We start from the raw sequence: 1,144,683 nt of genomic DNA, 5'->3' as shown, positions 1-1,144,683 counted from the left end.
ATCATTTGTCAAAGTTATACAGTTAAAAATATTTGTGTTCCAATGTAGAAAGACTTACTTCAAAAAATAGAACCATAAGAAAAAAATCAGGTGAAGACTGGGAGTGAGTGGCAGTATAGATGAAACAAGAATGGTAGAATGTCAATAACTGTTGAAGCTGGGAGATGGATATACCAGGGCTCATTATATTATTCTGTTTACTTTGTATGTGTTTGAAAATCCCAAACGTAGAAGTTGAAAACCTAAAACCAAACTGTTTCGTGTAATTAGCTTTGTGTAAAAGTTTATCACTTCTCTTGTTTTACAGTGCTAATTATAAGAGCATTTGTGTCGTGTGAAGGCTGCATTATGAATTGCGCACTAAGTCATCTTAGCAACCCTGATTATAACTGGGAACACAAAAATCTGGCGGTGGGAGGTGGGCAGTGAGAAAAATCTTCCAAGAGCACATTTTAACCTGTCATTATGTAAAAGTTGGTGACAGCCATCCAGTTTTTAAGGAAAGTGGGACAGCAAGTATGACACAAAGATGGCTCAAAGACATTTCCTCTCAAGCCAGTTGATTTTTCTCTTCTTCTATCAGATGGAAGCCCAGCAGGGACCATGGTGATCTGGATATTTAGACAGCACCTCCTACTTTTTGTAATAGTTCTTGTTTCTTCCCTCAAAGGCTCTAAAGGTAGGAATTTGGGGGTGGGAATATGAGGTGGAAATTAAGTAAAAGAGTAAAGGAATTTGGAAAGTGGACACAGAGGTCATTTTCCATAATCCTGTCACTCAAGGATCTAATTTATCATGTGGAAGTACATATGTCTTCTCACAGATGCCAGTGAACTTCCTGCCAGAACAGAAGCAATAACCCTCTAGTAAGAATGTGTGGAATAACATGGAGATACCGAAAAGCATAGGATATATTCTGGGACTATTAATAGTCCAGATGGCCCAGATGCATGAAGCATGAGTAGGGAAATAACCGTTAATAAGTCTAAACAGCATAGGGAGACTTGTACTTACTATTAGGCACCCATTATCTCATTAGGAGAAAAATCACCCCAAAAGTTTAAGAATGAGGTTTTGGTTAATATATTTTGATGTAAAAAAATATACTTTTCTTCATGCAAAATGAATTACATGAACCCAGTTCATTCATATAATATTGGGAGTTATCTTTTTCAGAGAATAGTAACAATAATACCAAATATAAAAGTAGAAGCAACTTGCATTTGCATGGCACTTTAGATGTGTCAAATAGTAATGATAACATTTACGGACTGCATATTATATGCTAGAGACTGTGCTAGATATGTCAGAAGACTGAACTCATTTGATCCTCACAGCAACAATAGCCCCATTTTATGGATGAAGAATCTGAGACACAGAGACGTTAAGTAAACAGGGTCACGCAGCTAGTGAGTGGCAGAGCTAGGATTTGAACCCAGGCAGTCTAGCTCCGAGCCTGTGCTGCATTATGCTGTCTTTCAAAGCTGACATGGTCTATTAGTTCTGTGGCTGCTGAAAAAATTACCACAAACTTAGTGACTTAAAACAACACGGATTTATTACCTTACGGCTCCGAAGGTCAGAATTCCTAAAATCAAGGCGTCAGCAGGGCCACCTTCCTTTCTGGAGGCTCTAGGGAAGAACACGTTTCCTTGCCTTTTCCAGCTTCTAGAGGCTGCCCACATTCCTTGGCTTGTGGCCCCCTTCATCCATCTTCAAAATCGGCATCTCTCTGACCCTCCTTCTGTTGTCACATCTCTTTCTCTTATCACAGCCAGGAAAGGTTTTCCACTTTTGAGGACGCATGTGAGGAGACTGGATCCACCAGGATAATCCAGGATAATCTCCCGACCTCAAGGCTCTTAAGCTTAATCACGTCTGCAAGCCTCCTTTGCCAGGTATGGTTGTCACAAGCTCCAAAGACTGGGACATGGACATCTTCTGGGGACCATTATTCTGCCTACAACACATGGTTTCTTCAAAGGCTTTTCACTCACATTGACTGATTTGATATCAACAATATGTGAAACTGAAGTATGCCTATTAAGTATGCCCATTTTCCATACAGAAAGACTATGTTTTGCCCCAAGGTCATATAGCTAGTATTAGGGCCCTCTACAAATGGATCTCAAACTACCTCTCTAGTCTTCATTTCATACAACTTCCCTCTACCTAATCTCTAGTCACAGTGAACTTTTTTTTTCCCCTCAAAAATGTCACACCCTTTGCAATTCAGTATTTGGATGTCTTGTCATACTCTCTGGGAGGGAGTCCCCACCATCTTGACTTGGCAAACTTTTACTCATCTTGTAATGTCCCACTTAATGTTCTCTGCCAGGTGTTCCCACGTCACCCAAGCAGCTAGTGGCAGGGTTCTCACTGCCTTTGTCATACTCTTGCTATACACTAGCCACACATCATAACATATGTGAACACATGGTGTTAGGATGCAAATGATTCTAACTGCCTGGTTTTGATGGAGATGCTACTATGATTGACATCAGGAGACTAAAGTGAGGATAACACACACACCCTTCCATAGAGAACCTGACAACCTGTTGCATAACTCCTAGACTCCTCAGCCAGACCAGAGTTATAAAATGGGGCCAGAGAAGAGAAAGCTTCTGTGAGTAGAGGGAGTGGTAGCCGGGCTGTGAGTCCCCAACCTGGGGACGAAATTTCAAGTGCACCTTTGGAGAGTGTTTCCTTTAGTTGAGAGAGAGAGAGAGATGGCCCATGCCTGACTCATGCCTGAGAAAGTTAAAGTCAACATTCATCCTGGGGGCTGACTCCTACCTGGGACTCCAGGGGGCAAGAAAGTGCCTGACTCCTCTTGGACGGTAAAGCCAGAGATTGCACTGAGATTGGCTAGCACTTTCAGGGGTTGTCAAAGCAAGGGATTTTCCCCATGGAGTACATGAAGTTCACCTGGTGAAACCTTATCATGAGGTTGTCTTGAATCCTATCCAATACAGTTACCTGAGAGGTGAGAGCACCACAGCAGAAAGAGGCTAGATGCCCAGGAGCTGAGAAGTAACAGTGGTAGTTTGTTAGAATAATGGCCCCCAATGCATCACATCTGTCACCTTTCTCCTTTACAGTGTGACTCTACTACTCTTTCCATGATGAGGTGGAATACATTTCCCCACCCCTTGAATCTAAGTAGCCCTTTAACTTTTTGGACCAATAATTGCAGCAGAAATGAAATCATGAGACTTCTAAGTCTAGGCCTTGAGAGAACTTGCAGCTCCTACTTTATCCTTCTTGGAACGCCTGTGTCATCAAGTAAAGAAGCCTACTGGAGGATGACAGATGGGTCACATAAGCCCAGCCAAGAGTCAGCATCAAGGTGCCAGTCATACAAATGAGGCCATCAAAACTAGCCCCCCAGCTGACCTGTCAACTGACTGCAAACATGGGTGAGTGAGCCCAGCTGACATCACTTAAAATCGAATTGCCCAGCTGAGCCCAACCCAAACAGCCAGCCACAAACTGAGAAAATAAATAGTTTTTGCTGTAAGCCACTAAGTTTTGGGGTGGTCTGCATTAATAGATAACTGATGCAAGCAATCATTTGAACTAGAGATGCATCTGCTGGTGTAAGAAGAACTGTAAAAGAGGGGCTCAGCAGGAAACCTCCAAATAGCCCACAAAAGCACCCCCAAGCTAATACCAATTTTAACCTTCTATACCAGACTCATCCAATAACACCAGCTTTTGCCATCTGCCACGCCTGGAGAGGCAAAAGTATCATTACAGATTTATCTTCTTCCTGCCTCTATCTCCCTTCCCACTTCTACAGCAGTGTCTTAGTCTGTTCCGACTGCTATAACAAAAATACCAGAGACTGGGTGACTTATAAGCAACAGATATTTATTTCTCACAGTTCTGGAGGCTAGAAGTCCAAGATCAGGGTGCTAGCAAGGTCAGATTCTGTGAAGGCCCTCTTCTGGGTTGCAGATGGCCATTTTCTCGTGTCCTCACTTGGTGGAGAGGACAAGAGAGCTCTCTGGGGTTTCTTTTATAAAGCACTGATCCCATTCATGAGGGCTCCACCTCATGACCTAATCACCTCCCAAAGGCCCCCATCTCCTAACACCATCACGTTGGGGGGTTAGGATTTCAACATATGAATTTTGGGGGCAAACAGTCAACCAGCATCAGCAAAATTTTAGTTTATTGAGTCTCAATTCAGCATTTAGAATAGCCAAACCTGGGTTAAAAACAAAAGCCAAAAAAACCCAAACCCCAAAACAAAAAAAACTAAATCCCAACCCTCACCTTGGACCTGCTTTAGCTGGAAGCCTGCAGTGGGAAAGGGGAACACGGTTCTCTGCTCTTTCACAGTTCACCTGTTCTCCTACCTGTTTCTAAGAATAAGAAGAAATGTTCACGGCTTGCTGGAGTTTTTATATAAGGTTATGGGAAGTTTAAAGGGCCAGTAGAAGACAAAAATAAGGTCAGTTTGAAAAATCACAGACCACATGTCATATTTGTTCAACATGCTACACACATTTGTCTTCCCCACTTTTATCGCACATGGATGGCACAGTCCTTGTCTCATTCATCTTTTTTTTTTTTTTTTGCTGTAAGCGGGCCTCTCCCGTTGCGAAGCACAGGCTCCGGACGCGCAGGCTCAGCGGCCATGGCTCACGGGCCCAGCCGCTCCGCGGCATGTGGGATCTTCCTGGACCGGGGCACGAACCCGTGTCCCCTGCATCGGCAGGCGGACTCTCAACCACTGCGCCACCAGGGAAGCCCTCATTCAGCTTTGATTCACCAGCTTCAGACACAGTGCCTAAGGCATAGAGACACCAAGAGAATGCTGCACTGGATTTATGTTGCGCTAAACCCCATTTTACTTTTAAATGCATTGCTAATAAGGTCTTTTATAAAGAGAAGGAATACTATTTAAAATAACAATGGGGAAGGGTAGTGGGGAAGAGGGGTTATTCCCAGAGATTATTTTGTTTACTTTGAGCATTTTTTGATTTGTAGAAGAAACATATTTGACTGTAGACTTTTTTTTTTTTTTTTTTTTTTTTTTGCGGTATGTGGGCCTCTCACTGTTGTGGCCTCTCCCGTTGCGGAGCACAGGCTCCGGACGCGCAGGCTCAGCGGCCATGGCTCACGGGCCCAGCCGCTCCGCGGCACGTGGGATCCTCACGGACCGGGGCACGAACCCGTGTCCGCTGCATCGGCAGGCAGACTCTCAACCACTGCGCCACCAGGGAAGCTCTGACTGTAGACTTTTTAGGAAAGTATTTAAAATTATTTTTGTATAAGTATTTTAATAGCAGTTTTATTGAGATATAATTCATATACCATAAACTTAAAATTATTTAACAAATATAAAAATCATCTGTAATCTTAACAGATAACACATTAATGTTTTGGTATACATCCTTCTAATCTTTTTTCCGAAACAAGTTTTTCTTGGGTGTAAGTACCTGACTTGAAGCAGCAAAATGATAGTACAAATTATAACAACATTTCACTGATTAAGAAGAATGTATGTTAAAGTACACTCAAAACAAATGTTATGTGGAAAATATCTCAAATTTCTAGCAGTAGTTATCTTGGGGAAGGTGGGAGAAAGCTAGGTTTGCTGAGAAGTGGAGGCAAAGCATATTTTAGTTTTACCTCTAATGTTGTAATTTTTTAAAAAGAAGGATAGATTCTGGGTATTAACTACGCATTTAAAAAAAAGAGAAAAAAATCCAAACATTAAAACAAGAGTTGCCACATGTATAAAGTAAGTTTTGAAGGGGGTGGTTATGATAAACGAAAAAGAATTAACATGTCTAGTCTTGGCAGGGAAAATAACTTCAGGAGCCTTGCCCTGCTACCCTGGTCTCAACCTCACTCCTTCCACAATCAGTTCCTGCCTCCTTAGTTCCAAAGCCATTAAAACTGCATCACATGATTGAGAAATGTTGGCGTCATCTCAGTCCTCTGAAATTCAGGTAGCTAAACTGTTTTTTAAATTTTCTTCCAGAAATATGTTCCTGATTATCAACTTTCAGTGATTCTTTTTTTTTTTTTTTTTTTTTTTGCTGTACGCGGGCCTCTCACTGCTGTGGCCTCTCCCGTTGCGGAGCACAGGCTCCGGACACACAGGCTCCGCGGCCATGGCTCGCGGGCCCAGCCGCTCCGCGGCATGTGGGATCTTCCGGGATAGGGGCACGAACCCGTGTCCCCTGCATCGGCAGGCGGACTCTCAACCACTGCGCCACCAGGGAAGCCCTTCAGTGATTCTTAAAGGGAGAACTGATTAGCGTCAAACAACTTAACGAACAAACATATATTAAACACCTACATATTTTAAAAATGTTCAGGTCGGTTTCCAAATGTTCCACTTGGAGTTATAGCAACAGTACACTCCATAGTTAAGCTGCATAATTGTGTTTTCATGTTTAAACCAAGTGCAAGCCACCTGGGATTTGGTAGCTAAGTACAGTCTTTTCTCGTTGCGATGGCATCAGGAACATGAGATGATGGGGGCTCCAGGTCACCCACTGTGCAAACATGAGGCAGCTGTTCATATTGCAGGCATGTGGCAAAGTCTGCAATATGTCACCGCACATGATTTTTCTCTATACTAGGCCTCTACCTAATTGGGATGAGGTTGGCACTTCTGAAGCCAGCATCCTACATGTAAAGCAGCTAGACATAAGAAAGAGACATATGCCCCTAGGCTGAGGCATAGATAACTCAAGTAATGAGAAAAGCTAGGAATGGAATGACCTGTTGTAGCAGTTCACTGTTCTGTTGGCTCCATTTGACAAGTCTTCAAAGATCTCCTTCGGGAGCTGCCCTGAGCCACATACACCTTGCTCTTTTCTCCTGTGTGACAGTATAGCAAGAAGTAGTATATATGCCTGTAAGCTGCCTAGGTAGGCAGTAGTACATATTATTTTATTATATAGCTACATGGAGCTCTTTCCATGAAAAGTGTTTTTTACACAAACTGTTTACTGTTTCAGTAAGATACATATAAGTTTTTTTAAAAAGTGCTTAATTAAAAAAAATCTACAATTATCCAAAAATGCTCTGAAAACAGAAAGTTTCTTCCTGAATTCTGCAACAAAAACTGATCTGACCTGATCTGAGGCTCTCATAGTCTTTAGTTAACACACTTACTGGTGGTATTCATATACTCACCACAGAAATATTAGTGTATTTGATAATGGGTGCCATCCTAGACTCTTTGGGGATTTTTTGTTTGTTTTGTTTTGTTTTTAAAGAAGATGTTGGGGGTAGGAGTTTATTAATTAATTAATTTATTTTTGCTGTGTTGGGTCTTTGTTTCTGTGCGAGGACTTTCTGTAGTTGTGGCAAGCGGGGGCCACTCTTCATCGCGGTGCGCCAGCCTCTCACTATCGCGGCCTCTCTTGTTGTGGAGCACAGGCTTGACGCGCAGGCTCAGTAGTTTTGGCTCACAGGACTAGTTGCTCCGCGGCATGTGGGATCCTCCCAGACCAGGGCGCGAACCCGTGTCCCCTGCATTAGCAGGCAGATTCTCAACCACTGCGCCACCAGGGAAGCCCTCTTTTGGGATTTTTAAGTAAAATATTTTATAGGTACCCTATCATTTTTCTAAAATCTGAAAAATTTTGATTCCAAAACACAACTAGCTCTAGGTTTTCAAACAAAGGATTGTGAAGCAGTATGTCCCCAAACTGTTACTGATGTGGTGATTCTACCAAACCCCAAATGGCTCCAATGAGTATTTTTGCCTCAAAGTATGTCATGAGGATGAATCTCCAGGAAAAGAGAAAAGAGGCATGTTAGAACAGCTGTAGGAGTAAAGAGGCTGAACAAAAAACTGCCGCAGGAATGATCTGGTAAGTGATGTAGCTGTAAGACTGTATAATTACCAGAAGCTATCCATCCATAAAGACAGCACACGGCACTGCTGCTAATAATTGTCTGCATAAAAATGAAAATTCCCACTCTTTTGAGACTTTTAGGTATAGGATATTCTTTTCTTTTTTATCTTTTTTTTATTGACATACAACATTAGTTTCAGGTGTACAACACAATGATTTGACATTTGTGTACGGATATTCTTATTTAGTAGTTCTCAACCTGTTTAAACATTAGACTATCCCAGGGAGGGAGCTTTCTAAAAATTACCCATGCATGGGTCTCACGTTCAGACATTTTGATTTACTTGGTCTAGAAAGGAGCCTTGACAACAGTTTTTTAAAAAACTCCCTATATGACTCTAACGGGCAGCCAGAGCTTTAAAAAGTCCCAGTACCCAGGCTGTACCCCAGACCAGACACAATCTTTGGGTGAAGCCCAGACACAAGTTTTTTTTTTTTTTTTTTTGCGATATGCGGGCCTCTCACCGCTGCGGCCTCTCCCGCTGCGGAGCACAGGCTCCAGACGCGCAAGCCCAGCGGCCATGGCCCACGGGCCCAGCCGCTCCGCGGCATGTGGGATCTTCCCAGACCGGGGCACGAACCCGGGTCCCCTGCATCGGCAGGCGGACTCTCAACCACTGCGCCACCAGGGAAGCCCTGGACACAAGTATTTTTTTTTAAAGATGCTCAGGTGATGCCAATGTATACATACACAAAGCAGATGGGTTGCGACCCACTGAGTTTCTTGGCTTAAGGCTTAAGTGTGTCAACTGTTTTTTAAAAAATTCTTCCTGAACCAAGTCATTTCTAGATAATCACTGTAGCAGGGTCACCAACAAAGAAAATAAAGCTTTCTCCACTCTGACAGTGGCTTATTCATGCAATCTCTCGTCAATTTTTCTATGAATGCAAAAGGGGAAGGGGAAGAAAGGTATGGAAATCACATGAGAAATATTTCAAAATACTTTAGCACAATAATCCATACTATGTTAAACCCCTTTACTACATACATCAAAGTGAAGAACAAAACTGAAAAGTAGAACTCACTTTGGTTGAGGCTATATGTAAAGGACAGCACAACTTAGAAGGTACATAATAGGAAATCATAGCATTTTCCAGTGAATTCTAGGACAGCAAATGAAATAATAATTGCAATAATTTTCCAGTGACTCTTTAACTGGTCAAGATGCCAATGTAAATCAGATTCCTAGACAAATTTCAAAGAAAGCTAGAAAATACATTAAAAATATTAAATTCAAGATAATTTCTGCTCAGAGACAAACTAAAACATATAGTAAGGTGCATATTTTTTAGACATAAGATATATCTCTTTTCCTTTACCTAAAAATAAATTTTTTCCATGCATTCTAATGGTCACATGAAAAAGACATTTACTTTTTTTCATCACTAACCCTGAGGAAGGATGAACAAACGTGGAGTAGACTTCGCAGCTCACCAGGAACCAAACTCCACACTTTTTACAATAATAAATGGCAAGTAATGGGAGAAGTCCAGGATGCTACACTTGTTCAGGCTTCCACACACATCGGTTTAAATACTTAAAACAGATACAACATTTGGATAATTGGCATGGTGACATTTCTCTGCCACAACTGAGCCATTTAAAAATTTTATCACTTTTAGTCCCTTTACTGATTTAAACAAACAAAACAAAATTTATATCTACCATGCAGGAACTTTCAGTTAACTATATAGGGACATTATAGTTTCATTGCTCAAGTTCCATTCAGCAGAAGAAAAATATGAATAAATTCTATGAGCCTTGTCTTTCACCAAAAGGATATTAGTTGTTACAATGGAGTTCAGAGAGGAAAACGTGGAGTTCCATTGCAATGGAATAGAGGAGAAGCTGGCATTTCTGCTTTGTCATTACAATTACTCTTCTTGGGATGAAACTTGGAATTGCAAATTTAGCTGAATTTACCGAAGTTTTAACTTTTGTAAATAAAATAAAATTCACTGTCTGGGCCAAAAACCCCAAGCAGCTGCTGTTGGGAGCAAGAGGGCGACAAGGACAGAAGAAAACAGATTCACGGCATTGTTATCAAGAATAGGTTTCCCTGCTATGTACTTCACCTCATTTGCTGGGCTGCTGACCACCATGCCAGTGCTTTCATCCAAACCTGCAACGAAAAAGAAGCAAGTGAGGTGGAAAATCCAAATGACTTGAAAAAAAAATTAGCTTTCTCCTCCAAAGGAGATAATCTTTCAAAGATTCTCAGCCATTCGTAAAATGACTTTAGAGGATAATGTATATGGTGAGTGATACGGAACCCATGATTACAAAAGGTCTCTTTGAATAAATGGGTTTCAATACACCTCAATGCTGCTCTCTCAACAATGCTGGAGTTCTTTCCAAAGTAGAAGGGAGAAACTGAAAAGCAGAGATGGCATGAAACTGGCAGACAGGGCTTGCCTTCCCAGTGGCTCCCCACTAAGACCAACCTGTGAGACTCCTGAGAATAGGAGCCTCTACAATGGATACCCAGGAGTAGCAAGGTGCTTACACAAAGAAGGCACACAAAGATGAATCTAATCTGCTCCCCAGCCCACATTTTTTTCCCCCAACCCACTCAATATGATCAGAAACTTCCCAGTTAGAGCCCAGTTTAGAATAAAACCTAGGCTCTTTAAAAAAATGTGTAATGGGTGTGTGTGTGTGTGTGCGTGTGCGTGTGCATATATGGTTACTAACCCTTTAGTATAAATTAAAATCAGTTTGCTTCCTCCTCAGCATCTAGATAAGACTAATGAACCTGAGAGAACAAATGTTCTGATGGTGGAAAGGGGAGTGGAAGGACAAGTCGATTATCTTGGGACATGAAGAGAACTGGGAGCACTGTATTCAGGGAACCATTCTCCAGATGTCTAGCCTCTTCACTGTATGAATCAAAGGAGAAAATGTGGTTGGTTAGAGGGTGGAGCAAATACACACCTAACAGAACATGTCAGTACACTGACATGACAGGAGAGCCTTAGATGCAAAGCACAAAAAATTCTGGAGAAAACTGACTCTCCCATGTATCTTTTTTTTTTTTTTGCGGTATGCGGGGCTCTCACTGTTGTGGCCTCTCCCATTGCGGAGCACAGGCTCCGGACGCGCAGGCTCAGCGGCCATGGCTCACGGGCCCAGCCGCTCCACGGCATGTGGGATCCTCCCAGACCGGGGCACAAACCCACGTCCCCTGCATCGGCAGGTGGACTCTCAGCCACTGTGCCACCAGGGAAGCCCTCCCATATATCTTGAATGGGACTAAAAACTCAGTGGGGAGGATAGCATACATGATGTCACAGTAGAAAAGTACATCATATGTGTATAGTCAGATTATTAGAATAATTATTTCTCAAATGGACTTGGAAAATAAATGGAAGGAGGGGCATTATAATGATCTGACTCCAAAATTCTGCATCCGTGGGATTAGATAAAGACCCATAAGCAAAAGCATCCGTCTCCTGCACTATCCTATCTTCCCTGCATAGCTTCTACTCATTGTTCTGTAGGAGTAATTCTCTTTCAATCAATTTAACACAAAAGAATGAGAAATTCAAAATGGTAGAGGAGACTTTGCTCTTTCATTCTGGGTCCCCCAACAACCTGTGTCTTGGCAATTGTTTTTATTATCACATCTCTTTTTTTTTCCTTTTCCATATTTCTTCCCCATTGCTTTCTTTTTTTAAAGATTTATTTATTTATTTATTTTTGGCTGCATAGGGACTTAGTTGCAGCACGCGGGCTCTTCGTTGTGGTGCGCAGGCTTCTCTCTAGTTGTGGCGTGCGGGTTTTCTCTTCTCTAGTTGTGGCGTGCAGGCTCCAGGGCACTAGGGCTCTGTAGTTTGTGGCACGCAGGCTCTCGAGTTGACGTGTGCGAGCTCAGTAGTTATGGCACATGGGCTTAGTTGCCCCGCGGCATGTGGGATCTTAGTTCCCTGACCAGGGATTGAACCTGCATCCCCTGCACTGTAAGGCAGATTCTTTACCACTGGACCACCAGGGAAGTCACCCCGTTTTTTTAAGGACACATTTATTCAGTGTCATGATCAGAGTACTGCATTTAACAGTCAACAGCATGGGTGAAAAAAACAACTCTACATTAAAAATCCTTGTTGTAATGCTCTACACTTTCCACAGAAAAGAAACTAAAATAACTTGTTATACAATTAGGCAAAATACAGTCCTTGAATTTTTTGCCCATAAACATATCTTCTTTGTAGCAGCCACCACAGTGCATGGCTGAGTTCCCATTTCTTTAATACACCAATAAGTTACAACAATAAGGTAATGTTCTTACCACTAAATTGCATGGTAGCTCCTAAATACGAATCCACAATTGATCCTAGTAATCCAGCCAGACCCCCAAATGCAATAATTGGCCACTGAGGAGCAGAAATGTCTAAATCATTAACGAAAACCAACTGCGTAAGGAAGTATGCAATGCCCACAAAGGTCCCACCAAGGAGACTGGAGGCAAGGCCCACCATCGTAACTCCTCCATTGGTCCCTAAAGAAGAACATGGATAAAATCATCTGGTTAACAATCAGCAAACACATAAAGTCAAAAAAAGCAAAATATTTTGGTACCTATCTAATCAAGACTAATTTAAAGAAAGGGTTCACTTTGATGCAACCCAAAGACCATCCTACTTAGAAAACAGGCTTTTCTCCTCAGTAACTCCTGACATTCTAAGCAGTGATGTGGAATAGTTTAATAGAGCTAGACTGCCCGGTTTCAATCTTAGTCCTGTCATTTCCAAGTCTGGTTACTGTGGTGAAGTTACCTAACTTCTCTATGCCTTAGTTTACTCATTTGTAAGATGTAAACAATAAAAGGACCAACTCACATGGTTATTAAGAGTAAACAGTAATCCATGGAGAGCAGTTAGAACACTGCTTTGCACATAGTAGGTACTCAAATATGTTAACTGTTATGATGATGACGATGATGATGAAGGGGAAAAGAAGAAAAATGAGAGGAAGGAGGAGGAGACAATGATAAATACTAGTAGTAGTAGTAGTTGATAATGATAATGGGGAAATGAGATATACATTGAAGCACTAACCACATAACAGGCTCCCAAGAAACACTGTATCATCTCCTTCCTTTTCCTTTCCCACTGATAAGCCTGTGGGCCTATCTCTATGTTTCTATATTGTTTATCTAGGAATTACTAACACTTCCTGCAAGTATTATTTATTACCACCGATTTAATATCCTATAGCGATTTTCCAATTAAGGAGACAAACTGAAATTCTTAAAAGGCTTTTAAATAAGAAACACAATAAATCAAGAGGCTTTTTGTTCATTTTTGTTTTTTAAAGAAATTTAAATAAAGACTCACCTACTGGAACTTTCTCCCAGGTTGTTATCAGCCTCGGTGGGCTTTTACTCAGAACAGTGCCAACTTCTGAAGCCCATGTGTCTCCAGCAGAGCAGGCCAGTGCAGCCAAGAGAGACAAACACATCCAAGAAGCAGTGTGCTGCTTGGAAAAATCTATTGGGATTTCCCCAGGGCCATTTTCTATCATGTATAGCAGGGCCAGCTCTGTGGGCACAGCTCCATTACAGAATACCTGAATCCAATTCCTCTGCCCACCTAGGAACAAACAAGGGAATGAAAAGGAAAAAAAATGTTTTCTCCTCAGGAGGAACATCATGCATTTATAGGAACTTACATTTCAAAACTTAAGAAAAGAAAAATGACTAAAATTTCAAAAATGACTAAAAGTGGGATGGTAACTTTGCCCACATTCTATATTGTTTTAGAATAATGAATGATAGACTTCAGTATTTCTAAAATTCTGCTGTTACTTGCTATTGTGGTAAAGTAATAATAAACTGTATCAGGCTACTACTAAAGTAATTCTCATAAAATTTATGTTTCAATAGTCTAAACATGTTCTGATTAAAAGCTTATGATATGTTAAGATGAAATAAAGGTTACTATTTTAAGTAACATTAAACATAATTCATTCTACCTTCCTTGTATTCTGAATCTAGACGTTTCTTTGTTTCTCCCTTCCATTTAGTGAGTCTTGAGGAAGAAAGAAAAAACATCAGCAAAGAGGTGAAAAAGCTGAAATTTGCAACAGTTAGGATAAATCCAACCACGAGCCCTGAAAGAAACACATATATACACAAAATTACACTTAGTCCATACATTAATGCTGTGAAAAAAAGAATGATGTTTTTTCAGTTATTTTCATATTATAACTGGAAATGCTCATTTCCCATACATTTACATTTTTACCAACTAAGATATTACCAAACAGTATAGGGTCTTTCAAGTTTCTATTTTTTACATTTTCCCCCCATAGCCTGGGATTTTTTTCTACTTTACAAGGAAAATTCAATAAATAGAGCATCCAAGAGTAAATCTGGGAGAGAGAGGCATATAGAAAACAAATTCCAACATGACAGAAGTAAGTCTCTCCTTATTAGTAATTATTTTAAATGTAAATGGGTTAAATGATCCAATCAAAACATGGAGATTGGCAAAATGGATAAAAATACGTGGTCCAACTAAATGCTGTCTACAAGAGATTCACTTTAAATCCAGAGACACAAATAGTTTGAAAGTAAAAGGACTGGAAAAGATAATCCATTCAAATGAGTGACCAAAAGAGAGCAGCGGTGGCTATACTAATATCAGACAAAATAGACAAGCTCAAGACAGCATTCATGTGACATGATCTCCCTCTCTCCCTCTTTTTTTTTTTTTTTTTTTTAGCATTTCTTTTCTTTTGGGCATAACAAAATGCTCGAGGCTCATCTTAGACCTACCTTGCCCCAGCCCTGGAAGCAGACACTTCTCTGAGGAGCTCTGGTTCATTACAGTGGGGAATGGAGAGCAGAGGTCAAAATCTAGGCTCATGGTGTGTTCATTGCTACTGGGGTATATTTGCTTTTTGTGGACAAAGCAAGTGAATACACACACATACAAATATACACACATGCATATATATGCATGCTTATATATGGGCACGTACACATGTATATACACATACACATAAATATTTTGGAAATCTCAAGATCACACCAGTAACTCCAATTCCAATCTATCTCCACAGGTTCTCTTTTGCTTTTCCCCATTCCATATTTGTATGCCTTTTTCCTTAGTTAGAACTCTGGCCTCAAACAACAATGACAATTTCACTCATCTGCTCAATCCTCCATTACGTCTAAAAAACTGTTTTAGAATTGCTTCACCCATACGACAACAAAAACAAACGTACTAAAAATAGTTTAAGATTTCTTTGTAATTCTCCCCTTCCTGTAACCCCAGACTGAAGGAATAAAGAATATAGTTAAATACTGGGTCCATAAGTTACTCTTTTTCTTTTTCTTTTTCTCCCTTCAGTGTGCTTATAGTATTCATTTAAATACAGTTGGGTTCATCTGTTTTAGTTTGCTTTCAGTTTTAGATCCCCCCTTCCCAACTTCACTGATATTCTTAAACATGCTTTTAAAAGTCACACTTATATAAAAAGGTATATTTAGAGAGATGTCACTTCCTCCCATGTCCCTTCTGCCCCTCCCTCTATATTTTGCTCTCTTTCCATTCTTTGTATGTATTCAACATCATTGTTCTCCAGTTTATCATTCCTGTGTTTTCTTTTATGAAGATAAGCAGATATATGCATGTTTTCTTATTTTTCCTTCTTCCTTACACAAAAGGTAGCATTCTCTATATGTGATTTTGAACTTTCAAGCACACTTTTGACAATTTTATCTTCCTTCTTTCAGGGAGAGAATGTGCTAGTCTGCCACTGAGTACTCAGACCAGTGGCACCCAAGAGTGGCAACCATGGGGTTCATGGTTGACAATTTCTGCTCTCTGTAACTCTTAAGATAAATAGATTGAGTTTTGCTATATGAAGATTTTTATTAAATAACACAATAAGCAAAGTTCTACTAAGTAACGGAATAGATATTAAATAATTATTAAATAAGTTACCATGTATTTAATAAATAAGTATTAAATAATAGAACAAGGGACCAGGTTCCTATTTCTGTAGCAATAGGAAATTTTCTATTGGTTAGCTCCATCCTGACTGATTGATCCATCCAGAGATACTCAGTTATTGGCATTTTACTTACGTTTAGTACTTTTTTTACCGAGAGTGCAAGAAATCACTATAACGCTGTATAAAGTGAAATAAAGTGCTTCAGCTCTGGCGTTGAACAGTCTCGAGTTAAAATCTTGACTCTTCCACTTACTTCTGCATGACTAGATGTTACCTAACTTTAAGCCTCAATTTCTCATTGGTGTATTAAGAAGAAGAATAATTCCTACCTCACTGGCTTGATGTGAAAAGTTAAATGACATAATTTTTATAATATGCTTATTATAAACCCAGCATGTAAGAGGCCCGTAATAAATGTTAACTAATATCATTGGCAATAATGGCAGTTACAGTGGCAAAACCTCAACAAGAACATCATTATTATTGCACTTATGTGTTATTATTATAATAATAAAGATGAATATTATTATGTTACCCAACCTTTAAGGTTTTTCAATTGTTTTAAAATATATTACAAAATTACTACATGGGTATTGGAGGGGAAAGCCAAAACATACAGAAGTCAAAGTGCCTCTTTTCCTCACCACCGCCACTCCCACCCCTTCTCCATGGACAGTCATTGTTAACAATTTGTTCCACAGTCTTAAGCACACCCAAAGTGAGATGGCCCTAAAAAAACCTACACTGATATGCTACAAAAAGGCATCTACATCCTTTTTACTTCAAACACCTCAAAATATCACATGAAGTGATCAGTGTTCAAGTTGATGACGGGTTAGGAATGAGGAAATAAATTGAAGCTAATGTGCTTTGAAGGAATGATTTCTTTTATGTAGTCTAAAAAATATCTTAGAACTTTTTGCATCTCCCAGTTATGACAACTTTTAGATTAGTAACTGCTAACTCCACTTGGTGTCTTTTCCACCTCTTCAACCCACCTCTATCATCTTTAATTGTCCGTGCTAAGGAATTAATTTGCATAACAATCGGATGCTCCCAAAGACTGTGAAGACTCAAGAATTATGGCTGCCTTCTGAGCTTAAAACAGGTAAATTCTATAACTGGCAGATGCCATCTAGGGAAGTAAAACAACACTGTCTACAAATGTCTTTGATAGTGGGAGTAGAGTTACCCAAAATTCCAACCAAGGGGACCTGGGAATAATATCTGAGAGACAAGAAAGGGAAAGGTAGGACTGGAATTTTATAACTGAATAAACTCAAACCTAATCAATTATATCATAAGTAATTTGCCTAGAGAAAGACTATGGGAATCAAAAGAAGGCGGGTTAGCCCAAAATATAGAATATGAAGGCCAAGAGAACCAGAGGTTGGCAGACTTAAATACTATATAAGGGACAGGACTGTTTGACCTGTGGATTTGCATTACTGACTGTTTCTCAGACTCTGTCTGACTTCTCAAGTGCTCTGACTGCAAGAATTGGACATGTCTGAACAGTGATGTTTGTATTCCAGTTGGCCCAGTAGTTCTATATTTTATCAGATTAATAAAGTAGCATTCTGGCTCATATATTAGTCTCTTATAACAATGGCAACATAAACCAGTTTTCTTGGCTCTAATCAACTCTGGGTACCTGACAGAATGAGGTTTCTATTTCAAAAGACTGAACGCCAGACCCGAATTATGATAACCAAAGAGGTAAGGCCATCCTTCTGAGAACACACAGAGCACAACTACTGGCCCTTCCTGACAACACCTCATTGGCTGTGCACTTCCATTACACTTACAGCATCTCCTTCTGGGGATTAAATGCCTCAAACCCATCTTACTTATCATCTGTCTCCTCTGACAGTGGGATTTTTATCTATTTTGTTCATTACTAAGCCTTCAGTGCCCAGAACAATGTCTGGCATATAGGGGACCCTTACTAAATATTTGTTGAATGAATGAATAAAAAAAAATGGGAAACCATTAAGCCTAAGCGTCTTGACAAGTGAAATTAAATTTAAACTTGTCAAGCCAAGAGACTGATGACAAACTGTCCACACAGACATGTTCAAAGGAACACACTGAATAACTAGACTAGACAACATTTTCTTGGAGCAAATCACCTGCACAGTGCTTTACAGTTTACAAGTACATTTTCACACAACCCCTCATGTGATCCTCTCCTTATTCTAGAAGCATTCTTTCTTTCAAGGAGACAAGAGCCCTTCACTTCAGTGTCCACCCTAAGCACTACCTCAACCCCTCCCCTCTTCCTTCAACACTGAGGTGTATGTTCCTGTGTCATGGAGGACTCTAAACACCCAGATCCTGAGGAAGTTCTGAAACTCTTCTCAATCCCAAGCACACTAAAGACATGATATGGCAAACCTTAGTAAAATTCCTATGACTGTAATAGTAGTTGTGGAAGGAAAACAATACTAACATTTATAAAATACATGTTATTATTTTATGAGTGCCAGGTCCTGTGCTAAGCATTTTACACGTATGACTCCTCCTGATAAGTCAATGCTATAGATAATATTATTCCCTCTAATTTTATGGGTGGGAAAATTATAACACAAAGTTTAAGTGACTTGCAGTCATACTTCAGGACAGTATTCCCAAGTACTATGATATACCTTGAATCAGCATTACAGTTTTTTGTCCTTAAGGAAAAAAAAAGCTCCAAACAAAAAAGATACCAAAATTCAACAGAATGCAATGATTAGGAAAAGGGTAGTGGTTTTAAAATCAATCTACATATATTTCCTAAGCACTATTATAAGAGTGTGTAGCACTATTCAAAAAAGCTTAGGACACAGAAGCATATGATACACTCTGTGTCTTTGGGGAGTTTATTGTATAATACTTCATAGTTTAAAAAGATATGTTGGGGCTTCCCTGGTGGCGCAGTGGTTGAGAGTCCGCCTGCCGATGCAGGGGACATGGGTTCGTGCCCCGGTCCGGGAAGATCCCACATGCCGCGGAGCGGCTGGGCCCGTGAGCCATGGCCGCTGAGCCTGCGAGTCCGGAGCGTGTGCTCTGCAATGGGAGAGGCCACAACAGTGAGAGGCCTGCGTACCGCAAAAAAAAAAAAAAGATATGTTGTTCCACACATTATCTTGTTTGAGCCTCACCAATAAGCCCATAAGGACCTATTTCATAAGAGATGAAGAAAGTGAGTCTCTGAGGAGTTACGTGACATGGACAAGTTCACAAAGATAGCAGGTGGCAATGCTACAATTCAAATATATATCTTTTAATTCTTTTTTTTTAAAGTCTTTACTGAATTTGTTATAATATTGCTTCTGTTTTATGTTTTGGCTTTTTGGCCACAAGGCATGTGGGATCTTAGCTCCCCGACCAGGGATCCAACCCGCTCCCCCTGCACTGGAAGGCGAAGTCTTAACCACTGGAACACCAGGGAAGTCCTTATATCTTCTAATTCTAAATCAAGCCAGGTAGGAGAGGAGTAGAGGCCCAAGGGCTAGGAGGCAGAAAAGGAAATGGTAGTAGGAAAGAAAAAAAGTGGAGATCAGAAAAGTAAGAGGAGAAACAGGATCATATACAGCATGGAAGCCAAAGGAAGACAGTACTTCAAGAAGAACTTGACGCTTCTTCCCACAGGTCAAGAACAATGAAAACCAAGGCAAGGCTACCTGAGAAAGGACATTTTTAGCAAAGCATAACTCTATATTATTATATTCAAGCAGAGATTGCTCAAATTATTTGCTATAAATGAGTAATTACTTTCAAAGTGCTAACAACAGATTTCTCAATTTCTCAACAGAACTTGAACAGTGTATCTCAATTATGAAGAAGGAAAATGAGCATGATTCTGAAAAACTGTGCCTAATAATAACAAGCACCCTATACATGTTGGCTATGTGCTAGGCTCTGAGCTAAAAACTTTATAGTAATTATCTCACTTAATTCTTACTGCAATCCTAAGAATGAAATCAGGGGTGGATCAAGATTTTGTGGGTCCTGAAGCTTATAAATTGGGGGCCCTCTTTTTTAAAAAAAAAGCACAAAAATATCTTTTACCTCTGTAAAATTTACAAAACAAGACCATGAGAGCACATTGTTAGGGCTCTTCCTAGAACCTTGAAAGGTACCATTGCAAATGAAATGCCATTAAGTTTAAGCTTTATTACTTTCATGATTTGTCCTTCTCTAGGTTAGATTTTTTTTTTTTTTTTGCACAGGAAGCATTTATTTATTTTTTGAAATTTTTAAAAATTGAAGTATAGTTGATTTACAATGTTGTGTTAATTTCTAGGTTAGATATTAAAAACCCATTTCTCTGAAAACTAAGGTACAGAGAGGTTACGTGACTTTTCCAAATCCGTAACTATTACTCAAACTCATCCTGCCTGATTCTAGTGCTTGTTCTTTTACCTATCAGGCTATATTGTCTCCGTGATGGCCTGCTCTAGTTTATAAAACTTTATGAAACATCTGCTGTATGTGAACACAGAGGGGATAGGGTGTCTCTACAGTGCATTAGGGCTAATGATCATCAGCATTTTGAAGGCTGGGTAGGCACTTCAAGACCTGCCAGTTCTAAATAATCCTTATCCTGTAGTGATCTCAGCCAACAGGAAGTATTTGGTGGGGGAGGGGGGGAATCCTCATGTCTTGGGGCTTATAACACTGGTAGGATATGAAAATCCCAAAGTCAAATCAGATCCCATCAATCCCCTGGTTCGAGGCAGGGGGGATTCTAGTTTGGGATAAAATCTTTACTGTGTCCTGATAAGCCCTGTATTATCTGGCCCTTACCTATTTCTTCAACTTTATCTTACTCTACTTTTCCTTTCCTTCCTATTTTCCAGTCAAATGAGCCTTATTCTCACACCTGAACAAGCCAGGCTTGAACATGTCAGGGCCTTTCTACTTGTTCTGTCAGTGGAACATGCTTCTCTCAGATCTTCTCATTTCTGACTTCTTCAGGTCCCAGTTCAAAACTACCTCTTTAGAAGAAAGGTTAATCCAGACCCTATCCACAAAAGAATGCCCCACATTCCCCGATATACACACTTTATTATCTTTAATTTTTTTCTCATAAACTTTATCGTTATATTAAAAGTTTTATGTATTTTATTTGTTTATTATCTCTGTACTAAAGAATAAAAGTTCCATAAAATCTGAAATCAGCTATATCCCCAGTTTCTAGAAGAGTGGCACACAGTAACTGCTCAACAAACATTTGCTAGAAGAATAAATAAATGGCCTGTCCCCATCTCAATTCTGAAGAATGAATCAAGAATACTCAGTTGGGACTACTCTGCCTGAGGCTACTAACAGCAATTTCCAAGTGCTATTCTTCTCAATGGCTCCTCTATTTTACCTTGAGGAAAAATGTTCCAATGTTTCTGCTAGCAGAAAATTTAATCCAACTCAGGAGCAGAATAACCAAGGTCCTCAAAAGTCTATCCTACTAATCTAGTTGTTATCAATTACAAGGTTCAATTTGTACATCACACTAAAAGGGTATGTTAGTATCTGAAATTTTGACAGAATAGTAAAGTTGAGTAATGCATAACTTTATCCTTGTCTAAAATATGCAACATTGTGATTTATAGGCTCATATATTCAGAATTTAGAAAACATCAGTTTAAATTATATAAGCAAGCACTTATTATATGGTTAAACATTCAAAAGAAAAACATACCTCCTAAAGCCCCAGTATGATTCAGACTTTTCTTTTTAAAGCCATTAGAGACGATCAGAACAGGAACAACAACAGAAAACAGCCAACGCCAAGGAGAAATAGGCTGTAAGTTACCTGAAAAATTAGAAAGGTAGAGCATAAATTGTATGAAGGCTGCACAGGTTAGCCTTGGCTGCAAGCTTTGATAACTGCATTCTGGATTAAAATACTGTGGTAAGTAGAGAAACTTAGAGATAAAGCCACCAAAGTAAAATATTCATGTTGAGAATTATATATTTTCAGAGAGACAATCCTAGTGGGGAATGACCAAATAAGTCCTGTCCAAGTTTAGAGAACCATTTACAACTATTTATAATAATTTTTTTTTTTTTTTTTTTTTTTTTTTTTGCGTTACGCGGGCCTCTCACTGTTGTGGCCTCTCCCGTTGCGGAGCACAGGCTGCGGACGCGCAGGCTCAGCGGCCATGGCTCACGGGCCCAGCCGCTCCGCGGCATGTGGGATCTTCCCGGGCCGGGGCACGAACCCGTGTCCCCTGCATCGGCAGGCGGACTCTCAACCACTGCGCCACCAGGGAAGCCCAACCTCACTTACTTTTCACCAAGCTAGATGTAATAATTACATGAAATAAAAGACATTTTGGAACCGGTATAACTAGTATTATGACAAGCAGCATTTACTAAAAGCTTTAAAACGTTCAAGGCACTGCATATTTCCATGTTAGTAAATGCAAATCAGGCCGTGGAAATTAAGTAAACACAACAGTTTATAACCATTCAGAGGATATGAGTTTTGGCTTTCACAATGGTACTTTCTAAATTTCACCGATTAGATTATAGAAAGACAATTTAGAACATTCATACTCACCATAATAGGTGCTTGCAGTCATAGACATAATCCAGAAAGCTAAAGAAATGCAAATGATCAGACTCAATATAACTATATTAGTTATCATCTCTATGTATTTTTTGTATGTATTGTGGTCAAGATCTGTCATGAAAAATAACAGTATGAACACCTGGGGAAGAAAATATCTCGCATTTTTGAGAAAAATAGTCATTTAAGTTGCCAGCAAAACATTCGTGTAGAAGAGAACATAAATGCCAACATCTTCCACCGTCCGAGAAAATAATATAAACCCAAACTATTTCCGGAAACTGGGCTGGTGGGGCGCTGCCGCAGAAGCCTGGGCGAGATTAACGCCTCCCTGGGAGAGCAAACCGCAACCTCTCAGACAGCGGCGGGCTCGCAGGCCGCGGTCCCGTCACACCTGAACTTCGCAGCAAGGAAGGTGAAAGGGAAGCGGAGACAGCCAATCAGCGGCCCGGGAGGGCGAGCTCCGCCCCCACCGCCCACCCACGCGCCGACGCCGGGGGTCGGCAATGCAGAGAGGCGAGGCGCGGGCCGGAATTTGGCGTGTTCCGTCGGCGAGCCCCGAGTGTCGGAGTGCGGTCACTCTCGACGGCCGCCCGCGCAGCCCTAGAGGCCGGGTCCAGGCGGCCAGGGCCGAGGACCCTTGAGCTCAGCTCGCTCCTCGTCGCTTGTCAGCGTCCCGTGGCTCGCCTCCTGCGCGCCTGCGCAGCCGCCACCCGTGGGCGTCGCCTCGCTCACGTGAGCGTTTAAAGGGCGGCTCCAAGGGCTAGAGGACCAAGCGAGGACTACCGTCAGCAGGGCCCTGTACGTTTGTAATGCTCCTTAGAGTCTGGAGGCTTGGAACACCTGTAAAGGTCTTGTGTTTGAGGACATACCCAAACGCTGAAAAGTGAAACCACCACCAAGGCAGTAACAGAATAGAGGAATGAAAGCAAGTGAACTTAGACCCAGTAGACCATGTCAAGCATCAGATTCGAATGCTTTTTCGTCTGTGAGCAGTTCATGGCATACAATATTATGGACTTTTTACGGGTGGGGGATATATTGGGCTGTAGAAAGGGAATTTTATGACTGAGAAGATCACTTAAAAACAGCACCTGTAAGGTGCTGGACACTGTTAGCCGCTGGAGATGTAAAGATAGCTCGACATAGTTCCTGCTATTGAATTTTCAAGTAATTATTATGTGGAAGATTGTGGAAATTGCTCCCGCACCTCTCCTATTTAAAGTCAATTCACTTAGAAAGCAGAACGGTTTGTCACCTTAAACAAGTGAATCTTGTGGCTGATTTCACGTTTTAATTAATTTTTGTTTGCTGGGTTAACAGTAACTAATTGATAATTACATTATATTCTGAACTTTTTCAGTTAATTGCTAACAGTGTAAAAAGAGGAAGCAACTCACTTTCAGACATAGTACCCAAATGTGTTTTAACCCGCTAAAAGTAATTACTTTTTGAAAACTCACACTGTATTATATGCCAAGACTATTTGAAGCTCTTTCCTTTGGTAAGGCATCCGATTAATTACCTGAGAACCAAATTTGTGAAGTAGGACTAAATAGTAGTGGACTTCCCTTACTATATGCATATGTAGCCTTTATGCAGAAATTATGTGACCACTTAAGTTTTGTCTGGGTTTGTTCAGCACAGGTAAGTAATTGGATTACCTTAGAAAGCTGACTGGCCAATATTAGTGATACTAGACAATTAGGCATAGTTATTATTAATAAAACCTAATATTTTTGTGGTTTGCATAGTGACCTTGTTTTTGTCTTTGCTTAGACAAAATTATGAACTGGGGGGCTTCCCTGGTGGCGCAGTGGTTGGGAGTCCGCCTGCCGATGCAGGGGACACGGGTTCATGCCCCGGTCCGGGAAGATCCCACATGCCACCGAGAGGCTGGGCCCGTGAGCCATAGCCACTGGGCCTGTGTGTCCAGAGCCTGTGCTCCACAATGGGAGAGGCCAAAACAGTGAGAGGCCCGCGTACTGCAAAAAAAAAAAAAAAAAAAAAATTATGAACTGGTATTGCTTTTTTCCCCCCTTCATTTTAGTACAGTTACAGGGTTATCTTGCCTGATTTTGGTGTTCTTTGAGATTTTTATGTCTAATAGGAAACCATGGCCTGTGCAGGCCATCTTCTAACAACAATGAAGGCTAGCTTTGTCTGGCTAGTTCCTGAATGTCACGGATGATTTTCTCTCTCATGAATATGTAGCTAAAATTGCATATTAAATAATAACGGTGTTGGTGACTGACTCTTCAAATGAATATTTCTCTTCCAGTTTTTCCCGGTGTCCAATTATTGCTGTTGTTCTTCATAAAACAAGTTATTAGAGCTTAAGGCTGAAACAATTTGGGGGAATTAATGTAGTTAAAATATTCTTTAAAAAGAAACAATGATTTTACAATCTGATAATGTTTAGAGACAATCTGAAAACATTTCAACAAAGTCTTTTTCCATTTGCTTTAAAAGCCACTTTCTAGCAACAGAGAATTTTATGGTTAAGCATTTTCTAAACTATATTCCTCAAGATATCAGTAGGTATGCTACCCTCCACTACCACCTCCCCTCCAAAATACCTCTGATCAAATTTAAGGTTCAGAAATTTTGTTTCTTCATAGGACTGTGAGAGTGCACTAAAGGCTCTGAGAAGTTAAGAAACTTTGAACATTTTTGTTAAATCTTTCCAACAGTTAATTGTTTTACCACAGATTACCTTCCCTCAGAAAACATTACAGTTTGAGAATTGTTATTGTAATCAGAGCAACAGACTGAAAGTTCATTGTTGGAGTAATAATCTTTAAATTTCACAATATAAATACCTATTTATGTTTAAGTGTTATTTGACATAAACATTTTCTGGGATAGACATTTGATACATAATATCAATTGTAAAAATCATCCCAATGGCAAAAAGCACTTACTGATGCTAGGAAAATATCAGTGGGTTCTATGTACAGTCACTTTGAATCTAAGCCAAAGGAGTTATTTAGATTTTGTGAAATCTAAAGAGAAATGTGTTAATATTAGAATGGCTAATATAAACATGCCAGACCCCTGAGTCCCAAAAAGAAAAGAACATACACACAAACACACACTTGAAGGAACGCAGAAAATAAAGACAGATGTGTAGACAATAACATTATAATGAGATGATGACTTTATCCAAGTTATGTATAAAACAGGACTCAAGGAGAGAAGCACTTATGTCACTTTGGTATGTTAAGGAAAAGTGTCACAGAGAGAGAGGGAGCATCAGAGCTAATACTTAAAAGATGACAGGAAGATTGCTAAATGACCAAGCTAAAGTAAGGGCAATATGTAAAGATGTGGTGGTTAAGAGGGTGAAAATAGAACTTCATGAGAATGGAGGATTTAGACATAAAAAGGTCTGAAATACTAGCTAAATAATTAAACTGAAAATTCATCTGAGAGATAGGCACGTATCTGCTTTCTTGGCATTGAACCCAAAGTTCTTATTTTTTTAAGCTTTTGGAGCACAGATTTTAAAAGCCTAGGCAGCAATTTGAAGACTGGTATGTTGTTTTAGATTCAACTTATTCTGAAAGGGCATTAGGAAGACGGTAGGGGGCAGTGAGGGCAGGAATAAACAAATGGAATTTTGTTTTTCCCCGTAGACTTGAGGACAGGAACCATTTCCATCTGGTTCATTCTAGTTCGCTCAGTGTCTCTTAGTGAATGTTAAAAGTGTTTTTTAAATTAAAGTACTAAATAATATTTTAATACTTAGAAAAAATTAATAAGAAAAAAATCATATCTTATTTCCTTGCTATTAAAATAATGCATATCTACAAATAAATCTTTGTGTGAGCCTCAAATTATTGTCAGGGTAGACAGAACATTTTTATAGCCCTTCATATATCTGGTGTAGATTGTATAACCAGTATTTAAAACAGTGCAAATAAACTATAATTTATGTTTAGATTTAATTTGAGCCATAAAATGAAAATTCCTCTTCTAGGCTTTACATATCTTTATTTTGCTTACAGTTTGCTTCAATTTAAGGAGGTGGACTTCTACAGAAGTATTTTAGGGGATCAATTTAGGGGATAGATTTCCACAGAAATGTTTATGTACATATTTTAGAAATAATAGGCATGACAGTAATTTCCTTGGAAAAGTTTTTAATATCAGTATACTCAGAATACATTTTTTTGTGAAAACAATATGCAATTGTTTAATATACATTATAAAATCATTAATTTTATGAAGTTTCCAACTGTCTAAATACTAAAAGAATCCCATATTCTGACATAAAGAGGAACCACTTTCTATATTATACCAAAATTAAAATTTACCCGTATTCTAACATTGAGAAATGAGATTAGAAAAACCCAACATTACAAAGTCTACCTAGAAGAGATCAACAATGACTTCACAGACTGTCTTTACTGTATATATACACACAATATTTTTTATTTTAGTTTTTTGAGACACATAACCTGTCCTATTTTAATGATTCATATATTTAACAGAAGGTTAAAATGTAGAGGTCAGAGAAGAGGATTTGGAGGCTGAAGACCAGTGTTCAATCTAGAACTTCCTAGATTACTGCATTTCTATCCATTGTGCCAGCTGACACATTATAAATGTCTGAATGAATAAATAAATTACATTAACAAGGATTTCTTCATCTATAAATTGAGATAATACCACCTACCACACAGAATATATGTGAAGAACAAGTAAGAGAACTAATTGGTGCCATAGTGCTTTGTTCACTTTAAGACTCTGAGTTAAAATTATTTTAAAAAATTCGTGATAGTAGGGTTTGTTGTTTAGTAAAAATATCAAATGTCAAACTCCAGTCTTGGTTTTGATATATTTTACTTACTTATGTTTTCCTTTTAACAGGATATCATTAACAACAAATTTGTTCAGTGTTCATTTTAATGGGAAAAAAAATGTCTTACAATTTATTAAATAAACACTGTATGTGATTCATGTCAACACCCATGTCCTTCTACAAAATCTCCATTTGTAAGTCATTATAAGAAGAAAATCTGTTTGTTTCAAAAGAAAACTGGTTCATTGTAAAAAGGTCTAAAGTTTACACGTTCTCATTAAATTCCAATTCAAAGCGCTTCACACATACTTCTTTCATAGCATTTAGCATATTGTATTATGAATAATATTTGTTTCTCGCAAGAGACTTTGAGCAACTTAAGGGCAGAAAATCATGTCATATTCATCTTTATATCAAATTCTAGCCTTTGGCTGGTCCTTTTAGGGGTTAGTGCCTGGTAGACATAGAATGAATGACAGGCATAGAACAGAGGATATGTGTTGTGTCAGAGCATAGGACAAAGAACTGTTATAATTTTGATTAGTTTTATGGTCTACGAGCTAAGTGATAAGTTTATCAACAGACTGAAAACAGGATTTTAAAAGATTCCTTTTACGTTTTTCTCTATGAATGAAAGTAGTTTTAAGGTAGACAGATGTATGTTAAAATAATTTGATGCAGGGAGAGTTTGGATGGAGCATGTTATTGGAACAGTAACATGAAAATGACATGGAAAAACCAGCAAAAATTTTTACTTTAGAATTACTGAGTGGTAGTTTATTCAGTGCTCTCAAATATTAATAAATGAAGTCTAACTTTGCCAAAAGCTTGTTGTATTTTATAACACTTTATTTTTGTGATTAAAAAATGTTATATTAAGATATCAGGGTATTATTGTAGATGGGAATCAGCCTGCATTAGTGTTTTGTTTTGTATTGGGGAGGGGCGGTGAACAACGTGAGAGTTTATACTTGGGAAACATAGTTTATATTTAAATGATTATTTGCCCAACTTATTTTGAGGTATAAAATAGAAATGGTCAGTAAGTGTTTCCTGATGTTTATGTTTGAAACCATATAAAGATAGTTGAAAACATGTAATGACAATTCCAAGGAGCTACATCCAATATTAAAGATAACATGACTTAAAAAAAAAAAAGATAACATGACTAACAAGGTTTACATTATACACAAAAGAATTTTCATAAATATTTATTTTAAGTGCCTGATGATAACTAAAAGAGATGTTTCCTACCTTTGCCTTTGTGCATCTAGTTGCTTGGGAGGCATTCCTTATTAAAAGAAAGGGTGCTAATAATGTAAAAAGACTTTTTGCTAGGATCTCAGCAAATGTTATAAAAAATTTTTTTATCACCAAGTAGCCATTACCTTATGGGAAGGGTTTACAGTAATATGTGATTATGTATATGCTACTTTCATATGGCGGTGTCAGAAGCTCAAATCAGGCCTGGGTAACCTGATTGTACATTAATAAATTTTTACATGATTTGACCAAAGCTGTTTGAAGGAAAGGATTCTTATTAAACATTTATCTGCTAAAATAAGGCAAACCCTTTAATTGTTCAAATGGAAACTATAAGAATAGTTCTGATATTCTATTTTGTAAAATAATTAGCACTTGCATAGCTTTATCAGAGACACATGTATTTTTAAAGAGATCTACATTCCATTTCCGTTATGCAGTATGGTTGCTCTATTTGACTCTCACTAAAAGAGGAGATAAAAAGCAAGCTGATGTGTAAGATAAATTGACTTCATTTTAGGTTATAAGTTGTAAAGATATAATATGGTAAGTACTTTTCTATAATTCAATTCTATTGTGGGTTTATGGAAAAAAAAGAAAGCTTAAGAATTTTGGTATCAACACACATGGGGACAGAGGGAGTATTCCTAACATGGAACTGTGTAGCATGTTTGCCTATTAACGTATCAGTTTTGAAATAGAAAATGTAATATTTTTATTATGAGAATAAATGTGGTATACATTTATCGTTTTGTTTAAAGTAAAAGCTAGATCTCTATCTCTGTTATTTCATAACATATTTTCTTAGAAGGTGAATATAATCAGCTACCTGTTTTTAGTAGTCTGAGTTACTTGGATGATGCAAGGGTACTTCACATTTGAAAATACTATTTTCAAAATATTTTACAAGCTATTGCAAAAGCTAATTTTGTTATGAGGGAGGCCATGATTAGCTCAGTTTTACTGATAAAAAGATAGGAAAAGTTTAAATAAAAGAACTTTCCCTGTACTTCAGGTTTTTTCCTAAAATTTTTCCCAATCACAGTGCCAATAATAATAATTTAATTAATACAAAATCCAGCAGTTTTAAAGTTTTATTTCATGTTGGTTAACTCCTACTAGGCAAATTACTTAGAATGTAATATCCCAACTTTGGTACAGGAAAAAGATTTTTTATAGTATAATTTAAAAACATTACTTGTCATAGACTGTTCTTTAAAAGAAGTTTAAAAAGACAAAAACACAAAATACTTTACATACAATTTTCTAGAAAAAATTTTAAGTACATGATTCTCACATAAGGCACTTCCATTCTCGTTCAAATAAGTTTCATAAGAAGTTCTCCAATTTTTTTTTTTTTTTTTTTTTTTTTTTTTTTTTTTTTTTTGGAACGCGAGCCTCTCACTGTTGTGGCCTCTCCCATTGTGGAGCACAGGCTCCGAACGCGCAGGCTCAGCGGCCATGGCTCACGGGCCCAGCCACTCTGTGGCAATGTGGGATCTTCCCGGACCAGGGCACGAACCCGTGTCCCCTGCATCGGCAGGCGGACTCTCAACCACTGTGCCACCAGGGAAGCCCTCCATTTTTTTTGTAACCAAGTCTTCATAAATAAATTATGCAGTAACGTTGTTACTTCAGGTAAAACTTTATTAAATACCCAATTTTGGAATAATTTCCTTAAATATCTTTACCTTTGAACAGAATGAAGTTCAAGCATCAAATCCTAATTGAAGGTACTTTTAGTCTGTTTTGGAGTTAGAGGATTGGTAATGTTTTCCCTTGTTGATCTTGTTCAAGAATCTTGAAATCTTCCAAAGGAAGACTGTTTAAGGCAGTTGGTAAAATGTGTTCTGATGTGCCCTTAAGTAATATATTATTTGCTTCTAGATTCTTCACCAAGCATGTGGCTTTGATCCATCTTCGAGTTGCTCTGCGTTCCTTCTGTAGGCAAGTTTTCATTTTCCTTCTTAAACTTGCTATTTCCTTTTCCAGTTTAATTATCCTCTTTTTTGCTTCCATAGGGTTCCTAAAGGCATAACTGTGTTCAAGTAGTACTTGCTGACTACTAATGTTTGATTTTAAATTAGATGGTCCATTTGGAGTACAACTGTTGTTTTTCTTCAGAAGATTCCTTGACTTGAATTTCTGAGCAGAATAAAATTAGAGGGTTGAACATAAATTATGGAATATCACAAATAAGTAAATTTTGTTTTGGATAACAGTATTTAAACTGCTCTTTTAAAAACTGATTTTAAAAATTTGATAGGAAACATCAGCAGCCCATTTCATGTAGTCATGGATTCAAGTTTCTCAACTGGTTGAATTAACTCCAGCCACCTATTTTTTTTTTTTTTGTCTTTTCTCTCCAGAGAGATAAAAGCATTGGTCTGGAAATAGAGAATGGACTTCCTAAGTCTCTTCCAAATTATTGAATATGATTCTGTAGAGACTTAAGAAAATTCTTTGCAATATTCTAAGGCCAATATAGAATGCATTTAGACATTTGGTTTATTTGTGATACTGATTTGATCTCTTTTTTAGGTAAATACTATCCTCTCAATTTGATTAATATTTCAGACCTGTGGTCCTACTTAATACAAACATATTCCGAAGTATCAAGCTCCTGAATAGATTTACCTATTAATTATGCACAGTTATATCTTATTGATACATTCAAGGTTTTAAAATCTGGCTAGAAACTCTTTCCAAATCAGAAACCTGAGGACCCTTGTTTCCTTTTATCTCTTTCATTCAATTAGTCATCAAGTCCTATTAATTCTATCTCCTAAATATCTGTATCACAAATCCTCTCCTCTCCATCATTCTTTTTTTTCACTCTCTTCATTTCTTTTTTTTTTTTTAAGGTTTTTATTTTTATTTATTTATTTTGCAACACTGTGCAGCACGTGGGAGCTTCCCCGACCTGGGATCGAATCCACGCCCCCTGCAGTGGAATCGCGGTGTCTTAACCACTGAACCACCAGGGAAGTCCCTCCTCTCCATCATTCTTAATGCTACTATCCATATCAGGCCCATATCATTCATGTCTGGCTTGAATATATTAAAAACTTCTGTATTGATCTCTGGCTCATTTTGATCCTCACTAGTCTATTTTCTGCCACACAATAATTTTCTAACAGATTTGATGATTTAATACTGGCTAAATTCTTCTTTGCCTCCCTATTATCTAAAGAAAAAAAATTATCTTTACATGGCATACTGTACCATTTAGGATCTCACCCCATTCTGCCATTCACCATCTTTTTAAAAATTAATTAATTAATTTTTGGCTGAGTTGGGTCTTCATTGCTGTGTATGGGCTTTCTCTAGTTGCGGCGAGTGGGGGCTTCTCTTTGTTGTGGTGTGCGGGCTTCTCATTGTGGTGGCTTCTCTTGTTGCGGAGCACGGGCTCTAGGCGTGCGGGCTTCAGTAATTGTGGCCCGTGGGCTCTAGAGCGCAGGCTCAGTAGTTGTGGCACACGGGCTTAGTTGCTCCACAGCATGTGGGATCTTCCCAGACCAGGGCTCAAACCCGTGTCCCCTGCATTGGCAGGCAGACGGATTCTTAACCACTGTACCACCAGGGAAGTGCTGCCATTCATCATCTTAATTTTTACTCCAATAATATTAAACCACTTATAGTTCCCAGATTATTTGATTAATTTCATAGCTTTGTGTCTTTCATTCATTCAACAAACATTTATTGAAACACAGGAATTCATTTATGAGTTCCTGGGGACACAACAGTGAATAGTAAGATAAATATGGTTCCTGTCTTCATGAAACCTACAACTGGCATTCCTCCTGTCTAGGGGAATTGGCAGGGACTCTTTTTTTTTTTTTTGCGGTACACGGGCCTCTCACTGTTGCGGCCTCTCCCGTTGCGGAGCACAGGCTCTGGACGCGCAGGCTCAGCGGCCATGGCTCACGGGCCCAGCCGCTCCGTGGCATGTGGGATCTTCCCGGACCGGGGCACGAACCCGTGTCCCCTGCATCGGCAGGCGGACTCTCAACCACTGCGCCACCAGGGAAGCCCAGGGACTCTTTTTTGATCCGTATATTCCCAGCATCTAACTTGGATTTTGACATAATGTAAAGTTTAGTAAACATCTGTTGAATGAATAAATGATTAAAATGTCAAAAACAAGTTATACTTCAAATTCAATAAATATATGAGTGTGTACTATGTACCAGGCACTATTTGAGGTTCTGAGGATTCAGAAATGAAATGCTTGCCCTCCTGGAGCTTTTCTAGTATCTGTGATAATTGGTTTACCACAATCTCCTCTCCCTTCTCTTCCATTCAGATAGTAACTCATGTAGATTTACAAATTTAACTGTCAAAAATAACTCAAGAAAAGCAGTGATCTTTCCTCTCTGAGAGAAAAGATGTCTATCCTCCTTTTCAAAGCTAAACTCTTTTTGTTCATTCCACCCCTTCTGAACCTTTCAGTGACCCTGTCTTTCTCAGCTAGCTTTTTCCCCTCTGATCAGATCTTCCCTAACTAGCTAAAACATTGTTTTAATACATTCATACTATACCTTAAATTTCTCTTTCCTTTTTTTTTTTTTTTTTTTTTTTGCGGTATGTGGGCCTCTCACTGTTGTGGCCTCTCTCGTTGCGGAGCACAGGCTCCGGACGCGCAGGCTCAATGGCCATGGCTCACGGACCCAGCCGCTCCGCGGCATGTGGGATCTTCCCGGACCGGGGCACAAACCCGTGTCCCCTGCATCGGCAGGCGGACTCCCAACCACTGCGCCACCAGGGGAGCCCCTCTCTTTCCTTTTAAATATCACTTGCTAACACTTATTTTCCATTCACTTCTCAACTCATTATCTTTTGTTCTCATCATGCTATTGCTGCTGCGCTGTGCAAAGTCAAGAACCCTCTCCTAAGTTCCAAACTCCAAGTTCAAGCCCAGCCGAAATGCCTGAGCTCTATGAGGTTTTCTGTTATGCCTCCCTCTGAACTTATATTCTTTGGTGTAACTCTGGTATTCTTTGGGTGTGCTGCCCTGAAAGCACTTAACACACATTATTTGCATATCATCTTAAAATCAGAGCAGAGCGATGCTGGAGGTTTCATTACGATTTCTCAGTTTTACCAATGGGTCAATTATCGATAATAATTAACAATGATGTGAAATTCCAATATAATAAAACAGTTTAGGTTGGGGAAAGAATACTGGAGTCAGGAACGCTGAGCACTAATTCTAGCCTGCATCTTTACTGCAGTTTTGCAGTTTTCTTGAGGCACAGCATTATATATGAATTCCAATATATTCTTAATTGTTCCATGTTACAAACAAAAAGGGATGGATTCTAAAAATGGTTAAAATGGCGTAAAAGTAGTATTACTTACCATGGACTTTATGTGGGTACAAAAATCAAAAATGGTTGGAACAGCATCCATTTTAAGTCGTCTAGTTTGTCCTGTTAGGTCAAAACAGGAGGCTTCAAAGTGCTTTGAACAAAGAAAAGTATGTTTTCCTGGCACAAAATTTTTGCGCCTAACCAGGCGAACCCATTCTTTTCTTCTTTTAGGATCCAAAGGAAACCTTTAAAAAAAAAAAAAAAAAAAGGCAACTCAAATTCCAACTATCACACTTCTGGTTGTACCTAAATGGTTAAAAGAAATTTTGAAAGGTAACAATTTAAAATGTTTTCCATTTACATAAAAATTTAAACATTTCCAGTATCCAGATACTGGAACAGAAACCAATTCATGCTCATTTTTATAAGTTGTAAAAAAGTTAATAAAAAACTAACTTAAGTCGTTTAATTTTTCAGGGTTTTAAAAAGAGACCTTTCTTCCCAAACTAGTCTTTAACAAGGGCAGTAAAATAAACGAGACTAAACTGATCTAGATCAAATTTATGTAGATCCATTATAAGCAGGAATAATTTCACAGTGCTTTGATCTGCTGCTCATGTCCATGGTCAAGACAAATCAGATCATCTACAGATTAAATTTTATCGAGACAGATTCTGGTATTCCTTCCCCTGTGTTCATTATGATACTTACTACATTGCTTTGTAATTTTCCATTTTAATAAATTTCCAGTGAAATCAAAGAAGATTTTAAGTTTCTCGAGGACATGGATCATTTTATCTTTTTATCTAACTTTAACACTTACGTAGTGCCTTGGAAACAGTTGGGACTCAACAAAAATTTGCTTAATTAATATAAATACAGAATATATGAACTTATAATTCACTATATTACTTCCATGAAGTTAAACTGCATATATTTTTAAAAAATGACCTCTTAAGCTATGTTGTACAGTAAAAGGCATAATTAATTACTACAAAAAGTAAAATGTTGATGACAAGCCCAGCAGGAATGTTTTTCCTTTTATATTTATTTCAGATATAAAATATATTGATATGCACCCAGTGTACACCATTAAGGAAGAGAAAAATATAAGGGACTGTCTAAAAATTCGAATGGTAACTGTGTTGACTGACTTGCAAATAGAGGAATCAACATTCACATGTAATAAGTTTGAACTGAACTCTTCTTTAGTTTGACTACCTTATCCTTGAAGTATTAATTATGAACTCACTAGTACCTAAAAAGAACCATTAAATTTATGTTAGAAGATCATGTGGCTCAAAAGCCCCCAACTGAAGCTTCATTAGGTAACAGCTTTGGCTGTGTCAGATATACTAGGCTTGCTCAAATTACCAGCAGGGAGGGCCACAGAGGTGAAGGCCCAGACTTACTTAGACACCCTGCCATCTCATGTCCCCACCCCCACTGCCCCGAACACACCCTCACCTGAGGATAACATCTGTGTGTCACTCTGCAGTTCACATGTTTTCATATATGTACGTTGTTTTGCATTTCACTAGAAATACAAGTCTCTCTAATGGAGACTTTATCTACTCGGCTTAGCCCTCACCTCTTAATAGTAATGTATTCTCATTTCAAAGCTCTCTGTTCCAATATTTAGTGATCTGAAAATGTTTCCTGAGGACTAAGCTAAAAATTAAGCTTTAGTTTATAAGCACACTAGTTCTTCTTGGGGCTTCAAGCACAAATAAGTACTATCAGTACTATTGTATTAGCATTTGTATAAGACTCTTCAGATATATGAAGACTTTCTTTCAAATATTATCTTTCATCCCCTCCCCTTTTAGCTCATTTTTAAACTAAAAAAAAGTTTTAAATTATGAAACCAACGTCTCCAATTGGACCTTAATGTGATCAAATTCTACTTCTTTAAGACTCAGTTTAGGAATCCCATGTTCCTAACAAGTTTTTTTTATGATCAGAAGACTTGGTCAGATGTTCCTATATCATATAACATTAATATAACTGTATTCTAATTGTTTACTTTTCTATCTCCACCACTAGATCACAGGTTTCTCCTGGTTAGGAGATGTTTTTTCACTACTTTTTCCTGTTAGTAAGCATTCAATGAACTTTTTGAGTGAATCAATGAATATACAAAGTAATGGAGTTAGTTTGGCATTACTAAATAATCTTTAGATTATCTGTGTTGAAATAAAATAAGAATAATCAACAATTTTATATTTGATTTTAGATAATGTTTTATACAGTATTAACCTTAATCTTGTTTTTGCACGTGTTGTTTGGATTTTTCTCAGCAAATTCAAAGAGTGGGAGAAGCAGCCCATAAACTGAATTTAAGTAATAATAAATCATGTAAATATTAATTTTAAAAAATTAACGTGGTGTTAATAGATGGATATATTCTTGCTTACACAATAATAGAACCAGGCTTTCAGAAACATTAGATGTTTTGGAAAATCACTCAGTATTTTAACAATGCTATTTTGCTTGGGTCTTTAACAGCTGAATGCCTCTTACATTCCAAGCACTGTCCTAGGCACTGAAGACATAGTGGTAAACAAAGTTGATCTACCTTTATGACATCTACCTTCTATGTGGGTATACTGTAATGGGGAAGGTAGAGAATCAAATAGCTTGATGTAGTAGAAAAGAGTGGCTGAGAATAGTCTCTGTAATCAAACCAGGTATCAATCCCAGCTCCTTCACGTAATAGCTGGGTGACTTTAAGAATGTTGTTTAACCTTTTTGGGCCTCAGTTTCATCATCCATAAAGTGGAGTTATAACGGTACCTAATGTGGTTCTAGGGATTAAATGAGACATTGTGAGTAAATGCTCAGCCCAATGCATAGTACGTGGTAAATACTAAATAAATGCTGTTTATTATTATTATAAAAGTAATTACAAGTGTCATGAGTTTATAAAAGGGTAAGTACAGGATTGCATGGAACCATAAAACAGGAAGAGCTTATCTCATCAAGAGGCCTTAAGACAGTACGAATTAGCTAGGGAAATTAGGATGGTAGTAGTGAAGAGTGTTAAAGAGTATCTTGGGGACAGGAAGAGTGTTATGACATGAACGAAGATGGAGGACTTTCCAAGTTAAAGAGTAATTTTGAACTTTATCCAAAATGGCACTGGTAAGCCATTAAGAGGCCTAATTTAGAGCTGTCAACAGAAAATATTTTAACTGGTTGTGAAACACAGCCATTATTAAAAATTAAATTATGTAAGTTTGCATTTAAATAAATTAAAAACAAAGGTAATAAGTACTAAAAACCCATCACTTCCTAATTATTTTACTGTTGTCTATACTCTTCAGGTTACTTATGTCTGTTACACCTGTATGGAATAAATGCTATAGAATAGGGTAGTATTGCACATTTCTTCCCAACTCCATGATCAGTGATGTCATATTGGTAGCTTATAACCAGTTATGGTGGGAGTATTTATATCATGGAAATTGGACAAACACTACAAATCAGGGCTTTCCCCCTTTCCTGGAAATCCTGTTGTTAAAAATTTAGCAACACACTATTGATTATAGAAGAGCAGTTAGGAGTGCATGAATGGAAGCAGTGAACCAGTTAAAAGGTTGTTGTAATAATCCAACTGAGAGGGAATGGTGAGAAGTCAAGGGAGGATGACCTCCTAGTTTCTGGGTGGATGGTGTTTCCATTTACTGAGAAAGGGAATATGGGAAGTGGTGTAGGTTTGGGGGAAGGGCAAGTTCAGTAGTACAGTTTTAGTACGCTGAATGTGAGGAACTGAAGAGACCAGGGAAATAACTGAGACACTTTACCGATAGGTCTAAAACTCATTAGAGAGAGTTGGACCAGAGGTATTGATTTGGGAGGCATTAACAGGTAAATGTTAACCAAGACCACAGGAACCGTTGCAATCCTTTTGATAAGAATGGGAAGATCTTGGTCAGGGGGTGGAGTGGCAGAGGAGACTGAAGTTAGGCCAAAAAAGTAAGATGAAAATCACAAAATTAGTGTCAAATAATTCAAAGTAGAGAGTATTTCAAGGAGGAAATGATCACATGCCATGAAAAAAGGACGCTGGAGTGTCCTTTATGTTAGCAAGAACAGTTTCAAAAGATTATTATTGGCAGCACTTAGACTGGAATGGGCTAAGAGATAAGAAAAATGGTGACAGTAAGTTTAGGCAATATAAGCTGTACATGGGGATAAAGAAGTCTACCAATGTCCTAGGAAAGGAGTGAATAGTGTTAATTATGAAATAGAGATTTTTATTATAATGTTATTTTAACACCTAAACTTCTGGGGTTACACATGAAAATGTTAATTTCATAGCAAACAGTCAAACACGGAGAGGAGGTATGTATGTTAGTGTACCACCGTGCATCTCCTAAACATTCATTATTGGTACCTTGAATCCTCCCTCCCCTTCATCTTCCAAATCAAACGACCATATATGGTAGTTTCTCCTCAAACATTTCTCAAGTCTGTCCACTTCTTTCCATCTCTACTGTCAGTACCACTGTAGTCTAGGCCACTGGGTGGACTCTCCATTGTTTTACTACAGGTTCCCAACTTTTTTCTCTATCAACGCTCACCTCTTCTAATCTAGTGCTCATTGTGCCAGCAACAGAAGTACATTTAGTTCAGTTGACGCTGTAGCAGGATATCCTTGTGAAATAGCAGGTGCATTAACATTCTGTAATAAGCTCCTTTCTAATTCATCTCTTGATGATGCTTGGCCAGCACTTTAAGTAACACTGTAATTCTCTGCACTGCAGCCTGAGGGCTTTTTAATATACAAATCTAATCACGCCATTCTTTTTAAGCCCTCCATAACTTCTCAAGTACTCATTGGATAAAATAGAAAATCCTTAAAGTATCGTACAGGACCAAATCTATGTCATCTTTTGGTCTCATCTGAAATTTCACATCCTTTGAGAAGTGTTCTTTGACTTTCCAAGGCTAAGTTAGAGACCCTGAAGGTCTCTTCTTTGGCACTTGACCACAATTATTTATGTTGGTCTTTCTCATTCCAACGCCAGGAAGGTTAAGAGTTTTCTGGATCCCTAGCACCATGTCGGGGAAATAAGAGCTTGGTACACATTTGATGGATGAATGAATAAAGCACTACATTTGCATGAAGTAGATGAAAAACAGAAACACCACAAGGATTTTTTTTTAAGTGGTAACTTTTAATAAGTGGGTACATTTTGTCATAATGAAGTAGGGAGAAAGGTCAAGGATATCATTTTCTACATTCTAAGACCTTAAGTTGTGAGGTATATAAAATCAGAACTGTTTGTACTTAACTTTTTGAATGCTTCTTTTCTTCAGGTATATGGCAGGCACTTGCGAGAAGGTAAACATTTACCAAGTACTTATTATGTTTCATGTAGGGTTCAAAGCGCTTTCCAGAGTTCTGATTTGACAGAAATAAAGAATTTTGATTGCTCTTCCAGCAAACGAAGGCAAAACATAACCTGGGTTCTTTTTATACTACTCTGTTCTAGTAAGAATAGAAAGCTTATCTTTTCCACTTTCATTAACATCGCTTAATTCCACGGCTACTAATGATGATGACTCAATTTTTCCGCAGTTACTGTGCGTGACTATTTGAAATTTAAATGCTTCCCATGTCAATCCAGCTAGTGAAAACTGACTAATTATACGGTAACACAGCAGGCTTTTTAGGTGATTGCTGACTTGAAAAGGCAGATCTCGCTTCCTCTTACGGCGTCATTAATATCAAAACCTGGTCTAATACACAGGGAGTAAAAGAGTAGAAAATTAAGGTATCCTCCTGTCACTTTCTAGAGAAGGAGTAATTACGGAGAGAACTTGGCTCTCTTTTACAAAGTGAGTAAACCTTCCCCGAAGGGAGCGAAAAATTGGACAGATTTGAGAAACACACACAAAGGGCAAAAATGATGCGTCCCTGCTACTAGCTAGCTAGCTAGCGAAGTTATTAGAATTAGTAGAATCCTGTTCTTTCCACACAAGCGATACCCAGTCTAGGAACTCCCGTTTCCGTCACCCCCACTCCCTGCCCAGGTTACCTGTGGAAGCTGATGTTAATGTGCTTGTTGTAGGTAGTAGCACAACCCGCCGCGGCGCAATTGGTCGGCATTTCCCTTTCGCCCTCATTCGGCGCTGTCTTAAGCCTAATCTGAGGCGCGGGCTGCTACGCTTCCTTCGGGAAGAGACTGGGCAAGCGAGGCTGGGGAAGGGCCCACCCAGCTAAGCTGCGGGAGCTAGGTGGGAAGAAGGGGTGTACGTATGTGTGCGGGGAGGGGGGATTGCCTTCCCTTTCTCTTTAATAATATGGCGGACTTGAGCTACAGGAGCCGACAGTCCTGGAGCTCTAGTCCTCTTCGTTTGCCTTCACCAACATGGCGGACGCACCCCGTCCTCTCCCTGGCTCCCAAAAGGGAGTGGGACTACTGCTTCTCTTCAGCAGCTGTCCTCCGAGCAATTAAAAAAGAGACGTGTGTCCCTCCCATACCCCCATTACTCTGAAACTCTCGCGGCCGAGGTTAAGAACGGGCCCGCCTACCCCGCCACGCACCCAGAAACCCCAAAGCAGCGTCTGGAGTGCGGACGGGCCTCAGACTGGAAGGACAAACCCTAAGCAAGAGGCAAAAAAAAAAAAAAAAAAAAAAAAAAAAAAGACTACAACTCCCAGTGAGAATCGCGTTGTCCTAACTATCACGGTGTAAATGGGAGATTTGTTTCCTGCGTGCCGCAGGAAGTGACGTTGCAAGCAGAGCCACTTCCAGAGATCTTTTCTCGCGAGGCGGAAGAGCCAGATCGCGGAGGAGCAAGGGGGCGCTAGGGCAGGGAAGTGGGTTGCGACGGTCCGGCGAGAAAGAGCTGGGGTGCGGGGAAGTTGGGGAGCAGAGCCCGCTAGGTGAGCAAGTAGGGTAAGGCCGCACCGACCGGGTCCGTTGAGAAAGAAGGAAACTGAGCAGGAAGGCAGCTGACGGGCGGATCCCCGGACAGAGCGCTAAGGTTGTGTGGAACGCGCTGCTCCCGGGATGGCGACTGCAGATACTCCGGCCCCGGCCTCCAGTGGCCTCTCGCCCAAGGAAGAAGGAGAGCTCGAAGATGGGGAGATCAGCGACGACGATAATAACAGCCAGGTACGGAGCCGGAGCAGCAGCAGCAGCAGTGGTGGCGGGCTGTTACCGTACCCGCGGCGAAGGCCTCCTCACCCGGCCCGGGGCGGTGGATCCGGCGGAGGCGGTGGCTCCTCCTCGTCATCGTCCTCTTCTCAGCAGCAGCTGAGGAATTTTTCACGCTCGCGGCACGCGTCGGAGCGGGGCCACCTCAGGGGACACAGCAGCTACCGACCCAAAGAGCCGTTCCGGTCTCACCCGCCCTCCGTGCGGATGCCTTCAAGCTCACTGTCCGAAAGCAGTCCCCGGCCGTCCTTTTGGGAACGGAGCCACATCGCCTTGGACCGTTTCCGTTTTCGAGGCAGGCCTTACCGGGGTGGGAGTCGCTGGAGTCGGGGGCGAGGAGGGGGTGAGCGAGGAGGCAAGCCGGGGGGCAGACCTCCTTTGGGAGGAGGAGCGGGATCCGGATTCGGCAGCAGTCAGAGCTGGCGAGAGCCCTCTCCACCTCGGAAGAGTTGTATCCTTAACGTGGCGGTCTGCCCTGGGTGTGTCACTGAAGTTCCCTTTAGCGTCTTCTCAGGTCTATGAGATGAGTAACTTTTCAGAACCGTCAGAACCGCTTGCTTTCACTGTGTCAGTATACTTAACGTAGGCGGTTCTTTGGTAATCCCCACCCATGTGTCAAACTGTAGCGTTATTTCTTAAAATTGCTTTATTGGGTGCATTGCTTTTTAACATGAACGTGTTATGGATGGGGGCCAAGCTAGTGGAATCTAAGACAGTGTAAAATCAGATTTGCAGTATTACATCAGAAGCCCAAGTTTCATTAGCCTTTGTTTTTGCTAGTACAGGAACTTTGCTATGTGAAGTTGCCTTAGATTGTTAGAGGGAGAAAAAAAAATAATTGGCCATAAAAAGTTTGGGGAATACTGTTGCTTATTTCATATTGCAGTGTCACATTGAAAATTGTGAAGTTTCATCGTTCATAATCCTACTGGTTTTATTTGTGATTCTGTTTTTACTTTTCTTGATTTATTCTTAACACATTGCTGCTTTTTTAAAGTTAAAGAAAAAAAAAAAGACCTGGTATCTTCCTCGCCAACTCAAATTCAGAGGTTTGAAATTCATATATCTTTGGAGGAAACTTTAGCTCCTTAAGTTTTCTATTTCTTATGTTCACATTTTGGACATTTTATAACTCTTACTGCTGACAAATGTGGGCTAGGTAGAGAATGAAACTTAACAGCATTTTTATTTTAATATATTGGAAACCATGGGGTTTATGGGAAAGTGGAGTCTATGGAGAGGTTAAGAAGGAAAATAGCAAAATAATCTGGTTTTTGTCCCCTATAATCTTATTCATAGTTATCGTAAACATTCCTGAGTTTACTCATCTGAGGGTTTGCTATTTTAAGACGTGTTTGTAGAACTATGTCTTTAAAAAAATTTTTTTTTAATTGAAATATACTTAATTTACAACGTGTTTCAAGTGTACAGAAAAGTGATTCAGTTATATTTATAATACTATAATTTATTGTAGTAAGGTAATATATACTTTTTCAGATTTTTTTGTAGAACTGTGTCTTGACATATTCCATGATAACTGCATAAAAATAGTTTACGAAGAACATTTATTACTGGTTGTAATTTCCATGGGGTAATGATTTTTTAATATATTCATTATATATGAAACTTATATATAAAGACATTTGTTTGGGAGACACTCAACATTTTTTTCACAGAATACTTAGGACCAAACAGTCTTTCCCAGATGTCGGGATAGGAAGGGGACCAGAAATGTAGGTTTAGGTAATAAGTAGGAGCTTCTGGTGCTAGTGCTCTGAAAAAACTTCTACAATCAAAAGTTGGGTTAGGAGCACTCCAGGATTGTTTCAGAAAAAAATCACGTAGGTATTTAACTTTTAAAAAGAGGGATGCTCTTTCAATAAAGTTAGAAAACCTCTGCCCAAGATATTTTTTTAACCAAGGATTTGTTAGTTGTCAATTCTGAGCCTAAAAACAGAGAGGCTATTTAAATACAAATATGTAAATTTTTTAAGAATACGAAGATGTAACTTCTAATTTGTGTTGGAGAGGCAAATGTAAATAATTATAGTTCAGTGTAAAAAGTTCAAATTGAGGTATGTAAAAAGTACTATGGGCGCTTAAAGTTTTTTCCTAGTTTATTTTATATTAGAGAAGGAAGTGGTACATGGACTTGCCTACCTCCTGCCTTTGCCTTCTTTCTGACCATTCATTCAATACCTCTACCACATACCTTTATTAATTGTTAATCTTACATGTTCTTATTAATGAACAGGCACATGATGTTGTGAAACAAGTATGGGAAAATATCCAGTCTGATTTCTGTAGTAACTTATTAGAAATGAGCTCTCTTGCTGTTTTTCTTTTCACAGATGCTGCACTTAAGGATGATTGTTTTGATCTTCTGCTCATTGTTTTCCTTGTGAAGTATCACTAACCCATCCTAGAGGTGGTATTCTTTATAAGAATTTGTGAAGGAAAACATAGCTCCCAGCCACTTTTGTGTAATGTGAGCAAGCAAAATTTGTAATACAAAATTTTGTTAATCCAAATACCATGATTGTACTAAGTTTAATTCACCTTTCCACTATATGATTGTAATAATGACATTTTACAAATATTGCATTAAGAAAGAATAAGGTTATTCTGTGACTCACTTCCATAATCTAGAAGTGAAGTAGCATGAGTGCAGGTGGGTTTTTGTTTTTTAAAACTTTTTTTTTTTCTGTAATAATTAAGGTATGCTAGATGCAGCTTTAAAGAAATAGAATAAACCATTATTCTATTTAGATTCTATTTAGATTCTATTTGGATTCTATTTGGATTCTATTTAGATTCTATTCTATTTAGATTCATATTCTATTTAGATATTAGATTCTATCAGAATCTAATAAACCAAATAGATTCTATTGCAGTAGTTATTTTCATTCTCATTCATTTTTAATTTTCCTTAGTGAGAGACACTTTGTCAATCAATCTTAGCATATGTCTCCTTCGGATGGCTGCTGTTTTAAACTTTCAAATCTGATCAGAGCTAACGTAATGAGTCCAGTGTCTCATCAGTAGAAAGTCATTCCATTTTCACCTGCAGTTGTAAAGGTTGAATGGCAGTTCTTTTTTTAAACCAGGTTTCAGTTAGAAATTGCATCTTGACCAATTTCAAATTAAATCTTTTAAGTGCTGGTTTCATCCTAGCTGTTCTGTATAGACAGAAGTAGGAGATTGCATTTAGCCTTGAAGGAGATTAATTAGTCATAGCACAGTTGCTTCTCATTTTTCTGTCCTTTAGTTATTTTATTTTTTTGTTAGCATATTGAATCTTTTCCCTTTATGAATGTTTCCAAGGACTCTAGTCATTTTTTTTAAGTTACTGTAGCTACATTGAAAAAGTGAGATGTAAATGCAGATAATTACATAGTTTATGTACAGAGAGTATGTAATGGTGGGGTGGGGGAGCAAGTAATTACCCAACTTCACATAGTGGGTGGCATTTGAATTGGGGTCAATTTGAGGAACAGAAGACCCTAGACACAAAGCTATGCATAAATTGTGATAAACATGGAAGAGGCGAGATTGGAAAGGAATCATGAAACATTATATGCCATTTTAAGGATTTTGGACTCTATTCTTAGATTAAAACAAGGGATGAGATCTGATCAGATTTGTGTTCTAGAAAGATTAGTCTACCAATAGGATGGAGGATGGCTTGTGGGAGATAGAACCCTAAATATCTATCACCAGCCAAAACTATGGGAGTGCATTAGAATGCTCAAAATTGAAAGAGAGAGACTAAGTAGAGCTCACTGGCGAGCACCATTTTTGCAGGAGTTGGAAGAGAAAGGAGTAATGAAGACTTATAGGCAAAAAAAAAAAAAAAAAGGAAACAAGGGGAGAGTGGAGTTATGGAAGCCAAGAGAGAAGTAGTTTACAGTGTTTAATGCTGCAGAGAAGTCAGGGTGGATAAACTCAGCCAGCAGAAACCAGATTCCATTTGGTGGAGGAGTAAGACAGGTAATGAGAAACTAGTATTGTTTCAAGAAACTGAGCTCTGAAGAGGAGATCAGAAAACCAGATTTACTAGAACAGTTTTGCTGCAGAACTGTTAAAGATTTTCAGTTGTAATGCTCATTTAGTTTCTAAAATATTTGGTGGTAATTCCCATTCCTAAATTGGTCATTAGGGAAGTTTAAAAATCTTTGTAGATTGCTTGTCCGGTAAGTTACATAGAAAAGAAACTAGTTGGGGAACTGTAATGTTATATCATAGCCAATTTAATGATCTATAAATGACATTGTATTAAAACCACTACTTGTTTTTTGTTAATTTCTAGGCTGGAGAAGTGAGGTGGAACAGTTCTCATATGTATGAATTAATTTGAATAAAAATTGTAGTTTGGAACTTTGTAGCCATTTCCAACCAAGAAGTTAAGTTTTATGTATCACTATGTTAGAGAAGAAAAAAAAAACAAAAGTAATTGGTTTTAGATATCCTTTTCTTCAGGGGAAAATTAGTTTAGAAGATACATTTTGAATACAACTTAAGTTTTTTTTTATTATTTAACTGCCTTCATTGTCTTAGTTGTATATATGTTGGATGTTAGTATACTTGATGAGCTCTACAATTGTTATGTTAGGTTTTTAATACAGTGTTTCTTATTCATAACTTAGTCTTAACTATTGTCAGTGTTCATTTTTTATCTCTTTTTAAAAATTTGAGACATGACAAGAAACTAATTAAAAAGAAGAAACGTTTTCTTCTGATTATCTGAAGTGTAAATTATCCACATCTGTGACAAACCGTTCAGTTTCTCCCCTCTTCCTTCAGAAAGGAATCTCTAACATCCAGCTCATTATGGACTTTCCTGATAACCTGCAGAAGGAAGGATGCTATAACCTAACTAGGTGTAATACTTGTGGATACAACAGGTAATAAGGGACACTAGTGATTTTGTAAGTGGACTATTTATATGCATACTTGTTAATTTTAAAGTATGGGCACATAATGAAAGTGGGCATTAGCAGCACATATGTTAAATGGCATTTAGTAATTTTAAAATATCAATTCATCTTCCTTGAAAAACATGAAAAAGACAATTCATCTATAGTCTAATGTGTTTTTGTTAAATTAACTGGAAAATTTTTGGAAACTGGTTTCCTTAATATGCTGTTCAGCTAAAAGTTTTGGAAGATCTCCATCAAGAAAACAGAATTATTCATCAAAAAGTGAAAACTGTGGGGAAGAAACTTTTGAAGATTTACTTTTGAAGTATAAGCAAATACAGTTGGAACTAGAGTGCATCAATAAGGATGAAAAACTAGCTTTGAGTAGCAAAGAGGAGAATGTGCAAGAAGATCCTAAAACACTGAACTTTGAGGACCAAACGAGCACTGATAATGTCAGTATTATAAAGGACTCAAGTAAAGAAGTAGCTCCTGAGGAGAAAACACAGGTCAAAACTTTTCAGGCATTTGAATTAAAACCACTCAGGCAAAAATTGACTTTACCAGGAGATAAGAACCGGTTGAAAAAAGTTAAAGATGGTACAAAACAGCTTTCCCTGAAATCTGACACTACTGAATCTAGTCAAGGTAATGGAATTTAAAATTTCAGTTAGTGATGATATTCTTCTTCCTCTAAAGGGGTAACTAGTTGTTTTGTTAGTGTACTTCATTGAAATGATTCTGGTGTTTTATCAGTGAATTCTTTTTGCACTTTCTACGTAGATAGTCATATAGTTGGGTGATGACAGGTTTTGTTTCATTCTGATCTTTCACCACTTTTGGCCTTAAGTGCTGGTCAGGACTAATAATACAGTTTTTAACATAAGTGGTAGTGGGCACCTTTGTTCCCTAACTTATGGGGGATACTTTTGCCATTTACTTTTAGATATGATGTTGGCTAAGTTTTTTGTCGGAGTTCTTTATTGGGTAAAGGAGGTGTTCACCCCCACCCCAGCCCCCATTCCTTGTTTGAAATTTTCAGCATGAATGGATGTTGAAGTTTATCAAATCTTTTTTCTTCATTTATGGAGAAGAGCATCTAATTCTTCGCCTTTAATTTATTAGTGTAATGGATTATATTAATTGATTTTTGTAGTGTTAAACAACCCTTGTATGATTGGGATAAATCCAGTTCATGATATATCATTTTTACACATCATGGATGTGGTTTGTTAATTTTTTCTTTTCCTCTTTTTTATGAACGTATGATTTATATACAGTAAAAATTTACCCACTTAACTGTATAGTTCTTTGAGTTTTGACAAACGCAAGCAGTTGGGTAACCATTGCCAGCCATCACTATTATAGAACAGTTTCATTAACTCCCACCGATTCCCTCCTGCCACCAACCCTACTTGGTAACCACTGGTCTGTTTTCTGACCCTATACTTTTGCCTTTTCCAGAATGTCATTTAAATGGAGTCTTGTGGAACATTGCCTTTTAACCCTAGCTTCTTTCCCTTAGCATAGTGTATTTGAGATTGATCCATGTGGTTGCATATGTCAGTAGTTCATTCTGTTTTATTGCTGAATGTCCCGTTGTATGGCTATGCTACAGTTTGTTTATCCATTTCCCACTTCAGGGACATTTGGTTCTTCCAGTTTGGGGCAGTTACAAAACCTTCATAGATAAAGGTTTGCTAATGTTTTGTTTAGGATTTTTCACGTAGGTTCATAGCTTGTAGTTTTGTTCCTTCTTTTTCCTTACAAGTTTTAGTATAAGGTTATGATGCTCAGAATGAGTCGGGGAGTGGTTTCCTCTTTGTTCTCTGGGATAGTTTTAAAGTTGGAATCATTCCTGGGATATTTGGTAGATCTTGCTGGTAAAATTATCTGGGCCAGAATGGCTTTTTTTCTGGGAAGGTTTTGAACTACTGACTGTTTGTTTTCTATTTCTGGTTAAGGCAGTTTAGGTGAACTATTTTTCTTGTAATGTGCTCGTTTCCTGAAGTTGTACAGTTTATACTAAGTTATTCTGAAGAATCTTACCTTTTTATTATCTGCAGCAGTTATTAATTGTGTCTCCCATCATCTTTTAAAAATTTCCCCAGAAATAAGTCCACAGCTTTTAAAACTCATTAATTTTTAGCCTCTCTACTATTAACATCATTTGGGGCTATGAAACTTCTACTTTAGCTGCATCTCAGTTTGTCATTTGTAAAATTTTTCATTCAGTTCTAAGTATTTTCTGATTTTTGTTATTCTTTGGCCTGTAGGCTGTTTAGAAGTGTGTTTCTTAACTTCCAAAACACGTAGGTTTTTTAGGTGTGTTTTTTGTCATTGAATTCTAAGTCAATCACATTCTCAGAGAATGAGATCTATATAGTAGCAATCTTTTGAAATATTTGTAGAGACTTGCTTTATTGTCTAGTATGTGATTTTTTTTTTTTTTTTTTTTTTTTTTTTTTTTTGCCGTACGTGGGCCTCTCACTGTTGTGGCCTCTCCTGTTGCGGAGCACAGGCTCCGGACGCGCAGGCTCAGCGGCCATGGCTCACGGGCCCAGCCGCTCTGTGGCATGTGGGATCTTCCCAGCATGTGGGATCTTCCCAGACCGGGACACGAACCTGTCCCCTGCATTGGCAGGCGGACTCTCAACCACTGCACCACCAGGGAAGCCCAACTTTTTTTTTTTTAATACAATTTTTTTTTTCTTTTACTCTTTTGGAAGTTAGATACAAAGTTTTTGGTCTCATTGATTCCTTTAGTAATTGTAACATGAATTCTTATCAGTGTTTAAAGTTAATCAAGTTATTTACCCTCTCCCTGATATACAAGGACCAGTATTTGCCTACCTTTGCCCATGCATTTAACACTTTCTTGGCTCACTCTTCCTTTGTGTCTAGAATCACTTATGCTTAAAATACATTTTTAAGAATTTCCTTTACTTTGTGTCTGCTATATGAAAAACTTATTTCTGTTTACCCTATTTTAAAACCTATTTTCCTAGGTTTAGAATTCTAGATTAGTTAAGTATATTCTCAGTATATTGAAGATATTTTCTGGCTTCCATTGTTGATTTTGAAAAGTCAGCTATCAGTCTGTTTTTTTTTAATAAAACATTTTTTTAAAATAAAATTATTTATTTTTGGCTGCGTTGGGTCTTCGTTGCTGCACGCAGGCTTTCTCTAGTTGGTGAGAGGGGGCTACTCTTCATTGCAGTGCGCAGGCTTCTCCTTGTGGTGGCTTCTCGTTGCAGAACACGGGCTCTAGGCGTGCGGGCTTCAGTAGTTGCAGCACACGGGCTCAGTACTTGTGGCTTGTGGGCTCTAGAGTGCAGGCTCAGTAGTTGTGGTGCATGGGCTTAGTTGCTGTGTGGCATGTGGGATCTTCCCATACCAGGGATTGAACCCGTGTCCGCTGCATTGGCAGGGGATTCTTTTTTTTTTTTTTTTTTTATGTTGGGGGTAGGAGTTTATTAATTAATTTTATTTATTTTTGCTGTGTTGGGTCTTCGTTTCTGTGCGAGGGTTTTCTCTAGTTGTGGCAAGCAGGGGCCACTCTTCATCACGGTGCGCGGGCCTCTCACTATCGCGGCCTCTCATTGCAGAGAACAGGCTCCAGATGCGCAGGCTCAGAAATTGTGGCTCACGGGCCCAGTTGCTCCGCGGCATGTGGGATCCTCCCAGACCACGGCGCGAACCCGTGTCTCCTGCATTAGCAGGCAGATTCTCAACCACTGCGCCACCAGGGAAGCTCTGGCAGGGGATTCTTAACCACTGTGCCATCAGGGAAGCCCAACTTCTGTCTTTTCAACCAGACTTCCAGAAAGGCTTATCTACGCTGACTCCTTTCACTTTACCTGTCATTCCTTCTTAATTCAATGTAGTTTGCTTTTCTGACCCTACCAGAATACTGAAACTACTCATGGCACGGTTACTTTGACCTAATTGCAAAATTCATTTTTCATTTTCATTCATTTTTTATTTCATTCTTCCATTTATTCAAAATTTAGTTGAGCACTTTATTCCAGCCTCTTGGAAGTACATCAGTGGAAAATAGACAGTCATTTATGCCTTCATGGGCTTGCATTTTAAGAAGAGGAGACAGAAAATATGATGACTAAATAACAGTTGTAGAGAGAGAAAAAGCATAGCAGTAAGTAAGTTAGGATGGAGATAGTGGGTACAGGCTGCAGTATTAATGGGTGATCAGGAGAGGCCTGAATTTGAAGGTGAGATTTAAACAAAGGCTTTGAAGATGGTGGGGGAATAACCAAATGGGGGAAAGAGGTTTCTAGGCAAAGAGAATAAATAGCTAGAGCATTGATTTTCTAACTGTGGTCCTTGGACCTTCTTTACCTGGGAACTTGATAGAAATGCAAATTCTTAGGCCCTACCCCAGATCTACTAAATTGGAAACTCTGGAAATGAGGCCCAGAAATTTGTATTTAAGAAGCCCTCTTGTTGATTCTGATACCTGTTGAAGTTTGAGAATCACTGAACTAGAGTAATGACCCTTAGGCAGAAGGGTACTGGCATATTTATGGAATAACAGGGAAACCAGTGCCACTAAAGAAGAGAGAGTGATAGGGAATGAGTAGTGGGAGAGAAGAGGTCAGAGATAACGGGTTGGGACAGATCATGTAGTATTTTGTAAGGTGGTTTTTATTCTGAGTGAAATAGGAGCTGTTGCAGGGTTTTGAGCAAAGGATTGGCATTGTTTTAAATTCTCAAAGGATCACTGCTGCTATGTTGAGAGTATCCTGTAGGGAGTAGACACATCTGTTATATTCAGTGATGTTTTTCTCACTAATCCTGAAATTTTGGGATTTCTCTGCTACTGTACACATCAGTAGTTTCTTACAACTTTCTGATTTTCCTTTTTTTTAAAAAAAAAAAACTTTTCCTTTGTAACTTCTTAACTGTCGATGTCCTCACTGTTCTCTTCTCCTTGGGTGTTCTCAGTTATTATGGTTTTACCTACCACCTATATCCTGACTGTCTCTAGCTCAGTTTAGAATTTCAGGTAATAATTTTAAAAATACTGCATGACTGTACAAGACCAATTTTCATTTCAGAAGTATTGAGTAAGAATTGAAATAGAAATATTTTTATAGAGATCCATGACAGTGGTACGACAGGAGGACCAAACTACATGTTTGGTCAATTAAATCATAACCTGCTTTTATTAATCTTTGTGTAAAGTTAGATTTATGGTCTGAAATTTACGGTTTTTGCTTGTTTTTCAGGTGACATTGTGCTCATTAGGTATCTGCCAGCTTAGTGGATAGTGGCCTCTATGCTCCCTTAAAGGGAGGTGCTGCCACCTTTTATAGATGAAAGAGAGCCTCATCAACTAATAGACTCTCATGACTAATGACTCATAGTATAGGAGAAAAGTTCTTTCTACATTTATTGTGGAAAGTCTGTCTTTATTTTTTTTTTCCTTGTTCATTTTTGTCTAAGAGTTATTACTATTCTCTTATTCTTTGAAGTATGGTCAGTTTTGTTATAAGGTGACATATGCATTCCTGGAAATCACTACACTGCAGAATTGCACAATAAAAAGCACAGGGCTAGGGGCAAATGGTGTTAGGGAAAACAACACTCAGAAACCTTGTCAGTGCACATGAAAAAAGATTGGAATCTAATAAAAACGGTAATGCAGGTTTACACATCAAATGGGTAAAAATGCTTGAAATACTACAATAAATATGTCACTTTACCTTGGAAAAGACCTAAAATGTGCTTGTGGAAGTAGATCTGCAGCTTATGAGTTACTGTGAAGTAGAGCAAGGAAGGTTATTTGAAATTGGACAGTAAGTTGCAATACCAGATGGGGATGGGTGTGCATACACAGTGAACTGAAGTAGCTGGTAAATTGATTACCATGTGTGGGATTTGTATCTTCCTACATGGATCACCTGGGTGCAGCTTTCTGCACTCTCTTAGTGTTTCTTGGATGCAAATTGTACGTAAGCACATGTGAAATTTGTGTTGTCCTCAGATTATTTTCTAATATATCAATCATGTTGCAACAAATTCATATTTCCAAAACAAGCCTTATGGCAGAACTGACCTAACTCAAAGTTTGGTGATTGCCTTCCATTTACTTTTTCTAGGGTACTTGATATAATAATTTTTCTATGTATTGAATAAGTTGCCTATTCTTTTATCAGTAGGTCTTCTTGAGCAATCAAATTAGGATATTTGGAGTACTGGTAGTGGTATTATGGAAAAAAAAAAACTAGGCTTGGAGTTTAGACTTAGTTTGAATCCTAGCTTTGCAAATTCATTTGTGTCATCTTGAGGAAAGATTTTCTTAGTTTTTAACTTAATCTATTTTAGCTATGAAAGTGCCTCTCTCAGTACTATTATACATGTACTGTAACTTTATTGTGTAATTTGTAGAGCTGTCATAGATTAGATAATATATAAATAAGATTTTGTAATAGCTTAATCAGAAATCTGGGCCCAAGGCTAGAATTCTGGAAAATGCGTGGAAGGACTTAATTTGGTTGATACTTAACCTACTTCTGCTGATGCTTTTCTGCATAAATAGAGAACATATCTTTTTTTTTCTTTTTTCTACTTTTTGGCCAAGTCCCGAAGACATTTCTTTTATGAATAAATCCAATACAATCTCTAAATGTTGAATTCATTTCAACTTTTGAGGTCTGAATTAATCATCACATATTCTTTTCTGTGTATTATCTATTCAGTAATGAAGCTTTGTTTCTTGTCTATCTACTCTATAAATTCTGTTCTTATTTGAAATAATTATTTTTAGTTCAGAAGTCATTCTTACCATAGTGCAGTTTTAATTTATAATTTAATATTTTGAATTGTTTTTGCATTATAACTTTCAGAAATGAGGCTGATTTGGAAAGTTTATTCAGATTTTCATTCTCTCTAACAGGATTCTTTCCTTTTGGTTGAGAGATTGAGAAAATGAGACCGTTTAAAATAAATACTAGTAAATATCATGTAGCATTTTATTTTAAATTGATTGTGACAATCTTTTAAAGCATTCAAAGTATGCTGTTTTATTTTAAAGGATTAGAAGATAAGGAACAAAATTTAACGAGAAGAATTAGTGCCTCAGATATTCTATCTGAAAAGGTAAGATATTGCTTTGTGAGATTGGATATCTCTGTAAGACTGATTCTGGCACTGCTTTACTCTGTTCTTTTGAAAGGGAAATTCTGTCTTGTTTTTCACTCTTTTTTTTTTTCCATCATTGCTATACCTTCATTTGGATATAAGCCTTAAAGATAAGAAAATCTGGAGAGACATCTTGGAGTATCTCCACTGGGTTTAATTAGATTACATTTAATTGAAATGTTATATGTATCTATAGATAATTTTTTTGCTTTTTTGGTTTTTGAAACTTCTAATTTTCCTCCACAGATTTTCTTTTCCTAATTTTGGGGGATTATGCTATGTGAGAAAGCTTTGGAGTTAGACAAACCTTGACCTGGTATCCAATTCTAGCTCCTCTTATTAGCTGAGTGATCCTTATGTAAGCTGTTTAGCCTTTGCTTGCCTCTGTTTTCTTTTCTACAAAATGAGTTTAATGTCATCTGTTCTCTGGGTTGTTGTGAGGTTCAGCAGGATAAAGTACAAGAGCATCAAGCACTGTGTTTGATGTTTAATAGGTACTCACTGGCCCAAGCCTTTTGTTTGTTGAATTAGAGATCTGAAATATCTGCAGTTTCTTCTGTTAAGATTTCAGTTGCTTTTTATGGGTAAACTGAAATGATGCAAAGAGCCTAGAAGCTTTAGAAAAGAAAGGGTCCTGAATTTAAGGATGATAATATAATAGATACACACGCATGTGCACACACACATGCGTGCGTTTATATGTGTATAGTTTTGACTATCATAACCATAACTCTGTAAGGTAGGTTGACATCTCTTTTACAGATTCATGTGCATAGATTAAGTGACTTGCCTAAAGTTACATAGGACTTAGGCGTCAGAACAAGGAGTTTGAATGAGGCTCAGTGCGCTTGCTGATCAAGTAGCTGCTTTAAGTAGCATATAGTTGAATGACAGAATCAGTGGTCTCTTTCATTCCAGAAGGGTTAGTAGCAAAAGATAATCAAAGACTTTTAAGTCTCAGTGGAACAGTATGATAACTTTATTTTACTTAAGCTCTGGATCAGCACTGTCCAATAGAATTTTCTACAATAATGGAAATGTTCTATACCTGCACTCTCCAATATGGTAGCTATTAGCCACATGTGGCTATTAAGCACTTGGAATGTGACTAGTGTGGCTGAGGAAATAAAGTTGTTATTCAATTTTAGCTTAATTTAAATAGCCATACATGGCTTGTTGATCCCATTTTTGGATAGCATGGCTATAGGTCTTCAGTACCAAGCAGTAGAATTTGATATGTTTAAGTGACTTGGAGTAAAAAAGACTCACGATAATTTTTAAGCTCATTTGTTACATATACTTCCCAAAAAAGGAAAGAGTAACTGTATCCTGGCTTGGGTAAACTGAAGTACTGAAATATGTTTTGGTAGTTTAATTAGAGATTTATAATAGTCTATATAAGGTTAAACTACTAGGTAATATCCCTGTTTGTTTGTTTTTTTATGTTTAAGAATTAAATAATTTATTGGATTTTAAAAATGTCGTTACAATTCACCTATAAGGGAAAGTTACTGGGTAAGCGGGCTTTAACCTTCTTGAGTCTTAGCCTCTTTTGAGTCGCCCCTCCTTCTCCATATATACACATAAAGGAAAAACATATACAGCTTTGTGTTTAACTTCAAGTAGTGGGGATGCCAAAGGACTCCTTCTCTCCCTCCCAGTAAAGTCTCATGGACTCCAATTTAGAACCTCTGCTTAGGTTGCCTGACATTTTCAGTTATATTTTAGCTAAAATGTACAGAATAGAATAATTAAAAAAAAATAACTCAAAAAAAGTAGAGTGAAAAAATTAAGAAGTTACTTCAATTGGAAAAAAGTTCTCAAACATTTGTTCCTAACCTGTTTTCCTGTTTTAGCTTTCCTGAAGAGGTCTTGGGTGTACAAAATATTTTCAATATTCAGATAAATATCTGTAGCTTTAGAACATGGAATGCTCAAATATAAGCAAATCTTTACATATTTTTTCCTTTAAAACTGATTTAAAGGGGGCTTCCCTGGTTGCGCAGTGGTTGAGAATCTGCCTGCTAATGCAGGGGACACGGGTTCACGCCCTGGTCTGGGAGGATCCCACATGCCGCAGAGCAACTAGGCCCGTGAGCCACAACTACTGAGCCTGCGCTCTGGAGCCTGTGCTCCGCAACAAGAGGGGCTGCGATAGTGAGAGGCCCACGCGCCGCGATGAAGAGTGGCCCCCGCTTGCCACAACTAGAGAAAGCTCTTGCACAGTAACGAAGACCCAATACAGCAAAAATAAATAAATTAATTAATAAACTCCTACCCCCAACATCTTAAAAAAAAAAAAAGTTTCATCAATGTTTTCTTAAAAAAAAAAAAACTGATTTACAGATTTATTAAAGATTTATAAAATATATATTTTAAAAAGTTTGCAGATTTGTATCTTGACATTCACTGTGCCTGTTCTGTGTAGTACTTGTAAGGCTAGTGCAAGTACACCTGATTATGGAACCACTTCGTTCTTCATTCCTTCCCTCCCCTGGGTTGATTTCTTCTTCCATTCACTGCCATCAGATTTCTACTCCTGTTTGGGAGGCAGTTAAATGCCAATCTCTAACCCTTAACTTTTTTTTTTTCATCATCAGTTGTACCCTCCCCTTCTAACCCTTCACACTTACATATACACACATACCCTCTACAGGTTGATCTTCTGTTTGTATTACAGGGACTGAATTAGAGTATAGGGCTATGGTAAGTTATTCAGTTTCCTTATTTTATTTGTATTAATATTTACCATTAAGTATTTGCCTTAAAACTAACAAACTGATCTTGTAAAAGATTTGACTTGATAATATGTTTAAACTCAAATAATTTTTAAATGGCAACTGTTTCTTTTTTTAAAGAAGCTTGGTGAAGATGAAGAGGAGCTATCTGAATTGCAGCTTCGTCTTTTGGCTCTTCAGTCAGCCAGTAAAAAATGGCAACAAAAAGAACAGCAGGTGATGAAAGAAAGCAAAGAAAAGCTGACTAAGATGAAAACTGTACAGCAAAAAGTTAAAACCAGTACAAAAACACATTCAGCCAAAAAAGTTAGCACTACAGGTGATCATTTCTGTTAAATTCTTTTAATTGATTTCCTATATCAGTATGGTTTTTAGATTTTAATTCAGAAAGTTTTGAGCTGAGAATTATATCCTGACTAAAGGATAATCTTATATAAATGAACTTAGAGGAACAGCTGTATATGTGACTTAATAATGAAAAAAATTGTTAAAGCTCTTATTTTCTTTTATCTTCTAGAAAATTCTAACTCTAATAGGTACTGATGTTTCTGTATTTTTTATTTAAAGCTAAACAAGCATTGAGGAAGCAGCAAACAAAGGCATGGAAGAAACTACAACAACAAAAAGAACAGGAAAGACAGAAAGAAGAGGATCAACGGAAACAAGCTGAAGAAGAAGAGAGAAGGAAAAGAGAAGAAGAAATCAGAAAAATTCGAGATCTCTCAAATCAGGAAGAGCAATACAATCGATTCATGAAATTGGTTGGTGGAAAGAGGAGATCAAGGAGTAAAGTAAGGAGTTCAAAAATACAAAATCAAAATATTACTCAAATTTAACTGTCCTTATAGTCTTATTTCATAAATTCAGTCAACTAAGAAAAAGTACTAAGTTCTTTTGTTTGATAGAGCTCATTATATAAATAACTCTTGGGAAGAAGGGAAGGCAGGTTATAATTGAGAATGAGTCGTTTTTATAGTTATAGATATTAGAAATAGAATAAATGAAAGGCTAATATAATATTATGGTTAGAAAAGCTTCCTTTTGACTTTTTTGTCATTTTCTGTTTAGAAGAAAGTAACATTACTGAGTTGTAGTGAGGACTTATTCTTAAAATGACTGTTCCCTATTAGTTTTCCATTTTTTAGTAATGTAGAATTAGAAATGTGTCATGATTAATTGATATGGCCTATTTTAAAAGAAAGTTAAATCATCATATAGTAATAGCATTAGTGCATGTGACTTTAGTTATCAAGCATTTGTGAGCCTTTATTATGTATAAGTCATTGATAATGACTAAGTCATTGTCTTTTATGGATGGTGTTAGGAAGTAAACTGGAGATTTAATACTGATCTAGTGCTATTAGCAGTGACAAATTTCAGAATTCTGAGCTTTAATAATACACTCACGAGTGTAGTCTCATACACTCGTGAGTGTATTATTAAAGAATAGAGGGATATTAAGGAATAAGAGCTCTTTAATTGTAGGAAGTCAAGAGTTAGGTTTGCTTAAGTAAGGAATATGTAAGTATTCATACTTTGAACTTCCAGAAAGCACTTTGATAGAATCTTTTTTTAGAGAAGTATTTTATTAATAGTTGTATGTTACTCATATCCATCTGGATAGTTTTTTGTTTTTTGTTTTTGTGGTACGCAGGCCTCTCACTGTTGTGGCCTCTCCCATTGCGGAGCACAGGCTCTGGACGCGCAGGCTCAGCGGCCATGGCTCACGGGCCTAGCTGCTCCACGTCATGTGGGATCTTACCAGACTGGGGCACGAACCCGTGTCCCCTGCATCGGCAGGCGGACTCTCAACCAATGCGCCACCAGGGAAGCCCTGGATAGTTTTTGCTAGTTTTCAATTTGTTATAAACTGTCTCTGAGTGGAACATTGTAAGAAGTAAAAAAAAAAAAAAAAAGAAAAAGAAAAAGAAAAAGGGAAAGAAAAAGAAAACATACGAGCATATGACAAGGGTTTTTAGTTTTCAGTTATCATTAGTTTATTCATAACTAAAATGTTAATGGATTATTTGGGCAATATTCTAAATATAGTTTTGATTACATAAAACTTGAATTCATTTATCTGATTTCTTAGCTTACAGAGAGAGGCCATTAGTATTTATGAGCTTGGGGTCATCTTATTTTCTAGAGGAATAGCTGATTATTTAGTGGCTCAGCTCACTCTGGGAGATTTCATCTGTATATGTAGTACTTGCTAGTTTCATTTTCTGACAGTTGTAAAATGTCAACCACAGTGTACCTGTCATGTATATTGAATTTCCCCAATCAGGTGTGATAGGCAGTTCTAACTGGATCATCATGATTTTTGATACTGTTCTGCATAAAAGATAATTATTAATTGCTTTGTAATTTCTAGCCTAAGAATAGATTAAGACAGAAAATGTTGTGAAACTAAAAAAAAAATCTTATGTAATTAGTCTTCAGATCCTGACCTGAGACGATCCTTAGATAAGCAACCTACTGATAGTGGAGGAGGCATTTATCAATATGATAACTATGAAGAAGTTGCTATGGATACAGATAGTGAAACCAATTCTCCAGGTATGAGCCAAACCTTAAAACATTTGCATATTCACAATTATTAAGTAGAAAATGGTCAGAAAGCTACCCAAAACCTTGAAAGAAATGTGTAATGAAGGTGAGATTTGCTGGCGGGTTGTACAACCATACATATTATTTGGTGTTATAAATACTTCAAGAGCAAACCTCAGATGTGTAATATTAACCTTTATTTCTAAGTATTTCTTTCTATATAGCATTTTAATAAGAAGGCAGTGTTTTACTGTTAACTATGTGATCTAAAAAGTGAAGATTGTGGGAAAGGTGAGAACACTGTTTTAAAAAACAAATAAACAAACCTTTGCTTTCTTAAATATCTTTGTATCTAAGGCATTCTTCGCTTTAGTTTAAAAAAGCGGGGGCGATCTTTCTTGATTTTAGGCTTCCTTCCTCCTTCCACTGATGGATGATACTCTGTAGGAAAAGGGAGATGGAAAGTGATACTAGTGGTGTCTTAGGATCAGCTGGTTAGAACTGTTAGGGCTGTACCTCAGTTGGATTGCACATTTTAGGGTATGACCATCCTTGTGGGCTAGAGGCTCGCTTTAGTTGATATTCAGTGGTGATCAGCTGGGAGAGACCTGTTCTCTTACTAATTAACACACATAAGCTGAGGCAGACAACCAAATGCAGTTGGTGTTCTAGGAACTAGAATACTTACCTGCAAGGCCACATGATCAGTGTTTTTCTTCCAGTGGTCATATTGTGAGACCAAATTAAACTAGAATTCTACTTTAGTGTGCCTAGAGAGAAGGCAAAATCTGTATGATTTGGTAATGTTAATAAAAGTGCTCATTTTCAGGTTACTATGTTTCGGTTCATATTTAATAATCTTATATTTTGATTTCATAGTTTAATTCTCTTTGGTCAGTCTTTAATTTTCATATTTCCAGGTTCCTGGAGATGATTCATTGTAGTTCCCAAGTATTGACAATATTATTATTACTCTTTCTATAAAATAATTTTATGATCTACCCTCTTAAAAGAATTTTGTAAAAAATTATTATACAGAGAATGTACTCTACTCAGTTTTCTAAATTTTAACTTTTTGCCATATTCATCACAAATATTTACGTTTTCAAGAAGTAAAGTGTTCTAAGGGTCAGTGTATAGTCAAATGGCATCATTTGGGCCACAAGTCAGCCCCATATAAGGCATGTGGTTAATATCTGTATTGACTTGAGAGACAACGGGGACAAAGAAGAAATGTTAGTTTTCCCTAAGGTTGTATGGTCATTGAGTAGCAAGAGTAGTCTTTGAATCTGCCAGATTTCAGTGAGTCTAAAGAAACCACGGACAGTAAAATGTGCAATTATCAATATTTTTAGCTGCTGCCAAGGAAGAAATGCTAACAATTTAACTGAGATGCATCAGTAACTATTTCAGAATTATTAATATTTATTTTTTTATTTATTTGGCTGCATCAATGTCTTAGTTGTGGCATGTGGGATCTTCTAGTTGCGGCATGCAAACTCTTAGTTGTGACATGTGGGATCTAGTTCCCTGACCAGGGATCAAACCCGGGCCCCCTGCATTGGGAGGGAGTCTTAGCCGCTGGGCCACCAGGGAAGTCCCCAGAATTATTAAAATGTGAAAAAGTGTACACTTTAATAATTAAATACAATGGGTAATTCTTTTCATTGCTAGTCCTGTTTGCTTTCTATCCAATTTAAATAGTCCATTTCTTCACTTTTCTCCACATGAAGGGAGGAATGGAGTCACCACATCACTGTTTTCCTTTGGTTAGGACACTTTGGCAGATTCAGGGGAATTTTTTGTTTTACTATTTCTTAAAAAGTATGTTTATTTCAAAAAAAAAAAAGTGTTTCTAGCCTTTCCTGCTCTATTCCCTGTTACCACCACTAGGTGAAAAGTAGAACAAAGTAGAGAGTTTTGAGGGACTAAATATCAACTTAAGTGGATGGCTGATTTTTTGTAATGATATAAGGACAATTTTAAATAGGTGGAGGTGGTCTCATGGAGGTTAAATATTTTATTGGAGATTAATAAAATCTCACTTGTACTCTACTTAGATGCAATTGTATTTCTTTAAAAATATCATAAATTTAATTTATTCCTGTTGAAATATATCTATTATTAAACTCTTGTAAAAAAATTTTTTTGCAGCTCCTTCACCAGTGCAACCACCATTCTTCTCTGAATGTTCATTGGGGTATTTTTCTCCGGCACCATCTGTTTCTTTGCCTCCACCACCTCAGGTTTCTGTAAGTGAGAATTGATAAGATTTCTACGAAAATTTTGTAGCCTTATGTCTTTTCTAATTTGTTTTGAAAAGCTGGCCTATAATTAATTGTTAGGTTTGAAGAGAGTGTAAAATCAAAATTGCTTATCAGAATTAATAGCTATGAAATCTGTGGAATAAACAGTTGATTAATTATTGGCAGACTATCCATTTGGTAGATTTTTTTCGTAGCTAATTTTTAATCTCATGTTGACTTTCTTTCAGTACTTAGTATGTTTCCTTCTTTCTTCTCTTTGTTCCTCTTTGTTCCTCAGAAAATGTATTCCAAAGCAGAGTAAGAATTATCTATTGTTTTGGATTTTTTTAGGGGGAATTGGGATTTAAGTGCATTAAGGTGCTTCTAGAAACTTTTTTCCTTTCTCCTCTTTTGATTAAATAGTTACTTATAATTTGAAAATTCAGTAAAAGAAAAGCATTGTCTATGCAAGTTAATTTCTTTTCCCCACCTTTTGAAAGAACTGCCAGTCCCTGTTAAAAAAAAAAAGAAAGAAAAAAAAAAGGAAGTGGGGGATCACTAAGTAAAATTTCTGAAATTATTTCAGATGAGAGAACCTAGAGGTCACACTGGATCTCTCTTAGTAGGTTAGTGGGGACCTTGCCATTTCACAGTTCCTAGGTAGGTATCTGGTGTCCTCCTAGGAGGTTGAAGATGAGGGGAATATTAGAGCAGAGAGTGAGAGAGAAACATTTTTTCTTTCTTCCTTGAATTGTTTTATATGCCAAGGGAAATACTGGAAGGTCTTCGAAGCAAAAATATGTGCAAATTCAGGGATTTGGGTAAAATTGTCTTTATAGATAATCTCGAAGAAGCCATTTCACAAGGATTTTATGAGGGTAGTGGTGACTCTTCTTTTTTTTTTTTTTTTTTTTTTTTTTGCGGTATGCGCGCCTCTCACTGTTGTGGCCTCTCCCGTTGCGGAGCACAGGCTCCGGATGCGCAGGCCCAGCGGCCATGGCTCACGGGCCCAGCCGCTCCGCGGCATATGGGATCCTCCCAGACCGGGGCACGAACCCGTATCCCCTGCATCGGCAGGCGGACTCTCAACCACTGCGCCACCAGGGAGGCCCGGTGACTCTTTTTTACAATTAATTCTTGAGATACTCTAGACTACCACACCCGGAATCCCTTTGGTTCCTAAGTTTTGATTTTTACTTAAGTGTCATATGTATCTGATTTTTTGTTTTCAGGTAGTCATCTAGGGAGATAGACACTGTAAAGTTTGATTTCTCTATCTTTCAGTTTATAAATTAAATGTTTCAAATATTGTTGATTTTTATTTTTTTGTAAAAATTATACTTTTTCATGGCTGAATATTGGATTTGGTTAGTTTTGAGATTTCCAGTATTCTTAGTTCACTTATGCTTACAGTAAAGTAATAACCTGTTTACCTTTTTCTAATTTAATGTTGCTCTAAAGATAAACACTTGGAATGGGTAAAATTTGCATAGTAATTATTATTTCTTTTTTTTTTAAAAAACAACTAGTCAATACCACCTTTGAGCCAGCCTTATGTGGAAGGCTTGTGTGTTTCTCTTGAACCTCTACCTCCTCTACCACCTTTACCACCTCTTCCACCTGAAGATCCAGAACAGCCTCCAAAACCACCTTTTGCAGATGAGGAAGAAGAGGAAGAAATGCTGCTTCGAGAAGAGCTACTTAAATCTCTAGCGAATAAAAGAGCTTTCAAGCCAGAGGTAATTTAGGTACCTGAACCTCTAGGTGGTGCTGTTGAGCTTAGTTTTAGGTAGCCCTACTTTTCTCTGCTAGTTTGGGATTCATTGGGCTTTTCAGTAAAGTGGGGATAAGTCTGATACTACTTTGCTCAAGACCTTTAAAGGTGACAGAAATTTCTTTTCATTTAAAATTACTTCATATCTGTCTCTTCCTTCTTTAGGAAACATCCAGTAATAGTGACCCACCTTCACCTCCAGTTCTGAACAATTCACAGCCTGTGCCAAGAAGCAATCTATCGATAGTCAGTATTAATACAGTATCTCAGCCTAGGATACAGAACCCAAAGTTTCACAGAGGACCTCGTCTTCCACGAACTGTGATCTCGGTAAAAACAAACAAAATAATTAGTCTTATTGTTATTTAAACAGCTTGTGAGAAATTTGTCTGCAGTTTTGCTGTCCTATTCCCTAACTCCTAGTTTATTATATACAAACATATATGTATTATTTTTTATTTATTAATAGTGAAATGGGAGCAGCTTCTTCACTTAAAAACTGCTAGAGTTCATGATAATATTTTTTGGGAAGCATTATTTTCCTCAGAGTGGTATTTTTTGCCATTTCCTCAGTTTTTGTTCCATATAAATTGGTCCATTTAGATTTTCTGTTTAGTCAGTTTTAGCAAATTATATATATTTTTTATTTCTCCCATCTTTGCTCATAATTTTTCAATTAATGACTATACTATAATGGAAGAACTTATGATGTTTTTCAATGTTTATTAAGGAGATTGAAATGACAATTTATTTCTACCTTGTTTTCTAATGGGTTTAAAGTAAAATGAGCAAAGCCAAGTTGAAATCTTGCCTCTGTTTGGTAAACTTATCCTACATATATAAGCACAAAAGCCAAAAAGTTTTGTTAATAATAATGTAGAATTATTAATTTTTTCTTTGGCTTTAAAAGGTTAATTTAGATTGCATTATGGTTCTTTATAGAAAGTTGGAGAAAATAAGACTTAATGAAGAAAATGATGATAGTATCTAGAGAGACTGAGAATATAATCAATAGAATATTTTTATGTTTTTGGATATAACCAGTATCTGTGGAGTGGGACAAAGTAAGTCAATTAATACAATATAAACAGGAGGAACCATAGACTGCTTGAAACCCATTATTTTTATGAATTTAAATTCATACAGATAAAGTGACTTGTTCAAGGCCATGAAGCTAATTGTGGTAGAGCCAAGAAAAGGATAGAGATACTTTTGTCATCAAGAGTAACAAATATACTGTCTTTGCAGCTTCCAAAGCATAAATCAGTGGTTGTAACCCTAAATGATTCCGATGATAGTGAATCTGATGGAGAGGCATCCAAGTCAACGAATAGTGTTTTTGGTGGATTGGAGTCCATGATTAAAGAAGCAAGACGAACTGCTGAGGTAAGTGCAGTAATGAAAGATGAAAAGATTTATTGACGATCATTAAAGTTTGTTTGTTTTTCCTGGAAATTAGACCTTAGAGGTTTAGATTTTTAATATATCGAATTACAGAAATATAAATAAGAATTACGGAAATTATAAATAATACAAATAAGTATTTGTATTATTAGGAGTTTATATAATGAAGCGTGTATAAATTTAGATAGGTTTAACTATTAAAAAACCCCTTTTATTTTTGTTTCCAGTTGACTCTCCCTTTTTTCAAAATAGTAAAATTGTGTGGATAGTTGTCCTCTGTACTAAGGAAATTTATTGTTTTGGAATTTTGTTATATTACCAGAAAATAATTTTTTTATCAAAGTGTATCACCTAAATACAACTTTTATCCCTATTCCTAATTGCAGCAGTTGCTTAGATATGAAACAGTTCAATTATTTTCAAACCATAAGTCTTGACTACTTGGATTGTACAATTAATTTGGTGGTTAACGGCCGGCATTGCGTTTTTTTAAACGGAATAGAAAATATGGATGAAGATATTTATTTATTTCTAAACATATAAATGTGTACTGGATAATGTAAAATATAGATCTTAGTGTGGGATTATAAAAGCTTTTGATCTGGTTGACTTCAAATATTTTCTAGCAAGCTTCAAAACCGAAAGTACCTCCAAAATCTGAAAAAGAAAATGATCCCATGCGAACACCTGAAGCTTTGCCTGAAGAAAAGAAGATTGAATATAGATTGTTAAAGGAAGAGATTGCCAAGTAAGTGGCATTTTATGTAATTAGCTTTAAAGGTGTGTACTATTTTCGGTGCTTAATCTGTATACAGTTTATTGGCATTGGGAAATGAAGATGATGATTTTTATCCAAGATGAAGAGTTAATGTTTTTAGAACTTGCACAGGATGGGGAGCCAGATGATCATCTGTAAGCTTGAAGGCAGTGATGCACCGAGGTATAAACAGCTTAGAAAAAGATAAAAGCTGTTACAAAGGAGAACTACACTATCAGCTTTGAATGCCAACTTGGGTCATGCATATTGGTCATCATTGTTATTAGTCAATATGTTAGTCACTTAGTTAATATTTTTACTTTATTTTATGAAATAGAATACATCTTTAAAAAATAATTTCAGTTTATTTTTTGGTATAATTTATTAATCTTTATTGATTATTTTAGTCGTGAGAAGCAGCGTTTGATTAAATCAGATCAGCTGAAGACAAGTTCATCATCCCCAGCAAACTCTGATGTAGAAATTGATGGGATTGGCAGGATAGCAATGGTTACTAAGCAGGTTACAGATGCAGAAGCAAAACTTAAAAAACATAGGTGAGTCTCATTATCTGATTAAATACTGCATGTATCTAAGTGTTCCTATATTAGAGGGATATATTTTTGTGGTGTATGTCAGTAATAAGTATACTGTGTGATTACTAATTCTTTCATACTTGATAGGCCTAGAGAAGGCTGTCATTTTGTCGAATTGTACATTTACGTGAAGTAATAGTATTAATGTTTAAATAAAAATATCAAGACTTCAAAAGAAAGTTTTCCCCTTCAGATTTATGTTTGGCTTAAAACCTCTGGCCTGTTTTTTAAAGACCTTTATTGGAAGCATATTTTTATTGTTAAAATTGGTAGACTTGATTGTTGGCAATAGTCATTACTTAGTCTGTTCAGTAAGACACATGGTCAAATATTGTGTTATTACAAAAAATATGATATGCAGTAACATTAAGATACCCTGATATTAGAGATCTGAAAAATGTTACTCATAGATGAAATATTGTGAAATATTGTGGTGACCATAAATCTCCAAAATTATCAACGAGAAATGGTACTGTGTATGTTTTAAAAGAAATGAAAATAAATTCATATAGATTCCATTTCTTTAATAACTTTTATAACAAATGAAAAGATTTTTAAAAATTCTTTGTCTTTCTATTCCCCATTCTCTTTATCACATATTCTCTGTTGTTATGATTCATTCTAGATGTCATGTGTCATGACTGTTTGAAATATGGTATCTTTCTGGGAAAGATTCTTGATTTTTTTTTATCACAATATTCAGAAGTTGAAAAGATGAAAATCTGTATCTGTAAATTTGTCTTTTTGTCCTGATTTTTACTTCTCAGTTCCAGTCTTTACATCTGTCTATTGTTTAAAAATTAGACGTCTTTTTCTCTCCTTTGCTTTGCTTTAGATAAAATGAGTTAGAGGTTTGTAAATTAATTAAATGTGCTTGATTATGTTTATTAGATGTTTATTTGTGTGTTTATTAGGAGCATTATAAATGAAACTAAATGGCGATTTTCTGTCTTAAGTCTTCATTTTTCTTTTTTTATTTGAGGTTTTTTTTATTTTTTATGTTTTTAATTTTTTGGGGGGGTGTTGGGTCTTCATTGCTGCACGCGGGCTTTCTTTAGTTGTGGTGAGTGGGGCTATTCTTCACTGTGGCATGTGGGCTTCAGTAGTTGTGGCACACGGGCTTCAGTAGTTGTGGCTCGTGGGCTCTATAGCACAGGCTCAGTAGTTGTGGTGCACGGGCTTGGTTGCTCCACGGGCTTGGTTGCTCCACGGCCTTTGGGATCTTCCTGGACCAGAGCTTGAACCTGTGACCCCTGCATTGTCAGGCGGATTCTTAACCACTGCGCCACCAGGGAAGCCCTCTTGAGTCCTCATTTTTCAGGAGTTATTTAGGGCTACATTGAAGGTTACTATTAATAGCTTTTCAACTGTAATTCACATTACTCAGATGCATGTTTTGTTTTGTTTTTTAAAGATCAGACCCAGGGAATTCTCTGGTGGTCCAGTGGTTAGGACTCTGCGCTTTCATTGCTGAGGGCCTGGGTTCAGTATCTGGTCGGGGAACTAAGATCCCACAAGCCGCGTGGTGCTGCCAAAAAAAAAAAACGACCAACCCATATTTGCTTTCATAAAATTTAACAGTGTCTATCTGAATACTTATTTTATTCTTCTAAATATTTACCTCTGTGTATCATAAACATATTTTTAAAAATGAGCTATTACTTTTTAAGTTTTTTATTCTGATGGTGTCAGTCCACTAGTTTAGAAAAACGTTCATAAGACTTTTGTTATTTCCCAATTAGGATTCTCTTGATGAAAGATGAATCTGTTTTAAAGAATCTAGTACAGCAAGAAGCTAAGAAGAAAGAATCTGTTCGAAATGCTGAAACAAAAATTACAAAACTTACAGAGCAGCTTCAGGCAACAGAGAAAATTCTCAGTGTCAACAGAATGTTTTTGAAGAAGCTTCAGGAACAAGTAATGTTCTTTTCTTAAATTCAAATATTGTAGTCCCATGTTTACTACACATTTTTATGGGCCAAATTTTTAATAAAACCATAAACCAAAGCCATCAAAATGTGTAACCTATACATTGTTCTCCATTGAGATGTAATATTAGCATATTTTTAATTTTCACTTGAATACCCCAAAGAAATTATGTTTAAGAAGGTATTTCCTCTCCTAAGATTTACATATTCAGAATTACCCTATATTTCAGATTCACAGAGTTCAACAACGTGTTACAGTTAAGAAAGCTTTGACTCTGAAGTATGGAGAAGAACTTGCTCGTGCAAAAGCAGTGGCTAGTAAAGAAATAGGAAAACGTAAACTGGAACAAGATCACCTTGGAGTAAGTTGTTTGTAGAAATATTTAATGTTTGAAAAGGAGAAGGTTTTAATTATTCTTTTGAGGGTAAGAGATGCATAAAAAGTTCAAGCTTTTCCCTGCAGATTCAAAGAGAATAAGATTAAAGTTTTGTTTTTAAATGGCACCCACATATTTGGAAACTTTTGTTTGTTTGTTTGTTTTTTGTACCTCATAGATTAACTAGCAAATCTGTTGGAGGCTTTTGTAAAACTGTTTTATTCTCGTTATTGACTTAGTTTTATAATGTTGGCATTGTATTGTAGGGATAGCACAATTATCTTACCAAAAATTGTTTATAAAGTCATAGCAGTATAAAATATTGCTATCATTTTTCCCCCCAGCCTAACAAAATGATGAGACTGGACAATTCTCCAATATCAAGTCCAAGAAAGCATTCAGCAGAACTAATTGCTATGGAAAAAAGACGATTGCAAAAGCTAGAATATGAATATGCCCTGAAAATTCAGAAACTAAAAGAAGCCAGGGCCCTTAAAGCAAAGGAACAGCAAAATATTGGTCCACTTGTGGAAGAGGAACCTGAATTTTCTTTGCCTCAACCCTCACTTCACGATCTGACTCAAGATAAATTAAGTCTGGACACTGAGGAAAATGATGTTGATGATGAGATTTTGTCTGGGTCAAACAGAGAAAGAAGAAGATCCTTCTTAGAATCCAATTCTTTTACTAAACCTAACCTTAAGCACACTGATACACCTAACAAAGAATGTATAAACAAACCTACTAAGAATACAGTAGAAAAACCAGAACTTTTTCTAGGGTTAAAAATTGGTGAATTGCAGAAATTATATTCAAAAGCTGATAGCTTAAAACAACTGATTTTAAAAACTACCACAGGCATTACAGACAAGGTTTTGCGTGGTCAGGTAACTGAACATTTCATATTCTTTATAAAATCTAGAATTCACCCTAGCCTTTACTACCTTATGAAATTTCTGTTTTCTTTTGCAGGAGATTTCTGTGGATGTGGATTTCGTGACAGGACAGAGTAAAACAACAGAAGTGAAGCCATGTCCGTTTAGACCCTACCATAGTCCCCTTCTAGTTTTTAAGTCTTACAGGTATAGAAGAAAGATTCAGTAAACTTGAGGTTCAGGATTGCTCCTTGTTCTTAATGATACGTTAATCTGGAATGTGTGATGACCATGAAAAAAAAATTGAATCATGGCTGCTCAGAAATGAACTTGTCCTTTTAGGGAATATAAAAATTTAAGTGCCTTGTTGTCAAACTTGAACCAAACAGGAAGTAAGATTTAACTTACACTTGGGTTTACTAATTCTTATCAAATCCTAATTTCTGGCTACTGGTGAAATTGTGGAGAATTCTGAATTACTACATCTGTTAAGGATTTTAGGAAAAATAACTGGAGTCTTAGGAGAATTTAAAATTTTTGCTTTTTAATTTTATTGTTACTCTAAGGAATGCATTGGCTAGCTTTCCTAAAATTGATTTGACACTTTCAGATGATTAACTTTGGGAGGTTGTCTCTTTTTTTTTTAAAGACTCTTTAGAAGCTGTGAGACTATTGAATTGGTATGATTTAATCATAAAATCGTACAACACCTACCAGGTAGTATAGACTTCTTCTCTAGTTTTTGGTTGGCTGGTAATGTGTGGAAGAAATACCAGTGTTATACAGCATTTTATTATGTGGTAGGGAAATGCTACGTTTAGAATACAGGATATTTTTGTTCTTTGTTTTCTATTTCAGATATTTTATGTCTGGGTATAAAAGTAGTTTGTCCCTATGACTTGATATTCTGGTTGTTTTCTAGAGTTAATTTTGGTATTAAGTAATTAGATAAATAGTAAGCTCAAAGTATAGAAACTTTAATTGAGAAAGAAAAAATGAAAAAATTTTAAAATTTCTGAGGAATGTTTATGGAGCATCGTAATGTGCCTCTCTACCTCTCTTCTTAGGTTTAGTCCATACTATCGAACCAAGGAAAAACTTCCCCTAAGCTCAGTATCATATAGTAATATGATCGAACCAGATCAGTGTTTCTGCCGTTTTGATTTAACAGGAACATGTAATGATGATGATTGTCAGTGGTGAGTAGCTTTTATTTGTTAACATTTTATAATTTAAAAGGCAGTCTTGGTTATGTAGCTTTGATATATACATGATTATCTTTTCTGTGTTGTTATTTTATTTTAGGCAGCATACACAAGACTATACGCTTAGCCGAAAACAGCTATTCCAGGACATTCTGTCATATAATCTGTCTTTGATTGGTTGTTCAGAGACAAGCACTGATGAAGAAATTGCTGCTGCAGCAGGTTTTAAAGACCTCTTGTTTCCCAAGTGAAAATTGAATTTAGGCAATTTAAAAGTTTTATATTCAGTTGTTGACATCTTTAAATAGCCATAATAATTCAGTATGTTCATCTTTGACACTTTATCTAGATCTGCTCTGTCCAGTACAGTAGTCACTAGCCATGTGTTGCTATTTAAGTTAATTAAGTAAAAATTTGCTTCCTCAGTCACACTAGCCACATTTCAGGTGCTCAGTAGGTACTATTGAGCTCAGTATTGGTAAGTGCTTACCAGTAAGACATTGCAGGTGTGAGACATTTCCATTATTGCAGACAGTTCTTTTGACGGAGCTCATCTAAATATTTCACTTTATTTAGAAGAATATGTTAATATAGTATAGAAATAATACCAATGATTTAAAAATAGACCCTATTTTTATTTACTATTTTCAAAAATAGAGGGGGATTAGAAGTTGAGGTGACTATAATTTCAGATTCTACAATGAAATAAAAAAGGACTTTATACACTTTGACACTGTAGAAAGCATAGATTACTGCCAGACATTGTGAATAAATGTTGTTATGCTTTTTCCCAGATTGAGTGCCAAATATTAAACCTTAAACTACAAGTCTTTCGAAGTAGGGGAATTAGTGTTTGTTAAATTCAGTATTATCACAACTCAGAGTGATGGTAACATCACTGGATCTATTTAGTCATTCCTAATTAGGGACTTTAATTTTCACTTGCCTAGGTTGTTTTAGGAAATACTTTTTTTCAGTCCAAATTGGGGTGCATGATATGGTAGGATTTGCTGTAGTAGTTAAGATAATGTAGACCCTGCCCTTTAGAAATCCATAGGTGTTTTTGACTAGTACCTTTAATTTTTAGACTATTCTTTACTTCATACTCTTTAATTAGCCTCATCTCTGTAATCCGTGTTTTTTATACTTTTTATGAAGATAGCATTGCTCTAATTTCAGAAAAATATGTTGAGAAACTTTTTGGAGTAAACAAAGATCGAATGTCAATGGACCAGATGGCTGTTCTCCTTGTGAGCAATATCAATGAAAGTAAAGGCCATAGTGAGTATATGTATCTTTCTCTCACACAAAAGGACCTTAGAGTTTATGAGAACAAATTTTTTGGCATTATGTAGAAATATATGTATACCATGTCTGAATAACATGATAGAATAAATTTAGCTCTTTTTGAGTACCATTTGGGTATCCTTCAAAACTATAAAAGGCTAGTTCTGTTAACCAGCAGTCTTCTCCTGTCTACTTTAGCACCTCCATTTACAACCTACAAAGATAAAAGAAAGTGGAAGCCAAAGTTTTGGAGAAAACCTATTTCAGAGAATAATTTCAGTAGTGATGAGGAACAGTCTACAGGACCTATTAAGTATGGTAAGAAGTAATTTAAGATCCAGAATCATTAAATTGTGGTGTTACACTTTGCTAACACTTTGCTAATCTTTTGGTGTAATCTACTAGCCTTTTAAAAGTTTCTGTTTTTAAAAAAGTGATGCTGCTTGGCATTTAAGGCAATTAGTTCTTCCTTGGACAAGACTGTGCCTTATATTGCAGGATGTTTTGTTTTCACGACCCCTGCCCAGTAAATGCATGGATCACCCTTTAGTAAATGTGACAGCTTTAAATATTACTTGAGTGGGGAGAGGGGAGCAGTGCTGCTCCCATTTGAGAACTACTGCCTGGCCTGTGTCCTTCTTGAGAGCAGGAGTTCTATTTTATTTTATCTTTGAGTCTGTGTTTTCTGACATGCAGTAGGCTCACAGAATGAATGAATTAAATGAGTGAACAAAGTAATGTATAAATGAGTGCCTTATTGTCGAATACATCTTACATTATATTCTCAAGTTTGCATAATTTAATTGCCTACTATTGGTGGATTAGCAAATATGCTCTCCTGTACTTATTTACATTAACACTTTTTCTCTAATTTAGATGTAGTGGAATATGGAATAAATCATCTTCATAAATTATTATAATTCTCTTAAAACTTAATGAATGTGAATTATCAGTTGATGTCATTTACTCTTAGAGTAGAGAGGTCATACTTCTGGTTTGCCCAGCAGAGTTCTAGTTTATACCTGTCATCCTGGTGTAATTTTTATTAACATCCCTTTTTACTCTTAGAAGTTTCCTGGTTTGGACAATAAACTATATGATTGCTCTACCTTAAAGCTATGAGCTTTAGATTTTTAGATTATTTTAAAGATAAGGCCAATCGTTTTTTCTTGGGTTTGTGGATTTAGAGAAATTGTGAAGCTAATGGTGCTTTTTCTTATAGTCTTCCAGACAGAGAACCGAATAAATGTTCCAGCTTTGGATACAGTTGTCACTCCAGATGATGTCAGATACTTTACAAATGAGACTGATGACATTGCTAATTTAGAAGCAAGTGTGCTTGAAAATCCTTCTCATGTACAACTTTGGCTCAAGCTTGCATACAAGTACCTGAATCAAAATGAGGGGTACGTCCCCTTCTATCTTTGTGTAAACTGTTGCACATATATATTTTTATGTTTGAAGTTTATTTCATCTCTGGTAATCAGGTTTCCTTGCTACTATCAATGGAGTCTTTGTTTTTTGACAAAGCCAAAAGCACTTAATTGTTTTAAAGCTATTAGAAAAAGTTTAAGATTAGATCTTGAGTTATGTGCATGGCTTAGTGTATGGGTAATAAATTAGCTACAGTTTTTAACTTAAGTAGGCTCTTATTTCAAAGCAGTGTCAGTTAAAACAGTAAATTCTGAGTGGTCCAAGAATTAATCATTGGATTTTTTAATAAGTCAGGTAGTCATGGTCTCAATAAAATTGTGATAAAGTCACAGTGGAACAGGTTAAATTTCATGTTAGTTTTAATTTGGAGATTTCAAGCTTGTCTAAGAACCTCTAAATTCTGGTGAATTGACTTTTTTCTGTGTGTGGTGTTGTGTTATGTGTATTCAAATAAGATAAATAGTAATTTATCTCAAAAATGACAGCTCCTATTACATAATTGTGTTTTTTGACTCCTACTTGTTGATAGGATTGCCAGGAATAATTTCTTACTACCAGGAGTAATATTTATTACTGTAATTTTAGAATTACAATAGTAAGGTTTTTTTTTTTTAAACAGGCTGCTCTGTCTTAAAACTTGGTATAAAAACTTTTTTAAGGTAGCACTGCAGAATGCTAATACATCTCACATACCTGAACATGGTGCTTATTTAACTTACCTGTGTGTCATTTTCATGTTGATAGGATAAGTTACAGTGTTTTCTTTTCTGACTCATTTACTGAGTGAAGGCCAAAAAACTGTACATTATTTTATGAATAGGATCATGAGAGACAGTTTTCTTCTCCAAGAGATAGCAAGCCCTTGACTGTTGAAAAGAACTATTATATTGAAAGCTTTGATTATTTTGTGCTGGTAGTAGCTGGCCTTGAGGGAGATTTGTTTAACTTTTCCCATTCCCAGACCAGTGTAAATCATAAAAGGTATTGCTGAATATGGACATAAAGTACATTTGAAGTTGATAATCTAGTGGTTTTATAACACTGTTTTTATCTGGTAAATGCACATTGAACATCCACTTAAAAGGGAATTGTTGGGTCAGTGGGAAATCGGGACCTGTTTTTGATGGATGTGATTTAAAATCTTAATCTACCTCCCCTTGTCATTGGTGATTCTAGCTTCTTGGTAGGTTCTAATAGAAAATGGAATTAAAAAGTTGACTTATTAGAACTAGACTGATTTTAAAAGTATCTTCAAGCATTAAAAAAAATGGTCCTGCTTTTTCTTTCAAACATGTAGGCTATGTTCTGAGTCCTTGGATTCTGCTTTAAATGTTCTGGCTCGAGCTTTGGAAAACAACAAAGACAATCCAGAAATTTGGTGTCATTACCTCAGATTGTTCTCAAAAAGAGGAACCAAGGAGGAGGTGCAGGAAATGTGTGAAACAGCTGTTGAATATGCTCCTGATTATCAAAGTTTTTGGACTGTGAGTAGGAAAGATAAAGTTGTGTGTGTGTTTGTGTGTGTTATCAATAATTCTTTAGGTCATCTTAAATATTGATGTGTAGGTTAATAGATCATATGTTTTGTCTGCATATAGATATAATAATAACCTTACTTTCACTGTTCAGTAACCTCAAAACCACTTCTCTGGGTCAGGATTAATTTAGACTAAACAAGACAGTATTTAGTGAAGAGGTGATTTTTGTTGTTGTTGTTTACTTTATTAGTAATGAGGAAACATAAACATTTTAAAACATTTTAGACTAACCTATTCTTAAGCAGTTTTGGTTTGGGCAAAGTTAAATGAATTTTTTGCTAAGCACCTGAAAATAATTTAAAAAAATTTTTTTCTTATGCTTATATAACATTTTCATGAAAGCCAGGAAATAATTTGGTATTTTTATTATATACCCTTGTTACTTATGGAAAAAACTTTATCTGTAAATCATACTAATATCGAACCTTGCTAAGTTTAAAAGATTTGGTGAAAAACTGGGTTTTTCCCCATTCTCTGAGAAAATGGGGTGTTTCTTACCCAGGCTTAAACTTAAAATTATGATTAATTCACTTATAAAATAAATATTCATTAATATGTGAACTTTTAACCAGCTGAACTCAGGAATTACTAGATTCAGATAAACTTTCATATAAACTGTTACTATCAGATCTGCCATTTACTTGCTAACTGAAATTCAGAACAGATAGATTTGGATAACATGGTATCCCTTAATGAAAGAACTTGCCACTTTCTTACTCTCCTAACTCACTGAATAGATTTAGACAATGAAAAATGCTTGACTTTTAACCTGCAGCCTTGTACCAAAGTTAATGCTATTGATCACCACAAATTATAGGGTGTAATGTTTTTCCTTAAGTTGTTTGGTCTTTACTTTTTTTTTTTTTTTTTTTGCGGTACGCGGGCCTCTCACTGCTATGGCCTCTCCTGTTGCGGAGCACAGGCTCCGGACGCGCAGGCTCAGCAGCCATGGGTCACGGGCCCATCCGCTCCGCGGCATGTGGGATCTTCCCGGACTGGGGCACGAACCTGCGTCCCCTGCATCGGCAGGCGGACTCAACCACTGCACCACCAGGGAAGCCCAGTTGTTTGGTCTTTAAAGGACCTCTTAATTTCTTTAAAAGATTAAATCTTTTAATTATTTTGTCACATATTTCTTATATGAATGCTATTCTCAAAATTTTTATACAGTCACACACCTGAGCAATTTAGATTGTATGTGATCATAAACGTGAGCTTTTGGAGATCCATCATGGTCTTGCTGCCACTTACTTATTCAAGGAAAGGAGACGTGAAATTGCTTTAGTGATAATTCTGAGAGTATATCTGTATTGTTTTAGTTTTCATCTGATTCCACTTTCCAACTTGTGGTAGAAGGGGAAATTTAGGTTATAGTACTGTACAATGGGTTTATACATATTTGTAATTATCCTTTTTATAGAAATTGAATTTTTAATATGTGATAGTTTCTTAATGAAATGTGAAAAATCTGTAGTTTTAGATTATTGTTATGAAGCAGGAGTAATCATATGAAATTCCTTTGGGCAGTTTCTGCACCTAGAAAGCACCTTTGAAGAAAAGGATTACGTATGTGAGAGAATGGTGGAGTTCCTGATGGGAGCAGCCAAGCAGGAAACATCAGATATTCTGTCCTTTCAGCTTTTAGAGGCTCTGTTGTTTAGAGTTCAGCTACACATATTTACTGGAAGATGCCAAAGTGCACTTGCAGTTTTACAGGTAAACATTTATTATAGCATTTAATGACATTCTGTAGAGAATTTTTTGAAGGTTTAAAACAGTACAGGTAGCATTGTTGAAAGATAAGGACACAGGCTTTAGATTTGAATCTTTGTTTGCCACTTACTGGTAAGTTGTGTGAATTTGGGTAAGTTTACAGCTGTTTCCTCCTTTGCTTATTTAGTAGGGATAATACCTTATTTAGAGTGTTTATGATGTTTAAATGAAAATAATATTTGCTGAGCACCCACCAGAATAAACTTCAATATTCAAACCATAAGAGGAAAAAGTTAGTCCATAGTGAAAATCTTCTATATGGGTGTGGTGAGGTTTTTTGTTTATTTTTACTCTTTTCTCTTTATCTTACTAGATTTTGAGTATCAAGATACTTAAAATGTACAAATAAATTTAACTTTTTCATTAATTATGTCATAAACTTTAGCATAAAATAAAATAAAATAAAAATTATGGTAGTCTGGTATTGATATCTCTAAAGAGTTTTTCCATTAAAAAAATTGGTGAGTATCAGAATTTTGACTTAGGTATTTAAGAACCATGCCAAAGAAATAAAACACTTTTAATCTTCTTTGCCTTCACAGTTGAATCTTATTAGGAATATTTTTAAAAACACCTTCAGATTATTTTTCCATTTTACCTAGAATGCACTGAAATTGGCTAATGATGGAATAGTAGCTGAACACCTTAAAACAAGTGATCGATGTTTGGCATGGCTGGCCTACATACATCTTATTGAATTCAACGTTCTCCCTTCAAAATTTTATGATCCGTCTAATGCCAATCCTTCAAGAATTGTTAATATAGAACCATTTCTAATGCCGTGGCAAGCAGTTGAAGATGTAAAGACTAATCCTGACATGTTATTAGCAGTATTTGAAGGTAAGTATAAATGTTTATAAATTATTTAGAACATCAACTTATCGCTTATTATGATTCTTCAAAATTAAATGAAACAAATTTATGTATTGCAAGTTTTACATTTTATTATATAAATGCTTAAAAAATTAAGGATTGAATCAGATAAGATGAGCATTGGCATCTATGAAAGCCACGTTTTTCTGATTATGGCAAAGGATATCAGCTAAATATGTACATAATATAGCATATTTACATAGGTTTAATGAGTTGATTGAATCATAGAACCAGGTAAATTTTTGTAAAGCAGTCTATCAAGGTGAAAGTTAAAAGATAATATCTTATTTTTTTCAAGTAATTAATATTTTCTCCATCAGTCAGTGAGTTTGATTCCTCTATGTACTAACCGAGGTATCTGCTTTGGAACATATATAAGATATAAAGCCTGTTCCCTTCTAATAAGAAGTATATAGGCTAGTCAGAAGATAAAATCTATACATCTGACATAATTAATAAACATATGAGGCCACATAACTGTCTATTAGTATATAGTCTAAATTCTGTGCTTAGAGAAGAGACTGGGATCTGTGATTTAGAGAATTACATGGTACAGGCCATAAACCTGAGGGAAGAGATTATTGCAGGTTGGCATGATCATGTCTTCATAGACGAATTAGGACTTGGAGCTGAAGTTTGAAGCTTGCCTATAATGTGACTGACATGGTGGGCCTCCTCCTCAAAGATGGGACTCTTGTCTTATTTTTATATTTCTCAAGGGCCTATAATGTCTAGCAGTGTATTGAGCACTTAGTAAATGTTCACTGAATAAACTAAGGAAGAAAGGAAGTAAAAGGATGTTCCTATTAGGGGAGCTAAGTAAACAAAAAGCAACAAGTAGATAGGAATTGGTGCAATGGATTTAAAGGGAGATTAGAAGAAGGGAGAGTCCTTATCAAAGTGAGACTTTTTGTGCTGGAGAACAGTAGGAATTAAGCTTGATAAGTGGAAATGATACCAGATTTTCAAGAACTTTTAAGTATGGTAGGCTTGATGGCAATAGAAATTCTTTAAGAAAGAAAGAATATGCTGGAGAGAAATGATACCAAAGGTAGGAAAACCAACCAGAAGCTGACAGCCATAACTGAGGCATTAAAAAAAGTAACCTGGGAAAGAGAGAGTATTTATTGGAGACATTTTAAGTTACCATATAGAGATTAGGGACAGATTAAATGTCAGGGAAGAAGAGAAAAAATAGTCAAAGATGATTTCAGGGTTTTGAGACCAGGAAAAGGGAAGGGTACTAATAGAAAACTGGTGAATTGGGAAGACTGATTTTGGTAGTAGGAGTGGTATTTGTGAATGGTAATTGGTCATCCAAGTGGAAATGCTTGCTGGCAGAAGGAAATAAGGAAGTGCACCTTAAATGGACAATTATGGATAGAGAAATGGATTTGAAAGTTATCAACATAGAAATTTTTGTATTATATAGTGCTTTACAGTTTTTAATATGCACTCCCAGTAAGTTATTCACCAGCTGAAGCTATGAGATACTTTCTTTGAGGAAATGGAGATTTTAAAGTATAGCAGTAAGGGGTAAAAGGGAGAATTGAGTCAGTGAATGAGACCAAGAGAAAATATAAACAATTTCTTGGAAGCAGAGGCAAGAAGAAATTAAAAAGAAGAGGAAGAACATTATCACATGCTAATCAGATAAAATGAATGTAGAGATAGATTTGTTTAGATAGGATCCTTATAAGTGAACCTCAAAAGTGCTGTTTCAGAATGGCATTCATTTTTAAGCTCAGCAGTTCTGGGAAGTCATACCACCTTGGGCAAGGAGGAAATGGTGACAGTTGTGCAAAGTGAAACAGTGGAGGACTTTTCTCTAAGAAGTAGCAAGATCGAGTAAAGGACTCTTTACAAAGGGAAAAGTGTTTGAAGGAGTAAGGAAAAGATCTAGTTTAGGGGGAGATGTTTAAATGGCTGTCGTTCAGCAGAGCAAGGCCTCTTGAAGTGGGTCGGAGAAAGATGAAAAGATAATTCATTCTTTAATTTCTTTGACATAATTTTTCAGGAATTTAGTATAAATGCAAAGATTCAAGAGCTCATATTGGGTGTTTTATTCTTAACAGGAAAGTGAGGGTGAAAGATTCAATTTTAGGAATTTGGAGATATCTGAAATACCTCCTTTGGGTGAAAACCAGGAGTTTAGTAAAGGTGAATAAGATATAGTCAAACAAAAGAATAGGCTACCTTAGAGTTTAAATAACACAGTCACATAATTCATTTTATGTTTGATTCATGTTATTGTGGTGTTTTTGGATAGATGCGGTGAAAGCTTGCACAGATGAGAGCCTTACTGTTGAGGAAAGAGTAGAGGCTTGTGTTCCACTTTACACAAACATGATTGTTCTGTACCAGCTTCTTGAGAGGTAAAACTTAATTGACAAGCAGTTAACCTCATATTAAAAATTGATTTTTTCATGTGTTTAAATGTGTGTTTTTCTTCTTAAGGTATGAGGCTGCGGTGAAGCTTTGTAAATATTTATTGGAATCATGTCCCATGAACTGCCAGTTGTTGGAATCCCTTGTTGCTTTATATTTGGAAACAAATCAGCACGACAAAGCTAGGACAGTGTGGCTTACTGCATTTGAAAAAAATCTTCAGAATGCAGAGGTTTTTTATCATACGTGCAAATTCTTCATCTCGCAGGTAAAAAAAAAGACTCATAATTATTTTTTTCATAATTCTTAAATATGATATTTTTATGTTTCACGTTTATTCATCCTTTAAGATGTTTCAGGCATCAGCCTCTCCAGGATGCTTTTACTGATCCTTTTTTGCCCTTTGCAATACTGTTAGGTATTCCTTCTCTTTCTGCCATAATGCATAGTTCTACCACTGCACTTAATTACATTACATTGTAATTTTGCTTATAGCTACTTTGTATACTATTCTAAGAACTCCTAGATGGCAGGGACCATGTCTTATTCTGATTTAGAGCTCCCCTACACCCAACACCTAGCACAGTGCCAAACATGTAAATAGAGCTTAATGGCTAATTGGTGAAATTGGTGAGTGAAACTTGAGCTTGTGGTATATTGGGTGTTAAACTGTTTAATGTTTAGTTCAATTTGGAGATCAGAATACAAAAGTCATCTCTACCTCCACCTACTCAAAAAAACCTAATCTAATCAGTGGTTGGGAGGGCGGTGGGGGGGGGCCTTTTCCTTCCTTGAAAGATTTTAATTAAACATTGTAAGCCTAATGTGTATCCCTCCTCTCTGTTTTAAAAATAGAATCGAGGAGATAATCTTCTTCCATTTTTGCGGAAATTTATCGCATCCTTCTTTAAACCTGGGTTTGAGAAGTATAGTAACTTGGATCTGTTTCGGTAAGTTTGTAGAACTCTTGATTTGTAGAGGAATGAGAAATAGTGTAGTTCAGTGGAAAGATTACCAATTTCTTGGTGGATTGATTATATTTTAGACTGATTTTTTTTTTAAGACACTTGAATACCCTCTTACAGAATTGTTATAAGGGCAGTAGAATTTAATAAAAATGGACACAAGATGTAAAATGTTTTGCATTCTTTGGATTAAGAACACTAAATTTATGTTAACACCGTGGTGATTCATGCTTCTTTTAATTACTGCCATTGTTAATTTTAGCAGTTAATACTGTAGCAACAAATTATCCTGAGACAATCTCAGTGATTTTCGAAAAAATGAGTTTTAATTTATTGGATTGGTGATTTTAAAGTGAATGTAAATAATATGCCTTTTAAAAAAAAGATTCTGAAGAGAACTGCTTTAACTTCTGAAAGGTTGTTGAGTAAGAAACTTTGGAGAATTCTATTCTCAACCATCACTTTCTCAGTAGCTTATATAGAGTTCTGTATTTACTACCTTTATTTGTTCCCTGTGAGTTCTTGTTCTAACAACAATAAGAGGCCACAGAAGATTGTAAAGAGTGAGGTTTTTTCGGAGGCTTTTAAAGTTCTCTTTCCTTCTTCCTCCTCATCTCTCTGTAGGGATCAGTGAACTTTTTTCCTTAAGGGCCAGGTAGTAAATATTTTAGGCTTGCAAGCCATATGGCCTGTCACTACTAGTCAACCTTGCTTTTGTAGCAAGAAAGCAGCCATAGACAGTATATAAATGAATAGGCATGGCTGTGTTCCAATAAAAGTTTATTTATGAAGATAGGTGTAGTTTGCTGATCCTAAGTAAAACAGCATCAAAAGGAAAATATTTGTCATGACATACTTCTTTATTGTATTTTAGGAAGAACTGAGAGAAGAAAGGTCTAAGCTGGATATCTCCTTAAAAAATATTCTTGTGGAAAATACTAAGTGAAGATAGAGTCTTGGATTTATATATGCAAGTCTAATGCTTGCATACATTTTTCTCTTCTTAGGTGCTCCCTCCTTGCACCCACCCACAGTATAGCAGTGTTATATAAAAACATATTTTCAAAAATAACCCACATTTTGTTAAGTCAGTGGTCTATCCACCCTAGAATATTTTGTGAACATGGCAGTTTTATTTGAGATTTGGCAAAAAGTTTGGGTCACCATTCTTTACCAGACTTGAGTCTTTACATCTGTCCTCTTATGGTAGGTAGACAGTTTATTGACATAGTGATTTTAGTACTCTTCCTGAAAGTCTTTCTGCTTTGCTACATATAGATTAACATCTTATAATTAATTATAAGAGAATAATTTAAAATGTAAATTAATAGAGAAAAATTAAACTGTTGTATGAGAAATTTAGAGATTGTTTAGCTTCCCCATGCTGACTTTCTCCCTGTTTAAATTAGATTGCTTTAACATCTCAGACTTAAGCACAGGATAAATTCAAGGCTGAACCAGACTTTTAAAGATTTGCTGGTTCTGATCTTCCCTTCAGCATGGAGGTAATTGTTTTAGCTTTGAAGAAGATGCTGCCAGTTTGTGCCATGGTCAAAGATCTTCAGATCTTCTTGATGTCAGCTTAATGAAGCAGAATAAATAAGTGACAATAAAAATGTGAAAGTGGGCTACCTCCAAATAATCTTCTCATTATTTGCTAAGTCATCTTGCTTTATTAATTTTTTTGTGTAAAGTTATAATTCATAATTCACCAAGAATTATGAAGAAAAGGTATCCTGTGCTTAGTTTATTTAGACAATTTGAAGTCCTTATTTACAGAGTATGCATTTCTATTAACTTAGGAAATCTTTGAGTCAAATATTAAGAGAATGGCAGTAAGTGAGAGAGTTTTCAGCATTGCCATACTTACTTGGTATTGATAGAAATTTTTAAAATTTTAAAATAAAAGAGCTGAAGCTCATTAATAGGAGAAGTCAGTGCTCTTAATAAGTTCAAAATACTTTTTTATTTCATGAGTAGAAATTGTAAAGCAAAGTATGTAGAACTGTAATATTTATTTAGAATTAGAGTCTGTCATTTCTCTTTCTATATAACATTTAGTATAAATTTTATACTGGAAAAATTTTTTTTAATTTAATTAATTAATTTATTCATTCATTTATTTATGGCTGTGTTGGCTCTTCGTTTCTGTGTGAGGGCTTTCTCTAGTTGCGGCAAGCGGGAGCCACTCCTCATCGCAGTGCGCGGGCCTCTCACTATCGCGGCCTCTCGTGGAGCACAGGCTCCAGACGCGCAGGTCTGAGTATTTGTGGCTCACGGGGCCAGTTGCTCCGCGGCATGTGGGATCCTCCCAGACCAGGGCTCGAACCTGTGTCCCCTGCATTGGCAGGCAGACTCTCAACCACTGTGCCACCAGGGAAGCCCCCTATACTGGAAAATTTTATGTGTAAAATTTAGTATAAATACAGACAGAAAGATCTATATGGAGTAATTTTCGTGTGTTTCAAATCAATTTGAAGACTAGTAGATAACCATAAAAGTTAACTTGGGGATTTCATTCACCTTACTGAAGTTGGCGTAGGGATAGTCTTACATAGATTAGATTTAAAGCTATCTCTTCTTACTTACTGCAGTTTTCAGTTGAGAAAAGTCAATATTCTTAGAAGTTAAGTGATTAACTCATGGTAATACAGCTAGTTACGGCCAAGTCGGGATGATAATCTGCCTTCTAGAATTAGCATTTCTTCCCTTTCTTACGGCCCCCAGCAGACAACCTCCCCCACCCCAGCCGCCATACAGCCTCTCTAATCCATTAAAACTTAGTTCCTTGAAATAATTGCTGAATTCACTGTGAACAGTTATACCAGGTTGTCATTTTCAAAAATCAACGTATTTCCCTTAAAAACATTGTTCCTGAAGATGCTGGTAATGTTATACACACAGATTCAAATATATTTGGAAACCTGAATTACCAAAGTAAAATAGATTTTTTTTACTGATTGGCTTCTTAGAGCCTTTAATATCCTAATATGTGTTGTGGCTTTTTAAGAGGGGGCTTTAATTTGCGGTATTTCTCAATCTTTTTTGATCATAGACCTCTTTTTGACAAGTGCCTTATGGGCCAATATGTTGTAGAATACGCTTTTATATCATGTCTAAAATTAAACGTAGAGTGGTATTTGTGTGTATGTGAGGGAGAAATTGTTTTCAGATATCAAGTTTTATAAAGAATTTTTTTTTTCAAGGAAGTACAGATTTTGTGGGAAAATTTTAGATACTTGGTAGTCTCGTTTGTTCTCTGTTTTTAATTAGGTTTCATTAGATGATTATGGTGGTTTGTTTAATTTGGACTATAAAATTTTAAAAATTCATTTTAGAAGAGTTATTCAAGTAGGTATAAGATAATAAATATATGATGCTAGAGATGTGACCAAAGCAGTATCATATACACATGAAAATAAAGTCTCATTACCGTATAAAAATATTTCAAGGAAGTTTTAGTTGAAACAGGATCTTTTTTTAAAAAAGCATTAGTAATCCATGTGTACATAGGCATAATTTCAAACATTTTTTTCCTCAGGTATCTCTTAAATATCCCAGGACCACTTGATATTCCAGCCCGTTTATGTAAAGAAAATTTTGATGATGAAATGTTTAACCACCAAGTTCCTTATTTGTGGCTGATATACTGGTGAGACATTATCTACTGTGGAGAGAAATGTTGCATACTAGGCTTGTATTTGTTATTTATTACTGAATTACACTGTGTTAAAATTAACCTGTTGCTAAAGTCATTGAAGCAAAATTTAAGGGATGCTAAGGTTTATACGTTACTAAAAAAAGAAAGATCAAAAGAAGGATTCTATTGTAATAATATCTCTAATGTTTATACTTTGTCATTCCTTTATCTGATCGAATTGAGCTGTAGACATACAATGTTTTCCTTCATTTTTTTAAACAGCCTTTGTCATCCTCTTCAATCAAGTATTAAAGAGACAGTGGAGGCATATGAGGCAGCGTTAGGGGTGGCCATGAACTCTGATATAGTACAGAAGATTTGGCTGGAGTAAGTTTAATTCCTCTTAATAAGAATGGGATTTGAAATAAGGGGATATGGTTGGGGAAGGGGTGATGAGCTTTCTTGTTAGGGAACTACTGGCTTAATTATTCTAAATTATGATGTTTTTCTTTTGGCAGTTATCTTGTCTTTGCCAATAATAGAGCTGCTGGATCCAGAAACAAAGTCCAGGAATTCAGATTTTTTACTGATTTAGTGAATAGATGTTTGGTTACAGTCCCTGCCCGATACCCCATTCCTTTTAGCAGTGCTGATTATTGGTCCAACTATGAATTTCATAATAGGGTAAGAATTTAAAACTTATTTTCTTTAGATATTTATACAAAAGTAGGGGACTTAAATGATAGCAAAACTCCTGTTTAATATCGAGAGATTTTCCTAGGACCACTTTACTAGCATTTACTGTTGTTCTTGACCATGTTTTCTATTTATCTCTTCAAAATCTAGGCACAGAGCCCTTTAAACTTCAGTTAAGATAAAATGTGCATATTGATTATCTTCTATTTAAGAAAATTTAGCATTGAAGCAAAAGTGAAGACATGTTAAAGTTTAATACATATTAAAGAAGAGAGATCAAAAGAAGTAATTGTAATAATGTCAGTAATGTTTTGCTTGAGTAATTGGACATTTTACTGAATGAAAAATTCCATAACTTCAAAATAAGTAAGAATGTGCTTACATGTTGTAGCTGCTCTTTTTATCAGTATTTCGTCAAGCAGATATAGCTATTCATAGGACATAAGAAAGCTGAAATCAGATGCTGTTTGGAATTTTAAGAGTAGAATCTGGATAGTGATATATTTATAAGGTCATCTTCTTACAGGCAGTGAAGCAAAGGGTTTTTAAAAAATTGGTTTATTTTCAGAGACCCCTTTTATTCAGTGCATGTAAGCTAAAAGCTCCTACTAAAGCTCAGTATAGACAAAAACATCTCTGTGTTTTATTTATTTATTTTTTTGGTGGGGTGGTTTTGTTGTTACCGGGATAACCAATTATTATGCTTTGTACTTCTATGCCATTCTTTATCCCAGGATCTCAAACCACTTTATGGACATTAAGTCATTTACACACGGGCATTCCATGAGCAAGATGTGGCAGGTATTATTAGCCCTATGACTTGCCCAGCTATACAGCAAGTAAAGGTAGACTCAGGAATGAAAACCCGGACTCCTGGCTTCTTGTCAGTGTTCTCAGTCCATGGCTCTCATCACTAGACCATATTTCCTAATTCATATTTGGAAAGTCACTAATATAATTAATGGCAGGAACTATAACTCACAGCATCATACATTGTTATAATTTATACCTTCATGTCTTAAAGACCATTTTGGTTTTCTCATTAAAACACATAGGTAACTGGATTTCACATTTTGTTGTATTCCTTTCCCCACCTCCCCAACCTTCACAGGTTATTTTCTTTTATTTGAGCTGTATTCCAAAGACCCAGCATTCCAAAACCTTGGAACGGTTTTGCTCAATTATGCCAACTAATTCTGGACTTGCACTGAGGTAAGAAAAAATAAAATTCTCAGCTCAATTGTATAGGCTCTTCATATAAAATTATTCTTGAAAACTTGCTAATAGTCTGCTCTTTGGCTATTGCCTCATTTCCACTTTAATTTCAAAGCTGTTAAGCAATATGTAACTATTCGTGTAAAAGTCAGTGTGGAGATCTAGTCACTTCAGAAAACTGCAGATTATAAGGGGGCATATAATTCAAGTAAAGTTCACCTGTGTCCCCTAAGCGCATACCATCTGTCTGTAGTACATGCATTATAAGCACAGAGCATGTTTTATGCAGCAAAGGAATATTACTTAAGAGGTTTTTAAGTGTTAAAGAGATAAGCAGCCACCCATGTATATTTTGGTTACTATGACTTTTTTTTTTTTTTTTTTTGGCTGCGTTGGGTCTTTGCTGCTGCATGCGGGCTTTCCCTAGTTGCGGCGAGCGGGGGCTACTCTTCATTTCGGTGCGTGGGCTTCTCATTGCGGTGACTTCTCTTGTTTCCGAGTACAGGCTCTATGCGCGTGGGCTTCAGTAGTTGCGACACGCAGGCTCAGTAGTTGTGGCTTGTGGGCTCTTGAGCGCAGGCTCAACAGTTGTGGCGCACGGGCTTAGTTGCTCCGCGGCATGTGGGATCTCCCCGGACCAGGGCTCGAACCCGTGTCGCCTGCATTGGCAGGCGGATTCTTAACCACTGTGCTACCAGGGAAGTCCCGACTATTTTTTTTTTTTTTAATTAATTTATTTTATTTTTTATTTATTCTTGGCTGCATTGGGTCGTCACTGCTGTGTGTGGGATTTCTCTAGTTGCGGCGAGCAGGGGCTACTCCTTGTGGTTTGCGGGCTTCTCATTGCAGTGGCTTCTCTTGTTGCAGAGTATGGGCTCTAGGCCTCCGGGCTTCAGTAGTTGTGGCATGTGGGCTTCAGTAGTTGTGGCACGTGGGCTTCAGTAGTTGTGGCACACGGGCTCAGTAGTTGTGCCTCACGGGCTCTAGAGCGCAGGCTCAGTAGCTATGGCACGTGGGATTAGTTGCTCCGCGGCATGTGGGATCTTCCCGGACAAGGGCTCGAACCCGTTTCCCCTGCATTGGCAGGCGCCACTAGGGAAGTCCTACTATGACTTCTTTTCATATACGTCAGTCATTCTCAAATATTAGCATGCATCAGAATCTCCTGGGATAGTTATTTAAAATGCAGATTCCTGAGCTAGAGCCCTCAAACTACATTTGGGAAACACTTATCCAGGCATTTCATACGTTGAATTAGAATATTTTTTTTAGAGCATTTCTTTGTAGTTTTTCTGCTCTGATAGAGTAAAACCCATTTCAACCTTCAGGAATTGTGCTTTTTGATTCAAAAAGGTACACTGCATACTAAAGCTTTGGCTTCTACTTGTGCTGTCATTTCCACTGCATCAGTTGTGTCTTACGTTTCTAAGTTTGTTTTATGGATTATAAGGTGCCTAAAATAGTTATCAGATATTCCTTTGTGTTCTAGAGCATTTACATTCCACTTAGCATGTATGTAGGAAAATGATATAAGAGACTGAAAAAAATTCAAAGGCCTAAGAATGTGATAAGAGTAACAAAATAATGCCATAGCGTTTTATAATAAAAATTTTTAGTAAGCATGCTAATCTGCCAAAGTTAATTATAGAAATTTGTATTATAAAACATCACCTTTGATAAAACATGTGAAATAGAAAATGTGCTGATGTTTTGAGTAGTTTCTATAATGATAGGCATTTTGGAATATAGGTAGTTTAATTGTTGGTTTTGTTGGTAAAGTTCCACTTTTGATACTTCTTATTTCCTTAAGGTCATCCTTGTCCTTTTTTTTTCAGAATAGAGAACTTAATAATTAGTCACTGTACTTACTACATTTTAGCTCAAGAAACATTCACAATTAAGTATACTGTGTTTAATAAAGAAAGAAAAATACCAAGAAATTGCACTAATATATCAATTCATTATTTTAGAAAATTTACGGGGAGGGGGAATGTGGAGTGTAATTTGGAGAGAATGCTTTAGTATCCTATAAGAATACGTCAGCCTTATTTTAGTTTGTTGAAGATGGTACTGGTCTTGACTGGACCTTTTGCTAGTTTGCATGTTTCTTTCCCAGGGTAATTTTTGTAAGAGGCATTCTACAAATACCTGCTGAATAGTCTTGATAGAATTTAACTGACCAAAAATTATGCTTCATCGAACATTCTGCTCATAGAGCTCATTTGGAGTTCCCTATACTTGCAATGCTTTTGTTCATTTTCCTGAATGTACTTTACAGGCTACTTCAACATGAATGGGAAGAAAGCAATGTTCAGATTCTGAAACTTCAAGCCAAGATGTTTACATATAATATCCCAACATGCCTGGCCACCTGGAAAATGTAATGCAACAATCATGTACATGTTTTTATAGCTATTGCTTTTATTTATAAGGTTTGCTCCAGACAGGTAAATCTGAAATGACATCTATTGTTTCCCCCTGGAGAGATCTCTCTTCTAATTTAGATTTGTTTTTGGCACTTGCTGAGGTTTTATACCAAGAGTGAAGGAGTGCTCATTAACAATTGCCTCTAAAAGTAAAATGGATAGTTTTAATTTTCCTTGAAGGAGAACATACAGATAACAATACTGTTATCAAACAAACAGATCTGCTATACACATATTAAGACTATCTCTTTTGAAATGCGGGGTTTTCCCCTATTATAATCTGATGTCTTCTTTCTTTTAAAGGTGTTAGTGCCAAGTATTTTTTTTTACTAGTAATTATGAATATTTTTCATGAACGTTATTTATGTTCAAAACACTGGCCTGCTTTATTATTGTAAAGTTGATAAAAATTGTTGAATTTTTCTTTTCACTATAGGTTACCCTCCTTGGAAATTTAGCCTGTTACTTTCAGGAAGTTTTGTACTCAGATTCCCACAGTCAGTATTCTGCCAGTGGTAGTATCTCATTTTGTTCAAAGATATATAAATTTTTCTTTTCCCTTTTCTATATTCCTTTTTTTTTTTTCCTTAGAGCCATTGCTGCTGAGATTGTTCTAAAGGGACAAAGAGAGGTAAGCCATGATTGACTATCAGATGGGTTGCTTTTTTTTTTTTTGAATAGCTATTCTGCCCTTTTTGTTGACTTCTCAATTTAAAAGGATTAAAGCATAGAAGTTAACATCCTAAGAACTCTAAATGTTTGAAAACTCCAAAATCCAGCATAACCATGTTGTCTTGAATGTTGTTGTACCATTCAAATAGTTAGGATTATGAAGGTGTTTTCCACCACATTTCCTGATGGAATTGTATATATATCTATCTTATAGGTCCACCGTTTATATCAGAGAGCCTTACAGAAGTTACCTCTTTGTGCATCACTGTGGAAAGATGTAATGCTTTTTATCTTTTATTTCATCTTGAAGTTTTCCTATTAATTTTCTGCATGTGCCATATCCATTGATGTGGTAATGCTCAAAATCTAGCTAAGTCTTACTTCTATGCTTCCCTGTCTTTTACAGCAACTCTTGTTTGAAGCATCAGAAGGAGGTAAAACTGATAACCTGAGAAAACTAGTTTCCAAGTGCCAAGAGATTGGAGTCAGCCTAAATGAGCTCTTAAATTTAAACAGTTACAAAACAGAAAGCAAGAATCACTGAACACTGGGTGCAGTCAGTTCTAAGTCCTTATAATTATTGCCAAAAATTATTTGAATGATCCTTCAAGATTAGGCTGATCCCTGGCTAAGGTCTGTGTAAGGCAGACAAGCATTACTGATCATATCAAGTCCCCTACAATATCCTATCCTCAAAACCGGAAGCAATGAACATGACCCTCTTCGCTTGGATAAATGAACTTCCTGTTTGGCCTGCTTCTAGGCCCTGCCAGATTCTCATAACATCATGTACGTAAGTATAGTTCCTCAAAGTGACTGACATTTATTTTCATTTTGCTTTGTTTTTGTTTTTATTTTTTACTTTTCCCCCTTCCTTTATGTTGTGCTATTCCTGATTCACTTGACACTCTCTGATGCCTGAGAGATTCTTGTTTGGGATTTAATTTCCAGGGCTGTGTTTACAGTAAAAAGCCGGCAGTCCCTTTTAGTTTTTCCTCTTTAAACCTTTTGAGATTCTTCATTTCAGGATTTAAAACTTAAGCAGTCCATCTTAAGGAAAGTGTAACTGCCATGGCCACAAGTCTGCTAGTTGCACTTGAATGCTCTAACAGGGTTGTTTATTGCCCTTTCTACGTTCTGGACTCCTTGCCGAGACTGTTTAACTTGAAGATTAAAGAAACTATTGCAAATGCCAGTGCATCAGAACCTAAGAGTGGTCAAATATTATGTGCAATTTTTTTTGTAAAGAAATTTTAATTTATAATAAAGTTTAACAGTTTAAAGAACAGTTAATATTTGAACTGCTTTGTATTGCAATACTACTTTGTAGTATTAAAATTGTTTATAAAATATTTTTAATATAAGTTAACTTTTTGAAAAATGTTGCTGTCTTTATTCACTTTTCACATTCCGGTGGGAAAGGGTTGAAGTAGGAGATATGGATATTCACTATAACTATATCAGTACTTTTTACTTTGAACTGCTTTCCCATAAAAACATTCCAGTGTCTTTTTAAATTCACGAGAAGATGGGTCATGTTCTATTTTGAGGACAATGAACAGATAGGCTTGCACTATCATTAAATTCCTTGTTCTTACGACCACGGTGTTTAGAAAGTATCTCCCAACTATCGTTTGAATGATTTGCTTAGCGACATGCGGTCTTACATTGAATATCAATATGACCAAATGTAAAGGTGACTTTGTTTTTGTTTTGCTTTGTTTTGTTTTGTTTTCAGTCTGTAGTGGGTTATTTGCGCTTGGTAGAAAAATTGTTAATGACACACACACTGCCACAAATCTGGTCTTACAGCTACAATGCAATCTAATTGTTGAAGACAGAGCAACAGCCCCATGAAATACTAGGCAAATTTGTACATCTGTACATTTTTATAATGCTTAGTTAAAATAAAGCCATGTTTTGATGCTCTACTAATGTGCCTACCAGACAGTGCATATTTGGCTAGTAAGTGCTGTGTGGTGAGGTCAAGAACAGAGCCCATTTGTCTAGGGTCTTTCATTAAACCAAAAAGAGGCTGTATGGTTTTTATCTAAAACCAAAGAAACTTGGGTGGAAGATAGTAATCCCAGAGGGGTATTCCTCCATTGTATGCATTTAATTATTCAACCTTGAAAGCTTTTCCTTCCCTGATTATTTGAAAACCACTGTTAGGTGCTTGGAAAAATATTTCCAGTCTGTCTCCCCATAGTGTAATATTTTTGGTATTAATTGAAATGTCTCAGTAGTTTTTTGGAGACTGCTGAATTTTGAACTTTTGTAAATTCTAAAACCTACCATTTGTTGCATTAACAATTCCATCAGCAGTAACGTTTGTCTCTTTTTAAAAAAAAGAATGCAACTGCAAGATCCAGCCATGCAGGCTGTACATTGTAACAACTCCAGAGGTCCCAGTTCACATGCTCACAGTCATGCAGGCAGAGGCCTTAGCATATGTTAAGCAGCTGTTTCCTTTCTGATCAGTTGTCGTATTGCTACTTAAAATCATGAAGCTATCTTATAGAAATTATATTGCCTTAGAGATAATGTCACCTTTTCTTCCTGTCATTTTACAGACTCACTTTAACCTCCACAAAAGAATAGCAAGCACTGCTTACGAGTGAGGTATATGTTCCTGTCATCCTTCCATATTCACTTTTACTTTCTTTTTTTTTTTTTTTTTTTTTTTTGCTGTACGCGGGCCTCTCACTGCTGTGGCCTCTCCCGTTGCGGAGCACAGGCTCCGGACACACAGGCTCCGCGGCCATGGCTCGCGGGCCCAGCCGCTCCGCGGCATGTGGGATCTTCCGGGATCGGGGCACGAACCCGTGTCCCCTGCATCGGCAGGCGGACTCTCAACCACTGCGCCACCAGGGAAGCCCTACTTTCTTTTTAATGAAGTACTTTGAACAAGTAATAATTAGAATATTAGAACTTGGGGTGAAAGTTGATAGTTATTGTAGTAACATGAATATAATATTTAACATTATGACTAAAGTCTTTCTTTGGGCAAAGAAATGTTATACAGTGAGAAAAGATTGGTCATTGAGAACTGCAGTTCCTTAAACTCTCCCACTCCTGTGGGGGGGAAAACACAAAAGAGGCATTTTAGGCTATGGGGTTTTATCTCCAATAAAGGAAGTGGTGTGGCAGATTGCGGTGTATTTTTATGTGTTTTTCTTCATTTTAGAGAACAGCCTAATATTTCTATTTGCCTTTTAACGGAAAGTGGACCTTGTAACATTGTTGTCACTGGCTTATCTAAGGCGGTTTGCTTTCAATTAAAGGGCATATAAACCTACATCATAAAGCAAGCAAGAATCTCCAGGTGCAACATCTAAGAACTAAAGGCACTAAGCAGACAAGCAAAAGCTGACAACAAATGTAGAGGGACTTTATTGAAGATTGGAGTTTAAATATTTATTTTTCAAGGTTGTTGAAAAAGTAGGAACATGTGGCTATAATACAAAGCAGGACCAATATTCTTGCTTAAAGCTGTCATGTTTTCACAGATAGGTCATAATTTCCTTAAGTCTGCTTTCATATCTCTCTGTTAACATTAGTGCGAGGGAAGAATGGGGAAATATGATTTTAGTGACCTTGCAGGTTTGGGGATTATGCCTGCAAATGTATCATTGCCCCTCAGTACAAATTAACAGTCATCATACAGAGCATTTTGGAACAAGAGCTTTTCAAGAAAAGATAGGCTTCTAAGGAACATTTTTTATATTCTTTTTTGTCCTTCACAATTTCACAATTGGGTCTCTATCTTTATCTTTTCAAGTCATGGTACTTTTTAATGTAGGTCATAGAGCTGAGCTGAAAAAGAGGTGTTTTTTTTTTTTAATTAAAAGAAATTTTTTTAGGGCTCTATTCCATATGCCACCAAAAAATGCCCTCACTTTCTGCAGGTGTTCTTCAGTTGTGTGCTCACTGTTTCAGGGGCCAGTGAACAGCCACCTAAGGGTGTGTGGCCCCACCCTACTCTCATTCCCATCTTCCACCACCACTCACATAGCCTTTCCTCAGTAATCGTTAGGTGATACTTTTTGAGTACTACTTGATTGAGATATCTGCATTAAATGTGAAAAGAGCTTTTCATTTTTTTCTCTCTGACATCTTTGAGGTAGGTAATAGAAAGCTGTGTCTGTCTTTCATAGATGGTGAAATGGCTATTGAATTTGTTTCCACTTTTCATTCAGTGACCTTGAAAAGAGGGACCCAACAACATGTTTTCAGAGGCCCCATAGTGGAGAGTCAGGCATTTTTTCATTCCAGAATCAATTTGAGCCCTGTGCTAAGACACTCTCAACACAAGGATGAATAGAGGTCCCTTAGTCTAACAGAACAGAAGAGTATATGCCAAGGAAGCATTTCCAAGGGGCTCCAAATTTGGGGTTGGAGGTTGGGAAAGTCTTCCCAGATAGAAGTGGATTATTGGCTAAGTCATAAAATAGAAGGATGAAAACTTGAGGCAGGTAATACTATTTTCAAAAATTATGTGGCACTTACACCTAAATGCTGTAGGATGATTTGCACTGTTTAAAAACCTGTGGATTTTTAAAAACCTAAGGTATTTGTGGGGAGGAAGGTGATCTTGACGTCTTACTCTTCCGCCATCTTGAAGCTCCTCCTAAAAACCTTCTAAAAAGCTTCTCTGGCTTTGTGCTAATTTGTGCACAACCGACAGTTTGTTAGACATGATGACATTGTAAGACATGTGAAACTCCACAGCAGCCACACGGGTCCAGAAGAGAGACCTCTTGAGGCATATTGTGCTTCTAAATCCATATGAGCATGATTGAGTAGGGGTCAATCTTATCAGGCCCAATTTAAAAAGCCTTGACATAGAAAGTCAAATTGGAGTTACAACTGCTGCTACTAGTTTTTTCCTTTCTTTTTTCCCTAACTTTGGGTAATGTATGAATAAAATGCTACTTTGAACATTTACTAATATCTGCAACTTGCAGAGCCCTGTTTCATTCCCAGCCAAGGCTATAAGGTATATTGTGTGACTCTTATGAATCATGGTTATTTTTCTATTTATATAGAAGAACTACCTGGAGATGGCCCAGTCTTCAGTGCTTTAAACTGATTTTTCCAAATGACATATTTTAGCCCAATTCCAAAAATATTTCAATTGACGTGGAACTCAGTAATGCCAGGAATAAAATAATTCACTTGGGGAGCAAAAAATTTTGCATGAACTTAAAAGGAATATATGCTTCCTGTTTTCAACAAGAAAGCAGAAGATCTGAAATATTCAAGGCCAATTTGATTGGTCTTAAGTGATGTGACTTTACGGCGAGTGCTGGTGGGTCTGAATTTTTTCCTCCAGTTTAAAGACACAACTGCATAGAAGACAGTGAATAGACTGTTAAGAATGTAAGTCTGGGGCTTCCCTGGTGGCGCAGTGGTTGGGAGTCCGCCTGCCGACGCAGGGGACACGGGTTCGTGCCCCGGTCCGGGAAGATCCCACATGCTGCGGAGCGGCTGGGCCCGTGAGCCATGGCCGCTAAGCCTGCGCGTCCGGAGCCTGTGCTCCGCAACAGGAGAGGCCACAACAGTGAGAGGCCCGTGTACCACAAAAAAAAAAAAGTCTGCTGTATCACAGCTACCACATAGAATTAGGAATATTTTGCTTTTATGCAAAGCTTTTTAGTAAGTTTTGGAGCCCACCCAAAACAGAAACAAATATGATTCTTCAAGGGCATCATCAATGAATTAAGTGAAAGCCTGAATCCAAACATGAAAGCTATTTGCACAGCTGTTCTAAAAGAGAATATACTGCATTTGTCCTTTACTTGGTTATTTTAAAGCTTCAAGATTGAATATCAATTCAGCCAAGATCAAAGGTGGGTTTACAATGTTGTTTGGTCTATCAAGCAAATTAAATCTTGCAAATGTTCTTACCTAGTGATATAAGACTTATGAAAGAGAATAATAGCCAGCAGCCTAAGGGAGCTGAACCAATTAGGAAGGGTGATAGAGGAGTTGGTGAGCTGTTTGCATTAATGGAGGTAATCAGGACATCTTCTGCCAAGGCCAAAACAAACACTCAGCTTGGCACATCCTACAGTCAAAATTATGAGACTGCCTGTGGATATATTTGGCACTTTATGCTGGTTGAAATGGAGCTACAAAGAAATAGAGGAGTGTGAACCATTTGTTGAGTAATGAAAAAAGCATATCTAAAAGATCTGGATATTAGATTTAGCTCCCACTAGCTGTGTAATCATGACAGGACATTTCATTGCTTCTTGTCTGTTTCTACATATACAAAATATGGAAATATGAGTACTTACCTCAGGGGTGTTGAGAGATCATATAATAGAAATTATCTTTAAAAAATAAATAATACTTTGAGTTTGGGATCATTTTCCAAAATTTTGAGGGCAAAGAGATGCTATAAAATAACAATTTGCTTTTTTTTTTTTTTTTTTTTTCTTTTTGCGGTATGCGGGCCTCTCACTGTTGTGGCCTCTCCCGTTGCGGAGCACAGGCTCCGGACGCGCAGGCCCAGCGGCCATGGCTCACGGGCCCAGCCGCTCCGCGGCATATGGGATCCTCCCAGACCGGGGCACGAACCCGTATCCCCTGCATCGGCAGGCGGACTCTCAACCACTGCGCCGCCAGGGAGGCCCCAATTTGCTTTTTTTGGACATAGTTTCATTGCCATCAGTTGTAGCATATGACTCTACCAATAGTTAAGCATGAGTTAATTGCTGTCTAATTAAAAAACACAACAGAGATCACTGCCATCTAAATTCAGTGGTTCATTCCTGATGTTATTGCCTAAAATAACAGGTAAGACAATCCGTTAGCAGATGGTCTTAACTTTTAAGTCAAAAGGGTCTATATGAAGACTCTATTTTTCAAGTCTGAGGATTCTCAGCATGTTGGGTGGGCTCTTTTTATGGTGTCATGGAGGATAAAGACCACTCCTTAATTCGGAACTCAGTGTTCACGTGTTCATGGATCTAGAAAGAGCATTCGTTGCTCGTTTAAGTGCAGAGTAGCCAGTAATCCAAGCCACTTTCCATACTTTTTATTGGAATTGCTTATAAAGGGCATGGCAGTATTGACCAATTTATGTTTACTTATGCTTCCAGGCAAAAGTAATAAAATGACCTAATCAAGCAAGAGAAATTGCATAAAGTTTGCATGATCCCCAAGCTGGAAGACAGCCCTCCAGGAACATAATCTTAAGAGTAGAGAATTGCCTTATTTTTAACTATGATTTTACTTTTTATTGTAATGAGGCCAAATCTGGTGGGAGCTCTGGTCCCAGTGGTGGAAAAAGATAAAAAATCACAGAAAGTAAAGCAGGAGGTAATTGGCAGCATTGACTTTTGGTGACTGATTAATGCAGTACCGAATAAAAGCAATGTGATCTAGCAGGGGGTGGGAGAGGAGAGTCTGAGTAGAAATAGCCAAGAGTAAAAGAGTAAAATCCAGGGCTTCCAGTATATTGTAAATGAGCCTCCTATGTTAGGACTGGCAAATGAAAATAGCAGTGGCTTAGGTAACCAACAAGGACCTACTGTATAATATAGGGAACTGTACTCAATATTTTGTAATAACCTATAAGGGAAAAGAATCTAAAAAAGAATATGTATATGTATAGATATTTAACTGAATCACTGTGCTATACACCTGAAACTAACACAACATTGTAAATCAACTATTAAAAAAATAAAATGCAAAAAATTAAAAATAAAAATTTAAATTGGCTATAAATACAAAAAAGAGGAAAAAAAAAAGAGGAATGAGGAAAGGAAGGGAGGAAGGAAGAGGAAGGAAGGAAGAAAATTTCTCAAGTAAAAATCTAGGCAATGTGGCAGGAAGGAAGGAAGGAAGGAAGAAAAGTTTCTTAAGTAAAAATCCAGGCAATGTGGCACTCCCTGGTGATAGAGGGTCTAGGCACCTTCTGTCTTGTTGCTGTCTTATGTGATCACCATTCCCAAGAGAGCTGCCACATATGGTTCTGGTTGTCATGTCCTGAACATGGTCAAAGCCCATGCTCGGCTAGCTTATCAAGCATCCTAGGGCACTGGTTGAGTCGGTCTGGAGGAAGGAGGGTCTTTTTCTAATTCACAAAAAGGGCCCACCTGGACCCCAACTTCTACGGGGAGGGTGGGCCTTTTTCTGAATTGCACAGAGCAGTGTCGTGGTCCTGATGGTTCAAGTTGGCTTTTCCAGTCCCAGGGCTTTTGTTCACATTCTGTTTAGCAGGAAGGAAAAACAAGGAGAAAGACAAACCTTCTCTCTTAAGAGTACTTCATAGAAGTTAAATATAACCATATCCACTTTTGTCCCGTTCTTCTGACATTTGGCCACTGCAAGGGGTGCTGGGGAATGTAGTCTTTATTTAGGTGGCTATGTGGACAGCAAAAATTCAAGGATGAAGCATAGAATACGTATTTGGGGACAGCTAAACATCTCTCCCACACCATCAAATTAGAGTAAACAGACTATAGAATGAGGTTAGTGGCTTGAACCTAGTTCTGATCTCTAAATAAAACTAATGGTGAACCACTAAAATCCCTTCCAGTTTTATAATCCTACTCTATAAATCTTTAGTTTGGAATAGGAAAACAGAAAGCACATTTCCCAGACTTAGCTGATTAAAGTAGGTTCAGGGATGGGCATTTAATAACTAATGCTTAGTTGAGAGGCCTTAGTCTATATCAGACACTGTTCTAAGTGCTTGAGTTTGATTAACTTATTTAAATTCTTATATCAGCCCTATGAGATATCGTTAAAATCCCCATTTTATAGATGATAAACTGAGTCACAAGAGGTTAAGTAACTCAACTGAGACACAGTGCATGCCCTTAGTTGGAAACCTACAACCTCTAAAGTGACTTAAGTTGGTTCACTGAGAAGCAATCCTGGGGCCTTTGGGGGAATTATTGAGAAGGAGGCTCTTTTTTTTGTTGTTGTTGTTACTAAACTAGTAGAACGTAAACCTGGAACTGGCAGCCTGGAACTACTTCAGAAGCAATGTGAAAGCCCATTGGGAATGAGGTCCAGGAGGAAAACGGAACTGAGATGGGGAAAGAGATATTCTGGTGCTAGCAGGATTCACTGTGTCTGAAATCAGATACCCCTAGATTTTTCAGGTATTAAAAATTTTTTATTCTCATCACCACCTCCACCTGCCCCACATACCTTTTTTTAAATTGAGCTTCTGAGATTCAGTAGAGTTGTCTTCTGACAAAACAGTAAGTTAACCAAAATCAGTTAACATTTGTGGACCTATGTCTGAAGATCATTAAGTTGCATCACTGATTAAGACACTAAAGACAGAAGATGGAGTATGTTCTTAGAGCTGCATGAATTAAGCAACTTAAGTAGTAACTTGTTGAGAGGTATGGAAGAATGGAAAGTGAGAAAGTTGCATATTTAGATATGTAGGGGGTGGGGCTGAGAAGAGAAGACTGAAAATTCAGAGACAACTATCGCAATAATGCTTAAGGTCTCTTTAATTTGCGTTCAACGCCTGGCTACATAGCCTTGGGAAAGTTCACTCCTCTAAGCCAACATTTCTTGTATAAGAGGAGATTAAAACTAGCATTTATATATCTTATTTGAGGTTGTCAGGATAATATGATCATACAGGTTAAGGGCTTAGGCCAGTGCCTGGAACACTAAATACTCAATAGCATTAGCCTTCCGTAGCAGATGTGAGATTATAGAAGCAGTTTGAGGGAAGAAGCCTCAGAAATGTGGGTTAGGGCAGCATTTCAGTATAACTAGAGAAGGCTTGTGGTTGGGGGGTCTAATTACTTTCAATTGCCGAGAGTAATTAAGACCCGAAGAACAAGTTGGGACAAAGAAAGTGGAGTAATCAAGTAAGTTATGATAGATATATATAAAATATCAAGCTAGTTTGGACCTATATTTATTTGGCAAATAAAGTTCCATTGAAGGTTTGGAAACAAAATGGTGCTGACAGACGGGTATAACACTTGCAAAGAGATGAAAGGAAACTATGGCTTTTAAAAAGTTGGAAATTCCCTACTGTGGGAAATGTACTAAAGAGATTACAATGAACTAGGCCTTTTCTCCTCAGTGTGATTCTAGATCTACAGCATCAGGAACATCTGGAAGCTTGTTAGACATGCAGAATCTCAGGCCCCACTCCAGACCTACTGAACTGGAGTCTACGTTTTGATAAGATCCCTGCGTACCGCAAAAAAAAAAAAAGAAAAAAAGAAAAAAAGAAAGAAATGTTGGCGAGGATGTGGACAAAAGGGAACCCTCATGGGCTGTTAGTGAGAATGTAAATTGGTGCAGCCACTGTGAAAGTTCCTCAAAATGTTAAAAATAGAACTATATAATCCAGCAATTCCACTTCTGGGTATTTATTCAAAGAAAACAAAAACACTAATTTGAAAAGATATATACACCCTTATGTTCATTGCAGCATTAATTACGATAGCCAAGATACGGAGACAATCTAAGAGCCCATCAACAGATGAATGGATAAGGAAGATGTGGTACATATGCAAGTTGTTACCTGTGCTTCTGACAAATTGGCTATGGGTGGAATGTTCCAAAGACCCGCTCCTGGAGTTCAATACATTTGCTAGAGTGACTAACAGAACCCAGAGAAACATTTTACTTACTAGATGACTGGTTTATTATAAAAGGATATAACTCAGAAACAGCCAGGTGGAAGAGATGCATAGGGCAAGGTATGTGGAAAGGGCTCTGAGTTTGCATGCCCTCTCCAGACCCTCTCCCCAGATCTCCACATGTCCACCAACCTGGAAGCTCTCTGAACCCCAACCTTTTGGATTTTTATGGAAGCTTCATTACACAGGCTGATTGATTAAATCACTGGCCATTGGTGATTGAACTCAATCTCTAGCCTCTCTCCCTTCCCAGGAGGTTGGGGACAGGGTAAGGGAGTGACTGGGGGGTGAGGGGGGAGTGGGACTGAAAGTTCCAACCCTGTAATCTCAGGGTTGGTTCCCACAGCAACTGGCCCCCATCCTTAGATCAGTAGGGACTTCCCCAAAGTCACCTCATTAACATAACAAAAGACTCCTTCAGGGCTCTCCTCGCTTAGGAAATTCCAAGAGTTTTAGAAGCTATGTGCCAGGAATGGGGAACAAGACCAACTATATATTTCTTATTATAAATCACAATATCACACCTTCTAAGAAGACTAACACAAGAATTCAGCTAAAATATTGAGAATTGAAGTTAGCCATTATTTGATCTAACTTCTCCTTCAATATAATGGATTTTCTTTGGTATCCAAGACTTCTGATAAATGAATCTTACTTAGATTAAATCCAACTCTGTCTCCCTGAATTATTCACCATCGGTTCTTGTTCTCTGAAAGAGTAGTTCAGCTTACTCTATGACTGCCTTTCAAGTGCTATTAAATAAAAATGCAAGTTTTAATACTAGGTCTTCATCTTTGTCCTTAGGGAGTCACTTAAATACCTTGACTCACTGTTTCTTCAACTGCAAAATGGCAAGTCCTACTTTGTTCATGTCATAGGGTTTTGGGGAAAGTAACAGTAAATATTTATTAAATATTTACTATGTTCTAGGTACTAATGAGAACTTTATACACTGAGTTATTAATACTCCTAATCCTATGAGGCTGGTGGTATTATTCCCATTTTACTGAGGAGAAAGTTGAGGCTGAGAAAAATTAAATAACTTGCCCAACTACTACAGAGTCATAGGACTAGGATTTGAACACAGTTCTGTCTGGCAGCAAATTCCTGGACTAATCATTTTACTCTTTGGCCTGCTATGAAAGAAAGTACTTCATAAATTTCAATTATTCAAATATTTCAAATGATTTCCTTTAGCCTTTTCTCTGGGTGAAACATTCTCATTTTTTTCAGTTATTCCTTGAAGAACTATCATTTCCCCAGCCCAATCATTAGATTCACTGTCCTCATGGAGTAGCATGTTTTTAAGGTTCCCACTTAATACATCCTAACCAGAATGGGAAGTGATGTCCTAATGTGGCTAGAGTTAGGAACAATATTCCACAATGCTTCTCCAGCTAATAACATGTATGTTCTACTTGTTTCTGAACCCAGACAAGCTAAAGCTTTGTTATCATCCTCCTCAATAGGCTGCAAGGGTCAAACATGCTGGAACTTGTGTCTGAAATGAATGAATCAGTGTAGAATCTGAGCTCAACATCTTAAGAAATGTCCATAAGGAGGATATTGAAATAGGGGTGTCGTTACAGAGCCCCGACCACTTCACTTGCAAGGAAAACCTACCATAACCTTAATGTATTTTAGGGCCTCTGTCCTGAGAGAGAGAGTTGTCAGTGTTTAGTGAATCGGAAGAACATAGACCCTCTTAACTACATAGTTAAACTGTAAAATAAAATTTCCATATGCTGAAGAGCAAGAATGGAGCTTATATCATCACAAGGAGCCCCATTTATTCATCTAGGGCTTATTCTCTTGTTGGCCAATGGGCCCCTGAGCTAAATGCAATGATAAGATTAATTTAAAAAGCAAGACATTGTTATTTTTTCAAATGTTAGAGTTTTCTGGTTCAAAATGAACCAGGTGTTGTGAATTTTACTACCTTTTACTACCTGGCCTTTCTACTTTTGGCCAGAACAAAATGAAAAGATGTTTTCTATTTCATGTAAGAATGATTTTCTCCAGTAACAGTTGTGAGAAAAAGTTATGTGCAAAAACAACCGGGCTTCCCTGGTGGTGCAGTGGTTGAGAGTCCGCCTGCCGATGCAGGGGACACTGGTTCGTGCCCCGGTCCGGGAGGATCCCACATGCCGCGGAGCAGCTGGGCCCGTGGTCCATGACCGCTGAGCCTGCGCGTCCGGAGCCTGTGCTCCGCAACGGGAGAGGCCACAACAGTGAGAGGCCTGCATACCGCAAAAAAAAAAAAAAAAAAAAAAAAAAAAAACACTTAATATATTTTTATATTAAAGTGTCATTCAAAACAGTTTGTAGTAGATGGCATATGAATAGAGGAGCTGAACATAATGAGTTTTATTGATGTAAATTGTTGAACGCTAAAGCAAAGGTAACTCCTCTCTTGAGTAAGATCTTTAAGTTTAAGATGTGTCTTTCCAGAGAGAGTTTCCTTGGGCTCTGCATCTAAAGTAACTTGCCAGTTACTCCTGTCATGCTGTTCAGCTTCATTTCCTTCATTCATGTTCCTATCATATATTTCCTTGTTTATATTTGCTCATTGTCTATCTCTCCTCTACTGAAATGTAAACTCCAGACCATATTTTATTATCCCCGTGCATAGAACACTCCACATAGTAAGCACATGATACTTGCTGAATGAATGAATCCGTTTTAAAATCATAAAATTGTTAACCATTTACTCTAGGCTAGCCCACCAGTTTGTGTTCTTTTGTTTTGTTTTTGTTTTTGCTGTTGTTCAGCCTGTCAACAGTTTATTATATCTTCTCCATCCACTGTGGATTTATTTATTTGGATGTGATTCCAGTCATTCTGATTTAGTGTATTATAGCTGAGAGCATTTATCAGATACTTAACAGAGCAGTGTTTGGTGTGAGGTGTATTATAACTAGGTTTTGCTAATAAAGTAATAGAGTTAGTGGATTTTTAAAGAAATAAGTCAGAGTGGGGTTTTTTTTTTCCTTTAAAAAAGTCACACCACTGACTTGCGTTTTCTTGAGTGGGAGAGAAAGGGAGGGGTGGGCTGCCGGGACATTCCTAACTTTAGGTACCCAAAAGCAAGTACGTGGTGAAGAGAGTCTGAGATCCACCGCTTCTGAGGCAACTTTCGTATCAGCTGCCTGGGCTAAGAGGTATGAGATTAAGAGCAGTGAGATTATGTTATGGCCCTTGTTTCAGCTGAAGACAAAGTGTAGACTGCATAGTAGGATCCCACTGGATGCCTGTTAAGTAGGTTAGGTTGAAGCACGTGATTATATCTGATGGATGGGTGGGAAACTCAGTGCCAGGTAGGTGCTCAGTCGATATGGGTTCATCTTGGCAATAATGCTGAGGCTCCAACTACTACTTGATGGTTTCATTTTACAATTTGTACGGGCAGAGCAGGAATCATCATCGAAGCTGGGAGGGTCTAGCACTAGGTGTTTAGAAAAAACATTTCATTTCTTATGTTTTGGGGGATGAGAACTAAAGGGGAATAGTGTATTTCTTTGTGCCCCGAGAATCACATGTATTTATCTTTTGGCCTTGACATGGTCATAAAATATGTTTTCTTTAAAGGAAAAATTTATGGAAAACTCATGCTCATGTTGAATGATTTTAGGGTTGATTTGTTATTTATACATTTCTTTCTAATGGTGTTTTTTTCTTTTTACATTGCAAAAGAAGTAGATTCTGGCTATGAAGTCCAAACTATCACTGGGGAAAATAAACTTCACCAAGTCATTTGTCATGACAAAAATGGCTTATCAGTCATAGTTAAAACAATCTAGGAGTTGGTAAAGATATTTTGATTTGTTCTTGTGAAAGATTTACTTCTTAAGACAAGTCCAGAATACTTAAAATACTGAAGTGCAAATACTTAGATAGTAAATGTAACTCAAAACTCAAAAACATTTAGGAGACCATGTATTTGCCTGTGGGCTCAATAAAACACTTGAAAATATTTTGTTTTATAGTCACACATTTTATTACAAATTTCTTTTATTTTGTACCTAATAGAAAAGCAAGTTTGGAGTCTATTTACAAGTACTATATACATTTACATATATTACATACAGTTAATGAATTTAAAGAAAATGGGCAGAGAAACACAATATATATGGAAGAATATGCCACTGTACATGGTTTACTATCATGGTCCTTACTATTATTGAATCTTTACTATAGTAATAAATACAGTTCTATATTTACACATCTTATAAAACATCTCATAAATGTATTTTTTTCAATTCCAAGTTAAAACATCTGATCAAAATAAACATGCTTATATAAAAATAAATCTACCTAACAGTCTTTTGGTTTGGATGTATTGAAGCTAATGTACTATAATAGAAATTATGAATTAATCTTTTGACCTTTAGTATTTAATAATTTTGCCTTGTACAATACCTAACACATGTATTAAATATGGAATAAGCAGAGAAGTCATGTTCTTGACATCAGGTAGGTTGATCCAAAGACAACATAGCTAAAACCAAGCTAAATAAACAGGATAATATATTACCAAGTTCCTGTTGAGTCAAAAGTGGTTTCAGACATTGTTGCTAAAGCTACTAGAGGTACATGTGAGAAGTTATGTCAGTGGATTTAGTTTATGCTGTGTCTGCATTTGATTGTTACCTTATGATGCACATCAGTTTGAATCAAGTGATAAAGCCTCCTGTGAAAAACATGCACTCACCCAGGGGGAAAATAATCCCAGGTTGCTTACCGTCTTTTCTGCATATGTCCATTGCCGGCAATGGAGTTTTCTTCGAACCTCTGGGCACCAAGGAGTTAAAAATGAATTAGACAAGAAAACCTCATCTGTACATCGCTGCCTTCATGGCAATTTATGAATTTAAGTTCATTTTCCTTTCAAAATATTTGTAAGCAGTTTTATTCCACTGAGGGTGGAACCATCTAGTGCTGATACATAAAACCTAGCATCTCTAAAAATGATGTGACTATGAATGAATTAATAGTGCCTTATGTTATCCATTCACAGGGGGTATTGGTGACCTAGAAGGATCCTTTCTGAGGAAAGGTGAAGCAGTACTAAAACATCTCCACATGGTCATTAAAATGAAATCCTACTGGTCACAACCATTACTTAGTAATGTAGGCCATTTAAAAACTCTTATTTTCCTAATACCTCCAACCATATATGAAGGGGTTTTCTGGTTTAAAACCCCTTTCGTAAGCAAGTGAGTTGAAAAAGAATTCAATTGAAATCATGGAGAATTTTTTGAACATTTCAATCTGTTTTTAAAATATTTATATATATTTTAGGCTTACCTGAAGAGTGTGACTGAGTTATATAGCTGAACGAGTTATATAAGCAGCATTTAGACTTATTTTTCACTCTCTTGTATCAATAATTATCAGCATTTTGACACTGAGAGGTTTTTTTTGTTTGTTTGTTTGTTTTTTTAAATCAAGTTTCAACTCAGCTCTTTTTAGTTACTGCTCTGATATACTCAACCTCACATTTTTAGGTTTTCAGTTTTTGAAAACTTTCTCTCACATATTAATTAGAGACATGGGACAAATGCCACAGATGAAAGATGACAGCTTTCGGTCATCGGATAAGCTGGTGGTGACCCAAAATTGGAAGGCAGGTCATAGGCTCTGCTGGCACTGGTGAAGGTTACCAAGGCCTGGGTTGAGTCACAGGACTGTTTCTCAACATCATCAGAGTTAACAGACATCAGGCTTGTGTGTTTCGATCTTGTCCAGAAGTGAGTTTTCTTTCCCAGGCTCCCCAGATCCTCCTTAAAATGGGGATTGAAGAGGATGTAGAGAAGGGGATTGAGACATGCAGGAAGGGGGACAATCACCAGAAGGATAAACTTAATTACTTCAGGGCTGATGAATGTGAGGTTCAGTAAAGAGGAGAAGGACAAGAAAGCCACCGGGCAGTAAAGGATACAGTTGGTGAAGAGCAACAGAGCAATGTGCTTCACCATGGAACAGTCCCAAATATTCTCCAGGTCTCCCTTTTCCAAATTGCAGTAGAGCTTGGTGTAGGCAATGGTCATCACGAGGAAGCAAAGGGAATTGAGCAAGACGAGGGCCACCATGTAGCCTGTGGCGCTGGGCTCCCCAAAGGGCAGCGGCAGGCAGAGCGGGGAGGCGCTGTACTCGCTGACGCCCAGCAGGGGAACCGCGGCGATGGTCACCGCCAGCACGGCGCAGAGCGCAACGATTGCTTTCAGACTGGAAAAAGGAGTTTTCGTTTCGAATTTTGCAGAGCATTTCACAGAGAACCCCCGCTCCAGGGCTGCCAGGGTAAGCAGGAAAACCGAGGATTCCGAAGCAAAAATGGACAAAAACCCGACGACCTGGCAGCCGCCCCCCTGCTCCCACCACGCACCGTGCTGCGCAAAGCTGCCAAAAGTAAAGGCATCCACACCAGCCAGCACAGCACTGGAGACCCCCGTGAGCATGTTCACCACGGCTATTAACCCAATTAACAGTTTTACGGAGGAAATGTACAGAGGAGCTCTGAACACGGTTGAGGTCACCAGGGCATTACACGTCAGGGCCAAAACTGCTATGGTCCACACTCCAATGCGGATCAGCCAGCTACCGAACAGGTATTCACAGAGTTTGAAAGGGCCTAGAAGTCCAAGGAAGAAAAAGACTGGGTATCAAATTAGGGTTCACAACTTTTGCCAAATTACCTCTTTGTTTCTCTTGTTAGGACACCAAGAGATACAGACCAGTAACAGCCATGGTAACACACAGTTCCCTTATGGCACACTCCACTTTATTAAATCACTATTTAATGTAAAGGTGAGTATACCGGGTGCCCAGATTTTCAAGCTATGCCCAGAGAAATGGAGCCTGGGAGTTTAAATCACTGGATTCAGGTCCCCCAAATACAGCAGTGTGAGGGCCAGGTAACAAGTCAGATCTCTGTGTTTGTTTGTTTTTTTTTTTTAATAAAGTTTTTTTTTGATGTGGACCATATTTAAAGGCTTTATTGAATTTGTCACAGTATTGCTTCTTTTTTTTTTTATGTTTTGTTTTTTTTGGTCTGGAGGCATGTGGGATCTTTTCTCCCCGACCAGGGATTGAACCCGCACCCCCTGCATTGGAAGGCGAAGTCTTAACCACTGGACCACCAGGGAAGTCCCTCCTGGGCTTTTTATGATATTTGTCCAGAATGCTTCAAAAAATGTTCTGTAAACAGGGAAGGAGAATCCCAGGGAAATACTCAGTGATGTTAGAAGAGGAAGTATGAAGGTGCATTTCATGAGAATGTCGTCTTAGGTTTAGATTGACATTTGACGTTTAGGAGCAAGGAACCATCAAATTGTTGAAAATAAAATATCAACCCTTCCCAGCTGTCTTTTTTTTTTTCAACTGGTCTATCCTATTTCAGGGAATGGGACAAACAATTAAGTGAATAATATATATAGTTTTTACTTATCTCTAAAACTATTATTTGCTTTAACCAAATAGCTATTTAGATAAGACTTACAAGAAGTCACTGTCAAAAATCAGTGATTACATGAAGCAAGACTGTTGCATACCAGACTAAATTGCTAATATTATTTTAAAAATTACATATACTTCTAACTATAAGATTGGTTCTTTAATTTCCATTAATCTGAATCAAAAGTCTCCTACAAAAATCCTATTTATGAATGGAGACCAACTCCAGGGAATGAACATTTGTATTTTAAAGGTCCCCATGGAGTGGGATATTGATGAGCTGCAAAGGTGGCACAGATTTTGCCTTGAAGTGTAGCCAAATGTCCCTGATGGCCTCGGAGTTAAGGGTGGGTACTGCTGCTGAGCAGTTCTGATGCCTTTCTCACCTGGGGAAGGCGAGCATTGCACCGAATGAAGGGCTTTCAGGTCTTCCTCAAAATCAAGCAGGAAATCTTCAAGATCACGCTCATCTGCAGGAATGAGAAGTTCTGGAATGATTAGTTCTGTCTCTCTTTTCAGGGGCCAACTTCCAGGGAGGAGAGTCCTGGATTGCCCTGGAGACATGAAATGTCACAAAGGGAACTGAGGGTCAGACATCCCACTTTTCCCTGGGCTTTCTTGCAAGTCTACTATAAAATTGCTTTGGGATGTTCTACTCAAGCTACTATATGACAGTATTTCAGCAGAACTGGGGGCAAGGGACAGTAACCCTGGACTCACTGTCATAACGTCGAAGCTCTCTCATTCTGTTCTTGTTCCCTGGAGCTCACGATGGCCCCAAATTGCACTGACCTAAATTAGAGAGAGAGCGTGGGCCTCTCCATTCAGTGGAAGAACCACTTTATGCAATTTTCTAACACTTAGATGGCTATAGTGCAAATGTTCTGAGCTGTGTTCTCTGAGTACAAGAGGGAGAATTAGTAAGTTTCAGTCTTTCTGGGGACTTCTGCTTAACAGAAGACAAATCTAGTAACTGCTTGGTGCTTGGATTAGCTATCCATGAAACAGGAGTTTTGTGATCTAACACACTTACTGATTTAATTGGTCTGGTGTGAGGTTTGGGCACCAGTGTTTTTTAAAAGCTTCTGTGTGATTACAATATATGGACCAGGGTTGCAAATCATTGTCCTTGAAAATAAACTCCACGAAGAACCTTGTCTCTCTTGTTCATTGTGTGCCTCTAGGGCGCAGAACAGTGCCTGGCACACAGTAGACACTCTAATTGTTTATTTTGGGGGGGGAATGAATATAGTAGAAATTAGGGTGGGTGAGGCAGAAAAAGCAAAAATGAAAGCAAGAACAAGAGCAAGACATATGCTGTAGCCTAAAATAAAAAAGCCAAGGGCTATAATATCAGCTCCTTAATCAGATCTGTGTGCAGGAAGAAAAGTTAAGATAATGTGCAGACAGACTGAATCATACTTGCTTGGGAATCAACAAATCATTAAGACCCAAAGGAAGAAAAGCCAGTCTATCTAGACTGTACAAACTTGCAAGGTTGGCAGGGAAAGGAAACTGGGGGCTGCCCAGAGCACTGCCTCATTACCACAGGTGTGGTTTGAGGTACATTGTTGTCTATTTAAGTCAGGTCTTGCTTCAAGAAAAGCCAAGTGCTTTACAGACATTATCTCATTTCACTTTCCTGACAGCTAGCCTTTGTGGGGGGTAGGTGGGGAGAATGTTTTAGGATTAGTTGGATAAGAAGTTGGATTCTTAAGCCCTTCTGCTGAAATATGGAGGCATCTAAAATGTCTATATCCTCCACTCCCCACTGGGGTTTAAGAATAAAAATAGATTGTATTTTCTGGAGAAAAAAGCACAGAAGCATGTTTGAAAAAGTTATCCACAGGGATAAGGTCCTCATAAAAGTTGATGAAAATGTTGATAATCAATTTTAATATTTACCTCTGAGGACAATATGTGCTAAAAGGGATCTAATTGTAAATATAAGTATTAAGAAATCCCTTAGAGAAAATATGACTTTTTAGAATGAATCCTAAAGGAGTTTTCTCTTTCTCTAAGAATCTTTAAAAAGTGGGATTGATTCTCAACTTGCTGGGGTGATTACATAGGGACTTGTTTGGAGTTCAGATGATCTGCTCGATGACTTTTCAAGCCCCGTTCAGACACAGTTTCATCACAGTGACATAGCAGCTCTTACCTTGAACTTGAAACATTCCAGCATCTTTCTTATGAAGGTCATCTGCACTGCTGTTGTTGCCTTTATTCCATTGATTAGAAATTTTATAGACATTTTCACATACTCCAAATGCACAGCACTGATATGCATAAGGCATTTCTATAACCCTTTGAATGAACAAAACCAAACAAAAACACACACTTAAAGAAATAGATTGTTAAATACAGTGCTCATCTTTCACTTAATTATTCTGCCTGTGGATCTTAGCCTTAATAAATAATCTAAAATATTAACTATGTGCATAAAGATGTTGATTACAGTGCTATTCATAAAAATGGAGTTATTAAAAATTATTGCCATGAAATGTTGACAGTTGCTGAGGTTGAGTGATGGATATATTATTTTCTCTACTTTTGTGTTTGAAAATTTCCATAATAAAAACATTAAAAAATGAGTTAGGAAAATTGTAACACCATTAAAAAGTGCTTATGGTATGACATAACGTAAAGTGATGAAAAGGTGATATAAGTTTGTATACGTACTGTGATTCTAACAATTAAAAATACATTGGAAACAAAATCTGGAGGGAAATAACAAAACTTTGTTTAAGTGTATTTGTAGACATTTTTTCCTCTCTTTTATTTTCTAAACTCTCTTTTGGGGTTATGGTTTTAAAGTATGTAAAAACTACTGTGGTTTAATGTATATACAGAATATATATATGTGTATATACATATATATATATATATATATATATATATAAAATCTTTCAAGGGACTTTATCGCTAATAAGTGTAACAGGTTTTAAAGAGCATTACTTCCTCAAACAAATATTAATTTAGTACATTTTATTAGAACATATACATAAGCAAGACGAATTTAAACATGTCAACAGTAGTACAATTATGTTGTAATGTTATTTAATTACATGTCCTAGTTTGTATCTCACAGATCAATGGTTTTCAAACTCTTTCCATGAACTCTGTGGTTCCAGGAGGCATCTTTGAAGAAGGAAGGAAGTGTGGTCAGGAAGACACATTCTCCCACTCCAGGGCTTGTCCTAACAATGCCCCAGGGGTGGGGGACTTGAAGGCATGAAATGCAATTCAAAAGAGTCCCATAAATTTTGAAAACCACTATAACACGTCTATTGTTTCACATGACCACAAATGTATCTTATTAGTTTTAATGACAAACTCACTTGAGTTCTGGAAAGTTTTCAGATGATATCAAGCTCTGTAAGGCATGATTTCCTGTTAATTTTAAGTGAGTTAAACCATGTAACCCAGTTACAGGAAAAGATGACAGGCGGTTGGATGATAGGTCCCTGCAAAACATCAAACAACAATTGGCTTTTAGTCTGTGTTAGCATAAAACGATTATGTTAAAAAAGCAACCTAAAGATGATTAAACTGCTCCATAAAAACTTCTAAGCAGGGTCCTTCCTCTTAATGGTAAAAGGAACCATTTTGGTTTTAGCTCCTGACAACTCTTCTATTTACCATCAGAATCGCAGGAGGAAAAATGTTTTAATCACACCCAAGTTGTAATTTTTACATTCAGCTTAATTTTGCCAGATGGGGACATCAAAAATCAAGTGGAAGGTGCTACATGTAATTTGAAAAGTGGTGCTGACTCGATCAAGTTAGGGGTGAGGGGGAAAACATTGTTGTGGGTGGGTTTATTTTCTTCCTTCTCGCCATAACTTCTGTCTGACTAGTTCCTTCTTTCTCTCTGAGACGCGGGAGAGGGGGAGAGGAAAGAGCAAGAGGTGGAAAGGGAGGGAAAAAATGGACAGGAAGATTTTCTGTTAGTCAAGATGGCAAACTCTAAAATGAAAGACCTTTAGAACTGAACTGATGTCTTAGTCCATTCCACCTGATGGCTCAGCAAAAATGGAAAATTTCACCTCAGTAACCAGAACCAGCTGTCACCCAGATCGTCATTTATCCACATAAGGACGCACATGGCCTTGGAGGGGCGGGGGGTGGGAAGTGGGGTGCTCCTTTCCGGTGTGATCCAGCTCCAGTGCAGGAGACACTGAGGGCTGGGCATTCTGTGCACTGCAGGTTTTTTCAGCAAAACCAACATTTTTGATTAATCAGATGGGGCCCAATTATTAAAAGACATGCCATAAACAAGTCATGAAATACTCACAGCTTTCTTAGAGATGGCAAAGTGGAAAATGCATTGGGGTGAATGATGGCAATTTTGTTCCAAGCTAAATTCCTATTAAAAAAAAAAAAAAAGGCAAGTGAGAGGATTAAATAAAAGAAGACTGTGTGAAGTTTTACCATATATATTCATTCTTCTAACAAAATGTAATTTCCATTCAGGACAGGAGCAATTAACTTATCAAATCATCTTTCAGATGCAGATATTAATAGTATAAAATGATGAAAGAGAGAATTTTAAAGCAACCTTGTTTAAATCAATCCAGGAAAATCCTTCAGGTGGATACTTTAGATTTTACTCTCTTCTTGCTAAAAAGTTGACTTTAACATGGTTGTAAAATTTTATTAGGGCATTTCTAAGATGAGTGGGGGTCAGGGAGTTGGAAGAGACAGGAACTTCTGAGGCTCTTCCTCTGACAGGCAAGTAAATTTTAAGTTATAAAATGTCCCTGGATATGTAATGAAACTCAACAAAAATTTGTGTACATTGTCCATGTATGTCAGGCCTTAAGAGAAACTCAGAGATACTTTCAAAAAAAATTCCCAGGGCTTCCCTGGTGGCGCAGTGGTTGAGAGTCCGCCTGCCGATGCAGGGGACACGGGTTCGTGCCCCAGTCCCGGAAGATCCCACATGCCGCGGAGCGGCTGGGCCCGTGAGCCATGGCCGCTGAGCCTGCGCGTCCGGAGCCTGTGCTCCACAACGGGAGAGGCCACAACAGTAAGAGGCCCGCGTACCGCAAAAAAAAAAAAAAAAAAAAAAAATTCCCAGTAAAGAGAATGGACATTTAATTCTTAACTGGGAAATGAAGAAGAGAGGGGCTAGCATATGTTGGAAATAAAAGCCTTTGATAACAAAAGCTACAATTTATTGAGAAATAAAATTCACTCACCCCTTCCCTCCACAAACATATATATAATGAAATGTAGATAATTTTACAGGAATAAGAACTTCCACATTAAAAAAAAAGAGCAATGAACTTAAAATTTGTATTTTTAAAATTCATAACTCATAAGGGAACTAAAGTGTAGACATTTGAAGAAACTGAAAGTGATCATCGTCAACTTTTCTCTAGCACAGATAAATAATTTATTCATGGTGTTGGGCCCCCTGAGTTACTAGGATAAATGGTATTCACAGAACATTTACATTCTCATTTGAAAGGCCCCTGAACTGGGGAAAACTGGAAGGCTTTTTAGTTTGCTCCTTTCATCGATCGCAGAACAAAAGAAAATTCCAGCTAACGAGGGGAAGGAATGGCATGGAAGGAGTGGGAAGGCTACAAATGGGAATTGAGTGGGAGATTGTCTTCTGTTGAGCTGCTCATCAAATACATGTCCAGTGAGGGTTGCAAGCCCTGCCATCTGCACTAGAAGCTGGGGATAAGAAGATAGAAAACTTCTTGTCGTTTTCAAGTAGGGCGTGGTGTACCTGATGGCGGTGCTGAGTGCTGAGTCCTGTAGCAGAGAATGTGCAAAGCACATCAGAGTGGAGAGGGCTCAGAGACAGGAGATATTGTTCTTATGGGATGGACAGGGGCAAGTTAAGAGTGGGGAGGAATCCAATGGGCAACAGGACCAGGAGAAACAATGGTCCATGTGTCAAGGGACTGGGAACTGGTGGGTGAGAGATGAAGGTGTTCCAGGGGGTTGGAATCAGATTCTGAAGGATGATGCTTGGAAGTTTGGTTTTGGTATTGAAGACAATAGGGGGATAACAGAAGATTTTTGAAGCAGGGAAGCAACATGATTCAATTTCTACTTAAGAAAGATTCTCTTTGGAGAATGAGATGAATGGGTAAAGACTGATGGTGGAAAGTCCGGTAAGGAGGGTGATGACAGTGATCTAGGAGAGTGATTCCATGGGTCTTTGGTGAAGAATATTTAAGTTCTACTCTCTTAGCAAATTTCAATTGTACAACACAGTGTTATCAAATATATCAACCTTTGATATATTTGAAAAAGAACTAACTTTTGGAAACAGCCAGAACTCCAACCTGGTGAATAAGGCAGGTAATCAAAGCAGGTAATGTACAATATCTTTGTTTCACATTTATTTTGAAAAGTTAAAGAACTTCACAAGCCTATTTTAGACCAAAAGTAAGGAAAGGGCAACACAATTAAATTCAGAGCAAGATGGTTTTCAAAGTGAATTTTTGGGAGAAACTGATTCTCCAAGGTGAATTTAAAATGTTTTGAGGAATGGTATTTTATGAAGGTATAGTCTCTTAAATGTTAAGAAAAACTTTAGGAAAGAAAGGGTTTTTAACAACATCCTGCACTTTAAACATTACATATTGTCATCGTTCACCAAAATTACACTGAAATCCAGTTTCGGGAAGGAAAAAAATCCGTCATGCACAAAAAATCTGTTACTGTTTTTTTTAAACTTATGGTTAATATATGGTATTTTCAGGTAGTGTGTGGTCTACCTGATGGCAGTGCTGAGTGTTGAGTCCTGTAGCACAGAATGTGCAAAGCACATCAGAGTAGAGCGGTATTTATGGTATTTTCAATATATATGAATATATATAATAATCTATTATAGTATATATTATATACAATATATTATACATTTACATAATGTATTAATATTTATAATATATGTCAAATATATGGTATTTTCAATCATAAAATGGAATTTAATATTTACAAATCTTAGTCGTCTGAGCAACAGAAGCATTTTCCAGGACAGTTGTGCTTAAACCTTAGTGTACTTGTTAAAATATCGATTCTCAAGCCCTACTCCTGAGGGTCTAACTCATGAGGCAGGTGAGAACCTGGACTCTGCATTTTTTACAGTCACCTCCAGGTGATTCTTAAGCACTTAGAGAGACCCACATTGAAAAACTGTTTGACCAGGAAAGAAAAACAGGCAGGAAGAACTGTGTGGTCACCCCAGTTTTGCAGGCAGAACAATCTCTGCCAATTCCCAGCTAGGAACAGAAACACGTTTTGTACGCTGTTCAATAGCTTGGCCTCCTTCCTCTTTATCAGAGTTTCATGTCTGCTGACTGGCAGAGGGCAGATTGCAAATTTACTGCTTTTGAACCTGTTCCTGGAAATGATCATCAGCAAAATATTTGCCTTCTCCTAGCAGATACATGCACAAAGGCCCAACAATACAAGTATACGGTGAAAAGAAAATATTAGGGGAAGACCCAAAAGAGAGAAAAAGTGCTCGACGTTGGGGAAGCTGCTGAGAGACAGTACTTACAGAGAGCGGAGGCTAAACAACTGCTGGAAGGTGTTGGCTCGAATTTCATACATTTCATTATGTCGCAGGTCTCTGAAATGACAGGTTCCAAAGATTCATTTCGGAGCCACAGGTTTCAAAGATTAGTCTTCAGAGAACTTTTACAGAGGGGTTACCTCCCCTCAGTCACAGGAACACATGAACTACGACTACCAAGTGACACTGAGAAAAATTTCTTTTTGTTTAAAAAAGAACACTGCAATTTATCCACATAAAAAAGTATTGCCTCTCTTTCAAAGCAGCTATTCCCTTTGGGTGAATCTGAAGCTATATTCCAAATGCCAACATCATTCAAACACCTTGAGGATGCCTCTCTCTGCCTTCTGAGCCTTTCTTATATTCTTGGAGGGTCTTCAGGAGTGCCAAGTCTTTACCTTTCAAAGTGGATTTTATCCCCCTCCCTTCCTCGCCCAAAGGCATTCAGAGAAAAATTAAGCAGAAAAGGATAAATGGTTAATATTGTTTTGACCAAAACCAAAGCATGACTATAAAGCAACAATGCTGATGTTTTGTGGAGAAAGCAATTTTAAGAGAGGAATTCTAAAATATTTCATGCATAAGTAGCATCAGTGGCACCTGAAATATGACTAATATGGCACCTCTTCTGAAGGTTACTATTGTGGTTTAGAATAGAAAAAAAAAATTTTTTTTTGGCCGCATGCACGGCTTGCCAGATCTTAGTTCCCAGACCAGGGATCAAACCTGGGCCCCCGCAGTGAAAGTGTCAAGTCCTAACCACTGGACCGCCAGGGAATTCCCGTGAAGGCTACTATTGTGAAGCAAACATACCAACAAACTCAAGTACCCCCATATTAAAACATAATGCCATGCATATGAGCTTCACTTGTGTTCAGGAAAAAAAACAAAACAAAACAAAAATAATGCCACTCATTGGAGGTGTAAGTTAAAAAATGTTCCAAAGCTCAAATAAACCCAGTTCATTACTATACCAGGTTAGGGGAAAAAAACCCACAACATAATAAATGCCTTACTTATAGCATAATGCATGGTAAAATAATATTGTCTATGTCTCCCAGCTTTACAGACATCCTATACAGTCACAGCTCCTGTGTGTAAGAAGGGAAAGCATCACATGTCTCCCCAGTGAACCACAGGGTAAGCAAACCAATGACCCCTGGAAATGTGAGTTTTGGCTCTTGGTTTTCGCTAGGTGACTTAGAGACTCTTACAGACATACATTTTCTGAAGCTTTTGGCAGACTGAAAAACTGGGTAAATCTTCTAGCAGATTATAAGATAGATCTCTGAAAAACAGAAGGTACAAAAGGGAAAAATCTGTTATATATTAATTGTAAGGAAACATGCTTTGCTCTCTTTTCTCCTCCGCGATGATTTAGCTCCCAAAGGCAGACTATGAACTTTTCCCCAGCCCTGATGTGCAGCAGGTAGTCATAGGCATTATTAGATTAAGCAGTAGATTCAGATGTCAACTGAAATGTAACTGTTATACTTCTTTAATTGATTTAAATAATTTACTTAATGAATTTATTTATGTTTTGTTAGTGATGATCTACAATGTTCTAGCTATTATCTTACAGAAATGAGTACAAATTAAATTAAATAATTGTGCCTCTATTTCTAAGAGCTGCTATATCTCTGCAGCTGAGAGAATCATTGTTGGTTCTTTTCTAATCAACAGAAAAAGAATCCCAACAACAATTCAAAACATAGCACTAACTTTGAAATCAATCATTACAAGGCGGGGAAAAAGAATCTAAGAAAGTCTTCAGCCAAAACTCAACAAATTACGGAATAACAAAAACATCTGGACATATTTATAGTATAATATAACTAATCTAAAACAAGCCATGGTAATTTGCAGAAAGCTTAAAAAAAGGAAGCTGGTAGATAAAGTAACAGATATATATATATATATAAAAAAAATCTTGCCTCATGTTTTAAAAGTTATCAGCTAATCAACTAACTCACTTTCATGCCTGATTCTAATTCTTAAAACCAGATCACCACTATGCAACTGAAAAATCCATATTGTTTTCTGAGAGGGTTTTAAATTACTTTATTTTTGAAATTGCTCACTTTATCTTACATTTATTGAATAAATAGAACTTAAGTAGAAATACAGTTCAATTTATTACACATGAATAATTCAGATAAAGCTGTGTGCAAACACAAATTTGTAGTTTACACTAGAGATTTGAAAGACCAAACCAAACCAAAACAAAAATGTCCCACACCTATGCACAAATGCAGCTGATTAACAATATGGTGTGTTTTTTTGGAAAGTAGTGAATGTGATAAAATGGACACACATATTATCAAAGCTGATAATAATTTGGTTCACTCGTTTCCACAGACAGCAAGGGGAACAATCCTTCCTGTGTAGTTCTTAGTAGAGGGTGCATGAAACCTTCTTCTACATAAAGACACAGTGTCACCACCTTCCTACCTATTCCCTAATGATTTTCATGGCTAGCATTGATCAAGCACTTCTTATATACAGACCCTATGTTTACAGCTTGACCTGGATTATTTCATTTAATCCTTGTGGTCACCTTATGAAGGAAACATTTGTGTTGATTCCCATACGAAGCAAAGACTAAGATCACCAGCTAGTAAGTGGGGAAAGCCACACACAGTCAAGTCATTCCCATGGAGAAGAAGCAACTTGGAGGCAAAATCACTCATGTACAGTGACATCGCCTCATGTAACAGCTACTCAGTGGATGAGGCAGCCAAAGGAAGAGAGCTCTCAGACCTGTACTTCCAGAACAGAAAACAGTGGAGTAAAGGTCACGACCCGGGGTTCTACTCTCAACTTTAATTCTACTTCGTTGGTATGCTGGACGAAGCATTGATGTCTTTTTCAATTCTCTTCTTTAATGAGAAGATACTTGCTTTGCTGATCTTGCAGGGTTGTTGTGAAGAACAAATCAACGCTACAGGTTGACGTGCTTTGAAAATGGCCGGATACTGCCATTAATGTAGGTGCCCTCTTTCAGGCCTTTCTAGGTTTCCACTCCAGGAAAGAATAATGGTGTAAAGGAAGTGAGAAAGACGATGATAAGAGCTAACATGGTCGAAGAGTTTACAGTGCTCCAGGTGCTGGTATAAGTGTTTGACGTGTAGTAACTTATTGAATCCTCATGACGATCCCCTGAAGGAAGTGGCTACATCTCTTATTTTATAGGTTGGGAAATGGAGCCCCGGAAGGGATAAATAACTCGCTCAAGATACTGTGATAGCATAGAGGCCGGATTTGAACCAGAAAAATAGACCCCAGAGCTTTTGCTCTTAATCAGTGTGCCAGTCAGCCTCTGTGTATGCAGCTTTGGACCCGAGTGGTTTACCATTCGCTGTGTGACATACTGGAGACAGATGCGATTTAAATACTGGCTCCCTACTTATTAGTTACAGTATGTGAAATCCTGGTCATGTTACCGAGCCAGCTTCCTGGAGAAATGAGGATAATTATACTTATTCTGGGTGTGGTGGGCAGAATTTGAAGACGGCTCCTGAGATTTCCACCACCTGGCATCTATACTTGTTCTCCCAGTTATTCAATCAAACCACCTGCATTTGAATTCGAATTCTGCTACTTTCTTGCAATGTGATTTTGACAGGTGTACTTTACTTCCCTAATTCTCTCTTTCCTCACCTGTATCTATACCTTCTAGGGAGATATGAGGTGAAGAAGAGGAGACTTGCTCTTGATCCCCTTCCTTTATACATGCATGACTGACTTGAAGGCTGTTATGTGGTTTATTGATCACTGAGCAACTGCGGCCTGAAAGTGACGTAGTGGGTTGGGGATAGGGGAAGGCAGAATCACTGAAGAATGTTCCCATTCTTCCACTTGACATTTGTAGAGCTGCTTGTAGTTCGGTTACTCTGGAAAGTTTGTGGTGGAATCACAGGCGTTTGACTGCCGCAGAAGTCGGCCATGTGAGAACAGAGCCATGCGAGAGACTAAGGGTGCTTTCACTACATCCCAGCAGTGCTTGAGAAGATGATCACAGGGCGTTGAGGGGGGAGGCTGAACATGGAAGGTCAGAACAAGGCTCTTCCAATTCCTATAAACTACTTTTTGTAAAACGTGGGAAGGGCAGAGGAAAAAAGCCCCAAGTCAACAGAAATAACATATGCAAGTTGTTGAGCCATTAGACAAAACATTAGAACATGGCACCAGCAACTATACCGGAAGAATGTTTGGTTGCCTTTATCAAGGTCTGTGTGGGTCTGATAATTTTATTTTGGCATCCATATTGGGTTTTTGATCCATGATTTTCTTTTTTTTCCCCCTGCTCTGCAGAGGATTTGGGGCTGGGGGCAATGAAGTTATTTTGGCTTGTTCATATCCATTTTCTGAAGGGAAATGTGTGCTCGTTGAAACTCTAATGGGAGACTGTTTGGGACTTGGAAACAAGGGGTACGTTGTTGCCATTATTACCAGGGAGCCACTTCCCTGGCCCCAAGCGGGCAAAGGAGGCCTGACCTCCTGAAAACCTGCAAGGAAAGAACTTTCTCCTCTTTTAAAGGATTATTGAAATAATGTTGGTCATTTTACACAACATTATTGCTTTACTGACACGCACAGCACTTGGAGATTCGGTAACTGATCGCAGACAGTTTGAGGAAGAGATGAGATCTGTGCTCCAGTTAAAGTCCTGTTGAAACACAAACCAGACATCATTCTTGTATTTAGGCATCACACAGTGACATATTTTGATTCACTGATGTTAAGACTGGTCAGGCTTGAAGGGTAGTGCAAGTTCTGGGCAAAGTCAAGAGCCTACTCAAGTACTTACAGACTCTCCAGGCTTGCGGTACCAGTTAAATCAGGAAATTCAGTTATTTGTGAGGCACCATTCAAAGTCCTAGAAGGAGGAGTACATGAGTATTACTGGAAGAAGATTCTAGGAAGGGGTCACTTTTATGGCCATTTCAAAGCACTTGAAATGTTCATTTGGGGGCTTCCCTGGTGGCGCAGTGGTTGAGAGTCTGCCTGCCGATGCAGGGGACACGGGTTCGTGCCCCAGTCCGGGAAGATCCCACATGCCGCGGAGCGGCTGGGCCCGTGAGCCATGGCCGCTGGGCCTGTGCGTCCGGAGCCTGTGCTCCGCAACGGGAGAGGCCACAAGAGTGAGAGGCCCGCGTACCGCAAAAAAAAAAAAAAAAAAAGAAATGTTCATTTGGTCTTCACAACAACCTTGCAAAGGGAAAATCATCTGTAAGAGAAATAAACACTTACAGTGTTCTTAGTTCAGGTAAATGTTGAAAAGCAGATCTCCCAACAACCTGGATAGGGTTGTCATAGAAATGTCTGAAAAAATCCAAAGACCAACGTCTTAGTATAAAACTTGAATGACAAATGAATACCTGTTCAGAATTTCAACAAATGCCTTCAATGTACTTATGTAATTTTGATTACTTGGTTTCAGGTAAACCTCAAAAGTATTTTCGTTCGTATTATGAGACTTTTGGTGAGAAATCCATACTACATAAAACTGAAAATTTCTGACAGCAAGGCAGATATGAATGTCAGCTCCTATGGAGAAAAGCAAGTGAACTGACTACAGTTATACTTAAAGCTCTTCCTCCGCCTCCAATATCTGTGGACTATCCATTGAGTGGCAAAAGATAGTTCAAGGTGCTGGCAGTTATATCATTAGCTAAAGAAAGATGAAGTTCTATATAGTTACATGAGGGTCAATATCCTCTGGTCAAATCTTATGACACACACACAAAGGATCCTTCAAATTATTTGAGAGGAAATTTGCTACTCTGGGTTTTTGTAACATTAGATTTTAAAAAATCAATGATTGCTCGAAAAGGTAAGACATTATTAGAACTTCAAAAATATTTTGTTTTACAGATGTTTTCAATGTAATGGTATTTGAATTGCCTGGTCAATGGAGTCCCACAAACAGTTCTTAGCTGAGACATCCTTCCAGTTCAATTAAATTCAACAAATATTTATTGGTGTCTCTTATGCTCAAAGCATGAGGGTAGGTACTGCTTGCATTTAAAGACTGATTTATTAAGGAGGCTGTCATTGGCTATCTATTATGTGCCTGGCATTATGCTAGATGCTGGGGATGTGAATAGGAATGATAAGGTGTCCCTGCCCTAAAGCAGCTTGGAATCAGTTGGGATAAAACAAATATATAAGGGGATATGACTCTCTGGTTGACAAAGCATTTTCACATCTAGAGCTCAATTAATCCACCTGCCAACTTTATAAGATCCATGGCATAGACACTTAAGTACTATTTCCCTCATTTTTGGAGGAAGAAGCTGAGGCTCAGATACTTTGGTAAGTTCATTATCTCCCAGAGCTTCAACTTTCTAATCTGTTAAACTAATGTAATAATACTTAGTAGTAGGGTTTGTGTACACATTAAAAGAGCTAATGCACATGTAACATCTGGCACAGGACCTGGGATATAGTTGTCACTCAACATGCCAAATCCCCGTCCGCACTCCCACCCTCTGACTTCTTCTTTTCCCTTTGATTAGACAACTGGTAAGAGAAAGCGCTAGAGCTGGACTATAGGTCTTTTTTGTTTGTTTTGTCTTGTATATCTTTTTATTGTAAATCTTTTTCTAAAATATTTTTATTGAAATATAGTTGATTTACAATGTCGTGTTAGTTTCAGGTGTACAGCAAAGTGGTTCAGGCATATATATATATACACATATATTGTTTTTTTACATTCTCTTCAATTATAGGAGGATTATACATCTTACAATTTAAAAATGGAGTTGTTCTCAGAATATTACATTATCCCTTATCTATGCTATATGCTTGTTTGTATGTAATTATGTTCATATATCTGCATGCATGTAAGTACAATGGGTAGCTATGAATACACATGCTTATGTACATAAGGCATAAGTATCACAAACACAAGGCGGAGCTATAGGGTTCTCAAGAGGGAGTTCTCTCATGAGGTCAAGAAAAACTTCATGAAAATGCCATTTGAAATAGACCCTGGAAAACAGAATTTCGACAAGCATAGTGAGGGGATGGAATCATAGGAGCAAAGGAAATAAAGGAGGGTATTTGTTCTATGAATGTAGCTTAGTTGGTCTGGGTTATGGCGTAAGGTAATTGAGGAATGGGTCAGGAGGGTTGGCTTGGGCCATGTGGAAAGCTGACACTGTCAGGGAAAGGAGTGGGTGTTTAATGTAAGCAGACAACACTGACTATGTTTCACAGCAAGAGAATGACAACATGGATGCTGTGCTTCCAGGGTGTGCACTCTGCTAGTGGTAGAGGCAGGGGGGTGAGCCTTAGACTGGTAGAAATCTAGAGGTAATGGCTAGCAGAGGGGCTGGTGGCAGAGGGGATGGAAAGAAGTTATGGATAGGATGGGGACTACAGAGGTAGAAGTGAGGCCTGGGTAGCCAAAGGACAAGGAAAGCAAAGAAATCTGAGTCGGGTGGGGGCAGTATGGGCGGGGGCGGTAGTGACAGAGATAGACATGGAGGCAGAAGCAAGGAGAGAAGAGCTTCCGGGAGAAAACAGTCAAGGCCAGTAAAGAGTGGAGAGAAGTGCTAATAAATATTGGGGGCTGTTAGTCCTCTTCAAGGGGTATTAACATATCAAAAGGGTGATTAAGAAAACCAGTCCCGTGGCTTCAAGGAAAGAAGGGGCAAAGAAAGGCAATGCAATCTGCCAACTTCTCAGTATGTAAATACTCTCTAATGAGAACTAATGTTTACTGGCAACAAACTTTAACCCCCTTAGTTTGCCAACATACTATCAGAACATTTCAGAAACGATGAATGGTATTTTTTTTTCTCAGTCGTCAGGGCTAATTGGGATTCCAGCTCATTTGTGACAAATGTTACATGGCTCCAGAAAGCCTCTCAATCAAGTTGGCACGGGATGCCAAATATCTGCCAAGAAGTGCCCTAGAGTCCTTTTCAGAAGTCGTCCTTCCTCTCCTCCTCCATATTTCAGACCCCTCACCCATGACCTTAGGCCAATACTATGTCCCGAACTTGCCAGTTGTCTTTTAATTAAGAGCCAGCCTATTACTTACATATTTTCACCTTCCTATATGTGCCTACACAGGATCAATTTTCTGTTTGTGCTAAATATGAAACATAGAATTAATCCTACTTTGAAGTTGTAACTCTATCTTATGCCATTATGGCATATAAATCCTCATATACACCTTTCTAGAACATATGCACCTTTCCAGAATTACATCCTAGTTTGTATAAATGTAACTCAGTGTTTGGACTCGAGAATGAACGGGTATAGAATGGCTACTTAGCATAAAGCAGTAGTCTCCTCATCTCCCCCTCCTTGCAGTAAAGGACCTCTATCATATATAATAATGTATGTATGTATGTATTTATATTTCAGCTTTATTGAGGTATAACTGATGTATAAAATTGTACATTTAAAGCTTACAGTGTGGTGATTTGATATATGTATACATTGTGAATGGATTCCCCCAACCTAGATAATTAACTATTTATCACATATTTATCTTTTTGGGGGTGAGAACATAATAATTTATGTTTCTACTATACTTGGGTTCAATTTCTGAATGACTAGGTGATGCTCTAAAAATCAGTTTTATTCCTTAGAAAATAGAGATAAGCAAAAAAGCATTTCATAAGATTATTGTGAAGTGACACAAGGCATTTGAAGATACCAAGCATAAGGCAATGCACATTGTAGGCCCTAAGAAAAAGAATCTCTAATATTGTTTCAGCATTTGGCTAAAACTTAGCAAAACATCTCCATATACACTACAGTGACCGAGATAAAACTTGGGCAAATATAGAACATTTATTGTATTATGTTTAAAAGTGCAATTCATGCTATATTGCAGGATAGAAAAATCGAAAAGAACTATGGCTACTTACATTGTAATAAGAGAAGGGTTGCCTACAAAGGCTTTCTCAGGTATCGACTTGATATTGTTGCTATGAAATCCTCTAGAAAGAGAGGAAAAGATAATTTATAGAAAATAGCCTATGGGGTAAAATCATTTAATAGCCCCCTCACCAAACCCGTGGCAATAATCAGCAATTTTAGTAACTAGAGGATAAGGTTAAATTCCTCTATGCATTTTGAAACGTTTGTGCCCTCACTTACTATCTAGGAGAAAAAGATATCACAAGCTGTCATCTTGAAAGAGGAATAAAGAATCTGAAAATAATAACTGTGCTTTATGGAAACTTACAACCTAATGCTATAAAAAGAAAATCCATCCGTTAATATCCAATAGAGCATCATGGTAGAACAACCTGAGACCGAGGAAACCATCTTTGGAGAGAGGATTATGATCACTCCTCTTTACCCCATTTAAAGCCAGGAGAAGAGAAAATTGACTTAAGCTGCAGTGAAGTAGAGATTTAAGTAATCTCCTTATGAGGACAAAATTTCCTGAGCTGAAGAAAGGTGCCCCAGCTCAGTGAGTCTGTAATAATAAATTGATTCTCATCTGTCGGTGCTAATGTCTGACTGGCAGAGGGGCAGAGTCAATGGTCTTTGGTCTATGCGGGTCTGTGGCTGAATGAGGTGAATGGCGGTCTTGGGGCTGCCTGACCCAGACAATGATGACTTCCCGGCTAAGCCCCGTGTGGGGTTTCCTGAGGCAGAACCACATAGAGGTTTTTTCTTATAAACAAGCCCTGCTGTCTACATCCTTTAGCTGTGTGTCTTATTTCTCTCTGCCAAGAGAATAGGCTCTGTGTTTATTTTCCTTTCCAAGTGTTAGAACATTACATAGGTTATTCATATTTTTAGGTACAAAGAAAAGTAATTAAATTATAATATATAAAAGACAATATATGCAACCTAATAGCTGAAAGTTCGCTTTACTGTAGTAAAATGGTGAGTTTCTTTAAAAATTAAATAAGATTTATGAAACATTAAAAAATATGAAATAATGTATATGAAGGCACCTAGCTCTATACTAGGCACATATATTGTGTTCATCCAGTCCTACGCAACCTAGGAAAGTTTGTCTTTTCGAAATGCTCAGCAAATAACTGAATTCCGATAGAGTTCTCTACAAACCTATAACGTATATAAATGTTGGGAAAATGTGGCTTAGGAAAAAAGTATGGCTTAAAGAAATATGTATCCTTTTTTCTAATATATATATATTAGAGAAATCCATTATAGATTAAAAAAAGATTATCTGCTGTTTGTTGGTGATGGAAGCAAATTAAAATACATTTTGGATGTAGTTAATCATTATTTACATGACCTTTTAAATTTTTCTAGTAAGTCGTATTAGGTGCAATAGTCAAACATACTTTAATATAAATTCACAAAGAATAGTTCTCCCACTAAATTTGTCCTACTTACAGTTCTTTAAGGTTGGACAGTGTCCTGATTGCAGTGGGGAATTCATCAAGATTATTATAATTTAAATCTCTGAAAATAAGTAAATAATATGTTCAGTTTTTCACTTAAAAATTCATATATATTACATTTACAAGGAACGTTAACATGCCCTTCCCATGGACCAGTATCATTGATAACAATTCTCATTCCTTTTCTTAATGAAGAGAGATTGTGTTGGTTGGCTGACCACCATCATTCCACAAGTATCTGCATTAAAATGGTCATTAGACTGGTCATGAGAAATTTCAAAGAGTCACGGCTCAATGGCACTGGGCATTAAAAGAAGGGAGGGGACATACAGCAGAGTGAATGTCCAAGCGGGAGGGACACCTGGCCAGGTGTTGGCGGCTGGCCGCTGTAGCTCTTCTCCCGAACCCCGCTCACCAAGCTGCCAGCTAGTCTGTACCCTCCTCGGGGCTCCGGAACCACATCCACTTTCCGGTCCCCTCCTCCATTCTCTGACTTTGTCCCACTGCTTTTCAGAGTCTCTCCTGAGAGGACATCTAGGAGAGTGGCTTTGTTCCTGACTCTGGTACAGTTCCTGTCTTTCTCCCAGCCTGAGGTCCAGGATGATAGTCTGCTTTTGGAGAGGCTTATGTGGTACAGGGTACTCTCAGGAACGACCTCAGGTCTAGAATTTCCACACGGTCACAAATAAAGATTCAGGTCCGAAGGGTGACGTTTTCCTTGGTCTGTGAGGCAAAGCTCTCTATCATCCTTCCTGCATAGAGACGGAATGGCCAAACAATCTCAAATCATTCGTTCCTCTATCTGTTATGACACAAATGGCTTTTCAGTTCCATTACTCACAAGCACTTTATAGACTTAACTCCACCGTTTATCTACATCTCCATATGAAAAAGTAATTGCCTCCTTGTCTCTGGGAACGGCAGATTTCCCAGATGACGCAGAAAAACCTTTTGGTCAGGCAATCAGATGTGGTTAGATCTTCCTCTGTGGGGAAGAATTGCTATTTAACTTTAAGAGAGAGATAATTTGACCAAGTTAAACATGAATCAAGATTCCTACTTGTCTGGCACAAACCATCCTTAAGCTATACAGCAGGCAGGAAACTTGTGTCTTTTGTGGACATAAATTTTCTTCCTGTTTGTAAATCTCTCCAGATGCTCTGTTTTGATTAAACGAGGATTGGGTCCTTATAAATTACTTAGATTTCTAGTGAAGGAAAGGAAGAGGTTGGGAATAACCAACCTACTGAGCCTCTGTAGCCCTGGGCAAGGCGAGGGAAGAGGGGACATTGAGACTCACATGAATTTGCCCTGAATGCATGTATTGCATGAATTTGCAATCCTGGGTCCTTACCTCAAGCGCCCCGGTCGGGGGGGATGGGGAAGACCATTTATGGAAATACCTATCAAAGCCCATCTTGTTTTTTTGTTCCTGTTGTGTTGAAAAGGACCGGAAGGTGCTATCCATTGCTAATATTCCCCAGCCCAGCCTTTGTGTAAATAAGGGAGATGTTCTAATTTTTCCAAGCCGCTGATGGGAACAGCTTGCCTGTGCCTTTAAGTTGACTTCAAAGTCCCGCCTGGACAAGTTCACCTTTGGCATCTCCTTATGAGGATGATTCCTCCTTTCTAAGAGGAAGCACAGAGTGACTTAAGTTGCCCTGGAAGGACAGCTGTTAGGTCCTGCAGGAAATGAGTGGACTCAGATCTGGTTAGAAGCTAAATTGACCAGGTACAAAGTGCTAAGGTCTGTATGCAAATGAACAAGGGCTCCAAAGCCATACAAGATGTGGTCTTTGGTCATGTCCTTCTGCAGTCCTGGTCAGAGCCAGCGTTGTAGATTCAGCGGCGCTGTGTGGCTTATTACACTTGAGTGTTAAAAACATGGAGGTGAGGAGGGCGCAGCTGGAACCACTTCCTCTCCCAGCACACACGGTGTCCTCACTGCCTGTCACGGCATCCTCATTAGGCCTCTTACTCAACAGGGCGATTAAGAGGAGCCCCTCCCCTAGGAAACAGCTCAGCCCTGGGGAGGCCCATGAGAACTGCTCTCGCTGTGGCTCTGAGTGGTCAGCTGGCTGGACTCTATGTATTTTTATTACAGATACCAACTCAGAACTGAGGTTTTGCCCTACTCTTTGGAAGTAGGGTATAGTGGTAAGCATGGATTTTGGAGTCAAACTAGGGAAGGAAGCAAATCCCAGTTATGCGCTGACTGGCTATGTCGTGTTGATAAAGTAACTTAACCTTACTGGAGCCTAAAATGGTATGGTAGCACCTGCTCTCATGGGATGCTTGTAGGAGTGACTGAAACAATGTATGCTGAGTGCTCAGTACAATATTGGTTAGAGATACACTCAGTAAATGTACCACTGTTACTACTTTGTAGACTTCTGAGTTGCTTCAGCAGGAAGCTTCACCATTTGCTAATGAGACGCCTGTTCCTTTTGGACTGGACAGAGTTTGGCATTTGCTACTCTGCATCCTCTCCTTCGGGGGGTTGGACCAGACTCATGAATAGTGAGCCTGAGTGACAATATGGAACCAATCCTTGACAGAGCACACATTCCTAAGCAAACAGTCACTGCTCAGTAGAGGACATCTCATTTAGCTTATAATGATTCTAACTAATTTATCACTCTTGATAGATTAAAATAAAATCTCAGTTTTATTGTTCAGCTCTGTAGGGTGTGTGTGTGAGGGTAAGATGAAGCCACTGTAAATATCTGTTTAAAGCTCAGGCAATTAACCAAACCAAATAGCAAGTCTGACTTTAAGGCTATTTTGATTCCTTCAGAATAGTCATGAAAACACTGAAAAAAAGGAAACAAATAAAAGGTCAACTCACAGAGTCTCCAGGCTGTGGAGCCCATCAAAGCATTTCTTTCCCAGGGAGTGGATTCTATTGTTATGGAGATGCCTGCAGGAGAACATTACTGACAGTCATGAAGGCACACTGCACATGGAAACTTAGGCACAACACTTTGATTGCTGAAATCCAAAGAAACTTATGCGAAAGAATGCACTGATTATATATACGAAATGCTTTGTTTAACGTTTTTGTTTGTTTGTTTTAAAGGCTATCTGCCCCGTTCACTCTTCCCACAGATGATTCTATATTTGAGATAGCATGGAATGTATAATAATCACGGAGTGAGCAACGAGACTGATAAAAGTAAATTCAGGTTGTTCAGTATGGCTTTGGGATGTAGGATACTAAATAGAGATTCTGACCAACACTGACAAATGGAGGATGGAGGGAAGGTCCTAGGTGTACTAAGCACATTCTCTATTAAAGCTGATGGCTTATCATGGCTACATTCCCAGGGTGGGGCTACAGGTTAAGAGGAAACAACAATCTCAGCCACAGAGAATGGGGATCAGATGTTTTGGCTGCCCAAGGAGAGTAGTTATCTTGACATAGTATAAATGGCTCTAATTATCATCTTTGGCTCAATGGTTAAGTCGGTTAGGTCAGGGCCAGTGAGAAGAGCTATGTGCATAACTGAAAACTGGACCAAGTCATAAAGGGGTTTTTGGAAAATGGGCTTAAGGATGGGGGAAAAAGAATAGCTGGATCTCTGTAAATCCATTCCCTCTAGTGGAGGGAAAAATTAAAGCACCTACCCAGCTTCTGGTGGGATAGAAGCATCACCTTTGTATGTGAAATTCAGTATAGAAATTTGTTACTTTCACCCCACATGTCCTATCCTTTCAGACTAAGGTTTTCATTCTAATAAATATATGTTGGTTTCATGTGACATCTTTGTGACATTTATTGAGGATCTTTTACATGCAACACATGAGGAAAGAGGGTTGAGGGGAGCCTAAAAAGATGGATGAGATGCTGGCCAGCCCTCAAAGGTGTATATACTGCAGTGCAAGAGACTGACGTGTCATCAGGAAAAGTGGACTGATTGAAGACAGCGATGGGCTGGTGGGGGGCATGGAGCAAAGCCAGAAACAGTGCAGAAGACGCCTTCCACGAAGTCACCATACAAACTGCTCTTAGAGGCTGTCAAGCAGCTACTGTTGTCCTATATCAGGATTGGTTGACTATTATGTTATACATGTGGGGCATTCTTCTACACTCTTGAACTGATTACTTTTCAAACTATTACTTGAGAATCTTTTTGATTTACTCGAAATAGTGAAATCTGGACCTCAAAGGAAAAAAGCCATATAAATGCATAGCTCGCTGTCAAGGGTTCATTCCTTGCTTCTGTTCCCTTGTTGGAAGGGGTTCAAGAAGTTCTTATTAAATAATAAGAAGGGCATATTTCAATTTGACCTGCATTATAAATTATTATCAGAAATAAGGGATTTTTTTATTAACTTCGGTCGCAGGACTAACCATACAGTGTGGTGATTACATGTACAATACACAATGGCTTCCCTAAGACAGAGGTCATATTTTGTTATCTTTGAATGCCTAGCAGTGCTTGGCCCTTGGCAGGTGCTCGATAAATGCTGTTTAATTCTTTTACACAATTAGAACATTTATGAGTCATTTTGGGGGGTTTTCCCTCCCTTAAAATGTCCCTGTTCAAAGTCTGAAGGGCTATCTGTTTAAGGTCAAGGTCTTACAGTGAATTACAAGGTGTTACAGTGAATTTAGAAACTGTTAAAAGAGAGAGGAAAAAAATCAATAAAACTTACAGAACCACCAAGCTGGAGAGGTTTCTAAAGGCGTTGTCTGGTATGTGGTGTATTTTGTTCAGGGCCAAGGTCATGGCCTGCAGTGCTGATAAACTTCTGAAAGCCTGGACAGGGATTTCTGTCAGAGCGTTGTCATCCAGCCACAGGTGCCTCAGAGAATACAGGCCACTGAAACAGCTGGGGGGCACGGAGCTGATGTGGTTGGCATCCAGACGCCTGGGAAGAGAGCAAGCAAGAGCAGAAGCAGAGAGCGAAGCCCAGGCACAAGATGCGCCGTGCAGGAAAACCTCAATATGTTGATTAATAGGAGTGAAACAGGGCTCGGGGCCCTCAGGACCCCCTGACATCTGGAGCATTCTGCTCTCCTGGTAGCCTCTTCTCACTCATGAGTAGAACCACTGCTGTAAAATTCCACGGTGCCGTGATTCTCTTCCAGCCTTGTGGATAACATGCTTTCCGGCAAGGAAGTGGCCTCCCCTGGGGTATAACGTTTCAGCCTGATCTTTTAGCTTCCCTTTCTGACACCAGGAGAAAGACACCTTCTCTCCTCCTTCCCACCCCAAGACAAACAAAGGCTGTTACTTTCCTGGACTGTTTTGAACACACAAAACATACTTATTGACTAGCTCTGGGAAAAGATTATTTCAGTATTTGAAAGGGACGAGATAATTTTTACAAGGCTGTCAGAGGCCCGCCTCAGGGAGAAGGGAGGTGCCCCCCCCAACCTTTTCTTACTATTGTGCTGAAAAGCCTAAACCTGCAGGCTTTCTTGCTCATCCGAACCAAAGGCATTGAGCAGATGTTTGTTTTTCTTGACATTTTAAATGAATAATAAAATTAACAGCTTTCCCAGTTTTTGCTTGCTTTTTCTATACACCTTTTTTTTTTTTTTTAATGGGGAAATACATCTAAAAATAGGTCTAGTTAATAAACTGTTGCAGCTTCAGGGCCAGCAGAGGGAGTGCAATACATTTATTTCACCCTAATCCTAAACATAAACAATGGCTGTAATGAAAATGCCTTAACTTTTCATATTGAAGTGACCAGGCAGATTGAAATTTCCTGTAAGGTGCGTGAACAACAGAACCATCAACATTCAGTTATGCATCCGACAGCCCTCATTCATTTTTTCCAGTCTGTTCTCAAGGCTCACACATTTGTTTGCATTTTCAAAGCTAGGATTAAAGAAAGAGAAGAGGTGCATTTTAAGCAGCGCATGTATTAGGAAGGATTAGAAAATCACGAGTGGATTTTGAAAAATGTTTTAGGAAGCGCTTAAGACTAAACAGATGCAGGAAGCACACAAGGATCACAAAATAATCTCCTGCAGACCAAATTTAAACAGTTTAGAAATAGAGTTCTCTGTGGTAGGGAGCTAATCTCAGTGGAAAGCAGCTTCCTCACTTTTGGTCACACATTTCACTCCACTCATGCCCTGGCTCCTGCTTCTCTGACTGAATGGGGAGGGATGCTCTCAAGGCCCTGGGCCAAGTTTTGATACTGAGATAAGGTCACTTGGAACAAACAAGTCCGGTGTCACAGCCCACTCACAATTAAATTTCCAGTAGAACAACTATCATTGCAGGCAGCAGAAACGCAGCTTCCAAATATCTCAAGGTTCTGTCTACAAATGGAACTGGAGAGGTTTAGACGAACTCAACGCCGTCTCTTCCCCTTATTCCAGCAACAACATGCTCGGCCCGTGTTCAAATAAGGTATAATGTCATTGGGGCCTGAGGAGGTGCTTGTTTTTGTTTGACTAAGAGTAAAGCACATATGTAAACTCTCCTTAATGACTGCACTGATTAAAGCATGAAGATTTTATTTAGATAATATGAATTTCCGAGTTTTAGTTGACGTACTGATGATTGCTAGTTGCTTATGCGTTGAAACTACAAGTGCTTCTAAGTCCTGAAAAGGACTGACATTCAGGTTCAGTGTAGCTATCAGGTTACATGTACAGAAAAGGCTTTCTCTGCATTGAGTCACAGGCTTGTCTTTTTGGCTATTTAAGTTACTACCGAAGTTTCTGCTGGATCTTGAAGTGACCCTGGTATCAGTTTCCAATGTTAAAAAGTCCATTTCTCTGGATAGGTGTCTTTTATGAATCATCTCCCACCTCCAGTAAAAAGGATGTAATCTGGCTTCTACACCGTGATCTTAGAGCAATTTGCTATCTAAAATGAGTAGGACAGGGCAATTCTTCACAGTCCTAATACTCCAAATACTAATACACCCTGACCCAGTACTCAGGTATCCTGAGTGCAGCATTAAACGTTTCTCTTTCTCAACAGTTTCTTCATCCAAGAAGATCCCCATAAATGGTATTCCTTCTCAATGCGGTGTTTTGAAGTCCATGTCCACCTGGCTGTAGTGGCCCAAACCTATTTCAGAAAGTGGTATATTGTTCACGCTCAGAGGTATTATCTGAGTCAATCTTAACAGAAGATCCCAAGGCAAACCAGAGTATAGAATTCATCATCCAACCACTCATACAGATGGTTCTTACAGAGCAAGGTTAAGACTGTGGACAAAGCAGCTGGCAGGGCACGAATTGTGCCTATTCAGTGAGTAAACAGAAAGCTCATATTATGTCAACCTGGTCTGGTGGGGCAGCTGGGCGTTTTCCATTCATATGCTTGAAAATGCAATCATTAAGCACTGGAGTGTAAGTAAAACGCGAGAACACAGTACGTGAAACACACGTAGAAATGTGGTTCTATAATATTATCAGGAGCAACAAGAATAACTACATTATATGGCTGCACTTTTTAAGGGCTTTTTGGTTTTCATTTCTATTTCCTGCAAGTCACAAAGGGGTGTGTGTGTGTGTGTGTGTGTGTGTGTGTGTGTGTGTGCATAGTCAGCTCAGAACCTGTGAATCAGTGCAGAGGTTTGGGATGAGAAATTTTGGGTCCAAGTCAGATAGCAGCTGTATGACCATGGCCAAGTCAACAGACTTCAGCTTTCACATCTGTAAATTGGGGGTAACTCTATCTTACTAAAGAAAATAACACAACAAGACTTTGTAAACTATAAAGCACCTTAATGATTTTTAAATTATTACTGCTTGAAGTGGGTTAACAGTTAGCATTTTTGTCTTTTGACCATAAAACCAGTCAGAAAAAAAGAAGTCTGTTAAAATTTTCCCTTAGTCAAAAGTTGACTATGAGTGCCAGCTTGTCAGTGAATTTCAGTTCTGAGACATGCAGACTACTTCTTTCATCCCTCATAACAGAAATGATGAAGAGGTGTCTGCGATCAGACACCCTTACTTTTCAGCCTTCAGTATTATCATTACCTGTATGTGTGTGTGTGTGTATCTATATTTATATCTATCTACCCACCTATCTATCTATCTATCTATATCTCAGTATCACAAAGGGCAAATAGTTGTGTTCCTGATACATTACTGAAGAGTACATCTTCACTCTGAAGGCAAAGAAGAAGTGGTGACATGTGATAGATGGCACATTCTCAGAGAAAGTTCCTAGCAGTGATCTTGGCATTTAATTATCCATCAATAATGGGGCAGAGGCAGCATAAAGCCTGCGGTGCAGTTAGGTGTAGCAAAATGAAACACTTTAACAAAGGGAGTGGCCTCACCTTCTTCTGGACAAACAAACCTCTTAATTATTTATGATCTTGAAATGCAATCTGAAAAGTAGTCACTATATAGGAAATGGCACCCATTTTATGCTCTGTATGTTACTTGTAACTTACAGAAAATGATAGATAAAATAAAATGTTACCCTACTTCCTATGTCACATGCAACCACCTACATAATGAGCATATGGTAAACTGGAAAGTGCGCTGAGTTAGGAGAATTAAGACACAAATTTAAGTCAAGACTCTGTCACTTATTAAATTCTGAGATTAGGGGCATTCTGATGAATTTCTCTGAGGGTCAGTTTTCATATCTGTAAAGCAGAATCACAACATGTCACACAATTGCTATGGGAATTAAATGAGAAAAATATATGCAGAAGGGTTTTGCAAACAGTAAAGCACTCTACAAATGATAGGCTTATTACTGGAGAAGAATCTTCACATTTAGGAAGTAGTATCATTCCCCCTGCCCTGAAGTTTCTTTTGTTTGTTCTGAAGCATCTTAATCCTTTGTAATTTCAAATCTCTCTATCGAAGATTGCCATTTTTTTTTTTTTTTGGTCATATGGACTGGCAGGCTGGCTGATTTTCTACTCACTGTACATCCTTAATACATATGTCCAGCACTTCATGTTTTATATATATATATATATTTGCGGTACGCAGGCCTCTCACTGTTGTGGCCCCTCCCTTTGCTGAGCACAGGCTCCAGACACGCAGGCTCAGTGGCCATGGCTCACGGGCCCAGCCGCTCCGCGGCATGTGGGATCCTCCCGGACCGGGGCACAAACCCGTGTCCCTTGCATCGGCAGGAGGATTCTCAACGACCGCGCCACCAGGAAAGCCCCAGCACTGCATGTTTTTTGGGGTTTTTTTGCGGTACGTGGGTCTCTCACTGTTGTGGCCTCTCCCGTTGTGGAGCACAGGCTCCAGACGCACAGGCTCAGCGGCCATGGCTCACGGACCCAGCCGCTCCGCGGCATGTGGGATCTTCCCGGACCGGGGCACCAACCCGTGTCACCCTGCATCAGCAGGCGGACTCTCAACCACTGCACCACCAGGGAAGCCCAGCACTGCATGTTTTGATTGGTGTTATAGGAAGGCTTCCTTCACAGAGAAAAGGGGATGCACACATGTTTTGTGTTTCTCCAGCAAAGGTCCAAAATGTCCCCAAAGGCGAAAATGGCTGAGGAAAAATATGATATCATCTAGTGCAAGAACAGAATTTTTATTAACTATGAGCCTCTACGGTGTCACTTAGAGGACCACAAGTGATGAGAAATGGATTCGTCATGCCTGTTGCGCATATGTTGAAACTCCTTCTCTGGAGGGAAGCCTGGAGGTCGGAGGGCTCTACCATTGCCAAAAGGGATTCTACTGCACAAACTGCTGGGCTAAGGGGGCTGTTTCTCAGGGACTCTGGGTTGTCTCTCCTCACCACTGGTACCTGGTCAGGACCATCCATTTCACCCTGACAGTCTTCAACAACTTTGCGTATACAAGGTAAGCGTTTGGAGTCTGAATAACTTCACTCCCAGAAAGTTTCTGGATTACTAAACCTATGAGAAATGTCTCACCTTCCCCCAAGTGATCTTCAAGATCTGCATAAAACTATTTCTCTGGGATGGGGGTGTCGTGTTGTCTCCAGAGTGAACAACCTAATAATGGATGTGCTGTGGAAAGGTCAGTCTGATAGCTGTGTGCAAGAGGGGCTGGGGGGACAGGAAGTGATCAAGGCAGTTGCAGTCATCAGGGTGAGAAAGGAGGAGTGCTTTAAAGAAGTATGGGAATGTGGAGGAAGGCCTGGTATGAAGGATGTTAAATAAGTGGGTCTGACCAAACGTGGTTGGTCAGATTTACTGGATGTGACCAGAAGGGAAGACAAAGAAGCTATGGTGGCTTAGTGTTGTGGGCAACTGGGTGGAGGGAACCATGCAGGGATGAATGTTACCCAGTATTATACAAAATAAAGATAAAACAGAACTGCATGTTCACCGTGAATACAGTTCTGTAATATCAGTGTATCTTATGTGAGGAAGAGCTGGAACATAACAGGCAAAAAAAAAAAAAAAAAATCAATTTTTAATGTTAGGCAATGGCAAAAAAAAAGTGCTTATTTTCTTAACTTCTCTCTGAAGTTTTTCCCTAATGTTTTCATTCATAAAAGCTTAATTTTACAAATTTTCTCTTTTAAAAGAAACATTTTGCCAATCTGCTCCACACTCCTGAAAGGAATTTTTGCTTTATAGATGGCATTATGGTAGGGATTAGAGAATCTATGAGGTAATTCTTGCTATTGTTTCTCCAGAAAATAGCCCTTTACATATATCTTGTATATGCTACCTTGCCAATGTATCACACAAACTTATATCTTTGTTTGAGAATGTCTTTGATGAGCCATTAACTACAAGGAAGAAAGCGTTAGTCAAAAGATAACCCATTGATATTGGCTAATTCCCATCTCAGATGACTGTAATATTGTCAATTATTAACATGGATGACTGGAGAAAAAAATAGTCAAAGGTGTGAAGAATGCTGCAGCTGCAGGTATAATACAGCTTATGGGACTCTTACAATAAACAGAACTATGAAGCACAGCATTTGACACAGCTATTTTATATTTGGATGAGCATTTTTCTTCATAAGTTTTAAAGAAGTGATCAACTCTCTTGTACACACATTTGTACATTTTATGAGACCATTTTGAACAATTCCTGAAGAGTCAAATGAACACAGTGATTTAGTTCATTTATAAAATGTTAAGAAATGAAAAGTTTCCATTATTATCTAACTTTTACTATGAAATGAAAAGCATGTAGTTCCAAGCTTGTATATAACACAATTTGACCAATTCCCTAAAGTCTTTGTTATGGTGAAACTTTACTGAATTTTATTGCACTGAAACCAGTGGATCATTGGAATTGAATTTGTCAGATCATTATAATAATACTATCTGGATAGAATTTTATCTATATGAACTCTTACAGATTGAATTCGTGTTGATTTATATGAATTCTTCCTAATAATATGAGTCATTTTTATTGTTAGTATAGTTTTTTAATATTTATGAAATCATGACAATGTGGGATTCCACCTTCTAATGAAATTTCCCATCTATAACCTAGGAAAATACTAAGCATATGAATTCATATAAACACCATGATTGCTTATATGGGAAGTTCTTCTTCCATCTTTCTATTCTCCATCTTATTTACTGGTAAACTTAATGTAAAACCAGGAAGAAAAATTATTGCTTTAGACTTGTCTCTGAAAAGGTAAAAAAGTTTTTTCCGTCTTTGCAGCTTGGGGAGAGGGAAACTCTATAGGTTCACTGAAGTGTAGTAACTTAGAGACTAGTCCCAACTCTAGTTTCTGTAATTATCTACAGATGGACAAATCCACTAATGGTGATTGAGGTCAACTTCTTTCACCAAAAAACAAACCCTGGAGTTCTAATTATAACTTTTCTTGGGAAGGGTCAGATATGCTCCTGTCAGAACTAATAGTCATATCATTTATTCTTTCTCTCGGATGATTACCAGGAGTTCTTTCAGGATTAAAAAATATATTTAGTCACACAAAAAAAATAATTTAGAGACTAGTCAGCTGGCTCGACTAGTAGCTGTATGAAGTGTCTAATAGAACCAAACCTCTGCCCCTCTGGCATCACTGGGAAGTACAAGACTCCAATGAGAAATATATTTCAAAGTCAATTTACATGGAATTGCTCAGTTTCTCCGAGGTCACCATGGTTGTGAATTTTTTAACAGGGAGATGATCTACAGCCAAAGTAACATGAGCATTGACTTCTTTAGCTTCATTTTTCTCCATAGAAAACAAAGACCTCCTTTTTGTCAGGAGCACCGTTAGTCTCCCAGCTACTACCAGGGTTTGAAATCCGGGGGTCATTTTTGCATCTTCCATTGCTGTCCAGACTAACATTCACCAAGGTCTCTCCATTTATCTTCATCTCCAAGAGTGTCGACTTCCACTGCCTATTAAGTCTCTTATCTCTTCACACCTGCGTCACTACAACAGCCTCTAGCTGGTCCTTTTGCTTTTGATCTCTTATCTCTTCAATTAATCCTGCAGGCTGATGCCAGACGGGTCTCCCTACAACTGGGCTCTATGTCACGCCCGTTAGGAATCCACAGTTGTCCCATGTTACCATTCCTTTCAAACCCAAATTTTCCATTCTTTTTTTTTTTTTTTTTTTTTTAATTTATTTTATTTTATTTTTTTGCTTTATAACAAATTTAATCAGTTATACATATACATATGTTTCCATATCCCCTCCCTTTTGCGTCTCCCTCCCACCCTCCCTATCCCACCCCTCCAGGCGGTCACAAAGTACCGAGCTGATCTCCCTGTGCTATGCGGCTGCTTCCCACTAGCTATCTACCTCACGTTTGGTAGTGTATATATGTCCATGCCGCTCTTTCACTTTGTCACAGCTTACCCTTCCCCCTCCCCATATCCTCAAGTCCATTCTCTAGTAGGTCTGTGTCTTTATTCCTGTCTTACCCCTATGTTCTTCATGACATTTTTTTTTCTTAAATTCCATATATATGTGTTAGCATACAGTATTTGTCTTTCTCTTTCTGACTTACTTCACTCTGTATGACAGACTCTAGGTCTATCCACCTCATTACAAATAGCTCAATTTCATTTCTTTTTATGGCTGAGTAATATTCCATTGTATATATGTGCCACATCTTCTTTATCCATTCATCCGATGATGGACACTTAGGTTGTTTCCATCTCCGGGCTATTGTAAATAGGGCTGCTATGAACATTTTGGTACATGTCTCTTTTTGAATTATGGTTTTCTCAGGGTATATGCCCAGTAGTGGGATTGCTGGGTCATATGGTAGCTCTATTTGTAGTTTTTTAAGGAACCTCCATACCGTTCTCCATAGCGGCTGTACCAATTCACATTCCCACCAGCAGTGCAAGAGTGTTCCCTTTTTTCCACACCCTCTCCAGCATTTATTGTTTCTAGATTTTTTGATGATGGCCATTCTGACTGGTGTGAGATGATATCTCATTGTAGTTTTGATTTGCATTTCTCTAATGAGTAAAGATGTTGAGCATCCTTTCATGTGTTTGTTGGCAGTCTGTATATCTTCTGTGGAGAAATGTCTATTTAGGTCTTCTGCCCATTTTTGGATTGGGTTCTTTGTTTTTTTGTTATTGAGCCACATGAGCTGCTTGTAAATTTTGGAGATTAATCCTTTGTCAGTTGCTTCATTTGCAAATATTTTCTCCCATTCTGAGGGTTGTCTTTTGGTCTTGTTTATGGTTTCCTTTGCTGTGCAAAAGCTTTTCAGTTTCATTAGATCCCATGTGTTTATTTTTGTCTTTATTTCCATTTCTCTAGGAGGTGGGTCAAAAAGGATCTTGCTGTGATTTATGTCATAGAGTGTTCTGCCTATGTTTTCCTCTAAGAGTTTGATAGTGTCTGGCCTTACATTTAGGTCTTTAATCCATTTTGAGCTTATTTTTGTGTATGGTGTTAGGGAGTGATCTAATCTCATACTTTTACATGTCCCTATCCAGTTTTCCCAGCACCACTTATTGAAGAGACTGTCCTTTCTCCACTGTACATTCCTGCCTCCTTTATCAAAGATAAGGTGACCATATGTCCGTGGGTTTAACTCTGGGCTTTCTATCCTGTTCCATTGATCTATCTTTCTGTTTTTGTGCCAGTACCATACTGTCTTGATTACTGTAGCTTTGTAGTATAGTCTGAAGTCAGGGAGCCTGATTCCTCCAGCTCCATTTTTCGTTCTCAAGATTGCTTTGGCTATTCGGGGTCTTTTGTGTTTCCATACAAATTGTGAAATTTTTTGTTCTAGTTCTGTGAAAAATGCCAGTGGTAGTTTGATAGGGATTGCATTGAACCTGTAGATTGCTTTGGGTAGTAGAGTCATTTTCACAATGTTGATTCTTCCAATCCAAGAACATGGTACATCTCTCCATCTATTTGTATCATCTTTAATTTCTTTCATCAGTGTCTTATAATTTTCTGCATACAGGTCTTTTGTCTCCTTAGGTAGGTTTATTCCTAGATATTTTATTCTTTTTGTTGCAATGGTAAATGGGAGTGTTTCCTTGATTTCACTTTCAGATTTTTCATCATCAGTATATAGGAATGCCAGAGATTTCTGTGCATTAATTTTGTATCCTGCAACTTTACCAAATTCATTGATTAACTCTAGTAGTTTTCTGGTAGCATCTTTAGGATTCTCTATGTATAGTATCATGTCATCTGCAAACAGTGACAGCTTTACTTCTTCTTTTCCAATTTGGATTCCTTTTATTTCCTTTTCTTCTCTGATTGCTGTGGCTAAAACTTCCAAAACTAGGTTGAATAAGAGTGGTGAAAGTGGGCAACCTTGTCTAGTTCCTGATCTTAGTGGAAATGGTTTCAGTTTTTCACCATTGAGGACGATGCTGGCTGTGGGTTTGTCATATATGGCCTTTATTATGTTGAGGAAAGTTCCCTCTATGCCTACTTTCTGCAGGGTTTTTATCATAAATGGGTGTTGAATTTTGTCAAAAGCTTTCTCTGCATCTATTGAGATGATCATATGGTTTTTCTCCTTCAATTTGTTAATATGGTGTATCACGTTGATTGATTTGCGTATATTGAAGAATCCTTGCATTCCTGGAATAAACCCCACTTGATCATGGTGTATGATCCTTTTAATGTGCTGTTGGATTCTGTTTGCTAGTATTTTGTTGAGGATTTTTGCATCTATGTTCATCAGTGATATTGGCCTGTAGTTTTCTTTCTTTGTGACATCCTTGCCTGGTTTTGGTATCAAGGTGATAGTGGCCTCGTAGAATGAGTTTGGGAGTGTTCCTCCCTCTGCTATATTTTGGAAGAGTTTCAGAAGGATAGGTGTTAGCTCTTCTCTAAATGCTTGATAGAATTCGCCTGTGAAGCCATCTGGTCCTGGGCTTTTGTTTGTTGGAAGATTTTTTATCACAGTTTCAATTTCAGTGCTTGTGATTGGTCTGTTCATATTTTCTATTTCTTCCTGATTCAGTCTTGGCAGGTTGTGCATTTCTAAGAATTTGTCCATTTCTTCCAGGTTGTCCATTTTATTGGCATAGAGTTGCTTATAGTAATCTCTCATGATCTTTTGTATTTCTGTAGTGTCAGTTGTTACTTCTCCTTTTTCATTTCTAATTCTATTGATTTGAGTCTTCTCCCTTTTTTTCTTGATGAGTCTGGCTAATGGTTTATCAATTTTGTTTATCTTCTCAAAGAACCAGCTTTTAGTTTTATTGATCCTTGCTATCGTTTCCTTCATCTCTTTTTCATTTATTTCTGATCTGATTTTTATGATTTCTTTCCTTCTGCTAACTTTGGGATGTTTTTGTTCTTCTTTCTCTAATTGCTTTAGGTGCAAGGTTAGGTTGTTTATTCGAGATGTTTCCTGTTTCTTAAGGTGGGATTGTATTGCTATAAACTTCCCTCTTAGAACTGCTTTTGCTGCATCCCATAGGTTTTGGGTCGTCGTGTCTCCATTGTCATTTGTTTCTAGGTATTTTTTAATTTCCTCTTTGATTTCTTCAGTGATCACTTCGTTATTAAGTAGTGTATTGTTTAGCCTCCATGTGTTTGTATTTTTTACAGCTCTTTTCCTGTAATTGATATCTAGTCTCATAGCATTGTGGTCGGAAAAGATACTTGATACAATTTCAATTTTCTTAAATTTACCAAGGCTTGATTTGTGACCCAAGATATGATCTATCCTGGAGAATGTTCCATGAGCACTTGAGAAAAATGTGTATTCTGTTGTTTTTGGATGGAATGTCCTATAAATATCAATTAAGTCCATCTTGTTTAATGTATCATTTAAAGCTTGTGTTTCCTTATTTATTTTCATTTTGGATGATCTGTCCATTGGTGAAAGTGGGGTGTTAAAGTCCCCTACTATGAGTGTGTTACTGTCGATTTCTCCTTTTATGGCTGTTAGTATTTGCCTTATGTATTGAGGTGCTCCTATGTTGGGTGCATAAATATTTACAATTGTTATATCTTCTTCTTGGATCGATCCCTTGATCATTATGTAGTGTCCTTCTTTGTCTCTTCTAGTAGTCCTTATTTTAAAGTCTATTTTGTCTGATATGAGAATTGCTACTCCAGCTTTCTTTTGGTTTCCATTTGCATGGAATATCTTTTTCCATCCCCTTACTTTCAGTCTGTATGTGTCTCTAGGTCTGAAGTGGGTCTCTTGTAGACAGCATATAGATGGGTCTTGTTTTTGTATCCATTCAGCCACTCTGTGTCTTTTGGTGGGAGCATTTAGTCCATTTACATTTAAGGTAATTATCGATATGTATGTTCCTATTCCCATTTTCTTAATTGTTTTGGGTTCATTATTGTAGGTCTTTTCCTTCTGTTGTGTTTCTTGCCTAGAGAAGTTCCTTTAGCATTTGTTGTAAAGCTGGTTTGGTGGTGCTGAACTCTCTCAGCTTTTGCTTGTCTGTAAACGTTTTAATTTCTCCATCAAATCTGAATGAGATCCTTGCTGGGTAGAGTAATCTTGGTTGCAGGTTTTTCTCCTTCATCACTTTAAGTATGTCCTGCCACTCCCTTCTGGCTTGTAGAGTTTCTGCTGAGAGATCAGCTGTTATCCTGATGGGGATTCCCTTGTGTGTTATTTGTTGTTTTTGCCTTGCTGCTTTTAATAGGATTTCTTTGTGTTTAATTTTTGACAGTTTGATTAATATGTGTCTTGGCGTATTTCTCCTTGGATTTATTCTGTATGGGACTCTCTGTGCCTCCTGGACTTGATTAACTATTTCCTTTCCCATATTAGGGAAGTTTTCAACTATAATCTCTTCAAATATTTTCTCAGTCCCTTTCTTTTTCTCTTCTTCTTCTGGAACCCCTATAATTCGAATGTTGGTGCGTTTAATGTTGTCCCAGAGGTCTCTGAGACTGTCCTCTGTTCTTTTCATTCTTTTTTCTTTATTTTGCTCTGCAGCAGTTATTTCCACTATTTTATCTTCCACCTCACTTATCCGTTCTTCTGCCTCAGTTATTCTGCTATTGATCCCATCTAGAGTATTTTTTATTTCATGTATTGTGTTTTTAATCGATGCTTGATTCATCTTTAGTTCTTCTAGGTCCTTGTTAACTGTTTCTTGCATTTTGTCTATTCTATTTCCAAGATTTTGGATCTGGGAAATAGAATCTTGGATCATCTTTACCATCATTATTCTGAATTCTTTTTCAGGTAGACTGCCTATTACCTCTTCGTTTGTTAGGTCTGGTGGGTTTTTATCTTGCTCCTTCTCCTGCTGTGTGTTTTTCTGTCTTCTCATTTTGCTTATGTTACTGTGTTTGGGGTCTCCTTTTTGCAGGCTGCAGGTTCGTAGTTCCTGTTGTTTTTGGTGTCTGTCCCCAGTGGCTAAGGTTGGTTTAGTGGGTTGTGTAGGCTTCCTGGTGGAGGGGACTAGTGCCTGTGTTCTGGTGGATGAGGCTGGATCTTGTCTTTCTGGTGGGCAGGTCCACGTCTGGTGGTGTGTTTTGGGGTGTCTGTGGACTTTTTATGATTTTAGGCCACCTCTCTGCTAATGGGTGGCGTTGTGTTCCTGTCTTGCTAGTTGTTTGGCTCAGGGTGTCCAGCACTGTAGCCTGCTGGTCGTTGAGTGAAGCTGGGTGCTGGTGTTGAGATGGAGATCTCTGGAAGATTTTCGCCGTTTGATATTATGTGGAGCTGGGAGGTCTCTTGTGGACCAGTGTCCTGAAGTTGGCTCTCCCACCTCAGAGGCACAGCACTGACTCCGGGCTCCTCAATTTGGGATGATGTGTTGTCTATTCATGTATTCCGCAGATGCAGGGTACATCAAGTTGATTGTGGAGCTTTAATCCGCTGCTTCTGAGGCTGCTGGGAGAGGTTTCCCTTTCTCTTCTTTGTTCTCACAGCTCCTGGGTCTCAGCTTTGGATTTGGCCCCGCCTCTGCGTGTAGGTCGCCGGAGGGCGTCTGTTCTTCGCTCAGATAGGGCAGGGTTAAAGGAGCAGCCTCTTCGGGGACTCTGGCTCACTCAGGCCGGGAGGGAGGGAGGGGCGCGGAGTGCGGGGCAAGCCTTTTGGGAGGTCTGGGGTCTTCTGCCAGCGTTCAGTAGGTGTTCTGTAGGAGTTGTTCCACGTGTAGCTGTATTTCTGGTGTATCCGTGGGGAGGAAGGTGATCTCCGCGTCTTACTCTTTCGCCATCTTACCCGGAAGTCCCCAAATTTTCCATTCTTATATTCAAAGCTCATCCACCTTATCTAGCTAAACTTTTCTCTTATTTCTGTGTCCCAGTCAAGTCCCTTTTGTAGCTTCTTCCCACAGTACCTCTGAGCCTTGTGTTCAGGAACATCCTCTCACTCCTGCCTAATCTGAATCTCATCAACCTGAGACAATATTATGGTTCCTCTCTCAACCCTATTCTTGAAGTGGGGAGTCCTCAGCTAAGCCAATGGGAAAGCTAAATCTTGTAGACAGATCACCTTCAAAATCCCTCAAGGAAACACTGGGACCCAACTCTCAGCTCAGGAAGGGCAGGGAGGACAAACCAGGGTACAGAGGTAAGAGCTTGGAGCCAGGGAGATCAGTGAATGCAGGCTACAGTCAAAGCGGGGGAGATTAGCTGATCTTGAGCAGCTGTTTAGAACATCATTTAGAGTTTGATGCTTTGGTTCAGTTCAACAGGTATTTCTTGGTTGCTTTCTTTGCAGGTACAGTACCTGGTGCTGGAGATCTAGCAGTAAACCAGGCAGACATGGTTTATAGAGCATGTTTTCTAAAGGGTAGTCTGTCAAATCATTACAATGAAGTGTTAGGTAACAGGAAATGCATGGTAGAAGGACCTAACCTAAGTTTCAGTTTTCTTTGAGATCTAGATCTGGATTTCAAGCTGCCTATGTGACATCTCTACTGAGTTGTTCTTCCTTAAACAAGACATTTGGTTTTGAAAATGTCCAAGACCACACTCATTATCTCCCCAAATGTCATGCTCTACCAGCCTTTCTTATCTCAGTGATGGGCTTGAGTAAATATGTGATTATATAAACCAGGAACTTAGGAATCATCCTCCACACCTCTTTCTCCTTCATTCTTTGTAGCCAATTCATTACCAAATACTGCTAATTTCATCTAAAAATTTCTCAAATCCATTTCCCTTTCTCTGTCTCCACTGCCCCCATCCTGACAAAGTTCTCCTTTCTCTCCTAGACTATTTCAGTAACACAGATCCAATCATGCCCTTTCCTATTCAAAATCTTCCAGTGGATTCTCACTGCTTTTACAATAAAGACTAGAATTTGTGACATGTCCCAGAGAGCTTTCAATGGGTCTGGACCCCGCCCACCTCACTAGGCTCTTCTTGTACTTTTCCCGCCTCATGCTTCCTGCTTTGGCCACACTGATCTTGTTTCTGATCCTTGATGTACCAGCTCCCCTCTCCCCGCACCATCACTACAAGGTTTTGCACATGTAGTTCCCTTTGTCTGGAAAGTTCTTCCCTCTTCTCTTTGTCTAATCAACTCTTACCTTTGCAATATGAACAAGATACCCTTTTCTCACCTATAGTTTCCTCATCAGGAAAGTGGAGACAAATTCCATCTCCCAGGTAATGAGGGAATAGACAACCAAATGCATAGGGAAACAGTAAAAAAGTCTGACTGGTCCACACATGAATGAATATTGTTCTCTTCCCTTCCTCAATTTATTTATTTCTGTCCTGAAGCATTACTGCTTTTCCTCCTTTTTGTAAACCTCCATAACCATATACCTAGAGGTACTATTTGTTTCTGTCAGGTTCCTTCCCCTCACATTAGTGCGTTCTGTTGCGTGCCCGTTCTCTGTAGTGGATTTGCTCAGGGAAGCACAATAGCGTAGTGGTAAAATTGGCAGATTTTGGAGCCAGAAAGACCAGAATTTTTATCCCAGACTTACCTCTAGCCTGACTCTATTAAAGCCAAATGACCTTGAGAAGGTCAATTAACCTTTCTGAGTTTTCTCCTTCCTCATCACTAAGGAAGGGATAATCTTGGCTCCCACCTCATGAGGTTTCTTCGAGGGTGATGCAGGTACGAGTTTTAATAAATATTGACGGCTCCTGCTTTTATAACTGTGGGTGTTTTTGATTTTGTCCTTGTCCTGTTCCTATACTTTGCTGCTTCTTTTTTTAAAATAAATTTATTTATTTTATTTATTTATTTTTGGCTGTGTTGGGCCTTTGTTGCTGCGCGCGGGCTTTCTCTAGTTGCCGAGCAGGGGATCTAGGTGCGCGGGCTTCAGTGGTTGTGGTGCACGGGCTTCAGTAGTTGTGGTGCACGGGCTTAGCGGCTCTGCGGCATGTGGGATCTTCCTGGACCAGGGATCGAACCCGTGTCCCCTGCATTGGCAGGCAGATTCTCAACCACTGCACCACCAGGGAAGCCTCTTTACTGCTTCTTTTTTTTTTTTTCGGTACGCGGGCCTCTCACTGTTGTGGCCTCTCCCGTTGCGGAGCACAGGCTCCGGACGCACAGGCTCAGCAGCCATGGCTCACGGGCCCAGCCGCTCCGTGGCATGTGGGATCTTCCCAGACCGGGGCACGAACCCGCATCCCCTGCATCGGCAGGCGGACTCTCAACCACTGCGCCACCAGGGAAGCCCCTTTACTGCTTCTTTATGTGCCTTTTCACAAGTCATCAAGACCCCATCTCTCCTGAAGAGGGGGAAACACTTTGCCCCGTTCACAGTGTGCCTTCCCATAGCCGTCATTCTTTTAGCTTCTCCCGAGTTCAACCTACTTTCCAAAGTTAACCTTTATTTCACAGTACAAGACTAAAAAAAGTTCATCTTACTTCTCATTCTATAACATCCATGTTCTCTTTTGGTTGTCTATCTGATATGACTGTCATGTCTGTGATTTATCATAGCACGGGCAGATAACCTGATGTCACAATATTTCATGCCTGGGTCTTGCTTAAAGTCTTCACATTTCTTTTTCACTGGATTCTGAAGACTGTGCTCCAATTTGATCTCTCTCTTCTTGTGGAAAAAGGGCTCCTTCGCCTTTGAAAATAACTTTCTCCTAATGTTTAAATGGGGGGAGGGGGACAAGGCAAAACTCCTCTTCAGAACAATTCACTGCGTGCTGGTTTCCACATGGTGTGTGAAATGAACTCCGAAGAGTGCAACAGACAAAAGCCTTGGCCTCTAGAACTTCTCAGTGCTCCTCTACCCCTAGGCGTACCTAATATGATGGCACTTCTGTGAAAAACAAAATACACCAAGATCATGGTGTATTTTTGTTATGTAAACTTAAAATTTCTCTTTCTGGACACTATTTTAGTGGAAGGAATAATGTCACTAATACTAAAACCATTGCTTTGTTTTTTTTAGCCCTTTTGATCTTTTAATCTTATCCTCTCGGTTACCTCCCTTTGCTTTCTTTTCTTCTGCTCCTTGTCTTCTGTTACTTCCTTCCCACTCTTTAGCCTGGGTCTGAAACCCAATAGGCTCCTGGACATTAGCAGTGGAGAACTGCTGCTGGTTCCAGGCTTGCCTTACTTTCTGCTCGGCACTGCAATTCCTCCTCACTTCCTCTTCCTGCTTATTCTCTTTTTGGATTATTAGTAGCAAAACCCTACTATGAAGAGTTGAGGTGAAGTTATTGACATTTCACCGGGTCCAAGGAGGGGGGTGTCTGTAGCCCTTAAGCTGATGTCACAATAAGATGCTCAGGCAGATCTTATTCCAGGCAGGAGTTATATATTCTTCTCGGCTTTTAAAATAATGTCTTGACTCTAAAGTAGATTATTAGCTCATTGGAGAATAGACACAATGCTAAAGACATGTCTAATTCTCCCTTCATTTTCTGTTTACCAACTCATTATTTTTGTGATTGTGCATTTTCCACAATTAGTTTCGCTAGTGCAGACTTGGCATGAAAATCAACATGTATTAAGTAATATCCTGGTTAACTGGACAAACATGAATGTGTCATTCTCTTTGATCACCTTGAACTTCCACTAATGACAGTGAGGTGCTTGAACATCATTAATGACAATCAACAAGTGAAGCAACGATTTTTTTTCATAGATCGATTTCTTAACTATTAATACAAAGGTGTGAGGTTATGGGAGGGTTAAGTTTTGAGTTTCCATCAAATCACTGTAATCTGATCCTAGTCCTCAAATGACTATAATGCCAAAAGTTTTTTGGTGAAATCCAATTCACTGTGAATTCTGATTACATTTCCTATTCCTTTCCAAAAAACAGAAAGGAAATTAAGTTATATTTGATTACATTACAAAAGGCCAACTGGTGTCTGGGCTGTCATTGCCTTGTCAGAAACCTAACGTACATATTGTACAGGGGCAGGCTCTGGGCTACTGGGCTCTGGCACATGGACAAGCCCTCTTATTCTTTAGCTGAGCAGTTTGTAAGCATCAGCAGAGAGTTCAAAGAACACAAATGTACCTATGTGTTTTCATTATGAACAAAGCAAAATATTTGTTGTTTACATGGAATCAATGAAAATTACATCCCTTGAAATATAAGTACAATTTGTTTCTTACTCAGAGCAAGGTTCCCAACTTCAATATAAATCAAGTTTCTTAAAGTTTATTCAGTGAAGCCCAGTCTGTATGGGTGGGGCAAAGTATACCCATGATCTATTTCAGTAGTTCTCAACCATTTTTGGTTTGTAGACTGCTTTGTTCACGTCATAGACACTAAAAATTTTAATTCTCAAATGCACCATGTATATATATCCCCTGAGGATTTTGTTAAAATGAAGCTTTTGATCAAGCTACACAGAGGTGGGGCCCAATGTTCTGCATGTCTCGGGAGGTGCTGATGTTGCCGGTCCATGGACACATTCGAATAGCAGGATAATACAGCATGTGGCCTCCTAACTTTATCTGCCCCAGATTGTCAGTAGAACTAATAGGTAGATGTGAGCTATTTCAATTAAGCACAAACAAGGCAACTTTTTCAATAAAAGGCCCATTACTTTTATTTCATATTAGTTTACCCTAGAATGCAAAATATGGACTTTGTTATTATTTCAAGTTTGAAGAGTTCAGGAGGATATTTACAAATCATCTTAGGACACTCATTTTCCCAATCTTCATTTAAGAAGCACTTACCTATATCATTAAACCGTTAGAAAACCCTGATGTTTGGGTCTCCTACTCAGAGGTTCTGATTTTCATTGGTCTGGGGTGCAGCCTAGGCTTCCGGACTCTCCAGATGATTATTCTTTGCAGCCGGAATTGAGAAGCCCCCCCTTTAGAAGTTGCTAAGCCAGGAATGCATATGGGTGATGCACTCCCAGCCCCTGGGGAATGCAGAGTGCTTCTTAGAGAGTGAATGAATAATACAAGGAAAGGAATAAAGTGGAGAAAAATAGAGTGAATTCAAGAAAGAGAAAAGAGGAACCATTAAAAAAAGGGCTAAGTGGAGGTCTAAGGGTTGACTGTAGTCCAAGAAGAGCTGGATAGGTAGCTGAACGGAAGCCTCCCAGGTGTCATGGATGCGACAGGTTTCACCCTCTTTGTTATTTGTACTGATATGAAAGTAGCACGGAGGCTGAAGTATGCATGCAAGATGAATGGACAATGGATAAGGAATGCACGTTTGCAATGACCATTAGACTCAAATCTGTTTTTATTTTCGGAACTGCTTGAAGGAGGCAGGAGAAATACTATTAAACAACTTGCATCTGGGACAACAGTAAAACTTTAAAAGGGCTCACATTAGCCCAAACCTCCAGAGTGGGTAGGGGACTTCTTTGGTTGGTAGAATACAGTTTCTGTGTGGTTGGTGGTTAAGCATATGTTTTTTTGAGTCATATCTTAATGCTTGTATCAAAGTAGCACAAAAAATGTAAGTGAGACAAAGTGTCATAGCTGCACACACTGCCAACCTTCATCATCTCACATGGTCTGCCGTGCTCTGGGCAAAGGGACCCCGGACAAACATTACATAACTGGCCGATACAATCCAGTGTGCACTGGGGGCTGAAGATCTATCTCGATGCCTCCGTTTGGATGCGATAGCATCCTGCTAGAAAGTTAACCCTTGGCTTTTTCACAGGGAACAAATATTTATAAGGTTTCCAAAGCCATTGTTTTTGTGAACCAGACACCAAATGCAAGAGACACCTGGTGAACAATAAACATCTAGACGGTAAGAAACTAAATCTGAACACGTTGATCAGAGAGGCACCACCCAGTTCGAGCGAACAAAAGATTCATGGTTTTCGCTTTCTCAAAGGGTTCACTTCTGTGGGTGTTCTGTTTGTGATCTTCTTTCAGCTGATAGTGGCTTTTGGTTACAAACTCTTATCCTTCTATCTTCCGCCTGCCTCACAGCTGTTTAAAGATCCTATTGGCCACTGCTGTTATCTCGTTTTTCAATTCAGCCATTAGACCCCGTGCCCTGACACAGATAACCCACCTCCAGGGTGTTTTGCTGCTCTGGCTGGTTCTTTCCTTCAGGAAAAGGCTTGTTCCGCAAAGGGGGAGTGATACTGTGATGTCATTACAGAGCTCCTGAAAAGGCAGCAGACCCATCCCCTGCCACAAAGGGGCTCTTGTGGGCTTGTTTATCTCTAGGCTGGTGAGAACCTAGGAAGTCACTTTGTTCGACTGGAATAAAAAGCTTAAAATGGTCTCAAGCACAGATTTGCTTTCATTAAAAAGAAGAAAAAGATCAAAGGAAGAAAGTAGCATCTCTAGATCTCACGTTCCTCCTTCTCTTGTATCACCTCAGTAAAAGACATTAAGCGAACTATGTGTAATTGTTAACCGATGTATTCTTTACAATGATGTTCAACTCGAGTCTGCAATATTTATTTGCCTTTTTAATGCATTTATCTCCCTCATCATTCTAGACCAGAAACCAGTATTTTGTTTGACAGATGAGGACCTCCAGTGTAAGTAAGATGAAAACATATATCACACATGTGGATATTGGAAATCATGCAACATTTCCAATACACTTATACATTCTGATGAGATGCAGATACTGATCAAGAACTCATGGCATAGTGCTGCCAAATAATCACTGTGAACCACAGCTTACAACCCAAGCTCCAAAACATCTAGCTGGTGAGAAAGTTCTTTGTGTGAGGAATAACTAATTTTTATTCATTCAGAGGTTTTAAATCAGAGGAGGGTGGAACCTCCTAATGGAAAAGTTGTGGATTCAGAGTAAGGAACACCAACACCACTGCTGTGTGTGTTTGTGTGTCTGTGTGTGGTGTGTGAATCTGAGGTATGTGTGTGTATATCTGTGGGACTGTTTGTGAATATGTTTGTATGTCTGTGTGTGGCGGTGAGGAAGCTCCTGGTTAGTAGACCTGCCCAGTATGACTTTAAGAGATACCATTAGATCTTAGCTTCCTGAATTGAGGACCCCTGGTATGCATACAGAACTCAAAAAATTAAGCCTTTATTTGACTCAGCAAAATTGCATTACAGGGCAGCTCAGATAATCTAAAAACAGAAGAAACTGAAGATGCCAAGAGGTCTAGATTTTGACTCTTTTTTTCTAGATAAAAGGAGAAAGTATTATTCCTGATTTGAATTCAGGAGCTAAAATACTGTATAGGGACTGTACTGTATAGGACAAGATCCTGGATTTTTGTCCTGTGATACCAACATATACAAGAGGCTTTTCATTGCATGTTTTCTGATTAAGTCTCTGCCCTGAAACCTCAAACCCCAACACTGGTCTCTCTCATACATATTGTTTAATGAGGATGCAAAGAATTGTTGCTCTAATGGAAACTCTCACTGGCAACTTATTTAGGTTTGGTCCCCACCCAAGGAACTTACTAAAATGGTCATTTGGACATTTCAATGCTCCTTCCCAAACTGATCCTGATAGCATGTTGGAATTTCAACTATACTTACAGTGATTGAAGGCTTCGCAAATTCTGTAGAGCTTCTGTGGGTACCTGTCTTAGGTGATTATTCTGCAGCATACTGCACATTGAAACAAATGAAAAAAAAACATTAAAGACAGCAATAATTAACAATAACTGGCATAGCAGTGTCAGGCACTGTTCTAGGTGTCAGGGAAACAGCTGAGCATCAGGCACAACCTTGGCCTGTGAAGAGTGACATAATTTAAAATTAACAAATGAGTATATAACTTGAGACAAGTGATAGGTACTATGAACAGAAAACAAAACATGGATTTGGGATAGATGGTAACAAGGGGTGAGAATTTGATTCTAAAGGTGGTCAGAGAAGATCTCTCTTAGGAGGTGATATTTGAGTAGAGATTAGAATGGCGTCATGGAACAAAACATGGGAACATCTGGAAAGTTACTGAGGAAGAGGGAAGAGCAAGTGCAAAGGCCCTGAGGCCGGAGCTTGCTTGACTTGTTAAAGGAGGAGCAAAGGGTCATTGTGGCTGAGGAGAAGTAACTGAGAGCAAGAGATTGGGAGACAACCTAAGGACATCTCATGAAGGACTTGCAGGCTTTATTTTAAATGTGGTGATAAACTCTTGTTGAAGGGTTTAAGTGGGGGGGAATGATGTGATCTTATTTATGTTTTAAAAGGATCACTGTGATGACAATTAGATTAGACAAAATGGAAATAAGGATAAGAGTAGGAGGATATTAAAGATCTTCTCCCTTCTTGTGTATGATCATATTTTGATATAAATTAATGCTTCTTGTGAACAATTGCACTTTTGCCCACCTAGGTTCAACAGTTCTGATCAGAACATGGGGACTATAGAATGGAGACACCTGGCAACAGTGAAATAAAATATATCATTGCTAGTGGGAAATAGTGTGGAAAAATTCCCACTAGATTTCTTATATTTTGCTACCTCATTCATAAATGTTTATAGCACAATAATTTCGCAGCCATTCCGCCCAACCCCCAGCCACCATTTCATGGTCTATGTAAGCCAGAGGCAGGAAACTATTTTAGGAAAGCATTTTTAAAAGACATTTTAAATAAATATTTCTACTTATTAGGTCACAAATTTATACTTGGATTTTCAGAAACTATTTGCCTGGTTCTCTCATCTCCACAACTGAAGTCTCTTTTCATTAGATGACTACCTGGGATTCAACGCCAGGTATGTCTGACTCCAAAGCTTGATGTACTTTCCATTGTCCCTTGCAGCATTCTCTTGAGGAATAATTGTACAAATTCTCAGGTTGTACGCCTTTCACAGTATGATTAAGAGCATGGGTTCTCGGATCTGACTACCTCTTCCCTGCCAGTAGTCCCATGGCCTCAGGGAAATCATTCAATCTTGCCACATCTCAGTGATCAGTAATAATATCCACCCCCAGGGCTTATTGTGATGATCTAATGAGTGAAAGTACATAGAACAATACCTGCTGCCTGGTAAGCGTTCAATAAAGGTTGGCCCTTTCTGTATAAATTGATAAGTCCTCTTCTCAAAACTAATGATATAGTGACATTTTAATTAATGAGAAAATAAAATTGGCCAAAAAACCCCCCTCTATGCCAGTGGTTCTCAAACTTTAGGTGTCATCAGAATTTACTGGAAGGCTTGTTAGAACACTGTTTTCTGTGTTCCACCCTCAAAGTTCCTGGTTCAGTAGATCTGGGTATGGGCCAGAGAATTTGCATTTTTAACAAACTCTCAGGTGATCTTGGTGCTGCTGGGCAAGGCACCACACACTGAGAACCACCCTATGCTCTGCTAAGTATTTCTAAGAATATTTTCACCTGAACTTGAGGCTACATCGAGATTGGAGATAAGGTCTAAGTTTTGAGTCTTGGCAAGCAAACCATTTACCCTTCTTGACCGTTGGACTTTTATCTGTGTGATGGGAATAGAATAATACCATCTGATTGATGAGTTGTTTGCGGATTACAATATGGAGGCATTTATTATACTTTCATATATGCAAATATGAGCTCATATCAAATAAGACGTGTAAAATATTTGGAGATCATAAAACTTATGCTTTTCTCACTATGGCTGAGATTCTGTTTTCTAAGGATCATAATTCTGTCGCTTGTAATCCAACAGTTTTAAACAAGTAATTTCATTATTTTAAACTTGAATTCAATTAACATTTCATAAATCAAAAGTCTCAAAATATATTGGTTCCTTATGAACAAAGTCAAGATTTAGAGAGAGTTCACACTTCAATTACCGGTTAGGTAATTGGGAAAATTGTAGCTTGAATGCCGTATTTTGCATAATTTACCTAAATATTAAAAGTTTACGTTTATATGTTATTTTATACCTTTCCAAGCAGTTTTAATATATAATATAATTTTAACTTGACAGAAATGTTTTCAAAGCCACTCGCTAATTGTGTGATAAATTTAAGTGATAAGATACAGATAATAGACTTAATTGATGTGTAAACTTTATAGGTAATATATTACTGGCTCAAAGTGTGTACGGAACTGTCCTCCTATGCTTTGCTAACCGGACAGTGAAACTCTTATAACGTGGTCTTTCTAGAATATTGGAAAACTGGAGTAGAGGATAAGAGATATTTAAATGGCTTTTCTTCATTGAATAGTTGCAAAGTTTCTCAGTAGTTCTATATATCTACCTTCAGAAAATGGAACTTAAACAAGCTTTACTAATGATACCTTTTAAAGCTACCCCTGAGCTACCTCCCAGCAATTTAATTTTCAACCACTTCTACCAGTTAAATACCAAAAATATAAATAAAGAAAATCACTTAAGTCCTGATCTCTCCTTAAATAAAGAACTTTTGTTTAATTACTTTCAAATGACAAAACAAGAGCAAATTATCTCCATTATAACCTTATAGGTCTTCAGTGAGTTAATTAGAAAATCCTGTTTTTGTTTAAGATATTCCAGTGGGAAACAAAAAACAATTAAAGGATTTATAGTACTATGGAGTGCAATTAAAACAGAGCATTCACAACATGGTTGCAGATTTCTTTTATAAATAATCCTTTATTCAATGCAGCAAATACAAGCAGAATGTACCACGAACTGAATATGGGTTTAGGTACTTACAACTTCATTTTTTTTTTTTTTTTTTTCTTTTTGTGGTATGCGGGCCTCTCACTGTTGTGGCCTCCCCCGTTGCGGAGCACAGGCTCCGGATGCGCAGGCCCAGCGGCCATGGCTCACGGGCCCAGCCGCTCCGCGGCACATGGGATCCTCCCAGACTGGGGCACGAACCCGTATCCCCTGCATCGGCAGGCGGACTCTCAACCACTGCGCCACCAGGGAGGCCCTACAACTTCATTTTTATCATTCACATATGGGTGAGAAAAGAAACTGAAACACTATCTCTAGAGGCAAAGGATGACTTCATATTTTCTTAATTTCTTTCCCTGAGGAGCTTTAAAACTGTAAAATATTCACAATTACATACAGTGTCCCCAAGCTACTTTAACAATAAATTTTTTGGTTATCTTTTTTTTTTTTTTTTTTGGCCAACAGGACTAAATAAGGTCAAGTACAGGTACTGTGAAGCAGGTGAGAGGAAATTATACGTTGAAAGAGGACTCTGTAACAATGGCGTGATCCTTAGGTATTTCCTCTGCCTACTTGTCCTATGTTTAGATATCAAGTAGCTATCCAGGCTCTTTTCTGGGAAGGAGAGAATTTTAGTTGTGCCTTTCCTATGGTTAGTTTTATCCATCACCTCCATGTGGCTTTGGTTCTGGTGCTGGTGGCAAGAGAATAAGCCATTCCTCGACTGAATGGCCTACACAAGAAAATGAACCTTTGTTGCGGGTAGCCTGGTTCAGAATTCCATGGGACTGGGTATTTTGCAATACTAAGCCAGTATAACCTTTTATGAAGGCCAATATTTACAGGGATAATCATCTTAAATTTTAGTGATCTTCCAGAGCTCACAGTAACAAGATTTCTGATATAAAACAGTCCTCACCAAGGAGGGCTGTTGCTATCTTCATTTCCTGTCTTCTAGGACTGGATTACTCTTATCTTTCTCTTCTTTTCCAGATCCTTTCTTACCCTCCTTATATGATCAGGGCCCCAGATGAATATTACTTGTATATTATCTTTCTCACCATGCTACAATATAATCAGTTATTTCTTTCTTCCACTGACTTTTGGACTTCATAAAACATTTGAGTCACTTTCCACAATGGTAGGACCAGGCCTGTCTTGTTCAGCATTTTACCTCTAGCACTGTGGTTCTCAACCCTATTGGACCCAAGTCTCCCTTTAATACCAAATATTTTGTAATGCTTCATCCATTATATTAAGATAAAATTCATAAAAATATAGCCATTTACACACATCATTTTAAAGAAAAAAAATCAACATAATGTACTGCCCTAACTGTATGATAAAGGAGAAATATAAGTAGTTTATAATAAAGGGATATATGTATTATTATATATGTGATGCTCAGATATGACTATCCAAGGAGGTATTTCTATGAAAGAGTCAGATGTTTGCCTACATTTTTTTTTTTTTTTTTTGCGGTATGTGGGCCTCTCACTGTTGTGGCCTCTCCTGTTGTGGAGCACAGGCTCCGGACACGCAGGCCCAACAGCCATGGCTCACGGGCCCAGCCGCTCCGCGGCATGTGGGATCCTCCCGGACTGGGGCACGAACCCGTGTCCCCTGCATCGGCAGGCGAACTCTCAACCACTGCGCCACCAGGGAAGCCCTGCCTCCACTTTTAATGAATAAGGTTGGGTATGAGAAAAGTAACATGATCAGAAGTTATTCTGTGCAAGAACAGGGAAATGAGAGTAGAGGTCTAAATGGATACTAGAATAAGATCTATAGTTAAGACATATAACAGATTATACTTATTTTATGTAATGTTTGATGGGAAAGAAGGAAATAACTTTTATTAAAACAAAGATAACATACCAAGACATATTATAGATGTTGCAGTGGAGAAAATAAGAAGGTATTACATTTTCACAAATGAGTGTTCCTTATAGATAAGAGTGATATCAAAATAATTCTCTCTCTTTTATGAGATAGGACTGAAATACCACAGAGAACATCCATCCTATCTCAAAGTTCCATTGCACGCTGAGGTGAGCATCTGTTCTCCAGTACTTCAAGAGGCCCTTGGGAGAACATCCCACCATAGGTAAGAGGGAATTGAGGCTAAACTGGAAAAAGAAAGTCATGATACCACCTGCATAGTAGTTGGGTGGTAGACCCTGCCGGATAGTGGAAGAGTAATATTAAAAATGCAACAGGCTACCCCCAAATAAATAAATCATTATATAGTTATCTCAGCACAGATTTTGTATGATTGTGCTCCCAACATTTTAAAGGGCCATATACGAAATATTTATAAAGCAGACTTTGTTAATGAGATTCAGTGAGAGCCCTGTGTTTCATGTTTCTCTACTAATTTAATGATAGTTATTTTTAAGAAGACATTTTACAACTTCACAGTTACATAGCTTTAATTTGTTTTGTGGTTTCTGAGGTAATTCTTCTACTGCACTAATATCATTTTCAAATAAATATGTGGGTAGAAATCACAGGATGCACAATCTGTGTTAACTAGTCAATGATTTTGAGAGACTATATTTATACCATTTAATTTTTCCTGTACAGATTATTAGGCGTATGCAGAACTTCATGTAAAACCTTTCAGTATGATTATGTATGAAAGTATTATTGATTGAAGTTTGGTGTGGAGGGACAGTCAGAAGTCAAGAGGGATGCAGGGGGATTCTTTATGCTGGGCTGAGCAGCTCATCACAGGACAAGTTACTACATGCCAATCACCTGGAAAACCAAAGATGCCTCCACAAATTTCCAGAACAAATTTCCACAGAATGTGGCAGGCGTGATGACCATGGTTGAGAAGCATTGCTCTAACACTAAATACTTTCTAAATATTTGACAATTGGATTTGCTTATTGAATACTAGTCTTTAAGTCAGCAAAATAAAGAGAAGAGTGAATACTATTCCTGGCAGGGGTCTTGCTCCTTTTGAATCCCCCTCACATTGATAACGATCCAGCTGAAGTGCAAAGTCTGAAAGTGCCATTTTCTTGCTTACATCTTTTTCTTGGCTTCTCATCATGCTTAGGACATAATAATGTCTATGCTTTTTTGACATGACATACAGGATCCTGGTGACCAGGACCTTTTCTCTCTCTCCAGGCTCTTCTCCAGATACTCTCCATCTTCTCCTGAATGCTTAAGTACCACCTGCGTAGGGCTGTCTGTTCATCCCAGGTTCCTCCTGCCTCTGTGTCTCTATGTATAGTGTCCCCTCAGTCGACTACCTTATGTGGATGGTTGGTTCAAGGTTTGGCTTCTAGGTCAACTCTTTGGAGAAACATCTCTCCTAGGAAGTCGAATTTGAACCATCAGACTGGACAGAGTCCTTCCCAACCTCTGTAGTTCCACAGAATCAGAGGGATCTGTTCATCTGTCTTGGTCACATTATCTTGATCCCACAATCTACCACTAGATTCTAAACTCTTCAAGGGCATGGCCATACTTACTGATCTTTGTCTTTCCAGCAATAATTTGTTCAATGCCACTTTGAGTGGTGTGTGTGCATACATGCACTAGTTCAGTATATCCAATATACATTTTGTCAATGAATTAAAATAATTCATTCCAATATAATTTATTTAACAAGTTTCCAAAATACTTAGTGGTACCTATCTCGACACAGGGAAAACATCTTAGGTGTCTCATCTAAACTTGATTTACGTGATGCATTTTGAATGGTTCCAAATATTTTGCTGGATTCGTGGAAATATAAGCACATTAGAATTGGTGCTACAGCCTAGAATTTCACCACATAATGGATTAACCTTAGGATTTGGAAGTATGACAACTTAAAAATATTGCTACCTAATAGTAAAAATAACTCAAGGGTAGGGAGATCAAACCCAATCACCTAAGTAGACCAAGACCAAATAACAGTTCTGCTTTTGAATTTACCTTTTAAAAAATATTAAATTTAAATAAAATTGCTTTTTAAAATAGACTATGTATCCCTCAGGTCAATGAAATGCAATGTCTATTAAGCAGAAATACATCAAATGCCTTTTTAGAGTTTATAACTTTTATCTCAAAGGAGATAAAATCAGGTTGTTTTCCCTGAGATAAAACTTTCCTGGTATGAATTTCAACTTGTGTTATCTATTTTCTCTACTAAGGTCCCTTTCTTTTCTACAAAGAATAAACTGAAAGAAAATTAAACAATGGGTACTAGAAGAAGGAGGTATCAGTAATAATGAGTTTTCTGATAGAAAATTAGGAAGTTGGACATTAAATAGTAAGAAAGCCCATTTTTTACAAGTCTCAATGAATTAACATTTCTCAATTAAACAACTACTCATTGTATCTACTTTGCACTAGGCTTTTCTACATCTATTCACAAGTAGAACATAAACTTGATTTTTTTTTTTTACCTGAGCCTTATTCAGCGCATCACATGGAAACAAATTCTGCAAATGGTTTGAGGCTGTGATCTCATTATGTCAGCATAATAGTGATTTATTCACTTGAACCAAAATGACTCAAAAAACTCCCCCCAACTTCATAGCACAAAAGGAAAGGGAAATATGCTTTCACAAGTTTGAGTTAATAAGTTGGTTGGTTATTTAGGGGCAACAAAGTTTTGACATTAAGGTTAGAAAAGGAGAGATGAAGTTTTTTCACACACAAATCCAGCCAGCTATCACATGTTTCTATGGTATCAAGGAAGGCAGACTGGAATTTAGATGAATTATCTCATGACTCTAAATAGTTTATTGGAAGAACTCAATCTTTACAAGTAATTAGCATCCACTTGACACTAAAATCAGAATTATAACAAACAATACCCGGTTTACTTACAGAACTTTAAGACTGTAAAGGCCAGCAAATGCTCCCTTGGGAATGTATGTCAAAGCGTTTCCGGCAAGACGTCTGCGGGTTTCAAGGGAGAGGAGGGAGAGTAAGCATAGCTCTCTTCATGTGGAATTCATTTAGTTGTTAAAAATGCAATACAATTATGTGCAGACCACGAATGCCAAAAGCAGCTCTAAAGAACCTTGTTTTGTTATATTTTGCAAAAAATTTCTTTAAATCTCTAATCAAAAAGCTGGCAAGAGAAGGGCCTAAGAAGAAATATAATAAATTACCTATTTTACAATAAATCACTTAATAGCTTACACTATGTATATAAAACTCTCTATCCGTTCATCTGTTGATGGACATTTAGGTTGCTTCCATGTCTTGGCTATTGTATATAGTGCTGTAATGAACACTGGAGTGCATGTATCTTTTCGAATTATGGTTTTCTCTGGATATATGCCAGGGAGTAGAATTGCTGGATCATAAGGTAGTTCTATTTTCAGTTTTTTAAGGAAACTCCATACTGTTCAAAAGAGAAACAGATCACAGACATAGAAAAAAAACTTATGGTTACCAAAAGGGAAAGGTGGTGGGGAGGGCTAAATGAGGAATTTGGGATTAACACATACACACTACTATATATAAAACAGATAACCAACACGGATCTACTATATAGCACAGGGAACTCTACTCAATATTCTGTAATAACCTATAGGGGAAAAGAATCTGAAAAAGAATGGATATACGTATATGTATATCTGAATCATTTTGCTATACACCTGAAACTAACACAACATTGTAAATCACCTATATTCCAATATTAAAAAAATTAAAAAAAAAACTGTCCATTAAAAATTTTCTTTTATACAAAAAGTAGGCAAGGGAATAGAGAGGGAGCCATGGGCGGTGGTTGTGAGGGCAATGGGCTATTATTTACAGGTACGACGGTTGATGGTCGGGGAAACCCCTCTGCTGAGAGGGCATTTCAGCAGAGGACTGAGCCATGCAGGGACCTATGTGAAAGGAACAGTGGTACAAAAGGCCTGAGGAGGGAGTGTGCCTGACGTGGTCCAGAAACTGCAAGAAGACCAGCATGGCTGGAGTGGAATGACCAAGGGGAGAGTGACAGCAGGTGAGGTTGGAGCACTGTCCAGAGTCACTCCACAGAGGGCTCTGGAGGCCACAGTAGGGACTTTGAGCAGGGGAGTGATGTGATCAGTTCTGTGTTTTAAAAGGGTCCTTCTGACAGGACCCTTTTTTTAAAAAAAAATTTTTATTTATTTATCTATTCATTTATTTGTTTTTGGCTGCGTTGGGTCTTCATTGCTGTGCGTGGGCTTTCTCTAGCTGCGGCGAGCAGGGGCTACTCTTCGTTGTGGTGCACGGGCTTCTCACTGCGGTGGCTTCTCTTGTTGCAGAGCACAGGCTCTAGATGTGTGGGCTTCAGTAGTTGTGGCGCACGGGCTCAGTAGTTGTGGCACACAAGCTTCGTTGCTCTGTGGCATGTGGGATCTTCCCGGACCAGGGCTCAAACCTGTGTCCCTTGAGTTGGCAGGCGGATTCTTAACCACTGTGCCACCAGGGAAGTCCCTGACAGGACCCTTTTAAAGGCGGAATAGACTTTGGGGGCAAAAGTGGAAGCACAGGAGGCGACTAGAGCAGTTCAAACAGGAGGTGCTGGTGTAACACAGCTGTGGTGGAGGAGGCAAGTGGTGGAATACGGTGGAGAAGAAAGAAAAATCCCATGTGGCAAACCATTTGTGTCAAGGTGAAACGTAGGTAGCCAACATTTCATATTTATGTTTATATTCTATATAACCCACATGCATTTGATTAGTTATCCAAAGTACTATATGTAAACTGAAGGACATGGTTTGCATAGGACCGTGCTATAAAAGAGTTGCTTATTGAATTAAGACAGACTCAGACTTGGTTGACGATCACAGGTGGCTTAACTGATCAGACTAAACTGACCAGGAACTGTTATTTCAGCCAAAATGTCCTTAACTATCCCGTTCATAGTCATGACTTCAACAGTACATTTTTTGAGTTCTAGAACCTAGCCTGAAAATGGGGGCTTACCGACTCTTACTGCTGCTATGTGATTGAGTAGCTTGATGGTTTCTGGGTCATTGACTTTGGAAATGAAAAGGAGAAAGTAAAAACGTTCTATTTATTTATTTTATTAGTTTAAATTATTGTTAGGGTAAATACCTTTCTGTTACATTTCCTGAATCATAGCTCATTTCACATGAATTGTTTTTCTTTTCTGGGCAAGGACTTTCAGAGCCACAGACTATAGTCAGAACTAATCTGTATAACCACTGACCTGTGTTATCAGGGGAATTTGTCTTAAAACAAAGGAATTTATGATGGGCTATTAGTTATTTGTTTTGCTGGTGGAAGATACATCTCATTGTCCAAAACCACAATTTAAGGAAATCATTGCATCCTTCCCCTCATTTCTTTACCACGTGGGATGGTTTTAGCAGTTAAAAAATTAAATACATATAAACTATAGGGAAAAAAAAGACTTTTATATAAATGAGTACACAAATAGTGAGAACTGCACACAAATCTTTCCTGTGAAGATTTGAACTAACAAATCTCTGGGCAACTACATTCCAACCCTTGAGACCCACATACCATTTGGCTGGAAGGTTTTGTTTTTTGTTTTTCTCTCTGTTTCTAAAATTATTTCACAGAAATATCTCTTTCATCATTTTCATTTCTATAATAAGATACAACTTAATAGGAAAAACTTTTATATCTTTTTATATCATATAAAATTTTTTTTATCCTTAAAGATACCTCTCCATATAGAAGACTCAAATTGTCCTATCATTGTTAGTTTTACTGACTTAACTGCCATAAAAAGTAAAAAAAAAAAACAAAAAAAACCCCCAGTAAGTTACAGTAGACACATTCCTCTTCAGATAAATCAGATAAGCAGAGGCTTGGGTGTTGTAACAACCAACTAAAATATTTTTGAGTATGTATGTTTCTTTGAATCTCTACAGTAATTTGAATCTCTAAAGGAATCCAAGGTTTTTTTGTTTGTTTGTTTGTTTTTGTTTTTGGTAGCTTCGTTTTGTAAAATGGTGGGATGAGAGCAAAGCAGTCAAGTGTGGGCCCTGATTTCTCCTCTCTGGACATTGGTCTAGAGGGAGAGAGGTGAGTGAACAAAATGGAATGAGCACTGAGAGTGGAAGAGGTACTTGACCCTGTTCTCTGATTGGGACCCTCGGGAAGATTACTGTGCAGGGAACCACGGTCCAACATCAGTCCCCTTGGCTGAGTAGTATTTTCAGAGGTAAGTGAAAGGGCCTGGTGAGTTTTAATAGGCTTTCCAGGTCATGTCTTCCAAGAACCCATTTGTCTTTTAACTCTTAGGTTTTTTTTTTGTTTCTTTCCCTTTTGGCTTACTTTTTTCTCACTATTAAATTGCTGCAAGACTTCACACAAGTCATTTAACTTCTCTGGACCTTATTTCACTTATTTTTGGCCACGCTGTGCAGCTTGCAGGATCTTAGTTCCCCAATCAGGGATCGAACCTGGGCCACCACAGTGAAGGTGCTGAGTCCTAACCACTGGACTGCCAGGGAATTCCCTTATTTCAGTTACTTTTAAACAATGATAGGGTTCTTCCACTAAAGTCTTTTTCTGCCCTACAATTGTTTTTGTTACACATGCATTTCCTCCTTACCTTCATTCTTTTCTCCCTTATCCTCCCTCCACCCATCTTTTTCTTCTTGTTTATTAAGATTTCTTTATTACCTGTCACCAACATTTAAAAATCACTTTCTCATACTTTATATCAGGAGGTAGATCTGAGGTTATTATGCCCATATTTTGAAGATACAGACACCAAAGTTCAGAAAAGCTTTATGTAAAATGAAAAACATCATCTCTTTCCTGATTTCGTGTAAATGTAATCTAGTCCTTCCTTATGGAGCATGGAAGCTATCTAACAGCGGTGCTACTTAAATAATCAGAACAAAATGAACTTGAATATGACAGCCCCTATGATTTAAAAGAAGACATTTCAGACTACTTAACAATTTCATGCTAGTTTCTAGGAATTACTGCTTTATTTTCCAACTTTTACAAAGTACATGAGATCTAGAGGGCACACATTCTCTATATGCTAAACTAATTTGTATCAGAAATTTGGTAAGGGCTAACATCAGGCTTAATGGTAGTAGTTTTCCCCCTTTTCCCATTCTTAAGATCTGCCTGTTTCCAGTTTTCTGGTACTATTTTCTGTCTCATGGTTTCCAATATTAATTTCAGTGGCTCTGTTCCTATTTCTGAATTTCTTTTTACTCTTCTGATTTATAATTACCTGAATAATTGTAGTTAAACTATCACTTAAACATAAAATTTCTGAAATGTCAAAATGTTCCCACTTGAAGAAAAATTCTCCTAAAATAAAGTTAGCATAAACCATACTAATATTGTAATTAGTGACTTTCAAAAGACAAAGTGATGAGAGCAAATATATTAGTCCATTCAGATTGACTATTCATAATTCAATTCGATTGACTAAAGCTTGGCTCTGGGTTCCTGCATACAGGAGCCAAGAGTCTGGGTCACTGAAGTGTTAGACACAAATAGGATGAAACTCATAGTCTGATGTAATCTCTTAATCTTGCCTCCACTGGCAGTAATGCATCATCACTGTAACTAAGTTCACCATGGTTAGGTTTTCTCTCATAAGATGCCTGTGCTAGTTGGAAGGGCCCAGATACTTAGCATTTAACCCTCTGACATTCATCTTTGGTAAGGTTTGCTGAAGCCTATTCAGCAGGCTTGAATACAAGGATTATGACAATCCACAGATCTTCTCAGTGTAGAAAAAAGTGTCCTTCTTAATATGCAAGAAATTGAGATTTAAAAAAACCCTTTCTCCCCCAATAAGTCAAGCATATCTTATTGGTCAAATCCAGCCCCAAATCATTCCTTCTTAAACTGTGTATTTATGAACTGTCCATTTTGTGTTCATTATTACATAAGATCAAAAACATCAGATTTCAGTGTTTAAGGGCTAAGACCACTGGCCTGAATAAGTGAACTCTTCAGGTCAACAGGGAGATCCTTTAGTGGTTATACAGCCCTATGGTTTCTTTAACCACAGACTAATGAAGTTCAATTTTCAACTCCTTTGTGAAGTATTCCTAATTACCTCAGTCCACAGTCAACTTTCCTATAGGTTATATTCTATACAATGCTGTCTATAAAGGTTCATTTTCTACCATTTTATATGTAGTCTACTTGATTTGATTATAGGCTCCTAAGGTCAAGAATCTTATTGCCTGCCTAGAGCAGGGAGCTGAATTAATATGTACTGATGGATCATTTGATCTTATTTCCAAAGACAGTTGGCCATAGTGCTAGAGTTACTTCAGGTCTGGCCTATTGCAAGATCTCTGGCTAGCCACTGCATAAACAGATCAGAAACAGCTGAAGAGTATTCCTTCTTCATTATGCATCAAATTTAAACTCAGCAATTTATTTGAGCACTTTCAATATGCCATGTACAGGCCTTTGGGTCACAAAAATAGTATGTACCTTTTGTAAAACAACTTACAAGTTCTAGGCACAATGTAAAGTGCTTTATATACATTGTGTTATCTAGTGATTTTATAAATCACATTAAACAAGTGACATGATTATTCATTCCCCTTTTACAAGGAAACTGGGCCTATTTGCTCATGCTTACGTAGAAAAGTTTACACAAGAGAATTTGGTTCAACCATAGCATTTGGGCTCCAATATTTGAGGTTTTAAACATAACTTTGGTCAAAAATAGGTTGGTCTGGAGCTTGGGTTGATCAGGAGCAACCAATCTGAAACAGGAAAAACCCAAGGATGCAAATGACTGCATCACTTGAGGTACTGGCCTTGAGAAAACCGTTGCTCACTGCCTCTTTTTTTTAAAAAATATTATTTTACAATCTACTTTTTATTTTTAAATTTTTATTTATTTATTTATTTTTATTTTTGGCTGCATTGGGTTTTTGTTGCTGCACGTGGGCTTTCTCTATTTGCAGCGAGCGGGGGCTACTCTTTGTTGCGGTGCGCAGGCTCTAGGCGCACAGGCTTCAGTAGTTGTGGCACGTGGGCTCAGTAGTGTGGCTTGTGGGCCCTAGAGCGCAGGCTCAGTAGTTGTGGTGCAGGGCTTAGTTGCTCCGCGGTATGTGGGATCTTCCCGGACCAGGGCTTGAACCCGTGTCCCTTGCATTGGCAGGTGGATCCTTAACCACTGTGCCATCAGGGAAGCCCTGCTCCCTGCCTCTTCTTCAAAGTCCTCCCATTGCCTTCTGGATCCTGTACAATCTTTCTGTTCTCATGACTATGGCTGGTTGTTTCTCTTCTTTCTAGCCCCTCTTTTTTTTTTTTTTTTTTTTTTTTTTTGGAGTATAGTTGATTTACAATATTGTGTTAGTTTCAGATGTACAGCAAAGTGATTCAGTTATATGTATACATGCATATATATCACATATACATTCTTTTCAGGTTCTTTTCCCTTATAGGTTATTACAAAATATTGACTATAGTTCCCTGTGCTATACAGTAGGTCCTTATTGGTTATCTATTTTATATATAGTAGTGTGTATATGTTAATCCCAAACTCCTAATTTATCCCTCTCCCCCCTTTCCCCTGTGGTAACCATAAGTTTGTTTTCTATGTCTGTGAGTCTATTTCTATTTTGTATATAAGTTCATTTGTATCGTCTTTTTTAAGGTTCCACATGTAAGTGATACTATATGATATTTGTCTTTGTCTGTGTTCACCCCTCTTTTAATACTCATCCTCCAAACATAGATGTTCTTCAAGTTTCTGTCCTCACACCTGTCTTTTTTCCTTTATCTAGTGGCACTCAAAGTTTAGTGTGCATTGCCATTGCCTTAGGAGTCATCAAAAATTCAGATCCCCAGGCAGGCCCCAACTCAGGTTTAGTGACTTAGAGTTTCTGGGGGAAACGACTCAGGAATCTGCATTTTAATAAGCAGCCCAGGTGGTTTTAATATGGATAGAGACCCATACTGGGAAACAGAGCCTCAACCCTCTCTCAAAGTCCTCATCTGCTCCGGCACCTTCCGCAATCACCTCTTTGTAAACAACTTTCCAATCATTATCTCTAGAACAGAATCGTCACACTCCAGACTCATATTCCAACTTTGTTAGTGACATTCCCATGTGGATGTCCTGCTGGCACCTTGCACTTAGTAAACCCAGAACCAGACATCCTCTTGCCTCCAAAATATCAGTTATTCCCCTTGAATTCCCTGTTTCTATTGACAGTGCCTCACCTGTCTCCTAGCACCTAATGTTATAACTTTACTCAGAGTCATCCTGCACCTTCAGACTTCCTGTCAGTCCCTAGATCCAGTCAACGATGAGTGCCTGACTCTCTCCCTCTGCTGTAAAGCTTCCACATATTCCAGTGGGTCTCAGCCCCCAGTAGAGCTTTAAAAGAATGATGTCTGGGTCTCCACTGAGACCCATTCAATCAGAATCTCTGGAAATAGGCCGTGGTAATTAGTAGTTTTAAAAATTCTCTGGGTGATTCTAATGCCTATGCAAGGTGGGAAACTCTGAAATAGTCCTCATGGTTTCATACTGATAAGATCACCTAGAGACCTTCATGGTCTCCATCCCCGGAGACAATGATTCAATTGTTAATTATTGGGAGAATCAGGAGAGGTGATTAGTCAACAAATTTGAACAGTTATCCAGAGGAGATGGTAAGAACCTGAACTAGGTGATGATGAAATAGAGTGAACAAATGGGAAAGACAATGCGGAATTATGAGCTTTAAGACTTTGAAACTGGCAGATACAGGAGGTGAGAAAGAATGACAGATGCAAAAGCAGTGACAGACACAGTGACCATAAGTTTGGATAATAAGAATGCTGATGGTGAGAAGCAAAGGCAGGAGAAAAATCTTTTTGTGGAGGATGGTTTGTGTGTTCATGAATGAATCTGGTTCTGCACTTGCTGAGTTTTAAAGTATTGGTGGGGTAGGTGGAGGTGTCACTTGGGTAGTGGAGGATTCTCAAAGTGTGGTCCCTAGATTTGCAGTATTGGTATCACCAGAGAATTTGTTATAAGTGCAAATTCTTGACATCCTCCCCTTCCACCTTCAACCTGCTGAAGAAACTCTGTGGCGGGGTCCAGCAATGTGTGGTTTCACAAGCACTGTAGGCGATTCTGATGTCACTAAAATTCGAGAACAACTGGCCTAGAGTAGCAGTCCTTAAACTTCATCATGCATCAGAATCACCAGGAGAGCTTGTTAAAGGCAGTGTCCTGAGTTCAGAGTTTCTGATTCATTAGGTTGGGGTGGGGCACATGGGTTGGGTTTGCATTTCTCACAAGCTCACGTGTGGTGCCAATGCTGCTGGTCCAGGGACCACACTTTGAGAACCACTGGTCTAGCAGTCAAAGACAAAAGAGATCTCAACTAGAAATATGGATTTGGGGGTCATCTACATAACAGAGGTAGTTCAAATATTGACTTTCTTTCCCAGACAACGGTAGTTGTCTCCTAATGAGTTTGTAGCCTCCTAACAGGTCTCTCTGCTTCCGTAATACCCCAAGCTATTTTGCATACAAAAATCAGAGAAATCTTTATAAATCATAAACCCTATTTATTGCACTAGCTGCATACAATCCTCCACGGCTTCCCATTGCTCTTATTTGAATTCTGTACATAGCCTGATTGTTCCTGCATGATCTGGCCTCTGCCTTTCTCTCCAGCTCCATCCCCTGTCACCTCCCCTCCCTCTCACTCTGCTCTGGCCACCCCGATCTTCTTTCAGATCCACAAACATATCACTTTCTTTCCTACCTAAGGGCCTCTGCTCACACTATTCCCCTACCAGATACACTCTACCCTAGCTCTGCAGACCACCAACTCCCCTCATCCTCCTGATCTCAGTTCAGATGTCACCTTCTTTGAGACACTTTCCCTCCTTGTCATCCCTTGTTATTTATTCTCTACTTAACCATGTTTGTGTTCTTTATCACTCTTGTCATAATCAGCAAATATCTTCCGTGTTTGTTTCCTTGCTTATCATCTGTCTCCCCATCTAGATTGTAAGTTTCCCTGGAGTGGGAACTTGTTGACTGAACGAATGAAACGTAGCAAGTCATATTCATTCTTATGTCCCCACTGGCTAAATAAATACACGTTGAATGAATGAACTGAAGAGAACTGAGAAAGGAGGCAATCTAGGGAATGTCTATATGTTACAGGAGTTGGGGGTAGAGGAGAAAAGAAGGCTAAGGAGAAAAAGAAGAGGAGGCAGAGAGGTAGGGCACTTTAAGAACAGTGCCCTAATCGCCATTACAATTGTATATATTATATGTATATATATATAATATATACACACACACATACACACACGCACACACAAACACATGCACACACACACATATATATACACACATATATGTAGATACAAACACATATATATACATACACACATATATGTAGATACACATACATACACAAGGACAGATATCTAAATCTCTATATCCAGCTGTATGAATAGACATTTGGAAGAGATCATAAAATAACACTAGAGAAAAAAAGTTTCAAAGAGGCAACATTTTTTCTTTTCTTATATTTTAAATTAATTCTTTAAAAAATTTTAATACAGATTTTAAAGGTAAAGAGGCAGCAATTTATAATCAATTACCAGATCTATGAAAAGGAGAGACTGAGCACTCTGACAAGGCCAAGGGTCAGGAAGATTATTTATGGGCAAGAAGGTGTTTTCATTTCACTAACACAATCCAGTAGGTGAATTAGAGTTTACCAAAGATCTTTCATCATCAATTCATTTGATCCTCAGACAAAAATCTCAAAAGACAGGCAGGACAGCTCTCACTACTTTTAGCAACATGATGAGGAAGTAGAAGTAACAAGCAGAGACTGTACTTTCAGGAAGTTTGGTGGTATTTCTCATTCCTAATTTCATCTGAAATAATGGATATCTACTATTTATATAGAGATTCTTTAAGGCCAACCATAATATGAGCAAACAGTTCCAGGGAACAATAGTAACTTAAAAACAAACCTCCCTAGAGCATCTCAGGTTTCCTTCCTAAATCGAGTATTTGATTCCAATAGCATTAGAATCTGGGAAGATTTTAAAATAGTACTGGGAAACAAAGGCCTTTAACTTAGACTGTTTAAAATGGTAACAATTCATTTTTCCCTCTGGTTTAACCAAGCTACCAATCTAAGTTTAAAGGAACTTGTACATGTCAGCATTAGGCACGATCTTTTATTTCCTAACATCTGAACCACACTCTGATGGACCAAATGTGGGATTTATTATTTGTCCAAATAGCAAACATGAACATGAAGTCCTTAGTAGGACTGAAGAAATAGAACTGGGAGAGATACTGTTGGAGAGAAATGCAATTATTGCTCAGCATGTTCAAACTTGGTAAAAACTATCTGCACTGGTTGCCTATATCCGTTAAACCTCATGGTTGGAAACAGTTTTTCCTTCACAAATCCTGGATCCCTGGGATTACTCCAAAATCAAGCTCATGAAATAGAAAAGAAGGAAGTGAGAATCCTCTTGAAAGTGTTTTCATTTCGCTAACACAACTCAATATGTAAATTATAGTTTACCAAAGTTCTTTCATCATCATTTCATTTGATCCTCAGAATCTCAAAACAGGCAAGGGCAGCTTTCACCGTCATGCCCTGAGGCCCAGGGAGGTCAAGTGGATTATCCCCTAGTAAGTGGCAGAGTCAGGACAGGAGTCCTGGGCTTGCTTCTGTTTCTAGGTACTGTGCTCTCCTCTCTACACAGCACACAGCCTAACCACACTCAGATTTTTTTTTTTTTTTTTTTAAGAAAAAGACTCTCCCTCTTCCTTGTGCTATCACATTGCACCAGCAGGGCGTTTGGCCTGTGCACGCCTGGTCACCTTGCAGAGTCATAAAACAAAAATAACAACTAACAAACAGGACTTGAATGTACCAAGACATGTGACACAGGTAGTAAGTGTTCCAGAAGGTCAGGAGGAAGAGAAGAAGACCATTAATCGTGATGGCTTTAATTCTTCTTAAATATTTGCTCCACATAGCCACTTTCTCCAGGGTTACAATATATTTAAAAAATACATTAGGGATACCTCTAGGGCTTTATTGATTCTTAGAGGATTTTGAAATACGGGACCAGTGATGGATGAGAGATGAATCATGACTGTCTACACAGTTTATGACATAGATGGATTAAACTAGGGAGATGATAATTGGGCAATTAGAGCTAAGGGGAAGAGTGGTAACTTGGCTTTATTAATAGTGTTTTTTAAAAATTGAGTTTTGTGGTGGGAATTTTATTAATATCATTGAGAATATCAGTACCAGTTTCTGAATGAATGGATAAACAATAAAGCATAGAGATGAGCTGAGTAAACAGAACAAAAGAATACTTTCAGAACAGTTTAACATTTTAACAGTTTGTCATAACAAAAGATACACGCACACAATAACAGATACAATAACAGATGTAACACATACAATAACAGATATCTAAATGTCTGTTTCTAGCTGTATGGATGGTCATCTATTAGTTCATTTATTTATTATTAGGTCATTTATTTACTATAATATGGAAAAACCTGCATGAATGTTTTGGCCAACCCAATAGAATACTATATAAAACATACTGCTTAAGTATATTTATGCATATGTAAAAATAATAACTAAGGTTTTGTTCCTGTTGAGTAATGTGAAATTGGTGAAATTCTGCACCTGAAAATTATGATGATACTTTTCTCAGAGCCAGTATATGAGGGTAGTGAATGAATAACCTGAATATCCAATCTCTCCCTGCTGGGTAGACAGCTCTTTCTTGCTTTCTGTCTCACTCTTTTTCATTCCCTCACATATACCCAGACACAGACAGATGAACACACCTATCATTATGAAGCTCAGTTTAACAAGAGTTTAAAGTGTTCAGCTGTGCAAACCACTATACTAGGTACTATTGGGGAAAAGAAAAGCACAGATGAATGAAGAACAATTCCAAAGCCTCCTTCTGCTTTCTGAGCATGGCTTTGAAAGTGAATTTGAATCTTAGTTCTGACACTTATGTACTCCATTATCTTTGGTAAGTTCCTTGTTTTCTCTGTACTTTTTTTTTTTATAATCTTGAAGTGAGAATAATAATAATATCTACTTTTATGGGGTTGTTAAGAGGATTCAGTGGGATAATGTGTGCAAAACATTTTGAACAGTGCCTGTCACAGAGTAAGCTATTACTGTTGTCATTATAATTATATTATTATTTCGAAGATCTTATACTCCAGAGGAGAATACAGACTTAAACATAGCTGAGTCTAATGGAAACAATCAGCACATAACAAAGGCATGATCAAAATGCTCTGCTAAATGGGTGTGTGTGTTTAAACCCACAACACCCTAAATTTAGCCTTGGGAAGAAAGGAATAGACCAAGCAGAGTTGATCATTTTTCCAGGTTCTATAAATATTATCCCCTTTTGCCACTAAATGAATAATGATGTCTTCAAAACATCAGTTAGATGCAGCACAGAATTATATATGGGAAAGTGGTCTTGCTTTTAAATTCAGCAAGTTGGCCAGCTCAGCAGAGGGAATTTCAGAACAGAAGGAGGAAATGGAACAAATAGTCTTTAAAGGGTCCCATCTACTTCTGAAATTCTGTGCTTCCATGGTCAAGATACTTGATGGAGTTTCCAGAGACATAAAAATAAGGTAATTTGTAAAAATAGGCTTTTCAAATGGTAGTTCCCTCACCTTCTTTCCCCTGTTTTTTTCTCTCGATTATCTTTTGAAGAACTGGTCTTGGATGAAAATGAACATTCACCTCATGAAGAAAGAGGAGTTATTCTGAATGAACTGGGTCACCAAGGGAGGAACTCTATTAAACAAAGTCCTTGGGGAAGTGATTTATTGATTTGGTTTGTGGTCTAAAGCTGAGGTGTATGTTGAAGGAGAATGGAAGCCTTTTGCCATTGCATATTATAAGGAAATTAAAGAGAAAGGCACTGGGAGTGCCTATTTTAGAAATATGGGGGTAAACAGGACTAAGTATTGTATATTAATTATGGTGAGAGAGGGCAGATGAGAAGAATGTAAACAAGAAAAAAATGCTGATGTTTGAAATTTACTAAAAATAATCTAAAAATATTGGCTAATGTCAACTAAATCTGTTACTTTTTTCTAAGGCAGTGAACAAGTATAAGAAGCTCCTTTTACATGTTTTACTTTCTCATTAGTTCATTCATTCATTCATCAAAAATGTATTGATTATTCATTACATACCAGCCAAGACTAGGACAGACATGGTCCCAGTCCTGATGAGGGTTAATTTTTTAGCAACAGAAATGGCCAGAGAGAAAAAAGAAGAGGAAGAAGAGGAGCCTGGACAATCCAAAGTGAAAATCCATTTTTTGAATAATAAAAACTTGCTGTATAATCTAGTAATCTAAGCTTTTTTACCATACTCCTCGATAACAATCTGGGCATGTTCAGCTGATTTCTGTAGTAAAATAATAACATTTGTGAGAAAGCTAACGCCATCAAAAATAAATATAGATCCAACTCTAAAGGGGAGAAATTTGAGAATATTATCTTCTTGAAAAAAAATGATCAATGTAGTGTAATTTGGTTGTGATGGATGGTTCTTTCCACCTCCCAAGGTGGATCGTGTGGTGCGTCAACAATTTAAATTACTCCCCAAATTGGACCCTGACTCTAGGAATTATAAAGGGGTATTTTCAAAAGAGATCATTGCCTAAACAATTCCTTTAATCAACAGTCAGAGGATTTATTTAGCTGATGGTGCCAAACCTTCTTCATGAAGACTATGACGACGGTGCATCCCTCCCCTAAGTCCCCGTCCCTCAAAAGAGTAAGAGGATCAAATGAATTTTTAAATGCAGATTTTGGTGTATAGAGTTCTTTTTCATCTTCTGGAAAGTGATTACCATACTTAATCAAGATTCCTCTGTGTATCATTAGCTAATTTTAGCTTCCTCCTTTTTAAAAAAATTAAATTTTATTTTTTTACAGTGAGTTTGGGAGAGACCAGTTTTAAGTCCTCTGTGGATTTCATGGTTTTCAGTTCAAGCCTTCAGGGAAGCTCAGTTTAAAAGTAGGAAAACAGTAATTAAAAGTGATTAGGACAAGTTTTGGTGCTATGAAATGAGGACTCAATTCTCCCTGTCATAAGCCAAACCGAGAGGCAATTTTTGGTTTTGATTATGGCTTTACTTGCGATTTTAATAAACATGAACCAGTATTCAAACTTCTAATATCCTGCTGCTTAACTATTTCCAAAGAGCTATCCAGCTCTTTTAAACAGCTTTTGTTTTAAACTTTTAATTTGTTTGGCTCAGTCTCACCTTAGAAAGTTGTAGCTTCATGGTAAACCCTTGTATATAAGTTGATTTCCAGAATCCCAAGTGATTCTTTCTTTTCCCCTCCCAGCTAAGTGTTTCCTCATGTGCCCAAATCGTTGGTGCTGACAGCTTTCCTGCCTTGTTTTATCTGGTTCTCACAGTAAGGACGAGAGACAAATACAAGAACGTGTCCAGCGTTGACTGGATGCGGCACGACTCCACTGATACTTACAGCTCCTCCAGGAAGCGGAGACCGTGCAGAGGATTCGGGGGAAGCTGACTGATGTTGTTCATACTCAGGTCTCTGGAGAGGAAGAGAGGCAGTGTGTGAGGAGCGGCGTCTGCCACCACAAGGCAGTCCAGCTGTTCAGTTCACACATTTGCAAGCAATACAGCCAAAGGAACTTGCTGTGTTGCTTGACAAATGAATCGCTCTTTTGCACGTTAAATATATTCCTTTCCTCCCATGTCCCCCCCAACATCATGGGCTCTCAATCAAATCAGAGACCCTAGGAGGAGCTGATACGGAATTCAAAATGATTTAGACCATTCATGGGCATGGTTGTAATTCTTCATGTTTAAAGTGACCTGAGTAGACCAGCAAAGGGAACAGACATAACTCAACCACCCTAGACATAACTCAACATCGGGTCCTGCTTGAAATTTTGTGGCAAAGAGAAATGTCTTCACCATGCAACTCTGGAAGTCCTGTTTCTCTGGGACTATAAGCACCTTGTAAAAACAAATGTTTTGATTCAAAGAAACTTAAAAAAACAAAACAAAACAAGACAAAAGGCCTATTCCCTCCTTCGAACATGTTCCTTTTGCAGGTTCTCAGATTGCATTAAATAAGTGAAATGAACCATAAAACAAGGGTGTAATGCGATCCTGCTCTGTAGCACACTTCCTGCTGGGCCTGCACAGTAGTTCCTGGCACAGGAAACAACAAGCCACTTTGGGCAGAACTCAATCAATTTTTGTTTTAAGCGAAACTCCGTGTAATTAGATTTTATTGTTTTTATTTTTCTATTTCTTTACTGTCTCCCACATAATCCTACAGCATGACTGTCTGTATCTCAGAGGACAAAAGACCAACTGATAGGCAGAGTCTACTCAAGACCAACTAAGACCACATAAGTCAGCTTAAGGTTGACTTAAAAAATGACGTGCTCAAACGCGAAGACTCAGAACTAATGCCATTATAATCTCAGAGCGGGTCTACATACTTAAAATTTATGTTGAGATAAGATAAAAGGCTTATTTTTATTTATTATTTTTAAAAAATGATTCAGTTGACATATAACATGGTATTAATTTTAGGTGTACAGCATAATGATATATGTACATATTGTGAAATGATTACCACAGTAAGTTTAGTTGACATTTATCACCACAGAGTTACAAAATTTGTTTTCTTGTGATGAGAATTTTTAATATTTACTCTCTTTAGCAACTTTCAAATATACAATATTGTATTATAACTGCAGTCACTATGCTGTACATTACATCCCCAAGACTTATTTCTCGCATAACTGGAAATTTGTGTCTTTTGACCACCTATGCCAATTTCACCCAGGAGCTTTTATTTTATTTTTTTAACATCTTTATTGGAGTATAACTGCTTTACATTCTTATGTTAGTTTCTGCTGTATAACAAAGTGAATCAGCCATACATATACATATATCCCCTTATCCCCTCCCTCTTGCGTCTCCCTATCCCACCCCTCTAGGTGGTCACAAAGCACTGAGCTGATCTCCCTGTGCTATGCGGCTGCTTCCCACTATCTATTTATTTTACGTTTGGTAGTGTATATATGTCCATGCCACTCTCTCACTTCGTCCCAGCTTACCCTTCCCCCTCCCCGTGTCCTCAAGTCCATTCTCTATTGTCTACGTCTTCATTCCTGTCCTGCCCCTAGGTTCATCAGAACCATTTTCTTTCTTTCTTTTTTTTTTTTTAGCTTCCATATATATGTGTTAGCATACGGTATTTGTTTTCCTCTTTCTGACTTACTTCATTCTGTATCACAGACTCTAGGTCCGTCCACCTCACTACAAATAGCTCAATTTCATTTCTTTTTATGGCTGAGTAATATTCCATTGTATGTATGTGCCACATCTTCTTTATCCATTCATCTGTCGATGCACACTTAGGTTGCTTCCCTGTCCTTGCTATTGTAAATAGAGCTGCAATGAACATTGTGGTACATGACTCTTTTTGAATTATGGTTTTCTCAGTGTATATGCCAAGTAGAGTAACCCAGGAGCTTTTAAAAAAATCGGATTATTCTTGTTATTGAAGTGGCCACAACCATTGCACCTAACCAGCAGATTTCAGTATTGATAGCTTGATACCTTTATCAAATATTAACTTTTAATCAGTGGTGCCAAGAACTAAGGGATCATTCACTCTGTGCCTTTAAAAAGTCACGAGCATGTACAGGGAAGATAAAATATTTTGCTAAATGTTTTAGAGTATGGCAACCCCCCCAGAGTTATTCATTTTAATATTTATTAATTTTAATTATTAATTTAAATATCATTGTTGGTAAACAATGATGTAGCTGAGTAAAATGCTATATTCTCAAGCTAAAACTAAACAATGCTAAAAATATAGACTAAAAAAATTTGTATTGTCCATATATTCAAAATCTGTTTTTTTTTTCCTGGCACTGTTTAGATAAGAGAGCCAGATAACTGATTCGCAATTTTAGTTCCCTGTGCAGATATTTCTCTGAAGTAGCAAGGTTGTTTAGTTCACTGAATAGGCATATATTAAACTAAACAATAGTCTCTGGATTCCTTACAGTGTCTATATAATCTCTGCAAAGACTTGATATTTCTAAGGCATATTCACTTACTTTTAACTGATATCCCACTTATTTCCTAAAAGGACCGGGTGGTTTGCTTCTGGAGCATGTTTATTAGTAACTTAGATCAAACCAGTCTCAAGACAGCTGGATAGTGCTGACATTCCTCTCCTCTCCTATTTCCCTGTGTGATGTGCAAATCAGTCTGGGACAAACACTGATCTTGTCTATTGCAGAAAGCTCTAAATAGAACAAGGAAATTTATGTTTAAGGAGATTCATAAGCACTCCACATTATTTTACTATTTATTACCCTATTTCAGGCACCTGGAAGTGAAGCTTACATCAGCATTCACTCTCAGGGTTCCCCCTGGAGCATTTTTATGGTGGAGCAGCAGAAAGAGTGCAGGCATTGTTAGTGTACAGTGTCTTGGGTTTGAATCCTGGCCTCCCCATGTACTAGCTGCACGATCTTGGGAAAATGAACCTCCCTGTTCAGGCTTCCTCGTATTTAAACAAGGGTGTTCCTACATTAATAGTTTCATACCCTGTGATGGCTGTTCCAGTCAGGAGGGAGAGACTTAATTTGCTTCTTGAAAAGGAGAGTACCTCCCTTTCCCAACAGGAAATTAGTCACTTCTCCCTGTTACCTGACATTGTGGTTCCTCCCAGAAAATGAGCTCGTACATTCGGCCCTCCATATCCGTGGGTTTCGCATCCCAGATTCAGAGAGCTGATTGTATTCATTGAACTATACCATTTTATATAAGGGACTTGAGCATCCTCAGACTTTGGTATGCGCGGGGGCTCCTGAGACCAAACCCCCAGTCACACCGAGGGATGGCTGTATTGCTAAACCAACCCTTTACGACTTGTTTTCTAATATAGACTGTTTACTTTCTTTTTCTTTCTTTCTTTTTTTTATCGAAGTATTGTTAATTTACAATGTTGTGAAGGCGGTTTTCTTTTAAAGAGCTGCTAACAATGCAGATAAACCTATGGCACAAAATAACTTAATAATAGCAATCTAAAGTAAACTGAAATAGGCTTTTAAAACACGAATCCAAAGTGGGTAAGGTAAAAATTAGTCGCATTCATTCACCTTTTCTCTTCTGTGTGCACCTTTTGCATTGATGTTCAAATGTAACACCGGTCTAGCTCAGTGCTTCCCAAGCTGTCCATGGTAAAAGACCAATGAAAAAAAAGTTCTACTTTGCCGTGGACTTATATTTTTATAAAATTAATTAATAGAAAAGTGAAATAACACAGAGATATACAAAATACAAGCCTCAATATTTTGTTATGTGACTTGACAGATTATTCAATTTCTGTGCAAGTTTCTAAACCTTTACTCTCAAATCCTTATCTGTTGTGGATTAGTAAAAAATAACCCTGGCCTGGGAGGGGTCCTCAGACCATGCCTTTTGGTGAGCAATGCTGTTCTTGCCTTCGTGTCAAGAAGGGCAAGACTTAAATTACTTTTAGCCAGTTCAACTTTGAGTAAAACATGATAGAATGAGAATGTTTGGCCGCTAGAGAGGACTGGCACTCAGCAGGGTGAGGTCACCCACTTAAAAGGGAAGAAAATGGGCTCCCCTGGTGGCGCAGTGGTTGAGAGTCCGCCTGCCGATGCAGGGGATGCGGGTTCGTGCCCCGGTCCGGGAAGATCCCACATGCCGCGGAGCGGCTGGGCCTGTGAGCCATGGCCGCTGAGCCTGCGCGTCCGGAGCCTGTGCTTCGCAACGAGAGAGGCCAGAACAGTGAGAGGTCCGCGTACCGCAAAAAAATTTAAAAAAAGAGAAGAAAATGAAGTTCACGGAGTTGAGAGGTCTCCAAGTCACAGTGCAGAATTTAGTGGGAAAGCCCCTGGGCTGGAGCCTAGAGCTCTACTTGCCCTTGGTTTTTTGCCTTTCCTTTTTTCCAACAAATTTTCCACTCTGTATAAAAACGTCTTCATTCTCACTCTTAAATTATTTTTTAAACTTTTCCATTTTTTCTTCTATAGTATTTGGTCTTTCTGACCCCTGCAACACATATAACCTTAGCAGAATGAAGGGATCTTAAAATAGTTTCCAAATCTGTGCATTACTTAAACTGTCATTTAACAAAAGTCCCTATTTTGTACCACATTTGGCCCATGGTTCAGTTTCCTAAAATCAGTGAAGCAATGTAATGCATTTCTTTAATTTTTTTCATCTTTTGCCAAGACGTTGAAATTAATTTTGAAGAACTGGTCACTAGGTAAAAGGATTTCATCAGAAATGGAGGATTCATTGTGACAAGATGGTCAAATATGTTAAACCATTCTTCCCTGTCTCTGACCCAGCTCTTGTCTACACTGTGTTAATTACCACATCTAGAAATCTGGAATAGGATTTGCAAAGTTCCATGGGAGCAGCTGACTATCTAATGGAACCATTGCAGGAGCTTTAAAAAATATAGATGCCTGGGTCCCATCCCCAGAGTTTCTGAGTCAGTTGGTCCAGTATAGGCATTGGGATTTTAAAAAGCTTCTCAGGTTATTTGAATGTTCAGCCAAGGCTGTGAACAGTGCTTAGGAATAACTCTTTCTAAATTTCTAGATGGGTGCTCTGAGTTCTACAACTCACTCAAAATTTAGGAGGCTAACTAAAGATATTGTTTCCTCTGGGTAGAGAGTTCCACCCACACAGATAGTATCTTTCTCTTGAAAGTGTCTTTGATGCTTGCAACTCTATTATTTATTTTTCTTCATTTGACAAAATATTAATTGAGCATTAATTGTGGTCAGGTCTAGGAAGACAGTGGAGAAGAAATCTGAGTCATCTTCAACTTTTCCCTTTCCTGCTGTCCCTATGTCCCTAAGGCACCCAGTGTTAATTCTGCTACAAAGCTTGCTTCTGGATCTGGCCTCACTTCTTCCTTCTTGCCTGCTACTTTTGGTCAGGTCCCTGCTCTGTTGATAACTTTTCTACTCTCCTGTTTAGTGTGCCTCCTCATTCTTGGTCATCTTCTACACCATGGCCAGAGAGGTCACCCTGAAAAGTCCATCCAATCATGTCATTCCACTCAGAGACATTGCTAGCCAATAAGAAAGGCATCCCCTCGGATGATTTGGAGAAACGCTTCCCCTCTGGGAGGGGAGGGTGGTAAATTAAAGAAAAGGTCATTTGCCTTCTGCAGAAGCAACCAGGGAGCAGAGTGAGTGGGGTGGCAAAGAGAGCTTGGCTTGGAGTTCGGCCCCCCATGGAGAGCTCCGGTGCCAGGCACAGCCTGCACAACCACACCCAGCAGGGACTCCCCTGCCTGAGAACTTGGGCGGACTTCAGGCCTCTTAGAGGAACCAATGTCCCTACCTTCATAGGTTCTTCACAACCTGGCCTAAAGCATGTTTCCACCTTGATCTTACACTACCTTCCTCTCTGCAACATGTGTTCCGGTTACACTGAAATTCTTTCTGCTCCTCTTTGCATCTGTCTTTACCCATGTGATTCTCTTTCCCTAGAATGCATTATACTTTCTATTTCCAAATGACTACTCCAGTGCTTAACAGACCCCGGTGTTTCAGACACAAACTCTTCTCTTTCCAGCTTAGTTGTTCTCTATTTCCACCTCTAGTCCTTGGATACTTCCAGGATCAAAGCCTTGTCTTAGCCTAAGATCATACATTGATCTCCTGGATCACTGTCTCACCATCACCCTGAACTGTCTTTTGTTTCCCTCCACTGGCAAAATCCCAGCTCTGGGAGAAAACTGTAATTCATCTTCTCTTTTACTATCTCAGTGGACTGAGTGCCACTAGAAAAGAAAAACTCACAAATGTGCAGATTAGTTACTATAAATCCATGGTCTTTGTGGGCTCTCTACACTGCTGCACAGCCCTGTTATTTGTTATGGCTCAGTTTACTTCTGCAGGGACTGCTGCCAACCTTCACCGCTTGCCTCAGACCCCTTAATGGACAGCCACTCCCATCATGGGCACCTTCCCTCTGACTTCATGGAAATAACTGGAATTCTTTAGATCAAACACGACATAGGCCAAATTTTTGTTCTCTTTTGTCCCTTGCTTAAGATACCCACAGTTTTCTCTTGCTCGTGGGTCCCATCTCCCCACCCCCAGGATGCTACAGCACATGATTTCATGAACAATTCCTTCTATTTCCTGCATTTTCAATTTCTTTCTCTTCCCTTTCAATGTATAAATATAGTCAAGTCTTTTCCATGAGTAAAAGAAACAAAAAACCAGATCTTTCGATCTCATGTCTTCCTCTACCTGCTACCTAATCTTTCTCATTCCCTTTGGGGTTGTTTCTAGTCTCCAGTTGTAGTCTCCACCTCCTATTCCCTTCTCAGCCCACAACACACAGGCTTCCAGCCCTACGCTCCAGTGAAACTGCTCTTGCCATAGAAACAATGACCTCCATGTTGTCAAATCTAATGAACACATGACTTACTGGACCTCTCTCCTACACCAGACTCTCTCTTTCTGGAAGCTCTATACTTTATAGTTTCCAAGGCATCATTCTCTCAGGATTCTTTCCCAACTTTCTACAGACTCTTTGTGGGATCATCTTCTATCTACCCCTTATATGGCAGTATTCTCTGGAGCTCTACCCTTGGCCTAGTGTTCTGCAATCTCTGCCCTTTCTTCTTGGTGACTGTTACTTACTCTCACGGGTTTAAGTATCACTTAGATGCCCATTACCCCCCAAAGCCATATTCCTAGTCTTAATGTTTCTCCTTCAGAATCATTTATCTAATTTCCTTCTGGATATGTTCATTTACCAATCTTGCAGGAATGCACTGTGTCTAAAATGGAAATAATTATTTTCTATTCCGAACTCATTTCTTTTTCTGTGGGGCCAGTTTCTAGTTAATGCCACGACCATCTTTCCGTCAAAAAGCCCAAATCTTAGATACTATTCAACTCTTCCTATTTTTCTTTTTTTATCCTCTCTGTCTATCCCTTTTTCTCTCTCCTAACTCTGCCCTCACTCTCTCCGACCCAGTCATCTGAAACTGCCTCCCAACTCTGTGGCTGCCTGCTTCCAGAAGCTTCCTGCTTCTTATCCTTTGAGGCCCACCCTCCGAATGGCAACTAGAGTGATCTATCCAAAAATGCAGAATTAGCACCCTACTTAGAACTTTTCAATTCCTATCACCTTCCAGATGAAATCCCCATTTGTTAGTATTACATACAAGCTCCACTGGGGAGCACACCAACCCTTTGTCACTCTGGCATATTGATTCCAATTCATCCTTCAAGACTCAGGTTGGGTGGGTGTCATCTCCAGGAAGCCTTATCACATTCGTGTAAGTGATTTGCTCTCTGTTCTTCTGTATCACCCCATACATTTAATGACATCATATTGAAATGATGTGTTCATGTGTCTGTCTCCTGCAGTAGGCTGTATTCCTCATGATCAGTGGCCATTTTTTCATCATAGTCCTCCTAGTGTCTAGCCGCATGTTTGTGTATAGAAGATATTCAGTGAATGTTGAATTGAACCCTCTTCTACTGCCTCTGTCCTATGAGTGAGCAGATGATCTTACCCAATCCATTTAAAAAAATCAGGTTTCTCATCAAATGGCTACATAATCCTAACTGTGAGGCATGTAATCCTTTTGGTATAAAACACTTTTGGGAACAAAACACACTTTGTGTTGTGCCCACCTTCCACAATGACTTTTGCTCACAGTTAGGGTTGTGGTTTCTCTTTTCAGTCAATCCTATTTGTTTTCTGTCCTAGGGATTCCTCAGAGATTCTCATCCATTGAAAGTCCCCTTCTACCCCCATGCTCAAGTATATTTATGCTGATGCTTCTCCTCCCCTCCCCTCCCCCACTCCTTCTACCCTTCTGCTCCTCCCTATATCCCCCCTCCTCTTGTTCCTCCTTCTTTTTATTCCTCTTCTTCCTTCCCCCTTCTTCTTCTTTTTTAAAAAATTTTTACTGGAGTGTAGTTGATTTACAATGTTGTGTTAGTTTCAGGTGTACAGTAAAGTGAATCAGTTATACATATACATATATCCACTCTTTTTAAGATTCTTTTCCCATATAGGTCATTACAGAGTAGTGAGTAGAGTTCCCTGTGCTACACAGTAGGGCCTTATTAGTTATCTATTTTATATATAGTAGTGTGTATATGTCAGTCCCAAGCTCCCAATTTTCCCTCTTCTTCTTTCCTTCTACTTTTCCTTTTCTCCTCCTCTCCTGCAAAAATATCTACCTTTCTTATCATTTCTATGGATTTGCTGTGGGAGAGGCATGACTGCAGTAAGTATTTAGTCCACCACCTTAAAATCCGGCCATACTGTCTCTGTTTGAGACTTGATAAGTGAATCAGTGAACAGAGAGGCCATTCCTTATAGTGTGATTATTAAACAAAGAAAGCAACAACAACAAAGGTTCTTTAATCTCTGCCACAGTTGAAGACAAATATTTTCTTCTTTAGCAGCACCATGCAATTCCTGTTTCTTCTCAGTACAATCATGTTAAATTTGTCTTGGGAGATCCAATAGCATTTAGCTTTTTGCCAGACACCTTTGTTAACAATGAATGGATCCAGGATGGAGACATTCCAGCACTTTTTAATTGATCACTTTTTAAATACATTTCTAGAGATAAGCCCTCCTGTGAACTTCAAAAGGAAAGGTGCAGGCTTGAGTAGCATTTTGTGACAGTATGAATAATGTATGTCCGGATACTTTTCCCATGTTATTGTTTTTAACTCCAAAACAATGTATCTTTGAAAAATACTTTTTACTGAAGTATAACATATATGGGAAAAGGAATAAATCCTAACTGTCCAACCCACTGAATTTTCACAATGTGAACTCACCCTTGTAAACCAGCACAAATCACTGCTACCACCTCAGAAGCTCCTTAACTCGCTACTCCCCCAAAAAAGAACCAGTCTGCTGACTTCTAACATTTTATATTAATTCTGCTTGATTTTGATCTTTCTATAAATGGAATCATAAAGTACATATTTTTTTAAAGACTATTTTTAAGAGCATTTTTAGGTTCACAGCAAAATTGAGAGGAAAGTACAGATATTCCCTATATACCCCTTCCCCCTCCCCACATGTATAGTCTCCCACCTTATCATCATTCCCCACCAGATTGGTACATTTGTTACAACTGATGAACCTACTGATACACCATAATCACCCAAAGTCTGTAGTTTACATTAGGGTTCACTCTTGGTGTTGTACATTCTATAGGTTTGGACAAATGTATAATGACATGTATCCACCATTATAGTATCATACAGAGTATTTTCACAGCCCTAAAAATCCTCTGCGCTCCGTCTATTCTTCCCTCCACCCCTGGCCTGCACAATCACTGATCTTTTTGCTGTCTCCATAGTTTTGCATTTTCCAGAATGTCATATAGTTAGACTCATACAGTATGTAGCCTTTGCAGATTGGCTTCTTTCACTTAGTAGTACAGAGAATAGCTTTTTGTGTTTTTCTAGCTTCTTTCCCTCATTTATGAGATTTATCCATGTGTTGCACGTAGCAATAGTTAATTCCTTCTCAATGCAATATGTGTCTCATTTTGTTGTTATACTACAATTTATTTATCTGCTGAACTATTGATGAACATTTGAGTTCTTTTCAGTTTGGGGCTATTATGAATGATGCTGCTATCAACATTCTTAAATATGCCTTTCCTTGAATGTATATATAAGTGCATGTCTGTTGGGTATATATCTAGGAGTGGAATGGCTGGGTCTAGGTATATATGTATCGTATGTTCAGCTTTAATAAATCCTGCCAAATAGTTTGCTAAAGTGGCTATATTGATTCATACTCCCACCAGTAGTGTATTAGAATTCCACTGGTTTCCATTTGTTATAGCCAAAATTCGTATTATTTTTCTCTAAATCTTAGTTGTTTTGGCTAAATGTATACACAATGGTATCTCACTATGGTTTTAATTTGCATTTCCCTCATGTCTAAGAGAGTTGAGTGCATTTTCATATGACTTTGACCAGCAGGATACCCTTTTTCGTGAAGTGCCAGAAGAATATTTTATTTGATGACCTTCAAATTAAAACTTACTTGTTGTAAAAAGTGAAGCTATACATTGATATGTAAAGAAAAAGCTAATAATCTCCTTACGCCTTTTCTAATAGTATTATTCTTTCTGCAGTTTCAAAGTTGTTCTTTGAGATAGCTGAGGTGTAATAGTTAGGAGCATGTATTCTGGAGCTATTTTGCCTTAGTTCAGGTCCTGGCTTTGCTATTTCTGAACTGAGTAACCTTGAGCAAGTTATTTAATATATCTCTGTGCCTCAGTTACCTAATCTGTGAAATGGACTTAATAATAGTAGCTGCTTTATAGAATTGTTGTGAGAAATAATTGAGCTAATGTATGTAAAGTACTTAAAACAGTGTCTGGCACATTATAAGCACTACATATTTGCTATCATTATTATTATAAAATAGAATCTCTTTTATGTTTTTACAAATTAAAACTCTTACCTATACAGATGTATCAAGAGCAGAGAAATGTTAGCTTACTGATATTTATGGCTATCCTGAAAAAAATCTCTTTAAAGTTACAGGATAATTTAAAAAATGTTTAGAGACAGTAGGCTTATGTTCTACTGGTCCCTTTGCTTTATTAATATTAATTTTTAATGGAAGCTTTGAAAAGACAGAGCCTCAAAGCTCTGTCAATAACAAGAGAAGAGATAGATACAGTTTTTGTGGGGAGATCACTTATATAAAAACCTCATGTACTCAGAACACACCCCAAAATAGAAAAATAAGCAAGCAGACAACAAAATAAAACAAAACAAATGAACAAAGGAAAAAATAGCAATAGCAAACCAAAGCTTTTTTGAACAGTCAGAATAAGAAGCCCACAGAGCCAGTCGTGAATGTTTATGTACTTTTTCTCAGAGGAAAAGGTCCCAATCAGAAAGGAAGTATTCTTTATTTGGGCAATCTTGTTGTTTGTTTGGTTTGGTTTTGAAATCCATGGTAGCAAATTACTCATGGGAGGCAGACTCAACAAAGTTAGCAATGATGTGGGAAAGCAGATTTAAGAACTAAAATCATCATCATCATTATCATCAAACACATATATCTTTATTCATCTAGTGTAATAGTTCTAGATATTCCAAAAGCTTCCCACCCAATTTGGAACCAATTTCCCTGTACCTCCCACAAGATAGTGTAGAGCTTTATATGTTCTAAAGGATGGAATAATCATCAAAAATCATCAGAAAAGTTTAAGAATCTAAGAATACACTAAGGTTCTATCTTTTCTACTTCTCTCTATTCTCTGTGAACAATTTCCAGACTTGAACTTGCACTGCAGATCTTTATTTATTTTTTTTTTTTTGCAGTACGCGGGCCTCTCACTGTTGTGGCCTCTCCCATTGGGGAGCACAGGCTCCGGACGCGCAGGCTCAGTGGCCATGGCTCACGGGCCCAGCTCTCTGTGGCATGTGGGATCTTCCCGGACCGGGGCACGAACCCGTGTCCCCTGCATCAGCAGGCGGACCCTCAACCACTGCGCCACCAGGGAAGCCCCAGATCTTTATTTCTAACAGCTTTATATTTGGACTTCTCCATGTGGTTAATTGACAAGTCGCCTACAGCCCAACACATTTCAAATTGGACTCATTGTTTTCTCTCTTTTTCCCAGACCAGCTTTTCTCCTTGTGTTTCCTCATCTTGAGTAATGCATTACTTTTCTCTCAAGCAACCAAGCTGGAAACCTCAGGTTTATTGTTTTTTTTTTTTTACGTCATCCTATCATTCATCGTCCAAATGGTCATTAACTCTATTGATTATATCTCTTAATTGTTTCTGGAATAACAACTAACATTTAGCTGACACACACACAGACACAGTCTAATGAATCTTCAGATAACAACCCACTTTATAGATGAAGAAACAGGGACACACAGAACTTAAGCTTTCCCAAGATGACACTGGCAGTAAGTGGCAGAGCCACGGTCTGAACCTGATCTGTCTGACTCCAAAGCTTTTGGGATCAGCCCTTTTCAGCTACACTATATACTAGAATCCAAGTTCTCATTTCAATTTTTGGCTGCCATAGCTTAAGTTCTGGTCCTAATATTTGCATCACCTTTCTCACTCTTAAGAATTACCACACATGTAAGGAGATAGCTCAGGGAAAGTTTGCTCCGCACTTTTCTGAACCTGGTCACAGGTTGGTGGCATTTCTGGCTGCTTTTACCTCTTGGCCAGCACTTTTGGAGTGATTATTCAGACCTCTCTGTACTACCGACTCTGCTTCCACTTAGCCTTTGGACACCATCTTTTGGGTCCTTCTTGGCTTCCTGGTCTGTAGCCCCTGGGCCATCTCTCTTCCATCCCCAGATCCCAGAATTCCAGTCATACCTCTGGGTTTCACACTCGTGTGGGTGGGGGGTTGGGGGGGGAGGTCAAGCAATTTCAGTGGGATCTTAATGGTCCTTTCTACCTTCATTCTTCCCTCCTTCCCAGTCCATCTGGAATTATCTTAATTTCTTTCCTGAAGGATAAAGGAGCTAATATTTTATATTGTGTTTCATTTTTTCTTTTAACAATAACTCCATTTATTTGTCTAGAACTGTACAGTTTACAAAGCTCTTTCATGCCCAATTTGTCTTTGTATGAGGTATTTGAACATGAATATTTGCAGAGTCCAAACTAAGACTGTACTATAATTCACAATACTAATGTTCACTTGAGGAATATATTGATTTTCTTTATGCTTGAAAAAAAATTAAGCAACTGGCTTTGGAACTAGAACAGGTTTTCTCAGTCTTGACTCTATTGACATTTGGGGCTTGATAATACTTTGTAGTGGGGGGCTGTCCTGTGCATTGGAGGGTGTTGAGTAGCATCCCTGGCTGTACCCACTAGATATCAGGGACACTCCTCCCCCAGTGGTGAAAACCAAGAACTTGACTGTTATGGGCTAAATTATATTCTCCCCTCCCCACAAATTCTTATGTTGAAGTCCTCAATAACTCAGAATGTGATTGCATTAGGAAATAGGGATTTTAAAGAGGTAACTGAGTTAAAATGAGGTCATTAGGGTGAACCCTATTCTGATATGATTGGTGTTACTATCAGAAGAGGAAATTTGGACGTAGACAGGTACAGAGGGAAGACCATGTGAAGACACAGGGAGAAGATGGCCATCAATAAGCCAAGGAGAGAGGCCTCAGAAGAAACCAACCCTGCCGACACCTGGGTCTTGGGACTTCCAGGCTCCAGAACCATGAGAAAATAAATTGCTGTTTTTTAAGCCACAGCCTGTGGTACTTTGTTACAGCAACCCTAGGAAACAAATGCACAGACATTGCCAAATAAATGTCCCCTAAGGTCAAATTGCCCCTGGTTGAGAATCAATTAACCAGTACACATGAATTACACACAAGAAAAAACTATTAATTTTGCCTTTTGCGATAACAGAAAAAATAAGTTTCCAATGACCTTTTTTCTTTGAAAGAGGGAATTTAGAAAAACCTTCCCTCCCTACTCCTCTTTCACATCATAAATTCCTTATAGCAGAAAATTTCGTTACTTTATTATTGAACAACGAAAATATAAAACAAAGAGCAGAGCCAAAGACTATAAGATATGGTTCATGTATAACCCAAGGAGTGACTCTAAGCCTGTGTCACTGAGTCTTTTAAACAATTCTGGAGCTGTGGCTGCACCAAATGTTTCCATAATAATTACCCAGAAAAGACCCCCAAGGCAATATTTCAAAGAAAATGTTCCAAAAGCTTTCATGAAAGGAGCTAGATCTATTTTATTTAACCCAGGCAGAAATGCCCATTGTTTTCCCTGCCCTGTGCAATAAGTAAGACACTGAAATATCTTGCAGTTAACATGGTGTGACCACGGGACCCTTCCATGCCAACAGGATGAAATCTTTCTCTCCCATCCACATTCCTTCTAATATCCTGAAGCAAACACAAAGGCTCTGAGTTATTATTAAAAAAGGCAGATCTGACCCATCATCCTACCTCATCCCATGGGTTCAAAAGGCCTTTATTGGTTGCCCATCATCTGCAAAATGGATCCCATGTTGTCCTCTAGCTGTGGTATGAGGATGGCAAAATGGGCTACAGTTTTGAAAAAGAGGTCAGGGTCTCAAAAGATGGTTCTGCCACCAACTTGCTTATTGTTAGTTTTATGCTTTTCTGGTCTTAACTTCCTAGCAGGTATTGTAACACCTATTTCATGCTGCCATGGTGAGGATTAAATGAGATACTGTAGGTGCATGCCCTTAGCTCAGCATCTGGCACTTAAAAGGGCTTTACTGGTTGTTGGCTGAAGTCTCCATGGTCCAGTCCTGATCCACTGGATTAGGTTTACCTCCGTTTAATCTCTTCCAGTCTATATTCCAGTCGCACCAGATTGCCTTTTATTCTCCCAAGGTGTCCTGAGGTTTTACCCTTTAGATGGACACAAGATATATTTCCTGTGAAGCTTGTGTTCAAGGGAAGGGATTTGGAGCATCTTATCCTGTGGCTTTCTGTGCCCAGGCTCTATTGGAGTCACACAGACTAGAGAAGCTGCATGCCAAGCGCCTGGCACAAGGCTCAATCCTGAGGAAGCAGCCATCATTTTGTAGTCACATCTGCCCGCCTGTGTCCCACCCAGTCTTCATTCCTAAGCACTCTTGCACTTCCTGCTTCTACTCCTGGCTCCTCTGCAGGTGCTCCACGTGGCGGCCAAACATAGCCCTTCAAAACAGAATTAGCTCATTCCCTGGCATGGCCTGAAATTCCCCCAGTGGATTCCTGTTTGCTCTTAGGTTAAATCCAAATGCCTTAGCATGGCATTTTTTGTGTGTGTGTGAACAATAAAGTGGGTTTATTTAAAAAGAAGACGACAAAATTTGACTTTGAGAGAGATATAAAAGACCCACAGGATTTAGAATTATTAAATACAAAAATGATTGGCTATAAACAATGTAAAAATACATTTCCCAGTCCCCAAACAGAAGTATGGCAATTATAAAATTTTTGTACTGTATGTGCATTTCCCTTATGATTTTTAAGAACCATTCTAAACAGTCTATTTGTGTACAATATAAATTTACCATAACCGTTAATAAAAAATCATTTTACATTTGAGTTTGAGTGTGCCTTTTTCTGTAAGTAACAGTACCTTTGGTTTCAAGTTCACCTTGAAACTTTTATTTACCACAAAGATCTTTTTACCCCTAACTCCTTCTACAATAGAAGACAGAGGCTAATCAGTCATGGGTCCTGTAAAAAACAATGTGAAGAAAGGTTCTAGAGTGACCCAACACACCAATGAAGATATTACCTTTTGGTGGCCAGCTAAGAGGTCCATTCTGCGCCAATGAAACAAATGGAAGTGAAACCTCAGAACAAGCGGAGTTTAAGTCCCATGCCAACATACTGTGGATGTGAGGCCAGCAAAGGACATTCCATCAAACTCAACTGAGCCCAGTGCATGAGTGGGGACCCTGAGGTAGCCCACATGGTCTGCTGTGAATCCCAGCTGGGTGCAGATGATACTTAGAAGGACAACGGTATAGCTGGATATGAAATTTGAGACCCTGCCTACCATAAGCTGCTTATCTTTGAACCCAAGACCTTAGACCCAAGACCCAGGCTATTTCTCCTCTCTCAGACAGCACACCTAGTAAAAACAGCATCCAAGATTGGTTTCATTATCTCCTAAGCAGGTAGTGGTGACATCACCAGTAGCTCTAGCGTCCAAGCTCTGATACAAATGGATAAGCTTCTGAGTCAGTAAGAACGGAAGCTGTGTCCGGCCATCTGCGTCTGAAAACCATCCACAACACACAATTGGCAGATGAGAAATTAAAAAAGGATGAAGTCATTAAACTGTCTCACTGGGAACATGATTCCACTCTTTCAGACAGAAAACCTACTAGCCTGGGAGACTTTCACCAAAGTAATGAAGGATCTAATGCATGGGCTCATTGCCTGAGACCTACAGTCTTGAGTCAAAAAAATCTACCAGGAGGACAAGAAAGGTCTAGTCTGTGAACCACTTGGTCAGAAAGGTCCCGTTTAAAAAAAAAAAAAAAAAGACCCACTTTAACAAAGGTCTTGTTCAAAGTGCCCTGGCTGGTTGGCTCTAAGACAGCCTGCCAGCAACAGACAGTTCTTCCAAATTATCAGAACTGGTTATGAAGTGTCTTCTGAGAATAGTTTGACTACTCCCTTACACCATCAACAGTATTAAACTGGGCAGGAATCTCTGGATATTCACTTTCTTAAGAAGGTCTCCTCATCCTCATACTGACTCACTGTCCCTTCACTCACCCACTCAGGTTATGCCTGCCCCTGGGTGGTTCCTCCTAGACCCCGGGTGCTTTCCCTTCTCAGGTCTTCTCCCTGTGTTGACCCTGGCCCATGACACTCATCTGCACCTTGCCCTCCCTTCCAAAGGCTGTTCCTCTTTGTTCTTAAATATCACTTTTTCAGGGCTTCCCTGGTGGCGCAGTGGTTGAGAGTCCGCCTGCCGATGCAGGGGACACGGGTTCGTGCCCCGATCCGGGAAGATCCCACATGTCGCGGAGCAGCTGGGCCCGTGAGCCATGGCCGCTGAGCCTGCGCGTCCGGAGCCTGTGCTCCGCAACGGGAGAGGCCACAACAATGAGAGGCCCGCGTACCGCAAAAAAAAAAAAAAATAATAATAATCGCTTTTTCAGATAAGTCTTCTTGACCTTCTAATCTAGAATAGGTCCTTTCCCAAATCGCCTTGCTCTTCTTCCTGCCTCCCTCTACTCCCCTCCCACCCACCCCGCCACCTCCCACCATCATTCTTTTCCTTAAGAATAGTTTTTGGTCACATCTTTAGTTTTTACTTTTTTTTTTAACATCTTTATTGGAGTATAATTGCTTTACAATGGTGTGTTAGTTTCTGCTGTATAACAAAGTGAATCAGCTATACGTATACATATATCCCCATATCCCCTCCCTCTTGCGTCTCCCTCCCACCCTCCCTATCCCACCCCTCTAAGTGGTCACAAAGCAGCGAGCTGATCTACCTGTGCTATGTGGCTGCTTCCCACTAGCCATCTATTTTACGTTTGGTAGTGTATTTACTTTCCTCCTTTCTTGAATGCCATGAGGGCAGGGGGCTGCTAAATTACCAGCTTTTAGTGCAGTGTCTGGCACATGGTTGACAATCAATAAACACGCTTGTTGAGTGACTGATGAGCTGAATGCATGTCACATTCTCTGGCATTATTCCCTTCCTTTCTTATTTCTAGGAGGATTATTTTTACTAAGGATGTTTTGAGTCTCAGAGGATAGCATAGCATGCAGATTAAAGAATACTCTACCTTGTTTTTCCTTTAGACAGCTGGCTAAAGTGTACTTTAAAAAAATAACTCTACTATAAGTGTTAATCTATGTATCAAAAAGGTATTGATGAAAAATAGATTAAAAAAAGAAAAAGAAACCCAATAAATCTCACTAATTTTTGAGTTAGTTTCTGGTTGAATATGAAAGATGTAGAAACATGATTGTATTTCAAAATCAAATAGGGCATACATTCTATACCTATTTTGCTTTTGAACAGTTTATGAGCCTGCATAGACACATACACTTGCTCTAAAATAAATTTTTTTCTCCCATTAAATGGAACAGTCTTTACTGTTCTTACCTCAGTGGTATGGAGAATGTGATTTCAATGTTTATAAAACGTATTCTGAGATCCTTTGAAGTGCCTGCCATATATTTAATGAACTCTTGTTATTTTTGCAATGCTTTAAGGCATTTAAAACTCAAAACAAATTAGTAAAAACAGAAATGTAATTCCCCAAAAAGCCAGAATGCTACAATATTTGAATTAAATTAAACTACCTGAGAGTTTGATTTAAGCATTCCTTTTCTAAGGTGTTCCTAAACACTGACTTGCATTAGAAAGATGAGAGACAAAAGTTTCTCTGTGTTGCAGTGGAACTTTTCAATTATGCTATGGGAGTAATATCCTAGCTTAATGTTTGTCTTCATTTCAATCTGGGGCTGATAGACCAACTCTAAAGAGACACTGTTCGCTTTCAGATAAACTGTTTTTCCATTTAATTTAACCAAGATTCCAGTAGAGGGAGCAGAGTCAACAATTAGAGAAGAGAGACTTTCAAAGTTCAGACACTCAACAAGGAAAAGACCAGGGGCTGAATTAATTTGAGAGATACATAAGACAATTTTAGCTACCAATAACTTGGCTTATCTATCTACCTTCCAAAGTATTGCGGTCATAAAAAGCAATTGTCTGCCTTTCCTTAACTACTGCCATGGAACATTCATTTATATGCTTCTAAGTGCCTCAAGAGCCAATAAGTCACTGATGAACTTTTGAAAACAACCAAAGGTGTAATCATTCATTGTTACTGGTTAATGAGTTGCAAAGCTTGAGAAAATGTAAAAATAAGTGCAACATTTAGAGCCTTTTAGACCAAGTCTGACTACATATACAATCAGAAACTCAAAATGTCAGTGTAAGCTATATCAAATGTACAGTTATTAACTGAGAAAAAAATGGAATAGAAAAAAACCAGGGAAACCTTAAAAAGGTAAAATCTGTGCTTATATTTTTACAATGAATCTTGTTAAGGGAACTGAGTCAGATGTGGGAACTCAATGATTGCGTATTGATGATGAAGCTAAAAGAGCAACACAGGTAAGGAATTGTACTAAGCACAAGGAAGTGAGTTTACAAATCTCACTACAAATTAAACAGTAAGAAGTAGAGTTCTAACACTCATGGAAACTTACCATTAGTTGTCACACTGCCAATTCCAGTTGCCCTGGAGTTGGGGCATACACAGCTTGTGTGACTGTGTGTGCCAGGCCTACTTACTAGGTCCCTGGCAGTTCAGTGTCATGAAAGGAGGCCATTATTAAAAAGAAAAATCCCCAGGGCTGTCTGTGGAATAAATGATCAGTAACAAGATAAGGATTTTAAGAATTAATACAATAGTGTGTGGTTTTAAATGTGTTTTCATGAATATGAAACTTTTATTTTTTTTATTTTACTTCTTTAAATTATAATTAAATTTAAATTTTATTTTAGGTCAAAGTGATTATACACACACACACACACACACACATTTGTACCTACCTATGTACATATATATATATATATCAAACAACTACAAGCCTTATAATGAAAAAACAAACACAAAAACAAAGTCACCAGGCCCCTGTGGCCCTTTCCATGCCTGATTCCCACTTCTCAGAGGCAACCATTTGCACCTCATACTCCAGAATGTCTCAAGGGTCACTCTCTTCAGACTGTAACTTTCCCGTCTTTTATCATGGTTATTGTTTGTAGTGGGAGTTTGGATGGTGAGGAGACAGTTGTCTGACTGTGTGAGCTAAGGCGATGTTTAGCTGCTTATTATTAAACTTTTCAATGAATCTCCCTATTTTCAATAATCCTTGACCTTCAAAAGAATCCTTTTCTAGGATTTTACATAAGAATTGGCTTGCTTCTTGACTTAGTCCATGCCATTTCTCTGCTAAGTCATTTCACGAATTTGTTAACACATCCTGCCTATTATAATTTTCTCTCCTGTTCTCTTAGTTTTTGTAGGTTTATGCTTTTTAAATTACTTTTCTGCCACTGAGATAAACATCTGTTTAATCTGCTTTGTGTTTCTGACATTTTTCTTAAGCTGAAACCACATACCAATTATTCAAATATTACTTGTTTCAGGTATAATGTTTTACTTTTCCAATCCATAACAGCCTGATTAAAACTAGTCATGATATACATGGCTTTTCTCCTAGTCATACTAAGGAACTTTAGTCCCCAACACATTTTCTTCCCAAATCATTCTGGAAGCTCCAGCCTTGGCTGCGATGACAAGAACTAGTTCTTTTGACCACAGCGTGGTATCTATGTTTACCCCTTCTTCTGCCCTGACTTGCTATGGTGATGTGTGAAAATGCTGTCAATGATCAGTCAACTGGGCTCCAGATGCTCAACCCAGGCATTTTCTACCTGAGACTAAAAAGTATGCGGGGCGCTATTGGTACCATCATCACCAATGCCACCACCACTGCTGATGCCACTGCTTTTGACTTTTGCAGGTGGGCACAACTCCTTTTACATCCTTCCTACAAGGGTCTTGGGTCCTCCATGTAAATAAACCCTTCCTCAGTTATTCTTGAATTCCAGAGTAGATACAGCTTGAGTGCAAGTTAAGTAACCTTCCCAGAGTGATCCCACTTAAAAGTCTGTATGCCTCTAAAGAACATGTCTTTAATTACTGCCTGTCCAGAAAGCTGTCAACACATTTTCCATTAGTTGGGAGGGCTTCTTGAAGGAGATGAGGTTTCAGTAGCTTTTTTTAGTGTAAAAGAATAGTAAGGTAAGGTGGGCATTCAGAGGGAGTGGTTGGAGTTCCAATGGGTGGGTTTGTGTAGCTTTGCTGTCCACCTACTGATCTGGGTGGCTGGACAGTGTCCTATCCTTCCCTCATTACTATGTGAGTCCCATCTGACTGCTCAAAGAAAACAACCTTCCTAAATAGAGGAATCCTATGTTTCAATCATCGACATATTGGTGATTTTTTTCTATCCTATAAACATCTCCAAGCTAACTCTCAAAGTCCCAAGGTAGGAGTAAAATGACCAAGGGGGACATGAGATGTACAGAATAAAAGCCTTTTTTTTTTTTTCGAGTAAAATAACAATGGTAAAAGTTTCATAGTCCTATGGATCTAAGACCAATCTCCCCATAAAATCCCTCCCAGATCTTAACTGGTTGGGAATTAATCTCTTCCTTCACCAAACTCTCAAAGAACTTTCTTTTTACTTACATTAAACAGGTAATTATGTTTCTACTATCGCAGTCCTAAGAGGTATCCTACACTTAAACTGAGTCTTAGAGAGATGTATTGGCTGAGATAAAGGGAAGTGTGAGAGGGAAGAGGGTTCTCAGGGAGGACAGCATGCACGCAAGCACCAGGGCATATGAGAGCAGGCTGCTCTCCAGAAATTACAAATAGGCTGGCATAGTTGAGTGGAAGTGCTTGTGTTGCAACATGACTCAACATAAGACCTGAAAAGCGTCAAGGGCCAGAACCAGACCAAGCCGGCTGCCTATGTCATGTTGAGAAGCTCAGAGTATCCTGGAGGCTTTGAGAGCCACTGCAAGATTTTAAGCAGAGAAATGACATCATCTTTGGATTTAGTAATTCTCTTGGGTGGTAGTTCTTTTTCTTTTATTTAAAGACTTTAAAAGGGGAGTGATGTTTAGTTTTCGGAGATTGTGTAGTATATTTTCTCTATTTCTTGATAGCAAGCATTGAATATTTTGTCATTTTTTGTGCATATTCCATATTAATTTCGAATTAGACACACTAACAGGCTTCAATTAGAACAATTCTTCACACGTTCTTTCTTTTGTGGTCAAGAAATCTTCCTAGATGCATTTTTAAAAGCCTTACATGTCTGCTAGCCTCAGACAGGCTGTAAGAAACTTCTTGAACCTTAATTGCAATTCCAATTAGTCATAGATCAAAACATTAACGTGGACAGATTAAAGCAGAAGCCCTCATGCTTTATTTCCTAATATCATCTGTCTTTGCTTTGAAAATCACACCAACGGAATCTTCTGCATCTGCACACCCCAAAGGCAATTTAATCTCCCTTGGCCAACATTAAAGCTTTAAAGTAACTCTATGCTATGATGTACTTTTCCTCCTTTTCCAAGTTCAAGTATTATATAATTCACTTTTTATCAGCCTTATTCTTGTAGATAGTCAGTTACCACATTGTTTATAGTTTTAACATCATCTAAAAGAAAAGCTTAAAATTAAGTGAATTGATTTTTCCACACATTCTCATGTAGAACTGAGCATAGTTAAGGACATAATCTAGAGTGTATTAACATATGTTGCTTTGTAATATTTCTATTAATTCACTATTTTAAAAGATCTTGGAAGTAAACCACTCATTTATAAGCCTTCAATGCAAAAACAAGCAATTTCTCCCCACTTACTGGATGTGTTTTAGAATATATATTTCATAGATGTGAGTTTCCCACCTAAATTGAATCTTACTCTTTAAAATGCCTAACATTTTAAATGTTAAAATTTCACATATAAATCTTGAATGTTTTAAATTCTATAATGCCTTCTTAAGAAGAATTAAATTTTTTCTTGATATTCATAGTTGCCATCTTAATGGCAGTACCTGTGCTGGAATATCTTTTGACTATTGAGTGAGGTCTGTAGGATTCCTTGTCTGGATAGCAAATGATGGCAGATAGGTTGGTTTTATTTTGGGGGTCTAATTTGGGCCTAATTTGGGGGTCTACTTTCTGCTATTGATTGGATTATCAGTTGATAAATCTTGCAGTTACCAGTGAAAAGCGGAAAATGTCTTGGTGTTTAGCTTTTATGTAATTGTAATTTATACTCAGCATGCATTCAGAAGCTAAATAATCGAGCTTATCAAGATTATATGTAAAAGAAAACAAATAGGATATGAAAGAGAGTCAAAGGCTCCTTTTTAAAAGAGGCTTTAGTGTATGGGATTTATACAGTAATATTTGACACTCAGAGTCCAGTTACATTTCTTGGCTCTGTTTTAAGAGGCTGAAGTTGCTAGAAGGCTGACCTCTGGGAAAGGGAGGCCTTATTCATCCGGCTGGTATGACTCCGATTTCTTTAATGGGTGCAGATGAACACAAAGTGTATCACTTTGGGGTCTGAAGACATATATAACTATTTTATAATTCATTTTTTGCATACAATAACACCAGTAATCTGATAAAGTGAATAATCATCATACTCTGAAAATTAAGGGTGACTTAGGTTTTTATCCTAAATTTACTCTTCTTTTTAATCATATATTAAAAACATTTTAAAGTGAATTAGACAGGACAGTGGAAATTAATGGAAACATTATTGACTTTTCTGAAAACTCAGCTTGTCATATTAATTCATTTGAAGTTCATTCATCATTCAACAAATTAATAATGAACATTTAAAAAATGTGTTGAATAAATGTTAATTTATAAACACATTATGTAATTTCCCCCCAAGTCATAATTCATTCACTCATGCATTCATTTATTGACTCAACCAACATTTATTGAGAACCTTTTATGTGCCAGGCCCATGAAAAGTGCTGGGAATGCAGTAAGACATGGACACTGTTAAAATTTTCCCACCTGGATTGTTAATCTCTTTGAAAGCAGTGATTTAATGAGAATTAAATACTAAAATATGATTATGCTCACATATTAATTATTTATAATATAGTATATTTGGGCTGAAGCCTCGACCAATGGACTCACTGAATACTCAGTGAGAGAGAGAATTTAACCCGAAGTCATAAAGTTGAATTCTGCTATCCACTTAAGATTAGTTTTGCATTGTCCTTTTTGATCATAGGATGTGCTTAATACAATCAACTCATGCTGCGGTATGCATATGCCATGTGTAACACATTTTTTGCTACTGACTACAATGATTGAAGTCAGATGTTATAAGCACTCGTTTAGCCAGTATTCTTAATAGTGTCATAATGCTGGTGTTGAGAGACAAGGATCTCGCCTGTGTGGTACAGACCCCCCAGGCCTATCCTTTCTCAGGTTATATTTGTTTAGCAGCATTCTTGAGACAAAAGCTCTGCCTGTTTTCCATTTCAAAAGAATATTTCTTATTGTAAAATCTCAGACAAGACAGGAGGGCTTGTTGTGGCAGTTTGATGTGAGAGATGTGTTTAAATAAGGAGAGCATTGTGGAGCCTGTCATATCCATTCAGGCAGTTCTGTCTATGGCCGATTACCCTACTTGTGGGGTATGTATATTTGGGCACACTTGCAGGAGAGCCTGGTGTACCAGAAAGGGCACTGACCAGGGGGTCAGATGCCTCCCATTCTGTCACTTATAAGCAAGTTACCCTCAGCCATAAAAAAGAACAAAATAATGCCATTTGCAGCAACATGGCTGGACCTAGAGATTGTCATACTGAGCAAAGTAAGTCAGACAGAGAAAGACAAATATCATATGATATCGCTTATATGTGGAATCTACAAAAAGGGTACAAATGAACTTATCTACAAAACAGTGAGTCACAGATGTAGAAAACAAACTTATGGCTACCAGGGGGTAAGGGGGGAGAGGTAAATTGGAAGATTGGGATTGACATATACACACTACTATATATAAAATAGATAACTAATAAGGACCTACTGTATAGCACAGGGAACTCTACTCAATACTCTGAATGCCTATATGGCAAAAGAATCGAAAAAAGAGTGGATATATGTATATGTATAACTGATTCACTTTGCTGTACACCTGAAACCAACAAAACATTGTAGATCAACTATACTCTAATAAAAATTTTAAAAAAAGGCAACCTACCCTCTCTCTGTATCTCTTTCTTTGTCTATAAAATGGGGATAATAACAGTTATCTCATAGGGTTGTTCTGTGGATTAAACTGCAACATAATGTGTATATATGCATGCATTTTATTATGAATTGTTCATAATATACATAGGATGGCTTATCAACCAAGAATATTATATATGTTATAGGCATATCACCATTTGTGAAAGAACTAAGACAGTTAATATTACAAGTATGTTAACATATGTCATATTTTCCCCCCTGATTAAGAATCCACTAAGTAATCCTTTAGCAATAATGGTAGCTATGAACTTCCCTGGTGGTCCAGCAGTTAAGACTCTGAGCTTCCACGGCAGGGGGCACGGGTTCAATCCCTGGTCAGGGAACTAAGGTCCTGCATGTGGCGTGGCCAAAAAATAAATAAATAAATACATAAATTTCCTTTAAAAAGATAATGGTAGCTAATATTTATTGAGTGCTACTATTTCACAGACACTGGGCTAGGCATATGCAGTCTTCACAATGATCTTTTGTGGTACGCACTGTTGATAGAAAAGAGACTGAGTTACAGAGAAACTAAATACCTTGCCCGTGATCACTAGCTGGTAAATTGTGAAGGATTCAAAGCTAGGCAATCTGATTTAGAGCTCTCACTTAAAAAAACCCACAACTGTGTTGAGATATAATACCATACAATTCTCCCATCTGAAATACACAATTCAGTGAGTTTTTTTATATCCAGAGAGTTGTGCAATCATCACCAAAATCTAATTTTAGAACATTTTCATCACCTAGAAAAGAAATTCTATATCCACTAGCAGTCACTAACCATTCTATTTTCTGTCTCTATAGATTTGCCTATTCTGAACATTTCCTATAAATAGAATCATACACAAGGTTTATTCATACTATGTCATTTATCACTACTTCATTCCTGTTTATTGTTGAATAATGTTTCATTGTATGGATATACCACATTGTATTTATCCATCCAGCAGTTGATGGACATTTGGGTTGTTCCTAATTTTTGGTAAAGCCCACATTCTTACCAGTTAAGATAGGCTCCATTATTTAGAAATTGTTTACTGTACTATTATTAAAGTTTTGGTTATTAGATATTTTGCTTGTTTGCCTCCCAGGTAAAAAGAATTTGTTAATTCATAAAACATTTATTAAACAAATATTTTATTCCAGATGGGTATGTCAGGGCCTGAAACAAAATTGCTGTCCTCATGGGGTTTAAAGAATAAGAGGAGAGATAAATAATTAGTTACAGAAGTGACAAGTGTTTTAATGAAGATGTAACCAAGATGCTGTGGGACTCAGTGGAAGGGACCTGTTCAGCCAAGGGGAGTACAGGCAGGGTGGGTGAGATCATGGTGCAGGAAGCCTTCCTGGAGGGTGGCCTAGTGCTGAGCCTTGAGGGGTGAGTAGCGATTATCTAGGTGGAGAAGAGCGTGGAAGACCATCTAGGCAATAGGGACAGCACATGCTCTACAGGAAGCCCAGCACATACTACACATGCTTATTATGGTTTGTTACTAGGTGCACACAAGGCTGCAGAGCAAGCTAAGCCCACCTGGAAATAGGGGTGGGAGTGAGACTGTATTGGGACTTATAGGTCATACAAGGAGTTTGGGCTTTATTTCATAACTCTGTATTTCTCCCAAACTACGCAGGCATTATTTTGCCATATAAGGGCAGTAACTGAACTATTATTTTATTTTTTCTAATATTCTTTTATATACCTATATGTTGTGTATCTATATGTATATAGAGATGTACCTATAGATGTATAGATATATATTGACTCAGATTACCTAGGTAAATTTAATAAAAATGAAAAATTTCTATTACTCCCTATAAATAGAAAACCAGTATCACCTGTCATAAATAGAAGGACATTGTTAAAGCATACACAGTGAAAACCAAATAATGTTATTAAATCCTAGATAGATTCTTAGTTAGATTTGTCAAGTCAAGCTAAGCCGGAAGCCTGTCTTCCCTGTGATAAGATGGGAGTTTAGTGGGTGTAAGAGAGGAGTTGAAGACAAACTAGCCCTCATAGAGACTTTCTTGTTGATGAAGCCAGAAGGGTTGAAAGGGAATGAAAAGGGAGTAACTCTCCCACTATATGATGAGACCAAGTACCACTACTCAGGTACTGCTGGTGGTATGGATACCCCTGGGAAGTCACTGAAGGATTTTTGGCAGAAACACTTATGGTATTAAGATGACATTTCTGGAAAGATTGCTCTGGTGGTGGCCTACAGAATGAATTGGAGGACGGTCAGGTCAGAGGGGGCCATTCCAAGAGTCCAGGTAAGAAAAGCTGGTATGTGTGTCCTGCGATGCTACCCTGGTTATGGGTGAGCCTTTTTTAGGTTCTAGCTTTTAAAAGAAAGAGCAGGAAGCTGACTACTAGGCTTTCTAGCTATTGCAGGGAGGGATTTGAGGCTCATGTGTCCAAACCCATCCTTCACGGCACTCGGCCTTTAATTGTTGCCAAGGCAGTTAAGTGGCAGCGTTTCTCCCTGGGCTGGGGGCGGGTGGGGCCCACTGAAGTGAGCCGACAAACCGCTCTAAGCCTTCATGTGTTTATCCTTTCAGCTTCTACTTCACTGGATTTTCTGTTTCTCCGCTTTGACCTCACCCCCATCTCCTGCCCCTCTCAGCTTCTTTGTGTCAGTGTCGCTTTCTGTCAGATCACTGTCAGCGACCTGGGGAAATGGGCAAACAAGGCCAGAGCGTGCTGCCCCTGAACCCGCTGGCACCCGGGGCAGCACCAGAGCGAGGGACCGCAGTCTGCCAGGCTGCACCCCGCCGTAAAGTGACTCATCCAGCTCTCTGGGGACCCATCAAAAGATAGGAGGAGACTTCCTGCCTGTGAAATCGCCTCAAGATCTCACTGAAGTGAGTACAAGAAGGAGGACAAAGTATAAAGTGGGGCCAGTTCTCATCCACATTGTGACTGGCTAATACTTTAAAATTGCACGCAGGTTTTTACCATATAGAGAAACGTTTTGAATTTAATCTCCTTGGCAATGGGTTACTCTTTCGGCTGAATAAATTTTACCTGGGCCATAAAACCAATGGCAAGATGCACAGAAGAATGAAGGTGGAAAAACAACGATGCCCATATTCGTTAAAATCTGATTTGTAATATGTATGTGCCTGTGACATTCTAGAAGTCTAAAGTAATCTATATATTGACATAAAAACTAAAAAAAAAAAACTCTAAACACCTTTCAAAACCTTTAATTGTGTATTTGAACAATGTTGCACTAAACTTTCAATACTGGGGTGCTATTCACAGCCCTATATTAATAGAAAGGTAACTGAGAAAGATACTCTATATGAACAATTACCTGGTAAGAGTTTGTCTAATGCTCACTGGCAAAAAAAATATATATATAGGTATCTTCTGAACACAGGAATATATTAGAGGAAGGCTTACTGTCTTCTTTTTCTGGGCCACATGTCGGAATTCAGCAAAGATGTAGGAAAAAAAAAGGCAGGAAAGAGAAAACTCAACGGCGTGTCCACACACCTAAAAACCAGAGGCTACCACAGAGATCCTTCAGTCATCTTCTATAGTGGGAGGATTTCCTTTAAATCCTCTTCAAAAGCATATGGCTGGCTTTGAAAGCTTAAATGGCATTTGTCAACCATCAGTAAATCTTTAAAATTGTTTCTGCAAATAGTTTTGGCTTTTCCCATTAATCTTTAGGTGGGACCACTGAAGACTTTTTCAGAACCTAGATAATGCCTTGATTAAAAGGCTCATTCAGGACGGAAGGCTTCAGCATTCACCTTGGGTACATAGTCATTTCTCCAGGGTATTCATGCGTTGTTATTGCAACTCTGCAATTGTGCCCCAAACAAGACGTTTTTGCCACAGAGCTTTGAGTAGAGACATTCTTTAGTGAATTACTGAAATCTTGCCCTTCTGTTTATCACAGCTTGTTATTTTTTATCAAGTGCAATGAGTTCAAATAGGAGCCTTAGACTGACAACTTTACAATTGTTACTATTTAAAACAGACAACGTTTTGTTCTTTTTTCCACGTGCACCCTTGGTCCTGCTCAAACTTCATGTACCTGTCTCGGTACTGTCTTACTTACCAGTTCATCATTTATAGCACAGCTTCTGGCAAGCAAACATAGAAACAAATTAAAATAGATAAAGGCTAAAGCATGAACAATATTTGATTATAATTTAAAAAAATTAATAATGTCTAGTGAAAATTAATCTGCTTTTCACACATTACTATTATATAATGTCCCTTAGTCTACATAATATTTTTACAAGTATCTCAGTTTTATAGAAATACTGTGAGAATTAATAAGAATTCAGATAAGGCTCTTGGAGATCTCTGGATGCAGTGGTGCTATACAAGTTTAAATACTTCTTTGGATTTTCATGAGGTTAAAGTACACCTAATTAGGGATTTCACCTGAGGTTCATCTCTAGAACTTACAGCATTGTCGTGGAAATGGCATGAACAGAATAAGTAGTTTATAGGCACAATATTCAAAATTATGGCAACTAAAACTTCTGTCCACATCATTTTCACGCAACCTGCCAAATTAGTGTCAATTGTTCTATTCTTTCAGGTCCAACAGAAAATATCAGCTTTGATCTCTATCGTCATTCCAAATATATATATATATATTTTTGCAGTACGCGGGCCTCTCACTGTTGTGGCCTCTCCCATTGCGGAGCACAGGCTCCAGACACGCAGGCTCAGCGGCCGTGGCTCATGGGCCCAGCCGCTCCGTGGCATGTGGGATCTTCCCAGGCCGGGCCACGAGCCCGTGTTCCCTGCATCGGCAGGCGGACTTTCAACCACTGCGCCATCAGGGAAGCCCCCAAATATTTTTTGATATTACTAATTACACTGAAGTTACATGCAGATAACACTCTCCTTAGGAAACAGCACCATTAACTGGCAAACAAACAAAACCACTTTGATTACCTCAGGAAAGATCACGATAATTGGAGACATAGTTGAAATGACAACTAGCCATTCCTGATGCAGATGTTAAAAATGACAGCAAATGGGGAGTGTACAGTATCTTCCGTACTGAGTCCCCTGGCATTTATTGTGCCACCATTTCTTCAGGCCAAATTCACTCCAAAGGTACTGCCACACCAGTGAAACCTTGAACAATTCCCTCTCAAATATACAATTACCTTCACCACCTTTTCAAGTAACTTTTGTTAATTAAAACTTCAGCCTTCTGAAAGCAAGTTAAAATCTTCATCACAGATGATTTACTAAGGCAAAAATTCATATTTGGAAATTCTTCTTGGAGTCCTGGGGAAAGCATAGGCTTTGGAATCATACAGGCCCCTTTTCAAGTTCCCTCTCTCCACTATTTATTAGGCTTGTGACCTCAGAAAATTCTTTAACTATTTTGATTTCTTTACTTATGGAATAGAAATAACAAATCTCACTGGTTTAATATCACAAGTAATTAAGATAACATATGGGCAGTCTGGCACATCATAAATGGTGGCTATTTTTGTTAAAAAAAAATCTGGTCTACATTATTTTCCTTTTCTCTTTCCTCATCCTCCAAGTATTCAGACCCTGCCTCAAATAACTATTTTGGTAACTCTCATTATCACTCAAGATTCACTGCAATGTTAAACTCAGTTGCATTCTCCTTAATTCCAAGGAGGACATATTTCCAATTTCACTAAATAATAGCTCCCCAAAGAGCCATAGTTACGTTCCTATCTCCTCAGTTTCCTTAAGTTTGGAAAACCTGAAAATGACAACCAGATCTTAGATACCCAAGAAAGTCTTTTAATTTTTCAATTCCTTATAATTTGCCAGATCTTCCTCAGATACTACCCATAAAAGGCCAGGGCAGAGAGAGGAAACTATTAATCATATGTAGAATCTATTTTGTTTTTTCTTGGCAGGTAACCCAAATGCAAAATAATATCATGATGAAGAATCACAGATGCAGAACATCTTTTGTATTACTTTCTTTTTATCCCCTAAACAAATGGATGATTTAAAATTTTAATCTGCTACATTTACTTTCCATTTCTTCATATCTTCCCTTTTTACTTTATTTTTGTTTTAATTTAATTTTATTTTTTTATACAGCAAATTCTATATCTTCCCTTTTACTTTAAAGGTGTCAGTGCAAGATGCTTTTTCTTTGCATGATACCCTCAATTCCACACCATCTAATATTTTACCAAGCAAGAAGTCCTGAACTACTGCAAGCTTAGTAAGAACACTTAAACTTTTTCAAACTCTATTTCATAAAAGAGAAACGTTGCTAAAATGAAATAAATGAATGTTAAGCCCTTTCAGCATTGATGATACAGAAGTAACATAATTTCATAATCCCGCTTGCTCCTTCAATTTTCCCCTTGATTCATAAAGAAGGATTATACCAGTATATTTTGTTCTCATTAAAAAAATACAAACAAAAATCTGTTCTGTTCAATGGATAATCCTTATAGCAGTCTGTCTAGGTGCTGTAATTCATGACTTTTTACTTCTACATAAAGGTGCAGGAATGACTCAAGTACACCAGCCATCTAGTTGGTGGCAGCCTGCCAATGTTCCCAGGTGCAGTGTTGGATAAAAAATTATCTCATTCTATTAAATTCTAACAGTGTGCTAGACATTGTGCGATGAAAAGGAGAACGGAACAGGTGTAATCACTGCCTTTCAAGAGTTCAGAGTTGAAGACCAATAAAACATCTTCGCTGCTGTTGCTTCACTGAATTATTTTTATTTAGATTTTTCTGAGAGGTTAGGAAGTGGCCATTTGATAACCTCTGTGCTGTGGATTATCAGAGACTGCTTGTTTTCTCATTTTCAGTTAATCAGTTTATGTTACCTGAAAAGGGGGTTCCGAGGTAAGTTTCTAATAGAGGAACTGAGAAACATACTTTTGTCAGGTGTTAAGAGGCAGGAGGCTTACCCAATGGACCAGGAGAATATAAATGTAGGAAGAGAGGAAGTTTATGCAGCTGGTTGGGAGATGAAGTTGGGCTAGTCTGGTAGTATTTTGAGACTCTTGTAACTCTCCGAGGAATCCTAGGAGCCAGAGTTTTGTTTAAAAGACAGGTGGAGAAAAGCCAAAGAGCATAAACATTCTTTGGGACAGGAGAAACTCACAAACATATATACACATGATTAAGACAGGAAAGGAACTCGCTAGAAAGTTAAAGGAATCTGTGGAAGAGAAGAGAAAGAAAATGGAGAAGGAGGAGGAGAATTAAAGTCTGAAATAATTTCCAAGGTCCTGTTGAGGTCTGGTCACTCTCAGAGTGGCACCGCCTCACTGTGGTAAGTCAACTCTGATTACTTTCCTAAGAAACATGGCACTCTGGCCGGTTCCCTCCCTCTTCCAGACTAAATCTTTCTTTTTTTTTTTTGCGGTATGTGGGCCTCTCACTGTTGTGGTCCCTCCCGTTGCGGAGCACAGGCTCCGGACGCGCAGGCTCAGCGGCCATGGCTCACGGGCCCAGCCGCTCCGTGGCACGTGGGATCTTCCCAGACTGGGGCACGAACCCGTGTCCCCTGCATCGGCAAGCGGACTCTCAACCACTGCGCCACCAGGGAAGCCCCCAGACTAAATCTTTCTTGACCGGTTGTAGGGGATGTGATGGTATGCCTCTCAGACGCCCCCCTTCAGGACTGAGCTGCTCCTCCAGCCAGCTAGAGCTCCAGCTGAGTCGCCCTGCTGAGCGATTAAAGTGAGCCTCCTCGCTCAAGGCCACAGTCTGGGTGAGGGGATGGGGGGGCAGGGAGGGTGTGGAAGGGAGAAACCTACATCTGATGACTGGTCAGTGTGAGGTATGAAGGGACACTTCAGAAGGGCCACCCCAATGGTAGAGCTCCCTGGAGGCTTGGCTGAGGACTTTGCTGCAACCTCATCCCAGTTCAGCTTCTTCCTCTGCCCAATCCTGCCTCCTTCACTTCCCTCTCCCCCTACAGGTGTGATCCTGAGGGCATGCCCCAGGAAATTTTCTGTACTCAAATCTCCAACTCTGAGCCTGCTTCCCAGGAAGTCTTTTCTTTTCTAACCTACACTCCTGTTTTCTGAACATAAAAGTCTCATGCCGGGCTTCCCTGGTGGCGCAGTGGTTAAGAATCTGCCTGCCAATGCAGGGGGACATGCGTTCGAGTCCTGGTCCGGGAAGAGCCCACATGCTGTGGAGCAACTAAGCCCGTGCGCCACAACTACTGAGCCTGCGCTCTAGAGCCCACAAGCCACAACTACTGAAGCCCACGAGCCACACTACTGAAGCCCACACCCTTAGAGCCCATGCTCTGCAACAAGAGAAGCCATTGCAATGAGAAACCAGCATACCACAATGAAGAGTAGTCCTCGCTCGCCACAACTAGAGAAAGCCCGCGTACAGTAAAGAAGACACAATGCAGCCAAAAAAAACCAAACAAAAAAGAAACCAAAACTCATGCCAATTTTTCATGCTCAGAGAATTTCAAATTAAATATCACTACTAGAATAAATCAAAACAATTATGATATTGAATGTACTTAAACAGCACACATATCCTCATGCTGTCTAGCCTGTTGAAACTCACTTTAATAGGACTTAGGACAATTTCCTGCCCGTCTACTTGAGGGCTATAATTGTAGCTTATGTGATATAATTCTGATTTTTCTTAATTTGGTTGTTCAGTTTTCTGTCTCTTTCACTCCAGAGTCCTGTCTCTCCTCTTTTTATGTTAACCCTTCTGGACATTCATCATCTTCTTCCTAAAACATTTATTAAGAGTACTGGATGGTACATATTTCTGAATATGTCAGATGCCCTTAGCTAGACTGTAAACTTTGGTGGGTTGAGGTTGTCTTAGTCTTTTTTGTACTTCACAAGCCGTTCAAAGTTTATTCTGTGCACTGCTTCTGGTTCTGTAAAAACCACTCTATGTGGGAGTTTATAGATCCACCTCTCCCTTTCTCCCATCTTCCTTTCTTCCTCTCACTCAACAAGTCCGTACTGGCACTTTCTATGTGGCAGGTACTGTACTAGGCTCACAGGATTCTACAGTAAACAACGCAGACATAGTTCCTGTCTTTCTAGAGTCTGACATTGAGATATTTGTCATGGAAACAGACATTAAACTAATCATAATGCAAATAATATTTAATCACAATTGTAAATGTGAAGCAAAATAAGATATTTTGACACAAAACCATGATATGAATAATCTTTTTAAAACTAGTATTTAAGTCCGCTATATAGTAATATATTCTGGCAGAGGCTTCTATATCACTTTGGCCAAAGATTCACACATCAAAGGGCCATCAAATAACCTCTGACACAGTGCTTTGTTTGTACCTATGCCAACAAAGGCCTCCAAACGCTTTTGGCTTAAAAGTCAGACAAGGCCCCAAATTTTACATGGTTACATGATATACTGGAGATTACACACACACATACACATGCACACACACACACGTGTATATTACATACACAAAATACAATTCATATATGCTAAAATGTATTCTAATAACCTACAGAGAAATAATAAGAAATGCAAGAAAGATAGTAATCTTTTCAAGTTGAGTAATCAATTAACTTGTGTTAATATTTCCTTCAGTACTATGTGAATTAGTCTTGAAGCTACTCAGCCAATTAGAGATTTGAAGAGAGAGACTTAAAAATCATCATTGTCATCATCACAGTTGACATTTATTGACTGCTTTCCATAAGTTAGGTGCTGTCCTGAGTGCTTTGTTGACTCAGTCTATTTTTATCTTCCTCTAGAGTGACAACCAGCATTGTATACAGATGTAGAAACTGAGGTTTAGAGATAAAGTAATTTCCTCAGGCACACATCTAAGTGACAAAGCTAAGATCTTAACCAAAAATTTTTTCTCTATTTCTTTTAGTTGAAGTATAGTTGATTTACAATGGTGTGTGTGTGTGTGTGTGTGTGTGCAATATATATGTATATTCTTTTTCAGATTCTTTTCCATTATAGGTTATTACAAGATATTGAATACGGTTCCCTGTGCTATACAGTAGGTCCTTGTTGTTTATCTATTTTATATATAGTAGTGTGTATCTGTTAATCCCAAACTCCTAATTTGTCCCTAACCTAAATGTTTTTGATGTTAAAGTCTGGATAAAACTCTTGACTGAGGCTAAGAGAATATGCAGTCAGAACTACTCTAGGTTGCTGCCTAGCGCTGTGCAGCCGTGCACTGCACAATTCCCAGAGTTGTGTGATCCAGTGATTTTGATCACCTGTGGCACTGTTCAAAAAAGATGCCCAGGTTCATTTCCAGATCTACCAGATCACAGTCTCTGGGGTGGTACCAGGAATGTGGACTTAAAAAAATCTCCATGAGTGATTCTAATTTTTGCCCCAGATATGAACTATTGAACTAGAGTATAAATGCATTCAAATATTTATGGAATTTTATCTCATCTGTTGTTAAGTGGCTAAATTAAGTGCGCTACCACCATAATACTGTGACCAGATTTTTAATAAAATATCACCACAGTTGATGTCTTTTTAAGTACAATTTTGTTTATTTGCTGATTTTATACTAATGTGTAAATGCATAATCCTAGTCCATGACACAATTAACATTAAAAATTCAAGCCCCTTACAGCACGTTGGCCTCCCCATACGACCTCATCTACATTGGCTTAAGTTTGCCCTGAAGAGTGGTTGACATGAGAGAATTAAAGTTATCTGGGACATTTTAGTGAAGTGTTTTGAAGCCTTGGGTAAAGATGTTGGGTTTGAGGCACTGGACAATGTTAAGGCAAGGCGGATCTTTAAAGTAAGGAGTGGCACAGCCAAAGCTGGCAAGAGGAAGACAGGATTAGCCAAAGTGCAAAGGTGAGCCGGTGGGGCAGGGGAAAGTGTGAGGAGAAAGCTGCAGCGGTCCAAACGGGACTTAACATGAATGCATCATAAAAGAGAATGACTGGCATCCATAGTGTGGGACAAGTACTCCTGGCTGTGGAACTGGACGTGGCGCTTAAGAAGAGCCTGAAGGAAGGATTTTCACACATGGAGATGGAAAAACAGCCAGTCCAGCCAGAGAGAGTGGTATGAACAGAGGTACAGAGGCAGGAAAGCAAAGGAGCAAGTTAGGAAAACGGGGTCTGGTCCAATTTGCCTGGAAATGATGGGAAAGTGTGGAAAATCAAGGCCGAAAAGGTAAAATCATAGAATGATAGAGCTAAGAGGAGCTTTAGCTTTAAATTAATCTAATATCTCAATTTGCTAATGAAGACACCAGCGACAAAGAAATATTAAATTAAATGACAACTAGAAGGAGGCCAATGGGACACTAGGGAACCCTCTCCAGTGAGTCTCGGTCCTGCAGGGTCCCTGCTGTTGTTGGAGCACAGCTGGGCATGATTTGAGCTGGTCGTGGAGACCTTGTGTGTGGGGCGATGGAATTGGAGCTTTCCAGTCTCTGGGTGTGGCTGGAGCTTTCTGAACAGGGAAGTTTAGGAAGATGAATTTGGCAGCAGTGCATGTGTGAGATGAGAGGAAGTAAGGAGAACAATTAGGAGGCTGTCCGTGTGTGGGCCAGACTTAGATAACAGGCTTTATTAGCCCCATTTCACAGATAAGGAAACTGAGCTTTGGACTGTGGCCAAACCCAGGCCTGGAGGATTCCAAAATGTGTGTGCGTTCGGAGGCTGGAACTGTGGAGGACTTACCCTGCTGAGGGAGGGAGCAGGGGATGGTTGGCAGAGTCCACTCCAGCAGAGTGGTTGGAAAGACGGAGGACTGAGAAAAGACCATTTGGATCTGGCAGTAGGAGGTACGTGGTGGTGTCTAAGAGGGTGATTTCAGTTGAATGGCGGGGGTGGCAGGCTGAGTTCAAAAGGAATGAAAGGGTGAGTGGGTGGTAATGAAATGGTGGCAGTGAATATAGCCTCCTCATTCAAGAATTCTGGCAGTGAGAGGAAGCAGAAAGAAGGGAAAATAATTTGAGGAAATAGCAGAACAGAGGGAGGAACCCCTCATTCCACCCATAGAAAATATTTATATAACACGTATAGGTGCCAGGCACTGTGCTAGGCCATGGGGAACATGATAAATAGCCTATAGAGGGAGCAATAGAGGATGCCATCATAATAACTACCTTTAAGTAGAAATCCTATGGGGTAGCATGCTAGGTTACCAAATTTAATATAGTATGGAATAAGACCAACCTTTTCGATTTCAAGCTTCCAGAAGAAAATGACCTGTAATTGTCTTTATCTTTGTGTCCTCCCAAAGCACCTTGCATGGCACACTCTCAATAAATGTCTGCTCAATAAATAACCCATGGGTCCCAGGAGATAAGAGGGAAATCCAAGTTGGGGGTAGCTTTGGAAAAGAGGACATGTCCCTTCTGAGACATGAGGGAGAGGGAGGTGGGGTCAGAGGACTCATAGGTCCCCAGAAGCCTGGAGGTCTAGATAAAGCTAGACTGTGGATTCCAGCTGCAGTGCTCACGGCCAGAAAAGCTGCATGAGTTGAGATTACAGCCCCCAAAGGAGAATTGATAAGGAGCAGTTCCTGGGGCAGATCTGTCATCATCCTGTTTTCAGCAGAGGCAACAATGGGCTCAGAAGTGGGTGGGATTAAGTTTCAAGATACAGCAGAGTTGAGAACGCCATCCAGAAATCATTCATTCCTCTATTCTTATTTCAGTGGGTGGGAAAAGATGTGGAGAAGGAAGAAAATTAACCTTCTTTTACAGTTGGAAATGGAAGTGGAGTCCAAGGCAGCTTGGAATGAAAGCCACTATGTAAGCGAGGAGGATGACTCCTGAGAAGAGAAGCTGGTGTGGAGAAAGCCCCCAGTCTTATTTCACTTCTACTTTTCCACGGGTCTGTGGACTTGCAATGCCTGTGCATGGATGGGGGCATTAATTTGCAAGTCAAGCATTCCAGGCTATACATAAAGTTAATCCAGGGTAATATTTGCACTAAAATGGACACTGGATGGATTCTCTCATTTAGCAGATGACACACAGATCAGAAAGGGTAAAGGGTAGCCCTCAGTCATATGATTAATCAATTGTAGGGCAAGATTACAACCCCAGGCCTTAGAGGGTTGGTCTCCTGTGGAGGGCCCAGTCATGTGTAGACCCAAGGCTTTATTTGGCAGGCATCAGTCATGATTAGAACTGTACATTACCAAGTTTCTCTATGCTAAACGCAGTCTCTTCTTGCGACTTCTTGGGGCCACTCAGATACTTTCTGTACTCTCTCTCTCTTCAAAGCTCTTCTCAATCCCAGTTGCTATTGCCTCACATCCAGCAAACCGGAAAATTTCCTTCCGTGTGCTTTCCCACTCCTGTGCCTCTGCTGATGGGGTTCCCACATTCTGAAGAACATGCCCCATCCATGTGGTAAAATCCTCCCCATCCTTTAAGGGCAGGGCAAACATAACCCTCTCTGTGAAGTATTTTCAATTCCTGGTGGAATGAGTGGTTTCCCTCTCTATGTTTCCATGGGACTTTATACTGACTTCTGTAATATTTATTGATAACTAAACTTACCTTGTATTTACTACCTGCCGGGCACTGTTCTAAGTGCTCTGCCAATAATAACCCTCATGAACAACCCTAGGAGAAATGTTCTGTTTCACAGATGAGGAAACTGAAGCCGCAGGAGTTGAATGATTTGCTCAAGGTCATACGTGGCAGTGCCAGGATTCCAACAAAGAGCCTCTGACCCCAGAATGAGGCTCTTAACTACTCTACTGCTTTGGTTTACTTGTCTGTCTTCCTCAAGCAAATTGTAAACTCCAGTGAGCAGAGGCTGCTCCCTAATTCATCTCTGTTTCTTAGGCTTAGTCTAGAACTGCCTGACAGTAAGTGCCCAGTAAATGTTAGATGAATAATTGAAAGAATGAATAAATGTGCACGTTTAGGTCTGACCAGTTCCCCCTTGTGAACAAAAATTGGAAGAGTTTACTGCAAATGAGAGAAGGACAGAGGGCAAATCTTGCCTTCTACTTCTTGGCTTCCCATTGAATCCAGGAAAAACATACAGGTTACCACCTGCATACAACACATATATGGTAACATTCAACATGTTACCACCTCCTCTCTTCAGGTTATTATTAGGGGTGCAAATAAATGAGTTCATAATTGTGTTTCAGCAGGACTGAAAATGAATTTGTATGCCCAGTAAACCAAACGCTAGTAAAGCAGGAAGTATACTTATGAAACCAGAGGACAACTATAGAGCCCCTTGCCATACAGCTCTTTGTAATATATTCCTAGGAGAGGGTTCCTAGTAATGATAGGTCAGATCTCATAGGAGGATCCTATTCCCTAGGAGTGACTGTGTGAAGACCTCCCGAAGTACAAGGTACTTACTGGTCCTTGGCATCATACTTTATGTTACAGTTGCAGAAGGCAGAGAGAAGAACTCAGCCAGTGCTCAGACTTAAACAGGAAAGTCTGTCTAGAATGGTCTTTCCCTCTCTTTCTTCTGGCCAACTCCAACTCATCCTCCAAGTCTCAGATTAAATGTCACTTCCTAATGGAAATCTTCCCTGACCACCAAGACCGGCAGGTTCCCTTTTCGTGCACTCGCATTCTCCATCAGAGCTATTTCATAATCTTAATAATATACATTTAAAGAAGCCTTTTCTTAATGTCTGTTTCCTCTGCAAAGGCAGGGATTGTGTCCATCTTGGGCACTGCAGTACTCATCATCTAGCACAAAATAGGCAATCGATGAACATACATTTTGTGAATGGATGAATGGATGTGGAGAACATGAAGCTGAACACTATTAAGATCTCCTCCTGGGCTTCCCTGGTGGCGCAGTGGTTGAGAGTCCGCCTGCCGATGCAGGGGACAGGGTTCGTGCCCCGGTCCGGGAAGATCCCACATGCCACGGAGCGACTGGGCCCGTGAGCCATGGCCGCTGAGCCTGCGCGTCCGGAGCCTGTGCTCCACAACGGGAGAGGCCACAACATTGAGTGGCCCGTGTACCGCAAAAAAAAAAAAAAAAAAAAAAAAGATCTCCTCCACAGCCATAGATTGGCTCCTTGGTCCTTATAGTTGGCACCTTTTCTAGACCTTGTGATACTTAGCCACAAAGTGAAAACAGACTTATTTGCATTTTTAAACACTTCTATTACTAAGAACTTTTAAGAGTTAAAATGTTTGTTGACTGTAGTTGTCCAAACTAAGGGGAAGATATGAGAAAAAGTAAATCAAATAATTTTGAGTAATTTTAAAAACAAGGTAGAATAGCGCTCTTATTTTCTAGTTTCCTTTGGAATTACCGTATTCTGCAACAATAGTTTCTATATAACTTTGAAACTTGGTGAGCTCCAACCTCATGGAGAGATCCTTTTAAAAGATCTACTTATTTTATAAGACACAATGAGTCTGACATGAAATGCACACTTTGGTAACTAAGAACCCTAGCAAAGGAGATTAGTAGTCAAAAAAGCAATTAAGTTTACAGTAGGGTTACAGATACCATATCTAGTACAACAGCTTGGAAAAGGAAGTAATGCAAAGGTCATATCAACAAGAAAAAAAGGTACACTAAATAGTGGATTTTTTAAAGAAACAAAATCCTATATTTCAAAATCTTGCCTTCTCATCTAATAACTACATGTGTTTGGGTGTTTAGAAAAAAAAAAGGAGAGGAGGATGTGGCATTAGTGAAGTTGGTAGCTGGCACAAAAACCGGTGAACCAGCCTGTGAAATTTAAGCATCTGGGGAGTCAGGTTCCTGATTAGCTTTTTCAGTTTGATCTCAGATCTCACTCTAGTATATCTAAGATTGTAGAATCCCAAGCTGGCTGTGCCTGTGTGCTTTAGAGGAGCAGTGCTTTAGGATTCAAAAAAACGCATCCAACTACTCCAACCACTTAAACAACTTAAATGCAGAGCTTTTGGAAAAACCAACAGTGTTTTTAGGACGAGGCAATAATCATACCTTTTCACATGAAGGTAAAGGTCTCCCCACAAAAGGACAGGGCTATATGACAGATAGCAATTATAAATCACCCTTTGTAATTCTATTTAGTTACATAGCATTGTAGGTCCAAGGATTTACAATGGCTGGGCAGCCCAGGAAACTATCTTTAGCTGGAGCTCCTCTTCTGTGTCAGTATTCTATTTTGAACTAACAATGCTCTCAGATGAGCCGAAAAGATGTATTTAGCTCCCACTATTACAATTTCTGATCCTCTTTACTTTAGCTCTTTTGAAATAACATGAAAGCTTTGGCTTGCTAATTACTTTTATCCAGCCCATAGAAAAATTAGTTTATCTTCCTGATCAAAGCAAATTAGGCAGATCATGGCTGATTAGAATGCAACAGTAAAATCGCCATACTTTCTCTCCCATCCCCTTTCTCTCAGAAATAAGGCCTGTGTCAAATATGTAGGTATTTCCCACGGCCAGGCCGGACTCTGTTTCCAACAGGGACTGCAGCTTGGACAATGGTTCTTACACACACACTAAAGTTCTTTAGTTCAGTCATTGTGTTCGAAAAGAACTAGTCACCCCTTAGCTAGCATTTGATGAAACATCTAGATTTACATATTTCCTTAATTGCATTTTTGAATGTGAGTGAGATTTATCTGACCAGAGTTAAATGCCTTCTTTATTCCCCTACTCAAGGCAAAATTCAACTCCATGCTCTTAAAAAAAGTGAGGTGGGGCTGTGTGTGTAGGGAATCTTACTCAATTCTGATCTGAATGAATTTTAGGGTTTCAATAAAGTGGGATGAGGGAGTTATATTACCAAGGACAGGAAAGATAGACCTTTACCTCTCAAAGTGGAAATGTCAATTTCTAAAGCTTTGGCTTACTCAGCTCTTTCCAAAAGCCTATTTTGATTTTAATAATGAATGTGATTCCTTGCTGCCAAATTCCTCCAATCAGTAGCTAAAAGGCTCCCAAATTATTGTCCTTCATAATTGCTCACTAAAATTTCTATGTGACCGTAAAAACTTGAAAGTTAGGTTTTATTTTCTTTGTTTATTTACTATAAATTAACAGTAAATCTTGTATTTAGCTCCATTTAAACCTCCCTCTGCAGCTGCCCATTTGAAAATTAAAATGGTTGCCTTCTTTCACTTCAGTGGGCACAATACAAAACATCCATTGAGCTTTCTCTTTATTGCAGCTGCCAATGCCCAGCCGACTTTTAGCAAACCAACCAAGCGGAATCACAATGCAGCTGCAACATTTTATGGTATTTCTGTTGGTTCTCTTTTGAGACTGAAGGTGTTAATTAGGAATCAAAGAACACAACCCTGCCAGCTTTCTTTCACAAACCATACCCTGGTCACTGCAGTTTTCAGAAGAAAATAAATCTAATAAAGGGATAAAAATGTTGTTTGTCACACCAGTAAAGTGTACTTAAGACCCTTTGATCAAAAGCTTTTTATGTAGTCTTGTCAGATGGGCTGGAAATATTGTATTTTTCCCTTTTCTCTCTCTTCTTCATGCAGACTTCTCTGAATTTTGAATTTAATTTAAGACTGTCTGGAAGAAAAAAGGGTTAGCATGGTCATATGGGGGATTCTTTATATGTGTTAACTGGTCTCAGAGAGTAGAATCATTTTGCTTCTTAGAAAATTATTCATATTCAACAGTCCATGATGTTACAGCTTCACACAACACTGGGCCTCCTATTAGCATATTTACAATATTCAGACTATAGGTTCTCATGCTTGCATTTTACATATGCATCTGCCAAGACCATATTTAGTGTAATGATTATTTATTAGGTGAATCTCAGTGTTTTAGAGGATCCATTTTTTACATCACAAAATTGAGTATTTTCATAAGCATATAAACCATATATTTATACATATACACACACATGCAAACATATATAATGTTAATTTATCAAATAGTTTGTCATTTTGTATAGTTTCTTTAATGCACCTTGAGTATCATGCATTCAAATGTAACAGCGTGAAGTCATTACCTTTAATCTTCAGTCAAAGTTAAAAGCTTAAAGTAAGTTTATGAAGTTAGCACTGCTGGGAATTAGTCAAGCCTGCTAGCTTTCTCAGCACGAGGTTTTGCTGCTAGATGCACAAATCATGCCAAAATCCATTAATCCTGCTTGAGAGAGGCAGAAAGAAGGTCTGCTTGTTGATTTAATGTTAATGAAATGAATGGGCTCCTGAGGCTACCTACAGAGGCCCTCTAAACTGTAAAACAAATAAAGTCATTTTAAGTAACGCTCACTGCAGGAGGGTAAACAATGCTCCCAGAATTGCTGCACAAAATGGGTTTGACTGTGGATGTGTGGAAACCTCCCATTTTCTACAATCCTGCCACACCTGCCCTAGGACAATACCCACACATGTCAAGCTGATGGATTCATAGAACGATAGATTTAGGAGCTATCTCAGAGCATGTGCGCACCTCTCTTACTTTACAGATGTGAAATTGAGGCAGGGAGGCTCTGCATCTTACAGAGGGTCTACGGCTGATATCAGTGGGGTAGCTAGACCTAGTTCAGGGGTTCTCAAAACTTGACTGCACATTGCATTTACCTTGGAGAGTGAAAAATCATTCTGATGCCTAGCTTCTTCCCCCAGAGGTTCTGATTTAGTTGGTTTGGTGTGTGATCTGGGCCTGGAGATGGTTCACATTACTCAAATGGAGCTGAGATGCCGACAAGCTTGAGAACCGTGGATCTAGACTCTAATCTAGAGCACTGCTCCTCTGCATGTTTTGGTTTTCTTTGGTTTTGCTGCACCATAATAGAAATGATTTCCCAGCTCTTAGCAGTGTGCCAGTGGCCTTGTAGATAGAGTAGATACATGTATTTCAGGATTTTGAGGTTGTTTCCAAAAGGAGTTTCCATTGTGTAAATGCAGAGATGTGCCCGTGTGTGTGTGTGTGTGTGTATAGATCTCTGAAGGACTGAACTTTATCCTTTGGGTGAGCCAACCCCACAGCAGAGACAGTAGCCAGGGTCTGTGCCACACTTGACAGCTTGTCCTCTAGCCTCACTCTCACTGCCGTGGCCTCTTCCATTGCGGAGCACAGGCTCCGGACGTGCAGGCTCAGCGGCCATGGCTCACGGGCCCAGCCACTCCGTGGCATGTGGGATCTTCACGGACCGGGGCACGAACCTGCGTCCCCTGCATCGGCAGGCGGACTCCCAACCACTGAGCCACCAGGAAAGCCCCCCTCACTCTTCTTTTGATCCTTCAGTTCACCTCACCTTTGAGTCTCTCTTGACACTTTTGAAATCCCTTCCTTATATGTCACAGTCTCCTCGGGACAGTCACTTTCCTCTTATTCCCCTTCCACCTAAAGAGCTTTGCTTTGCCTGAGAGACAGACCCTTCTGACTCTTCATTTGAAGTTGGTCAACTTTTGCTGCCTTCAATCCCCCTTGGTTTAGTGACTATTTGGACTGCTTTCTAAAGCCAGGCTGACAGATCCCATTTCTCCAATCTGTGCTGCTGGATAACACATAATGTCTGTCTGAAAGTTTCTTTAATTCTGGCTTCAGGGCTGCAAAATAGATCAGCTTCCTACTTTAGTAATTCAGTAGGCACTTGAGAATTCCAGAATCATCTTTTCACATTTAGTAAGAGAGAAAAGTGTTCCTATGGGGGAGATTTCCCTTGTCCTTTTCAGACCTGCTCTCTTGATTTTGTTGGTCATGGGTAAAGCAGCTTGCTTCTTCTGCAGAGGGGTGCCGAGAATCTGTAGAGATGGTGACATGGGCTTATCCAGCAGAGTTAAAAGACTGTCCAGTCCAATAACCACCCATGCATCTCCCCTCTCTGCTGGGGGTCCACTGGACCTAATTCCAGAGGCCTCATGCTTAAATATAAGCTGAGTGGTACTCTGACCTCCTATTTAACTTTGAATCCCGACCCGGCTCCCAGATTCAAGTCACTGGTATCTATGATTCCCCAGGAAGTAATTTTAGCCTCATTGTCATCACTGAATGCAAACATCCTTCCTGTAATTGCATAGAACCAACTGCTTATTTACTGAAAACAGCTACTGAAATTCCTCATGAAAGTTCAACTCTTTTGAACGTATTTTCAGATAGACATAAGCCTATTTCTTAAATCAGTTTTTTTCCTTAGAGTATAATTATTTTTTTCAGTTGTTAATATTAAAAAATACCACTTTTTTTTTTTTTTTTTTCCGGTATGCGGGCCTCTCACTGTTGTGGCCTCTCCCATTGCAGAGCACAGGCTCCGGACGCGCAGACTCAGCGGCCATGGCTCACGGGCCCAGCCGCTCCGTGGCATGTGGGATCTTCCCGGACTGGGGCACGAACCTGCGTCCCCTGCATCGGCAGGCGGACTCTCAACCACTGCGCCACGAGGGAAGCCCCTCCTCTCATTTTTAACATTAAAAAATCTTGTTTAATGAAAATCGCATTTACACTTGTAAAATTTTAGGGCAATTGATTTAACTATTTTGGGGGGATAACAACAAGAGGCAACACTGTGTATTTGAAAAAAATGGGTTGAGTGTTATAACAACTGTAACCCATGGCGAACAAAACCACTAACATTTAACATTTCATGCATGCTCCACATATGAGGTACTATGCAAAGTTCTTTACATACGTTGTCTTACCAATCTTCACAACAATCCAGTGAGGTAAATGTCATTATTATTGCCATTTTACTGATGAGAAAACTAAGATGCGGAGTAACCTGCTAAGGTTATTCAAGACATGTGAGCTTTGTCAAAAGATGTTCTCATTTCTGAAGTAGGGGTACTCATAACTATTTTATGAGACTCAAATGAGAAATTAGGGGTAAAACTGTTAAAAAGCACTTTTTGATTTTTTTTTTTTCTGTTTTGGGAGTTTACAAACCATGCAGTCTGCCAAGTTCAGAAGGAAGGGCCTCTTGGTCACCACATTATAAGATTATACCGGAGATTCAATCAGCTTATCTCACTCTCTGTTATTCATTTGGTGGCACCTTGTATCTTAGGCCCGAGTCTTACGTAGAGTTTAGGGGAACAGGGAGTGTCCCCTAGAGAGGGAAAATGGTGTTGACTGTCCCTTAAGTGTGCCCCGGCCATAAAGGCTTTTGAAGTTGCCCAGGCACAGGCATGCAGGGGCAAAGGGTATTTGAAGATGTAGGTGTTAAAGTTATTCAGGTAGAGGATTGCCTATAGAGCACAGGATGACTGCTAGTGAAAAGATGGTTTGTCATTCACAGTTACCAAGAGCAGGGGGGCACATCCAGCTATGCAGGACCACATGGTGGGTAGAAGAAGGAGAGGGAAGAAAGCGGGGGCAAGAGCCTTTACTGTGGTTTCCGTGGGAAGGAATGGGCAGGACAAGCAGACTTAGAATTGGCTAGTTTGAATAATGTCATCAGGCTCGGGGTGTAGGTGTTGCCCCGAGTTATCTGGTACCTGGCCCTGGGGTGATTAGGGCAGGAAATATTGACCTAGGGTGTAAGAGTCCTGCAAGAGCCCGATAAAGAAGGAGGTTGGGGTTGTGGGCTTTGGGTTGCTTGGTTTGCACATGAAAGGTGCACTTGCAGGGGAGTCGTTGCTATCTCCAGGGATAGCCCTGGGCGAGGCAGTCCCTCCTGGGTAAGCAAGGCCCCAAGATAGCAAAGCATCATAAAGTAGAGAAAATGAAAACCATGATTGGTACCTAGGGATTTTGTGTTCTAATCCAGTGAGACTCCTTTCTTCTTTGGTCCAAGAAAATCTACAATTCAAGGGGAGTATAGAGTCCAGTAGTGAAAACAGACAAGCAGATCAAGTATGGTGATCACAGGTGGTGAGTGCTGGGACAGTCTGGGCTCAGGATGATGTGGGAGCATCAGACGGGTTTCGAAAATGGTGGGTCACAGAAAGCTTTCTGGAGGAGGTGATGTTTGAACTGAGTATGGAAAGACTCTCAGAAGTTGGAAAGATGAAAAAGAAGAAAGGCATTCCAAGCAGAGACCAACACATGTGAACACCTGGGGAGGCCTGAGACATGGAAACTGCAGGATGTGGTTTGATATGGCTGGAGAGGAGAGAACGTGGGGGGTTGGGGAGGGGGGATTGGCAACAGGGTTTGCGAGTGAGGGATGAGTCAAGACAAGTTGATTTTGTGGGTTAAACTAAGGAGTTAAACTCTACTGTGAAAGCCACAGGAAACCACTGAAGGACTGAATGTACGGGAGACGTGAGCAGAATTTCATCTTGGACAAACTCGTGGGGTGGCAGGGAGTGTGTGTGTCTTGGGGGGTCTATGCAAACCAAGATAGGAGACTGCCACAGTTATCCAGGCAAAAAGGGAGGAGAGCCAGAATTAATGCAATTTCAGTACTAGGGGAGAAAGGGAACAGACACAAGAGACAAGAAGACTACCTGAATTTGGTCAAATTAAAGTCCCAAGTGAAATTTAAATTACAGTAAAGACATGTTTAAAGACTATGAACTGAAATTTGGGAAGTTAATTATTTATTCCTCAAACGAAATCTGATTGCTTCTTTCTGCCTTACGGATGTTTTAGGTGATACAGAGACACTTTATCTGTATCTACAGTGGGCCAAAATCTTATCAGGTTGAGATTCAGGCACATACCTAGATATGAACATATAATATGCATAAGCAACAGGATACTTGGTAACATCTAGAAAAGTAACTGGGAGTTTTAGAATTCACTTGAGTATCTGGCATTGGAGCGAAAAGGTGGAAAGAAGGAGCATTCAACCGGGGATTTTGGGAGACTTGGGTTCCAATTCCATCCTTGCTAGTTATGTGATTTTTGGGTATGTTGTTTACCTCTTATAAGCATGAATTTCATCATCTGTGAAAATGAAGGTGTTGGATTAGGTCATCTCCAAGGTCTTTTCTATTCTAAAGCCTATGGGTAGACATAGCTTTTAACTCATCAAAAACCTCTGCAACCCATCTAAGTGATTTTAATTCCGCTTATTTGCACAATTAGGGTAATAATGCTCTAGCAATCATGATTAAATTTCAGTTTTGCACTGTGTAATGTGACCTTAGGTATACAGCTTAGTCATTCTGGTAATTCGTGGATAAAAGATTATCCTTTTAGTTCTTTACAGTAGAGCTTACTCTAAATATAGTTAGCTATTAGTGCGAGCTCTGAATTGGTTTTACTGTAATTAACAAAAATCTACCAAAATTAGCCTTTCTCTTCCCATTATACAATTAACTATGTTCTGAGGAGTTTCTACAGCTAAGGCAAAGGGGGCTTCAAATTACTCTGTAATAGTCATTCAGGACCAGACCATATCCACCTAACACTTCTCACGATTACAAGACCCTGGGGCAGTGGACTTTATGCTCAAGCCAACAGCTGTAAGTTGGAAGGTGGATCCTTGCTCTCAGTTAATCATGCTGCTAAAACTTCTGAGATCTTCAAATGAGATAGGCTTACACCCTGGGAGAATCTGGTTTAACTAGGATTTCCTTTTGCTACCCGAGCTTGAAGACTCAATGAAAAAAGATCTTGAACTTCCTCCTGTACTCCGCTGCACTGAGCCCCGGAGAATAACAGCTGCTGGGGGATGGGGGCTTCAGTGAGTTCAGGTCTCCTACCACAGGGATGGTGGATTCCCCAAGTTAAAATCAAAGACCCCGATTTCAGTGCGTTTAAGAGTTGATAACTTTAATCCCCAAGACTCTTCTTTCTAAACTTCCCTTCGTCTTGTAGATTGAAGCCCTGGGGGGTAGAGTGTCTGAGAAAAGGAAAATACATCCTTCCAGTCCTACTCTGATACTCTCTGGAAGAGAGGGATGGAGAAGGATAAGGAGAGACTCAGGAGAAATGTACCAACCGGGGCTGAATGCCTAGCGGAGGTCTCACCGTCTCTCTGTTCTGCCTGTGCTATTTCTTGGGTGGCAGATTTCCACACACCCTTTCCATCTCTCTTGCCATATTTTTCTAGGCTTTACTCTATCGGGCAGACAACAGTACTAATTATAGAGTACATCTATGGCTAAATGCAAGCAGGTCTGCTAAGGGTCCCTTCAGGACAAGAAGTATGAAGAGAAAATAAAGAGGAAGATTTCTTATTTCAGTCTTTACTAGAAGACTCCAATCTCATTCTGTAGATTCATTCAACAAACATTGTGAAATAAATGTTTATTGTGAACATCTTAATATATACACATAATAGATGATTAAGGAATATAGCTCCTTCCATGGAAATTTTTATAATCAAATAATCTTCACCGTATATGTACACAAAAAGTGAAAGGTTATTTTTGTGCTGATAGATTTAAAGACCAATTGATTATGTAACAGAGTTCCTTCAAATAAGTGCCTCACAAGAAAATTTATAACCTAAAAACTTCAAGTGCCATGTGGTCTTTTGTGTGTCGAACCAATAAGCTCATTAAAATAACATTGGGTAAACCCAAACACGACACAATGAAAGTTCTAACACAGACCACATTAACCAACCAACTTTAAAATAATATCTTTGTTACGTGCTAAGGTTAAAAATTCAGCAAATTCTTTATATTTTTTCCACTTGAGATCATGTGTGGTTTTCTACTTTCCCGAGAATTACACTTTTGTGGCTTTTTTGATCAAAGGAAGGTTATTTCTGCAAAGAGACATCTTTTGTAGAGGTCCCTGTTCTACTTAATCAAGGTTTCAAGAGAAAAAGGAGCACAAGAGTGTTTACTAGTTTTTTAGCGAAACATAAAAATTCTTAGATTCTCTTCTTAGTGTGGACTTTGGAAAGGAAGGCGTGCATGTAAGGTTAGTCATCACTGTGTGTGTGTGTGTGAGAGAGAGAGAGAGAGAGAGAGAGACAGACAGACAGAGAGACAGAGACAGAGAGAGGGGCAGAAAAGGAGGTGGAAGGAGGAAATAAAGGAATTTGGCTGCCAAATTGAGTAACAGTTTGAAACACTTGGCTTCCAGTTGTGAAAGATGAGCAACACTGGGGAAAAGGCTGGGCTAACAAGGGACCACTTGAGGAAAGCTTAATCTCAGCTGGCAGGCTGACGAGGAAGGTCAGCTCGGTGCACGCGTTCCCAGCTGGAGTTGGGCTCCCATTGCCAGAACAATTGTCTTCTGCATTTCAGCTTCTGAAGCTAACTGAAGGTGCCTTCACAGCCAGTTCCTCAGTGTCTCCCCTTAAAAGGGTCGGCTCTCCACTGCCATGCCATGTCAATGTTATGTATCTTTTCCACCGAGCAAGTGGCACAAAGGAAACTGTTTCTTACTGGTGTGTTGCTGTGTGCGTGTTAGTGTGTGCATGAGAGATGGCTTTCTTTCCCCTAGACCATCACAGTCTTTGTTAGGAGATGAAATCAAACTCCTTCTGAAGCCAACAAGGGCAAAATGAACATGGAAAAAATGTGCATATGTTAAAAATGAGACACTTGAAAGTTAGGGATTGCTGAATAATTTTTTTACATATATATTCCTTTTCATATTCTTTTCCATTATGGTTTATTACAAGATACTGAATATAATTCCCTGTGCTATACAGTAGGACCTTGTTGTTTATCTATTTTACATATAGTATTGAATAGTTTGTATCTGCTATAATTTTAAATTATTAATGTTCACAGAAAACTACAGTTGAGTGTACTGTTGTAAGAGCTTTTAGAGATTATATCCCAATGTAACCTAAATTTTCTAAACATCAGTTCTTCCTTGAGGAGGTGTTCTTTACATTGAATATGCTTTATAATTAATTGGTCGGCTATTGATATTTCATGTTTGACTTTGTAATACAATAAATGATTAACACAGGTTTACAGCAGCAAATGAACTGAAGGACTGAAGAAACTAAATGGATAGTTCAGGAAAAGTTCTTTGTTTGAAGGAAGGGACTTTTCTCTGACTTATCCAGATTTCTTATTTACACAGAAGTCTGTATCACTGGCTTAATTGTTAAACTGTGCAGAGCTTACAGAGTGATCGATAAGTAGATAAAACGTTGAAACAATTCTACATTCTGAATCAAATAAATGATGTGTCAATTCATTTTATCTCATCAGTTTTAAAGGTAAATACAAACTTAAATAAAATTGGCCTATTAAGAAAGTTCATGTCTCTCTGAGTTGACAAATAGTTCCAAAGAATTCAGCTACTTTATTTGACACATAGATCTGGTCATAGAAAAAAAAAGTTTCATTTTTAACTTGGAAGTTATTAGTCAGCTGATCACTCTTTATAATACTTGGGCACTACCACAATTTATCTTCGACTTGGAGACAAGAGAAATAGTTTTTGTGGTAGTAAGAAAATGGATATATGAAAAGGTATCTACTAAACTTAAAAGATTGGCCCTAAGCTATATAATATTATTCTCATTTTACTGAAAACTAAAAACTGCATTTCTCAGGATTCCTTGAAGAAATATTTGTGGTATTAGAGCTTCATAAACTGTGTTCCTAAGAAGAAGTATTTCAGCACCAATTACAATTACTATGAGGCATAGCTAAACATTAGAAGGCTGGCTTTCTTGTGTTTCTGGTAAACTGGCCCTGAAGATAATTTCAAAGAGGCCCCCCCAAACATTTTGTGCAATGGAAATAGCCTTGCAATAAGCTAATGGGCCCCCCAAGATAGGGATGATAATAGTACCTGTGTCAAAAGGTTGTTGTGGGATGTGGGATTGAGTAAAGTAGCAGCATAATGCCTGGCACTCAGGAAGAACAGTATAAACGTCAGCTGTTATAATTAGTGTCATTACAATAATAAAGTAATTTAGCCATGTAAATTCTGGTGTGTTTGTTAAACAACTCATGGCATCATTTAAGCAAAATACAATTTAATTGTATTTCCAATGGGGCTGAGCCATAATTGTGGGATACCAGTAGCCTTGTGTTGTTCTCTTACTTGCAGACAAGTAGTTCTCATCTGTCTTCCTCTGGGCTCTTTTAGCCACTGGGATTTCAGCAGCTGGTTCAGCCAATTCTATTCAATTCAACATTACAAGTATTTACTGAACATCTCTTAAGTGCCAGGCACTGGTGTGGGCACTTGGGAAATAAAGTAGAAAATTTCCTAGCCTGGCGGAGCTCACAGTCTAGTGAGGAAGATAAACCCTGAAGGAAAGACAGCCCATCATTACCTCCCGGAGAATTATTCCATCTGATTTTAAGGAAGATGGTTTCATGGACAATGGTTGGTTCTTTTGCATACTTTTAAAGTAAATTCCAGCTTTTCCAATCCCAGATTTAAACACTGAGAATGAGGGTATGAGGAAGTACTCCTGCTTACGAAGCATTTTAAAAGTAGTTAAACCAATGTGTGGTTAATGGATGTTAACTAGACTTACCGTGGCTATCATTTTCGATACAAATATTGTAACTTTATGTGTACACCTGACACTAATGTTATACATCAATTATATCTCAATTAAAATTAAAAAAAGGAAAAAAAAGTTAACCTACTAATTTGAACACCCTGTTAACCATCTTTTAGCATTACTACTAGATAACATTATTCCATATTGTGAAATCAAATGATCAACGTTCTTCTACCTACCACTTTCAAATAAGGCATTTCCACTGGGTTCAATCAGTGTAAAAAAAAAAAAATTAACTTGAAGAAGTGGGAGAAAATGCCAGAGATTTCAAGAATGAGCCTGCTTCCTACCATGTCACCTATGGAGAACCAAATTAATTTTGAATTATGAAAATTTTTATGAAAAAATTCCACCACACAGCCTATGCAATGTCTCCTTTTCCCATAGCTAAGGAGTTCCATGGGTGAAACTGAGCATGTAGTTGGCGTCTATAATGACTGAATAAAACTGTATATTGAAGCTGACAGATCTGGGAATAAAAGAGTTGTAGTAGGTTGGAACTCATGGGTAGTTTAACAAATGAAATCCTAAGATACATCAAAAATAGCAATAGGACTAAATTATCAGCTTGGTAAGTAATATATCAGTGGTGGGTCTAACGCCAGTCTGCTTCATTTTTCTACTACAGAATGAGACTGTATAAAGGAAAACACTGCACCAGGAGTGAGGAGGTTGAATCTCATAGGAAGCAATTTGCCTTCTCATGAAGAATTCAATTTACCAGAAATATCCACTTGTGGGTGTTTACAAGGAAATGTGCCATATAGCATTATTCTAAATTTATATAAATAACTGAACAAAACCAAAAGAATTACTTCACAAAGTTGCTCAGTGCAGCACTCACTACTGTTTTTCATTTCTATATTATGGCATATGATTTGGTTTAATTGGAAACATACTTAAATTTATAGCTAAAATGACTTAAATGTATACATTCAATAGAAGAAATATAAAAAATGCTTTATTAAGGTAAGTAGATATTAGGTATCAGTTGTAAAACTATAAATATTCTGCAACGTCTTTAGTTTTATGATAGTTAATTGTTTACTTGGTTATTATGTCTATGCTTTTGACAGTTACATGTTTTGGAAATTAAAAACAAACAGTTCAGTTAAAAACTTGACTTTGAGAAATTATAGACTCGTTTTGTGTTTCTGAACTTTTTAAAGCACATCCAAGGGGGAATGGTTTCATTATTAAAGTATAGTTTTATTTAATTCCAAAGGTTATTTTTTTATTCCAATCTTCTAACTCATTTGTGACTGCCACCTTTCGCTGCAGATCAGAACTCTGCCTTTACTTTGAAGAAAATGTGTAAAGGGAAAAAAGATTGAAGATCTGATTGAGGATCATGCTTACTATATGTAAAAATTCATTATTGTCACAAAAACTCTGCCATGCATATGTTGAACATATTCAGTAAAATATTTAGTCTAAATCTACACCACAAAATTGTTTGAATCAGAGCCACTACTTAAAAAAGAAATCACTCAGACTAACTCAGTCAATTAGTTTCAATAATTGCCCCCATAACAAAAACACTACTAAGAAAACCTGGGCATCCTGAAGAAAAAGAAAGAACTTCATTAAAACGCAGAAAAGTCACTGATATCATTATATTTTTAACGATTTTTGCAAGTAGGTTGTAGAGCAAACTATGACTTTTGCAACTGACCTAAATTTTAAGACTGTTGTAACAATTAAGGCTTTTGTAATCATCTCTAAAGTACAAAATTTTCCTTCATTTAAAATAGTTTTCTTTGCTTGAAGGGAAGTAGAAATATATTAAATAATTTTCAAGGAAGAGTCTGAAAAGTTTCTTTAATTTTGAAACCGTATCTTAAATGCTTAGAACACATGTATGACACCAGGGCATCCTTAATTAGTTATAAATGAGATTTTTGATTGTTTTTTTAATGAAAACCAGTTTTACCAGTTATGTGTAAAATTAAATTTTGTTACAAAGTTACATATGGAAAAGTAACCAAACTACATAAAAAAAAATCTTTCTCTTGGTTCCTTTAGTTTATGTGACATAAATTTGCCTGTGGATGAAATGTTCATGTCTTTAAGCAATAGCAGGGAAAAACTCAGTTTTCATTTAAAAATAAAATGGCTGTTCTAGATCAATAAAGAAAAGTATATTTACTATATTAAGGTATTCATTAGGATTTAGTTTTCTATTTGGATGCCAAACTAACTGAATGAAAGATACATCAAAGTAGTATAGGGAGCTTACTTTTAAGACCTTATTAGCAAAAATGTCCACGTTTGATGCATTAAAATAACTTACCTATAATAAGATTAGATGCTAGCACTACTTTCTTTCTGACAGATCACTACTGCTAGGTTGAGATGTACTAAACGTTGGAAATAATTATTGTCTGCTTTTATGTCTTAAACTTGGTGTGTTCCTTGTTTTCTGCTGAGTGAGCTTTATTAGCCCCTGTTGTAAAATCAGAGCCCATAATCACTGGAAGAGAGAAACAGAGAGAGAGAGAGAGAGAGAGAGAGAGAGAGAAAGATTAAGATTGAAAATTTCCAGTGTTTATACCACGCATGTTCAGTGGTCCAATTACAGATCCACTGGAGAATGCAGTTCAGTAAGAAAAGAGAGTTAATGTTTGGACTGGCTTAAGACTTAGCTTTTCTGGGGAAGAAAGATTCTAAAGCTGTACATAAACAGCTCTAACCTTCTATGAAGAGATTGAAGAAACTTTCTTTACCTATGAGTTGGACTAGCCAGTTATCAGATTGTGGCAAATCTATTTGCCAAACGTGTACAGCTGGAACTTGCCACCATCAATCTGAAGAAAATGAAATGCTTGTTCTTTTCTGGGGAGAGGAGGAAGATTAAGAGATAACATTTTCACTCAAAGAAATGGTGGTAACTTATTACAAACAATAAAAGATAGTAGTCTGGTCTTTCACCCACATCAGTCTTTGCACACTGCAACTTTCTCATCAAAGCTTAATTACCACTGGGCCCCAGTGGAGCGGGGCTGTAACTTCGTGTTCCCATTTAAGAGCAAAAAGAAGTTATCTCTTAAAATAATACAACCAGTAAAACACATGCTTATTTATTTGAATATGAGTAAATAAAGATTTCTCTTTCAGGTTGTGAGTGCACAAGTGAAGGAGAAATGGTCACTTAATTCTAGGTGTAACCAAAAGAGGGCACCATCTACCCTTAATGTCGGCACAGAGTTCCTGAGGTTGTCAAAACAAACCCCCCAACCTCAAACCCTTCAACCCACCAAGGCAGGGCATCCGATGGCCTCTGGCATTTTGTACTCTATAAGAAGACCAATTCTGAAATTGCCCATCATGAAGAACATCAGTTTGGTTATTTACTTCAGGACTGATTTCTACATTTAGCACTCATATTCCCTGAAATGTTAACCATTAGATGCACGTATTTGACATTTCACTGTGACACTTTTCACAGACACTCTGAGTTTAATATTTTATAGGACAATGAGAACATTTCCCCTTAGGCCAGGATACAGGCTGTCATCAAATAGCACGAGAAAAAGCTGACAATTAACTTCCTAATGGTATCTTAACTCCAAGGGGTTATCCATAATGATAGATAGGGAACAGTGGCAGTCAGATCTCCCCAGCACATGGAGGATGCAGTTAACTGCATTTGAGGTATGTGGGAAATGATTTGAAGCAGTATCTTACGCCAAGTTTTAGTAACAGAAGTCTAACAAATGAGTGAGAGAAAAAAAGTCGTGACATTTATTTTCTGTATCCTTAAACAAGTTTTCTAACAAGTGTATTATTTAAATAGGTAAATGTTTGGGGGGATTGCACAACTCCCTTGTATATGGCCAGTTTCTTCAGGGTGATGGGGAAGAATAGTTCTAGGCTCTTAAGTGCAACTGCCAACCGCTCTCAGAAATTCACGATACAGGAGAATATGTGATTCTTGAAACACTGAGTTTAGCAGTTAAACTCAGAGACTGGAGGTGAACAGTACAGACAATTTCGTAGTACAGATAGTTGTTTAGGTGGAGGAAATGTGAATTCTTAGAGAATGATCACTTAGGGGAGAAGATTTCCATCACTGTAAAAATATCACTACACCATGCAATTAAGTGTCACTGAAGGGAAACCTGGTGGGGAAATAGGTTAATTTTATAAACTTCTCAGATAGGGAAAGCAGCCAAAATAGTTTTATGGTAGGTGAGGAAGGGACTGCCATCTACTAACACTAAAATCTAGCAGGATAATCCCTCCCTTTCAACGCAAAATCAAAGCAAGTAAAAAAGAATTTTTTTTTCTTCCTCACTCTGTCTCTAGAAAAAGAATCACTATCTAGTGTAAAGCGTTGTGCAAGCCTCTTCATGTTTCTTCCCTCCAGAAAACAACTAAACAGAGGAAAGACCGAGTTCACAAACATCCCAACTCGCTCCTGCCAAGGTACATCAGAGAAGCCGAAACTGGGATTGCCAGGGTTTGGGGTGGGCTCACCGCGCAGTGCCTCGAGTTCAAACCTAAACGTGTAACCTTGTGGCCACGAGTGCCCCTTTTCCCGAGTGGTCCCGACCCCTGGTCTCTCTGCGCGAAGGAATCGAGCCCCAAATTCTCCACAGGGCGATGGAGAGTTGTCGCCTTGGTTCCCAAGAATTGGGTTCCTCCTGGGTCACCACGTCCACCCGACCACCTGTTACCCTCCGGGCCTGGATTTTCCAGAGACCAGATTATGAAATGAGCCGCTGCCTCGTCTCCGCAGTTGGGGTTTGGAGTCTGTGGTGGGGGGGATGACGGGCTGGGAGGATCCCCGAGGGATGACAGAGAGCTTCAGGTCTCCACTTGGGTGTCTGCGCCGCTGTTTACCCGCCCCGCCGCCTTCAGCCCACTTCCCTTTCCTCCCCCGGAGGAGGAGATGGTTAAAGATTACACCGTGGCCGCGGGCACTTCAAAGGGCGGCTCGGGCAGCCAAAGGTAAAGATAACGTTCTGGCAGCTCTTATAGGGTTTGTGGTTGCCACATTATAATCACTTCATTTAAAAAAAAGGGGGGGGGGTGGGAGAGAAAGAAAAAGAAAGAAAAGAAAAGAAAAAGGTTACATCACGCGACTGTGCAAGGGATGCAGAGTAAATTCCTTTGGAGCTGGACGAGTTGGAGTTCTCCTTTGGGGAAATTTTTACAGCCCATCTCTTCGTGGAACGCGACAGGACAAGGAGGGGAGGTTGGGGCAGGGACCAACTGGGCAGCCTGCCCTTGGGTTCCAGGCTCAGGGGCACACATGCCCACACTGCAGGCAAATGCCTCCAGTCGGAGGAATTCGCGCGGCGACCTGCCTAGAGCTGGACCGCAAAGCTGCAGCGCACCAGCGCTTTCCCGGGTTGCACTTGAAGACGCTTCTCTGCGGGCCCAGAAAGTGCGGGCCCAGAAAGTGCGGGCGTGCTACCCCGAGACACGTGCATTTCCCAGGGGCCCAAACACGCCTGGCCAAGACGCCCTTTGCAAACTCGCCCGCCCCCTCCAGAGCAGGCGGGAGCCGAGGAGCCCCCAGCCTGGCCTAGGGCCCGCCTCTTTTCCTCCCTCTGCCCCCTTTCCAGAGCGGAGTGGAGGCGCACTTACAGGTAGGAGGTGAAGACACTGAGGTTGGAGGGCAGCTCCGAAAGCCCCAGGTCGGAGCAGTCCACCCTGAGCAGCATCCTGCCGTCCGGCTCGCACTGACAGTGCGCGGGGCACCCCCGCAGCAGCGCGCCCGGCCTCGGCGAGCCGCCCCCGGCCGCCAGCTGGAGCAGGACGGGCAAGGCCAGGAGCAAGCCGACCGAGGAGGTGTCCATGGTGCCTGGGCAGGGGGCCGCGAGCGGGGCACGGCGGGAGGGCAGCGTCGGGCTTGCGGCGGACGGTGGCGCGCCAGGCGCAGCTCGGCGGGCTTCTGCGGCTCCGCGGGCGCCTACAGCCCGGGGCGCAGCGCTCCTGGCCCCCGGCGGGGGCGCCGAGGAGAAGCGCTGCGGGGCCCGGCCGTGCCCCTGCCGCCACGCGGGCCTCGGGAGCGCCCTGGCTGCAGTCGCTGCGGGGGCCGTGCGCGCTGCTGCTGCAGGCGGCCTGCTCGGTATGGAGCAGCATCTCCGCTCGCACGCTCGTTTTTTAAAGCGCTCCAGCCCGAATCGCGCGCCCAGTGACGTCAGCGCAGCCCGGCTTCCCAGGCACCCCCCGCCTGGCCCCACTTTCCCTCCTCCGACCCCCTCCCTCCTTTCCCGACTCCGCGGCTTGGAGGCGGCTGGCGGCGCGAGGTGCAGGCGAGTTCTCAGCGCTCGAGCTTTGCCTCCGGGGCGCGGATTCCGGCGCTCAGCACCTCAGGGGGGGCAGGGGGCCCCCACCCCCACCCCCACTCCCTCCCGCGTCCTGGCGACCCAGATAAGAGAGCCCAAAGGGACCTGCTTCAGACGGACGCAGACAGACGCGCAGGGGCCGAGGGATGCGGCACGCTTCCTCTAAGAACACTTCAAATAATGCATGGACTATATGGAGTGCTTTAAAAAAAAAAAAAAAAAAGACTACAATTCAATCCAGAAAAACAGTTACACTAACAGGGTAAGGAGGCAGGCGTCCCCAGGCGAAGGATGGGTGGCCTTTTTGATCCTTACCTCAAGCCGCCCTGTCTGGCTCGCTTTTGCCCTAAAATCGAAACGCTGGGCTAATCGCTAAGTAAATACAGCTCGTGAGCAAGCACTCCAATTCTGTCTAATCCACGGGGTAAGAAGTCGAAGTGACTGTTTTTTAAAGTGATTTAGGATCCTCTGGAAGTCAGTCACCTTTAGTAAAGCAATGCGGGACAGACAGATAGATGGGTGTTTTCTTTTGTTCGGCGGCCTTTTCATCCTAAGTGTCCCAGGGTTTTCTAAGTAAGTGCAGTCCCACCCAGGTGTGAGAACCATTGCCAGTGCAAAATGCGTGTTCTCACACTCTGCAAAAGTGTCCTGCAGGGAACCCGCAGGGGAAAGGAGGAGAAGGACTCAGGGTTTTCTTGGAGAAAAGGCCTCGGTGAGGAGCAAGTCGACGTCTGCAGACCTGAGTGAGTGGCTGAAAGAAGTTAAGGCCCAAGCCTGCCACTTCAACTCACAAAAATGTACAGTTTTCACTCCAGGCACAACGTCTCCTTGCTTCATGAAGGTGGAGAACCCTTATGGCTTTTAAGGCCTCTCTTAATCTTCTTCCATCCTGCTGAGTTTCCCATATAAATTTCTGAATTTTACAGTTGGGAAGATTTTTTTCTTTGCGTGTACTTACTCTCCTTCATTTAAGAAGTGATCCTCAAAGCTGGCTAACCACCTGTGGAACTTTAAAAAATATATAGATTCCTGGACCTAAATCAGTGTTCTGAACATGCTCCTTTCTATGGTGAATCCCATCATTAGCAAGCTTGTGATTCTTTGGACTGGATGGAAGGAGAAAGTGGCTAAGCTTTCTATACTCCATTCTCTTCATTTTGCAGATAAAGATCCTGCAGCCCAGAGATTCTGGAAAATTTGACAGTGGCTGCTGAAAACTGTGAGTTAACCCTGATTTCTGGATATCAGTGCAGTGCCTAATTCTGTCCTGGTGCTTCACCTGCCCCTTTGCACATCGCATCCACTACCATCCCTTTGCTTATTCTCATGTTATTCTTGCTTCCCCCAGCCATACCTTCCACATTTATAGAATGCCTACTGATTACCTATTTTCCTTCCCTTTTTTAAAAAACCTATCCCCAGATTACTTATTTTGTAAGTAAGCGGTTCAAGACTTACTCTTTCTGTAAAACCTCCTGTAACTGTAGTCTAATTAATCATCAAGCAGCAAATCTTTGTAGAATAGCTACAATCATGATACAGCAGTGACCTAGGGAGGCAAGTTACCTCTCTTCATGGAGCTTGCAATCTAAGAGGAGCACAGACTCTGCACAGGAATCCCAGGAATCTCACTGAAAGTGTATGTTATAAATACCACATAATTGAGCCCTAAAGTTTTCTTGAATGCTGATATGTTTTGTTTTTCCAACTTTATTGTGATAGCTTTGGAGACAGGGAGTAGGCCACTTGTCTTTACCTGTAGGACTCATACAAGGGACTCATGGTAGTGGAAACTTAACAAATATTTATTGACTGACTGATTTATCAACACAGGCATCCAAATATGGTTGTGTCCATCATCTTACTGAGGGCTTTTGTCAACAGTTTCTGTGATTTCAGGGTTCCAAAAAGAGCATAGCACTTTGGTTGTGGAATGAATCAGGCAGAACTGGATTTGAATCTAGGTTCCAACAGTTTTATGCATTTGATCTGAAGCACAGAATGAGCCTATCTAAGTCTCTGTAAAGGAGGATTATTATTTACCTAGGTAGTTCTAAATGTGAAAATCTCTGGAACTTGGCTTAGAGCAGAGTAAATGTTCAACCTGTGTTAGTGCCTTTCCTCTTCTGTTCAGGAATTGAAGCTTGTTAACAAATTCATGTAAAGCAGAGGGATTTCTTATTCAATTACAAGGAAGAAAGACAGCTATGCTGGATGAAGCCAGGTGTAATGAACATCTGTTACTTATTATTATTATTATTTTTCACATGCCCAACATTTCTCCTCTTTCTTTTTGGTAAGAGCACTCCACACTTTTCCTTTGGGTAACTACCTCCCAAACCTAGGTGACTCTGGTAGAGCTGTCAATCGTGTAGCCCCACATTCCTGCCCCTGGGGTAAGTATATGACCCAAGCAGAGCAATCGGAATCCATCTGGGGGATTGTCATTTACTCTGGGGTGAGAGGCTCTTTTCTGGCTTCATGAGTTCTAAGGACAAGGAAGCCTGGAGCTCAAGGGAGCTGTCATTCTCCCTTGTGGAGAGAGCTCACCAGGAACTGAACATAAGCATTAGTGAAGAGAAAAGCAAAATCCTAAGGTCCTCTCTTAAACATCTGGATCTAAAGCTGTTTCTACTCCATCACTTCCCAACTGGGTGAACCAATCAATCTTGTTTTGTCTTGTTGCTTAAGGTAATGAGTAAGGATTTATCTGTGATCACTTGCAATCAAGGATGCTCAGTAAAACCTGCAAGTCCAGGAAGCATGAATACGTGAGTGAGACGTGATGAAATTCAAGGTCTTGTAGACCTTAAAACATAGAAAATCATATGGGTTGAAAATAAGAATGGTTCTTCTAATAGTGATTTTATTGTCTGAATGAATATATGTTAATTACTTTATCTTAGCTAATAAAGAAGAAAATACAGCAAACCAGATTCCTTGTGTACTACAAATTTTAAAAAAAAAGAAAAAAGAAAAGAAAGCAAGCTCTAGTAAGGGCTCTGGGTAGTGGTCTCTCTGTTTTATGACAAATAACATTTCATTTATAGGATCAAGTTATCAAATTGCATGATAAGGACCATAAGCATTGACTCAGCCCTTTATACGTTTACATGTTCCCACTCAGTCCTCACCTCATACCAACCTTATGAGGTCAGCTTTATTCTTACCCCAAATTTAAGGATAAGAAATGCAAGTCATTTTCCTAATGGTGACTAACAAGTCAGTGATGCAACCAAATTCTAACCTGAGTCTTTTGACTTTAAGTTCTTTACCCTTTCCCAAATCCCTTGGGAATTCTAGACGTACAGAGAGTTAAACTGAATAGTATCTTGGGTTTACTATTGTTTTATTGAGAAAAAAATTCACATATTTTGGTAAAGAAAAAAATAGTGTAGTCTTTTTGGACTGCAGTGGAACCATTTGGAGCAGAGAATGGTGGTTTTTTCCTGTGACAGAAAGGACAAGTATATATTCAACATTTTCCCCCTTAAATATACGTATTTCTAGTTTCTTTTGACAACCAGTTACCCACAGGAATCCATAGCCGTGAGATGTCAGAGAAAAACAACTCCACCCCTTACATGTGATAGTAAGGTTAGTGGGCTAAAGTAGATTCATTTGGTATTATGTCTGAGTGAGATGTTAATATTATTTATGGTTTTGGAAGGTATCTGCCTGTTAATGGGAATATCTCATGCCAGGATTGAAATCCCTTTTTACTTCTTAGACTCTTTGCAAGTTCCTAAAATCAGTTCTGGTAAAGTACAGTCTAGTTTGTGTTTCTGGGCTTGCTAAAAGGATGCTTTCCTAATTCTTTAATCTTTGATAAAAGTCCACAACTAAAAACATTTGTGTACACCACATGAATTACTAATAAGCTTAGTTGAAGCATGCCAGGATAATTTAAGTTAACAAGTAAGTCAATAGTTCTTTTACAAGTATAGTGAAATAGTGTTTACACAACTGGTGGGCTATTACGGACTTATTTAACTTGTTTGAAAGAGTATAGAGCCCATTATTTGCCCTGCTCATTTTACATTCATGATATAATCAGGCTTATGCTGAATTTCTTAACTTCCTTTTACCAACAAAGCCTAATTAATTGAGAAAGGAGGAGGATTTAAGAATAAAGATCTATTTTCTTTCAGAATTATTTATTTAGCAAGAAAGTATTAGTTCAGCTAATTCATTACTTTGAAATAGCTTATTATATAATATCAATCGGATCTGTCTTTGATATTATCCAACACAAAGGAAACCTTTAAATATATCCACATGTTTACAACATGCTAAAAGAAAGGACAGTGGTACATGATATTATTAATTCTTTAGCTCATTTTGATCTCCTTGTTTTATTTCATGTATGATAATGAACATGATTCTACTGGTATGCAGCCTGCTTCCTGGGAACATGTGTCCAATCAAATTCACATGTAAACCAGGGAGAGGTTTTCTTTTCAAACTAAGAATAAGATTAGTGAGAAAAAAATAATAAAACACTTAAAATTAAATGATCTTCCTGCTCATTCCCATGTTTTTAAAATTCTGCCAAATATCACCTTAGTATCCAGACAAACTGTTCCGTATGCCCATTGTGGTGGATCTTTTTATGGTTTCTTTAGAACTACGCTTTTAGGATTTTTAACCATCTATCATGTCCACATGCTCATATTTAAATGTCAGGGTTCAGACAGACCACACACCTTGCTCCAAAATGATGAGAGGCTAACAGGTTCCCATTGACAGAGATGCTTCTCCCAATGCCCATTGCTAGAGTATATTCAGATCTACAATCTCTCAACTGCAATTCTGAAATCGTAAGAGCTCTGAAAAAGGAAAGGTTTCTGAAACAAACTTGGTGGCACAATGTGAACTGAACGGACATGAATCTGTTTATAGTCTTTTTCTCGTTTCGTGTTAATGTTCGCTCAGTTTGCCACAGAAATGTTGATGTGTTTGATTGCAGGGTGCTTCCTCAGACTCCACTGGGGGTTTTACATAATATATGGGATATCATTCCCAATATAGTCAATTTTTCAAATCCTCCAACATTCTGCATTTGCAGCATCTGTGAGCTTGACATTTTTGACAAAGGGATTATGAACCTATAAACATTAGCAAACTTTGGAATATTCATCTCATAAACAATTTTCAGAAAAAAGACAGAAAAAAGGAGCGTTAGAACTTGTTGGATGAGGAAAGAGAGGGAAGTACCTTCGAAAGCACAACCCAGAGAGAGGAGAAAGGAAGTGGTCAGCTCAGGTGAGTGAGTGGCCATCACTGGACACATTCTCCTTTGCAGAGTACAGGGCAGAACTTCCTGTCTCTTCTTCTGGGGACATATCTGTAGAGTAGCTAGTAGAAACCATTCTATATGTTAGGAATGAACTCTATCTCAAACACTAGAGAATAAATAACCATTGATAAGCATATTTCAGGAAAGAAAAACCAGAGGTGTTGAGCAGATAGTAATAGTAAAAGTAAGGGGAAGGTATTGTACAGCTCACTTAGAAGAACAAATTTACAGATTTTGTTCCATGGACATGCAGGATTTATAAAGGAAAGTAAACAAATAGAGAGCACGCTATTTCCCCAAATGCTTTGTTTTGATAAGTCTGGCGTATTTTAATTGAGTATGCATAGTAGCATTTCACTGCAAGCGCAGTCTCATAAAGCAGGGCAAAATATATTGTGCAAACATTGTGGCTCAAGTCAATGAGTCATAATAAAACATTGTCCAGATTGCTGCAATTAAAATTTACAGAAGCTTTTTGTTGAGTGTTGTTAGGTTTGTGGATTAATAAATTGAGCCTGTTTGTTTTACTTTTTCTTTAACAAGGATAACATTTTGATTTTAAGTTTCATAGATGTTTTCTTTTGCATAGATTTTAGATTGTATTTAGTAGGAAGAAATTTCATTGCAGCTTTAAAAATATATAGATATTCTAAATACATTTTCTAAGAGGCGATCCCTCTCCTTTTCTTCCCATCCTTCACTCTCCTTTGTTCACATTCTGTCTGTTTTTCCTCCTTCCATTTTCTCCCTAACTTCCCATGGGGATGGCTGGGAGAGGGTGGAATGGTGTGAGGGTCATTGGCTTGGTCACCTATGAGAAAGGCAGCATGACATAGCAGCACAGTACAGGTTTTGGGTTCTCACAGACCAGGGTTCAAATCTCTGCTCTGTCATTTACAAGCTGTGGGACTTGGTGGAACTTCATCTGTGAGGCCCAATTTCCTCATGTGCACGATGAGGACAATTGTACCAACTTTGTAGAGCCATTAGCAGAACAAGACAATGTGTTACAGGGACTTCCATGCAGTTAGCACTTAATATATGGTAGTAATAAAGGACCTTCCATTCTTTTCTTGAATTTTTTCCTTGAGAAAGTCTATTCAACTCTTTAGAGCCTTTCACTTTTTTCTTTCGCTAATGACATGGTACTTCGAACATTTACTGTGGTTTCACATGAAAGTAGAGTGTTTCACAAAATTGTGAGATCACCTTGGTCGGGAACATTTGCTAGTGAAACAGTCTGAGTTACATTTATCAGGCCTCGGTTTCCAGTTTTAGTAAAGCCTCAGTTTTAATTAAAATGTATCTATCCAAAGACATATATTGCACATTCAATAGATGCCAAGCACTGGAAGTGTGGGGATAAATACATACGGCGCCTGCTTTCAAGTAATTCACCACTGAGTTGAGAAGACAGACGTGAAAAACAGAAAATTAAAATGCAGGATAATAACAGGGATAAAAAAAATGCTGCTAGGATAAAAAGGAGGGAGGAACTAACTCTGCCTCAGAGAAAGGCTTCACAGAAAAGGTGAGGTGTGGAGCAAGTTCTTGAAGGCTCACCATGAGTTTGTTAAATGAAGAGAAGTGGAAGGCCATCCCTGGGAGTGTGATGAGGACAAAGTAATTTTTAGACAGTGATTAGCATGGTACTAGCTCAGGGTGAACATGTGTGAATCTTGGGAAACTGGCATAAGGAGAAGCTGGAGAGATACACTAAGGCAGAGGGATTGTGAAAAGGGTGTTATATGCCATCTTATTAAGCTTGGGCTTGATCCTGGGTGCAATAGGGGGCCAGGGCATCTTTAAGCAGGGGAATGATGTCACATTTTATCTTTGGGAAAAGAGAACTTTAGTGTCAGCATGGGGCACTGTGAGAGCAGGTGTCAGGAGTTATCACTGATTTCAGTATGTGCATATTTGGGCAAGAGGTGAGAAACACTACAATCAGTATGTAGCACTGGACATGGCGAGGTAGTAGGTGTTAGATTCCTGAGATATTTCAGGGGTGGAATTGGCACACCTTCGTGCCTATGATACCTACAAGGGACAGAATGGTTGTAATGCCTTTGTTGCCTTTAGCCTGGGAGGCTGGATAGATGATGATTATTTACTGAAAACTGTTGTTACCATTTTTGAGTCCTTATTTGTGCCAGGTGCTGTGCTATGTGATTTAAATGCATCTTTTAAAAAATTTATCCCTGTCAACAACTTGTAGGGGAAATATAATTATCCTCTTTTAAACAAATAAGGAAAGTGAGGCTCAGAGAAATTAAATAACTTTCCAAAGTTTCTTTTCCAATAAGTGGCGAAGTTGACATTGAATCTGTGGTCCAAAAGGACTCCAAAACCACACTTTTAAGCCCCGGAAGAGGATCAGGCTTTGAAAAAAAGATAGTAAATTTAACTTTGGACATGTCAAGCTTGCAGTTGAAAAAAGTTTTCAAAAATCACTTAGGGTGCTGACTATAGCATGGAATTTTACAGCTTCAAATCTTTCTTGTGGACTCTTTGATTTAAGCCAGACATAAATTCTTGATCGCAGGCTTGATGCAATGGCCTCTGTGTTTGTGTTGCTCTCTCCCAATGGTAGATCACATGCAGGGCTCAGAAAACCCAAAATTTAGGAGCTGTGACAATGTCCTAACCAATTATGGTGGCAAATATTTTTGGCAAGTGATTTCTAAGGTTCTTTATTCTACTTGAGCTTTTTCCAGTCACATAATGGCAGAAATTTAATGCATTTTGAAGACATAAAAGAGTTTTCCCCCTTTTATGAATGATATTACCCAAGTAATTAAAACATTTTTCCTCTTATAAACTGTCATTTTTCTTCATCTTTCTGTTTCAGCAGGCCATAATGTAGTTTCTGAAGGCATTTTATAAATATTTCTTTGATAAGTCAGTTACAAGAGGAATGAATACAAGCTAGTTGTAGAAATATTGAAAATAAGCAATTATAGAACACAATTAAAATCATGTGCAACCCCTCCACTTGAACATAAGAGCTGTTAACATTTTACCTATTTCATTTCAGTGTTCTTAGTACATATATATATATATTTTACCCAATTGTGGTAGTTCTCCACTTATAATGGGAAAATATTATCCCTCATTAATAATATTTGTAAATACCAGTTTTTTTTATGTCTTCATGATGGTTTATTCTCCCTATCCCACAGATGAGGAAATTGGTGCTCAAAGAAGTTGAAAAACTTCCCTAAGGAAGCAGATTTGACCCCATTCTATACACTATGTGACCTCTCAATTTAGCAAGGAGGATTCAAGATTGAGAGAAATGACCATACTAGAATGCAGGGTATGGGAAGTTCGTTAGGAGAAGTTCAGAGGTTATGGGAGTTTGGAGGCAGAAGGGAGTATGTCCTGCTAGTAGAATTAGGGAAGGCTTTATGGAGCAGACTGCATCTGAGATGCATCTTAAAGCAAGGGCAGTAATTTGACATTGGAGAAAGATATTTAAGGGCAGGGAACAGTATGAGCAAAGGGATGATGGCAGGAAAGCTTGGAACCTATTTGGGAAATTGTGTTTAATTCAAACTTGGTTGACTTTTGGGCTTTTAAAAAGTTTTTGTGTGCAAAGCTATAAAATTGAAAGTTAGGAGAAGATTGAATTAATTTCCGATAGATGGATGGGTAGGAAAGGAATTATGCCTTAGGAGCCTAACTTTGGCATTGGGGCCTGGGGCTGATTGAAGGGAGAAGGTGGCAGAAAGACTACTGATTCAGTGTACACTTATTGGGCACTATTATATTCGGGGTATACCAGCTAGAACAATACAACAGACAAAGTTTCCAAGCTGGCTGGTTGTGCTATTAAAAAATGAACAGATGAGGGAAAGAAAAGTCCAGATTTGGGTACGTTGAGTTTGGGTGGCCCAGGACTCAACTGGATATTCAGGCTGGTTCTTCAGAGAGAGGGGAGGGATAGACGTCCATATGTTTGGGAATTCTAGCTGATGAGGTGGTCATGGTTGATACTGATATTGAGAGGTGATGGATGTAAGTGTGGGAACTGGTGGAATTGTGGAGGAAGGGATTGTAGATAAATATCTTACATTTACTGACTATTCATCAGGCACTGTTCTAAGCATTTTACAGGTATTATCTCATTTAATCCTCAAAACAACCCCATGAGGTAGTTACTATTTACTTCCCCACTTTGTAGATACCCCCATTTTACCTAGAGATATGGGTTTGCTTCCAGATGACTGCAATAAAGCAAGCCACACAAATTTTTTGGTTTCCCACTATGTAAAAATTATGTTTATACTATGCTGTAGTCTATTAAGTGTGCAATAGCAGTATGTCTAAGAAACTGATGTACATATCTTAAAAATTACTTTGTTGCTAAAAAATGGTACCCATCATTTGAAACTTCAGTGATTCATAATCTTTTTGCTAGTGGAGGGTCTTGCCTTGATGCTGATGGCTGCTGACTTTTCAGGGTGGTGGTTGCTAAAGGTTGGAGTGGCTGTGGACGTTTCTTAAATTAAGACAACAATGAAGTTTGCTGCATTGATTGACTCTTCCTGTCACGAACAGTTTCTCCGTAGCATGTAATGCTGTTTGAGAGCATTTACCTACAAGCAGAACTCCTTTCAAAATTGGAGTCAATCTTCTCAAATCCTGCTGCTGCTTCGACACCTAGATTTATGTAATATTCTAAATCCTTTGTTAACAATCGATTAAATTTACCTTCTCATATGGGTACAGTTCATGCACCCAAAACAATTAGAGTAGTAACATCAAAGATCTAATTAAAGATCGCCGTAACAAATATAATAATAATGAGAAAGCTTGAAATGTTGCAAGAATTACCAAAATGTGACACAGAAACACAAAGTGAGCAAATGACGTTGGAAAAATGACGCTGATAGACTTGCTTGACACAGGGTTGCCACAAACCTTCAGTTGTAAAAAATGCAGTATCTGCAAAGTGCAATACAACGAGATATGACTGTATAGTTGAGGAGACTGAGGCCCAGGATCACACAGCTGGAGAATGTTAGATCTGGGATTTGACCTCAAGCAGGCTGACTCTAAACCTATGTTGTCAGGCTCTCCTTTCTGCTTCCCAAGGAGAAGAGAGAGAGAAGACAAATCTGAGAAATCTCAACACTTCGAGGAGAAATCAGGAAGAGGAGTCAGCAGAGACCAGAAAGGAACAGTTACAAAAGGGCATTGGAAGGAAGCCCAGAGAGGCTGTCACCAGGAGGATGGGTAGGCACAGTGTCAAAACTATAGGCACATCTGTTGAAAGGCACATCATTGTGGGTATGAAGCAGGTGTCAGTGAAACACTAAGGCTGCATCTTTGTGGTTTGAAACAAGATTTTGTTCAGTTACTTAGCCAGGAAGAATATTCAGAAGAAGTATGGTTATTAAGCAACGGGTACCTGGTCGGTTGATCATGGTCTATATCTACATTTACATATTCTTAGTTTTCAATACCAGGACTAATCACTTATTCATGGAAATCTGACGTAACCTCACCCTCTAATAATTTTGAATAGCCGGGGGAATAACTCATTTGAGGGAGAGAAAAGTCTGACTCATATGCTTTTTGCTGAAAAGAAATATGTTTACTAATTTAGAGTACGAACAAGAAAGAAATCTACTCCTGGAATTGGGTTTAACAAAATTGCGTCAAATTAAGCACATGCCTGAAGGAAAGTTACAAATGACTTACAATTATTATTTCAGTGGTTTTATGAGTAAATTTGTAGTTCCAGAACCACCTTCCTTAAGGCTATCCTCTTAATTTAATTCAATAAGAATTTATTGACCACTATTACAGATTTAAACTGTGCCAGGTACAAAGAGTGCTGTAAAAGGGATATTTACTTATTTATGGAATAAATATTTACTGAGAACTTACTTGGTTTGGCACTGTGTTTGGTACTGAGGATAGAACGGTGAGTAAAATGGAAATGGTCCCTGATCTCCTGGAGCTTCTGGTCTAGTGGGAGTGATAGACGTTGATTAAAAACAGACACACCACAAATAAGTACTTGTTTACAAACTGATCTGAGGGCCATGAATGATCTTTTTGGGAAACAAGATTTACCAATGAGAGAATAAAATAAAATGACACGCAAAAATGAGTGGCATTGCCTAGAATGATGTTTATACCATTAATTTGTTTAATAATCTCTCTTTTAATAGACAGATGAAGTAAACACTATTCAAAACACTAATAAAATTATTATCCTTCTCAATTAGTGCGAGTAATTGAGTTTTACAGTTTTACTTTCATTCACCCTTTTCCTTTAGGCATTGTTTATCTCTCTCTATTTTTCCTTTGCTTGTAAAACTATATAATTGTGGTGGCAGCTCATTGGTCTGCAGGTTCATGCTAGTGGCAGGCAAATGAAGACAATGGAGGAGGAATCATATTAATAAGAGTTTTAACACTTCAATTTTGAGGCTGCTTTGAGTGTTGTAAAGGTGTGTGTGTCATCTCCAGCAAGGGGACAGGTGGCTATACTAAGTAGCTGAACTTCCTCAGATACTTACTCGGTTGAAGTCTCTTAAAAGAGAGATCAATGTTTTCTACAGTGTTAAAAAATTTCTTGCGTGGGCTTCCCTGGTGGCGCAGTGGTTGAGAGTCCGCCTGCCGATGCAGGGGACACGGGTTCATGCCCCGGTCCGGGAAGGTCCCACATGCCGCGGAGTGGCTGGGCCCGTGAGCCATGGCCGCTGAGCCTGCGCGTCTGGAGCCCATGCTCCACAACGGGAGAGGCCACAACAGCGAGAGGCCCGCGTACCACAAAAAAAAAAAAAAAAAAATTTCTTGCGTGACCACTTCAGTGCCAAGTCACTGTGGACAGTCAATTGTTGATTGACATTAATGTTGACTTCCAGTGTTGGTTTGAGCCGTTGGTTTGTCTGTATATGAAATGTCAGAAGAGGTGTTGTTTTTCCAGGAAATTCAAAACCTTTGAGAATGTGCTTTTCATTTCATTTCCAAATGCTTTTCAACCTTCACACTGAGCTTGTACTCATAGCCCAGGACAGAACATGTGGCAAAAATCTGGCAAATCTTTTTCAGAGGAAGAGGTGTATTAGTTACAAAGAAAGAAAAAGTGAATATCACAGACTTTGGAAATGGAGAAAAGCTAAAAGAAGAGGCCATCTTGAAAAATATAATATGATTTCTAAAATTAACTTGTCTTTCTTTAGAAACTGTCAAGATAGGCAACTCTTTTTCACTAAAAGTCCTTTAAAAGTAAAGTTTTTGTTTATTTTACATAATGTGGGTAAGACAAAGGGAATTTTTAAAAAGTTATAAAAAGTCTATGGTGGAAGAGTATTAAAAAGAGTAATTCCTTAGATGGTAAATTTAGAATAGTAAAGGAAAACATTTATTCTAATAATAATATTTAGTTACTGTCTCTGGCTGGTAGAACTTGAGTTTTTATGTCAATTTACTGGCCATAGCTCTAGGGTGGCTTTTTATAAGAATCAGGATTTCTTGACATACTAGAGGATAGTAAAAACAAAAACCAAACACTAAAACCCAAAAAATGTGGTTAACAAAAACTTGTGATGGAATTTCATATCCTGTGATTTCTTCCCCTGTTGGCTGTTTCACTTAAGGTTCCAGGTTCTAGGATGAAGAAATGGATTCTTTTCATGTTATTGAAAACTCTTAGGAAAAAGGGGAACTGTTTCTTGACTTCTAATTTAAATTCTTATGTATATTAACTATAATTCCCCCAAAGTGCTGCTTTGCAAAACACATATTATGTAGTACCCCCAAAGAGAAACAAGAATGGAAATCCTTAGAGGAAAAAGAGCAGCATATGAGTAAGGTTTAAGTTCTGGTTTGATGTATAAACTAAACTTAGTGTGGTGCTATAAAAGGAATGTGTTTGCCTGTAGTTTATATTTATCTATGAGTAAATATACATATATATATAAATATATACACAGAGTATATACACAAACAGAGGATGTTAAGGGACCAACTATTTTACGTGCTATATAATAGAATTTGTTTCATAAGCAAGTTAAAATTTAAAATTGATCAACTTAAATGCCAAAAACCTTAAGGTTTTAATTATATTTAGGAGGTTAATTAACATTCTATTCTTGGCCTAGGAAAACTATCCCTTCATCATTTTCACTTGTTCAACAAATATTTATTGAGCACTTGCTATGGCAAGATGGCGTTCTTGGTTCCGGAGACACAGCAACCAAACAAAATAGACACAAATTCTTGCCCTTTACATTCCAGAGTGAGTGTACATTCTAGACAGGCACACAATGAACAAACTGATAATTAAAATACATAGAATGTCAGGTGGTAATTAGCAAAAGTAAAGCAGGAATGGGGAGGTAGGGAATGTGAAGGCAGGGAGGGTGAATTGCAGTTTTAAGTAGAATGACCAGGGTAGGGTTCAAAGAGAGGTGACATCTGGATAAGACCTGAAGGAAGTAAGAGAGTGGGTCGTGCAGGCGGCGGTGCAGAGAACCTTTCTGGGAAGAAGAAATAGCAAATGCAAGGCCTCTGAGTGGCAGGGGCAGGACTGCCATGTTTGAAGGACAGAGAGTAGACCAGTGCAGCTTGAGTGCCCTGAAGACAGAAGGCAAGGCTACTGTAATCCGGGTAATGGGTTTGGGCCAGGGTAGTAGCAGTGGAAGTGATGACAAGTGGCTGGTTTAGGGGTTAGAGTCTGGAGATGTTCTGAAAATAGAGCTGACAGAATTTGCTGATGGATTGGATGTGGGGTTTGTGAGAGGGAGGGAGGAATCAAGGAAGAATCCAAGGTTTTTGACCTGAGCAACTGGAAGGATTGAAGTTGCCATTAATTGAGATGGGGAAGACTGCAGGAAGGAAAGGTCTGGGGGAAAGAAAAGAAGGTTGGAATTGGACATGTTCATTCTGAGAGCATATTGTATGTCTGAATGGAAACACTGAGTTTGTAGTTGAATATGTATGTCTGGCATTCAGAGGAGAACACCAGGCTGGCAATTTAAAGTTGATAATTGTCGGAACACAGGAGGCATTAAAAATGAGCTTTTCTTTTTTTTTAACAATAATATCCTTTCAGAAATTTCTAACTACTTTGTAACTGCATGACTTAACCTGGTGACAAAAGCAGTTATTAAAAAGACTACCTTTTCCAAAAAAAGAATAAATAAATAAATAAAATAGAATAAAAGCAACAAGGCTTTTTGAGATCATTAAGGGAGTGAGTGCAGATAGAAAAGAGAGGAGATCTGAAGACCAAGCCTGAAATACTCTGAAACTACCCTATAAAAAGTCTACAGTAGAGGTTGGGGCTCTGAAGCATTACCAGCAAAGGTTAGGAAGGAGAATGCCCAGTGTGGAAGGAGGAAAATCAGGAGAAAACGGTGTTCTGGAGGCCATGGGAAGAAAATACTTCAAGTGGGAATGAGTGATCAACAGTGAAATATGCTCCTAACAGATTTAAGATGAAGAGGGAGAATTGTCTATTGGGTTTAGCATAGTGCAGGTCATTAATAAATCTTAGCAAGAGCAATTCTGATGGAGTGATGGGAACAGTCAGTCTACTTGGAGTGCATTCATTTAACCTGTTTGAAACAGAAATAGAAGTTATCTAATCTATTTGAGAATGTCTGAGATAAATAAAACAGTCGAAAATATTCTATGTTCAAAAGACCTAAAACAGGCTTTCAGATATTGAAACAAAAAATAACAATGGACATTTATTCAGCACCTACTTGTGCCAGGTACTATGCAAAAGTGCTTTAGAGGCACGATTTTATCTTTCACAATAAATCTATGAATTAGGTGCTATTATCCTCATTTTATAAGTGAGGAAATTCAAGTTTGCCAAGTTTAAGGGGCTTTTCTAAAGTCATGTAACTAGTAAGTGATAGAGCTGAGGTGTTGGAAGTATTTTCATAATACCCTTAAACTGACCAATGATTTTGTTTCTAAGTTATATCTATTGATTTTGGAAATTAACAACCTCATTCTTAGGAAGCTATTATTCTTTCATTTTGTTCATTCCATTTATTTCATGTATCTATTTTCCTAATATCTAGCACTTCTGCAATATTGAAAATTATAACCAGTTTCTTTGATAGTTGTTTGATTTTTTTTTTTGATGCAGAGAATTGAACCTCAAAATGTTTCAATTTATTGAATTTGATTGACGTGGTCAATCATGTTAAAATGTTATCAAAGACCTATATGGGAAAAGAATCTAAAGAGTGGATATGTGTATAAGTATAACTGATTCACTTTGCTGTACACCTGAAATTAACACAACATGGTAAATAACTATACTCCAATAAAAACTTAAAAAAAATAAGTAAAGCAAGCCAAAAAAATGTTATTGAAGAGAATGTAATTTTCTAGAATGATTTTATTTTTTGTACAGAAGTTTTATTTTGAGGAACTTGATTAAATTTTTGGAAGTACATTCTTTTTTTGATTGAAGAATAGTTGATATACAATATTACATAAGCTACAGGTGTACAATATAATGATTCACAATTTTAAAGGTTATATTCCATTTACAGTTATTATAAAATATTTCCTATATTACCTGTGTTGTACAATATATCCTTGTAGCTTATTTTACACTGAATAGTATATACATTCTTAAAGTAATGATATGGAAAGCCACTGAGCATTGAACATGCTCATTTCATGTTCACGACCTCTCCGTGAGGTGGACATTATTATTATCTACATTTTACACTCATGGAACCAGATGTTTGCGGACGTCAAGTAAATTGCCCAAAGATACGACTTGTAAGTGGTGGAGTAAGGATTGACCCCACGTCCTCTGAAATTATAGTCCATGCTCTTTCCACTACAACATGCATGTAAATTTAGTTAGTTCCAAAGCTTGGCTTGAAATATTATATCTTTCCTCATCTGTGTAAAATTGATTACCCTCATTTGATGCACCATTGTAATTCTAACAGCTGGTGCAACGAGGGGTTGCAATTTTAGGAAGCATGTATACATTTTTTAATTAGACATGTTTTCTCTGGGAAACATGTGTGTACATTGATTTTTTCCCCCCTGTATTATTAAGAATGGCTCTACATAACTTCAGAGAGGGAAAAGCAGTGTTACTGTTTGCCTGGATATGCTTTTCATAGTTGCTGATTCTTTTTGAAGATGTGGCTAGGATTGGTGTTGGTAGAGAACTAGGGTAAACACAGATTATGCCATGGATTCTGGAGCCTGCCATGAAATGGGCCTGGGAGTATGTCATTGTTTTTCTAGAATGACTCTTAAAACTTCCCACCGCCCCTCAACCTCACATTTCATTCACAACAAACTGGATGGTTTCTTTCAATTAGCATGCCCTTCCCACTTCTGCTTTTGAGACTCTTTAATCAAGTTTCCACTTTATGACCAGAGTGGTCTAATAAAAATGCAACTCTGACAACCCACTTGTGTGCTTACAATTCTTCAGTGGCTCCCCGTTACATTTAAAGTAAAATACACCCCCCTTCCTAGAGCCCACAGGGCCTTACATGACCTGGCACTTACCCTACTCTCTAACCTCTTCTAGCACCATGTTCCCTCTGCTCATTAGGCTCTAGCCCAAGCCTTCTTGAAGCTCCTTCAAGTCTTTTCCTGACTCAAGATGCACACAGTACTATTTCCTCCACCTAGAACATTCTGTCTTCCATTGTCAGTGTAATTGCTAACTCCTCAGAGACTTTCCCTGACCGCCCAATCTAAATTAGACACACCTGTTATCATTTCTCTAATTACCTTGTGCTTTTCCTTCAATGTACTTATTATAATTTAGGATTACATCTTATTTATATGTTTGTTTAATATCACCTTTCCCCCACCTGAGTATAAGTCATAAGGACAGTTTCTATACCTGTTTTTTCCCCACCACTGACTAGCTTATAGTAGATATTCAATAAACTTTCTTGAATAAATAAATGACCTTTCAAAAGCTGTTTCTCAGCCTGGAATGCAACAAAAATAGCTAACATTTATCTTGCACTAAAATCCTAAGCACTGTGATAATATTACAAATCAGTTGATCCCAGAGCTGGAGCAAAGATGGGAGGTGCAACTAGGTAGCGAGTAATGATAAAGACATTCTATACATAGGATGCTAACTTTTTGTTCTTCTGCTGGATTTCACTGACTGTTTTAAAAGCAATTTATAGGGAAAGAGCACAGAAGTATTCGGTCAAACATCATAGTCTATCCTATTATAATCTAGATATTCTTGTGTTATGGAGAATACAATGTAATTGAAAAGCTGAGATGTGTAAGAGGATCGATGTGGGTTTGTTTTAAAGAGATGAATGCTCATATCAACTTTTCAATCCTTTTGGTGGGGATAAGTAAGGATAAAACTCAACTATCTTTCATTTTCTCTAAATTGAAAATAGTCTTTCTGTCCTCACAGCTGTTTGTGATTGGGAGCAGAGAACGGATAAAGCTATCGTTTGAGCTCCCCCAGCTGGTCGTGAGTGATGCTTTTACCAGAAGACAGATGAAGAGAGTGCAAGCAGTATGGCTGAAAGGTGGGGATGAAACACCTCTACCGTTGCTGTTACACTCCCCATGGTAAAGGTAGGAAGCAAACATGCTCATTTAAAAACAATTTTTAACAGCCATGTTGAGATATAATTTACATGCCATAAAGTTCACCCGCTTAAAGTTTACAGTTCAATAGGCTTTTTTTTTTTTTTTTTTTTGGTGGTACGCAAGCCTCTCACTGTTGTGGCCTCTCCTGTTGCGGAGCACAGGCTCCAGACGCGCAGGCTCAGCGGCCATGGCTCACGGGCCCAGCCGCTCCGCGGCATGTAGGATCTTCCCGGACCGGGGCACGAACCCGTGTCCCCTGTATCAGCAGGCGGACTCTCAACCACTGTGCCACCAGGGAAGCCCTACAGTTCAATCGTTTTTAGTATATTTACAGAGCTGTGCAACCTTCACCATAATCTAATTATAGAACATTTTCGTCACCCTCCAAATAAAACTTCTATCCATTAGCTATTATTCCTTATTTCTCACTCCATTCTCCCCTGCCCTTAGCGCCTGGCAACCACTAACTAATCTTTCTGTCTCTGTCACTTACCTATTTTGGACATTTTGTGTAAATGGGATCATACAATATGTGGTCTTTTGTGATTGCCTTACTTCACTTAGCATAATGTTTTTGAGGTTCACCCATATTGTAGCATGTACCGATGTTTCATTGCTTTTTATTGGCAGATAGTCTCCCACTGTATAGATATACCACACTTCATTTATCTATTTATTAGTTGCTGGACATTTGGATTATTGTTTCTATGTTTTGGCATATGAACAATGCTGCTATGAACATTAAACATTAGTGTACACGTTTTTATGTGGACATGTGTTTTCAATTCTCTTGGGTGTATACTTGAGTGGAATTGTTGGGTCATATCTGTTTAACATTTTGAGGGACTGTCAAATTGTTTTCCAAAATGGGTGTACCTTTTTACCTTCTTACACGATGCTCTCTTGGATAGATTTTAAAAGTAGTACTTCAGATAAAGATAACTTCAATTTAATAAATGTGCTTTATCAATTACACATTCTTCTATTATACTTGTGTTTTTTTGCATTGTCCCCATTTGCTTTTTTATTGTTGCTCCATCTATCTCTTCTTCATTATACTGTGAAATCTCTCTAGTTTTCTCCCCTGTAAAGATGGGTGATGAGCTGATGTCCAAGTTCTTGCTCAGCTCAGAAATATTAGGTCAGGATGAAAAACGAAAGTGCTGTCTTGATTGCCTGCTTCCTCAATGATATTCCTGGACAACTTCTAGAGAAGCATATCACAATGGCTTAGACTGTTGATTCTGGAGTCAGACCATCTGGGTTTAGATTTTTGGTCTTACCACTTTCTCATTGCATAACCTTGGGCAAGGACTTAATTTTCTAACTCTCATGCATGAAATGGGACTACTAACAGTAGTAATCTAATGGGATTGTTATGGAGACCGAGTGAGAAAAAATGCTTCACAGAGTGCTGGGTACATATATCAGGAGCTCTCAGTAAATACTGGCTATTATTGAGTCTATCTTACTCTCAGCTCTCTGAACCTGGCACTGGAACTACAAATAGGTCTGTAGGTGTAGAGATTGCTCCTGGAATGGGTATTTCATTAATTTGGGGCTCCTGTAGAAAGGAGGAAGAGAACAGGATAAACAATCAAGACGGCTGCTATTTTATCAATGTCTTCAATCAGCAGAATCTTCAATCTATACCTCTATCTTCAGATGCAAGGTGCTCAACCATGGCAAAAATTTTGTGGCATTGAAGGGCTGAAAGATAGTATGAAATAGAATATTTGCACTTCTTGTTAATTTAATTCCTCTAAAACTTGTTTTGGGGGGCCATCTACCATATTTAAAATTTTATAAAAGCAATGAGCCCCGTCTACATAAAGTACTAAAATGTGTATGCACCCTAAATTTGCATAAACTTTCTGGGTAGTCGTGTACTGAAGCATTGAAGGCCATAGGAGTCCAGGTTAATAAGCGCTGCATTAGACATAAAAGATTATTTATTTATGTAGCTTCCTTTAGGCATTCTGAAATTCTTTTTTACTTTGAAAAATTTTTATTCCCATTCTTCTTAGAAAACTTGGGAAAATGCATGTAAATCCTGTGCTTACACCATTAAAATGGCCAATCCGTTTCCCGCTCATACTTTAAAAAATTATACTCATGGGATTTAGGGAAAGATACTATGAATCTTAAGTTCTTGGTACAATAGAGACAAAAATGATACTCAGAGAAAAATGCATGTCTTCCATGTATGTAAAGATTTTTGAGCTCAACTCTGGGATACTAAGCCTGTGTTATGAGAGCCTTGAGCATTTTGTACATGAAGGTAAAGAGAGTAGAATGGAGAATGTGATGTCTTTTCTCCACATTGGGATGGACAGGAAGGCAGCACTGAGTGGGACTCTGTGGTCCCTTCTGAGGTTTCCAGAGGCCTGGAGATCTGGGAATAGTCCAAAATCATCTCCCAGATCTTGGAGCTCTGTCAGCTTCTCAGAGACTATGAGGACAGAGGAGGTGGAGAGTGCCTAGTGCTTTGGGATTCGTTCCTTGATGGCTGAGAAGTTCCCACTTTATCTCTAGAACATGCAATATAGGGTTGAGATTAGATATGGAATGAGGCACTTTTTTCATCTTTACATAGATGCTGGTAGAAGAAGATGGTACCTCAAGATTTCTCCTCTGTTCCACCCTCCTCTTGGACTGCCATTCTATTACCTCCTCAATTCTTCTCTGCTTGCTTTTCTCCTGCCCAGTTCCAAGCCCTGTGTGCACAATGCAAGACTTACCCTTCCTATACCCAGGAGCTCTCGTTGGATCCACTGTCTAGTGTCTAGTGTCTGGAGATGTGGCCAAGTTTTCACTCTTCACTCGTTTACCCATAAATTTAAAATAAAACTCTGAATTCTAAATCGAGAAGCTGAATCTCCAATATGGGAGCTGATAGAAAAAGTTGTATGATCATTTATAAATTGGAATATTTTTGGCTAAATATCTTACATTTACTCTCAGGAAATTGAAAGTTGTAAACTGCAGCTCCAATCTGCTACTGTGAATAAGTTGATAACCAAAGGTTTTGTTTTATTTTTTCATGAGGGCTCTTTGGACCTGTAATGCAAGAGGCATTTCAAAGTTTGGATCGCCCTTAAAAAAGAAAATGCCAAGTATGTTAAATTGTGCACTTAGCTTTCAGTGTGGAGGAACAAATCCCAGATTCAATGAACTAACACAATTTTTCAGAGCTTGAAAGAGCATTTTCAATTAAGACACTGTACTTGCTGTGCACTGGCCGATTCTTTCTCTTGGAAAGCTTTGTTTCTCTGTGAAACTGAAAATCCTGTCATTGATCTGTACTCACAAAACCCTGTTGATTTAAACAGGACTCCCAGAGGTGGAACAACAGCAAAACGAAGAGACTCAATTTACTGAGCTTGGGTTACAGGAAACATATTTAATAGCAGACAGTTCCTGTTTTCATTGTTTTCCATCTAAGTTCCTACAAAATCAGATTGTCTTTAAATAGATGCTGCTGCCATTGGGACAAGGTTCAGTTTCACATCCCTAAAGAAATAAAGAGTTTTGTAAAAATTCACTCTACCTTGGCCTCACATATAATGGGCTTAGGTCAAGCCAAAAGGATCAAGATGGATATCACGCTAAAACAGTGATAGAATAACGACACCAAAGATGTGAAACACATACTTTTTTAGACTCTTTAATGTAGCCCTCAATAACCAAGGAATGAGTGCTGGTGGAAGGAAGTGAAAAGGGATTTCATTTGAGAGCAACCTCTTTTTGTCTTTTTTAGAAGCATAATACAGGTTGGTTTTAAAGACCTCTAAGGAAGAAAAGCAGGGGAAGTAGTTTGAGAAAACCATCACTTAATGATTGATCTCATTGTTTGGAAAGATCCTGTGTTTGGCAGGATTCCTGGAGTTCTGCGTTGAAAGAGATGAACTTTGAAACAGTGATAAAGCTAATGCTAATAATGATTATGATGGTGATGATGATGGCTAATATTTATTGAGCACATAGTATATGTCACAGGTCCTATGCTAAGCATTTTCTCTCTCTACAATCCTGCTTAATATAATAACAATTCATAGTGCTTGGATTAAGGCTCTACCCTGGGTGGCTGCATAGTATGATAGTTAAGGGAAGATACAGGGTTTTAGTTCTTCTCTCACCATGAAATAAGTGACCTCAAGTAAGTTATCACTGAGTCTTTGTTTCTTAATCTGTACAATGGCACAGTAAGGCCTACCTCATTGGTTTTCAGAAGGATTAAATAACACAGGCCAGCAGTGGAGACAAACAAACTGCCTTACAATTTGAATACAGTGAGATCCATGGGATATGGATTAAAGCACTGGGAGCACCTTGCAGGAGGATTTTCTGCTCTCCCAAGACTCTGGGGATGCGGGACTCCTGGAGAAGCTTCCCTCTAAGTGGACCCCTGGGCTATGGATGGAAATAAGTCAGGAGAAGCTGAGGGAAGGGTGTGCTAGGTTGAAGGATTAGCATGTTTGTGGGGAATTGCGTGTTGCTGAGCAGCCTTGATGCGAGGAGGGGAAAGGCTGAGAGACAAGCCAGAGAAATAAGCTGACCCAGGTCCTGAAGGCTTTGGATGGCGTGCTAGGTAGTTTGAACTTTCTCCTGAGGTCAGAGGGTAGCCGTTGAAGAGTTTTAAATAGGAGATTGACATAATTAGATTTGCTTTTTTGTGAAGTTCATTCTCTTTGAGATTAAAGATACTGTCTGTCAGGACTTCCCTGGAGGTCCAGTGGTTAGGACTCCACGCTTCCAATGCAGGAGGCATGGGTTTGATCCCTGGTTGGGGAACTAAGATCCTACGTGCTGCGCAGCGTGCTCAAAAAAAAAAAAAAAAAAAAAAAAGATACTGTGAACAGAGACCCTTTCTTGACCTCATGTTTGAGCAGATTCATAACCTTGACCTCTTTGGTTTGGGGACTGTCATCAAGTGAGCTAGCAGGTGTTTGACTCGCACTGCTCTGACTGCTGTTATAGGATTTTATTGCTTTGAATTGTTTCTTATCTGAGATAAGTGTGGTGGTTCAGAGGATGGAAGGCTTCATCTCTGCTCACAGGCATGGCTGTGGTCCATGGGGTGGGCCACTCGAATACATTTTTCTTCTTCTTTTTTTTTTTTTTGACTGTGTTGCATGTGGGATCTTAGTTCCCTGACCAGGGATTGAACCCGGGCCCCTGGCAGTGAGAGCGCCAAGTCCTGACCACTGGACCGCCAGGGAATTCCCCTTTTTTTTCTTGAGTTGCCTTGTTTGTGGATTATATACTTACTATATTATATGCAGCTAAAATTTAATCTCAGATTGACTTTCAACTGCTTTCTTCTGGATTGCAAACATTTCTGAGAGGTGGTTAGGCAAAGAGAATCATTTTCTAATGTTAATCTAAGTAAAACAATAGTAAAGAACATTTGTAGACATCCTGTCTCTTCTTATCCTCAACCTGGCTCCTTGTTATTTGAGTAAAACACACAATAAAATTCAATTGCATGAGTAATTTTTTTTGGAGTGGGGAGGGTTATCTGTGCTTCTGCTCACCTTGAATAGAAAATTGACTCCATTTTATGACAATATTATATATTCCCTGAAAAGTCCAAGAAAATCATATTTAAAAAAAATTAGGTAGTAATGTCTTTCTAGGTTATATTTTATTAAATGATTTGCAATTACTATTTTGTAAAATATTTGTCAAAATATTAACTCCTGCATAGTTACAAGGTTAAAGTTAGATATGACAAGAATAAAAAGTGACGTTAGACTGTTGGATTTCTGGTGAAGCAAACATTTAAATATTGAAATCAGGTGAATGCTTATTTAGAACTCCATATGTTCTATACTTGTGGTAAAATTAGAAAGTTGTTAATATATCCACAAATAATAATCTGTGCATAGTGTCCAAAGGGTAAATAATTATAATTTAATTTTAAGAGAATTTAAGTGTTTGAGGACTATGATAAAACTTTTATTGGAAAATTTTAGAATTTCTTAAGAAAGAAAAATATGTATAATGGAAATCAAATATATTTGCTTTGAGTTGTTCGTGAAGTGACTTAGCGCTCTTGGAGCATTTTATGTTTTAGTAATGCTGTTAAATCCCATCTGGTGTTTGTAAAGTCTTTTACTATCCCCTGCTGGGACAGGCAGACATTGGTTTGCATGACTGTGTGTTCCCAAAATATTTTTAAAAAGTATCTAGTGGATTTATACCAACTGTAGCAGGATGATAGAAGACCACATTTCCATTATAATGCCTTCAGAAATGGAGACAAATGTCATCAGGTCACAAAAGATCCATCAGTTTTACACTGTGTGACATTTGGGGAAGAATGTGAATGATTAGTGGTTTTCAAAGGTTGTTTGGAATTCAATATCCTGTGTAGATATTACTCGAAAAATATTTATAGGCTCTGAGTCAGTGAGATGCAATTTATTCCTCCATGGAATTCATTCTAGAATGTGTGGAATATTGCCTTGAACCTTAGTTGTTCCGATATATTCCCTGGAAATATCATTATTGTCAACAAACAGGTTGTTCTGCCTCCTTGAGTTCTTTTTATTGTATTTTGACCACCCAACATCTCTGGAAATCAACAAGATCTTTTTGTAGAGAGAAAATAATTTAATTCAGCAAGAATTTATTGAATAACTTCTATATTTAAGGCAGTCTGATAGGCATAGGGAGAAATGAAAAAGAATTAGACACCATCACTATCTTCAGACAGTTTATAGTCTAGATAAAAAAGAAGGTAAGCTAAGAGTCAGGAGAGCCAGATAAAAAACAAGGTAAGTTAAGTTTCCAAAATGAAATATAACAAAGATGTTATACTAATACTGAGAAAGGATTGATTAAATTTGATTGTGTGATTAAAAAAAAAAAGCACCATGGTGAAAATAAAACAGGCCTTAAAAGGTAAGTATACTTTTAATTTAAAGGAGGTGGTAGGTAGAGGTTAATATAGGTAAAGTAAGTAGCACATGTTAAAATTTATTATATTCGGTGGGAATGTAAATTGATACGGCCACTATGGAGAACAGTATGTAGGTTCCTTAAAAAACTAAAAATAGAACTACCATATGACCCAGCAATCCCACTACTGGGCATAGACCCCGAGAAAACCGTAATTCAAAAAGAGACATGTACCACAGTGTTCATTGCAGCTCTGTTTACAATAGCCAGGACATGGAAGCAACCAAGTGTCCATTGACAGATGAATGGATAAAGAAGATGTGGCACATATATACAATAGAATATTACTCAGCCATAAAAAGAAACGAAATTGAGTTATTTGTAGTGAGGTGGATGGACCTAGAGTCTGTCATACAGAGTGAAGTAAGTCAGAAAGAGAAAAACAAATACCGTATGCTAACACATATATATGGAAGCTAAAAAAAGAAAGGTTATGAAGAACCTAGGGGCAGGACAGGAATAATGATGCAGATGTAGAGAATGGACTTGAGGACACGGCGGGGGGAAGGGTAAGCTGGGACGAAGTGAGAGAGTGGCATGGACTAATATATACTACCAAATGTAAAATAGATAGCTAGTGGGAAGCAGCCGCATAGCACAGGGAGATCAGCTCGGTGCTTTGTGACCACCTAGAGGGGTGGGATAGGAAGGGTGGGAGGGAGATGCAAGAGGGAGGGGATATGGGGATATATGTATATGTATAGCTGATTCACTTTGTTATAAAGCAGAAACTAACACACCATTGTAAAGCAATTATACTCCAATAAAGATGTTTAAAAAAATTTATTATATTCCAAGATAAAGTCATGTAGAAGTCAGAATGCAGTGAAAAGAATTGGTGGCTAGACATCTGAATTTTAATCTTGGCTCTGGAACTAACAGTGTAAACTTAGGCAATGCTCAGCTAACATTTATTGAGTACTTATTCTCAGTCACTGCTTTACCTCCTGGAGTTACAATGCTGCTGACAGTCAGGGTATCTAATAGTACGCATTTTAGCTGGAGGAAATGAGAAGAAATAAATACAAAAATTAAAGGAAAAAAAGAAAACAGATGGCTTCCCTGGTGGCGCAGTGGTTGAGAGTCCTCCTGCCGATGCAGGGGACACGGGTTCGTGCCCTGGTCCGGGAGGATCCCACATGCCGCGGAGCGGCTGGGCCTATGAGCCATGGCGCTGAGCCTGCGCGTCCGGAGCCTGGCTCCGCAACGGGAGAGGCCACAACAGTGAGAGGCCTGCGTACTGCAAAAAAATACAAACAATAAAAAAAAAAAAAGAAAACAGTACTGTGATAAAATAAAACTGGGTAATGTGATAAGGAGATAAGAGTGGGCTGCTTTAGGCTATCATGAGAAAGGACCCATCTGAGGAGGAGGTGACATTTCAGCTGAGACCTGAATGACAGTGAACTTTCCATGTGAAGGTCTGTGTAAAGATAGTTCCAGAGCAATAGCAAATGTAGATATCATCTTTCTATTCTTCACTCCCCCAGACTCAAGAAGAAGAGATAGCAGGATGTAAACTGGAGGGAAGGCAGAATGATCGCCAGGTTCTAATTAAAGAACTAGTAATAGAGCTAGTGAGTTTAACCACAGGGCTGGACCGAGGGCAGGGAAGCAGGTAGAGGTAGTATCATGGGTTGGTTGTAAGTAAGCACATTAAAATGGTTCCTCCATTTGTTTATATTTTTCTGTATATCAAGGTCTGATCAGTGATATTTCAAACATTATTGAGCTGACTGATCTTTTGCTTTCACAGTAGTTCTTCCGATATCTTTTCATTATAATATCATGTTAATCCATTACCTGCCTTTAAAAAGTGGTTAGTTGTTGTCACATCTTGAAAATGTGTTGCAGAAATAGTTGCTTTCTCTACTGCCTCTGATTTGGAGTGTGATTTGTGTTGACTTTTATGGATGGAGAAGAGGAATGAAATGAATTATGTGATAAAAGGGCACTGGACTGGGAGCCAGGCATACTGAGTTTTAGACAGTCCCAGCTCTGGCAGCTGTGTGACCTGGGATAAGACACTTAATATCTTTGGACCTTGGTTTTCTCATTTGTATAACTAGTGAGTTAGATGATCTGTGTAATTGAACAGTCTGTAGTATGCTAAAATCCAGCCCACGAGAAGACTATAGAATGCAATTTGAAATACTCATTTACAATAGTCAGTGTTATCAGTGGGTTGGCAATGGCTGCAAATAATAGTGGAAAGCACACACTGAAAATAGCTTTAAGAATAGGGGAAATTTACTATAACATAAGAAAAAGATTCTGAGGTAGGTTGGCTCCAGGTTTGCTTAATAATATTTATTACCTCCTAGGATTATTATGGTTATTCTATGAGGTGATAATGTTATTATCCCTACTTTACAGATGTGTCAGCTGAAAGCAAGAAAATTAATTCATTCATCCATGGTCACAAAACCAGCAAGTGGCAGTGCAAGGTTTTACCCTGCCAGGCTGTCAGACTCCAGACCATATTCTTAGATGCTCTGTCGCCTCCTTTTGGCCGCTAAATCAGGATGCTTTAAATTACATTGTTTGCTTTGTTGACTGATTATCAAGATTCAGTGGAAAACCATGTGGAAACTTGAAAAATAGTCACCAGATTGACTACCACGTATCAGGCTGTGGGCAGGGAGAGCTGATCCTTGATCTTGTGACTGGAGAAAGTTTTCTATTTTTACATGCAGTGAGAGCTTTTGGACACTAGAGGACACTTTGCAGACTATGTACGAACTTCAGGACAGCAACTGCCTTCACTGAGCTTAAGTCTTCAGGCAGCACCATGTTTTATGGCCTCAGAAAAGAGGCTACTTTTACATCTGGCTGCTGCTCCAGTTCTGTGTCGTAAACTCCTAGAGGCCATGTTGGGGTCTTATCTTTGTTTCAGGGCAGCCCCCATGTCGGAGTTGTCTTCCAAATCTCAGTATGGGCTCCCTCAGCCCTTTATGGCCTTCCCCTTTTCACCCAAGGTACCTATTCTGCAGGTAATGCCCCAGATATTGTACTTTCTAGTTAGGCTAAATGTCCCCATCTTCCCATTGGCACATCTGCTTCAGGTAACAACTGCCTGTGTTCTACATTTAGTTAAAATGAATTATGGTTTTCATTCATTCCTCTGCTCTTCGAGTAATCATAATAACTTAACTATTAGAAAAAAATTCTAGCATCGGCTATTGTTTGTTTTATTGTTCCTTTTTTTATAAGTAAGTTTAGGTTTGTTCATATCGATATTAGTTAGTATGATTTTTTAAAAATCCTTTTTTTTTTTAAAACAAAGTCTTCAACACATATGGGTGCTTAAAATGCCATTAAATGATGAAGTTGATTAATTATTCATAGTTAAAATTCAACAGGACAAATTTAAACAAGAAATACAAAGTTTTTCTGGATAATAGACAATTTAATTTACAGGTTCTTAAATATGCTTGCCACACAGTCATAGGGTAGAGAGGACAGCGTGACAATAGAAGTCCTGCTGTGTCACTTCAGTGAGTGAAGATGTGAGGAGACCTGGGGGCAGGATGGAGAGCAGCCACGCTCTTCTAGCCTTGCAGCTGGGTCAGCCTGGAGGAGGGAAATTCTCAGCTATTGATGCCAGTACTGAGCTAGGTTTTTAAAATGAACTACTTTCCCTTTGTTAAAAATTGTAGCATAGATTTATACTTAGAGTGCTTGAAGATATGGTGTCTATGAAATTATTAATTGGGATACTTTGTGAAGATAAAAGTATAAATTTTTAATATATTTATAATTTATGAAATCTATAGGAACCTATTACAATAGATCTTATATATTTTTCTTTTAAATTCAGGCATGAAGTGGGACATTATTATACCTTAATTCTTAATTCCATTTGTTTTTAAAGGCCTAGGCCTTCTGTTACACCTATTTACCACCACTTATTACATGGCTTTGCAAGTCAACTTGTCTCTTTCCTCCACCAGACTCTTTCCTTATCTGTTGTTGTCTTTAGTAGACAAGAGGGTTTGGAGAAGCTTCCTGTTGCAAACACCTCACTAGTTGTTTGGTGGGAGAGTTAACTTGCTGTTGGTATAATGGCACATCCAAGCACAACAGAGGGTAATGGATTGTTTCGCAAGGTGAGGGACAGGTACCATGAAGAGGTACACGTACAGGACTCCTCAGTCTGTTTGATATGATCATCAGCTATAATGAACTTAAAAACAGATAGTAAGTAAATCATTCCTTTTGAGTTTTCTTTCGATTCTTCTAATTAGCTCAAAAGAAAGGTTTAGTTTGGCATTAATCACACTTACATCTAACACTTTGAATCTCTCATTTGAAGAGGGGGACTAAGTCTCACACTCAGTCTTTGCAGGTATTTATGTAGCATTAAAGACATCTTTTTGTTCTTTTTTAAACCTTTAAAGGATTTTTTAAGAGTTGATTTTAAAGAAAAACATAAGTAAATAATAATACAGAAATATAGATTGTCTACAAATATTTCAACCATGTGAAACTCATATCTGACTGATAAAAGCTTGTGAAACATTGATGTAATTGTGTAAGGGCACAGCCTTTGGACTTGAATACTGTCTCTTCCATTTCATCTGTGAGGTATGTGGGCATGAAATTCTCTCTAAGGCCTGGTCTCCTCAACTCTAGAATGGGTTGATAACAGTACCTATATCATAGGGTTATTTTGAGGATTAAATAACATTTAATATTAAGTTCTTAGCACATTGTAAGTCAAAGGGTGTTAGCTTCCTCTACTTCTACTACTATTTCTGTTACCGCCATTACTTTTATCTGTATTTTTTGTCAAATCATATACAGATTTTGAGCAGCAATTAAAAATTACAAATAATAGGGATCTACTTTCATCACTATAGCTTTATTTTTATGAGCACAATAAGGCCCTCTACTTCCCTTTAGATAACTTAGTGACTAAATATATTGAGTTATGATTGATAAGGTTAGTGAGATCTCTGAGGATAGTAAGGGTAAAGTATGGGGGTGGATGGTAGAGCAAGGAAAATTTAAGAAGGAAAACACAAAATCAGGATAACTCTTGGGCCGACCTTGAGGAAATGACTAACTCCTCTAGGAATCCAGACAACTGATTTGTAATACTTTTTATTCTCCCTATTTTAGGTAGATTTTATTTCTCCTGTATGAAACTTAAGGACATTTCTTTAAACATTTGTTCTATTTTATTATAATATTCAAAAGTTTTCTATATTAATTGAGTATAGGTGATCTATAACAAAGTGCATTGTGCCTTTTAGAGTCAAATAATTAGAAAAGTCAATCCATGAAGCAACATAGTATAATGATTTTCTGCTCTGTTGATAGAAGTGGGTATGGCCTGTAGAAGAAGTGAATTTATTATTCCAGGTAATAGACTGCAGTTTTATTATTCAATACTTATAATAGAATTTATTATAAGGTGAGTTATTTAAAATGACATAAACAGCATGCTAAGGCCATCCAATGGGAAAAGGACAGTCTTTTCATCAAATGATGTTGGGAAAACTGTATATTCACATGTGAAATAATAAAATTGAACCCTTACCTTACACCATATATAAAAATAACTTGAAATGGATCAAGTGGACCTAAATGTGATCAATGGACCTAAATGTGAGAGCTAAAACTCTAAAACTCTTAGAAGAAAACATAGGGCAAAACCTCATGACATTGGATTTGGCAATAATTTCTTGGATATGACATCAAAGCCATAGGAGATGAAAGAAAAAGTAATAAGTTGGACTTCATCAAAACTAAAAAGTTTTGTGCATCCAAGGAAATTATCAACAGAGTGAAAAGCCAATGCTTGGAATGGGAGACATTTTTGCAAATCATATATCTGATAAGGGATTAATATCCTGAATATGCGAAGATCTTCTACAGTTCAACAACAGCAAAATAACCCAATTAAAAAATGGTCAAAGTGAGGATGATTATAATTTTTGTGACTTTCTGTTTGAAAAAAAAAATGGTCAAAGGACTTGAACAGACATCTCTCCAAGGAAGATATACAAATGGCCAATAGCACATGAAAAGATGTTCAACATCACTAATCACTAGGGAAATGCAAATCAAAACCACAGTGAAATGCCACTTTACACACATTAAGATGACTATTATTTTTTTTTTTCTTTTTGCGGTATGCGGGCCTCTCACTGTTGTGGCCTCTCCCGTTGCGGAGCACAGGCTCCAGATGCGCAGGCCCAGCGGCCATGGCTCACGGGCCCAGCCGCCCCGCGGCATATGGGATCCTCCCAGACCGGGGCACGAACCCATATCCCCTGCATCGGCAGGCGGACTCTCAACCACTGCGCCACCAGGGAGGCCCAGATGACTATTATTAAAAGAACCAACCAAACAGAAATAATAAGTGTTGACAAGGGTGTGGAGAAATTAGAACCTTTGTGTGTTATGGGTGAGAATATAAAATGGTATAGCTGCTGTAGAAAACAGTACGGAAATTCCTCAAAAAATTAAACATAGAATTACCATATGATCTAGAATTCCACTTCTGGGTATACACACAAAAGAAATGAAAGCAGAGAGTGGAACAGATATTTGTACACCCATTTTTATAGCAGCATTATTCACAATAGCCAAAAGGTGGAAGCAACCCGAGTGGCCACTGATGGTTGAATGGAGAAGCAAAATAGGACGCATACCTAAGATGGAATATTATTCAGCATTAAAAGAGAGGGAAATTCTGATACATGTGACAACATGGATGAACCTTGAGGACATTATGCTAAGTGAAATAAGCCAGTTACAAAAGGATAAACATTGTACGACTTCACTTATATGAGGTCCCTAGAGTAGTCAAATTCATAGAGACAGAAAGTAGAATGGTGGTTCCCAGGGGCTGCAGGGGTGAGGAAGGGGAGTTAGTGTTTAATGGGTACAGAGTTTCATTCACCCAATCCCAACATTCCCCAAAGTCTCAATGTATTATAGCAGCAACTTGAAGTCCAAATAATCTAATGTCATCTAACTCTCATTAGCTCAGAGTCCCAGATCTCATAATCTAGCCAGATATGTGAGATGCTCATCTCTAATCCATCCTGAGGCACAATTTCTCTCTATTAATGAACCTGTGAAACTCAAGAAACAATTAGCTGGTGCTAAAATACAGTTGTGAGACAGGCATGGGATAAAAGTTATAGACCTTCTCACTCAAAAAGGGAGAAAAATGGAAGAAAAAAAGGGGTCACCAGTCCCAAGCAATTTTGAATCCAGGAGGGCAGGTGACATTATGTTCTAAGGCCTTGGAACAATCCAGTGTGGTTTCTGGTTCCACCCTCTGGGCTTGGGCCTCCACCTCTGGAGCTGTCATTTTTTTCATGAAGGGTAGCATGTACTTGGAACTGAATAGTTTTGTCAGTCTGTTTTCTGCTTGTGGAAAACCTTTCATTCATCCTCTCTCTCTCCAAACTGGTTCTGCTTGTCCAGATTGGTTCTGTTTGTATAAAATTCTCAAGAATCTTGTGGGTCTCTCGTGTATGTGTTGGAAATTATTCCATGAAACAAGAGGTTCTTCCACAGGTCTTTCTTAGATAATCCCATCCTTATTTTTGGCTTTTGTTGAGCTGGCTGGGGAGGATCTATTAACTACATATTTAAATTTTTCAAAATACTCCAACATTTTGACCCTTCTAAGGAACTAGCAATACATATTACACACATATGAATACTTATTTGAGGTATGATTAATATTCAATAAAACTTATAAATTTTAAGTAAACAGTTTGATGGATTTTAGCATGTGTATGCATCCTTGTAACCGCCCAGATCACACTATAGAACATTTTAATTTTCCTAACGTTCTTTGGTGTTGTTTCAGCAATTCCTTCAGCAACTTCCCAGAGGCAATGATTATTCTGATCTCTATCACCATAGATTAGGTTGGCTAGTTCTTGAATTTCACGTAAATTAACTCCACTGTATATACTCTTTTGTGTCTAACTTCTTTGGCTCAAAGTAATATTTTTGAAACTCATCCCTGTGTGCTTGCAGTGTGTGTGTGTGTGCATGTGTGTGTGTGCCCTTTTTCATTGCCAAGTAGTTTTCTATTGGCTAAGTTGGGAGAGTGAAGCCAAGAAAAATTTCTGTTGGATTGGATGTAGGATGTGAGGGAAAGAGGAGAATCAAGATGATCCCAAGGTTCCTGGCCTGAGAAACTAGAAGTTGCTATTCACAGAGATGAGGAAAACTGTGAGGGGAGTGGGTTGGAGGGCAGGGAGTTTAAACTATCAGGCACTCAGCCTAATGGAGATGTTGAGTAAGCAGTTGGGTGTATGAGTCTGGAGTTTAGAACTAGTGTTATAAATTTCGGCATCCCTGGCTTTTTGATGGTCTTCAAAGCCCTGAAAGTTGAAGTGATCTATGTATAGAGAGATGACTGAAGAAGAAGTGCTTCAATATTCCAGTTAAGTGTTAAGAGATCAGGAAGTTGAGGAGGAACCTGCAAAGGTAATGGCGAAGGAGGAATCTATGAAGTAAGAGGAAAAGCAGTAGCATTGCTACCCTGAAAACCATGTTAGAGTCCTATGAGGCATTATAACAATGCTAAATATTTATTTTGCGTTTAATTTATTTTAACATAAAATCACTTTTAAGGTTCTTAAAAAGTTTATAAACAACTGCATTAATACTGTTTTTCCAGGACTACAACTAGGGAACTGGTGGCTATTACAAAAGTGGTCAACAAATTCTATCACTAATAATTTTGAAATGACTAAGGATCTATTAATCAATATTCTTTTATGGTGACTGCTTACTTTGGACTTCAATTTGATACTTGGGCTTTGTTAGTCCCTGAAACTGAGCTTCTCTCATGAGAAAATTGGCCGTGGTAAGCTTCTCAGGAAACAGATTATAGAACTAGAGACCCAAGAAAAATATCTGAAATCCATACAGCATCAAATAGAGGTTTTAAAAAAAGTCTTGTAATTCCACACGAACGAACAGGCCGTGTGTTTAGACATCCCTCAACTTTTAGAGAGAGTAGGGAGTTTCTCTTTAAATCTCACCCTAAAAGTTAGGATTTAGCTGGAATAAGCTTAAATGATGCACCTGGATAAGCTAAATCTGGGCTAATTTCCACCCCAATATCCACTAACAGTCAGCCAAATGACATCCCAATTGTTCTGAGTTTCTCCCAAGCAGTGATTGTCAGCTCTGCTTATATCATTGCTGGCTTTGGTTTTCTAATGAGAATAAATGACTCCTGGAACTAGGTAGCTACCATTAAATTTTGTTTTTGATGTGATCGTAAGCAAATCACAACCATAGAGCCTTATATTACTTATGATACGTTTATGGAACTTTTGATGCTAGTGATGAGAATACCATGTGTGCTAGTCTGATAGCATAAAACTGTAAGTGGGAAATTACACACCAAGTCATATTCTCCATCCTAAACATTTTTCAGATTTCCCAGAGCTGTTTAACACAATGGTGCTATGTGACCTTCATGCCTTCAGAGAGGAAATGATATAGAAAATGACTCTCAGCAGATTGACTGATGACTTGCTAATGATGGCAGTGTAACCTGTCCTAATGGAAGAGTTGTCAGCAGCATTTCAGATGTCTGACCACATGGTGCTGTGGTCTCTGTTACAGTTCCTGGTTGGTTTGGTTGGCAAATGCCTGCTTTTTTAAACTGGCTTTTGGAGGTAGGTGAAAAGGGCATTGAATTCCCTGGAAGAGCTTTCCCTCCTGTTTTAAATATGATTGGAAACTATTTTTTATTTATTGAGAGTGAAGTCATGGCCAGATAAACAAAGATCTGAGCAGTGAACTAATCAGCATCAAATTTAGGTATGATTAACCAATAGATGCCTTTATGTATTGTTATCTTTTTGCTTAGTTTTCTCTCTGTGTGTGTGTGTGTGAGAGAGAGAGAGAGACAGAGAGAGACAGAGAGAGAGAGAGAGGGATGTGTTTTCTGAAGATGTGGAAAGTTGCTTTCTTTTATGCAAATATTGAATATCAAATATGGAATTGATAAGGATGTTTTTCCACTCCAAAGATGTGGGGACTCAAAATGTATTAAAAAAAAACAACCCATAGTCAATGCTGATTAGATTATTTGGTTTTACACTGTAGGTCTTGTATTTTTACAAGGTTTAACTGCCTGGCTCAGAGCAGTTGATCAGTAAATACTCATTGAATTTAACTGGGGAATTAAGTTGGGCTGGGCTAGAAATCTCATCATCATTAATCAGTTTCTTTTGCTAGCTTATTAATTAATTCACTTATTCAATTATTTTTATAGTTGATACCTGACATCAACTATAAAATATACTGTATTTCATAGTAGAGTATAGTTGAATGTGCTAGGTCTTGTGAGGAAATATAAGGAATTTGACATGGACCTTGATTTCTAAGGGTTTATAATTTCAAGTGGGTGATGATATATATGCAAGGAACCAGAAAATAAAGTAGGGAATTATTACAATTGGAAAAGATATTCTGAGTTCCAGGTTTATAAGTTCCAAGCTCGCAGATTTTTGAACCCAAAATGGTAAGCTCAAGGACACATGTGAACATTTATTTATCTTTATTTACCTGTTAAAAACTCTTTAAAAATGATGTATACAGAATTTTCATTTATTTATTTAAATTTATTTATTTATTTATTTATTTTTAGCTGCATTGGGTCTTCGTTGCTGCGCGTGGGCTTTCTCTAGTTGCGGTGAGCGGGGGCTACTCTTCGTTGTGGTGCGTGGGCTTCTCATTGCAGTCATTTCTCGTTGCAGAGCACGGGCTCTAGGCACGCAGGCTTCAGTAGCTGTGGCTCGTGGGCTCAGTCGTTGTGGATCTTCCTTGAAAATATGAATGTGAAAACTTAAAATATGATAGTAAAAACCAGTTCCACTATTTATACACCTCGTATACGGTGTTATAGAACTTGTGTATCTATAGTTCAAAGCATAAATTATTTTAGCCATTTTTCAGATGACTATAATACTGTTTCTCTATCCGCATGGTCAAAATTTGGCAAAGGGAAATGAGAAAACCCAGGAGGTAAAAGCACAATTAAAACCATTTTAAGTTGGAAAATGTGTTCAAATTTTTAGTTTAGTTTGGAGCTTAGTGTTATATTGGCAAGAAATTCTATCTCCCAAAATAAAGTTTTCAATTTCTTTGTTAATAAAAACACCATTAGACATTGTGTTGCCTAAGTAGCAGATCCGGTAGAAATGTTCAAACATCACACTTAACAGAGAAACCTTAGAAGCCTTCCCTTTAAGGTCAGTAACAAACAAGGACGCCTGCTATGACCCTTTCTGTTCAACAAAGGACTGCATGTCCTGGCCAATGAAAGATGAGAAGTAAGAGAAATAAGGGTTAAGACTAGAAAGGAAGAGACAAAACTGTCAATATGTGTAGATGATTTAATTATTTATATAGAAAACTCAAGAGAATCAACAGACAAGCTATTAATGCTAAAAAGAGAGTTCAGCATGGTTGCTTGAGCACAAATCAATAAGAAAAAACCAATAGAATTCTTTTACACCAATAGCCAGTTAGCAAAAGTAGTAGACCATAATATGATATTTACAATTGTCAAAAGGAAATAAATAAAATATATAGGAACTGACTTAAAGATGCAAAAATTGTTATGGATAATATTTAAAAACTTTTTTAAAGGACACAAAAGTAGACTGGAGTAGGAAAAACTAATGTTGTATGTCAATTGTATCTCAATGAAACAAAAACAAAAAAACACATAAAAATAAAAAACCCCATCAGCAGTGAATTGGGCACATACAAATCCACACATAGCTAAACCAATTCTTAGAAAGAAAAACAATGTGGAGAATATCTTACCAGATATTAATACATGTTATCAAGCTATAGTAATTCAGTGTGATACTGGTTCTAGAAATGCCAAATAGACAAAGAATAGGATATGATCTAAGACAAATCCATGTATGTATGGGAACTTGATGAGTTGTTGGTAGATCATTGAGGAAATGGGAGAAACAGGATTTTGAAAACTGACAAAATATTTGGAGAAAAAACAGCCCCCAAACTCACACCACAATATCATACAAAAATAATCTCCTATTGGAATAAAGATCAAACAGTAAAAGACAAAACTATAAAGCTATTATAAGGTAATGTTGGAGAAAGTCTCAAAACTATAAAGTTATTATAAGGTGATGTTGGAGAAAGTCTTTGTAGAAACAGTGGGAAAGGTTTTCTTAAATGAGGTGAAAAAAAAAACACAGACCATAAAAAAATGGTGAAAAAAAAATTGATGACATGAAAATGAATGATTTCATGTTTTGTGTAAGAAACTATCAACACAATGGGAGAAGATGTTTGGGATGTGAACAACCAATAAAGGATTAAAACATAATATAAAGTGACAATTCACAGAAGGGGAAAACTAAAATACCTAAAAAGCAAATGAAAAGAAGCTCGATTGTATAATTGCAAATTAAAACTTTGCACACGAGAATGGCAATGATAAAGAGAGTTGGATAATATCAAGTACTGCCAAGGCTGTGGGAATCAAGAACCCTTCATCATTGCTGGATGGGTATATGTTTGTGCAGCCATTCTGAAGACTTAGGGACATAAGGAGGATTTAGGGACATGGCATGTGTACAAACCCATTGCCATACACTTCTGTGACTGGATATATCCCCCAGAGGAAATTTTGCACAGGGGAACAAGGAGACATGGATGAGAATAATCTTTTTCAGTATTGTTTGTGATAGAGTTTTCTAAACTTATTGAGTACCTACTTTTACTCTTAGAATATCTAATTGGACTGGAATTCTGTAGCAAACCCTAGGGAAACAGTGATTTTAGTGAATAGTTCTTTTTTTAATTTTAAAAAACTTTTTATTGGAGTATAACTGCTTTACAATACTGTGTTAGTTTATACTGTACAGCAAAGTGAATCAGCTATATGTATACATATATCCCCTCTTTTTTGGATTTCCTTCTCATTTAGGTCACCACAGAGCACTGAGTAGAGCTCCCTGTGCTATACATTAGGTTCTCATTAGTTATCTATTTTATACATAGTACCAATAGTATATATACGTCAATCCCAATATCCCAATTCATCCCACCCCCCCTTTCCTCCTTGGTATTCCATACATTTGTTCTCTGTGTCTGTGTCTCTATTTCTGCTTTGTAAATAAGATCGTCTATACCATTTTTTTCAGATTCCTCATATATGCATTAATTTGTTTTTCTCTTTCTGACTTCACTCTGTATGACAGTCTCTAGGTCCATCCATGTCTCTACAAATGACCCAATTTTGTTCCTTTTTATGGCTGAGTAATATTCCATTGTATATATGTACCACATCTTTTTTATCCATTCCTCTGTTGATGGACATTTAGGTTTCTTCCATGTCCTGGCTGTTGTAAATAGTGCTGCAATGAACATTGGGGTGCATGTGTCTTTTTGAATTATGGTTTTCTCAGGGTATATGCCCAGTAGTGGGATTGCTGGGTCATATGGTAGTTCTATTTTTAGTTTTTTAAGGAACCTCCATATGGTTCTAGTGAGTAGTTCTTAAATTTAAGGTCATGCCCAATTAGAATGTCAATGAGCGTAAGTACATTTCTACATCACTATCAAACAAGATCAGCTTGTCTGGCATAAAATGATCTCTTTAGTACAAAATAGAATTGTACTCAGTAAAAGTGCTCTAGACTTGTGCAGCATTTAATCCATACCAAATGTAATTTATCATAGTTTGAGAGTTTGCTAAACTCTCAAACATAGTAACAGAGTTTGCCATCTCTCTCTCCAATTATTTAAGGTGGAGAGTGAAGAGACCATTTAGTTCTGAGAGCTGTAGCAATTATGGATATGATTATGCTTTAGAATACCAAGTTGAGAATTTCTTTAAATAGAAATGGAGTATTTGTGGAGCCGTTTTTAAATATACCATCTAACATGTTAAACAGGATCTTAGCTAATATATGTATACAAATTAAGATTATGGACCAAATGGATATGGCTTGTATCTCTGGAAAATGAGATTGCTAGTGTTTATTTTTTTCTTTATACCTTTCTGTATCAAGTAAATCTTTTATAACTAGTATTTATTGATTTTTAATCAGAAACACAATAAACCTTTTTCCTTTTGAAAATAAATTGTGTATTAATTTCTCTAACAATGTAAAGAATGAAATAGTAACTATTTTCATCCTCCATATAAGTTGAGGAATGTATTACACTTTCAATTCCTTCTCCTATCTCATCCCACTTTTGAGTTTTGTCAAAAGAATCTGGGATTTTTAGATCCAGAATATTATTACTAATGTTTTTTTAGCATCCTGTATCATATCTTTTAAGGTATATGTTTTTTACTTTTGAACAGTTTTATGGCAATATTAACAACAATTAGGTAATACATTATGTTTCATTTCAGGATCTATTGCTATGTAACAAACCACTCCAAAAGTTAGTGTCTTAAAAAACAGCAATTTGTTATTACCTCTCAGAGTTTTCTGGGCTGATGGGGCTTATTTGGGTGGTTCTCGCTTGAGGTCTCTCATGTGTTTACAGTTAGATAGAGGCTGAAATTGGAGTCATTTGAAGGCTCAACTGGGCTAGATGTCTGGGGCGCTTCATGGCCCTCTATGCAGCCCCTCTCTCTAGCAGAACTGCTGGTCCTTCCTACAGGGAGCTCCGAGAGGAAGGAAGCAGAAGCTGCCAGGTCAGTTAAGGGCTTTGTCTGGACTGAGCATAGTGTCCTGTTTATAGCGTTCTACTGGCCACAACAGTCACAGGTCTAACCCAGAGGCATGATTGTGGAGAAATAGATTCTACCTCATCGCTGGGGAGCAGCAAGGCCACATCACTGAAGAGTTCGTGGGAAGGGAGATAATGTTGCAGCTGTCTTTCAAAACTTATCACAGTTGTTCATTTATTCTTTTGTTATGCTTTTTCCATCCTTAAAATACTTTGATTCAAGTCTCGGTTGGAATACTTCTTAGCGTAATTATTTCACAGAACTGATATACTTCCTGAATCTTTATAAAACTTTTTGTCCTTAGATGTGAAAGAATTCAGAATCCTTGGATCACAGTCTTTGTCTTTAAAAGCATCCAAAGCATGTAGTGTTGTAGAGGAGATGTCTGTTTCTAAACATTTTTCTCGTCGTGCATTTTCTCTTCTCTTCTCACCTCCCATTCCCTGTCTGGTCTGGGTATATGTAGTTTTCTTTTCCTAAAGACCTCAAATTCATTGATTTTATCAGTAAATATCTAGGTTTATTTCTTTCTACGTAAATTTGACCTGTCATTCATTAATCCATTTGGGCTGAAGAAACAAACCTGCTCTTAAGGAAAAGTTGTTCCATAATTTCTAATTTCTATGATAAAGTAATGATTTACTTTATATGTTCTACTTCTACACAGAGTTCCTATTATAAGCAAATTTTACTTTGTGGATTTGTTCTCCATATCTCTTATTTTTGCATCTTTAAAAAAACAAATTTACAGATTCAATTTTCTATAGTAACCTCATATAAAAATTGATATCCTGTGGTAATAATAATTTTGAATAAAACAATATTTATATACTTTAGGTTATTCCTTTTTCATAGATACAGTGTATTTTCAACTCTTGCTTGGAATACAGGTAAAACATTTGCAATGCTGTCTCCCATTTCTTTCAGAAAAGTCTGTTTAGAGGGAAATGTTTACCTAGTGCTTCAGACCCCTAACCCTCTTTCAAACTACTAAATTATGTCTTAAGTTGAGTGATCTTTCTCTTTTTTGCAAATTCCCACACTGGGGATGCAGGGGTTGATGTTTCCCCACCATTTGGAGTTATGAATTTTGTAGATTATGTGGATTGCCATTCAAATCATTTAGATGCTAACAAAAGAATAAAACACTTGTTTGTTGTCGTTACCAGTTCAGAGGCTGGTGGGTGGAGGAAAGGAGGTTTGGCGCCTTGTGCCTTTCAGGTTTCAATTGTAATGCCACCTCTTCAGAGAGACCATCATTGACCCTTTTATCAAAAATGATCCATCGCAATTTTTCTCCTTCTCAAGGGTTGGCAAACTACAGTCCACAGGCTAACTCTGGCACACTGCCTGGTTTTGTAAATGACATTTTATTGGAACACAGTCACACCCATTCATGTATATTTTACCCGTAGCTTCTTTTGTGCTGCGGCAGCAGAGTTGAGTCATTGCAACAGAGGCCATTTGGTCTGCAAAGCCTAAAACATTTACTGTATGGCCCTTCAACAGAAAAAATTCTCTTACACCTGCTCTATCTCATCATCCTGTTTGTCGCCTTTATGCTGTGTATCACACTTGTAATTGTCTTATGTATTTCTTCAGTTATTCGTTATCCATCCCCACAAGGATGAAAGCTTCGTGAGGTCAGATACTTAGTCTGCCTCTTCATCTATCTCTGTATCTCCCATCCTGGCACAGTGTTTGAAATGTGATATTTGCTGAATACATAAATGAAATAGATTTTTAAAATGTTATATTGATCTACTCATTTCACTGGGAATTTGGGAGCAGGATGGGGGAATTAAATGTATCTTGGCTCAGTTAACATATTAAATTGGAAATAGGTAACAGGAATATTTAGGGTATGAAACAAAGAAAATTTAGAAGGGAAGTTTCAGATAGAGGAGGCTAAAAGCTATGAAGAAACCCATAGACAGTGGTGCCCAAAAGTCAAGAGCAGGAGGATTTCAATGGCAGGGAGTAAAAAATTTTGCCAAATGCTATAGCGAGACATCAAATTTAAAAAGTCTTAAAAATTGCCCTCTGGATTACAAAGAGCCCATTATGGCATTGTTTCAGTGCAGTGGCTGGGAGCTGTATTAATTTGCTAGGGCTGCCATCACAAAGTACCACAAACTCAGTGACTTAAAATAAGAGAACTTTATTCTCTCACTGTAAAGAATAAATCAGAAGTCTAGAAGCTAGAGGTCTGAAATCAGAGTGTCAGCAGGGCCATGCAGACTGGAGCGGAGGATCCTTCCTTGCCTTTTCCTAGCTGTTGGTGGTTGCCAGCAATCCTTGGTGTTACTTGGCTTGTTGATATATCACTCCAATCCCTGCTTCCATTCTCACATGGTGTTCTTTAGGTGTGCCTCAGTGTTGCTATGCTTCCATATGGCCTTCTTATAAGGACACCAGTTATTGGATTTAGGGCCCACTCTAATCCAGTATGACCACATCTTAACTTAATCTCATCTGCAAAAATCCTATGTCCAAATGAGGTCATATTTACAGGTACTGGGGGGTTAGGATTTCAACATATCTTTTTTAGGGGTCACAATTAACCCACAATGGGGGCCAAAGTCAGGTTGCAGGGGGCTGAGAAGTGAATGCTGTAAGTAAAGACAATAAAATCTTCAAAAATCTTGGTAGTGAAGAGAAGGAGAGAAGTAGAGCGGTAGTTAGAGAGAGAGACAGGGTTTAGAGAGATGTGTGAAGGGCTAAGAGGAAGATGCACTAGAGGGAAAATGAAAAGATACAGGAGAGAGAAAACATGAATATACTGAAGAACACGAGAAGGCAGGAGAGGACTGTGGTTGACACTGTTACTTCTCCCTCAGTATCCATTCTTCCTCTCTCTGCTTCCCTTGATTTTTAGCTATGTTCATTTAATTGTTCATATTAAGAATAAATTTCCTAGCTTCTTTTGCAGCTATGTGGGCCTTATGATTAAGTTCTGGCCAACAAGAGGGAAGCCGATGCATTGTTTGTTGACTGGAATGCATACACATTGGCTGGAGCTCAGTAGTTATCTTGGACCATGAGGTGGAAGCCGTGTGTTGAGAATAATGGAGACACATGTCAAAAGGAGCCATATCTCTGATGATTGTGGAGATACTATATTAGCCCTGATTTGTTTATGTAAGGTCTTAATTTTTACAGAAGGGAAATACATTTTGTGTATTCCCTTCCCTCGTAGTTGAACTTAATTGTGCTTGAACATAGATCTAGAGCATTGTGTGAAGATTAGTCTCAGTTCAAGCAGAAGATAACCTAATTCACTGAAATGGGAGGGAAGGATGGAATAATGGTTGTGAATATAGATGCACTGCTAAGTAGATGGTAGGAAGTTTAGGAGTTCCTATCTTAAGGCACTGATTTTCTCTGTAAGTTAAATGTAGAAATTAGTTGTTGAGAACAGCAGAAGAGAGATTTTAGTAGAGCAGGTTTGAGGTTTAAGGTAGATAGTGAAGATTTAACAGAAAGTTGTGAGGCATGAGAGAGAGCTAATAAGTAAGGGTTTGGGAGTGGCATTGAGATTAGAGACTACATAATTATAATAGTCAAGTGAATTCCTCTTGTAGTGTTCTGTGGAATGGAAGAAGTTTCGCAGTAAAGGATCAATGACTAGAACTTATGCTTTATGGGAATAAATAAGGGACCAGGGGACTTAGCTACTGTCAATTCGACATTTTCTATATGGTAGGTGGACTACACAAACATGCCAAAATGCAACAATTCAGACTTCACTCCAACTGTGAAAGGAACCAGCTTGGAAGATTTGGCCCTTGAAGAAAGCTCCTGAACACAGCGGCAGAGTGTGTGGGGAAATGGGTGGTTACCACTTCTGAACATGTTGAGCAGTGAAGAAATGACCTAACATTTCATAGTTTATACCATTATTACCATCTTTAAGACAAAGGGAAATAAATCTAACAGGGCAGGTAACTCACTGCTGCTCCATGCTTAATTCTATTCAGAGTTATTAGGACTTTTGTATAAGTAACACAACGTATGGAGAATGCAGCAAGCCTTACTTCAAACTTTTTTTTTAATGTAAAGAAGTCTTTTAAAAAAATTTATTTATTTTTGTCTGCGCTGGGTCTTCATTGCTGCTCACGGGCTTTCTCTAGTTGCAGCGAGTGGGGGCTACTCTTTGTTGTGCTGCATGGGCTTTTCATTGCGGTGGCTTCTCTTGCTGCGGAGCACGGGCTCTAGGCATGCGGGCTTCAGTAGTTGTGGCACATGGACTCAGTAGTTGTGACTCGCGGGCTGTAGAGCACAGGCTCGGTAGTTGTGGCACACGGGCTTAGTTGCTCCGCGGCATGTGGGATCCTTCCGGACCAGGGCTCGAACCCGTGTTGCCTGCAATGGCAGGCAGATTCTTAACCACTGCGCCACCAGGGAAGCCCTGTAAAGAATTCTTTATCGGACTAATATTTTGTTTCAGTTTTATCACTGTGGTGAAAAAAGTATTATCATTTAGAGACAAAAGGAAGCATCTGAACAAACAGTGATAAAATCATGATGAAATTTGTGTTACAGATTTAGTACCTGACAGTTTTCAAGATATATTCCAAATATATGTTCCCTCATTTAATCTATAAGCATCACTGTAAGGCAGGTTTTATTATGACTACTTAATTTACAAATAAGGACACTGAGACTCAGAGGTTAATGATTTTTCCAGATCATATAACAAGCAAATACTAGAATCCAGTTTTGCCTACAAAGTCCAATGGGTGCATTTTACCATGTTCATCCTCAATATGATGATTACTCACAATAAGTAATTAGTCTGGACAGCTCCACCATGAAGTAGGCAAGGTTTTCATTTTCCATGAAGGTTCTCCAAAAGTCTGAGGCTTTTTCAAATTATTATTTAAAACTTCAAATTGTGGTTTGTGGTTGTTAGTTCAAGGCAATATATCCACCTAAAATGGAACCTCTCTTCTCTTGAATTTGCTCTATTTTCTAAAGCCTATAAATCTTAAACTCTTGAAGATTGTACTTTGAGGCACTGTTGAATGAATAAAATATATCACATTCATGTTGGCCTCTAGAGGTCACAAATGCAACAGAATCTTGTTTCTCTTCTCTTCAAGAGTGATTTTGACAGCCCACAAACCACAATGGTTTTGATGCATGTGTGTGGTCACTGTAATTCTTGTGATTCTAATGACTGCATTACAAGGATAAGTTTGCTTACAAATATGTTCAGAATCTTACTTTTAAGACCAGCATTTTCTAAATATTAATAGCCTTGGAGAATAGGAGAAAGCAATAGAAAGATGTCTTTGGCATCTCTGCAAATGTTTTTTAAAAATGCAGAAAGTAAGGATATATTATTCTGAAGAAGACCAGCTGGAATTGTTTGCTATCACTTTTGTGTACCAATGACAAATAAAAAACATTTATTTTATATATTCAATAAAAATATTTGAAAAATACTTTATGTATTTGTGTATAAAAATAAATGGAAAAGTACTGTTAGTGTGCTATTTACATAAAGTAGTTAAAACATAATTTAAGTTGGTTAAAATATTATGAAAACATTTTAAGAAGCAATAAATTTGGTGGTCAGTAGAGCTCTGAATTTTTTAATATGTTAATTTTGTGGTGTTTTCTAATAAAAATCTCTACCACTTATTGGTCATTTACAACCCATGAGGCATCACCTAAATGCTCTTTAAACATATTATTCCATCTATTTTCACAACAACCCTATGCAGACCTTTTGCTAAATTTAAAAACTGATGCTTTTTATTTGCTTGTTTTTTCTTAGGAAGTGTTTCCAACAAAGAGTTGGAAAGACCCATTTATGTTAATCTGGAGAAAATAAGCATAGGTATTTCAAATTTTAAGTAACTATTTTAAATGAAAATATCGGTCAAACAAGTACATAGATTCATTTAATTGAGAGACAATTAAAAAAAAGAATTCCAGGTCAATATAGGCAGTTAATAAAACATGACTATTATTGCTATATCACTATCCTAATTTTTGCTTACTTTATGTTCCCTAGAGATTACTTCATAAAGCCACTTCTCAATATTTTGCAAGCTATGAATTGCAATAATGCATACTAAGTATTTAGTAGTACTACTGAAGTGGAGCAGGACCCTATGGTCCTTGCCCCGCATGTCCTCAGTCTGCCTTTTTTCTGTGGAAAAACTTTAGCCAAAGAATAAGTTTAATCAGAGAAGTGAGAAAATGCAGAAGCAAAGAAAAGCAGTCAAACAGGACAAAACAATAATAGTTTAGTCAGTAAGCATAGTCAAGGACCTTTAGTTCCTTCTCAAGGACTGTAGATAATATTCTGAGCCATATCCTATGAGCTGTCTTATAGATACTGAAATCCCTACCAGGTGGAAGAAGTTAACTACGTGATGACCAGACTGTCATAAGATGCCACAATTCTGAGAATTGGCCTCATGGAAATGGGAAAAAACCGACCCGGAGCTGAAGATTAACTGTACTTAAAATAATCAAGATGACGCTGGTCAGACCACCGATGACCAATTTCAAGATGACTGTCAGAGCCGACTGTCGTTTCTGCATGTAGCCCCTCCCTCCACCTATAACAGCTCTTGCCCACTGACTGTCAGTGGGGGGGAGTCGGCCTCTGGACAGAAGTCCCCCCTCCGCCCCGCACTGGTTGCTGGCATCCAAAATAAAGCAAACTTTCCTTTCCACTAACCTTGCCGCTTTATTGGCTTTTGAGCGGCGAGCCGCCGGACCCCACTTTTGGTTACAATACCAACCCAGGAACCAATGTTGAAAATTACTCAATATGTCATTTTTATAGAAGAAATGTTAAGACCCAGTGAAATGTACAGATATCATCAAGGGAATTGTCGTCTCCCATCTGAGCTTGCTTCTTCACAGTGTGGAAAGAACATGCCTGGGCTTTGGAGTTAGAGCTGGGTTTAAATTCTGACTCCTTTATCGTGGGCAAGTTATTTATCCACTCTGAGCCAGATTTCTCTCTGTGAAAGGTGATAATTATATATTCTTAGCATGAAGCTGCCAGCATGGTGACTGCCCAGCCTTCCTCTCCTTCTCTTTACCTTCCTCTGACAGGCAGTCATTAACTCCTTAGCGCTACAGGAAAGAAGGAAGGAAACAGCTATGAGGTGGAGTCTTCCCTGCTCTCCATTATCTTCCACACTTCCTCCCCAGCAGAGTTCTATTAACTCTCAGCAGTCACTCTTTTTTAATTAGATGATTGGAAAAGGAAAGGGATCATGGAGACTACTGGCTGGCATCTGGATTAGTTGGCAAGGGCAGTTTGGATGCACAAACAACGTGAAGAAAGGGTTTTGTACCTACGCCCCAGGGGTCTCAGAGCAAATCTTCAAATACAAGAGATGGTAAAAGAGAAATACTATTTGTAAAGTGGACAGACAATACAGCAGAAGAGTTGTGAGAACGGGTTCCAAAGCCAGACCGCCGGGCTTTAAATTCCACCTCTGCCACTTGCCCGCTGTGGAACTCTTTGCAAATTACATAACCTTTCTGTGCCTCAGTTTCTTCATCTTTTTTTTTTTTTTTTTTTTTTTTTGCAGTACGTGGGCCTCTCACTGTTGTGGTCCCTCCCGTTGCGGAGCACAGGCTCCGGACGCGCAGGCTCAGCGGCCATGGCTCACGGGCCCAGCCGCTCCGCGGCATGCGGGATCCTCCCAGACTGGGGCACGAACCGGTGTCCCCTGCATCGGCAGGCGGACTCTCAACCACCGTGCCACCAGGGAAGCCCAGTTTCTTCATCTTTAACATGGTGATTATTAGAGTCCTCACCTCAGGGGCTGTTGTGAAGTTTCCATGAGTTAATATGTGTGAAGCGTTAGAACAGTGCCCAACATTGTAAGCTCCACATGGGTGTTTATTGCTGTTATGAATGATTACAAAATAAACCAATGCAAACGTGACTGCCTAAGTTAAGAAAAGTTTAAATTATGCTCTTTAAAAAAAATGTCATTAATATAGGCTACTTCCTTCCCCACCTTGAATTTTGATCCTGGTATATGGGTTTGAATAACTGAAAACAATGCACAGTTGAAGTCAGAGTGTAAATTCCAGGAGATGAAATAGAGCAGAGTCACTGCATTACAGTTTTCATACCAAACCTAAAATGAATCCAGGTTTGCTTTAAGCTGGCACCTTTGTTTTGTTTGGTTTGGTTTTAAAGAGTAGGTTCTTCCTAAAAGGCAGTATGGCTTTTGGTAAGTGTTTCAAAGTCTCTGATGAAGGTTCAGTGTTTGAACTAAGACCAGGCCAGGTGATTTTGTTATAAAAAAAAAATTGTGTTGGGGCTTCCCTGGTGGTGCAGTGGTTGCGAGTCCGGCCGATGCAGGGGACACGGGTTCGTGACCTCATCTGGGAGGATCCCACATGCTGCGGAGTGGCTCGGCCCATGAGCCATGGCCACTGAGCCTGCGCTTCCAGAGCCTGTGCTCTGCAAGGGGAGAGGCCGCAGCAGTGAGAGACCCGTGTACCGCAAAAAAAAAAAAAAAAAAAAAAAAAAAAAAAAATTGTGTTGATTTGCAAAATGCAGTTAAGACCTCTGAAAAAGAGGACTAAATCGTGCCAAATCTAGTATTATAAAGACACAATGATATTATCTACCTTTGTTTGTCTTTTCTTTTTCCCTTTTCTTTTTCTTTTTTTCCCCTGCACACTAATTTAAGAAAACTCAAAAAATAGAGTAAGACCTGAATTTAGACTGCATTTAATTGCTTGTGCATGGATAACTCCCCTCACATCCGGATGAATTTTTACATAGATATCTATAGTTATTTCAAACTCAACACACTCTAATGAAACTTATATTCTCTTTTAAAACTCTATCATTTGTGGGGCTCCTCTAGTTCCATTAAGAGCACCGTCACCCACCCAGTTTTCCGTCTTGATACCTTTGAGTCATCATTTTGATCATAGAATCTTGTTAAATCTACATCTGGAATAACTGTGAAGTCTGCCTTTTTCTTTCCCAGGGCCAGCCTCACCCTCTGCCCCTCTCTGTCCCACAGCTTTTGCTCGTCCATGTTGGATAGTCTAAGTAACTTCCTGGTTTTGGGACTCAAATCTAAAAATTTGCAACAGGTTTTTAAAAATATATTGTTTTAGTTACTCCCTAGAATCTCAGTTTGATTACAGTGTTCAGCTTCTCTCTTTAGCCATCCTGGAGATCTTCTCTTGTCTTTGTTTCCTGAGTATTGTGTGTCCTAGAACATGGTAGATGTTCCATGAATGTTTGTTGAGTGAATGAATAAGCCCCCCAAAGAGTGTCAATTTATTCATGTGCCAAAATGGTTTCACACAAGGAGGTGTCAACTATGAAGTAGTTCTAAGAAAAAAAATGTAAACATAATTTATTTGAACTGATGGCTTGAAGAGATTCTAGTTTCAAAAGCATACACATTTTGGTAGGAAATCTAAGATTTGAAGAGAAGTATTTGTGAAGACCAAGTTTATTTAACACTCAGAGAGAATCATAGATGAGATCCGCAATCAGATATTTTTTAAATGTGGTAGGAAAAAAAACCCAATTCCCCTCCCCATCCACAAATGAAATCTATGTCAGGAATGGCCAGGTGTCCGCCAGAGATTTGTGCTCCACCCTCTCTAGTGTTGAGTTGTTGCTGGGAAGCAGCTGCCTAGCCAGCCGTCCAGGTGTCAGTGGGGCTATGTCATCGTTCCCACCAGTGGGTAGTAGGGAAGGTGAGTTATTTCACTTCTGGACTAAGGAGGTTAAGAAGTGGCATACCTTCTTTATTCTATCTTTCCCCATCCACCAGCTAGTATCAGAGGACTACAAGACTTCCAGAAAGTGACAGAGAAACAAGGTGGAAAGAGCCTGTATCTCTGCATCGTTGTTGTTGTGATTTTTAAGAATTAACCTTTGTTACATAGAGTCTGGGGTGTTGGATGGTGAGCTCTGATTCAACAAAAGGCCACAGGGGAATTGAAATAGAGAAGCTTGTTACTCAGAGGTCCTGGAGGAGGTACATGGTATGCCTCAAGGACCTTGTGGGGAGGCCAAGAAAGAGTACAGGAAGAGAGACAGAAGAACTTGGGGCTCATGCCTTTATTAGGGTCTCTGGGTAGAGTAGTTTGGGATTCCTTGGCTAAGACCAGATTGGTCAGTTCAAACCAAGAGTGGGTGAGAATGCTTATCACAAGTTGGTTGGGGGAGCATATCAGGAACTTACATCTACTTGCAACTCTATGGGCTGTTATCTAATGCATGTGCTTGAGGGAGGGGCTAGTGGCAGTTTAAGGCCCCCCACAGGCTACTTAGCCACACAAAATGTATGCCAATGCAGCGATATTATATAATCATCAAATGGAGGGAAGCCACCTTCAAACAAGGAACATGCACAATAGACTCTTACATGAATACGAAATAGACTTTTATTGGGTTAGGCCAGCAGAATTTTGGGGTATATTCGTTATAGTATTGCTGGTATTTGTGTGTATTATATATGCTAGTATTCCTCTAACTAATACACTGTCTGATTCCCATGTGTTCATATATTGACTCTATAATAATATTGCATGTCCTTCGCAGGCTGGCAATGTGTCTCATAAATTTTTGTACCTACCATAACACTTAATCTAGGGCTGATCACATTCTTTTCAATTCATAAGCATATATGTTTATAAAATTGTGTATATCAGATAAGATGATTGAACGTTGTTTTGAGGGAAACCATCTTCTACGAAATATCTCTTGCTGTCTTAATACATAGGGCAGTCATTTGAATGGTAAAGTCATTAAACTTGGTTGCTAGTTTTTTTTTTTTAATAACTTGAAATTTATTGAAGAATTTTCAGCTCGAGTTTGACTTTACAGAGCATTTCCTGACAACCTTACCTCATATGCCCCGAGGTAGAAATAATTAATCCCTCTTTTAAACTTGTAAAGACATTTCTATAGTAACTACAACCCTGTATTGCTTAGTTGCTTGTGTATCTGTCTGTCTCTACTATAAGCTCTTTGAAATCAGGCACCATGTCATATGCATCTTTTTATCTCAATAGGCTAGAAATTCACTAATGACAAGACTTGGCCTGTGGTGCTTACTGTCTTTTACTTACTAGTAAGTAAGGAATAGATGTTTCAATTTTTACTTTCTGTATTACTTTCTCTTCCTAAACTAAGATCACTGAAGAAAATTGTGATTTGTTATCAAGAGCAGAAATATCTGAAATGAGATCAAGATAATAAAATAATAAAAATTTAAAATATATCAAAAGTCTTACCCATATGCAAACCTGAAAATGTGAGAATGTTTTAAGATAAAGCAGCTACTATTTCTAGAGATGAACTCATAAATGAGAGATGAACAAGACAATCACATATTTGAAAAACATGGTACTACACTATGTGTTAAATCTCAGCATTTTAAGTTATTAACTTTTTTAGTATTTTTAGAGAGGCAAAATTATAAAATAGAGGATGGCTATATTGTGAGTCTTGATTCTAAAGTGGACTGGCTATATATTATTGGATAAATCAGTCACTTAACCTTTCTGGGCATGAATCAATTTCTTACCTGTGAGATGGGATTGTTAGACTGTGCATTCTAATTTTATGGTTTCAAGACTCATTATGAATGCAGGATGATTAAAAAATATGATATTCATTTAAAATGTTTTGTCTAGTATTTATTCTACTCATATATATTATCTTCAAAAGGTTGCATTTTAAACATTTGCAATCACTTTAATCTTGTGGCTTAGTTTCTTTTCTTGTTTATCAATTACTAACCTTTTAAATAATGTAATTTAATAGTTATTTTGATTTGATTTAAAAATACATAAAAGTATAAAGAAAAAAGTATAAATCACTTAGAGTGTTTTCACCAAAAGGAAGAAAGCACTTCATATTTTGTTATAGGTCTTTTCAGTATTTTTATTGTACATATTTAAAAAATTAGAATTGTGTTCTATATAAACATTTTCTCTTTCTCTTTCTTTCTTTTTGATTGTAACATTATCTTTAAAGCATTTTCACTTGTCACTGATTTGATTTTTTTTGGTATGGAAGATCCAGAATTTATTTAACCATTTCCCTGAATTTACTGTTTAATTATTTAGTCATTTTCACATTTTTAGTTTAAAAAAAGCTACTCTAAACATATTTCATTCACATCAAGCCCTGTTTATCAAAGCTGATTTTGAAATATAGTAAAGTGTACTTCAAATAGAAAAGACTAAAATTCTATATTCTTAAGTTAGTTTTCTATGCACAAGAAGTCAGCCATCTATTAACTTACATTTTACTTTTAACTAAGAATTCCTTAATTACTAGTAAAGAAAAAAAACCTGGAAAAACCAAATAGCATGAGAATACATTTTATGGATCAGGAAGTGTTTTGATAAACCTTAAATAAGTGATTAGCATGGTTTATGTTCTACTCTTTTAAGAAATTATTAATTCAAGTGACACAGAGTCAAACTTATAAATCACAATAAACCCATTTATATAATTTTCTTTCAATAGTATTTAGGCCTTGTATTTAATCACTATTATGTTTATATTTCTTAATGATGGATAATGATGGATAGAGTCATTTGTAAAAAGTTGCTTTGTGTTCATAATATTTTCTGCAAATGAAGATTTCACTATTTGTATTAAAACACTACACATTTCCAAATATTGTTCTGAAAAAAAAGTGCATCCTGATGAAAAATTTCTACTACCACATTATTTAAAGAGGCTGAACACTCCAGAGAGCTAAGGGCATGGTGCAATGGAAGGGCACAGATCCAGAAAATCTATCTTTTTATCTTGGCTTTGTAACTCTTTAGCTATTTGATTATAAGTGAGCAAACCTCCTTGTGCTTCCACATAGAGTAAATGAAAGGATTTGAGAGCATAATCACTCAATTCCCTTTCAGCTCTAAAATTCTATACACCTCTGATTCTCCTTTCCTAAGGTGAGGAAACAGATTGTATCAGAAAAATCTGATTCTGATCTATGATACTTTGATTGCAGAAATGGCCCAAATTTTCCACCCCTCCCTGATTTGTACCCATTGCCATGTGACTTTGAATTTCTTCCTGTTAGAAGGTAGAGTCTATTTCTCTACTCCTAGAATCTGAGTTGGCCTTTGACTTGCTCTGGCTGGTAGAATGTGCAGAGGTGAAGCTGTGCCCAGTTCTGAGCCAGGCCTCAATAGCCCTTGTGAACTTTCATGCTCCCTGGCTGAAACTTGCCACCGTCTTGGGAATGAGCCTGTTGGAAGATGAGAGATTATGCTGGGCAGGCTGAGTCAGCCCAGTTGTCACAGCCAAAACTTTAAACCCAGCCAAGACAGCTGGTACCTGACTACAAAAGCATGAGTGAGTCTAGCTGGGACCAGAAGAACCATTCAATCACCAGCAGAATCTAGAACTAAATAATTGCTTATTATTTAAAGCTATTGAATTATGTAGTTGTTTGTTATGTTGTGCAGCATCCTTGTGGCAAATGGATAGCTGGTACATAATCCTTTAGAGCATTGTACATACTTTGTTTGGCCCTTACTCTTGAGAATTCAGCTAGGGGTGTTATTTTCTTCTACCAATCCAATAGCTTACCTGAAAGTACTTGGTCCTGTGGGCATTGCACATGCATAAATTGCATAAATGCAATTTATGATTGATGTCATCATTTCTCCCCCTCTGCGTCACACCAGAGCGGCTCCTTATGTATTTCCCATCTTGGTAGATATAGTACCACAATTCTTCCAGGTTGCCAACTAGAAACAGTCCTGGAGACACACTTAATACTCTTTCTCTTCTCCACTGCCTCACTGCCCCTTTTACTGCTGCTGTCTTTGTTTCAGCCTTAACTTCGCTTCAGAAAAGTTGCATTAAGTTTCTAACTGAGCTCTCTTAATATATAAATTCTCCCATAAGCTAAGCCTGGAGGCTCTGAAAGACAAGAGCCCATGCTAAACCTTCCATAGAGAAAAGAACTGTATCATTTTTCAACACTTGATCAAACTATCAAAAGAATATAAGATCAGCTATATACACTATGGACCCAAGTCAACAGTTTTGTTGAATCTGCCAAAAAAAAAATCTTAAAATCTCAGCAATACAGGAAAGAAAAACCAATTGTTACCACATCTAAATAATTTTCTTTGCTGAAACATCATTTCTTTGGGGAAACTTAAATACTTGCTGGGAAATATTAATGAAGGAATTCATCAATCATGGCACTGAAATCACTAAAATGCTATTTTTTTTAATGAAAGTTTTTGTTTATCTGTCCATTGCCTGGCACATATAGACACTCAGCAAATATTTGTTGTTGTTGTTTTTCTTTATTTTAATCATTGGTGCTGTGTGTCTGAATTTCACAAGTGTGATGGGTGGAATTTCACATTGTTGCATTGAATTCCATACTTAGGTTCTGTAAATATTTTCACATACTGATGTGTGTAATCAGGGCAGAAGATATTTAAACTGACACATGGTTTTTCTTCAGTCAGAACTAGAAACAGTCACTTTATTTTGTGGCTTTATGAAAAGTACACTTCTGTGTGTGAACATCAGCCTCTGTTTTCAAAGATTGGAATAGCTACAAAATGAAAGAGGGTCTGTGGTTGTTAAGACAGATGCTGGGCTTACAGTAAGAGTAAATAGGATTTTGTGGCTGGCACCTAATTTTTGGTGAAGATCAAAAGGATGAAAATAAAATCTACTCACTGCTGAGAAAAGGAATCTGGGGCCTCTTGAATCATCATTAAAGTGTTGACTAGATGCAGCAGTCTTGCTGGGAGAGTCTTCTGGTGCAGGGGTTCCCAAATCTGAAATGCCGTGAGGACCATCTGAAGAGTACCCCAATCAAAACTAACAGAGTCCTCAGCCAGACCCTTTAGTGGGGCCCAGTCCTCTGTATGCTTTAAAGACTGACCAGATAATTTCAATAACCAGGCATATATGGGCTCCAGTATAGGATAAGGTAGCTACAAACTTTTTATTTTTTTTTTTAGGGCAGTGCTAGTTTTCCCAGTGCTAATTTTCTGAAGCCTCTAGATACAATTTTTTGAAGAAAAGAAAGACATTATAGTAAGACTTTTTGAAAAAATAGATCAGAAAAAGGAATGGAAGTCAGGTATATTTTTTTCTATCCTGAATATTGAGATTTTTTTTTTTTGGTTGAGGAACTATATAGGCCTCTGCCAGTGGAACCTAAAAACGTTGAACTCATAGACACAGCAGAATAGTGGTTACCAGGAGCTGGGGGTAGAGGAAATGGGGAGATGTTGGTCAAATGTACAAACTTCCAGTTATAAGATGAATAAGTTCTCCAGAGATAGACTCACAGACTTAGAGAAGGAACTTATGGTTACCAGTGGAGAAGAGTGGTGGGGGGGAGGGATAGATTGGGAGTTTGGGATTGACATGTACACACTACTACAATATATTTAAAATTAAATGCCTTTCCATGAAAAAAACAAGAATAAGTTCTGGAGCTCTAATGTACAGCATGGCAGCTATAGTAAATAATAATGTATTATATACATGAATTTTGCTGAGAGTAAGTCTTAATGGTCCTCACCACACGTAAAAATAGGGCAACTATGTGAGTTTATGGATATGTTAATCAGCTTGATAGTGGTAGTCATTTCACAGTGTATATGTATATTAAATTATCATGTTGTAGACCTTAAATATATGCAATTTTTATTTGTCAACTCTAACTCAATAGACCTGGAAGAAAAACATTTAAAAAAAGCTAAGCAGAAAAAAAAGAAACTATACAGGTCTCTTCTTATGATGAATTTTTGTTACAAACCTTAATACTGACATTTCTCTATTTAACTAGAGGACAAGTCATTTATTTTGGGTGATTATTATTCTTCTTTCCTTTATTTTGCCACCTGAGCATCTTATGATAGGGGATATTGTGCAAATGCCTTAAAAATAGTATGCTTATCGATTCATAAGGCTTATTTGCAATGTCACCTTGTTTATTTTGCACTGAAAGTTAAAAACTCTTTTTATAGCAGTAAGCTATCAGCTGTGACAGTTGACTGCAAAAAGAGAGAATTCCTGAAAGAGAAGGAAGATATGAAGCCTTTCTGGGAAAAGTTGGTCCGAAAACAAGTTTTAAAACTGAATAATTTCTCTAGGGACAGAGGGTTGAATTTTGTCAAAACATTGGCTGCCTTCATTACAAAAAAAAAAAATCAACTGCCAAAGTTTTAGCTAAAACCACTGAGAACTGTCAAGAATCAACCAGATGGCAGCCTACCTGCCTGATGAAGCTGAAAAATTAAAACAACATGTGAATGGGAACACACGAAAAGAAGCAGCTCTTCAATTTGTCTGTTTCTACTTGGAGCACTTTTTTAAAAATTTATTTATTTATTTATTTATTTTTAATTTTTGGCTGTGTTGGGTCTTCGTTGCTGCATGCGGGCTTTCTCTAGTTGCGGTGAGCGGGGGCTACTCTTCATTGCAGTGTGCGGGCTTCTCATTGCAGTGGCTTCTCTTATTGTGGAGCATGGGCTCTAGGCACGCAGGCTTCAGTAGTTGCGGCACGCGGACTCAGTAGTTGTGGCTCATGGGCTCTAGAGCACAGGCTCAGTAGTTGTGGCACACAAGCTTAGTTGCTCCGCGGCATGTGGGATCTTCCCGGGCCAGGGATCGAACCCGTGTCCCCTGCATTGGCAGGCGGATTCTCAACCACTGTGCCACCGGGGAAGCCCTACTTGGAGCACTTTTTAAAGGAGCAAATATATGCAAGGCCACAGACTAAGTTTTAAAGCATCTTTAAAAAAAATTAATTTATTATTTTTATTTATTTTTGGCTGCATTGGGTCTCAGTTGCTGTGCACAGGCTTTCTCTAGTTTTGGCGAGCGGGTGCTACTCTTCGTTGTGGTGCGCGGGCTTCTCATTGCATTGGCTTCTCTTGTTGCGGAGCTTGGGCTCTAGACTCACGGGCTCAGTAGTTGTGGTGCATAGGCTTAGTTGCTCCGCGGCACGTGGGATCTTCCTGGAGCAGGGCTCGAACCTGTGTCCGCTGCACTGGCAGGCAGATTCTTAACCACTGTGCCACCAGGGAAGCCCTAATGCATCTTTTAATGATGTTTTAAACCAAGAATAAATTCCCGAAAGATAATCCAGTGCATAAGTCAAGAATAAAAAGACAGATTAATCATGGGTGTGAAATAAAATGGAGTTCCAGTTATTCAGCAAATGTTTCTCTACTGACAAGTTACTTTGTTCCACACTGACAGGTGTGAAACACTACCCATTTGCTATTATGATTGATCTAGGATAGTTTCTTGGTCCTTTGAAATTTGTTCTTATTCATTTAGTTAACAGATTTGAATATCCACAGTGTGCTAGGTGCTAGGGACACAAGAAGAGATCATTTCTTGCCCTCATCAACCTTTTGGTTTAGATCATGATCATCAAACTACGGCTACATCTGGCCTGTCACCTGTTTTGGTAAATAAAGTTTTATTGAGACACAGACACATTCATTTGTTTACATATTGATCAGGACTGCTTTCACATTACAATGGCAGAGTGAGTAGTGATGACAGAGGGACTGTATGGTCCTTGCCTAAAATACTTACTATCTGACTTTCTCAGAAATGTTTGAACGTGTTTGCTGACCCAGGACTAGGTTCTTTCTAAAGCAGTAAATCTAGGATGGGGAAAGTAAAGACAAGACACAAAAACACTGATTTTTTAAAAATCACTGTGCCATACATATAGTACATAGGTACTAAAAAAGTTTTTAATTGGATAAGAAATATCTTTTCCTGGCTAGCTCAAATAGTTATAACAGCATGTTAACAAGTCCAAGACCATATTATTGATCCTCATAAGGGACAGTTATCTTCCCTCTAGGTATTACCATCTAGACTATGAACACAGACTTAACTATCAATGCCAGTGAACTCTGCTGCACATTAACGGTGCTGGTTATAAGGGTGAGAGATTGAAAGTGTGTGACTTAATCAATGCAAAATTTCCAACATGGCAGAACAAATAACTTAAAGCATATCCCTTTCCAGTGATGGGCTTATAGTGTCTTTGCAGGTTAAACTGAGAAAGAAATGTTGAGGAAGAGTAATGGCAGACAGAAAAGAGACTGCAACCAGTCTTAGCACTTCTAAGATAGCCTTTCTGCTCAATGGGAGTGGCTGATGTCACAGTCAGATCACTATCCCCTTGGAAGATATTTTAGTTGGGAAAAATCAAGATTCCCATTTTGTAAGACAAAATTAAGGGACAGGGGCATAGTGCTGCCTCTGTATCACTAAACTGCTAGTTTAAGAATCTCCAGTATTGCCCCTGTAACCTTGAACCACATGGAGAAAGCCTGCTTCTAATTTTGGGCTGTAAAGTAGAAGGGTCACCAGGGAGGATGTGGACATTACTGAATTTCTTGTCTGCCTATGAAGGTAGAATCCATCACCAACTCCATGCTGCCATGACTGTGCATCTATTGAAGCCTGACAACCCTGCAAGGGTACAGAGGAAGCGACTAGCTTTTCACTGCATTGCTCTACTAGAGGAGGAACACTGGGGCTTCTCCCAGCTCTGGGAAATTGGGGCTAAAGATATTCCTGACTTCCTTATGTCACAGATAGTGGCTAAGCTTACTGTATATGCAAAATGCCTGGGGTGGGATAGGGAGGGTGGGAGGGAGGGAGACTCAAGAGGGAAGAGATATAGGGATATATGTATATGGATAGCTGATTCACTTTGTTATAAAGCAGAAACTAACACACCATTGTAAAGCAATTATACTCCAATAAAGATGTTAAAAAAAAGAAAAAGCCTAACAGTTGATTTTAAAGTGGCTTGGATAAATGACCTCAATGCAATGCTTTGGGTTGGGAGAGAAAGTGAGATAATGAACAACTCAACTTCACTGAATCATCAAAGAATGCAGGATCTCATTTTCTTCAATTAAATTAGCTTTACTTGTTCATAATTTGACTTATGATATAAAACTTGGTGAAACATATAAATTGTCTGATTTTTAGTAAATAGGGGTGACCAATTCAAGCAAATGACTTCACTTGATCCAGGAAAAATCTAGTCAATACTCAGTAGAAGCCCTAGAGAGAGAAAGGAATAACATCCCAGCAGAGTAAATTTATTTAAAAAGATCAAGCTTGGTGAATTAGGCAGACTATCTGGTTTCAGCACTTTGGCCTTTAATCTTGGCCTAGTGAATTCCTTGCTGTGTCACTTTAAGTTAGCTTCCTGCCTTTATTTTGTCTTCAGAGGTTTTTTGTTTTGTTTTTGTTTTTAACAAAATCAAACATCCCGATTGACTAAATGTATAGCTCTCTCCATTTTCTTCTTCTACTTAAAAACAGAACTGGAATTTTGGGAAACTCAGTTACTTTCCTAGAAAGTATCTCCATAGTAAAATCAATACTGCTTAATAGGTAGTTGAAAAGTGCAAATATAAGCTGATGTATATAAGCACTGTAGAATAATAATCAATATAGAGGCTGCAAAGAACAAAGAGCTTTATTTGGGGTCTTAAGAATTGGGATTTGGGAGACACAGATTTGGATAAAACTGAAAGAGTGTTCCAGGGAAGAGAAAGAGTCAGGAGCTTATAAAGGCAAAGGCCACAAGGCTGTACTCTGACACAAGAAAGGAAATACTTCTCCTTAAGGGATAGGCTGTTATGAGTTGTTTTAGGTAAAGGGTCTGATAATAGATAGGCTGTCACAAGTTATTTTAGGGTAAGGGTCTGATAAGTATCTTGAGTTTCTGGCTGATGTTCTGGATGTGTTCGTTAGGACAATAAGAGCTCAAAAATTCAGATTCCATCCAGGCTGAGATGTGCATAAGTCACACTTCCTCTATGGCCACCAGGTTCCTTTTTAGAGAGCTCTCTTAGCAATACCAGCTCCGTTTGGATTTTCCTTTCACAATATGAAAAGGTTTTTTTTTTTTTTTTCTCCTTCCTCTTCTTATAAGCTTATTCTTTTTTTTTTTTTTTCCATACACGGGCCTCTCACTGTTGTGGCCTCTCTCGTTGCGGAGCACAGGCTCCGGACGCACAGGCTCAGTGGCCATGGCTCACGGGCCTAGCCGCTCCGCGGCATGTGGGATCTTCCCGGACCGGGGCACGAACCCGTGTCCCCTGCATTGGCAGGTGGACTCTCAACCACTGCGCCACCAGGGAAGCCCTATAAGCTTACTCTTATTGGTGGTTCTCTCTAGTTCTTATGTCCTTCAGCTCCCTGTTCAATCTGGTTGAGGTGATAACTAGGGTGGCCCCAACTTTCCATTACTCCTAGAATCAGGGGGAAGGATACTTTCTTTGACACTGTTTTCCTTCTTTTATAAAATTGGGATTATTATAATAACTAACTAGGTTTCTCATGAGGCTTAATAACACAATGCAGAAGAACACTTAGCAGAGTGTCTGGCACATAGTAAGTATTAAATAGATATTAATTATTGTATTTCAAAGTCCAAAATAAAATGTGGCAAACATTTACCTACCCAAACAGTGACTGTGATTGAGGGGGTATGTCCCTTGCTGGAAATCAGAGTTTGTGGGTTTAAGTTTCAATATGGGATTCTAAATATTTAATTCAGGAGAATCCATCCTATTTTTCTGAGCAGGAATAATTTCTATTCCTCTGAAGACCCAGATCTTTTGGGTGTGATGGGATGCTTTGTCCTGAGCATCAGGGCTGAACAAAGGGGAAGTGAGGAGCCCTCATCTTCCCAGGAAAAGAGAGTGTGGCTTAGATGTTCTAACCATTCAAGGTGGGTTTTACATTATGTCTAGGACCTGGGTAAGAGGCATGATGATAAAGACCTAGAGAGGGTAGATATCGCTTCTGGAATCTGTATGTGTATTGTGAGTCAGAATAGGTATATTGTAAAGGAGATGTGACACAGTCTGGGAAGGCAAATTATTCACTTACTGACTGTGATTTGCTTTGATGACAATGGAGTGGTTGTATGAGCAGAGCCATCAGAGAGTTTTTTAGAAAAGAGTGAGATTGTTGGATTGAGGATATATGGAATGCCCACTGTGCTATGTGCTTAATGTGGGTGATCTCATGGGAACCTCACAACAACCATATGAGATGGCTATTATTACTCCCGTACACAGATGATAAAAAAGAGGCTACAAGAGGTTAATCCATTCTTCTGAGATGCATAGCGAGTAAATAACAGAGCTGGGATTAAAATTCAGTTCTCAGACTCTAAAGTTCATGTTCTTTTATTTTAACTTTTAATTATAGGTTAAAGGATGTTAAAATAGGATGTTCTTTTAAAATAGGATGTTTGGACAAAAAAACAGAAACACACACAGAGAAAATTCATATACTAAATACCTGGCATTTTGGGGTTGAGAAACAGCCTTAAAGGAAAAACCAAAAGCTCAGGGCACAAGAAATTGAAAACAGAGGCTGAGCCATGTTAACAAAAGTTGGGATTTGTGAATGGGAAATTGATCTGAACCACTGTGCCTTCAACCCTTCTTACTGCATCTCACACACCTCTCATTTAGAGTGATGTGGCTGGAGAAAAGGGAACCCTCTTGCACTGTTGGTGGGAATGTAAATGGATACAGCCACTATGGAGAACAGTATGGAGGTTCCTTCAAAAACTAAAAATAGAACTACCATATGACCCAGCAATCCCACTACTGGGCATATACCCTGAGAAAACCATAATTCAAAAAGATACATGCACCCCAATGTTCATTGCAGCCCTATTTACAATAGCCAGAACATGGAAGCAAGCTAAGTGTCCATCGACAGACGAATGGATAAAGAAGATGTAGCACATAGATACAATGGAATATTATTCAGCCACAAAAAGGAACAAAATTGAGTTATTTGTAGTGAGGTGGATGGACCTAGAGTCTGTCATACAGAGTGAAGTAAGTCAGAAAGAGAAAAACAAATACCATATGCTAGCGCACATATATGGAATCTAAAAAAACGGTACTGATGAAACTAGTGGTAGGGCAGGAATAAAGATGCAGATGTAGAGACTGGACTTGAGGACATGGCGGGGGGAAGGGGAAGCTGGGATGAAGTGAGAAGAGTAGCACTGACATATATACACTACCAAATGTAAACTAGATAGCTAGTGGGAAGCTGCTGCATAGCACAGCGAGATCAGCTCGATGCTTTGTGACCACCTAGAGGGGTGGGATAGGGAGGGTGGGAGGGAGACGCAAGAGGTAGGGGATATGGGGATATATGTATACCTATAGCTGATTCACTTTGTTGTACAGCAGAAACTAACACAACATTGTAAAGCAATTATACTCCAACAAAGATATTAAAAAATAAATAAATAAAGTGATGTGGTTGGGAGACAGCATGATGCAGTAGAAAGAGTCTAGACTTCAGTGATGGATAAACTTGGGCTGAAAGTTTTTCAATTAATTGGTGGCTCTGTGATATTAGGCAAATCACTTAACCTCTCTTAATCTGTCGAATGGGGATAATCACACATGTAGTTGAAGAGAAAAACTATGCGAATGATCTAGTATAATTATAATATTAATCATTCATGATCTCAGAAAATCCCTGCTTCTTCACGTTGAACTAATCCACCCTCTCCTCCACTTATATTACCTTTTATCCTAGGGAGATAGATAGACTCTGAGATGGAAATTTGCAGGCGGGAGATTTATTTGGGAGTGTTTGCAGGAACAGCACCTGTAAAGGGAGGAGGGAAGCTGTACTGGGCAGTGGGAGAAGTTGATCTGTGCTGTATTCGCAACAGAAATCCCAGTGGATCCCATCCGGCACTCTGAAGCTGCGACGGCACTTTATGAATGTCCTGAGTTGAGCCTTTGGATGCCTTTTCCTCCAGCCATTGAATGCAGCTGCCTCCGGGATGGGGTATGGCTTTGGGAGAGACACCTCCATTCAGGCCATTCCCTGAAAGGGACTCTGCTGTGACCTGTCAGCAGGCAACACTGCTGGTGGCTGTAGGAAGTGGGGCTCTGGCAGCACACCACAGCAGCCACTGCATCTCTGTTGTCCCAGGTTAGCTCATCATCCACTTGCATCCTTCACTGTCCCTTCACTGCTTCCTTCTCCTACCTCACTCCTTCAGTCTAGGGGACAGAGCATTCATGTTTACTATCTTTTGTGTACCTGGTACTGTGGTGGTATGTAGCACATATATAGTTATATGTGTTATGTAAGGCATATAACATATGCAAAAAAATCTTATTTAACCCTGTGAAGGAGAAAAATTTGCCACTCCAAAGTGTGTCTCTTTGGCCTGAGGTTTCAATTAAGTTGATTATTTTATTTTATTTTATTTTTATTTTTATTTTTTGCAGTATGCGGGCCTCTCACTGTCGTGGCCTCTTCCGTTGCAGAGCACAGGCTCCGGACGCACAGGCTCCGGATGCACAGGCTCAGCGGCCATGGCTCACGGGCCCAGCCGCTCCCCTGCATGTGGGATCTTCCCGGACCGGGGCACGAACCCGCGTCCCCTGCATCGGCAGGCGACTCTCAACCACTGCGCCACCAGGGAAGCCCTAAGTTGATTATTTTTAAGGAACAGAAGAGTCAGGAAGTCTTTCTTTTTACTTCCCCCTTAGTTGCCTAAGGAATTTAAATGGAGGACCATTCCAGAAAGGGAGGTATCACCATAGTTCACTATAGTATGAACTAGGTATAGTAGACAAGGAGGAGTCTAGCAAAGTCTGCTTGTTAAAATTCCTCTCTGTGTCCCACTGTCTCTGCAGGGGTCAGCAAAGATTTATTTACCAAACATTTGCTTTTCTATCTTTATGTCACTTGCTTTCCTCCTCTTTGAAGTTCCAAATCACTACTCCCAACATCTCTGTTGTCTTTAGCTGAAGGTGATATTTAAGGTGAAGGTTTCAGCCATTTTGGTGAGTTATTCAGTTTTCCTGGGTCTCTTCCATGTATATGTGTTATTAAACTTTCGTTTAATTTTCTCCTGTTAATCTGTCTCATGTCAATTTAATTCTTAGACCAGCCAGGAGAACCTAGAAGGGTAGAGGAAAATTTCCTCCTCCCCGACTCTCCTCAAAACAGTTCTAAGAAGTAGGAAGAAACTGGTTTATAGAGTAACTTGCTAAAGGTAGCAAGAGCCAGGGCCATGTTTCAAATGCCAAGCAGTTTATGGCCAAAGGCCATGGCCCTCCCCCAACATTGCTACATCTCTTCTTTGCCCCCATCATCTTCATTCCATTTACAGTTTCCAATATGACTATTTCTAGTGTTCCCGCTGCAGATATCTCTAAAATACACCCTACCACATAGCTTTTTGAAAATGTGTTTATTTTATTTAAAAATACCTACATCATCCCTTTTAATACACTGTATTTAATTTACAGGGAGTTATACAAGTTAAAGTCTGGTAATCATCAAGGATCTATAAATATTAAGGTGAAGACAAAATAATTTCATTATGTTTGTTGGAAGCTCACTAATTTAATTTAAAATTTTTTCATCAAAAGTCCTTACAGTATGATAAAAATATATCTTTAGGTTGGGATCAGTTTTTTTGACCTCACATACTGAGTCATTAAATTCTGTCTTCCCTTAACTTTCAGTAATGGAGTTAAGAGAATCACCTTGGAGAATCACCTCTTGAAAGTAATAACAATCAAAGAAGTTCATCTGACTATAATAAATTGTGAAGTTTTTCAAAAAATGAGGATAGTAAACTAATGTCAGCTTAGTAACAGATAAAAGGTAATTTCCTCTCCTTGATTTTTTTTCCCTGTGAATTTTCATAGTACTTCCTAACCCCAAACAGATCATCGTTGTTGTTTTAAAGAGGTGTCCAAGGGAGAAAAATGTTTCTTGGTCAAATTCTTTCCTTTCATAACTGTTGACAGTTTAATAAATCTTATAACAATTTCCAGTTCTATCCTTTCCTCCAAAGAAATCTTTAAAATATCTTTGAAAAACTTTTGTGTGTTAGTCCCACACATTATCTCTAAAATATATAGCTGTGAATCAAACTTTCAAATCAGTGCCTTCTTTTCCCTACTGTAAATGGTAACATAATTCTTTAGTATTCTTTGGACACTAAATTTCCAAGTCCCAGACGCTACTGGTTTTTTATACCCACCTATCAAATCAACAAATCCTGCTTATTACAGAGATGCCTCTAGAGAATGCTGAAAAAAATCTTATTGCTTCTTTGCTCCATGGAAGGAGCTACCTTCTATTTTGTGCAGTTCCCTACAAAGAGTAGATTTAAGAAACAAAACTCACCTGTCAAAGTCAAAATCATGGTGCTTACCAGGGAAATGTGGCAAAGTCCATGGCCAACATGCCTCTTTTTCTTCCATTCTAGGAGCAATGGCAGAAGTGAATTTTAGTTTCTGACCTAATAGTTCATTTGGTTTTTCAGGTAGTTCACTTTTTAAACAAAAAATTTTTATTTTATATTGGAGTATAGTTGATTTGCAATGTTGTGTCAGTTTCAGGTGTACAGCAAAGTGATTAAGTTATACATATATCTATTCTTTTTGGCCTCTCCCGTTGCAGAGCACAGGCTCCGGACGCGCAGGCTCAGTGGCCATGGCTCACAGGCCCAGCCGCTCCGCGGCATGTGGGATCTTCCCCGACCGGGGCACGAACCCGTGTCCCCTGCATCGGCAGGCGGACTCTCAACCACTGTGCCACCAGGGAAGCCCCCATATATCTATTCTTTTTCAGGTTCTTTTCCATATAGGTTATTACAGAGTATTAAATAGAGTTCCCTGTGCTATACAGTAGGTCCTTGTTGATTATCTATTTTATATACAGTAGGATGTATATGTTAATCCCAACCTCCTAATTTATCCCTACTCCCTTCCCCTTTGTTCTTTTTCTTTTTAAACATCTTTACTGGAGTATAATTGCTTTACAATGGTGTGTTAGTTTCTGCTGTATAACAAAGTGAATCAGCTATACATATACCTATATCCCCATATCTCCTCCCTCTTGCGTCTCCCTCCCACCCTCCCTATCCCACCCCTCTAGGTCCTCATACTTGCAGCTAGACTCCTGGGAAGTCTGTCCCCAGGAGCCTTCTCTGCTAGAGTTTCCTAAACGTTTACTTCATGCAGACTGGCCGCCCAGTATTATAGCAATATAACTTTTGGAAGGCTCTCTGTTTCTTTCATGCCATGTCCTTCTCCATTATTTTGTTTCATTTAAAACCAATAGTACTTTTTTTTCCTTAAGTACCCTACTGGTTAAACATTTTCCATCAGCATCTCAAAAAAGAGAAAGTGTTTTTGAATTTTGACCACCCTGATTAGTAAAAACATTGAAGCACAAAATGATTTAAAGTTTGTATGCTTTAAAGATCAAGTAATTAAAAAATACTCTTTGTTCTTAGTTTTATGTGTAGGAAAATGTTGAGGTTAATTCACTGACCGTGTGGGATAATTTGACTCTCAATCAGTAAATTTAAAAGATCTTTCATAACATAAAAAAGATCCAGCCCTGCCAAGGACAAATGACTGGCACTGAAATTCCTTTGTTAGCTTAAGTCATTGATATGTAAAACAAAAGAAAATTCTTTGGCAGAAAACAGAAGAATGTCCAGATGGTTTCTATCTATTTTCTCATTGATTGTATAATTAAAATCCCCTTTAATCATCAGAAAAATTGAGATAGAATGCTTGTAATAGAACAGTACTGTGTTTTAAAGAAATACTTCTTTTGTGGTAGGTTCACTAGTAATGAAGTAAGAAAAATTGAGATAGAATATTTGTAATAGAACAGTACTGTGTTTTAAAGAAATACTTCTGTAGTAGGTTCACTAGTAATGAAGTACTGGCAGCAATATTTTGTGAATTTGCCCTGTGCAGAAAAGATATCCAGATAGTTCACCAGGGGATGTGACTGTACTTGTAGCATTATGTTGGTTGTGTCAGATAAGATCAAACACTGATCCATTAAAATTGATATGAATTAGCAATGATCACCTGATTTTCACGTAATATTTTTCCTTACCTGAAGCAGGATTCACACCTTAGATTAATTAAGAGGTGGATTAGTTTCTTTGTGAGGTTAGTTACTAATAAAAGCACTAATAAACTAGTTAGTAAACTAATTATGATGACTTATGTCATCAACAATTATGAGGTGGAATTTATTTACTCAGGGAAATGACCTAATCTTGCTACACTATATTCTGTGAAATGATGTTTCTGCTGATCAACATGAATGATATTGGTCAACGGAACTACATTCCCTTGTGTTCCTTCTTCATTCTACATCATTAGGTTGTATATTATTACTCTATACATACAGAATGTGCATGTATATGCATGATTTTAGTTGATGATGACTTCATCTTTTTAGGTTGAGTGACTACTTAGAACTTTGTGGTGACCTTGCATGACATTACATCCATGTCTAGATCCAGATCTAGATCTCTTTGTATCCTTCGTTTATAAATGGTGTCAGTAATGGTTTTAAAGTGGAAAACAAACAAACAAAAGCAAAAATTACAGCGACTGATCTATAATTTCTAGGGTGTTTTTTTACTTAGTGGTTATTTTCAAGGTCTTTACTTTGGTCTGAGGAATGAGGCCATATCGTCATGATTTAGGATGCTGATGAGACAAAATACAGGAACATAGGATCTCCTTCCCAGCAGTTCTGAGAAAAGGCTATAGGGGTAAAGTTATGGTGGACCCAGTACTACAGAGAAAGCAGTACTGTTATTCTAGTTGCTGGGTTCAGGAAGAAGGAGTGGAGAAAAATGAGGATAGGTTTTTTTTGTTTTTTTTTTTGTGGTACGCGGGCCTCTCACTGCTGCGGCCTCTCCCGCCGCGGAGCACAGGCTCTGGACGCGCAGGCTCAGCGGCCATGGCTCACAGGCCCAGCCGCTCCGCGGCATGCGGGATCCTCCCAGACCGGGGCACGAACCCGCGTCCCCTGAACAGGCAGGCGGACTCCCAACCACTGCGCCACCAGGGGAGCCCAGGGTTTTGTTTTTTTTATGGCTCCTTGCAAGCTCCTCCTGTGGTTTCTGATGCGTAATGACTCACAAAAGGCACAAGAGGATAGGGTAAAAATCATAGGTTCAAATAACTGCTATGCTTATTAAGTATTTACTATAAGCCGTGTGCAGTGCTAAGGACGTCAGACGGATGATCTCACTTAACAGCCAGAGATGTATACTGTCATTATCCCCATACCATGCACGAGGAGAGAAGAGGTTTAGGGAAATTAGTTAATTTGGAGGATCTGCAATTCAAATCTGAATAATTTGACGTGAGAAGCATGTCTCAGTCATTACATTGTTCTGCCTCAAAGAAGGACTTTGAAACCTCTGTATCGATACCAGGGAACATTCCAAGAAGGGAAACTGCTGTCTGCTTCTGTCTGTTGCTTTCCTTTCCTCTCTCTGAGCCTAGGAGGTTCAACAGGGAGTAATGGTCATAGGAAAGATTGGAAAGGGGGTTTATGGCACTCAGGGTTTGCCCTGTAGTGACTCTGCTTGTCAGTTGCAAGAATGCCTCAATACCTGCTGTGTATTTCTAAGCCAAGATTTGTTTTTGTGTAGGTTTTGTTTGATTTGGTTGTATGTGACTGTTGTTTTAGCTAATAACTTAGAACTCTGTGGTGATTCTGCAACATGACCTATTTTTTAGCACACTGCTTTATTTAATTTTCCAATAATCCAAGGAGGCAGATATTATTACTATATTTCCTCAATTCATTGCATCCTCCCTTCCCCTCATATTTTAATATCGCTAAGTCAGAATGTCTTTTGGAATTGATGGTATGTACAAATCTAGTTTAGTTGGTGGTACTGTTTTTTCTTTTACTTAGTGGCCCATAGAACAATAGCACAGCTTTAAAAAAGATGGTGTTTTGGATGCAATGAGATACAGTATCTCCATTTTTCAGAGGCAACTGTAGAGATTAAATAATTTTTTTTAGGTTACCCAACTAGAGATTGGTTGTGACAGGTAATGGATAGCTGTTGAGAAAATCAGTTTATTTTTCATCCTGGGCACAGTTGATCTATATTTTAAAACCTCTCTTGCAGTTAAGTTAGGCATGAGACACAATTCTGGACAATGGAACATAGATGGATAACTGGACCCACAGAAACCACTTGATTTTCTCCACTCTTTCTTTTTCCTCGTCAGCCAGTTGGACACCAATGTCCAAGGCAACCGTGGGAGCCCCCTGTTGAAGACAGCTGAACTTCTGCCAATACAGCTCATGAATGACTGCATGGAACAGAGCTGCCTTCCCTCCCCCACGTTCTTTAGTCTACAGACTGGCTTTACATGCATGAGAGAAAAACATATTGTGTTAAAAAACTGAAATTTGGGGATTAATGGAGCCTTGTAAATGCGTTTCAAATTATACTTATATAGAAACTTCTCTAATCTTAATGATTTTCTGGTGTTACCTTTTCCAGCCTAGTCAGTAAATTTTCTATCCATTCAATGACCTTAGTTACTATATAACTGATTTGTGTAAATTATCAAATAATAATTTTTATTAAAATTCTTTTGAGAACAGGGTCTGAGGTTTTCTTATTTACCACTGTATTCACAGCTCCCTGGCACAGTATCTAGTGCATGGTAGACACTCAGAAAATATATGCTACTCTTGTTAAAGGGGTAGCATGGGGTAGTGGAAGGGATGTTGAATTAAGTGCTAAAATGTGTCCCTAATATGGAATCTGTGAGTCTCAATTTTCCTCATTTATAAAATAAGAATACTATTATTCCATTTACTTAAAAGGATTCTATGATGATCAAATGAAATAACATATACATGAGTGCTTTGTGAAACTGTAACGTAAGATACTAGTACCACTACTGGAATTAAATGTGTAGAGTTCAGGAGACTGTATTTAAAACATATATTTTCCCACAACTGTTTGGCTTTAGTACAGACTTTACATTACATATGGGTGATAAAACTGAATCATATGTCTTTTTGCCTTGGAACATGAGGGAAGTTGAACCTCAGTAAAACTTGTGTGCTCATCCTTGCTTAGGTCCCAGAGTTATCCTGTTTTCTGAGCATGTCACAGAGTCACATGGAAATGCATTCAGCAAGTACTTAAAAGAAGGATATAAAGAACAACAGAAGGACCAGAAAAAGTTAAAAACCACATAATGAATAATCTTTTAGATAATTTATTTGAGAAAAACAGAATTCAAGTTTGGAAGTCTTTTTTCTTCCTTTCTGAATGTTGCTGTATCTGCCTTAGAAGGAGCAACACGTTAATAGTCAAAAGCAGATTAGTGTCTGAGTAAGTGTCCTTCCCATCAACGTCTGATTTCCCTTCGGTTCTGTGTAAGAAAGGGCTCATTACTTTCATTGGCATAAGCTTCTGATTTTGAAAAGTGTTTGGTTGGAATGTGCCCTGTGGTACTGAGTATTCTCCTTGTTAATGTACCTTATATATTGGATGTGCTGTCGAGTTTATTTGGACCCTCTCTAAGTGCTAGCAGTGAAATTATCTTGGATTGCTTTCCTTCAAACATGAATCTTTTGTCACTGCTGGATGCGATGTTTTTATTGCCAAATTATAGGACCACATGTGTGGGGTATTTTCAGGCAGCAATATATGGTGCTGTAGCAAGAGAAGGCAATAAAGCTTTAGGTTTTGGTAATGCACTGAAAGGCTTACTCCCTTTTCCAAGAAACAATTCCAGAAACAAAATGTTTTCTCCTGAGCTTAAATGAAAAGCAGATACAACAAAGGCTTTAAACTGAGAAATAATAGATTCCCTGGCATCAGGTACTGAAGAAATTGCACATTATTTAGACTTCTCAAAAAATTGGCTATGCTTCTTAGCTGGGGGTCCAAAAATTCTCTGGAAATTATTGTCTATGTTAACCATAAAACTACTAAACAGTTTATTATTGTCAAATTCACTTAAAATGAATAACCTTGATCTCTAAGTAATTCCCTTTAGGGAATCTCCTGTGGTAAGAATATATTTTAGAAGTCCATTGTTAAGCATTTCAATAAATCAATATGATTGAGGAAAATTTGATATTCCTATGGAAATTTCCATGCTTTCATTGCTCTTTCCATATTATTAAGATTAGTGATTCCCATGCTAAAGAATCTGGGACTAACATTTTCTCAGTTTAAAGTATGGTTTATGAATACTGATGGAAAGAATGTTACTGTGGAAATTCATTTGTTTTCCTTAGTCTACATTATCTATCTTCTTATTCTCCTAGTTTACCTTAAACTCCTGTCAACCTAAATTAGTTCTGTTATCCAATCATAGCTATAGCCTACATATTTACCATGAGAGGGAGGCAGGCCCCAAATATTTGCTTAACCTAGTTTTCTGATGGAGCCTTATAAAAGTTATTGTTGAGATTGTATAGAGAAGGTATAATGCAGATTTTAGTGATAGGTAAACAACCATCCGTGTTTGCCCAGGACTGAGGAGTTTCCTGGGACATGGGACAGTTCTCTGAAAACTTGAACAGTCATCCTAGTGTATTAATAATATACATTAAAAATTATATGAAAAATACCTAACTCGATAGCATAACATTAATTATGAAATATATATCCCAAGTGGGTCTTCAGTTTTTGGGGGATTACCATTAGGATTTAACTAATTCTTTGAAATATTACTTATTTAATTATTGATCTTCTTAACAAGGAGATAATTGGATATTTCTGACTTTAAAAAAAATAAAATTTAGTTATTTATAGATCTATATTTAGCCCAGATTTTACTATGTTAAAAATACAGAATTTGCTGTAAACCTTTTACATTATTTCTTAGTTTTCATTCAATAAAACATAAGAAATTACCAAGAACCTCATTAAGAAATATTTTTTATTAATTTCTTTTCCAGTTGCTTATTTTCTGTGTTGAGATATTTACTTTTAGAGGTCACTAAACATATTTCTACTTCGTTGTGAGTCTGAGCAGAGTAATTATGAAGTTCCCCATGTATTGTTTTTGCTGAGAATCAGACACTCGGGTTTTACATGTCTGAAACATAAATCTCTTGTCAACACTCCTTACTCCTTTTTCTTTTCCCAGAGCTCTGGTTTGTGAAACAGGCTTGATGTGCGTTGGCTTTCTCTCATAGATAACTCTGCTCCCTCTCATGAAATGCTGTAATCCAAAACTCCAAAGAGCTTGACTTATCCCAAATATTGAATATTTTAAGATTTATTTCAGTGAGACATAGCATATGAGACAAAGAATACCTAGCAGATTCCTGGAGACTTTGAGCTTGGAGGAACCATCTTAGAAAAAAAGACTCTCCTTTCTTTTTTTTTTTTTTTTTTTGTGTATCTATTCTTTTTTTTTTTTTTTAATTTTATTTTATTTTATTTTTTTGCTTTATAACAAATTTAATCAGTTATACATATACATATGTTTCCATATCCCCTCCCTTTTGCGTCTCCCTCCCACCCTCCCTATCCCACCCCTCCAGGCGGTCACAAAGTACCAAGCTGATCTCCCTGTGCTATGCGGCTGCTTCCCACTAGCTATTTACCTCACGTTTGGTAGTGTATATATGTCCATGCCGCTCTTTCACTTTGTCACAGCTTACCCTTCCCCCTCCCCATATCCTCAAGTCCATTCTCTAGTAGGTCTGTGTCTTTATTCCTGTCTTACCCCTATGTTCTTCATGACATTTTTTTTTCTTAAATTCCATATATATGTGTTAGCATACAGTATTTGTCTTTCTCTTTCTGACTTACTTCACTCTGTATGACAGACTCTAGGTCTATCCACCTCATTACAAATAGCTCAATTTCATTTCTTTTTATGGCTGAGTAATATTCCATTGTATATATGTGCCACATCTTCTTTATCCATTCATCCGATGATGGACACTTAGGTTGTTTCCATCTCCAGGCTATTGTAAATAGGGCTGCTATGAACATTTTGGTACATGTCTCTTTTTGAATTATGGTTTTCTCAGGGTATATGCCCAGTAGTGGGATTGCTGGGTCATATGGTAGTTCTATTTGTAGTTTTTTAAGGAACCTCCATACCGTTCTCCATAGCGGCTGTACCAATTCACATTCCCACCAGCAGTGCAAGAGTGTTCCCTTTTTTCCACACCCTCTCCAGCATTTATTGTTTCTAGATTTTTTGATGATGGCCATTCTGACTGGTGTGAGATGATATCTCATTGTAGTTTTGATTTGCATTTCTCTAATGAGTAAAGATGTTGAGCATCCTTTCATGTGTTTGTTGGCAGTCTGTATATCTTCTGTGGAGAAATGTCTATTTAGGTCTTCTGCCCATTTTTGGATTGGGTTGTTTGTTTTTTTGTTATTGAGCTGCATGAGCTGCTTATAAATTTTGGAGATTAATCCTTTGTCAGTTGCTTCATTTGCAAATATTTTCTCCCATTCTGAGGGTTGTCTTTTGGTCTTGTTTATGGTTTCCTTTGCTGTGCAAAAGCTTTTAAGTTTCATTAGGTCCCATGTGTTTATTTTTGTCTTTATTTCCATTTCTCTAGGAGGTGGGTCAAAAAGGATCTTGCTGTGATTTATGTCATAGAGTGTTCTGCCTATGTTTTCCTCTAAGAGTTTGATAGTGTCTGGCCTTACATTTAGGTCTTTAATCCATTTTGAGCTTATTTTTGTGTATGGTGTTAGGGAATGATCTAATCTCATACTTTTACATGTCCCTATCCAGTTTTCCCAGCACCACTTATTGAAGAGACTGTCCTTTCTCCACTGTACATTCCTGCCTCCTTTATCAAAGATAAGGTGACCATATGTCCGTGGGTTTAACTCTGGGCTTTCTATCCTGTTCCATTGATCTATCTTTCTGTTTTTGTGCCAGTACCATACTGTCTTGATTACTGTAGCTTTGTAGTATAGTCTGAAGTCAGGGAGCCTGATTCCTCCAGCTCCATTTTTCGTTCTCAAGATTGCTTTGGCTATTCGGGGTCTTTTGTGTTTCCATACAAATTGTGAAATTTTTTGTTCTAGTTCTGTGAAAAATGCCAGTGGTAGTTTGATAGGGATTGCATTGAACCTGTAGATCGCTTTGGGTAGTAGAGTCATTTTCACAATGTTGATTCTTCCAATCCAAGAACATGGTACATCTCTCCATCTATTTGTATCATCTTTAATTTCTTTCATCAGTGTCTTATAATTTTCTGCATACAGGTCTTTTGTCTCCTTAGGTAGGTTTATTCCTAGATATTTTATTCTTTTTGTTGCAATGGTAAATGGGAGTGTTTCCTTGATTTCTCTTTCAGATTTTTCATCATCAGTATATAGGAATGCCAGAGATTTCTGTGCATTAATTTTGTATCCTGCAACTTTACCAAATTCATTGATTAACTCTAGTAGTTTTCTGGTAGCATCTTTAGGATTCTCTATGTATAGTATCATGTCATCTGCAAACAGTGACAGCTTTACTTCTTCTTTTCCGATTTGGATTCCTTTTATTTCCTTTTCTTCTCTGATTGCTGTGGCTAAAACTTCCAAAACTAGGTTGAATAAGAGTGGTGAAAGTGGGCAACCTTGTCTAGTTCCTGATCTTAGTGGAAATGGTTTCAGTTTTTCACCATTGAGGACGATGCTGGCTGTGGGTTTGTCATATATGGCCTTTATTATGTTGAGGAAAGTTCCCTCTATGCCTACTTTCTGCAGGGTTTTTATCATAAATGGGTGTTGAATTTTGTCGAAAGCTTTCTCTGCATCTATTGAGATGATCATATGGTTTTTCTCCTTCAGTTTGTTAATATGGTGTATCACGTTGATTGATTTGCGTATATTGAAGAATCCTTGCATTCCTGGAATAAACCCCACTTGATCATGGTGTATGATCCTTTTAATGTGCTGTTGGATTCTGTTTGCTAGTATTTTGTTGAGGATTTTTGCATCTATGTTCATCAGTGATATTGGCCTGTAGTTTTCTTTCTTTGTGACATCCTTGCCTGGTTTTGGTATCAAGGTGATGGTGGCCTCGTAGAATGAGTTTGGGAGTGTTCCTCCCTCTGCTATATTTTGGAAGAGTTTCAGAAGGACAGGTGTTAGCTCTTCTCTAAATGCTTGATAGAATTCGCCTGTGAAGCCATCTGGTCCTGGGCTTTTGTTTGTTGGAAGATTTTTTATCACAGTTTCAATTTCAGTGCTTGTGATTGGTCTGTTCATATTTTCTATTTCTTCCTGATTCAGTCTCGGCAGGTTGTGCATTTCTAAGAATTTGTCCATTTCTTCCAGGTTGTCCATTTTATTGGCATAGAGTTGCTTATAGTAATCTCTCATGATCTTTTTTATTTCTGTAGTGTCAGTTGTTACTTCTCCTTTTTCATTTCTAATTCTATTGAGTTGAGTCTTCTCCCTTTTTTTCTTGATGAGTCTGGCTAATGGTTTATCAATTTTGTTTATCTTCTCAAAGAACCAGCTTTTAGTTTGGTTGATCTTTGCTATCGTTTGCTTCATTTCTTTTTCATTTATTTCTGATCTGATTTTTATGATTTCTTTCCTTCTGCTAACTTTGGGATGTTTTTGTTCTTCTTTCTCTAATTGCTTTAGGTGCAAGGTTAGGTTGTTTATTCGAGATGTTTCCTGTTTCTTAAGGTGGGATTGTATTGCTATAAACTTCCCTCTTAGCACTGCTTTTGCTGCATCCCATAGGTTTTGGGTCGTCGTGTCTCCATTGTCATTTGTTTCTAGGTATTTTTTAATTTCCTCTTTGATTTCTTCAGTGATCACTTCGTTATTAAGTAGTGTATTGTTTAGCCTCCATGTGTTTGTATTTTTTACAGCTCTTTTCCTGTAATTGATATCTAGTCTCATAGCATTGTGGTCGGAAAAGATACTTGATACAATTTCAATTTTCTTAAATTTACCAAGGCTTGATTTGTGACCCAAGATATGATCTATCCTGGAGAATGTTCCATGAGCACTTGAGAAAAATGTGTATTCTGTTGTTTTTGGATGGAATGTCCTATAAATATCAATTAAGTCCATCTTGTTTAATGTATCATTTAAAGCTTGTGTTTCCTTATTTATTTTCATTTTGGATGATCTGTCCATTGGTGAAAGTGGGGTGTTAAAGTCCCCTACTATGAGTGTGTTACTGTCGATTTCTCCTTTTATGGCTGTTAGTATTTGCCTTATGTATTGAGGTGCTCCTATGTTGGGTGCATAAATATTTACAATTGTTATATCTTCTTCTTGGATCGATCCCTTGATCATTATGTAGTGTCCTTCTTTGTCTCTTCTAGTAGTCCTTATTTTAAAGTCTATTTTGTCTGATATGAGAATTGCTACTCCAGCTTTCTTTTGGTTTCCATTTGCATGGAATATCTTTTTCCATCCCCTTACTTTCAGTCTGTATGTGTCTCTAGGTCTGAAGTGGGTCTCTTGTAGACAGCATATAGATGGGTCTTGTTTTTGTATCCATTCAGCCACTCTGTGTCTTTTGGTGGGAGCATTTAGTCCATTTACATTTAAGGTAATTATCGATATGTATGTTCCTATTCCCATTTTCTTAATTGTTTTGGGTTCATTATTGTAGGTCTTTTCCTTCTGTTGTGTTTCTTGCCTAGAGAAGTTCCTTTAGCATTTGTTGTAAAGCTGGTTTGGTGGTGCTGAACTCTCTCAGCTTTTGCTTGTCTGTAAACGTTTTAATTTCTCCATCAAATCTGAATGAGATCCTTGCTGGGTAGAGTAATCTTGGTTGCAGGTTTTTCTCCTTCATCACTTTAAGTATGTCCTGCCACTCCCTTCTGGCTTGTAGAGTTTCTGCTGAGAGATCAGCTGTTATCCTGATGGGGATTCCCTTGTGTGTTATTTGTTGTTTTTGCCTTGCTGCTTTTAATAGGATTTCTTTGTGTTTAATTTTTGACAGTTTGATTAATATGTGTCTTGGCGTATTTCTCCTTGGATTTATTCTGTATGGGACTCTCTGTGCCTCCTGGACTTGATTAACTATTTCCTTTCCCATATTAGGGAAGTTTTCAACTATAATCTCTTCAAATATTTTCTCAGTCCCTTTCTTTTTCTCTTCTTCTTCTGGAACCCCTATAATTCGAATGTTGGTGCGTTTAATGTTGTCCCAGAGGTCTCTGAGACTGTCCTCTGTTCTTTTCATTCTTTTTTCTTTATTTTGCTCTGCAGCAGTTATTTCCACTATTTTATCTTCCACCTCACTTATCCGTTCTTCTGCCTCAGTTATTCTGCTATTGATCCCATCTAGAGTATTTTTTATTTCATGTATTGTGTTTTTAATCGATGCTTGATTCATCTTTAGTTCTTCTAGGTCCTTGTTAACTGTTTCTTGCATTTTGTCTATTCTATTTCCAAGATTTTGGATCTGGGAAATAGAATCTTGGATCATCTTTACCATCATTATTCTGAATTCTTTTTCAGGTAGAGTGCCTATTACCTCTTCATTTGTTAGGTCTGGTGGGTTTTTATCTTGCTCCTTCTCCTGCTGTGTGTTTTTCTGTCTTCTCATTTTGCTTATGTTACTGTGTTTGGGGTCTCCTTTTTGCAGGCTGCAGGTTCGTAGTTCCTGTTGTTTTTGGTGTCTGTCCCCAGTGGCTAAGGTTGGTTTAGTGGGTTGTGTAGGCTTCCTGGTGGAGGGGACTAGTGCCTGTGTTCTGGTGGATGAGGCTGGATCTTGTCTTTCTGGTGCGCAGGTCCACGTCTGGTGGTGTGTTTTGGGGTGTCTGTGGACTTTTTATGATTTTAGGCCACCTCTCTGCTAATGGGTGGCGTTGTGTTCCTGTCTTGCTAGTTGTTTGGCTTAGGGTGTCCAGCACTGTAGCCTGCTGGTCGTTGAGTGAAGCTGGGTGCTGGTGTTGAGATGGAGATCTCTGGAAGATTTTCGCCGTTTGATATTATGTGGAGCTGGGAGGTCTCTTGTGGACCAGTGTCCTGAAGTTGGCTCTCCTGCCTCAGAGGCACAGCACTGACTCCTGGCTCCTCAATTTGGGATGATGTGTTGTCTATTCATGTATTCCACAGATGCAGGGTACATCAAGTTGATTGTGGAGCTTTAATCCGCTGCTTCTGAGGCTGCTGGGAGAGGTTTCCCTTTCTCTTCTTTGTTCTCACAGCTCCTAGGTCTCAGCTTTGGATTTGGCCCCGCCTCTGCGTGTAGGTCGCCGGAGGGCGTCTGTTCTTCCGCTCAGATAGGACAGGGTTAAAGGAGCAGACTCTTCGGGGACTCTGGCTCACTCAGGCCGGGAGGGAGGGAGGGGCACGGAGTGCGGGGCGAGCCTGCAGCGGCAGAGGTCGGCGTGACGTTGCACCAGCCCGAGGCGCGCCGTGCGTTCTCCCAGGGAAGCCGCCCCTGGATCCCGGGACTCCGGCAGTGGCGGGCTGCACAGGCTCCCGGAAGGGCGGTGTGGGCAGTGACCTGCGCTCGCACACAGGCTTCTTGGCGGCGGCAGCAGCAGCCCCAGCGTCCCACGCCTGTCACTGGGCTCCGCGCTTTCAGTCGCGACTCGCGCCCGTCCGTGGAGCCCCTTTAAGCAGCGCTCTTAATCCCCTCTCCTCGCGCACCAGGAAACCAAGAGGGAAGAAAAAGTCTCTTGCCTCTTCTTCGGCAGCTCCATAATTTCCCCGGACTCCCTCCCGGCTAGCTGTGGCACATTAGCCCCCTTCAGGCTGAGTTCTCGCCGCCAGCCCCAGTCCTCTCTCTGCGCTCTGACCGAAGCCCGAGCCTCAGCTTCCAGCACTGCGTGCCCCGGCGGGCGAGCAGACAAGCCTCTCGGGCTGGTGAGTGCCGCTCGGCACCGATCCTCTGTGCGGGAATCTCTCCTCTTTGCCCTACCCAGGTATGTGGGGAGTTTCTTGCCTTTTGGGAGGTCTGGGGTCTTCTACCAGCGTTCAGTAGGTGTTCTGTAGGAGTTGTTCCACGTGTAGCTGTATTTCTGGTGTATCCGTGGGGAGGAAGGTGATCTCCGCGTCTTACTCTTCCGCCATCTTACCCGGAAGTCTGTCAAGACTCTCCTTTCTTAAACTTTAATCTGAAGGGCTTCCTTCTTTCAGAGTTGCAAAGAATCAATTTTAACCTGCAGGAGTAAAGTGGGTCATAATATTGAACATAAAAGGTTACAAAAGCTCATTAATTCACTCTGGTTATAACTAATAGTTGCATTGTACGGGCACCCCTATCTGGTCCGTTTATTCCTGCTGATTGGACATGGAATGACAAATGCGTTGAATGCCCATTTCATTCCTGAAGGTGTGAAAGGACAATAAAAATGGAGTTGGTACTAAGAGAGCTCTCTAAAATGGAGCCAGGGGGCCACTGAGGAAGTGTGACTTATGCACATCTCAGCCCAGATGAAATCTGACCTTTGACCACTTACTGTCTTAACATAGACATCCAGAACATCTGTCCAAAGTTCCAGAAATGCAAGATACTTATCAAACGCTTACCCTAAATAACTCATGACAGCCTATTCCTTAAGGACAAGTATTTCTTTTCTTGTGTCAGAGTACAGCCTCATGGCTTTCCCTTTATAAGCACCTGACTCTTTCTTTTCCCCAGAACATTCTTTCAGTTTTACCCATATCCGTGTCTCCCAAATTGCAATTCTTAAGACTCCAAATAAGACTCTTTCCTTATTTGCAGGCTTCTGTGTGTTTTTGTTTTGTTTCATTTTTGTTTTTTGTGGGTTTCTTTTGTTTGTTTTGGTCAAAAAAGAAAGTGAGAGGAAATAGAAGGTCCCCTTCTTTAGGAACTTATGGAAATAGATGTTCTAATATTACATGTCAGGGGATGGCCCTATTAAATGATAGAATTAGTTGTAACCACGTTTTCCTTTCTTTTGTAGTTCATGGGCTGTTTTGCCATACTGCACATAATCAAGGCCTCAACTGCCCTCTGTGGTCTTCTTCTCCTCTTCATTCTTTAACAGTGAGCAGACCCTAATACAAAAAAGGGCAAAGGCAATAAAAATGGAAGAGATATAATTACTAAAAAAAAAAAAAAGAGCAAAGAGTTGAACTGCATGCCATACCTAGTGTCAGGTGAAATACCACTTTCAGGAAGAACTAGTATCATTTTCTTTGTAGGTCCTATGTAGGATCAATCTCTCAGTATATATATATTTTATAATTATATTTTAATTATATAATTATATATAATTATACTTTAAATATTTTAATGTTATTTAATTATATTTTAAATATTTTAGTTTTTAGTATATTTAATATTTTTAATATTCATATTATATATTTTTCCAATGATAAAAGACAGATTTTAATTATATCACAAATAGCTTTTTAAAAAAATTGGTGTATAATTGCTTTACAATATTATGTTAGTTTCTGCTGTACAGCAAAGTGAATCAACTACATGTGTACACATATCCCCTCCCTCTTGGACCTCCCTCTCAGCTCCCCCCATCCCACCCATCTAGGTCACCACAGAGAACTGAGCTGAGCTCCCTGTGCTATACAGCAGGCTCCCACTAGCTATCTGTTTTACACATGGTAGTGTATTTATGTCAATCCCAATCTCCCAATTTATCCCACCCCCTCTTCCCCCTCTGTGTCCACACATCTGTTCTCTATGTCTGTGTCTCTATTCCTGCCCTACAAATAGGTTCATCTGTACCATTTTTCTAGATTCCACATATATGCATTAATATATGATATTTGTTTTTCTTTTTCTGACACTTCACTCTGTATGACAGACTCTAGACACTATAAAACTCTTAGAGGGAAACATAGGCAGAACACTGTTTGACATAAATCACAGCAAGATCCTTTTTGACCCACCTCCTAGAGTAATGGAAATAAAACCAAAAATAAACAAATGAGACCTAATTAAACTTAAAAGCTTTTGCACAGCAAGGAAAACCATAAACAAGACAAAAGACAACCCTCAGAATGGGAGAAAATATTTGCCAACGAAGCAACTGACAAGGCATTAATCTCCAAAATATATAAACAGCTCATGCAGCTCAATATCAAAAAACAAACAACCCAATCAAAAAATGGGTGGAAGACCTAAATAGACATTTCTCCAAAGAAGACATACAGATGGCCAAGAGGCACATGAAAAGATGCTCAACATCCCTAATTATTAGAGAAATACAGATCAAAACTACAATGAGGTATCACCTCACAAATAGCTTTTCACGACACTAATTTATACCTACAGATCTGGCTGTAGATATATTCCTTGAGTGTAAAATAGATATAGATAGATAGGTAGAAAGATAGATGGATAGATAAACAGATAGATAGGTAGTCTTCTGTAAGGGAATAAAGCTGCATACTAACTCAGCAGTATTTCACGATGCCTTTTCCTACTGCAGTAGTCCAGTCACCTATTCAGGATTTCTACCTGACAGTTGCACAAGAAATGTTACTTGTTTTTGACTTTTTTAAATTATTTTTTTAAATTAATTAATTAATTAATTAATTTTTGGCTGAGTTGGGTCTTCGTTGCGGCACGCAGGGTTTCTCTAGTTGTGGTGAGTGGGCACGACTCTGTTGCGGTGCACGGGGTTCTCATCACGGTGGCTTCTCTTGTTGCAGGGCACAGGCTCTAGGTGCGTGAGCTTCAGAAGCTGTGGCTTGAGAGCTCTAGAGCATGGGCTTCAGTAGTTGTTGCACACAGACTTAGTTGCTCCGCGGCATGTGGGATCTTCCTGGGCCAGGGATTGAACCCGTGTCCCCCGCATTGGCAGGCAGATTCTTAACCACTGCGCCACCAGGGAAGTCCCTTGTTTTTTACTTTTGAAGAGTAAATTTGTGTTTCTCTCTTTGGGTAGTAATGGGAAAACCAGGAAATGTGAATTTTAACCCCTAATGACCACCTTAAGATTTTGTTTCCAGGTCATTCTTTTTTTAATGGTTAATAGTCTTCCTTATAGTCCTAAGCAATGTATAGCAAGCTATCTATATCCTAAGAAATGTAAATCATACATTATCTTTATTCAGAATTAGAACATCTTCTGGGTTTTCCTCTCCAGCAAATTATTCTTTAACCACATGTACTAAATTATTCATTCCCACCTGTCAGCAGTTTCTCAAATGGAGCAATGGAGGAAGCCTGAAGTGGTCAATGGTTAGCTGTTCTCTGGACAGTCATAAATATACAGTATGTGTAGCTCAGTACCCATGATAAAGGGCAGAGTGCCAGAAGTAATTAGGCATCAGGGCTGTGCAAAAGTAAGCTGAGGGGTTAAAAAGGAAGTAAATAAACACAGCATTTCCTTCTGATGGCATCTTTTGTCAGGCATACTGTTTCCAAGGAAAGGGTAATAGTTCTTCACCAGACTTTAATACTGAAGCAAATTAACCATCCTGTACTTGTGGGGCCCAAAGAAAAGTATTCTGAGTCTTTCTCCCTTACTTTGTTTAGATAAATGAATTAGACATGAGAGATCTCTAGGAATCTCTGTCTTTCAGAATATCTATTGGGGAAGAAAATCTGAGGAATTTGACATCTTGATGAAAGGAGAGCTAGTGAAGTCCACGAGAGCAATGCTGGAGGAAGTGGGACCTGATAAGTTCTGAGTCTTTCTTGTCTTCTCGACATTTTACTGAGGTTGCAGAAGAACCTGCTGTTCTCTGACAAATAAAAATTGTATGTATTTAGGTTGTACAACATGATTTTTTGAGGTGTACGATGTGATGATTTAATATATGTATACATTGTAAAATAATTGCCACAGTGAAGTTAATTAACACATTCATTAACTCACACAGTTACCATTTGTGTGTGTGTGTATGTGTGTGTGTATGTGTGTAGAGTCTTAGCAAATTCCAAATACACAATACAGTATTATTAACTACACTCATCCACATAATGGGAGAAAATATTTGCAAAACATATATCTGATAGGGGTTAATATCCAAAATATATAAGGAACTCATACAACTCAAATAGCAAAAACAAAACAAGCAAAAAACCCAAATAATTTGATTGAAAAATGGCCAAAGGACCTGTATAGATATTTTTCAAAGATGACATACAAATGGCCAACTGGTAGATGAAAAGGTGCTCAACATCACTAATTATGAAGAAAATGCAAATCAAAACACAATGAGATATCACCTCACACCTGTTAGAATGGCTATCATCAAGAACACTGAGATAACACACGCTGACGAGGATGTGGAGAAAAGGGAACCCTTGTGCACTATTGGTAGGAATGTAGATTAGTGCAGTCACTATGGAAAACATTATGGAGGGTCCTCCAAAAACTAAAAATAGAACTACCATATGATCCAGCCATTCCACTGCTGGGTACATATCCAAAGGAAATACTATTCTTTGAACTTGCCAAGATCCCATGCTAAGCCTCAGAGACTTTGCATTTGCTGTTCTCTCTGCCAGGAATGCTCCTTCTCCAAATCTCAGAGTGGATCTTTCACCCTCCTCATTCCAGTCTCAGCTCAAGTGTCTTCTCAGGGAGGTCTTGCCTTGTAGACCACACTATCTGCTTTACTGTTTCCACTAGAACACTTATGACAGAGAGTCTGAGACTGCACAGCTGTATTCACTCACTCATTTAGTATCTGTCTCAGCCACTAGAATGTAAGTTCCATGTGGGCTGGAGGTTTGTCTAGCTTATGACTGCACCCCCAGCCACATATACTTCAGGTGCTTGATAAATGCATGTTGGTGAATGAGTGATTGAATTTAGGGTAAAATAGAAAATGTCATATATTAGCTCTTTTACCATAAGGAGGAAATACTAATTTTTCAAGTAAGAAGCACAAAGAATCTGTTTCTGGCTTTAACATATGCCAAGATCAAGTGAGAAATTGTAAATTATAATAGACACTAGATGGTGAGTTGTATTGGAACAAAGGTCCGACTGGGAAAAAAAATGACTCTTAAGATCTAAATCAGAAGAAGATCCTGGATTTGCTTCCTCTGCAGTCAATCAACATCAGCATCATCCCGCCAGGAACACATGCTTTTTGACCAGTGAAACTGTACCTGCCCCTCTTCTGACAATACCTACAGGCAGCAAGGAAGAAGCAGGTGGTGACTGCAAATGAGAACGAGCATGAGAAGGGGCGTAAAGATTATGGGGCCATATAGGCTCTAAATCTCTTCCCAGCCTCATTTTAGTTAATCACCCAAGAGCATATGGCACTGATCACTCACTACTTCTTGAAAATATTCCTCCCTCTTGCCTTCTATGAAGATAGTTTCCTGATGTTTGTCTACTGCCCTGTTATCTTAACCAGCTCCTCTTCCTCGTCTACACCTTAAAAATTCACTAGAACTCTGCCCTCTGTCCTCTTCTCGTTCAAATCCTGCCTAACAGCCTCCTCTGTCATCTTCATGCTGATGATAATTCTTTAACATATGCCTCTAGCATCAACATTTCTTTCGGTTCCCAGGCTTGAATTTCCAACTGTTACTTGATATCTTTGCATAGATTTTCCTTTTGGTACCTCAAGATTATGATGTGTCAAACCAAATATGTTATATCGTTTCTTCTACTTTTCTCATTTTATTGGGTTGGCCAAAAGGTCCGTTCGGTTCTTCTATACCATGTTATGGATATTTTCTAGTCAACTAAGGAGCTATCGACTTCTTATCCCACATCTCACTTGCTGTCTTTTGTTTTTCTCCTCATCTTCTTCTCAGTCACTCTGAAGCTTAGACTTTCATCATTTCCTATGTTGACTAATATAGTAACCAACATGGCTTCTGATATCATCATTTCCCTTTCCTGCAAACTCCTTGCTTTTTTTTTCCCCCCAGAAGAGGTTTCCAATTTCTTTATGAAGGTGTAGAAATTCTCCTGAAATCTGGTCCCAAATATCTTTCTAGCTTCACATGCTCATAGTCTCAACACACCCAACCACACTAGATTGTTTGTGCCCCTTGGGTGTCCCCAGGTCTGTCTCCTCTGTGCCTTTAAGCACACCCTGGTCTCAGTTTATGTGCCTTTCCTTGAGTCTTTACATATAAAAAAATCCCATTCACTCTTTGAGATGCTGTTTAAACATCTACTATGAAGCCTCCCTTTGCACTTTGAGAGCTCATATCTCTCCATTTATTTAATTCTACCTTGTGTTAGGATGGCTTTCTCCCTCACTAGACTGCAGTGCCCATTCAGATCAGTTGCCTGACCTGTCTCTCTGATTCCCTTCTTAGCATCTTCTAGTATAGTGTCTTGACTATAGTAGACATTCAATAAATGTTCCTTAAAATGACCTCTGTTGTATGTCTTGGGCTTATAGTAAAGTGCCCATTCTAAGTGATGGCTGATAAACTATTGAAGATTCATTGTCTCATATTTGTGGGATGCCATTCATAAGCTCTTCACATTTGGCAAAGTGGTTAAGACGTGGGCTATAGAATGAAGCAGATCTGGGGTTGAGTCCTGGCTTTGCCATATACTAGTTCTGAAGCCTTGGGCAAATTACTAACCTCTTGTAAACTTCAATTTATTTACATACAAATGGGGCATAATAATATTAGATAAGAATATCTAATGTAGGGTGGTTGTTAGGACTGATGAAATACTAATATAAAGTACTTAGCACAGTGTCTAGCACATAGTAGGTTTTCAATAAAAACAACTTATTATTTCAAGCTTCTAAATAGTTATGTCCAGTCCAAAGATATCTTCATATCGAATGTTAGCTGGAGAGCACACTTCCCATGTAACTCCTTTATGTCTTTGGAAATAGATGTGTCTCATGATACAACGTCTTTGATGGTATAATTTCTTGATATGCTTCTTGTCATTCTTGTCTTTTGTCTATGGTCTTTTGAAAAAGCAAGACAAATAAGTATAAACATTATTCATGGCATAAACAATGCTCATCAATGATATGAAAACAAAACAATTGTAACCTGATGTGGATTACAAAGATAGCACACTGGAGTCACCAAGATTGTCCTTTTTACTTTCCTTTTGAACAGCCATTTAAAGCTAAATTAATTTAGATTGCTGAAATATAATCTTGGCTACAGTTTCTGGCATCTTAAAGCCAAAAGTAAAATTGCATTTAATTGGCTTCCCTGACTTTGGCAATAAATAGTATAATAGATTTTACTTAGGAAATTTTGACATTTCCAAAAGAATCATGATTTTTTTTTAACAGTCTCTAAAAGACTATATTTAAACCTAGGAAGAAAGAGGAGAGAAAGAGGGAGAGAGAGAGAGAAGGAATCATGAGAGAAGTTTATATTCTGGCTCTGGACAAGTATAATTTTTGGACAAGAAATTGGGCTGAGGTGGTGTTTGTAAGGCAGTTTAAGCTTCATGAAAGGAAACTGGCATTACAAACACAGAGTTATTATCTGCATATGTGTTCATGTGGCATCTATCTATATGCTGTAAAAGAATTTAGAAAGAGATATTAAATTGACGTTATTGAACATGAAGGTTATCAGGTTAGCACTCCCAAGGAACACTGTATCCTAGAGTCTCTAAGGAATCCCCAGAGTTGTCTAGCCAAGTCCTCTCCTCTGCCCAGAAATATACTTAAGGTCTACAAGGAAATGGCTTCTCTGGGTTCATCTAAAGGCTTTCCACAGGTAAAACCTGTTCGTTGATCTCAATGTGTAATAATCTTTCCTGGGAAAAATGCTTCGATTTCCTGAAAATCTAATCATCATTGGTGTGAGGCTACTATTTTTGTGCCTCTCTTATCTGAACACAACTGTCTTATTTGCATGTGCACTTAAAAATTGCTATTAAAGAGTGACTAGACTTACTGTAGTGATCATTTCACAATATATACATATTTTGAATCATTATGTTGTACACCTGAAACTCATATAATGTTATATGGCAATTATATCTCAATAAAAAATAGCAATGTATGTGCATGCAAATAGTTAAAACAAGATAGAGGTGTGCACATGGGAACAGGAAGTTTTCCCTTTCCTCACCCTTGTCTTACTCTTCAGAGGAAACTTTTTGATCTCAGGACCCTTTTAGACTCTTAGAAATTATTAAAGACCCCAAAGAGCGTTTGCTAATCTATCAATATTTATCACATTAGCAACTGAGCAAATTATAAAATATTTATTTATTAATTCATTTAAAAATAATGATAAACCCATTGCATATTAACATTAAAAAATGCCATTTAAGGAAAAAATAATGAAAAAGATTTTCCATGATAGTGAGAAGAATAGTATTGTTTGTTTTTGTACATCTCTTTAATGTCTGGATTAATACAAGGCAAGAGGATTCTCATCTCTGCTTCTGTATTCAATCTGTTGTAATATTATTCATCATGTAGCCTCTAGAGAACTCCACTGTACAATGATGTCAATGTAAGATTGAAAAAGGAAAATAACGTTTTGGTATTATCAGGAAAACAGTTTTGACCCGTGGATCCCCTGAAAAGGGTCTGTGGAGTCACTTGGTCCTGGGCTATATTTGGAGAATCACTTTCTCCAACAAAACTATTTTGGACCATTTCTGGATTTGTCTTTTCTGATTATTAAGTATTAATGTTAAATATTATGTTTATACCTCTAGTTGTTTACTTTTTAGTTAAAGTTGTATCTGATTGCTCCCCCTCCTTAAATTGTCTCCTGATAATTGTTAGACACTTCTCTTTCCTTCCAATTACATAAGATGAACACTTTGGTCCCCCTCCTCCATTTCTTCTTTTCCTGTCTCTTTTCAAAATCTGCCAACTGTACTAGGACTTTACATGTACCAGTACTTTACATGGTCAAGTTTTATAGCTTGAATTCTTTGCCATTGTTATAAACAGAGTTTTCATGTCATTTCTGTAAATTGAATTTGAAATGGAAACTAATAAGAAGCATTTAAAATATGATGATTATGTAAGTATTTGTATGTGTAAAAATCCATGGAAAAAGAAACAGAATCAGAAGAGAGTGGCATTTATGTGATGGGTGAGAAGCACTATCTCTTTTTTAAAAAAGTATATATTTCTGTATTTGCAATGTTTATGAATGCTTGTAATGTTTATATTCATGTATTGAGTAATTTAAAAATACAAATACATTTTATAAATGGTTAAAAAAAAAAAGAAACAGAATCTTACATCCCTAAATCTGTACAGTTTGGAAGAAGTTGCTCTAAGCATAAAAGTCAAGCAGGTTGTCTTTCTCAGATGTCTATTGCCCCAAACAATGACTGGGTTTTTTTTTTTTTTTTTTTGCCACGTGGCTTGTGGGATCCTAATTCCCCAACCAGGGATCAAACCTAGGTTCCCGGCAGTGAAAATGCAGAGTCCTAACCACTGGACTGCCAGGAAATTCCCAAACAATGACATTTTAATATGCTTCCTACTTGGATCATACAGTTTTAAATTCTTTTTAGAGTTTCTAAATGCCTTTTGTGGTTTTTGTTTTTTTCAGAAAAAAACTTGTGCCTTAAAAAACTATATTCCTAAGATAATTCAGTTTCTTAATTATGCTATTTGTTATATACACCAATATGTGTCCTAGGCCTGCTGTAGAGGCATTATTATGGGTTCTCTTGGATCTTATTTCTTCCTTTTTTTTTTTTTTTTTGGTTTCCTTCTTAATTTAAATGTAGTGTATCTTCAAGTAATGTTTTTTTCCACAGAAAGGGAAATATACCTACTGATTATCTGTAGGTACAAAAATGTTTTTATAACCTCTTTACAGTTTGATTGAAAATTTGGCTAGGTACAGAATTCTAAGTTGAAAATAATTTCCTGCTTTATCTGTGAAGCCATTGTTTCCTTAGTTTCCAAGAGTCAGTGTGTCTGATGAGAAATGTGATACTAATCTGTTTTTTCTTCCTTGTAGGTAACTTCTTTCTTCCTGTGGATACTTTTTGGTCATTTTGTTTGTCTTGCTATGCTGAAGTTTTATAAGTATGCCCTTAGGTATGGGTGTGATTTCATTTATCCTGCTCTGCAGCCAGTGAGACAGTTTAATTTGAAGACTTATATTTTTGGTTCTGACAAGTTTTATTCTATTATTTCTTTTATTATTTCTTTCTCTTGATTTTGTTTGTCTCTGGAGCTCTTATTAAGTGGAAATTGGATATCCTTGATTGATTATCTTTTTGTCATTTTTCTCTCATATTTTAAATAATTACATCTTTTTTCTTTACTTGTGCATTACCTTAACTTTTTCTTCCAGATTTCTAGTGAAAATTTATCTTGGCTATCAGATTATTATTTTCCAAGAGCTCTTTCTTTCTTACTACTCCTTTTTAAGCCTTTTCTTTATGTGTTATTAAAACCTTTCTTGATGTCATTGACCACATTAATTAAAAACTCTCTTGATTGGATCTGAATTATTTTTGTTTCCTCTTGGGTCAGTTCTATTTTTATTCAGCTTGATCCTTTTCCTTGGCTTTGCTGGTCTTCCCCACGTGTCTGATGACCTTGGTTTTCTATTTATATTTGTGAATGAAGAGTGAGGTTTGACTCATACAGATAAGTGCTTTGCTGTCCACCTGACTTTACTAACCTGTGTCCTGAATGAGAGAGGTGACTGAGCTCTGTGTAACGTGAACAGCTTGTTGACTGTTGATCTCACTCCAGGCTGTATAGGCTTGGAAAAGGAAAGCAAAATTCTCCACCTTAACCCCCTAAGACTTGCCAAAATAATGAGGGCTCTGCTATGTGTGTCCAGTCCCTGACTTGGAAGCCTTAATTCTTTTAAGGCAGATAGCTCAATTTCTTCACAGCATAATTTTCTGCTTCAGCTTGGGTGCATATGACCCTGCTGCACAGGAAGGAGTGGGGACAGTCACTCAATGCAGGCATACTGCAAACAGTTCTTCAACCCATCGCCCTGTTTTCTCTCCTTCTTTCTTCTTACTCTCACTCTCTGTTTATTCCTACTTCTGCTGTCTATCGGCTGTCTGGGTTAGGACAGGGCTGGAAAGAGAGCTCAGCAATGAGGAATTCTTCTATTCCACTGATGTTTTCTCTTGAGGATCCCTAGGCTTGTAATGCAATGTTCCTTAGTGTATTTTTGGCCCCAGTTAAACAAGGTGGTCATTAGTTTTCCTTTCAGCCTGGTTGAAATAGCATGTCTGGTCAATTCTCATTTTCTACTTATACCCGGAGAAGACAGTTTTGGAGCCTCATGAGACCAGATGGGCATGTGTAGGCAAGCACATCTAACTGACAAATTAATTGGTGAAGCATCCTGCTGAAGAATTCTTAAATGGTTTGCCCTTTATGATTTCAAACATTATTTCAGGAAACCTGACACTGAGACCTGCAAACTTGGCTCCATTTGAAAGAGGTATGGAGTCCCCTAGAAGTACAGGGAGGCTCCAAAAGCAGTTCTTTGGAACATAAGCTGTGCTTTTGGGCAGAGAGAAAGAATTCTGCACATTAATTAAAATGAAACAAGCTTGATTTAATGAATGCACGTACATTTTTACAGCAGCTTTCTAAGATGACGCTCTCAATGATGTATATAAGCCTTTATGAACAAAACAAGAATGTTTGCCAAATGATATTTTTAGGAAGCATTTAATGAGTGCCAATACACTTACAGGACACTGAAAGGAGAATAACAAGTGTTGCATTTTATCGATGTCAGTAATAGCTTGTAAATCTCAGATGTGACTTCACACCCAGGGGTGGCTTCACTGCCCGGAATGAAAAGCCATTTTCAAGGGAACTCCTGGCATCTGTTTTAAGAGAACGGCGTGCATGGCCACACTCAGAGGCTTCGTGTGAAAGGCAGAAGTGGCAGCTGGTGAGTACACAAGCCTCTCACCTCTGGAGGTCTGAGTTTATAACTCAGCCTTGCTTTGGCCACAGGAAAAAACTTACTTGGTTCATTCTCTCCCTGCTTAGCTTCATTAGAAAACCACCACATCATCTGGCTTGGTTTGCTCCAACTGGCAGTGTCTGTTGAAGGGGAGGCCCGGGTTGGGTAAACAGGATCCGGCTGAGGTGTGCTGGCTCTGCCTGCCACCTGCCTGGACGTGTGCTTGCTTCAGGCCAAGCGTTATTAATCCTTCTCTGTCATGAACATGAAATCCATGACAAAGTGTTCTTTATCTTAAAACCAATTCATTAGGTATTTGCTCTTCTGAAGTTGGAATTGGCAAAGGGTTAAAACCTGAGACCGATTGTAAGTAAAACTGTTAACTGCGATGGGGTCCTATTTTTGAAAACATTTTGTTTTTATCTCACCAGGGTACTCCCTAGCCATTCGGGCATTACGGTTGTTTTTTTTTTTTTTTTTTTTTTGTGGATTGGAAGTAAGGTGTGAGTGTTTAAGGTTTTCCATCTGAGACTAAAAATAATGGGAAGAGTGGAAGCCTTTTTTTTTTTTAACAACTTTATTGGAGTATAATTGCTTTACAATGGTGTGTTAGTTTCTGCTATATTACAAAGTGAATCAGCTATACGTATACATATATCCCCATATCCCCTCCCTCTTGCGTCTCCCTCCCACCCTCCCTATCCCACCCCTCTAGGTGGTCACAAAGCATCGAGCTGATCTCCCTGTGCTATGCCTTTTGAAACAGCTTTAAGGGAAACAAAGGATTATCAGTGCTATAGGGTGGGGAGATACTGACAAATTCTGCTCTTTTTGCACCATGAATCCTAAGGACCGTCTTGATCCAATGACAATAGGAATCTCACAAGGTTTTATATTTGAGATATAAAGTTTCCTCATCGGCTTTTCTGGGGCACCACACCAGGGCCCCTGCTCCAGCCCAGGCAGGTCCTCACTTTCTGTCCTTTTCTTTCATGGACGGCATCCACCCCTCCACCCTCTCTTGTCTCTGCCCAGCTTGGCCGCTGCACCTGAACATAAGCATGCTGGCCCGTTCAGTTTTAAAATTGTCTCCAAATTAGCCTCAAACCTCCTAAGTTCTTATTAGGATTTAAAAAACTTTCTCTGAAAATAAAATTACACATTGTCATGAAGTCAGATCAAAGAACCAACAGGGAGGAATCTTTTTTAAATTTTGGGAAAAAAGAGATTCAGGAAAAATTAATTTCAGTATTTTAAGGGGATACACCCTGATTATCCCTTGACAGATCTGTTTTTAAGATAAGCTGTAAATGATCTGTCATTCACTTTGCTGCTCCAATCCTGCCATTTGGGGAGGGAGGGCAGAAACTTTTAAGAAGCTGAGATTCAAGAGGAAAGAACCCACAGAGGACACAGAATCTCTGAGGCTACATTCCTTGACCCACTAGAGGCAAAGAAGTAAAGATATAAGATGTTTATACTAGCAATCTAAAAGACAAAAGCGTTTCTGGAGAGGCTTTGTCTCTGAATGATATTTTCAAATTCTCACAGCAGAGTAAAGAGGAAACTAGAGGAGTAATCAGAGTTCACACCTTAAATGTCACTTCCTTCATTAAACGTTTGTCACCAAGGAGTCCCCAGGGATCACTCCCCCTCACTTTTGAATTTAGATCTCTACCAAACACTTGTTCCACAAATATTTATCCAGCACCATCTATTTGCTAGGTACTGGACTAAGTGCTGGGGATACAGTGATAAGTAAAGTAGACATCATCTCATCTTGGAAGGAGCTTACATTCTAGTGACAGAGACAACCTAATAAGTTCTCAGTTTTATCCTCCTTTCAAGAGTCTGAGTTTCATCCTATTTGCAAGCTAACAAGTTAGCTGCTGGAGTTTCATGAATGCTGTTAGAAGAGATGAGACACCTGGATCAGAGATAAAGGTCATTTTATTACTCAGAGTAATAGCAGTTGATGGAGAGTCAGCATTTATGTGCAAGTTCCTCAAAGCCCACTTCCCGCAGGGTGCATGTGAAGAGGGCCAGATGATACCTGCAAGGGCAGGAGAGGACCGCTCCTCTTTAGCAGTTTAGTAGCCTGAATCCACAATAATGGGCAGTAAGCATGCCTGGCCTTTATTTTGGAGAGAGACATTATCTTTTATTATGCTGGAAAGTAAGCATGCCTGCCCTTTTCCCTAGAGGGAGACCCTGTCTCTGCCTTCCAAAGCTGTTCACTATATAAACATCCTGAAAAAGGTGGTCTGGAACAAAAAGCTCTCAGTGCCTCATTTGCAAGACGTGCAGAAACAAGAGAGACCTGTGGAGAATTCTTTTCCAACAGTTCAAAGCCATGGGCTGATTCATCAGATTAGAGACAGCTCTACTTATAGGGGTGAAAAGCAGTTTTTTCAAATGCTGCCTTCTGGGACTTCTGGATGTGACCACAATACTAAAAGGGGCATGTCTTTGGGTGGGACAGAGGAGGAACAGGGCTGAGCCAAGGAAATCTCTGATGTGTCAGTTCAGTTGGCAGCTTCCAACAGTCCTATGACAACATGAAACATTAACTATGCATCTCATAGTTAGAAGGTTGGGCTGCAGGTGTCAGCCACACCAGCCACCAGGGTGACCAGGCATCCATCCAGGGTGTTGGATGAAGGACTTGGAGAAGAGATGAGAGCTAGGCATGGAATAGTTGCATTAAAAAAAACCAAAACCTGTTTTTGATGTGAATTAGTTTAAATAAGTGTCTTGTGTTGGCCAGGATATATTTTATTTGAGCCTGATATACAGGAATTTAGAAACAGCCATATGGATTTTCTTGAAGGTTGGTAGAAACAAAGTGTGCTTCTAAACTCTCTGCCAAGTTTCAGCCTTAGTTAATTTTTATGGATGAGTTTAAACTCCTAAAAAACAAATGCACAGTAGAAGAGCTGATGTAGACATCGACTTAACTGTAAAAACATGCAGTGGAAGCTGAGACAGACATCATGGAATTTTGCAGGAAAAGTTTGATAAAGGTGCATTTGGTATGAGAATAAATTTGAAACAGAAGTAAAATGAAGTAAAAATAAGAAAATACTTACTGGTGAGAAGGATGTGTAAAATGAGTTATAATGTCTCTTAATCAGAAATACAATAATACAGGATGTATATTTCCTGAAATTCTCAGGGCATATCTGTCTGGAGTAACAAATTGACCTGATGAAAATTGTTGTTGATAGGATTCTTGTCTGAATTCTTCCTCACTAATACCGTTCACATAGTAGTAGCTGTATAACTAACTTTCCAGGCTGCCTAGGAGAGAAGCTACTGTGCATTTGTTTAGTCTTAAATTCTTTTTTAATCCCCCTTCTATATACTTGCTGTGCCAAAGCTTGCCATATGTGTGCTGGAAAAGAATATTTGTGTTTAATTTTTTTTAACATCTACAAAGTGCTTTTGCTACATTGTTGTGTTGGATCCCATTTGTTCCCAAGAATTACACTTTGCGTAGAGGAATTATTATCTCCTTTTTACAGATGGAGAAACTGAGACAAGTGGAACCTCAGTGGTTGCCTAGAGCCATATCACTAATGAGAGCACAGGATAATGAATTGTCAAAAAATACTCCAACTTGGTTCCTCTTGAAACAACCTCATTATGTAAACAGCTTATTTACTTGGTGAGATGGCAATTTCTAGTTTTAGATAACCATTACAGTGAAATTATCTCCATTAAAAAAAAGTAATAAAAATATGTAAATAAACAACACAAACAAGTGTTTTCTGTGGTTCAGTTTTATAAGAGGAGAAATTATACCAGTTCTTTCAATGCTTCAAAAATAAAGAAAAGGAGAAAATTAAAAGGAAAAAAAAGGATGCCAGGCAATGCCTGAGATTCTTTTTGGACCTTAATTTCTGGCCTATGAAAACTTAAGAAGTAGGGGCAAAAGGGCTGGAAGATTTGGAATTCAGGAGATCACTTTCTCTTTTAAGAAATTATACATCCTATTTTGCTGAATAATTAGGGGAAAACTTAAAAAATTCATTTACTTAGTAAATATAGTCTAAGAAAACAAACGTTTTTTAACAAGGAGATCAATTTTAACTATTCAGAAGATGTTAAATGTATTTAAACAAATTTAATTCTATCCCATACAGCTTTGAATGATTTCCAGTTTAAAAGATAAACAAATTTTAGGGCTGGTTGAGTACTAAATTCAATGGCAACTGACATTTTCATGGTAAAGAAAGCTTTACCATCATATAGATATTAAATTCAGCAATAGCTTAGCAAATAGAATTAGAAAACTGTGTCAGTATTAACATAATCATGAATTTTTAAATCTTTATGCAAAGTAAGTTGAAGTCAAAACAGATATAACTGCCATACCTCTTCTTCTACACTGAGAATTATGACAGTCATAAAACACAAAATAATATGAGACCACAGAGATCCATTCTGCCTATGCTTCTGTTTCTGATAGTGACCAAGAGATAGATTAACCAAATCCATTGCTTTCTGCAATGGCTATGGTAAACTTTTAAATGAAAGCCCCCCTTCTCCCTAACCTCTCCCTCCATATACAGACACAGAAATACGAAAGGCATAACTTGCCTCATCCTGAAGATGGGAAAGGTGGAAATAAGTTGAAATTTAATAAGGCTTAGAGAATGAACTTATGATTACCAGCAGGGAAGGGGGGGATGGGTAGATTGGGAGTTTGGGATTGACATGTATACACTGGTATATTTAAAATAGATAATCAACAAGGGCCTACTGTATAGCACAGGAAACTCTACTCAATATTCTGTAATACCCTAAATGGGAAAAGAATTTGAAAAAGAATGGATACATGTATATGTATATAAGTGAATCACTTTGCTGTACACCTGAAACTAACACAGCATTGTTAATCAACTATACTCCAATATAAAATTAAAATTAAAAATATTAAGGCTCACAGGATTTACCAAAGTTCACAAATACTACCATGGCTATTTGTGTGGTTCCCTGCTCCCAAATACAAGCACTACCAGATATCCTAGTGCTTAAAATTTCACCAGTGGATTTATTATTTTGAGTTTCAAATGCCTTTGGGTCACTGAGAATCTTTCTGGGAGAAATAACACCTAGTATTGGGTCTGACACACAGTGAATGCCCAATAAATGTTTTTAAATGGAATTTTTATTACCTTCTTTTGGGGATTAGTTGACAGCTAAGTGAGAGTAAGTTAGGTCCTCAGTTAAGACTGGGAGCAAATAGAGAGTATCTCAGAAGCCAGGAGTGAGGATATGGGATATGAAAGAAAGCACAAAGGAAACCCTTTGTTCAATTCACAGATTCACTGAGGTTTGTCTTTCTTATAAATAATTTTTCAGAACTTATTTTCTCTTCCTTTTATTCTTTCTCCTTTATTAATTTTTCACTTTTACATCTTCTTTGTCCCTTCCGTTTCTTCCTTATATGTTTAGTCCCCAAATGGATTTAAAGGTGTACTGGAAGTCAGCATTATTAGAATCATAGCTATTATGAGCGATAAGTAATTTGTATGGATGGTAAACTAGAATTATTTCAGCTATGCATCAATTCAGAGAATTCTCTGTATCTTTCTTATGCCTTTCCTCACTGCTTTTCAGGATATTTAGGGACATTAAACACATTTGGAAATAGTGTACATTTTGTTCTGAATTCACAGAGGAGCAGCCAACTTGCCTTGCTGTCTTTTCCTTTAATCCCATAGTTAGCATTAAATAAATCTTTATTGATGTCAGAGGGTGGTGAGATCACTACTTAATATTTGAAATAAAAAGACAGCACTGAATTTGTTTATAAGGGAGAGCTATGCCTGAGAAGTCTCCCTGAGAAGAGTAGACTGCTGATGTTTTATAGGGGTTTTGAACCGCATGGGGTTCAGGGATTGGTCTACTTTGAGAGGCATAAGTAGGTTGACATCATCTGTTCAAGCACGATTACTCAAGTGAGATTGTTGCTGATTGGTTGGCATTCAGAGGCATTTTTCTTAGAGTGAGTTTGTTTCTCATTGGCTGACTTTTTGAAGCGAAGACCTGTTATTGATTGGTTGGCTTGCAAAAGCATGTTAATTGAAACAAAATTGTCATTGATCAATTGAATAAATGTAAAAGTGGTTGTGATGGCTACTTGCTACCACAGTTATAGAACAATCATTCTTTGTCCTGAGATTGTGAGAATATCTTTGTTTGCACTCTCCCATTTTGGTCCTTATCCAGATAAAGCTGCAGGAAGATTGCCAAGATATATACTACTTTTGTTTATTCTCAGGAAGATGAGATTTCATCTTTGACTAACATGTTTTCATTTTTTAATTATTTGTTAAATCATCTGTTTGGACAGTGGCTGTGCAGAATCATTTAAGACAATGAATAACAAATATTGAATAACTGTGGCACAAACAAGTATAACTAGAAGTGTTACAAAAAGGGCCTAGAAGACACTCTGGAACCATGACTCAAGATTTCTCAGGCCTGGTCAGGAAAATAAGAATTCCTGGAGTCTAATTTAGAAAGAATACTTTTTCTTTTAGCTTAAATATATATCATTCCATCTCACCTGTAGCATTAATCCAGGTATAACATGAAGTGGAAACAATGGTGTAGAATCCTCCTAGTTGACCAAAGTAAATAAGTAAATAAATAATAAGTAAACAAACAAACAAATACATGCACAAATAAAGAAAATCCACGGCTATTGTATTGGATTAAGGAATTAAATTAGCTTATTGTGCCCTCATTGCCTGAGCTGATTTGTTAGTGAGGAAACAAATATTTTTGATGACTACACCAAGCTATCTAGCTCATCTTTAGGAGAGTTATTACTTATTTCCCCAGTCATTTTCTGCTGTGTTTATTAAAAAATAAAATAGACAATTTCATGGAAGATCTGAGTTAAGAACAAAAAAAGAAAAATTATATAATATTAAGTATGGTAAAGGAAATATAACTCTAAATATTAATAAGCTTAATAAAATTTTATAAATGTTATGTGGAACTGTCTGGTATAAATTGGAAAATTTATCACATAGTTTATTAGGTAATTTAACAAGCAAAATATAAATACCGGATTTTGCCCTAAAAAAGATAAAAAACCTAAGTAGACTAGTTGCTGTAAAAGAAATTAGAAATGTTGTTATAAAATGTTACAGAACACTCAGAATTTTTAAACATATGAGGCCCAGGTGGTTTTACAACTGTGTTCTAAGTAACATTCAAAAAGAAATAATTCATGCATAATACAATAATTCAGGATCACAGAAAAACTACAAATACCATTTACAAAGCTAGCATAACCTTAATATCAAACTCAATACTGACAGTATAAAAATTATAGATCTAGAAATGTATAGGCAAATAACATTTAGCAGTGTATTAAAAGAATAATACATCAAGTAAGTTTTGTTCCAGGAATGCAAGGATGGTTCAATTAAAAAAGGCGAGCAACATAACTCATTTCATTATCATATGAAAGAAGAAAAAAACCCCAGTATCATTCTACCAATAGTCTTTAAAAAGCAGATTAAATTAAATTTAAAATTAACTGCATTTATAATAAATAATGCTAAGAAAAATAGTGACAGAGGAAATTATCACAACACAATAAGACCACTTATCAAAAAGTTTGACAGCAAACCTCAAAGTAAACAACAAAATATTAGTGTTATTCTCATTTAAAGTAAGACTAATGCTAGGATACTCACTGTTTTCCTCACTGTTAAATGCTGTTTTGGAGTTTCTAGATAAAGCAATGAGACAAGAGAACAAAGGAGTGGTATAAATATTAAAAGGGACAAATATCCTTATTTATTTATTTACTGGCTGTGTTGGGTCCTCATTGCTACACTCAGGCTTTCTCTAGTTGTGGTGAGCAGGGGCTACTCTCCATTGTGGTGTGCAGCTTTCTCATCACGGTGGCTTCTCTTGTTGCAGAGCACAGACTTTAGGCATGTGGGCTTCAGTAGTTGCAGCATGTAAGCTCAGTAGTTGTGGCACACGGGCCCTAGAGTGCACGGGCTTCAGTAATTGTGGCGCGTGGGCTCAGTAGTTGTGGCGCGCAGCCTCTAGGGCACACAGGCTTCAGTAGTTGTGGTGTGTGGGCTTCAGTAGTTGTGGTGCATGGGCTCAGTAGTTGTGGCTCGTGGGCTCTAGAGTGCAGGTTCAGTAGTTGTGGCACGTGGGCTTAGTTGCTCCGCAGCATGTGAGATCTTCCTGGACCAGGGATCGAACCTGTGTCCCCTGCAATGGATGGCGGGTTCTTAACCACTGTGCCACCAGGGAAGTCCCCAAAGAGACATATATCCTTAATTGCATGTAATTCAAGTGATTCTACTAAAGGTATTAGAGTTTGGTAGAGTGGCTGGATATAAGATTACTGTAAAAACAAGTTGATTGTTCTTCTTCATATTAGTAAACAGCTAGAATGGAAGGAATGCATTTAAAAGAACATTTAAGGATTTGTGTGGACAAAACTATAAGACATTATTGAAGGTTCTAAATAAATGAAGAGACATGCCCTGTTCCTGAATTGAATGAGTTAATATGATGAAACTATCAGTTACTCAAAAATGAATATATAAAATCAAGTTATATATGTTCAATCAGAGTTTTCACATGTAATTTTTAAAATAGGAAAAAAAATTTTTAATTCATCTGGAAGAACATGTGTTGCAGAATTGCCAACAATTCTTGGGACAATATTAGTGGTGGGGTTCTTTCGTTACCAGATATCAAAGCTTATCATAAAGCTGTTATCTATAATCAAACCTGTACAGTTTGGCACCGAAGTAGATGAGTAGAGCCAAATAGAGAGTATATGTGTATAGTAGAGCCTAATATATTATGAAGATGACATTTCAGTTCAGTGGGAAAAATGATATGTTTAATAAATGGTGCTGGCAGAAAGACAATTTAGTTGGGAAACACAAAAGTTAGATTCTTATCTGTTGTCATACATTAAAATAAGTCAGTCAATGAAGGCAGTCAAAAGGTACAAACTTCCAGTTATAAGATAAATAAGTACTAGGGATGTAATGTACAACATGATAAGTATAGTTAACACTGCTGTATGTTATATATGAAAGTTGTTGAGAATAAATCCTAAGAGTTCTCATCACAAGAAACAATTTTTTTCTATTTTAAAAAATGTTATATCTATATGAGATGATGGATGTTCACTAAACTTATTGTGATCATCATTTCATGATGAATGTAAGTGAAATCCTTATGCTGTACACCTTCAACTTATACAGTACTGTATGTCAGTTATATCTCAATAAAACTGGAAAAAAATAAAAGTGAAAAAAAAGGAAAAGAAAAATTAAGACAGAAGGAACACAAAGAAATAAATAGATGGATGACTATAGAAAACAATTAAATTTCTCTATATGTGGAACTACATCGTTAAAAAAGTCAAATGACAAATTCGGAGAAAATGTTTTCAACACTAATAACAAAGGGTTACTGTTGCAAACATTTAAGGTATTGCTACACATTGATTAGCAAAAGCCTAGTAGAAAAAAAAATAAAGTCAAATGTCCAATAAATATTTGAAAATGTGATCAAACTTACTAATAGTCAAGAAAATACATCATAAAGTAATAATGAAACATAATTTTCACCCATTATATTGGAAAACATTAAAGAGCTTGATAATATTAATATTCATATTTACCTGGAGTGAGATCATTTAATCTTCAGGAAAGTTATTTGTCAGCAAATTCCTCTTTTGGGACTATGTCCAGGAGAAATACTTGCCCAACTGCATAAGGAAACATGTACAGTTGACCCTTGAACACTACAGGTTTGAACTGCGCGGGTCCACTTAAACATGGGGGAACTCAGCTCAGTGCTTTGTAATAACCTAAATGGGAAAATAATTTGAAAAAGAATAGATACATGTATATGTATAGTTGAATTACTCTGCTGTACACCTAAAACTAACACAACATTGTTAATCAGCTATACTCCAATATAAAATAAAACTTTAAGAAATTTAGAATATTATATAGTAAAAAAAAAAAGTACATACTACAGTACTGCACTATCCACCAGTGGCTGAAAATAGGAAGGAACCACGTATATAGAGGACCGACTATAAGTTATATGTAGATTTTCTTCTGCGAGGTGGGTCAGCGCCCCAAACCCTATGTTGTTCAAGGGTCAACCGTATATGGCTGTTTGTAGTAGAAACACCTGGAAACAAACCCTGAACGTCTATCAGTTTAAAGAATTACTGAAAATATTTAATTTAATAAATCCACTTTGTGGAATATGATGCAAGTCAACTCAATTATATGTATGTGTATATAATATGTATATTCATCTAGAGGCATGTCCAAGATACATTTTTAAGTGAAACAAAACAAGTTGCAGAGTAATACATAAAGAACAATCTGAATTTTTAAAAATATGAAGTAAGCAAAATTCAATATATGTATATATATGTTGGTATATACCTTAATGAGTATAGAGACAAGATTAGATACCACACAGATGACACTGGTAATCTCTTGAGATGGGATTGATTGCAGTTAATGGAGATTATTAAGTTTTCTTTTTACTACCTCTCTATTGTTTACTTTTTAAAATGAGCACATACTACTTCAAATAATTAGAATAGTAAAAAACAAGCAAAATGGATATTTATTCATAGACAAATAGATCATGTAAAGCATTTTAAGATGTTAGACCTCTTAGAAAGTTAGGAAATCTAAGTAAAAGAATAAATCATACAAACGAAACAGGTACACTAAAGGCGTTTCAGGAACCAAGGGAATGAAGAGAGATGATAAAAATCCTATGTATTTTTGGACTTCCTATAAACCATAGCTCTAACATTGTTATAACACTAGATAACTAGTTATTAGGTATTAGTTATTATATCCTACATCTATGTATTCATGACCAACTTGAATTAGTATATATAAAAAAGCAAGCAACAGGCAAGCAAGAACCTTGAAGACTGACTGTTGGAGATTTATCTAGTGGTGGGAATCTGGAATTATCAGTCCTGAGTCTTGTGTCAAAAACACAACCTCTGGTTCTCTTGGTTCTCATCCAGCTTTGCTGTCCGTATACAGATATGGTATTTAAAGTATTCTCTGAGGACTCCCCTCGTGGTGCAGTGGTTAAGAATCTGCCTGCCAATGCAGGGGCTACGGGTTCGAGCCCTGGTCTGGGAAGATGCCGCAGAGCAACTAAGCCCGTGCACCACAACTTCTGAGCCCACGTACCACAACTACTGAAGCCTGCATGCCTAGAGCCCGTGCTCTGCAGCAAAGAGAAGCCACCGCAATGAGAAGCCTGTGCACTGCAACGAAGAGTAGCCCCTGCTCACCGCAACTAGAGAAAGCCTGCATGCAGCAATGAAGATCCAACTCAGCCAAAAGTAAATAAATTAATTTATTAAAAATAAATAAAGTATTCTCTGAATCACAATAAGTTAACCAAAATAATTATCACGAGAAGTTAACAATGAGGAAATTGTGATTCAGGAGGTTCTAACTTGCCAATGTTCAGGTGAGTCAGTGGTGAAGTTGAGATGGGCCCCCGACAATCATTTTAAATAAAATTCTCCCTCTCCTTCTAAATTTTAGGTACTAAGATAAGCCCTTGTAAGATTACGCCTTTCCCCCCAGCAAGCCATAAATAATGCTGCTTTAACATAAAATGAACACATGTGATAAGACTGAACCTGCTTGATTTTTAAAATACCTAAAGGTTGTCTCATTATTCATAGTTTTGGTTTTCAGTTTGCTTTCTATAGCCAATATATAAACTGACTAGATTAGTAGAGATTTAAATCTCACAGATATCCTGTTCCTGTTTTTTTCCTGCAGTGACATTTTAGAGGAGATAGAGCCAAAGATAACAGAAATGCAGTATAAGTAACGATGTGGATGCTTATCTGAACTCTGTAAACATATATGGTTAATTCATTTAGATTCTGTGCATGAGTTTAAAGTGAACAAAAAATATATAATGAAGCTTAGGCCCTCAAGAAGATCCTAATGGGTACCCTTATATTCATGGAACAACCTTTGATTTTCCCTATAAATGATCATTTAGAAGAAGAAATGTTTACATTTAAGGGAATATATATCTTAACTGAGTATATTTTTTCTACTTATATTTATAGTAAAGACCCTCATGTGTCTATATCATGATGCAGGCATATCAGGTCAACGATTCGAGGTTGAAAATTAAAATAAAGTTACCATTTGTACGTATTTTGAGTTTGGTCCCATATAAAAAATACTTAGTCATGTTGGAGAAATGGCTTTAAATTCAGCCCCTTTTTCCTAATTGGAAACAGCTTTGCATGGGAACATTTACCGATGCTTGTGGAAATGACCAGAGTCTAGGACAGCCTGCCTGTTTTTGTACTGACCACGAGCTGAGAATGGTCCTTACGTTTAAAATGATTGATTGAAAAATATTTTTAAAAAGAATGTTATGACACATGAAAATGATAGGAAATTTAAATTTCAGTATCCATAAATCACACAGACCCATTCGTTTTTGCATTGTCTATGGCTGCTTTTATGCTCCAATGGGAAAGTTGAGTATATATGACAGAGACTGTATGTTCATCAAAGTTTAAAATAGTTATGGTATGGTCCTTTACAGAGAAAGTTTGCTGTCCTCTGGATTAGAAAATTACTTAGTGTATTTGCTGTGAGGACTTGTTTATGTTTTGTTTCTTTTGTGGAAGCCTGAATGACATTAATTAATTCATTTATTCTTTCATTCAATAAAACCTTTATTGAGTACTGATGCTGAACCAGGAGTAGGAATAGAGAGATGTGTAGGACAAGTTCTTTGTCCTAGAGAAGATTATATGAAACGATTACATGTTATTTAGACAGTCATACTAAAAATTTTTACAAAAAAATACCGAATTGGGCAGAGAGCCATAGTAACTTTAGGTCCTCCAAATTCTTTCCTAAGAAGAGCTCTATCCCAAGGTTTGATGCAATGCGTGCAGACTGTGAACTTTTCTCTCTCCACCGTCTATGCCAGCATCCTGAACCTCCTTTTCTCTTCCCACATGGTTACACAAGTTCCCTGCTCTCTGGAGATGAGCACTGTGCTTCCCTATCGTGACAGTTTTAGAGGTCCAGATTTGTGGCCAGGGGCTTTGCTTAAATGATGCCATTTGAAATCTCACATGCTGCAAGGTAGGCATGATCATCTCCTTGTAAATGAGGAAACAGAATTTCAATAAAGTCAAGTAAACTGCTAGTAAGTGGCAGAGGCAGGGCTTCAAACAAGGTTGCGTGTTTCCAAGAACCAATTCTTTCTGTGCCAGTTTACTAAGTTTGCCTTGTTTTTAAGACAGATTCTCTCCCCGCAGTGCTGTCTTTTGAGGTTACTTTTGAGATGTCAGTTGTTAGCTAAGTTTTCTAGGCTGTGGCTATGGGATAGAAAATAAATATTTTTCTGGAAGTATGCTGTTTCCATGTTTGTGGGTGGCAGTGTCTTTATACAAGAACTAGTTTCACCCTGAATTCCACTTTTGTTTCCTACCTTTGTTTTTAAAGCATTTGTGTTTACTAGGATGAGAAGAATTTTCCAGGCAGTGACTCACTGTAGGTTAGAATCACAGGGTAGGTGGCAGAAGAAACACGGGTTCAGATTTAGACTCTGCCACTTTCTTGAGTGAGCCCTTGTCAACATCACTTCACTCTCTTAGCCTCAGTTTCTTCATTTGTAAAATCATTCGTGGTGGACTTTAAGATAGGTGTCTGTCTGTTCCCTATAGGAATAGGGCCGTCTTTAGAATGTTTCCCACCCAGTCCTATTAATGGTGATGTCTTTGGCTGGTAGGATCATAGACTCTTAGAGTTGGGAGGAGCAATAGAATGGATAATCTTTGAAAACAGACTGAAGTCACTACTAGCTGAAGGATCTGAGGCAACTGACTTCACTTCCTTGAGTCTCAATTTCCTTATGTGTAAATGGGGGAAGTATCATACTACCTCAAAGGAATGTAATGTTAAGTGCTTACTATGTGCCCAGCACTGTTCTAAGCACTTTGTATGAATTGAATGATTTAATCTTTATAACTCTATGAGGTCATTACTGATATGAACCCCATTTTTCAGGAAAGGAAATTGAGATGGGGAAAATTTTAGGAAGTGGAGAAGTCAGAATTTGAACCTTAATAGCTTTGTTCTTGAAACCAAGTCCTTAATAATTATGCCATAGCTCCCAGAGAACTATGTGGAGGTTTAATTAAGAAAAACCACACAAAGCCATTAACACAGAGTGGATTTTCAATAAATGTTGACTACTCTCCTTTGAAGAGTGTTTTTAAAAATGTGACCCACGTTCACATGTATTGAAATCACCTGGGGTGGGGGGCAGGTTTGTCAGAAATGCTGATTCTTGGACTCTAATCTGGACCTACTGGATTCTGGGAATTCTACCTTTTAAAAACATGCTTCTTGGCTGATTTTTAATACACCAAAGCTTGGGAGACTCTACCTTAGCATGAATCCAGCCCAGTTTGCTAACAATGCAGAAATCCTTTCATGGCATTACTACAATCATTCCCAGGCTTCTTGGGAGTTCCTGAGGATGGCGAGCTTCCTCTCACAAAACGAAGCCCAACTTGTTTTTAAAAAGGCTTGGATTATTAGAAACATCATCTTTGTAACTGAATGAAAAACATCTTCACCTTATTTTCTCTACATCTGACCTATTCAGTCTTCTGAGTCACGAAGATTATCGGCGAGGGGGGCAATGGGAAAGCCGTTGTGGGAGCATATGGGACCTGAGGATTAGATATGTTTACAAGTCTGACAGGTGGAACAGTCTCCAGAGTCAACAGTTCCATAAGGAATATGTCCTCAAGGTGATGTCTATCCCAGCACAGTGACAGGGAACCTGTGCATGGATCAAACACAGAAATCCAGGTGGGGAGGCAGACAGGTGATAACATCATTGGGAAGATGATCAAAGCATACAGAACACCAAGGACTCAGATGCTGAAATGGAGAATGGGGTTATAGTTTGGTCACAGGATAAGAGTCCATAAACTCATTGTGGAGTCACCAGTAATTTTACTTGACTCTGAAACAAGTGAGTTGCTAAATCAGGGTTCTTTAAGTTTTCCCTTAGTAGAGACAGGATTCATGTTTCCACATAGTGCACATTAGAGGTATTTAATGAATGAATAAAAATGGTGCCAGGTGGAGATCTTGTGGAGATCGCAAGACAGAGAACAGGGCACATTTCGATCATCAAAATATTCAAGGGGGGGCCTCCCTGGTGGCGCAGTGGTTGAGAGTCCGCCTGCCGATGCAGGGGATACAGGTTCGTGCCCCGGTCCGGGAGGATCCCATATGCCGCGGAGCGGCTGGGCCCGTGAGCCATGGCCGCTGAGCCTGCGCATCCGGAGCCTGTGCTCTGCAACGGGAGAGGCCACAGCAGTGAGAGGCCCGCATACCGAAAAAAAAAAAAAAAAAAAAAAAAAAAAAATTCAAGGGAAGCCTTTCCTTCTCCAGCTTAAAAAATTCTGAGTTTTTTCTGCTGTCCAGCATTGGAGCATAGGATCTGTTTTCTGGAGCCCTTTCCAATTGGCAGCATCTTCAGACACTTGGGTTTATCAATATCCCTCTTAAAATATGGTACTCAGAGCTGAACACAGGGTACTGATGTGGCATGACCATACTGAGTGCAACAGGCCCTCTAATTCCCTTATTTTATGTGTTACACCCTCACTAATGGCCACACCAAGCTATTTCCTAATTAAATGGGCTTATATCATAAATAACTCACTTCTGCTAAGGCAGCCTACACTCACACTAGCTTTTCTAGCCGCCAAAACATGCACTTGGCTCATATGAAAAATTCTGTCAGTGAAATCCCTGAAGTTTTTTGTCACATAAAGTACTACTAAACTAAGACAAATTTGGCTTGTAGTTGTGCAATTGAGTGCTTGAACCCAAGTGCAGGATTTTACATTTATCTCTGCTAAATTGCTTCTTGTTAGTTTTGGCCCAATAGTCATGCCTCTAGAGGTATTTTTAAATTTTATTTCTGTCATACAATATATTTAGCTAACCCTTCCATCCTTGTGCCATTTAAAAATATCACCAAGCTTTCTATACCCTCATCCAAGTCACCAATAGAAAATATTTAATAGTAATAGGCTTGTGCATTTCCCTAGGATCTCCCTTCTAGATGACATTGCTGCACTTGTCAGTATTCTCTTAGGTACCTATGATATACCAAATGACACATTATGTCCTAAGGTAAATTATGAACTGCTTATCTCTGCTATCAAGAGGCTCACAGCCTAAGGAAGAAGACTAACACATTAACAGACAAATCAATACTAGAAGGATGCACAAGATACGCAGGTAGAATCAGGACTTGGGTAGAATAATCATAGAATGATGAAAATCCATTTGGGGTCAAGTAGACCTACATAGTTTAGAAACACTTGTCTCAGGTAGTTCCAATCTTATGAACCCTTTTCGTCACTCTTATGCAACATTTAAAAAATTACCACCATTGTGGGTTTATTGGCCATTAAGCTGAAGGCCCAGCAATGGTGTGGTACTGAACTCTTTATCTTGTCTGGATGCTCTTTACCAGATAGATGAGATCAGCCACTTACTGCTCTCTTGTGAAGACTATTTTTGACCCTTTTCCTTTTACAGAACTTATCTATGCTCCCCCCACCCCCGATTCTGCCCCATACCCATGACTAAGGTGACTTCGCTTAGTCACAGGTGGCAACAATTATCTGTTTCCATTTCCAATTACACTTGTATTTGTATTTAAAGGATAGTTGCTCTAGTCTTGTTTAACCTAAGTTGGGGTAGAATGCCAACGCTGCTTTAGAGTGCTTCTAATTGGGTCTCCCACACAAAGCAAAATAGTTAGAGGAACAGTTAGCTTGCTTCTCCCCACCCACTCAACATCATTCAGGCCAAAAACCTTGCCTCAAGATTCCATGGAAAATATTAGTTATTTTTATATATACAAGTCAGCTCTGAATTAGTTTAGAAATAGTTTTTTTCTTTTTTTCTTTTAAGCATAAAATGAAGCTAGAGAGATTTGAGAACCACCCAGACGGAAACTGGACTAATTCAGTATTTGTAACTCTGGCCACTTCTAGTCATTCCCATGTGTAAAAAAAGGGGGGAGGTGCTGGGCTCCTTTGGATTGAGTGCTGGTAATGGTGGGTGGGGGAGACAGAGCTGATTAAGTACAATTTAATTTCATCCAGCAGCTCATTAAAAAAATCTTGTTTTTTTTTCTCTTTCAGGGAATTGTCTTTAAGTTCTCTCCTCTGGTTTCTATTTCTGTGGCTATTTTGTGGGGTGTTGTGGATTAAGGATTTGCTTCTGGAGTCAGATGGACCTCGGTTTGCATCTCATTCCTTTGTAGCTGTGTGTCCTGGGTGGCTCACATCCTCCCTATGCCTCAATTTTCTTGACTGTGAAATGGTGACAAGAGTTTATCGCTCATTGGGCTGTTGGGAAGATTAAACAATATGTGAAAATGCTTAGGAAGGCACATGGTATAAAGAGACTGCTCAGTAAACGTGAGCTATTTTGTTGTTGATCTTAAGATAATGCTTTGAAGATCTGGATGATGAAACTGAAAAAATAAAAGTGAAATTATTGGATTCCCATAAGTAGAGTACGATAGTTCTAGAATATTTCTAACATTGTCTCAGGGATTTTGTTCTCTGAACTAGTATTGATATGTCGGACCAGATGATTTTCTCTTTTTTTTCCTTTGGGGGTGTTGGTGCTATGGTGTGCCTTGTAGAATGTTTACCAGCATTCCTGGTCTCTACCTACTAGGTGCCAGTTGCACCCCACCCCCAGTGTGACAACCAAAAATGTTTTCTGACATTGCCAAAATGTCCTTTGAGAGACAAATAGCCCCTGGTTGAGAACCACTGTTCTAGGCAAAGAATGATCAAAAGTCACTTTCTTCAGCTGTAGGATCACATAGTTCCTATTGTCTTTCCCGAGAGCTGTGAAATTGAGTTTGGCTTTGGCGGAGTGGATCTCTGTAACATTTCATTAGGTGTGTTCTTTAGAAATAATATTCATGTTCTAATATTACTGACAATGTACCTATCTGACACACATGTACCACTCCAGTGGGCTTCCTGGTATAATTCTGGAGTGGAGAATAACAGTGCATTGCATTTTCAGGTTATTTCAATTTCACTTGCTTCCTTTTTTTTTTTCTTTTCTTTTCTTTATTTTATTTTATTTTTTTTTTGCGGTACGCGGGCCTCTCACTGTTGTGGCCTCTCCCGTTGCGGAGCACAGGCTCCGGACGCGCAGGCTCAGCGGCCATGGCTCACGGGCCCAGCCGCTCCGCGGCATGTGGGATCTTCCTGGATGGGGGCACGAACCCGTGTCCCCCGCATCAGCAGGCGGACTCTCAAGCACTGCGCCACCAGGGAAGCCCTCACTTGCTACTTTTGATCCAGCACTGAATTCTGCAGGAGGAAAGAAGTAACTTTCATTAATAATAAATGCCGTTTTCAATAAATATTTTTAGGACTCATTAAAGGCAAAACACTGAATTAAGAAAAGGAGATGGCAGAAAAATATTATTTACGTAAAATAAATGTGTTAATTGGCAAGAGTGGTTCAACAGGACTTCTCTGCTCTCCAGGCACTTTGAACTTTGCCCATTTTTTCCTTGGCAGTGCGGTATAAAATTGGATTCTGTGAGCCTCTCGATGACATTTTTTTTAGATGCTAAGACATATTGCATTTAGATTTGTGATCTGCAAGAATTCCATCTGTACCATTCACTGGAGACAGTGCCACTGATTATGATTCCAAATGGTCTACTTTTATTATTTATTTACCTGGCTAATAAAAGCGAATTAAACTGAAAGAATAGTTTAAACTGATTTGGAGAATTCAGTCAATTATTTTATGTCTTAGACTGGTTTGTGTGGAATGAAAAATGGTCCACATTTTGTATAGAAATAGTTAATTTTTTTTTCATTCCCGAACCCACCTCAGAGATTTTTAAAGAAACTACTGTCAAAGGACCCTCTTACCAGGTGAGTGGTAGAGGTAAATAGCATAATAAAACCTACAATTATTTTAAATCAATTACTTTTTGCCTTTATCCTAACCCAAGTTAATAATGTCAATTAATTTAATGAGTCAACATTGTACCACTTTCTAGATGCTGTGATTCTTTGAGGTACGGCCCCCATGAGAATGAAACACAAGCCGCTGGCTCAACCTTGGAGGAGCAATTATGTAGATTCAGTTGGTGGCTATTGTCATGGCCACTTAAGTGTCAAGGCTTTTGATATCCATTTGTAACCATAACCTTACATTTAAAAACACTACTACTTTCTTTGGCAGCCATCCTAACCTAATTAGGAACTAACGCAGACTTGTACATTTCTTGTAAACACATCCCGGACCATAGCATCTGGCCAGGGCTAGGGCATGATTGGAGCTTGATTGAGGGGTTTATCTTTTTCCTCCTTCCTATAATGCTCTTACAGGTCTGGACTATATTCAGCAGAGCTGCTTTTCCTTTTATTTCCCAGTTTTGACATTTTAAATTGATTTACGCTCTTGTTTTCATTCTCTTGCTCTTAGTCCTCTTTGGCTTTGCTTTTTCCCCCCCTACTATTTTGTTTTGCTCTTTTTAAAAATTGTTACAACTTTATCATTTAAATATTAACAGAAGAGCTAGTCTGACAGTGAGGAACAAGACTTAGTGATGACATCAGGGATGATTGTATTTTTTAAAATGAGAAGTGTATATTATAAGTTTGATATTTTTTAAAAAACTTATTTTGAGAGAAGGGCTGCTCTGTTTCCTGGATGGTTCTAGCAGTAGTTTGCCATCCGATGAGCACACAGAATAAGATACCTATGCTGATGTAAGCCGTGGTGAAATGAGCACTTTTGAGTCATCAGGGCATACAGTTCTACCCTAGAGATGAGTTTTGGTGGACCATGTAAATATTTTACATATTGCAGATCACCAGTGATAAGGACATAGTCACCAATCTGGGTTGTAAAAAGTAGTAATAGGATTAATAGCTAATTTTATGTGTCCACTATGTGTCAGGTTCTGTGCCAAGTACTTGACCTATTTTTCATATAATCTTCACAACAACCTTATGGATATGAACATCATTTTCATCACCATTTTGAGATGAAACTGAATCTCAAGGAAGTTATGTAGCTTTCATATAATCATGCAGCCAGTAAGTCTGATTTCAAAACCTATATTATCAGACACTACCTTTGACTGTCTCCCCATTAATTTGAATATAATTCTTTCTATAATCCTCTAGAAAAAGAGCATGAAAAATTGAATTGATAAGATAGAGATGAGCAAACATTGTTCCTGGTAAATGTCTATCTGGACCTGGGCTAAGAAAAATCCTGTTGGGTACTGGTATTGTCTGTGCCTTGTATTACTCCCTGGGTGTACTAACAGGTTTTGGCAAATGATAAGGGGCAATGTGGCTTTTCTTTCAAGATTTGTTACATTTCGTCTGTAAAACCTGTTCTTTGAAACTAGTTCTTCTACCAACTTTGGAAACAGAGAAGTTTGTTCAGCATAGAAATGAGCATAACGTGCAAGTAACACCTTTTCCTGTGGCCCTTAATCTCCGGAGTGAGGTTTCAGCTAATTGGAGGTGATAAGAAATGGAGCTAAAATTATAACACAGTTCTTGAACTTCAAATGATGTTGAACTAGATGGTGTTGCTGTTGGCCAGATGATCTTCCAGGTTTTGGCTTTTAAGATGAAAATGCTGAAGAGTTGTTTAGAGATTTGATGTGAAAGTAATAAATGTGGAAAGTTAAAACCAGGGTTTTGTTGTGATATTTACAGGATGAGCTGCTCTAGTACAGATAATTAGGTATCTGGTCCTGCCTGCTCCCTGTGTGTCTTGGGAATGCCTGTGGGTACGAGGAACAAGTGGGGGCAAAGGAAAAAGCAGGAAAATAAGAGTTAAGAGAACAGAGCAGAAAAGGAAAGGATGGAAAGGGAAGGGAGACCTGGAAGGAAGTAAGATTGATGGAGTAACAGGAGACCAGTAGAAGAAAGCTGTGTTCATGGTGGGAATAATTAACTGTTGTCTCAGGCAGATGCCAATGTCATGGTCTATAGTTTAATTCCTGTAAACACTGGTATGGGAGAATTTATTCTATCATTGAATGACTTCCGTGATGGGATAACAAACCCCTTGAAGAATGATTCTTTTTTTTTTTCCTTTTCTCTTTTATTAACCAAAAAGGAAGCATATGATACATGGCTGTTTGCCTCTTGCTTTTTACACTTCATCATATATCTTGGAGATTGTCTATCTCAGAACACTGAAGACCTCCTCAGTTTTTTTGTAAGTAACTTAGTATTCCTTTGGTGATATAGGCTGGTGCATATAATTAGTCCCCTGTGGTTTTTTTTTTAATCTTTATCTTTTTCAAACAATGAGCCAATTACCAATATTGTACACACCATGCTGTGTGTGAGCAGGTTTATCTGTTGGACAAATTCCCAGGCTCAGGATTACTAAGTTAACAAGTGAATGCCAAATTGACCTCCACTGAGTGTTACTATTTTGGGACTTCCAACAGCAGTGTATGACTATTCGGTAAACCACTGCGTTAATACTGATGACAATAAACATTAAATGACTGCTTACTATTTGCCATATTTTGTGCTAAGAACTTTGTATTTAATGTACCCTGAGTTAGGTAGTATTATCTCTATACATAAGGAAAATGAGACACAGAGAAACAAGTAACTTGAACAAAATTGAAGACATTTCAAACTCTGGTAGCCTGACCTCAGAACTTACATTCTCACTGTCAAAATCTGCTATTCCACTGAAACCGGGCAGGTCACCAATGGCTATTTGTTTCCAAATCTAACAATTCTTAGTCCTTATCTTTATCTTTTTCAACTTCGTGGCTGCATTCAGTGCAAGGGACTAAGTCTTTGAAGAGTTACTCCTTAATTACCCCTCATTATGGGTATTTTAGGCCTTTACTACAAGTAAAATAGAAAATAAAACATATGTAATTTCCAAAATTATTTAGGAAGAAAATGCCATATGTCAGTTCAGACTTGATGAAAACATCCTTGAAGGGCTTCCCTTGTGGCGCAGTGGTTGAGAGTCCGCCTGCCAATTCAGGGGGCACGGGTTCGTGCCCCGGTCCGGGAAGATCCCACATGCCACGGAGCGGCTGGGCGCGTGAGCCATGGCCGCTGAGCCTGCGCGTCCAGAGCCTGTGCTCCACAACGGGAGAGGCCACAACAGTGAGAGGCCCGTGTACTGCAAAACAAACAAACAAACAAAAACTCCTTGAATAAAAAATTAAAGTGTCAACAAGAGGTCTCAAAAAGGTTCTGCCATTTAATAATAATGTTAGAAATTTGTAAAAGTCTCTACTAAAGCTAAGATTTTAAAATTTGGAAATATCTTATTTTAATGATTTACATATTTGGAGGAAATTTTCTTTAGCATTCTTAAATATTTATACTTTGTTGTTCATATAATTACTTAAGCAATATTTATTTGTAAGAGTAAAAATTTTGACACTATACATCAACTTTCTGGCCTGGCCTTGAGAATTCAGGGTAATAAGTAGGATAATAAATTACACTATCTCTGACCCTGATTTAGTCTTGGATAAAAGAGAATATGTGGATAAATACACATATATTGATATTTTTTAGTTCCATGATTAGGTGGAAGGTAGAGGAAAGTAGAAAATCTAGTTCTCAACTAAACCATATGTTAACTGGTAATTAAAAATTGCCCAACATCACTAATCATCAGAAAAATGCAAATCAAAACTACAATGAGATATCACCTCACACCAGTTAGAATTTCTGTCATCAAAAAGATAAGAGATAACAAGTGTTGGTGAGGGTGTAGAGAAAAGGGAACACTTCTGTACTGTTCCTGGGGATCTAAATTAATACAGCCACTATGAAAAATAGTATGGAGTTTCCGCAAAAGGTTAAAAACAGACCTACCATATGTTCCAGCAATCCCACTTCTGTGTATATCTCCAAAGAAATTGAAATCAGGATCTCGTAGAGATATCTGCACTCCCATGTTCATTGCAGTGTTACTCATGATAGCCAAGATATAGAAACAACCTAAGTGTCTGTCAACAGATGGAACAAATCAAGATAATGTGATACACACAGACACATGCACACGCATGCACAATGGAATTATTCAACCATAAGAAGGAAATCCTGCCACTTGTGACAACATGGATGGACTTTGAGGGCATTATGCTAAGTAGAATAAGTCAGACAGAGAAAGACAAATACTGTATGATCTCATTTATGTGTGGAATCCAAAAAAAACAAAGTCCTGGAAACAGAGTAGAGTGCTGGTTATCAGGGGTTATGGGGTGGGGAAAATGGGGAGATATTTGGTTAAAGGATACAGACTTCCAGCTATAAGATTAACAAGCTTGGGGATCTAATATACAGGATAGTGATTATAGGTAATAATACTGTATGAATGTTGCTAAGACAGTAGATCTTAGATGTTCTCACCAAAAAAAAAAAAAAAAAAAAAAGAGATTTGTGATAGAATGGAGGTGATAGTTAATACCATGGTGGTAACTTGTAAATTTATAAGTGTAATTTATGTTGCAATTTATAAATGTATCAAATGAACATGTTGTACACCTTAAGCTTACACAATGCTTTGTGTCAGTTATATCTCAGTAAAGTCGGAAAATATATTGCCGGGAGAAAAAAACTAAAAAATTGACTATAGTCTTGAACTAATTGCTCCTTTTCTTCATTTCTGAGAAGACAATTGAACTCCTCTTGAAAATGTAAAATATGCTTTAGTTAGTTGCTGAGAGTATCTGACCTCTCAGTTTCACCCCTGCCCTTCTCTATCCTCCTCTCCATTTTGAGGGCCGAAAGCCTGCATGCCACTTTCCCTGGATTCCCTGGCCAGTTGCCTTCCTATTAAGTTCTGCTAATGGGAGACACTGGCAAGTGATTAGGAGTTGGGAAGAGGGCAGGAGACATGTTCTTCCTCCTGGCATCTGGCAGCTGCGTCTGGCAGTAGATAGATGTCACTAGACAGCGTGGGCTCTGGATTCTTGCTCCAATGGCAGCTACGGTGGGTGTTTGAAGAGGCACTGGCACCAGGAGCCCCAGTGGAGCATCGCTAGTAGGGGTTCTCAGCAGCCTCAGATGCCCACACTCTGGGTTCTGGTAATACCATTTCCTCTTTCACTCCCCTGGTCCTAGTGGCTTCCTGCAGTTACTGATTTTGGAGTGAACTTCTCTCTTCTGGCTCATGGAGCTCTTCCAGCATTTTTGTGACTGGTTTCCTGTATTAAATTCTCTCTGCTTGAAATGCACAGAGTGGTTTCTCTTATCCTGACTGGACACTGACTGATACAATTTATGAAAGTTTTTCTCTAGTCCAGAAACTAGAGCTTATTTCCCTTAAGGTGATAGTACCCAGACAGGATGGTGTCAAATTTTTATGGCAATGGAGATATTTATGGTACAACTACATGCACGCCAAAGCAAGTGACTATAAAGCTAAAGTGAAAAGAATCACAGTCTTCTCGTGCTGTTCCTGTGTGTGTGCCAGTGCCCCTCTCCTGTCACTACATTCTTGGATTGAACTTCCAGCAATTGGTAAAATCTTTTATATTGCACAAATATGGAGTTCCTTTTTCCCCTTATCTGAAGGGCAATAAAGTTGGGAGAAAAAAGACTATTAATAGCCATATTAATTTCTACCTTTTGTGGCCACATGTCTTATTATAGGAACTCATCAGAATTATTGTATAAAAGGATTGTCAACCATTTTGTAAATGTGTGTATATAAGAAGTTATTGATAAACTTTTAAGGCAGACATTTGTCTCACTTTTGATTTTATTGTATTTTATGAAATAAGTGGTCCATTCCTGGGCTACAAACTATTATGTGTCTATTAGAAGATAAGACACTTACATCAGAAGGCAAATCAAGTACATCATTAAGCATACAGAATTAGTTCACTAGTTATTATTACTGTAATAAGACTTTCCTGATGAAGGAAGCAGTGTATTGACTTATTTTAAGGAGCACTTCTCAAGAAGACTTTAATAAAAGGTTCAAATTTAGTGCACCCTTCTCTATAGTTTCATATCATTTTGCATATACTGTGATATAGAATTTAAGGATAATATAATATATAATAATATGATAATATAAATAAGAATTACTTGACTGTGACTTTGTCTTCCTAATTTATTATGGCATCTTTGAAGATTACCTGTGGCCTAATGATAATAACAATTTTTAAAAATTATTTATCTTTAGGAACCCTATTAGCATATTCTAAATACTTGTTAAATAAATGTTGTATGAACATATAAAGATAAGTTAGATTCTCATTGTTTTTGAGGGAGTGGAAAGCTAGTTAAGGTATAAATAAGGGTAGGAGAATAAAACTAATGATTTCTATAAAGGACAACTCAAGGAGAGTTTATTTAAAAAATGAACTATTTACAAGGGATAGCACAGGGACTAAGGGCTAATATCAGCTCGATTCTTACCACTCATAGGCACAAAGAGATGAAGCAGAGAGCAGTTATTGGAATTAGAAAGAAGCACAAAGGAGAGAGAATTATCTTGAGTTGTGTTGAGCAGACCAATGAACTTTGGTGGATGGGCAGGCCAATTCAAGGCAACCTAGCAGAAGGGAGGCAAAGGAATAAATATTTTGACCTAAATTTACCCCTTCCTTTTGATTTCTTGGGTGCTCACTATTGACTGAGCCCAACCAGAACCCAGAGGATGGAGAAATCCTGTTGATGCCGTTGGTCCAGGTCAGACTCCAAAGTCACAGAGCAGGGTACAGAAATATGGTGAGTGGAATGGAAGATTATATACAACTGTAGCTTTCTTTCAAAAGATTTCTCTTTTGGTCCACTGAAGGAAAGGATTTCTAAAAGACATACATGAAAAGAGAGACATAGGATATTTATTTGAATGGAAATATCTCTCTCTATAGCATTGCCACCTATTCTGAGGCTACTTAATGATTTTTTTTATTTTAAGAATTATTTCAGACCTATATAAGTAGGTTTATATAGAGAGCACAGTCATATACCTATCATCCAGCCTAATTAATAACACATTAAAAAAACAGATGGAAGCCCCTTGGGTATTCTCCTCATTCACTTTCCCTTCCACCTCCACAGAGGTAACCAGCATCTGGAATCGGGTGGTTATCATTCTCATTCATGTCTAGAAATGTTACCATATATATATTTTTTAATGTTTTAAAATTTTATTTATTTATTTATTTTTGGCTGTGTTGGGTGTTCGTTTCTGTGCGAGGGCTTTCTCTAGTTGTGGCAAGCGGGGGCCACTCTTCATTGCGGTGCGTGGCCTCTCACTGTCGCGGCCTCTCTTGTTGCGGAGCACAGGCTCCAGACGTGCAGGCTCAGTAGTTGTGGCTCACAGGCCTAGTTGCTCCACGGCATGTGGGATCCTCCCAGACCAGGGCTCGAACCCATGTCCCCTGCATTAGCAGGCAGATTCTCAACCGCTGCGCCACCAGGGAAGCCCTGTATTTTCTTAATATTAGTTCATTTCCTTCTCAGGTTGCATTCTGCAGTAATGAAGATTAGTGAATCCCAGTAATTTTCTTTTTTAAAGTTACTCCATGTCAGGGGAAGCCCTAGGTAAATTTTATCTTCCACTGTCTTTATCGTGACTTGCAACCTCAAACGTGTTAACCTGTGCAAAGTGCTTGGAAGGGAATGAGGCACAGAGTAAGTGCTGGAGAACTGTTGTCTGAGGAGCACTTGGGAGCATTAGGGTAAGAAACCAGATGGTCTGGGTGTGAATCTCAACTATGCTACTTGGTACCTCTGTGTGACTTTGGGCAAGTTACTCAGCCTTTCTGTGCTTCAATTCCCTGATCTGTAAAATGGGGGTGTAATAATAGTCCCTACCTCATAGGGCTGTCTTGAGGACTAAATGAATACATGAGAACATACAGAGAACACAGAACATACCCAGCCAGTCATAAGTTGTTTTTGTTATTTCAGGTTCCTCGTGCCCTCACTCCAGGCACTGTGCACTCTGGTCCCTGCACTCTCTGCCGTCTCGGAACCTGGATACTCCAGCTCTTGCCAAGGTGCTGGTGAGTGCTACATTGCTCCTTTCAGTGGTATTTTCCTTTAACACACTCATGCTGAATGAGCCTGATGGTGAAATGAGCCTGATGGCGCACCTTCTTGGTGCCACACTTCTATTTCCATCTGGTCTAGACCATCTGCATCCATTCATCTTCCTTCACAAGGTGCTATGACACAAGAGACTTTCAAATATACATTGTTTTCCCTTCTAAACGAATGTACATTTTTTTCGAAAAAGCTGCTAGGAGCTGAACTGGTGACATGACTTAAACTTTGAAAAGTTTTTTTCCTTTCCTTTCAGCTTAATGCTTCTTACTCATGCCACGTTTCTTTCCTCTAGCTGGAGGTAGGGGGTGGGAACAATGGTCTGAGCCTTGTTTGGTAGGAAATCCAATCTTTCTCACCTCATTGAGTTTTTCCCAAGAAGTCTGACAGGGTCTCACACATAATTAGAGCCGTGGGCTCTCCATCTGATGCTCTCTGCTTTTGCATTGCTGTTCCATGAACCTTCTGTTTCAGTGGGTCACTGATCTGCTGCCGCCCTCATTGCCCATCTGCTGCTAACCTTTAGGCATTCTGCTCCCCTCCCGCTAGGCTCAGACCCAGGCATGGACCCAGGTCGAATACAGTCCCTGGAACCCATCTTCCTTGAAGCTCAATCTGCCCACTTGGTCAGGCTGTTGTCTCCATTTGGGCAATTTTTGTTTTTGTTTTTGTTTTCAATGCTGGACTTTCTCTTCCCTCAGTCTGGTTTCTTTCAGGGAACCCTTGTACCATATAATGGGCACATGTCCAAACTCCAATTGCTGGTCAGGTTTCAGTTCTTTCCTACAGAGCTCCGGGGCCCATGCAGAGTAGGGTCCCTGGCCATTCCATGTCAGGAAACAGTCTGAACTGCTTGGAGCACACAGGAGGCATCTAGGGGTGGGGTGACCTGCCTCTTCAAGTCATCCTGAAGGACTGCTCTTTGTATCCAAGATCATATCAGCTGCTTGAGTTTCTAGGTGGATATGGCAGTCACTTTATAAGCAGAAAGCCCAGAACCTGTAAAGCTTTTAAAAATGACAATTATTTGAGTATTGCAATAAGAGTGTTCTTGTGAAAGCACAAGAATGTAAAATATCAGCAATGGAAAAATTTAAAATTCTAGACAATGTTCTGTCTGTAGGGTATGAAAGGATTATGGGAGTCTTTATGATTGACAAGTATCTAAAGAAACTGATGTAACACGGTTCCCTTCATAATGTTGCATATTAACCGAGTACTGTTTTGTACCACAAACATTGTTGAGACTAGATCTGACCATTGCCAGGCTGTGTTCTGTAAAGCAGGCTACGGTGATGAACACAGGGAAGCTCCCTGCTCTCATGGAGCTTATGTTCTAGAAGTTTTGGATTTGATTAGACTATATTCTAGGAGATTTGGGAATCTAGTCATTTCATATGCAGAAAAGGTGGCTCTTCCTAGTATGAAAGCGTATATTATGAGAGACAGAACTGTCTGTTTGAGGATAAATGAGGGGAAAATGAATGTCCAGAAAATAGTGAAGACATCAGATGTGAGTATAGTTAAAATATAATATGAAAAATGCTGTGGTAGCATATAAACAAGATATACCTTAGAATAATGGGCATTAATCAGATTTCACAAGAGGGTAAATTTAGGCTTTAATAACAACCTAATAAACGAGTTTCAGGAAACAGCACCAAGCTGGACCAGATGAGAGACTTCCCTATCTGAGAATCAAGGAGACATCCAGGAGGTAATTACAGGATAGCTCAGTACATCTGAAATATAAGAGAGGAGTCTCACGAGCAGATATGGGTAGACCTTTCTCCCTGAGGGTCAGAGGTGAAGGCAGGTCAGACAGCAGTTATAATATCTGGGGGCATGGTGGAGGCATGTCTAATATAATGAAATAGCCAGAAGCCCAGATTCATAGCTGGAGAAGCTCTGCTTTCTGGTTAGGCTTTGCATCATTGCAAAATAGAAATAACAGTTTATTAAAATAATTCAAATTCCTACTAAAAGGAAGTCTCAATAACAGAAATCTCTTGCAATTCAAAGTTTATTATATGAAAATTATACAATAATTGGTAGGATAACATATGGTTCCTTTTCCCAATTTCTACTTAAGAAAAGGAACAGACTTTAGTCAAGTTAGATGGGGTTAGAATAGGGCAGGAAAACTTTATTCTCCTCCAGAATACTCTCAATTTAGTTGTAATAATAATATGTCTTTCATATAGAAAGATGAAACTTTTGAACCACCATTAGGAGGGAATATCTTTTGAGGGTTCCCCTAACCACCCCCTCAAAGATGAGGTAATTGGATTGGTGCCCTGGTCTCACCTGATCGCTAACATGCTGGCCACCAAATATATGTGTGCAAGTTACTAGGAACATAAAGAGGCATGAGATGTGATGTATATTCCCAACCTTCATAGAACTTAAAATCTTGAGAGAAAGACACAAGAAAAAGCAATACCAGGTAGGATAGCATTAAGGTATAGACTAAGGTCTTGGATCAGAAACCAGCTGTGTCGCCCATACACAAACCTGGAACCTTGATAGAAGAAGAATGTGTAAGCAACTGAGGCTAGACATTTCTCCCAACAATTTCTCAGGACAATTCACCAAAAATAAATTTCCAAAAAGTCAATATGTCGAAACTGATGAATTATGGAAGATTTTTTTCAAAGTTTTAGTTTTGTTATAGTCTTTCCACCTTTTACTAAGGATTTATCTGTCCAATTTAGTTGGATGCTAATTTCACACATATTTTACACTCCAGATGCCTAGTATTTTTCAAATGCTTAATGCTTTATCTGTGAATGTGTGGTCTTTTAAAAAATAACCGGTTTATTGCTGGACTATTTAAGACTCATCTGTTATTGGGACTTAAGGGTTTATTTTCTTTCAGATCCCTCCTATTCCTCTTGAGATCTAAGTAAAGAAAGGGGAAGCCCAAATGGGAAAGGGAAACCTATTTGAAGCCATGAAAACATAGACATTACTGAATTGTTTCAGCAATGCTTTATTGTCAGAAAAAGATTCAAAAGATAAATCAGTATGGGCTGCCTGGGGATTATGTTATGGGAATTTTGATTATCAAATAACTAAGATTTACTCCAGGAGGCATATTTGTAGTCATTCCTTGCTAGGGATAAAAGAGGGTGATGTAAGCTTCAAGAGTAAAGTAATGTGTGATATACTTTGGAAGAAATAACTGGAAAAAAATAACAAGAGCTTCTGGCTTGATGTTCCAGGAATACAGCTAAGCAGACCAAGATTTTATTAAAAGAGAAAAATTGCATATTACAGAAATGAGAAGACAATGTTGCATGGGTAAAAAGGCACTGTGATGTTTTAAGCTGGATGAATAAAATAGAAGATGACAATGGAAATATGAATAGGAGGCATAGAAATGGGGGCTAGAAAAAGCCAGATGTACAAATTTTTTTTCTGGGATCAGAGAGAAGTTCATGTTGATAAATGAAACCACTGTGAACCTGCCTTATAAATGAACGTGTGAATTTTGAGGAGTTGGTTGACTTTTGCTCACATGGTTAGAATATTGCAAAAGTTGCATTTAAAAATTTTTTTTAAACTTTATATTGGAGCATAGTTGACTAAGAATATTGTGTTAGTTTCAGGTGTACAGCAAAATGATTCAGTTATATACATATACATATACATGTATCCATTCTTTTTCAAATTGTGTTCCCATTTAGGTTATTACAGAATATTGAGTAGAGTTCCCTGTGCTATACAGTAGGTCCTTGTTGGTTATCTATTTTAAATATAGTAATGTGTACATGTCAAGTCAGACAGGGTAAGTTGCATTTAATGAAGAGATAAAAAATCTTGATTTGAGGAGGAACATATTTTTTTCTAGGCTTTTAACATATTTGAATAGAAAACATAAGATAAAGGGAAGATGAAAAAATTAGAGGTGCCTCCATATATGCCTTTCCAGACCTTTGTGTCTTCAATCTTACTATTTATTCTTTAAGCCATATTTATTCTTGACTCAAACCCTTCTCTTTCCACACAAAGTGGATGACCAGGTGGACTGCCTAAAGCCCTATGCATTGAAAGGATTTCCCTCCCCGCTTCCGTTCAGGGTTGCTCTGAATTGGGCTATACAGCGGCAACCTTCTATTTTCGGCTTATACTCACATATGGAGTTGATCAGGCTGTGAAACAAACTTGGCCATTTCCCTCCTCCATTAGCTGATCATAGTGGACTCCCCATGGAGCCATAGATATGAGCTGGGAGAGAGGTACTGGTGTGATGGTGGTAGATAACACAAGGGTCTGGGGCAGCTGCTATGCAGCTTATGTACACCTGATCCCAAATGTACCATCTGCATCTTATGGGATGCTGCTGGGCCCACCCGACCTTATGTTTTGGTGGGTCTGGTAGAACTCAGCTTGTGGTGGACATGCATGTCCCATATAGTCTGTCACATCTCTTCTGTGAGAGAAGAATCTCTTAATTCACTTAAGTTTCTGTAGTTGGCTCTTTTATCAGCAGCTGAATACAATTTCTAACTGACACAAAACTTTATATCTCACAACATGATACTCGAGCTGTGTTGTATAAGCTAATGTCAGTCCCGGACTTTGCTAGCAGTGGCAATAAAATCAGAAACTAGCGCCAGAATATAGACCAGTTTCTCCACTAAACACACTGTTCAATTCAACTAATTTTTTTGGGGGGGTTGCAAGATGTTCTCAATCAATGAAGCAGTATGATGATTTATTTTCTGGTGTAAGCTCTTTATCTCATGATGGACTGGTAGCAAAGAGTTTGTATACTGCCATCTTAAGAAGCACCGATCTAAGAGCTACATCCCAAAGTGTAATTTTGAGACAGATGCACTGGGAGATAAACAAAAATTCTTTCATTCAATTGTTGATTCCATTTTGAAATTTAAAACTGTCATTATTGACTGGGACTATAGAGAAATCTTTTAAGGAATCCCTTAACTACCTCACCTGAAAGCATGATAGTGAAAAATTATTACACATGATTTGGTTTCACAGACTGCTGTAATCACAGCAGTGTCTGACATTTTGTTTACCTGAAAGCGAAATAAAAACTTTTCATTACATGCTTCTTAGTATGCCATTTGTCTGACAGCAACCTTTGCATACCACAAAGCAGTTGTTTTACACGTAGATTCAGCTTCAGTTTCAGAGTGGAGATCGAATTACATGGTTTGCCAATACATGTAGTAAGTGCTAAATATATGGCAGCTATTATTCTTATTTGAACTTGGGTTAGTTCAACGCTATTCGACCCCCATCCCCCAGATCCTACTGTGTTTATCAGAATGTATTTTGTATGGATGGAAATAAATGGACAGACTTGTGTAAACCTTTAAGGACAGTCTTTATTACTGCTAAAATTACTTAGCTAAGCCCCAACCTGAACCACTACATTTCTATCTTTATCTGTAGAAAACCAAGGAATAAATACCAATAGCTACTCACTGCTCTAGATCCCATAACTCTTTCAACTTTCTAGTGAGGGTTAAAATGCTCTCTTTCAAGATCATATTATTCTTGGGAAGCACTTATTCTGACTCTATGCACAACTTTTCTTTCCATATGAATTCAATTGGCATTAATTCCATTAGAAATTCTTCCATAGAAAATCTTTCCTCATTGCCAAATGATCAAATGGTATGATTCTTATCATCTTTTTAGTCTAATGAGGTCAGCCTTCTGGATATGGTAAGGATAATGCTTTCTTAACTACAGAACTCAATTTCCCTAGTCTGCCTTTCAAGGAAATGTACTCTTTGAAGAAATTCTATGGCCAAGTAGAAGAGATTTCTAACTAAGTCATCTGCAAATCAGTGGAGGATGCTCATATAAAGAGGGACAATAGCTAGAATTTCTACTTTTGAACAAAAATGGTCTGTGACAACTGGGCATGACCAGGTTAGCATCTTAAATTTTTATGGGATTAGAAAGGGAAGAAATGATTTTTTCTTCTCAACAGTGACTGAAACTGAAAAACCAAAACCCAAAACCCAAAAAAACAGTAAAGAGAGAAGGTCTAGGTGGGAGAGGGGGGTTGGAGAGGGTGGAATGAAACCGAGGAAAGCATCACCAGTGGGACTCAGAATGGCTCAGGTTTCCTTCCCTTTTTAGGTCAGTCCTTGGGGAGTGAATTAGGTGCTCTCCTGTCTTGTGTTTCTTCTCACTTTTCTTATTCTAGGGACTTAATGTATTTGTATTTAATTCAACTTATAGGAGAAGAAATCATGTCACTGTTCTATGCTTTAATTACCTCATAAGCATATCTGATACTAAAAATATCTAACAACTGGTATGGCATGGGCACTGACCACTTAGAAAAAACACTGTAATCAATCAGAAGGTTCATGAGCCACAAGTAAAGAGACCATATAATTAACTGTCCAAATCAGGACACGGTGGAGGGTGAAATGAGGCACTATTAAAAATTATGCCAGAATGAGAGGCATAAACAGGGGCCATCCCAAGCAAACTTGGATGTGTGGTCACTCCAGTCATAAATAAAGAGTAATGTGTGTATTGGCTGAATAAAATTAAAAGTTTGGCTTGGAGTCCTTTTCAAATCTGTAACATTTTATGTATCCATTGAACATATTTAGTCTTAAGAGTATTTGATACATTTGTCTAACACTGATTTCTAGAGCACATTTCTAAAAGAAGCCAGTCTACATGAGGGAGCGACCTTTAGACATGCCTGCAGAGTGACAACAAGGTTAGACGCTGCTAATACCCTAGGCAGATACACAGATTTACATGTAGCTATAGCTACAGATATAAACAGATACAGATATTCAAAACTATCGTCATATTTTGTAATTTTTAAAAAATTATTTGGTTGCACCAGGTCTTAGTTGTGGCAGGCGGGCTCCTTAGTTGTGGCATACAAACTCTTAGTTTCAGTATGCATGTGTGATCTAGTTCCCTGACCAGGAATTGAACCCGAGCCCCCTGCATTGGGAGCGTGGAGTATTAACCACTGCACCACCAGGGAAGTCCCTATCATGTTTTGGAGTGTTTACTGTTAGCCAGGCTTTTTCAGTTTTAGATGAATGCTGAAATTGATGATGAAATTGAGGTCAGTTCAGGAAGGTAAATGGTGTGACCACCCGACTCATAACCTCTTATCACTTGTATGTGATGAGCACCTCCCACTACCAAACGCCTCCCTTATTGCTGATACTTTGCTTCCTTGCTTAGGGTCTTGTAGAGCAGGGGACAGACAAATAAATCTACCACCTATAATTCCATATAAAATTTGCTGTGATACATGTAGAGCAAACGAAATCATATGGGTAAGGGAAAACTTCCTGCTGAAGGACTGCTCGAGGTGAGTTTTTAAGGATGGGTAGGAAATAACCAGAAGCAAAGGGATCTGTGTGTGCAAAGACACTCAGCACAAAACCCTGCATGACACATTTGGGGAATAATAAGTATTTGGGGATAGTTGGAGGTGAAGGGGTGGTCTTCGTGCTCAGTTGATTAAGGTGACAGCATTCTTTACACCTTCAGGAATCATTTCAAAAGGCTTCCAGTGTAGTAACAATGTGATTTATTTGCACTTTAGGAAGAACTTTCTGGCAGAGGTGTGGCAGACAGATTAGTGAGAGGCCAGCTTGGTGGCAGAGAGATCAGTTAGGAATTGTAGGAATTTAGACGAAATGTTATGGTTTTGAAAAACCATCCATCTCCCCCTTCTTAGTTCCAAAGCACTCTGAGTCATAAATAAAGTGTGAAAATAGCAGAAGAACGAACAAGAACAGCCTAAGGAGCTAGTTTATTAAGTGGAGGAGAGATGCTTGGAAGCTTCAAAGGAGATGAAGAGATCAAGCAAATGGAAGATGAGAGGAGGGGAGGGAGGGAAGGAGGGAGGGAGGGGTGGGGAGGAAGATAGAGGGATGGTGGGAGAGAGAGAGAGAGAGAGAGAGAGAGAGAGAGAGAGAGAGAAAATCCATCCTGTTGCTTACTTCCCATCTTTGCTTTACTTTTTGTTTCCTTTGCCCAACTCTGCCCTTGCAACTACTCTCGATAGTTTTTCCTTTGCTTCCTTCTCCTAAATATAACTACCTCAGTTTCTTTGTATTCTTTTTTTTTTTGCGGTACGCGGGCCTCTCACTGTTGTGGCCTCTCCTGTTGCGGAGCACAGGCTCCGGACACGCAGGCTCAGTGGCCATGGCTCACAGGCCCAGCCGCTCCTCGGCATGTGGGATCTTCCCGGACTGGGGCACGAACCCGTGTCCCCTGCATTGGCAGGCGGACTCTCAACCACTGCGCCACCAGGGAAGCCCGCCTCTTTGTATTCTTAAAAAGGGAAGAGTACTGCAGTAAGACAAGTGAGATCAAACCAGAAAAGTCTTTGCCAAGTTGTGGACTTGTTGATAAGTTCTTCTTATCTCCTTTACTTCGTACCTTAGACATCCGCCTTGTCATTGAAGAAGGTGGTGAGTGACATTGAGGCAAGGAGAGACCCAGAATATTCACTAATGAATGTTCAATCATTAGTGATTTACTTAAACCCATTAACTTATGACTGATTCAGTGTCATGTGTATGAAGTGATTCGCCCTGAACCACTTTAAAACTGCTCTTGCCCTTCTCTGTGCTTCTTGAATCATCTTCCTTCTCGCCTCATTGCTACGTAAGCTTTCCTCTCTGACTCTCATTGCTTGGGATTTTATCTGTCACATTCCTACCTTTGCTCCCCATTTAATGTAATGAAAGCTGCCACCTGTACACTAGCCAGGCTGTTCTCTTTAGCACAGGAAGCAAAAGAGTCCACTTTTAAAAAAGAAAATAAGCTTTTACCCTAAATGTAGTGAAAATGTAATTCTTTAATATTTAGGTTGAAGTTAATGCAAATAAGTAGAAGAGAGAAAGAGAATGAAGAATAAAGAAAGATAGAAGATTAAAAAAAAAAAAGACTGCAGAAAGTGACCAGGAAATAGAGTAGTTTTGTTTGTACATTTATGTCTGTGTTTTTCTAATAGTTGTTGGAATTGCTCCATGTGGTTCTATTTATTCTATTAATAAAATCTGATGATTTAAGACATTAGAAATAAGGAATGGAAAAATAATGTATTTTCCCAGCCAAACCAAACCCAGTCCTTAGCTCTTATTTTCTGAGGTTGGCCCCCTATAGACCTTACTTTTACCAACTGCTAGCATCACAGAAACCACAAAAACCTCAGGTAAAGAAAGAGCCCTAATGATTTTAAATGAAAGAAAATTCAAATTTGAGAACTAAATAATTTTTGAATTATTATTGGGTATAGACTACTTATATTTTTAACCTTTCCTCTTGTTATACATTTAGGATAACATTCACTACACCAAAAAAAAATCTAAGTGTTGGAAAGATTGACCAAAACAAAAGTTCTAGGAATAAAAGCAGAAAATAAGCATATCCTTTCATCTAAGTTTTGGACTCAGAAGACCCCACCATAACGTAGAAATAATGTATGAGGGACTTTTTCATGCTTGACACACACTTTTAGTATAAGATTCTTCTGCAAGAAGCTTCTAAAGAATAGAAATATTCATAAAACAGCTTATGTAAGTACCATATAACTAATCCATGAACAATTTAGTTCCACTCAGGCATTTAGAAGGTAAATGTTATCCATTTCTATATATTTAAAAATTTCAGCCCAAACTATTTTAGCCATATAACTTTACAGCATACAGAAAAAAAAAAATACACATAAAAGTAAAAAATGTGTTTTGCAATGAATCTGCCACTGATATGATATGAATGTGCAATTAAATGGGCCATGCTGGAGAAAGGAAAGATTGGCTACTGGGTGGATGCCAGTGATATCCTTTGACGCTTCTTGGCCTCATGTGTTCCTGATCAGGCAGCCAGGGATCTGGCAAACCCAGGCCAGGAAGGTAGAAAACAGAACAGATTTTACTTTCAATTATGGGGTTGAGAGGGAATGGGACATAGAACACACATTTGATCTGCTGTCAAATATTTTATTTCAAAGCCGAACACTAAATTGTAGCATAGAATTGTTTTTTGTTTTTTGGTTTTTTTTTTGCGGTACGCGGGCCGCTCACTGCTGTGGCCTCTCCCGTTGCGGAGCACAGGCTCCGGTCGCGCAGGCTCAGCGGCCATGGCTCACGGGCCCAGCCGCTCCGCGGCATGTGGGATCCTCCCGGACCGGGGCACGAATCCATGTCCCCTGCATCGGCAGGCGGACTCTCAACCACTGCGCCACCAGGGAAGCCCGAATTGTTACTTTTAAAGACATTTTTTTCTTATTCGCTTATTCTGAACTTCACTGTGGCATTTTATGATGGTGTAGTGTAAGGAGTACTAAATTCAAAGACTAAAAACCTGACCAGGTGTGGTTAGCTACGTGACCGGTTGCTAGTTACTTAAGCACTCGAAGCCTCTGTTTCCCTGTCTAGAAAATGACGTGATTGGTTTAGATGATTATAAATTGTATTGAGTGGCCCTTGGGTAAATCTGACTCGCAGATGTACTTTTGGCTTTTGCAGTATCACAAGATGTGTTAACTAGTAACCAATATTAAAAAAGGACATTTCACTAAAACATAGATTTCTGGCTTCTCTTGAAAAATTGGAAGGTCTGTTAACTCAGGACCCACAGTTTAATGGAGCAAAAATATGCTGGTACTGAGTGCATCAGATACCTTTGATCTAATTGGGAATGTTCTCTTTAGCTGTCCCATTGCCAGCCACTGGACCCATTCAACTCACTACATTTATTTACTTTACCCACCTGACCTTTTTAGATATTTTAGTTTTCCACCCCTTGTCTAGAGCAATTGTTTCTAAATGTGTTTTACAGAGCCTTAGTCATTAAAGGAAACTTATGAGGAATCAAGAGGCTGGGAACAGGGGTCCAACCTCTCACCACCTTTAAGCAAAGAGTTCAGTTTTTATTTGTTTTATATATTAGGATCTAAAATGGCCTCTGGGGCACAGACTTTTAGCTAATCCTCTCAAATATCTTCTGTCCTTCTTCCATAGTAATTGAATTTTAGCTGAGCATGTGAATGTTAAGAATAAACACTACAGCTCCCAGCATCCTTTGCATCTAGGTATGGCCATGTGACTGATTTCTAGCCAATGGGATAGGAGCAGAGTGATGTGTACAAAATTCAGGTTGTGCCTGAAATAGGAATTTGGTGATGAGCAATCTAGGACCATGTGGACAAAGATATCACACTAGAAATGACAGAACAACATTATGGAAGAATCCTGGGTCCCTAGATGACTCCATAGAGCAGAGTATCCCTATTAGCAGTTCGCTACTTCAGTAGTGTTACATGAGAGAAAAATTAACTTCCATCTTGTTTAAGCCAATTTTAATTTGGGTCTCGATTACACACATGTAAAGCTGTACCTGAATTAAAACAACCTCTTAGGTCTTTCAAGCTCCAAAATTCTCTGATTATTTTACCCCTAGTTGATTTGGAATTTGAATATATTTGAGTAATTTTGACTTGAAAAAGACAAATCATTGTTTTAAGCTTTTGGAATTACTTCCTTGAATGCTTTTTTTTTTTTTACTGAGTGGAACTTAAATTTATTTTCAGGCATGCACATGGTTATATTTTTATGAAATCATTATGCAAAAATACCGATGACCTAATGTATATTGACCAGGGAGTGTATGTTCTATTTCCTTCTAAATGATCAAGTGTTACTAACACCCTTTGCAGTTCCATTTCATCCAGAGAATGAATTTGCCCCAAGGGAGTGGAGTCAAATGTGCAAAATAAATGATGTGAGTTTGCTCTGTTTAACTATGTAGATGGCTAGAGTAGAAAAAGATAAAGTTACTAAGCTGCCCAAGAGAGGTCTTTGAGGTAGGCTGTTTCAGGCTCAATTTAAAATCTGGCAATGATGGTCCCTACAACTTGGACTGCTGTAACTGTTGTTATAAATAAGCAGAGGATTTCATTTTTCAAAGTCTGGGGAAAGAGAAAATTTCTATGGCAATGAATTTTATTTTTAAAATAATGTACCTGAGTGGAGATTACTAATGTTGCTCATCATTTTGAATCCATGTAGCTGCCTCATAAAACTTATGGATTGTTGAAGATAAGAAAATAAATCCAAGACAAACCAACCTTGGATGTCATTCAAGTGATGCCTTGGAAATGATGTTTTTAGTAAGTTTAACATACATCCCCCTCCTTGCCCCAAAACCTGTTATGTAACATTCAGAAGATCCTGGGAAATATTTAAATACTAACATTTGGAACTAAAAGCAGCCACCAATAGAGATGATAAGGTTAGAGCTGGTTCTGATGAGACTCATATGTTGGGACAGATATGTTCTTGATGTTTAGAAAGTAAAATTCTTTCTTCATGATGTTTATGGGATTTGAAGTGATATAAGCATCTCACATCAATAAACTACCCCTTGAGCATAAACAAATTCTTTTTGACAAATAGACCATCATAACAAAAGGTATAGCTATTTTGCATTAATGATTTAATTCAGCTTTCTAACGTCCTCATTTTGCTCGCTTCAAAATTTGGCTTAATAAAGTACAAGGGACCATTCTCATAACACTTGGGCAGAGTAAAACATTTATTTTTAAGGTTAATTTGGGTCTTTACATGCATAGAATTAAAAGAGAAACCTGTTTTCTATGTGGATCGTCATATTTGGAGCTAGGAGTTGTTTTAAAGGCCTTAATTAATTTCTTTGTGCCCGATGGCTAGAAGGACATGTTAGGTTCCTTTCCTTTGGTTGAATTTCAGAATTGAGTATGTACTCTCAAGACTTATTTAGGAAAATATTAATATTTCTCCCTAATTTGATGACTCAGAAAATGAAATAATAGGTAAAAAATAATTTCTCTCAGGAAAGTTTATGAATAGACACTGAGCTCTTTGATTTCATTCTGAAATAAATGTACTTAACTGTGAAATCTCCTTTCTTATATAACAGTGAACTAGGGAGCCATGTGGTCTTGGATATTTACATGTTATCTATGCTAAAGTTCTGAAATTTTTATTATATTTCTACATATATGAATATAAAAGAGAAGGGGCCTTCTTATACTAAAATAACAGTGATTTGGGTTCTGGTTTGTTACTTATTTTTAACTTTGGTAAGTCCTCTTGCTTCTCCACCAAAACAATAGATATATACGCTTTCCTAATTATCTCCCAGGCTGTTGTCATGAGAAACTCATGGTCATTTTACATCAAAAAATGCCACCAAATAACTAGGTGGCTACTTTGAGCAAACACTGAAATAGATGCTCTGTTATAAAATAAGATGCTCTATTTTGAGTGTAATTAAATCCTACCTGTGCAGCCATGAAAAAGAGCCTCTCAGAGCTCTTACTGCAGAAGGCATAATTAACAGATGGTCCCAGCTGCCTCACTCTAAATCCCCCACTGCTGTCACATGGAAGCCACACTTACCATGGGCTGCTTCAAGTCTGTGATTGAATACGTTAGGATTACTAAGAGAGGGCCATTTCTTGAAGAGAAAGGACTCCTCTGGTGGGAGACTTTGTCTCAAGGACTTCCCAGCAACCTCACTGAACTTCCTTCAAATTGCATTGCAGTCTCAGATGCTTTTTACCCAACCCCACATCCTTTCCTCTTTCCTTCACAGGGGTCAGACTTGCATTATGGTCTGACAGTTCTCTGAGCCTCCCCTGGAGCCCTTCATCATTTTCCCTCATAGATGTTTCCTCCATTAAATCTTTTGCATAACTAATCCCATCTTGACATCTGCTTTTACACAATACCTTTTTGAAGGACAATCCCTTTGAGAATACATTGTGAGATTTTTCTATGGTTTTGTAATTTGATAGCTAAGTTTCCCTATCAATCTGTAGTATCCATTTACATGGGCATAAGCAATAACCTATTTTATACCATATAACAATACAGACATTTTCAACTGTTAAATACTTTCTTTAAGAATTATAAGAATGGTTTGTCAGGAACACATCTGATGCTTTTTATGATACTATTTCAAAAGAACTTGAGTAACTATCCTCCTAAGAATAATAAGGATAACATGCAAACAAAGGAAACATGCATACGTGGCATGGTTTCGAGTCATTGTGACTATTTCTTTCTCTTATTCCTCCCAGGACACCCATCAAAATAGCAAAAGCAAAGCCAATGGAAAGTATTTTTTATTTCTTTTTAACAAAGATGTAATTAGTAGACCACCTCACATGAACAAAGTAAAGTGGAAATTTAAGGCTAATTAGGGCACAAGTTCTGTTTTCACTGAATTAGCAGAATAATTATGACTGCTAGTTAAATGAAATATTTTCAGCCCCTTTCTTATTCATAGTTTTTATGTACTTAATCATACTGTACTTAAAAATTTATATTTCTTATTTTTTCACTTATAAGCTATTTTTCTATTGATTCTTAATCATTCTCACAAAATTATATAATAATCTAACTAGAGGATACGTCATGTCTTACATTGTCTATCTTATTGAATATTTAATTTGCTTCTAATTTTTTACTGCTGAAAATAATGCTGCTTTGTGTAGTTTTATAAATCTCTCATACTTATAATTGTTTAGGATGAATTCCTAAGGGTGTACCCATTAAAGTTACACATTAACTAATTTGTTTCAAAAACATTTGGATCAATTTATACCTCCCACAGAAATTATATGAGATTATTCCTTTCATCACACCCTTGCTAGGATGCTAGCATTAGAAAACAAAATCTCCAAGTCAGTTTGCATGGAAAAGTGGATATTTCACTGAAGTGGGGTTAAATAGTTGCCTATATGTTTATTAATGAGCCCTATTTACACTTTTGTGAACTATTACACATTTATACGTTGAGCATTTTCCTTATTTGTATGAGCCTTTAGCTAATAAAGAAATTACTCTTGATCTATGATATTGGCATCAAATATTTTTCCCAGTTGGTTGTACCTTCTTTTCTGTTTCTTTGTGTTTTGCCTTATTCATTCTTCTTTTTTTTTAAATTTTATTTTATTTATTTATTTTTATACAGCAGGTTCTTATTAGTTACCCATTTTATACATATTAGTGTATATATGTCAATCCCAATCTCCCAGTTCATCACCACCCCCCTCCCCCGCCATTTTCCCCACTTGGTGTCCATAGCCTTATTCATTCTTAATGCTCAATAAGCATCTACTGAGCACTTAGTTTTTGTTAGGCTCATTACTGGAAGTTGAGGATTCAATTTTAAACAAAGACAGATGCAATCTGTGCTATCTTGTAGCTTCTACAGCATATCAGGAATAATGGAAAATTAAGCAGTTATCAAAAATATATGATATGTGCTAAATTAGGGAATCAGGTAACAAACAGGGAGCTATTGGTGTTCTTTACAGGCCACCTAGCTCAACAGAGAGATCAAGGAATTGTAGCTGGATAAAGAGGTGGAAATGGGAGAATGGAGCCAGCAGATGAGACCGGAAAGGGCAGAAGAAGGTAGAGTTGGAGGGTTTTAAGCCATGTTAAGGAGTTTGGCTTTTATTACAAGGACTATTGGAGGTAATTTAATGGTTGTTCAGTAGAAGAGAAACATGACACTACTTATTTTAGAAAGATCATTCTGGCTGCTGTGTGGAGAATGGCTTAAAGGAGAGCAAGCCTGGACACAGACCTGGTGGAATAACACAGATAAGGGCCAGTGGTGGCCTGGATGGGCATTGTATCAGTGAACACATTCCAGAAATATTTAGGGGATAGAATCCAAAGGACCTGGGAATGAGATGTGGGCAGCAAAGGGACATGGCAGATTCCCAGACTTCTGACTTGAGTAGCTAAAGTGAAGGTGCCATTTTTTGCAGAAACTAGTTAGCAGGAAGGAATCAGCTATAGATTTTTAAATGCTGTATATTCATATAATAACATTCTTGGCAATTTGTTATTATGTAATGCTAATTAATTCATTGCCATCTTTATTTTAAGTAAATTTTTGAATTTCTTTTGGGCTTAGTTAAATGGACATTTGTGATTTGCTTTAGGAGAGAATTTTCAGTCATTCTAAATAACAAGAAGTTAGATTATCCATTGGGATTCCCCAGATGGATGAGAAACTGTTGGGTCTAGTTATGCAATTCTAACAGCCCTAAAGTGAGTTTCAAGATTTAGTTGATAAGCATGAGAAAAATGTTTTAAAAGAACAAACAATTACTTATTATCTCCAAAGGATACACATAAATAGATGACACAGCGATGATTTTAAATGTTGCCAGTTTGAAACATCTTTACTATCTTTTAAACATAGTGACCCCTAGCAGATAAATGAGTTTATGGTCTATTCTTACACATCTTTAGAATTAGGTGAAAGAATATGTGTATGCATAAGATGTTAGCCTCTTTGTTGGAGGGGAGAAAGTTTCTTTCTTGGAGGGCATGTTTCTCTCCATTTTTTTTTTGGAGGGGAAAAGTTTTCTTTGCAGAAAGCAAAGACCCCGGGCAATTCTGAAAAGTATGGTTAACAAAATAAGACATAAATGATCTTGGCAAAAGGTTCTGGAACACAAAACTTTTATTATATTTATACACTAGTGTCTTTTGGGCTCACCTACAAGTACTAAAAATTTTGTTTGCTAAACAGTAGTTGGGAACATTTCTTGTACTTTATAACTTTCTTAATGGATCATTTGGAAGCTAAATAAATTCCTGTTGGGAGTATCATGTTCTCAGGTACACTAGACCCTCAAGCATACCGTATGCTTCTGAAACTGGTTGTGATAACTTTAAACTCCAACAGTGGTAAACTAGCTCCATCATTTCTCTCCCTCCCTCTCTCTCGCTCTCTCTCTCTTTCTCTCTGTAATCATGTAGTCTTGTAGAATACTGCTATGGTTTAATTTTATGTTCCACAAACATCCTCATTAAATAATAATTTAATATTCCTTGGATTTAGTATTCAGCCTGTTTTCAGTCTGTGCTTTCATACAAGCAAACAAATGGCTTTGGAAAGGGCATAGAGCATGGCAGTGAATGTGGGTGACTGGCAGGGTTCTTATTGCCTGGCCATAGCCCACAATGAAACATTTCTCTAAAAAAATTATTTGGTCTATCCTGTCAAAACTAGAAAAGGCTTATATACGAAGCATTTGTTTTCCATCACATGGACAGCCCAGATTACCGGCTGGCTAAAGTAATTACGTGATTAGTACGTCTGGTTTGAAGGCTGCATGGTCAAACCGGAAATCATGTCTTAAAGACAGGAAATTGAGTTGTATTTATTAAACTGATTTTTAATATACATTATATTCATTTATACTCTACAAATTTATATTATATACATACATAATTATATGAATATATATTCATAACATATACATTATATCGCAACTATTTTTCTGAACACTAAGGTTCTTTGAAGCTCTTAGTTTTCTTTCTGTTTAACTGTAAAATAATGCAACAGTGGGTTTGCCCAGTTTTTTCAGCTTAACTCAACTCAGTAGGCAATGGGCAATAAGCCACAGGCAATCCATTCTGCAGGGTATAGTGAGGTCTTCTAACGTGGTACAAAACGGACTTCTGATTTTTAGAAGAACAAAGTTTGTCCCTAGTTTTTCCCTGGTGATAAGTCAATTGTGAATAGTACCATGACTTCTTGAGCCAAATGACTTGTTCATTATGTTTCAGGGGTTGAGGTAGGGTGGAGTGGTGGGGAGGAACCTTGTCTCATGTGCAATTGGCTCCTGTTGAATTAGTTTTTAATTTAGCAATGCAACTGATTTTAATCTTTCTTGGAATTTTGCTTCTTTATGTTATTTCAGTGCTTAGACTGAAAACAGCACACTATTCTGGTGACATTTTGGGAAGTGATGGAAAACTCATGATAGAATCTATTCTCAGCAACTTTGTAATCAGAATCATGATAGTGTCATTGATGGTTTGAAGTTTCTAAGTTTGTGCTTGCATCCAAACAATTATCTTCCCTACCTTTCTGTATATGATTTCATAATTGAACTGTAAACACTGTGGAGATGGAGCTTTTTGCACTTAAGGTAGTTGAGGTAGGAAATAGGCATGTTGTCAAGAAACAAAAACTCAAAATGATTGTTTGTGTACTTAAAAGGTTACCAACCAAAGATAGGCAAGACAAAAACCCTTTTTATTAATCAATACTAACCAGAATTCTGGATCCCAAGAGAAAGGATCTTTGGGATATGTGAAGAAGGACAAAACAGTTTCTCTTCCTAATTTTGGATTAGCAAAACAAAATTTTGAAGCACATGAAATTTGATTTTGACATTGCCTCCCTCACCTTGCTTTCTATAGTCCTTTCCTGCCATCTAGTCTCAATCCTTAGTACTTCTATGTTACCCTCAGTGCTCCACTGCAACATGCTATTAATATTTGATCCCTTTCCCCCCCACCAGTGGCTTCATATGCCATGGTTATCTGCCTTCCTTTATCCCCAATCCTGAGCCCAATTCACTCAACCCATGATTAAGAGGAAAGCAACTGGGTCAAGCAAATCATTCTAAAATGTAATTGGAAAATAGTAACCTTCAAAATGGTATTTACAGTTTAAAGAGAAGGTGATTTTCTAACCTGAATGAATCTAGGGTTAATGTCATTCCGATGAGGAAAACAGTTAGGGTCAGCTCCCCTAAGCTGGTTTTATTTATCTTTTTCTCCACTTTTTCCCATAAGGTATTTAAAAGCCACAGATTTTTTTTCATAATGGCTCCAAAGCAATAGTTGAGGGGGATTCTGGTTCAGAAGGTAGGGCATGGGTGGGATAGTCATTTCTATGTATGGGTGAAATATATGGTATGTGTTTGTAAGTATGGCAACTGTTTGTAAGTATGACATCATGCATCATAACAGAGTAAAGGGGAAAGCTGTTTACCAAATCAGAAACACCTACAAAGAGGTTTAAGTTTAACTGATTTGTTACATAAGTATTTTATATACTACGGCATGCTTATAAAATAATAAAGCATGATTCATTTGATTAAAACTCAACAAAAAAGCTATCTCTTTGTATGTACAATTCATCCAACATGTTTCAGTGGAGGAGAGGGTGCCATGATTCTCTCTTTCTTCTATCCCCTTTTCTACTCTGTTGAAAGCTGGATCACATATTTAATCATTTTTTAGTCACGTTGAATGACCCGGATGTAATGTCACATCACGTCTCAAGCTCCTCAAGTCAGTAAATATTACCTTAAGATCAAAGAATTAGTTTAACAGCGATGGAACATACCAACCCTGACACCAACTTCAGTTGTGCCTGGTAGCAGTAAAGCAAATTCAATCTTGTTTATATAAGGAGAAAGACTGGAAATCAAGAGATGTGATGGATGGTTATAGAAGAATTGGCTAGAAACTACATTTCTCTCTATAAGACTTCTCACAATATGCGGGTTTTTCTTGGCTCGGAGGAGATTTTGCAGGCAGTAACACCCAATGCTTTCCAGTAATGATAATGGGAAAATCATAAGGTTCAAATTAATTTTAAAACTTTTCTGAGAGTGTTTAAGATTGCTAACAATTTTTCTCCTAGCAAAACACATGACAAACATTAAAAAAAGTAGAATGAATGTATATAGAGCTCCTTATATAATAGCCTTATTCATAGGTAATGTAGGAAGTTCAATGTTTCCCACCAAAAATATTTTTCTTCTGGCTTCCTCAGGGCTGGAAAACCCACTATTAAAGATTTATAGTTTTGGCTTAAGCTTTTTGGTTATTCCTGTTGTCTTCTTTCAAAGACTAAATGCATCTAAGTGGGAAAATTTATGAAGGGTCATGGCTTTAGGGAATCTAAATCTATATTCATTTATTCATTAAGTCAACAAAAAGCTACTGAACACCTCCTGTGTGTCAGGTATACCACGAGCACTGAGGATGGAAGAATAAGGGAAGGTTCCTGCCCTCACAATGCAAATGGTCTTTTGATCCTTAGCTTGAACTGCACTAAAATCATGCATTTCCAAGTGTCAGTGACATGAACTTTCTTTTGGTCTATCAGTCCCTCTAGCTCAGTATATCTGTGATGAAACATATCATCTTTTCTTACAAATTGGCCATACTTTCTGCCTTTCTCAATTTCATCGGTGTTACCACCTTTCCCAGGCAATGGAACTTTTCCTGACAATTCAACTCCACATTAATCTTTCCCTTCGCAAAACTCCACTGCATTAAACTCAAAATCACATAGATTAGCACTCAACTGTTCTCTAATTATTCAATTTGCTTCCCAGCTATGTTATAAAATACTTAAAGGCAAGGATTTCTTTTATTTCCTCTAAACCAGAGGTTCTTCAAATGTAGACCTCATAACAAACCGCCCAGATGCATGTGATTAAGCTAAAGTTTGAGAACCTTTGCTCTAGACCACTGTCTTAAATTTTAATGTGTTTACAAATCACTTGGAGATTATGTTAAAATGCAGGTTTCAATTTAGTTGGTCTGAGATTCTGCATTTCTATCAGGATGGCAGGTAATACTGATGCTTTAGGAGATAGTCTGAAGATCAAAGAAAGAACGTCTGTAGTCCCAAGTACAGAGTTTGATCCATGGGGAGATGTCCAACAAATATTTAGAGATTTCAATCAAAATTACTCTAGTGTGAATTAGTTTATACAACTGATTGAAAAAGTGCATACACAACTGAGAGAAAATAGCATTAAGAAGGATAAGGAGAGCAAAGGAAGACAATATTTACTTATGTAACAATTTTACCCAAAGACTTACCTGAACCCCTAATTTGAAACACTTGTAAAGTTTTATTTTGTTTCCTAATTTCTTGTATATCTTTTTTCTAAATATCCCTGTACTCATAGGCAAATATACAAATCTTGTCTTTGAAAAAAAAGTATATTTACAGGATTTACCACAATGCCAGTCACTTAACTTGACATAAGCTTATTAAATTGAATTTCCTTAAGCAGACCCTTCCTTTTAGGTACAGGAAAAAAGTTATCTTTCTCCGAAAAATTTTAAAGCATAGCACTAAAAATTATAGAATATCTACAGTATATGTTCTTGAAACAATTTAAAAATGTTCTAAACACTGCCTTTAGCAGAATGTAGTAGTTGAATGGCAAATGGAAGAGAAGAAAATACATATTCTGAAAGAACCAACATGATTCATCATTAAGGCTTTTCAGGGATACACGAATGAAATAATGAACATCAGTGTCCTGGCCCTGATGGGTTTTATGTTAAACTATGACAACAGTATCCTTGGTTTTCTGCTATTTCAGAATTACTTACTTAGCACAAAACACTGTCAACGCCTGGTGTATGGTATGCTCACCAAGCAGTCAAAAGCAATTAAATGAATGGTTTGGACAAAGTCAATTTTTATACATTCCATGCACATTGAAAAAACAAGTTCAAATAAACCTCAAACAAGACAAATTTAATAATGAATGGGTTTTATATTTCATGAGACTCAAGTACAGGCAAGTAACACCTACAGCATGTTACTCTACATCTGTGGCAAAGTTGGAATAAATAGTTACTTAAATGATCCACTTCTGGCAAGATCCATCAATGTTATGACCTCCTTTGAAATTATGGCAAAAACAATGCTTTTATTACAGTTTTTTTAATCATGAAGAGGAGGACAAAAGTAACACGATTTCCCTTCAGTGACTCAGATTTGTGGAAGCCTCTCCAATATTTTCACCTCTGACTGTGGTGGAACTTGTTCACAAGGGCACAGATGAACATTCAGTTCAGGAACCAGCTGTATGATCCAGAGAAAAAAAATAAGTGGACTAACTTATACCCCACATCAAACCAGAATTGAATGCTTTCCAGGGTTTTAAAACATCTGGAAAATCTCTTTAATATTGTCCCTTCTTTTGGTTCTATCTTTTCACTTATTTCTATCCAAGATGGGAGGGGAAAAAAAGGCTGAAATGTCATGAGAAAGTTATATTCAGCTGAAGTTTATGTAAGAAGAACCAATGCTTTTTCCTACTTGACTTTCATTCCAATGTTGCATACTTAAGGGCTAGTCTTCTAAGGGTGCCAGCATTCCCCTGAACCAAAATAAGCAAACATCCAAGTACTTTGAATTCTCTTCCTCAAAATTATGTTTCATTATTCTGGGATCTTGACAGAATAAAAAAACACTGCTGAATTCTAAAAGGTTTTCACATTTATCTGTATATGCAATAATGTGGAGGAATTTATCCATTGGATTTACCTTTTTTCCATTTGAATCCTACCCTGCAAAATTCCTGACAAATCTGAATTATCCTCTGTGAAAAGAAGAGGCCATCAAAGGAAATGTTCCTCTTATTTTCCCAGAATCCCCCAATCCACAGCCTAGTCCAGAAGCTTAAAGAAACTTAGTCAAGGGAGTTCTGCTAAAAGACATTGTCCCCACTGACATGGTCACGTTGTTGGAAATCACTTTGAATGAAGGCATTGAAGGCCCCCGTGAAAACAAATTTTACTGCTTTTGTATGCAAGAGACCCAAACAAATTGAGACTGGAGAATTTTCCACTTTGGCCTTTACAAGTCCTTGTATACCCACTCTCACCCCACAGCTGTTCCTTCCCATCCCCTCTTACATGTGACTTTAACCCCTAATTCTTCCTTTTTACCTTGCTCAGTAAAATCCAGCCTGCCCGAACAATGACTCTTATTCCGCAAGAACAATCCCTCTATTCCCATTTCCAAAACTAGCTGGACGTCAGCCAACCCCTTATCCTGCTAGGTCTAGCTGAACTTCAGCCAACCCCCTCCTGCTAAAGCCATGCAAAATTTTCCGTTGTCCTTCTCCAAGTAGAATGCTTCTTTGGAGCCGTCCTTCAGAGCCTTATGCTAATGGCTGTCTAGTTGATTTCTTCCACAGTTTTGCTGCTGAGATTCAGGCAGGATTGGCCCCTTTGCTGCTCAGCCCAGGCCACTTCATAGAGGAGCAAGTCCTTCTATGGACCACACCAGTGCCCAGCTCTCTTGGTGTTGAAGCACTGCCTAAGCCTTTATTCTTCCTCTTTATTATCTTTGGTATACATCTCTTGGTTTGATTCATTCTACTAATAGAAGTTCTCCTAGTCATGGTGGGGCCATAGTGCCAAGGAGGTTTCATTAGTTTGTTCAGGCCACTTGAATATAGGTTTAACATTATAAAGCCAACAGCACTAAACATTGGAAGCTTTGGGAGTAGTTTAGAACTACAGAGGCCACCCTGGGGAACTTGGGATATGAGTAAGACAATGCCTTTGTATGGCACCTTAGCATGAAAAGATTCAAAGATTCCAAATATTCAATGGTCAACAAATTTTAACTGGTATGAAGAAGACTTTTAAAGACAGCAAAGTTATAAAATTACTTCTCTTAAGGACTCCTTAGGAAAATCTAATAAAAATATGAAGGATCTAAAAATCCAAACTTAAGCTCTCTTTTTCCACTTCTGCTCCATCTCTGGATTGGCTTTCCTCCTGGCCCCCTGTGTCTCAATTTCCTCCTGTCCCTGCTCTGCTCCTTCCCTCCTTCTCCTGCACCTTCTCTCAGCCCCCTTCTCTATCCTCCACTGCCCATTCCTAAATATAGTCCTCTCACTGGAGAATATCTCCTCATAGTATCTTTTAAGGTAGATGGAAATGATTCTGCAGCTTTAAATCTTGGTCCAGATCAGATTTTCATAATGTAGCAAGGGACTTTCTTATTCCTCCTAGGGAAAAATGGAAGTTAGTTGAAGATTTTAAGCATTGTTGTAGGAATTTAGAATCTGGGCTTCCCTGATCTCTATCAGTTAGTTCATCTCTTTGTGGGAAACCAGAGATGGTAGAACTTCATTTGAAAAGCAGGATGGATTGATTACCAAAATGATACAAAAAAAGGGGGGGGGGACAAATTTTAACTGTAAATGAATATAAAAAGTATAAAAATAGGATCAGATCTCTTAGCAGCTATTCCTGAGGTATTTCCTGTCAAAATTCATTGGTGAAAAATCCAGTTATGTAAGGAGGGAGAAAAATAGATCCATCCCTGATTTCAGAAACAGCTTAACTATCACATTCTAGAATATTCTTTTCTCAATCGGAATGAAGATATCACAACTGTCCTAACTATGTTCTTTGTTGATGGTCTTAAACCTGATGTGACAGATTTAGTTAGAAAACAGAATATAGAATGGTAGACTGCTTTCCCTCTGAATTACAAGAGCTTGATGAGCACTTTGAAGATACTTTGACTCAGAAAAAAAAAATTACAGATTAACTTAATAACTTTTCAGATTAAGCACTTAGATAAATCTAGGGACAAAAACATCTCTATGGCTAGTCTAGACAAAGATACCTGTGGATATCATAAGGAAAAAGGACACTGAAAAACACTTGCTTTGCCTTAACTTTCATTGAAAGACAGACTCTAAAGTGACAAAGTACCAACTTTGTCTAACACAATGACTCCTCTGAGTAAGTAGATTCTCTGGTTTTCTAAAATTGCCCTTAAAACAAAAAGAAGAAATTTCCATGCAATCGTGAAAAAAACTCTAGGATCTTCCTTTTTTGATACCAGACATACACATTTCTACCATCAACCTAGCTTTCCATCATTCCTGCCTTGGAGTAACCAAAACATTTCAGTGGTAGGAATCTCAGATATTCCTCTCACTAATCAGCATTCTCTTCTGGGTAATGAATCTGTTGAATGAATATGGTGAATCTGTTGGAGTGAAAGCTACTTTGCTAATGCGGTGCCACTCTTAAATGTGCCATGGCTGGACCACGTCTTTCTGGAATTCTATAGAAGGGAAGAATCATTTGGTGTTGGTACAGATTGATTTTTCCAGTAACTGAGCCCCTGTCTGGGATAGACTCACCTAGAGCCTTGTGTAACTTTAAAAATGCCTTTCAGAAGCTCCTATGCTTCTACTCCCCAATTACCATAGACCTTTCTTTCTGTTTGTATACAAAAGATCCAAAGACAAGCTGTGAGGGTTCTAACTCAACAGCACAATGGGTTTCAAACACCCATCACTTAAACAGCCTCTCATTTTACCCTACACCAAAAGCCTACCCTCTTTGTTTGTGTTCAGTGGCAACAGCAGCAAAGTTAACTGAGGCTTCTACTGACTTAGTCTTAAGATCTCCACTTAACCTTTGGTCCTTCATGTCATGCAGATCTTACTCTTTATTGAAAACACTCAATGCTTTTCTGTTTCTAGACTGACCTTCTATGAAATCCTCCTCTTCTCATTCACACATATTTCTATCCATTGCTGTAGTCCCCAAAGCCCTCCAACTTTTCTCCTCTCTCAAGAGAAGGAAAACCTCACCACTGTCATGCACGTATTCAGGAATTTTCCTTGCCTCACTCTGATCTCCTCGAAACTCTTTTAGACAACCCAGATTTAGAACTATTTTTGGAAGGAGCCCATTTGAGAACTGAACAAAGAGGCTATCAAGCCTAGTGTGTGATTGCAGCCCACTCAGACTTAGGTGAATATTGTCTTTTCCCAGAGGCAAAATCTATACAAGTTGCTGAAATTGCAGCACTTACAATTGCAGCCTGCCAGTTAGGTAGAGATAAGAGAGCAAATGTCTATACATATAACAAATATGTGTGTGGAGTTATTCATGATTTTGATATGCTTTGGAAGCAGTATATGGCTTCTTAACTGCATCTGGTTTTCCAGTTAAACATGGCAATCACATAAAAGTCCTATTAGATGCCTTGTTTTGCCAAAGGAATTGGCTATTTTAGGGTTGAGCCCCACAGTAAAAAGCAGACTCAAGGATCAAAGGGTAATGCTTTAGCAGGTTACTACACTAAATGAGCTGCTTTAACACCTCCAAGCTGTCCAGCAAGTCCAAGAGTCAAAGCCAAAACTAACTCCTAACTATTGGCATCAGGTCTTGAGTTAACTCCAATATTAAGTGTTTGATTCTGAAAATGTGTACTGAAAAATACCAAATTGTTTTCTTCTCGCAGAAAGCTATAGTGGCACCAAGATGATCTCTTGGTCTGCCCCAAGATGCTGAAATGAATCTTCTCAAAAAGTGTTACATGTTGTGACCCACTCTGGAAAGGCAAATTTAAAAACCATCAAAAATAAACGTTGGTAGGGACATTTCAATAAGATCTCAAAGTACATCTCTGATGTATTTCCCATCTGTCAAACCTACCATCTTGAAAGAATTGTAAAGCTGAGGCATAAAGACAAGCCAAAACCTTTAAGACCTTTTGGAAATCTATCTACAAATGGACTTCATTCAGTTACTCACATCATGTGGTTATGAATATGTCCTTACTAATGTGTTTTGTGTGTCCTGGTCTTCTAGAAGTCTTTCATTGCCATAAAGCAACTCCTTTGATAGTAGCAAAGAAACTTTTAGACTTTGTTTTTTCCACTTGTCAATACCCACCTATTTATCTAGTGATTGAGGTACTAACTGAGACTTGTAAAGCTATCTGAAGAACTTTAGTTACCAAGGCCAAAGGCTTTGCCCTTAGTTCTCATGGCCATTAGGGCCAGTCTAACAGGAACTCATAGACTGTCCCCATATGAACTTGCCTTTAGGGTTCTCACCCCCTTTCTTTTTCTTTTTTTTTTTTTCTTTTTTTTTTTTGTGGTACGCAGACCTCTCACTGCCGTGGCCTCTCCCGTTGCAGAGCATAGGCTCCGGACGTGCAGGCCCAGTGGCCATGGCTCACGGGCCCAGCCTCTCCGCGGCATGTGGGATCTTCCCAGACCGGGGCACGAACCCGTGTCCCCTGCATTGGCAGGCGGACTCTCAACCACTGCGCCACCAGGGAAGCCCTCACCCCCTCTCTTGACTGCTCTTTTACAGTCCAACATGGCAAATACTGTAGAAAATGAATGCAGCATATTCAAGTTCATAATCAACAGGTCCAAGCAGCTTCTCTCAATGATAAAGCACAGGAACCCCTGCATGACCTTCAGCCTCAAGTCTTGGATTACAGGAAACAACAAAAGCATAAGACTCTTCTCAAACTTCATTGGAAAGGATCATATCAAGTGTTGTTAGCCATAAGCACTGCAGTAAAACTCTAGGGAATCAACCCTTGGATCCTTGTTTCCAGTAAAAACGTTATCATACATTTATTTCCTAGACTTCTATATCAACAGGAGATCCAAAACAGAATCCCTTGGAATCTTCCAGAAGATGACATCAAGAAGGTGATAGCTTTTCCAAGATCTTTGGACAAAGCAGCAGGCTGCTCAAAATGGATAGCTTCTATCCAAGATCTTCAGTTCAAGACCTCCTGTACCCTAAAAGTAACAAACTACCACATCCTTCTTCATCTCCTTCTTTTCATAACCATCTGTGAGATTCTTAAACTTTCTTTCCATAGTTTTGTTTCTCTGGATAAATCAGGAGGATGAACAAGTATTATACAAACCTATTTAGGTCAAACCTCCCTTCGCTATAGACTCAGGGTGGAGATGGGATTTGTTTTCCTGGATAATCCCAGATGGGGCAGGATTTTGTCTAAGAGGCATTATCCAAGGCCTTCTAATGATTCTCATGTCAATACTTGTCTCCACAGTCATCTGCTATATTCTCTCTAGAATTTTAAATACTTCAGCCACTCACTTGACAAATGATTAAAATTCAATCACAAAGGCAAAATTTACCAGGAAGACAGGAAAAAGAGGTACAATGTTAAGAAAAGCCCCAATGGCATCATTACCAATGAGTCTGTGACTATAATTGACTCAAGTGATATAGACCTAGAAAACTGAACAAATCAAGATTAGGTTGAATGAGACTGTCTCCCCACTGACTTAGAGGAAGGACTGTGAGAATTTTCCACTGTGGCCTTCTTATGTCCTGGTCTCCTTTAGCTGTTCCTCTATACCCCTCTTATGCATAACTTTAGTTCCTCTTTGTCCTCATCCTTCTTGAGAACATCCAGACTGCTCAGAGAATGGCTGCTAATCCACAAGAATAATCTCCTTTCTTCCCATCTGAATTCTGCATTGGGGAGCCTTGGAAAATATCACAAATAAACCCAGGCACAGCTTTGCATGAGGTAGTAACCATCCTGGAAAATCATGTTTGAAACAGAAGGTATTTGAGGCTGTGACATAGAGACCTCAAAAAGAAGTAGCTTTATCGAACGAAGAAGCTCTTATCTCTTTCTCATAACAGCCTTGGATTTAACAGTTCAGGTTTGGCCATGTCTCTGATCCATGTAGACATTTAGAGATTTGCCGTCTTGTTGGTCCATTATCCCCTAGAGCATAGCAGAAGCTGGTCACAGGCAGTAGCTTTTAGACTGTAGGAAGGGGAAGAAGCTGCATAGGAACACATGTCCTATGTCTTAAGGCCTAAACACAAGGGCACATACCTCTTCTACTCACATTCAGTTGGTGAGAAGATGGACAAACGCTCACATCTAGCTGCAGGAAGGTCTAAGAAATGTGTACTAGCTGAGCAGTCATGTGCTCAATTTTATATCTCTCTATCTCTCTATCTATCCATCTATCTATCCACCTATTTATCCACCTCTCCCTCTCTCTCTCTCTGAGTGTCTATAAATCTCTTCCTAGATTTGATTTCCAATGGCCTAAAGAGTTATGGGAGCAGAGCAGATTTCTAATATAGATAAAATGTTAAGTATGTCAGGCACCAATAGCTGCCTACCCAGTATCTATTTTCTTTCCATCCTTTTGAAGAGAACTCGAATTCTCCCAACTAAAGACAATTGCTGGACACATTCTCTTGTAGTCCAAGGGTTCAAGGTGGTTATATGACACAATCTGGCCAATGAGATATAAATGATGCATTTCTGGGAGGACTTTTTCTTCCTCTTTTTCCTTTATCCTTCTTTCGGCCTACTACACAGATGTACTGATGTGATGCTTGGAGCAGTAACAGCCATCTTAGAACCATAAGACAACCAGAGTGAGGATGAAAGTGAAAATGTCAATGATGGTAGATCTGAAAGATGGGTTCTCAATGGCTCATTGGGTCATAAAATTACTTATGTGAACCACGTAAACCTTTTTGTGTTTAAGCCAATATATAGCAGACCCTCTAATATTGGCAGTTGAATGGGTTTCTAAGAAATGGAGAGGGTGAGCAAAGGGAGAGAGAAAGAGAAATTGAGAGAGAGAGAAAAGAGCTTCCTTTCTGCTCCTGCCAGCTTCCTGAATATATATATATATATATATATATATATATATATATATATATATACCTGTGCACCCCAGACATATATATATATATATATATATATATATATATATATATATATATATATTTGTCTGTTTGTTTTTTACCTAGACTGGGGAGAGAAGAGAGGGAAGAGGAGTGATAAAAGCATAGATATCGGTAAGCCTATGATGGACATTTTCCATTTTACCTCACAGATCCACTTCCCATCCTTCATCCTGCTTGGTGCCCTGGGTGGCTGTCCATATGGACTGCATCGACAATTTCCTTTCCTTCCATTCTTCCGTTGGGTTTGACTAATAGAAGACATTGTCAAGAGATCTGGAGAGCAGGAGGAAAGTAAGGTCAGGATATCTATTCCTTTGTCTTCCCAGCTGTGCTCCTCAACTAAAGGCCACAGGTCCTCTCAGATGGCCTTCTCTCCACAACTCACTTTCTTGGTTCCTGTAACCACTTCCTCCCCTCATTCATTCAGGCTGGGGTCTAGGGTGGTGATGGATCCCTGTCCCATTCTCTGTTGCTTTTCCTAAACTCTTCCCACATTTTTGTAAACAGTTCCTTTATGAGTTCTCCTTAAATTACCCAGTTTGAAAGTGCCATTTGATATCTGCCCGGATCCTGGATGACCCATTTCTGGAGAGTGGGATTAGAGCCCTGCTTCCAGGATTAGATTCACATGGAAGCAGGAAGCTCTAGAGGTAGAGACAGCCTCTTGGAACGTCCTGTGCACCAAAGCAGCTGTTTTATCATGTAGTGGTAGGATGAGAGGGACCAGGAAGACAAGGAAGAGAGGTATAATGCAGAGGTTAGAGCACAGAATCTGAAGTCAGACAGCCTGAGTCCAGCAGCAGGCAGATGCCATTACATCTTTTTTTTTTTAAACATTTATTTATTTGTTTGTTTGTTTGTTTATTATTATTTTGGCTACACCACTCGGCTTGCGGGATCTTAGTTCCCCAACCAGGGACCAAACCTGCGTCCCCCACAGTGGAAGCACAGAGACTTAACCACTGAACAGCCAGGGAAGTCCCAGATGCCATTACTTCTGTGCCTCACTTTCCTCATCTGTGATTGGGATAATAATAGTACTTGTCTCATAAGATTGCAGTCAGGATTAAATGAAATGTACATGTAAGACACAAGAGTTCCTGGGACTTTCTAATTAATCAATAAATATAACTGTAATAATAATTATTCTTAAATACCAAGGATCAGACAAGATGCTGGTTGCTTCAGAGGATTTCTGTGTGGACAAGTGAAATCAAAGACAAATGCCCTTCTAATGAAGAATCTGATTTCATATTTTGATATTTGACTGCCCACACCTTCTAAGCCTTACCTCTTCTTCTTTCCTTTCTGCCCCACATCTGGACACGCTGATAAAAAAGCCTGGGTGCTCACCATTTTGGCACCAGCCAAACCACAAGACGTTGCTGCATGGGGACTCTCATGCCCAGCCCCAAACCCTAACCACAATAAAAACCCAGACCAGTCTCATTTCCTTGCTTTTTTATTTCAGACTTGCTTAAGAAGCCTATCCTGTGCACCCCAGACACAGACACCAATTATGTAAGTAATAAACATTTTTATACCGTTTTGGTGTGTATGTGTGGCAGCATCAGTAGCAACATCTGAACCAAACTTTGGGTGTGGATCCATCTGCCTCTGCAGGTGACATAGTAACCTTCCATTCAAAACACATTGGCACTAAAACTACTGGTCCACTACCCTACTTTTGACCCACCTTGGGGTAAGAGAAGGAAAACCTTGAACTGACTGAACTTATTTTCCTTCCTACAATGAATGGGCATCTCAAAAATAGAAAATAAGTTGAATCACAGAAAATGAACTTCTATTTCTTTCCCACCTTGAGTTGTAGACTGAGATTCACATTTGCTCTGTCAGGTTACTGACAATTTAGTCACTGAGCAGGACACCATCTTGCCCAGCCTTAAAAGTCTCCCCCCAACCAAGCAAAGCAGAACGAGGACCAGTAAAGAGGGAAGACTCAATAGTGCCTAAGGCTTGAGAACTTAGACTCTGAACGGTGCTGCTTTACTTCCATCTCCTTCTCTTGACCTCCAAATTGATGACCACTGCCTGTATGCCTCTTATATCTTTACCAGGACCTTCCAGTGAACACACCCATCCACTGTTTCTTGGCCACCAGCAGTTTCCTTTTCCTCCTTAATGTCCTGTTTCTCTTTTTTGGTAAGTTATAAAAGTATTCTGACATAGGCTTGTGTGGACAGCCCCCTTCTGGGTATGGCTTAGCCCAGAAGACTCCCATGGATAGACATGAGAATCATTAGAGGAATTTAAAAAAATTAAATAACTGCTGGAAGCCTATCTCAGACATGTAAAGTGAGACTTTGCTGACTTGGGACAGATAGGGATGGAAGAGGTGGGTTAGGAACCTGTATGTTTAAAAGAAGTTCCCCAGCTGATTCCAACGATGAATCAGGTATAGAACACATTGAACAGATTAATTTTGTGACCCAGGATTATACTGATCCAGGGACATTTGACCCAAGTATATGATAATCCCACCATTTGCTCATTGTTCGGCCATCAACATGAGTGGTTAGTACAGAATACCCAACTTGATTGGAAATGTGTTAAAGAATTAAGTCATCAATACAGAGAAATTCCAGACAGCAGAACAACTTTGAAATAGCTGAGGGAAACTTCTCACAGTTTTCTCATTAATTAGCTAAAAAGAAAAAAATTTCCAACTATCAGTCCTTTATCCATTTCCTACTAAATATTATTGGCAGGAATAATCAGTACAAAAGAAAATGACAGTGGTGAAAACTGTACATGATAAAATTTGTTAGAGATGAAAATCTGAAGAATCGTGCCTTGATGCTCACATTGAAACATGCAAACGTTAAGCAGGGAAAAATTAAACTAAAAAAAATTAAATTAAAAAATTAAACTAAAAAAATTAAACGCTAAATAAAACTGCCAACAACTACATTGGCACATGTTAAAATTTATTATTGCCTAAAAATTGACAGAAGAATCCCATTTTTTGACTAAGTTTAGGTATGAATAATTTGACCTGAGACAATTGGATTTGGTACAATTAATGGTTATAAAAGAAAAGCTGCAGTTGCAGCAACTATAATCAGTAAAAATTTGATATGAGCAATAAGGAGAAAAACCACATTGAATAACATTTTCATTTAAACCGTACGTGGAAAATAATTGATTCCAATGAAAAGAATTTCAGTAAATTAAAAATTAAAATGGAAAAAAATTAGAAATATCTTAATGCCTGAGAATAAAAATTTTATCAAGGAATTATAGTAGCTTAATAGAAATTACTATGGCTCCAGAATTACTTTCTTAATGAGTATTTTAATCTATGTATGCATAATTTTAATGTAAAGTTTTAACTCCCAAACACAGGGGTCAAGATATTCTCAGATCAGGAAGTCCACAGGGTCGACATGGATAGGTCAGAACAAAAAGGCTTAAAACTTTCTGCATCCAATTATTTATTGTGGGGTGTCACGAAAGGAGTGGTCGGGAAAAGTCTGGAACGTGGGGTAAACCCAAGAAGGGTAAGCATTCATGGAGTGCCACCACTTCAGGTCCCTGGGCATCCAGATGGCAGGATAAGGTATGTGTACCTAGGAGAAAGAGCACAGAAGACAAATCCTTTCAAATGTTTCCTAAGCCCCTCTCTCCTTATCTAGTTTCTTTTTTTTTGTTTTGTTTTTTGTGGTATGCAGGCCTCTCACTCTTGTGGCCTCTCCCGTTGCAGAGCACAGGCTCCGGACTTGTTTGTTACTGAGGGAACTGAACCATAATTCTAAGTCTTGAAGTTGACCAAAGTAGTCATCTCTCAAAATGCAAATCCCACTATAAAAAAGAGGAATAATAACAAGTGTGGGGGGGAGGATGTGGAGGAACGGGAACCCTCTACACTGCTAGGGAGATTGTAAAAGGACACAGACACTTTGGAAAAGAGTCTGGCAGTTCCTCAGAAAGGTTACACATTGATTACCATATGACCCAACAATTCTGTTCCTAGGTATATACCCAAGAAAAATAAAAATATATTTTCACATAAAAACTTGCTTACAAATGTTCATAGCAGTATTATCCATGATAGGCAAAATGGAAACAATCCAAGTGTTGATCACGTGATGAATGGATAAACAAATTTGTGCTTTATCCATACAGTGCCATATTTTGGAGCAATAAAAAGAGATAAAGGAATGATCCATGCTACAACACAGATGAACCTTGAAATCATGAAGGTGAGTGAAAGAAGCCAGTCACAAAAGACCACACATTGTATGACTTCCTTTATATTAAATGTCCAGAATATGCAAACCTATAGAGACAGGAGGTAGATTAGTGGTTGCTTAGGGCTGAAGGGGCTGAGGAGAAAATGGGAAGAAAATGCTAAAGAGTACAAGGTTTCTTTTTGGGCTGACTAAAATATTCTAAAATTGATCATGGTGATGGTTGCACAACATGTGAACATACTAAAAACCATTTCTTTGTACATTTTAAATTAGTGAATTGTATGGTGTGTGATTTATATCTCTATAAAGACTATATTAAAAATGCAAATCTCCAAAAATGGAGTCACATTCTAAAGCCTCAATTTTTATCTCTGGGTATCAGTCTCCTTCTCTGTATAATAGGAATGATCTTAATAACTTACGAAGATGTTGAAAGTATTAATGAAGCAATGTATGTGAAAATGCTTACATATCATGCAACACGCGTGCTAGAGATAGCTAACTGCCCAAGATCTGTGCTTTTCCTTCTATGGCATAGAATTGGCACAGGGAAAGAGTTGCCCAGGCAGAGACTGCAATTTCCATGGCTTCTTGCCTCCAGTTATTCCATGATCTAGTTCTAACCAATGGTATGTGAGCAGAAGTGATGTGTGTGGTCAAGGTGGTTAGGCAACTGCTCTGTCTCTTTCATCCTCTGTTTCCTCTCCTAACTGGGTGCTGAGCAACTGACAGGGAGGGTGGAGCCATAAGATGGGACATGCCTGGGCTCTTAAATCCCTCTGTGGGTAAAACCCCACCCACCAGCCACCCTGGGTTGATCATCTCAGTGAGAAATAGGTTCTATTTGGTTGAAATGTTTTTGTTATAGCAGCTAGAATTACCTTCACTAACACAAAAATTTAAGTATATATGCCCTCAATAAATTTTTGATTAAAAAAATAAGACATCTTTGTCATTTGTTAGTACCTTTGGAGTTTTAAAATAAAAGCCAGTAGAGGCTGAGAAGAGGACAGTTATGGAAATATGAAAAGTGGAGGACATGAATGGATGGTGGGGGTGGCCTGATACTGACTTGATCCCACCCCAAATCATATGGGGTTTTTATTGTACCATTCAGTGCTCATCCTTACTTAAGGCATTGATGCACTTCATTGAACCCCAAGGTCATGGAGCAGATACCGTATCAATTCTGAGTCCTCTGCACTATTTATCAGCCCTAATCTCTACAGTGAACCTACATTCATGAGGTGGGAAACAGATAATAAATCAAACAAATAAGCAAAGCATATGATATATTTGATAGTGTTGATTGTCATGGATAAAATAAAGCAAGAAGGGAGTGTGGGAGCTCAGGAGTCATGTTCAGTTTTAAATAAGATGGTTAAGGAATGTGTAAAGAGAAGATGACATTGGAGCAAAGGCTTGAATACAGTGAGGGAGCAAGCCATGACTTCCAAACAGAGGGAACAGTGGTACAAAGACCCTGACGTAGAAACATACCAGGTGCATTAAGGAACAGCAAGGAGATTAATGTGCTTGGGGAAGATTAGGCAAAGGGAAGAGTGACAAGGAAGAGGCCAGAGAGGTAATGGAATGGGACTAGATTGTATGGAGTTCTGAGGACTAGTCAAAGAACACAATGGGGGATATGAAAGAGCTCAAGACCAGAGATAATTGGCTGTTCTTATTGACTTCAGCAGTGAATGCCAGCACAATGCCCCAAAGACAGATAGGTCCATTTTCACTTCAGCAGGTATCAGTTCAGGGCCTAGATATAGTCCCATAGCAGGAACCAGCAAGAACTCAGATGGTAAATGGGATCCAAGATCCTCCCATCCTCCCAACACTTGCCATAATGAAGTAACATCAGTGCCTATGTACCCCAAGATGACACTTCCTGTAGGAGCAAAGAGGGAGGAAGTTTGAAAGACTGAGCATTTACCAGACATAGATTGTTTAATCAGAAGAGATTGAGTTATAAGGATAAGAAAATAAAGATGCTATATATTTTTTTGCACATCTTAGTTTTACTGGATTAGATTTATGGTGTCCCACAGGTTCCTTGGGTCTTGTTCACTTGTTTTCTTTTAATTGGTGATGGTTAAATTTTATTTTATTATTATTATTATTTTGTTGAAATATAGTTGACTTACAATATTATATTGTTTCAGTTGTAAAATACAGTAATTTGATATTTTTATAGATTATACTCCATACAAAGTTATTATAAAATATTGACTATATTCCCTGTGCTGTACAGAAATAAGTGTTGGAGAGACTATGGAGAAAAGGGAACCCTCCTACATTGTTGGTGGGAATGTAAATTGATACAGCCATTAGGGAGAACAGTATGGAGGTTCCTCAAAAAATTAAAAATAGAACTACCACAGGATTCATCAACTCACTTCTGGGTATTTATCCAAAGAAAAATGAAAACACTAACTTGAAAAGTTACCTGTACCTCCACATTCACTGCAGCATTATTTACAATAGCCAAGATATGGAAGCAGCCTGAATGTCCATTGATAGCTGAATGGATAAAGAAGATGTGGTACATATACACAATGGAATACTACTCAGCTATAAAAAGAATGAAATTTTGCCATTTGCAATAACATAGATAGATTTGTTTGCTTTCCTTTAATCATTTTTCTTTCTGTTCCTCATACTTAATAATTTCCATTTTCCTATCTTAAAATTTGCTGATACTTTCTTCTGATTGCTCAAACCTGCCTTTACCTGTAGTGAATTTTTTCATTTCAGTTACTATACTTTTCAGCTCCAGAATTTCCTTTTGATTTCTTTTTAGATCTTCTATCTCTTTAATAATATTTCCATTTTGTTCACACATCATCTTCTTGAGTTTTTCTATATCTTCCTTTAATTCTTTGAGCATTTTTAAGACAGTTGTTTTAAGTCTTTGTCTTGGAGATCTGCCATTAGGTCTTTATGGAGAAAGTTTCTGTTGATTTATTTTTTGCCTTTAAATGAGCTGTACTTTCCTGTTTCTTTGTATGCCATGTGCTTTTTCTGCACACTGGACATTTGAATCTAATGTGGTAACTCTGGAAGTCAGATTCTCCCTCTTCCCCAGGATTTGCTGTTTTTTGTCATTATTCTTGTTTTTTGTTTTTGTTTGTTTGTGTTTGTTTTTAATTGTGTCAGGTGTCTTTATGCTGAGGGTCAGGCTGAGTTGTAAACTTAAGGTCTTATCAGCCCTTTTCTGAGCCTTTCCCTGGTCATGCATGGTTACTTTCTAATTTTCCCCATATACGTAGTTGTTTTTGAATGTCCTAATCTTTAACGTCTGGCATCTGAAAGAGGGAAAAGTGAAAAATGAAGGGGGTAGGGGCAGAAGGGTGGCCCTTTAAATTCCCTGGAATTCCTTTCAGCTGGAAGGGCTTGCAACAATGTGTGGAAGAGCAACAATGGCTGCCTGCCTTTTTGTCTGCACCTCTGTGATCAGAAACAGCAATCAGTGAGCAGTGCATAGATTTCCAGTATTTAGAGGACAGCATCCTTTTTGCCTGTCCTGGCTCCCACAAGATGTGTGCAAGCTGCTCCAGGAACATCAGCACAGCTGCCTGCCATGGGGTTGGGAGTGGGGGATGGATAGCTGCTACTGTGCTAAGAGCTGAAATTTACTAAAATTAACTGCAATTTACCATCCAAGGCTTTCCCTAGAAATTGCAAGCCTTCAACAGATTCCAGAGTTCCAAGTACATCAGAGAGATTCTGCCAATTGTTGTTTGCATGGGGAGGCGGATTCCTGGTGCTCCCTACTCCACTATCTTCCCAGAATCCTCTATCAGTGGACAGAATCTTCCATGTTGAATAATATGTTGGTTCTTATGTGTTCTATTAGTCAGTGTTCTCAAGAGAAGGAAAACCAATAGAATGTGTATGTAAAGAGATAGAGATTTATTGTAAGGAATTGGCTTGTGTAATTACGGAGACTGGCAAGTTTCAAGATCTGCAGGGTGAGTGGGTGAAGCTGGAGATCCACAACAGCTAATGGTGTAGTTCCAGTCTGAAGGCCAGTAGGCTCATGACTCGGAAAGGGCCAATGTTTCAGTTCAAGTTCAAAGGCAGGAAAAAGTCAATATACTGGTATGTAGGCCATCAGGCAGGAAGAATCCTCACTTTGGTGGGGAGTCAGACTTTTTATTCTATTCAGGCCTTCAACTGACTGGATGAGTCACACTCACATTATGGAGGGCAATCTGCTTGACTCAGTCTACCAACTTAAATGTTAATGTCATCCAGAAATACCCTCACAGAAACACTGGATAACGTTTGACCAAATACCTGGGCATCCCATGGTCCAGTCAAGTTGACACATAAAATTAGCCATCACACTTAAAATATAGAAATTATATCTGGAAACAACTGGATGTTATGGTCCCTTTAGAAAAGTTTGATAAAAACCCAGTGGCTGCATCTTCTCAACGTGTTACTCAAATATCTGTGGAATATGCCCAGTACACTATGACCCTAGCCCTGGACAAAAAAGGCACTTTACTGTTTTGGTGATGATGATGATGAAGTGTAAGCCACTTAAGTACTTGACAGTTATATTTATGGAGCGAGACATTTCCTTTAATGCTATTTTATAGGCCAGAGGGAAATGCTGCAAACATATTTTGGAAAACATACAAGTTTGTCAGGGTCTTGAGTTACTCCATGCTCAGAGTGCAGGAGTACCTTATGTTAATACGGAACATTCACACTTTACATAAGCAGGGCTTGGGGAAGTTTCAAAATATCCGGAAAACAGACTTTGTATAAAGATGCTCATACTGTAATGATGAGCCTATCGCAATGTCCCCAGGGAACAGCTGAATAGACGAGGCTGATTCAGAGGCAACTTTGACATAGTAAAAAGTCTTTAAACTTTGGAGTCTACTGTTGCAGGAGTACGCGACGGGAAAATCAAGAGTGGACGACATCTCATGTTTTTTTCCACCTTGTTTAAAGCTCAAGCACTTCTTTCAGTGCCAGACCAGGGAACAAAGCCTGGACCTGAGAGGTGAGCTGTGGATAGAAACATTAATCTAATTTGCTTTGAGCAAAGTTACTTACCTGGATCACAAAACATCTGGGAACTTTGTCACAGGCCATTCTTGGTTGGTAAATCAGGGGCCAGGTGCTTGGGACACTAGTCCTTTGGCAATTACTCTCTCTCACTTTTCTCCTAATCCAGGTTGCAGAATCATATCTTAAGAGTTGGAGGCATATTTAGAGACTGGCTAATTTCTCTGTCTCTTCCAGTTCAGAATGTGGGAACTCAGGGCCACATATATCACCAAGGAGGAGCCAGTTTCAAAACACTGTGAGTGCATGCCTTCTGAGATGTTTCTAATTGATCCTTAGAGTAGAGCAGGCCTTCTTTTCTCACTCGCATATGTGCTATTGGTAGAAGTGATTTCATTCTTTCTTCTACAACCATGGTTTAAAAATGTAGATGATTCACTCATTTCATTTACTTCTTCACTTAACAAATACTTATTCGTATTTACGCACTGTGGCAGGCATTGGAGATAAAAAGTGATCAAAAACAGGGAAGGACCAGGTTGTTATGGAGCTTATAATTAAGTGATTTTATTAGTAATTTTTATAATAATTTAATTATTATTTAGATCTTTTATATTATATATAATTTATCAGCATAAAGAGAAAAATAACCAAAATGAAATAAAAAATTCCCTCTCTGGTATTCTCTTTTGACTTCCTCTGTTTAAAAAACTTCCTTTTGCCAGGGCACATATATACAATGGAGTATTACTCAGCCATAAAAAGAAATGAAATTGAATTATTTTTAGTGAGGTGGATGGACCTAGAGTCTGTCATACAGAGTGAAGTAAGTCAGAAAGAGAAAAACAAATACCATATGCTAACACAAATATATGGAATCTAAAAAAAAAAAGTGGTCATGAAGAACCTAGGGGCAAGATGGGAATAAGACACAGACCTACTAGAGAATGGACTTGAGGATACAGGGAGGGGGAAGGGTAAGCTGGGACAAAGTGAGAGAGTGGCATGGACATATATACACTACCAAAAGTAAAATAGATAGCTAGTGGGAAGCAGCCGCATGGCACAGGGAGATCAGCTTGGTGCTTTGTGACCACCTAGAGGGTTGGGATAGGGAGGGTGGGAGGGAGGGAGACGCAAGAGGGAAGAGATATTGGGACATATGTATATGTATAACTGATTCACTTTGTTATACAGCAGAAACTAACACACCATTGTAAAGCAATTATACTCCAATAAAGATGTTAAAAAAACCCCTAAGATATCAATAAAAAGGTAGACATAGGACAACAATACAAAAGGAAGTTGTTGTTTTTTTTAACTTCTTTATTGGAGTATAATTGCTTTACAATGGTGTGTTAGTTTCTGCTGTATAACAAAGTGAATCAGCTACAAGTATACATATATCCCCATATCTCCTCCCTCTTATGTCTCCCTCCTACCCTCCCTATTCCACCTCTCTAGGTGGACACAAAGAACAAAGCTGATCTCCCTGTGCCATGTGGCTGCCTCCCACTGGCTATCTATTTTACATTTGGTAGTGTATATATGTCCATGCCACTCTCTCACTTCATCCCAGCTTACCCTTCCCCCTCCCTGTGCCCTCAAGTCCATTCTCTACATCTGCGTCTTTATTCCTGTCCTGCCCCTAGGTTCTTCAGAACCTTTTTTTTTTTTAGATTCCATATATTTGTGTTAGCATATGGTATTTGTTTTCCTCTTTCTGACTTACTTCATTCTGTATGACAGAGTCTAGGTCCATCCACCTCACTATAAATAACTCAATTTTGTTTCTTTTTATGGCTGAGTAATATTCCATTGTATATATATGCCACATCTTCTTTATCCATTCATCTGTTGATGGACACTTAGGTTGCTTCCATGTCCTGGCTATTGTAAAGAGTGCTGCAATGAACATAGTGGTACATGACTCTTTTTGAATTATGGTTTTCTCAGGGTATATGCCCAGTAGTGGGATTGCTGGGTCAGATGGTAGTCCTATTTTTAACTTTTTAAGGAACCTCCATACTGTTCTCCATAGTGGCTGTATCAATTTACATTCCCACCAACAGTGCAAGAGGGTTCCCTTTTCTCCACACCCTCTCCAGCATTTCTTGTTTGTAGACTTTTCGATGTTGGCCATTCTGCCTGGTGTGGGATGATACCTCATTGTAGTTTTGATTTGCATTTCTCTAATGATTAGTGATGTTGAGCATCCTCTCATATGTTTGTTGGCAATCTGTATATCTTCTTTGGAGAAATGTCTCTTTAGGTCTTCTGCCCATTTTTCAATTGGGTTGCTTGTTTTTTTGTTTTTTTTGTGTGGTATGTGGGCCTCTCACTGCTGTGGCCTCTCCCATTGCGGAGCACAGACTCCGGATGCACAAGCCCAGTGGCCATGGCTCACGGGCCCAGCTGCTCTGGGGCATATGGGATCCTCCCGGACGGGGGCATGAACCCACGTCCCCTGCATCGGCAGGCGGACCCTCAACCACTGCGCCACCAGGGAAGCCCAGTTGCTTGTTTTTTTGATATTGAACTGCATGAGCTGCTTGTATATTTTGGAGTTTAATCCTTTGTCAGTTGCTTTGTTTGCAAATATTTTCTCCTATTCTGAGGGTTGTCTTTTTGTCATGTTTATGGTTTCCTTTGCTGTGCAAAAACTTTTAAGTTTCATTAGGTCCCATTTGTTTATTTTTGTTTTTATTTCCCTTTCTCTAGGAGGTGTGTCAAAAAGGATCTTGCTGTGATTTATGTCATAGAGTATTCTGCCTATGTTTTCCTCTAAGAAGTTTTATAGTATCTAGCCTTACATTCAGATCCTTAATCCATTTTGAGTTTATTTTTGTGTATGGTGTTAGGGAGTGTTCTAATTTCATTCTTTTACATGTAGCTGTCCAGTTTTCCCAGCAACACTTATTGAAGAGGCTGTCTTTTCTCCATTTTATATTCTTGCCTCCTATATCAAAGATAAGGTGACCATGTGTTCGTGGGTTTATCTCTGGGCTTTCTATTCTGTTCGATTGATCTATATTTCTGTTTTTGTGCCAGTACCATACTGTCTTCATTATTGTGGCTTTGTAGTATAGTCTGCAGTCCGGGAGCCTGGATTCCTCCAGCTCCATTTTTCTTTCTCAGAATTGCTTTGTCTATTTGGGGTCTTTTGTGTTTCCATACAAATTGTGAAATGTTTTGTTCTAGCTCTGTGAAAAATGCCATTGGTAGTTTGATAGGGATTGCACTGAATCTGTAGATTGCTTTGGGTATTATAGTCATTTACACAATGTTTCTTCTTCCAATCGAAGAACATGGTATAGCTCTCCATCTGTTTGTATCATCTTTAATTTCTTTCATCAGTGTCTTATTTTTCATCATTAGTGTATAGGAATGCAAGAAATTTCTGTGCATTAATTTTGAATCCTGCTACTTTACCAAATTCATTGATTAGCTCTAATAGTTTTCTCATAGCATATTTAGGATTCTCTATGTATAATATCAGGTCATATGCAAACAGTGATAGTTTTACTTCTTTTCCGATTTGGATTCCTTTTGTTTCTTTTTCTTCTCTGATTGCTGTGGCTAAAACTTCCAAAACTCTGTTGACTAATAGTGGTGAGAGTGGGCAACCTTGTCTTGTTCCTGATCTTAGTGGAAATGGTTTCAGTTTTTCACCATTGAGAACGATGTTGGCTGTGGGTTTGTCATATGACTTTTATTATCTTGAGGTAAATTTCCTCTATGCTTACTTTCTGGAAGGTTTTTATCATAAATTGGTGTTGAATTTTGTCGAAAGATTTTTCTGCATCTATTGGGATGATCATATGGTTTTTCTCCTTCGATTTGTTAATATGCTGTATCACATTGATTGATTTGTGTATACTGAAGAATCCTTGCATTCCTGGGATAAACCCCACTTGATCATGGTGTGTGATCCTTTTAATGTGCTGTTGGATTCTGTTTGCTAGTATTTTGTTGAGGATTTTTGCATCTATGTTCATCAATGATATTGGCCTCTAGTTTTCTTTTTTTGTGACATCTTTGTCTGCTTTTGATATCAGGGTGATGGTGGCCTCGTAGAATGAGTTTGGTAGTGTTCCTCCCTCCGCTATATTTTGGAAGAGTTTGAGAAGGATAGGTGTTAGCTCTTCCCTAAATGTTTGATAAAATTCGCCTGTGAAACCATCTGGTCCTGGGCATTTGTTTGTTGCAAGATTTTTAATCACAGTTTCAATTTCAGTGCTTGTGATTGGTCTGTTTATATTTTATATTTCTTCCTGGCTCTGTCTCGGAAAGTTGTGCTTTTTTAAGAATTTGTCCATTTCTTTCCGGTTGTTCGTTTTAGTGGCATATAATTGCTTGTAGTAATCTCTCAATTGCTGCAGTGTCAGTTATTACTTCTCCTTTTTCATTTCCTATTTTATTGATTTGAGTCTTCCCCCTTTTTTTCTCGATGAGTCTGGCTAATGGTTTATCAGTTTTGTTTATATTCTCAAAGGACCAGCTCTTAGGTGTATTGATCTTTGCTATTGTTTTCTTAATTTCTTTGTCATTTATTTCTGATCTGATCTTTGATTTTTTTCCTTCTGCTACCTTTGGGTTTTTTTTGTTCTTCCTTCTTTAGTTGCTTTAGGTGTATGGTTAGGTTGTTTACTTGAGATGTTTCTTGTTTCTTGAGGTAGGATTGTATTGCTATAAACTTCCCTTTTAGAACTGCTTTTGCTGCATCCCACAGGTTTTGGCTCCTTGTGTTTTCATTGTCATTTGTTTCTAGGTATTTTTTGATTTCCTCTTTGATTTCTTCAGTGCTCTCTTGGTTATTTAGTAGTGTATTATTTAGCCTCCATGTGCTTGTGTTTTGTACATATTTTTTCCTGTAATTGATATCTAGTCTTACAGTGTTGCAGTCAGAAAAGAAATGTGATATAATTTCAATTTTCCAAAATTTAACAAGGCTTGATTTGTGACCCAAGATATGATCTATTCTGGAGAATGTTCCATGAACACTTGAGAAGAATGTGTTCTGTTGTTTTTAGATGGAATATCCTATAAATATCAATTAAGTCCATCTTGTTTAATGTGACATTTAAAGCTTGCGTTTCCTTATTTATTTTCATTTTGGATGATCTGTCCATTGGTGAAAGTGGGGTGTTAAAATCCCCTACTATGATTGTGTTACTTTCGATTTCCCCTTTTATGATTGTTAACATTTGCCTTATGTACTGAGGTGCTCCTATGTTGGATGCATAAATATTTACAATTGTTATATCTTCTTCTTGGATTGATCCCTTGATCATCATGTAGTGTCCTTCTTTGTCTCTTGTAATAATCTTTATTTTAAAGTCTATTTTGTCTGGTATGAGAATTGCTACTCCAGCTTTCTTTGGACTTCCATTTGCATGGAATATCTTTTTCCATCCCCTCACTTTCATTCTGTATGTGTCTGAAGTGGGTCTCTTGTAGACAGCATATATACACATCTTGTTTCTGTATCCGTTCGGCCAGTCTATGTCTTTTGGTTGGAGCATTAATCCATTTACATTTAAGGTAATTATCGATATGTATGTTCCTATTACCCTTTTCTTAATGGTTTTGGGCTTGTTATTGTAGGTCTTTTCCTTCTCTTGTGTGTCCTGCCTAGAGAAGTTCCTTTAGCATTTGTTGCAAAGCTGGTTTGGTGGTGCTGATTCTCTTAGCTTTTTCTTGTCTGTAAAGGTTTTAATTTCTCCATCAAATCTGAATGAGATCCTTGCTGGGTAGAGTAATCTTGGTTGTAGGTTTTTCTCTTTCATCACTTAAAAAATGTCCTGCCACTCCCTTCTGGCTTTCAGAGTTTCTGCTGAAAGGTCAGCTATTAACCTTATGGGGATTCCCTTGTGTGTTATTTGTTGTTTTTCCCTCGCTGCTTTTAATATTTTTTCTTTGTATTTAATTTTTGATAGTTTGATTAATATGTGTCTTGGCGTGTTTGTCCTTGGATTTAACCTGTATGGAACTCTCTGTGCTTCCTGGACTTAATTGACTATTTCCTTTCCCATATTAGGGAAGTTTTCAACTATAATCTCTTCAAATATTTTCTCAGTCCTTTTCTTTTTCTCTTCTTCTTCTGGGACCCCTATAATTGGAATGTTGGTGCATTTAATGTTGTCCCAGAGGTCTCTGAGATTGTCTTCAATTCTTTTCATTCTTTTTTCTTTATTCTACTCTGTGGTACTTATTTCCACTATTTTATCTTCCAGGTCACCAGGTTTGCCTCAGTTATTCTGCTATTAATTCCTTCTAGAGAATTTTTAATTGCATTTATTGTGTTGTTCATCATTGTTTGTTTGTTCTTTAGTTCTTCTAGATCATTGTTAAACGTTTCTTGTATTTTCTCCATTCTATTTCCAAGATTTTGGATCCTCTTTACTATCATTACTCTGAATTCTTTTTCAGGTAGACTGCCTATTTCCTCTTCATTTGTTTGGTCTGGTGGGTTTTTACCTTGCTCCTTCATCTGATGCATATTTCTCTGTCTTCTCATTTTGCTTAACTTACTGTGTTTGGGGTCTCCTTTTCACAGGCTGCAGGTTCGTAGTTCCCATTATCTTTGGTGTCTGCCCTCAATGGGTAAGGTTGGTTCAGTGGGCTGTGTAGGCCTCCTGGTGGAGGGGACTGGTGCCTGTGTTCTGGCTGATGAGGCTGGATCTTGTCTTTCTGGTGGACAGGACCACGTCCAGTGGTGTGTTTTAGGGTATCTGTGAACTTATTATGATTTAAGGTACCCTCTCTGCTAATGGGTGGGGTTGTGTTCCTGTCTTAGTAGTTGTGTGGCATGGGGCATCCAGCACTGGAGCTTGCTGGTCGTTGAGTGGAGCTGGGTCTTAGCGTTGAGAAGGAGATCTCTGGGAGAGCTCTTACTGATTGATATTACGTGGGGCTGGGAGGTCTCTGGTGGTCCAATGTCCTGAACTTGGCTCTCCCACCTCGGAGGCTCAGGCCTGACACCCAGCAGAAGCACAAAGACCCTGTCAGCCACACAGCTCAGAAGAAAAGGGAGAAAAAAAGAAAGAAAGAAAAAAGTTTTTTAATAAATAAAAATTTTTTTTGTTAAAAAAAAAATAATAATAATAAACGAAGAGAACAACCAAGCCAGTAAACAAATCCACCAATGATAACAAGTGCTAAAAACTAAACTAAGGTAAACATAAAAATCAGAGGAACTTCCCTGGCGGTCCAGTGGTTGAGAGTTCACCTTCCAATGCAGCGGGTGTGGGTTCAATCCCTGGTCAGGGAGCTAAGATCCCACATGCCTTGCGGCCAAAAGAACAAAACATAAAACAGAAGTGATATTGTAACAAATTCAATAAAGACTTAAAAAAAAATCAGAAACTTATCATTCGCAGACAGGAAATCCCAATTCTACTGTTTCTCCCAAAGTCCACCTCCTCAATTTGGGATGATTCGTTGTCTGTTCAGGTATTCCACAGATGCAGGTACATCAAGTTGATTGTGGAGATATAATCTGCTGCTCCTGAGGCTGCTGGGAGAAATTTCCCTTTCTCTTCTTTGTTTGCACAGCTCCTGGGGTTCAGCTTTGTATTTGGACCCACTTCTGCGTGTAGGTTGCCCTCAGGCTTCTGTTCCCCACCCAGACAGGAGGGGGTTAAAGCCATGGCTGATTAGGGTGCTCTTGCTCGCTCAGGCGTGTGAGGGTGGGGGGAGGGTATGATAGCCATAACTGGAATGCGGGGCGAGCCTGCGGTGGCAGAGTCCCATGTGACATTGCAACAGCCCGAGGTGCGCCGTGTGTTCTCCCGGGGAAGTTGTCCCTGGATTACGGGACCCTGGCAGTGGCAGGCTGCACAGGCTCCCAGGAGGGGAGGTGTGGATAGTGACCTGTGCTTGCACATAGGCTTCTTGGTGGCGGCAGCAGCAGCCTTAGCATTTCGTGCCCGTCTCTGGTGTCCGCGCCGATAGCCACAGCTCGCGCCCGTCCCTAGAGCTCCTTTAAGCTGCGCCCTGAATCCCCTCTCCTCGCGCACCAGGAAACAAAGAGGCAAGAAAAAATCTCTTGCCTCTTTGGCAGCTCCAGACTTTTCCCCGGACTCCCTCCCGGCCAGCTGTGGCGCACTAGCCCCTTCAGGCTGTGTTCACGCCGCCAACCCCAGTCCTCTCCCTGCGATCCGACCTAAGCCCGAGCCTCAGCTCCCAGCTCCGCCCACCCCGGCAGGTGAGCAGACAAGCCTCTCGGGCTGGTGAGTGCCGGTCGGCACCGATCCTCTGTGCGGGAATCTCTCTGCTGTGCCCTCTGCACCCCTGTGGCTGCGCTCTCCTCCGTGGCTCCGAAACTTCCCCGCTCCTCCACCTGCAGTCTCCGCCCGCGAAGGGGCTTCCTAGCGTGTGGAAACCTTTCCTCCTTCACAGATCCTCCCAGAGGTGCAGGTCCTGTCCCTATTTTTTGTCTCTGTTTATTCTTTTTTTCTTTTGCCCTACCGAGGTATGTGGGGAGTTTCTTGCCTTTTGGGAAGTCTGAGGTCTTCTGCCAGCATTCAGTAGGTGTTCTGTGGGAGTTGTTCCTCATGTAGATGTATTTTTGATGTATCTGTGGGGAGGAACTTGGTTTCCATGTCTTGCTCCTCCGCCATCTTGAAGGTCCCTCCTGATACCTTAGTTTTAATCAGAGTGTACATTTTGCATTCAACTTTTCACTTATGAATCATCTTAACAGAGTCTTCTCCATGAATGTTATATCACAAGCATTTTCTCCATCACTATCTTCAAAATGATTTCTTTAAATATGTATAGATTGCCATATAATTTGTTTATTCTTTTACTTGGGGCATGTAGTTGTATATAATTCAGTAATAAATAACATTGTACAGTAGCTTCTTTTTTCTTCTCTTGAACTGTATCTTTCAGAAAGAGTTGAAATTCTACAAACTGGAGTGGTGAGATGCTTTTCTTCTGTGTTGAGGAAGGTGAGAAATAGACTGACTATATACTTTTGGGTCACTCAATTTATCCTACAATCCCAGCTGACTAGAAGAACCAGTGTGAAGCACAAAACCAAACTCAACATTTTGTTACCCAATGCATGATACAAAGATGTTATCCTCTTCATTTTATTAAAAATAAAAAAGAAAGTAGAGGGAAGTTTTCTATGTATACACATTCATAGGATTATATATACACAGAAAAAGAAACATTGAAACTATTGACAGGGTTTTAAAATATATTTTTAGAAGTATAAATTATACTTAAGTTATGACATATTTATGTTAGCCTACTGAATTCTGAAATGTGAGATCATCACCAAAATGACCACAACCTCTTGTAATATAGAAAGAATTCTTTTCGCACCATTTTGTGATAGATCCATCATCGGTTAGTATTCTTTCCCTTGCCAACCATAGACTTTTCTTCTCGTAAAAGTAAGTATGGACTTAATGGAAGAAAAGTCTGTGCCATTTTAACTCTCTTGCTTTGATTCTCCAAAGGGTTATGGTTGGGGAGCTGGGGGTTGATATTCCTGCTGGGACCCCCCCTGTGGCTCTCATGGCAATGTCTCTAACAAAGGACAAGTAGGATCTAATGAAGAGCAGCATACAGTAAAGCAGTTAAGTCGAGACTTGCATGCTTCCTCTGGATTTCAATTATTCTGGGCAGTCTGGTAGATTCTGAATTACCAGCAGCTGCTCACTTGCTCACTTTCTTATCTGCCACAGCTGCCTACAGCTGTTCTCTCTTTCTTACCCCATATCCAGATGCAAACAGCTGTTCTCTCTTTCTTTACAATTGTCAAGCAGTGGCTCATTTTGCCCCAAACACATGGACACCTGCAGCAATAGGAATTTTATTTTGCAGTTGTGATGAAATACTGGACAGCTTCAGGAAGGTTTAATGGAGGAAGGGAAAGAGGGAATGAGAGGTGGTTAGATGTAGAAGAAGCCTGTGTTGGCAAGCTGGAAGGTAGACAGGACACTTCTAGTTGTTTTTCAGGGGTGAATAAGTCAGCGATTACAGATACCCATACTTCTTCCTTGGAAAGCGGGGCATCATCACTAAGCACCTAGGAAGAAATTATGATGGTGCTTTAAGAGTTTAGTCTTCATTCATTAAAAAAATATATTTATGGACATTTACTACATGGCAAGCACTATTCTAGACACACAGTAGGTGCTAAATAAATGAGTATGCTTTTTATAAATGAGCATATGTACGCATACATACACACATTTCTCAGTCTAGTCTCTGTTAATGATATCAAAAGCTAACAACATTTTAAATGAATTTTCGCTGTGGAATTCAGCCTCTTCTGCTCCCAACATTGTGACTGGGGACTTGGTCCTTGACCAAGAAACATTCCTAGTTCTCATGTTTCTCTCTTTTAGAGAGGGAAGGTGGAACTATAGAAGAAGGAAACTCACATTGATTGAGTGTTTACTATATTCCCAGTACTGTGCATTGTCCTTTTACATAGATTATTTCATTTCATCTTCATCAGAAACTTAGGAAATCAGCATCACTATTCCCATCCAGCTGATGAGGAAACTGAAGTTGGAGGCATGAAGCTGCTTACCTAAGGCCACACAGCCAGGGAATGTCAGAGGTAGATAGGACTGGACACAGACTCTCCCACTCCCAAGCACAAGCTCATTTCATCACAGCCTACTTCCTTACATACTTTTTCTTTCTGCTATTCAGAGAATATTAATGTTAGTATTAGAGAATACTAGTGATAATTGGGTTTAATACTGTGATTGTAGAAGTCGATGTATAATTGGCCCAAAGCCTTTATCCTCAATTGGAAATTGGTCCAAACTTCACTTAACCATTTTAAGCTGTGGGTCACTGTCATCAAGGGTGGAATAAAAGGTGAGATGCCGAGGGCACCTAGATTAAGTTGTTATCACAAAAATCATCTCTGCACCCCAGGCTGTTCTCTGTTAATAGTGCGTTTTGAAAGAGTATTTGGTCAAATATGGGAGGACTCAGTACCCTCATTTCACACCCTAAATCCATCCATTAGTGTCCAAACAATGTTAATGATTATCCTCTGGGATATTGAGTGGGAAAGAACTGGCTGAGGCTCTAAAGAAACTTCCTATGGTTTAGGGATCCATTAGGAAAAACTCCTTATTCTTGTAAAAATTTCCTGAACTTTCAGGGCCAGGTTTCTGTGGCTGGCCAAGAGTCAGCCTCAGTTAGGATGCTGCCAAATTGAGCATCAGCAGCTCATTTGGCTTGGAAGACAAAGAAATGAAAAACAACTGATATTTGTATACTTGAAATTATGAGCTGTTTCTCTAACAAAGAGACCAAACACTTTCGGCTTGTTTTACAATAAACATACACATTGAACAATCTGGTTGGTTAGCAGCTGGCTGTGCATATGTAGGGCATATGTGAACACATATGGATGCATAAAACTCACATATGTTCACTTAAAAGGACACTGTCAAGTCATTTTATGACTTTTTTTTTGTTCTCTGGGCTCCATTGTTTATAAAATCTTCTTAGAAGCTTAAAAATACAATTTCTTTCCCTACTGATTTTTGTTCTTTTCTTTTTTTAAAACACATATTTTGAATGACACTTAAATAAATGGGGCTGGTTCTATTTAATAACAAATCCTACTTAAGCATATACAGTAATACATCATCCAATCAGAAAAGAAGCACTAAGAGGGAGACAATCCCTTATGAAAAAAAAAATCATCATCTTTGGCCCTGAGAGTAGACATTCCAGAATTGAATAGTACTCACAAGGTTATTTCCTGGCACCCCAGGGCTTTTAGTTAGTGTTAGACATTACATATAGATACTGGTGACTATGATAAATCCTATTTTTCTATTTTCTAAAATATTTTAGCAATATTTTTCTAGCATCTTCACTAAGCAAAGATCCTTTTAAAATATTCTTGCTTTGGGCAAAAGCTGTGAAGAATCAAATCAGAATGGCCAAAACACCTGGCAGGATGCTCAAAATCACAACCAGTGAGGAAAACAAAAAGTAAAATAATGATGAGTTATCCCTTTACATCCATCAGGCTGGCAAAAAGTGAAAAGCAAAATCGTAACATTGCTAGTGGGGATGTGAAGAAAAGGGCACTTTCATATATTGCTGGTGGAAATGGGAATTTTTAAACAGCTTTTTTGGGAAGTAAATCTGGCAACATTTTTTTTAAAGCTAAAAATACATACTTAGCCTTCAATCCAGCATTCCCCTCTTGGGAATCTAACTCATAGGGACAAAAGCACTAGTACATAAGATATAGGCCCAGGATTTCTACAGCAGCATTATTTATTGTAGCAAAACAGACAAACAAAAAAAGTGAAACCATGTGAATACCCTTCAGTAAGGGACTGTTGTTGAAAAAATTAAGGTATGCCTATACCATGGAATATTATGTAGACTCACAAAAAAGTGAATTGGAGCAATACTGGTTGCTTAGAAGGATTACCACCAGATATTGCTGAGGGAGAAAAGCAAGATGTATAGACGAGTGTATTACGAGCCCATTTTATAAATCGCTGATCAAAAAACTTTTATAGGTATATGTTTAATCTGTCTGTAATTTGTCTAGACACACATTTGTGTAAGGTCCTATGGTGATGGAAATGGATATGGATGGACACACACTAGGTTAAGATGGGTTTTCTGGAAGGGGGTGGGAGGAATTGCAGTGGTGACGTGAGAAAGATAAAGGAAGAGGCTGATATAAGAAAATTAAGTATGAAAGTTATGGTCACATTTATGCAAAAGTATATGTATAATACATGCAAAAGAATTTTTGAAATAATAAGAGATCATTATCAAAATAAAATATACTATCTTCCAGTTTTCAGGATCTCTATAGATTAAGATAAAGGAGGATGTAAATGTTCTGGAAGAAGTCAAATAATCATGAAAAATAATTTAACCTTGAAGATTGGCTGAAGACCATTATGAGTCTAAAGTTTCCAGTGTAAGATCAGGAGCAGCGAGTTGCATTCAATCATTTCAAGGTACTGGTGCCACCAAGTGGTGTCTGAAGCAATTGTTGGTGCCATTTTATCACCCTACCAGTGAAAGAAACTCTTGGCTTACCTATGCCGTGCATAGTAACAAGAGGTCTATGGAGGGCTTCAATCCTCCTTGGGATGAAGCACACACCTATGATCCTGGTACTGATATGAACAGAAAGTATGAAAATGGATAGGGAGCAAAGGCTTTTGCTCTAGAATCTGAGCTCCTATTGGTTTTTCCTATTGGCAGGTGCTCTGCTATGCCCGACCTTCACCTGTCAAGACCCTTGAGCGGTGTTCAATAAGTTATAACTACTTGGACTAGTTTACAACCTGTCTGACTTCTTTAGCTGCCCTATCTCTTTATATAGGTTTTCTCTTTTTATTGCCACCATCCTAGCTTGGCCTTTCATTATTTCTTTCCTAGCCATAAGAACGTCTTCATGGGCTTTCCTATCCTCAGTCTGTCTGTGCTCCAATCCAGCCATAACCCACTTTTATACTAAGCTTCCTGAAGTCTTGGTCATTTATCAGCAGTACTCAAAAGCCTTCAATTGTTTCTCCCTGTCCACGAACAAATTCTGACCTCAGCGCACAAGCTTTCAATAGGGTGTCTGTATGTCTCTGTTTGCCTGGGATGGTCCCAGGTTACTACTGCTATCCAAAAGTAATTGTTGTGACTTTATTCACTTCCAAAAGTGCTCTGCTTTGGATAACATATTATATGGATGCCCTAGCTTTTAACCACTTGGTTCTCCTGCCTCTAATATATACAATAACTAAACTAACGGAAGAATGTATAAAGTTCCTGGTGGATGGAGGAATTGGGTACAGGAAGAGAGTATATCTTTTTCCTCAAATATTCAAAAACTAAATATAAATTACTTGGGATTTATTACCCTATCTAAAACTTGTTTTCTTCTGCCATTTAAATGATAAGTGAGGTTTTTTGTTCTAACTCTAGTAAGAAAATCTACCTTTGTATTTTTTTATGTAGCTCTTTTTGTTTCTAGCAGATGAGTATAGTCCTATCTGGGACCTGATGAATATCACATTCATAATTTGTTACTCAATGTGAGAAATCTTCAGCGAAGTAATAATGTAGAAATTTAAAGAACTCTGAAGAGGTAGAAACACTTATACTATGAGCTCCTTCAGCAAAATGTCATATCTTTTTATATCCAGCAATTAGTACAGTGCTTGTATATAAATGCTGTCAAGCAGAAATTAGAGCATTCTTTACCAGGTTATAGAAATGAAATTTGAGTACTGTATTCTGGTTTAAATATTTTTTCTTCCACTTTTATTGAGATAAAATTGACATACAGCCCTGTATAAGTTTAAGGTGTACAGCATAATGATTTGGCTTACATACATCATGAAGTGATGATCACAGTAAATTTAGTGAACATCCATCATCTCATATAGATACAAAATTAAAGAAATAGAAAAGACTTTTTTCTTGTAATGAGAACTCTTACGATTTACTCTTTTGACAACTTTCATATACAACATAGAGCAGTGTTAATTATATTTATCATATCATACATTACTTCCCTAGTACTTATTTATCTTATAACTGGAAGTTTGCACATTTAACTTCCTTAATTCAATCCCCCCTCCCCCTACTCCCCTCCTCTCATGACCACAAATCTGATCTCTTTTTCTATGAGTTTGTTTTTGAAGTATAATTGAGTTACAACACCATTAGTTCCTGTTACACAACATAGTGATTTGATAATTGTATACATTTCAAACTGATCACCACAATAAGTTTAGTTATGATATGTCACTATACCAATATATCTTTGACTATATTCCCTACACTGTACATTTCATACCCATGACTCATTTATAGCAACTGGAAGTTTGTACATCTTAAACTCTCTGTTTGAGTTGATCCTATTGCGGACTCTCCGTGCTTCCTGGACCTGGATGTCTGTTTCCCTTTCCAGGTTAGGGAAGTTTTCAGCTATTATGTCTTCAAGTGTGTTCTCTGCCCCTTTCTCTGACTCTTCTCCTTCTAGGACCCCTATAATGCAAACGTTAGTATGCCTGATGTTGTCCCAGAGGTCTCTTAAACTGTCCTCATTTCTTTTTTTCCTTTTGTCTTCTTTCTGTTCAGCTTCAGTGATTTCCACTACTCTGTCTTCCAGTTTGCTGATCTGTTCCTCCATATCATGTAATCTACTGGTGATACCTTCTAATGTATTTTTCATTTCAGTTATTGTATTACTTCATCTCTGTTTGTTTCTTCTTTATATTTTCTAACTCTTTGTTAAAAAATTCTAACTTCTCACTCTGTTCGTCCAATCTTCTCCTGATTTCTTTGAACATCTTTATGAGCATTACCTTGAACTCTTTGTCGGGTAGATTGCATATCTCCTCTTTACTTAGTTCTTCTTCTGGGGTTTTATCTCGTTGCTTCTCTTTGAACACATTCCTTTGTCATCTCATTTTTATTTCTATGTATTTAGTAGGTTGGTTACATTTCCTGACCTTGGAGAAGTGGCCTTTTGTAGGAGACATCCTGTGTATCTCAGCAGCACACTCCCCTCTGGTCACCAGAGTTACATGCTCTAGGGGTGCCCCCTATGTGGGCTGAGTGTGCCCTTCTATTGTGGCAGGCTGACTACTGTGGGTGGTCTGGTAGGTGTGGCTGGCCCTGGACTGGTTGGTTGCCAGGCTGTGCCTTGTATGGAGGCTGTTGGCCTCTGGTTGGCAGGGCTGGGTCATGAGATGCCTGGCTGTGGAGCCCAGGGTGGAAATGGGATGATCCCAGGGCTAGTGCTGGCCCACTAGTAGGTGGAGCCTGGTTTTGGGGTGGGTGGTTACAGGACTGAGGTTCCTGGATCTAGTGTTGGCCTGCTAGTGGGTGGGGCCAGTTCCTGACACAGCTAGCTGCAGGATCCGGGGTGTCCCAAAGCTGGTGCTGGCCCACTGGTGAATGGGGCTGGATCTGGGCATGGCTGGCTGAGGGGTCCAGGGTGTCTTGGAGCTAGTGTTAGCCTGCTGGTGAGTGGGCTGGGTGCTGACATGGCAGGCTGCAGGGCTGTGGTAGTCCTAGGACTGGTATCTGCCTACTGGTGGGCAGAATTGGGTCCTAGGGTCTCTAGCTGTAGGACCTGGGGGTCCCAAGGCTGGTGTGCACTGGCTGGTGGGTAGGGCCGTGGCCCAGGGTGTCCTGGGGCTTTTGCTTGCTCACTGGTGGTTGAAGCTGGGTCCTGGGGTTAGTGCCAGCTCACTGGTATTTGTTACAGTTTCCAGAGTAGACTCTCGTGTTCCAGAAGAGAAGTGTGGATCATCTCCATCTTTATACCTCCACGGGCTTCCCTCTGCCTATGGACAAAGTCCAAACCCTTTGGCAGAGCATGTGAGACTCTTGTGTGTCTCTTTTTGCCTGTGAAATGTCCATCCTCAGCTTTCCTGGGAGCCGTACAACTCCAGGAAATACCCAGATCCAATGCCTGCAGGCTTGCAGGGCTGTTATTCAAGAAGCCCTCTGCTCCCCTGGCCAAGTTAGACCAATTCTCTCCTGAACATTTTCAATTCTGAATACAGAGAAGGAAGGGTTGAAAGTAGTTGGAAGCGATTTGTTTCAGGTACATATTGTAGATTCTGTTGCTGACACGTATTCTAGAGTAAGGCAGGCTAAGAAAATTGACCATTTGCTCCTGTTACCTGGATTCCCTTAGTCATCCTGGATTCTTTCAAAGACCTGCTTATTCAATGTTTTCTTTGCTTCTGTATGTTATCTGCAACTTCTCAATAAATTGTCTTCTCATTTTCCCTGTTTTCTTTGGCTTAAGTTGACAAAACTTTGTCCTGACTAGATGAAACTGCTAACCAAACAGAACTGACCCAAATTTTTTGGTAATCTGACCCAGAGGTAGTTTGCCAGTTGCCATCTTCTGACTTAGGTTCCTAAAATGGTTCATGTTTTCTCATAAAACATAAAAGACTCAGAAAAGTCTTTCTTATCTGCCGAATGAATTCCTATTCCCTCAATGCTGGGATCAGGCACCCCTTTGGTAAGGCTTCCCTGGCGCCTTTCCACACACAGTTATAGGCTCTTCCTTCCCTGATCCTTGTGCATCCTGTGTGTACATAGCAAAATAAGGAGTCAACTTTTATTACCTGTCCAAAACCATGTATTTTTAATCCATTGACTAATTTACTTCTTCCTACTGTCTAATAAAGGTAAGTATGTTATTAACATTCCATATTATGCATGATGAAACAGGGGCAGAAAGGTTAAGTAACACCCTAAAGCCCAGCTAGTAAGCGGCACAGCTAGGATCTTAACCTAGACAGTCAGACTGTGAACCACTGTGTTCTACTACCTCTCAGAGTTTCTTTATGATGGTCTTTTTATTATTTATTATTATTATTATTATTTGCAGTACACGGGCCTCTCACTGTTGTGGCCCCTCCCGTTGTGGAGCACAGGCTCTGGACGCGCAGGCTCAGCGGCCATGGCTCACGGGCCCAGCCGCTCCGTGGCATGTGGGATCTTCCTGGACCAGGGCACGAACCCGTGTCCCAGGCTGCATCGGCAGGCGGACTCTCAACCACTGTGCCACCAGGGAAGCCCTATTATGGTCTTTTTAAATGTGTTCACATGCTTATCTCCACCTCCAGGCTGAGATTCTGTTGAGGGCAAGGATTTTGCTTTGTTCAACTTTGTAATTCTAGGTCACAGCGTGTGTGTAGCACATCAAAAGAGTCAGTAAATGAGAGAATGAACCAATGAATAAATTCCCCTTTTGATGCATGCAATTACTTTATTTCCTCCTTCTAAGATACATGTTTTTAAAACTTTCTGAAATTAGAAAATATCTTACAAATGATATATATATATATTTAACAGGGTGCCTCTTTGCCCTTCACCATCTTGGAAAACAATATTAAAGTGGTACATCCTCCAATCCATGGAGTCAGGGAAATATGAGGATCATTGTGGTGATCCAAAATGATCCAATGCCGATGGCATTTGGTTTGCTATTGGCAAACCATAGCAATTGAGCTCCTTCTTACTGGTGTCTCCCTTCTGAAGCATCATCTCTATCTGTTTGTCTCGCTCATACTGAATTGGGTTGTTCCTATTCATTTCAGGGAACCTCATGAATTTTCCCCCCCAAAACCAGGGCTGTGACCATAGTTGGACAATTGTTTGTTACCATGGTGAATTAATATGACCTTGAAAGGGGCCAAGACAGGTTCAGATATTAGAGAAAATCAGTTTGGAAACAGTTTTCATCTGGGACAGGGCCTGAGCCTTTGTTGGTAAGGAGTCAGGTGCATAAAAAAGGGTCCATGCTTTGATTACCTTCTGTACCTGACTCAAGGTGTGATCGCAGAATGTTTCAGTGACATTGCTTTGTTTTCTCTCTTTTCATCACAGTTTACCTGCCCTTGCATATGGGCTCCTTTTTTAAAAACTGAAGCACAGTTGATTTTTAATATTATCATATGAGCCACTTTTGAAGAATATACTCAGGAAGGCCAATCATTTTTCTCTTCCCCCTGTTCTAGGTCTGAATAACAGGATCAGTGTGGTTTTCTTCACGTGCCTATTCCTTTCCTCTTAATCATGACCTATATATTAGAATGACAACTGCATATTTTAGGTGCTGTTGCTTAAATGTCTCTTGGATTTGCTCCGATTTCTTTTTGGTCCCAGAGAAATAGCCTCTAAATTGCTGACCTTGTTCACTGCTCCTGCTGCCCTCTCTAGTCCTTCCTCTCTACTAGTTTTGACTAGTTACTATAGTAAAACCAATCCAATCTACTCAGTCACTTGTTTAAACTACGTGTACTGCTTCTCCGTTACTTTCCAAGTGGAGACCCTTGCACGTAAGCGGATATTCACAACCTGGTTTCTGTTGGGATTTTATGGAAAGACTCTATACCATATTTTTTCAGTGTTAGGATGTCGTGGGTATCAAGTTACCCTACCAATTTAATTAACATTTTCAAGGACAAACAATAAACAAACAAACAAAACAGGCTTTTCTTGGTTTTGTTTTCAAACAAGTATATTAAAATGCATGGTGAGACCTCAGTAGCTAGTACTTGGTTAGTGATTTTCCAAAATTGAATTCTTTCAGGTCAGCTGGAGGCCTCTTTTACTTGTTGTGAGTGAATGCCTAACCAGAGATCTGCAGAGGTGACTTTTTTTTTCCTCAGAGACTTTGATCGTTATTTGCAGGAGAGAAAATGAAGCAAATCTTCCTCATTCTGTGCAAAACATTTAACTGGTTTACCTCAGTTATATAAGTGTGAGAAAGTATGAATCATTTTCCTGATGGAAAGGTATAACTAGCTCTTTTATATTTCGACCTACTTAAACCAAAATCCAGGAAAGCTTCCTTCCTCTTGGGGGAGGACGTGGTGTTGGGCACAGTGCTGTCTACGTATGTGATGAAGGAAGGCCCAGTGCTCTGGGAAGTGGCTGTACAGGTCACCAGAAAGCAAGCATCTGATGTAGGACAGCTGGGACCTCGCCTCCAGCTGCGACCACAGGGCAGAGGAGGGTGAAGGGTCCTTTATCAGTGGGACCTTAGAGTGCGGCTCTTGCAGTCCCAGAGCCTTACATCCAAAGAAGCCTAATTCCAGAGGGTTCTATAATTAGGAAACCAATAAACCCCTTGACCCCAGAATATTTGTTTTCATATTTTACTTTTTATTAGTCATCTGGCAAAAAGAGATATTTTAAGGCTTGAGTACTGATTTGAGTCGCACATACTATAAAGCCTCTCATCTCCACCTCTCCCCATCCCTGAAAAACCAAAGTGACAGCTTCTTTAAAGACTTAACCTGTTGCTGTTATTTCATATCAGCTGGAGTTTATACTCCCAGCATATGTCTATCATCATAAGTTAGGATTGGGTTGTAAGAACTATTTCAGTTTCTTCTTGGCCCATAGCTACCTCTTGCCTTAAATACAGTATTCATAGAAAGTACATTTAAGTGCAGCTTAAAGTGCAGCTTTAAGTGCAGCTTCCAAGTTCAGGGATTCCTTTAATGGTCTGCATCTCATGTGACAGAGCAAAGATGGTGCAACCTCCACTAAGAAGCCAAGTTGAAAGGTGATAGAGCTCCTGCAGACCTAACCAAAGACACACATCTATAATGGGACCAGAACTACAGAAAAAATCCTAATGGATTGAATTGTGTTTCTCTCCCTTCAGATTTTAGGAGAAAGAGGCAAATAGCCATAGCATAACTTTACAAAGAGATTTATTTAAAAATTTTAAAACAAGCAAATAATTTTGAAGCTATATCTTATATGTGTCTCTCATCACCTAGAAGGAAGGTAACAAGAAAAAAACAGTGCCTGGCACATTACAGTACTCAATAATGATTTTGTAAATGAATAAAGCTTGCTCTCTTTATACATTTAGCTGACTCCCTGTACCTTCTCAGTCTTTTAGCCTCACTATTTTTTTCCATATGTACTTATCTTTAATGTCCAGAATGTTAATGTTAATCATAATGGCTAATACTTAAAAACTTACATAGAATTACTGTTATTAAGCTCTCTCTCTCCATATGTATATACATATGTGTGTATATGTGTGTGTATGTGTGTGTATATCTCCATGCAATAACCCTAATAGCCTAAGAATTAGGTATTATTATTCTTCTAACCTTAAAGACATGGGACTGAGGCATAGAAAGGGTTAAAAAAACTTGCAAAGTCACAATAAGTGACAAGATTCAAATCTAAACTGAGTCACTGCTAGGTCCTCAGTTACCAAAAAATCCCCTAAATCTGTTCCTCCAGGCCTGCTTACTTGAAGTAAGAAAGTGAATTCAGGTCTCTCAGTGACTGGGGACAGGAGATTGTTATATAACCTCAGTTTACCAGGAACCTAATGATTATGCCCTGGATTCTGGCTTTGCAGGGTTTTTAAATTGAGACTAGCATAATCTGGTCTCTTCAGAAAAGTTGACACTGATTGGAAGCCTGCTCTGTGCCTGGTGCTCTCCTGAGCCCTCTTCTAGACAGCATGTCATGGTATTCCCACAACAAACCTACATGGGTAAGAATTCCTACCCATGTTTCACACACGAGGACTTTGAGTCTTGGGAAGTAGACATCACTTTCCTGAGGTCACACTGCTGTTAGATGGCTGAGCTGGAACTCAAATCTGGAACCATCCAACTCTAGAGTTTATTTCATCTCTGTTGTTACCCCCTATTTTTTAGGCATTTCCAATCAATCTGCCTTTCCAACACTGTTAGTGACAATATGGTAATTAATGTATATTTTAATGAGCTGAATGTTCCACAGAGAATTTCTTGAGCTTTGTTCCTATCACAAAGTATTAGTGAAGCAAATGGTAGGAAATCTTGTCAAACTCAAATTGGGATTATTCCTTTTATGTATTTTTCTTGTGCATGGTTGATTAACCATTACATTAGTATTGAATAACAAATGTATTCTGGTTACAAATGTGAGAAAAAATATATAAGCAAAAGGATCTGGTAGGCAGTCAGCTCAGTGTAGCATTACACTGCAGATTTCATTATGGGGTATTTTGAATGAAAATGGATACTTCTGAAATTCCCAATTAACTTTGGCTTTGTTACTAGACTACAGTTGACCTTTTAGTTTAATGTTAGCTATTATTATTATTTTTTTTTTGGTAGACAATCTTTAATTTTTTTTTATAACAAATTTAATCAGTTATACATATACATATGTTTCCATATCCCCTCCCTTTTGCGTCTCCCTCCCATCCTCCCTATCCCACCCCTCCAGGCGGTCACAAAGCACCGAGCTGATCTCCCTGAGCTATGCGGCTGCTTCCCACTAGCTATCTACCTTACGTTTGGTAGTGTATATATGTCCATGCCGCTCTTTCACTTTGTCACAGCTTACCCTTCCCCCTCCCCATATCCTCAAGTCCATTCTCTAGTAGGTCTGTGTCTTTATTCCTGTCTTAACCCTATGTTCTTCATGACATTTTTTTTTCTTAAATTCCATATATATATGAAGTAAGTCAGAAAGAGAAAGACAAATACTGTATGCTAACACATATATATGGAATTTAATGTTAGCTATTATTAACACAGGAAGAATGCTCAATCATATTTCTGTGTTTATAAGCATTGCAAAGGTAAAGGTTCTGGTTTCCAACTTTGAATTGAGGGGGAGCGCAATAAATGCTACGGAATGAATGGCAAGAATCCACTTAGCCTGAGTTATGAAACTGACAGTTTGGGTGCTTCCTCCTTGTTGACCTTCTTCTTTCTTCTCCTTGAATGCCTGATCCCCCCCGTTTGCTCCAAGCTCTGAGTGAAATAATCTGACCAACACGAACATTGGTGACTTAATGAGTTATTTTTTTGAGAAGTATTTGCAATTTCCAAAGGGAGTTAGACTGAGTGTACATGTAGAATTTTTCTATCCACGAGGGGCAGGGGACCTCTAAGACCTGTCAAACCAGTTTGGGAGCGGGTGACTACTGAGGTACTAGATAAGCTCTGTTAGCTGGGAGAATGCTGCGTTTCATGTGCAGACACCAACGTGGCATTGCCTGTATCGTGTGCGGGCTCCCGCCTTTATCTTTCCTTTCATCTCACGGTGATTCTGTGGCAAGGGCAGCATCAGCGGTGAGACATCCTGCCACCTGGCTTCGGACTTGTCACAGCGATCAGAGATCCTGCCAGCTGGCTTCAGACTACTGCTTGCCTTTGTCTCAGTGCCACATGTGAGATGTTTGGTTTTGGTTTTTTTCCCTCCCTCAGTGTATTCACTTTGTGCAGTGTCCCTGATCCACGGACACAACTACCATACCTTGCCAAGGGTTATCGGTGCTGAGAACATTTAATAATCACACAATGTAACCCAAACAGACATCTCAACAGAGTCCAGATGAAAAACCTCTATAATTTCCTAACATTTATCTAGAGATTGGCAAACTAAGGCCCTTGAGACAAATTCTGGAGAACTCTTGCTTTTGTACACTGAAGAGCTAAGAATGGTTTTTACATTTTTAAACAGCTGGAAAAGAAAAGAAAAGAAGAATAATATTTTGTGATATGTGAAAATTATATGAAATTTAAATGTCAGTGACCATAAAGTTTCACTGGAACAGAGCCACACTCTTCATGTATATATAGTCTGTGGCTGCTTTTGTACAATAATGGTAGGGTTGAGTAGCTTTGACAAAGGCCTGCAAAGCTTAAAATATTTATTATCTGGCCTTTACAGGGAAAGTTTGCTGAATCCTGATTTAGTCAGTCATCTGGCATCTACCAGGAGAGCTGCCTGGAAATCACTGTGAAGCAGATCCATGCCATTTTCCCCTTGTAGGCATTTGTTTTCCCTGGAAGTTCTGCCAGCTTGATTAATTGCATCAGTGGATATTAACACTGGACAAGGAAGCTCATATTTGCCTGTGCTGCTGAGCTGTCTAGGTTGCCTAGTAATGGTTGTGTGTTACCAGTTGCCTGGGAATAATGAAATAGAAATAGAAGGAGCTATAACTGCAAGTTAACATTATTAGTTTTACAATGTAATTTTTCTGTTCTGTATATATTTCAGTAACTGAGTTTAAAAACCATTATGGTTACAGAACAAAGCAAGACAAAGATAGTTCCTATTCATTTGGAAAACATGAACAAATGAAGGCCCAGAGAATTTAGACAACCTTTCTAATATCATATAGCTACTGAATGGGAAAACCAGGTCTAGAAACCAGGTATCTGACACCTCACTGCATTATGCTGCTTCTCATTAATGGAACTGCCATATGTATGACACTGTGTAGAATACACTTACAGATTTCAGACTGAGGTTCTTCTTTTTACTCATTTCCCTGGAAAAGCAATGTACGGGCATTTAACTAATTAAATTAGGCCTAATCTATTCACTTTCTTCATTAGTAGGTAATTAAAAGATTCTTGGGGGAATTTTTTTTCCAACTCTTTCACTTGAGAGGATGAGACTGTTATTAGATGAAGCTTGGAACTAATACTGAATGCATCTATGGCCTCTAGATTCTCATCCCCAATCAGTGTATCACAGATGCATACACTTCTGTTCTAAACAGATTTTTAAATTTTTTTCTAGAGACAAGACCCTCTTAAAATATAGGATGTGCTTATGTGGTGATATAATATAGGATGTGCTTATGTGGGGATCCAGGGTGCTATGTACATATACTTTGCTACCAGTGGTTGTAGCAGTGTGAGTTAAGAGTTAATGGCTTTTGACACTGTACTTCTTGCACTGCTAGGTTTTTATAACTATAAACATACCTCCTGGAGATGCTGAGTCTGTACTCTTTTGAATATTTTGCCCCAATAAAGAAGCATGTTTGCAAAGTTGCATCCTAGGGATTTCAAAGGAACAATGCCGAGCTTCTGAACTTAGCTAGTATTTCTTTATATATGGAAATTCACAAGGAAAAAAAGAGGACCGTATGTGTGAAATTAAAAAGAATTAAAAGTTTAATGCTATACATTCAAAATGTGTGTAAATTTAGTGTCAGCATTTCCTTTCATTGATTTTCAGGATTCGGTCTTGGCAGTTCTGCTTTATTGATGGTGATTCTATGTGTAATGTATGGAGGAACATCTGATTAGTTTATTAAAGCAGAGTGTATTTATGCTCATCTTAACAGCTAAAATGTTTTCTTTAATTTGTTCTTCGACTTTTGTCTATATGTCTTTGTTTTTTTTTGCATTAAATAGTTTATTGAATCCTAACCAATTTGAAACATAGTGTAGTGAAGTAAGATTATTCAAATAATGGTGGAGCGGGGCGGAGCGGGCCGGAGCGGGTGGGGCGGGGCTGCGCAGGAGGAGGGTGCGTGGTGGCGCTTTACGGGTTCCAGCCTGAAGAGTGTGGGCTCATTGGCCAAATGATGTCACAATAGATAACGTAAGATACGTCACTATATTTCATATACTGAAGCCAGCAGAGCAAATGAATACTTCCTGTCTCAGCACCGACTCCTGTCCCAGGGTAACTGATTTATGCTAATGATAATACAGCTATCATGTTGATTAGTTATGCCAAAAAGTAAAAAAAAAAAAGGACCATGGCAAACCGTTATAAAAAATTCTCAATTGATGACTAATAAGAACCTGCTGTATAAAAAAATAAATAAAATAAAATTCAAAAATTCAAGAAGTAAAAATCCTCCCTCCCTCCTTCTTTCCTTCCATCCTTCCTCCCTTCCTTCCTTTTTAATTGTTAAAGCTTGTTTGTTCTCCCTATAAAAAATGCACTCATGTTGCTCATCTACTCATACTCACCTGGGAGAAACAACAATTAACTTTGAACATGGAGACAGGTGGCTGGGCAGACTTAGCACAAATCTGGTTAATCAAGTCTAGTCTGGAAACAAAACAAAAAGGAATACTCAGTAGTATTAATGTGAGAGAAGAGACCTGCATTGCAGCTGTTCTCACTAAGCTCATTGAAGATATTTTAAATGAAACAAACTGTTTGCTTTGATGAAACTGTAACATATGATGTAGTTTGAAAAGAGAGAAGAGTACAAATCTCTGAAAGCCACACAAGTGATGAGATTTTTAATTTTGAATGTTTTCCTTGGGTGTGACAGCCTCATATTTGGGATGTTTTGCGTAATTATGAACGTGGAACTGTTTTGTATTTTAAAGTCGATTCTGGGTTTAGCTGGCATCGGTGTGCAAATTTATTCTTTATTTTCTAACAAGGTAAGCTTGGATAGTTTCTAGAATCTTCCTTGTGGAAAAAAAAATGTCTGTTAAAGTAGGCAGAGCTTTCTGAAGATGGTGTGCATAGCATGCACAAACATACTCTATTTTTTGATGTCCTTAGTGTATCTGGGTTTGGAGTATACAGCAAGATAACCTTAGAAGGAAAATATAATTTTATATGATTTTAAAAAGAATTGAATTATCCTTTTCTAACTCCTGAGAGTGTGACTTATTAAAATGGCTCTGTACTATGCCAGGCCTCTGTCTGCTCCAACTGAAATAAACAAACAAGGGCTCTTTCAACAGCCAAAGAATAAGATGTGAGGAAAGTAAAAACCATGATTAAACAGTTCAGGTAGTGGAAATTTCTCACAAAACATTTTTTTGGGGAAAGGAGGTCCCAAGGACAGTTTTCATATTGATTCTACTTCAAAAAATCTCAAGGTCAGGATAATTTTGTAAGGCAACTTTTCCATAGAAAGCAGAGTATTGTTTCCTGGTTCTTTGGGAGAAAAGGTTGTCCTTTGAATATTGCAAGGCAGAGAAACTCATGATTAGCACTACTGCTTTAGCAGGAAAGAAATGAAGTTGTTCAGGGAAATGCCTTTGTCTTATTTATTTATTTATTTATTTATGGTACGCGGGCCTCTCACTGTTGTGGCCTCTCCCGGAGCACAGGCTCCGGATGTGCAGGCTCAGCGGCCATGGCTCACGGGCCCAGCCGCTCCGCGGCACGTGGGATCTTCCCGGACCGGGGCACAAACCCGTGTCCCCTGCATCGGCAGGTGGCCTCTCAACCACTGCGCCACCAGGGAAGCCCTGCCTTTGTCTTTTAAAAGGACCAGGCATATCTGTTTGCAGCAACCACGTGGGATTGTTGAACCTTGTGTTGTACAGTGTGAGACTTATGAAGGAGTAATTGTTGTATGATCTTATATTTACGCACAATGAGCATCCTTGTTCTGTTCCTTTATCATAAAAAATAATGAGCTGAGTTTAACCTATCAACTCTTGCATTTAAATTATGTGGGGGGCTTCCCTAGTGGCGCAGTGGTTGAGAGTCCGCCTACCAATGCAGGGGACACGGGTTCATGCCCCGGTCCGAGAAGATCCCACGTGCCGCGGAGCGGCTGGGCCCGTGAGCCATGGCAGCTGGGCCTGCGCGTCCGGAGCCTGTGCTCCACAACGGGAGAGGCCACAGCAGTGAGAGGCCCGCGTACCGCAAAAAAAAAATAAAATAAAATAAAAATAAAAATAAATAAATAAATAATGTGGGAACTAGGATGCACTTTGTGTGTCTCCATATAATAGTATGCATATATAATTTCCTAAATGGAAGCCATCAAGTGTCTTTAAAAAAATTAATGAGAAATATTTACCTATCACCTTTGGACCACATACATAACAGCAACAGATAAGGGGAATTCAGCTCTACACACTGTTATATTCCCAGCTATAGTATTCAGAGCTGGTTTTATTGCTGCACTTTCTCCCAAACTCTTAGTCAGTTCTGAGCTGTTTAAAGCAGGGCATGTCACTTAGCCAATCTGAATCCCAATTTTTTCCATAAAACATGGATAATCATGTATAACTCGTGTTATTGCTAAATTTGATAAAGTAACATAGAGCTCTGGCATAAAAGCACATGTACACACATACGTAGTCATCTCCAAACCCTAAAGAATTCAGGAAGAATGTTTGTAATAGGAGGGGGGTTTATATAAGCTTTGTAGTGGATGTCAGCTCTATTAGAGACTTGCATCAAATGTGCTGTGGAGCAAAAAGGAGAAATGGTCTTTTCCATGGACCGTTGTTTAGCGTTAAGCCCTCATTCTTTTGCCCTTACACCTTGGGAGCGAGAAAGGCAGTAGCACTCGCTATTCTAGGACTCTGGAGGGTGACACGTCTGGGTTGGAATCATAGCTCAGTCACTTCTAATTCCTTAAAGTGAGGCTAATATGTATCATACTTCTGCTCTAGGGTGGCTGTTAGGAGAATAAAAGGAGTTAATGAAATGTAAAATGCTGACACAAATATACCAAACATAGACAGTGTCTGACACACTGTAAATTCTCTATTAATGATAGTCATTTGTGTTTGAAATGCAACTAGGAATGACATTTGACAAAGTGCATTAATGCGGGAAAACGGAAATGAAACTTTAACACCGTCTAAGAGGATGGAGGTAATTGATTACATATTGCTCCAGGGCTATGATTTATCATTTGGAAGGTGTGATCTTACAGGACAACTCTTGGTGGCATGACAGATTTACGTGGCTCTAGAAGTGCAAAGAAAATGTAATTTGGTGAACCTGTTGTTGAACTGCCGTCCCTGTGTTAAGTGTAGACTTAAGCTGGTAGCCACCACAAGGTACCGCTACTGCCTTTCTCCTTGAGAGATGCAAAAAGGGAAAGATTTCTTTTAATTATAAGAAAATACCAAAGCCTTCTTTGCTATGCTTTCAGCATAGTTTCTCAGGAAGCAGGTGCCTATTAGTAAGTAAAAGAGGTGTCTGTGTTGGGCTTCCCTGGTGGCGCGGTGGTTGAGAGTCCGCCTGTCGATGTAGGGGACATGGGTTCGTGCCCTGGTCCGGGAAGATCTCGTCTGCTGTGGAGCGGCTAGGCCCGTGAGCCATGGCCGCTGAGCCTGCGCGTCCGGACCCTGTGTGCTCCGCAACGGACGAGGCCACAAAAAATAAAAAGAGGTGTGTGTGTGTGTGTGTGTGTGTGTGTGTGTGTACGTGTACATGAACACAAGCCCACATTTACTGTTGCAGGAGTGGCTTGAAAAGACCAGGGATCACTGAGTGCATTGACTTCACAACATAAAAACAAAAATAGTGGAGACTGATTTTGGAAAGGAGGAAGAGTATCTCAAATGTCTAGTGAAGATTCAAATTCCATAGTTCATTGAGTTTTGAGAATTTGGCATTAGAATGTTGTGTTTTTATTGCTCCTCCCTGCCAAGATCACTTCATTTTTGTCTGTAATCACATACACTTCCCCCCACCTCAAATTTCGGAAGAGGTTTCTCCTCTTTGCAAAGTTGTGCATTCCAAGTCAGTTCTCCCCACCCCCATCAAGGGGAGGACCCTGGTCCTGTACAGTTTCCTCTGTCATCTATATTTGTAACTTCTTTAGATGTTCTGACTCTGACATTGCAACTCGTATAATGCTCAAGCATCTCATATTTTTAAAAAACTTCTCGTGTCTTTCTTTACCTACCTACCTACCTGTCTCTTACCTTTTCTTCCCCACGAAATTCATCCAAAACTCATGTGTGCTTATCTCAACATCCTCAACTCCCATTCACTTTTTTAAAAATTTAGTTTACATTTTTACCAAAATGTAAAATTTGATTAAAATTTCAGCTTAAGAGGTCAGATAGTTTTCCAAAACTTGTAACAAAACCGCTAGCTTTGCCTCTCTGACAGCCCATAGGTAATACACTTTTATTTCCTTTATGTTTTACCCTTTATATCTCTATGTAACTTACTACTCCTTGATTTTTCCATTGTAGGCAATATCTATTGACCACTTCTATTCTATGAAAGACGAGGATTCTTCTATTGCCAACACCATCCTTCACACATACGTTTCCCAGAACTCCCTTTCCTATATAGTTAAATACTAATTTTGTTGTCACGTGACTATGACTTTTAAATGTCATTCATAGGTGAATCACATGATTATGTTTCCTTTCCTGCACACCTCTTTGTATTTCCTAGAGTTAACAATTCTTCTTTCCCTCATTTGCTTAGTTTTTCTATGAACTGATTTAATCCCTCGATTGTCTAAATTTGCTCTCATGTTCAAACACACCAGGGATTCTATCAAATTCACCTTTTGCAGACTTTTTTTTTGTGTGGGCTTATTCCTTTATTAGGTTTTTTAATTAAACTTTTTCTTTTGAGATAATTATAGATTCACATGTAGTTGTTAGAAATAATACAGAGATCCCATATACACTTCACAAAATTTCTCCAATGGTAACATATTACAGAAGTATAGTACAATATCACAACCAGGATATTGACATTGATACAGTCAAGATACAGAATTGTTCCACCACCAGAAGGATCCCTCATTACAGACTTCTTTGCTGGACCTTCTGATCTGCTTCAGTTTGGGCTGGTTGTTGCCAATGCCTGTCCTTTTGTAATCTTTCTTCATCACTCAGGATTTCCTCTGCCTAATCCTTGAGGTGGATTCCATTTCCATACCCTCATTTTTTTTTTTTTTTTTTTTTTTTTTTTTTTTTCGGTATGCAGGCCTCTCACTGCTGTGGCCTCTCCCATTGCGGAGCACAGGTTCCAGACGTGCAGGCCCAGCGGCCATGGCCCACGGGCCCAGCCGCTCCGCGGCATGCGGGATCCTCCCGGACCAGGGCATGAACCCGCATCCCCTGCACCGGCAGGCGGACTCCCAACCACTGTGCCACCAGGGAAGCCCCATACCCTCATTTTGGTAGGGTATTCGCGATAACTTCTGCAGAAAGGGTACATAGGGGAAGTGTGTAAATATTTTGGTTTCCTGCATGTCTAAAAATGTGTGTAGTCTTATCACACTTAATTAGTAGTGTGTTTCTATGTAGAATTCAGAGCCAGAAATCACTTTCCATCAGAATTTTGAAAACATTCTGCCATTGTTCCTGTGTTGCTAAGAAATCCAAAGCCATTCTAATTCCTGATCTCTTGTATGTGACTTAGTTTTGCTTATTTATTTAGTTTTACTAAAGAATAGTTGATTTACAATACTAGTTTCAGGTATACAGCACAGCTTTTCAATATTTTTATAGATTATACTCCATTTAAAGTTATTATAAAATATTGGCTATAGGCCCTGTGCTGTACATTATATCCTGTATCTTATTTATTTTATATATAGTAGTTTGTACCTCTTAATCCTCTAACCCTATATTGCCCATGTCCACTCCCCTCTCCCCACGGGTAACCACTAGTTTTTCTCTGTATCTGAGTCTGTTTCTGTTTTGTTATATTCATTTGTTTGTTTTATTTTTTAGATTCTACATATAAGTGAAAACATATAGTATTTGTCTTTCTCTGTCTGTTATTTTACTAAGCATAATACCCTCCAGGTCCATCCATGTTGTTGTAAATGGCAAAATTTTGTTCTTTTTTATGGCTGAGTAACATTTCATTATATACATTTTATATACATATGTATTTTTAGTATATATATATATGTATATCTCACATCTTCTTTATCTGTTCATCTGTTGATGAACACTTAGGTTGCTACCATATCTTGGATGTTGCAAATAATGCTGCTATGAACATTGGGGTGCATATATCTTTTCAAATTAGTGTTTTTGTTTTCTTCAGATATACTAAGGAGTGGAATTGCCGGATCATGGTTCTATTTCTAGTTTTTTGAGTGTGACAGGACTCAAGTGCTGGACTCCAGGGCTGGGGTGCCTAATATGTGGCTTGAACTTCTCACTCCCCAGGGAGGATACCTGAGCCCATTATATTTCTTTCTTTTTCTGTGTCCCCTGTTAGGAGTGTGAGTCCTGACCAGATTGCTTCTCCATGCTTCCCACCAGACTCTGTGTGGATCTTTCCTTATAGCCTTGGTTGTAGAAGAGTCTTTCTGCCAGTCTCCAGGTTGTTTTCAGGAGAGTTGCTCCACATGTGGTCATATTTTTGATGTGTTCACAGGGAGAGATGAGCTCAGTGTCCTACTCTGCCATCTTCATCTTCCCTGCCTATATTTTCATTTTATTTTTTCTCCACGGTTACTTTTTAGGACCACCTATTTGTGCATAGTGTCCTGAAATTTCTTAGGTTCTGCCTTGATATGGATATATTTTATCTGTTGTATTTTGGGAGAACGCTCTGTGGATGCTTTCAATGTAGGAAGTGTTCTTGAATTGTTACTTTATGATTTCCTTTCCTCCATTTTCTCTAATCATTCTTTCTGAAACTTCTACTATTTGAATGTTGGACATCTTTGGTTGATTTTCAAATTTATTTTCTCTATTTTTTTGTTATATTTTGCTCTACTTTTTAGATTTCCTCACTATCTTCTAACCCCCTTTTTAGTTTTTCATTTCTGCAAATATATTTTTATTTTTCCAAGCATTCTTTCTTATTCTTTGATTGTTCCCTTATCAATAACATTCTGTTCATGTTTCAAGGGTAACACTCCTATTTCTCTGACTATGTAAATATCAGTGTTTTGAGGTTTTCACCTCCCTGCACAGGTGATTATTTGCTGCTTGTTTTGTTTTCTGTCTTTCATTTTAGAGGTTTTCTTTAGTTGTTTGGGGATCCTTGACTGTATGTTCATGTTTAAGGTTGAAGAAGTAAAAAGCTGATGGAAATTTCTGACGGGGTAGTGTGCATTCTGCATTGTGGACTGTGAGCTTGATGGTGGAGAAGAAGTTCGTTGTTTCCTCAGAGAACCCCTGATGTCAGTATTTTAGGTCTTTTCCCTTATGCTGGTTAGAGCCTGTGGAGAAGACTCTTTTAGTCTCCTGCCTGGAAGGTATAATTCCAGCTGCCAGTTTTATGGGGGCAGAGTTAGGGAGGAGGGCTGAAGATTTCAATATTTCGTATTAAAGTGTCCTTTAAATTGCAACCTCCACTGTCCCGGAATTCAATATGGCACACTTCAATGACTTGGTGTCTTCTCGTGCAAGAACTTTTTCACTCTCTTCAGACTATTAATTTCTAGTCTTCCATAAGAGGTGAAGTCTACCTGCCAGAGAGGGCTGCCATCTTGGAGTCTGTTCTGTACAAATTCTCAAATGATTCTTCTCTTTTTAACCCCACTTTATTCAAACTTCCAGCAGCCTCACAATCTGGTGCCACTACTTCCAGAATATTTGGATAAGGGATTTGTGGTACGAATTGGTTGGCTTCTTAACTTTCCTCACTATTGATTTAGGATTCTGCTTTCTTGATGTCATGAAATCATCTACCACTCATCTGTCAGTTTTCCAGATTCCAAAATATTTTTGTTGCCTCCTTGCTTGTTGGTTTTGTCTTCACAGGTTAATGGATTTCAAAAGCTCTTTACTCTTATCTTGGTGGATTCCAAAAAGAACAAGAGTACATGAATATTTTCAATCTGCTACCTTTAACCAGGTATTCCTACACACCTTTCAAGTAACTTTTCCAACCACACTTTTCACTACTGAAACCTCTCCGGCAAGGAAACTGATGACCCAGGCCTCAGCAGGACTTCTCTTATAAGTAGTGTTTTATCATCTTTGAAACCATTCCTTTCCCTAGGATTTGCAACTGTCTCACTCTTGAATCCCCTACTTCTCCTCATTACTAGTCCCTTCACGGGATCCTCCTTCTTAGTCCACACTTTTAATGTTAGAGTGTCCCAACATTCTTATCTCTGTCTTTTCTTTTTTGACTTTTCTGCCTACCTGGGGTCATTTACTTCCCTCTCATGGTTTCACCTACCTCCTTACGATGAGAGATTCATGAATCTCTATCACTGCTTAGACTTTTCTCCTGAGCTCTCGTCCTTGGTATACAACTTTCTTCTGGATGTTTTTAACCTCAACTTCAAAATATTCATAACTAAGCTCATCTTTCCTCCAAATCTGTCTTTTCTTACCTTCCTTCTACCTCAGTGGATGATTTAACGTCTCCCCAGTAATTTAAAATAGAAACTTTGTTATAAGTTACCTTAAAATCATTGGTCTCTAATAGCCCTATATCTAAGTTATATCAACTCTATTTCCTTTACATTGTGTGTGTGTGTGTGTGCACATTCCTCCTTTACTTCTCCAGTATTACTGCCTTAGTTTAGGTCTTTATCATCTTTTGCTTGCTCTATTCCCATAGTTTCTTAATGATTATCCCAGTCTTGAATCCATTTTCCATATTGCCATCAAAAGAATTAAGAGCATAGTTCTTTCTAAAAAGCATAACGGATCATGACTTCCCCAGCTTTAAACTCTTTGTCAGTTCTCCATTCACCATAGATAAAGTTAAACAGGTTTAGTTTGGCCTAAGAGGCTCTTCATGATCTGATCTCTTCCTAGCAATACATATCTCGGTATGTTGGTTCATGTGGCTCTTTTTCTGTCTGGAAAGGCCCTGTCCAAATCTATAGATGCACCCCGTCATCTTTCAAAATTCAGCTCAGCTGTCTCTCCAGTGTTCTACCTGTATCCCTTACCCAAGGTAGAATTAAGTGCTCTGATCTTTGTGGATTATGTAGAATAGAGATTGGAGTGTGGGCTCTGGAACCCTGCTTAGGTCTATATTCTGATTCTACCACTTGTGATCTGTCACATTTTGGATACATGTCTTTTATTCCTCTGTGCCTCAGTTTCTTCATCTGTAAAATGGGGATAGTAATTGTATCTACCACATGACACTTGAAAGGAAACACTAATGTAAAAGCACTTAGAACAATTCCAGGCACTTACTGAAGTTTACTCATTATTTCTGTCCCCATAGTGTTCTGTATAAACCTGTATTATAAACCCTGTGGTACTTTTTTGCCCTCAATTGTTTACACATATGTCTCTCCCTGTGATATTTGAAGGTATTTGAGGACAAGGACTATGTATAATTCACCTCTGGGTCCACAGAGATTAGCACTCTGTCTGGCATATAGGAATATTTCCATATACATTTGGGGTTGAATGAATATAAGAATGACAGACAGTGGAAAGCATATGTACCATTTACACTGTAGGGAAAAATTTGTGCTTCAGTGGAAACTCTGCTTTGTTTAGAACATTTCTTTCTGGGTTATCCAATTCTGATTTTATGAAAGTACTGGGCCTTTTATTGCCTTTGAGTTATTTTACAATTCTGTAAATTATAAATAATTGATAGCAATGAATAATAGTTCTTGTTTTAGGCATGCAAATAAATTCAGCACAGTAGGGACTCAGTTGATTCCTGTCCCTCACTATGAAAGCAGCTAACTTTTCCTCCATTTGCACATTCATTTCAATATTCTTGACCTACATATTGTCTTTGGAGTCTTCTTTAAGCTGATTGTAACCTCTTATCAACTACTTCATTAATGACTAATTAAATACAATCTTCAACACATGCTTATTTGATATCTACATGAGCATCATGACTTTATCTTTTTTAAAAAAAATGCTTTAACAGTACCCAAAAGTTGTCTTGGATGATTGTCTTCTCTAATGATTATATTGGATATTTTAAAATATTTTATGAGACGGTTTGAATAAAACACACTCTAGAGGTGATCTGAAACCATCCTTCCTATAGGACATCAAGATTATCATTCAACACATTAGTCATTTAGGGCCAAGTTTAAAACTTTTTGTCTAATGAGAGACCTGACTTCAGGATCTTGGTGCTAAAACTTGCAAAACTTTTCTAACAATTCATCTCCTCCCATGAGGCTGAGAACAAAGACAATTTTTTAAAAAGTATGTAGAGTATCATATGGGACCCTTATGAGGCTCTGGACATATGGAATTAGAGATGTGGGAATAGTCTTGAGGATTATAGAAAGGAATATTTGGCAGAATAATAAAGGAAGGAAAATTACATCTTGAACACCCTTTCAATCTTTATCAAATTATAATTATTATAAAAATCATTTAACCATAAAAGAGTACACCTTAATTGGATCCACTAAATTATGGAAAATGACAAAGTATGAATTATAAAAATGTACTAAAGGAAAGCAGGTCAATTTAGGACTGGTCACACAGAGAACTCTAATTTGGACTAACTGAAGAAAAGAATCTGTCTCAGTTAGCGGTATACCTTATTTATGGCAAACTTTGACAAGAAATATAAGTTTATGAAGGTCAAGTGTTACAGAGTAAGAACTTAACATGTTTTGCTTTCATGAAACAATCCATCATTTGTAATCAACACATTAATTGTACGCAAATGTATGTGGTTAAAAATGTTTGGAAACAACAGGTTTCCTTAATTAAATGAAACATTCTGCCTCCTTCCATTTTGATTACATTATTCATTTGCTTCACAGAACAAATGTAAAATCCCTAATTATCAGCATGTGAATTAGTGAGGTTTTGTCATAATACAGAAAGCCAGAGAATGACTAATCAAGGAAAGAAGAGAGAAAGGATACTGAATTTCTCATGAGATTTTCTCTGTTTTGTAAAATTTTCTATATATTTCCCTCTTATCTAAATATGTAACTGCTGATGCTTATTATTTGAGTGTCCATTAGGGTTTAGAAGATCACTCAGTGTTCTGTAGGCTTTTATAGACTGGCTACCAAGAATATAAGGTCAACAGTCATAGCAATTACAAGAATGAACACTTGCTGAGAATTTACAAAAAGTAGTCTTGTGCCAAACACTTTATATGTAACCATCTTGTGAAATAAGTAAAACACCTTTCCTTTTCCTGAATAATTTTTCCCCTGCACTCTTAGTATGACTGGCTCCTTATTTTTCACATCAACTAAAATATTACCTCCCAAGATGTACCTTCAAGTATCAATAGGTTCTTACTATCATTGACATTCTCGACACCTTGTCCTTTTCCTTCATGGCACTCATCATAATTTTTAAGTTAAAATTGATTTGTTTATTTGCATTGTAACTATGCCCTGCTAGATTGTAAACTCTACCAGGGCTGAGACTATATTTGCTCTACTGACTATCATATACCCAGAATCTAGCACTTTATAGGCACTTAGAGTATTTGTTGAATAGACAAAAGAACAAAGTTCTCTGAGTTGGTAAGAAGCAGATTCTTACTTTCCACACTCAGGACTCCATGAAGGCAAAGCCCATGCTTTTGCCAACAGCAAGTGGTTTGCACCTCCTTCTCTTCGGATCGCTGTGGTCTCCCTCTTTTTGCCCCTTTACCTCACAGTCTCTCTGATGGAGCCTTCTTACCATCCCTGCAAGCTGGGCTGCCTTGGACATTCCTGTTTCTGGGAAAAAAAGTTGTGAACTTTTCATTCTTGAAAACATTGTGTTATTCTGATGTCAATGGACACTGTTTTCAACCTGCTGTCTGTTAGCCTAATTGGAACCTGCCTTCCTCTTGGGAGGGCTGTGCTGTGCAAGTTGACTTCATGATGAGCAGTGCCAGCATGAAAGCAAAATGCAGTTTTTGATTTTGCTGTGTTACTCTCACATTAGGTTAAAGTATTGGGTTGGCCAGAAAACCCGAACAAAATTTTTGGCCAACCCAAATATTACAGCAGATTGAATAAAAAGAAGCAGTGGGTTTTGTGACAAAACCACCAGGAAGTCTAAAAAGTATCTCTAATTATGGTGATGGTGAGAAAAAGTTGGTGACTTGGGAAACAGTTGTTTCATTGACAAAAGGTGATAATTTTTCAAAATCATATCCTCTTACAGAAATTACTTAGGGAGAAACAATAATCACAATATTTATTTATTCATTCATACATTCAATATTCACTAGATATGGGTCATAGTATGAGAGACACAAAGTTGAAGAATATAGACCCTGTTGCTTGCACTCTAGTAGAAAGAAAATACAAATAGATGACTAACTTTTTTTTTTTTTTTTTTTTTTTTTTTGCGGTACGCGGGCCTCTCACTGTTGTGGCCTCTCCCGTTGCGGAGCACAGGCTCCGGACGCGCAGGCTCAGCGGCCATGGCTCATGGGCCCAGCCGCTCTGAGGCGTGTGGGATCTTCCCGGACTGGGGCACGAACCCGTGTTCCCTGCATCGGCAGGTGGACTCTCAACCACTGCACCACCAGGGAAGCCCAAATAGATGACTAACTTTAATAGAGTTATGGGGAAATGCTGCTGTAAGAGATGAGAAGGAAGAGATCTATTTAAAAAACATGTCGTGATAGGTATCTTTTGAGTTAAGAGTTGAACAGATCTGATTGTATCAGTGATTGTTGTTATTGAGACAGAAAGAATGGAAGGAATAAAAGGGTAGATAGAGCTGGTAAAAGCAAAAAAGTCAATATTGCTTGGCATGGATGGTACACATTGCCAAGTTTTAGGAACTAATATTAATAGGGGAGATTGGGAGACTGGTGTTGAAGGGCCTTGAATGCTCTGCTAAGGAATTTATATTTTGTTTAGGAAATGGAGAACTATTAAAGGTATTTTTGTTGCACATAAGGAGTTTTTAATTGAATCCTTATTCTGACTGTCCACCGTGAACTGGAGAGATGGAAGACTATCCGGGGGAAAATTCTCCGTGGGTCACTCACACTTCTGCATATCTTCTGAGCAGACATTGAAAGCTTTCATTTCAGATAACTTTTCAAGAATATCCTTGGAAGCTACTGTATTTCCCTTGTGGCAGAGGGAAGGTTTTTAAAGGGGAAGGAAGCCCTGTAACAAATCAGAGCTTCCTAACCTCAGAGTTTCTCAGTGTGATACAAACTTACTGTGTGTTCACCATCTACCTGGGCTGCTGGGCATCTCTCCTTTGGCACTTGGGGAACAAGAAGAAACAATACAAATGAGGTTCATAGAGCTTGCTGTGCTGTGGGTTATAAAGATGCTCATCTCTGACCCAGGAGTTTCATGTCTTCCAACAACAGCCATTGAACTCCAGCAGGCTAACTTGTTAGTTTGGAAGTAGGGTAAAATCTCAGAGCTTTCCCAGCTCTTGACAGGCTGAAATCTTGAAGTCCTAGGAGACTGTTAATGTAGTAATGTAATAACGTATGATAAGGTATTGGCAGTGGACATGAGGCTGGAAATTTTCAGAGATGGAATTAACAAAATGTGTCTGTAAACTGGAAAAAGAATTAGTAAAGAATAATGGATTTCGGGTCTCAGTTTCCTGTGGAATGATGCTTGTCTCATTAGAAAACAAACGGGATTAAGAGAATGAAAAGACAAGCCACAGAATGGGAGAAAATATTTGCAAAACACATTATCTGATAAAAGACTGTTTCCAAAAAGTTAGCAATAAGAAAACAAACAACCCAATTAAGAATTGGGCAAAAGATCTGAAAAACACCTCACAGAAGAAGATATACAGATGGTAAATAAGAGTATGAAAAAAGACTCAAATCATATGTTATTAAAGAATTGCACGTTAGGGCTTCCCTGGTGGCGCAGTGGTTGGGAGTCCGCCTGCCAATGCAGGGGACACGGGTTTGTGCCCCGGTCTGGGAAGATCCCACATGCCGCGGAGCGGCTGGGCCCGTGAGCCATGGCTGCTGAGCCTGCGCGTCCGGAGCCTGTGCTCCGCAACGGGAGAGGCCGCAACAGTGAGAGGCCAGCGTACTGCAAAAAAAAAAAAAAAAAAGCACGTTAAAACAGTGAGGTACCACTACACACTTATTAGAATGGCCAAAATCCAGAATACTGACAACATCAAATGCTGCCAAGGATGTGGAGAATCAGCAACTCTCAGTCATTGCTGGTGAGAACATAAAATGGTAGAGCCACTTTGGAGGACAGTTGGCAGTTTCTTACAAAACTGAACATACTCTTACCATATGATCCAGCAATCGTGCTCCCTGGTATTTAACTAACTGAGTTGAAAACTTCTGTCGATATAAAAATTTGTACATGCACGTTTATAGCAGCTCTATTCATGCTGCCAAAATTTGGAAGCAATCAAAATGTCCTTCAGTAGGTGAATGGGTAAATAAACTGGTACATCCATAAATGGAATATTATTTAGCATTAAAAAGAAATGAGTTATTGAGCCATGAAAAGTCATGGAGGAAATTTAAATGCACATTCATAAGTGAAAGAGGCCATTCTGAAAAGGGTGCTTTGAACTGCTTTTACTCACAACACTTCTGATCCCAAATATGTGTTTTTCCCCCCCATATCCACCAGTTCTCCCACTTTCCAGACACCAACTAGATGTCCTACAATTCAGTTCTGTCCTGACCCTAACTACTCGCAGTTAGCACACACCCCAGGGGTTAAGGGCTCAGTCCCACAATGTTTCCCCCTCCCCACTTCAAATGCTGGTCACTTCTGAGGGACTGGCTCTAAACTCGGGGGTTCCCACACTCCCCCTTCAGGTTCTGTAATTTGTTAGAGTGACTCACAGAACCTAGAAAAGCACTTAACTTAAAATTACTGCTTTGTTATAAAGGATACAACTCAAGAACAGCCAAATGGAAGCGATACATAGGAGAAGGTACGGGGGGTTGCTGTGCACAGAGCTTCCATGCCCGCTCTGGCCGTGCCACCCTCCCAGTACCTCGCTGTGTTCACCAACTCAGAAGCTCTCTGAATATCATCATTTAGGGGTTTTTATGGAGGTCTCATAAGATAGGCATGATCGATTAAACCCTTAGCTATTGATGATTAATTCAACGTCCAGCCTCTCTTCCCTCCCAGAGGTAGAGGGGTGCTGCTGAAAGTTGCAATCATGCCTTGGTCTTCCTGGCAACCAGCTACCATCCTGAAGTTACTTAGGGCTCCCCAGCCGCCAGTCTTTTCATTAGCACACAAATGACACTGTTATCCTCTGGAAGTTCTAAGGGTTTTAGAAGTCTGCTGGGAACTGGGGACAAAGACTAAATATATATTTCTTATTATGCCACAGATACAAACTGTATAGTTCCAACTCTGCAGCACTTTAAAAAAGGCAAAACTGAAGATACTGTAAAAAAAAAAAATCAGTGGTTGTCAGCAGTTGAAGGAGGTGAAGGAAAGGGATGGGTCAGTGGAGCACAGGAGATTTTAGGGCAATGAAACTATTCTGCATGATACTTTAATGGTAGATATATGTCATATACATTGGCCAATACCCATCAAATGTACAACACAAAGAGTGGACCTTAATGTGAACTATGGACTTTAGTTATTAATAATGTATTAATAGTAACACATCAATTGTAATAAATGTACCACACTAAAGCAAGATGCTGTTAATAGGGGAAACTGTCACGGGGTCAGGGGTTTTCTCCATTTTCTCCATCTTGGTGACATCACTATCCACCAAGTTGTTCACATTAAGATCTGAGTGGCATCCATGATCCTCTCTTTCTCTCACTCTCAACATTGATTTCACCTCTAGAGCGTACCTTGAATCCAGTTGCTTCTCTTCCTCTATACTCTCATCCTAGACCAGCCACCATCATCTTCTGCCTGGATCACTGCATCGTGTCACTTTAACTGCTTAAAACCTGCTATATTAATTTGCTAGGGTTACCATACCAAAGTACCACAACTGCGTGACTTAACAGAAATTAATCTTCTTACAATTCTGGAGGTTAGAAGTCTAAGCTCAAGGTGTCGGTGGGGTTGGTTTCTTCTGAGCCCTCTCTTCTTGGCTTGTAGGTGGTATTCTCTTTGTCTTCACATGGTCTTTCCTCTGTGTGTCTGTATCCTAATTTTCTCTTCCTGTTAGGACATTAATCATATTGGATTAGGGCCACCTTAATGACCTCATTTTACCTTAACTACCTCTTTAAAGAGGTATGACCAAATATAGCCACATTCTTCTTTTTTTCCCTTCTTTCTTTCCCTTCCTTCCTTCCTTCCTTCCTCCCTCCCTCCCTCCCTCTCTCTCTCTCTCTCTCTTTCTTTCTTTCTTTTTCTTTCTTTCAGTTTTATTGTGGTAAGGACACTTAACCTGAGATCTATTCTCTTAATGAAATTTAAGTGTACAATACCTTATTATTGAATGTATGTACAATATTGTAAAGCAGATCTCTATAGCTTATTTATCTTTACTGAAACTTTATGCCTGTTAATATATAACTCCCCCTCCCCTCCTCCCCCCCGCCCCCAGTTCCTGGTTTTGATTTTATGAATGTGACTATTTTAGATACCTCATGTAAGTGGAATCATGCAGTACTTGTCTTCCTTTGTCTAGCTTACTTCACTTAGCAAAATGTCCTCAAAGTTCATCCATGTTGTCCCATATTGCACAATTTCTCTCTTTTTTTAAGACTAACTAGTATTTCATTTTATGTTTATACCACATTTTATTTACTCATCTGGTGATCAAAATTTAGGTTGTTTGTACATCCTAGCTATTGTGAATAGTGCTCCAATGAGCATAGGAGTGAAGATACCTCAGTGAAATCCTGATTTCAGTTCATTTGGATATGCACCCAGAAGTGGGGTTGCTAGTTATATGGTAGTTCTATCTTTAATTTTTTGAGGAACCCAATACCATTTTCCATAGTGGCTATACCATTCTCCATACCTATTTACAGTGTGCAAGGGTTCCAATTTCTCCACATCCTCACCAACACCTGTTGTTTTTGTTTTTTTGATAATAGCCATCGGTACAAGTGTAAGATGATATCTCATTGTGGTTTTGATTTGCATTTCCCTATCTTAGTGACCATAAGCATTTTTTTGTATGCTTGTTGGCAATTTGTATGTCTTCTTTGGAAAAATGTCTATTCATACCTTAGCCCATCTTTAAATTAGGTTATTAGTTTTTTTGTTATTAAGTTGTATAACTCCAAGTCAGGCAGGGCAGAGGTCAGTCCCCGGGGGAGCCCCCTCAGAAAAGTAGGGGTGCTGTACACATGGCTCTACTCTTTCCCTCCCTGGAGGAAGCTGAGGGCTGGGCTCTTTCATCCACACACTCTGTGCTGAGCAGGAGGGAGGGCTATGATGTGTCTGTGATCCCACGCTGCTGTTTCCATTTTCCTTCAGGCTGTTAGGCTATGGTGGACCCATCTAGCCTCCAAGACTGACAGGACTGAGGTCAAGCTTCTGGGGAGGAGCACTGGATAGGCAGACCAACCCCTCCCTCCCCTGGTAGAAGGGGAGAAGTCAGGAGCCAGGAGCTCTCTTTCTGACCATATGACACTGCACCAGGGGAAGGGACTCCAGGAAGAGGATATCCTGAATCCCTTTACTGGTTTCAATAAATCTGTTTTCATGGTCACTCAGTGTTTAGGAGCCTTTCACTTAGTTTCTAGATGCCTCATAAAGGGAATTTGTGAACTAGTGTTTATTTGGTGTGTTTGTGGGCAGAAGGATGGTCCAGGGACCCCTACTCTGACATCTTGCTGATGTCACTAACATAGTCACATTCTGAGGCAATGAGGGTAAGGGTTTTACCATATGCATTTGGGGGGGGGTACAATTCAGCCCATAAAACTTGCCTACACTTCCAATAACATGCAAATATGTGACATTCTTTTTCTCCTGGCTTACAACTCTCTGCAGCGTCTGACCTGAAGAACTGCCTCTGATCTCATCTCAAACCCTGCTCCCCATAACTTTTGATGTTACCTACACACCAGACTTTTTTCTCCAACATGCCAAGTTTGTGCTCACCTTAGGGCCTTTGTACGCTCTGTTACCTTTGTCTGGAATTCTCTTACCCTAGCTCCTAGCATGGCTTGTGTCTTCTTATCATGCAGGACTCAGATTATTTGTTTGTTTACTGTATATTAATTTTTAATAGTAATAGATATTGCTTGAGAGCTTACTTTGCATGAGACATTATGCTAATATACTCTATTTTATAGAAGCAACATGGTTGAAGACACCTAGTTGGGAGCTAGACTGCCTGGGTTCACATCCAGGCTTTACCACATATTATGGGACCTTGGGAAAGTTATTTAACTTTTCTGTGCCTCAATTTTTCCCCCCACAGAGGCCGTTTATTTTTATTCTAAATAATTTCAAACCTGCAGAGAAGTTACAAGAACAATATCAAGAATCTCTATATATCCTTGCTCAGAGACCCCATTCACATTCACTAATTTGGTAAGTACCATCTTTTATATAGCAAAGGATCCGATTCAGGGTCATGCATTTCACCAAGTTGCCATGTCTCTCTCTAGCCTCTCTCTCTATCTTTTTTTTTTTTTTTTTGCGGTATGCGGGCCTCTCACCGTTGTGGCCTCTCTCGTTGCGGATCATATGCTCCGGACGTGCAGGCTCAGCGGCCATGGCTCACGGGCCTAACTGCTCTGCGGCATGTGGGATCTTCCTGGACCCGGGCACGAACCCGCGTCCCCTGCATCGGCAGGTGGACTCTCAACCACTGCGCCGCCACCAGGGAAGCCCTAGCCTCTCTTGAATAGGGGTTAATTCCTTAGTCTTTCCCTAACTTTCATGATCTTAACATTTTAATTGATTTAGGCCAGTTATTTTGTAGAATGCCCTTGATTTGGGCTTTTTCAGTGTTTCTTCACGATTTGACCCAGGTGCAGGACCCAGTTTAAGTGTCACCTCCTTAAGCATTCCATCTCATATGACATAAGTAGTTCCCTTGGTCACTCTGTAGCACAGGATCCTGCCATTTTTCTCTCCCTGGTGTTTTCTTGCATGTTTATTTGTGTATTTGTTGGTTTGGTGGAATATAAGGTCCATACAAGCAGCCTCATTTTTCTTTTGCAGTGCTGTATCGCAGCACATATGGAGATTATAATTGGCCAGTCACTGTGTTAGGCAGTGAGAATGTAATGGTGAACACAACAGATGCTCTGTTATTATTAAAAAATAAATTAGTGTATTCAGATAACTTGCTGTTTAGTCATTCATTCAATAAATGTTTACTGAACACCTACTATATTCTGAGCCCCAGGGATAAGTAATGAACAATACAGAAATTTTTCCTGATCTCCTGAAGATTACACTCCAAAAGGAAACTGACAGTAAGACAAACAGACAAATGAACATGTAATACAGTGAGCGGAGAGGATGAGCCATCTCCTCTGTGGATGAAGCCATCTGCAGATGAAGAGAATTCCACAGGGGGGAGAGGAGATGGAAAGGCCCCTGAGCTGGGAGTACACTTGGCAAGTCCAAGGACCAGCATGGAGTCCACTGTGGCTGGAGCAGCATGAGTGAGGGAGAAAGTAGTTGGAAATGAGGTCAGTGAGGCAGCCAAGGGCCCATCTTGTGTGGCTTTGGATTTCATTTTAATTGTGATGGGAATCCATTAGAGGGTTCAAAGTCTGGGAAATCTCTTAAATATCTATTAAAGAGATATCTATTAAAGAGAGATTAAAGTGATATCTATTACTATTATTTAAATTTAAAGTAAATCTCTAACTGCATGGAGAATTGCTTTATGAACTATTTCCTTCTCAGAAAGCTCTTCAGGGGATTGGCTGAGACTCACTGATTCTCGAGAAACTCGATATTTCTGGCTGGTACTTCTTATACTTCAGGCCCTGTACTGGTAGCTAGAAATCCTGGAATGTGTTCCCAGATTTGCACATTCCTTTTTGGGGGACTTGGCTAGGCCAATATTTTTGGCTTAACAATACCTCTTCACACTCATGTATTCAAGAGAGCATGAAGAGTGAAGAGGAAACAGAGCAGAGCACTTACAGGAATTCTCCAGCTCAATGAAGCTTCAAGTATGAACTTGTATAAATATATTAGCATGGGGCTTCCCTGGTGGTGCAGTGGTTGAGAATCTGCCTGCCAATGCAGGGGACATGGGTTTGAGCCCTGGTCTGGGAAGATCCCACATGCCGCGGAGCAGCTAGCCCCGTGAGCCACAATTACTGAGCCTGCGCGTCTGGAGCCTGTGCTCCGCAACAAGAGAGGCTGCGATAATGAGAGGCCCGTGCACCGTGATGAGGAGTGGCCCCCACTTGCCGCAACTAGAGGAAGCCCTCGCACAGAAACGAAGACCCAACACAGCCATAAATAAATAAATAAAGTTAAAAAAAAACCAAATTGTTAAAATATATATATATATATATATATATATATATATTAGCATGCAGAAAAGGTTTGGGTTCTTTCCACAATTAAAAAAAAATCAGTATGTTTTCCCTTGGAATATTTCCTGAAGGTTTAATGATTAGTGTAGGCAAAATTAGAGGTCAATATGACTCCATGTAAAGAAAAACAATCCCTTGGTTTTGTTTTACCCATAGGCACTTGATGACCCCAAGAGTAGCTTACTTAAAAATGTTCTGACCTCCTCACATGGTTGGTCTATGGCTGAAGCATTTTCTGAATCAATCACATTGTTAATAAACAAGGGAATGACTTGGAAGTTCAGGGAAGGATACATTAATGCCTGAGTATAAATGAAGAAAGGAGCTAGAGGAGATTTCTAGGAGAAATGGTATAGTCCATGCCCAGTTTCTAGAAAAATTTCATTTGGATATTGTATCTTTAAAGATTGCATTTGGAGAGTGTACTTTCATTTCATATGGATTGAAATTAGGGTGATCCATTCATATGGGTTGACAGTGAGGAAAATGCAGCCAGACCCTCTTGTTGCAGGAATGATGGTCTAAGTGTTGATCACAGGCTTCCTGGGATATCTGTTTCTTTTGCCTTCTCGCATTAAGAGAGGCCTTCCAAGTGCTTAAAGAAAATCTAAATAGGACTCTCTCTACTTAAAAAAAATTCAAACCAGAGTCTGAGTTCTTTTCTACCTGAGCTTATTTGGGATACATTTTGTCGCTTCTTATAAAGGTATAAAATGGAAGTTTGGGATTTCCTGATAAATGACCTTTTATAGTGACTTCCTGTTATTTTATTTTCTCCTGGGAACCAGAATAGCCATGCAATTCATTCCCACTCTGTGAGGTTGAATAAACCTTTATAATTTGGAATTAATCACTTGTGAGATCCTAATTAGCATTATGAGTAAAACGTCTATGTTTTTCCTGACCAGTCATGGGAGAAGCCTGTGTTAAATTCTGTGTCACATTTTCTTGGCTTCTTTAGTATGAGAATCTGGTGTCTGATACAAGCATTAAATATCCCCACCGTATTCTATTTTTTTTTTCTTTTTAAATTCTGTGTTGGTGGCCTCCACTTACTTCCCTACCTCTTAATCACTGTTACCCCAGAGCCTAATCATGCTGGCAGCCAATGTGTACCTTGTGAGCTGACCAAACAAAGTCTGATTCAGAAAGAACTCACGGGAAAGCAGGTTGGCATTTAAACTTTACATTTAAAAGCAAACAACCAGGCAAATATTCAGCAAAAAAATGGAGAATCCAGTGATTCTGGGCTGGTGATTACAAAGCTCTGTTTTGTATCCTTCATTCTCTTGTTGAATATCATTGTCTGTACAAGGGCACACATCCCAATTTGGAGAGAAGGACAATAAGATTGACCTCAGAGAAATCAACTAGTAAAATCTATAGGAATGGATCAAGAAAGCAGTCATGTTTAAGTGAAGTATTTTGGAAATATTTAAAATGCAATGAAAAGGCAATCTTGGAAGCAGGACTGAACTGTAATTACAGTTTGGTAAATGAATACCTAGTGAATTTTGATGTCCTCTTATCTAGGGTTAGATTGTGATCACAAGAGGGGGCATGGACTGAAGAGAGTACAGGGAAAGCAACCTGGGGGAGAAAGAATAAGGTGGTGTGTCACAGCCATATTGAGAGAGAAGAACATCTTTTGGAGGGTTTGGCTTTTGGATTCCTGGGATGGTTCTAGACTCACCAACAGCCTATCAACTCTTGGCAATGTATCTACTACCTCCTTTACTGAATTTACCATCCACTCCCTCCACCAAGAAACTATCTCTGTATGCTCTGCTTCTGTGCTGTTTTCTTATAGGAAGAGGATTTTCTTTCTTTTTAGTATGATTTTTTAAACTTTTTAAATTGAGGTATAGTTGATGTACAGTATAATATGTTTCAGGTGATTCACAATTTTTAAAAGCCATATTCCATTTATAGTTATTATAAACTATTGGCTATATTCCCTGTGCTGTACAATACATCCTTGTAGCTTATTTATTTTATGTACAGTAGTTTGTACTTCTTCATCCCTTACCCCTCTACTGCCTCTCCCCCTTCCCTCTACCCACTGATAAGTACTAGTTTGTTCTCTATATCTATGAGTCTGTTTCTTTATGGTAGAGGATTTTCTGATCTGCTTTTATATTATGCTGGGTGGCTTGATGTGTGCATTTCTCATGATAAACTAAGAAATTGACATTCTGGCTCCTGTGAGATACTTGAGGAAAGGCTGGCAAAGCTGAGCTTAGAAGGCTGCCAAGCCAAGGACCAGACCTTGGACCCCACCCAGAAGCTGGCCACTTTTTCATTTTGCTGTAATTGTTGCAAATATAAAAGGGGTATAAACATAGCAGTGAGGCTAATAAGAATTCATGAGCATCTCTAATCCATCATGGTCAGAATACACATTTTTAATTACTGCACCATTTTGCCTCAATCTTTACTTATAAACACTTAATAGATTTTGGTGATCCAGAGTCTATTTTCTTATACATACTTTCATGTTTTTCTTTATATGACCTTTATTGGTTATTAACTTTATGTCCAGGTAAAAATCGTGAATATTTTAGAATAAAAATATCTATAAAAAGAGGAAGAATATCGGTACCCATTCTTTTTATTTGTTTTTTTTGTGTGTGTGTGTGGTTACGCGGGCCTCTCACTGTTGTGGCCTCTCCCGTTGCGGAGCACAGCCTCCGGACACGCAGGCTCAGCGGCCATGGCTCACGGGCCCAGCTGCTCCGCGGCATGTGGGATCTTCCCGGACCGGGGCACGAACCCGTGTCCCCTGCATCAGCAGGCAGACTCTCAACCACTGCGCCACCACGGAAGCCCAGTACCCATTCTTTATGAACACCATATTGCTACTTCACAATGACAATTCCAAGCACATTCTTTTCTGAGCTGGAATTAATACTGCAAGTAGATATGGTGGTTTCAAAATGTCCTGCAAAGCAGGAGATGGATCATTCTCATACCAGATGCTTCCCATCCCCAGTGGGAATATGCAGAAGGTTTTTATGAGGCAGGATCCATAAGCACACAGGATAGGAAGCATAGAGCATTGTGTTCAAATGAAAGCATAAGAGGAATGTTGGTCTCAGGAATGCTGGAATCAGACTGGAGGACAAACGCCAAGCTTCTGCTCCTGTAAAAGGGATCATAAAATCCATAAATGAGCAACCTCAATTTTCCTAAAATAAGAAAAAAGATTTTTGAAAATGAGAAATGCTAAAGAGTACCGTAACTTCCTCTTCACTCTGCTTAGAATGCATGATGTCATGACCTCATGCACCCACACGCCCACACCTAAGCACAGTCATAGGGAAGAGAAACTTCAGCATCATTTTTCTTGCTCCTGCTACCAGCCTTTGAGAAAATGAATTGAATATTCACAATGCCATAAAAAAGCCCCTTTAGTATAGAGTGATGGTGATAATGGGAGAATATATAAGATGAAAGAGAATGTAATCTTTTCTCTAAAACACATTGTTTGGTTTTCCAGTACACACTCCACTGACAAATATATCGGGTAACTAGATTTTCGAAGCAAAAATACAAGAGGAAGTTATCTTCCTTTCTGGAATGTAAACTTCAAGAGATCAGGAGTATTTCTGTGTTGCTGTTTACTGCCATATCCCCAGGGCTCAGAATATAATAGGTAATCAATAAATATTTGTTGAAAGAATGACTAAATAGCAAGTTATCTGAATATGCTAATTTATTTTTTAATAATAACAAAGAACATCTGTTTTTGTTCACATTATAATGAGAAGATAACTTCCTTTTTATACTTTTGTTTCCAAAATCTAGTTACCTAATATATGTGTGTGTATATATATATATTAAAATCCTCCGTGAAGGCAGGGGTTTTTATCTTATTTTGTTAACTGCAGTATTACCAGTTCCTAGTATCATGCACGGGACATAGAAGGCATTCAAAACATTTGTTGAATGAATTATTGGGCATATCTTGTAGAGGGAAACATGATATAGTGATAAAAATATGAACCTCCTATCAATGCCTGTTTTCTGGTTCAAGCCCCAATGTGGGCCTGATTTGCTTGATGACCTAGAGAAAATGCCATAATTTACATAGGGTATCTGATGGTTCTATTCATGCCCTTTCCTCTACTCTGAGCACAGAGAATCTCTGTCTTTTTTTCTGTGCCAGCGTCCCCCATACTGCTCTCAAAGCCTAGTTTAATATGACTGCCTCGTGGAGAGCCTTCATGATTAATCAGATTTGAATCCTCATCCTGCTCTGCCCTGTGCGTTCACTGTGTGTGATAATAATTGACATGATGGCAGCATTAGGAAAACTTTATCTAAAATTATTGAGACTTACCTTCTGCTCTTTCCTTCAGTTATTGTTTCTTGTGATATCCCACTCTTCATTGCCTCTCCTCCCAGACGTGGCCTTTTTCACTGGGCCTAAGAGTTATTGCTTACACTCTCTAGCCCTGCCCTACCCCCTTCCCTTCACTGTTAACTATGTTGTATGACAATTTCTCATGATCTAAGGTGGTAACTGACTCATCTTACAATCACACTACATAACCCAGGAGATAGTTGATGCAAGTGGACAGGATACTGATCTGATCATCACGAGACCTCATTTTTAGAAAGAGCTCTGCCACTAACCAGCTTTGTGAGCTTGGGCTACTCAGTCTGTCTGGGATACCCTTTTCTCATGTATAAAATGTGTGGGCTTGTCTAGATCAGTGTTTCTATAAGTAAGTGCTATAGCACTGATCCATGTAGATGTCTTTCAAAAATACGTTCTCGGGTCACATGCATTTGGGAATTGCTATGTACTTTGTCACCTTCTTAAACATTTGCAAGTTAAGGTGCTGACAAGTCCCAAAATAAAGGAAATCTTTTTCTTTACCCAATAACTGACTTTTATTGTGAGGAGAGGAAACACGTTGGTAGTTGCTTGGAAATCCATGAGGGAATCTCAGTTGAACTTCCTAGAAATCTTGGCTGTAATCATGCATCCCTTTATCTTCAATGCCAGCCGCTGTGGGTATAGAGATAAGTAAGTCAGGATCTTGGCCTTTCATGTATTAAAAAATCAGAGGGTGGACACAAAAATCAGTGTTGTAAAGGATGGCAATTTTAGACTAAAGTTTTGTTCAAATTGTAATGGGCATAAGGATTGAGAAGCAAGGAGGTCTGCCCAGAGTAGGGGCAGTGGATATAGAAGGGGACGCTTCCACAGATGAGATGCCATTTGAGCTGAGCACCAAGGGGTGGTTGCAATAATTCACTAAGTAGAGAAGGTGGGAAAGGATAGTCCAGGAAGAAGGAACAACATGCACAGAGGCATAAAAGACCCAGGTATATTCCAGGCCTGTGAAATAATTTTGTGGTTATGGAATCTAAGAGTGGAAGCTATCTTGGGAGAGAGGAACAGGAGAAAGTTCTGGGAGATGAGTAGAGGCCTGTTTGCCATGTGCTTTAAGTGCCATTCTATGGAGTCTGAATTTATCCTTTAGGTAGTAGGAAACCATCCTTAGATTGGTTTTTAATCAGAGGAATTACATTATCAATAAGTATTTTATAAAGGGAATTATGGAAAAAAAAGAGAAAATTCTGGAGTGCTAAGATGGATAGGAGGGGGAAAATGTTGGCAAGAAAACTAATTATGATTCTATTGAAATGGCTCAAGTAAGAGATGATAAAAAGCTGAAAAGCAAAAGGATGAGATGGAAGAAACAGGTTTGAAGGAAATGTAGGAGCTCAACACACTCTGGGAAGTGATTGGACATAAGGCAACAAAGAAAGAGGAATACAAAATGACTCGGCAGCATTTAGCTTGGGCAAATGTTGTGTGATTATAAAATTTACTGAGATAGGAACTTAGAGGAGTGAACTGTTTCATATAGATTTGAATTGGACTGGGTGTTCTATTACACAGAGTAATTTTGCTGTAAAAGCACAACCATCGATTTTTACGTTTTAGGGTTCAATAATGATTTAGCTAAAGACTATATTCTTCTTAAGGAGATTCAGCATCTACAAAAAATCTATTCCAAACTGGAATTTGGTAGGTACTCAATATATTCTTGTCAACAAAACAGCATTGTAATCTACATATTTCTTTTGATTTTATCTCTAAACTATAAATAATCATTTCTAGGTCTATAAATCCATTTGTTTTTTTCATTTAAGCAAAAACTCTCTTCTTTCAGCCATGGATAATCCTATATACATTAATGTCTCAGTAGAAGTTCATGAAATTATTTCCATTTTCTAGGAGGAGACAGCATAGAGCACCAACAATTTTAGTGATTATTTAAATATTAAGCCATTATTTTTGAACTAGTCCTAAATTTGGTCTTAACACTAGATATTATTGTCACTATTACATTAAAAATATATTATGTTTAATAGTCAGGTAATGGGATTGTTTCAAAGACACCTTTGTCAGTGAAAATTAGAAAAATATTCTTTTAACTAATCAATTTTTAGGAAGTCCATGCTTGCTTATTGTATACAACTTCACAAAGATTTTAAAGAATTTTTTTTCCCAACAATTTTTGAAGTATACGTTTCTTTTATTTGGGGGAAAAGAGCTCCCTTTTAGAGGCAGGATGTGAAAACTAGCATGACCCAAACTGTTTACAGAAAAGCAGTCTACACCTCCCTGATTAGGTCAGGGAATTTTGCCTTTACCTGTGCCAGCTGCCTTCTATTAGCACGAAAAACAAATTGTACAATCTATGGTCACTGAACCATGACCACCTTCTCATTCTGAATTTTTTGTCCAAGACGACCAGGGAATCCAGAAACTGAGTTAGTGGAGAGGAGTGTTGTTAGATACAATTTGTCAGAGGAAGAGTAGAGGGCCCACCTTAAAAATAAACAGCTCTCAGAATGGCTACATGTTAGAAAATGGACACAATAGGGACAGTCAGAGAGTAACTCCTGAGAATTTTTTTCCTTTTACATCATAAAGAAATAAAGATAAAAACTAAATGGTCTTGTGATAGAGAGGGTAGCCTCTCCCTCCCCATTTCCCCCAGCTGCACTGAAGGCAGCTCCATGGAATTGTTTTGAAATACATTTAGAAGCTTTGGAAGGCAGGTCCATGTAATGGTTGTTCCCACCATTCTGGGGTTAAGGATGAAAGGTTGCTGTGTCTTAAGCCTTCAGACTTTGCAGATTTCTAAATGCATTTTTGTTGTATCTAGAAGAAATTATGCACTCTTGAGAAAAGACAGTGCAAAAATGAGTTGAGACACAATGTCCCTTTATCTCAGGGCAAAACAATCTTATTTCCCTGTAGTTGAAATAGAGGCAGGGGAAGTCGGGTTGTGGTATCTGAAATCAACAACCTGTATCGCTGTGCCATTCTCTCCCTGCTTTAGCACCACTCCCTTAACTTGGTATCTGTTTACTTTACAGAAGGCAGTTTTGGAGAAAGGATCATAAATATTCTGGCCCAGTACCCTAGGGGCCACGACAAGCAAAAGAACACACCTGCCTAGAGATAGAACTTGTGATATTTAACTCTGTGTGTTACTTTTTTAACCTACTTTAATAACTGGATTATCCACCCTCCACCCCACCCCCAGCCCCAAATTCTTTGCTTTCTATTTCTGCTGTGAGGCCGTGAACAGAGAAATCTCTGCAGGCATATTACTCCAGAGCCATTGCAGAACAATCCTAGAAGGAATGGTTAAACTCACAGCATCTGGATTCCTGATCCTTTTCTGACATGGCAGGTGTGAGTGTCTGTATAAAATATTCTATGTTTATCTTCAACTTTGTGTCCTGGGTGAGTGTTTTTCTTGTAATTATCAATTTTATGCAAGAAAGGGGATCTTGATATAAATATCATAAATGAGAACAGACTCTGCCCTAGAGAAACAGAAGAGGAGGAGAGTGTATTTTCCATTTACTTGTTTGGATATGTTTGTTCTTTCTTTGGTTATTTCAGTAATTGAAAATGAGCCAATGACTCAAAAAAGTGCACTTTGGGTTCTGTGGGGGTAAACATTTCATAAATGTTTTGATATTGTTACAAAACAATCACAGAGGGAAAAAAATACCCCTAACTAAAAGACAATTCTTAGTTGTATATCATTCAGGCCTCCCTAGTTTAAGGACCCTGTGGGAAAAATCTGATTTGATTCCATTTGGAGCCTAACTCCTAAATTCTAACCTTTACATCTGGGTTTGAAACAGGTGAATGGTGGGGTGTGATGAGAAAGACATGAGAAGAGGATCATATTCAGAGATCCAAAGAAGAAACAATGGTCATGCTAAACTTTAAAGAGAAACAGTAAAATTACTTAATCATGGAAAGATTAAACTAAGGCACTAGTTTTGTATCAAAAATTTAAAGTTAGTATTTTGATGTGTCATTGCCCCATCTTTTAATCAACAGGGTTTGTGTTTTAGCCAGCTCTTATGTTTCTCTTGAAAGTCTGCAGACATAAGAAATAACAAATAAATTGATAAGCAAAATCTAACATTGGAAAGTTGAAAAATGAAATATGGAAAGGCAAAATGGTTAAGGGATGTTGGATGTTGGGATGTTGGAAAATTGATGTTATCATTTGTAATATAAATGATGCCATTAAAGATTGTTCAAAAGTAAGTCAATAGGATGAGTTCCGGGTAAGATGGCGGAAGAGTAAGACGCGGAGATCACCTTCCTCCCCACGGATACACCAGAAATACAGCTACACGTGGAACAACTCCTACAGAACACCTACTGAACGCTGGCAGAAGACCCCAGACCTCCCAAAAGGCAAGAAACTCCCCACATACCTGGGTAGGGCAAAGCGGAGAGATCCCCACACAGAGGATCAGTGCCGAGCGGCACTCAGAAGCCCGAGAGGCTTGTCTGCTAGCCCGCCGGGGCGCGCAGCGCTGGAAGCTGAGGCTCGGGCCTCGGTCAGAGCGCAGGGAGAGGACTGGGGCTGGCGGCGAGAACTCAGCCTGAAGGGGGCTAATGTGCCACAGCTAGCCGGGAGGGAGTCCGGGAAAACTCTGGAGCTGCCGAAGAGGCAAGAGACTTTTTCTTCCCTCTTGGTTTCCTGGTGCGCGAGGAGAGGGGATTAAGAGCGCTGCTTAAAAGGGCTCCACAGACGGGTGCGAGTCGCGACTGAAAGCGCGGAGCCCAGAGACGGGCGTGGGACGCTGGGGCTGCTGCTGCCGCCGCCAAGAAGCCTGTGTGCCACCGCAGGTCACTGCCCACACCGCCCTTCCGGGAGCCTGTGCAGCCCGCCACTGCCGGGGTCCCGGGATCCAGGGGCGGCTTCCCTGGGAGAACGCACGGCGCGCCTCGGGCTGGTGCAACGTCACGCCGACCTTTGCCGCTGCAGGCTCGCCCCGCACTCCGTGCCCCTCCCTCCCGCCCGGCCTGAGTGAGCCAGAGTCCCCGAAGAGGCTGCTCCTTTAACCCTGTCCTGCCTGAGCGAAGAACAGACGCCCTCCGGCGACCTACACGCAGAGGCGGGGCCAAATCCAAAGCTGAGACCCGGGAGCTGTGAGAACAAAGAAGAGAAAGGGAAACCTCTCCCAGCAGCCTCAGAAGCAGCGGATTAAAGCTCCACAATCAACTTGATGTACCCTGCATCTGTGGAATACATGAATAGACAACACATCATCCCAAATTGAGGAGCCAGGAGTCAGTGCTGTGCCTCTGAGGTGGGAGAGCCAACTTCAGGACACTGGTCCACAAGAGACCTCCCAGCTCCACATAATATCAAACGGCAAAAATCTTCCAGAGATCTCCATCTCAACACCAGTACCCAGCTTCACTCAACGACCAGCAGGCTACAGTGCTGGACACCCTAAGCCAAACAACTAGCAAGACAGGAACACAACGCCACCCATTAGCAGAGAGGTGGCCTAAACTCATAAAAAGTCTGCAGACACCCCAAAACACACCACCAGACGTGGACCTGCCCACCAGAAAGACAAGATCCAGCCTCATCCACCAGAACACAGGCACTAGTCCCCTCCACCAGGAAGCCTACACAACCCACTAAACCAACCTTAGCCACTGGGGTCAGACACCAAAAACAACGGGAACTTTGAACCTGCAGCCTGCAAAAAGGAGACCCCAAACACAGTAACATAAGCAAAATGAGAAGACAGAAAAACACACAGCAGGAGAAGGAGCAAGATAAAAACCCACCAGATCTAACAAATGAAGAGGTAATAGGCAGTCTACCTGAAAAAGAATTCAGAATAATGATGGTAAAGATGATCCAAGATTCTATTTCCCAGATCCAAAATCTTGGAAATAGAATAGACAAAATGCAAGAAACAGTTAACAAGGACCTAGAAGAACTAAAGATGAATCAAGCATCGATTAAAAACACAATACATGAAATAAAAAATACTCTAGATGGGATCAATAGCAGAATAACTGAGGCAGAAGAACGGATAAGTGAGGTGGAAGATAAAATAGTGGAAATAACTGCTGCAGAGCAAAATAAAGAAAAAAGAATGAAACGAACAGAGGACAGTCTCAGAGACCTCTGGGACAACATTAAACGCACCAACATTCGAATTATAGGGGTTCCAGAAGAAGAAGAGAAAAAGAAAGGGACTGAGAAAATATTTGAAGAGATTATAGTTGAAAACTTCCCTAATATGGGAAAGGAAATAGTTAATCAAGTCCAGGAGGCACAGAGAGTCCCATACAGAATAAATCCAAGGAGAAATACGCCAAGACACATATTAATCAAACTGTCAAAAATTAAACACAAAGAAATCATATTAAAAGCAGCAAGGCACAAACAACAAATAACACACAAGGGAATCCCCATCAGGATAACAGCTGATCTATCAGCAGAAACTCTACAAGCCAGAAGGGAGTGGCAGGACATAATTAAAGTGATGAAGGAGAAAAACCTGCAACCAAGATTACTCTACCCAGCAAGGATCTCATTCAGATTTGATGGAGAAATTAAAACGTTTACAGACAAGCAAAAGCTGAGAGAATTCAGCACCACCAAACCAGCTTTACAACAAATGCTAAAGGAACTTCTCTAGGCAAGAAACACAACAGAAGTAAAAGACCTACAATAACGAACCCAAAACAATTAAGAAAATGGGAACAGGAACATACATATCAATAATTACCTTAAATGTAAATGGACTAAATGCTCCCACCAAAAGACACAGATTGGCTGAATGGATACAAAAACAAGACCCATATATATGCTGTCTACAAGAGACCCACTTCAGACCTAGAGACACATACAGACTGAAAGTAAGGGGATGGAAAAAGATATTCCATGCAAATGGAAACCAAAAGAAAGCTGGAGTAGCAATTCTCATATCAGACAAAATAGACTTTAAAATAAAGACTACTAGAAGAGACAAAGAAGGACACTACATAATGATCAAGGGATCGATCCAAGAAGAAGATATAACAATTGTAAATATTTATGCACCCAACATAGGAGCATCTCAATACATAAGGCAAATACTAACAGCCATAAAAGGAGAAATTGACAGTAACACACTCATAGTAGGGGACTTTAACACCCCACTTTCACCAATGGACAGATCATCCAAAATGAAAATAAATAAGGAAACACAAGCTTTAAATGATACATTAAACAAGATGGACTTAATTGATATTTATAGGACATTCCATCCAAAAACAACAGAATACACATTTTTCTCAAGTGCTCATGGAACATTCTCCAGGATAGATCATATCTTGGGTCACAAATCAAGCCTTGGTAAATTTAAGAAAATTGAAATTGTATCAAGTATCTTTTCTGACCACAATGCTATGAGACTAGATATCAATTACAGGAAAAGATCTGTAAAAAATACAAACACATGGAGGCTAAACAATACACTACTTAATAACCAAGTGATCACTGAAGAAATCAAAGAGGAAATTAAAAAATACCTAGAAACAAATGACAATGGAGACACGACGACCCAAAACCTATGGGATGCAGCAAAAGCAGTTCTAAGAGGGAAGTTTATAGCAATACAATCCCACCTTAAGAAACAGGAAACATCTCGAATAAACAACCTAACCTTGCACCTAAAGCAATTAGAGAAAGAAGAACAAAAACATCCCAAAGTTAGCAGAAGGAAAGAAATCATAAAAATCAGATCAGAAATAAATGAAAAAGAAATGAAGGAAACGATAGCAAAGATCAATAAAACTAAAAGCTGGTTCTTTGAGAAGATAAACAAAATTGATAAACCATTAGCCAGACTCATCAAGAAAAAAAGGGAGAAGACTCAAATCAATAGAATTAGAAATGAAAAAGGAGAAGTAACAACTGACACTGCAGAAATACAAAAGATCATGAGAGATTACTATAAGCAACTCTATGCCAATAAAATGGACAACCTGGAAGAAATGGACAAATTCTTAGAAATGCACAACCTGCCGAGACTGAACCAGGAAGAAATAGAAAATATGAACAGACCAATCACAAGCACTGAAATTGAAACTGTGATAAAAAATCTTCCAACAAACAAAAGCCCAGGACCAGATGGCTTCACAGGCGAATTCTATCAAGCATTTAGAGAAGAGCTAACACCTATCCTTCTGAAACTCTTCCAAAATATAGCAGAGGGAGGAACACTCCCAAACTCATTCTACGAGGCCACCATCACCTTGATACCAAAACCAGACAAGGATGTCACAAAGAAAGAAAACTACAGGCCAATATCACTGATGAACATAGATGCAAAAATCCTCAACAAAATACTAGCAAACAGAATCCAACAGCACATTAAAAGGATCATACACCATGATCAAGTGGGGTTTATTCCAGGAATGCAAGGATTCTTCAATATACGCAAATCAATCAACGTGATACACCATATTAACAAATTGAAGGAGAAAAACCATATGATCATCTCAATAGATGCAGAGAAAGCTTTCGACAAAATTCAACACCCATTTATGATAAAAACCCTGCAGAAAGTAGGCATAGAGGGAACTTTCCTCAACATAATAAAGGCCATATATGACAAACCCACAGCCAGCATCGTCCTCAATGGTGAAAAACTGAAACCATTTCCACTAAGATCAGGAACAAGACAAGGTTGCCCACTCTCACCACTCTTATTCAACCTAGTTTTGGAAGTTTTAGCCACAGCAATCAGAGAAGAAAAGGAAATAAAAGGAATCCAAATCGGAAAAGAAGAAGTAAAGCTGTCACTGTTTGCAGATGACATGATACTATACATAGAGAATCCTAAAGATGCTACCAGAAAACTACTAGAGCTAATCAATGAATTTGGTAAAGTTGCAGGATACAAAATTAATGCACAGAAATCTCTGGCATTCCTATATACTAATGATGAAAAATCTGAAAGTGAAATCAAGGAAACACTCCCATTTACCATTGCAACAAAAAGAATAAAATATCTAGGAATAAACCTACCTAAGGAGACAAAAGACCTGTATGCAGAAAATTATAAGACACTGATGAAAGAAATTAAAGATGATACAAATAGATGGAGAGATGTACCATGTTCTTGGATTGGAAGAATCAACATTGTGAAAATGACTTTACTACCCAAAGCCATCTACAGATTCAATGCAATCCCTATCAAACTACCACTGGCATTTTTCACAGAACTAGAACAAAAAATTTAACAATTTGTATGGAAACACAAAAGACCCCGAATAGCCAAAGCAATCTTGAGAACGAAAAATGGAGCTGGAGGAATCAGGCTCCCTGACTTCAGACTATACTACAAAGCTACAGTAATCAAGACAGTATGGTACTGGCACAAAAACAGAAAGATAGATCAATGGAACAGGATAGAAAGCCCAGAGATAAACCCACGGACATATGGTCACCTTATCTTTGATAAAGGAGGCAGGAATGTACAGTGGAGAAAGGACAGTCTCTTCAATAAGTGGTGTTGGGAAAACTGGACAGGTACATGTAAAAGTATGAGATTAGATCACTCCCTAACACCATACACAAAAATAAGCTCAAAATGGATTAAAGACCTAAATGTAAGGCCAGACACTATCAAACTCTTAGAGGAAAACATAGGCAGAACACTCTATGACATAAATCACAGCAAGATCCTTTTGGACCCACCTCCTAGAGAAATGGAAATAAAGACAAAAATAAACACATGGGACCTAATGAAACTTCAAAGCTTTTGCACAGCAAAGGAAACCATAAACAAGACCAAAAGACAACCCTCAGAATGGGAGAAAATATTTGCAAATGAAGCAACTGACAAAGGATTAATCTCCAAAATTTATAAGCAACTCATGCAGCTCAATAACAAAAAAACAAACAACCCAATCCAAAAATGGGCAGAAGACCTAAATAGACATTTCTCCACAGAAGATATACAGACTGCCAACAAACACATGAAAGGATGCTCAACATCTTTACTCATTAGAGAAATGCAAATCAAAACTACAATGAGATATCATCTCACACCAGTCAGAATGGCCATCATCAAAAAATCTAGAAACAATAAATGCTGGAGAGGGTGTGGAAAAAAGGGAACACTCTTGCACTGCTGGTGGGAATGTGAATTGGTACAGCCACTATGGAGAACGGTATGGAGGTTCCTTAAAAAACTACAAATAGAGCTACCATATGACCCAGCAATCCCACTACTGGGCATATACCCTGAGAAAACCATAATTCAAAAAGAGACATGTAGGGCCTCCCTGGTGGCGCAGTGGTTGAGAGTCCGCCTGCCGATGCAGGGGATACGGGTTCGTTCCCCGGTCTGGGAGGATCCCATATGCCGCGGAGCGGCTGGGCCCGTGAGCCATGGCCGCTGGGCCTGCGCGTCCGGAGCCTGTGCTCCGCAACGGGAGAGGCCACGACAGTGAGAGGCCCGCATACCGCAAAAAAAAAAAAAAAAAAAAAAAAAAGAGACATGTACCAAAATGTTCATAGCAGCCCTATTTACAATAGCCCGGAGATGGAAACAACCTAAGTGTCCATCATCGGATGAATGGATAAAGAAGATGTGGCACATATATACAATGGAATATTACTCAGCCATAAAAAGAAATGAAATTGAGCTATTTGTAATGAGGTGGATAGACCTAGAGTCTGTCATACAGAGTGAAGTAAGTCAGAAAGAGAAAGACAAATACTGTATGCTAACACATATATATGGAATTTAAGAAAAAAAAATGTCATGAAGAACCTAGGGGTAAAACAGGAATAAAGACACAGACCTACTAGAGAATGGACTTGAGGATATGGGGAGGGGGAAGGGTAAGCTGTGACAAAGTGAAAGAGCGGCATGGACATATATACACTACCAAACGTAAGATAGATAGCTAGTGGGAAGCAGCCGCATAGCACAGGGAGATCAGCTTGGTGCTTTGTGACCGCCTGGAGGGGTGGGATAGGGAGGGTGGGAGGGAGACGCAAAAGGGAGGGGATATGGAAACATATGTATATGTATAACTGATTAAATTTGTTATAAGGCAAAAAAAAAAAAAAAAAGAATATTGGATGAGTTTCATGGTGACTAAAAACCACAAGTTATAAAATTAATGAGTCAAGTATTTAAATTAATTTTGGATGGCATATTTGACAGTTATTGCTTAGTGTGTCTTAATAAATCAACGATCTATTCCTTCCATGAGAAAAGCATCTGCCTTTAAAATAAAAAATACAAAACCAAAAAAAAAAAAAAAAAAAAAAAGTAAGTCAATAGAAATAGCCCAAAATACTTAAATGAAAAAATTATTTTGTGTGCTGGATTAAAAAATGGCTTATGCAGTATAAGCAGGAGAAAGTTCTGGTTTTGTTTTTTACCTGGTTATCTTTAGTAAATAGGCAGCTGGTATCTACATGTTGGTAAATATCTGTCCTGTTAAAATAATGATGTACCTAGCTAAACTTAAATAGATGAATATAGTCTTATTGTCTAGAATGACTTTCCATTCAATGTCAGTAGCCTAATGAGTACAAGTGATATATATTGGTAAAGTAAGTAAGTGAGACTATAAATAAATAAAATAAAATAAGAAAGGTTTGTTCTTTGTACTTCCTCTTTTCCTTAGAAAAATGGGCTGCTTTTGCAAATACTAAATGAAGCTCATGAATATATGCCAGATTTTAAAAGTTTGTTCTGATAAATTTCTTCCCTTGAAATATTTTAAATTGGTTAAACATTGAGATTAGAATATAAACAAAGAAATTCCTATGTACTTTGGCTGGTTTTGCTTTTAACTTTTTATTGTGGAGAACCTCAAACATTCACAAAATAGAAAAGGATAATCAACCCCATCATCCAGCCCCAAAAGCCATGAAACCATGGCCAATCTTTCCTGGTCCATATTCTCATCCACTTTCCCCACCCCATATTATTTTGAAGCAAATCCTGGATATACTATTTCATCTGTAAATACTTTAGTGTATATTTCTAAAAGACAAATAATTCTTTTTTTGAAAAAATGTACCCACAATGTCATCACACTAAAAACTTAATAAGAATTTTAAAATTGATTATCAAGTGTCTATCCAGGGTTCAAATTTCCAATTGCCTCACAAGTGTTCCTCTTTGAATCTGAATACAAACAAGGTCCACGATTGTGATTGATTGGTTGATATATCTTTTATGTCAACTCTCATCTTTAGGTTCTCCATCCATCTTCATCTTTCCCCCACCCTGGAAGTTTTATGTACTTGTGTGTTTGGTTTGTCCTATTGCATTTTCTGTGATCTGGATTTTGCTATTTGCATACCCATGGTATAGTTTAACATGTTCCCTTGTCTTCTGTGTTATCTCTAACTTAGTAGTTGCACTTGGCAGTTTGATAAGGTTCAGGATATTATTTCAGGGGATTGGGTACAACTAGCTTATAAGTGATATTTTGTTCTTTCATCAGGAGGTGTATACTGTCTGACCATCTCACTTTTTGTGATGTTAGTAGCTATTGATGCTTAAGAACCTCAACCCATCAGTTCACTGAGTTTCAAACTGGTGACATACTATTTCTATCATTTTCTTCATTTACTAGCTGGAATACTTTCAATAAGGAGAGATTTAGCATTTACTAATTGGTTACCATTAGTGCCCAGTTTTTATTTTTTAAGAAAGGCAGCATAAATGTTTCTTACTCTTTACTCAACAGATTTCAAAATGATGAGTTTATTTTCTGGTATCATACAACAGTGATAAGCAAGTATTTATTTAACTATCCTTATGAAATAATAGATTTAAATACCATCACAGTTCTTATCCTCATTGATGCGCAATTTATTCCATTTTTGGCCAGTGGGAGAGTCTTCAAGTTGGCTCCTGAGTCCTTTTGATGTGACCCTAATAACTTTGATAACTTCTTCACTATTTGGGATGATAAGATGTTCCAGGCTCACTTCCCTATTTCCTGCCCCAGACCTGGAATCAGGATTTCTCCAAGATATCTGTTTCTAAAAACCTGCAACCAGTGTCTCTTTATGATGCAGAATATATATGGGCCATTTAAACAAACTGAAATATAAATATGCTAATAAATGCATGGCTTCTACTTTAATAACGTCTCAAAGTCTTCAAACTAGTAGCAGTCCTCAAATTATGAAATAGTCAAAATATATCCATGTTGTATAAAAACAGCATACAAAGTGTTGATGGCTGTTTTAAATACATCAGAGGTCAGTATTTCATTAAATAGCTAATGAATAGCTATTCAGTAGCTAATAAGAATTTGAAACAGATCTGAATTTTAAACTGAAATGAAAAAGACAGTCTAGGAAAGGGGTATGTTATAGGTTCAGGATTATAAATTTGATATAAGAGTACAAGGTGAGTTGTGGACATCTGTACAATACTGTACCCAGACATTGTTACTGCTTTCCTGGAGAGCTCTGATTATTTTATGATTACCGTTATCTCTGTTTTTCTGATAATGAAGTCTTTCTGATGTTATGGATTTCAGTTAGATATTTCTGACTTCCCTTAAAAGGCCTTGTTCTTCCCATCAGCATAGTGATGGGACCTATAATCTTTATATGAGACATCTTGAGTAAGAGCAACAGTTGTAAAGACCAATGATAATTTCTCAGCCAACAGGTGACATCAATATTTTCATTCAAAAGTTAGAGCAGGAGTCTGTGAGGTTAGGGAACCATTCCTATTTCTACTCTCCCCTCTACTCCCAGCCCAGAGTTCTCAGCTGGAATTTTATAATCCTTCATAGGAAATTAGCAATTTGTCACATTTCTAATGTTTACTTAAGCAAATATTTTACGGTCCCACTGATGTGGTTTTCTTGTAGACATCCATGGCCTTATGTTTTCAAATGAATTCTTTCTGGTGTAACTTTAGAGAAACTAAGCCTTTGCAAAGGAGGGCCAGATGTTGGAATATCTCTAAAATATGCATATGTTCATTTAAGCTAAACATACCAGTTTCTTTTGTGAGAGAACTTGAGATATGCCACATAAATATGCAGTGATTTCTATTTGTTAGAATTAGTAATTGAAGAAAAATGTGAGAAAGTAAAAATCATTCCTAATCACTCATGCTAGAGTTTGATGCAAATTAGAGTGAATTAGAGGTGCAGTAGATAATAGGTAAGTCATAGGTGCAAAACCTATTTCTCTGAGTCTTGTGTCAAAACAGATAAACTGCCCACATTTTCTTATGCTCCTCTTAGATAAGTCAGGCATGGGAGTGTGTGGATGCTTGGAGCGTCTTAGGGGTCTGGGTAAGCATGGAACACAGGGCCTTTAGCCCACAGATTCAGTGGAACCATTGCCAGAGGTAGAGAGCTGTGGAAAGGCTGGCTCTTTATGAAGGAAAGCAGAGTGACATAACATTACCAAACCCAAATGGGGGAACGTAGAAGGAGCCAAGCTGTAAAGCCAAAGGTGTTAGCAACTGAAGGAAGCCAACCATGAAGAGTTTTGAAGAGAGCAGAAGGAAGTCAGGAATTGAGAGAGTTCAGGAACCAGCATTTCAATGTCATCGTTGTACTTTATATGGTACCTGGGACACTAGATTGGTTGTGCCGAGCGCAATGAACAGAGTTGAAGCAGAGCAGACATAACTATGAGACGGGATAACTGAAAAATAGGGTGCAATTATATTTCATTCTGATTGATGAAATCCCCCAAGATAGACTTGACTATGGCTGAAATGTGTGAACTTTGTAAATACAGTGGTTGCCTGCCACTGTGCAGTCAGCTTGGAACTTAAACAGTGACGAAGACACTGGAGCCCAGAGGCTAAGAGCTGAACCTCAGCTCCTTCACCACCAGCTGTGTGGCCCTGGGGAAATTGGTTAACCTCTCTGTGCTTTATAGTTCCTTATCTGTAAAATCGGGATAGTAGTAATATCTAATTCATGGGTTGTTGTGAAGTTTAGATGGGCTAATACATATAAAGAACTCAGAATAATGCTAAATAAATGTTTAAGAAACAGACATTTCAGCCATCATTGTACAGGCTTTTGTATGAGTCAGGAGCATGAAACCACTCTGCAGTGATGAATAAATTCCAATTTGGATTTTGAAACAGAGGAAGAAATAAAATGGCAAGAATTATGATAAGACAGAATTTCTTCTATCATTAGAAGAATGGAAAGTTGATTTTGAAGAAACAGGCAGACTGAGATTCAAATCCTGAATCTACATTGCTCTGTGGCCTGGAACATGTTCCTTGATTTTTCTTTGCCTCAGTCTCTGCACTTGTTAAACAAGGATGGTAATTTTACGCAGCAGGATCAATGGTGAAGATTAACTAAGATACTTTATGAAAGCCTATGTCCAAGGACTGACACACAATAATAATTCAATTAATGCTGTTTTCCCAATTCCAACAATCATATTGATTTTTAATTTAAAAATATTGGAATCCGGTGTGATAGTATTTTAGTCCTACTCTTATCCTCCTCTGGCCTCATGGGGCAAGGAACCTGTGGGGCTGGAGGGAGATGCTCACCCTGAGTCTGGCCTCCACTCTGGGTACTTATCTCAAAATACAGTCACATTGGGAATTAGGGTTTCAACATATGAATTTAGGGGCACATAATTCAGTCCATAGCATATTCATAAGCAAACATCAATTATGTAATTTCTTAGAATGCTGGCTCAGACCAACTGCATCTTAATTTCATAAAAAGAAGGATGTCCCATGAGAGCTGAGTGGCAACAACAGTGACTTTCTTCAAAAAGAAACCAGAAAGGGGTAGTGGGGAGTAGGCCTAATAAGTTCTGCAGTGTCCACTGATGGCTAACCTGGTGGCATAACATATCAGCTAATTTCCTTTTACAACCTTATCAACAGAAAGAAGGACATACTTAGATGCTTATTTCTTAATTCATACTCCAAATTATTTAAAACATTATAAAAAGATCAGGGGCAAACCCCTAAAGCCAAACTGGAGAAGGGACTCAAAGAACAATTATGATGATCAATCTTATAACAATTGGGATAAAACAGGTTAGTATCAATCATGGCTCTAGACTGATTGTTCTTGATAGAAAACCAATTACTTTTAATTAATTTAATTAGCAAGTTATGATACATTTCTTAAAATATTCTCATTGATAGTTTTATAAAAACATCAGATTAAGATGATAATCACAATAGCTATTCAGATAATGTTATTTTCATTTAAAGCTGAAAGCGAGAGTGACTATTAAGACAAACAATGTAAATCTACCTGTGAAAGGAGAAAAAAGAGAAAGAAAAATATCAGTGAACAAATTGGAAAAACAAAAAATCCAACTGTTATAAAATTACTGAAAATCACAGAGGGTCTCATTATCATTTGATATAAATTCTTGCAGGTTTATTTATTAACAAAGAACCACTAAAATGAGCATTTATCTCCATCTGCAAATGAAATTAGGATTTAGTGGAAAAGAGGAAAAGAAATAAGGAGAGTTTTCAGGCTCTAAAGCTGCTTATTCAAAGATTTGCAGTTAAAAAAAAAGATTTGCAGTTTATAGTGTGTGCGTGCGCACACCTATAAGATAATTAAGTTGTATAGGTGATTTGGTGATTTGGCAAAGAGCTCTTTGGTAAAAAGCTTTGCTTTTTCATTGCATTTGTTGTTTTGCAGGAGTTGAAGCATGTAGTAAGGGTGGGGCTAGATTAGGAGTGCTGCTGGATTTTCACCATGTGACCGTTGTTATCTCTTGGGATCCCAGTTTCTTTGATCTGAAATGAAGGGCTTGAACCTAGATGAATTTTGAGATCTTTTAGGGAGCACAGGTTCAGCTGCTCTTTGCACTCCCTGTTGCTTTCACAAAGCCCCAACTCTACTCCCAAAGCAAAGGTAATGAGAAGCCGGTAAGTGAAACTGATGTTTGGGGGTTTTGGGCATGTGGCCCAACCATGCATGAAAGCAATGATACTACAAAGCCATGGGGTTTGGAGGACTCAGGCATTTCTCTGTCAGAGAACCCTAAGGCCAGAATAGTCTAGAAACTCCTCCAAAGTCTACTGCTATGTCTGGTATGTTACCGAGCTTGTTCTCAACATCTCTATCTAATAATAGATCTTTGATTTTTTTTTGAGGCCACAACATCTATACCTTAAAAAACAAAACAAAACAAAAAGCTGAAAGACAAGGTTTTTTTCTTACATTAAAGTAAAATGTGTTTCACATTTTATGTGTTGGTCTTGGTCCAAATTAAATAATCTGGTAAAGTCATTAAAGGAATTTAAGACTTTAAATACTGTTCCTCATTGTTCCTCTTCTCTGGGTAAGCTTTATTACCTAAAAGAGCTTATTTTGGGCTTCCCTGGTGGCGCAGTGGTTGAGAGTCCACTTGCCGATGCAGGGGACATGGGTTTGTGCCCGGATCCGGGAAGATCCCACATGCCGCAGAGCAGCTGGGCCCGTGAACCATGGCCGCTGAGCCTGCGCGTCCGGAGCCTGTGCTCCGCAGCGGGAGGGGCCAAAACAGTGAGAGGCCCGCGTACCGCAAAAAAAAAAAAAAAAAAAAAGAGCCTATTTTTAAAAGAGCTTATTTGGGTACAAAAAGTGTCGTAAACCCTTGTTGCTTAACTGCAAATTTTGTCAAATGTTCTGCTGTTCCCTGTACATCCCGAATTCTTGAATCTTGAAGGAACGTTTGGTGATTAATCAGTTATTCCCTTCCTTTATGGTCTAAGACAGCTTCTCAAAGACAAACCTAGAGGCCCAATAAGGATATTTTGTCTTTAAACTGTTATTACTTATCTTTTATATGTTAAAATCTAGCAGAAATGCAGTTAAGAGTTGAAACATGGAAAACCATCTTTCCCCTCCCCTGTAGTGGATGGAAAACAGATTATTCTTATCAAACTTTCCAATTACAACAGAACATTTTAGCAATTATCTACACATAAATATGCCTCATTTACGTCTTTTAGGTTGTAATGGTAGAATTAATGATAAACCATCGTTACCACATGGCTAGAGGTGTGCGGAATTAGAGTTGTAGTTTATCTTGGGCGTACTCTAACATTTTTTTCTTTTTTCTGCAGCTATGTGGTGCCTCAATCCTGGCAGTAGCAATTTGGCTACGAGTTGGCAAAGATGGTCCAGAGGTAAATAAATACAAGTTTCTCCACTGCCAAAGTAGTTTATTTCTCTTATAATGATGAAAGCAATGACAGTAATAATAATAAAATATTTCTATAGCATTTCCTTAACTGCCTCATGTAATCATCTGTGCTGATCTGTGATTTTATAATTTAATTAAATTTAATTAATCAAAATTACCCACTATGTGCCTGGCACTGTGCTAGGCATTGATCAATCCTTCTAGAGAATGGAGAAGATGTTATTCCCCTAATAGGAAGATGGCAATGAAAGAGGAGGTGGGAAGGGGCCAAAGCAGAAATTAGCCTCCTTTGTTATTTGCTGAAGTGCAGCCTGAAGTTATCTAGAGGATATAGACTACCTTGCCTCCCCACCAAGAGCAATTTTTGTACAAGGTATTGACAATAATTTGGCTGATTCCCAAGGTGGGGTAGTGATCCAAAAGAAAAGAAGGTGAGAAGTTCTCTTGGAGAAGAAGAATTTGAATCTGTGTTTTAAAGGCAGCAAAGTACAAAGATAGTTGGTAATTACTTGGGACACTTGGTATTGAGGGTAACCCCTTGTAACAGCAAGAGGCTGGTCACCGGTGTAACTCAGCAGTTGACTGGCGATCAAGCCTCCTGACATCAAGATAAGATTAGCATGATCCCCTGTGCCCCACCACACACCGTTCCATGGGTGTCAAAAGTCTTACCAAGATTTCTGCGGGTCTGGAGGAAGTTTAGTTCCTACAATTAATTCTAGCTCTGGTCTTTGGATTCCACACACACTGTCTCTGTTCTGTACCACAGTGTCACAAGTGTGGAAAGAGTGTGTTTGGGGGGGTGGGAGAAGGGTGAGCATGTGGGAGGGTTGGTCTGTCAGTTTCACTTAACACGGTGCCTGGCACCATTTCCTGGCTCCCCTGCTTCCATTCTCCCAGCTCGCTTCTTCCCAGGGGTGTTCCGCCCTGCAAGTTACGATTCTTATCTCACGCAGGGCAGTTACCTTGTTCTTTGTTATCTGGGCTCTTGCCACTATTCAGGCTCACGCTCCTAGGGCCCTTTCGAAGTATTTGCCTAAATAAAGTTTCCCTCTCTAAGAGGAATGTTGATTCCTATTTAATAATTATTAAGATATTATTAAAACAGAAATTAAGGTAATGCATTTCCTATTAAAACTTAAACCACGGTGCAGTTACATGCCATTGGACATAGCCTAGTTGAAAGAAATATTAAAAGCAAAAGCAAATTGACATCTGTTCTGATTCCCTTTTTAAAAGGATTTTTTTTTGGACTTTTTTCCTTGCTCTCTCACTCTGTTTCTCTCCTTCTTTTCCTTCTTTCTTTCCTTCCTTCCTGCCTTTTTCCCCTTCCTTCTCTCCTTCCCTCTCTCTTTCTTTTCCCTTTCCTTTCCTTTTTCACTTTCCCTTTCTTTTATTTTCTCTTCTTTCCTTTCTTTTATTTCCTCTTCTCTCTTTCCTTTTCTTTTCTTTTCCTTAAAATTTGCTCTCTACCATTAGAGAACCCAGAGAATCACAGTGGCAATTCTCTGCCTCTTCATTCTGTGCCTCACCATGGTGAAGAAATTGAATGGGGGATAGGTGTGGCAACAGTTGGTAACATTCTAGTCCATCAGGATTTCATTTGTTGTTTTATAGTGATATAAATATATCTGTGACTTCTTGATGCCCTTGGACTCTGGGATTTGAGTCCTGGAAGAGTATTTGAAGATTCTTAGAATCATTTAGAAGCTGATGTTTGACTTTGGGACTCAGAGCACAGAGATTAAAAGCTATTGATTTAGAGGGTGCTTTGGGCTTTTTAAGATGTGTATGCAACCTGTATTTTATTTTTAAATTTTATTTTATTTCTGTTTGATATGGGAACATTTTACTTCCCCCCAGTGCTTCTGGTAAACAAACTTGATGTTTAGTCTAAGAAATCACACACATTGAATGTATTAAAGAACTGTTGTCCTTGAGAGGGTGTTACTATGAATCTGGGGATAAGAATGACTTAATAGAGCTAGGCAGCATCTTTAGTTACATTTTGACTCTTGTGCTCTGTCAGCCTCTAACCCTAAACAAAAGTCGGTATCTTCCAGGACGATTTTAACCAGCTTGACTTACGTGAAATTGGCTTGATTTATTTTTATTCAAAGTCAGTGACAAAGGATCAAGACTGTGCAGAAAACTGAATTTTACTAGTGGAAAAACAGAGGAAGAGGTTTTAGAAGGAGAAACCTGAGTGCAAACACAGAAAACAAGGATGTCAGGATGTCTTTATGAACATCTTTTAGCAAAGCTTTTGGTGCTAAAGTGTCTCTTAGGGATGCCTTGTTCTCCATCAGGATGAACTCAGCCCTGCATGAGGCAAAATGTATGCACAGCCATCCTTGTCCCAGGAGATCCTTTATAATCCAAAGAAGACCCTCAGCCCTCTTCTTCAAAGTTCAGCCATGTCCCTTACTGTAGAAATTCTCCCCTTGTTCTAAGACACACACAGACAGTGTTCATCCAAGGCAGCTTTTAAAACTCTGCTGTCTTTCCCCTGGAACAAATACCTGAACTCAGATTTCTGTTTCTTTTCTGAATAAGAATAGCCACTTGTTGGGCTGGACTTGAAGCAGTGATCCTCAGGTAGCCAACACATAGCTTTCTGGCCACTCTGGCAGTGGATCACTCTGCCCAGATCAGTCTCAGAGAAGTGCCTCATTAGCTGCCAAATAAGTGCTGGCCACACTATCCAGGTCTCACTGGTAGGTATTTGACCTACTGTTTCTATATCTGGACTGACTAACCAAGTCTTCATAACTCAGCCATTGAGGCTTGAACTGTCTTAGATACCTTAGGGTTTTCCTGCATTGGCCACAATGTACTAGTGAAGCAGTCTTTGATGGTGAGTAGATAGAACGGGGTTACTAATGCTGCTTTTTTGGGGGTTTTTTTTTGTCATTACCTATTTTGACTCAGTTACCATGCCTGTTTATTAACGAAACTGATTTCTTAGCTCCAGTCTTAACAAGCAAACCAACAACAACAACAAAAAAAAAAAACAGAAAACCTGAAAAAGAGACAAAAAGAAAATCTTTAGGACATAACCCAGCTTTCTAAATATGTAAATCGAAACATTGTCTGTAAGCATAGACTCTTAGAGACAAAGGAAGCCTTAGGTATCACAGAGGCTGATACCTTTATAAGTGAGAAACTGGAGCCCAGTAGGGTTAGTTGACTGTTCTATGGTTAGAAACTTAGTTATTTATAAAGACTCTGACTGGAATATAGATTTTGGTTTTTAGTGCTCTTACAACTTTAGCATATTCCTTCCTCCTGATTATCAAATAAAGGTTTTGTCTAGGCTATGAGTTGATATAAAAAGTCTTTAAAAATGTAAAGATCATGAATAGTAGTGTGTGTTTGTTTGCTTGTTTTGTTTTTTATTTTGGTATTTCCTGTTAAAGGAGCTGGTCTACAGGCTGTGCAGCAGATTCCAAGAGGCAGTCTCTGAGCTAGTGTAAGACCTAGTGGTCTACCTAGAAATAGCCCAGTAGATAGAGGTCATAAGAGGTAGATGGACTACACATAGCACTCAAATATAACAGAGGCACAAGGTTTCACTTTTTAATTGTGATTTACTTCTGGACATATCTGTAGAGCAAGAGATAGATTGAGGCTAGGTGTTATGAAAGTGATAAAGAGTATACATGTGGGGGAGAGAAGAACCAAATTATGCAGAATGGGTAGCCCAACCATCATAATGGGCCCTAGGATATTTTCCTCAATATCCTATTACTAAATAGTCAGTCAAAATAAAGAGTTTCTGGAAGACTCTATAGACTATGCTTCCTGGGAAGAAGGAGATAGACTTGATATGGAATATTAGAAACTAGACTTATTTTATTTTTAGTTTAAATTTTTGTTTGTTTTGGCAAATGTAGAGACCTATGTAATCACTATTACAATCAAAATGCAAAGCGTTTGTATTAACTCATAAAAGTTCCTTCATATCCCATTGCAGTCAGTTCCTTCTTTCCTTTATACTCTGCTCAAAGGCCACACTGCTCTGATTTCTATCATCATAGCTTAGATTTACCTATTCTTTTTTATTTATTCCCCAAATGGATACTTTTTAACATTGAAATATAGTTGATTTACAATGTTGTGTTAATTTCTGCTGTACAGCAAAGTGACTCAGTCATGCATATATATTATTTTTCATATTCTTTTCCATTCTGGTTTATCACAGAATATTGAATATAGTTCCCTGTGCTATACAGTAGGACCTAGTTGTTTATCCATTCTATAGATAATAGTTTACATCTGCTAATACCACATTCCCAGTCCTTCCGTTCTCCACTCCCCTCCCCCTTGGCAACCACAAGTCTGTTCTCTACGAGTCTGTTTCTGTTTCATAAAAGTTCACTTGTGTCATATTTTAGATTCCACATATGTTATGTCATATGGTATTTCTTTCTCTTTCTGACTTACTTCATTTAATATGATAATCTCTAGGTCCATGCATGTTACTGCACATAGCATTATTTCATTCTTTTTGATGGCTGAGTAATATTCCATTGTATATATATATATATATATATATATATATACACACACACACACACACACACACACACACACATATATATATACACATACACTACATCGTCTTTATCCATTCATCTGTCTATGGACATTTAGGTTGTTTCCATGTTTGTCTATTGTAAATAGTGCTGCTATGAACATAGGGGTGCATATATCTTTTTGAATTGTAGTTTTGTCTGGATATATGCCCAGGAGTGGGATTGCTGGATCATATGACAACTCTATTTTTAGTTTTTTGAGGAACCTCCATACTGTTTACCATAGTAACTGCACCAACTTACATTCCCACCAACAGTGTAGGAGGGTTCCCTTTTCTCCATACCCTCTCCGGAATTTGTTTTTTTGTAAATTTTCTAATGATGACCATTCTGACCTGTGTGAGATGGTACCTCATTGTAGTTTTGACTCACATTTCTCTAATAATTAACAATGTTGAACATCCTTTCATATGCCTGTTAGGCATCTGTATGTCTTCTTTGAAGAAATGTCTATTTAGCTCTTCTGCCCATTTTTTGATTGGGTTGTTTGTTTTTTTTGTTGTTGAGTTGCATGAGCTGTTTGTATATTTTGGAAATTCATCCCTTGTGAGTCGCATTGTCTGCAATATTTTCTTCCATTCCATAGGTTGTCTTTTCATTTTGTTTATGGTTTCCTTTGTTATGCAAAAGCTTGTAAGCTTGATTAGGACCAATTTGTTTATTTTTGCATAGATTTACCTATTCTTGAATGCCATATGAATGGAATCATACAGCAATCACTCTTTTGAATATGGTTTATTTAGCTCAATGTAATGTTTTTGAGAGTCACTCATATTGTTGAGTCTATCTGTTTGAGGAACTTAGGCTTTATAATTTAAATAATTAAACTGCCATAAAAACATACTTTATGATGCTACTGTCAAGTATAAAACACAAAATATGCAAATCAAAGATCACATCATGGGTGAAACTACCGGTCTTTCTAAGCTTTTTAGAATAATTGATGTTTTAAAAGCCTATTTCATTTCTTCCATCCAACGTCCAATATATCATCTTCAAAAATATAAAATTGGAAACATTATCTGGACAAGTAATACCTCAATAGAATAGAATGTAAGTGCCTCGAAGGCAGGAATTTTTGCTTGTTTACATCCTTGAGGTATCTCAAGGTCCTAGAACAGGGCCTGGCACAACAGTAGTTACCCAGTGGATATTTGTTGAATAAAAAACATCAAGAAAAGGGATTTTCTGTCATTGATCTTTTTCATTTTCAGATTCTCAGTCCTGGGGATGCTACCATTAACCCCTATATTGCTGTGAATATCTTGATTGTTGTGGGTGCTATCATCATGATTCTGGGTTTCCTGGGATGTTTTGGTGCCATGAAAGAAAACCAGTTCATGCTTGTTTTGGTGAGTTTTCCCGACAAATCCCAATACCCAACCTTCAGACTTTAAGGATTATCTCCCATCCCCATTGTCTGTCAAAAGGACTTGCCAAGATTGATGAAACTCTCTCACTTTTGTTTAGAGGGTTTGGTTGTGGAAGCTAATATATTTATCTTAGATTAGAGGATACTGTGAGAGAAGACAAATTTTAGTTATTCATTCAGTCATTCATTCAATTACTAAGTACCTGCTATGTGCCAGATACTGTGCTAAAAGATACATACGTATGAAAACAATTAGAACCCATTAGGGAAGATTGACAAGTAAACAATTAGCAACAGTGAAGGTGGCCCAAGAAGAGAAGGGCAAGGATAGAGAAGGGAACTTTCAAGCCAGAAGCAGAAGTGAATAAGGTGTTTGTATGGGTGAGTGTGTGATGAGCTTTCCAGGGAGAGGACCTGGCAGTACAATGCTAGCATGTTTGGGGAACTGCAAAGCCTTGGGTATGGCTAGAGAGTACAAGGGCTATTTTCAGTAAATAATGGAAGATGGGTCTGGGTGTGGGCTACAGTCAAATCATAGTCCATGCTAAGAAAATTGTAAGGGTGTGAGATAATCAAATTTGTCCCTTAGAAAGCTTCAGGGATAGATTGGGTTGGGATAACCCACAGATATTCACTTTTAACACATATACAGTAGAAAATAATAAATGGGTATAAAAAAATGTTAGAAAAATTCATCAAGTATTTACTAGATAGAAATCTGACATGAGTTTATCAGAGCTCATCTAAACTTGTTTCTCTGATAAAAGTAGTATTGTGTTAGTCCCTGAACAAATAATTTTTAACTGATGGTTGATTATGAGGGAAGGTAAAGATAGAGTTTTAATGGGACTCTAATAGCATCCCTGGTGGTTGCTTTTTGATTAATAAGGCCTCATTTGCAATTTGGGGAATTTAATTACTTGAGGAGCTTGTTTTAACAAAAAAACTAATTTGTGGGATCCTCCAAAAGTAGGATTCAGTAGATCTGAGGCAGATTTCAGGACTCTATATTTATAACAAGACCCCAGGTGATTCTAATAGTGGTAGAGATGTTTTGTATTCAGTTCTGAAGTTTGTCTTGAAGTTTGAGTTTGTGTTTGATGAAGGACGAGAAAGATCATATTCAAATAACTTCATCTAAGTTTTCAAACTTCCCTCCATTCAACATCATACCGATGCATACAGTCCTATCAATCGATTTTAGTTTTAACCATTTTCCTTAGTCAGTCTTTGGAGAAAATGTTTCTGGGTAGTAATGACCCCAATTTTGATTCTTGAGGCAAAGGATGGAATAAATGAAGAGTTAATACTCCAACTGTAATATGATCCCAACTGCAGAAAGAAGCATGGTGCCAAAATGTCCCTAGATGTTACTGAATGTACTGGGTGTAATATATATTCCTTTTCTTTTCTTTCAGTTTTTCATAGGATTGATTCTGATCCAACTTCTGCAAGTGGTGGCAGGTATCCTAGGAGCTACTAACAAATCTAAGGTGTGTACACGTATGATACTTAATAATCTTGGAAAAGTCTGAAAAATTGACATGCTACCTCTGGCATGAATAATTTAACAATACTTTTCAATTTTCAGACTGAACGTGCTCTGAATGAGACTCTCCAGACTAATGTACATCTTTTGAGTGCAACAAATGAAAATGGAAAACTATTCCAGAAAGCCTTTTCTGAAATTCAAGAAAAGGTAATTAGAATTTGTAAGTTATCTGGAGAGTTGGACATAGTTCTCTGTTTACTTAATTTTTTTTTTTTTTTTTTTTTTTTTCTTTTTGCGGTATGCGGGCCTCTCACTGTTGTGGCCTCTCCCGTTGCGGAGCACAGGCTCCGGACGCGCAGGCCCAGCGGCCATGGCTCACGGGCCCAGCCGCTCCGCGGCATATGGGATCCTCCCAGACCGGGCACGAACCCGCATCCCCTGCATCGGCAGGCGGACTCTCAACCACTGCGCCACCAGGGAGGCCCTGTTTACTTAATTTTTAACAGGTGTATTCTTTAAAGATTGAAAAATGTCTCTCCCTTCTGCAGATTTTGACTGATTATTCTGTCACTATGCCATAAGAAAAATCCAGGAATATTTCTAATTTTTTTCCCACCTTCTTACGAAGTTCTGAGGCAGCTTAGGACAGAGATTAAGAAGATATGTTTATGAAAGATTAAGCCTTGATTGAGCCAGATCAATAAGGGTTTTAATGTTTACCATTTAGAAGGATAGTGTGTTTGGGATGCTTGGAGTTTCTCTCTCTCCTCTGCCTCCATGCCCACGCTTCTCTCATAAAATTAATTATAGCTATCATTTATTGCTACTTAGTATGTACCAGATTTACATTCAGTAGCTCATTTAATTCTCACAACAACTCTATGAGATGGATAATATCGTTATCCTCATTATCTTTATTATACAGATGAGGGGATTATGACTTCTAGAGGTCTGACAGCTAACAAGTGATGGGGTTGGAATTTGAATACAGATCTGTCTGACTCACTAATTCTTTTTAATCAGTACAGTAGCCCTTCCAGTATATATGTATGTATGTATTTACTTTGGCTACTTCACTGTCTTCAGGGTGAAGTCAAAATTTGGGCAGGTATTGAAGGTATTCTACTATCTGGATCCTACCTAATATTTTAACTTTACTAAATACTACTCCATGAAGAAAGCACTCTAGTCCAACCAGGTTTGTTTTCTCAGGATCTCTTAAACAAATCTGCCTTCCTGACTGCATCATTCCTCATCCTTGGAATGTACTTACTACTTTTCTTTCTTTACAAATACTACATGTACTTTGAGGTTTGACTAAAGTATTGCTCTGTGAAACTCCTCCCAGCCACATCTTCTTTACTCAGAATTTCCATCATATTAACTACATGTAGCATTTATTTCACATATGTCATAGAAATCCTCCTAATCTTAGAGGGGAGCTAGATTTTACAGGACATTTAACCTGACTTCTCATTAATTGAAGCATTTTATGTTTATGTTCATACACCCTCTAATTAAATATTGAAGAGCTGAAAGTTTGCCCATTTTTGCCCATTCCATCCCATTCCCTTTACATCTAAGTCTGATGATTAATGTGTTCTTTCTTAATTTGAAACAAAATCTTCCTCCCTAGAATTTATATCATTTAGTCTTAGTTCTTCCTTCTGGAATTTCAGAGGAAAAAAAATCTACTCCTACATATTGCAATTTTTTCTTTGAAAATGGCTTCTTGTATGACTTCTAAAAGCTTTGATTTTGAACTTGTTTCTTGAACTATTTATCAGATGACATTTTTCCCAGAGCATTCCCCAGTTCCTATTTGGATAGACCCCAGCTTGTAAAAATTCTGCTTAAAGCATCATTTCCAGGAGCTGAAACCTGATATGATTTAGTCTCTGTTTAACTTCCTCTGTGTTGTGTTTTTCCTAGCTCCCCCAGAGCTGTATTCCTTGATTCTCTCTCCTCCAGGATTATTCCCACTTTAGAGTCCAGATTAATCCAGGTTTAAAAGCAGGAAGAATTTAGGCAACTCAGTTTCTCCACTGGGTGGGACCAAGCATCCTTGATCTTCCCTGCTTGCTGATCTAGGACAAAATGTACTACAGGTAACCACTGGGTCTCTAGGTTGGGTCCTGCATCATACTTGTTGCACGTTGTCCCTGGTATCCAAGGTCTTAGTGCCAACCATAGGGTTTTAAATGTTCTGTTTGATGTAGCACAATTCTGAATTACTTCTGCTCTTGTACACAAATTCTGTGCCTGAAGCTCCTTGGGTTCCCAGGACTATGGTTCTCTTTTATTGTCTATTCTGTCCTTTTTTTTTTTTTTTTTTTTTTTTTTTTTTTGCGGTACACGGGCCTCTCACTGTTGTGGCTTCTCCCGTGGTGGAGCACAGGCTCCGGACGCGCAGGCTCAGTGGCCATGGCTCACGGGCCCAGCCGCTCCACAGCATGTGGGATCTTCCCGGACCGGGGCGCGAACCCACGTCCCCTGCATCGGCAGGTGGACTCTCAACCACTGTGCCACCAGGGAAGCCCAGAAATTTCACTTTTTAAACCTCTCATCTTTTTTGAGTAAAAGTTCTTTAAAGAGACCTTGACTCTCTAATGAACTCTCTGGAAGCTTCTTTTCTAAGACCTAAGAAGCATAAATCTGATTCTGCCCCTCTCTTTTTTCATTAAAAACTAGAAGGTGAATTTTTTATATTCTCTCCAAGTTCTTCAGACTTTTTCATTTGAAACTCTATTTTTTCCTTCATTAACATGAAGGCCAAAATGGAAGATTCCTTCATTTTTGTTTCTTCATTCAGGGAGTTAGGTGAGGTGACTTATACGATATTCTAGTATAAGAAACATCTTAATAGTGGTTTCAGAAGAATGTGATTCAATGTATTGACAATGTTTTTGTCTTCTCTCGTGACTGTTTTTCATATCTACTTTTCATCAAACAGTTAAAATGTTGTGGTTTGATCAGTGGAGCTTCTGACTGGGGAAATAATTTTCAATACTATTACAAGTCATGTGAATGTCCAAGTGCATCAGATTCTTCTTGTATAAAGTATGATGGAAAAACTATTTGCAAACAGGTGAGAACAAATCAAATTTGGCACAGTAAGTGCTTCTGTTGTTTTTTTTTTTCCACAATGAAAGTCTCTACAAAATATTAAATTGCAGCAATTACAATGGGAATCATGATATAAAAGTCCCAGGAATTTCCCAAATAAAAAAGAAATCCTTATTTAAAGATAAAAGTGGATATAAAAAATGAAAGTATTTTATTTCTTCTATGAGTCTGGCATCATTTAAATTCAACTTTAGTAGATCAAAGAAACATTCTACTGCAAGGGGAGGCAAAGTACAAGCTAACAGATAAAAGTTTATTTTGTCCTCTCTTTGGCGACTTTAATCATTATTCTCCTCTATTTTTCTATTTTAACATAGGTCTTAGAAATCTATATTTTCACTTTAATTTTCAAAGTAAAGCTTTCTTTTTCTAATCAAAGTTTCTCTTTCTCAAGTAATTGTATTGGGTGTAAAGAAATAACTTGGGCTTTAGAGGTTTCCACTCTGGTTGTTAAGTATACCTACCAATTTGCCTAATTATTGCTCCAATTGAGAATTTGCCACATGCCTTTAAAGTCAATTGAAAAACTTGGGGGACTTCCCTGGTGGTCCAGTGGTTACAACTCTGTGCTTCCACTGCAGGGGGCACATCCCTGGTCTGGAAACTAAGATCCCGCTTGCCACTTGGCACAGCCAAAAAAAAAAAGAAAAACTTAGGTTTGTCTTTCATGTGTTGTAGATGACATATTTATGTCACTTGCGAATGTTAATATGTGGATGTTACATTTCTTTTTTTTTTTTTTTTTTTTTGGCGGTATGCGGGCCTCTCACTGCCGCGGCCTCCCCCGTCGCGGAGCACAGGCTCCGGACGCGCAGGCCCAGCGGCCATGGCTCACGGGCCCAGCCGCTCCGCGGCATATGGGATCCTCCCAGACCGGGGCACGAACCCGTATCCCCTGCATCGGCAGGCGGACTCTCAACCACTGCGCCACCAGGGAGGCCCTACATTTCTTATTATTGCTTAATTCATCAAATATTTATTGACCACTTCCTATGTACTGGCCTTTTACCAGTTGCTGGTAAATAAACCTAAATAGGGCGCAATGTCTGCACTCACAGAGTGAATGCTTTAATAGGGAAGAGAGAAAAATAATTAGGCAACTTCAATCCAGTGAACTATTGGTATTTCTTGGATAGGACCAGGCACAAGATATGATGGGACCCATTTAACTCAGTCTTTGGGGTTCAAGATACAGCTTCCTGCAGGACATGATATGTCTCTTACCATAGGGCTTTACGTAATTTGTTCCTTCTGCCTGGAAGGAAAGTGTACAGAAATGACAGTTGATATTAATGTTTCATTTATTTGCTGTTATTCTTCACTGCTTACTAGGTGTCAGACAGACCTTTGCTGGAATCAGACATGCTTGTGGACCCTCTAGGAGATTATAGTCTAGATGAGAGAGAGATACGTGAAAGCTATTATAGTTCAGTGAGTTAATTTCTGTAATCCCTAAAGAATATTTTCAATCTAGCATTGGTTTAGTAATGGCTACTGAGGTTAATTATATATTAGGAAATAGAAAGTACCTCAGGGGAAACGTCTCACCTGTTGACTATCACATCCCTTTTACTAATTTTATCAAAATAAAGGAGACTGTTCTGAAGGGAAATTGCTGTTACTAGTATTTAAAGTAACACATGGGGGAGAAGTTATCTATCAGATTACAGAGCTACCATGTCTTTTCATCATCAAAGTAATATCACTAAAATTTTTCATTATTAATTTTTATATTCCTCCCTTCTTTCCTCCTCTCTATGTAATTTTAGTGACACAATATCCACAAGAAGGAGGGGAAATAACTATGGTGTAAGAAAATGTAGTTTCCACTTAGGATAATGAGGAAATTAGTAAATTAAATTGTAGATTGCTATCTGTGTCCTGTTAAAGATTCAACTCAAAGATGTGTTTCCTCAGGATAGATTTTGAAATGCCCTAGCATTATCCTGAAAAATAATAGATATTCCCTCCAAATTCACACATAATTCAGCTGAAGATAGACTTATGGCTGCACCCGTTTCCCAAAAGGAAGATCATAAATTCATGAAAGACTTCCATCTGCCTTGTGTCACTTGCAAGAAGTCTGGAAAAATAAGAAATCTGGAATGGCCATAATTCACATTCTCTTTTCCCCTCCCTTTTGCCAAGATAACCTGGTTATCTAGAGGGGGAGGGGGGAGAAAACCCCTAAAATATAATGAATGTGACTCAGTAGATACCATTAATCTCATAGTTAATCTTAGATGAGGTAATAATTTCCTCTAATGTTTACCACTTTGGATCAGATGAGAATGGAGAAACCCATTACATTCAGGAATGAAGGGGAAGAGACTGTCTTAACCTCACAGAGAACTTTTATTTTATTTAACAAATAGCAATATTTTGTTAGCCCTTTGCACATATAAGACCATCATAGGGATGATATATTTTCTGGCAATACAGACAATAACACTATTAGATTGTATGTTATTTTTCCGTTTTTAAAATTATTCATATAATTTACAATTGTTGAAATTTTTAGGTCTTGTCTAAAATATGTTAAGCTTGAAATTTCATGCTGGTTTGAATAAATGTTTAAAAATGTGGCAGAGAGGCAAATTTCTAAATTCTCTTTTTTGTCTAAAGTAAGAGCATAACAGTGGACATAATGATTTTTTTTTTCCTTTTTAAGGTAAAAATAACCCGGACACATATTAAGGGATTTTTGAAAAAAAACTTGTTTTAAAAATGAAAATGTAGGGACTTCCCTGGTGGCTCAGTGGTTAAGAATCCACCTGCCAATGTAGGGAACATGGGTTCGATCCCTGGTCCAGGAAGATGCCACATGTCACGGAGCAACTAAGCCTGTGCACCACAACTACTGAGCCTGCACTCTAGAGTCCGTGAGCCACAACTGCTGAGGCTGTGTGCCACAACTACTGAGCCTGCACTCTAGAGTCCATGAGCTACAACTACTGAGCCCGTGTGCCACAACTACTGAAGCCCGCGTGCCTAGAGCCTGTGCTCTGCAACAAGAGAAGCCACTGCAATGAGAAGCCTGCGCACCACAACGAACAGTAGCCCCTGCTCGTTGCAACTAGAGAAAACCCGCAAACAGCAACGAAGACCCAACATGCCAAAAAATAAATTAAAAAAATTTTTTAAATCATTAAAAAAAATGAAAATCTGCACTATAATTAGCTGAAACCTCAACAAGGGAACACTCTGCTGCAAGTTACAAACCTAAAAAATACACGGTCATGGTGATAACAGCTCTAAAATGAACAATCAGAAGTTAGGATAAAATGAGTATTTATAACTAAATAGCCCTAGATTCAGTAATTAGGTAGTTGAAGCAAAACTTTGTTCCTCAAATGCTTCCTAATGTATGAACAAACCACAACAGTTATAACCTTTCAGAGGGGGGAAGGAGCTTGGAGTGGCGGGAATAATCCAATTCCTTTCTGTTGAGTATGTTCCTTGATAGCAATGTAAAAAGTTAAACCAATAAATAAAAATTTGTACTGTACTAAAATAAGGTCAAAATTTGACTAAAAGTAATTTTTTAATGTTTTTAACAGTCATGTTTTTCTTTGATAAGAGGCTTATTTTCAAGACGTCTTTCCATAGTTATTGGACTAGCGTTTGGACTGGCAGCTGTTGAGGTATAGTATTATCTTGTATTATTAATTCTTTGTTTATTCCCTTGTTTGCTCATTAATTTTTCTAACAAATATTTATGAAGAGCCAAATAAAAACCAGGTTCTTCAGAAAAGCACTGGGTACCAAGTGCCCAAGGCCCAGCATCTGCCTCTACTGGCCTTGGGTCTGGGGAGGGGATTATAGTCTTAGGAAATTGGCAGGACAGAAGCTATTATTTCTGAATGATCTGTCTCCTGGGGGAAGAAGTTGAATTAATTTCCACACAGTTCTTAGTCCCAGATATCCTTTTCCCATTGAAAACTAGCACACGTGTTAATGTTTCCTGAAGTTAGAAGAAGCACCAAACAAAGTGAAAACACAAGCTTTACAAGTTTTTAATCCCTCTTTCTGATTTTGAAACAGAAAATAAAAACTGAGCTCAAGAGTGTCGAGAACTGTTTTCCTGCTATTCTAGTCTAGAGAAATCTAACAAGTTCTAAAAGCTTGTTGACTTTGATTTTCTCACTGTAAGGACTATGGACTCACTTGGAGAAGTTTTTAAGGACGCTCTGCTTGAGGTTTCTGCATTTACTCTCATCAATTTGATTACTGACTTTGAAAAAAAAATCCTGTGTAGGATTTTTATCTTGCTAGACTCTGCTGGCATGGTGTTTTCAGAACCTGAAGGATTTTTTTTTTTTAACGTGGCCTGAAATTCTTTGCAAAAAGATGAAATAAAACTATTTCAGGGAAGTGTTTTTGTAATCATCCCAGATCTTGCTAATTTAGATATCAAGTGAGTCAAATTCACTCACCAGTCCACGTCAGGGCATTGGCAAGAATCCTAACGTTGTGAGGGGTCTCCCTAGTTAACGCCTCTGCGGGCTGGTTTCCTCAGCTAAGTGACTTCTACTTCACTCTCATGAAATATTGTGCAATGTTCTCCTTGGGTTTTCCGGTCGCTTTTACCTCTTACTTGTGCCACATCACTGTCAGAGAGTAATTTTAGCTGAGATTGAAGCAATTTAGTGTCCTAAGTGGCCTTTTAGGTTACCGGTGGAATTTCTCAGCCAACCATAAGAGAAAGGGCTGGAACTATGAGAAGCAAATTGGGCTACAAGCATGACCTCCTTGTAGCCCAAACGAATAGGTCCAAATATGAAGCATTTTCTGTTGGTAGATGCGGCTGTCTTCCTTTATGTCCGATATATGACCAAAGTCAAATGGTGCTGTGCGTTAGGTCTGTTTCTCTCAATTCTACCCACTGTAAAATGTCCTTTGTTTCTCTGCTTTGTATTTTGGGTTTATGCTAATTTAGAAATATGAGATAATGGCTGTGGATGTAAGTGAGCAATCACACATATGTACTAACACATCCATAAACTAAAACACACACATGTGTTGGTAAAGTAGACTTTAAATGAGCCAGCTCTAAATGAAGTATTCAGGACTTCCCTGGTGGCACAGTGTTTAGGAATCTGCCTGCCAATGCAGGGGATAGGGGTTCGAGCCCTGGTCTGGGAAGATCCCACATGCTGTGGAGCAACTAAGCCCGTGCACCACAACTACTGAGCCTGCGCTCTAGAGCCTGTGAGCTACAATTACTGAGCCCATGTGCCACAACTAATGAAACCTTTGTGTCTAGATAGAGTCCATGCTCCGCAACAAGAGAAGCCACTGCAATGAGAAGCCCGTGCACCGCAACTAAGAGTAGCCCCTGCTCACCGCAACTAGATAAAGCCCACATGCAGCAACGATGACCCAACACAGCCAAAAATAAAACAAATTTATTAAAAAAAAATAATTGAGGTATTCAATGTAAGTGTCAAATTCCATCTTAGACTCAAATTCAGACAATTGACTTTGGCCACAACCCACAGATGCTTTTAAGAAGCTTCTCAAAAGCAAAGCCGGGGAAAAAAGGACATAATCAGCTGGGAAGATTGATGTCTCTCATATCACAGCCAAAGACATTGCCAAGAATCTAAAGACATCTGATGGAAAATAAGGTTACAAGAGGAATAGCATTTCAGTATTTTATGAAATTGGTATACTCCATGTGTTTGTTATATATTTAGATATTCTATTGGTTGTTCTAAATATATATATATATATATATATATATATATATATATATATATATATATATATATATGAAAATACCTTACTGAAAACCTTTCATAGAGGAATTTTTAGGTATAGAATTTACATGGTAATATCACAAAATATAACCATTTCAAGTTATGCCAGTTAAGTGTGATTTCTAGACTTTATGTAGATATGATAAATAGTTGGTTCAAAGAACTGTTTGAAATTTTTTTTCGTTCACTCTCTCAATAGAAAATCTGCCCTCCCTCTGGGATTTGAAGAGAAAGAAAAATTATTTTGTATTCCCTCTCATTTTTACTTAAAAAAATAGTTTTGAAAATAGTCTATAGCTAAGATAGCTATTCTATAAAAACGTATCCAAAAAATGTCCATCAGTCTGTCTTACAGTCTTTTTTTTTAAATTTCCATGTCTCAGTCTGTCAATAGTCAGTTTTTTTTTTTTTTAAGATGTTGGGAGTAGGAGTTTATTAATTTATTTATTTATTTTGGCTGTGTTGTGTCTTCGTTTCTGTGCGAGGGTTTTCTCTAGTTGTGGCAAGCGGGGGCCACTCTTCATCACGGTGCGTGGGGCCTCTCACTATCGCGGCCTCTCTTGTTGTGGAGCACAGGCTCCAGACACGCAGGCTCAGTAGTTGTGGCTCACGGGCCCAGTTGCTCCGCGGCATGTAGGATCCTCCCAGACCAGGGCTTGAACCCGTGTCCCCTGCATTGGCAGGCAGATTCTCAACCACTGCGCCACCAGCAAAGCCCTGTCTTACAGTCTTAATACTAGTTGCCTAACACTTAGGCCCGTCTACATTCTCTTTTCCCCAACTTCAAATTCAAGAAAACATAAAGATATATAGACAGAAAAATACTTCTAATAAATATTTTTAAGAAGCAAATATCTCCCTGCAGAAAATACATTTAAACTATCTCCATAGAAAAATATCATATGAAAAAAAACACCCTCTGACGTTTACACCTTTGGCGTTAGTCTGTTTAGGTATAGTCTCTGATGGAATGGCCAATAGTTATTGTGAAGGCTCTGTTAAGAACATATACCTGAGGTATTCTTGTCAGGTAGGATGCTAGAAATCTATGCAAAATGCTTTATTTTGTAAGAAAATGTTATCTATAGACACTGGAATTCTCATTATTCTGCATTAACCAGACTATCATATCTCTCCTTATTTGACTGCAGCAACTTACAAGCACAAAAAATGATCAGCACTTTCTCTCCTCACTTTAATTAAGAAGAAGAAGAAAAAAAAAAGCCATTGACACTGATAGTCACCACTTTGTAGGATAAAAGTTATCCTGACAGGAGGTCCCAGGAATGGACCCAGGAATGGTCCCAGGAATGGAGCAGTTAAAAGAGAGAAAAAATAATTTTACATTTTTTAGATGGCTTCAGAATATGGGGAGCGTGTGTACATTACTTAGCAAGTTTATCCTGAGTCTTAGCATACATTACTATAGGATGAATCTCTTAATTATTACCTATTTTTACGAACAATGATACATTTTCTTTTCAGAGGCAGTGAAATGCAAGAAAGTATGGTATTAACTGTCTAGTCTGCTGATGCAAGCTGGGCTTCTATTTCATGGATGTAACAGTGAAAGATGATAGCTGCCTTATCCCACTGTTTTGCCCATTTTCGTTTTTCTTTCCTGATACTCATCTCCCAGACTTAAGGCTTGGGACCAAAGCAAAAGACTAACTTGTAACATTTTCTCCGGTCATTCAAAAAGAATGACTTCTAGAACATTCTGAATGAAAGTCATTATTTTTGCAAAGAATTGGTGTCAATATTTTTTAAGATTTTTTGACTTGCACTATTTTTATTTTTATTTATTTATTTTTCCTGACTTCATTTTTATTTTATTTTTTTATTAGTTTCTGCTTTATAACAAAGTGAATCAGTCATACATATACATCTGCTCCCACATCCCTTCCCTCTTGCGTATCCCTCCCTATCCCACCCCTCCAGGCGGTCACCAAGCACCAAGCTGATCTCCCTGTACTATGCGGCCGCTTCCCACTATCTATCTACCTTACGTTTGGTACTGTATATATGTCCATGCCTCTCTCTCGCCTCGTCACAGCTTACCCTTCCCCCTCCCCATATCCTCAAGTCCACTCTCAAGCAGGTCTGTGTCTTTATTCCTGTCCTACCCCTAGGTTCTTCATGACATTTTTTTTCTTAAATTCCATATGTATGTGTTAGCATACGGTATTTGTCTTTCTCTTTCTGACTTACTTCACTCTGTATGACAGACTCTAGGTCTATCCACCTCATTACAAATAGCTCAGTTTCATTTCTTTTTATGGCTGAGTAATATTCCATTGTATATATGTGCCACATTTTCTTTATCCATTCATCCGATGATGGACACTTAGGTTGTTTCCATCTCCGGGCTATTGTGAATAGAGCTGCAATGAACATTTTGGTACATGTCTCTTTTTGAATTATGGTTTTCTCAGGGTATATGCCCAGTAGTGGGATTGCTGGGTCATATGGTAGTTCTATTTTTAGTTTTTTAAGGAACCTCCATACTGTTCTCCATAGTGGCTGTACCAATTCACATTCCCACCAGCAGGACTTGCACTATTTTTAAAGTCTTTATTGAATTTGTTACAATATTGCTTCTGTTTTCTTTTTGGTTTTTTGGCCATGAGGCATGTGGGATCTTAGCTCCTGACCAGGGATCGAGCCCGCACCCCCTGCATTGGAAGGCGAAGTCTTTACCACTGGATGGCCAGGGAAGTCCCTCAATATTTTTTTTTTTTTGAAGGAAAACATATTGGGCAGCGTTCTCATTTGAAAGTCATTTCCGGGAAAGAATTAGTAAGCAGGACATCTCCGTACAGTAGGAGCACTGGAGATGACTCAACATAAATGGCATCTCATCCTCTCCCTGACTCCCCTCAGAGGAGGCTGGTGGAGAGGAAACTTTCTATCTGCAATACACACAGGTTCTGTCATTTCTACATCAAAGCCACAGCATGCCACTCACCAACTTCAGAGCCAATTAGGGCAAGTGCTGGGGTCCCTCATTCTTGGGAGAGCCACTTAATGAGATGGAAATTATGCCCCAGATTTTCAGCTGTACATTTTCACTTCAAAGAAAATTCCTGAATGATGCTATTCCCCTTCAATTTAGAAGCTTTTTAAGAAAAGGGTTACTTTTTCTTTCATTCCTCTTGGCGATGCCTAAAAATATGGCAAGAGAAATTCTAGACTCCTTGATTTTTATGTGGATGATCTAAACCAGATGATTATAAGCTTTTCATAGAAGCAGTAGGCATCTTTAGACCCAGAGGCCTGAGTTCCACAGAGTTCCATGGCCATGCCCTACAGAAGGGTGTGTGTATTCCAAAAGGGTGGGTTGCTTCAGTGACAGCTGCTACTGCACAATCAAATAGGGCCAGTTAGAGGCAGACTGGTAACTGAAAACCCTGATTGAAACACAAAACTACTGAGTGCTTTCTCAATGTTAGAGTCTCTAATTTCCCAGGAAGAGAGATGACTTAGATAAATAACATTCGAATTGTCAGTAGCCAGAATCTTTTCATATACAATGTTCTTTTTATTTATAATACATCTAGTGTTTTACTTTAAATTCCATGTTAATCCTCTTATTTTATTTTCTAGGTACTTGGTCTGATATTTTCTATTGTCCTGTACTGCCAGATCAGGAAGAAATAAGTCTGTGGATGTGTCAAGTCATCATCGGTCAAACCCCTTTAAAATTTTGCTTCGGATTTGTAACTTTAAATATATGAGTGCTGTGTTAAGAGCAGCTGTCCTATTAAAATGTGTCATTTAGCTAGATCACAGAGATCTTCCAGTCATATTGAACATATTTAAGATTTCAGGGACACAAGGAAATTAGATGAATGTGCATTTTTCCTCAAAATAAAAGTAACATTGTTTACATTGATGCTTCTTCCTGTCTGATCTTTGTGTTCAGGTAGTACTGTGCTTAAAGCATTCATCTGGAGCCACCCAGTGGAATAATAATCTCTAAGTAACAGGACCATAGTTAGTTAAGGCAGTGCGTCTAGGCTTTTCAGAAGCAACACTCTGTCTTGCGTGATGTATCAACCATGGGTGGTAAGATCGAATTAAGCCTCATGTTGGAAGGTTGAGAGTGGCCCAGCTAAAAGAGTCACCGTCTCTTGTCTGTTTATGCCAGTGTCTACTAATGTTGTTTCTTTTTCTCTCTGTTGTGAGGACAAGAAGATCTGAATGCTGCCTTTCCAGCCATTGAATCTCTGGTACGTCTCTGAATCTTCCTCTGGGAAATAGTTATAAGTGCTTTTCTCTTTGTAGCTCTTGCAGGCATTTTTACATTTTACTTTATATCAAGGTATAGTATACACACAATAAAGTGAACAAATCTTAACTATTCACTACCTGGATAGCAAGCACTGTCCAGATCAAGATATAGAGCATTTCCAGCACACCAGAACACCCCTTCATGTTACCCGCCCGGGGCGGCTGGAGTTGGAGCTCACCGACTTGCCAGAGCAGACTATATACATATACATCTCTTCCCAACTTAGTGCTCAGTGACATCAAGTTGGTAAGTTGAAATCCACCACACTGGGGGTATTTAAGTATTTACATCATAGAAATAGGCAAATTCTATAAAATCAGGGCTTTTTTCGGAGTGCTGGTTGTGAAACATTTACCAGTACACCACTGCCCTTCTCAGCAAATACCTCCCCAAAGGTAACCATTCTTCTGATTTCTATGACCATAGATTTGTTTTACTCCTTCTTGAACTTTCTATAAATAGAAAGTAAAGTCTGCACTCTAGCTTCTTTCACTCAACATGTTGTCTGTGAGATTCATCTGTATTGTTTTGTGTCACTTAAGTTTATTCTCATTGCTATGTAGTATCCCATGCTATATGAATATATCACAGTGTATTTATCCATCCTCTTGTTGATGGGCATTGGGTTTGCTTCCAGTTTGGTGCTATTGTGAACAAAGCTGCTATAAACATTCTTTTACGTCTTTCGGTACACATATGTACTCATTTCTAGAGACATGCAGGAGTGGAACTGCTTTGTATACATATACTGTAATTAGATTTCATAGAGTCTGTAGAGAAATTTTATAAGTGGCTATATTAATCTATACTCATAGTAGAAAAGTGTGATAGACTCAGCCGCCTCTTCTGAGGAGGAAGAGGAAGTAGATGAAATAGATCAGAGGAGCCAGTGAGGAGCAAGGACTTGGGGGAGCCCTGGGCTAGGTTAGGCAACCCAATTCTCCACTCCCTATTCATGACAAATATAACTATCCTTTTCTGAGCATGCCATCTTCCAGGAACTATACCAGAAACTACTTGTATTATCTGTTTCTTCTCACCACATCCATATGCCGTAGATACTACTACTAACCTCGTTTTGTAAGTGAGAAAATAGAGGCTTAGAGGAGTTAGGTAATTTGCCCAGAGCCAAACCATAAGTAATTGGCAGAACTGGGATTCAAACATTGACAGTTGCCTCTCAAACCCTGTCTGTGGATCGTGCTCTATTTGGCTTTCCCAGAATATGTCTGTTAATAAACGTGCCATATTTTATTATGATTACCTGTTTATGTGTTTGCCTCTGTGAGTATACTGCAACTCCTTGAAGACATCGATTGTTTCTTATTTGTCTTTATGTCCCTAGTACCTATCCCAGGCCTTGGCACATAACAGGCACTCAATAAATTGTAGCTAAAAATAATATTTAGATTTATTGAGAGCTTACTATATGCCTAAAAATGTTGTAAGTACATTGCATAGAGTAACTCATTTAATCCAGAACAACCCTCTTAGGTTAGTACTATTATTAGACCCATTTAATAGAGAAGGCTACCAGGGTCTAATGAGATTAACTACCTTTCCTTGGGTCATGTGGCTGGTAAGTAGAGGAGTTGTGACTGAGTCAAGTGACTCAAAACTTGTGCTCCTTATGTTGTATCATTTTGCCCTACCTTACAGAGTTTTTGGAAGAAATAGATTAGGAAATGAATATGAACATGGCTTTTGCATAGTCAGGCATATATTAAGATAGTTCATGGTAAATATTTTATGGTATCAATGATGTAAAGAACTGTGTCAGTCAGGGTTGGCAGAGAAACAAAACCTCTCTAGCCATTACAAGTAATGGAAATATAACACAGGGAACTGCTGTTTCAGTTAGCTCAGGCTGCTGTAATAAAATATGACAGACTGGTGGCTTGAACAACAGAAATGAATCTTCTCACAGTTCTGGAGGCTGGGAGTCCAAGATCGGGGCAGATTCAGTTCCTGGTGAGAGCTCTCTTCCTAGCTCGCAGACAGTCACCTGCTTGCTTCGTTCTCACATGACAGGGAGAGAGAGTGAGCTCTCTAGTGTCTCATCTTAAAAGTACAGCAATCCTGTCAGATCTGGGCTTCACCCTTTGACCTCATTTAACCTTAATTACTTCCTTAGTCCAAATACAGCCACACTGAGGGTTAGGGCCCAAACATATGAATTTGGGGTACAGGGGGGACACAGTTTAGTTTGTAGCAACTGCTTGCACAGGTAGGTGATGGAAGAAGTAAGAAGTCAAATGCGATGGCAAGGTAAACCAGAGATTAGGAACAGTAGGAAGTTGCTACCACTTGTAGGCCTGGAGGGACAGAGAAAATGTTACCAGATCCCAGGATCTAAGGCCACCTGGTGGAAGATGGAACCATGGCAGGGACACAGAAGAAGGACTGTCTAGCAGGAATAGAAGCCATGAAGGTGACTCAGTGGCTACTGTCAGAACAGAGAAAGGGAGACGTGCCATGGTTTCTTCCTTCTTCCCCTCTCCAATCTTCTGACAGTGCCTTCCACTGGCTGACCTCACCTGGACGCCAGAAAGCAAGGGAGCCTGGGAAAGGCAGTTTCCTCTGATGCGAAGCAAAGCTGAGATAGGCAAGGATTGGACTAAGCAGACCGGGAAGACTGACATAGCAATTGGAAGGTGTTGAACTTTTTGATTAAAGGGTATGAAAATTGTGGAAAGTATAACTAAGATTTAAAATTTTCATGTGAAATTCTATGAAGTTTCCTGGATTCTTTCTGCTTTGATGAATATTCAAAGCAATTTAGAGATAGAGAGGACTTTAGAGCAGCTGTTCTTACCTGAGGCCATTTGCCCCTCAGGGGATATTTGACAATGTCTGAAGGGTTGTCACAGCTCGGGTAGAGGGGAAGTGGTACTGGTATCTAGTGGGCGGAAGCCAGGGATGCTGCTAAACATCCTACAGTACATCTCTTTATCTACCATGTCTAGTTTGTCACTCTGCCTTGTTGATACTTCTATTGTATCTTCTTTCCTCCTCTTCCCTTAGCCATGGCACTGGTTCAGGTCATCATCACTTCTCTCTAAGCTCATTGCAACAATCTCTTGATGAGTTTTTCTACTTTATACTGTCTTCAAATCCATTGCCCGTTGTGCCAGAGGAATGATATTTCTAAAATGCAGATGTTATCATTTTATATTACTCGCTCACAAGTTTGGAATTGACTACAAGGCTCTTAGTAAGAACTAATCCCCCTCTTCTGGCTCAACTCCAGGCACTGCTCCAGTAGCACCTCATGAGCCTTCAACTTTCTTTTCTTCTGTTATCTCTTCATATCTTTTCCATGCTGCTCCCTATGCCACAAATGACCTTGGTAATCATTTGGTTGGATTCCTTCAAGGTCTGGCTCAAAAGTCAGCGAAACTTTTCTGGATCCATCAGGACTGAATTAATTTTTTCCATTCATCTGCCTTTTCCCATAGCACTTTATATTCAAATATCACTTATTCTAATGTATTTTGCCTAGTTTTTTTGTTGCCTCCATTTTATTATAAGCTTCTTGAGTATTCCTGAGCCCCTAAATTGAATTTGTTCCCCAGACCCTGGCAAGGTACCTAGAATATATTAGAGGCTCATTAATAATACCTGGTCCACTTGAAGAAAGTTATCCATTCTTAGTTTATAAAGATTTTTCATAGATTACCAATATTTTTATTTATAGTAAAAATATTTAATACATATAGTAGTATATGTATTATATGTCAGGTAATGCTCTAAGGAATTCACATGTATTAACTCATTCAATTCTCACAACAATTCCATTATTAAAATTATTATCCTCATTTTATAGATAAGGAAACTGAGCCACAGGGAGGTTTAGTAAGTTGCCCAAAATTCATGGAACCAGGATTCAAATTCAACTACCCTGACTCCACAGCTTACATTCTTAAAACACAACACTGTAGTATATCTCTTGGAAAAAAGCTGATTTGTTAAAGAAACAGTTTTAGATTCTTTCCAGAGTAGCTAAATAGCTGAGGGTAATACCTGAACATCAGAGTATGTTGACATATTGCCATAAACCCAAATTGAGTGGTCTCCTTTCCTTCAGCCTTATGCTTTATGCAAACCCCCATCATAACATGTATCACTCTGTATTTCAAGCCTTTGTTTTCATGCCCACTGCTTTTGTCTCTTTGGGAACAATTGAGGCAAGAAATGTGTCTTTTTTAACTTTATGTACTACCCACACATAGTATGGTAACTTCTGACAGATGCTTATCCAACCAATGTTTATTAAATGAAAGAATAAGAAATAGTGCTTGCATTTTTAAAGACATTAAAATTGCCATATCCATAAATGAAAGTTGACAGGTCCTATGACTTACAACCAATTAACTTGACTCCAAAAGATACCTGAAGATGAAAATATCCTGTCCTTTTTCCTGAGAAGAGTTTGTTTAGTACCACTTTGATCTCCTCTTTCTATTACACTAGGTGGTGGTTAAGAGCTATAGAATCTGGAATCAGATTTGTTCAAGTTCCAATCATGGCTTCAAAAGTCAGTCATTGAGTGATCTTGGACCTATTACTTACTTTCTCTGTACCTCATCTGAAAACCAAGGATGAAAAGAAATCTCTATAGGGCTGTTGTGAGATTAAATGAGGCAATCAATGCATGCAAAATATTTAGAACATATACTACAATTAGTACATAATAAATGTTAGTAGCTGTAATATCACCATCATTATAAGAATAAGTAGACCTAGCATTAGCATTTCAATACTCACTTATCGAGTTTTGGTTTTGATTATGCAGCTTCTTTATACTTCAAAGAACATTTGGGGCCATCAAGGAATTCATCTTCAAAGATCTGAATTTTTGAAATGGATTTTGACACCAGCTCCTCCACAGAATGATAAATCTGCTCAGACTCTCTTTCCAAGACTGCTATCCAGCGATCATGTTAAGTTATGGAACAAAAAGACAGAGAAGGAATAATGAGCCAGGAAGTGAGCCTCATGGAATGACAGACAGTAAATGAAAAGGGATGTAATCCAGGAATCATTGTGATGTTAAACAGCACACATCAAGTGGAGAGAAAGCTCAGTCAGCTTTGCCGGTAAGGTGAGACCCGAATAAGTCATGTCTATTTAATACAATCTGAGCATCAGTTGCGGCAAAGCCAAGAGCAATAACTAAACGAGGCGAACATGACATTGCACCTGGCTCACGATATCTCCAAGAGTAATTTGTGACATTATTTCAAGTGATTCCAACAAAACATGTTGTTCTCTGCAGAAATTGTGATTTTGGAAAACAGGTTAAGGGTCATGGCAAAATTTGAAATGGAAATGGTCAGGAATGTTATAGACATGCAAGAAATCATTAATAAGTTCATAACTGGAAGCCATCATAACTGGCAATCGGACCTCTTTTTTCTAATAACCAAAAAAAAAAAAAATCTTAACCTAGAGACAGTCAAGTCAAGAAAACTAAGCCCAATAAGTACTCAGAAATAAAATGAATATCAAATGTGTATAATGAGCATTAGGATGCGGTGAATCCTTGTTGACCTGGGAAAAGCAAAGTCTCATGGGTCTGGCAGCTGGAGCTGTCAGGCTGTGGGCCTGGCTTTGTGCGATGCTGGCTAAACCCCCAATACCTTTTTTATCCTCATTAATTATCCCTCAGTGGTTTAAAATTCTGGACTTTGGAAAGTACTTTCCAAAGATCTGAAAATCCTTAGATAGAGCAAATTTCTGATGGAAGAACCAACTTTCCTGGGAAGAATCCAGCCATAAAAAGTCTAAAAATATCTTGGAAACAGCATATATTTGAAACATATAAAGCAGAAATTCTATTTCCCTACTGCTCAGATTACTCTTATATGTAATTATCCTATATCTTTATGGTTGGTAGTAATGTGTGTCCTGGTTAGAGAACTGAGAAACTTGTATTTTTTAGTTCAAGGAAGAGGAAAAAGAAGGAACAATGTTGGGATTATGAGACTACTAAGTCTCCAAGGAAAAATAACTGTTCAAATAAGCTTTTCTGAGATGGCTGGATTTAAACTGCAGTGTTGGATTACCTGTTGTGAAAAAAATGTTGGTAAGACCATTTAAATTCTTTGGGTAATTTACCCAGTCATCCTAGGAAAAGGAAAGACCACATTGTGTAGAGGAGGAAATTGGGGCAGGCACCAATATCTATTTAGAAGATGCCAGCTATTTGCCAGGTTCAAGGCTAGGCACTTTACATACTTTATTCCAACTTATATCTCAATACCAATGCCTGGTTCCTATCCCTAGAGATTTTGAATTAATTGATGATTATATGTCCTGTGCAGTTGAGAACCATGTGCTTAGAGGAGTCCAGTGAGAACCAGTTTCTGCTCCACAGTACCTATTTTTGGTGTGTTGAACTTCATAAATTTTCTCAAACATGTTCCCTCAGAGCACCTGCATGCCACCTACAATAATGGGATCATCTTGAAACACACCCAAAAATTCTTAAGTATTTTCTACTTTTGAGCCTATGGACAAACTTCATAAATTCAATATTAGGCCTTCCATAGATTCCATCTCATCCTTATTTCAGAGTGAATTTGGGGCAGCTGATCAAGTTCTGCCTTCGTAAAGACTGGCTCTGAGAATTCATAGCTATTATCTCCCCAGTGTTCTGGAGCATGGAAGGGACTCAAGAGTCCTGCATTGAAAGCAGCAAACATTATTCTTTCTTCTACTGTCTAATGTGGAATGACTGTCTTTTAGACTTGAGTCTCTGCCTCAGGTGTGCCTGTGGAGTAAAATGCAACAGCCTGTGTTATAAACCCTCCAGCATTTGGCTTAGGGTGGGCTAATGGCACACATTTTTCCTGAGATTAGAACTGCACCTCTTCAACCCACCTCAGGTCTCCCACCCCCATGCCTTTGCTGTGGCCTACATGGTCCAAAGACTTGCATGAATCCACCCATGTGCACAGTTCTGCCTCTACGAAACAGCCACTAGCCTGTGGACAAAATTGCCAAAAGTAGGAATCACCTGCCAAGGTCAAGTTGCAGCAGTTAAATTCCAATCACACCATGGTAAACCCCCTCTTGGCACAGTGTAAGTCAGGCTTTATGATCTGCCAAAGGGTCATTCCCTCCCCACACATTCAAGTCCATTGTCCATGAATCCAAGCCCTGCAAGAATACTCAACGTATTATTTGGGTTTATAAATTCTACTCTCAGTTTTATTTCTGTGTCAAAGCACATACACCAAAAGTTGGGCTTGAGATAACACTTCACAAACTATAAAATTCGGCCATGAAGTGAGCTATCTGAGACACTTGCTGGCTTCCAAAGGGGAAAAGGAGGAATTAAGCCCAGTTTATTCATCTCCAATTTACCATCAGATGAATCCCTCTACCTCCCCTGGGGAGGGGAGGCCCCTAGGACAGTTTGGTGTTGAAGAGGGGCTGAGAAGGGCATGAAGAGAGCCTTCCAGAGTTAAACTAACAGAGCTCCCTGAATATGGAAGAAATATCAGATATGGGGAAGAAGAGCTCCCTAACAATGCCCATTTGAAAGAATATTTATTTTTAATTTTTATTTTTTTAGGCTTAGATTCTTTATTTCCAGTTTTATTAAAGATATAATTGATATACAGCACTGTATAAGTTGAAAGAATATTTATTTTAAATTTGCATTATTTGATAGGGGGACCTTCAAGATGGCGGAAGAGTAAGACCTGGAGATCACCTTCCTCCGCACAAATACATCAGAAATACGTATACATGTGGAACGACTCCTACAGAACACCTACTGAACGCTGGCAGAAGACCTCAGACCTCCCAAAAGGCAAGAAACTCCCCACATACCTGGGTAGGGCAAAGCGGAGAGATCCCCACACAGAGGATCGGTGCCGAGCGGCACTCACCAGCCCGAGAGGCTTATCTGCTCGCCCGCCGGGGCGCGCAGCACTGGAAGCTGAGGCTCGGGCTTCGGTCAGAGCTCAGGGAGAGGACTGGGGCTGGCGGCGAGAACTCAGCCTGAAGGGGGCTAATGTGCCACAGCTAGCCGGGAGGGAGTCCGGGAAAACTCTGGAGCTGCCGAAGAGGCAAGAGACTTTTTCGTCCCTCTTGGTTTCCTGGTGCGCGAGGAGAGGGGATTAAGAGCGCTGCTTAAAGGGGCTCCACGGACGGGCGCGAGTCGCGACTGAAAGCGCGGAGCCAGGTAGAGGACTGGGGTTGTTGGCGTGAACACAGCCTGAAGGGGTTAGTGCACCACGGCTGGCCGGGAGGGAGTCCGGGAAAATGTCTGGAGCTGCCGAAGAGGCAAGAGACTTTTTCTTACCTCTTTGTTTCCTGGTGTGCGAGGAGAGGGGATTAAAAGCGCCGCTTAAAGGAGCTCCAGAGATGGGAGCGAGCCGCGGCTATCAGCGCGGACCCCAGAGGCGGGCATGAGACGCTAAGGCTGCTGCTTCCGCCACCAAGAAGCCTGTGTGCGAGCACAGGTCACTATCCACACCTCCCCTCCCGGGAACCTGTGCAGCCTGCCACTGCCAGGGCCCCGTAATCCAGGGAAAACTTCCCTGGGAGAACACACGGCACGCCTCAGGCTGTTGCAATGTCACGTGGGCCTCTGCCACCGCAGGCTCGCCCTGCATTCCAGTTATGACTATCATACCCTCCCCCCACACCACCACGCCTGAGCAAGCAAGAGCACCCTAATCAGCCTTAGCTTTAACCCCATCCTGTCTGGGCGGGAACAGATGCCTGAAGGTGACCTATACTCAGAGGTGAGGCCAAAACCAAAGCTGAACCCCAGGAACTGTGCGAACAAAGAAAAGAAAGGGAAATTTCTCTGTGCAGCCACAGGAGCAGCGGATTAAATCCCCACAATAAACTTGATGTACCTGCATCTGTGGAATACCTGAATAGACAACGAGTCATTCCAAATTGAGGAGGTGGACTTTGGGAGAAACTGTAGACTTGGGGTTTGCTGTCTGTGACTGATTAGTTTCTGAATTTTTTTGTTTTAAGTCTTTACTGAATTTGTTACAATATTGCTTCTGTTTTATGTTTTGTTCTTTTGGCCATGAGGCATGTGGGATCTTAGCTCCCCTACCAGGGATCTAACCCGCACCCCCTGCATTGGAAGGCGAACTCTCAACCACTGGACCGCCAGGGAAGTCCCTCTGATTTTTATGTTTATCTTAGTTTAGGTTTTAGTGCTTGTTATCATTTGTGGATTTGTTCATTGGTTTGGTTACTCTCTTCTTTATTATTATTATTATTTAAAAATTTTTTTAAATTTTATTTATTTATTAAAATTTTTTTTTTATCTTTCTTTCTCTTTCTTTCTTTCTCCCTTTTCTTCTGAGCCATGTGGCTGACAGGGTCTTGGTGCTCCGGCTTGGTGTTAGGCCTGAGCCTCTGACGTGGGAGAGCTGAGTTCAAGACATTGGACCACCAGAGACCTCCCAGGCCCTCATAATATCAGTCAGCAAGAGCTCTCCCAGAGGTCTCCATCTCAGCACTAAGACTCAGCTCCACCCAAAGGCCAGCAAGCTCCAGTGCTGGATGCCTCATGCCAAACAACTACCAAGACAGACACACAACCCCACTTATTAGCAGTGAGGCTGCCTAAAATCATACTAAGTTTACAGACACCCCAAAACACACCGTCAGACATGGCCCTGCCCACCAGAAAGACAAGATCCAGCCCCAACTACCAGAACACAAGCACCAGTCCCCTCCACCAGGAAGCCTACACAAGCCACTGAACCAACTTCACCCACTGGGGGAAGACACCAAAAACAACGGGAACTACAAATGTGCAGCCTGCGAAAAGGAGACCCCAAACCCAGTAACTAAAACAAAATGAGAAGACAGAGAAATATGCAGCAGATGAAGGAGCAAGGTAAAAACCCCTCACACCAAACAAATGAAGAGGAAATAGGCAGTCTACCTTAAAAAGAATTCAGAGTAACGATAGTAAAGGATCCAAAATCTTGGAAATAGAATGGAGAAAATACAAGAAACATTTAACAAAGACCTAGAAGAACTAAAGAGCAAACAAACAATGATGAACAACACAACCAATGAAATTAAAAGTTCTCTAGAAGGAATCAATAGCAGAATAACTGGGGCAGAAGAGCAGATAAGTGACCTGGAAGATAAAATAGTGGAAATAACTACTGCAGAGAAGAATAAAGAAAAAAAGAATGACAAGAATTGAGGACAGTCTCAGAGACCTCTGGGGTAACATTAAACACACCAACATTTGAATTATAGGGGTCCCAGAAGAAGAAGAGAAAAAGAAAGGTTCTGAGAAAATATTTGAGATTATAGTTGAAAACTTCCCTAATATGGGAAAGGAAATAGTCAATCAGATCCAGGAAGTGCAGAGAGTCCTATACAGGGTAAATCCAAGGAGAAACATGCCAAGACACATATTAATCAAACTATCAAAAATTAAATACAAAGAAAAAATATTAAAAGCAGCAAGGGAAAAGCAACAAATAACATACAAAGGAATCCCCATAAGGTTAACATCTGATCTTTCAGCAGAAACTCTGCAAGCCAGAAGGGAGTGGCAAGACATATTTAAAGTGAGGAAAGGGAAAAAACCTACAACCAAGATTACTCTACCCAGCAAGGATCTCATTCAGATTTGACAGAGAAATGAAAACCTTTACAGACAAGCAAAAGCCAAGAGAATTCAGCACCACCAAACCAGCTTTACAACAAATGCTAAAGGAACTTCTCTAGGCAGGACACACAACAGAAGGAAAAGACCTACAATAATAAGTCCAAAACCATTAAGAAAATGGTAATAGGAACCTACATATTGCTAATTACCTTAAATGTAAATGGATTAAATGCTCCAACCAAAAGACATAGACTGGCTGAATGGATACAAAAACAAGACCCATATATATGCTGTCTACAAGAGACCCACTTCAGACCTAGGGACACATACAGACTGAAAGTGAGGGGATGGAAAAAGATATTCTATGCAAATGAAAATCAAAAGAAAGCTGGAGTAGCAATTCTCATATCAGGCAAAATAGACTTTAAAATAAAGACTATTACAAGAGAAAAGAAGGACACTACATAATGATCAAGGGATCAATCCAAGAAGAAGATAGAACAATTGTAAATATTTATGCACCTAACATAGGAGCACCTTAATACATAAGGCAAATGCTACCAGCCATAAAAGAGGAAATTGAGGGACTTCCCTGGTCGCGCAGTGCTTAAGAATCCACCTGCCAATGCAGGGGACGTGGGTTTGATCCCTGCTCTGGGAAGATCCCACATGCCGCGGAGGAGCTAAGCTGGTGTGCCACAACTACTGAGCCTGTGCTCTAGAGCCCTTGTGCCACAACTACTGAAGCCTGCATGCCTAGAGCACACGCTCTGCAACAAGAGAAGCCACTGCAATGAGAAGCCCGTGCACTGCAATGAAGAGTAGCCCCTGCTCGCTGCAACTAGAGAAAGCCTGCATGCTGCAATGAAGACCCAATGCAGCCAAAAAAAAAAATTAATTAATTAATTAATTATTTTAAGAAAGGGGAAATCAACAGTAACACAATAATAGTAGGGAACTTTAACACCTCACTTTCACAAATGAACAGATCATGCAAAATGAAAATAAATAAGGAAACACAAGCTTTAAATGACACATTAAACAAGATGGACTTAATTGATATTTAAGGACATTCCATCCAAAAACAACAGAATAAACTTTCTTCTCAAGTGCTCATAGAACATTCTCCAGGATAGACCATATCTAGGGTCACAAATCAAGCCTTGGTAAATTTAAGAAAATTGAAATAGTATCAAGTATCATTTCCGACCACAACACTATGAGACTACATATCAATTACAGAAAAAAATCTGTAAAAATACAAACACATGGAGGCTAAACAATACACTACTAAATAACCAAGAGATCACTGAAGAAATCAAAGAGGAAATCAAACCTACCTAGAAAAAAATGACAGTGAAAACATGATGATCCAAAATCTATGGGATGGGGCTTCCCTGGTGGCGCAGTGGTTGAGAGTCTGCCTGCCAGTGCAGGGGACACAGGTTCATGCCCCGGTCTGGGAGGGTCCCACATGTCGCGGAGCGGCTGGGTCTGTGAGCCATGGCCGCTGAGCCTGCGCGTCCAGAGCCTGTGCTCCACAACAGGAGAGGCCACAATGGTGAGAGGCCTGCATACTCCCCCCCCCAAAAAACAACTATGGAATGCAGCAAAAGCAGTTTGAAAAGGGAAGTTTATAGCAATACAATCCTACCTCAAGAAACAAGAAACATCTCAAACAACCTAACCATACACCTAAAGCAATTAGAGACAGAAGAACAAAGAAAACCCAAAGTTAGCAGAAGGAAAGATATCATAAAGATCAGATCAGAAATAAATGAAAAAGAACTGAAGGAAACAATAGCAAAGATCATTACAACTAAAAGCTGGTTCTTTGAGAAGATAAACAAAATTGATAAACCACTAGCCAGACTCATCAAGAAAAAAAGCAAGAAGACTCAAATCAATAGAATTAGAAATGAAAAAGGAGAAGTAACAACTGACACTGCAGAAATACGAAGGATCATGAGAGATTACTACAAGCAACTCTATGCCAGTAAGATGGACAACCTGGAAGAAATGGACAAATTCTTAGGAAAGTACAGCCTTTCTAGACTCAACCAAGAAGAAATAGAAAACATAAACAGACCAATCACAAGCACTGAAATTGAAACTGTGATTAAAAATCTTCCAACAAACAAAAGTCCAGGACCAGATGGCTTCACAGGTGAATTCTATCAAACATTTAGAGACGAGTTAACCCCTATCCTTCTCAAACTCTTCCAAAATATAGCAGAGGGAGTAACACTCCCAAACACATTTTACGAGGCCACCGTCACCCTGATAAAAACCAGACAAAGATGTCACAAAAAAACTATAGGTCAATACCACTGATGAACACAGATGCAGAAATCCTCAACAACATACTTGCGAACAGAATCCAACAGCACATTAAAAGGATCATACACCATGATCAACTGGGGTTTATCCCAGGAATATAAGGATTCTTCAATATACACAAATCAATCAATGGATACACCATATTAGCAAATTGAAGGAGAAAAACCATATGATCATCTCAATAGATGCAGAAAAACTTTTGACAGAATTCAACAGCCATTTATGATAAGAACTCTCCAGAAAGTAGGCATAGAGGGAGACTACCTCAACATAATAAAGGCTATATATGACAAACCCACAGCCAACATCATTCTCAATGGTGAAAAACTGAAACCATTTCCTCTAAGATCAGGAAAAAGACAAGGTTGCCCACTCTCACCACTCTTATTCAACATAGTTTTGGAAGTTTTAGCCATGGCAATCAGAGAAGAAAAAGAAATAAAAGTAATCCAAATCAGAAAAGAAGAAGTAAAACTGTCACTGTTTGCAGGTGCATGATATTATACATAGAGAATCCTAAAGATGCTACCAGAAAACTACTAGAGCTAATCAACGAATTTGGAAAAGTAGCAGGATACAAAATTAATGCACAGAAATCTCTTGCATTCCTACACAGTGATGATGAAAAATCTGAAAGAGAAATTAAGGAAACACTCCCATTTACCATTGCAACAAAAAGAATAAAATACCTAGGAATAAACCTACCTAAGGAGACAAAAACCTGTATACAGAAAATTGTAAGACACTGATGAAAGAAATTAAAGATGATACAAATAGATGGAGAGATATACCATGTTCTTGGATTGGAAGAATCAACATTGGGAAAATGACTGTACTACCCAAAGCAATCTATAGATTCAGGCTATCCCTATCAAACAACCAATGGCATTTTTTACAGAACTAGAACAAAAAATTTAACAATTTGTCTGGAAACACAAAAGACCCTGAATAGCCAAAGCAATCTTGAGAAAGAAAAATGGAGCAGGAGGAATCAGGTTCCTGGACTTCAGACTATACTACAGAGCTACAGTAATCAAGACAGTATGGTACTGTCACAAAAACAGGAAAATAGATCAGTGGAACAGGATAAAAAGCCCAGAAATAAACCCACACACATGTGGTCACCTTATCTTTGATAAAGAGGCAAGAATATACAATGGAGAAAAGACAGCCTCTTCAACTCTTGTTCTTTGACTAGAAGACTCAATATCATAATTATGTCAATTATCTCATTAATATACACATTTAATGTAACCTGAATATGAATATCAAAAAGCATTTTCTTCTGGAGCTAGATAGTCTAAAATATATGCAAAAATAGCTATGCAGGAAAATGAAGAGTAATAATTAAAGCACTTGATATTATGATATAAATAGAATAGGAATTCCATAAACAAACCAGAGTGCATCTGGCTATTTAGTTTATGGTAAAGGTGGCATCTCAAATCACTATGGGGAAATATGAGTTTTAGTAAATTATGTTGGAGCAACTGGACAGCATTTGATAAAAGATAAAACTGTATCCTGGGCTTCCCTGGTGGCGCAGTGGTTGAGAGTCCACCTGCCAATTCAGGCGACACGTGTTCGTGCCCCGGTTCGGGAAGATCCCACATGCCGCGGAGCAGCTGGGCCCGTGAGCCATGGCCGCTGAGCCTGCGTGTCCGGAGCCTGTGTTCTGCAACGGGAGAGGCCACAACGGTAAGAGGCCCGCGTACTGCAAAAGAAGAAAAAAAAAATCCTGGAACAGTAAAGTATTTTTTCCTCTTCCTTTAAAATGTGTAAAATGTATACTTTCTAAAAATAAAGTTATATAATTATCAAAGTACAAAAACAATAGCTAGAAAACATAATTTTAAATGAGAGTCTTTTTTTGGATATTATATTCTTTTTTTAAAAATTAATTAATTTTTGTTTGCGTTGGGTCTTTGTTGCTGCACGCAGGCTTTCTCTAGTTGCGGCGAGCGGAGGCTACTCTTCGCTGCGGTGAGCAGGCTTCTTACTGCGGTGGCTTCTCTTGTTGCAGGGCATGGGCTCTAGGCGCACAGGCTTCAGTAGTTGTGGCTTGTGGGCTCTAGAGCGCAGGCTCAGTAGTTGTGGTGCACGGGCTTAGTTGCTCCGCAGCATGTGGGATCTTCCCGCACCAGGGCTTGAACCCGTATCCCCTGCCTTGGCAGGCAGATTCTTAACCACTGCGCCACGAGGGAAGTCCTGGATATTATATTCTTGCTGAATTGCATGGAGAGAGTTTTTCTGCTACCTCAACGAGCAATTATCTTTCAAGCATAGTCATTTTATGGCTGTTTAGAATTATTTATAAAGCTAAGTTACAGGTCAAGTAAAAATTTCCACAAACTGCTCTATCATGGTTCATTTATTACCATCCTCTAGGAACTTGACCCTTTGAGAGGGGATAAAGAGCTCAGGAAATAAGAATAATTCCATTTATTCCCTTAGTAATCTTATCAATGGGTGGCGTCAGATGAAAAGAAAAGCTAATATTTTTAAGAATTGAAACATTATGCTCTGACTCACAACGGAAATCTAGGACTATAGGGATCATCTTGGACATAACTGTGAAGTCAGAAATATCATTCTTTTGTACTGTTCTACATTCTCTTTCAGAAAGCTTTCTCCAATGCCCTTTTTTCCATTGCTCCTCCTACCCTGTAGCCATACACTTAGAGCCTATGACTGATGTTTCAGCCTCATGTGCATTTTTTGCTTTTAATTGCCTGCTATTCTTTATCTTTTAAGGTGTTAGAAAATAAAGCTGAGGGCTCTACAAAATGAAATGAATACTTGACTGAGACCCGAACAAATGAATGTCTCGTATATTTGGCACCATGCTTAAAAGGAGGTATTTTGGGGCTGGAGGACATGCCCACATTGCTTAAGTAACATACTGGCTTTCTACTTACTTATTCATAAGTTAAATCATAAGTTAATGACTAATAAACATAGTAGATAAATGTAAGTAAATGTATCCTCACTGGGCAGCCAACTAAAATTAGTTTGCCTAGATATCTTATTTAATCATCATTCTAAAGTGTAATTAGGATAAAAATAGAATCAAGCTAGGCTGGAGGCTTACTCTTCTTATAATCACAATAATACATGTCTTAAACATTTTTTAAAAAATAATTAAAGTTTAAAGTGCTTTTAAGGATATAATGGAGTAAATATTTAATTCCATTTTGCAAAGGTTAGAAAGGTGATGCTGTCCGTGACATCATTTAAGGAACATATAATCTGAACAATATTTGGCAAAGAGAAGATGTTAGGTTATGAGCATATAAAGCCTCAGCTGGGAAGAGTCATCACTTAGATTCTTTTTATCCTCCTGTTACTGAGAGAATGCCTCGGCTGGGAAGCAGTCAGTCATGCACAATCAAGATGAGAAATGTGTGCTGTGCTCGGAAGGTGAGTTCTATCTAGTAGCTGAGGAAGTCATATGCAGTCTCCTCTGAACACTGGAAGCTCACTAAGTGCACTGGTGCTGGAGTAATTTATCCAAACGTGGCCCAGAGGAATGATGACTATAAAACAGCAGGCATACCACTCAGTTGGTCTAAGACAAAACCAGTAATAAAAGCAGGTGTCCAATAGTTTCTATTGTTTTGTTCCCCAAACTGATGGTTTGTTCTGTCCTTGGACTTGATTTCATTTTAATGATATTCTCCAAGGAGACAGTCAAAATAATCTTTTAAAAATATAACTCAGATCATGTCACTCCTCTGCTTAACCCTCTCCCTTCCCACTCCATGGCTTTTCATTGCACCTAGAATAAAATCCAGCGTCCTTCAAGGTTCTGCAAGACCCAGCTCCTGCACTCTGTCCAACATCAGTTGTGACCTTTGATGACCATCCTCCAGCCATTCTGGACATTTTTTTCTGAATCTCCAGTGTTTAGAGTAGTCCCAGGACGTAATTGGTAGTCAATACATACTTGTTGAATAATTGAATGAATGAATGAATATCAGAGTAACTGTTATCAAAATCAGCTACGCATTTGAATTGCCAAGAAAACCGTAAAAACTAAAGACTCCGAAACCCACCTCTAGAGTTTGTGGTTTAATTTCTGCTGTGGATTGAGACATTAGTATTTTTTAAAGAGTTTCTCGGGTGATACTGATATACAGGTAGAGACAAGAAACAGTGATCTGGAGGAAAGGATAATTGTTAGTAAATTACTAACATGGCTTGTTCAGAACCTAAAACTCTTGCCACCTCTCACTGTCATATAACCCTATGTATTCTCAAAAAATAAATACTTCCCTATTTATTGTTACAAGAGTCTGCTAGATTTCAAGTTACCAGTAGACACTGGCTGTTATGATACAATAAACCTTGGTTGAATTTTGTTTGCTCTGTGCTAGAATCCCTAGGTTATGTTCCCGGAAATTTCTGACATGGAAAAGGAAGGGCCATTTGAATCTGTTTCATACACTACAGCTTTGCTGATTAAAAATATCTGGGTCTCAGCCAAAGGTGTCGTCATGTTGGCTACATGAATATTGCAAACAAACCCCAGCACTCAGGCAGATCTGAAGTTCAAAGCTTATTTAGACTGGGAACACTTATTAAAGAAAATGTCATTTGCATTCAGAATAATGGCTTGTAAGTCTTCCAGCATTATTTTTCACCTAATCGGATTTGTCTTCTACAGAGCAAACTCAAAGGAGGAAATCTGGAAATTTTGGCCTGGTATATACACAGAGACCAGATGGCCGACAGGTACCGAGCTGGTTTTTGTAGTGGGGTACACTGAATGAAAAAGACAAGTCTCTTTAAGACGACAATAAATTTCCCCAATGGCCTGTGTGAAATCTTTAAAATTTGAAGATAAAAGTTTGGGGTTACATTGTCCTTAATATGAAAGGGGGATAAATGGAGCCAGGTGGGCTGCTGTTTCAGGCCTGAGCAGAACTGTCTTCTGAAACTGTGAACATCATAAAAGAAACTGGATGGAGTTTGGAAGCAGTAAATTACTGTAGAGTATATGTTGGAAGCACATACACATACACATGCTATCTACTTGCAAGGATCCTTTTGAAGGTGAGATGCTGAGGTCTCAATTAGAGAGGATCAACCCTCAAAATATTCTTTTAACTATTGCAAATGGAGAAATAGTTTCTTTTCTAGACAGGAAGACACTAAAATAATATGAATTTTCCCCCCTTGTTCCCTTCTCACACTCAAATCCTAGTTCCACTACAGGTCCCCAATTCATGAGCCTCAATTTCCAAATCCAAAAAATTACTGAAAGTGAGTTTTTTTTTTTTTTTTAAAGATGTTGGGGGTAGGAGTTTATTAATTAATTTATTTATTTTTGCTGTGTTGGGTCTTCGTTTCTATGCGAGGGCTTTCTCTAGTTGTGGCAAGCGGGGGCCACTCTTCATCGCGGTGCGCGGGCCTCTCACTATCGCGGCCTCTCTTGTTGCGGAGGACAGGCTCCAGGTGCGCAGGCTCAGTAGTTGTGGCTCACGGACCTAGTTGTTCCGTGGTATGTGGGATCCTCCCAGACCAGGGCTCGAACCCGTGTCCCCTGCATTAGCAGGCAGATTCTCAACCACTACACCACCAGGGAAGCCCGAGTTTTTTTTCATAATTCATTTGAGGACAAAACTTGTCCTGAATTGACTTGAGGCTATTAATAATCTTTACTTATTCTACTGATTGTGAATATTCATGTTTCACTGGAGTCATGATCCTATGACTGATTGTGTGTTTCCTCGGACTTCCCTGGGGATGCTGCATGGTACTTGGTATATGATCCTTATTACCTTTACAAAATCTGAAAAATATGAATACCAAAGTATATCTGGCTTACATTAGGAATATGCCCAAACTTGTGAATTTACAAGAATGAAAATGCTCTCTAGGGTTGGTGGATTGGCGATGCCACACCTAGTACTTTTATTTTTCCCAGGCCAAAATGTGGCAGTAGCTATGGGTGTTTACAGGGAAACACACCTCTGAGGTAGTCTGAACAGAGTAGGAAGACCTTTTCACATGTTAAATGGTGCTTAATTCAGAAAATAGAAGGCAGCCTCTAGTAATGTATCCTGAAGGTTCTTTTTAGCACTCCAGAGCTGGTAAAAGTAGAGGCTAATATGAAGTTTTTACCGTTAAAAAAAATTATTATTCTTTTGGCAGCCTTCAAACCAAACCCTGAGTGATGATTGTGATAAGATTTATGTAAACATCACAGAGATAAAAGGATTGGTCAATTGAACTGGGATTGAGCTGGGCTTGGTAATTATTCTGGACTGATATGTAACAGATTTATTTGGACTAGATTTATAAGTTCCTTTCCTATGACGTGGTCAAAGTTGAAAATAAAATGAGTTGATTGCTTTGATTTTGCCTATTTGGAGTCAGTTGGGCAATTTTATATGCCCGAAAACAATTAATAAGAATTTCACTTAATTCAGAGACCTTAATATGAAGAAAACGCACACTCACACACACACTCAATTACATAAATGGAATTTTTGAACGTACTGAGTTCAGTTGTAACATCTGAGACAAGAACAAACACAGTGACATTTTTTACTCTGGCTTATTTGTTGGTTAGATTATTGACAGTTGGTGGTTGAACATTGTGGATGATAGAGCCCCAAAAAATCTAAGCAGGAAACTGCAATTTATAATAAGAAGATTATTGGGCTCAGGATCTCCTCAGGGTGTGTTCGTTGTTAAGACATTCACCACAAAGACTGTTTGTTTTTTTTTTTAATGTAATATGTTGAAAACTACAGTGCACTTACAGAGGTTATAGATTTCTTTCCCTATGCCCCAACTGTAATCGGGCAAAGCCTGGTCTTGAATTATCACTCCTTTGGAAGAATATAGACATCCTAAAAACTTTTGAACTGGGAAGATTTTTGGAGATCACCTACCAGTCTCTACGTTTTACAGGTGAGGAAATGAAGAGTGTTTATCATTTTCCCTGTTATATACTGAGATGATGAAACCCCAGGAAATGAAGCGAATTTTATTGTAACTATATGTTCTTCTAGTCTACTTGAAACCCAGTTTAGAAAACTCTCTGTTTTTGAGCATCATGAAGGAGGAAGACTTTAGTTAACTAAATATCTTTATTATGGGAAAGTTTCCCATATCCCACAGTATGCTTAGAATCTGTTAATCATTAAAAGTACACAGTTTATAATTTCATCTTTTTAGAGAATGCAGAAGGCCCTGTAGGACTACATTTGGTGAATTTTGCCAAGTCCTCTGACTTACATAATCTCTTTTAAGTTTCCTCAAAACTTAGGATAAGATAGATATTGTTATTTTTATTATTATTACCTATGTTTTGCAGATGAGGAAACTGTGTTTCAGTAAAGGGATTGACTTAACTAAATAGTTTGCTGAGAGTTAAGATTTGAACCCGATTTTTGTATTTCTAAATCATGTGACCTTTTCACTTTACCATTCTTTCGAGTGACAAATGAGCTAGGTAAGTGAACACTCTAGTTTTATCAATAGATCAATTGGATGTTGACTTCTTCTCTCAAACTTATATGCATATAATAAAGATTAGTAAGCTTATCACCCACTCCCTAGCCTGTCCCAGCCTTTGTTCACGACGATGATCAACTATTTGGCAACAAGAAGCCAAAAACCTGAGAATCTCTCCGAGATTTTTCAACCTCAATTTGCCAGTGTTAGAGCTGAGTCTAAATTTATTTTTTCAACATGAATGATTTTTACTTTTTATCCTGTTTCCTGGCATTTATTTTTTATTCTTTTTTTGTATTATACACACACATTTAATTTTGGAATAATTTTAGAATTACCTAAAAGTTGTAGACAGTAGAGAGAATCCCCCTATACCCTTTACCCAGCTTCCTCTCATGTTAACATCTTATGTAACCATGGTACATTCATCAAAACGAAAAAACTAACATTGGTATTAAACTATTAACTAAACTATAGATTTTATTCAGATTTCACCAGTTTTTCCACTAATGTCCTTTTTTCTGTTCTAGAATCCAATCCAATATATCAAATTGCATTTACTACTCATATCTCCTTAGTGTCTTCTAATCTGTGTCAGTTTCTCAGTCTTTCCTTGCTTTTTATGACCTTGATGCATTTAAAGAATATTCTGTAAAATGCCCCTCAATTTGGGGCTGATCGAGGTTTTTCTCATGATTAGACTGGGGTAGTGTATTTTAGGGAAGAATGTCTGAGGTGAAGTGCCCTTCTCACATCAAGGGGTACATGATGGCAACATGACTCATCACTGGTGATGTTGACCTTGATCACCTAGTGAAAATGGTGTCTGCCAGGTTTCTCCACTGTGAAGTTTCTATTTTTTTTCCTTTCCATACTCTATTCTTTGAAAACAAGTCACCAAGTTCAGCCAACACTCAAGGGGAGAGAAATTAAGCTCCACATCTGGAAAGAGGAGTATCAAAGAATTTGTGGACATATGTTAAAACCACCACAGTAATTAATATATATTTTGGGGGAGTTACATTGAGGCTATTCAAACATCCTGTTTCTCCTAAAAGTTTCACCCACTAATTTTAGCATTCATCCATGGATCTTGCCTGCAGCAGTTATACCGTGGTGTTCTAATGTTGGTTTCCTATTTCCCTCATTCCTTTTACATTTAGTATTTTGAATTCTTTTATAATACATATTTGTTGTCTTTTATTTATTTAATCAATCATGTATTTATATCAGTATGGACTTATGGATGTCTATTCTATTCTTTGGCAAGTTATCCAATCCCACCATCATTTATTTATTGCTCAAATTGTTCTAGCTTTGGCCATTAGGAGCTACTAGAATGCAGTGTTTACAGCTCTTTTTCTCTTTACCGTTACAGTTTCCTGACAATATTTTGAAGTTGAGTTTTCTCCTTGTCTCATCCTTCCTGGGTCCACTGACTCATTGTTAAGCATGTTTTCTTTCCTGGGAACTTCGTTCTAGGTCTTTCTGGCCTGAATGTGCTTAACTGTGGTATTCACTTCCTGTGCTGATACTCAGCTCTGGAGCCAGACTTCTGTTCATCTCGAATCAAGAGGCATCATCTCTGGTGTGACTGAGGCTGAGAACAGGTTCTGTGGTTCTGCATTGCCACTGCTCCATTGCCCGCGGTTGAGATACTTACAGAAGACAGAAGATAACAGAAACCTAGCCTCACTATCTTTACATTTTAGATACTTTTGATGAAAATAGTTCTAAAATATATCATGGATTTTCCAAAGCAAAATGAACACGATAGATGTTTTTTATATCTCAAGATAGTATCAAGGACATTTTTAAAATTCCATTTCTAGGAAAGAAGGTCCTCAAGAACATTTGATATGCATAATGCTGTTTTTACTTATAACATGAATGTCCCCTGGATCCCACAAGGTAGTAGATCTTAAATGAGGTCATTCTAACCATTGTGTCCAAGTCCACTGAATCAGTAGTCCCCACTAGTCAGGTGACAGGGTCTCAGCTCTTTCCTTCAAGGGAGGGTTGGCTTTCATAGCATTCACACCCCTCCCAGCTTCTTCATCCTCTGCTCCAGCTGCTCTCACTTTCTCTTGTGATATTGCTGTGGATCTACTCATTGCCTGTACTTCCTACACAGGTCTGTGAATTGAATCATGCATCAAAATAATCATTTATTAAATCATTTATTAGACACCTACTATTCGCCGGGCACTTTTCTATAGACTTGGGCTACACTAAACAAAACAGACAAAAATCCCTGCTCTGCTGGAGTATTCAAGTCAGGGGAGGCAGAAAATAGGTGATATAAATCTCCTTGGGATGCTCTGTCTGCTACTACTGCTCTAAGTACCTTGCTGGTCCATGGGCCTCTGGATCTCAGGCTCTTAACTTTGTGTCTTTGACTAGCATCCACCTTTTAATGTTCCTAAAGCAGAGTTGCTAGGACTCCTGAATATATATTTATAACCTTTCAGGGATGGAATGAGAGGAATTAGATGCCGCCCTCATGCTCTATCCCAGAAAAATTGCTTCCTATCAACACATCATGTTCTGTTTCTAAACCTCCTTTTAAAATAATGGTGATTTTTCCATGCAAGGGCCCCATGCAACTTGAATTCTGTGACCATCTCTCACTCATTCTGTCTCACATGGCGACATATGTACAATCTCCAATTATGTTATAGAGCCCTTGTTCTTCCCATGACATACTTTTGCACAACTAAAATCTTGGAAATCTGTTAGATACCAGTGATGGCATCACCTAAATTCATGCAAAGCATAACTGAGCCTGAGCTTTGCCAGGCTGTCAAAGATATGCTTCAAAGAGTGAATGTCTTCTTGATACTATACATAGAGAATCCTAAAGATGCTACCAGAAAACTACTAGAGCTAATCAATGAATTTGGTAAAGTAGCAGGATACAGAATTAATGCACAGAAATCTCTTGCATTCCTACACAGTAATGATGAAAAATCTAAAAGAGAAATCAAGGAAACACTCCCATTTACCATTGCAACAAAAAGAATAAAATACCTAGGAATAAACCTACCTAAGGAGACAAAAGACCTGTATGCAGAAAACTATAAGACACTGATGAAAGAAATTAAAGATGATACAAACAGATGGAGAGATATACCATGTTCTTGGATTGGAAGAATCAACATTAGGAAAATGACTATACTACCCAAAGCAATCTACAGATTCAATGCAATCCTTATCAAACTACCAATGGCATTTTATACAGAACTAGAATAAAAAATTTCACAATTTTTCTGGAAACACAAAAGACCCCGAATAGCCAAAGCAATCTTGAGAAAGAAAAATGGAGCTGGAGGAATCAGGCTCCCGGACTTCAGACTATACTACAAAGCTACAGTAATCAAGACAGTATGGTACTGGCACAAAAACAGAAATATAGATCAATGGAACAGGATAGAAAGCCCAGAGATAAACCCACGCACATGTGGTCAACTTATCTTTGATAAAGGAGGCAAGAATATGCAATGGAGAAAAGACACCCTCTTCAATAAGTCGTGCTGGGAAAACTGGACAGCTATATGTAAAAGAATGAAATTAGAACACTCCCTAACACCATACACAAAAAGAAACTCAAAATGGATTAAAAACTTAAATGTAAGGCCAGACACTATTAAACTCTTAGAGGAAAACATAGGCAGAACACTCTATGACATAAATCACAGCAAGATCCTTTTTAACTCACCTCCTAGAGAAATGGAAATAAAACCAAAAACAAACAAATGGGACCTAATGAAACTTCAAAGCTTTTGCACAGCAAAGGAAACCATAAACAAGATGAAAAGACAACCCTCAGAATGGGAGAAAATAGTTGCAAATGAAGTAACTAACAAAGGATTAATCTCCAAAATATACAAGCAGCTCATGCAGCTCAATATCAAAAAAACAAACAACCCAATCCAAAAATGGGCAGAAGACCTAAATAGACATTTCTCTAAAGGAGATATACAGGTTGCCAACAAACACATGAAAGGATGCTCAACATCACTAATCATTAGAGAAATGCAAATCAAAACCACAATGAGGTATCACCTCACACTGGTCAGAACAACCAGCATTGAAAAGTCTACAAACAATAAATGCTGGAGAGGGTGTGGAGAACAGGGAACCCTCTTGCACTGTTGGTGGGAATGTAAACTGATACAGCCACTATGGAGAACAGTATGGAGGTTCCTTAAAAAACTAAAAATAGAACTACCATATGACCCAGCAATCCCACTACTGGGCATATACCCTGAGAAAACCATAATTCAAAAAGAGTCATGTACCACATTGTTCATTGCAGTTCTATTTACAATAGCCAGGACATGGAATCAACCTAAATGATCATCGACAGATGAATGGATAAAGAAGATGTGGCACATATATACAATGGGATATTACTCAGCCATAAAAAGAAATGAAATTGAGTTATTTGTAGTGAGGTGGGTGTACCTAGAGTCTGTCATAAAGAGTGTAGTAAGTCAGAAAGAGAAAAATAAATACCGTATGCTAACAAATATATATGGAATCTAAAAAATAAAAAGGTCCTAAAGAACCTAGGGGCAGGACAGGAGTAAAGACGCAGACATAGAGAATGGACATGAGGACACAGGGAAGAGGAAGGGGAAGCTGGGACGAAGTGAGAGAGTGGCATGGACATATATATATATACTACCAAATGTAAAATAGATGGCTAGTAGGACGCAGCCTCATAGCACAGGGAGATCTGCTCGGTGCTTTGTGTCCACCTAGAGGGGTGGGATAGGGAGTGTGGGAGGGAGAAGCAAGAGGGAGGGGATATGGGGATATATGTATATGTATAGCTGATTCACTTTGTTATACAGCAGAAACTAACACACCATTGTAAAGCAATTATACTCCAATAAAGATGTTAAAAAATAAAAGTGAATGTCTTCTATAAATTGCCTGTGTCTAGGAGTTCCTTTTTTCTTTTCTAATTTATTCTGGGTTGGCAAACCGTATTATTAATGTTAGACTTCTATATAAAGTAAGAGTAAATAGTTGTAGAGAAAGCTTAAGTGGTTCTCTTTTAAGAAATGTGCATGGAATTAGAATCTTAGTTTTGTATTTTTCAGAGACTTGCTTTTTGGTTTCCCTTACCCTTTCTTCCTTCTGGTTCTGATTCTGTTTTTGATAGGTATAGTTTCTGGTAAGTGAAGTATACTCAGTAAGTAATTCATGTGGCATATTTCAAAACATTGGCATCTGGTATCGAGTGAGGGCCAGGATTAGAACTTCAAAAGTTTGGGAGCTTTTGTCTAGGATTTCTGGGGACTCTTGATTCTAGGGCAAATCCTTGAGTCTCTCTGTCTTTATATTTAAACACGGCACTACAACGGTCTTCAGATCTTTCAGGTGTGACCGTTTCTACTTTCTTACTTTAACTTCAAAGGCATCTTCCAAATTTACTGAAGGGAACACTTTAGAATAAAGAAACTAAGTAGCAAATCTGGACTCTCAGGGAGGCCAACTGATTCCAAATCTTCTGTCCTTTACATTACTCTTAACTGGGACATAAATATGTATTCTTATATATATTACTGTAGTATTAGAAAAATAAGCAAATTAAACTGAAAAATTTGTCAGGAAGGTATTATTTTATCCAAGATAATGACTTATATCTCCTTGTTACCCACAAAGTATCCTTGGCAGACAGTTGGGATTTTGGAGTCATGTTGGCTCTCCATCCTGTGAGGCATGAGGAAAACGGGTTTAATATGATGGTGTAGAAAAAGTGGCTGAATGAAAATTGAATCCCACTTTAGTCTAGCAAACAGAACCGTATTTATAAACTTTGTAATGTTTGTTTTCATATTTGTGTAGTCCTTGACTTTTACATTCCAGATTAAATACAGAGAAAAAAAGAGAGGCAAGAAAAGAAGAAAGAGAGAGACAGAGAGAGAGAGAGAATGTGAGGAAAAACTGCTCAAGAAAAAATTTTTTAAAGCTCAATTATGTAGACTCACGAGGTTTATATCATTTCGACATGCTTTGAGTAAGTATCTAAATTGAAACAGAGCTAGAAATTGTTTGATGTTCATCCATCACTAAATTTAACCTGTTTTTTGCATTATGCATGTTGCCATGTTGCTTTACCAGTACTTTGCGTCCCTGGGGACAGTTTCTCATCTTTAGGATGTCTTCTCCTGTGGCTAGGAAAACAAATGTCACTCTGTTGTATGAAGAGTTCTGTGGGACTTAAGGCCTGTGAACGTGTCAGGTCAGGGCATGAGTGCATTTGAAAGAGCATCTTACTCTTCTCGTCTGCACTACAAAAACATTTCATTTCATCCATCACTTCAAATGAAGCGATTTCAGGACTCTGTTTCTCAAAGTATGACAAATTAGTATTGTGTTCAGTATGGTGGCGGATAGAGCATAAACACAGAAATGTATACTTATGGGAAAAACTATAGTCATCAACTGACTCCTATTATTTTGGTTAAGTTTACTAACAAGTAAACCCTTTACATCTTCAGCAGAGACTGAGTTGCTCTGACCATCCTCCAAATACTTCTCGTTCAGGAGGGATCTGAACATGGATTTGAAGACAGTATCCAGGGGGATGTGCTTCCGGTAACCTCCCCAGATCTGACCTCAGGCAGATGTTCCATCCTGTCCTCTGGAATTCTTTGCCCTCTGTAGTTTGCCCTAGGACCTTGACCTTCAGGCAAAGCTTTGAGATCTTTTCCATCTGACTTATTCTCTCTGCGCAGTTGTAATAGTGGAGGGGGGTGGGCATTGTTTTAAATAATTTGATGTTGTTTCATGTGGTTAATTATTATTGTCCTGTTTCTTCTAATGCATTTTCATTAACATTTTATTGTAGCCTGAGGCTAGTTAAAGTCCAGGAGAAACTTTATAAACCCACACCCCTTCTCTTCCAGCTCTCCATCTGCACTCACTAACTGGTTCACTATGGGTCAGTTGCAGAACCTGCAAGTGATGAAGATTTTAGGACAGCTGACTTTATTTTTAGTGGAATAGGAGCTAAACTTTGATCAATAAAACAGCCATAAAAGAAAAAAAAACACATGAGTTTCTTTTGATTCTCAACTTTTTCAGTGAGGAAATACAACCGTAATCATGTTGAAATTCTCTCTTTTTTGTTTTTAAACATAGCAGGCCGCAAGGCTTGTGACCTTGAGCCATTGAAATTAGAAAAGCTTTCTCTCTATTCTCTTAGATTTCCAACAGTGGTTGAGTTTATACAATACAAGCAAATTGATAGCTCTGTAAAGAAATGTAGGAAACTTGAAAGAAACAGAGCAGGTGAGCTGGAGCCTGGATCAGGTAGAAAAGGTACTGGAAGATCTTTATTTAAGGCCCAGGAACTCTCTCATCTGGTGGCCCAGCCTCATGTTGGACCCCTTTCCAAACTCCCTACTCCTTTTCTGTCTCTTTCCCATCCTCACTTCTCCTAGCACCCATTTACAGCATTAGAACTTGATGTGATGCTTCCACTATTTATGTAATTGCTTCGACTAGTAAACACCTGACTTTGTTTTCCTGAAACTCCTCCCCTGAAATTCACTTGTCCAAGGGACTCTACTTGTGGTTCCCATCTTGTTTTCTGTCTCTGTTAACCATAATGTCCAGGGTTTTTAATACTAGTAACTTCACCCAGACTTATATTCCTGAATACATGCTTTTTTGATAGTTTAGTTTTCATCTTCTTTAGGACTATCACTCCATGATAATCTGGCTAGAATGGCTCAAATAAAAGCACTTTTAATCCAATTGCTATAGCTATAGATGGTTACTCTCCATCTGAAGCCACCCTCTTAACCTCTGCCACCTGCAGGCTGGGTGCTAGGGCTTGGGGAGTCCCAGAAGCCTCCTTCCCACAGTATTTGGCCCTTCTTGTCCATGGGAAGAGCTGGACTCTCTCTGAAATGATTTAATTAAATGGATGACCTCTATTCTTGGTCCTGTTATGGTTAAGCAGTCACTTTTTGAGAAGTGGTGAGAGCTGAACCTGATTATCTTCTTACATCCTTTCCTTCCTATTGAGTTTATAGGTGTCCTCCTTAACAATTTAGTATTAATGGAAGCCTTCACTGAGATTCACCAATGACCACTAACAAATATTGGGCACTAACACATATTTTATTTGTAATACAAAGCATTATGACAGGTGAAGTGGGGGAGATAAGAAGTTATTCATAAGTACAAATATACCTTGGCCCTTCCTGCTTTCAAAAAGCTTAACTTCTAATTGGGAAGACAACTTAGGTAGAATTTTCTAGGAACTGAGCAAGTTGAATGAAACTGGAGTTTGGAGAAGGGAGAGCAGATCATTTGTGGTGGCTTGGTCCAGAAGTTCTTCATAATGGAGTCTGGGACTTAAACTGGCCATTGAAAAATGTGGAGAGTTCCAAGAAAAGGGGAGAGTTTTGTAAAGGTATATTTTTTAAGCGTGGTTTCTATGTCCAATGTTCATTTTCCTATATGTTTCTACTTTATATCCATATATCCATTGCATTATTGTAGGTTGACTTTGATCATAGGCTCCAGGAAGTAAAAAATAAATTTTCTTTCACTTTTAATAATAAATATAATTGGTGAAAATAATAAATAATGAAATTGTAGTTTCTAGCTGTCTTGTATAACATTTGAAGTAAGTGTTCTGGGATTTGAATTATTTTAACTTCTTTTTTAATTTAAAAAAGAAGAAACAAAAATTTACTTCTGGAAAGCACAGAAAATTTACAAAGGGGAAAATAAAAATGTCTATAGTTTCTCCAGAGAGATAAACAAAATTTTTTTTATTGAAATACAGTTGATTTACAATATTATATTAGTTTTAGTTATACAACATAGTGATTCATTTTTATAGATTACACTCCATTTAAAGTTATTATAAAATATTATATTCCCTATGCTGTACAATATATCCTTATAGCTTATTTATTTTATACATTGCAGTTTGTACCTCTTAATCCCCTCCCCCTATTGTACCCCTCCCCACTTCTTTCTCCCCACTGGTAACCACTAGTTTGTTCTCTGTATCTATGAATCTGTTTCTGGTTTTTTTGGCCATGCCACATGTCGTGTGGGATCTCAGTTCCCCACCCAGGGATGGAAATTGTGCCTCCTGCATTGGAGGCATGGAGTCTTAATCACTGGACCTCCAGGGAATTCCTGTTTCAGTTTTTAAACTAAACATTTGGTAGATGCCTGGAAAGATGGTCATGTACCATTAGACTGGTTGTGCACTTCATAGACCTGACACCCATACTTGGGACATATCAAATATATTCATATAACCTATTTTCATTTATTAATATTTCAAGATATTTTATGTAAAATAAATAGGTATCTCAAATATATTTTTAAATAACTAACTGTATTTCATTTTTTAATATATCAAAATTTTAAACAAATTTCCTACTATTTGACATTTGGAATTTTTTCAATTTTTCAATCTAAATTAATGTCATAATGAACATCTTTGTAGGATATATATTTGAACTTTACTGTAATATTGTTCCTCAGGTTGAATTCCTAGAATGAGACTTGGTAGGAATAACAATCAGAGCATTTAAAGAAATTTATATTGGAGTTTAAGATAACTCATAAAAAGTGTTCAAACCATAAGTGTACAGCTTATTAAAGCAGCATGTAGAACCAGAAGTAGTATATTACTGGAATCCCACAACCCCTCCTTGTGTTCCTCTTTAAGGTAACCACTACATTGGCTAAGGGTAACCACTACATTGACTTCTAGGACCATAAACTATTTTGCCAACTTTTGTACTTTATACAGATGGAGTCATAGAGTGTTCATTGTTTGTGAGGTCCATCCATATCATGGCATATAGTTGAGGATCGTTTGTTCCACTCCTGCTAGAATTCCATTGTAGGACAATACCACAATTTATCTACCCATTCTACTACTGAAAAACATTTGATAGTTTGCAGTTTTGGACTGCTACGAATAGTACTGCCAAAAAGACTCAGTACCTGTCTTTTGGTGAACATATGTAGGAATTTCTGTTAGGCATATGCCGAAATAGAAAGTTGTTGGGTTGTAGGAAATGCAAATATTCAGCTTTAGAAAACTGCCAAACTATTTTATAAAGTGTTTTTATCTATTTACCTTTCTAATAGCAACGTGAGAGTTCTGGTTGCTCCACATCATTACTTGTATTGTCTGTGTTAGCCATACTGTTAGTGTGCACTGATATTTCATTGTAGTTTTAGTTCACGTTTTTTTGTTTGTTTTCTTCTGATGGTTAATGTAAGCACCTTTTCGTTTGTTCACAGTTATTGGCCATTTGGAAATCCTCTTGTGAAATATCTGTTCAAGTCTTTTGCCCATTTTTCTAATAAGTTTCTGTCTTTTTCCTACTGGTTTATAGGAGGGACTTCAACATTTTGTTTAAAGATCCTCTTCAAAACTTGAGTGGCATGGACAAATATTTAATCTGTTGTGCACTAGGAAGAAGAGATAGTCCCCAGAATTCACATAAGCAGAAAGGAAATCTGTTGTGTGAAGAGAACCAAAAGGATTTACTTTAGATTTTAGAGCATATTTTAATTCTGGCATGAAATTTTAAAAATAATGCTTTCTATAAAATCCCTGATGTCTCATAGTGCATGAAACAAAGTTCAAAAATATAGATGTTTATCCTGACATTTAATTTAAAAATATTTTAAAAAATCAAATTGTGTGAATGTTCCAGTCTGGCAATCTGGAAGTAAAATGATGAGGAAACAATTTAAAATTCTCTGAAGAAGAAATGAAGAAACAACTTATTCTAAAAATGTTCAAGTTTCAAAATGTATCTCTATTTAGATGGTGATGATATATCCAAGGATATATAGCAGATGTGCTGGCCTGTTTCCAAGCCCTGCTTGGAGGTTTTGAGTCAAGGAAGACCGTTACATTATGTGTGAAATGCCACTTCAGTTCAGAGTCTGCCAGTAAATTGGAAATACCAACTTCATAGTCTTTTTGGGCTGATTAGTGGGAAAAGCATTCCCAGGTGCAATTATCCACAAGTTTAAATCATTTTTAAGGGAAAAAAGGCAGGAAACATCATACGATCCATGCCTGCACTCTTCTAAACACTGTAGGCTGTATGATTTTGTATTTCTAAAATCACTTGGGTTTAAGGGCCATAATATTCCTCTTTCCCAAGGAAAAAAAAATTCTATGTCATTTTTAAATTTTACTATATAAATTCTGTGGGTAAAAATGGTTGTAGTTAAGAGTTAAGTAGAGTGGGGGAATTCCCTAGCGGTCCAGTGGTTAGGACTCGGAGCTTTCACTGCCAGGGCCCGGGTTCAATCTCTGCTGGGGGAACTAAGGTCCCACAAGCCACGTGGCACAGCCAAAAAAAAAAAGTTAAGTGGAGTGGACTCTCACTAGTCCAATTGGGCGTTCTTCCAAATAAATCTTTACAAATGGTACAACTTTCATCAACTTTGGTTTGGACAAACTACCATGGAAGACTCTGTTCATTACTTTCTTAGCTGTGAAAGGAACATTATCATCAAATATTAGGTATAATATATGTGTGAGCTTGTATCAGGCAGTCTTTGAAGCATTAGGAAAGGATATGCTGTAGAGATAAAACCAAAGAGCTTCATGAGTGTGTGCTGAATCTTTGTGCATCTGGCTTAACTCTTGGTCTCTTTTTCTTTCTTGTGGAGCAGAGCAGTTTTTACTGGTTTGTGGAAAGGTCAAAAAAAAAAAAAAAGAAAGATATTTTAACTTGATAATAAAAGGCAAATAAGAAGACATATAAACAAGTAATGAAGGAACAAAAGTATTTTTTTCTACCATCAACAATTTCCTGAAGAAATTACAGAATCCACTCATGTAATCAGTCCCTTATTAGGTTCATTTCTGTGAAATCTTACCTCAGTTCACATAGGAAACTTTCTACATACACACCAAAGCACAAAACTTGGGCCACCATCAATCCCACAGGATAAAAAGTTGGGAGTGACTCTTAGGGAAATGTTGGTTGACTTGACTAGAAGAACAGCTGCTCTTTATGGATTTCATCAACTCATGTGATTTCATCAGCAAATGTTGCCTTTCTTTCTTCTGTGGACTTTTGACCTATGATGGTCATCAATTTAAGATCAAGGCACATGACCCAGCATTATCGTTCTGGGACTTATTATAGAAAGAAAATAAATCAAGAAAAGAGGAGTGAGGTCCAAATTAACACAGAGCATCCTATAGAAAAGATCAGTGGGAACTTTGTGTGATTTAACTAGGGCTAAAATGATTTCTAAGTGATATGAGTAAATCAGGTGTCAGGTATTTGAGGCTTTTGCATTGGAACGGAAGTATCCTCTTTTTTAAGTTTTATAAACAAAGAAGGACAATATTATAGTATTGTATGTTACTTTTCTTTGAGTGCTCAATAAACATAAATATTTTTCCAGATATATTTTTATAACTATTTATAAGAGAATACTTTAAGTCATGAGATTGGTATTCATGAGTGGCTTGTGGAAACAATATCATTATTTCCAATCATGCTTCATGCCTGTCTAGGCATGAATTTCAATTCTTGCACATAATGACTATATGAACAAGATGGGTCAAAAAGACCATTACTGACTATATTTGAAAAAGAACTCTTCAAATTAGAAAAAAACTAAAAAGAAGAAATGAGGGAATAGTTTATTTGAAATGTACCATTTTAATCGTGTCTTTTGTCTACAGTGCCCACAGCATGGAGATCTAATCAGGCAATTTTAAACTAGCTTTTTAGGCACTTTATAAAAGCAAGCTTTAAGGTAACCACAGAATTAAAGAAGCTAGATTTGATCATAAATCTGAGAAAATACTAACTTCAGATTATCTCTTTGTGCTGAGAAGGTTTCAGATAATATTTTCTCCAAAACACAGAGGTACCTGAATTACCTTGCATAAAAATAAATGCCTGACTCATGCCATTCTCTTGCTCAAATGTATTTAGTTGATTTCTCTTTATCTTCTGGATTAAGCTCAGACTCCTTAGTCTGACATTCAAGAGCCTCTGCAATCTAGATTTCCATTCTTATTTCCTATTATTATCACTCATTCTTAAAGTATGGTCCTCGGATCACATGTACCAAAATAAAACTGAATGCTTATTAAAGTTGAAACTCAAGCTCTTCAAATAATCCTTATACAGGTTAAATGCTGACATCCCCTATTCTATACGAGCCCTATGCACCAACAAATGCAATCTGATGCCCCTAACATGCTTTCTGGGGTTCTGTCTTTGGATTCTGGCTCATAATACTCTAGGCAAGTCTTTTCTTTCTATTTTATTGATCAGTCAAGACACAGCTCTATTCTAATATCCCTCATGAAAACATTTTGGGGTGGTTTCTTTTGAGCCTTATTTTTTTCTATCCATAAAAGAGGATAGTGATAAAATAAAAATAAAAGGATTATTGTGAGATAATGCTATTACTACAATTAAAATCCAAGTCCCACAGCTCACAGATGGTACTACCAGTATGATATGGGATTAAGATCCAGGTTTGAGTGATTTCAAAGAAATTCATGCTCTTGCATGCTGTTGCCCCTAAAACCATAAGCATGTTGACTGGTTGAGTTGGTTACTGGAACCCTTTCCATCCATTTTACTCAGCCAGAGATGCTACAAACACGTGGACTTGAAGACAACTGGTGAACTCCTCATTTTTGCAAGATAGGAGTCAAACGGGGAGCTTTAAATAAAATTTCCCCAGAAGGTTAATATATTTAAAAATATTGGTCTTTCAGAATTTTCAGGGGGTACATCCTTCTAATTGCATTTGTAAGCTCTAGGAAAACTCTGGAGCCCCTGAGTATGTTTAGGGTTTTGTGAGTTTATGTAGATCCTAGTGTCATACAGACCTGGGCCAGCATCTGGTCCAAGGGAGAGAGGGAAAAATGGAATTCAGACTCTCCTCAAATGCTTCTAGATCTGGCTAGACTACCTAAAGCAGAAGGAGGTAGGTGAAAATGTTTGAAATAAAAGTTGATCTAGAGAGGATCTATAATAAATCAAGGTCTCTTACCAGAAAGCAGCTAACAACAATTAACATACACACATAGATCTGTTCAGGACGGGCTGATGACACTTAGATGTAGCTGGCAATGGGCTTCTTTAGGCTGTGGGAGACTCCCTAATCCCAAGTTTCTAAACCATTTTATTTACTCCCACAATAGTTTTTGCGAATAATGTTTGGTTCTGCATTGGTATCTCAGCATCATCTCTTAGCTTCCTCCTTTCTCAGACAAAAAGACATTTCCGAAGAGCTTTTAAATTTCCTTCAGCTGGTTCTTTCAGTGTACTTCCTTAATAGCCTCACTTTATGGTCCTTTTAATTTGAAAATGTAAATACAAAACAAATACCTTTTGGATGAGGAAATTTACAAACAAAATTCTTATAGTGAAACTGTTAGTTCCCTAGACTAGGGAGGAGAGGAATCGAACATTTACTTACTTGCAAATTCAGTTAAAAAAAATGGGCAAAGGCTATTTGAAGCAGTCACACAGGGAAAGCATGTGAGCTCAACCTGTTGGAGTCTGAGACATGACCCTGGAAGGTAACTGAGGGTGGGGAAGTCTTTCCAGGGAACACTTGACACTCACTCACACTCACTCGGAAAAGAGCTTTTCCGACAGAAAGTCAAAGGACTCTATCTAGGCCACTGCACACTTAGAGGCATTACCTGTTTTCAAACGCTAAGAGTTTGCCTGAGGAGAGAAGGGGTAGCCAAGTGAATGAGCCAAGACTGACTTAAATGTGGGTGAGGAATCATGTCAACAGACGAACATATTACCCATAAGTCAATCCATTCGACACAAACATCTTCTTGGGCTCCTGGAACTAGGAAATGTAAATTCACTTAATGAGATACAGGTTTGTCTGGACCTTGGATTTCCTTATTATAAAATAGAGACTCTCAGAGTTGGAAGAACCCTTCAAGATTTTCTGAACCTGATCTCCAGTGGCCTTGGTCTGCAGGGGCTTGAAGCAGGATTTCGGTTCCCTGGCCGAGACAGAAGTCAGGCAGTGACAGTGAGAGCGCTGAATCCTAGCCACTAGACCACCAGGGACAGTGGCCAGTGACAAGGCCCTGGTCCGTCGGCTTTGTAGACATGAGTTTCCACATAGAGACGGAAAGTAGTGAAACAAGTAAAGTGTTTATTAGGAGGAAAAGAATACATTAGGTGTGGATGGAAACACGGGTGGGCTCAGACAGAGTTGTGCCCTCGTGGAGATTGAATCACTTATATGGGACATTTCTTCTGAGTTTCCTCTGGCCAATCATCTTGCTTTGTCTGGCTCTGAGTCCATATTTGGTTTATCTCAGGGTTCTCCCCTGTGTGCGCGTGTACATCTCTTAGCCAAGATGGATTCTTGCAAAGAGGCCTATGGGTAGGCTGACATCACCTACTATGGGGTTGTGCCCCCTCCACTTTTGGCCCCCAAGGAGCCTTCCTGCACATGTGTAGTTGGGAAGATCTCCTTGACCTCGAGAATGAGAGATATATGGTCTCTTTATCTCTCATCTGGGCAGGGCTCATCTCCTCTCTGCCCCTGCCATTATGTTTGTCTTGGAGTATCTGTCCACAGGGGACAGACTCCAGCTGCTCAGCCTGGAGCCCATCTATCTCCTGCCTCACACCATTCCACATCTCCCTCCTTTTCTATCTTCAAATCTCTCATTTAGTGTGCTGTATTTTTTAATTTCTAGAATTTCTACTTAGTTGTTTTTTCAAATCATCTCCTCTCCTTTAGCTTTGGAATCTGATAGATTTGGGTTTAATCTTTTTTTATGAATTGAATGGTTGCATCCCCCCAACTTCATATGTTAAAACCCTGACTCTAGTGTGGGTGTATTTGGAGATGGAGCAGCCAGGGAAGTAATTAAGGTTAACTGAGGGTCGTAAGTGTGGAGTCCTGATCCGATAGGATTAGTGTCCTTATAAGAGGAGACACCAGAGAGCTAGTGCTCTCTCTGTGTCTTTCTCTCTCTGTGTCTCTCTCTCTCCTCATTCCCCTAGACCTCCCAACTGTGTGCACACATGGAGGAAAGGTCCTGTGGGGATATAACAAGAAGACAGTCATCTGCAAGCTAGGAAGAGCACTCTCACCAGAAACCAAATCAGCTGGAACCTTAATCTTGAACTTCAAGCCTCCAAACTGTGAGAAAAGAAATTTCTGTTATTTAAACCACTCAGCTGGTATTTTGTTATGGCAGCCAGAACTGATTGATACAATGTCATTTCTTTTATCATCTGTGAGATCTAAAGACTCAAACTCTCTGAGCCACAGTTTTGTCAACTGTGAAACTGTCTAATGACATCCAACTCCAAGGGCAGTTGTAAGGATTGAATGGAAAAAAATGCTCACTTATAACAGAGACATAATAAATTTTACCTTACCCTTCCCTTCTCTATGTTTGGACATCTCCAGAAATGAGGGCCTACTATACTCTCAGGCAGCTAATTTTATTTTTTGGACACCTCTGAGTTTTTAAAATCCCTTCTGCTGATTATGTCATTTGTGTTCTTAAACCCCTAGACACACATAGTGAGAGGGAGTGTTTGGGACCAAAAAAGAAGCCCTCTCTTATCTTCCATATTTCTGAACCAGTTGAAAAATAAAGCACAGGTGTCAGACAGACATCAAAACATCAGCTACCTTGGTAAAACTGATGGGCAATAACAGCTTGAGATGGAGCCTATGTGGATTTCCAATGCTCAGCTGGACCTGCCAACCACTAGGTTACAAGTGCAGTAGGAACCCTTTCCCCACACAGGGTCAGAGGCTGCCCCAGGAACAGACCCAAGGTACCCCATCTGCCAGGAAATCCAGAGGAAAGACAGCAGGGCAGAGCTGAGCATGCTCAGTCCTCTCTCCCCAACTTGCTAGTCAGATAAATCATTTCTTCTCCTTGGTGAGGAAGGAGGGAAGGGGGGAAGGAGGGCTACACATGTTACTTCAATACCATTCATGCCTGGGAGTAGAGGTTCCCACATGGAAACATTAGGAGAAGGGAAAAAGGATTTCCCTAACCATAACTTCAGTTGCCAAAAATAAAATATGACTTAAATGCTGAAGAAAAATGTGAAGACCCAGCATGTGCTGCCATGTCTTAATATTAAGTCATGAAGGGAAACCCAAAACTGTACAGGAGAACACAGAAGTACTCAGGCTGTGCAGTATCAGTATCAGTATCAGCTGGTGTCAGACCTCAGTAAACACAGGTAGCTGGGAGGGAAAGTGCAGAGTAGGGATGAATTAAAAGCAGATTGAGAGGACCAACAGGTAAGATTTGTGTACAAGGCTGTGAGGAAGGGAGATATGTACTCAGGAAAGTCTAGAGGAAGTAACCTCCAGCTAACAGAAGTAAGGGAAAAGAAAAAAAGTGGGGTGGAGAGTTTTTAAAAGTAAACTAAAATATGAAAGGAAAAATTTTAAAGATAAAAAACTAAAATGTAAGGAAAGACAATCTTCTGGCTAGAGCAGCTATTTATAAATATATATGTGGAAGAGATAATGTAGGCATTTCAAGGAAAAGTTAAATTAAGGGAAATTTAGCACAAGCTAGAAAGAATCAAGTCAAAAACTGAAAGTTAGGTTAAAAGGAAGTCAAATTTTTAATAAAAATTTGAAATGTTCCCTTTTCATCCTACCCTTTATATGCTTTTTCACTGTCAAGGTTATTTGATGTACCTTAGCTATTTAGTGTTGGAAATAGTCAAATTATTAATTTGTCACATGATCATGGATGTTAAAAATGGTTCTGCAAAGGTGCCCACATTTTGTATCATTTTCATTGAATCTAAGTTGTCATCGGTTGTAAAATGTGATACATTTACATACCCAAAGAAAAAAAATGCTGCCTGTTAAACTCAGATATGCAATCAGATTGTAAGATGCTTCAAGATCTCAGAAGTGGTGAAATGGGACAAAATGCATTTTTAAATTGATGAAATACAGTATTCTATTTTCTTAGTAGCATTTATCAGAAGTTGAAATGATATTTGTTTATTACATCGAGTTTCTCTGTCTCTTTCCTTGAGAATTTAAGTTCCTTGCAGGCAGGTACTTTGCCTGCCTTTTTCATATATGAAAAAGGCTGTATATGTCTAGGACAGTATATACACATAATGGAGAATACTGTTTGATGACTGGTTATTCTTGCACAAGGGAGTGAGGGAAGAAGAGAATAAGAAACTGGGATGCATTTGGTACTTTCACTCATTCACTCAAAAAAGATATTCTTCCTAAATTCATTCTCCTACTCAAAAATATTTTAGGTATTCCCACCTCTTAGCAGTTCAGAGTACCCCTCCATCAACACCACCACCACCACACACATTTTCTTCCAGTACTTGGCTTATCCCTCCATTTCATCTGGGGTTATACTCTAGCTTCAGGGAGTAATGTGACCATTGTGCATAGCTGAAATACCATAGGGATCCCCAAGGAAGTTTCCATATTGAAGAATGACAACATCTCAGAAATTCAAACAATAGCCAACTTTTCCCTTAGGGTAAGAGCAGATCATGGTTTCTTTTGATGGGCACTAGATGAAAGAATTGTCATATATTTAGGGGCCATGTATATGAAAAATATACATCTCTAAATCCTAAAGTCACACAGAGTGTGAGAGATGCTTTCACTAGGGGTGAGGCTGTTGCAGAAGCAGCTGATCCACGTCTCCCATTGCAAAGGCCTGTGCTCTTTCAGTGCAAGGCAGGTGAATCACATGCAGTATTCAGATCTTTTATTCCTTTTCTTTTTCTTTCTGTATGCACATAGTGGAAGCAGAATATGTTCTAAGCACACAGGATGCCATCCCACAGATCATGTTTATATTACTTTGAATGCATCCTGGTAGGATGTTCTCTTACAAGATGAAGACAGAATTGATTTATATTTATACTATTATGAATTATTTTTATAACACCACCTGTTCTAATAATAACCCTTCATATTTCCAGAGTCATTTAAACAATGTTTCACATTTCTACATTGCTTCACTTTACCATGCTCCTGGGTTAGATAATATATCATAGAGTGGCCTCTAAATTCAAAATGTCCAGCTTCAGTAACTGGTCTACCACCTACTAGCTGTGAAACACTGGAAATATTACTTGTCTTCTCTGTGCTTCAGTTTTTTCATCTCTAAAGTGTGGGGTGAAATGATAGCTAATATCTGAGGTTGTTGTAAGGATTAAATTAGATAATTCATATAAACTTTTACCAATAGTATGTGGCATATGATGACTATGTAATAAAATGTGAGCTGCTATCTTCTGTTGCTCTTCCACATTGGTTATCTTATTTGATTCTCATCCAACCCTATGAATGAGGAAGAACAGGTTATTCTCATTTCATATGAAAGAAAGGTTTTAAAAAATCAGGAGCACTTCCCAAGTTCACAGGTCTTGCCTTGTGAATGTCAGACCAGAACTAGAATGAGTATCTTCTGGTAGAGTATCCCTGAGATCTTCTGGTATTTAAGAACAATGTAGTCTCTCAGGATTTCATAATTCTTATCAGGAAAATACTATCTATCTCCGAGATTCCTTGCAGCTGTTTTGTTATGTGTTTACCCTGTAGTTCTTGGGATCCTGAAGAGCCATGTGCTACTACTAATAGTTGGGAAGCCACTAATAGCATGAGAGACACCTTCAAGCCAAAGCCCATGAGGATCAGATGCGTTCAGTCCCTGCACCAAGGGCTAGGTCCAACAGTCATTCATTTTTTATGTATTATTTCTGGAGTGTACGTTCATGGTATTGTTATCATCACAATTTATTATTTATTGAGTGCCATCCCTTTATATGGGACTGTGTGGAACACACACCAGACAGAGTTTTCCCCCAAGGAAATGGAAATGAAATTCAGATGGTCATGATTCATGAGATAACAATAAAGCTACTCAGGGTGTGCAAACATGGTTTGCAATGAGATCAGCCTCGGAAGGCTCAGCTAAAGGAAGTGTTTGATAGGAGAGGAAAGGGGGAAAGTTGCTTGACACTGAAGGAACAAGACATGTTTCAGGTACAGGAAGCACCGTGAAGGTCAGCAACAAAAGGAATAAAAAGTGGAGGGTGGAAGTGAGAACACCAGGATGACAGCAGCCATCCAAAAGGAGCATCATGGGGAGGAGCAGAATGAGGACAAGTGGCCCAGTCAAGAGTTGTGCATTTATGGATGTATCCTGGTGCCATGTGCTATTTGTCCTGGGATGGACACGTCCTGCCTTATTAAGGGAAGGGGCTCCATGTGGCTGCCTAGACCAGGCTAGGCGTGGAAAGTTATATCACATCTGTACTGGTTTTTAATCTCCGTTTGGTTTTGTTTGTTCAAGTTAATGAAAATGATGTGCTATTGTTATGTAGTGATGCCAGAAAAAGTTTCACCAGAGACTTCAAAAATGTTTTTGGTACTGTGCCCATTTCATGTGGTTTCACTTTCCCCATCCTCTCTCCCCCCTCCCTTTTCACTTTCCCTTCCCCTGAAGCCCCGCTCTGATACTGATGGATTAATATCGTTTGACTGGAAGAATATCTGGAGAGAATTCAGCTAAGCAGGCAAGCCAGCCCCTAAAAGATAAAGTGATGGAAAAATCTAAGGGTGAATGGAGTTATGATCATTTATAGAAGACATATTTGTAGAACCATCCAATAGAAACATATAATTAATAGCTCCTCAAATTCATAGCTGGAGCTGATGAATTAGGCTGAATACACCTCCATCTGGGAATAATTAATAGTAATTTATAAACTCCTTAAGGAAAGGAGCTATGTCTTCACCTTCCTCAGTCAGTCTCCTGGGTGCCATAGAATCTGTTTTGTCCATCTAGTCTTTCAAAATTTATTAAGTACTAGGTAGTACACAAAGGCATTGGAAGATACCAAAGAAAAATAAGGCATCCTTACCCTCACAGCACTTAAAACTTTGGGGAAGAGAGTAAAACAAGATGGAATATAACATCTGCCCTCAATAAGGTAAAATCAAAGAGATGTGGGGCTTATCTGTCAGGGAGGGGGGAGCATATAACTCAGGCTTCCCAATACCTAATGAGAGAAACTCTACTCAAACTCATGGATTAAACCATAAATGGGAATTTATTGGCTCAGTCAACTGCAAAGTAGAGTGTTACTAGATTTAAGCTGATCAGATGTTCAAATGACCTATCAGGAATGTCTTTCTCCACTATTTTGGCTCTGCCTTCCTCTGAGTTGGGACAGTCTTAAGACAGGCTCTATCCATGCTGTGGCAAAGATAACCATTGGCAGCTTTATATTTATGCTATACCACTTGAGTAATAGTAGCAGCAAAAGAATACCTCTTCCTAAGAATTTCAGCAAAACTCTTGGAATGCCCTCTTGTTGGAATAACTTTGGTAAAGTGCCTAGCCATGAGTTAATTTTTGTTGCCAGACAGATGGAGTAGTCTTATCGGTGGGGCTTATGTCATGTACCACTTCCCTGGACCCCAAAAGGTGGAGTCGGGTCCATCCAAATCACAGAACTCAGAGTGAGGGAGGAACACTTTTCCAAATGAAAATCAGGGTTATTAGAATAAGAAGACATGAATGCTGGGCACATAAAAGCAACAGGACTTCGAAGATATCCCAAGCAATTGATGGCAATCTATGAAGGAATAGTTGTGACCTCCAAAGGGTGGGTGGGTATGAAGGGTGGAGATGAGGACTAGGGGGACATACACTCCACAGTGCTTCAACTTGCATGTGAGAAAGTTTAGTCACGTGGGCACACCTCACTGCAACATGGGAGCTACAAGGCATTTCCTAGCTATGCCATCATAAGGCCTCCCTAGAAAGAGAGAACAGATTTTAATCAACAGCTATCAGTTCCCAGTACGAAGAGGAATTTACTTAGGGAGATATGAAGGGATGCACAGAGGAGGTGACATCTGAGAGAAGAGTAACAATTAAACCAGGAGGAGAATGGTTGTGAGGTGTCTGTGTGTTTCAGCTCTCGACTGGAGACGCAGTGACCCAGAGAAACGTACATGTGTAAATTTACAGGCCGATTTGGGAGGATTTATGCCCCAGCATTTGCACTGTCACCCTAGGGCTTAGGACAGGAAGAAGAGAAGAGGGAGATTATTAATTTTTTCTTCATGTAACTATATCATTTAATTTGACACGATGAACTTGCATTGCTTTTGTAATATTTTAGTCCCATAAAATAAAGTAAGGTATTTGCAGAAAAATGGCATCTAATACAATGGAATTGCAGATCTAAAGAGAACTTCAGCATCATTCCTAGAAGCTGAGAGAGGTAAAGTAATTTTCTTAAATCTCATCCAACAAACAAACACTGGGATTAGAATTCAGGTCACTTGGTTTAAAAAAATATATGAGCTTTTATAATACAACCATCCTTTATATTTTCCCCACCTTTTCTTTGTGTGAGTAATGTCTGTTTATTGAGCATGTACTGAATGCCTGGCGCTGTGTTAAGCCTTGAAAACATTGCCATGAACGTTGCATTTATGGGCTCTGGGCTCATAGTTTCAGTCCAGCTTAAGTTCACTCATAAATGTCTGTCAACTATTAAAGACAATGTAAACAATAGGTAGACTATCTATTTTTCAGGTACATGATTACTAGAAAAAGTTAAATTCGAAACCACGCAATTATGATAACGTGGTTGTCCGGTATCTGGGTAGTAATTTTGCTGCTGTTGTTTCATTCACTTGGATGCAATGTGATATGTAAAAATTATTTCTACTTGAGATGGTTGCATTGTCTCATTTAGCAACAACTACACCTTAAATTTTCCATCTTTCAGCCACGTTAGGTGACCAATACTGAGAACAGTGTTAGCCCTAAGTTAGAAAGAGGAGAACAGGAAGTTTAAGATTCTCAAGTTAAGTCCTTGTGGAGATGTCCTTTCCAAGAGACAAATGTCTGCAATAGTCTTCCACTGGGGTGTTTTAACTATTTGTTATAACGAAATAAACACTATAGGAGAGATATAAATTCAAACTTTATCATGACCCATGACTTTGTAAGATACTTTCAGATTTCCCTGGAGCTTTATTTGAAATTCCAAGGAAAGAAAAGACTTATTCAGGTAAAAGATGGGGAAAGTGAAGTGGAAGGACAGGGGAATTCACTCAAACACCCTACCTGAAATAAGCTTATATTTGAGTTGGGTGGATAAGGTTAGTTTCTTCTGGACCCATTTCTAATTTGATGCTAGAAAAAGATTTTTGAATAGATTTTTAAAAAGTTAACTTCACTTTTAAATGCCTTAGTTTTCCAGTTGAACACGTCTTCCCCCAACATGAGCTAAGGCAACATAGTAAATTACATATTACTCGATCGGTCTTTGAACTTTCCAGCTGTAATTCACTGTGATGAAGCAGAAAAACACAGATCTATACTTCATTGGTCAGAAAGCGTTTGTACTGTTATAGGTCCAATTTCATACTTTAGTTTTATGGTACAAAAGACACGTCATGATACTATGTCTCTCTGATTATTTCTTGGCACCAATGAGGACTTTTGTTTTCTCAAAAACAATCCTATCAGTCATTACCAAAAAATTGGCCTTAAATGTAATTCTGGACCTAAAAGCAATTCTGCACATCTGGTCTCTCTTCTCCCAGTGAGTTACATCTTCATAGGATTTAAAAAAATAATAATTGAGAGTAACCTTCAGGTGTGGTTGGCAATAAGCACATACGTCTTCATATGTTGGAGAAACAAGAGAAGGCGGAAGGGCAATGAAGTGGTAATGAAGAAATAGGTGTCTCTGGAATCAATTAATTAATTAACTCATTAATTAATTCCACAAGCATTTATTGAGTGCTTGCTACATAACAGACACTCTACTAGGTGCTGGTAATTTAAAAGTGAATAAGATCGATATCCCTGCAATAATAGAAATGAGATTCAGGCAAGACAATCATTAGTCTCAAAAATACTTATTTGCCATTAATATTGTGACCCATACTATGTTGAAAAGTTACAAGGTATTAGGAGATCATATTTCAGAGGGGTCTCATGTGAACTGAGGAATCCAGGAAGACTTCCTCCATGGGAAAATGACATTTAAATGAAATTCCTGAAAGATTAATGGAAGCCAGTGAAATGGGGGCAAAGGAGAAGAGGTCCAGACAGAGAGACCAGCATGTCCAAAAGACTAGAGGCAGAACATGATGCATTTGAGGGGCTAAAAGGCAGAATATAACTCTTAGATTTACAACTCCAGGTCTTCACCTTCCCATGAAATCCATTCTCTTCTATCTAGTTGTCAAGGTGACATCTTTACCTGGATGTCTAATAGACAGCTCAAACTCACCAAGGACAAAACACAGCTCTTGACTTTTTCTCCTAAAACCTGTTCTTCCTCCAATGTTTGGCATTTTAGCATTTAGCTGCTTAGACCCCAAAACCTTGGATATTTAAGTCTTCTATTGCTCTCACATTCATTCCCTTAGCAAATTCTGATGGATATGGCTTTAAAACATCCCAAACATATAGCTGCTTTTCAACAGCTCTTCTCCAGCTGCCTCGGTCTAAATCACCACCTTCAGGCCAAAGCAAGAGCTTTCTGACTTCTCTCTCTGTCTCCACCTTTGCACTGCCTCAGTCTATTCTGCAAGCATGAGCAAAGTGTAGCTTTTAAGTATCAATCAGATCCTGGGACTTCCCTGTTCAAAACCCTGCAAGGACTTCCTGTGACATTTGTACTCCAACTCACATGCTGTCCTACCTTTTCTGGCCCTGCCTACTTTTCATTCACCATCTTATGCCACTCTCCCCTTCCTTCATCTGTCCCCAAGAGTCATCTTGTTCCTCACAAGGTGCAGTGCATGCCCCGAGCTCTACCTTTAATGCTGTTCCCCTGGGTCTGTGCATGGCTGTGCCTTCACCTCACTTAGGTGTCTTTTAAAAAGTCTCCTTCTCAGAAAGGTCCCGAGCACCCTAACTAAAAAAGCACCCTGCTGCCACTTGCCAGTTTTATTTTTCTTTATAGTATTTACCTCTACCTGACATTGTATTATAGATTCCATATTCATTTGTTTTATTGAAGATATGGTCCTTATTCCTTTGGCATATTTTCTCTAGTATGTCAATAAATATTTGTGGAATGAATGAATGAAAGCCAGTATGGCTGTTATATGGTAAATGAGGAGAGGAGTGGTACAAGTGAGGCAGGCAAGGTAGGTGTTTTTAAAATATGCAAAGCATTGTAGGCCATCTTAAGAAGTTTGTACTTTTCCCTAGAAGTGAGAAGCCATTGAAGATTTTAAGAAGGAGCAGATAAAACCTGATTTACATTCTTAAAAATTTTCAGTGAAATTGTCTGTGAACTTGAATATTTTATTGACCTCAGGAATAAATTCAATGGACCTGTCGTTAATGAATGCATTTTCAGTTGCTTTATATAACTCTGTTTAACAAAAATCACTTCTGTGAGATTAAAAATAACTCCTTCTATAGAGCAGAATAACCTGATATCATGAAATTTTTAGTCTAGAGGGGCAATAACTGCTATATGACTTTTAGGATAAAAACATTATTTTTAAATAATTAAAATTTTATTATTACCAAATAAAATATACTTTCTTATACTTTTATATATTATGTTAAGCCTTGATAGACTTAGTTTACTTTATCCTTATGAAGATAGTGGTTTAAATAGAATGCCTGTTCTGAGGTAGAGGATAAAAAGAAAAAGAGCCGGGCTTCCCTGGTGGCGCAGTGGTTGAGAGTCTGCCTGCCGATGCAGGGGACACGGGTTCGTGCCCCGGGCCGGGAAGATCCCACATGCCGCCGAGCGGCTGGGCCCGTGTGTCATGGCCGCTGAGCCTGCGCGTCCGGAGCCTGTGTGCTCCACAACGGGAGAGGCCACAATGGTGAGAGGCCCGAGTACCGCAAAAGAAAAAAAAAAAAATGAAAAGAGCCTTTAGGGATTTTTGAACGAAGACTGGACTACAGCCTAGCACAGGATTAAAAAATTTTTATTCTATGGGCTACTGACATCTCCCAACATATGCAGAGGTATTTTATGTAAATAGGATTCTGGTGCCAGACAGGTTTCAGAAAGGATGGGTTAAACGAGACTGTGTCTTTAATTCAGGATTTCCAGAGCCTGTAATTTACTAACGTGCGCTCGGAATCCCAGGGTGGGGACCCAAGCAGCATTTCCCATTGCCACCTCTTGACAGAGCCCCTCTTCTGCAGACATGGTTTGGGAATTGCTGATGGACTGAGACCCAAGGGACGTTGGTATAACGCACAGCGTACTAGCAGGGTGGCTTCATAGGTGGGCAGTCCTACGAGGCCCAGCTCTCAGAAGGGGCCCTGTGTCTGGTTAACGCTCTGCTGGCACCATCTAAGTGTTTACTGTGTCTGAACTTGAGTTTTGTAGGTGAAATCCGAAGGCACACTGGAGCATGCGCACAAGCAGAGGCGTGGCACTGAGTACAGCGCGCGTAGAGGAGGGGCGAGGCCCTCGCCGCCCCGAGCGGTGGGCCAGGCTTGCTCAGCGTTCATGCGCCTTGGGCCAGTCCGGGCGCCCGGGGGTTCGGGGGAGGCAGCTGAGGCTGGAACCTGGCTCCGCACTGATGGGGCCCTTGAAAGCAGCAGCAGGAGAGCAGCAGCAGTGGCCGCCGCAGCACCCTGGCCCCCAGGAGAGAGGAGGGCTCCACTTGGGGGCAGCAGCAGGACAGGGTGGGAGGCCGGTTTGCCTGTCGTTCCCGTGGCCAGTCTCCTTCTTGTGGCGTCTGCAAATGTATTAACTTTCAAGCCTGCGCATTGGGACAGGAGCTGCTGGCACTCAGGTAATAAGCTAGTCAGCAAATACTACAAAATAAAATTGTTCACATGGATAGCTCAATAAAGCATAATCAGGGAGTTGCCAGAATTCTCCAAAGCTTTCAGAATCTCTGGTTTTGAAAACTTCTGTGATTGCAAAACAAATTCTGCATTTGTAGACTTAGAAATTAAATTTAAAGATCGTCACAGCCATTGGAAAACAATGCTATTTTCGAATAAAACTTTGGATGAACCAATTATTAAGAGGAAGACAGTTTTAAAAATTCCTCATGGGGCTTCCCTGGTGGCGCAGTGGTTGGGAGTCCGCCTGCCATTGCAGGGGACACGGTTCGTGCCCCGGTCCGGGAAGATCCCACATGCCGCGGAGCGGCTGGGCCCGTGAGCCATGGCCGCTGAGCCTGCGCGTCCGGAGCCTGTGCTCCGCAGCGGGAGAGGCCACAGCAGTGAGAGGCCCGTGTACCGCAAAAAAAAAAAAAAAAAAAAAAAAAAAAAAAAAAAAAATTCCTCGTGGCTGGAGATAGAATGCACAAAGAGGCACTTTGGACTATGTGAAAGTCATGAAGCCAGTTTCGGGTTTTGGTACAAACTCCACAAGTTACAGGAAATGTCAGAGGAAACGTTAAAATGCCATTGTATAAATTTACATTTACATCTAAATTCAGACTTATGTGAAACTGGTATGTGTGAAGAATTAAATCTTTCCGGAAAATTGCTCCACAAGAATCATTAGTTCTAGATGTACTAAAATTTATATTTTGAAATAATTTATCCAAAATTTATTTCTTTCTTGTCACAGTCTATAAAATATTCTTAACAGCTCTATTAACAGTTGCATTAGCAGAAGGATCTTTCTCTAAATTAAAAATTACCAAATTATCTGTGGTATTCCATTTGCCAAGAGTAGCTGACATCACTTTCAGTTATATCAATTGAAAATTAAGTTGCTAACTGTATAATTTTAATGAACTAATAAAAGTAGTTTCAGCAATCCAAGCCAGAAAACTTTTATAATTAATCAAGATATAATATAAAATATTATTTTAAATTTTATCATATAAAATTATAAACCAAAATGATTTTTTTGCAATTTGTAAGTTTATGCTGGGATTCATATATCACCATTACCCTTGTTACGTTTTATAAATATTCACTTAGTTTTAAGAGAAAACTTTGTTTTTGTGCTTTTTTTAAAATTGAAGTATAGCTTATTTACAAAGATAATAGTTCCAACGTACTGATTCAGTATTTTTATCGATTATACTCCATTTAAAGTTATTATAAAATAATGCTATATTTCCCCGTGCTGTACAATATATCCTTGCATCTTATTTTTTTGTACATAGTAATTTGTACCTCTAATCCTCTCTCTCTATTTTGCCCCTCCCCCAATCCCTTTCCCCACTGGTAACCAGTAGTTTGTTGTCTGTATCTGTGAGTCTGTTTCTGTTTTGTCATATTTATTCATTTGTTTTATTTTTTAGATTCCACATATAAGTGAAGTAATACAGTATTTGTCTTTCTCTGTCTGACTTATTTCACTAAACATAATAACCTCTAGGTCCGTCCATGTTGTTGCAAAGGGCAGAATTTCATTTTTTTTAATGGCTAACATTCCATTGTATGTATACACCACATCTTCTTTATCCATTCGTCTGCTGATGGAAACTTAGGTTGCTTCAATACCTTGGCTATTGTAAATAATGCTGCTATGAACACTGGGGTGCATGTATCTTTTTGAATTAGTGTTTTCATTTTTTACAGGAGTGAAATTGCTGGATCATATGGTAGTTCTATTTTTGTATATTTTTGTGCTTTTATTGTACTTTTCCCCTGCTTTTTGAACAAGACGTCTCACATTTTCATTTTGCAGTAGGGCCCAGCAAATTATGTAGCCAAACCTTGATACTGGGCATGCAATGATGAAACAAATTTGTTTATGCAACTTCCCCGAAGGGTGTTTTGAAGGAAGTGTCAAGGTAGTGGACAAATGCGTGATTTGTTTTAGGTTTGGATTCTGTAGCAAAATTTGCACTTTTTACCAAGCAAGCTTTAAAATCCTTCTCACTTTCATAGCACATAAGAACCTGGAAGGCAATGTAGGCCAATAGCTGAGAACATAGAAGATACAAAGAAAAGTTTGCACATCTGGCATTTTCAATAGAATTATTAGCAGTTGGTTTCCTTCAAGAATTAGAAAAGTCAAGGTCAACTCCTGACAGCGGAAATACAACAGAGTTCCCTAAATGAGAAGAGGTATCTTCAGGGTTGGGTACTTCCAAAATGTCAAAAGGATGACTTTTATGTAAAGCCTGAGAACAGATGAGGTGGAATCTTGGGGTGTGTTTTTCTGAAAGCTGTGTGTGTGTGTGGTATTGTATGTGTTGTCATGGAGGTAGCGGTGGAGATGGTGGTGGTGATCATGGAAGGGATGACTTGCCTGCGGAGATAAGAGGGCACCAGAGCATGAAGGACCTAACAGGCCATGTTATGGATTTGGGGCTTTATTTTAGAGAATCGGATGGCCCTATAATTCTGGAAGCAAAACACTATTTTTTCAATAATCTTTTGGCTCATAATGTGATGTGGAATAGTTTCCCACAGCATATTTCAATCGTTTACTAAAGAGAACCGTTGATTGATGACATCATCTTTGTGAATCAGGAGGTGCAATGAAAATTATAGCTTCCTTACTTTGTGAAGAATTTTCACAGGTTGTTTCCCATAGGAAAAATTGGGCCAGTCTTTGTTCTAAGAAAGCTCCATGACTATGTGGGATGCTTTATGGCTTGTTCCACTCCGTTTGATGAATGGATAAAGTGCTTTGAGCAGGCAACCAGAGCAATAGCTGTAACAATGAGTCTCAGTAGATGAGAGGAATAATTTTAATATCATGATTTTATATTGATGAATGTTTTCCCAGCCCTGACATAATGTAATAGGTTATACAACCTCGGTGACTACTGATAAACTTTGTTTTTAATGTGACCAAACATTGAATTTAAAAATTCAGGTATAAGGAACAGGACCTGTAACCCAAGACATTTAAGCAGACTTAGAGGCATGTTCTAAGAACTTAAAGAACTCTCAAATTTACAAAAAATACTAGATTATTTAATATGTTGTATAATTCAATAAAGTATAACAAAACTATAATGTGACATCTTGAGAGCTTAATTAAACATTCCATTCTAAACTTCTAGATAATTTTTGGCCAAGAACCATTCACTTTTTTTTCATTACCATTACCAGCACTAGCAATTGGCTTTCTTTTCAGGACCATATTCCACCAAGAAACAAAACTTTATTACTTCTCAGGAAATGCTGAATAAACAATAATGAGTAAAACAGGAGAGGCAGATTTAAATGCTTGAAAAACACTGGCAGTTGACATAAATGAAAAAAGAGAACCATTTTTAAAAATTCAGATGACTATTCTTTTACTTTAAGAAACATAATGAATCAAGTGTAATAATAAAAGGCAACTTAAGCTGGTTTCATCTGGGAATAATACAGAGTAAGGAGTGTGGCAAACTAAACAGTACACATCCAGCTAATTCTTGCCACATAGGAATTTTTTAAGAGAAGCTATAAATATTTTCTTTTTTTTAATTAAAAAGAATCTGACTTCTTTCAGTTTTTAAACTTTGGCTAGATTTTTAAATGCCACGAAAACCAAACAAAATATGTCAGCAGGCTGATTAACCCCAGAGGCAGCCAGTTTGTGAATGCTTAAATACAGAATAATCCAGGCCCACTGAGATGTTATACTAGACAGTTTACTAGACCGGTGTTCTCCAAAGAGGGATATGGAAGGAGAAAGGGAAGGGGGAGGGGAGAGAGAGAGACACCAAGCTCAAAATGTTTTATTAATAAGGGTGAGGGGGCTTCCCTGGTGGCGCAGTGGTTGAGAGTCCGCCTGCTGATGCAGTGGACATGGGTTCGTGCCCCAGTCCGGGAAGGTCCCACATGCCGTGGAGCGGCTGGGCCCGTGAGCCATGGCTGCTGAGCCTGCACGTCCGGAGCCTGTGCTCCGCAACGGGAGAGGCCACAACAGTGAGAGGCCCGCATACAGCAAAAAAAAAAATAAATAAATAAAATAAGGGTGAGCAGTCAAAGAAGTTTAGAGATCCTGGCTGTGCTAGACTCACCAGCTATAGCATACCAGCCTTACGACTCATGAGATTCACATTAATTTCTCAGCAAAACTTTAAAAAACTACCATAAACCTTCGGGGTAGCTTAAGACCACCTGAAACTGCATCTATAAAATGCCATGCATCTATTATATCTTAATTTTACTACCAATCAATTATCTTACAGAAATCTAGGACAAAATTGAAGGCTGTTTCTTACTTTAAGGATGAGGAGATTTAACTCATATCAGTGTCAAACTAGAACATTTCTTTGATGGAGCAATATCTGTTTTAATTTTTACATGAATTATTAGGATTATAGACTAGAGAACAAATGAATTGTTCTAGTGACCTTTGGAAATATGGAGAAAAACTCATGCACAATGTGTTTCCATGAGAGTAGTTTTCCTTATTAATTGCCTAGAGCCCTAAAGAATTATTTTTCCAGGGCCTGCTCTATCATGCCCTTATTTTATGGAGCTAAGGGGAGACTCACAGAGAGCAGAACTGCCCTGTGGTTTTTCCATATTTCATTCTGTTTTCTTTTCAGGGAAGGAGTAAATCTCACTGTGATCTCACTGATGAATAGGCAGTCTTCAGTCTGGTAGCATTAAACAAGCACCTGTTCATTCTGATGATTTTATGATGGCTTGTTTCATTTCAGTTTATTAATACATAAAAAAGTCTGAATAGGGGCTTCACTGGTGGCGCAGTGGTTGAGAGTCTGCCTGCCGATGCAGGGTACGCGGGTTCATGCCCCGGTTCGGGAAGATCCCACATGCTGCGGAGCGGCTGGTCCCGTGAGCTGTGGCTGCTGGGCCTGCGCGTCCGGAGCCTGTGCTCTGCAATGAGAGGCCCACGTACCGCAAAAAAAAAAAAAAAAAAAAAAAAAAAAGTCTGAATAGTTAGAAGTCTTGAGCCCTTCCTATGTTACTGCTGCTACTAGATAGTTATATATATCATGTTGAATCTACATAAAAACACCAAAAGATTGATGTTACAATCTCCACTTTGTACTAGAGGAAAGTAAGCCTCAGAGTGGAAAACTTTTGAAAGTCACAGAGCTAGTTAGTGGCTGAGCCATGATTTGAACCTGGGTTTTCCTGACACTGAAATCTGGGTTCTTTACATCATACAGCATTGTCTGTCAGTTTACTCAATGCTTCTATTGATTCCAAGGTGCTTTTTCCCCCTCCATTTTAACATCTCTGAAATAGAGATTCACTTTACAATTAATATAGGTCATAGCAGCATTTTTTTTCTTTCTTAGTGTCACATAAGATAAAAGTGTGTTTTACAATTAATGGAGTCTTTTACTTTATGAAGCATGGTAAGCATTCCAAGATCTGGCAGCTAGAAAATGATGGAACTATGATCTAAACTTGGAAACCTGGAGAAGGACAAGGAACAAGATTAATAAAGAGAAGCCCTCTGGCTTCCCAATTTCCCGTTCTCTCTCCCTCCCTCCCTCCCTCCCTCTCTCTCTGCACCACCCTCTCTCCTTTTCTTTTACAAGAGAGCACCTTGTTTCTCTGGAATCTCGCTAGTCCAAACTGATGGTTGACCCTTGTTTCACGAAGCTATCAAAGCTCTCTGTCTTCACTGGGATCATGGTCTGTAGACATTGGTGCCATGCGGAGCAAAGGCTGAGGTGGCTTATTTAACAGGACAGGGTCTTCCCACCTGCTTTTCCCCTGACCTGCAATTCATGTATTATAGATTAGATACTACTTTCTGTTACTGTTCACTTGAGATTTTACTGTGTTTACAATTGGAAAAACTCACTTTGAGAGACAAGTGTCTCTATTCCCACTTTTCTTTCATCTAATGTTAAAGCTCTGGCTCCCTCTGGTCTAGATACATGAGCTCTTAGCTTATCTATAAAACAAAACCTAAAGAGTGAGTGTAAGGAAACTGGTTGTCCAACCCTTTGTACAGTCTCTATTTTTAACACTTTATCTTCTAGAGTTATCAAAGGGATGTTTATCTATATCAATTGAGGTTACTTTAGCAAATATATATATATATATATATATATATATTTTTATTTTTTTTTTTTTTTTTTTTTGCGGTATGTGGGGCTCTTACTGTTGTGGCCTCTCCCGTTGCAGAGCACAGGCTCCGGACGCGCAGACTCAGCGGCCATGGCTCACGGGCCTAGCCGCTCCACGGCATGTGGGATCCTCCCGGACCGGGGCACGAACCCGCGTCCCCTGCATCGGCAGGCGAACTCACAACCACTGCGCCACCAGGGAAGCCCAGCAAATATAATTTTTAAATTGCTTTAAAAGTTCTGGTGACTCTCAGTTGCACAGAGAATGAAAATGCAACTGCTCAGGTGTTCACCTCAAATCATCCTTAATTTGACCTTTCCCTGCATGTCTGGCTTTATTCCACTGCACTGTACCCTCCATGCCATCTAAGTACACAGCCCTAACTCAGTCCCATCATTGTACTTCCTCTCCTTTCCTTTGAGTCACACTTCACTGACCCATCTCTGTCTTCGCTCCAATCAGTGGTAAATGTTCTGTTTTTACTTTCTGTCAGTTGCTTGTGACCAGGAGGTAGATGGTCCTAGAAAGGAAACGTAGAACATTCCTTTTCTAATTGCTCAAAGCATTCAATCGTCATGTGACTCTTTCCTTGGAAGATATAGCAAATTGACTTGCAATCTAAGAAATTCTTTTCATTCTCATTATTTATGAATTTGTGATTCTCTGATTTTCAGCTCACTTATGCTTTTCTCAGCCACGACGGCCTCATTCTCAGGGGGCTTCGAGGATCTGTACCTTCTGCTCCTGCTTCCACGCGTGCACCATAATTTTCTACTCTCCACCTTAATGCTTACCCAGTAATTCTTCCCACCTCGTGACAATAGCATGTGCTTGTTAGAATTCTGAGTGTTGGAATCTTAACTACAGTCTGCATCTCCTTAGTTTTCAAGCATCACACTTGCCAGGACTTCATTTGAAGGTGTTACCATTTTTCCCGATAGCACATGCACACTGAGTCAGATTTTGAACACATTTGCCAAGGCACCTTTTTTCCCTTTTTTTTAACACACACAGAGGAATACACTCATATATTCCTTTCTGTGGGGAAAATGAGCACATTCGTTCATAAAAAACATATAGTAAATTATAAAAGCAAGGGGGTTTTGTCATTGTTGTTCTTCTCTTATCCTTTGGCAAAGAAAACAAACAAACAAAAAGCCAAATGCCGAAAGTGATGATGTAGCCAAAACTTTAGTACTCCTTTGAGTAAGAATCTCTAGGACTGTGGGCTAGAAGAGTATTGGTAGAATCTGGGTGTTGAGAAACTTTAAATGACCATCATGCTAAGAATTCATGTTATATACACGTACTAGGTTTTTCATGGGGCTGATAGTCTTGTCAGTAATAGGGCATGAAATATACTTCAAAATCCATTAAAATAATTGTTTGGAAAATCAACCTGCTGCTTCATCAGGTGTTTGGTTTTTGGGGGGAAATGTGCACTTTATAAAATAATGGAACTGTCCTTGCATTAAACATAAATGGAAAGGACCATGTTTCGAAAATCATTTCTAAGGCACTATATTAATTACCTATTGCTGTATAACAAATTATCTCAAAACTTAGTGGCTAAAATCATAATAAACATTATCTCACACAGTTTCTGTGATTCAGAACTTTGGGAGCAGCTTAGCCGGGTGTTTCTGGCTCAGGGTGTCTCTTGATGTGACAGTCAGGATGTTGGCCAGGGTACGGTCATGTGAAGGTCTGACTGAGGCTGCAGGATCCACTTCCAGGGTGGTCCACTCACATGGCTGGTGTATTGGTGCTGGCTGTTGGCAGGAGGTTTCTGGTCCTCACTATGTGGACCTTTCCCTAAGGCTGGCTGAGTATCCTCAATATATGGCAACTGTCTTCCCCCAGAGATCACTGCAAATGATCCAGGAAGTCAAGATGGAAGCTGTAATGTCTTTTAGGACTTAGCCTTGAAAGTCACATACCATCATTTCCACAATATCCTGTTTGTTGCTCAAGTGAGCCCTATTTATTGTGAAAAGGACTGCATAAGGGCATCCATTGGGAGTCATCTTGAAAGCTGACTACCACAATTACTCATTAATTTATTAATACGTTGATTAAATTTCCCTGAGTGTCTATTGTATAAAAGTGTCTAGGCTAGCTCTGGCAGTAGTTGCAAAAATTTTGTTTACTTATTTAACAAGTTTTTTGTTAGTCCTATGTGCTGGGCATTCTTTTATGCATTGAGTAGTTTGCAAAGAGCAAAACAAATCAAGTTCTGCTTCCTTGTAGCTTATATTTTAGTTGGGGTGGAAAAGAACAGTGGATAAACAGATAAATGTGTAATGTGTCAGGTGATGATGAATCTATAGACAAAAAGCATATTACGAGAGAGAGAGAAACTAATAGGAGGGTAGGTCCTATTTTATATGGGTGATCAAGGAAGGTTTCTGTGATAAGGTACCATTTGTGCAAGACTCTGCTAAAGTTGCCCCTACCTTCTAAGGTGGCCCAGGTGCTGGGGAGAGCAGAATGTTTGAGGCAGAGGAAATGTTCAGTGCAAATGTTGGTGGAAAGATGCATGGAAGAGCAAAACAGTCTACAAGAAGTTCTTTATAAAGGTCTCCTTAACTATGTTAGGGCTACTAGTAGACTTTAAGTCACCTTTGATTCCTTTCGGTTTGACTCCTTTTAAATCTAAGTTCAACACTTGAAGCCTATTTAAAGCACAAGAATTTCCTTACCATAAGATTCAAACCCAGTTTATAAATATTTTTTATTCCCCTCGTGTTGGCTTACGTAGCTCCTTAGACCAGTCTGCCCAGTGGCTGTTTCAAATCTCTCCATGGTCCTCAAGCTCCAGACTCCAACCGAACCATGATTTTCCTCAGTAGCTTATCACTTACTCTCCTTGAAGATCAAGGCCATCTATCAGACACTTTCTCTTTGCCTCAAAATGTGATGGAAACTTTAAGTTCCTTATTTTATGTCTTCAAATAGAGATCTGCCGTCCTTTCCAAATGTTACCCCTTCCACCTGTGCTTTAGGTGTACCTTTTCACATGTGTTCATGTGACTTTGGCCTTAAACCACTGTCTCTTACCTTTTTCTTCCAGTTTAATTTTCTTTCTCATTGCTCACTGCTCCTTTCCTTCTCTTGAAAACATTCTACTGTTTCTACTTTCCTTAACAAATAATTCTTCCTTCCCGCCTTGTTATCTTATGTCAGTTTTTAGCGAGGCTAACAGAGTCACCTGAAGTATTTGGTAAAAATGCACGTTTCTTTCCCAGATCTGCATAATCAGATTTTTCTAGGGGGTGGGGACAGCAGAGTCTATTTGAAAAAAGTTCTCCATATCATTCTGGTGAGCAGCTGTGTTGGGGAACTGCTGGTATATACTCTTTGATTTTTTTTTCTTATAAGATATTAATTCATTGTCTTACTGCATGCTAATTCTCAATTTCTTTCCTCCATCAAAACTCATTTCTCACAGCGTTCCAGTGGTATCTCAATATTCAAAGCCAATGACCTTTTCTCAGTCTGTGTCATGTTTCTATTTAGTGCATCATTTGATCTTATTGACTGCCATCATCTTCTTGGAACTTTCTCATCTATCTCAACTTCTGTAACACTGAAACCACAAGGTTAAGACATTAGAAAGATTTGACATAAGTTGTGATTACTATTACCATTTTATATCTATAAAACTCAAGGATGGAGAAAGTAAAAATAAATCATTGCCTGAACTAAAGGTAGATATTCTTGAATCCTGTTTTTCTAAATGTCCTCAAGAACATTTGGGACACTAATTATCTTCAATTTTATTGCATCATTCTTGAGTCTGATTGCTTTCTAGAATCCATCTGGAACTTAATATATGTATAGCTACAACCTTAGCACAATAACATTTCCTTTAACTTGTATATTAGGAGACTATTCGGTCAAAGACCAGTGATACTTCCTTCTACATGCCAGATACAAAGCTAATTAATTCTTTGAATGAGTCCATAAGTGCAAAGTTTAGAACTCTAAGGCATAGTCATTAATTAGAAGGTTTTCTATTTGAAGACCTTTCACCTTCTACTTTCTATTCAAGATTATGTTTATTAATGTGGTAGAGATGCCTAGCTGTCTACCAAAAATACATGCTTCCCTTTCCATATGGTGGAGTTACCCCTGGGAAAGGGCTGCCCTGTCACTGACAGCATCTGCCAGCCTCCTCCCATCTCACCCCCTCCATATATCAAGGTGTGGCCTCATGACTAGTTCTCACCAATGAAATGTGAACAGAACTGATGGAGCAGATGGGGTAGAGATTTTAGACAGCAGATGAGTTTTGAGTCTTGAAGAGATCTCAGAGACCCTTGGGAATGATGGATCCACAAAGTGGAAGGGAGTCTGGGTTCCTAAACATCGTCCACAACCAGGAACATTCTCACTGTACTGGTACATGAGCAAGAAATACACTTTTGTTGTGTTAAGCCATTGAAACATAAATATTTGTTTATTTGAGCAATAAGCTGTCTTATTCGGTCATAATGAGTTATTGGTCTCATAATGAGTTATAGTTTCTCAGTCATTTGCTGGTGATTTTTTTCTCCAAAGTTTCAAATTTCTGAACAGAACTAGTGATGCCCTCTCCCTACCACCACCTCCATGTAGGAGGTACAGACAAAAAGGAAAAAATGGTAAAATGGCAAAAGCCCAAGATCCATGGCCTAGTCACCCAAATTGACCAGGGCTCCCCTGGCCAATTTCCCTAATCCCTCTCCTTTCCTCTTTCTAAAGTCAAGTCATGTGATATAATAAAATTGTCATTGACTGGGGCTAGCAAAGCACACAGGACTCTGGACTTGATTCAGTTCTACCGTGAATTGTGCTGCATGACCTTACATAGGTTTTCTGACCACTCTGGGCCTCAGTTTCTATCATGTGAAGTGAGAAGGTTAGATTGATAATCTCCAGGTTCCCCTACAAATAATAATTTAAATAAAGATATGTGCAATGCTTTTAAAAGAAGACTAGCTAATTATATTTTATTCCATTCTTTAAAAGTAACTCAGCTAACCCTTTTTTTTTTAAAGATTTTTTTGACGTGGACCATTTTTAAAGTCTTTATTGAATTTACCACAATATTGCTTCTGTTTTACACCTTGTTTTTTTGGCCACAAGGCATGTGGGATCCCAGCTTTCTTACCAAGGATCGAACCCACACACCCTGCACTGGAAGGCTAAGTCTCAACCACTGGACCGCCAGGGAAGTCCCTGAGCTAACCCTTTCTAATAGCATATTTTAAGAAAGGCACTGCATTTTTCACTGTGAGGGAGAAAATAATAAACATTACTTGGCTCTGGGAAAGTGTGTGTGAAAAATAGAAAACTTACACAATCAATACAAATAACTATAACTTCTCAGTTGGTTAACAAAAGGGGGGCAAAGTCCTGGGAAGAAGCATAGCTTACACCCTGAGACGTTGGCTTGATTCTGACCCAGATCTTGAAACATCTGAGTCAAGTGTTTACTTACTCCAAGTGGAGTGAAGGTGAAAGGGCTGGGCTGAGACAACTAGCTGTAGGGACATTACTTTCCTGGCAGAGCGCTTAGAGTGTCTCTTAGCCCAGGATCATCCATAGGTCTTGGATTTCTTGCAAAGTAGTTCAGATTTCAGATCATCTAAAATTCTTGGACAGGCCTAAAACCACACAGGCTTCTGTGAATTCTGTGGATCAACCAAGAATTGTGGCTTTATGCAGTGCCATCATTCCCAGCACTGGGTGCTGTAGGGGAAAGTATGAATCAAGTACTATGATTTGGCTCCAAGTGGACCCAGTGTTGCCCTTAGGCCTAAGACCTAGGCAGAAGAGGCAAAAAGGACCCCTACCTTGAGCCTCCCCCACTTTAGAGGCCCCCCTACATTAGAGGGTCCTGCACTGGTACTCCTCTGGCTATGTTCCTCCCCTTGAAGCAGTCAAGGGAATGTGCCACAGACCTCAGAGTCCCCTGCCCAAACGGCTCTGAGCCAGCATCCAGACCTGGGAGGGCCTCTTGCCTGCTCAGTCCTCTCAAAGATTGCCCATGCTGCCAGTATGTGCCCCCCTCGGCTGAGATGTGGCCAAAGGGCCATGGGTAGAGTTCGCACATACCAGCTGGGGAGTCCACACACATGCAGCTGTGGCCCCTCACGGCGTTCACGAAAGGTGGGATAAGTCACTGCAGGCTGGAGTTCAGGTTCTAGCGTGGAACTTTGAGGAGTCTGAGAAACCTAAATTCAACCTGAGCTTCCCGACCACTGTGAAGGTTTATTTGTCCAGCTAGCAAAAATGAACATGTGTTATCTAATAGAGTGTTAGCTTAGTGTCTGTTAGATATTTGACTTTTGATGTCTGGATCTCCATTTGCACTGTTACTCTGGACTCCACGAATGCTAGGAGTGGGCCTGAGTGACCAGCGTTATGCGACTGCACAAGAAGAAGTTGGATGGTACATTTGCCCCAAAGCATTTACATTGATCTCTTCACCTGCACTAAGGCCCCTAACTTTCCTTGAACAAACTCAGATCAACACAAGGCATGTGTATATGACTCAATTACACAGATTTCACTGTTTTTTTTTTATGCTTCGTAGAGTCAAAGGCTTTGCTGATGATGTTCAATAAACAACAGTTGTCAACAAGTGTGATAGTTGACGCCTGCAGAATCAGTTTTCTTGTGGTTATTTAGACATATTGTCTCTCAAAATAGTAATTCTGTCTAGTGTTCCAGAGATTCACTTGGCTGGGAGGTGTTCACATCCTAGTCTTAATGCTCAAATTCCTGCCCATCAATTGTCTTACACTAGTCAATTCTGGGGCAGCTGTTCAAGCAAATACTACTGTGGAGATCTACTCAAGGGATTCTTTTTACATAGCTGTTTGAATGCCAAGGTAGGTGTTAATGGAAAGTGATCTGGATTATCTCATGAGTATAAACCTGTTACTGTAGTTTTCACAGAGTGTGGGTCTCTGGTGCAGGTGCTTAGTTATAGCCTAGTTAAATATCGTTACCCTATAAATCAGTGCATACAATAGGTCTAAGTATATTAGTGACTTTTTGGTGGGCTAAAACTGACTGGAGGTGGAGATCCAAAGGGGTGTGTTATTTTTCTCCTTGACAGTAAATTCTAAGGTCTTTTTCTTTAAGTACAGAATTGAATGAATGAAAACAGCAGATGGTAGTCAATCCTTTGTGGCTCATCTAAGCAACTGAGCTTTCCCCAAAGCTCTAGAAAGGGGCTGATCTCTAGGGGTGGCAAACTCACCGGCCTATGATAGGGGCCAAGCTTTAGGGATTTAAATTAATGCGAAAATATTTAAGCCCATATTTCACCTCTAGTCATTTATAATCACTTAAAAAAAAAAAAGACTGCGTGGCAAACAATAATGGTTGGGCCTGTTTGTACCCTCTGACTTGGAGGTGACCTCTGTGGTCTGATTTATGATTTCCAGCACACTGAGAAAGTTTCTTTTGCCTTAAATAGCTCCCTTATATGAATGGAACAGTGCCTGAAATTCCACTATTATAAAGGCATTCTTTCAGATTAACCAATCTCTCTCTTCATACACTTCAAAAAAAATAAAAGACTATGTCTTGATACGTATTTATATCAATAATTTTTTGCTTCATGAGTGTTGCAGGGCCCTGATGTGAAAAGAGATAGGGCACTGTTGCAACAAAGAGGGGCAGAAGCAGATTGGGAAACAGAAATAACGTTCTGCTTAACGAAACTCCCAAATTTATTCAGCTATGACCTGACAGGCATCCTTTAAAAGAGTATCTTATTTCTTTCTCAAAAAAAAATTGTGATTTAGGAGTAAGTATTCTTGTTGACCACACAAGGAAACAACCTAGGAGCAATTAAGTGGCTTGCCAAAGATCATATAGTGATATGATGCATCTAGGACTCAAATCTAAATTCTTTTGTCCTGAGTTTTATGCTCCTTCTACTACACCTTGTATTTCCTAAGCCATGCTGTCCAGGAGTAAATTTGTGATATTCCCTGCTGTGGATAATTATAGCTTCAATTAACCAAGCACCTTATATGTGTGATAAGCTCTTGGGAGCCAGGTGGTCTGGGATTGTCTCAGTTCCAGCAATTACTGATTGTATAATTTTGGGCAAATTACTTACTCCCCTTGGATTGTATCTATAAATAGGAATAATAATCTTACCTACCTCATGGGTTTATTGTGAAGATGACTTGAGAAACTACATGTAAAGTGCTTAGAACAACTTAACTGCTCAATAGTTCTTAGCTATTATACTTATTACCTCATTAAATCCTTCCCCAAACGCTCTTAGGCACGTATTATCCCTATTTATAGATAGGTAAACTGGACTCAGGAAAGCTAGGTGACTTACCTAAGATCAAGATCAAACAAACTAGCAAGAAAGCTAGTTTATTTTATACCAAGTTTCATTCTACACTCTGCTGCAAAGTTGAGGTAGTACTTGTACATCTGATAGAACAAATGTTTAATATCCAGGACTGGCCTGCACATGGTGAAGAGCTGAAATAAGACTCTATGTACGTGAAGTAATCTCAAGGTTTATTTATTTATTTATCAATTTATTTATTTATTATTATGGTTACATTGGTTTATAACATTATATATGTTTTATGTGCACAGCATTATAATTTGATGTCTGTCTATACTATGGCGTGCTTACCACAAAAAGTTTAGTTTCCATCCATCACTATACAGTATATACACTGTATACACTATACAGATTTCAAGGTTTTGAAAGCCACTGCCTGTCCAAAAGAGATTCTGTAAAAAATGGTCATGGCTGTAAGTGTCCACGTTGGAAGTCTGTCTCCAAAAGATAGGAAAGTTTGGGACAAAGCCTGAAGTAGAGCATTGACTGAGTGAAAGTACAGAAGGGAAACAGATGGGTGAGGCTGGGCAGGCATTAGCATTACAAGATTGTTGGCCAAAGGAAGTGGGACTCAGGCAAGGGGATCACACTTCTCCTACTTTGTCTTAGGTTTGTCTTCGGTTCAGTGCTGAGTCAATGGGAACAACCCAGATTTGTAGCTGTAAAAGATACTTATGCAGTGAAGGAGGTTCCATTTTTCATATTCTAATTCCCATTTCCAGGTGATGAAATTGAAATTTAGAAAGATTAACAACACAAGGCCACAACTAGTAAAATTGCTGAGACAGTGCTTGAACCTGGAGTCTTCTGATGGCAAAGCCCTTGGCTCTTTTCATTACAGGGACTGCCTTTCAGAGGCCAGTTGCTGAGCACTGTGTACTGGGAATGGAAAGGAAGCAGAAATGTGGGGCTGGATATTCACATATGTAGTGGATTTCACATCATTCCTTGATTTTGCTAGTTTATAAACCCATTGTGGAAGTGGCCTCTGTGATATCTCAGTATTAGCTTGCTTTGTGAGTAAATATTAAACCTCAAAAATATGCTTTCTTGGCAATCAGTTTATACTGATTTAATATGATGTTAAATTGCTCATAGAAGTTAAATATATCTCGGGGGCCCGCAATTTGATGAAAGTTTCCCAGGATTTTTTATTGTGTGTTCATAAAATTTTACAAGCACTGCAATTTGTGGCTTCTGACAAAGTCTCTGCAAAGGACAATGAATTAATTAGAGAATGAGAAGTCTATTGCTCACAAATCTTTGTAATGCCGTGTTGTCATCCTTAGGAATTGCAATCCCAGAAAAATCCGAAATTCAAGTGAGCCTAATACAAGCCGAAAATTAAGCCGTCAACTGCAGCACTAGTCAAAGCAAAGGCAAGTCCAGAGTGAGGAGGAAGAATTTGGGTCTGTATGGAAACAATCAGATTCCTTTCTTCCCTTGAGAGTGGATGCATAATTAAAAATAGGACGTAATTACTGCCCTTCTGTATTTGAAAGAAAAGTGAACAAGGAAAAGGCAGCTGGAAGAATTAAACCACAGGTGAAGGCAACTTTGCAACTTGGGAGGTAACTGCCACATCATTTATACTGCGTTATGAATTAGGTTCCAGATGAGGAGCATATTGGTGCACATAACGTGTAGCAGCTCATTTGTATAATAAGCAGCAGGAGGATATTTTAATCTTTCAGATCGTCACCATGTTAGTGAAAGGCAAGGATGATCTTAGCAAAAACTTCAACTAAATTGTGAACCCCAGACTGAAATGGCGCTTACTAGTTAGCTGACCCTCCCCCAATGGAAAACAATTTTTATTTTAGCATATATGTATTTTTAAAAATAATTTACAATATGCGTGCTTCCACAAAGGACTTGATACAACCTAATTCCACTCTAAAGAGAAAGCAAACTAGAATACAAGGCAAACTAAAGTATGGGGTGTGTGTGTGTGTGTGTGTGTTTGTGTGTGTGTGGACAAACTAATAAAACTATCCAGAAGAATTCTAGATATTTTATATTTTTGAATGAAAGAATAAGAGGGCTAAATAACAATATAGAGGGATTTCCCTGGTGGTCCAGGGGTTAAGATTTCATGCTCCCACTGCAGGGGACATGGGTTTGATCCCTAGTCGGGGAACTAAGATCCCATATGCCGCGGGTGTGGCCAAAAATATTAAAAAAAAAACAACAACCCAGCAATGTGAAAATATTCTCTGAATATAATTCTACAAAACCAATATTTTTTCTGTCTGTAATAGTTCAGTAATCCAATCACTTTTTGCCCCTAGGAGGGCCTTTCAGGTTTTATTTGATGTTTTTAGTTCAGTTATGCTTTGTGACACTAACTGTTAGTGCTCACAAAAATTGAGTTTTTCTCCTTTCCCAACGCATTGCTGGGGTACATTCCCCAGAGTTCCTGTATCTAGATAGGTCTGGGTGTCTCGTTCTTAACGATAGTAATGCTTGCCACCTCTTAGTGAAGGTAGTTAAGAGTACATGTACCTTCTCTGAGCACTGTCTTCTTCCCCATCCACTAGCTGAACACTGAAGGCAATTGCTGGAGGCTTATCCAGCAGTGGTTCTGAAAATGGGGTCCCAGGAGCAGTAGCACGTATGCCACCTGGAAACTTGTTCAAAATGCAGGTTCTTGGGACCCACCCAAGACCTACCAAGATCAGCAGCTCTGGAGTTGGAGCCCAGCAATCTAGGTATTAACAAGCCCTCTAGGTGATTCTGAATTTGAGAAACACCCTTCAAGACAATAGCAAGGCCAGAGGTTGGAAGATTCATGGGTCCCTGGATGACTGCACAAAACAGACACTCCTCTCCTGTCCCCCTTCTCACTTCACTGGACTGAGACAAAAGACACATATCGTATTACATTAAGCCCCTGAGACCTTCAGGTTACTTTCTACAGCAGTTAGCCCATCTTGACTAATACTGCTTCCTATTCCTTTTTCTATTATTGCTCTTGAGGAATGCAACAAATTCGTGCTTTTGTCCTGGCTACCACAAGTCCTGTAGGGAATGATGAAATAGAAATAAAGCAACCAGCTGATAAACATTGTTTTCCCTCAGGTTATGCTATTTTCTCCCTCTTTGAGTTTTCATGTACTGTTCCCTCTGCCTAGATTGTTACCTACTGCTCACCGAGCAAACTCCAACTTATCCTGCAAGCATCTCCACATCTATAAAATCTTTTAGGAGCACTTTATATAGTATGGGGACCACCTTTCTACATAATCTTACAGAATTTCTTGCCCTTCAAAGATCTGAGCTCCCTTAATATGAGAGAAGCTTCTCAAACACCCAAAGTTTGGCATAAAATTACATAAGATGCTCTTTATATAGTTGACATTTTTGAATTTTAAATTTTATGCCACATTTTTCTGTTTTCTCTCTTTGGGGGAAATGCTTTTCTCCCACCCTAAATATGTACTTCTACTGAATATGTGACTTAGTTCTATCCAATCAGAGTCCTTCCCTGAAATTTTTCTAAGTGGGCTTATCAGAAAATTTTAAATAGTTCTCAACATTGTAAGATTGCGTGACCCTGGAGCTATCTGCTGCCATGGTGACTGTCCTGGAAAAGTCTGTCTGTGAGAAAGAAAGAGGGGAACACTCAGAGATAACAGTGTCAGTTCTGACAATATCCTACCCCAGGGATCCAGTCATACCTGAAATTGGATCCATATCTCTGTGGTTTGGATATTTAGGTAATAAATTTTATTCCTTTGCTTTAGATAGTTTGCATTTCTATCACTGGCTTTCAAAAGCTGCAAGCTGTGATGAATATGGAAATCATTTTGTTCATTCCTGAAGAAGAGATTGCAATAGGCTTTGGGCTGCCAGGGAGAAGAGTGACCTAGAATAGTAGGATGAAGTGGAAAAAAAAAAGTATTTAAGCACAGCACTGAGAGATAATATAGAAAAATGTCAGATGAATGAAGAAAGTCATCCTGGTTAAGATAGAACAGTGCTTCTCAGATCTAATCCTTTATTTAATAGCTTCATGATTTTTGCCTTTTTGGTATACATCTATTTAACTTTTTAAACTTAAAAAAAATGTAGTCTCGTTCTAAGCAATAATGGCAACAAAATTATGGGTTGATTTGCTCGTTTTAAATACATGGCTATTAGAATTTTTTAAGCTCATTGTGACCTCCTAAAGTGATTGTTTTTGTTACAAATGGCATGAATACCACACGGGAAATACTGAGATAGAGGATCAAGTATGCTGCGGGCTGGAGGCGGAGGCATAGGGAGAATAGAGGAGGGAGAAAATCAGCCTCCTCCTCCCATGTCTTGAATTTAGCCAGCTTAGGAGCAGTTTAGCCACCTTTGGTTGATAGCCTGAGGGCTACAATGAATGCAGTAGACAGGAAAACCCCCATGATATATGCAGACAATATGGCTGCCTTATGGCCATATCTGTTGTTAAAACATTGAAACACTTCTGTGCAAGCTGAAAAACAGCTATTGCTCTGAGCCCACGCAGAGCTCCAACACCCTGGTTACCTTGCCTCACCTCAGGACTGTGTGGATCACCCCATGATCCAGCAAGGAAAGGGGAAATGCCAGTACAGCAGGGAGCCTCTGGGACTTTGTGCCTGCCTTATGGCTAGCTTCTATTCTGATTGGTCGGTGCCTTTGCCAGCTGTTGTTTAACCACGTATTAACTGTATTATAGGAAGACATTAATAGTTGGGCAGGAGGCAATCAAGTGCTGGATTCTGAAGTTAGTCTGCCTGAGTTCAAATTCTTGTTCTGTCCCTTACAAACTGAGTGCTCTTGGATAAGTTATTTCTTCTCTTAGTTTCCTCATCTGATAAGTAGGAATTATAACAGGACCTATCACATGGTGATGATCTGAAGATTATATGACTTAACACATAAAGCATTTAGACTGGTGCATACAGGCATACAGTAAGCATTCAATATGTAGTAGCTGTAATTATTATTGTTACTTTATGCAATGGGAGAACAACTGCAAATAAAAGTTACTCTATTACTCTAAAACAGTTTTATATAAACAATTTTACTGTTTTTCCACATGTAAATAAGCCTTCCACATAAAGACTTCTGTGGTCAGTTTTGGTTTGGAAATGCAGAATTAACCAAGATTAAATAAACTTTGCTGCTGGATACATCAATATGCTAATCTATTCTATAAAACTCTAAGAGGGTTTTTAAAAAATATCAGCTTGAAAAACCCTGATTTTTATCATCAAACTTTTTGTTTTTGAGAATACTTTTATGGAAATGCCACTCTAAGGATTTTGACCTCAATCCTTATGTAAAATACCTGGCCCTCTTGACTGGATCATAAGGAACCACAATGTGCTTTTTGAAAGAGGGCTAAGTTGCCTAGACACAAAATAGGCACGTGGCCTCCTTGGCCTTTTTTCCCTAGACTCACCTTATGTAGGTAAGATGACTTATCTTCTGGTGTGAGAAGAAGCAAGGAAACACCAACCTTAGTTCAAGAATCCAAGTGAAAGGACCTTTCTCCCTTAAGCTTAGAGTGACTCACCAAGGCCTTCTGCCTCGTGCTTTGTGACTCTACTCTGGTCCTGCTAGTCCTTCCCAGGCCAAAGGTTTCCTCCTACATTGAAGTCAGTCCCAGTTCCATTTTACCTATCAATGGATTTTCGTTTCAATAGACATTTCAAAGAAAGATTCAGTTTAAAAACACATAGACATGGGAAACATGACCATCTTGGCTCATCTCACCAAAAGCATCACCTAAACTAATCTAGAAAGTAATGATGTGCTTGACCTTGACCCAACACATGAGTACCCCTACTTATGTCTGGAGTCAGGAGGAGAGATAAAGGCTCAAGTGTGCCCTGAAACCTAGAGCACAGTCTGGCACAGTTAAATGTCAGTATATGCTTGTTGAATTAATGCACGGATTAAAAATGAATATTTAGGTATAATATAAGAGATAACTGCCAAATTTTTAGTGGTGCTCATAATATTGATGACATTCCATAAATTCTATCAATACTAAAATAATGAACTTAAATGTACTTAAATCAAATAATTTTTTGCTTTAACTTATAGGGAATTTTAACCATTTTTTTCTTCTCCCTTTCATTGCTCCTCAGCAGTTTCACATAAGGGTTTGGCATTCTCATTTCATATGGATGTCCTAATTTGGTAGTGAGATTTAATTTTGTTGACTTATTAGCATCATCTCTCTCCCTTAAGCAAATTCCTGCCCCATTTCTCTCATTTGCTTATCCCTTAAGCTAATTCGATGATCATTTTTGTCCTCTCATTCAGGGCCTGGGTGTTGTGGATAATACCCACAGTGATTCCTGAAGGCAGAGTACTCAAGTGTGCAGAACAAAGAGCATCTGTCTATTACCTTCACATATGAATGAGTGGCAGCTTGGCCTATAAAGTATTCCTGCAGAAACTCTTGTCAGGGCTGTGAAGTCATCACCCCATTAACTTGATTATCTTCTGGCATTGGGTGTTATAGCAGAGAAGTCTGAGGATTTCCTGATTTTGGCTTCTTTTAATGCAATTTTATTTTTATACTTGGAAGTTTGGAAAATTCTTTCATTTTTATTGAAATTTAAAGATTTTACCAGATTTTGGTTACTTTACTGCTATTGATGTTGATTAGAAAATAGTAAGCCTTTTCAATATCCAATTTTAGTTTAGTTTTGCTTTTTTTTAATGTTGAAAATTTTTCTTCAGTTATATCCTTAATTATCTGTCCTGATGTGTTGATTCTACATTCAGAAATACATGTTAATTTTTAGTTAGATTGCTGTTCTACTTTCCACATCTGTCATCTTCTCTTACATTATTGTTTGTCATTATGTATCCCGCATATGTTCCTAGAATCTGTCTGTTGTTTCATGGATGTGATTCTCACAGGAAGGTCTATACTTTTTACTGCCACTGCTGTCAGCAGAATAGTTCTAGAATTCAATCTAGTCTCTCTTCGCCATTCTTCTTTTCATCTTGTTGATAATGGCTGAGAGTCCTAACTCAAGCATTTCCTTTGAGACTTCTTCTGCACGTTTCTTTTTCTCTTGTTGTGGGGTATTTTCTTAGTGTGGTTGCGTTACTCATAATTTCCTGTATCCAAGACGCTGGACTTAGGCTGTGGTTCCAGGAGCAACATAGAAGTGGGGCAATATTGACTTGTGAGTTAAAGATTGTGGAGAAAAAATATCTGAAAAGCAACATTGAGTGATGAAGCCAGGGTCAGGATCCAAGGAGAAAATCCAAACAAGGCAGCAGTGTGAAGAAAGAGAGGCAAAGACTTGGTGTAAAACCCTGGGATGGAAAGCGAAGTAAGTGGCTTTGGATTGGAGGGATGAGGGTTGAGTCTTAAATCCCTAAGACTATAGGGAGCTAGTAAATTATGTACTGGGCAATTTAGACAGAAGGGGAAGTTGGGGCAGACAAAAAACAAATCCTATCTCATACTTGTTGTGAAGCTCATGTTAGCGAAGACTAGGATGGGGACATATGGCTTCTGATAGAAATCCATCTTGAGACAATATTTGTAGGTCAGTTTGGGGGCCAGTATTGCCTCAAATGATCACAAACAGGAGTGTGCTCAATTCCATTTGCTTTGGCAATTGATGAGGTGGCTTCTCTCCTTTGGATGATTCTACAGGTATTTTAATGAAAAAAAGGGAAAGAGTTCTCAGGAGCTTTGATTCACTCCACTATTTTCTGTTAATTCCCAAATTTTATTTAAAGGCATATATCTTTTTTTTAACATCTTTATTGGAGTATAATTGCTTTACAATGGTGTGTTAGTTTCTGCTTTATAACAAAGTGAATCAGTTATAAATATACATATGTTGCCATATCTCTTCCCTCTTGCATCTCCCTCCCTCCCACCCTCCCTATCCCACCCCTCTAGGTGGTCACAAAGCACCGAGCTGATCTCCCTGTGCTATGTGGCTGCTTATCACTAGCTATTTTTTTAATTGTTTTGAGTAATGTCTTTTTTTTTTTTACCACTTTATTGGAGTATAATTGCTTCACAATGATGTGTTAGTTTCTGCTTTATAACAAAGTGAATCAGTTATACATCTACATCTGTTCCCATATCCCTTCCCTCTTGCGTCTCCCTCCCTCCCACTCTCCCTATCCCACCCCTCCAGGCAATCACAAAGCACCGATCTGATCCCCCTGTGCTATGCGGCTGCTTCCCACTAGCTATCTACCTTACATTTGGTAGTGTATATATGTCCATGCCTCTCTCTCGCTTTGTCACACCTTACCCTTCCCCCTCCCCATATCCTCAAGTCCATTCTCAAGTAGGTCTGTGTCTTTATTCCTGTTTTACCCCTAGGTTCTTCATGACATTTTTTTTCCTTAAATTCCATATATATGTGTTAGCATACGGTATTTGTCTTTCTCTTTCTGACCTACTTCACTCTGTATGACAGACTCTATGTCTATCCACCTCATTACAAATAGCTCAATTTCGTTTCTTTTTATGGCTGAGTAATATTCCATTGTATATATGTGCCACATCTTCTTTATCCATTCATCCGATGATGGACACTTAGGTTGTTTCCATCTCCAGGCTATTGTAAATAGAGCTGCAATGAACATTTTGGTACATGTCTCTTTTTGAATTATGGTTTTCTCAGGGTATATGCCCAGTAGTGGGATTGCTGGGTCATATGGTAGTTCTATTTGTAGTTTTTTAAGGAACCTCCATACTGTTCTCCATAGTGGCTGTACCAATTCACATTCCCACCAGCAGTGCAAGAGTGTTCCCTTTTCTCCACACCCTCTCCAGCACAGAAATGGAAATAAAAACAAAAATAAACAAATGGGACCTAATGAAACTTCAAAGCTTTTGCACAGCAAAGGAAACCATAAACAAGACCAAAAGACGGCCCTCAGAATGGGAGAAAATATTTGCAAATGAAGCAACTGACAAAGGATTAATCTCCAAAATTTATAAGCAGCTCATGCAGTTCAATAACAAACAAACAAACAACCCAATCCAAAAATGGGCAGAGGACCTAAATAGACATTTCTCCAAAGAAGATATACAGACTGCCAACAAACACATGAAAGAATGCTCAACATCATTAATCATTAGAGAAATGCAAATCAGAACTACAATGAGATATCATCTCACACCAGTCAGAATGGCCATCATCAAAAAATCTAGAAACTAGCTATCTATTTTACATTTGGTAGTGTATATATGTCCATGCCACTCTCTCACTTTGTCCCAGCTTACCCTTCCCCCTCCCCATATCCTCAAGTCCATTCTCTAGTAGATCTGTGTCTTTATTCCCGTCTTACCCCTAGGTTCTTCATAACCTTTTTTTTCCTTAGATTCCATATGTATGTGTTAGCATACAGTATTTGTTTTTCTCTTTCTGACTTACTTCATTCAGTATGACAGACTCTAGGTCCATCCACCTCACTATAAGTATCTCAATTTCGTTTCTTTCTATGGCTGAGTAATATTCCATTGTATATATGTGCCACATCTTCTTTATCCTTTCATCCGATCATGGACGCTTAGGTTGCTTCCATGTCCTGGCTATTGTAAATAGAGCTGCAATGAACATTTTGGTACATGACTCTTTTTGAATTATAAGGAGGCAAGAATATACAGTGGTGAAAAGACAGCCTCTTCAATAAGTGGTGCTGGGAAAACTGAACAGCTACATGTAAAAGTATGAGATTAGGACACTCCCTAACACCATACACAAAAATAAGCTCAAAATGGATTAAAGACCTAAATGTAAGGCCAGAAGCTATCAAACTCATAGAGGAAAACATAGGCAGAACACTCTATGACATAAATCACAGCAAGATCCTTTTTGACTCACCTCCTAGAGAAATGAAAATAAAAACAAAAATAAATAAATGGGACCTAATGAAACTTAAAATCTTTTGCACAGCAAAGGAAACCATAAACAAGACCAAAAGACAACCCTCAGAATGGGAGAAAATATTTGCAAATGAAGCAACTGATAAAGGATTAATCTCCAAAATTTATAAGCAGCTCATGCAGCTCAATAACAAAAAAACAAACAACCCAATCCAAAAATGGGCAGAAGAGCTAAATACACAATTCTCCAAAGAAGATATACAGATTGCCAACAAACACATGAAAGAATGCTCAACATCATTAATCAATAGAGAAATGCAAATCAAAACTACAATGAGATATCATCTCACACCAGTCAGAATGGCCATCATCAAGAAATCTAGAAACAATAAATGCTGGAGAGGGTGTGGAAAAAAGGGAACACTCTTGCACTGCTGGTGGGAATGTAAATTGATACAGCCACTATGGAGAACAGTACAGAGTTTCCTTAAAAAAACAGAAATAGGGCTTCCCTGGTGGCACAGTGGTTGAGAGTCCTCCTGCTGATGCAGTGGACATGGGTTCATGCCCGGGTCCGGGAAGATCCCACATGCCATGGAATGGCTGGGCCCGTGAGCCATGGCCGCTGAACCTGCACGTCCAGAGACTGCTCTGCAACAGGAGAGGCCACAGCAGTGAGAGGCCCACGAACCGCAAAAAAAACCCGCCAAAAAACAAAAAAAAACTACAAATAGAACTACCATATGACCCAGCAATCCCACTACTGGGCATATACCCTAAAGACATGTATCTTTGTAAGATACTGAAGAAACATGAATATAAAACATAAGTCCCAATTGCCGTGTATAACATTCTGCAAACATACTTCCCCCACACCCACTTTCAGAACAGACTAGAATTAATTTCAGACATCTAGCATCATGGAGGTAGACTGTTTGCATAAGATGGTGAACAGAAGTGTCAGTTGCCCAAGCTTAAGTGATATGGAAATGTGCCCAGAAGAAAGTAGAATGAAATTATTAGATCACTTTGGACTTTCCACCTTAATATGATAATCTCTTTGAGAGATGACTGGAAAGTTTTGGTATTAAGTTTCTAGCATTGGTGCCATTTAAATGAAGCATATCTTTTCAGAGAATTTTAGGAAAGCTAATGTGTCAGGGTAGAAGTATTAAGAGTCAAGGAAGCTTGCAACAGAATCTGCTTTACTGGGCTAAGGTATTGCTGTCTAGCTTCGTCCTGGATCAGTGGAGACAACCTCTGAGACTTGTAAGAAACATAAACAGAACATTGAGCCACAGCACCTCTTGGACTTGAGAAATAAGCCTTCCAGCATCAGTGTATATTTTTATTCCACAATGCCTGACTTAAATTCTACTTTACACTGAACTTTAAAGATACATGAACAGAGTGGATATGCAGCATGTGATGGGTAGCGACGGAATACACAAAATTACAAGTCTCAGGCCAGTGGAGATCAGATTAGGACTTCTGTAGTTAGTATACATCACCTGGTCTTTCGAACCGTGGAGGAATTCTTCCTTCATTTCATTCATAAATGTTGACTTCAAAATTTGCTCTTGCTTAGGAACTATTTTCCTTAGCACTTATTTATTGATCTCTTCATCCATCCATCCATCCATCCATCCATCCATCCATCCATCCATCCATCCATTATCTTTTGAGTGCTTGGTATATGCTAGTCCTCGAGTGGCTGGGAATACAATGAAGAATAAGAATAAGACAGACTCTGTTTTTGATGCTGTCTTGTGAAATCTAGCTGCCTTTACCTCCCCAGACTCTCAGCCCCTCCTCAACTCAGGAATTTCACTGGATTCTGCCTGGGTTTTCCTTACCTGCACTGTGGAATGGAAACTTTCCCAAGGCAGTAGGCTAGGAAATCATAGGGATCACTTGTTTCCTTTCTCTTGGAATCACTGTCCATTACTGCTGGATGTCCAGTATCTTAAAAACCATTGTGTCATATATTTTGTCCATTCTGTTTTGGTTGTTTTAGCCAGGAAGGTAAGTCCAAGCCCTGTTTCTTGATCTTGTGTGGAAGCAGATGTGTGCTACTGAGTTCTGAGAGTTCTTTATATACTCTGGACACAATTTTTTTATTTGTCAAATATGTGATTTGCAAATATTTTCTCCCAATCTATAGTTTGTCTTTTTTTTTAAACATCTTTATTGGAGTATAATTGCTTTACAATGGTGTGTTAGTTTCTGCTTTAGAGTGAAGTGAATCAGCTATACATATACATATATCCCCATATCTCCTCCCTCTTGTATCTCCCTCCCACCCTCCCTATCCCACCCCTCTAGGTGGACACAGAGCACCAGACAGATCTCCCTGTGCTATGAGGCTGTGTCCTACTAGCTATCTATTTTACATTTGGTAGTATATATATGTCCATGCCACTCTCTCACTTCACCCCAGCTTACCCTTCCTCCTCCCCGCATCCTCAAGTCCACTCTTTATGTCTGCATCTTTATTCCTGTCCTGCCCCTAGGTTCTTCAGAACCTTTTTTTTTTTTTTTTAGATTCCATATATATGTGTTAGCACACGGTATTTATTTTTCTTTTTCTGACTTACTTCACTCTGTATGACAGACTCTAGGTCCATCCACCTCACTACAAATAACTCAATTTCGTTTCCTTTTATGACTGAGTAATATTCCATTGCATATATGTGCCACATCTTCTTTATCCATTCATCTGTCGATGGACACTTAGGTTGATTCTATGTCCTGGCTATTGTAAATAGAGCTACAGTGAACATTGTGGTACATGACTCTTTTTGAATTATGATTTTCTCAGGGTATATGCCCAGTAGTGGGATTGCTGGTAGTTCTATTTTTAGTTTTTTAAGGAATCTCCATACTGTTCTCCATAGTGGCTGTATCAATTTACATTCCCACCAACAGTGCAAGAGGGTTCCCTTTTCTCCACACCCTCTGCAGCATTTATTGTTTGTAGATTTTTTGATGATGGCCATTCTGACTGGTGTGAGGTGATACCTCATTGTAGTTTTGATTTGCATTTCTCTAATGATGAATGACGTTGAGCATCCTTTCATGTGTTTTCTGGCAATCTGTATATCTTCTTTGGAGAATTGTGTATTTAGGTCTTCTGCCCATTTTTGGATTGGGTTGTTTGTTTTTTTGATATTGAGCTGCATGAGATGCTTGTATATTTTGGAGATTAATCCTTTGTCAGTTGCTTCATTTGCAAATATTTTCTCCCATTCTGAGGGTTGTCTTTTCATCTTGTTTATGGTTTCCTTTGCTGTGCAAAAGCTTTTAAGTTTCATTAGGTCCCATTTGTTTATTTTTGTTTTTATTTCCATTTCTCTAGGAGGTGAGTCAAAAAGGATCTTGCTGTGATTTATATCATAGAGTGTTCTGCCTATGTTTTCCTCTATGAGTTTGATAGTATCTGGCCTTACATTTAGGTCTTTAAGCCATTTTGAGCTTATTTTTATGTATGGTGTTAGGGAATGTTCTAATCTCATACTTTTACATGTACCTGTCCAGTTTTCCCAGCACCACTTATTGAAGAGGCTGTCTTTTCTCCATTTTATATTCTTGCCTCCTTTATCAAAGATAAGGTGATCACATGTGTGTGGGTTTATCTCTGGGCTTTCTATCCTGTTCCATTGATCTGTATTTCTGTTTTTGTGCCAGTACCATACTCTCTTGATTACTGTAGCTTTGTAGTATAGTCTGAAGTCAGGGAGCCTGATTCCTCCAGCTCCCTTTTTCTTTCTCAAGATTGCTTTTGCTATTCGGGGTCTTTTGTGTTTCCATACAAATTGTGAAATTTTTTGTTCTAGTTCTGTGAAAAATGCCATTGGTAGTTTGATAGGGATTGTATTGAATCTGTAGATTGCTTTGGGTAGTGTAGTCATTTTCCCAATGTTGATTCTTCCAATCCAAGAACAAGGTATATCTCTCCATCTGTTTGTATCATCTTTAATTTCTTTCATCAGTGTCTTATAGTTTTCTGCATATAGGTCTTTTGTCTCCTTAGTTAGGTTTATTCCTAGGTATTTTATTCTTTTTGTTGCAATGGTAAATGGGAGTGTTTCCTTAATTTCTCTTTCAGATTTTTCATCATTAGTGTATAGGAATGCAAGAGATGTCTGTGCATTACTTTTGTATCCTGCTGCTTTACCAAATCCATTGATTTGGATTAGAGCTAATGCTCTAGTAGTTTTCTGGTGACATCTCTCTTTTTTTTTTTTTTTTTAGTGGTACGTGGGCCTCTCACTACTGCGGCCTCTCCCATTGTGGAGCACAGGCTCCGGAGGCGCAGGCCCAGTGGCCATGGCTCACGGGCCCAGCCGCTCCGCGGCATGTGGGATCCTCCTGGGACCGGGGCATGAACCTGTGTCCCCTGCATCGGCAGGCAGACTCCCAACCACTGCACCACCAGGGAAGCCCCTCTGGTGGCATCTTTAGGATTCTCTATGTATAGTATCATGTCATCTGCAAACAGTGACAACTTTAGTTCTTCTTTTCCGATTTGGATTCCTTTTATTTCTTTTACTTCTCTGATTGCTATGGCTAAAACTTCCAAAACTATGTTGAATAATAATGGTGAGAGTGGACAACCTTGTCTTCTTCCTGATCTTATAGGAAATGGTTTCAGTTTTTCACCATTGAGAACAATGTTGGCTGTAGGTTTGTCATATATGGCCTTTATTATGTTGAGGTAAGTTCCCTCTATGCCTACTTTCTGCAGGGTTTTTATCATAAATGGGTGTTGAATTTTGTCGAATGCTTTTTCTGCATCTATTGAGATGATCATATGGTTTTTCTCCTTCAGTTTGTTAATATGGTGTATCACGTTGATTGATTTGTGTATATTGAAGAATCCTTGCATTCCTGGAATAAACCCCACTTGATCATGGTATATGATCCCTTTAATGTGCTGTTGGATTCTGTTTGCTAGTATTTTGTTGAGGATTTTTGCATCTATGTTCATCAGTGATATTGGCCTGTAGTTTTCTTTCTTTGTGACATCCTTGTCTGGTTTTGGTATCAAGGTGATGGCCTTGTAGAATGAGTTTGGGAGTGTTCCTCCCTCTGCTATATTTTGGAAGAGTTTGAGAAGGATAGGTGTTAGCTCTTCTCTAAATGCTTGATAGAATTCGCCTGTGAAACCATCTGGTCCTGGGCTTTTGTTTGTTGGAAGATTTTTAATCACAGTTTCAATTTCAGTGCTTGTGATTGGTCTATTCATATTTTCTATTTCTTCCTGAGTCAGTCTTGGCAGGTTGTGCATTTCTAAGAATTTGTCCATTTCTTCCAGGTTGTCCATTTTATTGGCATAGAGTTGCTTATAGTAATCTCTCATGATCTTTTGTATTTCTGCAGTGTCAGTTGTTACTTCTCCTTTTTCATTTCTAATTCTATTGATTTGAATCTTCTCCCTTTTTTTCTTGATGAGTCTGGCTAATGGTTTATCAATTTTGTTTATCTTCTCAAATGACCAGCTTTTAGTTTTATTGACCCTTGCTATGGATTCCTTCATTTCTTTTTCATTTCTTTCTTTCTTTTTTTTTTTCTGATTACAATACAGTTGACGAGGGAATTAGGTTTTTTCTCTTACGTGAAACATTTTAAGGAGAATTATGACTGATAACCTATACCAGGACATAGCAGATTTCCAGGAATTTCACATGTTTTTTTTTAATTTTTGAATTTTATTTTATTTTTTATACAGCATGTTCTTATTAGTCATCCATTTTATGCACATCAGTGCATACATGTCAATCCCAATCTCCCAATTCTTCACACCACCATTCATTTATTTCTGATCTGATCTTTATGATTTCTTTCCTTCTGCTAACTTTGTGGGGTTTTTTTTTTGTTCTTCTTTCTCTAATGCTTTAGGTGTAAGGTTAGGTTGTTTATTTCAGATTTTTCTTGTTTCTTGAGGTAGGATTGTATTGCTATAAACTTCCCTCTTAGAACTGCTTTTGTTGCATCCCATAGGTTTTGGGACATCTTGTTTTCATTGTCATTTCTTTCTAGGTATTTTTTGATTTCCTCTTTGATTTCTTCAGTGATCTCTTGGTTATTTGGTAGTGTATTGTTTAGCCTCCACGTGTTTGTATTTTTTACAGATTTTTTCCTGTAATTGATATCTAGTCTCACAGCATTGTGGTTGGAAAAGATAGTTGATAAGATTTCAGTTTTCTTAAATTTACCAAGGCTTGATTTGTGACAGGATATGATCTATCCTGGAGAATATTCCATGAGTACTTGAGAATAAAGTGTATTCTGTTGTTTTTGGATGGAATGTCCTATAAATATCAGTTAAGTCCATCTTGTTTAATGTATCATTTAAAGCTTGTGTTTTCTTATTTATTTTCATTCTGGATCATCTGTCCATTGTTGAAAGTGGGGTGTTAAAGTCCCATACTATGATTGTGTTACTGTCGATTTCCCCTTTTACGGCTGTTAGCATTTGCCTTATGTATTGAGGTGCTCCTATGTTGGGTGCATAAATATTTACAATTGTTCTATCTTCTTCTTGGATTCATCCCTTGATCATTATGTAGTGTCCTTCTTTGTCTCTTGTAACAGTCTTTATTTTAAAGTCTATTTTGTCTGATATGAGAATTGCTACTCCAGCTTTCTTTTGATTTCCATTTGCATGGAATATCTTTTTCTATCCCCTCACTTTCAGTTTGTATGTGTCCCTAGGTCTGAAGTGGGTATCTTGTAGACAGCATATATACAGGTCTTGTTTTTGTATCCATTCAGCCAGTCTGTGTCTTTTGGTTGGAGCATTTAATCCATTTACATTTAAGGTAATGATCAATATGTATGTTCCTATTACCATTTTCTTAATTGTTTTGGGTTTGTTATTGTTGGTCTTTTCTTTCTCTTGTGTTTCCTGCCTAGAGAAGTTCCTTTAGAATTTTTGTAAAGCTGGTTTGCTTGTGCTGAATTCTCTTGGCTTTTGCTTGTCTGTAAAGGTTTTAATTTCTCCATCAAATCTGAATGAGATCCTTGCTGGGTAGAGTAATCTTGGTTGTAGGTTTTTCCCTTTCATCACTTTAAATATGTCCTGCCACTCCCTTCTGGCTTGCAGAGTTTCTTCTGAAAGATCAGATGTTAACCTCATGGGGATTCCTGTGCATGTTATTTGTCATTTTCCCCTTGCTGCTTTTAATATTTATTCTTTGTATTTAATTTTTGATAGTTTGATTAATATGTGTCTTGGCGTGTTTCTCCTTGGATTTATCCTGTATGGGACTATCTGCACTCTCTGGACTTGATTGACTCTTCCCTTTCACATATTAGGGAAGTTTTCAACTACAATCTCTTCAAATATTTTCTGAGTCCCTTTCTCTTCTTCTTCTGCGATCCCTATAATTCCAATGTTGGTGCGTTTAATGTTGTCCCAGAGGTCTCTGAGACTGTCCTTATTTCTTTTCATTCTTTTTTCTTTATTTTGCTCTGCGGTAGTTATTTCCTCTTTTTTATCTTCCAGGACACTTTTCCGTTCTTCTGCCTCAGTTATTCTGCTCTTGATTCCTTCTAGAGAATTTTTAATTTCATTTATTGTGTTGTTCATCATTGTTTGCTCTTTAGTTCTTCTAGGTCCTTGTTAAATGTTTCTTGTATTTTCTCCATTCTATTTCCAAGATTTTGGATCACCTTTACTATCATTACTCTGAATTCTTTTTCAGGTAGACTGCCTATTTTCTCTTCATTTGTTTGTTCTGGTGAGTTTTTGCCTTGCTCCTTCATCTGCTGTGTGTTTCTCTGTCTTCTCATTTTGCTTAACTTACTTTGTTTGGGGTCTCCTTCTCGCAGGCTGCATGTTTATAGTTCCCGTTGTTTTTGGTGTCTGCCCCCAGTGGCTAAGGTTGGTTCAGTGGGTTGTGTAGGCTTTCTGGTGGACAGGACTGGTGCCTGTCTTCTCTTGGATGAGGCTGGATCTTGTCTTTCTGGTGGGCAGGACCACTTCCGGTGGTGTGTTTTGAGGTGTCTGTGACCTTATGATTTTAGGCAGCCTCTCTGCTAATGGGTGGGGTTGTGTTCCTGTCTTGCTAGCTAGTTGTTTGGCATGGGGTGTCCAGCACTGTAGCTTGTTGATCATTGAGTGGAGCTGGGTCTTACCATTGAGATGGAGATCTCTGGGAGAGCTCTCGCCGATTGATATTACATGGAGCCAAGAGGTCTCTGGTGGTCCAGTATCCTGAGCTCGGCTCTCCCACCTCAGAGGCACAGCCCTGACACCTGGCAGAAGCACCAAGACCCTGTCAGCCACACGGCTGCTCCTCCGGAGCGGGGTGGACTCAACTTACAGTTTGTCTTTTTATTCTTTTAATGGTGTCTTTTGCATAGAGAAAGGTTTTAATTTTGATGTTCAATTTGCTCTCACAGCCAAGAACTCTTTTCCTAAGCGTCCAGGTCACAAAAGTTTTCTCCTCCACCTTTTCTACTTTTTAAGCTATTGTTCCTTTCATTCTACTTCAGTTGTGTGCATGGGGAAAATGAATTTTTGTTGCTGCATTGTGTGATATCTATCTCAAACCATATATCTGTTCGAGGCTATAGTCCTTGGGGATTTTGACACACCTGTAATTATTCTGTATCTCCACTGGATGTCAATACTGCTCAAGGAAAAGAAGTTCAGACAGCATATTGGGTGCACAAAAAGCAGTCTATGCTTTTAAGTGTTAGGTTGGAATTGTCAGAAAGGGGGCTAGAAGATGTGAAATACACAAAGAAGAATATCTCTCCTTCAGCCCTGTAATAAATGTCAGGCAGAGTGCTGGGATATAGTGCTGGAATTTGTAGCAGTGTTGAACTTCAAACTTGAAAGACTGAATTCTGTTTTCCACTCTGGCTCTTTGGTTGCTGACTCATGCAAAAATGAAACCACATTTTTGCTTGAATTATTTGGCTAATTCTTACAATGTATTTTATTGAACTAGAATTAGAGGTTCAATCTTTATTTCTTTGGTTCACTTCCCAAACATGTACAAATTTCAGCAGCGATAAGTTAGAAAGAAATGACTCTGGTAAGAAAATTACCTGGGCCACTTTGGTGTATATCCAAGGATACCACTAAGCTCAGGAATAAGAAACAGGACCCCAAGAGTCAAGTGACCTCTGATCATACTTCTGAGCAGGTTTTTCTTCCAAGAAGGGCCCAGTTTGTTCAAGGACTGAAACAAGATAAACAAACTTGGATTTATATTGCTTTCTCTCCTAATGATCTGCTACAAAATTGGGATATGAGGCTTAAAAGCTTTAAGAATTGAATTCTAGCTAGTTGTTTTTAGTTTCCTCATTCTGAAGTAGGGAACTGTATATTTTATCATTATGTTTTTTTATATAAAATCTTATCTGTCTATAAGATGACCAGTTTTGAAAATTACAAAGAATAGAACCTACAATATTTTGACTGTATGTCCTATAGTTGGGACACAAGGATACAGGACTGACCAGGTTCTTCAGCAAGGAATTATTTCAGTACATATTTTATGAAATATCTCAAGTGCATTATATGATTATGTTTAACAAAGCTGTCAGTTGACAGAACATAAAAGTCATCATTGACAAGCATTGTGCTAGTATGACTAGCAATAATAAAAATATTGAATGAACAACGATATCTAAGCAGATGGAATTTTTGAGTAAACAATTTTTAAAATGTTCTAACATTTGGAAAAACATACCTGAAATACAGTTTGAGATATGAGGATAATCTGATTTAAGCAGAACTATCTCTTAAAAGTAAGGTGCTGGGCTTCCCTGGTGGCGCAGTGGTTGAGAGTCCACCTGCCGATGCGGGGGACACGGGTTCGTGCCCCGGTCCGGGAGGATCCCACATGCCGCGGAGCGGCTGGGCCCGTGAGCCATGGCCGCTGAGCCTGTGCGTCCAGAGCCTGTGCTCCACAATGGGAGAGGCCACAACAGTGAGAGGCCCACGTACCGAAAAAAAAAAAAAAAAAAAAAAGTAAGGTGCTGTTTTTTTTGTTGTTGTTGTTTTAAATACATTTATTTATTTTATTTATTTTTACTTTTGGCTGTGTTGGGTCTTTGTTGCTACACGTGGGCTTTCTCTAGTTGTGGCGAGCAGGGGCTACTCTTCGTTGTGGTGTGCGGGCTCCTCATTGTGGTGGCTTCTCTTGTTGCGGAGCACAGGCTCTAGGCATGCAGTCTTCAATAGATGTGGCACACCGGCTCAGTAGTCGTGGCTTGTGGGCTCTAGAGCACAGGATCAGTAGTTGTGGCACAGAGGCTTAGTTGCTCCATGGCATGTGGGATCTTCCCGGACCAGGGCTCGAACCCCTGTCCCCGGCATTGGCAGGTGGAATCTTAACCACTGCGCTACCAGGGAAGCCCAGTAAGGTGCTGTTTTAATAAATATTGTATATTCAGTCATTGGTGATAGAGCAAAACTAAGGTTTTTATCTCTTTCTAGGGACCATGAATTTTCAATTATGACATGTTTCCTGTGGGAGCTTAACTTCCCTATATAGTTAAATATCCAATGAACCTGTTATATGAATTGTAGTAAGTGTGCTGACCAACAAATTCGTGCCCCTGATATCCCAGTAGTCTTCTCTCCAGCTATATATGGTTGGTAGAGTTTAATTGTATTCAGTTTTAATATTTCATATGGTGACAAAATTCTGTCCTAGTGTGCATCATTTTTGACCTATTTCTCTACAACATAAAGCATGTCAGATTGTTATAATCTTATACATGCTTTGGCGACTGGCTTAAAGCTTTGCACTAATATTCATTTCCTGGGTCAATGGGATTTGTAGGAAATGTAAAAATTAGCAACACTTTTATTCATAGAATTTGCTCATATCAAATGGAAGGCCTAGATTGTCTGCTTGTAACTCATGGGTTAGATTTTCCTATAGGTTGCTGGCATAAGACATAGAAAATTATGAAGGTGTAAATCATACTCCAACATGGCTAAAAGCTTTGTTCCAACAAAGCTAAAAGCTTTGTTCCAGGTATTGGCACGAAACTAAAAATATTGGATTGATTTTCTGTAAGTTCAGAGCCATGGTTTTCATATCCTTTACTTTAGTGCCAAATTATATCACTAGTGTTATTTTTCTGTTTTGACATGATCTTGTATCATGGTCCCTCTTTCAAATTTCCTATTCAAATTATTCTCTGGCTTGTGTTTATCAAACCAGAAGAATTCCGAATCTGGAAGACTGCTAAAAATCCTTTGGATGACCACTTTAATACTTAAAGGTAAAATACAGCCACTTTACAAAGATGGAATATTGGAAGCATTGCATTGGAATAAAAACAGAACATTAAAACAGTTTCTTAAATAGCAATCACTGGTTCCAGTGTGTCAAATTAAATCTGTGCCTCATAAAATAGTAATTTTTCAAATTAATTAAACTAAGTTTTAACTTATGTGGCATAATAAATCTTTTGCTATATTTTTCATTTGTTTGGATAATCAGTAAATATTGGATTATTTGGATTAGCGCTTCGTTGTTTTATAAATTTTTTTCCTAGAGAGGAAATGAGTGGCAAGGAGAGAGCCTATCTCTCAATAAAAATAATTAAATGAATTTTTAAATCCCAGATAATTCAAGAACAGACATTTTAGTATTACTTGCTGCTCAAGATAAATTTCACATAAACTCGATCAGCAGTGGTGTTTTCTTAGATGATTCAAAAATAAGAATTTAAAAATAGATTTTACCATCAAAATCCTTAGAGTAAAACGTATGAAGCCAAGTATTTCCTTTTTCTTTTCAATAGCATTTGTAAACTGGGAAGTCTAGAATTTAAGAATATGTGGCTTTTGGCTCCAGAGAATCATTTAATAGAATAGCTGAGTCACTATTCCTAGTGTGTTCCTAGTGTCAGGTGGGCCCATAGTAGGTGTTCAGTAAATTAGTCATCTACGCTAATTGAATGAATAAATTTGTGGCCTCAGGGCGTTAATGTGTAGTACAACCAGGGGTTCTCTCAGAGTGGCAGTGTAGTTTTGGAAGCAAAGCATGGAAATGGAGTAGCAATAAAAGCACCAGCGGTAGAATCTGTAGCATCTTTATCCCCAAACTAGTAATTTATGTTGAAGGAAAGCATACAGGCCCACAATCTTTTTTTTTTTTTTTTTTTTTTTTTGTGGTACGCGGGCCTCTCACTGTTGTGGCCTCTCTCGTTGTGGAGCACAGGCTCCGGACACGCAGGCTCAGCGGCCATGGCTCACGGGCCCAACCACTCCGCGGCATGCGGGATCTTCCCGGACCGGGGCACGAACCTGTGTCCCCTGCATCGGCAGGCGGACTCCCAACCGCTGCGCCACCAGGGAAGCCCGGGCCCACAATCTTTTATATCCATTTTCAAAACTCTAAAAGCTCAAAAAACTGAAGGCCTTTTCTGTAACTTATTTGAGGGTAAAACCAGACCTAACCTGACAGAGGCTATTTGGGTTGTTTATTTATCCCACTTAGTGTAATTATTCACGTATTTTGCTGCAAAAATACTGGTGCATTTGATTTCTCAGTCCCACTTCAGACCTTGGCAGGAGGTATATAATATACACACTTCAGTACATTTCTGAAATACATACAATTCTGAATTCTAAAACATTTTGGCCCCAAGGTTTGGGAGAAGGGCTTGTGACCTTATATATAGTTTGCGAATAATTGGGATGCTTTCTGCTTATTTTCCTGTTTGTCAATCATCCTCTCCTTTCTGATGCTCAGCTTGAAACAACTTCCTTGCACAGGAGCTTCTCTTCCAGAGGGTGAATGCTACCCCCTCTGTTCCTTGATTCACAACATGAATTGCTGCTCCATCATCAGCCATCAACCCTCACCATGACTTGGTGCTCTGGAGGTGGTGCTCTCTTTGCTTGGTTAACATGGGAAAGACCCAGTGCCACACACGGCCTAGAGGAGCACTCAACATGTGAGCTGGCTCGCTGTGACATGTCTGGGACCATCAGAGATGTCACATTGTGTGTATGATCACACATGCTGAGTGATCAGTATGTAGACTGTGCACAGTTTTCTCCATGGAGTATAACAGAATAGAACCTATCGTTTGGGCTTTACTAGTTTCAAGCATTACCCATGTGGAGATCCAAGCTAGAAAATCCAGCTACTACGTGTTTATCCTTGACCAAAGACTGGTCCTCCTGTATCATTGGAGAAAGATTATCTGGATAAATTGAACTTTTCCACGAAAGCCATGTCTGATATATCTACCCCATGTGGGACAACTGCCAATCTAGAATGCCTTTACATCTGGCTTTAAGTAACTCATCTAAATTGGCCCAGATCGAGTCTTAATCAGGAGGGAGTAGGAGTAAAACTAAAATTAGTTAATTCAGTCCCTCATTAATAGTTCTGGCTATGGAATTTGTGGGGAGGATTAAGGGTATTTAATGCTCTAAACTTATCCATGTAATCACCCTGCCTAACCCTACTAGAATTGCATTGAGACTTGGCAACCCAGAGAAGTAGTAGCCTGCTCTCATAACCCAGACATAGGAGGATGGGCGTTGGGTGGCTTGCACTTCCTGTTTCTCCTTGACCCTGGATTTTCCCTGGTGACATCTTTCTCCCTCCCTCTTGTACCCTTCCTTCTGACCCTCCTCCCATGCCCCTGGCTCTGTCTTTCTCTCTGTAATCATCTTTTGCTCACTGTCACTCTCTTTCTGCCTGACTGTGTCTGTCAGCTCATCTGTTTGCTTTTTTTTTCCACACTGGGAAAGTATGAGGAAAGATGGGAAAGGAGAGAAGTGGGCATTTGCTATCCTCTATTGAGATTTAAAAATATTACCAAAATCATTTTTATACCATTTTTATCCTTATAAAAATAAAGCCTTCATGTAGTAGTCATGGCAATTCTTAAATTTCACTTTGAGAACCACTTAAACGAGAGATCATTTAGTTTAGTTTTAGTTTAAACGATCTGCACACCGAGTAAGAGGAAAGAGATGTTGGTCAATTAATGTGGTTTTGTGCTGTCCAGCTGTGATCTTGCTGCAGATTCTATTAACATTGACCCTTCAACACATACCCTGCTTTAACGAGGAGGTGGTACCTACATGATGAGCTAACCATGAGGAACCCCCTCCAGAAGGGACCACCCAAAAAGAAGCTGAATTAAAGTCCCCATAATACAAACCATTGCTCCTGGAAAATGAAAAGGGCTTAAGAGATGATTGAAATTTACAGTAACTTCAGACCCACTTGGCCTCTGTCTCTTTCCCCCAAATAAAGCAGTCTCATTTCTAGTGATTTGCTATAGTTTGTAAGAGTCATCCATTTAGGACCTGGAAACAATTATCTCAGAATACAACTATTATAAACCCATAGTAAACTGGATCACCTGAATTTTATGGTTGTGCATCTGGCTTACCTGGATCTTAGACATAAACTGTGTCTACATGATGCAAAGTAAGAGAATGTTTTTTTTTTAATTTCAACAAATGATTACTGAGTTTTATGCCAAGTGTTAGAAATTGAAAGATAATTCTGACAATACCTGTCATCCAAACTCTGAAGTCTATAAGGAAAGCGAGAAATATAAGTGACAAGCTAAATGTTAGGCGTTGCTGTGACAATGGTATGTACTGCTCCCCCAGCAACTCCTGCTGCTTCTACTCCAGAGTTTATGTGGAATCTATCCGCATCCCTCTGTTGGCATTATCCTAGTCTAAGATGCTCTTATCACTCCTGGACCACCCACAGCCTGCTGTCTGCTCCTCACACGTCCTTCCCTGCCACTGCCGTCCCCGTCCAATTCATAGCAACCAGAGTAATCAAAAACATTAATAAAGCCTTGCAGGGAAGGCCGTTGCCAATCTCTCCAGTCTTATCTCATAGCACTTCCCCTCCCAGTCTGGTCTCTGTCATTTCTCACAAGGAGCTAAATGCTTTTCCGGCTCAGAAGTCTGCTGCTTGCTCTTTTCTCTACCGAGAAATAATGCCCCCTGGCTTAAATGTCACCTCCTTAGAAAGTTCTTGGTCGCCCAAAGTTCTCCACTTTAAAGTCCATTTCTGTTTTGTTCTTCACCTTTATTGAATGTGCATTTATTTTTGTCTGTTTTCTGGATTTTTTTTTTCTGCCTCTTCCACTAGATTTCATGAAATCAGCATCTTGGTCTCTGTTGTACTCTCAACATCTAGCAGAGAGCTTGGTGTACACAGTATCCCTCAATAAATATTTATTCTAAGAGTGAAGGAATCACAAGGCCCTGTTGGACGAGTACAGGAAGCAATTAAGTTTGTTGAGATTAGAGAAAGGGTAAGGACAGTCATTGTATTAGTTTTCTAGGGCTGCCATAAAAAAAAAAAGTATCACGAACTGGATGGCTTAAAACAATAGAAATATATTCTCTCACTGTTTTGGAGGCTGGAAGTCTGAAATCAAGGTGCCTGCCTTGTTCTTCCTTGGGGACTTAGAAGGAGACTCTGTCCCGTGCCCCTCTCCTAGCTTCCGGCGGTTGCTGCTAGTTCTCAGTGTTCCTTGGTTTGTGGCAGCATAACTCCAGTTTGTGCCTGCATCGTCACATGGCATTCTCCCTGTGTGTCATGTCCAAATTTTCCTCTTCCTATAAGGCACCAGTCATTGGATCATCGTCCTCCCTAATCCAGTATGACCTTATTTTAACTTGATGAAATCTTCAATGACTGTTTCTAAATAAGGTCATGTTCACAGGTACCAGAGAGTTAGGACTTGAACATATCTTTGGGGGCAACACAGTTCAACCCATGGCAGCCATCTGTCTCTCAGAGAGTGTAACAGTAGAATGGGATCTTAAAACATGAATAAAAGTTGGAGTGGGGAGAGAGTCGGGCAGTTAGAAAAATAAGCAGGACAGTACATTTTGCATAAGAAAGACTTCAAAGTTGGGCAGTAGTCTACGGGCAGCCTTGAATATCCTGTTTTATCCTACTGTCCTAGTCTGTTTGGGCTGCCATAACAAAATACTGTAGATTAGGTGGTTTAAACAACAGAAATTTATTTGTTCACAGTTCTGGAGACTGGAAATATAAGATCAAGGTGCCAGCAGGGTTGGTGTCTCTCTGTGTCCTCACACGGTGGAGAGAGAGAGGTTGCTAGTGCCTCTTCCTCTTCTTATAAGGGCACCAGCCCTATTGGACTAGGTCCCTATCCTTAGGACCTCATTTAACCTTTATCACCTCCTCACAGGCCCTGTCTCCAAATAGTCACACTGGAGGGTTATGGCTTCAACATATGAATTTAGGGTTGGGGGGAGGGCACAAACATTCATAACACTTACAGACCAGGGGTCAACAAACTATGGCACATAGGACAGAGTTAAGACTGTGAAATGAAGCAAACCTGCCTCTCAGAGATTATCTGTGTGCTGAGTCAACTGACCTTTAGGCAAGTGATATTCTAGACACTTCTTACTGTCTTAGATTGTCCAGTGGCATGGGGAGAGATGATCAGTTATATTCCTTCCTGTGCATGAAGTCCATGAGCCCATGAACAAAATGTTTGGAGATCATATATATGCACACTTGTCTCATAGACTAGGGGAAAGATCTCTTAAGGAAGCTGGACTAGAGGAAGAGAGACCCTGAGGTCCTTGAGAGACAGTCATCACAAGGGAGAAAGGAAACACAACTAAGCCCTGGGAGGCATGTGACTTCTGCTACCTCATGCTACTCCCTGCACACCTGGAGTTTCCCCATATTCTAGGAAGGAGAGGCTGTGGTAAATAGAATGAACAAGTCCTCTGGGGCTCAGCTGTTCTGCTATGGGAAAGCCACTCTGAAAAACCTAGTCATGAAAAGTGGCAACCTTCCTACTGACAGAGCCAGAGAAGTTTGTCAGCAGCCGACACCGTTACCTATGGGAAGAAGACTGATTGCAGTCAGTTGAACAGAAAGGTAGCAGCAGCAGCAGACACTGGAGCAGAACCTGGGGCTCTTGGAAGGGGCAGTGATTATACATGAGACAGTCCCCATGCCCCATCCCCCAGAATTCTCAGAGGAAGTGACTTCCACGTGGGTTACAGGCAGCATCCTTAGGAATTCAGTGGAACATTCAGTGAGGGAGGTCCTGAGGACATACTGGACTCCATCTTAGAAAAGCAAGAGGGGATTCAAAACATGAAGATTTGGTGTATTGTGGTAAATGTGGTTTATTTTTACTACCCTAAAGTACCCTAATGTTCTGTGAAGAGGCAAAGTGTGAGGAAAAGATTTAGTGATGAAGTTAAAAATTCAAAGTTCAGTTAGCTAAATTTAATTGTTTTCTCCCTTATAAAATGAAAGCTATCACAGTCGTATCATCATACATTCATCACTACTGGCCTCAACTGGGCCTTCAGTATTCTCCAGGATCCTTGCTGAGTTTCTCTGGTCAGTTCGCTCCCTCACTTCTCCACAATGACTGTTGCAGACCATCTCTAATTTCCTCAAGCCCTGGAACACCTTTGCACTCTTTCCTTCTCAGTAGGTAGCCCTTCCTCATATATATGTTGCTAATCATGGCCATTTTAGGGAACTCCTTCAAATTCCTGAGGTTGTATCTGCAAACCCAAGTGCCTCTGTACCCATCCTTTCTCTTCTCTTGTTACAGGTGTCAAAGAGAAATTGCACCAGACACTCATTAAAAACAACAAGGAAGATTTTATTCAAGACTCTTGCACTGTGGGGGAGAGATTGAACCCAACTCTGCTGAAACAAAAAATGGGAGAGTTTTTAAGTGCTGGGGTGATCTAGTGGAAAAATACTGGAGGACATTAGGAAGAGGTTGGGCAATGCAGTTAGATCATCTGTGTTTGCTAATTGGCACTTATTGAAGTTAGGCTCCTATCCTCCCACTGAGACTGGGAGGTAACAACCCTATCCTTGTTGATGATTACATTTCAAGGGGATGGCTCCCAGGTCCTTGAGAAGGACATTCCTGGGTGGTAGAAAATTTACATCTCAAAGGGTCACAGAAAGAATTCATAATTGCGCATTTTCTAAAGTAAATACTCTAAGAAAAGGGAGGTCAGGAGCCTATAAGTAGGAAGAAAACTGTCTAAAGTTTGCTCAGGCTGAGGGGAACTTAATGGCTCTCCCAGTCACAGCGAAAGAATTCTCCCTTCTTGAGTGCCCTGACTCCCAGCTCCTTTTGCCTCCTTGAGTGGTGTCAATTCTTCAGTAAAATCTTTTCCTATCTCTCCACCTTCAATTTATTCTGGACCCTTCCTGACAGTATTCAGACATTTTAAACACATCCAATAGCACCCATCTTAAACAAACCAAAACAAACAAACAAAAATCCCACAAACCTCCTCTCCACTTCCACATCTCCCTCTGGTTATGGCTCCGTCTTTCTGTTACCATGATAGCCAGACTTTTAGATAGGTTGCTTGCACACACTTCCTCCACATTCTTACTGCTCTCTGCATTTTTCTCCCCTGTCTCTTTTTTTTCCTTCTGTGAGACATATACATATAGACTCAGGAGAAAGGAAGAGGAAACTGCTCAGCTAGTTAAGGGCTGTGCCCCCAAACTGGCCCAGCACTAATCCCATGTATTCTGTTGATCAAAGCAGGGACAGGGCCCACCCAGGCTCAAGGGCGTGGAGAAATGGGGTCCACCCCTGGATGTGGGATCATTTAATTGTTGCATCCATCTTTGGAAGTACTATTGCCATATGTCTTATACTCATGAATTTTTAAATTTCTTTTTGTGTTTCATAATTTTTTAATCATATGTTTGAAGCTATGGAGTTAGTTGCATGCAAACTTAAAATTATTTTATCTCCCTGGTGAATTGTACCACTTATTATGATGAAGAGATCCTCTCTATCTTGTGATGCTTTTTGCTTTTATCTTTTCCTTGGTAAATAGCAAGTTAAAAAAATTTGCCTGGTACATTTCACTGTTCCTTTATTTTCAGTTGTTCTGTGTTTTAGATGTTCTCTTTTTATCTGACAGTCTTAACTATATCATTTAGTCAGTTGCACTGACTGTATGTCTGGTTGTTTAATGATATATCTGGGTTTACATCTACTGTCTTATATATTCTATTTGCTTGTTTTTTCTAGGTTCTTTTCTTTCTCTCCTTGCTTGCCGTCTTTACAGCTAATTTTTTTCTCATTACATTTCTCCCTCAATTAGTTTAGAAGCTGTATACTGTTTCTATTACTTACTGATTGCCTTTGAAACTAAAGAAAACTAAAATCTAAATTTAATCAATAACTTTACCTTTCTCTAGAATAATAATAATTTTAAAAGGCTTTGAACAGTTCAACTTTATCCCCCTCACCCCACGTTCTTATATGTTACTGTTTTTGTGTAATTTAATTCTGGTGTTTAACCTTACAAGACAGTATTAGTATTGTTTTAAACAGTTGATGTTCATTTAGATTTACTCAAAAAATTACAATCTTATGTGCTTTTCATTCCTTCTTGCATCTCAAACTTTCTTTCTGGGATCACTTTCTTCCTAAAATGCTTACTTTAGAATTTCCCTTAGTAAATGGCCTTAAAGTGGCAAGCTATCTCTCTTTGTTTGTGTAGAAGTACCTTAGTCTCTGAGTGCAAAAGCACATTTTGGCAGTTGTGTTTTTTGAGTATATTGATGATATTATTACACAATTTTCTGGCTTTAATTACTGTTGTGGAAAATTTGGTTTCACTTCATGTTTGTCTTCTGAAGGTAATCCGGTGGCTTTTAGGATCTTCTTTATATCTTTAATATTCTAAATGTTAATTATTCTGTTTTTAGATATAGATCATTAAAATTTATTCTGCTTGAACTTCTTAAATCTGGGAACTATTACCTTTTGTTAGTTTTGGAAAATAATCAAGTATTATCTCTACAAATACGGCATTTTTAAAATTATCCCTCTACTCTCCTTCTAGAATTACTATTGTACTTATGTTAAACTTCTCAATATTTTTTATTTTTAACCTCTTTTTCATAATTTCTTTGCTTTTCTCTCTTGTATTCTGAACTTTGTTCCTGCTCACCAAATCTCTCTTCCGCTGGATCTGATCTACTGTTAATCACTTCAATAATTTTTAAAAATTTATTTCAAGTATTATGTTTTCCATTCCTATAAATTCTTTTTTGTTTATTTCAGGTATAATACAAGGTCATATTATTTATTTTATCTGCCCCTTGAAACTACTTTTAGTCCTGAGATGTCCAATAAAAAACCATACAAAAACCTGAAGTCATAGTTTTACTTTAAAATTCTAGTTGCCCAAGGCACTAGGGTAAAGCAAGTGCAATTCTTTCTGGAGAAATTTACCTTTATAGTAGGTTTCAAAGAATCCTTATAAATGATCTTCATAACCAAGTATATAAGGAAAATTTGCCTTTTCTTTGGGGGGGGGCAGTGTATTTCCACACTGTCCCATGAATAACATTTTTTTCCCTGCTGCTCTTCTTCTCAGCCCCGAGGTTTTTCCTTGCAGTCCCCTGGGAGTGGGAGATCAGTTGAGTTTGCTTCTGGTTTACCTTTAACTTGACAGTATAGTTTTGAGTAATAGTTTTATGGAGGAGACAGATCATCAGTTCAATGGATACATTACAGTTCTTGCCCCATTTGACCAGTCATCACTTTTGATACCGTAAACTACTCCCTATGTCTTGAATCACTGACTTCCCTTGGCGTCCATAGTGTGTTATCTTCTGGTTCTTTAGTTTTTCAGTCCTACATGGGAACTAATCCTTCTGTCTTCATCTTTTAATGTTAGAATTTCTATGACTGTTATTGACCCTCTTCTCCTTTTGTGTTCATTTCCTAGGTAAATTAAGATGACTTTAAACACCATCTTCTTTCTAATGAAACCTAACGATCTATGTACAATGGAATTTTGTGTCTCTTCTGAGTTCCATTCCCATTTGACATCTCCACTTGAATATCTCAGCTTCCTGAAACTCATTATGTCCTAAACTAAACCCAGGTACTGATGTCTTTCTGTCCTCCAACAGCCTCCAAACCTGATCCTTTTCTAGTCTTACTTATTTCAGTCATAAGACACCATAATTCAACCACTCACTCCAGAAATCTTCCTGCCTCTCTATCTTACATTTTAAGACATTTTCTCTCTTACTCACTAGGTTGCAATCACGCTTGTCTAAATTCTAAACTTCTTGGGAACTCTTACCCAAGTTCTTGCATCTGCCAGGACTAACTCCTACACCTGCTTCAAATCTCTGTTAAAATATCATTTCATCAGGTGAGTTTCCCCCAACCGCTTTTGCTGAGTTAGAGGGAGGGTCCTTTTTACACAGCGTCCTTACATGCTATCCTTCTCCTTCATAGTACTTTTAACAACTATAAGATAAATAATTATATTAAAAATAAGTCATCATTTGTTCAACATTTCCTATGTGTCTCCTCCACCATAAGCTCCTCGAGTGTGAGGTTTGCCTGCCTGGTGTACCACTGCATCACCAGAGGAGTGCTTAGCACATAATGGGCATTGATAATCATTTGTTGGATGAATACAAGAATGGATTGTTAATGGCCCCATTTATTACTCAAACACTTGTAAAATGCTTTTGTGAATGCTTGGGAGTTCCCAAACCTACCCAAACTAACATATGCTATGAAATTTGTTTCACTTCCCTGAGAAATATTTTCAGATTTTTCAAATTTGGGCTCTATTCATGGAATTGTAGATTTCAATTTTATCTATCCTGTCAGTTGGGTGGAAAATAATGTTGAAAATTACCAGTGGGGAATTGTTGAAGGCTTTTGATCAAGGGAGTGGAGCATGGTCAGATATATGGTTCAGAAAAGGAACTTTAGGATCAGTGTGCAAATTGGATTGAATGGGGAAAGATCTAAGGCTAATGAAAAATTATGAGAGACAAGTAGAGGAGTAGTAGTGAGTCATGGGAAATAGGAGATTTATTTGAGAAGCATTTTAGAGGTAGAATTTGTAGGGCTTGGCAATATCATGGAGTGTGTGATAGAGAGGGAGAGATTCAGGATAGACAGGAGAATCTGATGAGATTTGGGATTAATCTTGTTTTTAATTCACCTGTATTGCGTGTGGTGTGGTTAATTAGGCACACATGTTTATGCATATCAGAATTTCTCAATTTTCCATATTATAAAACTGATAGGACCCTGATTTTCCTGACTCCTATTTTTATTTCCTGACTCTAATTTTATCTATTATGAAAGTTTTTTCCAAAACCCCAGCTGTGTGTCTCCTCCACCATAAATAAGCTCCTCGAGTGTGAAGTTTGCCTGCCTGGTGTACCACTGCATTACCAGAGGAGTGATTGGCACATAGTAGGCATTCATAATCATTTGTTGAATGAATACATGAATGGATTATTAATGACGCCATTTACCCTGGCTCCTTCGCTGGCTCCTGATACCCTAACTGAGAAGGCTCAGTAACCTCTCCTAGAAGGTTAGGTTCTGTCTCTCAACTGACAGTCCCAATTCAGAACCTATTGTGATTTGATTACCCCATGCCAAATTTTCTTTTAGAATTGTTGCTGTATGGACCCCCACTGCTTACATTAATTCGTATTTCTTGGTCCTAGGATTTGCTTGTATTACCTCCGGCCTTGCTAAACCATTTGGATATTCAATTATCTGACTGCTCTCATAAGAGCAAGCTTACTGCCAAGTTAATTACCTCCAACATGCTTCCTGCCCATTCTCAGCTTTTTCTCAACTGGCCTTTGTTTCTGACATCTTGCTCTGTCTTTTCTCCCAAATGTTTGTTAGTGGTGGAATTTTCTAACTCAGGCAGCTGGGTAAATGAAGAATCAGTTTAGACAACCAACCTCCCTCTCCCATTTTGCTCTATTGAGTTTGTTGCCTTAGCATTTTTTTTCAATGCTTTTGTATCATAATAAATATTTGTTCTTTCAAAAGCAATGTAATTTTTTCTAGCCTTCAAATTCATATTGTCTTATTGATATATAACAGCTTCTTCTAAATATGCAAAGCCTCCACTCAGTGTTTGGCTCTACAAGGTTCTCTACCTGACTGATCCTGATGGGCCAGTCTTTTCAAAGCTGAACCTATTTAGCATAGGGCTGCCATCTTCTCGCTGCCCCAGAGAGCATTTCTATTCTTCAAGAACACAGTGTGTGTTGGGGGGGGCATCATCTCCCTCCACACTGCTTATGATCAGACCCCTTTATCCCTCACTGCGTGCTCAGGGTCTTTTCTGAATGTACTTTTGTTTCACCATCTCATTTCAAAGCTTTAGAGAAGTAAGAATTTCCTCCACAGAAAGTTTATGGAACCTTCCATTAGAGTTTTGATTGGTTGTTCTCCCGTGAGAGAGCCTAAAGATGATATGAAAAATTGTAATTTGTAAAATGATGACTTCACATATGAAAATATGTAAACATAGTTAACTTATTAGACTTCATCCAAATGGTTTTAGTTTGGGAAGTTTCATCAAAATGTATGGTTAATTTGTGCGTATGTATAGATTATAGATTGTATCCTATAAACAGTTTAATGCGTACTTAATGTGGAACATGATTTTGATTTTAGCACAAATATTAAACTATTTGAATATGAATTTTGTGTATTTATCTTAAGGTGTAGAAAGCAAAAGTCTATTTTGGAAGAATAAGATTCTGGAGGGGAGAAAAACAGTATTTTACAGAAAGATTGAATTACATGCCAAAAGTACTCAGAACAAATTCAGTTGTTTTAAATGTATCAAATATCAAAATGTAATTTCCAAATTTTAAAAAGTGCTATTAACATTAGCTTCTCAATTTTTTTGTAGCTTGTTAATATGAGTGAGCAGTGCCAAGTGGCTCCTAAAAGCAAGTTATTCTTTTCCATTTAAATTGTGTTTTCCAAAATCTGTAAGGTTATTCCACTCCAATATTCTTAGATATATTTATATATAAAGTCAACATCTTTGGATGAGATACCGAGTATCAGATTGACTGTAATATTTTGTTATAATCCATAGATATTTTACAGTATAAAATATTTAATTTACAGGTATGATTGGGAAATATTCTTTAGATTTTTATCTTACAAAAATAATGGAAAATCATCATGTCAGTTGGATATTGTGACTGGATACTGCCTAAAGTAAGTAGGCTTCTAATAAGTTGGCAATTTCCAAGATGGTTACTTCATGTTTTCTAGTCATAAAATATACTGGAGCCCATTAAGACATTTGTACAGGGTTGTACAGGGGTTGCACACTGCTTGTATAGGGGTTGACAAGCAGTCTTCTCCTCTTAGACTCTGCTATATCCAGTTTTGTACTACCTGTCATTATTGGGTCTTAGAAGCTTAATCTGATGTATAGTCCTTGAAATATAAAAATAGTCTTTGTATTACAAAGTGATGTACCATAGAGTTCCTTTTAAACGGCAAGCTTTTTACATGGCTTTCCTCCAGCTGGGCCAGGACCTGGTCTGCCTTTGAGAGGACTATATTTGTGACTGCTCCTTTGTCATTCATCTCTCAGAGGCTACTGTCACAAATCAGAACAGAGAAGCCCCAGCCTTCCTCTGATGTTCCCTCCCTACACAACGAAGCTTTGTTCAAAGAACCAGGAGTCCTCATAGACTTTGTCTTTACACAGTAGGCTGGCCCACACAAGTCCCTAGAATTTGGAACTAAGATCCTTCTGTCCTTATTCACAGAAAAAGTTCTGGAACCTCAGTCCCTTGCCCAATTCCAAATCTAAGAGCTCCCTGAATCTTGAATCCAGTCATTGAATAAGTCCTCTCTATTCTACTTGTAAATCTCAGAATCCATCCACTTTTCTCCATACCCACTACCACTATCCTAGTTCTGGTCACTATCATCTCTTGTCTGTATCACTGCCAAAGTTCCCTACTGTCATCTTGGCCTTCGGTCTCACCTCCCAGAAGTTGGCTGTCTATATTTCAGTGTTACTGAAATGTAAATACTTCAGATGCTTCCTTTGGTCACCAGGATAAAGTCCAAACTCAACATGGTATTTCTAGCCCTCTCTACCGTCAGTTCTCACTTTCATGTTTCCAGCTTCTTTGTGTTGCTCGTATTTTTGTTGATCCTAAGCCTTTGCATATGCTGCCCTTGGCCTGCAACGATGCTCTCCTTCTGTTCTCCCTCTGCCTCTTCCATTGCCTTTCCCCCCTCCTCCCTGACAAACCATCTTGCCTGCCCAGTTGAACTCATCATTTAGATATAAACCTTGATGTTGTACACTCTGGAAATCTTCTCTGACTCCCCAGACTGAATTAGATAATACCATGCTTGTGTGCTCCCATAAGACATACTACTCGGTATGTAATGGCCTATTTATTTGTTACCTTCGCAACTAGACCATGAGTTCCTTGAGGACAAGCACCATGTATTGCTCAGTGCTGAGTCCTCATCACCTGTGATGTTGCCTGGCACATAACAGGTAGTTGCTTTATACTTGCTAGATGAATACTACCTTGTGCCCACTTACCCCTTACTCCTGATTTTGTTCCTATATTTCATTGGCTTCTGGACATCTGGACTTCTCTCCTGCATGCTATTTTGTGATTGCTACCGTCGAATCTGACGTTCGGTTCAGCTTTTCTTCTTTTGGTCTTGGCACTTGTTCTCTCTTGGATGTATTTTATACCAGCCCTTTGGACCTCTCTGTTTTTTTTGGTTGTTTTTTTTTTACAACTTTATTGGAGTATAATTGCTTCACAGTGGTGTGTTAGTTTCTGATTTATAACAAAGTGAATCAGTTATACATATACATCTGTTCCCATATCCCTTCCCTCTTGCATCTCCCTCCCTCCCACCCTCCCTATCCCGCCCCTCCAGGCGTGGACCTCTCTGTTTTAGCTGCTTTGGAAAACGACCCTCACCGTGACATTGCCTGTCCAGCTGATGTCCCTTCTTACCCTGTGTCTGTATGAAAGGGGGGGAGAATGGGGGATAAGATATTTTGTTCTTAATTATTTGTTATTATAGTATCACTGTGCGAAGGTAAACAAATTTGACTTTCTTTTGGACAGCTAGAAAACTACTGTGGAGCCTTACCCTATCATCTGAATTCATCACAATGTGGTCACATTTTCCTTACTGATCAATTATGTGGTGCCTCTGCTAGAAGTCTTGAGCCTGTTCCTTTCAGTGCATTCACTGTGAGCATCGTCTCTAACTAGCTGCTTTCTCTAAAGCCTCAGCTATCCCTTTTCTTTATCTGAGACTGCTTTCAAGTCATAGCAACAGGCAGGGAGGAATACCTTAATTATTGCTTTTTCAACAGCTTCTATCTTCTTTTCTCCCATTTCCAAGTTCTAACTCAAAGGATAGAGACAAAAATGTTCCCCCAAATCTTTTCCAAGCCTCCAAGATCTTCCTGCAAAGAAAAGAGAGTGACTTAACTATTCTCTCTTGGTTCTGTTTTCTCCTCTCCTGTGCTTTCTGATCTGTCAGGATGTTTTGCCCCCCTGAAGAATGACTTTGTTCATCTTTCCACACACCTGTTGTTTATTTGTATGTTTTCTTTGGAGAAATGTCTTTTCAGGTCCTTTGCCTATTTCTTAATTTTTTTTTGGTTTTTTTGTTTGTTTTTGCTATTGAGTTGAAGGAATTCCTTATATGTTTTGGATATAACCCCTTATCAGATACATGGTTTGTAATTATTTTCTCCCCTTTTATAGGCTGCCTTTTCATTCTGTTAATTGTTTTCTTTGGCTGTGCAGATACATTTCAATTTGATGTAGTCCCACTTATCTATGTTTTGCTTTTGTTATCTGTGCTTTTAGGGTCATATCCAGGAAATCATTGCAAAGTCTAATGTCATTATTCTTTCCCCTCTATGTTTTCTTCTAGGAGTTTTTGGTTTCAGATCTTACGTTTAAGTCTTTAATCAATGTTGAGTTGGTTTTTGTGAATCCTTAAAAAATTAAAAATAGAAATAACATGTGATACAGCAACCCCACTTCTGAGTATTTATCCAAAATAGTTGAAATTAGGTTCTTGAAGAAATACTTGTACTCTCATGTTTATTGCATCATTATTTACAGTAGCCAAGATGTGGAAACAACCTAAAAGCCCAATGATAGATGAATGGATAAAGAAAATATGGTATATACATTCAATGAATATTATGCAGCCTTACAAAAGGAAATCTTTCCATATTCAACTTGAGAGCATTATGCTAATAAGTGAAATAAATCAGTCACAGAAGGGCAAATCCTGCATGCTTCCACTTATATGAAGTATATAAAATAGTCAGAGAAACAGAGAGGAGAATGGTGTTTGCCAGGGTCTGGGAGAAGGAGGAAATGGGGAGTTGTTATTCAATGGGTATAAATTTTACTTGTGCAAGATGAATAAGTTCTAGAGATCAGCTGTGCAGCATTATACAGCATTGTACATCATTATTAACCAATAAAAATTGCCTAAGAGGGTAGATCTCATTTTAAGTGTTCTTAAATAATAGTAATAATAATGATAATGATAATAGTAATAATAATAATTAGTGACTTTGTTAACCACAATTTTTGTTTCTTTTTGAGTCAGGTATGCCTAGCAATTTAAAGCATTTTATAAACTTCTATAAAGCCCTGCTTAAGGGACTTTGAGTAATTTTTCCCTTTGAAAATTAAATAGTTCAAATAGCAACTAATCTTGTAATAGTATCACATTTGTACACCTCTCAGAGAGATACCCAAACATTTTTTTTTAATTTATGGGAAGTCCTTATTCATTTGTGACACAAATTGATGTTTTTCTGATGGTCAGGAACAGAGCATGGATTTTCATTTTTAAGTAACAAAGTATGAGTTCATGAGTGTCTGTCAGAGCCCTGTAGAATAAAACTTTATAGATGACCCTCGAATGAAAATGATTTTAATTTTTAGAGAAAATGAAATAGGCTTATGTAAGACTTTGTATCTGAGAATATCTAAGCAATACTGTGTGAATTGAGTCATAGTAAACTCAGTTAATTTTCTCATAGCAGTAGGTCCACTGGTCTGCAAAGTAACAGTGGAAATGACTTTGCTTAACCAAAGCAGCACTGAACAATAGAAATAATGCAGTCTTCATATGCAATCTTAAAATTCTTAGTAGCCTTATTTAAAAAGTGAAAATAAACAAGAGAAATTAATTTAAATAATTTATTTAGCCAAATATATCCAAAATGTTATCATTTCAACATACAGTCAATTGCATATTATAAACGAGGGTCTTTTTTGGGTACTAAGTCTTTGAAATTCTGCGTGTATTTCATACTTATAACCCATTTCAATTCTGACCAGCCAATTTCATGTGGTCAGTACCACATTGGATAACAAAGATCTAGAGCCTGAAGAAAGTATCTGTCTTAGGTAATATCAGAGTGGCTGTAAGATGAAAGCTGAGGATTACATGCTCCCCTAATATGTCCCTCTTACTATGACACTCATAAAGTCTTCCCGATTTAGATGCCAGATCTGGGAAGAATTAAGGTCAGTATCCTTAAAGTGGATGAGACTGAGTTGCTTTCACTTCACAGAATGGGGGACTAAAGTACAAATTAAGTTTAGCTATGAATGAATTAGAAATTTGTGTTTCTTGTACTCTCCAGTTTGTAGTCTGACTTCTCTATCTGTTATGCTTACCTCACAAAGTGGTTTAGATTATTAAATAGGAAAATTAAAAGAAAGAATGTGATACAGTCTGACCTGTTGAAGGAACACAATAACTTCCCCTTTCCTCAGTTACTTCAAATCCAGAGAGGCCAAGGCCATAGGTTTTATCTCTTTTAGAATCAATAAACTTTTGAAGATGGATGTCTGAAGATTTCAGGATGTGGTCCCTGCAGTCATTAGGTAAGAAAGTATAAATGAATAAGTGCCACTTATTTTCACTAAAGGATGATAATTAAACTATATGACATTCTGATACTGTAATATCCGCATCGTCTATGAAGACCAGTGCTTGGAATTGGAAACATATGTATACTAAGAAGTGTGTTAAGTACAGGTATATACATTGGCCTATTCATTCATAAATAGACTAAACAAAGTGCTGAAAAAATTATATTTAGAGAAAAGTGTTTAAATTGTTTTAAAAGTGAGAAAAGCATCCTAACCACAGGAAGCATCCAGGATTATGGTTTTATTTTTTTACTGTTTTTTGAGACACATATTGATTTTGTCATTGTTGTTTAGATCAAGTTTGAATGGAATCCTGTCATTTTGTCAACAATGTTCAGGCCTAACCAGTAAGAAAATGACATTAGAGGCAGAGGCCAAAAGGAAAATTCATGTAGTTGATGTTAACCATACATGTAAGCAGCTGGATGGAAGAATACAGTTATCCACAATCATGGCAGAAACATACCAGGATGAAGATTTAGGAGAAAAGATTCAGATCCTTCTTTGTGTAGTATGGTATGGCAGTGAAATCTAGGTAAATATTGCCTAAAGATGGTATAGTTAGGTTATAGGTATAGCTATTATAACAAAGACCCAGAACACCAGTGGTATAAACAACATAAAATTTATTTCTCTCTCATGGAATCCTTTAAGAGCAAGCAGCCCAGAGCAGACATAACGGCTCCTTGGTATGGTCTGTATCCTTCTAGGTTATGGCCAGTGTGGCCCTTTGACCAGGTCAAGAATGGCCCAGCCCTTGGCCCTGTCTTTAAGAGTTCTGCACCCAAACTCAATAAAAATCATGGAGGAAGGACAGGATATCCACAGTAAAAATGCTCAGTCAAAGCAGGGAAGAATGGGAAACCCTAGGGCAGTCACTGGCTTTTAGCAATCATGAAATCTTGCTGAGGAGGACATTGCAGAACCTCCGTGTCTGGCAGCTTGGTTAGTCCTTGGTTGGTTCATTTGGAAACCTCTTATTCTGCTCTCTGAGGAAATTCTTCCTCCTCTGTGCTCTGTGGTCCCTGGATTTGCCCTCTGGGACACTCTTCCATGTCTGTGATCCTCCATAGTAACTTTAGGTAAGCAGGAGACCATATGTTGCTCTTGGGAAATATTCTCAGGGGTTGCTTTATAGGTTGAGCTAACACAGGCTTTTTCACACTATATGTATGGCTTCTTTAGCAATATATTTTCCTCAAAATCTTAGTAGGCTTATAGTCTGTTGGCTTTAGGCAGATTTCACAAACAAGTAGCCAAAGATATTCTCTAGTCAGACTTACATCTGAAGACTTTTTATTAACTGGACTTGTTCCTTTGCCCATTCTCCCCATGTTATTAATGCCTGCTTGAGGGTATCCAGAACAACAGGGTTAATTGGGAAGCCTCTAACATTAACAAGATCATTGCTTGTGAACTGGACTCACTGACTTATGGGGAGATGCTTGAGAGGGCCTGGAGGCACAGTCTTAGGTCATGCTGAGTCTTCATCTTTAGAACCACTTCTTAGCTCTGTTTCAGTTTTGGATGTAGAAGTAATGAACTTTTTCAGTGATCCACGTTTCTAAATTACTGGACTCTTTGTCCATTTAGATTGAAGTTTACATGCAGAGAAAAACTTCCTTAACTGTATTCCATTCAATCTATGCTCGCAAATGTTCTAGAAACGTTCTAGGTGTTTTTTCTAGGTCTTTCCTAAAAGTCTCAAAATGCAGCCAATACACGCCAGCATTCTGAGTTTTTGCAACAAGTTCCTAGACTCGCAGGCCATGCTCGAATGTGTTCTGCCTTCCAAGGCATCGGAGGTAACAGTTTTCTTAAATGTATTCCCAAGAAATAGTAACTCACCGATTTTCCAGCTTCTAATGTCTCTGTCCCATCTGCCCGCTGCCTACCTCTTAAGGTCAGGGTCACATATATTAGATTCTGTTGTGGCAACTCCAATTCTAGTATCAAATTCTAAATTAATTAGGCTATAGACACAGTTGCTATTACGGAATGCCAAGATAACAGTAGTTTAAACAAGATAAGCCTATTTCTGTCTTCCATGGTAGCCCAGATGAAAGCGGTCCAGAGCAGGGAAGGCAGCTTTGAGACAACTTCCACTTTGTGGTTGAAGATGACTTCTTGAGCTTTAGTCATCACACTTATGTGATAGCTGCTGCAAAGCAGGAACTAAGAGAGGGAAAGCACCTTCCTTCTCTTAAACACATGACTTGAGAGTTTTGTATCACTTATGCTCCTATTACATTAGTCAGAACTTAATCACATGACCACACCTCACTGTAAGGAAGGCTAGAAAATGAGGTCTTTAACTGAGCAGCCATGATTCCAACTAAGAATGTTTGTACGATGTTGGCATTGCTGTTCATCTGCTTTACAGACATTGGGTGACTTTCATTTTATAGCTCAATAACTGTTCTCTCCTTCCCCTTCTTAGAAGGAAATAACCAAGCATGAACTTAATTGGTGCCCATGGATTCCAAAGTGGTAGAGCATTTTTGAAGAACTTCTATTTTGTTTGGCAAAGTAATTAACCTCCTGGAAAGATCAACATACATTTCTTGGTCTTGAAGATTTTATAACATTTCCACAGACCACAAAACTAATAGGACATCTGTGAACAAGAATGTTGGAAACTACAGAAACCAAAGGAGTGTCTCCCAAATAAGCATTTATTTTTTTAATCTTCCTTTCTAGACTTGCTTTCTAGAAACAGCCCTCTTCTTGTCTTTGCTTTCTACAGTGGTCTTTCACTGAATCCACACAGATAAAAATAACAGAGCATCTAAATCCAGATTCACATCTCCTTGACTGCAATGGTAATATCCCTCTAGACCTAACAAGGGCAGACATTAGGTGTCCCAACTATTCTTTAGACTGTTTCAGATTTTTCACAGCGTGGATTAAATGGCGGTGTTCAAACACTGGAGCTTATTAATTTCCACTATGAATGAAACCAGACCTGACTTCTGATTCAATTTGAATACAAAGTATTGGAAAGTGTACATTCCTGGGGTCAGAGAGACTGTGGTTCAAACCGTGCTCTGGTATATATGTCTTAGTAAATCCCTTATATGTGGCGGAGCAGATGTCAGTTTTCTTAACTCTTCAAGTTTCATATTCATGATCTTAATTTTAACTATCAGTTCTCAATATATATCTCTAACTCTGTTCTTTTTCCTGAGCTTTTTCCCCCTGTATTTCTAATTGGACAGTTAGGGATAATAATTGAACTTACTAGGGCTATAGATGGTTAAATGGGATGACATTAAAATTGCATAGGATTGTGCCTAACAGTCAAATCATAATTATTATTATTGTGGTCATGTGGAATGAACAAATCAATACATCTATCATCTGTAATACACTTCATAAGAAATGGTACAGGTGTGTGTGTGTGTGTGTGTGTGTGGTGTTAAAATAAAAATTGTTCAAATTAACAAAGAGGTACACCCAAACATTTTTCTTTAAAAAGGAGCTATGATTGAGAAATACTACTCTAACCTAGAATTTCCCCTTTCTCTTGCTCTAAACTTTGCAAATAATAGATAGATAGTTAATTAATGGTACGTATTAACATGAGTTTACTAATATGCAAATTTTAAAATTAGTCTAAGACTCTCCACTATTAATATATTTATATATTAATACATTAATATTAATAACATTAATAGCCGTATGCCAGTCATCATTAAATGCATGTCATACATGATCTCACTTGAACTTCACAATTACATTTGATGGTATATCTCATCTCTGTTTCACAGATAAATACTCTGGTGCTCAGAGCAGTTAGCTGACTTACACAGAAGTGTATGGCAAGGAACTGAGAGATGCAGGAGTAGAACGCAGGTCAGTTGTGTCTAAAGTCTCTTCCTGTCATCAAAACATTGTACAGAATTTTAAAATGCATATGTGAGAGTATCAGAATGCCTGCATTCTAGCAGTATGTACACCAATGACACAATCTTAGAACATTTTTCTCTAGACCAGCCTGAGAGCAGGTATTCTTGGCCTTGCTCTCCCAGAAGAGCAGGCATGTAGAAACACCAAATTCACCTGCAGTGGGAAATGTCAGTCAGAACTGTCAAGTGTATCTTACGGACACTTTTTGGCTTTGTGTTGTATTTTCAGCTTCATTTGGATCTAAGAGTGAGGGAACAAAAGAGGAAAAGGAGATTCAAAGAAAGTTCTGATACCCATCATTCTTTTAGTCCTAGTGCCAACCTTCAAAAAACATGCTTTCCAGTTCATCTCTCTTTGACTAACATATGCAGAGATGTGATCAGTCATCAGAATGATCAAATGCACTGGAGAGAGCCTGTGAACAATAAAAAGGCAGCTGCAGTATCTTGGCAGACCGATGCCATTGTCAATGGAATTTGCAGTTAACATTTTTAGCTGCAGTTGAGGAATGCTACCATAACAATGGTATTAGACCCTTTGGTGGAAAACTTCTCATTAGAACATAATGGAACAGTTTAAAATATTCAGAAATGGTAGCCTGACTAGAGTCCCTGTTGTGGCAGTGCACTAGTTTTCTATAGCTGCATAACAAACTACCAGAAACTTAGCAGCCTAAAACAATACACATTTATTATCTCGGAGCTTCTGTAGGTCAGACATCTGAGCACGGCATCACTGGGTTCTCACCTCAGTGTCTCACAGGCTATAATGAAGGTGTTGCCCAGGGTTACAATCCCATGTGAGGCTTGGGTCCTCTTCCAAGCTCTTGCAATTTTTGGTAGAATTTAGTTCCTTGCATTTGTAGGACTGAGGCCCTCAGCGTCTAGAGACCATTCATGTAAATGTCTTTAAAAAATGTAAACTATTACTTACAGGGACATAAAGCAGATCAATGATTACTGAGGGAAGGAGGCAGGGTAGAAAGGGGTGGATTACCAAGGGGCAAGAGATAATTTTGGAGATAATGAATTTTTCATAATCTTGACTTTGGAGACGGTTTCACAGGTCTATACATATGTTAAAATTAAACGAATTTTATACTTTAAATATGTGCAGTTTATTGTACATCAGTTGTATCTCAATAGCTTTTAAAAATTGAATATAAGGAAAGAGTGACCAGTGTGCAAAATATACTGAAGTCTTCCTGTGATGAAGAACTAAGACGCCCTTAGCTTGTCACAGAGGAGACAGACATCATGAGACAGACCTTTGCCTGGCCAACTTGGCTAAGACTTAATTAGTCAGCATCTATTTATTGAGCACCTGCTACACACCATGCACGGTGTTAAGCACTTTGTATATATTATCTTATGAGATGGTCACAATAACTCTGCAATACAGTAACTTTGTGTGGCTCACTCCTTCCATAAAAAATAAGTGCTTTGGGATACTCCACACAAAAACATTAACAACCTTTCATCTCAAATAGAGATCAGCAGTGTTCTGAGAGCTGCACAGCAGGGGCCTCTGAGTTACAGAATACTGCAAATAAAAACTGGCTGGCTTGGTGATTCGAATTTTTCTTCACAGGCTATATCTAGGAGTTTTTCTGGTTCAAAAAGCACAAAATTTAGGAAAGAGAAAGGGATAAATGTCTCTGTACACTGATATTTAAGTCCATGAACAACAAAATCTCTAGCCAGTAAAAGGCATTTCATGAAATGTATAAAATTAGCCCAACATTGTACCACCACTGTTTATTCCAACGGACAGCAAGGTCAGTTTCTCCACAGGAAAGAGAACTGACTTGAGATTGAGGTGTGGAAGAAGGTCGAGATCTAACATAATATTGACCCAGATCAGTGAATTCTTTACATGAGTAAATGAGATATTAGAATGGGGAACAACATTAGAATCAGAGCAGCCCTTTCAAAGCGCTCGTGTAATGTGAGAATGGGATGGTTGGGAGGAGACAGCAGTGTCACAGTTAGGTCCTAATCAGGCCTGGAAACTTGATGAAATAGAATCAGACTAGTGAGATGAGCCATGGCTTTGAAAATCCTGGTTATGTAGCTATGGGGCATTTCTGGGCACTATGCTGGGGTTGCTCATTTCAGATCTACATGCAAATATATATAAAGTCACGTGGTTTATGGAATTCCTCTGATCGATTATGCAGATGAACAGAAGACACTCAGTTGGGAAGGTTCTGGAAACTGGACTGTTGATCATTCAGGTAGTCCTATCCACCCATGGAGTAGGCATCACATGAGTGAGGATATTTCCAGGGCTTTAAGGAGGCTGATTTTTTTAAAAGTTGGTTCATGCCTCAGATTCCATATTTATTAACTTCATTTTGAAGTTCTGATCACTATTAAAAGAAAATAATCTCTGAAAAGGTTAATAATTTTAGGAATTTTCATTATAATATTGATATATTTATATGCATAATATATAATAAATTATAATTTGTAATTTAATAATATAATTATACTATTTAATTATAACTCCTTTGATTATAATTATAGTATATAATTTTATAATTATATAATTACAGTGTTTTAAGGATGATAAAATCAAATATCTAACATAAGGTGCTCACATTGCTTTTTGGTCTTTGTTTCCAATGAAGTCAAATATTTTTATGCAATAGGAAAGTTGTTAATATAGAAATATATGTGATATTAGATTATTTCACTGGGCTCTTAGGAATATAGCTACTCTAAGCGAAGAAGGGGCTTAGAAATAAAGCAGAGGAACTTTAAAATTTTTCAACTGCTGTTTCATTAGACAAAATCATGCTATTGCAAATGACTTGAATCTAGAAAGTAGTAATTGGAATCGAATGCACAACTGTCACTGATGATCACATTGCTATAGCATCAGGACTGTAAAACAAGCAGCACCTTTTGGAGTGAATGGTGGAAATTTACCTTGCTGTAGAGTGCCGTTTGTCTGCAGGGGCTTGGTCCAGTAATGCAGTTTGGGGCTCTGCAAGTATGTTACAAAACACTTGTAACACATCTGAACAGACTGAATCGCTCCCTCTTGACCTCTCCTGTTTCAGATTCCTTTATTTTCTGCAATAAAAATTTGCATCCAATCAACAAATAAAAAATGAAAATATGAAAAGGTAATGAATTATCTTTCAAGTTGGGTACCAGTCCAGTTTTAAAAATTTAATGAAATTAAAATTAAGATAAAGTGACGCATCAAAAGAAGATTCTAATGGTTAAAACCTGGTTCGATGGAGCAAAATTTGTACTAAGAAAGCTGCTTTTCTTTGTCTCTTGCTTTTCTGAAAGTGAGTGGTCTTTTTGCCTGTGTGATACTGCTCATTCTAAACTTAGAAAACCTTGCAGTACTTCCCTGGCAGTGTGTTTTTACTGCCAGGGCCCCAGTTCAAGCCCTGGTCAGGAAACTAAGATCCTGCAAGCCGTGCAGTGCAGCCAAAAGAAAGAAAGAAGAAAAAAAGAAAACCTTGCTTAGAAAATCTTTTCCTTGGCTCTCATCTCAGGATTTTATTGTTTTTACATATTTATGAACTTTTCCCAGAGCAGTAATGGTAAAAAATTGCCAGAATGCCCTGTACATACCCTGTGAGGTAATTATGTCAACCTGTACTGGACCAGGCGATATATTGTCATCTCTTTGTCTTTGCATATCTTATTCTCTATGCTTAGGGCACTCTCCTTTGTAAACCTGGACATGGATTTGTTAGAAAAATATAAAGTAATGGACTCTTTTCTCATAAATGCACATACACAGAATTTTGTATACCCTGCCTGGCTTAGACAGAGTCCTCTACAAAGTAATCCTTGCACTGCCAGACACTGATGGTGTGCCCACATCTGTCATTGTATTTGGAATATTTGTTTATGTATTTGACCATCTCCAGTATGCTAAACTCCTAGAAGATGAGGTCTATCCCTTATCCAGGTTTTATCTCCTGGACTCTCAATATATATTTGTTGAATGAATAGATGCCTTGAGTTTCAGCTACTTGAGGCTCAATTTGTCACCAGTTATAGATATCTAAGGGCAAATTCAAAGACTGGACACGGGTTTCTCAACAAAGGTTGAATGAATGCTGCAACATTTTAATGCCTGAATGTATGGTACTTTGTAATGGAAAAGATGTTTATCATGTATTAATTTTGGAAATAAGCCAAGCCCCACTCCCGCTCTCTCTTTCACACACACACACACACACACACACACACACACACACACACACACACACACATGTTCTAGTTAGAACTGGACAGTATAAGAAAGCTACTAAAATATCCAGTCGTTCATATATAACAAGACATTTATATATATTTAATATTTTGATGCTCTGGGATTGTAAGGATCCTACCTAAGGATAAAGAAGTATCAATAATCCCACATTTCTCCATTCTGAAGAGAGTCATCAGGAAATTAAGCCAGATATTTCTAGGCTTGCTATGAGATTGTTAACTGGCCCTGCTACTTCCTAGATATAATGCCAGCACTGACTCCCACCTGAAGATGAAATAAGAGGAACAGACAGGGAAGAGAGAGGGTATACTAGTTTTCTATTACTGCATAACAAATGGCTTAATGGCCACAAACTTAATAGCTTCAAGCAACATGAATTTATTATGTAACAGTTTCCCTGGGTACAGGTTAGCTGAGTCCTCTGCTCAAAGTCTCATGAGATTAAAATCAAGGCATCAGCCAGACTGTGTCCTCATCTAGAGTTTCAACTAGGGAAAGGTTTGCTTTCAAGCTTCCTCAGAAAGTCCGCTCAATTCATTTCTGTGTGCTTGTAGGATTGAGGTCCCCAATGGCTTACCTGTTCTCATCCTAGAACTACTTACAGCTTCTAGAGGCCATTCTCAGGCCCATACCATGTGGTCCCTGCCCTTGGCCCTCTCACACTTCCGATCTCTCTGCCTTTGGGGAGGGAAGGCCCAGTGTCTTTTAAGTGCTGATCTGATTAGATCAGGTCCACCCAGATACCTCTCTTTTGATGAACTTGAAGTCAACTCATTAATAACCCATTCAAGGAGTAATATCCCATCGTGTTCACAGGTTCTGCCCACTCAAGAGGAGAGCATTACACAAAACATGTACACAAGGGGCAAGAATATTGCGGGTGCCCTGAGAATTCTGTCCACCACAGAGACATTATGGGAGGGGTCTATGGAGCTCTGTAAGTGCAGTGAGAGGTGATCTAAGATGGGAGAGAAGAATCTTGTTTCTCACTGCAGTCCTACCCTGTTGGTGCTATTGGACCAGCGCAGAGCATGGTAGGGGTGTTCCTGGGAGAATGTGAGGCACATTCCCTGAAGTTTGTGCTTATACGTAAAAATTGGTCCTTTTTACGGCCAGTGTATTTTCTGCAAAGGAGAAGACTTGGCGGAATACTTGGCAGCAGAGAGGCAGTAACAGATGGTGATGTGGTGTGCCTTAGAAGAGGAGGGAGTCACCCATTCCAGTTCCCAAGTCTCCCAGGGAGGAGGTCAGGAGATGCACCACTCTGCGGTGGTGGGTAAGGACGAGGGACACTGGCACATGGACTAATTGAGAGAGACTAAAGGGAGACCAGGCGGCCCCTCTTTGAGGGCCCCAGGGGCTGAGGAAGCTGAGAGAAAGTTGAAATCTTTCCCAAGAGAGCCATGCATAGAATCTCTATGGAGACTGTTATGCCAGCAGAGTAGAGATTCCGGACCTGAGCCTGACTAAGACCTTGGTTGCCTCCCCACCACGAGCAGGTGACCAATTACTCCAGAAGATCTTTGCCTCTCCTGTTTCTCCTTTCGACCTCCCAAATCGGAGGAACTGATTGTTGAAATACAGAAGGGAAGGAGTAACCAGAGTCAGACCATTCTTTCACCCCACTGCAGATCTTTCACCCACAAGCCTGGTCTACTGGGGAGAGGGAAGAGGAGTGGGTGGGAAGATTAGCAAATGTCACTTAAGCCCATATGAGATGAGGCTTAAACAGACCTGGACTTCTAGTGGAAGGTATGGCACATTTCCAAAATGTGTCCATAAAGAGTAAGGAGCTGACACTGGACAGAGCATGATTGAAAAAAGTGACTAGAGAAAAATAAAAACATTTCATGTTATAAGCCCATGTTGAGACTATTCAATAAAAATTATAAATATATTTAAAATTTCCCCCAAGCTTCCAAATTAGGCTCTGGACGCGCAGGCTCAGCGGCCATGGCTCACGGGCCCAGCCGCTCCGCGGCATGTGGGATCTTCCTGGACCGGGGCATGAACCCACGTCCCCTGCATCGGCAGGCAGACTCTCAACCACTGCACCACCAGGGAAGCCCCCCAGATGTACCTTTTTATAAAAGAGGCATTGCTATCTTAGACTGTTGTGTAGGGTATAGATTTTTTTCTCTCTATTTTGGATAATTGAAAAGTTTTAAAAGCGTAATATATATATATATATATATAAATGTACACACATACATAATACTTAAATGCTTGACTGTGCAAAGGATACTTTTGGATGGTAAGGAACTGGTATAAGTGGCTGCCTCTAGGATTAGAATAGTGTGGTCAGGGACAAGGGTGGGAGGGTGTCTAAGTTTGGTTTTCTTCCAAAGCAGAAGCTGAGTTAAGAACTCGGGTGCAGGTAATCCCTGAGAGGTGATGGCAGGAAGCACAAGTATAGCAGTGGGGAAAGTGAGACCAGAAAAGTAGAAAATCCAAAGAGTATGATAATGAGCATATTACCACTTTGGACAAACAGGGCTCAGTCCCACAGCGGACTTCTTCAGAAACAATGTGAAACACACTTCCAAATTTTCTCTCGGGATGATGCACCCACCCTCACTCTTAACCTTCCCCCATGGTCGAGAGCACCCCAGGAACGTTTTCTCCACACTTCCTGTGCAGAGAAGAGAGACTCAGATGCTTGAGGTGGAAGCTGCCGTCATCTCTGCAGAGCTTCTTCTGGGTGCTGGAAGGCTGGGGAGAAAGTATTTACATTTCATCCAGTCCCCCTGGCTCTGAGTTCCTACTTCCACTGTTTTGCACTGCGTTGCTCCCTGTTAGACCCTGCTTCCCATCCCTGTATTAAAAGTTTGGGATAACAGAACCTCGAAAACCTTAAACAACTTAGAATTAATTATTAGCATCTCTGTTCTTAAAAGGCTCCTGGTAATCTCCCTTGCATCACTGCAGGGATTTTCTCACTGGATGCTTTTCATTGTAGTTTCCCACCATGCAGTTTAGCCTTCTCTGCCTCTGCTCTAAAAGCCTTTCCTTTACCCACTCACTGTTTGCAGGATCATAAATTCCTAAACTTCTTGGGCAGAGCAGTTTGACTCTGCTTGCTTCCAAATATTTGCAAAGCTTCACCTTCTACACCCAAGATGAGTTACCATGTTATTTTCTTACCAAAGGCAGTTCCCTCCCTAAGAGTAACTTTACTTCACTCTTAAGATAACAATTAATTATTTTTTTACCCTACTATATACGTAAAGTTGGAGCACAATAAACCATCATAACAATACAGGGGTTTCTGATAGTATTATGTATTGTCTTGATTCAGTCTGGGTCCACTTCTTAGGTTCCCCGATTCACTCTTTTCTTCTTATATAGTCTTTGTTGGAATGTCCACCTCTTGCTTCAAAGTTCTGATCACTGGTGTTTCTTAGTTTTTGTTTACCCCAGGAATCACTGTGTAATGCTCTGTGCTACCATATACCTGGGTGTTAACTCTTCTCATTCGTGAAGGATTAATGTTCTTATAGCAGGGAGAGAGTTTTCTGGATTGTAGTTAAAATTGAAAGCAGCTTCCCTCCCCCACTCAGCAATTTAATCTTCCTTCTCCCATTTGCGTCAGACTATGATACTTGCTGGGCAATGCCATTCAAACCTCTCCAGGCCACAGTAGCTCTGAACATTACTGTTTAGTTATGCACGTTTGAATGGCACCCATTTATTTCCTTTTATAATTATCAGAGGATACAAGAGAGATTCTCAAATTGAGTTTGAAAAAGACTTGTATTTCAAGCTGCAAGTCCTCTATCCTGAGCTGAGCTGAGCAGGTAATTTTAGGAAAACTTTAGGGAAATAAATACGTTATTTATTTGCTCTGGAGCTTTTAATGTTGACATTATCCCTCTTTTACCATGAGGGAGTTTGACTAATGGCTTAGCCATGGCTATAATAGCTAGAAATTAGAGGAGAAAAAAAAAAAGGAAAGCAAGATTCTCTCCAATCCCCACCTCCACCCCAATCCCCAGGCCAAGATGCACTGTTTAACAATCATTCTTTTAGGAGGGAGATGAGTTCTGATGAAAATACGACTTCAAGCAAATGCTAAGCCCAGCTTTCCTTCTTAATGATGTCATTCATAATTGGTCACAATGATTTCCCAAAAGGTTCTTGCAAATTAACATTCAATTTAAACAAGCAACTTCCAATAAGCCCTTGAGCCAGGTCATGAAGACACAGATTTATCTGCTGAGGATTCTTAGGTTCCTAGGCAGCTAGGTTTGTCCATCTTCAGGCATCTTCCACATTACAATTCTATTACTCTTTCCCAGAGGTTTGGCATTCTGCAGACAGCCTGGGAGGTCTAGTTCTTACTCTACCTGTCTCAATCCCCTCAGTTTCTCTCATGGCCAAATGCAAATAAGACTGTCAAGCTGTCTAACATCATTGCAGTGACTCATAACTAGCAATTCTTATTTTAAAGTACTTTCCAATTATTCAAATGATAGCTTATTTTAGAAAAGAAATAAGCTAGTATATGGAAAATACTGGATACAATGGTAAAATACATACCCTACCACCTGCTTTGTTTAAAAATGTCTCAAATCAAGAAATGAGAAATTAAAGTAACTATATCTTTAGCCTAAACACACAAAAAGACCTGACTGTCTATTTGTCTATTTATGTATTAGGAAGCAACTACCTGTTGATGTTTAGGGGAAAATGCTTGTATTGTATCACAGACATACATGCTCAGGGAACAAGGGGAAACCAGAACACAAGAAAAACAAATCCTCTTCCTTCCTCCCCTCCATGCCCATCCTGAGTGCCTGGTGCAGCTGAAATGGGCTCAAGTAAAGAAGATGATGATGTCAATAATACTTTACATTTGCATAGCATTTTAGGGTTTCCAAAATGCTTTCACCTAGATTGTTTCATTTAGAGAGAAGCATTGCACAGATGTTTTGTAGATTTGCAACCATTAAAATTGCTAATTCTGATTAGTCTAATATTTCAGGTTCTGTTTCACTCACTTATTTTATCCTGCCTTCTGGTTCACAAAGAGATTTTATTATGCTGATGTAAAGTGTCGGTCATTTTCCAATTACTAAAGCTCTTGCTTAAATGAAATCATAAGAAAGTTTAAGTTGGAAAGAACTTTGGAGAAATTTTTATTCTAACCCTTTTATTTTGTAGATGAAACACTGTGTTTCAGAGGACTTTGCGAATTGCCCAGGGCTTGGCTCCATTTTCTACTCTGAAATCTGTAAGGTTTGCTGATGTAAAGTGTAGGTTATTTATTTATATTTTAAAATCCTTTCTGTGTTTTAGAAAAGACTTTTCAGAAGGAAATTTATTTTATATTTAAAGTGAATGCTCCCTTTTTTTCTCTTGTCCAATATTACCAGATATCTTTTATTTTTTAATTAAATCAAAGGGATGTAGGTTCCTAATTAGATGTCGTTTTTCACTCTTTTCTCTATTTTTTATTATTATTTATTTATTTAATTTATTTTTGGCTGCGTTGGGTCTTAGTTACAGCACGTGGGATCTTCGTTGAGGCATGCGGAATTTTTCGTTGCAGTGCGCAGGCTCTTTGTTGCAGTGCGCTGCCTTCTCTCTAGTTGCGGCACGTGGGTTTTTTCCTTTTCTCTAGCTATGGCGCACAGGCTCCAGGGCGGGTGGGCTCTGTAGCTGTGGTGCGCAGGCTCTCTAGTTGAGGCACACGAGCTCAGTAGTTGCGGTGCATGGGCTTAGTTGCCCCACAACATGTGGGATCTTAGTTCCTTGACCAGAGATTGAACCCACGTCCTCTGCATTGTAAGGTGGATTCTGTACCACTGGACCACCAGAGAAGTCCTTTCTTTTCTCTTTAGATCCTTATAAGAATCTTGTAAAAGAGGCAAGGCAGATATTGTTAGCCCCATTTTAGAGTTAAGAACTCTGATACTCAGAGAAGACACATGAACTGTACAAAGTCACATAGTGGAATTCATAATATTAGAAACCACCTTGTCTGATTTTTAGTCCAGTCTTCTTTTTTTTTTTTTTTTTTTTTTTTTTTTTTTTACTACATATCACTGTTGGCCTTAGAATGGCTGAGGATCATCAGATTTTCCTCAAAATAGATTTTTGCCTTTTTCCTAAATAGCTTGAAGAAAGGAAATGGTAATCAGTATATGCCATTGAATTGGATACAGTTGAAGTTTGTCATATGTGCATGTATTTGTAAAAATGCCTGACTGTAACTTTGTTTCTTTTTAATATTATTTTCTATTTCTAGCATTTCCAAAATTATTTGGGTGAAAGATTTTTATATGATGCAAATATACTAAATTTTAAATAGAAAAGTTTCCATTTAAATTAGATATGCAGTCAAAGGGTTGGAAAAGATCCTAACTGGAAAGTGGGTAACTGTTGTTTATTGTGTGTTTATCATATGTCATAAATTACTTTTTCAGTGTAAATGACCACAAGAAACCTGAAAAGTCCCTAATATTATCCCCCTTTTTATAGATAAGGAAATTGAGGCTCAGAAAAATGAAGTAACTTGCCCAGAACCACAGTTCTACATGATTCCAAAGTTTGTGTTTTTTCCTGCCATACTTCTCATCTTTCCCCAAAAGCACAAATGAACTACAAAATCTCAAAGCATGTAGATCACTAATCATTTCAGTCAATTCTGAGAAAAAAAATTACTTGCTTTTGACTGAACAGACCTGTAAAGATGTCTCTATGTACATTCCTAATCATCTATGCCAACAAAATACAAAGTATTCTAGAATGCATGGCCAATATTACAGTGGCCTCTCAGACTAATAGGATTAATCTGTCCCATTTTTTTAAATTGAGTTATAGAAAACGTTCTTTCCCTAATGGATAATTATCCTTATTAACTTATACTTATGAAATAATAATAATGTGTATTTTTATCATAATAGATGAACTAAATCAATTGTAATTGAGATTTGAAAAGATATCACAAACTGTTATTCATATATTTGGAGTTTCACCAACTCTGTTGGCTTTAACTTTTAAAATGTGCAGGTCAAAAAAGAAATTTTGTTTTAAATTTACTATCACTTAAGTCATGAGAAGGCAGTATACTATTCTAAAAAGCACTGAATATTATTACAAATAGCAGAAGACCTAAATTCTTAGACACAATATATTGGTTATGAAATCTTGAAGTTTATTATTTATTGTGTCAAGTTTAATAATGTTATTGTCAGTATGTGCTTTTATAAAGACATGTATAATATGAATTCCTTTCATTTAAAACTGTTTATAAACATAAAAATGTAAAATATTGCATATATAAAGAAAAATATTTTTTTTTTTTTGCTGTATGCAGGCCTCTCACTGTTGTGGCCTCTCCCATTGTGGAGCACAGGCTCCGGACGCACAGGCTCAGCGGCCATGGCTCACAGGCCCAGCCACTCCGCAGAATGTGGGATCCTCCCAGACCGGGGCACGAACCCGTGTCCCCTGCACCAGCAGGCGGACTCTCAACCACTGCGCCACCAGGGAAGCCCTAAAGAAAAATACTTTTAAATGTACAGTATAGTGAGTAATTATTAAGTGGACATTCATAGAATAATCAAACAAATTAGGATATAAACACTAACAGCACCCCTGAAGTCCCACCTCTATATATCCATTGCCCATTGTTTTGAGAATTTCTACTTTCATTTAACATTATATTGGCTAATTCCATCCCCATTATTGTGTGTTGCTCTAGTTTATTTTTTTATTTATATTATTAATTTGATTGAAATTTTACCACAAGTTTATTTATCCATTCTACTGTTAATGGATATTTGTGTTTCCAGTTTGTTGCTGTTACCAGTCAATGCTGACATACATATTCTTGTGCCTATCTTCTGGGACATATATAATCCCTAGGGTATATACCAGGATTAGAATTTCTGAGTTGTGAGGCATGTGTATGTTTAAATTTAATGGAAGATATTGCCAATATTTCAAAATATTTGCACCGATTTACACACTCACCAACAGTGAATGAGAAGTCCTGTTGTTCCATATTTTTAAAAATACTTGGTATAGGGCTTCCCTGGTGGCACAGTGGCTGAGAGTCCGCCTGCCGATGCAGGGGACACGGGTTTGTGCCCTGGTCCGGGAAGATCCCACATGCCGCCGAGTGGCTGGACCCGTGAGCCATGGCTGCTGAGCCTGCGCGTCCGGAGCCTATGCTGCACAACGGGAGAGGCCACAACAGTGAGAGGCCCGCGTACCACAAAAAAAGAAAAAAAAAACAAAAAAAAAAACCTTGGTATATTCAGAGTTTTAAATTTTTTCCAGCATAGGGCATATGCACAGAAACTGGTATCTCATTTTAGTTTCAACTTAATGTTTTCTAGAAAGTTAAGGAGATTTAACATTCTATCATGTGTTTATTGGTCATGTGGATTTTCTATTTTTTTCATGAGTGCTCACAATTTTTCTTCCATTATCCTATTTATTTTTATTTTTCTTATTTGCAGAAGTTCTCTATTCAGATTATAAGTCCTTTATCAGTTATATATATTGAAAATGTTATCTCCCATTCTGTAGCTTTTCTTTCCATTTTCTTTTTCTTTTTTTTCTTTTTTTTTTTTTTTTGTGGTATGCGGGCCTCTCACTGTTGTGGCCTCTCCCGTTGCAGAGCACAGGCTCCGGACGCACAGGCTCAGCGGCCATGGCTCACGGGCCCAGCCGCTCCGTGGCATATGGGATCCTCCCGGACCGGGGCACGAACCCGTATCCCCTGCATCGGCAGGCGGACTCTCAACCACTGCGCCACCAGGGAGGCCCTCATTTTCTTTTAATGTCTTTCAAAAAGTGCAGTTTTTTTGCACTTTTCCTTAAAATTAATTTTATTATTTCTTTTAAAAAATTTTTATTAGAGTATAGTTGATTTACAATGTTGTGTTAGTTTCTGCTGTACAGCAAAGTGAATCTGCTATACATATACATATATCCACTCTTCGGTAGATTCTTCTCCCATATAAGCCATTATAGAATACTGAGTAGAGTTCCCTGTGCTATACAATAGGTCCTTATTAGTTATCTGTTTTATATATAATAGTTTGTATATGTCATTCCCAATCTCAAGGACCCAGGGAATCTACTCCAGAAAAAATAACAAAAGGAATTCCAAGACGGAGATCAGAAGAAAGCCCTAGGATTATGGTTGTACAGAACACCTAGAGAGCAAACAAAAGAAACAAGAAAAAGAGATTTACAGAGGAAGCATTTCCCAAAAGATTGAAACTAATACATTTCAAAGCAGTTAACATATCCAAGAAAAAAAACTAAGAAAGGAAACCAAGTATGGACTTAGTGTAGCTGAACTCTTTTGAGAGCAGCATAGCCTAAATATAAAAACTTGATAAGAACATAACAAAAACAAAATTATGAACAAATATTTCTCAAGAATATAAATGCAAAAAAAAATTCTAAAAAATAATTGTAGCACAAAATCCTGTGAGAGATATATATGTATATACATACATATATACATACACACACACACACAGTCACCTGATGATGACAAAAGTGGCAATGCACTGCAAAGGGAAAAATAATACCTTTTCAAAAATAGTACTGAGTCAATTGGATTTACCTATGGGGGGAAAAGTTTCCTGATCTCTGTCTCACACATAACTGAATAGCTTACAAATTGTATGGGAAAATATAAAACTCACTCTTTTTTACAGACTACATAATCAGCTATGTTAAAAAAAATCCTTAGGAATCTAAAAAGGTAGCTGATGGAACTAATAAGGGAGGTCAGCAAGGTCACAGACACAAGTTTAATACATAAAAATTAAATAAAAGCTCTACAGACTACAAAATTGATTTTTTGAAAATACCATTTACTATAGCAAAAAAATAGAGAGAGAGAGAGAAGTAATTTGGGGAAAATTTAACCAAAAATGTGCAATGCTTGTACACTGAAAACTACAAAATATTGCTGAGAGAAACTGAGCAACTAAACACATGCAGATACACAATATTCATGGATCAGAAGACTCAATATTGTTAGGATCTCAGTTCTCCACTATATATTCAATATAGTCCCATAGAAAATCTCAGCAGGCTTGTTTGTCAAATTGATAAGCTAACTCTAAAATGTATATGGGAATTCAAAGTACTTATAAGAGTGAAAAAAACCCAAAAGATGGGGCTTCCCTGGTGGCACAGTGGTTGAGAGTCCGCCTGCCGATGCAGGGGACACGGGTTCGTGCCCCAGTCTGGGAAGATTCCATATGCCGCGGAGCGGCTAGGCCAGTGAGCCATGGCCGCTGAGCCTGCACGTCCAGAGCCTGTGCTCCACAATGGGAGAGGCCACAGCAGTGAGAGGTCCGCAAAAAAAAAAAAAAAAAAAAAAAAAAAATCCAAAAGATGAGCAAAATTGGAGGACTTATACCTGATATCGAGACTCACTTGGGTGATAGTTATCAGAATAGCAGAGTATGGGCTTAAAGATAGGCATATACGTCCATGGAACAGAAGAGAGTCCGGAAACAGACTGTAAAATATATGATCAGTTGATCTTCTACAAAGGTACCTGCATTCAGTGTGGGCTGTGATAGTCTTTTAAAAATGAATCTTAATGAATCTCAACATAATTGTGCTGTTGAAAGGAACCAGACATATTAGACAACATACTGATTGACTTAATTTGTACAAAATTCTAGAAAAGCAAAACTATAATGTAATGAAAAGTAGGCTGCTAGAGGCTGAGAGTAGTTTTACTGCAAAGAGGCACAAGAGAACTTTTCGGGGGTGATGGAAATGTTATATATATCTTGACTGTGATGGTTGTTAAAAGACTATATACATTTGTCAAAACACAGGTTTGTGCAGCTAAAATTGGTGAATTTTGATTTTATCTCAATAGAGCAGATTAAAAATAGTTTTTAAAAACTGTGAAAACAAATGTTTCCTCTATGGAGATGGAAAATAACATAACTAAGCAACATATTGAGGCTACATAGGGAGTCGCTGGTAGAGTAGCACCAGAATTGGCAAGTTTCTGGATCTCCAACACAGTGCTATTTTCACTGTCTCCCATTTCTCTTAGTAGTTAAAGAAATGCTTGTTAACATTAGTTTTGGTTATTCTAGATAAGCAATACACACATAAAATTAATTGGAGAATAAGATGATTCTGCACATTTGTTACTTAATTATAGTTTACCAAGATGAAGACTATTATGTATTTTATTTTATTTTTTAAAATAAATTTATTTATTTATTTGTTTGTGTATTTTTGGCTGCATTGGGTCTTCGTTGCTGCACGCGGGCTTTCTCTAGTTGTGGTGAGCAGGGGCTACTCTTTGTTGTGGTACACAGGCTTCTCATTGTGGTGGCTTCTCGTTGCGGAGCATGGGCTCTAGGCACACGGGCTTCAGTAGTTGTGGCAGGCGGGCTCAGTAGTTGTGGCTCACGGGCTCTAGAGCACAGGCTCAGTAGTTGTGGCACATGGGCTCAGTTGCTCCGTGGCATGTGGGATCTTCCTGGATCAAGGATTGAACCTGTGTCCCCTGCGTTGGCAGGTGGATTCTTAACCACTGCGCCACAAGGGAAGCCCCTATTATGTATTTTAAATAGCCCACATACTATTTCATTGGTAACAGAGATGAGGAAATCATCTTTAGATTTCATACTGTGTTTGAATTCAGGCCAAAGAAAGAGGTGCCATTACATTAGTAATGGTACTGTTACTGGGTCTCACAGTGTGGAGGCGAGTCTCAGTCTATGTTGAGTATCTATACAAATCCCATGGAACGATTTTTTGTGGGTCAACCTTTGTTGCAGCACCTCAATCTGTTTTTCTTTTTTTCTAGAATTTATAGTCATTGTCAATAGCAGTTTGTACTAAGGAGGGAGGGAGGGAGGGAGAAGGTAAGAAAACCTAAGATACCTAGCACTGAATCATCAAGACTTCAGGATGTCAGGAACTGTGTCTGTAGTTTGAATAAATTACCACCTGATGGCACTTTTACACATCTGGTAGTGCAGAATGTGCCATAAATTTCCAGCCAGTACTATGAATTGCGAGTCATGTTTTCTTAAGTAAGCTTGTTATTGGCAGAATACAATTATGTAAGTCAGTAACTTGCTCTTTTTTTTTTGAAAAACAATGTAATCAATTAGACATAACTTATTTTATTTTATTTTTTAACATCTTTATTGGAGTATAATTGCTTTACAATGTTGTGTTAGTTTCTGCTGAGTAACAAAGTAAATCAGCTATATGTATACATATATCCCCATACCCCCTCCCTCTTGCGTCTCCCTCCCACCTTCCCTATCCCACCCCTCTAGGTCATTGCACCTGTGCTATGCAGCTGCTTCCCACTAGGTATCTATTTTGCATTTAGTAGTGTATATATGTCAATGCCACTCTCTCACTTCGTCCCAGCTTACCCTTCCCCCTCCCGGTGTCCTCAAGTCCATTTTCTATGTCTGCGTCTTTATTCCTGTCCTGCCCCTAGGTTCTTCAGAACCTTTTTTTTTTTTTTTTTAGATTCCATATATATGTGTTAGCATACAGTATTTGTTTTTCTTTTTCTGACTTATTTCACTCTGTATGACAGACTCTAGGTCCATCCACCTCACTACAAATAACTCAATTTCCTTTCTTTTTATGGCTGAGTAATATTCCATTGTATATATGTGTCACATCTTCTTTATCCATTCATCTGTCAATGGACACTAAGGTTGCTTCCATGTCCTGGCTATTGTAAATAGTGCTGCAATGAACATTGTGGTACATGACTCTTTTTGAATTACGGTAACTTGCTCTTATGTACCAGAAATAATATATTATTTGAACATGCAAGTTCATGCTTGAAACCAAGCATTTTACTCAATTTTTAATTTCTTTTACGCCTGCCCCAACTATGTTCAAGATGTTGCCTTCCTATAGGGAGAAGGAAGATGAACAAAGCTTATTTGTGGGTCTCTGAGAGTGATCAAACTATAGATAAATGCCAATATTAAAAACACTACAATTATAGTGGTACAAGTAAAGTGCCATAAAGTCTATAGAAGATATTAATTCTTGCTGGGAGGATCAAGAAAGTTTTATTGGTGTTGATGAAATATAAAATCCCCTGATTTTCTTTGTCTTGAATTTAAATTGTGCATACACTACCAAAGTCTCTTCCAGTTAGAAACCTTCCATTTCTTCTCTTGAAATAGATGATGAATGTTCAGCAACTGTCTCACTGCCTGACACAACATAAGTGCTTAAGAGATGTCCATCTCCTTTTCCCCGACCAATACACCCAAAGTTGCTTCTGGCTGTACTAGGGAGAGTTTCAGCCTACTGAAAACTTCCATGAAGGAATCAAAACTCATCTGTTCTTTTTTTTCTTTTATTGAAGTATAGTTGATTTATAATGTGTTAGTTTCAGGTGTACAGCAAAGTAATTCAGTAAACATACATACATTCAGGTTCTTTTCCATTATAGGTTTTTTTAAATTATACTTTTATTTGCATCATCAGGAGAACGATTCACTTGTGGTCCAAGTCAAACGTTCAAAATCATAATGGGCCAGAAAGATTTGATCCCAAGCACAAGTCCATGAAGGAGGGGACCAAAACAGACCAAGAAAAGACAATCACCCCATATAGAAAGATGAACGGACAGCTTCACACAGACACGGATGAAATGTTTGGACAGAGGCAAATTTCACACGGTCATTTCGTTTCTTTTTAAATACAGGTTTGTGGGGTGGTATTTTTTTCCCACCTATTAAAAACAAGGCCCAAAAGTACATGTATGAAGGGAAAAAGGCAGAAATTAAGCAATAAAGTAGTTTTCCCTGGAACGCCATTAGGAAGAAAACAGGAAGCAATGTGGAGAGAATTCACTTTTCTCACCACTGAGCTTCTTGCATTTTATTATTGGTCCACTAAATTTATATTTACATTCTAGCTTTGCTGCATCTTCTTTCCTGGGATTAGATTGGTTAAAAAACCTCTGTGAACTGTAAGAAAAGACCAGGGACTTGGCCCGGCACTAAGGTTCTGTGCCTTTCTAGGGATGAATGGTTCTGGAAAGGAATAAGGACTCCAGCAGCCCCTGGGTCCCTCAGCACCAGTGTGACAGTCCCTCCTCTCTCTGGGGGTGTGTAAGAAAAGGTTCCCTATTTTTAGGAAGGGCTGAGCAGAGGGCTGGCAGCAAGATTCCAGTGGAATCCATTATATAATAGGTTATTACAGAGTATTGAGTAGATTTTCCTGTGCTATACAGTAGGTCCTTGTTGATTATCTATTTTATATATAGTAGTGTGTATATGTTAATCCCAACCTCCTAATTTATCCCTCCCCTCTTCCCCCTTTGGTAACCATAAGTTTGTTTTCTATGTCTGTGAGTCTATTTCTGTTTTATAAATAAGTTCACTTGTATCATTTTTTTAGATTCCACATATAAGTGATAACATATGATATTTTTCTTTGCCTGTCTGGTTTACCTCACTTCATATGATAATCTCTGGGTCTATCCATGTTGCTGTAAATGGCATTATGTCATTCTTTCTTATGGCTGAAAACTCATCTATTCTTGAAACCAATTGAATACTACTCTTCTTTACCTGAAACGTCCCTTCTTCATGCCTCTTCCCCTCACTCTCCATCCATACATGTTATAGCAAGAATCCCCATCTTCCAGCTAGGAAATAACTAATATTTATTGAAAGCCTATATGTACCAGGACCAGTTATAAATGTTTTATGTCATCTTAGGATTTATTAAGTGTGATAAAATTAAATTCTCTCATACACACTCACACAAGAATGTGCTGTATTAGAGAGAGATAGCATGGCATAGATTCGAGGTCAAAAATTTAGACTGCCTGGAATCAGACTGCCTGATTTAAATCTTAGCTCTCATGCATACTATCTATGTGTCTGTGAGCAAGTTAACTTACTTTTTTGTGCCTCTGTTTTCTCATTTGTAAATGGACATGATAATAGCATTGTTGTGAAGTGTGGCAAATTGTATTGGCTTGGCCAAAAAGTTCGATTAGGTTTTTATGTAAGATCTTATGGGAAAAAAAATGAACGAAAATTTTGGCCAACCCAATATTTTCCCAAGATTGCTGGAATAACATCTCCCATCTCACGTGTTCTTATAGTGTGATTTTGCTACTTCCTCTCCAAGAGTTGGAATCTGTATCTCTTCCCCTGGACACTGGGAAGAACTCTGTGACTGACTCAACCAATAAAGTATGACAGAAATGAAGTTATGTGACTTTCAAGGCTGGGACATAAACAGCTATACAGCCTCTGTCTGGCTTTCTTTTGGGATGCTCACTCTTAGAACCCAGAAACCATGAGGAAGCCTAAATATTTGGGTGCTCCAGCAGACGGCCCTAAATGAGGTCTCAGCCAATAGCTACTGTAAGTGAGGAAGCCTTTGAGATGACTTTAGCCCAGGCATTTTCTGACTGCAAATGCATGAGAGACCCTGGGTAAGCACTACCAGCTGAGCCAAGTCAACCCCTCAGATCATGAGAGATAATAATAAAATGATTATTGTTGTAAGCCACTAAATTTGGGGGTGATTTATCATGAAGCAATAGATACTTGATACAGATCAGCTGGGGTTTTACCTGGAACTGCTAGATGTGGCCTCTTCATGTAACCTGGTCTTCCTTACAGCATGGTAGCTGGATTTCAAGAGCACATATCCCAAGAATCTTGGAAGCTACATTGTGTCACTTCCACTGTAGTCATAGACCCACTCAGATTCACAGGAAGGGAACATAGATCCCACTCTCAATGGGATGGATGTAAGTGTCACATTGTATGAAGGGGATGTGGAATGAGAAATCTTATTGTAGCCATCTTGAAGAGCACAGTCTCTATATGGAACATACATAAATTAATTTGGCATTTTTAGAATAATGCCTGGCACAGTTTTATGGACGGTATTTCTTGTTATTACTGCTCCAAAAATACAGACTGGTGGTGTGAATGGAAAGCAATTTGAGTAGAGGTAAGTCAACCAGTGATTAAAATAAGAATATATATGAACTGTCCCAGACATCCCAGGATATAGTCTCTCTCCATATTTGGCCCTTTTCTGTCCTGGTCCCTTCCTCCTTCATAGGAGTAACATTGTTATGAAGTTCATGGGCGTATATCTAGAACTTTTTCTTGTATTTACATTTGTAAAATTACACAGTTTTGATTTTCATTGTATTTTTTCCAAAATATCATACGGTAATATAGTAATTTGCAATCTTCTTTTTTTTGTTTATTTTGATCTTTTGTTCTCTTTGTTTACTTAAGCATGACTTAAGATATTTGTCATGCTAGTATATAAAAATCTACTTCATTCCATAGTTCCCCTCTGCTTAGTAATGGCCATTCAACTTGTTTCCAATTTTTTGTTCTGTAAACAAAGCTAAAGTTTGCACATTTTCACTTTTAACAGAGCCTCCCAAGTTGTCCACCCGAATGGCTGTGCTGATTCACACTCCCATCTGCTCTGCAAAGAGCACATGTTGCCTTACACCCTTGTTGACAGTGGATATTATTAAAATTTTACATTTTGCCTCCCTGTGAGATCAAAAACTGATAAATCATTTTATTTTAATTTCTATTTTTCTGACTGTCAGCAAAACAGAACATATTTTTATGTTTATTGGTCAGTTAAGTCTCCTCTTGTTATCTGTTTATATCCCTTGCCCATTTTTCTGCTGGGTTGTTTGTCTCTAGATTATTGATTTTGAAGGGTATATACATATAAATTATGTAATACACTCACATTTTCCTGGATATTAATTGATTATCTGTTATACATATTGCAAATATGAGCTCCCAAGGTAATGATTACTCTTTCACTTTCCTTTTAGTTTTGATTTAGACAAACTTGTCAGTCTTTTCCTCTATAGCATTTGTTTTTTGTGTTTTGCTAATTAAGGCCTTCTTTCCTCCCAGATCATAAACACTCCACCATATTCATTACTAATACTTAATAGTTTCATTTAGGTTTCTAGATGAGCTGAAATTTATTTTATTTAATGATTTGAGATAAGACTTTACTTCTATACCTTTTCATTTACCCAAAACACTGAGTTCATTATGATTTGCCACTGGTTTGTAATGCTGGCCTTTATCATACATTAAATTACCACACGTACCTTAGTAAAATTCTGGATTTTCCGTATTTCCAGAATGAAAAGTTCAGAACTTCACTCCGGTACATATGATTAATCCATTTTGTGCTATATCATACATGCTGCTCTGTCACTATTTTAATTTTAGCTCTATACTTTGTTCTGATATCTAGTTGAATGCATGACACAATTGCTTTCTTCCTTTTTAAGATTGTCCTGGTTATTCTTAAGCATTTGCTCCTCCATATGAATTTTAAAATCACTTTATCAAGTTCCAAGAAATTCTTGCGAGGATTTTGGTTGCGATTTTATTTAACTTGTAGACTAATTTGGGTTATTAAAATATTTACAATATTGAGCACTCCTATCCATAAATATAGTTTACTTTCTACTTAAGTTTTTCTTTAGATCCTTCAGTAACGTTTTATAGATTATCATAATTTGTTGCACAATTTTTTACTTATAATTCAATAAAGTTTTTATTGCTTTTTTTTTTTTTTTTTTTTTTTTTTTTTTTTTTTTTTTGCAGTATGTGGGCCTCTCACTGTTGTGGCCTCTCCCGTTGTGGAGCACAGGCTCCGGACGCGCAGGCTCCGGACGCGCAGGCTCCGGACGCACAGGATCCGGACGCGCAGGATCAACGGTCATGGCTCACGGGCCATGGCTCACGGGCCATGGCTCACGGGCCCAGCCGCTCCGCGGCATGTGGGATCCTCCCAGACCGGGGCACGAACCCGTGTCCCCTGCATCGGCAGGCGGACTCTCAACCACTGCGCCACCAGGGAAGCCCTTTATTGCTTTTTAAAAATGAAATCTAGGGGCTTCCCTGGTGGCGCAGTGGTTGAGAGTCCGCCTGCCGATGCAGGGGACATGGGTTCGTGCCCCGGTCTGGGAGGATCCCACATGCCGCGGAGCAGCTGGGCCCGTGAGCCATGGCCGCTGAGCCTGCGCATCTGGAGCCTGTGCTCCGCAACGGGAGAGGCCACAACAGTGAGAGGCCTGCGTACCGCAAAAAAAAAAAAAAAAAAAAAAAAAAAAAATGAAATCTAAAAATATCTAATCTTTGTGTGTGTTTGTGTGGGATGGAAAGCTACTAATTTTTCTTTGCTCATTTTCTATGTGGTTACCTTACTGAGCTCTAGTTCACAAAGTTCTAGGTAAATGACTTTGTTTCTTTTCAATCTATATATTTACAAACTTATTTTTATTCCAATATATATACAATTTATTTATTGTCTTGGTATTTCCACCTACAGAGGGCTGAATTGAGATTTTATTTATTTTTATTTATCTAAATTTTCTGCAAAGAGATAGATGTTGCTTTCATAGTCAGAAAAAAATCAATAAGCTTTGTTTCTCAGGATTTGGAAAATGAATGTTCAAGAAGATAATTAAATATTTAACTTAAAATTTTAACTAACTGTCTTTTACTACTTTGTTGAAAAAAAGTGTTATATTTTATTTCTTCTATTAACTAATTCTTTTCGAAAAACATTAAACCTTAATATTTGTTCTAAGGATCTACTTAAATCTACTGTTTCATGTTCACCACATTTACTCTTGGTTTTTGAACAGAAAAATGGAGCTTGTAGCTCCATCTGGATTCTGAAGATGGTCATAATACTTCTCCTTCCTGAGATTTAACTAGTCAAGCTAACTTTTCTTGAAACTTATCAGCAACACTGAAATGCATTATATTTACATGAAGTTTGGTCTTATTTATTTGCCTTTGCATCACTCTACCTAATTGCTCCCTTGTGTGTTTCATGTCAACCATTAAGTTCAGTGATTTACTTTAGCAAATTGTTTATGGAGAGTTATCAATTTCGTTCCCCAAATTTCCACATTTACTCTGGTTTATTTTCTTGTCATCGTGTATGAGTGTGTGTGTGTGTCTGTCTGTATGTGATATACATGAATGTATGTATACACATAGATTTAGCTCACACACACACATACATCACTGTATATCAGTATTTCTCAAATGGGCTTTCATGACTTCTAAGAGAACATCTGGAATTACTTTCCTATAACATTGTTTCCAAATATGCTGTGATACATATTTTAAGAGGAGAGCCAATATTTCACTTTTAATTAAAAAGAATATTCTCAAAATATTACAATAATCCAATACTACCCTTGGATATTTCAGTAGGCATAAGCAATTGCTGACAATCCATGCTTCCTTCATTACTGGTGATATGTTATTCTATAACATGAGGTCATTTCTATGAGAATGGTGTCCATGGACAAATTTTACTTGTACTGAGTATGTATCTGTTGTATGATTTTTGGCATTGATAAGAGAAAAGGAAATAAAATGTGACTGGACAGTTAACCTGTCAGAATTCTCTGTCTTTTTGTTTTTGTGTCTTGCACATGTCGTTCTTAGTTTATAAATCCATGCAGTGGTGAGATATTTGCAGTACCTGAAGTGGTTAGATATACAAAGTCCAGTCCCAAGAGAATAATGATTTCCTACTAGTAATTATGACTGTGATTTTGAGAGCTGCCTTCAGAGAGAACTGGTATTTTGGCTTACAGAGTTTAGGCTGGGCAAAATGACATTTCTCCAGATGTTACCCTTGAAAATCAAAATCTGTGTGAAACCTCTAATAAACAAACTGTTCAATAAATGTTAGTGGCAATTAAGAGCCATTGCAGTTTGTTCTCCCTGAATAACAGTTATTTAACTTCTATATATTTTCCAGTTAACCTTATTTCAAATATTTGAGATCATTTCAAATTACTTTCTATCATTTTATATGTTATTTAGCTACTTTTATACCCCTAATGATCACCCCTGAGAGCACATTTCTATAGTGTGTCTTTAAAAAGGTTGACTTTCTAAAGTGGAAAAAAAATTTTTAACAAAAAATACCCCAAACTTGAATTGCTTTCTATCTGTCTCATTCAGCATAGAGAAATTAATAAATTTTGCTCAGTGGAGTGTGTTGGATGTTGTGATTATCAGTGCAAACTATCAACCTGTGTTGTTCCAGGTTGAGTAGAAGATTACAAGTACAATTTCTGGCAAAGTTCATGCCCTACTTTTACACACAGTATTGCAGGCATTGATTTTTATTCACATGACTAACACATAAATCAAGAAGTAAAATCAATCTTCGTATGACGTCCTTTTCAAATAATGAAAGGGCAGTGACTTTTTCTGAAGTCCTCTAGTCTAGATTCAAATTGCCCATAATGTACACATAGACCCCTTCAATGGTGAACCACCCTTGGGACCTGATGAACTCCTAAAGGGCTAAAAGGGGCTTGAACAGAAGGGCAGCTTCTCCCCTTGAACTTTCCTCTGGTTTTCTCCTTTCTCTTTGTCCACATTCTTATGTTCTGCAGTCTCTTCTAAAACTCTCTTCAGCATCTGTATTTTATTCCAGCTTGGTCCTGATGTACTGCTGGCATGGCCAAGGAGAAGAGGCTGAAGTTAGGAAGTTGCTTCTGGCACCATGCCTGTTCCCAAAGTTGACCAAAATATGATAATAGTAGGATAAGATATGAATTGTTACATGGTTCATATATGTGCCAGTTTTTAAAATAACATTCTGTTTTGTACTTTATATTTTCTTCAAAGAAATCCTGCATATTTCAATCAAGGATATTCTTCTATATTAAGGTTTATATTTGTCCCATTTAGATCATTAATCAAAGTGGAATTTTTTTTTGTCTACAGTACGAGGTAGGAATCCCACTACTTTATTCCCCCATATGGATAATCAGTTGCTCCAGTACCATATATTTATTGGTCATCTTTACTGATCTGCACCTCTGTCATATATCATGTCCATTTAGAAATAACAGACTCTGTTCTGTTACACTGGTTTATTTGTCTCTCTATGCTCTATACTGCACTGCTTTAATTATTATAGCTTTGTAATTATTCTAAGTACCCGAAGAGTAAGTAGTCACATCTTCTTCTCTTTCAGTGTCATCTTAGGTATTATACGTTGCTTTCATATAAATTTTAGAATCATATTACTCTTTTACCAAAGAGTATCTGATGAGATTTTGATTAAAATTGCATAAAACATCGATTTGGAAATAATGGAAATATTTATTTTATTGAGTCTCCCAACCAATCAATGTGGGATATCTATCTATTTGTTTAGGCCTTTTTTTAAAGTCTTTCAGAGTTTAAATTTTTTCTTCAGAAGATTTTGTGTATCTATATTAAATTTGTAGCTATTTTATGTTTTTGTGACTAAGTGATACATTTTTTAAATTTCAGTATCTAATTCTTCCATTGTTGCTGATATGTAGAAATACAATAATTTTCTACATTTGTTTTTCATTCCCCAAACTTGGTAACTATCCTATTAATTCTAATAATTTATTGTTTAGATTTTCTATCTACACAATCTTATCGAACACTTATTGACACTGGTGCTCCTGCTCTTCGGGCTTTTGGACTTGGAGTAATTACACCACCAGTTTTGCTGGATCTCCAGCTTACAGATGGACGATTGTGGACTTCTCGGCCTCCATAGCCACGTGAGTTAAATTCTGTAGTAAATCTCCTCTTGTATATATCTCTGTATTTCCATCCAGTTGGTTCTGTTTCTCTGGAGGATCCTGACTAATACAGAAGCAGGTTCTTCCCCAGAGCCTCCAGATCAGAGTCCAGCCCAGCCCACATGTAGATGACAGTCTTGGGAGATCCTGAGCAGAAAAACCAAGCCTCCTCAGACTTCTGCCATACAGAACTACGAGATAATACATGGGTGCTGTTTTGAGCAGCTAAGTCTGTGGTAATTTGTTACACACCAATGGAAAACCAACACACTTACTTTTTTTTCCTGATTTCTAATTAAATCACATCTTGGTTAGATACTATGACTGTAATAAACTTTTTTGACATTTGTTAAGACATGTCTTATGGCCCAGTGTGCGGTCACCTTTTGTAAATGCATGGTGTGTTCTGGATGAAAATATGCATTCTGCCCATGTTGAATACTGTTAGACACACAGACACATGCCCATTCATTAGATAAAACTTGTTATTTGTGTTGTTCCCATCTTCTCTTCTATATTTTTAAAGTTTGATTGTTTCTGCCTGCTTAATCTATCAACTTCTTAAAAATGTGCATTAAAACCTCCCATTATGCAAGATAACTGTAAAGACTAATGATTCACATATTGTGTAGCACATAGTAGGCATTTTACTAATTATTTTTACTGAGTATTTACACTTTCATACTATAAATAATAATGACAGCTTATGGTGCTTTATCATTCTATAATACACTTTTTATGTCCACTATTTAATTTTTATCCAAACTTGTGAAGCAGATTTCTTTTTTTCATTTCCATATTAAGAAACCAAAGTTCAGGCAGATTAATGACCTTCCCAAGGTCAAGCAGCTAGGAGGCAATAAGCCTGGTAGGAACCGCAAATATTTTGACTCCATGTTCAAATTTCTTTTCATTAGACCAGACAAAAGTTCTTTGAAATAAATACATACTTATTATTATATTATTTTTGACCAAATACAGCTAATATTTAGAGTCTGCCACATATATAAATTGTACATCAAGGCAATGTTATAGGTAAAATATGATTCCTATCTAATAATTTGTTTGGTAAATAAGATATTGCTTCTGATCACTATAAGTGCCAATGTAAAACATTATGGTTTATCCTTCAAAGTACAATTTTATAATTACAACAGGATATGATTGATATACTCACCATTTTTCATGTGTATGTGTGTATATTCATCTTTGAATAACAACGGAGTAAGATTTGTTCTTTCTACCCTAGCAATGTTTAAATTAATCTGGACCTAATTTGTTTGGATACCATATTTACCACCATCTTTACATTAGTTTCATTTGCACAATTTCTCAGTGACAGCTCAAAGCAAAAATGCTTTTCAGAAATTAATATGCACTTAAGTGGACTCAGAGCCTTTGTATTATATACTCTTAGATCTCCAGGAAAGTTGCTAATAGTGATCAAATGCCACATGAATGTTATTGAATGAATATGCCCATGTTAAGACTGTGACCAATTAAATACACTGAAATAGCAAACTGAAAGTATAAAATTGAGTCAATCAAAAGATTTGAGTTCACTCCCCACTTAATTGACTAGTTGTTGTGGTGTCACATAAACACAGTCTTAGTTTATTCCTTTTTGTTGATGGGGTTGACATGAGTAAAACTTAATTTAAAAACTTAAGAAAGACTAGAATTTTCTTTGACAGTTATTGGAAGTTTTTCAACTCCGCCTCTCTTTCTGAGCTGTTGCATTAGTGACTGTGGTTTTGACTCACTGACAATTGGAAGAAACTTGAGAAGAAATTTTGCAGGCTGTCATTTCTTCTCCATTAGAGCTAATCTTCATCGGGCTGTTGGCAATATCATTTGGCTTAAGACTATGGTGAGGCTTAAAATGAGTATTATTTATTCCCAGACTGGCTAACACTATTGTTTTGATACAGTTGTTGGGGAAAATATGCAGGTTCTATTGGAGTTAGAGATGTACCTCTTGAACAAAAATGTTTGCTGATTTTTTTAAGTGATAAGAAACATGAAAAGCTTCGTAGGGATTTGAATTTTAATCAAAGATTCTGATTCCAAAATTTTTGCTATTTGTAAAAGACGGAATTTTTTTCCTGCCATTGAAAAATATATTTTAGCATGTGTACTATACTTTATTGCTAAGAATCTTTCAAAGTTTGATCTTTAAAAATGTAGACCATAGGGCTTCCCTGGTGGTGCAGTGGTTGAGAGTCCGCCTGCCGATGCAGGGGACACGGGTTCGTGCCCCGGTCTGGGAAGGTTCCAGGAAGATCCCACATGCCGCGGAGCGGCTGGGCCCGTGAGCCATGGCCGCTGAGCCTGCGCGTCCGGAGCCTGTGCTCCGCACGGGAGAGGCCACAACAGTGGGAGGCCCGTGTACCGCACCAAGAAAAAAAAAAAATGTAGATCATAAATGCATCTCCCAAACTGGCCCAAACAATGTCTTGGATGCAGTAGCTTTTCTTTCTTGACTGCAGAAATAAGTTATAAAAGGTGACGATTACTTAGCCATTGTTATTAGGAGAATCCAGGTAGACTGATGGGTTCTCAAGAACAATATCCTATGATAAGTTTCTGGAAGGAGCCTTTGTGGAACAGCACTGGTTGATGAGTTCTTAGGAGGTTGACTGAATGCACCTTTAACCTTAGTGCTGGCTAACCTTGCTCAGGCTGAGTCTTCTACTTAATACCAGTCCAACTCATGTTGTGTGACTGCTTCACAAATGCACAATGAAAAATAAACTGGTTTAATTATTTCTGAATTGACGGATCCTTTCAGTTTTTCATTAGCTCTAGACTTTTTACACTGAAAGGGTTATGAAAATCTACTTTGCTCACGCAGTACTGAAGAAACAGACAAGGAGGTTGTGACTTGCTCAAGGTCAAAACAACTAGAGGCAGAGCCAGGACTTAAATCCAAATCTGCACAAGCACTCTTTTTTCCAGGCAAGAAAGCCAAGATCAAGTGTTTTTCATCATCAGAGTGTGAGGGAAAAACGTGAGGTCTCTTTCCAAAATGAACCCTTTCTTTTCCTGACAGTGGTCTGAGATATCAGAAATAGAATATGTTTGATTATTGATCCTGAATTATCCATATGCATTTGTTTTAAAAATGGTAACCCTTGTTATTTTAGAGTGTGCATGCCTACATGGTCACACCACAATTCACTGAGAATTTAGGACAGACAGGGTATTTATTGGAAAGTCATCTTCTGCTCAGCTCTTAAATGAATCTATTTATCTGTAGCACTGAATTTCATATCCAAATCTTCTCTTTATATTAGCTATAACTAAAGCTGAACGAGATTTGAAAGCTTTAAAGTAATGTCAGCTAAACTGATAAGACTAATGGTTGACATAAGTAGCTGAATAGCATGGTTAAATGGTCACAGTGTAAACCATACATATCAAATGCCCTGACACCAGTCTTTTGGAGTTCTCCAGATCCAAAGAAGGGAGCTTTGAAAGGATATAGAGCTGAAAAGAATGACCATGAGAGTATTTATACAAAAATGAATTTTTACCTTCTACCCTAGGGAGCAGAAAGAGATGAACAAAGGTAGGTAACTTCAAGAAAAGAGTCAGGTATTTGATTAGGGATCTGCATTTTGTGCTTTGATGGAGTTTGTGGGGTAGATGCCCAGGAGACCCTCCCTAGTAGAGGGGCTTGAGGAAGCTTTCATTACCCTGTTCAGGGAGGTTGCCCTAGCCTGTGTGAATTCCCCATAGGCAATCCCAAGGCCATCCTGGAGTTAGCTTCATTCCAAATGCAGCAAGAACAGCCAAAGGAAACATTTGATACCAAAAACAGTTTTAAGAGAGGGGCTTGGGGGAAAAGATTGGAATAGGAGGATAGGAGAAGGAGGAGGGGAAGAGAGAGAGAGAGATCAGTATGAATCTGTGGAATATGTCAGCCTCAAAAATTAAAGCCCTAAGCCACATGGCCTTGATTCTTGAAACACTATCTGTGACCTCAGTTTGAAACTAGTTTATAAAAAAAAAATAGAAGTAATGTGTTCTTTAAAAAAACATAGGGACATATATTTAGGAAACTTCTCTCTGTCTAGTAGCTTTCCCTGGTTTGGTATTCTGGGCTACAAAGCAAGCTACAAAGTTCTTGCATGAGAGTGTAATAATGTAGTACCTTTATCCAAGCAAAGTCAGGAGCTATCAGCCAACCTCCCAGCTTTTTGATATTATGAAAAAGGTTAGAAGAAAGTTCTTTTTAAAAAACTGCTTCATTGAATTTGCTTAATTGTTCAGGCATGTAGTCAATAACAAAGCAAGTAGAAAGAAGCAACCTTGTTTACAAGTGACCATTAGTTCTTCCTTGATTTAAAGAAATGAGGTTGAGTAACCAACTCCAGCTTGCCATGCAAAAGGCTACCATGTAACAGAAAACTGACCTGGCAAACTGAACAGGACAGTGTTCTGGGTTCAATCATTTTGTGGGTCAGTTAGCTTTGTTGTGCTCTAAATTCTAACCATTTCTCCCATGTATACTGTTGCTTGGAAACAGAAAGTAGAATAATATGTAAAAAACCAAATCCATCCCTACTACTGGAAAAGTAAATAAATGCCCTCAAAATGTATATTGTACATTGGTTGATGGGTGGTAGCATTGTCTTCTTGGACAAAGAATAGCAAAAATAAAGTGACCCCTCATAAAAAAGCTCAGAAATTAAAATCAAAATGTATCTAGATCATTGTTTTCTTAAATAGAATATACATACCTACAGACAATGTGTATCATAATTTGTGGAAGAACTCACAGGAAGATACATTAGATTCAGTTCAACACACTTTTTAATGTTGCCACAAAAGCAGCAGGAGACAATATTTATAGCTTCTTTACTGGTGGTGGACCTCATAAGTTGGCTTCAATCAAGCATCACCCCCACCCCTAAGTTTCTTATTTTAATTCTAAGCCTTCATAAATGCATACATGTACAGTTTTAACTTGGATTCAAAATAGGTTCTTGGATGAAAAATGTCATGCATTTTTTGTGTAGTTGTATAAGTAACATTTAGCTAAAGATAGAAGGTAAAACTTCTTTTAAGTGGAACAAACAGATATGCAGGTATAGTTTTACTTTTAGAGCTACAGTTAAATACTATATTTACTTCCCTAAGGGGTTACTAGCATATTGGGTTACCAATCTATAATGCATTTACCCAAAATGGTAAAAGTATATGTAACCTCTTAGGTCTGTGTTGACATATATATGACATTACAACACTTTGAAATGTTGTGATTGATCCCATTTAACTCAATGGGCCATGAGGAAGAGTCAATTTCAGAATGATTAATGAAGGGCAGGGTAAAACTCAGGAAGTTTCAGAAAAAAGAGAAACTACTTGATCCTCCAGGGCAGCCATCTTCTCTGGTTCTCTTATAAAATTGAGTAAAGTAGATCAAATCCCCTCAGCTTTCCAAGGTTCAGATCTAATGAGTGGCACAGTATTATATCCAGTTGTGCATCCATGTACATCTTTTAGGATTTCTGACTTAAGGTGACACAAATGTCTCAAGGAAGAGCTCAGACCTTTTTCAGGAAGTGGTGGAGAACACATTTCAAATTTGATATACTAAGCCCTGAAATTTTTCAGATGAAATACTAAGCTCTGAAAATTTTCAAATGGATGTTGGCATAAGGTTTATCAAGGAGGGGAAGGCAGCCTTCAGTCTCAACAGAATGTACTGTTTGCAGGTCAATTGCTGAGCCATTGATTGAATAACTGAATGTCAAATCAAATTTTGTTGCTATAACAACCAAACTAACTGTCCCATTAAGGGTTGATCCTGGTCAGTAATCCAATCTTTCAGAATATGACTGTTTTGAATGTCCCCAAAACTAATTTCATCAGAAGACTACTGAATTGGTGCCATCAGGCCTCAGAATGTTGAGAAAGGACTTACTGAGGCCTTTGGTTTCTTTCCTGAGTGTGGAATGACACAGAAACAAAACAATTTATATATTTGTTTTCTACATTTGTTCTCCAATTATGGCATTTGGCATTTGGGGGGCATTTTAAAAGTGGAATGAATATTTTGGGTTAAATCAAACACAAATAGAGAAAAGCCAACAGTAAAAGGACTTTATTTTCTCCAGTCACATTTCAAAAGGTTACATTTATTTATAAATATCAGAGCTATAAGAGGAAACATAAAAAAGTAAACATATAAATTAGAATGCTTAAACCTGCTAGTAATTAAAGAAATGAAAATTAAAATGATAATAAGGATCCTGTGAGCTTGGGCCAGAAGATCAAGCAGCTGTGGCAGCTGCCACGAGATTGGCATTGTAAATGTGTAGAGTCATTTTGAAAAACAATCTGACAATAAATTTTAAAAACCAGAAAATATTTCCCTACCATTGAAAATTTTTATCCTAAGGCAACAGTTCACAAGAAGAAAAAGGTTATAGTTATGAAAACGTTTGTGGCAGCCGGATTGGTTCATCCTTGTAAAAATGTGGGAGGACCCGAAATGTTACACTTCAGAGGAATGGACAGATGTGGTTATAGCAGAGTGACTGGCTGCAGGTCACTCCTGCTGGTCAAAGTGGTATTTTTCCTTCACAGGATCGTGAGCAATTCTAACAATAACACTGGGATGTCAGCTCATGGTCCTCCTGAAAGCCACTCGGATCCTAAGATTTATTATTATTTTTACCATGGCTGAGGCAATCTTACCATGCTGTGTAAATTTTGGAGAATCCCATTATCATAGCATCTAAGATATGAAATGAATACTTATCAGAACCAGAGCTGAGCTCCCCTAGGCATGCATTGGATTACCCTCCTTTTACATCCTAAGAGCCCCCTGGCGTGCCTTGACCCAGACTTCTCCAAAAGAGACCACTCCTTCCACTATCTTCACTCACGAGGAAACTGCCAACTGCTTTCTTTTGTCTCTATCAGGCAGACCTGGGTTAGAATCCTAATTCTGGTCCCATACCAGTCATACCAGTCCTTTACCAACTCTTCATTTCCTTGTCCATAAAATGAATACATCGACATCTAATTCACAGAGTGTGTAAAAATTAATTATTTAACCTACTGCCTGGCACACATAGGTCCTTGGACAGGTAGATATCCATATAAGCTTTATTTACCATTCCACCTGAACAGAAGCTAGGATTCAGCCATTCTCAATCCTGCCCTCTCTATACCCTAGAATTCCTTCTTTATTCTCTACCCTACTCACCATGCACATTCCTAGCCTTCACTCACTGCCACCATCTGCTTTCCATGTTTCCATTCCAATACTGCTAATTACATTATTATGCTGGCAGCTACTAGCTCATGCTACATAATCTGTGCTCTCTGACCTCAGTCTGCCTGGTCCTCATTGCAAGTTTTATTTCTCTCCTGCTAGATTGAAATTGCCATAGTAACTTCCCCAAATCTACATTCTTTTAAAGAACCCAGTTGCATGCCCACCTTCTTTACTCTCAACAGATTATCTGGCCTCCTGTTACGAAGATCACCACTGTAGAGCAAAGGGCGTGACAGCATAAATCAATACTGTAATAATCTCGCTAAAGCATCCCTATTAGAACTATTATTTCTCTCCTGAAAATCATTCAGTGTCTGTCCTCACATACAAAACAATATCATGATCATGATTTTGGTTTGATTTTATTTCCTTTTTCTGAACCCTACATTTCAACCAATCTGAACAGGAGCCCCAAATCCCTTTCTATTCCACCTTTGTACTTATATTATGACCATTTCTTTTTTTTTTTTTTTTTTGGAATGTCATTCTCCTGCATTTTCTATGTATCAAAATTCTGCCCATCCTTCAGCACCATAATTAAAATTTCATATGCTCCATAAAAAAACCTTCTGTGATTATTCCAGTCCACTTTCCTATTTTAAAACATATTGCTCTTTGTTCTACTTCTAGGGTGCATTCCACTTTTTATTATGTCATATGTCTATGTTGCATCCCTCCTCTGAGAATATAAGCTTCTTAAGAAAATGCAACCAGGAGTTACATATGTTTATAAGTTCTTAGGAAGCCATTGTTGGAGTAGTTCACAGCCAATGAAGAGGGCACGTTTAAAGGACCCCCTCTACTCTTTTCCTTCTCACTGTCTTTGAAGTCTCTTTGAAGTGAAAGAAACCTCTACCCAGAGGAAAACTTCTCAGGGAAACAGGTCAGATGAGGATCAGGTCCTGTGTGCTCCAGTAGGGATCTTTGAACTGAAGAGACAAAGCAGAGGGAAGAGGGTACATTTGAAATGTGGTCCAGAGGGCTTTGCTGTCTCCTATTGCTAAGCAGTGTCAATGACCCTCTGATTTTCTCTGAGGCTGAGAAGTCACTTCAGTCCCAACCTTCGGGTTTTACAGATAACTCTGCCAAGAAAAGCTGCTTCTGCCTGGAACTTGATTCATGGTGATCTCAGTTCGAGTGTCTTACAAACTGAGAAATGCAAAATCCTAGTCAATATGCCTCATGTCATGCCCTTTTCCTTAAAGAGCTTGGGTTAAGCACAGAAAAAATAGAGAGCCAGAAAGGAAGATAAAAAAAGCACTGATTCAAAATGCGTGTGTGTGTATACATATATATCACCCTTAATACCAGCAGCACCATCAGAACAAGACTTTTTGTCCTTTATTCGATCTCATCTTATGCATGGAGACTCTTTGGAACAAGCATAATCTTCCACTACAATGTTGAGCTAAGCCTTCCCATAAAAATAAAGCCTAAGTTCTTCAGCAAAATGCTGTACAATCTTGGATTTCTCATTGCGTGTTTCTTAGCTACAACGTTAATCCCAAATAGTTTTTAGAATCTCCTCTCCATCAAAAATAGAGGGAGATCTGAATACATCTTTTTAAAGTATCCTATTTACAATCAGAAAGGTGCCTCTTTACTTCTCTTTCTATGAAACAGTGACATCTACTGCTCGGTGGGGCTAATCCTAGGGGATGTTCTAAGGCTAGAACCACCAGTGATTCAGCAGCTCTTCTGCCTTTGGAGTCAGAGGCAGGACCACAGTCACTATCTCTTCCACTTCCCCGTCCTGCTGAGGCCCCTCCATAACACTATAATGTTTGAACTTCTGCACAAATTGCATTCTCTGCTTTCTGGATTCATTTCTTCTATAACAATTCTATCAGAAAGTCTTTCCTCATACCGAGCCCAAATTTGTTTCTTTTTAACATGTAACTTTCTCTTAGCCTTATCCTTGGAGTAGTGTTCAACAAGTAAAATTCCTTTTCCACATGACAGCCCTAAAGACAAAAAGTTGTTATATCCCGTCAGTTTTCTTTTTCCACCTAAATAATGTCACTTCCTTTGGCCCTCCTGGATATTGTTTTAAGCCCCTTTCTACATCTTTCCTAGTCTCTACATGTTCTTCTATTGATTCACATACATCAGAAAAATAAAAGTGTGCATGCCACCAAAGGCCTATCATTATATAAATGAATGACTTCATCCTTAAATGGCAGTAATGGCCTAGTGGGTAAGCAAGTGGAATTTGAAGAGAGAAGACCTGGGTTCAATCCTGGCTCTCCCACATAAGCTATAGGTCTTATGCAAATTACCCAGCAGTTCCAAACCTTTATTTACTAGGCTGTAAAATGAACGTGACAATAATAGCCACCTAGTAGGTTTGCTCCAAGGCTTAAAATGAAATTCAATGAGGCATTGTGTGAAGAGCACTTAGCACAGGTATTCTGAATATGCAATAAATGGAAGCCTTCTTGGTATTAACCAGCTGCTGCTAAACTATATAAACAAACATGAGAAAAGTTGAGGAGAAATGGGAAGTAAGAAGCAAAAGAGGAAATCGAAGAAGTAAGGACTGCACAGCATGTTTTAACTTAACTACAAAATGTAAAGTTTCTTAAAGTCTGAGTCAATTTTATGCATATCCTATATGCCGAGCTCATATCCAGTGTCTGGCGTATAAAAGCAGATTAGTAAATGTTTTCTGGATGAATGAACTTCATATAGATCAAAATATACTATGCAGCAATGGAGAAAAACATCATAAAGTTAGTATTATAGCAACATTTCCTATATGGAACATGATACAATATGAAAAGCCCAAATATAGCAGATGTTGAGCCATGCTTAGGTTGCATGGTACATTTAGTAACCTGAAAGAAGCTATTCATTCAGCAATTTTTATTCATTTGGAAACAGTTGGATCCATATTGCATGCATACATCAAACTCTTTTCAACATAAACATCATCAACAAAAATTCATTTTAGTGACTACCTATGTTTAAGTGTAGGTGCTAAGAATACAAAGTATAAATTATCATTTCGTCCCTAGAGGCATTTACAATATAGTTGAGAAAATAATTAAGTCACATAAAATGATCACTAAATATACAAAGAATTTTTGAGTCATACAGCCAGTAGTAGCCAAATTATTCTAGCAGATGTCTCACATCATACCTCATAACCAATGGAGTCATTTTCCATTGCACAAGAGTCAAGCCCACCAATTTTGGAGGTTTATTTTTCCCACTGTAAGTCAGGTAAAGTGCCTAAAGAAGGATAGGAAAACAGGGAAATTTGAAAGTATTTGAATGAACTTGGAGACAGTTCCTAATGCAGTTGCTAACCACATAGCACTCAGAGAATTAAAGTTCTTCAGTGGTCTCAAGGAAAGCAAGCTGGATTCCATAGTAAGCTGGTGTCCCAGATAAAGGAATTACATTTTCTTGTTTATGTTCTCAGTGTAACCTCTCTTTGTTTGGTCTCACCATTTGCCTAATGAAGAGAGGAATAACTGTGCTGTCTGAATAACAGAATCATCATGAAAATTATATGAAATAATGCAATAGAAAGGCCTTTGAAAATCTTGCTCTGCAAATGCAGATTCAAAATATACAAAGAATTCTTAAAATGCATTGATAAAAACACAAACGATCTGTTGGAGATGGCAGTCTCATGCACTCTGTCTTTCTGCCCCCACTTGTCTGCACAAGGATGGACTTTGGACCTGGAACACTTCCTTACCAAGAGTTAAAGTGCCCACCCAGCCTGTGCTGGGCTTATCACCTTGTGTGGAAATATACTTCCTTGTTTCAGGCTTAGTGACTACTCTTTGTCTTTGCTTAAACAGTGTGTGTCATATGGCACTTGGCCAACCCCACTGCTTTATCTGTTCTCCAAGCAAGAATGGATGGGGTTCCTTGCATTGTAGCAAGAGAAGGGGAAAGACCTTCTGGCCATGGGGTACCAATACCCACTGCTGAAGCTGATCTAGCTCTGTCTATTATCTATCTAAGTAAAGTGTGGCTCCATCCAGTGCTTGACTGTGTTGTGTTTTCCTTGGTGACTCTGATACCAAGACCCAAGATGCCTAGTTATAGCAACAATTAAACTTGTTTATCCTAAAGAATTGAGTTGCTAAGGTAAGCTGAACTTTGCATGACCATATAGGCATTAGTTGAAAGGATCTCATTACACACCTTGATCTATTTTGGTTAAGGTAAACATGAACGTTTTTCATATTTGCTAAGATTCTTTAAATTCTTTGGGGAATTCCAAGTCATATAGTATTTAATATCAAGTAATGTTCAAAGAAAATGATCTAATGCCAAGAACACTTAGAAGGGCTTTCAGAAATACATTAGACTTGAGCAGTAAAACAAAAGTAAATGTATTATCAAAAGAAGAGAAAGAAAAAATCATGAGAGTTTTGAAAGGGAGATTACGCAGAGCTTCTTCTAAGTTGGTCTTCAAAAAGGAATGTGTTGGTCTTCATTTTACAACAAAACTGATATAAGGGAGTACTTGGGGAAAATTGAAAATACACATATCAGCAATTCCAGGTAACATGGTTTTGAAGGTTAACTGTTGGCCAAGGAAGTAAAAACGGTGGGATGAATGACAAGCTAAGTGAATGTCTAACAGTTGTTGATGCTTTAGAAGTCAAACAGAAACCCAAGGAAATGGAGAACATAGGTCCAAGAAAAGAATCAGTGTGGCAAAATAGGAAATGTGTAGTTTTGGAACGACTGTCAAAAACAAAAAAACAAAAAAACCCCACAAAACAAAACCCTGCTATACCTCTTTGAATAACATGGAAAAGAAGCAGTAAAGGCCAAAGGGTCTCTGTTATGTTCAGCTATGTAACTTGTAAATAAGGAATCTTGATTTTATAGTTAATACTGTCCACCTATAAAACACTTAATAATATTGACAACATTGCTGATCTATTGATGTATATAATGATTGGGTGTTAGAAATTGGTCACATCAAATGTTCTTGAAGAAAAATGAAATAGGGCCTTTTTTCTTAAGGGAGAAAATAAATTTATAGATTTTTAACATCTGGAGCCTCATGGGAAATAAGCAAGATGCATGTTTAAGGAATGTCAGTCCAGACAATTACAAATGCCTTTCTTTTTAAAAAATGGTCTGTCATAAAATGGTGTTATGAAACCTTTACTATTGAGTATTGTATTCTACTGGAAATTTCTCAGGCTGTGGAATTAGGCAGCTAAGGTTACTTGCTGCTCATTATTATGCATATTGTACAAGTAACTTAACCTCTGTGAACCTCAGTTTCCTCATCTGTAAAATGGGGATGATGAAAATATTTACTTTATAGTGTTCTGTCAGGGAATAACATCTGCAGAGTGCCTAGCTCATGTCTAGTTAGCATGAAACATTGGATGAAGACAAACTTAATAAAGAGTTTGGTGTTATAGTTTTAAATATTGGTGTAAATATTGAAATGAGAAAATTCTAACATCAATACATATCGGGAAAGTTTTGGAATCTGACCCAAGATATCATGAAGAGATCTTTTCCCCAATGGGAAGGTTAGATTCAACATACGATAGTGGAGGGCAGCTACTAGAACAAAGAAATCTATTTCATCATAACATTCCAATGAAGTTAAATTCTTCAGTCAACTCATTGCAAATATATGTTATTTAATATATGCTCTAAATAATAGCAACTTATCAAGTTACTCAATATCTTGACAAATAAGACTTTTGAAACATGAATACAATCTCATAGGAGAATAAAACAGGTGCCTTAGAGAAAACATAAACTGTTCTTGTAAAGGATACCTTCCTATTATATTTTACATGTTTCTGTTATTAAAAGAAAGATGCTTAGTTTTTTCATCTAGAGCATTGTATAATGACAGGTGAGCATTTTTTTTTCTGTAATCATTCTGCTACGATATGAATAACCAACAGGCACAGAAATTAGTTTCACTGAAAGGGAAGGAATCCAAATTGTGAGAAGAATGGTACTATTGTTATTTTCCATTTTCTATTGAAAATAAGAACAAAAATGAAAACATCAAAAAAATTGCCATTGTATCTTCTGCCACAGAGAGAATTCTTTGAAAATTCTGTCTTTATAGCATTTATTCAACAGCATTGTCAGAGCTTTGCATAGTGAATTCTATGGAATACGAAAGCAAGGGAATGGCGATAACTTGCTGTCCCATAACTTAAGACTCCCACTGTTATCAACTGCTGCTCCTCCCCTTTTTACTGGCAGGAGAATATGTCTCAAGCAGTGGTCCCACTGAAGATCACAATCCCAATAATATTTAGCCCACACAACCCTATTTATTTGTGAGCTCTGAGGAATAAATACCCTATTGATCACTCACATCAGGGATCTTCTGCAAGAAAATCTAATGAAAAATAAAGTATTGATTATTCTTTTAGTATTAAGCCAGTATCTCCGGTCACCTGTTTACAAAGAACGTTGGCTAGTGGATTATGTCTTTTAGACAGTTTTTCTGAATGGCTTAGTGGTTCAACCTGGCCTCTTCTAGGTGGATTCAAATCAAATAAAGTGTTAATTCACATTTCAGCATATTAGAAAAATATAAGTGAAATAAAGATACAAAATGGTGTTGAAAATCACCTCCATTTTCCAGGTTTCTTTTCTTCATCTTGAAATAAAATCTCTACCCACCCAGGAGCAATATTTATCTGGACCAATATTGGAATATATGCCAATCAATGTATGTCAGGTATTAGCCAAACTGATATGGAAATAAAGTGTGTGGATACACTTCAAATGCTCCTGAAAAAAAGACAAGTCTTTCAGAGAACCACACTGGCCAAGAGGGTAACTGGTTTCCCCAATATTTCTGTGAATCTCCCAAGGAAGCACCAGTATTAAAGTGACCTTCTGGGTTAATTGGATTTTATGTAAAAATTTGTTACTGAGCACATATGTCAAAAAGTACAAACTTCCCATTATAAAATAATAAGTCATGGGGATGTAATGTACAACATGGTGACAGTAGTTAATAATGCTCTATTGCATATCTGAAAGTTGCTAAGAGAATTAATCTTAAAAGTTCCCACCACAAGAAATAATTTTTGTGGGCTTCCCTGGTGGCACAGTGGTTGAGAGTCCGCCTGCCGATGCAGGGGACACGGGTTCGTGCCCCGATCCCGGAAGATCCCACATGCCGCGGAGCGGCTGGGCCCGCGAGCCATGGCCGCGGAGCCTGTGTGTCCGGAGCCTGTGCTCCGCAACGGGAGAGGCCACAGCAGTGAGAGGCCCGCGTACAGCAAAAAAAAAAAAAAAAAAAAAAAAGAAATAATTTTTGTAACTGTGTATAGAGACAATATTAAGGTGATACTTTGTAATATATACAAATGTGGCATCATTACATTGTACAATTGAAACTACTATAATGTTATATTCAATATAAATGGTACTGAGTAAATAGTTAATAAAAAAAAGAAAGTGTTAACTCAGATTGCCATCTTGGTCAGTTTCACATTAGCTGGAAACAGACTTTGTTTACTTTAGTGCTGATAGCATGTCTCATCTTAGGGCAATTTCATGCATACAAAGCAAATTCTTAATCTTTGCCATAAAAATATGAAGGATCAGGTATAAAACAATTTAGCTTCCCTTGAGATCCTAATGCTGGGATTAATCCATAATCAACCAGTCTTCAGAATTGGTCTGAAAAAGGTAAGATCCTTAGGGGTAGATAATTGTGTTAAGCTTCTAGGAATAGGAGATGGGGAAACCTTTGACACCAAATGAACTCATCGGTCTTAAGAAATCTAATTCAGAAACTAAATCTAAAGTCAGAAACATGGAACAAATCAGGTACCTGGTATCCATCACTAAGTAAAGAGTTCTAGGATGAAGTCTAGTATAGATGATGCAGAGAATGGATATACATTAGTGAGCTTATTAGTGAGTGAGATAGCAATCCTACGTGTGATACATAGGCAGACTACATACATGAAGGAGCATGCATTCACTTATTCATTCATCCAACAAATATTCATTGACTTTGTATCAAATGCCTTGCTCTGTGCTGCAGTATGGAGATGCCAAGATATTCATTCACCTTTGCACAATGCCTTTACTTAAAAACGTGTACTTAAGGAAAATAAAGACTCTGATGTACCTGATTTTAGTGTATCATCAAGTACTGAAAAAAGAGTTGCACAAAAAGAACTTTGGAGTAAACCATTCTGTGGGTCTCCATTCATTAATAGCAAGGGATTGAGTCAGACAAGCTCTCTCTTTTCTTTCAGCTCTCAAAAATTCCATGGTTTTGTTATACATCTACAAATAATCTGTAAAACTGAAAACCCATTTTAAATCATAAAAATTCTTTGTTATGATTTGTTAATCATAAAAAATCTTTTTTTGCTGTTATGAAGATAGTGCTTTGTAAAGCATTCTTCAATATCTTGTTATACAGTCTAATGTTTTTCTTAATTTTAGTTTACTGTTTTGTATAAAATTGTTTATTTTAATTTTGATATAAGGCTGATGCTTGTATTATTATTGCTTTTAAAACTAATCTGTCCATTTAAAAATTGAAACTGAGGAATGTGTAGAAATCACTGATCTGCCACAATTTTGGTGGACCTTCCAACGGGTGGGGTGGGACTCGCAGGGCGGGGAGGCTGCTTTGGAGGGCTCTTTCATTTCAGTTCAGTTCAGAGAACATCTACTCTGGCACTATAATAGGACTTGATGTACAGTGACAGAGAGAATTATTTTGAAGGGATAAGATACTCATGTGGCTAGTAAATATCCTAAATGATTATCTGCCATTAGAGATTCTTGGCTCTAAGCTGAATCATTACATATAGGCACATATGTTAAGTAGACAAATGGTATAACACAATCACACACCCTATAGAGAGCCTACTGTGTGCCAGATAACTCATCTACTGTGGATCGTCAGACCAACCTCTCATATAAACAAACCGCCAAGAGTGCTGAAACATCCCATCGTGGGTTTTTCAGCTTCCTCCAGAATTTATCCCAATTGATAACAATTTGCCCATTCTGTCCTCCTGCTCTTTGCACTCAGCTGTGTAGTTCTCAGATTCCCATTTGGCATTAGATCTTGGCTTCTCATGCTTGGCTCAAGATCCCCTGCTACTTTTAGACAAAAATTCCTGGCTCAAAATTTGCTGGTCATTTCCTCTCAAAGATGATTCTGGTATTTGCCCTTGTGGCCTAAGTATTGCAAGCCATGGATAAGAGACAGTATTGACATCTGCTGTTGTGCCAGAATACACAGAACACTGGAGCCAGCCCTCCAGAAGAAGCTAGACTCCAGACATATTTGAATCACTTTTTTATATAAGGCTTCATGACTGGGGTCCCTGTTATCTTCCTACAGACATTCTCCTACTCAACACAGTATATTCTGCAATGAAACACTACTTGTTATCCTCCTAGTTACTTTGTCTACTCTTGTACTTCTGAGTCTCTGTGTATTGAAATGTTTTCTATCCTTTCTTATCATTCTAGGCATTCCTTCATGTCTTTCAAGGCCAGCTCAAGTGTCTTCTCCTCTTGGAAGTATTCTGGCAACCCCAAGCCAAGTGAGGTGATCCTCATCTGTGACCCTACATCAGTTAAGTCACTGTTCAGTGACTGTTTTACTTTCTCATCTGTTTTCCAAATAAATATACTAAGAGTTCTGTCATCCTAGGCAGCATCTTGTCTATCTCTGAATCCCTGGTGCCCAGGATGAGGACTGGAATGAAGTATATGCTTCATTAAGTGTGGATTGAGTATGTGAATGCGTTCATAACAATGGCTCCTTGACTACTAAATGTCACATTCTTGGAACTATTCATGGGATAGTGTCAGGTTCAGAAATGTTTCATCTTTTCTGTTTATAATTAAGTCATATTCTCCTGCTACTACCTGCTTTTCTCAGGTTTTCATTAAGAATAAATATTGAATATTTGAATTTTTCCCTCGTGATGCTTGGGAATGTTTCTTTGTTATAAACACTTGTCTTAGTGTTTGTCTCTTCTGGTGGGATACCAGCATTCATCCAGTCAGTGCATTTTTATGTGTGGGAACTATTTTACAAAGTACCCAAGCACTGTATCCTGATTGTTTAACTACCCATTATTATGACAATACCTTCTTTCTACCACCTCACTTCATCATGTCTTCCACTGGAGTCCTTCAAACTCAGCATAATTCTTCATTGCTGGAGATTTACAGCTTACTCCTGAAATTAGCCATCCTCATACCATAGCTTGGGGTTTCTCAAATTTGTTCAGGTGGCAAAACGCCTGGAAAAATGATGCATGCTGATGTAATGAACTCCCACTTAAAGGAGAAGCAATTTTAATTACGGAAAACATGGCTATATGTACATGAGATAAAAATCACAACACCGAATGCACATATCCTTGAACAAGAATGAGATTGGTGAAACAGACATAATTATTGCAGTAATTTATTTCTTATTTCTTTCTTTGTTGTAGAAAAGATTGAACAGAAATATTCTACATTTTAAAAAATTCTATGAAGACTCAATACTTATGGCAGGAGAGAATTTCTCCCTGGATAGAAGGTAGTTTGTGTCTTTCAGGGTGTGTTAATTACTTTATATCTTGTGAAATGCTTTTTCAAACTGTGTTTCTATAGACATATATTTCTCCATTAAATTGAATAATAGAAATATTTTTCCTAATTTATAGGTAAATTTAATGAATATCATTTAGTCCATTTTGTGTTTTTCTCTCATGATTCTTCTTCACTTTTTGATGCTTTCCGTGTCACCTACTAGTAGATGAGAGAATGAATTTACAAGTAGTGAATGAGTGTTAATGCAATCTCCATAATGATAATAATAAAAAAATCCACCCTAATCATCTGTTCTGTATGTACTAAGCACTATCTTAAGAGTTTTATTTATATACATTATATAATGTAGTTCTCCCACTAACACCAGAGGATTCTGGTTTCATCTTACAAACAAGGAAACTGAGGTTATAGAGAATAAATAACTTGTCCAATGCATCTTAAAGTTTCTGCTGCTTCTTCATCATTATCGTGCCCTGAATTTCAGATATTCTTGGGAATTATGTTGAAATGAACAGAGAAGGATATTCTAACTAAATCTCTTTGTGATATTCATGTGATGGAAAAAATTATCCCAGAACTTTTAGGCTGTGTTTCATAAAGCTTTTATTTTATTTCTAGTTTTGATGGGGAGGATGTCATTCTTCTCATTTTTGCAAGGTAGCAAGATATGAATTGAATACTTGAATACTTTAAACAATGGTCTGTTGCAACAAGGATTCTGTAGTATTAACAAGGTTTTCTCAGTTAATTCTCATCTTACGTGCCCTCTCTCAAACTCTGTAACCATCACTGGTGGTATGCTGACCTGAGTGGTTTTGTTCTAATATACAAAGCCTGAATAAAAAGCAAGTACAGTCAGGAATATATAAATTGGAATCCAATTCATGGAATAATATATTTTTCCCTTTGAAAGAGAAATACAGTTCTCTGGATTTATAGTCACCAAGGAGCTTTTATTGACACATGAAATTCTGAACATCATTTAGATAAATCATTGAGCTTTGCCAGTCCCGTCACACGATCTGTGATGCTTTCCAGTGCCTCTGGGTCCAGAAAGCAATGAATGGCTTGTGCTTATCAACATATGCCATTCTTCATCTATGACAGACAGAGCATGGGAAATAGATTCCCATTAATTTTTAATAAGATTCACAAATAACATCCCTTTGGGGCTCAGAAAAGACTATAGCTGTGCAGAGAGTTTACTTTAAGATACATTAAAAATCCACATCAAATATACATCAAGACACAGTATTAAGGTCTTCAAAGGTATAGTCAAAATAGCCATGCACAAGAGCATCAGTTTGCTAAAAATGTCTCAGGGAGGGTACGCCCATCACGTACAGCTCACCATCTGTGGCTTTCCATCAATGCTGAGCTGGCATCAACTCTTCGGTAAGTGTACCTCCACAGGCCTGCTCTCCTCTCCCAGCATGACTGGGAAGGTCACAGTTGTGAACAAATGCTCCTACCCCTTCTCCATTCTGTGATGCATTATGATTTAGTGCATCCTTAGCGCCTTAAAGACAGTCTCATCTTTTAAAAGCTATCTACTAGAAATAGGAACTGTGTGATGGCAAGGTATAACATGGAGGAACATTGCTAAAATGCTTGCATTGAGGAACAGAGTAATACCTGCCCAACAGTGTTGGTTACTGTTAATTGTTCATGCCTTTGGATGTTGTCTGAGACTTGACCCTCCTCTTACACTCATGCCAGGTAAAGTCTCCTTCATCATCTCTCTTCTCCTTATATTGATGTCACTCAGACTTCATTGTGATAACACATTGCTTTTCTGTCTTCACATACTTCTCATCAGTTATCTGATTCAGTCTGATGTCTTTGTCTCTTACCTATATGCTTTTGCCTTCAGTTCTAGCCTCTACCCTGTGATTCAGTCATAGAAATCTAAATATCGGCTGTACACCTGCACTGGACAGGACTCATTATCTCTGCTCTCTGTACTCTGATTCTCCTGGTGTGTGGTCCAGTCTTCTCCAGGAACACAGAAGTCATTCTTGACCCATCTCTCTCCTACATACCCATCTTTCAATCTGTCACCAGGTCATGTCAATCATATCTTCAGAATGTTTCTAGAATGTACTCCCTTTCTGTTCCTCTTTACACCTACTTCTGCTAACCAAGTAGAGGCCCTCTCCATCTCTTCCTGTAAAATTTCAGTAGCTTCCTCTTTTCTTTTACTCCAGTCCTGCTCCAACTCCTTGATCAACCCCCCCCCCCACAACCAAAGCGGTGTCCCTACAGTGTACACCTGAGCATGTCACTCCAGGCCTCAAGACTGAGAGGCTCTCCATTGGCCATGGGACGAAGTTTAAGTTCCTTAGAGTGGCATATAAATCCTTTTATGTCTTGATCCAGTCTTCCTCTACATCTAATTCCCCCTCACTCTTAACCTCATATTTCATACTCTGATAAATATACACTATATTCCTTTAGCATTTTGTGCCTTCATTCACTTTGATCCATTTAAGACGGACACCCATCTTTCTATTCTGTGCTAATGCTTACTCATCTTTCAAGGTGTTATTTTCTTCTGGGAGTCATACATTAATGCAAGGTTGGAATAAGTGCTCCACTGTGCTCACAAAATATCCAGTGTACATCCATATTTATTACTTATGACTGTATATTAAGTGTCAGTCTTACCCTAATATAAGCTCCTTAGGAGCTGCCTCCCTATTTTATTCTTTTACTCCATTCTTCTAGCCTAATGAGTAGCATAGTGCCTGACACAAAGTAAGTGCTCAGTTAGTGTTTCCTGATGAGAACTGAGAGGGGTTTTGAACATCACTATGGACACGTGGATCATGACTTAAATTTTGAGGCTCCTCATAATTATACCTTATTATTCAATTTTAAAAGTGTTTAGTGAATTTATTTCTGATGCTTTCAGGGTAAGGATACAAGAGGAGGGTAAGGTATGGTTCTTAATCTGAAGGAATTTACTTGTGTAATCAGAGATGTAAGATATTTCATAATCATTATTTAATTACATATATTGCATGTTTCATAAAGTACATGTGTATACTTTGTGACTTTGTATACATTAGTATTGCATATAATGTATAAATTCAGAATATAGTTAGGATTACCTATTGTATACCAGGCATTTCACAACTAACAAGACATGATCCTGACCATCAAGGAGTTTACAGTCTAGTTTGGGAGTAAACTGAGGCGCGATCACAAATTTACAACGCAGTGTGATGGGAGCTTTATGTATGAGACGCTGTGCTGGGCACCAGGAACATGCATAAGACAGCACACCTGCCCTTGATTTGAGGAGCTCATACAAGAACTAGCACAATGGATGGTATACGCAGTTCAGGCCAAAAGAATCAGGGAAGGGAGGGATAAGTGTACGCTGAGAAGCAGGTAAAGATTTCATACAGGATGTGGAAACTGAGTTGGACATTAAGGGTTAGGTTAAGTGGACTATGAGTTGACTCATCAGACAATATTAATAACTGCTCAGAATAGATAGTATATAATTGTAATCAAACTGCAGTATATATTTTCCTTTCCTCTCTTTTATCTAGAAGAGGGAAAAACCCAAATAATTTCTTGTTATGCTCTGCCTATCGTATGGTTATTTCCTTTCACTCAAAGTCAGGTTTCATAAATGAAATTTATCTATGGAAATCACGCATGATATTTAAAGAGTAGTTGAAACAATATTTAAAAGTTCATTATAGGGAAACACCGTGGCCTGTCTCTGTGGCAAATTTTATGCAGCAATCTGTCTTATTTATGAGAGTGTCAGGAAGAGATTACCTTTATGATCCTCTGACAATAGCTCGGATAGGATGAGGAGAGAGAGAGAACACCCAACACATCAGAGATGGAACACCAGCACTTACTTGTATTTCTGCTTCTCGGTTAGATTTTTACTGGGTTGTGGTTTTCTAGAACTTGGTAAGATGTTGCACCAGCAAATCTCAAAGAATCATACAACATGAGTTCATCTTCCATCTGATCAGTGAAAATAGCATTTTCATCTCTATGAAACTAACAAAGCACTGAGGATTTCCAGTTTCAAGAAGTTCAGAAATCAGTCCCAAAAACATTGATCCAAATATCAAAATGCAAAATGGTCCTTTTCCTCTTTTAGCAAGTTATTTAACCATATACTCAAGAGAAAACTTTCCTCAGAAACTTTCCTCAAGTCATGTGTAGTATAATGTGGGGCAAATGCCTACTTGTGAAGCATTCCCAAATGACCTGCAGATTACTGCAGTACACATGGCAGATCGCAGTGGCCCCCAAAGGTCAGGTACATCAACCTTGAGAGCAACGCTAATGCTCCCTTTTTTTCTTCCAGTCTTATTGAAATATAATTGACCTACAGTCCTGTATAAGTTTAAGGGGTATAGTGTAATGATTTGACTTATATACATCATGAAATGATGATCACAGTAAGTTTAGTGAACATCCAGTATATCATATGGATACAAAATTAAAGAACTAGAAAAAAATTTCCTTGTGCTGAGAACTCTTAGGATTGACTCTCTTAACTTTCATGTATTAACACACAGCAGTACTAATCGTATTTATCACACTGTGCAGCATGTCCCTAGCACTTATTTATCTTATAACTGGAAGTTTGTACCTTTTCACTGCTTTCATCCAATTCCCCCTCCCCCCCCACCAACCTCCCACCTCTGGTAACCACAAATCAGATCTCTTTTTCTGTGAGTTTGTTTGTTTTTAAAGTACAACTGAACTACAATGCTATGTTAGTTCCTGTTACACAACATAGTATTTCAATATTTCGATACATTTCAAAGTGATCAACATGATATGTCTAGTTATAATCTGTCAACATATAAAGATATTATACACTTACTGATTATAATCCCCACACTGTACATTTCATACCTGTGACTCATTTATTTTGCAACTAGAAGTTTTTACTTCTTCATCTCTCTCCTCTCTTTCTTTTCTCCCCTTACTCCCTGCCCCTCTGATAAATACCTGTTTGTTTTCTGTATCTATGATTCTGTTTCTGTTTTGTTACATTTATTCATTTGTTTTGTTTTTAGATTCCACATATAAGTGAAATCATATTTGTTTCTCTCTGTCTGACTTATTTCACTTAGCATAATAGGTCCATCCATGTTTTATCACAATTGGCAAGATTTCACTCTTTTTTGTGGCTGAATAGTATTCCATTGTATATATATACACCACATCTTCTTTATCCATACATCTGTTGATGGACACTTAGGTTGCTTCTGTAACTTGGCTATTGTGAATAATGCTGCAGTGAACATTGGAATGCATTTGTCTTTTTGAATCAGTGTTTTTCTTTTCTTTGGATAAATACCCAGGAATGGGATTGCTGGATCATATGGTAGTTCTATTTTTAATTTTTTGAGGAATCTCCATACTGTTCTTCATAGTCACTGCACCAATTTACATTCCCACCAACAGTGCAGGAGAGTTCTCTTTTCTACTCACCCCCACCAACACTTTTTATTTGTTGTCTTTTTGATAATAGCCATTCTGACAGATGTGAGGTGATATCTCATTGTGGTTTTGCTTTGCATTTCTCTGATGATTAATGATGTTGAGCATTTTTTCATGTGCCTGTTGGCCATCTGTATGCCTTCTTTGGAAAAATGTCTGTTCACATCCTCTGTGCATTTTTAAATCCAATTGTTTGGTTTTTTTGATGTTGAGCTGTATGAATTCTTTGTATATTTTGGATATTAACCCCTTATTAGATATACTTTTGATGTAAGGGGATTATGCTACTTTGAAAAGTCCTTCTCTTCTGAGAATAGAGTGACATTTTCTTGATCCATGTCTTCTTGCTTATTTGGTCTCCCAGTGACAAGAAACACACATATTTATAAAATAGCTGACTGAAGCAAATGGTGTGTTTGTGGTGATAGAACAGAGAGAAACAAACGGGCGAGCATAGATATTGAGTGGAGGGCATCAGAGAATCATATCCTGACTCACCAAAACATAGATCAGCATTTTGGCACATCTTATAGGCATGGAGTTTCACTCTGTCTTTTTTTTTTAATAAAGCAGAAATTATAAAGTTATTGAGGAAATACAGTTTAGTGTTGACCTTCTCCATCCCCCAAGTAAACATTCCCAGTTATTTGCTCTAGATTTTGAAAAGGTCTTTGGCCTCTTTTAGCCAAACAGACATAACTATGATTGCAGTTATAACTAATTTTTAGAAGTAAGCAGAAGGAACTGAGTAACTGAATTCACTTTTATATACCTGTTCAGTGTATTTAAAGAGCTCTTGAGGACAATACAAGAAGAAAAACGTGTTCCTGATTCAGCTGCCTAATACTGAGTGAACAGTACCTGATTTCATGCCGGTACTTATGTAACAATGCCCTGCTGGTAATATGAGCTAGTGGTAAACCATGGTGATCTCACCAAGCTGTACCTTATACATTGCACTTTTGTAAAACAGCATTTGGATAGAGGAAAAGAGATACTCCCATTTTCTTGTGGTTATAGGGATTTTTGTTTCAGTTGAAGTTATAATCACTAACATCATCATCATTATCTTTTCTACCAAGTTACAGTGCCTGTTATGGCAAGTGTTGGTTCTGCTTCAGAGTGTTCCAAAATGAAGAACAAAATAATAAAGAAGGCAACGAAAGAGTTCTCATTATGACAAAATGGTAGACTAAACTAACTTCTTCATAAGCCTTCTGTTAGAAAAGACCTGGAAGTGGTGAATAAATTGTGACAGTTAAATTTAAAGTAGAGCCAAATACAAAGTAAAGAGAGAAGTATCCCCAAATGACAAAAATCAACAGGGAAGTGGAAGTCAGGGTACTAAGCACAACTCGACATTGAGACAGAAGTTTAGAATGGCAGTGGATGTGGTGGTACAGAGGAGAGGGAAATTAGTTCTATCATGTTTTGCAGTTGGGCTTTAATTCCCAATACAGACAAATAATAAAACTTGAGTAAGACAGCGAGTTGAAAAGTGAGATACTTCTACATGTATGTGGAACCACTGAAGGACTGTCATAAATACAAAGTGTAAAGATTCTGAGTTAACGCTTCTGGTTTGGTCTAGGTGCTACTGGACCAATGCTCTCGCAGATACTAACTATAAACAGTGAACAAAAGATGCAAAAAAGATGAACTTAGCAGCACACAAAAGAAGATAAAACTAGGTATATTGTGGAGGAGAGGTGACATTTTGAAGGGAATGGCAAAGAGTGAGTTACTTTTGTGGCATTTAGTAAAGAGGGCATTGTGAACTCCATTAAAAAATGTTCAGTTCTTCTGGAACAAAGAACTAGCGAGTGGAGTTTGGGGCAACTTCTGCTACTATAAAATCAAGAAAGAACCTCATTAAAGAGAGAACAAGAAAGAGGATGTTGGGCTTCCCTGGTGGCGCAGTGGTTGAGAGTCCACCTGCTGATGCAGGGGACGCGGGCTCGTGCCCCGGTCCGGGAAGATCCCACATGCTGCGGAGCGGCTGGGCCCGTGGGCCATGGCCGCTGAGCCTGCGCATCCGGAGCCTGTGCTCCGCAGTGGGAGAGGCCACAACAGTGAGAGGCCCGTGTACCGCAAAAAAAAAAAAAAAAGAGAGAGAGAGAGGATGCCCTAAATCATGTATATAAATTCTGCTTCCAAATCATGGATGGGTGAGAACAGATTCCTGCTAAAGAGAATGGACCTTTCTGATTCTATGTTCTGAACCTGCAAAAGACCCATGCTTACCCTTGAGCTCCACGTGCACTGGACAGGCCCAAAACAACATAGCAGAGGCTTTGAGCACTGAACTACAATTTAAACTACCACCCATCATAGACAATTCCTTGAGCAATGAAAGCACTGGCCTTGACCCAAAGCAGCTTAGCAAAGACTTCACCTACTGAACTGATATCAGAACCACTACAAGCCCAGAAGGCAAGGCAGAACTTGCAGTCTTAACAGAACCTAACATTAACCTTACATTGTCCAGAGGATTCTAATAGGATCCCAAGGCTTAAGAGCATAGTATTCAAAATGTCCAGAATAAAATCTGAAATTACTTGATATACCAAGAGCCAGAAAAATGTGACCACTTTTCAAGTGAAAAATATAATCAATAGATCAAATCCCAGGATGACTCAGATATTGCAGTTACCAGTAGACTTCAGAGCAGTAACTGTTTTCCAGGAGTTAAAGTTAAACACACTAGAAATGAATAAAAAGGTAGACGTTTTCAGCGAAGAAACTATAAAAAAGAATCCAATGGAAATTTTAGAATTGAAAAACACAATATTTGTAACAATTCACTGGATTGGCTTAATTGCAGATTTGAGATGACAAAAGAGTCAGTAAAATTGACAATAGAAAAATAAATATACAACCTAAAGACTTGAGAGAAAAAAATATGCGCAGAATCTCAGGGAAATGTGGGTCAGCATCAAAAGGACTGATATTCATATCATTGGAGTCACAGAAGGAGAGGAAAAGGGTGCAGAAAATCTGTATTAAATAATGCCTAAAATGTTCCTAAATTTGTACAAAATTATAACTTTATAGATTCAAGAAGCTCACTACTTCTAAACATGATAAACTAAAACAAACAAACAAAAAAACCTTTGCCAAGACACATTACTGCTGAAATTCAAAAGTAAAGAAAAAAATCTTGAAAGCAGGAAAAAAAAAAACCCACGTTACATAGAAGATTAAATGTGTGCAGTTTTTTGTACACCAATTAAACGTCAATAAAGCAGTATAAACGGTGTATATCTGGGTAAATATAAAGGACTATATTTTTTAAGATCTGCAAAACATGTATGACTGTTAAAAGCAAAAATTATCACATTTATGATGGGTTTCAATGTATGTAAAACTAATATATATGAGAATTACAAGGGCAGGTTCAAGGAACCTATATGGGTGTGTCTTCTACATTTTACTTGAAATAGCAGCAGAATAATAACTCTAAGTAGACTGTGAACAGGAGGTACATATGTTTTACTCCCCAGAGCAACCACTAAAGAAATGATACAAAGAGAGTTAGCCAAAAGGCCAATAGATAAGCTTAAATGGAATATTAAAAATAGTTCAATAATCCAAAAGAAGGAAGGGAAGGAGGCTCAGAGAAACATAAAAAGGGGGGACAAACAAAAAATGAATAATAAAATGGTAGTGCTAATAGTCAAGAAAAGACAAATTTTAAAAATGAGATACCATTTCATATGTATTGATTTGGCAAAATAATTGGTAAGTATGATACTTATGTGTGGGTGATAGCAAAATTGATACTTTTATACATTGCTATTGTGAATGCAAATAAATTGCTACCAACACTATATAGAGTAACTTAGTGCTTTGAAGGTAAAAATGGTGACCGCCTATGAGTGAGCAATTTAACTTTTATGTGTGTGCCTTAGATAAACTATGGTAAACATGCTTGGAAAACATGTGCAAAGATGTATTAAAATTTTTTTTAACCCGTCCTTTTTTTTTTTTTTAAGGAACTTATTTTTATTTTTTTGGCTGAGCCTCTCAGCATGTGGGATCTTACTTCCCCAACCAGGGATCGAACCCTCGTCCCCTGCATTGGGAAGTCTTAACCACTGGGCCACCAGGGAAGTCCCCAAAAAACCGTTTTTAATAGAGGAAAATATGGGAAACAATTTAGCTTTATAGAATATAATACTAGTTAGTAAATTTTAAAATAAAACAACCACTGCATATTGTTTATGGATACTACAGTTAAGTTTAAAGATATGATTAGGAACTACAAAATCATGAGAGTCATTACGTTTGAGTAGGAAGGTAATAGGCATGAGAAGGTAGCTGTATTGTTAGGTTTTAAAAAGAAAACAGAGGGCTTCCCTGGTGGTGCAGTGGTTGAGAGTCTGTCTGCCGATGCAGGGGACACGGGTTCGTGCCCCGGTCCGGGAAGATCCCACATACTGTGGAGCGGCTGGGCCCGTGAGCCATGGCTGCTGAGCCTGCGCGTCCAGAGCCTGTGCTCCACAACGGGAGAGGCCACAACAGTGAGAGGCCCGCGTACCGCAAAAAAAAAAAAAAAAAAGAAAAAAAGAAACCAGAAGCAAAAATAATAATAATTTTTTAAAAGAAAGAAAATATACAATTACTTATAGCTCCTATTTATACAATTCAGTCCTTATTACCCCATAGTATTTTTTGTGATGATAATTTCAGCATTAGTCGACTGAGTTATCCAGGGATAATGAAAAAAGAGAACAAACACTCCTCATCCATCTCCTGCTTTTAGTCATCATTCTTAGGATAGGCAGGAGTCTGATTGGAATGTACACATTTAGGTTTTTCCTAATTTGCTAAGGGTTGAGGTATAATTCAAAATCCCTGATGTCCTATTCCTGACACTTGGTTTGACACTTTAGAATTTCCTCTTTTAATGGGGCAATGGCTTCACCAGTACTAGAACTGCCATGGCTATGTTAGGAATATTAGAACTTTCATTCTCCTGTACATGTTTCTAAATATTTTACAGGGTAAGTGAGTATCATTTGAATGCCTTTTCTTGCTTTGTAAAGCAGCTCACATTAATTGAAGAAGAGCTCTAAAAACTAAGAAGTCAAAAATGGAATGCCATAGTGCAATGCTATGCAACAATTAAAAATAATGACATGGAAATGTGTTCCTACAATACTATTGGGTAAAGAAACAGTGTCCAAATCCATAGTATGATGTCATTGGTGTAAAAATTAAGTTAAAGTTAATAATAATTACAAATACATGCATGCATAGACCCATATTTCCCCAGGAGGGGAGTAGAAGGGAACTAGATGTACCAAAATGCCACCAGTGTTTATCACCAGTTAATGGAATTCATGGCCACACTTTTTTCTTTCTTTTTGTATTGTCTATTGTTCAATGGATGCTTTTACTTTTGTAATTTAGAATGTTCAACTCAGACTGGAGACAATTAATTTAGATAAGGGTAAATTTCAGAAATATGGTGTCTGTTTTGCCCACTTCCTACAAATAGTGTGGTAAAGTTAGACTGCTATCTAATTATGTTTACAACTAATTCAAAAATAATGAAATTAATTTTATCTCCACATTTGTTACTGAATTTGGTTTTGAAGGGAGTATACTTTTCAATCTTTGTGATTTTCACTTTTGGAACAAACCTATTATAAAATATGATTTAGTTTAAGTTCTACAGTCAAAATCTAGGCTAGATTACTTACTTTCTTTTCTAAAGCAGAGTATGTCTAAGACTAGAGGATCCAGATGACTCCTTTCAAGAGGGATGATGTATATTTTTCTCCATTTGTATTAACAACAAAGTAGTATTTTGGTGGGCCTTATTATATGGACTTGAATAAAAAAGACTTTATTAAAATGTAAAATGAGGTTACTTTCTATTCTATCCCCAAATAACAAAAAATAAAAATTATTTTTTAAGTTACTCTAAGAAACAGGACATTTGTAAAATCTTTATTCTCCAGCATTTGCACAACACCTAACCCACGTATTTTGATGCCATTTACCAAGCAAGAAACTGAGAACACAAAAATGCTTGCTCGGGTATTTTTGTCATTCTTTTCCTGCTTAGATTTCTCATCCATAATACATTGGATCTACTCTTTTGTTGGTAATTTAGTATAAGGGCAGTTCACAAAGTTTTTCTCTAAGTCTCTTAGGACGAATAAAATATCAACATATGCACCCACATTTCTAAATTAATAAGATGTTTATTTTATACTAAAAGCATGAAATAAAGAGTGGAATTCCATGTGATTGTGTCCATTGGGTAGTTGCAATCTCTGAATTTTTGTTATTTTCAAAGTTGTATTACTGTAATTTGGAATCAGTACAACTAGAATTAATTTAAAAATTCTGGTGGAGAATTATTCATTTAGTCTAATTTGACATTTTTCCTACTGTATTTCTCTGTACATGCATAGTATATTTAAAGTCGTGCTGGAAATTTTTTCTGACACAGAGTGGTTTCCCAAGTTGGTTAAAATATCTATGGAATCATGAGAGCCTTTAGCTGTTCCCTCCTCCTGGAAAGTTCTTTAACCAGGGATCTGTTTTGGTAACTCTTTCAGCAACTTCAAGGCTCTGTTCTTTGCTTACATTCTCCACATGGCTTATCTTAAAGATCCTATTTAATTCTGCAAATTCCTTATACTCACATTTTGTCCCCATCCTCACTCCCCTAATTTCCCTTACTTTGATCTATGTTTTCCTTTCCCCATAGCAGTTATCAACTTTCACTGTACTATATAATTTAGTTCTTTCTTATATTTACTGTTAAATGTGTAACTCTTCCTCCTAGAATGCAAGCATCGTGAGGGCAGGAGTCTTTGTCTTTTTTGTTTCAATAATACATCCCAAGAACTAAAAACCCTTCCTGGATCATCACAGATACTCAGTATATGTTTTTTTTTAATCATTTGAAATCAAATGATGTATCAATGAAAAGTCAGCAGATTATTTCACTGTTTTTGGAATGTGTGTGATGTAGCATATCCCACTATAACTTGACTTCAGATAATATTTTCTAGTATATTCACTGAACAGAGATACTGGTGTTGCTCCCGCACACATGGATTCTGTTGAATAAGTAAAAATCATGGCCATAGACAGATGACTGCTTAGTTATTTGAGGATGTTAATGGTCATGTTACAGTCATTTTTATTAAGATTACTTCTAACTCTCCCTACCATGTTGTGGAGGAGTAGGTCTTTCACAAAGGAATATTTTAATCTAAAAATGTTTCTCAACCCTGAAGCATAGACTGATAAATTATCCTCTTCTCTCCTGTGGACATACAACTGCAAGAATGAGGGAAAGAAGGAACTATAAGACAGAAAGAACCATGACTTTTAGTTTCTAAGAGTGATCAGTCAGTGAGAGGCATGAAGGCCCATATTTGGGACATGTTCTTTCACATCATCTTATAGTTATGGGAGAAAATAATGTAACAGAAATGGAGTGGCATTAAATGATCTAATCAAGCCATAGCTACATTCCCTGGATATTCTTAGTGTCTTGAGCTTTTGGTTGAATGAGTTGTTCCAAAACGGCCTCATTCAAGGAAATCCAAGAGAATGATCAAGCAATGTAGAAAATGTATTTGACTGGCCCTACATAGCTGGTGTAAGCCATAATTGAGGGCTCTCATATCTGTGTGCTGCTCAGGATGATGCATGGGGTAAGTGCATCCTGATTAGTGTCTTGGGATGGATAGAGAGCTAATGCAGGAGAGTCAGTGGTTTATAAATCTATTACCGACATCTTGACTGAATCTGACCTTTGCAGTGCCAGAATAGGTGACAGTACAATACACTGATACCAAGGGCTAGCTCCCAGGAAAGTGTATGCTTCATTTTGAATAAAATTTTAATGATGAACCAATAGCAGAATCTATAGGTACTCATAGCCTTCCTATCTTTGATATTTTGTATTTTACTAGGACGGCATATTTCACATGTATATAGAAGAATATATACCTTATTTTGGGTACCTAATTTTTTTCTTAGAATACATATTGCTGTCTTTATGTATTTGTGTATGTGTGCGTGTATCAAACACTTCAAATAGATAAATCTTAACAAAACTAGAGCTGTGTTAGGTTGTAAAATTTAATTGTCATTAACCATCTTGATTGAAGTCTGTTTCTTGAGTTGAAAACACTGCATTTTCCACTTAAGTCTTGAAGTTAAGTCCTTCCATTAATCAGGGAGTCAGTACAACAGAGTTGTTAAAACATAGTGCTAGAGTCACCAGTCCTGACTTCTGATCCCAGCTACACCACTTACTGGCTGGATGACCATGGGCAAATTACTAGCCTTTTTTTTGTTTTTGTTTTTGAGATATGCGGGCCTCTCACTGTTGTGGCCTCTCCCGTTGCGGAGCACAGGCTCCGGACGCGCAGGCTCAGCGGCCATGGCTCACGGGCCCAGCCGCTCCATGGCATATGGGATCCTCCCAGACCGGGGCACGAACCCATGTCCCCTGCATCGGCAGGCGGGCTCTCAACCACCGCACCACCAGGGAAGCCCTACTAGCCTTACTGAGTTTCAGTTTCTTCCTCCATCACAAAAGGAGAGTAACACCTCCCAGAGCTCTTGTGAGAGTTTGGTGTGAAAATATATATTTTGTAAATTGTAATGCTTTTCTTCCTCATTCTTAGTGCGCTTTTTATTTCACCATTGTCTTCACTGTATGCTCCTACAGAAGAGTAGATTGTTCTGCTTTTTTGTGGTTAGGAAAAATATTTTTAAAAATTAATGTTGTAGCCACTCATCTGAACGTGTCTTCCCCCGTGAATTTCCAGTTCATTTCGTTTGATCCTGGGCCATTCTACTCTGAATACAGCTTAATTCACATCAATTCTTTAATTTGTAAAGATAAATTATTACCCTTCTTTTTCCCTCTTATCTATAGGTATCTCTCAGGCAAAAGGAGAGAGACTTCGTGATTGATAAAGTGGCTCTGTGAAGCATGGTGCAAGGTAAGCACATTATGGATCGCAGTAACATGTTGGGCATTGCCACCTATTGCTCCTGTACACGTTGGGAAGTTCCTTGAAGTCATTTCACTGTCTCATGTCTCTTCCACCAGCTCACACAATCCCACAGCCTCTCTTCATGCAGACCAGTTAGAACCTGCTCATGCAGCTGGGCTCGGCTCATTTACTGTTCTCCACTAACAGCTTCTTGCCTGCTACACATTCCCACCTCCGCTGCCACCATCCAAGAAGAGATCACCTCCTCTGGGAATTCCCCTGCGGTCCAGTAGTTAAGACTCCGCACTTTCATTGCCAAGGGCACGGGTTTGATCCCTGGTCAGGGAACTAAGATCCCACAAGCTGCACTGTGTGACAGCCAAAAATAATAATAATAATAAAAATAAAGTCAATCCATTAAAAAAAAAAGAGATAATCTCCTCTATCCTGCTCTACATTACTTTAAGTATCCTTCTCATTAAGTTCTTCTAAGCGTGATTCTACCTGCTGTGTGTCTTTGTTCACTAGATGCTAGACCCCGGAGTCCCCTGCTACAAGCAGTGCTTCACCTTTCTGGAGACAATCTCCTGTGGGTGTTTCTCACCAGACCTTTACTGCCAGGTCTAGGGTCAGTGTTCTGCTCTGGCCCGGATCTAATTCTAGTGAGCTGCCTACAACTGTCACTATATATGCAGTAGTATATCATAGTGGTTTGGTATCAAATTATCTGATCACGCATCCTAACTCTACCAATTTACCTTTTTTTTTTTTTTTTTTTTCGCTATGTGGGTCTCTCACTGTTGTGGCCTCTCCCTTTGCGGAGCACAGGCTCCAGACGCACAGGCTCAGCGGCCATGGCTCACAGGCCTAGCCGCTCCGTGGCATGTGGGATCTTCCTGGACCGGGGCACGAACCCATGTCCCCTGCATCAGCAGGCGGATTCTCAACCACTGCGCCACCAGGGAAGCCCTACCAATTTACCTTTTGGTTGATTACCTACTACTTGATTTGGGGCAAGTTACTCCTCTGTGCCTCAATTGTCTCATCTCTAAAATGAGATGATGATAATGCCTCCTGGTAGGGGTGTTATAAAGTTTCAATGGGACATCCATATGCTTAGAGCAGAGCCTGGCACACAGGAAACACTAAACAGTGTTAGCTCTCATTATATTTAAATAATAATCATAATCAAATAATTTAAATAGGAGACTCTAACAGTCAATGGATCCAACTTCTTTAAAGTGTCCTGGGGAAAGATGGCCAATATGAATGGTTTTCATCCATTTATAGACATGTTAATGCGGAGGCTCATAGCAGTTATATTTGGGTTGAGGACAGGCTCTGAAAGGCTTCTTTCCTGTATAAATTCTTCCTGACTCTCACCTCATAAGAAACAGAGACTATGCATTTTGTGGGGAGAAAAAGTCCACATGACAGTAATTTTCTATTTCTCTTTCAAAATGTAAATGATTTCCTTTAGGACACAGCTCTGTAGGCCAGTACCAATTTGCATGGCTCTCTCATATTAATTTCCATGCTTCTTTACATTGGAACTTTTTTAAACCTTGGCGCAGTTTGTTAACCAAGGTTCTTCTCTAAAACACCAAATTGCCTTCATTAGTGTTAGATCACAGGTCAAGGGAAAGCAGCATCTATGGACTCACAGAGAATATGTCTCAAAGAAATAAGGGATTGACTTTTCACTAATTGGCTAATTCACTTACTGTCCATTGACTTCACATGTCATGGGATCAAACCTATTGAAGGTATATTAGGTCAACTCACCAAGGAATGTGAATTTTTTTGCTCATTTATCTTTTTCAAGTAAATTAATAACTAATATCCAGTCACCAAAATTACATCTTGAGGTTATTTTTACCATGCTGAACTATTCTAGTAGTATATCTAGTCGAATTAGAAATTGGGAATTTTGCTGTGAAGGGAATTTTCATGCACAGTTTAATAATTCAGCTACCTGCACCCCTGGGCAAAATAAAGAGCTGGCTGAATGCTTGTTGGCAAAGTCACAAAAAATTATATTATTTGAAACTTTAAATGTCCCTCCCCCCAAATAAATGTTGGGATTATCTGTGGGAAAGCAAAGGGTTTGGGGCATTATAGCAGCATTTTTTCATTACCGTATGTGCATTTTCTTCTTGGAGGGCTATGTAAGTGTGGTAAAATTTTTTTTTTTTTTTTTACGGAGGAAGAAAATAAGAGAAGCACACCCACTGTAAGTGGACTACAGTTATTTTGCTTCAACTCTCAGCCCTGCCGCAATTCTAGTACCTGATGTTAGATGAGAAGGGCTACTCCTCTAAGTTTTAAACACAGCTAAATATCTACTTAGTAAGAATTCCAAAGGGTCAGGATAATTGTCAAATTGAATTTTATCAGCTCATTGCTTTTGATTTATTCCTTTTTTTGAGCACCTGTTTTGTGTGAGGCACTACTGTTCTAGTCAGTTGGCATACATCAGAGAATAAAATTGTCAAAGACGGGCTTCCCTGGTGGCACAGTGGTTGAGAGTCCGCCTGCCGATGCAGGGGACACGGGTTCGTGCCCCGGTCCGGGAAGATCCCACATGCCGCGGAGCGGCTGGGCCCGTGAGCCATGGCTGCTGAGCCTGTGCGTCCGGAGCCTGTGCTCCACAACAGGAGAGGCCACAACAGTGAGAGGCCCGCGTACCAGGAAAAAAAAAAATTGTCAAAGATATCTGCCATTGTAGAGGTTGGATTCCATTGTGGGAAGGGAGGGTAAGGAAAGAGATAATAAATGATAGATGTAATAAGTAATTCTTTTGGTATGTTAGAAACTGATATATGCTGTGGGGAGTGGAGACTGGGGAAAAGTGAATCTACAGTAGGGAAAGAGGTTACAGCTTAGAGAGGTTTTGAGTGAAACAGCAGTGCCACAGAAATGGGATGTGACACACCCATGTGGGGAAGTGGACGAGGTGGAGTAGTAAAGCTGCATTTAACTCTATTTTCAGCATAGAAGTCCTGTCAACGTATTAAAAATACATTTCATTCTCCCCCTTCTCTCAGCTATTTGAGTTTAATTCCTAGCCTTGCCTCTCAGTGCTAGAGATGAAATAAATTATAAAGGAAATGATGCTGCCTGGGCTCCAATCCTGTGACATCCTGTCTAATTTAAGCTCTTGTGGGTAGCATGTTTCCCATTAGCTGTCCCAATTCACAGAGGATGGAAGAAGAAAGCACTGAATGAGATGTGCAGTTCAATTCAACAAGCACTTACTCCTACCTCTTATTTACCTAGAGCCACTTTGTTCAATTTAAGTGATACAAAGATGCAGAAGTTCCTAGGGAGCCTTGGGCTGTGTTGTAAGACGAACCACAGATGAATGAATATAAACGAAAAATATGAGGCAATGCTTAGCAAATGTTGTCTATACATTCAAGTGTGGAAGAGAAATATTGTAATCTGGAGTTAGCCCAGGGCTTTCTGGAAAAGTGAGATCGAGGTTAAACCTTTTTAAACTTGGATGTGGTACTGAAGCAAGTGGGAGTAACTGGGGAAGGGGCAATAGCATCCCATGAAGACACAGAGGCAGAAAAGTCAGTGTTGCTGGGATAGTTAATGGAGAAAGTCTGGCCAAGGGACTTCAGTTAATGGAGAAAGTCTGGCCAAGGGACTTCATGACTAGGAGTAATTAGCCACTGGAGTAACAGAAGCAACTCCACACTCCAATGTCACAGATGAGGGGGGAGGAACACCTGTATTAGACTGTTGCAGCCTCCCTGGAGACGCAGAGCTGCACGGCAGGAGACCAGTTACACAGGTGATTCTATTACCTTTCCCCTTAGAAAGTAAAAATGGAGACTAAAGATAATTATCTCCAAAAAACAAAAAGGTGCCTTCTTCTCATCAATTACATGGGTATATCCTACTTCTGTCACTATGGTCATTGACTTTGAGCTTGAGAAAGTTTAAAAACAGGGACCGCGCTGGAGACAGGGGAAAGAGAAAAGGGACCGTGTTGGAAAGAAGGCACCCCCAGGATGCGCGTTTACTGCTTACACCCAGCAGGCTGCCCCATGACCGCTCCCCGTGGCAACCCTGCTTAGTGGAAGACCCCTGTACTCTATTCCCATAGGCAGCCTGGAGAAGCTGGGCAGTCTGCGGCCCAGGAAGCGTCAACTGCTAGCAGTGAGCTCTGTCCACGTGTAAACCAAGATTTGGGGAAGGAGCAGGGTGGGTGCAGGGGTTGACACTTTCTTAGGCTCTCTCCTCTGGTTCCTCAGATGGGGCCCTCATCTAGTCCCACCCCCACGTTTTGGACAGATGCTGTATCCCTGACAACCGTCCCAAGATGCTTCCCCCCCACCCCGCCCCGTGGTGGAGCCTGCTCCCCTCGCAGCCGCACCTAAGACCCGGAGAAGTGGAATTTCACTTTGAAACTCCCGTGCGTGCGGAGCGAGGACCAGCGCTGGGCATGCTCAGTAGCCGCGGCGCGGCGGGTCTGCTGCTTGCGCTGCGCTGGCCCCGGGCTCCAGGGCTGGCGCAGGAGTGCGCCCCGCCCCTCCGCGCCTTCCCCTCCGCGCCTGCGGAGCTTCCAGAAGGCCGAGGAGTAGCGGCTCCCAGGGCGTCAGCCCCCGCCCTGCGCCGCCCATCTCGCCGCCGCATCCTACTCCTCTTCCTCTCCTCTCTTAAGGAGGCGAAGCTGGTAATTCCTTCTGTGGGCGCCACACACGGCTCTGCCAGCCCGAGCCGAGGACCTGCGAATGAATCCCGGAGACCAGAGGACCATCGGCGGGGGCTCTTTCCAATAACACTTTGCCTGAAGTGGCGGCGTGGCTGAGTTTCTCCTCCACCTCTCAATGCAAACACTATGCGGAGGGCGGTTGGCTTCCCTGCGCTGTGTCTGCTTCTTCACGCTGCAGGTAAGGGGTTGCCGGGCATAGAGCCAGAGATGTGGGTGCGCTGGGAGACTGCACATGCTTGAGGACTGTAGGAAAAGCCTGCTTCGCGAAGAAACCTTAGGAAGGCAAAGCAGGACAGTGCTGACAGGAAAGCGGTGAGGGAGTCATGCACCTGTTGGAAGACTGCGGCCGAAAACTTAAAGCTAAAATCAGCTCTTGATTTTTCCTTACCTCGTATGAACATTTTCAGTACGAATAGAGGTTTGCTTGCTCCACCCCTCCCCTCCATGTAGACTCCCAGATTTTGTTTCTAGGCTCTGCACTTGACTGCCAGTTTTTCAGGAGGCAGACAAGACATCCTGCTGGATGTAACCTTTTCTACTGCAGCGGCTACATCCGTAAGGTCTCTTGGTTTAGCGAGAGCTCACAGGGATGCACTGGCTGTAACCTGATGGACTACATCTCCTCCGCAAAGATCGAAATACATGGTTCGCATTAATGTTGCCGCTCCAGGCTCCTTTGGCCCCTGTTCTTGTCAGTCGAATTTTCTAAACCAATGAGAGGAACGAAAGATTTAAAATAAGACCCTCTCTTCTCTTTCAGCATCATGGTCACATTGCGAGGGCACTAGACAGAAACCCAATCACAGTTTCAAAGCTGACAACCCTGGGGTCGGCACTGTCCCTGGGACAGATTTGATAAGGTCTAGCCAGGAGTGACAGTGAGACTGATTCCCAAATATAAACATATTTGATACCAGTGTCAGGTTTCGTATGGAAGCAAACCTTAGGAAGTACCTGGGGAATTTTATATGCGATGTTGCTACAGACCCTGCTTTTTGGATACATGCAGCCTCTATGTAATGCAAGGACTTGCTGGACTGAATCCTTTATCATTTTTACACACACGTGAACCAAAATAGAATATGGCAGAGAGATTTTAGGAACCCTACTGCGACAGCAGTTGTCCATGCAGTATCCCTGTAGCAATCAAGGACTAGGTATTTTCCTAGAGTTTGCCTGTTATCCAACCACACACGTTCATTCATTCTTTCAACCAACATTTATTGAGTATGTACTGCATTCCAGGGGTAATGAATAAAAATAATGGTTGCAAAATTACTATTTTTGTGTTATCTTTTAAAAAAGATTGTGGGTGAATCCTTTTCTACGTGGGTGATAATGAGAGTGAAATATGGTACTTCCTTATTTCTAGCTAATGCTATTTTAATGTATTGTGAATCTCTTGAACAAGTAATGTTTAGGGACATTCCGGCTATAATTAAGTACCCATGTTAATTGTATAATTATGATGTTATATTGTGGAATTTTCAGTAGTTCTTTGACACTTTTTGAAAAATAAGAAATAGCTATGACTAGGTTATTGAATTATTTGCAAACAGTTATAGTGAATACTTTTATTACCACATACAATTCTTTAATGTTGAAATATAGGATGAAAATATACACATTGGGTTGAGTTTCATTTACATTATTGTTTTATTGTAGCACTGATAGAAACATCTGTTACTGAAAAAGCCTCAATTCCTATCACTTTAGCTGCTTTAGCTGATCTGTGAAAAATTTTAGTGTCGCTATTTTTAAAGCTAATATATAACATTTCTAAAGATAACATTTAATATATCTTGCATAATTATAGCTTAAAAGCTATAGATAAACTTAAAACTAAGCAGGTGGAAAACATTTCTAAATTTATTGTAGATGAATATTTGGGATAAGGAAATAGAAGACTTTTGTTCATCAAAGGAGAAACCTAGGCGTCTGTAGCCCTAGATTATACCTGGAGTTCTGCGAAAAGGATATATTACCAAAGACGAACCAGTCCAACTCTACTTTGACTTCTTAATTTGCAAAAAAAAAAAAAAAAAGTATTTAATCAATTTGAATTTAATAAGGCAATGCATTGAAGGCTATCTTCAGATTTCAATTGCAAGATGCTGTATAGAAATTAATTATATTCATATTTAATGTAGTGCTTTTGATAGGTGTTTTTCACAGCAGATTGCAAGTTTAATATTGTGGTTGTCTTGCCAGTTTCATTTTGAATGCATTTTAATTTAAACAGCAATTTGTGGGTCACAAGCTGTCATCAGATTAAAATTCATCACAGTTATCTAAATAACATTGTTAGGACTTTTCATTAGAACTGAGACAAACCAGATTTCTTGATCTCAGCTCCTGTAGATTTGGGTAATAAGAAAATGAGTAAGTGGGAGGGCAAAGATCAAGAAGTCAGTGATTGTCTCTACTTGTTGAATGTCTGATTTGGCTTCTCTTACAGAAGGTTTTCCTCTCAGGAGAGAAGTGAGCTTTATAAAGAAGGGAAATGAATTCTATAGAGTCAGGCCTCTTTGGCTGAAAAGCTAATTGATCCATTTTGGTTATGCCCAGGGTACCAGCAACTACTTTATACTGGTGGAACTGATGACAGGTTACACCCATCTTGGGGTGGGAGAAATTGGCTGCCAGGATGTGAGTGCTCTTTGTAGCTATACTAGGAACTGTTGACTTCAGTAGTCATTCTCCTAATGATAAGTAGCAAACTGTTTTCAACTTGAGTGTCACCTCCAATTATCTGGTCATGATCTCCTGAGTCACTATGCAAAAAAAAAAAAAAAAAAAAAATTTTTTTTTTTAAAAATTCTGACCAACCCTGAGTTCTGACTGCCTTAACAGTGAAAAGTATTGTATCTGTTTGTAATGTCTGTGGGAACAAAAAAGGGAAGAGGGGGTACAATACTGTGTAATTAACATCTCTGGGTAAGATAAGCTTAATGAATTACTGAGCATGGAACTTGTTAGAGAACCTGGACTCAACTCTTATCTATGGCGGCTGATTTTCATAGATGTCCTTAACAAGAAAAGTGTTAGTTTTTGTCCATCTAACTGCTTAGTGTACAGGTGAGAAAACTATGATCCAGTAAATAATAGCTGGTAATTACTTTAAAGTGCCAATTAACAGTATAGCCAGGGTAAAAACCTATGTTTCCAGGCCTGTGATTGCACACTATATAAAATCCTACACTGTTTCTGACAGTTGAGGCCACCATTGAGATAGTGGTGCCAGATTCTTTTTCACTAACTGTCCCCATTCTTTTTTTTTTTTTAACATCTTTATTGGAGTATAATTGCTTTACAATGGTGTGTTTGTTTCTGCTTTATAACAAAGTGAACCAGTTATACATATACATATGTTCTCATATCTCTTCCCTCTTGTGTCTCCCTCCCTCCCACCCTCCCTCTCCCACCGCTCTAGGTGGTCACAAAGCACCGAGCTGATCTCCCTGTGCTATGAGGCTTTCCCACTAGCTATCTATTTTATAATTGGTAGTGTATATATGTCCATGCCACTCTCTCACTTTGTCACAGCTTACCCTTCCCCCTCCCCATATCCTCAAGTCTATTCTCTAGTAGGTCTGTGTGTTTATTCCCATCTTACCCCTAGGTTCTTCATGACCTTTTTTTTTTTTTCTCTTAGATTCCATATATATGTGTTAGCATACGATATTTGTTTTTTTCTTTCTGACTTACTTCACTCTGTATGACAGACTCTAGGTCTATCCACCTCACTACAAATAACTCAATTTCGTTTCTTTTTATGGCTGAGTAATATTCCATTGTATATATGTGCCACATCTTCTTTATCCATTCATCTGTTGATGGACACTTAGTTTGCTTCCATGTCCTGGCTTTTGTAAATAGAGCTGCAGTGAACATTTTGGTACATGACTCTTTTTGAATTATGGTTTTCTTAGGGTATATGCCCAGTAGTAGGATTGCTGGGGTGTAGGGTAATTCTATTTTTAGTTTTTTAAGGAACCTCCATACTGTTTTCCATAGTGGCTGTATCAATGTACATTCCCACCAACAGTGCAAGAGTGTTCCCTTTTCTCCACACCCTCTCCAGCATTTATTGTTTCTAGATTTTTTGATGATGGCCATTCTGACCAGTGTGAGATGATACCTCATTGTAGTTTTGATTTGCATTTCTCTAATGATTAATGACGTTGAGCATTCTTTCATGTGTTTGTTGGCAATCTGTATATCTTCTTTGGAGAAATGTCTATTTAGGTCTTCTGCCTATCCCATTCTTTACCTTTCTGTGAACCAACATAATGTATCAACTTCTGTTGAAAAGACCACTTCAGGAATATCCAAGAAGGCAGCTAAAAGCTACCCAATAATATGGATGGCAAAAATATTAGGTGGGACAACCATAGATAGCTTTTCTTCAGTGTTTCTTCTCTTTCTTCTCCCAAAGAACTATATTCTGTTTCAGGAGATGATATTTATTGGGTAGTATTTTAGTTGTAAAGGCGTGAATGTCTTGGGATATCTTGAAAATTATCATGTGAAAGCTTTCTTTTTCCTATTGAATAGCTATAAGACATAGAAGCTGATGTCAATGGATTACTGTCTCATCAAGCTCTGGAAAAGGTTCTTTCAAATTTCTACATTGTTCTTACTATTGGCCTTTCTGGATGGCACAGAGACTACCTTCAGTATATCTTCTGAAGATGCCTCTTCATTCTCAGAGAAGTGCATAGTCAGTTTCTCTAGTCTTTAAGAGGGAAGAGTTCCTATGGGATCAAGAGGATCAGGGAAGTCATTTGCAGAAACACCACCCTCAAAAGAAAAGGTAGACGGATAGGAAAATATGTTTTAAGATGTCTTTTCTCAAAGAAGAGTCCCTTAGAACTCTCGAATTGGTTTTTCCTGTTCAAAATCACTCAACGAAGTCCTTACACTGGCCCAAGTTTTACTCTGTTCTCTCCCCCCATTACCTCTCTGATATCTCTCACTGCTTTCCTCTTTTTTGTCTCTCTCCAGCTACAGTAGTCTCCTTCCTGTTCCAAGAAGATGCCAGGCACTTGCCCACCTCCCAAAAAAGTTTTGTTTATCTCTTTGCCTGAACTATCCTTTCTCTGTATTTCCATGGCTTAATCCCTCCATTTTAGGTCTTTGCTCAAGGGTTACTTTCTCAGTGAAGCCCTCACTGGCTATCCTAATTAATATTTCATATCCCACCCCTCAAAAAACCTCTGATACCCCTTCCCTGCTTTACTTTTTAAATTAATTTTATGAAGAATAGTTGATTTACAATGTTGTGTTAATTTCTGCTGTACAACAAAATGACTCAATTATGCATATATATTCTTTTTTGTATTCTTTTCCATTCTGGTTTATCACAGGATATTGAATATAGTTCCCTATGCTATACAGTAGGACCTTGTTGTTTATCCATTCTATATACAATAGTTTATATCTGCTAATCCCACACTCCCAGTCCTTCCCTCCCCCACCCCTCTCCCCCTTGACAACCACAAGTCTGTCCTCTATGTCTGTGAATCTGTTTCTGTTTTGTAAATGTGTTCATTTGTGTGGTGTTTAAGATTCCACATATAAATGATATCATATGGTGTTTGTCTTTCTCTTTCTGACTTACTTCACTTAGTATGGTAATTTCTAAGTCCATCCATGTTGCTGCAAATGGCGTTATATCATTCTTTTTTATGGCTGAGTGATATTCCATTGTATATGTATACATACCACATCTTCTTTATCCATTCATCTGTTGATGGGCATTTAGGTTGTTTTCATGTCTTGGCTATTGTAAATAGTGCTGCTCCTGCTTTACTTTTTTTTTTTTTTTTACCAGAGGTCTTTCACCATCTATCATACCAAATATTTTACTTATTTATTTTGTTAATGTGATTCCCCCTCTCCCCATTAAAATATAAGTAACTTGAAGGCAGAGGTATTTGTCTGTTTTGTTTACTGCTGTTTCTACTGCAGATTCTGCCCAGCCTAGCACTGGGGGTGGAGAGTAGTGCTTGGCATAGAACTCCTAAAGATTAAATAAATACACTGAATAAATAAAAACAACACAGTAATATTTCTGGTCTCCTCCTTTTGCATTTAGTTTCTTCTTGGCACTCATGCAAGTCACCTTGTCAGCTTAGCCACTTCCAGCATGAACTTCAGCAGAGTTCATTTATCCAAAATTCAAGTTGCTCCCCAGGAGTCTCACATGCCCAGGGGACATACCATCTCAAACAGACTTTGCTACTTCGGGAATTGAAGGGCAACTGGGGGTGAGCTTGAACTACTTATAAACTCAGTGGCAAAGTCCTTCCAACTGATTGCCAGATGCTATACAGCCCAAATGCCTTGCTGGTTGGCTATATTTTTACTTCTTAGTAAAATGCTTTGTACATATGGGAATGGCTATAGTTATACGAAAGGATTCATACAGCTAATTTACAAGCAGGGTTTAAGGCACTAGGACAAACCTGTCTACTTTTTTGGCATTTGAAGCATAGGTATATGTATACAGTAAGTCCCCTACATATGAACGAGTTCCATTCCAAGAGCATGTTGGTAAGTCCAATTTGTTCGAAGATTCCACAAAGTTAGCCTAGGTACCCAACTAACACAATCGGCTATATAGTACTGTACTGAAATAGGTTTATAGTACTGTCCTGTAATAAGTTTATAATACTTTTCACACAAATAATACATAAAAAACAAACACAAAAAATAAAGAAAACATTTAAAATTTTACAGTACAGTACCTTGAAAAGTACAGTAGTACAATACAACAGCTGGCATACAGGGGCACGTTCACATCTTTGAAAGTTCACAATTTGTATCCTACCTTTGCTGTTTTCATCCAAAAGGTCACCAGTTCTATGCACCAACTCTTCACCACTTTCTGTGTCCACATCACTGTCTTGTGCTAGGTCCTTATTTCTCATATAGTATTTCACAATAACCTACCATCAAATCCATCCTTCATAATGATATCAGAGGTAAAAATTGAAAAAGCATACCCGATCACATTCTTTCTTTATAAGATTCTCTAATACAGCTATTCCCTTTTCTCTTAGAATAAACCCAAACTTATTAGCATGGGAAAATCTTTTACTAACTCCATCTTTATTTCCTGTCATCATGTTCTGCTTTGCACACTATTATCATACTAAGAGCACATTTCTTTTGGTTTGCCATGCCTCTCACCCTTTTCACATACTGTTCTATTTATCTTAAATACCCAACTCTGCTTCTTTTTCTAAATAACTTTTTCTCCAACTTCAAATCTTGGTCATTGCCTACTTTGAGAACCTTTCCTGTGACACCGCACCTCATTCAAGTAGCTTTCCTAGGTTTTCCTTTTAGGCCCTGTATATTTCTCTATTAATGCACTTAACCTGAATATTTAAAATTTTTGAGGACAATAACAGAATTGTAGCTTTTATCTCTATGTACCCATAACATAGAACTGTGCTTGTTATCTAGTACACCATCAATAAATGTTGAATGAATGAATAAGCATATTCAGGATGTCATAGACAAAATAAATTATGATTAATTTATATTGACAGATTGTATCTCATTTTGATGATCATAAAGAGCAGAATTGACTTTACTACTGCTCTTTCAATCCAATTTACATTTATTGGTTACAAAGAAGTGGAAATGGGGCAGAAAAGCTTTCATTTAAACATAGTCTGTTTAAGGTAAGTTTGTATTCTACAGGCATGATGTTCATTGTAGTGGAGTTGTTTGTTGAACTCCTCCTAGATAGATAGACATTCCTATATGATATTCTAGTACTACTTCAGGATGGGAATGAGATGAATGTCTTTATTTTAAAGAGACCAAGTAATTAGGTAAGGTACATGGCATGATAGTTTGCACTAAAGAATGGACCTAGAACCCCTGACTCTGATTACTGATTGGTTATCAGCTACCTTGTAATAACAAACATGAGCCACTTATACATTCAAAATCAGGTGGGAGTGTGAGGCAGTGGGTTCAATAAATGGAGACCAAAAATAATCCAACGCTCCCTTAATTCCTCCAAACAGAAACCAAATGATCACAGAAAATTTCTGAGTATTTAGATGGTTTTATACATTTTTTCTGTCTCTTTATATATAGACAAAATCTTTATAAAACCATAAACAATTTTTATGGGAGCCATGCTTATACCTGAAGAATGGAGACTGGTTTACGAATTATAAAACGTCACTTTTTATGAGACGATGGGATCATACATCAAAGTCTCATTTATTGCCATTAGTATTAATGATAACATGGATGTTATGTTTCATGGTAAGTTTATTGTTAAATCTCTGAAAAGCTGTCTGTAAAGTCTGATTCAAAAGGTAGAGAAAGCCATTTTTCCCTTTAAAAGATGATTTTGAAAGATCCCCCTTGGCCATGAGTGCATTCTTCATCTTCAAAGTACCTAGACAAATGCTGACACACTTAGAGTAGCACTGATGTTTCCCAACAAAAGGGATTTTAATAGCCTGAAAAAATTTAATGGTAATATATTATTTTAAGATCAAATTTCCTAATGCTTATTAACCAAATAATATAACTGTAAGTGTCTATTATTGAGACGATACTTGCCACAGAATGACAATTAGCAAATTTATATTATGAATATGGGCACTTTCCATTTAAATTTTTATTCATAATGGCTACCTAGACTTTTCTCATAATCAAATCTCATTTGACTTCAATTTATTAAGATGTTGATATCCATTAAAATTGCAGCCACATGGACCAATAACAAAACAAAACTAATTGTTTACGTGAAGCAATACGTCTGGGTCAATATGTCTAATTGCACTGAAGTAGATGCCAAATTCAGTGGGGATATGAATTATTTTTTGTCTTAGTTCAGACCTGAAGCAATGTACATTTGCTGACTTAAATGTGCAGAATGGCTTAAAGCAGCCTTAAACTACTGATTCTTTGGAAAAGATCAATAAATGAGCCCAGAGTAAGAGTGTCTCACAGTGATTTACTGGCCTGTACAGCAACATGTATAGAATAAGACTCTACAGCTATTTCACTGCAGTAATGATCCAGTTCCAGATGAAGACTAGAGGGTACATGAAGCAATGCCTATACTGCACAGAGTCAGCTCCCATCACTGGGGTTACTTTCACTTACCTGGGAAAGATGCTGAATACAAAGTATGCCAAACATCATGATGAGTTAGTTTGAAAGGGCATCAATCCGTCAATATAAAGGTGTGGTTTTAAGTTACAGTAGTTCACCTTCTTGGTCTTGTTGATTCAAGACAGTGTTTTTACTCTCCCTGGAAGAAAATGAAATAGCATAAGCAGAGAAGTAAAAAGAAAATTGAAATAAAGGAGAAAACGCCATATTTTTAGATGACTTTTAGTAGAATAAGGTAGTAGTTAAGAGCATGTATATTGTGGTCCAGCTCAAATCCAGGCATGATCACTTACTATCTCTGTAACTTAGGCCAACTTAATCTTTCCAAGTCTCAATTTCCTCTTTTTAAAATGGAGATCAGGTACTATACAACTGTAGGGTTGTTGTGTGTTAAACAGGATAATGTAATGTAAAATAAACTGTGCTGTCTTAGTAAGTGCCATGTAAGTGTTAGGTATTATTTGACTAGGGGTGGGAGAGGTCAGATGCTAAATGGTCAACTAGTATCTTGGAGCAATTTCTCATTCTTTTTGTGTTTGAGCCAGTGCTGGAGAAGCATGCATGCCCGAGAGAGATTCTGGATTCAAATCATTTCTTCAATTTGATCTTATCTGCATAGTTTTCCTCTACCTTTGGCGTGAGCCTTACTAAATGTGCAGGTTTGTGATGGACTGTGAAGCTCCAAAACATCCACCTATTGATTTTGGTCACTGAGAGGCTGGAGAGAGCCTGGCCAAGCCTAAGACGTCAGATCTCATTCTCTCAGTCCTTCCTCAATACCCCCCACCAAGCCCCTCAATAAAATAGTTTGACATCCTTCCCCCATCCCAGTTCACCTCTCCCCCAAATCTCTCTGTAATTCCTAAATCTGGACATTAACTGAAGCTATGAAAATATAATAAAAGGGTCTCCTATCAAGATAGACATTATATTTTATAGGGAAGAAACAAATAGACTTCCTTATAAGAAAAGAAGGAAAATACAAAGGACTATTTCCTAAGTCCCTATGACGTGCTACACTCTATCCCAAGTGCCTTGTATAAGATAATCATCTCATCCTTTAGGATTGAAAGTTTGTTTGAAATGACATGCTTGTACTACAGAAACAGCAAAAATACACTCTAACTCATGTAGCATAGTAAAAATAAAAAAGTTCTAGAATCTGACTGCCTGGGCTTGAATCCCATCTCTGCTGTTTACTATTTAAATTCTCTTTGCGTCCCTTTTGTTACCAGAAAAAAAAAGGCTAATAACATAGTAACTACCTCGTAAAGTGGTTCAAGGATTTAAAGAGCTAATTCCTAAGGGCCCACAGCATGGGGGCTGGAGCACTGCATACATTCAATGGCTAGTAGTTGTAAGAATTATCATATTAGCATGTGAAAACTTTCATTGGTCCTATATTTCAGATTCCATACTTGAAAAGGAAAAAATGTGCTCATTGACTCTCAGCCCACTAAAAAGAAAATCACTCTAAAGCCTTCTTTTGTGAAGACTGCCTGCCATGAAAATCTGATTTTCATGCCTCCATTTAAAAAAATCCTTGTAGAACCTTTGCCTTATAAATTAAAAAACGCTTATAATTAGCAAGTTTGTGTTGGAGGAAATAAATGCTGTTTTCCAAAGTGGAGAATCTAAGAGAAAAAAATCCTATAGCCGCCAGAGGCACTGCAATCATGGGCAACCCTGTTCCTGGTAAAGTATCTCTTAGTCTAAGGGTTTGGGTAGGATTTCTAGTATCATCCCTTCTGCTGTCTCACTCTACAAACTATCTGAACTCACAACATCCATCAGGAGTCCAAATACCCCACTTCTAATGCTGAACCCTCTCCATGTCCACGAACACCTTGAAAACCCTGTGCATTGTATGGTTTGCATACTGCACTTTGAGAGCCCTGTCCACATACCTTTGGTGTGTGTGTGGCAGGGTAGGGTATAGGCTTCATGAAATCAGAGTTTCCACACATGCATTCTGGGGATCAGGCATCCTGCCTTCCCTAGGGTTAAATTCTGCTGAGTTGACCATAAATTCTCAGCGGGTGCAGAGTCCATGCCTCCAGGCCAGTCCTGCCCTGTGCCTGAAGCAGAGATGCCTCCAGTCTCCCATACTTCAGCCTGCAATCAGCCCCCACTGCTGGCAACCGCCCACCCCTACCCTTGATGTCTTGACATTCACCCTCTGGAGCCGTGTGCTCAGGCTGAACCTCAACCTCCTACTTTCTCCTTCCTCTCCACCCCAATTAAAGTCTGTAGTTCTTGCTTCCCATTGCAGGAGAGGTCTCTCCTCAACGAGCTGTATTTTAAAAGAGATGTGACACACTGATCTACTCCTGATAAAACAGCTGTTAATTGGATGGTGTTTCCCTAGCCAATGTTCATTTTTTCCAAAGACCCATGAGAAAGCAGTACCTTAGACCAGTGGCATTAATTTCAAGTGATGGATGAAGGGACTAGGGCAGGATGGAGTAGAAGTGTTGACCTGAAGGGCCCACCAAATGCCCCTTAAATCCCTAAATGCAGGCAAAGGATACTAGGTCAGGGATCTCTTCAAGTGGCCACTGTAGACCTCCTTCCTCACCCTCCTCTTGCCCTAATATTCGGGCCTTTATGTCTCTGTAGTATCATTGCTATGACAATATTATAATTTTTTATATGTTCTAATATTCATTTTGCTATATTTTAATATAATTCCTAATCTACTACGATAATTATTCTTAAAATAAATATTTCTTTTTCTTTATCCTGCAATGGAGTCAGGCTTTTAAGTCATCTGTAGAACTCTACTATAAAAATGATGGTAATATTTTATAATTCCTGTAACTATTTGTAAATAGTAATATTTTGACTGCATAACGATGAGGCATAAAATTAGATTTTGCAAATATACTTGGTGCTTCATCATTCAGTAAGTGCATTTGGAATGCAATTCCTATGATTTCTACAAAGGCTAGTGTTTCTCAGTTTTCTAACCATATGATCATTTTTCCCCACTTCTGCATTTCCCCAGAGGGCATATCTTGACAAAGATCTTCTCTTAATGGCTGTGAAGTTTAAGAGATAGTAGCATTCACTCCTGTCAACCTCTCCTCCAGGCATCCTCCAACTCAGTTCTTCAGGAACTGGGGCGCATCTGACTGCTTTTGTCTGAGCCAACATAAGTCTCACTCAGCAGCGTCCGAGGCCAGTGGTCTTAACCCATTTCTTCTTTATGACTTATGTCTAGTCACACTGCCCCAAAGGGTGCTGTCCTAATTGTATTATATTTCACTCTATAATACATTTATCAGATGAAATATAATGCTATTAAAGCTGGGCAAAACCCAGGAAACATGAAACCCTTTCATTGTAATTTTGCCACCAGCGCATGGCAGACACAGATTTTTCCATTCTGTGACTCCCAGATAGAGTTCTCCACTGTGCAGCTCAACTTTGGATGGAAGAGATAAATAGGAACAATTGAGGGTCACCCAGAGTAGTTACAGTGGGCTGTAAGTGAGCGTAGGAGCCACATTTTCTAATGGAATATTTGAGGAAATGTGAAGGAGTGTTTATATCAAAGAACATGCAGGAAGAGTTTACAAGATGCCTTAATTAAAATCATTCCTTATTCTTGTAGGATTCAGGGCCTTTCCTACTTGGAGAAGAATAGAGGCAGCTCTATAAAAATAAGACTAGTTACTTTGGTGTTCGTTTCTTATTTTTGTTTTAGATATACTAGATACATCACTGGCCAAACATGTGAAGCATTTAAATAGTATCAGAAGAAGACGCAGAGCTTCCTCACGGGAGTATATTTTCACATCCTAGAGACCAGTGCATAGACTAGATTTTAGGAAAAACATTTCTGGAGGGAGGTGTTCTTCAATAACAAGCTCTTTTTTGGAGGGCCCATGATTGTTTACAATTTTCATAAATATAATTATGATTCAATTAAATTCAATTAAATTTTGTATTTGTTATCTTTTAGAAACACATTTTATTTTACTTTTTATGACAGAATTACTGGTCTGAAGATGTACTTTTTTTTTGTCAAATTGGTTGTTTGGTATCAGGATACAAGACAAATGTGTACACATATAAATATATGCATACATACCTATAACGTATGTTGTAAGAACATAACTAAGACACACAAACTGAATTTTACAAACTTAGCTTTATATACAGACAGAGCCATAGTGGAGTCTTTCAAAACACTGATATAATTTGCTATTAAGATTAGTAGGAGTGTTATACCTGGGAGGTTATTCTAACAGACCTCAGTTGTCACATCTTGGGACGGCTATAGTGTTCACCAGGAAGATTCAGTGTTGGTACTGTGGGCGCTTCTAACTGGAGATTAGTGCCGTGGTGACCTCATGGGTTAGGATTACCAATAGAATTATAGAATAACTGGAAGAGTAGGGGTTTTTTTTTGTTTTTTGGGGGTTTTTTTTGTGTGTGGTAGGCGGGCCTCTCACTGTTGTGGCCTCTCCCATTGTGGAGCACAGGCTCCGGACGTGCAGGCTCAGCGGCCACGGCTCACGGGCCTAGCCGCTCCGCGGCATGTGGGATCTTCCCGGACCGGGGCACGAACCCGTGTCCCCTGCATCAGCAGGCGGACTCTCAACCACTGCACCACCAGGGAAGCCCAGTTGCCCTTTTTTGATTGTTCACTTTTTCAAGTCTCTTTGGTGACCACTGTTTCATCCTTGTGTTCCTTTCACAAGTCACTGACACTGATTTAAACACCTGCAATACAAGGATTTATTCTGAGAGGGTGTATGCAAGGCCATTCTACCTTGTGCATCTAGGAATTACCAACATTGAATTTGAAATAATGAATCATAATGTACTCAAATTTAACATTGTAATTTTATACATTTCTCTTTCCCTTGTTGAAGATCTCTTCACAGATTATCAAGGTCATATCCAGAATGAAATTTCAATTGTGGAATTTTATGAACATCAAAACTGGTTATTCTCATGTAAATGTTCCTCCTATGATAAACGTACTTTTATTTTAAATGCAGATAAGTATCTTTGACAAGCTATTCACTAAACATTCTGTGAGAGATGCTCTGTCCCTTAGAAGTGGAGAAAATTGTCACTGAGCTCTCAGTGAAGATGAGGAATCCTACTATACATCTCATATCAACTTTCTCTCTCATTCTTTACAAGAACTGTTTCAATCCTTCTCCATTCTCCTGGAACCTCCAGTCCTTCTTACCTCGTCCTCTCTCTTATGATTCATTCCCTTCTGCACAGAGAAGATAGAAGCCATCAGAAGAAAACTTGCTCAACTTCCAACACCAAACCCATTAACATCCTTCATTTTCCTGCCTCTCCCTTATCCCCATATTATAATGGAAGAAATACCTCCCTGCCATCCAAACCTCATCCCCTTGCCTGTGCTCTGGATCCCACCTCCTCAAATCTTCTGGGGGAGCTCAGTCTGCAGATTACCCATCTGCTTTCTCCTATATTTTCAACCACTCCTTCTCAACTAGCTCCTTCCCTTTAAGGATTGAATGTACTCAGATCTCTTCTATCTTGAAAAAAAATCCCTCAACCCTCCTTCCCTTCCTGATAACACACTGTGATTGTCATATCACACCCAAGCTGGTTGCAAAAGTTGTCATATGTGTTGTTTCTCATTTATCTCCCACTTGATCTTCGATCCAATTACATCTAGCTTTCTCCTACATACAGACACTGAAACTACTTTCTATACATTTATCAATCATTTGTTAATGAGATAGATTTCTATTTAGTGATGAAAAAAGATGTTTTGATACAGATTTGAATGAAAAAAGTAGCTTACAAAACATAACAAAGCATAATCTATAGACTTTTTTGGTGTATATAGTTCTATGAATTTTAGCACATATATAGATTCATGTAATCACAACACAGAAAAGTTCAATCGCCCCAAAAAACTCCTTAATGCAATCTCCCTGCTCCTCAACTGATAAACCCTAATAACCATTCATCTTTCCTCCATCACTAGATTTTTTTCTTTTCAAGAATGTTCTATAAATGGAATCATGAGACTTTTTGCAACTGTCTTCCTTTACTCAGCCTAATGCCTTTGGGATTCATCCAAGTTGTTTTGAGCATCAATAGTTCATTTTTTTTAAATTGATGAGCAATATTACATTATCTAGATATATGTTTGTTTTCCATTCATCCATTGAAGGACAATTAAGTTGTTTCCATTTGAGAGCAGTTATGAATACAGCTGCTACAAAAATTTGTTTACTGAGTATTGTTGGTATTTTTCATTTTAGCAATTCTAAGAGGTATGTGGTGATATCATGTCACAGTGTTAATATGCATTTCCTTACTGGGCAAATATTCATGTGCCTATTTGCCACTCATGTATCTTTTTTTTTTTTTTTTTTTTTTTGAGGTACGCGGGCCTCTCACTGCTGTGGCCTCTCCCGTTGCGGAGCACAGGCTCCGGACGTGCAGGCTCAGCAGCCATGCCTCACGGGCCCAGCCGCTCCACGGCATGTGGGATCTTCCCGGACCGGGGCACGAACCCGTGTCCCCTGCATCAGCAGGCGGACTCTCAACCACTGCGCCACCAGGGAAGCCCCATTCATGTATCTTTAATAATGTGTCTGTTCAAATCTTTAGCCCATTTTTAAAAAATAATTGGTTTGTTTTCTTGTTTGTTGAGTTTTTCGAGTTCTTTATTTTTTCTCATTATTAGTCCTTTGTTGGATATGTGATTTACAATTGTCTCCCACTGTGTAGCTTGCTGTTTTATTCTCTTATCAGTGTCTTTCACAGAGCAAAACATTTTTATTTTGCTGCAGTCCAATTTATCAATGTTTTCCCTTATGGATTGTGATTTTGGTGTCATATCTAAGAACTCTTTGCCTAACCCTAGTTATACAAATTTTCTCCTGTATTTTCTACTAAAAGTTTTATAGTCATACATTATAAGTTTAAATCTGTGATCCTTTTTGTGTTCATTTTTGTATGAACTCAAAGATTCATTTTGTGTAAAGGTTCATTTTGTTGTGAACAGTTGTCCTATACTTTCAATATCATTTTGAAAAGACTATCTTTTATTGTTTTTGCATCTTTGTCAAAAATCAAATGATGACATTTTTTTCAGGATCTATTTTTGAACTCTATTTTGTTCCATTGATTTATGTACCTCTTCCTTTTCTAATACCACACTATATTGATTACTAATTACTTACTATTAGCTTTACAGTAAGTCAGAATTGGGCAGTATTATTCTGCCACCTTTATTCTTCATTTTAAAAATTGTTTCAGCTATTCTATTTTAGAATCAATCTCCCTCTTATATATATATATATAATTATATACATATAAAATTATATATAATATGTATTGTATATAATTATGCATATTATATATATAATTCTGCTTGAATTTTCACTGTAATAGGGATATTTAACATCCTCATTATGCAGAGTCTTCCAATTCATGAGCACAGTATGTCTGTCTATTTATTCAGGTCTTCTTGTTTTACTTTCTCAGCATTTTCTAGTTTTCAGTATATATATCCTGTACATGTTTTGTTAGAATTATACCTAAATATTTTATTTTTTGCAACTGTTGTAGATTTGTTTAAATTTCAGTTTTGAATTGTACATTGCTAGCTTAGAAAATGCCATTGATTTTCATAGGTTGACATTATATTCTATTAACTTGCTAAACTCACCTGATCTACAAAAATTTTGATGAGTTCCTTAGGATTTTATACAGAGACAATCATGCTATCTGCAAATAGAACAATTTTGTTTCTTCTTGTCCAATATGTATGCCTTTTACTTCTTTTCTTTGTTTTATGGCAGTAACTAGGACTTTCATTCAGTACAGCATTGTATAGAAGTTTTAAGAGTATCATACTTGCCTTGTCCTCTATCTTAAGGGAAGGAAACATTCAGTCTTTCACCATTAAACCTAATGTTAACTGTGGGGTTTTGTGCAGGTGCCTTTTACAAGGTTGAAGAAGTTCCCTTCTATTTCTAGTTTGCTTAACTTTTTTACTATGCGTTGATGTGAATTTTGTCAAATGCTTTTTCTGCATCAATTGGTATGATGTGATTTTCCTTTGTTAGACTGTCAATATGATGGATTACATTGATTGGTTTTCAAATATTGAAGCAGCCTTACATTCCCAGAATAAGCCTTACTTGGTTATGGTGTATTATCCTTTATATTTCTTCATTCAGTTTGCTAATACTTTCTTAAGGAGTTTTGCATCTGTATTCATGAGTGAAATTAGTCTATAGTTTGTTTTTTTTTTTTTTGGTACTGACTTTTTCTTGTTTTGTTATCAGAGTAATTTTGGCCTCATAAATGATTTGGGGAGTGTGCCCTTCTCTTCTATTTTCTGGGAGAGGTTGTTTGGAATTGAAGTTAATTTTTTCTTTAAATGTTTAAATTTACCAGTGAAACTATTTGATCCTGAAGATTTCTTTTTCAGAAAACAAATTTAAGTAGGAATTCAATTTCTTTTATAATTTTAGGACAATTCATGTCAGGTATTTCATCTTGGGTGAGTTTCTTTAGTTTGTGGGTTTTGAGGAATTGGTCATTTCATCTAAATTGTTGAATGTATATGCAAAGGATTGTACATAGTATTCTCCTATTACCCTTTTCATGTCTACTGAGTATGTAGTGATTTTCTTTCATCTGATTTTGGAAATTTGTGTCTTCTGTATTTCTTTGTCAATCTTGCTAGAGTTTTATCAATTTATTGATGTTTTTCAAAGAATCATCTTTTGTCTCATTGATTTTTCTCTATTGTTTTCCTATTTTCAATGTAATTATTTCTGCTTTTAACTTTTTAATTTCTTTCCTCTGTATACTTTACATTTATTTTGCTCTTTATTTCCCTCATTTCTTAAAGTGGAAGCTTAGATTCTAATATAAGCATTTATGCTATAAATTTTCCTCTAAGCACTGCTTCAACTGCATCCCACAAATTATGGTGTTGTATTTATTTTCTCCTGGAGATGTCTTTGTCTGCACTTTGGTGTCCACTATGGGTTGGCTAGAGGATACTGGGGGCAGGGGGAGATGGTAAACTTACTGATGATGTTGTGGAATTTTGAATTCTGTTCTTCATCCCCAATCTCTCTGCTACTGTTTACTTTCCAGAGTTCTCAAATAGCTGTTTTATGCATTTTGTTCAGGTTTTATAGCTCTGTTTAATGTAAGCGACAAGGCGGAGTGTGTTTGCTCCATCTTACCCAGACTCAGAATCTTTCATACCCTTTTAAACCCTTTAAAATTATTTTACTTTTGTTCAAGGACTCAACAGGGAGGGTGCTTTGCTTTGTGCTTCTAGAATGCTGTTCCCAAACCTTTTCCGTGTTGAATCTGGTCCTCTGAATATCCAGGCTCAGCTGTCCACTGATGAATTTTAAAGCAGTAAATCCTATGTAAGTGTTCAGGGTTGTCTTGTTTGAAGTCTCAGACTGTCAGTGACACTGGACACTGACAATCACAGATCCTTGGTATACTCTTCCCATGGCTTCCATACTTCCACAATCTCTAATTTTTCTTCATCCTCCAGCTGCTCCTTAAATGTGGTCTCCTCTGGGTCTTTGCTGCAGACTCATAATTCTTCTCATTCCACAAGGCAGTCTCATCACTCAAGCAGTCAGTTTTCCATTACTATGGTTATGGTTTTTAAGTATTTATCTCTAGTCCAGAACTTTCTTCTGAGTTCCACATAAACATAATTGCTTTCTAGATGTTTCTGCTTCTTTATATTGTAGACACCACAGAATCACATTTCTCTGTCTCAGTAAAGGGCACCTCCATACATTGGGTTTCTGACTAGAAATAGAATTATCCTTAAATATCTACTGTTGGTTCCTTCCTACAACATTAACTCAATAACTGAATTTATTCCCCCCTTTTTTTTTGGTCAATTCCTATGTCTTAACACTTCTGGAATTTGTCTCTGCTTTGTCCCTCTACTGCCACCTTGTCTGGGCTATTCTCCTGTCATCTAAAATATTTTACCTGGTACCTTTGCACTTAGTCTTGCTTACTCCCAATCCATTTTCTTGTATAGCCAGAGTAGTTTTTGAGAAATATAAATTTTATAATATCACTTCCCTCCTTAAATCTTGTAAAATGTTCAATTTTTCTAATGCTTCATGTCTTCAATGCTATTAAAGGTATTTTACAACCTATCATGTTATCCTCAGTATCACTCAGTCTTTCTGCATTAGTGTCCTGTTGCTGCATGACAAATTGCCCTAAAATTTATCAGATTAAAACAATATATATTTATTATTTCTCAGCTTCTGTGAGTCAGAAATCTGGCCGTGACTTAACTGAGACTTCTGCTTCAAGGTGTCTCGTAAGACTTCAGTTAAAGTGTTGGCCTGCACTAGGCTCCTAGGAGAAGACTCAACTGAGGAAAGACTTGCTTCCAAGCTCATTTACATAATAACTGGCAGGATTCAGTTCCTCAGTCGTTGTTGCAACTGGGAGCCTCAGTTCTTCCCTGGATTTTGGCTAGAAGCTTCCTTCTTCACATGGACCACTCCAACATGGCAACTTGCTTCATCAAAGTCAGCTGGCATTTCCCAGCAACACAGAAGTCACTTCTTTTTTAGCAGGAATGCTAAATGACATCCCATCACCTGTTGGTTAGAAGTAAGTCAAGAGCAAGACCTTGCTCACTCTCAATGGGCATGAATGCCAGTAGGTATGGGTCTTAGAGTCCCATCTGAAGAGTCCACTACAATCTCTTACCTTCTTTTTCTTATCTCTTCTCTTAATTTCTCTGTGCTGCTTTCTGAATTATTACTGAAACTTTTCCAGCTTACCAATTCTCTATTCAGTGGTGTCTAGTCTACTGTCTAACCCATATATTGCATTTCATCAATTATGATATTTTTCATTTCTATGATTTCCACTTGGATTGAAACATGCCTGTTCTCTTTTCCTCAAATACCTTATTCTTATTTTTCTCTTTATCTCTTTGGATGTTTTAATTAACTTATTTTGAAGGCCCCTTTATTTTTCTCTTTTATTTATTCTTTCTTAGATAAGAATCTTCCTACTTCTCCATCTTCTGACCATCTCTCATGGCAATAGTCACCATGTACCTTGTAATTTTTTAAGTCTATGAGTGTGTCTTCAGTGTGACTTAGCTTGCATGGAAACACGTGGAAATTCCATTTATGTTCTAGTTTCTAGAGACATCACTATAAGGTTGATTTTTCAGTTGCTTCTGTCTAAGACCTTATAATGCATACAGGTTCTAAAACATTTTTTTTCTTAATCTTCTATGAACTACTATTTCTTGGTTTTCCTCCTACTTTACTACCATTCCTTCTCATTTATCTTTGCTGGCTCCATTTCATTCAGCTCCTTGACACTAAATATTGTAATTCTACCAGGAGTTCTGTCCTATATACTCTTCTCTTCTCAATCAATCTCCAGTCACTTGACTTTAAATTTTATCTGCATTGGATGACACAAATCTCTCTCTCTCTCCAACCATGAACTAAACATTTATTAAATTTCTAATTCAACATCTCCACTTTGATATTTAATAGACATCTTAATCTTAACATTTCCAAAATGTTTACTTGAGTATATTTATAATGTCAGAGTGAAGGAGGTGATGATAGAGGGGTAATGTTTGAAGACAGAAAAAATAAAACTTATTCCAGATACTAGCTTGGTGGTCCTCAACTTCAGGGTTGGAATGTGAGAAAATTTCAATTAGAAATCCAGATTTGTAGGCTACATATCCAGAGATCTGCTATGGTAGTTCTAGGCTAAGATCTGTGAATCTGCATCTTAATATCCTAGATAATTCTGATGTACGGATCTAAGCACAACACTTTGGAAAACTTTTTCTTACCTAATAGCTATGGTGGGGTTCCTAATATTGTGCTGCCATCTTGGTTCTCATTACTCAAGGACAAAGCAGGACTAAGTCCTTTCACGTATACGACTGGATAGGGCTGGGAAATTTTAGTTGTGTTTCAACTGCACTTAAAATTAGATTTTTTTACCTTTCCCTGTAGGCCAATTTTAGCACAAGAGACATTTGTTAGTTGGACTCACCTATTCTATTTACATAAGGTGGCTCTGAAAAGGTTTTCTGTGATTGACATCATATAAAAAGAAAGGTTGAAGATAACTGTAATTTTCTCAGTTCTCCATTCATTTTTCCCTTCCTCATAAATCTGCATTCTCTGACCTTCTGAGCTGCTTCTCTTTCCTAGTGAAATTCTTCGCCATCCCCCACTATGGGTTTTTTTGGTTTTCCGAATCTTGCAAGCATTTTTTGCATGTTAATTTTTATTAACATGACTATTTCGATAGCACTATCATGTTCGATACAGTTGCCATGCTACTGAATGTTATAGATTCCTCTTTTTGGTAGGAGAGCCATTCCCTCAGGTGAAACACCCAAATTCATTCAAGTATGCAGTATGCCTTTCCTGAAACAAGAGACCATCTTTAAATGAGGAGTATTTAAAAAGTCAACTAGGATAAAAATAATATGTGTGCTCTATTTCTTAACCCCAAGATGACCATTTCATTGTTACTCTTCATAATGTCAGACTCAGTCCTTTAATAGGGGAGAGAGGAAACTTCACCTGTAGTATAGAAATGCTGTAGGACACTATAGTATCATTTAGTGAATTACTTTTAGTAAAATACTAAACAAACATTTGTGGTCAGAAAGTTAATATACATCTAAAATATTTTAGCACTATTCTCCATTAATAAAACTGCAAGAATATTAACAGTGAAGGACCATATTCATTTAAATATGTTCCTAATGACAATGTCATTACCAAATCTGAGGAATTCTTATTTCATTCAGAGAAACAAAGTTTACAGTCATTTCAAGGTCACACTGTCCAATCATCATCTTTGGCAAATTATGGTAGCTTGATTTTTTTTCTTTTTTAAGTTACAGTCAATTCAGCGTGCTCAGGATTGAAGACATGAGGACTAGTTTCTCTTGGGTTGGCCAAAATTTTCGTTCAGGTTTTCTGTAACACCTTAAGGAAAAACCCAAATGAACTTTTTGGCCAACCCAATATGACTATCTCAGAATTCACGTGAAATGTATTTGTGATTTGAATGCTGTAAAAGCCTAAAGTCCCTGGGACCCAATGATTTCCAAACTATTACATCATGGTGAAAGCACTTGAGCTGACTGAAAAAATAACCTGTCTTCCTATCTCTAAGTGAAATTTGACAGCATACTGGTAAGACAGGATTGCTGAAGGTGCTAGAAATATACACTGGTCACAGAGGCTCGATGGATGGAAAAAGCTGTAAAAACTAGCAATTCCTCTACTATAAATATTCAGTAAGAATTCTAGGCACCCCAGAATTCTTATAAACGGAGGGAAATAATCGTCTAAGGACAGCACTTGTACAGCTATTGTTGCCATAGGCATACCCAGGGAAAATCTGTGGTGCCTAGGGTTGCTAGGACAGTGTGGGTGGCATTACTATGTTGTGATCTATTCAATCTGCTTATCATCTTATACAGAAGGTCTTAAATTTACTTTTCTAATTGGTGTTTGACCTAGTGATATACTTTTGACTCACATGTGTATGTTATCTGTTTCCTCCTGTGGCCAATGACAAATAGGAAAAAGTTATTCAAGTTAGTGGATATTTACCTAACAGAAGAAATAAAGGAGCATGTACTACTTTATCTAGATGACCATATTACTAAGTAAGAAGGAGAGAATGGATATCATTACACAACTGGAAGTTGCTACCACAATGCGTATACTCAGATTCCTGCCCTTAGTCAGCTTAAAATAGTCTATAAGTATCTTAAAAATTGCACATTGATTATAAGTAGGATAAAAGAAGTATAAAATAAGAATTGTGTGAAATGCTATTGATTAAAGGGAAGAAAGCTTGAATATGATATAAATGCTTGTCATTTGAGGAACAGTTAGGGCATCCAAGAAGAGATGCTCAACGGGGTATTACGACCATGAGCTTAGATAAAGGAGGAAATTCCTAACTAAAAGAGGCATTAGAATATCTTTTAAATAGAACTTTTTCAACTATACCCACTTCTGTCCACCCAAAGTCTCTGAGATGCCTCCATACCACCAAGTGTGTTCTCTTTGTCGGGGATAATGGAGCAGGGACAAAAATGGAGATGAACTGATCTAAATCCTTCACAAGGCTTAAAGATTCCTAAGAACCAGTAATTCTCTTTATCAGATATTCTATTCAACTTACTGAATAAGGTCTTTGATTTTCGTTTCTGTTTCTTCCCCCTTTCAGGGTGCCTTTCAAGAAATAATGATCACTTTTTGGCAATTCATCAGAAGAAGAGTGGGAAGCCAGCTTTTATTTATCACCGTTCACAAGACATTGAGAAAAGCCTGGATATAGCTCCACAAAAGATACAGAAACATAGCTACCATTCCTCTTCTAAAGCTCAAATAAGCAAACGCCACCAAATTGTTAATTCAGCATTTCCTAGACCTGCATATGACCCATCTCTCAATCTGCTGGCCATGGCTGGTCAAGACCTTGAAGTGGAAAACCTTCCAATCCCAGCAGCAAATGTGATTGTGGTGGTAAGTATTGCATTTAACTGATGCTCATCTGATGGTTGCCTCTGTGGTTGATACTTTAAAACAAACAAACAAAACCTAATGGTGAATAGTTATCATTGGATCTCAATGACTATTTACCATAGCACTTCTTATTCTCTGGTATTTCTTTTTTGTTACTTGATTATTATCTGTTGGCTTCCTCTTGAACGTAAGCCCATAAAATAAGAAAGCTTGTCTGTATCTTCTCTACACAGCACAATGCAAGGTGCATAGTAGGTGTTTAATAATTTGAACAAAAAATTGCTTCAGGAAGTCCTTACAGTTATGTTGAATCATATCCTATATGGAGCCTCCTGACTTCTATGATAATCTGTTTTAAGCAGATAGGCCTGAGTCTCAGTTTATGTAAATAAATAGTACTTATTAAAGATCTTCTGGTCACTTGACTCAAATTACAAGAAATGAAGAGACCCTGAAAGGGAGAGAGTGATGTACAGGGAGGAGAGTTTTCTATAACTGGAGTAGATAAGATGGTTTGGAAGTAATTGATGGATAATATTCCTAATATCACTGAACAAGCATCACCTTTTATTAATCAAGGTGATGTAATGGGTCCATTTTTGTATTCTTAGGGTATGTAACCAGGCCAGAGGTTCCCAATTTGTGGAAGTATCATAGTTTAAACACATGCTAAGGTTGACACACTGTTTGGACTATAGTCCCTCTCGAGTTTAAAATTACAATAGGAGGATCCACATTAAAACTACAAGTCAGTAGCTAAATGGTTGTTAATTGCATTTCTGCCCCCAACCATAACCAAATATGTTGACTTTTAAGGCAAGATGATTCAATGAAACCATGTTTGCATTTTGGCAACCTCTCTATAAACCTAATGTAATTAAAATTAGTAAGCTTTTTCCCTTTTCTTTATTTTTTTTATCTACTACATATAGAACACTTAGTATTGAGAATCAAAGATCCATTCATTGATGTTTTCAACTAGCATCCATTCAATATTTATTATGATCTGGCCATCGTTCGGGGTATCTAGAAATACCCATCATTTGGGGCATCCACAAGTGAAATGGAGTCTCTAGTTTTGCTTGGGAAATGTCTGGGGAGAAATGTTGGTAAGCCAATAAAAATCATAAGTAGAGAACATAAGATGAGCTCTTGTTATGAGAAAATATGTGGGTCATTTGGCCTCCTGAAATACTTGAACAAATTTTCTGCATTTACATGAGTAACAGATGTTCTGAAGGTGAAAGCCATGCACTCTGTCTATTGAGTGAAGACAAATGATGTTAATAATGTATATGGATATGCATGTGCTAATGCTCAGGCTCAGGAGAGATATTTCCTCTAGTGACCATCATCCACCCATATCATCAACTCTTAAAGTCACTGTGAGTTATGGATCAAGAGGTTTGTTCTATCTTATAATGTCATGTACTGTATAGTTAATTTAATATTATGGAGAATAAAAGGCATCAGTGAGGAACTCTGGCAGGTCATTTCACTTTTAGCTCATTTGTGGTTTGGAGATTCATGAAGAAGCTGTGCTTTTTCTTTTGGGTGATGATGACATGAAGGCAATGGGCGATTTTGCGGCATTAGCCTTCCCTAACCTCTCTTGATCTAGTCTCTAATGGTGCCATGGCGCTGGTGGCTTGCAACAACCATTGCTAGTGCTAATGTTTCCTGTAATCCACTTACATTACTTATGCACATGGTGATTTAGTAGGAAAACCAGGGAAGTGGAGTTATTTTTAAATAAATCAATAATTTTCAGCTTACTCAAAAAGGCAGAGGGTCAACATTTAACCAAGTATCAGCGGGTTTGAATGTTCATGCTTTACAGAAAAGAGATTTAGGAATGGAACATACATGATGAAAGGGAGATATTTCAGCTGCTAAATGATTTTGGTGGAGTAATTGATATGTGTTTGCTATGTGTGTGTGTGTAATATATGGTACCAAAAGAATTCTTGTGGTACCAAAGAATTATTTTGTGGCTTAATTTATACCAAAATGAGCAGTATTAATGAGTATTCATTTCCTGAATTGGGGAAATTATTGTGATTTTTTCTTTTAGCCAGAGTAAAAAGCCACTCCCAACTTCCAAAATATACAAGTACATAACTTTTAAATCTTCCTAGCTCAGAGGAGAGATCACTTGTTTCTTTCTCTCTCACTTGTTTCTGACATCATCAAAGCCATGAGTTTTAAAATTAAAAATTTAACAGGAACATGAAAGATGCATGTATCCCTCATCCTTTCCTGATTCCCAATTTCTGGCACAAAGCATTTCATGAGAACATTTGTCCACAAATGAATTTTTTCCTTTATCTTCTTTCTTTTAGAGTCAGGAAAATATGCAGTTTATTTATTCCAAGGAGAGGACAGCACAATTAGAATGTTTATCCCAAAACATTCTAATTATGTTCCAGAGGTTCAATTAAGAAGCTGTTATTAAGATTTTTGTACAAATGCAATATACAGGGAATATGAAATGTCCTCAAGGTCAAGGCTGTGGTAGGAGAAAAAAAAATGGCTTTAACCAAATGTGTGCTGAGAATTCCATCAATATACATCAGGCCACAAGTCTACCACTTGAGGAAGGAGGGAACCCTGGGGTGTGAGGGAAAATGGTAGAGTGGAAGCAGATGCAGGCTTTTCCAGTTCAGCAAGTTCAGCATAGGTTGCTGGGTGAAGAACATTTTAGCTTGGGCAAAGTATGAGAGAACTGGGGAATAAGTAGGCTTTGGAATATAAAGGATGGGGAGATTATGGATTACTCCTTTCCTTGAAGGAAGGAAAATAAAGGGAAGGAATAGGAGGAAAGGTGGAAGAAGAGGAGGAGGATGAGGAAGGAAAGGGGAGGAGAAGGACGGGAGGGGAGGGAAGGGAAGGGGAAAGGGAAGGGGACAGGAGAGGAAGGAAGGGAGGGATGGAGGGAGGGAAGGAGGGAAGAGAGGGAGAAGGAGAAAGGAGGAGAAAAGAGAAGATATAGTGGCAGTTTTGGGGGCAGTGGGAAGACTTCTGTGAGCACATGAGAAGATGATGGGGAGTCTCCAAGAGCCTGAAATGGTCGCTGTGAGATTCCTAGAATCCTGAAGCTTCTTGTCTTGCTCACCCAGACCATCACCCAGACAGACATTCTCTTGTTTTTTGGCACGAAACATTCTTTGTAAAGATTTTTATCAAGTGGTTGATTTCAAAGACCATTAAAGCCAAAAGCTCTGGATAACTCTGTGTTTCAGTTACATCCTGAGCTCTGGTTTATGCCTCTTCTCAACTTGGTTCTGCTGTTGACCAGGTTTTTGAGTTTCATCTTGCAGGTAAACAGGTAATTCCTAGATGTGATCTGAAGGGCTTTGAAAGTCTTGCCTTCTTATTTCTTTGCTACAGTAAATAAATTTTGTAGCATTTAGTGTGTTATGTGATGTGGATAAATAATTGTTTTTTAATAGACAAATTAGTTTAATCATAATTTTGTATTAGTATAGTGAATGTCCCAAAAGGTGAGTTTAAGCTGTATAACTACCCCTGGAATTCTTCCATGTCAGGGAAGGCTTAATGGTTAAGAATATTTTGTAGCAAGTGACAAGAACCCAATCAGAACTAAAGAACATTTCATGGTTCAAATAACAACACTTCTGTAGTATATCTAGCTTTAGGTATAGTTTGATCGAGGGCTCAAATAATTGGCCAGGATCAATCTCCCATCTCTGCTTTCCATGGAGTGACTTTATTCTCAGACTGATTCTGTCTTTTTTCATCTTATCATGGTTTCCTGAAACTCCTGGAGTTTTATCCTTGGAGGTTCATATTCAGTGGGAAAGAATGAGTCTTTCACAACTGTCAGTAATATCCTGAGCATCCCTATAGACCAATTTAAGTTAATTACTTACTTCATCCCTGAACAGTTTGTGGCCAGGTGATAAAATAAGGCAAATTATTTCAAACCTAAACCATATGCCTCACCCCGAGAGCATCCCTAAAAACCCATAATCTGTTTATGAGAGGGGAGGTTACCTGAATAAAAACTGGGACACTATTAACAACCAAAGGCAGAATAGACCCCAGATAGCAGCTAAATGTATACTAAAGCAGAGATCTAGACTGCAGCTTTTACTAAGACATGATAACCCCTTCAAGAAATAATGAGGATATGACAGCTTACAACTTGGCCTCAAGAATATGATTCTTGTACAAAAACATGGGTGACTAAAGTCATACTCTAAACTCTGACAGTGGCCCCAAAAGGCAGCAGATTCACTCTGACACAGGAGAAAATTAAGGTACCTGGGCTGTGTCCTAACACCCAGACTATTTGCCTATGAGGACTGTGATTTAGGGCAATCTGTTGGACCCAGGATATTTTATCCCAAGAATGTTTCAAATTTGTGAAAACCACTGTAACCTGTATACTTCTTGATAGTGACTTCTTATGTGGTGGGGACCAGAAAAGCTACATTAGTACATAGGCTAAGTGAGTTGCTTGTGGTGGGCAAACTCACAGAACATGGGAAGCAAATGCAGGCTTTGGGAAAATTATGAATTATTATGTGTCAAGGGTATTCGGGGCCATATAGTAAATACCAAGTCCAAAATACTACATGGATATAAGACACAAGTCTACTGCAATGTAGGATGTGACTCTGATGCGTTTCAATGCAGTCCTGGGACACTAGACCCAAGTTCCTGGAAGGAATGAATATAAAAGCCTGAGAGAAAAATCTCTGCCATGTTTTAATATGGTAGTACTTTTATTAAAACAATCAAATGTGTAGTTCTTTTCCTTGATTTTCAAACTACATTTTCAAATAAATGTAGTTATATTTTAGAAACTTCTTTCCTGTCTTCCTTGAAAATGGCATTTTTTTCTGTAGACCCTGCCACCTTTATCATTTTGGATTTGGTCTGTGTATTTGTTGTCTATTGTTGCATAACATATTACCTCAACATCTAGCAGGACTATTTCTTATTTCACATAGTTTCTGAAGGTCAGGAATCTGGGAGCAGATTAGTTGTGTAGTTCTGCCTCAGGGCTTACTGCAGTCAAGCTGTCAGGCAGGGCTAAGTCTTTGAAGACTTGACTAAGCTGAAGGATTCACTTCCAAGCTCGCTCACATGGCTATTGGCAGGAGGCTTCAGTTCTTCAACACGTGGACCTCTCCACAGGACTGCTCAGACATGGCTTCCCCCAGAATATGTGAGGAGAGAGAGACACCACAGTGCCATGTATGACCTCATCTTCAAGTCACACACCATCATTTTCACTGTATTCTATTCATTGGAAATGAGTTGCTAGGTCTCGCCCACACTCATGGGGAGGGGACTGCAGAGGGTATGAATACCAGGAGGCAGGGATCATTGGGGACTATCTTGGAGTTTAGGTGTCACAGTCTTCAAAGCAAAATTGGAGAATATTTGTATTATGCCATTGCTTGTTATGCACTTCTACCTATAATGTTCAGGGAACATGAGGATTTAAGGACCTCTTATAAACTTCAGGAGAGGTAGCTGTGTGCTGAAACCATATGGCTACTGAAATTGTGTCATATATTGTAAAGGTGGAAGAAATTGTGTCAACAAAGAACATTTGAGCATTAAAAAAAAACCCTCATGATTAGATGTCAATTTACAGACAAAATAAATCAAGGCCCCAAATCAATAACTTTCTCCAGGTTAATCGCTTAATAAAAAGTGCTAGAGGCAGATCAGCTCTGTGCTTTGCAATGACCTAGAGGGGTGGGATAGTGAGGGTGGGAGGGAGATGCAAGAGGGAGGGTATATGGGGATATATGTCTATGTATAGGTGATTCACTTTGTTATACAGCAGCAACTAACACACCATTGTACAGCAATTATACTCCAATAAAGATGTTAAAAAAAATTAGTAGAGTCGGGGATCCAAAAAAAAAAAGTGCTAGAGACAGAATTCAAATTCAGGTTTGTGTGACTTCAAAACTCAAACATATTAATTTTTAATGTAATTTTTAATGTAAGTTAATTTTTTGGTTTGCTTTGGGAAAGTATTGTAAATTTTCCCAACAGAAAATTTAACTTTATGAATTATATTCTATGTAAGCTAATGATAATGTAGATTCTCATGCTCTGAAAATACAGTCATCGATAGCTAGGTGTTCATGTTGGAGCCAGAGGTTAAAAGGTGAAAGACCTATAATGACCATCTTATAGATCATCATAAAAAATGAATTATAATGTCAAATTAGATTTCACTTTAAGAAAGTCTAGAAGAAGAAATTCTGTAATCTACTTCAGGTATCTGGTTAACTTTCTACTCTTTTCTTAACCTAAAGGCTTAATGTTAAACTATAAGAGCTTCTTACATAATCACCTTTCTTTTTAAATCCCAAACGTTTGCATTTTGGAAAGCTTTGTGTTTAGATTCTCCAGATATTATTGTACCCCTGCAAAATCATCTTGAAGTAGAAATTCCATTCTTGAGCTTGGCATCCTGACAGTCACAACTGTCACCATCTGTTGCTTTTCTACATTTCTAGCTACTAAAGCAGCAAGGAGGATGCTGGAACACATTCTGGAAATGCTAGAGGTCAAGCTTAGGCAATGTCTATGTGAAGTTTCAACACTGGACCACGCAGTACATCTGTTTGTTTTGCATAATTAGACTCAACATTAGGATGACTGACGTCTTAAGAGAACTGGTTTAATGATCATACTAATTGGACATTGGATATTTAGTAATGTTTTTATTTTAACTCCAAAAGGAATATATTTTCATAGAGTTTCAGAATATTTAGAAATATAGCAAAGGAAAAGGAGGAAGTAAAAATAATCCTTAACTGTTAGATAACAATGTCATCTTGATATATGTATCTTTGTGGTCTTTTATATATATATGTTGATGTAGACTATTTTTTATAAAAATATGCAATCTGCATGCATAAGGTTTTATAGTTTTTTTTACTTAGTTTATATTATGGACACTTCTCCATGTCATTAACTATCTTTATATAGCATCACTTTTATGAGCTGCTAAAAATTCCATTGTGTAATAGATTTTACAGTTTTATGTATTGACATATTCCCAACACATTCAGTAAGTTAAGGCAACTAATTCTGAGAAGGAGAAATAAATGTTGAATATATCAAATAGAGTATTTTTTTTTCATTGCAACTACCTACTTAATAATATTGAGAGAATTTAGAGAGCTTATCTTAAGGGAAGCTACTTTCTTTATGAACTCTCTATATAATTATAATATGGGATCTATTTTTTGCACTTGGCCAAATTATGCATGTTCCATAGACCTTAAATCTCAAGCAAGGGAAATATTTAAAGCAGCCAAAGAAGTTAGCAGGACAAAAAAAAGGATGTTCTGTTAAGAGCATATTCTATTTCAGGACTTTTCATTGAAGAAGATGGAAAGTACTGTGTGTCATTATGTTAGAGCTTAAAAACTCTTCTTTTAGTCCAAACTTTTCACAATAATGTATAAACAAATGGAGTCTGCAGATGAACAAAGAGGATATCTTTTCTTTGGAGCGAATATTTACTTGGCTAAAAATTACCTTTGGTTTTCTAGTTGTTAAGAACTGTTCTCTTGCACCCTCTGTGAATGACTTTGTACCTCTTTCTTTCTTTCCTTCCTTCTTTCTCTGTTCCTCTCTAATCATAAATATAAATCATTCTTAGTTTTTTGGGTTTTTTTTTTTTACTGTACAATGCTATATTTAAAATCTAACTACCAATGGATAATTAAACTGGGCTTTCTGGGCATCTGGCCTTGCCAGTGCATGATGGGATTGGCGCCATTCAGTAAATGACTTAGTTTTCTCAAGATGATCCCTGTAACTCAGATGGTAGAAACAATTTGTTCCTTTCTCTTGTTTTAAGAAAACATAGGAGCTAAAAGTTTCTGGAAGGTTGTCTCCTTAAGCAAAGTTATGAAGCTTACTCATTGGTAACTTTTATCTTTAGTAACTGAGCACAGCACAGTTGAGTGTTTCATACCATGGCTGACCACGTGGCCACCCAGGAATCAAAGCTTCTTATCCCCTGCCCTTTCATCCTTTTTCTTCCCAAACCACATGTTTTCGTGAACCAGAACTGTTATAGCAAATTCCACTTCTAACACCAAAAAGCAAAGGAAGAATTCCTCCTGTGTTTCTCCTCTACTCTCTACATTACTCTCAATACTTCACTCATGACATTTCTGGCCACCAAATGTGAAGAGGGGGTGAATTGCCATATCAAGCAATTCTGCGACACCAGCTGGGTATCCCACAATTTAATTCAGTTCTGACACTATCTACTTGGAGAGAGCATCAAATCCACAGGTTAAGGGCTCAGTCCTATAAGACTGCCCCCCCACCGCTTCCATTCAGGTGTTAATCACAAATCCAGGTTGTTACCTGTGTTTCTGATCAACTGGCTATAAACTGGAGTTCCCACGACCCCTTTATTGGGTTTAATTAATTTGCTGGAGTGGCTCGCAGAACTCAGGATAACATTTTACTCATTAGATGACCAGTTTATTATAAAAAATATAACTTGGGAAAAGGCAAATGGAAAGATGCAAAGGGCAAGTTATGTGAGACGGGGCACAGTGCTCCCCTGCCCTCTCTGGGTGAGCCATTCTCCAAGCACCTCCACCAACCTGGAGTCTCTCCAAACCCTGTTCTTTTGGGTTTTTATAGAGGCTTCATTACATAGGCACGATTGATTAAGTCATTGGTCATTGGTAATTGATTCAACCTCCAACCCTTCTCCCTTCCCTAGAGGCTGGGGGATTGGACTGAAAATTCTGTCCCTCTCATCATTAGGTTATTTCTCCTGGCAACGTGCCCTCATCTTTAGGGGGATGGGTGGTCCAAATGTCACCTCATTAACATAAAGTCAGGTGTGGGTGAAAGGGCTTGTTATAAATAACAAAATATACCCTTTTCACCTTCATGACTTGAGTTAGTTCAGGAACTGGGAACAAAACTAAATTAGGAAAGATGTTTCCATTGCTCTTATGTAGGAAACTATAAGGGTGCCAGGAACTGTGGATGAAGACCAGAATATTTTTTCTTATTATAAATCACAATATCACAGCACCTTAGCCATTTATCATTGTGTTTTTTTAGAGGAGATGGGTCATTATCTTGTACTTTATACATTTTCCAAATTTTCTTTTTGAAGTATAAAAGTATAATCCAGCCATTATTCATAGCCCAAGTTGCTTCTTTCCTTACCTGTCTGCTACATTTGGACCACCTGAATCCAGAAAAATAAATCAAGAGGACATCATCAACTTTACATATCTTTCAATTTAGCCTACATTTTCATATGATTTAGCCATTTAACTGAAACAGTAAGTTAGCAACAGAAAACTTCAAAGAAACAAGAAGAAAAAAGACCTACTTTTGAGGGATAGGCCAAATGTTCACAGACAGTTCCTAAGATTGCAGGGAGCGATGTTTGTGAGATTAGTTTGCCCTCCTTTCTGGAAATGACAGCCATGTGATACAAATTCCAAGAGAGCCAGAAAGACTCAGAGAATACTGAGAATATGAATGAGGACAATCAGGGCTAACAGTCTTAATCCCAGATTTCCTGGATTGCATTTATGAATGTCATTCATTTATTCTGAATATCTTGGGGCTCTATATGTGTTCGTTTGTCTATAGTTCAAAAGCCTCTTAATTTTCTAATAATGGGAGCATTATTGACCTAGTGAAGCTGCACTGTTTAAGAATTTGACTACTTTTCCTGCCTGAAAACATAGCAAGTAGAATTAGGTATTCACCCAGAACAAGTTAACATGCGGTTCATTGTGCTTTAAGCCATTAAGTTGCTTAGAACTGGTCTGTTTTTTAAATAGGAATTATTGGGCAGCAAATAGCAAAATCTGTATGGAATAGGCCTCTATGCAAATTCTTTGAAAGTAGACTTTTAGAAATCAGCAATCATTTTTTTATGGGCAAATGAATGTCTTAAAATTTCTTCATGTATGACAAGTGATGGTATCATCTTTATTCTTAAAACATAATTTTTAAAATTATAAGATCAACTGAATAAAATCAAATCTATGCCAAGCTAGATTATGAAAAATAGCCAAGTTATAGAAAACAATATATTTCTGGTGAGTAACTAGTATAGATAAATCATGGAGACTGGAGAAGGAACTGAGAATCAGTAGGGGCAACTGGATCCTCAGACATGCAAAAGGTTTGATGAACACCTAATACTTGCTCTTTGAAACATTCATTCATTCAGAAATATCATTGAGTACCTCCTATGTCTTAGGCAGTAAAGTAGGCTCTGGTGATACAAGAGTGGCAAGATAAACAAGATCATTGCAGCTGTGTAGTTCACATTCTGATAGGAGAAAGACAGTAAAATAAGTTGAGCAACTGAAGATATTTCAGATGGTGGTAAGTGCAATGAAGAAAACAAAATGAAATTACGTGGCAGAGAGGAAGTGGTGGGGACTATATTAGGTTGGTTAATGAGGGGTTCTATTGTCTATTCAGGGGTACTTAGGGATTGGATCAAGGTATAGCTCCCAAATGGAAGCTGTGTGGTAGAAGCATAACTTTGGAGTCAGCAGAACAGTGTTGGAATCCCAAATCAGGTACTTATTAATTGTGTTTCCTTCAGGGACTTACTTAACATCTCTGTATTTCATTTTCCTCATTTGTAAAAAAGGTGATACTAGGACTTCCCTGGTGGCTCAGTGGTTGAGAGTCCATCTGCCGATGCAGGGGACACGGGTTCGTGCCCCAGTCCGGGAGGATCCCACATGCCGCAGAGCAGCTGGGCCCGTGAGCCATGGCTGCTGAGCCTGCGCGTCCGGAGCCTGTGCTCCGCAACGGAAGAGGCCACAGCAGTGAGAGGCCCGCGTACTGCAAAAAAAAAAAAAAAAAAAAAAGTGATACTAATAATACACATTCTATGATTTTCATGTGGGAATTGAATGAGATAAAGCATTCAAAGCACTTAGCATCATGCCTGACACATAGTAAGATCCTTATAAAAACTGACTGCTATTATTAGCATTATATGAAACAATGGAAAATATAGCTTTCTAGTCTTAGTACCAAGAACACTTGTATTTCTCCTGAGCCACTGGCTTATAATTGTATCTTTTAAATGCTGTAAATCATGTTTCCCCCTTTCTCTTGACTGCTGAAAAGCTGAGAGCCAAATTTGTGGTCTCCCTCTAGCAAATAGAGAGAACTTTATTGAGGGCCTTATTTATTTTGTGAACTAACCTCATTCTTGGCTGGTTGTTTTCTTTTCTTCACTCATGTTCCTTCTAATTCAATTTCCTCATTTCCTTACATTTTATTCAATTTTATTTTGTATTATATGTGTTTTTGTAAGCTGCCATAAATCCTTTGTGTAATATGTTCTGTCTAAACAAATAGTCACTACAACAAAATAGAAATCAGTATGGACAAGTTGAGTCTGAATGCTACACAGCAGGAAATCCCCTTCCAAGGAGAATTTGTTTACCCCTTGGGTCTGAAAAAATAAGAAAATATAATTCATATTTTAAAATTACGACGTGTATGATGATCTGTTTGACTCACTGCTCAGCAGGCCCCAACCTCAACCCAATCCCAATGTCATGGACCAAACTTCATTCCCGTCGTGAGCAGTTTAAGACAGTGGGAACAGAATGGTTTTAGAAGGAGATGTCTGGAGTTCACACGCCTGTTCTGCCACTGACTACCTTTGAGATCCTGGGCAAGTCAGTGAACATTTCTGAGTCTTTGTTCTTCCATTTTAATGACAATTGTAATATCTGACCTGGCTACCTTCTTTGGCTCTTTCTAGGACCAGTGAATGTGTTCTGTAAAGCATAACACATTGTCATAATGTCAGCTGGCACGGTCATGTTGGTTGTGGTGGTGGTGATGATGGTGATGGTGGTAATCAGCAGGTTGTCAGTTTTGTTGCTGATCTACTCTGATCTTGGGGTAAAATCCCAATACTCTAATGGGCTTCTTGCCTTGTTCTACATACCTAGGAGGTACCCCTCACACTGTAGCTTAAGCCAACAGCATTCCCTGAAGCTGTGCATCACACAGCCCACGCAACCACACGTGGTGGTCCTAAAACCCTCCTTAAGTTCCATTGCTAATTACCTGGGTTCTTGACATCACCTTCCTTTCTTGAGTGTCTGCTTTGTTCAGCCAACCGGCACTTCAGTTTCTCTGAGCCTGGAAACCTGCCTTATTACTAGTTCTGTCTTTCAACTCGGATGTCACAGCCAGCCCACACCTCTACCCCCTGGTAGCTTTTCATGTTGCCATTGGCCATGTCTTGTGAAACTCCCACCTGCTATTCTTATCTGCTGAAAGCCTAACCATCTCTTCTGTCAGCCAGAATGTCCTAACACCTACTCCGCATTCACCTCTTGTCACGCTCCCAGATGCAATGCCTTCTTTTTGCCTAGAATTTTCTGAAGTAAAATAACGTATTAATTGCCATCAGGATCTTAACATTTGCTGTATTGTCAGTAGTTTCTGTTACAAAAAAAGACTTATGTTTTAAAGGTGTTATTAATCCAAATGCAGACTAACTTATTGATAACCTAATAATTAATTAATAACCTCATCATTTATTCCCAGTTTATTAGGGAAGATCGGGTAATAAGGATTCCACACATATAAACACATACTCTAGGTAATTGAAGCTTACCTTTATAATTATGTAGGGATGTGGATCTTTTAAATTTATATTACACATTTCTTTATTTTAAATGCATATATAGTGTTTTTAATTGTTTTTTTAAAAATTGGGTCAGACTCTACAGCTTGCTTTGCTTAATAATAACAGGTCATAGATATACCTTGAAGTCTTTAGATATAAATTTGACTTATTTCTTCTAAACAGAAGACTAATTCTAAATAATTTAAAATTTTGAAGTTTGTATATACCACATTTTCTTAAACTATTCCTCAGATTCAGTGTACATTTGGTTGTTCTTTATGTGTTTTGTAATTGCCACGACAAAATTGCTGCAATAAATGTCTTTAATATACACCCTTGGAGAAAAAAGAACATATATATGTATATGTGTATATAATATGTGTGTATATATATTTACACACATATGTGCTTATACATATAGCATGTACATAAGTAGATATTGTTCATTTATGTTTTGTTTTGTTTTGTTTTGTTTTTTTTGAGGTACGCGGGCCTCTCACTGTTGTGGCCTCTCCCGTTGTGGAGCACAGGCTCCGGATGCGCAGGCTCAGCGGCCATGGCTCACGGGCCTAGCCACTCCGTGGCATGTGGGATCTTCCCGGGCCGGGGCACGAACCCGTGTCCCCTGCATCGGCAGGCGGACTCTCAACCACTGCGCCACCAGGGAAGCCCATGTATTTTTTATATATGAATAAGAGATTTTCAAAAGAGAGACTATTTATCCCAAGAGTATTTAATATATTACCAAATTATTATTTTCTGGACAGTTGTAGCAATTCACCCTCTGACCAGTAATGTATAAAGACACCTGACTGATTCAAAATCTCTCCAGCAGCAGCTGATTGTTGATTCTTTTTCATTTTTGCTGATCTGGGGAGGGGGGAAGAACTGCACCTCGTTATTGCTTACATTTGCATTTCCGTGACCATGTAAAAGACTGAGCATCTCTCATGTGTGTTGAATATTTGGATTTCTTCTCATGCAATTGCTTATTTGTAACTTGTGTATCAGGTTAATTAACTTTTTCTTAACAACTTGTAGAATCTCTGTTTATTGAGATATAATCCCTTTGTCTGCCATAAGGGTTGCATAGATTTATTTCAAGATTTTCATTTCTCTTTTTTAATGGTGTATTTTGCTATACAAAATTTTAATTGTTTTGTGTTCAAACGTTTATATTTGCCTCCTTTTAAAAATAACTTTTTTGTGGCTATCTCTTTTTTTTCTACTTAACGATATATCATAGTCATTTTTACAAGGCACATTTAACTCTTTCATTTATCTTTCCCTAGTTTCTTTATATGTGGATAAGCTTATGCATGCATAGTTCTACATAAGTGAGAAATCATTTTATTTTTATTGCAATCATTCTTGTTTAGTATGTTTTGTGTTTTCCTTCCCCTGTCCTCCTTCCCTTCATCCACTTTATCTTCTTCTGTTGAACGCCCATATTCTCCTGGTCATTCATACTAAGAACCTAATATGTATCCTTTTATTTATTTTCTTCATGCTCATATAATCCACACACACATACATATCCATATATATGCATGATCACAGACATATATGTACATGTATACATATACATATATTGGAATTTTTGTCATTTTATGTTCCACAAAAATGGTATAATGTTATAAATACTTCTTTGCTCTTTTTTCCTTTCTGTCCCACTGATACTCATGGAAAACTTTTCTAGTCAATGGTCATACTACTTCATGATGTGGTTATACCATAATTTATTCAACCCTTTCTCTATTCATAGTAATTCACATTGTTTCCACCCTTATTTTTGGCCCTATGAATAATGTTATAAAAACATCTTTGGGGCTTCCCTGGTGGCGCAGTGGTTAAGAGTCCGCCTGCCGATGCAGGGGACACGGGTTCATGCCCCGGTCCAGGAAGATCCCACATGCTGCGGAGCGGCTGGGCCCGTGAGCCATGGCTGCTGAGTCTGCGCGTCCAGAGCCTGTGCTCCGCAACGGGAGAGGCCACAACAGTGAGAGGCCCGCATACCGCAAAAAAAAAGAAAAAAAAATCTTTGTACATATGCTGCTACATACTAGTGCTTTTATTTCTACAGAATAGATTCCCAAAAGTGATATTGCCAGACTGAAGTAGTATATAGCTGGATTTGTTTCCCAAAGACAGTAGTAATTTACATTTCTACCAATAAGTACTAAGTAGCCATGCTTCATCCCTATCAGCAGCGATGTTATCAGTATTTTTGTGACTGATAGGTATAAATTTATATCTCATTATTACTTCTAGTTTCTTAAAGAAGCTACCAAGAATAACTTGCCCTTTCTGGATGACAGCAGATCAGTTGATTTCCTTTATTACGTTGTGCAGTCTGTTAGTTTTGTGAGTTTCCTTACTCCTCTGAATGTCTCAGTGTCACAGGCTGTACCTGCCTCCACCCTACCTGCTTGATTGTCTCTGATATGTTTGAAAAGTTTGGACTTTAAAACCAAAGGACAGCATTTGCCCTAAACATTTAAACATCAGCCAATAAATTCTCAATGAAGACCCAAAGAGTACAGTTTATGAGTTTAGCTTGATACTTCAGTAATTATTCAGTTCTTAAGAAAAATTTGTTTTCCTAAATGTTAGCTAATGAACAGCAGTTAAAATGCTGGGGTCTGTTATTTTTTTTTTTTTTTTGCTTTATAACAAATTTAATCAGTTATACATATACATATGTTTCCATATCCCCTCCTTTTTGCGTCTCCCTCCCACACTCCCTATCCCACCCCTCCAGGCAGTCACAAAGTATCGAGCTGATCTCCCTGTGCTATGCGGCTGCTTCCCACTAGCTATCTACCTCACGTTTGGTAGTGTATATATGTCCATGCCGCTCTTTCACTTTGTCACAGCTTACCCTTCCCCCTCCCCATATCCTCAAGTCCATTCTCTAGTAGGTCTGTGTCTTTATTCCTGTCTTACCCCTATGTTCTTCATGACATTTTTTTTCTTAAATTCCATATATATGTGTTAGCATACAGTATTTGTCTTTCTCTTTCTGACTTACTTCACTCTGTATGACAGACTCTCGGTCTATCCACCTCATTACAAATAGCTCAATTTCATTTCTTTTTATGGCTGAGTAATATTCCATTGTATATATGTGCCACATCTTCTTTATCCATTCATCCGATGATGGACACTTAGGTTGTTTCCATCTCCAGGCTATTGTAAATAGGGCTGCTATGAACATTTTGGTACATGTCTCTTTTTGAATTATGGTTTCCTCAGGGTATATGCCCAGTAATGGGATTGCTGGGTCATATGGTAGTTCTATTTGTAGGTTTTAAGGAACCTCCATACCGTTCTCCATAGCGGCTGTACCAATTCACATTCCCACCAGCAGTGCAAGAGTGTTCCCTTTTTTCCACACCCTCTCCAGCATTTATTGTTTCTAGATTTTTTGATGATGGCCATTCTGACTGGTGTGAGATGATATCTCATGGTAGTTTTGATTTGCATTTCTCTAATGAGTAAAGATGTTGAGCATCCTTTCATGTGTTTGTTGGCAGTCTGTATATCTTCTGTGGAGAAATGTCTATTAGGGTCTTCTGCCCATTTTTGGATTGGGTTGTTTGTTTTTTTGTTATTGAGCTGCATGAGCTGCTTATAAATTTTGGAGATTAATCCTTTGTCAGTTGCTTCATTTGCAAATATTTTCTCCCATTCTGAGGGTTGTCTTTTGGTCTTGTTTATGGTTTCCTTTGCTGTGCAAAAGCTTTTAAGTTTCATTAGGTCCCATGTGTTTATTTTTGTCTTTATTTCCATTTCTCTAGGAGGTGGGTCAAAAAGGATCTTGCTGTGATTTATGTCATAGAGTGTTCTGCCTATGTTTTCCTCTAAGAGTTTGATAGTGTCTGGCCTTACATTTAGGTCTTTAATCCATTTTGAGCTTATTTTTGTGTATGGTGTTAGGGAGTGATCTAATCTCATACTTTTACATGTCCCTGTCCAGTTTTCGCAGCACCACTTATTGAAGAGACTGTCCTTTCTCCACTGTACATTCCTGCCTCCTTTATCAAAGATAAGGTGACCATATGTCCGTGGGTTTAACTCTGGGCTTTCTATCCTGTTCCATTGATCTATCTTTCTGTTTTTGTGCCAGTACCATACTGTCTTGATTACTGTAGCTTTGTAGTATAGTCTGAAGTCAGGGAGCCTGATTCCTCCAGCTCCATTTTTGGTTCTCAAGATTTCTTTGGCTATTCGGGGTCTTTTGTGTTTCCATACAAATTGTGAAATTTTTTGTTCTAGTTCTGTGAAAAATGCCAGTGGTAGTTTGATAGGGATTGCATTGAACCTGTAGATCGCTTTGGGTAGTAGAGTCATTTTCACAATGTTGATTCTTCCAATCCAAGAACATGGTACATCTCTCCATCTATTTGTATCATCTTTAATTTCTTTCATCAGTGTCTTATAATTTTCTGCATACAGGTCTTTTGTCTCCTTAGGTAGGTTTATTCCTAGATATTTTATTCTTTTTGTTGCAATGGTAAATGGGAGTGTTTCCTTGATTTCACTTTCAGATTTTTCATCATCAGTATATAGGAATGCCAGAGATTTCTGTGCATTAATTTTGTATCCTGCAACTTTACCAACTTCATTGATTAACTCTAGTAGTTTTCTGGTGGCATCTTTAGGATTCTCTATGTATAGTATCATGTCATCTGCAAATAGTGACAGCTTTACTTCTTCTTTTCCAATTTGGATTCCTTTTATTTCTTTTTCTTCTCTGATTGCTGTGGCTAAAACTTCCAAAACTAGGTTGAATAAGAGTGGTGAAAGTGGGCAACCTTGTCTTGTTCCTGATCTTAGTGGAAATGGTTTCAGTTTTTCACCATTGAGGACGATGCTGGCTGTGGGTTTGTCATATATGGCCTTTATTATGTTGAGGAAAGTTCCCTCTATGCCTACTTTCTGCAGGGTTTTTATCATAAATGGGTGTTGAATTTTGTCGAAAGCTTTCTCTGCATCTATTGAGATGATCATATGGTTTTTCTCCTTCAATTTGTTAATATGGTGTATCACGTTGATTGATTTGCGTATATTGAAGAATCCTTGCATTCCTGGAATAAACCCCACTTGATCATGGTGTATGATCCTTTTAATGTGCTGTTGGATTCTGTTTGCTAGTATTTTGTTGAGGATTTTTGCATCTATGTTCATCAGTGATATTGGCCTGTAGTTTTCTTTCTTTGTGACATCCTTGTCTGGTTTTGGTATCAAGGTGATGGTGGCCTCGTAGAATGAATTTGGGAGTGTTCCTCCCTCTGCTATATTTTGGAAGAGTTTGAGAAGGATAGGTGTTAGCTCTTCTCTAAATGCTTGATAGAATTCGCCTGTGAAGCCATCTGGTCCTGGGCTTTTGTTTGTTGGAAGATTTTTTATCACAGTTTCAATTTCAGTGCTTGTGATTGGTCTGTTCATATTTTCTATTTCTTCCTGATTCAGTCTTGGCAGGTTGTGCATTTTTAAGAATTTGTCCATTTCTTCCAGGTTGTCCATTTTATTGGCATAGAGTTGCTTGTAGTAATCTCTTATGATCTTTTGTATTTCTGCAGTGTCAGTTGTTACTTCTCCTTTTTCATTTCTAATTCTATTGATTTGAGTCTTCTCCCTTTTTTTCTTGATGAGTCTGGCTAATGGTTTGTCAATTTTGTTTATCTTCTCAAAGAACCAGCTTTTAGTTTTATTGATCTTTGCTATCGTTTCCTTCATTTCTTTTTCATTTATTTCTGATCTGATTTTTATGATTTCTTTCCTTCTGCTAACTTTGGGATGTTTTTGTTCTTCTTTCTCTAATTGCTTTAGGTGCAAGGTTAGGTTGTTTATTCGAGATGTTTCCTGTTTCTTAAGGTGGGATTGTATTGCTATAAACTTCCCTCTTAGAACTGCTTTTGCTGCATCCCATAGGTTTTGGGTCGTCGTGTCTCCATTGTCATTTGTTTCTAGGTATTTTTAAATTTCCTCTTTGATTTCTTCAGTGATCACTTTGTTATTAAGTAGTGTATTGTTTAGCCTCCATGTGTTTGTATTTTTTACAGCTCTTTTCCTGTAATTGATATCTAGTCTCATAGCATTGTGGTCGGAAAAGATACTTGATACAATTTCAATTTTCTTAAATTTACCAAGGCTTGATTTGTGACCCAAGATATGATCTATCCTGGAGAATGTTCCATGAGCACTTGAGAAAAATGTGTATTCTGTTGTTTTTGGATGGAATGTCCTATAAATATCAATTAAGTCCATCTTGTTTAATGTATCATTTAAAGCTTGTGTTTCCTTATTTATTTTCATTTTGGATCATCTGTCCATTGGTGAAAGTGGGGTGTTAAAGTCCCCTACTATGAGTGTGTTACTGTCGATTTCTCCTTTTATGGCTGTTAGTATTTGCCTTATGTATTGAGGTGCTCCTATGTTGGGTGCATAAATATTTACAATTGTTATATCTTCTTCTTGGATCGATCCCTTGATCATTATGTAGTGTCCTTCTTTATCTCTTCTAGTAGTCTTTATTTTAAAGTCTATTTTGTCTGATATGAGAATTGCTACTCCAGCTTTCTTTTGGTTTCCATTTGCATGGAATATCTTTTTCCATCCCCTTACTTTCAGTCTGTATGTGTCTCTAGGTCTGAAGTGGGTCTCTTGTAGACAGCATATATATGGGTCTTGTTTTTGTATCCATTCAGCCACTCTGTGTCTTTTGGTGGGAGCATTTAGTCCATTTACATTTAAGGTAATTATCGATATGTATGTTCCTATTCCCATTTTCTTAATTGTTTTGGGTTCGTTATTGTAGGTCTTTTACTTCTGTTGTGTTTCTTGCCTAGAGAAGTTCCTTTAGCATTTGTTGTAAAGCTGGTTTGGTGGTGCTGAACTCTCTCAGCTTTTGCTTGTCTGTAAACGTTTTAATTTCTCCATCAAATCTGAATGAGATCCTTGCTGGGTAGAGTAATCTTGGTTGCAGGTTTTTCTCCTTCATCACTTTAATTATGTCCTGCCACTCCCTTCTGGCTTGTAGAGTTTCTGCTGAGAGATCAGCTGTTATCCTGATGGGGATTCCCTTGTGTGTTATTTGTTGTTTTTGCCTTGCTGCTTTTAATAGGATTTCTTTGTGTTTAATTTTTGACAGATTGATTAATATGTGTCTTGGCGTATTTCTCCTTGGATTTATTCTGTATGGGACTCTCTGTGCCTCCTGGACTTGATTAACTATTTCCTTTCCCATATTAGGGAAGTTTTCAACTATAATCTCTTCAAATATTTTCTCAGTCCCTTTCTTTTTCTCTTCTTCTTCTGGAACCCCTATAATTCGAATGTTGGTGCGTTTAATGTTGTCCCAGAGGTCTCTGAGACTGTCCTCTGTTCTTTTCATTCTTTTTTCTTTATTTTGCTCTGCAGCAGTTATTTCCACTATTTTATCTTCCACCTCACTTATCCGTTCTTCTGCCTCAGTTATTCTGCTATTGATCCCGTCTAGAGTATTTTTTATTTCATGTATTGTGTTTTTAATCGATGCTTGATTCATCTTTAGTTCTTCTAGGTCCTTGTTAACTGTTTCTTGCATTTTGTCTATTCTATTTCCAAGATTTTGGATCTGGGAAATAGAATCTTGGATCATCTTTACCATCATTATTCTGAATTCTTTTTCAGGTAGAGTGCCTATTACCTCTTCATTTGTTAGGTCTGGTGGGTTTTTATCTTGCTCCTTCTCCTGCTGTGTGTTTTTCTGTCTTCTCATTTTGCTTATGTTACTGTGTTTGGGGTCTCCTTTTTGCAGGCTGCAGGTTCGTAGTTCCTGTTGTTTTTGGTGTCTGTCCCCAGTGGCTAAGGTTGGTTTAGTGGGTTGTGTAGGCTTCCTGGTGGAGGGGACTAGTGCCTGTGTTCTGGTGGATGAGGCTGGATCTTGTCTTTCTGGTGGGCAGGTCCACGTCTGGTGGTGTGTTTTGGGGTGTCTGTGGACTTTTTATGGTTTTAGGCCACCTCTCTGCTAATGGGTGGCGTTGTGTTCCTGTCTTGATAGTTGTTTGGCTTAGGGTGTCCAGCACTGTAGCTTGCTGGTCATTGAGTGAAGCTGGGTGCTGGTGTTGAGATGGAGATCTCTGGAAGATTTTCGCCGTTTGATATTATGTGGAGCTGGGAGGTCTCTTGTGGACCAGTGTCCTGAAGTTGGCTCTCCCAGCTCAGAGGCACAGCACTGACTCCGGGCTCCTCAATTTGGGATGATGTGTTGTCTATTCATGTATTCCACAGATGCAGGGTACATCAAGTTGATTGTGGAGCTTTAATCCGCTGCTTCTGAGGCTGCTGGGAGAGGTTTCCCTTTCTCTTCTTTGTTCTCACAGCTCCTGGGTCTCAGCTTTGGATTTGGCCCCGCCTCTGCGTGTAGGTCGCCGGAGGGCGTCTGTTCTTCGCTCAGACAGGACAGGGTTAAAGGAGCAGCCTCTTCGGGGACTCTGGCTCACTCAGGCTGGGAGGGAGGGAGGGAGGGAGGGGCACGGAGTGCGGGGCGAGCCTGCAGCGGCAGAGGTCGGCGTCACGTTGCACCAGCCCGAGGTGCACCGTGCGTTCTCCCAGGGAAGCCGCCCCTGGATCCCGGGACCCTGGCAGTGGCGGGCTGCACAGGCTCCCGGAAGGGCGGTGTGGGCAGTGACCTGCGCTCGCACACAGGCTTCTTGGCGGCGGCAGCAGCAGCCCCAGCGTCCCACGCCTGTCACTGGACTCCGCGCTTTCAGTCGTGACTCGCGCCCGTCTGTGGAGCCCCTTTAAGCAGCGCTCTTAATCCCCTCTCCTCGCGCACCAGGAAATCAAGAGGGAAGAAAAAGTCTCTTGCCTCGTCGGCAGCTCCAGAGTTTTCCCGGACTCCCTCCCGGCTAGCTGTGGCCCATTAGCCCCCTTCAGGCTGAGTTCTCGCCGCCAGCCCCAGTCCTCTCCCTGCGCTCTGACCGAAGCCCGCGCCTCAGCTCCCAGTGCCGACTGCCCCGGCGGGCGAGCAGACAAGCCTCTCGGGCTGGTGAGTGCCGCTCGGCACCGATCCTCTGTGTGGGGATCTCTCCGCTTTGCCCTACCCAGGTATATGGGGAGTTTCTTGCCTTTTGGGAGGTCTGGGGTCTTCTGCCAGCGTTCAGTAGGTGTTCTGTAGGAGTTGTTCCACGTGTAGCTGTATTTCTGGTGTATCCGTGGGGAGGAAGGTGATCTCCGCGTCTTACTCTTCCGCCATCTTACCCGGAAGTCTCGGGGTCTGTTATTTATAACCACTGGACACCATTTTCAGTGTGCTTGGGGTATTAATAGCCTCAGAACCCACTTATCACACAGCAAGAAAAATGTATAACCTCAAATCACCAGCTTAGAAGAGGGTGATCACCTCCATCATGACATACTGACAGATTCTTTAATGACAAACTCTGTTTGTCACTCACTCACCCTGCATCCTGCCACCACATCACTGAAATTTACAGACTCTGGTCTTTATACTGTCCCGAGTGTTGGTGTCTGGGAACATTTATTTTCTTTCTTACCTCCCCCGACCATGTCCCTGGTATAGTCTCAGGGTAAAGTTGTAGCCTAGACAAATGACCCCAGTAGAAGATAGCGAAGATGGCTCACAAAAGGAGAGAGAATACATGCTGAGTGTGGTCCTGTACACCCAGCACTCTCCCAGGGAATGGAGTCTTTGTCAAAGGATTCCATAGGTTCATGCATAGTCAGAGAATCCTTCGGCTATCTTAAAGACTTTTTTCATTGATCATTTAAATTCCTTTTACTTTGATTTTAGAATCAACAAAGGTGACTTCTGTTCAAGACTAGCCCTCCCATCCAGCTTAACTTCAGGATGAAAATACTCCAAAGAAAATAGGTTTTAAGAATTCTGGTTCCCAAGAAATTAAAAAAACAAAAACAAGTAACAACAACAAAAATAATTCTGGTTCCTGTGCAATCACTTCTCTTTGTAAATGAAATCACTAGACACCCAGCTCTCCCAGGCATCTTGATTGGCATGCGTTCTCTCAGGCTTCCATCACAATCTAGGCACTGGCAAGAGGAATAAAGTCTCAAAGCTCAGCTCCACAAGTTGGCAGCCTGATCAATTTACCACACAGTTAAGTCTGGCCTGTTCCCACCACTTGATCTTTAAATCTGCACAAGTACTAGTAGAGGAAGTGGTCTTATTCACCACCTACCTGTCTAACTCACTTATTTTTCAGATAGGCCCAGAAATATGAGGTGGTTCACTTGAGACTGAAAGCTCATCAGGGACTGAAGAATCTTGAACCAGATGACCTGACTCTTAATTTTTCTCATGAAAAATTGGGATATTAATGTCTGTTCCATTTCCCTCACAAGGATTTTGGTGAGGAACAAATGAGTCAATGCATATGAAAACACTTTGAAATAATTGTTTTAGGCACCAACGTCAGGTATCATAAAATTGTTTTAAAGTTCAGTGTTGTATTTCTTGTAGTAGGAATCTCTGGATGGATTATAATTTATTATAACTTATTGAGATACTATCTACGAACAAGCCCTCTACCAAACTTATTACGTTTAGAGATCTTTATTGTCACACCTCTACCCTTGCCCAAAAAGAATGGAATAGTTGACTTGTTAGGCATCAGGATGTTTCTGCCATCTTTTTTTCAAAAGACATTTAAGATGGAAAATATGTCATGGAGAAAAGATTTGAGCTCAGGCAGACCCTTTCCAGCGTCTGTGCACTGAACCCACCTGTCTTCGTGAAGCCTATTTTATGTGCCATTATATGACCTTCTATAGAAATAAGAGTAAATATTTTTACAAACATGAAATAAAAACTGCTTCTGAACATAAAGTTATATTTACGAGGCTTCTCTGGTGGTGCAGTGGTTAAGAATCCACCTGCCAATGCAGAGGGCATGGGTTCAAGCCCTGGTCTGTGAAGAGCCCACATGCCACGGAGCAGCTAAGCCCGTGTGCCGCAACTACTGAAGCCCGTGCACCTAGAGCCCTGAGCTCCACAACAAGAGAAGCCACCGCAATGAGAGGCCTGCATGCCGCAACGAAGAGTAGCCCCTCTTGCCACAACCAGAGAAAGCCCGTGCGCAGCAACGAAGACCCAACGCAGGCAAAAAAAAAAGTTCTATTTACATCCACATTTTAAATGACCTTTAAAAAATAGAGTGAACTTTAAAAAAAATTGCATATCACTTCAATTCTGTTCATGGTCTTCATGAAAAATCTATATGAGTTCAAAGCTTAAAAGTCAAGTTATTCAATTTATTTCCATGGGCTTTTGTTCAGAAAGATGAAATCTATGTTTTCAAAAATAAGTTTAAAAGAGCCACTCTGAAAGCTCGTATTGTTACTTCTCTGAATTCTTTCAGGTTTCTCCACTGACCATTATTATTCTCTTTATGAAAATGAGGCCAAGGTGTGATATGAAGTGAAGAGAGATCCCTGCCCCCAAATATATACTCTGTCATAGTCTACATTTCCACCAGTAGAGGATAATTTAATAATGGCACTGAATTTCCAGGATATCTGGGGTGAATAAATTCTTGATATCTAGCAATACTCAGGTACTGAGATATTCCCCATATAAATTTTCCAAATATTGCCACCAAATTGTTTACTTCTGTAGCATGCCTTATTGATCCTGGCATGATGGTGTATATTGCTGTACACGAGGGGCTGTAGATCCCTAGCCTTGTCCTAAAGGAATAAATGAGTCTTCAAATAACATAATCTTACCCACAAAGAGAGTGATCTAGGCCTGGAATATTCTTTAAGTTGGGCTAAATCAGGCCTGGGGTTAGTGGAGATCTGAAGAGTCAGAGTGGGAAGTATAGGGTGTGGACACCTAAGAGGTGGCAGTGAGGGTGATTTGATGTAGGGATGGCTCTGAAGACAAACAGCTCCTACATCCTTCTTTTCGCTCAGGCTGAGTTTGGCACTGCTGTCTTTTTTAGCAAAGTATCCATTAGTCAGAGGGGTCATATGCTCCAGGTCTGTGAACTGAAGTCAGCTCACAGAAGAGTCTGTTGGCTCCGGGAATGTGATGGAAATCCCAGGGGAAGGCCTTCAAGCAGGGCCTACAACTCAGTCTGTACCAGCCCTACAGATGGTACATCCCTCTTCCTTTACTCCTTGGGTTTCCTGCCTGGCTCCTGAAATCTTTTGAGTTTGTGACATTTGTTTTGGATTTCAAAATCCACCTAACCTCTATATTCCAAGTGTTGGCTGTATTTTTAATCCATTCCAAAATTTGTTCACGTCCTTTGCCTGTTTTTTCAGGATCACATCTGTGAATTCACAGCACTTTACATATCCTCTGATCAGTTAATGCAATAAACCTTGAAAACCTTGGTGCAAATGTCACTGTGAGTCTTTGCAAAGCCTGAAGGCTGCTGAATGCTATAAACACATAGTTGGAAGCTGCAATAATTAAGCCCTTCTTTAACAAGCTCTAGTAACACACTGTGTGTATTGTACATGATGGTTGTCAGGATGGCTTAAGCAAGGTGGACTTTTCTAGAAGCCTCTCATTCTTCTGACATTCTAGTGACAGAAGATTGTATTGTAAATGTACCATTTTCACAGTGTCAGAAGCATCTGTTCTCCCTCTGTGTTTGAGGGAATAGAGTATGAAGATCAGAATGAAAGACTTTTGTTGTTGTTTCCATTGAGCTGCCCATTTACTAAGGATATGTAGAAAACTCAACCTTGTGATAATGTTGAATCTAGAGAATATAGGGTAACAATAAAGGAATTACCATGTATTGTGCTCCCACTATTCATAAGACACTATTGTAGAGGCTTTTCCTCCCTCTAGTTCATAATTCTATGTCATATTATTATTCTCATTTTACAGATAATGACATCGAGGCTCACAGAGGTTGTCACCCAGAAAGTAGCTCGTTTGATTTTTAAAGATAGTGTTTTTTCCACCATATGGCTCTGCATCCCCTCTCATCTGTGGGCTTTGGGAAAGGTCTGGTCAGGACTGGAGATGATTGGTAGCTATTCTCCTGAGGCTCTAGCAAGAGAATAATTATCTGTGCAAGGAAAGTCAAGGGCCTTCTGATAGATAGTAGGTTCCCTTGGTGCCAGGAAGCTCTGGAATTCATGGCCTGAGTCTGTGATAAAGTTCCATCTCTAACTCTCCCACAGCTTTCTCTCTGGACCAGAAGAGGATGCCCGACTCTTTAGGAAGTTCCATGTTGCTGTATTAGTTTCCTATGGCTGTTGCAACAAATCGTCATAAACATAACGGCTTAGAACAACACACTTGTATCATCATATAATTCTGGAGGTCAGAAGTCTAAAATAAGTCTCACTGGGCTAAAGTCAAGGAATCTACAGGGCTGGTTCCTTCCAGAGGCTCTAGGGGAGAAATGGTTCCTTGCCTTTTCCAGCTTCTAGAGGCCACTGCATTCCTTGGCTAATGGCCTTCTTCTAGCGATGGCTTCCTTCTGACCCAGCCATCCATCATCATATTTCCTTCACTCTCTCTGACTCTGACCCTCCTGCCTTTATCTTATAAGAGCTCTTGTGATTACACTGGGCCCACCTGGAAAATCCAGGATAATTTCCCATCTCAAGATACTGAACTTAGTCACATCTGCAGAGACCCTTTTGCCCTGTAAAGTCACATTCATAGGAGGAAGATGTTGACATCTTTAGGGGCCTATTATTCATCACACCACAGTCACTGATCCTGGTGATTTCTCCATTGGTAATGATACCCCACTTTGGGCAGCTCAGGACTGCCCCAGCATCTCCTGAGACACAGCATTCAGAGTTTCCCTCATGTGTACCTCCTCAAGGCAAGAATGTGAGTGCCAATGCCAATTTGTGCTTCTAACTGTCAAACAGGACTTTCAATTTGGTAGACCTCAATCTGGATGCAGCCCACAGATAAATTTTGAATACACTTCAATGCCTTTTTTCTTAAGTTGGGGGTTTTATACGAAAATTGGCATTTCAAGTATTTCTTTAAAAATTGGGATACCCCAGCAATCCCACTCCTGGGCATGTATCTGGAGAAAACCATAATTCTAAAAGATACATGCACCCCAATGTTCATTGCAGCACTATTCACAATATCCAGGACATGGAAGCAACCTACATATCCATCAGCAGAGGACTGAATAAAGAAGATGTGGTACATATATACAATGGAATATTACTCAGCCATAAAAAAGAACAAAATAATGCCATTTGTAGCAACATGGATGGACCTAGAGATGCTCATACTGAGTGAACTAAGTCAGACAGAGAAAGACAAATATCATGATACCCCTTATATGTGGACTCTAAAAAAAGGTTACAAATGAACTTATCTACAAAACTGAAATAGAGTTATAGATGTAGAAAATAAACTTATGGTTACTGGGGGGTAAGTGGGGGGGTGAGGGATAAATTGGAAGATTGGGATTGACACATATACACTACTATATATAAAATAGATAACTAATAAGGACCTACTGTATAGCACAGGGAACTCTACTCAATACTCTGTAATGGCCTATATGGGAAAACAACCTAAAAAACGTGGATATAGGTATTTGTATAACAGATTCACTTTGCTGTACACCTGAAACTGACATAACATTGTAAATCAATTATACTCCCATAAAAATGTTTTTAAAAAGAGCCAGAAAAAAATAAATAAAAATTAAAAAATAAATTTTTAATTGAGAGATCTGGCATCACAATGCCGCGTTTTCAAATGGCTGCATTAACAGCTTCCACTTTTCCACTTTAGACAGAGTTTGTGCTTTCCCATTCATCGTAGTCCCTGACACTGTCTGATGATGAATTACACTGGCCTGTTTCACTTATTTTAACTGTTTGGACCCTGTAGTTTAAGTATCAGAGTTTACAATCATGATTCTCAAACCACAGCATTAACATGCATATTAGAGAACATTTGTTCAGATAATTAAGGCAGGGACAGTAACTTTCTCTATATGTACTAGAAAACTTTCTCTTAGTCCCTAGGTATAAGAGCAAAGCAGAGAATGATCCTTGTCATCCAGCATCATCCTGACATTTGCAGATTGGTTGGATTTTCCCTTTGGCTATTTCTTTTTTCAGCCTGACTTGCAGCCTTTGATACACCAACACCTGGGCCAGTCATTCCTAATCATCAGTTCAATATTTCCATTGCACTGGAGGCAAAATACCTGTCATTGAGAAAGTGACCATCTTTTCCCTCTTCCTAAGACTGTCTCATAAGTATATCAGTTTCTTAAAATTTAGAATCTACTTTATTCCAAATAAAGACTTTCATCCTCTTTATGTCCACAGTCTCAGAGAGTGACTGGCATATAGTGGATGACTTATGAATATATACTGAATGAATGAATAAATGATGGTAATGACATATTCATAATGGTAGCTAACATTTATGAGAACTTACTTATAAATGAATGTTGCATCTTTAAATGAGTTAGCAATTGCAATCCTGATAGAGACAAGTTCGCTGTGAGGGCTTGCCCTCCCATAGGCCCTGGAAAAGCAACCCTATAGATCATGTGACCCTCTCTGTTCCTGGCCACAGCTGATGGGACCACAGAAAGACTTCTAAGCCAAGGACACCCAGGAACCTACGACATGGCCTGTTGCAAAGAGCACTCCCAAGAAATGAACCTAGCCCTTTAGGGTTTTTTCATTTTGAGAACTCAAATCAAGAGAAATGGTCTGTCTAAAGTTGGCAGCAGATGCTTGAGCAAATGGGTCATGCTATGGATTAGGGACCAACTCCCAGTCTGGCTACACGCAAAATGATTATGCAGAAATAACACAGCAACTGAGGGATGGAGGAGAATCTCAGTTCCTGATTTTCCAGTGTGCAGTTACGTTTTACATGAGGCTTGGCTATTTTGGGATGGCTCTGAAATTATCTTTTGTATCCTTACAATTTTGCTTCATCTGCCTTTAATTCAGAAAGGCTATCGTTAAAACACTTGCCCAGAATGCTGCCCTAATCTGGGATCCTAGTATGACAGGAGAATTTAATGAAGGAGAGATTGTCAAATAGCACTGTGGCCAAAGTGAAGATCAAAGGAAAACAAGAATTCTGACGGCTTCGTACTCCCAGCAAGTCTTTATGAACAGGCACTGAACCGTTTTAAGTGTTGAATGTTTTTCAACGAGTGGCTGTTCCTGAGTCATTCCATTCTGAATGGGAAAAAAGTAATAAAAGTACCTGGGAAATACTTCACCCTCTTATAAAACAAAAAGAAATGATAACGACTGGTTCATTAGAATCATTGGACTGAAAAGGATGTAAATTAAACAAAAAAACTATTAATATTTAATTAGGCATTTGAGGAATCAGCTTGCTAAATTTGTAAAGATTGCATTCTTAGTTTTAGAATATGCTTCCTAGAATAACTACCTCAAAGTGGGTATAATCTTTATAAAATAGCCTTGGCATTAATTTTTTACGAATTAAAAAGCATGCTAGGGGATTAAAGCAGAATAATAGATGTAACATTACATAAAAGTAGGACACTCATAAATCATTTATGATTTCCTTGCTCATCAGGACTTGGCTTTTTGAATCTTAATTGAAAACTGTCATGGCTATATTGTTGAAAAAAAAGTAAACTGGTAATTCTGATAGCAGACAACTTTCATTAGGGAGTTAATTAATTTTAGGAGGCTGAGAGCCTGGTATATTAAACATACTTACACAGTCATGTTGAGTCGTGGGACTTTATTTAATTACAATCATCTTCTGGTCAGTGCATATTGTTTATCTTTTATTTTCATTCTGATCAATGCTAGTCAGATACAGCATAAGTTATTGTGAGCTATAATTGTATAGAAAAGCAAAAAATAGTGTTAGGCCCCAAGTAGGGAATAGGGCAATTTGTTGATAAGAAGACATATTCTACAGCAACCTTGACACTAGACCAATCCTCATGCCATCCTGTTTCCATCTTCCTTTTATGTTTAGTTACTCATCAACTGCTATGATAAACTTGAACATTTTTTTAGATCCCAAATGAGATGCTGTTATTAATGATAAATTAATTGATCTTTTCTTTCTTTCTTTTTGGTAAATTAAACAATAGATGGAATGGCTGGTATACTTTGTTGTTCTGAAGTTATTTATATAATTTCATTAGTTTTTACCCTTTGAATTCCCTAACCATCTTAGTTCCCTTCTTTAATACAAATAATTAGGTCTACTAGTTATTGTACACTTAACAACGCTAGTTATAATACCTGTAAGTCTGTAAAAGAGGGATCATTATCTTCATTTTACAGATGAGGAAACTGAGGCTCATATATGCCACCAACAGGTAACTTTTCCAGGGCTGCAAAGCTGAAGACATTTAAACTTGTGAAGACATTTCTTTTTAAGTAGGCCCTGGAGAATGTTCAAGCTCTTATAACTTTTTGCACACTCCTTCACTTTTTCCTGGGGACTGTGGGCACTCACACTACTTTCTCCACCACTAATCATAAACTTTGTCATACTGACTGGATTGGTGTGGGAAAGAAAGGTCTGATCATGAGCAATACTGATATATTTACCTTGTGCCCTCACCCTCTGGCCAGATGTTATTCTGTTTAAAATTCTTCCTTAAAAGAGCATGACAGTCTGAGGATCATTCCATTCTGAATTTAAGTTTACAGCCTGGTTTTGAAATCCAAATTTTATTCCTCTAGAACTAGATTTAGAAGGCAGTAGCCAATTAAAGCCACCTGTTTATGTGCACAGTGATGTGTTTGCACATACGATGAAAGAGATTGATGGTCCTTCAACAAGGTCATAACTCCTATAGGCAGAGGACCATAACTTGGGATGGGGAGAATGGACACATCTGCTTACCCAAGCCCAGACTAAACAAAGGTCTCTGTGTGACCTGAGTGAGTTCAGTATAACCCAGAACGCAGCCCAGACTGAGATCAATCCCAATCTTTCCACAAGGCCTTGGGAGATTTGCATGGATGCCATTGGAATTCAATCTCCACAAGGATATTTGGAACAGAACAGCCCAGCCTTATGGTTTTATAGATTTCACAATCTGACTGATGACCTCTATGAAAGCTTATCCTATTTTCCATTTGCCAGGCAGTTTCTCAAGCTCAACTTTAAAGCCACCATATGAAAACGTTTCAAAATTAAATACTTATCAATTCTAGGAATGGGAAAGATGACATGTGAAATTAATTTTACAGAAACCCACGGCAAGGAAATGGTTTAACCATAATGTTAACAAATGCCCTTAGAGACTGTGCTGTGAGATCTCTTTTAATCTTCCTTCCTAGCTGGCATTTTCTCCCCATGTGGGTATCTCACCTTTCATTTCCTGCTAGGCCAAGAGGAGCTTCTTCTATGGAACTTTCTTATCACTGTTAGTTTGCTGTAGTCTTGTCCTACTCTAAATCCTATTGCATAGGAGCCCTTCATTTACTCAGCAAATACTGGTTGAGCATTTTTACATGCCAAGGTGAACACTCTGACCCTCCTCTTGTCCCCCTGAAAGCAGGAAATAAATCTCCCCTCTGAAAGGTACCCTCTCTCACCAGGAGGTAGAGAGACATCCTTATCACCAGAGCTAGAGAATTTAGGGCCCAGAAGGCTGTGTAAACAAACTCTACTTAGATTCTTCACTAATTAGTACCCAAGCCTAAGTTTCTTTGTCTTGCCTGTTCTTCACAAACACATTGTTTCTTTGTCTTAAAGGTATAAAGCTGCCTGCTTTGGCCATTTCTCTGAGTCTCATATTTCTACATATGAAATGAAAATGTGATTTCCCCTATCAATCTACCTTATGGCAATTTAATTACTAGACTAGCCAGAAGAACCTAGAAATGTAGAGGAATTTTTTTTTCCCCAACAATGTTCTAATACAGAATGGAAAGCAACCAAGAGAGAAGAAGAGATTAAGACTGAATCGAGAGAAAAGGGCTAGAGCAGCATTTCTTTTTTTTTTAATGTATAAATTTATTTATCCTTTTATTTTTGGCTGCATTTGGTCTTCACTGCTGTTCACGGGCTTTCTCTAGTTGCGGCAAGGGGTGGGGGCTACTCTTCGTTATGGTGGCTTCTCTTGTTTCAGAGCACGGGCTCTAGGCATGTGGGCTTCAGAAGTTCTGGCACACAGGCTCAGTAGTTGTGGCTCGCAGGCTCTAGAGTGCAGGCTCAGTAGTTGTGGCACATGGGATTAGTTGCTTTGCGGCATGTGGGATCTTCCCAGACCAGGGCTCGAACCCGTGTCCCCTGCATTGGCAGGCGGATTCTTAACCACTGCTCCACCAGGGAAGTCCCTAGAGCAGCATTTCTGAGAAGGCAGAGCTCTCAGGCAGAGGATTTTTTCCCACATAGAAGAAAGGACATCATTTTGACTAGAACCACTGTAAAAGACCAAGACGAGCCTGAAACGGATGACAAGACACCAGTGTGTATGATAGTGGAATTCTAGGGGAGTTGTCTCTGATTTATTATCACTGATGGGAAGAGAGCTTTTGAGAACAATGAAGAAAGTTGGAAATAGTCACTGTGGGAAACTGGATTGAGAATTGACTAGGAAACTAGAGTAAAAGAACAGGGCAGTTTGTAGGACCATTCCTGTGAAATGAGAGAGGGGAATAAGGAAGGATTGGCTAAGAAGATCCTCATACTGAAGCGCAGCTCTGAGAAAGGCTCAGCCAGCCTGATGGGGAACGAGTGCCCATAGGAAAGATTGCCTGTAAACAGAGTCCCAGACTGGGCAGGAAGGGCCTGGCTTTTGTGCCCCTGCTGAGCTCAGTGGTTGACTGGAATGGTGAGGAGAGAGTGTGACCTCAGCATGAAATTCTGGTGGAGCCTGAAAGCACAGCAGCTGGAGACCATCAGCAACAGGTTTTCTCTTGAAGGGAGATCTGAGCAGCATACCCCATGGCTGCCACAAGCTAGGTAAATGCCACTAACCTCTGTGTCTTACTAGTTCCTCTTCTGTGCCCCCAGGCTGACTTTTATCTTGCAGTCTATTGTTGAGAAACAATATAATTGAGTTACGTTCTTGCTTTCTAGGTTTTGCATAGATTCTTTTTCTATCTCCCTGAGTTAAATCTTGTCACGTTAATTAGGCTTTTATGTGTTCCTAAATTCCTATCACACATTCATAGACAATTTCACAAGTGGCCAATCATATTCATTGTGTATAGATTTCAAAAGTTTAACCAAATTATTTTTATTCTCCCACCACTGCCAACATCCATCTCCCAAATATGTTAACAGTATATTTTATGCTTCCTGGCTTATTTCATGCAAGACAAAATAAGTACTAAATACTATATATTCTATTTTATAGTCTGAAAGTCAGTCATCTTGAAAGAGTCTACCTTCACTTTCTCAGTTTCCATTAATCCACGCAGTATGGATCCACATTCACTTCTCCAATGAAACAGTCTTATAAAGGTCTCAATCACCTGACTGACCAAGCCAATAATTGTTCACTCCTGTGTAACTGGAGATTTTGATACTGTTGACTATTCCATTCTTCATGACACTCTATTCTGCTGATTTTTCCACTGCTTCTCTGTCTGCTCTTCCTCAACCTTCCAATCACCCTTTAAAGGCCGTTGTTTCCCAGGGGTCTATCCCAGTCCTATTTTTACTCTATATATCTCTCTAGTCAACATCACTCTCACTCAAGATATCAAATACCTATTTGCTAATGGCTCTCCAAATGTATATCTCCACAATAGACTCTTCTCTACAGCTCCAGAACCAACCACCATTTGTTAATACAATTATTTGATCATTCGAACTCTTCATCAATATCTCCCTTCAGACGTTACACATGTACCTCAAAGGTAATCATTCTAAAATCATATCCCACATATTTCCCCCATCTTCCTGACTATTATTACGTTTTGGTAACAAATATCCACCCAGTTTCCCGAAACATAACTACAGAGTGACACTATATTCTCTCTCTCTCTCTCTTGTCCCCTCCAGCCACATCTCACTTACTGTATCAAATTGAACACCAACCCTAAATAATTCTAATCTATATACTCTTTGCCATCTCAACCGCAATGTTAATAATTAGGGACTTATAATTTCCTGCTCTTTTACAGCTGTAGCCTTCAAACTAGCATTCCTGACTCCAGGTTTGATCTCTGTTATTGCCAAAGTGATTATTCTCACAGGCAAATCTGTTCACATTACTCAAAAGTCTTCAATAGTTCACCGTCAAATACTGCTTACTCTACCACATGTAGCCCTTCATTATCTTGGCCCTGAAAACGTGTCCAATTCCACCCCCTCTAAGTCTCACTTACATTCCTGTGCTCTGCTTGAACAGAACTACTCACATGGGAGAATTCACCATGTTCATTCCTACTTGCCCTTGTGTATATGCAGCTGCATCTGCTAACATGGAAAATGCCTATTCTCTTCTCCCCACACCCCCGGCAGATTTGGTGTCTTTCTTCTGTGCTCCTATTCTTTCTTTTCTTTTTTAACATCTTCATTGCAGTACAATTGCTTTACAATGGTGTGTTAGTTTCTGCTTTATAACAAAGTGAATCAGTTTTACATATACATATGTTCCCATATCTCTTCCCTCTTGCGTCTCCCTCCCTCCCACCCTCCCTATCCCACCCCTCTAGGTGGTCACAAAGCACCGAGCTGATCTCCCTGTGCTATGCGGCTGCTTCCCACTAGCTATCTATTTTACGTTTGGTAGTGTATATATGTCCATGCCACTCTCTCGTTTTCTTTCATGTACCTTCACTTTAGCCATTACCATTGTCCTGTAGTTGTTGGCAAGTCTGTCTCCCCACCATAAATGACACTAATTAGATGCAGAGGTTATATCTTTTAATCAATATATTCCCACAGCCTGGGCATTTAAGTGCCTCATGATATTTGTATATCAACTAGCATATGAATGAATGGTCAAAGCTATATAAGTTCAAAGAATTGAACCTTGAAAATAAGTTTTTAAAAATATGCCTTCTCCTAAATTGTTTAAAAATACTTGCCTAGGGCTTCCCTGGTGGCGCAGTGGTTGGGAGTCTGCCTGCCGATGTAGGGGACGCAGGTTCATGCCCTGGTCCGGGAGGATCCTACGTGCCGCAGAGCGGCTGGGCCCGTGAGCCATGGCCGCTGGGCCTGCACGTCCGGAGCCTGTGCTCCACAACGGGAGGTGCCGCGGCGGTGAGAGGCCCGCGTACCGCAAAAAAAAAAAAAAAAAAAAAAAAAAAAAAAAAAAAAAAAAAAAAAAAAAACTTGCCTAAAGAGATAGAGGAGAAAAAATATTGGGGAGTAAAAAGGCTGTGGATTGTGGATGAAAATTTTCCTCTATTTACTAAAGTGTACAGATTTCATTCTATTACAAGCAACTTCAGAAGATTATCTCCAACTGCCTGTGATAGCTTCAATTGTATCAAATCTTCTCAGTGTAAGTAGGACATGGGGGGAGTCTTAAAACACGTTGTTAGATGAAAGTTTTCATATGCAGTGCTTTGTTGTTGTTTAAATGGAATTTGGCCTGAAAGCTTTTAAAAGAAAAACTATATTCGTACAGTATTTAACAGTTGCCAAACCATTTTCACACCCTGATCTTATGTGGTATTTAAAGTATCTCAGTGAGGTAGTCAGGTCAAAAGTGATCATCTTTTAATATATAGAGCAGAAGCTCTGAGAGGCTAGGAGACTTGCTCAAGGCTGACAGTTACTGGAGCTGGAGCTGGAATGCATGACTTCTGAATGCTAAACCCATATTCCTCCTCTCCAGGCTTGCTGCCTTCTTGGTGGTTTCTATCTGCAGGGCACATAGAGCTGTGGGCTGTTAGTCACTCCCCAGCTCAGTTTGCATTCCTACATTGTTTCTCATGGCCCCAAGGTTACCGGTCACTGTCAAAACCCTGGGTGTTATAGGAGTTCCCTCATTTCACAAGTGCTTTTCCTCAACAGCTTTCCCAGCTGCCCTAGTTGAGGTTGGAGCTGCCAGCTCTAGTTATTGACACCAACAAAGCCCTTTACTGACCTTACATAATGATTATTGCTCTTGGGTTTGTGTCTAAACTGCAGTCCTGCATTTGATGGTTTTATGGTTCCGTCTTCCTGGATGTAAAACAACCATCACAACAAATTTTTTTAAAAGGATAAACTGAAATTCTTTAATTCTGCAGAGGGCTAGAATATTTATTGCATCCCTCAGGGAAGAATTTCTTAGTCCACATTTCTCTACACAAGGCTAAATTCAGCAACAGATACGTTTTGTTTGGATTTCACAGTGCTTTAAAAAGAAGTTAGAATTTGGAAGATTTTAAGCAGACTCTGTACCCTTCAGTTTTCCCTAGGCCCCATCCTAAGTCATTTATTTTACATTTCTGGTCCCAGAAGAAGTCTGAGTTTGCATCCTCTGTCTGTATTAATATACTTCATTGGGTAAAAATAACGGCTAATATTTTTCAAGTACCATCTATGTACCAAGCACTGTTTTCAACATTTTACAAATATTAGCTCATTTAATTCTCACAACAAATTCTTAAGAGGTAGATAACTCTTAGTAGTAGGTACTGCCTCATCATCCCCATTTTATAAAGGAGAAGATAGAGGCACCAAGAGTTAAGTGACTTGCCCAGTCACATAGTCAATAAGTGGCAGAGCTGAAATTCAGACCAGGCACTCTGGATCCAGAGCCGAGCTCTACACTCAAGTGCCCATATACAAGGTCAGATTTTGTCAGATTCATAAAAGGAAACAGAAAACAAAGCATTGGTCAGTAGTCCTTCTCAATGAAAAGTGAGCTAGAGAGCTTGAATAAATGAACTGAGAGGGCCGTGTCTGCATGTGCAACAATGAGCATGTGCCTCTGTGGGTCTAATGAAGATTAGACCTATTACTTCAGCCAAACGACATAAAGGGCACATGGCATAGAATGGACCCATCAAATCGAAAGGTAGTATGTGTCTTTGGGCTACTCTGATTTTGTATAAATGAAGATTACTAGATTATATTGGTAGGAGCAGCTGGCTTTGCTCTGCATTTTCCTTCTTATCAATTCCACTCCTCTTTGCAAGCCCTTAATATCGCTCAGTGTCACACAGAGGTTGAATGAGATTCCCAAGAAACTCTTATCTGTCAAACTGGGAATTATACGTAGTCATGGCAAGGGAAGGGGAGGATAAGTAATTCCTTCCCAATATACGGCTTCAAAATAATTATCATTTCTCACCTGTATGCAATTTTAGAATGGAAAATAAGAAAAATGATTCAGATGTTTCTAAGTCTTAAGATTTGATAGAAAAACTCTAACACCGATAATAATAATAATGACATTTTAACTACTGGAATTTCAGAGGTTTGTTGTTGAATCAATCTGATAGAGATAGAGATGGAGATATAGAGGGAGAGAGAGCGCTATATCTCACTTTCTGAAATACAAAGAGTGAAGGACAGAAACATTCCTAAACTTGGCATTTTATGCTCCTTATCATTCCTACTTGTTGGTCTATAATAAATTTTTTCATAAGCATATGTGATCAATGTTTTCTATTTTTGGCTATGGCATTGCTGGCTGACTTGACTTGGATCCTATAGCAAGCCTGAGACCCTAGAACTATCATGTCAAGTTAGAAGCAGTGAAGCCAAAGATAGGATGAAGAGCCATCATGTCCTGGGGTGAGCACAATAGGACCACAGAGCCCTGTACAAGAAGCAAAAACATAATTGGGGTTAGGGCAATGTCACAAGTCAGGTCAGAGATCAAAACTGTGTAAAGGTGGGTGGGAAGACCAGAGACATGGACAAATCCAGGAGGGAGTTGGGTAGGGGAGGGGATGTGGCCTGGCAAGGAGACAAGGCAGTATTGCTTAATACAAGTTAAAAATCTGTGTTTTGGAGTCAAATCTGGATTCCCGTTTTTCTTATTATTAATTGTGTGCATATTTGTAAGCAGAATGTGCAGTGGCTAGGTACTGGATTCTGCAATTGAATTGCTGAGGTTTGAATCCTGTTTCTCCACTATCAACCATGTGACGTTGTTACTGACCTGGGTTCTTGGACTCTTTAATCAATAGAAATTGATAAGAGGCCAGATGAGAAATACAGGCAAGGCTTTATTGGGTCTCGTGCTACCACACGAGGGAGCAAGAACAAGTAACAGATGCCCTTGCTCACCCCCTGATAGGGGGTGAGCTGGTCCCTTAAATGGAATGAGCGTGGGAGTGGATTGATGGGTCCGGCAGGAGGGTTGTCTTAGGTGGTCTGCCCACCCCCTTGCTGATGCTCTGTGCAGGGATCATGTGTGGTACCCTGCTTTTGCTCCTGGCACCTGAGAAGTGGCAGTGGGATTTTGGCTTTTTTGTATCTTATTGTTCGTACTTTGCCCCAACTGCACATGCAAGCAGTTATTTTTAGTCCCTTATAGTTTTTTGTATTCTGTTGCTCCAGGAGATGTTTGTTCAGGTCCAAGCACTTCAGTAAAGGGTCCCAGGTCCCAGGTGCCAGCCTGTCTCAACATGAATAGGTTATTTAATCATTGGATGTTTCAGCTGTGAGTCTGGGAATTATAGCAGACCCTTCTTCATAAGGTGGATGTGAGGATTGAGTGAGTTAATGTCTGAAAAGCCCTTAGCATGGTAATTACAGACAGTAAGCACAAAAAATTGTTACTATCATTATTAATCATCTTTTTTGTGTTTCTGTTCCTCCTTTATAAAATGGAAGTCATAACACACACCTTAGAGGGCTGTAGTAAGGAATAAATGAGATCAGGCGGGGAGGCAGCCTGCCTGAATAGTAGCCGGAATAGTAGTCATAATTATTATCAGGTCCATAGAGGAGATGTTTGCTAAGGTAATATCCCATGAGGTCAGAACTTCTTTTAAGAGCCATAAGATCCTACCAAGAAATCAGATAAATCATAAAGCATGTACTCCAAGCCCAGCATCTGACAGCAGCAACTTTCCTGCCTTCTCATCATGGAAATCATAATATCAGAAAATGGAAGAGTATGAGATTGAAGGAAATCTAAAATCCTAAATTCAGTCTGTGCTTTGTACGAACAAGGGCACAGAAGCCCAGAAAAATAAGGTAATTTGTAGCGTCACACGGCTAGTTTGTTACAAGGCTGCTGCTTGAATTCAATTACTTGGACTCCTAGTCTAATATCTATTCCACTACACCATGCTAATGCTGCCTCTTCTAAATTCTCACAGTCTATCCAGAGGCTCCTCTGGGGCTGACTTAAGTTCCATGAAGGGGCTTAGATTAACTTCAATACAGAATGAGCCGCTCCTGAGTAGTTCCCCAATTTCTGCTTGATGAGTGCTAAGTCCTTCTGATAGTAAACAGAGTACAAAAAGAAATAATACAGTATTAATCAAGAAAGCATTATGGACTTCCGGGTAAGATGGTGGAAGAGTAAGACGCGGAGATCACCGTCCTCCCCACGGATACACCAGAAATACAGCTACACGTGGAACAACTCCTACAGAACACCTACTGAACGCTGGCAGAAGACCCCAGACCTCCCAAAAGGCAAGAAACTCCCCACATACCTGGGTAGGGCAAAGCGGAGAGATTCCCGCATAGAGGACCGGTGCCGAGCGGCACTCACCAGCCCGAGAGGCTTGTCTGCTCGCCCGCCGGGGCGCGCAGCACTGAAAGCTGAGGCTCGGGCTTCGGTCAGAGCGCAGGGAGAGGACTGGGGCTGGCGGCGAGAACTCAGCCTGAAGGGGGCTAATGTGCCACGGCTGGCCGGGAGGGAGTCCGGGAAAACTCTGGAGCTGCCGAAGAGGCAAGAGACTTTTTCTTCCCTCTTGGTTTCCTGGTGCGCGAGGAGAGGGGATTAAGAGCGCTGCTTAAAGGGGCTCCACAGACGGGCGCGAGTCGCGACTGTAAGTGCGGAGCCCAGTGACAGGCGTGGGACGCTGGGGCTGCTGCTGCCGCCGCCAAGAAGCCTGTGTGCGAGCGCAGGTCACTGCCCACACCGCCCTTCCGGGAGCCTGTGCAGCCCGCCACTGCCGGGGTCCCGGGATCCAGGGGCGGCTTCCCTGGGAGAACGCACGGTGCGCCTCGGGCTGGTGCAACGTCACGCCGACCTCTGCCGCTGCAGGCTTGCCCCGCACTCCGTGCCCCTCCCTTCCGCCCGGCCTGAGTGAGCCAGAGTCCCCGAAGAGGCTGCTCCTTTAACCCTGTCCTGTCTGAGCGAAGAACAGATGCCCTCCGGCGACCTACACGCAGAGGCGGGGCCAAATCCAAAGCTGAGACCCAGGAGCTGTGAGAACAAAGAAGAGAAAGGGAAACCTCTCCCAGCAGCCTCAGAAGCAGCGGATTAAAGCTCCACAATCAACTTGATGTACCCTGCATCTGTGGAATACATGAATAGACAACACATCATCCCAAATGGAGGAGCCAGGAGTCAGTGCTGTGCCTCTGAGGTGGGAGAGCCAACTTCAGGACACTGGTCCACAAGAGACCTCCCAGCTCCACATAATATCAAACGGCGAAAATCTTCCAGAGATCTCCATCTCAACACCAGCACCCAGCTTCACTCAACGACCAGCAAGCTACAGTGCTGGACACCCTAAGCCAAACAACTATCAAGACAGGAACACAACGCCACCCATTAGCAGAGAGGTGGCCTAAAATCATAAAAAGTCCACAGACACCCCAAAACACACCACCAGACGTGGACCTGCCCACCAGAAAGACAAGATCCAGCCTCATCCACCTGAACACAGGCACTAGTCCCCTCCACCAGGAAGCCTACACAACCCACTAAACCAACCTTAGCCACTGGGGACAGACACCAAAAACAACAGGAACTACGAACCTGCAGCCTGCAAAAAGGAGACCCCAAACACAGTAACATAAGCAAAATGAGAAGACAGAAAAACACACAGCAGGAGAAGGAGCAAGATAAAAACCCACCAGACCTAACAAATGAAGAGGTAATAGGCACTCTACCTGAAAAAGAATTCAGAATAATGATGGTAAAGATGATCCAAGATTCTATTTCCCAGATCCAAAATCTTGGAAATAGAATAGACAAAATGCAAGAAACAGTTAACAAGGACCTAGAAGAACTAAAGATGAATCAAGCATCGATTAAAAACACAATACATGAAATAAAAAATACTCTAGACGGGATCAATAGCAGAATAACTGAGGCAGAAGAACGGATAAGTGAGGTGGAAGATAAAATAGTGGAAATAACTGCTGCAGAGCAAAATAAAGAAAAAAGAATGAAAAGAACAGAGGACAGTCTCAGAGACCTCTGGGACAACATTAAACGCACCAACATTCGAATTATAGGGGTTCCAGAAGAAGAAGAGAAAAAGAAAGGGACTGAGAAAATATTTGAAGAGATTATAGTTGAAAACTTCCCTAATATGGGAAAGGAAATAGTTAATCAAGTCCAGGAGGCACAGAGAGTCCCATACAGAATAAATCCAAGGAGTAATACGCCAAGACACATATTAATCAAACTGTCAAAAATTAAACACAAAGAAATCATATTAAAAGCAGCAAGGCAAAAACAACAAATAACACACAAGGGAATCCCCATCAGGATAACAGCTGATCTCTCAGCAGAAACTCTACAAGCCAGAAGGGAGTGGCAGGACATAATTAAAGTGATGAAGGAGAAGAATCTACAACCAAGATTACTCTACCCAGCAAGGATCTCATTCAGATTTGATGGAGAAATTAAAACGTTTACAGACAAGCAAAAGCTGAGAGAGTTCAGCACCACCAAACCAGCTTTACAACAAATGCTAAAGGAACTTCTCTAGGCAAGAAACACAACAGAAGTAAAAGACCTACAATACCGAACCCAAAATAATTAAGAAAATGGGAATAGGAACATACATATCGATAATTACCTTAAATGTAAATGGACTAAATGCTCCCACCAAAAGACACAGAGTGGCTGAATGGATACAAAAACAAGACCCATATATATGCTGTCTACAAGAGACCCACTTCAGACCTAGAGACACATACAGACTGAAAGTAAGGGGATGGAAAAAGATATTCCATGCAAATGGAAACCAAAAGAAAGCTGGAGTAGCAATTCTCATATCAGACAAAATAGACTTTAAAATAAAGACTACTAGAAGAGACAAAGAAGGACACTACATAATGATCAAGGGATCGATCCAAGAAGAAGATATAACAATTGTAAATATTTATGCACCCAACATAGGAGCACCTCAATATATAAGGCAAATACTAACAGCCATAAAAGGAGAAATCGACAGTAACACAATCAGAGTCGGGAACTTTAACACCACACTTTCACCAATGGACAGATGATCCAAAATGAAAATAAATAAGGAAACACAAGCTTTAAATGATACATTAAACAAGATGGACTTAATTGATATTTATAGGACATTCCATCCAAAAACAACAGAATACACATTTTTCTCAAGTGCTCATGGAACATTCTCCAGGATAGATCATATCTTGGGTCACAAATCAAGCCTTGGTAAATTTAAGAAAATTGAAATTGTATCAGGTATCTTTTCCGACCACAATGCTATGAGACTAGATATCAATTACAGGAAAAGAGCTGTAAAAAATACAAACACATGGAGGCTAAATAATACACTACTTCATAACGAAGTGATCACTGAAGAAATCAAAGAGGAAATTTAAAAATACCTAGAAACAAATGACAATGGAGACACGACGACCCAAAACCTATGGGATGCAGCAAAAGCAGTTCTAAGAGGGAAGTTTATAGCAATACAATCCCACCTTAAGAAACAGGAAACATCTCGAATAAACAACCTAACCTTGCACCTAAAGCAATTAGAGAAAGAAGAACAAAAACATCCCAAAGTTAGCAGAAGGAAAGAAATCATAAAAATCAGATCAGAAATAAATGAAAAAGAAATGAAGGAAACGATAGCAAAGATCAATAAAACTAAAAGCTGGTTCTTTGAGAAGATAAACAAAATTGATAAACCATTAGCCAGACTCATCAAGAAAAAAAGGGAGAAGACTCAAATCAATAGAATTAGAAATGAAAAAGGAGAAGTAACAACTGACACTGCAGAAATACAAAAGATCATGAGAGATTACTATAAGCAACTCTATGCCAATAAAATGGACAACGTGGAAGAAATGGACAAATTCTTAGAAATGCACAACCTGCCAAGACTGAATCAGGAAGAAATAGAAAATATGAACAGACCAATCACAAGCACTGAAATTGAAACTGTGATAAAAAATCTTCCAACAAACAAAAGCCCAGGACCAGATGGCTTCACAGGCGAATTCTATCAAGCATTTAGAGAAGAGCTAACACCTATCCTTCTCAAACTCTTCCAAAATATAGCAGAGGGAGGAACACTCCCAAACTCATTCTACGAGGCCACCATCACCTTGATACCAAAACCAGGCAAGGATGTCACAAAGAAAGAAAACTACAGGCCAATATCACTGATGAACATAGATGCAAAAATCCTCAACAAAATACTAGCAAACAGAATCCAACAGCACATTAAAAGGATCATACACCATGATCAAGTGGGGTTTATTCCAGGAATGCAAGGATTCTTCAATATACGCAAATCAATCAATGTGATACACCATACTAACAAATTGAAGGAGAAAAACCATATGATCATCTCAATAGATGCAGAGAAAGCTTTCGACAAAATTCAACACCCATTTATGATAAAAACCCTGCAGAAAGTAGGCATAGAGGGAACTTTCCTCAACATAATAAAGGCCATATATGACAAACCCACAGCCAGCATCGTCCTCAATGGTGAAAAACTGAAACCATTTCCACTAAGATCAGGAACAAGACAAGGCTGCCCACTCTCACCACTCTTATTCAACCTAGTTTTGGAAGTTTTAGCCACAGCAATCAGAGAAGAAAAGGAAATAAAAGGAATCCAAATCGGAAAAGAAGAAGTAAAGCTGTCACTGTTTGCAGATGACATGATACTATACATAGAGAATCCTAAAGATGCTACCAGAAAACTACTAGAGCTAATCAATGAATTTGGTAAAGTAGCAGGATACAAAATTAATGCACAGAAATCTCTGGCATTCCTGTATACTAATGATGAAAAATCTGAAAGTGAAATCAAGGAAACACTCCCATTTACCACTGCAACAAAAAGAATAAAATATCTAGGAATAAACCTACCTAAGGAGACAAAAGACCTGTATGCAGAAAATTATAAGACACTGATGACAGAAATTAAAGATGATACAAATAGATGGAGAGATGTACCATGTTCTTGGATTGGAAGAATCAACATTGTGAAAATGACTCTACTACCCAAAGCAATCTACAGGTTCAATGCAATCCCTATCAAACTACCACTGGCATTTTTCACAGAACTAGAACAAAAAATTTCACAATTTGTATGGAAACACAAAAGACCCCGAATAGCCAAAGCAATCTTGAGAACGAAAAATGGAGCTGGAGGAATCAGGCTCCCTGACTTCAGACTATACTACAAAGCTACAGTAATCAAGACAGTATGGTACTGGCACAAAAACAGAAAGATAGATCAATGGAACAGGATAGAAAGCCCAGAGTTAAACCCACGGACATATGGTCACCTTATCTTTGATAAAGGAGGCAGGAATGTACAGTGGAGAAAGGACAGTCTCTTCAATAAGTGGTGCTGGGAAAACTGGATAGGGACATGTAAAAGTATGAGATTAGATCACTCCCTAACACCATACACAAAAATAAACTCAAAATGGATTAAAGACCTAAATGTAAGGTCAGACACTATCAAACTCTTAGAGGAAAACATAGGCAGAACACTCATGACATAAATCACAGCAAGATCCTTTTTGACCCACCTCCTAGAGAAATGGAAATAAAGACAAAAATAAACACATGGGACCTAATGAAACTTAAAAGCTTTTGCACAGCAAAGGAAACCATAAACAAGACCAAAAGACAACCCTCAGAATGGGAGAAAATATTTGCAAATGAAGCAACTGACAAAGGATTAATCTCCAAAATTTATAAGCAGCTCATGCAGCTCAATAACAAAAAAACAAACAACCCAATCCAAAAATAGGCAGAAGACCTAAATAGACATTTCTCCACAGAAGATATACAGACTGCCAACAAACACATGAAAGGATGCTCAACATCTTTACTCATTAGAGAAATGCAAATCAAAACTACAATGAGTTATCATCTCACACCAGTCAGAATGGCCATCATCAAAAAATCTAGAAACAATAAATGCTGGAGAGGGTGTGGAAAAAAGGGAACACTCTTGCACTGCTGGTGGGAATGTGAATTGGTACAGCCGCTATGGAGAACGGTATGGAGGTTCCTTAAAACCTACAAATAGAACTACCATATGACCCAGCAATCCCATTACTGGGCATATACCCTGAGGAAACCATAATTCAAAAAGAGACATGTACCAAAATGTTCATAGCAGCCCTATTTACAGTAGCCCAGAGATGGAAACAACCTAAGTGTCCATCATCGGATGAATGGATAAAGAAGATGTGGCACATATATACAATGGAATATTACTCAGCCATAAAAAGAAATGAAATTGAGCTATTTGTAATGAGGTGGATAGACCTAGAGTCTGTCATACAGAGTGAAGTAAGTCAGAAAGAGAAAGACAAATACTGTATGCTAACACATATATATGGAATTTAAGAAAAAAAAATGTCATGAAGAACATAGGGGTAAGAGAGGAATAAAGACACAGACCTACTAGAGAATGGACTTGAGGATATGGGGAGGGGGAAGGGTAAGCTGTGAGAAAGTGAAAGAGCGGCATGGACATATATACACTACCAAACGTGAGGTAGATAGCTAGTGGGAAGCAGCCGCATAGCACAGGGAGATCAGCTCGGTACTTTGTGACCGCCTGGAGGGGTGGGATAGGGAGGGTGGGAGGGAGACGCAAAAGGGAGGGGATATGGAAACATATGTATATGTATAACTGATTAAATTTGTTATAAAGCAAAAAAATAAAATAAAATAAAATTACCTCAATCTAAGAAAGCATTATGCTACAATGTGAAAGCTATGTTATGGTCACAGTTATCTTATGCCATTTTTAAACTCACTTTTAATTCCAGATTTCTCTTTTTTCTTCCTGTAATTGATAATGTCTTGTGTGGTTTTTATATCCTTCACAGAGCACATAGAGCATATTGAGTTCACATTGGTTAACCTAATATCTGTTGAATGAATAATTTGAATAATTGATTTGTCTTAAGTCTGACAACTCATTTTGACACTTGATTCAACTTTTCAGCCCTTTACGTTTTTCTGATTCTCATATTTGCCAGGTAGTTTTGGATACTGATTTGAAAAGCTTTTAGAGTATCCACACATTCTTCAACTCTCTACCCCTTCACATTCACACACTCATACATTGTGTGCCTTCCTTCTAGACCATTCTGCCTTTCTTCAGAGGACTTAGTACAGCAATTAACTTTTACATCTAAACATAAGTAGTATTCCCACAAAAATGATACTAAAAGCTGATGATCAGGCACAAAATCTTTGAAAAAATATGAAGAGAAAGTGAAAAATAGAATTAAAAAAAGAAAATGTTAATGTACTCCAACAGTTAATTCTCCAAATGGCTTCTTTTTTCTTCTCTATTCTGCCTATAATAATAAAATGGTCTTTCATCAATTCTGAGACATTTGTGTAACATTTCACAATCTCTAACATTAGGGTGGATCTCCAAATTGATGGCATCTTGCATTTATAATAGGCACTTTTTCTATAGAGTAACACAAAAAATAATAGGTCATTGTATAATGGAGGGTGTTTTCAATATGATGAACTACAACAATAGCAATATTAGTGGCTATTGTGGGCTGGTTGTCTTCTGAGTACTTGATATATACTAACTTCTTTAATCCTCACAAATACTTCCAGAGTGGGTTCTCTTATCCCTCCTCTTTTCAGATTAGTGGAACAAGGGCAGAACAGCAGTCAAGTTCCACATCTAGTCAGTAAGAGAGCTGGCATAAAACCCAGACTCCTTCCCAAGGCTGCACTCTTGACCTCTACCTACTACATTTTTCTGGTTTTTCCACGAAGGACTTTGGATGTTCTTCTTGTTTCCATCTCCTGGTTTGTCTTTTAGAATACTTCCCCATTTACCATAAAATCACTGTAATATCCATTTTCATTCTTACTGTAATTTGAAATTAATTAATTAATTTGTGTTTGTCTGGGTATTTTTCCCAAGGGTCATTATTAGAGTCAGGATAAATGCAGTAGTTAAAAAAAGCATCTCTGGGACCAGAAACTACCTGGGTTCAAATACTGGCTTGCCCACTTACCAGCCCTCTTACCTTGGGCAAATTACCTAACCTCAGTTTCCTCATTTAAAAAAAATAAGTATTTAATGTTCTTAGAAATTCTACTGTATAAAGTTATTTTGAGTACTAAATCAAATAACGTATGCATAAAGTATTTAGGACAGTGCCTGAACATAATGAATGCCCAACAAATGTTAACAGTTTTTTATGAAATTGCAGTATATGGGACTGAAGTAAGAGGGGAAGGAATAAGTAAAAAAAAATCTTAGGAAGAAACACTCAGAAAAGTTAGCAGTTTACTAACTTATTTGTATATTTGACAAAATACATATGAGGTTGTATTTTGTCCAAGGCAACATAGGGGCAGTATCTTCCTTCTTTTAACTAAAAGCCTATAGAAGGAAGATACCTTGCAAAATGCCTTTGTGTTCTGCACAGGGCCTGGCACTGAAAGAGTGAATGAATGAATGAGTGAATGAGAGGGAGAGGTACACCAATTCTTATCCCCCAAAAGAGTAGAGAGCCACTACTGGGCATATACCCAGAGAAAACTATAATTCAAAAAGATACATGCACCCCAATGTTCATTGCAGCACTATTTACAATAGCAGGACATGGAAGCAACCTAAATGTCCATCAACAGAGGAATGGATAAAGAAGATGTGGTACATATATACAATGGAATATTACTCAGCCATAAAAAGGAACAAAATTGTGTCATTTGCAGAGATGTGGGTGGACCTAGAGACTGTCAAACAGAGTGAAGTAAATCAGAAAGAGAAAAACAAATATCGTATATTAACGCATATATGTGGAATCTAGAAAAATGGTAAAGATGACCTTATTTGCAAAGCAGAAATAGAGACACAGACATAGAGAACAAAAGTATGGATACCAAGGGGGAAAGGGAGGGTGGGATGAATTGGGAGATGGATTTTATATACACTACTATGCATAAAATAGATAACTAATGAGAACCTACTGTACAGCACAGGGAACTCTACTTGGTGCTTTGTGGTGACCTAACTGGGAAGGAAATCCAAAAAAGAGGGGATATATATATACATATGGCTGATTCACTTTGCTGTACAGCAGAAACTGACACAGCAGTGTAAAACAACTATATCCAATAAAAATAAAATTAAATTAATAATAAAAATAAAAAATAAATTTAAAAAGAGTAGAGAGGTACAGAGCTCTGAGTGCTCAAAGAAGGGTGGAATCACTCCCAGCTAAGATGGATTTGAAGAGATACACTCACCAAATATTTAAGTGCCTACAGTATACTCTCTTCCAGATATAGAGAATAGAATGTCCACCCTGCTCTCAAGAGTGATTCTTCTAGCACTTATTTATTTAGGTGTAGATATTAATGATGGAAAATATCACTAAGGGGTTAGGTAGTCATTTTAGTCAACAGAGTTGGATTCATCTTATTAATCTAGGCAAGCTGGCTCTAAACTGCTGCTGTATTGTTCTTTCTTGAATGGATACAAAAGTACCTTATTCCCATAGAGAAATGTATTACTCTACTTAAATATTTGAATTAATTTCAAATTTATGAGAGCAAAAAACTCAGATGAATATTTCGGCAAAGACAAATAAAACAGTTCCATTTATAGTTTACGCAATTGGGTATTTTCTGTTTGTTTGTATGCCATTTCTTCTGCTAAATGATTGAGCTTAAAAAAACAGATATTAATTGGTAGCCAAGAAAGTCACATGCTTATGTTTTACAAGGACAAGCAAATTCATCCTCAAAGAGCCTAGTTTGAATTGATGAAAGAAAAATGACTAAAAAGGCATTCATTCAATAAATATTAAAGGACTAGATTAAACAGTTATCTTACCCAAATCACCTGATCATGAATAGTTATTGCTACTTGTCAACATATTTATATAGATAGATTTATAATTTTTTCCCATGGAAAAATCAATGGAAATGTCAAAAAACACTTAAAATATGAATATGAAAACAAACCCCCTATTCTTTTGCTTATTTCATCCACCAGATGTCCCTCTTCTCAAACATGGTGACGTGTTACTACACAAATAAGTGTCACACTATGTTAATGAGAGTAACTGGTAGCTGAGTTGAATAAAATCCACAGACAATCCCAAAGGCTTATTTTGGCAGCTGCAAAATGACAAAACCTTAGCAGCTAAGTCTAAACAATCTTTCCAGACTGGATTTCCCTCTACACTATCATTGCTAAGTGGCTATCTGGCCTTTTCTTAAGAATCTACTTCAGCATGAAATCCAAATAGAAATCCCCAGCAGGACTTTTTGTGGAAATTGACAAACTGATTCTAAAATGTATATGGATATATATACACTACCAAATGTAAAATAGATAGCTAGTGGGAAGCAGCCGCATAGCACAGGGAGATCAGCTCAGTGCTTTGTGACCACCTAGAGGGGTGGGATAGGGAGGGTGGGAGGGAGGGAGATGCAAGAGGGAGGAGATATGGGAACATATGTATATGTATAGCTGATTCACTTTGTTATAAAGCAGAAACTAACACACCATTGTAAAGCAATTATACTACAATAAAGATGTAAAAAAAAATAATAAAGTTGGAGAGGCACCAAGCTGTCATCCTCTTCAAAACAAACAAACAAAAAATGTATATGGAAATGCAAAGGACCTAAAATAGCCAAAATACCTTTGAAAAAAAGAACAACAACAGCAAAAAAGAATCTACTTCAGTGAGAGAGCTATTCCTATCCGAAGCAGCTAGTCTAACTCTGGTCAGCTCTGCCTATTGGGAAATTCTTTCTTTGATCAAAAATTTCCCTCTTAAGCCTATCAGCTACTGTTTGAATTTCTACCTTTGGAAACTATATAAGTAATTACTAATACATTTGTTCCAAGTAATAGTCATCTAAACAATTCAGTAGCTATTAAGTACCATCTGTGTATTCTTTTCTCCAGGCTAAATATGTTATGTCCCCAAAATTCATTGATGAGTCAATTGTTTAGAATTAAGGGCATGTTTTCACATAAACACAAAATTATAAATGGTGATTAGGGTTGTGGGCTAGATCACAAAATTTTATTTAACTTATACCAAGATGAAATAGTCACAAGTTACCTTTATTCAGTAAATATTTGTGAAATACCCAATTAAGAATTCCCATTAAGGGTTATTTAATTTGTTAATTGTATTTCGTTGAATGGAAACTACACAGAAATTTATTTAAGAGTTATTTTCCCAGATTGAAATCATAACTCTAAGCATCTATCCCATATTCTGCCCCAGTGTTTTGGTGTAGCTGTAAATAATCTGAATTGTAAATGATTATTTTACATTATTCAAAATCTAAGAGTAACTAAATAGCATTCAAAGTACATTTCCATTCTTAAATTATCAGATAAGTCTCTAATCTGATCATTACAATTTAATATCCATTAATCTGCATGAACACAGATGAGCATATAAACATCCAGAGGGAATAGTACTGAGAGAAGGAAATTTGATCACAGAACCGGATAATTATTGCAAATGGAGATTACTGAGTGCCAGTACAGCTGTCTACACACTAATTCATTATATTTATTTTTAAGAGATGTTTGATGGTTAGTTTAGGCCTATACTGAGTCAACATCTGAACTCTGTTAATTTTAAAGGCATCGCTCCCATTATCTGTAATATGAGTGGGCATTTCTTGTAACTCATTGTAATGACCCCACATACATTTAGTTCTAGGTAGTAATAGGTGATGATCATGCCCACATGAAATAGTTTTCTTTTCAGAATCTCAGTGACAAGATGGAGTACTCCAAAATCAACTGACTGCAAATTAGCTTCACTGAAAATCATTATGTTTATGCAAATCAAGTAACACAAATTACATGTTCCAACTATTTCTAAACTGGTCTTTACAAAAAATAGAACAAATACTTCTTCAAATGAAAATCCAGTCAAGTTTCCCAGTTCTGCTGAGTCTTTCTGGGATCTCTAAGTGTCCATCTGATACTTAAAGCGACAGAGTTTGAAATTTAGAAATTCTCTGCTTCCAAGCATTAGGGTTGTGGGAGAATTAGACCTAAAGTCCATTATTGACAAATCTTATTAATTGGCATTTCATCTTTTGGGGAGGCAGGAACAGGGAAGCAGGTGCATGAGCTTTTTCCAGAAAATCATCGAAAAGATAGATCACCAGACAGTTCTTCAGTGATAATGACTCCCCAGAGCAAGATGCCAGGATTAAGTGAATTGCTTTCTTTTCTTTCTAGACTTTCCATTTTTCTCTTAGCTTCCTAGGCTCTATTCATGTGGCCATTTATAGAACTACTAGGCACAAAGTACAGCCCTGGATTTCAAGCCTTTCTTGGGCATTTTAGTCAGTGAAGACCTAGGATTCATGCTGTGGTTCAGGTGGTTCTTAAAGGAAATAATTGACTTTTTAGGTTAATGAAAAATTATATGCATTGTAGGTGTGTGGGTGGGCATGGGTGTGATAGAGATGATTAATCCAGAAAGAACACAGGAGTCATTGGAAAGGAATATGGAAAAGCATGCTAAATGTCACTGCTCTAAGCCCATAGACGAATCCTTTCCAAATGCGTCCTGCCATGATTCTGACTTTTCAGTCTCCTCTCTTCGATGATGTAAATATGTATTAAGATCTGTCCAGTGCAATCCCTATGGCTCAGTATTGTTTCTTTCCTTTTTTTCCCCCTTTGATTTTTCTAACCAAGATAAGTACTTCCAATATTCTTGTTCGTTTTTATCATGAGCTTTGTGTTTGGGGAGAAATTTCCTGTGCACACCTATAAGCTTCTTTCTCCCTCCACTTTTTTTTAAAATTTTATTTATTTTTTTGGCTACATTGGGTCTTCGTTGCTGCACACAGGCTTTCTCTAGTTGCAGCGAGCGGGGGCTACTCTTCCTTGCAGTGCGTGGACTTCTTACTGCGGTGGCTTCTCTTGTTACAGAGCATGGGCTCTAGGCGCACGGGCTTCAATAGTTGTGGCACATGGGCTCAGTAGTTGTGGCGCATGGGCTTATTTGCTCCGCGACATGTGGGATCTTCCCGGATCAGGGATCAAACCCGTGTCCCCTGCATTGACAGGTGGATTCTTAACCACTGAGCCACCAGGGAAGTCCCTCCCTCCACTTTTATATTCCTTCAACTCTCAGCTCCCACTGAAGTCTTCCTAGAAGAAGGAAATGAGCACCTGGCACCCTCCATGATCTGCTTTCATGATTTTCAGAACTTTAATGAGAGCTTGAACCAACTGCATTCACGTCAGCTGTCCCCTTATTACTCCTTCATTCATTATCCTCACTTTTACCTCTTTGCCTTTGCTCATCCAATTTCCCTCCAGCTATCTTCCCTAACTTCCCCAGTCTTCTTTCTTCACTGTGCAATTCAGATCCAATCTCCCTTTCGAAACTTTGTCTGATTCCTGTAGCCCACAAAGTCTTCCCTTTTATGTTCTTTTTATTATACTTAAAAAATGTACCTCAGACTTTTGTCCTCTATGTATTGATTATTGATCTTTTTTATGTTATTGTTGTGGTCTTACCCTCAACCAATTTCTAATTCCCTAAGAGCATGCAACATGATTTATACTTCTCTGATATTTTCCTACCATACCTAGTACAGTGCTAGACATATATTGTACATATAAACTGTATTGATGCTTTATTTTTCCATAAATATTTGTCTACTGGTTAGTCTTTCCACAGTATCCAAATGATTAGTTTTAAAATCAGTGAAAACTATCATATAATTCAAGTCCAAATATGGTATGAACCTTCTTATGTAATGTAATCAAAACTGATAATTGGTTGACTAACTAATTCAGTTAGAGTAGGGAATAATAAAAATGATATATCTTTTAGTCTTATTTCATTTTATTTAGCTTCAATTATATAACCTTAGACCACTGTTGATTATGAATGCACTTATGATTATGATATGAATTGCAATTATGCAATTGCATTGATTATGAATGCAATTATGAATGCACATTCATGTCCTCCTCCAGATAGTCCTAGCACACAAAAAATGCTCAATAAATATCAGCCATTCACAAGTTTCATGAGAAAGTTAAATATTTTTAAATGTTTTAAGTTCATAAAGACTTTCGTAGACTGTTTAGCTTGCAATCTACATTTCTGGGATAAGAGAACCATAACTGAAGAGCATTAAAACTAACAGTTAGTAGTGAGACTGCAGAACAAGTAAAGGTCTAGTTCATTCCTTGTATTTCTTAATCCAACAATCAACGCATTTTTTTAATAACTACTTTTTGCCAGTCTCTGCTCTCAGTGTAACAAAGTCAATTATACAGACAATTGTCACATTTTAGTACAAGTATTTCTGCTTTTATTTTTTCATTTTGTGGGTAATTTCTTTCAACTCCTGGAGTAAAATATGTTTTCCAAACTTAATGAGAACAAGTTTCTTAAAATATTTAATTAGAGTATATATGCAAAGTTTTTTCTAGGATTAGCTCTAGTTCTTCAAATAAACTGAGGAAACAATGGAATTATAAGGAAGAAAAACTAGAAGATTTCAAGCAAAATAGTTTTAAATATCATGCTGTCATAGGCTAAATAATGGCCCTCCAAAAAATCTCTACACCAAATCTCTGGAATCTGTAAATGTTACCTTATTTAGAAAAGTGGTCTTTTCAGCTGTGGTTAAGTTAAGGATCTTGACTTGAGATACTCCTGGACTATTCTGATAGGCCCTAAATACAATGACAAGTGTCCTTATAAGAGAAAGACAGGTAAATTTGAGACAGACAGAAGACACAGAGAAGAGAAGAAGGCAATGTGACCACAGAGGCAAAGATTAGAGTGATCTGGCCACAAGTCAAGGAACGCATACAGCTGCCAGAAGCTGGAGGAGGGCAAAGAATAGATCCTTGCGTAGAGCTTTTGGAGGGGGTGCAGCCAGGCCAACACCTTGATTTCAGACTTCTGGCCTCCAAAACTGTGTAAGGATACATTTCTGTTGTTTTAAGCCACCAGGTTTGTGGTACCTTGTTACAACAGCCATAGGAAACTAATATGCCATAAATAAAACCAGTAAGCATCTGTCAGCTAATCCCTATACTGGGAACAACCCAAGAGTAAATCGATATTTAAGTTTTCATTAGACAAAGATTTCCAAAAGAACAGTATTTGAGCAATTCAATGATTTTATGGATCTGATTGTGTTCATTATAACCTGTTATGTTGCTTATAGAGAATTATGGGGAAAAGGTAAAATATTGATATATTCATATAAAAAAGCAAAATTCACAAGTCTTATGTAAAAAGTGGTAATAGTTGGTTACAAATACAGTATATTTTCATTTCCATAGGAATTGCTATATTGGGCTTTTAAAGAGGAAATTTGGTTCTGAGTTCCTTCAGGGAAAATAGTAACATTGATTTGGTTTTTGAAAACATGTAAAATTAAATTTGAAGATATGAGACCTGAGTGTTGATAAAGAAAATTGGCAATGCTAATACTAATAGAGCACCATGGGGATGTTAACAGAAAGGCTTATCCACAAAGTATTAGTAAATTGTTTTATAAGTACTGTGTGCCCACACATATACTCTCACTAATAGAATGTTAATTGGATTTTGAATTCATAGTGAAACTTAATGCCATGAGCAATTAAATGAATAAATAGTAATCTGGTATCAGAAATCTCTATTAAATTGGGAGGAAAGTTATCTTTGCTTTTATTCAGCTTAAGTGAAACATTTGGAATGTGTTGAATATTTTAAAATATTTTTGTAAATTATTTTGTAAATATTTTTGTAAATATTATTGTAAATCAAGATTAATGTACACTTTCAATCCTTACATTATTTTCAATAGATTTTCAGTTCTATGGCAAAGGTTTTCTTACTTTACCCAACCCTAAGCATCATATTGTGCAATTATGTCCCAGTTTTCAGCTTTTCCTATGGACTCCGGTACTCAGAGTCAGGGAGTCAAGTTGCGAGACTTTTGTTCTAGAGATATTAATCGTTTTGTGGAGGTCACCCAAGTCGGGGTTGAGAGAATCAGCCAAGGAGTGAGGGATATCCAGTTTGTGATGCAAATGGAGATAAATAAGAAATGTGGGGAACTATGTGATACCCCTATAGGAAATTGAGTCACCCATATCATATTAATAAGTTTGAAATTAGATCTTCTTGTCATGTAGCATCTTGAGGCACTGCATCTTAACTCTACTGCTGATTCACAGCAGTTGACAGTAGGTGGTTCAGGTGAAGGCTGGCTGCCGCTATTTATGCATTGTGGTATTATCTTGGTACACTGGAGTCTGAGTCCAACGGCAGTAGCACTGGAATGGAATTTCCACTGAACAGCTCTTCTGGGGCAGAAAAAAGTCTCAGTGCAGGAATTTCTCTAAGACCAACTAAAGAAGGCTAGTTACTGAGAGTACAAAAGAACTTCATTGCAAGGGTCTCTTATTTCTGAGGTAAAGCCAGTTAAAAAAAAACAAAGCTGTAAAAACTCAAGACGGAGAGAAAGATAGTCTGACCACATTGATCATAGTATACTTGTATGCACGGTGACTTCATGGTATCTCTGTTAACTCTAACCCCAGTCCTGATGATTTTGGTGGTGAAGAATATTCTGGAATTCCCTTAATCTTAATCTCATACTAGGTAGTGTAGGATATTCAAATGGAGACACAAGGACAACTCCTGCCCCTCCCACAGCGCCCCAGCCATTCTGAAAGGGAGAAGAATTTGCAGTGGGTGCTCCCCTTGGTTTTCAAGGATGATCCATGGTTAACTCTTATGTGTGCTTTCATCCTAATTGTTCAGAGTCACATAAATCTCTATCCTGTGTTGGAAAGGGTCAAGTTGAAGAAGTAGTCCAGCTACAATCAGAGACTAGAAATTCATCCATTTAATTCAGAAATGCTTATGGTAGGCAGAATAATGACCCAAAGATATCCACGTCCTAATTTCTGGAACCTGTAAATGTGTTACTTCACATGGCAAAGGGGAAATAAAGTTGCAGATGCAATTGTTTGCTAATAAACTGACCCTGATATGAGGAGATTATCCTGGATTTCTGGGCCCAATGTGATCACCAGGGTCCTTAAAAGTGTAAGAGAGAGGCAATGTGAGAGTGATAGAGCATGAGAAGGACTCAGTGTGCCATTGCTGCCTTTGAAAATGGAAGGAGGGAGCCACAAGACAAGGTACATGACATCCTCTAGAAACTGGAAAAGGCAAAAGAAATGGATTCTCCCTGGCCCTGGCACCTGCAGAAATGAATGTGGTCTGATAGACACTGATTTTAGCTCAGTGAAACCCATGTCAGACTTCTACAAAACTGTAAGAACGTTTGTATTATTTAAGGCAACAGATTTGAGGTAATTTTGTTATGGCAACAATATTAAATTAATATAGTGGCATTCAGGAACAAACACAAAATCAGAATCCAGTGACCATGTTTACTTAATTTATGTTGCAAAATCCAAAGACATGATCACATTTATGGGACAGCATCAAGCCAAGAAGAGGGCATTAAGTTTGTAGCACGGCATAGTCACTTTGGTTTTGAAATAGCAGTGGTTTATATCTGCTTCTAAAAAAGGTATTTTAAACACCAATAAGAGTACCAACCACTACTCTATACCTGGCTCACATGTAAGCACAATCAGTCAGTCACCAAGAGGGGAAGCCCAGATCCATATCATAACCAGGTTCTTTGTCCCTGTCACAAGGTTGATAATCCAATAATCATTTATTTTACTTGCTGTTTATGGGTATTCCTATACCAGTAAAAGAAAGGGGTTTGCAGACCATAAAATGATTTCTCATGGAATGTTTTATCCTCCTCACTTGGATACCCCAAATCAATATTGATACAATTAAACTAGCTTGTAATAATAGTTTTAAAATAACCTGTATAGCTTCAGATGAAGCATATTTTGCAGTTATATATTCCCAAGATTTTTCTTTCCCTTAATCTTTAGCGATTTAAGCCATCTGACTTGTGGTAGTCATGTTCAAACGATCAATGATGTATTGAATGTCTTTAAGACATATACGTCCACACATACAGAATAAGGAGGAATAAAAAAGATTGATTGAGTTAGGGTATCAGTCCAGTGGCTTTACTTCCCTTTCCTACAAAAATCTGATCTGATAGCCATATCAAGTAGGCAAGAAAGTTCTGATCTATGAGTTCATCGGAGACCCATGTCGGAGACCCATGTTGTGTCTTTCTTGCCGCCCCACCCTACTTTAGGAGATAATTCTATCCACATTCACATCACAATGTCACAACATTACTCAGCATCACAATATACACATTCTGGTCCATAAGTAGGGAAAAGAAACAGAGGGCAAACAGCTCTGTTCAAAGGTATGCAGAAAGGTGCACACATTACCTCTGCTGATATTTCATTAGCCAGAACTGAGTTACATAGCCAAGCTGCAAGAGAGGCTGGGAAATGTAATCTGTAGATAGGTGGCCACATGTTCAGTTAAAATTTGGAGTATTCTATTAGTTAAGAGAAATGGAGAGTCTGGATACTGGGGAAGTAATTAGCAATCTTTGTGTAGAGAGCTAGAACAATCCCTACCAGTCAAACCAGATTTGTCCCAGACCTTTGTATGTGTATCCTCACCTTACTCCTGCTGTAATGTGCCTGGTTTTGATCCATTTCTGGCTGCCTGTTTGCTCCTTTGTATCCTGCTCTGTATCTCTGTTTGACCATCGTGGCTTTACTTGCCTTTGCTACCAGTTTACAGTCTTTTTCCACTATGTTCCTGTGATATCATTTTTGGTTTATGGTTGTCTGTCACTCCTATAGTCTGTATTTAAATGGTCACCTTCCTAGTCAACCAAATAATCTGGGATCCCAAATAGCCCGGTTCTTCTCTTCCACTCCCAGGTAATCTCAACCAATGATGTGTGTGACACAAATCTTTATGCCGACAGTACCCAAGAGCTTTATCCTTTGCCAAAATGCATTAAGAAAGAATGACATCTGCAGGTTTTATGTTTTAGTGTTATTGACCTTTACTGTAGATAAAGCTTGTGCTATATAGCTAGTAACTCTACTTAAACAAATTAGATTGCTTTGAGACCAAATCTATATTAGGTAGTCAATATGCAACCTCATTCATGATAACACATGGGTCATAATGTAGGATTGGCAGCAGTCATGTGGATGAACCTTTGAGGATACCACCCTCAGTTGGATTACTTATTCTTGATATATTTAAGATGCTTTGTTAGCATTTCGAAATTTTTGTTTGTTTGTTTTGGAAGGGGATGCTGAGAAATGAGGTCCAGACTTCTGGATCAAAGTAAAGAAGAGACATTTCCAGGTCAACAGCTTTCCCTGTAATAATCAGCAAAACAAATATATAAATTGAACTTGTAATGGGGAAAATCATAATATTCCACCAAAGTGAGGGATATTTATTTTCTGTCAAAGTAACTTATCAGTGCTTGTGAAGGCAGCCAATGGCCTCAGCAGTGTGAAATGTAAGAAACAGAAGAACACTTAGAGATTATATAGCCAAGCATCCTTCGTCTTACTGATTGAAAGCCACATCCAAGAAAGTGGGGGAATTTTACTTGGGAAAACCAGAACTGGAACCAGGTATAGATGTTCAATGCAGAACACAGTATCTTGGATTTTTGACTGACTTACATTTATAGCTACATCTCTTCTTACCCTTTTGTTTTTTGTTTACTAACAAGGTTACTTTAATTTTGAAAATGCTCAAGGAAATAAATTAAATCATCTGGTAATGTGGCTAACCAGTTCTGCAAATTCCACATACCAGATGAGTTTATACTAAGTCAGAGGAAACAAAAACATATGCATATATGTATACAAGAGTAGGAAGAGAATTTTAAAACTCTTTTAAGACTTTCAGAAGTTCACAAATTGAAAGCCCTTTAGCAGTACAAAACTCAGTTGAACACCAAAATATTTTTTGAAGGTCATGAAAAAATGAGTTCCAAGTCAATTCTATAAACCTGAAATAATATAGTATTGTTACTGAACAAAACTTGGGTCCACTTGCTGGCATGCAGTAAGGGCAATCTACTGACACCAGGTTGTGGTGAAGGAAAGTGCAGCATTTATTACAGGGCGCCAAGCAAGGAATCCACGTAACTAGTGTTTAAAAGGCCCAAACTCCTTGCCTTCGAGTTTGTCACCATAAATATGGAGCAAAAGCCTGCAGCCCTGTAAAACATTAAAAAAATTTTTTTAATAAAATTAATTTTTTAAAAATTTAAAAGATCACATAAGATTAAGTGTAAATATATTTTCTTTAGAAATAAGTTTCAAAAATGGTTATAATATTCTAAAAGCCACCAAGGCACTATGGAACTACCGGAGTCCCACAGTAATAGCAAGGGTGCCTCTGGTGCCCCAGTGCCATGTGGTGTTTTGCAGTTAACTTTAGCCCAAGCCCCATGAGGCTGATATTTATGGCAAAAGGCAAGGTTTCTGTCCCCCACAATGTGCCTGTGCAGGCCTAAAAGTCAATAACCACCTGAATCTCTAGAAAGCCTTCTGATGGAGTCAAGGCCAAAAATCATTGTACACCCTTTTCCAAGTGTGATAAAATGCATAGCTGCAGGGGCTATTTGAAGAATTGCATGGGAGGGATCAAGCAGTCCCAGAAAAGCTTCTTCAGTGTAGTCAATCTATACTGTTTGGGGCCTTTTCAGGGACCATTACAGATGTCACCCCCTTGGTTCCATCAGGGGTCTTTCATTGGACTGCCACATGCAACGTGAGCTTGCCACTTGTCAGCTGAGATATCCAAATCACTGCAACGTGTAGGGACGTGAAAGCATTGCTTTCTCCTACCCACTGAGGCTTTTTGTTTGTGGGATTCAGGTCTCCGAGGGTACACGTGATGGAAGTGAGAGCACTGTCTTCATTAACCCCCTGCGTCACTATCCTCTGCTCCCCACCTTGAAGGCTGTTGTGCTTCAGCTCCGGTTCCCACGCTGTTTATTATCTCACCATCCACTCCCAGGACTTCAAGCACTGTCTTTACACTGATGTCTCCCCAGAAATTATCTCCAAGCCCACCTGGATGTCTCATAGCACATCATACAAAACTTGTCAAAAACTGAACTCCTTACCTCCACGTTCCCCCCACCATGAATCCACCATGCCTACTCCTGCCCCTATCTTTCCAACCTCAGTGAATGACAGGAGTCACTCACTACTCACTTCCAGCCTAGAAACCTGAGCGGCAGCCTCTATACTTCCTTCCCCCTCACTGTCACCACTTCCTGATTCTTCTCTTCCTATGAGCTCTTTTTTTTTTTTTAACATCTTTATTGGAGTATAATTGCTTTACAATGGTGTGTTAGTTTCTGCTTTATAACAAAATGAATCAGCTATACATATACATATATCCCCATATCTCTTCCCTCTTGCATCTCCCTCCCTCCCACCCTCCCTATCCCACCCTCAAATCCATATGTCCTCTGCATCCCTGTCAATGTTAGGTCCTCAACATGTTCCCCAGAACTGTGGTGACATCCTCCTGACTCCTGTCCCGACACCAGTTTTCTCCTCCTTGACCCATCCTCTTAACCACTCAAATATAAATGTGAATCTAATGGTGCCATATAACCGCTAACATCCTTCATTAGAATTTCATTGCCTACAGGATAAAATCCACGTGACTTTCCAGCCCTATTTCCTGTTATTGCCTTCTCTGCACTCTACCCTAGTACATGAAATTACTTGAGTTTCTCCAAATGTACCACATTCTCTCAAGTTCTCTCTGCCTGGAATGTCCTTTCTCCATAATATAGTTCAATTTGAGGTAACATTTAAAAATCAGAGGTTTTCACATTTAAAAAAATCTGAATTTTGCACTTCTCTTGAAAAATCAGCTCTGGCAGCATAGAGCCCGTTTTCTCACACAGCAACAATTGGCCAGAACTCCGGGCAGCTGGTCCTGTAGATAGAACCTCAACTCTATTTCACACAGTTACTCTCAAGCCCTGCTCACTTTATTCATTTACATTACTTGTCTTCTCACTGTTAGCATTTGAATTTGCAACCTATGATCTACAGAAATGCAAAAGCTTACGAAATCATTTACCAATGAATCATAGAGCTTCCAGCATATGGGATAGTTGCATTGCCATGACTTAAATAAATAGTGTTGCTGTAGTGAGCAAGAAATTCTGCCCTCTTATTCTATTCCAGGCATTGGGAATAACAAACTTGGTAAGATAAGGTTATACTGGCATGCCTCGTTTTATTACACCCTGCTTGATTGCACTTCACAGATACTGAGTTTTTTACAAATTGAAGGTTTGTGGCAACCCTGCCTTGAGCAAGTCTTTCAGCACCAATTTTCCAACCGTATTTGCTCACTTCATGTCTCTACGTCACATTTTGGTAATTCTCACAATATTTCAAACCCTCCACCAGCAAAAAGATTATGACTTGCTGAAGGTTCACATGATGGTTAGCATTTTTTAGCAATAAAGTATTTTTTTAACTGAGGTATGTACTTTTTTAAAAAAAAACATAATGCTATTGCACACTTAATAGACTACAGTATAGCATAAACATAACTTTTATATGCACTGGGAAACCAAAAAATTCATGTGGCTCACTGGATCGCAGTACTTATTTTACTGTGGTGGCCTCAGACCAAACCTGCAATATCTCCGAGGTCTGCCTGCATCTGATATTTAGGTCTTGAAGAAGACACTAAAGTTGGGCAAGAAAGATTTTGTTTCAGAAAGTTAGCATTAAAACTAAACATGTTGGTGAGCAAGAACAGGCAGCATCAGGTTTGAACGTAATTAGGGTGCTACTAGAAGAAACCTAGTTGGGTGTAAGTGGTAAGATCTATGTTGGAAGACCTCCTGACCGTTAAGACTTTAAGAGATCTAGGAGGAGCGAGCGATGAGGTGTCAGGACTATAAATATGACCTGAGAAAGGAAATGCTTTCTTAGGAAATAGAAAGCTTCATGTGGCTACATGCAGGTGAGCCAAAAGGGAGGCCTGAAGTGACAGTTTGCCATCTGTTCTCCAAGAGCCAGCTCTGCAGAACACCAGCCAAAACGAAAACGGTAACTCTTGTGTGGGCTGCTCTATTTTGTAGCAATTGTAACAACAGAACACTTCACCCAGAATGAAGCCAGTGCATTCCATAGCTGAGTGGAGGGCTGGGAAGCCCTAATTTCCTCGGATTCCATCTTCTCGGTGGGTGGGCTCAAAGAATCACCTTTCACTTTTCTCTGCAGCCTGGCTCCTTGTTACAGAGAATGCCAAAATAATATTTGAAAGAACTTAGTTGAGCCTTTACATAGACTATTGATTGATGATTATGACTATTAGCCCATTAAGACTGTTGGGTCCAAAATAGAGAGGTAGTGCCTTCTGGTGAATTGCCAACGAAATGCTTTTAAAATCTACCCCCTAGGGCTTCCCTGGTGGCACAATGGTTGAGAGTCTGCCTGCTGATGCAGGGGACACGGGTTCGTGCCCCAGTCCGGGAAGATCCCACATGCCGCGGAGAGGCTGGGCCCGTGAGCCATGGCCCCTGAGCCTGCGCGTCCAGAGCCTGTGCTCTGCAACGGGAGAGGCCATAGCAGTGAGAGGCCCGCGTACTGCAAAAAAAATAAAAATAAAAAAATAAAAATAAAAATAAAATCTACCCCTATCCTCAAATTCACAAATAAAATGAAGAATTAATTACTATATTCAACATTAATCATTTTCAGCTTTGTATTGTGGGGTTAAAAGTGTGGACTCTCTTGATTCAAATCACTACTCATTAGTTAAGGGAACTTAATAAAGTTGTTTAACCTCTCTGTGCCACCTTTTCCTCATCTGTAAAGTGGGAATAATAACAGTACCTTCTTCTTAGGGTTGTGAGGATTTAAAGAGCTGATACAGGCAAAGTCTTTAAAAAGTGGCTAGCACATGGGTTAGATATTATCACCACTGTATATGTCAGACACTGTGCTAGGTACTGACTATCTATTGGTGAACAAAATAGAGAGGGTCTCTGCTTTCACAGAGCTTAAGACTAGCGGCTGGCTAGGTGTAAAATGTTTCATAGCTACTTTGATTCCTACCACTCCAGATAGCTCATTTGGATATAAAAGAGACCTTAGAGCCCCTGATGGCAGCCTTTTTTCTCTGGCAAAGAGGTCATATCCCTGCACAAAGATATCCTCTGGCAGAAGCACGGAGTGCTGACAGCCTGCTCAGGTGAGAGATCAGTGATTGTCTTTTAGATTCAGAGGTGCTTGTTTGTCAAAGCTGCTGTCCGTAGCTGTTAACAGTTTTAAAAGATAACAAAAGCTGCTCGAGCAACTGTGGTAGACTGCACTACTCTTGAGGAGATTCGTCGCTCTTCCCTGGGAGAGTATTGATGGCAGACTTGGCCACGTGACTTGCTTTAGTCGATAAAATTGGAGTGGAGTGATATTTGTCACTTCTAGGCAGAAGCTTTAGAGCCATTGTACCATCAGCCATACTCTTTTCCTTGCTTCTGAGGTTATGGAAGCATGTCAAATGAAGGGTCCCTCAGCCAGGGTCTCTGAAATTTTACAGTGAGCATCCTTTGTACATGGGGTGCATCTTTTATATATGAAGTGCATGAGGGAGGATAATTCTTTATTGTTAAAGCTACTGAATGCATGGAGCCCTTTGTTACTGCAGCATCATCTATCCTGTTTAAACTAATACATCATCCACAGGTACATAAGTTTGCTATGATGGCCAGAATACCCTATTGCATCGATCTTTCAACCTCAGGACCTCATGCTGCACCTTTTTGTTTGTTTTATGTCTTTGGTGGCTACATTGATGCTTCCAGTCTTGCTGTTCCCTTGGAGGGAATGCAGAGCAGGGGAATAAGCACTAGACCTGGAGCCAAATCCTGAGATCAAGGTCCAGCTCCTCCACTGTCTAACTTTGTGATCTTCAGCAAATCAATTAATCAATCTGAGCCTCAATTTTATTTGCTAAGATAGGAGGAGTAATATAATATCTGCTCAATGTACCCCAACTTTGTTCTTCAGAAGCACACTATAAAGTTTTATGGTAATATGGAAAATAATTTTTAGTTCTTAAGAAGTCATGGGCAGGCCTGACCACCCCAACCTGTGAAACTCTCAGCCAACAACACCAATTGACTGACAAGCATGACCACAAAAGACGGGACACCTTAGAAGGTTGGTTTATGAGTGGGAGGTCAAGGTCCTCATCTAATATGTCCTTCCTCAAAAAATACTTCTCAGTCCAACAGTGCCATTCAGAAAGAAGAGACTTGATGACAACTTTTCTTGGTTTTTCAAGGGACCCATTTTCTTATGCCAAATAATATTACAATTGTCTTTGAAATGCAGTGTGTCAGGGAGAAAAGCTCAGACCCAGCCATCAATACACACAGAATCCTAATTTAAAGAGTATGTAAATAAATGCATTCATACCCAAGTTGTTTTTAGAGATGCTTCATCATCACGCACAGTGGTTTGTAATAGCCTGAGGGTTTCCCCCCAGCCCTGGAAGACTCAGGGCAAAGTAGGGGCAGGGGCAGTTAGAATGTTCTTTCCTATCATTCTTTCTCAAGAAGACTCCTTCTCAACCCTCCATCCAAGAAATCCTACTTGACAGCACAATCTGATTTAGATTCATTCATCTATTCATTCCTTTCTCAAGTTTTTACTGAGTGACTATAATGTGCCCATCCCTGTTCTAGGTGCTGAGATACAGAATAGAGAAGTCCCTGCGTGTGTGGGTCTTACATGTCCAAGGGCATCCGATGTTCTGTGTTTCCACAGCTCCCTCCACATTTCCATCAGTCTCCATGTGCAATAGTCATAGGTTTGGACTACATGATCCTTAAAGGTATGAAGGAAACATATCCCGTTAGACTTTGTATCCTCTGTGCCTTGCCTGGTGCCTGAAATACGGAAGGAATCCAATAAATATTTCTTTCAAATGAGTAAATATCAGGAGTTAGAAGAGCTGACTTTCAAGTTCAATCCTCCCCCCAAAAATGTGAAAAATCAAGGATTTAGTCACAGTGCACTATCAACAGCTATTATTAACTGGTTCATTTTGTGAAAATTCATAACAAGACTAATGTCGCTTTAGGTGCTGCTGTGCATTTGTTGACAGACTTAGAGGAGATCAGAGTTTGAATAAATGCAGAAAACTAGCTACATTCTTCTCGCTTATAAAAATTGCTGTGAAGTACTTTGCAAACAGTAAGTGTCAGAAAGTACTACAGGCTAAGAAATAGCCCTAACATGGTCAAGGCTGAGCATGGGAATGCGGCCATGTGAGCCATCTGTTTACCTTCGTACAGCCGGTGGTGTATGAGTGTTGTGCAGAGAGAAAAATGTGCAGAGAGAAAAAGGAAACCAAAGAGCATATTTGAAAGTATTTTCTTCTCCTACTCATCCTGTTCCCGAGAAAGAGTCACTTAGAGGTAATCTTTGAATATTGCGGCAGTTTGTATAGCAAACTCTACACAGATTAAGAAATGTTTTCCCAAAAAGGCACTATTAGTTCAGAGGTTGAGGAACTGTAAAGACAAGAGGAAGAAGGGGAGGAAAAAGGGCAAAGGATGTGGAGACAGGAATGGGCTTCTTAGTGATATTCACATGCTAGGCTACTGTTATGCCTCCTCATTGGTTTTTAAGGCATGTTGTGTACCTTACCATGTGTTTAATTACTGAAGGAGAAGAGATACAGCTTTATTTAGTCATTTAGCATGCAAATATTTATTGGATATCAACTCTTTGTATCTTTGTTTCTTAGGTACCTATTTTGTACCAGATACTATTGTAGGAGCTGGACAGACATGGACCCTGCCCTGCTGTAGCTTACATTCTGATGGGGAAAACAGATAATCAACAACTAACTATATAAATAAGATTATTATAGGTCATGATACATGCTACGAGGGTAATATTCTTGGGCCATACCCAAGAAGGTGTCTGGAGTGGGGCAGGGTAGTGCTAGTTTAGGCAGGGCTATTGGGGAAAACATCCTGAAAAGCTGACGTTTGAGTCAAGGTCTGAACCATGAGGAGAAGCTCATCATGAAAAGCTTCAGATAGAAGAAAGAACATTCTAACCAGGGGAAAGAGCAAGTGCAAAGCCCCTGAGGCAGGAATAAGCTTGGCACGTTCACAGAATAGAAAGCAGGCCAATATGACTGGAAGGTAGTGATTAAAGGGTAGAGAAGGTAGAGAGCAGATCCCATTGGGCCTCGAGAGGTGGCAAGGATTTTAAGATTTTTTTTTTGGACCTAATGAGAGTCACTGGAGAGTTTTTGGCAGAGGATTGAACATGATCTAGAGCAAAGAGCTAATGAACTCAAAGTGTTTTTCACGCACTCATATCTCTGAGCGTTCATGTGATCCATTGATGTTGAGTGTATTTTTCCTCAAACCAAAAATCCCAGCATATGAATTGACAAGTTTAAGTGTGCTTATGGGGTCAATAGGATAGAATATTTTAAATCAGAATTGTCTGAGGGAAAACTTAAGATAAATGATCACCCTGTTGTCTCTAATTGTGCCTAGCCATATGCATCTTGTCAGGGGGAATAAAAGGACTGGATTCTTAGCTCTATGTGATTTATAGAAGGTATTTCTTAAGTGTTATTAAACAGACATTTCAAGGAGCTCCCAGGCAGGAGTCGGGGAGCAGATGACACAGCAGGGCCCACTAGCACAAGTTGTTCTCAGTGTTAGCACCACCCCCATCGCTGGGTGTAAGGGGAGGGGTGTGAATGCCCGGCCCTCCCCACCCTCTTCTCACCCTGTCCACTATCACCGTTCCATTTGCACCTCACTCCTTCTCTTCCACACCCTGTTAGCACTATTCCATTTCCAGATTAATTGGTGGAAAGGTGTTACCAAAATTTCAGCCTTTATCTTAGTAATAACCTAAGAGAACCTTTGATACCACTGACATTTATCTCTCCTGCCAATTCCTTCTCTCCTTCCTTTATTACCTCTTTCTTCCCCCTCTTTTCCCCTTGTCTCTCTCAACTCCTCCTTTTCTAGTAGAGGTTCACCCAGGACTTCAGAAAGTCCCAGACTAAAAATGTCTAAAATCCATTGTGATAGAGAAACATAGGTTCTGAAAAAGAAGATTGATCATCAATATATTTAAATCAGGGGATATATATATATATATATATATTTGTAAAAGCTTGTTATTTAGTAAAAAGAGGCTCGTGATATCTTTTCTAGATTGAAAAGAGCTGAGATTGCTAAAGTATCGAGTATAATGTTTATATCAATTGTCTCTTCCCCCATTTACTGAGGAACTTTTGTGTGCCAGGCACAGTGTGAGATGCTGAGGGAGATATAAGCAGGCAAAGACACACTCCCTGCCCTCCAGAACAAATATCCAACAGGGCAACACAGAACCCACAAGGGACCACAGGCAGAGAGGCTGTAACAAGGGCTATTACAGAGGCATGCATTTCCATGGTAGAACCAAGGATGAATGGGAGATTTTTATTCCAACGGGGGCCTGATAGGGAAGGGATTTGAGAAGAGACCCAGATAACACTACCTCTCACTGCTGCTTTAAGGTAGTCCCAGGCCTAGCACTAAACAAAGGCCTGTGCACCTACATTTTAGCTGGTCGGTGGCTGATTCTGGCTCTGTAGAATTATGAGGCGTATATTTGGAATTGGGTGCAGTATTGTTAGCAGCAAGATAATATGGTGATTTTAAGTGAGTGCTGTCAAACCAGGCTGTCTGGAGTGGAATCTTGCCTCCTTTGCTTACTGTCTAGGTGAACTTAGACAAGTAACTTAACCTTTCTCTTCAATTTCCTTGACTGTAAAGTAGAGTAATAATATTGTTCATATAAACTCCTTATATACTTCATGAAAGGACTTATTACAATATTTGGTACATAATTAGCCCTTGATGGATCTTGTACATATGAGGAGTAAATGTATATAAAGCACTTAGAATAGTTCAAGAAAACTTAATAAACACTGAATGATGCTAGTGAGTATTAACTCTAGTGGCCTACTGTCAAAGCTGTATGTGAGAGCCATCTTTGCTTGGTCCCGATGGAATAGTGCTTTTTCATCTTTACTCGTACACAGATGCTCCCTCGTGGAGACAGAGCCAAATATTTGCAACCATGTCCCTGCTTTCTAGGGCTAGGAGGACATGAAAACAGTAAGCCTCAGCAGCTGACCTCACCGGCCACACTGCCACCCTGTGGCTTCTCCCAGGCCAGGCAACTGCTGAGACCAGAGCTACCCAAGGGGACAGTGATCCACCTGGGAACCAAGCAGTGTGTGGAAACCAGGATCAGTCATATATGGGAGAGTCCTTTCACCCATGTGATAATGCTTTTTTTGAGGTAATCAAATACAATTTTACTTAATACCCTTCATAGTAGCTTTTAGCCGTCAGTTCCCCAATGGAGATACTAACACTTATGGCCTGATCATCCCTTACATTTTTTAAACATTTAAATTGCTCAGAAGTATGTATTCCTTCAACTGAATAAATATTTGCTGAGTGGCTACTATATGCCAGACACTGTGTGAGGCCTTGGAACACAAGAGTGAATAAAATACAACCCCTGGCTCAAAAGGCTCTTCATCAGACAATACAACAGAGAATGTTGAGTGGTGAGTTAGGACTAAGCGAAGGATGCTATGAGGACACAGAGGAAGGACATGGAACCGAGGAGCAGCTTCCCAGATGGAGTTCTGTCTGAGGTGGGAAGCTCCATCGATGCTAAGGGCTCCGAGAATGCTTGGAGGGAGGAGAGGTTTGCCCCTCGCAGGTAGAGGAGAGTTGCCCTCACTGCTGCGTTGTCTCCACTGCTTGCTGCTCACAGAGGCCTGCACCCCACTCCCATGGGCACCTAGCCAGTTGAACTGGGGTCCCAGGCTGAATACCACATCCAACTCCTGACAAGACAGCAGGGGCAACCCCTTTCTGGCTAGTCCTGCCCTCATTGGCCCTCTCTCAGCTCCTGCTGCCCTCTGAGACCTCTATATAGTCTCACATCCCCCGGGCAAGGCCCTGGCCCTGGACAGGCAGCTGCCATCTCCCTTAGCTGGGGTCAGGTCTCATCCTCTCCTGGAGATCCCAGCCTTCACCATTGCCACCACACCCTGTGGAAACCAGAGGGAGGGAGATGAAGCTTCAAGCTAAACAGAACTAGGAGGGAAGTGTGTTAAGTGTAAGTTGTAAAAAAAAAAAAAAAAAAAAAACTACTACTAACATAAAATAAATACGGAGCACTGTGGGAATACAGGGGGAGGAGCTGATCACTCTGCCACTGGGTCAGAACTAGGTACAGGGCAGTTTTCTGGCTAATCACTGTCTCTGCTTTCTTTGAGATGCTGTGGTCGGTGAAGCTGGATGCTTTAACTTGAGTGAGAGTTGACAACAGGGTCTAGGTTTCCAGATAGTTGTTTCCATCACTGATCTGCCCTGTCTGTGGGTCAGTTTTAGAATGTGCTTCAGTAGATTACCATCCATTTCTTTCATTGTTATAACTGCATAGTGTTATATGCAAATTACAACAATACCTCTATTGTTCCATTCTCTTTCTAGCTTAAGGAAAAGATAGCCTTAAATTCTGGGTAATCCTATAGTACCAGCCATGTTATTTCAAATAGAAGAACACCAACTCTGTGTGTGTGTGTGTGTGTGTGTGTGCATGCATGCACGTGCATGCCTGAGCGCACACTTTGCATTGCCAGGGGAAAGGCAAAGGGAGGGAAAATTAAGGAAAAAAGGAAGTGAGCCCAAAATGTTTTTACTTGATTTTTTTTTAAATTGGGCTATAGGGGAAAGGGATTAAACCCAAGGATAAAAAACACACACTCACAAAATTGGTTTAAGAAGTATCAAGACCCATGACCTGCATTTTACGGGCATTATGCTCTAATCAACCAATGAATTAAGAGATGAGAGGACATTTCAATCAATTACCGTCACATGAAGACAGTGCCTTTTTCTGTAGTGGCAATTTTCTAAAGGCCAAAAGAGCATTTTAAAATGCTTTTTTTTCAGAGACTGTTTATTGGCGATCCTACCTTGGTACTGATGGAGGAAGTCATTTAATTTCCTTCCTCTGCATTCATTCAGATCAGTTCTGGAAGGAGGAAGGAGCTATTTATATAAATGTGAGCTAGGAGAAAAGAGGCACCACGCTTGCTGTCTAATTACATGCAGAATCCTGGCACCTCTTGCTTTATCCTTGGCTGCTTCCCCACCATGTGTCTGATACCAGAGACATGGAATTATGAATTGGCTCAGCCTCTACAGTGCATGACACATGTTTTTCATGAGCATTAAAATTCATTTTTTTTTAATTGAGAGAAAATTAAACCTAGGTTCTGGCATTAATCTCCACTTGTCTTTCTCCTGGCAGCATGAATTGTTTATTTCTATGATGTAGCAAAGCATAACTCTCTTGTTTGTATGTTTTGCAAACTCCATCCATTTTCTAGGGAAACGTTTGCTGTCTTTACCCCTCACTTGTATGGATACCAATTGGTAATTCAAGTCTGTTCAAGTTTTATGCCACTTTCTGGGTTCTCTGTGCTCCAAGTTGGGCTAAATTGTCACCTCGTCAAAAGCAGCCTTTCCTTTGTATTTCCTGCAATGCCCAGCACCATCACTGTGTACAGTGATGATCAATGAATGCTTATTAAATAAGTGAGAGCTTCCTGGAATGTTAAGATTGATTTTTCTATCAGTATTTGAAATTCTGTACATTAACCACAAAAATCAGATATGTCAACAAATATTTTACTCAATAAATATACATATTTTCCCCTACTATTCTCCCCTCACCGAGTAAGCCCCAGCCTCACTAGTCTTCACAATGATTCGTAAGTATGCCAAACTTATTCTTGTGTCAGGATCAAGGCTGAAAGAAGCGATGATCTCTTTCAACATATTTTGCATTTATATGAGCAATGTTGACAAATATTGAAATATCTCTTGAAAGATGGACATCTCCTTCCTTGGGGGAAACAGTATTGTATGGATAATGCCTGGTATTTTCCTTAATCTTTTTGAACTGACATTTATTTTGGAGTGTTAAAGAAAACACTTTTCTGACACTTGTTAAAACAGTAAGGAAGACTTTATCTGGGACTACTGCAATAGGTGGCCAGACGATTGTATTGCAGTAGGAGAGGGAAACCAGGCTCAACTCCAAATACAATGAAGACAGCTGAGGATTTATGACCAATGAGCACAAGGAGTGATCAGTGGATAGAAAGTTACTAAGAGGAAATTTAAGACATAGGGGAATTCTTGCTAAACCTATTTAACAGGATTCTTGCTGAGGGCAATGGGGTGAGAAAATTGATCAGATGTTGAGGCAAGGGTGCAGCCTGCTGGACTCAGCAGGCTGAAGAAGGGCCCAAGGATGAAGCCTAGTAGTGCAAAGAGCTCAGAGGAGCCTGCCTAAAGTTTAGGCAAGAAGAGAGCCTTTGTCAGGAGTCACTCTCAGTATGTTCTTGCCCTCCTGAGTACCACTGTGCACCAAAACAATAGGATGGAGTGGTGTTTAATGGTTATTGTTGAGCAGGTCCTCCATTGTGTTTTAACTGCACATGTCAACCATTGCTGCTGATACATACATAAACATACACTCCCTGAGTCTTAGATGCAGCCACTTTGCTTCATTAGAAGTGGTTTTTTTTTATTTCTCTCATGTTATTTCAAGCTATTTCTAATATTCTTCACTCCACATATAAACACACCTTTTTTCATTCTTTTTTAACTTTTAGCTTACGTTTTCACAAAATAGTTGCTCTTTGTTCACATTTCACAAAATTAGATTGTGGTAGTTGGAGAACTTCTCTTCATAGGTGTAGTTCAGACTGAATACAGAGAATAGCTTTAAATAGTGCTATGATGTTGAAAGTGTACACATTTATATTATTGGACTATTTAATTCTAATGCTACTGTATAAACAAGTCTGACAGAAAGCAAAACATGAAGAGGCGGTGTGTACTCTCAGCATCCTTTCCTCTCCAAGTCTCTGTACTCTGTTTACTCCAGGGCTCCACCCAATTCTTCCACGCTATGCCCTTAACTGACCTGCACCTTCCCTTTCAAACTGAGTTTTCCTTAAAACTCTCTTCTACGATCATAAAAAGGAAAAGACCTAAAGGTTCCTACCAGGGAATAATGACTTAAAGGTCTACATCTTACAAAACATTTACATTCTGTAGTAGGACTCTCAGGCAATGTGAAATAAATTGAAGTGAAATTTTTGAACAATTGAAGTTTTCCATCAACCCCTCATATCACAGCTCATTGGCACACCTACTTGGATTGTGACTCTACTTGTGACCCTGACCATAAATACTTCACAAAAAGTATTGAAAATACTTTTCAAAAAGTATTGTCCACAGCTCACTTCAGTTCAATTTCCTTCAGCTTGTCTAATCTACACATACTTGCTGACCTATGCTGGGTGCTAGGGACCCTGATATGAGTGAAACACAATCCTTGACCACAAGGACTAAGCTGAGAGAAACGTAGAAATAGACAGTGACAACTTGATGATAAATGCTGTGAGAGAGAAGTTCAGGAGGAAAGCGGTGCACAGAGCATGGACTGACTAACACAGCCTGCAGAGCCCTGGACGATTTCACAGAGAGAAAGGCACTTAGGTTAGGCTCTGAAGGAGAGTAAGAGCTTTCTTAGGCAGAGAGGCAGAGAGAGGATTCTAAGCTGAAATCACACTGAGAGCAAAGACCATGAGGCTGGTGGTGATGGTATTGACAGAAAAAGGTACTTCTCTCTGGGAAGCTCCAGAGAGCATGTGATGGCTGAACAGAAGATGTGGGAGAGAGGGTATGAGCTAGACCAAGAAAGACAGGATGGGATCAATCCAGCTTCATCCAGGAGCAGGCAGAAATGGCGTTCCAGGTAAGGAAAACAATACAGCGAAGGTGAGAGGAATCTGCAGCTTGGCTAGAGGAAGGATTCTTTTAGAAAGTCATAGGTTGAAAAGGATTGTTTCAGAAAGTCATGAATGCAGTTAGAAGGTAAGGACAGGAAAGAATAACCTTTAAATATCCAAGACATCATCTGCCTTTTTTTTTTTGCTTTAGCTTTTTTTTTTTGCTTTGTCTTATCTTAGATAATCCTCTCTCCAGCACCCTTGCTGCCCCACCCGACTCCTCTGCCGAGTAAATTACAGATCATAAATAAGACTGCCTAGTATTGAATTACAACTCTACCATTTATCGGTTCTTTAAACTTGGATGATTTTCCAACTTTTCTTACCTCAGCTTCTCTGTCCCCCAATGGACATAACAGTAGTATTCATAAGACTGTTGTATGCGTTAGTAATAAGAGCTAATTTCTGTTGAGTATTTATTATGTATCAGGTCCAGTTCTAAGCATTTTTATATGTCAGCTCATTTATTCTCTAAACAACTATTACCTGTAGGTAGTATGTGTGTCCCTATTTTATAGATGAAGAAGGGAAAGCCCCAAAAGGTTAAGGATTTGGCCTCAGGTCACAGCCATAAGCTGAAGATTCAGGATTTGGATCCAGACATTTTGACTGCAGAGCCTACACTCCTAACCACATCCAGTTTCACTTGCTCATAAGGTTCTGTGTTCAGAGGCCTTGCACCTGGCCCTTGAGACCAGAGTTCCTGGTGCTAAACAGCTGTGCAGACACCTCAGCTCCGTGGGCCTGTGCAGAAGCACTGCACACAACACTGTGATTCAAGGTGGCGCAGTGGGGCGGGCTGTGTGCAGAGACGCTGCCCCGGCTCCCAGATCTGGAGCATTATCGGCACAGCTGTGGCCAAACCCCTCCCCGCTGAAGAAAACTATAAAGCAGCCTGGCCCACGGCCTGTCCCGAAGCCTGTCTGGGAGAGCAGAGAGCCTGTGCTGTAGAGCTTAAGCTCACACCTCTCCATTCTTTGGTCAAAGAATGAAACTTTTCTTCTGAACAGAAAAGAAAGAAAGAAAGAGAGAGAGAGAGAAGGAAAGAAAAGAAAGAAAGAGAGAGAGAGAAAGGGAGGGAGGGAGGGAAGGGAGGGAGGGAGGAAGGAAGGAAGGAAGGAAGGGAGGAAGTGTTGGCCAGTGCCAAATTTTTCCTACTTATTCTTTATCCTGTTTCATTCTTCCTTTTCTGTGGAAGACTGTGATCTCCTTGAAGTCAGGGTTCATGCTTTTTCATTTGTGTATTCACTACATAAACGGGATCTTGCTCAATATATGCTTGTAGAGTTAAATCAAGTTACAAGCTTGGATAAAGCCCTATCATGTCTCACGTTCAAAAGTGGAGAATAGGTAACTAATCTAAAATCGGTCTTTATTTTACAGGTCAATGAAGTATTTTTTATTATTTTTATTATTTTTTTTTTCTGAAGACATCTTCAATACAAATATTTTAAATTCATTTCATATCTGTTACTTTTGGGGTGACTATATAGATTCTTGGTAAAGTATTCCATAAGGTAAAATGAAACAGGCCTTCAGATCAACATGAGAACTATGAAGCCCCTATAACTCCAAGCACTATGAGATGTGAGTAGAGAAACTCCAAAATCTTAAATCATAGCAGCCCCATTATGTATCAGTCCCTTCTAGGTTATCAATTTCAATCTTCTAATGTAACTATTTATTTACAAATAATTTCAGATTTCCTGAAAAGTAGGAGAATAGTACTCTCATATACCTTTCACTTAGTTTCCCCTCTTGTTAACATTTTACATTGGCTTTATCATCCTCTCTCTCTCTGTCCCTCCTCCTTTTCTTTCTTCCCTCTCCCTCTCTCCCTTTCCCTCTCCTTTCTCTTTCTAGATAGATAGATAGATCGATCGATCGATAGATAGATAGATCAAGATATGTGTGTGTATCAAATATATCCTTTGAATCTATCTCTTGATATATACCCATCTCCTTTCTTAGAGAACATGTATTGTATGAAAGGCCTGGCCTCCTTTAAATCAATCTGGCATCTGAACTGGCATTTCCTTTGGAGCCCCTCTCAGTCTTTTCTCAGCCTATTGAGCATCACTGTGTACCAAAATAATAGAAGAATGATGTCTGATGGTTATTTCTTGAGGAAGTAATTCATGATAGTTTAAGTTGTAGATATCAACTTAAAATATATTAAAAATTTTGGAACCATTTTAGAATATATTGCAAACATGTTGAGCTCTTTAACCCTAAATAGTTCAGTATATGGTCTCTAATAACAAAAATACTCTCTTTTTTAATCATAGAATAATTATTAAAAGCAGAAAAATAACATTGATACTATTACCTAATACACACATCCTATTCATTGCCAAATAGCCCTGTAATGTTCTTTATAGCAAAGAAAGAAAGGTGAAAGGAAGGGAGGAAGGGAGGTAAGGAGGATGGAAGGAAGGGAGGAAGGGAGGGAGGAAGGAAGGGAGGGAGGAAGGAAAGGGGAAGGAATCTCCAGACTAGTGAGTTTTTTGTTGCTTTCCTTGGAAAACTAGGGCGGAAGGTCTACAAATCTTTCATTTTTGCTTTTTTCATATACTTTAAGCTTCTAAAAGAAATTTTCAACTATTTTTAAAGACAAGTACATATGCTAAATTTTGACACATTGCAGCCCACAAACACATTAAAATGTGCTGCCTGCTGGACTCATTTTTGTGTAGACATTAAGGTTTCTCCTGCTACCTCTATTGAATGGAAAGATATTCTGGCATTTATTCATTTGTTTATCCATCCACTTAACAGTGCTAGTAGTATTGAGGATCTACTAAAGCCCTGTTCTGGATGAGATAAGCTGTTAAACTGTGATCATTCATAGCTACTTATCTATGAGTTCTGCAAAATCCATAGAAATAAATCCAGAAGCTGAGGCTGATAAAATGCTACAACTATCCATAATCCTTCATTTCAGATCAAATAGCTTCATTGATTTCTTGATTGATTTTGTAAAAACCAAATGTTAGAACTTGTAAGTTGGAAAATAAACAGGTTTTTTTTGTTGTTTGTTTGTTTGTTTGTTTGTTTTTGCGGTACACGGGCCTCTCACTGTTGTGGTCTCTCCCGTTGAGGAGCACAGGCTCCGGACGTGCAGGCTCAGCAGCCATGGCTCATAGGCCCAGCCGCTCCGTGGCCTGTAGGATCTTCCCAGACCGGGGCATGAACCCGCGTCCCCTGCATCGGCAGGCGGACTCTCAACCACTGTACCACCAGGGAAGCCCAATAAACAGTTTTTAATTTAATGTATTTTAAAATATGTATATTATTCTCACCTTTTTATTTTTGGGGTTTACATATGCATTTGTATGAAAAATGGTGATGTTTCTAATAATATTTTAAAATAACTTGTATAGACCTGTGGTTTCCAAATATTTTTTGGAAACATAAGTTTAAAAAATTTTCATATTCCCTAATGTATGTATGCTGGTTTATTTATATAATAAGTATATACTGGTGTAGTAGTTTTTTATGTACATTATACAACTAACCCAAAAAAGAAAACTCTAAAAAACCAAGTAAAAATGAGTATAAAATTTCTAATCATCTCTTTCTTGACTCTATTGGATCATCTTGTTGATCCAATGGACTCCATTGGACCCCTTGTGAGTCCTGGTACCATACTTTTCAGTACTTCGAGACTGAACTCTTTTCTGCTTTATTACCTATTCTTGGCTATCATTTTATGGTGATGACTACTACTACAGTATACCAATTTGTTTAAAGGTCATTTTTCTTGAGGAATGCTTATTCACTTTCACATTTGTATATCATATAAAGGTCATTCTTCTTAGGGTGTGCTCATTCATTTTCTACTTGTTTGTAAATATTTGTGCTCTATGGCATGACTATTACGTTTTTACTTGTCATAAAATTTTAGATAAGAAGCTTCAGAAAACATTTGTGCTGGAGATAAAGAATGAAAAATTAAAGAGGTGACTAAGCAGAAAACTATTTTTACCACAAGAAATACCACCCATGTCATGCACCTAGAGAATGATTTCACATGTTAAGAAGATATAGATAACTTGGGGAAAGAGCGTTTCTTCTAAATTAGCAATAATTTCATGTTCAGTGCAATATATGATAAGGAAATGAGGAAGAAATAGCGAAAATCTACTTGTGTGTCTGTCAAACAATTGTAAAATTGTTTCAGCCATAACACTTGGAAGGTAACTAGATTATTAGATCTCTGAGGTCAGGGCTAGTGTTCATTTTTATGTGTCCTAATGTGCTTCTGCAAAAACAGGAGCTCAAGTGTTTGTTGAAAGAATGTTAGTGGGTTAATGAATGATACCATTTTCCCAGCTTCAATACCAATAATTTTGGTCAGAATTAACAACCTGAACTGCTTAGCTCATACAAATTGCCAGAAGTTCTATGTTCTCTTTCAAGTCTTAATTTTCATGATGCTAAATCTTCCCCCTCTATAGTTTAATATATTTGTATTTCCTTCAAATGCCTAAGTTCATGGCAAACTCAGTTTTGACAGTCTGGCTTCTGACATTTTTAAACCGTTTTGTGAATGAGGTTCTATATTATAGTTTTGTTTACATTTCTTCTACATTAGTTTCATTGAACTTTTTGCATATGTGGTTATATGATTTTCATTAAATTTGGAAATTTTTCATCCATTGTTTCCTTGAATATTTTTCTGACTGTCCCCTCCCTTCAGGGACTCCAATAAATAAATATCAGACCACTTGAAGTTGTCCCAGAGCTAACTGAGGCTCTACTTATTTTTTTTCAATCTTTACTCTGTGTGTTGCGTTTTGGATAGTTTCTATTGCTATGACCTTAAACCCACTAATCTATTCTTCTGCCTGGTCTAATCTGCTTTTAATCCCATCCTCTGTATACTTTATCCTAGACACTGTAATTTTTATCAATAGAAGTGAGACTTGGGTCTTTTTCATATCTTCAGTATCTGTCCTTAGAATGTTCATGATTTCCTCTACCTCATTGGGCATATGGAGTATAGCTGTTATAACTTTTTTAATGCCCTAGTCTACTGATTCTATCATCTGTGTCATCTGGGTCTCTTTCTATTTTTTAAATTTTTCTCTGCAATATGGGTTGTATTTTCCTGCTTCTTTGCATACTTTGCAAATTTTCTATTGGAGTCCAGACATTGGGAAATCTAACTTGTTGGGTGCTAGGTATTTTTTATTTCTTAAATATTTTGAGCTTTGTTAAGTTTCTTTGTTAAATGTCCAAGTAGTAAAGTTACTTATAAAATGTTTGATTCTTTCAAGACTTGCTCTCAAATCTTTGTTGATTTTTTCAAGACTTATTGTTAGGTAGGACCAGATCAATGTTTAACCTAAGGCAAGAGCCATCAACCTATAATCTTCAGGCCAAATCCAGCCCACTATCTGATTTTGTATGTCTTGAGGGCACCACTCAAACACCGCGAACCACAAAGACAAAACTAAGACATCCCTCTTCACCCCCAAAGCCTGCCACCTTGCTGGTGGCCATGCCTCACTGCTATTCAGACCTGGCATGATACTCCACTATTAAGCTGGAGGCCTCACTGTTGGCAACCTCAAAGCATCAAGTGGTAGACTCTCAGTCTGGGAATCAGCAATTTATCAAGGCCACTCCCCTCCAGCAAGCTGCCCATGTTAAGACAGCCTCCTGGAGAACCAGGCACAACAGGATCTGGGTGTCACTGGACAGAGAGTGAAACTGACCAAGGTGGTGACCAAACTGTCTTAGTTTGGACTGCTATAACAATATACCATAGACTGAGTAGTTTAAACAACAAACATTTATTTCTTACAATTCTGGAAGCTGGGAAGTCCAAGATCGAGGTGCCAGCCAATTCAGTTCCTGGTCCCTGCTGAGAATTCTTTTGAGGATGGCTGCCTTCATGCTGTATTGTCACAAGAGAAAGAGAGCAAGTTCTCTGGTCTCTTGTTAAAAGGGCACTAATTCCTTCACGGGGACTGCACCTTCATAACCATATCTAAACCTAATTACTTCCCAAAGGCTCCACTTCCTAAAATTATCACATTGGGGGCTAAGGTTTCAACAAATGAGTTTGAGGTGGGGTGGGCACAAATGTTCAGTCCATAAAACTACACACTAGACTGACCTTTCCTCTCAGGCTAGTGCTTTCATCCTAAGAATGTCTCCAGAAGATGGCAATTATATATAAAACATGCCTACCACATGGGATGGCCCATCTCAGTCAAATGGGGGAGTGTGGTGAGTTTTTCTCTTGTTATGTAGATATTTACAAAATATATTTGATTTTTGCCTCTTAGTCTATAAAGTCTAAAATATTTACTATATGAACTTTCATAAGAAAAGTTTGTGCACACCATCTCCAACATTTATTGTTTGTAGATTTTTTGATGATGGCCATTCTGACTGGTGTGAGGTGATACCTCATTGTAGTTTTGATTTGCATTTCTCTAATGATTAGTGATGATGAGCATCCCTTCATGTGTTTGTTGGCAATCTGTATACCTTCTTTGGAGAAATGTGTATTTAGGTCTTCTGCCCATTTTTGGATTGGGTTGTTTGTTTTTTTTGATATTGAGCTGCATGAGATGCTTGTATATTTTGGAGATTAATCCTTTGTCAGTTGCTTCATTTGCAAATATTTTCTCCCATTCTGAGGGTTGTCTTTTGGTCTTGTTTATGGTTTCCTTTGCTGTGCAAAAGCTTTTAAGTTTCATTAGGTCCCATTTGTTTATTTTGGTTTTTATTTCCATTTCCCTTGGAGGTGGGTCAAAAAGGATCTTGCTGTGATTTATGTCAAAGAGTGTTCTTCCTATGTTTTCCTCTAAGAGTTTTATAGTGTCTGGCCTTATATTTAGGTCTTTAATCCATTTTGAGTTTATTTTTGTGTATGGTGTTAGGGAGTGTTCTAATTTCATTCTTTTACATGTAGCTGTCCAGTTTTCCCAGCACCAATTATTGAAGAGGCTGTCTTTTCTCCATTGTATATTCTTGCCTCCTTTATCAAAGATAAGGTGACCATATGTGCATGGGTTTATCTCTGGGCTTTCTATCCTTTTCCATTGATCTATCTTTCTGTTTTTGTGCCAGTACCATACTGTCTTGATTACTGTAGCTTTGTAGTATAGTCTGAAGTCTGGGAGCCTGATTCCTCCTGCTCTGTTTTGCTTTCTCAAGATTGCTTTGGCTATTCGGGGTCTTTTGTGTTTCCATACAAATTGTGAAATTTTTTGTTCCAGTTCTGTGAAAAATTCCATTGGTAGTTTGATAGGGATTGCATTGAATCTGTAGATTGCTCTGGGTAGTATAGTCATTTTCCCAATGTTGATTCTTCCAATCCAACAACATGGTATATCGCTCCATCTGTTTGTATCATCTTTAATTTCTTTCATCAGTGTCTTACAGTTTTCTGCATACAGTTCTTTTGTCTCCTTAGTTAGGTTTATTCCTAGGTATTTTATTCTTTTTGTTGAAGTGGTAAATGGGAGTGTTTCCTTAATTTCTCTTTCAGATTTTTCATCATTAGTGTATAGGGATGCAAGAGATTTCTGTGCATTAATTTTGTATCCTGCTACTTTACCAAATTCATTGATTAGCTCCAGTACTTTTCTGGTAGCATCTTTAGGATTCTCTATGTATAGTATCATGTCATCTGCAAACAGTGACAGCTGGGAACCCTCTTGCACTGTTGGTGGGGATGTAAATTGTTACAGCCACTATGGAGAACAGTATGGAGGTTCCTTAAAAAAGTAAAAATAGAGCTACCATATGACCCCACAATCCCACTACTGGGCATATACCCTGAGAAAACCATAATTCAAAAAGAGTCATGTACTACAATATTCATTGCAGCTCTATTTACAATAGGCAGGACATGGAAGCAACCTAAGTGTCCATCGACAGATGAATGGATAAAGAAGATGTGGCACATATATACAATGGAATATTACTCAGCCATAAAAAGAAACGAAAGTGAGTTATTTGTAGTGATGGTGGACCTAGAGTCTGTCATACAGAGTGACGTAAGCCAGAAAGAGAAAAATAAATACCGTATGCTAACACATATATATGGAATCTAAAAAAAAATTGTTCTGAAGAACCTAGGGGCAGGACAGGAATAAAGACACAGATGTAGAGAATGGACTTGAGGACACAGGGAGGGGGAAGGGTAAACTGGGACGAAGTGAGAGAGTGGCATGACATATATACACTACCAAATGTAAAATAGATAGCTAGTGGGAAGCAGCCGCATAGCACAGAGAGATCAGGTCAGTGCTTTGTGACCATCTAGCGGGGTGAGATAGGGAGGATGGGAGGGAGATGCAAGAGGGAGGAGATGTGGGGATATATGTATATGTATAGCTGATTCACTTTGTTATACAGTATAAGCTAACACACCATTGTAAAGCAATTATACTCCAATAAAGATGTCAAAAAAAAGGAAGGCTTCCAGGGAAGCCTTTCCTGGGAGAACACACTGCCCGCCTTGGGCTGGTGCAACGTCACGCCGGCCTCTGCCACTGCAGGCTCGACCCGCACTCCGTGCCCCTCCCTCCCCCCCGGCCTGAGTGAGCCAGAGTCCCCGAAGAGGCTGCTCCTTTAACCCTGTCCTGTCTGAGCAAAGAAAAGATGTCCTCCGGCGACCTACACACAGAGGCAGGGCAAAATCCAAAGCTGAGACCCAGGAGCTGTGAGAACAAAGAAGAGAAAGGGAAATCTCTCCCAGCAGCCTCAGAAGCAGTGGATTAAAGCTCCACAATCAACTTGATGTACCCTGCATCTGTGGAATACATGAATAGACAACAAATCATCCCAAATTGAGGAGCCAGGAGTCAGTGCTGTGCATCTGAGGTGGGAAAGCCAACTTCAGGACACTGGTCCACAAGAGACCTCCCAGCTCCACATAATATCAAACGGCGAAAATCTTCCAGAGATCTTCATCTCAACACCAACACCCAGCTTCACTCAACGACCAGCAAGTTACAGTGCTGGACACCTTATGCCAAACAACTATCAAGACAGGAACACAACGCCACCCATTAGCAGAGAGGTGGCCTAAAATAATAAAAAGTCTGCAGACACCCCAAAACACACCACCAGACGTGGACCTGCCCACCAGAAAGATAAGATCGAGCCTCAGCCACCAGAACACAGGCACTAGTCCCCCCCCACCAGGAAGCCTACACAACCTACTGAAACAACCTTAGCCACTGGGGACAGACACCAAAAACAATGGGAACTACGAGTCTGCAGCCTGCAAAAAGGAGACCCCAAACACAGTAACATAAGCAAAATGAGATGACAGAAAAACACACAGCAGGAGAAGGAGCAAGATAAAAACCCACCAGACCTAACAAATGAAGAGGTAATAGGCAGTCTACCTGAAAAAGAATTCAGAATAATGATAGTAAAGCTGATCCAAGATTCTATTTCCAAGATCCAAAATCTTGGAAATAGAATAGACAAAATGCAAGAAACAGTTAACAAGGATCTAGAAGAACTAAAGATGAATCAAGCATCGATTAAAAACACAATAAATGACATGAAAAATACTCTAGATGGGATCAATAGGAGAATAACTGAGGCAGAAGAACGGATAAGTGAGGTGGAAGATAAAATAGTGGAAATAACTGCTGCAGAGCAAAATAAAGAAAAAAGAATGAAAAGAACAGAGGACAGTCTCAGAGACCTCTGGGACAACATTAAACGCACCAACATTCGAATTATAGGGGTTCCAGAAGAAGAAGAGAAAAAGAAAGGGACTGAGAAAATATTTGAAGAGATTATAGTTGAAAACTTCCCTAATATGGGAAGGGAAATAGTTAATCAAGTCCAGGAGGCACAGAGAGTCCTATACAGAATAAATCCAAGGAGAAATATGCCAAGACACATATTAATCAAACTGTCAAAAATTAAACACAAAGAAATCATATTAAAAGGAGCAAGGAAAAAACAACAAATAACACGCAAGGGAATCCCCATCAGGATAACAGCTGATCTCTCAGCAGAAACTCTACAAGCCAGAAGGGAGTGGCAGGACATAATTAAAGTGATGAAGGAGAAAAACCTGCAACCAAGATTACTCTACCCAGCAAGGATCTCATTCAGATTTGATGGAGAAATTAAAACGTTTACAGACAAGCAAAAGCTGAGAGAGTTCAGCACCACCAAACCAGCTTTACAACAAATGCTAAAGGAACTTCTCTAGGCAAGAAACACAGCAGAAGGAAAAGACCTACAATAACAAACCCAAAACAATTGAGAAAATGGGAATAGGAACATACATATCGATAATTACCTTAAATGTAAATGGTCTAAATGCTCCCACCAAAAGACACAGATTGGCTGAATGGATACAAAAACAAGACCCATATATATGCTGTCTACAAGAGACCCACTTCAGACCTAGAGACACATACAGACTGAAAGTAAGGGGATGGAAAAAGATATTCCATGCAAATGGAAACCAAAAGAAAGCTGGAGTAGCAATTCTCATATCAGACAAAATAGACTTTAAAATAAAGACTACTAGAAGAGACAAAGAAGGACACTACATAATGATCAAGGGATCGATCCAAGAAGAAGATATAACAATTGTAAATATTTATGCACCCAACATAGGAGCACCTCAATACATAAGGCAAATACTAACAGCCATAAAAGGAGAAATCGACAGTAACACAATCATAGTAGGGGACTTTAACACCCCACTTTCACCAGTGGACAGATGATCCAAAATGAAAATAAATAAGGAAACACAAGCTTTAAATGATACATTAAACAAGATGGACTTAATTGATATTTATAGGACATTCCATCCAAAAACAACAGAATACACATTTTTCTGAAGTGCTCATGGAACATTCTCCAGGATAGATCATATCTTGGGTCACAAATCAAGCCTTGGTAAATTTAAGAAAATTGAAATTGTATCAAGTATCTTTTCTGCCCACAATGCTATGAGACTAGATATCAATTACAGGAAAAGAGCTGTAAAAAATACAAACACATGGAGGCTAAATGATACACTACTTAATAACGAAGTGATCACTGAAGAAATCAAAGAGGAAATAAAAAAATACCTAGAAACAAATGACAATGGAGACACGACGACCCAAAACCTTTGGGATGCAGCAAAAGCAGTTCTAAGAGGGAAGTTTATAGCAATACAATCCCACCTTAAGAAACAGGAAACATCTCGAATAAACAACCTAACCTTGCACCTAAAGCAATTAGAGAAAGAAGAACAAAAACATCCCAAAGTTAGCAGAAGAAAAGAAATCATAAAAATCAGATTGGAAATAAATGAAAAAGAAATGAAGGAAATGATAGCAAAGATCAATAAAACTAAAAGCTGGTTCTTTGAGAAGATAAACAAAATTGATAAACCATTAGCCAGACTCATCAAGAAAGAAAGGGAGAAGACTCAAATCAATAGAATTAGAAATGAAAAAGGAGAAGTAACAACTGACACTGCAGAAATACAAAAGATCATGAGAGATTACTACAAGCAACTCTATGCCAATAAAATGGACAACCTGGAAGAAATGGACAAATTCTTAGAAATGCACAACCTGCCAAGACTGAATCAGGAAGAAATAGAAAATATGAACAGACCAATCACAAGCACTGAAATTGAAACTGTGATAAAAAATCTTCCAACAAACAAAAGCCCAGGACCAGATGGCTTCACAGGCGAATTCTATCAAGCATTTAGAGAAGAGCTAACACCTATCCTTCTCAAACTCTTCCAAAATATAGCAGAGGGAGGAACACTCCCAAACTCATTCTACGAGGCCACCATCACCTTGATACCAAAACCAGGCAAGGATGTCACAAAGAAAGAAAACTACAGGCCAATATCACTGATGAACATAGATGCAAAAATCCTCAACAAAATACTAGCAAACAGAATCCAACAGCACATTAAAAGGATCATACACCATGATCAAGTGGGGTTTATTCCAGGAATGCAAGGATTCTTCAATATACGCAAATCAATCAATGTGATACACCATACTAACAAATTGAAGGAGAAAAACCATATGATCATCTCAATAGATGCAGAGAAAGCTTTCAACAAAATTCAACACCCATTTATGATAAAAACCCTGCAGAAAGTAGGCATAGAGGGAACTTTCCTCAACATAATAAAGGCCATATATGACAAACCCACAGCCAACATTGTCCTCAATGGTGAAAAACTGAAACCATTTCCACTAAGATCAGGAACAAGACAAGGTTGCCCACTCTCACCACTCTTATTCAACATAGTTTTGGAAGTTTTAGCCACAGCAATCAGAGAAGAAAAGGAAATAAAAGGAATCCAAATCGGAAAAGAAGAAGTAAAGCTGTCACTGTTTGCAGATGACATGATACTATACATAGAGAATCCTAAAGATGCTACCAGAAAACTACTAGAGCTAATCAATGAATTTGGTAAAGTAGCAGGATACAAAATTAATGCACAGAAATCTCTGGCATTCCTATATACTAATGATGAAAAATCTGAAAGAGAAATCAAGGAAACACTCCCATTTACCACTGCAACAAAAAGAATAAAATATCTAGGAATAAACCTACCTAAGGAGACAAAAGACCTGTATGCAGAAAATTATAAGACACTGATGAAAGAAATTAAAGATGATACAAATAGATGGAGAGATGTACCATGTTCTTGGATTGGAAGAATCAACATTGTGAAAATGACTCTACTACCCAAAGCAATCTACAGGTTCAATGCAATCCCTATCAAACTACCAATGGCATTTTTCACAGAACTAGAACAAAAAATTTCACAATTTGTATGGAAACACAAAAGACCCCGAATAGCCAAAGAAATCTTGAGAACCAAAAATGGAGCTGGAGGAATCAGGCTCCCTGACTTCAGACTATACTACAAAGCTACAGTAATCAAGACAGTATGGTACTGGCACAAAAACAGAAAGATAGATCAATGGAACAGGATAGAAAGCCCAGAGTTAAACCCACGGACATATGGTCACCTTATCTTTGATAAAGGAGGCAGGAATGTACAGTGGAGAAAGGACAGTCTCTTCAATAAGTGGTGCTAGGAAAACTGGACAGGGACATGTAAAAGTATGAGATTAGATCACTCCCTAACACCATACACAAAAATAAGCTCAAAATGGATTAAAGACCTAAATGTAAGGCCAGACACTATCAAACTCTTAGAGGAAAACATAGGCAGAACACTCTATGACATAAATCACAGCAAGATCCTTTTTGACCCACCTCCTAGAGAAATGGAAATAAAGACAAAAATAAACACATGGGACCTAATGAAACTTTAAAGCTTTTGCACCGCCAAGGAAACCATGAACAAGACCAAAAGACAACCCTCTGAATGGGAGAAAATATTTGCAAATGAAGCAACTGACAAAGGATTAATCTCCAAAATTTATAAGCAGCTCATGGAGCTCAATAACAAAAAAAAACAAACAACCCAATCCAAAAATGGGCAGAAGACCTAAATAGACATTTCTCCACAGAAGATATACAGACTGCCAACAAACACATGAAAGGATGCTCAACATCTTTACTCATTAGAGAAATGCAAATCAAAACTACAATGAGATATCATCTCACACCAGTCAGAATGGCCATCATCAAAAAATCTAGAAACAATAAATGCTGGAGAGGGTGTGGAAAAAAGGGAACACTCTTGCACTGCTGGTGGGAATGTGAATTGGTACAGCCACTATGGAGAACGGTATGGAGGTTCCTTAAAAAACTACAAATAGAACTACCATATGACCCAGCAATCCCACTACTGGGCATATACCCTGAGAAAACCATAATTCAAAAAGAGTCATGGGGATTCCCTGGTGGCGCAGTGGTTGAGAGTCCGCCTGCCGATGCGGGGGGTGCGGGTTCATGCCCCGGTCTGGGAAGATCCCACATGCCACAGAGCAGCTCGGCCCGTGAGCCATGGCCGCTGAGCCTGCGCATCCGGAGCCTGTGCTCCACATTGGGAGAGGCCACAGCAGTGTGAGGCCCACGTACCACAAAAAAAAAAAAAAAAGAGTCACGTACCAAAATGTTCATAGCAGCCCTATTTACAATAGCCCGGAGATGGAAACAACCTAAGTGTCCATCATCAGATGAATGGATAAAGAAGATGTGGCACATATATACAATGGAATATTACTCATCCATAAAAAGAAGCGAAATTGAGCTATTTGTAGTGAGGTGGATAGACCTAGAGTCTGTCATACAGAGTGAAGTAAGTCAGAAAGAGAAAGACAAATACCGTATGCTGACAGATATATATGGAATTTAAGAAAAAAAAATGTCATGAAGAACATAGGGATAAGACAGGAATAAAGACACAGACCTACTAGAGAATGGACTTGAGGATATGGGGAGGGGGAAGGGTAAGCTGTGACAAAGCGAAAGAGCGGCATGGACATATATACACTACCAAACGTAAGGTAGATAGCTAGTGGGAAGCAGCCACATAGCACAGGGAGATCAGCTCGGTGCTTTGTGACCACCTGGAGGGGTGGGATAGGGAGGGTGGGAGGGAGATGCAAAAGGGAGGGGATATGGGAACATATGTATATGTATAACTGATTAAATTTGTTATAAAGCAGAAAAATAAAAATAAAAAAATAAAGCAGAAAAAAAATGTCAAAAAAAAAGAAAGAAAGAAAGAAAAAAAGAAAGAAAAGTTTGTGGACCTTGACCTAGGACTAATTTTGCCCCACTAATGAGGCAATACCATTGTGAATACTCTATCCAGTACCCTGTGTATTTTAAGGTTTTGATGCTCTGGCTGGTGGAAACAGGAGCTATTCCCAGCCCTGTGTGAACTCTGAGGACTATTTCTCCCATTCCTTTCTGGTGGTTTTTCCCTCTGCCTCAGGAAGGTTTGTCCCATCTGTGTGCAAATCAAGACTTAGCTGAAGATTCAAGGGGAACCCTGTAATGATCTCTGGAACAACCTCTCTAAGTAACTGTCTCCTTTCCCAGAAGCTTCTATTCCCTAGTACCTTACCCTGCAAAATCTAGCCTCCTCCCCCTTCTTGAATTCTGACTTCAGTGACAGCTCTGGGCTCCATTCAGGTTCTCCTCTTTACAGGCAGCAATCTGAGAACTGGTATGACTCCCCCCATGTGGTTTCTCTCTCAGGGATCACTGTCCTGTGCTACATGTTGTCCAGTGTCTGAAAACCATTGTTTCATATATTTGTCTGGTTCTGCATTTGTTTCAGGTAAGAGGGTAAATCAGTCTCTGTCACTTCATGATGCCTAAAAATGTAATTCCAGACTTCTTAAATTTGAAGAAACAAAATATCCATGGGATTTAAAATTTTAATCAGTTAGGTTGAATGACACAGGAAATGGATTTTGATAGGGAAATGTCTAATAGGTTTAAATTCTGTTTTGGCAAGAAAGTAAAATATTTGCTTTGAGACAAGCAGAGTTATCAGAAGGTTTGCCAAAGGACTTGTCATAGGTCAGTGGTGAAGTTATCCTTCATCTTCTAGAAGACTTTGTCAAGAGGGTATAGTCTTCATTTGATTCTAAGATTTGTTTTATACGTTGAATGTCAACATTTTGAAAGGAAAATGACTCAAATTTTTGGTATGTCATTAGCTAATGCCATAAACAGGATGATAAATTTTTTGTGCTTTGGCAAAAAAAGATGAAAAGCTTAGTTCCTGATGCATATTTTAAAAATTTAAAGCAGTACATATTATAGCAAAAGAGATATTGGCAAAAGCAATGGTTCTCAACCCTGTTTGGAAAACCATCCAAAGTGATCATATACCATAATCAAGTGGGATTTATTCCAGGGTCACAAGGATTGCTCAACATCTACAAATTTGTCAGTGTGATACACCACATTAAGAAAATGAAGGATAGAAATATTATCATCTTAATAGATGCAGAAAAACATTTGACAAAGTTCAACATCTATTTATGATAAAAACTCTCAACAAGGTAGGTATAGAGGTAACACACCTCAACATATCAAAAGTCATATATGATAAACCCACATATAACATCATACTCAATGGTACAAAGCTGAAATCTTTATCTCTAAGATCAAAAACAAGACAAGGAAGTCCACTCTCACCACTTTTATTCAACATGGTATTGGAAATCCTAGCATCTAAATTGGAAAGGAAGAAGTAAAACTGTCACTATTTGCAGATGACATGATATTAAATATAGAAAACCCTAAAGACTCCATCAAAAAACTTAGAACTAGTAAACAAGTTCAGTAAAGTTGCAGAATACAAAATCAGTACACAAAAATCTATTACATTTCTTTGCACTAGTAATGAACTATCAGTAAGAGAAATTAAGAAAACAATCCCACTCACAATTGCATCAAAAAGCATAAAATACCCATGAATAAAGTTCACCAAGGACGTGCAAAATCTGTATATTGAAAACTACAAGACATTAGTGAAAGAAATTGAAGAAGGCAAAAATAAATGGAAATATACTCCATGCTCATGGATTGGAAAAATTAATATTGTTAAAATGTCCATACTACCCAAAACAATATACAGAGTCAATGCAATCCCTATCGAAATTCCAATGATATTTTTCACAGAAAGAGAAGAAACAATCCTAAAATTTGTATGAAACCACAAAATACCCTGAATAGCCAAAGAAATTTGAGAAAGAAGAACAAACTGGAAGCATCACAATCCCTGATCTCAAATTATATTACAAAACTATAGTTATTAAAACAGTATGGTCTTGGCATAAAAACAGACACAGTGGAATAGAATAGGGAGCCCAGAATTAAACCTATACATATATGACCAAATGATTTTACAACAAAGGAGCCAATAATATACAATGGGGAAAGGATAGTCTCTTCAATAAATGGTGTTGGGAAAATTGGACAGCCACATGCCAAATAATGAAACTGGACCACTATTACACCACACACAAAAATTAATTCCAAGTGGATTAAAGACTTGATTGTAAGACCTGAAACCCTAAACTCATAGAAGAAAACATAGGCGGTAAGCTCCTTGACATAGGTCTTGGCAATTAGTTTTTTGAATCTGACACCAAAAGCAAAAGCAACAAAAGCAAAAATAAACAAGTAGGACTACATCACATTAAAAAGCTTCTGCACAGCAAAGGAAACCATCAGCAAAACAAAAAGGCAGCCTAGTGAATGGGAAGAAATAACCACAAACCGTATATCTGACAAGGGGTTAACATCCAAAATATACAAAGAACTCATACAACTCAATAGCCAAAAAAAAAAAAAATCCAGTTAAAAACTGTGCAGAAGGTCTGAATAGACATGTTTCTAAAGAAGATATACAGATGCTCAACATCATTAATCACCAGGGAAATGCAAATCAAAACCACAATGAAATATTGGTTCAGTTTTTTCCATAAGATGGCTCTAGTAGCACTGAGTTGTCTTTAACTTCATTCGAAACAATTTTGTTAGATTGTATGTGACAGCTGTCATATCAGCGTGCATTTAAAAAAAGACATCAAAATTGGTGAATTTTTGTGTAGACATTTTAATATTGAAGATGGAAGAAAAAAGCAATATATTTGGCATATTATGCTTTATTATTTCAAGAAAGGTAAAAACGCAACTGAAATGCCCAAAAAGATTTGTACAGTGTATGGAGAAGGTGCTGTGACTAATCGAATGTGTCAAAAGTGGTTTTTGAAGTTTTGTGCTGGAGATTTCTCTCTGGACGATGCTCCACAGTAAGGTAGACCAGTTGAAGTTGATAGCGATCAAATCGAAACAATAATTGGGAACAATCAACGTTATACCATGCAGGAGACAGCCGACATACTCAAAATATCTAAATCAAGCATTGAAAATCATTTGCACCAGCTTGGTTATGTGAATCCCTTTGATGTTTTGGTTCCACATAAGTTAAGCAAAAAAACCCTTCTTGATCATATTTCCTCATGCGATTCTCTACTGAAATGTAATGAAAACGTGCTGTTTTTAAAACAAATTGTGACGGGTAATGAAAAGTGGATACTGTACAACAGTGTGGAATGGAAGAGCGAAATGAACCACCATCAAGCACATTGAAGGCTGGTCTTCATCCAAAGAAGGTGATGTTGTGTATATGGTGGGATTGGAAGGGAGTCCTCTATTATGAGCTCCTTCTAGAAAACCAAACGATTAATTCCAACAAGTACTGCTCCCAGTTAGAACAACTGAAACAGGCACTTGACAGAAAGCGTCCAGAATTAGTCAACAGAAAATGGATAATCTTCTATCAGGATAACGCAAGACAGCATGTTTCTTTGATGACCAGGCAAAAACTGTTACAGCTTGGCTGGGAAGTTCTGATTCATCCTCCGTATTCACCAGACATTGCACCTTCGGATTTCCATTTATTAAGGTCTTTACAAAATTCTCTTAATGGAAAATATTTCAGTTCCCTGGAAGACTGTTAAAGGCACCTGGAACAGTTGTTTGCTCAAAAAGATAAAAAGTTTTGGGAAGGTGGAATTATGAAGTTGCCTGAAAAACGGCAGAAGGTAGTGGAAAAAAAGGGTGAATACGTTGTTCAATAAAGTTCCCAGTGAAAATGAAGGATGTGTCTTTATTTTTTACTTAAAAAACCGAAGGCACTTTTTGGCCCACCCAGTATTACTTCACACCTGTTATAATGGCTGTTATCAAAAAGACAAGAAATAACAAGTGTTGCTGAGGATGTGAAGAAAAGGGAACCCTCATGCAAACTGGTGCCACCACTATGAAATACGTATGGAGGTTCCACAAAAAATTAAAAATAGAACTACCGTATGATCACTAATTCCAGTTCTGAGTATTTATCCAAAGAAAATGAAAATGCTAATTTGAAAAGATATATGCACCCCATGTTTATTGCAGCATTATTTACAATAGCCAAGACATGAAAACGACCTATGTGAATATCAGTGGTTGCATGGGTAAAGCAATTATGATAGACAAATATATTATTCAGCCATAAACAATAATGAAATCTTGCCATTTGTAACAACATGGATGAATCTCAAGGGCATTATGCTAAGTGAAATAAGTCAGACAAAGAAAGACAAAATACTCTATAATCTCTCGTATATATGAAACCTAAAAAAAAAAGGAGAAGAAGAAGAAAAGAAAAGAAACACTAAGCTTATAGATACAGAGAACAGACTAATGGTTGCCAGAGGCGGGAGGTGGGGTGGAAGAAATGGGTGAACTCTGTGTGTGTGTGTGTGTGTGTGTGTTTTAGTTTAAATAAATTAAATAAGTTTTAAGTGCAGCATATTATGTCAAGAGTGTGCTGAAATTCTTTCTCCCAGATTCTAAAATTTAAAATTAATATGGTACTCAAATATTGATTTTCAGAAAGAATACCTAAATAATCAAGCAATTAAACTAGGAGTTGATTTATGTATGTGTAATTGAATCACTTTGCTATACAGCAGAAACTAACACAACATTGTAAGTCAACTATACTTCAATAAAATATTTTTTAAAAAATTAAGTGTTGATTTTATAGATCCAGAAAGCAGGTGGTACAACTTTCTCATTGCTGACTTTATTCAGTGAATTTTTTAATCTGTCCATTGTCTATGAAAATGGAAATGCATCTGCAATAATAATGGGAAAACCATTTAGCTCTAGTTTTACCCATGAGAAGGGCACCTTCTAAAGAGTGTGCTTTTCTTACCCCTAAGATAATATCCTTTGGACAGATACACACACCAAACTGTTTCTCAAGCTACCAACTCAATGTGATAGACTGCCAAGAGAAAAAAAGCTAATTTTCTTCTTGTCATTAATAGTTAATTGTTAGTGCAGTTTCTCAGATAGGAGATGTGGGTTAGGGAAATCACATCCATCCTTTCTAAAAGTGCTGCAATATTATTAGAGGTGATCATGCAGCAGAAAATAAACCTATTCCTCGGAGGATTAAATGGAGTGGGCCTATGGATTTTTCTTTCTCCTCTCCTTTGAAGCACTTTAGAGAGTCACTTTCACAAGTAGTCCGCCTGGGATAGTATATCAATGTTAATGTTTCATGATAGATCTCATGTTCTGGAATGATTTGCATTGGTGCATCTCTAGAGCTTGCCTTTTTCAGGGTAACATGGGTGCCCATGGTAATGCTTCATGCATTACTCAAGTGTTTCTTTCACCCTCTCTACTGCCAGGGGCTCTTGTACAATTATATTGGCATTTGGAACAGCATTTCACAACACTGTGAGCTAACTCTTCTAATGTAACACCTTTGGGATTTTGTGGCTTCCCTAATTGGGGAAAAGAATAGAAGAAAAGGTGACAAAAAAGGTCAACTGGTGAAGAGTAAAAGCAGAATTTTAAACTATCCTTAAAACATAGCAGAAAGGTCACCTTGATGAGCCCTACCAACTACACAACATGTCTTATAAGGGGATCCTGATTAAAATAAAGTGAGCTGAAAAGCTAAAATGAAGTAATGTCTAAAACAGGAAACTCTTGATGTAAATATTAGTCAATGCTAAATGAACCCATCAAAATTTTGCTATATTTGCTGCTTTGGAATCAGGCAAAGGTAAAAAAATCAGGTAAAGTCTCTACAGGACAACATAATGGATAACGCTCTAGAAGCAGAGCTGGGCCTTAACGTCCACTGCTTATAGCTATTTGACCTTGGGCAAGTCATTGGCCTCTCTGCTCTTCCTCTGTAGTTTCCTCATTGGCAGAGTGGACATGGTAATGAAACCTATTGAATAGGAGTGTTGGAAAAATCCAGTGAACTAGAGCATGCAAAGGTTCCATAAATGCTGGTATTGTTATTAATAATCAGAAATATCCATCACAACCTACATTTGCTTCAGTTATCTGGAAATATACAATGAAAGTGGCCTGGAGACAGGATGGCCTGGGTTGAAAGGCCAAGATTTCTGCTGTGTTTTGCATGGAGGCCAACCTCTAACTAACAATGTTGTTCAATTGGGGACACTTCTTTAACAGACAAAACATTTGCTTTTGAACATTTTGTAGGCAGATTTCCACCCCTCCCAAAAAAAACCCCACAGAAGTATATTAGAGAATGCATACCTTAACTTATTCAATCAGCCAGACTATATATATGTCCTCTCTGTTTTCATTTTTCCTTTAAAGCTGCCTGAAGAATTTCACATGTGAGGACATGTTTACTGAACTTCTGACATAAAATCCAAACCAAAAAAAGATGAGAATATCATATTTTGTAGGCACCTGTCAGTTCATAATTATGTCCCATGAAATTATTATTTCAGAGTAGAGCTTCTCCTTGTCAGTTTTGCATTGGTTCTGAAACTGTAGTTGTGTCCATCAAATGCAAATACCTAACATCTATACTGAAGATACCCTTTTCATCTCATTTTTTATTGATGTGAGGTTTTATTATAGTGAATCTTCATGTCCCCTGTCCTCACTGTCCCTGACAAATCACAATGATACTCAAGGGAACAATGACTTTTTGTAAGATGCTTCATTGCACATTCACTAACATGCTTTACCCTTTAGAAGAATAATCCTAGTTAATGCTGACAAGATATGCAGTCATAGAATTGCTGGAGTGCATTTCAATTAGGTTTGATTTTCTTACCCTCAAGTTCTTAAAGCTAATTGGCTCAGAGAGCTTTTGTCTTTCTGTGAAAGACAGACACACAATTATGCTATCTGTTAATGGAAAAGAAACGTGCATGGCACTGAGATTTCCATTGTTATTTAAATGCTACGTACTTTGTCTTCCCACAACATCCTCATTCTAGTTGAGAAACTACTTAAATCCCAAACACATTGATCAGAGAAACGTTTTCTCAGCAAGCATTTCCAGGCAGCATGAGTTTTTGGTATAGATTTCATATTTATTGTATATAAGAGCAGCATTGTTGCACTAAGTCAATATTCAAGAAGATTATCCTTTAAAACTTATACTCAAATAATTGTTTAAAAGTTAGATGATTATTCTAAAAGAGGTTTATGAATTTTACCACTAATTTTTGCACATACCTGGAAAATAAGGAAAAAGACCTCTATGGAAGTAATGGTAATGATATTATGTCTATATTCTTAATGACTAAATTTTTTTTAGTATTATTACTCAAAGTTAGAAAATATACTGGGCAGTTCCACCCCTTAACATTTGATAACTGCTACAAAATAAATTCTAGGGACTGTATGTGTTTTAAATCCTCCCATTCAACTACAGCACTTGTTTATTAATTTTAGATGATGTTTTTATTGGGACAGGATCTGAAAATAACTTCAGAGTGGATTCTTAGGGTTTAATGAACGTAGCAGATGCTTACCTGGATGTATTTATAGGGGAATAGTGCAAACAAGGAGCCATAAACAGTAAAAAGTGATGACATCACTGGGAAAGTCCAGCTGAATTTACATGACTGCTGCTAGTTGTTTATCTTTTCCTTGTGATATCTTACAACAACAAATTACTAATATGCCTTCCATTCCAAAGTTCATCTAACTAAGGTGGAAATTGGCTCACTAACATTCTAAGCTCCACTTTGCCCAGATTAAATAATATATTAATAAGGGACAATGTTAAAATCTAAAAAAGGATTTCACAGTATCTTTAAAGAAAGTACAATATTAAGCAATGTTTATTTAGTTATTATGTTTAGTTTCTCCCTCTCACTGTTAGTTGAATTAATCACATTGATAGATGAAACCATATTCAATCAATTCAGCACTTATTGGGGGTCTGTACTAAAGGTTGGGACAATATAAAGTAAATACAAAGATAAAGATATTTGAAACTTTCCATTGAGGAATTTAACATATATTGAACCCAAAATTTATAATCTAGTAGTAAAGATGGGCAAGTAAACTGTATCAATTAGGAATACCTTCAGCGGCAAAGAACAAAAAATTCGATAAACAGAGGCTCACACAATAAATCATTTTAATTTCTCACATAGATGAGCAGTCTATAGATAAGCAGTCTTGATCAGATGCAGTAGTTCAACAATGTCCCATCCCTTCACTTTGCCTTCCATGGCCTGTGCTCAGGCCTTGTACTTTCCACCTCATGATTACAAGTTAGCTGCCCCATCTATGAGCATCATGTCAATGTTCAAAGCATGAGGAAGACACAGAGAACTCCCCTCTGGTGCCTGACTCTTTTATAAGGAAGCATAAGGTTACTTGTTAAGCATCCTGATTATATGTCAGAACTGTGCCATTGACCTCACTTAGCTGTAAGGAAGGCTCAGATATAAATGCTTAGTTTTACCAATCCCTCTGTGGGAAGTGGCAAGGGAGAAAGAAGGGACTTGAGAATTGCTGTCGGGTCAATCTCCCAATAATATCCCCACATGGACCAACTAAATAAGGCAAAAAGAAATCAGCTGTAGGAGAAGAAAAGAACAATTTCTGATTTGGGGGAAGGATATCATGAAAAGAGCACTTAGACTGAGACTTTTAGGATAAATAAAATTTGATAAAGGAGTTGCAGGCTACAAAACAATGCAGAACAGAATAAGCAAAGGAAAGGGAGGGGGTATAAAATGACATGACATGTCTGGGGATTGAGAAAAATGTGTGGATCTAAGGGAATGTATAAATGTGCTGGTGGGGAAGTAGTATGCTAAGAATTTACAAAGGGATTTTGAGATTCTCCTATAGAGGACTTTTATTGCTGAGTCAAATAGTTTAACTTTCAGTGGTTTCCCAGAACCTACAAAATCAAAATCGAACTGCATAGCCTGACAGTCAAGGCTCTTGATGGTTTGGACCTAACCTGCTTTGCTAGTGCATTCTTTCCTACCACTATACCCTATGTATATGATGATATCTTTGGTCAAACTGGATTTCTTATCACCCCCTCCCCCACCCCTGCCCCAAAACAACATTCTCTTTCTATAGCCATAGCCTCCTGCTGTGGATTCTACTGAAATGTTCTCCTCATCCCTTTCCAAACTGAAGTTCTGCCCATCAAGACCCTCCCATCAAGAGATGTAGTGGAATCATCTCTGATCACCTTAACTATATCTAGTCCCTCGTTTGGACTATTATAGTATTTTAACTGTTATCATCCTGTATTGGGAAGTATTGGGTAGGAGAGACCGAAACTCCTAGCCCAGATGCAAAGACTGGCAAGAATGATGACTGAGACTCAGTTCAAAGCTGCTTTGATTTCAGATGGTTCCCAAGCAGACAGTCAAACAGGGCCAAGGATAGACACAGGATTAAGAAGCAAATGAGTAGACATAGCTCCCCAATTTCTCCCTAAACCCTCATGAAGTCATGTGTATAATTGGTTGGTCCACTCAAGCCTATGGGGGTAAGAAATCTACCAGATCTGAGGAGGGCAGAACTTCAGGTTCAATGTCTTTTATACACTTGGCCAGGGGAGGGACCTCATCAACATCAGGGTCTATCTATTACCATGTAAGTTATTTTTTGCTTCAGCCCAATTACGTTTCCACATTCTGTTTCTGACCAGAACTTACACACTATCTTACCACCTATTTTTTCTAATATTAGAGTTATTTATGTATATCTATTATGCATTGTAACATTATGGTTAAGAGCATAGGCTCTAGAGTCAAATTACCAGAACTGAAATCTCAACTCCACCACTTACAAGCTATGTGATCTTGAGCAATGCACCTCAGTTTCCTCATCTATACAATGGGAACAATAATGGTATACACCCCATTTAGTTGTTTTGAGGATTAAAGAGCCCGTGACTCTTTAAACCAGTGCCTCAGATTAACTGATGTTGTTTGTCAAATGTAGGTTTTTTTTGAGGGAGAAGACTATCTCATTCATATTTTCCTCTATCATATTTAAAAATTGCCATGTGAACAATAAATATTTGAAAAATGAATGAATGACTGAATTAATCAATTTCAGTGTTTCATGGCTCTAGAAATAAGGACAACCAATAACACAGGGTGGCAGTAGAAATTTAAAATGAGTGGGCTTATCTCAAACACAGAAAAGCATTAGTCCTGTTGAAAGGCAGCCAGCTCCACACTAGTAAACTACTGGTGGAAATGCACATTCTATGCCTTCCCTGGAAGGCAATTTGGCAAAATTATCAGAAGTCCTACAAAAAAATCATAGAGTTTGACCCAGTTATTTTAATTCAATAAATTCTAAGAAAGTAATTCAAGAAACACACAAAGAATGTTGCAGGATAAAATGGAAACAACATAAATGTCCATCAATAAGGATTAATTAAATACATTTTTAAAGTTTACATAATGATACAATAAACCCATATTTTGACTGAGAAAATGACATATTAAGTGAAAACAAACGGATAACATAAGAGCTATAATTAAAAGGAATATAAAATAATAATAAAAAAAGAATATGTAGTACCTTGTTTATGTGTGAGAAACTAAGCCTGTGAGAGAACTATAAAATATTAGTTGCTTTCTTTTAGAGGAACTATGAATGATCTTCATTTTTTTCTTTATACTAATTTTTAATTTTTTCTCAATGACAAAAAAACCCACAAAGCTTTCTTCTTGTGAAAGCAATCATCTTGAAACATCAGTTTTTACAAACACCAGTGCAATGGCCTGTGGTTCTCAGCATGTTCACACATTCCTCAAGGCTGTCAACAGTCTGGATGTGAAGGTGGTGGGTGGTGTGGAAGCAAAGAAGCAAGAAGCAGACTGATTCTAATCCCATTTCTGTTGTTAACTTCCCATGTGGCCTTGGGCAAACTTTCTCCCATTGTAAGGAGACAGATAGTCATATAATATTGTTATTAAATGTAGGTAAATTTACTTGCTTTGTAAGTAGCTAGCATCAGGGATCTTCAAATGCTAAAACAAAATAGCCCTAACCCACATAACTATAAAGAGCCTACCATGGATTAAAGGCCCAAATTTGGAGTTAGGACACATACACACACACACATACACACAGTGCCAGGACCAGGGTCAGGCAAGTGAGAAGTGAGGCACGGAAGGCACAAAATGTAAGGAGACACTCACTCTAAGGGTCATGAAGCAGACTTCCTGATTCTAGTCCCATTTCTAATCCCCCAAATGCCAAATGCTTTACATCAACTCAGCGCTGACAGTGAGAGCCTCCTTACACTTTGTACTGTATGTGCCTCTTACCCTAGTCCCTACCATGCATGTAAGTGTATACACACACACAGCCGTTTTATCAGCAATCAGGAAGAGGGATGACAAATATTTCTCTAGAATGATTGTCAATTCTATAATGTTTCCTTGTCAAATACATAGAAACGACCTAATTACACCTAGAAAGAAGAAACTGCTCTGTCTTCTGATAGATGATAGGGAGTGGTAGAAAAATCTCTCTTTACTCAGACACTATCCTGTCCTTTTGTTCCACATGATTCCCGTTCTGTTTCTTCATGGACATTATTGTCTTCTTGGCCTACCCCAGAATTCCCACGTTAGAGTCCATAGGAATTGTATTAAAAGTTTCTATCTAGTCGTCCAGTGAATCTTCCATACATCTTCTCACTACGAGCTTCAAACCTCACATGTTTGAAAAGTAATACCTGTTGGCCTCCATCTACTGTAATTCGTACACTTTTATTCTTGGTGTTTCCATTTATATTTAGTAACCAATTCTGGGCATTTGGACTTGTTATTGACCTGACAACTTCAAAATATGCTTCTTTTGGTATTGACTCACTATTCTTATATCTGTGATCCGAAGCTGCTAACCCCTATGCCCAGAGTAGGTCCTTGAATTCCATTTGCCGGAAGGTGTTGAAGTGATAAAATTTGCAGGGTGCTGGGGAATTGTAGGGACAAGATAGCAAATTAACATGACCATTCTCTTTGGCACATAGTGCTTCAGTGACAAAACTTCAGCATGACCCCAAATCAAAAATCTACTTTTATAAGATATGATAGATATTCTTTCTAAATTTTGATTTTGGAGACAAAATTAACAGCTTAACCTTATTAAATTAGGCTTTTACTCTTTGTAGATATGTAATATAAACCAAATCTACATGATAATAATTTACCCAAACACTCATTCATTCACATGAGTTGAAGTAGGTAATTTTGACATATGTAGTTACATTTATGTTGCTATTTCAGGCCTAAATTTTTTTTGTAAACTAAGAAATTTCCGAGGCACTATATTGGCACAAACTTACTCATTACTGAAAGCAGTTACTTATTATGTTCTCACAGAATCATGCATTGAAAATGTATCTCAAAGTATAGACAATAATTGCAAATGTTGCAAGCAAAGAGAAAAGATTCCTGGCATGGAAATCTGAAAACCTGGGTAAGAGCCCAGGTCTCCCAATAGCTGTGTGACCTCAGTTGGAAAACTAATACTTTCCTCTGAGTTTGGTAAAATGTATCTGTAAATTGAGAGAGATAAGACAACATAATCTCTAAGATCCCATTACTTAAACACACCTTGCTTCTTAACTATTATCTAACAGATATTTGCAAAACATATAACAGTGCATGTGGAACTAATTACAAATTCACTGCCCAGTCATTGCCATTAATATGCAAAGCCATTTAAGCGTTGGGACATATACCTAATTCCTATAACTATACATCAATGAACATCTCACAAAATATGGCTTTTTCTACACAGCTCTCTTCAATATAATTTGCTCATCATTGCCTAATGGAGTACATGAAACAATATTTTATCAGTCATGAAGGGACATCTGTGAAAATATTACTCTTTATAAAATTGTATCAACTTAACAAATTATGTTTGCAAAGACAGCTGTTTTAAGCTGGTGCTGCTTTTATTTTGTGAGTAATTCAATAATTGTTTTACTATTATCATTCAATTCATTTCAATGAGAATTCCACATAACCGAATATTTTTTCTTTGCTGTCAGATGAGAGAGCTAAAGTAAAGGGTGACAGTTATTTCAGTTGTATGAGCATTCTGTTCAGCAAAGTGGGTTAAAGACCAACTGACTCTTACAGGTTTCTGATAAATCATCTCTCAATTTGGTAACCACAATCTACTCTGCTACACCCCTATACAATCTGTTTTTTACCCTCATGTCTATAGGATGAAAGCCAAAACTTCCTACAGGTTCAAGGAGGATGTGGGACAAAGGAGAGTTCAATCACAAGAAATCTGAAAAAACTGTTTTTCATCATAGAATGTCAGTATTATTAGATGGGTGTATTAGTTTGGGTTCTCCAGAAAAGCAGAATCAATAGGAGGTGTGTGTGTGTGTGTGTGTGTGTATAAAGATTTATTGTAAGGAATTATCTCACATGGTTATGAAGGCTAGGAAGTTCCAAGATCTGAAGTCAGCAAGCTGAGACCCAGGAGAGTTAGTGGTATAGTTCCAGAATGAGTTTGAAGGCCTGAGAACCAGGAAAGCCAATGGTATAAGTTCTAGTCCAAGTACAAGTCCTAAATCAGGAGAAGACCAATGTCCCAGCTTGAAGGCAGAGAAGCAGAAAGAGCAAATTCTCTCTTACTCAGCCTTTCTGTTCTATTCAGGATTTTGGTGGATTGGATGAGGTCCATCCACATAGGGGAGGGCAATCTGCTTTACCCAGTCTACTGATTCACATGTTAATCTCATCCAGAAACACCCTTACAGACACACCCAGGATAGCAGTCAACCAAATATCTGGGCACCCTGTGGCCCAATCAAATTGACACATAAAATTAACCATCACAATGGACAATCTAAGACTGTAGAGTCAACTCTACCCATTTAAACCTCAGAAAGCTGAACTCCAGAGATATAAAGTGACTACCCAACTCATACAATTAGTGAGAAATCCAGGATCTTAACCTAAATCTTTATATTTTATGATATATATTATATTATATATTCATTCATCTCTCATTATTGAGCATCTACTTACGTGCCAGGAAATATGATGGGCACTGGGGTGAACAAAGCAAATGTGGCTTACTCCTCAACTTGCTAACATTCAGACAGATATATAGAGTGAATACAAAATTGTGGTCATTAGAGATCAGAATAAGTCCTATGAAAGAAACACACAGGTTACTGAGATTGTGTTGAGGGTGGGAATGGGGTGCTTCTTTAGATAAGATGCTGAGAGTAGCTACCATGAGGATGGACACTTGAACCAGACCTGAAGAAGGAGAGTAAAGCAGAATTTCAAGATTTGGCAGAACAACATTACGAACAGAAGGAACAGCTAGTAAAAGCATTTGCAAAGCAAAAAGGATGCCAATGTGGCGGGAGCTTTGGAAAGAGAGGAGGATGAGGTTAGTGAAGTGAGCTGGAGACATAGACATGTTGGGCTTTGTAGGACAGGGTGAGAGATTAGGACTTTCTTCTAAAAGCAATGGGAAGGAAGCCTTAAAGAGTTTTTGCATGGAATATATGTGATCTTATTTACAGTTTTTAAAGATCTCTCTTGATATTATGTGAAGAACGGATTGGAAAGGGGCAAGAATGGAAGCAGGGATGTTATATCGTATCCAAAGGTATAGATAATGGCAGTTTGAACTTGGTGCTGACAGTAGAGATAGACCAAAATGGGAAGATTTCTTCTGTATTTGGAGGCAGAACTGAGAGATCTTGAGGATAGAGTGGGTGTGGTGGAAAAGAAAGGATTCATAGGTGCTTCAGGTTGTTATCTTGTGCAATTGGATGGTTAATAGTTCCATTTACTAAAATAGGAAAGTTTGAAGAATAACAGGTTTAAGAATAGTCATAATCTCAGTTGCATACATATTAGATTTCAGACTCCTTTTAGACACCCTGATGGAGATGTCAGGTAACCGTTAGATATCTGGGTCTACAGAACTCAGGGGAAAGATCTGGGCAGTAAATAGACATTTGGTAAACATCAGCATACAAGGAGTGTGCAAAGCCTGGGACAGGATAATATTTCCTAAAGGAAGAGTATACATAGAAAATAGAAAGTGTCCAGGAAGGAACCGTAAGGTTCATCAGCATTTAGAAGTTCGGTGGAAGAAAAGTCAGCAAAAGAAATGAGAAGGAAAACAACTGAAGTCGAAGAAAAGCTGAGAGGGTATGATGCCACAGAAGATAAGAGAAGAAAGTTTCGAAAGGAAAGAATAGTCAACTGTGCCAAATAGCTGCTGAGAATTAGATTAGGATATACAAATGTCTATTGGACCTGGCAACATGGAGGTCTCTGGTGATCTTAACAAGACTGGTTTCTTTCTATTGTTGGGGTCAGTGTTAGATGAGAGTGTTTGAAGAATGAAACAGAGATAAGGATGAGGCAGAGACTACAGATGATTTCCTCGAAAGTATTTCATGTGATGCAGAACAAAGAAATGGGACAATTGGTAGAGAAAGATATGGACTCACATCTGGAAGACAAGATATGAAGACTTGGGGCTCGGGGTGGGGACTTGCCAGCTGGGGCGGAAATGCTGCCGCTCCTCAGGCATCTCTTTCCATTTCAGTGTGGTGATCTTTCCACGGGATACCTCAAGCATGGCACTTCAGTTAGTTACACTCTTAAAAGCTCAGGGCTTGAAAGTGAGCCTCACAGGAAAAACTGGCAGAATCTGCATGGCTTTTTCTTACCTAGTCTTGGAGGTCATGGAATGTCACTTCTGCTGTATTTCATTAGTTGTTGTAGTCACAAAGGTCCACCGAGGTTCTAGGAGAGAAAAAGGAAGAAAAGTTTTCTCTTACTGGTAGGAACGTTAAAATTTATGGACATGTCTACAACCACCATACTTTCTAAGAAATAACCAAAGGTCAAGAGACTTTTTTTTTTTCAGAAGGAAAGTTTGAAGTTTCATAATGGCTTGGATGATTCCAAAATTTAGGTTAAAAATAGAGAATTGTGGTCACACTGTCATATTGTAATTTTCTTTGGAATGGTACTGAAGAAAAAAATGACTCCTTACATAATTCAACTGTGATGGTGCTTAATTGCATTCAGACTGCCTGTTTTACTAAAAAGAGGAAACATGTTATTGACTTTATCTTTTAGGTGTGTAGATTTAATGTCAGTTGACATTTTGTGGTTTTGGTTTGTCCACTGAGCACGAAAATGGATATCTTACTCTTAGAAATATAAATAAGTCTACTTGGGCATCTATGGTAGGCTGAATAATGGCCCCAAAGATATCTGCATCCTGGAATCTGTGAATGAGCCTTTATATGACCAAAGGAACTTTGCAGATGAGATTAAGGGTCTTGAGATGGAGAAGTTATCCTGGATTATCCAGAGGGGCCTTAAGCATAATCATAAATGTCCTTAAATGAGAGAGGCTGAGGGAGATTTGAGTAGAAGAGAAAGAGAGGTGATGAGGTGTTGTTTTAAGCCACCAAGTGGGTGGTAATGTGTTATAGCAGCCATAGGAAACTAATGAATCCTCTTATAAAAGTTCATGGAATATTTGGTTGACACAGTTGCTCACACATGACATAAACTGAGATGACTTAGGAGTTTTCTGTAATCCTATGAGGGTTAAAATGAAACTGTAAGTGGAGTGCCTGTTCATGATAGTTGCCCAATAGATATAAGTTAAATAAGATATATGTTAACTAAATGATTAGAAAGTAGAAGACAATAAAGGCGTGGTGAAACCAGAAGGTGGAACTGGTAAAAGCCACATGAAGGAAAGGGCACAGTGAAGCAGGGTTGAAGTTGAAAGGCCCATGAGAAACAGAAGGGTGGATCTCGGGGTCCACTAGAAGCAAGACTAAGCTGTCTTCCCCCAGTACTTGAATCAAGCCCCCCTTGTGGGATGGAAGGATAAGGTGTGGCGTTTATTCATTCAGCCCTGAGGACCCATCATGTCCCAAGCATGTGCTCCTCCTGGAGACCCCTAGTGGGTAGCAGACTGTCTCCAGTCCCCAGTGCACAGACCAGACAAGGTTGGTCCCAAAGAGTACACATGGAGGGCAGAGTCCTCCCGGATATCCTCACTAATTGAAAATTGTTTCAATTTCTTTTTAAATAGGAATATGTCAAATGCCAGACTTTAATGCTTTGAAGATATTTTTACATCTTAGCTAATAAAAAGCTAAAGATTCAAGGGGAAAACATTCAGGTTCATAATGCTTAGGCACCTTATTGAATCTTCGTTTATATCATGTCTATTCCAACTGTCCTCTAGAAGCAGCAAAGCAGAAGGCTCACAAGCATGGATTCTGGAGCAGGAACCTGGGTTTGAATCCTAGATTTTTCACTAATTAGATCTGTGACTTTGGACAGAAATCATGTACCCTCTGTGTGCCTCAACTCCCTCATCTGCCAAATAGGAAAAATAATAGTATCTACGTCATAGGTTCTCATAAGAACTGAAAGGGCTGATCATTGTAAAACACTAACAGTATCAGCCCACACTAAGGGCTACATGTTTGTTGAATAAAAGTATTAAAAACTTTAAAAAAAAAGATATGAACTCTATGAGGGCTTAATTTTCAAGATGGCTTGTACATATTTATATGTTTATAGGAATAATCCAGTACTGAGACAGGAACTGATAATGCAGAAGACAGAAGAGGAACAAAATTCTCAAGAATACGACAGGGGATGGGAGCATAAGTGGAGGGATTTGCTTTCGATCAGAGCAGGAAAGGACTGTGGGGGCAGAGACGGAGCCTTAATAACCATTGTATGTTCAATGTATCCAGTGCTTGGCATACATTAGAAGTTCAATAAATATTTATTGAGTGAATCAAGTAAACATCCACTCCAAGACAGGGAAACAAAACAAGCAGCAGACTCAAAGAAAAACTAAAGAGTAGGAAAGAGCAAAGAGAGGGACTTGACGTATTCATACTCCTTGATAAGTTATTGCTTATTTTATATGTTCTTTATGATCCTGATTAGACAACTTAGTCAAAATTTTTAAAAATCAAACTAGATTTTTAAAATGTGGAGACCCAACCTATGTGGTGTCTAGCTAATTTAGTTTTTAGTTTACTTAATGCCTATTATGATCCCCTAACAGTGTGAATTCTCAAATGGAAGAGATATGTTTTCTGCCTCAGTAATTCATTTCCAGATCCATGGCAAGAGTCTAATAAATTTATTGTTCTGCACGTAATTTTCCTTAGTTTTCATGATTATCTTCAGCACTGATAAAATTACTGATTATATTAAACCAAAACATTTATAAATCACATACCATTTTTACCTTAGTGTTACAAACTGGCACTTGATAATATCTAATTCACAGTCATAGAGTCAATGTTTTTTCACAAGGCTAAGAAAACTGTCATGTAAAAAAATTTGTATTCTCTGGTGAGGTTCAAATAAACTCACTTTTATTGTGCCTATGTCAGGATGTTCAAATGAACTAAAAAACAGATTATCTGTTATTGAAAATGTTCTGAACACATTTTGGATATACAGGACTCTATAAAATATTTTTGGAAATTTGTTATTTAGCAATCACCTTCCTCAAAATACATGACAGCCAGCTGTACTCAAAAACTGAACACTGTAAAGAAAGTACGTCAAATAAAATACATTTAATAACCAGAAATACTTCAGATTTTTGTTTTCTTTTTATATCAAGAATGATTCTACTGATGTTAATAAATCATGAAACGTTGTCAATGCATTTGGAGTAAAGGAAATAATAAATTTTGAGGTTCTCATATAGTTCTCTAGTTTAATGTAATACAAATAAATGATATATATACTCTAATGAGGTGTATGATAATAAATGATGCAACTATATTTTTATCATATGGTAATACAAAATTGAAAAATAATATACTCAGATGAATTCTGATGAGTTAATCACAAAATGAATTTATTCTCACAATTCAGTGGATTTATTTTATTTTATTCTGGAATGAAATTTTCATTCATGGTTTGTTAGAAAATCATCAAAGATTTATCTCACCTCTTATTATTCTGTTGGAGGCTATTCCAACATTCTGATTATTTGCTTGAACTTTCTAGAGACTTTGAGTGTTACTTTATAATAGTTATCATATTTAGAAACAATTTCAGCTTGTGAAATAGGAAGTTTAATTTAAATTGGGGATTGTTACAAAAGAACCCCTAAGGAAGCATCATTTAAATTGAGATCCAAATGATGAAAAAGAGTGAGACAGTTGAAAAGTGACAGAGAATAGAATGTTGGAGTATGTGGCAAACCAAAAGCCAAAAGAAACCCATATTTGGGGGGGCAGGTAGGGGAGGGAAGGATTGGGAGTTTGGGATTAGCAGAGGCAAACTATTATATATAGGATGGATAAACAACAAAGTCCTACTGTATAGCACAGGGAACTATATTCAATATTCTGTGACAAACCATAAGGGAAAAAATATGAAAAAGAATATATATATATATATATATATATATATATATATATATATACACATATATATGTATATATGTATAACTGAGTCACTTTGCTGTACAGAAGAAATTAACACAGCATTGTAAATCAACTTTACTTCAATAAAAGTTAAAAAAAAAAACCCATATTGCCCTAGCCTTACCAGCATGGTGATAAGAACTGCATTGTAATAGAAATTATTGACATTCTCCCTGCTGCCCACCTCCTCATGCACATAAATACTACTACCGCATCTCCATCTTCTTCAATTCTCTTCTTCAACTTTCATATTTGCTGAGACTCCCTAGAAGATATTTACCTTTTTCTCTTAAGCACAGTTCTTTTAGTTTTGCATGACATACTCAGAACAGATGTCTCCTGCCCTTGTTCTCTGGGGCCACCTGCTCTGGGGTCTCCTGTGTCTCCAAGTAGCCATAGCTGTTGGCAGTGGTGATATCTGCCTGTGTCTGTATGGAAAGTTCCACTACTGATGCTAATACCATTGATAATGGTGCCAAGGACACTGTTGTCTGATTGCTGCTGATGCTCAAGGCCCTGAGTCTCCTGACTGAGGACCCATGTGACCTGACTACTGCATGGGCCCTCCATGGGCTGAAGCTGTGTTCTGTGTAACACCAAAGGAAGGGAATTACTCTACTGCCTTGCTTCTGCCATTCTTGTATGTTCCTTGGTTATGTATGTGCCCAAAATGATGTTTTGTTACTTCAGACTTAATTTCCCCAGGGTACTGGAACAAGTCTAAACCTAAATTCCTCTTTCCTCATCTTCCATTTCACCCAAGTCCATTGTCCTTAAATCCCTCTCTTGAGACCCAACCCCTGTTTCCCCTACTAGAGGTTTTTCCCCAAGAAGCTTCTTAGGCTCTCATGTAAATAGAAAAGACACATGGTTATTTCTAGCTCATCCATTTTCTAATTATCCCAGATTTTCCTGAATCCCCAGATGGACATATCATTATTTCAAGCCATGGTCCCTCTCATATTAGTTCTATATTTTTGGTAACTAAGTTTCTCAACCAACACCTTCTACAAAGATTTTTCAATAATGTGATTACATGTGGATTTTTAAAATTCCATGTATGCTTCCAGAATCTTCTTTTGGTACCTATGAAGTGATCTAGAGACAACATAGCTCGCTGAATTAGTCACCCTCTCCTCTCTCTTCTCTTCATTGTTAAATAGTTCATTAGTAAGGAAATGTGATTATCCTGTGATATATTATAGGAGTTAGTAGGTGTATAAAATCCAGGGTAAATTATAATCTTAATAAGAGATACAACAGGAAAGTTCACAAAGAGACAAAGCACTATTTTCCAAACTAAGCAGAGTGGGTCTACATTTGCTTGCTTCCTGCAGAATAAACACATGACATAATAGAACAATTGAAGTTAGAGTAGGAAGTCCTGGTTATGAGCTCTGGTTCTGCCACTTTTTGTTTGTCATTTAAGTTTTTTGAATTTAGGTTCTTTGTCTGTGAAATAAAGACAAAAATATCTGCTGAGCTTTAAAATAGCAAAACAATTAATGGTAATATTTAGTGAATTCTTACTAGGTTCCAGACAACATGATAAACATCTTAGAAGCTTTATCTCAATTAATCCCCTTAACGCACCTCCAAGATACATACAAAAATCTGACACAGAACACAAAAACCTGCATATGGATGTTTATAGCAACTTTATTCATAATTGCCAAAACTTGAAAGCAAACAAGATATCCTTCAGTAGGTGAATGGATAAATAAATTTGGGTATATCCAGACAGTGGAATGTCACTCAGTGCTAAAAAGAAATGAGCCAGCAAGCCATGAAGAAACATGGAGGAAATTTAAATTCATATTATTAAGTGAAATAAGCCAATCTGAAAGGCTACAGACTGTATGATTCCAACTATATGACATTCTGGAAAAGGCAAAACTATGGAGACAGTAAAAAGATCATTGATTGCCAGGGGATAGGGATAAGGGAGGGATGAATAGATGAAGCACAGAGGATTTTTAGAGCAGTAAAAATATTCTGTGATACTATAATGGTTTATATATGTCATTATTCATTTGTCAAAACCCATAGAATATACAACACCAAGAGTGAACCCTAATGTAAACTATAGACTTTAGATGATAATGATGTGTCAATGTAGGTTCATCAGTTGTAACCAGTGTACCTTTCTGGGGTGGGCAGTTGGGGGGATGTTGTTAATGGTGGAGGCTATGCATGTGGGGGGGTTGTAGGAGATATATGGGAAATCTTTGTACCTTCCACTCAATTTTGCTACAAAACTAAAACTCCTCTAAAAAATCATCTTACACTTCCGGGTAAGATGGCAGAAGAGTAAGACACGGAGATCACCTTCCTCCCCACGGATACACCAGAAATACAGCTGCACGTGGAACAACTCCTACAGAACACCTACTGAATGCTGGCAGAAGACCCCAGACCTCCCAAAAGGCAAGAAACTCCCCACATACCTGGGTAGGGCAAAGCGGAGAGATTCCCGCACAGAGGATCGGTGCCGAGCGGCACTCACCAGCCCGAGAGGCTTGTCTGCTCGCCCGCCGGGGCGGGCGGTGCTGGAAGCTGAGACTCGGGCTTCGGTCAGAGCGCAGGGAGAGGACTGGGGCTGGCGGCGAGAACTCAGCCTGAAGGGGGCTAATGTGCCACAGCTAGCCGGCAGGGAGTCCGGGAAAACTCTGGAGCTGCCGAAGAGGCAAGAGACTTTTTCTTCCCTCTTGGTTTCCTGGTGCGCGAGGAGAGGGGATTAGGAGCGCTGCTTGGAGGGGCTCCACAGACGGGCACAAGTCACGGCTGAAAACGCGGAGCCCGGTGGCGGGTGTGGGACACTGGGGCTGCTGCTGCCGCCGCCAAGGGGCCTGTGTGCGAGCGCAGGTCACTGTCCACACCGCCCTTCCGGGAGCCCATGCAGCCCGCCACTGCCGGGGTCCCGGGATCCAGGGGCGGCTTCCCTGGGAGAACGCATGGCGCGCCTCGGGCTGGTGCAACGTCACGCCGACCTCTGCCGCTGCAGGCTCGCCCCGCACTCCGTGCCCCTCCCTCCCCCCCGGCCTGAGTGAGCCAGAGTCCCCGAAGAGGCTGCTCCTTTAACCCTGTCCTGTCTGAGCGAAGAACAGACGCCCTCCGGCGACCTACACGCAGAGGCGGGGCCAAATCCAAAGCTGAGACCCAGGAGCTGTGAGAACAAAGAAGAGAAAGGGAAACCTCTCCCAGCAGCCTCAGAAGCAGCAGATTAAAGCTCCACAATCAACTTGATGTACCCTGCATCTGTGGAATACATGAATAGACAACAAATCATCCCAAATTGAGGAGCCAGGAGTCAGTGCTGAGTTGGGAAAGCCAACTTCAGGACACTGGTCCACAAGAGACCTCCCAGCTCCACATAATATCAAACGGCGAAAATCTTCCAAAGATCTCCATCTCAACACCAACACCCAGCTTCACTCAACGACCAGCAAGCTACAGTGCTGGACACCCTATGCCAAACAACTATCAAGACAGGAACACAACCCCACCCATTAGCAGAGAGGTGGCCTAAAATCATAAAAAGTCTGCAGACACCCCAAAACACACCACCAGACGTGGACCTGCCCACCAGAAAGACAAGATCCAGCCTCATCCACCAGAACACAGGCACTAGTCCCCCCCACCAGGAAGCCTACACAACCTACTGAAACAACCTTAGCCACTGGGGACAGACACCAAAAACAACGGGAACTACGAGTCTGCAGCCTGCAAAAAGGAGGCCCCAAACACAGTAACATAAGCAAAATGAGAAGACAGAAAAACACACAGCAGGAGAAGGAGCAAGATAAAAACCCACCAGACCTAACAAATGAAGAGGTAATAAGCAGTCTACCTGAAAAAGAATTCAGAATAATGATGGTAAAGATGATCCAAGATTCTATTTCCAAGATCCAAAATCTTGGAAATAGAATAGACAAAATGCAAGAAACAGTTAACAAGGACCTAGAAGAACGAAAGATGAATCAAGCATCGATTAAAAACACAATAAATGAAATAAAAAATACTCTAGATGGGATCAATAGCAGAATAACTGAGGCAGAAGAACGGATAAGTGAGGTGGAAGATAAAATAGTGGAAATAACTGCTGCAGAGCAAAATAAAGAAAAAAGAATGAAAAGAACAGAGGACAGTCTCAGAGACCTCTGGGACAACATTAAACGCACCAACATTCGAATTATAGGGGTTCCAGAAGAAGAAGAGAAAAAGAAAGGGACTGAGAAAATATTTGAAGAGATTATAGTTGAAAACTTCCCTAATATGGGAAAGGAAATAGTTAATCAAGTCCAGGAGGCACAGAGAGTCCCATACAGAATAAATCCAAGGAGAAATATGCCAAGACACATATTAATCAAACTGTCAAAAATTAAACACAAAGAAATCATATTAAAAGCAGCAAGGCAAAAACAACAAATAACACGCAAGGGAATCCCCATCAGGATAACAGCTGATCTCTCAGCAGAAACTCTACAAGCCAGAAGGGAGTGGCAGGACATAATTAAAGTGATGAAGGAGAAAAACCTGCAACCAAGATTACTCTACCCAGCAAGGATCTCATTCAGATTTGATGGAGAAATTAAAACGTTTACAGACAAGCAAAAGCTGAGAGAGTTCAGCACCACCAAACCAGCTTTACAACAAATGCTAAAGGAACTTCTCTAGGCAAGAAACACAACAGAAGTAAAAGACCTACAATACCGAACCCAAAATAATTAAGAAAATGGGAATAGGAACATACATATCGATAATTACCTTAAATGTAAATGGACTAAATGCTCCCACCAAAAGACACAGAGTGGCTGAATGGATACAAAAACAAGACCCATATATATGCTGTCTACAAGAGACCCACTTCAGACCTAGAGACACATACAGACTGAAAGTAAGGGGATGGAAAAAGATATTCCATGCAAATGGAAACCAAAAGAAAGCTGGAGTAGCAATTCTCATATCAGACAAAATAGACTTTAAAATAAAGACTACTAGAAGAGACAAAGAAGGACACTACATAATGATCAAGGGATCGATCCAAGAAGAAGATATAACAATTGTAAATATTTATGCACCCAACATAGGAGCACCTCAATACATAAGGCAAATACTAACAGCCATAAAAGGGGAAATCGACAGTAACACAATCATAGTAGGGGACTTTAACACCTCACTTTCACCAGTGGACAGATGATCCAAAATGAAAATAAATAAGGAAACACAAGCTTTAAATGATACATTAAACAAGATGGACTTAATTGATATTTATAGGACATTCCATCCAAAAACAACAGAATACACATTTTTCTGAAGTGCTCATGGAACATTCTCCAGGATAGATCATATCTTGGGTCACAAATCAAGCCTTGGTAAATTTAAGAAAATTGAAATTGTATCAAGTATCTTTTCTGACCACAATGCTATGAGACTAGATATCAATTACAGGAAAAGAGCTGTAAAAAATACAAACACATGGAGGCTAAACAATACACTACTTCATAACGAAGTGATCACTGAAGAAATCAAAGAGGAAATAAAAAAATACCTAGAAACAAATGACAATGGAGACACGACGACCCAAAACCTATGGGATGCAGCAAAAGCAGTTCTAAGAGGGAAGTTTATAGTGATACAATCCCACCTTAAGAAACAGGAAACATCTCGAATAAACAACCTAACCTTGCACCTAAAGCAATTAGAGAAAGAAGAACAAAAACATCCCAAAGTTAGCAGAAGAATAGAAATCATAAAAATCAGGTCAGAAATAAATGAAAAAGAAATGAAGGAAACGATAGCAAAGATCCATAAAACTAAAAGCTGGTTCTTTGAGAAGATAAACAAAATTGATAAACCATTAGCCAGACTCATCAAGAAAAAAAGGGAGAAGACTCAAATCAATAGAATTAGAAATGAAAAAGGAGAAGTAACAACTGACACTGCGGAAATACAAAAGATCACGAGAGATTACTACAAGCAACTCTATGCCAATAAAATGGACAACGTGGAAGAAATGGACAAATTCTTAGAAATGCACAACCTGCCAAGACTGAATCAGGAAGAAATAGAAAATATGAACAGACCAATCACAAGCACTGAAATTGAAACTGTGATAAAAAATCTTCCAACAAACAAAAGCCCAGGACCAGATGGCTTCACAGGCGAATTCTATCAAGCATTTAGAGAAGAGCTAACACCTATCCTTCTCAAACTCTTCCAAAATATAGCAGAGGGAGGAACACTCCCAAACTCATTCTACGAGGCCACCATCACCTTGATACCAAAACCAGGCAAGGATGTCACAAAGAAAGAAAACTACAGGCCAATATCACTGATGAACATAGATGCAAAAATCCTCAACAAAATACTAGCAAACAGAATCCAACAGCACATTAAAAGGATCATACACCATGATCAAGTGGGGTTTATTCCAGGAATGCAAGGATTCTTCAATATACGCAAATCAATCAATGTGATACACCATACTAACAAATTGAAGGAGAAAAACCATATGATCATCTCAATAGATGCAGAGAAAGCTTTCGACAAAATTCAACACCCATTTATGATAAAAACCCTGCAGAAAGTAGGCATAGAGGGAACTTTCCTCAACATAATAAAGGCCATATATGACAAACCCACAGCCAGCATCGTCCTCAATGGTGAAAAACTGAAACCATTTCCACTAAGATCAGGAACAAGACAAGGTTGCCCACTCTCACCACTCTTATTCAACATAGTTTTGGAAGTTTTAGCCACAGCAATCAGAGAAGAAAAGGAAATAAAAGGAATCCAAATCGGAAAAGAAGAAGTAAAGCTGTCACTGTTTGCAGATGACATGATACTATACATAGAGAATCCTAAAGATGCTACCAGAAAACTACTAGAGCTAATCAATGAATTTGGTAAAGTTTCAGGATACAAAATTAATGCACAGAAATCTCTGGCATTCCTGTATACTAATGATGAAAAATCTGAAAGTGAAATCAAGGAAACACTCCCATTTACCACTGCAACAAAAAGAATAAAATATCTAGGAATAAACCTACCTAAGGAGACAAAAGACCTGTATGCAGAAAATTATAAGACACTGATGAAAGAAATTAAAGATGATACAAATAGATGGAGAGATGTACCATGTTCTTGGATTGGAAGAATCAACATTGTGAAAATGACTCTACTACCCAAAGCAATCTACAGATTCAATGCAATCCCTATCAAACTACCACTGGCATTTTTCACAGAACTAGAGCAAAAAATTTCACAATTTGTATGGAAACACAAAAGACCCCGAATAGCCAAAGAAATCTTGAGAACGAAAAATGGAGCTGGAGGAATCAGGCTCCCAGACTTCAGACTATACTACAAAGCTACAGTAATCAAGACAGTATGGTACTGGCACAAAAACAGAAAGATAGATCAATGGAACAGGATAGAAAGCTCAGAGATAAACCCACACACATATGGTCACCTTATCTTTGATAAAGGAGGCAGGAATGTACAGTGGAGAAAGGACAGTCTCTTCAATAAGTGGTGCTGCGAAAACTGGACAGGGACATGTAAAAGTATGAGATTAGATCACTCCCTAACACCATACACAAAAATAAGCTCAAAATGGATTAAAGACCTAAATGTAAGGTCAGACACTATCAAACTCTTAGAGGAAAACATTGGCAGAACACTCTATGACATAAATCACAGCAAGATCCTTTTTGACCCACCTCCTAGAGAAATGGAAATAAAGACAAAAATAAACACATGGGACCTAATGAAACTTAAAAGCTTTTGCACAGCAAAGGAAACCATAAACAAGACCAAAAGACAACCCTCAGAATGGGAGAAAATATTTGCAAATGAAGCAACTGACAAAGGATTAATCTCCAAAATTTATAAGCAGCTCAGGCAGCTCAATAACAAAAAAACAAACAACCCAATCCAAAAATGGGCAGAAGACCTAAATAGACATTTCTCCACAGAAGATATACAGACTGCCAACAACCACATGAAAGGATGCTCAACATCTTTACTCATTAGAGAAATGCAAGTCAAAACTACAATGAGATATCATCTCACACCAGTCAGAATGGCCATCATCAAAAAATCTAGAAACAATAAATGCTGGAGAGGGTGTGGAAAAAAGGGAACACTCTTGCACTGCTGGTGGGAATGTGAATTGGTACAGCCACTATGGAGAACGGTATGGAGGTTCCTTAAGAAACTACAAATAGAACTACCATATGACCCAGCAATCCCACTACTGGGCATATACCCTGAGAAAACCATAATTCAAAAAGAGACATGTACCAAAATGTTCATAGCAGCCCTATTTACAATAGCCCAGAGATGGAAACAACCTAAGTGTCCATCATCGGATGAATGGGTAAAGAAGGTGTGGCACATATATACAATGGAATATTACTCAGCCATAAAAAGAAATGAAATTGAGCTATTTGTAATGAGGTGGATGGACCTAGAGTCTGTCATACAGAGTGAAGTAAGTCAGAAAGAGAAAGACAAATACTGTATGCTGACACATATATATGGAATTTAAGAAAAAAAAAATGTCATGAAAACTCGGAATCATCAGTGTTGCCTCCCCTGGTATCCAGGGTCCAGATTAAGGGGGTTGGAGGCAGGTGCAGAGAGTGGGTTAGAAAAAAGAATTACCTAAAGGTGGGAAATAAATGTTTCTCCAGTTATTACAATGAGAGTCTAAAGATAAACAGCTTCCATTAAAAAAAATAAATAAATAAAAAATCATCTTACAAGATACTGACCTTGATAGTGGTTAAGAAAGTACAACAAAGTCATCTAGTTATTAAGTGGAAGAGATATGCTTCAGACCCAGACCCTCTGACTCTGAATTGCTGCACTTATCTGGTGTGCTATACTGAATAGGAGATAATGTTCAAATATATATGAGTGGTATTAACTCTGAAATCACTGTGGTTATTTTCCTCTGAGATATGTTGTTGAAGCTAGTCATTTCTCAAAATAAGCAACTGCATTCTCTGTAACTGTCAACTGATATCATTTCCCAGATATACATGGTGACTTTATATTTTAAAAATCTTGGAAATTAGCCCAACATTGTAAAATTTTATTCAAAAATCATTACTCAGAATTATTTTAATGTCTTTGTATCACTTTACATATCTTAACATATTTATATAGTTATAAAGCATACCATGCTTTGCATTATGCTTATTTTGCCTAACCTTAAATTATGCATCTGCTTTATTCATTCACTCAGAAGATATTTATTGAGCTTCTGCCATAAGCTAGTCATTGTCTAGACTCTGAATCATCAGGAAGCAAAATAGCCAATATCCCTGCTATCTTGAGTAATACTTCCTAGCAGAGAGAGATTATTATATATCAATGATGAAAAGTGCTGAGGGAAAAAAAGCAGGCAGGGTAAGGAGGCAGACAGTGACAGACAAGATGATATTTTAAAATTGTCTGATTATGGAAGGCATCTTTGAAAAAGTAGTATTTGAGTAGAGACCTGAGTAAAATGAGGGTGTGAGCCCTGTATATATCTCAGGGAAAGGCTTCCTAACAGTGAGATAGGAAATGCAAAGGCTGTGAGGGGAGAGGGAGTTTGCTGTGTTTGAAGAGCAGCAAGAAGATCAGGATGTAAGGGGTAAAATAAGAGAAAGAGTAGTAGAAGATGGTGGCTGGGATGGGTCAGAAGGGGATGTGGGATGGAGAGGAGGGATGCTGTTAGGGAGATCAAGCAGGAACTCTGGAGGGGTTTAATTTTTATTATTTTAAATTTTTCCTTCCAGTTTTTTTGAGATATAATTGATATTCAGCACTGTATAAGTTTAAGGTGTGCTGCATGACTTTTTTTTTTTTTTTTTTTTTTTTTTTTTTTTTTTTTTTCTTTTTGCGGTATGCGGGCCTCTCACTGTTGTGGCCTCTCCCGTTGCGGAGCACAGGCTCCGGATGCGCAGGCCCAGCGGCCATGGCTCACGGGCCCAGCCGCTCCGCGGCATATGGGATCCTCCCAGACCGGGGCACGAACCCGTATCCCCTGCATCGGCAGGCGGACTCTCAACCACTGCGCCACCAGGCAGGCCCTGCATGACTTTTTGACTCACATACATCATGAAATGATTAACACAAGTTTAATGAACATCTATCATCTCCTATAGATACAGAATAAAAGATATGGAAAAAAATATGTTTTCCTTGTGATGAGAACTAAGGTTTACTCTTAACAACGTTCTCATATAACATACAGCACAGTTAATTATATTTATCATGTCGTATATTACACCCCTAGTGCTTATTTACAAGTACTAGGAAGTCTGCACCTACTTAGAACTGGCTGCACATTTTGACTACCTCCCCCAAGCCCCCACCTCTGGTAACCAAAAACTTGATCCTTTTTTCCATGGGTTTGTTTGTTTGTTTTTGAAGTGTAATTGACCAACAACACTGTGATAGCTCCTGGTACAAAATATGGCGATTCAATATTTCTATACATTGCAAAATGATCTCCAGGATAAGACTAGTTACCATCTATCTCCAAATAAATATATTGTATAATTATTATTATTATTTTTTTAAGATGTTGGGGGTAGGAGTTTATTAATTTATTTATTTATTTTTGGCTGTGTTGGGTCTTCGTTTCTGTGCGAGGGCTTTCTCTAGTTGCGGAAAGCGGGGGCCACTCTTCATCGCAGTGCGCGGGCCTCTCACTATCGCGGCCTCTCCTATTGCGGAGCACAGGCTCCAGACGCGCAGGCTCAGTAGTTGTGGCCCACGGGCCTAGTCGCTCCACGGCATGTGGGATCCTCCCAGAGCAGGGCTCGAACCCGTGTCCCCTGCATTAGCAGGCAGACTCTCAACCACTGCGCCACCAGGGAAGCCCCTATTGTATAATTATTGACTACATTCCCCACACTGTACATTCCATACCTGAGACTCATTTTTTTGCAATTGGAAGTTTGTACCTCTTAATCTCCCTCAGCTATTTCTCTTATCCCCCCCCACCATCCTCCCCTCTGGCAGCCACCTGTTTGTTCTCTGTATCCATGAGTCTGTTTCTGTTTTGTTGTGTTTGTTCATTGGTTTTGTCTTTTAGATTCCACATATAAGTAAAACATACAGTATTTGTCTTTCTCTGTCTGACTTACTTCATTTAGAATAATACCATCTATGTCCATCCATGTTGTCACAAATGGCAAGGTTTCATTCTTTTTTATGGCTGAGTAATATTCTATCATACATATTATCATATATATTATTATTATTTCTTTTTCTTTTTCTTGTCTGATTTCTGTGACTAGGACTTCCAAAACTATTATGTTGAATGAAAGTGGTGAGAGTGGACATCATTTTCTTGTTCCAGATATTAGAGGAAATAATTTCAGCTTTTCACCATTGAGTATGATGTTAGCTGTGGACTCGTCATATATGGCCTTTATTATGTTGAGGTATGTTCTCTCTATACCCGTTTTGTTGAGAGTTTTTGTCACAACTGGATGTTGAATTTTGTCAAATGCTTTCTCTGCATCTATTGAGATGATCATATAACTTTTATTTTTCAGTTTGTTAATGTGGTGTATCACATTGCCATGTGAATATTGAACCCTCCTTGCATCTCTGGGATAAATTTCACTTGATCAAGGGAAATGTATTTCCATTAAAGTGTATTTTAATGTATTGTTGAATTTGGTTTGGTAATATTCATATTTTGTTGAGAATTTTGCATCTATGTTCATCAATGATATTGGCCTATAATTTACTTTTTTATTGTCTGGTTTTGGTATCAGGGTGATCCTGGCCTTGAAGAATGAATTTGGAAGCATTTCTTCTTCTGAATTTTTTTTTTAATAGATTGAGAAGGGTAGGTGTTAACTCTTCTTTAAATGCTGGTAGAATTCACCAGTGATGCCATCTGGTCCTGGACTTTTGTTTGTTGGGAGGTTTTTTTTAAATTATTATTACTGATTCAGTTTCATTACTGGTAATTGGTCTGTTCATATTTTCTATTTCTTCCTAGTTCAGTCTTGGGAGATTGTATATTTCTAGGATTTTGTCCATTTCTTCTAGGTTGTCAATTTTATTGGCATATAATTGTTCATAGTAATCTCTTATGATGCTTTGTGTTTCTGTGGTGTCAGTTGTAACTTCTTTCTCATTTCTGATTTTATTGATTTGGGCCTCTTTCTTTTTTTCTTGATGAGTGTGGCTAAAGGTTTATCAATTTTCTTTATCTTTTCAAAGAACTAGCTCTTAGTTTCATTGATCTTTTCTATTGATTTTTTAGTCTTTATTTCACTTATTTGAGACTTTTCTTGTTTCCAGAGGTAGGCTTGTGATCCATAGATTTTGGATCATTGTGTTTTTGTTTTCATTAGTCTCCAGGTATTTTTTAATTTCTTCTTTGATTTCTTCAGTGATTGATTCGTTGTTTAGTAGCATATTGTTTAGCTTCCACATTTTTGCACTTTTTTTTTGCAATTGATTTCTAGTCTCATTGTATTTTGGTCAGAAAAGATGCTTGATATGATTTCAGTTTTCTTCAATTTACTGAGACTTTTTTTGTGGCCTAGCATGTGATCTATCCTGGAGAATGTTCCATATGTGCTTGAGAAGAATGTGTGTTCTGCTACTTTTGGATGGAATGTTCTATATATATCTACTAAGTCAATCTGGTATAATGTGTCATGTAAGGACAGTATTTCCTTATTGATTTTCTGTCTAGATGATTTGTTCATTGATGTAAGTGGGGTGTTAAAGTCCCCTAATATTATTGTGTTACTGTCTCTTTATGTCTATTAATGTTTACTTTATGTATTTAGGTGCTCCTATGTTGGACACATATATATTTACAATTGTTATATCTTCTTGGATTGATCCCTTTATCATTATGTAATGTCCTTCTTTGTCTCTTGTTACAGTCTTTGTTTTAAAGTCTATTTTGTCTGGTGTAAATATTGCTACCCTGGGTTTATTTTCATTTCCATTTGCATGGAATAACTTTTTCTATCCCCTAACTTTTAGTCTGTGTGTGTCTTTAGATCTGAAGTGAGTCTCTTATAGGCAGCATACGGATGGGTCTTGTTTTTGTATTCATTCATCAAATCTGTGTCTTTTGATTGGAGCCTTTAGTCCATTTACATTTACAGTAATTATTGATAGGTATATACATGTTGTCATTTTGTTCATTGTTTTTGGATTGTTTTTGTAGTTCTTTTTTTTCTTTTCTTCTTCTTTTGCTCTTTTCCCTTATGATTGATTACAATCTTTAGCATTATGTTTGGATTCTTTGCTCTTTTTTGTGTGTCTATCATTATAAATTTTGGTTTGTGGTTACCATGATGTTTATATGTAATTATATATTATATATAATTATATATAACATAATAATTATAATTATATATGATTATTTGTTGATGATCTCTTAAGTTTGAAGGCATTTTAACAACCTTGCATTTTTTACTCTCCCCCAGCTTCACATTTAATGTTTTTGACATATTTTACATCTTTTTGTTTTGTGTATCTTTTAACTACTTATTTTACATATAGATGATTTTACTACTTTTGTCCTTTAACCTTCCTACTAGCTTTATAAGTAGTTGTTCTAGTACATTTACTATATATTTGCCTTTTGCAATGAGATTTTTCCCTTTATAAGTTTCATATTTCTAGTTGTGGCCTTTTCTTTTCCTCTTAAAAAAGGCCCTTTAACATTTCTTATAAAGTTGGTTTCATGGTGCTGAACATTTTTAGCTTTTGCTTGTCGGTAAAAGTCTTTATGTTTTCTTCAAATCTGAGTAATAGCCTTGCAGATAGTATTTTTTGTTGTAAATGTTTTCCTTTCATCATTTTAAGTATATCATGCCACTCTGTTCTGGGCTGCAGAGTTTCTGCTGAAAAGTCAGCTGATAGCCTTATGGGAGTTCTCTTGTACATTACTAGTTGCTCTTCTCTTGCTGCTTTTAAGATTCTCTCTTTATCTTTAATTTTTGCCATGTTAATTACAATGTGTCTTGGTGTGGACCTCTTTGGGTTGATCTTGTTTTGAACTCTCAGTGCTTCCTGGGCCTGGATGTTGGTTTCCTTTCCAAGGCAAGGGAAATTTTCAGCTACTGTCTTCAGATATGTTCTCTGCCCCTTTATCTCTCTCTTCTCCTTCTGGGACCCCTATAAAATGTGAATGTTAGTATACTTGATGTTGTCCCACAGATCTCTTAAACTGTTCGCATTTTTTTTTACTTTTTTCTTTTTTCTGTACAGCTTGAGTGACTTCATTTCCTGATTTGTACCTCTGTATCATCTAATCTACTGTTAATTCCTTCTAGTGTATTTTTTATTTCAGTTACTGTATTTTTCAGCTCTGTTTAGTTCTTCTTTATATTTTCTAACTCTTTGTTAAACTTCTCACTGCGTTCATCCATTCTTCTCCTGAATTCATTGAACATCTTTATGATCATTACCTTGAACTCTTTATCCGGTCGATTGCTTATCTCCACTTTACTTAGTTTTCCTTTTGGGGTTTTATCTTGTTCCTTCGTTTGGAACATATTCCTCTATTGCTTCATTTTGCCTAATTCTCTGTGTTTATTTCTATATATTAGGTAAAGCAGTTATATTTCCTGATCTTGGATGAGTGGCTTTATGTAGGAGATGTCCTATGGGGTCCAGCAGTGCAATCCATTGTGGTCATCAGAACTATATGTTCTCGGGGTGCCTCCTATGTTGTCTGCATGGGCCCTTCTGCTGTGGCAGGGCAACTACTATGGGCACACTGGTAGTTGATGCTGGCTCCCAGCCTGATTGGTTGCCAGGCCCTGCCTTGTGCAGAGGCTGCTGGTCACTGGTGGGTGGTGTTGGTCACAGAGCAGCTGGCCATGGGCCTGGATCTTGAAGTTGGTATTGGCCTGCTGGTGGGCAGGGACAGGGCCTGGGGGAGGTACTGGGGCTGGTGTCAGCCAGCTGATGGGTCAGCTGGGTCCCAGTGTAGCTGGCTGCAGAGCTGTGGAGGTCCTGGAGCTAGTGTTGACCTGCTGGTGGTTGGAGCCAGTCCTGGGCCCTCTGGTGGACAAGGTGGGGTCCTGGGACAACTGGGGGACTCAAAGGGACCCAAGGCAACTGGCCTGGTGGTGGGTGTGGCTGTGTTCCTATGTGGCCAGCTCCTTGGCCTGGGGGCTGCCAGAACTGGTGCCAACCAGCTGGTGGGTGGGGCCAGGACCCCTCCCTATAATAAACTATAGGGAGGATTCCAAAATGGTGCTTGCCAGCATGTGTCCTTGTGGTGGAATGAGCTCCCCAAAATGGCTTCCACCAGCATCTATCCTGCAGAGTGAGTCCCTGTTGCTTCCCACCTCTCCAGGAGGCTCTCCAAGATTAGCAAGTAGGTCTGACCCAGGCTTCTTTCAAATTACTGCTTCTGTCCTGGGTCTCAGAGTGTGTGAGATTTTGTGTGTGCCCTGTAAGAATGGTGTCTCTGTTTCCTACAGCCCTCTAGCTGTCTTGAAAGCAAGCCCCATCGGTGTTCAAATCCAAGTATTTTGGGGTTTGTCTTCCCAGTGCAAGAATCCCAAGCTAGAGAGCCTGATGTGGGGCTTGGACCCCTCGATCCTTTAGGAGAGCCTCTGAAATTGTGATTTTTCTTCCTTTTGTGGGTCACTTCCCTGGGGGTATTGGTCCATATCGCATCTCTACCTTTCCTACCCATCTCGTTGTATTTCCTTTATATCTTTAGATGTAGAAGATCTTTTCTGCTGGAAAAGAGTCTTCAGTCTGGAGTGGTTTAGAAAGATCCTGATGTGATCTAATTTATGGTTTAAAATTACTTTGGCTTTGCACAGAAAATCAACTCTAGAAGTCAGAATGGAAACAAGGAGACTGGTTAGGAGGCTATTGCCATAGCCCTAGTGAGAGATGATAGGAGTTAGGGTGGTAATGGTGGAGGTGGTGAGAAGTGGTCTTCTGAATATTGTTCAATTGGATTTACCAATTGTAGGGCACGAGAGAAAGAAAGGAGACAAAAATAACACCTGTTTTTCTTAACAAGTAAGATTGAAGTTGCCAGTTGTGAAGAGGAAGAAAATTGAAGGAGGAACAGATTTGGGGTGGAGGTGGGTAGGGTAGGAATCAAGAGCTCAGTGTCAACGAGATCAAGTTAACCATCTAAGTGGATATGTCAGGTATGCAACTGGGTATACAAGACTTGAGTTCTGAGGGCGAGGTCCTGGTTAATTTTACTGTGGTTTAGAAGAAAAAGAAGACATGAAGAATTAAGGACTGAGCCCTCCAGTATAGAGAGGTCAGGACTATGAAGGTGTAGCATCCTGGAAGCCAGGTGAGGAAAGAACATCAGGGAAGAAGAACAAATTATCTGTGTTGAAGGCTGCTCATAGGTCAAGCAAGATGGAGATTGAGAATTGACCACTGGATTCAGCAATACTGGTTTAATATAGCAGGAGCCAATATAGGGAGAAGGGAGGTGGAATAGAGGAACTGGAAGACGTGAATACAGACAACTCTTTTTAGACCTTTGTTTGAAAGGAGAATAATGAAAAGCAGTGATAGCTGGACAAGGAGATCTTTCAGTTTGACTTTTGTTTTAATATAAGAAATATTGTAGCACATTTGAAAGCAAATTAGAAAGACATGATAGAGAGGGTGAGCTAATGATGCAGGAAAGAGAGAGAGAATTATACAATAATTACCTGCCATTGATGTACCATAATATATTTATCTGCTTGCACCAATGTTCATTTAAGTTGCTTCTGATTTTTTACTATAATACTGCAAAGAAAATCTTTGTCTATTTATTTTTTTATTCATTGAAGTCATTTCCTTAAGATAAATATTCAGGTGGGGAATTACTGGATCAAAGATCATGAACATTTTTAAGACTCTTGACAGTACCCTATTGCCTTAAAAAATAAATTTCCCATGCCTCCCATAATGTATAAATGATTAACTTTTATTCCAACCTTGCTAGTGTTATGCCATATATCTTGGTGGCCATAGTTTATGGAATCCCTATACTGTTTCAACTACGTTTTTTCTAACAGACTGATAGCTCCTTAAAGATGGAGATCATATCTTGAAATTATCTTCATTCCCTCCTATTTTTTAAACCAAATATTTCACTAATAATAATTACAATAATCATTTATCTGAAATCCCTCTGTGTTAAAGCATAATGGTGTGCATATGGTGTAATGTAGACAAAATTATCAATTATGGAATCAGACCAAGCTGTATTTGAACACCACATTCATTACTTGGGTTTTGCCTAAATCACTTTAATCTCCCTATCAATTAATAGATTAATGATAATGCCTGCTCTCTAAGTCCTGATGAGAGTTGAAATGAGATATCTGTAAAGTCCTTAGCACAGAGTAGGAAATTTTGGAGGAAATAGTGAAACTTTTAGAAGAACTTTATCATGAAAATGTCTTATGAACATATATTTTTTTAAAGAAAAAAAAACTCTTCATGCAACTCACCTTGTCGATAGCCCATAGAGTACTCATATTATAGTTCTGTTAATGGCCATGAAAAAAAAAATCATGCATTTCAATTCTTATAAACTGTTGAAACAGCAAGCACCTGGGGTACCTCTTGGGACTGCACAGGCTGCTACAGTAGGCCTGGGATCAGCAATGTCTCTAGAAATAGTACCAGGCAGTTACCTCCAGGTGACTAAATGAGGCTTCATCTCAGCACATGAGCTTAGAAAGCTTTACGATTAGTCCAGCTTGCTAAGGTGAGGAAATAACAAAAGGAGAGCAAATGGAAGTCGAACTTACCACAACATCCAGTCAATTTCCAAACAGGTAAGAGAATCTTTCATGACATTAACGGTGCTAGGTTAAGAGGGTGAATATTGAGATTTCTGTCTGTATCTGTTCCTGCACGCGTATGAGTCAGCAGAGAATCTTTGTGATATCCAGGGAAACAGCTTTAGCCTCAAAGTTTGAAATTAAAATTAAATGCTATGCAATTATTCAATATCTCTGAACAGTAAAGACCTTACCACCATAACAAGAAGTTTCTTATAAAAAATTTTGTATCCATCCTAAAGAGAATAGAATTAATTACAAATAACTTCACTTGGACAGAACCGAAAATTTTCATAAAAGCTATTGAGTGGAGCAGCTATTTCCTTGGCTTTGCTTGGTGTAGTCCCTACACTGACACTAGGAAAAAGCTCCCTTGTATTTAAGATAACTAGAAAAGGAAAGGGGAGCTAACAGTGGGCTTAGTCACTAAATCCAAACTTTCTATCATACTGCAACTTGGGGACCCTGCCTTTGCACGTAGACTTCACTAAAAGACTAGTCAGTATCTTCCATTGTAATCGTATGTGGGGGACCAATGAATGAAAGTGCGGGACAGGAGACATCCCCCGTCTAATTCCCAACCGGGGACCTCAGCTTTGTTGTTTTCTACTGGTAAACCAAGACCCTTATTATTAAAGCTTGGCTGTCCTCATAAGAATTAGGGCTCTCATTAAAAATTATGTGTGAATTCATTAGTTAATCTGTACAGAAAGTGCTATCCTCAGATGAAAAGCCTCACAAAGTACTATTTAGTTCACTTAAGTTTATTTCAAAAAATATGTATTGAGTTCCCACTGTGTTTTAGGCATTGTATGAAGTTCTGGGTGTACAAGCATTAAAAATAAGAATTTAGGGGCTTCCCTGGTGGCGCAGTAGTTGAGAGTCCGCCTACGATGCAGGGGACACGGGCTCGTGCCCCGGTCTGGGAAGATCCCACATGCCACGGAGCGGCTGGGCCCGTGTGCGTCCGGAGCCTGTGCTCCACAACGGGAGAGGTCACAACAGTGAGAGGCCCGCGTACCGCAAAAAAAAAAAAAAAAAAAAAAAGTGCATCTGGTGTTTCCATCCATCTTAATCATAAAATTGGATTAACTTCCTGCCTGATTCAATGTTGCAGAAAACAATCAAGATGCCCCAAATGTATCATTTGATTCAAGAAGTCAATCTCTATTTGCCACAAAATATAGCGCTGTCAGGTTTTTGTTTGTTTGTTTGTTTGTTTTATGTCTCTAGTGTGAAACATGAGGAGATAATAATGCCAAATGATGGCTTGGCAATAATTTCGAAGAGGGGTTTAAGGTTTAGCAGCAAGATTTTAGATTAAAGAGAAATAAAAGTTTTAGTGATTTTCTTTTAATGTCTTTTTAATATGAAAAGGACTAACCTGTTTAAATCTGTCATTTAATAGAAATTAAAGGCTTAAAGAAGATGTGGCTTCTTAATTTTGTACACCAAAATATCTTTCCCTACAGCTTCCACAGTCTTAAATTTATTTTTTAGATTGCTGGTGTGAATTATTCAGTTGATAATTGATGCTAGATTGTGTTATATGATATTAGCCATTTCTATATTTAGCTGTAACAAGGAGGAATAAGATTCATATAGTCTCCTTTGTTTTTCTGATCAATCCATGTACTTTTGTTTAACAATTTAATAATTAGCTCAGAGATATAGCAATCCTAATAAATACCATGACCCCAATTATGCTGAAAGGAAAAAAAAAAGAGTATTACTGGGAAGATCGAGAAGTAATAACAGGATGAAGTTGGCACAGTCATGCTGTGTATTAAAGTTATGCTGCAGACAACCTCACTCAGAATCTTTATTTTCCAGAAATGAGATGGTTCTCAGAGTGCTAATCACAAAAATAACACATTGTGGAAAATTATACACTTATTATTTTGCCATCTCATTCTGCAGATGAAAAAACCACAAGAACATTGACTAAAACTTATTCCACGTTCTCTCTATTCATTTTTAGTTATGCAGAAAATGGTTAATTCCCACCGTGACAGAAAAATCAAGATTACCGAGAATAAAACTTGAAAGGACACTAAATCATAGAGTTTTTATTTGCATCCCCAAACACATGCCAATAAACCTCATTTTATTTTACCATGTTTCTTAGGGAATTGGGTGGTTCACCAGCAGAGTGAAAAACAGAATCCTATTACAGTCATTGAAGTGAAACATAAACTACTTCATGAAGGGAATGGAAATGAAAGTAAATTTATAACGTCCTTCCAGGGATGTTAGACTCCAAACCACCCTTTTGATCAGACTGATGTCTGAGAGCCTGTGTGGTCTCCCTGCCACTTCACAGTCCAAGATTTTGCATGTGAAAAAGTTGAAATTCCCGAAAGAATATATTCCTGTTGATTGAATACAAGCCCATGAAAATAAAAGTGAGCCATCTCCCTACTTTACCCACATCTGGAATAAAGTACCCAGTAGCCTGTAACGATTGATAATTTCTTCATTTTTTTAAAGTAGTATTTATATACTTGGTGGCTTGGGACAGTATCACTTTCTGACTATGAAGCAAAGTGCTTGAAGAGCTGAAGGATTATTATTTTGCCCTGGGACGTCTATTTCCAAGCATCCCTAAATGCCACTTAGAAGTCAGTTTGGTCTCAATTCTTACTGGATACGATAGTCAAATGTCTCCTCCGTCCTTTCAGAAAAGCTGCATGAATGGAGTGGTCACAGCTGTGGTGATTAGAATTTTGTCATCCTGACAGGGTTAATTGTAGAAACCTGAATTTGTCTAACCTTGTTTTGCAGGCAACATTTGCCTGAGCTTTGGGCTTTTGTCCAGAGAGTTTCTGCCTGATCTCGATTCCAGCCATTTTCCACTCAAGCTTTTGGTTACTGGGTCTGCCCCAGCATGAGAGATGCTGAAGGAAGGGGAGAGTAACAATTTAGAGGAGACTAAAAGAGAACACAGGAATAAGAATAATGGAGAAGAAATAATATTCAGTACATAATCAGGGGAGATGAATGTGGAAATTTCTGTTGACTTGAACATATAATAATGAGACTTGAAAATTCTGTTAAAAGCCAGTAACCTGCTATTATATTTGTTTACTGTACTCAGGATAATATCTATTTGTGGATAAATCATGATTTTCTCCTGTCTCCAAAGAACTTTATATTATACCTCTGTTTTCCTCTATTTCATCCATAGATATGTTTTTTAAAATATTTATTTTATTAAATATTTTTATTAAAATATTTTTATAAGGGTAAATGGACACAAAATCACAAAGTATAGGAATGATAGTATCATAAAAATACATAAAGTGTTATTTTCTAATTTTTGGAAGCCTTATCTCCTCCATTGAATTTGTACTTGGAAAAGTCAAGACCTTAACCATTTCATGATTTTTTAAAATAGCTAATTATAAGGATGGGGGTTTACTCCAAATTATATAGAATTTAAAGTTTTCAGAACAATGTAAAGAAGTTCTTAACTTAATTGCTAAAGTATAGGAGTCTTTAAAGGCAAAAGAAAAGATTTTCTTACAAGAATGCTATTAGAGGATGTGAAAGGGAACACTAATTAAGAGGTACTATTAAAATAGAAAAGAGAGATTAATGAAATTAAGAAATAAATAGCTTATAAAAAGCTTTTCAAATGAGTAGGATAGGGCTTCTCATCTAAGTCACTAAATTTGACTGTTTCAATATTAATATTTAATTTGTAGTAGTAGAGAGAAAAAAAGAAAAGGATGATGAATATGAATTTGATTCAGTAGCTATAAGGAGTCTTCTGTACAATTTGGGATCTGATCTGATGGCTCACAGAGCCATGGTTAGAAAGGGTGGATGGAGTAGGGAGTAAATGGAGGTAGAGATTCTGGAATCAAAGAACCCTCCTTAAAGTGTGCTATTTTAACCTTAAACCTCAGGTATATATTCTTCCAAAAATTATATCACTTTAGGAAAATCAAATTGTTTTGACCATTGCTTTTTCCTCTGACCTAGATTTCCTAATCGACTTTTGGCTAAAACTCCTTGATTGTTAAATCAGTAAATGTAAGCACCGGAAGTCCAATCAGGCCACTTCTTTGTGTATTAATATTATTACTGTTCCAGGAAATAAGTATAAGACCTTCATTTAATCAACAAAGTTGCAACTCAATGTCCCCTTTTACTGCATATCCAAAGAAGCAGATCATTTAGTTGTTTTTAACATTGATGAAGGATAAATCCATATCTTTAAGCAAAGTTTATGGAACACTTTTTATCTGTCAGTTTTAGCTGTTTTGTGTCTGATAACTTATGTGATCCTCAAAATCCCTGTGAAAGGGATGCAGTTATCATCTCTATTTGACAGACAAAGAAACTGAGGCCCAGGGAGAGTTAGTAATTTGACCAAGGCCACTCAGCCCAGGATAAATCCAAGTCTGTCTTACTAACCCATGCTCTTAACTATTATATTATAGTGTGTCAATGTTTCCTTATTTGGCATTTGCTCACCTACCTGCAACTTCCAAACACACAAACAGTTATTTAAAGTCATGTACATTCTCGGGCTTCCCTGGTGGCGCAGTGGTTGAGAGTCCACCTGCCGATACAGGGGACACGGGCTCGTGCCCCGGTCCGGGAAGATCCCACATGCCGCGGAGCGGCTGGGCCCGTGAGCCATGGCCGCTGAGCCTGCGCGTCCGGAGCCTGTGCTCCACAGTGGGAGAGGCCACAACAGTGAGAGGCCCGCGTACCACAAAAAAAAAAAAAAAAAAGTCATGTACATTCTCTCTAGCTATTAGAAAACAGAGTAGGCAAAAGCTTTTAAATGTGTGAGATCATAATTCAAGAACCTTCTGAATATCTCCCTTGTCCACTAAGTCTTTCCTTTCTAAATGAGAAATTTAGATACCTTTTCTCACTTACTACCAATATGCATTTAGCTCCTTTATAAATTGTTTTAACTGATAAGCTGATCGATTGCTTTAGCAGGCCATAAATACAACAGAGCCAAGGATATGAGAAATTCATGAAGTTGGCATTGCAATTGTTTTCAAAACGTCTCAAAATGTTACTCTGACCAAAACTAGTGTCAGCATTTCATGTGTTAAAAGGGGTAGCTCATCACAGTGTAAGGATCTTAAAAAGAAAGATTAAGTCACCTGAAGTACTATTGCTATAGTATAAAGCTCAGAGTACCTCCCACCTGAGGGAAAAAGATTTTTCTATCTATTTACCATCTTATCTTTCTCCTTTGTCCTCAGCAAAAATTGGTCGTGGTGTTCTGCCTGTTTTTTCAGTATACAATCACATCTTAACCCCATCAAAGTCTCAATATACACTAATGACACACTAATTTTATTTTATGAGTATCAAATTGTACTAACCCTAAAAAACCCATTAAATGACCCTGTGGGACAAATGAAAGTCTGTGGAATTGTACCCTAGGCACCCGTATATCCACACAATGGTCCCACACTTTCAAATAAGTTCCAACAAAGACTCACTTGGCCTTCCAGTGGATTGTGGACCACATTTTGAGAATCACTACTTGAAGGCCACCAAGTAGTCCTCATCAACAAATCCAAGAGCCTTTTCTTGGTCTGCATTTTTCTTAACCTTCAGCAGCATCTCGCAGTGTTGACAAACTTCTTTTACAAACTCTGCTCCTGACTCCACGGCACCATACACCTGATTTTCCTCTAACCCTGCTGCCACTGTAAATATCCATGCTGAAATCAAGGTCAACTAACAAGAAAAGTTTTAGAGCCTTTTTGCCTTTTAGGGGTATGGGCAACAGAGTGCAATGTAACGTCTAACTTTCTGGTACCATGAGTTGGTATTTGAGGGGGATAAGAAATAGCATCCCTCTTCTACTGACTGAGAAAGAGAAAGCAGACCAGACCTGGGGAGATAAGAAATATAACTTTGTTGCTGATAGAGCTGCTGGAGATGTGACTTAGGAGCATGACAGTATACTTCTATGGCGGCCTCTTCTTCTTAGGCAAATTTACCCACCAGTCACAGGAGTACTGGCCAACTGTGGCCTCACCTGAAGGGACAGAGCCTTTGCAACTTACTTTACTACTTGCAATAAGAATACTAGGTTTTAGTGTCTTTACAGGCAAGAGGACCCCAAAAGGAAAGCACAGAGCTACACATGCCCCAGTATCTCATTCCAAATGCACCAATTATACAAGTCACTTGCCTCTCCTGAGGAGACAGAGGAGGGAAGGCACCAGGAAAATTACTGTATTTGAGCTGCCACCGCACAGAATAAAACATCAGCGTTGGGGAATAAGTGTTTCCTCCTAACATCATGGAAAGAGAAAAGCCATAAAAATGTGATAGTTATAGCATCACATTAAAATGGATAAATATTTTTATGACTATGTATTAGATATATATAGGTATATATAATATATATATATGCATTCTACATTATATTACCTACATATCAGAAAGAAACTAACACTAAAAGCACCACAAGCTTTATTTCAGGATGATGGAATAAACCATTATGCATAATATTTATTTCTTTTTCCTAATTCTTTGTAGTTTTTAAATCTTCTGTCATGAGCATATTTAATTTTTATAATTAGAAAGATAAATTTTAAAACTCTCAAATTAGTCACAAGAAATAGACACTTACACTGATTAAGTTTGAGTGCCATTTACAACCAATATAGCACACAACTCAGAAAACTTATATTGATTTTGCCTATTAGAAACAAGTTTCAAAGAATTGATTCGATGAAATAAACTGTTTTTTCCCTCCTGAACTGTGTAGTAGTCAAAGTATCAGAGGCATATTAGTAACAAGCCAAATACAAATTGTGTTAAATCTACTCATGATTTTTGAGTGATTAGGCATTTCAAGTGAACTACTTAACCAAGTATTAATCTCCTCAAGAGCTTATAACCCTGGTTTTGTAACCCTTTCTACCACTATCATAGAACTCAGACTCTTCCAATTAGAGTTTTTGACCCTCAGACAATGTGGGGTTTAGGTGAGCTGACCCCACGTGCAGTCATAAATCCGAGTATAACTTTACAGTCGGCCCTCCATATCTGAGGTTCTGCATCCTTGTATTCAACCAATCCTTGCACTGGGTAGTGCTGTAGTACATATTTAGTGTAATAAATCTGTGTATAAATGGACCCATGCCGTTCAAACACATGTCATTCACAGGTCAAATGTAGTAACTACACAATGTTGAGTATGATGATTTATGTATTCCTTCATTTCACAAAGATTTATTAAATACCTACCAAATGCCAGGCATTGTTCCAGGTCCTGTAGATATAACAGAGAACCAGAATGGCAAGTTCCCACACCAATGGAGCTCACATTTTAGTAAAGGGAGATATACAATAAACAAAAAAAATAAATAAGAAACTGTCAGATAGTGATAAATGATATGAGGACAATAAAGCAGGGTGATGTGAGAGGGAATGGCCAGGCTGGGAAGGCCTCTCTGAGGAGATGACATTTAAACTGAGAGCTGAAAGATCAGAAGGACCCACCATACAGTGATGTTGAACATCTCTCCAGCGGGCAGGCAGATTCCAAGGCCATGAGGTGGAAATGAGCACAGCTTGTCTGAGGAACTGGAAAAAGGGTGGAGTGGCTTGAGAGAGAGATATGAGATGAAATTCAGAAGGAACAGGAGCCAGATAAAATAAGGCCCTGTAAGCCATGTAATTGAATTTAACTCTAAATGTAATAGAAAGTTATTGGAGGATGTTAAAAGAGAAAAGGAGATGAACTCTTTGGAAAAAATAGATTTTAAAATGGATAGAGGAGATCAAGAAACTATAAATGAAAGTCTTGTGTCACTTCCTGTCTGAAACAGTTAAAAGAAGGCATCACAAAGAGTACACTGGCACAACTCAGAAGATAAATGAAGATAATAATAAAACACACATTATAGAATCAAAATCACATTAGAAACAAAAGAATTAGATCAGAGTCTGCTGAAAACATACAAGGACATAGAGCAGACCTGAGAAAATAAGACAATAAGTACATAAAGTGACTAAAGAGAAAGAATATAAAATTGCATAATGTGTCCTTAAAGATGAACCAAAAAATATTTAGGAGAAAAGTCATTCAAATATATAATAGGAAAAAATATTTCTGAAATAAGGAATCTGGTATATGTAGACTTCAAGAGCATACTATATTGCAGAAACTGTCAAACCAAGGAAATATCCTGGTGAAGTTTTTTAACTTTAAAGACTCTTGTGAGACTGCAGGCAGAAAAAGCAAGTTATCCCAAAGACAAGCTAGCCTCAGGCCGGGGTATTCTTTGTAGCAATTTTCAAAGCCAGAAGGCATTGGAATAATAGCAGCAGAGTTCAAAGGCAAAAAGTAAAAACAAAGATTGAATCAAGAATTTAATATTCAGCCAAGTTGTCATTTATTGTCATTTATTGTTAAAGGCACCATAGATACATTCTCAAATGCCTCAGGAAACATAGCACTCATGAACCCTGCTTGAAAGAAGCTTTTTGATAACGGCATCCAGCTAAATAAGAGATACATCAAAATAAAGAATTCAGGAATGGTACACCCTTCTAAAAAAGAGCTGATCATGATCATGACTATTTGAATATGTAATAATTCTATAGAACTTTAAAAATTATAATTACAGAATATATTCATCAGTGTAAATAATGCTAACATGATCCTAATATTTTAGTGACTTAATGCAATAGGAGTTTATTTTTAACTCATGTTACTGTTTAATGAGTAGTGTTGGGCAGGGCCTCTGCTTCATGCAGTGATTCGGGTCCCAGGCGTCTTCCTTTGTATGGGGCCACCATTTTAGTACAGTCTTAGGGTCATCCTGGAACCATCCAGCTTGCAGACAGAGGGAAGAGAGAAGAGAGTAGAGAAGACTACCTCAGACTGAAAATATTACTTTACTTTCATTTACACTAATTGGTGAGCACTATTATTTGGCTCCACCAAGATATAAATGAGCTAAGGTTCCAGGAGGAGACAATCGGTTTGGTGAGTAGTCTCTGTTATAAAGAATATAATATAAACACCATAAAATATAATAAGACAATAATAATAATATAATTATAAAAACTGGAAAATGATCATGAGAATTGGTGGGAAGAGATGTACATTTTCTCACTTTTCATAACAGCAGTTAATAAATACTTTCTGAAGTTTATATATCAAGAAATAAAGATATAAATATATTATCATGCAATATTTAACATTATGATTATAGGCACAGGAAGAAAAAAAATATATAGAACAACCAAAAAAACACCAGACCACTTAGCAAAAGACAGAAAACTAAGGAGGTATAAAAACAAATTTTAAAAGATAGCATAACATAAAATAACAAAACACATTTTAGATCTGTTAAAATAATAAAAGTCAATGGGATAAGCTAAACTATTAAAAGTAAGAAATTATTAGATGAGACTCAAAACATGATATTCAATAATAGTATATTTTATGAATACAGAAATGTATCTCAGATATATTTAATATATTAAATATATTAATATATTTCACTTATATAATAAGTGAAAAAAGCAACTTATGGAACAACATGTGTAGTTTAATCCTATTTCTATTTAATAATAATAAACATGTATAATAAATGCATATTATTTTACATTCTATATGTATCAAAAATATTTGGAAGAATACACAAGAAATAGTATTGTTTGTTATTGTTTGTTGTTTCTGAGGATTAGAATAAAAGGTTAGGAGAAGACAAGCATGCTTTCATTTTTTTACTATGTATCTTTCTGTACTTTATATTTTTTGAAATAATTATGAATTTTTCATTATAAAAATTTAAACAAAAAATAAGTAAAGTCCAACATAGAACTGAAAGCTGCAAGCAAAGGAAGGGCAAGGAGAGGTCATGGAAATCTGACAGAATGGTGTTTGAGCTGAGTCTCCAAAGAGAAGGAAGAAGGCTAGCCAGTGATCCTCATATGCACTGACCCAATACAAAAAGGATATGGCATGTTTAAGACACCTTAGGTACAGCTGGAGTATAACGTACATGGTGGATGGGGTTGGGAGGTAAGACTGGAAGGACAGGACAATGGCAGTGAACCAAGGAGTTAGGACTTTTCATTAAAAAATGAGATTTCCTCCAAGTATTTTAAGCAGATTAGTGACTTGATTGAGCCAGAATGTTGCACAGGTTCATATGAGGAATGAATTAGAGACCATAGAAGATTGGCAACCCATGAAGATTCTATTGAAATAGTCCAGATAGCCATGATAGTGGCCTGAACGAAGACGGTGGAAATACAGATGAAGAGAAGATGGATTCAACATTCAAGAGATTTTTAGAGGGTAGAATAGACAGAACTTGATAATTAATTGGATGTTATGATGGTAGGGTGAAAGATAAGGTAAAAGAGTGAGTCAACATGATTTCAAAATATGGTACTTCACATTATATGAAATATAGAATTAGAAGTAAATTTGATTGTAGATGAGCAGAGGGAAAAAGATAAGTTCAGTTTGGGTAATACCGAGTTTGAGGCATAAGTGGAACATTCAGGTGGAGGGAAGCAGATGTAGGACTCTGAGAAAGGTGGGAACATGAAATATGGAAATAAAAATCATTAGTACGTAAGTAATAGTAGAGGACAGCACAGAGAGTTATAAGAAGGGATTGGGTGATGGTGTAAGATGCCTCCAATAGGTCAGGGCTTTCTTCTTTGTTCAGAGACAGAGAAATTTTTGCTTTAGTCCTGGGAATCACTTGACAATCCAACTGCTGGCCATAAAGGGGAGACCCCTTGCCAAGAATGAAGTTAGAGATCCCGAGTAGCAATGAGCACACGTTAAAGTTAGAAGGAGATGAGTGGATTCCTCCTGACTGGCTTGGTCCTGAAGGAAGCTGGGTTTGATTGTTGCTGTTGGGAACTGAGACTGGACTTCTTTGAGGGGCTTTGAGGACATATTTTTGGCCTTCCTCTCCCTAATGGGGCCACTGGGTGTGATCTTGACTCTTACTGGGGGTGATCAGATGACAGACCAGGCTACCTTATAGCATCAAGAGGTAACTAACATTTGAAACCTGACCCCCTCTCAGGCAAAAATAATTCAACCATCCTTTAAATATAAATAGCTAAAAGCCAATCACATACTTAAAGTTTAAACATAATGCTGGTGCCTAAATTCGAGTACTACATTTTAATCAGTTTCCTCAAACTGATTTATATCTAAGGCTCATAGGCTTCAACTACTTTAGTGGACTGTTTGGTGACCAAAGAAAGAAAGTCATATTACACAGTGGTATTTCCTTTGTGGGATGAAGCAGAAGTGGGTGAGGGGACATGGGCCCCAGATAAAAGGAACTGACTCAGGAATCTCTTTACAAGGCAGAGGTCCAATAATTTAAATACAGATGGAGTCTGAAATCTTTGAATTTTCATTATGTTTAATTTTTTCTGTGTGTTTATATATTTGTAATATCAATACAAATACTCAACTGTTTTTGGATAGTAATTCTATTTGCATTATTCATTACTGTGAAGTGGCTTAGCATTTACCTTTGGAAAGAGCATTATAATCCCTTTTAAAGTTAAAATTTTCAGTCATTTGTATGTTAAATAATAGAAATGACCAAATGGGTTTAGAATAAGACTAAAGTATATCTTGTACTGTTATATGGTAATTTTGAAGTTGTGACACTGTCATTGCCATGGAAATTTATATTCTATCATAGCTGTTATGATCTCAACTAATAGGATGAGAAGAAGCTATGTATTTCTAGCATCTATCCAGGAGGAAGGTGGTAACATATATCCTCTTATTATAGGAAGTCATATTTATTTTATTTTCTCGGAAATAAAATTCTCATTTTGTCTAAGATCCTTTCTTTTTCTCAAATTGTGATCATACATAGTGTCTGGCATGTATTAGGCCCTCAAATACGTATTTTTTTTGTTTGTACTGTATTTTAACATCACTATTTTATGGTGAATAGTCAGAAATACATGTATGTACTCTGGAATCAATCCAGCTTTTCACAGGCAAGCAGAGAACTGAGGCAAATTATTCAAATGTTTGATGCAATGAACCAGAAGATGGCAGTTTTAAACTAATTATTTCAACTCACTTCTTCATTTTAGTTAGGGAGTCAAAATTTCTGTTTTAAATGCACAGTTTTACCTTCTTGGAAAGTTGCCATTTTGAGTGATTTTAAATCTTGCGTTCCCATTTCACTTCCATACACCATTTCGACCTAAGGAAGTTAGACTTTAATACTGTTTCCACAGTTACAAGCTTCGTTAATCATGGCCCTGGGAACTGAATTCTCAAGTGTGTGCACAACCCCCTCGACTCTCAGTTCCCAGCGTAGACCATTGGCTCCAAATCCTGCCCGTGGGAATCAAGGGCTGTGCCTGCCTGCTCACCCTGCCTGACAAACACTGCTGGTGAGCCAGAAGTCAATGGTTCCTCATCAGTGTTTGCAGGAACCAAGGAACCCATCTCTGCAAAGAAACTCCAATCTCTTGGCAATTTCCACAGGCTTACAGAGCTGAAAGTAAGCTGTTGCAAGGAAACCTCTGTTTCTCAGAGCCACCAGGTGGATTTAGTTTTTCTAATCTCTTGGATTTTCCATAAAGCATGTTTCCATAAAACATAAATCATGCTTAAAAGTATAATGTTTTTCTCATTACTGCATTTCCATATCCTACTCATCCTTCAGGATTGAGCTCAAGTCTTACCTTCTGCATTAAAATGTGTTTTTACATAATGGAAACATTTTTAGACTATAGAAAAGTACAGAGGATAATATAGCAAACAACTGTGAACCATTAGATGACTTTTATTTAATAAAAAAATTATTACTGATGGTGTTAATGTAACTTTTCTACCTACTCCCAGCGTTAATTCTCCTTTTGCCCTCCCAGGAGCAAGTTGTACCTTATAGTTGGGGTGTTGGGTAGAATTTTCAATAGCTCTTCCCTTTTGTGGATCTCAATTTTTTGCCAGGAGTCCAGTTCCAGCTGCCTAACATGACCAAGCTCTATGGCCCCTGCCCCTATGCAAGTATTAAAAGATCCTAAGGTAGAATAGCAGTCTAGAGCTTTAGCTGGGTCTGCCATTTTGACTGGGAACCATTACACCTCTTTTGACCTCCCCAACTCCCTCTGATTCCTGTAGCAATAAGTATTTGGTCCAGTTTCCAATCACTTATTTTGTACCAACTTTATGTATAGAGGATTTATTATTTCTTAACAAAACTATAAATTATTGGAACAGTATTATTCTTCTTCTACAGCATACTGGGAGAAGGTCCTCTGAGAGTTCTTACACTATAGTAGATTATACTTGTAAGCCAATCTCTTTATCATAGAAGTGTGTACATAGAAGTGTGCCTCACTTTATAGAAAAAAATGATATTGCAGACATCCAACAGTTACTGATAACCTACTATGGTCAAGTTAGCGAATTAAGCATTATAAAATAAGAAATGCATATAAAGGTTTGGTTTCCCCACCTTGTAAAGTATCTATTTCAAGTGATTATGGTGTATTTTTGAAAATACATAGTTAACTAGTTTATGTTGTAAATGTAATAATAGCACCCATGGCTTAAATTAAGGATGTAGTGTTAATTGCATAACTTGATTTATATTTTAGGAATTTTAAAATATTTACTTGTCCTTTTCCAAAACAACCTGAAGATTAAGAGTGTTTGCCCAAGCAATGGAATAAGAATTGTTTACCTTAGATTTAATCATCAGTTCCATTGACTTCTTTACCAGAGTTGGAAGATGCATTATTGCAGCTCATTCTTTTGCCTTGCACTGGCAGCAAAATCACTATATAGAGAAACTGCCAAGTCTGGTGTTATGGAACTTACACAGCATCTTCCTCTCTGTGACTGTGTGTGAACACAAATTAAAGATGTCCTCTGGCTTGGATTACTGAAATATACTTGGCTGCATATTACATTCTGTCATCTGGACATAAACCAAAATAAACCAACACACATTTCAGTGAAATTCTTTATGAATTGATCATTCATATGATTCTTGATTATAACTAGACAAATTGCATTGTTGTACAATATACCATCTTCTTAAGTAAGACCATTTAAAATTTCACATAAAATGTCCCTATAATTTTTTTATCTCCATTAAAAATGCAATAAATCACCATGAGTGTGAATTTTTCGAAGTCACAGGAATTGTTGTGGTCAGTCATCCGTCAGGAACTGAATGTCCAAAATCAAAGATTTACTATAATTTGAATTTTTTATTTTCCAGACACTGCAAATGGATGTAAATAGGCTGAACATAACCTTGCTTCGGATATTCCGCCAAGGAGTGGCCGCGGCTTTAGGACTCTTACCCCAGCAAGTGCACATCAATCGCCTCATTGTAAGATGCCAACATTTCGCATTCCCAGATTACAAGCTTTGATCTTTATTGCAGGGCTCAAGAATAATGAACAATAATAAGGAACACCCATGCTATAGTTTTATGGTCCATGAGCCAAATCTGGCATAACACCTGTTTCTGTAAAGAAAGTTTTATTTTAACAAATCACACCTATCTGTTTACATATTGTCTAAGGCTTCTTTCACACTACAATGGCAGAGTTGAGTAGTTGCAACAGATTGTCTGTCTAAATTAAAAGCTAAAATATTTGCTATCTGGCCCATTACAGAAAAAGTTTGTCAACCTTCTCGTAGTTCAAGACTAGCTATCCTGGTAGGTATGAATAGAAGGGCCCAAAATACTTGTCTCACCGACGGGATACTACTCCCAAAATATTCTCCCTAAGACGGAAACCTTCTGTATCAGGTAAGGCACTATCTCCAGACAGCATCTGTTAAAATCCCTTCAAGCATATCAGGATGAGGGGCTTCCCTGGTGGCGCAGTGGTTAAGAATCTGCCTGCCAATGCAGGGGACATGGGCTCAATCCCTTGTCCAGGAAGATCCCCACATGCCGCAGAGCAACTGAGCCCGTGCGCCACAACTACTGAGCCTGCGCTCTAGAGCCCACGAGCCACAACTACTGAAGCCCGCGTGCCTAGAGCCCGTGCTCCGCAACAAGAGAAGCCACCGCAATGAGAAGCCTGCGCACCGCAAAAAGTAGTCCCCGCTCGCCGCAACTAGAGAAAGCCCGCGCAGCAACGAAGACACAACGCAGCCAAAAATAAATAAATAAATAACTTTAGACATATATATATATATATATATATCAGGATGAAGGATAGTGAACACATAGGCAGAGGATTTTGAATAAAGAATAAAGAAGAACCATGCTTAAGGACAGCAGTCCAAGTACAATGCAAGAATAGCCTTGAAAAAGTCGAGAGAAAACTTGGATGGGTGTCTGAGGTGGGGATGAAGGAAGCCCAAAGGACCTTTTGTATAAGGCTCACTTTAGACCGATCTATCACCCACATCCTTTCTTTCCCCCTTCTCCTCAGTGTTTAGGGACCTTGATATCATTCAACTACATGTTCCCATCTGCACTTGAAGGTGGGTGTAAGCAAAGACAAAGAAAGGCAAATTCAAATCTTACGACTTTCTCTTTGTAAAAAGCTAATTATCCGAGGTTCCTGTGAAAAAGGACTTTAGAATCATTTTACAGTTTTAAAATTGTTCTTAATTTCCCCTGCATTAGAAACTTAAGCAAGGACTTCTTGTTCTTCTTGCCTTAAATCCTTACGCTCCTGCTTGAGTTCAGTTTTATACTGCATCAACACCTGCATTTCCCACTATGGAGAAGAATTTGCTTTTATTTTGGTTTAGAATTTTTGTTTCTTTTCATTTTTTTTCTGTGTGGAGGGTGAATTGTTTTCATCCCCATAATAACTTTTGTTCTGTGAGTCAACTATTTTCTGGGACTAAATAAGCTTTTAAAAAAAACCAAGTTTTTAACTCACTAGCATAGAAGAAGAAATACAGCATTTCCCATTACCATGAAAGAGTGAAATAGGTTATTTATATCCAGGGTGTACCTTGCTCAAGTGAGAAGTGAGGTATTATAGATGTCTTAGATCTAGATCTAGATTTTATATATATATACTCAGATATCTTAGATATACTTTTATGTATATAGATTTAAAGAGTGTAATAGCTCTTTGAAAGGATAAAAGAGGGATTTGCCACACCCAGAGGGGGATATGCATATCCTCAGAGAATGTTAGTAGCATTTATGCATGTCTATTTCTAAGAGTAGTTCTTATAATAGTTCAAGTTATGATGATACCTGAGGCAGCGGAGTACGGTGATTCAGAGTGTGTGCTTTGGAGACAGACACAAAATTCTACTCCATTTCCAGCTTGGCCATGTCCCAGCTCTATGACCTAAGACAAGCTACTTAATGTTCCTTCATTTACAAAATGAAATAACTTAATACCTCTGTCCTGGAGATAACAGATTTAAGGCACATGGGAGCATGACAAGCCCAAAACAAGTGCTCTCTTCCTACTATTGTTGTTATTAGGTCATAAACTATTTAAATTATTATAAACATGTTTCACATCAGTATTATGCAATATTTAGTCATTATCTGTTGTTCACTGCAAACACAGAAACATTTTTCCTGGATGACTCGTAGTACTCCATTTTATACGTGGCTGAACTTCTGATAAATTGCATTAAAAGAAAACTTTCTAAAAAAAAAAAAAAGAAAGAAAATTTTCTAGCAGGAGGAAACCCCATGTATCAAAAAGAAAAGACTAACAACAATTTTCTTTTATAAGTGCTTTGTATAAGTTGTCAAAGAGAATCTATCAAAGGCAGTGTCATTTTTGTGTAGTGTTTGTTTTTTATGGGTATGTGGCATATCAGCCATTTAAGGTAAGAAATCCTCTCTCTCTGTTTCAGGTAATGAGGTCATACTAATAGGAAAGTAACATGATATCATTGCATAACATTGTTTCTACCAAACAATAGATCTTAAAGGTTTGACATATTTAAGGTGAAGAACAGGATCAGGGAAGCAACTTCAAAGACAGCATCACCTTCCTTAGTCCAGCCTTCAATTAATACAAGTTATAAAAATATATATATATGGGATGGTGATGTCTAATAATTGTACTGTTAAATCAGGTTTTACTTAATTCATTTAATTGATTTTAAAATGCTTCTTTAAACACAATTACTCGGGAAACATCTGAACAATATATCTCAAAAATTACAATACTGAATGGAAAATAAACCAGCATCGAATAAAATATAAAATTACAAAGCTAGAGGTGTCAACTAATTGAAAGAAGGCCATTTGAAGATTTCGGGCTTTGGGCTGCTAATATTAAGTGTACCAGGAATACCTAATAAAGGTGATCTCCAAGATGTCTTTTAGGATTCTAAAGCTCTGATTTTCTTTAATGTTTCTAGAAGAAAGGCAAATATATTTCCCAAAGTTGTTTAAAATGTCTATTAACATATACAAATAATCTGCTTTTACTAGGGAAAGAAGAACAGTGTTGAACTATTTGTGTCTCCCATAAACCGAAAAGCAGGAATTTCTGAGGCTCTGCCATCTGAGGAAGTGCTGCGTTCACTTAATATCAATGTTTTGCATCAAAGTTTATCCCAGTTTGGAATTACAGAAGTCTCGCCTGAGGTAGGCTGTTTCATGGAATATTTCATTTAAAAATTTGCACAGTTAGCATGACATGACCCAATACTAGGAGGCTTTGAGATGAAAGCTGTTTATCGTGTGTTATTTGATAATATAAAAATCTCCCTAAGGGTCAAAATTCTCTGATTTCACATTGTATGTTTCTTCCTTAAGGAAGTTCATTTTCATGTCAAAGTTTCACTTTTTGACACTTTCTTCTCCAATCTTTATGGCCTTATAATTTATTTTGACTTATCCAACAAATTGCCCAGAAGAAAAGCTGTTCAGGTATATTTGTCAATTGATTACTTTTATTGAATTTTACTGAATTTTGGGTGTCCCCAAAAACACCCTCAAATCTTTCCTCCTCAACAGGTTTACTCCTCATTGTCTTCATTGTCAAAATGGTCCCTTTTTTCCACTACCTTGGGATTAATTTGAAATCTGATTTTTCTTTTGCTGAGGAACCCAGTCTTAAGAACTATGAATATCTCCTTCATAGTGCTTTCTAAATTCGGCACTTTTCAGATTTCCCCCACCACTCCAATACTCTCATTCCTGAATAAATCCAGTCTCTTTTTTACTTCACCTACTCCATCCCACTCCAAACTTGCTAGAATGAACATCATCCCAAACATATGTAATTAAATTCACAGAATCAAAGAATTAGACCTAGAGGGAACACATGCGAACATTTTAAAGATACAGAAAGTAAGGCCCGTAGAAATTAAGTGATTTCATCAAGGTGACAAAGCAAATGAGGTATAAAGCAATATTTAAAATCTAGACACCTTATTCCTAGTCTATTTCCCTTTGCAGTAAAGTGCACTGCCTCTCATTACAGCAAATGCCGCAGGTGTGGTATAAAAAGCTTTGGTACAAGATTGAGCTTGAATCCCACAGCCAGTACTTAAAATGTGTGTGACCTTGGGTGATTTAATCTCTGTGAGATTAAGTCTGTCTTTACATAGTATCAACCTCTCTGAGCCTCAGTTTCTTCATATCCTAAATGATTATAGAAAAAGAAAGGAAGGAAGGAAGGAAAAAAGTAAGGGAGGGATGGAGGGAGGGAGGAAGGAAGGAAGGAAGGAGAAAAAGAAGGAAGGGAGGAAGGAAAAGAAAAGAAAAGGAAAGGAAAAATGGGTAGAGTCCTTATCTTATAAACTTGAAATATGAATAAAATTTTTAAATTTAAAAAAATACATGGAAATCTTCACAAAGAGTAGGCACTGAACAAATGTAATTTGACTGCAGAATGAAAATGTATTTCATCATTGAACCACGACTGTAATAACAACCTCCAACTGGTCTTCCTACATTTAGTGTTGCTTCCCTCCCTGCTCTCTCTGCTGCCAACCCCAGCTCACAGACGCACGTGCACATGCACACATGCACACATGCACACAGTGTTTTCTTTCTTGCCACCAGAGTAATCTTTCTAAAAACAAATCTGGCCATGCCCTCCTAACGTCATGACTCTTCTTTGGCTTCCTAAATCCTGTAGAATCAAGTCTGGATATCTTAATATGGTATATGGTTCTTTGTGTGCTGAGTTTATCATTGTTGAACAACACTCTCTTAGTTTATGCTTCAGCCATTCCAAACTTAATAGACACCAGGACACCCCACACCATTTCTTCCCTCCATGCCTCTGTGTACGTTGGTCCATCTGTGCACCTTTCATGTTTCAGGATCAGTCCACTGTATAGTGAAGCCTTCCCTTGTACCTCCACAGATGTGGGCGCTGGCTTTGTGTTCTCATTGAGCTTAGTACAAAAACCCCTTACCAGACATTGGCCATCATGTCCATCTCTGCACTGTCATTCCTTGAGAGCATTTCATTTCATTTTATCTGTGTCTTCAGTGCCTTCATTCAGGGCCTGGCATACATTAGGCATACAAATAGCCAAGCGCTGGGCTAGGTGGTGTCCAAAGTCAGAAAAATAAATGAATAAGCAAACAAATACACAAACAAATAAAATAAGATTTTTGCTTTCAATGAGTCCTAATAAGGCAACAAGAGACAAGCAGATAAGGAAAATACAGGGCTATGATAACATAACCGCACTGTGCCATGGGAGTTTTGAGAAAGAAGAGGTCACTTCATGCTTCAGAGAGACCAGGAGAAAGGTCAACATGAGCTTAAACACCCAGACCCCTCCCCAGCCCTCCCTGCATGTGACTCTGAAGAGGCTCCCTTTTGTACAACAAACCAAACTCCATGCCCATAGTTCAAGCCCCTCACAGACTGACTTGCACACATCTTGCTCTGCACAAGTCTTCTTTAAAATTTAAAAAGGCCATTAGATTAATTTATTCTGCTTCCCATAAGCTTTCAGTGAATAATATAAGCATTTCATCCTGTTGCTTTATTCTGAGTTTAAATGCCATTCTGAAGGCTTTAGGAATATGACAGCTTAGTGAGTCATCCAGATTTGTGGACCAAGAGAAGCTCACCATACCAAAAAATTAATTAAACTCAAGTATTTGGGGGTCCTCCAACACACCTCAGACTGGTGAAGGCAAGGAGCTTAGCCTGAATGCCTGTCACAGAACTATTAGCCCTCAATAGACCACAGGTCTGTATTGCATTTGAATAATGAAAGTGTATTTGATGATCAAAATACGATGTTTTCTTATAAAATTATGGGAATCTAAAAATCTAGGAAATCTAGAAACTATTATATTACAGGAGACTGGGAAGTATTTTAATTGGATATAAGGAGCATTTCATCAGGGACTGGTGTATTGTTTGAGCGTTTTGTTCTGGCACTTCTAGAATGGGCCCAGCGGCACCCTCTGATGGGAAGCTCTAACTGCAGACAGGAGAGAGCCATCTGCAGTGTGCACGGGCCCGCAGAGGGAGCTTCAGACACATACAGTCCAAGAGGCACTGCAAAAGCATTTGTTGATAGTTGTTTAAGCTGATAGGTATTCTGTGATTTTTCCCACTTCTTTATTCATCATTTGTGGTAAATGTGTAATAACAGCTTATGCTTCAACCCATTCTTTCACATTTCTATCCCCAAATTATAGCTCTGTTATGGTAACATGTTTATTACCAGAACAAAAAAAGGAATATTGGTATTTTGGGTTTTCATCCTTTACATGGATTACAGAACATGGTGAATGCTGTCTCAAAGCATCTCTTCCTACGCTTTTATTAATTACTTTCAGGGAAGGGTGTGTTTTTTGTCGTTGCCACTTCTTTATTTGCTTGATTTTATTTAAATCAGAAATGACTCTTGGGAAACAAAGACAATTACCAAATAGAGATTTCCTTTTGCTTATTCATCTATTTTTACTTCAAATTTAAGTTTCTTGAGAGACAAAGGCATTATTTCTTTTATATATTTATATATGGTACCTGGAACATTGGAGGACCTCAAATATTATTTTATAATAAGATGCTCCTAAAAATTAAAAACCAGACTTCCTCTTGCCTAATAAGTTAAATCTCAGGGAAATAAAATTAAAGCATTGTTTTAGTTTCTATTTTTAGATGTTTTTACAAAATTAAATGTCTATTGAAGCAGTACATTCTGCAATGATAGTGAAAAAAATGTTTTAGGATTTTGTTGTTGTTCAGTTGCAAATTACCACAGTTTCGCAGGTCTTATGTTTCAAAGGAGGAAGTTACCTTCTTTAAATAACAGGACAATGTACTGACTGATACTTTCATGGCATGTTTACAAAGAGAAAAAAAAATCATACCAAATAAATATAAATCATAATCCACGAGTTTAGTGATTGTTCCTTTAAACATTAGCCAGCAGTCTAAAGAATTATATAGTCCTAGCCATACAGTGCCGAGGAGGAATGCAATCAATGTTAACATGGGTCAGATCTCTCAGACTGAATTGTTTACCTTGGGCATGATACAGTGGAAGTTTGGCATTTATCTAACAAAACCATATTGTTGTAGAATACAACTCACTTATCTGCCTAAATCAATTAATTAACCAGCTAATTTATAACATTTCCACTTTATTCTTATTCTGTGTGCTCCATCTCTCTAAAGAGATGTAGCTCTGAAAGTCTCTGTATCATCTCTCTCAGCATTTGGGGTCAGAATTGGTTTTAAAAAAAGAAAAGAAAAGAAAACTATAGTACATCAAATTATTAAACAGGATATAGAGAAGCCATTGCTATCACTACCAGAAACTGCCCAAATTTTATACAATCAAACAAAACAAAACCCAGCAGCTTCTTTCACTGTCACAAAGCTAAAGAGAAAGTGATATTGTTGTGACATAAGATGTTAAGATGATACAGCGCATTGGTTTGACCCAGCCATGGAGTCTCTGAATTATTGAACCCTCAGTCCCCTGTCAAAATGTAAAAGGCGTCACATTAACCTTATACAAAAGTTATATTGGAGATCCTTGTGAATTACAATCTTATGACTTGTGGGATCTTAACTACAAACTTTTCCATTTATTACCCTGCCTTTATCAAGGTTTTTAGATCTCTGTACAAATATAGTAGTGCTCAGCAGGGCTAGCATGACTCAGAAGGAAATCTATTTACCAAGAAAGTGCAGTGGCTAAGTTCTAGGAGTTCTAAACATGTGTCTTTCTAACTGGCGGCGGGGGATGGAGGGGTGGGAGGTTAATTCCTCCATCATTACTGCTTTGGTTAAAAGAGAAAACAAAATAGATTTGTCTTAAGCAGAAAGGAACCTGTTGGTATTCCAGGAGGTGTGGAACTATAGTAGGAAAACAAGAAATGAACCAAATCAGGTTAGGAACACAAAATCTCTTTCCACCCACCTAACCACTTCTTTTTTAATCCAAATTTTACATGAACTAAAGCTCAGATCCTCACACTTAAATTTGACAAATTTATGCTGCCTACTTGAAGGCTTAAGTGGTTTGCTTTTATAGCAAGCAATAGATGCTATTTATTTGCCTGCAAAAAACTCATTTCCATATTATACTTGATTTCTACAAGAGTTTTCTATTAGTTTCCAGCTATGTGCACAGAAACATTGGAATAAAATATGATCTGACTAAGGTCAATGAGTAAAAGACACGTTGTCACTTGAACCCAAGATTTCCTTTTCAGGACATATTGGTTTCTACTCCTTTCATCAAGAAAGTATTTTCAGATTCTCCATCAACTTACCATTTATGTATTTTAAAAACATGCATAAATCATTTCTTGCATCTATAAATGTGTCTATGTCTTAAAGAAGGCAAGATATTACAGTGAGCATATCTATATTTTACAAGCAAAGGAAATGGAAACTCAACTACTTCAAGCAATAGAAGTCTTCCTCACATAGTTATTGTAACCACAATTGAACTCAAAGATCCTTTCCATTCTGTTTTGTTCAACTCCCCACCAAGACTCGCTTGAGTTTCAGGATAAAAGTTTTCATAAAATATTTTTCAAGGCAAATATTTCTTTTTGTCTAGGTTACAAATGTGGAATGCATTTTATTTTTTTTAAGTCTTGAAAAATAATTAACAATGATTTCCAAGTTCAGACACCTACAAGTACAGGTTTCGCTGAAGGCTTTTTTTTTTTTTTTCTTTTTGAGACAACTACTATTTATTTCTCATGATTCTGTAGGTTGACTAGGATCAGCTGGGTGGTTCTTCTTTTCCACATAGTATAGGCTGAAGTCATCCCAGTGGTTACATTAAGCTGGGAATTCATCTGACGCTGGAATGCACAAGATGACCTCTCATTCTCCAGGGCCACTCTCCATGTGGCCTTTCATCATTCACTATCATGCTTCTCAAGGCTTTCTTAATCATTAGAGACATCTCAACCAAAAGGGGAAAAAGCAGACTCCAACAAAATGTAATTTTAGATGAGTGGGAGCATTTGACTTGATTTAACCTTTATATTTTTTTCCTAATTTTGGACCATTTGGTTTCAAGCTCAATTTTCTTTAAGCATAAATCTATAAATTTCACTGAATTATTAAATTTCATTACATTATTATAAGATGTGATTTTAGTAGATGTGCTTTTTTAAAAAGAATGAGTAAAATAAAACTAAACCACTCATTCACATGTTATTCATGCTTTTTCTCTACCCTTCCACCCCTCAAATAGTAAGCTAAGTAAATAAACAAAGAGAGAAATAAATTAAAGTAAAACCGTTTTCCCTTTTAGTGCCAAATAATTCTGGACATTCTGGTGTTCCCTGTTGCTTAAAATAAGATATAAAATCCTAACAATTTATGTGGTTAAAGTGGTACATTAATCAGATTTTGACAAAATAGACTGCATTTTTAAAAAAAGATTTCATAAAAGAAAAAAAAAGACAATGATGCCGACATTGTTGCTCTGTTTATTGATGCATCGTGAGATTTTGTTTGCACCTGTTTCACTTCTGTTTAAAAGCTGAAAGCAGTATTACAGCACGTAAAGCAGGGTGTTGATGTTATGGGAGGAGCCTGAAAGCAGAGTAAAGAGAGCTTCGTAAACAATTTCCTCAGCACAGAAAAGAACAGAACTCTCTCACCTGTGAACCAGGTAGTTTCCAAGAGAGTCCTTGAGGGACATTCACAAAGCCTAGGGCCGGATATGCCATGTCGGGCATGCTTGTTCCTGTGCAGGAGATAAAATAGCGTCTTAACGTATAAGAACGGCAATCCAATGTCTTAGATCAGATTGAGAAGCAGCTCTGGCAGCGGGGGATGTAGGTGTGTTCTACTACACTGAATGGAATCAAGCTGAAAATATGTTTAGTGTCTGATAAGAAAGCCAGTCTCCTCAAGCTCTCATTTAACATCGGACTTTCTGTTTTGCTTTCAAAGAAAAATGTTTTACAAGGGCAGCATGAAGCGGACAAAATCTGGAGCAAAGAAGGATTTTATGCTGTTGTCATTTTTCTCAGCATATTTGTTATTATAGTAACGTGTTTGATGGTAAGTTTGCTTCTTTATATATTTTATCTTTACTGAGTCCACTGCTTAATATTATTGGATATATTGCCATTCAAAAGAATGTTGAAAAGACTGAGAACAGAAGCAAGACTATGACCCTGTTAGGTTGGGAATATTTCACATCTGACAGCAGAGTGATAGCTAAAGGAAAACCTACGGAATTATGGATTCTGACCTGCAGAATAAGGCTGTAATTGTACTGAGGCTTTTCGTAACTTGATCAACCCTGAGAACGAAGTTTAAGAAAGTGATTTACCGAAGTCAGTGGAATCCTCAAAGCCATTTAAGTCTCATGGGTACACTTTGGACTTGCTTTATTTCTTCTTTTATATTATCTTTATGCAACTTGGGAAAACTTTTATAAAGAAATATGTCTTGGGGCTAGCTTACTTCTTAATGAGTAAAAATAAGGTTTTCTTATTTTTAAAGGGCCTTGAAAGTAATATATGAAATTCCAGGCATGGAAAGGAGACGATTATAGGCTAAAGGGCTAAACAATCCATAATCAATTAATTTTTTAGGTGAATGAATAATGTAAAAGTATGAAAGTATACACTGCAAATAGCTCTGTAAATTACAAATTATAGATATGAAGACTTTAAAAGTATATTTCATATTAAAAATATAGAACCCCAGATAAACCTAAACACACTAGACTAGGCAGTGCTCTTTGGTACTGAATGAGTTGTTACCTTTCCAATAGAATGATAAGATTTTCCTATTCTTTTGAAAATTCTGTGATATAACTTAAAATATTTGAAGTTTGCAGATGGGTTTTAATATCTTTTCTTCCTGTGTGCTATGTTCTTTTTAATTTTGCACATTTTTAAAAACATTCCTTCCTTAGTTTTTAAAAGCCCCCCCCCAAAGACATCATGCTAATTATTCTTCCCGCAAGCAACAGTGTTGCTAAGTGTCTTAACGGATTTTGTTTATTTCTGCTCCTCCTCCTGGAGGAGGTTTATGTTAGAAAGATTAGGGCTCCGTTTGGAAAACAGAGGCTGAGTGGGTCTCAACTTGAAGGATTTAAAACAATTAAGGCCTTGAATAGGGTGAAGATGGGCATATTTCCTAGAATCTAAAATACAGAAAGCAGCAAGCTCCCATTCACCCTAAAGTTTCTATTATCATGAATTTAGAGGCATCTCCTATGGGCCAGGCACTAAGAGAGAAGATTTCTAAAAATTGTGACAATATCAACAAAAGAATAATTTAAGAATTGAGTAAGAAAATTGATTTTTATATCTTAAATAGTGGAGATTAAGGGTAAAGAATTTTAATGAAAGTTGGAGGTTTTATGGAAATTTTGGCAGAGACCTCTAGGCATTTTTTAGGTAGAGAGGGTGTGGTTCCTTGTTATGGTTAATTATTTTTTAAAATATGTGGTTCTTTTTTAAATAAAGGGAATCTCAAGTGTTGTCCTCCCTCTCATAAGTCACAATTAGGGTATTTTTCTGCTTGGAACATTGGAAGGAAGGGAAGGATAGAAAGGGACACAGAGTGATAAAAATAGAGATTATTCAGGGAGTAAATACTTACAATTCAGAAGAGCAAAGGCAAGGAGGAAAGTGGGAAAGCAGATTCCCGAGCAGCTGGTGAGTCCTAGAGGGCTGAGAGAGACAGTGCAGAGGTTGCCATTCACTTGTTAGATATGCTCCAGATTCTGCATCTCCAACTCAGGGAGCGCCCCTGTATCCACCATGACTGGATGAACTCCTGCCTGACAGACTGATCACAAATAGTAATAGGACTTGTAGTAGCCACACCCTCAACTACCTGGGGCCAGGGAACAACTAACTCTTCCTTTCCCAGTGTCTGCAAAACATCCATGTAAAATTCAAAAATCTAAATAAGGCTACTTCAAAGTTACTAGAACAAACTGAGAAAGGAATGTTTCAGAAGTGTGTAGGTGATCGCTCCCTACTGGGCTGGTAGGTAGGTTCATCCATTCATTCAATCCAGGAATTCCTGCAGAGGGCTCTCTGTGAGCCTGTTGATGGCCCTGTGGACAAAGGAAGGAACAAGAAGATGAGGTCCCTGTGTTCATGAGTCCTATAGTCCAGAGGGGCACCCAGACAATAATTACATTAACATTTTTTAAAATCAAGTAGTGACCGTATTCTGTGATTCCAAGTATATGACATTCTGGCAGAGGCAAAACTATAGAGACCGTAAAAACATCAGTGGTTGCCAGAAGCTGTGGGATGAATAGTTGGACTTTTAGGGCAGTGAGACTATTCTGTTTGATACTGTAATGGTGCGTGCATGACATTAGAGATTTGTCAAAACCCATAGAATGTACAACAGTGAGAGTGAGCCCTAATCTACATTCTAGACTTCATTAATGATAGCATATCAGTGTAGGCTCAATAGTAACAAGTCTGCCACATGAATGCAAGATGTTAATAACAGGGAAAGTTGCTGAGGGAGCTATGGGAGAGGTGGTATATGAGAACTCTGTGCTCTCTGATCAGTTTTTCTGTAAACCTAAAACTGCTTTTCAAAAATAAAGTTTAGGGGCTTCCCTGGTGGCGCAGAGGTTGAGAATCTGCCTGCTAATGCAGGGCACACGGGTTCGAGCCCTGCTCTGGGAGGATCCCACATGCCGCGGAGCAACTAGGCCCGTGAGCCACAACTACTGAGCTTGCACGTCTGGAGCCTGTGCTCCACAACAAGAGAGGCCACGATAGTGAGAGGCCCGCACACCGCGATGAAGAGTGGCCCCCACTTGCCACAACTAGAGAAAGCCCTCGCACAGAAACGAAGACCCAACACAGCAAAAATAAATAAATAAATTTAAAAAAAAAGAAAAAGAGAAATGGTCATATAATTAGCATTATAAAAAATAATAATAATAAAAAATAAAGTTTATTAATTTTGTAGAAACTCAAAAGCCTTAAGGGCCATGAAGAGATGATAGTGAGCTGAAGCAATAGGTAGTGGAGCAATCGGAGACATCTGAGACATACGAACATGTAGGGAAGGGGCTCCCTGGCAGAGGATACGGCAGGTGGGGCAGCTGGGCCTCGCTGGTTTCCAGGAGAAGGCTGTAAGCTGAGTGTTTGAGCAGAGCTTCGATGTGATCTGATTTGTGTATTTTAAAAGATTGTGGTCTCTGTTGGTGGCAAGTGGTTGGGGACAGAGCTTGGGGTGAAGTGTGGGAGTAGGAGGACCCTTCTGGCAGCTACTGTATTAGCCTGATGAGAAATATGATGGCGGCCCAGAGTAGAGGGTGGTGGTGTAGATGGAGTGGAGTGAAGGATGGAGATTTATTTGCAGGTGGAACTGACAGGACTTGCTGTGTATTGATTCTCTGGGAGGAAGAAAGAGAAAAATGAAGGATGACTCCTACATTATTTGACTGACTACCTGGATGGGTGGTGCTTCCATTTCCCAGGAGAGGAATGCATTGGAGATGGCGAGTAGTGAGAGAAAAGAAACACATTTTGATTTGTATTCCAACAGTTCTTGAATAAATGAAAGTAGTAGGATGATATATTTCAAACACTCTCTTACTTTTTAATGTGAAAGGGTCACTTTAAAAATAGCAGGGGAACCAGTAGTACAGAAAGGAATTAATATTGATGGAAAAATAAATACTACCTAATAGACAGGATTAAGATGAAGTTATATTTATCTGATACAGCTTAACCACTGACAAGTAAACAGTTCACATTTAGGGACTAGTCAAATGTGATTCTCTAAGATAAGCTTATCTTTGTACTTGTTCAAATGTTTTTGATACTGATCTTGATTTAAAGTAAGTCTTTCCTTGGATCTCTCAGTAATAGTTATACTATCACTTTTGTGATTTTCAAACAAGTATATTCTGGTTTCTGTTTCCCATAATTTTGTTGATTTCATGGCAGAGGAAAAGATATAACTCAGAAATTTCCCTCTGGCATTAATTATGTTTATGAAAGATCGAATGCCATTATTTGTGTCCAAGCCTTTCTCATATCATAGAAATGAAAAGCATGTGGTTTTATTATGAAATTATATAGGTGAATTGCTGTCATGGAGGATTATGTGCTCTGTAACAATAACATAAGCCTTGGCAAGTTTTTTGAAATGTGGCATATTATTTACTTTCCTTAAAATTTAAGAAAAAATGTGTGTTGCCAGGCATAAAATTAGACATGCATGACATTTTCAAATGTGTGACTTATTTAGCACCTCTCAAATGTGAATGTAGAGTGGGTGGTGCAACAAATAGACAAACACAATTTTCCAAAAAAAAATGTGTGGGCAACTTCCAATCCATTCAGTCTGTTTTAGGTGGAAGAATATATTACTAAGAAGAATTAGTCCTTAAGTTGGAATAAATAATAGAAAGAACACCGTTTATCAACTACTTTAGATCTTCAGTGCACTTAGAGGTTTATTAACAAGTGCAAAGGTATTTATGGAATGTAGGTAAAGCTGTCTATAAACCAGATTGCTACTGAAAAGCAATTTTAGAAAACACATAAAAAAGCTGTTTGGGTCAATAAAAGCTCTTGCTTGTTAGACCCATAGAAGAGCCATTCATGTGTCATCCAAAGAGTTTCTCTAGTCATGGTCGTGATAGCTGAGGCAGGAAATTCTTTAGCAGACTACCTACTACAGCCCAAGCATCACAAAGAAAATGCATGTCAAAGGTGGACATAAATAGCCATACTTTTCTAATATGTTATATATAATTCCTAGGGATTGAGGAAAATGGGACTAGATTCCTAGCTGAAACGCTTTGTTTACAGAACCATTTACCAAAGTAGGCATGTCTCAAACTAATTTTCAGGTTTTTTCTGGTTAATAAAAACCATTTAGCTCAAAATACAACCCTCTCAATAATAAGAAAAATAATAATAGCTCAAAATACAACCCTCTCAATAATAAGAAAAATAATAATAACAATAATAATGATTACTTTCTTCTATTTACTGCCATTTACTGGTACTAAATTTACTGCCATTTACTGGTACTAAATTTACTGCCTGGTACTAAACAATGTTTTGTTTGTTTGTTTGTTTTTGTGGTACGCGGGCCTTTCACTGTTGTGGCCTCTCCCGTTGCGGGGCACAGGCTCCGGAGGCGCAGGCTCAGCGGCCATGGCTCACAGGCCCAGCCACTCCGCGGCACGTGGGATATTCCCGGACCGGGGCACGAACCCGTGTCCCCTGCATCGGCAGGCGGACTCTCAACCACAGCGCCACCAGGGAAGCCCTAAACAATGTATTTTTAAAACCACTTTATTGACATACAAAAAGCTGTACATGTTTAATGTAAACAACTCGATGAGTTTGGAGATAAGCACACACCCATAAAACCATCACCACAATCTATGTCATGAACATATATATCACCTCCAAAAGTTTCCTCCTGCCCTCTTTATTTATTATTATTATTTTGTGTTGTGATAAGAGCACTTAAGGTAAGATCTATCCTCTTAGCGAACTTTTGTATACAATACATTATTATTAATTATAGGCCCTATGTATAAACACTTAAATGTATTTTAGTTTCCTAATTTTACTGAAGAGGAAACCAAGAATCAGGGAATATAAGTGACTTGACCAAGAACAAGCAGTGGGTGGGTATATGTGTGTGGGTGTCTGAGGGGAGGCGTTGGAATTCGAACCCAAGTCTATCTGGATTAAAAGGCTGGGCTCTTTACCGTGATCTCATGTATAAAGGAGTCACACTGTTAATTTCTTCCAGTCCTGTCACACTATCTTGTGAACATCTATTTCTGGCCACAAAGGGGTCCAGGAATAAATGGGAATGCCTGTGTTAATCAGAGACATTCAACCCAGACAGAGGTAATAAATGTGTACCACACCATACCTGCTGTTGATACATCTCTATTTTTGCACCTAGTATCTGGTACTGGACATCATTTTTACCCAACTTTCTCTTCTGGAAGCCAGTGAACTCCCAAAAGCGAGGATTGTGTGCTATCTTTGCATCCACAATGTTGTTTCTGGAACGTAGTAACAATTGATTCACTTTTAAACTAAAAGAAATGGATGAATGAACTATTTCATAACTAACTATAAACTACTGCAAAGGACAAATACTATGACTGTTAGTTGGCGGCATCATTTTGAGATTTGAACATATTTTAATCCAAACAGATGTTTTGTGTGTTACCCACCTATGTGTTTTTTTATTGAAATATATTTGACATATAACACTGTGTAAATTTAAGGTGTACAACTTAATAAGATTTTTTTAATGAAAATTATAAGCTGCAAAATAACTTTATAGGATTTTTTTTTAGCTTCGTCTCATTTCTGTGTTTCTCTGGTTCTCTTCTTCCTGCTATTATTTTTTTCTCCTGCTATAGTTTTGAGTTTTACAGATCCTTTCATTCAATATTCCATTCTCTTTCTTTTTTCAAATTACCAAATGACTCTATTGCATCCCAAGACTGAAACAACAAGCTCTTAAAGGGAAAGTCAAAAATATTGACTGGCGGGCTTCCCTGGTGGCGCAGTGGTTGAGAGTCCGCCTGCCGATGCAGGGGACACGGGTTTGTGCCCCGATCCGTACCGCAAAAAAAAAAAAAAAATATATATATATATATATATATATTGACTTGCCATTCCTATGGTAGCTTTTAGGTTAAGTTTGGAAACAAAGTGCATTCATATAGAGAAACATGCATATGGTATATTCCAGGTCTTGATCTGTGCAGAGAAAAATTTCTGACATCACTTTCCCAGAGGCTTTGGAAAAGAGGTTGGGAAGAAGACTGTGGGGATTTAGAAGTCACAGTAGAGTAGAATGGTTACAGGCATAAGTCAGGAAGCCCGGATCCTAGACCTCATTTCTAACCTACCATAAATTATTCAACCGCTCTGGGTTTAAATGTGAAGTGAAGATATTATACCAGATTATTTTTAAGGTCCCTTATACCAGTTTCTTGACAGCAGCACTGCTGACACTTTGGACTGGATAATTCTGTTAGGGGGGAAAGGGGCTGTCCTGTGTATTGTAGGGTACTTAGCATTTTCTCCAGCCTCTGCCCGCTAGATGCCAGTAGCACCCTGCACACACCCCAGTACCACAGCCAAAAAAGGTCTCCAGACGTTGCCAAATGTCCCCTGAAGGGCAAAATCCCTGCCGGTTGAGAAACACTCGGTTAGAGCTTAATTTCATGACAACTGCTCTATTGCCAAGTAGCAACCTCTCCAATTCTTTCCACATTTTGTCAGACAGCCCAAATCTCTCTGCTGAGTATTTAAACAGTGTCTTAGAAGCACTGTATATTCTCCAAGTTCTGCTTTTCCCTAATTACAGATGTAGAAATCAGTTTTTACACGTATTACATAGATATAGATTAAAAAATTGACCTCTAAGCAGAGATAAAGTAAACAGATGACTGTAAAATATGTGGCAAAGGTTCTCCATCAAGAACATAAGCTTGCGAATGGTAAAGAAGGACTCTGGACTTGAACTAGTTTTACACTAACATCATCATAAAAGTCACCTGTCAGGAACTAGGGAGAAGGTCGACATTTCCTTGGCTTTCTGATTTCCATTTGTGAAATATGCTTCTCCAAAACCCAAACGTAAACAGGCAAGTGAATGTTTTATTTACATATTATAGTTAGATGGGAAAAACTTAGAATATACAATATATGCATTATCTTCTATTAAATATATTTTTGTAAAGTTACAGATATGTCTGTTTTTCTCATTCAGGAAAATAACTTGCTTAAAATTAAAAAAATAAAAAACTGTCCCACCTTAAATTCTAATTGCCTCATCTTTTAGTAATTAGGTATTTAGCTTATCACAGATGTGTCATCTGATTGACATTGTTCTAGTGTGGTTTTTGTTTGTGCAGAATGGCGGCAAAGTGCCTTTTGAGGGTTATAGAAACTGAAAAGAAGCAGTAAGTTGGAAAAAACCTCCCCATCCTTAGGCATTATGCACGGGGTAAGGGTATTCATCTTCAGTATTTTAATATGCATATCTAGTTACACCTTATATGTTCATAGAGTCCTTTTCCTTAAAGAGAGCTTTCAATGTACAAAAGATATACTCAGATTTGGTGCTGCTGAAACCCTGTGGTGAGAATCACATCGGCAGCCAATGTGATTTCAGAGTCAATCTTTAAGAAGGATGGTGTGGCGAAGAGCTACATGCTCTTGGTCTTCTTGGTCAAGGGATGAGAAGTGATCAGGCCTTCAAGGCAGAGCTGCCTTTGAGTTTGGCTCTGCCACGGCTAACTGCTGACTTTGGACCAGCAGCTAAACGTTATTTAGCTAGACTGCAATTTCTTTAATGTATAATTAGGTCAGAAGGACCTCTAGTGACCGCTCTCCCATTCCCTCTGTATCCCTAACTAAAAAGTCACTTAACATACATTCACCCCTATTTTTTATTTCTCTGCCTTCCTCAAACTTCTTTACTGTTATTCCAACCTGAGATGTTGGAACTGAGACATAATTAAATTTCATTTTCATTCTGTGTTTAAATAATTCCAGAGCTCCCTTTCATATTAGTTTCTACCTCTTCAGTTCTTTATTCTGAGTCATATTTCTCATGATTTTGAGTAAAATTTTTCAAGAAAAGTAGACAGGTAATATATTTTCTGAGATGCTGTGTATCTGAGAAATTCTTTCTGTTGACATTATTCACATGAACATCAATTTATCTAGGTATGGGGTTCATGCATCCTCAGTAATGTGCGTTTTTTCTCAAGTCACAAAAATTGCTCGATTTTCTTCTCACATTTACTCTTCTTTCAATTGACACACTTTTAAAAAATATAAAACTAAGAACTTTTTTCATTCCATATCCCTAAATTCCATAAGAACAGGGTACACTCTATTTTGTTCACAACGGAATACCCTGTACCTCACACAAGGCATAACGTAAGTGGGCACTGAAAAATAGTTTTGAATGACTTGCTTCCCTCTCATTTATTCTTGTTTATTATTTACCATGACTCTTCTCTGGCATCCATATCCTGTCTTTTCTCTTGTTTTCATCTTCATTTGTTTATCCTTTGCTATAAATTCCAGACAGTCTCTCAACTTTGCCATATCCACCACCGACTCTATTTTCTGCATTGTCAGCTCTGTTCTTTATTGCTTAAAAGAAGATTTACACCCTGCTGCTGAGTTTTCAGTTCTTTGAATTCTTTTCTTCTTAATCTCAGTCTGATACCTTCTCATCTTAGATTGTTGTGTTTTTATTTCATCCTGATTTTTTTTATAATCATATTTTGTCAAACAGAGTGTTTTTTACCAATATATTCTGAGAATACTGGACAAATATTTTCTAAAATTTTCCTGAAATAAATTCTCATCAGTGTTCATCCTTTAACAAGAAAAAATATATATTTCAATCATATATTTTCAGAAGATTTCAAATATAGAGGTGACTAGAATTTAAAGGCAATTGGAAAGGGAAAATTAGCCTCAAGTCTAGTTAGAGTAAATGTGGTTGACAAGAGCCAGGACTGCCCTCTCCCCTAAAATAACAGTCATTCAGCTAATGGACTCCAGAAATTAAACAGGGGAGTTTGACCGGCCTGAGGTTTTTTACGATGCTGCTGTCATCAGTGCTATAATTGCAGATTACAGGTTGAGTCACCGCCTCATGTGAATAACTTATCAAATCACCTCCCTGAGAACAGACTTGAAGAAACACAAGGACATCTACTCTCTGTAGGAACTAGAGTAAAGGAGTTATTATCAAGAAAAGAGAAAAAAATATGAAATCATTACACGGTACGTCTTAAACGTGTACAATGTTACATGTCAATTATATCGTAATAAAACTGAAAAAATAAATTTAAAAAATATAAAAATATAACAGTTAATAAGTATTTTTAAAAGAAAGGGGGAGAGGCTTATAAAAAGGGAAGACTGAGGACAGGAAGGACAAACTTAGTTCGCCTCACAATTTGGTCCACTGAAGTGTCCCAGCAAAGTCAGTCTAATTCTTTTAAAAGTTTACAAGTTTTCTGGATTGAATTAGCCATTCCAGAAAGAGCTCTGAGAATGAAGGAACATGATACTTTTGTGGGTTTTCTACATGCATTAAAAATTTAAAGGAGCAAGGGGTAAGAAAGGAAATGCTGGTTGCCCGAATTATTCTTTGACACATATCCTAAATTTGATTTTTTTCAAGTATTTACCAGATACTCAAGTTAATATATGATTAATGCAGATATTTACCAACATTAAGAAATTGTGGCTTATAGCATTACTATTCTTTAGTTAATACTTTGCAAGACTTTCTTCTTACATGTTGTACTGGATACAAATCTCTGTTTCTATACATGTCACAAATCCCCATTTCGTGGCTATTCCTTCCATAAGTTTTCCATTTCAGTCATTTTGAGTAAGAGCTTACATGTGATCAAACTGGCATCTGACACTTTTATAAAATTAGCCATATTTGCTTTTGAATTATATTAGAGGAATAGATCATGTATGTATATATTTAATATGTTTGTGCTCCATAATTAGAAACAAATAGCATATCTTTTTGAGGAAATTCCTAAATACCATAAAACGGAGAAATCATCCTAGAAAGCTTTCCTTACTTGTATTATCATCAAACCTTATTTTGGTTTGTCTTCTAGGTTGGGATGGAGGAGATCATACTTTGTTGTTGAACATGAAAAAATGTGACAGGAACCCTTTATATCTCCTTCTATAGATTCTTTACAGATTAAAAGAAAAATTTCAGCTTTCCCTGAGACAAGATAAAGAGAAAAATCAGGAGATCCACCTATCACCCATTGCATTACAGCCACCACAGTCTGAGGCCAAGACTGTCAACAGTATGGTCCAGCCTGAGCAAGTTCCAAAGGTACTGAATGTGGTCGTGGACCCTCAAGGCCAATACACTCCTGAGATCAAAGCCACCACCTCTGTCTGCCCTTCTCCTTTCAAAATGAAGCCCATAGGACTTCAGGAGAGGTAAGAGCTTTTTCGGGATCCCCCTACATGTTGCTTTTCTTTTTTTAACATCTTTATTGGAGTATAATTGCTTTACAGTGGTGTGTTATTTTCTACTGTATAACAAAGTGAATCAGCTATACATATACATATATCCCCATTTCTCCTCCCTCTTGTGTCTCCCTCCCATCCTCCCTATCCCATCCCTCTAGGTGGTCATGAAGCACCGAGCTGATCTCCCTGTGCTATGCGGCTGCTTCCCACTAGCTATCTATTTTACGTTTGGTAGTGTATATATGTCCATGCTACTCTCTCGCTTCATCCCAGTTTACCCTTCCCCCTCCCCGTGTCCTCAAGGCCATTCTCTACATCTGTGTCTTTATTCCTCTACTGCCCTTACATTCTTCAGGACCTTTTTTTTTAGATTCTATATATGTGTGTTAGCATAATGTATTTGTTTTTCTCTTTCTGACTTACTTCACTCTGTATGACAGTCTCTAGGTCCATCCACCTCACTGCAAAGAACTCAATTTTGTTTCTTTTTATGGCTAAGTAATATTCCATTGTATATATGTGCCACATCTTCTTTATCCATTCATCCAATGATGGACACTTAGGTTGTTTCCATCTCCGGGCTATTGTAAATAGTGCTGCAGTGAACATTGTGGTACATGATTCTTTTTGAATTATGGTTTTCTCAAGGAATATGCCCAGTACTGGAATTGCTGGGTCATATGGTGGCTCTATTTTTAGTTTTTTGAGGAACCTCCATACTGTTCTCCATAGTGGCTGTATCAATCTACATTCCCACCAACAGTGCAAGAGAGTTCCCTTTTCTCCACACCCTCTCCAGCATTCATCGTTTGTAGATTTTTTGATGATGGTCATTCTGACCGGTGTGAGGTAAAACCTCATTGTGGTTTTGATTTGCATTTGTCTAATGATTAGTGATGTTGAGCATTCTTTCATGTGTTTGTGTTGGCAATCTGTATATCTTCTTTGGAGAAATGTCTATTTAGGTCTTCTGCCCATTTTTGGATTGGGTTGTTTGTTTTTTTGATATTGAGCTGCATGAGCTGCTTGTAAATTTTGGAGATTAATCCTTTGTCAGTTGCTTTGCTTGCAAATATTTTCTCCCATTCTGAGGGTTATCTTTTCGTCTTGTTTATGGTTTCCTTTGCTGTGCAAAAGCTTTGAAGTTTCATTAGGTCCCATTTGTTTATTTTTGTTTTTATTTCCATTTCTCTAGGAGTTGAGTCAAAAAGGATCTTGCTGTAATTTATGTCCTAGAGTGTTCTGCCTATGTTTTCCTCTAAGGGTTTGATAGTGTCTGGCCTTACATTTAGGTTTTTAATCCATTTTGAGTTTCTTTTTGTGTATGGTGTTAGGGAGTGTTCTAATTTCTTTCTTTTACACATAGCTGTTCAGTTTTCCCAGCACCACTTATTGAAGAGACTGTCTGGATTTTTTTGTTCTTTTTTCTCTAATTGCTTTAGGTGTAAGTTTAGGTCATTTATTTGAGATGTTTCTTGTTTCTTGAGGTAGGATTGTATTGCTATAAACTTCCTTCTTAGAACTGATTTTGCTGCATCCCATAGGTTTGGGGTCATTGTGTTTTCATTGTCATTTGTTTCTAGGTATTTTTTTATTTCCTCTTTGATTTCTTCAGTGATCTCTTGGTTATTTAATAGTGTATTGTTTAGCCTCCATGTGTTTGTATTTTTTACAGATTTTTTTCTGTAATTGATATCTAGTCTCATAGCGTTGTGATTAGAAAAGATACCTGATACGATTTCAATTTTCTTAAATTTACCAAGGCTTGATTTGTGACCCAGGATATGATGTATCCTGGAGAATGTTCCATGAGCACTTGAGAAGAAAGTGTATTCTGTTGTTTTTGAATGGAATGTCCTATAAATATCAATAAAGTCCATCTTGTTTAATGTATCATTTAAAGCTTGTGTTTCCTTGTTTATTTTCATTTTGGATGATCTGTCCATTGGTGAAAGTGGGGTGTTAAAGTCCCCTACTATGATTGTGTTACTGTCGATTTCCCCTTTTATGGTTGTTAGCATTTGCCTTATGTTTTGAGGTGCTCCTGTGTTGGGTGCATAAATATTTACAATTGTTCTATCTTGTTCTTGGATTGATCCCTTAATCATTATGTAGTGTCCTTCATTGTCTCTTGTAATAGTCTTTGTTTTAAAGTCTATTTTGTCCGATATGAGAATTGCTACTCCAGCTTTCTTTGGATTTCCATTTGCATGGAATATCTTTATCCATCCCCTCACTTTCAATCTGTATGTGTCCCTGGGTCTGAAGTGGGTATCTTGTAGACAGCATATATACAGGTCTTGTTTTTGTATCCATTCAGCCAGTCTGTGTCTTTTGGTTGGAGCATTTAATTCATTTACATTTAAGGCAATTATTGATATGTATATTCTTATTACCATTTTCATAATTGTTTTTGGTTTGTAATTGTAGGTCTTATCCTTCTGTTGTGTTTCCTGCCTAGAGAAGTTCCTTTAGCGTTTGTTGTAAAGCTGGTTTGCTTGTGCTGAATTCTCTTAGCTTTTGCTTGTCTGTAAAGGTTTTAATTTCTCCATCAAATCTGAATGAGATCCTTGCTGGGTAGAGTAATCTTGGTTGTAGGTTTTTCCCTTCATCACTTTCAATATGTCCTGCCACTCCCTTCTGGCTTGCAGAGTTTCTGCTGAAAGATCAGTTGTTAACCTATGAGGATTCCCTTGTATGTTATTTGTTGTTTTTCCCTTGCTGCTTTTAATATTTTTTCTTTGTATTTAATTTTTGATAGTTTGATTAATATGTGTCTTGGCCTGTTTCTCCTTGGATTTACCCTGTATGGGACTCTCTGTGCTTCTTGGACTTGATTGACTATTTCCTTTCCCATATTAGGGAAGTTTTCAACTATAATCTCTTCAAATATTTTCTCAGTCCTTTGTTTTTTTGCTCTTCCTCTTCTGGGACCCCTATAATTCTAATGTTGGTGTGTTTAATATTGTCCCAGAGGTCTCTGAGACTGTCCTCAATTCTTTCCATTCTTTTTTCTTTATTCTGCTCTGCAGTAGTTATTTCTCTATTTTATTTTCCAGGTCACTTATCCGTTCTTCTGCCTCAGTTATTCTGCTATTGATTCCTTCTAGAGAATTTTTAATTCCATTTATTGTGTTTTTCATCATTGTTTGTTTGCTGTTTAGTTCTTCTAGGTCCTTGTTAACGTTTCTTGTATTTTCTCCATTCTATTTCCAAGATTTTGGATCATCTTTACTATCATTACTCTGAATTCTTTTTCAGATAGGCTGCCTATTTCCTCTTCATTTGTTTGGTCTGGTGGGTTTTTACCTAGCTCCTTCATCTGCTGTGTTTTTCTCTGTCTTCTCATTTTGCTTATCTTACTGTGTTTGGGGTCTCCTTTTCACAGGCTGCAGGTTTGTAGTTCCCATTGTCTTTGGTGTCTGCCCTCAGTGGTTAAGGTTGGTTCAGTGGATTGTGTAGGCTTCCTGGTGGAGGGGACTGGTGCCTGTGTTCTAGTGGATGAGGCTGGATCTTGTCTTTCTGGTGGGCAGGACTGCATCCGGTAGTGTGTTATGGGGTGTCTGTGACCTTATTTTGTTTTTAGGCAGCCTCTCTGCTAATGGGTGGGGTTGTGTTCCTGTCTTGCTAGTTGTTTGGCGCAGGGTGTCCAGCACCGGAGCTTGCTGGTTGTTGAGTGGAGCTGGGTCTTAGCATTGAGAAGGAGATCTCTGGGAGAACTTTTGCTGTTTGATATTACATGGGGCCGGGAGGTCTCTGGTGGACCAATGTCCTGAAGTCGGCTCTCCCACCTCAGAGGCTCAGGCCTGACACCCTGCCAGAGAACCAAGACCCTGTCAGCCACTCAGCTCAGAAGAAAAGGGAGAGAGAGAAAGAAAGAGAGAGAGAGAGAGAGAGAGAGAGAGCAAGGGAGGGAGGGAGGGAGGAAAGGAGGAAGGAAAGAAAGAAAGGAAAGTTATTAAAATAAAAAAAATTTTTAATTGTTAAAAATAATTTTAAAAAAGAGAAAGAAAGAAGAGAGCAACCAAACCAAAAATCAAATCCACCAATGATAACAAGTGCTAAAAACTATACTAAAGAACAACAGCAACAACAAAACAGACAGACACAACCCTAGGACAAAAGGTAAAAGCAAAGCTATACAGACAAAATCACAAAGAAGCATACACACTCACAAAAAGAGAAAAAGGAAAAAAAATATTTTTTTTAAAAAAGGAAGAGAGCAACCAAATCAATAAACAAATCTACCAATGATAATAAGCTCTAAATACTAAACTAAAACCAGAAACAAATTAGATGCATAAAACAAACCCCAAGTCTACAGTTGCTCCCAAAGTCCACTGCCTCAATTTTGGGATAATTCGTTGTCTCTTCAGGTATTCCACAGATGCAAGCTACATCAAGTTGATTGTGGAGATTTAATCCACTGCTTCTGAGGCTGCTGGGAGAAATTTCCCCCTCTCATCTTTGTTCACACAGCTCCTGGGGTTAAGCTTTGGATTTTGCCCCACCTCTGTACGTGGGTTGCCTGAGGGCGTCTGTTCTTCGCCAAGGCAGGACGGGGTTAAAGTATCAGCTGATTCAGGGGCTCTGGCTCACTCAAGCCGGGGAGAAGGAGGTGTACAGAATGCGGAGCAAGCCTGTGGCAGCAGAGGCTGGCGTGATGTTGCACCAGCCTGAGGCGCGCCGTGCATTCTCCTGGGAAAGTTGTCTCCCTGGATCATGGGACCCTGGCAGTGGTGGGCTGCACAGGCTCCCAGGAGGGGAGGTGTGGATAATGACCTGTGCTTGCACACAGGCTTCTTGGTGGCTGTAGCAGCAGCCTTAACGTCTCATGCTAGTCTCTGGTGTCCACGCTGATAGCCGCAGCTCATGCCCGTCTCTGGAGCTCATTTGGGCAGTGCTCTGAATCCCCTCTCCTCACACACCCCAGAATAATGGTCCCTTGCCTCTTAGGCAGTTCCAGACTTTTTCCTGGACTCCCTCCCGGCTAGCCATGGCACACTAGCCCCCTTCAGGCTGGGTTCACGCAGCCAACCCCAGTTCTCTCCCTGGGATCCGACCTCTGAAGCCTGAGCCTCAGCTCCCAGTCCCAACCCGTCCCGGCAGATGAGCAGACAAGCCTCTCAGTCTGGTGAGTGCTGGTCGGTACCGATCCTCCGTGCGGGAATCTCTCCTCTTTGCCCTCTGCACCCCTGTTGCTGTGCTCTCCTCCATGGCTCCAAAGCTTCCCCCCTGCCATCCCCTATCTCCACCAGTGAAGGGGTTTCCTAGTGTGTGGAAAATTTCCTCTTTCACAGCTCCCTCCCACTGTTGCAGGCCCTGTCCCTATTCTTTTGTCTCTGTGTTTTCTTTTTTCTTTTGCCCTACCCAGGTACGTGGGGAGTTTCTTGCCTTTTGGGAAGTCTGAGGTCCTCTGCCAGCATTTAGTAGGTGTTCTGTAGGAGTTGTTCCACATGTAGATGTATTTTTGTTGTATTTGTAGGGAGGAAGGTGATCTCCATGTCCTACTCCTCCGCCATCTTAAAGATCCCTCTTCACTTTTTTTTTTTTAAAGAGTATTCACCAATTGAAAAAGATAGAACGAGAGATGATTGGCATATTGGGTAGAACCCTAACCTTAACCAAATGAACACCAGGAGGAAGTAGTCTTTCTTGTCCCCTAAAAGAGTCTTGCTCTGTTATCAATAATCTTTTAGTCACATCTGATTTTCATAAGCTGGTGTAGACCCAAGCCAAGTCTTCATCTACTACAGGACAACTTCTATAATCATTTAATCTTGTTTAATCATCATCAAAACTCTGGTAGATAGAAAGACTGGAAATAAACTTAGAGTCTTTCCCACCAAAGACCACATTCTTTGTAGTAAGGTAGAAGGAGTATATACCACAAATTAATTTTTATAAAGTTTTACCTCTGCTTCCTTTGAGCAAAACAAACAGTAAATATCTCAAGCTTCATGACATTATCTTTGTTGCCTTACCTGCCTTTGTGATGTACTTACACTGATACATTCTCATTTAAATAGGAAAACTAGAATATGCAAAATGTTTAAATGAGGGGCTAATTCTTTGCTTCCCGAAAATATTAAGCAAAGCTTTCCCATGGTATGTCTTAAAATAAGAAGCTTCATGTTTATATTTAAAATATGATTGATATTATATCCAACATTGCACATCAGGGTAGTGGGGAACTAAGAGCTTCTCAGGGTACTCTCCCAGGTTCATTCTCCACTTATTTTCCTGGATGTCCATTTTCTATCACTGTCCTTGTTGTTGCCTTAGGTTTTTAGATCATGTATACAAATTTTTATTATATTTTCCCTCACATGCACATACACACACAAACACACACACCCCATATATCATTTCAGAAAATATAGTTTGGGGCTTTAAGAACTGCAAAAGACCAAGTGGGTAATTCAAATTTCTTTGAAAGTATTGTCAAAGAATAATGAATGAAGTGAAAAGAAAGGGATTTGTTGCAGTGATCTCCAAAGTTCTATAAAAGGAGAACACTTTGACTCCATAATGGAAGGGAAATGGAGAACAATCAAGTCATTCTTCCTACCTCCTCCCCCAAAAGACTTTTTGGTTCCCTGATGAATCCATGAGTCTACATGGACCATTCTCTTACTTGGATGCCACCAAATTGCTGTCTCAGCTGCAGTCTGGAAAGGTAGACAAGATAGACTTTCTCCCTAAGGCCAACTAGGAGTCAGGAGAACTGGATTCCAGACCCAGCTCTGCCATTTTTGGATTGAGTGGCTTCAGATGAATCATTCACCTATCTGGGCCTCATTTTTCTTCTTCTGTAATATGAAGGGGTTAAACTTGACTTCTTCACTTCCTTCAGGCTCTTTTACTCTTGTTACCTAAATTAGTTTCATGCCTTTATATTTGCTTCAAAGAGAAACCTTAAAGCAGGCATCTGAGCACTGGTGGTGTAGCAAGGGCAGGGTGGCAGAAAAGATCTGCTCAGATGAAAGTGATAAGAGGGTCACTTTCTACAGATGATTTAAAGATGATCGTAAAACTGACTGAAAGTCAGACTAATTTTTATTATCATCATGCACCACCAATTCTGAGCAAAGTCAGTGGTTCAGTCCTTCTGGGAGTACCTATTCCCAGCATCCTGCCCTTCGTAGGCTACTGCTGGGCATGTTTGAATTACAAGGAGCATAAGGTTAAGTATCCATTAATTCATTTAAATGAAGTGAATGTTTGAGAAAGGAGAGTACAGGGATGGTGTCTTGCTCATCTTTGTGGTCCACATGGGAGACTGTAGAGAGTAAGTGTGTGATCCGTGTTAAGTGGATTCCCTACGCCCTGGTCATCCCCACCCATCACCTCCCACTTCCTTCCTGCCTCAGAGCAGGAAAAAGCTCTTCTTTCCACAAGGGCTCCATGTCCTTTCCTCCCAACCCTGATGACTTACTCCATCAAATCTCTTCCTCTATGTTCAACTGCAACCTTTTTGCTAATGCTATACCCTCAGCATGAAAATGGTTCTCTCCGGTATCAAAGAAACTCCCTTAATCCAATTCCTCCTATGGTCTTGTCTTTTCTTCCTTGTTCAGATGTGTCTTAAATGAGCAGAGTTCATTCGGTGCCTCATCGGTCTTCTTCAAGTCCTGCATCCACTGTTTCTCTCACATATGCTTGCCAAGTATATCAATGGTCTAACCACCAAAGTCAAAGCACACGTTTCGTTTCTTTTCATATCCAACCCTAATGCCTACTTCCTCTTTGAAACTCTCTCTTCCTTTGGCCTCCAAGACATTATTTTTCCGGTTCTTGGGTGGTTACCTTTAGGCACACACACACACTCCTTTCTCCCCTTAACTTTAGAGTTTTATCAAACAGGTAGATTGAGCTGGAGGTACTCCTTTAGGAATCAACCATGTAAAAGGTAGCAAGAGAAGAGGAGGCTGTGGTTGGATTACCCAGAAAGGAGAGAAGCGGTCCTGGGGTGAGCAGTAGAAGTGAGCAATGGGCAAGGAATATGGAGAGGGCAACTCAAGCATCACTTTCTCTTGGAAGCCATTACCTCCTTCCCTTCTTCCTGTAGCCCACCTACCAACATGGATTCAGCTCTGTCTCCTCCACTCCTCTCTACCCGAGTCCCATAGCCTTGTGTGCATACAGTATTTATAAACTTCTTAGGTATAGGTAAAATTTTCATTTACTAATCTGTCTTACCCTGTAAACTCTAAGCTTCTTTAGGGCACATATATGATTTAATTGTCTCTTTGTCTCTTTCACATAGAACATAATTCCTAAAAAGCAAGAGCTTCTGGAAATAAATGCTTAAATGAATGAATGAGTGTTATATTGAATAATTCTCAGGTTAACAGCCAGTAGTTGTAGGGAAACACTTTGCTTATTCCACCATCCCTATTTTCACCCTGCTTTTCTACCATAATTCCCTTGCTAAGATGGCATAGTGATGAGTTTTAAGTGTGATAAAAGATGAGAGACATACAGTGTTCCATTTAGTAAGAAACTTTCCTGAAAGTTTTAAGCCTTAAAACTTAATTTATGTTTATATGTTCTAATGGCGCTTTTAAAATAGCCTTGTGTTTTACAGCCTTCCATCTCCTGCTCCTGGAGAGAAATAATAATCCTCTGTTTATTGCATGAAAGTCTGGCTTCATTAAAATCACCATGAGACCATAAAGGCTGTATTATGGGTCCTTTGTCCCCAAAAATCTTTTGGGTCATGCCATATAAATCTCTCATCCCTGATGGAGAGAATCTATTACTCTGACATAATTGTTAATAAAACATAATTTTAAATTAAAATTAAATAAGAGAAGATATAGAGACTTATTGCATATGCTTAACTGAGTACAAAGGATATACCCTGAAAGTTCTGAAGATCAAAGAATTATAAGGTGAGGGACAGAGCAGTCCCCTCATTTCTCCCTATTTCCAACTAGTCACCAGGTCATATTGATTCTTGCTACTTGGATTTTCTCATTATCAATTCCTCTCTTTGTAACCATCACCCTGGACCCAGCCCTCATTAGCTTTATATTTGAATTATTATGTCTTATGATTATAAAAATGACATCAGGACTAATGGTGTTAGATATTTCACATGTATTACTTTATTTCATCTTTTCTGTCTGATCTAATTCTTTTCTCTCCCTCAATTCATACTATACACTCTTCAGATTTTTCTCACTATAGGAATACTTGCATTAAGTTATGTTGCTGTGTAAAAATCCTCAATAGCTCCCCTTTGCCTATAGGATAAGGCAAAGAATACCTTGTTGAGCCTTAGAGGTCCTATATTATCTGGCTCTGATCATTCTCTCCAGATCTGTTTGCCACTCTGCCCCCAAATAAACCCTCCAGTCTGTTCTCAGCGTGTCATGTCCCTGTCCACATGTACACCTTTGTTCACCTGGTTCCTCTTCAACCTTCTTATATCTCTCTCTAGTCTCCAAATCCCAACACGAAACATACCTTCTACCTTTGTCCATGACACCTACCGAAGCCCATGGTGATTTTTAACACCTCTGAATTTTCACATGTACCACTCCTCTAGCAGCGATTTTAATTAAAGAATAGTTTAGAAAGGGACTGAAACTGGTTTTTGATGGATTGTCCTGTCCCTTCACCAGCTTGTGAGAATCTTAAGGACAGGTACAGGCTCAAGATATTCTTGTGTGTTCCATGGTTCCCGTAAGCCCGATACATTGTAAACACTTGAAAAATATTATGGAGTTAGTTAATTCATTAATGCTCCTTTACATCTAAGGATCTCATATATTTATTTTTTAAATTCCATAAAAACAAACAGACTAATGATAAACTACAGTGCTGAGTCTCTGTGCTAATATTACTTGACATTTACTAAATAAGTGATTCAGCAGGTTAATTAAGTCCTTTTTGTATAGCTTTCCTAATCTACAAAATATGATAATATCTGTTCCACCTTTTTGCAAAGGGTACCATAAAATTAACAAGCAATATAAAATGGTATTGTGCCTTTGAGAAGGAAAGGAATGTAAATCTAGTACTCTTTTCATTTTGTATTCTCTGATCCCATTCCACGAGCCTATACTCGGTCAGTTATATTTTTGAACTCAGGAACAGGGAAACTTTTTTTCAACTGAATTGATACAGATGAACCTGCCATTTGACATAATAAATATTTTTTAACTGTCAATTGACTTACAGGTTTTCTCATCCTGTTTATAAATTGGGCCATTTAATGTTATTTAATAACTATTAATACTAAATTAAATCTATTCTCATCTAACAGATGAATTTATTTCCCATGGTGAGTGCATGAATTTGGGAGACACATTCAGATGCCTGCTCCACACCTACTACATGTATAACTTGGAACTTTTTTGTTCATCTGTGATGAGGAGAATAGCACATGCCCTGCACAGTTCTTGTGACAGTTAAGCCACACAACAAATGTCACATGGCTGGCATAGCAGGAGGCCACAGTTAGCTCCTCTTCCTTGTTCTTTCATCCCACCCCTGTCCTCCTCAAATTCCTCACTTGTCACTCTCAAGGGAACTGTATTTTTATAGGTGGCTTTTGCCAGCTTCCAAATGCCCAGTAAACAAGAGATCACATTCAGACCCTAGAATGACACACTTTCTTCCGTAGGAAGACAGAGAACTTGTAAATATGAGTTTCTGCAGATTTCCCCTTTAGGCTACTGTATGACTAATGCCAATTTTATGGAAAAGAAATCAACAGGTAGATTCACATTATTTCCTCATTTTTCTCATCTGATTTTTTATTGGAGGTAAAAAGCAAGCAAAGACAATTAGAGAACCGTCCAGAAAGGAAGGGTAGACTCATTATAACAAGGCACTTTCACTCCTGACTTAAATTTGACTCAGAAATCAGTGAGTGTGCCAGTAGGAATATGGCATAAATGGAGGTTTTCTTCCTATCATGATCAAGGCCTCCCCAGGCCCCCAAGGGTTGCTGATACCCAATGAGCAATCATTCTCTAACTTTTCTTTACACTGTACCATAACATGGTTTGTTTTGGCGTCCATAAATACTGTGCAAGTGATGATACAGCACCCAGGTATGTGAGTTGAAAAGTTTTCTTAGGGGTTTCAACCTGGCGGAGCCTGGGAGATTTCTGTCACAGCCAGAAAGATGTCTGCAGTGGCGGAAGAAACCTAAGCTCAAAGCCTCTGTTTACTGTAATTTCCTCCAGGCAAGGGGCAATGTCCTGACTTCCGTCCCCTGCTCTCCCTAGCAGAAAAACATTTCAGTGCTCAAAAATTTTAACTTAGGCAATATATACTTAACTGTTCCTCAACTGATCTCCCTTTGGAGATATAAGTACGGGAAAGAGTGTAGAATGCATACAACTGAATATGAGGGTACAAAGCATACAAAATACTTGGGAAATTAAAATCTGTATTCACGAAATGGACCCACTGGTGAAAAAATGGATTCAACGCCCTCATTTTCTGTCATGTGAAACTGAGACCCAGAATCTCCTTTTTTAGGTGTTAGGTGAGGTTCCCCAAAAGTAGCCTGAGACGAGGATTTTTGTCCCAAGCGATTGGAGAGGAAGGTTCCAGGAGAAGCCTAAAGGAAAGTAAGGGAAACAGAACAGAGGAGACGAAGCCAAGCAAAGAGGTGATTTCCACTGACGTCTGGCCTCAGGCTGATCACACAGGGAGAGATGGAGCATGAGTTGTTCCACCTCGTGGCCAGTGGGCGGGGCATCTGTACCCCATATCAGTCAGCCATTGACTTCAGGCCACCAGGGGATGGTGGAGGCATAACTTCCCAGGCACCTCTGGACTAGGCCACTCCCATCAGCCAAGGGTGATTTCTCCAGAGAAGTGGCAGCTGTGTGCCATCCATGGCCAATACTCCCAGCAACAGTGGAGGGGAACCAGCCTGGTAAAGGTGATCTAGGTGGGACACCAACAGCTTTACTACACTTACCAAAGGTTACAACACTAGTTATAACAGAGCTAAGTTTATATTCTAGATTTCCTTGATCTTTCCAGGCTGTTATGCACATACAACATAGCCTCCTTCAAGGAAACACTGTTCGTTCTAGCGAAACCTATGACCCACACCATGCAACACAGTCTATCAACCACAACTTGTTTTCTCAGCCTGACAGTATGGGGATCATAACGTAACAAACAACCATTTAGAAGTCAATCCTATTGAACACCAAGTAACATCACTAAAAGTAACAACTCAATAAGATGTAGTGACCCTTACATGCCTTATCTCATTTAATCCTCACAAGGGACTTATTATCCCCTCCTTACAGTGAGGAAACTAATGCTCAGAGAGTTTACGTTATTGCTGAAATAACGGAATAGTAAATTACTGGGGGTGTGAGGCTGACAAATAGAATTTGAACCCAAGCAGTCTGGCTCCAGAGGCTGTACTAACTAGTCTTATATTGTTGGGGGGTGGAGCACATTCCTATCTTTTATGGAAAATAAGTGAAAAATAGATTACAAATCAATATGTTTAGTAAGTAGGCAGATTATGTAGTGTCATGCTGCTATTCCTCTCAGCAAATTTCACGTTTGGCTTTCAGAATGTTTTTCAGGTTTTTTTTTTTTTTTTTAATTTAATTTAATTTATTTTTTTTATACAGCAGCTTCTTATTAGTTATCTATTTTGTACATATTAATGTATATATGTCAATCACAATCTCCCAATTCATCCAACCACCACCACTCAGATTCTAAATCAAGTAGAATTCCGTTTTATTATTTATGTATTTATGTATGTATTGGCTGTGCTGTGCATCTTGTGGGAGCTTAGTTTCCCGAACAGGGATTGAACCCGGGCCCTCAGCAGTGAAAGCATGGAGGCCTAACCACTGGACCACCAGGGAATTCCCCTAGAATTCAGTTTTATGAGGTAGTTTTAAAATACTCAAGGCAGATAAACATTTCATGGCCAGTCTAGAAGCTCACTGTTGGTCTCAGTTTTTTCTTGCATCTGGTTGCTCCTATTCTAGAGACGAGGTGCCAGTCCAACACAAAGGACCAAGATGGCTGCAAACATGGATATAGTAAAGAAAGCGGAGAGGAAGACATGAGGCAATAACCCAGAAAACTCAAGTTGAAAACTGTTCTCAAGGATTGTGGCAGGGAGGTCTCTCTATTGTTCAAACAGCCTGGATAATAACTGAGCCCATGTCGCTGTGTGTGTAGTGGACAGGGGACGAGGGAGGGCACGTGTCCATGCTCCTCCAGCAAGCTGCTGCCCACGCGTGGGAAGAGAGAATGCATAACAAAAGCTAATGTACTGACTGCTCATCTACCACATGCCAACCACCAGGCTAACGTATTATCTCATCCACTCTTCACAACACCCCTTGAGGCAGATACTATTTTTATGTCCTTCTTGCAAGTGAGCTAACAGAGACCTAGAGAGATTGAATATCATGTACAGTGTCACAAAGAAATAAAGATGGAGTTAGCGATTCAAATCTGGACAGCCTGGCTCCAAAATCTGCACATATCCACTCTGTCCTACCTCCTCCTAGATCATACAGATGATAACATTTTAAGCTTCTCTTATTTTATAATCATATCTTTATAAAACATTTTTATGGGGATGTCCAGATTTGGGGAGGCATTGGAAACATGCTCCAGCCCTTCATTAATGGTGTACATCAATCTGTTTTCTTCTTTATTTGTAGGATAGACACAATTCCATTTTTATAAAGGTGGATTGGAGTTCTGAAGGGTTAGAAAAAAACTTTAAATGGTTCTTTTATTATTTTAAAAAAACACTGGGATTGAAAAAATGGAGGCAAAAGTTTTTAAATCTGCCTAAAAATTTATCACAAATGAGACAAAAGGTAATAGTGGTAAATGAAAGAAATGACAGTGGATACAACCCAGGGAGAGTAGAACAGAAATCAAGATGTATTTTTAAGGAATTAAATGTAGCAAAGTTCTGCCTAAAAAGGTAAAAATTGGCTATTACTTATTGGCAAGCACAGACCTAGCTTCTCTCCAAGCAGACTGAAATGTTTGAGCCTTTGTGAGTAAGTCCCAAGAGTGCAGACCTGGAAGCAGCTCTAATAGCAATCACTGTAATAGCTCCTTTCCTCTCTCCACCTTCCTTTATTTCTCACTCGTGGCCCCTGGCAGAGTAACAGAAGTCCCATTGGGTCCTCTTACTACTATATCTTCCACCAGACCACCCATCACACAGGTTGCCTTGTCCTGAGATTCAAGCAGAAAGGTATTCTCAGCACACCGTCGCCCCCCATTCTTCAACATCCATGAACTTGCAACCTGATCCTGACACTGGCTTCCAGCTTTCCTAGGTGATCTCCATGTCCACTCACACTATGAGGGGCAAACTCCAGTTACATTTTGGGAACTCTTAGAGCCATTCTGTAGCGTATGACCTATTTTTAGAGAGAGTTATATGCTTCCCCTAGCTGCATGATGGTAGCATTTCTACAGAGTTCTTGTCCTGACCCTAAAGAAGAGATTGTGTGGTATAATTGTTTGAGGTTTGTGTTCACCAATTCCTCTTCCCGTGATCAAATTAGAGTTTCACTATGGAGATTTCTAAATGCACTGCTTTTTAAAAAATTTTTTATTTTATATTGGAGTATAGTTGATTAACAATGTTGTGTTAAGTGTATAACAAAGTGATTCAGTTATACATATACATGTATCTATTCTTTTTCAAATTCTTTTCCCATTTAAGTTATTACAGAATATTGAGCAGAGTTCCCTGTGTTATCTATTTTATATATAGTAGTGTGTACATGTCAATCTCAAACTCCCAATCTATCCCTCCCCCGCACCCTTCCCGCCCGTAACTATAAGTTTTTTCTCTAAGTCTGTGAGTCTGTTTCTGTTCTGTAAATAAGTTCATTTGTATCCTTTTTTTTAGATTCCACATATAAGCGATATCATATGATATTTGTCTTTCTCTAAAGTCAGAATTCAAGTCTTTGCTAGGGGACCATGTTCCAGATCTTGATGTACAGGTTGACTGAATTAGGTAAAATAGTCTTTTTTGTAAAAGCATTTTAATCAGGGCAGGCACAGACAATTCCCAGAGTATTGGCTTCCTATTTTGATAAAGACCAGCTGTGAATCTCAGTTACTGTGTCAGGAGATTTTTACCTTGTAGGCAGAGATGTTCGCTTTTGGAGTTATTTGAAACGTGTCATAAAGCTACAGCTCAGGGTCCCACTCTTTGCATTTAATGAACTGCTTGAACATTGTTTTCTTATGAAGTGATGCTCCACTCTGTTCTCATCAGATTTTCCCAGCTGTTGATACATGACTCTGTAGCAAAACACTGAAAAATCACAGATCACCCATGGCAGATGACTTTAGCAAAATTATTTTTCAACTAATGGGTTTGTTTGGTTTTCACCTGTAAGTATATTACAAACATTAAAATGTCATCTCCATTGAGCAATGCGCCATGATTATCTGGGTGTAATTTAAACATAGGTCACGGGCTTCCCTGGTGGCGCAGTGGCTGAGAGTCCGCCTGCCGATGAGGGGGACACGGGTTCGTGCCCCGGTCTGGGAAGATCCCACATGCCGCGGAGCGGCTGGGCCCGTGAGCCATGGCCGCTGAGCCTGTGTGTCCGGAGCCTGTGCTCCGCAGCGGGAGAGGCCGCGACAGTGAGAGGCCCGCGTACCGCAAAAAAAACAAACAAACATAGGTCAGAGCTCTGTTCGCATATCTTCTGAAACCGCCCCAGTTGAAGCCCATCTAATTGTAGTACTATGTGGAAATAGTGCCCTCTAGTGGAGAACCACATGTTGAAGCGGTTATTAGCTAGTCTCATACAGGGAAAAGGAAGCTGGCTCTTGTTTTTGTAAAAAATAAAAAAAAATCCATAATGACTTTAATGTCCTCTCTGGCAAATGAAGCATGATCTCTTTTGGCAGATACTTTAGAAAAAGGTCTCAGCGTAGTGATGAAAGAGCTTTAACTTGAGAAATAACAAATTGGTGTGAACGTTTTCAAATATGATGTGCTTTCTAAAATTGCTTAGCTTCCAATCATTTTCATGTCTCATTAAATCCACAAGTAATTTTAAGGACAGTGTGTCAAATGAAATTATTATTGCCTAGTATGTCTTATAATATATGAATCATTTTATTTAGGAGCCAATTCTTTTCCTAAGTCAGAGGTTTAAGTACAAGCCTCAATAATTCTTCCCTTTCCCAAGCCTGCCTGCCTCACTTCTCATTTCCCACCTTTTCCCTCTTGAATCTGATTTCCCCACATGGTGGTGTCTGTAGCACAATGCCTGACACATAGTACATGTTCCATAAATATTTGTTAAGTCTTGATATGAAAAAAGGAACAAGTTCTTAAAATTAGGTTCATTTTATGGAAAGAAATGCTTAAAAAAAAAAAAAGAAAGAGCAGATGATCCCCATCATCACTCCACTGCCCTACAGAGAGAAGTCTCTGGTGCCGCCTGGCCTCATGAGCCACCACGAGGGTCTCTGAGCTGCTCCTCTTGCCTGTCCTCGATAGCACGCTGCACCACAGGCCACTAAGGGGAGCTTAAAAACCTTTGTTCTCCTGCTCTGAGTATGGTCTCCTGATTGATTAGTTTTACTCTTGTTATGTTTTATTTGCTGTTGAAGTATGGCTCCTTTAAAGTTGAGAAAAACACTTTAAAATCTGGTTTAAAAAGTAATTAATTTTAAGTTAACATTTTGTTCCTAAATTTCTATTCAGGCGACTATTCTTCTCCTGAGAGAATCCTTAGTCTACCTAAGGATTCTGAGAAACAAAGTGGAATTTTAAACCCACCTTAAGCAATAATGTGAGTAGAAGTGATTGAGTGCTAAAGGATCTATGAGAGTGAATACGTTAGAAGTATAGCAAAGACCTGTTATATAGCCTGAAGGAATAGACCTCCAGTGTGTATCCTTGGCTGCATTAGTCTCTGATGGACACTCAACACTGCATCCTTTTTATAGTCTGTCTTTTTCCAGTCAGCTCTCTTTCTCGTTGCTCAAAGCAGCTTTTCCAGATCTGTACTATTCTCCTTAAATTCCCTTTCCTGACCCTACGAATACCTACGCGCGCGCGCGCACACACACACACACACACACACACACACATCGAATCTCTTAAGAGCTCATTCATCTGTTTCCTGACTTCCTTGTTCCACACATATAGTTGGGGTTCTTTAAATATTGGTTAAATGATCCAACGTTAGCCTCAGTCATCTATTTCAGCTCTGAAATGTCCATTTAGTTCTAGAAAGCCCCAGGGCAGGGGAAGCTGCTCACTTCCTGTTTCATTCCTGGGTGCTTACTTTCTCCAACCACTTAACGTGACCAATGAATTTTTAAAAGTTTTTTAGGCCTGTCTGCTCCTGGTTAATGAACAGTCTTGTAAAATTAAAGAGAGTCTATCTTCAACCTGTTATTACAGCACAAATATGCATCAAGACACTTGAGCAAGAAACATCATGCAGATGAATGGTTCCACATTTGTAAAATAATGGTTTAGAAATCTAGACAGAGGTCTCAGATAACAAGATTTCAAGTTTCTCAAGGAGAGGCGAGATTTCTTCATCTTTGAACATTATGTAGAGCTTTGTATGGGTGACTCTCCTTATCCCTGCCTTTACTTTCCTATTAGGCATTTTAAAACGTCCACCTTCTTTAAAAAAAAAAAAAAATCATGAACATTTTGCAGAGGGAAGACTCTTCCAGCCAACTTCTTGTTCCAGATGATCCTTCTAATCTTGACCTTGGTGATAAAGGCCTGATTTGCCATCATTGTTCTGTTTTATTTCACTTTTTAAACCAGCCTTTAAAGTGTATTATCTCAACTTTAAAAGTGTTCTATTACCCACTCCATCCTCATAATTCATGGAGTGTTAAATATATCGAAAAAAAATCCTATTTTAGCCAAAATCTGTATAAGGGAAGGGCTTAGATACTGGAGCAGTTCAGAGTAGAGTGAATTTCCTTCCAGTTGAATGGGTGAGAATCAAAGAATGTAAGGAATAAAGTATTATGCATATACTAGATGTTGGGGGAGAATTTATGTATTTTGTTATTTGGGCAGATTGAGTCGAAGAGCTTGGTTGGTAGATATTTTGGAAGCATGTGCACAGAGATATTATTAGAGCACTTGGTTCCTCCATTAAATGTTGAATCCTTGAGAGCCGTGATGGACATGCTCAGCAAATACTTTTTTAAGAAGTGATGACCCGGAGATTTCTAATTTAAATATCCTTCCATATATGACCTGTAGGGGGAGCACGGAAACAACATTATACCCTGAAAGTGAAAATCTGCTCCTCTTGTGTGTGACAGAAATTCCCAAGCTTGGCTGTACATCCTCTTCAGTGATACCAGTGAAATCAAGGGTGGGGAGGGTGTCTCATGAAATCTTGAATATGGTGTCAATAAGAGTCTCGCTGAAATACGTTTGTTACGTGTCATCCAGCCCCGAGGTGGGAGGGTATGCACAAAATCAAATGGCATTAGAATGTCAAGAGCCTAAAAATATTAATAAGTAATATAATTAAAACATGGCTTAAACATGATTATTTGACCCCAGACATTATTCCTCAAAATACTAAACTGTGTAATTCAGTAAATGAAACTGTAGGCTCCGTGGGATAAGGATAATGTCCTACATCATTTGTATTCATATTGTCTATCAAGGTGCCTGGGGCACATTAGACCCTAATAAACACTGAATCCCCTCCCTCATTCCCACTTGCTGTTGGTGGCAGTGGTCGTGGTGGGCATGGTGACAGTCTGGAACTAGGTGGTGGTATAGTAGAACTAGGGGCTTCTTGAAAATTCAAAAATACAACATTTTAGAGTTGAGAAGAACCTTAGAGCAGGGGTTCCCAAACTTGATTTTATATCATACTCCCCTAGAGATATTTGTAAAATTTCTAAATATTCTAAATAGAAAAAAAAAAATTTTCTATCTAGATAGAATTTCTAGATAGAAAATATTCTAGAGTCAAACTCAAATCTTTACCACAATAGCTCTCGAGCAGAGTTGAGGAAACAGATATGGATATAGATATAGATCTATACATGATAGATATACATCAATATAAACACATACATATATATTTTAAAATATATACATTTAAATGCATATATTCAAATATGTGCACATTTAAATACATGTATTTAAGTGCCTGTGTATACTCAAATATACTTAAATTACTATATATTTACATATTTAAATCACTCATGTTTGAGAACTACGATCTTAGAGGTCCTGGTCCAAATCCCGGAGATATTACTGTAATTATGCAGCTAGTGGCAGAGCTTCTGTCATGAAAAGAGTGGTCACACACCTTATTGGAAGCAGAGCTCTGAAGCTGAAATCTCATCAATTGCAAACCTGGAAACTTTCCCAATGATTGTCTAAACCCAAGTTCACTTTCGCCCCACACTCCCCCAGTAGCTCTTACCTGCTCACTTAACACTGGGCTCCTGAGCTGAATTTATTACTAAAATTATTCAGATCACAAGATGTGGGTGCTGGAAGATGCCCTCCTTAGTGTTTGACTAATGAAAGAACGGAGACAAGGTTAAATGACTTGTTCACAAAGAGCTGTAAATCCTATGGGAACCATCTGTCCGAACTGGGTTCTTCATTGAATTGTGGCTGGATTCGTGGCTAGCTATAGGTTATTCCACATTTTGACCTAAATCAGTGGTTTTCAACTATGTCCCATAGCACCTTAGTGGAGAGGTGGGCTGGAGGGGCCTGGGCCCTCCTCAGGCTCCCCAGCGAGCCCAGCTCTGCATACACTTGTTCTGCATATTGACTTTGCAGGAAAGGTCTTCTTTTCTTTCTTAACCTAGAGCCCCAAGTTTTGAAAAGAGTTTGAAGACTACCAATATAATTGTTTCCTCAGATAGGGATAAATCTCTTCAGGTGGAATCAGAGACCTCAGGTGAACACAGGTCACGTTATGTTCTGGCACATGTGTCTTTCTCACACCTTGGCACTTTTGTGTGGATCATGCCAGTTGCTCTGTTTGGAAGAATTTTTCTATGACTCTTCGGGTCTGGTTCCTCTTTATTGGTGCAGTGAAGTAGCTAGACTATGTTCTACCCACCTATCATTCCCCTCAGTGTATCTGAGACATTTTTAGACTTTTCTAGGGCTGTTTACAATGAATATAAATCCAAAACTAATTCCTAGAAAAGCTGCTGCTTACTCTCAGATACATTTTTTGTTGGCCACATGGAAACCTCATTGCAGTAAAAAAAAAAAAGGTGTCTGATAATTTCTCTTAGAAGTTCTTTTATGAAGTTTTCTTTTCTAATTCTTTATGGATTAACTTTAATATGTTATGTATCATTTATGCTTAAAAGTTAATTATTCTGTTCTTTTATCCTTATAACCCATTCTAATGTTGGTATTTTACCTTATCATTATAATTAAAGTCTTCAATCACCTTTTCTCAAAAGTAATTCAGTTTTTTAATGTTCAGCAAAAATCTCTGTCCCGGAGGACTTTTGTATCAATAAGTGTCAGAGTGTTCTAATCTTTTGAAAGAGGAAAAATCAGGACTAGGACTCAGAACTCAGTTTCGTCCGGCATGGGGCCCTTAAAAATTTATGAGACAATTTCAAGTTTCCTTCTTCCACTATATTGAAGTCAGAAGCCATGTATGATCAAATATACAGCAATAATATGTGACATCTTTAACACTAGTAGGCATTTTAATATACGTATTATTTCTACCAAAAACTGATCCCACCCTACCCCCATCTCTTCCCCACCTTCTTCCCTATATATACCAAAATTTTGAAAAAAAAATAGAAAGGAGGAAATGGAAATAAATAGGAAGGAACCCTACTTTTTAAATGCAAGCTATCCCATGATGATAATAGTAATAACAGTTAACATTTTGTCGAGCACTTCCTACATTCCAGCCACTGTTCCAAATGCTTTACATGTATACTTCAAATACAGAACAATCCTACTATTATTATCCCTGTTTCACAGCAGGAACCATGGCCCCAAAAGGTTTTGTCACTTGCTCAAAGCACCTAGTTGGTCATGGGAACCATGGAAAGAATATAGGTTGTCTGGCTCCAGACCCCAAGCTGTCAACTGTTGTACATACATTTCTAGGGCATTAAACTTCTACCCAAATTTGAAGCCTGATTTTTGCCTTAGAATTTCTTGCTTACAATAGGCACATGATAGATATTTGTCACATTGAATTGGATTTTTGATGAAATGTTCCTGAATTAAATTGACTAAAATATAAACAAAAAGATTAAGCAGTCTTAAAAAAAGAAGGAGGAGGATGGGGGGAGGGGAGAGGAGGAGAGTGGGGAGAGGGGAGGGGGAGAGGCATCATTCTTTACTGGGTTTCACCTTGGGTCCCCTGGACAATGTCTAAAAGTTATGTTGAAAACATCACCTGTCATAATGATCAATCTCTGATGTGAGTCTACATAAGAAGCAATACTATTTAACTATGATTTTCCTATTTAGGCTTAGGCCCTAGAAAGGCCCTCCCTTAGCAAAGAGAGATAAACTTCCTGAGTTTGCCTTCAACCAGAGTTTTGCTAGAGTCCTGAAGTGTGAATCCATTCATTCTAGAACTTGACAAATAGTCAAGAAATAAAATCATCATTCGGCTCATCTGTCTCAGAGTCACATGTTTAACCCTTTGACGTTTAAAGTTTCGGGACAGTTGGTAAGGGAAATAGTAAATAGATTGTGTTCCTTTGTCATTATTCTAAAAAAAAAAATCACCTTGTTCTGAATGCTTTTCCATTCTTTTCCTCCATTTTCTCTGTTCTACTAAAACTGTTCGTACTGTACTGCAAGGACAATTGTCAGTGTATACAAACTCACCCAGGTTGGCTATTGGTACATTTTTTCCCAGTATTCAGCTCCAAAATCAATACCTGGGGAATCTGAATTTTTTCCACTAAATGTTTAGTGACAGAAGCATAAGAACGTAATTCATTGAAAAGAAAAGATTTAGATTTCCTGACTAATATATGGCTGCTTTTCCTAGATTTAGTGGATAATTTTACTCTATTGTACTTTATTTATTCTTAGTAGAACTTGAGGGGATTGTTTTCTGGATAATGTCAGGTTAATTGTTCAAAACTGAACTATGGGCCAACCCAAGGGCATTCTCCTGGGAACAGTTAGGCTAAAATATACAAAAGATCTCTTCTCTTATCAAAAATATCTCTTCTTAAACATAAAGATAAATGAGGAAAGGTTTGACATGAGATAAAAACAACAAAATAAGTCAGTGACTAAATGTCTTATGTGATCTTAGTGCATAGTTAGATGGCAGATAAATCGTGTCTCCCAGCCCTGTCTCTTCATGCTGACGTTATAGGAGGATATATAAGATGCCATCTGTGCACTGGGAAGAGTACTCTCGACACCCTTCCTTTCTCAGAAAGGTAGTATTGACCATGAGGCAGTATAAAATGTTGGTAAATATGAGACCTCAGTGTATCTCTAGCCCTTATTAATTTTTTTCGATTTTTAATGAACTATACAAATAATACATTCTTACCCTGCACAAATGTTGAAAGCATATTTAAGCCAAAACAAAAACATAGAAATTACTTCATGGTCAGTCCCACCACCAGAGGTAACCACCATTAACATTTTGTGTATATCCCTCTAGAATTACATACACACACATACACATTCCCACACCCACACCACACCTCTAGTAATTGCTGATAACCGTGACAGCAATGGTAACATCAGGAGCAAGAACAAGCAACAACAACTAACAGTAGCAGCAGCAGTGTTGGCTACCAAAGGTAAGCCAGCAATAGCAATAACAAGGGAATCCATAGCCACAATCGCCATAACTGCAGAGAAAGCTGTGGTGATTGTAGCAGCTGTGTTGAAAAAGTCTTGGCAACAGAAGCACCAGCAATAGAAGTGTAGTAGCAGTAATAATATTAAAAATGCCAGGTAAGAGTTACATAGCATTTATTATGTACCAAGTACTCTTCTAAGTGGTTCACATATGTTATCTCAATTAATTTTCACAATAATCTAATGAAGTAAGTGTATTAGTTGTATCATCGTTTTACAGATGAGAAAACCGATGTACATTCCAGTGAATAAACTGCCCAAGATCACACAGTCTTAAAGGGCAGAACCTGAATTTGGACCCCAGCTAGTCTGGTTCCATAATCCACTCTTAACCACGACCCTGGTAGTAATAGCAGAAGAAGCATGAATTCTAAAATACAGCATGAGGAGTATTTTATAATTTATATGTGTATATTTATATAATGAATGAATGAATTTTGAGAGTGATTCTGAAATTAGAAAAACAGAATAAGAAGATATGAAGTAACTACCAAAAAACATCACTTTCAGCTAAAATGGCCATTTCTTACAATTTTCAACTTAAACTGTCTTTCAAAGATAATATATTTTGCAAACATTTTTGCTTCCCTATTTCATTAGTCCTCAACAATTTGCCCCTATCCCTTTGTATGCTTGTCTAACATTTTGGAGTCTCTGACTGCAGTTTCTTAAAAAATAAAAGGCAAATGAACCATGCTGCTTTATTTGTCATATCCTCAGTTTATAGATGTGCCTCCATGTATTTAGATATATGGAGTATTTGTGCTTAATAAGTATTTGTGAATGAATGAATAAAGAAATAAGAAATAAAATTTCAGAATCCACACTGAAGGCAAATAGAACTGTGCTGGACCAAACACGTACGATTGTAATAAGAATGCTGTTTAATGCTGATGGCAAAAGGAGTAAAGGGGATAAAAAAAAAAACCTAAAAAGGTGAATGTTGTTGATGCTTTGGTTCTATTTTGGTTCTGTTTCGCCTTCCATAATTCCAGATTTTGAATGGTTAGATTACAAATAATATTCATAATATTTAATCTGCTTGTACACTTGAACTGTCCTTGTAGAAAAGATTTCCTCTGCCCCCTGAAAGCTATCATTCAAGATAGAGTAAAACCTGAAACAAAAATTCACTCCAGTGCATTAGTAAAATGTAATCTTTTGGATGATGGGAAATATTGAGTCTTGGGCAAAATATATGACCCCTAACATAAGTTATAATTCTTGTGTCCTTTTTAATGATTTCAGACTGCCAGAAATGGCAAAATTAGAAGTCAATATACTTTAAATATAAAATAACTTAAAAGGAAAAAATGCCCTTAAAAGTCATCTTAGGGCTTTTCTGCTCAGTCTCAAGCTGAAGTTTTGGTGATATGACTTGATTTAATTTCCAAGTCTCTTATCTGTAGTTTATTCTTGTTACTGCAGTTGCTACTGGTTTTTAACTTGTACACAGGAAACCAGTGCCAATCAATTTTTTTCCCAAGGTGACAGGAAACCCTGGTTGGTCAGATGTTGATTGTGCTTGCTATTCATGCTCCACCCATCATATTTTCTTCCCTTTTGGCTGACCTTAAGACAAATTAATCAGTGGTCAACATCTGGCAGACAGTTTTGGTGTCTTCTCAGTGATTTGTTGACCTGCAGAGTTAAAACGTAAAACTTCAGTGCAGAAAACTTGTATGCACTAAAAATAAATGCTGCCAAGAATCCCTTATAAGGGCTTGCATGGAAAGCCCATCTTTTGGCTTTTTAATTGAAAATGTGAATTTTCTTGAGTAATGAAACATCTGTTGAATAAATATTTCACCTTTTTTATGATGGTCAGTGGCTTACCTCACCCTATTGTAAATTCCAGAGATGAAATGTGGAACAGGGACAAGGAAGGGCTCAGAGAATGGTAAGCTTTTTAACAGGTCTCTGCTGTTTGTGATTAACTTTAGCCACCTACATATTTTCTGCATAGTAAGTCCTGTTCTGCATAAACATACCCCTTATCACTAAACACACTGAAAACAAATGTTGGTACCCAGAACATGACAAGTAACAGAACTCAAAATTAAAAGCTAAGCATAAAATCAAGCCAGATGACCTTCCCATCCCTCGAAGCCAAGCTTCTATGCAGCCTCCTCTTTCAAACTCGTGGCTTATGACTCTATAAAATAAAAATTATCCACTGTCTACTTGCTTTGCAAAGTGTTTTTTAGAAATCATTAGTTTAAAGACAGTGATACTAAAATGGATGTCTGATGTTATCAGGTCTAATGATAGTAAAGATCATGAGAAATGTACAAGAAATGCTTTTTTTTTTTTTTTTTTTCTGTGTAGGAAGATGAAGGAAGGTAACAATGCAGGAAGGTGAGATTAAGATAAACCTAAAAAGGGCAGGTATGTTGGACCGGATAGGCTTTTCCTGTTCCTAAAATGTCTTGTATTCTTATACAGGAAAAGCATTCTTATCCACCCGAGGCGTTTGCAAGTCCTAGGCGCAAGACCTAAAAGTACCCTGGGTTGTGGTGGTAACGAAGCAGGAAAGAAGTGGGTGGGAGAGGAAGTGTCCGTGGTGGGTCCATAACCAGGGCAAGTTTCCCAAAGGGTAGAAATACATCCATGTCTCCTTTATTTTGAGAACAAACTCTGTTAGTTTGTTCTTTCCTAATATTTTCCACACCAAAAATTGGATACATTTAAAATTGGGGTTGACTCAGGCCACAGAGACACCACAGAATTGGTAAGCATCCTCGTTGAGAGTTCGCTGCCCTTGCTAACCCTGCAAATTCAATATCATTCAACTTCCCTCCCAAAGATTTCTTTCCCTGATACATTAGTAGGGGGAATTTTGATCCACTTGTTTTACTTTTTCACTAAAATATCTTCCATAGAGAGGCTAGGGCTGTGAAATAAAGATGAAGGGCTAGCAGCATTTTACAATGTTTTGAATCCTACCCATTTTGCAGAGCTATAATCCCGGTTTTACCAATAACCAAGTAGAAGGAAAACTCAAGACATTAAGTAAGTATTTTTAAGCATTTACCAAGGCCCTATAAGAAATCTGGTAGTGACCCCAAATAGAATCCTGTAGCAAACCTAAAATGCATTTGAAAAGCACTTACAATTCTCTCCTCTTGCACTCATATCAGTTCCCTTTTGATTTGCATGACAGTCTATTTGAACAGGAGCAATCTGCTGTGCACCTGCTCTTCTTTCCGCCTGCATCCCCATCAGCAGTGGAAAGGAGTGTGCCCAAGGCAGGTGGCTGTCCACAGTAGTGGTGGGTATGCCTCATCAGACGTTAGGCCAGGATAGAGGAGTGTCTACTCCTGGACAGCAGTATGACTGTGTGCAATGTTGACTGACTTTGACCGTAATCAAAACTGTTCCTTTGGTTCTTTAGCATCATTTCTAACCTACTAAGCTGAGAGCTTTAGGACGTTTGGCAGTAGTGTGAATAAGTAAGAGCTTTTGTGGGGCATCCAAGGAATAGAGATAACAATAGGTAAATATCTGCAAACGCACTTCTTTCAGGAACTTATGGCAAGTGTATTTTTCTGGATGATCTTGTTTACATAAAACATGTGTTTTAAGTACCTAAACTTCTCTTGGCTTGCTTAGAATAGAAAGCATTACTGTTCTGGGGTGGCTTTCTGTATAGGCAAACCCTATTCAGTGAAGAACCCAACCTGCACTTTAATCTGAACCCAGATAGAAAAGGTTGCTGGGGCAAAGATACGCGGGTGGGGGGAGTAAGATCATTTATTGAGCATATTTAAATATAGGATAAAATATTATGGTCTAGTGTCAACACCAATAAGAAAAATGTCCCAGAAACGAGAAAAACCTGGATATGGCTCTGCCAATACCTAAGATTTGTTGAGCAGCTGCTATGTGTCAGGAACTGTACAAGATGCATTTCAACTATGAAGTATCATTTGCTCCTCATAGCCATCTCAGAGAGGCAGATTTTATAGTCTCAATTTTAAGTGAGACACAGACACAGTAAACGTCATAGAGCCCACAAGCTGCAGAGATGGGATTGAGCCCATGTCTGTGTACCACCAAAGCTCACACTCTTCCCTATTTCCTGCCTCTCCTGATGCCCAAGGCATCCTGTAATTCTTCTGTTTTTGTCTTTTGTATATTCATGATTGGGCTGTGTTCAATTTTGTCAGTGGAGAAATAGAAACATTCTAAAACGAAATAATTTGTTCCTTCTAGCGGTCATAAACCCATCCCACTTGGACAAGAGCCGGTGGTGCCGCTTTCCACCCCTAGGTGGCACCTGTGTGCCACAAACAGAAGACAATTCAGGGTCAATAGCAGGTTGAGCTCTTGCTTTTGCTCAAAGGACCTTTAAGCAGATTGCTTCTCTGTCCTCAAAAATCCTGCTTGAGGAACATGTTGCCTTTTTTCACATTTTTATTTTATTAAAGTATAGTTGATTTACAATATATGTTGCCATTTTAAGATTTAAAGCCAAATCAAATAAGGAGAGGACCATGTAACGATCCTAAAGCTGACTGGCAGTCTCAGAAGCCTTCCCTCCCAGGGGTACCTTATCACCCTTAGAAGGCAGTCCCTGTATTTGCTCAGACAGCAAATGTACTCAACAGGGTTGCCCAGCTACGATGTTCATGGCCTTTAGAAGATTCTGGTTTGGTATTAATCAGAAGGGGTTTTATTTCTTCTTTGTTAGCGATGATAAAAGTTTATATAATACGGAAGCAATAGAATTTGGGTGTTTCTGCCTTTGCAGTTTTCAGTTTAAAAAAGAAAGGAAGTGTTACCTTCTTTCCCCCCACCACCTCCAACAAAACAATGATGCAGTTTAATCAGGGAGTCTTATAAGATTCATTAGGATTTGCATTTAAAAGGGATTTCTGGGGCTTCCCTGGTGGCGCAGTGGTTGAGAGCCCGCCTGCCGATGCAGGGGACAAGGGTTTGTGCCCCGGTGCGGGAAGATCCCACATGACGCGGAGCGGCTGGGCCCGTGAGCCACGGCCGCTGAGCCTGCGCGTCCGGAGCCTGTGCTCCGCAACGGGAGAGGCCACAACAGTGAGAGGCCCACGTACCGCAAAAAAAAAAGAAGAATAAATAAATAAATAAATAAATAAATAAAAGGAATTTCTGTGATAAAGCGCAATTTCACTGTAGAAATGATCTGCAGGAAAAGATGGGGGTGGGAGCCTTGAGAAGTTTGCATTCGTGAACCCTGGATTCCCGTAATGCTACAGGCCTTATCGAGGGCGGCCCAGGAGCAAATTGGCAGTACATTAGAAAGCATGATTATAAGAGGGAAAGCTGAAATGGCCCTCATGTCAGCTGTTTTCCTCCACAGGATACTGGGTGATTCCTGTCCTAACCAGATACTGATTACTTAAAGCTTGGCCCAAGAATTCCTGTCACAAACGATTTCCGTAGTGTATTTTGACTTGCTGAGGTCTGAAGAACTTTTGGAATCTGTTAGGTGTGGACTCGAACTCCAGGAACAGATTGTCTTAAGTGTCTCATTTCTATATCATTTGCGGTTCTCTGACTGTCCTCATCTGACATGGAGAATTATTGGTGGAAAATGCATGCATTGATAATTCAGACAAATGAAGGTTTAAAAAAAAATTCAAAGGACTTATCTTCAAATTGTTTTTATACAGTATTTCAAACAAATGCAAACTGCTATAAACGTTTTAATCTACAAAATTATGTATTCTTCTATTCCCCATTATGATTGCATTTCTTATGTTTTATAAATATTTCACATCATCTATGTATAATATTGAAATTTGAACTCAAAATATTTAGATTGTTGAAGACTGTTTTTAGAGTGAATAAATTTTCTTCGCATGAAATACAAAGAACTGATGTAACATTCAGCTTTTCAAAATATTCTACCAGATAGTCAACCCAAAATGGTAAGGCACAAAAAGGGTGTATGTTTGTCTATAAAGCAGTGGACCATGACATTTGTCTTTTTTTTTTTTTTTTTTTTTTTGCGGTACGCAGGCCTCTCACTGTTGTGGCCTCTCCCATTGCGGAGCACAGGCTCCGGATGTGCAGACTCAGCGGCCATGGCTCACGGGCCCAGCCGCTCCGCGGCATGTGGGATCTTCCCGCACTGGGGCACGAACCTGTGTCCCCTGCATCGGCAGGCGGGCTCTCAACCACTGCGCCACCAGGGAAGCCCTGTCTTTTTTTTTTTTTAATAAATTTTTCTTAGAAATATAACTGCCAGTGTTAAGGCTTCTAGTACATTATAGTTCCAAATGTCCAGCAGTCAAGAAGCAATTCCAAATACTATTGATACAAATAATATAATATTCAAATCAAAATAACAGATTTTCTGAAACTCATTCTGAATCAGATCATTTGAGAAACCTTTCAAGTACTGTCGCTGTGTGAGATTTTTTAAAAGAAGATTTTATTTTTCATTTCTTAGCATGGATCCCTATTCATACCAGAAATCAAGAAGCATTATTACAGGAATATAAAGTTTTATATTGTTAGGCTATAAGTTTTATGTTATTATTATCACATTTTATATTATAATTGGTGCACCAGTAAAAGCAAGTACTATTTTTTTTCTTTGGAATCAATGAAAAACATTATGATAACTATAAGAACCAATTTATTTCTAGTCAGTCTTGAAAATCTCCTGGTACTTAATTCTTATTTCCTTTTCCACATCTACAAATCTCTGGCGCATGTAGAAGAGAAGCACAGATGCATAGAAGGAATTGAAATTAGGTCAATTATGTTCCACCCTGGTCGTGTTGGCAGGCGTTCTGTATATATATGTCCTGTATTTTAATGATTTTGTTCTGGCGTCTTGTATTGACTTTGTCAGGACACCCTAAACGTCCTGTATTCAGTTTTTTTCATTAAATTACAAAAATTTGGCAGTTAGAGCTATTTTTCAAATCTAACTGGGCATCCTGTGTTTTGTTTTGTTTTTTAAATATCTTCAAGGTTTTTATTTATTTATTATTTATTAATTTATTTTTGGCTGCATTGGGTCTTCATTGCTGCACCTGGGCTTTTCTCTTGTTGCAGTGAGCGGGGGCTACTCTTCATTGCAGTGCACGGGCTTCTCACTGTGGTGGCTTCTCTTGTTGTGGAGCTCTGGCTCTAGGTGCGTGGGCTTCAGTAGTTGTGGCATGTGGGCTTCAGTAGTTGTGGCTCGTGGCCTCTAAAGCACAGGCTCAGTATTTGTGGCGCACAGGCTTAGTTGCTCCACTGCATGTGGGATCTTCCTGGACCAGGGCTCAAACCCATGTCCCCTGCATTGGCAGGCGGATTCTTAACCACTGCACCACCAGGGAAGTCCCCCTGTGTGTTTTTATTTGCTAAATCTAGTGACCCTACACCTTGTCATCCCTTGTTAAGAGTCTTTTAGTATGTAGACTCATTTGTATACTTCTTAAGTCCACTCATCATCAGAAATAACCAGTTTTAGAAGGAAGTGTCCCTGGTATAGCTGAGGACCATTTAGCATGCACAGATGACAGGGTTAGTTGGTATTTAAAGTCATTCTAGTCTTATGTTCTCCCTTGGTCTGAAAGGTGATAAATATACATATTTTCTTTGTTCATTATCACATCATTCACAGAAACATGTCCTGGACATCTAATTAAAATGTCATTATTGAATATCTCAGAGGTTAAGAGTTGTCTAGATAAATATTAGGATTTCTATGCTGAGGTCTCTGTTGAAGAGAAATAATGAATTAACTTATAAAACAATATCTGAAGGAGAATAGTTTGTTAGAGAAAAAAGGAATATTCTTGTAGCTGTGGATTAAAAGCCTGTTTTTACATATTCTCCACTGCCATCTGCCTTGGAGCTGTGCTGCTGAAAATATTAAGTTTAGAACATCTTAATTTTTTCTTTACAGTTATAGACGTCATTTGGATGGCAAATTCTTACGGTGAAAACTTAGTGACTACCAGTTGCCTATCCAGAGGGCAGATTGAAGTGGCTTCCATGATAAACCAAAAAAAAAAAAAAAAAAAAGTTATTTCATGAATAATGGCTGATATGGTAGATATTCTGTTGCAGCATCTCAAATGCATATGATCTTACATATCCAAAGCAGTTGAAAGAAGCCACCACATACATATGTAAGTGTAGATAATTGAGGCAGGGCCTCAAAGTGGGTATGTGCACCCCAGGAAATGTGCAGACTTGTCCTTGGGGTGTAAAAAAAATATTTAAAAAAATTTGTTTTTATCTTGCCCTTTCCTATTTCAAACCTTGTAAATGTTTTATAATTTGCAGTACACACACACATATAATTTATAAATAAATAAACTTCAGTGGATGTGCACTTACTTTTTTTCACTTACAAGGGTAAACAATAGAAAAAATTGAAAATTACTAATAATTCTACCTGAAAATGGGAGATAGAGTGCAGATATAGTGAAATCAATCCAAGTATTTTATAGTGTGTCCATAATCCCAATATTCTAATGACTCTATCCTGTTTTAAAGTCTTAGAAGCTGATGGAGGGGGAAATTAAAGTTGTAAAGAGGTTGCTTTTTGTAATTCTTAAGTAACAAAGATAATTTACTTTCACCGTACTTGATATATACCAGACACTTATATTAATTATATCTCTCATAATTGTTCCTACAAATACATTTGCACAAATAAACAAAGATATAGTTCAAGAGTGTCCATTGTAACATTGTTTTTTTGTTTTGTTTTGTTTTGTCTTTTGGGGTTTTTTTAAAATATTTCACTGTTTTGGGGTTTTTTTTAATTTACTTATTTTATTTGTTTTTGGCTGCATTGGGTCTTCGTTGTTGCACATGGGCTTTCTCTAGTTGTGGTGAGCAGGGGCTACTCTTCGTTGCAGTGCACAGGTTCTAGGCACACAGGCTTCAGTAGTTGTAGCACGTGGGCTCAGTAGTTGTGGCTCGCAGGCTCTAGAGCGCTGGCTTAGTAGCTGTGGTGCATGGGCTTAGTTGCTCCGTGGCATGTGGGATCTTCCCAGACCAGGGCTTGAACCCGCGTCCCCTGCATTGGCAGGCAGATTCTTAACCACTGTGCCACCAGGGAAGCCCTGTAACATTGTTTTTAATAGCAAAAAGAATTGGAGGTAAATAGCTATCATTAGATATTCATCAACACATATACATCATCATATATTTATTATTTATGAAATCTACATTGTTACTCTAATAAGATAAGCTTTCTAATATATAATGGAAAATGGAAAAATAGTTGCAAAACTGTATGGAATTTTATGATCCAATATATTTTTAAAACCATACACGTTTCTCTTTGTAAATGCACTGATAATTTCAGAAAGAGTACATAAGAACCTGAACAGTGGTGAGCTCTGAAAAGTAGAACCAGAAAATCAGGAGATGTGAGGAACTAAGGGGGAAGGGACTTTTTTTTCCATTTTTTTATTTGAAAACTTTACTATAAGTACATATTAATTTTATAATTGTTAATGTTTTCAAAATTAAATAAGTTATTGCTTTCTTTGAATTAATAGATATTTATAGCATAGGTATGTCTACTCAAGATAAAATGAAGTGGAAGTGGAACAGTAACCACATTATTTGAATGATAATGTAAGTAGACACAGTCTTTAAGGCCAGGAATATAGCCTTGAGTGTCTATGTAAGAATAACCAAGCAGTGACAAAACTACACTTCAATCTATGCTACGCGGACATAGCTTTAATTAGCATCCCTCATGTGATTCTTGATATTACACTGGCTTCTTTTATTATGATATCTCTCATTTACAAATATATACAGTATTACAATATGAAATCTAAGCTTCTACCATCAAGCTTAATTAATAAAACATTTTATTATAAATACGATAGGAACTCTGGTTGCTTTTAACTAATCTAATTCCCCTCCTTATCCCTCAAAGACAATCACTATTCTACATTTGGTGTTTAATCGCTCCCATAACTATCCTTACACTTTTACTTGATAAATATGTATCATATATATAGCATAATATATAGTGTATATCATAAATAATATATAAAATATAAACAATATATAGTATAATTTTTCATAAACTCTATACAAATGGTACCCCAAAGTGTGTATCTTTCTGCCTTACTGCATCTCAAATACCTAAATATAAGAGCTAAAACTGTAAAGCTCCTAGAAAACATAGGCGTAAGTCTTCATTACCTTGGATTAGGCAATGATTTCTCAGTTATGACACCAAAAACACAACAACTAAAGAAAAAAATAGGTAACTTGGACTTCATCAAAATAAAAATGTTTGTGCTTCAAAAGAGAGTATGTAAGTCAGGGTTCTCCAGAGAAACAACTAATAGGATGTATTTATACACACACACACACACACACACACACACACACACACACACACACACACATATATATATATATATATATAAAGAGATTCATTATAAGGAATTGGCTCACGTGATTATGGAAGCTCGCAAGTCCCAAGATCTGTAGGGTGAGTAGGCAAGCTGGAGACCCAGAGAGCTGACGTAGTTCCAGTATGTAGGCTGGCAGATTTGTGACCCAGGAAGAGTCAGTGTTTCAGTTCAAGTCCAAAGGCAGGAACAAATTGATTTCCTAGTTCAAAGGCTGTCAGGCAGGAAGAATTCTCTATTAATTAGGAGAAGTCAGCCTTTTTGTTTTACTCAGAACTTCAACTGATTAGATGAGACCCACTTATATTATGGAGGGAAAGAAGGCAATCTGCTTTACTCAGTCAACTGATTTAAATGTTAGTCTCACCCCAGAACACCTAGAATGATGACTGACCAAATATCTGGGCATCCCCTGGCACAGTCAAGCTGACACATAAAATTAACGATCACAGATACTCTCAAGAAAATAAAAAGGCAATGCACAAAATTGGAGAAAATATTGGCAGATCATATATCTGATAAGGGTCTAGCATCCAGAATGTATAAATAACTTTTCAACTCAAAAATAAAAAAACAAATAACCCAGTTTTAAAATGGGCAAAGGGTTTGAATAGACATTTCTCCATAGAAGACACTGTATACAAGTCACCAGTAAGCACATAAGGAGATGCTCAACCTCATTAGTCATTAAGGAAATGCAATCAAAACCAAATAACAGACCACTTCACACCCACTAGGATAGCTTCAATCAAAACTATAGACAATAGCAAGCATTGGCAAGGATGTGGGGAAATTAGAGCCCTCATATATTGCTGGTGGAAATGTAAAATGGTGCAGCCACTTTGGAAAAACATTTTGCAGTTTCTCATAAAGTTAAACCTAGAGTTACCATACGACCAAGCAATCCCACTCCAACCTGTATACACAGGAGAAATGAAAACATATGGCCACAGACAAAAAATCTTGTACACAAATGTTCCTAGCAGGATTATTCATAACAGCCAAAAGTGGAAACAATCCAAAAGTCCATCAACTGATAAATGAATAAATAAATGTGGTATAGCCATACAATAGAATATACTGTGCCGTAAAAAGGAATGAAGTACTGATAGCTACTACAACATGGATGAACCTTGAAAACATTAAGCTAAGTGAAAGAAGTCAGATGCATAAGTCCATATGTTGTATGATTCCATTTATATGAAATGTCCAAAATAGGCAAATTCATAGACACAGAAAGTAGATCAGTGGTTTCCAGGGACTGCGAAAAGGAGGAATGGGGAGTAATATCTAATGGGTAGGGAGTTCCTTTTGGGGTGAGGAAAATGTTATACAGTTGACTCTTGAACAACACAGGTTTCAGCTGCACAGGTCCTCTTGTACAAGGATTTTTTTTCAATAAATACATGGATTTTCCTATGTTGTTCAAGGGTCAGCTTGTAAAATTGATTATTGTGATGTTTACACAACATATAAACTGTACTAAAAACTACTGAATTGCACACTTTAAAAAAGCAAACGTTATGGTATGTAAATTACACCTCAATAACAAGGGGGAAGTATATATAACTTTAATTTTATAGCAAAATGTTGGCTATTTCTAGAAAATTAGTTGGATGGTGCTTCTGACATTTTTTCACTTTATTTGATTTGGTTGAAATGTGCTAATTTAGAACATTTTTATTTATGGAAAAGGAAAGGGATGTATTTCCTACAACAAGTATAAAAGTATCCTTTACATGACAAATTTCAGTTCACTCTTAAAAATGTGTATGGCATTTTGCATTCCAGAAATATTTATTTTTTACCAGTCCATCTGCTCCTTGAACATAATATAGATAATAAAACACAGAATCCAAAGTAAGAATTCTTTACTTTGTCTGGTATGCATGATATCTCTCCTTGGGTGAATGGCTATTCTATTTTCAGAGTTATCTTGCACTTATTTCATCTGACAGTGGATAAGAGAAGACCCAGAAATAAAAATGAATTATTATGAATGGCATCAGATCAACAAACCCCAGTTACTTGAGGGGGGAAGTCTTGTTTTAACTATTAGAAACTTTGTTCAATAATTTATATTTAAACATCTATCCTTGTGACTGATAGCATGATTGTGTATTTACGTTGGCAAGAATGAGCTCATCATGATCAAGTGCCACTCTCTTCGTTTATCACTAACACAACTCTTCCAGGTAATTGAGGCCTTCCTTCCACCTGAGAATTGATGGCACTTTAGATAAAATCCATGGTCACAAAGTAACCCAGCAAAATCATTTACTCTTCACTGGCCAAGAGGAAGCAACTCCCTACTCCGAAATTCCAAGGTGAAAGGCCAATGACTTTAGCTGGCCACCATCATCCTGGTTTATTCCTAAAGCATTTGAACTGACCAAAGCCCACGACTGCATTGCTGGGTGGTGCACTTTTAAATGAACACTGAACAAACACAGGAATGTATATTTAAATAAATTACTGTTCTTGGATAAACATCTGGGGAAGCTCTGGAGGCAGTAGATTTTCATAATTTTGGCTGAGTTCATTTTAGGTAAAAGGAGACCATGATGGACTCCAGCTAAAGGCTTAAGACACCTGCTTCTCACATCAAATAACTGAGAAGGACTTCTAGAAGCTTTCAGATAGACATTAAATTGAATTACTTTTTCAAAATATCTAATTCTTTCCATTAAATGTGACATTTTTCTTTGTGAAATTTTAATTTTATGAATGTTCTTCTCCAGCGATTAAAAGGAACTTCAAGGGTTTGGTATAAAGCAATGTGCTCTTAAAGATAAATAAATATTCTCTACCCCTATAACTTCCTAGTCATTATTCTATTCCATAACAGGCAGCAAAATATTTGAATCTTCTATGTAGGTTTCTTTCCTGAGATGTACTATCAACATTCACTCTAGCTGCAGCCAGAGGTGAAAATACTTACAGCTCTACTACATTTTTGCACTTAAATTCTCTTACATACAGACTTAGCAATATCAGTTATGTTGCTTTATAGCTATATTTCATATTGTACAACTGAGGTATAAAACTGTGCCTTCATTGCTAGTTAAAACTTAAAAAGTAGTCTTAAACTAAAAAGCAGCTAGGTTTCTGTAAGAATTGCAGAGTTTGGTTTAAAAAACTTGGGCTGAACCACCAGATGTTGTTTAAAAAACTAAAGAATCTGAGAAGCTGTATATTTTTTGATGATTGGCATTTTAGCTGGGCTGTATGGATCATTGTAATCATGTGTGTCATTTCTGGTCTTGAAAGTAAGCAAATGTATTTAATTCAGTTGTAATGTTCAGTACTAAAAGGGTTCTTTGGTAATTGGTTACTTCAAGAGACAGGGAGTTATTAACTGTATTGTGTTACTTAGAAAACATCATTGTGTGAGTGTGTATGTATGTATGTTTGTATATAAATCAGCTAAAATTCAAAGAAAGATTTCTCATTTCAGAAAGAATGGTTTATTCATTGACACTTATTAATGTTTCCTCAGCATCATCTTTTTCTTAACATATGAACTTGGAAAAAGTAAACTTGGGAACTAAAATTAGAGCTACCATCATTTTGTTCTTTTGTTAAAAGGGAAACAGCCTCCTCACCATGAGTGACAGTCAAAACAATACCAGATGCCAAAAAAAGAGAAAAAATTAATCATACTTGGATACAAGACAAAGCACTACTTTTTTTTCTCTTTTTTACAAATGAAATCACCATAGCACTTTAGGATGTTAATGCTCAGACGTCATTGATATTCATTAAGACTCAAACTAAATATCCACTGTAACATTTACAGTACCTAAATAAGCTTGGCTCTCCATTTTAAATTTTCAAACTCCTGTTTAACATGATTTCCCATTTCCCCTGTTTTCAGAGGGTTGGAAAAGCCAGCGGAGCACAGTAATTACACATAGAATTACCGTAACCAATTCATTTGCAACTATTTATACAGGCATATGACAAAGGTGTTGCTTTCCATGTGTTCAAGACTAGATACAGAGGGAAGACTAAAGTCAAAATCTTTGCCCTCAAGGAATTCACACTTTAGGATATATCATTTCTAGTGAATATGATATTACTAGAGACATTTTGGAAAAAAATTGTTAAGAGGATTCAGAGGGAAAAGACCATAGCATTTGGGCAAGTGCATTTCAGACATAGAAAGCAGAGTTGCAGGTTGATTGGCCTGCCTGGAACACAGATCTAGATAAGGATGTGAGAGGAGATGAGGCTGGGGAAATATACAGAGAATAGATGAGAAAGCAATTCATGTCCAAGGGCAGCTATACATGGGTTTTATTATCATATTTTCAGTATTCAAACATCATTCTGGTGAAATCTGGAACAAAATGCATTGGACTAGGAGATTTTAGAGTTAGGAAAGTTTGCTAGGAAGCTACTGCAAAGGTCTGAACAAGAGATGAAGAGGGTCTAAGCTAATTCAATGTCAGTGAGCCCCAAGAGTCAGTCTTCATGTTTCTTCCATTCTCCATGTATCCAGTGATTTATCCAAACTCAGAGATTTTGAGCTAGTTTTTAAAACTCCTTGACCTAAAAATAATCATGGAACGGTACAAACATTAGATTCAAGGATATTGATTTGTAGTCTTGTCTATAATGGTGAAAAACTGAAAACAACTTAGTGCCCAAAAATAAGGTATTAGTTAAGTAAACTATGACACATCCATTGGAGGGCAGAGTCAAGATGACGAACTAGGAGGACATGGAATTCACGTCTCCACACAACTAGGGCACCAACCAGGCACTGGTGGGGGACCAAGGACACCTAAGGGGACGGGAGGAACCCCCAGCGACCACTTGCGGAATCTTGGTTCCTAGGCCAGAGGTTGGGCCTGAGCTCCTGAGGTGGCAGCTCTGAGTCCAAACTGCTGGACTAACAGAGAACCACAGACCCCAGGGAGTATTAATTGGAGTGAGGCCTCTCGGAGGTCCTCATCTCAGCACCAAGACCCAGCTCTATCCAACTGCCTGCAAAATCCAGTGCTGGTCGCCTCAGGCCAAACAACCAGTAAGGCAGGAATACAGCCCCACCCATCAAAAAAAAAAAAAGAATGAAACGACAAGAAAATATGTTACAGACAAAGGAGCAAGGCAAAAACCTACAAGACCAATAAATGAAGACGAAATAGGCAACCTACCTGAAAAAGAACTCAGAGTAATGAAAAAAAGATGATCCCAAATCTCAGAAACAGAATGGAGAAAATACAAGAAACATTTAACAAGGATCTAGAATAACTAAAGACCAAACAAACAGTGATGAACACAATAACTGAAATTAAAAATACTCTAGAAGGAATCAATAGCAGAATTACTGAGGCAGAAGAACGGATAAGTGAGCTGGAAGATAAAACAGTGGAGATAACTGCAAGGGAGCAGAATAAAGAAAAAAGAATGAAAATAATTGAGACCTCTGTCTCAGAGACCTCTGGGACAACATTAAATGCACCAACATTTGAATTATAGAAGAGAAAAAGAAAGGGTCTGAGAAAATATTTGAAGAAATTATAGTCGAAAACTTCCCTAACATGGGAAAGGAAAGAGTCAGTCAAGTCCAGGAAGCACAGAGAGTCCCATACAGGATAAACCCAAAGAGAAACACACCGAGACACATGTTAATCAAACTATCAAAAATTAAATACAAAGAAAAAATATTAAAAGCAGCAAGGGAAAAGCAACAAATAACATACAAGGGAATCCCCATAATGTTAACAGCTGATCTTTCAACAGAAACTCTGCAAGTGGAGGAGGAGCTTCAAGATGGCAGAAGAGTAAGATGCAGAGATCACCTTCCTCCCCACAAATACATGAGAAATACATCTACACGTGGAACAGCTCCTACAGAACACCTACTGAACGCTGGCAGAAGACCTCAGACCTCCCAACAGGCAAGGAACTCCCCACGTACCTGGGTAGGGCAAAAGAAAAAAGAAAAAAACAGAGACAAAAGATAGGGACGGGACATGAACCAGTGGGAGGGATCCGTGAAGGAGGAAAGGTTTCCACACACTAGGAGCCCCTTCGCGGGCGGAGACTGCGGGTGGCGGAGGTGGGGAGCTTCGGAGCCACAGAGGAGAGCGCAGCCATAGGGGTGCGGAGGGCAAAGCGGGGAGATTCCCGCACAGAGGATCGGTGCCGACCAGCACTCACCAGCCCGAGAGGCTTGTCTGCTCACCCACCAGGGCGGGCGGGGGCTGGGAGCTGAGGCTTGGGCTTCGGAGGTCGGATCCCAAAGAGAGGACTGGGGTTGACTGCGTGAACACAGCCTGAAGGAGGCTAGTGAGCCACAGCTGGCCCGGAGGGAGTCCGGGAAAAAGTCTGGAGCTGCCGAACAGGCTAGAGACTTTTTCTTGCCTCTTTGTTTCCTGGTGCGCGAGGAGAGGGGATTAAAAGCGCCGCTTAAAGGAGCTCCAGAGACAGGCGCAAGCTGAGGCTATTAGCGCAGACCCCAGAGATGGGCATGAGACCCTAGGGCTGCTGCTGCAGCCACCAAGAAGCCTGTGTGAAAGCACAGGTCACTATCACCACCTCCCCTCCCAGGAGCCTGTGCAGCCCACCACTGCCAGGGTCCCGTGATCCAGGGACAACTTCCCCAGGAGAACACATGGTGCTCCTCAGGCTGGTGCAATGTCACACCGGCCTCTGCCGCCACAGGCTTGCCCCGCACTCCGTACCCATTTCTCCCCCTGGCCTGAGTGAGCCAGAGCCCCCTAATTCGCTGCTCCTTTAACTTCATCCTGTCTGAGCGAAGAAGAGATGCCCTCAGGCAACCTACACGCAGAGGCAGGGCCAAATCCAAAGCTGAATCCCAGCAGCTGTGCGAACAAAGAAGAGGAAAGGAAATCTCTCCCAGCAGCCTCAGGAGCAGCGGATTAAATCTCCACAGTCAACTTGATGTACCCTGCATCTGTGGAATACCTATATAGACAACAAATGATCCCAAATTGAGGAGGTGGACTTTGGGAGCAATGTATATATTTTTTTCCCCCTTTTTCTCTTTTTGTGAGTGTGTATGTGTATGCTTCTGTGTGTGATTTTGTCTGTATAGCTTTGCTTTTACCATTTGTCCTAGGGTTCTGTCTGTCTGGTTTTTTTGTTTGTTTGTTTGTTTGTTTTAGTATAGTTTTCAGTGCTTGTTATCATTGGTGGATTTGTTTCTTGGTTTGGTTGTTCTCTTCTTTCTTTCTTTTTAATTACTTTAAAAAATTTTTAATACTTATTTTTTGTTTTTTATGTTAATAACTTTTTCATTTTATTTTATTTTAATTTATCTTTCTTTTTTTCTCCCTTTTATTCTGAGTGGTGTGGATGACAGGCTCTCAGTGCTCCAGCCAGGCATCAGGGCTGTGCCTCTGAGCGGGGAGAGCCAAGTTCAGGACATTGGTCCACCAGAGACCTCCCAGCTCCACATAATATCAAATAGCAAAAATCTCCAAGAGATCTCAACAACAAGACCAAGATCCACTCAACAACCAGCAAGCTACAGTGCTGGACACCCTATGCCAAACAACAAGCAAGACACCAACACAACCCCACCCATTAGCAGAGAGACTGCCTAAAATTATAATAAGGTCACAGACACCCCAAAACACACTACCAGACGTGGACCTGCCCACCAGAAAGACAAGATCCAGCCTCATCCACCAAAACACAGGCACTAGTTCCCTCCACCAGGAAGGCTACACAACCCACTGAACCAACCTTAGCCACTGAGGGCAGACACCAAAAATGACGGGAACCACGAATGTGCAGCCTGTGAAAAGGAGATGCCAAACACAGTAAGTTAAGCAAAATGAGAAGACAGAGAAAAACACAGCAGGTGAAAGAGCAAGATAAAAACCCACCACACATAACAAATGAGGAGGAAATAGGCAGTCTACCTGAAAAAGAATTCAGAATAATGATAGTAAAAATGATCCAAAATCTTGGAAATAGAATGGAGAAAATACAAGAAACATTTAAAAAGGACCTAGAAGAACTAAACAGCAAACAAACAATCATGAACAACACAATAAATGAAATTAAAAATTCTCTAGAAGGGATCAATAGCAGAATAACTGAGGCAGAAGAACAGATAAGTGACCTGGAAGATAAAATAGTGGAAATAACTATTGCAGAGAAGAATAAAGAAAAAAGAATGAAAAGAATTGAGGACAGTCTCAAAGACCTCTGGGACAATATTAAACGCACCAACATTCGAATTATAGGGGTCCCAGAAGAAGAAGAGAAAAAGAAAGAGTCTGAGAAAATATTTGAAGAGATTATAGTTGAAAACTTCCCTAATATGGGTAAGGAAATAGTTAATCAAGTCCAGGAAGCACAGAGAGTCCCATACAGGATAAATCCAAGGAGAAACAGGCCAAGACACATATTAATCAAACTATCAAAAATTAAATACAAGGAAAAAATATTAAAAGTAGCAAGGGAAAAACAACAAATAACATACAAGGGAACCCCCATAAGGTTAACAGCTGATATTTCAGCAGAAACTCTGCAAGCCAGAAGGGAGTGGCAGGACATATTGAAAGTGATGAAAGGGAAAAACCTACAACCAAGATTACTCTACCCAGCAAGGATCTCATTCAGATTTGACGGAGAAATTAAAACCTTTACAGACAAGCAAAAGCTAAGAGAATTCAGCACAAGCAAACCAGCTTTACAACAAATGCTAAAGGAACTTCTCTAGGCAGGAAACACAAGAGAAGGAAAAGACCTACAATAACAAACCCAAAACAATGAAGAAAATGGTTATAGGAACATACATATCGATAATTACCTTAAATGTAAATGGATTAAATGCTCCAACCAAAAGACCTAGACCAGCTGAATAGATACCAAAACAAGACCTGTATATATGCTCTGTCTAGAAGAAACCCACTTCAGACCTAGGGGTACGTACAGACTGATACATACATCCAATGGAGTGCTATATAGTGTTGGCAATTCGTGTGTAAATAAATTTGAAGACACAAGACACAAATATATTTGTGATATATTGCGATATATTTAGTTAAATTTTTAAAAAGCCATAAAAGAATATATAGGCTAAAAAATCTAGATTTTTGTCATGCATATATACATGTTTAAAACTTGAAGGACAGACACTTAAAATGTTATTAGCAATTACTCTTCCTGTTGGTATTTTAGGATATTTTTCTGTCTTGTATCTATATTTTTAATTTTCATGGTGACTATGCATTATTTTTGAATCTGAAAAAAGTTATTAAGGTAAGAATTTTAAGGGCTTGAGGAATGAAAAATGTTCCCAACGTAGGTGGCCTTTGCATATGTAACACTGCTACTGACTCTTCATCACTAACCAACTTTCCTAACCTTACCTTCTTCAAATGTTTATCAGTGTATGCCATATAGCTGCCACACAGCCATGTGTGCATAGAGTGAAATAAGAATTATCACATGATCATTATTAATTACTATAATCATTCACATATTATGTTATATGCCAGTTATTAGGCTAGAAATGTGCATGTATTTTTGCTTCTTTATCTTTTAAAATGTGAACCAATCCTGTGAGTTTTATTATTGTCCCCATTTGCAGATTAAGGAGTCTGAGGCTGAAAGAGCTTAGTGAAGTGCAGAGCATTGATTTAAACTCAGATTCCAAGGTCAATGCTCAAAGAACAATGTAACAAGTTCAATTTATTTTTTTAATGATTGTTTTGATTTTTATTTTTTAAAATAATGAAAGAAGGGTGTAGTAAATTTTGCCTCATGCTGTACATATATAAAAGTTCAGATATCATTGTATGAATTAAAAAATATTTATTTAATCACTCAAAAGGGTCAGGAGTGTTCTACCTAGTGAAACAGGTGCTTTCAAGTAAGGAAATCAATCATTTATCACACCAAAAATTTTCTCTACATTGTAAGATTTTTCTTTTTACTTTAGAGTGAAATTTGTTTTTCATCTTCCTGGGCCTGGGCCTGGTATCTTTTATACTTAATACATGTCTTCCCTACAGGATTTCCTTTGGGAAATTTTATTATAGATGGTCACAATACCTATTCATTTATTTCAGCTTCTAGAAATTAGTAATACTGCATTTCTGTCACCATTTAACTTTCCAAGAGCTTTGAATTTGTCACAATTTAAATTAGCACTCCATATCCTCTTCTTTTTTTTTTTTCTTTTTTTTTAATTTGCCCTCTCATCTGTCAAGAGATCCAGGATAGGGGTTAGCACTATACATAATTTATTTGAAGGTAAAGAGATGGAAGGAAACAGCAAACCATTAATTAATTCCATTACCCTTAGAACTTAAAAATCATAGAATCTGGAATTTCAAAGAACTGTGGAGGCCAGTCAATCTATACATAGTAAAGGAATTCCATCTCTGTATTTCAATGTTTTCTCTTTTGTTATTCAAATGAGTTAGAACTTCTTTTTCTTTTCTTTTTCTTTTGTCTTTATTAGAAATCTCCTGGAAAACTAAATATGTGGACAAATTTAATGAGCAAAATTCAGAAAAATCAAGTAGGTGGGCAGGGGTCTTAAGCACACCTTTACAATCAAGCCAAGATTATCAGGTTTGTGATCATTATGATTTTAACACACAGGGAGGAAAGGTTGGCCTGAAGGTCTCAGACTCACAACATTTCAGATCTGGAGAGGACTTCAATATTAAACTTCTTTCTTCTCACCATGTAGGATTAGATGTGTATACTGATAGACAGCTCTGAACAAATTATGCATATTTTTGACAGAACAAAAAAAATTAAGACTGGAAAAGCTCTCAGAGAACTGTTCGCCTTCATTCTGTACTAAATTATTCTTATAATCTTTAGATGCATATTTTTCCATTCCCGTTTCAAGTACTTTGAGATAAGCAGCTGCCACCATTTCCCACTGAAATGTAATTTCATAGTTCAGTAGTTTCAGAAGTACATCTTTCTGGACTCCAGGCAAAAGGATCACTGTTTCATTTTGTTCTCGTACTCCCATTTCCATTCTTTGTTGGGCACAAAATGAGGGGCCACACTTGAAGTCTCACTGTTCTTGGTGGCCAAGGTACCGCAAAAAGAGCAGCCATATCTGAGGATTAGAGCCATGGTCACAATGCTGGAAACTGTAGCCTTTCTGCCTAAATCCAGCTTCTGAACTCCAGCATATTGCCCCAACTACCAGGAAAATAAATGCCTAGTTTCTGAGGTATTCCAGCACTCAACTGTTCTTGTATTTTTAGCTTGTATTTTCTTTTCACCTCTTGGTCATTAGGAGCAGTAAGGCAAAAACTGAACAATTTCAACAGATGTTTATATTCTCTTGCTGAAATGAATGTGTGGCCCTGGCCCATAATATTTATACATGTTTTCCTTTTTACTTAATTGTAATTAGCATGCTGTTTATTGCATTCCTTTTACCTTTCCTTAAGAATTTGCTTTTTCCTTCAATTGTTTGCATTGGTATCTTTTGAATTTCCTCCCTCTTATTTATTTTTTGGCATAAATAAAAATTGGTGCTACAGTGGGAGTGTGATAAAGCTTTTCATTATGTTCCCTTTTGTCCAACAGCAATCATAAGGTATAAAAAAATTCTAAACAGTTTGCCAGAGTTACGTAACAAAAAAAGAAGCAAAGTTTTTAATAAGACTTTGTGTTCTTAGTTTTCCGCATTCCGTTTTTATTAAAGGTCCAGATCTCCTTCTGTTATTTTTGTTGATTTTATTCTCTAAATCCTTTAGATTTTTTGTTCCCATCCCTTAATTTAAATTTTCTCTTAATTTCTTACATTTGTTTTGTCTTCTTTTTGAGATGTCTTTCTGATTCTAGCCTCACTTCTTACCATTTGGTTTATGGATACTGTGGAGCAGAAGTACATTCTCTTAGTTCAGTAAAGTGGTATTTTCTCCTCCAGATCATTAGTCAGGGATAGCTAGTTAAAAACCTAATATTCCCATATTTATAAAACACATCCCTTCTCTAGATTGTTTAGTAAATTGTGTTAGAAACATGGATAACCTATTTGGGGACAAAAAAAAAAACAACCTAGGTTATCCTTACCTTTACCATACCCACAAATAAATTATAAATCAATTAAAAGATTAAGTTTTTTTAAAAAATCTAAACTTCCAGGAGAAGAATTTCTATGGATTTTAAAGCAATGCAAGAAACCACAAAAGAAAAGATTGATACCTTTTCCTTTTTAGTTTAATATTTAATTTGTAGAATTTAATGTGTGTGACTAAATGTAAATATACTTTAAAAAAATCCTTAGTATTTTAAAGCAACAATAAGATGTATATATGCAACAGGGTCTGAAAAATAGTATCTTACTTATCATAGCAATCAATAATAAGTACATTAATGCCACAATATAAACATTAAGAAAGAGCATGAACAGACAGTTCTTAAAAGTAATGACCAACAAATGAACAATAGTCATTTGAAAGTGTTTATCCTCATCTATAACCAAAGAAATAAAAATTAAAACAATAAATCACTGCCAGTACTGCCTATAAAATCACAAAATTGAAACGTCAATTTAAATGTTAGTGATGTTTATGAGACTCTGAGTGGTTTTAATTTCTTTTCTGAAACTCCTAAGTTTTATTAATTAATTTATTTATTTACTTTTGGCTGTGTTGGGTCTTCGTTGTTGTGAGCGGGCTTTCTCTAGTTGCAGCAAGCAGAGGCTACTCTTCGTTGCTTTGCGCGGGCTTCTCATTGCGGTGGCTTCTCTTGTTGTGGAGCACGGGCTCTGGGCACGGGCTTCAGTAGTTGTGGGACGCAGGCTCAGTAGTTGTGGCTCGCAGGCTCTACAGCACAGGCTCAGTAGTTGTAGCGCATGGGCTTAGTTGGTCCATGGCATGTGGAATTGTCCCTGAGCAGGGCTCGAATCCATGTCCTCTGCATTGGCAGGTGGATTCTTAACCACTGCACCACCAGGGAAGTCCCTGAAACTCCTAAGTTTAAAATTTTCTACAATGAACATGTGTTACTTTTTTTTTTTTTCTTTTTTTTTTTTTGCGGTATGTGGGCCTCTCACTGTTGTGGCCTCTCCCATTGCGGAGCACAGGCTCCGGACGCGCAGGCTCAGCGGCCATGGCTCACAGGCCCAGCCGCTCTGTGGCATGTAGGATCTTCCCAGACCTGGGAACGAACCCGCGTCCCCTGCATCGGCAGGCGGACTCTCAACCACTGCACCACCAGGGAAGCCCATGTGTTACTTTTATAACAGAAAAATTAATGCTTTAAAATATATGTGGATGTGTATTTAACCTCTTCTCTCCAACCCAAGACACGACTAAGAAGTGTACACCTTTTAAAGTGGATTCTACTGATTCTGTTTCCTAATTCCACTATATTTCAGTTAACCTAGATATTGGTTGTTCCTTGAAAATAAGAATTAACAAAAGCAGAGATTTTTCCAAGCTAATGACATCCTATGGTAATATTTCATGGCCAGGATAGAAGAGCCCTCATGATAAGGGCTGTTTTTTGGAAAGTGTTTTCTGTAAGGTCAACAGCCTGTACCAGTTTGACTCCATAATTAAACTTTAAGACATTGTCTGAGGCACTGAGGTGAAGTGTTCTGGAATTGTTTAGGGTTCAGGGAAGATGGCTTTGCCATAATAAAAAGAAATTTTAAGAGAAAGAGGTTATCAAGAAGGATGTGTTTTTCTTTAGTGACAAGCTATAGAATCTATCCATTGATTTCAAAACGTTAATCTCACTGTAAAGAATTTTCGAGTTTTTATGAAGATCTCTTAAAATGGATCTCTTAGAGAAGAAGAAGGTGAGAGTTATATAGGACTTTATTCATTATGACCCAAATTTATTAGTAGCCAGGCATCTTATTTAAAAGCAGTTTACTTAAACTATCTGGTTAATCCTTGTAATAATCCTCTGAAGTAGGTACACTGAATTATTCATTTCAAAAAGAAGAGGAAATTGAGATGTAACAAGTCTAAATAGCCAGACCAAAGGTCCACCACAACGACGTGAGAGAGGCAGGGTTTGAGCCCAGACAAGTATGCCTGTAAAGATTGAATTCGTACCTTGAATACTGCACTGTCTCCACATTATAATTCAGTAATCCTAACTTTCCCCCCAAGAACAGACCCCAACTCTACATAGGGCACTGCACAGTCTAACATAATCTGCCCACCTTACCCTTGCTTTTGGGTGGCAAAGCAGAAAGAGCTTGGGTTCTATGTTCTAACTTGGATTGAATCTTTATTCTGCTATCACGTTCCTATTAGTTGTCTCTTCACTTGTGAAATGGGGGGAAATAATACGTCAGAGGGATGCTCTGAAGATTAAGATACCATATGTGAAAGTGCTTAGAACAGTGCTTGGCAAATAGTAGATGTTGAATAAATAATATTCGTTTCCTTTCTTCCTTCCCTTGACAAACAAAAGTGGTTCTTCCTGACCAAGTCAGTTTGCATGAAAATGCTTCCATGGCTCTCAGTTTATCACAGAATCCTTAGAAAATTTACTCATAAGATCAAAAAGACCTTAGACAGGGATCCCAGAGGCTTTTAATCCTCCAGGTTTCAGCAGAGTATGCTGCGAGAAGCCAAAACAGAGGTTGATATAACTTGATGCTCTGAATTCTCTCTTTTCTGGATTCAGGCAGGCTTTTTTTATACTCTTGTTTCTATGACTCTTGCTTCTCTTTCAACTCTCCTACATAACCCTGCCCCCCGGTTCCAAAATGCATTTTACACAACTGAACTCTAGCTCAAACTGCTGATATGAGATTTCTCAAAGATGCCTTATCATTTCCTGCTCCCACACTTTTTTTTTTCTGCCAGACTCTCTCTCTGAAATAACCATCTACTCAAAATTTATCTTTTATCTTCAAGACCCAACTCAATTCATCCTCATTCATACATCTGCTCTGACCACTCTGGACAGAAGAGACCTCACTTTCTACTAAACCATTGTAGCACTGAGTATCCCTCAGTTCACAAGTTTGTACATACTTTTGTATTTTAGGGCTGAAAAAGGACTGAATGGAATAGTGGTTTAAAATGGCATCTGATTAGCAGTCCCCTAAGCTGCTTCTCCCAGCTCCTTACTCAACTATCTATGTAACCAGCAAAAGTCAAATTCTCACAAATACACTAAAATCTAAGACCAATAGGCAAACTATTATCAGAATTAGGAAGGAATTTCTGCAATTTAAAGGCCAAAAGAACTGGATTGAGAAACTTTAAAAACCACTTTCCCATTAAAAATAGATTAAAATTCTTGGCCTGAAAGGAGAACCACCTTTTGCTCCTCCTCAGCTGTTTCCCCCCTACTCAGAAAGAAAGGGGGGAGCCCTGTCAGTCACCACGAGCAGCCACCAAAAAGAAAACATGGTGGGGGGCAACCATCCCTCTTATCAGGTAGGTAATATTTTATGGGGTGTCCAAAATGCTATCCCCTAATCCCTAGTACAGTGATTCAAAAGAGTTAAAAATAATAATAGAAACTAGAAAAAGATTTTCAAGAACATGCCAAGAAAAAAAAAAAAGCAGGTATGTCAATATTATTTTTTTTAATCAGATGTGAGGGGTGGAGGGAGGATGAATTGGATGAAAGTGGTCAAAATATACAAACTTTCAGTTATAAGATAAATATGTACTAGAGATGTAATGTACAACATGATGACTATGGTTAACACTGCTATGTGGTATACAGTATTTGAAAGTGTTAAGAGAGTAGTTCCTAAGAGTTCTTATCACAGGAAAAACTTTGTTTTTGGTATCTATATGATGTGATGAATGTTAACTGAACTTAGTGCATAATCATTTTATAATATATGTAAGTCAAACACCTTAAACTTAACACAATGCCATATGTCAATTGGGTCCAATAAAACTGGGAAGCAAAAGTCAAATGTGAGGCCAAACATAAAATTAATGAGAAAGTATTTGATACTGATAAAATTTACAGTGAAGATATAATTATGAATCTCTTCAAATAACATAATGGCTGAATATATAAAGTAAAAACTGTTAGAAATATAAGGAAAAATAACAAAAACCATTACTGTGGAAGAATCACATACATATCTCAGGCTATGAGAAATCCAGTAGGAAAAAAGTAAGGAAAAAAATAGATTGGAATAATATCTTTAATAATATATCATAATATAATATATAAGGTGCTATATATGTACATATGTGTTTATATATGATATATAGAGATATATGTCAATAGATACATAGATAGATAACCAAAGCAGCTGCCAGCAAAGGTATGTATGAAATATCTAGAAAATTTTTTATAGTATTTGTCTCAAAGAAAGAATCAAGAAATTCCAGTAATTAGAAATCCATTCATTTATTTCCATGTACTCTTACTAGACATTAATAAGGACAATAAATGGGCAAACACTTATGTTACCATTGAGTTAAAGCAAGAATTAAAACGACAATTACAAACCATTTAGAAATTAACAAAAATGACAACATTATATATCAAACTATAGAATGACACCAAAGCTACACCCAGAAGCAGATTCATAGGAGGAAAGAACTGATATGTTTTTGTTTACTGGATTTTTTGTTGTATGTTCTAACAATTTTGAATTTCTTAAAATTAAGCTGTAGCCACTTCAATATTTCCTGAGGTAGTGTTCCATACATGTAAAATACCATTCAAAGGAAATAATATGCTGGGCCTAGTATCTTGTTGTTTTCTCTCTACTCACATTTGTTTTGACCTGTATTTGCCAGTTCTCCATTCCTCAATTCAAATGCTGTGTTTACTTTTCCTAAATTTTTCACTTAATTTATTAGCCATGTTATTATTTCTGTAGCAACTATACCCCTTAATAAACTATAGTGCATTTTCTCAATTCAGAGTTATTTCCAACAACAAAACTGTCAGTTTCTTAAGAAACTATGAGTAGTTGCTATAGTCAATTATGGTACCATAAAAGAAGATATTGGGTCCTTATTTCTGTAATAGTTCTCACTGAATTATATGTATGTACAGAAAGACAACCTGATATGCTCACAATAATTCATGCAGTATTTAAACCTAATAACATTTTTCTCCAATGTAGACGAGGGTCCAACGTATCTCTTACCCTGGACATGAGTAGCTTGGGGAATGTTGAACCCTTTGTGGCCACACCAACCCCACGGGAGAAGGTAGCAATGGAGTATCTGCAGTCAGCCAGCCGTATTCTCACAAGGTCACAGCTCAGGGACGTCGTGGCAAGTTCACATTTACTCCAAAGTGAATTCATGGTGAGCCTGCTATTTATGATTCACTCTTCAGTAGGTGTTTTGATATACTAGGCACTAGAGGCACATTCTAAAATGACACTGTCTTCCACTCAGGCAACTTATGGTAAAATGGTTATAGTTCAAAAGGTTAAGTGCAAGGATTTTAGATCCACCCTGCATCTCATCAACTATTGGTAAGTGTTCAAACTAGAATGTGAATTGAGGCAGAGTATATAAGGGCTGGCCAGGCAAAGTGACAAGAAGGAGCTGAGCATTCCAGGATGAAAGAACAGCCTTGCTGTCACTGTTCGGGAAATGAAATTGTGCAGTTTGACAGGAGCATTGAAGCTAAGGTGGGAAGTGACAGAAACTGAGTTTCAGATATAAAAGAAACCCAAGTCTTAATACATATTTAAGGGTTTGGACTTATCTTGTGTTTTAAAAAGATCACTATCTGCAGTAGAGTCAGCATTAGAAGGAGGTATTTTGGAGACTGTAGAGATAATCCTGTGGAGCTGTGATGGTCAAAACTAAAAGAGTAGCAGTGAAAATTTGGGAGGATCTATAGGCACCTACAAGGAGTGGGCTTAATAGGCTAGGGCAGCCAAGAAAAAGTCAGGGATGACACCCCCATTTTTAGACTTGAGCAACAGCGTGCATGTATTGTCATTTAATGAAATAAGGAACACAAGAGGAAGACCCAATGTGAGCTAAAAATGATGGTGAGTTTCATTCAGCTAAAAATGATGCCGACCCATCAATGTTGCTGGTGATAATGCATGAACACACATTTCAATCTAGAGAGCATGGAGACAGATTAGACCTTCTTAGGTCTCATTGTTGCCCAAGGGGAATATCCATTTTATAGAACCCCTTGCATCTTAAAGCAGTTGTACATTTAAGCCATAGCTGTTGGGTATAATAAGTTCACAACTTCAGGGTCAGTTCAGGTGTTTGCAGCCACCCTAATGATGAAAGAGACAATAGGTTAGATCTATCAGCTTCATCAACTATTATTAAAATACAAACATGTTGTTTTAAAAATTAGACTTCATAGCATATCATCTTTTATGTATGAAAAAAATGAGAACTGGGAGGAATAAAAGAACCAGTCAGTGATCACATAAGTGGCCAAGGGTACACCTAGTATTCTTTTCTACAACCACAGATAGCTCTTTGTTCTATGAGATAAGCCCTTAACACAGTCTACTTCCCTGAGAGATGAGGCCAACAAGGAATGCTGAGGAGAGAGATAATGCTGGAAGATGACACATTTGTCAGTGTGTGTCAGAAAACAGGAAAGATCGGGGAGGAATAAAGATATTCACGGCTTTGCTAAAACAGACTAACTTGTTGGAAATTACCAAGCATGAACATGTGGTTTCTACTGAACATTCAACAATTTTGCTTATTTTAGTAACTAGGAACTGAGAACTTACAACATTTAGTTGGAGCAGAGAGTAGGAATAAATATCGTAAATACCTAAAATAATGCAAGCTTAGGAAACAATATTTTAAAAGTAAGCTACTCCTCTCAATGGACCGAGTCTTAAACTCACAGTAGTCAGGCTTTTCTTGAATTTTCAGATTGACTGAAAGCAAGGACAATTTAAATAAATTTGTAGATAATTTCTTTCATTTCAATGAATATTAAGCTGTCAAGTTCTATTTTCTGTAGGAGAAAGTGTAGATAACAAAAATATTATTTTATGTGATATAAGGACAAAAGGTATTTTAATGCACATTGACCTTATCGAAGCAATCCTTTGCAGAATTTTAAGTTAGAAAACATACTATTTTGTATAATCAACTCCTTAAATATTTGTTTAGACCCTTTTGAAAACATTGGCTTTTTGTTTCCTTTGGCCCAGTCAGCATCAGACGCCCACCTTTTCTGTCTAACACACAGAGCAACTTCTGCTTTAATTGTTCCCTCCTCCATCCTTTGACATATATTCTGACTTAATAAAAATATTTGTGTTCTTGTTAAGTGTGAGAGGACAGTGCCTAAATGCCCTTCACTACAAATGTTGCATTTACAATCACAAATGGAACAGTACAATTATAAACCATTTCTTAATCCAAAAAAATGCATCATATCATCATCACTTAAATCAGCAAAAATGCCCTTTATATTTACCATTTGGGGAGGAAGGTTTTCATAATCCTAAAAGAGTCACAATTATTGTTAAAAGAGAATCTATCATAATAAAATTTTTGGTACTGAATCTACACAAAGATAGGAAGAAATCTGAATACACTGTTTAAGAAAAAACAATTTTTCAGCTGCCTGTTTATATATTTCCAGCAATTATGTCAGAACAGGATTCTTAAAACCTAGCCAAAGTTTTCTATGTCTCTTTAAGAACTACATATCAAATAATACTTTCTAACACACAAAGCCGTTTCTTGGAGTCAGCTTGTCAGGGTGCAGCTGATGTGTTTATGAAGGGAAGGGAGTTGGTCAACCAGAGGTGGTAGTCTGTTGTTTCATAAATGACTTTGAAGTCCAGTAGAGCTCTGGATCAGATGGCCCCCCGTGAAGATTTTCTTCGTGACAGCATTAAATACAGTATTTGATATCATTTATTTTTGCAGGAAATACCAATGAACTTTGTGGATCCCAAAGAAATTGACATTCCATGTCATGGAACTAAAAATCGCTATAAGACCATTTTGCCAAGTAAGTTTCTTGAATTAAATAGTTTGTGTTGTAAAGCACAAGCCTTCCCCATCCACCCCTACCTCACCATTTCCCATCCTCACAACTTCCATATACACACCAAATTTGGAATTGCAAACACATCTCAAGACTAATAATTGTTAAAGTGGAATTCCCTGGTGGTCCAGTGGTTAGGATTCTGTGCTTTCACTGCCAGGGCCCGGGTTCCATCCCTGGTCAGAGAACTAAGACCCCACAAGTGGTGCAGCCAAAAAAAAAAAAAAAAGACTAATAATCATTAAAGTGGTCTAAGGTTAATAACTTTTCTTGTATTACTCTTAAAATAATGGTCTGCTCATAATTTCAGTAGACACATGGTTCTACAACTTTACTGTGGCACACATTATGGTCAATTGACTTTCACTAAGGGTGTCAAACAATTCAGTGGGGAAAGGCAAGTCTTTTCAATAAGTGATGCTGAAACAACTGGGTACCCATATGCAAAAAAAACTGAAGTTGGACCCTGCCCCACATACAAAAATTACATTTTTGCATACAAAAATTAATTCAAAATGGATCAGAGGCCTAACTGTAAGAGCTAAAACTATAAAACTTTTCACATAAAACAGATGTAAATCTCATGACCTTGAATTAGTCAATGATTTCTTAGATATGACACAAAAGTATAAGCAGGGGCTTCCCTGGTGGCGCAGTGGTTGAGAGTCCGCCTGCCGATGCAGGGGACACGGGTTCGTGCCCCGGTCTGGGAAGATGCCACATGCCGCGGAGCGGCTGGGCCCGTGAGCCATGGCCGCTGAGCCTGCACGTCCGGAGCCTGTGCTCCGCAACGGGAGAGGCCACAACAGTGAGAGGCCCGCGTACCGCAAAAAAAAAAAAAAAAAAAAAAAAGTATAAGCAACAAAAGAAAAAAATAGGTAAGTTGAACTTGAACAAAATTTCAAAGTTTTGTGCTTCGAAGGACACCATCAAGAAACTAAAAAGATGATAATGACACAAAATGGGAGAAAATATTTATAAATTATACATCTAATAAAAGACTTGTATGTATAATATATAAAGAACTCTTATAACTCAATTATAAAAAGACAAATAGCCCAATTTTAAAATGAGCAAGGGACTTGAATAGACATTTCTCCATAAAAGATACACAAATGGCCAATGAACATATGAAAAGATACTCAACACAATTAGGCATCAGGGAAATCAAAACCGAAGTGAGATAACACTTCATAACCACATGATTATAATAAAAAAGATGATAGAAAAGGTTAGCAAGGATGTAGAGAAATTGGAACCGTCATACTTTGATGGTAAGGATGTAATATGGTACAGCTACTGAGGAAACAGTCTGGTAGTTCCTCAAAAGGTAAAACCTAAAGTTACTATATGACTCAGACTTCCTACTCCTAGGTATATGCACAAGAGAAATAAAAACAAGTATCCACACAAAAGCTGTACACAAATATTTGTAACAGTATTATCTGTAATATCCCAAAGAGTGGAAATAACCACAGTATCCATCAACTGATGAATGGATAAATAAAATGTAGTATATTCACACAACATAATATTATTCAGCAATAAAAAGTAATGAGGTACCGGACTTCCCTGGTGGCACAGTGGTTAAGAATCCACCTGCCACAGGAATAAAGACACAGATGTAGAGAATAGACTTGAGGACACAGGGAGGGGGAAGTGTAAACTGGGACGAAGTGAGAGAGTGGCATGGACATATATACACTACCAAATGTAAAATAGATAGCTAGGGAAAAGTAGCCACATAACACAGGGAGATCAGCTCGGTGCTTTGTGACCACCTAGAGGGGTGAGATAGGGAGGGTGGGAGGGAGACACAAGAAGGAGGGGATATGGGGATATATGTATATGTATAGCTGATTCACTTTGTTATACAGTAGAAACTAACACACCATTGTAAAGCAATTATATTCCAATAAAGATGCTAAAAAAAAAAAAAAAAAGAATCCTCCTGCCAATGCAGCGGACACGGGTTACAGCCCTGGTCCAGGGAAGGTCCCACACACCGTGGAGCAACTAAACCCGTGTGCCACAGCTACTGAGCTTGTGCTCTAGAGCCACAAATACTGAGCCCTCGTGCCACAACTACTGAAGCCCGAGTGCCTAGAGCCCGGGCCCCACAACAAGAGAAGCCACCTCAAAGAGAAGCCCGCGCACCACAGTGAAGAGTAGACATGGTTGCCATAACTAGAGAAAGCCCGCGTGCAGCAATGAAGACCCAATGTAGCCAAAAAATAAATAAAATGAATGAATGCATGAATTAATTAATTAATTAATTTAAAAAGTAATGAGGTACTGATGCATGTTACAACATGGATGAACCTTGAACTCATTACGCTAAGTGAAAGAAGCCATCACAAATGAACTCATACTGCATAATGCCATTTATATGAAGTGTCCAGTTAGGCAAATCTGTAGACATAGAAATTACAGTTGTTGCCTAGTGGTGAGAGGCATGAGAAATGACTACTAAAGAGTATGAGTTTATTTGGGAGATAATTAAAATGTCATCCTTGCTAGAAACATTCTATATACTATCTTGTATCCTTACAGAAGAGTCTAGTAGCTATAGGGCTGCCTCCAGAGCCAATCTGCTGGGGTTCATATCCAGCTGCCCCACTTACTGTATGGCCATGGGTAAATTTCCTAACTTCATCTGTGAAATGGGAGTAGTAGTAGCCACCTCACAGGGTTGTTGTAGAGCCCAGTGCTTTGTACATGGTAAAGTGCTCAATGTTAGCTATTCTCATCATAACTCAGAAAGATATTACTGTTCCTTTCTTACAGAGGAGGAAAGTGAGGCTTATAGATATTAAAAAAGCAAGATTCAAATCCAAACCCATCTGCCCCCATGCTTTCCACCACTGATAGTTGCAGAACTCTGTGGATTAAACAAATAAAAATAAATTATGTGATGGCACATTTTAAATGAGTGAGTTGTATGGTATATGAATTATATCTCACAAAAGCTGTTACCAAAAGACTTCATTGTGCATAACAATCACCTAGAGTCCTTGTTAAAAATCCAGTCCTGTGCCCTGCCCTGGGGATTCTGTTTAAGTGGGTTCTGTTGGGCCCAGGAATCTGTACTTCTAGCAAACACCCAGGTGATTCTGATACAGGTGATAGCAGGATCACACTTGGAGAAACACTGTTTAGGCTATATTAAAACTAAATTTAACTCCATGAAATTTATCAATGTCAAGAAGTGAGCTAGATGCCTGGAACTAGTAAGGAATAAGGAGCAGCATATAAGATCAAGGAGGTCACAGACCAGAGGAGAGACATGTAAACAAGTAATTATGTTCAGTGTAAGAGCCTGAATAGAGATCTTGCCTAACCGGTGTAGGAGGACTGAGTAATTCTGCCTAGAAAGGCAAAAATACTTTGGAGAAGAAGCAATATTGTCAATCACTAAACAAACAGATATAGTTGGGATTTGGGCAAAAATCCATAAACATCTCAAGGCAATAGCTCTGGAAAGATGGAGCCACGAAGATCTGTTTTAGAGTATTGACATTGAAATAGTAGAGTCTTCATAATTCAGTTCATTAATTCACTCATAAAACACCAAATTCTTCATATTTATAGTAACAGAGCAAGAATTACTGTTAATAGTGTCCTTGGGCTTCCCCTTCTGTTGGAGTTGGAAACACATTGTAACAGTTACTCCACTGTAACATATTTTTAATTGATCTGTATAGTTAAACCTATTTACCTAAGATACAGTCACTGTTGAAAGATATTTTATAACTATAATTGGCTGAAGGGGATGAAAGTGCTGTGTGTTACAACTGGTCTCTCTCTCTCTCTCTCTCTCTCTCCCTCCACCCCCACCCCCGACTCTCTCTCTCAGGACTTTTCATCTGAAATTTACCAAACATAAGTAATTAGGTCATATACATATATTGCAAGTATTATACTTAACCACCTAATCTCAGAAGGATTTGGAAATTATTAGGACTATTTTAAAGTTCAGCCTTCTCTGTTTCCTGCCAGATGCTATCAGACAACTGCTTCACAGTCCTGTGTCAGCTTTTCCATTCCCAGAACTGGGTGGGTCGCTTGAACCAGGGCACCTGTGCTGACAACTGATGTTGCAAATGACAGATTTTCTGTTGAAAATGTCTATAGCCTGAATACCCCACCCACGCCCTGTTGCACAGAATATAACCTAGTAAATATAGCTTGGACAAGCCACATCATTGGCTGGAAAGTCATCAGAAAAGACTGGAATGAATATGAAAAGCTGCTCTTTATGGTTTATTTTAGACTGTAATATGGGGTAAATTTGAAACATTACATAAAATAACAATCTTAAAATGATTAATATTTTAAATATTATAATTATTTTTATTGTTTTAACCTACAATAAACTCTCAAGTTTAAAAGCTTCCAGCTTGTACATATTAGTGAGTTTGTATAATTTGGAGGATGTTTTGCAGCAGAAATATGGATGGCCAAATTAAATTGTAGCTTTTTTTCTAAAGACAGTGTCACCCTGGCTCAGAACATTCTTAAGTGGTAGATTAAAGTGCTTAGGTCAAGTTTATATCAAATTGCTTTACAATATAAACAAATATTTGTGATAAAAATTTATCTATGTCCTAAACACAGGAGCAATGGGAAAAAACTGATCATTTATCAATGTGAAATTATTTGTGTAACAAAGAAGTATAACAAGAAATTTTATGTATATTTTTTCCATGCAGCCAATTTATTCATACAACTACAAAACAATATAAATCAAATTTTAAAACCCTATTTACTCTGACCATCATTTTATATTTAAAAATTTAAAGTCTAGTAATGTTTCCTACTTACATTATGTTTTCCGTTTCACTATATAAAGTGCCTAGAGCAGAGTAAATATGCAAATAAGTGAACCACTCATTAAAGCAACGAGTTGTGTGACTCAGCAAAATACTGGAGTTTAGACTTGATTTCCTATCCTGGCAAAAACATTTACAATTTATGGCAAGCTACTTAATCTTTCTGTGCCATCCTTTCTTTGTCCCTAAAAATAGTAATAGTAATACTACCCTGTAAGGCTATTGAAAGAATCAAATAAATATATGAAAAATGGCTAGGAAAGGTCCAACTAATAGTAAACCCTCAGCTAATGTTAGTTTCTCCTTTCCTTCTCCACCTAACTGAATCCATCATTAACCCCAGAAACAATTCCAGAAAATAAGAACACTAACCTTGGAGAGAAACGTTTACAGTTTCAAAAACAGTACTGAAGAGCCCTGTTTTCTCTTATAATGTTCACATGCATGTTAAAAAGTGAATTTCACATAATCTATCACTGCATTGCCAAATTCAGCACTGTCCACTAAAACTCTCTACAATGATGGAAATATTCTGTATCTCCAATGTGATAGCCATTAGCTGCATGTGGCAATGAGCACTTGAAGCATAGCTAGTGCACTCAAGGAACTGACTTTTAAATTTTATTATATTTTAATTAACTTAAATTTACCTACATGTGGCTAGTGGCTACCGTAATGGACAATGCAGGCCTAGAGTCTTCTCTCTCTTCCAACAAATTTGAAAATGATTCCCAATCACCTTGAAGGTGTGGCCAGTCCCTGCTTTCCTTCCATTTCCCGCTTACCTTAAATTCATCTCTGAAAACTATCCTATTCCTCTCATTCCTGCCTTTTGCCCATCACTGGGAGTGATACACTTTTCCTTCATCTAATAGCTTCTTCTCTGACTTCAAACCTTAAACACATTTCCTCCTGGAGAGGAAATCTTCAACCCAGTATAAACTTTGACAAAATCTGATATGATTCCAATCAAAATATCAGGATCCAGGTACCATTTTTTCTGTTAAAAAGAAGACTTAATATTGCCAGAGGGTATTTTAAAGAGATCAAAGTGGGGAAATTTCATGTGTTCTATACACCAAAACTTTATGTGTTCAATAATTTGTTGAGAGGAAAAAAGAAACAAGAAGGAGGGAAGAAGGTAGAGGAGAGGAAGGGAAAGAAGGGAGGGAGGAAGGGAGGAAAGGGATCTAAGGAGGAAGGGAGGGGAAAAAGGAATGAAAGAGGAAGAAAGCAAAGGAAGGAAAGAAGGAAATACTGAATAAAAAGGGAAGAGCAGAAGACAGGGAGGAACAGTGATCAGTGCTCAATGTAATATTTGTAATTATTATTGATACTGCCCAGATGAATCATAAATGGTATGCTAAGCATTTAACATATAATTCAGAAATACCAATTCTGAAAAAAGTTATCATAGTGAATTTGACTAATATGTAGACTTAAAGTGCATCACATGAATAAACTTATAACAATAAAGATAAAAATAATAACTGATGATGACAAAATTTTGTTTTTTTAATCCTTGACATTTTTATTAGACTAAACAACACTAAAAAGGCTTTGGTTGGAACCAAATTTATTTTCCCCTACTCCATCATATGTTGTATTCTTGTTTTTGTTTTAATATTTGGAAATCTCTGAATACTTGGAAATACTATAAATTACCAGTTTTCAACATAAACTTAATTAAGCTTGACAGGACACCTGCTTCTAAGCAATTTTCGGGTTGAGTTCCCAGTAAATCATATATAACGTAGGCATTATAAAACCTGAAGGAAGTGGGCCTCTTTTCAAGTCTGAGTGGTTTAGGGCGTTTGTGGAAACTTTTAATAATCAGTGGATACTGAAAAGTAATGGAAGTTTTCCTGTCCCCTTTGCTATGAAAAGAAAAAAAATTTAAAAAAAAGCATTGTTTTAACTCTTTCTAATCGAAATTAATTCTGATGTTAAACACTCTCTGAGCCACATACCAAATAGAAATCACAAAGGATACAAATGTTAATTAAAGACAGCCCTTGCTCTCAAGGGGCTCATCACAAACCACTGAGGGCAAGCAAACATTTAAGCACTTAAAATACAAGATGTTAAATACTAAAATAAAACTCAGGCAGCCTGAGCAAAGAAGGGAATGCCTAATTCCACCAGGAAGACAAGGGAGGGCTTCCGAAAGGAGGTATTTCTTGAACTGAGCTCTGAAAAATGAGGAATACTTTACCATGCAGAGACGGCAGGGAAACAATACATGCAAAACCATAGAATCTGCAAGAACGTGGAGTATTTGAGAGATTCCCTGGGCCCATATGACTAGAGCATGTACATGTAGCAAAGTGATTATTGATGAGGCTGTGGGAAAAGATAAAGACTTGTTGGACCCACTAAGGAGATTTCATCCCCTAGATCTGCACTGTCCAGTAGAGCAGCCACTAGCCACATATGGCTAAGGAAATTTAAATGAATTAAAATTAAATAAAATTAAAACTTTAACTCCTCAGTTTGTACTAGCCACATTTCAATTGCTCAATAGCCAACATGGCTAGTGGTCACAATTTTGGGCAACACAGATAAGGAACATTTCCATTATCACAGAAAGTTCTATTGGGCAGTGCTGCTCTGGACTGTCAAATTGTCAATAAGTATTCATAATAAAATGAATGCAGTGGACAAATAAGTTTATAAATAATACCTTCTTGGAAATTCACAGAGTATATTAGCATAATATAGACCCTGAGAAATTCTGCAGTGGAAAGATTGTTGTTCAAGTTTGTTGAATTCAGTGTTTTCCATATTTATTTGATTACTGAACCCCCTTTTTAACGATGATCTAATTTACAAGTTATATTACCTAATTCTATATGTTATAAAAGAAATGATTTACAGATAACTGTTTGGGAAATACTACTGTGGACAATTAGGAACCATGGATGGCATTTAGGCAAGGGAATGATGTGATCAGATTTCATTTTACAAAGACCGCCTTGCCAGCTATGAGAAGGATGGATGGGTAAAGAACAAGACTGAAGGCAGTTAGACCAGATGGGATGCTCACGTCCTAGCCTAAGAAGAAAGCCTTGGGAAGAGGGAGGCAAGACAAATCCTAGCGAGTTTCAGGAAATCGAATGGACAGAACATGAATATGGAGGGTCAAGTCCAACTAGTTTTCAAACATGGACTCAGGAGCTGTGGTAGCACACCCAACATAGAATAACACAGGGCTATCAGGAGCACATGATCATGTGAAGTTTCACAAAGCTGTAGTATATCCAGAAGGAAATGAAAAATTTTTTCTAACGTGGTCTATAAGTGAGGAGAGTAGTCTGGTGTAAGATATATATTGGGGAGTCTCCAGGATATGGGTACAAAATCATGAGGATGAATCAATCACCCAAAAAGGCAGTGTCAAGTGAGCATAGAAGAGGGTCAGGTTGAATCCTAGAATCAGCAACATTAAAGGAGGCAGACGAGGGACTTCCCTGTCGGTCCAGTGGTTAGGACTCCACGCTTCCACTGTAGGGGGCACGGGTTCGATCCCTGGCTGGGGAACTAAGATCCCCTATGCCATGCAGCACAGCCAATAAATAAATAAACAAATAAACAAACAAACTAAAGGAGGCAGAAGAAATAAGCAAAAGATTGAAAAGAGACCATCGAATAGGTAGCAGGAAACCCAGAATGCTGTGACGCAGCATCCAAGGGAAGAGAAAACTCCATAAAAAGATATATGATCTACAGTTTTTTAATTCTACACAGAGGACATGAAAAAATAATACCACCATAGGCTCATTGGGTTTAGTAGCAAAAGTGTCACCAGCGGCAAGAGCAAGATCAGTGTCTGCATAAGACTAGGGTTAGGATAGATTGGAGTGTACGAAAGAAGGATTGAAGTGTAGATGAGGAGGTGGGCAAAATACACACTCAGACTTTACCTGTCCGGAGAAGAAGAGCAACAGAACAATTGTGAGAGAGGAATGCATAGAACTGACTTCTTAAAAAATGGAAGGGGCCATTTAAACCAATGCAATAGACATTTACTGAATGTCTATTACATATATAAGCACTGTGCTAGACACCAGGTCTTATACAGATCATGAAAAATCCCCATCCTGGCCTTCAAGAGGCTCAGAGTGTAACCGGGTGAAAGAAATCACAAAGGGATTATTTACGTAAATGTTGGTAAAAATCACTACCGTGGTTCACAAAGAACCTTTCAACTCTTCTTGATGGAAAGTGATTTTAGAATTTAATACTATAATAATCTATCCGATATCAGATATTTGTGATGTCAGTGAACAAACACATGGTAACTAAAGACAGCTTCTTCCAAGTAGTGAGAGGAGATTTGGACTGGACCAAGTGTTTGCTGTTGCGGAGAACAGAAGAGAGACTTGAGTAGGGAGATATGGTGCAAATTCCAAATGCAAAGAATAAGAAAAGGAGCGTAAATGAGAAACGGGGTCAAGAATCAGAAACCCACCAAAAATGGCGTAAAGTTGAAACGCATCATCTTGGGCTTATGGACGAGACCTGTGTCAGGACAAGGGGTAAAGATGGTCTCAAATGTCCCTCAATAAACACGGATCAAGAGACAGACACACATATTTTGGAGATTAATCCTTTGTCAGTTGCTTCGTTTGCAAATATACAGCAGAAACTAACACACCACTGTAAAGCAATTATACTCCAATAAAGATGTTAAAAAAAAAAAGAGAGACAGCCACACCAACAAATAACATTGACACATGCCAGATGGTCAGTATATAAGTGTGCTATGTACTGGTTATTGGTGTTCTAAGAAACTTAAAAGAGTAAATAAATCTGGTTAACACACTCTTTCTTGTTTTCTTCATTAGATCCCCTCAGCAGAGTATGTTTAAGACCAAAAAATGTAACTAATTCTTTGAGCACCTACATTAATGCTAATTATATTAGGGTAAGTAAATAAATCTAAATTTCTTTCTGATGAGCATGTCAATTTACTATTTGGAATTGTTAGTTTTATTTTATTTTTTTTCCTCAGAGTTGGTTACTAGCAAGTTTGTTGCTTTTTTTTTTTTTTCCCCGCTTGCTTGGTCATAATCCACATTGGTAGTGGGTCATTTATAGTAAGTCTTCCTTTCCTGTGTGTCTGTGGCTATAGTGCTCCCTCTGAGGTGCTCTGGGGAGGACTGAGCTTTAGAAACCTCAGTACTGTATGCTGTGCCTGACTTGCTGGGAGAACAACCCCAAGAACTGTGGTGCTAGAATCAATAAAGCTGCAAAAGTCTGTGTTGCTTTTGGATTATCAGAGCTATTTTGTTTTGAAGATCTTTCACCTAAACTTTCAGTGCAAGGCATGAACTTCAAAGGCAACATTTTTGTCTCCTTTCTCAAACTAGGGCTACAGTGGCAAAGAGAAAGCGTTCATCGCCACGCAGGGCCCCATGATCAACACCGTGAATGATTTCTGGCAAATGGTTTGGCAGGAAGACAGTCCCGTGATAGTTATGATCACTAAACTCAAGGAAAAAAATGAGGTATGACCTTTACCCAAGTACGGAACATTGTATTTTTTCTGTTGCTATAGAAGAGAGATTGTTTAAGGAAAATTGCCATATACTTAATAACGGATTTAAGATGGAAACATTTAAGACATTTAAAGGCTAGGCCACTTTATGCTTCCAAAAAATGGTAATTGGTGTTCTATGAATGACGACTTTCTTTCAGTCAAATCAATGTACTTGGCATACACAGATCACATTTGTACCCATGTATCTCTGTAAGGAAATGAGGGGCCATGAATTATCACTCTGATTTATAGGCAGGGAAATAAAAAATTGTTCATTTACATCCCAAGCAATTTTTGAGCACCTACTAAGTGAGATACTATTTTAGTTGCTGGCAATATATTAGTAAACAAACACAAAGATTCCTGCCCTTGGTAGATTATAACTTTCTAGTTGGGGAGATACAGACAAAAAACAACAAACATAATTTCATAAAAATATAGCATATTAGGGCTTCCCTGGTGGCGCAGTGGTTGAGAGTCTGCCTGCCGATGCAGGGCACACGGGTTTGTGTCCCGGTCCGGGAAGATCCCACATGCCGCGGAGCGGCTGGGCCCGTGAGCCATGGCCGCTGAGCCTGCGCGTCCGGAGCCTGTGCTCCGCAACGGGAGAGGCCACAGCAATGAGAGGCACGCGTACCGCAAATAAATAAATAAATAAATAAATAATAAAGTTGTGTAATTCCCAAAGGGTGCTTTCCTAGGCACTGCTTACATTTCATGGCATCTTTTTTTTTTTTTGGACATCTCATGGCATCTTATTGAGATAATTTCCAGTCTGATTTTAGTCAGCATTTGTGATTATTTTCTTGTCAAAATTACTATACCAGGGCCTCACCAGGACAATCAGAATTTAAGAAAACTGAACTTTGGTGAGTTATAACCTTTGATTATACTATAACCCTGCTGCTAATCAAGAAAATTCAGGCTCACAAACAGCAATTTAAAGTTTTTTAAAGTTTGTTGTTTTCTTCCATTTTTGCTGCAATAGATAAAGGATATTTTTCTGAAATTTATCCTAGAAAAACAGTACATTTTTGGGCCAGTAGATGAAGTTTTATACTACATTAACTATATGCTTACTAAATAAATGTATTTCTATGAATCTTATATGAAAGCCTGAGGTGGCATAATAAAAATAACCCCTAATATTCTCAGGTGTTTCACCCACTATCAATCTGTCAACATAATAAGCTACTGACAATTCCTGCACAGTTGTTTAATATCTGTGACAATTTACCTTCAAGGTAGGAAAATATTCTTCAAGTTTTAAAGGTGTACTCTCTGTATATATACACCCATACATACATACATAGAACTTATGTAATATGGCAGACTAGATAATCTGAAAAACCAGTCATACTGGGTGAAATATGATACAGCATGCATAGCAGAGCTTGGGAGGAAAAAGGTAAATCAGTCAAAAACTGAATAAAAGGCATAAAACCAGAGAATTGCAGGTTACTTGTGTTTTAATGACAATATAAGAACTGGAGACAAAGCCTTGGGCTAGTAGGAACCAGGACTTGGAACTGAGACTTTCCATGAAGTGAACACCTTCAAGGGCTAGGCCTTCAGTGAAAGGGTGAACCACAAAAATAAATCTACCTACCAAAATAGGATTATAAGAGGAAATGAATCCAGCGAAGTCTGGCCTTCTCGTGGGATCAATAAAGAGGTACTCTTGAGTATTCAGAATTCAAAACCCAGGAAACACCAAGTGTTAAGTGATTAATATACATTAGTGATTCTTTTATTTATATAAATCATTTATAAACTAGTTTATATTCATTTAAGTAATAATATAAAAACTAATACTGCATTGGTAATGCTCTTGTGGCACTTTACAAAAACAAAGGCAAAAACTTTCTGGATGCATGTACTCTCAGCATACACTACACAGAATTTCAAAAGAAAAAGCCCAGCCAAACATAAGCTCAGAAGTCAAAATTCTGAGACACACATGTAAATAAACAACATAAGTAAAAAGCAGAAGAGGCAACAAATAGTGGAAATAGACCCACAAGAAATTGAAATAATAGAAACGATAAATAGAGGCTTTTTTATAATTAAGCACACAAAGTATAAAATTAAAAAACTTGACAAAAGGACAAGTTACTATCAAAAAAAATAGGAAGATTTAAAACCAAACCAAAGAGTCCTAGAAATAAATATTATATAGAGATAGTTTTATTAGCAAGCTGGACACAGCTGAATAAGTAATTACTGGATTAAAAAATAGAACTAAGGAAATTACCTAGAAGATCAAAATGACCAAAAATATGAGAGTTTCAGACATATAGAGGACAGTATTTAGGTGTCCAATATATGTCTAATGGATATTTTAGAAGATGAAAAAGGAGAATGTAAAAAAAGAAGTAATATTTGAGGAAATAATGGCTAAAGATTTTCCAAAACTGGTGAAAGACTTGAGCTCTCAGATTTGAAAAGCACAGTAAATCCTAGGCTGGATAAGTAAAAATAAATCCACAACTAGACACATCTGTAGAACTGAAAAACACTACAGAGACTATTTTAACAACCAGAGTGACTAACAATTGGCTTCTCAATAACAAAAATCAGTAGAATAATACCCACAGAGGAATGAGAGAAAATCACAGACAACCCAGAACTCACACAGGATTTAGCAACATTTCCTAGATCTGAATAGACTGTACGACTCCTGCCCACTTTGGTTTGAATTACAATTTTCTGAATAGATTGTCACGATGTGTTTTCTCAAAGCACATTCATACCCTTATTACTTCTATTTCTTCTATTAAAAATAAAATCTTATAAAATCAACATAGAAAAAGCACTGTGATGTATGCAATTACATAAATACAAGTATGTAAATGTTTTGAAACAAGTTATATTTTCCACAGAAAACATTACTTTCTTGTTACATATTTATTAAAGATTAATACTTCGCAAAGCATATGTGAAACAATATCTCACAAGGATTAGCGAATAGGTTGTAGTAACTGTGTAAGATAAATTATAATTTTGGTGTCTTGAGCATTTCAATCCTCAAATTTTGTGATATATTTGTTTCCTTAGACAAAAAGTCAGAAATACACCAATAGTGCTTTACCTTATTCTTGAATCAGGGTTTCATCAGGACAGAAAAAGCCAAGATTGACGGTTAGTGAGAAAGAATTCCCTAGAAGTTGAGTAGGATGTGACATTTTAAAGAAGTCCAACAAAGATAGTATGAACACTTGGCAAATATGCCAAAGCCCCAACAGACAGTTATATTCTTCCCTTCTGTCCCCAAGACCAAAGTTGTGATTCTAAAAGAACTGCTGTATGAGGTAAATATGTATTTCAAAGTGACACTGAGTTGATTTACTGATGATGCTCAGACATCTCCATTCTGAATGTGCAGAGGAATAGAGCCCATCTTGTTCTTTCTTTTTCAAGTGCATCATACTTGGAGTTAACCTGTTGGTACCATTCTCAGAATTCACGTTCTCCATAGGAGAGCCAAGTAGATCTGTTGAAAGCCAGAATTAAAAAAAAAATAATGGCCACACGCAGTGGTTGGGAGTCCGCCTGCTGATGCAGGGGACACGGGTTCGTGCCCCGGTCCGGGAAGATCCCACATGCCACGGAGTGGCTGGGCCCATGAGCCATGGCCGCTGAGCCTGCGCGTCTGGAGCCTGTGCTCCGCAACGGGAGAGGCCACAACAGTGAGAGGCCCGCGTACCGCAAAAAAATATAAAATAAAATAATGGCCACATAAAGAGTGATTGAGGTTTTTATTTTCTCTTTGGCTGCGTAATTCAGAAATTGAAGAGGTATTATTTTTTCTTACCATTTTTAGCCTCTTGCCTTTTTAAATGTCTGGGATATATCTTCTGGAAATATCAAAGTAAATACATTATGTTACATGTTTTCTATGTGTAATTTGCTACATGTACTTTCCCGTGGCCAGTCATAATTCCAAATATTGCAGTAAAGATTTTGACTTCTGTTATTTTTGATTACCCATTAAATTAAAATAAAAATTCCTTTCCATCCAGATTCTATAAAGATGTAAATACAATACTATGGAGGAAACTTTGATGTTTTACAGATCAAAATGATACTGAGAAGTCTGGCTCAAAAGAAATAGGCAGTAGACTTCACACTGCCAGGAAGATGCTGTTTACCAAAAATGTGCCAACTTTCAATTGTGTTAAGCGTCATTGTTTGGAACAGACAAAAATCATTTCCTCCAAAAATATGTGAAGGTGGAGTTATCTTTAGAAATTCCCAGGCTTTATATTTTCATGAACCTTTCTATTTTCTAATACATAAATAAAGGAATAAGTGAATAATTTCCAGTTCTTATTCAATAATCCCAATATTCTCATAGTTACTTTATAAAATGAGAATAAACAAAAAATTTTAAAATAGAGCTGAAGAATCAGTTATCTTCTATGGCAAGAAAGGAGAAGAGATTTTTATTGCTGGTAAATTTGATTTCTTCATTTAGATAAATCTCAAGAAGGGAATTCCTTTTGAAAGAAATAAAACATTGGAAACACAGTGTTCAAACTTTTAAGGTGAACTATTGCTTGACTAGAGAAGACACAGTGGCCAAAATCTGCAAAGCTGGAGTTAGATCAATCTAAGCAGGGCAGGAATCATTTGCATATTTCCAAATTCCTCAGACTAGCTCCGACTTTCTCCTAGGAAAGAAGAGAAGTAGTATGAATGTTGGTCATAGTATACATACTGTGGAAGATATTTTCTACTGACGGCCATTTATTAAATATACATAGTAAGCACAGTTCATACGTTAATTCTGTGCATTTTCATTCTAACTCTACAAAGCACGATTTACTATCCCTATATTATGGATGAGAAACTTGAGGCTCAGAGATTAAACCATTTGCCTACAGCCTCAAAGTAAGTGAGTGATAGAGTCCAAATTTTAGTACAGGTTTATTTGATTCCAAAGCTCATGTACTTAATCACTGCCCCAACATAATAAATGGGCCAAATAAGGGTACAAGACATTAGAAGACAAGCGACCCACTGTTGGCTTCAGGGAGCAGTAAGACACTGAATTTATCTTTCAGGAAGTGAAGGAATTGCTTGGTCATTTGGCCTAACAAAATACTTCTCTCAAATATTTAACACAGCCGTATTCTTTCTTAATATTTACATCTTTCATCTGAGTTCAGCTATGTGACTTAAATACTTACAAACCCCATTTTGCCCACTGACCTATTCACACTTTGCAAGCAGTTTGACCTCAGAAAGTGAAATAAATAAATCATATTTTAAGTATTCTCTGTTTTTATTCCCTTCCTTTCTCTCTCTGATAAAATTATGGAAAGGATTTATTTTAATTACATTTCTTTGTCCATACAGCTCATATGGTGCCTTACAGTTTTTCAGTAGGGGCTGCAGAGTAAATAAGTGCATAAGGGAACATAAACTAGGCAAAGCAACAGCACACAGAGGCAGACAAGACACCACATAGCATGCATGAGTTGAGCCATTTGATGTTGTCTGGGCATAGTAGTGAGTGAAGGGAGATAGGGCTGGAATGTTAAATTTTGCTGATGAATATAGAGAATAAAAGAGTGTTCTGTATTCATTGTATATTCTGCTTTTAACATTATATTATGAGTGGTCTCCATGTCATTAGTAACTCATCAAAAACATGATTTTAAATGACTGCTAGAATTTCATTGTGTGGATGCTAAAATGTATGTAATCATTTCCTTATTAAGAGATATTTAAGTCATTTCCAATCTTTTTATCCACATCTTTGATTATTTAATTAATGTATATTTTTAGGTGTGAAATGACCTGGCTAAATGATGTGGACTTTTGAAAAAATGTGTTTTCCAGAAATATATCTAACTGTACCATTTCTTTAGCATCTGGAATTCTCCAGCTAACCTTGAAGACCTTCAGTACATTCCTCTTTCTAAAACATCCAATGCTGTATTTGTGCACATTCATTCATTCATTTGACAGATATTTATCAACTATCAACCATCAAGCACCAGTGTAGGTGCTTGGATTATATCTTTATTGACAAAACAGACAAAGATCCCTCCTTTCATGGAGATACGATCTAAAAGGAGAGACACAATAAACAAGAAACAAAATTTTAAAATATTGTATACAGGCACAAAGTGTTAGGTGCTATAGGAGGTGGAGAAAACAAACATATGGTAGAGTAAGAGAGATGGAAGACAGTTTGCAATGAGATAAGGAGGTCATTTTAAAATTTATAAATGGCAGCCTATAAGAATTTTATGAATACAAAAGAAGATAAGCAATGACTTCATTAAGTCAAGTCACAGCTACTATAGATATCTTTACTTAATTAAATACATCCAAAAAAGGTGGGGTGGTTTTTTTTTGCAATATAAGTATTAATTATAACCCATGTTGACCTTAAGTTTCATTATAAAATTTGATGGGCATTCAGTTGGGAATGACTGGCTATTCAATATATAAGTAACTTATACTTAAAAATAAACTAGACCTTTTTAAGCTGTACATATGAAGAGAAAATAAATTTTTCTGATAAAACACTCGTAATTAAATGTTAATTATTCTATGTTATATTCTAAATGAATGAAATGAAAATACATCTCAACTATTTAAAGTTAGCTAAAAAATTAGAATTTAAGTTAGATAATCTAGAAAGTTCATCAAATATACATAGAAAGTCTAGAAACTGGGCTGTTTGATCTTCCAAATAACTAATATTTATTGAGCACTAACAATATGCTTAGAAAGCAATCTGTACAATAAACATATCTGTAAATCCCACTAAAAGAGGACACTGAGACACAGGGAGGTTAAGCAACCTGCCCAAGGCCAAACGGCTAGCAACCTGACTCCCACCTCCTCCACCTTCTCACCACTATATACACCCTCCTCAAATCTTCTCCCTACTTAGGGTGGGAAGGGAGAAAGTTCCAGTCCAAGCAGTGATTGTGGCCAGAGAAAAGTGTGCGGGATTGCTTACAGTCCAGATTAAAATCTCTAACCGTTCTCTCTAGGAAAGAAAGAGGAGATGAACAAGGCATTTTGACTTGGTTTAAAGAAAAAAAAGTGTCAAATCTGCTCATTCAAAATAGTGTACAAGGGGACCTCCCTGGTGGTCCAGGGTAAAGAATCCTCCTTACAATGCAGGGGACGTGGGTTCGATCCCTGGTCAGGGAACTAAGATCTCACATGCCGCGGGGCAACTAAGCTCACGAGCCACAACTGCTGAGCTTGCACGCCTCAACTAGAGCCCGTGTGCTGCAAACTACAGAGCCCACGCACTCTGGAACCCGCATGCCACAGCTAAAGAAGAGAAAACTACTGAGCTTGCAGGCCACAACTAGAGAGAAGTCCGCGCACCGCAAGGAAGTGTCCGTGCGCCGCAGCGAAAGATCACGTGTACCTCAAAGAAGATCCAGCATGCCACAACTAAGACCCAACACGGCCCAAAATAAGCAAAACAAACAAATAAAAAAAACAAAGTAGTGGACAATTTGAAAGTGTGGATTGGAACTGTGATGGGGGAGTCATGCTCCAGTTAGAGGTCAGTCTGTGAAGTGTGGGGTGGACAAGAGGATTCACATTTTGTACCAAGAATGAAAATAAATGAGCAAAGTCCCATAATCAGAGTGTCTGTACAAACAAGGTCAGGGAGGGTAATTTGGAAGACAGTGGAGACCCACTGACTGGTATTCAGCTGTCCTGGAGGACCAGAATTAGATATTTGGTATCTAGAGAAGCAGTCTGACCTAGCACTGCCCAGCAATGCCCAGCAGCCTAAGCTCATATCCTGAAAGACCAGGGGCTTGACAGTTATGCTACCCAAGCAATTAAGAGTAGCCAGAAATTCAGAGGCTGACAGCCCCTAAGAAAAATTACTCACCTGTCCTTTCAAACATGCTTACATTCCAAATATAACTTGGCACCTTAATTTTTAATCTTCTAGGTTCTATTCAATTGCTGTAGCCTGCTTTACTTCTAACTATAGTTAGAAGCCTTCTTATTTGACACAGTTAATCCAAAAAAAAAAAAAATCACAGTGGAGACTCAAACACACAAAAAAAACTCTAATGTTTTACTTTGCCTTAAAACAGGTACATTTGTTCATATTCAAATTTGTTCATTATTTTATTACGGCACTGTCTTTTTTTATTTTTAATATTGGCTCTCGGTCATATAGTTTGTGTAAATCATGCCCTTTATACATCATTGAAATGTCCCATTTCAGTTTCTTTGAAATATGAGAGAACTTAGAAATATTTTTAAAGCAATATGAATGCAGAATCCTGTCTGTATTTCCAAACTTTGCCCTTTTATAATGTTCTCACCTGTGCCTGATTTGACCACAGTTTTCTTTACTGATTTACTGTTTTTCCCCAGCGAAAACCTAATTAACTTATGCAATTATTTCATAGAACAATTCTTTATTTTCTTTCCACCCTCATGTTTCATTGATTTATGTAAAGCTTCATTAAATTACTGGGCTCTAATAACAAGTACAACTGTCATTAAGAGGTTCAGATATAAATACCACTTGTTGAACATACAGCTCAGCAGATAGTGACAGACTTGCTGGACTTAGTAAGAGAGTGGACAGAGGGCATTCAGTGTTCCACGAGCATCAGCATATTTCATAGAGGGAAGGGAGGGCATTGGTTATTGCTGTAGAAAGAAGTGTTGGTTATTAGTGCTGAAATCAAAGACAGAAACTTGAATGTATAAAGTAATATTTGCTCAGAGGGTCCTAGCCCCAAGAGGATGTTCCCAGAGAACCTTATGAAAACACCTGAGCTTCAGTTTTCTCAGCTGTAAAATGATAAAAATAATAATAATAACAACAATATCTACTCTCTGTTCTACCTAACACCAATGATCGTGGAAGGGATTCGGTGATATAAGGTTGGTGAAGGTGCTTTTAATATTAAATTGCTGCACCTATGTTACTAATATTTAATTGGAACACTGAGAATTAGAGTAACTAAAACCATAATAATTTTAGACAATCTGACCCATTCTGTCTTATATGCAAATGTAACCCAAATGCAACTATCTTGTTTTTGTTTATTTAGAGCCACTTTCTATGTGATGATAGTCTTTAGCTCATAGAGCAAAATCTCTTTGATTTTAAGTGCATAGAATTTAAAAAGAAAGTAACTTAAAATAGATTTTTTTTTCAGGCAACTAAAATACTAGCTAGACCTGTTCCTTCTTTATACACAAGTAGTCCTAATGTGGTGGGGGTGAGAGGGATGGTCAAAGAAAAAAAAAAGATTATAAAAATATCTGTTTGCATTGCTTTGCATTGCGTTCTACTTTTGCTGTAAACCACTGATTATGAAAAATTGGTTGATGTCCAGAATCTTTACAGTTAGGGTTCACTAATTACTTGTTTGCACAAGAGACACATGACCTTCTGGAAACCTTTGTCCTCCAAATTATGAATTCTTGGAATTAATAGATAATTTTACTGAAAGAATCAGCCCATCTAGCAGAAGAATAGTGATGATTTGGAGTTACATTCTGCTAGATAGCGTGCTATTTCGAATTACCTACAATTAGTGTGGTTTCACAATACTATCTGTAAGAGAGCATTTTCCTTCCTTGCATTTTCCTTTTTTATATCATTGTTAGCGCCACAATAAAGAAACCCTAAAAAGCTCTTCACAAAAATAATTTGAACATGAACTTGTGCTCTTAGGAACAACTACATTTGCCGCTCTCCCTCACTTCGTATTCAAAAGCACCCACACTTATCTGGTCTCTTTTTCTACGTTCTCCTAAAAGGGGAAAAAAATGTATTCGGTATGTAGAAATAAGCTATTGTATCTCAGAAAGGAGATGGGATGCTAATTAAGGGTTGTTTGAATGAACGAGTCACATTGCATTGTCTACTGGGAGCTGGCTGCCAATTTCATTTTTGGTAAAGAGTCAAGAAAAACATTCAAGAGGGCCCCGGCAAGCTTGGGAGAGAAGCGAGCAGCGCTTCCATTTATCAAGTAGGTGCACAAGCCTGGATTGTATTGTTAAGAGTCAGGGTGTAGGCTGAGAGCTCCTGCCTTGCAGCTTTTCTTACCGGTTTCAAGAGCCACCTTCCCAAAGAGGGGCCTTCTCAGGCCTGATCTTGGACAATGGGGGCACGTATGCCAGACTGCTGGGCCACTGAATGCCTCTATCTTTGTTCAGTACCTTTTTCAAGATTCTTTGTCACTCTTCTTGGATTCATCCAGGAGGCATGGGTTTTAAGACACAAAATAGCTCGGGTCTTGCAGCGAAATAATTGATGCTCCATTGAAAGAAACCAGGCAAATTGGTTAGTATGATTATCTTTAACAAACTGGGGGAATTTGAGACATTTGGCAACTCGTAAATGAGGAGGGAAAAGAATTGCTGTATTTTTAAAAGATTGCTTTTTTTAAAAAATTATTAAAATATAGTTGATTTACAATGCTGTGTTAGTTTCAAGTGTACAGCAAAGTGATTCAGTTATATATATATATATATATATATATATATATATATATATATATATATATATATATAATTCTTTTTTAGATTCTTTTCCATTATAGGTTGTTACAAGATTTTGAGTATAGTTCCCTGTGCTAAAGGTTTCTTTTTTTAATGTTAATGTTATATTAGCCAGAGTAAGCCTTTAGCCTGATTGCTTGACAGTCTTGGGTGTGGGGTGGCATGTAAATAGAGGTGAAAATGATTTACTTTGTCTGGAAAAGGACCAGAACGTAGAGGATGCAAATGTGTTTTTATTGTAGTGGATGAAAAACACTGATTCCACTAGGTGAAGTGACTTCCTTGTGGCTCTATCACATAGAGTACTTGGTACTTAGCATGATAGAGCCCCAGAGGTGTGTTTCTGATACTTTATGTGTCTTTTCCTTTAGTTCTGTAATTCTGTAATTTTTTGCTGCTACTCTTTTAAATCTATAAGTACTTAATTTTTTTCAAGTGTGGTCATGTGCCTTTGACATAGATGTAAAGAAACAAGTGTCCTGAGGATGACAAAATCCCTATTGAAGGCAAGAAGTGAAAGAATTTCTCTATAAATATGCATGTGTGTTTGAAAGAAAATCATGAATTCTATTTAAACAATATTTCTAACATTAAATTGCTTCCCTGGGCACTGAAAATAAAATGTCAACTTTCACACTTTACATTCTTAGTCATTAAAATATGTGGCAAGAAATTAATAGTTCTTTTGCAGTTGTTTAAAAGGCAAAATAATAAATAATCTGAGCTTATATGTATGCTTGAGTCTCATTTTGTAGTTTTTTAAATAATGTAGCTTGGATATCATAAAAATAATATAATATTTAATGCATGATCTAATGCATATTTAAGTAATAATCTAATCACTTTAGATCAAAAACCCATTCCATAACTGAGTAGTTGTAAAATAACAATAATAGTAATAATAATATTATGTTTTTAATGCCTACTGTATGCCTGGCTTTGTCTTAAGTGCTTTCCTTATATTAAATCTTAAGGGAACTGAGTCCAGAGATATTAAGTATCCTGCTTATGGATTCACAGATAAATGGTAGCACCAAAATTTGGCCCCAGGCTCTCTGACTCCAAAGCTTGCACCTTAACCACCACATTATATTTTCTTGCTCGCCACATAATTATTATTACTGCTATTAAACCCTTCAAAGAGGATCCATCATAAAAAATTTTTAAATAATTTTGCTATCCATTTATTTCAATGGATCCCATAGGTGAAAGGGTCATTAGTCCTAGAAAATATAATACCTTAGGTGTATTAATGGTCATTACATCTGCTTTACATACAAGGGAAACTGGATTCTGTGGCACCTAACACATTACAGATACTCTTAATTAGAGATTTTTTTTGATGAAGCAGGAAATGTGACTTGCCTCAATCACTGTGGGAAAACATTCGTTTTAATCCTAGTCATCACAGGATAAACTCTAATATTTGGATCTTAGTTTCCTAATTTTTAATTCAGTTCTTAATTAGTCCTTAATTTCTCTATGGGGATTTGGAAAATTTTGGCTTAATTATTTTTTGGTGTGGGATTAATAGCAACAGTGTTGGGCAGACATATGTAAAAATTGATATTTTATTTAAAAAGCATTGAGATATAATTTATACTACACTATACATACTATAAAGCTTACCCATTTAAAATGTATGGCTCAGTGGTTTTAGCTCATTTACAGAACTGTAAAAATTGATACTTGATTTTTTTATATTAACTAAATAGAAAATTTTCAGATGCTTGAATAAAAAATACTCCAAGGCCAATGAAAACCATTAATATTTGCTTCTTTAATATTTGTTCTTCTTTCCCCTCCTCCAGAAATGTGTGCTTTACTGGCCAGAAAAGAGAGGAATATATGGGAAAGTCGAGGTTCTGGTTATCAGTGTAAATGAATGTGATAACTACACCGTTCGAAACCTTGTCTTAAAGGTAAAACTGTGGAACTGTAGCTATCTACAAAGTAGACGATGTTGGAGGATTACATTTCTATTTTGAAATTATTTATCCTAATTAGTACTGCAGATTCAATTTAAATAAATTAAATAATGTCAAGATCAAGGAGAAATTATAATCACTCCCTTATGGATTTCTTTGTTATCGGCTACTATTAGTATGTAGAATTATTAAACTAATATAAGCAGCCATTAAGGAAATTCACTAAGTGGGAAGCTCAGGTCTTCTGCTTTGCATAAATATGACATCTCTGATTTAACCTTTTGAATGCCTTTAACTAAAGGCTTGTGCTGGATACTGTACCATGATTTCTTTTTTTAATGTCCCTTTGGTCTAAGCAGATTTAAGTAAGGCCTGGAAACTGTGAAAGGGAAAATCTGCACTTGTGGGAGGCAAGAAAAGCCTGAAGTGTTGATGAGATCTCCCAAAACCTGGAGTCACAGTCATTTATGGGGACTTTCCCGGACCACATTATGTCATAGAAAAGTTATTTAAATTTGGGACAGCAGATGCTGAGGAATGTTGCCATGGTATTGTTTTTACTTCTGGAGAGCAATCATCCCAAAGATTCCAGTTCTATCTAGAGCCTCATTACTGGGACAGAATCACCGCAGAGAGGAAGAGGGTAGACACAGAGCCGCGAGGCACTTACTGAGACCTGTTCTTCAACACGGTATTCTCAAGTGCCTCGTCCACACCAGGCCCCCACTGGTTTTTGACGTGATATGCATGGACCCTCACTCAAAGCATTTCTAATCTAGTGACCCTTTGTCGCTCCTTTACTACAGGGATTCCTCACTGCTGTGAAAAACTGGAATATGGGATGAGTGTAGAATTATTAGAGAGAATGACTATAAAATTAAGCATTCTTATACTGGTCAATATGTTTATAATAACCTCTCAGGAATGTTCAAAGAGCAGGAAACGCACTATATCCTGATTCTTTCTTGGCTATATCTTCATCTAACATCCATTATGTTTATTATAACAAATTACAAACATATATTTAGCATATGTATGTTTTCTATATTAAATATATCTTAAACATATATACTAAACACATATTTATCATTTAACAGAGCAAGACTGTCAAACTTTGACATCAGCATAGTTACAGTAAAGTTTTCTCAGGGTGAAAGAGTATTCTTCAAAAATCTCCTAGAATTTTTTTTCCGCCTAGAAATAAGTTGCCAGCAAGATGGGAGTGATAGAAGGCATTCAGTATTGTGGTTTGGGTGACTTTTAGTTCCACAGGACAATGAAGCATCTGGTGGCTGTTGCTCTTTTCAGCAAGGAAGTCACACGCAACATGTGAAGCATTACTGGTACACCTCATGGCCCGATCACAAGACTCCAGCCAGTGCCCAGCCCCTTCTACAGCTCATGCTGGATGTGGAAGAAGACAGACTTGCCTCTGTGGGCCGAGGGCCTGTGGTTGTCCACTGCAGGTAAGGGATGAGCTGTCCTTTCTGCCTAAGCAGCTGTCCTTTGTAAAGTCATAGAGCAGGTGGAAGTTGGGTTTTACTTCCTGGTTCTGACTTGGCTGATAAATTAAATATGTATTAAAAATGGTTAACTTCCTCATACTTGAGGCTTGACCGAGACAATACTTAACAGAAATGAAGTGACATCATTAGCATATTTTCAGCAAACAGTCACACAGTGGAGAAAATATCACTTCTAATTAATAGCTCAGGGAACAGGAGAACTTATTCACTCAGTCCTCTACCTTGAAACGTAGATGGATTCAATTAGTCTCATCAGTCTCACGTGTGCTAGGAATGACATATGGTTTTTTTAATTATCAACAGCTTCTTGTTGTTTCAAGATGGCCCCTGGACTTTACTAGGATTGTATCTTGATAACATTTATTATTATGTCAAATTTGGTGAAAACCAGTCAACTATTCTAAAAGTTACCTCATGAAAAACAGATGGAAATACATTTATGAAATGGGAAGTGGGCAAGTGGTAATTCGCCAAAGGGAAAACAAAGTGCTGTTACCAGAACATGCAGTACTGGAGGCTGGGCCGACACAGCGACAGATGTCCGCAGTGGTTCCCTTCCCTAACATCGAGCTTAAAGTTCTTCTCCTTTAACTTATACCTCTTCCCCCTGTTTTCCCGTTAGTGTGCCCAAACTAAAGCATATATTTTAAAGTTATTTATATAACCGGCCATTTATTCTCCATAATTTCTCCAAATAATTGGTGTTACTTTATTGACCCTCCTAAGTCTTGTAAGATAGTTTTTGATATTGTTAAGAAATAAAGTATATTATTTTAGATTATAATTTTAGCCTTCTTTTGAACCTTTGTGGTTTAATTGAGTAAAATTTACTATATGTCTATTTATGCAAAGTGTCATTATCTAGTTTCTAACATTAGGCCTCATCCTAAACTTAGCTTGGGGCTGAAGAAAAATACCTAACTGGCCATACTTTAGGGCTGGAAGTGTTCCCCGCCCAAAATCATAAAACAGTCAGGATATCTAAAATGAACTTACCATTTCCCCTGTGAAACCAGCTCCCCTTCTGATTGCTATTTCTAAGAATGAGACCATCTTTTTTCCAGGCACTCAACATCAAATGTTGACAGTTATCTTTGGCCCTTCTCTCAACTCCAGCCTCCATATCTAATCAGTCACCAGATTGGCTTTCCCTTCAAAGCTTCTCCCATAATCATCACTTCCTGCCCAACCACCCAAGTTCAGGCCCTTATGACCTCACCCATGTATTTTAGAAGAAGTCGGCTAATTGCACATACACACCCTACTTCCCCATGCTCCACCCCTACTGCAGCCTATTCTGTGCACTCCTCTTGGATGAGGTGCCTAAAACCCTCTTTCATCACATGGAGTCTATGCTCAACACTTCTCAAAGGCTTCCCATTCCCTAGAGCAAAAGTTCTCAACCTTGGATCTGTGAATTAGCTATGAGGGCCAGTGAACTTGAAATGACTTGAACAGATTTGAGTACATGAAGTTAGGTGAATTTTCTGGGACTGAAAACTCATTGTTTTCAACAAATTCTAAAAAAAAAAAAAAAAAAAAAAAAGGAAGAAAAAAGACTACCATTCTTTTAGAGGATGATGTCCAAACCTTTTAGCTTTACATATAAGATCCTTTATAGGCCCCACTGTACCTTCTCAGTCTTATTTTCCACTGTTCCTCTAATGTAACTTTCTCTTTAAGCCAAACTAGCCTACTCATTGTCACTCTATTCTGCAGCAATTCTTTCCTTATACCATTCTCATCCACGGAACATTCTCTCTCCTTCATGATAACCAAAATGCCTGCCATTCACAGGGTATAGTTCAAGTCCTATCTCTTTATTGAGACAAACTCTCCATAGACACTTCAACTAAAAGAGACTCATTCCTCATCTGAATTCCTCTGCACACACGTTCAACAGGAGATAAGTGCCATGTAGGAGAAATAGTGCTATTTGAGTGCCAAGAGGGGAATTATTCATTCAAACCATGAGGATTGAAGAAAGCCTCTAAAAGTTGGAATAATGTTGAACAGGATCTTGAAAAGAGGTCCAATGTTTGTGGTTTTAAAAGGTGGTAGGGAGGGCATTTCTGACTGGAGAAATATCCATTAACACAGAAAGAAAAATTAGAAAATAGGAGTTTTTTGCAATGATTCAAATGAAAACAATGACACAAAGGGTACAAAGTTGACAGCAAAAAGCTTGAAAGTTCGTCACAGTCATATTATGTAAAGGCCTGAATACCATGGAAGGGTGCTTAGACATTGTGCTGTGACCATTTGGAGCCATCTACAGTTTTTGAGTAGCGAGTAATATGATCAGGTCCCTGTTTTAGAAAGATGAACCTAGCAGCTGTGTATATCATGAATTAGCCCAGGAAGAGTCTTGAGCCTTGGAAACCATAATGAGATCATTGCTAATCATAAAGTAAGATTTCAAAAACGTGAGCACAGTTTATAGAAAGGAAAGCATGGATCACAACAGCTCCGCAGAGGTGGAAAATATAAGAATTGGTAACAGATTGGATGTGGGAGTTGAGAGAGGGGGAGATGTTGAAAATAGCTCCAAGATTTCTAGGCTGGAAAACTTGTGGCTGCCTGGTAATGCCATTGAGGAAAAAGATAATTAATTCTGTTTTAGATACACTGAATTTAGATACATTGAAATGCAGCAAGTGTAAAATAGCAACAGCAAGAGTGCCAGCTAGGAGGTGGAATGCCAATCTAGAGTTTAGGAGAAACTTGGGGAATTTAAGTGTAGATTTGAGAGAAATTTGCATTTGTGGTTGAAATTGCTGAGAGAGAGAGAGAGAGAGCGACAGAGAGAAAGCTTGTTTGTTAAGCTGATGACTTACCGTCTGAAGGAGATTCATGAGTAAACCTTCCATGACAGGTAGTATGTCTGTTTAACTGTTACCTTGATAAAAAAAAAAAAAAAAAGACTTGGAAATACATGCTTCTAGCCACATCCTCTCTCCTTAACTGAATTGAATCTTCAGTTACTCACTAGCATCTTCCACATCAGTATATCCAAGACCAAAGTCCCCACTCTCTCCCTCAAATCAGCCCTCATTCCAGAATTCCCCCTTCGTCTCGACGATGCTGCCATTCTTCCAGTCCTCCAGGCGAGTCACCTTGGACTTTTTGCTTTTCTCACTGTTCAGCTCCACACTCACATTTATGAGGTGTATAAGTCTTTCCCTTCCTTGCTACTGCCCATACCTTACCTAATTTCAGGCCTTAATTCTTCTTTGTAGAACAACAAGTACCTTTTTCACTATTCTCTCCCCCCACTACCTCCCTCCACCCCATTCACCTACTGCTTAGACCTAAAGGGAAGAATTGCCGTTTAAGCACTCAGCACAGGGCCAGGTTTGTACACTCAGTACACGAGAGCTGTTGCTGTTGTAATTACTATTATTAATCCCAATTGTTTCCAATTTTAAAAGTACCTTTTAAAAAGAATATATTTTACCTTTGTTATTTTTCCTGCACCTTTTAATGCGTTACCTGTTCTTCTCAGTGCAGGGATAGGCAGGACGGGGTGTTTTATTGCTACATCCATTGGCTGTCGACAGTTGAGAGAAGAAGGAGTTGTGGACACACTGAGCATCGTCTGCCAGCTGCGTGTGGACAGGTGAGTGTCGGGGGGAGAGGGGGAGAGACACTTCAGAGCAGCGTCATCACAACCTAATCCGATCAGCCTGACTTTGTCAACACCACAGGCTCTGAAGTCCTAACTCTCTGTAGAGATTTGTGTAAGATGCTTAGGAATGTACATGACATTAAAAAGCCATCAAAGAAACTGTTATTTGAAACACTGACCCTCAGGAGTCCAAAGCCAAGAGCTTATGCTAACCCTTCCTTGTCTTTGATGCAGGTTGTTTATGGTGATAGCTGTTCCTTCTTAGTCTCACACCTCTGTTCCTTCATAGGGACTTTGCATTTTCATTTGACTTAACTGAATCATTCACTTTAGGATCTTGATCCTTAAAAATGAGGCATATGGGGCCTCCCTGGTGGCGCAGTGGTTGAGAGTCCGCCTGCCGATGCAGGGGATACGGGTTCGTGCCCCGGTCTGGGAGGATCCCATATGCCGCGGAGCGGCTGGGCCCGTGAGCCATGGCCGCTGAGCCTGTGCGTCCGGAGCCTGTGCTCCGCAACGGGAGAGGCCACAACAGTGAGAGGCCCGCGTACAGCAAAAAAAAAAAAAAAAAAAAAATGAGGCATATGTCATACTACCGAGAATCATCTTTTTTTTCACTGTTCCTCTTTTAATTGCACAAAATGCAGATAACAAAATTTACCATCTTAACCATTTTTAAGAGTACAGAGTGTTAAGTACATTCACATTGTCCTGCAACCAAATCCAGAACTCTTTTCGTCTTGAAAAGCTCTGTACCCATTAAATAACAAATACCCACTTCTTGTCAACCACTATTCACCTTCTCACTCTATGAGTTTGGCTACTCTAGGTGCCTCATGTAAGTGGAATCATGCAGTATTTGTCTGTTTGTTACTGACTTCTTTCACTTAGCATAATATCTTCAAGATTCATCCATACTGTAGCACGTGTCAGAATTTCCTTCCTTTTTAAGGCTAAATAATATTCCATTGTACATATATACCATATTTTGTTTATCCATTCATGTGTCAATGGACACTTGGGTTGCTGCCACCTTTTGGCTGCTGTGAATAATGCTGCTATGAACATGGATGTACAAATAGCTATTTGAGATTCTTTGGAGTATATATCCAGAAATGAGATGGCTGAACCATATGGTAATATTTTAAACTTTTCAAGGAATACCATATTGGTTTCCACAGCAGCTGCACCATTTACAGTCCCACCAACGGTGTACAGGGGTTCCAACTTCTGTTTGTTTTGTTTTGGTTTTTGTAGTGGCCATCCTAATGGGTGTGAGTTGAAAGAGCCATGTTTATATATAGATGGTTTGATCACCTTTGTGATGATCTTTGTTTATGCACTGAAAACAGAGCAAACAAGAAATTTCTTTTCTTCCTTGCTCCTCAACTAAGCCTGGGGAAATGAACAGCTGAGTCAGTGACCGAGAATGTGCACAGGTGCTTATTGAGAACAGACACAGAGAGGAAGATGCTGTATGGGCACATGAGCAGTGGACCTCCCTGCTCTGCAGTTTGCTGTGCTATCGTGGATGAAGAGTTGTTCTGAAAGCTGAGCTATGGTTTCTCTTCTTTCATTCATACAGCGAATATTTATGAATCATCTCCTAAACGCAAGGCATTGTTCTGGATGCTGCACGTACTTAAACAAGATGAGTGTGGCTCTGCTCTCCTAGAGTTTAGATGCCAACAGAGAGAAGAGATGATAAACAGCAAAGAAATAAACAGGACAATTTCAGACAGAGATAAATGCCCTGAGGTAATAAAACAAGAGTCACAGGAACTGAGCCCCTGGAATTTAGCCCTGTGACCTAGAGTTTCCTAAAAATAAAACTACAAAAGTCACATTTTTAAGTCAGGCAATAAATATTTATTGAGCCCCTACTATGTACTAGGTCCTAGAATTTCAATAGAGACAAAAGGATTGTTCTGAAAATTCAACGAGAAAATATATATAAAGCACTTAGAACAGAGTCTGGCACACAGGAAGCCTTTCAATAAATGTTCACTTCGTTACTATCATCTTCATTATTATTAAAATCATCAGTGAAGTTTCTCCAGTCTCTAAAAACTAAATATTCAAATCTCCTTTCCAGATGAGGTTTTCCCTCCCCATCCCTATCGTTCTTTGTTTCTTTTTAAATAGTAATTTCTAAGTCTTTGTCAGTGTATCTTCCCTCTATTTTTCTCTTAACTTTGGCTTATTAGAAGCTGTTTACCTTGGTGATTAAGATTATGGACTCTGGAAATCTATTGTCTGGCTTTGCATCCTGGTTCCCACCATTTCCTGGTTGTGTGGCCTTGGGCAAATTATAAGACTTCTCCATGCCTTGATTTTCTCATCTGGAAAATGGAAGTAATAATAGTATCTACTTCTTATGTTGTTATAAGGATTAAGAGATAATCTGTAAAGTGGCTGGCACTTAAGCATGCAACCAAGGTTAGCCACAGTTATTATCAATAAATATAGAAAGAACCTGAACATGTATCTATAAATTGGAACTAATAATATATACCCCACAGGGTTGCAGTAACATAAGAGGAGATTATACCTGTGGAGTACTGAGTAGAACATTTAGTCTAGGTTTCTTACCCTCTCTCTACACCCCTCCCCACTTCTGCCTTTCCATACCCCTCATGTAACTACTTCCAAAAATGTTTTCTTTTTGTGCATAAGAAGATCAGCTTCAATTCTCTCTCCCCCTCCTCTTATAATTGCTGTCTTTCTTTCCTGAAACCCCCTTGCCTTCCATCCACTACTGCCCACCCCAACTGGAACAGGATTCATTTGCTTCACTTCAGACTCCGGGACCTACCTTCACCAAGAAGAGGGAACCTATGTCAGAGAGTGAGGGACAGTACCCAGTCAGTCTGGAGTTGCTCCTGTGGTGATCTTGATCTCTTCTGCTTTGTGCTTCTGTAAACAAGGCTCCTGCATGGCACGCACAGATCCCCCAGGGACTCCAGTTCATGTCCGTGCACCCACTTTCCTATAAGCTAGAGCCAGAGCTCTATGAATGCCAAATACATAGATCTAAACGGACTCCAAGTTGATGTCCAACACCTGTTCTGACCCTATTTGGGTCAGAACAATGACCAAATGAACCCAAGAGTCAGAAAAGAGATATTCCTTGCCCTCACTTTTTTAAAATAAGGAAACAAAGAATTCAAGATAGCAAGTAACTTGCCCAATGTCACCCTGAAAAAAAGGGGGGGCTTGGTTTGCTCGTTGTTTGGGCTCTTGTTACTCTTAGATCTTGTCTATTCGCCCTCCCATCTCCCTCCTCCCCCACCGGCTTCTATAGCCTGACCTCCACCTTGGTTTCCACTTCCTGGTCACATTACTCTGTCAAGTCTACCAAATTGTTCTCTAGCTTTGAAGAGAATCACAAATACATTTTTTAAACCATATCACAATGCCTCCTCTATCGGCTCCTTCCTTCCTAAAGCAAATGGGCAGAAATTTTTAGCCTTGGCCTTCCATCACCACCAAGGTCTCCCACAAGGCTTGTCTTTTTACTCCTGATAGGATTTTCAAAACATATTCAACTTCTCTGCTGATCTAAAGCCTATCGGTTCCCTACCCCCTGGATCTGAATTACTGCCAATACGTGTCTTGATATCATTCTAACTGATTTATTCATCAAGATCCCTTCTACATAAATTCTGAGTCGCTGCTTCTGTTGTTTATGAAGCAGATCGTCTCCTTGAAACTTTCCTTGAAAAGTCTTTCCTTTGCCTTCCTTCCTTCACAGGATTAACAGATTTTCCTTTTCTTGTCTCTTCCTTCTGTTGTGCACTTCCTTAGTTATTATAAAAAGCAAAACAGAAAACTCCCTCCTTTCTTTGACTCCATCCAACTTCTTCCCATCCTTCTTGCATCTTGCTTCATTTTTTCATTTTCTTGTCATACTTCACTTTCAAAATTCCAATTTGTAGGTGACTGCTGCTGTTGACCATGGCTTTAACTCATATTGGTAAAGGGAAAAGTGGCCTCAGAAAATCCAAATGTCTGTCCTTCTGCTCCTGCAGTTTATTGTTCTTCATCAGTTCTTCAAACCTTGTACCCAATCCTGGTCTCTGTGGCAGTCCTTGCCTTCAATTTTGTCTTCTAAACATTCCAAAATGCACTGTTGACAGCAGAGGTTTATTTAATGGTGGTCACTGCACCATGGTCTTCAAAACACATGCCTCATTTAACTCCCAAAATGAACCCAAGAGTCAGAAAAGAGATATTCCTTGCCCTCACTTTTTTAAAATAAGGAAACAAAGAATTCAAGATAGCAAGTAACTTGTCCAATGTCACCTAGCTAAGAAAACTGGTGAAATAGACCTCTTTGGCATCTGGGACTTCTGATTTCTAACTCAAAAGGTATGACTGTTTTTGATAAAAGTAAACAATCTTTTGGAATATGTTTATTACAAAATTGCTAGACAAAAACATAGCTCTTTTACCATTCTTTGCCAATAAAAAAATGCAATGACAATATAATTTTTAAAACAATGGTTAATATGAAGGAGAGCTGTTTCATGAATAGATAAAGTGATATTGTCAGCAGTTGCCTTAAAAATATAATTTGAGGAACATAGAGAATTTGCCTCATGCCAAAATATCTGTCTGTGGAGGGTGCCTAAAATATCTGTTTGTAGTGAACATTTAAAAGACTACTATTAGAGAGCCAATCTTTGGTTTAAAGAGTCATTCCTTTTTCAAGTTTCTTGAACCTACAGCTGACAGGTGAGAGCGATACCTTATGTCTTCCTGGCTATTAACACTTTAAACAGGGTGATCTATCCTTTTCCAGTTAGGGTATGTTAGCTAGAGAGTGTGTAACTCCGCACATCGGGAAGACATTCAGAACTGAGGCCTTGATGAAGAGGAATTGAAGAGAGGGCTTCAGAAGAGGCCCTGCCATTGAGGAGACTGATAGACAGCTCTGGGCATTGGGAAGGTGAGGGCAGAAGAGCTGCAAGACCAGCTACCTGATTTGCAGGGCCCAGTACAAAATGAAAATGTGGAGCCCCATTTTAAAAAATGATTAACTCTTTCAAGATGGCAACAGCACAGCATGAAGCCAATACAGGGTCCTTCTCAGCACAGGGAGATGGGGCTGGTGTGACTGAGTATGTCGAGTCCATGCAGTCGACCCTGTTGGGGGATGTTTTAGGATGGGTGTTTGTAGATGGGCGTGAATTCTGTGTCCTGTGGAACAGTCACCCACAATCTCTGCTCAGAGCAGTCCTCCTGAATCATGCATATGGTCATTCATTCGACAAACATTTACTAAACGTCTACTGCTGAACATGCATCAGGCACCTGGGTACAGCAAGATGGATTCCTTAACAGACTTTTCCAGACTGTGTTTCTCAGGGCACATTTTAATGATTAATTACACTATGAGAACCCGCTAAGTGTCAGACTCTCTTAGCCTGTACTCAGGCAAAAAAAAAAAAAAAAAAAAAAAAAAAAAAATTAAAAAGCTTCTCAATTAATTTTGAGAAAAAGCTATATGCTATATTTCTTAAAACCCCTCTCCACTTGGATATTCACAAAAAGTATTAAAGCATTAAAGGATCTGAAGTGTCCCCCAGCATGGAAATCTATTACACTTCCTTGAAGGACACTTTCACATTTATTTGACCACACAAAACTTTCCTCAGACACTACCTAAAAGGGAGGGAAAGAAGTTGTAAAATAATAAATATAAGCTATTCTTTCAAGAAGTTTGGTGGCGAAGAGAAGAATAGAGATGGCATAGGAATTTGAGCCTGGGTGAAGACCATTAAAAAGGGGAAAGGAAAGGGTGGGACTAATTGGAAGCATCCAGCTGAGCATAATAAGGGTTACAAAAGACAGAGCCAATATATCAGAGGGCTAATATTTTGTACTCTGCAGGTTCCAAGCTCCATAGAATTTTTCCTATCCTCTCATACCTTCCTTAGCAATGGCCTCTGCCCACTAGTCATCCAAGGCTGCACATTGCATCTTTTTTATAGTTTACCCATCACCAATTTTATCTGCCTCCTCTGAGAAGTCCAGAGCCTGGCTCACAGCAAAGAAAAAGAAAGTGGTTTTGATACTGGAAATGGCTTCCATGATTGATAAATCAACAGTGTGAGCACTGAGTAGGATCAAAGACCTTGTCAAAAAAAAAAAAGAGAGAGAGAGAGAGAGAGAGAGAAAGAAAGAAAGAAAGAGAGAGAGAAAGAAAGAAAGAAAGAAAAAATTACAATGCTTGATCATTGTTATTCAACATGACATAAACAGGCAATTTGTACTCAGATCACAAGTCTGCATTTTAGCAATAAATTCAGATGGTCTGGTTTAGAGATGAGTGTGTTATGCTGAATGGATGTTTCCAGTGTAACAACAATGACAGAACCATTTAGTGGATTCCTCACTCTCTGGCAGGACATTATTTTTATTGGCTTTCAGGCAACTTCTATTAATAGATACTACAGTTCTCACTGCAGATTCATGAGTCTGTGATTCTCCTATTAATAATACTTTTGAGCATATTTTGAACTAAAATAGGATTTCTTTTTTCCAAATAGGAGTTCAGATTCAGTGCAGGGCACCCACAGGTGTTTTATTTAGAAGTGTGTTCATGGATCATCCCTTCATTGCCATGGTATTCATTTTTAATTAAAAGATGAAGTCAGTAGCAGGCAATTGGGACAGAGCACTGGCTGGTGGGACTGGGAAGCAGGCAGCCACTAGAGAAAGAGGTGCCAGAGATTACTGGACCAGATGTCAGGGATGCTGGTGCTAGTCCTGGCTCTGACCCTAATTTCCTGTGACCACTTGTCACTCTAAGCCTCTGTGTCTACATATGGAGAAAGAGAAGTGGTGCATATCAGAAGCCTCCAACCCCATCTGGTCTGAGGACCCCTTTTTAAGAGTAAAATATTTCATGGACCCCAGCCTGATGGTTATACTCTGAATCCCATAATGCTTATAAATTAATCCTGTTTTATTACTTAGCCCTTCCATGGCTTGCTTAAATCTTCTAATCTTAAATATCACTAAATTATTGTGACGATACCACCTAATTAAGAATTCCAGTTGCTATTAAAGCTAAACCAACACTTTCATCATATTTAGATCCTGCTACAAGAGATTCATTTAGGCTTGTGTATACTGTTTTCGTTGTGTGAGATAATGATGAAGGTCATTTACACATTGAGTCTGAGAGATGCACTTGTCCCTTTAAAAATAATAATAACAATCCATAATAATAAGATGGCCCAGGATACTCAGAGACTGCCTCACATGCATATGGAGAATGACTAAGGAGCAAGGTGGGAGCACCAGAAGACGTCTAGGCAGGGAGGAAAAGAACGTGTTCCATTGTAGGTTGACCTCAGGCAATCTTTTCCTCACTGTATTTCTTTTCATCCCACTCGACACCTCTGAACTCTGGAAGAACTTGAAAACAGAATTTGGGAAGTGAAACACATAAAATAATTTGTGATCCCGAAGCCTTTTTCTCCTCTTTCCCTCTTTTTTTTCCTTCCCCAGAAACAAGAAACAATCTGTCTAATCCACCCTTTTGAGAGTCAGTAGTGAAATCTGCAGTTGTCTTTGTACATCCTTACCTTGGAAGCCTTAAACTGGAATGACATCCAAAGACCTTACTTGTGGCTTCCCAGACAGGATAGAAAAATGCTTCCAGTGTGCGTCATATCATTGTGTAAATGTTTTGATTAATCACTTTAGTTTGATGATTTTTTTTTAACTATAACAACCTAAGAAGAGGAATACATATGCCACCAGTTTCCTAGGCTAATATGTGTCCCTAGCATATTCTTTGTCTCCAAAACTAGGTTAAAATAATTCCAAAGCTAAAATTTCCACCTCTTGGTATAATTTTTACCAACCTTTGTCTTACATTTAGCCATATCCTTCTGCAATCCCAACTAATCCCAGAGATTCCCCTTAATTAGTGAATTTCAATGATCTCATTTGAAGATCAGGGATTGAACATTTTGGTTTACTTATATTCAGAACACTTGAAGGTAAAGCTTAGAAATTCGTTTGGATTTACTTGACATCACAGTTCTTGAGACCATAACAAGACGTCCTCTCGTAAAACAGATAATGCCAACCGAATCTTCCAAGTGGTTGTCAGGACGACCTTTTCCTTCTTCTCAGCTAGGAGTCAACTGAGTGTTAACCTGGGTGTTCAGAAGAAAATTGGCTAGTTTTCAGGGGAAAAAAAATGGAACTCAAGGTATGCTAGTGCATTGAATTATCATTTGACTTGTGTTGGCTTTTATGCCCTACAAATACTTTGTAGAAAAAAGTATCTATATTCAAAACACCTGGTCAGAAACAATCAAAACGTTTAAGTTCTTTGTCCTTGAAATGACATGGTATATAGACACAGGGAAGATGTCTGTCTGAGACACCCCAAGTTCAGCCCCAGACGTTAGCCTTGTTTGACTCATGCCCAAGCTATCAGAGCTTTACCCATGAGGCACATTAACATCCACAACTTTTGTTCTAAATTTACTGTACCAAACTTTACCAAAAGAATTCCAGATTCAAAAATAATAAAAAGCCAAGGAGCGTAAGTTCCATTGTTAGCCCAGAAGTGAGTCACCGCTGCAGCATTTCTTCTGTCTACTGATTAGACCGGATACGCTCTGGGTGGTGCAGCAGGAAAGGCTTGTTGCTCTTTGTATGTGTGAGTTAATAGTCACAAAAGGTCACAATTTTAACATGTTAAAAACCAAATCTCTCTCCTGGGCATCTGGAGGGGTTTTTTTCAACACACCCTCGCAGTAGCAAAGGTGAAAAAATGTATAGTTTTTTTCTCTTCTAACCTGAGTTTACCCTCAGCTGACAAAGCTATGTGCTTTTATGCAGAGCGTCCGAGAAGACACTGATTTATTTGTTTGATGGGGCTAATGTGACATGTGCTATCTGACATTTCTGGAAGGACAGTATATCTGAATCCTCTCTGGCCTGGCCATACACACTGTTCATATTCTGTGGCCACAAAGAAATCAGAGGCTTGCACCCAACACCATTTTTGCAGTAAAAGAAGTGACTTTCTTCCAAAGCATGAAATGGGGCAGAATTAGGGTGAACAAATAATATGTCATTCAAACCCAGGCACTTCTGAGAGTGAAATGGGGCTTTATTAATAATTACACCATTGGGCTTCCCTGGTGGCACAGTGGTTGAGAGTCCACCTGCCGATGCAGGGGACACAGGTTTGTGCCCCGGTCCAGGAAGATCCCACATGCTGCGGAGCAGCTAGGCCCGTGAGCCACGGCCTCTGAGCCTGTGCGTCCGGAGCCTGTGCTCCACAACAGGAGAGGCCACAGCAGTGAGAGGCCCACGTACCGCAAAAAAAAAAAAAAAAAAAAAAAATTACACCATTTACAGGAGTAAATCAGGACTGTCACAAGCAAACCAGATGCATGATCACCCTAAGGGCTTATGTTAACTAAGCATTTACCAACAGAATAAGAAATAGAACACGTGGCATTTATTTAGTACTCTAAATGCCACTGTGCTAAGCATTTTATGGATTATCTCATTTAAACCTTGCAAAAAGTGAAACTTTATTAGGTAAGCACCGTTTGCCAGGCCAGTGGTTTTTAAACTTTTTTTTAGTGAACAACAGGAAACAAAACATTGGGAAGACAAAATCTTCTACAAAACACCAATATGGAAAACCATTAACAATAATTAATAAAAGAAGGAAGGAAAGAAAGAAAGAAAGAAAGAAAGAAAGAAAGAAAGAAAGAAAGAAGAAAGAAAGAAAGGAAGGAAGAAAAGAAGAAAGAAAGAAAGAGAGAAAGAAAAAGAAAAACAGTAAAAAGGAGAACTGCTGCCCCGGTCAAAACTGTGATTAGAAGCCAGTCCTAAAGGCCCACTCTCCTTCTCCACTACAGGCACCACTGTAGAACCCCAGGTTCCTGGGAATTCTGTGAATAGCCTTTGGCTAGACATTGATAGGCTCTGACTCATTTAATCCTCACAATCTTGATGAGGTTTGTCATTAATGTCATTTTATAAGTCAGGAAAACCCAGCTAGGAGGAACAAATGATTTGTTCAAAATCCTATAGCTGATAGGTTCAAAAGCAAGGATTCAAACTTGAATCTGTCAGACTCCAAGTCCACTTCTTGCCACTAGGTCATCTACCTCCACTGTAGGTGACTTCTAGGCTGGTTAATATTTAGAAACATACTGGGATCTTTCCATCTTGGCTTGCCCAACCTGAGCAATATGGCAGAGCTATCCTCTGCCAGGAGTGCTCTTAGTTCTACAAGGTCCTCAGAGGACTCATCCCAGAGCCTTCCAACTAGTCCTGTTGGACCAGATAGCACCAAAGAGTAATAGTAATAAAAACAGTTAGCACTATGGTACCTGCAAGTGCTTGGCTATGTGCTAATAAACAGTTTAAATGGACTGTCCCATTTATAATTCACAACCGTGCTATGAGGCAGGTACTCTTATTTGAATACCTCATCATGTTGCAGATGAGAGAACAGCACGGCAAAGATTATGTAATAAGGGTAAAGCAGCTAGTAAGTGGTAGTGACAGGATTTGTCTTGACAACAGTGTATGGTGCCTTTTAACCTCTTAACACACTTTGGTCCCTACTGGTAATGAACGTGATGCTTTGGCATTCCAAGTGCCTTTTCAAACTCACAGTGACTCTCACAGCTAACTGGGTTGCCTTGCCCTGCTTTTATATGACCTCACCCTTTTTTGATAATCTGATTCCTGTTTGGCAATAGATATTGTAGCTTAATGCATTATACCCCCTGGGAAAAGATTTGTGCCCAAAGAGGATTCTCCAATGAGAGATAATGCTTTAATACAATGTACTAGGTAATGGTGGTGATGTCGGCGTGCTGCCCGACTGATGACAACTTTTCTCCACTGAAGCATCATCTTGATCACCATGGAAATCTTTTAAAATCTTAACTTTGGTCAAGTTTAAACTATGATCTGTTGGAGGTCAAAGATTATTTAGTGCCTGCTCTTTAAAAGGGAGTTGGATAATGCTTTTTAAAGTAATAAAAAGAGCATCCCTGCTTCTTACCTTCAAAGACCAGCTTGCTTAGGAACTTTACATCAGTGATATAGATCCAGGCCTCAGTAAGTCCATGGAGCCCTGTCTGACCTGAAAGTTACCTGCAGTCCAAGTCAGAGCTCTCCTGGAGGCTGAATCAGTACAGGGCTCTCTTGAGGGTTCATGATTAATCTCACGTTGTTTATTTATTCCATAAATGTATTTTGTATATAAGCACTATATTAGCTTCTTGAGTATTTTCACTATGGCCAGCCTAAAGAGGACTGTATTTGTCCCATAACAGAATAAAATCTGCAGGGTAATCCTAGAATTCAAGTTCTTACAAAGATCAACAGAGAATTCTACATACCAATATATGCAACTGGAAATTTAATATTTTAAAAGATGAGTGTAATGAGCTCCTGATTTTGAGTCAGCCTCCAGTTAATACATTCTGGGATGTCCCTTGCCTTCTTTTAGTCTGGAGTTTATATGTTTTCATATAACATGAGACAGCATGGCCTGGGTAACTTACTTGACAGATGTTTACTTAGGACTAGTAAGTGCTTTTCACTTTTGCAAATATGCAAAGACTATAACATCATGCCTGCTCTTAAAGGATCTAAAACCTCGTTAGACATAATTTTGGAATGGGATTAGACAGTATATCACACAATATCAAATTACTTATAATAAAGACCCTATCTTAGCTCTGTCTTTCTCTATTACCTTATAAATGACAGATAAAAAGACATAAGGCATGCTTGTTAACTATCTGGGAGACACCAATCTGGGGGTGAGAAATAGAGGCTAATATACTGAATAATAGAAATAGTGATATCAGTAAATAAGAACTTTGTGCTGAAACCAACAAGTTGAAGTTAATAGGAATAAACAAAAAGTTCTGCATTTAGTTTGAAAAAACTCAATAGCATAAGTACAGGATGGAAGAGAGCTGTAATTTTCACATTCAAAAAAATCCTGTGGACTTTTTCATTAACCCAAAGCTTCACTTACTATCCTAAAATGCTTGCAAAGCACCAGGCACTAGGTAGGCACTGTGAGATCTTTCCACCCAGTGCACCTGTAGATGCAAACTCATTGGTCTATAACGTGGAGTTCAAGGGGGAAAATATTCCCACTGACTGGATCTCATTGGGAGTAGACACAACACTCTAAGAAGGTCATATTTGATAAAAAACAGCCTGTAGAAAGGGGAGACTAGATTGGTGAGTGACAGGGAAACCAGCCTGCATAGAAATATTGAGTGACCACAGGATGTTTAGTCTAGAGAAGAAAAGATTACGGGACTTTGATGGTTGTTTTCCAGCATTTAGAGAGCTATTGTGTGACTATAAGAGGAGCCTTAAGGTTTCTTGGGGTTATTTCAGTTGGACCAATGGGGCGGGTGAAAGTTAGAGAGGGGCAGATTCATTCTAACGTCTTCAGAAGTTTCCCTGCCAATCTTGGCAAAGGCTGAGCACTCCAGCAGAAACTAGCTGACCATCTACCATGTAGACTGCTCCCTTTTGGAAAGACAACATTTTGTTGGCAGTTGGAATACATGATCTCAGATGATCCCTCTGATGTCAATGCTCTCCCTTTTATTTTTCAAAACAAGTGGGAAGTAACCTAACTTTTCATATACCTTCCTTAAGCCTTGAGACCCACAAGAATTTTGCTAACCTACAACTAATGAGTTCATTTCCCCATCTTCTCCAACTTCGCTGGCAGAAACAACATTGACTTAGTTAACAGAATGTCATAGTAAGTATCCTCCAAGCATTAAAATACACTGCTAACCTATCTGGGGTAAAATGGTAATTAAAACCTAGACTGTGCCTTCATTCATTCACCAGTTGGACATGTAAATACCAGTGTTCACCAGAACATACAATCAGGGGAAAATCTTGCCTCAGTGTGAAGTAAATGGTGGGAAGAAGTTCACAGACCAGAGTCCGTGAGATGGAGCACATATAAGGCTCCACATACCATTTGCAGCTCAGGGAGGGGGACTAATGAGCTGTGCTGATGCCAGAGGAAGGGAGGCACCTCTCAGCTCCCTGGAGCTGCCTCAATATTTACCGTGGCTGGATCTCCCAAGCTTCACAGTCAAAGCCGGCATATTCCGGACACCTGCTGTTTTTAGGTGTGCCCAGAAGTCATCAGCTAGGAAGAGGAAAAGTCACCACATCCTCAGCTGGCCATTCCTGTTGTCAACTTAGGATCAAGGAACACTTTGGCCAGAAAGTTGCCTGTGCAGTTCTAGGGAAGAGGACCAATGAAATATTTCTGCCAATAAGTTGCAGTCACCAAAAAGCATATATTTACCTTTTTATTTCTTGCCAAATACATCATTTGGGCATTATGTCAACCAATTTAGTGTCATTTTGAAGGGTGAAGTGTTACTAACTTAATATCACTGCTTAGTTTAAAAGGGTGAAATCTTACTGCTTTAGTATCTTGTAAGCTTGTGTTTATAGCAGTGGGTAAGTAAACGTAGGTACAAGCCCAGTTTTAGTTATTACCATTAACTAGAAATCACACTACAGTGAGGCAGTATATTTCATTTTTTAAGTTGAAGTGCTCAAAGGCCTCAAAATAATTATTTTGAATGGCAACAAGAGCCACTAGGAAGAACTAGCTAAAACATAAGTTTATAATTGGTTGTAGCATTGGTTGTAGAGTTATGAAGATTATAAGACTTCAAATAGTTACTAATAAGGATGTAGTTATTCAGTGAGCAGAAAAAATATGTAACATTTACACAACTATCAGTAGCTTTGTCATGTAAAGGAACCATTATCAAAAAAACAAAATGCCATATAGCTATTTTATGTATAACGAGAAGCATCATTACTTCTCATGAAGTCAGATACCTTCTACTAAACTAAAACATAAGTTATAGGGCTTCCCTGGTGGCGCAGTGGTTGAGAGTCCGCCTACCGATGCAGGGGACACGGGTTCGTGCCCCGGTCCGGGAAGATCCCACATGCCCCGGAGCGGCTGGGCCCGTGAGCCATGGCCTACGCGTCCGGAGCCTGTGCTCCGCAACGGGAAAGGCCACAACAGTAAGAGGTCGGCGTACCGCAAAAAAAACCCATAAGGTATCTAGGGGTGATAATGAAAATGACAAAGGGAAAAAAGCAAGAACCAATTCTCTTTCCAACTCATATAAGGACCCACCTGCTATTGTGGGGGTTTTTTATTAATTTTTATTGGGGTATAGTTGCTTTACAATGTTGTGTTAGTTTCTACTGTACAGCAAAGTGAATCAGCTATACACATACATATATCCCCTCTCTTTTTGGATTTCCTTCCCGTTTAGGTCACCACAGTGCATTAAGTAGAGTTCCCCATGCTATACAGTATGTTCTCATTAGTTGTCTATTTTATACATAGTATCTGCTATTGTGTTTAGATACTCGGCACACCACCCCCAAAGGTTGCTTTCACGTGACATACTCAAATAGACCATTCCAAGGTAGTTTTTTTTACTTGTAGAAAGAGCAACATTTCACAGTTGAGTTTTGTTTAGTAAACCTACATCAATCAATTTTAATCCAAGTGCATAAATCCGTATAAAATGAATGATAATGCACCCGAGAAGTAATGCTAACACTCCAGATACATGAATTTATTTAACCCTCAAAACAATCCTATGAAATAGGTGCTGTTATTCTCCCACTTTAACAGAGGAGGAAACTGAGACACAAAGGGTTTTAAGGAACTTGGCCAAGATCACACAACTAAGAACTGGCATAGGAGGGATTTGAACTCAGTCTGGTTCCAAAGTCCAAGTACCTAACCAGGAGGCTGTACTGCCTCTCCAGTGACAATATGTTGGTAAAATTAATCAAATGTCTACTGTGTACTAGGCACTGTGTTAATCCCTTTATATACATAAGCATATTAAATTCACCAGTTGGGTCATCTGGACGTAGGTAAGAGGGATAACAAAAGAATCACCAGGCCAACTGTTCTATGTGTCTTTAGCCTAACACCTGCGTTTGGGTGTGGTTGCTGAGTTACTTGAGACTGTGGGACGTTAGCAATAAATTATTGTATTATCTCTTCCTTGCAGGGGTGGAATGGTCCAAACCAGTGAGCAGTATGAATTTGTACATCACGCTCTGTGCCTGTACGAGAGCAGACTTGCGGCAGAAACTGTCCAGTGATTCTCTGAAGACTTACCAGACCATTGCTCTCTAGGGGTGATTAGTCAATTACCCACTTGAGGCTTCTGGAAGGAGCTTCCTGCAGTGGAAGAAAAGAGAAGATGTGAAGCCAAGCTGGGACATGGATTGTGGAAGATGGCAACATATTCAAGATTGCCAGCCTCTTGTGTATATGAATGCATTTGTAAGCATCCCCTAAATTATTTTGAAGGTCCTTTGCTGATGGAGGTATGATTGATTTCTCACACAGCTAAGGAGGATTTTGTTTTGTCTGTATTGACTATCTGCCACACAGAATATATGTATGAAATTTATGTCATCAGATGACGACTTGAAGAGCTGCTGAAGAAATTATTATTGTGTGTTTAGATGCTTTTATGTTTGCAAAAAATCTGTCTTGTGAATGGACTGTCAGCTGTTAAACTGTTCCTGTTTTAAGTGCTAATTCCTTTCTCAGTTACCAGAATCTTGCCGCTAAAGTTGTGATTGAAAATGGATTTTTAACAAATAAGTCCTTGTTTTTGAAAAAAAAAACAGAAGCAGTAACTATTTTATATGGAAACGTGTCTTGAAAATATTACCTATTAAATGTGTATTTATCAGTACCTCGTACCAATCAATTACAGAGCACAATGATTGTCATTGGGTATATATGTATTTACTCTCTACTATTGGGCATAGAGGTGGTTTCTGCTCCAGAATTCTACCCACTATTTCTACATTGTGAGTCATTTTACTTTCAAAGGGAAAAACAAATTTGTAGCAACTATGATGTGTTAAGAATTTTAAATACTTGCTCTCTTTTACTAAGAAAGAATTTTTGAATATGCTGTCTACCTGAAATCTCTCTCCCAGCAAAAGGCAGATGCCTTTGGGAATGATGTAACCTGTCCCATTTCCAGAGGTTCTTTAAAAGGATGCTGCCATGGATATCCTTAAATCTCTGAAAGGATTTAATCCTCAAGAGACAAATAAAGCTTAAAAAAAAAAAAACTACACTCAGCAAACACTAGATGTTCTGCTCAAATATGAATTTTTAATGTAGCTATGTTGACTTTGTTTCCTACTGCCAATAAACTACTCTTAATACTAAATGTTGAGTAAGGCATGTACTTTTTTTTTTCCTATTTGAAGAGAGACCATTATCTTTTGGGGAAAGCCTGAAGTCGATAGTGGGATGGGTTTAATTTTAGTCTGCCTCTCCCCAGTGCAATTGACTATTTCAAACTGTAGTATTGTCATCACTTGAGAGATAATGATCTAGAAGTGCCATCATCATGTGGTTTTCCTCGATAGGCTGCCAGCTATCACTATACAAACAGTACATGTTTATGTCTTTGTATCACTTGTCATAGACTCTCATAAATTACACGATTTCTGTTTGTTCAGCAGAATCACATCACCTGAAGAGATGTAATGTTGTAGGAACATTCAGTTACCTAAGATTACAATTCCTTTCTTCCCTCTTGAGCTTAAGTAGTCTTGTGCCGCAGGGATGGTAGAAGAAAACTTACAAGTTTTATTCTGCTCCTGAAGGCTGGAATTTTTTCTACATTAAAAAAAAGAGAGGCAATCATAATCCCTTCTTTCTAAGGAAACAGAAAAGGACAACTGGTGTAAAACTTCCCCCAAACAATTCAATAGGAGGAAGTGCTCGTCACTGACTTTCCCCCCCACCATGAAGGCACATTTCCTTCCTAGTCTTTGCTTCTCTTATCTGGGAGATTTTTTTTTTTCCTCCAAGCGAAGCATGAACAGTCGTTAAGTGGAAAATGGAGGCTGAATTTTACGTGGCGATTCTTACTTGCTTCATCTTCGGGAACTCAGGTGAGTGGGTCTGCCTCAGTTTCCTGAGGCATTTCTCCAACAGCCAGCAGTGGAGTCTCTGTCCTTTGAAAAGTGTCTGAAACAAGGCGGAAATGGAGCCGGGTCTCCATGGCAGTTTAGCCAAAGACGATGAGGAGGGGGAATAAAAGGAGCCTGCCATGCCCACACCGTTGAGATTTCTCTCCAAAAGAAAATAAATGGCCTTCTCTTGTGTCTTCCAAATGCCTCAGGCAGCTCCTGAAATGGCATCTTTACAGCAGAGAGTAAAGCAACCCTGAGGGGGGAAGAATGTATCATTATGTAACAGTCTGTGGCATCTCCATGCTTTTTCCCTGACAGGCTATAGTTTTGTTTCCTTTGTGTTAAAGAAAGAAAATATAAGAAATATAATTAAAGGGGGTTGGGGAACTGTGGTGTGTTTTATATGGAAGTTGTTATTCGAAACGTCTGAATATTTTCATGGGAGAGCTGAGAAAATTAAGTAAAAGCACCTTGAAAATGGTTTTTGAGCCTGAATATCTCATTTTTTAATCCTGATGTTTAACAATTGAGTATTTAGTTTTCTTACATGGAGAATAGGTGATTTTTTTAATCTATTAGCATTTGAAGGAAGATTGTAGATACTGTCACAAAATAGAGAAATGCTTCTCCCTAGGATTGTAAAAAATTTAATTTGTGATAATCAATACTTTCACTTGGTTGCTATTAGCTAGGAGGCTGTGTTAAGAGGAATGGGAAATTTTGTTTTATTTGTGGATAACTATATCCAATTTTTAAAAATTGTATTCAAACTAGTCCATTTGTGTACTAACACTTATTGCAATAGTAATTTAAGGTTTGGAAAAAGGGTTGCTTTTTTAGAGTGGGGGATGGAGGTGAGGTGGAAGGAGTGAAATGGTTAAAACAGGAACTGGGTTTTTTATAACTTTAACATATTTAATTATTTGGGCTAAAATATCACACCATACTCTTTGGATGGTTTTGTTTCTTTTCCAAGCTTCCTTTCATTATTTCAATGGGGGTGTATTTTCTTCCCTAAGCCATGTGAAAGGAAAAGAAAGGGAGCTAAGTGTGACATTTTGACATTGTCTACTTTGGGACACATGCTTTAAATCACATGTGTTGAATCTAGGAATAGTCACTTGAAATGATAGCAATTGCAAAAGATAAGTAAACCTCGTACTTTGACCTGGCTGATTTGTGGGTAGGTTGTTTTGTTTTCTGGTGGGCCTTATGATTTGCTACGTAGTACTTGATGAGCTTCTCATCTTCCAGAGGGGTTTCAGATTGTCCATGTCCAGAAACAACAGTGCCTTTTCAAAAATGAGAGAGTGGTCATGGACTTGTGCAATGGGACCAGCCAGAACCAACAGTGGATGTGGACTGAGGATGGAAAGCTCCTTCATGTTAAATCTGCTCTGTGCCTGGGCATCTCTGATTCTTCTGGTGGCCCTTCCCGATCCGCCATCTTTGCCCCTTGCTCCCGGGCACCTCGATGGACTTGCTATGAGAAGGAAGGGTTCCTTGAGGTGGAAAATGCCTCTCTCTTTCTCAAGAAACAAGGCTTCAGGGTAGTGGTCAAGAAGGGCAGGAAGTACCTCCACAGCTGGATGAAAATAGATGTCAACGAAGAGGGAAAACCAGTCAATGAAAGCCTCTGCTCTAAAAAAGGTGAGCTCTTCCTTTCAGAATCGATTCTGAAACTTTTTCTGCTAAATGTCTTGTTTTTTCACATTCAAGGGAAGTCCACATACCCCAACAAAATTCCTATGGAAGATTCATAAGCTAATGGAAATGGATCACATGATACCCACTGACTTGGAAAACTTCATTATCTTCATTAAAATAAGCTCAACTTTTTCTGTCTATTTCTCATTCTTCCTTCCTTTTTTTCTTGCTTCTTTTGTTAATTCAACAAATATTTCTCAAGCTTCTCTTTTGTTCCAGACATTAAGCACTTTGGTTAAGTACTACTAAATGTGGGTATGTAGCTCTATGTACATATGTATATGCAATGACTAAAGCCAATGATCAGGAAATTAATATTTTTGCTGATTTAGACACTTCTATTCTCTGATTATGAGGAACTATTACAACATCATAATGGTGCTTGCTAAGACTGGGAAGATAATAAATTATGCTTTTGCCAATCTCTTGTACTAATGTTTAAGGGTAGATATTTTTTGGAGATAACATATTTTGAAATGGTAAGAACCAATGTGCAGCCACAGAGTTTTCTAATTTGTTGATCATTGATGGATATAACCTAGATGATGGACACATATAAAAACTTGTATACACATGCATAAATTTCTGGTACAACATACAGTTCAGTCCTAGACTAGGAATTTTTATTTGTAGATACGGCTTAATTTTCTATTTTATTGAATCATCTTATTGCTTATTTACTCCTCTATTAGAGGTTTGCTTTAGGAAGTCATGAAGGATAAAAGAATTATTACATATTAGGTATAAATCACTGGAGGAATTCTCTAGAAATGAAGCCGTTCATTAAGATTAAAATTTGTCAAGGTTAAGGGAATTGTCCCAGATAATTAAGTGGCAGAGGTATGATTAGAACCCAAGTTTCTTGATTCCTCTACCAGTACATGTTCCATTTTATAGTACTTCCCAAATGCTTACACAGACTCTTGCCCAATTGGCTACATCCAGAATCATCTGGTGGGGAGAAGGAGTAGAGGGAATCATTGCCATCATTTCTTCCTCTATGATCATCTCCAAGATTTGATTCCAAGAAATCTATATTTGGGCATGATACTTGATATTTTTTTAAAAGTTCCCCAAATAATTTTGATTCACAACCTCATCTGGGGATCAACATCCCCTGTACCTTTAAATCTTTTTATTAGGTGTTGATTTTTGAGGCTTATATGAGTTTTTTCACCACACTGATATTGGAACAGTTATCTGTCACTCATTCACTTCAAAAATTAGACAAACATCTAATTAGGTGCCAATTAAATGCATGGGTTCTTCTACAATACAAGAAGAGTCCCTGTTCTTATAAAATTTCTGATATGAGAGTAAGATAAAAAAATGTAAATGTTAATTAGAAAATTCACTTTACCAGAGAGTATACAGCATATAGCACCAGTTCATACAACTCCTTTCCTGTAGTTCATCTAACTAGGCCTGTCCCAAACAACACAGAAACATTGTAAATATTTCAGTTGTAAGGTATATGGTTGTACACAAGAAGTGAGATTCCTCCCCAAATCCTAATCAAACCTTATTTAGAAGAATATTCTTTCATTAGAACTTTTTAAAAGCACATATGGATTCAGTAGGTATGGGTTATTTAAGATAGAAGATAATTCATGGAAAAACTATCTCCTTTGACCTTCATACAAAACATGCCCAGTGATGGACTTCACTTCAAAAGTAAAGTAGATACAATATACCAGTTACAGTTAACCACTGAACATGCCATATCCAAAAATGCCTGATAATGTGTGTTGGGGAAAAAATGGACTTCTAGAAAAAGCAGAGCTAAAATTTGTACAATTCTAGTTCAAAAAAATCTTATATTTGAATATGCATAGGTACAATGTATACTTTTGCCTTAACATGGTTATAAGCTAACAGACACATTTTTCTTCTCGACCCACACAGAATGATATTGGTTGACCCATAGCATGAACACTCACTGATTTTCTAGAGAATCCATTGTGAAAAATTAAATTGCATGCAGATGTTTGTGATGAATGATTCCAAATGTCCTTTCTTAAAGAGTTGATAACTAAATACTACACTCTTAAGCAGCACAAATATGCATGTTGTTAATCCATAGGATGTGATTTTTTAAATTAGGTTCTTCAGTAAAAGCATACCTGTGAAGGTCAAAATCTGAACTATACATTTCATATTTGTTTCATAGAGGAAACATTCATGATGCCATCAAGTATCTAAGTAATATTTCTCTATTACCTACTAGGTGCCAGAGCTTGTGCTAGTAACTGAAGTACTCTACACCAGTGATTCTCAACCCAAGCTTCACACCAGAATCCCAGTGGGACCTTTGAAATAGTATTAATATCCAGGCTTCATCCTCTAGGCCAACTAACTCAGGCATTATAATTTTTAAATGCTTCCAAGGTGATTCTAATGTGCAGCCAAAGTTGAGAATCACTAAATATGTCTTGCTTCTTAGGATAATGGGGAAGGCAAATAAGTAAATAGATAATTACAATAGAGTGTAAGTAGAAAAAAAAAATACCCCTCCCTCCAATATATATTCTTGCCAGTGTGTCACATTAAGCAACTGTGGGGGGGGTTTTTTCATTTAAAAGGTAATTCTTAAATTGCATACTTTTTAAACAATCCTTTGAGTGCCCACTGGATTTTGTCATAATTTAGCTGTGCTTCATTCTCAATAAGACATCTTTTTTCTTCTTCTACCTCTCCTTTACTCGAGTCCCTCTATACAGGGAGGGTGAATCGAATAGGCTTCCAAAGTGGGTTAAAATTCATTCAAAAGTTAATGTGAAGGTTTTTGAGAGAAGGACCTATACTAGGGTCATATTTCCTCAAATAATCAGCGCTACTGCAATGATTTTTTATTAGGAGAAGAATGTAAAATTGACCTGTCTTTTTAAATTTTCATATAATTTATATTTCTTTAAAACCCCTTGGGACTTCCCTGGTCCACCGGTTGAGACTTCGCCTTCCAGTGCAGGGGGTGCAGGTTCGATCCCTGGTTGAGGAGCTAAGATCCCACATGCCTCGAAGCCAAAAAACCAAAACATAAAACAGAAGCAATATTGTAACAAATTCAATAAAGACTTTAAAAATAAATAAATAAAACCCCTTAAAACAAACTTTTAATGGACAAATAGAATTTAATGAGACCTAATTAATGGGAATCTAATTTAAAAGAATATATAGATTGTGTAGAACCAGGATCACCAGTACATAGTAGAATACCAAATTAAAGAAAAGATGGATTGAGATTTTTGCCATTCCCTCTGAATTTCAAGTTTACCCTTAAAGAATATACTACACATCTTCATTCTGGACCAAAAAAAAAAAAAAAAGTGTACCTGGTAGACAGACTCTTTTTTAAAAAATCAAACTTTTAAGATCAATTTTTTAAAAATTAGAGCCTTGGGGCTTCCCTGGTGGCGCAGTGGTTGAGAGTCCGCCTGCCGATGCAGGGGAGGCGGGTTCGTGCCCCGGTCAGGGAAGATCCCACATGCCGCGGAGCGGCTGGGCCCGTGAGCCACGGCCGCTGAGCCTGCGCGTCCAGAGCCTGTGCTCCGTAACGGGAGAGGCCACAACAGTGAGATGCCCACATACCACAAAAAAAAAAAAAAAAATTAGAGCCTTATAACTATTATTCTGAATAGTAAGAGTAATAATAAAAAGCATTGCCTCCAAAATGCCAACATATCTGGCTAAAAATTACAAAATTTCATTCTCCCCATATATTCTTTTGTCAATCAGTTGCCAGATATCCAGTTATCTGGAAACCATCTTACCTTTAGCAGGGTGTCAATAAAACAAGTGATTGACAGATTCTAATTTTTCCTCCCTATATTTTGATGTTATATTGTATAGCTACATCCTTGGAGTGACTGTATTAAGAGTATGACTTTTAGAAATATTTTGTGTATAATTTCTCAGTCTCTATAAATTCACACAAGGCAGTCCTCAATAATGCAATAAGGAACAACCAAATTGTGTTTTGTTCAACAGTATAGCAATTTTAAATAATCACACATTTGACTTTTTTAAGGATTATTATTACTTTAGGAGTAAAAATGCATTCTGAGGCTCAAATCTCTAATTTACAAGCTCTTAAAACATAGCACTCCTAAGTAAAGGGCTTCCTGCATAACAAAAACCTTATAAGCTAAAGCGAAAATTATATTGGTCTACAGTTTGGGGGGTACTTGTACATTTCTAGGAAAGTTCACTAGAAATTCAATTGAAAAAATCATTTTTCCATGACCAAGTCTTTTATATATACAGGAGATGCAAAAGGAAAAGAGTTAGAAAAACTAAATTACTGTGCTATAAAACTGTTAACAGGGATCATAACTTAGAAATCTTCATCTCCTTTAAAGGTAATATTGGTTCCCTTGGTCAATAAATGCTGTCTAAATTAGTAAATGTTTCAACTTCTAAAAGGTGATGAATATCAGAATTATTGGGAACAATAAAGGAAAGCTAAGGACTACTTTATGCCACTATCGAAGTCATGACTATTGCTTTTCTCTTCTTCCCAAATAAGAAGAATTTTTAAATCAAAAGTTACAGTTGCATCTATTCCAACAGGAAATAGTCTTGACACCACAAGCAGACAACAAAGGTTACAGTGGCTGAATCACTGAAGTTTTATGGACCTACATGATCTGGAAAATAACTCATTCATTTGCCCCCTCTTTTTTATGGGTAACAGAGAAATCTACTCAAAGGATATTACTGATCTGCAAGCATATCTAAGCAAATAATCCTTAGGAGAGGGAAATATAAGCATTCTAAACTTGAAAAGAGTTTCCACAGCACCAGCACAAATCTATTGGCAGGTAGACTATGCTCATGTAGTCCTAGGTCTTCTGGATGAAGAGTACAAACTTCCATCTAGCCTTTGGATACCTATTCCAAGGAATGCCAAGTCTCCCTACAAGTATAAACACCTGGATGATTGTCTAAAATTGTTACTTTCACTAAGATGTTTCATATTGTATGAAGAGAAACATTGTATATGTCAGCCAACCAGTCAACATTTATTCAGCATCTACTACAGATTCATTCATTCAACTCTCATATTTATCTGAGGACAGGCAAATTTTTGCAGACATATTTTCAATATCCCTGATATAGCTGAGTTAGTAAAATCGCTAAAAGAGATTTCACTGCTGAAGTAAATCATATTGTTGGCTGGCTTGATATACCTGTTGGTTAAAGTAATTGTTTAATTGTATTCATACAGGTGAGGGAATAAACTGCATAAGCATTGTAATAGGTAAATAATCATGTATGCTCTTGGGAGACAGGGTTTTAGTAACTTATTTCCTTTAGGGATTGGTAGGAGTGCTTGTAAATACAGAGAGCTTGATGGGAAATGAACAAAGCAAAACCGAAAGTGTCTTTTGTATACACAGACGCTACTTTGACCAAATTGGCTGCCACAGCCATTTTAGAGTTTTTCTCCTAGCATCATTATAACAACATGGGCCTTGCAATTAACCATGTATTTACATGATCATTGAAAATCATCTGGTCTTGATTATTAATATATGCTTTATATGATCATTAAAAAATATCTAACACAGCATCCAGAGTCCCCCAACAATTTTCAACCTGTGACACATCAATGAACTTATCAGGGCACACCCAGGGCCACAAATGACTTTCATATGTGCTCTTATATCTTTGTGGGTCCCTTTCTCCACTGGGAAAAATAAAATAAGTTAATAGATTTTCATGTGTCCTAACATTCTCATTCTTTCATGATGTGTGAAAAAAATTTTTTAACATTTTCTTTGACCCTGAAAGTTCTTTATGAAAAATTATTTTCAAAGAAATTAAATCATTTCATGGGCCCTAAAATCATGGGCCCTAGGCAATGTTCCAATGTGCTAATGGATGAGCCAGCCCTGGACACACCAAGTTATTCACCCACTTTCCATCTGCCCTTGCCCTGACCCTGTTTAAGTAGCCTCTGGCTCAGCATGTCTCTCCCACAGCCTGGTAGCTATGAACTTTTAAGCCATTCTTCCCCCCGCCATCCCTCTACCCCACCATCTCATCCTTTTCCAATGTGTGTGTTTGTACCTTCCCAAAAGAAAACATGGGGCATTAGGATAAACCAGGCACATCTTCATAAGGCAACCCATAATACAGTAGCTGAGTAGTAATTGGCTTTTGAAAAGTATTTCTTTGATTGGCTAAGCTTTCATTTATTTTTTAACCCAAGTTTTTTACTATGCTATGCTTTGATGTTTTACTATGCTATGTCCTGGTATCAATGTCCATTTATTAATTTTACTTTTTTCTAATCTTGCATCTCTTCTAAGGTCTGTAAAAAAAAAAACTTTAACCTCTGATTATGCCTTCTCATTTGTTGTGTCTCCCATTGTTTGTAAATTCTCCATCTTTGGTACTCTTTTCAACAACTTTTCACTTCCTTACTCACTTTTTCAAATTTTAGGCATGTGTATTTTTTAATGTATCCTTTATTTCATTGACTACATTTTCTGAAATGTTAATTATTCATTTTAACCATTTCTAATAATTATTTAGACTATTATAGTTCCCAGACCTTTCACTTTATCTTTATTCTATCCCAATCTTTTTAAAAATATTTTATATATTAAATTTAAATATTTATGTGTATATATATATATATATATATATATATATATATATATATATATATACAAATCATCATTTTTCTAAGGTATCTTCTGTTTCATTTGTTAACTCTTTTCCAGATTATTTTCCCACTTTTAAAGGGCACATTACATTTGGTGTCTTCCTACAGAATGGAGAGTATCAATATAGTTAAAATATTCTATCTCCAAAATGAGCTTTATTCAAGTTATTTCTTTCAGTATGCTCGAAAGTTTTTTGTACCATTTAAAAGAGGGAAACTAACAAATTGTGTATTGTCTTTATTATCATTATACAAAAATTCCATTTCTATTATTGATTTTTTCTGAGGCAATCATAGATGAATTAATAAACTAAAATACATATTGCTTTTTTAAGAAATGTATTTGAAATATGGGCTTGATATGATGCAGTCATTGCAAATCATCTTATAGGTGAGCTATCAGTGCTAAACTTTATTTTTTACACATTAAATGCTAAAACTTCTGAGATTGGACCCAGGACGGTCCGCCTTATTTTGAATTGTGTTCTAAGAGGAATTGTGTATAATGTGGAAACAATGTAGTGGCAATGGTACAATAAAGCTTTTTAAAAATAGCTTCAACATATTGTTCCATTGTGTAAGAACTTTTCCTTGCATTTGTCAAAATATATCTTGTTCTTTCATGAACTGTAAAATGTATATACCTTTTCAAAGAACATCAGAAGACTTATAGAACCCAAAACATCCAAAGATCTACTATTTTTAGTATAATTTCATAGCACCCATTTCAACAAAGAGCTCAGGCAATAGAAAGATGAACTTATTTCCATCACCTTATATATTTTTAGGATGGATTTTCTTTCCTCCCATCTACTTTATAATCCTTCAGTGTCCACATAAGAAATGATTAGAATTCAGCTTTGCCTCATATTGTGTATATGGATAAGATTATGTACTTGGATGTATATTACACTTGAGAAACTTATTAGAAGTGCAGGTGCTGGTTCCCACACCAGATCTACTAAATCACAATTTCGGGGGTGGAGGGTGGTAGGGCGGTTAGGCTTCAGTTGTCTAACAAGCCCCAAAAGTGATGTGATGCCTAGCAAAGTTTGCAGATCACTGTTTTGAAATTCATGAAATTTGGAAATCAAATGTTAAGACTAAATTTTCCTTCCTGCTTCTTAAATAGCACAAGTTAAAAACATAGGCACAAAGTGAAGGGGAACCAGACCTGAATATTCTGTAGGTTCTTTCTTTGGAAAAAAGGTGGTGGTCTAAAATGGAAAATGGACTTGTTTGGTTTGGAGGGTTTTAAAAATACATTTAGAAGGTTAATTAAAGACAATTACAGAAGTGTAAAAATTTTTCCATAAGATATTCCAAAGCTACATGCAATGGTGATAAGCTATGTTATTTGCAGAAGAAATTTCAAGCGTGTTTTGATCATTTACCTAATTTGGGGGAAGTCTTGTTTCACCCATTGAATTAATTCTGTAAGCTGACTGAAAAAAAAATAGTTCTCAGGATGAGAACTTACCAACTACTCCTTAGTGAAGAAGAGTAATCATAGGTTGACATGCTAAGACACATAATTACATGCTAGGTATTTGGAAGCTTGTCTCTGCCCTCACCTCATCATTAAAGCTTTTTTTTTTTTTTTTTTTTTGAGGGTCTGAGAGCTAAAATTGTCACAGCTAAAATTGAAATCCCCTGTCAACTCAGGGGATTGGCATTGGCCAAAGCTCAAAATGACCAAAATACTAATCTCCACATACAGAAATTTTTACATCCCAACAATAGATCAATATCTATGTAAAAGGACATTGTAACACCTAACTCAATTAAGACTGCAGAATCAAGACTGCTTCTTGGAGTTTGTTGTAAAGGCATATTGCTAATAGTACAGTTGGGTTTGTCCTGTAAAAGACACCCCAGGGATAAATAAATCTGGTCTGCCAGGCACAATGGAAGTGATAGTGGCACAGGGTTCAAGAAGATAAAAACAAACAGAAACTAGGGAGAATGTCTAAACATTTATCAAAGCCTAGATCTGGTAGACGTACAGGTAGGGTTGCCAGATAAAATATACAACACTCAGTTACATTTGAATTTCAGATAAATGACAATTTTTTATATAAGCATATTCCTAATATACAATATAATATAATGTAATGTATATTGGGGATATATTAAATATACTGAATTATTGGTTCTTCATGTGAAATTCTAAATGAACTGGGCATCACATATTTTTATTTGCTGAAATTTGGCAACACTGTATACAGGGTACTCTGCACAACCCTCCACATCTCAAGGAAAAGATGCTTAATGGTAATGATTATTTTAGTTACATCTTGCTAAATGTTAAAAAATACCATTTCCCTTTTGAGCCTCTTTGTATGCTTATAGCACAGTTATATCCCTGATAGCACAGTTTCCACAACTCTCCCTGCACCCTGTAAAACTAATAGGTGGATAAAATTGATAGATGGGTGAAATGGACAGGGCAAATGAGTATGGTCATACTCAAAGTATCTTCTATTTTTCATATAACTGAAGCTTATCTACATGCCCATTGTTAAAGCGGCGTTTTTCTAAGTAAAATTGCTTTTATGTGAAGAATCCCTAAAACATGAGGGTAATTTTAGCAACTGTCCTTTCTTTACCTCAGCTGGCCTGGGAGCAGAAGTCTCAGTAAGGAGCACTAGAAACACAACTCCTCCCCAAATCCCCACTACTTTTAATGCACTTCCATATAGCCCGGGACACCTTATTAGTAATACCACAGAGACCTTCACAAGAAGTACTACAGAAAACTACAGCCAAAACAGCAGCCAGAGGCAGCACCCCAACCTGCAGATGGCTGGAACTACATCTTGGGTTCCCTGGACTACTCAACCCTTCTCCAGCACCACTGAAGAGGTAAGGGGAGAGGGGAGGGGATGGAGTGTGGTTTGGTAAGGTCTCAGAAAGCCCATTGGTTGAAAAGATTTGCTTTGCTGGAAATACTGCTACTCAAGTGGGAGATCAGGCACTCTGTGTCCTGGGTGCTAATTGTACATGAATGCATTTTGTGTAATGAGAAAACCTTTGGGATAGAATTAAAATTGCTACACCTTTATAAGCTGAAGATAATTATAACTGCACTCCTGTAGGTTGGCCACATTTCTGAAGCGACGTCAGGGTTCATAGGCTTACGATAACCTAAAACCAGGAAATAGAAATTGCAATCAGTCCCTTGCAGGTCCCCCCTGGATATATTTCAAAAGCGTTTATGCTTATAAGGGAGCAGAGAGAGTCACAAAGCAATGGAAGATTCAGCAATCACTATAATGGATTTGTGAACACGGAGGAGGATAAGCTGAGTCTCATAGCAATTTCACATCAGCATCCACAACAGGACAGATAAATGGCTGAGAAGCAGCAATGACACAGCCATAGAGTCTGGTCACATAGTGTTTCCATTTCAGGTGTTCATCTCTTCGGTTTTGCTTTCCACTCAGGGTTTTAGGCTATCATTTTAGACAGTAACGGTGTAATTAAAACAAATTTTAAAAGCTAAGATTTTGGGCTTCCCTGGTGGTGCAGTGGTTGAGAGTCCGCCTGTCGATGCAGGGTACACGGGTTCGTGCCCCGGTCCGGGAAGATCCCACATGCCGCGGAGCGGCTGGGCCCGTGAGCCATGGCCGCTGAGCCTGCGCGTCCAGAACCTGTGCTCCACAACGGGAGAGGCCACAGTAGTGAGAGGCCCGCGTACCGCAAAAAAAGGAAAAAAAAAAAAAAACCTAAGGTTTCATTTGGCAATATTTAGCTGTTTCCTAATAAGCAACCCAAATAATTTAAAGAGAGTAAAAGCCCAACACTGTGCATATGACATGCATTTTAGTGCTCTGGTTTCTTTTGTATTGTGCAGAAATGAATATTGCACATGACTCCTGACTAGTGAACACATACCTCATTACTGATGACAAAACAAATAGAGCCAGTACCATATATCTTCCCCTCAACATAGTTCTTGCCTTGCCTCTGAATAGAAGTTCAGAAGGCCTCATGACTTTTCTGGACACTCTTTGTATCACTTTAAAATTCAACACTCTCTCTCAACCCATTAGCAAAAATATCCATATCAGGAAATAACCCAAACTCTGAATTCAGTTGAAATGTTAGCTTCTCCTCTCCCATCACCCCACCAAGTTTGGTCCTGAAATAAGGGAAAGGGAGTATGTTCAAATTCTCTCACTTCTCACTCAGCTCTTTACCCACCTCTCCTAGCTTGATCATCATGGTTTCAGATCTGTCTGGGCTTGGAAAGTGGGAAGGGAAGACAGGAAAAAGGAGCAGGAGACTTTTTACTTAAGGAAGCCATCATGAACTGGCACTGTGCTCTCCCTAAATCTCCAAGTCCTGAGCCCTTTCAACCACTGATATCAGTGAGAGATTCACCACTTGTTTTGAAATTGAACTCTTCTTGGTGGAGCACTTGTTCATTTTGCCTCAGCTAAAACTGCGTTCTAACATCAGTTTATAAAAGTATTTTTATAGCTGAGCTTAAATATTTATATCTATTTTTTCTGTACTGATGTGTGTGTGTGTGTATATATATATATATGTACTGATACATACCAGTACACATGTAGGGATATCAGTATATATGTACTAATTTTTATCAGTATACATACAGATATACACATAGAGACAGAGACAGATACTAGTACAAAACAAAAACTGTGTCAAATAAGAAACATGCTGAATAAAAACTACAATAGAAACATATCTGCCTGAACACTAAAGCATTGTCTTTTAGAAAAAAGAATATTTCCCCATCTTTGCCCAAGTCGGACCATTGTGAAACAAAGACACAGAAAGCTCCCAGACATGGCCAGACTCACTGGGATGAGTCAAGGACAGCCAGGTCTAGAGCTCTGTTGCCGGCATACCATTCCTGGGGGCCGACCCAGCACCGTGTTACAGAGCCCGCGTGGTCCAGCCCTAGACCTGGGTTTGCAGCCTTGAGCTGTGGCAACTACTCTGTAGGGTTTTTTGGTTTTTGATTTTTAGTATTTTTCTAAAGTGAAGTTCACTCTAAAGTTTATATGAGCTCCCAGATGGAGCACCAGAATGACTATGCAGCCCAAGATCTCATGTTCCATTTTTTTTCTTGAAGCTCAGGCAAAACCTTAACTATGTCCTTGGAAGCTGAATGTATAAAAGCTATGCTCGTTCCAAAGGCAGTTTCTAAAACCGCAGTTTTCCATGACTCTCATGCCTTAGGTGAGGCAACCCTGCTAGATCATCATTTGATTTAGTGGGAGCATTTACTTTATAATAGTCTGTTATAAACAGCTGTAGTTAAATACGTTGAAAAGTAAAAATGGGTCACTTGGGAGGTAAAATCTCTGTCCTTGAAAAGTAATTTTGAAAGGTACTCTACCTCAACACCTAGAAGAGTATTAGAGAGGAATAAAAATTGTTCAACTTAATCGCTTGGAATTGTGTAAAGAAAATCTTTGTGTGTCAGTTATTTTCTTTATCAGCTAGCTCCTGGTTTGGGAGGATTTTGGATTGACTTACTGTAGTTGGGCCATGAGTTGGAGTAGTCTGTTATCAGTGATGATAGGAAAAATCTGAATGTGAGCTTTTGGAGGGTAGGGACTGTATTTATTCAACTTTGTAGCTCCAGCACCTGAACATAATGCTTAATGCTTACTAAAGGTGTGTAGAAAGGAAAGGGAAAGAAAGGTGTAGAGTGGAATGGAGCAAAATGGAGTGGAACTGGAGAGTGAAATGGAATGGAATGGAGTGGAGTGAAATTAAGCAGAGGGGAGTGAAATGGAATGGGGAGAATGGGATGGAGTGCTAGGGTATTGAGTTGATTAAAGTGATATAGAAGTGGGTGGAATTGTTGACCACTTAGGTAGCAAGTGCCAATGTCCATCTACTGCCAAGGTGTGATGGTCATGCTGAGTAACCATGTTTTTTATATTGCCTAAATATTCGAAGTTTGTGTGTATCTAGTATTTAATATGTTTCTATTATCTAATACTCAATATATATATATATATATAGTTTCATTCAGGGGCTAATTATCCAGTTCCTTTTTCTCCTTTCTAATTTCCCCCATTTCATCTCTTAATCGCCCTTCAACTGCCCCCACCACCAAAAAGAAAAAAAATGTGTGAAAGAAAAAGGAGAAGGAAGCAATGATGACTGTCTAGTGACTTTGGAAAATGTTCATGCATCCAACAAATGTTTCCTGAGAACTTAACTAGTGTCAGAACAGAGTGGTTAAGAACTCAGGCTTTGAGGTCAAAGGTCTGACTGCCTCTTACTAGCTGGTGACCAAGTCTCAGTTTCCTCATCTATAAAATGAACCTCCACCTCTTAGGGCTGTGAGGACCAGGAGAGACAATGCCTGTAAAATGCTTACTGCAGTACCTGATCCTTAGTAAGCACTTAAGAAGGAATAGCTGTTATTGCTATTTTTTACTGGGACACAAAGATGAATGACAAGTTGTTGCCCTGAAGGAACTCACCATCTGCTGAGGTGTTGAGGGAGATGGAGATTACACGGACTTGTGTGGAATACAAAAGAGAGGTTCCTGACTAGTGTGGAGGTTTTAGTAGGTGTGCAGTAGGTTAATGTCTTCTGGAGGAGGGAATATCTGAACTGAGCTTCACGGAGTATAGGAGTTAAACCAATAGGAGGTGGGGGAGTGGGGAGGGAGAGATGTGTAAGAGCTGAGATGGGACAGGATGGAAAGTTAGAAGTGATTTCAACTTTCACCTAAAATTAGTATTTTTTAAGAAACTTGGGAATTTTATCACTTCAATCCAATCACACATTCCATACTTGCTTATTGAGCACCTACTATCTGCCAGACATTGTGGGGCATGTGAAAAATAAATAATAAAGATGGTGTTACAAAAGCACATAGAGAGCACAATGTTGTCAAAATCATTGCGTATAGGATCAGCAATCTGTTAAGACTGAATAAAAGACTTAGACAGTATAAGAGCCCTGTAATAATTCTCACACATACAGATATTGAACATATATTGATGAACATTTCAAACACATGTTTTCAAATGCATTCTTCATCCAGAAACAGACACTAGTTCCTACTTGTTATTTTAATCACTGACACTATTAGATTATCTGTCATTCCTTTTGTCTCCGTACATATGTAACCACTACGTAGAATTTAGCACACTTGACCAGAAAGAGGAATCGAGAGAAGAAAGAATAAGAACTGAAATACTAAGACCTTTTGCTTGGAAAGGCAATGTCATTACTACTAACTCACATTTATGAAGTGACCACAGTGTTCTCGATCCACAAGCAAAGGATGAGTTAGGACTGGAACATAGGATTGGAAATGGAGGGTGGGATATCACAAAACACTTTCAATGAGAAAGTGGAATATATTTGTGTCTTCCCTTGCATCAAGAGTTCTTTTGAGTTATGAGGAGGGAAACATGAAGAGATGCTATACACCATTTGCAAAGAAGAGAATCTAGGGGATAAAAATAATAGCTAAAATTTGTGTGCCAGCAACTACGTTAAGCACCTTTATATACTCTGGGAGGTGGGTACTTGTATGTATTTTCCATCACTGTGTAACAAACTACCCCAAAACTTAGTAGTTTAAAACAATGACAGCTTATTTTTCTCATGGTTTTGTTGGTCGGGGCAGGGAGCGAGGGCGTTCCTCCGCTGGTTTCACCTGGGCTCACTCTTGCAGTTGCATTCAGCGTCAAGCTAGAAGTTTCACAATAGCCTCTCTTGCATGGCTAGCAGTTGATGGTGGCTGCAGGCTTGGTTCTCCACCTGGCCTCTCATCCTCCACTCGATTATACCAGCTTCTTTACGTGATGGTTTCAGAAAGCTTTGCAAGAGAGGAAACATGGAAGCTACAAGCCTGTTGAGACCTAGGCTCTGTAACCACACATTACTTCTGCTACATTCTACCAGTCAACGGAATCATGAACCAGGCCATATTCCTAAGGTGGAGAAACAGACCCCGCTTCTTGAAGGGAAGAGCTGCAAAGTCACATTGAAAAGGGGCATACATACTGGGTGGGAAGAATATGTGGTCATTAAACAATCTACCATAGTATTTATTAATTTCTTCTTATCATTATTTTGTAGATGCCTCGTTTAAACTTAAAGAGGCAAGGACTCACCCAAGGTCAAATGATTAAAGAATAGCAGAGCAAGGAAGAGAGTATACACACACACACACACACACACACACACACACACACACCCTGCACATCTAGTCACCTTATTCTCTTGCACAGAGCTCTTACTAATGAAGGTAAATGCCAAAAGGACATGATTTGGAATCCAGCATCACTCATTAATGCTACTGCAAAGCTGTCCTAAGTTGACTCTCTTTGGAGCAGCATTTTCATGACCTTTTTCCTTTTCCTTCTCTTTCCTCACATAGTCTTATGCCAGTTTGGAAGGTTGTGAACCTGAGCCAGTACATGGCTTCAAAACTCTCCTTCTCTCAACCTGGACATGAATTAAATGAATCAACATGTATCATGCGCCTACAGTACTGCCTGGAAAAATAGTGTTTAATTAACATTAGCTACTACTGTTATTATTGTTACCAACACAGTATTATGTGGCAGTGCGTGTCTTAACAAGGACAAAGTTGGTGGAACAAGAAGCTTGTCTACAGTGTGAGTCAGGAAATATCTAGCTCAGTGGTTCTCAAAGTATGGACCCAGATTCAGAACTTGTTAGAAATGCAACCACTTGGGCCTTACCCTAGACCAACTGAATCAGTAACTCTGGCTGTAAGGCCCAGCAATCAGTGTTTTAACAAGCCCTCTAAGTCACACAGAGGTGTACTTTTAAATTCCAGAACCACTGATCGAGATAAATCTTGTCCTTCACCCATAGTATCTGTCCCATGGACTTCTAAATGCCTTAGTTTCCCACCACTGATGGCACTTTTGTGCATGTGTCATGAGGGGGTAAGAGGGGGTGGCGCCATAAAAGCTAAATAATCAAGTAGCAGAAATTAATGTATCTAATTCCAGGCTCCTGCTGTGACTTTGCAGAGTGTACAATATTGAAGGAATGGGTCCCAGGGTGGGTGAGTGGAGCCTGGGGAGATAGAGAACTGCTGCTAGACTCTAGGCTTTTTGCGTTCTAGAAAAAGGGGTTCCAGGCACATGGTTCCACCGGGAATGCACGAGACTCTGTACTGGAACATCAGCTGGATTTCAGCACCTGTGCACGCCCTCAGCCAGGCATCCCTGCGTACCACATCCACAGAGATATACTGTGTTCTTGTGCACAAGCCGAGCTGTAGATCAGGCCAGAGGTAGGTGTGAGAAGTGTGACCTGCATGTATTAGCCATTCCCTATGGGCAAGGAGAGACAGACAGGGCTGGAGGCCGCAGGAAGTCAATCTTTTGGGGACCTGAGCATGAGATACAAGAGGAAGAGTTAAATGTGCAGAAGTGTCCTCCAAAGGGAGGGAAGCCAGGCCTTGGAATTTTGTTTAGCATCAAAATCTGAGCAGCCTCCATTTATCATTTGAGCAGTGGACTCTCAAGAGAGGTCCAGTCTGCATCCCCTCTCAGCCATGTGACGTCGGGGGAGGCAGTTTGATAAAGCGGTAAAGAGCTAGGGCTCTCATGTCAGAGAAAGCTGGTTTAAATTCAAGTGGTGTCATCTACTAGTTACTCGTCATACTTGTTTCCTCTCTAAAATAAGGGTAATTAAGGTACACTATCTGCCTCATAAAACAGTTGTGAGGATTAAAATCTGATTAAGAAAAGTGCTTAGTGCCTTGGCTATACACGATAAGTACTCAATAATGTTAGCAAGCAATACTAACTTCCTGTTGTTGTTTCATCACCCCTACCCTGCCTGCATCACAGGGTTGTTCTAAGAACCAGATGGACCAGCGTTATTATGTGAAAATGCTTTCAAAGGAATCAAGCCTTGAACATGCATTAAAAATGTTACAGGGGGCTTCCCTGGTAGTGCAGTGGTTGAGAGTCCGCCTGCCGATGCAGGGGACACGGGTTCGTGTCCCGATCCGGGAAGATCCCACGTGCCGTGGAGAGGCTGGGCCCGTGAGCCATGGCCGCTGAGCCTGCACGTCCGGAGCCTGTGTTCCGCAACCGGAGAGGCCACAACTGTGAGAGGCCCACGTACCACAAAAAAAAAAAAAAAATGTTACAGGCTGGTTCTGATTCTACTCAACATCCCTCAATCTGGTTTGAAGGCACACCCCCATCTTCCCTTCCCCACCCTGCCCTGGCCTGGGCCTGAGAGACGGACCACATTTCCTCAGTTCATGAATAGCCATTGTGGTGCTGGTCTGAATTTAACAGCTCTGTGCTTCCTTCCAGTTGGCCCTCAGAGACATCACAAACCAACGTGCGTCTCCAAATAAGTGCGGTGGCAAATGCAAAACACCTCCACCTCCTCCCACCCCAGACCCCTTTATCGTGCTACTTAAACACAGGGGAGTCTCTCCACTGCCACCAGTGCTCTGTGGCCAGAACTAAAGATGGGACAATATTCCCCTTCACTGAGACAAACACCTAGAAGGAGAAGTACAAAGATGTAGCAAAACAAAACACCCCACACCATCTCCTAATGATTCCTCATGACCAAGGGAAGATTCTTAGATTGTCTAGAGTGAATGGGATAAAAGATAAACAGACTTTTCTGAGACTGCCCCTAGTGCAGGAAGTCCATTCTAGTGGGTACGATATTGCGGGAGGGATGTGTTCCTGAAGACCCTAATTTATAATTAGCATCATTCAAGTCTAATTCTGACAAAGGGCTGCAGTTCTCTCAGACGGCCCACTATTATGGATTACTATGTGCCAACAGCATAATATGGTTTACAATTCGCTCGACCCTCTCTGGCTTTAAAATCTCAAGGATTTTTCTTTTCTTTCATTTTCTTTTAGTTATAGGGGATTTTCCTGACTCTCCATTTTGTGCACTAAAAGACTGGGTTCATATTTTGTCACAGTATAAATCATATGCACATAAAATGCAACCATAAAACAGAATATGTGCTTTGAAATGGGCTCTTTAACCTGCCAGTATTTCTCTGACACATGGGTTTCCCTCAGCAGATGAGGTCAAGCCCAGATGAGGGTTGATGCAGAGAGGAGAGAACATAGCAAAGGAGGGGAAATGAGATCGAAGGAGAAACCAGGATGTATAAATTGAGATAGGAAGTCTGTGGCTCTCAGCCTTGGTCTTACATACATCAGAATCACCTGGGAAGCTTTTTGAAGATGCAGGTTCCAAAATTCTCCCTCAGACCTACTGAATCAGAATTTACTGACATAGGACATCAGCACCAGAGTGTAAAAATCTCCCCATTGATTCTAATGTGCAATTATGTTTACGATCCATTGGAGAATAATTGAATAGTCAACCTGCTAGAAAAAAACATTGAACACAAGAGAAGAAGAACAGTTCTGCTGGAGATGTATCTATAACTTGAATCTACTCATCAGGAAACATTGGACAAATGCAAATGGAGGAAAACATGTACCATAGAAATAACTAACCTGTATCATTCAAAAAAGTCAGTGTAATAAAAATCTTTTTTTTTTTTTTTTGCTGTACGTGGGCCTCTCACTGTCGTGGCCTCTCCCATTGCGGAGCACAGGCTCTGGACGCACAGGCTCAGCGGCCATGGCTCACAGGCCCAGCCGCTCCGCAGCATGTGGGATCTTCCTGGACCGGGGCACGAACCCGTGTCCCCTGCATTGGCAGGTGGACTCTCAACCACTGTGCCACCAGGGAAGCCCCATAAAAATCATTTTTAAAGGCTGACGAATTGTTCCAGATTATGGTAGATTAAGAGACTTGACAACTAAATATAACACAGGATCCTGGGTGGACTCCTTAACAGAGAAAAAACAACAACCAAAAATGCTAAAGGGACATGCTTGAGTCAACTGGCGAAGTTGAAATACGGATTGTGGATTAAAGCATTATATCAATTTTGCGTTTCTTAAATTTGATATCTTTACTGAAATTACACACTTAATTCAGAAGATATGCAGCCCACTCTGAAATGGTTTAGGTAAAAGTATCATATATAGAGAGAAAGAGATGATAATAAAGCAAATGTGGGGGAATGCTAAAAGAAAAAAGATGAGTGGGTCTTGGTAAGGATATGTCATAGCACTCCATATAATTTTCACCACTTATCTGTAAGTTTGAAATTATTTCCAAACAAAAAAGTTTAAAAAATAAAAAGAGTATTTTGCTTAAGGGCTTTTATAGGGTAGAATCCAAGGGATGCTCCTGAGTTAGCATCCAAGGGATGCTCCTGAGTTAGACCAGTGGCTCAGACTTACAAAGACCTGTCCATCTTCTTCAAGGACCAGGAGGAGAGAGGGGGTGGATGGGGGGAGAGGAGAGCAAACACCGTGAGAAATGATGATGAATTTGCAAGAAAGAGCAGTAAATCCAAGGGTCAGAACTGGTGGATGAGCTGGATGATAAGTATGAAGTTGAGATAAAGAAACTCTGGAAAAGATTGCTAAGTACTTTAAATCCCTGTAATTTACTCCAGTTACATATTGGTTGCACCCACATATTCATTCCACTCACAGAATAACAGCTTTGCAAACCAGTTATGAAATACCGTGAAAAGTCACTGAAAGGGGAAATGCTATGAATTCCAGGGGCTGTCTTTGAAGGGAAGATCCTTTTCATCCTTTCCACCCTTAGGGGGAGCTGGCAACAGAATCCTACCATTGCTAAATCCAGATGAGATCACCACTAGGGTAATTTTTATTTGGAAAGTACACAGGAGGTACCTGTTTTTTCATCAAAGCTCTTCTGATTTGGATCTCTAATAGATCTGGGCCAATGAACACACACTCCCAGTGTAGCTTTACCAGGTGGTTGCCCTTCATCTGTGTGTCTGTGAACATTTGTGTTTGCTCCTCTTTTTTTTTTTTTTTTTTCGCGGTACGCAGGCCTCTCACTGCTGTGGCCTCTCCCGTTGCGGAGCACAGGTTCTGGACGCGCAGGCTCAGCGGCCATGGCTCATGGGCCCAGCCGCTCCGCGGCATGTGGGATCTTCCCGGACCGGGGCACGAACCCGCGTCCCCTACATCAGCAGGCGGACTCTCAACCACTGCGCCACCAAGGAAGCCCAGTGTTTGCTCCTCTTTGTGCAAGGCTGTACTTCCAGCCCAGGACAGCAAAGCTGTGGAGAGGGTACCACAGTTAGATGCTTTGCTAAGAGTTTTGACCTTGGTGGCCTGAATCCAATGACCTCTGGATTATTCTAGAAGGATTCGGTCTTCCATGGAGTCAGAGGCTGCTTGGGCACTAGCTTATCCTAAGGCTTAGGTGCTAAGTATTATTGGATTCTGTGATGCTAAGGGTTCCAGGTCTGCATTGGAGCAACTGAAGAATACAATTGCTTTTAAGATTCCCCAGTACTTAGTCATGTCCTTGTTTAGTGGTGAGGTGTGAATATTTACTGTCAGTAGATGAATAGACATTGAGTCTCCACAACCTGGACATGTGGGGGAGATAACGAAGAGCCATATCTCCTTCCATCAAGAGGTTTCTAATCTAGCTGATGGTTTTTATCATTATATTTTTGAAAAACATGGTAAGATCCTTTGATCTTCCACTTTGATCACTTTCAGCATTTTCAACATTCAGGGGACTCTGAGACGTGCTGTGTGGACCAGGTGGGCAGAATGCTGGCCCAGCACGCCTCCATCTTTTTTTTTTTTTTTTTTTTTTGCAGTACGCGAGCCTCTCACTGTTGTGGCCTCTCCCGTTGCGGAGCACAGGCTCCAGACGCGCAGGCTCAGCGGCCATGGCTCACGGGCCCAGCTGCCCCGCGGCACGTAGGATCTTCCCGGACTGGGGCACGAACCCACGTCTCCTGCATCGGCAGGCAGACTCTCAACCACTGCACCACCAGAGAAGCCCATGCCTCCATCTTTTAATTTTTTTAATGAAAAGTCAAAAATCCAGATATTTTTCCCCTTTAAAATCTCCTATTTTTCTCAACATTACCTGCTTATTCCATTTTTTAAAAACTATATTAAGATCACACTATAAAAGCCAGAAAAAGTGCATGTGCTGGTCAAATAGGGAGCCCTCTGTTTGTGAGCTCCAGTGAATTCATGGGAAATGATGTTCTAATGACATGATACACAGAAAAAAAGAAGACAGAATCTTTACCCTCCAATCATCACTGTCTAAGGGAGATGAGATGTGTGATCATTTCTTTTGTTTTTATTTTCCTTTCCCTTAAAGCCAATGTTAGCCATGTTTTGTTTATTTACTATCCTAGGGCTTGGATAGTCATGAGAATCATGACCTTGCTCCTGAAACCAGAATGTATAGCAGTCACTCCCATACAGGCAGCTCCACTGGCCGCATTAACGCCTTGATTCAGTTCGTGTGTGGGCTGACTCATTTCCGAGGGTGGGGTAGTAGCACCGGAAACGTGGGAATGAAGATGCAGCCGAAGTGCTTGAGGTTGGAAAAGTGATTCGTTTACAGTCACATCTGGTTTTAAGTCATTCGTCTGCGTACAGTTACAAAGCTCTGACAAAAGCTATGCAAAGCTCATTTCCTCCAGATTAAAAAAAAAAAAAAGTGGGGGAAGGGAAGAGGGTAAAAAAATTGATGTAGGGCTTCCCTGGTGGCGCAGTGGTTGAGAGTCCGCCTGCCGATGCAGGGGACACGGGTTCATGCCCTGGTCCGGGAAGATCCCACATGCCGCGGAGCGGCTGGGCCCGTGAGCCATGGCCGCTGAGCCTGCGCGTCCGGAGCCTGTGCTCCACAACGGAAGAGGCTACAACAGTGAGAGGCCCGCGTACCGCAAAAAAAAAAAAAAAAAAAAAAAATTGATATAGAAAAAAAAAATACCAAGAAACCTTAGAGATGTGCCTGGGAGAGATGGTGGGGCTGCTATTAGAGACACATCCAGCACTCCCACCCCTCCCTTCCAGGATTTAAAAAAAATCTTGGCACTGCCAACAGTCAGAGCAGCCGGTAAATGTCTTCTGTGCTGATCTTCTGAGGAATTTCTCTTGAGTATGGGATTGACAGCAATGGTAATTTATTATTATTTGGATGTTCTCAGAAAGACATTCTCGTCCGTGGACTTTGTCATTCTCTCTAGCATTGCTGGATGCTCAGCATCCATGATTTATTGTTACTCATCTACTATTATTAGTACTAATAATCATACTCTCTAACACTTGTTGTTATTCATATACTATTATTAGTACTAATCATCATACTATCCAACATACTATCATCCTTTAGCCAGGGAGGTGCTGCAAATATAACATGCACTTTCTCATTTTATCCTCCCCCTCATTAAGCCACCCCCAAATGCCTGTATAATTTCCATTTTCCAGGCGAGCTATGACCTAGGAAGGTTACAATCTAGGAAGCTAGAAAGATTCCTTGAAATATAAATATCCCAATACAGTATCTCTAAACACAAAAGTCACGGTCCTTTTTTAAAAACTGCTTATCAAAATTATCTTACCTTAAATTTTAATAAATCTCTTTAAATGCATGACAACGGCTGCAGGATAAAAATCGTGTTCACTTTTGCTGTAATGTACTATTGAAGCAGTTTCAGATTGAAACAGAGAAAAGGATTTGCCATCTTGTAATTGTTTTTAACTGACACATTCCCTAATTGCTAGGCTTTCTTCTTTTTAAAAATATCTGGGGAAACAGACATGAGTGTTGCATAACAAAAGGCATCAGAACTGGCCTGTCATCTAACATTTGTTAAGTTTGCTGCATGTTGACCTTTTTCCCTTTAGCATCTGTACTTTATTGAGAAGTTATAAATATCAAACTATGCATATAATATATATTATAGATATACAATATAAAATATATACTATATTATACAAAATATATTATCATATATTACATTACCACTTTACTTATTTGACACCTTCTAAAACTGTTCAAGATCTTCTAAATCATCTATATAGCTTCTTGTAACCAGAGAGCTCAGTGAAATTTAAAAGAATGAGATATCATTAACTCTCTTTAATATAAAGTGACAACTGGATCAGGGTTTAGAGTAGGGGATTGGCAATCTAAGGCTTTTGTTTAGAATTTGGTTAGCTCTTTTTCACCAACTAGAGCAGGAAGGCTTGTTAAATACACACACACACACACACACAGGCACACATATACATACACACACACACATACACCGGCACACACACACAGGCACACACACATACACAGGCACACAAACACATACACAGGCACACACACATACATACACAGGCACACACACATACATATACAGACACACACAGGCACACATACACAGGCGCGCACACACACACATACACAGGCACACACACACATACAAACAGAGGCACACACAGGGATTATCTGGTTCCACCAGAACATTTCAAATGCCTCAGGTTGTAGTAGGGCCCTAAGATTTTATGTTTTTAGCAAGTTCTCAGATGATGCTGATACTAGCTCTTGAGAACCACTGTCCTAAAGGTTACTACCTCCTTCCCCTCTCTCCTTTTCCTCCCTTCATCTTCCCTCCCACTCATCTGTTCCCACCTCTTTCTCTTCAGAATCAATCTTCTCTTCTTCCTTTCTTTTATTCCTTTGCTCCACCCCTCCCTCCCTTTCAAGGTGATATTTGAGGCATCTAGCAGGAACATATCTAGAAGGACTTGTTTACAGTGTTTATTCAAATAATAATATTTATTGAGCAGGTACAAAGATTCACTCATTCATTCATTCATTCATTCATCTACTCACTCAACAAATATTTGTTGAAACTCCACTATATGCCAAACTCTGTGCAAGAAGAGCAAGACAGACAAAGACTCTGCCCTAAAGTAATTCTCCACATGGCCAGGGAAGGCAGACAGTATACAAACATATAAATAATTGGATTATTACCAAGTGTCATTAATGTTCAGAATTAAATAAATGGGTTGCTGAGATGAAAATTGATAACAGCACACTTTTCCCCTGTGAGGTCAGAAAGGGCCTGGCCCCATAGGGATGTGTTTAAGCTGAGACCTAAAGATTGGGAGAAAGACAGCTAAGCAGACCTCCTGGGCAGGAGTGGTCCAAGAAAAGGAAATGGCAGGCGCAAAGGCCCTAGGGCAGGAAAAAGTCAGCTTCTTGGGGGTGTCTCCAAAACCTAAACCAGGGCCTGGCACACGGTAGGTGCTCAGTCAATATATGCTGAATGAATGAGTAAATGAACTATTAGACCCAGGCCACTGGAGCCTAGGAGGCAAGCAGGAGAGAGGCATGGGGTAAGCAGAGGCCAGGTCATGAAAGGCCTTTTAGGTCATGAGTGAGGATTTTGAATTAACCAATCAACTTTACCAATCCACTCTCGCTTCATCCCCCAACCTTCTCTGCACCCAGCTCAAACCCTGATGTAAAGTAACAATTCTCAAAGTGTGACCCTGGGACCCTGGATGATCCACTGTATCATTCAACATGTATGTTCATGACATGATAAGAGCCATGCTTTTATCCATGAAATCATAATTAATGAATATATAAATTAGAACAATTATTCATTAATTGTTATGACTATTTGTTTAAAAGGCAGCTGTTTAACCAACGGTTTAACATTAGGCACTCATGTCTAACCGAAAGCAGTCCCACCCTTCCCCTGCAGTCTGAGAAAGGTTTCCTAGTGGCAAAGAGAAGAGGTTGTCCCCTGAAAAGTTACAGAGAGGCTGATTCCAAATTCCTGGAATGCAGTAACTTCTAAAGCAAATGTAGTGTCATTACACAGGATAAATAGGTTCAAAGAAGTTGAGGAATTCCAAACAAAGATGAGAACAAAGAATAAAATGAATCATCTTATTTGTACTTTGTAGAGTAGTTTCAAATAAACTCCTCTAGGAAGAGATGTTATCTGGCAGCTTTTCCCAGTCTCTTACTGCCTTGAATCTATTACACATCTCTCTAATTTTTCATATTAATATAAGTGTTTTTAAAAGGTAAATCAGCTTTTAAAAGGTAATCAGTAAAAACCTGAGTTTAAACTTTCTCTCCTTGTTTCATAGTATGTTCATTCCTATAGGTTATTTAGGACCCACTAATTAATTGGGAGCTTTGCTGTGAGCCTTAAGATTCTCCAAAAAAAGAACCAGCAGTTATATACCTTTGGGAAAGAAATATCTCTGACTCCCAGTCCTTTCCTTCACAGATTGCTATAATTCTTCATATACATTGATATCAAAATAGATAAAAGGCACAAGACCCTAAATGTACATGTCTCTCTGATAGATCAAAAATTAAATAATTGTATTTGAAGAAATCGCTCCTTCTTTTTCTAATTCCTATTCCCAGGGTTATTTTTAGCAGGTCACTGTTAATAACAGAATTTGGAAGCATCTGAAGAGTGTTATGAGGATATTTTGTTATTGCCTTATTTGATTAGTACTCTTCACTTTTTTTTTTTTTTTTTTTTTTTTGCGGTACGCGGGCCTCTCACTGTTGTGGCCTCTCCCGTTGCGGAGCACAGGCTCTGGACGCGCAGGCTCAGCGGCCATGGCTCACGGGCCCAGCCACTCTGCGGCATGTGGGATCTTCCCGGACCGGGGCACGAATCCGTGTCCCCTGCATCGGCAGGCGGACTCTCAACCACTGCGCCACCAGGGAAGCCCAGTCCTCTTCACATTTTGCCTTTTTGTTGCAGTTGCCTCTACTATAAGGCAGTATACTGCATTATAGTCAGACAATGTATTGGATATCAAATACTATTTTAAAATTAACTGTTAAGGTATAATAGGTTGGTAACATGTAATTAAAAAATATGTGAGAAACCTTGGAGAACTTGAAAAAGACAGGATTTATCGAAGATTTCTGCAAAGGACAGAGGTATTTAGTGAATTTGAGAGGGAATGTTTCAATTCTGAGGGGCAATCTATGAGAAAAATGTAAAAACCTCTTTGGTTTTTTGACAAAGAGAAGGATGGGCAGCAGAAGTTAGGTAAGTGGGACCTATGTGATGGATGAATTTGAAAGAGAGCAAACTGAGTGATTTGGATGCAACCTATCACTAGGCAAACTGACACTTGGACAGCACATTAAAGTTTGCAAAGGTGCTTTAACGTATGTGATCTTATTCTTCATAATAGCTCTGGGTAGTATTTAGAGTAGATATTATTCCAGTTTTACAGACGAGGAAATCACATTGTCTTCTGAACATAGCCAGGAAAGAAAACGGTAATGTTAAAAAGGAATAAAGCTTAAAAAGACCCCTGTAAAGGCTGAAGGCAGCCTGTAGGGTTGCAGTCTCTAACGGGGAGAGAAGAGGAGTATCTCTGATGATGCCGAAAGGAATGCCAGGCTGAGAAAAGTCATTGAACTTGGGGGCAAAATACAGAGGGCAAAAGTTCTCTAGTAAGACAAGTGACCTGGGCAGAGAAATAAGAAAGATTCCATTTTCCCAGAAATACACACGTGTTTTAGGTTTGACCTTCTTTGAGTGTCTGGTAACTTGAAAAAGAAATTTGAGATCTCTAGTCTGGCTGCAGATTAAAAGCCCATAGAATCTTCGAAGGAGTAGAAACTTCATCTTTTCATTAAAAAAATTTTTTTTAAATACAAGTTTTCTAAAAGAATTGCAGGGCTTCCCTGGTGGCGCAGTGGTTGTGAGTCCGCCTGCCGATGCAGGGGACATAGGTTCGCGCCCCGGTCCGGGAAGATCCCACATGCTGCGGAGCGGCTGGGCCCGTGAGCCATGGCCGCTGAGGCTGTGCATCCGGAGCCTGTGCTCTGCAACGGGAGAGGCCACAACAATGAGAGGCCACCGTACCGCAAAAAAAAAAAAAAAAAAAAAAAAGAATTGCAATAATTTTCACTTTTTCATTTTTTTCTGCTTTTCCTCCAAGTAGGTACCTTTGATATAGCAATCAATAATATAGCTTTATGTATAATCTATTTGAAAAAGAAAAGAATATGCCATCCTTCCCATTAATGTAGCTCAAGTATTTTGTTTTGAAAAATCTCCTCTCTTCCGGCAGTTGTCAGGGATGGCACCCAAAGAAAAGCAGTCAAACGTTATTAAGGTTGTCGCAATGTTTTCCTACTATCACCTATGACTAATTAAACATTTTTGCTCTTCGGTTATCAGGAACTCTTTTAAAATCCATTTTCAGATACGTGATCACTCAGGTACTGAGGCAGTTGCTAAAAGTTAGCATAAAGTTAGTGCTAAAAACTAAATGAATTTCACTTTCTTGTAATATGTGGGAAGCTGAGCCATCAAGCGTATTTTCCACAAACGAGAGTTCGTATTGCTTTCTTATATTGCTTGGACAATTATGGATGAAATGACTTTAACTACTGGATGGTCAGTGATGAAACTGCTTTGCTTGTGTGCTGGACGATTGGTGGTGATTATACTTGTTCTTGGTTAGCACCATGTGCACAAGATTTAGGGAGGGCACAGGCCTCTACACAAGAGAACGGGGAAAGTGAATGGCAGGAAAAAATGAAGGTCAAGTTGACAATGGACACCATCCTTTCGGGGTCTTTTTCTCTTGATGGTGTCAGGGGGATACGCGTTGGGACGAATGAATGCTTTGAGGTGAGAAGGGCAAAAGCACTCTAATAAAAGACTTCAGGAAAGAGTGAGGTGACCTAGGGAAATCTGCTGTGGTCAAGTTTAATCCTGGGAAAAGAGGCCCTGGAGAAAGCAGATGAGGAAGATAGGAAGGGGCTTCCCTCGCGTCGCAGTGGTTGAGAGTCGGCCTGCCGATGTAGGGGACACGGGTTCGTGCCCTGATCCGGGAAGATCCCACATGCCGCGGAGCGGCTGGGCCCGTGAGCCATGGCCGATGAGCCTGCGCGACCGGAGCCTGTGCTCCGCAACGGGAGAGGCCACAACAGTGAGAGGCCCGCATACCGCAAAAAAAAAAAAAAAAAAGATAGGAAGGAAGATAGGAGCGGCAGACGCAGGGTGTGGAGGGAGGGAGGGAGGGAGATGCGGTGCGGAGATGGAAAGTGAGAGCGCGCAAGTCTTATTGCTGCTGAGACGGTGGTGTTGAGGACCACGGACTGGGAAAAAGTGAAAGTCGGGCGGGGAGGCGGAGAAGGAGGCAGAGCTCCGCAGACCCGGCCGGGACCCCTGGAGGGAAAGGCGGGGGGCATCTTGGCCCGCCTCGGGCCCCCTTGGCAGCCTCAGGCGTTGGCTCCTCGGGACTCCCTCCCTCGTCGGCGCATTGTTCCTTTGCCGGGAGACGAGGAAATTGCCTTTTGATTGCGGAAGTCCGCGGCCGGGGCTCGGGGCGAGGCAGCGCGGGTCAGAATGGCAGCGTGGGAAGGGCGGCGCGCTGCCGGCCCCCGCCGCCTCTCGCGTCCGCAGCCGGCCCGGGGCGGCAGCAGCATCAGCGGCGGCGGCGGCGGCCCCCGCGCGAGGTCAGCCCGGAGGCCAGCGCTCTGCGCCCGCGGGGCGCGCTGAGCGCGCGCAACAAGTGGTCCCCGCTCCGCCGGCCGTCGGGGCCGCCCCGCGTCCCAGCCCAGCGGTCGAGTCAGGGGGAACCGCTGAGCGCCATGCGGAGCCATGGAGCCGGGCTGGCCCTGTGGACCGCGCTGAGCCTGCTGCAGGTGAGGGGCCCGAGAAAAGGTCCCCGCGGGCGGACGCGGCCCTCCCCGCCGAGGACAAAATGCCCACTCCGCTCTCTGGTCTGCTGGGTTGTGTTTTGGAGAGGGAGGTGGCAGAATTTCTTCCTCTCTCTGGGGAAGAATGAGCCATCCTCTTCTGAGCCCCCAGCCAGACTGACAACTCGTGCCACTGTCAAAGGCAACAAGCCACCTTCTCTTTCCAGCTGCTCCGGAGAAAAAGCAGCTAGGGAGAAGGTGGCCACCCCCCTGGGCTAAGAGCCTCTTCTCTGGCTGGGGGGCGAAAGGATGGATGGGCTCAGGCTGGGGGCCAGGGGTGAGTGGAGCAGCTTGGGCAGCTTGCTATGGACTCGTCCCTGGGCTGGTCTAGACAGCGGGCTTCAGCTGTTGTTCTGGTTCCTTTGCAGACTGGACTGGGGGAGCCAGTGAGATGCAACTTCACCCTGACGGAGTCCAGGGTCTCCAGCCGGTCCGTGTCTCTCCAGTGGAGAACTTTGGCGTCACCCTGTAACTTTAGCCTCATCTGCAGCAGTGACACGTCGAGGGTCGCGTGCTGCCACCCAGTGCGGATAGACAACACCACCTATGGATGTAACCCCAAGGATTTACAAGCGGGAACCATCTATAATTTCAGTATTATGTCTCTGGATGGAGAAGAGAAAACTGTGGTCTTGCAAACAGGTAAAAAGTGACAGGTGCGGTTGGACGGCCAGGCCACTTCCGGCTGAGCCCTGCCTTTTCAAGCTGATGTTTCACTTGAGTTCCAGGCATACAAAATAATAATAATAATAAAGGTAAAAACACCTGTGAAGATAACTATTGACAAAGATTTCTAGTCTCCTCAGATCTGGCCAGAAGCAGCTTGGTTGACTTTCAGAGACTTCCTTAGAGCTGAAAACAGCGGACTAGCCACTTAAACGGGGAGAGCAGCAAAGAGAAACTGTGGGCTGTGGAGGGAATTTGTTAAAGTGATGTGGTTTGAGCTTCCATTGCATTAAATTGTCAAGCCCTGGAATAATTTTAAGTAAATGTTTTTAGAATAAATAATGGAAGTGCAATGATTAGGGATATGACTTTCCTCAACTTAGTTTTATTTTTGGAACCAGGACATAAAATCATCAGGAATAGAGTCACTCTTAGGGGGAAATTAGAAAAGTCCCTTGAGATGAGGGTATGAAAATTATTTTTTATCACTTGTGTAACTAAAACCACGCCAATATCACAGATCATCCTTTGGTTACTCTGCACCTTAAGTCAATCATTTTCTGTTCACTTTTGATAAACCCTTCCATGCATATGTGGTAAGAGTTTGTCTTTCCTGCCTCAGTTTTCTTATCTGTAAAATGAGAGTGTTAGACTTGGTCATTCAGGTCCAGGTTGCAGCCAATTGCCTACTTAGGTAGGGGCTGCGATGCATGTTACCTCTTTAATCCCCAGAGCCACCTTCAGATGTGCTTGGAATTCTCTAATGACTTCGACGTTTTATGACTTCATTAGTCTTCCTTTTAATGTTAACTTTATTTGTTGCAATAGAGAAGCCTTACTTTCATGGAGAAAGTCAAATTTAACTGAAAAATTCCAGAAGTTAAATTTAGAAATGTGTCGTCCTCGCTATTCTTTCACATTCAACCTGAACAAAGATCACTTCTTTAGCTATAGTTCTTTGAAGAGGTGAGAGAACAGTCCGTTATCAGGGCAGTTACAGTAAGGTCAGGAAATGTGACTAGGTCCTGGTAATAAGTCAATGGATTGTTCTCTTACTAATTAAGAATGCCCAATTACATCACTTGACTTACTTCAGAGGAAAGTTAGATAATTTCTGAGATTTGCAGGAACTTGAATTGAAAAGAGACACCACTTGTTAAGAATGTGGTTGTGTTTTTACAGGGAATCAAAGAGAGACCGAAATCAACCACATAATTAGAACATTTTTCAGGAGCTTAAGTGGCTGAGTTTTTAGTTATAAAGTTCTTGGTTTCTTAATATATGAAGATGTGAACACTCAGATTGCTAATTCTGTGAAATTTATGACGTAGAACTTCCAGATGTGTTCTTTACATTTGATAAGGTATCTGTATTGAATGGGGCGGAATGATGTTTAAACACAGGTGAGCCATCAGAAGATTATGGGAGAAGAGATGAAGACATTAAGCCAGAATATACTGATTTAACCCAGAGGTTTTACTTTTTTTGGAAAAAACATTGATGAAAAAGGACTCACTGTGGGTGTTACTAGTTAGAATATGTTTTGAGTTTAATTATGCATGTAGGTGTTTCAAGTCCAGAGACATTTGTGAAATGTAAGAAATGTTTGCATTTTATTGACTATGTTTAATTAAAAAAAGACTTAGTCAGCATACCCAATTTTTAGTGTTCAGTGTCTTATCATTTTTCTTAAGGAGTTACTTTTTACAGTACCACAAATATACTTTTCACCACAAAATTTGTGAGCTCCATGCCAAATGTGAAGAATGAAATTTGACCAAAAGTGATGTTTGTATAATAATAATTTTTTCATACTTATTTGTGTGATGGTATACCCCTACTTGGGTTTCTCTATATTTTTAAAATAATTTTATTTAAATAAACTTTTTAAGTTAAGATTTTTTTTAATGTTTCAGGGAGAATATTTTTATTTATTTATTTTTATTTATTTTTTGTCAGCTTTTTTTTTCTGCTTTCTATATTTTAAGGAAATGTGTGTTTTCTTTTAAGTTAAGAGAAAGTACTAGTATTCCTCTATATTAACTGCTAAGCTACAAAGATGAGTGTCACAAATCATATTTTACTGTTATTAAAGCAGGATCAACTAGTAGCATAATATTAAGTCTGAGATATAACTTCAAACAAAAAAAGTCATTCAAATATGTTGTGCTTTTCTTATTCCATTATGCCTATCTTACCAGTACAGAGTAAAATAGAGTGAGAGCAAGGCATGATTTGGCTGGAGGTACAAGGGTTGCTTAGATTATCTCTGTAATCATTCTGTATCATTCCAAGTGTGATTTGTCTGGTTGTTTTTCCTGGTAAATTATCTAAAATAACATAATGTAGACATGACCTTAAAGATCAAAAATTTCAACTAGGGCTTCCCTGGTGGCGCAGTGGTTGAGAGTCCGCCTGCCGATGCAGGGGACAAGGGTTCGTGCCCCAGTCCGGGAAGATCCCACATGCCCCGGAGCGGCTGGGCCCGTGAGCCATGGCCGCTGAGCCTGCGCGTCTGGAGCCTGTGCTCCGCAATGGGAGAGGCCACGACAGTGAGAGGCCCGCGTATAGCAAAAAAAAAAAAAAAAAAAAATTTCAGTTCAGCAAACATTTATCAAGCATGGATACTGCTGCAGGGAGTTACACCAGGCAGTGATTGATGAGCTTATAAAGATGACAAAAAAAGCATGGTCTCTGCCCTTGTAGTCTTGTACAGAGGTGAAAGAAGGTCAGGATGAAAGTGGTGACAGAGCTTTACCGCTTCTTTCTTGGGTGAAGACCTTGCGCTGCCTCTCTCAGGTGTGTTTGGTCATAAATGGTCAATGCAACAACTGTAATAAATTGAAAGCCAAATTATTTAGTTGTGAATTCATCAGAAATAGATTATGAAGGTAACAGATATTGAAGAACTCAACACTTTTGTTAACACTGTGCCCTCAGAATCTAGAGCAGAGGCTGCAAAGTGGCCCCTGGGGGTGTCTAGGTGTCTAAATAATAGACATGCTTTGTTTGGCTCACGTAATGTTTGTGAAAATTTCAGATTATTTCACCAGCATTGAGCAGAAAATTCACATAAATACCAGATGTATGGATTCTCTTAAAATACTGGAAGATCTGGCAAAACTCGGCCAGTCTGCCTAGAACTCTCTAGAGCTGAGTTGTGGTTTCTCTCTTTTCAGATACCAATTCACTGGAATCCCCCTGGACCACTTCAGTTATTTCCTTACCTGAATGTATCCTAAGGACATTTGAGTTTGTTTAAATGAAACTGTAGAGTTTTCATTTAGAACTTTGGGGGGATTTTTATCTTCCCACCAATAAGAAGTAGTTTTTCAGTACCTAAAATGGCATCTAACCCATGGTAGGTGTTCAATAAATATTAACTGGTTGGGTAGATGGATGGATGAATGGGGAGATGAATGGGTGGATCTATGGATGAATAGGTAGATGATAACAGACAAATATTAACAAATGAAATGACTATTTTAGTGGGAGAATGTACATAAAAATATGATCTATTCTCCTTGTGTTATGGGTAAGTTATGGAGCCCAGGGAAGGAGTCTAGTCGTAGAGAACTTTACCTACAGGAAGAATATCTTAGTGGCATATGACTTCTTGTTAGTCAGTTTCAGGTACTTATTAATCAGCCTAGAGCAAAAGGCAAAAAAAAATTTAGCTCTTTATACATGGCTCATTCCTCTGTCTTTAATTTTAAAAATTTTTAAGAGTTTTAATTACCAAATCACCATATCAGCTATTATTTCCACCTCAAAATGTTGCTTCTTGTATTAGTTTACCAGGGCTTCTGTAACAGAACACCACAAATAGGGTGGCTTAAACAGCAAATTTATTTTCTCACAATTCTGGAGGCTAGAAGTCCCAGATCAAGTTATCAGCAGGTTTCTTCTGAGGCTTCTCTGATTGGCTTGCAGATGCCTACTTCACTATGTCCTCACATGGTCGTCCATCTGTGTTGTCTGTGTCTAATCTTAGGACACCAGTCATATTGGATTGGGGCCTACCCTAAAGATCCCATTTTAACTCAGTTACCTCTTTAGAGGTCTTATCTCCAAATACAGTCACAATTTGAAGTATTGGTGGTTAAGCCTTCAACATATGAATTTTAGAGGGATGCAGTTCAGTCCATAACACTTACATGGCTTTAAACACAGGCCATTATTTCTCAATAATGTCTGTTAAGCTACTGGCATTAAACTCTCTTGCAGAGTTTGTTATAAAAGCATGTTCTTGGCTTCTACCTCATATATAATGAATTTAGAAAGAGTGGAGCCTAGGGTATCTGATTTTAAACAAATATCAAAGTGAATCAATGCACACTGAAGTTTAAGAGCTATTGACATAGTTTTTCTATTATTCATTGGCATTAAGATTTTGGTACCATTCCTTTTTATGCCTGGTTAAATCTGTAATGCCTAGGAATATTTGTTGTCTTTCCCAGGAAGAAAATAATACTCTAATATTTGTCTTGTGCTTTTATAGTATGTAAAATACTTTCACCTACCTTGTTTAGTAGGTAAGAGTATAAAATATATATTATACTGACCATATATTGTTTAATTATAGCCACATGGCAATCCTGTGGAGGGAGTATCACGAAGGCACAGGTGGTTAAGAGTTGAGTTCTGAAAGCAGCCGCCTCCATCACTTACTAACCAAGTTGCCTTGAATAAGTTACTCACCTCTTTTAATCTATAAAATAGGGACAATAATAAAGAGAATGCTCACTTCCTAGGGTCATTTTGAGGTTTTAATTGATTCATACATAAATTCTAGAACAGTTTTTGTCACATACTAAGTGTGTAGTAAGTTTCCTATTATTACTTTCAAATTGGAGATGAGATTGATATTCATAAGAATTAACTAATCACAAATCCATAGAGCTAATATATGGTAGACCTAGACCTTGAACCCAGATTTACTGGCCCCAACTCCAATTCTTTCCACTACTCTGTAGAATGGACATAGTTTTTAAGTTGGTTTTTGTTCTTTCAGATTACATATGATAGTTTGTTGCTACTTTTCAATTCAACTTTTTTTTTTTTTTTTTTGGCGGTACGTGGGCGTCTCACTGTTGTGGCCTCTCCCGTTGTGGAGCACAGGCTCCAGACGCGCAGGCTCAGCAGCCATGGCTCACGGGCCCAGCCGCTCTGCGGCATGTGGGATCTTCCCGGACCGGGACACGAACCCGTGTCCCCTGCATCGGCAAGCAGACTCTCAACCACTGCACCACCAGGGAAGCCCTCAATTCAACTTTTAAAGAGAAAAATATATATTATGAAATACTTTAAATCTATAGCTACTTAGCCTACACAAGGGTAAAATAATGTTTAAATGTGTGTTAGTGTGATGAAATAATATTGATTTTGATTGTGTTGAACTTCTGGTGATGGACTTCAGTATTTAGGAATCAGCCATTTGCAGTATAGTTATTTCAGGAATTCTAAGATCAAGCTGAGCTCTGTATTGGGAATCAACCAACCTAGTTCTCTGCACTTGACTTTTTGTGTGTTTGGAAGCTTCTTCCACTTGTCTGACTACTGGTAGGTGGGCCTGGCATTCTACAGATTAGCAAGAAATAAAATCTAATTTGTCCAGACAGAATGGAAGAAAATTTGTTTCACCTTCCATTCCCAGACACCAATTCCCTGGAATCCCCCTGGGGGATAAAGAATAATACTGACGACTTTCTGACCTTGTAGGAGAGGTCAAACCCATTCTAAATGTATGAATGTGTATAAACAGAGATGAATCTATGCAACTAAAATTAACATGGTAGGTATACATACAGATTTCCAGGGATTTGGGGTTTTGATTTTGTTTTTCTTCCTCTAGATGGAAAAGTTCAAATACATAAAAAGTAAACAGAATAGTATAAGGAATGAGCATGTACTCATCACCTACCTCCAACAGTTACCAACTGACAGACAATCATGTTTCATCTATATCCTCACTCACTCCCCCACCGCATATCATTTTGACACAGTCCAAGTCATCATTTAATTTCATTTATAAATATTTCAGTATGCATTTCTGAATGATAAGCATTATTTTTAACATAACGACAATATCAGTATCATACCTAATATTGACAGTAATTCCTTAGTATCTAGATGTCCAGGTTCGGCAGCACACATCAAGCGACAGCTCATGAATTTCTACGTGAGAGCAGCTTCTGGGCAACAGTCTGGAAGAGGAGGCCAAAGGATTTCCCTTTGTACTGCATTTATGTAGCATTTAAATAATATTGAGAAAACCTCAATTGGTTCTTGTTTGTTTGTTTGTTTGGCTGCGCTATGTGACTTGCAGGATCTTAGTTCCTGGACCAGGGATCGAACCTGGGGCCCCATAAGTGAGAACGTCAAGTCCTAACTACTGGACCACCAGGGAATTCCCAAGAAAACCTCTATTGTTAATATCAAAGAGAGGAGTAGGGCTGCTGAAAGATGACGGCATGAGGGTGTTAAAGTCTTTGTCAGCTGTCATTGTCCCCTCCATGCTGACATGGTTCTCTAATACTCGACAGAAGTGAGCTTTTCAGTGCTTTTGCTTAAACTGCTCTCTCATTCTGCAGTGGCCTCTCTTCTCTCTGATTTCTGCGTCCTACTTGACCTTCCAACTTGCTCAAGTTCATTTCAAGCCCACCTCTGAGACCTTCCCCTTGGATATCATTCCCCTTTTGCATATTCAGCATTGGTGCTGACCTGTGTTACCCTTAACAGCAAGAACAGCTGCAATACTCACACCAACTGCCATTTACTGAGGCCCCACCATGTGCCAGGGCTGCACTTAACACTTTGGCTCCATTACCTCTTAACACTTACAACTCTGTAAAGTAAGTATTGTTAGTCCCATTTTACAGATGAGGAAACTTAGCCTCGGGGAGGTTAAGCAATTTGCCTAAAGTCACTGTTTGAAGTGATAGTGTTGGGATTTGAACCAGGTTTAGTCTGGCGTCAAAGTCAGTCTCCCTGATAAGTTACCTTTGTGTTTACCTTTTTCACATATGTCTTAAATGCCCGAGTAAACTGTAGACTCTCAGAAGCCAAGTATGATGACCCGTAAAATAACACAGCATTCCTCACTCGTGTTAATCATGATGCAAATGATTGTCAAAGCTGCTTTAATTGCGATGCTGTTAAAACTTTGAAAGTTCCTCGCTACCTGAACTTTATATTTAGTGTATAAAGTTGATAAATGAAATGCATGTTAATCCGATATATTAGCATAATATAGTATATCATGTTTTAATAAGTCAGAAAGCTGACTATAGTCAAACAGCAGCAATTACAAAAGTAAAAGAAAATTACATCTCTATAAATCTATTTAATTAACTGCAGATTGTGGGCAATTGCTTTCTCATTTTCTCCTTCTGCCCATTTTTAAAAAGCTGCACCAAGGAATGGTTTGTGGCTTTTCCCCCACCCTTAACCTGGTTTCCATGAGAAAATTCGCAATTAGTTTATAGGAATAGTTGATGTTCACTCCATTTTATATAGAGTGCTACATAAATGCAGCTTCCAGTCTCCTAGCCACCCTGCTTTTAACTAGAATTGTATCCTAATTCCTGTAAAGGTACAGAAATTGAATCTGTAATCCATAAAAAACGGATCTCTTGTCCTGGAGTTAGTGCTGAAAGATAAGGTGTGTTTTGGAGAGGTGGGTGGAGGATAATATCCTGGTTGAGGAGACCTTGAGTTCCTATGGAGAAACTTAGACTTCATCTCATGAAAAGTTCTTGGTGCTCCCCAGGGGATGAGGATGGCAGATGGGAGAGATACACAAAGCGGTTATTTGGCAATAGTGGAAAAAAGACAGAAAATAAGGCAGACACCTAGAAAACTCAGAGTAATCCAGACACAAGGTGATGGAACACCAGGTTAAGGCCGTAAGATTAGGGGGAAAAAAGAAACGAAGAAGAAAAACATTATTTTTAAAAAATCAGTGGAACTTTCCTGGCGGCTGGATTAGATTTAGCTATTATTAGTGTTGTTATTCATTTATCTATGCTACACTCTCCAAACCATCAAATGAAAGTTCTGTAAATTTGTCTGTTATTTTTCATAGAGATCTGGTTTGATTTTTTTGTTGTTATACTGACTGTGCAACTCATGACATCATTTTCCACCCTGGGACAACTAAGGTGTGATAGAAAAGAACTCATGACTTGGAGTCAAGTGTTAGAAGCTCAGCTGAATTGCTTGTTACCTATGTGATGTAAATGAATCACTTAATGCCCCGACCCTCTATTACAACTAAGAAAGCACATTGTAAACGATCAGATCCTACACAGATATATTGTGTGCTATCATGACTTCAAAAAAAGCTTTTGGCACTAACTTATGGATTGCCTGCTCTCTTGTTAGAAGGCTAAATTAATTTATTTCCAAAATAAATACTATCATTTTGAATTCTAAACACTGCAAATTCCTATAGCAGTAGATAATAATGTTTTAATGACCATACAAAAGAATTTTTAAAGCAAATATCACTTCCATTTTATATATATGGGTGTCTCCCTCTTCTTAAGTCAGATTTTTTTAAAAGGGAAAAAAGGAAGAATCCATTTTGTTTCAGGAATTTAGCTAAACTTTATTAGAAAAAGTGGGTTGACAGCAAACCTACTTATGAAATTCTGGGGCTTCCTGATACTGGTAGATTCATTGAAATACAGCAGATGAATACTATAGAATTTTGCATTTGGCATTCAATATTCCAGATCCTTCTGGAAATAAATACAAAGATGTCTTAAATTGATGGCTAATGATAAATTTTGATATATTGATTGAGATTAAATTGTTGATTTATGGTTTTCAACAGTTCTCAAAGCTTATAATACTTCACTGGTTACTGTATGTATGAGAGCAGTGGGTGGAAAAACCAGAAAGGCTATAAATGCACACATGTGTGCATTGATATCTCCAGCCATCAGCATAAATTATGTAAGTCAAGTAGGGTTTTCCAGTTACATATGACCTGTCACATTATCAGAACAAGTAGGGTTTTCCAATTACATATGACCTGTCACATTATCAGAAGATTACAGACCTATAACTATATTTTCAAATAGCATTAAAACTCTCTCTTTCATATATCTATCTAGATATCTAGATAGGTAGATAGATAAATAGATAGATAGATAGATGCTAGATGAAAATAGCACCCTGATGGAAGTATCTAATTTGTTTCTAATAAAATATTGAAAACTTTTTTTTAATACAGCAGAGTTTTCCTTGGGCTTAGTTAGATTGAAACAAAGTCTGAAAACTACTGAACTCCTGCCGCATGCATAGCAATAGTGGACCACTGCCAGCAAAGGGCTTTATCACAGCATAAATGGGGTTTTAAGTGTTTGTTTCCAGTGCAGGTTCTTGCAGCCCAGGCACTTCCCAATCTCATTGTTCCTTTGTTCTAGCGGATGTACAAAGGATTGACTGTTTTGTTTTCTGGCTCAGAGAGATTAGATAAAGTCTGCATTTCTGAACTTCACCCTCTAGGCACGCAACCTTAAAATTCATTTTCTATAGCTCATATTTTGCAGATTATATATGTTTAGATTATACCGATCATAAGATCATTTTCTTTAACTTTTATCTGGCTGGGTTGGGCATGTAAGTGATAGTACTGATCCCTTTTGAACAATCACTGGAAAGCAGCTGTCCCTCTCATCCTTGTCCTTAAAATGCCTCTTCAGCAAAAATGTGTCACCTCAGTTGGCTATGACAAGGCTGCTCTTGAGTTTCTCTGGCTATTAGAATCGCATGGTAACAAGAAAACTTTCTGTGAGGGGAAATTATGTCCTTTCCTTTTCTGATGACGTCCTTAATTATAGAGTGTTATGTAGGATAGAAAATTTAAATAATATTGCCACACATACACACACACACAAAACCCATACTGTTTTTCCTCAAGAACCCATAAATGAAAATCATCTTGGGAATTTTTTTTAATTTTATCTTAAGGGTTAGAATGTTAGTTCATGGGAATAAACTGATAAGATTTTTCCAAGTGTTTTTTTTTTTTTTGAAGAAGGCAGTTAAAGCTATTATCAGTTTAGTTTCCAAAAAAATCGTATTCCACTTTTGCCTCCATTTGGTCAGTGATTCAGAGGAAGTTTCTTTTTATGATCATGTAGACAGAATAAGTTTATATTATCGGTGCCCACTGTGTACCATGTAAAGTCTCTTCTATATCTTGTTACTCCTCCAACCATCCAAGAATATAAGTACTATTATTATACTCCCCAGACAGAGGGGGAAATGGAGGCTTAGAAGGTTAAGTAACTTCCCCAAGTTGCTGATACATGAAGGAGCTGCGATTTGAATTGAGTTCTGACTCCAAAGCCCATGCTCTCTGCCACTTCACCTCCCTGCATCTATGACAAGATCATCCCAATTATAGGAGGAATACTAATACTAATACTAATAATAGCTAACATTGAACACTCACTATGTGCCAGATGCTGTTCTGAGTGCTCTCGATAAAATACTCAACTTAATCTTCATAACAATTCTACTGAAAATATAGCCTTGTTATCAGCATTGCATAGAGGAGACCACTGAGGCACGAGGAGGTTAAGGAATTGCTACCCAGCTACAAAGTGGGAGACCCGGATTCAAGCCCAGGCCGCCAGTCTCGAGAGCCTACACTCTTCAGGTGAACCTGTGCTGCTAGGATATAAACCACACAACCTTATCTTCTAATCTCACCTGTGCTTTGAGCTCTCAAAGTTTCTGTCTTGGCTTGGCCTTGTTTAGCCTATGTATGGAGTCTATAGGTGACCCGTAGTCTACTGAGCTGTCTGGCTATAAATGCCTTCTGAATATAGAATAAGATTACCTTGTTCCTATTTGTATTAATGTTAGTCACAAGAGACTTTCTTAAAACATATACTGTTCTAAGTAGATGCTAGAATTCCTCAATTTCTTTCATGAGTAAGATATAATTTACCAGGAGGTAAAGAACTGAGATCTCTATAGCCATGTCACTAAAACATCTAACCTGACTCTTGAAATTTTGTCTCCAGTATCTTGATCTCACTTTCTAGACCAAGAACCACATAGGATTTCTGAAAATTACCTATATGTAAATGTCAACGTTTCTACTCCCAACATTCAGGGTAGAGAGAGCCTTATTTCTCGGATGGTCCCACTGCATCATCTGCTCACTAAATGTTATTGATTTAGTTCCTAACCTGGAGACGTGCTATTCATCCTATTTCAAGCTCTACAGTGAAGATTCAATACATGGGAAACAGGACTCCTCAAATTAACCCATGGCTTTGAGAATTGAAACTAAGTAAACAGCCAGGGACAGGACTAACCCACCTGCTCTGGGAGCTCTGGCAGCTCCAAACTGTCCCAGAACTCAAGTTTAGAAAATCTGGAGACATAGGGAATCCCAGTTGTTGGGAGAATTCATTTTGGTGAGCACACCTAGCCTAGGCTCATAATCAGGTCTGTATCTTTCATGGTTTTCCAATATCTAAAAACAGCCCAAAGTTTTGTATACATAACCCCCCCAAACCCCACAACCTAAAAAGGGGAAAGTTTAGTACAAATACAAATTTTAGGGCTTCCCTGGTGGCGCAGTGGTTGAGAGTCCGCCTGCCGATGCAGGGGACACGGGTTCGTGCCCCGGTCCGGGAAGATCCCACATGCCACGGAGCGGCTGGGCCCGTGAGCCATGGCCGCTGAGCCTGCGCATCCGGAGCACAACGGGAGAGGCCGCAACAGAGAGGCCCGCATACAGCAAAAAAAAAAAAAAAAAAATACAAATTTTAAAATTATTTCTTAATATCTGTATTTTCTGTTGAGATTTTCAGTATTTATCCAGGCAGAGCCTGGATGTTTGTCAACGTTTGAAAAGTGCAAAACTTGAAAGCCAAAGAAGATATAACCTTGCTTGGATTTCCAAGCTCAGAGCTGTCATAACAAAAAAAAGTTTTATTAGAAAAAAAAGAGCTTATATGACTAGTAGCCAAGGTGGATTTCTTTTTTAAGTAAAATAGTAAGTTTAGGAGTGTCATAAAATGCCCATTTGTATCATGAGCTGCAGATTCTTTTTTTTTTTTTTTTTTTTTTTATTGCGGTACGCGGGCCTCTCACTGTTGTGGCCTCTCCCGTTGCGGAGCACAGGCTCCGGACGCGCAGGCTCAGCGGCCATGGCTCACGGGCCCAGCCGCTCCGCGGCATGTAGGATCCTCCCGGATCGGGGCACGAACCCGTGTCCCTTGCATTGGCAGGCGGACTCTCAACCACTGCGCCACCAGGGAAGCCCTGAGCTGCATATTTTTAAAGTTTTGAAGGAAAATGCATCTGGATTACAGCAAGGTAAGCATGTATCTGCAAAATTCTTCAAGCCACCTTCTCTTTTTTGTTTTTTGATCTGCAGATCCTTTACCTCCTGCTAGGTTTGAAGTCAATAAGGAGAAAAGTACTTCCACAAGTTTGCATGTCTGGTGGACTCCTTCTTCCGGGAAAGTCACCTGGTATGAGGTGCAGTTACTTGATGATAACCAAAAGACACAGGGGGCCCAAATTCAAGAAAGAACTTCACAGAATGAATATATATTTTTTAACCTCACTGCTGGTAGTAAATACAAAATTGCCATCACAGCTGTTTCTGGGGATAAACGTTCCTCTACAATTTATGCCAATGGATCAACAGGTAAGACCTGTTTATGGATAGTTGCATATTTAATAGTCAATGATTCTTTTGAAATTATATTACATTCAAGAAATGGGAGTAAGAATGCCCCAAGATCAACAATAAATAGATAGGTGGATAGATAGGTAGGTAGGTAGATAGATAGATAGATAGACAGAGAGACAAATAAATACTGTTTGATACAGAGGAAAGACTGGACTGGAAACAAGGAGGTGGGGTTGTGCTGTTAGCTTGCTGGGTGATTTTGAACAAGTCATGGAACTTCTCTGGGACTGGAATTTTCTCCAAAATGAGGAAGATGTTTCCTAATGGCCCTTCTAACTCAAATGTTAGGCAACAGGATTTTCTGCCTCATTTTCTGAGTTTGTGCAATGAAAATTATTTTTTAAATGTTTTCCCTCCCCTGTATATTCTTCTCTTAACATCAAGTCATGGTGTTTCCTGAATATTCCTATGTTTGGAACAAGTCTTTTCTTGCACCCATGCATCCCGATATCAATGACACATTACCATTTCCTTCCATAACTTACTTTCTTATCATTCACTCTCCCCTCATTTTCTCTCCTGCTCTGTTGCTCTCTTTCCATTTTTCAACTTCTACAGTTCTTTCCTTTCTCTTTTCCCTTTACTGCTATGCCACATCATAATTCATTGACAAAATCTACCTTGATGGGCTTCCCTGGTGGCGCAGTGGTTGGGAGTCCGCCTGCCGATGCAGGGGACATGGGTTCGTGCCCTGGTCTGGGAAGATCCCACATGCTGCGGAGCGGCTGGGCCCGTGAGCCATGGCTTCTGAGCTTGCGCGTCCGGAGCCTGTGCTCCGCAGCGGGAGAGGCCACAACAGTGAGAGGCCCGCGTACCGCAAGAAGGAAAAAAAAAAAAAATCTACCTTGATACCTGTTAAATGGGGGAGACAGATAAACTATGATGTAGCTTTAGGCTGTGGACTTTGAAAAGAGCATTAATCCAGGTTCCAATAAAATTTCAAGAGTGCTCTTTTCATTAGCTATTACACAAGTTAGATGTACAGAGAAGCATAAATGGATGTGTGGTTTCAAATGAAATGTGTCTATACCTTCTATAAGGAAATTATGAATGACACTTGGGAAATGCATTGTATCCCACTAGTGCCATCGCCAGTGGAAGATATTGGTATTTCAGCGAAAACGAATTCTCTCCTGATTTCCTGGTCCCATGGCTCTGGGAACGTGGAAAGATACCAGCTGATACTAATGGATAAAGGAATTCTAGTTCATAGTTATGCTGTGGACAAATCTACTACTTCCTATGCTTTTCATGGACTGATACCTGGTCACCTCTATAATGTCACCATTGTTACCGAGGCTGCAGGGCTGCAAAACTACAGATGGAAACCAGCCAGGACAAGTAAGTTTCCCTAGCTGTTCTGAACAAGAATAAAACCCAAATCAAGGAAATGTTTAATAAACAAGGTTTATTAAATTAGTTGGATAATGGTAGTATAGGACAAATTGAAATGCATATGTTGTAGAAGACCTTAATATGTATCCGCTTTTCTACTGAGAGAAAAAGGGATTCCCTTTCGTTCTAAAGTTTAGGCTCGTCCTTGACAACCTTGTGAAATAGCAGAGTTAATCACTGATATAGTCTTAACTTCTCTTTTTAGTTAAGGATTCCTACTTCCTTCTCTTAAACAGGCATCATCCCCTGCCTTTGTGACATCACTCACAATGAACCAGGATTACTCTTCTCAGTGCTATACAAAGACCTACTCTTAGGTCTTTGTATGAAGAAACAGCCATTGCCCAAACCCACTATCCAACAAAACATCTCCTGAGACCCAATTCTATAGAACCTGTTCTCATAGCCTAACATAGCCAGGAAACTAATTTGTGCTAAGTTTTAATGAATCATTTATATACATACTTATTCATTCATTAGTTCATTAAATCAATATTTATTAGGTGTAAACTATATACCAGACATTGTGGATATAACAATGTCCAAGAGAGACAAAGTCTTTCCCCTCATGGAGCTTATATTCAAGTGGATTCTAATGCTTCTGGTGGGTCTAATGTGTTAATAAATCCCCTCCTTTGGGAAGCTATGTAACTTTAAGAGAAACTCTAAAATATGTAGTGCCTTAGACATTACTCTAGCGAGGAGAGTTCCTGAAATAATAGGAGGTTGGTGGGAAAGATATTTGGGGACACCTATATATTTATATACCTTTCGTATCACACCTCAAATATATATATATGTATATTCCCAACAAAAATGTACCATATATTTTAAGAATTATTTATGTATATCAAGAGCAAATTGCACTTCTAACTGGCATATGCAAAAGCAATGTGCCACACCCATTATTTTAATGAGACATTGTGAATTTATATTATGCCATTAGTGTGGCCCAAAATTATAGCATAGGCAAAAGGTAGAAAATATATTCACCAAAGTGTCTCTCCTTTGTAATCATTTTCCTCTGATGAAATAATGACACAACTCCTAAGCTTTAACTTTATCATGATTCAATATGAAAAAGAAACTATTTTTAGCACAAAAAATTTTATGATGGCCAGTCAACCAGTCTATTTATTATGTAATTTCTATTATTAAATACATAAAGACAGGAAGAAATTAGGCAGATGACATTCTTTGAGGATTCCACTTAAAGATTTTCAGAACTGGAAAAGACCATTTTAAGTTTTGTTTGATCAAGCCATCATTAGGCAATAAGGACCCCTAGGCTTAGTAAGATAGACAGAGCTGCCCAGGGTTGCCCAGCCAACCAATGGCCAAGTTTGAGGCAGAATCTAGACTCCTGACTGCCATGTTTGTCCTCTCTCCACTAGCCATACAACCTTTCTTTGGTTTTGCAGTATTATTTTTACCTTGTGAAGTTGTTTTCTTCAGAGCAGGGAGTGTGGCTTGTAGAGATTAAGACACAGGTCAAAATTTGGCCATAAGAGTGGTATGATATCCTGAGTTAAAATCTCTTTCCCTTTCTTCCTAATTAGCCCCCATGGAAGTCTCAAATCTGAAGGTGACAAATGATGGCACTTTGACCTCTTTAAAAGTCAAGTGGCAAAGACCTTCTGGAGATGTGGATTTCTACAACATTACACTGTCTCACCAAGGAACCATCAAAGAATCCAGAATATTAGCACCCCAGATTACTGAAACTCAATTTAAAGACTTAGCCCCTGGACGACTTTATCAAGTCACCATCAGCTGTGTCTCTGGTGAATTGTCTGCTCATAAGATGGCAGTGGGCAGAACAGGTGAGTCTAAGGCTCCAGAAATTCTTTAGTTGCTCAAATCACTCTCTGATCCACATTAGAACAGGATAAGTTAGAAGGAAAATCCCTTTCCCAAACTGGGAAGTATGGTCTACATGACTCAGGGTGTCTATGGGCCAGGCTCCGCTATACAGAGTCAAGCCGAGGGTTAATTGCATTCATCTGATTATTTAAGCAAATGTATTTGGATTGATTCCTGAATGATCTGTGTTTCTGTCTCTGCCCTGTGCTATTTCATTAAGTCACACCACTTAAGTAGCATAAATGAATTAGCATTGATACTAATGAATAAAACATTTCTGATCAACTCTTATAATGAAGGCCAGTTAGCACTTACCCATGTTTCCCATAAATTATTTTATTTATGTCACCAAACATTTATCCAGTGCCTTCTTCCTGTAAATTACCATATTATGAGCTTTGAGAGTTATTAAGACGGTCACAGAGCACCGAGCTGATCTCCCTGTGCCATGTGGCTGCTTCCCCCTAGCTATCTATTTTACATTTGGTAGTGTATATATGTCCATGCCACTCTCTCACTTCGTCCCAGCTTACCCTTCCCCCTTCCCGCATCCTCAAGCCCATTCGATAGAAATGTTTTGAATTGCAGCTATTAGGTCTCTTATCTACTGTTGCCCATGAAAAGTGAATGAGCATCCTTACTTTTGGATTTTAGTATCTCCTTTTGACATCATTTCACTGTTTAGTTCCAGAGAATGTTGGGGACCTGGAGGCAAACAGCAATGGTTCTACAAGGTCCCTGGTGGTGAGCTGGTCGCCCCCTGCTGGAGACTGGGAGCAGTACCGTATCCTGCTCTTGAATGATTCTTTGGTGCTGCTCAACACCACCGTGGGAAAGGAGGAAACACACTACGTCATACGTGATGTGGGGCTCATACCGGGAAGACAGTATGAGGTCGAAGTCACTGTTGAGAGCGGAAATCTGAAGAATTCTAAGCGTTGCCATGGCAGGACAGGTAAGCGAATATCAAGATGTTAATGACTGATGGAACCTTAATTTGATCCTTCTTCCAAGTAACCCAGGTAACCGTCAATGTCATACCCCAGGGTTCCCTGTATTTGAGACATTATAGACTGACAAACTGAAATAGGTTGGTAATGTTTAATTTTGTCAAATTAGAGTATTAGAAATCACTTCCACTTGTAGGTTCATTGTTTTTTAAAAGAAAGACCTTTCTAACCAAAAGAACAGGAAGGAAACAATCTGAGAGAATCCTCCCCACAAAGTAGACAGTTGATAACCTTTTGCTGGTGATCACTGTTAGAGAACCACTGCCTTGACCCACTGTTGACTAATGGGGGATTTTCAGGTACCAAGGAAGAGTTGTTAAAGTGGAGAGGGATATATTCAGATTTTAGGGCAGAGGAGAGTGAGGCTACTGAGACATGGGTTTTCGTATTCTTGCTGTCACCATTATACTGTAATTCCTTGGGCAAGTCACAACCTCTCTGAGTCCATTTCCTCAACTTTCAAATAAGAGAGTTGACCTGCTAAACTCAACATGTCTATGAAAATCCCTGTGACGTGGAATGCTCCATACTTGGAGTGAAATTCAAATATGTTCTCTTTTAGTCTTGCCTGATAATAAGGAAATAACTACACTGACGCAATGTTCTTAGAAGAACGTCAAAGAAATGGACCAAGAAACGTCTTTAGCTTGCCCTCTGTGTCTTCCCGTTATCTCTTCATTTTCCAAATATTAATATCTGCTGGATGATGATCAAACATAAATGACCCAGTAAAGTATTTTCCAAGAGTATTCTTTTGAGTCCTTATTTCTGGTTATTTTACATGAACAAAGTTTTTTTGTGATTAGCATTTTTTTTCTAAATGCTCATAAGCATTCAGAAAAGAAATGCTCAACTAGAACACTCCTGTGGATGGAAGAGAACAGATCTCTAAAGAATACTGGAGTGTATCCAAGTTAATCAATGACCTGAATGTCCATTGCTTTTTCCCCAGTCCCCCTGGCTGTCCTTCAGCTTCGTGTCAAACACGCCAATGAAACCTCACTGGGTGTCATGTGGCAGACCCCTGCAGCAGAATGGGAGAAATACATCGTTTCACTAATCGACAGAGACCTCTTACTCATCCACAAGTTGCTCCCCAAAGATGCCAAAGAATTCACTTTTACTGACCTGGTGCCTGGACGAAAATACATAGCTACAGTCAGCAGTATTAGTGGAGACCTAAAAAATTCATCTTCAATCAAAGGAAGAACAGGTAACATTTTTTATAAATTTTAGGCTTTAAAAGTGTCCTGTCTGCTGAATTGTCTAACATTCAACTTATAAATGTTCATTAAAACCTGTTCTGTACTGGGCATTGTATACTTTTTTTTTTTTTCATGTTTTCCATGTATTTGCTCTCTGGGCTATAGTCTGGATAATTTCCTCAGCTCTTAGTTTTATTTCATTAGTTCTATCTAATCTATCTTTCTTTAGTTCTATCTAATCTATTTTAAAATCCACCCACTGAGTTTTAAAATTTAATTGTTATATTCTTCACTGTTAAACATGTTCTTTGGTTCTCTTCCAAATATGTTTAGTATTCTGTTGCTCTTTCCATTCTCCTCCTTTATTGCTATAAGCAAATTAATGATTTTTATTTTCATTCTATGTCTGATCAGTATAATATCTGAAATATTCAGGAGTTCAGTGCTGTTGTTTACTGAGTTTTCTGCCTTTTGCTCATGGTGCTTACTTCCTTAAATGTTTGTGATGTTTTATTCTAAACTCATATACCTTGGGATTTTATTCTGTGGGAATTCTTTGCGGCCTTTTTTGAAGGTGGGTTTCAGAAAGAATTTTCTTTTCACTTGGTTCTTTCAGGTGCACAGGATTTCTATCAACCCAGACCTATTTTAATCTAAATTGTCAACTTGAGGTTTTTTGATCACCCAGGGTTTTATGAATTTGGGTTGCAAACTCACTGAAGCTGTCTTGACATTATGAATTCTCAGTGGAAATTTTTTCTTCTCCACCTAGTATTAAGGAGGCTGCAGTATATGGGGAATAGAGAGTAAATATGTATTTCACTTACGCTTAGAATATAAAGTTTCAGGATCCAATATTATGCAGAGTCACCTATGAGGTTCCTCACCCTGGGAAAGTCCTATTCATAGCTCTTGCAAAGCTATAAAATCAAAGCTTAAATTTATGTTTGAAAGATGCCCTCATGGTGACAGTCTGCTTCAGTGATCCAGTTACCTCTCTGTCACTTTCTTATAGGTCTCTGAGAATTCCTTACATTCTTGACAACTCATTCATGCATTTACATTTTTATGTTTTATCCAACGTGCAGTTGCGTGTATTGGGGGGATTTTCATGGTTTGTGCCAGCAATGAAAGTCCAAGGCATTGTTTTAGACTTAAGATCATTTTCATTATTCCCACCACTCATATTGCTGTGTCATATGGTAAGTGAACGTTTAACTTTGCAAGAAACTACCAAGCTGTTTTCCAAAGTGGTTGTAAGATTTTACATTCCCACCAGCAATGTATGATATTTCCAGTTCCTCCGTATTCTCAGCAACACTTGGTATTTTCAGTTTGTTTGGTTTTTTAAATTTTAGCCATTCTAATAAATGTGTAGAGGTAACTCATGTGATTTTAATTTGCCTTTTCTTAATAACTAATGGTTTCAAGCATTTTTTTCATATGCTTATTTACCATCCACTTATCTTTTTGTGGAAGAAGATATTTTCAAATGTTTTGCCCATTTTTTAATAGGGTTCTTTGTTTCTTATCATTGAGTTTTGAGAATTCTTTATTCCAGAATAAGTTCTTTGTCAAAATGTGTGTTGAAATGTTTTCTCTCAGTCTATGACTTGTCTTTTTATTTTATTGAAGTATAGTTGATTTACAATATTATATTAGTTTCAGGTGTACAGCATTGTGATTCAGCACTGCTATGGAATATACTCCATTAAAAGTTATTATTAAAAGTTATAATAATATAATGGCTATAACTCCATTAAAAGTTAGTATAAGATAATGACTATAATTCCCTGTGCTATACAATATATCCTTGTTGCTTACCTATTTTATACGTAGTAGTTTGTATCTCTTAATCCCATACCCCTAATTTGCCCCTCCCCCCTTTCCTCAACCCTTTGGTAACCACTAGTTTGTGCTCTATATCTGTGAGTCTCTTTCTGTTTTGCACACACACTCATTTGTATTATTTTTTAGATTCCACATATAACTGATATCATACAGTATTTGTCTTTCTCTGTCTGACTTATTTCACTAAGCATAATATTCTCTAGGTACATCCACATTGCTGCAAATGGCAGAGTTTCATTCTTTTACATGGCTGAGTAATATTCCATTGTGTATATATACCACATTTTCTTTTTTTGTTGTTGTTTTTTTAACAATGGCATGGGCTTGGACTGCATTCATTATCAGTATTTTCAAAGGTAAATTGTCTTTTATTTTTTAAATAAATTTATTTATTTTACTTATTTATTTTTGGCTGCTTTGGGCCTCGATTGCTGCACTTGGGCTTTCTCTAGTTGCGGCAAGTGGGGGCTACTCTTCGTTGCACTGCATGTGCTTCTCATTGTGGTGGATCCTCTTGTTGCAGAGCACGGCTCTATGCGTGCGGGCTTCAGTAGTTGTGGCACACGGGTTCAGTAGTTGTGGCTCGTGGGCTCTAGAGTGCAGGCTCAGTAGTTGTGGTGCACAGGCTTAGTTGCTCTGTGGCATACGGGATCTTCCCTGACCAGGGAGCGAACCTGTGTCCCCTGCACTGGCAGGTGGATTCTTAACCACTGCGCCACCAGGGAAGTCCTTATACCACATTTTCTTTATCCATTCGTCTGTTGATGGGCACTTGGGTTGCTTCCATATCTTGGCTATTGTAAATAGTGCTGCTATGAATATTGGGGTGCATGTATCTTTTCAAATTAGTGTTTTCATTTTTTCCAGATATATACCCAGGAGTGGAATTACTGGATCATATAGGAGTTCTATTTTTAGTTTTTTGAGGAACCTCCATACTGTTTTCCATAGTGGCTGCACCAATTCACATTCCCACCAAAAGTGCATGAGGGTTCCCTTTTCTTCCCATCCTCCCAATATTTGTTATCTGTAGACTTTTTGATGATAGCCATTCTGACAGCTGTGAGGTGATAGTTCATTGTGGTTTTGATTTGCATTTCTCTAATAACTAACAATGTTGAGAATCTTTTCATGTGCCTGTTAGCCCCCTGTATGTCTTCTTTGGAAAAAATTCAGGTATTCTGCCCATTTTTTAATTGGGTTGTTTGTTTTTTTATACTGAGTTATACGAGCTGTTTATATATTTTGGATATTAACCCCTTGTCAGTCATATCGTTTGCAAATATCTTTTCCCATTCTATAGGTTTGTCTTTTTGTCAATTATTTCCCTAGCTGTGCAAAAGCTTTTAAGTTTAATTAGGTCTCATTTGTTTATTTTTGCTTTTATTTCTTTTGCATTAGGAGACAAATCCAAAAACAATATTGCTACGATTTATGCCAAAGAGTGTTCTGCCTATGTTCTCTTCTAGGAGCTTTATGATTTCCACTCTTACATTTGGGTCTTTAATCAATTTTGAGTTCATTTTTGTATATGGTGTGAGGAAATGTTCTAATCTCATTGTTGTACATGTAGCTGTCCAGTTTTCCCAGCACCACTTGCTGAAAAGACTGTCTTTTCTGCAATGTGTATTCTTGCCTCCTTTGCCATAGATTAAATAACCATAGGTGTGTGGGTTTATTTCTGGGCTCTCTATCCTGCTCCATTGATCTATGTGTCTGTTTTTGTGTCAGTATCATACTGTTTTGATTACGGTAGCTTTGTAGTATAATCTGAGGTCTGGGCATATGATAGTTCCAACTTTGTTCTTTTTTCTCAAGATTACTTTGACAATTCATGGTCTTTTGTGATTCCATGTGAATTTTAGGATTATTTGTTCTAGTTCTGTGAAAAATGACATGGGTATTTTGATAAGGATTGAATTAAATCTATAGATTACTTTGGGTAGTATGACCATTTTAACAATATTAATTCTTCCAATCCAAGAGCATGGAATGTCGTTCCATTTCTTTGTATCGTCTTCAGTTTACTTCATCAATGTTTTTATAGTTTTCAGAGTTTATACTTCACCTCCTTGGTTAAGTTTATTCCTAAATATTTTATCCTTTTTGATTTGTGGTTATCATGGGATTCACATATGCTGACCTACAATTATATCTACTTGTTTTAAACTGGTAGTCATTTAAGTTCAAACACATTCTAAAAGACCTACATTTTTTACTCTCCTCCCCCACATTTTGTGGTTTTGATGACATATTTTGCATCTTCTGCCTATCCCTTAACTGTATAGTGTTATTATAGTTGTTTTTACAATTTTTTGTCTTTTAACATATGTACTGGCTTATTTAAGTAGTTGATCCTCCATCATTATTATATATTTGCCTTTCCTAGTGAGATTTTTCCCTTTCGTTTAGATTCTACTTCTTTTCTATTTAGAGAAGACCCTTCAACATTTCTTTTAGGGTAGATTTAGTATTGATGAACTCTTAGTTTTTACTTGTCTGAGAAGTTCTTTATCTCTACTTCTATTCTAAATGATAATCTTGCTGGGTGGAGTATCCTAGATTGCAGGTTTTTCCCTTTCAGCACTTGAATATATCATGCCACTCCCTTCTTGCCTGGAATATCTCCGCAGAGAAATCAGCTGATAGCCTTATGGGGATTCCCTTGTATATGACTCTTTGTTTTTCTCTTGTTGCCTTTAGAATTCTCTCTTTAGCTTTTGCCATTTTAATTATGATATGTGGTGTGGCTCTACTTAGGTTTGTCTTGTTTGGGACCCCCTGCACTTCCTGAACCTGGATATCTGTTTCCTTCTTCAAGTTTGGGATGTTTTCAGCCATAATTTCATCAAATACATTTTCAGTCCTCTTCTCTCTCTCTTCTCCTCTGGGGTCCCTATAATGCAAATGTTGGTACACTTAATCCCAGAGATCTCCTAAATTGCTTTCATTTTTAAAATTTGTTTTTCTTTTTGCTGTTCTGATTGGGTGATTTACATTATTCTATCTTCCAGATCACTTATGTACCACTTAGTCTGCTCTTCATTCCTTCTAGTATGTTTTTTTTAGTTCAGCTATTGAGTTATTCATTTCTGATTGGATCTTTTTTATATCTTCTGGTTCCTTGTTAAAATGTTCACTGTTTAGATAAATTCTTTTCCCTAATTCAGTTAACATTTTTATTACCAATGTTTTTAATTCTTTACCTGGTAAATTGTTTATTTCTGTTTCATTATTTATTTTTTAGGGGTTTTTTTTTTTTGCTCTCTCAATTAAGAGTAGTTCCTCTGCTTTTTCATTTTGCTTAACTATCTCTGCCCCTATGAATTTAGGTGAAACAGTTACCTACTGTTGTCTTAAAGGGGTGTTCTTATGTGGGAGCATCCCTATACAGGCTGTGTTCGCCCAGTGTCTTCGGTGCGAGAGCTGGATTTGACATGAATGCAAGTTAAATCTTTCTTCAGGGTGTTGTTTTAGGGTGATAGCTGGCAGCTGTCACCTTGGTAGAGGTTGGGCTGGAGGTGGAGGGGCTAGAGCTGGTGCCAGGTGTGAGGTGGGACTTCCTCTCTGTTCAGTGGCCATCATTGCCCTGTCAGGGGTGGGGTCTAATCCCAAGTTGCTGGGTAGAAACCCTGAGGATCAGGCTTGAGCTGACTTTGTTCACTTTAAGTGTGTGTTTTTCCCTCTCCCAGCACCAGGACCTTTACTCCAGAGGAGGGGAGTGCTGAAGCAAGTGGGGCCTGTGTGCAGACAGAGTTCCAATGTGCTGCCCGTGTAGGTGTCTATGGCTCCACTCAGATGCAGCCTCTGGTGCAGGTCCCCTTTGTCTCTCCCAGCTGATCACTACTACCTGCATCCACTGCCCCCACCCTGTCGTGGAAATGCTCCACAGGGCAGGCGGGACCCATGTGAGCTCTACATGTATCCAGAGGTTAGCTGTGGTGGAGTGGCCACCCCGTCAGAGACCTGGGCAGCCTGAGGTACTGCTTGAGTAAGCACCAAGTATAGGTGTGCTGCTCCAGCCCGGAGTGGAGCTGCTCCGGGTCACCTCTGGGTCCCACAGTCGAGTTTCTTCCCCAGCCGTGGCTGCCCCAGATCCAGTGCCACATTGTGGCATGAAGGGAGTGGGGTCGGAATGTTTGCTTGGCTTGGGCTGGTATGTGTGCCAGGTGGTCATGGGAAACTCGGCAGCCACTAGAGCAGACCTTTCTCTGCTCTGCCTTGGGGGTTAGCCAGCATGTGTGTGCCCCTCATGCGTGGAGTCCAGACTTCCTCAGCTCTTCTCTTTGTCCCAGCAGTTCTCCAACCAGCTAAAGGGGCTTGTCTCCTCATGTAGGACACCAGGACTGAGATGCCCAAACTTGGTTTAACCTGCTCACTCCCCAGGTTGAGTGTCCACCAATATCATCTCCCTTGTCCTCTGAGTCCCCTCTGAGGGGCACAGTTCCTGACCCAATCACTTCTGTTCCCTCCTACCCTATACATGTGTATCTTTCTTACAGTCTTGGTTGTACAAGAGTCTTTTTGCCAGTTTCCCATTAGTTTTCAGTGATAATTACTCCACATGTAGATGTATTTTTGGTGACAGGGAGGTCAGCTCCCTGTCCTCTTACTCCACTATCTGGATCTCCTCCCCTGGCTCATCTTTTCATTAATTTATTAGTATATCTTGCAGAACATAAGTTTTTAATTTTGATGTCAATTTACCAGTTTTTTTCTTTCATGAATCATGCTTTTGGTGTCATACCTAAGAAACCTTTGTCTAACACAAGGTCACCAAAATTTTCTCCTAGAAGTTTCATAGTTTTAGGTTGTAAATTTAGGTGTATAATCAATTTTGAGTTAATTTTTGTATATGTGTGAGATATGGGGCAAAGTTTATTTCTTTGCTTATGCACATCTAATAATTCCAGTCCTATTTGTTGAAAAGACTCTCCTTTCTCCACTGAATTGCCCTTGAATCTCTATTAAAAAAAAAAATCAATCAACGGTATATGTGTTTAGTCTATTTCTGGACCTTCAAGTCTGTTCCATCAGTCTATGTGTCTACTTTTTTGTCAGTATCACACTATCTTCATTACTGTAGCTTTTTAGAAGTTTTGAAATCAGATGATGTTAGTCCTCCAACTTTATTCTTCTTTTTCAAAACTGTTTTGGCATATTAATTCCTTTGCTTTCCATATGAAATTTAGAATTGGAATTGAATCTTTTGATCCATGTACAGTAATGTATTTTAATAAGTATGTTTGTACCTAAATCCAAAAGTCAGTGACTTCTGAGAAGGGTTGTGCAAGGTTCCACTCCCTTTGATTATCATAATTCTGGGAAGAGGCACAAAGGAGATGTATGTTGATCAAGTGCCAACTTCAAGATCTGTGTAAAAGATTTGTCAATGGACAGGTTAAAAATCACAGTAGTTGTTAATTAGGTAAAGGGCACAGGCTCATAGGTGAGACAAATCAGGCTTTGGACGCCAGAATGACAATTTGTTAGCACTGTTGTATAGGCTAAGTTACTTACATTATGATCCTTGGTTTCCTCCTCTGTAAAGGGAATTTAAAAAATCAACTCTAGGGCTTCCCTGGTGGCGCAGTGGTTGAGAATCTGCCTGCCAATGCAGGGGACACGGGTTCGAGCCCTGGTCTGGGAGGATCCCACATGCCGCGGAGCAACTAGGCCCGTGAGCCACAACTACTGAGCCTGCGCGTCTGGAGCTTGTGCTCCGCAACAAGAGAGGCCGCGACAGTGAGAGGCCCGCGCACCGCGATGAAGAGTGGTCCCCACTTGCCACAACTAGAGAAAGCCCTCGCACAGAAGCGAAGACCCAACACAGCAAAAATAAATAAATTAATTTAAAAAAAAGAAAAAAAAATTACTGAGAACCTTCAAAGAAGTTTTGTTTATATGGGTAATATCTATCAATATTTAAAAAAAAAAATCAACTCTATAGAGTTTTGAATGAGTATCCAATAATATAACATCTATAAAGCATAGAGTCCATAACTGGCACATAACAGGCAATCAGTTGTTATCATTTTCATTATCATTATTATTATTATATAATACTATAACATATAGTATTGTAGCATTTTCATGTATAAGAATAGTCCTCTTGAGAATGTGCCAATAAAGAATTACCAGTCTCCTAGACTACAATCTAATCATCAGGTTAAAGAGATTTCCCAATACCACCCCATAACAACCATTAGCTCCAGTAGATCATGTGGCTTTGAGTTCTCATGGAGTAGAGACAGATAAAATAACATTAAGTAAGCAATCTTCAAAAATAGCGCCTTTTATGTATCTGCCAATCCCATACTCCTAATTTATCCCTCCCTCTCCTTCCCCTTTGGTAACCATAAGTTTGCTTTCTATGTCTGTGAGTCTGTTTCTGTTGGTAAATAAGTTCGTTTGTATTATTTTTTAGAATTCACATATAAGCAATATCATATAATAAAAACAATAGCAGCCTTTTATTATTTAAAATGTAAAAATCAAGACTACCTAATAGGCATGCATCATCTTATCCTTGGATCTGAAACAATTTTGATTTCCCATATAAGCAGCTTTTTCAGAATGGTAGAGTCTCTGTAGGGGAATAGTTCTCCATATTTCACAGGAAATAAAGCTGAGTGTCTATATCAAAAAATATATATTTTTTTTAGCATTTTCAAGACTATCTCCATTTTTTACTCATTTTTGTTACACTTCCTTAGGGTGACGAAGTGTCATCTGTTTTTTCTTCCCTGTCTACTCTGTTTTAGTGCCTGCCCAAGTGACCGGCTTGCATGTGGCCAACCAAGGGACAACAAGCAGTCTATTCACTAACTGGACCCAAGCACTGGGAGACATAGACTTCTACCAAGTCTTACTGATCCATGAAAACGTGGTCATCAAAAATGAAAGTGTCTCCAGTGAGACCAGCAGATACAGCTTCCACTCCCTCAAGTCGGGCAGCCTCTACTCCATGGTGGTAACCACAGTAAGCGGAGGAATCTCTTCCCGACAAGTGGTGATGGAGGGAAGGACAGGTAAGAAGAGTGTCTGTGACCTACGGCGATCTGAGCGCGTGGAACCTCCAGGGTATATCCTAGGTGTTTTAAAACATCCTAAAGACAGACCCAACTCTGATCTTCCTAAAAGCCAATTTTCAATGCTATCCAGACAGTACATGTTGATCTCCCAGGAATGGAAATTGGGTGATGGGTGAGAGTAGGAGAGAATGAATTCTAAATTTTCTAAAATCTCCAATACATGTGTCAGAACTCCTAGAAAACCCTTTGCAATGATATGATAGTCATCTGTTACCTAAGCTTATTCCTTCATCTAGCTGATTTTCTTTGAAATATTTATGTCCAATTAAGGTAAACAAGTCATGAACTTTTTTTAAAAAGTATCTTCCATTCTTTTTCATATTCTTGGTTTCAAGACACAGAAAAAAAAATGATCTCCAACTTCTATGGTCAAAAGTTAAGCTAGGGCTTCCCTGTTGGTGCAGTGGTTGAGAGTTCGCCTGCCGATGCAGGGGACACGGGTTCATGCCCCGGTCCGGGAAGATCCCGCATGCCGCGGAGCGGCTGGGCCCGTGAGCCATGGCCGCTGGGCCTGTGCGTCCGCAGCCTGTGCTCCGCAACGAGAGAGGCCACGACAGTGAGAGGCCCGCATACCGCAAAAAAAAAAAAAGTTAAGCTAATAAAATTACCCAATCCCATATATTTTCACAAGCAACATTAAACAGTGCTTAATACTGCATGCCACCTAAACAATGTTCCTTGACCTTAAAGAGCTCATAGTCAAATAGGGCAGAGAGCTAAATAATCAAATAAATGTCATATGGTCATATGTGTCAGGCAGAGGTGCAGCACCAAAGAAGGGAATATAATTTTCTACACAACACAAAGAAAGAACATAAACAAACAATATAAAATGTATGTTCCAGTTTCTTAGAAAGATATACAATTAAATAAATCCAATAGAAGCTTTAATAATTATTAGTGAATTCAGGTCAGTGACTTTGCCTGTTTAATTTCATATGATTATGTTAAGTTGGATGTCAGTCTCCTCCCGCTATATTTCCAATGCTCAGATTCTGAGTATCAGCGTGAGGTATCCATAGATATATCCTTTTCTAAAATCATGAATCTCACCTGCTTAATGAACCCAAGGACCAGTAACTTCATTAACTCTCCCAAAAGAGCAACTAAGTCATTGAAAAAATATCTCATAGTCTAGGTAGAAATTCACTGATGTCTGCCCATTTCTGTCATTCTGTGGCAACTGACACTGTTGCCTGTGTTCTTTCTGATACCTTCCTTCTTCTCTTTTAATGGTTCTTGGCACCGTCCATCAATGTAGCATAATTGGGGGTGAGGGACTGAAAAGCTTAGTTGGGGAATCAAGAGGCCTAGATTCTGGTCCTAGCTCTGCCATTCACTTATCTATCTAAGCCTTCATTTTCTCTTCCATCCCCAATAAGTCACCCTAACACAGGGTATCAGAGTGGGGAAGGAGAAATAACAAGTTTAGGAGAGGAGTTGAAAAGGATCTTGCATCCATTTCCCAGTGAGTTGCAGTTGTATTAGATTAGGCTGACTTATTTCCTGCTTATACAAATGTACAATGTGGGTGTTCCTGAGTAGACAACTCTATTGGTTGGTTCTTCTCTAAGCAATAATTAAGGAACCCAGGCTCCTACCATCTGTGGTTCTTCCATCCTCTAAGTTCTCAGAGGTCTCTCCATTTCTTCAGAGAATGGAGGTTATGGGGAGGAGGAAGACTACTAAAGCTGGAAGTAAACACATCACTTCCACCTACATTCCATTAACGGGAACACAGTTGTATGACTACACCTAACTGCAGGGGCGGCTGGGAAATACAGTCTAGCTGTGTGTCCAAGAGGAAAAGGAAATGGTTTTGTGAGCAAGTAGTCAGATGCCGCCACACAGGTTAATTCCCATCTTAAAATACCACAAGGGCTGTCCAGCGTATGGTGCTATACTAAAATAGTTTGATATCTGAGATCACTTGATAAGTGGGACTTGTAATTATTTTTATACCTATATTTTAATGGCAACAGTGGTATCAATATTTGACCATTATATAACAGAAGTATGCAAAAATGAGACAAGAAATTCTTTGAAGAATGATAATAAAGTCTTAAGGAGAGGACAAGATATGAATAGATATAAACATCAGATATTTTATTCAAACACATTGAGTGCAGACATTATCATGAAAAAAGAGAAAAATGGGATATTACTATAGAAACACAATAACTAGAGATTTTGAAAGGTGCCTCAATTAGTAAATTCTGTACATGGTAGATTGTAAAAAAATTCAATGGCTAAAACCTAGATAATCATTACCATCTACTCAAAGTACTGAAGTATTAGTCAACGTTGAAATAATTCACTTATATTTCCACAGAGTTGAAACATGTACATAAACCCTTCCAGCTTAGATAAGGTGGCAAAATATTTAAAATTGAAGATACCAGATGTGCTTAACAAATCTAATTCTAACCTGAGAAAATGCTCATTCTAAATAAAAAAAATAAATATTATATCTTTTTTTTAAACATGAATTTATATTTTTGGTGAAACTTTTAATAATTATATCTTTCTAATAAAATGTTGATAGTTGCAAATATTCCCAGCAGTTTTAAAAAACAAGAATAGTTATTCTGAGAACAACCAAGGGATATACAGATGGTTAGATGGATGAAAGAACGAAAGGGGAAAAAAAAGGAAGGAAGGCATCAGTACATAAATAGTATGGCTAAAAGTTCAATGTTATATCTGGGATATGTCCATGTGCATGGAACAGCATTAGCAGAATTATTTAGTAGAGTGCTGTTTATAATTTTAGTGATGTATAAGTGCTTGTAAATGCACAGAAGACTTTGGGGATTAAACCACAAAGTCAGAGCATATTAGATGAGAAAGATTCTCAAAGGTCATCTAGCCAAATCCTGTCCATTATATGTGATGTACGGATATTGACAATTATATGAAAATATATAGCGGAAGTCAGTCAACCAATGATGAAAACAGTAGTGCAGTTCATATATACTATATATTTTATTCTTATATTCACTACTGACAGTACTATTTGTCATGCATTTATTTCCAATACATGGAACAACTATTATTCAATACCAATTTGCAGACTGTACTTGTAGGCAGGGAACTCCTTACAGTCATCCACATCTTTTCCATTTTTGTATACTCGGAAAATTGTTGGTTCTCAGTAAATGCTTGTGACGCTAAAACCCCAACTGAGAGAAGCACATAATTATGGTGGACATCAGAAAGGCCATTATTGCCACAGCATGTCTTTCTGCCCTCAAGTCCGGTCTCCAGACTTATTGCTTCTAGGATAGGCGTTTAGGTTTATTTCTCACCACTAGAGGGCAGGAAATGCTTTGCGAAGGGAAATACAACCCCTTCACCCGTGTAAATGATTAGACACCCCAGGAATAAATAAATTAATCACAAGAAGGTCGAAGCTATCCCAATGTCTAAGACTTTTAGAAAAGCTATTGCACTCTTCACTCTTCCCCTCAAAAACCTTTCTATATTGATGGGTTTGGTTCAAGCTCTTTCATTTAGATAGTTAATGTCTGTTCCCTTTCCTAAATAGGGGACTTCCTGACATGTTCACATAAAAAAACCTCCACTTAAAACACTTTACAAACAACCACACCATAAAAATGCAGTAGCAGCATCCTTGTATTTATGAGGCATCCAAAAGACTTCCTTGGATTTTTATCTTGGTTAATCTAATGATGTAAGAACTCTCAGCTTCCAGAAGCTACAGTGAAATCGTCACCCTTCCTTGACCTCATAGGTAATCAGATCTCCTGAGTCCACACTGTTTTTGCCCACCGCAATAGATGGCTCCAACTTTTGACTGTGCCTTTCTTTTAAAATATTCTCCCCCTTGTTAAATCCCAGTCCCTTCCAGTGTGAGTGGAGTAAGGGTGAACAACTCTGGTCGCAATGACTACCTCAGCATATCCTGGCTGCCGGCTCCTGGAGACGTGGATAGCTACGTGGTGACACTCTCCCACGATGGCAGGGTGGTTCAGTCCCTCGTGATTGCCAAGTCTGTCAGTGAATGTTCCTTCAGCTCCCTCACCCCGGGCCGCCTCTACAATGTGACCATAACGACGAGGAGTGGCAAATATGAAAATCACTCCTTCGGCCAAGAGCGGACAGGTGAGGATCTCAGGAGGTTCAGGCCCTATGAGAGCCAGCCGGCTATGTGGTTCAGGGCATCACAGTTCTGCAGCAATTCTGTAATGGGGGGATTAAAGACCGTTGAGATCACGACATTATTATAGAGTCTTCATATTTTCACCCAAGAAGTTCCTTATGTGAGCAGATGTTACCTTTAAAGTAAGATGAACACCATTTTCGTGGCTAGAATTCATAGTATATTCAAATATAGTAACAGGTATTTCTGTTTAGGGTTGCTAGACCCTGGCTCTATGGATGTTCACTACTTTAATCCTTATAAAGTACTTATTGAGGTAGTTGTTATTATACCCATTTTACAGATTCTGATAAGATGCTGAACCAAGGTTCAGGATAACTTGTCCAACTGTTTAACTTGTGAAACAGCCAGTGCACTTCAGATCCTGGATTTAAACCCAGTTCTGAATGACTCCAGAACCTACAAAACTCTCTGTCCTGAAATCCTTCCTGAAATGTCTGTTCGTCAAGACCACTGTTCATCCTTTTACACACAAGGTGAAAATGTGAACCTTTATAATTCTGGGACTAAGAGCAAAATCTTAGCAAAGGCTTTGAAGGCCTGGTCTTCGATGTGCTGGAAACTAAGTTTAGACAACTACCGTTTTCCCAATATACTTATGCTTCCTGGGGTTTACATCTGAGATTTCTGCTTAAAGTGAGATTAATATTTTATCAAATCTTTCCTGCTGAGCTATGGTTTGATATTTGCATTTTAAAATGTCAGTTTTTTCATGAGAATCTGGGACAACTGACATCATCCAGTACCCCAGCACAGGGTCTGGAGCCTACTAGGCTCCAGAGTCATTCATTGAGTAATGAATGTTTGGTAAATGAATAATCAGAAATCACCTAGATCAGGGGTTTTCACCCAGTGCTTCGTGGGTAGACTTTAGGAAAGTAGTAACCCCCAAACTGTCCGTGAACTTGTTAGGGATAGGGCAGGTATGTGCATTTCTTTGGAAAGAGAGTGAATGGCTTTTATCAGATTCTCATAGTTTCTGTGACCTCAGAAAGTTAAGAACCACTGATTTACATTGTTACAGCATGCTAGCATTGAAAGTGTCCTTAGAATGATCTAATCCCATCTCATTTGAGATAAAGTCCCAGAGAGGAATCTGTGGCTTCTCCAAGGTCACACGGCTGAGCAGTAGCCAAGCCCCTACTGCGCTCCAAGGCTGTTTCCACTATGTCATGCTCTCCCTGAAAGCACTAGTCAGGGATATAAAGAGATAGTCCCGACCCTCAAATTATTACGTATGCCGATAAGCACAATACTGACTGAGATCTGATTTCTATTTACAAAGCAGCCTTATGTCAGTGTCTTCTGTTGATTAATTTGGAGCCTAAAAATTGCCAGAAATTAAAGGATATTCCATCCAACCACTAGCCCCTTGCTTCCCCTTGGTGTCAATTCATGAATGTTTCCTATTCACATGACCTTCATATTGCAAGGCCTTGTGCTAGGATTGATTTTAAATGCAAGAAAAGTGATCCTTTATTCAAAGAACCCTTTTGATGCTTTACCAACATGAACTTGGATTTGGCCCGTGACTTATCAAGGCAAACCACTGCCCCTGACAAGTCAGTTTAACTGGAGAGTCGTGTCTGAGTTGTTGCCATGTTGATTTTGGCTGATTGTCTCAATGCCTTCTACATTTCGGGTGAAAGTGTCAATATTTCTAATTCTGTATCACATCATCTCACCATACAGCAAGGCAAGTCCCACAAATTACCCCCAGTTCCACCTGGAGAGCCCCTTACTGACTTAGCATGGTATTCAGCCTGGTTTTTCTTCCTGCTTTGTCTTCAGTAAATTGCCTGGATTGCTGACCTTTCTTAGCCCATACTTACAGTGTCACTTCAGAATTTCTTCTGTACAAGTCTGTGATGACTAAATTCTAGCAACACTCTGATTGGTTCCAGATAAATATCTTGAAAAAAAGCACACCTGCCCTTGCTCCATATCTGTGGTGAGATATATTCCAGTACAAAAACCAGCACACATAAGCCAACAAAGGATAGTAATGCAACTTGTAGGTGTTGAGAAGCTTCATGAAAAATGTAGCTTAGATACCAAAATATTGAAATTTCTGGGTCATTTCATGCTTTGGAAGAAAGTGGAAGAGAAAACTTGGACATAGGCGTGGCATGTGGTCAGAGCAGAAATCCCTTAACATAAACCAAACATAGACAGAGGCTACACGATCCAGAGAACATGCTAGTATTAAGATAGAAATTTAGGGCCCTGAATCTGATTGAGTTCGTACTTCTTTTCAATGCTCCTTCTCATTAATATTTATAAGATCCAGTTATAGCCAAATAGTAACGAATCTAGGGCCTACTTTTGAATTAAAATACAGCCCCAAATGAAAAAATAGAATATCCTTAATATCATGCTCAAAATACAGAATTGCCTTATTTTACAGTGTTCCGGTTAACAAGCACTGATTGATTGATTGATCAATTGAGAAAAAACCCATGGGTACACAGATTTGTTTGTTCGTTTGTTTATATGTTTATGGGGAATGTCAGGTGCACAAAGTTGGATTAATCATAATTCTTGGTTCAGGATCCTATGCATCAGTTGCCACTTTGCCACTGCAATTTGTTCTTATGGCATTTAATTAAATTTAGACATTTAGTTAATAATTTTTAGTAATTTAATATGTACTTGAGAAACCACTACCCAAAATAAAAGCTAGGGACTTGATAATAATCTATATCAGATCATGTATTTCACACCTCATTGGTCCATCCCAAAGTAACCATCATGTTGACTCTTATTTTTCTCTCTTGCCTTCCATCCTGCAGTTTTATTATTTATGTAATCCTAAAATTATATTTTTTAAATTTTAGTTGTTTTAATACAAAAAAGGTATTTTTTATGCAGTATGTAATCTCTGGGGACTAAGATTTTTCACTTAGTATTATCTTGATAAGATTCATCCATATTTTGTGTTTTGATATTAAGGGCAAAATTCATATTTTTGTGTTTTGAGTTAAGAAAAATTGTGACTGCTGTATAGTATTTCACTGTGTTTATATACCATTTCATTCATCCAGTCTCCTGTAGATGGTCATCCTCTCTCACACTTGGTTTTATCAAGTTTTTAAATTTTGCCAACCAAATGGATGTAAAATGGTATTGTGCCATGGCCCTGACTTGCATTTCCTTGGTCACCAATGATGTTGAACATCTTTTCACGTATTAGTTACCATATGTGTTTCCTCATCTTCCGTTTTTCTTTTGGATTGTTTATACTCTTCTTGGTAACTTAGTATCATATCTTGAGTCACCAAGGTATGCTGGAATTATTAATATCACTGCTATCATCCATATTAATCATCAGTTTTTATGTTTAATGCTCCATTTTGTACATGACACTTTGTGTAGGCTGACAACAGGATTAGAATTAATTCATCAGGTCTGTGAAAAGATCCATTTAATCAGTCCAAACTGATTAAACTGATAACAATCTTTCCTCTCCAGAAATTTGTGATCTGAAGTCTAAGATTTTTCTTTTAAATGCACACAGTAAAAATCTACTCACTTTCCTTTATCGTCTCGTGTTGTCATCTGTGATCAATTGCTCCCTCAGAACCATTAAATCTCTAGCTGTCTTCTGTTCTCTTTTGCAGTGCCTGACAAGGTCCAGGGAGTCAGTATCAGCAACTCAGCCAGGAGCGACTATTTAAAGGTATCCTGGGTACATGCCACTGGAGACTTTGATCACTATGAAGTCACCATTAAAAACAAAAACAACTTCATTCAAACGAAAAGCATTCCCAAGTCTGAAAACGAGTGTATATTTGTTAAGCTAGTCCCTGGACGGTTGTACAGTGTCACTGTTACTACAAAAAGTGGACAATATGAAGCCAGTGAACAAGGGAATGGAAGAACAAGTAAGTGGAAAGATTGCAAAATTTGGTAGTTGGTTGGGACTTGAAGGTCATCGAGTAAATAATTTATCTGAACCTTGAATTTTCTCTGCTTACTGATCAGTAAATTACATTCCCAGTTAGTCTCAGTTGGAGCTAACATCGTTCAGCCAAGCCATGGCCTATACTTACAGAATATTTATTGGCAGATAAAAGCAAGCATAGTGGGGGAGCAGGAACACCAAACTTCTCATTTTTCTTCCCTGTCCTCCTGCACTGTGGCATTTAAAGTTCTAGATGTCTTGTTTTATCCTATGATTGAGATCAAAACTCATTTTACAATTATATTCTACCAATACTTAGCATATAAGATTTATGCCAGGAAAAAAATTACAATTTTAATAGTTGCTTCCAATTTTTCTTGTTTAATTATGCATGAAGTAGCTGAAGTGGTTTATTTGGGAAAGGGAGATGTTTGCCAGTTCTGTGAATGTGATTCATAAATTATTGTGTAGTAAACTCTGATCAGTCACTTTCCTGAAATGTCTTCTCATAGTCCCAGAGGCTGTTAAGGATCTCACATTGCGGAACAGGAGCACTGAGGACCTTCAGGTGACATGGACACGAGCTGATGGGGACGTCGACCAGTATGAGATCCAACTGCTCTTCAACGATATGAAAGTGTTTCCTCCTTTTCACCTTGTCAATACCGCAACTGAGTATCGATTCACCTCCCTCACACCAGGGCGCCAGTATAAAATTCTTGTCTTGACGATCAGTGGAGATGTACAGCAGTCAGCCTTCATTGAGGGCTTCACAGGTAATTGGAAATCTGGCTCTAGAAGCTGACTAGATAGTGTGGTGTATTTAGCATGTTGGGTAGCCAGGCGTTTTGGTTGAGGATTTAAAGGGCTAAGGGGTTGGGGGGTGGCAAGAAGGGAGAAGGTTATCTTGATAGTGACAATAATGTTGTCCAAGCTGGTTTAACAAAACTAAAGTATGAAGTAGGGGGAGAAAAAAAAGCTTTCTGGGGCTTCCCTGGTGGCGCAGTGGTTGAGAGTACGCCTGACGATGCAGGGGACACGGGTTCATGCCCTGGTCTGGGAGGATCCCACATGCCGCGGAGCGGCTGGGCCCGTGAGCCATGGCCGCTGAGCCTGCGCGTCCGGAGCCTGTGCTCCGCAACGGGAGAGGCCGCAACAGTGAGAGGCCTGCATACCGCAAAAAAAAAAAAAAAAAAAAAAAAAAAGCTTTCTGAAAAATAACATTGAATTGATATGAATAGCTGTTGCCTGTGAGGTTTACAGATTAAGTATAAATAACCTGATTGGTTGGTTGGATATTCCTTCTTTGGAACTCTATTAGGAGTGTTGCTATAATAGTTAACATTTATTAAGAGTTTACTGTGAACTAGACACACAGCCAAGTATTTTATATGTACATTTTGTTCAGTCCTAACAATTTCGTGGGCTGGTCGCTATTATTATCATTGCCCTTTTTCGGATAAGGAAACTGAAACTTACAGGGGTTAAGCAGTTGGCCTATAGTCCCACAACTAGTAAATGAGAAAACCAAGACTTGGACCAAGTCAATCTAATTAGCGCCCACTATATAACTGGCATTCTTCATTTCCACTCACTGGCCTTGATGTCCCTCTAAACTTCCCCCATCAACTTCAGTTCAAGTAGAAAAGTTAGAGAAAAATGATAGATGATACCAATTTTTTCCACATGTATTTTTTCAGTAGATGCTAAAAGGTAGGAAGCACGAAACTTTTAGTTGAAAATTTCCACAGTTCATTCTCTAAGTGATGCTTTTAAAATTTATTTTCTTTTTTAGTTCCTAGTGTTGTCAAAAATATTCACATTTCTCCCAACGGGGCGACAGATAGCCTGACGGTGAACTGGACTCCAGGTGGGGGGGACGTGGATTCCTACACGGTGTCAGTGTTCAGGCAGAATCAAAAGGTTGAGTCTCAGACCGTCCCCAAGCTTGTCTCTGAGCACACGTTCCACAGGCTGGAGGCTGGGGAGCAGTACCGGATCGTGATCGCCTCTGTCAGCGGGTCCCAGAAGAACCAGGTAGATGCGCTCGGGCGGACAGGTAAGCGTCCCCCTGGAGAAGGGCCAAATAGTTCTCCATAATGGGACAATGGATGGGCTTGGCCACTCACAAATGGAAAATACCCGAATTCAAAACCACTAAGTTCGTACAATTCAATGTGGTTTCAAGAGCCTTTCTCATATTTTTTTTCTTTGCATTTTTGTTTCTGAATAGAGCGATTCAAAAACAAATGAAAGGTAATTAGAAACGAAATCATGCGAATAGATTTTTATTCTTGCTAAGGGATATAATAGCTGATTCTCTAACTCTGGGTGTTTCAAAATTTTACCCCTTTCTCAAAATGCTTTAAAGAAAAACACACCTATGCCATCTACTTCATTTGTGATGAATTAATAATGTATCTGTTTATTTATATTAATATCACTATTCACATAGTACTTTCAAAACAAAAATAAGCTATCAGCACCACTATAAATGCCAGGTATTTAAAATGACCTTTAGCCATACTACAAGGTAGAGATCATTATCTTCAATTTATAGATGAGGAAAGTAAGGCTTAGAAAGTTTATAAAACATTATCAAGGATACATGTAATAAGACCTAGAGCTATAATTCAAATCTAGGTCTATCTGGCTCCAAGCGTCATGCTCTCTCTACTGTGATACAATATGTACTAGATGTCTTCCATTCTCATGACCACTTATTTAGTTGTGGGGCATGGGCCTCTGTACTGTGTCCTTCTCTGTCTCTATTTCATATATGTATATCTCCAACTATATGTCAAGCACTATGTTAGAAAATGGGAATTCAGCGGCAAGATCAGGCCCCTGACCAAAGAAGCTTACAATATAGTGGAGTCAGGTAAAAGGCAACTAAAGTATAGCACGATAAGTGCTAAAATGAAAGTAATGTCAGGATACTATAGGAGCAAACAAAAAGAGTCAGGGAAGGCTTCCAGGAGGAGGTAACATTTAAAAAGACACTAAGAAATTATCCTGGTGAAGTATGTGTTGATCTGGTTCCAGCAGAAAAGCAAAGGCCTGGACGGAAGAGAAAGCATGACACATTTGCGGAGCTATACACTACTTATGCTAGAATAACGATGTGAGCCATGTGGCCAAGTAGGTAGATGGACCTAATTTCGAAGGGCCTTGTATGCCTTGTTAAAGTGTTTAGAATTGTGGATAACGATTAAAGGGCTTTCAGCATAGCATGCTATGAGAATCTGCCAGACACTGTCTACAGTTAGAAACAGTGGGAAGTGAGGAAGCAAGAGACTTGCAGTACTGTGGGTGAGAGATGATAGTGTCCTAGGCTAGTGAGGAAGAGGAGAGACGTGGAAAGACCCAAGAGATGTAAGATTTAGGAGACAGGAATGACAAGACTCATGTTTGATTATGTAGAAAGGTGAGTGTGACAAGTTTCTGACTTGGATCAAGAGTTGGACCAAGACTTGGACCAACAAAGGGCAATAAGGAGGTGGTGGGAGGGAGACGAGCAGTTCAGTCTGGGCATCTTGAGGGTTGGGGGAGCGTCTGTGGAACATCCAGAGAGGGATATCATTTGCAAAAATAGATGAGAGGCCTGAACTGAGAGTTTAAATTTGGGAGTCATCACCACATGGCTCACAATTCAAACCATGGGAGTGGATGAGATCTCTTAAGGATATTATGTAGAATGAGAAAAAATATAAGCTTAGGACATAAAGTATTATTAACAAATAATACTATCTGGCCTTTCACATCAGGAGCTGTAGTACAAACACTGTTATATGCTACTGCTTAGGTCGAGGCTTAAAGCTTTGACTTGAGTTAATCTTGGGAATGAAAGTCTAAACAAGCAACACCATTCAGTCATCCAAACTGCATTCATTGAATGTAAATTTGTTCAGCATTCTTCCACTTTCTAGATACATCGATATGCATCACTCTGCATATTTATCAGTGTCACTTCCACTAATTTTTCTACTTGTTTGACTTCAAGATCCCGTCTAAATCAGAGAAAAAAAAAAAAAGAGAATCTAAGCAGTTATACAGATAATTCAGGCCAAGAAATACTTTCTCCTAAGGGCACATGAAAAGTGTCAATGATGCAACCATGAGGCATCATCTTCCATCTGCAGTTGATTTAGGGAAGTTTTTCTCAATTGGTTATTTAACCCTAAGTGATGCAACTGGCCTCTCTTTTCTTTGCAGTCCCAGCGTCTGTCCAGGGAATAACTGCAGACAATGCATACAGTAGTCACTCCTTAATAGTAAGTTGGCAAAAAGCTGTTGGCGTGGCAGAAAGATATGATATCCTGCTTCTAAGTGAAAATGGGATCCTCCTAAGTAACACATCAGAGGCAGCCACGACTAAGCAGCACAAATTTGAAGACCTAACACCAGGAAAGAAATACAAGATACAGATCCTAACCGTCAGTGGAGGCCTCTTTAGCAAGGAAGCCCAAACTGAAGGCCGGACAGGTAATTCGCACAGCTTGTTGTTTCGTACAACACCTCCCTGTCTGCTATTCCTTAAGAACTGTAGGGCCAAAGGGATGAAGCAACACTGGGAGATGATATATATTTCTTGACACAGCAGGGACATTCACCGTGATTTGCCACTTCCGCCAGTCGGCCTACTCACACAGCTTTCAGCCCACCACACTCCAATTCAGATTTTGCATCAAAACTGGCTCTATTCATTTCTTATTTTTGCTGTAATAAATTGCCACAAACTTTGCAACTTCAAACAACACAGATTTATTATCTTATAGTTCTGGAGATCAGAATCTGAAAATAGGTTTTATGGGGCTAAAATCAAGGTGTCAGTTCAAAAAAGGGCTGTGTTTCTTCTAGAGACCTCGTGGGGAGAATCCATTCCTCACCCTTTTCAGCTTCTAGAGGCCACTCACGTTCCTTCCAGCAATGGCCTCACTCCAACCTCTGTGTCTGTCACCATATAGCCTTCTCTGCTCTCTTGCCTCCCTCTTCCATCTTTTAAGGACTCTTGTGATCACATTGGTCACCGCTAAGACAATCCAGGATAATCTCAAGATCCCGAACTTAACCACATCTGCAAAGTCCCTTTTGTCACATAAGGTAACATATTCACAGGTTCCGGGGATTAGGACATGGACATCTTTGGGGGCCATTATTCAGACAGCACCACTGGTCTAACTGATTATTTATTTATTAAGCACCTAGGTCTGAAAGGGGTTTGATGTCGATAGGGACATAAAGATAAATTAGGCATGCTTCTTGCCCTGGAAGAAGTGACTGACAATTGGGGGAGACAGACACATGGACAAATAATGACAATGCATTGTGATAAGGGTTGTTTGTGAGAGAGGAATGTCCAGCATCAAGGAGAGCATGGAGTCAGGTGGAATTGGGAAGTCTTCTTGAAAGTGACCTTTCAGTACTGTCATGAAGGATGAAGCAATTCTCTACGTGGAGAAAAGCTAGGACACCCAGTGCAGACAGATGACCACGAGCCAAGACAGGGAGGTGTGAGAAGGAGCAGTGAGATTTTGCGGTGGCCGAAGTGTGTGTTACATGGTGGAGACATGAGGCTGGAAAGGCAGGTTCGGGCCAGATTAGATAGTGCCTGGCGTGCCTTCCTCAGGAATTTATTTTTCATCTTATAAAATAAATAAAAAGAGACAATAAAAGTTTTGCAGCCAGAGAGTGAATGTTCTGTAATAAAAATCTGTACTTTAAAAAAAAAAAAGGTAAATCAGATGACAATGGGGGATAGATTGAATGGAGAAGAGACCAAAGGTGGGGAGAGAGGCTCATAAATGAACTTGTATACCAGGCACTGTCCTAAATGCTGGATACACAGAAATGAATAAAACAGCCCTCATGATCATGAAGCCTATATTCTAGTAGGGGAGAAAGGCAATGAATAAAATAAAGAAGTAAAAAATGTAGTATGTTAAATGGTAATAAATACTGAGGAGAAAATTAAAGCAGGAAGTGGGTTAGCAAGTGCTAGACGCTTACAATTTTAGATAGTACAGTCCTGAAAGGTTTTGTTGAGAAGGTGACATATGAGTAAAAGTCTGAAAGAAGTGAGAAAGAGGACCGTGTAGATATCTGGGGAAGAGCATCCCGAAGCGGAGCAAACAGCAAGGCGAAGAACCTGAGGTGAGAGCGTTGGAGAAGCAGTAATGAGGCCACTATTGGTAGAGCACAGTGAGTGACGACAAAGTGAGGGGAGGTGGTCAGAGAGGTAACTGGGGTCCTAAGGTGATGGCAGTCATAGAAACGATAAGGGTCCAAAGCAAAACTAATGCAGGGGCCCTGATGAAGAATAGTAGATATAGTCAAGAAATAGTCCTGCATTAGATAAGATGGCACTTGGTGGCTGAGTAGAGTATAAAATGAGGAACAGAAGAAAGATTCTACAGTTTCTACCTGGTAGAAGATGATTCTATTAACTGAGATAAGAGAAGCAGGAGGAGAGAGTGTCAAGGAAAAAGATAGAGGGCTCAGTTCTGAACTGAGTTTGTGATGTCTGAATGACTTGCAGAGAGAGGTGATCAATAGGTTATTGATAATAGGGGTCCTGAGCTCAGAAAAGTGAGCTGGAGATAAAGATTTGGACAAAAATTCTAGTTAAATCCATGTTTTAGTCTGTTCAGGATGCTATAACAAGAATACCATAAACTGGGTGGCTTAAACAACAGACATTTATTTCTCACAGTTCTGGAGGCTGGAAGTTCAAGGTCAAGGCTCCAGCAGATTTGGTGTCTGGTGAGGGCCCATTTTCTGGATCACAGCGAGCATCTTCTCACTGTGTCCTCACATGGTGGGAAGGATGAGAGCCCTCTGGGGTCTCTTTTATAAGGCACTGATCCCACTCATGAGGTCTCTACCCTCATGGCCTAATCATCTTCCATTCGCTACCCCCTGAAACCATCATTTTGGCCCTCAGGTTTCAACATGAATTTCCGGGGGGGGTCGGGGTGGAGACACAAACATGCAGGCCATAACGAGCCATAAAGTGAATGAGACTGACTGTTTCGCTAATATTATAGAATATGAAGGAGACAAAGGGTAAAACCATGGGAAATACCAACTTTTAAGGATCTGGCATAAGGAGAGGGGAAAAGCAAAAGAGCCTGAGAAAGTGTTTGGAGAAGAGAACCCAGGAGAGAGGAGACGGATGTCCTGTTCTATTTCCACTGGCATCTTAAGACTTCCATGGTATCAGGCAGCCTCTGTGCCAACAGTTTGGAAGCAGGTCATTTCTGGTAGCACTTGATCACCTTGCCAGCAGGTAGCACGGAAGGCCAAAAGGGTTCCAAAATCCTAATGTAAACCTTTTTTAAAAAATGGTTTTGGCTTTTCCTCTTCCTTCTCTTTCCCATGTCTCTGAATCGAGTTTTCTCTTTCTGCCTGATTTTCCCTTTCTTTCATACCTCGTCTCTCCTTCCCACTGCCCTTCCCTGCAATGGTCATTTCTTAGCTCTCAGAGGGCACTCAGAGATAGATTGCTGATCTCTGATCTAGTTCCTAGTATTGGAAAAACATTTATCACACAGGTCAGACTAACATTTATTTTACATGCAAAAAATGTTTTTAAAGGTAGTTTTCCATTAGTGGGGTTTTTTTGTTGTTGTTGTTCTCTTGTGGTTTTGCTTTTTAACATTAACAGCTCCAGCCTCGCTAATTCACAATATTCAGATTTCTTTGCTCTGGGGTCTCCATGTAGTCAATATTCGTAAAGGCAGGGACGGTGTGTTTTGAGCTGCTTGATGGAGTGTGGCCATCTAGACGCCAACCCCGGGCTGGGTCAGGGTTGACTGTACCGAAACTCAGTCTCATTCTCTTGCTCCTCAACCTTTCTAGTCCCAGCAGCTGTCACCAACCTGAGGATCACAGAGAATGCCACCAGACACCTGTCCTTCAGCTGGACCCCCTCAGAGGGGGAGCTCAAATGGTACAACATCTTTCTGTACAACCCCGATCGAACTCTTCAGGAGCGAGCTCAAGTTGGCCCGCAAGTCCAGAGCTTCTCTTTCCAGAACTTGCTACAAGGTCGAATGTACAAAATGGTGATTGTAACTCACAGTGGGGAGCTGTCTAATGAGTCTTCCATATTCGGTAGAACAGGTAAGACCTGAACCCAAGCTGTAATGAATAGCAGGGAAATTGTCACAGTACTCACTGGCTTTTCCTTAATTTGTCCTTAATTTCTTGTTCTACCCAGGATGTAGCTTTATATGAAATTTGTGACCTTTATATGAAATTTTTGACCCTAAATCAGACCTTTGATTATATATCAGAATAGTTTTTGCACTGGTTTTTGCTTTGTTTCCTACACGTGCTTACCTCATAGAGTTTAGTGAAAAAAATGAATCTGGCTCCTCTATTTGCCAGCAAACTGCTATGCAAGGGTTATAACCCACTGGGGCTCAATTCAAGCTGTGCCTTTCAGCTTTCTACAGGAAATAGATGGAGTGGAGAGCAGGTCCAAAGAAGAGCAGCTACAAATGGGGCCAACAAGCAAAGACTGATGTGAATCAGAAACACAGCACTAGATGAAGTGAACACAAGAGTTCCAGGAAAATGAGAGAGAGAAACATCTCTGGGTTTTGCAAATAAGAAACTGAATCTACTCTTTCTCCATAATTTGAGTCCATTATCTCATTTTTTCTATTCAATTTTTATTCTTTTTAAAAATATTTATTTATTTATTTATTTGACTGCGCCGGGTCTTAGTTGCGGCATGTGAACTCTTGAGTTGAAACATGCATGTGAAATCTAGTCCCCTGACCAGGAATGGAACCCTGGCCCCCTGCATTGGGAGCGTTGAGCTTTAGCCACTGGACCACCAGGGAAGTCCCCAATTTTTATTCTTAATTGACAGTTGTTTTGAGTGCTCTTGTGTGCCAGGCACTGGGCTTACTGTTGCACTAGGAGAGTAGACAAGACTCACAGGGCCCCTGACCTCACAGGGCTTTACACTAGCAGAGAGGAGGAGACAGCAGGATGGCAGATTTTAAAGGGTGATGATTTTGGAACCCCTTAAATCCTCTGAAGGAAATAAACATTATGTTGTGACACAGCGTGACTCGGCAGGACAAGACTTAGAGACCACTTTAGACAGAGAAGGCTTTTCAGCTGAGACCCGAAGGTGAGAGGAGCCATGGGAAGATCTCATTTTAGTCACTCAACAGGAGTTCTCAGCTTGTCTTCTAAGGGAATGAAAAAGAGCAGTGGATAAGCCATGAGTGGAATTTCCTAGATGTTACCATCTTCAGGGCCATCTGCCCTCAGCACATCTTCCCTTATCTGCTCATTAATGTTTAAAATTCCTCCAACAAGGGACAACAGTCTTCACTCTCCAAAGAATCATGAAGCTTACATACCCACGGGACAGGTGCCAGCCTGACTAATTTATACTATGGTAGAAATGACTGTTAACACTTCACTTCCCAAGTGAGGTTCCATCAGTATAGATTTTGGGGGAAGAAAGGGCTGAGAGAGAGAACTGAGAACCTAAGAGAGGATGGAGAGGAAGTAAAGAGGCCCAGAGAGGGATGTTATGGGATGGTGGCCTAAGTGAGATGGGCCAGACTGGAAGGAGCAGGAACATTTTATGAACAACTTTCAGGGCTTTTTATATCCTAAGTTATGAACTATTTGACCAGTCTTAGTCATTTCTGAAGATTTCACTTTATATGTTTATCAGAGGACATGTAGCGAGCATACAGAAGTCACCACCTCTTGTGCTTTGTTTTATTTTAATTTGTGCCAGGTCTCTAGACCACATGCCCCTAAACTCAAGTGACCTGAAGTAGAAGCAAGATCTGACTCTACAATAAGCACTACTCACCCGTACACCCAACATAGCTCATGTTTTCACCTGTGGGCCAAAATGCCTTTGTTTCTATCTGTCTTGTTTTTAGTAAAGGTTGTTCCTCTCTTAAGTCCCAGCCTCTGTGAGTAACCTCAAGGGATCCAATCGAAACATGACAGACAGTCTCTGGTTCAGCTGGAGTCCAGCCTCTGGGGACTTCGACTTTTATGAGCTGATTCTTTATAACCCCAATGGCACAAAGAAGGAAAACTGGAAAGACAAGGACCTGATGGAGTGGCGTTTCCATGGCCTCGTTCCCGGAAGGAAATACACGCTGTGTGTGATAACTCATAGTGGAGATCTCAGCAACAAGGTCACGGGGGAGAGCAGAACAGGTAAGAAGCCCAGTTGCCAATGGCCAAGTGTTGGTGGGAAGTAGCTTCCACAGGCATGTTTTAATTACGGTCTTATTCATAAGAAATAAAATCGGTAATGATGTACCATGTGCTAGCCCCTGAACTTGGGAAGGCTCTGTGATAGAATGGGTAAAGGAGACAGACTTTGAGTGAAAAGATCTAGGTCCTTGGCTTAGCTCTACCACTTACCTATGTGAAGCTGGGCAAGTCACCGAGCATCTCTAAGCCTCAGCTTTCTTATCTGTAAAATGGGGATAATCATATACATCATCATTGTGTTACTATGATCAGTGCTTTCTAAATTTTCTTATTTCTTGGGCACACACAGATAACATTGATATCTGTGTGCCACCCTGGGGTCAATGAACAAGGCTCTCTGCAATTGGATGTAACTGTCTGTGGACTCTAGCCTTCACATCCCCAAATCTGATGGAATAAATATCTTCTTATACTTATAATCCATTCAGGGCACACTCATGCTCCATAGCACCCTGGTAAAAAAGCTCTGGTTATAAAAATTAAAGAAAATGTACATAAAACACTTGAGGACAGTGTCTTACATGTAGTAAACACTGTAAATGGAAGCTCTTATTATTATGTTATCATATTACCTCTTCCTATGAAGTATGTTAAATATATGTCTGATGTCGCTCAGCTATCTTATTTATATATGTTATGGCATAGAAGTGTTTACATGATTTTTTACTTTCTCATACATACAGCCCCAAGTCCTCCCAGTCTTATGTCATTTGCTGATGTTGCAAACACATCGTTGGCCATCACCTGGAAAGGGCCACCGGACTGGACAGACTACGATGACTTTGAGCTGCAGTGGTTCCCCAGAGATGCCGTCACAGTCTTCAACCCCTACAGCAACAGAAAATCAGAAGGACGCATCGTGTATGGTCTTCGTCCAGGGAGATCTTATCAATTCAGTGTCAAGACTGTCAGTGGTGATTCCTGGAAAACCTACAGCAAACCAATTTTTGGATCTGTGAGGACAAGTATGACATGTCTTGATTCTCAGATGAAGTGGGGAGGAAGTATGTGTTGCAACATCTTATTCCAATGAGGCTTGGTTTAAATCCACATTTTTACCTGAAATTGGTTAGATTTGAATTCAGACAGAAGTTCTATATAGATTTGTTCATTTATTCAACTTTAACAACAAGAAATAATCTCTTCCCTCATGGAGTTTACAGTTGAGTGGGAGGTACTATCATTAAAAAGACATTTTGGGTGTGATGAAGGAAGTATTTGGCACTAGAGAAATACAGGGTGAAGGCATCTGACCCAATAAAAGGGAGCTTCCTAGAAGAAGAAACATCCAACTCAAAACCCAGGGAAGAGTAAGACTCACCGGGTGGAGATGCAGAAAGAAGTAAAGAATGTTCCAGGTAGAGAGAATAAAAGATTCCAAAACCAGGCAGGAGGCAGGAATAGAAAGGAGTTTAGTTGGCCAGAGGATAAAAGGTGAGGATTAGGAGAATCAGGTCATAAAATGTCTTGTGAGCCATGGTGATGATTTTGAACCTCAGTCCATTGGAGCCACTGAAGGATTTTCAGTCGAGATATAATCAAATTTGCATTTTAGAAAGCCACTATAGGGGTGGAACAGAGAACAGATTGAAAGGGGCAAACTAGAAACAGAGGGACTGGTTAGGACATATTGCTGTAAATTCTAAAGATGAAAATACTTCAACAATAAAGTACATATCGGTTTCTTCCCCAAGGCATTTTGAGATAAATACCACAGACCTCAAAGAAACAGAAGTTTTTGGTATAGGAACCTCAATCCAAATATTTATTTGTTTGTTTGTTTGTTTTGTTTTGTTTTTTTTGCGGTACGCGGGCCTCTCACTGTTGCGGCCTCTCCCGTTGCGGAGCACAGGCTCCGGACGCGCAGGCTCACGGGCCCAGCCATTCCACGGCATGTGGGATCTTCCCAGACCGGGGCACAAACCCATGTCCCCTGCATCGGCAGGCAGACTCTCAACCACTGCGCCACCAGGGAAGCCCCTATTTTTCAATAATACCCAGTAAATGTAGTTTCTGAGATCAGATCAGATAGTTATTGGTTACTGATAAAACACAAAGTTGAAAATTAGAAATTTAGGCCAGTAGCTGTTTTGTTAATTCAACAAACATTAATGCTACAAAAATTATAACTCTTTGGATATTGTATCCAAAGAGTAGTTTGGGATCAGATAGGTGTGTGTCAAGAGAAATATGTGAAAAAGAACTAAGAGTTTTAGTTTATAGCAAGATCAAGAGGGATTTGCAGTGGCATATTGTGGGCTGTGTAATTGAATCACAGGTGTTGGAATCTGAGAGCTCAGTTGAGGTTGGGCTGGTCAGATCACATCTGGAATATTGTATTCGGTCCTGGATGCTAGAATTTAAGAGAGGCATTTACCAAATGGGGCCTGCCCAAGAGGAAAGCAACCAGCACCAAGGGGGACTCAATGCTGAGTTTTACGGGGAATGACGGAATGAACTTTGAGGGTTGCATTAGTTCAGATTGGGTTTGGCTGTGGGTAACAGAAAATACAATATAACAGAGGATTAAACAAAACAGAAGCTGAGAATTCTCATGTAAAATCATTCCAGTGCCCCATTTCTCACAAACACACTCCAGCCATGCTGAACAGCTTGCACTGCTCCACCAGCCACCTTCCCACTCCTCCCAGCACCACCCTTGGTGCCCGGGTTCGTGGTTTTCTCTGCCTAAAATGCCCCTCTCCCAATATCTTGGCAAGGTGTCATCTCTGCCAGAAAGGCTTTGCTAACTCCTGCCCACCACTAATGCCAGAAGCAGAAAGTTGTCTGTCACTTCACACAGCATCCTCTTCCCCATTTCTTCTGGTACATTCTCTTTTCTACCTTGTATTATGACTGGTTTGGACTCATCTCCCTTCCTAGAGGTTACGGCTAATACCTTATTCACTTCTGTACTGTTCACAGTCTCTAGAAGGGCACATCGCACATAGTAGGCACTTGCTTCTTAGTGAATGGAGATGTAACCTGAGTCTTGGAAAACAGGCAGCATTTAGAGGTGAAAAGGAGGAGAGAGAAGGAACTGAGGGAAGAGATCAAAGCAAATTTCCATATTATACTTTGTGTAAATTAGTCAGAATTATGGATTAGGCAGGATGTTTTCAAAGAATTTCTCCAAAGCTGAAAAAGGAGGTGTCTTTGGGTCTCAGCTGTGACTTGGTTTGAAGGGAGCTCAAAAGATTAACATGCAATTAATGTTTGAAAAGACACAATTATTGTCTGCCTCAAAGGCCAATTCCTCCTCTATCCTGAAAAATCCTCGGCTTGATTTTTTTTCCTAAATCATCCTCATCTAACCTGCTGTGCCTTAGCTTACATTTATAGACCTTGATATGAAACAGGAGTTCACTCAGTAGCACACAGATGCTGAGTGTTTGCTGAGGACAAGGACTCCTGTAACAAAGCACGTGTCAGGGGAAGGTGGGTCGTGCTCCAAATCAGAGCAACAGGTGCTGCACCGGGAGGGCCAAGTGGGTCTACACATAGTTCCCAGAAGAGCATATATAACGGGGTAACCTACACAGTTTGGTTGTTAACTTGCACAGTCACGTGACTGCTTTTTTTTTCAGACTCATGGTTGTGTCACTCACAGGAACAAATAAAATCAGCTGCCATTCAAGTCCCTACTGAGTTAGGCACTCTGTCAGGCAGAAGAAAGTGAATGACCATAAGCACAGGGGGATGAAACAGGGGGATGGAAGAGTCTGGCATATGTGGGGAACCACAGCAGTTCAGTCCCTGGAGCATGGCGTGTGAGCAGGGAGGGGCAGGCAAAAAATGGAAGACAGGGACAGGAGCCAGATCCAGAAGGTAAAAGCGTCAGCAGTGCCATTTCTTACTCTCCTCATTTTAAGAACTAACATTTATTGAGCAGTTAACACGCCAGCCACTGTTCTGGGTGGCTGTGCATGCTTCAGCTCATTGAGGCATTACAGTAACCATATGAAATAGGTATTTTTAATTTCCCCACTTTACAGATAGGGCACAGATACGTTAAATCACTTGCCCACGAGTGCGTCGCTGGCAAATAGAATTTGAATTCAGGCAGATCAAGCCGCACCTCTCGGCTACTCTGCCCCACCTTCTATCTGACTTCTGCCACTTGATTTCAGTGCCCACGTGTACATTTGTGTTTCCAGTCACAATGGCACCCGGTGATTTTTCTAAAGGGACAGAATTTTAATGTTTAGTGTTTCTCAAAGTGGAGTCTCATAGGCAGAAATCCCTTTGGAGATCTATGAAAGACAATTCACATGAAGATTGAGAATGATTTATTTAGTTCTCTGAGCTAGTTGGAGCCAAAGGAGCTAAAAGGATGTCTCACAGAGTTGTGAAAAGTATCTCTTCCTGTCTCCTTTAGAGCCAGACAAGATACAGAATCTGCATTGCCGTCCTCAGAACTCCACGGCCATTGCCTGTTCTTGGATCCCTCCCGATTCTGATTTTGATGGGTACAGCATTGAGTGCCGGAAAATGGACACTCAAGAAGTTGAGTTCTCCAGAAAGTTGGAGAAAGAAAAATCTCTGCTTAACATCATGATGCTAGTGCCCCATAAGAGATACCTGGTGTCCATCAAGGTGCAGTCAGCCGGCATGAGCAGTGAGGTGGTCGAAGACAGCACCATCACCATGATAGACCGTAAGTGTCCCTGGAGGCGCGCACAGGGCGCGTGCCTTTCTCCGTGGTATCCACCACCCCTGTTCACGTGCATACGGCTCACCCACATTAGTGTGTCTTCTTGTCACTTGAAGAGGATCTGAAAGGCTCTGGGAAGTAGAAACATTTCTCTGTGTAACGCATGCTGGCAGCAAATAAGTTAAATGATCTTAAAGAACCTGAATGAGTTAGTATTTAAATACATCTCTTCGCCTGACGTAGTTAGAGCCATAATGGAGCTTTTAAGCAGTTTGATGCTACAACTTCAGGAAATCCTGCTGAGGAGCTGCCTCTTTCATTATGTTTAATGTGCTACTGGCAAATCACTTCCTCTGCCTGCTTCCCTTCAGGAGAGGAGGAGGTTTTCTTGATTCCAAGCATTACACACACACACACACACACACACACACACACACACTCTGATGTAGGTGAGTAGAGATCTTCATTTCACTGATAGTTTATATGTAAAAGCATAGTTGTGACCCTTCTTGGTTCCCTCTCCACCCTTCTTCCAGGCCCTCCTCCTCCACCTCCACATATTCGGGTGAATAAAAAGGATGTGCTAATTAGCAAATCTTCCATCAACTTTACTTTCAACTGCAGCTGGTTCAGCGACACCAATGGAGCTGTGAAATACTTCACAGTGGTGGTGAGAGAGGCTGACGGTAAGTGATCACGAATTAACTCTGCTGTAAGACACAGGATTACTTTCCCAAAAGTCACTGTGGGAGCTCCTTTTGTGACAAGTTTTTAAAAGAAGAAAACTTAATTTTTATGTCATTTCACTTTCTCTCTGCTGGATGCAGGGAGATGTAACAGAAAACTGCTCAAAGGTTCTTTCAGCAATAAAGCCTATTATCTGCTGGGTTTATTAAATGGGCGAGTAATATTAATAGCAACTACATCAGTAATAACAATAACCATCATTTCTTGAGCCCGTACTACGTGCCAGGCACTGTTGGAAGTGCATTGCATGTACTGACTCATTCAGTCTTCTTTGCTACTTATTCAGTCCCGTTCAGCTCCCTTTTTCTGCCATTAAGCAGCTATACGCTTCATCTGCCTTCCCCCCTTCCTGTCTCAATACCTGCACCAATCATACACTCCCAAACCACCCACCAATTCACAAAAATATTCAAAAGCTTAAATAAAAGAGGGGAAAAAATGATCATGAAGAGCAGTCCTCCTTTCTCTACTGAATTTTCAATAATATGTTTCATTATCTAGTCCACTAAATTATTCAGTGTTACCTAATTCTTATGGATCAGGCAAATACTAGGTAATTCTTATAATAACATTCCGTACAACCACCAGGTATGATCTTTAGAGCTTATTACATCAGCAGTTACCAAATCATCTGCAGGAGTGCTGTATCTGGGGGCACACATGTCCATATGTGTATTTGCCACTGAGGTCTTGTGTGTTATTTCTCCAAAACAGATGTTTGTGTCTGGAATGACATTAATATATTCTACATGTCTTATATTTTTCAAAATTGTTTAAGGTGCTGTACTGGAGTTTCTTAAGCATCCCAGACTATTTTAACCCATTTGTGGGCAATGGGAAGCTTTAAATCTGCCATGACAAATGTTGGAGCTAAACAGTATTTCATTCTCACTGTGTATTTTTACATTTTATTTAATTGTACTAGAGCTGGTTATGCATAATTAATTCAATAATTTCAAGGGTGAGTGTTGCATTCCAAGTTTCTTCACACATCCTAATTGGAGATAAATAGGTGAACTGTAGAGAGACTTTAACTTTAAGTAGGCTGCCCTGAAGACAGTGTTTTTCTACCTGAATATAAGGCAGTAGCTGAAAAAAAGTAATACCCCAGAATTCAGCCTCGTGTGCTCCAGCCAGGTGTGTTTCAATTATTGATGTCCATGGAGATGGGCTGTGCTCCCTCTGTTGATCTAAGATAACAAGCCATCTCACATAAGTGTCACTTATAGCATATATACTCTTCCTAAAGACAACCTTCCTTTTAATTACTGCCAACAGGATAATATTTCCAAGATCCATTCATTTTTGAGCAAATTTTATTAAACAATAGAAGTTTAATAAATTGAGATTGAGTCCAGGATACAAAGAAGCCCCACGTACCACTCCTTAAAGTTCACTGTAAATGGTATCCAATCTCTGTAATATTTTCCTTCCTAATTATGCTTTCCTCAAGCCAACATCAAAACGAGTTTGCAGTGCCAAAACACACAGCAGGCTGGGTGGACAGGGGAAGAGTTCTGGGAAGTGTTCTGCCTGAGGGACCAAATTCAAGCCAGGATTAAGCTGTACTCAAGATAACAGAGCAGGACACGGAGGAATTATCAGACTGGGCACGGCAAGGGGAGCGTGCCTGTGAGGCACGCTCTGGCCTCAGACCTGATTCCTCTAATCTTTTCCCCGTTTCCCAGGTCATAGGGATCTCCTTATTCGCTCAGCTACAATGGTTATTGGCTGGGTAGAGACCTTTTTGAGTGGCTTGACTCACAGCGGGGAGTGTCCAACTTTCTGGAGTTACGGGACACGTTATCATTGGATGCATGAGCCACCCTGTCATTCACACATATTTTATTTCCTAGAAAAATGATAGTGTATGTGTGTGTGTGTGTGTGTCTCTGTGTGTGTCGGTGTAGATGAATATGCATATATAAAATGTTGTATATGCACTATTTATTTTTAATTTTTACTTATTTTAGAAAAAGTGAATTAAATTAATTTCATTGGGAGAATTTCATAGCATCCTTTGAGATCACAGATTCTGCACTCCAGGGATGACTGGAGATAGTGGGTGAGGAGGTAACCTCAGAAACCTAGTTAGAAATCACTGAAGTCACAAGAAAGTCAGTGCTTCACTGTGGGTTTTCTCCCTCCAGGCAGTGATGAGCTGAAGCCAGAACAACAGCACCCTCTGCCCTCCTACCTGGAATACAGGCACAATGCGTCCATTCGGGTGTATCAGACTGATTATTTTGCCAGCAAATGTGCGGAAAGTCCTGACAGCAACTCTAAGAGTTTTAACATTAAGCTTGGTGCAGAGATGGAGAGCCTGGGTGGAAAATGTGATCCCAATCAGCAAAAATTTTGTGACGGACCGCTGAAGCCGCGCACGGCCTACAGGTTAGATGTATTACCATCATTTTGCTAGAAGGGACGTGCTCCATCACGGGACGCTCAGCTGTCTGGGCCTCTGATGCACACGAGCTCCTGTAGATTAATAACCTGTGTTACAAGAGTACTCTACATTTCACTAGGTGATTTATAAAAGTTGTGTTCCTGCCTGTGTTCACAGGTAACGTGTAAAGAAGGCCTTCGCATTGTGCAAAAGCTCCAATTCATTGTGTGAAGAATTGAAGGTTCTTAATAAATTGTCCTTTCTCCTAAAACTTCTCTAGTATGAATCAGACAATTTACTTACCATGTTAACCACTGTGAAAATGTCCAAATAGAAAGATTGAGTTCAGGGAGACTCAAGAAATATGAGGTTTTATATTCCACCTTTAGTGAGGACTGGAATTTACCTTCTAAGGTGTAACAAGATGAAAGTGCTCTTTGGTCCAGATAGAACCCTTGAAGGGAAAGGCCCCTGAATGAGTGGAAGTACCCTCTCCTCTCAGTAAGATGGCAGATGTAAAGGAGCAGCTATTTGGTTTGGCCCCAGGGAGCACTACTACAGCCAACAGGCCCCTCCATCTGTAGGAATTGTCTGTGCCCTTCATCTACACTATGCTCCCCGAAAGCAGGTGTAAGTATACACAGCCCCCCAAACCAGGATCCCCAAGAGATAAAGAACCTAGGCTGCCATCTTGGATATGAGGCCACAGGCATCCAAGATTAATACTTCTGCAGAGGGTGTGCCTTCTCTGTTGGGTGTTGGCAGAGCTGATATCCAGCCAGTATGGCAGTCAGTCAGGTTCTCTATGGGCCAGTGTCCATTCTGGTTGGTCAGTGTCCAGGTCTTATTAACTCTTGCATATTTTGAGTATCACCCCTGAATTTCAGCAGAAACTTTTCTGCCAGCTCCAAAGGGAGACAGTGACACGGCATCATGTCACTCTTAGCCCCTCCCTTGCATCAACAAAGGCAGGCCAACAGTTTCCCTAAAACAGAGGACTCACTTTGAGCAGGAACTCTGTATAGATACCTCTGCCCAGGACTCACCACAAAAGTGCCACTGCCACACAGCCAAGGTTGGCACCTCCAAAGTAGACACACACAAACTTATTAGTGATGTTTGCTTGAGGAAAAGGCCGTATGAGCCTACCTGAAGGAGATGAGATCTCAGAGAGAGCAAAGGAAAAATATAAAAGAGATCAGAATGTCGGGGTCCTTTAGTTCCTATTAGAATCAAGAGATGCCTCAGCTCCTTGGTCACTTGGGCTCCAGGAAATTTGAGGAAAAGTCTCCTAAGGGCTATTTTCTCTTTGTGGGTTGGAAAGTTGAGGCTGTTTTTGTTTGTTTTCTTATTTGCTTTTTGAAAGAGAAGGAGAGAAGATGACTCATTACTATGTTTAAGAAAGAGAACAAGGGGCTTCCCTGGTGGCGCAGTGGTTGAGAGTCCGCCTGCCGATGCAGGGGATGCGGGTTCGTGCCCCGGTCCGGGAGGATCCCGCATGCCGCGGAGAGGCTAGGCCCGTGAGCCGTGGCCGCTGAGCCTGCACGTCTGGAGCCTGTGCTCCGCAACAGGAGAGACCGCAGCAGTGAGAGGCCCGCTGTACCACAAAAAAAAAAAGAATGAGAACAAGAAGCTAGAGAGAGTTCATGTGTGGACCAGGCCCCCAGTCTCCCAGCACACTCCTTCCTGTGCCATAATAGCAGCCAAGGTCCTAGGAAGAGGCCCTGCATTCGAGTTCCAGCACTGCCACTTTTCAGCTGTGTAACCTTGTAAATGGCATTTCAGTTCTCTAATTCTCACTTTCCTCATCTGCAAAACATCACAGGACTGTCCTGAGGAGTCATGTAGATGAGAGATCAAACCTAGCCATGTCCCTTCTAGATTAAGGTCTTTCAATGGTTCCCATTCATTTCCAGGAACAAGTGAAGATTCCAGAGCAGGGCACACAAAGCCCCCGCCTCCTCCCTCCTGCCTGCCCCGCCAGCTTTGTCTCCCACCATTTGCCCCAAGTACACTCTGCCCTTTTGCTTTGCCCTATTCCTCCGAGTTCCCTTAAATCTGGCTCTTTTAGACCTCTGAGCCTTTGCACATCCTTTTCACTCTATTTGGGATGCCCTCCACTCTCCCATCTGACTGGTGAATTGCTTCATACACTTTAAAAGCCAGCTCAATCTGCAACTAGCCCGCGCCACCCCTGTTAACCCACAGCTGGGCAGTTGGGCCCTCAGCTACATTTCCACAGCACCCAGTCTCTACACCCCTCTAATCCTCCAGTTAGCAGTGGGTTTTAGCCCTTTGTTTAATAGCCTACCCTCTTCACTAGGCTTCAAGAGCTCACAGTCCAATAGGGGAGACAGACATGACATCAGTCACAAAACAATATGGCAAGTACCGGGCACAAAAGAGATGCCATTAAATGTTTATGAACAAATAAGGGAATGAGCCAAGATGCTCTATGAAGAGACACATTCTTATTATAGCTTAATCACCTCCTGCCGTACTAATTTGTTTTCTAGGACACAGCTTTCCTCTATTTCTCCACATTTCGTTCACTCCTGTGAACAGCATGCCAGGCAGATAATGCTTGATACGCGCACAGAGAACTGCATGCTAAGTGACCCCCCGTGTGGTAGCTGCTGAAACCAGGCTCTGTGCAGGCAGAATTCTGCCTGTCTCACGACGATAATCACCATGGTGACCCTCAATGCTCTCAGGCATCTTTTTTTTCAGAGAGAATAGGTAGACAGGAAGGAACATGGAAAAAGAAAAATTAGGATTGAAAAGAAATGAGAAATGCTAGGTTTAGCTGATATGCAAGTTTATTATGTCAACGAATGTATAATGTGTTTCCGTTCATTGTTGGATTCCTACTATCCGGGTATATAATTAGCGTTGTTCCGTATGGGAAGAGAACGGGCAGATCATGATGGGTGAGAAGCAGTTTGGAGGTTGGGGAAGTGCTGATCTGGTTTTGTTTCTGTTCTAAATAGAATAGCAACGTGACCACGATCAGGTTTCAGCTCCTCTTGACCTTATTTTCCTCAAATGAAGGAAATTGAACCACGTGATCTGTAACTTTGTTCTATAGAATTCTGATTCTGGACACACTTAAAGTTGAAAAACTTACTATCAGATATCAGTTCATTAAAATAATCTTATATACATAAACAGAAGACATGTCTGTAAAATATGGGCAGAAATGTTGAAGGACATAAGAGGGGTATAGGTAAATAAATGCTATGAAGTTTCAAAAGGCTTCTTGAAGGAGGTATCATTTTGGCTGGGCGCTGAAAAGTAGGGAAGAATTTGAAACTATGGAGATAGAGGCAAGAGGAGATTCACAGTGCAGAGGCAGAAATACAGATTGTTTAGAAAAGAGCAAATACTCCCATTTGAAAGTGGGGGTCATGTAGAGGGGTAGTGGGGAAGACAAAAGCAGGAAGATAGGATGGGACAGGATTCTGAATAGGTGCTAATTGCTGGGCTAGGAAATGTGGTTGTGGTGTCCATTACTGGAAGGGTTTAAGGGCAGAGTTCCTGTGGACCTGCTAGTTTTAAGCCAAGCCTACAGTAAGTCATTATCTCCTTCCAGGGTTCCTAAAGGCCCTTATTCATCTGGATCCATTTTGTACTTTGCGTTTGCACCTGTGAATCCCAGAATTCCAGAGCAGGACCTGTCAAGGTTGTTATACCCAATGCTTTTATTTTCACAGATGAGAAAACTGAGGCATAAAGAACTTTGGGAACCTTTCACCTAATCAGTGACAGTGAGAGCTAGACCTCAAACCCTATGCTTCCTAGCCCAGGCCCTTTTTGCCACCCCTCCAACAGAAGTCACTGCTGTTAAACCAAAATTAAGCCAAGAGGAAATAAGAGAAAGAGATTTGTACTACGAGTCAGAAAGTACTGAGTTTAGTTTTCTTTTACCAGCTTCCTCTATGATCTTGAGTGAGAAATGGAATCTCCCCAAGCTTCAGGTTCCAAATCTCCGAAATAATATCATAACTTTCTTATACTGGAGAGGTTGGAGATGGTCAAATAGAATCATATTTATAGAAGTTCTTCACACTTACAAATCACTATACAAATAAAAGAGACTTTTTAAAACATCTTTATTGGAGTATAATTGCTTTACAATGGTGTGTTAGATTCTGCTGCATAACAAAGTGAATCAGCTATACATATACATACAACCCCATATCTCCTCCCTCTTGCATCTCCCTCCCACCCTCCCTATCCCACCCCTCTAGGTGGACACAAAGCACCAAGCTGATCTCCCTGTGCTATGCGGCTGCTTCCCACTAGCTATTTTACATTTGATAGTGTATATATGTCCATGCCATGCTCTCACTTCGTCCTAGCTTACCCTTCCCTCTCCTCGTGTCCTCAAGTCCATTCTCTATGTCTGCATCTTTATTCCTGTCTTGCCCCTAGGTTCTTCAGAACCTTTTTTTTTTTTAAGTTCCATATACATGTGTTAGCATACAGTATTTGTTTTTCTCTTTCTGACTTACTTCACTCTGTAAGACAGTCTCTAGGTCCATCCACCTCACTACAAATAACTCAATTTCATTTCTTTTTATGGCTGAGTAATATTCCATTGTATATATGTGCCACATCCTCTTTATCCATTCATCTGTTGATGGACACTTAGGTTGCTTCCATGTCCTGGCTATTGTAAAGAGTGCTGCAATGAACATAGTGGTACATGACTCTTTTTGAATTATGGTTTTCTCAGGGTATATGCCCAGTAGTGGATTGCTGGGTTGTATGATAGTTCTATTTTAAGTTTTTTAAGGAACCTCCATACTGTTCTCCATAGTGGCTGTATCAATTTACATTCCCACCAACAGTGCAAGAGGGTTCCCTTTTCTCCACACCCTCTCCAGCATTTACTGTTTGTAGGTTTTTTGATGATGGGCATTCTGACTGGTGTGAGGTGATACTTCATTGAAGTTTTGTTTTGTTTTGTTTACATCTTTATTGGAGTATAATTGCTTTACAATGGTGTGCTAGTTTCTGCTTTATATCAAAGTGAATCAGTTATACATATACATATGTTCCCATATCTCTTCCCTCTTGCGTCTCCCTCCCTCCCACCCTCTCTATCCCACCCCTCTAGGTGGTCACAAAGCACTGAGCTGATCTCCCTATGCTATGCTGCTGCTTCCCACCAGCTATCTATTTTACGTTTCATAGTGTATATATGTCCATGACACTCTCTCGCTTTGTCACAGCTTACCCTTCCCCCTCCCCATATCCTCAAGTCCATTCTCTAGTAGGTCTGTGTCTTTATTCCTGTCTTACCCCTAGGTTCTTCATGACATTTTTTTTTCTTAAATTCCATATATATGTGTTAGCATACGGTATTTGTCTTTCTCTTTCTGACTTACTTCACTCATCGAAGTTTTGATTTGCATTTCTCTAATGATGAGAGATGTTGAGCATCCTTTCATGTGTTTGTTGGCAATCTGTATATCTTCTCTGGAGAAGTGTCTATTTAGATCTTCTGCCCATTTTTGGATTGGGTTGTTTGTTTTTTTGATATTGAGCTGCATGAGCTGCTTATATATTTTGGAGATTAATCCTTTGTCAGTTCCTTCATTTGCAAATATTTTCTCCCATTCTGAGGGTTGTAAAAGAAACTCTTTTCATGGGAGAGACTCCTTTCAATGTCCAAAGGTATAATACATTAGCAACACACACCAACCCCTCCCCTCCCAGTTAATGTGTGTTGACTCCTTGTTACCCTTTGGGGACATTGCACAATACCTCCATCAACAGTCTGTTATTCCTGGAAGCACAATTTTTGACTTGGAAGGTTTCTTTTAGAGATGGAAATTATAGATGTGATTGTTCAGTATCAGCTTGAAGATGCTGAGGAGATTATACCTGGACCTGGGCATGAGTGAGAAGGAGAGGGCAAAAGGTCAGAACAATTTGTCCTGGCTGGTACTAATGTTGGTACTACTTCAGCATTATTACAGGATGTGCCCAGATACTTTTGGGTGGAGCAAATCTAGATTTTTTTTTTAAGGAAAAAAGAGTCATCCATTACTTTTCCTACGATTTAAATTAACCCTAGAAAAAGTTTTCCCATATAAACTGATCCTCATACTCTCACTAAACCTATAGTCTGGGAATCTTCAGGATAGAATGGACTGAAGAGGTCACCCAAGCCAATCTATAACTTAGTGCAGGGCTGCTGTCCTACAGATTCCCTGAGAGCTGGTTCTCCAGTCTCTGCTTAAATACCCTCAATGACTGGAAGCTCACTACCTATGAGGCAGCTCATACTCTAAATGTTAGAAAGTGATTTTTTGTTCCCATATCGCTCTATGACTTCAGCCTACTAAGCTTAGTTTTACATTCAAGAATGTAAACCTCGAGATGACAGGGACTTATTCTTTGCAATATATCCAGCTCCTGGACAGGTACTGGCACACAGTAGGGGCTCAATAAATATTTGATGAATAAATGAATGAATGCATGAATGTACGAACCCAGGGCTATCTGATTTCATAATTCATACCCTACCCTACATACATATTGACCAGGTGACCACCCTGTTTCTCCTTGACCCTACTGTGGTGAGTCACTAATTTGTACTTAAATAAATCGGTTTTCTTTTCAGAATCAGCATTCGGGCTTTTACCCAGCTATTTGATGAGGACCTGAAGGAATTCACAAAGCCACTCTATTCAGACACATTTTTCTCTTTGCCCATCACCACTGAGTCAGGTAAGGCTAACCTTTCCATCGACTTTACATAGTCTGCCAAACACCATGTCACCTACAAGAGTCTCTAGCGGGGAGATCTGGGGACTTGGCTGATGGTGGTAAGGGGAACATTTATTTTTGCTTGGATTTTAATCTTTATATGATCATGGATTGATGTGGATTAGAGGAATTTCACAACTTCTGTAGCAGAATGGACTGAAAGGGGATTAATCGTGTAAAGAAGGTAGAAAGAAGTACCAGATTTTTTTCCTATTAAAAATGATTTTTTTTAAAAAACAGTGGATGAAAAACATTCAAATCAAGAGCTTGCACAGGCCAAAACAGAAGTAGGTACAAAAGGCTTTCAAGTCGTTAGTGGGAATGTGTATATGAAATATATACATAGAAATGCATAGAAAAAAAAGACTAGAAGGAAAAAACACCAAAGTATTAATGATGAATATCTCAAAGTAGTGGGATTACAGGTGACTTTTTACTTTTGTTTATTGTACATTGTTTTTACATGATAAAAAATGTTAACTTGGCTTTACATAAATTTATGTTAGAGGGAAAGCCTGAGTAATCATAGTAGCTAATTTTACTTTTCATCCTGTGGAGCAGCAGTTTTAAGCATTGTGCTTAGAATATACCTGATCCTCACTACAACCTTTTGAGGTAGATCCTATTATCATCCCCATTTTAAAGGTGAGGATTTGAGATACCAAGAGTTTATGTAACTTGCCCAAGATAGCAGAACTGCAATTCTGGCACTTTCTGCCTGACCTCTTAACCTCTGCACTGCTCGGATTCAGAATATTTCCAACATGCTGAGAATGGCTTTATTTTTTAGCACATTGTTCTTTGAAACCATTATCTGCCCAGCCTTTCCCTGTACCCAGCCTTCCACAATGCTTGGTCTCAGGAAGTTCTTCTTTATAGCTAAAACAGTCTCTCATGCTGTATGACAAAAGATGACTCAGCCTCACAAACACTCCCATCTATTTATGCCACATATAGGGATAATCTCCCACTTTTCAAACCAAAGAGGGATCAGAACACAGGAGGATTTAGATGTGTTTGCTTATAATTTAATGTTAAGTAAGGGATTTGTAAACACAATTCTTCCCTATTTAAATTATTGTTTACAACAAAAATTGTATGTAGTCCAATAAAGGAAGATAGTAAACATATATCCAAAAAAGAATATTAACCACAGTAAAAGAAACATGACTGTGTTGATTTGGTAAGTCTTGAAAAGCACATTGAATAAACAAATCCAAGGGCTTAAAATGCAACTTCAAAAATGGACTACTCCACAGACCTAAATGTAAGAGCTAAAATGATCAAACTTTTAAAAGAAAACATAGGAGTAAATCTTTGTGACCTTGAGTTAGGAAATGGTTTCTTAGCTATGATACCAAAAGCACAAGCAATAACAACAACAAACTAGATAAATGGGACTTAATTAAAATTTAAAACTCTTGTGCTTCAAAGGACACCATAAAGAAAGTGAAAAGACAACCCACAGAATGGGAGAAACTATTTGCAAATCATATATCTGATAAAGGTCAAGTATCCAGAATATACAGAACACTTACAACTCAATAATAAAAAGACAAATAACACAATTTAAAAATGGGTAAAGGATGTGAATAGACATTTCACCAAAGACAATACATAAATGTCCGATAAGCACATGGAAAGATGCTCAACATCATTAGACATTAGGGAAATGCAAATCATAACCACAATAAAATACTACTTCACACCCACTAGAATGGCTATCATCAAAAAGACAATAACAAGTGTTAGTAAGGATATGGAGAAATCTGAACCCTTATACACTGCTTATAGAATGTATCAATAAAATGGTGTAACTTCTTTGGAAAACAGTTTTGCAATTTCTCAAAATATTAAACCTAGAGTTACCCTCTGACCCAGCAATTCCACTCCTAAGTGTATACCCAAGAGAAATGAAAATAAAAACTTGTATATGGAGATTCATAGCAGCTTTATTCATAATAACCAAAAAAATAGAAATAACCCAAATGTCCATCAATGGCTGAATGGATAAACAAAATGTGATATATCCACACAGTGGAATATTATTCAGCATAAAAAGGAATGAAATACTGATACATGCCACAACATGGATGAACCTTGAAAACATGCTAAGTGAAAGAAGCCAATCACAAACAAAGCACGTATTTATTTCTCAATTTATTGTCCAGAATAGGCAAATCTATGAAGACAAAGTAGATTAGTGGTTGCCAGGGTCTAGGGAGAGGGAATGAAGAATGACTGCTAAGGGGCATTGGGGATTCTTTTAGGGGGTTGATGAAAATGTTATAAAATTGAATGTAAAATAATTGATTGAATTGTGCAGTTTAAATTGGTGACTAGTATGGCATGTGAATTATATTTCAATAAACTGTTTTTAAAATGGGCTACCTGTTCATAAACTCCCAGTGGCAGTATCGAACCAGATAATAAAAATTATTTGGATATATAACAATATCCAGATATATATTTCATTAAAATAATTCTGAGCAATTCACTGGATTTGCCAATGTCCCAGATGTTGTAAAACACGTTTCATACAAGTGAAATAGCATATTAACCTTGGTGGCAAACTGCTGGCCTTTATCTCAAGTGCCCCAAAGCTTTACATACAAGCATAGATGAAGTCCCAAATTCCTTTATAAGCTGAACACCATTGACTTCAAAAGTATAATGACCAACCTGCTGTCACATGGTAGTAGCCAATGTTTCATCTGTTCAGCTGCATACTGCTTAGCCTTTAGATAGTAAATGCCTTAATGTGGGCATTGTTTGAATCCTTCTGTAATAACATTCCTAGGGAGATAGTGTTCCAATAGCTATCTTACTGGTTCTTTAACACTAATTTTCCCACCTGGGTTTGTTGTTGCCCTCTGGATTATTGTAGAGCCTTTGTTTGGAGTTATTGAAGGTGTGAGTGCTGGTCTGTTCTTAATTGGCATGCTGGTAGCTGTTGTTGCCTTATTAATCTGCAGACAGAAAGCCAGGTGAGTACAAAGATCCCTTTGGCAATTGGGTCCACAATTTTAAAGATGCAACTGAAAATGCTCTTTAGCCTGAAAAGTAAGGAGGGAAAATCATTTAATTTCTCCAGGTTAAATTACCTTTGTTTCTTCAGAAAAACAAGAATCAAACCCTAAAACCATGACTCACTTTTTTCAGCCTCTCTACATACCACTGCTGAGTCTTGCCCTCACCAAATGACTGAGGGGCCATCTATAGCCTCATTTGGATGTGAAATAGCTCCTTTGGCACAGGGGAAAAAAAATCGTGTGTGTGGTTCAGTTACCTCATGAAGACAGAGATGTCTGCAAATTATGTGCCCGAATACTTTTCTGAAATATGCTGAAAAGTATGGTTGACATCTCCATTTTGCGGCTCATATCTGCCATGCTAACTTAAGAAGGGACCAAAAAGAATTAAACAGCATGTGGCCCCAATGCCATGCCCTCTTCTCTTAGGGAATTTCTTTTCTTTGGCATGTCCTCTCTCTTGCAGTCGTGTCTTGCCTCTAAGGTTTACTCTGTGTGTGTGTGTGTGTGTGTGTGTGTGTGTTTATAGAAAGCTTTATTGAGAGTGTGGGAAGTGATTATGACCTGTAGCCAAAAACCAGAAGACAAATCTTCAGCTATTGCAGGATGGTTTCTGAGTGGGAAAAATCTATTTCTTCTTTATGTTCTTCCTCACTTTTCCCTCCCTCAAAGGGATGTTGGCTGAGTGTAAAATATACATGTACTGAAAAATCCATATTTGCACAAACATGCACAGCCTTACCATAAATGGAGAAATTTGTTTAAATTATTTCATAATCAGAATATAAGTCCTCTCCCTTGTGTTTCAGCCATGGTCGAGAAAGGCCCTCTGCCCGCCTGAGCATTCGTCGGGATAGACCACTGTCTGTCCACTTGAACCTGGGCCAAAAAGGGTGAGCATGTTTTCCTTCACTTCATTTATTGAAAGATGAGTTGACTGTGTTACATGAGATTTGCTAATGAGATCTTTCTCCTTTTGGCTTTTCTTCACAGTAACCGGAAGACTTCTTGGTAAGAGAGAGAACTCATTAGTTACTGTATTATCTACTTTTGAAATGTAGCTGGGGCTGGGTATGGCATTTTCCCTGTTCTTCAGTACTTTTCTTTTCTTTCTATTATATTTTTAACTATAGCCCAATAAAAGTAAATCAGTTTGAAGGACACTTCATGAAGCTGCAGGCCGACTCCAACTACCTTCTATCCAAGGAATATGAGGTACAACTCAGAGGCAATGATGCTTTAGCACCCCTGGTCCTTAGCAGAATTTCCCTCCAAGCCTTCACTGTGGAATCACAGGCTGATTGGGCTCAGGAGTTAGGATGGCACTTAGGATCTCAGCTGAGCATTCTTTTGTGCCTGAGTCCATTCCCTGCACAATATGCCACCTACTCTCAGAGGCCATTTTGATCTCCGGAATAGTACAGCAGACAAAGCGCTACCCAGACCAGATGGTAAGAAAGAATTGACAAACTTCAAATGCAAACCAATGCTGTCAGTTTTCTTTTTTTTTTAACATCTTTATTGGAGTATAATTGCTTTACAATGTTGTGTTAATTTTTGCTTTATAACAAAGTGAATCAGCTATATGTATACATATATCCCCATATCTCCTCCCTCTTGAGCCTCCCTCCTACCCTCCCTATCCCACTCCTCTAGGTGGACACAAAGCACCGAGCTGACCTCCCTGTGCTATGCGGCTGCTTCCCACTAGCTATCTATTACATTTGGTAGTGTGTATATGTCCATGCCACTCTCTCACTTCGTCCCAACTTACCTTTCCCCCTCCCCGTGTCCTCAAGTCCATTCTGTACGTCTGTGTCTTTATCCCTGTCCTGCCCCTAGGTTCATCAGAACCATTTTTTTTTTTTTAGATTCCATATATATGTGTTAGCATAGGTATTTCTTTTTCTCTTTCTGACTTACTTCACTCTGTAGGACAGACTCTAGGTCCATCCACTTCACTACAAATAACTCAATTTCATTTCTTTTTATGGCCGAGTAATATTCCATTGTATATATGTGCCACGTCTTTTTTATTCATTCATCTGTCGATGGACACTTAGGTTGCTTCCATGTCCTGGCTATTGTAAATAGAGCTGCAATGAACATTGGGGTACATGTCTCTTTTTGAATTATGGTTTTCTCAGGGTATATGCCCAGTAGTGGGTAGTTCTAATTCAAGTTTTTTAAGGAACCTCCATACTGTTCTCCATAGTGGCTGTATCAATTTACATTCCCACCAACAGTGCAAGAGGGTTCCCTTTTCTCCACACCCTCTCCAGCATTTATCGTTTGTAGATTTTTTGATGATGGTCATTCTGACTGGTGTGAGGTAAAACCTCATTGTGGTTTTGATTTGCATTTCTCTAATGATTAGTGATGTTGAGCATCCTTTCATGCATTTGTTTTATACAGATTGCTGTCAGTTATTTAAGCTGGCCTTTTGCTTGCCTGGGAGACAATGTGTTTGGTGAAAAGTGCCCAGGCTTTGGATTCAGTTCCCAGCTTTGCCACCTGTGTGACCTGGGGCAAGTGAATTATCCTGTCTGAGCCTCATCTGTAAAATGGAGATGAGACTAACTCCTGTGGGGCTCTCGTGGGGATCAGAGCTGATGCACAGAGGTTGAATAGGAGACATTCCACAAATGCAGCTAGTGTAACATATGGTTATGTTATTATGTATCTCAGGGACCGTCTGATTTGCCCTTTTCTATCTCACATTCTTCACCTGCAAACTTATTTTTGACCCAACAGGACCTAAAAGATGTGGGTCGAAACCAATCATGTGACATTGCACTCTTGCCAGAGAATAGAGGGAAAAATCGATACAACAATATATTGCCCTGTAAGTTTTGTGTTGAAATTTGTAATACTGTCTTCCTCTAGCCATTTTTTCTCTTTTCCATGAGTAAAATGGGGCAAAGTAATATGGTATAGCCAGATATGGGAGATCAGAGGCTCTGAAAAGTCTTTAAAAAGAAATGACCTGTATGTTATTGCACTTCCCTCCAGGGAGATAACAACCAGCTGAGATTCTGGCTCTGAGAGGCCTCTTATGCTGTTGACATTTCACCATGTGGTCCTAATGCTTCTCCTTAGAGGCCTAAGAGCAGTAACAGGGTTAACAATAAGGGCCAAGCTGGGTTTACTTAAAGTCTGTAGTTAGCAATTTTATATACATATATATATATATATATTTGTGTGTTTATTTATATATGTATATATATTTATGTTATCCTTACCCAATTAGGTGAAGCAATAGAAGGTAGTTTTTCTGGATTGTATTCATTCTAGCAGTGAAAGGGACCTGGCCACTCCATCGGGCAAATGATATGTTATTACAAAGGAAAGCACAGAGGGGGCTTCAGAGAGCATTTGGCTCATCTGCTTGTGTGTTTCTGGGCCACCTGTGCAACCAGAGGCAAGTTAGTGATCCTGTCTAAGCCTCATCTGCAAAATGGAGATGAGAATACCTCCCCTGTGGGGCTGTCATGGGGGTCAGAGCTAACGCACATCAAATACCAAGCATTCTGTAAACAGTAGGAGAATCACCATGACTCACTGACAAATCTCTGTCAATAAATTTCCCTGCAGATGATGCCTCTCGAGTGAAGTTGTCCAATGTGGATGATGACCCGTGCTCTGACTATATTAATGCCAGCTACATCCCTGTAAGTGAACCAACCACGGGGCCATAGTAACTGGGATGAAGCTTTGACGGGTGGCTATGCTGGAGACAACTCTCCTCCAACACGCTCCCACCATTCTTAGGTCTGGAAACATGTCAGTTTTAGAGAGAGAAAAAAAAAAAGATAATGTCTGATTGCCGTAAAACACAGGCTGTCCTATTCAATCACTGCTAAGGCCCAGTTTTCAAAATGGCTATAGTCACATATGATTATAATGAGCCCAGGAGGCATTTTCAAAGGTCATTTTCTCTCTGCAGCCCTTAGTCAAGATTAGAGCTCCCTGAGGAAGCTAGACCTCCGTGGCTAAAGCTGCCTAGCTAGGGAAGCTGATTCAAAGTTATGTGGACTTTTGAAAACCACAGACACCACTCAAAGGTTGTGTCAAACCTTTGGGCTCAGATTCTGGCTAGCATTTCGCCAGCTTCCTACATCACCTACAGTGGAAAAAGCTTTAAGGTCAGACAGACCCCGTTTGAATCCCATCTCTGCCCCTTGCTGACTCTAGGACCTTGGGCAAGTTATGTCAATTCTTTGGGCCTCCATTTCCTTTTCCAAAAAAAGTGAGGATAATATTTACCTCAAATAATCCTCCATTCACTCCATAAACACTATATAGTAAAGTGCTAACTGTAAGTCAGACTCTGAGCTCTGTACAAGGAGAGGGTCAGATGGAATCCTAACCCTCAGGGAACTCTCAGCAGAGTTGTGCCATCAGGAAATGACAAGGTGGGCGATGCCCTTGACAGGCTAGAATGGTGCTTCTCCAACATTAACATATATCCACATCATCTGCGGGTCTTGTTAAAATGAAGCTTCTGACGGGACTTCCCTGGCGGTCCAATGGTTAAGACTCTGTGCTTCCACTGCAGGGGGCGCGGGTTTGATCCCTGGTTGGGGAACTGAGACCCCACATGCTGAGCATCTCAGCCAAAAAAAAAAAAAAATGCAGCTTCTGATTCAGCAGGACTGGGGTGGGATCTGGGATTCTGTATTTCTAACAGGCTCCCAGATGATCCCTGTGCCGCTGGTCTGAGGACCACTCTCTGAGTAGCGAGAGGCTATAGGTTGCTGCAGGAGCTTCTGGGAGAACATCCTCCAGCAGAAAGAAAGATAAAGGAAGGCTCAGCAGAGTAGGCACCATGCTGAGACTTGGAGGATAAATAAGGATTCGCCAGACGAGAGGCAGTGGGTAGGGCGGGGATGGGGGTGGCAGAGGTGACACAGTGTAGAGGCCCTGAGGAGAGGCAAGGAGAGAAAGAGCTTCTACTGGGATCTGCAAGTAATTCCATGTTGCTGGAGTGCAGAATGTGTGGGTGAAAATATCCTAGCTCATAGAGTTGTGGTTACAATTAAATAAGATCTGTGAAAATCCTGACCCACAGCATGTTATAGGGTGGATGCTCAATAAACAGTGGGTTCTCTTCCCTTAAGTTTCCCTTGCATGGTGTCTCTTACCAACAACCCAAAGTCAAGTACCTGAAATGACTAAAACTCTTCTATGTTAAATAGGGAAAGAGCCTGATCAATGTCACTTCCTCAGACAGTCCATACACACACACACGCGTGCGTGCACGCACACGCACAGGTATATATATTTACACTCATAATTGAGGGTGAAGTGTTTTCTAAATTATTGCCTGAGTCCTCCACTGCCTTTAAAAATAAACCCAACCTAATAATAAAGAACTTGGCTCTTAACAATAGTTCAGTGTTCCGGCCTTTGTCCTTCCTGCTTCCAAGCCTTGACGCGTGTTAGTGTCTTTTTTCTCAAGTCAGGGCCCTGGCAAAGACTTACATCTCACCTAATCTACAGAGCTAACCCTTTGTTTAGAGTTGTGAAGAGGCCCATTGTTTCCGACTCTCCACATTGTACATTCATTGCAGGGCAACAGCTTCAGGAGAGAATACATCGCTACTCAGGGACCTCTTCCCGGCACCAAGGATGACTTCTGGAAAATGGCGTGGGAACAGAATGTTCACAACATCGTCATGGTGACCCAGTGTGTGGAGAAGGGCCGAGTGAGTCCACGGTCTTCCTGACATACCAGCCTTGCTTTCCTCCGCCTGGGTGTAATTCTACTCCCCATCCCCATCAGAAGTTAAAGACCATAAAAGCCAAGTAGGGGTCATGTAAGAACACTGTTAGTGAATTAAAACCACTAGGTTATAAAAGGCTCTATCGTAAACCCAGCTGATGCCCAATTCTGATTCTGGGTCTGAAGTTTCAGTCAAAGATGTTTGCATTTGGGGCTTCCCTGGTGGCACAGTGGTTGAGAGTCCGCCTGCCGATGCAGGGGACGCGGGTGCATGCCCCGGTCCAGGAAGATCCCACGTGCCGCAGAGCGGCTGGGCCCATGAGCCGTGGCCGCTGAGCCTGTGCGTCCGGAGCCTGTGCTCCGCAATGGGAGAGGCCACAACAGTGGGAGGCCCGCGTACCGCAAAAAAAAAAAAAAAAAAAGATGTTGGCATTTGACAACTGGGATTATCAGAAGCGCCCATGACACAGAAGGATTACCTGGCCTCTCGTCTGCTCCATTCTCCTCTGTATGGAGAGAAGAGATAAACTGGCAGAGTCACTGGCGCTGTCCCTCCTTTCAGGAAAGAAGGAGAAGTGAATTTTAGGCTGTGTCTGCAGAAACAGAGTAAAATAGTTATCTGGACAAACTAAGCAAACCTCTTGTACTGGCATTTATAATCCTCTACTTTGTATGGTTACTTTGAGGATTACAAAGAGAGATTACATGAAGTGCCCAGTAACTGTGCTCAATAATTATATGTGCACAGTCTGCTTTCGCCTGTCTCCACCTGTGAATGTGAGCTTGGCTAAATGTTCTGACTTTTCAAAGATCACATGGCACATGGCACTGGATCCAGGTTGGGACAACGCTATCAAAATATTTTAAAAACGAACCAGGGAGACAATGCCTTCCTCTTCCCAACTGGATCTTTCTTCAGAAAAACAAACAAAACCGAGAAATTGTTAAGACATGGCTTATATGCTAGTGGAATTGAAATGTTCAGGAAATCAACAAAAACTCAAGCCATAGAACACTGAACCTGAAAGGAAAATGAATCCGAAGGTCGGGGGGGTTTGCTCCTTGAACGGTGTCTCTCCTTCACCTGGAGCAGCAGCCCAGCTTCAGCCCTGGCCATGAGCAGGTTAATGCAAAAAAGATGGTCAAATCGCCTTAGCAGCTTACCCTGGATTCCAACTCGGGAAGACATTTCGAGGAGGGAAAGTACAGGTTCATGGAGGAGGCGCGTTTCCGGACTCACTTTTTTTTTCTGCCCGCCTTTCTCTAGGTAAAGTGTGACCATTACTGGCCAGCGGACCAGGATTCCCTCTACTACGGGGACCTCATCCTGCAGATGCTCTCGGAGTCTGTGCTGCCCGAGTGGACCATCCGGGAGTTTCGGATATGCAGCGTATGTTGGTTTGTTTGACTTCGTTTAATAACGCAGCTTGGGCAGATGAAAAACACCCATCAATCCTATTTTCTGCTGGTTTCTTCTCCTGTAGTTTCGCCCATAGGAATCTCTGCATGGGCACGGTTGTCAAATTTGAAGGTTTGCCTCAGGCCGTTCCTCTTATTAGTCGCTCTGCTCTTACAGGAGGAACAGCTGGACGCGCACAGACTCATCCGTCACTTTCACTATACGGTGTGGCCAGACCACGGAGTCCCGGAGACCACCCAGTCCCTGATCCAGTTTGTGAGAACGGTCAGGGACTACATCAACAGGACACCGGGGGCCGGGCCCACCGCGGTGCACTGCAGGTACTCCGCCCCCCGGAGCCAACAAAGTGGCAGCCGGGAGTAGAAATAAGGGTATAAGCCTGAAGAATCTAGTGGCTGGAGGATTTGTCTACCCAACCAGTCTACAGAGGCCCAGGGGATGTTCTTCCACCCTCTTCCACCCACTCCTCCCCAGCCTCACTCTTTTGCACTGTCTCTCACCCTCACTCTCCATCTTTCTCTCCCTCTTGCTCTTTTTCCTACTATAGCAAATGCAAAGTTCTTACATGACTGCCAGGTCCCCCATAATTAGGCCCCATCTCACCCTGCTATCCAAATGCCCAGAGACTCCCCTCCCACTGTAGCCGGGGAGGAGACAGCTCACACCCATCCTTGCCTCTTACCATTCTTACTCCTGGAATGGCCTTCTCTCTCTCCTCCACCTGTGTAAAACCTAACCAGCCTTCAGGATCCCTGCTCTAGACTTCCTGCCAGGTTGAGTGGTACTTGCCATATGTGGCAACCCAATTTTGCACTTAAATTTCTGTTCTCTCTTGACTTCTCTTTGCTTCAGTCTGTACGTCCATAAAATCAAGCTAACAAGCAGTCTCTCACTCTCTTTCTCCCTGGGGAGCCTGGTGTTTAGCTAATTAATGTTTGCAGAAACACTCTGATAGCCCTAACTGAATGGCAGTAATAAATAAAGAGCAGGGAATTGCTACAGTAAGAGAAATGTCAGATGTACTCATGTTCTCCAAATCTGCCCAGCACCCTAGGAGCCCTGCTTTTATATGTCATTGGAACCCTGATGCTTTTAATAGGAATGTGAGGCTCTCAGGAGCTTCCTGCTTTCTAAAGAATGGCAGGCATTTTCACCCAATACCACTGAAAAACTGTTCTTCTTTATCTTATAAATATGTGCATCAAAAATCCCCAGGTTGGGCTTCCCTGGTGGCGCAGTGGTTGAGAGTCCGCCTGCCGATGCAGGGGACACGGGTTCGTGCCCCGGTCCAGGAAGATCGCACATGCCGCAGAGTGGCTGGGCCCATGAGCCATGGCCACTGAGCCTGCACGTCCGGAGCCTGTGCTCCGCAACGGGAGAGGCCACGACAGTGAGAGGCCTGCGTACCGCAAAAAAAAAAAAAAAAATCCCCAGGTTGCCATCACTTTAGGGAGCAATTTCACAATCCCTGGTAAAGCTGAAGGTGTTCATATTGCTATGATCCAGCAGTTCTGCTTCTAGATATCAACCCTTGAGAAATCCCCACACATGTGCACAATGATGTTCACTGCAACACAGTTTGTAATAGAGAAAAACTAAAAATGATCTCACTGTCTATCAGTAGGGAATGGATTAGTGGTGATTTATGAACTCTTTAAATTAGATCTACATGTAACCATGTAGACAAATTTCAAAAAACAATATTCAATAGAAATGTTGGCAAAAGAATACCTAAAACGTGTTACCATTTTAGTAAATTTTTGAAACACACTAAAAGAATATATTGTGTGTGGATTTACATGAATATAGGAAGAGTATGAAAGCATGCATGGAAATGATACACAGAAAGTCCTGACCCCTGGCAGGGTGGGAAGATGGAGGAAGGAAGGAGGAAGGATGGAAGGCCAGAGCCTTGGGTTGTATTTCTTTGAGAGAGAACATTGAGAGAAAGAAGTATTCCTATAGTCTCCGCTAACTCGGAAGGGAAAGGAAAGATTGTGCTAGAGTCTCTGCATGCAGTCCAGAAAGGCCAGTTTAATAAAAAGGCTCAGTCTTTCTTTACGCTCTCTTCTAGTGCCGGTGTGGGTAGGACTGGAACCTTTATCGCATTGGACCGAATCCTCCAGCAATTAGATTCCAAAGATTCTGTGGACATTTATGGAGCAGTGCATGACCTAAGACTTCACAGGGTTCACATGGTGCAAACTGAGGTAAGAGTTCGGCTGAAGGACACAGACCAGCCTGTCTGTCTCCCTCCTCTAAAATGTCCAGGGTTTTAATCTGATAAGGGGAAAGAACTATGACTCTTTAGGAGAAGAAAAAGAATTGAATATTGATGTTTTCTAGGACTTTTTATTTTGAAACAAATTTCAGTGACCTTGAGGATGATGTATATTCTTATCTTTACTGAACTGGTTGCCCATCTTCTTTAGTTGGGTAGGAAGAAAAATGGATTTTTTTTTAATCAATGCATTAACATGGGGAAAGGTCAGATAGTTCATCATGAAGGTCATTTTAAGATAGGCTGGTGATTGAGTGCAAGAACTTCAGTTAGTACAGAGGAAACAGATGCTAATCTCTTCTCTCCTTCAGCCCACGCCCGCTGCAACCCCACACCAAGGAGTGTACATTAATTGTGAAGGATAAATGCTTCCATTTATACAGTCCTTTGACATTTGCAGGTCATTTCTGAACATGTTATCTCATTAAATTTTCACCCCCCCCAAAAAAAAAAACAGATGAGAGAAGTATTATTTTCCATTTCCAGGCTAGAAAACTGAAGTTGAGAGGCTAAAGGGCTTTGCACAGTTATGAAGTGGCTGAGCTGGGACTTGAGCCCTGTTCTAGAGAATCACAAGCCCTAAGCCCCACGTGCCCTGCCCCACAGCCTCAGAGTCAAATCTATGTCCCCAGACAGACCAAGCCTGTCATTCCCCTGTATCATTGCCTTACCAGGCCCAAGTTCTCTTGCCCTTGTGTTTCCCAAGTAACTCTACAAAGTCCTCTATTAAAAAAAAAAAATGCCTATGGTCCAAAAGGTGAAAAGTTCTACATGCTACCATGTCCCCTGTTAGAGTCACAGGATACATGAAAGCTGTGCAGGTGGCCATGCTCCACAAAACGGAGATGTCCTGCAGCAAAGGCTCCCCTCGAGCTTGGTTGAGCCCACTATTGCTGAAATTGCTTTGACCCCCAGATTCCCTTCTTTTTTTTTTTTAAATAAATTTATTTATTTATTTATGTATATTTGTTTTTGGCTGCAGTGGGTTTTTGTTGCTGCGCGCAGGCTTTCTCTAGTTGTGGCGAGTGGGGGCTACTCTTCGTCGCGTTGCACGGGTTTCTCATTGCAGTGGCTTCTCTCTTGTTGCGGAGCACGGGCTCTAGGCGCGCAGGCTTCAGTAGTTGTGGTGCATGGGCTTAGTTGCTCTGTGGCATGTGGGATCTTCCCGGACCAGGGCTCGAACCCGTGTCCCCTGCATTGGCAGGCGGATTCCCAACCACTGTGCCACCAGGGAAGCCCCCAGGGAAGCCCCCAGATCCCCTTGTTGTATAGCACATATTAATATCCTGCAGATCCTCATATTCTGTTACACGTTTGGGAAAACACTGTCGTCATTGCCTCGTACAGGCAGGGCCCACACCCAGGACCCTCTGTCCCCAATTCCATAATAAAATTTTAAATATTTTATTATGAAATTTTAAAAAAATACATGAAACTAGGGAAAATAGTATAATGAATGTCCATGCCCAAACCCCAGTCTCTGCAGTTATCAGTATTCTGTGTTCTTTTTGCATTTATAGCCCACATACACTGTTCCCCCAGCCCATGACCTCATTGGAATATTTTAAAGCAAATCCTACTAATACTGTGTATTTAAAAACATATATATTTATATTTTATATTTTATATATTATGCATTATTAATAATATTATATATTTTATTACATATATATTTTTACAGTTGTATATATATATATTTTTACAGTTAAGGACTCTTTAAAAATCATGACCACAGGGCTTCCCTGGTGGCGCAGTGGTTGAGAGTCTGCCTGCCAATGCAGGGGACGCGGGTTCGTGCCCTGGTCTGGGAAGATCCCACATGCTGCGGAGCGGCTGGGCCTGTGAGCCATGGCCACTGAGCCTGAGCGTCTGGAGCCTGTGCTCTGCAATGGGAGAGGTCACAACAGTGAGAGGCCCACGTACCGAAAAAAAAAAAAAAATCATGACCACAATACCATTATCACACCTAACAATTTTAATCATAATCCCTGAATATCATCTAATATCTAGTCAGTGTTAAAATATCCCTAATTATCTCAAAAATTGCTTCTTACACTTAGTTTGCGTTAGAATCCAAAGTCCATACATTGCGTTTGGTTGAAGTCTCTTTTAAATTTCTTTTCATCTATAACAGTCCTCCCTCTGATTTGTTTTCTGTGCCATTTATTTGTTAAAGAAACCAGTTCATTTTCCATAGATTTTCCCACGTTCTGAATGTGGCTGACTGCTTTCTCATAATGTATTCCATTTTTCATAACGTAAGCTAATGTATTCCTCTATTTCCCATAATTTTTGTCAGTGGGTCATTAGATCTAGAGGCTTCATGAAGTCTGGGCTCCTTTTTACCACCACATGCTTTGTGGGTGGTGCTGAGTACTTCCTGTTGCATCATATCAGGAGGCACTTCCTGTCTGTGTCTCTTCTCCATGCTGATGAAATGACAATGGTCATCCACTATACATTTCCCCTCAGCCTTTCGCTTAACGGTTTTGGCAGCCACTGATGACCACTGTCTAGCTCTGTTCTTTAATTAAGGGTTGTAGAATTATATCACACTATATCATAATTGTTTTCCTTCAGCTTTTTCCACAAGACTACGAGTTCCTAGAGGGTAGGAACTTGTTTTCCTTTGCTCTAACCTCAATATTTTTTTTAATCTATTAAATGAATGAACAAATATCCTACAATTATGCTGCTAAAAAGTCAGCATCAGTGTTCCATTATTAATTTGTTTTCATTTTCACAAACTCAAACCATACTTAATTTGTAATTTGGGGAAGAGGAGATTATCACATTATAAATAATCACAAGGGGTGTGTGTGTGGTGGGGCAGTTCAGGCTCCCTGATTATTGTCAGAGCTTCTTGGGCCATGTATCACTTCTGTACACCTGCTCAGAACTCTGGAGACGCATTTTGGCAAAGAGCAGGCACCCCCTACAGTAACTATCACTGGCTAACTTCCAGGGCAGGGGCAACACGATATGCCAAAGCTCTCCCTCCTCCTTGGACATAACTCCGCTTTCCCCTGTTCTCTTCCCCTTCTCCTCCTAACCTCTCTGCGGATTCTATGGTTCTTGTTCTTCAGCCTGCCTTTTCAGTGTTCGAGTTCCCGAGGGTCTGTCCTCAAGGCACAGCTCTTCTTTCTCTCCATCTTCATTCTTCGTGATGTCCTCCACTCCCATGGCTTTGGGAACCACGTAGATGCTCACATCTCCCAAATCTCATTCTCCTTCCCCAGCATTCACCTGAGTACCTGCCTCCTGGACAGTTCCACCAGGAAGCCTTACAGTCATCTCATCTCCAACTCAAAACCCTCAAAACCGAACTCATTATCTTTCTTTAAAAACACAAACAACAGGGACTTCCCTGGTGGTCCAGTGGTTAGGACTCCATGCTTCCATTGCAGGGGGCCCAGGTTCGATCCCTGGTTGGAGATCTGACTTCTGTTCCCGCAGTTCCCATAGTCACATCCGAGCAGTGACTAAGCCCTGTCCATTCTACCAAGCATCTTTCTCCTTGTTCTAGTCTCTCGCCCCTGCCCTTGCCCAGCCCTTTACTAACTCCCAGCGGGCCTTCACAGTAGCCTCCTTGTGGCTGTCCTGCCTCTAGCTTCTGCCCTAACAGCTCCATCACCACGGCCACCACCAAAGTGCTCTCTCACTGTGTCAACTCCCTGCATAAAAATCGTGGAAAGCTCTTCATTGCTTTAAAATGAAGTTCAAGCTCTTCGTAGCCTGGTTCCAACTTACTTCCCTAGTTTCATGTCATAACGCCACCCATCCCCACTGTTTTAGGGTCTGTCAGAATTAAGGAAGGCTTCCCTCTCTGGGCCAGAATCAACAATTCTTTTGATCGTGTTGAATAAAGATTGCAATAAGATAGAAATTTTCTCTTTCCTTTTTCTCTATCAAACAAAATCCCAAACAATATCCAGATATTATCTGTCTTGCTTGAAGGCTCTGCTGAAGGTGGGCTCCTTCTACAGTCTCATATGCTCAGAACCGGCACTACTCACTTGGTTCTGAGAGTGAGTGCAAAGGGGTGCAATCCACAGCTGAGCCCCTGTGGGTGACGGTTCCAGCAAAGGAAAAAAGACATTCTGACATCCCCTGTATTACTTTTCTGGGCCCACAGAGAGAGTCAACCTCAACTTTATTCTACCTTATTTGAGAGACAAAGGGGTGCAGGGCTTCACAAGTTTTGATAAATATATTAAAGAGCAAAGGTTTCTAAACAAGGAGGCATTAGACAGGGAGTTTGCAAGTGTGTCCCCCCTTCTTTTAGCTGCGAGTGTGTCCCTTCTCCTTTTAGCCTGGCTTGGGGCATGTTCGCAGCCTGACTCTGAGAGAGACACTCAGACGGAGCAATAACTTGTTAAAGAACAATAGGTGATAGTCACTGTGTTAAAGAACAATAGGTGATAGTCACTGTCCATCAATCTCATCTGCTCCCCACGAGGAGGAAACAGTGGGATGTTATGGGACTCAGTGCTCATTTGGGGGATTGTCCTGGGAGTTTCCCATGACCTATGCACCCTACATTTTAACTACACTAGACTCCTCACAGTTTTCAGAGTATATTAGCACTTTCGTGTTATTTACATCATTTGGAATATCCTATTTCTTTGCTCAAATTCTTAACAAATGTCACCTTTTCTCTCTAGCTCCGTATTTTTCTCCCTCCAAAGTGAACCTGATGGCTTCTTCTCATGTATGAAGCTTTATAAACAATTCTGTCTTACGTTTATCACTTTATAGTTATTTGTCCACATACCTGCCCCTCTGCTAAACTGTGCATTCAGCGACCATGAAAGGCTATAAGTACAATCCTATAAATATTATCTCGTACTATAGCTATTGGTGAAATTGAATGGAACTAAGGCTTCACCAGCTTGCTGTACATAGGAAAAATGATCTTTTATGATGTGAAGTTCACACATTAGACTTTATCTACTTTTCGTTAAGAATAATGTGGGACAATGAGGTATCACCTCACACCGGTCAGAACGGCCATTATCAAAAAATCTACAAACAATAAATGCTGGAGAGGGTGTGGAGAAAAAGGAACCCTCCTAAACTGTTTGTGGGAATGTAAATTGATACAGCCACTATGGAGAACAGTACGGAGGTTCCTTAAAAAACTTAAAATAGAACTACCATATGACCCAGCAATCGCACTACTGGGCATATACCCTGAGAAAACCATAATTGAAAAAGAGTCATGTACCACAATGTTCACTGCAGCTCTATTTACAATAGCCAGGACATGGAAGCAACCTAAATGTCCATCGACAGATGAATGGATAAAGAAGATGTGGCACATACATACAATGAAATATTACTCAGCCATAAAAAGAAACGAAATTGAGTTATTTGTAGTGAGGTGGATGGACCTAGACTCTGTCATACAGAGTGAAGTAAGTCAGAAAGAGAAAAACAAATACCATATGCTAACACATATATGTGGAATCTAAAAAAAAAAAAATGGTTCTGATGAACCTAGGGGCAGGACAGGAATAAAAACTCAGACATAGAGAATGGACTTGAGGACATGGGGAGGGGGAAGGGTAAGCTGGGACAAAGTGAGAGAGTGGCACTGACATATATACACTACCACATGTGAAGTGGATGGCTAGTGGGAAGCAGCTGCATAGCACAGGGAGATCAGCTCCATGCTTTGTGACCACCTAGAAGGGTGGGATAAGGAGGGTGGGAGGGAGGCACAAGAGGGAAGCGATATGGGGATATATGTATACATATAGCTGATTCACTTTGCTGTACAGCAGAAACTAAAACACCATTGTAAAGCAATTATACTCCAATAAAGATGTTTAAAAAAAGAGAGAGAGAGAAGCACAATAACAACAAAATAATAATAAAGGAAAGTTTTAATAAAGCACAAGCTAGGGAGAAATTCAGGGTAGATTTTGATTCTAAAGTTTAATGCTTTCTTGCACTCTGATTTGACTGTATGTTTTCCAAAAGAAACCATCAAAGTATTGCCCTTACCAGTAGGATAGACCCAGCATTTGACTGAAGAACATGAACTATCATTATTACTAGGTCAAGTATTGTAACTGCCTTTAAGTTTTAAAGATCCAAGAACAAAGAAGAGAGATGAAATGTGAATAAAGAATAAAGGAATTCACACACACACAAAAAAGAAAGTGGGAAGCACATTAACAATCTGAAGGTTTTAGTGGTAATCATTTTCAAATGGGGTATTCTGTTGGGAAAAGAAGAATTTATATTTAAGACAAGGTAAATTAATGAATTTTAACTGGTTTCGAAGCCCAGGATGGATCATTGTTGAAGAATTTATTAATAACACGTAGCATAGAGGTACGAGAGCTCATTCACAGCCAAACTCTAAGTTCTCAAACTCATTTAATATCCCAGTAGAATTGAAAATATGAATTATGTTTTGGATGGGAGAAAACAGGGAAGTGTCAGTCTATAATTTGGTAGACTGTTTTCAAGATGACAAAAATGATTGCCTATACTAAAAACCATTTTCAGGAGAGTACTCTTCTTGAATTTTCAAGATCAAGGTGTCATAAAACACTCATAACAAGTGACCTCGGTTTGTGAGCAGAAATGCAGAGAATAGTTATTAATATTAACACAGGCCTCACTTATGATTGATTGGTTTCTTTGAAATATCTTAATCTAATGATTATACCAGACCTATATGATGAGGTCCCATGAGTAGATGACCATGCAACCAGGGGCAATGCCTAGTGCCAACCCATAAAAATAAATACTTGTCCACTTTTAAAGATCATTGATGAGGTAAGATTTTATAGTCTCCCTTTGTGTCTCAAACCTTGAAAATACTCTAAAGCTGACCACATGGATCACCTTAAACATAGGGTCTAGTAATGTTTTTCAATATCCATCTAACTGACAGCAATACAAAGTCTAACACAAACCATTAATAGTCAAAAGATGTTAGCTGTAGAAGAGACCTTGCTCTCCTTGTTTTATAGGTGGGGAAACTGAGATCCCCATCTAGGCCAGCTGGTGGCAGACTGCGAGCCCAAGGTCCCTCATCTGAGCCGTGCTGTGTCACTGAGGGAGCCCAAGGCTGAGCACTAAGGTTACACAGACATTTATTCCCTTATTAGACAGCTCGGTTGGTAGTAATGAAGGGGGCCCAATGCACAAGTTTGGCCGCCTATGCCTGAGCTTCTGTTGTCAGTGGAGGTCTTTGTGGTGTCCTTTTGGTCACCAAAACACTGACTCTTCTATACTTGTTTCTATTTCAAAGTAGTTAGTTTCTAAACCACAGACAAGATGCACGATGCTCCTGCACCCAAATGGTGACTTAGGTCAGCAACAACCAGACCCATATCACTATGCCCTGGTAAATGGGTCATACAGACATTCAGAGGAGACAGAAATTGCTTTTCCAATCTAGGAGAGTCTGATAAGGCTTCAAAGCAACACAAAATTTGTCACTTTCTCACACAAACACATAATTATATTTAAATTCTGCTTACAATACTTGCTTCAAAAATTCAGGATAGACTTGTTTTCATACAGGTCAAAATGAAAGTGTGCTGAATTAGTCCATGACTCTTTTTATGAAAATAACTCTGATATGTGACCAGAGTTCATAGCTTAAAATTTGGCTGAAATTTAGTTTTGTCTTGTTCTTTATACTCATTTTAAACATTACATCTGGTTAACTCTTCGTTCAAATTCTGACCCAAGGAAAGGTGTCGAAGCAGCTTAGAAATTTGAACTAAAAGAATTCTCATCTCTTGAAGCAGAGCCATCATTGGCAGACCATGCATAAAAATATTTTTAAATATCATTCTATTTGTAAAGAATTTAAGCATTTCCTAAAATAAAGAAAAGCTGCACAAAGGAGAGCACAACCTTCTCCAAAGGGACAGCAAAAAAAAAAAAAAAGTAGCTTCCAGATAGCTGACAGGTGGGTCTATCCTCACTGTGTAAGCCTCTGTGGTTTTCTGCAGTCAGCCAACATATTTGAGATTCTTCCATGAGTCAGACTCAGATGCTGAGAGAACCAAGATGTACACACCTATTGTATACACCTCCTTTTTCTCACCATACTCCCCCCCAAAAGGGAATGAAATAACACAGTATGCAGTGAAATGATTTTCTCATTCAACAATGCAATGAAATTAGGTTTCATCTAAGAAAACTGGTGTAGTGAAAAAGACATGAAGTTTGGGCTCACACACCCAGGATTAAATCCTAGGGTCCCATTTCTCAGCTATGTGACCTTGGAGAAGTTACTTAACTTCTCTTAGTCTCCACTCATATGGATGATTATATCTACTATACGAGGTTGTCAAAATAATCAAATGAGATAATTTATGTAAAATGCATTGCACAGTGTTTGGCATTCATTTGTATATTTAATAACTATTTGTGGAGGACCTACTATGGCCAGACATAGTTGTAGTCCCTCACAGAACATACTCTAAATACGCACGTACAGAAAAGAAGATGAATAAACACCACCTCTCTGCCCATTATCATTATTCTATCCTCTGTGGTAATAGAAAGCAGTCACTCTTCTACATACTAGAGACCATTAGTGAAGGGATGATCAAGAAATTTGCTAACCATATAGAATCCCATTACTGTTGAGGTTTGGTGAGACTCCCTTGTCTTTCTTTTTTTTTAATTAATTTATTTTATTTTATTTATTTTTGGCTACATTGGGTCTTCGTTGCTGTGCACGGGCTTTCTCTAGTTGTGGTGAGCGGGGGCTACTCTTTGTTGTGGTGCGTGGGCTTCCGATTGCAGTGTCTTCTCTTGTTGCAGAGTACAGGCTCTAGGCACGCAGGCTCAGTAGTTGTGGCACAGGGGCTTAGTTGCTCCGCGGCATGTGGGATTTTCCCAGACCAGGGCTCGAACCCATGTACCCTGCATTGGCAAGCGGATTCTTAACCACTGCGCCACCAGGGAAGCCCCCCTTGTCTTTCTTATGCTTGAAAATTTGCCTTCCTCTGACATGTCTTCTGCTTTTTCATAGTGTCAGTATGTATACCTACATCAGTGTGTAAGAGATGTTCTCAGAGCAAGGAAGCTACGGAGTGAACAAGAAAACCCCTTGTTTCCAATCTACGAAAATGTGAATCCAGAGTATCACAGAGGTAGGAGCTTACTTCACTAATTTATAAGTTTATTTATCAAAATACAGTGGATCTGGAAACCATTAAAAACCTCAAGCTTTTCCAACGTGCACCACGCATCTCTTCTACCCAAAGGCTTGAGGGAAAGGCCCTCACAAAGTGGCAACAGGGAAGAGAGGCAGAGTGGGGAGGAGAGCCCCCATAGTGGAGCACAGATTTCACATAGTATCTCTTCCTAGGGCTGGGGTACCCTCTACTCAGGACTCGGCTTAACATTTCTAAGGGATAAGGTTCACTGCTAAGGAGGATGCTTTGAAATAGCAACTGGGAGTTCAAATTGTAAAATCCCTTTGGAGAAGAACTTGGCCACGTGTATCAAGGTCCTTAATATGTTATTTTCACCCAGTATTTCTACTGCCACCCTAAGTACTGCAAAAGCTTTATGCATGAAGCTTTTCATAGTTAAAGGTCTGAGTGAAAAAATCTAAATGTTTAACAGTGGAGGACTAAGTACACCACAGTGCATTCACTGAGTAGAACATGATGCAGTCATTAAGAATGATATTTTTAAGGATATTATAATAGTATAGATATTCTCATAAATAAGCTAAGTAAGAAAAGAAGAACGTAAAACAAACAAAAACAACACATAAGGGGGAAAAAAAAGACTGGAAAGAAATATACCACAATAGTAAAATAAATTTCTCTGAGCAGTAAAATAATATATGATTTTTCTTCCATTTTATGTTTTTTCTAAATTTCCTAGAACAAGCATGTTACATTTTTTAAATGACAAATTCAGTAAAAAAATGTATAAACTTTGTAAGGCACTGCTTTGATCAGACAATAGTTAATTGACACGTGAAGGGTCTGCCTTTTCCTACTCAGGACCGTCATTAAGATCTAATTTATCACATTGGCTAATTGCAAATTTGAAGTTACATTGTATTAGTTATTTATTACCAGCTAACAAATTACACCAAAACTTAGCACCTTACCTCTATATTTATTATCTCATAGTTTCTGTAGATCAGGAATTTGGGAGGGGCTTAGCTGAGTGGATCTGGCCCGGGGTCTCTCATGAGGTTGCAGTCAAGACATTGGCCGGGCTACAGTCATCAGAAGGCTTGACTGGGGCCGGAGTGCTCACTTCAAGATGTTCACTCATGTAGCTGTTGTCATAAGTTTCAGTTTCTTGCCACACAGACCAATATCCACCTATAGATTTTTTTTGGGGGGGGGGAGCCAAACATTATTTTAGAGCTCTTTTATCACCATTTCTAAATGCTCTTCAGTTTTAATTAGTTCTCTGAACCCTCTATACTCACCCATCTAGCCAGTATGTTAAATAGTTAATAACCTGTAAAGCACCCATACATAAGAGGGCTGCTACTTAAGGGAGTTCTTTGTAAATCAGATAATCCTTTTGTTTTGTAAATAATTACCCCCTAATTTATCTGTATAGTAAACTGAGGTTTTTGCATGGCAGATTCTTTAAGAAGCTCCAGGATGGAGGGGGCTCTGGAGGATCTTGGAGGTTCCTTTGTATTGTTTTGACTTGTTTAAGAGTCTTTTTTTAGTGTGATCTTTGGTGCTCCTGAAAGAAGCTAACTATGGCATGGTTAGCTTCAGGCATCTGAAAATTAGGATTCAGGAACAGCTCTGGAACTAACTAGCATTCACAAGCCGTGTAACCCTGAGTGAGTTTCTGTGCCTCTCTGGGTCTGTGGGCTCATCTGTAAAACCAGAAGGGATAGACTGGAATCAGTAGTCCTTTCCAATTCTAGTAATCTATGGTTCTGAATGCAATGACCTGCGATGGTCTTATCCTAAACCATATTGAGCTTCCGTCATTTCTGTGAGTCTTTGCCATTTGTCATTTTCATAAACAGAACAAACAACTGTGACACACCCTGCTACAGCCTCTAATTCTGGTGTCCTTCCTTTCAGATGCGGGTTATTCAAGGCATTGAGAATGCACCCGGAGATCTCCTGGATCAAAACTATTCACTGTGTGATTTCTTTTTAAAAACTTGCTTCATGCCCTACAGAGGTGCCAGCTATTTCTGTTGATACTATGTATAATTTATTAATCTGGAGAATTTTAAAGAATTTATGTAATTTAAAGGTAACAGATATTATTGTACATAGTTGTATTTTGTAGTTTCTTCTGTAAATATGTATTTTTTCATAATGTTTAATATTAAGCTTTATATAATACTATTTTTCCACACTAAAGTGTTCATGGCTTGTTCTACATAAACTAATTCAACCTATATCACAGGATGACTGGTAAAATGTGTACGCAGGTGCTTGCTGTGGTGGGGCCGTGGTTTTTACCAGTTTTAATACTTAGTGGACAGGATAAAGGGCAGGGCTGGAGAGAGCAGGGAGTACAGCGGGCTTGGCTGCACTGCTGTCCCATGAATCTTAGGATCCAAAGATGATCCAAATGCGATTTGGACAAATATAACAATCAAAAGAAAGGACTGGAGAGATGGGATTAAGCAGCACCAAAGGTTAAATCGGTGGTTGTGCCTCAGGTGGTTAGTCTCTCCCCTTTCTCCTGTAAGAGGTTCAAGCCAACGTGGTCAGCTCAGGGGCCACGTAACTTGCTGAGCAAGTCCAGGCTGCAGGGCTGAGGGTTCTGAGAGAGAATGACCCAAACAGAAGTGATGAATTCCCCATATCAAGAAGCATGCCATCTGCCCTCCTGACTGGAAACCTAGTCAACATGCAAAGTGCCATCCATAGTGATGGGAAACTCTTTCACTGCATCCACAGTGTGCTGTGCGAACACGCATCCCACACTGGGATGTGTGTGTTGCCCAAGGGACACACGCTCGTCTTTGTCTCATTTCTTGGGGGCTGCATTCCTGGAAAAGTCAAAATTGCACCCATCATACTTGGTTTTCCCATTAAAAGAATATTGCGGTGGCATATTATACTCCTGATCAAAGGGCCTAACATCAATATCTATAGAAATGTCCTCAAACATCATATATCGTTAATTTAAAAAACACAAAAACAAAAATTCAGTGGGGCTTAGTATAAAATTTTCCAAAAGCCTTTTTTAGTAAATCACTGAGGTCAAACTATAGGGTAGACACCTTCAGTTGCATTTAATATAAAAAGCACTACATACTCCACCAAGTTGATCTTCAGTGTGTATGCCTATTTTGACTATAACAAATTTCAGTGAGTCAGAAAGTGGGCATTGCCCTCCCCAAGGTCCAGTTCCGAAGGTCTTCCTGGAGAAAATTTGAAAGGCATCTGCACGGTTATCCTCATGGCTACCTGAGAGATGAGTCGGGAATGTTTGCCTTTTTCTCACTACAAATTTCTCTGAAATAAACTTAAGAATTAGAAATCAAGGTTGTTGATCTCACAGCTTCATTTGCAGAAAGAGTACATTTCTTTTCAAAATGTATATTTTTGCTACATACTATAGAGTCCCATAAGTAATATAATGGGTGTCATTGGCATAGTAATGGAAAATCATTAAATATTCCTAAAAGAGTTATTTATAGTTAAGTAAAGCTCCACCCAAACTGGAAAAATTTCCAGGGCTCTTTGAAGTTTATGGAAACAGGAAAAAACTTTATAAGAATGAATGCGAAGAGGATTCCACGTTTTCACAGTATCATTGTGCTCAGTGCCCTTGTGAAATGACAGTGTTAGCCTCTGACCCTGTTTCGGGAAACCAGGTGGCTCTTCTAGAATTGAAAAGGAACAACATACATGTGAGTGTGGCAGCGGTACCACTGGGGAGAAAATAAAGGTCGGAGATTTATGAGATGTGGTGTCTATTAGGAATAACTTTCCCTGTATTAATAAGAAAAAGCAAGAAATTTAGAAAAACAGAATTTTAAGCTAACGCTGCTGGGCACAAAGCACATTCAAACATGGAAAGAAATTCATTTTTGGCTTTTCATTTATTCAGAAAAGTTTTAGTGCCTGCAACTTGCTAGGCACTGTCCTAGAAACTACACATTTCTACTTAATAAAGAGAAAGCATCACAGTAATAATGCTGGGGTTATTGTTACTATTTTCAGTTAAGCCTGAAAGAGGGCCTCAGTGAGGCAGTGAAGTTACCCAGCACCAGGGCAGCGGCAGCCTTCCGCGGACCACACACTGGCAAGAGCTGATGCTGCTTCTCTAGCAAATCGCTGGACCGAAAAGAGAAAGCAATTAATTGAAAAAATCAAGAATTCAAACCATAAAAAACCTACACGTCTGTAAAAGTAAATACCCTGGCATATCTGGGGTGGAATCAGAGTCATAAAAATGGACGTGACAAGGGAAAACTGTATGTTCTTTTAGTCTAATGCAGGACATATTTATTCCTACCCTCCACCTGTCTAATTTTAAATCTCCTTAGCAACAAATATTCACTATCTTCCCTCCCACCACCACCAAAGACTAAATACATAATCTAGTTGATCTATTTATTAAATTTAGGAGGGGGAAAAAAAGGTTACCTTGACATTCAGCTCAACTGGATGTATTTTAATTTAATCCCATCATGTGTTATGTCTTGGTAAACACTCCGTTTCCTGTCGCGGTGGGCATCCTGGCAGTGCACCTGTGCGGTACACTTTAATCATCAAGCCTTCAAAGTGTTATTGAGCTATCAAATCTCAGAAGGGTCCCGTCTTGCATCTTAATAATTATTTATCCAAATTCTTTATAATTAACTCCTTTAATCTCTACTCATTAAATCAATTTCATATTATTCTGTTTTCTCTGGATAGCAGCCAGTTTTTCAGCTCTTGAATCAGATTTTTCTAAGGCTCATCTTCCTGTCTGGCTCTGCACATACTTGTCCTAAATAATTCACCAGCCCTTAACACTTCTGGGTCCCTCTTTTTCACTGCTCTTCCCCTTCTCCCTTTTGAATGTGTTTGCTTTCCTAGTAGAAGGTGATTTTATTTTCTGTTCATCTTATCTCCTCATACCCTTTGGTATTTCATAGTCTTTACAGGCTCCACATTATAGAAGAGATGATGATGATTTCACTTTTAAACACTAAAATGGCCACAGCACACAGCATATTGGGGACAGTTTTATTTGGGAGGGTCTTTAATTAATTTTATTACATCTTGGAAGAAAGCCCAACATGACATGTGAAAATAATATGAAACCACTAAGCAGATGTCCAGCAATACAAAATTAGACTTCACATGTTGTACTTCACACTCTGATTATCTTAGAGTCTCAGGATCTAGGTTCTTGTATTTAAACACTCTCCTTACTTCTTGCAAGAAAGCTATCAGCTGTATATATACTAAATTCTCATTCACTTAGCTTTCTGCATCTCTAAGGTTGGAATCCTGGAATCATAAACCTGCCAGATCTGGATGACAGTGAGTGACAGAATCTGAGCCCCAACTCTGGGGTGCTCTAGAGTTTTAGTTCACACATGTGAGCCAGACCAAACCTGCCCTGGTGGGAAAAAGAAATAGGTAATAAGCTGCTTGTTTGAGGTGGCAGTTCAAGGACTTTCCAGGTTCCATTTCACTGAAGAAATGAAAGTAATTGATCATCCAAGACACAGTGGCAAGCAGGAATGGCTGATCCTCCCCGAAGTGGCTATGAGCAAGGATTCAATAGTACCTCATTTCTGAAGAGACAGAGTGGAAAAGGCTGTTATCAGCCCAAATGCACTGTTAAGGTTCTGAGTATTTTTAACCCGAGATTTCAAATCATATCAAGTATTCAAAGATTGTTTCACATCAAGGGGAAAAAATCTATAAACCATGACTGCAGAAAATGAGTGAAATGATGTAAAGAAGGAAAAATACTTGAAAAGGGGGCTCTAAGCAGACACCATCAGGAGGAAGAAACGCCATCCCTTCTGTGTGTCCAGACTGTTCTTTGGAGATGTCATATGCTTCTATTATCCTTTGGGGGGTTCACTTTGACTATGCTGGCCAGATGATTTAGCTGATTAAGCAATTGAATTGATTTATTTAGTTTTGTGAATTGACCAGGTGTTTGATGAAATTGAGTTTGGAATTCTGAACACACTACCTTAGATTCTTGTAGTGGATGATGCCTTTGAAAATGTTTGGCCATTTTAGTTAAAATGCAGGGTAACATTTAATGCAGCCATGATAATAGCAAAAATCTGTTCTGTTCTAAAAATGTTTCTAGCAATGGAAATATTTCTGACTAAAAGAATACTCTTGACTTGTAGGGAGCCTCCCTAGGAATAAATGTATGCAACAAAAATGAGGCATTTTATTTTTTTAAAGGTTGTCTATATAGTTGCATTCATGAAATAAGAAAATTGTTGGTGAATGCTCTTAAAATAAAGGTTTATGTAATGGAAACAAAAAGATCTATTAACAGATTTACCAAAGATTATTTTTATAACCTATATGCCAATGTACATGATCTTATGTAAGACACCAAAATAAGTTGTTGAAAATGGTGAATAATATCAGACAAATGTAACATGTTCCTTCTAGAATATTCACAAGAGAGTTTAGTTATGGCTGCTTTCTGCCTTAAGTAATTTCTTTTAAGAAAAACTATCTTCATCCTAAGAGCAAGCTTTTTGTTATGTTTGAGATGTTGTGTTTTCATAGCGGAGTGAGCAGGTAAGCATCCCAACAAGAAAGGAGCATATGCAACTGTGGCTTTAGGAGTATGCCGTAGAGTTGGGTGGTGTTCCCCTGTGAGCTACTGGGAGAGTCTACAGTGGCCTTCGTGAAATCTCCTAATCTCAGCCACACTAACAACCAGGTACACCAATGTTCTTACCTGAAGAGTCCTTAATCTCTGGTTTCCCAGGTGGGACCCATCAGGCTTATGAACTCTGCGATGCCAAGAACCAAGTCTTTAAACTCATTTCTGCTCCTACCTTATAGAAATTAGTGCACAGCTCATAGAAATTCAACATATACTTTTTTGGAGTGGAAATTGCTCCTGACCTAATACTTTGTTTTTTTTATTTTGTTTTGTTTTAACATCTTTATTGGAGTATAATTGCTTTACAATGATGTGTTAGTTTCTGCTTTATAACAAAGTGTATCAGCTATACATATACATATATTCCCATATCTCCTCTCTCTTGCGTCTCCCTTCCACCCTCCCTATTCCACCACTCTAGGTGGAAACAAAGCACCGAGTTGATCTCCCTGTCCTATGCGGCTGCTTCCCACTAGCTATCTATTTTACATCTGGTAGTGTGTATATGTCCACCTGGCCCAATACTTTGGATGTTACGTAGTCAATATCTAATAACGTTATTGTCCATGGAGGCTCTTCTGGCTGTTCCTTGATTTGTGTGAAGCTTAAATAAATAATGTAAATACATCTAGCAACTGAGCTTATTATGTTTTATAATAGAGCACTTTTATGTTTTTGATACCATGTATTCTTTCTCTGAAAATCTGGTTATTTAAAATGGCAGCAGATGATTCTATGCTTTTCTTATGGTAGTACCTCCCCACAATATTGTGTCTCTAACCAACTCTATTTGAAGAAAGCACTTCCTCAGTCTTTCTATTTAAGTTATATATTTGCTTAATATATTTTCATATTTGTAACTATGGTCAAAAAAATCTATATAGTGTCTTACACACCTTTTCACTAGTACAGGAATAAAACTACTGTTTGTTGAAGGAAAGTGTTCTGTCTCCTATCCGTCGGTTTCTCATTTATCAATTTCTATCATCTGTCTGCTCAGGAAAAAGGTCAAAAGTGACTGCTTCTAATGAGAAAAATCTTCTGGGACATCATCATGAAGAACATGGCTGTCTTAACCTTTGTTCCTGTGAGTGCTGAGTTGGTTATCTAGGGCATCACGTACATATAAGAGACTCTCTAGTTGACTGTCTCCAACTAAATTCTTGGTTTCAGTTCTTTAGTTCATTGTAACCAAAATGTCATCTATCACCAACAGTGCTGGTGTATTCTCAGAGGCGCTGCCACAGCTGGATCGCCCCTGAGCCCTTCAGAGGCACTTCACAATGTGGTGTGACATTTAGTTAAGAGCTGCTGTGTCTATTTCCAGAATTATTATTTTGTCTTTTTGACTTTTTCTTTTCTTTTCTTTTCTTTTTTTTTTTTTGCGGTACGCGGGCCTCTCACTGTTGTGACCTCTCCCGTTGCGGAGCACAGGCTCTGGACGCGCAGGCTCAGCAGCCATGGCTCATGGGCCCAGCCGCTCCGCGGCATGTGGGATCTTCCCAGACAGGGGCACGAACCCGTGTCCCCTGCATCGGCAGGCAGACTCTCAACCACTGCGCCACCAGGGAAGCCCGACTTTTTCATATTTAAGTTGAAAAATCAGTGTCCTTCACAACTCCAGTATTTCATTTTTCTACAACTTACTTACAGAAATCTTTATTTTTTAAAAATGTGCAATAGATTTACATGTAAAACCATTAAATCAAAGCCATCCTTTTTTTGAAAAACAGTTTCTGGATTCAGATTAAGTTAGCAAAATAATTTGCCCTCTGAGGCTTGACCCTTTTTTTTTTTCCAAAGTAGCTGTTTGTTTGATGGAATTTACTCTTAAAGAAAAAGAGAATCTTATGATATGAACTAATCACTTAGTAACTCTGCTGATAACATCCTCCACAGTCATAAAATGTTAGAGCTGGAAGGGCCACCTTAGGGATGGACAATGATGGAAACCAAGACCTAAGTTTAAAATGACACAGCAAAATAAGATAGTGCTAGAATTGAAACTTGTTTTCCTATTACTTGTGGGGGAGGACCTGTCTACACATAAATATAGACAAAGAAGTAAGCTTCTCAGATCCAGTGGATGCAGCAGCCATCTCCAACACTGAGACAGAACCTTCAGTGGAACTTTCAACATTTTGTGTGATTATTCCTTTCACTTTTTGCATCTCATATGTCTGGAGACATCCATTTGCTAAACAAGTTTCAGACTGTTAATTTACAGTCATACTTTAGCAAAAGTTGTCACAATCTTAAAGCTGAAATAGTATAGAACAGAAAAGGAGAAAACATGATTTTTTTAACATAATATTATTATAAAACATTTTTATTAAGGCTAATTAAATCAAAACACCTAAAACCCAGAAGAGATTCTACCACTAGATTTTGAAAGAATTGGCAAGGCTTTTAATGTTGCCAATAAAAGGAGCATTCATAATAGACGTGTAAAAAATTATCTGGTAAAATTCAAGCTTGAGTAACATAGAAAAACCGTGCAGGGATGGTTCTGTGTAGGAGTTAACATTCACCAAAGGCCATGCTCACTAAAATATCTCCCTAACCCAGTATCTCCCATGGAAAATTGTACTATTATTTTAGAGAATTGTTGATCTAAGTAAAGCTTGTCTTTTTTTCTGGGGTTTATTGTAATGATGCAAGAACCTTTGTGTAAAGTGTCTTAATATTAAATTACTTTTCTCTTTGCTTTTGGAGCTCTTGATCCCAAGAAGAAACTTGGCATCTATTTCAGTCTTTAAGAAAGAACCAGCAATGAAATATGTTTCCTGTCTCTGCTACCCTGCTGCAAGCTGTTGGTGGCTAAGAAGTTTCTGTGTCTTATAGCTTGCAGAGGAGCTAAGGTAAAAAAACAAGAACAAAAATCAGAACCAAAAAGCTGACAATATAACTATAGAAACAAAGGGCATTAAAAGTAGAAACGTTCAGAAGTCTGGGAACATTCCTAAATCTAACCTCAATCAGAAAATACCATTTGTAAGAGATATAAATTAAATGTTCAAGCCATATTTCATTCTTAAAGAACTTTCCAGTGAACCCTGACCCAGTCTTCACTCAAGTAGATGTTCCTTCCCGACTCATGACAGATGGCTGGGGAAGGAAACAACTGTCTACCTGCAAAGGATAACACATCAGCAATAAATAAAGGCAAACCAGGACACAAGAGAAATAAAATGAATGATCCCACTTTGGTGGAAAAATATGAGGAAAAAGGCACAGAGGGAGTAAAATTAAGGGTGAGAGCTAGAATCTGAAGGCTCTATTGGGAGTCTTAGACCCCTTGCAGTAGCAGAGGATTTTCTCATTTAAGAGGAAGACACTCCGGACTTCCCTGGTGGCACAGTGGTTAAGAATCTGCCTGCCAATGTAGGGGACATGGGTTCGATCCCTGGGCTGGGAAGATCCCACATGCCATGGAGCAACTAAGCTCATGCGTCACAACTACTGAGCCTGTGCTCTAAAGCCCGCGAGCCACAACTACTGAAGCCGGCGCTCCTAGAGCCCGTGTTCTGCAACAAGAGAAGCCACCGCAATGAGAAGCCCGCGCACCGCAAGGAAGAGCAACCCCAGCTTGTCGCAACTAGAGAAAGCCCACACGCCAAAACAAAGACCCAATGCAGCAAAAAATAAATAAACAAATAAATATTTTTAAAAATAGAGGAAGACACTCCAAGTCCTGTTTAAAGTGCTACAGAAGGGGACTGCATGTTTAATCTCTACGATGGTCACTAATAGTTTGACTCAAGGTTATTATCTTATTGAGTACCTTCATCTGCCATATACTACTGATTAGTGAATGTTTCTACTTTATAGATAAGAATGTAGAGGCACAGAGAAGACGAGGATATTGCCCAAAATTTAGCAGAAGAATAAGAATAATAGTTAATGCATGTTATGCGCTAACTATAGTATCATCTAATTTAACTCTTCAGACAGCTTAGTTCTTAGATTTATATTGGAGACAAGGAAACTGAAGTTTAAAAAGACAAAGTAATTTGCCCAAGGCCATACAGTGCCAGAGCTCAGTTTCCAATCTGAATCCTTCTGACTTCAAAATGTGGCCTCTTAACCTCTATGCCAGAGTATCCCAAAGTTTGGTCCCCAAATGGGACCTGGTTAGAAATGCAAATTCTCAGACTGAGACCCTCACAATCCTGTTGAATCTGAAACTCTGGGGATGAAGCCCAGGAATGTGTATTTAACAAGCTCCCCATGTGATCAGATGCATGCTTTTCTGCGTGGAGCCTCTCTGCTTTGCAGTTTCTTGTCAGCCAAATCTAATTCTTTGAGAAGAAACTCTGTCGAACCCCGTATGACAAAGAGGAATAGTAGTGTGTCATATTTTTGACCCCTAGTGCATAATAAGCACTTAATAAATGTTAGCAACTATTACTATTATGTTCCAGGTAGCACTCTGTACAGCCTTACTGGTGTTATATCATTTAATTCTTGCAAAACTAAATAATGCAGGGCCTATAATTATTTCCATTCTACAGATGAAGAAACTGAGGCACAGAGAGAGAGTAAGTATCTGGCCCTAGGTCACAGAGCTGGCAAATGTCATAGAGCTGGCATATGTCATAGCCTTACTTTGAACATGGACAGAGTAATTCTGAAGCCTGTGTTCTCAACCACTTCCTCCTATACCACAGGTTGGAGAAAAGGTTGATTAATCTCCATAGCTTGAATTAAATTCAAATTTGAGCTTTCAGTTCAGCTTTGCAGACTCATTTATGTGCTGCAAATCACTTCCCTCCAGCCTGACCCTGTTCACTTTTGCTAAAAGGTCCATGAATCCATTAGCCTTGCTGTTTATGTCCCTCCCAGCACTGTGGACTGAACATGATAGCAGAGTCATCTACTCTAAATGCAATCCCACCTGTTCCCTCTGGGGCCCAGGAACATGCTGGTAAACAATTCTCAGGGTGACAGTCAATTCTTAGGGGAAAGGGACAGTGGTTGTCCCAAGCAGAAGTGGCATGTCAACACAGAATGGGAGACATAAAGAAAGGGAAGTCACCACAGAAAGGAATCCCCAAATAAGGTGGAAGAAATGGGCCCTAAAAGGCAGCTTCCAACTCTCAGAGATTCTAACAACTAGAGGCTACGAAGGTCAGGCCCAGATGACTGCTGAACCAGCGGGGAAAGGAGAAGAACAGGGACGGGCCTCTGCAACACTGTTTAGAACAAGCAAGACAAAGAAAGCAAGCATGACTTAGGCTGTGAAGAGTGAGATGGAATGAAGGACAGGGAGGTCAGGACCTCAAAGGTACCACTGCCACTGTGTCCCCCAAGCCTTAGCCATGAACAAGGAATTTGGGATAGAACACACACTCATCACTTCCACTTGGGTAAAGATAGCTCCAATCCACCAGACAGAGGTCCAGCAGGAAACGGATGGCATACTCAAAAGGGTATGAGCAGAGCTCAGCAAAGGGACGAATGACCATGAAGTGGGTGGTCTTCCTGGCTCCACTGGGATTTCCCTGGACCCACCACCTCTGAGCAGCTTCCCAGGGCCTCAGCACTCAAGGCTGTGCACACACTTGGCTGGACAGCTTGCCACAGGATTGGGGGTAGAGCAGTATATTTAGGCCCACTTAAAAGCTGTGTGATTTATTAAGTTTCAAGGACAAGCTGTCTTTTCCATCTACAACTCCAAACAGGAAGTCATCAGCAGTTTCTGTATGTGTTGCTGTTTCTATTAACCTTCTATATAGCCGGGCCTTCTCTAGATCGCCGTCTGCCTGGGTTCACATCTCATCATCTCAGCAAATGCAGAGGTCCTCTGTATGGTCCCTGTGCCTCTGTCTGGCACTCCAGTCCCCCCCACCTCCACACTGCCACCCAAGTGATTGATCTAAAATACAAAACTGACCATGGTCCTCCTGAAATTGATGAGTGGCTCCCAATTGTGTATACAAGATGCAGTCCAGGATCCTTGGTGGCCATAGAAAGCCTTTGATGACTTGGCCTGTGCCGTCCTCCCCAGCTGTGGCTGTGGCCACTCCTCTCCCTGCAATTTATGCTTCACTGTCTCAAACACTTGTGGTTTCTAGGGTATATGCTGCTGTTCTGTACATTTTTGCTTTGGTATATTCCTTTTTCTCCCCCCTGATATAGTTCTCACCTCTTCTCTGACACCCAGGACCCAGCACAGGGGGCAGGAAGGTCATTAGCCCAGGTTTCACCCTCACAAACGGTCACAAACATAGCCCTTCGATTTATATACAAATAAAGTTAAATGTAGAGTCACAGAGATGCAGACAGGAATGAGAAATGAAGACAAGCTTCATATAACTTTCAACTCGGGCTCATTTTTAGATCAATTTGCCTATAATGTTTTATAAAGAAATATTTTTAAAGAAATCCTTTCATTATTTTGTGAATTAAGCAATTTTTAAAACCCTCTTCAGACTTTTTTTAGTTTTTTTCCCTTTTCTTTTTTTTTTCCTATACCCGGAAGTCTCAAAAATGGCAGTGACCCTCCGTTGACCCTTTTTTTTTAATGTATTCGCTAACCTGTCTCCCCAAACTCTGCTTCACCCCAGCATTACTTCTGTACCCACAGAGACATTTTTCATTTGTCATGCATAATGCCATATTATGTTGGAATAATTTGTTCTGTGTTCTCTATGAGACTTCATAGTTTCTAGAACAGGTTCTCCAAGGCACCAAGTGAACAAATTTGAGATTGATTCCAGATATTATGATGATAATAATAATGGAGTAATTATATAATTGAAATAGACACATTTCAACAAAGTGCCGGGAATCATTCATTTCATTCTCACACATTTAATTAACTCAATCCTCTCCAAAACCCTGTGAGATGAGAAACTGAACCCTAATAACACAGCCAATAAACAGCAGAGTCAGGATTCAAACCCTAGCAGTCTGGCTTCAGAGAGGGTGTCAACCAATCTACCAGAGGTTCTCAAACTTTGGTGTGTATCAGAATTACCTGGAGAACTTATTAATAAAACACAGATTGTTGGGTCCCCTTCACAAAGTTTCTAAATCAGAGCATCTATACTATACTTTGGTGTTATAAAAAATAATGAAGCAAAAATTTGAAAGATATTTCATCAAATTCTTTGAGGATGATTTCATCTCATTAAATAGATAATCATATTTCAGAAAATAAATTTGCAGCTTTTTAAAAGGATTCAACTTTAAAATGGACTTTGTAAAGACTGAGTTTGCATTTGTAATCATTGGTCTTTTCTCTGGAAGAGCGCAGAATTTTGAGACCATCTGGGTTCACAGAAGCCTGCTGACAAGCTCTGTATTTGCACAATTTTACAATGAGGAAATGGGTTCAGAGAAATCAGTAACCTACTCATAGCTGAGCCAGCAAACAACCCCTCCAGAACGGCTGTCCTGAGAACAGGTTGAGCTCAGGGCACAACATTCCCTGATCAACTATCTAGTCACACCATCACCAGCTCAGCCCACTTCCCCACACCCAGTTCTTTCTAACCTTGTTTATTCCTCTGTAAAAGAAAAGCCTTTTGCTGCCTGACAGTTGAGATGCTTGCAAATCTGATGGATGGAACTTCTCTTGCAACGGTCAGCTTCTCCCATTACAACCATCCCTCTCCACTCTACCCACCATTTGCAGTAATTTTTTCAAATAAAGTCTCTCCTTACCTAAACCTGGATTTATTTTGAACTTGATACTAGTTTGGGTTTGCCTCAAAATGCATATGATCTCTCACCTGCATGGAATCTTAGATACACACTCATGATATTTTTATCCTCATACGGTAGAAAGAATAATGGACCCGGAAAGATATGAATATGAATATGTTAGGCTACATGGCAAAGGGGAATCAAAGCTGCCGATGGAATTAAACTGCTACTCAGCTGACTCTGAGATGGAGAGATTATCCTGGATTATTTGGGTGGACCCAGTGTAACCACAAGAGTTCTTATAAATGGAAGTGGGAAGCAGGAGAAAGAGAACCAGAGAGATGATAGCAGTGTGAGAAGAACTTGGCGCAACATTTCTGATTTTGAAGGTGGAAGAAAAGGGCCACGAGCCAAGGAATGCGGATGGCCTCCAGAAGCTGGAAAAAGAAAAAACAATGGATTCTTTCCTAGAGTTTCCAGAAGGGATGCAGCCCTGCTGACGTTTTGATTTTAGCCCAGTGAGACCCATTTTGGAGTCTGACCTCCAGAACTGTAAGATAATAAATTTAGGTTGTTTTAAGCCACTAAATTCATGAAAATGTGTTACAATAGCAATGGGAAACTAATATACCCCATTTTACAGATAACAGATCTGAGGTTTAGAGTTTATATAATTTGTCCAAGGTCATATAAGCAGTAAGTGATGAAGCCATAACTGAAGTTGAAGTCTCTATAATACAAAGCCCCTATTTCTCCTACCATGATAATTTGTAAAACAAGTTCTAATCTCTTCTTCTACATGACAGCTTTTCAAATATTTGTAAGTAGATAACATGTCTTCCTTTAGCCTTCTCTAGGAAAACCCAAAATTTCTTTAACAATCCTCAGATGACGGTTTAAGGTCCCCTAACCATCCTGGAAAATATGGTGGCCAAGCTGAACACAGTGCCAGTGAGGCTCCAATACCACATTTGTGTGTTTCAATTTGTCTTTTGCCAAAATGGAATTTATAACTCAAAATTTATACACTACTTTTTGAGTTTTAAAAAAATGAGGCGGTAGTTTTCTTATATTGACAAATTGGCTGTGAACTTAATGTTCCTACGAAATGAGTCATTTGAATTGGAACACTAATCTATTTGAGCAGCCGGGTCCACATCACTCTGAGAAAAGGGCCATTGCTCTGTCCCTACATAGATCATCCCATAATAGTCCCAACACCTGACTGTAGTTGTAACGGTTCAGGCTTCCTTCTTGCCTTCCCGTGCCAACTCTCAGATTCTGGAGGTAATAATGCCTCTTTGGAAGAGTGTGCATTTGAAAGTCCACCTGGCCACCTTTGCCCCACCCAAAGAGATCAGCTTCAGCTGTTGCCTGCAACTGAGATTCAATGGGACCACATGTTTTTATTAGAGACAAAGTCTCTCCTATAAGAAAAAGTGGGTGGAACACTGAGCCTTCGGCTTTGAAATAGCTCTCATGGCCAATAAGGACTGCAAATACATCACAACTGGGAACGCAGAGATAGAGGGACACACTCAGCTCCCACAGTGGCGCTGTGGTGTGGGTCCACAACAGCCAAATGTTAAAATTTCTGAACCAGTTGTTAAACGCAGCCAATACTAAAAATTAAATTATATAAACTTGCAACTTCATAAATCATATTAAAAACAAAGGCAATAAATACTCAAAACTCATCACTTCCTAATTATTTTACCACCTTTTACTATTATCTCTGCTCTTGAGGTTATTTTTGTCTACTAGATCTGTATGGGTGAAAAACTGTAATGGTGTGCCACTGCCCAGCTATCCCAAATTCTGAGTTCAGTGGTGTGACACTGATGGCTTTGCAATCAGCCACAGTGGGTGGATTTACACCACAGATATCTGTAAAGGTTATGAATGGGGGCATCTCTCTCAGCCATGGCTGAGTGTCAAACATTTACCAGCATGCCACTTCCCATCAGTAAACCTTTCCACACTACAGCCCAACCACACAAACATTGCAACCCCTTCACCCCGCAGAGGAGGGAAGTCGTCAGCCTCATCATTTCATCCAATAATTGTAAAGGGCAAAGTAAGCCTCTCGGTAGGACTTTTTTTCTTTTAAACATTTTTTTGGGGGGGGCTTGGAAGTTTTATTCACACATTTATATCTCATCTGTTACCTCTTTAAATTTCAGAGTAGATTTGAATTTCATAATAACATAGCGTTGGCATTTAGGGGTATGCTGTCTCAGAAAGGAGAAATAGAAGAACTAATGAGGATACTGCAGTGCTTTTGGTGTCTCTTGGTCTCTGATGTATGGGACAGTATGGAAACCTCCCTGGGTATCCTCCTTCCTATACCACCTTTTATGTCCATGGTACTGTAGCTCTTTAATTAAAAATAAGTTCTGAGGTTTCCTCTAGAATTCCAATTTCATTAACTTTGTAACTTAATCAAGATTTCCTTGTTTAGACACAACCTCATCCAAAATGCTTTAGAGAAGTTGTTAGGTTTGTTCATTTATTTGGGGAAAGTGGGAGAAAAGGAAATCTGTTCAAATATCAGGGGTAAAGTATTTTTCACTTTTCATTGTTAAAATCAAATGTCACTGCACAGAGGACCTCCACTCAGGCAGTGCCCCCCAAGAAAAAGTCACCTTGAGGGGGCCTAAGGAGTGCAAATATAAAGAACTGAATTCCTCCCTCAGCTCGCTGGTGGGTCGGAAGGGGAACAGAGTCAAAACACCAGGAGGGAGGGAGGGGGAACCGATGATCCCTGCCAATCAAGAGAAACCAGTGATGACCTATAACCGGAACTCTATAATCAGAGACAATTAACCTCGAGTTTGCAGGCTGCTCGGAGATCCAGGTAAGGAAGGACTGGCGAGTTAGAGAATTATAATTAGCTAACATTCACCGAACACCTGAACATATTGGGCCAGGAACTCTATTAAGCATGAAGCATTTTGCATATGTTATCTTCCACACATGATCTCACCAATTACCTTAACTAAATGGCCCAGAAGAGTAAATACGCTTCCTAAAATGTCTTTACATACTTCCAAGAAAGAGATTTAGACAATATGGTTAATAATAGTAAATAAACTTTAAAGAAACCAAATAATGCTTCATGACTCCAACAAGATGAATTTTGTTGGAGATCCCAGGAAAAGCTGTTGAGCAAACAGAGGTGAGTTTATGAAATTTACAGCAGCAATGGAGACCACCTTGACAAAGTGTTGGTCGTCACACAAAAAGAGAAAGTAAGGAAAGAGTATTTGTAGGATTGGGGAATCTGCATTCAAGTGGTTTAAGGTAGTTCTCTTAAGGTGCAGAATTTATTGGGACTGAACCAAATTCATAAGATAATGAATCAATAAGGTGAAGGTCATGAGAAAAATCTTGATTATTGTCCTTAATAAGTAAGCTTTTTTTCTGATTTTGGAGCCAATCCCTGGTATTTTGTAATAGATTCTTTGAACATCTCCAAAGGTTTGGCCCTCCAGGGCATTATGGAAACAGGATCCTTAGAAGGAGTTGCCTGTCTCACATAATAAACTGGTAGGGCATTTCTTTCAACCTTCCTGTTATCCCTTTTTATATGGCATTCCACCTCCTTAAGAAACATTAGAACACTTTAGAGTTTCTTAGTCTTTTGACCATTTTTGTTTTGTTTTGTTTTTTTCCTATATAGATCAAGAGCCTTTGTTATTTCCAAAACATTCTCCACCTCCCACCATTGCTATTAACTTAACTCTCTTTATGTCTACTCAGTTGACAAGTCCTGGTGAGTACAGTGAGTTCTGCCTTCTGGGTGACGTTGGCTCCAGTAAAGGATCATTATTTTAGGAGTAAGTTGAGACCTGTTTTGACATATCCAGCCTAATAATTTAATTAAAAATTTTTTTTATTGGGGTATAGTTGTTTTACAATGTTTTTAGTTTCTACTGTACAGGGAAGTGGAGTTCTTTGTGCTATACAGCAGGTTCTTATTAGTTCTCTGTTTTATACATATTAATGTATATATGTCAATCCCAATCTCCCAATTCATCCCACTTCCCTTAATGTTTTCATCTTAAGGTATGACCTGTGAACAAACAAGGTTAACTCTGAGTTTTCTAGAAGAGTTTCTAATATATTTGTTCAGGGCATGGACTGTTCTTGGACAGAGGTTAGTCATTAGCTACTCCTTCCGGTAAAAGAAGGAAAGTAGCAGGATTTAAAGTATTACTACCAGGGAAGGAAATGCGTAAGGGAGAAAATAATAGAATTTCATGTGAGGTAAGGCTACCTGCTAAGAAATAGAGTGTCTTTTCAGTAGGCAACAAAGACTGTATATCATGAGGGTGCAAGTCTGAAGGAATTACTAGTTAGCAATAGCCTCCACTAATTTAGCTTTAGTGACTATTTTAACCTGCAACCAGGAAGTGGAACTTTTAACATAGGGTCAAGAAAAAAGCAATAGCAAACTTTTCTCTAATAAATAACATGAAGCTGAGTCAAAACATTAAGGGTTTGTCCAGATTGTTTATGCATGAATCGGTAGAGAGGCTTAAGATACTTAAGTTGACCCAGAGTAGAAAGATGTTAAAAAGCTCATTTTATTTTATTTTTTAAAATTTATTTTATTGAAGTATAGTTGATTTACAATGTTGTGTTAATTTCTGCTGTACAGCAAAGTGATTCAGTTATACACATATATATATACATTCTTTTTCATATACTTTTCCATTATGGTTTATCACAGGATATTGAATGTAGTCCCCTGTGCTATACAATAAGACCTTGTTTATCCAATCTATATATAATAGTTTGCATCTGAAAAGCTAATTTTAAATCACAAAATGCCAGCTCATGTTTACATTCCCAAGGAAGAATTTTGATTACTGATAACTTGATTAAATCACAAAGAGACCTAGTGATTTTAGAACAGTTGGAAACTGCCTACAATAGCTATCAAACCCAGGAAATCCTCTTAATTTACTCTGAATTAAGTCTGAATAACTGGCCTGGAAAATTTTTGAATGGCTTTTAGTCTGTCCAAAGTGATGGATTTTCCTCCTTGGGATAAATCTTTTCATAGGTGATACATTTTATTTTGACAAAATTATAACATTCCTTCTAACTTAAAGTCCTTTCTGAGTTAAAACTGTTAAGAAGATTAATGAAATTAATTGAGAGAGCTCAACTCATCTTCAGAATCTAATAAAAGGTCACGAGGTCATCCATATACTGGGTAAGAATAGAATTGCAAGGAAAGTTAAGGTCTATAAGGTCTTAGTCAGGGTCTTATGAAAAAAAAAGCAGGAGGGCACCTCATTAAATAAATCACTGAAGCATAACTGTCAAGGCACACTGCTGAGCTTTCCAGGAAAGGGTGAGCAGGATTAACCATTTCAATCTAAACTAAGGAACTACTAAAGAAAGCATAGCACAGATTTATGAGTCTAGAATATGTAACCCCCTGATAAAATAGCATTTGGGTTTAGTATCACAGAGAAGTAAAAATGGCTATTTTATTTATGATCCTGAGGTCCTAAACAAGTCTATACCCTCACCCACTGAGTTTCAGGTTGGTACTGTAGCATGCTGATGGAGTTCAGAACACGGTATCCCCCAGAATGGCACCTTGGCATATTAAGTATCTTAAGCTGAAGGAGTTTGAGAAAACAGCAGAAGCAAGAAGGTCACTATGACCTCCCCCCTCACTTGTCCTTCTTCCCTAAAAGCAGGAGATAAATTTCCCTTGTAAAAGGTACCCTCCCTGTACCAGGAAGAAGGAAGACATTTGGGGCTGAGAAATCTGAACCAGCAAGCCTTGTTAAACTAACCCTTATCTTCCTAGTTATTCTTTACCATTTACTACCCCTAGCCCAAATCCCCTTATCTTGTCAATTCTTCACAAATCTATTGTTTCTTTGTCTAAAAGGTATAAAAGCTTCCTGCTCTGGTCACTTCTTCAGGTCTTCATTCTCTTGTGAAGGCTCCCAGGTACATGTAAAAATTTGATAACATTTGTATGTATTTCTCCTGTTAATCTGTCTTGTCAGTTTAATTTTTAGACCCAGAGACCCTAATAGTGTTGAGGAAAACTTTTTTCTCTCCTGCAGTCCATTATCAAAAAAACATTTGCACAACTGTCATTTAATATTTAAAGAAATTTCAACCTGTGAAATTTAAGAGTAAAGGGCTAAGTGGGTACTTGGTTCCCCCCCTCAGAGCACCTTTATTATTCACTCGCTTTATTTTTCCTTTCTTCAGCTTGTTAACTATCACAGTTGCTTTTCCAGTATCTTTTCTGTTTACAACATCTACAGACATCTTTATCTAGCGTTTCCCTCCCTTGAAGCATATAGTAGTCTTATATGTAAGAATACTGGTTTATTCTAAGTCTTAGGTATCCGGGGCTCTTTGAAAATTTTCCCTGAGGAGGTGTTAAGATCTGGCAATGGGGCTATTTCCAATTTCAGTCTTTGTTTACATGCGAAATCTCCTTTTTCTGGCTTAAGATTATTCACAAAAAGTGAGAAAAGAGCAAGGGTTACATATGCTCCAGTATCTACTTTTGAAAGCTATCTATGCTATTGAAAAGTCTATTCCTGAAGTCTCCAATAGCTTCTTTGGAAGCTTCTTCACATTAATCAAAAAATGCAGACAACTGAACTTTGCTCACTTTTTGTTCTAAGGTGCCTGGCTAATGGACAATTGTGTCTTATCAAAAATTCCCCAGAGGGCTTCCCTGGTGGCGCAGTGGTTGGGAGTCCGCCTGCCGATGCAGGGGATACGGGTTCATGCCCCGGTCCGGGAAGATCCCACATGCCATGGAGAGGCTGGGCCCGTGAGCCATGGCCGCTGAGCCTGCGCGTCCGGAGCCTGTGCTCCGCAATGGGAGAGGCCACAGCGGTGAGAGGCCCGCGTACTGAAAAAAAAAAAAAAAAAAAAAAAAGTTCCCCACTATCACTCTGCTGAAGCCCTGCTTCTTACATTTATTCCACTATAACCCTAACCCATGCACTTATCTTTCTAAGTGGCAAAATTTCACCAAGAATAATTTAGAATTACAGTTAAGCTACTTCCTGATTCCTAACTTTCAGAAATGATATGAGAAAATAAATGTTTGTTGTATTAAGCTGCTTAACTTTTAGAATAATTTGATAACAGTAGAATTCTACTGTTCACTTGTTTAAAGGATAGCATATGATATTTAAATACAAAAACATAAACTTATCTGTTTTATAACTTTTTCATTTTAAGGCTAAAATTGCAATATATATTTGTTTATTCATTAATTTTAATTTTTTCCAGGGTTAATTATGCCCTGGGTACTACGCTAAGTGTCTTACTCTGCCCAGCTTTGGTGAAGAACTTAGAAAGCTGTTTGACAAGGCATTTAGATGCACATGGAAACCACTTAATAAGAGTTAATTGGGGGTTATTATTATCGTGGACATTATGGATAAAAAGATCAATAAGTTTCTTGTTGGAAAGGACATGGAAACAGTATGTACAAAGGACATAATGGATCCGGGGATTATCCATTTATTTAGCACCTTAATGTGTCAGGCACTATGCCAGTTGTGGGGAAAAAATTCCATCAACATTGTTCTTATGGATCTTATCATCTAATGAGAGAGGTAAATAATAGACAAGTAAACAAATAAGTATAAGCAGCAGTAGGTACTACAAAGGAAGAAAGAAAGAAGGATGAAGAGGAAGAGGATGACAGGAGAAATCTACTTGTATAGGATTTAGGGAAGGCTTCTAGGAAAAGTCAATATTTAAGCTCAGACCTGATGAATAAGAACCAGATTTACAAATACGGTGAAAGGAGAGGCCCAAGCCATGGGACAGGACCATGGAGAGTACAGTGCCTCTGAACTGTACAGCATGTATCAGGAATGTTGAGATATTAGGAAAATGTTGTTATAATGGATTGATATATTTCAGTAATTTTTCAAAAGGACAAATTATCTGAGTCAGGTAAACGGTTCCTTACCCATGTTGTTTGGTAATATTTTGTCCTATTACTTGTTGTCATTACATTGTCTGCCCATCACTATACTTGAGAAAGACCTAAAAATGCATCTGACGGGAGTGAAGACAGACCTGCTAGAGCATGGACTTGGGGATGTGGAGAGGGGAAACGGTGAGCTGTGATGGAGTGGGAGGGTGGCATGGACATGTATACACTACCAAACGTAAAATGGATGGCTGGTGGGAAGTAGCCGCATAGCACAGGGAGATCAGCTAGGTGGTTTGTGACCACCTGGAGGGGTGGGATAGGGAGGGTGGGAGGGAGACGCAAGAGGGAAGAGATGTGGGGGCATGTGTATATGTATAACTGATTCACTTTGTTGTAGAACAGAAACTAGCACACCATTGTGAGGCAATTATGCTCCAATAAAGATGTTTAAAAAAAAAAAAAAGAATGCATCAGAGCTATTGCAAATACAGAGCTCAAAACAGGTAAGGGCAGGAGATAATAGATCTGGGAATCACCAGCTGAGATCATCAGATGAGACCATTCAGAAAAAGGCAATGTAAATTATATCCCCATCTTAACAAAAGTCTAAAATATGTGGCTTTGCATTGTTGCCAGGCAGCAAGGAAATAGATACTGCAAGATGGAAAACGAGAGACCCTTGTTATGCTTTGACTAACCATTAGGTAAAACTGGCACTAGCAACTTGAAAGGCAGACATGTAGCTATGGGGAAAGTAGTTAGAAAAAAGCAGAGCTATGATTTTTTTATAGTGAGGAACCATGAAAAATAGTGAAACAAGAAAAACTAGTTACAACTAGGTAACTCAGCTTTGTTACAAGAGCTGGGCCCATATCCTGTAGCCCTACAGCTTCTATACTCCAAACAGCAGATTATTATGCAGTCTTTCTTAAAAGTCTCCATTAAGTATTACTGGCTGGACAATGGAAGTCAGTTGAGCAGAAAAGACCAGCTAAAGGGCACTGCATTCTTACATAAACCCACTTTTCTAGAAGGCTTCAAAGTGGCTGCCACTCGATTAAGGGCTGGAGATATGGGCCAAGCACAGACACAGTAAATAAGATGCTGCTACCTTAAGAACTACGGATATAATGAGAGTAGCCCTTTGGCTGTGGATACTTTCATCTGAACTAACAAAACTGAAAGCAAAAAGACCAAAAACCATGTTTTGATGAAATTTTATCACCAATGTTGTAAGCACCCCTCAGAGGCCAGATGGACCCCGTTACCCAAAATTTGGTTTGGATATTGAGACTAATAACCACACACACATCAAGAGGGTATGAAAAGGTTTATTATTCACATAATGAATGACACTTTCTGGGAGAGTGGGGCAGTTCCCGAGTAGATCCAAAAATGACTTGACTGGCTTGGCTTTTATTATTCTTAGGGCGTGGGGCAGGGAGAGGTTTCCTGCGAGCAGGCCAGGGCTTGTGTGGTTTGAACTTCCCAGCCAGTCCAAAGCAGGGGGTACCCAGGCTCTCTAATCAGCTTGCCCAGATGTGGAACAGAAGGGGAACGGGAATGGGGAGCAGAAAGGAAAAGCTGTTATCAGTCAAACATCGAAAATGGAGTCAGACTCCGTACAACAGTCAATTAAACAACAATCCTATAAACTATAAAAATCTACAATTGTTCAGTCTCTAAAGTATTCACTCTCTCCTTTTTTTTTCCCCCAGAGTTTTAGTAGGACATATGTCCATCTAGCTGGAGATAACATGTTCCAGCAGTCCTTGAAGCTAGGTATAGTTATGTAGTCAGTATTCATGAATGGACTAGGAGCACAGTGATGGGTGGAACTTCCTTAAAAGGAAATCGCTAGCTCCCAAATTCCTCTCTTTTCACAGGCTACAAATTGGCTGTGCTTCTTTGAGCCAGCTTTGACTATGGGAAGAATAACACATTTGGTAATGAGAGGACAACAAGGTAATCAAATTCTGGATCCCTTGATTACCTTATGAAACAGAGGCTGCCCTCCCTTGTCCTGGACTTCTCAACTACCTCTGGATTGCTATATGAGAAAGAAATCAACTCCTATCTTACATGAGTCATCATATTTTGGGGTTTCTGTTCTAGCAGCTTATACCATTTCCTTGCTTATATAAAAAAGAAAATTAAAATATTAAGAAGTTAAACTTCTTTACCTTCTATGATCTTAAAAATGTCTTCTTGTTCCTTCAAATTCTATCTTTACTGATAAGTATAATAAAGAACCTCAAATTTAACTGGCTACAAGCAAGGAAGACCTTAAAACTATATGTGACCTCAGTCATTCAGCATGCTTCTCCTTTTTTCCAAAAAATCAGACTACAGAATATAATCAGGTATACTCTTTGAGCCTAAATGGAAGCATTTAGTTAATATAAATGGATGAGTAAAAAACTGGTAAATAAAAACTCATCAATATATATCACCTTCTCTTTTTACCAACACAAATGTTGATGTACTATTTTTATCTACTCCCTGTACTCACTTAATCACAGATTATTGGGTTAAGATAAAAATGGATAAAGTAGACTTTATCTCTCACAATGTGATGCAAAGGTGACTTTCTCTGATTCCCAGTTTCATGTTACTCTGTGCTTCAGAATGGTTCACTGTGTTGCTAAGACAACAGGGATACTGCAACAGAAAACTGGGATTGAAGTCAAGGCACTGTAGCTGCCTCAAAGGATGTCATAAATAGTGTGTTCAAGGCCTTTTTCACAGTGAAATCTGTAACACTTGAATTGGAAGAAAAATATCATCCAACACCCTAGTCTTCCACAGAAGACAATGGCTCACTCAATTTCTTGCGTTCTAAAATTAAGAAAACACTGGTATGTGGACTAAAAGTCAGGAAATCATCATTCCACTAATACATATCTTTCTTAGAATGCTGCACAAATAACTGAGGGAAGCTTGCCCTTAAATTCCAATTTGCCTTTATTCTAATAGAAGCATGTCTGAAGAATATTAGAAGAAAGCAAAAAAGAGATTATGTTGTCAGTTTTTCCTTGACCAAAAATGTACATCTCATCTAAACAAAGGTTTGATTCTACATGGTAAATAAATAGGGTAGGTTTGATATTCACTGAGACCTGTGATTGATATTTGCAATCTGAGTTTATGAACAGATGCAAAGAAGTATGGTCTCCTCAATGAACTTTTGATAAAGGCACAGAGAGCTCATCAGCAGAGTGATGTGAGCTGGCTTGCATCTCCAGGTGTGTCCAAGCAAACAAAACAACTGCAGCAATATTTTCGTTTTAATACTGAAAACATCAAAGGAAGGACAAAGAAAATATAATAAAATGTTTAACTGATTTTGACTATTTTTTTTTCTGACCTAAAAGAAAAAAGAAATGAAAATAGCATTTAACTAAGCTGAAAAGTGTCCTTCACATCATGTACATTCTACTGCACAGAGATAAAATCCATCAAAAATAACCTGAACAGATGAATAAAGAGGCACAGTCCTCTTAGAGCTAGGACAGGCCTTGTTCAGAATCATCTCACTCTCTTAAGAAATAATCTGGTGAAAAACAATGCAGAGGCAAAGGCCAGTGTGGAGAATGTTTTCCCAATCTTTGAGGGTTCCTTGCTGAAGAGTCACAGGAGTGACTGGAGTCTGAGTTAACAGTGCAGTTTTCCTTTTTCAAGCAGGAATCAAAAGGTACTCTTTAATAGTGGAAACTGGGGATTACATTGTGAGGTCAAGACTTGTGCAGGAATTCCTGTCTCCAAGTAAAAGTTTAATCTAGCAAAATCAAATGAAACCCGTAAGACCCTTTTTTTAAAACCCTGGTGTTCTAAGCATAAAAAAGAAAATAGAAAAGAACACAGACCACTCTCTTTTAATATTTTTAAGTAGCATAAATCATAATGGCTTGTATTCTACACTGTACAATTATATACTGTTACTTCCCGAAGAAAATTAACTTCTATTGGATTTTCTGAAACAGATACTCCATACAGCTTGACCCTTTAGCCATCGCTACAACACATGGAAAACAATCTATGAGGTTCCAAGTCTTCCGGTTGTGCCTGTTTCTGCTATCATTGAGGGGGAGCCTCTCAGACACCTCTCACAGCCCCTTCCATCTCCTGCGCCAGGAAGCAGGCTCTGCAGGTAGATGTGTGCAGATGAGTGCAGCTTCTGTGCTTTGCTTCCCATAAGCCAATTCCCCTTTAAGAGAACTTGCGCTTCTTCATGGCTTCTGCCTTGACTGCCAGGCTCTTGGCACAGATGGTCAGGACCACAATGAGAACGCCCACCACAAATGTCACCAGGGGCCAGAGGAAGCAATGCAGGAGGACAATCTCATCATGCGTGCGATGCAGGAGCACGTCATCTGGTCTGCAAGACAGCGGAGAATAGGAAAGAAAGAGTGGTCAACTGCCTTGCCATGACATAACTCTTCACAGAGTGGAGCTCAACTTGCTTTCTAGACCAAAGGTCATAACCATCATTGAAAGCAAAGACTTCACGCTGACTATAAATACTGTACTTTGTGCTTCAGATCCATTATGAAAAGTTCTGAGGTCTTGAATCAAGTAATTGATGCATATTATTTATAATGTGATTTATATGTAAAATGTCAAAAGTATAGCAATCTCTTACAGTATTATTTTCCTCCATTCTAAGTTGCTAAACATATTCCACTTTCTCACGCATCTTTTAATGTCTGCTGAATCAGTCTAAAAATTGCTTATGGGTTGGCACTGTCAAACAAACCCAAACCCAAATGATGTTTTTTTGTTTTTTTTTTTGCAGTACGTGGGCCTCTCACTGTTGTGGCCTCTCCCATTGCGGAACACAGGCTCCGGACGTGCAGGCTCAGCGGCCATGGCTCACGGGCCTAGCCACTCCACGGCATGTGGGATCTTCCCGGACCGGGGCACGAACCCGTGTCCTCTGCATCAGCAGGCGGACTCTCAACCACTGTGCCACCAGAGAAGCCCCTTGTTTTGTTTTTTACCCCTTTCACCCATTTTGCCCCTTTCACCCATTTTGCCCACTTCCCCAACCCTCCACTTCTGGCAACCACCAATCCAATCTCTGTATCTATAAGCCCAGTTGTTTGTTGTTGTTGTTTATATGTATTTATATATTTATATGTGATTCCACATGTAAGTAAAATCATATGACACATATAAGTGAAATCATATGACATTTGTCTTTCTCTATCTGACTTATTTCACTTAACATAATACTCTCAAGGTCCATCCATGTTGTCACAAATGGCAAGATTTTGTTCTTTTTTATGGTTGAATAATATTCCATTATATATATAATATATAATTTATATGTAAAATCACATTTTCTTTAGCCATTCATCCATTGTTGGACACAGGTTGTTGTCATGTCTTGGCTATTGTAAGTAATGCTGCAATAAACATGTGGGTGCATATATCTTTTCAAATTAGTGTCTTCATTTTGTTCAGATAAATACCCAGAAGTGAAATTGTTGGATCATATGGTAGTTCTAATTTTAATTTTTTGAGGAAGCTTCATACTGTTTCCATAGTGGCTGCACCAATTTACATTTCCCCCAACAGTACACAAAGGTTCCCTTTTCTCCACATCTTCATCAACACTATTTTTGTCTTTTTGATAATAGCCATTCTGACAGGTATGAGGTTATATCTCATTGCGGTTTTGATTTGCATTTCCCTGATGATTAGTGATGTTGAGCATTTTTTCATGTACTTGCCAAATGATCTTAATTTACAAAAACAGTCAGTTAAAGTCACTATTTGAATTTAGACAGAAAGACCTATGGTGTAGTCTTCAGATCAACTCAGCTTCACCATGTGAAGGTTTATTTATTTTATTTTTTTTAATTTTCTCATGTGAAGGTTTTTAATAATGAACAGACTAGTGAATGGTCGGATTTAATGCATTTTTCCATGCTTCTGGGTAGGGTTAGCCATCATTTTAAACCACTGACCACTTTAGTGATATATTTTGCAAAGTCTTAGCAATATACCTCAATCTTATCAATGTGGGGCTTCTATTTGCAATTCCAACATTGGTCTCATTCACGGGAAGTGAAGATGAGATACATTCCACAAGCCATGATCTGTCATCTTTGGCCACTAGAGAGAGATCCTGGGAATTTAGCTTTCATACAAGAGGTTTACATTTTGCAAGATATTTCCATTTCAGCCACAGGAAAGTCTGTTCCATTATGCTAGAGTAGCAATGCTTCCACCAGAAAATAAAATAATGCGGAATAGTCAGTCCAATTGCCCTCAAGAACATCAGAGGCTTTAGAGTACAAGAGCAGTGCATTTAACAGCAGAATGTATTCCTAAGGCGCTCTCACTAACCACAGCTCTCATAATTCAAGACCTATTTTCCCAGAAGACTGACAAAGAATGTTGGATATGTCTCTTCTACCTGTAATGCAGCCATCATGTAGCATTAATAAAAACGGTTTTGCAGACTGGCTTTGAAATTACGTAATCCTTGCCCTTTTTTGTGCATAATATCATTTCAAATCCTGCACATAAAGTGAGATTTTTATTAACATTTGATTTCAATTAAAATTTGAACTAAGTGAATGCAGAGTCATTGTAACAATTAAGCGAAAATCACCCTAGCTTGCAGAAGTTACTCCTTTTTATGAATTCCTATAGCAACACATTGTCTTCAAAACTTGTGCTACCATTAATTTGTGATATATATTAACGTGCATATCCTTTGCCTTTATAAGACCCTTGACTTTGTCATTGCCTGTTTACTCTGCACATAGATGGTGCTAAATAATGGCTTGCTACTGGTGAAGGGGAAACCATCCCAATTGCAGCCTTGTTAGCCATGAAAATTTCAACAAACTTCAAGCCTTGAATGTGAAAAAGCAGAGGCCTGGGTCCAAAAATAGTCAGGGCACAACACAGTTCTAGTCATATTTTCCAGTCTTTGAAATCCTACCTGCAGCACTGTCATGGCTCTTTTTCCAGCTACGAGAGCTCACTGCTCTCAGACCCTCTACCTACACGGGCAAGGGAAGGTGAAAGCTTCTCGGCGTGACTTTCCTCCCTCTCTTCCTTCTTACCTTTATTCCTACCTACCTTCCTTCTTACTTTTCTTTCCCCTCTCCTCCCCTCCCCTTCTTTCTTGGATTGTTCTACTCCTGCAGAATTGATTTGTACAAAGATGAACTAGATTCTTCATCAAAGGGTGAGAGGGTACAATAATGTGAATGTACTTAATACCACGGACTATATACATATATGCGGTTAAAATGGTTTAAAAAAAGGAGGGGGGTTGGCAGAGGGGGACTTGAATTTTTAACACTCTTTTAATGAATTTGCATGTGATTTCTATACTAACGTGTTTTACAGCTAATTTTCTAGTAAAATGCTTCAGTGAGCATCTTTTACCTTTCTTCTCTAGTCACTATTGTTGAAGCTGAATCCTTTACCACAATACTGTAGTCCCTCCCCTTATCTGTGGTTTTGCTTTCCGTGGTTTCAGTTACCTCGAGTCAACTGAGGTCTGAAAATATTGAACGGAAAACTCCAGAAGTAAACAATTCATCAGTTTTAAATTGTGTGCCAGTTTGAGCATCATGATGGAATCTGTTGTCGTCTGCTCTGTCCCACCGAGGATGTGAATCATCCCTTTGTCCAGCGTATCCTGTCTGTTAGTCACGTAGTAGCTGTCATGGTTATCAGATTTACCGTCATGATATTGCAGTGCTTGTGTTCAAGTCACCCTTATTTTACTTAATATTGACCCCAAAGCACAAGAGCAGTGATCCTGGCAATTCACATATTCTCTTACTGTGCCTAATTTATAAATTAAAGTTTGTCACAGGTATGTATGTAGAGGAAAAAACATAGCATATATAGGGTTCGGTACTATTCATGGTTTGAAGCATCCATCCACTGGGGGTCTTGGAACATATCCCCCATCTGCAGAGAGGGGGGGCACTACTGTGTTGTACAACTGAGCCAGGAAAATTGCCACAGATGAGGGTGGTTGGAACCATTATACATATTTTCTGAAACACAGTTTGAAGAACATTTACTAAAAAAGAATGTGAGTGAAAGGAGGAGAGAAAATAATAACTGGAAAATGGTGGACCCAGATATTTATTTTATTTAGAAACTGCTTAGCATTCCACACTCAAAAAAGCCCTTGGGGCAAAATTTGATTTTAATATTTCAAATGACAAAACAACATCATTCACTTTAGTTAGCCATGTTGAATTTGTAATCGCTTCAAAAGCCTTCTTTGAGGTAAAAATATTATATAAAAATGTACATGGTTTCTTTAAAAATAACTAGTGTCTGTTTCCATTTCATACGGTTCTAAGATGCCCCACAGTCTCCTTCGATGGGAATGAAGGGTACAGAATACGCCACTTTGGCATAAGGATTATTTTGAACTGAAGGCAACTGAGAAGAAGCAGCTTCAAAGAGAGCTCTTCACACTTTCCCTATTTGCCTAAAAGCAGGACATAAATTTGTAAAGATAGTCCTCCTCCTTTCTCTTCCTGGAAGGAGAGAAGTTAATCACTGTAGACAACTCTATACCCTAATAGCCCAGAGATGGCACCAGTGGAAAAACAAACTTTATTAACTCAGCACTTACCTTCCATTAGTTCCGCATATATTTACCTTCCTACAATATGTTGCCCTAGAAACTCAAGGTCTTTTTCCTTCATCTTGTCACTTCTCTAACAATTTATTGCTTTTTTAAAAAAAAAAAAGATGGCATAAGCCCAAGTTCTAACCACCTCTTTGAGTTGCTCATCACTGAGTGCTCTCATGCGTATGCACAGTGCACATGTTAATCATCTGCTCTGTTTTTCTCTTGTTAATCAGTTTGTTGTCAATCTAATTTACAGGGCTCAGGGCAATGAACCTCAGAGGGGTAGAAGGAAAAACAGTTTTTCCTCCCCTACAGGAGAAACTATTTCTCTGCAGAGTAATGCTTAGGTCCATCATTCAGTCATAGGATTTACTGAGATAATCTCTAAATTGTCCTTGTGATATAATTAAAATCTGGCTCTTTCAAACTGGGACTTTAGTGCCATAGTTGAAGGTAATGTCCCTCCTCTGCCTCAGCTTCCTGCAGTTTTACCTTACCAGGCAGATTTCACATGGGTAAGCAAAAATTATTTCCAAAGGGGTTTAGACTTAGAATGCTGTTTTCCATAATTCCATAATGCTGGGACTAAAGAGAAACTTTAAAAAAAAGAATCACTGTTTTCAGCATTTGGCAAACTAGATAAATGGCCTGATGAGATCTGAATATTATGTTTTAAAATCAGGATGGTGATGAGGATGTAGGCAATAAGCAACAAACAAACAAAAAAGGATGATTACTTTGTATCTGAGGACTTCAAAGAAGTAAGCAAGAGATTTGTTTGGGGTTGTTTAGAAACACTTTTAAGCCCTGAGGAGGGATGCATACAAATATCATAAAACAAGAGTAAGTGCTGTCTGTGGGTTCCCTTAAAAATACTTTCCTAAGGGTTGGACTTACCCTGAGTTGTGCTTTGAAAGTATATTGTGGACTGCCCGAGTGGCGCAGTGGTTAAGAATCTGCCTGCCAATGCTGGGGACACAGGTTCAAGCCCTGGTCCGGGAGGATCCCACATGCCACAGAGCAACTAAGCCCATGCACCACAACTACTGAGCCTGCACTCTAGAGCCTGCGAGCCACAATTACTGAGTCCACGTGCCACAACTATTGAAGCCTGCGTGCCTAGAGCCCCTGGTCCACAACAAGAGAAGCCACTGCAATAAGAAGCCTGTGCACTGCAACGAAGAGTAGCCCATGCTTGCTGCAACTAGAGAAACCCTGCACACAGCAACGAAGACCCAACGTAGACAAAAATAAATAAATAAAATAAATAAATTTATTTTTTAAAAAAGAAAGTATATTGTGATAACAGTAGCCAGCGTTTTAAAGTGCTTACTACCCTCCAGGTACTCTGGTAGAACATTTAATCTCTCTTGATCCTTAAAATAACCCTGTGCTGGAAGAATGTTTGTCATTTTATAATCAAAGGAACTGAGGCAAAGAGAGATTAGTTTTCCCAAGATTACACAACTTAAAATAATGATCTGAAACCCTATGAGTATGATTTTTAAACCTGTACTATTTACTCCTCAGACAGCTTTTCTCAAATTTGAATCACCTCTGCTGTTTGCTGTAATGCAACCTCCTGGGTTTCAACCTCTAGTTCACTATATAAGAATTGGAGGTTGTGGTATCCAGAAACCTACATTTTTGAGAAGCTCTTGGGTGACTCTAAAACATAATAAAGTTTAGTAAGCACTGTGAAAAATTCAAGTAGTTAAAAAAATGTGCACTGCATGAAAGTGCCCTGGGATAAGACAGGAGGGCAGCAGTGGGGCTGGTAATGGGAGCAGGGATAGGGGATGGAAATACAGACCTCAATGCTAGATTTGCCCGGGGAGGGGGACCTTTGTCCTAAATGGTAAAAAGGCACCCCATAGGCTAGCAGCAGACCTAGCTATACCAGACGAGAAGACAAAGATTTGGTGTGTATCATCCTCAATATAAAAAATAGGTTCCCGGGCTTCCCTGGTGGCACAGTGGTTGAGAGTCCGCCTGTCGATGCAGGGGACACGGGTTCATGCCCCAGTCCGGGAAGATCCCACATGCCGCGGAGCGGCTGGGCCCGTGAGCCATGGCCGCTGAGCCTGCGTGTCCGGAGCCTGTGCTCCGTAACGGGAGAGGCCGCAACAGTGAGAGGCCCGCGTACCGCAAAAAAAAAAAAAAGATTCCCTTTGACTTTGTCTTACCAAAGGAGATTTCTTCTACCTCACAATGCTTGTTCTGATGGCTAACAGGAAGAGGAAATGGCGACCTATTTTTTTAATGGACTGGAAAATTTCTTAAACTCATCTTAACCAGTTCGTGTAAAAATCTGAACTGCATTATAATTTACCAGTATCGCATGATGGTAATTGTAACCATCAAAAGACAAGATGATCTCCTTCAAAGATCCTATAGGAAACAGAAATCTTTCTAGATTTATTATCACAGGTACTTCTTATCTGAGCAGAGAAATTTCCTTTTCATGCTAGAAAGTTAAAATTTTGGCCCATCTCTAGCAAGACTATAATGACTTTTTTGTGCCAACCAGACCCCTCATGGTTTGTCTTATTTTCTTCACACATTTCTAATTTATTTCATCTTGCAAAATTCTGTCGATCTTTAGAGCACTCATTAAACCCTTTTAGGAGAGGTGTGTGTCAATTATGTACATTTACACGTTAGGTATACAATAAACACTGGAAACTTTTTAAATTGTCAAGCTTTACCCATATTTCTATGAGAAAGAATATGCTGTATCATTACCAGAAATTGCACTTATGTGTTTTGATGAAATCTCATTTTAAAGTCTATAAATGCCTCGTCATTATCACAATCATAAAATAATTCTGCAGGCATAATATCAGTCCAATATGCCAGGCCTCTGGTATAGCAGCATAGCCAAATGACATAAAAAAGGTAATGATTTCATCCTCTGAACCTTCTGAATAGGTGCTATCTATTCCTGCTCTAAATCTTGCTTATTATTTGTAACATGACCTACTTTTAAAAAGAATCTGAAATAGATAAAAATAAAAACAAAAAACTTAAGTACAATAAAATCCTTAAACTGACAGTAAAGAATAAGTACAATGTAATTAGGATGCGGATAATATAGAAATCCCGGGCTAAGAAAAGCTCCTACCTTAAGCATAAGTGCAACTTACCTCTGAGCATCCCAGTGCCCAAGGAAAAAAAGAACAGAGATGAGTTACACAGCTGCCATATAAAAAAAGGAAGCATGCCAATTCACCAGATCGAACTTTTTGCTAGGGCTAAACTCCATAAATTAGGTTGTATGTGTTTTTACATAAAGAAATCTGTATAACACATTTAAAGGGCCTTAATAGCAGTTTTACAAAGCTGGTTAATGAAACCATGTGAGGGGTTTTCAAATACTGATTCCAAGGTCTCAGTTCTACTGAGGTTTTAAGTTTTCAGGCAAGGCTGACAATTACTCACATCTGGGAATACCTGACCTAAACAATGCTTTTTATTTTTTTCCCAGCTTTACTGAGCTACAATTGATATACAACAAACTGCATGCACTTAAAGTATACAATTTGATGAGTTTGACACATGTATACACTTGTGAAACCATCATCATAATGAAGACAGTAAACATGTCCATCACCGCAAAAGTTTCTTTGTACTCCCTTGTAATCCCTCTCAGTCACTCATGTCCGCAACCCTACCAACAATGCTTTTTAAATATCAAATGTATCAGCCCAGTTTTTCACAATAACTGAAGAGCAAATCGTTCAAGACTGAAATCACTGAGGAGCAGTCTCTGTTATTGGTTGAAAGGAGAGTCTTCTGTCAGGTTAGATTCTGACGTGGAAGTGACAAAATGATACCTCACGCAGATAATTTTGTCTGCCTGGAGTCGGGCTTCAGACAGCTCTTGAAAGTTTTCAGCAAGACTCTATGCTACGCACTTTCTAGAAGGAGACTGAATTAAAATGCACCCCATGAAGAAACTGACTTGATCTACTGTCATGGTTTTTAAAAGATTTTTTTTCTACCGACAGATGCTGAAGATTAGCTGATAAAAACATTGAATTTGGTTTTGGCATAATTGAGCTGTCCTTACTGAGAGTAATTAACTAATGTGTTTGTTTAGTTGCTGTTTGAAGCAATCATAAGAACTTGCCAAGAGAGGAGAAAAGTCTGTTTATCTTCTTATACGATCACAGGAAATCACCTAACAGCTAATCTAGTTATCAAGTTATTTCTATGAATTACAGTAGGAAACAGGGACCAGAACACAGAGACCCTTTGCAGTATTCTTTATGGTGATTTGCTCTACGGTGAGCCCACTTTTGTCCACGTGACTTCAACAATGATATTGTGATAAGGGCTTTTAAAAGCTTGGGAGGGGGCTTCCCGGGTGGCGCAGTGGTTGAGAATCTGCCTGACAATGCAGGGGACACGGTTTCGAGCCCTGGTCTGGGAAGATCCCTACATGCCGCGGAGCAACTAGGCCCGTGAGCCACAACTACTGAGCCTGCGTGTCTGGAGCTTGTGCTCCACAACAAGAGAGGCCGCGACAGTGAGAGGCCCGCACACCGCGATGAAGAGCGGCCCCCGCTCGCCGCAACTAGAGAAAGCCCTCGCACAGAAATGAAGACCCAACACAGCCAAAAATAAATAAATTTAAAAAAAAAAAAGCTTAGGAGGTATTCTATCGATATCATGGCTTTGCTCCATACATGGCACCTATCTGTGGATGTAAGGCTGATTATAGGTCTATAAATGTTATAAACATCCTTACATTTTCTTAACTATTTTCTCCAATTAGGTGAACTCAGAGTAGTAATGTTTTATTGTGTAAGAGTTGTTCCTCAAGTTTGCCTGTTCTTCATGGAGGAAATTAAATTGAGCCCCAAACTTGCAGTTTCCAGAAAGAGAAATTTGCATTGAGCAAAACTGGCAGGTATGATATTTGGAGCAATAAAGGGTTAAATTAATTATAAATAGGAAAGATTATACTTTAAGTCCACCCTGATGGAAAGTTCTAAGTCTTGGAAGTGTAGGACAGTATTTCAGAACATGAACTTGAGTTAGACGAACCTGGGTTTAAATATGGGCTTTACAACTTGCTAACTACATGATCTAAAGAAAAGTATTTAATCCCTGAGTCCTAATCTTTCATCTGTAAAATGGGGATAATAATACCTACGTTATAGGGTTCTCCTGAGGAGTAAATGAGATAATGCATGCAAGGTGTGTAGGCAGATGGCTGCCTAATAGTGAGTATTCAATATTCCATAAGGAGTGGTAATGTTGATGACTGTCATTACAAATTTGGGGCTCACAACTCAGAAAATGATTTTAAAATGTTGGCAGTAACATATCTCCTACAAATGTCTTCTTCAGTCTAAGACTGCCAGGCTGAAGTCATAGGAAATTCTTTCAATCAAATTAAAGTTCCTTTTGGCATAGATATCCTCATTCCCCTCAGCCTCCTTTGCCCCTTGTAGCCATCATTCCAGTCCTATGCGGGCGGGCTTAAAGGTAACAGTGTTAAGAAAGAGAAAAGGTTTAACAAGCTAACGATTACAGTTGCCCCTGAACAAGTTGGGGGTTAGGGGGACCGGACCGATCTCCACACAGTCAAAAATCTGCATAAAACTTTACAGTTAGCCATTCGTATCCCAAGTTCTGCATCCATGGATTCAACCAACCTCAATACTATGGTACCATAGTATTTAACGAAGAAAAGTCCATGTATAAGTGGACCTGTGCAGTTCAAACATGTGTTGTTTAAGGGTCAACTGTACTTTCAATTCTAACATATGCACCTCGGATACAGACAAGCAAGGGAAAAAAAATCAATAACACTAGTCCTTTGGCTAGGAACACAAATATCCCCTAAATTTATCCCAAGCCATCATTTAACAACATTAAATTATTATAGTGGTTGGGCTTATTTAGCAAACATTTTCCTACTGATTAGGATGGTTGTCTCTACAGATGCAGCCCAGACAAGCAACTGTCTCAACCCAGCTCTTCTAAAACAGAGGCCTGGGAAAACGATGGCAGCTTTGTGCTCCCAGAGTAAAAAACTTCTTTTAAGTTCTTATCCACACTGTGTAGTAATTACTTTCTATACATCTGTCTGTTTCCCCAGCCTGAGTCTAAGAACCCTGAGGTAATGGGCCCATTACGGATAATCCCTGCCTGAGAAAATCTCTCCTGAGTTTTCAGGAAAAAAAGAGGGATTATTGCCAAGACCTGAAAACCAGGAGTATGCTTATGACTTTTTGTCTTTAAAAAAGGCAAATCAATGAATCAATTTTATCCTATATTCAGCCTGGCATAATTATAAATCCTGTTTTTGTTCCATTAAAACAAATGGAAAAAGAAATTTAAACTATCTAGCTAGTCTCTAAGGCAGACCTAAGACTGCATTAAATTTGCATGAAATCCTTTCCTCTTCCACCCACCTCTGTGAGCTGCTCAGGAAGAGTCACCTGTATCCGTGACTGTGACTGCTGGAGAGCATGACTTTCAGCTCCCCGGCGGCATCAAAGAAGAGGAGGATTTTGTAAAGTGGATGACTGTTTTGACCCAGCAATTCCTCTGAGTTTTTCTTAAGAAAAGCTGTTCTTTGGGGTAATTTGGCTTGTGGGTCTCTGAGTTACCAGGTAAGTTACTTATTTCACATAGGGTTGTAAGTGTTTTCTGGGCAAAATGCTTAAATTTAAGGTTTAAACAGAAATAAACTAGAGAAAAGAAGACATCTACATTCTATTTGAGACAGATTATTCCATAATAGTTCTCACCTTGTGTACCCTAGTTTTTTTGTTTTTTTTTTGTGGTACGCGGGCCTCTCACTGTTGTGGCCCCTCCCATTGCGGAGCACAGGCTCCGGACGCGTAGGCTCAGCGGCCATGGCTCACAGGCCCAGCCGCTCCGCGGCATGTGGGATCCTCCCGGACCAGGGCACGAACCCATGTCCCCTGCATCGGCAGGTGGACTCTCAACCACTGCACCACCAGGGAAGCCCCCCTACTTAGTTTTTAAAGTGAAAATCTAATACCATTTTAAATCAATGGGAAAGATGGGTTGTTCAATAAATTGTGTTGGGACAATACTGATCATTTGGGGAAAAAGTATTCGTTCCCTATCTTATTCTTTCCACCAAAAAAAAAAAAAAGGAAAAAATCCAGATGGATCAGAAACTTAATTGTAAAATACAAACAGTGAATGTTCTAGAAGAACACCTGAATGTTTAAAAATAACCTTGGGGGGCTTCCCTGGTGGCACAGTGGTTGAGAGTCCGCCTGCTGATGCAGGGGACACGGGTTCGTGCCCCGGTCTGGGAAGATTCCACATGCTGCGGAGCGGCTAGGCCCGTGAGCCATGGCCATTGAGCCTGCACGTCCGGAGCCTGTGCTCCACAAAGGGAGAGGCCACAACAGTGAGAGGCCCGCATACTGCAAAAACAAACAAACAAACAAACAAAAACCTTGGAATGAGAAAAAAAAAAAGGTCTTTGTAATGACGTTTTTTGATATAAGTATGTCCCAAATATTCTACTGGACTTACTTATACTAAGAAATTATTCATTGTTTATCAGAAATTAAAGTTTAACTGGGTTTCTTGTATTTTAGTTTGCTAAATTTAGCAACCTTAATTTCTAAACCATGAAGTGTAGAAACTATTAAGAAAATATGGATGATCCAATTATAGAAATTTATACATTTTTGTATAGCCAAAAAAACTCCACAAAGACCCATAGGCAAAAATAAAAACAAATAGCTAATATTCATACGAAAAGATACTCAATTCTTTTCTTTAATAAAAGAAGAGCAGGGTAGTGTCAGTAGTCAAGATGGTGGAGTAGGAAGAACCTGAACTCACCTCCTCCCAAAAGCACACCAAAATTACAACTATTTACAGAGCAACAATCTATGAGAACAACTTAAAGACTAGCACAAAAGTTTTTCCATAACTAAAGATATAAAGAAGGAACCATGGCACTTCCCTGGTGGCACAGTGGTTAAGAATTCACCTGCCCATGCAAGGGACACAGGTTCAATCCCTAGTCTGGGAAGATCCCACATGCCACAGAGCAACTAAGCCCGTGGGCCACAACTACTGAGCTTGCGCTCTAGAGCCCGCGAGCCACAACTTACTGAGCCCATGTGCCACAACTACTGAAGCCCGCATGCCTAGAGCCTGTGCTCCACAACAAAAGAAGCCACCACAATGAGAAGCCCGCTCACTGCAACGAAGAGTAGCTCATGCTCGCTGCAACTAGAGAAAGCCTACGCGCAGCAATGAAGACCCAAAGCAGCCAAAAAATAAATAAAATTAAAAAGAAAAAAAAGAAGGAACCACAAGATGGGTAGGAGGGATGGAGATGACATATAGTCAAAATCCATATCCTCAGGTAGATGACCCACAAACAGGAGGATAATCACAGTTTCAGAGGTTCTTCCCAAAGAGTGAGAGGTCTGAGCACCACATTGAGCTTCCCAGCTTGGGGGTCCTGCACTGAGAAGACAAGCCTCTAGAATGTCTGGCATTGAAGACCAGTGGGACTTGAGTACAGGAGAGTTGGTGCAACACAGGAAACATAGACTCTGTGCTTAAAGGGTGCACATGAAATATCATTTGCTCTGAGTGCCAGCAAAGATGCAGTAATTTGAATGCAGCCTGGGAAAGCCCATTTGTTGGTCATGGAGAGCCTCCTGGAGAGGAAGGAGGCAACTGGGACTCCCCCTGGGAACACAGACACTGGCAGGAGCCATTTTGGGGGGTTTGTTCTACCATGAGGACATTGGTGCTGGCAGGTGCCATTCTGGAGTCCTCTCTCTAGCCTATTAGTGCTAGGGGAGTATGTGCCCACCAGCAGGACAGCACAAGTGCTGGGTCCTCCTGGGCAGGCCAACAGCCATCTTACAAAGGCAGGGTCTGGCAGCCAATTGTGCTGGGGCTAGGCCCACCTACCAGTACATCCACAGTAGTTAGCCTGTCACAACAGAAGGGTGCATGCAGCCCACACAGAGGGCACCCATAGAGCAAATAGCTCCAGTGACAAGAGGGGAGTGTGCTATTGGACCTCATAGGATGTCTCTTACATAATGCCATTTTTCCAAGATCAGGGAACAACTAATCTACCTAATACATAGACATAAACACAGAGAATTAGGTAAAATGAGGCAACAGAGGAATGTGTTCCAAATGCAGGAACAAGACATAACCTCAGAAAACAAAAACTTTAAAAAGGGGCAAAAGCAAGCTACCAAATAAAGAGTTAAAGGTAATGATCATGAGATCAATAAACTCAAGAGAAGAATGGATGAACACAGTGAGAATTTTAACAAAGGGTTAGAAAATATAAAGAACCAAACAAAGCTGAAGAATACAATAGCTGAAAGAAAAAGTACACTAGAAGGAATCAGCAGTAGATGATACAGAGGAACAGATCAGTGACCTGGAAGACAGAGTAGTAAAAATCACCCAAGCTGAACAGAAAAAAGAAAAAAGGATTTTTAAAAAAGAGGATAGTTTAAGGGACTTCTGAGACAACATCAAGCATACTAACATTTGCACTATAGGGGTCCCAGAAGGAGAAGAGAGAGAGAAAGGGGCAGAGCATTTATTTGAAGAAATAATAGCTGAAAACGTCCTTAACCTATAAAAGGAAACAGATATCCAAGTCCAGGAAGCACAGAGAGTCCTGAACAAGATGAATCCAAAGAAGTCCATACTGAGAGACATTGAAATTAAAATGGAAAAAAGACAACTCTCCCACACCATATACAAAAATGAACTTAAAATGTATGAAAGACTTAAATGTAAGACCTGAAACCTTAAAACTCCTAGAAGAAAACATAGGCAGTACGCTCTTTGACATCGACCTTAGCAGTACTTTGTTTGGATATGGCTCCTCAGGCAAGGGAAATGAAAGCAAAACTAAACAAATGGGACTACATCAAACTAAAAAGCTTTTGCACAACAAAACAAAAGACAGTCTACTGAATGGGAGAAGATATTTGTTAACAGTACATCTGACAAGGGGTTAATATCCAAAATATACAAAGAACTCATATAACTCAACATCAAAAGAACAAACAACCTGATTATGATTTTAAATGGGCAGAGGACCTGAATAGACATTTTTCCAAAGATGACACACAGATGGCCAACAGGCACATGAAAAGATGCTCAATATCACTAATCATCAGGGAAATGCAAACCAAAACCACCACGAGATATTGCCTGGTAAACCCAAGTAAGTATTTCCCTGAGTTCTCTGAGCCACTCCAGCAAATCAAACCCGAGGAGGGGGTCATGAGAACCTCCCATCTGTAGCCAAGTCAGACAGAAATTGTGGGTAACCTGGGAACCTACTACTTGTAGTTGGGATCTGAAGTGGGGTGGGAGCAATCTTATGAGACAAAACCCTTAACCTGTGGGCTTGAGCCCTATCTCCAGGTATATAGTGTCAGAATTGAGTTAAATTGTAGGACACCTAGATGGTATCGTGGAGAACTCCCTGGTGTGGGGAAAAACTCACACATATTTGGTTACCAGAAGTGAAGTGTTTTGTTTGAGGAATAAAGGAGACACACAAGAAGGAGACTGAACTGAGATTTTCCGCTAAAGCCTCAAACCAAGTACATATCCACGTTTCCAAACTTGGAGAATTGAATTTGTCAATCCATAGAACGTACCAACACAGAACCGAAATCTTTAGAAATCTGTGGCAATTTTAAAGCTTAGAATTGAAGAAAGGCTCATAGACATTCATTGTAAAAGATAATTACACTTAATACTATCTACAAATTACTACCAGTATGTTTCCTATTGCTGCTCTAACAAATTTAACAGCTTAAAACAATGCAAATTTACTCTCTTATTGTTCTGAAGGTTAGAAGTCTGAACCCTGATACACTGTGCTAAAATGAAGGTGTTAGTTAACAGGGTTGTTCCTTATTGGAGGCTGTAGGGGAGAATCTGTTTCCTTGCCTTTTCCAGCTTCTAGAGGTTCTCCGCATTCCTTGGTTCCTGGCCCCTTCTCTGCATCATTCCTATCTCTTGCTTCCATTGTCACATCTTATGCTACTCCTCAGATCTACTATTTCCCTCTTTAGACCCATACATTGAGGGCCTACCCAGTTAATCCAGGATAAGCCTTTCGTCTCAAGATCCTTAAACACATCTGCAAAGTCCCTTTTGCTATACAAGGTAACATAAGGTAACAAGGTAAGGTACCAAAAATACATCGGGATTAGGATGTGGACATCTTTGGGAGCCATTATTTAGACAACCACACTGCCATGTGCTGCTATCCTATAATCAGTTCCTTACTAACGCAAGTTTTCTATCCCTTTCCCCAGTCAGTCATTCAGAATTAAATCATCAACAAAAGCAACTAAAAAAAAAAAAAAAAAAAAAAACCTAGAAAATAAACTCTTTTCTAATGTCCCAACTTGAGTTATAAAAAATATTTACTTTTTCATTCTTTTTTCAACTTTTGCTCTCTTTTGACAAAGGCATTTACATACAAACACACCTGCCTGAAGGTAATACAAAACAGTTCTCTTCCCTTCATCCACACCACTTTCCTACATTGAGCTTTCTCCTACTTAGAGTTCCACCACATCCCCCAGTACCCACTGCTCCTAACCACATCATTAATGGAACTCCGAAAATTTTAAAACAATCCTCCATTCTAATCCTCCCTAAGCAACTGTCTCCTTATTTTCTATAAAATTTCTTTTGTCTTCGTAATACATCTTTGCTATTTCCTTTTCAACTTTACTCCTTATCAAATGTGTCCAAAGATTCTTGATTGTTCTTTACTCCATCTTTCATGAAATGATATGGCATTAGTAATTCTCCATATTAATTTTAACCACAAGCTTACACCACATCATAAATTTGACCTTCATGAATTGTTTTCCCCTTTATCTTTCCTTCAAAAATGAGGAAGAATTTCTACACAGGGAAATTCAGAGGTAGTAAGTGTATAGTTTGATAGTGTCATTTTAATACTGTTGATTTCTGATCCTTTTACCTCTAGTTTATAAAAAAAAAAGTTTTATAATTTCTATCCAACCTCTTCTACTATTCACAAATGTGCATGCTTCCATACCATTATTTCTCTCATATTTAATGATTTAATCTCATATTAAATCAGATCTTAACCAGAAATGTGGACGTTTAAGGGTGGGTCATTATGTTCCCAAAGGAAGTCTCTCAGAGCCCGTCTTCCACCTCAGCAATGCTAACTCCTGGAGAAACAGCCTCAGAAATTAGAAATGTTGGTTTATGATGCTAATGCTCAAAATGCCCTTTGGCTTTTCAATTCCTCAGAGGAACTAATTCTTAAACATCAAAAGATGCTTGTTGTGATCTAGCATGTCTAAGAATTCAGTGATGCAAACGGAACTTCCTAACAAGCCAGGGGCTGGGAGGGACAGAAAACAACAGTACTGATTAACCAGGACATCCCAATACTCCCCTTGCTGATTAAGATAAGATAATGGGGCCCCTGAGTCACTTTGTGAAGCCAATACCAAAGCAGAAGGAGAAGCTCTCTTTACAGAAAAGGCTGCAAACACTGAAAAAAAATAATCACTGAGAGAAGTTATTAAGTGCCTTTTTCTCAAAATTTCCACAAACAGGGTAGAGGTTCCCCTTTGAAATTAAATAAGATGGTAGCCACAGGCTTACAGTTGAGCTGGTGTCTTCCAGGTTGTCTAATATCGTGATTCTGAGATCCCATGATTCAAACCTACTCCATTGTTTCAGGTGAAGGAAAACCTGCGATGCACCCAGCATAGTAACTGCACACAGAGAAAAGGACTCTTCTGAAAGATCACTTTAATAGCCACATTTGGTATCATTTCCCTAAGCCGAATCATGTTCTCATCCCTCCCTCCAGGCAGAGAGGACATGGAAAAGTAGCAGGAGATATAATCACAGATCACACACTTGCAACGTGGGTGTGAGAAACCGTTTCCAGGGAGAAGATGACAAACATACTGATGCACCCGAAATATGCATATGAGCAGGGATTCCATTGGGCATTTGTAAGGCTGGCAAGAGCTTCAGAATTTGGTTCTCAAGGAAATGAGGCGGGTAAGGAATCCCCCCAAATGTCAATGTATCTTCTTACCATCTGAACAATGCTAGGCATATTGTATACGGTTGGAACGTGGCATTTAAAGGGAGGCGAAGAAACATTTCCCCCATGATTTTTGATATAAAATCAAGATGACAGGAGTTCCCTAACTAGCAAAATTGAAGGAGGGGCAGAGCAATGCGGGCTCACCCCCCCCACCCATGGTTCCAATGCAAATGCCCCCCACGAAGAACAGTGATCTCAGTGGGTCTGCCCAACTCAACAAAGCCTGGATTTTTTCCAGTGGTTCCCACACCTAGAAGAGCAGGACACTGTGCTAAGCTCGAAACGAGAGCTCAGTAAATGTCAGTGGAATAAGAAAGGAATGAAAATCCAGCAAACACAGAGTTTCAGTGAAGCAGATCTGGGGGGACAGGGGAGGTGGGAGTGGGGGCAGGATCCTAGACTTCATGGGTGTTCTTTCAAGGGCCACATGTATTTGTTTGGGATCGTAAATACCATAGATGCAGTTGCATAAACAGTCATGTGTATTTGCTTGTGTTTTCACCGACTGTGCCAACTATTTTCAGATAATTTCCAAGAGAAAGCGATCGTGTTTACTATGCTTTTTGCCATTACAAAATTTCTTTTCTTCCCTTCCTGCTTGGTTATTTAAAAATCTATCTCTAGCCTGTCCAACCAACCCATGTGCGCGTAACTACTGTCACTGATGGTTCCTGTTCCTTCGACTCACCTGCCCCAGCCCTGCTTGGGTGCTTTACCTCCCCGAGAAGCCTTCCAACACTGCTGTTCCTACCCATGGCACTGTTTCGGACCTAGCATGCTAGGAAATGCTGCCAGCACCTGGTAAGGCCAATACCAATGCGCCCAAGCAGGTGAGAGACATTCTAGTTTTTCCAGACCTCTGAAAAAGATCCTTAGCTCGTTCCACAACTTAATCTCAGGAAATCACTATTAATGTCTGATTGGGTGAAGTTCAATTCCCTGTGATTAGATCCTCAATGAAGAAAAATCAGCCAGTCGCCACAATTTCTTCTCCTATCTATACCTCTCCCATCAGCATGGCTCCATTGTTTTGGCAGCTCTGAAGAGAGGATCTGAAAATGTATCCTGGGTGGGGAAAAAGTGAATTGCATACCTTTTTGATTATTATGAAAGCTCGAAGGAAACAGGGCTACTTCTATCATAATTTTGTCATTCTAGACGTTTCCCAATTGTTAAAAACCCATCTCATTAAAATGTATTAAGCACCAAGCAGTTATTTTTTTAATTAAATAATTAGCAGAGTATACATATTTTGTTGCTGCATGTAGGAAGATAGAAACAGGTTAGCATTTCTATCAAGGCTAGCAATGAACCCTTCAACCTAACCCCTAAATTATACAGTGAAGAGTACATGAATAATAGCTTTACGTTCTGTTTCGTTATAGTCTGTAATGTAGTTATTTCTCTCGGTAAAAGTACACTGAACGAGTATTGAAGTACTTCAGCCCAGAAAAATTAGCTAAATTAATTGTCAAGCTCTTTTCCTAACTGATAAATTGCTTATACGTATACGTTTGGAGAACAAAAGTTTTATAGAGAAATGTGCATAACAATGAAAGTGATGACTTATGGTACAATAATAGAATTTTTTAAACTTGAGTAATTAAAAAGACCCCATCAGTCAATCATAAAGTTTCTCTTGGCTGTGCCAGTAACTTAACCTTACCCTGGTAGCATGTGCTATTCAAAATTCAAGAAAATACACATACATAGCCATCAGACTGTTGGACTAAACATGATGAAACTTTGAAAATCACTAAAAAATTTTTGGCACAAGTATTCCTAGGGAAATCTGTTTTCCTCTGACACAAGACAAATATTGATGTCCCAGAGAGGGGCCACTCCTTTAACCAGGGTCCCCCAGTGATAAAGGCACAGGGCAAAGCTGCACACGACCCAAGACAGACAGGTACTGTAAGCAGGAAATAAACTTTCATTGTTATGAGCTACTGAGATTTTCAGGTTGTTATCCCAGCACAATGTAGCCGAAGCTGACTGAATCACCCAGATATAGGGTGGGGAATCCTACAGTTTCACCAAGTGAACAGACAGTCCTCTCTCAATCTAAAGCACAAAAACAGTTTGCAGGTGCACATCTGAGTATTTTAAAAGACTTTCCTAGTACTCAGTTCCCTTCCATTCAGCCATTCAACAACACCTGCAGCACCTACAGTGTGGCAGGCACCAGGGCGGTGCTGGTGTGTTGGTTCTCACGAGCCAGCGGTAAACTTGCGGGCAGAACACTGTCTGCTCCTATCTGTATTCCCATCACCCCGCACAATGCCAGGCACTTGCCCCAGGTGCTCTGTAAATGTTTGTTGTTTGTTTACTGTTGAGATACATTTCAAAATGCATTTGTACAAATGAAGAGGCAATACAAGAGAAGTACTTCTGTGTGCCTGGGGAAATAAAAAGGAAATATCTTTTGAGCAAACATGAAAGAAGAAGAGGATTGGGGGCTTCCCTGGTGGCGCAGTGGTTGGGAGTCCGCCTGCCAATGCAGGGGACATGGGTTCGAGCCTCGGTCCGGGAAGATCCCACATGCCGCGGAGCAGCTAAGCCCGTGTGCCACAACTGCTGAGCCTGTGCTCTAGAGCCCATGAGCCACAACTACTGAGCCCGTATGCCACAACTACCAAAGCCTGCGTGCCTAGAGCCTATGCTCCACAACAGGAGAGGCCACTGCAATGGGAAGCCCGCGCACCACAACGGAGAGTAGCCCCCGCTCGCCGCAACTGGAGAGAGCCTGTGCGCAGCAACGAGGACCCAGCGCAGCCAAAAATAAATAAGTAAATTTATTAAAAAAAAAAAAAAGAAGAGGATTATAGAGTCCAAGTTTCTTGGGAGAAGACATAGCACATACAAATGCACAAGTCCCTTCATCTGTCATTTCAGATTATTTTGCCACCAATGGTACAATTAAAGAATGTTATAGTTGCAATCTCATTGATCAGATTTCATAGAGCCCCTGATGTTAGCCAATCCCAGGATGGCCTGGAATCCTGGCTGATGTCAGCAGCAGTACAAGCAGAGTGCTTGAGAGCCTGGGCTATGGAGGCAGAATGCACAGGTTTGAATCCTGCTTATGCTACTTGTCAGCTGTGTGATCTGTGCAACTTGTTTAACCTCTCTGTGCTTCATTCCCTTATGTATAAAATGAGAATTATGACAATAATGCCTTGCAGGGATATTGTGCAGATTTAATGAGATTCAGTGTATAAAGCACTGTTTCTGGAACAGAGTAAGCATGGTATGAAGGCATTGGCTATTATTGGATAAGGCCAGAGGAAGATTACCAGGGAAATAGTCAAGTCTCTGCCTATGAATCAGTCCTTTCCAGGATTTTTATCAATAATTTAGATAAGGAGATTAAAGTCATTGTGACTTGCAATTAGGATAACATTTTACAGTGGAAAAAATAACAAATATGATGCGTGCCAGAATCAAGATTCAAAGTAATCATGAGAATGGAACAATCGGTAAAAAAGTAACAGTATGTATTTATATAGGGATAAATTTTAAATTCTTTCATTTAAATCCAGAACATCATTCTCACAGTGAAATGTTAGAAATGGGGAGAGGGGCAGACTTTAAGAATAGCATGTATAGGAACTTCCCTGGTGGTCCAGTGGGTAAGACTCCACGTTCCCAATGCAGGGGGCCCGGGTTCGATCCTTGATCTCGGAACGAGATCCCACATGCATGCTGCAACGAGGAGTTCACATGCCAGAACTAAGAGTCCACGTGCCGCAACTAAGAAGTCCACATGCTGTAACGAACATCCCATGTGCTGCAAATAAGACCTGGTGCAGCCAAAATAAGTCAGTAAATTAAAAAAAAAAAGAAGAAGAAGAGCATCACAAGCAGTGAGAACAAGTCTATTCCCAACAGCAGTGGCAGCAGTGGACTGGAGGACACCTTTGGTTTGAGGGTCAAGGACTTGGGTTCAGATACTTACTCTGCTCCTCCCTGGTCATGTGACCTTAAAGGCTATTTGTTCTTCTGTAAAATTCAGATAATATGGTCTAACTTCCTATTGAGACCAGAGGGCTAATCAAGATTAAGTTTTTCTATTTTTACTGTGGTTAAAAAAAATATATATATATATATACACACACATATATATATATACACATATATATATATGTACACACACACACACACACAATAAAATTTGCCATTTTAAGTATACAATTTAGTGGCGTTAATTAAATTGACAGTGTTGTACAACCAGCACCATTATGTTTCCAAAACTTTTCCATCACCCCAAATGGAAGCTCCGTAACCATTAAGCAATGACTCCCTTTTCCCTCTTCCCCCAGTCCCTGATAACCTCTAATCTACCTCCATCTCTATGAATATGCCTATTCTAGGTATTTCCTCAGATGAATTACTGACAACTAAAAATGTTTGGAAATGGAGTAGGATGCTTCAGGAGAAATGACATCCATTGTCACCAAAGTTGTTGAAATAGAGAATGGAAGATACTTTCAAAAAACGTGGCAGGGGGGCTTCCCTGGTGGCGCAGTGGTTGAGAGTCCGCCTGCCGATGCAGGAGACACGGGTTCGTGCCCTGGTCCGGGAAGATCCCACATGCCGCGGAGCGGCTGGGCCCGTGTGCCATGGCCGCTGAGCCTGTGCGTCCGGAGCCTGTGCTCTGCAACGGGAGAGGCCACAATAGTGACAGGCCCACGTACCGCAAAAAAAAAAAAAAAAAAAAAAGGTGGCAGGGGACTTCCCTGGTGGTGCAGTGGTTAAGAGTCCGCCTGCCAATGCAGGGGACATGGGTTCGAGCCCTGCTGGGAAGATCTCACATGCCGCGGAGCAACTAAGCCCGTGCACCACAACTACTGAGGCTGCGCTCTAGAGCCCACAAGCCACAACTACTGAGCCCACGTGCCTAGAGCCTGTGCTCCACAACAAGAGAAACCACCGGAGTGAGAAGCCCATGCACCACAACGAAGAGTAGCCCCTGCTCGCCGCAACTAGAGGAAGTCCACGAGCAGCAACGAAAACCCAACGCAGCCAAAAATAAATAAATAAATAAAATAAAATAAATTTATTAAAAAAAAAAAAGTGGCAGGATTCACTTCGGGTTGGAATAAATGACTAGAAGATGTCTCCCAGATTTGATACCCTCTACATGTGTTAGAGGCTAATTCTGGCCCATTTCATCCAAGATGAAACTGAGGCAAGAGCTCTTCAGTAAGTAGACCAAGGTCATACACCAAGTCAGGAAGAGAGCTATGGATAGAACTCAAGTCTCCTGACGCACAGCCCTGCCCTGCATTCCACCATCTGACGGTGCTGCACTCTGTGACCTACTTGTCCTACAGCTCCTGTAGTTTTCCTCCCAAATACCCTCGCAGCTTTGTTTAATAGCTACATAAACTATCCTAAGTGAAAAGTGATTTAATAACATCAAATTCTTAACTTTACTGCCACAATGATAAAAGCTGTTAGAAGGTGAATTTGCAAGCATAAAAACACTTTGAATAACAATCAGAAAACAGACTCTCAAATTTACATCCTAAGTAATGTAAAGCCATTTGGGTGTCAGACTTTGAAAGAACACTGAAGTGAATTCCATACATATTCTATAGCATACTGGAGAGGGAACAGCCATCACTGTTTTTTTTTTTGTTGTTGTTTTTTTTAAAGTACAGACTTTGAGACCAACGAGAGCTTTCAATTCTGATGTAATCTCTCTTAATATGGAACCAGACACAAATGTATACAGAAAAGACTCAATTTTGGTAAGATTCCAGATTCACTGTTTTCTTTTTTAAGACTCAAGATATATCATTGGGCTTAATGCCTAAAAAGAAAACCAATATATTCCTTTAAAAAACAACTATAGAACCAGTCTCTTATTTAATGAAAGATTATAAGAAATATTTTTCAGAGTAAACAGAAAACAAAAGTAAACAGCTCTATTAAAAATTAATTTTTATCAAATAACAAGTCTAGTATTTAGTAATTCATTCAAAGGTCAATAAAATTTCCCTATGGAATTTATTCAAAATATCACTTCCCATATTTATATGCACATTTTCCCCCATTTGTATCCTAAGAGGTCTGCAAGTAAAGATGAGGTTTTTTTCTTTAGTAATTTGTCTTATAAAAAAATAAAAGGAAAGCTTAGAAGCCAATGGAACAATTAAATTCAACCTATAAATATATTAAAAGAAATCTGGTTTTAGAGCTTCATAATTCGAAAACAAATGCAAAGACATAGCCAAAATCAATTACAATTGACCAACCATTTTTCGCTGTATTGGTTATAAATGTATTCAGAGACAGGTATATAAACATGTAAGTACAATCTCACTTACATGCTTAATCTCACTTCTGTACAATCTCATGTCCATTCCCTCCTTCCCTTCTCCACTAATTCTGCCTTTGCCCAAGCTCTTTTCATCCTTTGTTTAGACTGATGTGATACTTTTCAATTTGTTTAACCTTCCTCCATTTTCGGCTTATATCCAGTCTGTCTTCCATGCAGCCACAAGACTGGTCTCCCTCAAGTACAAATGTGACTTGCTACTGAATAAAGTCTAAAACCTTAGCATGCCATAAGAGCACAGTATTATCTCATTCAACCTCTGCCGGTTCATCTATCACTTTTCCCCTAAATGCACTCTCCAAGAATACATAGCTCCTTACATTTCTTTCAGTTGCCTATAACATTCCAAATCTTAATGCCTTATTTTCCCTGAAATCCCTTTTCCTAGCCTTCATCTACCTGGGAAATTCCTACTCATTAAAAAAAAAAAACAAAAAACCAACAACAACAGCTCAAACTTTTCTCTGTGAAGGCTTTTCTCTCTCCACTCCTTATCTCCATTCAAGTAGGTCCAGGCACTATACTGTGTGTGTGTGTGTGTGTGTGTGTGTGTGTGTGCGTAATTATGGCACTTACTAAGTTACATTCTAATTGTTTATGTACATGTTGGTCTTTCATAGTAGTCAGTGAGTTCCTTGAAGACAGAAACCAAGTCTTATTATCTTTGATCTTTGATCACTGTTGTTTGGTATAAGACAGGTGATTAATATATGCTTGTTGAATAAATGAAAGAGTAAATGACTGAAATGGTGGTAATGTTATGGATGAAATCTAGGACACTGAAAAGGGTAACACATGATAGAAGACTGATAATCTATTTGTGGCAGGAAGCTTTTGCAGCCCCTAAAACAGTATTGTTTATTTCAAGGAGAGGAGCTAGGTATTCACATAAGTGAATTTTCCAAATAATTGAAGTTTAACCTTTCAAGTTGAATAAAAACTAATACAAATATTAAAATATAATTGGTAACATCTTTCTAAAAATGCATTACACATTTCCTTGCCTTTTAAGGAGAGTATATTGAACCAAATTTAACTTTTTTGATGACTCAGTGTCATCATTATGAAACTCAGTTACTGTTGAGGTAGGAGGACTGTCTGCTCCTCCACTAAATGGCTCCAGACTGTTAACCATTTGGTTCTTTGCTAATCTTCTTTCTCTCTCACCATTAGGATGTGATCTAGCATCTTAAGCTGTTGTAATTGTACAAGCCTTCAGAATCAGGGAATCACAAAATCGTACAACTTGAGAACTTAGAGGACTCTTAGAGATCATTTAATCTATCAATCTATCAAATTTTGTAGATACGAAAACTAAGCCCTAAGTAAGTGAGCATTCTTTTTCTGATTGATTGCTTTTAACCTTCTATTTTAATGGCTTTCAAACGGTGTTCTAAAGAGCATTCTACTCAACTTTAGCTGGGGCCATTATGTTCATCTTTCTCTAAAATGCTAAGGGCAAATTTAAGTTGAAAATATATACTATAGGACCCACATAATCTGAAGGAACTTAAAAATTAGGATATAACTGTTCAATGTCAGAAGTACAATGTATTTATTTTATTTCACAATAGAATCCATTCTTTTTTGTTATTTTTGTGTGTTCCACTGCTTTACTCATCAATCAAATCTCTATTATTTATTCACTCACTCAGCCTCCAATCAGTGAATAACAGGGCTATTCACTGATTAGCTTTTCTACCCCAGTTGTTAGAAATTTACAGAGCAAGGAAAGAAAAGCACATACATTTACTAAGTACTCACTCTTGTGCAGATATGATCCTTTCCAAAACAAAACAAACAAACAAACAAAACCCTTAAGACAGATAACATTATCCTCATTGTATAGATGAGGAAACCAAGAGCAAGAAGTTCCACAATTTCCCCTAGGTCACACAGTTAGTAAGTGGTAGATGTAAACACAGATGCCTACTGCCACACAGTTGCTGCATTAAGGAATTCATAATCTATAAAAGGAGAAAGATACATATTCAACCAACTCTATAACAGTGTGAAAAAAGCAACCCTAGCCCTGTAGGAGCTCAGAAGAGGAACTGACTGATTATACCTGAAAAGGTGAGAAAAGGTTACACAGTGGCCTTTGAGGCAAATCTTATAAATATTAATAAAAATAGGCAGACGCCTGAGTGGAGGAGGTGCTGCTGTTGCCCCCATCTCCGCCTCCATCCTGGAGCCTGGAGCCCAGAGTCCACCACTCTGCGTGGAGCCCACCTGTGTCTCCGGTGCACTTCTCCATCCCTCCCTCCTCAGCAGCCGGGGACGCGGCACGTTGAACAAGACCCTCTGCTGGCATCAGGCAAGCAGGATCACAACAACTCATTTTTTTCCAGTGAAATAATCCATTCACCAAGGGGAAATTGAATCAGAAAGACATCTTGCCAGCTATGTGGTTTGGAATAGACCAAGGGAGACATGGAAGGGATCTCCATTGACATCAGAAGCTGTGATATCAGGACCTCTTGCTCATCTTCAGGTAAGAGTTCAACCTACTGATGCTTTACAAGTCTTACTATTAAAATTACTCCTAGGCGGACCTTCAAGATGACAGAGGAGTAATATGTGGAGATCACCTTCTGCCCCGAAAATACATCAGAAATACATCTACACGTGGAAAAACTCCCACAGAACACCTACTGAATGCTGGCAGAAGACCTCAGACTTCCCAAAAGGCAAGAAATTCCCCATGTACCTGGCCGTGTGGCTGACAGGGTCTTGGTGCTCTGGCCTGATGGGAGAGCCGAGTTCAGGACACTGGTCCACCAGAGACCTCCCGGCCCCACGTAATATCAATCAGTAAGAGCTCTCCCAGAGATCTCCATCTCAACGCTAAGACCCAGATCCACTCAACGACCAGCAAGCTCCAGTGCTGGACACCCCATGCCAAAAAAGTAGCAAGACAGAAACACAACCCCACCCATTAGCAGAGAGGCTGCCAAAAATCATAATAAGTTCACAGACACTCCAAAACACACCACCGGACATGGTCCTGCCCAACAGAAAGACAAGATCCAGCCTCATCCACCACAACACAGGCACCAGTCCCCTCCACCAGGAAGCCTACACAACCCACTGAACCAACCATACCCACTGGGGGCAGACACTAAAAACAACAGGAACTATGAACGTGCAGCCTGCAAAAAGGAGACCCCAAACACAGTAAGTTAAGCAAAATGAGAAGACAGAAAAATACATAGCAGATGAAGGAGCAAGGTAAAAACTCACCAGGCCAAACAAATGAAGAGGAAATAGGCAGTCTACCTGAAAAAGAATTCAGAGTAATGATAGTAAAGATGATCCAAAATCTTGGAAATAGAATGGAGAAAATACAAGAAATGTTTAACAAGGACCTAAAAGAACTAAAGAGCAAACATACAATGATGAACAACACAACAGATGAAATTAAAAATTCTCTAGAAGGAATCAATAGCAGAATAACTGAGACAGAAGAACGGATAAGTGACCTGGAAGATAAAACTGTGGAAATAACTACCACAGAGCAGAATAAAGAAAAAAGAATGAAAGGAATTGAGGACAGTCTCAGAGGCCTCTGGGACAACATTAAATGCATCAACATTCGAATTATAGGGGTCCCAGAAGGAGAAGAGAAAAAGAAAGGGACTAAGAAAATATTTGAAGAGATTATAGTGGAAAACTTCCCTAACATGGGGAAAGTCCAGGAAGCACACAGAGTCCCATACAGGATAAATCCAAGGAGAAACACGTCAAGACACATATTACTCAAACTATCAAAAATTAAATACAAAGAAAAAATATTGAAAGTAGCAAGGGAAAAGCAACAAATAACATACAAGGGAATCCTCATAAGGTTAACAGCTGATCTTTCAGCAGAAACTCTGCAAGCCAGAAGGGAGTGGCAGGACATATTTAAAGTGATGAAAGGGAAAAACCTACAACCAAGATTACTCTACCCAGCAAGGATCTCATTCAGATTTGACGGAGAAATTAAAACCTTTACAGACAAGCAAAAGCTAAGAGAATTCAGCACAAGCAAACCAGCTTTACAACAAATGCTAAAGGAACTTCTCTAGGCAGGAAACACAAGAGAAGGAAAAGACCTACAATAACAAACCCAAAACAATTAAGAAAATGGTAATAGGAACATACAAGTTGATAATTACCTTAAATGTAAATGGATTAAATGCTCCAACCAAAAGACGTAGACTGCCTGAACGGACATATAAACAAGACCCGTGTATATGCTGTCTACAAGAGACCCACTTCAGACCTAGGGACACATACAGACTGAAAGTGAGGGGATGGAAAAGATATTCCATGCAAATGGAAATCAAAAGAAAGCTGGAGTAGTAATTCTCATATCAGACAAAATAGACTTTAAAATAAAGACTATTACAAGAGACAAAGAAGGCCACTACATAATGATCAAGGGATCAATCCAAGAAGAAGATATAACAATTGTAAATACTTATGCACCCAACAGACGAGCACCTCAATACATAAGGCAAATGTTAACAGCCATAAAAGGGGAAATCGACAGTACCACAATCATAGTAGGGGACTTTAACACCCCACTTTCACCAATGTATAGATCAACCAAAATGAAAGTAAATAAGGAAACACAAGCTTTAAATGACACATTAAACAAGATGGATTTAATTGATATTTATAGGACATTCCATCCAAAATCAACAGAATACACTTTCTTCTCAAGTGCTCATGGAACATTCTCCAGGATAGATCATATCTGGGGTCACAAATCAAGCCTTGGTAAATTTAAGAAAATTGAAATCATATCAAGTATCTTTTCCGACCACAATGCTATGAGACTAGATATCAATTACAGGAAAAAAAAACTGTAAAAAATACAAACACATGGAGGCTAAACAATACACTACTAAATAACCAAGAGGTCACTGAAGAAATCAAAGAGGAAATCAAAAAATACCTGGAAACAAATGACAATGAAAACACGATGACCCAAAACCTATGGGATGCAGCAAAAGCAGCTCTAAGAGGGAAGTTTATAGCAATACAATCCTACCTCAAGAAGCAAGAAACATCTCAAATAAACAACCTAACATTACACCTAAAGCAATAAGAGAAAGAAGAACAAAAAACCCCAAAGTTAGCAGAAGGAAAGAAATCATAAAGATAAGAAATAAATGAAAAAGAAATGAAGGAAACGATAGCAAAGATCAATAAAACTAAAAGCTGGATCTTTGAGAAGATAAAAAAATTGATAAACCATTAGCCAGACTCATCAAGAAAAAAGGGAGAAGACTCAAATCAATAGAATTAGAAATGAAAAAGGAGAAAAAACAACTGACACTGCAGAAATACAAAAGATCATGAGAGATTACTACAAGCAACTCTATGCCAATAAAATGGACAACCTGGAAGAAATGGACAAATTCTTAGAAATGCACAACCTGCCAAGACTGAATCAGGAAGAAATAGAAAATATGAACAGACCAATCACAAGCACTGGAATTGAAACTGTGATGAAAAATCTTACAACAAACAAAAGCCCAGGACCAGATGGCTTAACAGGCAAATTCTATCAAACATTTAGAGAAGAGCTAACACCTATCCTTCTCAAACTCTTCCAAAATATAGCAGAGGGAGGAACACTCCCAAACTCATTCTACGAGGCCACCATCACCTTGATACCAAAACCAGACAAGGATGTCACAAAGAAAGAAAACTACAGGCCAATATCACTGATGAACATAGATGCAAAAATCCTCAACAAAATACTAGCAAACAGAATCCAACAGCACATTAAAAGGATCATACCCCATGATCAAGTGGGGTTTATCCCAGGAATGCAAGGAGTTTTCAATATATGCAAATCAATCAATGTGATACACCACATTAACAAATTGAAGGATAAAAACCATATGATCATCTCAATAGATGCAGAAAAAGCTTTTGACAAAATTCAACACCCATTTATGATAGAAAACTCTCCAGAAAGTAGGCATAGAGGGAACTTACCTCAACATAATAAAGGCCATATATGACAAACCCACAGCCAACATCAATCTCAATGGTGAAAAACTGAAACCATTTCCACTAAGATCAGGAACAAGACCAAGTTGCCCACACTCACCCTTATTATTCAACATAGTTTTGGAAGCTTTAGCCACAGCAATCAGAGAAGAAAAAGAAATAATAGGAATACAAATTGGAAAAGAAGAAGTAAAACTGTCACTGTTTGCAGGTGACATGATACTATCCATAGAGAATCCTAAAGATGCTACCAGAAAACTACTAGAGCTAATCAATGAATTTGGTAAAGTAGCAGGATACAAAATTAATGCACAGAAATCTCTTGCATTCCTATACACTAATGATGAAAAATCTGAAACAGAAATTAAGGAAACACTCCCATTTACCATTGCAATAAAAAGAATAAAATATCTAGGAATAAACCTACCTAAGGAGACAAAAGACCTGCATGCAGAAAACTATAAGACCTTGATGAAAGAAATTAAAGATGATACAAACAGATGGAGAGATATACCATGTTCTTGGATTGGAAGAATCAAGATTGTGAAAATGACTATACTACCGAAAGCAATCTGCAGATTCCGTGCAATCCCTATCAAACCACCACTGGCATTTTTCTCAGAACTAGGACAAAAAATTTCACAATTTGTATGGAAACACAAAAGACCCCAAATAGCCAAGGCAATCTTGAGAAAGAAAAACGGAGCTGGAGGAATCAGGCTCCCTGATTTCAGACTATACTACAAAAGTACAGGAATCCAAACAGTATGGTATTGGCAGAAAAACAGAAATACAGATTAATGGAACAGGATAGAAAGCCCAGAGATAAACCCATGCACATATGGTCACCCTATCTTTGATAAAGGAGGCAAGAATATACAATGGAGAAAAGACAACCTCTTCAATAAGTGGTGCTGGGAAAACGGGACAGCTACGTGGAAAAGAATGAAATTAGAACACTCCCTAACACCATACACAAAAATAAACTCAAAATGGATTAAAGACCTAAATGTAAGGCCAGACACTATAAAACTCTTAGAGGAAAACATAGGCAGAACACTCTATGACATAAATCACAGCAAGATCCTTTTTGACCCATCTCCTAGAGAAATGGAAATAAAAACAAAAATAAACAAAGGGGACCCAATGAAACTTAAAAGCTTTTGCACAGCAAAGGAAAACATAAGGCAAAAAGACAACCCTTAGAATGGGAGGAAATATTTGCAAAAGGAGCAACTGACAAAGGATTAATCTCCAAAATATACAAGCCACTCAAGCAGCTCAATATCAAGAAAACAAACAACCCAATCCAAAAATGGGTAGAACACCTATATAGACATTTCTCCAAAGAAGAAATACAGATTGCCAACAAACACATGAAAGGATGCCCAACATCATTAATCATTAGAGAATTGCAAATCAAAACTACAATGAGGTATCACCTCACACCGTTCAGAATGGCCATCATCAAAAAATCTACAAACAATAAATGCTGGAGAGGGTGTGGAGAAAAAGGAACCCTCCTACACTGTTGGTGGGAATGTAAATTGATACAGCCACTATGGAGAGCAGTATGGAGGTTCCTTAAAAAACTAAAAACAGAACTACCATATGACCCAGCAATCCCACTACTGGGCATATACCCTGAGAAAACCATAATTCAAAAAGAGACATGTACCACAATGTTCATTGCAGCATTATTGACAATAGCCAGGACATGGAAGCAACCTAAGTGTCCACTGACAGATGAATGGATAAAGAAGATGTGGCACATATATACAATGGGATATTACTCAGCCATAAAAAGAAACGAAATTGAGTTATTTGTAGTGAGGTGGATGGACATAGAGTCTGTCATACAGAGTGAAGTAAGTCAGAAAGAGAAAAACAAATACAGTATGCTAACACATATATATGAAATTAAGAAAAAAAAAAGAAAAAATGGTTTGATGAACCTAGGGGTAGGACAGAAATAAAGACGCAGACGTAGAGAATGGACTTAAGGACAGGGGGAGGGGAAGGGTACGCTGGGACGAAGTGAGAGAGTGGCATGGACATATATATACTACCAAATGTAAAATAGATAGCTAATGGGAAGTAGCTGCATAGCACAGGGAGATCAGATTGGTGCTTTGTGACTACCTAGAGGGGTGGGATAGGGAGGGTGGGAGGGAGATGCAAGAGGGAAGATATATGGGGATATATATATGTGTATAGCTGATTCACTTTGTTATACAGTAGAAACTAACACAACAATGTACAGCAATTATACTCCAATAAAGATGTTAAAAAAAGAGTAATAAAAATAATAATAGCAAAAACTTTTATAGGAATTAGTATGGGTAGGCACATGTCATCTCATTGATAACCTCACAATAACCTTATTATTTCTCCCTCTACAAAGGGAATGGAGGCACAGGTAGGTCAGAGTAACATACCCAAGACTACCCATGCTAGGAAGTGGCTAGTTTCAGCATTCCTTCTAGAACCACCATAGTGTGCTAATTCCTAGAAGTGGGAAAAGGTGAAGGAAGAGGAGACAGGGCAAAGGCGTGGATGTGCATGAGAAACACAGAGTAATCTGAGGTGACTGGAGCAGCTGATAGAAAACTGAAAACATTTAAATCAGGCCATGTCACCACTCCCCATCACTGGCTGCTCACTGAGTTTAAGAGATATGTAAACCCTGCCTACTCTCTCCAGAGTCAACACTTACCACTCTCCTTCTCTCTTACAGCTCCTCTGTCACATGGGCCTTTCAGTTCCTAAAACTCACCAACCTCTTTCTTGCCTCAGAACCTTTGCACATGGTGGTGTCTCATTCTGAAATACTGTTCCCCTCACTTTTCACCTAGCTAACTCTTGACCATCTTCTGGTCTCTAACTAATTATGATTTACTCATACAGGCCTTCAAAATTCCCCACCTTGTTATAATATCTCATAGCAGCACCGCTGGCTTTTCCTTCATAGCATTTACCCCACTTTGTAATTATCTGTGTAATGGTATTACGACAGACTGTAAGCTCCATAAAGGCATGGATCACGTCTGGTTTGTTTCTTTTTTTTCACCTGATGGACACATGATTAAACAGCAGAAGTTGCACCTAGAATTGGAAGGGCATAGTCTTTATCCAATGAACAATAAGAAGGCAGAAAAACGTAATCAAGGATTGTGACAAAATCAAATACAGGCTTAAATAAAGTACAACGGAACCTAGTGTAGTATAGGTGATGGATGAGAGAAAGGCCAAGCCTAAAAGACCAGTTGAGGGTCACTTCAACTATCTAGATGAGAAACAGTGAGGGCCTCAACCAAGGGAATGAATTCAAGACCTCACAGGTGGTGTGACTGGATTGGTTCATTTGACGGGGTGTGTGTGTGTGTGTGTAAGCCTGCTCTGTGCCCTCTGTGAACTATTATCCACTCAGGACAATAAAATAAAGTATTAAAAAGCAGATCTGTATAGAAAAACACGATGCTCTCCATAAGAGGAAAAGTTCAAAAAATAAAGACCGATCACTCTTCCTTGTCCTTGGATCCAAAGGGAATTAAGGAATGAGTAACCATTTTCCAGGGACACGCCCTCTTCGAGGGGAAGCTGGTGAAGGCAAAGATGAGGGAGGAGAACTGTATAGACAGACTGAGACTACAGAGACACTTTCTAGCAATGGAATGGGGCTTTCAAAACAAACTTGGTGGGTTTCCCTGGTGGCGCAGTGGTTGGGAGTCCGCCTGCCGATGCGGGGCACAAGGGTTCGTGCCCCGGTCCGGGAGGGTCCCGCGTACCGCGGAGCGGCTGGGCCCGTGAGCCATGGCCGCTGAGCCTGCGCGGCTAGAGCCTGTGCTCTGCAGCAGGAGAGGCCGCAGCAGTGAGAAGCCCGCGTACCGCAAAAAAAAAAAAAAAAAAACAACTTGGTAAGGGGGCATCACTCAGGTTTTGCTGAGAAAGGATAAGCCAAGAAAAGGCTAAGAAGAGAAAAAAATGGTATAGGGAGGGTAAGTGTGACCTTACCTAAAGTGTGACCTTAGAAAAAAGTGTAAAATAAAAATCTACACATTGTATGGAGATTGTGAGCCTTGAGGTTGAAGGAGAGAATGAGCCGAAAGGTTGTAGAGGAAGATCACGAATAGAGGCAGCCTGGGACAGCTTCCACTGAGCCCTGGGTGTGAGGTCACCCAGCAGCACCTCCTTGGTGCTCCTTGTCCTTCTTGGGTGCAGAAGGAGGGAGCGACTGCATGGGGACTGTCCTGCTGTAGCAGGCATGGCTGCTGGTGGCTGCTCTGGCCACCGCAGATTCTATTCCTGAGTATATCTCACCTAAATAAGGCTTCAACAATGGAAAGCTAAGACTTCAATCATCTTTGTCTTAGATTTTTAAAATAACACCCTTTTCTTGAAAATGGAAACTTCTTGGTACCTCTTCTCCCTAATTTCCCGAATTTGAGTGAAATCTAAAGGTTACTTTAAATATAAAGTTCATCTGATCAAGAGCATCTGGGAGTCTCTACAGTAAGTCTATTTTTATTTCATATTTAGCAGTAGTAAAAAGTGTACTAAGAGTAGAGAGCACCAAGGAGCTGCCATTTTTCACACCTACAACCAGCATTCTTGTTTCCTCTTGCAAATGTCACAGTAAAAGAGCCAAAACTCCAAAGTTCTGTTTTCCCAAAGTCACTTAAAAATTATGTCTTGGGCTTCCCTGATGGTGCAGTGGTTGAGAGTCCGCCTGCCAATGCGGGGGACACGGGTTCGTGCCCCGGTCCGGGAAGATCCCACACGCCGCGGAGTGGCTGGGCCCGTGAGCCATGGCCGCTGAGCCTGTGCGTCCGGAGCCTGTGCTCCGCAACGGGAGAGGCCACAACAGTGAGAGGCCGGTGTATCGCCAAAAAAAAATTATGTCTTGAGTGCTTCTGAGTTGTGACAGACCACCCTCACTTCTATCTACACCCCGACAGTCTGAAAATGGGACTGCCAGATGATGGATAAGGAATGGGTATCCGTTCTGAAGGAGGAATGGGGGGCTTAAATGTACTGCTACTAAAGTTAATACAATTGATACATCATGCAGGGTGAGCTCTTTTCAGAGAGTTCTCAGTATTCCAGGGAATGGTCCTGCTTGGTTGGGCTCTGAAGGTAGTCAGAGTTCACGCCCTAACAGGAGGCCAAATGGGGTTGCTAGCCTTTAGAAAACTCGGTGCCTGAGTGGGGAGTGAGGGGAAGTTAAGAAGATGACCAGCAGCTGGGCAGGACAGCCCATGGGAGGGGGCTTCTGTCTGCTTCCCCCTGCAAGCTAAGGTCACGGATGCTCGGAAACCAGCTTCTGGTCCAGCACTTGGAAGCTTAAAGGCTCACCTGGTTCAGACAGTGGTGGGTTCAGTATCAAACTGTCTTGACTGCTGGTGCCTATTTCCTGTTGCTGTGTTCCCACCTCACAGAAAAACATATCCTCACTTAGCCTTTTTATTTCATCTTATCTTGTTTTCTTCAGGGCGTGTTCCCTTTTTGCCTTATTTACCATCTGTAGTCAGTGTTTCCTTCTTCCTCAGCAGTTTTAGTCCATACCTGTCTCATTTCTCTGTATCCATTCCTGTTTCCCTCTCAGTTACTCATCTCCTCCCCCAAAGTCTTTTTCCAGTCATGGCAAACTTCTTGAAAAAGGAGTCTGCACTTTGTAAAGCCTTCACAGTCTCACCTCAGGCTAATACAAAATGATTTCAAACCCTGTGCTTTAAGACAGTACCTAAACCGTGTTCACAAAGATCACTCACACGCTCCTAATTGCCACAGCTGATGACTTCCCAGTAGTCTGTCTTGATTACCCCTTTCCCCTTAAAACATTCCCCCTTCCAAGTCTTTTCACTTTCCTCTCCACATCTGGCCACTCTTTCTCCATCTCTTCCCCTCATACCGTCAACACAGAGGATCCCACGATTCTGTCAGCATTTCTCCCCTCACTCCAGTATGCACTCTTTCTCCTTGCTTCAGCTCCAGCTTGTGTGCCAGTGATTCCCAGACTCGTATAACACTGACCCTGACCTCTTGCTCCTGAACTAAAAGTCTGTACTTCTACCTCTTTCTTTTGGATATCTTACGAGACCCCCAAATTCAACAGTCGGAGCTAGACTCTCCTCATGCTCAGTCAAATGTGGTACCTGCCTTTTCCTCATCACGTGGTCATCAAGTTCTGGTGATTGTAATTCCAAATGTCTTTCTGATGTACCCCTCTGTGAGCTACTTCCATTACCTCTACTCTCGTCTAGGCCCTCAAACTGCTTTAACGGGACAAGAAGATGGTTAATAGAAGGAGCTTTGGGAATCAGACTAGCTGGATTCTGGGTTTTTTCACTTAAAGACTTCAGATGGAGTCTTTAAGACTCAGTTTTCTCACTTGTCAAGTGGGGCCAGAATTTAGAACTATTATAAGAAATTTGGTGATCTAACCAAAATGTTATTCACAATGGTTGGCCCATGGTAGCCACTCAAAAATGTTATGTTTTTCACTCAGTACTCTCCTTACTTCCTCCCGTCTCTGAGCTGGAGCTCCTGCCTTTAACCCATCTCTCCTCTCCAATACACATTAAACTCTCACATCAATTACTTTCTAAATCAGAGATCTACTCATGTCAGTCTTTGATTCAAAAAAAAAAAAACTTTTCACAAATTTTCATTGCCCATATGACAAAGACCATCTCCTTAGTTTGGCATTTTTGACCCTTTAGAAATCTAACCCCAAGCTACCTTTCCAGCTTACAGATTCACCACTCCTTATTATATAAACTATTACCTAACTTACCTTACATTGTCAAGCTTGGTTTCTTTATCGCAGCCACCCTATCTTCAAGGTCTTCCTCCCTTTCATCTCTAGCTGATGAAGTCATACTTATATTTGCATAAACATCGGTTTCCCCCAATAAAGTCTAATTCCTTGGAAGCAAAGAACCTGCCTTATTATTCTGACACATTGCATTCATTGATACATTCATTCACCAAACATTTTTAAACTGAGAACCAGGCACTGTGCGAAGTGCTAGGGATCCAAAGCCAAAGAAGATATAGCCCACACCATTAACCAGTAGACAGTCTGGTTGGGAAGATGGGCATACAAACAATTCCAGTAGAGGGTGACAGGTGAGAGGATAGAGCAGTGGCTCTCGATCCTGGTCATATATTAGAATCCCTGGAATCAATTTTTTAATCAATTTAAAAGAACGATAATGCCTAGGTTCAACCACCAAAAATTCTAATTTAATTGGTCTGTGATGCGTTTTTTGAAAAGCTCTTCTGGTATAGTTACGATAGTGAGGGTTGCAAACCTCTGAGAAAGAGCTCTATACACAACATGGGAGATATACCTTATAGCTGGCACTTTTGGTTGTTCCACAAATTCTGCCCCCTTCTGTACAACCTTCCTTCACATGATTTAGGAGACATTGCCTTATCCCCATCTCAGAGGTAGATTCTAATTGCTCTTTCTTGTGACTGGTTTAGGTGTAGGCAAGGACACCTGAGGGGAGGCTGGCTGTGGGAAGCTGGGAAATGGTTTCCTAATCTTAAGAAAAATATACTGGAGAGATAGGTTTCTTTCTGCCTTTGGACAATGCTGTGCCTGGCTGTGACATCTGGAACCACAGCAACCATACTGTATCCATGAGGGGAGCCACCAGGAGGTAAAACTGAGATCTAGAAAGGAGCAGCATTCTTGATGACACTGTCAACTCATTGTATCAAACTACCCTACTATCAGTCCACCTGTGCATTTTTGGATGTGTGAAGTAATAAATTTCCTAATTGTTTATGCTATTTTGAGTCAGTTTTCTGTTGACTTGCAGCAGATGGTATCCTAACTGATATACAAGTAAACCAAACTTGAAGATCAAGGAAAGCAGTCCAGAGAAGGTGATAATCAGAGGAGAGTCTTCAGCAAGGCAGTCAAGAAGCAGAAGCAAATAAATAGGGATGGATAGTTCCCTATAGTTCAGAATGGCTACCGCAAATAATATGAGTATGGAGATGAAGCTGGAGAGGAGGGAGTCTGGGGCAAGAACTTGAGGAGGCCTGTATGCTGTGAACTAGATTAAATATGGCCACAAAACCGTTGCCACTTCTTCTATCAAAAAGCAGAAGTCTATTTCAAAACCCCATGAATCTGGCTGGCTTCATGACTTGCTTCGACCAATAGAACATGTCAAAAGGGATGTGACGTGAGTTCCAGAGCCAAGGCCTGGCTCTCTTTAAACGCTGTCCTGAGGCTGCCATATTGGAAGGAAGGCAATCTAGCCTGCTGGCAGATGAGAGGCCAGGTGGAGAACGGAGGTGCCTCAGCTGAGCCAGCACCAAGTGCTGGGCATGTGAGGGAGGGTCCATGCCACAGTGGACCATGCAGCTAGTCCAGCCATCATGTGAAGAACCAGCAGATGAACTTCCCAGCCAACCCACAGGATCTAAGAAATAATAAATCACCGTCGCAGTAGGCCACTAAATTTGGGGTGGCTTGTTACACAACAACAGATACCTGATACGTAGGCCATGCCAAGATGTTTGGACTTTACTCTGAAAACTATGAGGAGTAACCTGATCAGACTCATGTTTTAGAAAGATCGCCTTGGCAGCAACGTGGAGAATGTCTTGGAGGGGGGTGCAGGGCAGAGGTAGAGGACTGGTTAGAAGACTATTGTGTTAATAGGGCTGAGAAATAATATGAATCTGAACTAAAACAGTGGCAGAGGGAAGGCAGAGAAGAGTTAATATAGGGGTAAAATCAACAGGATGGTGAATACAGGTTATAGAGTGTAAAGGAGAAAATGAGTTAAGAATTACTCAAAGTTTCTGGACTCTGCAAACGAGGGGACGATAGTGCCATTCACTAAGAGAGGGAACTATGGGAGGAAGAGAAAGTCTGACCTAACTTTGGAACACCCAAGTGGAGATGTACAGCAAGGAGTTGAGAATGCTCAATACGCAATAAATGTTTGATGAACAAATTACTATGGTTAATCTGGTTGGGAACTGAAGTATTCATTGCTATATGGCATGACTTGAGTTCACTCTAAGACAAGTAAAGTTATAATGGTGTGAACTCATTTTATGGATACTTGGTCAGAACAGAAAGGAAAAAGAAAGATAAGATTTGATGTAGCCCAAAATGCTGATAAATCTGCACATTGTTCAGTTTGTGTGCATTAATCTATAATTCTCAGGGAACATTCCTAGTATACAATGTTCTTACCTAAAGGCACTTTCTTAGTGTATCCAGAGGGTAAACTCTATGATACAGGTTCTCTCTTTTTTTTGGCTGGCAGATTCTTTACATGCCGCCCAACCTGTAGAATTAGAAGGGGCTTCCCTAACTACATGCTAGAAAGAGTTGAGACTATCTCCACGTTGTATATTTTGCCAAATGAGCCCACTCTATGATTTACTAATATAATAAACTACAGAGGCTACAAACAACTTTAATATGCACATGTAAATATTGGCTTACCTTTGAAATTGATTAAAATAGCAAGTAAATGGCTGGGAACCAATCTCATCTTTCCAGTACTGTTGCCAATTCATGACACTTTCCAAGTTCTTCTGATTTTCTCTCTTACAGGGAGGGATATAGGAGCACTAACAAAACAGAACACAGAAAGTAAACCTATTATTCTATAGAATATTGAAATATAGTCCTTTTTAATAGACAGATGGCATTATGCTGATGGTAAATCTAATTCTGACCTACTTAATTTTTAATTTAACCAAATTGAAATTCCGAAACTATATTTCAAGTTTTGAATTTGGCGCAATTACAGAAAGTATTCCGATAACAGAAGTACAGCCCAAAATAACTTTCAGTCAGTACAGTATAAAGATACTTTATAAACAATTAGTTACAATTTATTAGTGAATTTAAAGCGTAATATACTCTGTCTTTGAGGGCCTGCCAATCAACAAAGGGAGGTAACACAAAACTTAATTTTTATCCCCAATCTCTAATAGACCTTGATATTTTCTTCTTCCATTTTTAACTAACAAATCAAGCACATAGCTCTCCACAGATACTGCTCTCAACTGCTGAAACTCCAGTTTTCTTTTCTTATATTTTCTTGGACAACAAAATCAACAGAAAAGTTCCTCTCAAGTATATGATCAATGCATTTTGCTAACTGATGCCTTTTTCTAGCCATGCCTCTGACAAAGTAGTCCTCTCAGAAGGGACTTTATTACTCTAGCAATACAGACTCAGCAGAATTAGAAAATTGCTCTTAACCTTAGATGTTAAAATTAACCCTTAGCATTCTAATCCATTTTCTCCATTTCAGTCTTTCATCATGATGATGATCAAGATGAAGATGATGTCAGCTTACAGTTGTTGAGTGTTTTATGCAAGACACTGTAATAAGTGCTTAACAGGCCTGACTTCCTGTACTTCCTACAACAATCCTCTACTGATGCCCATCCTACAGATGAGGAAACTGAGATTTCTGTCAGCTCTACAGCTGGAACTAGAGTCTGGTGATTCATCACATTTTACTCTCAGATGTTTTTACAAAGGTGTTCAGTATTAAGAAGCAGGGAAAAATCCATTAGCTCTAGAGTATAATTTGAGTTGCATTATTTTAGAGCATATAATTTGTCAATGCCTTATCACTATTTTCTAGTAAAATACAAACTTTTCGTACGATGTATAAAGCTCTCCATGAGGTCCCTGCCCTGTCCTCGTCCTCACTTGAGCCTGGGATGCAGACGTACAGAAGCACTTGCTCCCAAATCTGCCACATGGAATCACACAGTATCGTACTTGTCTGTTTTATGTCAGCCTCTCCAATTTGTTGGCAAGTTAGGACAAGGGTTATTTTTTTCTCTTCTGTCTTTAAACTTAGGACTATACCTGATAACAGTGAAGTTTCAAAAATGTTGGTAAAATTAATTAATAATAACACACTTAGATACATCTTATTCAAGATGGTGAAGCTATTTTCACAGTGGTTAAACCTTTTAAAAATATATATAAACATTTTAAATTTTGGTAAATTTGTTTATTTTTGTTATATGTAACAAATTCACAACATATTATGCAAATATCATCTCAATGCTTGAATCACTGCACATTTATCTTCTGCATATATAGTTTCACTTCTACTAATAACAATAGTATAAAGCTAAAAAGTTCTGTGAAATTATGAATTCTGAGTTCTTCAAAGCAATAGTTGGGCTTAGAAACAATGGAGACCGTTAGATAGGGCTCCAGTCCTATTATTTGTTACATGTTTAGACTGAGTAAATCACTTTCTTTTTCTGGATTTCATTTTTTCTAATCTGTTAAATCTCCAAAATAATTTCGATCTCTACATCTCTATGATTCTCTTCTTGGAGATACAAGCAAGAAAGGACCCAGCAGAAGGCAGGACTACAAACACCGTTGCAGTGTTTTTCCTGAAAGAGATCCTGCCCACTGGGGAGATGGCTGGGAAGCTTGATGAAGCCACCATTCCAGCCAGCAAGAAGGACAAGTGTGGCAGGTCTTTACTTGGGGACCTGTATTTTGCATTAGGAAAATGTTCATAAGGGGCCTCTGATTTTCCTATTGTTTATTTCCTATAATGTGCTGGACATTTCCTTTCCTTCTGTTAAAAATTCTTTTTCTGAGGCTTCCCTGGTGGCGCAGTGGTTGAGAATCTGCCTGCTAATGCAGGGGACATGGGTTCGAGCCCTGGTCTGGGAGGATTCCACATGCCACGGAGCAACTAGGCCCATGAGCCACAACTACTGAGCCTGCGTGTCTGGAGCCTGTGCTCCGCAACAAGAGAGCTTGCGATAGTGAGAGGCCCGCACACCGCGATGAAGAGTGGCCCCCGCTTGCCACAACTGGAGAAAGCCCTCGCACAGAAACGAAGACCCAGCACAGCCCAAAATAAATAAATTAATTAATTAATTTAAAAAAATTATTTTTCTATATCATGGTCAACTAGTTTGTAAAGTGAGAGTAGGCACCAAATGACTGTGCTTTTTGTAGAAAGGAGAAATTTCTAGATTTGGAGGCAGAAGCCGTGAGATATGAAACCCAAAAAATTCATCAGAGCTATTTTTGCAATGGGCATACTCAACACAAGAGGTATACTAGATATTTTAGGGAATAACAACGAATAACCAAATGTAATTAAAGTAGGTTTTACAATTTTGCAAGTTAACTCAACCTGAATTCTTTACTATTCAGTTTTGGTGGGGGTGGAAGGAAGAAATGGATTTAAAAGAAACGTCTCTACTGAACGACACTCTATGATCTGACCAGGAGACTCCCACCTATGTGTTTCTGAAAAAGTCAAACAAAAACTTTCACTGAGTGTGTAAAATTTTGTATTAGGTATGTTGTGATTTTATGTGGGATAAAAGAAATGTTTCCTGCCTTTAGGAAACTTTGAGCTGGTATGGATGGATTTTTGGAAGCACAGTACTCTTTCACGTTGGGGAAAATAACCTGTGATCAAAATTCAAGTATTTTTTCCATGGACTGCATTCTTTCCAAAGAGTATCATAGATTAAATAATGAGCTTACAATACTCCAGCAACTTCTAAAGCTCACATCGTTTTGAAAGGAAAATTGTTAAAAGGCTAAACTTTAGGCTCTTAAAAATCATTACTGTTTATTTTGTTATACCATGATTGTCCGTTTAGTCGGTCTTTAAAATTGCTGTGAAGCCTAACTCAGATCTTCCCTAGATTCCTTCTCAATTTTACTTAGTGGATCAGTGTAGATTGTTAGAATTTTAAAATAAGCTATAAATGAAAATTCAAAGCAGTGTTCTAGAAAAAAGAATTCGAAAATCAGTCATAGAAACCTTCCTTTCTAAGTTGTTCAAGTCTGATGGTTTTCCATGCACCAAAATGCTCCTTCATGAATCTCTCTCCTTTGGGGGAGGGGCACAAATAACAATGTATGTCATATCATCACATCATCATCATCATTACTATCATCACTTGGCTAACATTTATTCACTATATGTCAAGCGTCTCATTAATCCAAATCTCATTTAATTCAAATGAGCAAATATTATAATCACCCCCTTTTTACAGATGAGGAAACTAAGGGACAGAGGGGTTTAAGAAATTTTCCTTCGGTTACAATGGCAAATGGAATAGCTGGGATTCCAACTTCAGAGGATTCTTAAACCACTACACCACACTACCTCCCTTTAGGGCATCCCAGTTTTCTCTCTTTGGAGCCCCCTGGTTTGGAGGTAAGGGAGGTGTCCCGACTTCTGCACCCCTCTCTTGGAGAAATAGTATAACGTTTCTTTGGGAATGGAATTGGTGTAGTTTTCCTGAGGACTGGTGGGCTGAGGCCATCTGTTGCAGCCCTTTGTTTTTCCAATATACTCCCAGAGAAATGCACTGTTAAGTCCTTGCTTGTTCTCTTCTGTCTCAATTTGGCTTCAGGGTTGGTTTTTGGTGCCACAGATGTAATTTCACTTAGGTGAATTTATAGACACAATGTGTTTGGTCATGGAGGACAATGAGCATTCCCTTGGCGAAACTTTTTCATACAGTTCTGACCTTTCTTTTTTTTCATTTGCAAAGGCAGCATCTCCCAACTTCTAATATCATTATCGCCCAAATAACCTTCACTAGAGGCTGTGTCATTTGCTGCCTAAACTTGCATGAAATCACTTTCTTTAAAAAGTCAGGAGAGGGCCTCCCTGGTGGCGCAGTGGTTGAGAGTCCGCCTGCCGATGCAGGGGATACGGGTTCGTGCCCCGGTCTGGGAGGATCCCATATGCCGCGGAGCGGCTGGGCCCGTGAGCCATGGCCGCTGGGCCTGCGCATCCGGAGCCTGTGCTCTGCAACGGGAGAGGCCACAACAGTGAGAGGCCCGCATACCGCAAAAAGAAAAAAAAAAAAAAAAAAAAAAAAAAGTCAGGAGAAAAAGAAGCATGTGAAAAAATATGTTGAGTGCCTACCTTTTAGAAAGAAAATTTGACTTTTGCATTCATGAAGGAAGTTGAGGGGATCCAGTGGGCTATTCTGAGTATATTAACATAAAGACTTCCAGTGAGTTTATTAAAGGAAAAACTATCATTACTTGATGTGGAATATTTGATTACATATGTATTATCACTTATTTTCCATTATATCATTTTAGGGTTTATCAAGATTTGTAACAGTATTCTTTTTCAGCCTACCACAATGAATTTACATTTTAATAGAACACTACTTGAGTGGGTTCTTTGTGATGTGTCTTGAGGATTGCATTTCAATCATGTGGGCAGAGTAGGCAAAATTCACTTTCTTCCCTTACTGAGTCATTTAAAAAAACCATTGCACAAGACACGTGGCCTATTTAAACACTGGGGGCCAGATTCTATGATAGGCATTACCTAAGAAAGAGAAATGAAGAAACTTTTTGGTTCCAGTTTCTTTCTTGACTTGACTTGGTTAGGGAGGGTAGTATTGAAAGATATAATACTGGAATGGGTTTAGTGGATTCGATACTTTCCAAAGTAAATTATTGGTTAGAAAATGAATTCTTTTCTTTCTTTTTTTTTTTGGACCAGCATTGGCCCTGTAATTAACTAGATAATTGGTTCCACTTATAGAAAATGAATTCTTAAAACATTATATACTGGAACACAGGATTGATTATATTTTATACCATAATCCTCCATTTTCTGAAATCCTGTAAGACATCTCTGTGTCAGCTATGATTTATAATATTAGTGACATTTCTGACAATATAAACATATAATCAGAAAAGCACTAAAAAAAGAAAAAGAAAAAAGGGGAGTTCCCTGGTGGTCTAGTGGTTAGGATTTGGCAATTTCACTGCCAGGGCCCGGGTTTAATCCCTGGTTGGGGAACTAAGATCCTGCAAGCCACATAGCCAAAAAGAAAGAAAAAGAAAAAAGAGAAAAGCACTGTGGAATAAAAAGTATAACTGAATCATTTATAAACCACACACTATTTCACATGCCTCATGACTTCATTAATTGTGTGCAAACATGCATGTGCGCACACACACACATGCATTCCTTATGAATGTAGGTTAATTGAACAAACACGAAATTATATGTCGGCTAAAAAATTCTAGGGCAGTTGGTTCCAGAATGTACACCCATATCTGAAAGCTAAATGGAAATACTCTTATGGAAGAATTTGAAGGTCAAATACATGGCTTAGAAAATGTGAAAAGTAAGGCTAACTAAGAATAGGAGATGCTAAATTAGCTCTTCAGAGAGCAGGCTGGGCAGGTACAGAGAGGTGCCCAGCCTAAAACAGTGTTCATCAAAGTATGGTCCACAGACCACTGACTGTGTCAAAAAGACCCACCCTCCTGAGACTGATTCAGTAGGACTAGGAACCTGCATTTATTTATTTATGGCTATGCTGGCTCTCCGTTACTGCACGTGGGTTTTCTCTAGTGGCGAGCAGGGGCTACACTTCGTTGAGGTTCATGGGCTTCTCACTGCAGTGGCTTCTCTTGTTGCAGGGCATGGGCTCTAGGCGCACGGGCTTCAGTAGTTGTGGCACGTGGGCTCAGTAGTTGTGGCTCATGGGCTCTAGAGAGCAGGCTCAGTAGTTGTGGCACACAGGCTTAGCTGCTCCGCAGCATGTGGGATCTTCCCGGACCAGGGCTCGAACCCATGTCCCCTGTACTGGCAGGCGGATTCTTAACCACTGCACCACCAGGGAAGCCCCAATAAAGCATTCTCAATTGCTGAGTACAGGATACAAAGATTAGATGTTACTCCCGACCCCTCTTCTTCCTCCCCTCCCAGGTGCGTGTAGCGCAGTAATAGTAGCATATGCACAAAGTGCTTTGTGACTGCAAAAGAGGAAGCAAACATTTTGGCTTCGGGAGGGTAGGGGTGGAATAAGAGAAGGCTTCACAAAAGAGGTGTCATGATTGTGTCTTTAAGGCTGAACAGGACTTTGCTTCTCAGAGAATGGGTTGGGAAGGTGACAGTCCAAGAATAAATGGAATGTGATGGATGTTCCAGAAAGACTGAATCATCTAATGTGCTTGAAGGAGAGGGGCATGGGAGATGGCATTGGAAAATGCCCAAATTATCTGAACTACTACTCATGAAGAATTGTTCCTCTGTCCTTGCATGCTCCTGTGAAAAGCTGCTCAATACCTCCAGCAGAGTATTCCCACCCACCCCCAACGCTCCTTTAGTTAGAATGTATTACTATGTGTTGGTATTACATCTGCACTTTTGTAATGTAACATTATTCATTTAACTTCTGGATTCAAGTAGACTGCTAAAGTTGGTGATATTATTAAAACTGAGAAAAGTTTGGAACAACATTCCACTTTCAAGAGAAAGTAGTTCATTCAGCTCTAGAGTTGGAAAATAAAAATACAGTGTCTTTGCCAAAAATAGAGGTCTAATCTAAATAGAAGTCAGACCAAAACTAGAAGTTTTAATCTGGAAGAAGCTCAATAGTTATTAAGCATGGCAGTACATGTAAAAATTTGTTCAATGGCTTATGATGAACATTTAAAATCCTTGAGGAGATGGCCAATCCTCTTACAACCACACAGAACACAGAAATGAAACAAAACATCTTAAATGCTCATGCATGCCTTCAGATAGGCTCATAATGTGTGTATATGTGTATATATATATATATTTTTTAATGAAATATTACAACATCATTTCTGCATGAATGAAACCAGCAAGCCCTGTCCATAGTCCCTAGAACCAGGATTGATAGATGGGGGTGATGAAAAATTGATGTTTCCTATTTGTGGCAGAATGTATTTTCCAAAGATGGCTGCACCAATATCCATCCTACTTTACATGCTCTTACAATGTGACATTGACACTCCTCTATTCAGGGGTGTGGGTTTCCCTTCCCTAGAACATGGATGAGCCTGTGATTACAGAGAATGTGATGCTATGTGACTTCTAAGGCTAAATCAGAAAAGAGGACATAGCTTCTGCTTGAATCTCTCTCTTGGGAATGCGTGCCCTTGGAATTCTGACACTATGCTGTAAGGAAGCCCAAAGTAGCCAATGCAGAGAGATCACATGGAAAGGCCTGTGTGGAGAGGAACCAAGGCCCCCCAGTCAACAGCCAACATCAACTCTCTGATATGAGAGTAAATGAGCCTTCAGATGATTCTAGCCTCCAGCCTTTGAGTATTCTACAAGGACCTCAGACATCATAGGGCAGAGATAAACTGTCCCCATTGTGCCCTGTCTGTATTTATGACCTGCAGAATTTGTGAGCATAATAAAAATGATTTCATCCATCAATGATAATTTTTGACAGTGACTAAGAGATCATAGGACCCCTAGGACTAAAAATGTGGAAAACCTTTAAGGTTCTCCTTGATCTACATACCGGAAAAAACCTGAGGTTTGATGAAGTGGAGTCCAGTGAGTCACCATGATATAAGACAGGACTCCTTACCCAGTCCCCAGAGCTAAAGCTCCTTGAATGAAGGCAAGGCTGCTTATCCTTGAAAAAGACCTGTGGCAGCACCTAAAATAATGCCTATTAAAAATCTTTTCCTGGGGCTTCCCTGGTGGCGCAGTGGTTGAGAGTCTGCCTGCCGATGCAGGGGACACGGGTTCGTGCCCCGGTCCGGGAGGATCCCACATGCCGCGGAGCGGCTGTGCCCGTGAGCCATGGCCATTGAGCCTGTGCGTCCGGAGCCTGTGCTCCGCAACGGGAGAGGCCACAGCAGTGAGAGGCCCGCATACCGCAAAAAAAAAAAAAAAATCTTCTCCTACCCTTTCCCAAGAGAACATGCAAACATTTACAAGAGTAGCTGTGCAGTGGGGAAAGGGCAGCCATTTAGAGTATTATTAGACACTGGCTCTGCGCTAACCCTAATCCCTGGGGACACTAAGTATGACTGTGCTCAGAATGCGAGCTCATGGGGTCAGGGGAAAACGGAGTTTTGACCTAAGTTGATGCCACAATGGGTCCAGTGGGGCTTCCCTGGTGGCGCAGTGGTTAAGAATCCGCCCACCAATGCAGGCGACACGGGTTCAAGCCCTGGTCCAGGAAGATCCCACATGCTGCGGAGCAACTAAGCCTGTGTGCCACAACTACTGAGCCTGTGCTCTAGAGCCCACGAGCCACAACTACTGAGCCTGTGTGCCACAACTACTGAAGCCCACGCGTCTAGAGCCCATGCTCCGCAAGAAGAGAAGTCACCGCAGTGAGAAGCCCGCGCACCGCAACGAAGAGTAGCCCCCGCTCGCTGCAACTAGTGAAAGCCCACACGCAGCAATGAAGTCCCAACGCAGCCAAAAATAAATAAATAAAATAAATAAATTTTTAAAAAAAGAGGGTCCAGTGAGTCCATGAACTCTCCTGTGGTTGATATTCTAAATGTACAGATGCACTACACATGCTTGGTCTGGTCGTATACTGGTCGTAATTTCTACCTTGACTTCCTTTACCCATGGAGATAAGGCTATTATGGTGGATGACTGAAACTACCTCCTTCCTCCTCAAATAGTAAACCACTACTGCATCCCTAGGGAAGTCACAGAGATTACAGGAGTGGGGATTCCTACCACATTAATGTTTAACTTGCCTATCTGGCTCTTGAAGAAGACTTACAAGTCTTGGAGAATGACTGTATTGTTAATAGAATCAGTGGTAACTCTACCTTCAGTTGCTGTTTCAGATACAGTCTCTTTATTGGAGCAATGAAACTTACCTCCAGAGCCTCTTCTATGGTGACTGATCTGACAAATGCTATCTTCTCCATCCTCGACAGAAAGCACCAGAGAGAGTTTGCTTTTATCTGGCAGAGACGGTGTAGACTACTGTCTTACTCAGGTCTACCTCAACTCTCTCTGGACATCATGCTCTAGTGTGCAGGGACCTTGACCCGTCGCCCTCTCACAAAACATCATACTGTCTGTACATTGATGAGATCATGCTGATCAGAAATCAGGGAGTACAAACTGCCCTAGATTCCTTGGTAAAGTACAGGTGTGCCAGAGGGTGGGAAATGCAGCGGCCTGTTATTTCAGTGATGCTTCTGGGGGTCTCATGGCACAGGGAACTTCTGGATATCCCCTTCAAAGTGAAAGACAGATTGCTGTACCTTTCATTCCTTAAAACTAAAAAAGAGGCACAATGCTTGATGGATCCTTTATACTTTGGAGGAAACATTTACCCACATTTGGGATTGCTCTTCTGACCCCTTACTGAGTAACCCATTTACCTGCCAGCTTTCAGTGGCAGCCAGAGCAGGAGAACTCCCTCCAGGCACTCCAGGCTACAGAAAGCTCTCTTGATTGACTTCTGTGGCCCAGGGCCTCCAATGGTATCCAAGGGGTCTGTGCCAGATTGGAGGGATAGATGGAGCCTGTAGAGAGCTCTGATAGCATAAATCAAACTCATGCTTTCTTTGACAAATCACTATCCTCCTTTTGAGAAACCCTTGGTTTGTTACTGAACTCCTGAACATGGGACACCCAGTCACCATGTTATCCATTGTATACTGGGCTATTTGACCCACTGAGACATATAGGTGGGGTTTTCAGGGCTAAAGCAGGTCCTGCAGGCAAATAAGATTCACAAGAAAATGGCTCGCATTCCCAACGCACCTTCTCTTTTGTACTGTGGCTTTCCCCAACTTGTCCTAATGTGCAGTTGTTAACGTGGGCTTGTTTTTCTCATACCAAGACATACATACCTCCAGGAGTACTCTGCCGTGTGCTAGGGAGTACCTGAAGCCTATGACCAGTTTTGATGGATGAAAAAATTTGAGCTCAGTTTGAGCATAACTTTGAGCAGAACTCCTGATTGTTTATTTCTCTTGAAAGGCATGATGTTGGAGGTACAGACCTACACTGATTTATGGGCACTAGATTACAAATAAATTGCACTTTGAGTAAACAGATTAGAGTATGTTAAAGCCTCAGAAACAGAACTCTGAACAATACATAAGATCCAAAAGGTATACTTCCCATGCACCCTTTCTCAGGAAGCTACTTGAGGATGTACTCCACCAAAGCAAAGGTATAAAGAGGAAGGCATGGGGTCAAGGAAACAGAGTACCTAACAGAGGAGAGACAGAGCAGGCTTAAGGTGCAACCAGTTCGATTTGGGACAGTAGCCTGAAGGAGTTCAGAAAAGTTATGCCTGGAAAGTTTTTTTAAGAGAGAAAAAAGTAGAATGAAACAGTTACAAATAATGAATAAGTATATGAAAAACAGTGCAAAGGAGTTTTACAATTCTGTGGGAGAATTTTGTTAAAGTAAGAGAAAGGTATACAAGGAAGTAAGAAAATATTATAAGAGGATGATTATCAGCTCAAAGAACATAAAAAGTTGCAATAGGGCTTCCCTGGTGGCGCAGTGGTTGAGAGTCCGCCTACCAATGCAGGGGACACGGGTTCGTGCCCCGGTCTGGGAGAATCCCGCATGCCGCGGAGCGGCTGGGCCCGTGAGCCATGGCCGCTGAGCCTGCGCATCCGGAGTCTGTGCTCCACAGCGGAAGAGGCCACAGCAGTGGGAGGCCCGCATGCCGCAAAAAAAAAAAAAAAAAAAAAAAAAAAGCTTGCAATAAAAACGAACAATACATAGTTAAAATAAGTTAAGCCCTCAATGCTAATTTAGCCAAAAATTATGATTTTTAAAGGATGAAGGGAGGAAAAATGAGATGGTGTAAGAAAGCTAAATCCTCAGATTCAATCATAGGCAGGCAATTGTGTCTAAAAAATATATATCAAACTGACACAGCAGTGTAAAGCAACTATACTCCAATAAAAACAAACAAAAAACAAAAAAATAAAATATATACATCACAGAGCTTACTGTTTAGAAACTTGGAGGTAAATACTAGGAAAAACAGAAAACAAAAATAGTTAAATACGGTTGTTTCTGGATGCCAAAAGGGATTGGGACAGAGAACTCCCAATAGTGGTTCTATTGAGTGAGAACTTTCTCCATTTCCTCTGTGGTAATTCGTCTTTTTTTTGTTGTTTTTTTAATCACTATTAGATTGTTTTAGTTTGGAAGTTTGTATTATCCTAGAGAATTACCATATCATCCTATGGTTTCAAATTTACTGGCATTGTATTTGATCAAAGTATTCACTTGAACTTATTTTAACTTTTCCTATATTTACAGTTATTCCCTCATTCTTGTTTCTAATTTTGTGTTTTTGGAGAGCATTTCTTTGGTAACTAAACTTGCTGAGTATTCATATCTGAACTTATCTTTCTGAAAAAGAATTCTGCATTCCCTGAACATGCTCAATAAATCTCCAATGGGAATTTATTAAAAAAATTTTTTTGCCGTGCTGCTCCTCTTGTGGGATCTCAATCTCAGCTCACTGACCAGGGATTGAACCGGGGCCATGGCAGCGAAAGTCCAGAATCCTAACCACTAGGCCACCAGGGAACTCCCTCCAATGGAAATTTTGAAGCTCTGCAAAATTTTAATGCCATAAATTTGTGTTGTTAATTTTCCACCTAGCGGCTCTGCAAAATCAAATAAGTATCTTTTGAAAAAAACTGAAGGGCAAGGTGCTTGACATCAACCAGAAGAAAACAGACATTCAGTACCTCACATGGGCATGGGAGAAAGAAAGCTCAGTGGATGGAGGAGGTGGATGTCACCTCGGAACTAAGCAGTAAGTGCATGCACATGCTCACACACACACACACACACACACACACACCCGCCCCCAGTACCGTGTAAAGCCCTCCGACAACTACACAGAAAGTAAGCTCCAACCCAGCAGGGATTTCTTTTACCACTGCATCCCCAGAACCTAGAATAGTGTGCCTGCCACATGCAGGTCCTCCATAAACATCTGTTGAATTAATGATTCTACAGATATTTTAAAATAATGCAACCTGTAGAAGATTTGTACAAGTAGATATTTTCCTACTAGCTATGAAGATTAAGGAATGGAGAGTTGGAAATATTGAGATACCAGAAACTAAGCTGTTGTCTCCATATTACAAAGTTTGTGACAAAGTCCCTAAACTCTTTCCTTGTCCATGAAATTTTCCCTACTTGATGCCTCAGTAATTATTTAAAAATGCAAATGCCAAGGTTTATTTATTCCACAAGTATTAATCAATTATACCTTCTTGGATCACATTTATCCATATATTATCTATAACCTGTATTATCAATAATCCTCAGTCTGTGAAGAAACTGAGGATCAAGAGGTTGAGTGATTGGGGGCTTACCTGGTGGCGCAGTGGTTGGGAATCTGCCTGCCAATGCAGGGGATACGGGTTCGAGCCCTGGTCCAGGAAGATCCCACATGCTGCAGAGCAACTAAGCCCATGCGCCACAACTACTGAGCCTGCGTGCCACAACTGCTGAAGCCCGTGCGCCTAGAGTCCGTGCTCCATAACAAGAGAGGCCACCGCGATGAGAAGCCCACGCACTGCAACAAAGAGTAGCCCCTGCTCGCTGCAACTAGCGAAAGCCCGCTCGCAGCAACGAAGACCCAATGCAGTCAAAAATAAAATAAATAAATTTAAAAAAAAAGAAAAAGAAAATTGAGGGATTGCTTAAGAAAAAAGGCTGAGTGATTGGCCCAAAGGTGCACACCTAGATTCAGGTGGAGGTACCTCGATTTCAACACTGCAGCCTTTCCCACTCTACCAGGCAGCTTCTAAAGGTCTGCTATGTGTGCAGCTCTGCCCTGAACACAATTAGTGAAACCTAAGGTGGTCCCTGGAACACAAACCGTAGAAGAGGCTTTCCATTCCTTCAGTACTGTGGCAACGTAAACTGGTATGGGTGAGGCAGGTATAAAAGTACAACACACTGTGGTTTTCTCAAGTCGGTAGCTTCATCTAGATCCTCTCAGCTGTATTCTCTAGTCGTGCCCTGTGTGCTCCACAGAGCATTTATTTTAAAGTAACATTTCTGGGATTTCTCTCATTACAGAAATAACGTTTTACCAGCTATCTGCGCATCCCTTAGCTCTAGTCAAATTGACACAGAAAATTAACCATCACACCTAGTCTTATACAGAAGAGATGATCATTTATTGCTAAGACAGCTTCACATAATGTTTTGAATTATTGCTCTACCATGGTGCAAATATTCTCCCAAATTTGTCATTTTTCTTTCAATTTTAATGTTTTTTAAAAAATATACATTAAGGGCTTCCCTGGTGGCGCAGTGGTTGAGAGTCCACCTGCTGATGCAGGGGACACGGGTTCATGCCCCGGCCCAGGAAGATCCCACATGCCGTGGAGTGGCTGGGCCCGTGAGCCATGGCCACTGAGCCTGCGCGCGGAGCCTGTGCTCCACAATGGGAGAGGCCACAACAGTGACAGGCCTGCGTACCGCAAAAAAAAAAAAAAAAATATATATATATATATATATATATATATATATACACACATATATATGTTAAGTTTTTTCTTACTATGTCATTAAATAAATGAGTGTATTCTTTTATGATTTTTGCTCTTGTTAGCCTTAGAAAGGCTTTGCCCACTGCCCAAATTATATAAATATTCATCTATATTTTTAGTACTTTCATAGTTTATTTTTGTACATTAAAAATGTAGTCCAGGGGTTTCCTTGGTGGTGCAGTGGTTGAGAGTCCGCCTGCCGATGCAGGGGATACGGGTTCGTGCCCCGGTCCAGGAGGATCCCACATGCCACGGAGTGGCTGGGCCCGTGAGCCATGGCCGCTGAGCCTGCGCATCCGGCTCCTGTGCACCGCAACGGGAGAGGCCACAACAGTGAGAGGCCCGCGTACCGCAAAAAAAAAAATGTAGTCCATCAAAATTATAATTTTCTTTTAACTAAATATTTTCTAAATAATTTTTGAGTATTTTGCAAATAAATTTTATTTGGAAAATTAATATTTTAAAGTACATATTTTTCCAAATAGTAGGGAAGTTTTAACCTCTTTACAAGTTATTTGAAATGCCAAATTTGCAAAGTAAATCTCCCATCAACATTATTTTTTGGTAAGAGCTTTACTGAAATATAACTGACATGCCATTCAATTCACCCCTTTAAAGTGTATAATTCAATATTTTTAAGTGGATTCACAGAGGTGTACCACTGCCACAATCAATTTTAGAATGTTTCTGTCACCCCAAGAAAACACCATATATGTACCCTTTAGCTATCATTCCCAATCATCCTATAGATTTCCCTACTCTAGACATTTCATGTAAATGGAATTGTATAATAAGTGATCTTCTGTGGCTGACTTCTCACACTTGGCATTTTTTCAATCATGTTGTAGCATGTATCAACACTTCATTCTTTCTTATAGCCAAATAAAATTCCTTGCATGGATATAGCACATTTTATTTGTCCATTTGTCAGTTGATGGACGTTTGATTTATTTCCACATTTTGGCTATTATAAATAATGCTACCACAAATAGTTATGTACAAGTTTTTGTGTGGACATGTGTTTTCATTTCTTTCGGGTATATACCTAGGAATGGAGTTGCTGGGTCATATGTAATTCTGTTTAACTTTTTGAGGAACAGTCAACTGTTTTCCAAAGCAGCTGCAAATCTGTTACATTCTTACCAACAATGTATGAGGATTCTAATTTCTCCACACCCTCCCCAAAACTTGTTATTGTCTTTTATTTTTTAATAGTCTTTAGTGGGTTGAAAGTGGTATCTTATTGTGGTTTTGATTTGCATTTCCCTACTGACTAATGATGTTGAACATATTTTTATGTGCTTGTTGGCCACTTGTATACCTTCTTTGGAAAAATATCTGTTCCCAACTTTTGCCTATTTATAAATTGGGTTATTTGTCTTTTTGTTATTGTTATTATTGAGCTGTAAGGTTCTTTATATATCCTGGATATTCAACCCTTATCAGATGTGCAAATATTTCCTCTCATTCTGTGTTTGTCTTTTCACTTTCTTGATGGTATTGTTTTTTTGTTTTTTGTTTTTTTGGCGGTACGCGGGCCTCTCACTGTTGTGGCCTCTCCCGTTGTGGAGCACAGGCTTCGGATGCGCAGGCTCAGCGGCCATGGCTCATGGGCCCAGCCACTCCGAGGCATATGGGATCCTCCCGGACTGGGGCACGAACCTGTGTCCCCTGCATCGGCAGGCGGACTCTCAACCACTGCGCCACGAGGGAAGCCCCTTGATGGTATTCTTCAAAGCACAAATATTTTAAAATTTTGATTATGTCCAATTACCTATTTTTCCTTTGCTTGTGCTTTTTGTCTCATGTTAAGAAACTGTGCCTAATTCAAAGGCATAAAGATGTACACCTATGCTCTCTTCTAAGAGCTTTATAGTTTTAGCTCTTATATTTAGGTCTCTCATCAATTTGAATTAATTTTTGTATATGGTGTGAAGTAGAAGTCCAACTTCACTCCTTTGCATGTGTATAAACAGTTGTTCCAGCACCACTGGTTAAAAAGACTTTTTTTTCTGTTGAATGCTCTTGACACCCATAGATTCCATAGATTTGGAGTCTATTCCTTATGCCAGTACCACACAGTCTTGATTACTATAGCTTTCTAGTAAGTTTTAAAATTGGAAAGTGTGAGTCTTCCAATTTTGTCCTCCTTTTTCAAGATTGTTTTGGTTATCCTGGGTCCCTTGTACTTTCATCTGAATTTCAGGATTAGCTGGTCAATTTCTGACAAAGAAAATCCAGCTGAGTTTTTGATAGGAATTGTAATGAATCTATAGATCAATTTGGGGAGTGTTGCCATCATTACAATATTCAGTCTTCCAATCTATGAACAAAGGATATCTTTATTTAGTTTTTCTTTAACTTCTTTCAATAGTGTTTTGTAGTTTTCAGGGTACAAGTCTTACATTCTTTTGTTAAATTTGTCAAATGTATTCCTAAGTATTTGATTATTTTGATGCTACTGTAAATAGAATTGTGTTCTTAATTTTACTTTTGGATTGTTCATTGCTAGTGTACAAAAATATAATTGATTTTTGTATGTTGACTTTGTATCCTGCAATCTTGCTGAATTTACTAGGTCCAGTAGCTTTTTTTTTTTTTTTTTTTAGGGGATTCTCCAGGAGTTTCTAAATACAAGATCATGTGATTTGTGAATAGAGATACTTTTATTTCTTCCTTTCCAATCTGGCTATCTTTTGTTTCTTTTTCTTGCCTAGTTGATCTAAAACCTACAGTACAATGTCGAACACGAGTGGCAGGAGCGGACATCCTTGTCTTGTTCCTGATCTTAGGGGGAAAACTTTCAGTCTCTCATCATTAAGTATGGTATTGGTTGTGGGTTTTTCATAGTTTCCCTTTATCAGGTTGACGAAATTCCCTTCTACACCTAGTTTGTTGATTTTTTAAGTCAAGGAAGGATTTTGTCAAACGTTTTTCCTGCATATACATGCGTGTGATTTTTGTCATTTATTCTATTAATATGTTGTATTATATTGATTTTATTATGTTTAACCAACCTTGCATTCCTAAAATAAATCCCACTTGACCATGGTGCAAAGTCATAAACTCTTCTGCCAAAAAAAGAAGAGGAGGTAATACATCCCAGCTCATTCTGTTATTATGATACCAAAAGCAGACAAAGATATCACAAGAAAACTACACAACAATATACCTTATGAATATAGATGCAAAAATCTTCAACAAAATGCTAGCAAACTAAATCTTGGAACATATAAAAAGGATTATATATCATGACCAAGCTGGAGGAATTGGGAATGCGTAGTAATGTGCATGAGATTTCTTTTGGGAGGAATGGAAATATTCTGGAATTAGCAATGATGGTTGCACAACTTTGTGAATACACCAAAAACCTGTACACGTTAAAAGGGCAAATATTACAATATTTGAAATATATATATATATATATATATATATATTTTAAAGGAAGCTGCCTGCCTTTTATTTTTCTCTTTCACTCTTCTCACTGCCTAAAAGGCAGACGTGATGAAGTTAGGAAAACCATGTTAAGGGACGGTAGAGCAACAAGACAGTAAGAAACTGGGTGTTTGAATGACCTTCCAGGTCAGAATGGCACAGCCCCACAGACTGCTTACAAGCTCATACATTTACAAAAGAAAAAAACCTAGTAGTTCCTTTGTTTAGGTTACTGTTATGAGGTTCCTATTAAAGTAGCCCACACTTTGCTGTACAGCAGAAACTAACACAACATTGTAAATCAACTATACTCCAATAAAAATTAATTTAAAAAAATAGCAGACTGCCGTCAGCCCGCGCCAGCCAGCTCCGTTATGGTGACTCGCAGCCCCAGCGTTGTGATTAGTGATGATGCACCAGGTTATGACCTAGATTTATGTTGTAGACCTAATCATTATGCTGAGGATTTGGAAAAGGTGTTTATTCCTCATGGACTAATTATGGATAGGACCGAACAGCTGGCTCAAGATGTGATGAAGGAGATGGAAGGCTATCACATCGTGGCCCTCTGTGTGCTCAAGGGGGGGCTCTAAATTCTTTGCTGACCTGCTGGATTACATCAAAGCACTGAAACAGAAATAGTGATAGATCTATACCTATGACTGTAGATTTTATCAGACTGAAGAGCTACTCTAATGACCAGTCAACAGGTGACATAAAAGTAATTGGTGGAGATGAGATGATCTCTCAACCTTAACTGGAAAGAATGTCATGACAGTTGAAAATATAATTGACACTAAACAATGCAAACCTTGCTTTCCTTGGTCAAGCAGCATAATCCAAAGACAGTCAAGTTTGCAAGCTTGCTGGTGAAAAGCATCCCTCGAGGTGTTGGATATAGAACAGATTTTGTTAGACTTGAAATTCCAGACAAGTTTGTTGTAGGATATGCCCTTGACTATAATGAATACTTCAGGGATTTGAATCATGTTTGTGTCATTAGCAAAACTGGAAAAGCAAAATACAAAGCTGAAGATGAGAGTTCAAGTTGAGTTTGGAAACATCTGGAGTCCCACTGAATTCACCAGGAAAATTATCAAATGTTCTAGTTCTGTGGCCAGCTGCTTAGTAGAGCTTATTGAATGTATCTTCTAAGAATTTTATCCGTTTTGTACTTTAGAAAAGTCAGTTGCTGCATTCCCAAACTCTTTATTTGCACTATGAACCTACAGACTATCAGTTCCCTTTGGGTGGATTGTTTGACTTGTGAATGAAAAATCTCTTAAACCACACCACTATTGAATGAAAATATTGAAATTTTATCTGTAAGAAGCATTTAAAGAGAAGAATAATTAGCTTTTTAATTGGTATTTTAATTTTTATATATTCAGGAAAGAACAGAAGTGATTGAATATTGTTAATTATACCACTGTGTGTTTAGAAAAGTAAGAAGTAGTCAGTTTCATATCAGTGGCAGTATTTAGAGGTATCATTATGTCAGATAAGCCATATGTCCTGGAATTATTTTAGTAGGTTTCAGTAGTATTAACTGTATTTTCCCACTTGTTCATATTATTTCTGGTGAAATTCTGTCAACAGTTCCTTTTAAATACAGGTCAATAAGTTCTAAAAACCTACCACTTTTTGAAGTCTTCAATGTAAAAATCCTTAAAATAAAGGCTGTCTCTTTAAAAGAAAAATAAATAAAGTACTGCATCCAATATCCTAATAAATTCAATTAGATTGTTTCTACTTTTTCACTACTACAAACAATTCTGCAATGAAAATCCTCACATATACTTCCTTGAATATGTGTTATAGTTTTATTAGGGTAAACTCCTTGAAGTGAAATTGTTGTCACTTCACTTGATTGTCACAGTGGTTGTCAGGTATGCAGAACTTCAGTTACACATACTACTGATATGTTTGATTATTTTTCTGAGTGGTTGAACCAATTTTCCAGCAATCAGTAGGATTTAACATTTTCTCAAAACCTCACCAACACCTGGTCTTATGAAACATTAAGTTTTGCCAATCTGATGGGTGTGAAACGGTATTCCATTATTGTTGTCATTTGACATTCCCTGAGATTATTGGAATACAGCATTGTTTCACATTTATTGACCATTTGAGTTTTTTCATGAATTGACTGTACATAACCTTCACTGATTTTCCCATTATGTCATATGTCATTTTCTTAATGATTTGTAGACATTTTCAAAAAGGCTGGATAGTCCTTTGTTGATTACTTGTTTTACCATTATCTTCTACTAGTCTGTGGCTTACATTTTTACTTTGTTTACAATAATTTTAGTCATATGGAAATTATCATTTTAACATGTTCAAATGTATCAATCTTTTCCTTTCATTTGTTATTTAAGCCTTATTTGAGAAAATATTTCTTAGGCTTATGTCATAAAGATATTTTCCTATTCCAACTGTTGAAAGTTTTATAGTTTTCTTTTCACATTTAGGTTTTATTCCACTTGGAATTTTTTGTTATGGGTGTGAAGTATGTATCACATTTTATTTCTTTTTTACGTAGAGCTAATTGCTCAAGCACCATTTATTCATAAGGTCACTCTTTCCCTGATGAATTTCCCACATCTTCTATTCTCTCAGTAAAATTTAATCATTTCTAGCTTAATTTCACTGAGGATATAATCTTTATTATTTCACTGCTATGAAATTTGTTAAGTCTTTCTTTATGGCCCAGAATGTGATCAGTTTGGGGAAAGGTTATACATGCACTTGAAATGATGTGCACTCTGCTGCTACCGGATATACTATTTTATATATGTCAGTTGGGTCAGTTGTTAAACATGTTATTCAAATCTGCTGGATGTGTGTTGATATTGCTTTTGTCTGATTGTTTCTCAGTTACAAACAGAGTTGTGTTAAAAATCTCTCATCATGATAGACTTGTATGTTTCTCCCTTGAGATATTTCTACATATTTCTGCTTTAACTTTTTTGTTTTTATTATTTCAAGGTTATATTTTTAGGTACTTCCCAATATAGAATTGTTATATTTTGTTGAATTAACTTTTACAATTATAAAATGTCCCTTTTTATCTCTAGTAACATTTTTTTGCTTCAAAGTCTACTGTATTTCATATAATACAAGTACTCTAGCTTTTCTTTCTTCATTTTTTTGGGGGTTCATATTGGTATGTTGTATGTTTTCCAGTCTATGATCTCTACCTTTTAATTGGAAGAGTTAGTCCATTTATATTTAATATAATTATAAATTTGGGTTTAAATCTACTATCTTTTCTAAAAAAAATTTATTCTACCTGTCTACATTCTTTTTACTCTCTTTTATTGCATTTTTTAAAATGGCTTGCTTTCTATTATTTCATTTTCCCCACTTATTAGCTTGGTAGTTATATACTTTTTTACTGTATAAATTCTTGAATTCAACACAGAACCACTAAATAAGAAATTAGGGTGAAATTTCTGATTCAGTGGGTCTAGGATGGGACTTGAGAATGTGCATTTCTAACAAGTTCACAGATGATGCTGATGCTTCTCATCCACTGCTCACACTTTGAGAACCACTGGTTTGGAGGAAGAAATTGACTAGATATAAGGAGATTAGTAAAGAGATACTATAATAATCAAAGCAAATGATAATATCTTTGACCAGGATAGTGGCAGTGAAAATTGAAAAAGTATTAATACCAGAGAATAATGATACCATTGATAGAAACAAAAGATTCCAGAATAGAAGCTGGTGTTAGAGAGATAAAGATGATTTTCTTTTGCCATTTTTCTCCTTGTAACAGAGGAAACAGAGGTAATTATAATCAGAATAGATCTTACTATCACTAAGCAGTATTATTGTCTGGTTTTCCATTCTTAAGAACTATCTTAAAATAAAGTTGTGTCAATAAAGACAATTGTATAAATATATTTATTACACAGGAAAAACTGGATTAAACTCCTAAGATTTAGAATGTAATTTTCTAGGATTTAATTTCTGCTAATGAGATACAACATCAATATATGCTGCTGCAGTATTGTTAGATTACAACTAGCAAATTGGACATTGGATAAGGTTTCAAAGTCCATTTGGTCTACTGCATCAGTTAGATGAATGGCACAGAAGAATTTAGATGAATGGATATTTCTTCACATGTGCTTCAGTATACAGAGAATTTCTAGTGATCCAATCTGCTGGACTCTGCTACTCAACCAAGCAAATACATGAAACAAGTTTGCTTGATTAGTTTATTTACAAAAATGATCATAAATTTAAATATTTTAATAAGCACATAGTTTCCTCCACCTTTTCTTTTGGCCATGCCACATGGCTTGTGGGATCTTAGTTCCCCGACCAGGGATTGAACCTGTGCCTCCTGCAGTGGAAGCACCGAGTCCTAACCACTTGACCACCAGGGAATTCCAGTTTTCAATTTTATAACAGTGTTTATTTTAAAAGAAAAGAGGATATTACTAAAACTCAAAAGTACAAATTTTTACACATTGATTTATGTGACCTAGAGAATACCGAAGACACAGCATGAGGAATAGTAAGAAACATATGTAATATTAAAAACCATTCTGGGGGGCTTCCCTGGTGGCGCAGTGGTTGAGAATCTGCCTGCCAATGCAGGGGACACGGGTTCAAGCCCTGGTCTGGGAAGATCCCACATGCCATGGAGCATCTAGGCCTGTGAGCCACAACTACTGAGCCTGCGCATCTGGAGCCTGTGCTCCACAACAAGAGCGGCCACGATAGTGAGAGGCCCATGCACCGCAATGAAGAGTGGCCCCTGCTCGCCGCAACTAGAGAAAGCCCTCGCACAGAAACGAAGACCCAACACACCCAAAAATAAATAAATAATTAATTTTTAAAAAAACCATTCTGTTCGGTATTTTACTGTGAATATTTATGATAATTGTAATATAAATGTACTGTTTATCTAGGAACTCAATATGAAATTCTGCTAAAGACGGGAAAAAAATTTTAAACCCAAGGTAAATAAAACTTGACATCTTCATTCATAAATGAGTACCAAATACATTTTAGATAAACAAAATTGACAACTGGTAAAAATCTTTATAATTCTGAGGCAAGTTTGTGTTAAAATATATGCATTTTTCCTCCAAACTTTAACTGAAATATATTGTAACATCACAAATCTCTCTTATAAAAGTAAAAAGTTTCTAATTAGAGTTTGATACATAATTTTGGGAGTTCTTACAAATAATTGAGATCTTCATAAAAGCATCCACAAATGGATGTCAGGGAAGGATTATGATAAGTAATCTCAGACAGGAAAATCCTAGCAGCCTGCAGATTAGATTGTTTCTAAAGAGCTATAATATAAGTGGATATTATCTGACCAAGTTTTCAAATATCTTATCATATTAGTCACCTACTCAAAAGCCTTCCTTGATTTCTGTATTAGCTTCCTATTGCTGCTATAGCATAAATTTAGTGGCTCAAAACAACACAAATGTATTACCTTACAATTCTGAAGGTCAGAATTCCAAAATGGGTCTCACTGAACTAATATCAAGACACCAGCTGGGCTATACTCCTTTCTGAAGGCTCTAAGAAAGAATCCATTTTCTTGCCTTTTCCCACTCCCTTGGAAAAGGGGACTGCCTGTATTCTTTGGCTTGTGTCCTCCTTCTGTATTCAAAGCTGGCAACAGTCAGTTGAGTCTTCTTCAAATTGCATCCCTCTGACCTCCTCCTCCACATTTAAGGACCCTTGTGATTATACTTGGCCCACCAGGATATCTCCCTATCTTAAGGTCAGCTGATTAGCAAACTTCACTCATCTGCAAACGTAATTCCCCTCTGCTGTGTAAGATAAGATATTCACAGTTTCTGGGGGTTAGGGTGTGGACGTCCTTGGTAGCGGGCATTATTCTTCCTACCATGGCTTCCCAACGTCCACCAAACCCATCCTATCTGTCAAGGACCTCTGCATTACTGGTCCCAATTTACTCTCCTGTCTTACCCACAGGGCTCTGATCTTTGTGCCCTGGGTTCCAGCCACACCAGTTCACCTGCTGATCCTCCAATACAGCCCATACTCCACAGCTCCACAGCTTTGCTCCTGGCATTTTTCTCTTCCTTGATGTTCTCTTCATTCCTCCTTGCCTTTCCTCCCAAGATAAAAATTCTATTCATTCTCAAAATTTCATGGCAAATGCTTCATTCTCCAGGAAGCTTTTCCCCTAATCATTCCACTCTAGATGTTTCTGTCATATTGTTTGTACCTCCCAGCAGAACTTGAGGTTTTGCCTTGTTTGATATCTTATCTCCTCTGTTAGATAATGATCTCCCTGAGGGAAGAAACTCAAGAATTCATCCTCACTTGTATGTCAGTTAGGCATATCTAAAACTGAACCCTTGCTTTTCATGCAGACTCCTCCAAAATCACTCTTCCTCCAGTTTTCCTATCTAATAAAATAATCCTCCATCCCCAGCTGTGCTTGCCACAAACGTTGTAGTCATCCTCGATTCCTTTTTCTCCCATTCCTCACATCCAACCCATCAGTGGACCTTATCAATGCTACTCCCTGATCTAAGTCACCATCACCTTTCGCTGGTCCTATTGGACTCCCTATTTCCAATCTTGCCTTTGATCCTCTCGCCTTTGCACAAGTCAGTATGTGTGTGTGTGCGCGCGTGTGTGCACACACACACACACACACACACATTCTGTTCTCATCTCAGCAGCCAGAGGGATCATTTAAATTTTTTAAAAGTCTGAGTCTGATTCTATTTCAGTCCTGCTTAATGTCAGATAGCTTACCATCATGCTTAGCCTAGAATCCAAAGTCCTTATAATGTTCTATAAGGCCCTAGCCTCATCTCCCACTGTTCTCTGCCTACTCACTGTCATCCTCACTGTTCCTCACACAGGCCTGGCAGTCACTTGCCTCAGAGCCTTTGCACTTGCTGTTGTGGAACACTCCTTCTCCAGATAGCCACATGATTCATTCCCTTATGTCCCTGATCATTAAGCCACTGATCATCTTTTCATGTTCTTTGGGTCTCTGGAAATATCACTTCATCAGAGCCACCCTCCCTGACCATCCTATGCAAAAGAGGAGCCTTCATTCCTTCTATCACTGTCTATACTTTTATGCTGCTTGAATTTTCTTTGCATACATATTGTTACATGATACTACATTATAAATCTATTTCTTGTCTGTCACTCTCCACTAAAATGTAAGCTCCATGTGGGCAGAGACTTTGTTCTGATCTCTATTCCAGTCCTAGAACCTGGAAACACACTCACAGCACAAAGTGGCAATTAATAAATATTTGTTAAATGAATGAACTCATCTTTGTATGTCCTCCCATTTTTTGCCCAGTTCTCTGATCATAATAGATGCTGAAAAAGTATTTGTGGATTAAATTTTATGTACATCCCCAATATTACTTCATATCATCACCAGAGGAAAAACAACCATAGTAAGCCAGTTTTTCATGGAGAAATAAAGACTATAGACAAGCTGTCACAATTCAGATGAGCCTTTTATTACTTAGTTTTGATATGATGGACCTCCCTAGAGCACAAAGTATTGCACATTTAATTCAAGGATGGAGTTCAGAAATTAACCCTAGCAGACCACACCATCTACACAGGAGGTGTGTGTGTGCTGGCGGGGAGAGTCACACTAGTATGGATGTGTAGGAAACCAAGAAGGTAACTAAGCCACAATTCCCTGTCGTTCATTACATCCAATTTCAGGGTATATACTTAAAGCCTGAAGACTCTTCTAGTTCTTACCTAAGTTTTTATTCTCTTGAATGCGTTTCTCTTACTTTTATAGTAGTACTGGTTTCTTAGAAATAGACGTTTGTCCTCTCTTTCTAGGTTTTTCATATCAGAGAAAGAAAAAAACTCAAAAATAAAACATATTGCCTCTAATCACCTGCTCTCTCTTGTTCCATATACAAGAGGCTGGTTTAAAAAATTCGTCTTTTCTTTGCAATCCAATGTAATCAATGAGGCAAAAGCAAATGTTTGGAACTGCACAAGTGCATTTCATTTACATTAAACTAATTTTAAATGATTCTCTTCTTTTCCTGCAGAATTTGAGTCCCGCTTTCAAACCAACTCCCTATATTCAGTAGCATCAGTAACATCTTTTAACCCATACACACAAATATTAATCATAATGAACCTTTTCAGTTCTTATTTTATTTTTCTTGCACAACAGATGAGGACATTTTCTAAGCCAGTGTTTATTTTTACTCTGTCTACAGACTAGAATTACTTGTAGAACTTTTTAAAAAACACCAATGCCCAGGACCCACCAAAGACCAAGTCTGAATCTGTGAAGGCTGGACCCAGGCATCAGAATTTCTTTTTATCTTTTTTTTTTTTTTTTTTTTTGGCCGTGACACGCAGCTTGTGGAATCTTAGTTCCCCAACCAGGGATTGAACCGGGCCCTCGGCAGTGAAAGCATGGAGTCCTAACCACTGGATTGCCAGGGAACTCCCCAGAATTTATTTTATTTTTATTATTATTTTTTTGCGGTACACGGTCCTCTCACTGTCGTGGCCTCTCCCGTTGCGGAGCACAGGCTCCGGATGCGCAGGCCCAGCGGCCATGGCTCAAAGGCCTAGCCGCTCCGCGGCATGTGGGATCTTCCCGGACCGGGGCACGAACCCGTGTACCCTGCATCGTCAGGCGGACTCTCAACCACTGCGCCACCAGGGAAGCCCCCCGAGAATTTCTTTTTAAAGTTCCCCCAGTGATTCTAATGTATGGCCATGGAGGAGAACCAAACCTCTTAGCACACACAACTGCGAGTTACAAAGAGATAAGGCAGTGGTGAGAACAGTAACCAGAGGAAGCTGACCCCAAATTTAGATTTTGCTACGGTCAATTCAAAGAGCAGATCCTTGCCCTGTGGATAATTAGGACTTGACTTGATAATTAGGATAACTGACTTGAGTACTATATTACATGGCTGAATATGGTGATTGCTTTAGAAACAAGGATATGATTCAAAACATAAGTTGAATAGGACTTAAAGATATTTTATTTTTTTTTTTCTTTTTTTTTTTTTTCTTTTTGCGGTATGCGGGCCTCTCACTGTTGTGGCCTCCCCCGCTGCGGAGCACAGGCTCCGGACGCGCAGGCCCAGCGGCCATGGCTCACGGGCCCAGCCGCTCCGCGGCACATGGGATCCTCCCAGACCGGGGCACGAACCCGCATCCCCTGCATCGGCAGGCGGACTCTCAACCACTTGCGCCACCAGGGAGGCCCAAGATATTTTAAAGAAATTATTAGTCAAAGGTCAAATTTATTCACACTGTCTTCTTTAGTAGTCTATGGCTTAAGATGTTAGATATGTGCAATATTCTTTCCCCTTCCCTGCTTTTTACTGTATCTAATGCAGCAAACTCAAGGGAGGGGAGAAAGTCCTTGTTCTCTTTTTCTAAAAAGAGATTTCCCAAATGGCTTCTTGTGGTAGTGGGCCATGAAGAAGAGAAAGTTGAAGGTGATTAGGATCCATGACACTGTGGGGAAGCTAGACATTCTACAAAGAGAATGGGTGGGGCACCCAGGCCTTCAATAAAAAGGTAAGGTCTGGGTAGCCGAGATGCAACAGCAACGGGCCGTGGGTACTGCCTAATTGCAAAGGCACTGTGGAAACATTCTGCTTACATACTGGACTCGGGCACAATATTTTGGTTGAGCTGAATTTTTCCATCACTAATTGCTTACGAGAATTTCCAAATTGAGCACTTCATTGCTCAAAAGTCAAAAAGTGACTGCAAAAGAACATACTTATGTTCTATAAATGGTACAGTGCAATCATAATTTGGATAAAGAGATATATACTGCTTTGGCCGAGGAAACCTTGACTAAATTGAATGGGATGTTGTTCATCATTTTCTGTAACATTAACATATCTTTCTGCAGTTCTGTCATTTCTTGTATACTTTACTTTATAAAATCTTATTTTGTTCAGATACTTCTTCAAAACGATTGTTGCCAGGATCCAAACTGGCACTGGAAGAAAACTGATTATTTGCAACAAAAAGAGAGGAATATCAAATCCTAGGATTACATATAAAGCATTACCACTCCTTCCAAGCAATTTAAAAATCTATGTCCTAAATCTCAATTTATTTTCTTTGTCAGATCCTTCAAAATTACCTGGAAATTGTGAAGCAGCCTTTAGGTAGTAAATTCTATCTTCTCAATGTCTTGATTAGATATTAGCCACTGACTGAAAAACGTGTATGTAATTTATTAGTGCCTGAACAACAATCTTAAACTAAGTAGCAATGTTTCACGAGTTATAACAACACCTTTAAAATGATGAACTACCATATAATTTCTAAATCACTATTTCTTTTTGACACCTTTCTTTTATATTAATGATTTAATCCTGAAAAAAGTGATGTTTCTAAAACCCTGCAATTTGTTTTAAAATTCCTGAACGTTGAGCAGATTAATTTACAACATTTGTCTTTGAAACATTATTGCTTCTTCAAGACTTTGAACATTATACTCTATCTAAATTCTGTACTTCTATATTTACTGCTTATATATTATCTTCATTTTTAAAGTCCTCTTCCTTTGTTAGCAAGAGCATCTTTTTTAAGAGAAGTCATATATTTTTCTTTAAAGGAATTCCCTTTTTAAAATTTCCCCAATTCAAGAATTTACTGTTTAGGAGACAAGAACAAGAGGTTTACTGTAGAGAAATGATAAGCTTATTTTAAATACTTGTAAAATATTGAGATAGAATTCTTTTTTTGGATTGATATAATTATATCCTGTCACACTTAAAGTTGTTCCTGTGTACACAAGACTCATTCCCTTCTGGACAGCTTTCTTGCTTGATCTTCAAGCACTGCTCTCACAAAGAGGGAAAATGCCAGTAACTTTAAAGAAGATACACATCTTTACTTTGATAGTTAAGCAACAAGAAGAACAAAAAAGGCCAAGAGAAGAAAGAAAAAACGAAAGAAAATCCTTCTTGCAAAATCAGGTGTACTACAAAGCTCAATTAGTTCACAGACTGAGGACACTGCTTTTTATAAGTTTTTTTCTCCACTGGGAACAGTTTTCTGAGCGTCCCTCTCTCTGCTCTCCATCCCTCGAGTCTTAACCAGGTTTTTTCGTTTTTGCTTGTGAGAACGAAAAAAGTTGCAAAGGAAGGAATATTCGGTACATTTCACGGACGGTTTTCTATTTTCAGAAAGTTTTACCGTTTTAGGTGGCTCCCAATTGTTTCTAGACACACAGAGTCTGGGAGTCACTAGGCTCCCTCTAGACCCTTCTGAGAATCTATTTCATGAAATCTAGGAGTCCGCCGTACCCGCCCAAAATGGATCTACGGAGAATTTCGCGTTTGATTCCACGTCGTTTGTCGACCCACGAAAGTTCATCTTTGGACCTCAAGTTAAAAACGTCTGTCTAGAGTTAAAAGGCAAGGAAACCTCTAGCATCTTTCAAGGGGCTAAAAGACTCCCTGCACCTCCCAAGACGAGTTCTGGACGCGGCCAGTGGGAGCTCGGACCTTGACCATGCGACGGAGTAGGTGTATCCCCGCTAAGCACTGGCTTTAACCGGAGGAAAAGTTAACTTTCGGCTCCTTGCATTTCTCCAAAGTCAATCCTCTAGGGCCCTAACCTAAGCTGGGCCAAGGCCTCAAAATCTGGGACCAGGCAAGACAGGTGTGTAAAGAAAGCCTCCGGGCACCACGCACGGGTCGCCGTGCACAAATCCGCCTGAAGGACCGGGGGGCCCGGGGCTCCCCCATGTACTTACTCCTGGTTCGAGTATAGCCTGCGAAGCCTCGTCGCCTCCTGGTAACGCGAGCATACTCCGAGCCACCCCGCGAAGGGTCTAACACTGATGCTCCCCCCAAACCTCAAGATCTCCGCAGGAGCGAGGCATCCCTCACGGGGCGTCCTTACCTTGGGGTTGGTCAGGAGCTGGTGCTCGTCGCTGTGCAGTAGCGCCCTGGAGTTGGACTCGGAGTTGTTCACGTAGACCTGGACGCAGGGGTACTGCGAGGTGCCCCTGCAGTCGGCGCCACAGGTGAAGGTGCACTCGAACACCTCGCCGATCTGCTGCACCGACAGCACCGTGCAGTTGGCCGCCGTGGCTTGCAGATCCTGCAGCGCGGGACTGAGCCAGCAGAAACCGAAGATAAAGAGCGACACGACGCCGGAGATGATGAGAAACAAGCCGAGCCGGATGCTCTTGTCCTCGGCTTCCGTGTACTCGTAAGCCACCCGGAGCTTCGCCATCGCCCCCCACTCCCGGCGGCAGGCACGCTCCCCCCGCCCCCTCCCGCCCCCGGCGCAGAGCCCGACTGCCTCGGGCGGGAGGAGCCGCCGCCGCGCGACAGCAGGGGAGTGGGCGGCCAGGGGGAGCGCGCGAGAACAAAGGGGCAGAGGCCGGCGACGCCCCCGGCGGCGGCAGCACCCCCCACCTCCCCGCCCAGCCGCCGCCCGGGCCTCGGAGGCTCGCGGCGCTGCCGCGGTTTCAGAGCCTCCTGCACCCTCGGGCGCTCGGAGCGCTCGGGCGGCTCCTGCCTCCAGCGCCCCCTGCCAGCCTCCGCCCCCGCGCTTTCCCCGCCTCCCCCACCCCGCCTCCTCTCGCCCAGTGTCTCCCAGTCTCCATCGCCCGCCTGCCGCTGCTCCGCGGACTCGCCGGGCAGCTGCCCCGAGGGCAGGAGCCGCAGGGCTGAGGCGAGCCCGGGGGCTCCCCCGCGAGGGAGGCAGCTCCGCCCGGCCCCACCCGCCGCCGACCGGAGTCCTCCCGCCCCGCCCCGGGGCGTTTCCCGTGGGCGAGGGGCGGGCGAGCTCCGGGGATAGCGGCGGCTGGCGCTCGGGATTCTCGTTAAATCCCTTTGGAGGGACATCTGAGATAAAAGCTTAGGGTCAATATAATTTAACCGGAGTGAAAGTTTAAAACACAAAACAAAAAACAAACGAGGGAGAGGGTGTAGCAAGTGAAGCGGCGGGAATTTTGAACTCCAAACGGGGATTGGTCAGCCAGCGGGGAGAGTGAGCCAGCGGCCAGGCGGCGGGCGCTCCGGGGAAACGGGCCGCCGGGACCAGCAAGACTCGGTTGGAAACCCCTGGGCGAGCGGCGTGCGCTGGGGGGCGCCCCCGGGGAAACCCTGGCGCCAGTTCCCACGCTTGGGGCGGGAGCGCACGCTTGGGGCGGGAGGCGTGACACGCTACCGCCCCCTCCCCGCCAGCGAGCGCTGTAACGGTCGGGCCTCAGGGTCCCGGCGCTGCCAACCGCCCCAGCGCAGCCGGCGCTCCCCCAGCCCCAGCCCGGCCCGGAGGGCAGCAGGAGAGGAGTCAAACAGGCTGAGTCAGACGGAGTTTGCAGTGGAGGCAACGCACGTGGGGGCAGGAACCTGCGACCGGCAAGACCCGGGAAAGTCGCTTCCTGGGTCCTGGGTGGACCTCGCGGCAACTTAGGTCTCCGGCTGCCGGGTCGACCCCAACTCAATTTGCCCTACGGCTGGGGCTGACTGAGTAGGGACCGGAGGAAACAGGTGCAGAGGTTTGCAGCCTTGGAAGGAGACACCACTTTCCCCATCAGGACCGTCCCCTCGTTCCCGGCCTCCCGAGAACAGGATCTTCTCTGTTCTGTCTCCTCCTTAGGAGTCTTGCCACCCTTGGCCCATCCCGGAATTTGTAGATGAGCTTTCCAGGAGCGCTGTGCAAGGCGATAGCGGCGTGCAGACTCACGTTGGGACAGGTACCGTTCCTAGAGCTGCGTCCTGCTCTCTTAATTCTTCCCTCCACACCCACCTCCCCACCTCGCCCGCGCATACCTTCAGCCTCTATACTTCTCGTGACCTTTAAAAAAAAAAGTTAAGATGATCTTTTTCCAAACCACACTTCTATCAAAACATCAAACTTAGAGAACTATTTCGACCTACATTTTGAAGACTCAGAATGTTCACTTTGCAAAATATATAAAGATATATTTTTCTTGACTTGCAAGTCCCAAATGAATATACTCTTAATTAAATTCAGTTATGTTCCTGATGAATATGGAAACACCAAGTCATGGAATTCTTGACTTCTCTTTCTTGGATTTCAAATGTTACTTTACTGGTGTAGTACTTTTCAGCTGAAGTCCCGATCTGCTACTTTGAAGTACTCCTTGATGTGGCAGGTAACAATATTTCCAAGCAAGGGGTAAAGCAAGTTTAATTACAGGAAGACCCTAAGTGTTTTTCTGAATAAATTAAGAAGGTGCAGGGTTTGGAGAAGACACTTTGTACTTTAATACCTTTCAGGTTTTAAGAGACTAGATTTCTTTCCTTCTTTACCTAGGAATTATATTATTTTCTTCCCTTTCTGTTGGCATAAAGACAATTGTTAGTGGTTACACACACTACCTGAAAGGAAAAGTGAGTTTAATAGTTGAAGCAGCTTAACCTAAGATCACAGATTTTCAGCGTGAATCTTTTTCCTACGGCAGGTTATAATTATCTTCCTTTTCAAGAAGGCTAAAGCCAATCTAAGATCTGAGGCAGTGGTTAGCAAATAAGATCCTGTTATAAGATCTCATAGCTCTGATATGCTGAGCAACTTGACCTTGAGGCAGAATTAATTCCTATAGCGTTCATAAAACACAGGGATGGGGGTGTCTAAAAATAATTTAATGATTCATTTTTCAATGATTCCAGAGCTCAAAGAGTTCTGTGAATGAACCCTTTGCCTCAAAACTGAAGCAAGATGGTCTTCCAAGTAAATCTAGAGAACAAACATCAGAAAATTCTGTCTTAACTTAAATTCTTAAAGGCTTTTAAATCCATTTTTTCAAGTTCTGCATTTAGTCACTGTCCTTCTTTATAATTATTCTAAAAGTATTTGAAGAAACTGTTGCCATCTAGCCTTCTGTTCTTTAAACATTTACTTTTCTCCTCTTATTTCCTATTTTTAAATTAGCTTGCTTCTCTTCTGAACTTTTCATTATTTCATGTGTTTCTTATTGAAAGTCAAACATATCAAAAGACTTTCCAAATTTCTGTTTTATCCTTAATGGAACACTGTGTTTGTTATCAGTTTCATTTATTTGATGTGGGGCTGCCTTTTCACATTTCCAAGGAAGGTTGGGTATGTCAGCTCCTCAGTTTCTGAAAACAGGTCATCATTGACTCTCTTAAGTTAGAATAGTAGTAAGACCCCCCCTGGGACGTCAGAGATGCTAAGCTCTGAGGTCACTGAGCATCTTGTTTCCCGTGGAGGGCAGAGGCACAGGAAAAAAGAAAAAGAAAAGTGATTCCTTTCTTTGCATAGTTGTCCACCAGTTAAAATTAAGATTAAAACTGCAATACTCAGAACCAGACTGACTTATTTGATGTACTTCATTGTCTACAACAATGTTTTCAGGAGAATCATGGCCAAGCCTTGATGAAGTTCTTTTTAAGAGAAAAATAAAATCTATCTAAACAAGGACATTAAAACCATTGTTATTTATAGTTTGTTCTCATGATCAGTATTCTTCAAGAAGTTCTGTGACTGATGTTAAAGTTGCAATATACAATTTCATATGTATATATACTTTTATTGAAAGATTCTAAAAAGAATGATCATAAGTAGGGCTTTGGTATCCTAGGAATAGAAGGGAATTTGGAATATGTTGGGAAAATGTTTATACATGGTTTTAAAAATTGGTACATTGTGAAGTTTTTCAATGACAAACTGCTACTGTACACTTGGATAGCTAAAATATATAGGGGAGAAAATTAATACTGTATCATCACCTTTTCTCATTAAAATTCACATGCTGGATAGGTTTTAGACATTTGCAACTAGAATAACTAGGTAAGAATAAATATGAATGAAAGCATGAGTGATCCAACAACAAAAAATATATAGAGAGAATTTATCCTTTCCGTTTAGCTTATATAACTTTAGATTTTGTTATTGTCACAGAAAATTAAGTTTCCTTTTTATTTGGTCTTAACTTAAAAAATGCTTACAGTTGTATTAAATCGTTTCCAGCTTGCTGATATTAACTTTCTTGCCATGCTTCATTGTGAATGTTAAATATTTGTTATTAGCTTGAGAATTTTACATTTGAAATAAATTTCCTATGTGGCCACTATCTTTTCTAATTACATTTATTTTTTTCCTATCCGTAAACTTTACCTATTATATTGAGCATATAATTTTTGAGGACACTACTTACTATTTCTAAATATTTATAATCATATTACAGCAGGAAGGGATCTTAAATATTACCTAGCTACATATTAAGCAGGAGAGCTTCCAAAGACTTTGCATTTTGCTTGAAATAGTAAAGAATGATTATTAAAAAATATTTTTTCAAAGTTCAAATTTGCATACAGCCTTTATTTTTGCAATTGAAAAAGAAAAGCAAAAAGCACAGATAATCACTTCATATTAGTAAATTCATAATACTGTACTGGAAGTGCTGGCTGGATTTCCTAAATTCTTGCCACCTATCATGTTAATGGAAGTGAACTTCTATGGGAGGTATATATACACATATCTAGTAAAAGGGAAATCAGCTTTGAAATTGGAAAGCAAGAAGCTAAGAAATTCTGGTCTCAACATTAAGTAAATAGTTTATAACTGATGTTCTTAGATTGTTTCCTCCTCCCCATACAAAAGGTTTTGGACTAGAAGATAGTTTTAACATTTCATGATTTTTATTCCAAGTTGATTTTGTTCTTCCCATGTTCTTCAAAAACTTGGGTATTACACTCTAACGGCACCTAGTCCTGTTAAAGGGTCTTTTAATAATTCCCAAATATGGAGAGCACCTCCTAGTACAGTGACTAAAAGGAAGAGTGTTTGTCTTTGGAGAAATGGACCGACACCTACTGAACACCTACTATAAGCAAATGCTCTAATTTAATCTTACCGTGAGATGAAGAGGAACAAGATTAAGTAACTTTCCAAGATTGCACATGTATTAACTATGGCAGATTACAAGACCCATTCTTTTTCTACTGTACTATGCCATCTCTAAGGAATTTCTGTATTTAATAAAAAAGAAATGTAGGTAATACAAGTAGATTTTAAATGTGCTTATATACTTATATTCAAGTATGGTTAGGCTTGATCAACATCCATATTGTGAAACCTGACTATGAAGTGGGGGGCAGTGGGTAGAGAATCAAGGAGCTGATGATTTAATCTAATCCTCCTGTTTAATTTTACTCTGAAACACTTGTGTTGAAAATAGCTCTTTTTTAGATGCATAGCAAATATAAGTAGTACTGTTTTATGCAGGAGAGGGAGATTAAGTGTAGTATTTAGGTTTCAGAGAGACTTGTTAGAAATTCAAGCTATTCAAAGTAGAAGTAAACACAGGGAACAACTAGATGTTAATACAAGTCATTAAATAGTTCTAGGGTAGAAGAAAAGCCTATCCTCTTAATGCACGGAATCACCTAATACTTTTAATAACAGTTTCCTTGCTTTTGCTTGGACACTTCCAGTGATGAAAAATTCATTAACTCCTGGGACTCCCCTGGTGGTGCAGTGGTTAAGAATCCACCTGCCAATGCAGGGGACACGGCTTCGATCCCTGGTCCGGGAAGATCTCACATGCCGCGGAGCAAGCAAGCCCGTGCGCCACAACTACTGAGCCTGCTCTCGAGAGCCCACGAGCCACAACTACTGAGCCCTCATGCCACAACTACTGAAGCCCACGCACCTAGAGCCGTGCTCCACAACAAGAGAAGCCACTGCAAGGAGAAGCCCGAGCACCACAAGGAAGAGTAGCCCCTGCTCTCCACAACCAGAGAAAGCCCACGCAGCCAAAGACCCAATGCAGCCAAAAATAAATTTATTTAAAAAAAAAGAAAGAAAAATTCATTAACTCCTAATGCTACTCATCTGATTTTTGGACCTTTTAAAAATGTATGATGTACAATTTACTTTCTTGTAAATTGAAATCTGCCTTGCCATAACATCCATGTAAATACCCTTATTCTGCCCTCTGGTGTTACACAGGTTAAAGATAGTCTGCCTTACAAATGATAATCTGCCTTATAAACTTCAGATGTGGGAAGATAACTGTCATGTCCTTAGGCCCTTTCTTCTTATGCTCATCTTAAATTTCTTCAGTATTCTCTTTTGATATGGTTTAGAAAACTACGGTCATATCCTTACCCCAAAATGCTAAGAAAAATAGATAATTTGAAGTTGGAAACATTCCCTAAAACTAGAGTCTGCACCTTTCTTTTCCATGTTATCGAGTCTACAAACACTTCTAGGATGGTGGGTTTTGTTGTTCACTAATTAACATTATCATTGCAAAATGATTTGGGCTCATATTTATTAGACAGAATTGGGATTCCAAAAAGTGATGTGCAAGCCAACTAATTTAATATTCAAATATTAAATCATTTAGAATAAGCTGAAAAAAATAATTTTTAAAAACAGGTATAATTTTCACTCAATAAAGGGACATAACTTGTTTTATATTTCAAGAATATTAACCATTTGAAGATAATAAATTACTTAAAACATTGAAAATAAAAAATCAAACATGTCTGACTCCTAAGGGGAGAAATATTTAACAGCTCAAATTTTCTCTTAAGACAGACTATTTTTCATGCAACTGTTACATATGGTAATTAAAACTACATCTTAAAATAAATGTTCAGTATGTAACAGATTTAAAGGTAGCTTCAAAGCATTCTGGCTGCCCCAAATCTTTATTTTTGTACAAAGGATGAAACTATTTATGTCATTTCTGCATGTATTTTTTTCCTCATTGAGCTGTATATTTTTGAATAATAATCAATTTCAAAGTTCAAAGTTTTTTCATTAAAAATGAGTATCCATTGAGCTGGTCCGAGAAATAATCAAGTTCACCCAGCCACTTGTTGACATCATAACACTTGAAATTTGATGCATTTCTTCCAAAATGTTTAAAGAACTCTCATGTGTTATTCCTAAAATTATCTTCAGTATATACTAGAGAATAGATTAGTTTGGAAGAAAAACATCACTTGTTGAAAGTTTTAAAAATTAAATTATGTGGTCAAAACGTTACTTAGGCTAAATACAAATGCATGTTAGCAGAACATTATGTTTCAGGATATGCTTATGAAAATTAATAAGAGACTAGCTCTGATTCATAGTGAAAATTTGTGTTTTCCTCGCCTAATATCCTCAATTATTGCTTAAAGGAACTACCACTTGGGGCATAGGGCGTTTTATTTCACCTTCTCTAACAAAAATGTCGAAATATATTTGTGGTGTGGTAGAAGCCTATCAGGCCTTGGAAATGAAAACTTAGTTTTGCTATAGAGAAGGTAAGTAGGTTATTAGCTAAAGTATTTTGGCAAGTGTCAAGTGGTGGTCATAAGCTATTAGACTATGCAATAATTTGGGTTTTCAACAGAGATAGGAAATTATGACAATGAAGACTATCATCATTGTGAATTTTCAAAAAGTCATTCATTTAGGGACTTCCCTGGTGGCACAGTGGTTAAGAATCCGCCTGCCAATGCAGGGGACACGGGCTCGAGCCCTGGTCCGGGAAGATCCGACATGCCTCGGAGCAACTAAGCCCCTGCGCCACAACTACTGAATCTGTGCTCTAGAGCCCGCGAGCCACAACTACTGAAGTCCGTGAGCCTAGAGCCTGTGCTCCGCAACAAGAGAAGCAGCCGCAATGAGAAGCCCGCGCACCGCAATGAAGAGTAGCCCCCGCTCGACACAACTAGAGAAAGCCCGCGCGTAGCAACGAAGACCCAATGCAGCCAAAAATAAGGTTTTTTTAAAAAAAAAAGTCATTTAAATGACCGAGGGAAAACTGTGGCAGACAACGGAAAATATTTAGCTTTTTAAACTGAATATTGAATTCTTATGATAAACATATTAAAATCTTGTCAGGTCGTAGTATTTACACAACAGGATGACTGGATTTTTAAAAGTTTGTTGATGGACATAGAGTTGATAATGCACATAGCTGCCCTTAGCAGTTTTTATGCATACAAATTGAAGTGGAAATCTAGCAAAAATATCCCTAGGAAATAGCTAAGATTTGAGGGGGGGGGGAAGCATCTTTGTTTTGTTATACTTGGAAATGGATTTAGCTCTCATATTCTGCTCTAATAAATGCTACTGTAATAATGTAGTTTCTGCACTAGAACACTAGTTGATACAGTAGAAAGTATCAAGTAAAAATGCCCCCGATACACAGGAATGCATTATCCCAAGGTCAACTTCGTTGGGTTTCACCAGAATTTTACTTTATTCTAGTTAATACACAGTAGGCAAAGTATAGTTTAAGTGTAATTGGTAGTTCACTAACTTCAGAAATGACTTGTGATACTTAACTAAATTTTGTATTCTTGGACTCTCCCTAGACATTCAAAAATCAGAGTATGTAAACATGAGGCCTAAAATATGTATTTTAATATGTTTTGCAGTTGATTCTTATGCACGTTGTTTGAGAGTTACCTAACTAGAGGGTAACTTTGACTCTGGTGAGCTCCTGCAGTGGTCTAAATCCAAACTGAGCTTCTTATAATCAAATTTAATGATCAGTTTTCTTTATGAGTAAGAGGATTATTACTTAATTTTTGTGATCACTACTGTGGCAAAAAACAGGAGATTGCACACTAATGCAATGTATAATTGCAGGCTGAAACTCACCTCAAAATTTAATAACTATCTCTTCACTCCTTTGAATGTAGAACTACATACATAAATAAATCTGGTAAATATACACATACATATAATTTACTATTTGTTGTGCTTTAATGTTTCATGTTCCTATTCCAAAATTTTTAAAAAAGTTGAGGGAAGTTGTCTTAACTCTTTTTTGATTAAATTCCTTTCCAAAGATATTGCAGTAATTTAAAATAAACCTTACCTATGACTCAGAGAAGAGCGCATTTTAGACTAGGTCAGTGTTTTAAGTATATAATTTTTAGCCCTGATGACACCTTCTTCAACTTCAGGTGAAGAAGAGTATCAACATCTTAAAAGAGCTGAAGTTATCAAATCCAACGTTATTCTCAGTCCTCTGAATAGCAAGTGATAGTCATCTAGTTTCTGCTTGAACGTTTTTGTTGATGGAATCCTCACTTCATGAAGCATTTAATACCGTGGGATAGCACCTTAAAATAGAGAACCAAAATGTCTCAACTTCCACCTGCTGGTTTGAGACTCGCCCTCTTCTTCATCTAAGACCTTCTTGTATTTGAAGACAGCTGTTATGTCTCTCCTTAGTTGTCCACTGTCTCCTCTTCAAAGGCTACATCTCAACTCAATTCTTCCCATGCATGACATCTTTGAAATTGCTATGCATTTTGTAGTTGGTGATTTCTCATACTTCAATTGAACTTTTTCCTTAGTGATATACAAAATAATGGTGTACCTTAAAATTGTTGGCAAATAGGTTTGCTGAAATACAGTAATCCCACTTAAACATTTTTTCAGTCAATGACAGGAACTCTTGAGGTCACCCAGTTCAACTCCTTACCTTATATACAGAACACTGTCCAGCCCATCTCTCCTCGGTTATGTTGGATGAGGTTGAATTTAATGCCTTACAAACCAACTCATTTCAAAATCTCAATTACCTCAGTTACATTTTAATATTGTGCTGAAATCTTTCTTACGGGTCATAGTTCTGCCCTTCAGTTACACAAATGAAGTGTGTCTTCCACTGACAGCTCTTGAGTTTGATACTTGAAGTCAGTACTCTTTCCAAAGTTTACTCTCTAATGCTAAACATTCCTTCTTCCTGTTTTTTTTTTTTTTTTTGCGGTACACGGGCCTCTCACTGTTGTGGCCTCTCCCATTGTGGAGCACAGGCTCCGGATGCGCAGGCCCAGCAGCCATGGCTCACGGGCCCAGCTGCTCTGCAGCATGTGGGATCTTCCCAGACCGGGGCACGAACCCATGTCCCCTGCATCGGCAGGCGGACTCTCAACCACTGCGCCACCAGGGAAGCCCCCTGTTTTTTTTTTTTAAATGATATTTTGGGGATACTCAAAAACCTACCTCATGATGCTATGCTGAAGACAGATGTATTAATGCATGTAAAACACTTAGTATGTTGCTTGGTGGCTAGAAGGCATGCCACATTCTCTTCTTCCGCCTTCCCCAGTCATGGCAGCTCTTAAAACACAGCTGACTTCCTACCTTGTTCTGAGCACTACTTTTGTTAATGTAGTTGAAGATTACTTTAGTATTTTTGGCAATAAAATCACAATTTACATTGATCTACATATGAACCACTCTTAAGCCATGGTATATTCCACCATCCTTTTAGAAACCAAAGTGTAAAACTAAGTAATTATCCTGGTGCAATATGTCCTATTTGATGTAACTTAAAAAAAAAAATTACTGGGTTAGATTTAGATTCCAATTTTGACTTTCAATGTGTTTATTTGCTTCATCTCCTAGATCTGTCATTTATTCATGGTATGATATAATTCATCGGTAACACTAGCAGCAAGGAGAGAACCTTGTGACATTCCCTTAGGATCTAGGTTTTAAAGACAATTGAGATATGTCTGGCTTATTTTCCAGAGACTTGTTTTAACAGAACCAGTTACCAAGTATTCCTGTATCTTCTTTGTTAACTACACAAACCATGGTTAAGAGAGAACGTTAAAGACAGACATTCCCTTTCTTTACACACATGCACATTTAGGTTTTCAGCAACTTTTTTGCAAAATTGATGCTATTAACCAAACTTAAGTTAAAATAAGTCCAGCCATGCTCAGATGCCAAAGAATGGAAGATCTATGGTTTTGGAATGAAGGAGGATTCAGAGGAAGGATCAGTTAGAAAGGGTAGAGTGGGAAAAATTTGAAAGTTTTGAAAATTAATTGAAAATACTTAAAAAAGATTCTCTTGAAAATGGAACTACAGCAAAAAATAGTTATTTCAAAGCCAACTGCTTTAATCTGTACATTTTCAAATTATCAATTTATACCATTCAATCAACATGTATTTACCAAGCACCTACTGTGTCCCTAGTTCAGTAGCAAAAAGGAAAAGACCAGTTAAATGGTTTATATACTGTAAGAATTTAAATAAATTTTCAGTTCTTAATTAAAATTTGTTGTATCTAAGGAAAACTATCTGTGCAATGAAAAATCCCTGAAGATGGAGTTTGTTATAGTATCACCACAAGAAGCATAAAATATATTTGAAACTAAACAGCTGAAAGGCCTTTCCTTTGCAACTAAATAGCTTGTTTCCAGAAAGCCAATTATAGTATAATCACAAAAATTATTTAACATAATGTACATGACACGTTATATAGGGAAAAATTAAATCTAAGAAAGAAAATTTGAAATATTAGTTTATGTCAACTTCTGTACATGTACAATATAACCACAAGTTATAAAACCAAGGAATATAACAGTGTGTTATATTAAAGAGTTTAATATCATATTTTAAAGATTTCAAATAGAATTTTAAAACTTGGATTTGGAGTCAAGAACATGATAATTTCTGACAAGTTCTGACAATTTTATTAACAAGTTATAAAAAGTTGGTTTACATGTAAGA

At 38.8% G+C, this 1,144,683-nt stretch overlaps 8 protein-coding genes and 1 pseudogene across 13 annotated transcripts; 5 read left to right on the top strand and 4 right to left on the bottom strand.

Moving 5' to 3' along the window:
• Positions 1-3,790: 3,790 nt before the first annotated feature.
• Positions 3,791-23,112, bottom strand: TMEM19 (transmembrane protein 19). Its single transcript, XM_082635809.1, has 6 exons — positions 22,406-23,112; positions 21,542-21,655; positions 13,867-14,004; positions 13,230-13,484; positions 12,182-12,391; positions 3,791-10,015 (listed from the first exon to the last, which is right to left on the bottom strand). The coding sequence occupies exons 1-6, from the start codon at positions 22,596-22,598 to the stop codon at positions 9,849-9,851; spliced, it is 1,077 nt and encodes a 358-aa protein (XP_082491935.1). The 5' UTR covers positions 22,599-23,112; the 3' UTR covers positions 3,791-9,848.
• A 3,430-nt stretch (positions 23,113-26,542) lies between these two features.
• THAP2 (THAP domain containing 2) lies at positions 26,543-40,416 on the bottom strand. Its single transcript, XM_082635454.1, has 3 exons — positions 39,844-40,416; positions 33,846-34,041; positions 26,543-30,629 (listed from the first exon to the last, which is right to left on the bottom strand). Exons 1-3 carry the CDS (start codon positions 39,912-39,914, stop codon positions 30,240-30,242), a joined length of 657 nt encoding a protein of 218 aa, XP_082491580.1. The 5' UTR covers positions 39,915-40,416; the 3' UTR covers positions 26,543-30,239.
• Positions 40,417-40,475: 59 nt separating this feature from the next.
• Positions 40,476-89,701, top strand: ZFC3H1 (zinc finger C3H1-type containing). Of its 2 annotated transcripts, none has more exons than XM_082637077.1 (35): positions 40,476-41,419; positions 46,119-46,535; positions 52,945-53,009; positions 55,913-56,108; positions 56,357-56,580; positions 58,225-58,348; positions 60,494-60,591; positions 62,115-62,324; positions 62,525-62,689; positions 63,608-63,745; positions 64,390-64,511; positions 64,928-65,077; positions 66,859-67,033; positions 67,275-67,406; positions 67,766-68,308; positions 68,394-68,503; positions 69,364-69,495; positions 69,602-69,723; positions 70,681-70,782; positions 70,987-71,106; positions 72,011-72,194; positions 73,520-73,706; positions 75,288-75,476; positions 76,136-76,373; positions 78,676-78,781; positions 78,864-79,062; positions 79,650-79,744; positions 83,301-83,411; positions 83,682-83,786; positions 83,918-84,083; positions 85,207-85,307; positions 87,589-87,690; positions 88,328-88,367; positions 88,623-88,685; positions 88,815-89,701. In XM_082637077.1, the coding sequence occupies exons 1-35, from the start codon at positions 40,822-40,824 to the stop codon at positions 88,950-88,952; spliced, it is 5,967 nt and encodes a 1,988-aa protein (XP_082493203.1). In that variant the 5' UTR covers positions 40,476-40,821; the 3' UTR covers positions 88,953-89,701. The 2 variants fall into 2 exon arrangements, with proteins under 2 accessions (XP_082493203.1, XP_082493202.1); XM_082637076.1 differs by having other exon boundaries at positions 55,910-56,108.
• A 14,890-nt stretch (positions 89,702-104,591) lies between these two features.
• On the bottom strand, positions 104,592-231,152 carry LGR5 (leucine rich repeat containing G protein-coupled receptor 5; the record flags this gene model as incomplete). 3 transcript variants are annotated; one of them, XM_082635764.1, is made up of 18 exons in its annotated part: positions 104,592-105,679; positions 106,887-106,970; positions 108,662-108,807; positions 109,842-109,967; positions 110,798-110,869; positions 114,029-114,100; positions 115,266-115,331; positions 118,641-118,712; positions 118,854-118,922; positions 119,297-119,368; positions 122,935-123,006; positions 124,388-124,456; positions 127,244-127,315; positions 129,055-129,270; positions 150,589-150,660; positions 158,483-158,554; positions 173,136-173,207; positions 230,941-231,152. In XM_082635764.1, the coding sequence occupies 18 exons, from the start codon at positions 231,150-231,152 to the stop codon at positions 104,592-104,594; spliced, it is 2,724 nt and encodes a 907-aa protein (XP_082491890.1). The 3 variants fall into 3 exon arrangements, with proteins under 3 accessions (XP_082491890.1, XP_082491891.1, XP_082491892.1); XM_082635765.1 differs by lacking the exon at positions 122,935-123,006; XM_082635766.1 differs by lacking the exon at positions 129,055-129,270.
• A 209,348-nt stretch (positions 231,153-440,500) lies between these two features.
• Positions 440,501-475,304, top strand: TSPAN8 (tetraspanin 8; the record flags this gene model as incomplete). Its single annotated transcript, XM_082635326.1, has 9 exons — positions 440,501-440,560; positions 455,215-455,277; positions 461,107-461,244; positions 462,683-462,757; positions 462,856-462,963; positions 465,710-465,844; positions 467,215-467,313; positions 469,443-469,526; positions 475,251-475,304. The coding sequence occupies 9 exons, from the start codon at positions 440,501-440,503 to the stop codon at positions 475,302-475,304; spliced, it is 816 nt and encodes a 271-aa protein (XP_082491452.1).
• A 167,822-nt stretch (positions 475,305-643,126) lies between these two features.
• On the top strand, positions 643,127-924,888 carry PTPRR (protein tyrosine phosphatase receptor type R). Its single transcript, XM_082636126.1, has 14 exons — positions 643,127-643,446; positions 666,702-667,000; positions 806,247-806,360; positions 809,412-809,567; positions 816,340-816,450; positions 827,134-827,396; positions 877,714-877,900; positions 880,478-880,562; positions 890,278-890,357; positions 890,803-890,940; positions 903,314-903,424; positions 904,739-904,896; positions 908,462-908,575; positions 923,707-924,888. Exons 1-14 carry the CDS (start codon positions 643,395-643,397, stop codon positions 923,798-923,800), a joined length of 1,962 nt encoding a protein of 653 aa, XP_082492252.1. The 5' UTR covers positions 643,127-643,394; the 3' UTR covers positions 923,801-924,888.
• Positions 924,889-925,528: 640 nt separating this feature from the next.
• PTPRB (protein tyrosine phosphatase receptor type B) lies at positions 925,529-1,041,346 on the top strand. 2 transcript variants are annotated; one of them, XM_082636647.1, is made up of 34 exons: positions 925,529-925,627; positions 926,903-927,298; positions 936,643-936,893; positions 956,031-956,304; positions 968,741-969,016; positions 970,145-970,402; positions 972,016-972,279; positions 973,005-973,274; positions 974,282-974,542; positions 983,150-983,416; positions 987,341-987,604; positions 991,283-991,546; positions 992,079-992,342; positions 993,362-993,625; positions 995,782-996,051; positions 999,427-999,690; positions 1,001,512-1,001,775; positions 1,002,519-1,002,800; positions 1,006,214-1,006,492; positions 1,007,026-1,007,175; positions 1,009,387-1,009,630; positions 1,016,260-1,016,366; positions 1,019,293-1,019,392; positions 1,020,247-1,020,330; positions 1,020,431-1,020,448; positions 1,020,571-1,020,652; positions 1,022,192-1,022,282; positions 1,023,032-1,023,108; positions 1,025,011-1,025,145; positions 1,026,430-1,026,552; positions 1,026,739-1,026,902; positions 1,028,657-1,028,792; positions 1,037,877-1,037,997; positions 1,039,927-1,041,346. In XM_082636647.1, the coding sequence occupies exons 1-34, from the start codon at positions 925,573-925,575 to the stop codon at positions 1,039,947-1,039,949; spliced, it is 6,642 nt and encodes a 2,213-aa protein (XP_082492773.1). In that variant the 5' UTR covers positions 925,529-925,572; the 3' UTR covers positions 1,039,950-1,041,346. The 2 variants fall into 2 exon arrangements, with proteins under 2 accessions (XP_082492773.1, XP_082492774.1); XM_082636648.1 differs by lacking the exons at positions 925,529-925,627; positions 926,903-927,298; positions 936,643-936,893 and adding an exon at positions 955,009-955,608.
• A 20,244-nt stretch (positions 1,041,347-1,061,590) lies between these two features.
• KCNMB4 (potassium calcium-activated channel subfamily M regulatory beta subunit 4) lies at positions 1,061,591-1,133,708 on the bottom strand. Its single transcript, XM_082635453.1, has 3 exons — positions 1,133,098-1,133,708; positions 1,103,878-1,104,005; positions 1,061,591-1,064,655 (listed from the first exon to the last, which is right to left on the bottom strand). The coding sequence occupies exons 1-3, from the start codon at positions 1,133,431-1,133,433 to the stop codon at positions 1,064,487-1,064,489; spliced, it is 633 nt and encodes a 210-aa protein (XP_082491579.1). The 5' UTR covers positions 1,133,434-1,133,708; the 3' UTR covers positions 1,061,591-1,064,486.
• On the top strand, positions 1,121,553-1,122,418 carry LOC309811795 (hypoxanthine-guanine phosphoribosyltransferase-like; annotated as a pseudogene). The gene has a single exon. The product of its transcript is annotated as a hypoxanthine-guanine phosphoribosyltransferase-like (transcript).
• Positions 1,133,709-1,144,683: the final 10,975 nt, after the last annotated feature.

The sequence above is a fragment of the Mesoplodon mirus genome, assembly GCF_964341445.2.
Source record: "Mesoplodon mirus genome assembly, chromosome: 11".
NCBI lineage: Eukaryota > Metazoa > Chordata > Mammalia > Artiodactyla > Ziphiidae > Mesoplodon > Mesoplodon mirus.
The sequence above is the reverse complement of the archived record's forward strand: the minus strand, read 5'-3'. Positions and strand labels throughout refer to the sequence as shown.

Bases quoted from the DNA above. Each gene is read 5' to 3' on its own strand.
- THAP2 (XM_082635454.1), bottom strand. From the start codon at position 39,914: ATGCCGACCAATTGCGCCGCGGCGGGTTGTGCTACTACCTACAACAAG. The intron at 34,042-39,843 runs GTAACCTGGGCA...TTTTTTTTAAAG, and splicing joins ATTAACATCAGCTTCCACAG to GTTTCCTTTGGATCCTAAAA. The intron at 30,630-33,845 runs GTAAGTAATACT...TATTCTGCTCAG, and splicing joins GTACCCACATAAAGTCCATG to AAATTCAAGTCAAGGAATCT.
- TMEM19 (XM_082635809.1), bottom strand. From the start codon at position 22,598: ATGACTATTTTTCTCAAAAATGCGAGATATTTTCTTCCCCAGGTGTTC. The intron at 14,005-21,541 runs GTATGTTTTTCT...TGTTTCTTTCAG, and splicing joins TCATACTGGGGCTTTAGGAG to GGCTCGTGGTTGGATTTATC. The intron at 10,016-12,181 runs GTAAGAACATTA...TTTTCGTTGCAG, and splicing joins AGCTACCATGCAATTTAGTG to GTTTGGATGAAAGCACTGGC.
- KCNMB4 (XM_082635453.1), bottom strand. From the start codon at position 1,133,433: ATGGCGAAGCTCCGGGTGGCTTACGAGTACACGGAAGCCGAGGACAAG. The intron at 1,104,006-1,133,097 runs GTAAGGACGCCC...CTGTTTTGTTAG, and splicing joins AGCTCCTGACCAACCCCAAG to TGCTCCTATATCCCTCCCTG. The intron at 1,064,656-1,103,877 runs GTAAGCCAATAT...GCTGTCTTGCAG, and splicing joins TATTTTAATCAATTTCAAAG to ACCAGATGACGTGCTCCTGC.
- PTPRR (XM_082636126.1), top strand. From the start codon at position 643,395: ATGCGGAGGGCGGTTGGCTTCCCTGCGCTGTGTCTGCTTCTTCACGCT. The intron at 890,358-890,802 runs GTAAGTAAATAA...TTCTCAAACTAG, and splicing joins TTAATGCTAATTATATTAGG to GGCTACAGTGGCAAAGAGAA. The intron at 903,425-904,738 runs GTAAAACTGTGG...TGCTCTTTTCAG, and splicing joins TTCGAAACCTTGTCTTAAAG to CAAGGAAGTCACACGCAACA.
- PTPRB (XM_082636647.1), top strand. From the start codon at position 925,573: ATGGAGGCTGAATTTTACGTGGCGATTCTTACTTGCTTCATCTTCGGG. The intron at 987,605-991,282 runs GTGAGGATCTCA...TCTCTTTTGCAG, and splicing joins CTTCGGCCAAGAGCGGACAG to TGCCTGACAAGGTCCAGGGA. The intron at 993,626-995,781 runs GTAAGCGTCCCC...TTTTCTTTGCAG, and splicing joins AGATGCGCTCGGGCGGACAG to TCCCAGCGTCTGTCCAGGGA.
- ZFC3H1 (XM_082637076.1), top strand. From the start codon at position 40,822: ATGGCGACTGCAGATACTCCGGCCCCGGCCTCCAGTGGCCTCTCGCCC. The intron at 60,592-62,114 runs GTAAGTGAGAAT...AAAAACAACTAG, and splicing joins CTCCACCACCTCAGGTTTCT to TCAATACCACCTTTGAGCCA. The intron at 72,195-73,519 runs GTACGTCCCCTT...TCAAACATGTAG, and splicing joins TACCTGAATCAAAATGAGGG to GCTATGTTCTGAGTCCTTGG.